The sequence below is a fragment of the Schistocerca serialis genome, chromosome 1 (genome assembly GCF_023864345.2).
Source record: "Schistocerca serialis cubense isolate TAMUIC-IGC-003099 chromosome 1, iqSchSeri2.2, whole genome shotgun sequence".
Classification (NCBI taxonomy): Eukaryota; Metazoa; Arthropoda; class Insecta; order Orthoptera; family Acrididae; genus Schistocerca; species Schistocerca serialis.
Window position 1 is genome coordinate 1,202,494,313 of NC_064638.1, and position 1,153,433 is coordinate 1,203,647,745.

General features: G+C 42.6%; 4 protein-coding genes, 1 long non-coding RNA gene, 1 other non-coding gene and 1 pseudogene across 8 annotated transcripts; 2 read left to right on the forward strand and 5 right to left on the reverse strand.

Moving 5' to 3' along the window:
- Positions 1-59,684: 59,684 nt before the first annotated feature.
- On the forward strand, positions 59,685-548,715 carry LOC126419007 (scoloptoxin SSD14-like). 3 transcript variants are annotated; one of them, XM_050086079.1, is made up of 12 exons: positions 59,685-59,731; positions 228,078-228,157; positions 392,613-392,685; positions 422,616-422,810; positions 432,774-432,994; positions 459,050-459,248; positions 483,260-483,460; positions 516,132-516,363; positions 516,449-516,639; positions 543,779-544,019; positions 544,118-544,231; positions 548,028-548,715. In XM_050086079.1, exons 3-12 carry the CDS (start codon positions 392,672-392,674, stop codon positions 548,172-548,174), a joined length of 1,755 nt encoding a protein of 584 aa, XP_049942036.1. In that variant the 5' UTR covers positions 59,685-59,731; positions 228,078-228,157; positions 392,613-392,671; the 3' UTR covers positions 548,175-548,715. The 3 variants fall into 3 exon arrangements, with proteins under 3 accessions (XP_049942036.1, XP_049942029.1, XP_049942020.1); XM_050086072.1 differs by lacking the exon at positions 59,685-59,731 and adding an exon at positions 120,676-120,739; XM_050086063.1 differs by lacking the exons at positions 59,685-59,731; positions 228,078-228,157 and adding an exon at positions 309,260-309,365.
- Positions 484,422-484,494, forward strand: Trnai-aau (transfer RNA isoleucine (anticodon AAU)). Its single transcript has one exon. It is a non-coding gene; the product is annotated as a tRNA-Ile (tRNA).
- A 16,179-nt stretch (positions 548,716-564,894) lies between the features above and the next one.
- On the reverse strand, positions 564,895-578,876 carry LOC126459804 (uncharacterized). Its single transcript, XR_007585930.1, has 3 exons — positions 578,762-578,876; positions 575,269-575,382; positions 564,895-565,027 (listed from the first exon to the last, which is right to left on the reverse strand). It is a non-coding gene; the product is annotated as an uncharacterized LOC126459804 (long non-coding RNA).
- Positions 578,877-578,878: 2 nt separating this feature from the next.
- On the reverse strand, positions 578,879-646,202 carry LOC126456570 (uncharacterized; the record flags this gene model as incomplete). Its single annotated transcript, XM_050092320.1, has 6 exons — positions 645,884-646,202; positions 637,751-637,943; positions 631,556-631,756; positions 611,664-611,889; positions 594,775-594,974; positions 578,879-578,987 (listed from the first exon to the last, which is right to left on the reverse strand). Coding segments are annotated over exons 1-6 (1,248 nt in total), but the record flags the coding sequence as incomplete, so codon positions are not given.
- A 28,266-nt stretch (positions 646,203-674,468) lies between these two features.
- Positions 674,469-789,924, reverse strand: LOC126456581 (uncharacterized). The gene is made up of 3 exons (XM_050092330.1): positions 789,860-789,924; positions 696,890-697,064; positions 674,469-674,646 (listed from the first exon to the last, which is right to left on the reverse strand). Exons 1-3 carry the CDS (start codon positions 789,891-789,893, stop codon positions 674,469-674,471), a joined length of 387 nt encoding a protein of 128 aa, XP_049948287.1. The 5' UTR covers positions 789,894-789,924.
- On the reverse strand, positions 784,979-785,096 carry LOC126427077 (5S ribosomal RNA; annotated as a pseudogene).
- Positions 789,925-987,294: 197,370 nt separating the features above from the next.
- On the reverse strand, positions 987,295-1,047,103 carry LOC126459815 (uncharacterized). The gene is made up of 4 exons (XM_050095884.1): positions 1,046,988-1,047,103; positions 1,003,380-1,003,451; positions 998,596-998,751; positions 987,295-987,691 (listed from the first exon to the last, which is right to left on the reverse strand). Exons 1-4 carry the CDS (start codon positions 1,047,092-1,047,094, stop codon positions 987,556-987,558), a joined length of 471 nt encoding a protein of 156 aa, XP_049951841.1. The 5' UTR covers positions 1,047,095-1,047,103; the 3' UTR covers positions 987,295-987,555.
- Between the last annotated feature and the right edge of the window lie 106,330 nt (positions 1,047,104-1,153,433).

A 1,153,433-nucleotide genomic window follows, 5' to 3' on the forward strand; every position in this document is an offset into this window, starting at 1 on the left:
TGAATGCACCTCGTACTTACACCTAACTAACCTAAGGACATCACAAACATCCATGCCCGAGGCAGGATTCGAACCTGCGACCGTAGCGGACACGCGGTTCAGGACAGAAGTGCCTAGAACCGCACGGCCACACCGGCCGGCAGTTGGGTTATCGTGTGACGTCACGGCGGGGGAGGGGGGAGGAGAGGGACGACGCAGCCGTCTCAGGGGCTGTTGCAACATGTGACATTATTGTTGTTATGAGAATATTAAGGCTCGGGCAATTGGCATAATTAGAAAGTGACGTTGAATTGTCCGTAAAAGAACAATCACATCCAACTTACGCAACGTAGGGCGACTCTGATGCAAATGTATGAGACTGATTTGTAGCCAAGGGATTGGTGTGGCATTCTCGTCTTTCCGACTTGAGTGGATTCTAGACTGTATGGTCTACGAACCATGGCGACGTTACAGCCGACTGCATCCAAACAGGATCAACGTGCTGTCATTGTTTTCTTCGCTGCTGAAGGAGAGACACCGGTAGACATCCACTGGAGAAATAATAATGTGTATGGGGTAACACGTCTGTCGAAGACCATCATTGTCCGCCGAATTCCGTGCTGATGGCGATTCGATACCACGCGCCGATCGATCTGGAAAACCAGCAGGAGTTACGACAACCCAAGTGGGAGACACTCGAGGACCTGTCCTATAATCCTGATCTCTCCCCATGTAACTATCACGCCTTCAGTCCCTTAAAAAAGGTCTTCAGGGGTCTAAGATTTCTGTCGGACTAGTATGCGCAGCAAGCAGTTACGGACTTATTCTCGCAGCAGGACGTGGTGTTTTACCAAGAGGCGTATCTTCAAGCTGATTCATTGGTGGGATGATTGCCTCAATGGCGACGGCGACATAGTGTGATGGCCTACCGATTCTAGACTGTATGGCCTACGAACGGAAACTTTTTGATCGCTTCTTATGCAGGCTGATTTTTTCCACCGTGTACAAACTCTAGGGATTGATCGATGAGAGGGTACAGAACAAAAAGTTCTAATGGTCTTAGGTCTGGAACCGCGCTGGATTAGTCGAGCGATCTAGGGCGCTGCAGTCATGGACTGTGCGGCTGATCCCGGCGGAGGTTCGAATCCTCCCTCGGGCATGGGTGTGTGTGTTTCTCCATAGGATAATTTAGGTAAAGTAGTGTGTAAGCTTAGGGACTGATGACCTTAGCAGTTAAGTACCATAAGATTTCACGCAAATTTGAACATTTTTTTTAGGTCTTGAAATGCTTGGTTTCCATGCTACAGACCATTTATGCAATCATACAATGTTACAGAGACTGCAGTCTAATACGCGTTTTAGCATGCAGCCACAGTTACAGTATGTGTTGAAAATGGTTTCCATGTGCCTCAACGCATGCGTGTACGCACTGTAGCAAGGTCTGTCTCACATGCTCACATCGGCTACGCTGCATCCGAACAGTGCCAAAGGCAGCATGAGTACGCAGCTTCAATGTCTCCACATCTGGTTCAAATGGCTCTGAGCACTATGGGACTTAACATTTGAGGTCATCAGCCCCTAGACTTAGAATTACTTAAACCTAACTAATGTAAGGACATCACACACATCCATGCCCGAGGCAGGATTCGAACCTCTGACCGTAGCAGCAACGCGGTTCCGGGCTGAAGCGCCGCTCGGCCACAACGGCCAGCTCTCTCCACATCTGGAAAAGGCTCTGTATACAGGATTCTTTGGAGATGGCCCCATAACGAGAAACAGCACGGATTGAGATCCGGTGAACGAGCAGGCCATGCAACTGGACCCCACTTCGTCCGATCCATCTGTTGTTGTTGTTGTGGTCTTCAGTCCTGAGACTGGTTTGATGCAGCTCTCCATGCTACCCTATTCTGTGCAAGCTTCTTCATCTCCCAGTACTTACTGCAACCCACATCCTTCTGAATCTGCTTAGTGTATTCATCTCTTGGTCTCCCTCTATGATTTTTACCCTCCAATGCTAAATTTGTGATCCCTTGATGCCTCACAACATGTCCTACTAACCGGTCCCTTCTTTTTGTCAAGTTGTGCCACATCTCCTCTTCTCCCCAATTCTATTCAATACTTCATCATTAGTTATGTGATCTACCCATCTAATCTTCAGCAGTCTTCTGTAGCACCACATTTCGAAAGCTTCTATTCTCTTCTTGTCCAAACTATTTATCGTCCATGTTTCACTTCCATACATGGCTACACTCAAATACAAATACTTTCAGAAACGAATTCCTGACATTCAAATCTATACTCGATGTTAACAAATTTCTCTTCTTCAGAAACGCTTTCCTTGCCATTGCCAGTCTACATTTTATATCTTCTCTACTTCGACCATCATCAGTTATTTTGCTCCCCAAATAGCAAACCTCGTTTACTACTTTAAGTGCCTCATTTCCTAATCTAATTCCCTCAGCATCACCCGACTTAATTCGACTACATTCTATTATCCTCGTTTTGCTTTTGTTGATGTTCATCTTATACCCTCCTTTCAAGACACTGTCCATTCCGTTCAACTGCTCTTCCAAGTCCTTTGCTGTCTCTGACAGAATTACAATGTCATCGGCGAACCTCAAAGTTTTTATTTCTTCTCCATGGATTTTAATTCCAACTCCGAATTTTTCTTTTGTTTCCTTTACTGCTTGCTCAATATACAGATTGAATAACATCGGGGATAGGCTACATCCCTGTCTCACTCCCTTTCCAACCACTGCTTCCCTTTCATGCCCCTCGACTCTTATAACTGCCATCTGGTTTCTGTACAAATTGTAAATAGCCTTTCGCTCCCTGTATTTTACCCCTGCCACCTTCAGAATTCGAAATAGATTATTCCAGTCAACATTGTCGAAAGCTTTCTCTAAGTCTACAAATGCTAGAAACTTAGGTTTGCTTTTCCTTAATCTAGCTTCCAAGATAAGTCGTAGGGTCAGTATTGCCTCACGTGTTACAATATTTCTACGGAACCCAAACTGATCTTCTAAGAGGTCGGCTTCTACTAGATTTTCCATTCGTCTGTAAAGAATTCGCGTTAGTATATTGCAGCTGTGACTTATTAAACTGATAGTTCGGTAATTTTCATATTTGTCAACACCTGCTTTCTTTGGAATTGGAATTATTATATTCTTCTTGAAGTCTGAGGGTATTTCGCCTGTCTCATACATCTTGCTCACCAGATGGTAGAGTTTTGTCAGGACTGGCTTTCCCAAGGCCATCAGTAGTTCTAATGGAATGTTGTCTACTCCCGGGGCCTTGTTTCGACTCAGGCCTTTCAGTGCTCTGTCAAACTCTTCACGCAGTATCGTATCTCCCATTTCATCTTCTTCTACATCCTCTTCCATTTCCATAATATTGTCCTCACGTACATCGCCCTTGTATACACCCTCTATATACTCCTTCCACCTTTCTGCTTTCCCTTCTTTGCTTAGAACTGGGTTTCCATCTGAGCTCTTGATATTCATAGAAGTGGTTCTCTTTTCTCCAAAGGTCTCTTTAATTTTCCTGTAGGCAGTATCTATCTTACCCCTAGTGAGATAAGCCTCTACATCCTTACATTTGTCCTCTAGCCATCCCTGCTTAGCCATTTTGCACTTCCTGTCGAAATCATTTTTGAGTCGTTTGTATTCCTTTTTGCCAGCTTCATTTACTGCATTTTTATATTTTCTCCTTTCGTCAATTAAGTTCAATATTTCTTCTGTTACCCAAGGAGTTCTACTAGCCCTCGTCTTTTTACCTACTTGATCCTCTGCTGCCTTCACTACTTCATCTCTCAGAGCTACCCATTCTTCTTCTACTGTATTTCTTTCCTCCATTCCTGTCAATTGTTCCCTTACGCTCTCCCTGAAACTCTGTACAACCTCTGGTTCTTTCAGTTTATCCAGGTCCCATCACCTTAAATTCCCACCTTTTTGCAGTTTCTTCAGATTTAATCTGCAGTTCACAACCAACAGATTGTGGTCAGAGTTCACATCTGCCCCTGGAAATGTCTTACAATTTAAAACCTGGTTCCTAAATCTCTGTCTTACCATTATATAATCTATCTGATACCTTCTAGTATCTCCAGGATTCTTCCATGTATACAACGTTCTTTCATGATTCTTGAACCAAGTGTTAGTTATGATTAAGTTATGCTCTGTGCAAAACTCTACCAGACGGCTTCCTCTTTCATTTCTAAGCCCCAATCCATATTCACCTACTATGTTTCCTTCTCTTCCTTTTCCTACTCTCGAATTCCAGTCACCCATGGCTATTAAATTTTCGTCTCCCTTCACTACCTGAATAATTTCTTTTATCTCATCATACATTTCTTCAATTTCTTCATCATCTGCACAGCCAGTTGGCATATAAACTTGTACTACTGTAGTAGGCATGGGCTTCGTGTCTATCTTGGCCACAATAACGCGTTCACTATGCTGTTTGTAGTAGCTTACCCGCACTCCTATTTTTTTATTCATTATTGAACCTACTCCTGCATTACCCCTATTTGATTTTGTGTTTATAACCCTGTATTCACCGGACCAAAAGTCTTGTTCCTCCTGCCACCGAACTTCACTAATTCGCACTATATCTAATTTTAAGCTATCCATTTCCCTTTTTAAATTTTCTAATCTACCTGCTCGGTTAAGGGATCTGACATTCCACGCTCCGATCCGTAGAACGCCAGATTTCTTTTTCCTGATAACGACGTCCTCATGAGTAGTCCCCGCCCGGAGATCCGAATGGGGGACTATTTTACCTCCGGAATATTTTACCCAAGAGAACGCCATCATCATTTATCCATACAGTAAAGCTGCATGCCCTCGGGAAAAATTACGGCCGTAGTTTCCCCTTGCTTTCAGCCGTTCGCAGTACCAGCACAGCAAGGCCGTTTTGGTTAATGTTGCAAGGCCAGGTCAGCCAGTCATCCAGACTGTTACCCCTGCAACTACTGAAAAGGCTGCTGCCCGTCTTCAGGAACCACATGTTTGTCTGGCCTCTCAACAGATACCCCTCCGTTGTGGTTGCACCTACGTACGGCCATCTGTATCCCTGAGGCACGCAAGCCTCCCCACCAACGGCAAGGTCCATGGTTCATGGGTAAGATACGATTGAGATGCATCTGGAAGTTAACGGCGAAGTGGGCTGGAGCACCGTCATGATGCAGCCGCATAACCTTTCGAATCATCATTGGCACTTCCTCGAACAGGGGAGGCAAAGTCACCCGCAAGAAACGCAGGTAGTTCTGGCGTTTTAGGCGACGTGGAAGGGAGACTCGTCCTAAAATACGGTCGCCAATTGTCCCGGCCCACATCTTCCAGCTGCACTGGCGATGATAGTTCGCTGTCACGATACCAGAGGGGTTTGCGTACTAACCCGCAGATGTCTGTTATGAAAGTTGAAGACGCCACTCCGCGCGAAGGTGGTCTCATCTGTGAATAGGATGAATGACACAAATCCCGGAATCGTAGTTGCCTGGTGAAGAAACTAGTGACAGAACTGCTCCCGATGTATAAAGTCTGTAGCTAGTAGGCCCTGCACACGCTGTAAGTGATAAGGATAGTAATGGTTGTCATGGAAAAATGCTCCACGCGGTCGTCTGGCTTAACCTGTACTGGCGGGCCAACTGCCTTGAGCGACGCCTTCCACAGTGCTAATTACATTTTCCTCCAGGTCTGGTGCCCGAACATTTGGGTACGTCCTTCATGATTTCTTGCTTACTGAAACGACCCTGTCTCAGACAAACGGCGAAACATTGAATGCTGTGGTTGTTGTTGGTGGGGATAGGTCTCCTGATACAACCTTTCTGCCCACCGCCCGTTGCCATTTGCCTTTCCGTAAGTAGACACCATGTCGGCAAGCTCTCGATTCGAATACGGACCCGTTGTGTACAACGCTGTATCACATCCACTACAAGGTGAGTCAGCAAGAGAAGTGAATCGGACACAATATTACCAATTACTGTGCTGGGAGAGGGCGCTAGGACATGGCGTATGAGGAACAGTACCTCCTCTAGGAGGAAACCACGCATACTGTAACGGTGGCTGCGTGGTACAGCGGGTGTTAGACTGCAATCTCTGTAAAGTATGGTTGAATATATGGTCTCCAGCATATAAACCATGCATTTCCGGACATAAGTACATTAGACCTTTTTTCCGTGTCCTCTCTTCGATTAATCCCTAGAGTTTATACACGGTGGAAAAAGATCACCCTTTATAATGCACCAAATTCTAGGTGTCACAAAAACCGTCTTTTCCTTTAGACCGCAACAGTTTTTGGCTATCGGGCTTCAGTTATAGTATTCAGTTGAATTCATTATTATGGCGTCTGCATGGTCAACCAAAAGCTATTGACGACAGAAAAGAGCGTTCTATGTAGCTCTCCGTTCCCGCTACGCTAGAGTCGTAAAAGCCGTACAAATCACTCTCTGTTCCTGGCAACAGGCGGGGCTCCAATCACCTCCAGTGTCACCTTCTTCACACTCACCCCACTTGTCCCCACATTTGATCATAGCAGATGAAACTGATTCGTCGCAGAGTAAAACGTGCTGCGTTCGTACTGCTGCTCCCATTAACCTGAAATGGCTCTGAGCACTATGGGACTTAACATCTGAGATCATCAGTCCCCTAGAACTTAGAACTACTTAAACCTAACTAACCTAAGGACATCACACACATCCATGCCCGAGGCAGGATTCGAACCTGCGACCGTAGCGGTCGCGCGGTTCCAGACTGAAGCGCCTAGAACCGCTCGGCCACACCGGCCGGCCATTAACCTGAGATCTGAACGCAATGCATATGCCAAGCAACGGACAAGTCGTCCGTTACATGAATGAGGTGAAAATACGAGGAATGCTGAAAAGTAATGTCTCCGAATTTTTTATTCTATTCATAAACTCGGTAGAGGTATACACGTCATGCACGTTACTCAGTTGACTTTCCCGATTCGCTGACGCAAGTTGCGAACCTCGGCCGCGAGATGGCTCCGAATTGCAGCGTGTAACATGGCGGTGTGTAAAGTAACCGTGTCGGTCCGTGAAAAACCGCGTGCTATAATCAAGTTTCAAACCGCACATGAGTTCGTCCACACGTGGAGCACCGTCTCCTGGAGCATGACAATGCCAGATCGTAAACGAGCGCTGCTACATCTGTTTCCAAATCTTAAAGAACATCTCCGAGAACTTCAGTTTCATAGTGATGAAGGAAAGCAAGCAGACGTTAGTTTGTTGCTCGATCAAGAAAGCCAAACATTCTACAGTGACGGTATGAACAAACTGGTATCTAGCAAGGAGGGATGTTCGTCGCCAGGGTGGCTATGTCGTGGAATAAATATGTAGACATTAAGAATAAAGACGTAGAATGTTGATAAAGTTTAATTTATTTAAAAAGCTTTATGAGTCCTCACGTAGGCAATTCGGATCCATTACTTTTCAGCACATACTCGTAAAAGTACTTTTTTATTTTTTCTATTATTTTATTGACATAAATTAGTAGTTAATGTTCCAGCAACAAGCTAATGAAGAGAAAGGAAACTGAGGCAATTAACTCTATTGATTGAGATTATACTGGTCACAATTCTATGTAGGCAGAGAGTTTGTGACGTTCACCTGCTTTATTTCTTGGTTGATAGTCCTCGGTGTTTACGTACTGCATTGTAATACTCTGAAAAATGCGGGGTAGAAGTTCAAGATTGACTACTATAAATAATGTAGCCTAAAGTTGCACAATTGTTTGACAGTTCTTTACTGTCACTGTTAACAACCTACCAGTAATGCACAATTATATGGCCAGTTCACTATTGGTAAAGGTTGATAAGCCTCATTAATAGGTTGCAGGCAACATCAGCATGCTGCTACAATAGTTTGCTGTTGAACATCTATGAGCAGTAAAAACCTAACCACACAGTTCACAGTTCTTGCAGAATAATACAGTACGTGTGACGCTATTTTTCAAATATATTAAACAGACATTGTGAAAGTAGACTTCCGCAGCCTTTGTTATAGTTAACAATGCAGTCACAAACCCAGACGAATTTTAATGACTTAAACACACATTGTCATTAAGTGTTCTAACACAAGGCCTATTTGTGTAATACTTATTCCATTGTTAAGATGATGCATTGATGTTAATCTAATCAATACATGTTTCACATCTAAAAATCGGCCGCGGAGTGACTGTCTCGGGGCCAAAAATCGGTCTTTTATATATCATCACAATAATAAGCACTGAAACTATACATAGTTCGATTTTTAAGTAACAGAAATTACAATTAAAACATAAGTCATTCAATTAACTGAATACATCAAAAAATTCCTTCTTTTTAACAGTGCCTTCTACCACAAAGGTTAGGCCGAATTATTTATTTAAATAATGAAATTAAGAGATGCAGTTATAAAAACAATAATTTTGACAAACCTTGTAATTATTTTGGAATTAAGAACTGGCTTTGCTAATGTTTTCGAATATAGCCAAATAAATACTTTAAGAATCCTAGTATTTCCTCTTCCAAATTTTTATAATTAGTACAGAATCTATATTTGTTTATAAGTCAACAATAGAATCTAAGTCACGAAACAATTACTGATTTCACCCTATAATGATCTATAGCAAAAGATATTAACTAGGAAGGGTCAAAATAAATTAGGAAATTAATTACATACATAAAACTAAGCACAGAATTAGACGTGGTGCTATATTCCTTAAGACTGAATGCCAATCTTCCTCCTTTATGGAAATTCAGCTTATGCTCATGCATGTTAATAGTAATCAGGCAAATATGTAAATAAAATGAATTTAAGGAGGCAGATGGCAAAACAAGAGAGGAAGTAAAGAGATACCAGTTTGCTTCGTCACAAGTCGACTTACTTGCGATGTCTTCAGAACACTGATGTCTGCAAGATGATGCCAGGCAACTCCCTCCCTGCTCTGATATCGTTCCCCACTAACTTTTCCATAAGAGGTTTACAATGGTGCAGAGTCAGTAGTTATCAATGATTTACGGTGATGATAAATCACTGGTTTCAAATATCATCTGTAGATTATGCATTCCGAGCAAACATGGTAGCATATGTAAACGCAGTTCTGAGCCATCAGCACAATTAAGATCAGTTAATGAAATGTCTTTCCAAGAAGCCTGTGAAGCTGCAGGGCTCGTTTTACAACTTGGTGGCGGTATCTTCATTTAAACTGAGGTGACATGAGCCATGGGTACCTCCTCGTACTGTTGTAACATTACGAGTCAAGACAGCTGTAACGGAACTTGAATAGCGTAAAGTTATCGTTAAAAACGCACGCCGCGCGATTTGTTACGATTTGGTCGGTCATAATAGTAGTAACATGCTTTCGAATACAATTAAAATATAACGGCGATACCTGTTTAGCGTTATTGGAAATAATATGTAATAAATTAATGAGTAAGGTAGCCGATCCTATAAGAAGAGGTAGAATTGGGCATATTCTACATCTACATCTACATTGATACTCCGCAAGCCACCCAACGGTGTGTGGCGGAGGGCACTTTACGTGCCACTGTCATTACCTCCCTTTCCTGTTCCAGTCGCGTATGGTTCGCGGGAAGAACGACTGTCTGAAAGCCTCCGTGCGCGCTCTAATCTCTCTAATTTTACATTCGTGATCTCCTCGGGAGGTATAAGTAGGGGGAAGCAATATATTCGATACCTCATCCAGAAACGCACCCTCTCGAAACCTGGACAGCAAGCTACACCGCGATGCAGAGCGCCTCTCTTGCAGAGTCTGCCACTTGAGTTTATTAAACATCTCCGTAACGCTATCACGGTTACCAAATAACCCGGTGACGAAACGCGCCGCTCTTCTTTGGATCTTTTCTATCTCCTCCGTCAACCCGACCTGGTACGGATCCCACACTGATCAGCAATAGGTTGTTGGTATGTTTAAGGGGGACTAAACAGCGAAGGTCATCAGTCCCGATGAGCAATACTCAAGTATAGGTCGAACGAGTGTTTTGTAAGCCACCTCCTTTGTTGATGGACTACATTTTCTAAGCACTCTCCCAATGAATCTCAACCTGGTACCCGCCTTACCAACAATTAATTTTATATGATCATTCCACTTCAAATCGTTCCGTACGCATACTCCCAGATATTTTACAGAAGTAATTGCTACCAGTGTTTGTTCCGCTATCATATAATCATACAATAAAGGATCCTTCTTTCTATGTATTCGCAATACATTACATTTGTCTATGTTAAGGGTCAGTTGCCACTCCCTGCACCAAGTGCCTATCCGCTGCAGATCTTCCTGTATTTCGCTACAATTTTCTAATGCAGCAACTTCTCTGTATACTACAGCATCATCCGCGAAAAGCCGCATGGAACTTCCGACACTATCTACTAAGTCATTTATATATATTGTGAAAAGCAATGGTCCCATAACACTCCCCTGTGGCACGCCAGAGGTTACTTTAACGTCTGTAGACGTCTCTCCATTGATAACAACATGCTGTGTTCTGTTTGCTAAAAACTCTTCAATCCAGCCACACAGCTGGTCTGATATTCCGTAGGCTCTTACTTTGTTTATCAGGCGACAGTGCGGAACTGTATCGAACGCCTTCCGGAAGTCAAGAAAAATAGCATCTACCTGGGAGCCTGTATCTAATATTTTCTGGGTCTCATGAACAAATAAGGCGAGTTGGGTCTCACACGATCGCTGTTTCCGGAATCCATGTTGATTCCTACATAGTAGATTCTGGGTTTCCAGAAATGACATGATACGCGAGCAAAAAACATGTTCTAAAATTCTACAAGAGATCGACGTAAGAGATATAGGTCTATAGTTTTGCTTTATGTCGACTAAGCCGATGATACGGCGTCTTTTTTTTCCGTTTACTCCTAGAAGAGAAAAAAAAAACAAGTAACGAAGTGCTAATTGTGCGTTGTGAAAAATATAGGGACGAATTTTAAATAGCTACAGTGTATAATCAGACTAACAAATGGACATTCAGTTACGCGAAATAGCGGACAGTGAAATGTGGTCATTAAATTGAGTACACCTACAGGGCGGTCAATTCCGGGATAAGTCTATTCGCATCTCACGAGGGACGCGGTATTGAGACCGGTTTTTTTAAAATTATATCACGGAGAGCGGGCTTCAGTTTATAAAAAGGAGAAAAGCTGTATCATTATCATTGACTGTTGGTGTTAAGCAACCAAAACTGTTCATCAAAGGGTTTCGGTGAATGAGTGGTGAATGCGAAATGAAACTGTGAACGAAGTTACGTTAAATAAAGCAGAAGAAACAAGACAGTTTGGTCGTATCTGTTATTATTCCATAAACCGTAACATTTATTCTCGTTGTACGAAGCCTTTATAGACGATCGTTATGACAATTTACTTTGAAGGGATCTCGTTACGAGTTAAGTTTTGCGGACCTGGTCAACAGGGGATAGTTCGTAGATCTTAACTACTGCAGCTATTCTGGAATCAGGTGCTACCGTGACCGTTGTGTGTTGTCAATGGCTTAAGGTCATCATATCTCATGCTCTAAGATCGACGCGCCTTTCCTCTTGGTATAACGGTGTCTCACGGTAACCACGACAACGCCGACGGCGAAGGAAGATACGGTAGACTGTGTCGGACTTCCTTTTATCTGGCGTAGTGCAGCAGCTCGACTTGGCATAGACTCAACTAGCCATTGGAAGCCCAGCAGAAATACCGAGCCCTGCTATGTCTATACCCGTCCATAATTGCGAACGTGTTGCCGCTGCAGGGATTTGTGCGCTTACTGACCTCTTGATTTTGTCCCATAAACGTTCAATGAGATTCATGTTGGGCTATGTGGGGGGCCAAATTATTCGGTCGAACTGTCCAGAATGTTCTTCAAACCAATCGCGAACGTTGCCCTGTGACATGACGCGTTGTCATCCGTGAAAATCCCATGGCTGCAAACTGTCTTCAAGTAGCCGAACATAACCATACCCAGTCAATGATCGGTTCAGTTGGGCCAGAGAACCAAGTCCATTCCATGTAAACACAGCACACCTCATTATAGAACCACCACGAGCTTGCACAGAAACTTGTTAGCAACTTGGATCCATGGCTTCGTGGGGTCTGCGCCACATCCGAACCCTAGCGTCAGTTCTTACCAAGTCAAATCGGGACTCACCTCAACAGGTCACGGTTTTCTAGTCGTCTAGGGTCCAACAGATATGGTCACGATCCCATGAAAGGAGCTGCAGGCGATGTCGTGCTGTTAGCAAAGGCACTCGCGTCTGTCGTCTGTTGCCATAGCCTGTTAACGCCCAATTTCGCCGCACAGACGTAACGGATACGTTCGCCGTACGTCACACATTGATCTCTGCGGTTATTTCATGCAGTGTTGCTTGTCTGCTAGTGCTGCTCTCGGTCGTTAAGTGAAGGCCATCGGCCACTGCGTTGTCCTGAGTGAGGGATAATGCCTGAAATTTGGTATTCCCGGCAGGGAGTGGCAACTGACCCTTAGCATAGACAAATATAATGTATTGCGAATACATAGAAAGAAGGATCCTTTATTGTATCATTATATGATAGCGGAACAAACAATGGTAGCAGTTACTTCTGTAAAATATTTGGGAGTATGCGTACAGAACGATTTGAAGCGGAATGATCATATAAAATTAATTGTTGGTAAGGCGGGTGCCAGGTTGAGATTAATTGAGAGAGTCCTTAGAAAATGTAGTGCATCAACAAAAGAGGTGGCTTACAAAACACTCGTTCGACCTATACTTGAGGATTGGTCATCAGTGTGGGATCCGTGCCAGGTCGGGTTGACGGAGGAGATAGAGAAGATCCAAAGAAGAGCGGCGCGTTTCCTCGCAGGGTTATTTGGTAAGGGTGATAGCGTTACGGAGATATTTAGCAAACTCAAGTGGCAGACTCCGCAAGAGAGGCGCTCTGTATCGCGGTGTAGCTTGCTGTCCAGGTTTGGCGAGGGTGCGTTTCTGGATGAGGTATCGAATATATTGCTCCCCCCCCCCCCCCCCAACTTATACCTTCCGAGGAGATCACGAATGTAAAATTAGAGGGAATCGAGCGCGCACGGAGGCTTTCCGGCAGTCGTTCTTCCCATGAACCATACGCGACTGGAACAGGAAAGGGAGGTAATGACAGTAGCACGTAAAGTGCCCTCCGCCACACACCGTTGGGTGGCTTGCGGAGTGTAAATGTAGATGTAGATGTTCTTGACAGCGTGGATCTTGGAATATTGAATTCCCTAACGTTTCCGAAATGGAGTGGCCTACGCGTCTAGCTCCAACTGCAGTTCCGCTTTCAAAATCTGTTAATCCTCGTCGTGCGGCCGAAATCACGTTGGAAACCTTTTCACGTGAATCGCCTGAGTTCAAATGACAGCCCCGCCAATGCACTGTCCTTTTATACATTGAGTACGCGATACTAACGCCATCTGTGTATGTGCACATCATTATCCCATGACTTTCTGTCTCCTGAGTGTATGTGGCGTACCAAATGGGATTCATCTTTACTTTCTAGACCTATCTAATTCGCGTAACTTCGGCTTTTTGAGCTGAATCATCACGGAATTCTGGACGGAGTCTCCAGAACGGCAGAGGATGTTTCGTTTAAGAGGGCAGCATCAAGCAGAGCTGGGTACAGTGCTGCACTAGCGCCGGCCAGCGCCGAATAACCCCTGCTTGCTGGAATTGCCGTCCCATATCTCGCCCACACACAATGGCGAGCCTCCGTATGGGACAACCTTCTGCTTTCTTTCTCCCACAAACGACGCACTCTTGTGGATCTTCCGCTACTTGCTACCCCCACCTCGTCGGTCGTTTTTCATCTTACTTGTTTACGTGAATACTTCATATCCCTGCGAGGTTCTGAGTAGTACAAAAATCATTTGTCTAAAATAAAATATTACAATCTCATTTAGCAATAGGCTTTTGCTGTCGATCGGAATCAAATAAATCACAAAGATTCCAAGGTCGTGCACAACAAAGGTACCGACAAAACAGTTATGGAACGCAAACCATGAGGACAGCAAAGTAGTTGAGGTATGGATGACAGAAGAGTTAAAATACAACAATTGAAAGAGGTTTTGCATTTTGTTCACTGTCAGCTTCCATTATAACTTGTGTACACAGACGGCAGTCGGGCTCACTTTGTTTCTTAGACGCCGCGCAATGTCATCTACGACGCTGTACATCTCCAACATTATTTCTGCTTCGGCTGCTTCGCACGGGTGCTGGTCGCAGAGACAGGTAGTTCGCTTTGGGTAACCATGAAGTGAGCCACGGCAGAGACAGCAGCATAACAAGAATGATGAAAATTTCTCATTATTGAGGAAACAGATTTTATAATATGGCTTTTGACATCTTTACTACGAGAGAGAAAGACTTTTTAATTGATTTGATGAAGACTTCATACTAAGCTAATAATTAATTTTCTTAGCTTTAATTTCTCGCGAGCTGCTGTCTGCACACCATTATAGCAATTTGGCATCCAACAAAGAACTTTGCCCTCTTCTTAATTAGGTAATATTAGCGACAATTCAGGAAAGATTAACTCAGCTTTTGTAATGTACAATGAATATACGCTCGCCGACCGCTGGTGGCCGAGCGGTTCTAGGCGCTTCAGTCTGGAACCGCGCGACTGCTACGGTCGCAGGTTCGAATCCTGCCTCGGGCATGGATGTGTGTGATGTCCTTAGGTTAGTTAGGTTTAAGTAGTTCTAAGTTCTAGGGGACTGATGACCTGAGATGTTAAGTCCCATAGTGCTCAGAGCCAATATATGCTCATGCTCATAAATTAAGGATGATTGCAGTATGTGGTGCCACACAACGTGGAACTACACAAAACTGGCGCTCATAGCATAGGTACATAGGGAACACACACGACACATATCTGTAAGTCCACGGTATTGGTGATAAGTTGAGAAAACCGTCCCGAAACACATGTACTACAAAAGGCCACTGTTTCCTGCGCATGTACCCCGACATCAATATGGGATTTGATCACCATGCACACCTACATAGGCCGCACAACGGGTTGGCATACTCTGGATCAGGTGGTCGAGCACTGCTGGAGTATAGCCTCCCGTTCTTGCACCAGTGCCTCTCGGAGCTCCTGAAGTGACCTAGAGGTTTGAGGACGTGCAGCGATACGTCGACCGAGAGCATACCAGACGTGCTCGATGGGGTTTAGGTCTGGAGAACAGGCAGGCCACTCCATTCGCCTGATCTGTTTCAAGGTACTCCTCCACGATGGAACCTCGGTGGGGCCGTGCGTTATCATCCATCAGGAGAAAGATGGGACCCACTGCACTCCTGAAAAGGCTGACATACTGGTGCAAAATGACGTCCCGATACACCTGACCTGTTATAGTTCCTCTGTCAAAGACATGCAGGGTTGTACGTGCACCAATCATAATCCCACCCCACACCGTCAAACCACGACCTCCATAGAGGTCCCTTTGAAGGACATTAAGGGGTTAGTATCTGGTTCCTGGTGCACGCCAGATGGAAACCCGGCGAGAATCACTGTTCAGACTATACCTGGACCCGTCCGTGAACATAACCTGGGGCCAATGCTCCAATGACCATGTACTGTGTTCTTGACACCAGGCTTTAGGGGCTCTCCTGTGACTAGGGGTCAGTGGAATGCACCTTGCAGGTCACCGAGCGAATAAACCATGTCTGTTCAGTCGTCTGTAGACTGTGTGTCTGGAGACAATTATTCCGGTAGCTGCGGTTAGGTCCCGAGCAAGGCTACCTGCAGTACTCCGCGGCCGTCTGCGGCCACTGATGGTGAGATATCGATCTTCTTGAGGTGCTGTACACTGTGGACGCCCATACTGTGGCGTCTGGACACGTTTCCTGTCTGCTGGAATCGTTGCCATAGTCTTGAGATCACACTTTGTGGCACATGGACGGCCTGTGCTACGTCTTACTGTGTTTGCCCAGCCTCCAATCGTCCTAGTATTCTACCCCTCATAACGTTATCAATATGTGTTCTTTGAGCCATTTTCAACACACAGTCACTATTAGCACGTCTGAAAACGTCTGCACACTTACTCACTGCATCGTACTCCGACATGCACCAACACACCTCTGCGTATGTGGACAGCTGCCAGCGTCACAGTGCGACGACCGTAGGTCAAATGCACCGCATGGTCACACCCCGAGGTGATTTAAACCCGAAAAGCGCCCACCAGAGCGTTGTTTCACCATGTATCAGCATTATCCTTAATTTATGAGCATGGGTGTATTTATTTTGTAATATCATTTCTTTGAAATTCTTGATTGCAATGAAGAATACTTTTGTAAAGTGTCTTTTCTAAATTTGCAATATACCTCTTAAAGGAATCGACATTAACGTAATTTATGACGTCACCATCCATTTCCCAGTCTTTGTCTTTCAATAAATACAGTTTCACAATTGCAATTTAAAATGCAGACACGTTACGTGGAATCAATGCACACGGAGTCCTTAGTAAATGAGACGCTCCATATTAATAGCTTTCAGTAGTAGCAGCTGCAGCAGCTTCCAGACAGCAGTTGCCCAAGCGTTATTCATCGCCACAGGTAAGCCAAAAGAGCAAGAGAAAAAATTAAATTTCAGATTTCAAGGGACATCCTTTCTTACGACCGGTAATCGGTTAAGGTTTTGTCAAGTTTCATGTCAGGGAAGTAAAGAAGTATGAAACAGAGCGTTGCGATTTTTGAAGGGAGCATAGATAGAATCTGGTTTTCTTTATTAGGCGGCTCAGTACACTTTCTTGGGAATAACGCAGTCAGGTTAACTTCTGTATCGATTCGTTGTTTGCAATAGACGCAACTAACTACTCAGACAACCTTCCTGATATCCAATACAACAATAATAATCACCATTATTTAGGTTCTATTTTTAGGCTACCAGTTTCGACGATACTCTACGTCATCTTCAGACCTGCTTCAATCGAGTAACCTTCGTGTTACAAAATACAGCAACTGACTGTTGTCCAAGGAGCACGCGTGCCCGTAATAACCGTTACGAGACCAGTTAAAAGTGCTGCTGTATTTTGCAACACGAAAGTTACTCGATTGACGCAGGCCTGAAGATGACGTAGTGTATCGTCGAAACTGGTAGCCTAAAAATAAAACCTAAATATCCGCGATTGGTATTGTTGTATTGCATACTGACCAGGCGTAGTCCAATACTCCAGACAGAAGATGGATTTACATTCACCTTCCTGATATGTTGACATCAGGTCTGCAGGTTTTGGGGAGTGAAAAGACCAAGTTCATAGAGAATTTTCAGCAAGAAACTCTATTTACCAGGCATAGAAACAACTAGCACTGTTAATGGAAGCCGGCCGAAGTGGCCGTGCGGTTCTAGGCGCTGCAGTCTGGAACCGCGAGACCGCTACGGTCGCAGGTTTGAATCCTGCCTCGGGCATGGATGTGTGTGATGTCCTTAGGTTAGTTAGGTTTAACTAGTTCTAAGTTCTAAGGGACTAATGACCTCAGAAGTTGAGTCCCATAGTGTCCACAGCCATTTGAACCATTTGTTAATAGAACAGAGACACAATGATATTACAACTTACTAATTGTTCAAATAGTACTTAAACCCCAAAAATTCAGAAAAACCTTGCAAAACAATAAGCGTAACGTTTAAGAATATATAATTTAATTTAAGACAACTGATAGTGATTTCCTTCAATTAAACATTTTTTCTTGGACCTTATGCTTTAGCGTGTGACAAAACTTAGTTGCAAAATAGTTTCCCCTTCTTTTTTAAAAAAGGACAAGAAGTTCTAAGAAAAGACTTTACAGTTATTTTACTTCTCCACTGCAAATATTTTAGACAAAATTATTTGACAGACAAATATGCCTGGTGGCTTCGAAAGCGGTTGGAATTCTTTGAACAGTTTAAAACACCAAAACTATGATTTACAAGCTACAGCTTTAAAATCAGAAAAAAATTTCTTAGTGGCAGAATACATGCATCAATTACAGTACTGCTCAAACTTAGCAGCCTCCGTGGTCGTAGTCCCAATTAGTTGTACTGATCACGCGTGAGAAACAACCCAGTCGGTTTAGAAAACAGCAATTTCCTTCTGTAACACACCAAACAAACTATTAGAACATGGCCCGTTTTGCGCCAAATGTGAAGCCATCCAACTTTTTGCATGCAAGATGTTAAATCAGATATTAAGTTACACCCTTGCAAATTACAATAAGCTGGAAGTTCTGAAAGAAAATTGTAATATTTTAAAGCACGTAAGACATTTTCATGGCAACTTAAAACATAGAATGATTTAAGTAGGAAACTTATTGAGTATTTCAGCAGTGCGCAAAGCAGTAAAAGCACAATCCATTATAGGGTCAAGATAAAATTATTTTAGAATTACGACTAAAATGACACTGCACAATTTGAACTGCTTGCGCACGCAGTTGAGCAGAGGTAACCAATGCGTAATAAAGTATTGCAAGAGAAACCTTTACCATTAATTTGGTTGACTCGCAATTAAGACTGCACACGCTGCTATTCAATACAACGTACTTCAAACAATATGAGACTTTACCACAATCGTGCTTGTAGAACTTGCCAGGTATTGGGCTACAAATAAACAGATATTACTCCAGCAAAATTTTCCAGGCGCAAGCTCTATACAGTTTGAACAATTTGCACAATCTTCATAAGTTAGACAAAGTAAATTACGCAATAAACACAGGCAGTATTTTCAATCACAAAGGCATCATCAGGGCGAAGAACTCCCACACAAACACTGCAGCACATTTGAGGTAACAAAGCTCAACTCCCTCGCCACCGCTACGGTCGCAGGTTCGAATCCTGCCCCGGGCGTGGATGTGTGTGATGTCCTTAGGTTAGTTAGCTTTAAGTAGTTTTAAGTTCTAGGGGACTGATGATCTCAGAAGTTAAGTCCCATAGTGCTCAGAGCCAGCTCAACGCGAAAGTCGTAAAGGGCCACCGAACAGTTAATCGCACAAGAACGATCCTCGATGGGGAAACAGCTTACCCACCAGAATTAACACAGCTGAAGATGGCAGAGGCAGACAGAAGTCTTGGCGCGGTGACAGAATGTATTCAGGCCTCAGTGCGGCTGCACCGTCCTCCAGACGTAAAGCCTCAGTTCCGCTATTAGCGTCGTCCACTCACGAGCTATGCTTCCCTACTCGGTCAAAACAAGCTCCGGGCTCGCACGGCCCACAACCGACCACAGCACGACCATTACAACAACGACGACGACTGACAGGGCCACTGCCCTCTCTCGGTAACCAGCGTAACTTACACCGCGTCTCGCTGCTGCGGTGACGCTCCTAGAATCTTTTATCTCTTTATTGTGTTTCAGTGTCCCATCTGGAGCGGGATGGCAGCAGCATATGCGTTGCTCTTCAGCCGAAAGACAGTAATCATGCAAAAAAGACATTTAAAGTAGCAGAAAGGAGAAAAAAATGGCGTACATAGATATAAAAAGGGGAACAGTACGGAAGAGAACAGACAGAAAGGGGGGCGACTGTAAAATGGAGATAAACAGTAAAAAAAAGTAGCCTACACAAAAAAACTCACACTGGGACAATTAAAGAACACAGAGCGAAGTATGACCAGAGTGGAAGAGTATCGATGGACGGCGTAGCACATAACCACTTTCAGTAACACTATGTCTAAAACCACCACACAAAATCACAGCTAATGACACATGGGAGAACAGCACCAAAAACAACGCTGACGTAGCACACTGGTTACAATGAGCATAATGAGGGGTTCTGCCAGGGGTATAGAGACGAGGGAGAGGTAAGGAGGGGGAGGAGAGGGGGAGATGGGTCGGGAGGGGACGCTGAAGAGGGCCAGGGAGGGAAGCACTTGGGAGAGAAACAGTTGAAGAGGGGGTGCAGGGACTCAGGGGGGAGGAGGAAAATACGCTCTGGGAGAAGGAGAGGAAAAGGGGAGGCCCTGTAGAGGTGGGAGAACAAGGCCAGGTTACAGTTGGAAGGAAGGGTAGATATCACAGTGAAGTTCAACATCTGGGAGGGGGAGGAGCTGGAAATTGCCCTGATGAAAGAGATGGAGGGTGTGGTGGAGAGAGGGAGGAATGCAGCGGTAGAAGCGCTGCAATGGGTGGGAGGTGGAGAGGAAGGAGGAAACCAGGGGGTGGTGGGATCAAGCCTGCAGACAGTGTAAAGGATGCGGAGATGTTGGAAGAAAAAGAGGAGGTGGAGCAAGGGGATGAGGTCTTACTGGAGTCGTGTGGGGGAAGGAAGGTGGATACGGAAGGCAAGGCAGAGCACGTGGCATTGGAGGAACTGGTGGGCCTTGTAGAAGTGGGGGGGGGGGGGGGTGGAGATCCTGGCAACGCTGGCATAACAGAGGATAGGACAGTTGAGGGATTTGTTGGTGTGGAGGATGGTGGAAGGATGTGATCCCCATGTCCGGCCAGACAGGGGTTTCAGGAGGCAGAGGTGGGAATGGGCTTTCTGCTGGATGGTCAGGAGTTGAAGGGTCCAGATGAGGTGACGATCGAGGGTGAGGCCAAGGTATCTCAGGCTGGGGCTTAGCTCAATGGGTCGACCATAAATGGCGAGGTAGAAATCGTGGAGATGGAAGGAGTGGGTGGTGCGGCCTATGATGATTGCCTGGGTTTTTGAGGGGTTGATACGAAGGAACCACTGGTTATACCAAGTGGTGAACCGTTCAAGGTGGGTTTGGAGGGTGCGTTGGGACCGTTGGAGGGTAGGATAGAGAGTCAGGAAGGCGGTGTCATCACGATATTGGAAGAGGTGGACAGGAGGGGCCGGCTTGGGCATATTGGCAGTGTACAGGAAATAGAGGAGAGGGGAGAGGACGGAGCCCTGGAGGACACCAGCAGTGGGATAAAAGATATGGGAGTTGGTGTTGTGCAGGGTGACATATGAAGTAGAGTGTGAAAGGAAGGAAGCGACCAGATGGACAAAATTAATAGGCAGGATACCAGGATGCCATACGCAGCCATAGGCATTTTGGAGGTCGAGGGGAAAAAAATGGCAGAGTGATAGGAGTTAAGGCAGAGGGAGAGAAGGTGGATGAGGTTAAGGAGTTGGTCTTCGGTGGAAATGGAGGGTCGGAAGCCACACTGGGTAAGGGGGGGAGAGGTGGTGTTGATTAAGGTGCTGATGGTTACAACAGGATAGGATGGATTCAAAGACCTTACTGAAGATGGAGGTGAGGCACATGGGACAATAGGAAGAGGTGATGGAAGGGGGTTTGTTGGGTTTGAGGAATAAGAGGACTTGAGAAGTCTTCCACAGGTCGAGGTAGAAGCTGGTAGAGAGAATGAAGCTGTGGAGATTGGCAAGGACAGTCAGGAAGGAGAAGAGGCTTTCTCGAAAGTGGTGTCAGGTGACACAGTCCTGACCAGGGGCCGTGTAGTGTTTTGACTGGAGGATAAGTTTAATGTCTTGTGCTGTGATTGGAGTGTTGATGTCAGAGGAGGGCAACTGCCCCAAGTACTGGAGACTAGGAGCAAGTCGAGCGACCGAGGTATCAGCACGTTTCATGATGGTGGGGAAAAGAGAATAATCAAAGTGCGTATCATCAGAGATGGAGAAGACCTCGGAAAGGTGGGAAGCGAGGTGATTGACCTTACTGAGGTTGTCTGGAAGGGCACGGTCGTTATGGAGAAGGGGGTAATGGGGTGCGGGATAGGAACCAGTAAGGCGATGGAAGGCGGATCAGTACTTGGAGGAGTTGACAGGGAGGGTGGCGTTGAGTCGTGTACAGGTCTGGCGCCAGTCCCGGAGTTTCTTTGCTGTAATAAGGTTCCGCACGTGTCGCTGTATTTGCCGGTGGCATTGGAGTGTATCCCTGTCACGAGTGTGCAGGAAGGAGCGATGGAGGCGGCGGGATTCGTGGAGGAGGAGGACAGCCCATGGAGGAAGAGTGGGACGGTGGAGGTGGATGGTTTTAGTAGGAACGTGGGCCTCCACGGCGTCAGTAATGGCCTTCTGAAGGACGAGGCTTGGATGAAGTCGTCAGGATGGTGATAGGTAAGATGGTAGCTTTCGACTTGTGTGGCGATGGATTCTCGGTAGACATCCCAGATGGCGCGACGGTAGCCATGGACTACCTCTCCTAGTATCGTACCGCGTGCTCCTAAATAGGCGATCGCGACCAATCACACCGCGGCAAAGCACGGGAACGAGAAAGAGCCGATGTACTAATCGTTCCAGAGATAAATTACGGCTCACTTTCAGACAATCCAGGCAATGCAATTCCCAAGCAAACTCAATAAGCAGGAAGTTATCAATAATAATAATAATAATAATAACAATAATAATTAATTTTTTTACAATATATGAGTTGTATAATACTGTTAAAATTTTTTGTTAGAATTTGCCACTCAGGTTTTCCACCAACGACATCAACCTTGTGTGGTATTAGTGACACTCGCACACTATACCTTTGTTTGTTGCGTGAAAGACTCGGTGTTCGGTCATCCCGAGCTCACTGCAGACGTAGCTGTCGGTGGTGCGTCAACACGGGAACACGGTGGAGTTGTCTCCTGAGGATCGCCGTGTTCATCAATGTGAGATGAACAACGTGCAAAAAGCTTGTGCGTGCACCAGCATTGTACTCTGCCGTCAGATTTGCCATAGTTCGCCACCCGTCTCGCTTCACAGAGCGGGCGAGCTTCCGAACTCCAGATTCCGTAATGAGAAGCAGGCATCCAACACCCTGTCGCCCGCTCGTGGGTGCTAGAGTGCTGCAACGCTCAATGTTTGACCGGTCACGGTTCGCCTGTTGGCGGGGGCACCGAGCTGCTCGTGTCCGGCCCCACACGCCTCGGCCTGGTCACGTACTCGCCCCATGTCTGTTGTCCGGATTCCGGACACGCGGATAACCCAGCATGACCGGTCACCGCTGACGTCTCACCTCGCCTCGCCCCGGCTCGCTGCACTGTACTGTACAAATCCAAAGCATCTCTCTCTCCCTCTCTCTCTCTCTCTCTCTCTCTCTCTCTCTTTTAATACAAAAGTAACGTTTCCAGGAGCGGGTGCGTAACACAGCTAAATACATAGAGCACTTTCTTTTATAATATTTGCTCCCGTCTTCCTAACGTCCGGGAATTTTGTTGTAAATAAATCATTGATCACAAGAGACCAACCTGTGTTAATGTAATGTGTTGTAAGCGTCAAATAGTGCACCTGATTATGCGAATCAGTCCACATATCAACTGTCGCAGCACATGTTTTATTAATAACTTCTGCAATAACGGAAGGCATTATGCTGTTTCGTATTACATCAGCTTGTTCTTTGACATGTCTGCTTATAGTACAGGGATGTGGCTTGACATCTGTCACGTTAACTTCTCCATAATGCGCACCTAGATGTATTAATGCTTGGCCTAGTTCTCTGAAACCTACACCGCAAACAGCATTAAAAGATCTCATATCTTTCGCACACACTGCAACACACTCTGCTGTAATACTGTTTATTATTACTGCCTGTATCCATGAAGGAGCTGTATCTTTGTGAGGTTTCTTGCAACTGTGTTTCTTTAAATGAGTGGTTCCCGATTGGAAACACAATAACGTGGAGCAGTTTATGCACGATACGTACCCAGTAGACGCACTGTTTTCGTCTGCAACCAACAAAAATGTGCTCCATACTTGGCTTTTTAGACCTTCCCGTCTCTTTAATGTACAAAAAAAATGGTTCAAATGGCTCTGAGCACTATGGGACTCAACTGCTGAGGTCATTAGTCCCCTAGAACTTAGAACTAGTTAAACCTAACTAACCTAAGGACATCACAAACATCCATGCCCGAGGCAGGATTCGAACCTGCGACCGTAGCGGTCTTGCGGTTCCAGACTGCAGCGCCTTTAACCGCACGGCCACTTCGGCCGGCTTAATGTACAAACATTGGTTTCGATCTTGCGTCTTACTGCACTGGCTTCCTCGCACTGCATGATTACAGAGAGAAAGAGGCACACCACAAATGAGAAGCCCGTACTGGCTGCAGTCTCACACGGATAATGACACGTGTAATGTGTTTGAAGCTACGTGCTACGTATTCGGTCACGGCTTCTATGCTCGGTCACTAGAACTAGTGCGGGCAGCCTATCCAGTTAGGGTATGCTCACCCCACCTCGTATTTTGTGCTCGCTTACTCGGTCATGCAGGACTCCAGCGGGCGCACCACCCTTCAACTACATTCCATAGATTATTACTACAGTAGCACGCGAACAATCGCCTAGCTTGGCTGTTTCCTAGATGCACGTTCCCAAGTGCTGGGTCATAACAATTTGCCCTTACGTCAATGAATTTCCCCTTTGCGACTCGTGTCGTTGCTAGAAAGATTATCCATTTGCCTCTGCTCAGCTTATACACTTCCCTGATCGTATAACACGCATGCAGCACCACCAGGCGGCGCCATTCTCGTGGAAGTCAATGCTCACAATCTGCATCTACACTCCTGGAAATTGAAATAAGAACACCGTGAATTCATTGTCCCAGGAAGGGGAAACTTTATTGACAGATTCCTGGGGTCAGATACATCACATGATCACACTGACAGAACCACAGGCACATAGACACAGGCAACAGAGCATGCACAATGTCGCCACTAGTACAGTGTATATCCACCTTTCGCAGCAATGCAGGCTGCTATTCTCCCATGGAGACGATCGTAGAGATGCTGGATGTAGTCCTGTGGAACGGCTTGCCATGCCATTTCCACCTGGCGCCTCAGTTGGACCAGCGTTCGTGCTGGACGTGCAGACCGCGTGAGACGACGCTTCATCCAGTCCCAAACATGCTCAATGGGGGACAGATCCGGAGATCTTGCTGGCCAGGGTAGTTGACTTACACCTTCTAGAGCACGTTGGGTGGCACGGGATACATGCGGACGTGCATTGTCCTGTTGGAACAGCAAGTTTCCTTGCCGGTCTAGGAATGGTAGAACGATGGGTTCGATGACGGTTTGGATGTACCGTGCACTATTCAGTGTCCCCTCGACGACCACCAGTGGTGTACGGCCAGTGTAGGAGATCGCTCCCCACACCATGATGCCGGGTGTTGGCCCTGTGTGCCTCGGTCGTATGCAGTCCTGATTCTGGCGCTCACCTGCACGGCGCCAAACACGCATACGACCATCATTGGCACCAAGGCAGAAGCGACTCTCATCGCTGAAGACGACACGTCTCCATTCGTCCCTCCATTCACGCCTGTCGCGACACCACTGGAGGCGGGCTGCACGATGTTGGGGCGTGAGCGGAAGACGGCCTAACGGTGTGCGGGACCGTAGCCCAGGTTCATGGAGATGGTTGCGAATGGTCCTCGCCGATATCCCAGGAGCGACAGTGTCCCTAATTTGCTGGGAAGTGGCAATGCGGTCCCCTACGGCACTGCGTAGGATCCTACGGTCTTGGCGTGCATCCGTGCGTCGCTGCGGTCCGGTCCCAGGTCGACGGGGACGTGCACCTTCCGCCGACCACTGGCGACAACATCGATGTACTGTGGAGACCTCACGCCCCACGTGTTGAGCAATTCGGCGGTACGTCCACCCGGCCTCCCGCATGCCCACTATACGCCCTCGCTCAAAGTCCGTCAACTGCACATACGGTTCACGTCCACGCTGTCGCGGAATGCTACCAGTGTTAAAGACTGCGATGGAGCTCCGTATGCCACGGCAAACTGGCTGACACTGACGGCGGCGGTGCACAAATGCTGCGCAGCTAGCGCCATTCGACGGCCAACACCGCGGTTCCTGGTGTGTCCGCTGTGCCGTGCGTGTGATCATTGCTTGTACAGCCCTCTCGCAGTGTCCGGAGCAAGTATGGTGGGTCTGACACACCGGTGTCAATGTGTTCTTTTTTCCATTTCCAGGAGTGTACATCTGCATCCATACTCCGCAAGCCACCTGACGGTGTGTGGCCAAGCTAGGCGATTGTTCGCGTGCTACTGTAGTAAGAATCTATGGAATGTAGTTGAAGGGTGGTGCAACCACGAGCGGGCAAAAGGTTGTTGGATGCCTGCGTGTCATTACGGAATCTGGAGTTTGGAAGCTCGCCCGCTCTGTGAAACGAGACAGGTGGCGATCTATGGAAAATCTGACGACAGAGTACAATGCTGGTGCACGCACAAGCTTTTTGCACATTGTTCATCTCACATTGATGAACATGGCGCTCTTCAGCAGACAACTCCACCGTGTTCCCGTGTTGACACAATGGTTCAAATGACTGAGCACTATGGGACTTAACATCTGAGGTCATCAGTCCCCTAGACTTAGAACTACTTAAACCTAACTAACCTAAGGACATCACACACGTCTATTCCCGAGGCAGGTTTCGAACCTGCGACCGTAGCAGTCGCGCGGTTCCGGACTGAAGCGCCTAGAGCCGCTCGGCCACCGCAGCCGGCCACAATGTTTTGCCTGATCAGTGTATTTTCTACCTTTTTCCCCTTTCTGCAATCTTCCAGTGGGAAAATCGTTGTGATCTTGTTCGGCGAAGAAACTCTTGCGGTTTTCTAAATGCGTGGTAATCGATATGGAAGTTACGTTGTACAATGGGACGAGCAAATTACTTGAGTAGTAGACTTCGCTTCATGGGTGCGATGCTGAGAATCTGTAGTTTGTATACGAAAAAGACTGTTCCTTGTCTTCCTGTGGCGTTCCTACAGCGTCGCCGCATCCCACACCTCAATCAGTATCAGTTTCTATCTCTATACTTCCTCGTCTTCTTCTATTTCTCTTCTTTTCATTGCCCTCTTTACTCCATCTAAACAGCCAACCTTCGGTCGTCCTCAACTCTCTGTAGTGTTATGTGAACCTCACTGCCCATTTTTAACCAATTTGTGTCTGATTTTATTCTGAGAAGCTCAGTAATGTATGTAAATACCGAAAATGTAAATGTGACTCAAAAAGTACTTGAAGTGAAGTGAAGTGCAGCTGGACAGCAAGAAACTCTTTAGCGCGCAATCCCCGCAACGATAGTAGTTGTGAATCTTTGAGTGTGGACTCTAAAAAAAAGACAACTGATTTATTAAAAAAAAGAGGACTGGTAATCTGTATCTTGTGGAAAATGGAAGTGTTGCTAGGCCGTCGCTCAGAACCTATTGTTACATGTAATGAAAATTGCTATTGTAGTGATAAAACTGAGTAAAGTATGTGTAAGAGTTGTCAAACATTTATGTATACTGAAAGTAGGCTGTTTAGGTTTTTTTATTGGTAACGCCACCTCTGTATGAAAATCACTGGCTATGCTGTGTGCAGTCTGTGGCTGCTTTGCATTGTTGTAATACTCGCCATTGTAGTGTTAGGCAGCTGGCTGTGAACAGCGCGTAGCGTTGCGCAGTTGGAGGTGAGCCGCCAGCAGTGGTGGATGTGGGGAGAGAGATGGCGGAGTTTTGAAATTTGTCATGAACTGCTATATTTATATATGATGATATCAAGGTAAATACATTGTTTGTTCTCTATTAATATCTTTCATTTGCTAACTATGCCTATCAGTAGTTAGTGCCTTCCGTAGTTTGAATCTTTTATTTAGCTGGCAGTAGTGGCACTCGCTGTATTGCAGTAGCTTGAGCAGCGAAGATTTTTGTGAGGTAAGTGATTTGTGAAAGGTATAGTTTAAGGTTAGTCAGGGCCATTCTTTTGTAGGGATTTTTGAAAGTCAGATTGCGTTGCGCTAAAAAAAAAAAAAAAAAAATATTGTGTATCAGTTTAAGGACAGTCGTGTATAAATGATCAAAAGGGGACGTTTCATATGTCGACCCTTAGCCTAGGATACCTCACTGGAATCTTCTGATTTTTTCTTGTAGTTTGTGTAGCTATTGTTTATTGCTAGCCCGTAATTGTAGAGAAAATCTCCTTTGCAGTTGCAGTCTTTCATTGTTGTACAGTAAAACAGGTGTGGCATGCATGTAGATTTGCACCAAGTATTTCGCAGCTGCAATTAACTAGATATTAATTTCAGTGTTATGTTAATGTGTTCTCTTATTTTTGCTCTTCAAATTGTGCTTTTCTGTGTTGTCGTGTGAAATATTGTGACAATAATGGCGTGTGAAAAACGTAATACTAGGCTCCAAAGTAAACTGAGAAATGACAGTGAAAATGAAAGCAGTGTGTTAGCGCCACCGAGTAATGAATTAACTGATGTTCAAAGTAGTAATTTGGTAATCGTGCATAGGGAAATGGAGCGGGCGGCAAACAATGGCATGGACAGTGAAACAATTAGTGAAGAGGGAAGCATTATCGATCGATCGGTCGGCAACAGCTCGCCTCAGGAATCCGAAATGACAGGACACAATTTCGCAAATACTGTAGATTCAGGTTTTGGGTTATCACCGTTTTCTCAAATAAGTCAAGACGCATTTTCTGCTTGTCAAAATGTGAATGTTGCCGGTGCAAATGCACTGCCGAAAAGCGTAGAGAAACAGATTCCAGACACTAATACATTATTATTGCAATTAATGCAACAAATGGAACAAAATCAGAGACAAATGGGACAAAATCTCAAAAAGTTAGACACAGTGGAACAAAATCTCAAAAAGTTAGACACAATGGAACAAAATCTTCAAAAGTTAGACACTACACTTGAACAAACACGTGAAGATTTAACCACTGAGTTACATAACATCGAATCGCAATGTCAAAAGGTCTGTAATGACGTAAAAACACAAATTTGTGAGCATTTCCAACCTATTTTTTCGCGTCATGAAAATGTATTACAGAATCACGAAGCAGCCATAAAAGAACTGCAAACTATTGTTCATGAAAATCATGAGACCTTGCAAGCTAAAATTGACTCAGTTGCATCTACCGATTCGGTTACGCAACTTGCAAGAACTCAGGAAAACTTAAAGGACACAGTAGATACCCTGAAAATTGGTTCAGAAAGACACATGGAGGAAATAAGTACACTATCGGAGAAAGTAGCCGAACTTTCGGATCAGGTCACTAACTTATCTACAAAGGTAGGTGATGATCTGAATGACACAAGACCCGTAGCCTTCACTGACACAGAAGAGTATGAACAAATAAGAAAATTCAAACAAAATCAGAATCAAATTATTACGCAACACCAAAGAGAAATCCGGGAAGTACAAGATCAGCTGACACAGGTAATACAAGAATTACGTATTTCAGAGGACACTCGCGCCCCAACACGGGAAGAGGGACTTAGAAATACGGAAAAGACGCAAAATAATAACACAGGGCATTTCGGAAGTTATGAAAGAAACTGGCAATGTGCACCGAATTTCGAGATGGAACGGCCGACACGACCTAACAATGACCGATATGCGACTCGCCGACATGATGACTTTGACTATAAGCTGTTCATTACTACACGTAAATTCAAAACATTTAAGAATTCTGGCAACGACATTCATCCACAAGCATGGCTCCATCAATTCTCTCATTGTTTTCCTCCCAACTGGTCGTTAGAACACAGATTAGAATTTATGTGTGGCTACTTAGAGAATGAACCAGCTGTAAGAATGCGATCGGTCATTCACGATTGTCACAGTGAAGGAGAATTTTATCATGCCTTCCTCTCAGCATATTGGTCTCAAGCCACACAAGACCGAGTAAAACATAGCATCATAATGATGAAACATTTCGAACAATGTGAATTTTCCAGTCTTGTCAAATATTTTGAAGACATGTTACATAAGAATCAGTATCTTTCAAACCCATACAGCCCCTCAGAACTCATCCGCATTTGCTTAATCAAACTGCCTGAACATTTACGACATATTATTTTGGCAGGACGTTGCAAAGACGACATTGAAGCATTTCAGGGACTCTTACAAAAATTAGAAATTGACACTGACAATCGCGGAACGCGAAACCAGGAACACAACAATTACAGGTCACATCTGTCACAATTCCACGATGAAAGAAATAATAACTGGACACGAGAAGGCTATTCTCACAACACATATCGTGACCAAAACAGACACCACCCGTATGACAACCGTTGGCTGAGTAGTAATAATTACAGGGAAAGATCACCTCTCCGTGGTAATGACTATCACAGAGACAATCAGAGAAACAGACAATATGGGAACCAAAATAAATATTATCAGGGGAGACACAATAACTTTAGACGCAACGGTCCAGCGCGCAGTTTCGATTCAGGGAGAAATTCTCCACCACGTGACCGACAAGAAAGAAACTATGGCATCTACCGACATGACGACAGACGATATGATCGTAACGATAGACCTGAACTGCATCAGAACTGGCGGGATTCAAACAGAGCAGGGCCCTCTCGTCACGGTGAATTTGTAGAAGTTAGGTCTCCAAATCCCAATAACGACGCGCGCCAACAAAGAGACAATAGGCAATGACTCACACCGATGGCAGCCACAAAACGTACTTATGACACTAACGACGCAGCTGCCGTAAAAATGGAAGACATTAGGGACATCTTACTCCAAGAACACGACGTAAAACATAACAATATTGCATATCCTGTGATTCACATTACAGTAAATGATGTAAAATTTACGGCAGTACTTGACTCTGGCAGTCCCATTTCAGTAATTAGTGAAACAGCCTTTAGCAAATGTAACAAATCGAACGATTGCCCCACACTTCCGTTACGTAAGATTAAATTACAAGGTGCAATCTTTGGAAAAAGTGTAGATGTACGCCAGCAAACCAATTTAGAATTCTTTTGTCAAAGCCACAGCTTCTCTATGAACTTTCTTATTGTTCCATTATTGTCGACGGAAATTATATTGGGAGTAGACTTTTTGAATGAATACAAAGCAATCTTAAACTTTCACGATGCTGAGATAAGTTTAGAGAAAGAAGGTAAGTCAATAGCTTTGAAATTTGAAGATTGGCTCTCAAACCATGACGAGGAAATTAATCGGCTTTACCTTCTGTTAGACAACAGTTCGGAATTTTCTACGGAACTAGACACTAACAATCACTCTGCAAGTACTGACAGGGATGATATCGACGGCGCATTTGACACTAATAAGTTAATTCAGAATAAAATTCAAACAATTGAGAATTGTAATGACACTGATAGGCAGGACCTTTTTGAGATTTTACAAGCACATTCCACAGTTTTTACTCATAAAACAGGAACAATCATGGGATTTCAATACCAATTTCGTGTTCGTGAGCATACTAAATTTTGTGTTAGACCATATGTAATTCCAGCACATTATAGGGACCGTGTAAGAACCGAAATACAATCTATGCTCGACGAGGGCATTATTGAGCCTGCAGTAAGCTCATACAACAATCCATTACATGTTGTTGAGAAGAAAATTGGATCGATCAGGCTTGTCTTAGATTCGAGACAAATCAATACGATCATTATTCCTGAAACAGACAGGCCGCAAACGTTAGAAGAACTTCTTCAAAACTTTAATGGTGTAAAAGTGTTGTCTTCCATTGATCTCAGATCCAGCTTTTATCAGATCGAACTTCATCCAGAATGTAGAAAATACACAGCTTTCCTTTGTTTCGGCGTTTGTTATCAGTTTCGGAAACTTCCCTTTGGTTTGAACATTTCTTCAGCAGCATTTATTCGCGGGCTAAATTCCATATTACCTGAGTTCTTAAAACGTCACATCACCTTATATGTGGACGATATTCTAATAGCAGAAGCTTCATGGGAACTACATAATCGCATCCTCAACAGTTTGTTACGTATTTTTGCAGAATCTGGAATTACAGTTAACTTGGAAAAGTCTGATTTCGGTAGGTCAAAGGTGAGGTTTTTGGGACATATTATTTCTTCTGAAGGCATTCAGCCGGATCCTGAAAAGTTAGAAGCAATCAGAGCCATTCCAGTTCCATCCACAAAAAGACAAGTTCGCAGTTTTCTAGGTCTCGTAAATTTTTACCGTCGTTTTCTGAATATGCAAATTCTTGTTACACGAAAACTTTGTTCTCTCACTGGAAAAAATACTATTTGGAACTGGGACGAACAAGCACAATTGGAATTCAATTCTTTGAAAGAATCGCTACTTCACGCGCCAATACTAGCTCATCCAGATCTGTCATAAGATTTCTGCCTTAGCATGGATTCTTCTAAAGTCGGACTTGGTGCCCATTTATTTCAAGAAGCCACAGAAAATGACACTACTGTTCAGAAAACCATTGCTTTTGCTAGCCGAGTGCTAACCAAATCTGAAAAAAATTATTCCGTTACTGAATTAGAAGCTTTAGCTATCGTTTGGGCATTTAACAAATTCCGTTTCTTTCTTTCTGGTAAGCACGTAAAAGTATACAGTGATCATCGTGCATTACAATTTCTTATGTCTTCAAAATTAAATCATGACAGGTTAAAACGTTGGGCATTGTTTCTGCAAGAATTCCGCTTCACAATAGTCTACATTCCCGGTAAGGAGAACATTGTTGCGGACGCACTGTCACGCGCACCGGCTGGGCTTGAGAAAAGTAACACAGAAGGCAACATTGAGAAAAATTTCAGTATTCTTTACATTCAGAAAGTCGCCTTTGAAAACTTCATCACCACATCTTTAAAGGACATTGCTCATGAACAAGATAAAGATCCGATTTGGAAAGACATCAAGAGCAAATGGCATGAAAAGACACACACACAGATTCGGCATTATTATCTGGTTAGAAACAACATACTGTTCAAACGCTGCACTGTTGATGACAAGCTATGGGTACTTTGCATTCCTGACGATTTTGTTAATAAGCTCATTTGGTACATTCATTTCAGCTATGCACATTTTGGCCCAAGAAAATGTTATCATATTCTTCGAACGACTTGTTATTTTAACAATATGGAAAAGAGAATTCGAAGAGTCTTGTCTATTTGTAAACTTCGTCAAAAGGCGAAACCATCTACTGTCTCACATCGTGCTCCGTTGTTTCCTATAATTCCTTCTAAATTAAAAGAATTTGCTGCTGTTGATCTCTTGGGACCGCTTGTCAGAACATCTAATGGATTTTCGTACGTTCTAGTCGCTGTTGAACTTACTTCAAAATTTGTTTCTTTCACACCGTTACGTAAAGCCACTGGACGGTCTGTATCCAACGCCTTTGTTAAAAATTTCTTACGTGAAGTTGGACACGTTAGTAAAGTCATTTCAGATAACGGACCGCAATTCAGATTTGCTGTTTGGTCACGCATGCTTTGGAATCATAAAATAAAACCTGTTTTTATTTCATTGTACTCACCACATTGTAACCCGTCTGAACGGATTATGAAAGAAATCAATAAGCTTTGCAGACTTTATTGTCACAGGAAGCATCAGCATTGGGACAGATATTTACACTTATTTCAAAACGTGCTGAATGAAATGCCTCACGACTCCACTGCTTTACCACCTACTCTTGTACTGAAGAATGAAGAACCACCGAACAGAATCAGAGAGCTTGTACCTTTCCCGAATACACGTAAACTTCGACACAAAGACATAATTGATTTGGCTCTTAAAAATATAAAATCTGCAGCAGACAAAAGGAGAAAACTACACGGTAAATCAAATGCAAAGAAATTGTATATTGGTCAGAAAGTTCTCATTAAAGCTCATTCATTGTCACATAAGATGAAACACTTGAGTCACAAATTCTTTCTAGTTTACAATGGACCTTACAGAATCCGACGTATACCACATGATAATTGCGTTGAAATTGATACTCTGCGTACTAGGAAGAGTAAAGGTTTACACCACATTTCACATGTAAAACCGTTTATTGAAAGATAATCTGCTTTTTAACTTTGTCTTTGCCACATAACTTTTCACTTTACATTGCTAGTAAGCGTTGTCAGACTTAGAATCTGTTAACATACAACAATGTTTGAAGTTAAATATCCAATCAAGAACCAAGAGAACTTATTTAAACAGAAATGACGAATGCATTGTTATAGTGAACAGACGACACAGTGTTGTATTTGTACATTCTTGCTTGTTAGTTGCACGATTACGTAACGACTATCAGGCTTACATACTTAGAACCTATACTGGTACTGCTAATGAGATTTTAATGCAACATTTTGGTTTACTTGAAAATACATTCTGGGTTTAAAGTACTTTCTGTGAGATACCAGACGACACAGTGGTTAGTTTATGTGACAACTACACGGTTTTATCACGACGCTACTAATGAGTGACAATTTATAATGTTGCTTTTGCGGTGTATCTGTTTTACATCTGCACAGTTTTCTGTATTATTCTGGAAAGTAAAACATGTTTTAATAGTAATTTTTGTGGTATAGCTACAATGAGACTGCCTTTTCCGTAGCACAACAATACGTTACAGTACAGTACTTTCTTCATCACGGCAATAAGCGTAATAACTAAGACATTTATACGCAAAGCATTTCACTTTTGTGTATTATGAGGTAAGTACATTGACTTCTGCAGAACTTAGCTTTCGGAGGACGATAACTACGACACTTCCACACAGATTATGTTGCAACAAGATGCACATTTAGCGCTACAGTACACGTATTTGAGTGATTAATTTTGTACTTAAAACATTTATTTTTAAAGATTTTTGAATTACAAAGAAAGTTTTCCGTGATACATTTCATTCCATTGCTGTAATCTGTAACACCTGAGGATATAATTATAATAATCCTCAGGGGGGTACACGCTTACTTTGTGTACCATGTGTGTGGCAACCACAAGGAACCCTAGCTAATATGGTATTTGCTTATACAACTTTACACATCGGTACCATATTTCTCTAACACACAAATTACACAGCTATCTGATCATTTAACTGAGAGATAAACATTTTTTTTACTACATCAGTGACACATGTTTACGCAATACACAGTTGGGTAACTTCACACTTATGAAACTGTATTTTGTCTGTACTTTGTAAACTGTTCATATTTTTTCGGAATCATTGTGATACTATGAGAGCTTTGAATGATGTATTTGGTAAGGGAGCATGATTTTAAAGTACGTTTGAGGTAGATGACACTATTGAAATGAGCAGAGAATTTTTTTTAGGTTTTGAAATTATTGGAGGAAGCTACGACGATTTTGAGATTTGACTGAGGTGTTATGATGTTATTATTACGACGACGATGTGTACTATGCTGTTGAGATATGTTTATGATCAATAAGATGTTGCTACCGTATATGAGGAATAAGAAGGATGTTGGAAACCAAGAATCGTACTTTAAGAGTTATGAAATGTGTGTATATGCGTGAATGTATCACAATGCTGGCGAAAATTTTTTGAACACTGTTATATTTACAGGATTTTTTTTCTACACATTTGTTACGCAAATTTTATAGTTGCTTATTTCATTTGATATCTAGTTTCTAGCTGCACTGCTGCATTGGTTCAAATAAAATTTTATAGATGTACTAATATAAATATTTTCTGTCTACAGATCCAGTAAATAATAGTTTTGTGATATATTTAAAAAAAAATTAGGGAGCACAAAAAGATATTTCCCTTCACAGGAACTGAATGCATAATTTTCTTTACAATATTTGGTAATTTATTTCATAGAGTAAGTTATCGTGATGCATCACCTTAGTGTTAAGATGTGACATAGGTATTAGACATGGCCATTTTTACTGTAATATCTTTTCTGCTTGAGCTTTGTCATGTATAGATATAAGTTTTATATTTTTTATATTTTTTATATTTGCTGCTGCTGTTTGCCAGGCATAGTGCTACTGAATTTTAAATTGTGTTACTCTGTTAAGCTAGTTTTACTACTGACTTATTTTTCTTGTTACTGCACATTGCCTCATATTAGTTGTAATGTGAATTGCTTGGTAATTTAGATTTACTGTAGCTTGCTTTGCAACTTTCCATTTTTTTTGTCATTGCTGTTTGTGTTAATTGTTTTGTGCTGCTGCATTGCCTCGTCCCTTAGTTTAATATCTGAGCTCAGTAGATTTAAGTTAGCTTATGAGGGGGTAGACTATATAAGAACCTAACTATGGAGAATAGGGAAATAATGCTTTGAAAGTTATATGAAAACGATTTGGGCCTAAATGAGTATTGTACAATGAGCCATATTTATTTTGAAAGAAATATGGTTAGAATACAGAAAAGAGGTACAGATAGGACTTTTTGGGAATAATGATGAACGAAGGGAGATCTCCAAGAACAAAAAAGGTTTTGTTCGCAAAATACTGCAGTACCAAATGTTACACTGAAAACAAACCCTGTCCTTTTCTCCTGTGTTATTCTGGTATGTGTATATGTACCCTTGTGTATTTGTCTTTTTCCTGTCTTTATGTGTTTAGCTAATAAGATTTATGTTGTAGAATTTTTCAAATACTATGTTATTTTCTTTGTAAAGATGTTTAGACATTATTTATTCTGTTCTGATTTAATGCTCATGTGTGAAATTAATGTTTCGAAAACTATTCTCATTATTTTATATATTCACTTATGTCATAATTCCTGTAACACTGATGTATATGTTATTTCTATTCTTTTGTAAAGCCCCTATTACTACAAATGTTATCTATATTGGTATGTTTTTAATGATGTATTGTGTACCTTTGTTATTGTATTCTTATGTTATAAAATTGTAATTGTCACCAGTTCATGATATTATTAACTTGTTAGTTACATTTCACTGCACACGTTTCTGTTGGTCATAGTATATGGACAATATGCGAGAAGTAGGGACTGTTAGTGTTTGCACGTGCGTTAATAATTCAGCAAGGGACTGGATAACAGCATTGCTGGTTCTAAGGACATTTCAAACAAATTTTTTTGTGAGTGCACGAGTGGTGGTTCATGGACTTGCTATATTGTCCACAAGACTCTTCGATGGTGATTGTGCACCTGCACAGTTCCAACAAATGGCTGCTGGCCATCTCTACAAGGACTACAGTGGGTCTACATCTTTGATGACCCATCAATACCATTATTTCTACAAGGACTGCAGTGGGTCTGCACCTCTGGTGGCCCACCAGTACCGTAATCTCTACAAGGACTACAGTGGGTCTGCTCTGTGATGACCTAACCACCAATATTCTTCAAAACGTCGACTGACTCTGCTGTGGGTTTACTCTGTTGTGGCCCATTACCTGTCTGCATGTCGAGTCAGTACTGTCTTTCCGTTGGAAGGACAACACTACTTCTTCAAGACTGCATGGAAATCCACTACGTCTGTGTGCATTGTCTTTTACTGCTCAGACTTTGAGAAAAACACGACAATTTTAGTGTGATCAATGATCAGGACTATCTTTATGGACTGTGAGAAAATTTTAGCTTTTGACCAACATTTATCAATAAGTGTGTGCATCTGATTTCTTTGTTATTGTAATTGTGAAAAAATTTTTTTAACAAATATGTATTGGCCAGTGCCCAAAAAAAATTTGTAAAATTTTTTGTGGGGAGCATGGGGGCTATGTAAGTAGGCTGTTTAGGTTTTTTTATTGGTAACGCCACCTCTGTATGAAAATCACTGGCTATGCTGTGTGCAGTCTGTGGCTGCTTTGCATTGTTGTAATACTCGCCATTGTAGTGTTAGGCAGCTGGCTGTGAACAGCGAGTAGCGTTGCGCAGTTGGAGGTGAGCCGCCAGCAGTGGTGGATGTGGGGAGAGAGATGGCGGAGTTTTGAAATTTGTCATGAACTGCTATATTTATATATGATGATATCAAGGTAAATACATTGTTTGTTCTCTATTAATATCTTTCATTTGCTAACTATGCCTATCAGTAGTTAGTGCCTTCCGTAGTTTGAATCTTTTATTTAGCTGGCAGTAGTGGCACTCGCTGTATTGCAGTAGCTTGAGCAGCAAAGATTTTTGTGAGGTAAGTGATTTGTGAAAGGTATAGTTTAAGGTTAGTCAGGGCCATTCTTTTGTAGGGATTTTTGAAAGTCAGATTGCGTTGCGCTAAAAAAAAAAAAATATTGTGTATCAGTTTAAGGACAGTCGTGTATAAATGATCAAAAGGGGACGTTTCAATACAAATTTTCTGCAAGTGAAGAATAGAAATATCTTGCTTTTGGAAAAGGAGGTGAACTTCATTGTCGTCGCCGGGTATCAATCGACAGAATTGTAAGTGTACAAAGTTCACTAAAATACAGGAAAGGAAATGTATTCTCTACAATTTTCATTCAGTACGTAACAACCTCTCATAATTTCTTAATTACAGTAATTGGATTATGACCTTGTACAATGGTATGGTGGTGAACTCCACTGACCAATTTTGATGTAGCAGGACGTGTGGTTTGAAAAGTTGGTGTGCCAAGCAATCTCCTTTTCTCAGGAAAAGCAAATTGCTGTTTGATCGTATTTACTTACAACAGTGGTCCGTTAGGTATGATAAGCTAAGAAAACTTGGGCTCAAAGCTGTCCGCAATACGGCCAAGTAACCAACAGAGTCGCACTTTAAATCTTAAAGAACAATAACTTCCTCCAAATTATAATACATCACCAACTGGTGCAGAAGCTGATTATTTAAGGTGGCAGCAACCAAAATTCAGGTACCAGTTAAGACTTAAAGTAAAGTCTCAATCAAAATCAATCTCTCTCTCTTTCTCTCCAAACACATATATAAATATTCATATTATTACGATAAAAGTCATTTTATATCTTTCTTCCCTGAGGAGAGTACTTCAAGGTCTTCTGTGGCCATCTGTTATCTGTCATTCGCATTATATGTTGACACCAGGCGAGCTGCCGTTCTTCTATTCTATCTACAATGCTTTCTTGGGTCGTTTCCCTAACCGTTGCATTTCTTACGTGATCTCGCGGAGGTATGCTACACAATTTTCAGAGATCGTCTATTTCTATAAGTCTCAGTTTGTTTTTATTTTTTCCAGTAAGCTTAGAACACTAGCATCCGTGCAGTCATGGACTGTGCGGCTGGTCCCGGAGGAGGTTCGAGTCCTCCCTCGGGCATGGATGTGTGTGTTTGTCCTTAGGATAATTTAGGTTAAGTAGTGTGTAAGCTTAGTGACCGATGACCTTAGTAGTTAAGTCCCATAAGATTTCACACGCATTTGAACATTTTGAACTAGCATCCGTAAGATGTTATAGCTACAATAAATCTATAATCTTCTTTGTTTTTGCAAGGGGCTAGCCCGTTGCGAAGGCGAGAGGCCCTGATTTCGGACGTAAACATGTGACCTCGGGCGCCTAGGCAGCAGTTAAGATTGAAACGCGAATGTTTTGATTCCTTAAACCCTGACAAACTTAGGATGGCCACAGAAAATGTTATTTGTAAAGAAACTATGCCGAATAGAAAACAACGAGCGGCAACACAAGATTTATCGGAAAATTTCCGTATAAGTTCACGTGCAATAGGTATGTTAAATGGTTAAATTTCAGCAGTTGTCTAAGTTGTTGGTTTGACTTCAGTGGTCGTAGACCAAGTCCTCAGCTCTTGCTTAGAGAATTTCGTGGTGGGTCGTTTGTAGGAACTTGTGATTTTTTTCCGATTTGTGTGGCGGAATTATTCTAAGTGCCCAGTCTGGACTTACAGATCCCGTGGTGTGTCCACTGCGGCTAGAACAAGCTCGTTGGGACTTCTTCAATTTTAGTTTGTTGCACCCAATTACAAGTTGGACTTAGTGTAATTTTAGTGGGAAGCCAATGTGGGACTTGTAGTTTGAACTGGTGCTGTGGAGCATTAACGATTTTGTTGGGTAAAGCTCACACGAGTTATCATGAATTAGTTGCTAACTACTTGTTCCGTCTTCCAATAGGATGCAGCCCAAATATTTAAATATTTTACATGCCTTGATGTGGTGGCCATCTACTGAAACGGGAATTTCGTTAAAACTTTTAGGCCACTTCGGCAAGTTGGTCAGGAAACAGGCTCCCTTTGGTAATTGCTGCTGAACCATCTCTCGAGATGTTAGATTTATTAACACAATCTTCATTACAATAAACTTTCATTCCTGGTACTTAAGATATACATCAGTCAAACTTCAGCTCAATAAAAACATTTATTCAAAGGAAACAATGGACCAAACCACAGTAATATTAACAATAATGTGAAAGGCAATAAAATAATCAAAGAAACCTATTAGTCTACGGCTACCTTTTCTTTTTTTCTTAATAAAAATTTCAGTTTAGTTTAATTGCTTGTACAGCAAACCATTTAAGATATCTTAACATTGCATAACTTTCTTGGGACGTTTGTCAGTAATATGAAATTACTGCCATAAATTCAAGCCGTTGACCCAGAATTTTTATCGTCAAAAAACATCCACAGACCAACTTGCGACGTAAGCATCAGTAATCTTTTAAGTAATATCTTATATTAGAGTTTAGAAAACATGTAAACAGCAGTGTGAGATTTATATAATGGCATTACTTAAAACTTCTGATCATTGATAAATAGTTCCAGTAACGCTAAAGAAAAACCACCAATCATGGTCAAGTACAATCAGTTGGGACACATCATCTACTATTATGCTTCCTACATTTTCTGCACTGCATAGGCATTAAGTCTTACGAAAATTTACTTTCACTCAGCATTTATCAGATTATTCTAACGATTTTCTTAACACGAACCAGATATCACCCTCTGCCCTAGCCACCATCACTTCATTATCCGCGAAGAATAAAGTGAACACACGTTGAGACTTCGTTATCTGAATACACATACCTGCACATTTCCTACTTCACAAGTCTAAGGCCTTCTAGGTGTATATTTTAAACAAGGTAAGAGACAAGCAGCACCCCTGCTTCAGTCCTTTTGTAATTTTGAAAGGATGTGACGAAATTGTATTCCCCACTTCGATCAATCATTCGTAAAACTAGTGTAGGTTGCACATACATCTACATCTATATCTGCATCCACATGGCTACTCTGCAAATCACACTTAAGTATCTGGCAGAGGATTCACCGAACCACCTTCACGTTAATTCTCTATTATTCCACTCTCGAACAGCGCGCAGAAAGAAAGGAACACTTACATCTTTCCGCTCGTGCTTTGATTTTCCTTGTTTTATTATGGTGATCGTTTCTCCCTATTTAGGTCGGCGTCAACAAAATATTTTCGCATTCGCAGGAGAACGTTGGTGAGTGAAATTTCGTGAGAAGATCCCACCGCAACGAGAAACGCCTTTGTTTTAATGATGTTCATCGCCAACGCTGTATCATGTCCGTGACAGTCTCTCCGCTATATCTCGATAATACAGAACGTGCTGCCCTTCTTTGAACTTTCTCGATGTACTCCGTTAATCCTGTCTGGCAAGGATCCCAGACAGCGCACCAGTATTGCAAAAGAGGATGGAAAAGCGTAGTGCAGTGTGGCGTCCCCGCACTCCAACCTCGTGCTGATATTGTCGACGCCGAAGAGCTGCTGCTGCTACAGCTCTCGCAGTGGAGTTGAGGCACGACGCGCGATGACGTAGGTCCCCGTTGGTGAATGGGAGACAGAAATGCGAACTCGTAAGATGGATGCTTCTTCTGATTTAAGATTGAATGATTCATTGCCCTGATATGCAGTAGCTGTTAAATCTTATCTCATCCGCATCGTCCACGCCACCAATTGCGAGGAAACATTGTAAATATCAGTCTTCTCGTACGTTGTTGGCTCGTTGCTATGCAGTTGTTGAACCTGTATGAAGCGAGATCCACAGATACTCTTTAATCACGTCTGAGTGAACCTACGCCGTGATGTTAAAAAAAAAATGTTCAAAAGTTCTCTTATCAATTAATGGAGCAGGTATTTTGATATTCAGATTAAATTGTCCCTGCTGAACAGTCGTTGGTTAACTATCATTCATTAAATCACTTAATAATGCAGTCCACGCTTGATCTTACACTTGGAACAAACAGTTATTGTTCCTTGGCCAATAAATACATTAAAACTTTTGCACCACACGCACACGCAGTTGGTTGCTAAAGTCAGTTCTATTAAAATTAATTTTCTTGAGAATTACGACAACTTGACTCTTCAGCGTAATTGTATTATCTTCGTGAAGTCGTATAATTGTGTCCTACTCGAGACTAATTGAGTGTAGTCCTTTGATATACTATCCACTCGTCTTTTAGTTCCAACTATTTGAAAGTCGAGTCCAATATTCACTAGCTTCGTCAATAAAGTTCAATTAACCCGTTATGCACGGTTAAACGCGTCTATCAGTTCCTGTCTCTGCTTAGAAAATCAGTTTCCGAAGTTCGTGAGTCACGTCAAGCAAGAAACACTTCTGAACGCAAAATAATCTCGTCGCGTTCCGTACTCTCAATAACTAAGACAAGAATTGTTCTCGCACGTCTTTACACGACGAGAGCCAGCAAGCGACTTCTTCTGTGAAAGAGTATTGTAGGCGCACTGAATTTCTTCGTTGCGCTTACAACTCTCTTCCACATAAAAGTTATCTCTGACTAAAATCATCTTGGACTTAGCTTTCAAGATATTAATTACAATTATCACTTGGATATTTATCCATTAATTAAATCTGAAGTTTCTTCCTCCTCTTTTCAAAACAAAAACTCTCAGTGATGTATAACGTTGTTGTTATCAAAACTTCTTGGTGTTAGCTTATCAACAAAGATGTCCTCTTGATATTATGATATTCTGTCTTGATTGACTTTAAGGGGGCCGTTGGGGTGTTATAGCAGACAGTCTCTTTAGTAGCTTTGTTGCATCCGCTAAGTGTTCTGCCAATAAAAAGCAGTCTTTTGGTCCACTTTCCCGACAACATTTTCAATGTGTTCTTTCCAATTTAAGTTGTTCGTAATTGTAATTCCTAGGTATTAAGTTGAATTTGCGGCCTTCAGAATTGACTGATTTACTGTGTAAACGAAGCTTAGCGGATTCCTTTTAGCACTCATGTAGGTGATCTCACTCTTCTTATTATTTATGGTAAATTGCCAATTCTCGCACGATACAGATATCTCTTCTAAATCACTTTGCAATTGATTTTGATCTTCTGATGACTCTACTATACGATAAACGACGGCATCATCTGCACAAAACCTAACGTGGCTGCCCAGATTGTCTCCTAAATCGTTTTAATAGCTAAGGATAAACAGAGGGCCTATATCACTACCTTGGGGGCGCCAGAAATCACTTTTTTTTTAATCGTTGACTTTCCGTCAAATACACTACTAGCCATTAAAATTGCTACACCACGAAGATGACGTGCTACAGACGCGAAATTTAACCGACAGGAAGAAGATGCTGTGATATGCAAATGATTAGCTTTTCGGAACATTCCCACAAGGTTGGCGCTGGTGGTGACACCTACAACGTGCTGAAATGAGGAGAGTTTCCAGCCGATTTCTCATACACAAACAGCAGTTGACCGGCGTTGCCTGGTGAAACGTTGTTGTGATGCCTCGTGTCACTAGCAGTCGAGATGACAGGCATCTTATCCGCATGGCTGTAACGGATCGTGCAGCCACGTCTCGATCCCTGAGTCGACAGATGGGGACGTTCGCAAGACAACAACCATCTGCACGAACAGTTTGACGACGTTTGCAGCAGCATGGACTATCAGCTCGGAGACCATGGCAGCGGTTACCCTTGACTCTGCATCACAGACAGTAGCGCCTGCGATGGTGTACTCAACGACGAACCTGGGTGCACGAATGGCAAAACGTCATTTTTTCGGATGAATCCAGGTTCTGTTTACAGCACCACGATGGTCGCATCAGTGTGTGGCGCCATCGCGGTGAACGCACATTGGAAGCGTGTATTCGTCATCGCCATACTGGCGTATCACCCGGCGTGATGTATGGGGTGCCATTGGTTACACGTCTGGATCACCTCTTACTCGCACTGACGGCGCTTTGAACAGTGGACGTTACATTTCAGATGTGTTACGACCCGTGGCTCTAGCCTTCATTCGATCCCTGCGAAACTCTACATTTCGGCAGGATAATGCACGACCGCATGTTGCATGTCCTGTACGGGCCTTTCTGTAAACAGAAAATGTTCGACTGCTGCCCTGGCCAGCACATTCTCCAGATCTCTCACCAATTGAAACGTCTGGTCAATGGTGGCCGAGCAACTGGCTCGTCACAATACGCCAGTCACTACTCTTGATGAACTGTGGTATCGTGTTGAAGCTGCATGGGCAGCTGTACCTGTACACGCCATCCAAGCTCTGTTTGACTCAATACCTAGGCGTATCAAGGCCGTTATTACGGCCAGAGGTGGCTGTTATGGATACTGATTTCTCAGGATCTATGCACCCAAATTGCGTGAAAATGTAATCACATGTCAGTTCAAGTATAATATATCTGTTCAATGAATATCTGTTTATCATCTGCATTTCTTCTTGGTGTAGCATTTTTAATGGCCAGTAGTGTACTACGAATTGTAACCTCTCTGGCAGGAATTCACGAATCCAGTCGCATAACTGAGTACGTAATGGAATTACAAGCCGCTTGTGAGGTACAGTGTCAAAAGCCTTAGGGAAATCTAGAAATGCGGATTCCCTTGCCAATAACACTCAACATTAAGTGTGAATAAAGAACTGGTTGTACTTCAGAGGAACGATGTTTTCTAAATCCGTGTTGACTGTGTGTCAATAGACCGTTCTTTTCGAGGAAATTCAGAATGTTCGAACACAGAGTAGGTTCCAAAATCCTGCTGCATATTGACGTTAATGATACGAGCTTTAATTTAGTGGATTACTTCTGTTCCCTCATGGAATTACTGCATCAGCGTACTCTGGAAGGAACCTAATTGGTATACAATCTGGACCGGAAGACGTGTTTATTAAATGATTTAATTTGCTTCACAACTTCCGAGTTACTGATGCTGGCAGTTGTTCTTGAATCGAATTTTGGAATATTTACTTCGCCTTCTTTGGTGAAGGAATATACTTCTAACACATATCTTTTCAAGCCCACTCCCACTCAGGACTCCACTTTCTTCAGCGACGCTGTGTCATACGCATTCTCGAGCTAAATGGCTATTCACATTGCTTTCCAGTCTCTTACCCATTAGTCGTTTTAAAGTAAATAGACTAAGTGATCAAAAGTATCCAGACACCCCCAAAAACATACGTTTTTCATATTAGGTGCATTGTGCTGCTACCTACTGCCAGGTACTCCACATCAGCGACCTCAGTAGTCATTAGACATCGTGAGAAAGCAGAACGGGGCGCTCCGTGGAGCTCACGGACATCGAACGTAGTCAGGTGATTTGATGTCACTTGTGTCATACGTCTGTACGCGAGATTTCCACACTCTTAAACCTCACTAGGTCCACTGTTTGCGTTGTGATAGTGGAGTGGAAACGTGAAGGCACACATGCAGCACAAAGGTGTACAGGCCGACCTCGTCTGTTGACTGACAGAGACCGCTGACAGTTGAAGAGAGTCGTAATGTGTAATAGGCAGACATCTATCCAGACGATCACACAGGCATTTCAAACTGCATCAGGTTCTATTGCAAGTACTATGACCGTTAGGCGGGAGGTGAGAAAACTTGGATTTCATGGCTGAGCGGCTGCTCATAAGCTAGACATCACGCCGGTAAATGCCAAACGACGCCTCGCTTGGTGTAAGGAGCGTAAATATTGGACGACTGAACAGTGGAAAAACGTTGTGTGAAGTGACGAATCACGTTACACAATGTGGCGACCCGATGGCAGGGCGTGGGTATGGTGAATTCCTGGTAAACGTGTGTAGTGCCAACAGTAAAATTCGGAGCCGGTGGTATTATGGTGTGGTCGTGTTTTTCGTAGAGGAGGCATGCACCCCCTGTTATTTGCGTTGCACTATCACAGCACAGTCCTACATTGATGTTTTAAGCACCTTCTTGCTTCCCAGTGTTGAAGAGCAATTCGGGGATGGCGATTCCATCTTTCAACACGATCAAGCACCTGTTCATAATGCACGGCCTGTGGCGGAGTGGTTACACGACAATGCCTATGATGGACTAGCCTGCACAGAGTCCTAACCTGAATCCTATAGAACACCTTCGGGATGTTCTGGAACGTCGAGTTCGTGCCAGGCCTCACCGACGGACATCGATACCTCTCCTCAGTGCAGCACTCCGTGAAGAATGGGCTGTCATTCCCCAAGAAACCTTTCCAGCACCTGACTCAAGGTATGCCTGCGAGAGTGGAAGCTGTCATCAAGGCTAATGGTGGGCCAACACCATACTGAATTCCAGCATTACCAATGGAGGGCGCCACGAACTTGTAAGTCATTTTCAGCCAGGTGTCCGGATACTTTTGATCACACAGTGTATGTTGTTCCTTCTGGAATCCACTTTGCTATCGTCAATATCCCCTCTATCCTGTTTTTTAAAACTCGACCGTACAACCTAACAATAATGTTTGTAACACTGATTTCACTTAATTGCCACACATATTTTCACTCCTTTCTTATAAAATGAACTTCGGTGTACGAAATTCTATACTGTGGGCACTTCTTCTGCCCTTATACGCATAAGTTAAACAACTTACTCAAACATTTCCAGAACGCACTCTGCCCATACTTCACTAATACTCCACTCAAGGGCTATACTGGAATACTCACCGAAGGTGACGCAATTGGAAGATAATGCGTATTGGAATAAGGACAGAATGAATCGTCAGAGTTTTATTAGTCTCATCGGAGTGTGTCGTTGAAATACTGCGTAGTCTAAAGTGGCACACAGCCGAAGACAGACGAGTAGCATTTCGTGGAGATGTCCTCCGTAGAGGGGGACGAATCTTTGTTTTTCACTAAGAAATTCATTCGACGGCGGCACAATATCCCAGTATATTTCAATAAGTGTGAATCACACTTCCCATTCTACATCTGTGTATGGGATCGGAGTAGAACAATACTTAAAAGTATGATACAGCGGTAAGTTACCTGAAGGACTTCAAAATGTAAGTTATACGCCATTATGGCAGGCGAGCTAACTTTTATTGAACGCTGCACTACAGCTCAAAGTGATGCAGGTGCCTGATACCACTGTTCTGCACAATCATTAAGTCTACCAGTTGTTCAGTTGCTCGACGATAAAAATCTACTTTTTGGTCACGGAACCAATCGAGAATCGCTTTGTGAACGTACTCATGCTGGAAAACATCTTTCCCGCCAGATGTCATTTAAGTTTGGCGAAAAGACGGAAATCTCATGGTGGAAGATCCAGACATCACGAGCACCCACGCCTATGTGGCTTTCGGCAACTTGGTGGCACCGTTTCACTAAGGTTGGACGCGATATCTTAGATTGTTTGCAGATGATGCTGTCATTTACCGTCTTGTAAAGTCATCAGATGATTAAAACGACTTAGAAAAGTATTTAGATAAGGTATCTGTATGGTGCGAAAAGTGGCGATTGACCCTGAATAAAGAAAAGTGCGAAGCTAATCTAATGAGTACTAAATGAAATCAGCTAAATATCGATTAAGCGATAAGTCACACAAATATGAGGGCGTTAAGTTCAACTAAATACTTAAGGATTGCAATTACAAATAATCTAAATTGGAACGATCACATAGATAATATTGTGGGCAGAGCAAACCAAAGACTGTGATTCATTGGCAGAACACTTAGAAGGTGCAACAGGTCTACCAAAGAGACTTCTTACACCACGCTTGTCCGTCCTAATCTGGAGCACTGCTGTGCGGTGTGGGATCCGCATCGGGTGGGACTGACGGATGACATCGAAAAAGTACAAAGAAGACCAAATTGTTTTGTATTATCGCGAAATAGGGGAGATAGTGTCACAGACATGATACGTGAATTGGAGTGGCAATCATTAAAACAAAGGCGTTTTTCGTTGCGACGGGATCTTCTCATGAAATTTCAATCACCAGTTTTCTCCTCCGATTGCGAAAACATTCTGTTGGCACCCACCTGCATAGGGAGAAATGATCATCACGATGAAATAAGAGAAATCAGGGCTCGCACGGAAAAATTTAAGTGCTCGTTTTTCCCGCGTGCCTTTCGAGAGTGGAACGGTAGAGGGACAGCATGAAGGTGGTTCATTGAACCCTCTGCCAGGCACTTTATTGTGAATACCAGAGTAATCACGTAGATGTAGATATTGCATTTGGTCCAAATACCGGAATAATTCGACGGTGAATCTGTGTGCAATTCAGATGTTTTCCCCAAAAGTATTGTACTGTTCCTGGGTAGCGCAGTGGTTGGCACACTGGACTCGCATTCTGGAGGACGACGGCTAAAACCCTGCTTCCGACCATCCTGATTTAGGTTTCCCGTGATTTCCCTAAAACGCTTACGGCAAATACCGGGAATGTTTCCCCGAAAGGGCACGGCCGCTTTCCTTCTCCATCCTTCCTTAATCTGAGCTTGAGCTCCGTCTCTAATGACCTCGTTATCGACGTGACGTTAAACACTGGTCTCCTCCTCGTACTGTTCCGGGTACTTAAACTTTGGATTAAGTTTCCAGTTGACGTTCCATTTCAGTGGCACATCGTGATCCACCTGTTTTCCACAACGCAGCAGAACTGTGTCTGGAGGAACTCCGAAGACGAACTCTGTACTGACAATGTACCGCTCTCACTGCGCAATGGTCTCAGAGTGGCACAATGTGTGGAACTTACTTTCAGCAGTACCAATCAAGTAAAACAAGAGTGTGAATGTAGGTACGAAAAGCGGTGCGATTCAAGTTTGTGTGAATGTAGGCTTTTCTGGTGTATACTGCTGATGTAAACTTCCTGGTTTTCAACCTGAGTGGAAGTTAAGAGTTTCTTTCTGGTTGCTGACTACATTGACATTTACGCTTCTCCCTATAGGCGATGTATTGTTTCATCGTTAGTATCATTTCCACATTCGGGTCTCCGGGCGGGGACTACTCGGGAGGATGTCGTTATCAGGAGAAAGAAATCTGGCGTTCTACGTATCGGAGCGTGGAATGTCAGATCACTTAATCGGGCAGGTAGGTTAGAAAATTTAAAAAAGGGAAATGGATAGGGTAAAGTTAGATATAGTGGGAATTAGTGAAGTTCGGTAGCAGGAGGAACAAGACTTCTGGTCAGTTGAATACAGGGTTATAAATACAAAATCAAATAGGGGTAATGCAGGATAGGTTTAATAATGAATAGGAAACTAGGAGTGCGGGTAACCTACTACAAACAGCATAGTGAACGCATTATTGTGGTCAAGATAGACACGAAGCCCACGCCTACCACAGTAGTACAAGTTTATAAGCCAACTAGCTCCGCAGAAGACGAAGAGATTGATGAAATGTATGATGAGAAAGAATAAATTATTCAGATAGTGGAGAGAGACGAAAATTTAATAGTCATGGGGGACTGGAATTCGAGAGTAGGAAAAAAAAGAGAAGGAAATGTAGTCGGTGAATATCGAATTTAGATAAAGAATGAAAGAGGAAGCACAGAGCATAGCTTGATCACAGCTAACACTTGGTTTAAGAAGCATGAAAGAAGGTTGTATACATGGAAGAGGCCTGGAGACACTGGAAGGTTTCCTATAGATTATATAATGGTGAGACAGAGATTTAGGAACCAGGTTTTAAATTGTAAGACATTTCCAGGGGCAGATGTGGACCCTGACCACAGTCTATTGGTTAGGAACTGTAGAGTAAAACAGAAACTGCAAAGAGATGGGAATTTAAGAAGATGGGACCTGGATAAACTGAAAGAACCAGAGGGTGTAGAGAGCTTTAGAGAAAGCATTAGGTAACGATTGACAGGAACAGGGGAAAGAAATACGGTAGAGGAAGAATGAGTAGCTTTGAGAGATGAAATAGTGAAGGCAGCAGAGGAACAAGCAGGTAAAAAGCCGAGGGGTAGTGGAAATCCTTGGGTAGCGGAAGAGATATTGAATATAATTAACGAAATGAGAAAATACAGGGTGTTTCAAAAATGACCGGTATATTTGAAACGGCAATAAAAACTAAACGAGCAGCGATAGAAATACACCGTTTGTTGCAATATGCTTGGGACAACAGTACATTTTCAGGCGGACAAACTTTAGAAATTACAGTAGTTACAATTTTCAACAACAGATGGCGCTGCAAGTGATGTGCAAGATATAGGAGACAACGCAGTCTGTGGGTGTGCCATTCTGTACGTCATCTTTCTGCTGTAAGTGTGTGCTGTTCACAACGTGCAAGTGTGCTGTAGACAACATGGTTTATTCCTTAGAACAGAGGATTCTTCTGGTGTTGGAATTCCACTGCCTAGAACACAGTGTTGTTGCAACAAGTCGAAGTTTTCAACGGAGGTTTAATGTAACCAAAGGACCGAAAAGCGATACAATAAAGGATTTGTTTGAAAAATTTGAACGGACTGGGAACGTGACGGATGAACGTGCTGGAAAGGTAGGGCGACCGCGTACGGCAAACACAGAGGGCAACGCGCAGCTAGTGCAGCAGGTGATCCAACAGCGGCCTCGGGTTTCCGTTCGCCGTGTTGCAGCTGCGGTCCAAATAACGTCAACGTCCACGTATCGTCTCATGCGCCAGAGTTTACACCTCTATCCATACAAAATTCAAACGCGGCAACCCCTCAGCGCCGCTACCATTGCTGCACGAGAGACATTTGCTAACGATATGGTGCACAGGATTGATGACGGCGATATGCATGTGGGCAGCATTTGGTTTACTGACGAAGCTTATTTTTACCTGGACGGATTCGTCAATAAACAGAACTGGTGCATATGGGGAACCGAAAAGCCCCATGTTGCAGTCCCATCGTCCCTGCATCCTCAAAAAGTACTGGTCTGGGCCGCCATTTCTTCCAAAGGAATCATTGGCCCATTTTTCAGATCCGAAACGATTACTGCATCACGCTATCTGGACATTCTTCGTGAATTTGTGGCGGTACAAACTGCCTTAGACGACACTGCGAACACCTCATGGTTTATGCAAGATGGTGCCCGGCCACATCGCACGGCCGACGTCTTTAATTTCCTGAATGAATATTTTGATGATCGTGTGATTGCTTTGGGCTATCCGAAACATACAGGAGGCGGCGTGGATTGGCCTCCCTATTCGCCAGACATGAACCCCTGTGACTTCTTTCTGTGGGGACACTTGAAAGACCAGGTGTACCGCCAGAATCCAGAAACAATTGAACAGCTGAAGCAGTACATCTCATCTGCATGTGAAGCCATTCCGCCAGACACGTTGTCAAAGGTTTCGGGTAATTTCATTCAGAGACTACGCCATATTATTGCTACGCATGGTGGATATGTGGAAAATATCGTACTATAGAGTTTCCCAGACCGCAGCGCCATCTGTTGTTGAAAATTGTAACTACTGTAATTTCGAAAGTTTGTCTGCCTGAAAATGTGCTGTTGTCCCAAGCATATTGCAACAAACGGTGTATTTCTATCGCTGCTCGTTTAGTTTTTATTGCCGTTTCAAATATACCGGTCATTTTTGAAACACCCTGTATAAAAATGGAGTAAATGAAGCAGGCAAAAAGGAATACAAACGTTTCAAAAATGAGATCGGCAGGAAGCGCAAAATGGCTAAAGATGTAGAGGCATATATCACTAGGTCTAAGACAGATGCTGCCTACAAGAAAGTTAAAGAGACCTTTGGAGGAAAGGTAACCACTTGTATGAATATCAAGAGCTCAGATGGAAACCCGGTTCTAAGCAAAGAAGGGAAAGCAGAAAGGTGGAAGCAATATATAGAGGGTCTATACAAGGGCGATGTACTTGAGGGCAATATTATGGAAATGGAAGAGGACGTAAGTGAAGATGAAATGGGAGATGCCATACTGCTTGAACAATTTGACAGAGTACTGAAAGACCTAAGTCGAAACCAGACCCCGGGAGTAGACAACATTCCATTAGAACTACTGATAGCCTTGAGAGAGCCAGCTAAGACAAAACTCTACCATCTGGTGAGCAAGATGTATGAGACAGGCGAAATGCCCTCAGACTTCAAGAAGAATATCATAATTCCAATCCCAAAGAAAGCAGGTGTTGACAGGTGTGAAAATTACTGAACTATCAGTTTAATAAGTCACGGCTACAAAGTACTTCCACGAATTCTTTACAGACGAATGGAAAAACTGGTAGAAGCCAACCTCGGGGAAGATCAGTTTGGATTCCGTAGAACATGGGAGGCAATACTGACCCTACGACTTACCTTAGAAGATAGATTAAGGAAAGGCAAACCTACGTTTCTAGCATTTGTAGACTTAGAGAAAGCTTTTGACAAGGTTGACTGGAATACTCTCTTTCAAATTCTGAAGGTGGCAGGGGTAAAATACAGGGAGCGAAAGGCTATTTACAATCTGTACAGAAACCAGATGGCAGTTATAAGAGTCGAGGGACATGAAAGGGAAGCAGTGGTTGGGAAGGGAGTGAGTCAGGGTTGTAGCCTATCCTCTATGTTATTCAATATATATATTGAACAAGCACTAAAGCAAACAAAAGAAAAATTTGGAGTAGGAATTAAAATCCATGGAGAAGGAATAAAAACCTTGAGGTTTGTCGGTGACATTGTAAAACTGTCAGAGATAGCTAAGGACTTGGAAGAACAGTTGAACGGAATGGACAGTGTCTTGAAAGGCGGATATAAGATGACCATCGACAAAAGTAAAACGAGGATAATGGAATGTAGTATAATTAAATCAGGTGATGCTAAGTAAATTAAATTAGGAAATGAGACACTTAAACTAGTAGATGAGTTCTGCTATTTGGGGAGCAAAGTAAGTGATGATTGTCGAGATAGAGAAGATAAAAAATGTAGACCAGCAATGGCAAGAAAAGTGTTTCTGAAGAAGAGAAATTTGTTAACATCGACTATAGATTTGTCAGGAAGTCTTTTCTAAGAGTATTTGTATGGCGTGTAGTGACGTAAGGATGTGAAATATGGACGATAAATAGGTTAGACAAGAAGAGAATAGAAGCTTTTGAAATTTGATGCTACAGAAGAATGCTGAAGATTAGATGGGTAGATCACGTAACTAATGAGGAGTTGATGAATAGAATCGGGGAGACGAGGAATTTCTGGCACAACTTGACTAGAAGAAGGGATCGGTTGGTAGACACGTTCTGCGGCATCAAGGGATCACCGATTTAGTGATGGAAGGAAGCGTGGAGGGTAAAAATCGTAGAGGGAGACTAAGAGATGAATACGCTAAGCAGATTCTGAAGGATGTGCAGTAGTTACTCGGAGATGAAGAAGCTTGCACAGGATAGAGTACCACTGAGATCTGCATCAAACCAGTCTCTGGACTGAAGACCACAACAACAACAACAACAACTTTATTTGACGAACGATTGAGAGAAGTACATTAAGTTCAGTGGGTAGAGTTGCCACTTGTAGTTCCTTACTGCTTTGCCGAAAGGTATTATTGAATCATGTAGTTGGAGTCACGGATGATGGCAGTCGAATTTAGTCTTGTTCTGCGCATCTACGTCACGCATTGTCTGATAATCAGTGACGGCCCAAGAGTGTTCTCAGCGCTCTGCTATGAATGTGGTCGCCAATGCGAGCATCAGACCTATCGTAGCGACTCATTTAATGAATTTTTATTGCATTTGTTACGAATTTCACAGCTAATGATGGTGGTGAGTGACAAATTCTGCACAGGCTTTCTTCAAGCACAGAGCACGCGGATGCACCTGCCGCAACCGTCGCTTGCAACTGGCAACAAACCAATTCCTGTCCGTGTCTCGAGCTGGCCGGCCGTTGTGCCCGTGCGGTTCTAGGCGCTTCAGTCTGGAACCGCGCGACCGCTACGGGCGCAGATTCGAATCCTGCCTTGGGTATGGATGTGTGTGATGTCCTTAGGTTAGTTAGGTTGAAGTAGTTCTAAGTTCTAGGGGACTGGTGACCTCAGATGTTAAGTCCCATAGTGCTCAGGGCCATGTGAACCATTTTGTCTCGAGCTGCGCGAACCGCCATCCATCGTGGATCGGGCTAAGTAACGAAACTATGCCACAGGAATTGGTAGGAATTCAATTTTCATTAGTGCTTCAATACAGGGTGTTTAAAAAATGAGATGCGTGCTGGGTCGACGAAACGTTGCCACACTCGCTCAGAGATGTAGTTATGTGTCTTGGACCACCTGATGATTTCCCCTGTCTTACCGAGCACCCTGTTTCTACAAAACATAAGTTGTAGGCCTACTGGAAGGATCTTTAGTGTACTTGGTACGGAAATTACGCTCAACTGTTGTCGCTGACTTCGATTCTTCAAACCAAAACACACAGCTAACACACTTGGATCTATTGAAGGCAACCATCTTTAACGCAACTGCCGCTAGCGCTCCTTGCAGTGCGATTCGGCACTAGTCTTACCCAGCCCAGTATCTTGTGATCCACTTACTAGATAACTAACATGTTTACGGAGGTGACAGTAGAACTTTTGGTTTGGTCACCACGTTGGCGCGGGCGTGGAGGGGCCCCATCTCTATAGCAAACAAGTCTTATATTTCCCTACAAATTGACACTACAATCACCTCTGTAGGTACTACGAATTAATTTATACTACTTTTCAAAGCTGTAAAGTCCTTTTCGAGACACGCTTTTGAACAACATTCTGTAACTGTTACTGTTCGACATTCATCCAACACGCGACCGTAAAACTGAGTCTACTGCTTGACTTTCTTTCGAATACTTTCTCCGCTCGTGTGTTTGCGATAGACCACATCTAAAAGCTCTACATGAACTACTGTTTTGCTGGCGCTCGCTCAGCGACAGGCAATGGTAAAACTCATTGCTGAGACCAAAGACGCTTAACCTCGCGTTGTTGCGCCTCACAGATGCATTTGTTCTTCTGTCCTTCGAAATGCAGCAACGGTGACACCACACGGCGTTGAAATACTACGAAGTTCTCGATGAGGGTCAAACCCATCACCTTCTGACCAACAGTTGGCTGCTCAGACGATGAACCGATGAACAAGGAGACAAATAATACTAGAGCAACACAAAATTTAATAAAGAAAGAAGTGGATTCGAACTTCGGCCCTCTCAAAATGCCTGAACTTCGCACTTGTCCCAAGAACTTTACCGAAATGGGACACTGTTAGTGACATGGAACAAACAGTAGAACTACAAGATGCAGAAACGACATATCTAACAAAAGTCAGAATTTCCAGTTACACAAAAACCGTCGCGAGGAGGTTACACGCGCAAGTCAAAGCAGCCTGTCAGAGGCTAATGCAGTCTAATAGGTGCAGAATATGGACAGAAAGTAAATCGAGAAAAGACAAAAATAATGAGAAACAGTAGAAATGAGAACAGCGAGAAACTTGACAGTAGGATCGATGGTCACGAAGTAGACGAAGTTAAGGAATTCTCCTACCTAGACAGCAAAATAACCCGTGAGGAACGGAGAAAGGACATCAAAAGCAGGCTTCCACTGGCAGAAAAGGCATTTCAGGCCGAGAGAAGTCTACTAGTATCAAACATAGGTCTTAATTTGAGGAAGACATTTCTGGGAATGTACGTTTGGAGCACAGCCTTGCACGGTAGTGAAAGATAGACTGTGGGAAAACTCGAACAGAAGATAATCGCATTTGAGATATGGTGCTACAGAAGAATGTTGAAAGTTAGGTTGACTCGTAAGGTAAGGAAAGAGGAGGTTCTGCGAAGAATCGGAGAGGGAAGGAATATATGGAAAACAATGGCAAGAAGAAGGGACAGGATGGTATATGGCGACATTTATTGAGCTATATTAAAAAAAATCTTCATAGCTTCTGAACGGTTTGCGTTAGGACGTTCAAACTGCATGACTGGCGGCGGAGCATGACGGGAATTAGTATGCGTGCGTGCACGCGCCTTGTTGTTGGCCATTTGCACGTCAAAATGCCACGGTACAGCATGCATGTCTGAGCGTATAGCGCTTGTGAAAGCCGACCGTGCGAGCAATAATAGCCAAACTGCGGCTCAAAGGGAGTTTGCGAACAAGCTCAAGCCGAAGACAACCGGTTCAAATGTACTAATAATCACGAATTTGATTCGTAAGTTTGAGAGAACGGGCAGTGTTCGTAACGACAGTGTTGCCAATGTCGGTCCCAAAAAGGTGTGAACACCTCAAAATATCGAGAAGTTACGCGCTGTGTTTCAAACCAGCCCCAGGAAATCGATCAGACGAGCTGCACAACGGGTGGGAATCAGATGCTGAGACAAACTGTAGTTGAAGATCTGCACGTCTTCCCATTCAAAATTCAAACCCATCAGCCATTAAGCCGCAGGACCATGGAACAGCGGTTGTGTTTCGCCAAAATTGTTGTCCACAGAATTGACGAACAGGCCTTTGGTTTGGTTTAGCGACGAAGCCCACTTTCATTTGAATTGGTTCGTCAAAAGCAAAATTAGTGCATTTGGAGGACTGAGAATCTGCATTTCCCGATCGAGAAGTATCTTCACCCTCAATGGGTGACTGTGTGGTGTGCCATGTCCAGTCACGGAATAATCTGCTCGATATTCCTTGATAGCACAGTAACTACCGTAAGACGTGTATATTTCTATTGTCTATTGTCAAACCACAATTTATGAAAGATGTTTATATTTTATTAATAGGATTAAGTAGGAATAATTAATATTTGTCATTTTGGAAATAATTGTGGTAGCAGGGATTGTCTGCACCAGAAAGCATTGTTGGCAGGAGAGACCGCACTTTAGCGTTCGTAGGAAGTCAGTAGTGAGCGAGATGTGAAGCGAGTCGGTAGCAGATTTGAAGTGAGAGGTTGAGAGAAGCGGTGTGCCTGCCAGCCACCAGCTATGATTTACAAGAGATTATAAACGGATGTACAGAGACATCAGCTAACTACTATCATAAGAGGAACTAATATTATTGAATTATCTTTTTTTTTTGAGAAACTCAAGACTAATGAAGGTATGTTTGCGCAATGCTAGTTGTAAGATTATTGTAAAAAATAAGTCCCATTTGAACGTTTGTAAAATCATTTCATTACCAACAGTAAATATTTGAAGAATCGTTTTCAGGATATAATTAATTTTTGCCAGCAATATTGGGTTACTGATTATAATCCATCCCAAAAACCATCAACGTAAAACTTTGCAAAATTTTATTGTTGTCAAGAAAAAGTTTAACTATGAATTACGTAACTTGAGTCAAATTAATTAAAGAATAACGACAGCTTTGCTATTAAAGAATAACGTCAGCTTTGATAATAAATACAGCCACTTATTACGACAGCCCACCAGCAGCTAATACAGTATAGTAAGACAGAGTAAGTATATTCATGTCGCAGTTCGATGTAACAGTCAGATGGCGATCCAGTATCAGTAAAAAAGGTAAGGGACAGTTTTGGGTTATTGCAGGTAACGACTGAGGGCCACGACGACGACACATTGTATGTCTCGTCGAAATAATCAGCAAATAACTTTTAATAAGCAGCATTTAAATTTATATGCGAAGATTGCACTTATTATTATTGAGAAAGACAATTAATTTCAGACGGAAGATTTAAGTTGTTAATATTAAGCAAGAGATAGAAATCCTAAGGGAAGGTTTCATTGGTTATTGTAGAAGGGAAGGTTGTGTAACAAAAGAGATATAGAGGAGACGGGAAGGTTTCACTACCGAACGGTACGTGAAGGTTTTGGAAGACGATTTCATCTCCATTATCCAAGGTGACCCCGATTTCGACAAGAAGTGCGGGCGCTTATAACCTCGCGGTTGATCACCCCACAAACCAAGCATCATCATGATGATGGACAAGAAGTGGCACATGGAAGACGGAGCTTCACCCCATCGAAGCAGGACACTGTTTGATGTCTTGGAGGAGCACTCTGGGGACCGCATTCTGGCTCTGAGGTACTCAGAGGTCACTGGCATGGGCCTCGATTGGTCACCATATTCTCCCGATCTGAACACATGCAACTCCGTTTTGTGGGGCTATATAAAAGAGAAGGTGTACAGCAATAACCCCAAAACCATTGTTGAGCTGAAAACAGCCGTTCTGGAGTTCAGACAGCATTGATGTTCTGGCACTTCATCGGGTCATGCAGAACTTCGCTATTCGTCTGCGCCACATCACCGCCAACGACGGCAGGCATATCGAACATGTCGTAACCTAAATCCGAAAATCTGTAGTGACGTTTAAATGTTGAATAAAGTGTGTGCACCCCGTTGTTTGTAAGTAATTTACGTGTTTTTCGGTAATTGTCATCCTGTAGGACTTGTGTTAAGACATCAGAGCATAACATCCATGGTACTAGAGGGCCTCTGTAGATGAAGACAGGGATTGGAATACGTCCAGCAAATAATTGTGGGCGTAGGTTGCAAGTGCCACTCTAAGATGAAGGGGTTGGCGCAGGAGAGGAATTTGTGGCAGCCCGGATAATACCAGTCAGAAGACTGATGCCTCAAATAAAAGACGTTCCATTTTTACCGATTGAGGTATAAAACAGTAAAAACAGAAGATGGTGGATGTGACGTTGTTGTTGTTGTTGTGGTCTTCAGGCTAGAGACTGGTTTGATGCAGCTCTCCATGCTACTCTATCCTGTGCAAGCTCCTTCATCTCCCAGTACCAACTGCAACCTACATCCTTCTGAATCTGTTTAGTGTATTCATCTCTTGGTCTCCCTCTACGATTTTTACCTTCCACGCTGCTCTCCAATAGTAAACCGGTGATTGCGTGATGCCTGAGAATATGCCCTAGCAACCGGTCCCTTCTTCTAATCAAGTTGTGCCACAAATTTCTCTTCTCTCCAGTTCTATTCAACACCTCATCATTAGTTATGTGATCTACCCATTTACTCTTCAGCATTCTTCTGTAGCACCACATTTCAAAAGCTTCTATTCTCTTCTTGTCCCAACTATTTATCGTCCATGTTTCACTTCCATACATGGCTACACTCCATACAAATACTTTCAGAAACGACTTCCTGACACTTAAATCTATACTCGATGTTAACAAATTTCTCTTCTTCAGAAACGCTTTCCTTGCCATTGCCAGTCTACATTTTATATCCTCTCTGCTTCGACCATCATCAGTTATTTTGCTCTCCAAATAGCAAAACTCATTTACTACTTTAAGTGTCTCATTTCCTAATATAATTACCGCAGCATCACCCGATTTAATTCGACTACATTCCATTATCCTCGTTTTGCTTTTGTTGATGTTCATCTTATATCCTCCTTTCAAGACACTGTCCATTCCGTTCAGCTGCTCCTCCAGGTCCTTTGCTGTCTCTGACAGAATTACAATGTCATCGGCGAACCTCAAAGTTTTTATTTCTTCTCCATGGATTTTAATTCAAACTCCGAATTTTTCTTTCGTTTCCTTTACTGCTTGCTCAATATACAGATTGAATAACATCGGGGAGAGGCTACAAACCTGTCTCACTCCCTTCCTAGCCGCTGCTTCCCTTTCATGCCCCTCGACTCTTATAACTGCCATCTGGTTTCTGTACAAATTGTAAATAGGCCTATAGTTTTGCGCATCTGCTCGACGACCTTTCTTGAACACTGGAACTACCTGCGCTCTTTTCCAATCATTTGGAACCTTCCGTTCCTCTAGAGACTTGCGGTACACGGCTGTTAGAAAGGGGGCAAGTTCTTTCGCGTACTCTGTGTAGAATGGAATTGGTATCTTTTCAGGTCCAGTGGACTTTCCTCTGTTGAGTGATTTCAGTTGCTTTTCTATTCCTCGGACACTTATTTCGATGTCAGCCATTTTTTCTGAACAGTGCGACTCGTCTGGAAGTCTGAAATCTCCATTCCAGATTCTGGTTTGACTCGCCGTTTGTCGACGTTGCGGAACACCGTGCAGAGCGCAAGTGACCATTGTCGTGACCTCGCGCCATGTTAGCGAGCGACGCGCGACGGCAGCGAGTTGTGCGTGCGAATCGCGCGCCGTGAGGTGGCAGAGGCGCACCCCCTCCCCCTCCCCTCGGCCACTTGACGGCGAACCGTCCCTGCAGACATGCCGAGTTCAGTCAGCCGGCAGTCGGCGGTCCGAGCACTGCGTCGCGGCGTGCGCACTGCTCTTCCGGTGAGTATCGCTGTTCCCACGCGTACAGGCATTGGACAACGTGCTGTATGCAGCGTCGTACAAACGGCTCGTTTGTGGGACACTTTTTTTATCGACTTACAACTCACTGGCATTCTCTTTTGATTTCCCCTTTTACGTTCGTGAAGTAACAAAAAGATCGATTATCTGCTGCAATCAGTTTTCATCCGTTAGGCGTTTCGATCGTCGTGCCGTAATCATCAGGCAGATTTCGTTCTGTTTACTTGGAGGAAAGTACTTGTCGTGCGCATGTGTCGTCTGTTCGAGATACAGCGATGTGACAGCTAGGCTGCTTACCAAATAGAGGACACCTGTGCATGCTGAAAATACGTTCCATCAAGTAAGCAGAACGAAATGCACCTAATGATAACCGTCGACACGCGAAGTGGTCATTAAAATGTAACTGATGCGGGAAAGAATGTACTATAAATAGCGCTGTACGAACACATAATACGAGCAGCATGTTTTTTTATCGACACCAACTCGTTGACGTCGTCTTTTGATTGCCTATTGTAAATTTGTGAAATTATATATATATATATATATATATATATATATATATATATATATATATATATATATATATACGAAGTTTTGCTTCAAGCAACTTTTATCCATGACCACAATCGTTTTGCATGCTGACGATCGACAGGTGTATTTAGCTATACAGGGTGTTACAAAAAGGTACGGCCAAACATTCAGGAAACATTCCTCAGACACAAAGAAAGAAAATATGTGATGTGGACATGTGTCCGGAAACGCTTTCTTTCCATGATAGAGCTCATTTTATTACTTCTCTTCAAATCACATTAATCATGGAATGGAGACACACAGCAACAGAACGTACCAGCGTGACTTCAAACACTTTGCTACAGGAAAATGTCCTCCGTTAGCGACGATACATGCATCCACCCTCCGTCGCATGGAATCCCTGATGCGCTGATGCAGCCCTGGAGAATGGCGTATTGTATCACAGCCGTCCACAATTCGAGCACGAAAAGTCTCTACATTTGGTACCGGGGTTGCGTAGACAAGAGCTTTCAAATGCCCCCATAAATGAAAGTCAAGAGGGTTGAGGTCAGGAGAGCGTGGAGGCCATGGAATTGGTCCGCCTCTACCAATCCATCGGTCACCGAGTCTGTTGTTGAGAAGCGTACGAACAGTTCGACTGAAATGTGCAGGAGCTCCATCGTGCATGAACCACATGTTGTGTCGTACTTGTAAAAGCACCGAAGTCAACATTACCTTCCTTCAATTGGGCCAACTGGCGGTGAATCGAGGAAGTACAGTACATACTGACGAAGCTAAAATGAGCTCTAACATGGAAATTAAGCGTTTCCGGACACATGTCCACATAACATCTTTTCTTTATTTGTGTGTGAGGAATGCTTCCTGAAAGTTTCGCCGTACCTTTTTGTAACACCCTGTATATACAAACGAGGTTTTGCTTCGCGCAACTTTTATCCATTACCACAATTCGTTTTTCATGCCGACGATCAACAGGTGTATTTCGTTATATTTATGTCATGGAATGTACAGAGACTGTACAAAAACATGGAAACAGCGCAAGAAATTCATGCTTTTTAAAGGGTTTATTTGATATCACAAACGTGATGTCACAGCCACTAAAACAATAAAATTTTTAAAAAAGTTGCATCATTAGGTTCGACGCACTGAGTCGTCATTTTCAAATGTAACCACAAAGCGCGAAAACTGCACTAATAATTGCAGTTTTCCAGGTTTGTGATCACGTTAGGAAACGACAGCTCACACGTGAAAACTAATGATGCAACATTTTTTTTAAAAAATTATTGTCTTAATGATTGTGTTTCGACGGCCGTTTGTGGCGTCAAATAAACATTTTAAATTTTATTCAGTCGCACTCCTTTATGACAGTTATGGTAAAGTACAAAATCCAAGTACAAAATGCAACACTATTTTTGAGCCTATGGAAGCTGCTTTGGAGAGAAAGGTGCGTGATCCCTACCCAACTCCAACATCGTTTCGTGAACTTGCCACTATTTCGCATGAGCAATAGTATAAGATTCCCTTGAAAACCATTCAGCAGCTGCATTTATCCTTCCGAGACGACTGGAAGCTGCTCTGAATGCCAGCGGTTTTCCTACAACGTATTAAACATGGTAATGTGTTAAAAATAAGCGGATGACAACTGCAAAAGTTACTGTAGAGTTGGATGCCAAACTCGTGAACCCTGTCAGTATCAAAATGACATGAATAGAGTTCCATAAGCAAGGAACTGCAGGGCTAGTTGGAATTACGAAATCACTCATCAGTTATATCCATCTCCTGTACCTGCAGTATGCACGTGTGACATCTCTTTGATATTCTGCGAATAAAGCTTCCTGGATCACTTAATAGATTTTAATTTATTATGACGTTTAGGCTGCTACCATCATCAGATCCCCAATTAAAATGGAAGTAATATAGGAGTGAGATTTGCAAGATAAACGTTACTAGTTGATATTAGTAAAAAGTAAGTAACTGATCCAGCAAAACTAGACACACACTTATTGGTCATACCGGACTCGAGAGTCCATTACCGCAACAACGTATTTTCGCCATCTGTTCCTGTCTTGGGCTTTTTCCTTCCATTCACCTCCAATACCTAGGCTCCTCAAATCAGCCTTCACATTGTCCTCCCATCTACGCCTCGGTCTCCCCACAGGATGTTTTCCCTCTAAGTGCCCTACCAGTACTCTGCGCGCTGCCCTGCCCTCATCCATTCGAGCTACGTGACCCGCCCATTGCAGCCTACGTGATTTAATAATACTGATTATGTCAGGGCTCGAATAGAGTTCGTGAACCTCTTCGTTATGCAGTTTTCGCCACTCTCCGCTAATGTCATCCCTTTTTGCTCCGAAAATTTTCCTCAAAATTTTGTTTTCAAATACTCGAAACGAGCTTTTCATTTTGCACAGTAAGAGACCAAGTCTCACACCCATACAGCATAACTGGTAGAATAATAGGTTTGGATGTTCTAATCTTTAAATTCCTAGACAATATCCGTGATGAAAGTAATCTATTCAGTGAGAAGTAGCACGCATTTCCAGCCCGTAATCTCTTCTTTAGTTCGGATTCAATCTCATTTCTCGAAGTGATGTCCACGCCTAGATACTTAAATGTGTTCACTTTTTCAAACTGCATGTCTCCAACTCTTAACATTTCCTGATCTACTGCTGTTGGCATTCTAGTGGTAACCAGGTATTTAGTTTTGTCTTTACTTATTCTTAGATCTACATCTTCACTAGCCTTGATTAACGCATCCGCATTTCCAGTTACAGATTCTTTCAGCAAAACTAGGAACTCGTAAAATAAAGTTCGCTGTTAGCCGCAATAAAACCTACGTCCAGGCTGAACGTCAACCGCCAAATCGATTCAAGATCCATTCTTTAAGTACAATAGCTCATCAAAAATATCCAGTCAGCTATTAGTTGACATTAAAATGAGGTGTATTCACCCTACGCCTTTATGACGGTTAAAACTCTGATGGATACACTTCCAATAAGGAGCTGGGATGTCTGTCTCCCTGTGGAGGAATGGAAGCCCACTCTTTCTCAAGAGGCGAAACGAGGGAGAGTAGTTATGTTGGCTCTTCGATGTCAAATGAAGTAGACATTCTAGCTTACCCCAAAGGCGTTCAACTGGATTCAGGACGGGATTCTAGGCAGGCCAGTCCATTTCAAGATTGTTATTAGCCAGCACTGCCCCACAGATGCTGCTTTTTGATAGGCCGTGTTGATATAATTATCGTTTACGAACTGTGTTTTTGCTGTACGCTGTGTGTACATACATTTCTCGACGTACTTTTTATTCCATTAGCCCCATGGTTACCCTGCAGTTTTGGTCTTATGATTTGGAAAGCCTCCTAAAGGCCCTTCGACATCGTAATTCCATATATGAAAACACGAAAATCACTACGAACGTGGAGGAAAAAGGTGGTTTGCCTCTTTTAGACATCTTAGAGCGGCATAAGACGTGGCACTCGATGTATCTAGCCCACTCGAACTAAGTATAACCTGTCATAAGGCAATTCGGAGAGCGATCATGTGATGTACATAATTTTTTTGTTTGTATTGATCGCAAAGTTTCTTGTGTAGAAGTACAGGCTTTGGCTATGCAACAAACATCTTAAGAATCTTAAAAGCGAAAGAAAATACATTGCTAGATACTACAATCACAGAATAAAAACAAAGGGCGGGCATTACAATATGAAGGCGATATACCTCTCATAGTTATGCATTGCAAAAATGCATAACCATGTAAGAATAACATGAATCAAAATTGTCTTACATGCTTCAACAGGTTATAAAATCGCTCCCGTTAGTTACATTGTGTGTCCGAATTATAAACTCAGTAGAAAACTAACGGATGGAAGGCCAAGCTTACTTTTCAGAAATGTTTTAGCATTAAGAACAGTTAAAACGTTGCGAAAGAGATCGAAAACATAGAGATATCAGAAGAATCGGTATCAGCCTCTCTCGACAATGCTAACTTATATGCAAGCCTCCCAGTTGACAAGATCATACAGATCACTAAAACAAATCTACTCAATTAGAAGAAGACATATGCTGCAGAAATCACTGGAGTTGTTGAGCACATTCAAATTACGAGGGCAGTTCAATAAGTAATGCAACACATTTTTTTCTCGGCCAATTTTGGTTGAAAAAACCGGAAATTTCTTGTGGAATATTTTCAAACATTCCCGCTTCGTCTCGTATAGTTTCATTGACTTCCGACAGGTGGCAGCGCTGTGCGGAGCTGTTAAAATGGCGTCTGTAACGGATGTGCGTTGCAAACAACGGGCAGTGATCGAGTTTCTTTTGGCGAAAAACCAGGGCATCTCAGATATTCATAGGCGCTTGCAGAATGTCTACGGTGATCTGGCAGTGGACAAAAGCACGGTGACTCGTTGGGCAAAGCGTGTATCATCATCGCCGCAAGGTCAAGCAAGACTGTCTGATCTCAAGCGTGCGGGCCGGCCGTGCACAGCTGTGACTCCTGCAATGGCGGAGCGTGCGAACACACTCGTTCGAGATGATCGACGGATCACCATCAAACAACTCAGTGCTCAACTTGACATCTCTGTTGGTAGTGCTGTCACAATTGTTCACCAGTTGGGATATTCAAAGGTTTGTTCCCGCTGGGTCCCTCGTTGTCTAACCGAACACCATAAAGAGCAAAGGAGAACCATCTGTGCGGAATTGCTTGAACGTCATGTGGCTGAGGGTGACAATTTCTTGTCAAAGATTGTTACAGGCGATGAAACATGGGTTCATCACTTCGAACCTGAAACAAAACGGCAATCAATGGAGTGGCGCCACACCCACTCCCCTACCAAGAAAAAGTTTAAAGCCATACCCTCAGCCGGTAAAGTCATGGTTACAGTCTTCTGGGACGCTGAAGGGGTTATTCTGTTCGATGTCCTTCCCCATGGTCAAACGATCAACTCTGAAGTGTATTGTGCTACTCTTCAGAAATTGAAGAAACGACTTCAGCGTGTTCGTAGGCACAAAAATCTGAACGAACTTCTCCTTCTTCATGACAACGCAAGACCTCACACAAGTCTTCGCACCCAAGAGGAGCTCACAAAACTTCAGTGGACTGTTCTTCCTCATGCACCCTACAGCCCCGATCTCGCACCGTCGGATTTCCATATGTTTGGCCCAATGAAGGACGCAATCCGTGGGAGGCACTATGCGGATGATGAAGAAGTTATTGATGCAGTACGACGTTGGCTCCGACATCGACCAGTGGAATGGTACCGTGCAGGCATACAGGCCCTCATTTCAAGGTGGCGTAAGGCCATAGCATTGAATGGAGATTACGTTGAAAAATAGTGTTGTGTAGCTAAAAGATTGGGGAATAACCTGGTGTATTTCAATGCTGAATAAAACAACCCCTGTTTCAGAAAAAAAAATGTGTTGCATTACTTATTGAACTGCCCTCGTATTTTATCCTTCAACTATTTTACTTTCAGTAATAAAATATACCAACAAAAAGAAGGCTTATCCATAGGAAACAGCTTGACAGTAAACACAGCAGAAATTTCTATTAAACACCTGGAAAATGAGAGTTTTTCTTCAAACACTTCAAACACCCTACTTCTAAGGAAAACTCCTGGTTGTTGGGCCATATGATGTCTCCAGACAAATCTACACTGGTCATCTGAGCTCAGCCCGATGGGACTCATCACTGATGCAGTCCAACTCCAGTCAATAAGATTCCAGGAAACTTCCCAAACAGCACCAACATACCAACCTGACAATCGCCCGCCATACTATCCGACAAAAAGGGTAATGATCTGGGGTGCCATTTCTTTTATCGCAGGACCCTATGAGGGTACGTGTCGTCACATGGCAATGTATTTACCATATATATATATATATATATATATATATATATATATATATATATATATATATGCAGGGGATCAGACAGAATGTTTACGTACGTGTCACCTGTCAGAGTCGTATCTGGACGTATCAGGGGTCCCATATCACTCCTACTGCACACGCCCACACCATTACAGAGCCTCCACCAGCTTGAACAGTGCCCTACTGACATGAGGGGTCCAAGGATTCATGAGGGTGTCTCCATATCCGTACACACCCACCCGCACGATACAATTTGAAAGGAGACTCTTCCGACTACAGAACATGTTTCCAGTCATCAACAATTCAACGTCGGTGTTGGCGGGCACAGCCGTCGCGCAGTCATAAAGGGTACATGTGTGGGCCTTCGGCTCCGAAAGCCCATATCGATTATGTTTCGTTGAATGGTTCGCAAGCTGACACTTGTTGATGGCCCAGCACTGAAGTCTGCAGGAATTTGCGGAAGGGTTGAACTTCTGTCTCATTTAACGATTCTCTTCAATCGTCGTTGGTTCCGGTCTTGCAGGATCTTTTTCCGGCCGTAGCGATGTCGGACATCTGATGTTTTACAGGATTCCTGATATTCACGGTACATTCGCGAAATGGTCGTGCGGGAAAATCTCCACTTCTTTGCGACCTCGGATATGCTGTGTCCCATCTCTCGTGCGTGGACTGTAATACCACGTTTAAACTCACTTAAATCTTGATAACCTGCCATTATAGCAGCAGTAACCCATCTAACGACTATGCCAGACACCTGTCGTCTTATACAGGTGTTGCCGACCGCAGCGCCGTATTCTGCCTGTTTACATATCTCTGTATTTGAATACCCATGCCTGTACCAGTTTCTTTAGCGCTTCAGTGTATACAGGGTGGTCCATTGATCATGAACGGGCCAAATATCTCACGAAATAAGCGTCGAACGAAAAAACTACAAAGAACGAAACTTGTCTAGCTTGAAGGGAGAAACCAGATGGCGCTATGGTTGGCCCGCTAGATGGCGCTACCATAGGTCAAACGGGTATCAACTGCGTTTTTTTAAATAGGAACCCCCATTTTTCATTACACATTCGTGTAGTACGTAAAGAAATATGAATGTTTTAGTTGGACCACTTTTTTCGCTTTGTGATAGATGGCACTGAATTAGTCACAAACATATGGCTCACAATTTTAGACGAACAGTTGGTAACAGGTAGGTTTTTTAAATTAAAATACAGAACGTAGGTACGTTTGAACATTTTATTTCGGTTGTTCCAATGTGATACATGTACCTTTGTGAACTTATCATTTCTGAGAACGCATGCTGTTACTGCGTGATTACCTGTAAATACCACATTAATGCAATAAATGTTCAAAATGATGTTCGTCAATCTCAATGCATTTGGCAATACGTGTAACAAAATTCCTCTCAACAGCGAGTAGTTCGCCCTCCGTAATGTTCACACATGCATTGACAATGCGCTTACGCATGTTGTCAGGCGTTGTCGGTGGATCACGGTAGCAAATACCCTTCAACTTTCCCCACAGAAAGAAATCCGGGGACGTCAGATCCGGTGAACGTGCGGGCCATGGTATGGTGCTTCGACGACCAATCCATCTCTCATGAAGTATGCTATTCAATACCGCTTCAACCGCACGCGAGCTATGTGCCGGACATCCATCATGTTGGAAGTACATCGCCATTCTGTCATGCACTAGTAACATCGGTAGAACATTACGTAGGAAATCAGCATACATTGCACCATTTATATTGCCGTCGATAAAATGGGGGCCAATTATCCTTCCTCCCATAATGCCGCACCATATATTAACCCGCCAAGGTCGCTGATGTTCCACTTGTCGCAGCCATCGTGGATTTTCCGCTGCCCTATAGTGCATATTATGCCGGTTTAGGTTACCGCTGTTGGTGAATGACGCTTCGTGGCTAAATAGAACGCGTGCAAAAAATCTGTCACCGTTCCGTAATTTCTCTTGTGCCCAGTGACAGAACTGTACACGACGTTCGAAGTCGTCGCCATGCAATTCTTGGTGCATAGAAATATGGTACGGGTGCAATCGATGTTGATGTAGCATTCTCAACACCGACGTTTTTGAGATTCCCGATTCTCGCGCAGTTTTTCTGCTACTGATGTGCGGATTAGCCGCGACAGCAGCTAAAACACCTACTTGGGCATCATGATTTGTTGCAGGTCGTGGTTGACGTTTCCCATGTGATTGAACACTTCCTGTTTCCATAAATAACGTAACTATCCGGCGAACGGTCCGGAGACTTGGATGATGTCGTCCAGTATACCGAGCAGCATACATAGCACACGCCCGTTGGGCATTTTGATTGGGCATTTTGATCACAATAGCCATACATCAACACGATATCGACCTTTTCCGCAATTGGTAATCGGTCCATTTTAACACGGGTAATGTATCACGAAGCAAATACCGCCCGCATTGGCGGAATGTTACGTGATACCACGTACTTACACGTCTGTGACTATTACAGCGCCATCTATCACAAAGCGAAAAAAGTGGTCCAACAAAAACATTCATATTTCTTTACGTACTACACGAATATGTAATAAAAAATGGGGGTTCCTATTTAAAAAAACGCAGTTGATATCCGTTTGACATATGGCAGCGCCATCTAGCGGGCCAACCATAGCGCCATCTGGTTTCCCCCTTCAAGCTAAACGAGTTTCGTTCTTTGTAGTTTTTTCGTTTGATGCTTATTTCGTGAGATATTTGGCCCGGTCACTTTCAATGGACCACCCTGTATAGTTTACGATGAAGTTCTCGATTGAGCATGCTGTAGCCGTGTCAGTCTTTGCTTGTTGACAATAAGCTGGAGAACAGTTTTTTTGTGGTGTGAGCTAGTTACAGTTGATCTCTCGGCCAGGACGTAATGAGACGAGCTTGGATAGTGCATCGGTCGGTACTGCTCGGTAGCCGTCTTAATGCTTTTAAAGAATGTCCGTGCCGCGATCGGCCGTTGCTTAAATTTCAGTGTGGAAGGGATCGGTGGCGAACCGTGCTATGTAGATTGAAATGCTGAATGTTATCAAAAGTGTTAATTTGTACTGAGTTTTTGAATAAATTATAATTCGTGACTCGTTAACAGTCATCGTAGTATCCATGGAGGAATTATTTAATGAGATTAATCGTACGGAAAGTCGGCTGGAAATGTAAGGAGAAGCTGCGACCTAATATAGATGGTCTAGAGGAACACCGACAGCGTCGTTAGAAATCCTCTGGTTGTCATCCACGGCACCCTCATAGCACAGCGGTACGCCGACGATATCTACATCTAAATCCATAGTCCGCAAACCACCTGACGGTGTGTGGCGGATGGTACCGTGAGTACCTCTATCGTTTCTCCTTTCTGTTCCAGTCTTGTGGATAGAAGGATTGTCGGTATGCCTCTGTGTGGGCTCTAATCTCTCTGATTTTATCCTCATGGTCTCTTCGCGAGATATACGTAGGAGGGAGCAATATACTGCTTGACTCCTCGGTGAAGGTATGTTCTCGAAACTTCAACAATAGCCCGTCCCGAGCTACTGAGCGTCTCTCTTGCAGTGTCTTCCTCTTGAGTTTGTCTATCATCTCCGTAACGCTTTCGTGATTACTAAATGATCCTGTAACGAAGGGCGCTGCTTATGCTGGATCTTCTCTACCTCTTCTATCAACCCTCTCTGGTACGGATCCCACACTGCTGAGCAGTATTCAAGCAGTGGGCGAACAAGTGTACTGTAACCTACTTCTTTTGTTTTCGGACGGCATTTCCTTAGGATTCTTCCAATGAATCTCAGTCTGGCATCTGCTTTACCGACGATTAATTTTATATGGTCATTCCATTTTAACTCCCTCCTAATGCCCACTCCCATATATTTATGGAATTGACTGCTTCCAGTTTCTGACCTGCTATATTGTAGCTAAATGATAAAGGCTCTTTCTTTCTATGTATTCGCAGCACATTACACTTGTCTACATTGAGATTCAGTTGCCATTCCCTGCACCATGCGTCAATTCGCTGCAGACCCTCCTGCATTTCAGTACAATTTTCCATTGTTACAACCTCTCGATATACCACATCATCATCCGCAAAAAGCCTCAGTGAACTTCCGATGTCATCCACAAGGTCATTTATGAATATTGTGAATAGCAACGGTCGTACGACACTCCCCTGCGGCACACCTGAAATCACTCTTACTTCGGAAGACTTCTCTCCATTGACAGTAACATGCTGCGTTCTGTTATCTAGGAACTCTTCAATCCAATCACACAATTGGTCTGATAGTCCATATGCTCTTACTTTGTTCATTAAACGACTGTGGGGAACTGTATCAAACGCCTTGCAGAAGTCAAGAAACACGGTATCTACCTGGGAACCAGTGTCTATGGCCCTCTTGAGTCTCGAGGACGAATAGCGCGAGCTGGGTTTCACACGTTCGTCTTTTTCGAAATCCGTGCTGATTCCTACGGAGTAGATTTCCAGTCTCCAGAAAAGTCATTATCCTCGAACACAATACGTGTTCCAAAATTCTGCAGCTGAACGACGTTAGAGATATAGGTTCCGTTTTGTTGCCCTTCATGGCAAGCCATACAGGGATTACATTTTTGCAAGATAATGCGGCAGTCTGCGCTGCATGTGTCTGTGCTCGCCAAACCCTACTTTGGCCAGCGATGTCACCGGATCTCTTCCCAGTTGACAACGTTTGGAACATTGTGCCCAATCAGGTCGGAATGTTAACTATCTAAGGCTCCAAACGGGCAGAATTAGGTACGACATCCCATAGGAGTACATCCACAACTCTGTCAATCAATGCCAGGCCGAATAAGTGCTTGCAAAGGGGCCAGAGGTGGTCCAACACGTTTTTGACTTAGACAATTTATGAAGCTCTTTCTCTTGAACAAATCATCCAATTATTCTGAAATTGTAATTATTTGTTTGCCTATAAATGCGCATCAGTTCTACCAATTTCCGTCCAATTCGAATAATTCCTTCGTCATACGTCTTCTTTTTTGTCTTAGAGTGTAGATACGTCACCAATTTTGAGGAATTTTTAAGTTTGGCAGTAATAGGCAGCATCTTGATAGCGTTCTTAACGAGCAAAGTAATTTCAACCAAAAATTTTAATTAGAAACCTTTGAAGAAGTTACTTCTTGGCATTTGAGTCGCTAGTATGAAGTGTTATCGTGCGCTGTCGAAGGCTTTCAGAGGTGAATAATGCCACTGTCATCTACTGTGCAATCTTTGTGGACGTGTGGCGCTCGAGGCAGGCCCCAGCAGAAACGTTCGCTAACTTCAGTAGCACAACATGTGGAGCCGAGAGGAACCAACATTATTTTATTGAAATGCTCCTGTAACTTATTTATATATTTTATTTTAATTGAATCAACTGTGGGTTCTTGGTGAAACATTGTAAATTGAACGAACATTGTTTTTCGCCTTGTTTCACTAATTTTAGAACGATTATTGCTCAGACTAGGTATCGGGTTGTAAGCCCTTTTTCAAATACATTACTGATTCCCGAGATGACAAACCAAAGATAAATATGACGATAAGGCAAAGATAAACATCTCAACTTCCTAATGTATCGGTCCTTGGCTTCAGGTAAAATTACTTTAATACCCGTTTTTTTTCACAAATTACATATGTAATTAAACTATTCAGCAATTACACTAACAAGACTAAACATACCTAGGAATAAAGTTATCAATCGGCGTAGAACTGTTTATCTACTCTTGGACTGAAGCCGAAAGTTATACTTCTATTTAGGAGTTGCGATGTCATCTAAAAGAGGTGAAAAATTGAATTGGGTTTGCTCATTTAATAACAGGTACGGAGAAATAAACTCTGTTTTTATAATTTCTAGAATTTCTGACTGGCTGAGTTTTGCCCCCTTCTCCTCTGGGCTTAACACGTCTTCATCTATTGTGTCTTTGTGGTTTTTGTTAAGGTAATGTTCCACAAAGGCTGAATCAGGCTTCTTCAATCTCCAGCTTCTATGACGTTCTTTAAGCCTACTGTAGATCGATCTCCCCGTCTGTCCAATGTAGCAAGATTAACACTCCAGGCATGTGATATTATAAATCCCACTTTTTGTGATGGCTGGTTGTTTGTCTTTTGCATTGAACAGGTTACTACCTGTTGTCTCGGGGACATAGAAAAGCGCAGAGAAACCCTTTGCCTTCAAACTGTTACTTGCACTCAGAAAGAGTTACTTGTACTGTTTGACGTTTTCCCTATAAAAGGTATTCTGCACTATTCCTTTTACAGTTTTCCTGTTCATTGGGACCTGACCTGACTTGCCTTTTCGTCTTTTTACTTAATTTTGTCAATAATGTTGGGGTCAAATCATTATTTGTGGCTATGGTTTTTATTGTATTAAGTTGTTGGTCAAAGTCTTCTTGGGACATGGGGATGGAAAGAAGATGGTGGATTTTTTTTTCTTCACGTCCGTTTCCTTTCCATTTTAATTTTCATTACACTTTGTTCCGAACCAAGTGCTCACGGCCGAAGTGGCCGTGCGGTTAAAGGCGCTGCAGTCTGGAACCGCAAGACCGCTACGGTCGCAGGTTCGAATCCTGCCTCGGGCATGGATGTTTGTGATGTCCTTAGGTTAGTTAGGTTTAACTAGTTCTAAGTTCTAGGGGACTAATGACCTCAGCAGTTGAGTCCCATAGTGCTCAGAGCCATTTGAACCAAGTGCTCAGCGTCCGCAGGTATTTGAATTACCGGTGCTAATCGCGTGCTGATCGTTGTGCCCCATCCTTGCTGTCGTTTCCCTGGATCTGTGGACGCACACTCTGCTAAGGACAGGTGTTTCTTGAGTGCCGCTGAACCGAGTAGAAGAGTCCATCAGCAGGTGCCAACTGCCACGTTTGGTGACAAGTGTACTTTCGCGTTTAATTACTGGTGTGAGGCGTGGCATGTATGTATGTCGAAATGGCTGGTTTCCTGGACTCGCTGTAAGTGGAAGACTGTACTGGCAGACTTGGTACGACGGCGAGTCAAGGCCAAGAGTGCTTGTGTACTTTGAGGTAATTTGGTGGTTGCGGACTGTCGTGAATTTAAAGTGCCCCTTCCGGTGTTAGCCGCGATGGCGTGCCCCACCGAATGCCTACTCTCTCGTTGACGTAGCACCATAAAAATTGCATGCCTTTCTATCTCCAACAACCCGTAGAGCCAGGCTGATGTATCCTGGATGTAGTAAGACGTGGTATTCTTACTTCACATGTTTTATAAGTTAACTAATATTCTTCAAATGGCTTCTGTCGTTGATATAAGTGATTTCGTCTCTGTTGGGAAGAACTGCTATTTGCGGTTCATAAAAAAAAATGACATTCGTCACTGTCGCGAAGAACTGATATTTGCGGTTCATCAAAAAAATGTCACATCGTATCATGAACTTCGACCAGCCACTGACACTATTTAAAAGCTTTTTTTTGTAGCTTCGAGATACGTCACACTGAACTGTTTTTCTATGAAAATTCCAGTTAATATTTTCGGTGAGAATGCAAGATTTGTTATTCTTTAAATACCACACTGAGGGGACGAAAGTCATGGGGTAGCGATATGCACATATGCAGATAGCGGTAGTATCGCGTGCACAAGGTATAAAAAGGTAGTGCGTTGGCGAAGCTGTTAGTTGTGGAAATGTTTCCGACGTTTTTTTTTTTTTTTTTTTTTTTTTTTTTTTTTTTTTTTTTTTTTTTTTTTTTTCTACTGACTGGTTTGATGCGGCCCGCCACGAATTCGTTTCCTGTGCTAACCTCTTCATCTCAGAGTAGCACTTGCAACCTACGTCCTCAATTATTTGCTTGACGTATTCCAATCTCTGTCTTCCTCTACAGTTTTTGCCCTCTACAGCTCCCTCTAGTACCATGGAAGTCATTCCCTCATGTCTTAGCAGATGTCCTTACCATCCAGTCCCTTCTCCTTATCAGTATTTTCCACATATTCCTTTCCTCTCCGATTCTGCGTAGAACCTCCTCATTCCTTACCTTATCAGTCCACCTAATTTTCAACATTCGTCTATAGCACCACATCTCAAATGCTTCGATTCTCTTCTGTTCCGGTTTTCCCACAGTCCATGTTTCACTACCATACAATGCTGTACTCCAGACGTACATCCTCAGAAATTTCTTCCTCAAATTAAGGCCGGTATTTGATATTAGTAGACTTCTCTTGGCCAGAAATGCCTTTTTTGCCATAGCGAGTCTGCTTTTGATGTCCTCCTTGCTCCGTCCGTCATTGGTTATTTTACTGCCTAGGTAGCAGAATTCCTTAACTTCATTGACTTCGTGACCATCATTCCTGATGTTAAGTTTCTCGCTGTTCTCATTTCTACTACTTCTCATTACCTTCGTCTTTCTCCGATTTACTCTCAAACCATACTGTGAACTCATTAGACTGTTCATTCCGTTCAGCAGATCATTTAATTCTTCTTCACTTTCACTCAGGATAGCAATGTCATCAGCGAATCGTATCATTAATATCCTTTCACCTTGTATTTTAATTCCACTCCTGAACCTTTCTTTTATTTCCATCATTGCTTCCTCGATGTACAGATTGAAGAGTAGGGGCGAAAGGCTACAGCCTTGTCTTACACTCTTCTTAATACGAGCACTTCGTTCTTGATCGTCCACTCTTATTATTCCCTATTGGTTGTTGTACATAATGTATATGACCCGTCTCTCCCTATAGTTTACCCCTACTTTTTTCAGAATCTCGAACAGCTTGCACCATTTTATATTGTCGAACGCTTTTTCCAGGTCGACAAATCCTATGAAAGTGTCTTGATTTTTCTTTAGCCTTGCTTCCATTATTAGCCGTAACGTCAGAATTGCCTCTCTCGTCCCTTTACTTTTCCTAAAGCCAAACTGATCGTCACCTAGCGCATTCTCAATTTTCTTTTCCATTCTTCCGTATATTATTCTTGTAAGCAGCTTCGATGCATGAGCTGTTAAGCTGATTGTGCGATAATTCTCGCACTTGTCAGCTCTTCGGAATTGTGTGGAAGATGCTTTTCCGAAAGTCAGATGGTATGTCGCCAGACTCATATATTCTACACACCAACGTGAATAGTCGTTTTGTTGCCACTTCCCCAAATGATTTTAGAAATTCTGATGGAATGTTATCTATCTCTTCTGCCTCATTTGACCGTAAGACCTCGAAAGCTCTTTTAAATTCCGATTCTAATACTGGATCCCCTATCTCTTCTAAATCGACTCCTGTTTCTTCTTCTATCACATCAGACAAATCTTCACCCTCATAGAGGCTTTCAATGTATTCTTTCCACCTATCTGCTCTCTCCTCTGCATTTAACAGTGGAAGTCCCGTTGCACTCTTAATGTTACCACCGTTGCTTTTAATGTCACCAAATGTTGTTTTGACTTTCCTGTATGCTGAGTCTGTCCTTCCGACAATCATATCTTTTTCACATTTTTCCTGCAGCCATTTCGTCTTAGCTTCCCTGCACTTCCTATTTATTTCATTCCTCAGCGACTTGTATTTCTGTATTCCTGATTTTCCCGGAACGTGTTTGTACTTCCTCCTTTCATCAATCAACTGAAGTATTTCTTCTGTTACCCATGGTTTCTTCGCAGCTACCTTCTTTGTACCTATGTTTTCCTTCCCAACTTCTGTGATGGCCCTTTTTAGAGATGTCCATTCCTCTTCAACTGTACTGCCTGCTGCGCTATTCCTTATTGCTGTATCTATAGCGTTAGAGAACTTCAAACGTATCTCGTCATTCCGTAGTACTTCCGTATCCCACTTCTTTGCGTATTGATTCTTCCTGACTAATGTCTTGAACTTCAGCCTACTCTTCATCACTACTATATTGTGATCTGAGTCTATATCTGCTCCTGGGTACGCCTTACAATCCAGTATCTGATTTCGGAATCTCCGTCTGACCATGATGTAATCTAATTGAAATCTTCCCATATCTCCCGGCCTTTTCCAAGTATACCTCCTCCTCTTGTGATTCTTGAGCAGGGTATTCGCTATTACTAGCTGAAACTTGTTACAGAACTCAATTAGTCTTTCTCCTTTTTCATTCCTCGTCCCAAGCCCATATGCTCCTGTAACCTTTTCTTCTTCTCCTTCCCTACAACTGCATTCCAGTCGCCCATGACTATTAGATTTTCGTCCCCCTTTACATACTGCATAACCCTTTCAATATCCTCATACACTTTCTCTATCTCCTCATCTTCAGCTTGCGACGTCGGCATGTATACCTGAACTATCGTTGTCGGTGTTGGTCTTCTGTCGATTCTGATTAGAACAACCCGGTCATTGAACTGTTCACAGTAACACACCCTCTGCCCTACCTTCCTATTCATAACGAATCCTACACCTGTTATACCATTTTCTGCTGCTGTTGGTTCAATGGTTCAAATTGCTCTGAGCACTATGCGACTTAACTTCTGAGGTCATCAGTCGCCTAGAACTTAGAACTAATTAAACCTAACTAACCTAAGGACATCACACACATCCATGGCCGAGGCAGGATTCGAACCTGCGACCGCAGCGGTCACGCAGTTCCAGACTGAAGCGCCTTTAACCGCACGGCCACACCGGCCGGCTGCTGCTGTTGATATTACCCGATACTCATCTGACCAGAAATTCTTGTCTTCCTTCCACTTCACTTCACTGACCCCTACTATATCTAGATTGAGCTTTTGCATTTACCTTTTCAGATTTTCTAGTTTCTCTACCACGTTCAAGCTTCTGACATTCCACGCCCCGACTCGTAGAACGTTATCCTTTCGTTGATTAAACAATCTTTTTCTCATGGTAACCTCCCCCTTGGCAGTCCCCTCCCGGAGATCCGAATGGGGGACTATTCCGGAATCTTTGGCCAATGGAGAGATCATCATGACACTTCTTCAATTACAGGCCACATGTCCTGTGGATACAAGTTACGTGTCTTTAATGCAGTGGTTACCATTGCCTTTTGCATCCTCATGTCGTTGATCATTGCTGATTCCTCCGCCTTTAGGGGCAATTTCCCACCCCTAGGACAAGAGAGTGCTCTGAACCTCTATCCGCTCCTCCGCCCTCTTTGACAAGGCCATTGGCAGAATGAGGCTGACTTTTTATGCCGGAAGTCTTCGGCTGCCAATGCTGATTATTTTTCAAAATTTAGGCAGTGGCGGGGATCGAACCCGGGACCGAAGACGTATTGATTATGAATCAAAGACGCTACCCCCCCCTTTTCTTTATACATGATTACATTTAGGGAACGTGTACAAATGAGAATTCTAGTAACTAAGTGTTACAAGTAAGTGTTACAACAATAAAGGTGACATAAAAGAGTAATCAAAAAATAAAAATATAAATCACTGATGTGATTCCAACTAAAAGGTTCTTCAATAATGTAACTGGTTCCACTTGGAGCCTCGCCATCGTTATCTGATATCTCCAATAGCGCCTTTGAAGGGCATCTGCAACTGAGTCATTCTGCTTCGCTAGTGCCTCAAGGAAAACAGCATCCTTGCAGCAGCTTGTCTCTTCCTTCGCTCATGGCTGACAAGGCAGAACGTTCAGCCGTCAGTGTGATGCGGCACAGAACATTAACCGCAGGTTGGCACTCCCCAGCTGAGTGGGGGGTTAACGAAAACGCTGCGTAAATAATTTGCGAAGAGCGTACGATATTTCGGTGTGCGTTCGAGGGCACTGTGAGCATTTTGTAGGAACCACCAGTAATCAAGCTGCTCTTTCTCTCCGTCGCTAAAGATGTAGGCGACGGTGAGTTCTTTGAACCATGTAAGCGCATGATATTTTGCAGCCGGAAAGTAAGTTTCATCGGGACAGAGTAGGGTCTGAGGGTCAATCATATCAGGTGTGACCCGGAGGTAACAAGCTAATATCTTCTGTGTTAGTCGCCAAACTCCGGACGATGATGCGCAAGTAAAACGATGTTCATCGGTATCCAAAAGGTGACAATCTGAGCAATAAGGGGAGTCTGTACTCAGCTGATTCACGTGAAAAGGATTCCGACGTGATACGGCCGCACGACGGCAATTAACAGACCTTGAACGCGGAATGGTAGTTGGAGCTAGACGCATAGGACATCCCATTTCCGAAATTGTTAGGGAATTCAGTAGAAGAGTGTGCCGAGAACACTAAATTTCAGGCAATACCTCTTATCATCAAGACAACGCAGTGGCCGATGGTCTTGACTTAACGACCGAGAGAAACGGTCTTTGCTAGAGCTGTCAGTGATAATAGACAAGACCAATGTGGGACGTACGACGAGCGTATCCGTTCGGACAGTGCGGAGAAATTTGGCGTTAACGGGCTATGGCAACAGAGAACGGACGCGAGCGGCGTTGGTAACAGCACGACATCGCGTGCAGCGCCTCCCGCGTGCGTGTAACCGTATCGGCTGCACCCTAGACGAATGGAAAACCTTGCCCTGGTCAGACGAGTCCCGATTTCACTTGGTAAGCGCTGGTGGTAGAGTCTAAGTGTGGCGCAGGCCCCACAAGGAGTTATCAACAAGGCTCTGTGCAGGCTGGTGCTGGCTCTATAATGGTGTGGGCTGTGTTTACGTGGTATGGACTGTCTCCTCTGGTGCAACTGAACCGATCAGAAACTGGATATGTTCGGCTACTTGGAGACTATTCGCAGCCATTCGTGGACTTCATGTTCCCAAACAACGATGGAATTTTTGTGATCACAATGCGCCATGTCACAGGGCCACAACTGTTAGCGACTGGTTTGAAAAACAACCTGGAGAAATGGAGCTAATGGTGTGGTCACCCAGATCGTCCGTCACGAATTCCACCGAACATTTATGGGGCATAATGGGAGGGGTCAGTTCATGTACAGAATTCTGCACTGGCAACCCTTTTGCAATTGTGGACGGGTACAGAGGCAACGTGGCAAAATATTTTTGCACATGACTTCCAACGACTTGTTGAGTACATGCCACGTCGAGTTGCTTCACTAGGCAGGGCAAAAGGAGGCCCGACACCGTATTAGGAGGTATTCCGCGACTTGTGCCACACCAGTGTATGTCCACTTGAATGTCGAACACACATCTTCATTCATGTTCATAAAGTAAGGATAATTGCCACACAACGTGGCACTACAGAAAACTGCCACTAATAACACAGGCACATAGAGAACACACACGACATAGATCTGTAAGTCCACCGTATAGGTGAAAAGTTCAGAATATCGTCCCGAAACACATGTGCTACAAAACTCCACTGTTTCCTGCGCATGTACACCGACATCAATATGGGAAATGATCACCGTGCACACGTACACAGGCCGCACAATGGGTTGGTTCACTCTGGATCAGGTGGCCGAGCAGCTGCTGGGGTATAGCCTCCCATTCTTGCACCAGTGCCTGCTGGAGCTCCTGAAGTGTCGTAGGGGTTTGAAGACGTGCAGTGATACGTCGATCGAGAGCATCCCAGACGTGCTCGATGGGTTTAGGTCTGGAGAACAGGCAAGCCACTCCATTCGCCTGATATCTTCTGTTTCAAGGTACTTCTCCACGATGGCAGCTCGGTGGGGCCCTGTGTTATCTTCCATCACGAGGAAGGTGGGACCCACTGCACCCCTGAAAAGGCCGACATACTGGTGCAAAATGACGTCCCGATACACCTGACCTGTTACAGTTCCTCTGTCAAAGACATGCAGTGGTGTACGTGCACCAATCATAATCCCACCCCACACCATCAAACCACGACCTCCATACAGGGCTCTTTCAAGGACATTAAGGGGTTGGTATCTGGTTCCTGGTTCACGCCAGATGAAAACCCGGCAAGAATCACTGTACAGACTATACCTGGACTCGTCTGTGAACATAACCTGGGACCATTGTTCCAATGACCATTTACTGTGTTCTTGACACCAGGCTTTACGAGATCTCCTGTGACCAGGGATCAGTGGGATGCGCCTTGTAGGTCTCTGGGCGAATAAACCATGTCTGTTCAGTCGTCTGTAGACTGTGTGTCTGGAGACAACTGTACCAGTGGCTGCGGTAAGGTCCCGAACAATGCTACCTGCAGTATTCCGTGGTCTTCTGCGTGCACTGATGGTGAGATATCAGTCTTCTTGTGGTGTTATACACTGTGGACGTCCCGTTCTGTAGCGTCTGGTCACGTTTCCTGTCTGCTGAAACCATTGCCATAATCTTGAGCTCACACTTTGTGGCACACGGACGGCCTGTGCTACGACCTGCTGTGTTTGCCCAGCCTCCAATCGCCCTAGTATTCTACCCCTCATAACGCCATCAATATGTGTTCTTTAAGCCATTTTCAACACACAGTCACCATTAACACGTCTAAAAACGTCTGCACACGTACTCGCTGCACCGTACTCTGACATGCACCAACACACCTCTACGTATGTGAAGTGCTGCCAGCGCCACCGTGCGACGACCGCTGGTCAAATGCACCGCATGGTCATACCCCGAGGTGATTTAAACCCGCAAACCGCCCACCAGAGCGTTGTTCCACTATTATCACCATTACGCTTAATTTATGAGCGTGAGTGTAATATGAAACTGTTAATAGGTAAGCATCACAGATTCTATCACTCGAAGTGTAGTTCACATAACCGCGTTGTTCTTAGATTAGCTCTTGAGTTACCACGAAAATCATATTTACAATCACAGAAATGAATCAAATTATTTTGCTGTAGTGTTAGTCACCCAAAAGAAAATTTTTTTCCTTTCCTAATTTTCCAAAATTCTGATTCAGAAGTTTCTTCACAAAGTTTCTTTACAAAATAACTTTATCACTAATAGCTTTCGCATTAGTGTTTCAAATAAAAGTTCCTTTGTTCAGTTATTTATCATAAGCTTTCCATTGTTATTCCGACGAAAGTAAAATTGGAATAATATCTGTCTTCCTCGTTGGTACAATCACTACGCTACTCGATAAACGTAGTTACCATGCGTTTAAAAAACAATCATTTTATTTACAAGACGTTGAAATAACATACAATGGTCATTACAAGTTCGTGACTTTCTTTGAACTGACACATTTACGTAAATGCATTTCAGGCATAAATTTTATAAAAATGCGCAGAGAAGATGATGACAATGATGAATCGGCGTTCTCGCCGTCGGACCGTCGCCATTCTTGTGGTTAGCGATGCGCACTGCCGATTGCTGCGTCAGTGGAACACCGTTGAATCACCTGCAAGGATCTCCTCCGTGCGACACGAGACAAAGAGAAGAAAACAGCATTTTAGTACACACATCGTATGCAAAAGATATGTAATTAAATTGCACACTTTTTTGACCTATCTGATGTCGCTCAAGCCGAAGCTAATGCTCACTAAAATCTGGAGCGCCACTAGTCGTATTCATTAGGCAAAGTTGGCCATTTTTTTTTTTTTTTAGATCTTGCCTCCACGCCAGGAACTGACTACCTGACCTCCATGCGAAGGTGGTCGATGTGTGCGTGAGTGTGTTTTCCGGAGCACGGTGACATCACGTCTTGGGAAATCGAGTATTGCTTGGTAGTGTTATTTTCACAGTTAACTGTCGTTGATGCTTCGGACATGTACTTGTATCGCCTAGCGCAAACCACCTGTAAGTTCAGTCGATAATTACATTTGTCCGTTATCGTGCACTTGTGCTGTTGATTGATGCCGTTGAACTATGGGCATTGGCGTTACACAGAGCTAGGTAGCGGTCCTCTATTACGGTGGCTGTGAGCTCTGTGCAGGCTGTGGGTGGATGTGGAGGTGAAACTTCCTGGCAGATTAAAACTGTGTGCCCGGCCGAGACTCGATCTCGGGACCTTTGCCTTTCGCGGGCAAGTGCTCTACCATCTGAGCTACCGAAGCACGACTCACGCCCGGTCCTCACAGTTTTACTTCTGCCAGTATCTCGTCTCCTACCTTCCAAACTTTACAGAAGCTCTCCTGCGAACCTTGCAGAACTAAACATCCCCCAGGCTGTGGCCAAGCCATGTCTCCGCAGTATCCTTTCTTTCAGGAGTGCTAGTTCTGCAAGGTTCGCAGGAGAGCTTCTGTAAAGTGTGGAAGGTAGGAGACGAGATACTGGCAGAAGTAAAGCTGTGAGGACCGGGCGTGAGTCGTGCTTAGGTAGCTCAGATGGTAGAGCACTTGCCCGCGAAAGGCAAAGGTCCCGAGTTCGAGTCTCAGTCGGGCACACAGTTTTAATCTGCCAGGAAGTTTCATATCAGCGCACACTCCGCTGCAGAGTGAAAATCTCATTCTGGATGTGGAGGTATTCTGCACTTCATACAGGGAAACTTCGTAAATGCGTCGGATGTTTATTATTTGAAAAACTAGGAACGTAGTGAGTGTAGTCACACCATCGTTGGCTAAACTAGTGTTCGGTCAAGTGTGCCTCCGTCTCTTGGCCGTGCGAGGCTCACTGTGAAAGCTACGTCTGAAGTACGTGAAATTGCTTAAACTCTGTTTTATGTATGTTAGTTTTTCGACTGGACTTTCAAAAATGGTTCAAATTGCTCTGAGCACTATGCGACTTAACTTCTGAGGTCATCAGTCGCCTAGAACTTAGAACTAATTAAACCTAACTAACCTAAGGGCATCACACACATCCAAGCCCGAGGCAGGATTCGAACCTGCGACCGGAGCGGTCACTCGGCTCCAGACTGTAGCACCTAGAACCGCACGGCCACTCCGGTCGGCGACTGGACTTTGTCTTATCTAATTTTGAGTGTGGTGCAAATTCGTAAGTGGGTGGATGACCTGTTCCTGTCGTTTGTCTGGCTGTGGCTGTTTGGCCTGCTGCAGTTATTTCTTCCTCGGAGGAGATTTGTGAACTGGTGAGGGTTGGTTATTACGCACGGTATACATCACGGAGAGCGGTATATTCGCCAAGTTTAGATCTAATTGCGTCTTAAGGAATAGGAACCGTAGAGCATACTGTTTCCCAGTGGCAAATTGCGTTAGAATGCTGAACACTGTCTAGTTCTAAATTAAGGGTCTACCTTAAGAACTAATTGACTAACACTAATACCTGTGTGTGCGAAGTTCTAAATTGATAATCTGCCTTAAGAATTAATTGACTAACGTTAATACCTGTGTGTGGGAATAGAGGGGGTACCTCAGTTAACTAAGGTATATTTAGTATCGCGGGTAGTGCGTCTGAGAATAAAGCTTGAGTAAAACTCAGCATTAAGAGCCATTGTCGTCTACTTAACGACAATTAGTACTAAGAGTCATCTAAAGCGCACTATAGAGCACACGCTATTCGTGTCATAGCGCAGCCAATGGTTTAGGTTATGGGGTTATGTTACCGGTAACTTGAACGATTAGAGACAAGGTAGAGTCATTGAATATGACCTAACCAACGTTCTTATTGACGGTTTTGACCAGTAGTTACTTGTGCTGATTGCCGTTTGTGCTGCCTTGTGTTGGTTGTTTTTGTGTGAGTGTCGGTGCGCGCCGACCGCCAAATTTTGAGACATTACAAATTCATTATCGCGGCTTTAACGACGCCGTCAATCACAGATGTGAATTATGTGATCCAAGGCAGTCGTTTTGGTGTTTCACGAAATGTGTTTCTTTCAGCTAATGAAACCTTTTGTTGATGGTTAAATCATTGCAATTCATGGACACTTTCTTGTTTTATGGTGCCACTGAATGTTAAAATATTTACACTTGTCGAATGTGCAGTGTTGTAGTAAGGAGTGTGCCAATTAGAACCTCGTTTCAATTGCTTTGCGTAATCGTCTCTACGCTATGCATGTATCAACGACCCCTATGGAAGCTTTGCATCCTGTATATAATAGTTTGAAGCATGCATAACAATTTTGACTCGTGTTACTTTTACATGGTTATGACTTGCAGTGCAGCAGAATGATAGGTATATCGTGCTTATATTATAATTATATATATATTATTTTTAATCTATTAAAGCAGCTGTTTCTAATGTATTTTCTTTAACGTTTATTGTAGATTCTGAGCAGGGCTATTTCGTAGCCGAAACCGATAATTCTGTTCAAAAACACTGTGATGAAGATAAATTTTAAAAAAATATTTACTCGCACAGACTTGTGTTTATAGGCTGCCATCACCCGTCACAGATAATGGACATTGTCAAGACACTTAGTCGGCGACATTAAATGCCATAAACTGGAAACTAGCTGAGTACCAGTAGTTTTTGTTTTCTTTTTATTTTATTTTTTTTAAATTTTGACTCTTGTCCGGAAGGCCATATAGCCGGTACCTGGCGTTGCCCATGCACGTATCAATTCCAATTCCCTTAGTCCATCCTTTCCTTCCCAATCTCCTCCGCCCTACTCTCTGTTCATCTTCTTCCCTCTTCTCTCTGTTCACCTCCACCTCTGACATGTGCTGTTCCCCCCCTCCCCCTGTCCATCTGCTCCTCCACGCTATCTGCAACTTCTCCTCTGAGTCCATCTCTCTCTGTCCGCTCCCTGCTCTTCCCTTCTCTATCCATTTCCCCCTCTCCTCTCTGTCCACCTCCTCTTCACAAGTATCCGAGTCCGTGAACTTTATCCCACTATCAGGCTGTTCATCTATTCCTCCCCCATTCTCTCTTCATGTTATCACCGTCATCTCAATAGGAGGTTGCTGGTTCTTAATCCCACATTATTTCTTTCCAGATAGTAAGTAATGTGTGTACCAAGTTTGGTTGAAATAGATCCAGGGGTTTAGAAGCTTTTTACCAGCGGCTTTGGCCGCATAAGCACGTGTCACATATATTAATTTAATATGTTTCACACATATTTGTACATATACATCATCTGTATCTCTACAAATTCCACACTGCAGTTTCGTTTTTATGCAGCTCAGTGTTTATGACGTTGTATCTCCCGAGCTACGTGCCATACAATAATCTAAGGTTGTAGGTACATTCAGCGGCATATGTGGATACTGTCGAAGAAATGTGTTGTGAGTAGATTTAGTAACAAAGAAGTAATAAACTTAAACGTCATGTATGTATGAAGACTGAAGCCACGAATAAGAATTTGTGACAAACCCAGGTCTCCTGCTCAGTAGGGGGCAGACGTGCTACATGTCATCCAGACCCAGACACAGTGGATTGTACACCTGCACGGACCACCCTGGCACGCCTCCTTCCTCAGTCCACATTTCTGTTCACACCTCAGCCCATTTACTATTCCCCCTAAACTCGGGCAGCATTACAGAAGCTCTCCAGTTGTATTGGAATAGCATCTCAGCATCGAACTAAATGGGTGATCCTGCCTGAAACCCAGGCCTAGGTGCTTATACCCACATCAAAAAAAAGTTTTGCGTCACCCTGGTTCCCAGAACTCCTGAAGATAGACGTTGACTGTGTATATTGTACCGCAGACACAGTCCCTTTGATTGCTCAGAGATGTCACTAAACCCGCCAAAAAATGTAAACAACCGTGCATGAGCAGCGCCTATTAGACGGAGGGGGTCCGACAGCCGATCAGTTCCAGTTATTCCACCGGGAAGGAGGTACACGGCTCGTGTAGTCTGTAGTTCAACTGTGCCTAGACGGTCAATAGCGCAGTTCGATCCTGTCCGCATTGTTACATTGTGCCAGGAAGGGCTCTCAACAAGGGAAATGTCCAGGCGTCTCTTAGTGAACCACAGCGATGTTGTTAGGACATGGAGGAGATACAGAGAGACAGAAACTGTCGATGACATGCCTCGCTCAGGCCCCCAAGGGCTACTACTGCAGTAGATGACCGCTACCTAAGGACTATGGCTCGGGGGAAACCTGACAGCAACGCCACCATGTTGAATAATGCTGTTCGTGCAGACACAGGACGTCGTGTTACGACTCAAACTGTGCGCAATAGGCTGCATGATACGCAACTTCACTTCTGACGTCCATGGTGAGGTTTGCAACCACAACACCTTGCTGCGCGGTACAGATGGGCCCAACAACATGCCGAAATGACCGCTCAGTATTGGCATCAGGTTCTCTTCACTGATGAGCGTCACATATGCCTTCAACCACATAACTGTCGGAGACGTGTTTGGAGGCAGCAGGCTGAACGCCTTACACACACTGTCCAGCGAGTGCAGCTAGGTGGAGGTTCCCTGCTGTTTTGGGGTGACATTATATGGGGCCGACGTACGCTGCTTGTGGTCATGGAAGGCGCCGTTATGGCTATACAATACGTGAATGCCATCCTCCGACCGATAGTGCAACCATACCGGTAGCATATGGGCGAGGCATCCGTCTTCATGGACGACAATTCGCACCCCCATCGTGTACATTTTGTGAATGACTTCCTTCAGGATAACTACATCGCTCGACTAGAGTGGCCAGTTTGTTCTCCAGACATGAACCCTATCGAACATACCTGGGATCGATTGAAAAGGGCCGTTTATGGATGACGTGACCCACCAGCCACTATGAGGAATACACGCCGAATCGCCATTGAGGAATGGGACAATTTGGACAACAGTGCCCTGATGAACTTGTGGATAGTATACCACGACGAATATAGGAAAGCATCAGTGCAAGAGGACGTGCTACTGGGTATTAGAGGTCCAGGTGTGTTTAGCAATCTGAACCATCACCTCTGAAGGTCTCGCTGAATGGTGGTACAATATGGAATGTGTGCTTTTCGTGAGCAATAAAAAGGGCGGAAAAGATGTTTATGTTGGTCTCTATTCCAAGTTCCTGTACAGGTTCCGGAACTCTCGGAACCGAGGTGATGCAAAATTTTATTATATATATGAGACTTCCAAAGGTCTATGGAACCATAATACAGTTTCATCTGATTTAAACGTCATGTATGATGCGGCAGTTTCCTACGTACCTGTTTTTATAATGTCATATCTCCTTAATGATGTGTCATACAATGCCAATATATTGGGGGCACATTCAGTGGCATATGTTAATACTGTCTGCAATATGTACGGCGAACGCAGTCAGTAGTAAACAAGTAAAACGCACGCCTGATATGGCAGTTTTACAGTATGAAAACATAATAAGCGAAACTTTTTCGTGGAAGTTGTCAGCAAGTTTCATAAAGGTTCGAACTGTGCGCAAAGTTTGTTGCAGTTACGAAGTATTCTCAGTCTCATATACTGGATGAATACACTTTCGGTATTCTCTCGTCACTGGCTACACATCTTTTTCAGCTAGCCCCCATCCATTTCACATTTAGATGTTTCTTACTAGACGTTAAGTGATACTTGTACCAAGTTTGGTTGAGGAGGAGGAGGAGGATATTTGTGTTTAACGTCCCGTCGACAACGAGGTCACTAGAGACGGAGCGCAAGCTCGGGTGAGGGAAGGATGGGGAAGGAAATCGGCCGTGCCCTTTCAAAGGAACCATCCCGGCATTTGCCTGAAGCGATTTAGGGAAATCACGGAAAACCTAAATCAGGATGGCCGGAGACGGGATTGAACCGTCGTCCTCCCGAATGCGAGTCCAGTGTGCTAACCACTGCGCCACCTCGCTCGGTAGTTTGGTTGAATTCACTTCAATGTGCCAGGAGGAGATATTGAACACAGCCTATGTAGGTATTTACATTTGTATAATATATGTGGATGTTTCTGTAAAACTTATGAAACGTAAAACCTATATTTCGTCTTCCAGCAAAAATCTAGACGGAAGATCACTTACAGGTGTGCAGGGCAGGAGTTCATAAGATCCTGTGTGAGTGCGGCAAATCAAATACAGTGCAAGGCAAACAATGCGCTGCGTTGAGGAGCGAGTCATGGAACACAAGAGGCCTACATGCCTCTTCGAAGCCAACAAATCCGCTATTGCACGCACTGTTTCTGCTGTCCATTCGATGATACAGAATGATATAAAAATTGTGGCGCTCGGTTTAAGCTTTTGAAACTCTATCATAAAAAAAAATCATTGGAAATACGAATGTCTGAGGGTCCTGTAAATGGCGACGGTGGTTTTTAATTGGATATTGAATCGTGTCCTGTCACTGCAAAACATCGTGCTTGTCGTAGTCGGCACCGATCTGCAACTTTTCCGTGTGAAGACGATCGACGTGATATCAGTCAGAGGAGTTTCCACTATACAGGGCGCTCGGAGCAACGAACAAGCTCACAGCAGACGCACATGAGCTCAAGTAACTCTTGGGCAGTGATAGCTGGCTACACCACGCTTGCACCGACAGGGTCTTCGGTAGGGAACTTGGTGGTTTGTCGCCGTAAGCATCAGCAACTTTCTAGAAGAATCTGCCCCTAAATAATGTGGCAAGAAGTAACCGACTTTGGGTAGTTCGCCCGAAATCTTGTGGTAATGTGTCTTGAGTCATGGAAGCGTAGCGCAGATATGGGACGTAAGCTCCAAGTCTGGTGATAGCTGGACGCTACGCGTCTTCTGCGCATGCCGTTAGAGCAGGGAATGGTGTTGATTATTGGTATCGAGTGGGAGTGGCAATAAGATGAATGAGAGCTGAAGGAATATGCAACTACTCCTCCCGATTAGCTTGTCAGTGTCAGCCCAAGAATAGACATAGAATGCTCTACATATTGTCTACTTTACTTGGTAACCAGCCGCACTCCTACTCAGATTTAGGCGTGATTCTTAGTGTACTACAATTTGGACTTCCAGAATGAGATTTTTCACTCTGCAGCGGAGTGTGCGATGATATGAAACTTCCTGGCAGATTAAAACTGTTTGCCGGACCGAGAGCACTTGCCCGCGAAATGCAAAGGTCCCGAGTTCGAGTCTTGGTCAGGCACACAGTTTTAATCTGCCAGGAAGTTTCAATTTGGACTTCGTTTGCAGTTCTGTTAGACAGTACATAGTTTTCAAGTACTCGTTTTTGTGTAGGCTATATATTCGTCTTACTCTTATTCTACATAATTTGTCTGGTCACTTACATTATAATATCAGGAGGCCCTCACCGCAGCTCTAGGGTGTGAACTGACTTACAAGTGGACCGCGCCCACTGGTGATCACCAATTTCGTCCAAATTTGTGGAATAGGCAGGGCTTGCACCGAAATCAAAGTGACAGATGTAAGAGCTCCAGATGGCCAAGTATTTACAAAAAATAACGTATATGGCACGCGCAGAGAGAGGCATGAGCTATTTATGTCGTCCTGGTTTCGAGGCAACGCTTGGCGCAGTGATGAGAGCACAGAACGATAATCCGAGGGTCGTCGGGTCGAGTCCCTATGCGGAAACTCTTAGTTTTTAAATTTTTTATATTTTCAATTTTTACGTTACTTACGCTGACATAAACCGAAATAAATCTCAGTATACTGCATTTCTTAATATTTTCATACACTGCGTGAAAATGAATGTTTTGACAAATGTAATACCCTGCATACAGGAGACCAAATTTATTCTTTTAATTCACTCTTCAGGGGGGCAAGCAAGTCGACAACTATACTACGAGATTTTTCAGGATGAATGATTGAAATCGTGCAGTAGTAGGATGATTCCCCACAAATGCAGTCCGCTAATGCAACCCTACAATGTATATTTTTATCGTGAGGTGAAGAATTTGATAATACGGCTTCGAAACTGTTCTTATCTCATCGCGAGAGCAAAAGAAATCACATCCTGAGAAGGCTGCATGAAAATATATTCTACCGCACAATATCATCTATAGATTCGCCGATATTTGTTGAAATGCTGCTTTACACATGATTTTTTTTCTTTGCCAAACCGTGCAATGGGAGAGAACCTCTTACGTATGTGAACCAAGTTTTTTTTCCTATTTAAAACTTAAAACAACCATGCAGCTGTAAAAATGAGGCGTTTATAACGTGTGACAGGCGGCGAGAAAATTACTGCTTCTCTTTTTTCACGAAGAATATCACCCCAAAACGTGTAAATCATCAACTGTAAAATAATGAGTGTACCCAGTTTTATATACGAAGTTGTCACGTACACCTTAAAATCCTTTATTGGAAATTTATTTGCAATTCCAAATTTTCCTTTGCCTTTTATTTTCATACTTTTATGAAAATGTTAATACCTGTAATATATTGAACATTATTTCGGTTTATTTTCGGTGTATTAGTGTACTAGCACTTTATTTTTATGATCACTCATGACGAACTTCAAACTGTATATTTCATTTTAACAGAAGTCAGAAACAGTTTCATATGCATTTTCATGATGTTCGAGCAAAGGCAAAAGTGGCAGTATCTCTGCGGTCTAAGAGCTTACGTGAAGTGACTGAACTGAAGTGACTGAACTGAAGTGGTGCGAATTTCATGTTATATATAAAACAGTATTTCTTCCAAAAATATCTACAAGGGTCTAATAGTCCAATTAACAAATGGTATGTTTTTCATTCGTAATGAAAGAGGCAGATTTAAATGTAATTATCTTTTTGTGGATCAAAAACTCTTAGAAACATAATATAAGCGAAAGATATTTATGTAGTTATGAAAATATACTAAATAATTTTCAAAATATGACACGCTAAAAGCCTCACATGAAGTAAGTTTGTAAACTAATTGTATACAGGTTGTTTCAGAAGTGGTGGTCACTATTCAGGTATGACAGGAATGATCATTCGAAACTTTAAGTCAAGTAAGCATACGCTCTAAAATGTATACCTTAGGAGGTAGGCGCAATTCTTGATCTTCGATACTGTGAAACAAATCTCTTCTACTGCAAGCTCCTTGCTTTCCATATTTTGGGAGGAGACACTATGGGCCAAAAGAAGAAAAAGATGTCCAGTAAAAATGTGCTGTAAAATGCATACCTTAAGAGCTGTGAGTACTTGTGCATCATCTCTACTTTGAAACACAACTTTTCTAATGAAATTTGGATAGCTAGATATTCAGCGATGACAGGCCCTGCAGACCACGCGCTGCTTCCACAGACTGCCTCCATTCCTTCCTGTTTTACGCCCGGTTCCTCCAGGTGTCTTCAGTTCCCAGGTCCGCTACGTCATTCTCCAGGTCGTCCATCCAGCGCTGCTTTGGTTGTCCAGTGGGGCGTTTGGTTTTTGGTGTCCCCACTAGTGCCGTCTTCGCCTGTCTTCCATCTGGCGTACGGGCTTTTGCTCTTTATCTTCTATGGGATAGTTGCTGGTCGCATCAGAAGGTGAATTTCCTCGTTTTTCCTCCTCCTCCATTCTCCACTAACTGAAACTGGTCCCCATATTTTCCTCATTACTCTTCTTTCAAATATTAATAGTTCTTTGAAATTTGGTAGGATAATTAATTTTCATTACACAGTATTATAACGCGGAAACATGTAAGATGATTATTAAGTAATAGGCAAACTGAGAGATAGAGAACTTCAGCAGTGTACAACCACCTTGAGTAATTATGGAAAAACTTTAATTCTCATACTTTCGATCCGAAAATTGGCATAAACATTACTGAAAATTGAGTAGTATCGCAAATTCCTATAATCCTTGGTTTGTTGTAATACTGTCTCAACCTGTGAAGTATCACTTCATTTCCTCCTCCCCTTCACTTTCTTATCCTGCGGTGTTATTTTCGTAACGATAGTGTATTGAGGTAGCTGTGCTGTGCTGAATGACGCTGGTAAGTGGTGGAACTGCTCACAAGGGAACCTCCCCATCGCACCCCCCTCAGATTTAATTATAAGTTGGCACAGTGGATAGGCCTTGAAAAACCGAACACAGATCAATCGAGAAAACAGAAAGAAGTTGTGTGGAACTATGGTTCAAAATGGTTCAAATGGCTCTGAGCACTATGGGACTCAACTGCTGTGGTCATAAGTCCCCTAGAACTTAGAACTACTTAAACCTAACTAACCTAAGGACAGCACACAACACCCAGCCATCACGAGGCAGAGAAAATCCCTGACCCCGCCGGGAATCGAACCCGGGAACTCGGGCGTGGGAAGCGAGAACGCTACCGCACGACCACGAGATGCGGGCTGTGTGGAACTATGAAAAAAAATAAACAAAATATACAAACTGAGTAGTCCATGCGCAAGATAAGCAACATCAAGGATAACGTCAGCTCAGTAGCGCCATGGTCCCGTGGTTAGCGTGAGCAGTTCGGGAACGAGAGGTCCTTGGTTCAAATCTTCCCTCGGGTGAAAAGTTTAATTTTTTATTTTCAGACAATTATCAAAGTTCAGGCACTCACATATAATCAACTTTGCTCTCCAAAATTCCAGGATATGTTCAGATTTGCTTGGAGATATGCAGGATTTGATGGTCTACACACGGAAAAATTTGAAAACGTAAAAAAAAAAACCATGTGTTTTGACAGAGCACAGGAAAAACTGTGCGACTGTGAAACTGTTGCATTCATTTGTTGCAATTTATGTGACAAACTCTTATGTTTTATCACCTTTTTGGGAGTGATTATCAGATCCACAAGAAAACCTAAATCGGGCAAGGTAGAAGAATCTTTTTACCCATTCGCCAAGTCTACAAGTTAGGTGGGTCGACAACTTATTCCTGTCATGTGACGCACATGCCGTCATCAGTGTCGCATAGAATATATCAAACGTGTTTTCCTGTGGAGGAATCGGTTGACCTATGACCTTGCGATCAAATGTTTTCGGTTCCCATTGGAGAGGCACGTCCTTTCGTCTACTAATCGCACGGTTTTGCGGTGCGGTCGCAAAACACAGACACTAAACTTATTACAGTGAACAGAGACGTCAATGAACGAACGGACAGATCATAACTTTGCGAAAATAAAGAAAGTAAACTTTTCACTTTTTTTTTTTTTTTTTTTAAATATCATTTTGTTCCGAAACTTCCTGGCAGATTAAAACTGCGTGTCCGACCGAGACTCGAACTCGGGACCATTGCCTTTCGCGGGCAAGTGCTCTGCCAACTGAGCTACCGAAGCACGACTCACGCCCGCTACTCACAGCTTTACTTCTGCCAGTACCTCGTCTCCTACCTTCCAAACTTTACAGAGCTTCTGTAAAGTTTGGAAGGTAGGAGACGAGATACTGGCAGAAGTAAAGCTGTGAGTACCGAGCGTGAGTCGTGCTTCGGTAGCTCAGTTGGTCAGTCTGCGTTCGGCAGGGCAGCAGTGCGCACCGCGCTCGGCCGTCCACGCCGCAGCGCGCGCGGAGTGTTTTGTTTACTTCGTCGTCACAGCGCTTCTCAGTCGAACAAGCTGTAATGGCCAACTCTTACAGGAAGAACACTCTTAAGTTCACCTTCTCAAACGAATACGCACGACCCAAAGCACTGGCCGTCGAACGCTTCCTACGCGAAGACGTGAAGATCCCGCGTGACGAACTCATCGGCATACACCTATCGATCATTAGCAGCGTCGTTTATGTTAAGATGACTTCCGACGCTGCCTGCAACGAGATCATTCAAAGGACGCGACATGGACTAAAATTTCGGCACTCCGACGGAAACGTCGGGCCTGTGGATGTCGACCATGCAGGACTTGGCCTTCGGACGATCCGTGTATTCGAACTGCCTTTCGAGGTGGCTGAAGATGAAGTCATCGCGGCGCTAAGTCCGTTCGGAAAAGTCCAGAGCCACGTAGCCGAGACATGGGCACAGTTTACGACGTATCCGGTGCTTAATGGTGTGAGACAAGTCCGAATCGATCTCAAACGGCACGTTCCATCATACATTTCTATCGGCGGCTGCCGTGCGGTAGTCATTTACGACGGACAACCTCGAACATGTTCCGGTTGTGGCCAAGAAGGCCACGTCCGTAATGAATGCCTGCAACGCCGCATCACACAACTAAGGCCCGACGATACGAACACCGACAGAACCGTGACCACCCTTCCAGTCACCTATGCGGCGACACTGCACGTCCAGCCCTCACAAGGCGCCGTTCACGAGCGTCTCTCTGGTCCGATACACCCGGAGGTGTCCCAGCACCTTGACACCGGCGATGCCGCCCGTGAACATGTCCAACAGCCGGGCACACCCACGCTAGAAGATCACAAGGATACCAATGAGAGTGTTCTGGAGAATGAAGACCGCATCATAGCACCCGCGGCTTTTGTACCGGAACGACGTGAATCTCTTCCTTCCTCAGACACCGAAACTCATTGCCGAAAGCAGAAGTCGCCCAAACGACGAAAAAAACGCCGCAAGACATCAGAATCGACCATTGAGCCCCCTCTGCAGGACGAAGAAATGCCACATCACTCCGACGGAGAACACGATAACACTTTCTCCTCTGCCACGGAGACGCGTCATCCACAAGACGGTGAACCGTCCGACAGAGATCGTGCGCAAGCCCCGCGCCCAGAAGCCATGGAACACAGCACGCCTGTTGTCACCGACGCCATTGAGCCGCCTCGGCCAGCGCTGCCACCTCTCGCCGATGTCAAACCTGTCGGACACCTTTCATGGGCGGATGACGCGGATTTCCCACCTCCATCTGATGCGGAAATGAGATCTGTTTCTCCGTTCGACCAAAACTAAAATGGGGGAAGTTTCTACGGCGAATCCTGCGACTTCTATGGACTTCCAGCATCCACAACAACAATCTTCACCAGCTACGACCCTATCAACAGCACGGATCTCCCACCAGGCGTACCGAATAGCTACTATCAATACTAATAATATCGGCTCCCATGCTAAACTTCAACTGCTCCGTGACACGCTAAGAGCAGCGGACATCGACATCGCCCTGTTACAAGAACTGAGGACAGCGACTTGGACTGGGTGTTATGGATATGAGACGTACGCCGCCCCTGCAGCTATGGAACACACAGGCGCAGCCATCCTCCTCCGAGAAGGAATTGCAGTTTCCGATGTCGCATACCTCCCAACAGCGCGAGGGGTGGCCATAACAGTTGAAGGACTCAAAATCATAAATCTCTACGCCCCATCGGGCACTGATAAACGGAGGGATCGCTCCCAGTTCTACGCAGAAGATATCACGCCTTTATTCCTCGGTCGATACGATCATCTCATCGTAGGTGGAGATTTCAACTGTGTTCTCGAGCGCACAGACCAATATCCCCATTTCACCACATGTCCCGAACTTCGCTTCCTCGTCCGCCGCCTTCGTCTCCTCGACACTTGGCGAGTGATACACGGCGACCGCCCGGGGTATACACACATCACGAGCCACTCCGCCAGCCGACTTGATAGAATATACATCTCTAACGCTCTAAAATCAGTACTCCTCGACGCGGAACGTTGGCCGTCTGCCTTTTCGGATCATGACATCTATATCTGTACCATGAACCTACGTCGACAATCTATATGGCGCAGTGCAGGACCCTGGAAACTCAATGTCGCGCTCCTGCGGGACCCTGAATGTCGACAACAGGTCACCGACACGTGGCACACCTGTGTTCAACGCATTATGCGTTACGAGACCACACTGCAGTGGTGGTTGCTCTGCGCCAAACCGGCCATCCGACGCACATTGACACACTATGGCAGAGCAAAAGCCAGGTGGAATCACCATACCACTGATTTCTACTATAGCGCTCTACGTGAACTCATGGATCATCCTCCATCCCCGGATCGCCTCAAAGAAGCTCAACGCATCAAGGCAAAGATTCTATCCTTGACCAGATGCCGTCTAGAGGGAGCCATTGTACGAGCCCGCAGCCAAGACAGGATTAATGGTGAAGAACCTTCTATGCATCATATTGTTCAAAATGTTCGTCGACGCCGACAGGCTTTAATGACAACTATAGACTTACCTGATGGACGACGGCTGACTTCGCAAGCTACCATTGCGGATGCATTCACAACGCACTATAGACTTTTCTATCAAGAAGTACCTGCCGGTGCAGAGGCCATTGCTGAGGTTGCCCATGAGACACTTGGTACTCTAAACGCAGCAGCTGCAACCCTCCTGACTGCTGAAGTGACCACCGACGACGTCCAGGGCGCTGTGGCCAAGGGGTCTCTGAATCGATCTCCCGGCCCGGACGGTTTACCTCTCGAATTTTACAGAACCTTCCAAGATTTGATGATGCCACGATGGAGGGACATGTACTGGGAACTTTTGTCCGGCGCGGCGAACCCGCCACCAATGTTCATGGAAGGCTTACTTGTACCAGTCCCGAAACCCGCAGGAGGAACACGACTCGACAGTTATCGGCCGATCACGTTACTCAATTCGGACTTCAAGATTTTCACACGCCTTCTGGCAGTGCGACTCAAACGTGTATTACGGGACATTGTCTCCCACGAACAAACATCCTTAGGCGGCGATCGTAATATACAGACGGCCCTCAGTGAATATCGAGATGTGATCGCTGTGGCAACACACTCGCGACTGCCAGGCGCTTTAATCTCCATCGACTTCAAACAAGCGTTTGACCGCGTCAATCATGCATTCCTCAACGCAGTGATGGACCGAATGGCAATACCCCCGACGTTCACGCAAGTGATTATGCGGCTCCTTCGTGGAGCAACGTCCAGACTTCTCGTCAACGGCAGACTTACAGAACCTATACGGATTGAACGCTCAGTACGGCAGGGTTGCCCTTTGTCGACGGTACTTTATGCCATTGCGATGGAACCACTCATTTGCGGATTACGGCGACGTTTGACAGGTATTCCACTCCGGGATCATATGTTCCGCTGCCGAGCTTACGCGGACGACTTGGCCCTCGTCGTACGTTCAGCGGCTGAAGTACAAGCTGCGATGCAGTGGATTACCCGTTACAGTGCAGGGGCAGGGAGCGCTATGAACGTGGAAAAATCATGCGCCATGAAGATCGGCCGCGGCCTTCCCGCAGACAGCGTAGCTCCATTTCAACTGGTAGACACCATTCGTTGTCTCGGATTGGTGTACACGCGAGACATTCGCCGCACCTCGGCGATCAATTTTCGTGCGCTGCTGCAACGCATCCGGGCCAACATACAAAATCACATACTACGCCCGCTGAATATGTGCCAGAGAGTCACGTTCGTCAATACCCATCTGGCAGCTCGGATACCCCATATAGCGCAGATTCTGCCCATCACTGCGACAATGGCGGCCAGGTTACAGGCGGCATTCGGCTATTTCATTTGTTCTGGACACATCTTCAAAGTCCAGTATGAAGCTCTCACCTTACCGAAGCGAGACGGTGGCCTCGATCTGGTTAATGTGAGAGCCAGGACAACGGCACTTTACACCAATACTATGCTCCGGTTATGGAAAAGCCAAAATGCTAGTTTCACTGGAATGTTGACCACCGAGCTCGCGCCTGTTTCAAGACGCCCACCGACGTCTTTGGCACACATCCCACCTCCGATGTCACATATCGGCCGTTTCTTTTTGGAGTACAGCTACATATGCACCGAGCTCCCCAGGACCAGGAAGACGACCACCCGCGACATCTACCGCCTTCTCCGAAAGTCTCCACCCCGCAACCCCGTCGAAACACGTCACCCCCAGGTTTCATGGCCTACAGTTTGGAAAACGATCCACCAACCATATCACACCACTGACACCACCTCTATGTGGTACCTTCTCGTCAACGGCAAGTATACTACAAGACAGAAACTGCATCGCATCGCACTGGTGGACTCACCCCTGTGCCTCAAGTGCAATGTCGAAGATACAGATTTACATCGTTTTGAGTGTGGGCCAGCAGCAGCTGTCTGGACCCTCGTACAGAAGATTGTGGCTTTCTACCTCCGAGTACCACCACATCACGTTTCTCCCACTATGATGATATATCCCGACACGACCTACTTTCCATCGGCTAAGTGGCACGCCATCACATGGATCAGTGGCATGGCTGTCGACTACCTCTTCCGAGACGACATCGTCGATCCGGCGGACTTTTGGACACGCCTCCAAGTGTATCACCACACCCTTCGCCGGCATCGACACTATCGGGCCACTTTCGCGAACTATTTACAGAGCATTTTCACCAACCCGCCTCAAAGCTGGAATCTCAACGAACCGTGCCAGCCAAGGCTGGACGATCCCACGTTCCCCTTCAATGGTCAATGATAGAATGCATTTTGTTCTGCTGGCGCGCCAAAGTGGGGCATGGCGCGGAAAGTATTCCTATTTTATTTCAGTTCTCTTTCCTCCTCCTCTTCTAAGTTTTTTTTTCTCCTTACACTTGTTTATCCCTTTCACACATAGCTCTCTATCTGCAGCCTATTTGTTTTAAAAAAAAAAAAAAAAAAAAAATAAAATAAAATAAAAAATAAAAAAATAAAATAAAATAAAAAAAAGAAATGCTGCTGATGGTGAGACTGTACACTCATTTATGTTACCAAAAAAACATACAAATACAAAAGAAGGCCATTGCGGAAATATAGCTACCTTTTATGTTTTACGTTTTCAAAGGACATTGTGTTATTTATGAAGAACGTCGTCTTTTATTTTCATACCCAAGAGGTTTTTATTTGTTTTCTAAAAAAAAAAAAAGTTGGTTAGAGCACTTGCCCGCGAAAGGCAAAGGTCCCGAGTTCGAGTCTCGGTCGGGCACACAGTTTTAATCTGCCAGGAAGTTTCATATCAGCGCACACTCCGCTGCAGAGTGAAAATCTCATTCTGGAATCATTTTGTTCGCTTTCGGTCGTCGCAACTGCTCGGGGCAGACGCCGTAAGTCACCCTTTTAAGTTCGTTGTTGATCGATTAACTCAGTTTCTTTATTACAGAGGGCAGCTACCCCTCTGACCGAACACGCTGAGCTACCGTGCCGGCAAATAAACTTTTGACTCGTGGGAAGACTTGAACTAAGGACCTCTCGTTCCGCAGCTGCTCACGCTAACCACCGGGCCACGGCGCTCCTGATCTCAAACTATCCTTGATGTTTCCTGTCTTGCGCATGGACTACTCAGTTTGTAAAAAAAAAAAAGGCTCTGAGCACTATGGGACTTAACATCTGTGGTCATCAGTCCCCTAGAACTTAGAACTACTTAAACCTAACTAACTTAAGGACATCACACACATCCATGCCCGAGGCAGGATTCGAACCTGCGACCGTAGCGGTCACACGGTTCCAAACTGAAGCGCCTAGAACCGCACGGCCACACAGGCCGGCACTCAGTTTGTATATTTTGCTTATTTTTTTCATAGTTCCACACAACTTCTTCCTGTTTTCTCGATTGATCTGTGTTCAGTTTTCCAAGGCCTATCCACTGTGCCAACTTATAACTAAATCTGAGGGGGGGTGCGATGGGAAGGTTCCCTTGTGAGGCACATCTTCCACTTAACTGCCTCCAAGGCAGGATCGGTGTACGGCGCTACGCTGCACGTTACCGTAATACTTGGTTTGTTATAGTACCGTCTCAACCTGTGGACTACCACTTGGTTTCCTCCTCCCCTTTACTTGCTTGTAATGCAGTGTTATTTGTGTGACGATTATGTACTGAGGTACCTGCACTGTGCTGAATGACACTGAGAAGTGGCGGGACTGCTCGGTGTGGTCCGTCCCTTCTTCCCCGCCCGCCCGCCACTGTGGGCTGTTGCGCCTGTGCACACCGCGGCCAAGCGGCGGGGCGGAAGCGTTGCCGTCACGCACCACCGACTGGCCGCGACTGTGCAGCACGGCACGGCGTTAGGCGTATCGAACGGCGTGACCTGGCGAGCGAGCGAAAGGGGCCGGCGCGGCGGCCACTCTTGACCCGGCGCCCGGTGAATAACAGCCGTGCTGTAGCCGTCCAAAGGAGAAGGCAGCTGGGCGGGGGAGACGGGGGAAACTAGGCAAGCAGCCCGCCACAGTCCTGAGGCGCTCCGTACCACGTCAGTAGAACCACACGCGTGGCTGCGTTAGCTGAGTGAGGCCGGTATTGTTGTGTTGTTGTTGTCTTCAGTCCTAAGACTGGTTTGATGCAGCTCTCCATGCTACTCTACCCTGTGCAAGCTTCTTCATCTCCCAGTACCTACTGCAACCTACATCCTTCTGAATCTGCTTAGTGTATTAGTCTCTTGGTCTCCCTCTACAAATTTTACCCTCCACGCTGCCCTCCAGTACTACATTGGTGATCTCTTGTTGCCTCAGAACATGTCCTACCAACCGAGCCCTTCCTCTTGTCAAGTTGTGCCACAAACTCCTCTTCGCCCCAATTCTATTCAATACCTTCTCATTCGTTACGTGATCTACCCATCTAATCTTCAGCATTCTTCTGTAGCACCACATTTCGAAAGCCTCTATTCTCTTCTTGTCCGAACTATTTATCGTCCATGTCTTAAATCCATACATGGCTATACTCCATACAAATAATTTCAGAAACGACTTCCTGACACTTAAATCTATACTCGATGTTAACAAATTTCTCTTCTTCAGAAACGATTTCCTTGACATTGCCAGACTACATTTTCTATCCTCTCTACTTCGACCATCATCAGTTATTTTGCTCCCCAAATAGCAAAACTCCTTTACTACTTTAATTGTCTAATTTCCTAATCTAATTCACTCAGCATCACCCGGGTTAACTCGACTACATTCCATTATCCTTGTTTTGCTTTTGTTGATGTTTATCTTACATCCTCCTTTCAAGACACTGTCCATTCCGTTCAATTGCTCTTCCACGTCCAAATGGTTCAAATGGCTCTGAGCACTATGGGACTTAACATCTGTGGTCATCAGTCCCCTAGAACTTAGAACTACTTAAGCCTAACTAACCTAAGGACATCACACACATCCATGCACGAGGCAGGATTCGAACCTGCGACCGTAGCAGTCGCGCGGTTCCGGACTGAGCGCCTAGAACCGCTAGACCACCGCGGCCGGCCCCTCCAAGTCCTTTGCTGTCTCTGACAGAATTACAATGCCAATGGCGAACCTCAAAGTTTTTATTTCTTCTCCATGGACTTTAATACCTACACCGAATTTTTCTTTTGTTTCGTTTACTGCTTGCTCAATATACAGCTTGAATAACATCGGGGAAAGGCTACAACCCTGTCTCACTCCCTTTCCAGCCACTGCTTCCCTTTCATGCTCCTCGACTCTTATAACTGCCATCTGGTTTCTGAACAAATTGTAAATAGCCTTTCGCTCCCTGTGTTTTACCCCTATCACCTTTAGAATTTGAAAAAAAGAGTGTATTCCAGTCAACATTGTCAAAAGCTTTCTCTAAGTCTACAAATGCTAGAAACGTAGGTTTGCCTTTCCTTAATCTATTTTCTAAGATAAGTCGGAGGGTCAGTATTGCCTCTCGTGTTCCAATATTTCTACGGAATCCAAACTGATCTTCGCCGAGGTCGGCTTCTACCAGTTTTTCCATACGTCTGTAAAGAATTCGCGTTAGTACTTTGCAGCTGTGACTTATTAAACTGCTTTCTTTGGGATTGGAATTATTATATTCTTCTTGAAGTTTGAGGGTATTTCGTCTGTCTCATACATCTTGCTCACCAGATGGTAGAGTTTAGTCAGGACTGGCTCTCCCAAGGCCGTCAGTAGTTCCAATGGAATGTTGTCTACTCCCGGGGCCTTGTTTCGACTCAGGTCGGTATTACACTATCAAATTTCCTTGTCCAATATCTTTGTCAAATATCTTTGACAAAGAAATTTATATGGTGTAATAGGGAACTTTGTTAAATGTCGTCATATATTTGATCAAACCTAGGGCCTCGCTGTAGACAGTCTAACATAACAACCGCGACACTTCTACATCAACATCTACGTCCATACTCCGCAAGCCACCTGACGGTGTGTGGCGGAGTGTACCTTGAGTACCTCTATCGGTTGTCCCTTCTATTCCAGTCTCGTATTGTTCGTGGAAAGGAGGATTGTCGGTATGCCTCTGTGTGGGCTCTAATCCCTCTGATTTTATCCTCACGGTCTCTTCGCGAGATATACATAGGAGGTAGCAATATACTGCTTGACTCCTCGGTGAAAGTATGTTCTCGAAACTTCAACAAAAGCCCGTACCGAGCTACTGAGCGTCTCTCCTGCAGAGTCTTCCACTGGAGTTTATCTATCATCTCCGTAACGCTTTCGAGTTGGATCTTCTCTGTCTCTTCTATCAATCCTATCTGGTACGGATCCCACACTGCTGAGCAGTATTCAAGCAGTGGGCGAGCCAGCGTGCTGTAACCTACTTCCTTTGTTTTCGGATTGCATTTCCTTAGAATTATTGCAATGAATCTCAGTCTGACATCTGCTTTCCCGACGATCAACTTCACATGATTATTCCATTTTAAATCACTCCTAATGCGTACTCCCAGATAAGTTATGGAATTAACTGCTTCCAGTTTCTGACCTGCTATATTGTAGCTAAATGATAAAGGCTCTTTCTTTCTATGTATTCGCAGCACATTACACTTGTCTACATTTAGATTCAGTTGCCATTCCCTGCACCATGCGTCAATTCGCTGCAGATCCTCCTGCATTTCAGTACAATTTTCCATTGTTACAACCTCTCGATGTACCACATCATCATCCGAAAAAAGCCTCAGTGAACTTCCGATGTCATCCACAAGGTCATTTATGTATATTGTGAATAGCAACCGTCCTACGACACCCCCCTGCGGCACACCTGAAATCACTCTTACTTCGGAAGACTTCTCTCCATTGAGAATCACATGCTGCGTTCTGTTATCTAGGAACTCTTGAATCCAATCACACAATTGGTCTTATAGTCCATATGCTCTTACGTTGTTCATTAAACAACTGTGGGGAACTGTATCGAACGCCTTGCGGAAGTCAAGAAACACGGCATCTACTTGGGAACCCGTGTCTATGGCCCTCTGAGTCTCATGGACGAATAGCGCGAGCTGGGTTTCACCCGATCGTCTTTTTCAAAACCCATGCTGATTCCTACAGAGTAGGTTTCTAGTCTCCAGAAAAGTCGTTATACTCGAACATAATACGTGTTCCAAAATTCTACAACTGATCGACGTTAGTGATATAGGTATATAGTTCTGCACATCTGTTCGACGTCCCTTCTTGAAAACGGGGATGACCTGTGCCCTTTTCCAATCCTTTGGAACGCTACGCTCTTCTAGAGACCTACAGCACACCGCTGCAAGAAGGGGGGCAAGTTCCTTCGCGTGCTCTGTGTAAAATCGAACTGGTATCCCATCAGGTCCAGCGGCCTTTCCTCTTTTGAGCGATTTTAATTGTTTCTCTATCCCTCTGTCGTCTATTTCGATATCTACCATTTTGTCATCTGTGCGACAATCTACAGAAGGAACTTCGGTGCAGTCTTCCTCTGTGAAACAGCTTTGGAAAAAGACATTTAATATTTTGGCCTTTAGTCTGTCATCCTCTGTTTCAGTACCATTTTGGCCTCGATTTTGTTGCCTACGGCGTCAGTAGTGCCCCAAGCGGCCAGTAACTTAAACTGTGAGTTCGGCGCGATTTTGAATGCGAATAGTGGTTGTTTATTTTGATTTCTGCAATTGTTTTTACGAGCGGGAGCGTTTGTAGCGCAATAAATTGCAGTAACAACAGAAAGAAGACACCACAGCTGTCTTTTTGAGGTTTCCTAAAGATCCTGAGAGGTATATACCATCATGTTACTAAATTGTATCGTCAGGATTCACTTACAAACTACATGTGTATTAATGATTGATGTTTCGTTTTAGGAGCAGAAAATGGCTGATTAATAGCAGACGAAAAGACCTTATGAAAAAAGGCCCAGTTTACCTGTATAATAATATTAGGTTTTGTTCGCTACATTTCGAACAAAGCCAATTCATGAACGCAGACAATAATAAACTCGTGTGGAATGCAGTACCCACACTGCTTGACATCCCAAATAAGCCACCTCAACTGACGATTAAGAGGAAACTGTCACAAAGATTCGACAATCCATCTAAAGCTGTAAAACAGTCCTATGACACAGAAGGAGCCAGTTCAGCTCTCCACGTATCAGTGCCAGGTTCGTGTGAATCGTCAACACAGACCTGCTTTCACGATTAAGTGGTTAGATTAAGTGCAGTTATTCGTGTCTTACAAAATCGTAATGTTTGGTATGTATTTCATTCACTTCTGTTGTCAGTCACATAATTTTCCTTGCTTCCTTCGTGAGATGACATTGTTTTATTAGCACCGTATTCACTGACAGATTGTTTGAAAATAATTCAAATATTTGGTTTTGCGGGAAATGTAATGTAATCAGCTCATTATAATGTTTTCAACATATTTCACCCACTATTTGGCAGTTGCTTGTCCCACTTAGAATAATATAAAGGTGAAGGTCATATTTGTGGCTACAGGCGACAATGACAAACACAGTAGGCCTACAGAACGATAAATGAGCTGTCGACCGCTTTTGCATGTCGAGGTACATGTCTGTGCTTCTTACGTGTGAATCTATGTGTTTACATTCTTCTGATATCAACGAGGTAAGATGCAATTCTATCCAACGTCACAAGTGTTACTTCACGAATGTGTTGTAGCTTGCCACTCGATTCATGGTTCTTGTCTATACTTGCGCTTATTTTAGAATCATTTTTAGAAACATATATGCCTTCTGATACTACACAAAACCTTGGAAACAAGAAAATAACTCAAATATTTCGTAAATTACGTAGGAAATGGATGGAAAACAAACATTATGCTTACGATGCGTCTGATGTTCACCTTACTCGCCGCTTGGAGCGCCAGTGTCGCTCCATCTGTCAAACTGTAACAACTTTTACAGCACTGAGTGTCGCGACTGTGATGTTATACTGTGCTGCAGGTTTGATCAAAGAAGTCGCTTGTCTTCTGTTCACTGCAATGTGACATGTTACCACATGGAGCGCTAGCATCGCTGCAGCGTTCAGTCATACTCGTATGTAGTGTTTGCCGCTAAATACAATTGGTTTGTACCGACAACTACAAAATTAATAGAGATGTATGAAGCTGATGAGGTGCTTTAAAACGTGAGGCACCCTGAGTACAAAAATGGATTAGGATGATTGGAGACCTAACCTAACGTAACGTAACCTAACCTAACTGTCTCCTGTAGCGAGGAATTGGAGTGTTACAGTGAGCTTGTCTTCTGCAGATACAGCAGTTCTTAAGTGAGCAATGTGCTTTGTGATATGAGGATACACTTCACTTAGCACATACAGAAATGTATACTCATCCATTCTTAAGTAATTGATTCACGTCTTGACGTCCTCCACTACAAGCTCACGTAACAAGTTTTGCTGGATGCTTTTCTCGTGTCTTCGTAAAACCCACGGCATCACCCATGTACGTTTCCTTTTTTTCCCCCGCTTCTCTTCCTCATGTGCACACAGTGCAATTGTGGTACATGCAACTGCTGTGGTTAATAACAAGTTGTTGTTGTCAGCCATCTTGAACTTTGACGAAAAATGTGATGACAGTGTAACACCCCTTTTTAGTGCCACGTCAAAGATCATTGTCAAATATATTTGACGAATATTTGATCACATCTTTGATCAAATCTTTGACAACGAAATTTGATAGTGTAATACCGGCCTTAGTGGTTGTTTCGCCACTGGAGTACATTCGCACGTGGTTCCCCAAGTAGTCCCACGTCACGTTATTGTGTAATATACGAGTGTGTGCTGGAAAGTAACGTTTCCCACTGAAAACTCTAAGCTTTTTAAGCAAAACAAACTTTATTAACATTCTACATCTTCATGTCTCTCTCTCCTCCCGAACAGGACATGAAAGTCCAACGGGCACCGACCGGCCGCCGTGTTATCCTCAGCCCATAGGCGTCACTGGATGCGGATATGGAGGGGCATGTGGTCAGCACACCTCTCACCTTCATTTCTATGTAATTATTTCTCAATGTAGTCACCCTGGCGACAAACAAATTTCTCCCAAATGGAGACCAGTTTGTTGATACTGTCACTGTTGATTGTCTGACTCTGGACAGACCACAACCTCACCTCTGCTTGCATCTCATCATGATTATCAAAGTGAAGTAATAAAATTAAAGAAAAGTCTCTTATTACGGTGTACTAAAAGTAATGTGTTGTAACTGACAATCTGAAAGTTTTTACAACACAACTTTTATTTACGTCAGTCTACATGAAAATCACTGAATAACAACGAAAAGTCACAATCACAAAGCCAGTAAGAATGTCCCACTAGTATCAACAAAAGATAACTAAGTTTCCTGCAAGAGTCCGAGATAACACACATACACTTAATTCAAAGTCCTATTCCGATGGCAAAGACGTAGTCTTACGTGGAGACGTCCTTGAGGTCGGAAATCGGCGTGAACTGGCGTCCGGTGCTGGTTCTAGCCTTTAAATAGTATTGACCAGCTAATCAGATGTTGGTGTAGTAATACTTCCTGAAGGCCATCTCGAACTCCCTCTGCAGGAAGTAGTACGCGGAACGTCTGTTTCCAAAACAACCGATGTTTACCATTGCTTACGCCTTGGGCATAGACAATCTCGGTCTTGTTTGGTGTTTGACGTGTTGCTGGCCCGCAGGGGCTAGCTTGGCGACCGCATAATATAATGCAACCAAATTTTTAAGTGAAACCTCATAAAGCTTTTTAAATAAAACAAACTTTATTAACATTCTACACCTTTATTCATCATGCCTACATATTTATTTCTCAATAGAGTCATCCTGACGTTGAACACATTTCTCCGAAAGAGAGACAAATCTGTTGATACCGTCACTGTAGACTGTTTGATTTTTGTTGACAGAGACACAAACTATTTTCGACTTGCTCCGTTTCATCACTATCACAATGAAGTTCTTGAAGGCGTTCTTTAAGTTTTGGAAACAGATGAAAATTGTATACGGGCAAGTCGGGACTGTATGGGGGAAGATCAATGACTGTGAACCCAAGGCGTCGGATTGTTGCAGATTTTGCAGCGCTCCTTTGTGGTCTCGCATTGTCATGCTGAAGGAGAGTGTGAGCCATGTGTGGACAATGTCCTCGAATTCGTGCTCTCAGCTTTCTAAGTGTCTCGCAGTACCTTGCAAAGTTTGTGGTCATAGTTTTAGGCATGACTTCCAAACTCTTCACGCCTTGAACATTCTAGAACCCTGTGAGAATGACTTCACCTGCTCGTGGCATGGTCTTGAACATTCCTGGCGTCGGTGGTGGTTTGTGGCGGAACTCCACTGATGCTCTTTCGTTTTCGGAGTCAAAACGGTGAACTCTGCTTTCATCACTTGCCACAATTTTGTTAAGGAACCCATCAACTACACGCTCGAAACATGTATTGGAGGCTCATTCTCTGCGATTTAAAACCCGATTGTAGTACCTAAACAGTTATTGAAAGCACAATAAAAATTTCGGAAGCATTACTTTCCAGCACGCCCTCGTAGTTCTTATAAAATTACCTTAATATCAGAACAATTTAAATTTGGAATAATGGATGGTATATTCTCAAGAGAGATGCCACAACTGTATAATTTTTTAGGAAATGTTTATGGCAATACACAATGAGTTGCAATTAGTCACATTTGGTAACTAATGATACACTTCTTAACAAGTGAAATTTTTCGTTTTAAACTAAAGATGATACAAATAATTCAAGTAAATTTAGTGTATCAGGTGTGTATAAAATTAAATGCAACGAATTTCATAAACAGTGCAAGGATCAAGCTGATAGAACTTTTGAGATCCGATTTAAGGAACGCAGTTCCATACGAAATAATAAAACAGCATTTGGATATCATCTACCTGAAACTAAATACTAGCGAGCACCAGTAGAGACACATCTTGAACTTTTACAGTCGGCGCCTAAGAGACGTTTTCTGAATATGCTGGAAGAGCACAAGCAATGTGGACATCACCTGACAGAGCCAGATAAAATACTCAGCCTCCAGTGTGACTTGAAGAATTACAGGTACTTGTAGATTTTTGATGACGTGCTCAGATGGCCCAGTCGGCGACAACTGTTAAGCTTTGCTACAGTCCCCACTATGCCGAAGATTACCTTAGCAATCCTGCCGCACTCCCACGCTGCGTGGCAGAATGATGACATGGGTCTCGCTTTTCCTCCAGAGAGAGAGAGAGAGAGAGAGAGAGAGAGAGAGAGAGAGAGAGAGAGACGAGGCGGTGCCACAGAAATTAAACAACTTTTTAGAACATTATTCTAGAACTAAACTGCAATTTAAAACATTCAGTATTATCATCAAAACTTGATTCCAAAATGTATTATCCCTTTTTTACTTCGACAGGTGATGGAACAAATCTTAGCGAAATTCCATGGGGTCTCAGGAAATGTAAAGTACGTACGATACAATATTGTTCTTTCGAGTGTATATCAGAACGCGCAAAAACCTGACCATTATGTACATGGTAGCCACATACAGACTAAAGGTAGGCACTCTAGAAACTGACAAGAGCATCGGCGAATTTTGCTTGGACAACAAGATGCAAATTATAGTCTGGTACATATAGCTTATGGGTTGCGGGGTGTCACTTACCTCCATGAAGAGCATATGCATCGTTCCCCAATACCAAGAAGCGATCAGGAATCGTCCCTGTCAAACACAATCGGGGCGCAGCTCATCTCTAAAACGGAGCCGACAGATATTCTCCTCTCTTTTAGACCATGACAATGATATCGATGCAGCCTCTGCAACGGGCATAGATACGTACGTGTATCGAATCGTGCCAGTAGTACCAGTTCCGCCCACATACGCATGTACTGGGTGGAGCCAGTGTAGTTAAATATCCAGGCACCATGGCGGACCGATCAGATCTCTGCCATTCACGAAGCGTAATACAAGCTAAAGAGGTTTGAAACTGCTGGCAAACATCACAAATGGGTAATACGTTGTAGAGTTGTAGATTTAGTGGTATAAGAGGACGTAAAAAAGCATGTGGGCTGATAAAACAAGAAACGAGAAGGTTGAAACTTCCTAGCAGATTAAAATTGTTTGCCGGACCGAAATTCGAACTCGGGACCTTTGCCTTTCGCGGGCAAGTGCTCTACCAACTTTTTTTTTTAATCTCATTTTGTTCGTTTTCGTTCGTTGTATCTGCTCGGGGCGGACGTTGCAAGATACCCGTTTCAGTTCGTCGTTGATCTATCAACTCAGTTTTTTTTTATTACAGGGGGCAGCTAACCCTCTGACCAAACACCAACTGAGCTACCCAAGCACGACTCACGACCCGCCCTCACAGCTTTACTTCCGCCAGTACCTCGTCTCCTACTTTCTAAACTTCACAGAAGCTCTCCTGCGAACCTTGCAGAACTAGCACTCCTGGAAGAAAGGATATTGCGGAGACATGGCTTTGCCACAGCCTGGGGGATGTTTCCAGAATAAAATTCTGGAAATGAGGAAGTTGTCAACAAAACAGACGAGGGAAGCAAAATGTAGAAAACAGTGACAAGAAGAAGGGACAGTATAATAGGAGATGTCAGGGAATAACTGATGGCTGAGGGATCTTTAGAGAACGAAAACTGTGAGGGAAAGATACTGAAATATCTAACCAGTCAGAAGACTGATTTTCATAGGTTCGCGTCGTCTCTGGCGATAACGGCATTGCTTGTGTATTTGGGTTTTGGAATACTTAAGTTCACTCACGACGACCGGTTATTCTCACATTCTTCTTTGACAGTCAGAGATCCGGACCTGGTTGCAACTGTACTGCACTCTCGTGTGTAGTCGCTATGCACAGTGTTTTGGTCTGTCTGAGAGACTGAAGGACCTTGACACGGTGACTTGAGGAAAGCTCAGTGGCTGCGCGACCTTGGCGTTGGAAAGCCGCTCGCGTCGGCGTACGCACACTATCTGCTCGCTATCAGACGCCTCATACCGTGCCCTTACCCATTCCGCGCTCGCATGCCACTCTGGCGGCCAGTTTAAAGGTCCGACAACGTGACAGCCGTGTGACACGCAGCAACGACACTCTGGCGATATTCCCTAACATAGGAGCTGTCCAATTACTATGCGCTCTTGACTCTAATTTACGCACTATTGAGTGTATATCACAGTTACTGTAGGCACAGATACACTTCCAAGGTACTTCGGCAATAAACTCTGAAGGAATTGCGCCGGCCCATGTGACCGAGCGGTTCTAGGCGCTTCAGTCCGGAACAGCGCTGCTGCTACGGTCGCAGGTTCGAATGCTGCCTCTGTCCTTAGGTTAGTTTGGTTTAAGTAGTTCTAAGTCTAGGGGACTGATAACCTCAATGTTAAGTCCCATAGCGCTCAGAGCCATTTGAACCATTTCTGTCCTCAGTAACACTGGGACTTTTGAAGAGCCTACTGCTGAGTGCCGCATCAGGTATTCACACCGACGCCGGTAAATTTTTATTCATCATTAGGGAGAATCTATGGAAACCATTTCACTAGGAATGCGTTTTTCACAAAATTTCTGTCTGTTATTATTATCTCCTTCCTCAATAGTTGTCATACTTTCCAAGATGCTACTCCAGGCGGGTGTAAAGTGAATGTGCGCGACGGAAAATAATAAACGCTAAAATGATGATTTGGCTCTATCTGACTACCCCCTGAAGCAAATCTTAGGATCTCTTAATTCCATAAATTACAATATAATTATAAATGAATGATGAAGGCAACTAATACTACTAAATGATAAACGTTGTTTATTACACGTTTATTGCAGATTGAAAAAAAACACCCTTATGACAAATTATATTTCGTAAGTAAAATTATTAGCCGGCCGCGGTGGCCGAGCGGTTCTAGGCACTTCAGTCCGGAACCGCGCGACTGCTACGATCGCAGGTTCGAATCCTCCCTCGGGCATGGATGTTTGTGATGTCCTTAGGTTAGTTAGGTTTAAGTAGTTCTAAGTTCTAGGGGACTGATGACCTCAGATGTTAAGTCCTATAGTGCTCAGAGCCATTTGAACCATTAAAGTTATTAATCAATTGCCCAACTCTGCCCCCCTTTTTATCGCCACGCGATCTAACATACATAACGCGAAATGACTGATATTATCTACGTACCATACACTAGAAGACTCTACTTTCAAAGATGATCTACAGTGGTGTGGAACTTCAGTGGAAATAAACGTGATCACAGCTGTTTAGTTTTTATAGCCCTAATAAGCCGAAGCAATTTGCGATATCACCGTATGTACTGCGTCGGGTGCGTCGGCGTGCTGGTTATCTTACACGTCTGCGTCAATGGAAGACCTACATCCACAAATAAACTCTTTCAAACACTAGGACGGCAGAAGGCGGTCCTCTGACTACTATACTGTAATACTGTCTTCTCCTCTCTGTGTTCTACAGACGAGAAACGTGAACTCCCAGCCACAAGGACGGAGTTCAGATAATATCTCAAGTATAGACAGAAGAAGTGCTCTCAATTACTGAACACTGCGTACTCAACGACGACTTCCAATGCGGAGATGAAGTCCAGAATCGTATAGGTTCGCAACAGTACTATGCCTAACTGTTCCTACTATAAACTCTCCTGAGAGCAAAGGCAGGAAGTCCGTCTGTATCAACAAAGCTGATACTGAGCGACCGTCACACACGGGCGCTCACAACGGAAGGTCTCGTCTCTCCATCGTTGGCTTACCAGCAAGGCTCGGCTCCCCACCCTCGTAATACCGAAAACGAATCATATTCCCGAAACCACGGAATATTCTCCCTCTCTGCAGATTCTTCCGAACGCTGACCAGCCATATTTTAGTCTTTCGTCGTCCAGCGGGGAAAGTTTGCGAGGAAAAACCTACACTCGTACAATGGTACGCTTGTGAGTAAAAATCCTTGGAAATAACCTAGCCTGCGTGATTTCCAAGGGGACGCTTCCTCGTTCGTCTCAGCTGCGTCAAAGATTTTCGTAGTTTCCGAAGTATAATCTTTCCCGTCCGGCTACAAAACCGCCCAGTCGCGACCCTATTGTGCTCCAGCGTTCAGTGTCCCAACGTCCGTCTTGCTACTCCCCGTGTTTAAACAGGACCAACACACCTGTGTGGGCCTTCCACCCAGGGCTTTTCTTCCGCCAGCCGTTTAATTTCCACTGTCGTTCCAACCTCTTCTAGTATAGGCAATCATTCATTACGCCTTTTTTACAATAAAGACACTCCCTCACCTTTCATGCAATAAGCGTTAACAATTATTTAGAAGGCGTACGTGACAACGTCGGTCTCCTTTATACAGGGTGTTTAAAAATGACCGGTATATTTGAAACGGTAATAAAAACTAAACGAGAAGCGATAGAAATACACCGTTTGTTGCAATATGCTTGGGACAACAGTACATTTTCAGGCAGACAAACTTTCGAAATTACAGTAGTTACAATTGTCAACAACAGATGGCGCTGCGGTCTGGGAAACTCTATAGTACGATATTTTCCACATATCCACCATGCGTAGCAATAATATGGCGTAGTCTCTGAATGAAATTACCCGAAACCTTTGACAACGTGTCTGGCGGAATGGCTTCACATGCAGATGAGATGTACTGCTTCAGCTGTTCAATTGTTTCTGGATTCTGGCGGTACACCTGGTCTTTCAAGTGTCCCCCCAGAAAGAAGTCACAGGGGTTCATCTCTGGCGAATAGGGAGGTCAATCCACGCCGCCTCCTGTATGTTTCGGATAGCCCAAAGCAATCACACAATCATCGAAATATTCATTCAGGAAATTAAAGACGTCGGCCGTGCGATGTGGTCGGGCACCATCTTGCATAAACCACGAGGTGTTCGCAGTGTCGTCTAAGGCAGTTTGTACCGCCACAAATTCACGAAGAATGTCCAGATAGCGTGATGCAGTAATCGTTTCGGATCTGAAAAATGGGCCAATGATTCCTTTGGAAGAAATGGCGGCCCAGACCAGTACTTTTTGAGGATGCAGGGACAATGGGACTGCAACATGGGGCTTTTCGGTTCCCCATATGCGCCAGTTCTGTTTATTGACGAAGCCGTCCAGGTAAAAATAAGCTTCGTCAGTAAACCAAATGCTGCCCACATGCATATCACCGTCATCAATCCTGTGCACTATATCGTTAGCGAATGTCTCTCGTGCAGCAATGATAGCGGCGCTGAGGGGTTGCCGCGTTTGAATTTTGTATGGATAGAGGTGTAAACTCTGGCGCATGAGACGATACGTGGACGTTGGCGTCATTTGGACCGCAGCTGCAACACGGCGAACGGAAACCCGAGGCCGCTGTTGGATCACCTGCTGCACTAGCTGCGCGTTGCCCTCTGTGGTTGCCGCACGCGGTCGCCCTACCTTTCCAGCACGTTCATCCGTCACGTTCCCCGTCCGTTGAAATTTTTCAAACAGATCCTTTATTGTATCACTTTTCGGTCCTTTGGTTACATTAAACCTCCGTTGAAAACTTCGTCTTGTTGCAACAACACTGTGTTCTAGGCGTTGGAATTCCAACACCAGAAAAATCCTCTGTTCTAAGGAATAAACCATGTTGTCCACAGCACACTTGCACGTTGTGAACAGCACACGCTTACAGCAGAAAGACGACGTACAGAATGGCGCACCCACAGACTGCGTTGTCTTCTATATCTTTCACACCACTTGCAGCGCCATCTGTTGTTGAAAATTGTAACTGCTTTAATTTCGAAAGTTTGTCCGCCTGAAAATGTACTGTTGTCCCAAGCATATTGCAACAAACGGTGTATTTCTATCGCTGCTCGTTTAGTTTTTATTGCCGTTTCAAATATACCGGTCATTTTTGAAACACCCTGTATATTCATATATACGATGTACAACTATTATATGATATTATATGATACCTAATTGTGTTTGTAGATCAGGGCAAAGTATGTGGATGGGTGCTTGTAAGGCGCGATATTATAGCCACCTTACAACGTCAGCGGTGATAGGGATGCGCGTGTATCATGTGCGACACTCTTACTGATGCAACACGCAGTTGTATAGAAATTCGTATGCGAAACCGGAAAAGTTAGTGGTGTTGGACGCTGAGTTCGGAAGCGAATTGGACTACACAGCTCGTCCCAGAAGTAGTGTTCCACTAGGTACAGGTTGGCCAGGCTAGTCCATTTCAGGAACGTTGTCCACAAACCATTGCTTTACGGGCGCTGCTTCATGACAGGGTCTATTGTGATACCGAAATAAACAGTTATCCTCTCTGAAGTGATCCTCTGTACGCAGTACACAATGCTATAAAATCTGTTGATATCCGTTTTCTCGAGCAGAGGAAGGGAACCACACACCAACCACAAAGATACACCCATACTGGAGCACCACGTACTCCGCACTATACTCTTGGCAGTACACATGATGGCAGGTGACGTTCTCCTTTTCTTACGCCAAAGCCAACCCCTTCTATCGGATTTCCACAGATTATTCATCACATCAAATCACGTGTTTTCAATCATCTCTCTTCTCACCACCTGATACGTCGCTTAAAAAGCACTCCGTCTTCAGGCTACAAGTGGCCCATCGGGATCATCCGACCGCCGTGTCATCCTCAGTTGAGGATGCGGATAGGAGGGGCATGTGGTCAGCACACCGCTCTCCCAGTCGTTATGATGGCTTTCTGTGACCGGAGCCGCTACTATTCGGTCGAGTAGCTCCTCAATTGGCATCACGAGGCTGAGTGCACCCCGAAAAACGGCAACAGCGCATGGCGGCTGGATGGTCACCCATCCAAGTGCCGGCCACGCCCGACAGCGCTTAACTTCGGTGATCTCACGCGAACCGGTGTATCCACCGCGGCAAGGCCGTTGCCGATACGGCGCTTATAATCGACTATTAAAACGTGTCGCTTAGATGAGGAGCAGCTCGACCACTATACACTATGGCTTTTTAACTCCCTGTGTACCTTCTCTGTCGTAGCTGCACTGCTTGCAGCACTTTGGAACTAACGAATGATTCCTTCCTCTGATTTCAAGCCATTTGTTACAAGCACACTCTGCAATCCCCTGTCCATCATTACTTGACGTCAATCAAGTCTCGGTTTAGCTGATTGTTCCTTCGCGTTTCCACTCTACAATCATGGCACCAACAGTCGATTTGGCCAGCTTTAGATGGCTTTAAATAATGTCATTAATAGGTTTGTTACTCATTTCTCAACATGACAAAAGTCATGGGATACCTCGTAATATCGTATCGCACCCCTTTTTCTCTGCGTAGTGCAGCATCTAGACGTGGCATATTCTCAACAAGTCGTTGGAAGTCCCCTGCAAAAATACTGAGCCATGTACAAATGGCCCTAAGCACTATGGGGCTTAACATCTGAGGTCACCAGTCCCCTAGATTTACAACTACTTAAACCTAACTAACCTAAGAACATCACACACATCCATGCCCGAGGCAAGATTCGCACCTGCGACCGTAGCAGCAGTGCGGTTCCGGACTGAAGCGCCTAGAACTGCACAACGGCCGGCTAGCCATGTACAGCCATCCATAATTGTGAAAGTGTTGCCGGTGCAGTATTCTGTGCACCAACTGTCGTATCGAGTATGTCCCATAAATGAGATTCATGTCGGGTGACCTTGGTGGCTAACTCAGTAGCTCGAGTTGTCCAGAATGTTCTTCAAACCAATCTCGAACAATTGTGGCCCGGTGACGTGACATTGTTTAGGAAAATGAACTTCATGAATGGCTGTGAATGGTCTCCAGTTAGCCGAGACTAACCGTTACCAGTCAATGATCAAAATGGCTCTGAGCACTATGGGACTTAACTGCTGAGGTCATCAGTCCGCTAGAACTTAGAACTACTTAAATCTAACTAACGTAAGGACATCACACACATCCATGCCCGAGGCAGGATTCGAACCTGCGACCGTAGCGGTCGCGCGGTTCCAGACTGTAGCGCCTAGAACCGCTCGGCCACTCCGGCCGGCCAGTCAATGATCGGTTGAGTTTGATTACAGGACCCAGTTCATTCCATGTGAACACAAAGCCACACAACTATGGGACCTCCACCTGCTACCACAGTGTCTTGTTGACAACTTGGCCCCGTGGGTTTATTTATAAATATATTTTCTGCTAACAATCACGATTTTCTTTAATTCATATTTAACATGACGCGTTTCGAGAAATGATTCCAATTTTCAACTGTGTTTTCTCTTTGTACTACGCAATTTTTTGCGTAATGTTATCGATGGGTTAGGTTTAAGTCAACAAAACAAAGCAGAATTTCATACATCGAAAACATTACTTAAAAATGGGATAGTGCAAAGAGAAAACGAGCTTGAAAATGAGAATAATTTCCCGAAACGGGTTGTGTAAAATATGAATGAAAGAAAATTGTGACTGGTAGCAGAAATGATGATGAGGCCCATACTCCGAGGAGCGTAGGGAACGACGCGGGAGACCCGCACCGACGACTACACAAGGTCCTAGCGGAGATGGTTTGCCATTGCCTTCCTCCGACCGTAATGGGGATGAATGATGATGAAAACAACACAGCAACACCCAGTCATCTCGAGGCAGGAAAAATCCCTGCCCCCGCCAGGAATCGAACCCGGGTCCCCGTGTGCGGGAAGCGAGAACGCTACCACAAGACCACGAGCTGCGGACTGGTAGCAGAAAATATGTCTATAAACAAACTTATTGTTTTCACAGTTGCAGGTTTTCAAGAAACCACTTACAACGGACACCACAATTTGGGTCCATGATTTCGTGGTATCCGCGCCACATTCGAACCCTACCATCAGCTCTTACCCGTTGAAATTGGGACTCATCTGACCAGGTTATGGTTTACCAGCCATCCAGGCTCCAACCGATATGGTCACGAGCCAGGGAGAGGCGCTGCAGGCGATGTCGTGCTGTTAGCAAAGGCACTCGCTTCGTTAGTCGGCTACCACAGCCGACTAACGCCAAATTTTGCCGCATTGTCCTAACGGATGCGTTCATCGTAGTCTCACATTGATTTCTGCGTTTATTTCACGCAGTGTTGCTTGTCTGTTAGCACTGACACGCCGCTGCTCTCGGTCGTTAAGTGAAGACCGTCGGTCACTGCGTTGTCCGTAACGAGAGGTAGTGCCTGAGATTTGGTATTCTCGGCATATTGTTGATGTTGTGACTTGACAAGACAGCCAAGCCACTATGAGATTGCCGAAAGGCACGCGTTAAAGCTCATGCAGGCTGGCGTGAGGTCTGGAACAGGTAAAGTAATTATACTAGCAAGAAAAGTATGTAGCTTCTGGAATACTTAACTTTAATCCATAATTGGTAAACATCGGTCTTACGGTACATGCATTACAAGTTAAATAGCAAATGATAATGGCGCCTTGCTAGGTCGTAGCAAATGACGTAGCTGAAGGCTATGCTAACTATCGTCTCGGCAAATGAGAGCGTAATTTGTCAGTGAATCATCGCTAGCAAAGTCGGCTTTACAACTGGGGCGAGTGCTAGGAAGTCTCTCTAGACCTGCCGTGTGGCGGAGCTCGGTCTGCAATCACTGATAGTGGCGACACGTGGGTCCGACGTATACTAGCGGACCGCGGCCGATTTAAAGGCTACCACCTAGCAAGTGTGGTGTCTGGCGGTGACACCACAGTTGACACTGTGGATCTCGGGATATTGTATTCCCTAATGATTTGCGAAATGTAACGTCCCACGCTTCTGGCTCCAGCTACAATTCCGCATTCAAAGTCTGTTACTTCCCACTGTGCGGCCATAGTCAGGGTGGCAATCTTTTCATATCACCTGAGTACAAATTACAGCTCCGCCAATGATCTGCACTTTTATACCTTGTGTACGCTATATTATAGCCACCTATGTAAAAACAGCAAACATAAACATAGCCAAAGCCTTGCAGAGAAACAAAAATTACACGAAGCAAAATGTAGTGTGAGGAGGGCTATGCGAGAGGCGTTCAATGAGTTCGAAAGTAAAGTTCTATGTACTGACTTGACAGAAAATACTAAGAAATTTTTGTCTTATGTCAAAGAAGTAGGTGGATCGAAACAAAATGTCCAGACACTCTGTGACCAAAATGGTAGTGAGGCAGAGGATGACAGACTAAAGGCCGAAATACTAAATGTCTTATTCCAAAGATGTTTCGCAGAGGAAGACTGCACTGTAGTTCCTTCTCTAGATTGTCGCACACATGACAAAATGATAGATATCGAAATAGATGGCAGAGGGATAGAAAAACAATTAAAATCGCTCAAAAGAGGGAAAGCCGCTGGACCTAATGGGTTACCAGTTCTATTTTATACAGAGTACGCGAAGGAACTTGCCCCCCTTCTTGCAGCGGTATACCGTAGGTCTCTAGAAGAGCGTAGCGTTCCAAAACACTGGAAAAGGGCACAGGTCATCCCCCTTTTCATAAAGGGACGTCGAACAGATGTGCAGAACTATAGACCTATATCTCTAACGTCGATCAGTTGTAGAATTTTGGAACACGTATTATGTTCGAGTATAATGACTTTTCTGGAGACTAGAAACCTACTCTGTAGGAATCAGCATGGTTTTCGAAAATGACCATCGTGTGAAACCCAGCTCGCGCTATTCATCCACGAGAATCAGAGGGCCTTAGACACGGGTTCCCAGGTAGATGCCGTGTTTCTTGACTTCCGCAAGGCGTTCGATACAGTTCCCCACAGCCGTTTAATGAAGAAAGTAAGAGCATATGTACTATCAGACCAATTGTGTGATTGGATTGAAGAGTTCCTAGATAACAGAACGCAGCATGTCGTTCTCAGTGGAGAGAAGTCTTCCGAAGTAAGAGTGATTTCAGGTGTGCCGCGGGGGAGTGTCGTAGGACCGTCGCTATTCAGAATATATATAAATGACCTCGTGGATAACATCAGAAGTTCCCTGAGGTTTTTTGCGGATGATGCTGTAGTATATCGAGTGGTTGTAACAATGGAAAATTGTACTGAAATGCAGGAGGATCTGCAACGAATTGACGCATGGTGCAGGGAATGGCAATTGAATCTCAATGTATACAAGTGTAATGTGCTGCGAATACATAGAAAGAAAGATCCTTTATCATTTAGCTACAATATAGCAGGTAAGCACCTGGAAGCAGTTAATTCCACAAATTATCTGAGAGTAGGCATTAGGAGTGATTTAAAATGGCATGACCTTATAAAATTAATCGTCGGTAAAGCAGATGCCAGACAGGTTCATTGGAAGAATCCTAAGGAAATGCAGTCCGAAAACAAAGGAAGTAGGCTACAGTACACTTGTTCGCCCACTGCTTGAATACTGCTCACCAGTGTGGGATCCGTACCAGATAGGGTTGATAGAAGAGAGAGAGAAGATCCAATGGAGAGCAGCGCGAAAGCGTTACGGAGATGATAGATAGACTCCAGTAGAAGAGTGCAGGTGAGACGCTCAGTAGCTCGGTACGGGCTTTTGTTGAATTTTCGGGAACATACCTTCACCGAGGAGTCAAGCAGTATGTTGTTCTCTCCTACGTATATATAAGAGACCACGAGGATAAAATCAGAGAAAAATGGTTCAAATGGCTCTCAGCACTATGGGACTTAACATCTGAGGTCATCAGTCCCCTAGAACTTAGAACTACTTAAACCTAACTAACCCAAGGACATCACACACATCCATGCCCGAGGCAGGATTCGAACCTGCGACCGTAGCAGCAGCGCGGTTCAGTGCTGAAGCGCCTAGAATCGCTCGGTCATAGCGGCTGGCCTAAAATCAGAGAGATTAGAGCCCACACAGAGGCATACCGACAATCTTTTTTTCCACGAACAATAGGAGAGTGGAATAGAAAGGAGAACCGATAGAAGTACTCAAGGTACCCTCCGCCACACACCGTCAGGTGGCTTGCGGAGAATAGATGTGGGATGTAGATATGTATGTGAATATCGCTATCTCATGTCTATTGTCACTGAATTGATTCTTACCGATCCATTCTGCTGTTGCTCTTCTTTTGTACTTTTTTTTATTTATTTATTTACACGTCTAGTTCCGTAGGACCAAATGTCCAAGGTCATGGAACGTGTCAGTACAACTTACAACATAAAAGTAATAACAGATGAAAATAAATGTTCATTAACCTGAAAAATGTCAGTCCATAGGTTTAAGCAAACGCTGTCAGCAGTACAAAAAGAATCAGTTTAATTTTTCAAGGAACTCCTCGACAGAATAGAAGGAGTGACCCACGAGGAAACTCTTCAGTTTCGATTTGAAAGCCCGTGGATTACTGCTAAGATTTGTGAATTCGCGTGGCAGCTTACTGAAAATGGATGCAGCAGTATACTGCACACCTTTTTGCACAAGAGTTAAGGAAGTCCGATGCAAATGGAGGTTTGATTTCTGCCGAGTATTGACCGAGTGAAAGCTGCTTATTCTTGGAAATAAACTAATATGGGTAACAAGAAACGACAATAAGGAATATACATATCGAGAGGCCAATGTCAAAATACCCAGACTCGTGAACAGAGATCGACAAGAGGTTCGTGAACTCACACCACTTATTGCCCGAACCGCCCGTTTCTGAGCCAAAAATATCCTTCTAGAATGGGAAGAGTTACCCCAAAACATAATACCATACGACATAAGTGAATGAAAATAAGCGAAGTGGATTAATTTACGTGTCGAAGTATCACTCACTTTTGATACGGTTCGAATAGTGAAAATGGCAGTATTAATTTGTGGGCTTTCCACAACAGCTTACTATCTATCTGAACACCTAGAAATTTGATCTGTTCAGTTTCACTAATCATATGCCCGTTCTGTGAGATTAAAACCTGCTGGCCCGTATCGCTTGACACCTGCGGAGTAGGTGCGCAGATGTAGACAGTGAAGGAGCTTGTCCGGCGAACACTGCACGGCTATCAGCCACTAGCTAGCACGGCACAGTAGTGCACCTTTGCGGCCAGTGCTCGGCTACGCGCACGGAACGCTGAGCATGCAGTAAACACGGCGGCGACAGTGACGGGCCCGGCGCGTCGTTCTGTTCAGCTGGGAGTGTCCGCCGCGGCGCCCCACTACCTGCGCTCAAAGCGAAAGCCGTGACCCGGGAAGGCCGGCAGTCGGCAGGCAACCACCACTGTGTTCGCACTCCAGCCAGCTCTGCGGGCGCAGGCGCGGCGCAACCGTGCGGTGAGTCCCTCTGCGGTTTCCACTAGCCTCGTCTCCCCAGTAACAGTAATTCTCATCGAGCGCACGCAATTCACCGTTCACACACGCAGCTTCCTATGTCATCAGCACGAAATTTTTCGCAGCCTGGCAATACCAGGAAGAGCAGCAAACAACGAAATTATACACTACTGGCCACTGAAATTGCTCTACCACGCCGGCCGGAGTGGCCGCGCGGTTAAAGGCGCTTCAGTCTGGAACCGGACGACCGCTACGTCGCAGGTTCGAATCCTGCCTCGGGCATGGATGTGTGTGATATCCTTAGGTTAGTTAGGTTTAAGTAGTTCTAAGTTTTAGGGGACTTATGACCACAGCAGTTGAGTCCCATAGTGCTCAGAGCCATTTGAACCATTTTTGCTCCACCACAAGGATGACGTGCTACAGACGCGAAATTTAACCGACAGGAAGAAGATGCTGTGATATGCAAATAATTAGCTTTTCAGAGCATTCACACAAGGTTGGCGCCGGTGGCGGCATCTTGCTGACACGAGGAAAGTTTCCAACCGATTTGTCATACACAAACAGCAGATGACCGGCGTTGCTTGGTGAAACGTTGTTGTGGTGCCTCGTGTAAGGAGGAGAAATGCGTACCATCGCGTTTCCGACTTTGATAAAGGTCGGATTGTAGCCTATCGCGATTGCGGTTTATCGTATCGTGACATTGCTGCTCGCGTTGGTCGAGATCCAATGACTGTTAGCAGAATATGGAATCGGTGGGTTTAGGAGGGTAATACGGAACGCCGTGCTGGATCCCAACGGCCTCGTATCACTAGCAGTAGAGATGAGAGGCATCTTATCCGCATGGATGTAAAGGATCGTGCAGCCACGTCTCGCTCCCTCAGTCAACAGATGGGGACGTTTGCAAGACAACAACCATCTGCACGAACAGTTCGACGACGTTTGCAGCAGCATGGACTATCAGCTCGGAGACCATGGCTGTTGTTACCCTTGACGTTGTATCACAGACAGGAGCGCCTGCGATGGTGTACTCAACGACGAACCTGGATGCACGAATGGCAAAACGTCATTTTTTCGGATGAATCGAGGTTCTGTTTACAGCATCATGATGGTCGCATCCGTATTTGGCGACATCGCGGTGAACGCACATTGGAAGCGTGTATTCGTCAACGCCATTCTGGCGTATCACCCGGCGTGATGGTATGGGGTGCCATTGGTTACACGTCTGGGTCACCTCTTGTTCGCATTGACGTTACATTTTAGATGTGTTACGACCCGTGGCTCTACCCTTCATTCGATCCCTGCGAAACCCTACATTCCAGCAGGATAACGCACGACCGCATATTGCAGGTCTTGTGGTCTTGTACGGGCCTTTCTGGATACATGAAATGTTCGACTGCTGCCCTGGCCACCACATTCTCCAGATCTCTCACCAATTGAAAACGCCTGGTCAATGGTGGCCGAGCAACTGTCTTGTCACAATACGCCAGTCACTACTCTTGATGAACTGTGGTATCGTGTTGAAGCTGCATGGGCAGCTGTACGTGTACACGCCATCCAAGCTCTGTTTGACCCAATGCCCAGGCGTATCAAGACCGTTATTACAGCCAGAGGTGGTTGTTCTGGGTAGTGATTTCTCAGGATCTATGCACCCAAATTGCGTGAAAATGTAATCATATGCCAGTTCTAGCATAATATATTTGTTCAATGAATACCCGTTTATCATCTGCGTTTCTTCTTGGTGTAGCAATTTTAATGACCAGCAGTGTACTTTCACAAGCCGCGACATGGTCGCCAATAAAACAGTGATCCGAATATACAATAAATTTTCTTTATTTCACGTCTGTGGTCACAAATTTCTGTCATCAGAGTACCGGTTTTGGTCTATAATGACCATCTTCAGATCTGTTTTATAAAAAACATGTTCTAATATTCTGGAGCCATAGTGGCATTGTCAAATGTTAAACACAAAATCAGCATCAGCATCGTCAAATATATGTAAATAACAGCGTATGCAAGAGTCATCTTCTCAGCGGCACTACTGTTCAAAACAGACTGCTATTATTTCATTGCTTGTCTGTCAACAATGACACCTCTATGTAAACGCCGCTGCTGAGTTTGTTTTGAACAGTAGTGCCGCTGATAAGATGACTCTTGCATATGCTATTATTTACATATATTTGACGATGCTGGTGCGGATTTTGTGTTTAACATTTGACGATGCCGCTATGGCTCCAGTATATTACAACATGTCTTTATAAAACAGATTTGAAGATGCTCATTATAGACCGAAACCGGCAGTCTGATGGCAAAAATTTGTGACCATAGACGTGAAGTAAAAGTAAATTATACAGGGTGTTTATAAATGAATATCGGGGTTTTAACGCTTTATAATATTTGTTATATTAAACTTACAGTAATAAATGATATGTCAAATGAAAGAGCAACTCAAACAGTTGTGTTTGGCACCAGTGCACATGCGCAGCGCGCAATGTTTCCGCCGCAATCCGCTAGACAGCGGTAGTAGCGAAGGTGACGACTAGTGAACAGAAAGCGTTTTGTATTTTGCAGTTTGCAAAGACCGAATCTGTAGTTACTGTGCCGGCCAGAGTGGCCGAGCGGTTCTAGGCGCTTCATTCTGGAACCGCGCGACCGCTACGGTCGCAGGTTCGAGTCCTGCCTCGGGCATGGACGTATGTGATTGCCTTAGGTTAGTTAGGTTCAAGTAGTTCTAAGTTCTAGGGGACTGATGACCTCAGATGTTAAGTCCCATAGTGCTCAGAGCCATTTGAACCATTTTTTTGTAGTTACTGTGCAACGTGCGTTCTGGCTGAAGTTCGGTTGCGATCCTCCAAGTGATAATAACATTTGTAAATGGTATCATCAATTGGAAGATACCGGCTGCCTTTGTAAAGGGAAGAGCACAAGACGACCTAGAGTTAGTGAAGAGACTGTTGAACGAGTGAGAGAGTCGTTCACTCGTAGCCCAAAGAAATCAGTCCGGAAGGCTCGTCATGAATTACAAGTTCCCGTGTTGACTGTTTGGTGAGTTTTAAGAAAACCCATACAACTACATCCTTACCGTTTGCAGTTATTACAGGCTCTAAAGCCAGCAGACCATGGATTACGTGCCATCTTCGCAAAAGAAATGTTATTTCATGACAATGAAGATTTTCTGGATCATGGTGTCTTCAGTGATGAATCGACCTTTCACCTTAGAGAACATGTTAACACTCACAATGTGCGCTTCTGGGGCTCAGAAAATTCTCATGAGGTTGTACAAATGCAACGAGATTCCCCTAAAGTGACTGTTTTTTGTGCCATATCCTGGCGGAAAGTTGATGGGCCTTTCTTTTTTGGTAAACGTACTGTAACTGGAACTTCTTACCTTCATACACTAGAGCAATGGCTCTTCCCTCAGTTGGACGAAGATGAGCTAGAGAACTTCATTTTCCAGCAAGATGGTGAGCCACCTCACTGGCATAGTGAAGTACGCGATTGGTTGAACTTCACTGTACCCAAGCGCTGGATAGGCCGCAAGGAGCCCAATGACAGGGCTTGCTTTGCGTGGTCTCCACGTTCAACTGACCTAATTCCATGCGATTTTTTCCTTTGGGGCTTCATCAAGGATCGTGTGTATGTGCCTCCACTACCAACAGACCTCCCTGAATTAAGAAACTGGATTGAAGCAGTTGTTGCTACAATCACTGAAGGCACACGTATCAACATTTGGGAAGAACTCGGCAATAGACTTGATGTGTGCCGTGTGACAAATGGTGCTCTCACTGAACATTTATAAGGTGCTTGGTAAAACTGTTGGAGTTGCTGTTTCATTTGACATATCATTCATAACTGTAAGTTTAATATAATAAATATTATATAGCGTTAAAACCACAATATTCATTTATAAACACCCTGTACTTATTGTCTGTTTATGGTATAGCAGTAACTATACACTACACCTAGTGGTGGATTTCAATATGCGGCGTGCGCACTCTTCACCTTTATGGTGGCTTGAGCTCTGCTGGGAACACTTTCAATGAGTGTCTGAATGTCTGTGAACGAATGACAGTCCATTCTTCCACACGAGTCGAAACCAGACAAGGTTTTCTAAAATTTTTGTTTTACATGTGATGTTTCTTAGGACTAAATTGATGAGCAAGTCTCCATGACATGGAACTAGTCAGTACATGAAATTACACCTATCAGTCAGAACATTATGACCACATACCTAATAGCCAGTAGGCCCACCTCTGGTACGGATAACAGCGGCAACGCGTCGTGGAATGGAAGCTATGAGCTTTGTAACACGCTGGAGAAAGTTGGCTCCACATCTGCACAAGCGAGTCAACCAATTCCCGTAAATTCCGGGGAGGGGGGAGAGCAATGAGCTCTGACACCACACTCAGTCGCATCCCAGATATGTACGATCGGGTTCAAATCCTGCGAGTTGGGGGGCCAGCACTGTGTTCCTCGAACCACTCTATCACACGCCTGACCTCGTGACATGGAGCATTATCTTGCTGAAAAATGCCACTGCCTTCGGGAAACTTGATCGTCATGGAAGGGTGTATAGCTGGTCTGCAACCAGTGTAGGATACTCCTTTGCCGTCATTGTGCCGTATTCGAGCTCCACTGGACCAATGGATGCTTCCTACAGCATACTGGAGCCTCCACCTGCTTGTCTCCATCCCGCAGTGGAAGTTTCAGTGAGCTGCTACCCTGGAAGACAATGGGTTCGCGCCCTCCCAACGGCATGATGAAGAAGGTCTCAGGATTCATCAGCCCATGCAACAGTCCACCACCGTCCAGTGCCGATACCCGTGCAGATTTCAGTCATAGGTGCCAGTGTCGTGGTGTTAACATTGGCACATGAATGGGTCGTCGGCTGCGGAGCCCCATCGTTTGCAGTTTTCGGTGCACTTCGCGTTGAGACACACTTGTACTCTGTCCAGCATTAAAATCTGATGTTAGTTCCGCCTGGCCTGGTTTACCAGTCTGCCCAGCCTACGACGCCAGACATCTGTAATGATGGGTGGCCACCCAACCCAACGACGTCTTTACATGGCTTCACCTTGGTTTCGCAGCGAGCTGAAGACACTCACTACAGCACTCCTCGAACACCTGACAAAGTCGTGCCGAACCTCTGGGCCATCACAATCTGTCCTCGGTCAGCAGGCCGCTGTAGCCGACCAGTTCTAGGCGATTCAGTCCGGAACCACGCTGCTGCTACGGTCGCAGGTTCGAATCCTGCCTCGGGCATGAATGTGTGTTACGTCCCTAGGTTAGTTAGGTTTAAGTAGTTCTAAGTCTAGCAGACTGATGACCTCAGATGTTAACTCCCGTAGTGCTTAGAGCTATTTGAACCATTTGCCCTCGGTCAAACTCAGATAGATCACGCGCCTTCCCCACTTACACACGGACAGCACGCACACTGCATCGTGCGTGTCTCTGACTAGCAGTCATTCCTCGCCAGCTGAAGCTACTATCCCCTGGACGGGTTTATTTCGATAGTCGGTCGGTGGCCATAATGTTCTGCCTGGTCATTGTATAACAGAAGAGTAATAAGAGGTAAAATGAAATGTGTATGAATCCTATGCAGACGATAATCCATAAGTTTAAACAAACATAATCAACAACGCAAGACAGGAATTAGCTTAACGTTTTAATTATGGCAGCTCATTGCAAATGTATGGAGCAGAATAATGCTCGCCATTTCTGCACTGGAGTGAAGAATGTACGTTCCCTATTGGATTTTTGCCTAGTATTAACTAAGTGAAAGTTGCTAACTCTTGGAAATAAAGTGATGTTGTTAACAACAAACGACATTAAAGAAAATATATATTGAGATGTCTGTCTCGGAATTCCCAGACTACTGAGCAGGGGTCGATAAGAGGTTCGCGATCTTGCACCACATATTGCTAGACCGTCTCGTTTCTGAGCCAAAAATACCCTTTTCGAATCAGAAGACTTACCAAAAAAATAATACCATTAGTCATACGCGAATGAAAATAAGCAAAGCACACTATTTCCCTCGTTGGACAACACTTATTTCAGATACTGTAGTAATAGTAAAAAAAAAAAAAAACAACAGAATTTACTTTTAGAACAAGATCCTCAACAGGGACATACCACTGCAGCTTACTAGCTACATTAACACCTAGGAACCTCGCCGGCCGAAGTGGCCGAGCGCTTCTAGGCGCTTCAGTCTAGAATCGCGCGACCGCTACGGTCGCAGGTTCGAATCCTGCCTCGGGCATGGATGTGTGTGATGTCCTTAGGTTAGTTAGGCTTAAGTAGTTCTAAGTTCTAGGGGACTGATGAGCTCAGCAGTTAAGTCCAATAGTGCTCAGAGCCATTTGAACCTAGGAACTTCAACTGTTGTCTCACTAATCGTATGCCCATTCTTTGTAATCAAAATGTCAGTTTTTGTTGTATTGTGTGAAAAAACTGAGTCTTCCTGAGGTTAGCATCAATTTACTGTGTACAAGCCATGAACTTATGTCTTGAACTACATTACTTGATAATGTGTCAATGTTACAGACAGTACTCTTCACTACCACGCTTGAGTCATCAGCGAATAGAAATATTTTAGAATCATCTGCAACATTAGAAGGCAGTGATTTTGAACGTTGTGTCCAGGAGCAAGTCAGCATTCTAACTCACGCCGTCCGTCCCTGGTAGCTGAATGGTCAGCGCAACGGAATGTCAATACCTAACGGCCCGGGTTCGATTCCCGGCTGGGGTGGAGATTTTCTCCGCTCAAGGACTAGGTGTTGTGTTGTCCTTATCATCATCATTTCATCCCCATCGACGCGCAAGTCGCCGAAGTGGCGTCAAATCGAAAGACTCGCACCAGGCGAACGGTCTACCCGATGGGAGGCCCTAGCCATACGGCATTTCCATTTAACTCACGCCAGAGAGGTGCTCCATTGAGTTCAGTTTGGCGCTCTGGCAGGGCCCCGCGCGGGCTAGCTGCACGGTCTTGGGCGTCTTGCATGGTTCGCGTGGCCCTCCCTCGTCGGGGGTTCGAGTTCTCCCTTGGCCATGGGTGTGTGTGTTGCCCTTAGCGTAAGTTAGGTTAAGTTAGATTAATTAGTGTGTGAGCCTAGGGACCCATGAGCTCAGCAGTTTGGTCCCGTAGAACTTACCACAAATTTAAAATTTTCTGGCTGGGCGAGTCGGTTTCAGGAATGTTGTTGCCCAAAACCTGTTGCTTCACAAATGCTGCTTTGTGACAGTCTCCATTGTCATACTGAAACAATCATCGTTTCTGTTCTTCTACTGTACGCAGTACACAACGCTGCAAGATGTGTTGGTTTCCTTCCGCATTTAGCATTTTCTTAGGTGCAGCGAAGGGACCACTCTAACCGTGAAGAACACCCCTATACCATAACAGCAACTCCTCCATACTTCAGCGTTGGCACAACCCGCGATGGTGGCTGACGCTCTCAAGGTGTTTGCCAAACACAAAGCCGTCATGGGTTTGCCACAGGGTACAACGTAATTCATTGCTCCACACCACTCGTTCCACTACCTACCATCGTCGTGCTTTGCACTTCTGCAAACGTTGCTTAACTCTGAATACCGAAGTGTGTGGCTTTTGGGAATCTGCTCGACCACTATAGCCCATTCTTTTTAACTGCCTACTGACAGTCCCTGTGCTAGCTGGATGCTGGTGCCACTCTGGAACTAACGAGTAATTCGAGGTGCTGATTTGATGCGATTTTTACAACCACCCTCTGCAGTGCTCGATGGCTCTGCCAGAGTGTGTACATGAGATCTGCCTGGTCACGTATTTGTTTCGTGGCGTTTCCAGTTCACACTCACGTCACCAACAGCCAATTTGGGCAGTTTTAGAAAGGTTGAAGTGTCGCTGATGGATGTTTTACTCAGGTGACTTCTAATGACTAACCAACGTTCGAAGTCAATTAGCTCTCCTGACCGACCAATTCTGTTTTTATTGCTTCTGTACTGACAATACAATACCCCCCCTCCCCTTTTAAACTGATCTGCCTGACATCATTATGGTGATCATTTCCGTATTGCATAGGGGTTTCCGGATGGTTTTGATAGATTCGGTCTTTGTAGGGGATGTTGGATATACTAGGTGCGGAATACAGCACATAGCGCTGCCATCTCTAGTAGCAACAGTCTCAGCTGAGCATCGAGTCTAACTGAACGTGGAAGACAGATAAAGGTACGTCACTACATGCTGCTTCGACTGCAATGTCGGAATTCGTCACTCGCAATCTACCTGCGAGGGCTCCATGACGTTATCTTTCAACAAAAAAAGTTTTGCATCACCACGGTTCCCAGAACTCCTGAAGATAGACGTTGACTGTGGATATTGTATCACAGACACAGTCCCTTTGACTGTTCAGAGATGTCACTAAACCCGCCAAAAAATGTAAACAACCGTGCATGAGCAGCGCCTATTAGACGGAGGGGGTCCGACAACCGATCAGTTCCAGTCATTCCACCGGGAAGGAGGTACACGGCTCGTGTAGTCTGTAGTTCAACTGTGCCTAGACGGTCAATACCGTGGTTCGAACCCGTCCGCAATGTTACTTTGTGCCAGGTAGGGCTCTCAACACGGGGAGTGTCTAGCCGTCTCGGAGTGAACCAAAGCGACGTTGTTCGGACGTGGAAGACATACAGAGAGAGACAGGAACTGTCGATGACATGGCTCACTCAGGCCGCTCAAGGGCTACTACTGCAGTGGATAACAGCTACCTACGGATTATGGCTCGGAGGAACCCTGACAGCAACGACATCATGTTGAATAATGCTCTTCGTGTAGCCCCAGAACATTGTGTTAATACTCAAACTGTGCTCAATAGGTTGCATGATGTGCAATTTCACACCCTACGTCCATGGCGAAGTCCATCTTTGCATCCACGACACCATGCAGCGCGATAGAGATGGGCCCAACAACATGCCGAATGGACCACTCAGGATTAGCATCACGTTCTCTTCACCGATGAGTGTCGCATATGCCTTCAACCAGACAATCGTTTGGAGGCAACCCGGTCAGGATGAACGCCTTAGACACACTGTCCAGTGAGTGCAGCAAGGTGGAGATTCCCTGATATTTTGGGGTGACATTATGTGGGACCGATGTACGGCTCTGGTGGTCATGGAGGACGCCGTAACGCCTGTACGATACGTGAAGGCCATCGTCCAATGATATCTATTCCAATTTTCTGCACAGATTCCGGAACTCTCGGAATCGAGGTGATGCACAAGTTTTTTTGATGTGTGTGCATGCGGTGTTCTACTAATGCCTCGGTCTGTGCATTCTCCAAGACAATAAAAATCCACCGATCGACAGGCATTACGATTTTTCAGAGGACCTAACAAAGTACACTATTTACATAGACGGCTTGGCCTTAGTCACTGAAGTGCTTCAGGTTACGCTATTAAAATTCCTTCCGTGGAAAAAAAAAGTATTATTCTTGTACAAGTATTTTTAAGCATGATGTTCAATTTTATGAGATATTCATGTTCAATATCGTATCGGGTAACTTGACTTCTGTACAACAATGTTACATAGCGTTATTTCAAGTGCTTTTGTTCTGCAGTCATCCTTTTTTATCCATATTTATCTCAAAGGGAAAGACCCGCACTGCGAGACATGTTGCCATTTTGTGGGGTAAAACCACACAATTGTTTTTATTTCCTAAAGTTTAAATTTCGATGTAATTAATTATCAGACAAAGCTGGAATTTCGAAGGGGTTCACGTAACAACACAGTCTATGACTTCAATTCGGAATCACGTGAAACTCTACCCTTCACTGACAATCGTAGACAAAGGGAAAATTGCGATGGTTTACCCCCATCTACCCTACCGCATTTGAAGATGACGGTCTCTTATCACACGTATTGACTAATCCATTTTGGTTGTCCGGCAAGCCGCGCGGACTAACGTGCTGCTTCCCGAGTGGGAAAGCGTGCCGGTCCCCTGCACGAATCCACCCTTCGGACCACAAACATTTGTGGTTACGCTCGTCTGGTACGAGACGTTCCCGGGGGGAGGGTCCACTGAGAGCCGAACCACAAAAACCCTGGGTTCGGTGTGGGGCGGCGGTGGGGTGGGTGGACTGCTGTGGCCTGTTGTGGGGTTGTGAACCACTGAGGTCTATGGCGGGATGAAGCCTCTCCTTCGTTTCTAGGTCCCCAGTTCAATACACGGTACACACACAAACCATGTTAGTTCCATCTGAATAGCACTGATCGGTACACGGGTCAGACACCTATTAGTTGTCAGCATTGGAAGAGAAACAATAAAAGCTTCCGCCCTCCCACCCTCTCTGATCTCACATCTTCTAAACTCGCACTGGTCGCTCTACTTAGCCCTCTTCCCCTGAGGTAAGTGATGACCGTTACTTACCTCACGGCCGAATTCACAAACGTCGACTGAAATTAAGCATATCTTAAAATGTTACTGTCTCCGTAAGTAGTTTTGCTACTGAGTATCGCTTGACGTTAGTTGATGTTCTCGGCTGTTTCTTACTAGATAAGAAGGGTGTTTAAAAATGTCTAATACTTTTGAGAATATGCTAAATGTAATTATTTTTACATAAAGAAAAGTATTATCTACTCAGTAACCTTCAAATCTTGAGCTACATCCTCAGATTTTATATATGAATTAGTGAATTTACTTATGGCCCTTTGTTGCCTAGGTCATTGGTCACTTTCATAAGTCAAATTAATAATGAAATTAATTAATTTAATAAGCGTGAACCTTAAATTGCTGGTGTACCCATGTACCACCACAATAAAATAAATACAGTGAATAGTTGGGGGAGTATGAATGAGAACTGTGGCGTATTTAAGTTTACAAAATAATAGAGAGTTTTATTAATACTTTTGTGACTACAACTGGCTGGTAAATCTTACACAAACATGACAAACACAAAATGGTTCAAATGGCTCTGAGCTCTATGGGACTTAACTGCTGTGGTCATCAGTCCCCTATAACGTAGAACTACTTAAACCTAACTAACCTAAGGACATCACACACATCCATGCCCGAGGCAAGATTCGAACCTGCGACCGTAGCGGTCACGCGGTTCCAGACTGTAGCGCCTAGAACCGCATGGCCACTCCGGCCGGCGACAAACACAAATCAGAAAATGAATGGTGTTCAATTGGCAAAGCATACATTGAGGTGGAAGCTTTACAAATTCTCCCCTGACTACGACCAGGTATGCCACAAACTATGGTTCACTTGAGAACGGGAAGCTGTGAATATCATTTAACAACCCCGCGCCGGCGCATCGGTAATTTACTCTTTCGCCTTGATTCAGGCGGCAGCAGGAAACGACGTGCTGTGGACGAGTAGCGGTGCTGTATGGCAGCTGTGATGTTCTGACGCGTCCACGAAAATTTGCAAACTATGCAGTCTGGCGTTCTGATTATCAGAAAATTTGAAACTTCCCTATCAGATCCCTGAAAATCTGGCTGATTTCAGTGTCAGGTGCGCCCGTTTGCTGGTCTGTCCAGACCAATTTGACTTACAGACGCTACAGTGCGTGCTGGAATTGTCAAACCTCAGACGGCCGACTCAGGACGAATAAGTTCACCCTCGTGACACGGTATGACCGAGGTGATAAGCAGTTCCATGGTCGGTACATTTGGAAACTGCCACTGGCTCTTACTCCACCATAAGATACAGACCACAGGTCCCACCCATTAGGTAAAGACCTGAAGTTCTCCACCAGGTGAGGGTCAGAAGACAAAAAAGAAAAGAATCATAAACACTCAGCCTCAGTACGTGAGCCAAATTAGCAAAAACGAAACTGCCCCCACATTGCACAAACCATTCGGACTACCCTCTACTAATTGCATCTTCCCTCTTGACTGTTCTATTGGTGTGGTAGCCAGTGTGGACACAGTACTGATGTTTCCACGCTTGGAGAGCAAAGCCTCCACTTTGCATATCCGTAGTGAAGCCAATCAGCGACTCCAGATCTCTCATGCCAAAAAAAAGAAGATTTTAGTCTGGGGAGGCGTCGTTCTCAAGGTAAGCATGGCCATGTTTTGGCAAAAAAAACTTCCTAGACAGGATCACAGTCCCTCATTTACGGAGAGATCTAATCTTTCCGGGAAAACCATTCCCAGTTTCTGAAAGAAGGCTGTTAAGTTTCGCAGACAGTCGTGTCCATGAAAGATATGTTTTTGCCGCTGGCGAAATAAACCTGGCGACTTCATGGCTTCAGTGGGAGTTACAGACAAATCTCCTAAAGGACCATCCCATCACTCGGAAGCCCAAAGTTTGACCCCTTTCAAACTCGCTCAGTTGGCTGTGGGAAGCTCAAGGTATCTCCACGGCATGGCTGCCTGCTTGCACCACGATGAGCCTTCGGGTTGTGAGCAGTGCCTATCACTAGGCACTGAGTAAATACTGATGGCGCTCTGCTAGCTATGCCACTATGCTATCTGTTGGCGGACGACGTTGAAACATTTATCAGTACATCTACTATCCCTCAAGTTGCATACTTTGTTATCGAATCAAAATCGACGTCTTCTTTCCAGGTGTGCTAATTTTCTTTTTCCGCCAGTGTATATAGCAAGTCGGTGCAGAGTAGTTTAGCTCCTCTAAACTCCGCGACGTAATTCTGTTGTAATGGCACGCTAAACAGGTACAATAACCCCATCCCAATATAGACAGCCGCGCTGTCTATATTGTCCAGCTTCTATCATGTTAATGCATGGAGTTTTATGACCTTCCAACAATTTGCTCATGCTCAGTTTACAGTAGTCTCTCTCAAATGGCGTCTTCCCCCCACTTTCCGCCAATTAGCCACCTTTGCGACAGCCTGCTGTCAGGCCCAGATAATAAAATGTTTTGTGCACCAGCCCCCTTCACTCCAACCCTAAGCTGCAGAGGAGAGCACTTTGGCCAGACGTCCCTCTCCAGGTATGATCCACTGAGTGCTGCTTCCCAGAATCACTCACACAACCTGGTCGCTGCACTAAGCATTTGTGGCCCACAATTCAACTCTCTCCCTGTTCTCCATCGCCTCCATCATGGCCCCTCAGGTACAAGTTCTCTACCGGTTACGCAAGCTTCCCCATGTAGAATAGTAATAAACCACACGTACCAAATGGCCTAAAATGTGAACGTTAATCTGACTGTCAGTGCTGGTAAAGTGAGAGAGTGGTGTGCCGCCTCTCAACCTGTCAGTACGAATTATAAGTTACAGTAAGACAAGTTTACCTGCCACAAGGTGATGAATTCCTGAATCGATGGCAGCCAGTTCAAAAACTCAGTGTGGGCTTTTAGTCCAAGTGGGCTCAAAATGGTTCAAATGGTTCTGAGAACTATGGGACTTAACTTCTGAGGCCATCAGTCCCCTAGAACTTAGAATTAATTAAACTTAACTAACCTAAGGACATCACACACATCCATGCCCGAGGCAGGGTTCGAACCTGCGAGCGGTCGCGCGGTTCCACTCTGTAGTGCCTAGAACCGCTCGGCCACCCCAGCAGGCAGTCCACGTGGGGCTTTACCTCCAGCTACCCTACATAGTTTTGACAAGGAAATGAAATTCGACCAATGCTGTTGTAAAAAATTTCAATGAGAAGAAGAGAAATGACACTCAAGACATTTAATAAACATTTATGATCATGTCTCGTATTGCATAATGCATTTAAATATAAGTACAATTATTGTCATCAATCAATTAATCATCCGCTCACACAAGCAACACAAAACCTCACTAAGAAATTAGAGTGTTACAACTTTGGGGTCGTTGAAGGTGGCGGCAATCTGAAACGAAGAACAGTCGACATGAAGTGTTCCGAACGGTGCCGACTTTCCACGATCAGCACTTTAAGCTCTGCGGTCAACTTATCAGCGCCTTACTGTAGTTACTCTGTTGGAGCTCATACCATAGTAGTTTATATGGATTAGCAATTAATATTAAAATCGACAGATATGCGGTCTCAGGCGATACACCACAGTCGAACACTGTCGAACAAAAACGAATGACGACCACTGGTGTGGATGTATGTCTTGCTACAAAAAGGCCAGTCTCCTGACTCAACATACGTGACGTAATTTCATATTCACACGGCAGTCGTGGATCCCGACTGTCACTACAAGAAATATTGAGAAGTAATAAAATCACTGTCTCTATAGCCCACGACCCAACCGACGTCGAATTGAGACAAGTGCTGTAGACATTTCTCCTCCTTACACGAAGCTTAACATGGTCTTCTTACAAACAAACAAAATTCAAATACGTTGTCTGAATCAGAAACCTAGCACATAATCTTTCCTTAAGTACGAAATGTAGATGTCGTTTCTTCCACCTACTTGGAGATTATAAATATAGACATACCCAAGCATGTAGTATACTTTATGCTGTTCAATGTTTGTTGCTTCATAGTGTTGCAGTTTAAGTGTCCAGTATAGTAGGTGCTACAAGTGACGTTTCCCGCCATAAACGCGAGTAGATTTCTTTTACTACCTTACCTCCAGCCACGAATGTAGTCACTAACCATCTCCCCAGATCGACAAATCTATCATGGAAAGTTTCAAGATGGACTGCCGACCTCAGGAGCTAGGATAGTATGTGGTTTTCTTATACGTCCATTGACGAAACGCGCTGCACCGCGTATTTCTCTGAGCTCCAGATGGGAGAATGTTAGAGCAACTACTGCAAGACGCTGTGACCTGGTGTCTCGACAGATTGTAAAAGACCAATTAAAAATTTTTATTACTGTTATTGTCGTCAGTCGGTATCCTTAGCGAGAAATGACAGGAAACACGTGGAAATGCCTTAGGAAACGAAGTAACTCAGGTGATACCTCTTTAGCAAGGTATTATTTACATTTTCAAAAACACTAGATGATGCAAACTACGCCAATCCAAAAAATTTCGAGACTGGACTAATAAAAAGTTGAGAAAAGTTATGATAGTGTTTTTAATGCTTCAGGTGCTCTACGTACGAGATATGCTCAAAAAATTCCAGAACTTCGTTCGCAAAATTTTTTTACTCTTACCTTTTACTTATTGTGCAGGGTATTCTTCGAAATACTTTCCTCCAAAATTGACACACCGCTCCCAACGCCGTCTCCACTTGCGGAAGCAGTCTTGGTACGCCTCTTGATGAACTGCGGGAAGCGCCGTCTGCGAATTTTCTTTTATTTTATCTATCGTAGCAAATTTTCGTACTTTCAACGGGTTTTCAAATTCGGAAATAAAAATGTCCACAGGGGCAGGCAATTACGGAGGATGAGGCAGCACAGTGATTTCGTTTTTTGTGCAATAGTCACGCACCAACTGGGACGAATATGCGGGTACGTTATCGTGATGCAAGATGCATGAATTATCTCTGCACATTTCAGGTGTTTCCTCTTCACATTTTCTCGCAGGCGTCGCAACACGTCTCGATAGTATCATCGATTAACAGTGTGTCCGTATTGCACGAATTCGTGATGAAATAATTCTTCAAAGAGAACTATTAGCATGGCTTTGACATTTGAACTGTCCTTTTTCTGTCTTGGAGAAACTTTTCCGACCCATTGTGAAGATTGAACCTCGGTCTGAATATCATAACAGTAGACCCACGTCTCACCGAGAGTTATGATCCTCTTAAGCAGCATCTCGTTCTCATTTGTGCGATCCAGATGATCTTCACAGATTACGAGGCGAACGTCTTTCTGATCTTGACTCATGAGTCGTGGGACAAACTTGGCGACAACATGATGCATTCCAAGATGCTGTGTCAGTATTTCATGACATGAACCAACTGAAATGTTACATTCTTCTGCAATCTGTCAGTCAGTCTTCGATTGGCATGTACAATTCGGTTGACGTTCCTGAAATGAGCGTCGTCGGTAGACGTTGAAGGGCGTCCTAAACGAGCGTCACCTTTAACGTCCGTCCGGCCATTTTTAAACCGTGTGAACCACTCGTGACACCAAGTACGGCTTAAACACTCATCACTGTAGGTTGCTACATCATTTGGTGTGCCTCTGTAAAGGTTTTCTCGAGTTTCACGCAAAATTTAATGCGGTCGCGTTGCTCCTCTAACTCCGCCATCTCGAAATTCGCAAACTGTGCGACACAACGCTCTACTCAATACAGCGCGGAACGATAACTAACAGAGATACTACTATGAAACTTCCGGCAGTTACACGTTAAACGCAGGCGTGTGCAGGGATGCCAACCGTATTTTGTTCCAACTCACCATTGGCACGAAATTTCGAATGTTCCGGAATTTTTTGAGCAGACCTCGTACTCTTTCCCTACTTGAGTACAATACACAGAACTTCCATACAAGTATCTGAAACCATCAGAGACGTCCTTCTTTGGGATATTGTTGAAATCGCGCGTCACATTGGCTTGAATATCGGTTATGTCGCCAAAGCGTTTACCCTTCATGTGAATTTCTGCACTTGCTCGTTTTGTGGTAGGTTCATACTGACAACAACAAGTCTTGTCACCAGAGAGGATTTTTTCTAGAAGAGAAAAGTCTACGTTTTGCATTTAAGTTGGGTAGCGGGAGGCGTGCGCGCGTCGTTGTTTTTGTTCGGGGGTCGAGACGTGAAGCAAAAACTTTGCACACACTTATATCTTCTTCAAAACATTCTGGAGAATATCGTGAACACTTTATTTAGAGATGTTGCTCCATTGCGATTTGTGACGCAACGACACTGACACACTACTGTTACACTCCCACTACTTAACATTGCCTGCTCACAATTGACTGGTCGAATGCACGTGTGTTGTTTACTGTTTCCATATAAAACTCCCATAGTCTCTGCGCTGACTTCGCTTGTACGCCAGGAAAAAAAAATCAGCCTCGGAACTTTTGGAACGGACAATGTATGTAAGTTATTAGGAAATGTGTCATATGTTTTCAGGACATGTCATTGGTGAAAAGTTGGATAAAAACAATAAATAGTTGAGGTAGGGGCAGTCCTGTCCTAGTGACGCTAAAAGAGGTATTCGTGTTGTTGCCACCCACTCATACAAATCCTACAGCCTCGTCTTGAAAGAATTTCGAACTTGTGAGAACACATCCAGTTGCCTTTGTGATCTGTTGGAAGTGAATGCCATTTTTTTTTCGAAAAGCTGTTCTCGGCATGACTAGAATCCTAGACACGAGACCTGTGAATAGCAGCAGTCTTCTCAGAACACCTCAGATATGCTGGTTTAAGGACCGAGCTGGTCAGTCCCTGTACAGTGCGGCCAAGCGTTCTCGTCTTGTAGGACGTAATAGCCCAGGACGAAGGAAAGCAGCAAGACAGTAGAGTTTAGAGTATCGCCGACAGCATTGAGCAGCCTATGCTCACTTGATGCTCTTCTTGCTGTACACGATCCACACAGCGGCATTTGAGTTCTTACCGAAAAAATGGCTCTGAGCATTATGGGACTTAACTTCTGAGGTCATCAGTCCCCTAGAACTTAGAACTACTTAAACCTAACTAACCTAAGGACATCACACGCATCCATGCCCGAGGCGGTAATTGTACGGGTAGGGAGGATATGATACAGTAAAATATTTGAGTACATGACCAGGTTTTGAAGTTATAGCCATGAGACCAGGTGTAACAAAAACGATACTTACACAGTATAGTTACTTACAATATACGTAATAGGCGTAGGGTAAACGTTCTATAATAATAAACGCACTGGGAATAACGGAAAAGCTATTGACAGTATAACACTATTAAAGAAATCAGAGAAAGGAAATTCCAAATGGAGCGTCTTACCCTGTCTTGGTAACATTTCAAATAAGGTAGCTACAGTATTTCAATTCACTTAAGTAAAAACTAGTTTCCGTACAAAGAACCCTTTGAATAGGAAACTGCGTCACGATACTTATCAAATATCCGTTTTTTTTCGCATTTGGGTATTTACAAAATCTAGTGTGGTACATGAGTAAAGTTCTACGTATGTCCGGGAACAGAAGTTTTGATGAAAGGTTTAGGGAACATACATCTACAAGCGACAGTAGTAATACGCCTTTTGGCAGACACATTAGGTTAGAAAGGCATGAGACATCGAGTATAGACAACAGAGTACAGATCCTTTATAAGAGTAATAAAAGAAAAGTTATGAAAATTTTTGAGAAGCTCAGAATATGTAGCAGCTTTCATAGACATCATTCGAGTATCCTCATGAACCACTACGTAGTATTAATCAAATATAAAATAAGACGATCGTTTTAATCCCAACGATAACAGCCAGTGCGGCGAACTGATGCCACTCAAGAAATTTATCATGGCTGTGGACTCCATTGTAACTAAACCAAGTCCGAGATATGTTTGTTAAGTGGACCGCGCTTGTTTGCCACCACGTAGCGTGGTGATCTTAGTAAATTCGTCACCTAGAACGGCCGAGCAGCCAAGCGAAGTGAAAAAGGGTGGCAAATTGTTTCTCTCAGTTCGCGGCCGATAAATACGGTAAATCAGGCATTAAGTGGTTCATGGGCGAGATATCGTTTCACTTGTCTGACAATCGAACTAGGGGAGCCCTGGAAAAAGTGCGAAGTAATCAATCGTTGCACGGTGGTTTCGATCGTACTAACCGTCGTAGAAATACTCTCTCACACACACACACGTGGTCTTGTATTATTCTGCATGAAGTATAGCAGATGTCACCACGGTTGTTAGGTCTCTGAAATAGGGTTCGGTGCATTGCTAACACGCTTATCAGAAGTTATTGTTTGCTGGTAAAACGTCTATCAACTAATGATGTAACTGATGAGGATTTTCAGAATTCCCAAATCAAGTGAAGGGTTGTTATATCAAAATTCTAAGTGCCAAATTCCGAATTTACCAGGACACTCAATCAATGTATCTTTTTTTGTACAGAACTTGTTACTGCATCCGGAAAAATGAGGAAGGTGTTTCCAAACAACAGAATTATGCTGTTCACTTCATCACTACGGAAAATAATGAGGCAAGTTAGAAAATAAATAATGTTTTAAGAACGATCTGGGTGCCTTAACACGGAACTGACTAGTTTTAAGTGCCAATAAGAGTGTTTCCTGTCTCTCTTTCTCTTAACATACATAACTCGAGTTATGTGCTGGTGATAAGGCATGAAGGCTATATGGTGTGTTCGACGTGTTGTCTACCACGGCACGTTCCAAGGTGGTCGTTTATCCACTTCAACCATGGACTCATGTACTTTAATCAACACATGTATCGGAAGCGAGCAAAAGCATCAAAATTCGTCCATCGAGTTGTGCAAGGCTTCTTATCTTCACCGCATACACAGCTACCTTCCCATGTACCCACAGATAGAAATATGTAATATCCGGATAAAGTGTTGGCTACTTCACTTCTTTAGTAAAACTGGGTGCCGAGGTATGCTGGACAGCTAGCTTGTAATTATGTGGGGCAGCATCACACTAAAAGAAAGTTGGAAATGTCCGGTCTTCAGACAGCAGCAACGGCAGCACGTCTGTGTTAACTGCAGATAATATTCTGTCGTTATCATATCAACAGTGAAGAGGTGCCCAAGAAGATGATAATCCCTACACTGCTCACCAGACCATCACTTTCAATGCTTGGGTTACCTTCGATGAGTCCATCCAGTAAAAGTATGTGGACTTGTCTCCGTTAGCATAGAAATTAACTTCATCTGTAGATAATGCGACGAAGGGAAAACTACGATTTTCGTTCAGCGTGTGTGTCACCATTGTGGAAAGATCAGAATTGTGCGCACTGAGATGTTGTAACATTTCCATTATGTAAGAGTGCCATTTATGGATCGCCTGTTGTCACCAGGCGAAGCTATTTTCGTTCAGCCACAACTGTGAGTTCTTTGAGTGCTCCGAGAGGTGATTCATTTTTAACTGCGGCAGATGAAATATTAGTTCACTTTATTACATAAATGAATTACACATTTACTCAACATTCACACACTTGGGAGTACCGGAAATTTACAACTGTCAAGGACTAGCAAAGCATCACTTGATGCAGTAGTGAACAACTGTTCTCTTGAGGTACAATGTTCGATATCGACCAAAAGTATATGTCCATCTGAAACTTTGACTACTAGTTGGGCCTAGAGGACCATGATGATGATGATGATGAAGTCCCATACTCTGTAACAGAGCATAGGGGACGATGCGGGAGACCCGCACCGCCGTACTAGGCAAGGTCCTAGTGGAGGCGTTTTACTATTGCCTTCCTGCGACGGTAATGGGGATGAATGATGATCTACATCTACATGTACATTTATACTCCGCAAGCCACCCGAAGGTGTCTGGCAGAGGGCACTTTACGTGCCACTGTCATTACCTCCCTTTCCTGTTCCAGTCGCGTATGGTTCGCGGGAAGAACGACTGCCGGTAAGCCTCCGTGCGCGCTCGAATCTCTCTAATTTTACATTCGTAATCTCCTCGGGAGGTATAAGTAGGGGGAAGCAATATATTCGATACCTCATCCAGAGCCGGCCACGGTGCCGAGCGGTTCTATGCACTTCAGTCAGGTACCGCGCTACTTCTACGGTCACAGGCTCGAATCCTGCCTCGGGGATGGGTGTGTGTGATGTCCTTTGGTTAGTTAGGTTTAAGTAGTTCTAAGTCCTAGGGGACTGATGACGTCAGATGTTAAGTCCCATAGTGCTCAGAGTCGTTTGAACCTCATCCAGAAACGCATCCACTCGAAGCCTGGACAGCAAGCTATACCGCGATGCAGAGCGCCTCTCATTGCAGAGTATGCCACTAGAGTTTGCTAAACATCTCCGTAACGCTTACCATATAACCCTGTGACGAAACGCGCCGCTCTTCTTTGGATCTTCTCTATCTCCTCTGTCAACCCGACCTGGTACGGATCCCACACTGATGAGCAATACTCAAGTATAGGTCGAACGAGTGTTTTGTAAGCCACCTCCTTTGTTGACGGATTACGTTTTCCAAGGACTCTCCCAATGAATCTCAACCTGGCACCCGCCTTACCAACAATTAATTTTATATGATCATTCCACTTCAAATCACTCCACACGCACACTCCCAGATATTTTACAGAAGTAAATGCTACCAGTGTTTGTTCCGCTATCATATAATCATACAATAAAGGATCCTTCTTTTTATGTATTCGCAATACATTACATTTGTCTATGTTAAGCGTCAGTTGCCACTCCCTGCACCAAGTTCCTATCCGCTGCAGGTCTTACTGCATTTCGATGGAATTTGACGAAGACGACACAACAGCACCCAGTCATCTCGAGGCAAGTGAAAATCCCTGACCCCGCCGGGAATCGAACCCTGGACCCCGTGCTCGGGAAGCGAGAACGCTACCGCAAGACCACGAACTGCGGACCTAGAGGACCATCCTGAGTGTTGTAGCTGAGGTTTCGAACTGGAGCAGAACTATTGCTAGCTCAAAACTAAATTGACCTCATTGTCAGGGCGCTGTTTAGAAGGGAGGCGTGTCCCTCAGGAGCGCTTCCTGTAAGTCGTTGCGGATTGCAGCGTGTCCCCTCTAATGTCTGTGGTATCGATTCACGTTTCCAGCTTTGATATGACAAAGCGATCTCTGTACAATACCACATTGCCATATTCTCATTATTGGTGTAAAGCTGACCCCAGTTTCGTGCGAAATTTCGCGTGTACTGCGCTCCGGATGCTTACTGAACGATGCCAGATATGACAGATCATCTGTTGATGTTACTTCATCCGTAGCTGTTTTCAGTCGTCCAACTTTCGGTTTTGTCTACGACAGATCCAGTTTGACGATATTACGCCAGATTTCTCACCGCTGCACTGTGGGTAATGGATGGTCCGTCTCGGTGGTGTTGGTTGAAATGCTCTGCGATAATACGAGTACTCATCTCTCACGATGTCAGGACGATCTCAATCCGGTCGGTTTGTGATAACTTTCACGTGGCCTGTAAGGAGAAACATCAAGAAAGGAATAAAGCTATGCTCAAATCAAATACACCACTGTTCGCAGCCTCTATCCTAGGCACGTGTAGTGCTGTTGTCCATATAATATACTTTCTCCTGGCACTAAACAATTTTCTGAAGACGATTAATGGGTTAACAATATCATCCAACAGAAAAAAGCGTTCCATTTAGAGGATAAATCAATAAGGCTTCCTCCTCCAACTGTATTCACGTAAATGTATACGATGCATGATTTCTGAGGAAAAACATCAGAATTGTCTGTGAGAACAATAAATTCGGAAAAAAATTATAGTAGTAGAAGATTAATTAACACCTCAAGGATATACAATCATGGGATGGCACCCTGAGCTTAATCGGACAAGAAAGAGCAAAGGTCAATTTGCATTTCAACTGCACTCAGAAGTATTACGGGAACCTCCAACCAAGGTGATGTAATTGGTCACCTCCCGAATAGGAATTTGCTGTCTCACCGACTGACGCAATTTCATTCCGGAAGAGCACAAAAAATGAAACATTTTACCAACTCAAAAAACAGAGACGTGTTTTGCGTATTAACCTTTTACTGAGTCAGTATTTACTCGACGAAATGAATAAATTAAAAACTAGTTGACCCAGATTGCGAGTACACAGCGGATTCCACACAAAACATTTGCATAACAAAGTCTTTTATCAAATGTTCAAATGTGTGTGAATTCCTAAGGGACCAAACTGCTGAAGTCATCTGTCCCTAGACTTACACACTACTTAAACTAACTTATTCTAACTTAGGCTAAAAATAACACACACACCCATGCCCGAGGGAGGACTCTAACCTCCGGCAGGAGGGGTGGCGCAATCCGTGACATGGCGACTCAAACCTCGCGGCAACTTCGAGTGTTTTATCTTTTCTCTTTCAATAAAAATATAAATAAGACATTAAGTGCTTACTAAACGATAGGTGCTAGTGTTCATATAACTGTAAAATGTACACTTAATACTTTTGGAATTGCAAAACTAATATGTATTTGTTGCAACTAAAGGCCATAATTGTACGTAAATGTCATCTATCTAATTTGCACGTTAAACAGTCGTATAACAAACTGTTAGCTTCAGGTATTGTCTTCTGTATTTATAATAAAAATATAAATAAGAGATTAAATTTACGTTATATGTTAGAGTGTTGCAAAATGTCAAATTATTTTTGTAAACGCAAAAATAATATGTTGCGTAACTATGTCATCTTTGTACATTGGCGCCATCTTGTGGGGCTGCTTTCCTTACATTAGCTTGGTGCATAAGTTGGTAGCATTTTCTTATAAGTTTAATAAACACAACAGATACACATAACAGACTTTAGTCATCAGTACTTCATACTCCTTCATTGTTTACAACAGTCTGTCAACGCTGGGGTAACTTTTCGATTCTGCGGCTCTGACTTTAGAGCACTTCGGCTGAAGCTAGGGAGGGTTCTTGATACACTTTATAGGAAGTACCAGAAATGAGTTATATGTGGTGACTTCAGTATTAATTTTGTGTATGATAGTGCAAGAAAAAGAATATTGGTAGATCTCTTAAATTCATATGATCTGATTCAGGTTGCGTTTTTTCCAAATAGGGTGCAGGAGAATAGTAGCACAGCCATAGACAATATTTTTATTCCTTTTTCATTAGATGAGCATTCTGTTAGTTAAAGGGTGCATGGCGTTTCAGACCATGATGCACTAATTTTAACACTAAAAGGCTTTTGTACTCAAACAAATGTCACATATAATTACAAATTATGTAGGAAAGTCAATCTAACGGCAGTAGAGAGTCTTTCAAAACTCATCAAGGAACAATAATGGCAGGATGTTCATAGTGCCGATAACATAAATGACAGATATAATGCTTTCCTTAACACATTTATCATGCTTTTCATTAGAACGCACCGAGCGAGGTGGCGCAGTGGTTAGACACTGGACTCACATTCGGGAGGACGACGGTTCAATCCCGCGTCCGGCCATCCTGATTTAGGTTTTCCGTGATTTCCCTAAATCGCTCCAGGCAAATGCCGGGATGGTTCCTTTCAAAGGGCACGGCTGACTTCCTTCCCCGTCCTTCCCTAATCCGATGAGACCGATGACCTCGCTGTCTGGTCTCTTTCCCCAAAAACAACCAACCAACCAACCATTAGAACGTTCTAAACGGAGTACTAGCAGTAAAAGGCAGCCTGGGTGGCTGACTAGTGGGATAAAGATATCATGTAGAAAAAAGTGGGAATTATATCAAAATGTTAGACGTAGTCACAATCAAGCTACAGTATCCGATTACAAACAGTATTTAAGGTGCTTAAAAATGTTATTAGGAAGGCAAAGAGTATTTGGGGCGCAAATAGAATAGCTATTCGCAGGATAAAATTAAAACCATGCGGTCAGTTGTGAAGGAAGTGTCTGGTCAGCAGCACAAGGCCGACGATATGAAGTCAGTTCGTAGTAAAAATATTTCTGTTACTGATAAATCAGATATATGTACAGTAGTTAACAACTATTTTCTGAGCATTGCTGGTGAATTAATTAAAAATTTAGTTTCTACAGGGAATGATAACTCTCTTGGCAAATGCCATTCCCAGATTGATGTGTGAAATACTCCTCTGTGATACAGACAAGAGGGAGATTGAGTCAATAATTAAATCACTGAAGACTAAGGACTCTCATGGTTAGGATGGAGTGCCTAACAAGATACTAAAGTACTGTGCTGCACGTGTTAGCTCTGTACTTCATTGCTCAAGAAGTTGGATCATTACAAAATACGGAGAGTAGCTCACAATTGCTTCACCTCTTACTTTAACAACAGACAACAAGTGTTCACAGTGTTAAGAATAGCTGTGATGTGGGGTCTGAATGGGATACGGTGAAATAGGAAGGGGGGGGGGGGGAGGGGAGGGGTGCCCCAGGGATCCTGTTCCTTGTTTATTATTATTATTATACAAATTTGGCCGTTAAAGACCGTGAAAACAGTTATTTCTTGCGCTTCTGGGAAGTCTTCTTTCTCTCAGTCCACACTTCTTTCATTCTTGCCCTGAAGGCGGCTTTTCTCTCTTCAGACCATTTAGTTCCACAAGTATTCTTAATTTTCACACCGAAATCCGTGAATGAATTCAGTTTTTTTTCTAAAAAGGTTTCTGTTAAATATTGTTTCCTGATCTATGTCCATTTCTTTTAGATCTCTTTCTGTGCTGATAAACCATAAATTTTTATTTTTTAGATGTGCGATGTACGAAAATATTTGTTTTGTAAGCCTATTCGGGTTCATCCTCATGACGTGAGCATAAAAGGAGCATCTTCTTTTTCTAATTTCGTCTGTAATTTTGCTGCACTTCGTATACACTTCTTTGTTGCTTTTTAGTCTGTATACAGGCTTGCCTTGATCATCTGTTATTTTCCTGTGTCCAAGAATTGTCCTCACAATTCTTCTTTCACGATTTTCTATCTGTTCTGCGTATGTAAAATTTGCCAGTGTTTCTGATGCATATAGTACCTGCGGTCTAATGACAGTCTGGTAGTGTCTGAGTTTGATGTTTTTGGATATACATTTTTTGAGTACATTTGTCTGCAGTAGTGAGTTGCTGTCTCTAGTTTTTGTATTCTAGCCCTGCAGGCTGGATGACCTTTTGCCACAGGCTGAATTAGTTCACCAAGATATTTAAAATGTTTAGATACCTGTATTTTCCCGTATTTCGTAGTTACTTTCTTTGGTGGATTTTTGATATTTGTAATGATTTCTGTCTTTTCAAATGAAATTTGCAAGCCTGCTTTTTCAGCAGTTTCTTTAAGTAATTCTATTTGTTTTATTGTGTCTTTTTGTGTGTAAGCTAAACAGGCGAGATCGTCAGCGAAGGCAAAACAGTTGGTTTCAATGGCTTTGTAGCACTTCCCTCCAATTTGGACTTTCTCAACTCCATGTTTTTGCGTGAGTTTTCTCCATTCTGCTATGACTTTATCCAGAACACAGTTGAAGAGTACCGGGGACAGCCCATCTCCCTGTCTGACGCCGGTTTTGACCTCGAAATGAGGTGAAATTTCTCCTTGGAATTTTACTTTTGATGTTGTATTTGTTAATGTTTCTTTGATTATGGTGATTGTTGTTTCATCTATTTCATATTCTCGAAGTGTTTTGATGAGTGTGTCCCTATCGATTGAGTCATAAGCTTTTTTGAAATCAATGAATGTTATGAAATATTTCTTGCTCCTTGTAGATAAATAGTTCATTGTTGTTTTGAGGTTAAAAATTTGTTCGGCGCAGGATCTTCCTGGTCTGAAGCCAGCTTGATATTCTCCAAGTTTTCCCTCTATAATTGGTGATACACATTTGAGCAGGGCTTTTGATAGAATTTTGTATGGGACTGGGAGAAGCGATATTCCACGATAGTTGTTAACATCCCTTTTGTCACCTTTTTTAAACAAAGGGTGAATTAGGGCAGTTTTCCAGTGACTTGGGATTTTCTTGGTTTCCCATACTTGTTCAAGTTCTTTGTGTAGTGCTTCTACTGATGTTTCTCCCCCAAGCTTGAGCATTTCTGCTGTAATTGTGTCTTCTCCACATGCTTTCCTGTTTTTGAGATTTTTGATTATGTTTGTGATTTCCTCTCGTGTCGGAGGTGTTGAATGTGTTGGTAATGTTTCTGGTTGCGTAAAACTGAGAGACTGGATGGGTGTTTGGCAGTTTAGGAGTGTCTCAAAATATTCAGCCAGGATTTCACAGTTTTCAGTATTGTTGGTGGCGAGAGTCTTATTATTTCTCATAAGGTTTAGGCAAGGGGACTGGTATCCTCGGAGTTTCTGGTTTATATAAATGATATGCCCTCTAGTATTAACTCTAAAATATTTCTGGTGGCAGATGGCGCTAGCTTGGTAGTAAAGGATTTTGTGTGCAAGATTGGCTCGGTTTCAAATAGTGCAGTTCATGACATTAGTTCATGGCTTGTAGAAAATAAACTAACGCTAAGTCACTGTAAGACTCAGTTTTTACTGTTTCTAACACACAATTCAACAAAACCTGACGTTTTAATTTCACAGAATGGGCATATGACGAGTGAAACTGAACAGTTCAAATATCTAGGTGTTCAGATAGTAAACTGTCGTGAAAAACCCATGTTCAGGATCTTGTTCAGGGAATTAATAATGCTGCCATTTTTACTATTTAAACAGTATCTGAAGTAAGTGATCCTTTGACTCGAAAATTAGTGTGCTGTGGTTATTTTCATTCGCTTTTGTCGTATGGTGTTATATTTTGGGGTCACTCTTCCCATTCTATATATATATATTGAGAGGCCAATGTCGAAATAGCCAGATTAGTGAACAGGGGTCGACAAGATATATATATATATATATATATATATATATATATATATATATATATATATATTCTGCATTTGGATCTGACTTCCTTAACTCCTGTGCAGAAAGGTGTGCAGTATACTGCTGTATCCATTTCCAATAAACTACAAAAGAATTCAAAAATGTTAGCAGTAATCCACGCGCTTTCAAATCGAAACTGAAGAGTTTCCTCGTGGGTCACTCCTATTCTGATGAGTAGTTCCTTGAATACTTAGGGGGGGTAGGACGTCAAACGGGCCGACTTGGAGCAGGAGAGGCACCACAGGACATTTTAATTTCCACTGTCTATACTTTTACAAATAAATTCATAAAACTTTGTCAGCATGACCAGGAAGGATTCAGAATTCACACTCATAGCAGTGGAAGTTCGAAAACATAACTAAGTAACTTTTTTTACATGTGAAACTTCATCATTTTTTTCACTTACTAATGGCAGCATTTGTTGCTATAGGTACACTTTTCTTCATAAGTAAGAGAGATGGTTCGATGAATTTTGCACAGCATGCAAACCATACTTAGAGGTGTATGAAACTCTAGAATTTTCCAAATCTATTAAAAACCGTGGTAAAAATTGACGTAATTGACTAGAAAATTTGTGTTTTTTCTAAAAATGAAGTTTAAAATACAACAGATCATTCGTTTTTTCATAAATTAAATAAATTCTAGAGTTTCATACACCTGTAAGTATGGTATGTATCCTGTGCAAAATTCATCGAAGAATCTCTCTAACTTACGAAGAAAAGTGTACCTATAGCACCAAATGCAGCCATTATTAAGCGAAAAAATGATGAAATTTCACACGTAAAAAAATTATTTTGTTATGTTTTCGAACTTACACTGTAATGAGTGTGAATTCTGAATCCTTCCTGGTGATGCTGACAAAGTTTTATGAATTTATCTGTAAAAGTATAGACACTGGAAATTAAAATGTCCTGTGATGCCTCTCGTGCTCCAAGTCGGCCCGTTTGACGTCCTACCCCCCTTAAGCTGATTCTTATGTTATATTGTTGATTGCGTTTACTTAAATTTATGGCTTTTTGGGTTCATAAACATTTTATTTTGATCTGTTATTACTTTTATGTTGTAATTTCATCTACTGACACGTTCCATGACCTTGGGGATTTGCTCCTCAGTTTGGTCCAACGGACCTTGACGTGTAAATAAAATAAATAAACAAGTCATGTGGTTTTGAGGTGAAGAACTCGTCGAGCTGTATTCGGAGCGCATTTTCATTCGGAAAGGAAGTTCGTTGAAGGTTGTTCGATAGAGAGCGGAAATGCTGAAAATATGATGACGGAAGAACAGGTGGATAAGGTGGGCACGGAGTGACTTCCCAACCCAATTTCCGTACAGTGTTTTTTGTCAGTATAGCAAAATGCGGGCGGGCATTATCTCGGGGTGCTATCACTTCAGGCAGTCTTCCTGGTCGTTGTTCTCGGACTGCGTCTGCAAGACGTCTCAGTTGTTGACAATAAATGTCAGCAGGTTGGTTACACATCAGAGAAGCAATTGGTAATACACCAGACCGTCGCTGTTCCACCAGATGCACAACATTATCTTTTGTGTATGCGCGCAGGTCTTTCTTCGGAGAGCTGCTCCTTTGCTTGGGCGCAACTATACCTTTCTTTTCCTTATGTTAACGTACTGACAGAATTTATCGTCACCAGAAACGGTTGTCGGTGGTGTTCACGAGCTAAATGATGATGATCAAGAAGAGATAACATATGCGGCTACCCGCTAATTTTTGTGATTTTGGCTTAGGGCATGCGTTACCCATGTACCCGAGTTTTGAACCTGCCCCTTTCGCACGATGGTAGAATAATCGTGGTTCATCACATTTCCCAGTTCTCGAGCACACTGTCGACGATTATTGTGGATTAATGTGTTCAAACGATTTTCATCAAACCCCGACGGTCTTGCTGAACGTGGACAGTCACTAATGTCAAAACGATACTCCTTAAAGCGAGAAAACCATTTTCTTGCCGTGCTCTGCCAAATGACGTTAAACCACACACGGCACGAAAGTTTCTGCCTGCTCCGCTGCTGTCATCCCTGTACTGAACTCAAAAAGAAGAATATGTCGGAAATATGCCGATTTCTCCACTTGACACCCCATTTTCTAGCGTTCACATTACCACTCACTAACTCCAAATGACAAAAATGACAATGCGCAACCTCAGGTAGCAACAGTGAACTACAAATGAAAAATTACGAATGATGAATAAACCCATAGCAACCACAATACCAACATCCAAAACAAAAATGCTACGAACTTCTGCAGCAACCTGATAATTTCATGGCCATACTTAAGCTAGTTAGTACCTACGCTTCATGCGTCGGCACGTTACTTTGTATAAATACGATTTGGGTAGTTGCAAGTTGTGCTGTGTTCATGTAGTATTCCATTGGTGTTGTTCACATGTTTCTCGATGTATACTTTTTCACATTTTATCCAATGCTTTTGTTTCTCATTGTATGCTACATCTATTTCATTCAGATCCTTTGGAAACGCCTTCATGCCGAAACGCTAAGAGTCAGTGAAAGATAGTACAGAATTGTGATTAAGACAGAAGTTTTAATTTAACTGCAGAAGGTGACCGCCACCTATTGCAAAGCTTTTACGCAGTATGTATCCACCATACATATGTCAGAACTCTTTTGTCAGACTTGTTTCGCTGATGTTTAAGGTCAGGAATTTTACTGCGGTATTCTCAGACCTACACTTAAAACATCCTGCGCTGTCGTGTTTAATGAGTGTGCGCAATTTGCGAGACTTCATGGCTCTCTATGGCGGAAGATGCCGACACACGTCAAGGTCTTGACAATAGCATTGTCGGCGTTATTTTCGCTGTAGATGGCTGTACTTAGCTGCAAACTACAAGGATTATACGTTTTTAGCGTTCGTAAAGACAATAAGTACTTAAAAATGTCTTTCATATTCCTGTCTCCATCTCTCTCTCTGTCTCTGTGTATCGCTCTCTTTTTTTTCAGTCATCTGACTGGTTTGATGCGGCCAGCCACCTCTCCGTTCCCTCTGCCAGCCTCATCTCAGAGTAGCAGTTCCTCAATTATTTGTAGTATAATTTCAGATCTTTGCCTTCCCTGTACAGGTCCCTCTAGTACCAGGGAAGTTATTCTCCTCTCTCTTAGTACATGTCCTACCATCCTGCCTCTTCTTATTGTCAATATTGTCTGTATGTTCCTCTACCTGCAGATTCTGCGGAGAATCTCCTCGGTTTTAGGGTTACGTACGACACTCGGTAAGAGCGTAACTCTTATAGATTGACTTTGTTGTGCGTCTGTGTGTATGTCTGTCCAACTGTTAAGATCCCTTTTACTCAGGAACGGGTTGCTGTATAGCGTTGAAATTTGTGTCAGATATTAAGGCTTACGGTCCCTCGGCGATGAAAAACAATTAAGCTTGTAAGTCAATGCAATCAAAAGATACGTCCATTTATCTCATATGCAATCAAAAGATACGTCCATTTATCTCATATATGCTAACAGGGAAAAAATTGCCACACCATGAAGAAGTTCCGCGACAAACGAAAAGTCAGTAGGAGTGTTTCTACATTTGAAAGATGATGTCTAATCAAATTTCGCACCAGTCCATAAAAGTGGTGCTATTAGCGCCACTATGAGGATGCAAATCGGGTTTGTTTTAAATACACGCTGTATCTAAGAACCTTCAACATCGCAGCGCGTCAGCAATCGTTGGTTAATGTATTAAAAAACTAAAAACCCGCCTAGATTGCGAAAAAAACACCTAGCGTTAAGTGTTAACCCAGGTTTCGGCGTAGATAACTACACCTTCTTCAGAACAACAATAAAACCCACAAATGCCTAAGAAGACCTTTGTCAATGATTATGGGGGGTCATGGCCCATCGAACATAGGCCGGTGTGAGGTGGAGCGTAACCATTAAGTAGTGGTTTTGACTTTCTACATATGTACTGTTTCTGTTTTCATTTTCTTGTTCGTTTATAAATGGTGTTCTTTTAATCATTGACAAAGGTCTTCTTAGGCACTTGTGGGTTTTATTGTTGTTCTGAAGAAGATGTAGTTATATACGCCGAAACCTGGGTTAACACTTAACACTAGGTGCTTTTTTCGCAATGTAGGCGGGTTTTTAGTTTTTTAATACACGCTGTATCGGTCGTGAGCTTCAGCTACCGTTGAAATTGGACGTGGTGAGTTGATGTTTGTCAAGATGCCATTATCAACACCTCACTGAGTTTGAACGTGGTCATGTAATAGGGCTACGAGAAGCTGGGTGTTCCTTCTGCGGTACTACATAAAGACTTGGCAGGGATGTCGCCTCCGTACATGATTGCTGGCAAAGTTAGGCACAAGAGTGTACGGTCGCTTGAGGACCGGGCTCCGGACAGCCACGTGGCATTATCGAGAGAAAAGACCATCGTGTTCGGCGCAGGGCTCTGGCGCGCCTTACTGATCTGTAGCAGAAATCTGAGGGGCAGTTGGCACCACAGTGACAACTAAAGTTTACAAATCGGTTATTTCAAGAACAACTCTGAACCAGTCATCCTGTAGCGTGCTTCCCACTGACCCCAAACTACCTCCATTTGCCACTTCAGTGGTATCAAGCGAGAGCACAAGGGAGGGCATGATGAAGATCTGTTGTGTTTCCTGATGATAGCTGCTTCTGCCTCTGCGCCAGTGATGATCGTGTGTTGGTCAGACTGCGCGCTAGACACACTGTACTTACATCTGAGGCTATGGTCTGGCACGGGATTTCGTATGACAACAGGAGTACTCACATAGTTATTCCATGCAAACTGACTACAAATTTGTACATTAATCTGGTGATTTGACCTGTTAGTGCTGCCATTTATGTACAGCATTCCAAGCGGTATTTTACAACAGGATAACACTCGTCTACATACCGCTGTTATAACCCAACATGCCCTACAGAGCGCTGACACGTTGCTTTGGCCTGCTCTGTCATCAGATCTGCCTCCAATCGAGCACATTTGGGTCATCATCTGACGACAACTAGAGCGTCAGCCACAAAACAGCACTCAACAGTTCCTTTATTGACAACAGGAGCACTCACATAGTTACTCCACGCAAACTGACCAAATTTGTTCATTAATCTGGTGATTTGACCTATTAGTGCTGTCATTCATGAACAGCATTCCAAGCGGTGTTTTCCAACAGGATAACGCTCGTCCACATACCGCTGTTGTAACCCAACATGCTCTACAGAATGTCGACATGTTGCTTTGGCCTACTCAGCATCATCAGATCTGTCTCCAACCGAGCACACATGAGACATCATCTGACGCCAACTAGAGCGTCAGCCACAAAACAGCACTCAACAGTCCCTTTACTGACTGACCAAGTGGAACAGTCATGGAACTCCATCCCACAAACTGACATCCGGCTTCTGTGGGACACAATGCATACACGTTTACATACTTACATTCAAAAACCTTGCGGTTACACGGGTTATTAATGACCGGCATTTCACACTTGCAATGGCTTACGTCGCGCTTACATTAACCTGCGATCCTGCAATGTTAATCAGATAAATACGTTACCTAGACAAATTTATCCCCGAAATTTCATTGCTCTACATTATTTTTGTAGTTACGATTTTATTTTTCCGTCAGTGTATTTTCGTGCAAATTCACTTATCAAAACTAAAGACACATCGGGCCAGGTAGTTCCGCCCCAGTGGTTGTAGTGTCAGTAACATGGTGTTTACTATCGTGCGCTGGAGCCCGAGTTTGCAAGACGCGTGCAGTCGGTGTGGTCTTGCGTAGCGTCTACTACACAGCTGCGTTAGGCGGAAAGTGATAGTCTTTACACTTTCCTAAGTGCGTGGAAAAGTATGAAGTATAAACAACAATGGAAACCTTCCCCCGGAAGAATACTGTGAAACTAGATTTCGACAAAGACAACAGGTTGCCAACAGCTCACGAAATCCACAGATGGCTAACTACCTATATGACGCTAACAAGAGACCAAGTAGGTAGTATGCAACTGAATACCAGTGAGTCGATCTACTGTTTCAAAATTCGCTCTACCACAGTGTAGGAGCGAGTAATGCGTGCTTGTACTGTTCACTTTGAGTTAACATTAGCAAAGGGCTCTATCGCTAAGTGTACCGTTAGTCCGGTCGAAAGCAACTTGACAAATGTGCGTGTCTTTAACAACCCTATGGAGGTTCCTAACGAAGTTATGAAACTCAAACAGCAGCCTAATGAAAACGTTCGTGCAAATACGGCACGAGGTCTGGGCAGAGTTTTATCCGTTCCCCATCCCTAATGGAATCAGAACTATCAAAATGGAAATTAAAAAATCTGTCCCATTTTAATGAGTTTTGGGTGCTATCAAGGAGATATTACATACATGGGGCAACTACCAGCATGTTTCATATGTAATTAAACAGATCACATTAAACAGGACTGCCCCAGACGAAAATGAACTCAGCTCAACTAAACCTAAACCTTTATTTTGAGACCTCATAACAGGAATAAGTACTGAACCGGCAGGAAACAATGCCACAGGAGCTGAAAGTAATTCGGTTGCTGTGAATGATCCCCAGATATAAGCAATCAGCCTGAACACGGAAATAATATTCCAGTTTCAGACGAACGTGTCTCCGCCTTTAAGTGTACCCATTTAGAAACTGGGAATACTGAACCATTACCTGACAGTCGCGTCTATGGCAATAATATAGCTGAAGATGATAGCTCAGCTGGTGCTAACATCGTCGAGGCAACAAACTGTAAACAGTTCGACCCTCAAAGAGACATTGCAATCGCGACCGGACAATTTACAACAACCAACTCAGAAATGTGCGCCATGTAGGTCGTTCATGGTATCGCGGTGACCTGTGGTCTGGAGCCAAGACTTGAAACTAAATGGATGATACATCCAGCGAAAGCATCTGGGAATTCACCATCAGAAACAATAGAACAATCAGGTATAGAAACGACTGTGTCTGCTGGTACAGAAAAGCTGGGTTAAGTTTCGACTGAAAGGACTAAGTGAAAAATTTCTGCGAGTTGTAACGAAGGGGAGCGAAACGATGTAAACAAAGAATCCACAACAACTTCCGCAGGTGGTGTAGAGGACAGCGAGACTGAAGGTGCACCAGTATCTAATTCAGAAGTGGTATCCCATGCCGAATATCAGTTGTCTGCGGACAGTCGTAAAGGAGGAAAGAAAGTACATAAGCTCCGGATTCTGAGGCCAAGCAGGATCAAGCAGAAATATAAAAAAAGAGAGGCAAAGCCTAATCTCACCTAAAAGATCAGGAGCAACAAATATACCATGGGAACTAAGAAAAATTAATTCACAATCACAGAAGACGTTTATGACCTATCAAAATTATAAAATTTGTACTTTAAATTTCAACAGAATATCACCTAAGTTCAAAGTGACCTTTCTCTAACTATTCTTATATGTGACTGAACTACACGGAAGAGCGAAAGAAACTGATACACCTGCCTAATATCGTGCAGGGTCACCCAGCGAGCTCGCAGAAGTGCCGCAACACGATGTGGCATGGACTCGACTAATGTTTGAAGCATTGCTGGAGGGAACTGACACCATGAACCCTGCGGGGCTGTTCATAAATCCGTAAAAGTACGAGAGGGTGAGATCTCTTCTGAAGAGCACGTTGCAAGGCAGCTCAGATATGCTCAATAATGTTCATATCTGGGGAGTTTGGTGGCCAGCTGAAGTTTTTAAACTCAGAAGAGTGTTTGTGGAGCCACTCTGTAGCAATTCCGGACGTGTGGGGTGTCGCACTGTCCTGCTGGAATTGCCCATCGGAATGCACAATGGACATGAATAGATGCAGGTACGTGTCACCTGTCAGAGTCGTATCTAGAAGTATCAGTGGTCCCATATCACTCCAAATACACACGCCCTACACCACTACAGAGCTTCCACCAGCTTGAACAGTCCCCTGCTGACCTGCAAGGACCATGGATTCATGAGGATGTCTCCATATCCGTTCATGTCGATCCACTCGATACAATATGAAACGAGACTCGTCCGACCAGGCAACATGTTTCCAGTCATTAACGGCCCAATGTCGGTGTTGACGAGCCCAGGCGAGGAAAAATATGTTCAAAAGTGTATGAATTCCTAAGGGACCAAACTGCTGAGGTCATCGGTCCCTAGACTTACACACTACTTAAAGTCACTTAAACTAACTTATGGTAAGAACAACAGACACACACACCCATGCCCGAGGGAGGACTCGAACCTCCGGCGGGAGAGGCCGTGCAATTAGCAACATGGCGCCGCCAACCCGCACGGCCCAGGCGAGGAGTAAAGCCTTGTGCCGTACAAATATCAAGGATACAAGAGTGGACCTTCGGTTCCGAAAGCCCATACCGATGATATTTCGTTGAATGGTTCGCACGCTGACTCTTGTTGATGGCCCAGCATTTAAATCTGCAGCAATTTGCGGAACGGTTGCACTTCTGTCACGTTGAATGATTTTCTTCAGTCGCCGTTGATCCCGTTCTTGCACAATCTTTTTCCAGCCGCAGCGATGTCGGAGATTTGATTCCTGATATTCACAGTACACTAGTGAAATGGTGTACGGCAAAATCCCCACTTCATCGCTTCCTCGGAGATGCTGTGTCCCATCGCTCGTGCGCCGACTATAACACCACGTTCAAACTCACTTAAATCTTGATAACCTGCCATTGTAGCAGCAGCAACCGATCTGACAACTGCGCCAGACGCTTGTTGTCTTATATAGGTGTTGCCGACCGCAGCGCCGTATTCTGTCTGTTTACATATCTCCGTATTTGAATATGCACGCCTGTACCAATTTCTTTGGCGCAATAGTGTAGATATAGCATTACTGCAAGAAGTCCAAACTAGCAATCTACATGAAACTGCAAGACACTACGTAAGTCTCAACAGGTATGAAAGTGCGGGTCAGGGGAAATTAACAAAATACAACATTCAAGTGGGCTATTCGTTAGGAAATATCAGCACATATAGAAGATACAATCTTTGTAAATGCATATGCCCCATCTGGAAGCAGTCGTAGAGAGGCGAAAGCCGAGTTTTTCAAACAGGAAATTGTTTTACCAACGACATGGATCAGAGTCGTAATTGGTGGTGATTTTAGCTCTGTTACTAGCAAAAAAGACTAAAAGCCAAATTTCAACAGAAGCGTGTAACTCGAATACATGGTTAGAAACTTAAATGTGCTTAACACATGAGAGGCAACAAACACAGACTTATTAACATAACCTACGTCACTAGTCATTAAGCGAGCAGGTAGACCTGGTTTACATCTCACAAAACTTAGTACGTAACACTTCTACGTCAGAAATCTGGATTGTTAAGTTTTACGACCATTGTGCATATATTACCAGAAGCAGTTTACAGAAGCAAACGACTTTCCGCGGAAAAGACTTCTGGAAGTTAAATGCTACCTTACTTAAAGAGTAGGAATTTAGGATTTTAGTACTGTAAACATGGGAGGCCTGCGTCACTGACATAAGAAAGTACCCCAGCAGATTAAATTAGTGGGTGGACCGTGAGAAACTCAAGCTACAGAGATTGCTTAGACATTATGGTTACAACCAAAATGACGGGAAGAAAAGTACAGAGGAATTTTATTTCACATGTCTCCGAGAACTGTACAAAAATATAAGAAGTGTAACCACTAACAGTTCACAGATAAAGGAGAATAAAGCAAAGATAATGTCAATGCAGAGACGAAATCTAGAGGGTCTGGAAATGATGTCCAGCGCTGAAAATAGTACCCACGAGGAGAATGCGTCACTTTACTACCTGATCTGAGAATCGAAAAGGACAAAAAAATCGAGAAACTCGAGATAGGAAACGAGACAATACAGCAACAGGCTCATATCAAAAGCGGAGTACTACAACATTTTCATGGGTTTTATGCTGCAGTAGACGAAGAGAACCTCGAATGAGTTTTTATGGATGATATTGCTCACATAAGCTGCTAAAATTTCTCTCAGAGAACAATCTGCAGAATAGGAAATATATGATGCGCTGTTGAGAAGCCGAAAGGAAAGTCACCAGGAATGTGTGGAATACCAATAGAATTTTAGCTCATACATTGGAACAAACTGAAACAAGCTAATTAACGTTTTCAGCGATGCATAGGCTGTCCAACAGCTCCTACAAGCTACTACGACGAGCTCACCGTATTGGTACCCAAGAAATACCTGCCAACAAACTTCAAATCCCTCCGGCCGATAACCTTGATGAACACCGACTACAAAACGCTATCTCGAGCAGTAAACGCAAAATTATGGGGCGTAATGAAAAACGTGATGTGAGATTACCAAATGTGTGCAATCCCTGGGCGCAGTATAACCGACACCCTGAAAGACTTCCATGACATAATAGCCATCACGGAGATCTGTAAAACAAGCGGTTCTGTAATATCTATTGATTTATCGAAAGCTTTAGACCGGATCTCTCATAGTTATCTACTAAAAGCGGTGCAACGAATTCTCCCACCTTGTCAGAGACATTTTGCTAGGAGCTCAGTCCAAAATCATGACCAATGAACAACTAGCTGGGTCATTCGGTATAAAGCGGTCAGTCTGTCAGGGTTGCCACCCTGTCGATGACGCTACATGCAATTGCGGTCGAACCTCTCCTTAAGAAACTTAACAGCTCGCTCCCAGGCTTGACAATGTTGTTGTTATTGTGGTCTTCAGTCCTGAGACTGATTTGATGCGGCTCTCCATGCTACTCTATACTGTGCAAGCTTTTTCATCTCCCATTACCTACTGCAACCTACACCTTCTGAATCTGCTTAGTGTATTCATCTCTTGGTCTCCCTCTACGATTTTTACCCTCCACGCTACCCTCCAATACTAATTTGGTGATCCCTTGATGCCTCAGAACATGTCCTACCAACTGATCCCTTCTTCTAGTCAAGTTGTGCCACAAACTCCTCTTCTCCCCAATTCTATTCAACACCTTCTCATTAGTTATATGATCTACCCATCCAATCTTCAGCATTCTTCTGTAGCACCACATTTCGAAAGCTTCTATTCTCTTGGTGTCTAAACTATTTATCGTCCATGTTTCGCTTCCATGCATGGCTACACTCCATACAAATACTTTCAGAAACGACTTCCTGACACTTAAATCTATAGTCGATGTTAACAAATTTCTCTTCTTCGGACACGCTTTCCTTGCCATTGCCAGTCTACATTTTATATCCTGTCTACTTCGACCAACATCAGTTATTTTGCTCCGCAAATAGCAAAACTCATATACTACTTTAAATGTCTCATTTCCTAATCTAATTTCCTCAGCATCACCCGACTTAATTTGACTACTTTCCATTATCCTCGTTTTGCATTTGTTAATGTTCATCTTATAACCTCCTTTCAAGACACTGTTCATTCCTTTCAACTGCTCTTCCAAGTCCTTTGCTGTCTCAGTCAGGATTACAATGTCTTCTCGATAGATTTTAATACCTAATCCGAATTTTTCTATTGTTTCCTTTACTGCTTGCGCAATATACAGATTGAATAACATAGGGGAGAAGCCACAACCCTGTCTCACTCTCTTCCCAACCACTGCTTCCCTCTCATGTCCCTCGACTCTTATATCTGCCATCTGGTTTCTGTACAAATTGTAAACGGCCTTTCGCTCCCTGTATTTTACCCCTGCTACCTTCAGAATTTGATAGAGAGTATTCCAGTCAACATTATCAAAAGCTTTCTCTAAGTCTACAAATGCTAGAAACGTAGGTTTGCCTTTCGTTAATCATTTTTCTAAGATAAGACGTAGGGTCAGTATTGCCTCACGTGTTCCAATATTTCTACGGAATCCAAACTGATCTTCCCCAGGTCGGCTTCTACCAGTTTTTCCATTCGTCTGTAAAGAATTCACGTTAGCATTTTGCAGCCGTGGCTTATTAAATTGCTAGTTCGGTAATTTTCACATCTGTCAACACCTGCTTTCTTTGGGATTGGAATTATTATATTCTTCTTGAAGTCTGAGGGTATTTCGCCTGTCTCATACATCGTGCTCACCAGATGGTAGAGTTTTGTCATGACTGGCTCTCCCGAGGCCATCAGTAGTTCTAATGGAATGTTGTCTGCTCCCGGGGCCTTGTTTCGACTTAGGTCTTTCAGTGCTCTGTCAAACCACGCAGTATCATATTTCCCATTTTATCTTCGTCTAAATGCTCTTCCATTTCCATAATATTGTCCTCAAGTACATAGACCCTCTATATACTCCTTCCAGCTTCCTGCTTTCGCTTCTTTGCTTTGAACTGGGTTTCCACCTGAGCTCTTGATATTCATACAAGTGGTTCTCTTTTCTCCAAAGGTCTCTTTAATTTTTCTGTAGGCAGTATCTATCTTATCCCTAGTGAGATAAGCCTCTACATCCTCACATTTGTCCTCTAGCCTTGCTTGATAGTACTAGAAACGAAAATCCTACTTCGAGCATTTGGAAAAAATCTGAGCTTATTTGTCTCAGCGCAAGACCAGATACTGCACGCAAAATATTTACTGAACACTTACTGTACAGCAACAGGAGCCATGATCAACTGTAACAATTCCAAGATAATGAACTTAGGGAAGGAACAACAATGGTTACCTACAGCAACGAAGATACGAGGTCTAGAGCTAGGTCTGGTGTCAGACGTACAAAGGATGCAGAATATCAACTGGCAATCAAGGTTGTGTGGTATCAACGTTCGATACCACGCTTGTTAGGGGTTGCAGATATCGACCGCGGTCCGTAATAGATATCGCTAGACCCGGGAGGTCGCGACTAACGCCGCCAGCGCCGCTCCGCGGCTTGTGACAAGCATCTAGCGAGCTCTCGTCCACTCTTGCTCGGGATGTCAACTAGGAATGTAGCATAACCTTCAGCTGATAGGAAGCAACCCATAACAAGGCACTTAGTCAAGTATGGCATAAGTAACGCCTCTCTAGGTATGTTTGTAATAATATGCATGCATCATATGAAGAAGCCTGTACCACAAGATAAGTACAATATATATTATTTTTTACCAACGACTACTAATTATTTCAGTCTTTGCAGATACCGACTATGCAGCCAGCTCCTTACCGAATTCACTGCCAAACCTGCAATATTCACTACTGGCCATTAAAATTGCTACACCACGCCGATGACGTGCTACAGACGCGAAATTTAACCGACAGGAAGAAGATGCTGTGATATGCAAATGATTAGCTATCCAGAGCATTCACGCAGAGTTGGCGCCGGTGGCGACACCTACAACGTGCTGACATGAGGAAAGCTGTCAACCGATTTCTCATACACAAACAGCAGTTGACCGGCGTTGCCTGGAGAAACGTTGTTGTGATGCTTCGTGTAAAGAGGAGAAATGCGTACCACCACGTTTCCGAATTTAATAAAGATCGGATTGTAGCCTATAGTGATTGCGGTTTGTCGTATCGCGACATTACTGCTCGCGTTGTTCGTGATCCAATGATTGATAGCAGAATATGGAATCGGTGGGTTCAGGAGGGTAATACGGAACGCTGTGCTGGATCCCAACGGCGTCGTATCACTAGCAGTCGAGATGACAGGCATCTTATCCGCATGGCTGTAACGGATCGTGCAGCCACGTCTCGATCCCTGAGTCAACAGATGGGGACGTTTGTAAGACAACAACCATCTGCACGAACAGTTCGATGACGTTTGCAGCAGCATGGACTATCAGCTCGGAGACCGTGGCTGCGGTTACCCTTGACGCTGCATCACAGACAGGAGCGCCTGCGTTGGTATACTCAACAACGAACCTGGGTGCACGAATGGCAAAACGTCATTTTTTCGGAGGAATCCAGGTTCTGTTTACAGCATCGTGATGGTCGCATCGGTGTTTGACGACATCGCGGTGAACGCACATTGGAAGCGTGTATTCGTCATCGACATACTGGCGTATCACCCGGCTTGATGGTATGGGGTGCCATTGGTTACACGTCTCAGTCACCTCTTGTTCGCACTGACGGCACTTTGAACGGTGGACGTTACATTTCAGATGTGTTACGACCCGTGGCTCTACCCTTCATTCGATCCCTGCGAACCCTACATTTCAGCACGATAATGCACGACCGCATGTTGCAGGTCCTGTAAGGACCTTAATGGATAAAGAAAATGTTCGACTGCTGCCTGGCCAGCACATTCTCCAGATCTCTCACCAATTGAAAACGTCTGGTCAATGGTGGCTGAGCAACTGGCTCGTCACTACTCCTGATGAACTATGGTATCGTGTTGAAGCTGCATGGGCTGCTGTACCTGTACACACCATCCAAGCTCTGTTTGACTCATTGCCTAGGCGTATCAGGGCCGTTATTACAGCCAGGGGTGGTTGTTCTGGGTACTGATTTCTCAGGATCTATGCACCCAAATTGCGTGAAAATGTAATCAGATGTCAGTTCTAGTATAATATATTTGTCCAATGAATACCCGTTTATCGTCTGCATTTCTTATTGGTGTAGCAATTTTAATGGCCAGTAGTGTATGTTTCTATTTAGCATTGGCCACCTGTCATCATAACAACTGACGACGAGAATCATAACATGTTGGACAAGAGCATGCAGGTACATCCCAGGCAAATTCTCGATATGATCCAGAAAGTAAAACTTACGAACGAGATGACGTTATCGAAAGTGTATTACATGACGCCCATTTTGCCAGTACCAGCGCCAATAACCAAAGGTCTACTACCAGCAATTCGTTGCTTCGTGTATCGCGGAAATATTTTCAGGATAAAATATAGCATACTAACATTACCGTTTGAAAAAGGTGGGATGGGATTAATAGATACTGACGCAAAATGCAAAGCATTACTAGTACGCAACTTCCTTAAAAGATCAAAATTCAGCCCTACCAACCTGACAAGTATACATCTGAAAGCAGTTCAGCCAGAAAGCCAAGTAGGAACCGTCAGTGCATTCAGAGCTCAGCTTTCTCAGATCCTCCATAGTGGAGAACCGCTACGTAGCCCAGGAAGACTAAATGTGGAATGCAAAGAAATGGTGCCATTATATTAAGACACAATCAGTTCCTAACACAATGGAAACTAAATACCCTCATATCAGTTGGCCTGTTGTGTGCAAGAACATTCACGACAAACAACTTAGTGAGATGTTAGGACATAATGATGCAAGATAGTCAATGAAACGATTCCAGTGGGCACAAGCCTATATTCTACCATTCTTGCGGATTCACCGACTCGTGATAGGTGTAATGGACAGAATACACTCATACACTGGTTTATGTCTCCACGCACGCGAAATCTGGCAATGGACTCAAGAAAAACGTGCATGACTACTGAGGACGGCACCGCAATCTGTGAAGAAACGAAGTTGCGAAACCAGACCAAAAGCGATACCCCGATCAGGAAAACAATGTGGTAATCTGGCTATCGGGTCAATTCGTACACTACGTGATAACATCAGAAACAGCGAGTGTAAAGGAGCTTAAGTTTAAACTGGTAACATTACACCATGATCTGCAGAACAAAAGAACGAATCAAACCAACATTGCAAACTAGGCAAGATCATAGCATCCTTGCATCTGAGATATTGAGACCAATTGTGTACTTGTTTGATGATTCTATTTAACAGATTCTGCAATTATCCATCGCTTTCACCGAGGATAGCAATGTCATCTTAATCCCACTCACTCGTAACTACAAAAAAATCCTCACACCACTGACTGGCTCAATGAACAATACAACTCTGTTAGGCTCTGAATACTCAGTGAGATGGCACAGTGGTCAGCAGAACTGGCATTCAGGTGAAAAATAGCCCATACCCCATCTGCGACTATTCAAAATTAGCCTTTCCATTGTTTGATTAAATCGTTTTAAGGCCACTGACTTCGTTGTCAGCCGATGATACTCTGACAATTCTAAAACACGATCGTTATAAACAAATATTAGTGGACAAATGTACGAGTAGTTGGTTTGTTTTCCAATTACACACTTCAAAAAAAGTTTTGCATCGCCCCCGTTCCCAGGACTCCTGAAGGTAGACGTTGACTCTGGATATTGTATCACAGACACAGTCCCTCTGACTGTTCAGTATTGTCACTAAACTCGCCCAAAGATGTAAACAACCATGCATGAACAGCGTCTATTAGACGTAGGGGGTCCGACAGCCGAACAGTCCCAGTCATTCTACCAGGAAGGAGGTACACGGCTCGTGTTGTCTGTAGTTTAACCATGCCTAGACGGTCAATACCGTGGTTAGATCGCGTCCGCATTTTTGCTTTGTGCCAGAAAGGGCTCTCAACAAGGGAAGTGTGTAGTCGTCTAATAAGAGTGAACCAAAGCGATGATGGAGGCGATACAGAGAGACAGGAACTGTCGATGACATGCATCGCTCAGGCCACCCAATGGGTTCTGCTGCAGTGGATGACAGTTACCTACGGATTATGGCTCGGATGAACCCTGACAGCAACGCCACCATGTTGAATAACGCTTTTCGTGCAGCCACAGGACGCTGTGTTACGACTCAAATTGTGCGCCATAGGCTGCATGATGTGCAACTTCACTCCCAACGTCCATGGTGAGGTCCATCTTTGCAACCGCGACACCATACAGTGGGGTACAGATGCGCTCAACAACATGCCGAATGGGCCGCTCAGGACTGACATCAACTTCTCTTCACCGATGAATGTCTCCATATGCATTTAACCAGACAGTAATTGGAGACGTGTTTGGAGCCAACCTGGTCAGGCTGAATGCCTTAGATACACTGCCCAGCGAGTGCAGCAACGTGGATGTTCCCTGATGTTTTAGGGTGGCATTATATCGGCCGACGTAAGCCGTTGGTGGTCATGGAAGGCTCCGTAATGGCTGTACGATACGTGAATGCCATCCTCCGAGCAATTGTGCAACCATACCGGCAGCATGTGGGCGAGGCATCCGTCTTCATGGACGACAATTCGCGCCCCTATCGCGTACATCTTGTGAATGACTTCCTTCAGGATAACTACATCGCTCGACTAGAGTGGCCTGCTTGTTCTTCAGACATGAACCCTATCGAACATGCCTGGGATGGATTGAAAAGGGCTGTTTATGGACGACGTGACCTACCAACCGCTCCGAGGTATCTACGCCGAATCGCCATTGAGGAGTGGGACAGTCTAGACCAACAGTGCCTTGATGAACTTGTTGATAGTATGCCACGACGAATACAGGACTGCATCCATGCAAGAGGACATGCTACTGGGTATTAGAGGTCCCGGTGTGTACAGCAATCTGGACCACATACATCTCGCTGTATGGTGGTACAACATGCAATGTGTGGTTTTCATGAGCAACAAAAAGGGCGGAAATGACGTTTATGTTGATCTCTATTCCAATTTTCTGTACAGGTTCAGGAACTCTCGGAACCGAGGTGATGAGAAAGTTTTTTTATGTGTGTGTAAGTATGAAATCGTTGTACCGAGAAGAGTCGGAAGAACCCATCACAACCCCCTTGTTTCTACAAGGTTGTATGATTCCTGTGTATTAACGTGAACAGCTTTTATTAATTCACAAACTCTCAATGAGCTGGGTCGGCATGAGCGTGCAATCTTGATAAAGGAAGTATAATACCAAGAAGACCGTAACTGTTGCGCAAAGTCGTTAACAGCACAGGTATTAACAGCTCTTACAGCAATCCGAAGCCAAATGTAGTGAAATCAGCCAGGTTCCAGCAGCGCGTTACGAAGATGATATCAACAGTCTTCACTCGGCGAAATATATGATATTGGCCTCTTTTGATCATAATATAATTTGAAGTGCTACAAAGTGTTGCGACCGTCCGATATGCTGGCGATGAATAGAAAAGTGGGGGAGTATGACTAAAGTGCTACTAATAAATGAAAAGCACTGTTTTGCTTCTTTTTCCTACAGTATTACTTTTATTGTGTTACCGGTTTCGGCTTACTAGGCCGTCTTCAGACATTTACTGTGTCACTGGGTGTGTATCTGAATGTGTCTTCTTCCCTGAAGTGTCACGTGTCGACCGTTTCATCCTTTTATGGAGTGAATTTTGTGCAATTGGCCAAGTGATGGAATAGGTAATGACGGAGAGATTAGTTTCCAGAGTGAAACTTCTCTGGTGTTTGGACAGCAAGAAATGATGTACTGGCCGAAGTAAAGCTAGAGCGAACTTTTTTTCAGGCAATTATTAACAACATAGATGTACTCGGGAAAATGCATGATGAACACATTGCTGTCTAGTAAATTATTTATTCACAACCGGTTTCGGTCACAGAGCGTCTTCACTGTGCTACACACGCATGAAACAAAAAGCAAGAAATGAACATCGAAACGAAACACAATTCGCAAAGGATAACTCAACCGAAAACTTGACATAGTTACGAATGTTTGCTTTGTTTTGACAGTGGCAACATCACATGGCATTCATGCCTTTAGATATGAATGAACAAGATTGTCGAGTCAAAAAGTAACAAAAATTTAACTTAGGTTTTCCGTAGTATGGTAATGGCTCAGTCAACAAGAAATGAAATACTGTCAATCCAGCACACAATTGGGATTCAAGAGGTCACAAAGCTAAATCAAAGATCATAGAACCAAAGAAAATAAAAGTACGAAGTAAGCTACAACATACTGTAATAACGTAAGAAGGACAAAACAGTTAGAAATAAGCTATGCTGAACCCAAAGATATATATATATATATATATATATATATATATATATATATATATATATATATATACTCCTGGAAATGGAAAAAAGAACACATTGACACCGGTGTGTCAGACCCACCATACTTGCTCCGGACACTGCGAGAGGGCTGTACAAGCAATGATCAGACGCACGGCACAGCGGACACACCAGGAACCGCGGTGTTGGCCGTCGAATGGCGCTAGCTGCGCAGCATTTGTGCACCGCCGCCGTCAGTGTCAGCCAGTTTGCCGTGGCATACGGAGCTCCATCGCAGTCTTTAACACTGGTAGCATGCCGCGACAGCGTGGACGTGAACCGTATGTGCAGTTGACGGACTTTGAGCGAGGGCGTATAGTGGGCATGCGGGAGGCCGGGTGGACGTACCGCCGAATTGCTAAACACGTGGGGCGTGAGGTCTCCACAGTACATCGATGTTGTCGCCAGTGGTCGGCGGAAGGTGCACGTGCCCGTCGACCTGGGAACGGACCGCAGCGACGCACGGATGCACGCCAAGACCGTAGGATCCTACGCAGTGCCGTAGGGGACCGCACCGCCACTTCCCAGCAAATTAGGGACACTGTTGCTCCTGGGGTATCGGCGAGGACCATTCGCAACCGTCTCCATGAAGCTGGGCTACGGTCCCGCACACCGTTAGGCCGTCTTCCGCTCACGCCCCAACATCGTGCAGCCAGCCTCCAGTGGTGTCGCGACAGGCGTGAATGGAGGGACGAATGGAGACGTGTCGTCTTCAGCGATGAGAGTCGCTTCTGCCTTGGTGCCAATGATGGTCGTATGCGTGTTTGGCGCCGTGCAGGTGAGCGCCACAATCAGGACTGCATACGACCGAGGCACACAGGGCCAACACCCGGCATCATGGTGTGGGGAGCGATCTCCTACACTGGCCGTACACCACTGGTGATCGTCGAGGGGACACTGAATAGTGCACGGTACATCCAAACCGTCATCGAACCCATCGTTCTACCATTCCTAGACCGGCCAGGGAACTTGCTGTTCCAACAGGACAATGCACGTCCGCATGTATCCCGTGCCACCCAACGTGCTCTAGAAGGTGTAAGTCAACTACCCTGGCCAACAAGATCTCCGGATCTGTCCCCCATTGAGCATGTTTGGGACTGGATGAAGCGTCGTCTCACGCGGTCTGCACGTCCAGCACGAACGCTGGTCCAACTGAGGCGCCAGGTGGAAATGGCATGGCAAGCCGTTCCAGCATCTCTACGATCGTCTCCATGGGAGAATAGCAGCCTGCATTGCTGCGAAAGGTGTTGTGCATGCTCTGTTGCCTGTGTCTATGTGCCTGTGGTTCTGTCAGTGTGGTCATGTGATGTATCTGACCCCAGGAATGTGTCAATAAAGTTTCCCCTTCCTGGGACAATGAATTCACGGTGTTCTTATTTCAATTTCCAGGAGTGTATATATATATATATATATATATATATATATATATATATATATATATGATCTTAGATGTCAAACTAGTCAACTATATGAAACTAAATTACATTCCAAATGCGTCAGATGTATGAGACACTGAACGAAACTTCCATATCAAACCAAAAAGTGGGTTCTGTTATCTGGTAATCGTTTATATCTGAATTATATTTTTGGATGTTATAATTGACTAACACCTGTCTTACATTGATCGTCCGGAACATTGTGACCATCGACCTACTATCGATATTGACCCGTCCAGAAGATGGTAACTTCATGTGGTGAGCAATTTCTGCTAGTCAGACTCACGCAGAGTACATGCAGTATCAATGAGCATGCTGTCTGTGCACAGAAAGGAGAGCAGATTGCGATGGCCCGGAGGCTCGGCACGAGCATTTCGGAAACCGTACGACTCTTCGGGTGTTCAAGGGGTGCTGTGGGGAGTGTCTTTAACACGTGGCGAAAGGTGAAACCACGTCCAGATGTCGTGGGGTTGGGCAGCCACCCCGCATTACAGATGTCGGACGTCGTATGCTGGGCAGACTGGTAAAACAGGACAGGCGGCAATTTGTGGCGGAACTAACACCAGACTTTTAATACTGGGCAGAGTACAAGTGTGTACGAACACACAGTGCTCCGAGCACTCCTAACGATGGGCCTCCACAGCCGACTAGTCATGCATGGCCAATGTTAACTCCACGACGTCGTCAACTACGATTGAAATAGGCGTGTGACCTTCAGCACTGGACGTTGCGCAGTGACTAAGCATTGCATGGTCTGATGAATCCGCTTACCTTCATCACCATGCCGATGGGAGGGCGCGAATCCGTCGTCATCCAGGAGAACAGCTCCTTGACGTCTGTACTGCGGGATGGAGACGAGCTGGTGGCGGCTCCATTGTGCTCTGGGGAACATTTGAGTGGGCATGTATTGGTCCAGTGAAGCTCATGCAAGGCACCATGACGGCCAGGGAGAATCGTACACTGGTTGAGGCCCACTTACACCCCTTCATGACGATCATATTTCCAGAAGGCAGTGGCGTTTTTCTGCAAGATAGTGTGCCACTTGATAAGGTCAGGAGTGTGATGGAGTGATTCGAGGGACACAGCGGCGAGTTCCTGTTGATGTGCTGGCACCCATCTCACCAGATCTGAACGTGATCGATGTGGGATGTGATTGAACGTGCCGTCACAGCGCATCGCCCTCCTTCCCGGGATTTACGGGATTTAAGTGACTTGTGTGGGCAGAGGTGATGCCACCTCCGTCCAGCGACCTACCAAGGCCTCATTGCTTCCATGTCACGACCTGTTGCCACTGGTATCCGCGCCAAATGTGGACATACCGACTATTAGGCAGGAGGTCATAATGTTCTACCTGATCAGTGTAGGCACAAATGAGGCCTGATATCCAGACTTAAATCATATTTTTAACTGAGTTTGACGTGTACATCGCTATTCTGAATAGAGAAAGAACTTATGCATATTTTAATGCAGGTGTCTGTATGTAATTATTTTGTGGCTTGATATTAAAGTTTGGTTTCTGTTCACCTGGAATGTAACTTAGGATTAAATACACGCATGCACATAAATTAAGGGTAATTGCAGAATGTGGTGCCACACAACGTGGCAGTAGACAAAACTGGCACTAATAGCATAAGCACATAGGTAACACACACGACACAGATCTGTAAGTCTACGGTATTGGTTATAAGTTGAGAAAACCGTCCCGAAACACATGAGCTACATAGCGCCACTGTTTCTTGCGCATGTATCCCGACGTCGATATGGGATATGATCACCATGCACACATACACAGGCCGCACAACGGGTTGGCATACTCTGGATCAGGTGGTTGAGCAGCTGCTGGGGTATAGCCTCCCATTCTTGCACCAGTGCCTGTCGGAGCTCCTGAAGTGTCTAGGGCTTTGAAGACGTGCAGCGATACGTCGACCGAGAGCATCCCAGACGTGCTCGATGGGGTTTAGGCCTGGAGACCAGGCAGGCCATTCCATTCGCTTGACATCTTCTGCTTGAAGGTACTCCTCCATGATGGCAGCTCGGTGGGGCCGTGCATTATCATCCTTCAGGAGGAAGGTGGGACCCACTGCATCCCTGAAGAGGGGGACATACTGGTGCGAAATGACGTCCCGATGCACCTGACCTGTTACAGTTCCTCTGTCAAAGACATGCAGGGGTGTACGTGCACCAATAACAATCCCACCCCACACCATCAAACCACGATCTACATACAGGTCCCTTTCAAGGACATTAAAGGGTTAGTATGTGGTTCCTGGTTCACGCCAGATGAAAACCCGGCGAGAATCACTGTTCAGACTATATCTGGACTCTTCCGTGAACATACCCTGGGACCTCTGTTCCAATGAGAATGTACTGTGTTCTTGACACCAGGCTTTACGGGCTCTCCTGTGATCAAGGGTCAGTGGAATGCAGATTGCAGGTCTCCAGGCGAGTCAACTATGTCTTTTCAGTCGTCTGTAGACTGAGTGTCTGGAGACAACTGTTTCAGTGGCTGCGGTAAGGTCCCGTGGCCATCTGCAGGCACTGATGGTGAGATATCAGTCTTCTTGTGGTGTTGTACACTGTGGACGTCCCGTACTGTAGAGCCTGGACACGTTTCCTGTCTGCTTAATCGTTGCTATAATCTTGAGATCACACTTTGTGGGACACGGAAGGCCCGTGCTACGACCTGCTGTTTTTGACCAGCCTCCAGTCGCCTTAGTATTTTACCCCTTATAAAGTCATCAATGGGTATTCGTGGAGCCATTTTCAACACACAGTCACCATTAGCACGTCTGAAAACGTCTGCAAACTTACTCACTGCACCGTACTCTGACATGCACCGACACACCTCTGCGTATGTGGACTGCTGCCAGCGCCACCATGCGAGGAGCGCAGGTCAAATGCACCGTATGGTCATACCCCGAGGTGATTGAAACCCGCAAACCGCCCACCAGAGCGTTGTTTCACCATGTATCAGCATTATGTTACTTGGCTGCATTTGGGCCTTTAATATCGGTCGTTGTACATGTGCACAGGAAATTTATGTATGTAAAATCCTTGTATTCATCATAAGTTATATTAGAATTTTTATTTTTTTAAATTTTTTATACGTCTTAAGTTAGGACATTATATTGTAGCTTACTTTATACTTCTATTGTCTTTGGTTCCATGGTGTTTGGATTACCATTGTGACCTCTTGGATCGCATTTCTACGCTGGATTGCCAGAAATTCACTTCTTGTTTACTGAGCCATTGCTATAGTACTGAATACCCATGTCAAATGTTCTTAAGTTTTTTGATTCGACGGTGTTGTTCATTCTTATTTAGGGGCATGAATGTCATGTGATGTTGCCACACTAAAGAGAAGAAAATTGTAAGTGTGTGAAGTTTTTCCTTTTTTGTTTCTATGTTCATAGCTTTCGTTTTGTTTCATTGACATGTGTGTAAAGATGCTCTGTTACCGAATCCGCTAGTGACTAAATAATTTACAAGACAGCACTGTATTCGTCATGCTTTTTTTCAGATTTGCAAGTATAGCCATGAGGGTTGCTTGTGGGTCGTGCTTTGATAGCTCAGTCGGTAGAGGACATGCCCGCGAAACGCAGTGGTCCCCAGTTCGAGTACTGGTGTGGTACACAATTTTACTCTGTCAGGAAGTTTCAGGAAAATTAATATTCCAATATCGTATGACGGATTTCTGTTGAATGATATGAGTGGTGGATGATTGATATTATTGTCGCCTAATGACAGTGTTGCGAGAGTACCGAGGAGCGTTCATACAAACTCTGAAAATCGTATTCCGTAATAATAGTCCGCAGTTCGTGGTCCAGTGTTTAGTATTGCTGCCTCTGGATCACGGGGTCCCGGGTTCAATTCCCTGTCGGGTCGCGGATTTTCTCCGCCCAGGGACTTGGCATTTGTGTTGTCCTCATTATTTCATCAACCGAGCGAGGTGGCGCAGTGGTTAGACACTGGACTCGCATTCGGGAGGACGACGGTTCAATCCCGCGTCCGGCCATCCTGATTTAGGTTTTCCGTGATTTCCCTAACTCGCTCCAGGCAAATGCCGGGATGGTTCCTTTCAAAGGGCACGGCCGACTTCCTTCCCCATCCTTCCCTAATCTGATGAGACCGATGACCTCGCTGTCTGGTCTCCTTCCCCCAACAAACCAACCAACCATTATTTCATCATTCGGGAATATGGCGAGACTGGACAGTGAAGACATTGGGAATTGGTACGGGCGCTGATAACCATTCCGCTGAGCGTCCCACAAACCAGAAATCATCATCGTCATCATCATTATTCCGTAATCCCTGAAAATGTCTTAGGCGTCCGTCGGCTGTCATTCCTCAAACTTTCGAACCATATAAAACAGAAGGACGTGTGATGGTTCGCCACATAGTTCTGCGTACGTCAATGAAGTATCTGGCCTTTGCTTATAAAGGCATTCTGGCCTTCCAGTGGTGGAGCCAGGTGAGTCACGGGGAGTACCGCCAATACCAAGTTGACGCTCCCTGCAACCTCTTTGACTCGATGGTGAAATCTGTGTCGTTATATGGGTGCGATAAGAGATTAATCGGTGAACAGGATGGTACAAAACGCTAAATCCGTATAAGACTGAAGTCCCCACTCTCTTCTATAATCCCACCCAAACCAAACGTTAGCAAGCAACATCCACCCAACCATAGACACAAATTTCCATGATTCATTCTGATTCGCCTATTCAGTATCTAATTATTTCATCCCTAATGTAATAGTAAGACGACAAAATAAAGTTGAAGGTCTTAAACCAATCATTACACAGCCACACAGATCAGACACAAGGAACAGCTACATCGGCAGTTAGTTACCTGTTCTATCTACTGTACTATATTCACGAAAAATGCTATGATCTGGAGGGAGTTAGCAGAACACACACACACACACACACACACACACACACACACACACACAGAGGGTGATTCAGCTGCCCATACCTACGGGTTTTATACAGCCCACATCGCCTTCAAAAACCAAACAAGATTTTCATATTCCCTCGTTCGCTGTGCGCAAGCTATTGGTCTTATAGAAAGAAAGGATGAGGTATTTTTTTAAGGAAATTTAATGTAGTTAAATTTCTTACTGATACAGGTTTTCGCTGGAGACCACTGTTTTCGAGTTATTCAAGAAAAACGCAGATGTATGTCACTTTTGTACACATTTCTTAGATAATTAGAAAACGGCAGCTCTAGCGAAAACGGATCGCAGTGCAAAATTTAACTACATTAATTTCCTAGAAAAAGAACTAATAGTTTACGCTTAGCGAGGGAGAGAATATGAAAATCGTGTGTATGGTATTTGAAGGCGTTGCAGGATGCATAATATTCTTGGATAGAGCCAGTCGAATCACCCTTTATTCTAGTAAGAGTCGTCAGGAGCATTTTTCTCTGGTGTTTCGGTAGATATTTTCAACTTCGTTTTTGCGCTGTGTAGCTGCAGTCATCCCAAAGAAATGCTACTCACCACATCTTTCATGCATTCCATTGTGTAGGCAGTGGAAATAAGGTTACGTGGTACAAACTGTAAGTTAAATTTTTCATTCTCTGAAGCGTTGTAAACATATTAGCAAAAAGACGCTATAAATGATGCTCCCAAGTCCTTAAACGATTCAGAAAAAATATATACTACGCTCTTATATCATCAATATTTATTCTCGACTAGCTGAGATTTCAAATCATAAAAGTCAGATCGACAAATATTACCAATATGACACGGGAAGACGGTTTGTTGAAATCACAGAAATAGGCAGAACACAAGAGTTCACTGTATCACATATCATACGGTCCGGTTTGTTGACATCAGATGAACGAGTTGCGAGAGCCCACTGCATAGTGAAAAGGAGTAGCCATGTTTCAGACTGCTGAGCGTAGGTAAGATAACATCACACCATAATGCGCATGGGCCCTGGCAGTGGGTGTACTATCGCTTACGTAGCCTACCCAGGCACTAGCGGAGAAAACAACGTCGCATGCACAGGGCCATTCTCGTACGGTCGTAGTGTAATGCACGCAAGGCAGTCATGAACTGTTATTTACAACAGTGCCGCGTATCGACCAGAAAATACGCGCGGCTGACTGCGGTGGCGACCTGTTGAGGACTCGCTCACGGAGCTGTTTTAAGTACGCGAATAAATTCCTCAGCGGGAAGGCGTGCCCGTCCCCGGCACGAATCCGCCCGAGGTCCGGTGTGCCGGCCAGCCTGTGGATGGTTTGTAAGGCAGTTTTCCACGTGCCTCGGCGAATGCGGACTGGTTCCCCTTATTCCGCATCAGTTACACAATGTCGGCGATTACACTGCCTCCATGTAAGAGTATACCACAATTACTCTACCACGCAAACATCTGGTGTTACATTCTTCTGGTCTGAGACGTTCCCGGGCAGGGAGGGTGGGAGTTGTTGGGAGGGGGGGTTCACTGGGGGCCGAACCGCGCAATAACCCTGGGTTCGGTGTGGGGCGGCAGTGGGGTGGGTGGACCACAGTGGCCTGTTGTGGGGTTGTAAACCGCTGAGGGCTATGGCGGGACGAAGACTCTCCGTCGTTTCTAGGTCGCCGGTTCAATACACACACACAAGCAAATAAATGTCATCGCGGAGGTACGGAGCCATCTCAGGTTGTACATTCCCCAATCAGTCGAGCAATAGACGGGTTTCAAGACCCGTTGAGTGTCAAGGTCCATGACAACCTACGTCCTACGATGTTTTTGTTAAGGTTACTGATTGTTCTGCGCAAATGACCTAGCTTTAAACTAAAAAAAAAAAAAAAAAAATATCTCAGTTCTTGTTAACTCGTCTAACAAGAAATAATAAACATGGCAGTAAGTTCTTAGTTCTTTTGTGTACATACTGATGAAAACTGTACAACTGTACTGGAAAAAACGCGTGGTAGACCTGCTAAAACGTTTAGGTTCGGCTACTTTTGCTATAAGAATAACTGCCAACTTTGTGTATATAGAATTCGGTAAGTTAATATAGTTCGTTAGTTATTGTTGCATGTTCCAGGGATCATTTTGCATGTTTCATCGTAATGATGTATAACGAGTCATTTTTACACTCACATCGTAAATCACTTCGTACATACTGTTAAATGCTGAACATTTGTAAGTTTTTCCTTTTTTTATTACAAAAAGAAAAAAAGGTATACATACGAAAGTCAGTAATTCCTACCCACCACGTTTTACACACTACAGTAATAGAAATTATTAAACGGAATAGAAGGAGTTGTCAAGGAGAAACTTTGTGTCTGTTTTCAAATTTTACTTTGCTGTCTGTCAGACATTTTATATCGCTTGGAAAGTGATCAAAATTTTTTGTTTACGCATTGTGCATACCTTTTGTGCTGTGGATAACCTTAAGGTGTAGTAATGAATGTAATTTTTTCCTCTGGTGTTGTAATTGTGGAAATCATTGTTCCTTTTCAACTGGATTATTTACAACAAACTTCGTGAAGGAATTAATATACTGTGAAGCAGTAACCAGAATGTCCAGCTCAAACAAATATCTACAAGATGATCGTGGATGAGACCATATACGACTCGTAAGATACGTTTTTTGCGCAACGAAGACTTTATTTCTTGAATTTTAGTTACCCCAGAACATTATTCCATATGACGTTACTGAATGAAAATATTCAGATTATATCAACTTCCTGATTTGTATAAAACGCAAGTTTGACCATCAGGCGCTTTTTTATTTCAAACCCAAGTATCGAGCAGTTTCAGTCATAGACCATCTTCACGGATTAGGGTAAAAACAGTTTAAGCCAAAACATCACATCTGTCATCACTTAAATAATGGCCACGTTTCAAATGTAGAGCATGTCATGAATTTCAGTGTACCTCACAGGAGTTTTAAAGGCAAACACACCAATAACTTGTGTAAACAGAGCAGTATTGAAGAGAAGATCAGATGTATAAATATTGACTTGTACGTCTACACATGAGACGTGGCCATTATTTAAGTAATGACTGATGATATTTCCTGGATTAAACTGTTTTAACCCTAATCCATGAAGATGGTCTGTGATTGAAACCGGTCGATATTTGAGATTTAAATGAAAAAGAAGCAGCTGACGGTGAAACATGCATTTTATGCATTACTTGACGGCTGTTCATAGTCTCCTTCTAAAAATGTTCCTGATTTGTTTCTCTGCAACATTTGACACGATACTGGAATCGTTATGTCTTCACATCTTCTTTGATACATTCCAGAACCTCACTAACTCTCTTCCTACCCGTCTAGAAGCTTTTTGACAGTTGACTGGACAGTGTAAATGGTTCATGCCTCTCCCTAACCGCACAAAAAACGCTATTTCTTTTAAAACACTGTTGTCACTTTCATTTCCTGCCAGGTCTTGAATAAACCACAAATATGGACGAAGTCGCTGATGAGCATGAGCGGTCCCCTCGTAAGTGCAATTTCTGCACAAACCACCTTTTTACGACTGTTGTGTTTCCCGTTCCATGTTGCATAACCATCGACGTGTTTCAATGCCAATTCACGGAGAAAATGTTCCAAACGTTCACCACTGGTCTTTGTGCAAAGAAGAGCTTCCCTCTTAGTTCCAAGTGCCATGCTCCGTGGATGACGCACAGTTTGTTTGGTAATTATAGTGCACGTAAGCTTTAGTTTGTATCAATAAAACATCTTTGTAATGGAAGGAGGAGTTTGCAGTTACAGCGAAACGAAGAAAGACCTTTGTTGCCCAAGATTTACACAAGATTGCTGAGTCAGCTAAACCTATGAATCTATTTCATGTAATTCCAATGCATAACTCACTTCGTTTTTAAAGATGCTGTTGAAATATCGTCGTCAATGCAGGCGTGTACGGTTTTCAAATGCAGTGTAATCAAAGCGTCTCATACTAATGCATCTTACAAAGCTATTAAAAATTCTTATTCTGAAACAGAAGAATGGAAAAAATGTCAGTGTATTAAAAAGAAAAAAAAAGATCGTGTCTGATGCATGCTGTACCATTCTTCATCTAAAAGACCGGCCATGTTTCTCAGCTGCAAAACAGAAATGCCTCTTCACGATGTTGCCGTTTCTTGCTCAACAGAAGAGCTTTACAGTAAACTTTGCAGCATGTGATCACAAGAACGGCGTTGTGTAAGAAACAGACATCAATAAGGATAAATTTTTCCTCAAATTTACTTCGTTGAGAAGCGATTTTTTCAGGCTACAGTTCTACTAGTTAAAACACTACTGCTGTGTTTCTGTTCTTGTATTATCACAAATACATCGTAATGCCTCACTATTAAAGGCACTTGAAACAAAAACTGCTTCTAAATATGCAGACGGGAGCGACGAATGAAAATTTCTATCAGGACCGGGATTCGAACCCGGGTCTCCTGCTCACTGGGCAGATACACTAACCACAGATACACTAACCACTACAGCACCCTGCACTGTAGATTTGCACAACTGCACGGACTTCCCTAGCACGCCTCCCTCCTGAACCTAAATTCCTATTAGCGCCACAACCCATTTGGTAGTCCCCTAAACTCGAACGTAATTGCAGAGGCTCTCCAACTGTATTGGAATAGCAACACAGCAACCACGAAACGCAGAATCCTGACTGAAGCCCAGGCGTAGGTGCTCAATCTAACGAAATTATATGGCTCCAAAGAGCTTTTCAAGTCTCAAACATCTCTCATTTGCCAAGGTGGTGTAGTGTTTAGCGCATCTGCCTACTGAACAGGAGACCCGAGTTGAATCCTGGCCTGGGTACAAATTTTCATTCGTCACTTCAGTCTGCTTATACAGGGTGGTCCATTGATCGTGACCGGGCCAAATACCTCACGAAATAAGAGCCAAACGAAAAAACTACAAAGAACTAAACTTGTCTAGCTAGAAGGGGGAAACCACAAGGCGCTATGGTTGTCCCGCTAGATGGCGCTGCCATAGGTCAAACGGATATCAACTGCGTTTTTTTTAAATAGGAATCCCCATTCTTTATTACATATTCGTATAGTACGCAAAGAAATATGACTGTTTTGGTTGGACCACTTTTTTTCTCTTTGTGATAGATGGCGCTGTAATAGTCATAACCACACGGCTCACAATTTTAGACGGACAGTTGGTAACAGGTGAGTTTTTTAAATTAAAATACAGAACGTAGGTACATTTGAACATTTTATTTCGGTTGTTCCAATGTGATACATGTACCTTTGTGAACTTATCATTTCTGAGAACACATGCTGTTACAGCGTGATTACCTGTAAATACCACATTAATGCAATAAATGCTCAAAATGACGTCCGTCAACCTTAATGCACTTGCCAATACGTGTAACGACATTCCTCTCAACAGCGAGTAGTTCGCCTTCCGTAATGTTCGCACTTTCATTGACAATGCGCTGACGCATGTTGTCAGGCGTAGACGATGGATCACGATAGCAAATATCCTTCAACTTTCCCCACAGAAAGAAATCCGGGGACGTCAGATACGGTGAACGTGCAGGCCATGGTGTGGTGCTTCGACGACCAATCCACCTGTCATGAAATATGCTATTCAATACCGCTTGAAGCGCACGTGAGCTATGTGCCGGACATCCATCATGTTGGAAGTACATCGCTATTCTGTCATGCAGTGAAACATCTTGTAGTAACATCGGTAGAACATTACGGAGGAAATCAGCATACATTGCACCATGTAGACTGCCATCGATAAAATGGGGGCCAATTATCCTTCCTCCCATAATGCCGCACCATATATTAACCCACCAAGGTCGCTGATGTTCCACTTGTCGCAGCCATCGTGGATTTTCCGCTGCCCTATAGTGCATATTATGCTGGTTTAGGTTACCGATGTTGGTGAATGGAACGAGTGCAAAAAATCTGTCATCGTCCCGTGATTTCTCTTGTACCCAGTGGCAGTCGCCATGCAATTCCTGGTGTATAGAAATATGGTACGGGTGCAATCGATGTTGATGTAGCATTCTCAACACCGACGTTTTTGATATTCCCGATTCTGGCGCAATTTGTCTGCTACTGATGTCCGGATTAGCCGCGACAGCAGCTAAAACACCTACTTATGCATCATCATTTGTTGCAGGTCGTGGCTGACGTTTCAGATATGGCTGAACACTTCCTGTTTCCTTAAATAACTTAACTGTCCGGCGAACGGTCCGTACACTTGGATGATGTAGTCCAGGATACCGAGCAGCATACATAGCATGCGCCCGTTGGGCATTTTGATCACAATAGCCATACATAAACACGATATCGACTTTTTCCGCAATTGGTAAATAGTTCATTTTAACACGGGTAATGTATCACGAAGCAAATACCATCCGCACTGGCGGAATGTTACGTGATACCACGTACTTATACGTTATACAGCGCCATCTATCACAAGCGGAAAAAGTGGTCCAACTAAAACTTTTATATTTCTTTACGTATTACACGAATATGTAATAAAAATGGGGATTCCTTTTTAAAAAACGCAGTTGATATCCGTTTGACCTATGGCACCACCATCTAGCGGGCCAACCATATCGCCTTGTGGTTTCCCCCTTCTTGCTAGACAAGATTCGTTCGTTGTAGTTTTTTCGTTTGATGTTTATTTCGTGAGATATTTGGCCCGGTCACTATCAATGGACCACCCTGTATACATTATAGACATCTGAGGCTCGAAAAGGTCTCTGGACCCTATAGTTTCATTTGATTAGAAATTTTGCTATTGGCTCTTAGAACCAGTCACTTCCCCGGTATGGCACTTAGAACGTTATTGATACATAATTTATTTTCTAATTTGTCTCATTTTTTTGCAGTGGTGAGGTGACTAGCAGAACACCTAGTCAGCTATCTGAATACAAATAAGTTACGTAGAAAATGAGTTACATTATCTTTTGATTCTCCCGACAAATGTGAGATACGGCAGTTAGAATGTTTGACATTTCGACTCTTCGTATGGCGAGAGCTAAATATTTAGAGCTAAGTATTATAGAAATGAAAAATGAAACTATTTACAGATTATGCTTAGTGAAAAAATACCTTACCATCTAGGGGGTGAAGAAAATACGGGGTGTATCAAAAAACACCATCCGATTTGGCACGTCTAAATTTTTGAAACTTAAGCATATGCAAAGAATTTTTTTTTTTTTTTTGATGAACGAAAAACTAAAACATTTTTTCATGCCTTTTCAAAGGAGTTCAATATGCACGACATATGTCAATGCGGTGTTCAAATTGTTCCCAAACTGCAGCGAGCATGTCTTCAGTTACTGCTTCCACAGCTGCTTTTATGCTATGTCTCAGTTTATTCATTGAACACAATCCAGACGGTCGTAAGGGGCATGTTTAGCTGCCGAGCTGGACGGCGGAGCGATTTCTGCGGACTGCTTGTGAAACTAAGGCGGATGCGTCAGATAGTCGGGGAAGGCCTGGCGATTTGCCTTTACACAAACAACGTGTTTCTCGGAATTGTTCATGCCATCATCTAATGGTCTGTGCTGTTGGAGGATCCACACCATAGCTAGTACGAAAGGCACGCTGAGCAGTTGTTACTGACACGCACTGCGCAAAGCGTAGAACACAAAACGCTTTCTGTTGTCCCGGCACCATTTTTACTAGAACTGACGTGGGCGCACACTGCTGCTACCTATCGGGAACCATGTAAAATTCGCGAGTTTGCTCTTCCCAGCAGTATACTATTCACGTATATTGTTGTTGTTGTGGTCTTCAGTCCTGAGACTGGTTTGATGCAGCTCTCCATGCTACTCTATCCTGTGCAAGCTGCTTCATCTCCCAGTACCTACTGCAACCTACATCCTTCTGAATCTGCTTTGTGTATTCATCTCTTGGTCTCCCTCTACAATTTTTACCCTCCACGGTGCCCTCCAATGCTAAATTTGTGATCCCTCGATGCCTCAAAACATGTCCTACCAACCGATCCCTTCTTCTAGTCAAGTTGTGCCACAAACTCCTCTTCTCCCCAATCCTACTCAACACCTCCTCATTACTTACGTGATCTACCCACCTTATCTTCAGCATTCTTCTGTAGCACCACATTTCGAAAGATTCTATTCTCTTCTTGTCCAAACTAGTTATCGTCCATGTTTCACTTCCATACATGGCTACACTCCATACAAATACTTTCAGAAACGACTTCCTGACACTTAAATCTATACTCGATGTTAACAAGTTTCTCTTCTTGAGAAACGCTTTCCTTGCCATTGCCAGTCTACATTTTATATCCTCTCTGCTTCAACCATCATCGGTTATTTTACTCCCTAAATAGCAAAACTCCTTTACTACTCTAAGTGTCTCATTTCCTAATCTAATTGCCTCAGCATCACCCGACTTAATTTGACTACATTCCATTATCCTCGTTTTGCTTTTGTTGATGTTCATCTTATATCCTCCTTTCAAGACACTGTCCAGTCCGTTCAGCTGCTCTTCCAAGTCCTTTGCTGTCTCTGACAGAATTACAATGTCATCGGCGAACCTCAAAGTTTTTACTTCTTCTCCATGAATTTTAATACCTACTCCGAATTTTTCTTTTGTTTCCTTTACTGCTTGCTCAATATACAGATTGAATAACATCGGGGAAAGGCTACAACCCTGTCTCACTCCTTTCCCAACCACTGCTTCCCTTTCATGCCCCTCGACTCTTATAACTGCCATCTGGTTTCTGACAAGTTGTAAATAGCCTTTCGCTCCCTGTATTTTACCCCTGCCACCTTCAGAATTTGAAAGAGAGTATTCCAGTTAACATTGTCAAAAGCTTTCTCTAACTCTACAAATGCTAGAAACGTAGGTTTGCCTTTTCTTAATCTTTCTTCTAAGATGAGTCGTAAGGTCAGTATTGCCTCACGTGTTCCAACATTTCTACGGAATCCAAACTGATCTTCCCCGAGGTCGGCTTCTACCAGTTTTTCCATTCGTCTGTAAAGAATTCGCGTTAGTATTTTGCAGCTGTGACTTATTAAACTGATAGTTCGGTAATTTTCACATCTGTCAACACCTGCTTTCTTTGGGATTGGAATTATTATATTCTTCTTGAAGTCTGAGGGTATTTCGCCTGTCTCATACATCGTGCTCACCAGATGGTAGAGTTTTGTCATGACTGGCTCTCCCGAGGCCATCAGTAGTTCTAATGGAATGTTGTCTACTCCCGGGGCCTTGTTTCGACTCAGGTCTTTCAGTGCTCTGTCAAACTCTTCACGCAGTATCTTATCTCCCATTTTGTCTTTATCTACATCCTCTTCCATTTCCATAATATTGTCCTCAAGTACATCACCCTTGTATAAACCCTCTATATACTCCTTCCACCTTTCTGCCTTCCCTTCTTTGCTTATATCTCGAATAAAGTAATAGTTATGATTTTTTAAAAAAATGGATGATTCTTTTTGATGTGCCCTCTAGTGTACGAGGACCAAATAAAAGGTGCAGCCAACGCTACAGACTTGAAGTAGCAACGGGCCAGAAGATCTACTGCTGGATGGAAGAAGTGGACAAGCAGAAAACAAAGAGTTTCTAAGGAATTAAAAAAAAACTGAGACCATGTCTAAGAAGCAAAAGAAACCTCCACGTTTCAATAAAATTCGTATTCACAAAACTACCGATGTTGACGCCAACTAATGCACGCAGCCTTCACCAAGGCGACTCAGTAAATTGATGCTATTAAACAGATAGCAACCACAGTCGCTGAAGGTGACACGAAGCATTCGTATGAAGATGATGGACAGGTCTGCAATAATATCATATTAAAAGAAGAAGCATTCCAAGTAGAGGATAATTATGTAACACCTCGTCCACTCACGGAGTTCGTGTAGACGTAAGCGATACACACCTCTTCACTGAGGAAACCATTATAATAATTTCTCACAAAAATGAATTCAGAAGAAATAAGAATTATAATTTAACCCAGTCGGAATAGAATTATCGAAGAAATCCACCACGAACGTTTTTAAACATGAAACTGTCATTCAGTTCATCTATTTAGAAAAATCGCGCAAAAACCTAAAGGGACCTAAATGATCACCTCACGAATACGATTTCCGTTCCTTACCCCGCTGTTGCACTCTCATTTGGGGAGAGTTCAACAAGTGAAACATCTTATTAAGTCAAGAGATTTTTCTCGGAGTTCGTGCATATCAGCAGAGAGTAATTGCTTCTGTTTTCACCCGCGTTGCCTACCTCGGTTCACTGCGAGCTCGATTCGCTTTTACTTTCCACTCCTCCGGAACTTAGCCATCCGCTATGCACTCAACAATTTCTATTTTTCATACAATGAAGACTTTCACGACCGGATGTTTCAGCTGCCGAGAATTCTTCCGCGTTGTATGGCCGTGGTCCATGGAACTCTTCTATCCCTGACGTTTCGTCCAAAGATACGTTGGACATCTTCGAAGGTGCTCCTGGTTGTGCAGAGTCTTGCCGACTGACGAGTCGGACGTCGAAGAACGGTCTAAATACCGTGTAAAATGGGCGTGGTCTGGATTTCACGTGATAGAAGAGAAGAACCTTGTCAAGGATAAAATATAACTAACGATCATAGTATGTCAAAGACAAAAACATCTCATCGATTCTGAAGCGCCACCGTCCATACATCGCTGAGTTTCATAGCTTCTTCTTTTCTGTTAGAATTATCACCATATTTATATATTTCAATATGTTTTCTATATATTTATATATTTCTATATAAATATGGTGATAATTTTAACAGAAAAGAAGAAGCTATGACACTCAGCGATATATGGACAGTGACGCTACACAATCGATGAGAAGTTTTTGTCTTTGACGTACTATGATCTATAGTTATATTTTATCCTTGACAAGGTTCATTTCTGCTATCACGTGAAATCCAGACCACGCCCACTTTCCCCAGTATTTAGGCCATTCTTCGACGTTCGAGTCGTCAGTCGGCAAGACTCAACACAACCAGGAACACCTCCGAAGATGTCCAACTTAGCTTTGGTCGAAACGACAGGGATAGAAGAGTTCTACATCTACATCTCCATGATTACTCTGCAATTCACATTTAAGTGCTTGGCAGAGGGTTCATCGAACAACAATTATACTATCTCCCTACCATTCCACTCCCGAACAGCGCGCGGGAAAAACGAACACCTAAACCTTTCTGTTAGAGCTCTGATATCTCTTATTTTATTTTGATGATCATTCCTACCTATGTAGGTTGGGCTCAACAAAATATTTTCGCATTCGGAAGAGAAAGTTGGTGACCGAAATTTCGTAAATAGATCTCGCCGCGACGAAAAACGTCTTTGCTTTAATGACTTCCATCCCAACTCGCGTATCACATCTGCCACACTCTCTCCCCTATTACGTGATAATACAAAACGAGCTGCCCTTTTTGCACCCTTTCGATGTCCTCCGTCAATCCCACCTGGTAAGGATCCCACACCGCGCAGCAATATTCTAACAGAGGACGAACGAGTGTAGTGTAAGCTGTCTCTTTAGTGGACTTGTTGCATGTTCTAAGTGTCCTGCCAATGAAACGCAACCTTTGGCTCGCCTTCCCCACAATGTTATATATGTGGTCTTTCCAACGGAAGTTGTTCGTTATTTTAACACCCAGGTACTTAGTTGAATTGACAGCCTTGAGAATTGTACTATTTATCGAGTAATCGAATTCCAACGGATTTCTTTTGGAATTCATGTGGAGCACCTCACACTTTTCGTTATTTAGCATCAACTGCCACCTGCCACACCATACAGCAATCTTTTCTAAATCGCTTTGCAACTGATACTGGTCTTCGGATGACCTTACTAGACGGTAAATTACAGCATCATCTGCGAACAACCTAAGAGAACTGCTCAGATTGTCACCCAGGTCATTTATATAGATCAGGAACAGCAGAGGTCCCAGTACGCTTCCCTGGGGAACACCTGATATCACTTCAGTTTTACTCGATGATTTGCCGTCTATTACTACGAACTGCGACCTTCCTGACAGGAAATCACGAATGCAGTCGCACAACTGAGACGATACCCCATAGGCCCGCAGCTTGATTAGAAGTCGCTTGTGAGGAACGGTGTCAAAAGCTTTCCGGAAATCTAGAAATACGGAATCAACTTGAGGTCCCCTGTCGATAGCGGCCATTACTTCGTGCGAATAAAGACCTAGCTGCGTTGCACAAGAACGATGTTTTCTGAAACCATGCTGATTACGTATCAATAGATCGTTCCCTTCGAGGTGATTCATAATGTTTGAATACAGTATATGCTCCAAAACCCTACTGCAAACCGATGTCAATGATATAGGTCTGTAGTTCGATGGATTACTCCTACTACCCTTCTTAAACACTGGTGCGACCTGCGCAATTTTCCAATCTGTAGGTACTGATCTATCGGCGAGCGAGCGGCTGTATATGATTGCCAAGTAGGGAGCCATTGCATCAGCGTAATCTGAAAGGAACCTAATCGGTATACAATCTGGACCTGAAGACTTGCCCGTATCAAGCGATTTGAGTTGCTTCGCAACCCCTAAGGTATCTACTTCTAAGAAACTCATGCAGCACGGCCATACAACCCGGAAGAATTCTCGGCAGTTTCTATTTTGCCGCATATAAACTTGTGGATAAATTATGCTTTAGATTCTAATAATTTCATTTTTTCTATGTTGTTAACTAACACGACAATAAAGCAGTCATCAACCGTCATCAACCGGAAGATTAATTTGAGAACCTGAATGACTTTAATGCCCAGAGACGTTAATGTGACCGCCTGTCAGTAAACTGAATAACCAACTTTTGCAGCACAGACCACTGCGAGACTTGCAGGAGAAAGACGGAGGCGTTCTGGAAGGTACCAACAGGGATGTGGAGCCATGCCGACTCCACTGCCGTGGGCGACTGCGCTAGGTGTAGAGGTTGAAGATCCATGCCGCTAGCAGCCCGATCGACGTGGGGCCGCAGAGTCTCGATTATGTTTATATCCAGGGAGTATGGTGGTCATGGTGTACGGCAAACTCATCCTGATGCTCTTCGAATCACGGACGTATTCTGCGAAGCTTTGTGAGACATTGCATTGTCCTGCTGGTTGATGCCATTGTGCTGAGGAAAAGCGAACGCCATGTAAGGGTGAACATGGTCCCCAAGGACAGATGCATACTTGTGTTCATCTATTGTGTCTTCAAGAGTGAGGCGATTACCCAGGGATAGCCACGAAAACATTCCCCAGACCTTAATTGTGGCAAGATGTTTGCTTTTAGACGTTTTAGGCAGTACATGCCAAAGGCCATCTGTCCCATTGGGCATAAAACGTGATTCATCTGAAAAGGGCACGTCCAGTTGCGATACTGGCGATCAAAATCCAGCTGTCGTTGCCGATGAACACCAGTCAACATGGGTGCATGGAAAAGGCCCGCTGGATGGTCGTTGAATAGACACTTAAAGCCCCTTGGTTCGAGTACCCATCGCCTGTACACATCTGCGCAGCCGATGTTCATCCCTGTCATCCATGGCCCGCGGTGCACCAGAGTTGTCTCTGTGTCGGTTTTGGATAGGCCCATTTTGCCACGCGCGCTATACTTTACATCTACATTTATACTCCGCAAGCCACCCAACGGTGTGTGGCGGAGGGCACTTCACGTGCCACTGTCATTACCTCCCTTTCCTGTTCCAGTCGCGTATGGCTCGCGGGAAGACCGACTGTCTGAAAGCCTCCATGCGCGCTCGAATCTCTCAAATTTTACATTCGTGATCTCCTCGGGAGGTATAAGTTGGGGGAAGTAATATATTCGATACCTCATCCAGAAACGCACACTCTCGAAACCTGGACAGCAAGCTACACCGCGATGCAGAGCGCCTCTCTTGCAGAGTCTGCCACTTGAGTTTGCTAAACATCTCCGTAACGCTATCACGGTTACCAAATAACCCTTGACGAAACGCGCCGCTCTTCTTTGGATCTTTTCTATCTCCTCCGTCAACCAGATCTGGTACGGATCCCACACTGATGAGCAATTCTCAAGTATGGGTCGAACGAGTGTTTTGTAAGCCACCTCCTTTGTTGATGGACTACATTTTCTAAGGACTCTCCCAATGAATCTCAACCTGGTACCCGCCTTACCAACAATTAATTTTATATGATGATTCCACTTCAAATCGTTCCGCACGCATACTCCCAGATATTTTACAGAAGTAACTGCTACTAGTGTTTGTTCTGCTATCATATTATCATACAATATAGGGCCTTTCTTTCTATGTATTCGCAATAGATTACATTTGTCTATGTTAAGGGTCAGTTGCCAGTCCCTGCACCAAGTGCCTATCCGCTGCAGATCTTCCTGCATTTCGCTACAATTTTCTAATGCTGCAACTTCTCTGTATACTACAGCATCATCCGCGAAAAGCCGCATGGAACTTCCGACACTATCTACTAGGTCATTTATATATATTGTGAAAAGCAATGGTCCGATAACACTCCCCTGTGGCACGCCAGAGGTTACTTTAACGTCTGTAGACGTCTCTCCATTGATAACAACATGCTGTGTTCTGTTTGCTAAAAACTCTTCAATCCAGCCACACAGCTGGTTTGATATTCCGTAGGCTCTTACTTTGTTTATCAGGCGACAGTGCGGAACTGTATCGAACGCTTTCCGCAAGTCAAGAAAAATAGCATCTACCTGGGAGCCTGTATCTAATATTTTCTGGGTCTCATGAACAGATAAAGCGAGTTGGGTCTCACACGATCGCTGTTTCCGGAATCCATGTTGATTCCTACAGAGTAGATTCTGGGTTTCCAAAAACGACATGATGCGCGAGCAAAAGGGTGAACGTGGTCCACACGGACAGTTGCATACTTGTGTTCATCCATTGTGCCTTCCAGAATGAGGCGATTACCCAGGGATTGGCACGAAATCATTGCCCAGACCTTAATTGTGGCAGGATGTTTGCTTTCAGACCTGTACTATGGGGCATAAAACGTGATTGATCTGAAAAGGGCACGTCCAGTTGCGGTATCGGCGAGCAAAATCCTGCTGTCGTCGCCGATGAACACCAGTCAACATGGCTGCATGGAAAAGGCCCGCTGCATGCTCGTTGAATAGACACTTAAAGCCCCTTGGTTCACCTATCCAACTGTTGTACGTCTATTAGTCTGCACACATCTCCGTAGCCGATGTTCATCCCTGTCATCTATGGCCCCGAGGTGCACCAGAGTTGTCTCTGCGCCGGTTTTGGATAGGCCCATTTTGCTATGCGCGCTATACTTTAACCACGGCGGCACGCGAACTGTTCGGAAACTTAGCCGTTTCGAAAATGCTTCCAGCCATGGCCTCGAAGGCAATGACCATGCTCTTTTGGGCATAACATAAATCACTCCGTTTCCTCATTACGACACCGACTGCACTATTTCTTCAAGTCCTCTCTGACTCGCTTTTATACCCTCCACTGCTAGTGCTACCAACTGCCCTCTGTAAGTGGTTATTCCACGCTGAAGTCGAACATAGGCGCTGGATACACTAATGCAGTGTGTGGTTTGTGCTTTTACCAGTGGGCGGGATGTCTTAGGGGGTTAGTATAATTACATATGTTACTAGCTTGGACCGTGGCGTTACCCATGGTTAAACAGTTATTTACAAATAGATGTTAATGCCAAAACTCACTATTCACGTGTATGCACTATCAGAAAAGCCATCCCTCGTTATATCTTTAAAAGTACATTATAGGTAAAGCTTATTTACAAAATCATCTACATACAGGTATGCGAGGGGAATTCGAAAGTAAAGGTACATTTGTGAAAAGCTGTACTTATTCTGATGATGGAAAACTGAAACATGCGTTATTTTTCTACGTAACATCCCTCGACTTCAATGCAGTTTTCCCGACGTTTTACGAGTTTTTTTATTTCAACAGAAAATACGTTTATCGGTTGCATCTGTAACCAATTTTGCACCGCAGCAGTGACATCTTCATCACTTTCAAATCTTCTTCCCTGTAGTGCTTCCGTTAAGGGTCCAAACATGCGAAAATCGCTTGCAGCTGGGTCTGGACTGTATGGTGGATGTTCCAGCACCTCGAATCTCCTTTATTGCGTCGGCTGTCCGTTTGGCAGAATGTGGGTGAGCGTTATCTTGCTGCAGGATGACACCTCTTCACAGTTTTCCACGACGTTTGGATCTGATTGCAGGTTTTAGTTTCGTACACAACACATCACATCCACCATACAATACAGACCTGGCTCTAAAGCCTCGTTTACGCTGGGGCGACGTCTTGCAACATTGTGGCATGCTACGGAAATGTGGCGTGCGCCGTCTTGTCGTTTAGTTGTAAATGCTTTGAAATGCTTACCTACTACATAACACTTTTTCAAAACTAATAAGCATACATATTAATAGTAAGTTTGTATTAAAAACTTTCAGTGTTCGGCTCCACAAATTTAAATTATGTGTAAAGTTTTACTCCAGTGCTTGGGAAATAAACATCCCAGGTTGGGATGTACAAACTAAAACCAGAGGAGTGGAGGGTCTGATGCAGAGGGTGAGGGGGGGGGGTGGAAATCCCCCCCTGCAAATCGCACACTGCACTAACGTGACAGGATCGTGTATTAGTATAGGAGGCATTCTCTCGCCTCCCTGCAATATGAAGTGCAATGTGAACCACCGTTCGAATTTGCACGTTTAGTAAGAGGTATAAACAAGAAGCGAAATTTGTTAACATCGAGTACAGATTTAAGTGTCAGGAAGTCGTTTCTGAAAGTATTTGTATGGAGTGTAGCCATGTGTGGAACATGGACGATAAATAGTTTGGACAAGAAGAGAATAGAAGCTTTCGAAATGTGGTGCTACAGAAGAATGCTGAAGATTAGATGGGTAGATCACATAACTAATGAGGAGATATTGAATAGAATTGGAGAGAAGAGGAGTTTGTTGCACAACTTGAGAACAAGAAGGGACAGGTTGGTAGGACATGTTCTGAGGCATCAAGGGATCACCAATTTAGCATTGGAGGGCAGAGTGGAGGGTAAAAATCGTAGAGGGAGACCAAGAGAGGAATACACTAAGCAGATTCAGAAGGATGTAGGTTGCAGTAGGTACTGGGAGATGAAGAAGCTTGCACAGGATAGAGTAGCATGGAGAGCTGCATTAAACCAGTATCAGGACTGAAGACCACAACAACAACATAAACAATGAACTCGAACTACACCAACGAAATTTCGGAGTTGTTCAGATATTTTTCTGAGTATCTTCGTAGAAGGATCGAGCGAGATGGCGCAGTGTTTAGCACACTAAACTCGCGTTCGCGAGGGGGACAGTCCGTTCATCCTGATTCAGGTTTTCCATGATTTCCGTAAACCGCTTCAGGCCAAAGGCGGGATGGTTCCTTTGAAATGGCACGGCCGACTTGCTTCCCCATCCTTCCCTAATCCGATGGGAGCGACGACCTGGCGGTTTGGTCCCCTCCCACAATCCAACCAACCTTCGTAGAATGGACCTGAGGTATCCAAATTAACGTAATTATGATTTGAGTTTGTTACCTCAGTTACATCTCTTTTTTTAAGAAATATCTTCACACAGTAATAAGCCTGCAATAAGCAGTCGTCAAAACATATAACAAAAAAAAACACATATACTTTTACCACGCTGCGTTAAGTCTGTTCTGTCAGTGAACAGTACAGTACTTAACAAGTGCAGAACTGTCCCCTTACAGATACTGTTCAAAATAGTCGACCACCAAAACCACGGCAAAGTGCTCAGCGACGCACTATCGACTGCCTTACACGTTCAAGTTGACGCGTCGGCTCACGTAAGAGTACTAAATTTTGGTTTTAAGTTGTTGTTGTGGTCTTCAGTCCAGAGACTGGTTTGATGCAGCTCTCCATGCTACTCTATCCTGTGCAAGGTTCTTCATCTCCTAGTACCTACTGCAACCGACATCCTTTTGAATCTGTTTAGTGTATTCATCTCTTGGTCTCCCTCTGCGATTTTTACCCTCCACGCTGTCCTCCAATACTAAATTGGTGATCTCTTGATGACTCAGAATATGCCCTACCAACCGATCCCTTCTTCTAGTCAAGTTCTGCCACAAATTTCTCTTCTCTCCAATTCTATTCAATACCTCCTCATTAGTTATGTGATCTACCCATCTAATCTTCAGCATTCTTCAGTAGCACCACATTTCGAAAGCTTCTATTCTCTTCTCTTCCCGCAGCATCACCCGATTGCATTCGACTACATTCCAATATTCTCTTTTTGCTTTTGTTGATGTTCATCTTATATCGTCCTTTCAAGACCATGTCCATTCCGTTCAGCTGCTCTTCCAGGTCCTTTGCTGTCTCTGACAGAATTACAATGTCATCGGTGAACCTTAAAGTTTTTATTTCTTCTCCATGGATTTTAATTCCTTCTCGAAATTTTTCTTTTGTTACCTTTACTGCTTCCTCAATATACAGATTGAATAACATCGGGGAGAGGCTACGACCCTGTCTCACTGCATTCCCAGCCACTGCTTCCCTTTCATGTCCCTCGACTCTTATAACTGCCATCTGGTTTCGGTACAAATTCTAAATTGCCTTTCGTTCCCTGTATTTTAACCCTGCCACCTTCAGAATTAGAAAGAGAGTATTCCAGTCAACATCGTCAAAAGCCTTCTCTAAGTCTACAAATGCTAGAAACGTAGGTTTGCCTTTCCTTAATCTATTTTCTAAGATAAGTCGTAGGGTCAGTATTGCCTCACGTGTTCCAACATTTCTACGGAATCCAAACTGATCTTCACCGAGGTCGGCTTCTACCAGTTTTTCCATTCGTCTGTAAAGAATTCGCGTTAGTATTCTGCAGCAGTGGCTTATTAAACTGATAGTTCGGTAATTTTCATATCTGTCAACACGTGCTTTCTTTGGAATTGGAATTATTATATTCTTCTTGAGGTATGAGGGTATTTCGCTTGTCTCATACATCTTGCTCACCAGATGGTAGAGTTTTGTCAGGACTGGCTCTGCCAAGACTGTCAGTAGCTCTAATAGAATGTTGTCTGCTCCCAGGGCTTTGTTTCGACTTAGGTCTTTCAGTGGTTTTAAGTAGAAATTGAAATTAATCACTGGAAAGACAAGCGCTAAAATTAATTGGAGCAGACGGCAATTGTTGATGGAGGATGCATTTTTGTTAGTGACCAAACTGACTTCTAGCAAAATGCTGTCAAATTTATAGAAGTTCACATCTTTTGATAGCACCAAATATTTTGCGAGGCCGGCATCTGTTATTTACGGGCGAAATGGAATCATAGCTTGGAGAATGTTGCCAGATCATTCAAGGTTCCGCGCTTGCATTCAAGTTTGCAAAACACTTCGTGATGATCGGCAGCTAATCTCGGGGACGCTGTGGTAAGTCGCAAATAAATAAATAAATGGCAAAGTACTAATTTATTCGGCCGTTACCTCTCCACGCCGCTATCCGTTAAGCTCGTATTAGTCGTTGGCTGTAACAATAAAACACTAAAACATTTCATGTATCTTATATTCAGAGAACTGCTAAAGCGAGAACTCATGAGACTTAACTAATGTACATTAATTTAATAGCAAATGGTTCTAAACCTAATAAATGTCACTTAGAAGTGTCTACACAAAAGAAAGGTTAATTACTGATACGCAGGGAACGCAGATATAGTGCGTCCTATCAGTACGAAGGCTAACAGATAAGAGACAGAGATCCGAGCAGGGACGCTCTTCACTTACTCTCCAAAACAAAACAAAAGTATTCCAATCAATCGCAATCAGCCACTAGCTGACTGCCACTATTGTTTATGAAATAAGAATTACGTTTCACAAAATTAACTGATGTAAGTTATTCAATCTGTATATTGAGCAAGCAGTAAAGGAAACAAATGAAAAATTCTGAGTAGGTATTAAAATCCATGGAGAAGAAGTAAAAACTTCGAGGTTCGCCAATGACATTGTAATTCTGTCAGAGACAGCAAAGGACTTGGAAGAACAATTGCATGGAATGGACAGTGTCTTGATAGGAGGATATAAGATGAACATCAACAAAAGCAAAACGAGGATAATGGAATGTAGTCGAATTAAGTCTGGTGATGCTGAGGGAATTAGATTAGGACATGAGACACTTAAAGCAGTAAAGGAGTTTTTCTATCTGGGGAGCAAATAACTGATGGTGATGGAAACAGAGAGGATATAAAATGTAGACTGGCAGTGGCAAGGAAAATTTGTTTACATCGAGTATAGATTTAAGTGTCAGGAAGTCGTTTCTGAAAGTATTTGTATGGAGTGTAGCCATGTATGGAAGTGAAACATGGACGATAAATAGTTTGGACAAGAAGAGAATAGAGGCTTTCGAAATGTGGTGCTACAGAAGAATGCTGAAGATTAGATGGGTAGATCACATAACTAATGAGGAGGTATTGAATAGAATTGGGGAGAAGAGAAATTTGTGGCACAACTTGACTAGAAGGAGGGATCGCTTGGTAGGACATTTTTTGAGGCATCAAAGGATCACAAGTTTAGGATTGGAGGGCAGCGTGGAGGGTAAAAATTGTAGAGGGAGACCAAGAGATGAATACACAAAGCAAATTCAGAAGGATGTAGGTTGCAGTAGGTACTGGGAGATGAAGAAACTTGCACTGGATAGAGTAGCATGGAGAGCTGCATCAAACCAGTCTCAGGACTGAAGACAACAAAAACATTTGGACTTGAAGTTATTTACAGCAAATAAATAGATAAGAGCACATTTTTGTGCTTTCCGTAGTTTTTGCGACGTTGCATTTATATAAAATTACCTGGGTCTGTCCTTGTAAAGCTTCTAAGTACTGTGACGTACCCGCCGTCGATGCGGGAATACCTCTGCGTAGCGTCCGTGTGGCGCTGTGCTATTGTATTCAGCGATCCACAAGCTGCATACTGCACAATTCATACTGCTTTGTATCGCTGTTACGTACAAGTAACACAGCCCGAATAACAAACGTGGGGCAGAACCGCCTTAGGGCGAATAGGAAAGTAGGCATTAGTGTTGTTGACAACACGTACCGTGAATGAATGAAACAAATTTATTCCCACACAAGGCAGCGTATCCCGTCGACACTTGCGGTATTGTACAAATGTTCTCAGTGCAACACAGATGCAAAGATAAACGAATTGCAAAAAAAAAGAAAGTGTGTGAAATCGTATGGGACTTAACTGCTAAGGTCATCAGTCCGTAAGCTTACACACTACTTAACCTAAATTATCCTAAGGACAAACACACATACCCATGCCCGAGGGAGGACTCGAACCTCCGCCAGTAAACGAATTGCAGTTACTCTGTAACGAACCACCGGAACCCATGAGTCCCTTATTCCAAAATACTCAGAATATATCGCAATGCCCGGCAATATTAAGGTGGAGTTCACATTTACCCTGTTTGTGTCGGGACATCAGGTTAATTTTCAATATAAGGACGTCCCAGTATCGGCCTATGGAATTACATGAGACGAAATGCTGCTTTTGAAAAATAAACAGAGTATTGCACTCAATATCTCGACTTTGCTTTTACGCTGTGCTACGTTTACCGATGGACCACGAACACATACACCACTAGAACATTTAAATACGAAAGCAACACTTGCTGTAGAAATCTACAGTGTTGCCAGTTCATGCAGATGGACCGTTACGTGAGTTTATTTCAGTGATTACGAAATCAAGTGGAAAGTACGCATTGGGTAGCCGTATTAGCTGATGACTGGTGATATGGTCGAATAAGGAAACGAATGAACTGAACAGCCTCCAGGGTGCCAGGGAGCCAGATGCTCATCCAGTGTAACACATCCTCCATTCTGACAAAATGATTGATTTGGAGGTCTGTTGGTTTGAGGTTAGCTTGGTGTGCCGTCGGTTCGATAGGCAACTTTAACAGGCACTAGAAGAAACTCTTCGCCTCAGTAATGACAACTGAATAACGCAGGTGCTGTACTGTGATTTGAGATACACGCTAAACGTGATGTTCTTTCGGTACCAACGGTAGGAGAGTCGGTTTCGGCTGGTCCATGACAAAGGTGGAAGACGCGACAAGTACAAACTTTGCCACCAATAAGCTTTCTTACTCTAGAAATTTTATTTAATCGTCACATAATGTCACAGGGCCCTATTTCTTATCGTATTTCGACTTGAAATGTTGAAAGTGTTGGCGCTGGAATAGTATTCGAACTCAGATCATCCCTCTTTGCGGGATTTTACCCCTTCGAGACAGCAAATTTCCGTCATGTTATTTTACCAAGTGTCCAGTCTCCTCAAGGTCTCCCAAAAGGCGCGGGACGGGGTTAAATTCCTATTCCACACAGAAATTTTCATCGTCTAATTTCAAACTCAAGCATGCGCACACCTAACTACTGGTGTAAAATAATTTTGATTTTTAATATCACTTCTTGATTATAAAATAACAGCGATAGATGCCGGTTTCGACTCCCAGTGAGACGCAGAACTTTCCATTACGTTATTCCTAGTCAGAACATGCGCACGTCTCGGTACTGGTCAGGGAAATCGATTTTTAACGACTATTCGTGGCTAAAAAACAACGGCGATAAGCGCCGGGTTCGAATCGTGGTAAGTCAAAACGTTTTCGTCACATCATTTCAGTTTTTGACATCTCGTACTTGTGAAAAAATTCTGTGTCTAACATTTGACTGGACTTGGTTAACAATCTGAGTAAGTGCTGGGTTCAAATCCCCGTTCAACACAAAACTTGACGTCACGTCGATTCAAATACAAACATGCGCCTACATTGCCACTTGTGTGTGGAACCAAATTTAACATCTTTCGGTTTAAAAGGGATATTAGATGCTGAACGGGAGTCCCACTACAGTACAAAAATTTTTGTCACTTGGTTTCAAGTTGATATTTACAAACTGTTACTGATCAAAAATCAGGTTTTGCACATCTCTTTACGCCTAGTCAGTAAAGACGATGGCTGCTGTGTTCGAGTCTCGGTCAGGCATAACTACCATGCTTAGTGGCTACTGTAGATAGTGGGACTGAATTAATATCCAGAATCACACAGATCGGCATGTCATTTAAAGTTCAACATACGTACAACTAGCTTCTTAAAATATCTTAGATATTTAATATCTATTTATGTTAGATAACATTGACGATAGGTGACTTTTGAACTGCCCATGGATTCACGTTTCATCATGAGCACAGAGGAAGTACTGGTGATACATTGTCGATGTTGAGATTTCCGTAGAATGCTTGACATAGCAAACAGCGTTCATTAACGAGTTTATGCATAACCACTCGCCAAGCGAACGACGTGTTGGAAAGCCTTTTAGAGAGCAGGAATACTTCGAATTATCATTGAACTTTGGGAGCATAGACACTCTTGCGAAATCTCATATTCATAAAAAATCTGTTTTTGACGAAGGATTACCGAATGATTGACGAGATACAGTTACGGGTATTAGTTGTCTCAGATACTGATAAGTGGTAATATTTTGAAATATCACTTAATGTAATAATATTGAGTTTACATGCACTACGGACAGCCTCATCTCTAACAACTTGTTTCCTAATGTTTGTAATATTGAGGTATTAATTTACATTTGGATTGAGTGACACAGAGTGTAGTAGCCTCTAGTGATCGCTTGTGGTAACTATTTTGTATATTCATACGATTGTATCGAACAGAGATTAGAGGACCTGCAAGTAAGTCATTTTATGGAGACTGCTTGCAAATCAGGTGGAACGTAGTTCAGGTCGTTCGGACACTTTTGAGCATGAAAATATCAAAAACGTCTTTCAGTTTTGTATCTGATCAAATGAACAGCTACTCATTCCTATTCTCCTACGTTAAAGTTGAGCATTCTCTGGTCCCCAAAATTTTCCGACATTCTTTCCGCACACTTTGCATTGATGTGTGCATCCCTAGTTATTTATTCTCTTCTCATTCAGCGTACTAGTCAACTTTCCTCCTCTTAATTGTTTCCTGTATTTGTTGTTCCTCATTCACGCTGTACAACATAACCTGATTCCATCCCCCCCCCCCCCCCCTCCGTATATTCCACCTTCCACTGTTCTACAAATCTACGTCTCAAAAGTTTCTTTTTGTTCTCTTTTTCGCAACTGTTGCACATATTGCGAGATAGTTCAGCACTGTACACATGGCGAAAACTCCAGACGACTAAAGCGATCTATGAATGATTGCGTTATATACAGGGTATGAGTGCAGATATTTCTATTGGTGACCGAGGACAATGTATTGAACAACATTGCATTAGTATTTGCGTAATTTGCACAGAAATAATTACAAGTAGTATGTTTCTAGGTTGATTAGTACCTCCAAGTACATGTGGCAAGAGCAACCCAGTAACATTCATTTCACCTGAGTAGCAGGTCCCGAGTTGAATTGCGGACATGTGTCTACAGACAGGGGTAGTCCACTTAGTGCCGCGCGGATTGGACGCGCGGTTTATGGTGCCATGTCACGGATTGTGCGGCCCCTCCCACCGGAAGTTCGAGTCCACCCTCGGGCATGGGTGAGTGTGTTGTCTTTAGCATAAGTTAGTTTAAGTAGTGTCTGAGTCTAGGCATCGATGACCCCAACAGTTTGTTCCCTTACGAATTCACACAAATTTGAACAGTCCAATTAGTGGTGCAGTTATGAAAATGCAGAAAACATCAGGTCGTACTCGCCTTACCAGTTCACCTAAATTTCAACATCAATCTATAACACCACATCTCAAACGCTTCGACTCTCTTCCGTTCCGGATATACCACAGTTCACGTTTCACTACCATACGATGCTGTGCTCGAAACGTACATTCTCAGAAATTTCTTCCTCAAATTAAGGCCTATGTTTGATACTAGTAGACATGTCTTCACCAGGAATGCCCCTTTTGCCAGTGCTAGGCTGCTTTTGATATCTTGCCTACCAATTGGTATAGTTTTGTCATGGGTGGCTCTCCCTAAGTTCTCGATAATTCAGAGGGAATGCCATCTACTTTAGGTGCTTTGTTTCGACGTAGGTCCTTCAGTGCTCTGTCAAATTCTTCTCGCAGCATAATATTTTTCCGCTCATTATGGTCTTCTTCCCTATGACTAATACAACGTTCAATTTTCTTTCCTTCATTTAGCCTTTATTTATATTACTTCCATCTTTCAGGCTTCCCTTATTTAGTTACTATTGACCTGCCGTCTGAGGGCTTGATATCTATGCAACTGCTTCTCTTTTTCCAAACGTCTTTTTTTTTATTTTCCTATGCAAGGCATCTGTCTTTCTGTCTTGCATACTTCTACAGTTTTACAGCTACCTAGCCATTCTTGTTTTGCCATTCTGGACTCTCTCTATATCACATTTTAGACATCTTTAGCTAAGGTAGCGTTTCTAGCTGTACAGTTTAGCGTGGCACAATACACACTGCCTCACACCTATGTAAGTGATGGTAAATTCGTACTTCCGTTCGTCACAAGACCACAAATGGTATCTTCTATGCGCCGGCCATATCTAACAAGTCGCTGATAATCTCACAGTCCCCGAGTTAACATTGAAAGAACTACACAATTCATAATTCACAGTTCAACTGTGAACTATTGTACAGGCCATATGCAGCATGAGTAACGGTTGTCTGCCGAGCCAATATGTGAGCTGTCCTTGGTGCTATCTTTGGCCCTATGCCATTTCTGACGATTGCGCAATGTCAGGGTTTTTTTTTCTGTGTACCGTTCGTCTCCTTGCAGAGCTTAACAGAGACGTGTATTTCCACCTTGAACACGCTACCTATGGAGAAACAGGGGTACGAGTATGAAAATTTGTGAGATGAAAGAATTGATTGTTCTACACGACGCTAGATACGCCAGAGGATTCCGTTTCAAAGATATTCTGCAGATAAACGCATCTATAAAGCCAGGAATTGTGTTCGTGTCTTAAATGTAGAGACGGGAATTCGAATCGAATTAATCGCCCATCTTTCTGTTTATTATTTTAATTCTGATACCTGGAATTGAGATCGGTAGAGCATATTAACGTGCGACTACGACGCTTGAGAGGAATTCGTCCGCTAAAAATGAAAGAATACAATCATCAGCAACAAATAACTACATAGAACGAATTTCAGTGTCTGCCTGGAAATCAATAAAAATAAAATTAAACTACTGAATACTCAACACACCAAAAATAAAACAATGCAAGGCGTTTTCCAAGGAGAAGGTCCATTTCATAGATAATATCTTTCCCTTAGTTGTTCACCCGCTTTCAAAGATCTTTGATAACTAGTTTTCGATAGCATTTAAGGAATACGAGTATTTCGTCGGAACTTGGAGGAACAAGGCCGTGTTAAAGACTTCATAACATTCTTTATGAACCGGCCATCGTTTTTATAGACCTTAATCAGAAAACCCTTACTAAATAAGCAGCAACCAATTAATATTATTCTCACCATAATAATAGTAAATAGTATAATTGTTCCCCACTCACATTCCAGTGACTCGATCCTCCTCTGCTCACTTGCCTTCCGTGCACCGCTTTGTTCGTCTGCTCTTAACATTCACTAGTTATTTTGTCCATATAACATAGTAGTCTGTGCAAGTAATCACCCGTGTACCGGTTTTTGGACTTTTAAGTCTTATATTCTTAATCTCATTATAAAAGTAATATGAAATTGATATGTCCACAGTTTCTGTGTGAATTTAATAATGCCTGTGCAAGAGGTCGCATATCTATCTTTTTACAGCTATAAACTTTCACTGACGTCCACCCCCGTTAGCTGAGTGCCGGCACGGTAGCTCAGCGTATTCGGTCAGAGAGCTGGTTCGCCTCTGTATTACAAAAACTGAGTTGAAGGATCAACAAACGAACTTGAACGGATATCATGTGACGTCCGAAACGACCAAACACAACGATCAACAACGAACAAAATGCAAAAATGAAAAAAAGTGGTCAGCGCGGCGGATTGCCACGCCAGGGGGCACGGGTTCGATTCCCGGCTGGGGCAGGAGATTTTATCCGCTCAGGGACTGAATGTTGTGTTGTATTCATTATCATTTCATCTTCATCTTTGACGTGCAAATCTCCCAGTGCGGCGTCGAATGCAATAAGTACTTGCCCTCGGAGGCCGAACTTCGCCGAATGAAGACTCCCGGCCCACAATGCCGTATGCTCATTTCCATTTGCCTCACTGATGTTATGAGGACTATCTGTTTAGTCTTAAGTTCTCCGAGGAGGGTCTAAATAGCAGGAAGCAGTTCATAACCAACTATAAAATAAATGAATTGCCGGAAAAAAATTAGTACACCCTTTTAAAGGCATCCAGTTCACTCAAGATTTATTGTTACAGCAGTGCGTGTGGAGTACATGAAATGATTACATGCACAGACCGATAGCACAAGCAGTTCTGAGGTAGCAGGTACGACCCATGCTGTAACATCCTTGTTAGTCAGTGATGTAGCACCCACAGGCAGCAATGCAATGCCTGTACTGACTCTAGCACCAAATCGATCATACTCATGGGGAAAACTGTCCCGAGATACATTATGCCACACCTGCTCGACCTTTCCACGTTGGCTGGCCGGAGTGGCCGAGCGGTTCTAGGCGCTACAGTCGGGAACCGCGCGACCACTACGGTCGCAGGTTCGAATCCTGCTTCTGGTGGTGGTGGTGGTGGTTAGTGTTTAACATCCCGTCGACAACGAGGTCATTAGAGACGGAGCGCAAGCTCGGGTTGGGGAAGGATTGGGAAGGAAATCGGCCGTGCCCTTTCAGAGGAACCATCCCGGCATTTGCCTGAAACGATTAAGGGAAATCACGGAAAACCTAAATCAGGATGGCCGGAGACGGGATTGAACCGTCGCCCTCCCGAATGCGAGGCCAGTGTGCTAACCACTGCGCCACCTCGCTCGGTTTAATCCTGCCTCTGGCATGGATGTGTGTGATGTCCTTACGTTAGTTAGGTTTAAGTAGTTCTAAGTTATAGGGGACTGATGACCTCAGAAGTTAAGTCCCATAGTGCTGAGAGCCATTTGAACCATTTTTTACACGTTGTTCTGTAAGACTATTTGATTAACGAGTCACACCAATCACTTCTCGTCCCATCATGTCACACACATGTTCCACTTGACACAAGTCTGGAGATCGTGCTGATCAGGGAAGTTGCTGCACATTTTGTGTGGGCGAGCATTATCAGAACCACACACCACCTTGTTACAAGAACGGCAAAAGAACGGGTCTGATAACATTCCGCTCGTATCGAGCGCTTGTTAGCGTCCTCTCCAGAAACTCCAAAGGATAACGAGAGTTCTTGCAAATCGCAACCCAGAACATAAAGCCTGGTGTGAGGCCAGTGAATCTCGGAAAAATCCAATCTACCAGACAGTGTTCACGTGAAACCGACCATCGCTTGCCTGCTAGAATGTGCTTTCATCACTAAATACCACGGCGCTCTATTCTACCTTCCACGTGATTCTCTGACGGCACCAGTGGACCTGTGCACGTCGATGCTGTGGCGTGAGTCAAAGACAGACTAGAGGCGTGAGTGCTCGTAGTTCCACTGCTAATAACCAGTTCGCAGATGTTTGGTTTGATACATCTGGGCACACATGCTCTCTTTTCTGTGCAGTGGTAGCTGCGTGACTCTCCACTGCCACCGTTACAATACGACAATTCTGGCTCGCATCTATGCTATGTGGACACCCAGAAGCGCTACACTACTGGCCATTAAAATTGCTACACCAAGAAGAAATGCACATGATAAACGGGTTTCATTGCACAAATATATTATACTAGAACTGAAATGTAATTACATTTCCACGCAATTAGGGTGCACAGATCCTGAGAAATCAGTAACCAGAACAACCACCTCTGGCCGTAATAACGGCCTTGACACGCCTGGGCATTGAGTCAAACAGAGCTTGGATGCGTGTACAGGTACAGCTGCCCATGCAGCTTCAACACGATACCACAGTTCATCAAGAGTAGTGACTGGCGTATTGTGACGAGCCAGTTCCTCGGCCACCATTGACCAGACATTTTCAAATGGTCAGATATCTGGAGAATGTGCTGGCCAGGGCAGCAGTCGAACATTTTCTGTATCCAGAAACGCCCGTACAGGACCTGCAACATACGGTCGTGCGTTATCCTGCTGAAATGTAGGGTTGCGCAGGGATCGAATGAAGGATAGAGCCACGGGTCGTAACACATCTGAAATGTAACGTCCACTGTTCAAAGTGCCGTCAGTGCGAACAAGAGGTGACTGAGACGTGTAACCAATGGCACCCCATACCATCACGCCGGGTGATACGCCAATATAGCGATGACGAATACACGCTTCCAATGTGCGTTCACCGCGATGTCGCCAAAGACGGATGCGACCATCATGATGCTGTAATCAGAACCTGGATTCATCCGAAAAAATCACGTTTTGCCATTCGTGCGCCCAGGTTCGTCGTTGATTACACCATCGCAGGCGCTCCTGTCTGTGATGCAGCATCAAGGGTAACCGCAGCCATGGTCTCCGAGCTGATAGTCCATGCTGCTGCAAACGTCGTCGAACTGTTCGTGCAGATGGTTGTTGTCTTGCAAACGTCTCCATCAGTTGACTCAGGGATCGAGACGTGGCTGCACGATCCGTTACAGCCATGCGGATACGATGCCTGTCATCTCGGCTGCTAGTGATACGAGGCCGTTTGTATCCAGCACGGCGTTCCGTATTACCCTCCTGAACCCACCGATTCCATATTGTGCTAACAGTTACTGGATCTCGACCAACGCGAGCAGCAATGTCGCGATACGATAAACCGCAATCGCGACAGGCTACAATCCGACCTTCATCAAAGTCGGAAACTACATCTACATCTCCATCTACATTTATATTCCGCAAGCCACCCAACGATGTGTGGCGGAGGGCACTTTACGTGCCACGGTCATTATTTTCTGTTCCAGTCGCGTATGGCTCGCGGGAAAAACGACTGTCTGAAAGCCTCCATACGCGCTCGAATCTCTCTAATTTTAAATTCGTAATCTCCTCGGGAGGTATAAGTTGGGGGAAGCAATATATTCGATACCTCATCCAGAGACGCACCCTCTCGAAACCTGGCGAGCAAGCTACACCGCGATGCAGAGCGCCTCTCTTGCAGAGTCTGCCACTTAAGTTTGCTAAACATCTCCGTAACGCTATCACGGTTACCAAATAACCCTGTGACGAAACGCGCCCCTCTTCTTTGGATCTTCGTCAACCCGATCTGGTACGGATCCCACACTGATGAGCAATACTCAAGTATAGGTCGTACGAGTGTTTTGTAAGCCACCTCCTTTGTTGATGGACTACATTTTCTAAGGACTCTCCCAATGAATCTCAACCTGGCACCCGCCTTACCAACAATTGATTTTATATGATCATTCCACTTCAAATCGTTCCGCACGCATACTCCCAGATATTTTACAGAAGTGACTGCTACCAGTGTTTGTTCCGGTATCATATAATCATACAATAAAGGATCCTTCTTTCTATGTATTCGCAATAGATTACATTTGTCTATGTTAAGGGTCAGTTGCCACTCCCTGCACCAAGTGTCTATCCGCTGCAGATCTTCCTGCATTTCGCTACAATTTTCTAATGCTGCAACTTCTCTGTATACTACAGCATCATCCGCGAAAAGCCGCATGGAACTTCCGACACTATCTACTAGGTCATTTATATATATTGTGAAAGCAATGGTCCCATAACAGTCCCCTGTGGCACGCCAGAGGTTACATTAACGTCTGTAGACGTCTCCCCATTGATAACAACATGCTGTGTTCTGTTTGCTAAAAACTCTTCAATCCAGCCACACAGCTGGTCTGATATTCCGTAGGCTCGTACTTTATCAGGCGACAGTGCGGAACTGTATCGAACGCCTTCCGGAAGTCAAGGAAAATGGCATCTACCTGGGAGCCTGTATCTAATATTTTCTGGGTCTCATGAACAAATAAAGCGAGTTGGGTCTCACACGATCGCAGTTTCCGGAATCCATGTTGATTCCTACAGAGTAGATTCTGGGTTTCCAAAAACGACATGATACGCGATCATCAGTGACGGTACGCATTTCTCCTCCTTACACGAGGCATCACAACCAGGCAACGCCGGTCAACTGCAGTTTGTGTATGGGAAATAGGATGGAAACTTTCCTCATATCAGCACGTTGTAGGTGTCGCCACCGGCGCCAGCCTTGTGTAAATGCTCTGAAAAGCTAATCATTTGCATATCACAGCATGTTCTTCCTGTCGCTTAAATTTCGCGTCTGTAGGACGTCATTCTCGTGGTGCAGCAATTTTAATGGCCAGTAGTGTACGTGGACACCCAGAACCTCGTGTGTGTGAATGTCCACGTGAGCGCTGACACTAGCATCATTGCTCAACTAACGCAGTACGTCCAGATTGTGTGGCAATTCTCCGAAAGGCCACTCTGAAGGCCACAATTTGACACCTTTAAAACTTCCTCAGTTGTCCGTAGGAAGCAAGAGTGCGCCTCTGTGGCATGGTTGTCTGCTTGTTCACACGTTTGCACCACACTGAACCTCCTGGCTGTCAGCATTCCCTACTAAAGTACAAACACAGATGGCGCTCAGGTAACTATGCCACTGTGCTATCTGTTGGCGGACGACCATTGTGAGTGTATCTACACTCCTGGAAATGGAAAAAAGAACACATTGACACCGGTGTGTCAGACCCACCATACTTGCTCCGGACACTGCGAGAGGGCTGTACAAGCAATGATCACACGCACGGCACAGCGGACACACCAGGAACCGCGGTGTTGGCCGTCGAATGGCGCTAGCTGCGCAGCATTTGTGCACCGCCGCCGTCAGTGTCAGCCAGTTTGCCGTGGCATACGGAGCTCCGTCGCAGTCTTTAACACTGGTAGCATGCCGCGACAGCGTGGACGTGAACCGTATGTGCAGTTGACGGACTTTGAGCGAGGGCATATAGTGGGCATGCGGGAGGCCGGGTGGACGTACCGCCGAATTGCTCAACACGTGGGGCGTGAGGTCTCCACAGTACATCGATGTTGTCGCCAGTGGTCGGCGGAAGGTGCACGTGCCCGTCGACCTGGGACCGGACCGCAGCGACGCACGGATGCACGCCAAGACCGTAGGATCCTACGCAGTGCCGTAGGGGACCGCACCGCCAGTTCCCAGCAAATTAGGGACACTGTTGCTCCTGGGGTATCGGCGAGGACCATTCGCAACCGTCTCCATGAAGCTGGGCTACGGTCCCGCACACCGTTAGGCCGTCTTCCGCTCACGCCCCAACATCGTGCAGCCCGCCTCCAGTGGTGTCGCGACAGGCGTGAATGGAGGGACGAATGGAGACGTGTCGTCTTCAGCGATGAGAGTCGCTTCTGCCTTGGTGCCAATGATGGTCGTATGCGTGTTTGGCGCCGTGCAGGTGAGCGCCACAATCAGGACTGCATACGACCGAGGCACACAGGGCCAACACCCGGCATCATGGTGTGGGGAGCGATCTCCTACACTGGCCGTACACCACTGGTGATCGTTGAGGGGACACTGAATAGTGCACGGTACATCCAAACCGTCATCGAACCCATCGTTCTACCATTCCTAGACCGGCAAGGGAACTTGCTGTTCCAACAGGACAATGCACGTCCGCATGTATCCCGTGCCACCCAAGGTGCTCTAGAAGGTGTAAGTCAACTACCCTGGCCAGCAAGATCTCCGGATCTGTCCCCCATTGAGCATGTTTGGGACTGGATGAAGCGTCGTCTCACGCGGTCTGCACGTCCAGCACGAACGCTGGTCCAACTGAGGCGCCAGGTGGATATGGCATGGCAAGCCGTTCCACAGGACTACATCCAGCATCTCTACGATCGTCTCCATGGGAGAACAGCAGCCTGCATTGCTGCGAAAGGTGGATATACACTGTACCAGTGCCGACATTGTGCATGCTCTGTTGCCTGTGTCTATGTGCCTGTGGTTCTGTCAGTGTGATCATGTGATGTATCTGACTCCAGGAATGTGTCAATAAAGTTTCCCCTTCCTGGGACAATGAATTCACGGTGTTCTTATTTCAATTTCCAGGAGTGTACAATCCCCCAGGTGGCATATGCCGTCATCGCATCAAAATCGACGTCGACTTTCCAGGTGTAATAATTTCAGACTTTCCAATACTGTATTATTGTAGAACGATCAGTACTATCCATCTATGTTTTCACTATACCTTTTGTCTGATTTTGTTGTTGTCTTTGTGGTCTTCAGTTCGAAGCCGTTTGCAGCAGCTCTCTGCTGGTCTGTTCTGTGAAAGCATCTCCAAAACCCATATCCATCCGAGTCTGCTTACTGTATTCAAGCCTTGGTCTTACTCTACAGTTGTGACCCCAAGCACTCCCCCCCCCCCCCCCCTCCATTTTACCAAACTGAGAATTTCGTGATGCCCCATATAAATTTCTTTTTTCCTCTACTGGATACAGCAACTCCTTATTTATTATTCGTCCTACCCATTTACATCTACGTCTACATCTACATGGACACTCTGCAAATCACATTTAAATGCCTGGCAGAGAGTTCATCGAATCACCTTCACAATTCTCTATTATTCCATTCTCGTATAGCACGCGGAAAGAATGAACGCCTATATCTTTCCGCACGAGCTCCGATTTCCCTTATTTTATCTTGTTGATTGTTCCTCCCTATGTAGGTCGGTGTCAACAAAATATTTTAGCATTCGGAGGAGAAAATTGGTGATTGGAATTTCGTGAGAAGATTCCGTCGCAACGAAAAACGCCTTTCTTTTAATGATTTCCAGCCCAAATCCCGATCATTTCTGTGACACACTCTCCAATATTTCGCGATAATACAGAACTTGCTGCCCTTCTTTGAACTTTTTCGATGTACTCTATCAGTCCTACTTGGTAAGGATCCCACACCGTGCAGCAGTATTCTAAAAGGGAACGGACAAGCGTAGTGTTGGCAGTCTCCTTAATAATTTTCTAAGTGTCCTGCCAAAAAAACGCAGCCTTTGGTTAGCCTTCCCCACAACATTTTCTATGTGCTCTTTCCGATTTAAGATGTTCGTAATTGTAATAGCTAGGTATTTTCTTGAATTTATGGCTTTTAGACTAGACTGATTTATTGTGTAACCGAAGTTTAACGAGTTCCTTTTAGTACTCATTTGGATGACCTCACACTTTTCGTTAATTAGGGTCAACTGCCACTTTTCGCACCATTCAGATACTTTTTCTAAATCGTTTTGTAGTTTGTTTTGATCTTCTGACGACTTTATTAGTCGATAAACGACAGCATCATCTGCAAACAACCGAAAACGGCTGCTCAGATTGTCTCCCAAATCGTTTATATACATAAGGAACAGCAAAGGGCCTATAACACTACCTTGGGGGACCGCCTGAAATCACTTCTGTTTTACTCGATGACTTTCCGTCAATTACTACGAACTGTGACCTCTCTGACAGGAAATCTTCAGCATTCCTCTACAGCCCCATATTTCAAAAGCTTTTGTTCTTTTCCTATCTGAACTGGAAATTATTTGCGTTTCACGTCTGTACAATGCTACACTCTGACAGACTTGAAAGCCGAAACCGGTTGTTTAGATACTCGTAAATAGCAGTTGTTGAACATACAGTTTTAGCGTTAAGTGAACAATTTGAAGAACACATTTTGCAGGATCAGAGTGAAACTACGAGTGCTATTCGGAAAGTAAGGTCCTATCGGGTGCGAAATGGCAACCATAATGAAAATTCGACGAAGCTTTGCACACATTTGTTGAGTAGTGTCTGAAGTACGCCCGTCGATCGCCTCACGTCACTCTGTTCAGATCTGAGCGGACAATGAGCGCGTGAAATTGCCTAGAAAATAATATCTCCCACCAAATATGAGGTCCTGTTGAGAGATTTCGCCTATTTAATGCAGCCCACATAACGTAACCGTCATGCGTTTCTTTCTTCATGACAATTCTCGGCCGCGTTCTGAGATACTCACGCAGCGTTTTTGATGGGGAGTGTTTACCTACAATACAGCCCGTAGTTGGCTCCCTCTGAATTTCATGTATGCTCACGTGAACCACTGGCTATGAAGACAACATTTTGGCACAGACAACGAGCTGTAGGCCAGCGTAGAGAATTGGCGGAAAGCACAGGTGGATACCTCCTATGGCGAGGGTATTGCAAAGTTAGTTACAACGTTAGGACAAGTATGTAAGCCGGAGATGTGACTGTATAGCAAGTATGTAAGTCGGAGATGTGACTCTGTAGAAAAATAGCTGGAAGCTGTAGCTAACTTTGGAAATAAAATACTTTTGATTTTGACAGTGATTTCCATTTCGCGACTGATCGGACATTACTTTCCGAACAGACTCGTATTTTAAATGTGGGGTATAAAAGCCACTCTTAATATGAGGACCACATAAGCGGCTTGTACTGAAACGGCATGCTTGTAGAATATCGTCTCAGTTATGTGACTGGATTTGTAATTTCCTGTCAGAGAAGTCAGAATTCGTAGTAATTGACGGAAAGTCATCGAATAATACAGAAGTGATTACTGCCATTCCCAAGGTATTGTTATAGCCCCTCTGCTGTTCCTTGTCTATATATACGTTTTAGGGGACAATCTGAACAGCAGTCTTAGGTGTTTTGCAGATGATGCTGTCTTTTATCTTCTAGTAAATTCGCTAGAAGATCTTAACGAATTGCAAACTATATAAGATATCTGTATAGTGCAAAAATTGGCAGTTGACCCTAAATAATGAAAAGTGTGAGGTCATCCAAATGAGTGCCAAAAGGAACCTCTTAAACCTTGGTTAAGAGATAAATCGGTCAAATCTAAAGGTCATAAATTCAACTAAATACCTAGGAATTGTCATTGCGAACAACTTAAATTGGAAGAAAACCACAGAAAATGTTGTGGGGAAAGCAAACCAAAGACTGCGGTTTATTGGCAGGACACTTAGCAAATGCTAACAGGTCTGCTAAAGACACTGCCTACACTACGCTTACCCCTCCTCTTTGGAGCACTGCTGTGCGGTATGGGATCCTTACAGATAGGATTAACGAAGTACATCTAGAAAGTTCAAAGAAGAGCAGCACGTTTGGGTTGTTGTTGTTATGGTCTTCAGTCCAGAGACTGGTTTGATGCAGCTCTCCATCCTACTCTATCCTGTGCAAGCTACTTCATCTCCCAGTATCTACTGCAACCTACATCCTTCTGAATTTGCTTTGTGTATTCATCTCTTGGTCTCCCTCTACAATTTTTACCCTCCACGCTGCCCTCCAATCCTAAACTTGTGATCCTTTGATGCCTCAAAAAATGTCCTACCAAGCGATCCCTTCTTCTAGTCAAGTTGTGCCACAAATTTCTCTTCTCCCCAATTCTATTCAATACCTCCTCATTACTTATGTGATCTACCCATCTAATCTTCAGCATTCTTCTGTAGCACCACATATCGAAAGCTTCTATTCTCTTCATGTCCAAACTATTTATCGTCCATGTTGCTCTTCCATAAACGGCTGCACTCCATACAAATACTTTCAGAAACGACTTCCTGACACTTAAATCTATACTCGATGTTAACAAATTTCGCTTCTTCAGAAGCGCTTTCCTTGCCGTTGCCAGTCTACATTTTATATCCTCTCTGCTTCGACCATCATCAGTTATTTTGCTCACCAAATAGTAAAACTCATTTACTACTTTACGTGTCTCATTACCTAATCTAATTTCCTCAGCATCACCCGATATAATTCGACTACATTCCATTATCCTCGTTTTGCTTTTGTTGATGTTCATCTTATATCCTTCTTACAAGACACTGTCCATTCCGTTCAACTGCTCTTCCAGGTCCTTTGCTGTCTCTGACATAATTACAATGTCATCGGCGAACCTCAAAGTTTTTATTTCTTCTCCATGGATTTTAATTCCTGCTCCGAATTTTCCTTTTGTTTCCTTTACTGCTTGCTCAATATACAGATTGAATAACATCTGGGATAGGCTACAACCCTGTCTCACTCCCTTCCCAACCACTGGTCCCCTTTGATGCCCCACGTTTCGGTATTATCGCGAAATAGGGGAGAGAGTATGTCACTGACACGATACAAGATTTGGGGTGGACATCGTTAAAACAAAGGCGTTTTTCATTGCCGCAGAATCTTCTCACGAAATTTCAATCGCCATCTTTCTCCTCCGCATGCGAAAAATATTTTGTTGATGCCGATCTACATAGGGAGGAACGACCATCATAATAAAATGAGGGAAATCAGAGCTCACGCTGGAAGATATAGGTGTTCTTTTTTTCCGAGCGCTGTTCGAGTTTGGAATGATAAAGAATTACTGTGAAGGTGGTTCGACGACACCTCTCTCGGGCTCTTAAGCGTGGTTTGCAGAGTATCCAAGCAGATGTAGATGAAACTGTGGTGTCACCGCCAGACACCACACTTGCTAGGTGGTAGCTTAAATCGGCCGCGGTCCATTAGTACATGTCGGACCGGCGTGTCGCCACTGTGTGATCGCAGACCGAGCGCCACCACAAGGCAGGTCTCGAAATACGGGATAGCACTCGCCCCAGTTGTACGACGACATTGCTAGCGACTATACGGACGAAGCCTTTGCTCTCATTTGCCGAGAGACAGATAGAATAGCCTTCCGCTAAGTCCATGGCTACGACCTAGCAAGGCGCCATTAGCCTTACATAGTTTGAGAGTTATCGTATAAATGTCTCAAGAAGAACGTTGTAAACCAACAAAGAATAAAGTTAACTATGCAGCTCCTCGAATACTTAACTTTATTCTTTGTTGGTTTACAATGTTCTTCTTGAGACATTTATACGATAACTCTCAAACTATGTAAGGCTAATGGCGCCTTGCTAGGTCGTAGCGGAAGGCTATTCTAACTGTCTCTCGGCAAATGAGAGCAAAGGCTTTGTCCGTATAGTCCCTAGCAATGTCGTCGTACAACTGGGGCGAGTGCTATCCCGTATCGCGAGACCTGCCTTGTGGTGGCGCTCGGTCTGCGATCACACAGTGGCGACACGCCGGTCCGACATGTACTAATGGACCGCGGCCGATTTAAGCTACCACCTAGCAAGTGTGGTGTCTGGCGGTGACACCACAGAAACTTCTACAGGAGGGAATTTAGACACTATCTCTTTCAAATGCTATGGCTTTTGAGTGAAAAACTAAAAGAACTGAATTACTGATTAAATCAAGAAACAATTAAATGCTGAAAATAAACATAGATTTGAGAAAGAAATTACTTGGTTACATTGCAAAACTTACAGGGGCTCTGACGACGCTACACGCGTCTCATATACGTCTCACGAAATGACCACAACGAGAAAGTCCAAGAAATTGGACTGGAGCTCAAGCGGAGTTTCACCGACAACCGATCTTTTGATGACCCATTCGGGAATAAAACAGGGAAGGCAGGGTCAGGTAGTGTAATCAGAAATACCCTCAGCGGTACTCCTTAATTGGCTTGCGGAGTATAGATGTAGATGTAGATACGATTCAGATCGACAGAAGTCGATATGCTGTCTCCCTCGGCTCTATCGAATGAAATTAATTAATCTTTTCTCAGGTCTTTCAGTGCGCAAATTATATCTTAATACAAATCTGCTTCAAAAGCCGTCTTACTGAATCAGCTATCGTATCTAAGATAGAACGGCGATAATATCTGTGCTTCGTGGCAATATATCGTCTCGATAAAGATTAGATTAAATGTGAATACGACAGGCCATAAACTTTATCAGAGCGCTTGAGACTATCCTGGTGACAATTTCTGAGCAGATAACTGAACTTTGTGACTGATTGTTATTTTGTAGCTTAGCAGGTTTCGGGTCAAGATCTTCGTAAACAAAAGTGTAAAGAACATTGGAACAGTATTTTTTTTCTTTCCTTTTAAGTAATTATAAATTTGCTTGTTCTTCCGTACTGTTTCAAAACATACCGCCACGATTTCTATAGATCCTTAATGCACCTTTGTTTACTTATTTAATGAAGTGTCGCCACAATGACGGAAGAGACATTGAAATTATTGTTGGTATCGGTTATGTCATTGTAGCCCATAATAGGTCACGTTGATAGCACCGAGAAAGAACAGTTTCTTCATTCCACTAACGATATGTTGGTTGCGTTACTTCGTGGTGGGTATAAAGACAGTATACCTATTTCCTCGTAGTGCACAACAAAGAGGGTGCAGGATCAGAGTAAACGAGTTTTAACGTGAAAGTAAAAGTGAACATTTCTAGCACTGTGGTGGTAAGTAATACTCATAAGGAAAATAGTTCTTTTTATGACTATCTCCTCTTTCTTGTCTCAAAGTCCTTGCGTTATCCGCTGTTGTAAGACAAAATTGAAGATGTTGAAGCTGCTGGAGAAGTGCATTACGAAGGGCGTTACTGGTAAAACTTCGAGGGCGTACGTTCTGACAGGTTGGATGCCGCCCGCCAAACTTCCTCTTCTGTGTCAGGCTCTTCATTTAATAGTAGCACCTGCCCCAAATTCTGGATATACTCAAATATCGGGACTCTTGGTGGGACGGGGTTGGAACACTTCTACGGAGTGACACTTGCACGGGGTGACACTTCTCCAGAGCCTGGGGTTGTTGCCGGTGTGAACTGCTTTTCACAGGTACAGGCACCCTAAAAAGTATAACAGTGTAGCACAGCGTACTGTAGTCTACTACAGATGTAATTGCACCTGGCCTCGGGTGGCTTTTGTCGGAAACACATGGTGAGGTTACAATAAAAAAGTAAGTGGTGACAAAGGAAAATGCATCGCACTGTGAAATCTTTCAAGACAGCTGCGCATATAATATAAAATGTTTCTGCATGTCCTCGAGAAATATCACGCAACACAAACTAACCGAAACGTCCTCACTCGCAGGTGCAATGTATATTGTGGTTGATTAATGTGACATGTCTTCAGAAGGACAGCAACATTTGCGACGTTTATGAGGGTGATGCCGTTGGACAGAGTACGGCTGAAAAAGGTATTGTCATTTTAAGAAGGATTGTTTCGACATTAGTGACCTTCCACGTTCAGAAAACTTTCGGGGTGTGATGGAGATCGTTTAAACGCTTTACTCTAAAATGATCTGTCACTGTACTCGAAACTGTAAAATGTGATCATCCCACCAACGTGGCACATTTGTGTCCATTGGGGAAGGTTCAAATAGCGGGTGTGTGGGTACTGTATGCTCTAAGCCAAAATCACAGAAACCAGCGGGTGGTCACACTTGCATCTCTGCTTGGTCACGTCAACTGGCCCGTGAAGAACATCGTGCATCGTTAGTGGTGACGAGAAATGGTGTCTACACGCTAAAATAATGAAAATAAGGGAAATGTTGAGCCCAAACAAAACAGTGACTGCACGTACGCAGATCTACTAGCATCCACAAAAGTTGACGTCATGACTCTGGTGGAACAGTGACAGTGTGATGTACTGATTCCTTCTTCGAGGAATAACCATCATTGCTGACACTTATTATCAACAACTGAGACGTCTCGAAGATGCAGTGCAGGAGCAACGACCAGGAAGAGTGCGCGAAGTGACGCTGCTCCATGATAACGCCCGCTTGCGTTAGATGGACGCAAAGCACTACACAGGAGTTGCGTTGGAAATCATTCCTCATATCCTATTCACCTAATTTGGCGCCGTCGGATTTTCACTTTTTCCACTTTTTATCGAAAAACCTTCAATTAACTTCATTTCTGAATGAAAATTGGCTCCGAGCATAGTTCGACGAGTTCTTCGCCTCAAAACCACGAGATTTCTGCAGTGGCGGAATCTAGAAGTTACCCCACCGTTGGCAGACTGTTGAAAATATTGAAGGAGGATATATTACTGGTGACTAAACTCCCTGTTGTGTATTATTGTGTTTATTAAACTTATGGAAAAACGCTATGAACTTAAGCGCCAACCTAAGTTTGCATTACATATGCCTGCACTATCACGGCAACGATTTAGTGCTCGGTGTCCAACCATACCGATTTTTATCCATAGAGTCTCTCAAGGGGAATGCTACGATGGCTCCTTAGGAGAAGAATGGCCTTTGAGGTAGTCTTGTTGGTCTTCATTAGCGGATATTTTTCAAATTGCAAGAGACATTCAGCTGACTTCGTTCGTTTCCCAGGAAAACCACGAGAGGGCAGTCTTATTTTGTCCTCCATTAAACACATTTACAAAATTGCCAGTAAGTATGACGTAAATTACTTTTCTATATTTACGTCATCTACAGTGGTTGTGACGTTCTCTTCACTACGCACTGGGTTACGCAAGTCATAACTGATTTTATGTTGGCGTATACTTGGAGTCTTTTTAAAACCTTCGCAGAAGTTTCTTCAGTCTTCATTGCTGATTTCTTTCTTCTTTTCCCATCGAAATTTAAAATTAATCGTTAAAAATGGTGACGTTTTTTCTAATGAGTAAACGTTTGGGTGAACTTTTGATACTAAGGTATTTATCCTTCCGTTCCATCCTTCGGAAACGTTGTCAGAGCAATGGCGCCTTCCACTGTAAAATGTCTTTTGGCATGTGCTCATTATCGAGCCACTGTTTCGGAAATATTCGTGTAAATCCAGAAAATTTAGGTTTTCAGATATGACGAGGGTTATTCGGAACGTAAGGAACGATCTGTCGCGAAATAGAAACCACAGAAAACTGGGACCCGAAAGACGGTGAACTATGCCTGGCCAGACGTATATCTCTGACGTCGATCTGTTGCAGAATTTTAGAACATGTTTTTTGCTCGAGTATCACGTCGTTTTTGGAAACCCAGAATCTACTATGTAGGAATCAACATGGATTCCGGAAACAGCGATCGTGTGAGTCCCAACTCGCTTTATTTGTTCATGAGACCCAGAAAATATTAGATACAGGCTCCCAGGAAGATGCTATTTTTCTTGACTTCCGGAAGGCGTTCGATACAGTTCCGCACTGTCGCCTGATAAACAAAGTAAGAGCCTACGGAATATCAGACCAGTTGTGTGGCTGGATTGAAGAGTTTTTAGCAAACAGAACACAGCATGTTGTTATCAATGGAGAGACGTCTAAAGACGTTAAAGTAACCTCTGGCGTGCCACAGGGGAGTGTTATGGGACCATTGCTTTTCACAATATATATAAATGACCTAGTAGATAGTGTCGGAAGTTCCATGCGGCTTTTCGCGGATGATGCTGTAGTATACAGAGAAGTTGCAGCATTAGAAAATTGTAGCGAAATGCAGGAAGATCTGCAGCGGATAGGCACTTGGTGCAGGGAGTGGAAACTGACCCTTAACATAGACAAATGTAATGTATTGCGAATACATAGAAAGAAGGATCCTTTATTCTATGATTATATGATAGCGGAACAAAAACTGGTAACAGTTACTTCTGTAAAATATCTGGGAGTATGCGTGCGGAATGATTTGAAGTGGAATGATCATATAAAATTAATTGTTGGTAAGGCTGGTACCAGGTTGAGATTCATTGGGAGAGTCCTTAGAAAATGTAGTCCATCAACGAAGGAGGTGGCTTACAAAACACTCCTTCGACCTATGCTTGAGTATTGCTCATCAGTGTGGGATCCGTACCAGATCGGGTTCACGGAGGAGATAGAGAAGATCCAAAGAAGAGCGGCGCGTTTCGTCACAGGGTTATTTGGTAACCGTGATAGCGTTACGGAGATGTTTAACAAACTCAAGTGGCAGACTCTGCAAGAGAGGCGCTCTGCATCGCGGTGTAGCTTGCTCGCCAGGTTTCGAGAGGGTGCGTTTCTGGATGAGGTATCGAATATATTGCTTCCCCCTACTTATTCCTCCCGAGCAGATCACGAATGTAAAATTAGAGAGATTAGAGCACGCACGGAGGCTTTCAGACAGTCGTTCTTCCCGCGAACCATATGCGACTGGAACAGGAAAGGGAGGTAATGACAGTGGCACATAAAGTGCCCTCCGCCACACACCCTTGGGTGGCTTGCGGAGTATAAATGTAGATGTAGATGTAGATGGTTTGGGCAGTAACTCTAGTATGCCCGTCGATCGCGTTACGTGGTTCTTTTTAGTTCTGAGTACACAGGGCGCACATAAAGATTCCTAGAACAATAGTGTCTCCCACCAAGTACGAGGGCCTGGAGAGAAATTTCGCCTGAAGCTATGCAGCCAACATTACATAACTGTCGTGCGTTTCCTTGTTCAAGACAATTCTCAGCCGCTTTCTGAAGGGGCAGTGAAGACGCTCACGCATCGTTTTCAGTTGGAAATGTTTGATTATCCACAATACAGCCCGTAATTGTCTCCCTCTGAGTTTCATCTCTGCTCACATGAACCGATGGCTACGAAAACAGCATTTTGGCACAGACAACGAGCTGTAGGTCAGCGTAGAGAATTGGTGGAAAGCACTGGCGGCTGCCTTCTATAATGAGGGTATTGTAAAGTTGGTACAACGCTACGACTAACGTCTAAGTCGGATCGGCGACTATGTAGCTGGAAGTTGTAGCTAACTGTTGCGAATAAAACAGTTTTGATTTTCAGTGTGGTTTCCATTCCGCGACCTATCATTTTTTACTTCCCGAACAGCCCTCGTATAACAGCACTTGCCAGGTACTATTATAATGTTTTTAATGTAACCGTGTATTTACGCGTTTTCCTTGTAGGAAAGAACAAGAATGTAACACAACTTGTTTCCACAAGTGCTTTTGCTTGCGGCTCTTAGTATTCAGTACGTGAATAACATTCGTCTTGTCTGGCGGTAAATGGCATTGGAAAAGACTAATTATTGTAGGCCTTAATATTCGACACTTGTAGCAGGTCCCTATATCATCAAAATAAAATTTTGTTTGAGTACTGACTATGAAATTCTACCTTCCAAATAAGATGACGAAGCTGTATACGAAATTTACGTTTATTCAACTTTTTCTAGATAATCTCTTTCCTGTTTTAAATATTTCAGTGATGAGGACAAGTAAATAATTCACACGAATATTCAGTAACAATTACATATGATTTTATTGACAATGAAACTTGCATCAGCCAATGCGTTCCGCAGTGCTACATCGCAAAGATAAATAAAGCATTGGTCTTCAATCAATTCTCAAGATACGCATTATCTAATCAATTGAATCAGCTCTGATATTCACGTACGGTCTAGGCAAAATATATCGCAGGAGTAGGGGCTCATAAAATGGTGAACACGTCTTTTGTGTTTTCTGATAGTCAGCGAAAAGAACGAAAATTACTACTGAGAAGTTTGGATTCAGCGCAGAAACGTCTCTGGAATCTAACACGACGAAGAGTCAAAGACATGGAAACTTTTAAAATGGCTCGAAATACACTACTAGCCATTAAAATTGATACACCAAGAATAAATGCACATGATAAACGGGTATTCACTGGACAAATATATTATGCTAGAACTGACATGTGATTACTTCACGCACTTTGGGTGCATAGATCACGAGAAATCAGCACCCAGAACAACCACCTCTGGCCGTAATAACGGCCTTGATACGCCTGGGCATTGAGTCAAACAGAGCTTGGATGGCGTGTACAGGTACAGCTGCCCATGCTGCTTCAACACGATACCACAGTTCATCAAGAGTAGTGACTGGCGTATTGTGACGAGCCAGTTGCTCGGCCACCATTGACCAGGCGTTTTCAGTTGGTGAGAAATCTGGAGAATGTGCTGGCCAGGGCAGTAGTCCAACATTTTCTGTATCCAGAAAGGCCTGTATAGGACCTGCAACATGCGGTCTTGCATTATCCTGCTGAAATGTAGGGTTTCGCAGGGATCGAATGAAGGGTAGAGCCACGGGTCGTAACACATCTGAAATGTAGCGTTCACTGTTCAAAGTGCCGTCATTGCGAACAAGAGGTGACCGAGACGTGTAACCAATGGCACCCCATACCATCACGCCGGGTGATACGCCACTATGGCGATGACGAATACACGCTTCCAACGTGAGTTCACCGCGATGTCGCCAAACACGGATGCGATCATCATGATGCTGTAAACAGAACCTGGATTCATCCGAAAAAATGACTTTTTTGCCATACGTGCACTCAGGTTCGTCGTTGATTACGCCATCGCAGGCGCTCCTGTCTGTGATGCAGCGTCAAGGGTAACCGCTGCCACGGTCTCCGAGCTGATAGTCCATGCTGCTACAAACGTCGTCGAACTGTTCGTGCAGGTGGTTGTTGTCTTACAAACGTCCCCATCTGTTGACTCAGGGATCGAGACGTGGCTGCTCGATCCGTTACAGCCATGCGGATACGATGCCTGTCATCTCGACTGCTAGTGATACGAGGCCGTTGGGATCCAGCACGGCGTTCCGTATTACCCTCCTGAACCGACCGATTCCATATTCTGCTAACAGTCATTGGATCTCGACCATCGCGAGGAGCAATGTCGCCATACGATAAACCGCAATCGCGATAGGCTACAATCCGACCTTTATCAAAGTCGGAAACGTGATGGTACGCATTTCTCCTCCTTACACGAGGCATCACAACAAAGTTACACCAGGCAACGCCGTTCAACTGCTGTTCGTGTATGAGAAATCGGTTGGGAACTTTCCTCATGTCAACACGTTGTAGGTGTCGCCACCGGCGCCAACCTTGTGTGAATGCTCTGAAAAGCTTATCATTTGCATATCACAGCATCTTCTTCCTATCGATTAAATTACGCGTCTGTAGCACGACATCTCCGTGGTGTAGCAATTTTAATGGCCAGTAGTGTAGCTGGAAGTTGTAGCTAACTGTTGCAAATAAAACAGTTTTGATTTTCACTGTGGTTTCCATTCCGCGACCTATCATTCTTTACTTCCCGAACAGCCCTCGTATAACAGCGCTTGCCAGGTACTATTATAATGTTTTTTATGTAACCGTATTTTTACGCGTTTTCCTTGTAGGAAAGAACAAGGATGTAACACAACTTGTTTCCACAAGTGCTTTATTTGCGGCTCTTAGTATTCAGTACGTGAATAACATTCGTCTTGTCCGGCCGTAAATGGCATTGGAAAAGTCTAATTATTGTAGGCCTTAATATTCGACACTTGTAGCAGGTCCCTATATCATCAAAATAAAATGTTGTTTGAGCACTGACTATGATGTTCTGCCTTCCAAATAAGATGACGAAGCTGTATATGAGATTTACGTTTATTCAACTTTTTCTAGATAATCTCTTTCCTGTTTTAAATATTTCAGTGATGAGGACAAGTAAATAATTCACACGGGTATTCAATCACAATTACATATGATTTTATTGACAGTAAAACTTGCATCAGCCAATGCGTTCCGCAGTGCTTCTTCGCAAACATAAATAATGCATTGTCTTGAATTAATTCTCAAGATACGCATTATCTAATCAACTCAATAAGCTCTGATATTCACGTACGGTCTAGGTAAAATCTGTCGCAGAAGTAGGGGCTCATAAAATGGTGACCACGTCTTCTGTGTTTTCTGATAGCGAGAAGAACGAAAATTACTACAGAGAAGTTTGGATTGCGCAAAGAAACGTCTCAGGAATGTAACTCGACGAAGAGTCAAAGATATGGGAACTTTTAAAATGGCTCGAAATAAAATGATGCAGAGCAATGGCGCCTTCCACTGCAGTTCCGCTTTGAGCCTCTCGTCCAGAAATAGTCATAAAGTTCTGAAGCTTTTGGTTTGCAGATGTGCTCCCCTCTATCGACAGCCAGCCATCATGCAACATTTCCAAGGGAAGGTATGCTACAAAAAATGAAATATTAGGGGCCGGGAGGCCCCGCCTGCGAAAGTGATGATGGTGACGACAGGATGATGAGGACAACACAACACCCAGTCGGAGAAAGTCTACAACCCGGCCCGGAATCGAACCTAGGCCCGCTGCATGGCAGGGAAGCACGTTAACACCCAGCTAAGCAGCCTTAGAGATATGATACACCTGAACGCATTCGTATGTAAAAGTGTATTTACTCGTTTTCCTCATGGGAAGTTGTGGTGTCGGCCCCGCTTTCAGATACGCGAGCAGCCAGTTACGCCGCCGCGTTTCCTACAGCCGCAACGGCGGCACGAGGGGGCTACTATGAACGATTATGCCGCTGCCAATGAGTGCAAACATCCCCTCTCAGGAGCTCCAGCGGCAGATGTACTTAAGTTAGAACATTCTGGCATTGACCCCTCTTTATGTATTTGGCATTTGAATAACATTTAGAGACTTTCCTAGTGGCCAGGGCTCGACATCTTTTGACTAGACATTGTATTGAAGACTGACAGATTTATAAATTTTCTGTATTTGTATATATTTCTAGATTCAGATCTACTGTCAGCACCTGACGCTGCAACTACAGCAACAAAATTATGTATTATATTTACTATTTGATATTACACGGAGAACAGATTATTATCTGAACTCCCTGTTCCAGAACAGCATCTGTTCCTCTCTTCTGTATCCACTAAAGAACCAGACAACGTGCAAGGAAGTCATAACAAAAGCAATACAGCCGCAACACTGACCTTTTTTCTACTAGCCTTGATTATAATGAAAGCTGCAACCCATAATCGGTGTTTTAGGAACAGAAAGTTCTTGTTGATTGGACGATAGTTTTAGATGTGATCATAAGAGAAGCAAGATTCCATCTAAGTACTTTGATTTTAGTAATTAAATAAAAAGACTACATGTTTCTCGCTTTTCGATCGGTAGCGAAACGCAGGCAACTGGAAATGGAAATTTGTGGTAAGGTCTTATGGGACCAAAGTGCTGAGGTCATCGGTCCCTAAGCCTACATACTACTTAACCTAACTTAAACCAACTTACGCTAAGGATAACACATACACCCATGCCCGAAGGAGGACTCGAACCTCCGACCGGGGAGTGTAAGACCGATGTGAAGTATAAACAACTGTTCGAACTCTTGAACGCTCTACCCACAAAGAATGATTCACAGTTTGAGAAACATGATTTTTTGTTCTCTTTTTGGTGACGGACACCAATATGCCCTCATTCCGTCCTCTGTTGTTAACTGCAAACAAAAACATGCAGCATTCATCAGTAAATTACTTTTTGAAAGAATGTATCTCCAGAATCGGTAGGATCTTGTGTGGGTCCCATGTATTTTCTGCTAATGTGATGCAGTTACTGTCTCGCACCTCCATGTGATGGTATCGATGTTACCAAGCCATAGCCTCGATTAAAGTGCTACTCCGTCAACGAAAATGGATGAAAATGTAGTATTTTTCTTTTTGCACGCTTTTTTTGCATTTACAATACGTTTTCGCACTTCAATTGCTGTGTCATTTCGAACAGAAGCATGACTACCTTTGCCTAATAATGTGTTATTTTTTAATGGATAGTCTCTCCTTGTATTTATTCTTTCTCACTTTTACACAACCTCAGAAAGTTACACCTTCTTTCTTGTTGTAGTTCACCATATACTGATGCCAGTTGTAAATCAATGAAGGTTTACTTTTGGTGGTCTCTGTGAACTCCATTTTCACAGCATTTAGAATACGGAACAATACTTGCGAATCAGAGGTCACCTGCAGTACTGAACTCTGAGAAAAAGCCATGCACCACATCCGTCTGTCAATGAAATGGTGAGCGTACAGGGCTGTTAGTGTAGGAAGTGACCTTTGCCAGTAGTACGTCGCTGGTAACGACGGACAAGCTGGTGATTGCACTTCTGGAATACCCTGTTCCGAAGTCTCCTAGCTGTAGTGTCCTGGCCTCTGTCGAAATGTCAACACATTCCATCTCCCCACAATTGTCTCTCAGTACAAGTGGGATCACGGGATCCCGGCTTCGATTCGGGAATCCCCGTGTTGGGGCTTTTCTCTGCGCGGGGACTGAGTGTGTGTTTTCATCATTTCGTCATCATCATCATCATTCGTGACAGTGGCTCGATTGGACTATGTAAAAAGACTGTACTGTGTAAAAATTGGGACATTGGCCGGGAGCTGATGACAGCGCAGTTGAGCGCCCCACAAACCAAACATCATCATCATCATCATCATCATCATCAGTCAAGTGTCACAAACTCGGACGCGGCAATGCATATCACGGATGTTATTTTCGACAAATAATTAACTCACTGATACTGCTTTACGAGAATGTGCGTTTTCATGTTCATGTAATCAGTTATTGCCTCCTAATTGGCCTTCTATTGCACGCAGTACTGAGTATAGTAAAATGTGTTCATATCCTTCCGCATTTAGTGTTTTCTTAAGCACTATAGGGGACCACATCCCAACGACGAGATCGAGCGAGATGGCGCAGTAGTTAGCACACTGGACTCTTTATTCGGGAGGACGACGGTTCAAACCCGCGTCCAGCCATCCTAATTTACGTTTTCTGTGATTCCCCTAAATCGCTTCAGGCAAAGGCCGGCATCGTTGGGCCGTTGGGCACGGTCGACTTCCTTCCCCATCCCTCCCTAATCCGATGGGAGCGATGACCTCGCTGTTTGGTCCCCTCCCCCAATCAACCAGCCAATCGAGCCACGAATAATACTCCCATACCGTAACACCACGTCCTCCGTACTTCATTGTTTGCCCTACGCACCTTGTTCTTTGCCTTTTCCCGTTTGTCAACGGCATTAGAACTGTTTACATGGGTGTTGGCAATGTTAGGCGCGTGTCAAATCCTTTCTTGAGGCCTCCAGTCCACCCTATATCTCTACCTGTAGACTAAATCTAATGTTCAAGTTAGACAATGTTTTTCTAAATGTTTGCATAGTTTGCATCTGAGACGAGACTTCGTTACCGGCCAGGTACTTACCTGTGGGAAACCAGACTTTCGAAATATAGCGCGACTTCAATGCGAGATGCTTTCAATCATTTCCACAACGAAACCCTGACTCGGAATCTGGCAGAATACCGAAAGAGATTCTGGTCATACATAAAGTACACCAGTGGCAAGACGCAAACAATACCTTCACTGCGCGATAACAACGGCGCAGTCACTGACATCAGTGCCATTAAAGCAGAATTATTAAGGGGACATGGACGTGAACGGCCTGTGTTTTTATGCTTCGTTTTCGGTGCGCGTTATCAGTGACCTGCAATGCGGAGGAAGTTGCGGTTTTGTATCAACACTGAACGACATTAACTGAAGCTGTACAAGGAAATTTATTAAACTGTCAGTTATAGTTTAAGAATTACAACATTTTGTCTAATAGATGGTTTTATAACACTCGTTTCATTTCTAGTACTATTTTCTGGTGCATCATCAGTCTGACAGCATTCGTACTGTGGCAGGCTGCTGTCAACATTCATAGGAACACATTATGCCTCTCGTTTTGTAGTCTGTAGTGCACCTGAGGAAACAGAAAAATCTTTATTATACCACATCATTACTTTGTTCTGAAATTACCGCTAAAAGTATATCCAGAATGACAAACATAGAAATTTTCTGCAATGTATTAGGCATAATACACAGAGACTATACCATTATTCACTTGGGAGAAATTTGGTGAACATAGCTCAAACCATAGTGAAGATATATGTACCTAAAGTTCGGGAAATGTAGTTTCGAGAAAATGAAGAAAGACTGCTCACAGTGCTTTTGACTCGCCGTATGCCTCTTTCAGAACATTCCAGCAGCATATTCTTCCTGGCCAGCTGTTTTTTTTTTTATCCTGTACACTTTTTCAGGAGTCATTTCCTTACTCTGAACTCTTCAGTGGTGGTCTCCGCAGCCTTTCAGCTTCAACTACTCGCTGACGATCTATGGCAGTCGGAGTAACTATCACATTATTTCCTGGTTAGATGACCAATTTGTCCGTTATCTTTGTCCTGCTAATTGCACCATCATTGAAACAGATGACAGCATCCATCACACCTATTGTGAGTGCCGTCCTTCCAACAAACACTGTTTTGGTACTTGTTGCCACACACAACTGTTGAAACTCTTATTGTGGATCTGCGCGTGGCTATGTAAACATCTGCTAAATAATTTCGTATCTGCAAAGTTCCTGTACATTGACTTTATTGTTTGCATGACAGTGGCACTGCGACAGTGAACTGAAAGGAAACGTGGCTGGTGTACAGACTTTTGTTCAAAGAGCGTTTAAGAACAAATAAACAATTATAAAGTTCATAATGCACACATTTCTGGGAATGGAAAAAAATTGTCTTTCAGATGGAGATAATTTTTTTTCTATTTTTCAGTCATTTTCACATCCAGGTCCCCTTAAACACGGTTTTCCGAAACTCCTTCACCAAAGAAAACGAAGTAAATATTCCTGAATTCCAGTCAAGAACAACTGCCAAGATGGGAAACATAGAAATAGACATCCTCGGTGAAGCAAAGCTGCTTAAATCACTAAATAAGGGAAGGCCTCCGGTCCAGATTATGTTGATACAATAGCTCCATATTTAGCAATTGTATACAACCACTCGCTCACAGAAAGATTCGTACTTAAAGACTGGAAAATTGCTCAAGCCACACCAATACCCAAAAAGGAAAATAGGAGTAATCCGCTGAATTACAGGCCCATATCAATAATGTCGATTTGCAATAGGCTTTTGGAACATACACTGGTTTCGAACAGTATGAAGTACCTCGAAGAAAACGAGTTATTGATACATAGCTCGGATTCAGAAAATATCGTTCTTGTGAAACACAACTAGCTCTTTATACTCATGAAGTAATGAGTGCTATCGACCGGAGATGTCAAACTGATGAGACATTTTTAGATTTCCAGAAGGCTTTCGACACCGTTCCTCACATGCGTCTTCTAACCAAACTGCGTGCCTACGGAGTATCGACTCAGTTGTGCGACTGGATTCGTGATTTCCTGTCAGAAAGGTCACAGTTCGTTGTAATGGACGGAAAGTCATCGGGTAAAACAGAAGTAATGTCCGGCGTTCCCCAAGGAAGTGTTATAGCACCTCTATTGTTCCTGATCTATATTAGCGACATAGGAGACAATCTGAGTAGCCGTCTTAGATTGTTTGCAGATGACGCTGTCACTTACCATCTTGTAAAGTCATCACATGATCAAAACGACTTGCAAAACGATTTAGATAAGATATCTTTAGGGTGCGAAAAGTGGCAATTGACACTGAATAAAGAAAAGTGTGAAGTTATTCACATGAGTACTAAAAGAAATCAGCTAAATGTCGATTACACGATTAGTCACACAAATCTGAAGGCTGTAAGTTCAACTAAATGCGAGTACTTAGGGCTTGCAATTACAAATAACCTAAATTGGAAAGATCGCATAGATAACGTTGTGGGTAGAGGAAACCAAAGACTGCGATTCATTGGCAGAACACTTAGAAGGTGCAACAGGTCTACTAAAGAGACTGCTTATACTACGCTTGTCCGCCCTATTTTGGAGTATTGCTGTACGGTGTGGGATCCGCATCAGGTGGGACTGGCGGATGACATCGAGAAACTACAAAGAATGGCAGCTCGTTTTGTATTATCGCGAAATAGGTGAGACAGTACCACAGACATGATGTGTGAATTGGAGTGGCAATCATTAAAACAAAGGCCGTTGCGACGGAATCCTATGAAATTTCAATCAACAGTTTTCTCCTCCGATTGCGAAAACACTCTGTTGGCACGCACCTACATAGGGAGAAATGATCATCACGGTAAATAAGAGAAGTCAGGGCTCGCACAGAAAAATTTAAGTGCTCGTCCTTCCCGCGCGCCGTTCGAGAGTGGAACGGTAGAGAGACAGCTTGAAGATGGTTCATTGAACTCTCTGCCAGGCACTTCATTGTGAATAGCAGAGTAAGTACGTAGATGTAGATGTAGACCCAAGCTGCAACACATCACCAGCCCTCATAGCTAATCCCCGAGACGAATTCGATCCGGGACTGGTTCGCCTCCCCGAGTCGCGAAAGGGGGGCGTTAATGCGCCTAGTGGGTTCTTTTTGGCATTACACATGACAGCAGGTAACGTTCTGCAGGCATTCATCACACCCGAACCCTTCCCTCAGATTTCCATGAGGTACAGCGTGATTTGTTGTTGTTCTGTTTCTACTTCTTCTTCTGCACTTCATGGTCTAGGTATTACTTCACGTTGCGGCTTCACAGTTGTCTCCAACATGTCCTGGGTTGTCCTTCATTTCATATCCCGTTCAACCAACATTTACATCTACGTCTACATCTACACTAGTGTCCAAAATTAAAGCAACAAACCTCTGTTTCCCTGTCTTGTGTCTAATTCACGGTATAATCACACAAACTGTCAACAGATGTCCGTACAATTACGTTCTGCACGGAAGGTGGCATTCCGGTCGACGGACAACCACAACTACGATGACGTCAGGACACCTATCAAACGGGCTAGTGCGTGTCGGGTAATCCCACAGCCACAATGTCTGTGGATACAATCACAGGCGGGGCGGTATGGCACAAAGAAGACGCCTACCAGACACTTTGCGATGGAGAGCCATACGAAGAATGGAAGCAGGACAGTCACAAACTGATGTGACCCGATGGCTTAATGGGAATCGTTCTGCTGTTTCTCGGATGTGGCTACAGTGTATAGAGGCCGAAACTGTATCCCGAAGATCAGGGCAGGACCGACCATGTGTAACATCAGAGAGAGAGGACCCTTTTCTTGGCTGTAAGGGTACGACGGTATCGCCTTAGTACCGCACGGCAACTGGCATTTGACCTCGCAGAATCCACGTGTTGTATCGAGACACACGGTGACTGAAGCCTTCGGCGAAGTGGCCTATGCTGTCGGAAACCTTTTGTATGTGTACCTCTGAAAGGTCTTCACAGAAGGGAACGTATAGAGTGGAATCGCCAACACACCCCCTGGGCGTCGAAGAGTGGGCCAATGTTCCTTTCACAGATGAGTTCCGATTTGGTCTGGAGAGAGATTTCCCAAACATTCGCATCTGCAAGGAACGTGGAACACGATTTCGGGACCCAAGCATTGTGGAAACAGACCGATATCGAGGAGGACCCATAATGGTGTTGACAGGGATTATGTGCACCTCTTCATGAGATTGTATGGGTGAATCATCAGGGTTTAACTGCTGTCAGGTATCGCTACAACTTGGGATCGCATACGCCGGTGTTACGAAGTGATGTGGATCCATTCTTCATACTAATGGACGATAATGCTCGACCTCATAGAGAGCAGGTGGCGATGTTGTCTTGGTAAATATTTCACGCATGGCGAGGCCTGCTCGCCCTCCCGATATGAATCCTACAGAGCATATCTGGGATGCACTAGGGAGAGAGGTTGCATCACATCAGCAACCACCAACCACTCTCCAAGACTTGCGAGCAGTTCTCCAGGAAGAATGAGCGCTATTGATGCTGCCCGAAACGAATTCTCCTCCTGTGCCAACCTCTCCCCCTCAGAGTAGCACTTGCATCCTACGTCGTCAAATATTTGCTGCATGTACTACAATCTCTGTTTTCCCTTACAGATTTCACCGTCTACAGCTCCCTCTAGTACGATGGGAGTTATTCCCTGGCGTCTGAGCAGATGCCCTACCATCCTGTTCCTCCTCCTTGTCAGTGTCTTTCATATAAGCCTTCCCTCGCCGTTTCTGCGGAGAACCTTCACATTCCTTACCTTATCAGTCCACCTAATTTTCAACATTCTTCTGTAGCATCACATCTCAAATGCTTCGATTCACTTCTGTTCCGGTTATACCACAGTTCATGTTTCACCGTCCATGAGTCACTACCATACAATGTTGCCCTCCAAACGAACATTCTAAGGAATTTCTTCCTCAAATTAATGCTTCTACTTGACACCATTGGGCGGCCGGTGTGGCCGAGCGGTTCTAGGCGCTACAGTCTGGTACCGCGCGACCGCTACGGTTGCAGGTTCGAATCCTGCCTCGGGCATGGATGTTTGTGATGTCCTTAGGTTAGTTAGGTTTAAGTAGTTCTAAGTTCTAGGGGACTGATGACCTCAGAAGTTAAGTCCCATAGTGCTCAGAGCCATTTGAACTATTTGACACCATTGCACTTCCCTTGGCTTTAATATATGACCGTTAAAAAGTACCCTCTGCTAAACATGTTGCAGTAGTTTGCCGAGTGTAAATGTAGATTAAATACAGTGTGCTGTGTCAGTATCCACTTCCGTTTCTCACTGAGTGTTCATTATTTTCAGATACGAACCTACTGCACAGAGGCTGATACGTCGTCGGGTGCGATACATTCGAAGGTGAAGGTGCAAAGCAACCACTGTGAGTAAGTACACGATTAACTACTATATAACATTTTTTCGGATCTTAATAATTTAGGACCTCCTTAACTTGGAATGTGAACTGACTTGTCCAAGTCCAGTTGGTTAAAAAGTAGAAAGCTGGTAATCCGAGCTATATCGACTCTTAGTTATTTCTTTATTTATCGCCAGCGATCTGTCCCGGTTTTGCGCGGGTAGCGGTAAATATCTACGACTCGAAGAATTGGCTGATGTAGGGGTTATTTTGTTCACAACTCACTGCGTAGAGTTATGATAAAACGCAGAGGACAATATTAGGTAAATGTGTATATCCAATTTCATGTAGCTTTATTTATCGCCAGCGCTCTGTCCCGGTTTTGCACGGGTAGCGCTAAATATCTACGACTCGAAGAATTGGCTGGTGTAGGGGTTATTTTGTTCACAACTCGCTGCGTAGAGTTATGATAAAATGCAGAGGACAATATTAGGTAAATGTGTATATCCAATTTCATGTAGCTTAAACGATTTAAGCAGCTCATGCCAGGTAAGTTGCTGGCTGCCCGGCTATAATGCCAGTAGATCACAGTCCGACCGACTGCAGTGGAGTTCGGCGGCAGCTACGGCATAGTCTACAGGCCAATTGCCACTGCCTGAATCCAGCGCCAGTACGGCGCGAGGTATATTTTGTGCGTGACCTTTTCCTGAATTTCCCTTCGTAGCCTCAAGGCCGAATATTCATTCAAATGACCAACAAATAGGAAAAGCTATGAAATTTTTTGAGAGAGTGAAAAGACATACAAAGGATCCGTTTCGGGATTATGATTGATCACACTTTGACTTTATTTTAGATTTTCAATAGAATAAAATGACGCCCATAATTATGGCTTGATTAAGGGCCTGCAAGTTTGAAGTTCCCAGACTGAGTGCAGTGTAGACCGTCATGATTTATCTGAAATGAAATATGGATAACATCAGTCGATACTACATTAAATTGATGAGAGCGTATACCTAACCACAATGAAATAAGCTTAAATTTGTCTATATGTTGCTAACTCGAACTTTGAGTTCGATTTTCGGGGTTTTGTTCACTCTTTATGACTTTACACAAAATAGTAAATATCAACAAATTTCATATATTACGGATATAAGCTCCAAAGAAGTGTTTAGTTTTCGGGGGTCAAAGGCAGAAAGTAATAGGTTGAACAGTTTTTATTTTCTACTGCACGCAGTATCAACAATTCGTACACTATGTGATCAAAAGTATCCGGACATCCCCAAAAACATACGTTTTGCATATTAGGTGCATTGTGCTGCCACCTGCTTCCAGGTACTCCATATCAGCGAGCTCAGTAGTCATTAGACATCGTGAGAGAGCAGAAGGGTTGCTTTGTTCACAGGTCAGTGCGTAGAGTTATGATTAAAATGCAGATGACAACATTAGGTATATGCATACCTCCACTTTCATATAACTTCTGTTCAATCGTCCAATTTTTATGCTTCTTACACCAAGCGAGGAATTGTTTGGCATTTACAGGCGTGTTGAGCAATGAAATCCAAGTTTTCTAACCTCCCGCCTAACTGTCATTGTACTTGCAGTGGATCCTGATGCAGTGTGGAATTCCTGTGTGGTGGTCTGGATAGATGTCTGTCAACTACACACAAGGCTAAGGGTGCGCCAACACCATACTGAATTCCAGCATTACTGATGGAGGGTGCCACGAACTTGTAAGCCATTTTCAGCCACCATGTTAACCATTCACTGCGCCACCTCGCTCGGTGCCACAGTTAAAGGCGTAATTAATCAGAGCAGTGCCACATAAATGCTAGACGAATTACAGTGAAAGATCCCAGTATAGTTTCGCTGTCCACCGCGGACAGAAAAATCACAAATTTCGAGGGCTCGAATACTGACGCGAGTCATAAACCGTACTAATTCTTCCAACTTATGTCTCGCCCAACGAGCGCAAGGGTGATATTATAGTCATCCGGGTGTGTTCAATGAAATCAGCACAATACTGGGTAGTAGAGTGTTTCTGCTAGGTAGGTGAGATAAGCAGTTGTTAGCGTCTCACTTAGACAATGGCTCTGAGCACTATGGGACTTAACATCTGAGGTCATCAGTCCCCTAGAACTTAGAACTACTTAAACCTAACTAACCTAAGGACATCACACACATCCATGCCCGAGGCAGGATTCGAACCTGCGACCGTAGCGGTCGCACGGTTCCAGATGAAGCGCCTAGAACCGCTCGGCCACACCGGCTGGCAAATAGCCACTGCCAGAGGATGAAACCTGAAGTTGATGAATGTTTTTCGTGCTGATTTTTCCGTTTTCAAGAGCTATGGGCAGATACAATGTAGACACAGGCAGTAGATCAGCTACTTCCTATATTTACTATAAACTATGAAAAAATTGTTTTTGATTTTCTCCTGATGTGATGTCGCAAGTTTGTTGCGGCTCCTCCCAATTTTAATCTTTTAAAGCAATTGGAGCATTGTACTTCATTGACACCGTACTTTGTAACATATTTCCTGACTAGCGATGTTACCATTCTACAATACAACTTATATACAACGACAACAGTGAAAAATTACCGTGCGTACTGGAGGGGCAAGTGTTACACACTTCAAATTCACGTGTACCATGTAAGAGGCCACGCCACATGGTAACATTTATATCATTGTCTCAGCAGTGCTGTACCAATTCTTGTGCTACGTGTTTGTTGCACCGTTTTGTCGACACTGTTATTAAAATAGCACTGATCGTGAAAGTCTCTTCGGGTTTGCTGCCGGATCCTAAAATCAACTTGACTCGATATTTCGGGGACCCAACTGGTCGCCATCTTCAGGAAAATGCTGCTTCTGCTGATGAGTCAGTTCTCAGCGGGAGACTTTCAAGACTTATTACGCCGGGAAAGCCTACGTAATCACAGCACTGATCGTTTTTCCCATTTTTTATAATAACAATATATCATATCTTCGCAAATTTTACGAATAAAAGTTACTCGTTTTTTTAAAAAAACATTTATTAAAATTTTTTTTAGCACTTCTGCTATTGCCAATTGATATTTAGATTTTTTTACCCCGTTATTAGTAAAAATTAAAAATCACCTGTTCTAACAGACCAAACAAATACTGAAAAACACCGGTTATTCAGAACTGAAATACTAGCATTGGTTTTAACCGGTAGGTTTTTCCAAGTGAAATACGAGAGGAAATAATGGCTAGTAGAGTGGTACAGGGTGCCCTTCGTCACACACCGTACGGTGGCTTGCATACCATGTATGTATACAGTATGTAGATGTAGACTGGAAGACAAGCGCCGCTCTGCTGTCTCACTGATATGAGGGTGCAGCTCTATGCAGCCCTGTCTGACAGTCCTACAGTAAAGCTTTCCGAGACAGCAGATCTCTGGTTACCCGAAAGTTTCAATTAAGCGTCTCAGGTTAAGTGTAAAGCTGTAGCCATACGTCTTGTGGTCCGCGACTCCAGTCTGACGTAGGTCTGTCGTAAGACCCTATATATGTCTTGTGGGCGTGAACAAGGAGTGCTTTACGCTGTTCTCCTTGAGCTCTGCCGTTTATATTTCACCCAGCAGTTCGCTCGTTGTTGTCCAGTACACGTGTTTACGACTGTTGAGAACCTGCCGCGGTGAGAGCAGCGGGAAAGCCTACATATTGAATACCGTGAGGGAGCTGCAAGTATATTTGCACAACACCCTTTTCTCCAACTGACAGGTCAGTATAGAACATAGACCCCTGTCTTCCAACACCTTTCCTGGAAACTGCAGCGAGATCGTTCTGTTAATTCAGACGTACGGTCACTTTATCCAAGTTGTTTCTTAACATGCATGCATTGCTTGAGCTATCCCACTGTGATTTAAGGGACGTTATACGTAGTTAAAAATTACATCTAGGCAATGTTGAAAATTCATATTGGATTTTTTCACTTACACGTTTTCTGATCAATAGCACATGTTAATTTTTGAATTTTTAGAATCTCAGTCGTGCCGTCAAGCCATTGTTCAAATGTTCAAATGTGTATGAATTCCTAAGGGACCAAACAGCTGAGGTCATCGGTCCCTAGACTTGTACGCTACTTACGGTAAGGACAACACACACACACTCATGCCCGAGGGAGGACTCGAACCTCCGGCGGGAGGGGCCGCGTGATTCGTTGTCTTCGAACTTTATCGGTCGTTTCCCGAGTATGTCGTTTTTCACGTGAAAATCACCACTTTTGAATTTTTTGAACCACTCAAAACTGAGTGTTTTCCCAAGAGCATGTTCGCCGAAAGCTTCTACAAGCAGTCGATGCAGTTCTTTAGCATTTCTCTTCAAATGATAACAGAAGACCAATGCTGTCCGCAAATCGTAGTTCGTTGGCACAAAACTTGACAAGTTTACGGGTTTGAAATACATACCGGTGTATGGAATATGGATTACTGTGTGTTGACATTTGTCGTCAGCCGTTACAGGAAACAGATGGCGCTGCAGACGCGGTCTCATAAGCCCTTCACTGAGGGCCTGCACCATCTATACGGAAATTCCGCTTTCATACTTCTACACCTGGTGCTGTACTCGTGCGCTACGACTTCCAGCGGTCGGATTAGCTACGGTCAGTTATTTCTTCATAACGTAATGCATTGTTACCGCTCGCCCCACTGCGCCCCCTTTTATACGTCCCCACGCAACCCACTGGCAGTTGGCATGGGAGGGGGTTGCGCCCTAGAGTTTGCAAATCAATGGTCTAGCGAGTACATATACTGAATAAATCGAAGAAAAACTAAAGTATTTAGATGTAGTAGAAATGAGGACGGTAGTCTCCACACCCTCCTCCTCCTTTTCCAACGCAACTTCCACCATCTACCCCTCCCAGATGATTAGCTTCGCCCTGACATCTACCCTTCCTACCAACTCTAACCCCATCTTCCTCCTACCTCCTCCTCATGGCTCCCTCTCCTCCCCCTCCCTCCTCCTGAGCGGTTTCCCCCTCCTACTCCCCCTCCCTCTCTTGTGCTCCCCTTCAGTGTCTCTGCACTCCCTCCTGCCTTGTCTTCCCTCTCCATCTCCTGCCCCGCCTGTCTCCTGCCTCTTCGTGTACCCACTGACGCCCCTACCCTCTTCATCCCGCCCGCTCCCCTGCTGCACCTTGCTCTCCCCTCCTTTTCCACCCTCTCAGACCTCTCCCTCGGCATGTCCCACCTGGCAGTTTTATTCTTCATCGTGTGTTCTCCCAATGGGTTTTAAGTGTGTTGTTCTGGAGTGTTTTTTACTATGGCCAACTTTTAACCTGTGCGTGTGACTTCAGTGTCTTTTTTGTGTTCTACAACTCGCCAACTGTGTTTTTTTAACTTTATGTCGACTTTTTTAATTATCACCCCATGACAGTCTCCATGTCAGTGTCTTTACCTCCATTATCACCCCTTACTCTGTTTTACGTCCCCCTTTTTTATCGCCTTATATGTAACATTTTAATCGCGTATTAGTTATACTGTCACACGGCTGAAGAGCGGCGGATTGTGCCGCTGACAGCCCTCCCCTCCCATATGGGGCAGGGGAATGAAATCACAATAAAGAAAAAAAAAGAGAGCGGTAAATTCAGCAACACGATTGATGCCCACGAAGTGAAGGAATTCTGCAATCTTGAGAACAAAATAATGAATGTCGGTTGAAGCAAGGAGGATACAAAAAGAAGACTAGTGCAGGCAAAAAGTGCATTCTGGGCCATGAGGAGTCTACCACCATGAAACATAGGCCTTAATTTGAGGAAGGAATTTCTGAGACTCAACATTTGGACCACAGCACTATGTGATAATGACACTTGGACTGTGGTTGAAATGTTCATAACTACAGCCTCTTAATTCAGCCAGGAAGGGAAACTGGGAAGGGCTGTGCCAGTCTGGATTTTACACTCTTCATTTACTGTTAATAAACAAATTTATTTTACACAGTTTCAAGCACAAAGCAGTTATTAAGCTTTTATTTAATTTTTAAATTAATTTAAAGGCCAAGCAATGAGAAATACATTTAAAATTCAATGCCAGTTCAGATAATTTACAGAAAATTTAAAGCTAACTTTAACCCAAGATGACTTAATATTCTTTGAGGCAAGACGCACCCTATGTAAGGCACACAATGTAATAAAACTAAAGACATAATAAAGACAGATGTAAATCTAAACAACAGTACCAGAACAGACCAGAACGGCCTTAACTATAAAACGGTGAGAATAAAACATGATTTAAACTTGACTTATTTAAAAAACCTAAAACCATATTTACAACAATGAGAAAAAGTTAACACCAGTATCCAGGCAAGATAATTTTAATCCCAGAAAAACATATCAGTTGACGAATTAACACACTTTCCAGTAACTCAAGAATAATTGAGTTACAACAGATTGAGGTGTATGTTGGGGTCCCAACACGCGTCAAAATTTGCTTAAGGTGATGGCAAGAAGCAAACGGATACAAATTCAGAATTATTTCAAGTATAAACTTGACTTGAACAGAAACATTAAGTAGTGCGGCCACGGTTGGAGGAAACAGCACGAAACACAGACTATGGTGACAGCTGCAGAGTGTATGCACTCGAAATGACGTAAACAGTCGGCTAAGCAAGCGGACGAGGCGTGAGTAAGCAGGGCCCGATCGTAGGTAACACGTACCAGCAATGGAGCACAAGAGATAGTTAACGACTGTTTCCTGCAGCACAAATAATTTTAATTAGACAGAGTTGCAACACACATCCGTGAATCAAATAAGTAAATATTAGGGTAGAATTAATTAATCTGAGCTCTTACCAAAACCATGATAACTTCACTGCCTTTTAAAAAGTTAACCAAAAGATTCAAGTAACCAGCTACAAATATTTTTAAAAAAAGTTCAGCTATAGGACAGTAATACCGGAAAATTTTTCCTTTCTACCAAACCATTAAATCGGGCGCAAGGACACTCGCATGACATTCAGAGCTCATCAGAACACAAATTAGTCCATTGCGATTCGGAGAAAACAAATGCGTCCAGGAACAGACTTAAATTTATTTGAGGTACTTAAATAGGACAGACACAATATGTAATTTCTAAGACAGCACAGACCTTTAGCATTAGCATCAAAGAAACCAGAACAACAAAAGCAAATTATAAACAGCCCAATAAAACAGCTAAACAGACGCACATTCTGACACGAACAATAAATCATCGGTGGTAACTGGAAATACTAAACATTTCACTGCGTCTCCCATTGAGAATTACATGACTAGTCATTTACTTTAAAAATCAGAAGATTTAAGGGGAAGCCGAGAAGAACAGGTAACGCATCTGCTAATGCACACCGCCATCATTCAAAATAAGCTTACTTCTGGAACACGGCGCTTTACACTGACTAAAGGATCACAAGCACCACGCATACATAACGTTAACACATAAATCACTTTATAAAGCGATATCAGCCAATTAATTAGTTGAAAATGTCTACCAAATCTTGCAATCACACTGCCTTTCGAATAGTATGGAGAAATGAGCGTCCATACGTAACAAGCAGAAGGAAGATAGACCAAAATGACAGTGAACAGTGCCCTGAGAGCTCGACGCCCTTCTGATAACTCACAGCACAAGCCACGTCGGTGCTCGATAACTTCCACAAGGTAACGTGACCCCAATATTGGTCGCCCGCTAACAGCTAAAACCACGGCAAAGAGGCCCCACGGAAAGCTCGTTACAGCTTCGTTCCTCAGCTCGTACTGCCCACCAAACCGGCCACACGTCCGTGACTGCCACACCAGGGGGCGCTGCAGTCCAGCGGCAACATGATACCTTGCGAGTAAGCCACCACGACGCAGTGATAAAACAGGGAAAGAAGACAATTTAATCATCTGAGATGTGGTGCTGCAGAAGGATGATTAGAATTAGGTGATTTTTTGTGGTAATCTCCTATGGGACCAAACTGCTGAGGTCATCGGTCCCTAGGATTACACACTACCTAATCTAACTTCAACTAACGTACTCTAGAGACGACACACACACACACATGCCCGAGGAGGACTCGAACTTCCGACGGAGGGAGCCGCGCGAGCCGAGGCAAGGTGCCCGAGACCGCGCGGCTACCCCGCGCGGCAGAATTAAGTGGTCTCCCAAGACAAGGTACACCAAGGTTCTCCATAGAATCGACGAATAAAGGGACGTATGGAAAACAAGAAGGGATAGGACGATAGGATATGTGCGAAGAAGTCATTGAATAACTTCCATAGCACTAGGGGAACCTAAAGAGTGTAAAAACAGAAGGGAAAGATAGAAATAGGAATATATCTAACAAATAACCGAGGCGCAAGAGCTACTCTGAGATGTAGAGGTTAGTACAAGAAAGGAATTTGTAGTAGGTGCATCAAAGCAGTCATAAGACTGATGACTCGAGAAAAGTGCAGAATGGCTGACGAGTCGCCTAGATAATGACCTCGAAAGACGCCCGTTGTTCATTGTGTATCCAAAACGTCTAAATATCGGTAGCAAATGTGTTGTGGGAGGGGAGGGGGAGGAGGAGGGGATCGATCTTCTGCTCTATAAGAGGGGCTTTTTGTAGCTGCGAACTTTCTATTCCGTACATACCGTGGTTAACACTCTTCACCTTCCCTGAGTTCCAGATCATCTGAAGCTCTAGAAATATTAACTGAATTTTATCCCTAGGCTGTAACACAAAGAAAATGCGCAGCGGAAATCTAACTGTCGGACTCCAGATCGACTGATCAGGGATTGAACTTTGCTAAACTCTTCCTAGTAACTTCCTCTTACATGGCGCCTGAGGTTTACAGTTACAGGGAAGAGAAAAGGCGTACTAATATGCACGAAGGGGAAAGTTTAACGAACTAAATTGATGGACGACATTAGAGGTAATTTGTTCAGAAAGTGGAGCCTATTCTGGAACTTCATTAAATAAATGACGTGTATAAAATCCTAACACAAAAGTTTTCATGATGGTAAACTGCTGTAATCATCATTACTCAGCGGCGATTAAGCTGCGTCAGGGACGCATCATGGAGGCACTAATACTCACACGCAAAGACTGTAACAGTCACAAAACAACCGAAGATAAAGGTTGCCACACTTTAGCTTAAGTTGGATCGACAAAAGTGGCTTGTGCCTCGCAGCGAAAAGAGATACGAAACTCAATCGGAAACATGATATATTAAGTGAATCGTGGCCAAGTAAACAGCAAGTATTGCCACATATGAATTTAGCTAAATGAGGTCACAATTGTCACTCGCAGGAACCCCATAACGCTTCTGACTAGAGCTTTTGATAAAATACATCGATATTTTATCACAAAAATATCGATGTACACAGCCGATACTTCTCTCCACGTGTCGAGATATCGATATCAAAGTGGCAATATCGGGTGCCGATATTTTTATTTCAAATTATATTTTTTCACAGTTGCCGGTAAAGATTTGAAGACCTTCTTTTGAAATTGTATTTGATTATAATTTACTTACTTTTGAAGCTTTCATCAGATCCAATCTTTCTCTTTGACTGTGTGAAGCAAGTATAAGTGGCACGAAAGAGGAAGTCCGATTGCGCTGGGGAGGGGGAATGGAATAACAAGATTTTTCGGCACTCTTCAAAAACAATTGCTGAAAACGATGAGCAAAACTCTAAATGACAAGATTGGTCTCTGTGGTGGGCGGAGACCTGTGAGGGGAAATGATGACGTAATCGGCGCTCGGTGGTAACAACAGAAGCTGCAATGTTTAGCTTCACCACGAAATTTTGGCACTATAACTGCAAGGTCGCTGGCGTTGCCAGAAATGAAAAAAAGGGGGGGAGTCGACATGAATCGTCCCGGACAAATCCGATATGCGACGAAACTGAACGACGGACCCATCGGACACCTTTTATTTTGCCACTTACATGCAGTTACCATTGTTAGCAAAGTGGTTATCGCCAAGCGTGATCGTGCATCGTTCTCCTTTCAATTCTTGCTCTAAGGGCTGCTAGCTTGTTGATGTACAGAGTTTTTAACAATAAATCAATACTTAAATATACACTGACTGGCCTGGTACAAGATCCAACCTGCCTCGTCTTCGTGCCCACAGATCGAAAAAAACTTGACCGGAGCGAACTGACCAATCAGTAGGACAAATTTTTCGGTGTTGCCAGCGGTCTCGTCCAGTGTAACTACGCCTGTTCACTCGTCCTCAAAATTTTCCACCATTTCCACCATCTGATCAAACGCGTCTCTCGAGTAAGAGTCCAAAAGAGCCAATCGTGCTGGCGCCCGTTAAGAAGCCCAGGCAGATAACGCTCTGAGGCTTCACTTTACTGACGCCTCCAGTCACCTTTGAAGTTAAACTCAAACTGAAGCAAGACAGTCTACTTGAATTCCTCGAGATGCATGTGTTTGCATATTACACCCCCACTCACTCAGTCCACCGGCCATCAACATTTAGGACAGGAGGTTACGGGTACAAGGTGTGCTGAATATCAAATGCAATTAAAAAGATGATACAACACACTGAGTTTCGGTTTCCAGCGTCACTTTCGCCCTGACAAAGAAAAAATTAGAAAAGGCACAGGCAGAGAAAAGACACTCTGCTGATTTTGATAATGCCACATAATTACACTCTAAAACAAAAAAATATATATAACCATAAAATTACAATCTAGGAAAAAAAGCGCATCACGAAGGAGTTACGCAAATTGATCAAAAATTTATATTCGTATCAAGCGACAGAAAATGAAAAATTGTAAACTTTGGCGGTCGATGAATGTACTAAGCGTAGTTTACACCACGACATTGGGTTGCGCCACTTGTTCCGTAGAATGAGTTGCACGCAAGTGGTTTCATCATATGACTGTAGACACGGCGACACCAGTATACACTTCAGTTTCGTCGTTTTGTAGGTCCCTGAGTCGTGTCTGAAATGAAAGTTTTGGCAGCTGCACGTCGCACGAGTTGTGATGGTGTTAAAGCTTGTTGCATGGAATCGCAGCATAAGAAAAAAATAAGAAACGTGTTTCGATTCGTGACTGTATGAAGAAAAGACGTCAGCTCGGTTGCTCAGCATCCTTGCTGAAATAATTTATAACGGAAGATCCAAGAAGTTCTTTTAATTATCTTAGAATGTCACCAGGACTGTTCACGTTTCTTCTAAACAGAGTTAATTATGCGATAAGGAATAAAGGTACTGTGATGCATGAAGCACTGTCGCCAGAACTGAAGTTACATATCAGATTGCGTGCCTTACAATCAAGAACACTTGGCATGCTATAAGATTCGATTTTAGTTGGTGATGACGCTTTTTCATTAACACCAATAATTATTAACATCAACAGTAATCGTTATTAACATTAGCAACAATAATTATTCGAAGCAGGCCGCTTTAAGAAGAGAATGGTTTGCAAACTACTGTCTTGAAGATAGATCTGTACAGTGGCAACATTTCAAAATTCCAACACATGTGAATGGGGAACACTGCAGCGACGTTTTAAATAGATGAATATTGAATAAAGATTGCCGCCTCTTGAATTTGTATAGCCGTCCCTGCTGTCACCAAGATTCCTTAACAAAGAGTTGGCCAACTCGAACGATGGGATTTTAGTCTTGTAGACGAGAGCATTGCCACAGCTAGAATTACGCTTGCTTGTGTTTCTCTTAATCCAGTTGTATAGGTGCGCCAAACTCAATAAATTTTGCCCTGCAGTTCAGATACTGCCAAATCATCTATGTTATGATTGCACATGATGGTTTCAGTGGCAGCAATATGTTGCTTATTTTTGTAATCAGCGTCACTGAAATCCCACAAACACCTATGCAAAGCATAGATATCCAAAAATCGAAGCCGGCCGTGGTTATGCATGTTCGTAGAGTGTAGACAAACTGATATATGAAGTAGGGAATGGAGAATAATGTTCGATTTTTGGTTCAAATGACTCAGAGCACTATGGGACTTCAAGTCTGAGGTCGTCAAAAAATGGTTCAAATGGTTCTGAGCACTATGGGACTTAACATCTGTGGTCATCAGTCACCTAGAACTTAGAACTACTTAACCCTAACTAACCTAATGACATCACACACATCTGGGGAGTTCTTTGTTAGGGTTAAGTAGTTCTAAGTTCTAGGGGACTGATGACGTCAGAAGTTAAGTTCCATAGTGCTCAGAACCATTTAAACCATTTTTTGACGACCTCAGACGTGAAGTCCCATAGTGCTCAGAGTCATTTGAACCAAAAATCGAACATTATTCTCCGTTCCCTACTTCATATTTCAGTTTGTCTACACTCTACGAACACACATAACCTCAAAACTCATGCATCTAGTGTCGCCAAAGTTGGAACAATCCGAAAGCGTTGCGCAAACGCGAGGCGTGCATGCGCAGTGGCCGGTAGTGCAGTTGCCTGCAACCTAGTGTCGTCGTGTAAACTACGCTTTAGGCTGCGTTCACACAGCCGGCCGGGCCGGGCCGGGCTGACGCGTACTGGCTCGGCTCGTGCCTATCCAGCTCAGGCCGACGTGTAGTGCATTCACACTGCGCGCCGCGCCGAGCCGGGACGGCGAAATGGGGGAAAATCCACTTCTCCGATTTTCATGTTCTAAAAATTCTTAGCGGTATATAAGGCTGCGCCACATTGTTTTATGAACTCATTTTTTCCTTAAAAGCGTTACTTACGTCGTGAAAAAATAAAAAGTCTACTTTTCGTTTCCCGTGATTTCTTAGTTTCGTAACGCTTCCCAACCGATTTTGAAGAAAGTATGCGGCTAAAAAATCTGATTTTTGTACACGTGCTAGTGTAACATCTTAGCTTCGTATTGAATCATTTATCTTTTCATATTTCTTAACAGTCATTGTGAAATGATGCTATTTGTCAACGTTGTGCACTTGATTTACAAATCTTGTAGTGAAAAAGTTATGTAGCGGGTTGCTTACTGTTAGATCCGTTTTAGACCATACATTGTTGCGAATGAAATGTAGCTAAAAGTACCAAAAAGTTTTTGAAATGATAATGACACTGATATCTGTCTCTGGTCACAAGTAATGCGAGATATTCAGTGGCGTCAGTGCCGCGTCCGCAAGCCACGGAGTTCGAGCGGTTACAACTTGGTTTAATGTAGTCATATAATGCATGACAGAAAAAAACTAATTACTAGTGATCAGCGCAGACCTAGTGCCGGTCCCTCTTATTATTTTAATGGTCTCATTCTCTAGATAAATCCAAATGTATAAGGTTTTTTCCCTCGGCTACTGGACAATTCATCTGCTATGCTTTTATAATTGGCCACACGTTGCATCACAAAAGACAAACAATTATTTGTCATCGACATCCTACAATTAGTATGATGTACATTTCGTATTTCGAACTAAAAGATAACTGAAGCGCAATTCTGTAGTCTCGTTGTCTACTTTGACATAAAAAATAACGGAGAGTTAATGTAACTACTGTAGATCGGCACAGATGTGAGTTTCATTGTTCTTCATTGTTTTTTTTTTTTTTTTTTTGTTCCTTGGCGGGCTGCGCTGCACTGTCAAGGTAATCCCCACTCTTTGGCTAAATGGCTGGCGGGAGGCCAAATAAATAAATTTAAAAAGATCTCCACCCTTCGACAGCTGACAAGCAAGTCAGTAGAAAACGCAGCTGCAGTCAACAGTTGCTCGCCTTTAGCTAGTCTGTGCTGTCGTGTAGAACAATGTCTTCACTCTTTTATTGGTACTATTTTGACTCTGCAGTAACTCGTCGAGTTTTGAAGTACAGAAGAACTAGGAGGTTATGGATTCATCCTATGAATAGCGACAGACATTTAGGAGAGTTTTTTTCTTTATATGAAGAACTTTAAAAACTATCCTGAAAAATTTTATTCAAATCACAGATTGAATCATAATACATTTCAGTATGTGCTGCAGAACATTCAAGACAAAATTTCTAAACAGAACACAAATTTTCGCAGAAGTATAACAGCAGAAGAAAAATTGTGTATAACGATAAGGTAAGAATCGTTAGTACACACTTTTTGGTTTGCAGTAGAACTTTGTACAGCATTCGCTACCTCCAGTTAATTGTAGTCATGCTTTTGTATTTTAAATTTCACAAACGCTAACCTCTGAGGGGAAGAGAGTTTATGGGACTTCTGAGAATCATTAGGAAGTAATTAGCTTCGTCATTTTGGGTAATGTCTTGCTGTGCCTTCAACGAAGAATCGCAGAAATACTCCTTCAGAATTTTCCAACTTTTTTCTTCATTTTTCTTCATAATGCAGCGCTGATGACCTCACAGAATTCTTTTCATTACCTTGTAAGATAGACAGATTGATAGGCGAAGAGTTTTGAGATAATGCCCTTTGACTCAGTGGTTCTATCTCCACTGATAAGGAACTGCCACAGCATGACTTTACAATGCATTATCATCTGGTAGGGACACATTTCCGTCCCTCAGTGACACTCATATCTGTCTCCGTTTACAAGCAAATGCGAACTATTCAGTGGCGGCAATGCCGCGATTGCTGGCAAGCTATTGTTGTAAATGCATGTAAATACGGTAGATTAAATAAATGAAATAAAAGTAATTTCGCATGTATCGTCATAATAAAAGTAATTATTCCTCACTGATTGTGAAATGTGAGGTAACATCTTAAAATAAAAGACGTGTGCAGTCACACTTGTGAAGAAAGCAGAAGGGAGACGTGTGATGCGTGTACTGCAGAAGCTGTAGTGCTGCGCCACAGGCTCGCGCCTGCGGTCGGCTCGCGCCGACAATATTAAACACTCGGAATGTCGTCGGCTCGGCTCCGGGAGGCTCACGCCGTGTCGGCGCGGCCCGGCCGCCAGTGTGAACACCGCAATTCAAAACCATGTGTTTGATATCGAAGCGGGCGGCGGCCCGGCCAGGCTCGGCTCGGCCCGGCCGGCAGTGTGAACGCAGCCACGCTCTAACGCAATTTCACTGCGCTGTTGACAGTGACAGTAAATGGGGGACATGTCGATACCAGGGCATGAGGTCTTTTCAGATTTCATTCCGTATACTCAGCTGGGTGGTAACCATGCCCCTTCGACAGTCGCGTGTACAATATACGCAGCTGTCAGGAACTTCAGCATTTGAGAGAGGTCCGGTACTTGGGCGCAAAGAGGCAATTTGGAGTAATCGGCGAATCAAATGGTTCAAATGGCTCTGAGCACTATGGGACTTAACATCTATGGTCATCAGTCCCCTAGAACTTAGAACTACTTAAACCTAACTAACCTAAGGACATCACACAACACCCAGCCATCACGAGGCAGAGAAAATCCCTGACCCCGCCGGGAATCGAAACCGGGAACCCGGGCGTGGAAAGCGAGAACGCTACCGCACGACCACGAGCTGCGGGCAATCGGCGAATCGCTCGACATCTAAACAGCAGTGATACCACTATTCTACAATGCTGGCAGGAATGAGTGAAGCATGGCCGAACACAGCGTCAAGAGGGAGGCAGTCGACCTAGAGAGACGACAGAACATAAAGACCGAGCAATCGTCGGAGAGGCCTAGGATTCATCATCATCATCGATCCAATGTGCAACTGGTGCTCCACTGACCACAAGCACCAACGTGCCCGTTTGCAGTGCTGTCGGGCACATTCAGAACGGTATCTCATTGACTGGGGAATGATTGTTTTCAGTGATGAGTCCCGGTTCGGACTGAGCCCCGATGACCACCGAAGATGTGTCTGGAGACGCCCTGGACAGCGTTAGGATAACAACCTGACTATCTACCACCACAGGGCCTGACAACCTTTCTTTTCTGTCCTGTCCTTCACACTCTTTTCTATTTCTTTTCATTAGTTCCTTTCCTTTCCATTTCTTTTCCAACCTTCTTTTCCATTGTTTGCTATCCATTTGTATCCTTTCTGTTCCTTTTAACATCCTTGCCTTTTCCTATTTTTTCCATCCTTTCCTTCTCTATCCCTTGTTTTCCTATCCCTCTTTCTCTAAACTTTCCTTTTCTTCTTTTCTATCTTTTTCATTTTTCCTTTCCCTTCCCTTCCAACCAGAACTGATGGGCTGAGGCGCCATTTCATTTTATAGCAGGGCCGCTTTGGTTGTCATCCCCGGCACCTTTACACAAAAGCGATACCTCGACGATATTCTACTTTCCGTCTCGTTGCCCTACATGGCAAGCCGTCCTGGGCTTACATTTCAGCAAGATGATGCCCGCCCGCACATGGCGAGAGTTTCTACTGCTTGTCTTCGTGCTTTCCTTCCTCGTATGTCTAAACTGAAATAACCAACCATTTATAGAAAGCCTACAGTTAAAAGCAGTTTTTGACCACGCTGCAACTTGGAATGAGTCACTATCGAAAGTGAAAAAGCTTCGTAAAGCATCGATTTTTATCGATTACCGATGCACCTGTTCCAATGTATACTGATGTTGATGTTTGGAACAGTCGAAAAATGTCTTGAAATAATGTAATAAGTAAAATAATTAAACGTTTTTGACGGTGTAATTGGAAAAGATTCATAATGATCTCAGACTCATTCCAAGAATTCCTACATTAATAAGATGCCAAATACGCGATGGGTGACGGAAAAAATTAATGCCACGACCTTTTGTGGAGTGAACCCCAGACTTTCGGAAGTCATCACTAATATATATACTTATCCTCTTTTTTTTACAAGGATACATATTTTTATTTATCAATAGTCATATATGAAGTGCTTAGTTCAATAGTGGTACAAGTCCACTACCTCCACTTTTCTGCCTATAATGCTTCTGAAATTAATTATCCAAACAAACAGAAAGAAAGGTTCATCTCTAACAAGAAGCCATATGCTTGAATATTTCTGGTATCTCAACTGCAGATTTTTCAGCGCTCATTTAACTTTAGAACTCCGTATCTCAAAATGAATAAAAGTGTATTTGTACCAGTATTGAAATAAGCCGTTCATATGTACATTGTACAAATTTGGGTAATTTCGTTTGTCCTTCCTAAGGCAGCTTTAGTATTTCTACTAAACATTAGGTAGTTTCTCCATAGTACGAAGGCATGCTGGAAAGCAATGCCTCCGAATTTTTTATGTGGAAACTCGCAAAGCTTCATAAAGAAAACATTTGAAGCACTCTGCCGCTTGAGAGCTCCGAATGTAGCAAGTAACAGGACTGTGTGTAACGCAACTATGTCGATGCGTGAGAAACAGCATGCTGTAATCGAGTTTTGAATTCGAAGAGTTCGTCCACACTTGGCGCATCTTTCCTTCACCATGGCAATGACAGACCACAGACGAGCGCTGTGACAACTGCAAAAATTCGACGCCTCGAGTTCACTGTCATCTATCATCCTCTTATTGATAATCCTCCATACAGTCCCGACTTCGTCCCATCCATTTTCATCTGTTTCCAGAACTTAAAAAGCACCTTCGAGCTTCCCTTTGACAGTGATGGATCGGTACAGGCAGAGGTGATGTTGTGGCTCCGTCAAGAAAGTCAGACATTCTACAGTGCCACTACCAATAAACTGGTCTCTCGTTGGGAGACATGTGTTTGTCGCCAGGGTGACTAAGTAGAGAAATAAATATGCAGATATCAAGAATAAACATGTAAAATGTTAATAACGTTTGTTTTATTTAAAAAGGTTTAAGAGTTTTCACATAAAAAATTCGGAGGCATTACTGTTCAGTGCGCCCTCGTATACAAAACCATACTCATTACATTAGTCGCTGTAATTATTGTGACATAAATATGTAATTTTTACACAGCAGGTGAAATAAAAACACAGTTAGAGTAATAACCACCGTCAACCCTTTCCCTATAATACGCCTTATAAGGCCAAATAAATGGTGCACCCCCCCCCCTCCCCTCACACAGTTGGTACAGATTGCCTACTAATAGACGATAATGCGCAGCCGTGGTTCTCTGGTCGATATACTTAACAAATCAAAGTTATCACTGCATGGACTGGCTAGTGAATTCTTCTTACCTGTTATGCAGGGGGTATGAGCTGTAATGCGGACAGGAACTGCAGCGTGCCAGCCAGCACCGAAAACACTTCCAGGTCGTCGAACAGATAATTGTCAGGAATGCTATATGCTACCGATAGAGCTCATAAAACCACTTCAGATGGCACGCATTGTTGGTGCCAAGAAAATAGGGCAGCTAAGAGTGTCCCTATCAAAAAATGGTTCAAATGGCTCTGAGCACTATGGGACTTAACATCTGGGAACTTAGAACGATTTACACCCAACGAACCTAAGGACATCACACACATTCATGCCCGAGGCAGGATTCGAACCTGCGAACGTAGCAGTCGCGCGGTTCCCGACTGAAGCGCCTAGAACCGCTCGGCCACCGCGGCCGGCCAGTGTCCCTATCCCCTGGTAATGTTTTTCTGGTTATGTAAGATATTTTCACGCGTTATTCCTTTTTCTTTTCATCCATTCCTACCCGTTCCTTTTTTGTCCAGTTTTTCATTGGTTTTTATCCATCCCTATCCATTCGTTTCGTGTCCTTTTCGTACGCTGTTATTTATGCATCCCTAACAATTCCTTTCCTATCCATTGCTTTCCGTTGTTTTCTGTCCATTAGTTTTCTATCAGTTCCTATTTCTAATGTTTCTTTTCAGTGTTTTCTATTCGCTTCTATCCATTTCTTTTCCAATTTTTTCTTTGCATTGTTTTCCATCCTATCCTTTTCATTTCTTTTCCAGCCTTCTTTTCCACTATTTTTTGTCCATTTATATCCTTTACTTTCCTTTTTCCATCCTTTTCTATCTTTCTATCCTTTCCTTTTTCTATCGTTTTCTATTCCTTCCTTCTCTGTCCCTTAATTTTTCCTTTCCTCTCCCTTCCATTCCTATCATTTCCTTTCCTTTTCTTTTCTGTTCTGTAATTTACACTCTTTTCCTATTTCTTTTCCATCAGTTCCTTTCCTTTCCATTTCTTTTAGTCTTCGTTTCCAGTATTTTCTATCCATTTGTATCCTTTCCTTTTCTTTTTCCATCATTTCATTTTTCTATTTTCTTCTATTCTTTCCTTTTCTATCCCCTGTTTTCTTATAATTCTTTTTCTAAGTTTTCCTTTTCTTCTTTTCTATCCTTTCTTTTTATTTTTCCTTCCCTTTCCCTTCCATTTCTATCCTTTCGTTTCCTTTCTTATCCTACGATTTACAGTCCTTTCCGTTTCTTTTCTATCAGTTCCTTTCTTTACCATTTATTTCCTAGCCTTTTCCATTGCTTTACACCCATCTGTATATTTTCCTTTCCTTTTTCTGTCCCTTTCTATCCTTTACTTGTTCTATCCGTTTCTACCCTTTCCTTTCCTATCCTTTCTTTTCCTTCTTTTTCTATCATTTCCTTTCCTTCTTTTACTTTCTTTTATTTTTCCTCTCATTTCCCTTCCATTCCTATCCTTTCACATCCTATCCTTTGCACTCCTTTCCGTTTCCTTTCTGTCAGTTCCTTTCCTTTACGTTTATTCTCTATTAGGACCTTTCTTTCACTTTCCTTTATGTTATTATCAGTTCCTTCCTCCACCTTCTCTCTCTTTGTTTTAAACGCATATTTCTCTTTTCATAACTACTGTAAGTGCATGTCTTTCACATAGCTGTATGCCAAATGTATCTGAAACTTTAACGTGCTATTAAACTACTTGGTAGCCATTTCAGAATATAATTCTTGGTCTTAATTGTGCTTGACTTTTAGATCTAATTATGTTAAGAAAGAAATGTTAGTAACAGTGAATGTGGCATTCACATCCGAATCAATACCTAAACAGATGTTTTGTACTCATGAGAAAGTCGTCTATTTACGAAACATTCTTCTGACGTATAGCACTTCATACCGTTCTTAATATTTTGCTTCAGTTTTAAATGTGTTGACTTGAAATGGTGGCAGCAGCGGAGTAAACTAGAAAACGTCGGAGCAAATAAGAAACCAAAGTTTGATTATAGAGCGGTACTACAGCTTCTCTCTCCAAATGAAGGCTGCAGGCACCGAAGTGGAGCGTAGCGAATACACGACCGCAAAACACTCCTGCTACCTCGTTATTACTGCAGCAGTCTTGCATCTCATGAGATCACCAACGCTGTAGGCCAAAGAGAAAACGTATCTGTGCAACCGACTTCCCACTACGCCAGCACATCTTGCATGCACGGTCGAATATGTAGCATCACCATCCATTGCTCAAATAAGTGGTGGACTCCTTTCAAATATTAGCTCTAGGATATTATCAAGCCATTTTCCAGTTCACAGCATCTCGTGGGACTGTTAACTCTGGAACCTGGTAGAAACTCCGTAATGTATTAAACTACAGGAAATAAGTAGTTTGGAATAAGAAGACCAGACACATGTTTGGAAGTCTGAGACACACACACATAGTACATATACAAAAACTGGTATTCATAAATGTTGGAGGGACTGGGCGACGAGAAAGGGGGGAGAGAAGGTAATAAATAATTAATAAGGTAATTTTTTGGTGCTGAATACATCTTTTCTCTGGCCACTTCGTGTATCGTGTTTCACAGATGAGGAATTCAAAATGGATATTCTTTTGCCCCAAATACTTACGGAATTATATTAAAGGCAAACAACTATAAGAACATCAGGTGGTTTTCCTAATGGAGGGTACTGCATAGAACAGATTTTTAATTTAATGTTATAAATTAGCCACACAATTGAACTAATATTTCTGGGAAGGAAAACAAATGAAATTAAGGTAAACTTGCGCGACTTTTCGAGAAGATTTTTGCAATACATTCAGCAAATATGACAGAACCAGTTATTCAAATCATTCCTCTGGAAAAAATAGAACTGGTCTCAGAATTTCAGCTGAAACAATAGAATTCGTGACAAATATAAAAATGCACCAAAATTCATAGAAACAGAAATAGGTAAAATAGAGCGAATAATAAGTTCAAATGTCTTGGAGAAACTATACAAGACAATGGACTAGATAAATTTGCAATAGGTGTAAGAGTTAGAAACATTATAGCACAGTGGTACGACCAGAAAGTTTATATCGATGTGCGTACCTTACAACGAACTATTATTTGGACAGAATAGAGGTACTTGAAAGGAAGAGTATTAGAAAAATAATGGGTGCAATAGAAACTGCAGTTGGTTGGAAGATGAAAAGTAATGAGGATATCTACAAAAATGCAGAGAACATATCAGAAGTAATGCCTAAGCAAGGATTAGTCTTTTTTGGACATCTCAACCAAATAAATGAGAACAGGCTAACGAAACAACAGTTCCTGTATTTATGGCAGAAAAAATCGGCAATAACATGGCTTACAGAAATAAGGAAAGAACTTGAAAGAAACGACATCAAAGATTCGTAAATAACAAAAAGGAACTTTTTTCTAGTAATAAAATACTAAATTTAGATGGCTTTCAGTGCACAAGAAATAAGAAATCGGTAACAACGTGGACAGAAGAAAGGAAAAGACAACCTGGGGAGAAGAAGAAAAAGTAGTAATGAAAAATGAAGAAAAAAGAAACAAAGAGAGAAGAGGGACTGAAGTTGTCACGTGAGCCTAGTTGGTCAAAATGGAAATATAATGGTGTTGTCAACTCACATACATCATAAGATAAGGCCCTATAGCTCTTCCATTGTGGAGTATCTTGTCAGGCTTTTCTTCTATCATGCTTCGAGCTACGTGGGTCACATGACAGTAACCATTCAACGTTGCGACTAAAAACAACGTGGGTTCGACGTTAGTAACAGTACACATCAGATGATGTGTAATTTTGCCTCTCACCATGCTGCGAATAATGACCACCATCAACTGGACAATAAAAATTTGCGCCGGACGGGGACTCGAAACCGGATTCCCGCTTACCGCGAGCGTTCGCCTTCCCGTTTTTTTTTTTTTCTTTTTGCCGATCTTATTTTGTTCGGTATTGTTCGTTCTGGTTGTTCGGGATGGATGTCCCAAGACACCCGTTTAAGTTCATCGTTGATCCATGCACTCATTTTTTTTTTTTTTTTTTTTTTTTTATTACAGAGGGGGCAGCTAACCCTCTGACCGAACACGCTGAGCTACCATGCCGGCATTATTTGGCTATCCGTGCACTACTCACGGCCGCGTCCAAACTTCCATATGTCGTCAACCATACGTCTACAATCTATACTCGCACATCCATTATGTGTATTCCCTTACAGATCAGACATTGTACTTGAAAGTCGCATGCAACTGCGAATTCATCTGATGTGTTTCGTAACGGCTGTGGTCGCCACAGTGCAGTGTCATCAGAATAACACAATAGCATATTAATAACATTAGTTTCCGAACATTTTTACACGCTACCTCTTTTCTGCTCCCCTGTCCCAACCCTAGAACTGCTTGAGGTGTCTTAATTCACAGCACTTTTTCCAGATACCCACATCTGAATCGAGTTTTTCTAGAAAAGCTGCAGCTTCGGCCACGATTGCAATGGTCTTCCGCTGGGCTGCTAGTGCGCCATGTTGTCGAGGATACACTTACATTTTGTCAAGATATTGCGTCACAATTTTAAAAAGTATTGATAGGAATGGTTTGTTGTGGTGGAATGAATGGGAAACGCTATTAGACTGGCTCCCTGCTATGGGAAGCATGTTAATCTGTTGTTATCTACTGCCTCGTTCAGTACAGTCTAATGACCAATAGTCGTTGATGTATGGGTTGTGGGATGCTGTTCTTCTCGTGGGGGACAGTGATAACGCAGAGGCAGCTACTGGCCGGTACTTGCATCCCATGTCATTTGAGCTGCCTGATAGGCAGCCATGATGGTGCTAGCCTATAACCGTCTCCTCTGCTCATATTACTAGGGTGTGTTAATATTTTTATGGTCTCCATGATTTTTGCCTCTCACCATGCCTCGTTCCTTGGCGAGTTAGTGAGGCTGTTAGTTGCGTAAGCCGAAGGGCGTTTGAAAGATCCTTCTGTCGAAATAATGTGGACCCACTCAGCTTACGGCATATGTGTATATTAAGGATATGTAAACATGAACAGTGTTAACATTACTGAATATCCATGTTTTTGGTCCTAATCATGCAATTACACTTAAAAACTAGTATTTCTCTACACGGTACCAGTTTTCAAATATAAAAATTCGTCCACGGAGTAGAAGAAGTTGTGCAGGAGAAATTTCTCATATGAAAAGGGTAGTTGTTAGCATATAGTGGAGATGCTGAGTCGCAGATAGGCACAACAAAAAGACTATTGGAAAGTGAGCTTTCAGCAACAAGGTCTTTGTCGAAAACAGACAACACACACTCACTTAAACATACGCAAACGCATATATGATGGTGGTCATGTGTGTGTGACTTACGTTTGCGTGTATATATATATATATATATATATATATATATATATATATATATATATATATCCTTTGTACATTCGAAGAGGATAGTCAGCAGCGGTATGGTGGATTAACTGCAACAAGGAGGCACTTTGCAGGACTAGCCTATCATGGCTTGTGCATTAGGTTAATACATTCGGTTTATTGTCCTATATTAACTTCTCTTCTGAAAGGCGTTCCAGACTTTCAGGATAACTTCTGATTTAGAGTAGAGAAAGTTATAGGCTGCTCCAACTCCGAATGCATCCCGTAATTATTCGCTTTATCTACTGGTTTTAGGTTAGATTTAAATCTTGCTTTGCTGGTCGAAAATTATTTTAGCTGCATATTTATCTCTTTCTTAAGCCACTGACAGCTTTAATAATGGGTAAGGAGATAATTTTTTTCTCTCAAGTTGTAAATATGGACATTGCTATTCTCCTCAAATTGGGATGGATTATTTATGTTGAATTTCCATAGGGAATATATTTCTTGTGACGGTGCAGTTAAAATATCTAACTACTTGAAAGGGTTCCTACGTGATGGGTGAACAACAGATATTATTCGTATTTTTCGATTTTGTGCAATCAGTACTTTTTTCCCAAGAGCTGAGTTACCACAGAAAATTATTCCATAAAGCATTACTGAGTGGGAATATGCCAAATACGTCAGGAGGCTGATTCGTTTGTTTCCAAGACTAGCAATTACACGAATAGCAAAAGTAGCTAAACTTAATTGTTTGAGAATCTCAGTACATATTTCTTTCTGTTCAAGATTACATCAATATGTACACCCAAAAATTTGGGGCAGTCTGACTTGTTTACTGACACCTATTCATGTGCTATATAAATCGTTGGTACATCTCTGTTTGTTGTACACAACTGATAACAGGGCGTTTTCTCAAAATTAAGGGAGAACCACTTAATAATACTTTGAAAAACATCATTAACAACCTCTTCTTTTGCTATCTCTCTAATGGGATTAATTATAATACTAGTGCATCCGCAGAAAGTACTACTTCCGGTTTATGAAAGTTAGATGGAAGGTCAGTCACAAGTGTAAGGATAGGAGAGGACCCAAAGTTGAGCCCTGTGGCACGCTGTTCGTGATTTCTCCCCAGTCGCTAAAATTATCTCTCCTTTCAACATTGTTAGAATTGGTCAGCACAACTTTCTGCTTTCTGTTTGTTAAATGTGGTGCAAACCATTTGTGTCAATGGCCATCAGCTCCATAAAACTTATGTTTTTCTAAGTACATATGTCCAAGGTTCCAACAAAAGTTTTCGGTTGATTTCGCTTGATTGGAAGGCAAATGTCGGTATTGGTGATCTCACTCTGTTTGTTCCCAGATCGGGATCGTTTTCTGCCCCACTACAAGCTCACCTAGTATTTAAAAGGAACCGAAGCTCTACAATATGCCGGACGTCAGACAGCTGTCTCTACTCTTGGGCTTACAGAACGAAAAACAGATCGATCTTATGAACTTTTTTCTGCGGTGAAATACAGCAAATACGTACAAATACTTATTTCATTGCTTTCAGCCGAGAAGAAGTCCTATCCGTACCCAAACAACCTACCACACTGCACTATCTTCCGAAAATTCGATGAGATATCTCTGGTATCATAAATTCTATGCAGCGACTTGATTAATCGTTAGACTATCCCTCTCGCCCTACAGGCGTAGAAAAGTCAGGACACAAGATGGTTCGAATTCTTGGAAATGGAGTTGCAATTTGTCATCTACTCTGCTTGACATACATGTCGACAAAGAAGGAAGGAATTGAAAAAAAGAGTTCAGATCGCAAAGGAAATATGAGCAAGTGGCACAAATAACAGCGCTATAATTCTAAGCTGCCGTTGCCTTTATGGTTGGACTTCGAAGAACGATTTCAGAAACAGTGAAACAGAAATTAAAAAGAGAAAGAGAGAGGAGAGGAGGGGGTGAGAAGAAAACACTTGGCACCTAATATAGGTTAAGAATAAATGCGCTCCTAACTGCGAAAACCTGTAATGGGTTACCATATTAGCTTGGTTTCCGAAATGCCTTCGATAATAATGACGGAGGATGAATTACATTCCTGCTGAAAATTAGGCAAAATGAAAAAATAGGGACCCTTTCCATCGTTTAGACATTTTTTTAATTTCTAGGAATTTAAAACTTTAAATATTATTTACGTATGACAGTTAACTAGACGGCCGTGAACAGCTAAACCGTTTGTCTTAGGTTAGAAACTTCCTATGTACTGATGGCATTATGTTTGCCTTGTACAGACTACTTAATTGAATGACGAGAAGATTTGTTTTTAGAATGTGACTGATGATCATTGGTATTTACAGCCTATGATTTGACAGTAGACGTTATCGACCCACGTGGGACTGAAGTACTGCTGGCATCTGCTTAACAGCATTAATATTCAAGACAGAATACATTAGAAATGCTAAGCAGTGCATACATTTCACTGCCGCTCCAACGACACAGGATAATTCTGAGTCAACAAAGTGGCTTGTGAAGTGTTATAATGAATAATGAGACTTTTTCGTGAAATATTGTGTTCAACAGTGTAGCGTGTTATGGATTGCAGTTCATACTCCATTCAATTTATTGTACTTCGTTTTTTACGTTAGTTACAAGTGTGATATGTAGATTGAATACCTACTTTTACCCCTTTCAACTTTTATGTATGTAAACTGTGTAATATGCACTGACGGAAAAAAATCACAACGCCAAAAAATTTATACCAAATAAATTAACAAACGACGGAGCTGATCCTCCTTGGTATACAAAACGGGGCAGAGCATTGTTGCAGAAACAACGAAACAAACATGCCAAATTATAACAGACGCAAAATCCCCAAGATTGGCGATCTTTTACAGAAGCTCTAAATTTACCGCGGACTTCAATACGAGATGCTTATAACAGTTTTCACAACGAACTTTGTCTCGAAACCTGGCAGAAAATCCAAAGAGATTCTGGCCATATGTGAAGTATGTTAACGGCAAGAAACAATCAATCGCTTCTCTGCGCGATAGCAATGGAGATACTATCGAAGACAGTGGTGCCAAAGCAGAGTTACTAAACACAGCCATCCGAAATGCCTTCACAAAAGAAGACGAAGTAAATATTCTATAATTAGAATCAAGAACAGCTGCAAACATGAGTAACGTAGAAGTAAATATCCTCGGAGTAGTGAAGCAGCTGAAATCACTTAATAAAAGCTTCTGGTCCAGGCTGTATACCAATTAGGTTCCTTTCAGAGTATGCTGATCTATTAGCTCCATACTTGACAACCATATACAACCGTTCGCTCGACGAAAGATCTATACCCAAAGACTGGAAAGTTGCACAGGTCACACCAATATTCAAGAAAGGTAGTAGGATTAATCCACTAAATTACAGGCCTATATCGTTAACGTCGATATGCAGCAGGATTTTAGGACAAATATTGTGTTCGAACATTACGAATTAGCTCGAAGGAAACAGTCCATTGACACACAGTCAACATGGGTTTAGAAAACATCGTTCTTGTGAAACACAACTAGCTCTTTATTCGCATGAAGTGTTGAGTGCTATTGACAAGGGATTTCAGATCGTTTCCTTAATTCTGGATTTCCAGAAGGCTTTTGACACTGTACCACACAAGCGGGCTTGCTCATGGAATATCGTCTCAGTCATGTGACTGGATTTGTGACTTCCTGTCAGAGAGGTCACAGTTCGTAGTAATTGACGGAAAGTCATCGAGGAAAACAGAAGTGATTTCTGGCGTTCCCCAAGGTAGTGTTATAGGCCCTTTGCTGTTCCTTATCTATATAAACCATCTGGGAGACAATCTGAGCAGCCGTCTTAGGTTGTTTGCAGATGACGCTGTCGTTTATCGACTAATAAAGTTATCAGAAGATCAAAACAAATTGCAAAACGATTCAGAAAAGATATCTGAATGGTGCGAAAATTGGCAGTTGACCCTAATTAACGAAAAGTGTGAGGTCATCCACATGAGTGTTAAAAGAAATTTGTTAAACTTCAGTTACACAATAAATCAGTCAAATCTAAAGGCCGTAAATTCAACTAAATACCTAGGAATTACAATTACGAACAACTTAAATTGAAAGGAACGATAGAAACTGTTGTGGGGAAGGCCAACCAAAGACTGCGTTTTATTGGCAGGACACTTAGAAAATGTAACAGATCTACTAAGGAGACTGCCTACATTACGCTTGTCCGTCCTCTTTTAGAATACTGCTAAGCGGTGTGAAATCTTTACCAGATAAGACTGACGGAGTACATCGAAATAGTTCAAAGAAAGGCAGCACGTTATGTATTATCAGGATATATGGGAGAGTGTCTCACTGAAATGATACAGGATTTGGGCTGGACATCATTAAAACAGAGGCGTTTTTCGTTGCGACGAAATATTCTCATGAAATTCCAATCAGCAACTTTGTCTTCCGAATTCGGAAATATTTTGTTGACACCGACATACATAGGGAGGAACGAGACTGTTTTGATGAAGCTCTCCATGCTACTCTATCCTGTGCAAGCTTCTTCATCTCCCAGTACCTACTGCAACCTACGTCTTTCTGAATCTGTTTAGTGTATTCATCTCTTGGTCTCCCTCTACGATTTTTACCCTCCACGCTGCTCTCAAATACTAAATTGGTGATTCCTTGATGCCTCAGAACACGCCCTACCAACCGATCCCTTCCTCTTGTCAAGTTGTGCCACAAGTTTCTCTTCTCTCCAACTCTATTCAATACCTCCCATATTAGTTATGTGATCTACCCATCTAATTTTCAGCATTCTTCTGTAGCACCACATATCGAAAGCTTCTATTCTCTTCTTGTTAAAATATTTATCGTCCACGTTTCACTTCCATTCATGGCTACACTCCATACAAATACTTTCAGAAGCTACTTCCTGACACTTAAATCTATACTCGAAGTTAAAAAATTTTCTCTTTTTCAGAAACGCTTTCCTTGCCATTGCCAGTTTACATTTTATATCCTCTCTACATCGACCATCATCAGTTATTATTCCTCCCCAAATAGTAAAACTCCTTTAATATTTTAAGCGTCTCATTTCCTAATCTAATTCCGGCCGTTGTGACCGTGCGGTTCTAGGCGCTTCAGTCTGGAACCGCGTGATCGCTACGGTCGCAGATTCGAATCCTGCCTCGGGCATAGATGTGTGTGATGTCCTTAGGTTAGTTAGGTTTACGTAGTTCTAAGTTCTAGGGGACCGATGACCTAACAAGTTAGGTCTAATAGTGCTTAGAGCCATTTGAGCCATCCTAATCTAATCCCTGCAGCATCACCCGATTTAATTCGACTACATTCCACTATCTCCGTTTCGCATTTGTTGATGTTCATCTTATATCTTCCTTTCAAGACACTGTCCAGTCCGTTCAGCTGCTCTTCCAGGTCCTTTGCTGGCTCTGACAGACTTACAATGTCATCGGCGAACCTCAAAGTTATTATTTCTTCTTCATGGATTTTAATTCCTACTCCGGATTTTTCTATTGTTTCCTTTGCTGCTTGCTCCTTATACAGATTGAATAACATCGGGGATAGGCTACAACCCTGTCTCGCTCCCTTCCCAACCACTGCTTCCCTTACATGCCCCTCGACTCTTATAACCGCCATCTGATTTCTGTACAATTTGTAAATAGCCTTTCGCTCCCTGTGTTTTACCCCTGCCACCTTCAGAATCTGAAAGAGAGTATTCCAGTCAACATTGTCAAAAGCTTTCTCTAAGTCTACAAATGCTAGAAACGTAGGTTTGGCTTTCCTTAATCTTTCTTCTAAGATAAGTCGTAAGGTCAGTATTGCCTCACGTGTTCCAGTGTTTCTACGGAATGCAAACTGATCTTCCCCGAGGTTGGCTTCTACTAGTTTTTCCATTCGTCTGTAAAGTATTCGTGTTAGTATTTTGCAGCTGTGACTTATTAAACTGATAGTTCGGTAATTTTCACATCTGTCAACACCTGCTTTCTTTGGGATTGGAATTATTATATTCTTCTTGAAGTCTGAGGGTATTTCGCCTGTTTCATACATCTTGCTCACCAGATGGTAGAGTTTTCTCAGGACTTGCTCTCCCAAGGCCGTCAGTAGTTCCAGTGGAATGTTGTTTACTCCGGGGGTCTTGTTTCGACTCAGGTCTTTCAGTGCTCTATCAAACTCTTCACGCAGTATCATATCTCCCATTTCATCTTCATCTACATCCCCTTCCATTTCCATAATATTGTCCTCCAGTACATCGCCCTTGTATAGACCCTCTATATACTCCTTCCACCTTTCTGCTTTCCCTTCTTTGCTTAGAACTGGGTTTCCATCTGAGCTCTTGATATTCATACAAGTGGTTCTCTTCTCTCCAAAGGTCTCTTTAATTTTCCTGTAGGCAGTATCTATCTTGCCCCTAGTGAGATAGGCCTCTACGTCCTTACATTTGTCCTCTAGCCATCCCTGCTTAGCCATTTTGCCCTTCCTGTCGATCTCATTTTTGAGACGTTTGTATTCCTTTTTGCCTGCTTTATTTACAGAATTTTTATATTTTCTCCTTGCATCAATTAAACTGAATATCTCTTCTGTTACCCAAGGATCACCACGATACAATAAGGGAAGTGAGAAGTTGTACGTAAAGTTATATGTGTTAGTTCTTTCCGTGCGTTGTTCGAGATTGGAATAATAGAGAACTGTGAAGGTGGTTCGATGAACCCCCTGCCAGGCATTTAAATGTGATTTGCAGAGTATCCGTGTAGATGTAGATGTAGAACCGCGCATAGTACCTTAAGGCACGAATTATGAATCTGTTGCATCCGGACATGACTCGCTGGTCATTGAAAAACATTTATAAAAGTAATTACGGCCATTTTAAATTCTCATTTCGTTTCTGTTCTCATTGATGAAAAAAGGTACATGTAAGTTTAAAATTATAAATCAGACTTGTGTTAAAAGTTATATTCGAGTACTGCGTTCTCATTACGTGTCCTCACGGTTCGTAATATTTATAAAACACAGTGACAGAGTATGAGTGTTAAGGGGGTAGGACGTGAAACGGGCCGACTTGGAGCAGGAGAGGCACCACAGGACATTTTAATTTCTACTGTGTATACTTTTTCAAATAAATTCATAAAACTTTGTCAGCATGACCAGGAAGGATTGAGGACTCACAGTCATAGCAGTGGAAGTTCAAAAACGTAGCAAAATACCTGTTTTTTTACATGTGAAATTTCATCATTTTTTCACTTACTACTGGCTGCATTTGTTTCTGTAGGTACACTTTTCTTCCTAAGTAAGAGAGATTCTTCAATGAATTTTGCACAGCATACAAGCAGTACTTACAGGTGTATGAAGCTCTAGAATTTTCCAAATCTATTAAAAACTGTAGTAAAAATTGAGATAATTAACTATAAAATTTGAGTCTTTTCTGAACAAGAAGTTTAAAATGTAACAGTTAATTCATTTTTTCATAAATTAAATAAACTCTAGAGTTTCATACACATGTAACTGTAGTTTGTATGCTGTGCAAAATTCATTGAAGAATCTCTCTTATTTAGGAAGAAAAGTGTACCTATAGCAACAAATGCAGCCAGTATTAAGTGAAAAAATGATGAAATTTCACATGTAAAAAATGCATTTTGTTACGTTTTTGAGCTTCCACTACTATGAGTATGAATCCTGAATCATTCCTGATCATGCTTTCAAAGTTTTATGAATTTATTTGTAAAAGTATAGACAGTGGAAATTAAAATGTCCTGTGGTGCCTCTCCTGCTCCAAGTCGGCCCGTTTGATGTCCTACACCCCTAAAATAATTGAAAAGACATTTAAACAATTTGCAGTGTGCTATGAATTCTGTCTTCTCTGGAGCGTTTGTTGTTTGAGACCATATGCGCTCAGATTAATCACGGTAGCGTACGTCCGAAGAAGAGTTGGGCAGTTGTTTCCTCTCAAATATGTCTTGCGAAATGACTACGAAACAAGAAAGTCAGGGAAATCAGAACTCATACGAAAGTGTAACGATAGCCTTTCTTCTTACGCAAATGGAACAGAGGAGAGGGGTACAGGATGTTGTTAGTATCTCAAGTACTCTTCGCCACACACCGCAAGGAGGTCAAAGAGCAGATTACGGATATGCTCTTGCCGCCGCCCCTCGACCCTCTCGTTTCAGTCCGTAATCAAAATGGGAAAGCGCCTACTGTTCCGCTAGCGGGTAAACCGCGCACTCGCGGATGCGACGGAGGTACCGTTGTAGTTTTTGCGATCCCCGCGGGTCCAGCCGGTGGTGGCCGGAGGCGCAGGGCCGCGCCACTTGCGGCCAGCCGTGACCTTCTTGCGCCCATTACCTGCCCACACTTAGCCAATCTCTGCTGGCTCGCAGCCATCCGCCCGCGCTCCCGCCGGCCACGCCACGCCGGCCGCTGTTTGTTCTTTCACACCCTGCCGGCCGCTGACAGCTCGACGCACCTCCTCTGAGACCGCGCTGCAGGACCACAACCAAGATAAAAGTGACCGATAGCGATTTGCCACGCAACTCTTGTGTGTAGTCATTGCCTAACCGGTTGCTAGGTAGCCCGTCGGATAAGTGCCAGATTACAAATGCAAAGGGTATATTCACAAAGACACTACTGGCCATTAAAATTGCTACACCACGTACATGATGTGCTACAGACACGAAATTTAACCGACAGGAAGAAGATGCTGTCATATGCAAATGATTACCTTTTCAGAGCATTCACACAAGGTTGGCGCCGGTGGCGACACCTACAACGTGCTGACATGAGGAAAGTTTCCAACTGATTTCTCATACACAAACAGCAGTTGACCGGCGTTGCCTGGTGAAAGGTTATTGTGATGCCCCGTGTAAGGAGGAATACGTACCATCACGTTTCCGACTTTGATAAAGGTCGGATTGTAGCCTGTCGCGATTGCGGTTTATCGTATCGCGACATTGCTGCTCGCGTTGGTCGAGATACAGTGACTCTTAGCAGAATATGGAATACGTGGATTCAGGAGGGCAATGCGGAACACCGTGCTGGATTCCAACGGCCTCGTATCACTAGCAGTCGAGATGACAGGTATCTTATCCGCATGGCTGTAACGGATCGTGCAGCCACGTCTCGATCCCTGAGTCAGCAGATGGGGACGTTTATAAGAGAACAACCATCTGCACGAACAGTTCGACGACGTTTGCAGCAGAATGGAATATCAGCTCGGAGACCATGGCTGCGGTTACTCCTGACGCTGCATCACAGACAGGAGCGCCTGCGATGGCCATACTGGCGTATCACCCAGGATGATGGTATGGGGTGCCATTGGTTACACGTCTCGGTCACCTCTTGTTCGCATTGGCGGCACTTTGAATAGTGGACGTTACATTTCAGATGTGTTACGACCAGTGGCTCTACCCTACATTCGATCCCTGCGAAACCCTACATTTCAGCAGGAAAATACACGACCGCATGTTACAGGTCCTGTACGGGCCTTTCTGGATACAGAAAATGTTCGACTGCTGCCCTGGCCAGCACATTCTTCACATCTCTCACCAATTGAAAACGTCTGGTCAATGGTGGCCGAGCAACTGGCTCTTCACAATACGCCAGTCACTACTCTTGTTGAACCGTGGTATCGTGTTGAAGCTGCATGGGCAGCTGTACCTGTACACGCCATCCAAGCTCTGTTTGACTCAATGCCCAGGCGTATCAAGGCCGTTATTACGGCGGAGGTGGTTGTTCTGGGTACTGATTTCTCAGGATATATGCACCCAAACTGCGTGAAACTGTAATTACATGTCAGTTCAAGTATAATATATTTGTCCAATGAATACCCGCTTATCATCTGCATATCTTCTTGGTGTAGCAATTTTAATGGCCAGTAGTGTATCTCGATCGTGTTGGATAGACTTACAACAGTTTACTGGTATTGCCTTAAGGGGGTAGGACGTCAAACAGGTCGACTTGGAGCAGGAGAGGCACCACAGGACATTTTATTTTCAACTGTCTATACTTTTACAAATAAATTCATAAAACTTTATCAGCTTGGCCATGAAGGACTCAGGATTTACTCTCATAGTAGTGGAAGTTCAAAAACATAAGAAAAAAAGTGTTTTTACGTCTGAAATTTCATCATTTTTTCACTCACTATTAGCTGCGTTTGTTGCTATTATCAAACTTCCCCTTTGTATGTAAAGAATGACCGTGCTGGAAAATCTCTTACGTTATTTGATTTTCAAACAGCTGAGCAAAACTCAACGTACTCACACAGTTTTCGCTTTACTTATTCTGATCATCGCTAAACTGATACACAATATTTTAGCGCAACGCAATCTGACTTTCAATAATCCCTACACAACAATGGCCCTGACTAACAATAACTTATACCTTTCATGAATCACTTACTTCACAAAAACCTTCGTGACTCGAACTACTGCATTATAACGAGCGCCAATACTGGCAGCTAAATAAAAGTTTCTTACTACTGAAGGCACTAACTACTGACAGCCATAGTTAGCAAATGAAAGATTTTGACAGGGAAGATACAATGTATTTACCTCAATAGCATTCAAAAGTCATTATATATATAATTTTATATTATATATTTTATACATATATTATATATATTTTATATTATATATATATATATAATTTTTTGACATACAATTAAACAAATTTTCTTTTTCTGACGGACACACGTCCAGATCATCCGCTCATAGTGACTTCTCAAAACTCTGGCATCTCTCTCCACACATCCTTCGCTGCTGGCGGCTCACCTCCAACTGCCCAACGCTACGCGCTGTTCACATCCAACAACCCAACACTACACTAGCGAATAATCCAACAATGAGTCCAACCAGTCACAGACTGCACACAACGCAGTCAGCGATTTTCGTACAGAGCACTACGTGGCAATACCAACATAAAAACCTAAACATCCAACTTACACTACAGGTACACTTTTCTTCATAAGTAAGAGTGATTCCTCGATGAATTTTGCACACTATACAAACCATGAAACTCTAGAATTTATTATTATTACTATTACTATTATTTATTTAAGCCCACTATGGAGCAAAACGAGGATACTGGAATGTAGTCGAATTAAGTCGGGTGATGTTGAGGGAATTAGATTAGGAAATGAGACACTTAAAGTAGTAAAGGAGTTTTGCTATTTGGGGAGCAAAATAACTGATGATGGTCGAAGTAGAGAAGATATAAAATGTAGACTGGCAATGGCAAGCAAAGCGTTTCTGAAGAAGAGAAATTTGTTAACATCGAGTATAGATTTAAGTATCAGGAAGTCGTTTCTGAAAGTATTTGTATGGGGTGTAGTCATGTATGGAACTGAAACATGGACGATAAATAGTTTGGACAAGAAGAGAATAGAAGCTTTCAAAATGTGGTGCTACAGAAGAATGCTGAAGATCAGGTGGGTAGATCATATAACTAATGAGGAGGTGTTGAATAGAACTGGGGAGAAGAGGAGTTTGTGGCACAACTTGACAAGAAGAAGGGAGCGGTTGGCAGGACATGTTCTGAGGCATCAAGGGATCACTAATTTAGCATTGGAGGGCAGCGTGGAGGGTAAAAATCGTAGAGGGAGACCAAGAGGTGAATACACTAAACAGATTCAGAAGGATGTAGGTTGCAGTAAGTACTGGGAGATAAAAAAAGCTTGCACAGGATAGGGTAGCATGGAGAGCTGCATCAAACCAGTCTCAGGACTGAAGACCACAACAACAACAACAATATGAAGCGCTTATGACCAGCTCTTCTTTGAAGCTCTCTTCCGTTCGCAATATCTCGGAGTAGTGCTGATAACTTCATCTTCTTCTCCTGTCAAAGGAGCGTCCGACGTTTAGGGACTCTAGGTGGTGGGGGTCCAAGACTCTACCATAGCATAAAATTTGGAACGATCTTCTACCTCACGAACAGAGATCCCAGCCGAATCCAAGTCCTTTAGTACTTCATTAAGCCACAGGCTTACAGTCTTGTAGCTTTTAACCAATGAGAAGATCTTCTTGGTAAGCCTACTGTTGTTCATTCGTTGTAGGTGCCCATGGAACGTGAGCCTCCTACGTCGCATACTGGTGTTGGCTGATTCTAACTGTTGATACAGTTAAGAACTAGACTTCAATCGGTAGGTTCCATCTGGGAGCAATCTCGGGCCATGAATTTTTCTCAGAATGCGTCTTTCGGCTTTCTCTATGTCATCCATCGTGCCTTTTCTGTTCATCAAGAGGGTATCTGCGGCACACAGAGGCTGTGGTCTGACAGCAGTTCTGTACTGACAGACCTTAGCATTCTTCGAAATGCACTTCTTGTTGTACAGATTGTGGGACAGATCGTATGCTGCGTTGAGCTTGTCACGCCTTTCTATGATGGAGGTGCCGTCTCTACCATTGAGGAGGACCCATTCACCAAGCTAACGAGAGTGATTAACTCTCCCAATCGTTCCATGTATAGCCGTCAAAAGGGTGTTACTGGAATGCCAGCTCCCAAAGTATTTGGTCTTGTCACACGATATTTGTAACCCTGGCTTCACCGCTATCTCTAGAATTTATTTAATTTATGAAAAAATGAATGAGCTGTTATGTTTTAAATTTCATGTTTAGAAAAACTCAAATTGCATAGTTCATTATGTTCATTTTTACCACAGTTCCTAATAGATTTGGAAAATTCTAGAATTTCATACACCTGTAAGTATGGTTTGTATGCTGTGAAAAAATTCATTGAGGAATCTGTCTTACTTATGAAGAAAGGTGTATCTATAGCAACAAATGCAGCCAATAGTAAGTGAAAAAAATGATGAAATTTCAAATGTAAAATAAAATATTTCGTTAAGTTTTTGAACTTCCACTGCTATGAATGTGAATCTCGAATCCTTCCTGTTCGTAGCAACAAAGTTTATGAATTTACTTGTAAAAGTATAGACAGTGGAAATTAAAATGTCCAGTGGTGCCTCTCCTGCTCCAAGTCGGCCCATTTGATGTCCTACTCCCCCTTAAGAGTCATCTTCAGGACCAATGGCCTGCTACAAAATAACACCTACGATGATCTTGGTCACTCGATATCAAAGTGTCTTGATACGGTGCTAACAGGACTGAAATGGTAGGGAGCTAGTTGGTGGACTTTAAGGAAAAACATAATTATTTAAGCAATCTATTTAAAAAATTTAAAAAACTCGAGTGTGAAACAGATTTGACCTTTTTATTTCATAATAAACCACGTCCGCTATAGACAATAGGAAACAATAATCTTCTTTTTCTTTTACAATAAGCAACGACCGCTATGGACAACAGGAAATAACAATCTTCATCAGAATGAATGTAATAAAAAAGGACTCAAACCAACGGAATTTTCTCATTTTGAGAAGACCGAAGGTGCGATCTGTTTTACTCGCTAAAAACGTTGAACAGGCTAGATTGCATAACTATTTCTTTATTTCAGACAACCTGTTTCACCAGACTTTGCTCTCATGTTCAAGTCTTAAAAACCATATTAGGTTGGACCTCATGCCAAGTTGTCATATGCTGGTTTTTTTCCACATGACAACTTGGCGTGAGGTCCAACGTAAAATGAACGCGTTTCATAACAAAAAGATTTTTTAAGACCTGAAGATTACAGCAAAATATGTCGAAACCGGTTGTCTTAAATAAACAAATATTTATACGATCTATGCTGTTCAATTTTTTTTAGCAACTCAGAACAAAGCAATTATTAAAATCACAATTAAGAACTTTAAGCTATTTAAGAAAATTCTACAGGAAACGATAGTGCAAGCACTTAAAAGGAACACACGTTCAGTGTATAAAAGTTGTTCTAAGAGAAATTACAGGTGGTAATGTGGTCACAGTACACCATGTTTGCTAACTATATCGTACGCCACACCCTCCAAGTAATAGCTTAAATTATCCTGGCGTTTACAGTACAATAAATAAGCTACCAGAAACACACCAAATATATATGACCACAAATACAGTTGACACACACATACAATAAAATAACCCTTAGTAATTTCAACAGTCGAAAGTACTTAGAACTTGAAAACAATGCATTAAATTATTACACAACGGCTACAGGTAAATGAGCCACCAACTTTAAAATACCTTACTTGAAATAATTTTCCAACGGCTCAGGAAATTTACAGGCCAGGCAATAGCATTCGGCCGTCACTCGTCTCGGAATTAAAAGGCAACTTTTGATAAATGGTGATTTCTTACATGTGAGGCAGCGGAACACCCACTAACTGAATTTACACAGTATTCTAAATGAAAAAATAATTCTTACAGGGCGAATTTAATGAACTATATGAAATAAAATCGTCGTAATTTCTGAAAGGTTTGCGTTAGGACGTTCAACCTACACGGTTGGCCGCGGGGCCTGATGAGAATTTTCATGTGAATATGATTTGGTTAGCAACGAAGCCCACTTTCAATACAATTGGTTCGTCAATAAGCAAATCTGACGTATTTGGGGGACTGAGGATCCGCATTTCGCGATCAAGATGTCTCTTCACCCTCAGCGGTTGACTGTGTGGTGTGCACGGGATAATCGGTGCGATATTCCTTGATGGCACGATGACTACCGACCGGTACGTGAAGGTTTTGGAAGACGATTTCATCCCCATTATCCACAGTGACCCTGATTTCGAGAAGTTGTGGTTCATGTCAGACGGAGTTCCACCTCATCGAAGCAGGAGAGCGTTTGATGTCCAGTTGAAGAAATCTGGAGACCACATTCTGGCTCTGCGGTACCCAGAGGCCACTGGCATGGGCCTCGAATGGCCGCCATAGTCTCCGGATCTGAACACATGCAACTCCTTTTTGTGGGGCTATATTAAAGACAAGGTGTACAGCAATAACTCCAAAACCATTTCTGAGCTGGAAACAAAAAATGCTTCAAATGGCTCAGAGCACTATGGGACTTAACATCTGAGGTCATCAGTCCCCTAGAACTTTGAACTACTTAAACCTAACTAACCTAAGGACATCACACACATCCATGCCCGAGGCAGGATTCGAACTTGCGACCATAGCGGTCGCGCGATTCCAGACTTAAGCGCCTAGAACCGCTCGGCCACAGCTGGAAACAGTCATTCAGCAGGTCATCGACAGCATCGATGTTCCGACATTTCAGTGGGTCATGCAGAATTTCGCTATACGTCTGCGGCATATCATCGCGAATGATGGTAGGCAAATCGAACGTCATAACCTAAATTCGAATGTCTGTAGTGACGTTTACATGTTGAATAAAGTCCGTGAACGCCCTCGTTTGTAACTAATCTAGGTTTCTTTTCATATAGTTCTTGCCAAAAACACCGCGGTTACGCTCCTTGCAGGTCAAAACACCACTAATTGATACCGCTCTAAGAGCACTGTGGCCAGCGAGCACTAACTACGAAAGCGCGCGTCTATATCCCCCATCTTCCGTCTGCCCCCTGGTGACAACCACCGAAGATCCACGTATCGATCAAGACCAAATATGAAGTTCCAACATACTGATGGAGGATAGGCCCGGCAGCCTGGATATAAATTTTTTTTATTTTCTTGAATAAATTAAGAGTTGTCGTTGGAGGTGTGAAGGATATACGACAACTCGTTAGAGCTTGACGGGTCAATGTCGACCGAGAAGTTTTCAGAAATATACGAAATGCAACTGGATATGCATTATGTGATCAAACGTATCCGGACACCTGGCTGAAAATGACTTACAAGTTCGTGGCGCCCTCCATCGGTAATACTGGGTTTCAGTATGGTGTTGGCCCACCCTTAGCCTTGATGACAGCTTCCGCTCTCGCAGGCATACGTTCAATCAGGTGCTGGCAGGTTTCTTGCGGAATGGCAACCCATTCTTCATGGAGTGCTGTACTGAGGAGAGGTATCGATGTCGGTCGGTGAGGCCTGGCACGAAGCCGCAGTTCTGTGTGTGTGTGTGAAATCTTATGGGACTTAACTGCTAAGGTCATCAGTCCCTAAGCTTACACACTACTTAACCTAAATTATCCTAAGGACAAACACACACACCCATGCCCGAGGGAGGACTCGAACCTCCGCCGGGATCAGCCTCGCAGTCCACGGCTGCAGCGCTTTAGACCGCTCGGCTAATCCTGCGCGGCACCGCAGTTCTAAAACATCCCAAAGTTCTTCTACGGGATTCAGGTCAGGACTCTGTGCAGGCCAGTCCACTACAGGGATGTTATTGTTGTATAACCACTTCACTTGTATGAATATCAAGAGCTCAGATGGCAACCCAGTTCTAAGCAAAGAAGGGAAGGCAGAAAGGTGGAAGGAGTATATAGAGGGTTTATACAAGGGCGATGTACTTGAGGACAATATTATGGAAATGGAAGAGGATGTAGATGAAGATGAAATGGGAGATAAGATACTGCGTGAAGAGTTTGACAGAGCACTGAAAGACCTGAGTCGAAACAAGGCCCCGGGAGTAGACAACATTCCATTAGAACTACTGATGGCCTTGGGAGAGCCAGTCATGACAAAACTCTACCATCTGGTGAGCAAGATGTATGAGACAGGGGAAATACCCTCAGACTTCAAGAAGAATATAATAATTCCAATCCCAAAGAAAGCAGGTGTTGACAGATGTGAAAATTACCGAACTATCAGTTTAATAAGTCACAGCTGCAAAATACTAACGCGAATTCTTTACAGACGAATGGAAAAACTAGTAGAAGCGGACCTCGGGGAAGATCAGTTTGGATTCCGTAGAAATGTTGGAACACGTGAAGCAATACTAACCTTACGACTTATCTTAGAAGAAAGATTAAGAAAAGGCAAACCTACGTTTCTCGCATTTGTAGACTTAGAGAAAGCTTTTGACAACGTTAACTGGAATACTCTCTTTCAAATTCTAAAGGTGGCAGGGGTAAAATACAGGGAGCGAAAGGCTATTTACAATTTGTACAGAAACCAGATGGCAGTTATAAGAGTCGATGGGCATGAAAGGGAAGCAGTGGTTGGGAAAGGAGTGAGACAGGGTTGTAGCCTCTCCCCGATGTTATTCAATCTGTATATTGAGCAAGCAGTAAAGGAAACAAAAGAAAAATTCGGAGTAGGTATTAAAATTCATGGAGAAGAAATAAAAACTTTGAGGTTCGCCGATGACATTGTATTGTAATTCTGTCAGAGACAGCAAAGGACTTGGAAGAGCAGTTGAACGGAATGGACAGTGTCTTGAAAGGAGGATATAAGATGAACATCAACAAAAGCAAAACGAGGATAATGGAATGTAGTCAAATTAAATCGGGTGATGCTGAGGGGATTAGATTAGGAAATGAGACACTTAAAGTAGTAAAGGAGTTTTGCTATTTAGGGAGTAAAATAACTGATGATGGTCGAAGTAGAGAGGATATAAAATGTAGACTGGCAATGGCAAGGAAATCGTTTCTGAAGAAGAGAAATTTGTTAACATCGAGTATAGATTTAAGTGTCAGGAAGTCGTTTCTGAAAGTATTTGTATGGAGTGAAGCCATGTAGGGAACTGAAATATGGACAATAACCAGTTTGGACAAGAAGAGAATAGAAGCTTTTGTAATGTGGTGCTACAGAAGAATGCTGAAGATAAGGTGGGTAGATCACGTAACTAATGAGGAGGTATTGAATAGGATTGGGGAGAAGAGAAGTTTGTGGCACAACTTGACTAGAAGAAGGGATCGGTTGGTAGGACATGTTTTGAGGCATAAAGGATCACAAATTTATCATTGGAGGGCAGCGTGGAGGGTAAAAATCGTAGAGGGAGACCAAGAGATGAATACACTAAGCAGAGTCAGAAGGATGTAGGTTGCAGTAGGTACTGGGAGATGAAGAAGCTTGCACAGGATAGAGTAGCATGGAGAGCTGCATCAAACCAGTCTCAGGACTGAAGACCACAGCAACAACCACTTCACCACAGGTCGTGCATTATGAACAGTTTCTCGATCGGGTTGGAAAATGCAATCGCCATCCCCGAATTGCTCTCCAACAGTGGGAAGTAAGAAGTTGCTTAAAACATCAATGTAGGCCTGTGCTGTGATAGTGCCACGCAAAACAACAAGGGGTGCAAGCCCCCTCCATGAGAAACACGACCACACCATAACACCACCGCCTCCGAATTTTACTGTTGCCAGTACACACGCTAGAAGATGTCGTTCACCGGGCATTCGCCATACCCACACCCTGCCATCGGATCGCCACATTGTGTGCTGTGACTCTTCACTCCACCCAATGTTTTTCCACTGTTCAATCGTCCAATGTTTACACCAAGCGAGGCGTCGTTTGGCATTTACCGGCGTGATGTGTGGCTTATGAGCAGCCGCTCGACCATGAAATTCAAGTTTTCTCATCTCCAGGTTAATTGTCATAGTACATGCAATTGATTCTGATGCAGTTTGGGATTCCTGTGTGAGGGTCTGGATTGATGTCTACCTATTACACATTACGACCCTGTTCAACTGTCGGCGGTCTCTGACAGTCAACAGACGAGGTCGGCCTGTGCGCTTCTGTGCTGTACGTGTCCCTTCACGTTTCCACTTCACTATCACACCGGAAACAGTGGACCTAGGGATGTTTAGGAGTGTAGAAATCTCGCATACAGACGTATGACACAAGTGACACCCAATCACCTGACCACGTTCGAAGTCCGTGAGTTCCGCAGAGCGCTCCATTCTGCTTTTTCACGATGTCTAATGACTTCTGAGATCGCTTATATGGAGTACCTGGCAGTAGGTGGCAGTATGATGCACCTAATATGAAAAACGTCTTTTTCGGGGGTTGTCCGGATACCTTTGATTACATAGCGTAGTAGTCCCTATAACAACGCAAATGACTAGATGAGTTACCTAGTTTCGTGTACTATCGGGATCTGGAGATGGTGCCAATGAGGCACCGAAACTAGTAGCTAAATAAAATTTTTGCTGTTGGTATCTATTTTCTTTAAGTCTTCGACCAGCTGCATTCCCATTCCACGTACACATGATGGAATAACACATATTTTTATCTTCTCCGAATATCTGTCACAGTTGGAATAATACTCATTTCTTTGTGGCGCCTTGTTTTGGACCATCACGTTCACTTTCAATCCATAGCCTACAAAAGATTTTATGGTGTTAACAAAGGTAAAAATTACAATGAACTTTCACAGTTGTACACATACAATAAGTTGAACATCACTTAAAGGACTGCAGCTAGACTTGTTTGAGGAATCGGAAATATACAGAGATAAAATTAAAGATTCTGATAAAATAATAAGCGAGCACTCAGAATTCAGATTTAACAACCATTTTATCCTATCCAGGAACTACCTATAATTGACAGCATAATAACAGTTGCATAAAAGTGCTTCAGCACTACGAAAGAGTGTGTTAGATCTAGCTAAATGAAAGCATTTGGTGTAATCCGCCCAGGATACGGTGACAGATGCGCAGTGGCCGATATTCGTCCAAAGCGCTGGGCGAGTTCACTCGTTTGTTTGGAAGGGGAGGCCGTCAGTGTCTGAAACCTTTCGGCCGGTCGGCGATGACAGAATCGAGGCGCACGCCCTGAAGTTTTTCTGAAAGGCATTTTCGGAAACTATTCATTAAAAAAATTTCATTTTTTGTTACTTATAGCTATGTATTTCAGGTTCATGATGACATGCTCATCATTTCGATAATGGTCGTAGTTATTGTGATTTTTACGTGGAGAAAGACATTGCGTGAAATTCGAAAAAGTTTGAAATGAAAAACAGAGGTCGTCATGATTTTGTGTTTGGTGCATATTACATAATATGTTGCGGGACGCGAAATTTACCTAACATATTGAATTTTTCTTTAGACTCTGGTGGAGGTCTCTATCTGTCATCAGTCTCGTGAAAATTGATCTGACGTAGCACACTCTTTTTCGATCGCGCCGCGCCAGCGAAAGTCAGAGCGAAATATCCACAACATTCCTCTTATTTCAAAAATGGTTTGAGATGCCGAATTGAGATTTTGCCATATGGGTATTATGCAAAACTCTATTTTCTACCCTGTTATTCTAGTAACTACAGAATTGTTCGATGAAACAATGCAATTTTTAAGGGCCATCGATAACTGGTGAAACGAGAAATGTTAGGTTTTGGAACAAAAAAAGTGGTTCAAATGGCTCTGAGCACTATGGGACTTAACATCTATGGTCATCAGCCCCTAGAACTTAGAACTACTTAAACCTAATTAACCTAAGGACAGCACACAACACCCAGTCATCACGGGGCAGAGAAAATCCCTGACCCCGCCAGGATTCGAACCCGGGAGTGGGAAGCGAGAACGCTACCGCACGACCACGAGCTGCGGACTTGGAACAAAGCAAGTGAAGATATTAGACATTTGTGTTGAACTGAGAATGTTCTTCCTCATAAACTACTGTCCGTACTTTTCCTCAGTTCCTCACTTAATAAAAATAATAAACGATTTTTTCAGAATTCTTTTGCAAGTGCGTCTGCACAACATATTAGTGAGGTGCGAATGTGTAGCCGTGCGGGGTAGCAGCACGGTCTGAGGCGTCTTCTTGTACTGGTCCGCGGGCTCCCCCCCTCCCCCCCCCCCACCCATCAGAGGTTCGAGTCCTTCTTCAGGCATGGGTGTGTGTGTCGTCCTTAGCGTAAGTTAGTTTAAGTTAGATTAAGTAGTGTGTAAGCTTAGGGACCGACGACCTCAGGATTTTGGTCCTGTAAGTCCTTACCACAAATTTCCAAAATTTGAGACTGTGTAAACTCCGCTGTGTTTTGGCAAAATTAGAAAATTTTAACTTGACAACCAGAGAAATGTGTAGGTTTTACTCAAAATTCGCCACTCTGAAAGTTACAAATGGTTTACAAGCCAGGCAAAAATAAATAACTGCATTTTTGGTGAAATTCTCTTTAGATACTAACCAAAGCATAGGTGACATGGTGACCACCATGCAAGTGTGGGCATGACCGCCACTTAATATTTACAGAAAATGTGAGGGTAGGCTGCAGTTCAGAATGGCACTTCCCCTCCAGTGCTCGGCATTTCCCCTACAGCAACTGCCTATAACCCATGTCACTCCTGCTTTCCCTCACGTGTGCCTATTCTCAACGCATCTACCAGCCACTTTATTCTGTGTGCACTATACTGCAATGTGTGTGTTTAGGACAAGACAAATGTTTCATTGTTCAATAATTCTATGTGTTAATATTATAATATGTATCCTGGCTACAACCTGTAGGTGTGTGTGAGAATACGTGCCATAGGCAAAGCGGTGGTGAAGGTTTGTTAAGGCAGATGTACCAAAATGTTGAGGAACAATTTATATCTGATACTGTTAGTATGGGTGCTTTACTGTGGTTATATGTGGAAGGCAGTGTTTTAGTAGCTGCATGAAAATAATATGTATGTAATGTGCATCCCAGATGAGACATATAGGAAAAATGTCTGATAACAATTGGTATTAAGATTCATTATTTTATAAGAAAAGTTTTGTTTTATAATGTGAGATGACGTTGGCAAATGATCACTGTAATTACTGCACCTTAATGTATAACAAGGTGTGGACTACCTGTCGTTTATCTGATCAGTGCACGTATTATGCGTGTTGCAGGCAGAACATTCAGTACCTTCTATGGTCTGTCTATCCGTACGGTAAACGTGTGGAATTTACCTGTTATGGAGATGAATGAGCTCAAAAGTTTTAATATTTTACACTGTGAGATAATTAGAGTACGTGATATGTTTTAAAAGTTTAAATATTTGGTGCCATTACCTCGCTACTGCCGTTAAATAATAGAATGATAATCCGGTTTAAGATGGTTTGGTTGCTTGAAAGTTTACTAATGCAGGCCGTAAGTTAGTAGTTTTCACTTGTATGTGTTATCGTAAATGCAAATTTGGGGGTGACAACCTAAATGTGTTACTGAGCTTACATGAAATTGAAAAGAATCCCTCGTGTGTGGAAACCGATTTCATTCATAAGCAAATAAATAAGCAAACCAACCATTTCATGTCCGCAGCTCGTGCTCGTGCGGTAGCGTTCTCGCTTCCCACGCCCGGGTTCCCGGGTTCGATTCCCGGCGGGGCCAGGGATTTTTTCTGCCTCGTGATGACTGAGTGTTGTGTGCTGACCTTAGGTTAGTTAGGTTTAAGTAGTTCTAAGTTCTAGCGGACTGATAACCAAAGCTGTTAAGTCCCATAGTGCTCACAAGGGAACCTCCCCATCGCACCCCCCTCAGATTTAGTTATAAGTTGGCACAGTGGATAGGCCTTGAAAAACTGAACACAGATCAATCAAGAAAACAGGAAGAAGTTTTGTGGAACTATGAAAAAAATAAGCAAAATATACAAACTGAGTAATCCATGCGCAACATAAGCAACATCAAGGAGAAGCTGAGCTGCGGAGCGCCGTGGTCCCGTGGTTAGCGTGAGCAGCTGCGGAACGAGAGGTCCTTGGTTCAAGTCTCCCCTCGAGTGAAAAGTTTATTTTCGCAAAGTTATTATCTGTCCGTTCGTTCGTTGACGTCTCTGTTCACTGTAATAAGTTTAGTGTCTGTATGTTGCGACAGCACCGCAAAACTGTGCGATTTGTAGACGAAAGGACGTGCCTCTCCAATGGCAACCGAAAACATTTGATCGCAAAGTCATAGGTCAACCGATTCCTCCAGAGGAAAACACGTCTGATATATTCGATACGACACTGGTGACGGCATGTGCGTCACAGGAATATGTTGTCGACCCACCTAACTTGTACACTTGGCGAATGGGTAAAAAGGTTCTTCTACCTTGCCCGATCTAGATTTTCTTTTGGATGTGATAATCACTCCCAAAAAAGTGATCGCATCGGATCTAATAATTGTCTGAAAATAAAAAAATTAAAATTTTCTCTGGAGGGAAGACCTGAACCAAGGACCTCTCGTTCCGCAGTTGCTCACCCTAACCACGGGACCACGGCCCTGCTCACCTCACATTCTCCTTGATATTGCATATGTTGCACATAGACTATTCACTTTGTATATTTTGCTTATTTTTTTCCTACTTCCACACAACTTCTTCCTGTTCTCTCGGTTGATCTGTGTTCAGTTTTTCAAGGCCTATCCACTGTGCCAACTTATAACTAAATCTGAGTGGGGTGCGATGGGGAGGTTCCCTTGTCAGAGCCATTTGAACCAACCATTTCACTCTCAGAAGACTTGGTCAGTGCGAATTGTTTGAAAAAAACGTAACTGTATTTTTTTTAAAGGACCTCTAATGTAAATCTGTATAAGAATGTAACCTGAAACACACGAAAATTTGTGCACTGACATAAGGCCCTGGTAAAATACAGAAACTGACAGTACCTACATTGCGCAAAGGAAACGAAAAAGGGAGGACTCGAACTTCCGACGGGAGGAGCCGCGCGAACCGTGAAAAGGCGCCTGTTTATCGAACGTAGTGCTAATATTCACCAGTAAATGATTTAATTTTCATTCCGCTCGGAACGAGTTACTTTTGAAATAATAAACAGTTTCTTATTTTTCCCCATCGGTTCCGTTTTCATTTGACTGCCCCTCATGTGTACACCGTCCGTAAAACAGACTAGTGGCAGAACCTGCCTGCACAGTGCCTAGTTGGGAAGCGGGATGACTCATGTTGTTTTCAGATTAGATTAGATTAATACTAGTTCCACAGATCATGAATACGACACCTCGCAATGATGTGGAACGAGTCAAATTTTCCAATACATGACATAATTAGGTTAATTTAACAACATGCTTAAGTTAATATAACAACTTTTTTTTTGTGTTTTTTTATTTTTATTTTTTTATTTTTTTTAATATTTTTTTTTTCTTAATTTATATCTAAAAATTCCTCTATGGAGTAGAAGGAGTTGTCATTCAGAAATTCTTTTAATTTCTTCTTAAATACTTGTTGGTTATCTGTCAGACTTTTGATACTATTTGGTAAGTGACCAAAGACTTTAGTGCCAGTATAATTCACCCCTTTCTGTGCCAAAGTTAGATTTAATCTTGAATAGTGAAGATCGTCCTTTCTCCTAGTATTGTAGTTATGCACACTGCTATTACTTTTGAATTGGGTTTGGTTGTTAATAACAAATTTCATAAGAGAGTATATATACTGAAAAGCTACTGTGAATATCCCTAGATCCTTAAATAAATGTCTGCAGGATGATCTTGGGTGGACTCCAGCTATTATTCTGATTACACGCTTCTGTGCAATAAATACTTTATTCCTCAGTGATGAATTACCCCAAAATATGATGCCATATGAAAGCAATGAGTGAAAATAGCTTACTCATTGTCTGCCATAGACGTGTACCAAGCCTGTACCACCATTCATCACGGGATGTCACAGCCTGGGCTGTGATTAAACCATTTCTTGCCATGAGCTTTCAGCCGTGACTGCCATTCCAGCAGAGTATGAAGGAGAACTATGAAGTTTGGTAAGAAGGAGAGAGCGACTGCAGGGATAACTGGGTGCCTGCGAGAGGGAAGATTGTGGGTTCGAGTACCGGTCCGGCAAATATTTTTAACCTGTCTGGAAGTTATAGAACAGCACACAGTCCAGAGCGACACCTTGTTCCCAACCTCAATATTTTGAATGACAAACATCAAGGTCTTTGCAGGTCTGTGAAGACAGCAAGACTGCGCCCTGGTAATCCCTTTGTTTAAGTCTCGACATTGGGTTTTTCGTAGTGCCTAGAAAATTTACCAAGCTGCCGATGGTATATTACCAGGCTACCTGTTACTGCTTCTGACCTCTGCGGCTGTTAAGCTGCTGCAGGAAGCCAGCTAGAACATCAACGAGCGCTCTAGTAAAGATTATCTGTGTGTTCCTAGGGATGCTTTCGCGAGAAAACAATGGACCGATAGTTTTAAGCTTGTGAACAACGCAGTGCTTCATTAACATCATCCTATACGAGGTAGAACTTCTCTGGCTTCCTCCGACATTAGAACTAACTAACCCACCCAGCTATTGGGGTGGCGGGCGGTGGGAGGGGGGGAGGGGAAGCAGTAGGAGGGAAGAAGCGGACCCCGAACTACGGTGTAAAGAGCGCAACAGAGGTGAGCTACAAAAAGAGGTCTTAGGACTAACTTTGTACCTTTACAATGAAATCTGATATTGTCGAACTGGAGCACGCGATCGGTTTTGGAAAATACTTTTTATTCACAAACGTCTTCGAGCCGTGGTGCACGATTGTAAGATTTTGCTTGTGGTAAGTAAGAGTTATTTTTATTTTCTTCCAATATCCGTCACAGTTTCGATGAAGGTCATTTCTTTGCGGTGACTAGTTTAGGACCATCACGTCCATTTTCTAACCAAGGGAGTGAGACAGGATTATAGCCTATCCCTGATGTTATTCATCTGTACATTGAACGAGCAGTAAAGGAAATCAAAGAAAAATTTGGAGTAGGAATTAAAGTTCAGGGAAAAGAAATATAGACTTTGAGGTTTGCCTATGACATTGTAATTCTGTCAGAGACAACAAAGGACTTGGAAGGGCAACTGAACCGGAATGGACAGTATCTTGAAAGGAGGGTATTAGGTGAATATCGGCAAAAGCAAAACGAGGATAACAGAATGTAGTCGAATTAAATCAAGTGATGCTGAGGGAATTAGATTAGGAAATAAGACACTTAAAGTTGTAGATGGGTGTTGCTATTTGAGCTGCAAAATAACTGTTGATGGCCGAAGTATAGAGAATACAAAGCTCCAAGAAAAACGCTTCTGAAGAAGAGAAATTTGTTAACATCGAGTATAGATTTAAGTGTCAGGAAGTTGTTTCTGAAAGTATTCGTACGGAGCTTAGTCATGCATGGAAGTGAAACATGGACGATAAACAGTTTAGACAAGAAGAGAGTAGAAGCTTTTGAAATGTGGTGCTGCAGAAGAATGCTGAAGATTAGATAGGTAGATAGCATAACTAATGAAGAAGTACTGAATGGAATTGGGAAGACAAGAAATTTGTAGCACAACTTGACCAAAAGAAGGGATCAGTTGATAGGACACATTCTAGGACACCAAGGGATAAAAAATTTAGTATTGGAGGGAATTGTGGGTGGGGATGGGGGAGGGGAGCAAAAAGCACAGTGGGAGGCCAAGAGATGAATGTACTAAGCAGAATCAGAAGGATGTAGGTTGCTGTAGTTAATCGGAGATGAAGAGGTTTGCACAGGATAGGGTAACGTGGAAAACTGCATCAAACCAATCTCCGGACTGAAGACTACAACAACAACAGCCAAAAAAAAGATTTTACGGTGTTAGCAAAGGTGAAAATTACAATATACTTACACAATTGTGTTTATAAGTTGAGCGTTACATAAAGCATTACAATATTTTTCCATCCGTGCAAAACATATTTTTAATAGAATCTCACTCTGGAAACATCCCCCAGGCTGTGGCTAAGCCATGTCTCCGCAATATCCTTTCTTTCAGGAGTGCTAGTTCTGCAAGGTTCGCAGGAGAGCTTCTGTAAAGGTTGGAAGGTAGGAGACGAGGTACTGGCAGAAGTAAAGCTGTGAGTACCGGGCGTGAGTCGTGCTTCGGTAGCACAGTTGGTAGAGCACTTGCCCGCGAAAGGCAAAGGTCCCGAGTTCGAGTCTCGGTTGGGCACACAGTTTTAATCTGCCAGGAAGTTTCGTATTTTTAATACTTTTGCCGTAAGTCTAATTATACAGTCCATCGACGTACATTTGAGTAACCAAATGTTCATTATTCGTCGCTAGAAATCATTACATGAATACCAAATTTTAAACTTTATATGTGTATACATTGCGATTTCCTTCACATCGAACGGCACAAAACTGAAGCGCTGCGTTACCCTGTTCACTAGCAGTGATATGTGACAGCCTTGGACGTAACTGAAACGTTACTTGCACTTACAGTATACAATCATTTACATGTGTTTTTTTTACGTAGATACTCGTAATTATGATATACCATGCATTATAATAAATCAAAGTAGCGCCACAATGCGGCGTGCCCAAAGTCTCGACTCACATAGCCAAGTGCAATAACTTTATATATTTTCATCTTATTTATCTATTTTATCTCATTTTTTACATTCTATTACCACAATGTTTCTTCTTTGAACCACATCATGTGCTATGAACAGCTCACACCGCAAATTTTAAAATCTTCAAACATTCATGTGATATCGTAAAACATTACATCTTTTAAAACATGATCACTGGAATAGGTAAATTTCTCATATTTACCTTACTGTTAGTGAAATAATGACGTTTACAAATGTCCTGCCTTCAGCACATTTCATATGTGCGGTAACCAGATAAATGACACGTTGTCTATGCCTTGCTACACATTAAGTTACAAGCGTCATAATGATCGCATATTATCATCAACCCACATCATAAATACTACATGAACGCTATCACCAGTGGCTATCATGTCTGCCTACACATCTCTCATCTGGTGTACATATCATGCACAGGCTGATTATTTTAATACAGCTACTAAAACATTACCTTACGTATACAACCGCAATAAAGTTGCCCTAGTGACAAAAACAGTTACATGCTGCTCCATACAACATTTCGGTAAGCCTGCCTTAGCAAACTTTCAAGCAACCTTGACTGTGACACGATTTCCTGCGTGCTATATAATTTAGTGGCCTAAATCGTATCTATATTAGAAGCCATATTATCGCTCCATAGCTTACCAGCTGTAGCCATGCTCACATTGTAAATTATGAAAACCTTTAAACTATATCGTGTGTTGCATTCAGCTCACTTCGTAAAATATTACAACTTTTGCAACCCATTAATCGTCAAAACAAGTAAATTTCTCATATTTACTATACAGTTAGTTAGCCACTGACGTTAATAAATATCCCACCAACAGCACGTTCAATACGTACACTAACCAGATAGTTGAACTAACCAGATGGTTGACCAGTGGGTCAAATGGCTCTGAGCACTATGGGACTTAACTTCTGTGGTCATCAGTCCCCTAGAACTTAGAACTACTTAAACCTAACTAACCTAGAGACATCACACACATCCATGCCCGAGGCAGGATTCGAACCTGCGACCGTAGCAGTCCCGCGGTTCCGGACTGCGCGCCTAGAACCACTAGACCACCGCGGCCGGCAGTTGACCAGTGGTTTGCACCTTGCTGTACATTAAGATTCAGTCGTTACACTGCTCACATGCTGTCATCATCCTACAAGTTATAATAAAATATTTCTTTATAAAAACTATAAACACTACCAACATTGTTGTATCAGATATTTGCCTATAGTCTCTGATCTGTCATGTACAGTGTGTACAAACAAGTTATTTTTATGCAGCTAGTAAAACAATGTCTTTCGTACCCAACAACAGCAAAGGGGCCGTACTGACAATGACTACAATTACAAAATTACTCCACTCCAATATTTCGATAAGCCTTGTAGGATGGCTGTTTTTGATGATGTTATTTGACGTGTTAATGTTTGTTAAGGAAAAATGACATATTTCAAGAACTGTGGTCAGAGGAACAGTTAGGTAACAGACCCCAGTACTGTGGTGTCGTAGAATCTTTGACAGCCAGTGAATGCTGCGGTGTGAGGCGGGAGGGCCGGCCGCGGTGGTCTAGCGGTTCTAGGCGCGCAGTCCGGAACCGCGCGACTGCTACGGTCGCAGGTTCGAATCCTGCCTCGGGCATGGATGTGTGTGATGTCCTTCGGTTAGTTAGGTTTAAGTAGTTCTAAGTTCTAGGGGACTGATGACCACAGATGTTAAGTCCCATAGTGCACAGAACCATTTGAACTATTTTTTGAGGCGGGAGGTTCTTTTTGTTGAGTGTAAAGTGTAATGCATGGACGCGTATTTGGGCCTATGTGAGCTGCAGATTTATTACGAGGAGGAATGATGACTCAGAATAGTGGTTTGACATAAAAAAGATTCTCAAATAAAGAACAAGGTATTATTTGACGAGGTAAAACGTTTACATTTATTTTTATAGACTTGTCTTGTTGATCCACTTCATCCTCGTCACCGTCGAGTTTTTGATAATTATTTCATTGATTGATCTTCTGAGTTAATTTACTGTACCATGTAAGTTATTACATTAAATGAATTTTCTTATTAGAGTCTACGATTCTTTTTTTCGTGACTTCCTCCCTAAATGATATTTCAGAACTTAAAGTTTTAGCCACGTGTTTCATTGGCATTCTCTGTCAAGATTATGAGCCAAATTTCCCTGGACCAACTGTAGTTAGTTTTTAGCCTTATGTAAGTGCAGAAATTTTCGTGTGTTTCAGGTTACATTCTTATACACGTCGACATTAGAGGTTCTTTTAAAAAAACATTCAGTCAGGTTTTTTTCAAACAATTCGCACTGACCAAGTCTACCGAGAGTGAAATGTTTGGCTTGTTTTTTTTTATTTGCTTATGAATGAAATCAGTTTTCAGACACGAGAGATTCTTTTCAATTTCATGTCAATGATGTGGCTTTGAGCTCAGTAGCACATTTAGGTTGTCGATTCACATCCTCAGATTTGCATTTACGATAACACACACAGGTAATCACTACTCACTTACAGCCTGCATTAGCAAACATTCAAGCAACCAAATCATCTTAAACCAGATTATCAATCTATTATTTGATGATTGTAGCGAGGTAACGGCATCCCTACAATGTCGATGGTCGCTATTTAAATGTAAACTGGCGCGGAGACTTGTATGGCGTAGTGTACCACTGAGGAATGTTTTGCGTATTAAGTTGTATTAACCCTAGTACAGATGTGACTTGTTATTATGTTTAATCTTTGCTGATTGATAATACACTTAAGTTTTATAGGATACTTGATTATGGTCTAGATCCGAAATTGTTCAGTCATACAACGAATAAATAACAGATGACAGTTTCAAGCGGCTTTCAGTCATTTAAACAATTCATCGCCGCTGTTGACCCGGACCAAATGGAACTCATCTTTCCATTTTCATCCTTGCAGAATACATTTTGAATGTCCGCTCCCTGTAGCTGAGTGGTCAGCGCGACAGAATATCAACCGTAAGGGCCCGGGTTCGTTTCCCGGCTGGGTCGGAGATTTTCTCCGCTCAGGGACTGGGTGTTGTGTTGTCCGAATCACCATCATTTCATTCCCATTGACGCGCAAGTCACCGAAGTGGCGTCAGATCGAAAGACTTGCACCCGGCGAACGGTCTACCGAAAGGGAGGCCCTAGTCACACGACATTTACATTTTTTTACATTTTGAATATTCTCTCCACAAAGATATTCAAGACTATACCGGTTACGTGGCAATAATTTAGTGACGAAGTACAGTATCACAGTTCTACATCTACATCTACATTGATACTCCGCAAGCCACCCAACGGTGTGTGGCGGAGGGCACTTTACGTGCCACTGTCATTACCTCCCTTTCCTGTTCCAGTCGCGTATGGTTCGCGGGAAGAACGACTGTCTGAAAGCCTCCGTGCGCGCTCTAATCTCTCTAATTTTACATTCGTGATCTCCTCGGGAGGTATAAGTAGGGGGAAGCAATATATTCGATACCTCATCCAGAAACGCACCCTCTCGAAACCTGGCGAGCAATCTACACCGCGATGCAGAGCGCCTCTCTTGCAGAGTCTGCCACTTGAGTTTATTAAACATCTCCGTAACGCTATCACGGTTACCAAATAACCCTGTGACGAAACGCGCCGCTCTTCTTTGGATCTTCTCTATCTCCTCCGTCAGACCGATCTGGTACGGATCCCACACTGATGAGCAATACTCAAGTATAGGTCGAACGAGTGTTTTGTAAGCCACCTCCTTTGTTGATGGACTACATTTTCTAAGCACTCTCCCAATGAATCTCAACCTGGTACCCGCCTTACCAACAATTAATTTTATATGATCATTCCACTTCAAATCGTTCCGCACGCATACTCCCAGATATTTTACAGAAGTAACTGCTACCAGTGTTTGTTCCGCTATCATATAATCATACAATAAAGGATCCTTCTTTCTACGTATTCGCAATACATTACATTTGTCTATGTTAAGGGTCAGTTGCCACTCCCTGCACCAAGTGCCTATCCGCTGCAGATCTTCCTGCATTTCGCTACAATTTTCTAATGCTGCAACTTCTCTGTATACTACAGCATCATCCGCGAAAAGCCGCATGGAACTTCCGACACTATCTACTAGGTCATTTATATATATTGTGAAAAGCAATGGTCCCATAACACTCCCCTGTGGCACGCCAGAGGTTACTTTAACGCCTGTAGACGTCTCTCCATTGATAGTCGGCTTTTGGCGGCCGTGGTGTGCGGACCTCCGGCGTGTGCTGTGCGCTGCGGTCTGCTGCGCTCCGCTCGGTAAGTCAAGCGCCTGTTGCAGTAGTTACTGCGTTATTTGAGACTCTTGATGGATTCATATTAGAAGGAGAGATGGATCAGCCTAATAGGAGAGACACATTGAAATTTGTTTTTGACCAGAAAGGGCAGAGACCGAATTCGTTCGAAATTGAGACGTGGTTAGAAGAAGTTGTGAAAATTTCGTTTGAGGATATTATAGGTATTCACCTTTCAATTGTGAGTAGTATTGTGTATGTCAAGCTTAAAAACACGGAATTGTGTGACAAAATTGTTGAATCTAGTGGCGGAACATTTAAGTTCAAACATCACGATGGCAATGTTAGTGAAGTTCGTGTTACGCATGCTGGCTTTGGATTAACAACTGTCCGTATCTTTGAGCTACCATTTGAAATCACCGCTGAGCAGATCAATTCCGTGATAGCTCCTTATGGGAGAATAATTAGCAATTCTGCAGAAAAGTGGTCTGTTGCTCACAAGTTCCCCGTCTTGAATGGTATCAGGCAACTGCGAGTGGATTTACACAAGCACATACCCTCGTATATAAATGTTTGTGGTTATCGGGCTATAGTAATATATGATGGGCAGCCAAGAACCTGCGCGTCTTGCGGCGGCACAGGCCATGTCCGCTCGCAGTGTATACAACGCCGAGTGGCCTAGGTACCTGCGGGCGAAGCAGTGAGACCCCCGGCCATGTCAACGTTGCCTTTAACTTACGCAGCGGCAGCCGCTGGACAACTCCATACGCGTGACGCTCCTGACGCTACTCGGGACGCTATCCAGGATGATGCAGCTCGCGACAATGAAGTGATAATGGAAGTTAGCGACTCGACGGGGACAACACAGTCAAAGAGTCAAGAAAAAGAACCAAATATCTCTGTTCAAATAGAACAAACTCCTGAACCGGTTATAGTCCTTCAGAATGAGCAGTCTCCAGAAAACCACAAGGAAATCAACCCATCACTTGCCAGAGAACAAGACCGAGCGCAAGAAACCCAAGACGTAATGGAAAACGATGAAACCTCCCCAAGAGTCAGTCCTCCAAGGAAACATAAAAAGAGGAGACTAGCTCATAAGGGAGCTGAACAACTGGCACCCCCTTTGCGAGAAAAAGCAAAGCAGATTAGCAACAAACTGCATGAAGAACAACATCGTAATCCGGTTCTGAGTATGCAGGCACCTGACCCCTTGCAAGCCAAATCAAATACACCATGCCCCATGTCAACGGAGCAGTCGTCAAACGAGAGGTTGAAGCTGATAGTAAATTTCGATGCAGACAAGGCTTTCCCTGATACTAGAAATGCAGAAAAAGAGACATCGAAAGCTAATCAACACAAAACCTGGGCTGATGAATCGGATGAAATGCATCAAGATGAAGAATTGAACGAAACTGGAGGAACGGAACAGACTTCTGCCCCAAGAGATCAACTGAAGGCGATGAATACATCATTGCCGGAACATACATGTGAAAAAGGATTTTCCTCCGACAGCACTTCGTATGACGAATACTGACTTCGGTAATGAATAGGACAATATGAACGCAGCGCAAGCCTACAAAATCGCTACGTTGAACATTAATAAGATACGCTCCTCCCTGCATTTACAACATCTGCAAGACTTTCTATACGCTGCTGACGTTGATATACTACTGTTACAGGAAGTAACAGATATTAAATTAGAGAAGATACGTGGATACAACGCCACAATAAACCCCGGTTACGGTGCAGAGCTGGGAACCGCAATTCTCACGAAAGAAGGCATCCGTGTCACACAAATAGCAAAACTAGAAAACAGCAGAGGGGTTGCAGTGACTGTTAACAATGCCCGCATCATCAACGTTTATGCACCGTCAGGCAACAATAACAGGCGTGCTAGAGCGGATTTTTTTAGAAGGGAAATCGTTCATCTCTTCGGTACACGTCAAGATTATATAATCCTAGCCGGCGATTTTAATTCTGTACTTAGCCCGAAAGACCAGACACCGAATTTCAACAAGTCCGTAGAACTGGAAAGAATAGTCCACCAAATGCAGTTAACCGATACCTGGGAACATACCCATGGCGCACAGGCCGGTTTCACATATTTTAACAGTCACTCAGCAAGCAGGCTAGACAGAATTTACGTGTCGTCCAACCTTAAGAACCATGTACTCCAGTCTGAGGTCTGGCCCACCATGTTTTCTGACCATGCCGCGTACATCACCACAGTAAATTTGGAAAAACAAGAGACTTACCGAGCGAGGGGCATATGGAAACTCAACATTACACATCTCCAAGATGAGGAATGTCGCGTAGCATTTACTAATGTGTGGCAAGAATGCGAGAAACGATTCCCGCGATACAGTTCTGCCATAGCTTGGTGGTTACAATGTGCGAAGCCTAAAATAAGAAGAATGCTGATGGATTACTCGCGACAGAAAAGTTTCTGGATTAAAAAGACGACTGAATTTTATTTTAGCTGCCTTAGAGACCTGTGCACCTTGGACACACGATTAATGGAGAACTTTAGCCGGATTCAGAAAGTCAAAGCAAAACTTTTGGCGCTGAAGCGGCGACAGTCAGAAGGTTTTAAAGTCAGAGCGAGACTACACAACATTGTAGAAGGGGAAGAAACGGCTATGTACCATGTAATGCGTGAGAATAAGAGAGGAAACAGAAAAATACTGACAGAAGTTAAGTTACCTGATGGGACCAGGCACACAAAACAGCATGAAATTCAAAACGCTGTTCATAAATATATCTCAGATATGAAGTCCACCAAACCTACCGTCGACGAGGCGCGGCGTGATCTTGTTAGAAACGTATCAGGACGAATCAGTACAGAGCAAGTAGAAAATCTCATGGCCGAAATAGAAGAGGACGAATTGAAAGACGCAATAGCACAGAGTCCTAAAAATAAGTCTCCAGGACCTGACGGTGTCCCCGTGGAATTCTACCAAGTGTTCTGGCCACAAATGAAAAGCAAGTTGCTATGTATGTACAACGAAATCATGAGTGGCACTGTTGCCGCTCCCAAAGAATTTCCTGAAGGGATCATAGTTCTAATTCCTAAAAACTCACTTAGCAAAGCGATTGAAAACCTTCGCCCAGTAACATTACTCAACAGTGATTACAAAATTATGGCCCGCGTATTAGCAAGAAGAATAAAAATGGTTATTAACTCTGTAACTGGCACGTACCAAACATGTATAGGCAAAGACAGAAACATTTATCAGAATATATGCGAATATAGGGATATAATATCAACCGCAAATGTATGCCGAATAAAATGTGCTTTAGTGTCATTAGACTTCGAGAAGGCGTTTGATAGGGTCGATCATAAGTATCTTCTTGGTATCATGGAAGTAATGGGATTCCCACCACGATTCGTGAGGATTATTCAACAAATTCTGAAAAACAGTGTAGCACGAATAATGATAAACGGACAACTAAGTAGAGAGATTGAATTGACTGGATCCGTACGTCAAGGTTGCCCAATGTCAATGGCCCTTTTCGCAATAGCAATAGAACCTCTCCTCGCGACACTCACGCATCACCTGCAAGGACTGCATATACACGGCAAGAAAATAGTGTGCAACGCCTACGCAGATGATGTGGGCGTCCTGGTTATAAATGAAGATGAAGTGGCGAAAGCTCTTCAGATTGTACACACATATGAACTTGCTTCTGGCGCCAAACTAAATAAAAGGAAGTCAGGCATCATGAACCTAGGCAGAGGAATATCCATGCAAAATCGGGGACAATTGACGGAAGTATCCACATTGAAATGTTTGGGTATTGAATTTAGGAGCAACATCCAACACACTATTGCCGTCAATTATAAAAAACTACTTGCAAGCATACGAGCATCTGTACAAGGAAACAGTATGAGGCAACTGGACGAGATACAGAAAATCAAACTAGTAAATGTGTATATAACATCCAAACTTAACTATGTTGTCCAAGCTTTTCCGATGCCATTAGAAACAGCCAGAAGAATTTTATCCGCGATAGGAAGCTTTGTATGCCAAGGCAACATTTTCAAAGTGAAGTTCAATACACTAACACTCCCAACAAGGAAAGGAGGTTTAAACCTTGTTGATGTCAGTTACAGGTCACGAGCGTTATATGTGTGTCGAATGTGCAAGCAATGGAAACAGATGCCCGACAGCTTAACGGCCCACTTGCTGAATGAAATTGCTCCAACAAGCATGCAGCCGCCTATAGATGTGAAGCATATACCAGCTGGTCTTTGTCACCTGAAAACTTTTCTCGTTGAGTACAGTTATATCTCCTCGAGGCTCTCAGAACAGCAGTTGAAGAGAGTAAAGGACATCTATACATATTTGATGGAAGCTAAGGACGGAAATATTATTGAAAGAAAATACCCCAACAACGACTGGTCTGCAATTTGGAAAAATATCGACGATCGGAACTTACCCTCTAAGGTGAAAGCAACTTGGTATAATGCAGTCAACAGGAAAATTTCAACTAATTCCAAATTGCACGCTATACATCTCACAAATTCGCCCTTGTGCGCGTCATGTAACCTTCTTGACACTGAAGAACACCGATTCGTGTGTGAAAGAGTAAGAGACATATGGCATATAGTTAAGCAGAAATTAGCGACCGTTAACAGAACATCTCCAACCGTTTTCACCGCCGCAGATTTTCTGACTCCAGACGCAGTGCCATACCCTGATACGAAAAGGAATGCTGTTAACTGGCTAAAAGGGCACACTGTGCACTATATCTTGAAGGCAGAAAATAAAAGCAAAGAAGATTATTGGGTGTATCTAACGACTCAGCACCATCATCTCATGCGGACAAAAGACTACAAAAAAAATTACGCATGCTTCCTAAATAGAATCATGGAATAAAATTAAACAGAGAACAATAGACAGATTAAGATTGGTACGGAATTCAGAGATGTCAGCCTTGCACGATTACAGATACCTGGAACCGGAATGTCTTCGATCCTTTCACGAGACACAGCAGAAAAGAAATCAAGTCCGTGGCAAGACGCACAGGACTATATCCTCATGTAAGAAATTAGACATCAAGTTTTATGTATTCTATTTTTTTTTTTTTAATTATCTTATGCCATACACGGAGAAGTTTTAAGTTCTAAAAAAACGTTCTTCAAGGGGTTGCAAGATTTTATGTTTTCCTTATGAAGACGAGAGACTTCACGTATCAGTTTATTTTAATATACTTATCTTTCCATTAGCAAGAGGAATATTCATTACCTTTAATTAATATTAAGAAGAAACATTTATTTCTCATTTCTGTTAGCTAAGGTAATTTAGACATCCAGCTTACAGAAAAAAAATAAATTAAAAAGCCGAAATAAAAAAAGAAAAATAAAAAAAATAAAAAAATAAAATAAAACAAAAAAATACAAAACAAGAAAAAGTGGCCGAGCACTCGCAAAAAGTAAGAAAAATGAGGACTTGGCATCAAAAACATAAAAAAGTACATACAATAAAAAAAGTAAAAAAAAGTTGGTAGAAGGATGGACTCATAATAACAATGATAATAATAATAAAAAAGACAAAAGCAAAGAGGCTAGCCGAAGAAGGCAAAGCAAGGTGAGCGTTTGGAAGGGCTGTGAGGGGAGAAGGGAGGCCCTAAAAAAAAAAAAAAAGAAAAAAAAAAAAAAAGTTGGTAGAGCACTTGCCCGCGAAAGGCAAAGGTCCCGAGTTCGAGTCTTTGGTTGGGCACACAGTTTTAATCTGCCAGGAAGTTTCGTATTTTTAATACTTTTGCCGTAAGTCTAATTATACAGTCCATCGACGTACATTTGAGTAACCAAATGTTCATTATTCGTCGCTAGAAATCATTACATGAATACCAAATTTTAAACTTTATATGTGTATACATTGCGATTTCCTTCACATCGAACGGCACAAAACTGAAGCGCTGCGTTACCCTGTTCGCTAGCAGTGATATGTGACAGCCTTGGACGTAACTGAAACGTTACTTGCACTTACAGTATACAATCATTTACATGTGTTTTTTTTACGTAGATACTCGTAATTATGATATACCATGCATTATAATAAATCAAAGTAGCGCCACAATGCGGCGTGCCCAAAGTCTCGACTCACATAGCCAAGTGCAATAACTTTATATATTTTCATCTTATTTATCTATTTTATCTCATTTTTTACATTCTATTACCACAATGTTTCTTCTTTGAACCACATCATGTGCTATGAACAGCTCACACCGCAAATTTTAAAATCTTCAAACATTCATGTGATATCGTAAAACATTACATCTTTTAAAACATGATCACTGGAATAGGTAAATTTCTCATATTTACCTTACTGTTAGTGAAATAATGACGTTTACAAATGTCCTGCCTTCAGCACATTTCATATGTGCGGTAACCAGATAAATGACACGTTGTCTATGCCTTGCTACACATTAAGTTACAAGCGTCATAATGATCGCATATTATCATCAACCCACATCATAAATACTACATGAACGCTATCACCAGTGGCTATCATGTCTGCCTACACATCTCTCATCTGGTGTACATATCATGCACAGGCTGATTATTTTAATACAGCTACTAAAACATTACCTTACGTATACAACCGCAATAAAGTTGCCCTAGTGACAAAAACAGTTACATGCTGCTCCATACAACATTTCGGTAAGCCTGCCTTAGCAAACTTTCAAGCAACCTTGACTGTGACACGATTTCCTGCGTGCTATATAATTTAGTGGCCTAAATCGTATCTATATTAGAAGCCATATTATCGCTCCATAGCTTACCAGCTGTAGCCATGCTCACATTGTAAATTATGAAAACCTTTAAACTATATCGTGTGTTGCATTCAGCTCACTTCGTAAAATATTACAACTTTTGCAACCCATTAATCGTCAAAACAAGTAAATTTCTCATATTTACTATACAGTTAGTTAGCCACTGACGTTAATAAATATCCCACCAACAGCACGTTCAATACGTACACTAACCAGATAGTTGACCAGTGGGTCAAATGGCTCTGAGCACTATGGGACTTAACTTCTGTGGTCATCAGTCCCCTAGAACTTAGAACTACTTAAACCTAACTAACCTAGAGACATCACACACATCCATGCCCGAGGCAGGATTCGAACCTGCGACCGTAGCAGTCCCGCGGTTCCGGACTGCGCGCCTAGAACCACTAGACCACCGCGGCCGGCAGTTGACCAGTGGTTTGCACCTTGCTGTACATTAAGATTCAGTCGTTACACTGCTCACATGCTGTCATCATCCTACAAGTTATAATAAAATATTTCTTTATAAAAACTATAAACACTACCAACATTGTTGTATCAGATATTTGCCTATAGTCTCTGATCTGTCATGTACAGTGTGTACAAACAAGTTATTTTTATGCAGCTAGTAAAACAATGTCTTTCGTACCCAACAACAGCAAAGGGGCCGTACTGACAATGACTACAATTACAAAATTACTCCACTCCAATATTTCGATAAGCCTTGTAGGATGGCTGTTTTTGATGATGTTATTTGACGTGTTAATGTTTGTTAAGGAAAAATGACATATTTCAAGAACTGTGGTCAGAGGAACAGTTAGGTAACAGACCCCAGTACTGTGGTGTCGTAGAATCTTTGACAGCCAGTGAATGCTGCGGTGTGAGGCGGGAGGGCCGGCCGCGGTGGTCTAGCGGTTCTAGGCGCGCAGTCCGGAACCGCGCGACTGCTACGGTCGCAGGTTCGAATCCTGCCTCGGGCATGGATGTGTGTGATTTCCTTCGGTTAGTTAGGTTTAAGTAGTTCTAAGTTCTAGGAGACTGATGACCACAGATGTTAAGTCCCATAGTGCACAGAACCATTTGAACTATTTTTTGAGGCGGGAGGTTTTTTTTGTTGAGTGTAAAGTGTAATGCATGGACGCGTATTTGGGCCTATGTGAGCTGCAGATTTATTACGAGGAGGAATGATGACTCAGAATAGTGGTTTGACATAAAAAAGATTCTCAAATAAAGAACAAGGTATTATTTGACGAGGTAAAACGTTTACATTTATTTTTATAGACTTGTCTTGTTGATCCACTTCATCCTCGTCACCGTCGAGTTTTTGATAATTATTTCATTGATTGATCTTCTGAGTTAATTTACTGTACCATGTAAGTTATTACATTAAATGAATTTTCTTATTAGAGTCTACGATTCTTTTTTTCGTGACTTCCTCCCTAAATGATATTTCAGAACTTAAAGTTTTAGCCACGTGTTTCATTGGCATTCTCTGTCAAGATTATGAGCCAAATTTCCCTGGACCAACTGTAGTTAGTTTTTAGCCTTATGTAAGTGCAGAAATTTTCGTGTGTTTCAGGTTACATTCTTATACACGTCGACATTAGAGGTTCTTTTAAAAAAACATTCAGTCAGGTTTTTTTCAAACAATTCGCACTGACCAAGTCTACCGAGAGTGAAATGTTTGGCTTGTTTTTTTCTATTTGCTTATGAATGAAATCAGTTTTCAGACACGAGAGATTCTTTTCAATTTCATGTCAATGATGTGGCTTTGAGCTCAGTAGCACATTTAGGTTGTCGATTCACATCCTCAGATTTGCATTTACGATAACACACACAGGTAATCACTACTCACTTACAGCCTGCATTAGCAAACATTCAAGCAACCAAATCATCTTAAACCAGATTATCAATCTATTATTTGATGATTGTAGCGAGGTAACGGCATCCCTACAATGTCGATGGTCGCTATTTAAATGTATACTGGCGCGGAGACTTGTATGGCGTAATGTACCACTGAGGAATGTTTTGCGTATTAAGTTGTATTAACCCTAGTACAGATGTGACTTGTTATTATGTTTAATCTTTGCTGATTGATAATACACTTAAGTTTTATGGGATACTTGATTATGGTCTAGATCCGAAATTGTTCAGTCATACAACGAATAAATAACAGATGACAGTTTCAAGCGGCTTTCAGTCATTTAAACAATTCATCGCCGCTGTTGACCCGGACCAAATGGAACTCATCTTTCCATTTTCATCCTTGCAGAATACATTTTGAATGTCCGCTCCCTGTAGCTGAGTGGTCAGCGCGACAGAATATCAACCGTAAGGGCCCGGGTTCGTTTCCCGGCTGGGTCGGAGATTTTCTCCGCTCAGGGACTGGGTGTTGTGTTGTCCTAATCACCATCATTTCATTCCCATTGACGCGCAAGTCACCGAAGTGGCGTCAGATCGAAAGACTTGCACCCGGCGAACTGTCTACCGAAAGGGAGGCCCTAGTCACACGACATTTACATTTTTTTACATTTTGAATATTCTCTCCACAAAGATATTCAAGACTATACCGGTTACGTGGCAATAATTTAGTGACGAAGTACAGTATCACAGTTCTACATCTACATCTACATTGATACTCCGCAAGCCACCCAACGGTGTGTGGCGGAGGGCACTTTACGTGCCACTGTCATTACCTCCCTTTCCTGTTCCAGTCGCGTATGGTTCGCGGGAAGAACGACTGTCTGAAAGCCTCCGTGCGCGCTCTAATCTCTCTAATTTTACATTCGTGATCTCCTCGGGAGGTATATGTAGGGGGAAGCAATATATTCGATACCTCATCCAGAAACGCACCCTCTCGAAACCTGGCGAGCAATCTACACCGCGATGCAGAGCGCCTCTCTTGCAGAGTCTGCCACTTGAGTTTATTAAACATCTCCGTAACGCTATCACGGTTACCAAATAACCCTGTGACGAAACGCGCCGCTCTTCTTTGGATCTTCTCTATCTCCTCCGTCAGACCGATCTGGTACGGATCCCACACTGATGAGCAATACTCAAGTATAGGTCGAACGAGTGTTTTGTAAGCCACCTCCTTTGTTGATGGACTACATTTTCTAAGCACTCTCCCAATGAATCTCAACCTGGTACCCGCCTTACCAACAATTAATTTTATATGATCATTCCACTTCAAATCGTTCCGCACGCATACTCCCAGATATTTTACAGAAGTAACTGCTACCAGTGTTTGTTCCGCTATCATATAATCATACAATAAAGGATCCTTCTTTCTACGTATTCGCAATACATTACATTTGTCTATGTTAAGGGTCAGTTGCCACTCCCTGCACCAAGTGCCTATCCGCTACAGATCTTCCTGCATTTCGCTACAATTTTCTAATGCTGCAACTTCTCTGTATACTACAGCATCATCCGCGAAAAGCCGCATGGAACTTCCGACACTATCTACTAGGTCATTTATATATATTGTGAAAAGCAATGGTCCCATAACACTCCCCTGTGGCACGCCAGAGGTTACTTTAACGCCTGTAGACGTCTCTCCATTGATAGTCGGCTTTTGGCGGCCGTGGTGTGCGGACCTCCGGCGTGTGCTGTGCGCTGCGGTCTGCTGCGCTCCGCTCGGTAAGTCAAGCGCCTGTTGCAGTAGTTACTGCGTTATTTGAGACTCTTGATGGATTCATATTAGAAGGAGAGATGGATCAGCCTAATAGGAGAGACACATTGAAATTTGTTTTTGACCAGAAAGGGCAGAGACCGAATTCGTTCGAAATTGAGACGTGGTTAGAAGAAGTTGTGAAAATTTCGTTTGAGGATATTATAGGTATTCACCTTTCAATTGTGAGTAGTATTGTGTATGTCAAGCTTAAAAACACGGAATTGTGTGACAAAATTGTTGAATCTAGTGGCGGAACATTTAAGTTCAAACATCACGATGGCAATGTTAGTGAAGTTCGTGTTACGCATGCTGGCTTTGGATTAACAACTGTCCGTATCTTTGAGCTACCATTTGAAATCACCGCTGAGCAGATCAATTCCGTGATAGCTCCTTATGGGAGAATAATTAGCAATTCTGCAGAAAAGTGGTCTGTTGCTCACAAGTTCCCCGTCTTGAATGGTATCAGGCAACTGCGAGTGGATTTACACAAGCACATACCCTCGTATATAAATGTTTGTGGTTATCGGGCTATAGTAATATATGATGGGCAGCCAAGAACCTGCGCGTCTTGCGGCGGCACAGGCCATGTCCGCTCGCAGTGTATACAACGCCGAGTGGCCCAGGTACCTGCGGGCGAAGCAGTGAGACCCCCGGCCATGTCAACGTTGCCTGTAACTTACGCAGCGGCAGCCGCTGGACAACTCCATACGCGTGACGCTCCTGACGCTACTCGGGACTCTATCCAGGATGATGCAGCTCGCGACAATGAAGTGATAATGGAAGTTAGCGACTCGACGGGGACAACACAGCCAAAGAGTCAAGAAAAAGAACCAAATATCTCTGTTCAAATAGAACAAACTCCTGAACCGGTTATAGTCCTTCAGAATGAGCAGTCTCCAGAAAACCACAAGGAAATCAACCCATCACTTGCCAGAGAACAAGACCGAGCGCAAGAAACCCAAGATGTAATGGAAAACGATGAAACCTCCCCAAGAGTCAGTCCTCCAAGGAAACATAAAAAGAGGAGACTAGCTCATAAGGGAGCTGAACAACTGGCACCCCCTTTGCGAGAAAAAGCAAAGCAGATTAGCAACAAACTGCATGAAGAACAACATCGTAATCCGGTTCTGAGTATGCAGGCACCTGACCCCTTGCAAGCCAAATCAAATACACCATGCCCCATGTCAACGGAGCAGTCGTCAAACGAGAGGTTGAAGCTGATAGTAAATTTCGATGCAGACAAGGCTTTCCCTGATACTAGAAATGCAGAAAAAGAGACATCGAAAGCTAATCAACACAAAACCTGGGCTGATGAATCGGATGAAATGCATCAAGATGAAGAATTGAACGAAACTGGAGGAACGGAACAGACTTCTGCCCCAAGAGATCAACTGAAGGCGATGAATACATCATTGCCGGAACATACATGTGAAAAAGGATTTTCCTCCGACAGCACTTCGTATGACGAATACTGACTTCGGTAATGAATAGGACAATATGAACGCAGCGCAAGCCTACAAAATCGCTACGTTGAACATTAATAAGATACGCTCCTCCCTGCATTTACAACATCTGCAAGACTTTCTATACGCTGCTGACGTTGATATACTACTGTTACAGGAAGTAACAGATATTAAATTAGAGAAGATACGTGGATACAACGCCACAATAAACCCCGGTTACGGTGCAGAGCTGGGAACCGCAATTCTCACGAAAGAAGGCATCCGTGTCACACAAATAGCAAAACTAGAAAACAGCAGAGGGGTTGCAGTGACTGTTAACAATGCCCGCATCATCAACGTTTATGCACCGTCAGGCAACAATAACAGGCGTGCTAGAGCGGATTTTTTTAGAAGGGAAATCGTTCATCTCTTCGGTACACGTCAAGATTATATAATCCTAGCCGGCGATTTTAATTCTGTACTTAGCCCGAAAGACCAGACACCGAATTTCAACAAGTCCGTAGAACTGGAAAGAATAGTCCACCAAATGCAGTTAACCGATACCTGGGAACATACCCATGGCGCACAGGCCGGTTTCACATATTTTAACAGTCACTCAACAAGCAGGCTAGACAGAATTTACGTGTCGTCCAACCTTAAGAACCATGTACTCCAGTCTGAGGTCTGGCCCACTATGTTTTCTGATCATGCCGCGTACATCACCACAGTAAATTTGGAAAAACAAGAGACTTACCGAGCGAGGGGCATATGGAAACTCAACATTACACATCTCCAAGATGAGGAATGTCGCGTAGCATTTACTAATGTGTGGCAAGAATGCGAGAAACGATTCCCGCGATACAGTTCTGCCATAGCTTGGTGGTTACAATGTGCGAAGCCTAAAATAAGAAGAATGCTGATGGATTACTCGCGACAGAAAAGTTTCTGGATTAAAAAGACGACTGAATTTTATTTTAGCTGCCTTAGAGACCTGTGCACCTTGGACACACGATTAATGGAGAACTTTAGCCGGATTCATAAAGTCAAAGCAAAACTTTTGGCGCTGAAGCGGCGACAGTCAGAAGGTTTTAAAGTCAGAGCGAGACTACACAACATTGTAGAAGGGGAAGAAACGGCTATGTACCATGTAATGCGTGAGAATAAGAGAGGAAACAGAAAAATACTGACAGAAGTTAAGTTACCTGATGGGACCAGGCACACAAAACAGCATGAAATTCAAAACGCTGTTCATAAATATATCTCAGATATGATGTCCACCAAACCTACCGTCGACGAGGCGCGGCGTGATCTTGTTAGAAACGTATCAGGACGAATCAGTACAGAGCAAGTAGAAAATCTCATGGCCGAAATAGAAGAGGACGAATTGAAAGACACAATAGCACAGAGTCCTAAAAATAAGTCTCCAGGACCTGACGGTATCCCCGTGGAATTCTACCAAGTGTTCTGGCCACAAATGAAAAGCAAGTTGCTATGTATGTACAACGAAATCATGAGTGGCACTGTTGCCGCTCCCAAAGAATTTCCTGAAGGGATCATAGTTCTAATTCCTAAAAACTCACTTAGCAAAGCGATTGAAAACCTTCGCCCAGTAACATTACTCAACAGTGATTACAAAATTATGGCCCGCGTATTAGCAAGAAGAATAAAAATGGTTATTAACTCTGTAACTGGCACGTACCAAACATGTATAGGCAAAGACAGAAACATTTATCAGAATATATGCGAATATAGGGATATAATATCAACCGCAAATGTATGCCGAATAAAATGTGCTTTAGTGTCATTAGACTTCGAGAAGGCGTTTGATAGGGTCGATCATAAGTATCTTCTTGGTATCATGGAAGTAATGGGATTCCCACCACGATTCGTGAGGATTATTCAACAAATTCTGAAAAACAGTGTAGCACGAATAATGATAAACGGACAACTAAGTAGAGAGATTGAATTGACTGGATCCGTACGTCAAGGTTGCCCAATGTCAATGGCCCTTTTCGCAATAGCAATAGAACCTCTCCTCGCGACACTCACGCATCACCTGCAAGGACTGCATATACACGGCAAGAAAATAGTGTGCAACGCCTACGCAGATGATGTGGGCGTCCTGGTTATAAATGAAGATGAAGTGGCGAAAGCTCTTCAGATTGTACACACATATGAACTTGCTTCTGGCGCCAAACTAAATAAAAGGAAGTCAGGCATCATGAACCTAGGCAGAGGAATATCCATGCAAAATCGGGGACAATTGACGGAAGTATCCACATTGAAATGTTTGGGTATTGAATTTAGGAGCAACATCCAACACACTATTGCCGTCAATTATAAAAAACTACTTGCAAGCATACGAGCATCTGTACAAGGAAACAGTATGAGGCAACTGGACGAGATACAGAAAATCAAACTAGTAAATGTGTATATAACATCCAAACTTAACTATGTTGTCCAAGCTTTTCCGATGCCATTAGAAACAGCCAGAAGAATTTTATCCGCGATAGGAAGCTTTGTATGCCAAGGCAACATTTTCAAAGTGAAGTTCAATACACTAACACTCCCAACAAGGAAAGGAGGTTTAAACCTTGTTGATGGCAGTTACAGGTCACGAGCGTTATATGTGTGTCGAATGTGCAAGCAATGGAAACAGATGCCCGACAGCTTAACGGCCCACTTGCTGAATGAAATTGCTCCAACAAGCATGCAGCCGCCTATAGATGTGAAGCATATACCAGCTGGTCTTTGTCACCTGAAAACTTTTCTCGTTGAGTACAGTTATATCTCCTCGAGGCTCTCAGAACAGCAGTTGAAGAGAGTAAAGGACATCTATACATATTTGATGGAAGCTAAGGACGGAAATATTATTGAAAGAAAATACCCCAACAACGACTGGTCTGCAATTTGGAAAAATATCGACGATCGGAACTTACCCTCTAAGGTGAAAGCAACTTGGTATAATGCAGTCAACAGGAAAATTTCAACTAATTCCAAATTGCACGCTATACATCTCACAAATTCGCCCTTGTGCGCGTCATGTAACCTTCTTGACACTGAAGAACACCGATTCGTGTGTGAAAGAGTAAGAGACATATGGCATATAGTTAAGCAGAAATTAGCGACCGTTAACAGAACATCTCCAACCGTTTTCACCGCCGCAGATTTTCTGACTCCAGACGCAGTGCCATACCCTGATACGAAAAGGAATGCTGTTAACTGGCTAAAAGGGCACACTGTGCACTATATCTTGAAGGCAGAAAATAAAAGCAAAGAAGATTATTGGGTGTATCTAACGACTCAGCACCATCATCTCATGCGGACAAAAGACTACAAAAAAAATTACGCATGCTTCCTAAATAGAATCATGGAATAAAATTAAACAGAGAACAATAGACAGATTAAGATTGGTACGGAATTCAGAGATGTCAGCCTTGCACGATTACAGATACCTGGAACCGGAATGTCTTCGATCCTTTCACGAGACACAGCAGAAAAGAAATCAAGTCCGTGGCAAGACGCACAGGACTATATCCTCATGTAAGAAATTAGACATCAAGTTTTATGTATTCTATTTTTTTTTTTTTTTTAATTATCTTATGCCATACACGGAGAAGTTTTAAGTTCTAAAAAAACGTTCTTCAAGGGGTTGCAAGATTTTATGTTTTCCTTATGAAGACGAGAGACTTCACGTATCAGTTTATTTTAATATACTTATCTTTCCATTAGCAAGAGGAATATTCATTACCTTTAATTAATATTAAGAAGAAACATTTATTTCTCATTTCTGTTAGCTAAGGTAATTTAGACATCCAGCTTACAGAAAAAAAATAAATTAAAAAGCCGAAATAAAAAAAGAAAAATAAAAAAAATAAAAAAATAAAATAAAACAAAAAAATACAAAACAAGAAAAAGTGGCCGAGCACTCGCAAAAAGTAAGAAAAATGAGGACTTGGCATCAAAAACATAAAAAAGTACATACAATAAAAAAAGTAAAAAAAAGTTGGTAGAAGGATGGACTCATAATAACAATGATAATAATAATAAAAAAGACAAAAGCAAAGAGGCTAGCCGAAGAAGGCAAAGCAAGGTGAGCGTTTGGAAGGGCTGTGAGGGGAGAAGGGAGGCCCTAAAAAAAAAAAAAAGAAAAAAAAAAAAAGTTGGTAGAGCACTTGCCCGCGAAAGGCAAAGGTCCCGAGTTCGAGTCTTTGGTTGGGCACACAGTTTTAATCTGCCAGGAAGTTTCGTATTTTTAATACTTTTGCCGTAAGTCTAATTATACAGTCCATCGACGTACATTTGAGTAACCAAATGTTCATTATTCGTCGCTAGAAATCATTACATGAATACCAAATTTTAAACTTTATATGTGTATACATTGCGATTTCCTTCACATCGAACGGCACAAAACTGAAGCGCTGCGTTACCCTGTTCGCTAGCAGTGATATGTGACAGCCTTGGACGTAACTGAAACGTTACTTGCACTTACAGTATACAATCATTTACATGTGTTTTTTTTACGTAGATACTCGTAATTATGATATACCATGCATTATAATAAATCAAAGTAGCGCCACAATGCGGCGTGCCCAAAGTCTCGACTCACATAGCCAAGTGCAATAACTTTATATATTTTCATCTTATTTATCTATTTTATCTCATTTTTTACATTCTATTACCACAATGTTTCTTCTTTGAACCACATCATGTGCTATGAACAGCTCACACCGCAAATTTTAAAATCTTCAAACATTCATGTGATATCGTAAAACATTACATCTTTTAAAACATGATCACTGGAATAGGTAAATTTCTCATATTTACCTTACTGTTAGTGAAATAATGACGTTTACAAATGTCCTGCCTTCAGCACATTTCATATGTGCGGTAACCAGATAAATGACACGTTGTCTATGCCTTGCTACACATTAAGTTACAAGCGTCATAATGATCGCATATTATCATCAACCCACATCATAAATACTACATGAACGCTATCACCAGTGGCTATCATGTCTGCCTACACATCTCTCATCTGGTGTACATATCATGCACAGGCTGATTATTTTAATACAGCTACTAAAACATTACCTTACGTATACAACCGCAATAAAGTTGCCCTAGTGACAAAAACAGTTACATGCTGCTCCATACAACATTTCGGTAAGCCTGCCTTAGCAAACTTTCAAGCAACCTTGACTGTGACACGATTTCCTGCGTGCTATATAATTTAGTGGCCTAAATCGTATCTATATTAGAAGCCATATTATCGCTCCATAGCTTACCAGCTGTAGCCATGCTCACATTGTAAATTATGAAAACCTTTAAACTATATCGTGTGTTGCATTCAGCTCACTTCGTAAAATATTACAACTTTTGCAACCCATTAATCGTCAAAACAAGTAAATTTCTCATATTTACTATACAGTTAGTTAGCCACTGACGTTAATAAATATCCCACCAACAGCACGTTCAATACGTACACTAACCAGATAGTTGACCAGTGGGTCAAATGGCTCTGAGCACTATGGGACTTAACTTCTGTGGTCATCAGTCCCCTAGAACTTAGAACTACTTAAACCTAACTAACCTAGAGACATCACACACATCCATGCCCGAGGCAGGATTCGAACCTGCGACCGTAGCAGTCCCGCGGTTCCGGACTGCGCGCCTAGAACCACTAGACCACCGCGGCCGGCAGTTGACCAGTGGTTTGCACCTTGCTGTACATTAAGATTCAGTCGTTACACTGCTCACATGCTGTCATCATCCTACAAGTTATAATAAAATATTTCTTTATAAAAACTATAAACACTACCAACATTGTTGTATCAGATATTTGCCTATAGTCTCTGATCTGTCATGTACAGTGTGTACAAACAAGTTATTTTTATGCAGCTAGTAAAACAATGTCTTTCGTACCCAACAACAGCAAAGGGGCCGTACTGACAATGACTACAATTACAAAATTACTCCACTCCAATATTTCGATAAGCCTTGTAGGATGGCTGTTTTTGATGATGTTATTTGACGTGTTAATGTTTGTTAAGGAAAAATGACATATTTCAAGAACTGTGGTCAGAGGAACAGTTAGGTAACAGACCCCAGTACTGTGGTGTCGTAGAATCTTTGACAGCCAGTGAATGCTGCGGTGTGAGGCGGGAGGGCCGGCCGCGGTGGTCTAGCGGTTCTAGGCGCGCAGTCCGGAACCGCGCGACTGCTACGGTCGCAGGTTCGAATCCTGCCTCGGGCATGGATGTGTGTGATGTCCTTCGGTTAGTTAGGTTTAAGTAGTTCTAAGTTCTAGGGGACTGATGACCACAGATGTTAAGTCCCATAGTGCACAGAACCATTTGAACTATTTTTTGAGGCGGGAGGTTTTTTTTGTTGAGTGTAAAGTGTAATGCATGGACGCGTATTTGGGCCTATGTGAGCTGCAGATTTATTACGAGGAGGAATGATGACTCAGAATAGTGGTTTGACATAAAAAAGATTCTCAAATAAAGAACAAGGTATTATTTGACGAGGTAAAACGTTTACATTTATTTTTATAGACTTGTCTTGTTGATCCACTTCATCCTCGTCACCGTCGAGTTTTTGATAATTATTTCATTGATTGATCTTCTGAGTTAATTTACTGTACCATGTAAGTTATTACATTAAATGAATTTTCTTATTAGAGTCTACGATTCTTTTTTTCGTGACTTCCTCCCTAAATGATATTTCAGAACTTAAAGTTTTAGCCACGTGTTTCATTGGCATTCTCTGTCAAGATTATGAGCCAAATTTCCCTGGACCAACTGTAGTTAGTTTTTAGCCTTATGTAAGTGCAGAAATTTTCGTGTGTTTCAGGTTACATTCTTATACACGTCGACATTAGAGGTTCTTTTAAAAAAACATTCAGTCAGGTTTTTTTCAAACAATTCGCACTGACCAAGTCTACCGAGAGTGAAATGTTTGGCTTGTTTTTTTTTATTTGCTTATGAATGAAATCAGTTTTCAGACACGGGAGATTCTTTTCAATTTCATGTCAATGATGTGGCTTTGAGCTCAGTAGCACATTTAGGTTGTCGATTCACATCCTCAGATTTGCATTTACGATAACACACACAGGTAATCACTACTCACTTACAGCCTGCATTAGCAAACATTCAAGCAACCAAATCATCTTAAACCAGATTATCAATCTATTATTTGATGATTGTAGCGAGGTAACGGCATCCCTACAATGTCGATGGTCGCTATTTAAATGTAAACTGGCGCGGAGACTTGTATGGCGTAGTGTACCACTGAGGAATGTTTTGCGTATTAAGTTGTATTAACCCTAGTACAGATGTGACTTGTTATTATGTTTAATCTTTGCTGATTGATAATACACTTAAGTTTTATAGGATACTTGATTATGGTCTAGATCCGAAATTGTTCAGTCATACAACGAATAAATAACAGATGACAGTTTCAAGCGGCTTTCAGTCATTTAAACAATTCATCGCCGCTGTTGACCCGGACCAAATGGAACTCATCTTTCCATTTTCATCCTTGCAGAATACATTTTGAATGTCCGCTCCCTGTAGCTGAGTGGTCAGCGCGACAGAATATCAACCGTAAGGGCCCGGGTTCGTTTCCCGGCTGGGTCGGAGATTTTCTCCGCTCAGGGACTGGGTGTTGTGTTGTCCTAATCACCATCATTTCATTCCCATTGACGCGCAAGTCACCGAAGTGGCGTCAGATCGAAAGACTTGCACCCGGCGAACGGTCTACCGAAAGGGAGGCCCTAGTCACACGACATTTACATTTTTTTACATTTTGAATATTCTCTCCACAAAGATATTCAAGACTATACCGGTTACGTGGCAATAATTTAGTGACGAAGTACAGTATCACAGTTCTACATCTACATCTACATTGATACTCCGCAAGCCACCCAACGGTGTGTGGCGGAGGGCACTTTACGTGCCACTGTCATTACCTCCCTTTCCTGTTCCAGTCGCGTATGGTTCGCGGGAAGAACGACTGTCTGAAAGCCTCCGTGCGCGCTCTAATCTCTCTAATTTTACATTCGTGATCTCCTCGGGAGGTATAAGTAGGGGGAAGCAATATATTCGATACCTCATCCAGAAACGCACCCTCTCGAAACCTGGCGAGCAATCTACACCGCGATGCAGAGCGCCTCTCTTGCAGAGTCTGCCCCTTGAGTTTATTAAACATCTCCGTAACGCTATCACGGTTACCAAATAACCCTGTGACGAAACGCGCCGCTCTTCTTTGGATCTTCTCTATCTCCTCCGTCAGACCGATCTGGTACGGATCCCACACTGATGAGCAATACTCAAGTATAGGTCGAACGAGTGTTTTGTAAGCCACCTCCTTTGTTGATGGACTACATTTTCTAAGCACTCTCCCAATGAATCTCAACCTGGTACCCGCCTTACCAACAATTAATTTTATATGATCATTCCACTTCAAATCGTTCCGCACGCATACTCCCAGATATTTTACAGAAGTAACTGCTACCAGTGTTTGTTCCGCTATCATATAATCATACAATAAAGGATCCTTCTTTCTACGTATTCGCAATACATTACATTTGTCTATGTTAAGGGTCAGTTGCCACTCCCTGCACCAAGTGCCTATCCGCTGCAGATCTTCCTGCATTTCGCTACAATTTTCTAATGCTGCAACTTCTCTGTATACTACAGCATCATCCGCGAAAAGCCGCATGGAACTTCCGACACTATCTACTAGGTCATTTATATATATTGTGAAAAGCAATGGTCCCATAACACTCCCCTGTGGCACGCCAGAGGTTACTTTAACGCCTGTAGACGTCTCTCCATTGATAACAACTGTGAACTGACTAATCACATGTACGAAGTTATATTGATATCCGATCATGTCTTTTGGGTGCTTCAGTCTACTCAAGGCTACAAGTTTGCGCACAGACATAAACAGATACCGGGTAATTCCCTGTCCAGCGTGGCGGGGAATTTCATGCTTGCTTCTCCACAGATAACATAGAAGGAAAGTTTACGAAATTCAGAGAACTGAAGAATATGCAAATCAACACAGATACCACATCATCAGAAATTCGTCGTTCGACTTTGTTCTTTCAGTAGCGGTGCACTCCATGCTTTGGCAATTATGTTATTGTAATTACACAAGCAGATGTTCTTCCCACCGCCGATACAGTCAATTACAACAACTGGCCTTTTTTGTCTCAGATGCATTTTTAGAACAAGACATAAAAAGAAATGATACAGTGCTTGACAAAAAAAAAAAGAAAAGAAACACTGAAGCACCCAAAAGACATGATCGGATATCAATATAACTTCGTACATGTGATTAGTCAGTTCACAGTTTTTTTTACATTAATTTATCGTTTTCCATGGATCCCTTGGCGAGGAGTCTCTGGGATGTGGAAAGAGTGAAGTTTTTTTTTTTTTTTTTTTTTTTTTTTTTTTTTAACTCAGATACATGGATATTATACAATTCAAATGCAGGTAGAGTTATGAGCTCTAATCCTTGTGAATATATTTATCGATGGAGTGGAAGGAGTTGGCCAACAGGAAGTTCTTCAATTCACTCTGAAACAGATCTTTATCACTTACAAGACCTTTGATATGCTCTGGTAAGTTATTGAATATATGACTACCCATGTATTTGACTCCTTTTTCTACTAATGTTAAACTTTTATAGTCCTTACACAAATTGTTTATGGTTCTGGTATTATAACCATGTTTTGCACTAGCTTCTGTAAAAAGATACATGTTGGAAACGACAAAAGACATCAATGAGTATATGTACTGAAAAATAGTAATTAGAATACCAAGTTTCTCAAAGACGTCTCTGCGTGATAATCTAGGACTGACAGCAGATATATTTCTAATGACTCGTTTCTGAATTTTGAAAATGTTCTCTTTGTGGGAGGAGTTTCCCCAAAAGATGATTCCATAACTCATTAGTGAATGGAAGTAGGCTGAATAAACTAACTTCTTCATTTTTAAATCACCTATTTCTGCTATCGTGCGTACTGCAAATGTAGCTGAACTCTGGCGTTTCATTAAGTCTAATTTTCCAGTTTAGGTTGTGGTCAAATTGTAGCCATAAAAAGTTTGACAAGTCTACAGCTTTAATTTTGTGTTCATATAAGTTTCTTTGTTGCCAATTATGAGTTATGAGTTCTCAGTCAGCTCATCGCTGCGTAGTTTCACTCAGTGTCGAGCATTCGAGCATCGTTCGTACAGTCATCTTTGCGACTCGTTCTAGTGGTGTTTCTTCTGCAGCTTTGCATCAGAATGAGTGATGTTATGCGTAACAGTTTTTACGAACTTTTAAGTCAATAAGAAGAAGGACAATAATTTTTATGCAGGTGCTGAGCAATATAATATTCTGTAAAGTGAAGTGAAAAATGCAAAAATCGTTTCCAATAAAAAATCTGTTCACTGCAGACGTTTGAAGCTATATGATGTTCTCAACATCGGAGGTGAAGGGAAACTCATAGCACCAGCGTCTACTGGAAAAGAAGAAATTCGTTATTACGTTCGTTTTGATGATCTTTTTAACGTACTGCAAGAGACCCATTTGCTATAGACAATGGCGGTCGAACACGGATTATTGTGGAACTGAATCGTAAGTACAAGAATGTGACCGTTCAGTCAATCGTTACTTATTTGAGATTATGTGAACCATGTCATAAAAAGCAAAAAACACTGAAAAGGGGTGTTGTAGTGAAACCTGCCATACACAGTGAAATGAATTCGCGATGCCAAACTGACTTAATCGACATGCAGGCAAACCAAGACAATAAGTCGATGTTCATAATTGTATACCAAGATCATTTGACAAAATTTATTATCCTCCACGCACTAACTTCTAAAAGAGCTGATGAAATAGCAAGTAATCTTTTGGAAATTTTTATCACCTTTGTTGCCCCAAGTATCCTTCATTCTGATAATGATAGAGAGTTTTGTAACCAAGTCATTCAAAGGTTATGTGGGTTGTGGAGTGATATAAAGACAGTCCACGGGAAGCCGAGCCACAGTCAGTCTCAGGGATCAGTCGAAAGAGCAAATCAAGACATCGAAAATATGTTACCATCTTGGATGGAAACAAATGAAACATCAAAATGGTCTGAAGGGAAAAGGTTTGTGCAAGCAAAGAAAAATAGGGCTTATCATGAAGCGGTCGGATGTTCACCATATGAAGACATATCTGGGGTTCCAGTGAAAATGGGCATTGCGACCTCAGTTGTTCCACATGATTTAATAAAAAATATAAACATTGAAGAAGACTTGGGAACAATGTTAAACACCACCTCCAATGACTCACAGGAAACTCAAAATGACGGCCAAGGAATTGATGACAGTGAATCAATTACTGGAACAGAAGGAACAGAGGTAGAAAGTGCGGCTGCAGCAGGTGAAAAAGCACCAGAGACACAGGATTTGACAACAGTTAACAACGAGGCACCAGCACCAGCTGATGGTTGTGACGAGGCGCTGACAACTTCCAACAGTGTTAATGAAGTGAAACGGATCAGAAAAGCTGCCAAAGAAGGTCTTCAATTGCAGGCGAAGAAAATGAAAGCAGCCTCGTGTAACAAAATTCCAAAACCTTCAGTCCGACGGAATGTGAGAATTAAAGTACCGGATGTAGACAGGGGTAAAAATTGGTGCAAAATCTGTAATAGCAGTAGTGATAAATATTTAGGATGACGAATTTTATCAGCTTGGTACCAGAGCTGGTAAACTCAAGTCATTGTGCACTAGGAACCAATTTAAATTGTGCAAGGATAATTTTATCAACGTCGAAGAAGTAGCAAGAGAAGATGTTAGTCTATGGGAAGTGGCTGCCTAACAACCTTTTGTTGGAGGACAAGGGTTCAAAAAGGGCACTTGCTTAAAAAGGTGTTCAACTAAGAAATGTTTGTATAAATCGTCTTCCATATCATGTAATTCGAAATACCACAATGGTCAGCCTTGTTTTAAGAAAAATTAACGTTCATAAGGTAACATTTTTTACAACATTTTTCACTAATATGGAATTTTGCTCATTATAATCACATTGGAATACAAGAATGTTTAAAATACGTAAATTTACAGTAAATAGAAACTATTTCAATAAATTCCTAAGCGGATTTTTTAACTGAGTACTGTTGGTATGGATACATCCAAAGATTTACCAACATCTCTTGGGAAAAGTTCGAAATCTATGAATATAATAAGAAATTTCGGACTTTTACCACACCGTGTTGGTAAGTCTTAGGTTTCAGCAGTTAATTCTAGGATTCACCAATCATCTTACTTTTACCGTAACATTAACACTTTAATGGAAGATTACGCCACTTAACGAGAACATTATGATAGCCTTTTAAATTTTTAAATTCGGCCAATAATTATATGAGATACTGAATATAAAATTTTTTCTTGCCCCTTGAAGCTGTCGGATACGCAAGCTGCAACTCGGTTCTGGTTACTTTGGCCGTTTACTAAGGATCACTACTGGCCATTAAAATTGCTACACCAAGAAGAAATGAAGATGATAAACGGGTATTCATTGGACAAAAATATTATACTAGAACTGATATGTGATTGCATTTTCACGAAATCTGGGTGCATAGATCCTGAGAAATCAGTACCCAGAACAACCACCTCTGGCCGTAATAACGGCCTTGATACGCCTGGGCATTGAGTCAAACAGAGCTTGGATGGCGTGTACAGGTACAGCTGCCCTTGCAGCATCAACGTGATACCACAGTTCATCAAGAGTAGTGACTGGCGTATTGTGACTAGCCAGTTGCTCGGCCTCCATTGACCAGACGTTTTCAATTGATGAGAGGTCAGGAGAACGTGCTGGCCAGGTCAGCAGTCGAACATTTTCTGTGGCCAGAAAGGCCCGTACAGGACCTGCAACATGCGGTCGTGCATTATCCTACTGAAATGTAGGGTTTCGCAGGGATGGAATGAAGGGTAGAGCCACGGGTCGTAACACATCTGAAATGTAACGTCCACTGTTCAAAGTGCCGTCAATGCGAACAAGAGGTGACCGAGACGTGTAACCAATGGCACCCCATACCATCATGCCGGGTGATACGCCAGTATGGCGATGACGAATACACGCTTCCAATGTGCGATCACCGCGATGTCGCCAAACACGGATGCGACCATCATGATGCTGTAAACAGAACCTGAATTCACCCGAAAAAATGACGTTTTGCCATTCGTGCACCCAGGTTCGTCGTTGAGTACACCATCGCAGGCGCTCCTGTCTGTGATGCAACATCAAGGGTAACCGCAGCCATGGTCTCCGAGGTGATAGTCCATGTTGCTGTAAACGTCGTTGAACTGTTCGTGCAGATGGTTGTTGTCTTGCAAACGTCCCCATTTGTGGACTCGGGGATCGACACGTGGCTGCACGATCCATTACAGCCTGCGGATAAGATGCCTGTCATCTCGACTGCTAGTGATACGAGGCCGTTGGGATCCAGCACGGCGTTCTGTATTACCCTCTTGAACCCCTCCGATTCCATATTCTGCTAAAAGTAATTGAATCTCCACCAACGCGAGCAGCATAGTCGCGATAGGCTACAATCCGACCTTTATCAAAGTCGGAAACGTGATGGTACGCATTTCTCCTCCATACACGAGGCATCGCAACGACTTTTCACCAGGCAACGTCGATCAAATGGTGTTTGTGTATGAGAAATCGGTTGGAAACTTTCCTCATGTCAGCACGTTGAAGGTGTCGCCAAGCTTGTGTTAATGCTCTGAAAAGCTAATCATTTGCAAATCACAGCATCTTCTTCCTGTCGGTTAACGCCGGCCGAGGTGGCCGAGCGGTTCTACGCGCTACAGTCTGCAACCGCGCGAACGCTAGGTCGCAGGTTCGAATCCTGCCTCGGGCATGGATGTGTGTGATCTCCTTAGGTTAGGTAGGTTTAAGTTGTAGGGCACTGATGACCTGAGAAGTTAAGTCCCATAGTGCTCAGAGACATTTGACCTGTCGGTTAAATTTCGCGTCTGTAGTACGTCATCTTTCTGGTGTAGCAATTTTAATGGCCAATAGTGTATTTCAGTAAATTCCTAAGCTGATTTTTTTTAATGATTGCTGTTTTACCAGTTGGTATGGGTACATCCAAAGATTTACGAACGTCTCTTGGGAAAAGTTCGAAATCTATGAATATAATAAGAAATTTCGGACTTTTATCACACTGTGATGGTAAGTCTTAGGTTTCAGCAGTTAATTCTAGGATTTACCTATCATCTTACTTTTACAGTAACATTAACACTTTAATGGAAAATAACACCTCTTAACCTGCACATTATAATAGCCCTTTAAATTTTTAAATTCGCCCAATAATTATATGAGGAACAGAATATCAAATTTTTTGTTGCCCCGTGAAGCTGTCGGATACGCAACCTGCAACTCGTCTTTGGTTACTTTGGCCGTTTATTAATGTAGACGGCGCTAAGGAGGGGCAGCGTGGAACGTGTTGCTGACCTCAGTACTGCAGGACCTGCCTTTCGGCAGAACGCCTCACACAGAAAAGTGCTGGCGAAGGATGCGACTCCCTCCGCCTTGTCAGCGCTTCGACGTGTGGACGCACGGTGCCAGGCGGACGTATCGCCGCAGGCCTGCTAGCGGCTTATCGCTAAACAGGCGGTGCATGCTCGGGGCACTTAAAGGCTGCCGGCGTTTCGCCAGTTAGCGGTCGTCTGCCACGGACGGCGTGCAGTTCGGCGCTGTCGCCGCTTCGTGTCGCACGTCACCAACACTGCAGGCGCTCTGTCGTCACCATCTTCCGTTGTTTTCGGTGAGTGTACCGGTGTACCGCAAAAGCTGTGTTTTGTTTCACACTTCTCTAGGTTGATGCGATACCCCGCGAATTCTTCTCCTGTGCCAGGCTCGGGAAGACCTGTGAAGGGTCCACAATTGATACACCGAATGGCAGTCGGCCCTGAACATAAAGAAATGTAATGTAGTGCGCGTAGCTCCGACAGGTTTAAAGGCTATTTCGGGAGTACCCCAAGGAACTATTAAGGAGTCCTCACACGCTCAATATTTATTGAGCGATACTATTATGCAATAATATTGACCGTTGGAGAGCGGTAGCGACGGCTTGCGCAGTGTACTGAAGGATACTGCAGAGCTTTAAAAACATTGACGCCCTCTTAATACAGGGTGAGTCACTAACTGTTGCCACCTAGAATAACTTCGAAATTATGATAGTAGCCAAAAATTTTGCTGGACAAATGTTGCATGGGACAAAGGGGGCCATAATATGACATTCGTTTTTTGTTGTTAGGTGCGGTCGCTTCAGAGATGTGAAGGTCAACTTTGTTTTTTAAATGGGATGCTACAGTTTGGTACTTACTGTCTGATAGCGGCTATCGAGACAAATCCAATGATGTGTAACAGTAAGGTCTTTGCAGGTCAACGAAGGTCAGAAAGGTGGCATGAACGTCCATTTACAGTTGTTCGAAGTGATGACCATTAGTATCAAATGGTTCAAATGCCTCTGAGCACTATGGGACTTAATTTCTGAGGTCATCTGTCCCCTAGAACTTAGAACTACTTAAACCCAACTAACCTGAGCACGTCACACACATCCATGCGCGAGGCAGGATTCGAACCTGCGACCGCAACGGTCACGCGGTTCCAGACTGTAGCGCCTAGAACTGCTCGGCTGTTCCGGCCGGCCTGAACATTAGTATCAATGCAGTGCTGCAATCTTCTTATCATAGGTTTAGTGGTATTTCGCATCAATGCGAAACTTATCGAACCACATGCTCTGATAGTTCTCTCTCCTATATCTGCAAATAGTATTTCTCTGCCTCGTGATGACTGGGTGTTGTGTGCTATCCTTAGGTTAGTTAGGTTTAAGTAGCTCTGAGTTCTAGGGGACTGATGACCATAGATGTTAAGTCCCATAGTGCTCAGGGATTTTCTCTGCCTCGTGATGGCTGGGTGTTGTGTGCTGTCCTTAGGTTAGTTAGGTTTAAGTAGTTCTAAGTTCTAGGGGACTGATGACCATCGATGTTAAGTCCCTTAGTGCTCAGAGCCATTTGAACCATTTTGAACCCATAGTGCTCAGAGCCATTGAACCATTTTTTTTGCAAATAGTAAATATTCGCCCAATACGGCGTATCCATCTAACGTGCAATTGACATGTAAACACCATTCGACGGTTTCACAGTACAACACAAATAGGAACTGTAAGACTAGTATCGTCAACTCAAGGGAAAGTGAATCTACATCTACATCCATACTCCGCAAGCTACCCGACGGTGTGTGGCGGAGGGTTGAGTACCTCAATTGGTTCTCCCTTCTATTCCAGTCTCCTATCGTTTGTGGAAAGAAAGATTGTCGGTATGCCTCTGTGTGGGCTCTAATCTCTCTGATTTTATCCTCATGGTCTCTTCGCAAGATATACGTAGGAGGGAGCAATATACTGCTTGACTCCTCGGTGAAGGTATGTTCTCGAAACTTCAACAAAATCCCGTACCGAGCTACTGAGCGTCTCTCTTACAGAGTCTTCCACTGGAGCTTATCTATTATCTCTGTAACGCTTTCGCGATTGCTAAATGAAGAGCAAGTCGATACGGTGTTCATTTACGGAGAATGAGAGTTAGAGACTTACACGCTGAAAGATATCCTCTACGTACTCACCCAACACGTTGTACATTTAAATATGTGTATGGTAAATTGAGAGCAACTGGATATTTAACGCATCGGAAACATATCCGCCGAAGGAAAGTTGCTAACGAGGAAACGGAAATTGGTACTCTTGCCACTGTGGTTCGTGATCCTCTTGTTGGCTCGCGTCAAATCGCAAGGGAATCTGGCATGAGCCAGAATACTGTTGTTCGTTTTCTGCATCGCCATAAATATCATCCTTACCGTATCAGTCTCCAGCAAGAATTAACTGGTACGGATTGTATGCGTCGCATAGAAATGGTTCAAATGGCTCTAAGCACTATGGGACCTAACATCTGACGTCATCAGTCTCCTAAACTTAGAACTACTTAAACCTAACTAACCTAAGGACATCACACATATCCATGCCCGAGGCAGGATACGAACCTGCGACCGCAGAAGCAGCGCGGTTCCGGACTGAATCGCCTAGAACCACTCGACCACAGCGGCCGGTGTCGCATTGAATTCTGTCAATGGGCTCAACTTCAGATTCAGAGGGATGACAGATTTATTAATTTGATTTTCTTTACTGACGAGGCTACATTTGCGAAGCATGGAAATGTTAATTTGCATGACATGCATTACTGAGCAACTGAAAATCCATGGTGGCTCCGGGAAGTTGCACTCCAAAAACCGTGGTCGGTGAATTTATGGTGTGGGACTCTGGAGGACAGAATTACAGGCCTCTATTTCATCGAAGATAATCTCATTGGTAGGAAGTACACCAAAATCCTTCAAGAAACATTAGGTCTGTTACTGGAAGAAATACCTTTAGGAACAAGGAACAGAATGTGGTATCAACACGACGGTGCCAGGCACATTTTTTGCTGATGGCTAGAAATGAGTTGCAGAAACAATTCCCAAATCGTTGGATTGGACGGGGAGGAGATGTGTCGTGGCCGGCTCGTTCGCCAGACTTGACGTCTTTGGACTTTTTCTTATGGGTATTCGTAAAGGACATTGTTTATAAAGACGTTCCAACTACACCTGCAGATATGCGAGAGAGAATTGTCAGCGCATATGCTTCGATAAATGCCGATATGACAAGGAAAATCACTCAGTCCATGATAAGAAGATTGCAGCACTGCATTGATACTAAGCATCATGATACTTCGAACATCTTCTGTAAATGGACGTTAATGGCACCTTTGTGACCTTCATTGGTCTTCAAAGACCTTACTCTTACACATCATTGGATTCGTCCTGATAGCCGCTATCAAAAAACCAACGTCATATTATGGCCCCCGTTGTCCCATGCTACATTTGTCCCACAAACTTCTCAGCTCCTGTCATACTTTCGGAGATATTCTTGGTGGCAATAGTTAGTGACTCACCCTGTATATTAAGCAATATATTGCACGGCATAAGGGTGATATCGTGGAATACACAGCAGTTCCTGCCCAGACCTCCTGATTTTCGGACGTGCACACAACTGATACAGCAGCGCCGTACGGACATGAATACTTCAGGAAAGAGAGTTAAAAGGAATTCGTAATAACTGACGGAAAGTCATCCCGTAAAACAGAAGTAATATCTTGGATTCCCCAAGAAAGTGTAACAAGCCCTCTGCTGTTCCCTATCTGCATAGACGATTTAGGAGACAGCCATGGCAGCTCTGTTAGATTGATTACAGAGGATTCTGTCACTGGCCGTCTTAGAAAGACAACAGATGATCCAAGCCGTTTGCAAAATGATATAAAGAAGATATCTGTATGGTAAAAAAAGTGGCCAGTGACTCTAAATAATGGATTTTTTGAAGTCATCCAAAAAAAATGGCTCTGAGCACTATGGGACTTAACATCTTAGGTCATCAGTCCCCTAGAACTTAGAACTACTTAAACCTAATTAGCCTAAGGACATCACACTCATCCATGCCCGAGGCAGGATTCGAACCTCCGACCGTAGCAGTCCCGCGGTTCCGGACTGCAGCTCCTAGAACCGCACGGCCACAGCGGGCGGCTGAAGTCATACAAGTAAGTACTAAGAGGAGTCCGCTATCTTTCGGTTACACGATAAATCAACCAAATCTAAAGACTATAAATTCAACTAAATACTTAGATATTACAACTATAAATAACTTATATTGAAACGATCACATAGATAATGTTATGGGGAAGCAAAGCAAAGACTGCGATTCATTGGAAGAACTCTTATAAAATTCAACACTTCTACTACAGAGGCTGCTTACACTACGCATGTCTGTCCTCTTCTGGACTTTTGCTGTGCGGTGCGGGATTCGCATCGGATAGGGTTGACCGAGGACATCGAAACACTTCAAAGAAGGGTATGTCGTTTTGTATCATCGCGAAACAGGAGAAGGAGTGCCACGGATAAGATACACGAATTGGGACGGCAGTCATGAAAACAAAAGCATGACATCTTCTGAAATTTCAGTCACCAACTTTCTCCTCAGAATGCGAAGAGCCTCTATAAGTTGCTGAGTAGGTCATGTCCAAGCTCCGAGTATCGTGAAGGCATATCACATCCATTCGGTCCGAGGCTGGTAAACCACAGTGGTGTCCAAGCCAACATTCGTTTGAGGCAAATGTGCATTTTTATCTAACTTTGTGGCTGAAGGCACTTCCTGTCACCACAGTTAACCTAAGGGACGGAACTGGTGTGTGCAGAGTATCGTTCCACCAAAACTACGGTTCGGTCGTTTTGGTACAATACATAAATGACGCAGTAAATTGTAGGATTACCGGTAGTATTGTATGTTTGTTTGATTTGGGGAATGGGACCAAATACCAAGGTCATCGGCCTCATCAGATTAGGGAAGGATGGGGAAGGAGTTCGGCCATGCCCTTTAAAAGGAACCATCCCAGCATTTGAAGCGATTTGGCGATTTATGGAAATCAAACAAAACCTAAATCGGAATGGCAGGACCTGGGTTTGAACCGTCGTCCTCCCAAATGCGGGTCAAGTGTGCTAACCACTGCCGGCCGTGGTGGCCGTGCGGTTCTAGGCGCTTCAGTCTGGAACCGCGTGACCGCTACGGTCGCAGGTTCGAATCCTGCCTCGGGAATGGATGTGTGTGATGTCCTTAGGTTAGTTAGGTTTAAGTAGTTCTAAGTTCTAGGGGACTGATGACCACAGCAGTTAAGTCCCATAGTGCTCAGAGCCATTTGAACCATTTGCTAACCACTACGCCACTTCGCCCGGTCCCAGTAGCATTGGTTGGTAAGATTGGTAGGGAAAGAAATTAAACGAATGTATGTGAGAGAAACCGGGAGCCGACGACGTCTATCTACCTCTCTCTCTTTCCCTCTCTCTCTGTCTCTCTCTCTGTCTCTCTCCCACTCCCCTCCTTCTTTTTTGCTTATATTTAGAACCGCAAATCGTACAGTGTTAGTCCATTATGCATTCTATATCTTTAAAAAAGATAAATATTATTTTATAAGTAATAAAAATTTCTTTTGATGCAAGTACAGTTTGCATTTGCTTCTGCCTTTGTCCTGCATCAAGCGCAGGATCAAGTACGGATTTGGCATGATTAATTCTAAGGGGTGGACAGATACACTTCCTGCCACTACCCCATACCCCCCGGGATTGAATTAATGTACCTCAGCCGTCTGCGTCTAGTGTAAATCATGAAATATTGCGAATGTGTTGCAAATGTCAGCAAGTCATGTAACTGAGGCGGGACGTGGGAACTATCCCGGTATTCACCTAGTGGGATGTGGAAAACCGCCGAAAAACCACATCCTGGCTGACCGGCACACCAGCCCTCGTCGTTAATCGGCTGGCCGGATTCGATCAGGGGCTGGCGGGCCTACCTGAGTCCAGGAAGCAGCGCGTTACCGCTCTCGGCTACCCTGGCGGGTATTGATGCAAGTACAGTGTACATGCACAAACTTTATGTTATGTATATTATTAACGTTGCTTCTTGTACTCAATAGAACGTTCTTCATTACGACCAAATACAAGAGTTTTCTGTTGTTACTGACAAGTGCGAAAGTTGTTTATGAATAACAGAACATGTTTTTGTTTAAGTTCGATAAAGTGTTTAAGCGATGCCTGACATGTGTTTGTTTTGCATCCTTTTTTAGTTTTATATTTTTTTTAGAAAATTGCTTTTTTAGTGCTATGTTATAAATGTGTACTATTTTCATTTTTACAACATCAATCTGTTTCACGCTACAAATCAAAAATTTTCTAATAAAACATTGTCAGTTTCAGTTTTGCAACTGTGGAGAACAGAAATGTTCTTTAGCTTACGCGACCCTTTATTTGTCCCTACTGTTGTGGACTGTTCGCCGCTTTCACTTTCTAGGGGAATCTAATAGGACACTGATATCATATGCAACCAAAGCGATTGAAATGAGGAATCGCCCCATAAGTATGAAACACATGCAACACACAGGTAACGCCGTTAACTGACTGAAGCTACTAGGAAAACTAGCGTAGCTCATGCTCACTTGTCATAGTCTACAGAAGTCTCCAGACGAATGGCACAGTATCTTTGTAGTAGATTGACTGGAATAGTATCTTTACAGGTCAAAAGCTAAACACGCAGAACTGGTGTGTAACTCCCACATTTATTGGCTCGGATTTCCAGAAAGAATTATCACCAAACAGGAACTATTTTAATTACAATAACTCTACATTGTGCACATTAATTTTTACAGAGGTATACATTTTTAGAAACTTGAGAATTATAGTTACAAGAATATACTATTAGTTATTCAAATCTTATTCACTTTCATGAAAGAACGTTCTAGAATGCGAAGGCTTTTCTTAACAGTAAGCAACTTATTGTTGGAAATGGAAAATTTGTTTTTCAAAGATGAAGAAGAGGAGGTTTCTACTGAGGTATGGCAAGGCTAATCCAAACAACGTTCGCCTGTGTAGAAATTTTAGGCGGTACATATTTTGTAAGCATCAAATTTTATCGTATTTCTTTAAATAAAAAGTTTTAATAAAACTAATTAAACTTTTACGATCAGAAAACTCATAACTAAATACTGAGTAATGAAGTTTAATGTGAAACTTCTTTAATAAAATTTCGACAATTTTTGGACGATACAACTGTACAGAACGTATTTAACAGATAGTCCTGCTCTTTAATTACTCCCTTTATTTCAAAATACACGTGAGGATGACTCTTTATTACTAACGTTAAATATACGTCGTGTACTACAGATCGAAGGAAAAACTTACTTTTATTAGTTGCAACACATGGTAAAGAGAATAATTACTTATATGTGATCACATGTATCGCATAATTCAGTAAAGGGGTTAGTATCAAGAGGTTTGATAGGTAGTGTTATCGAATACCGTAATAATGTGAATATACCATCCTCCCTCCCGCCCTCCCCTTCCCCCCTGATACGCTTCAGCGTGCACCAAGCTCTATTAGTCATCATATGTTAACTGTTTGTGTATCTTATTTTACTATGTAGAGATTTGAAACCAGTCCAGTTTTAGCCTATAGGAACGAGGAAAACTTTAAATACCAGCAGGCTGGCCGATACATCAGCCAAATGCCATAACGTACCGTACTGTTCCTGTCTTGGTATATGTCACCTCCCTGGTTCGTAAGTCAGCCTTCTGCACGTTAAGCTGTACCAGGTCTTTGTTAAATACAGCTTTTCCTTACTCTGACGTACAGGGAGAACGTCAGTTTGTCAAATACTGCTAATTTTATGTTGTTTCCTTGCGTCTAACACTGCATAGCTGTCTCCGCTTTATGTTTCGCGGGAGATCGCAACATTAAAAGTAATAAGAAGCACTTTAGTAAAGTAATACGATTTAGTACCTGCTAGTGCTAAATAATGAGAGTGGTTTTGAAGCAGATGATAGCGTGCAAATTAGTGATAATGCGACTCCATTCTACAGACAATCTGCAAGCTCACTGTTAAGTAGCGATAAGCCATGCTACACTGCGGGCTCACTTCAAGGGCGGAGTGATAAGAGATAAACAAAGGAACGACAAGGTCGTAACTAGATCTGCATCTTATTCGGGATTCATTGCTGTCATTATCACTGGTAAGTGTCCAAACAACTCTGGGAGCACTTCTTAGCATTTCAAATTTAAATAGATTTATTTCTCTGTGAACAACTCTGATTTATAAGACATCGTCAATACATATATAACTGTAAAAGTAGTTTATATACAAGGATCATCAAAAAATTAAGCTTTTCCTTTTTTAAAATAAACATACACTCCTGGAAATGGAAAAAAGAACACATTGACACCGGTGTGTCAGACCCACCATACTTGCTCCGGACACTGCGAGAGGGCTGTACAAGCAATGATCACACGCACGGCACAGCGGACACACCAGGAACCGCGGTGTTGGCCGTCGAATGGCGCTAGCTGCGCAGCATTTGTGCACCGCCGCCGTCAGTGTCAGCCAGTTTGCCGTGGCATACGGAGCTCCATCGCAGTCTTTAACACTGGTAGCATGCCGCGACAGCGTGGACGTGAACCGTATGTGCAGTTGACGGACTTTGAGCGAGGGCGTATAGTGGGCATGCGGGAGGCCGGGTGGACGTACCGCCGAATTGCTCAACACGTGGGGCGTGAGGTCTCCACAGTACATCGATGTTATCGCCAGTGGTCGGCGGAAGGTGCACGTGCCCGTCGACCTGGGACCGGACCGCAGCGACGCACGGATGCACGCCAAGACCGTAGGATCCTACGCAGTGCCATAGGGGACCGCACCGCCACTTCCCAGCAAATTAGGGACACTGTTGCTCCTGGGGTATCGGCGAGGACCATTCGCAACCGTCTCCATGAAGCTGGGCTACGGTCCCGCACACCGTTAGGCCGTCTTCCGCTCACGCCCCAACATCGTGCAGCCCGCCTCCAGTGGTGTCGCGACAGGCGTGAATGGAGGGACGAATGGAGACGTGTCGTCTTCAGCGATGAGAGTCGCTTCTGCCTTGGTGCCAATGATGGTCGTATGCGTGTTTGGCGCCGTGCAGGTGAGCGCCACAATCAGGACTGCATACAACCGAGGCACACAGGGCCAACACCCGGCATCATGGTGTGGGGAGCGATCTCCTACACTGGCCGTACACCACTGGTGATCGTCGAGGGGACACTGAATAGTGCACGGTACATCCAAACCGTCATCGAACCCATCGTTCTACCATTCCTAGACCGGCAAGGGAACTTGCTGTTCCAACAGGACAATGCACGTCCGCATGTATCCCGTGCCACCCAACGTGCTCTAGAAGGTGTAAGTCAACTACCCTGGCCAGCAAGATCTCCGGATCTGTCCCCATTGAACATGTTTGGGACTGGATGAAGCATCGTCTCACGCGGTCTGCACGTCCAGCACGAACGCTGGTCCAACTGAGGCGCCAGGTGGAAATGGCATGGCAAGCCGTTCCACAGGACTACATCCAGCATCTCTACGATCGTCTCCACGGGAGAATAGCAGCCTGCATTGCTGCGAAAGGTGGATATACACTGTACTAGTGCCGACATTGTGCATGCTCTGTTGCCTGTGTCTATGTGCCTGTGGTTCTGTCAGTGTGATCATGTGATGTATCTGACCCCAGGAATGTGTCAATAAAGTTTCCCCTTCCTGGGACAATGAATTCACGGTGTTCTTATTTCAATTTCCAGGAGTGTATTTAGCCGGACATATAGGGCATCCGCTACAGAACTACGAAATAATAATCATACTCTATATGATCAAAAGTATCCGGGCACCTGCCTGAAAATGATTTACAAGTTCGTGGCGTCCTCCATCGGTAATTCTGGAATTCAGTATGGTGTTGGCCCACACTTAGCCCTGATGACAGCTTCCACTCTCGCAAGCATACGTTCAATCAGATGCTGGAAGTTTTCTTGGGGAATGGCAGCCCATTCTTCGCGGAGTGCAGCACTAAGGAGAGGTATGGATGTCGGTCGGTGAGGCCTGGTACGATGTCGGCGCTCCAAAACATCCCAGAGGTGTTCTGTACGATTCAGGTCAGGACTGTGTGCAAGCCAGTCCATTACAGGGATGATATTGTCGTGCAACCACTCCGCCAAAGGCCGTGCATTATGAACAGGTGCTCGATCGTGTTGAAAGATGCAATCGCCATCCCTGAATTGCTCTTCAACAGTGGGAAGCAAGAAGGTGATTCAAACATCAATGTAGGCCTGTGTTGTGATAACGCCACGCAAACAATAAGGGATGCAGGCCCCCTCCATGACAACCACAACCACACCACAACACCACTGCATTTTACTGTCGGGACTACACACGCTGGCAGATAACGTTCATTGGGCATTCGCCGTACCCACACCCTGCCATCGGATCGCTACATTGTGTACCGCGATTCGTCAATCCACACAACTTTTTGCCACTGTTTAATCGTCCAACGTTTACGCTCCTTACACCAAGCGAGTCATCGTTTGGCATTTACAGGTGTGATGCGTGGCTTAAGAGCAACCGCTCGACAATGAAATCCAAGTTTTCTCACGTCTCGCCTACATGCCATTGTACTTGCAGTGGATCCAGATGCATTTTGGAATTCCTGTGTTATGGTCTGGATAGATGTCTGCCTATTGCACATTACGACCCTCTTCAACTGTCGGGCCGGCCGCGGTGGTCTCGCGGTTCTAGGCGCGCAGTCCGGAACCGTGCGACTGCTACGGTCGCAGGTTCGAATCCTGCCTCGGGCATGGATGTGTGTGATGTCCTTAGGTTAGTTAGGTTTAAGTAGTTCTAAGTTCTAGGGGACTGATGACCACAGCAGTTGAGTCCCATAGTGCTCAGAGCCATTTGAACCATTTTTTTTCAACTGTCGGCGGTCTTTGTCAGTCAACAAACGAGGTCGGCCTGTGCGCTTTTGTGCTGTACGTGTCGATTCACGTTTCCACTTCACTATCACATCAGAAAAAGTGGACCTAGGGATGTTTAGAAGTGTGGAAATCTCGCGTACAGACATATGACACAAGTGACACCCAATGACCGTCCACTTCTGAAGTCCGTGAGTTCTGCGGAGCGCCCCATTCTGCTCTCTCACGATATCTGACTATTGAGGTCGCTGATGTGGAGTATCTGGCAGTAGGTGACAGCAGAATGCACCAAATATGAAAAACGTATGTTTTTGGGGGTATCCGGATACTTTTGATCACATAGTGTATGCCTGTTGGATAGGCCTTGACAGCTGTGAAAACCAAACAAGAAAATTAAACATGGTTTAAATGACTCTAAGCACTATGGGATTTAACACCTGAGGTCATCAGTCCCCTAGAACGTAGAACTACTTAAACCGAAGTAACCTAAGGACATCACACACGTGTATCCATGCCCGAGGCTGGATTCGAACCTGCGACCGTAGCAGCAGACCGGTTCCGGACTGAAGCGCCTAGAACCCTATGTAGGTGGGTGCCAATAGAATGTTTTCGCAATCGGAGGAGAAAACTGGTGATTGAAATTTCATGAGAAAATCCCGTCCCAACGGAAAATGCCTTTGTTGTAATGATTGACACTCCAATTGACGTATCATGTCTGTGACACTACCTCCCCTGTTTCGCGATAACACAAAACGAGCTGCCCCTTTTTTATACTTTTTCGATGTCATGCGCCAGTCCCGCCTGATGCGGATCCCACACCGCACAGCAATACTCCAGAATAGGGCGGACAAGCTTGGTGTAAGCAGTCTCTTTAGTAGACCTGTTGCACATTCTAAGTAATCGTTTAGCTGATTTCTTTTAGTACTCATGTGAATAACTTCACACTTTTCTTTATTGAGGGTCAATTGCCACTTTTCGCACCATACAGATGTCTTATCTAAATAATTTTGCAAGTCGTTTTGATCATTTGATGACTTTACAAGACGGTAGATGACAGCATCATCTGCAAACAATCTAAGACGGCTACTCAGATTGTCTCCTATGTCGTTAATATAGATCAGGAACACTAAAGGGCCTATAACACTTCCTTGGGGAACGCCGGATATTACTTCTGTTTTACTCGATACTTTCCATATATTACTACGAACTGTGACCTTTCTGACAGGAAATCACGAATACAGTCGCACAACTGAGGCGATACTCCGTAGGCACGCAGTTTGGTTAGAAGACGCTTGTGAGGAACGGTGTCGAAAGCCTTCCGGAAATCTAAAAATATAGAATCAATTTGACATCCCCTGTCGATAGCACGTATTACTTCATGAGTACAAAGAGCTAGTTGTGTTTCACAAGAATGATATTTTCTGAAACCGTGCTGACTATGTGTCAATAAATCGTTAGAATACCGTATATGTTCCAAAACCCTACTGCAAATCGACGTTAGTGATATAGGCCTGTAATTCAGCGGATTACTTCTATTTCCCCTTTTGGGTATTGGTGTGACTTGAGCAATTTTCCAGTCTTTAGGTACTGATCTTTCTGTGAGCGAGTGGTTGTAAATAATTGGTAAATATGGAGCTATTTTATCAGCATACTCTGAGAGGAACCTGAATGGTATACAATCTGGACCGGAGGCCTTGCCTTTATTAAGTGATTTAAGCTGCTTCGTTATTCCGAGGATATCTACTTCTATGTCTCTCATCTTGGCAGTTGTTCTTGATTGGAATTCAGGAATATTTACTTCGTCTTCTTTGGTGATGGAGTTTCGGAAAACCGTGTTTAATAACTCTGCTTTTGTGGCGCTGTCATCAGTGACTTGACCGTTGTTATCGCGCAATGAAGGTATTGATTGCGTCTTGCCACTGGTGTGCTTTATGTATGACCAGAATCTCTTTGGGTTTTCTGCCAGATTTCGAGAGAGAATTTCGTTGTGGAAATTATTAAAAGCATCTCGCATTGTAGTACGCGCCATATTTCGAACATCTGTAGAACTTTGTCAGTCTTGGGGAGCGAGGTAGTTCGCATCTGCTTCCAAGCTTCTGGCAGTTCAGACTCGTGCGTCAAATAAACCTGATATCAAACTTCCTGGCAGATTAAAATTGTGTGCCCGACCGAGACTCGAACTCGGGACCTTTGCCTTTCGCGGGCAAGTGCTCTACCAACTGAGCTACCGAAGCACGACTCACGACCGGTACTCACAGCTTTACTTCTGCCAGTACCTCGTCTCCTACCTTCCAACCTCATTCTGGAAACCTGATATCATTGCATCTATATATACATACAGTACTTACTCCACATACCATCATACGCTGCATAGTGGAGGATACGTTGTACCACTACCAGCCATTCCTTTTTTTTCCCCACTCGCAAATGGAGCGGCTGCCTATCTGCCTCTGTACAAGCCTTAATTTTTCTTACATTTTCTTTGCGGTTATTATGCGAAGTGTACGTTGGCGGTGGTAGTATCGTACTGCGGTCAGTCGCAAATGCTGGTTCCCCAAATTTTCTCAGCGGTATAATTGCCAACGCTTCCGTTCCCAGAGTCCAGTTAACTACACAGTTTTCTGGGTATGGTAGCGCGTCATATTGTAAAAAAAAAAAAACTACGACTGATGAGACCAACGTTTCGACCGTTAGAGCGGCCTTTTTCCGGCTCTACTGATACGGTACTATGCCAGAAAACTGTCATGTTAACGTTTCTCAGAAGTGTATCGCGGAAAGACCGTCGTCTTCCCTCCAGGGATTCTGAAACATCCCCTTTGAAAAGTTAATGATTACTGTGCTGGTAAACTTCTTACGTTATTTGATTTTCAAACAGCTGAGCAAAACTGAACGTACTCAGACATTTCTCCCTTTACTTATTCTGATCATCACTAAACTGACACAAAATATTATTTTTAGCGCAACGCAATCTGACTTTGAATAATCCCTACAAAAGAATGTCCCTGACTATCAATAACCTATAACTTTCTTGAATCACTTACCTCACAAAAATCTTCGTTACTCAAACTACTGCAATACAGCGTGCGCCAATACTGCCAGCTGAATAAAAGATTCTAACTACTGAAGGCACTAACTACTGATAGGCATAGTTAGCAAATGGAAGATTTTGATAGAGAACAAACAATGTATTTACCTTAATAATCACGATATCCAGTATTACAAATTTACTCTTTCTGGCGGACACACGTCCAGATCGTCCGCTCTTAAAATTCTGCCATCTCTCTCCCCACGTCCACCACCGCTGGCGGCTCACCTCCAACTGCGCAACGCTATGCGCTGTTCACATCTAACTGCCCAACACTACAATAGAGAATATTCCAACAATGCAAACCAGTCACAGACTTCACACAGCACAGTCAATGATTTTCATATAGAGCGCTACGTGGCGTTACCAACATAAAAACCTAAACAGCCTACTTACAATTACCATTTGAGTTCACGGAGCATTCCCGTGATACTCGCGTGTTGATCCAACCTGTTATTGTTGTTGTTGTGATCTTCAGTCCAAAGACTGTGAGCCAATCTACCGGTAACAAATCCAGCGGTTCGCCTCTGAACTGCTTCGTTGTCTTCCTTTAATCTCCCTGATGGGTATCGAAAACACTCGAGCAGAGCCCGAGAATGGGTCGCACTGGTGCTCAATACGCACCCTACTTGATAGATGAGCCACTCTTTCCTAGAATTCTCCCAATAAATTGAAGTCGACCACTGGCCTTCCCTATTATAGACCTTGCGCGCCCGTTTCATTTTGCAGCGTTACACCTAGGTATTTAATCGACATGACTGTGTCAAGAAGCATGTTTTCATTCTTGGTGACCCTCTTCGCTTACGTTCAGTTTCCCCTGTTAGTCCTACTCGGTCCCGCAACTTTAGCAACAGTCTACACATGTCAAAAAAAGTTTTGCATCACCCCGGTTCCCACAACTCCTGAAGATAGAGGTTGACTGTGGATATGGTATCACAGACAAATGCCTTTGACTGTTCAGAGATGTCACTAAGCCCACCCAAAGATATAAACAACCATGCATGAGCAGCGCCTATTAGACGGAGGGGGTCCTACAGTCGATCGCTTCCAGTCATTCTACCAGGAAGGAGGTACACGGCTCGTGTTTAGACGTTCAATACCGCGGTTCAATCGCGTCCGCGTTGTTACTTTGTGCCAGAAAGGGCTCTCAACAGCGAAAGTGTCTAGGCGTCTCGGAGTGAACCAAAGCGATGTTTTTCGGGCATGGAGGAGATACAGAGAGTCAGGAACTGTCGACAACATGCCTCGCTCAGGCCGCCCAAGGGCTACTACTGCAGTACATGACCGCTATCTACAGATTATAGCTCTGAGGAAACCTGAAAGCAACGCCACCATGTTGAATAATGCTCTTCGTGCAGCCACAGGACGTCGTGTTACGACTCAAACTGTGCGCAATAGGTTGCATGCTGCGCAACTTCACTCCGACGTCCATGGCGAAGTCCATCTTTGCAAACACTACACCATGCAGCGCGGTACAGATGGGCCCAACAACATGCCCAATGGACTGCTCAGGACTGGCATCACGTTCTCTTCACCAATGAGTATCGCATATGCCTTCAACCAGACGATCGTCGGAGGCGTGTTTGAAGGCAACCCGGTCAGGCTGAACGCAATAGACACACTGTCCAGTGAGTGCAGCAAGGTGGAGATTCCCTGATATTTTGGGGTGGCATTATGTGGGACCGATGTACGGCTCTGGTGGTCATGGAAGACGCCGTAACGCCTGTACGATACTTGAAGGCTGAATGCCTTAGATACACTGTCCAGCGACAGCAGCAAGGTGGAGGTTCCGTGCTGTTTTGGGGTGGCATTATGTGGGGCCGACGTACGCCGCTGGTGGTCACGGAAGGTGCCGTAATGGCTGAACGGTACGTGAATGCCATCCTCCGACCGATAGTACAACCACATCGGCAGCATATTGGCGAGGCATTCGTGTTCATGAACGACAATTCGCATCCCCAGCGTGGATGACTTCCTTCAGGATAACGAAATCGCTCGACTAGAATGCTCAGCATGTTCTCCAGACATGAACCCTATCGGACATTCTTGCGATGGATTGAAAAAGGCTGTGTCGGCCGATGTGGCCGAGCGGTTCTAGGCGCTTCAGTCCGGAACCGCGCTGCTGCTACTGCCGCAGGTTCGAATCCTGCCTCGGGCATGGATGTGTGTGATGTCCTTAGGTTAGTTAGGTTTAAGTAGTTCTAAGTTCTAGGGGACTGATGACCTCAGATGTTAAGTCCCATAGTACTCAGAGCCATTTGAACCATTTTGAAAAGGGCTGTTTATGGACAACGTGACCCATCAACTACTCTCAGGGATCTACTCCGAATCGCCGTTGAGGAGTGGGACAATCTGGATCAATAGTGCCTTGATGAACTTTTGGATAGTATGCTACGACGAATAAAGGCATGCATCAATGCAAGAGGACGTGCTAATGCGTATTAGAGGTACCGGTGTGTACAGCAATGTGGACCACCAACTCAGAAGGTCTCGCTGTATGGTGGTACAACAAGCAGTTTGTGGTTTTCATGAGCAATAAAAAGGGTGGAAATAATGTTTATGTTGATTTCTATTCCAATTTTCTGTTGAGGTTCCGGAACTCTCGGAACCGAGGTGATGCAAAACTTTGTTTGATGTGTGTAGTATGGCTCACACGACAGCCTTGTAGACTGGCTGTATTTTCCCATTATACTGTCAATGGACCCAACCACCTTCTTTATCTGTGACTGAACCTCTGTGACCTACCTATTAATATCCCCACTAATTGTTACATGCGGATGGGACGACTGATTTCAGTTGTCTCATTCATATTGTGCCCATGCAATAGTATGTTTTTGCATTTTGTGATATGCACATGATTTACGTTTCTCAGGCGGCCGAGGTGGCCATGCGGTTCTAGACGCTTCAGTCCGGAACCGCGCTGCTGCTACGGTCGCAGGTTCGAATCCTGCCTCGGGCATGGATGTGTGTGATGTCCTTAGGTTAGTTAGGTTTATGTAGTTCTAAGTTCTAGGGGACTGATGACCTCGGATGTGAAGTCCCATAGTGCTCGGAGCCATTTACGTTTCTCAACATGTAAATGAAATCTTATCAAGTTCACACCGAATATACGTACATTTCTTTCTACAGCTTCATTATCAATGACTGTATCATCAGCAAGAAGACTGAGATTACTATTGATATTGTCTGTAAGTCATTAACTTACATGGCCGTGCGGTTCTAGGCGCTGCAGTCTGGAACCGAGCGACCGCTACGGTCGCAGGTTCGAATCCTGTCTCGGGCATGGATGTGTGTGATGTCCTTAGGTTAGTTGGGTTTAATTAGTTCTAAGTTCTAGGCGACTGATGACCTCAGAATTTAAGTCGCATAGTGCTCAGAGCCATTTGAAGCCATTAACTTACAACATGAACAACAAGTGTCCCAACACACCTGAAGCTGCTGCTAAGTCTGTCGTAAATATCACAAAACCAAGCTAGAAATGGTAATTGCGTGTATGCTAGACAGACTAATTGCTGCCGCCGACAAGAGAGATGCTTATCTCCAAGCACGGAGTATAGATCGATTCACGCATGGTGGGGCACCTCTCCTATTCCTCCATAATGCGCAACGACACTTGAATGGTGTTTACTACGACCGGTGGATTTCTCAAGGGCGTGGTCACCTCGTTCGTCGGACCAGTCCTCTGGAAGGACATACCAATAGGTGGCGCAAGAAAAAAGAGACGTCTCACGTTCGTAGGAACTATTTGTTGTGGCGTAAAAGTGCGTGACAAATGCTTTGGTCCATACGTCGTGAAAAATTTCAACAAATTTGATCGACGCAACAGCACTACACCATCAACTTAATACGGTTGTGTTCTTGCACTACGATTCATTGATAAGGGGAGGCATTGTCCAAGACGGAACAATAATATTGGAAAACCAAGAAGGAAGTGCTCGGGTTACAATGTAAGGCATAGATGCAGCTTCCACCTCTGCTGTTCCATCATTACGTCTACGAAGCAATGACAGAAATAAAAGAAAGGTTCCGGAGTCGGATAAAATTCAGGATGAACGTATATCAGTGATAAGATTCGCTGACTACAGTGCCATATTCAGCGAAAGTGGGGTAAAATTAGAGCCATATTGAACTGACTGGTCCGACGTGCACACACTATGGGTTGAGAGTAAATCGAAGAAAGACGAAAGTAACGACGATTTGCAGCATTGAGGTTGACGATAAACTTTGTATCCAAACTGGTACTCACGGAACAGACGAAGTGAAGGTACTCAGCTACTTTGGTAGCAAGATAATACGTGACGGGCGAAGCAAGGGAGGACATTAAAAGCAAACTAGCGCAGGCAGAGAGGGCATCAAAGGTCAAAAGAAATCGAGTGCTAGCGGTTTTACTTTGAGGAAGAATGCTCTAAAAATCTACGCCTGGAGCACAGCGTAGTATTAAAGTTTTTTGAGTCACCAGTCTTCTGACTTTTCTTCCACTACAGCTTACACACTACACTACATTTTTAATAATATAGAAGTTATTCCCTGATGTCTCCACACATATCCTACCATCCTGTCTTTTCCTCTAGTCGGTGTTTTCCATATGTTCCTTTCTTCACCGATTCTGTGGAGAACCTCCTCATTTCATATCAGCCCACCTGATGTTACGCATCCTTCTGTAGCATCCCATCTCACACGCTTCGATTCTCCTCTTTTCGCTATTCGCACAGTCCATGATTCACTACCCTACAATGCTTTGCCCCAAATATACATTATCAGAAATGTCTTCCTTATAGTAAGGCCTGTGTTTGTTAACTGGCAGACTACTTTTGGTCAGAAATTCCCTCTTTGTCTGTGATAGTCTGCTTTTTATATCTTCTTGGCTTCGTCCATCATGTGTTATTTCAGTTCCAAGGCAGAATTCCTAAACTTCAGCCGGCCGCGGTGGTCGTGCGGTTCTAGGCTCTCCAGTCCGTAGCCGTGCTGCTGCTACGGTCGCAGGTTCGAATCCTGCCTCGGGCATGGATGTGTGTGATGTCCTTAGATTAGTTAGGTTTAATTAGTTCTAAGTTCTAGGGGACTGATGACCATAGCAGTTGAGTCCCATAGTGCTCAGAGCCATTTGATCCATTTGATTTGATCCTAAACTTCATGTACTTGGAAGTCACCAACGTTGATGTTAAGTTTAGCGCTAATTCCATTTCTGCGAATCCTCACTACCTGCGACTTTCTTCGGTGTACTCTGAATCCATGTCCAGTAATAATTAGGCTGTTCATTATAGGTGACAGTTGCTGTAATTCTTTTTAACTTCTATTGACGATAGCGATGTCACTAGAGACTCTTATCATTGGTATCCTTTCACCCTGAATTTGATCCCGCTATTTAACTTCCTTTTATTTCCCTCATTGCTTCTTCGATATACAAATTTAACAGCGGTGAAGACTACATTCCTGTCTTACACCTTTTTTAATTCTAGCACTTCGTTCTTGGTCTTACATCCCACTGTTCTCTCAGGTGGTGCTACAGAAGGATTCTTGGTAAGGAATGACAAGGTTCTCCAAAGAACAGGCGAGGGCAGAAACATGTGGAAGACGCTGACTAGAAGAATATACAGGGTGACAAGTGTTAAGGCATCAGGGAATAACTTCCATGGTACTGAAGGGCGCTGTATGGGGTAAACATAAACACTGTAGGGAGAGACAGAGATTGCAATAAATAATTGAGGATGTTGGGTGGCTGAGATGAAGAGGTTGGCACAAGCAAGGAAGTTGTGGCAGGCACATCGAACTACTCAGAACGCTGATGACTGTCCCCTCTCATACCATAACCCCCCCCCCCCCCACACACACACACACACACACACAAAAAAAGAAAAAAAGCATAAAACCAGCCTATATTCACACTAAAGTGCACAGAGTCCTCATCACGCTTGAACCTTAACGGAGACTGTAGGGCAGGCTGAAGCGCGCGGCAGATCGCATTGTCCAACTGATAGGTCCCTTAATCGTATTAGGGGCTGAGTCTGCAAAGGCTGCAGGGACCGTCAGACGACTACGGTGAATGCAGGCACCACAGGCAACTGTGGAGATCAGCAAAGGGTAGCATCAGATAAGTCATCCATTTCAGACAACTTCTTGCCAGTGCTGTCCCCTTTTAATTGTTCGGCATTCCCTCTTCTGTACTTTCTGGGACGCAATTTTCTTACGTTTTGTGCCATTGGTCACAAGTAATATTTATCAGAAGTAGCAGCTATTACTGCTGTTCCAAACGTCCCACTTCGTCGCAAGTTATCGGCGATTCTCCTCGGCCCCCACACTCCATTAGATGTAAAAAAAATCTACAGAGTAGGCAAAATATAATTGGCCCAGAAAATATCTCATGCACCATGAGATAGGCAACCCAACTTACACAATGTAAACCCGAGTGCAGATGAAGTAAGTTGGGATGTCTATCAGCATGAAATGTTTCCTGGACCAATTTTAATTTGCCCACACTCTGTATAATCATCCTAGGTAGCTTCCATGGGTTTCCATACATTTTCATAACAGGAAATATGGTTTACGGACAGCCACGTCACTTCATGAAGTTTTCATACCCGTCCACACTAAATGCAGTCCTAAAATGATAATAAATGGAGAAGACTCTCTTGGCTTCCAGAAAGTTGTGGGGATTGGCAGGTTTCGAGGAAGGAACGTTTCTGAAGAATGATTTTATGACTGTCTTGTGTACGGCAGGTTTTCTGATATCTGCTGACGCTAAAAGTAGTTATACGAGTATGATCAACGTGTGAGATGTTTGTCACTGGTTCAGGGCTGTTCCAAAGGCACGGTGTGATAGATTCTCGCCAAGGACGCAGGCACAGAGTTGGTGCTGAAAGTGACCGGAAAGAGACAAGAAAGAAAGACGGCTTAAGAATTAACTGGGAGAGGTATGCGAATTCTCCTTCCCCTCTTGTTGTTAACGTCTACATTACAGGCCATTAAAATTGCTACACCACGAAGATTACGTGCTACAGATACGAAATTTAACCGACAGGAAGAAGACGCTGTGATATGCAAATGATTAGCTTTTCAGAGCATTCACACAAGGTTGGCGCCGGTGGCGACAGCTACAACGTGCTGACATAAGGAAAGTTTCCAAACGATTTCTCATACACAAACAGCAGTTGACCGGCGTTGCCTGGTGAAACGTTGTTGTGGCGCCTCGTGTAAGGACGAGAAGTGAGCTCTATCACATTTCCGACTTTGATAAAGGTCGGATTGTAGCCTTTCGCGATTGCGGTTTATCGTATCGCGACATTGCTGCTCGCGTTGGTCGAGGTACAATGACTGTTAGCAGAATATGGAATCGGTGGGTTCAGGAGGGTAATACGGAACGCCGTGCTGGATCCCAACGGCCTCGTATCACTAGCAGTCGAGATGACAGGCATCTTATCCGCATGGCTGTAACAGATCGTGCAGCCACGTCTCGATCCTTGAGTCAACAGATGGGGATGTTTACAAGACAACAACCATCTGCACGAACAGTTCGACGACGTTTGCAGCATCATAGACTATCAGCTCGGAGACCATGGCTGCGGTTACCCTTGACACTGCATCACAGACAGGAGCGCCTGCGATGGTGTACTCAACGCCGAACATGGGTGTACGAATGGCAAAACGTCATTTTTTCGGATGAATCCAGCTTCTGTTTACGGCATCATGATGGTCGCATTCGTGTTTGGCGACATCGCGGTGAACACACATTGGTAGCGTGTATTCGTCATCGCCATACTGGCGTATCACCCGGCGTGATGGTATGGGGTGCCACTGGTTACACGTCTCGGTCACCGCTTGTTCGCACTGACGGCACTTTGAACAGTGGACGTTACATTTCAGATGTGTCACGACCCGTGGCTCTACCCTTCATTCGATCCCTGCGAAACCCTACACTTCAGCAGGATAATGCACGGCCGCATGTTGCAGGTCCTGTACGGGCCTTTCTGGATACAGAAAATGTTCGACTGCTGCCCTGGTCAGCACATTCTCCAGATTTCTCACCAATTTAAAACGTCTGGTCAATGGTGGCCGAGCAACTGGCTCGTCACAATACGCCAGTCACTACTCTTGATGAACTGTGGTATCGTGTTGAAGCTGCATGGGCAGCTGTACCTGTACACGTCGTCCAAGCTCTGTTTTACTCAATGCCCAGGCGTGTCAAGGCCGTTATTACGGCCAGAGGTGGTTGTTCTGGGTACTGATTTCTCACAATCTATGCACCCAAACTGCGTGAAAATGTAATCACATGTCAGTTCTAGTATAATATATTTGTACAATGAATACCCGTTTATCATCTGCATTTCTTCTTGGTGTAGCATTTTTAATGACCAGTAGTGTACTTACGACATAGATTCCCTACCTGCAGGTAATTACGCCTTTATGCGTCTTAGACAGCAGTAGTAAGTGCCTCCACTACCTTATCAATTTTTGCGTGTTATTAGTTTCGTGGGCGTCCGGAATACGACTATCAAGCGTTTCCTCGAACAGGGTCCAATTCGCGCGCTTGTAGTTCAGTATCCTGCATGGTTCTGTGCCCTGCAGTGTTTCTTCCGCGTGTAGTGTTACAGGCATGTGGTCTGTGTCCAGATCGTTCTCAACGATAAGGTTCAGTGTGCAAACCATGCCTTTGATGAGGGCTATGTCTGTCTGTCCTGAGTCGGTCTTGTGCTGGCTCGTACATGGGGACGTCCGGCCCAAGTATAATGCAGTTTCGGCCTGGTGCACATTCGCATAGTTTGGATGTATGAGTTCGTGAATTCCAGTCGGGTTGTTTTGCGTTTAGACATCCAACGGCGATTACTCGCGGTGCTTTGTTGAGAACTGTGCTGATTTCCACTGTTACTATGTTTTTAGGTGGGTTGTGTAGCGACACCATTGCGTTGTTAGTTGAACTTGATCGTGACGGCTGTAGTCTCTAGTCTATGAAGCCCAGGGAGCTCCATGTTCTTGTGTTCTATGTCTTTGTGTATGATGGTGGCGGTGCTCCACCTCCCTGCCGTCCGCTCCTTCGGTACGATAGACGCAATAACCTAGCATGTTTAGCTGTTTGTGAGGCGTAAGCAGCGCTTCGTTTACACGGACGATTCAGATACCCTCTCGCTCCATGAACGCAACCATTTCGGTTCTTTTGTTTACGATCCCGTTGGCATTCCAAAACAGAATCTGTGAGTTTGTGTTGGCGTTTGCGTTTCGAAACTGGTGTGCCGCATTATGCATATAAAGAGTGGTGTGATAATAATTTGAATGCCAGTCTAATTGAGTGAGCCCGACATGAACTGTGTAAGGAGCTGTTGTGAGACACACCCCGTAACATTCATGACTACACTACTGGCCATTAAAATTGCTACACCAAGAACAAATGCAGATGATAAACGGGTATTCACTGGACAAATGTATTATACTAGAACTGACATGTGATTACATTTTCACGCAAGTTGGGTGCATAGATCCTGAGAAATCAGTACCCAGAACAACCACCTCTGGCCGTAATAACGGCCTCGATACGCCTGGGCATTGAGTCAAACAGAGCTTGGATGGCGTGTACAGGTACAGCTGCCCATGCAGCTTCAACACGATACCACAGTTCATCAAGAGTAGTGACTGGCATATTGTGACGAGCCAGTTGCTCGGCCACCACTGACCAGACGTTTTCAATTGGTGAGACATCTGGAGAATGTGCTGGCCAGGGCAGCAGTCTAAGATTTTCTGTATCCAGAAAGGCCCGTGCAGGACCTGCAACATGCAGTCGTGCATTATCCAGCTGAAATGTAGGGTATCGCAGGGATCGAATGAAGGGTAGAGCCACGGCTCGTAACACATCTGAAATATAGCGTCCACTGTTGAAAGTGCCGTCAATGCGAACAAGAGGTGACCGAGACGTGTAACCAATGGCACCCCATACCATCACGCCGGGTGATACGCCAGTATGTCGATGACGAATACACGCTTCCAATGTGCGTTCACCGCGATGTCGCCAAGCACGGATGCGTCCATCATGATGCTGTAAACAGAACCTGGATTCATCAGAAAAAATGACGTTTTGCAATTCGTGCACCCAGGTTCGTCGTTGAGTACACCATGGCAGGCGCTCCTGTCTGTGTTGCAGCGTCAAGGGTAGCCGCAGCCATGGTCTCCGAGCTGATAGTCCATGCTGCTGCAAACGTCGTCGAACTGTTAGTGCAGATGGTTGTTGTCTTGGAAACGACCTCATCTGTTGATTCAGGGATCGAGAAGTGGCTGCACGATCCGTTACAGCCATGCGGATAAGATGCCTGTCATCTCAACTGCTAGTGATACGAGGCCGTTGGGATCCAGCACGGCGTTCCTTATTACCCTCCTGAAACCACCGATTCCATATTTTGCTAACAGTCATTGGATCTGGACCAACGCGAGCAGCAATGTCGCGATACGATAAACCTCAATCGCGATAGGCTACAATCCGACCTTTATCAAAGTCGGAAACGTGATGGTACGCATTTCTGCTCCTTACACGAGGCATCACAACAACATTTCACCAGGCAACGCCGGTCAAATGCTGTTTGTGTATGAGAAATTGGTTGGAAACTTTCCTCATGTCAGCACGTTGTAGGTGTCGCCACCGGCGCCAACCTTGTGTGTATGCTCTGAAAAGCTAATCATTTGCATATCACAGCGTCTTCTTCCAGTCGGTTAAATTTCGCGTCTGTAGCACGTCTTCTTCGTGGTGTAACAATTTTAATGTCCAGTAGGGTACTTCGGTGGACGTGAGACCGGGGAATAAAGACTCCATTATTGTTCGGAGTGTTGAGTTAATGATGGGAGCGTCGGCCTGTGGGTTATCGGTTGTGTTGGCGGCCGCTGGTACTTCTGTTGCCGTTTGGTGTGGACTGGCTTGTGAATCAGCTGTTTCTGGCGTGGTTGTGGACGCCTGTGTGGTCTCTGTGCTGAGGGAGTGTGTTGTTTGGGTTGTTGTGTTGGTGTCCGAATTGCGTATGTGCGTATTGGTGTCCTGTTGTCTGTTGTGGTGTGGTTGTGCTCCCCCTGTTGCGGTCGTGTCTTCTCCTTCTCCGGTGTTGTGGCTGTTCCTGTCTAGGTGCGTCTTCTATGGCTGGTTCAAAAATGGTTCAAATGGCTCTGAGCACTATGGGACTCAACTGCTGAGGTCATTAGTCCCCTAGAACTTAGAACTAGTTAAACCTAACTAACCTAAGGACATCACAAACATCCATGCCCGAGGCAGGATTCGAACCTGCGACCGTAGCGGTCTTGCGGTTCCAGACTGCAGCGCCTTTAACCGCACGGCCACTTCTGCCGGCTCTATGGCTGGTGGTGGGTTGCAGTCCGTGGTCTCAGGCAGTAGGGTGGTGTTGTTATTTGTGTTTTGTGCTGTAGCCGATGCGGTTGTGGTATTGGGTGTTATATGTCTTGATTGCATGTTCAAATGGCTCTAAGCACTGTGGATCTTAACAGTTGAGGTCATCAGTCCCCTAGACTTAGAACTTTGCAAACCTAGTTAACCTAAGGACATCACACACATCCAAGCCCGAGGCTGGATTCGAACCTGCGACCATAGCAGCAGCGCGGTTCCAGACTGAAGCGCCTAGAACCGCTAGGCCACAGCGGCCGACCAAGGCTGCGTGTCTGCTGCTGGAGGTGTTTGTTGTGTGGGTACGCAGCTCTGAAGTTCCTCTGACCACCCTGCGCTGCTGGGGGTGCCAGCTACCACACCAGTAAGAATATTCCACTCCCTATTGGGCGCGGGGGCGGTTTCGGAGCTGTGATGGCGACAGTTTTTACGTGTTTAGCTATTTTGCGCCTCAGAGTCTCCTTGTATGCAATGCACCCACTGTAGTTGGCCGAATGGGCTGCACCACAATTGGTGCATTTATGGCTGCCTTGTTGATATATTAATGGGAAGGTTTTATGGCTGCATCGTTAACAGCAGGCCTCGTATAACAAGGCAGACATTACAGTGCGTAGCGCCAACAGTATTGGACATTCTTTCTTCTCCAGTCACAGATTGTGCGTGACAACGACAACACCTAGGACGAGTTCACTCCATAATTAAACGAATCGACATATAAAGGGTGTAAATTTTAAGTTGACAAACCAGAATAACTCGAAAAATAAGCTTCACACGAAAAAATATGTAGATGATTATTTTGGAGGGGGACATCTGCTGGTGCTAAAATTAGCCCGTCACCCCAGCCCCCAGGGGATGGGGCGGAAGGCAACTTTAAAATTTCAAATGGGAACCCCCATTTTTTATTGCAGAATCAGAGTCTACATAAAAAACTGCCTACATTGTGTATTAAACATTTGTTTTGATTCTTGGTAGTTGGCGCTGTAATTCAAGAAAATCCATGTTCTCATTTTTGCGTGGAAAATAGTTACGGATAAATAAAAAATACTTATTTACTTCGTAAATTTTGATTCGCTAAAACTAAAACTCTCCCATAGGGTGAGGTTTGAGAGAGAGGAAATAGAGTTTTACAAATGTTGACCCAAATATTAATTTAATAATGAAAAGTAAACATTTTAAGGCGATTTTCAACGCCTATAAGTATTTGATGAAACGCAGCTGTCTACATTTTCTTTATGTGATGAAGGTTATTTATCGAAACCGATAGTGATAAGTCACGAATTTTATAAAATTCATGAAATATACAGTGAAGGCAACGCCTTACGCCGGGAACTAAAACTTTTGTGTTAACTAGCAACCTTGCAAAGAGTGCTAATCACTTGTTCAATTAGTAGCTAAGTAAACATAACGTCTAAAGTCTCAGAATGGCATGTTCTCTCGGATTAACAAACAATATGACAGTATACTTATTGAAGTTTTCTCGGCGTACAGAATATCCCATCACCTTTCGTATGTGCATTTGCCGATATTTCGGGTGAGAACACTACAACCACTTCACGTGAGCCACTGTCAGAATTTAAACCTCTTGACGCAGCGCTGTGGCGCACTGTTCATTGCTGTTTATCACTTTTTTTTACAGGGCAATCTAGAAAGATTAAAGTGAAAATTAGTAATGAGTTAGACAATGGAACTCCTCAGCTACCTAACTTAAAAAATTATCGGTAATATGACATGTAATCAAGAAATAAAAACAAGGATAGCTGCTGAAAAAGAAACGTTCTACAGATGAATGAGTATTTCTGTTATCCATTAGAACAGTTGAGGAAAAGAGTAGTGAAGTATTATTCATCTACATCTACATCTACATTGATACTCCGCAAGCCACCCAACGGTGTGTGGCGGAGGGCACTTTACGTGCCACTGTCATTACCTCCCTTTCCTGTTCCAGTCGCGTATGGTTCGCGGGAAGAACGACTGTCTGAAAGCCTCCGTGCGCGCTCTAATATCTCTAATTTTACATTCGTGATCTCCTCGGGAGGTATAAGTAGGGGGAAGCAATATATTCGATACCTCATCCAGAAACGCACCCTCTCGAAACCTGGACAGCAAGCTACACCGCGATGCAGAGCGCCTCTCTTGCAGAGTCTGCCACTTGAGTTTATTAAACATCTCCGTAACGCTATCACGGTTACCAAATAACCCGGTGACGAAACGCACCGCTCTTCTTTGGATCTTTTCTATCTCCTCCGTCAACCCGACCTGGTACGGATCCCACACTGATGAGCAATACTCAAGTATAGGTCGAACGAGTGTTTTGTAAGCCACCTCCTTTGTTGATGGACTACATTTTCTAAGCACTCTCCCAATGAATCTCAACCTGGACTGTTGATGGGTACAGAGCCGAAACATGGGCACGTTAGTGGAAAGATGAGAAATGTTAGAGGCTTTTGGGATGTGGATCTGGAGAAATATGTAATGTGTGAAATGGACAGGTAAAATAAGGAGTGGGGTTGGTCCACAAAGAGTGAAAGTGTAAAGGAACGTACTGGAAAGAATTAAGACCAGGAAAAAGACTGGACTAGAACATAGATGAGAAGAGCCTGCGTAATATAAAGGATGCATTAAAAGGCATGGAGACGGGAAAAAGCACCAGAAGGAGAAGAAGATACCAGTTAACTGATGACGTCTAGATAAATGCATCAGATGCTGCTACAAAGAGAATGGCGGAAAACCGGAAGGAGTGAAGGATGTTAACTTGCTGTGATGAACCTGCCTAATTGGCAAAAAAACGCCATCATCATCACCATGTTAATGTTTCCCACTGTTTCACATTCATCTAACCCGCTGAATATTATGGACTGAAAGTACACAGCTGGAAAAGAAAGAAATTGTGCACCTGGAGAGACGACGTCAGTTTTGGAGGATGACGGCATTCACCACTTGGAGGGTAGTAGGTGTACTGATAATGGTTTCAGCATCTTCTGCCTACAGATAGCGTAATGGCGTAACTACTGTGTCTACCCTTTAATAGGGAATACTCTCAGGAGAAGGCTCAGTGTGGTTCAAGCGGCCAACCATGCCAGATGCACTCCTGCTTCTTACAGCCAACTGTTTGAGCCTGTGGCCTTCCCAGTGGAGGGATGGTCCTTTCGGAGAACTGCCACACAAGTTTGACGTGCTGCGCCACTTGTCAACGATGCTGGTATCAACGGTCATGGGAACATTCTCCCAGCCTTGGATAAGATTCTGGACGTCCACGCAACACAGATGCGCGCCAGGATCGTCGTATTGTAAGGGCAGCAGTGGCAGATCGTAGAGCTACAACAGAATAGATAAGAGGGTCTGTGAGCCCAAACGCCTCAACACGAACTGGTTATCGGCAGTGGGACTGCGGGCGCGCACAAGTCTAGCCCATCTTCCACTCACGCCACAGAATCGACGGGCCTGGCTAGACTGGTGCCGTAAGAGGATCGCTTGGAAGATGGACTGGCGCCGTGGCCTTCAGCAATGCAAGCAGGTTCCTCCTGCACCCAAGTGATGGTCGTTTGTGCGTCGGACGTAGACGTGGTGAGAGCGCTGTCTAGTGGAGTGCATTTGTCCAAGACACATTGGCCCCACCCAGGCCTTATGATCTGCGGTGCGACAAGGTACAATTCTCGTTCACCATTGGCGTTTCCAGAAGGGCGCTTATTAGCGCTCGGTTCTTGCAGAATGTTGTTAGAGCCATCCTTTTGCCCTTCTTGCAGCAGGAAAGTGATGTGTTGTTCCCAAAGGATAATGCTCGCCCAAGTACTGCTCGCAGAAACTCATTGTGCTCTGCAGGAAGTGCAGCGATTCCCATTTCAACATGGCCCCAAATCGAGCATGTGTGGGATATAATGGGACAAGAAGTGACTCATGCGCTTCATCAACTAACAATTCTTATAGAACCAAGTTCAAATGGTTCAAATGGCTCTGATCACTATGAGACTTAACATCTGAGGTCATCAGTCCCCTAGAACTTAGAACTACTTAAGCCTAACTAATCTAAGGACATCACACACATCCATGCCCAAGGCAGAATTCCAACCTGCGACCGTAGCAGTCGCGCGGTTCCCGACTGAAGCGCCTAGAACCGTTCGGCCACTACAGAACCAAGTGATCAGGTCGTGGCATAACGTATTGCAGGACGGTGTTCTACATCCATACTCCGGAAGCCACCTGAAGGTATGTGGTGGAGAGTACCTTGAGTACCTCTATCAGTTCTCCCTCCTATTCCAGTCTCTTATTGTTCGTGGAAAGAAAGATTGTCGGTATGCTTCTGTGTGGGCTCTAATCTCTTTGATTTTATCCTCATGGTGTCTTCGCGAGATATACGTAGGGGGCAGCAATATACCGCTTGACGCCTCGGTGAATGTATGTTCTCGAAACTTCAACAAAAGCCTGTACCGAGCTACTGAGCGTCTCTCTTGCAGAGTCTTCCACTGGAGTTTATCTATCATCTCCGCAATGCTTTCGCGATTACTAAATGATCCTGTAACGAAGGGCCCTGCTCTCCCTTGGATCTTCTCTATCTCTTCTATCAACCCTATCTGATACCGGTGAGAAGTATTCAAGCAGTGGGCGAACACGTGTTTTGTAGCCTACTCCCTTTGTTTTCGGACTGCATTTCCTTAGGATTCTTCCAATGAATCTCATTCTGGCATCTGCTTTACAGACTATTAATTTTATGTGGTCATTCCATTTTAAATTACTCCTAATGCCTACTCCTAAATAATTTATGGAATCAACTGCTTCCCGTTGCTGCCCTGCTATATTGCAGTTGAAAGATAAAGGATCTTTCTTTCTATGTATTCGCAGGACGTTACTCTTGTCTACATTGAGATTCAGTTGCCATTCTCTGCACCATGCGTCAATTCGTTGCAGATCCTCCTGCATTTCAGTACAATTTTCCATTGTTACAACCTCTCGATACACCACAGCATCATCCGCAAAAAGCCTCAGTGAACTTCCAATGTTGTCCACAAGGTCATTTATACATATTGTAAATAGCAACCGTTCTACGACACTCCCCTGCGGTACACCTGAAATCACTCTTACTTCTGAAGACTTCTCTCCATTGAGGAATGACATGCTGCGTTCTGTTATCTGGGAACTCTTCAATATAATCACACAATTGGTCTGATGGTCCATATGCTCTTACTTTGTTCATTAAACGACTATGGGGAACTGTATCAAAAGCCTTGCAGAAGTCAAGATATACGGCATCTACCTGTGAACCTGTGAACCTGTCTCTATGGCCCTCTGAGTTTCGTGGACGAATAGCGCGAGCTGGGTTTTACACAATCGTCTTTTTCGAAACCCACGCCATCTGTACGATCGACTGGACGCCAGAGTGAGCGGCTGCCTTGCAACCCGTGAAGGTTACACCATGTACTGCTAAGGAAGTTTCAGTGTGGGTCGATACCTGGTACCTTAGATCGCTTGTGCGATTGATCTGTAGATGCAATCGTATCATTTACTCCACATGCACTGTTACAACAATAAATCTTGAGTGAATTGGACATCTCTAAAAGGCTGTACTAATTTTTTTCCCGACAGTGTAATTTACGTGATTACAAACCGAGCAGATGTATTTCAGATTCAGTGCAGTAACATTCTTTCTTGCCATTCTTGCAGAAGCTAGCTCCATTATCTTGACGATTACAATGTAACCTTATAGTTGAGTCATTGAGTTACACTGCAGGTGATGGTCAAGATAACTAAATCTTCACTTACGCCGTATTTTGATTAGCGGTGGTTAACAGTCGTCCAGTCTGTATGATTGTGATACCAGCATTTAGGTCGGTAGTTCCATGCGGCTTTTCGCGGATGATGCTGTAGTATGCAGAGAAGTTGCAGCATTAGAAAATTGCAGCGAAATGCAGGAAGATCTCCAGCGGATAGGCACTTGGTGCAGGGAGTGGCAACTGACCCTTAACATAGACAAATGTAATGTATTGCAAATACATAGTGTTGTGTTGGCAGAAGAGCCAACGCCGTGTTATGAATGGAGGCCGAAATGCACGCGTTTTAGCTCACGCAGGCTGGCGTGAGGAGGGAAGGACTACACTGATGTGAGGTCTGGAACATGACAAGGAATTAGAATTCAGAAAGCGGACGTAATTAGTTTGATACTTAACTTTAATCCATTAATGATGAACGTCGCTCTTCACGGTACATGATTCACAATATTATCAGTTCAGAATACATTCTTGAAGAATATGGCGCCTTGCTAGGTCGTAGCAAATGACGTAGCTGAAGGCTATGCTAAACTGTCGTCTCTGCAAATGAGAGCGTATGTAGTCAGTGAACCATCGCTAGCAAAGTCGGCTGTACAACTGGGGCGAGTGCTAGGGAGTCTCTCTGGACCTGCCGTGTGGCGGCGCTCGGTCTGCAATCACTGGTAGTGGCGACACGGGGGTCCGACGTATACTAACGGACCGCGGCCGATTTAAAGGCTACCACCTAGCAAGTGTGCTATCTGGTGGTGACACCACACATAGAAAGAAGGATACTTTATAGTATGATTACATGATAACGGAACAAATACTGGTAACAGTTACTTCCGTAAAATATCTGGGAGTATGCGTACGGAAGGATTTGAAGTGGAATGATCATATAAAATTAACTGTTGGTAAGGCGCGTGTCAGGTTGAGATTCATTGGGAGAGTCCTTAGAAAATGTAGTCCATCAACAAAGGAGGTGGCTAACAAAACACTGTTTCGACCTATACTTGAGTATTGCTCATCAGTGTGGGATCTGTACCATGTCGGGTTGGCAGAGGAGATAGAGAAGATCCAAAGAAGAGCGGCGCGTTTCGTCACAGGGTTATTTCGTAAGCGTGATAGCGTTACGGAGATGTTTAGCAAACTCAAATGGCAGACTCTGCAAGAGAGGCGCTCTGCACCGCGGTGTGGCTTGCTGTCCAGGTTTCGAGAGGGTGCGTTTCTGGATGAGGTATCGAATATATTACTTCCCCCTACTTACACCTCCAGAGGAGATTACGAATGTAAAATTAGAGAGATTCGAGCGCGCCCGGAGGCTTTCCGGCAGTCGTTTTTCCCACGAACCATACCCGACTGGAACAGGAAAGGGAGGTAATGACAGTGGCACGTAAAGTGCCCTCCGCCACACACAGTTGGATGGCTTGCGGAGTGTAAATGTAGCTGTAGATGTAGGTGTAGATGTAGAATGAGTTACTGTATTTTCGTCTATGATGACAAACTTGTTATGTCCTCAGACCACCGATTTCGGCCAGCAATGACCGTCTTCAGATCTGTTTTACAAAACATATGTTTTAAAATCGTGTCTTAATGTCGTTGCTGGCCGAAACCAGTAGTCTGAAGGCTTAATAAGTTTACGATGATAGACAGAAGTAAAGAAACTTATTCTGCACTTTCTGGATCACTGTTTTGGTCGCGACGATGTTGCAGCTTGTGACTTACATCGGTGTCTAGTGCGGTCCCCAGGTGCACTTAAGTCTACTTCTTCTGTAGTGGTCAATCCAAGCATTCGTTTGCAACAGGTGCAATGGCAGCTTGTCTCCATTCTGTGCGTCTTCCATCTTTTCTCCTCATTTTTTTATAGGTGTTACATCCCATATCTTTCACGATTTGATACATGTACCTCAGCCGTGGTCTTCCTCTTGGTCTTTTTCCCTCGACATATCCCTCTATGATTGTGTTCAGGAGTCGTTTATGTCATAATAGATGGCTTGTAAATTGCACTCTTCTTTTAACAATTGAACTCCAGAAGCTTCTCTTCTCACCTGCTCTTTCCAGAACCACTTCGTTTGTGACTTTGTCGATACATTTTATTTTGAGCTTGCGTATATAGCACCACATTTCAAAAGCATTTAGCTTCTGGTCTTCCTCTGTCCCGAGAGTCCATGTTTCACACCCATAGCATGCCACACTCCACAAATATGATTTCAAAAATCTTTTCCTGATTTCAAAGCTAATGCTCTTAGATGTTAAGATGTTTTTCTTCTTGTTAAAAGCAGCCTTTGCTTGAGCAATTCTACTTCTCACTTGTGCCTTACTCCTTCCATCCCTGGTAATATTACTGCCCAGATAAGTAAATTTATCAACTTGTTCGAGCAGTTCATTGCCTCCATGAACTTGGACTTTCACTTGATCTTTTTTGTCGCATGCCATTACTTTTGTTTTTGCTTTATTAGTTCTCATTTTATATTCTTCCCCCATAACTTTATCCATTCTATTCAATATGACTACAAGATCTTCTTTACTTTCAGCTAGGACAGCTATATCATCGGCATATCTTGTTGTTGTTGTTGTTGTGGTCTTCAGTCCTGAGACTGATTTGATGCAGCTCTCCATGCTACCCTATCCTGTGTAATCTTCTTCATCTCCCAGTACCTACTGCAACCTACATCCTTCTGAATCTGCTTGGTGTATTCATCTCTTGGTCTCCATCTACGATTTTTACCCTCCACGCTGCCCTCCAATACTAAATTGGTGATCCCTTGATGCCTCAGAACATGTCCTACCAACCGATCCCTTCTTCTAGTCAAGTTGTGCCACAAACTTCTCTTCTCCCCAATCCTATTCAATACCTCCTCATTAGTTATGTGATCTACCCATCTAATCTTCAGCATTCTTCTGTAGCACCACATTTCGAAAACTTCTATTCTCTTCTTGTCTAAACTATTTAGCGTCCATGTTCCACTTCCATACATGGCTACACTCCGTACAAATACTTTCAGAAACGACTTCCTGACCCTTAAATCTATACTCGATGTTAACAAATTTCTCTTCTTCAGAAACGCTCTCCTTGCCATTGCCAGTCCTCATTTTATATCCTCTCTACTTCGACCATTATCAGTTATTTTGCTCCCCAAATAGCAAAACTCCTTTACTACTTTAAGTGTCTAATTTACTAATCTTATTCCCTCAGCATCACCCGACTTAATTCGACTACATTCCATTATCCTCGTTTTGCTTTTGTTGGTGTTCATCTTATATCCTCCTTTCAAGACACTATCCATTCCGTTCAACTGCTCTTCCAAGTCCTTTGCTGTCTCTGACAGAATTACAATGTCATCGGCGAACCTCAAAGTTTTTATTTCTACTTCGTGGGTTTTTATACCTACTCCGAATTTTTCTTTTGTTTCCTTCACTGATTGCTCAATATACAGATTGAATAACATTGGGGAGAGGTTACAACCCTGTCTCACTCCCTTCCCAACCACTGCTTCCCTTTCATGTCCCTCGACTCTTATAACTGCCATCTGGTTTCTGTACAAATTGTAAATAGTCTTTCGCTCCCTGTATTTTACCCCTGCCACCTTCAGAATTTGAAAGAGAGTATTCCAGTCAACATTGTCAAAAGCTTTCTCTAAGTCTACAAATGCATATCTTATCATATCTATTCGTTGACCATGAATTACTACACCTGTCTGTGAATTTTCCCTTACTTTTTTCAGTGCCTCTTCAATGTATATGTTAAAGATAACAGGGGATAGTGCGCAACCTTGTCGGACACCTTTCCGTATCTGCACCTCTTCTTGTTTTGTCCGTCCACGGATCACTGCTGTCTCGTTTTTGTAAAGGTTCCATATCATTTTTCTATCTTTATAGTCTATTCCTACTTTTTTGAGTACCTCAAACATCTTGTCCCATTTAACATTATCAAAGGTGTTGTGTATATAGTTCCACGTAGACAGCGTGTACACAACTTTCCCACTAGAGCGTGCCCTGCTAAGCACAACAACGCAGGTGCAGCACTCGTCCATCTCCGCACTATGAGATGGCGCTGCCTTAGAGACGGACCAAATTCTGCTTCCGCCGATCCACGTATTAATATGCAACGCAGCCAGTGAGGTTGCTGCTAATGTAGAACCTGTTCTCCTCACGGATCACACTCGCGCAGTGATACCCGAACCCGCGAGGTTTTATAACAAGTGTACAGACCTCCGATTAGTCAGTCTGCATTTGTCTGCACCATTCCGTACCAGTCCACATTAGTCTGTACCAGTCTATAGTCAAGTTTCAGTCTGCACCGAGTAAGATTACCATATTCCTGTACATACCCATGAAGATAAATGAATAGACACTTTGCCAAGTATCAAAGATATGTGAGAATAAGGTTAACGTACCAAGACCAAAGGAACTTCAGATTGTCAATTGTAAACAGCATCCAGAATCAAGTTACGTAATGTCTGTGCTTTTTATTATTTTAATAAATGTGTGTGAAAATTAATCAAGTTCTGTTTAAAGTTGGTCAACGTCAATCTGCTACTCTAAGCGTGCAAGTGGCATTTCTATCGTCGGACCTAACGGCAGAAGATAGACACGCTACGATAAGACCACGAGACATATTGCTGACACTCGCCTATTTCGGCAGAGCGACAAGTCAAATAATCCGATGGCGTGTGTACCGAAGGTCTTACAGTGCGCACACCACAAAAGGCTTTCTCTACATCTACGAAAGCTACGTATGTTGTCAGGTTCTTATCTAGTCGTTTCTCTATTATTAGTTTTAGAGCAAATATTGCTTCTCTGGTTCCTGTATCTTTAGGGAATCCAAACCGATCATCGGAGAGTGTAGCTTCGACTTTTTGTTCTATGCGTTTTAGGATAATTGAGGTTACTACACTCCTGGAAATGGAAAAAAGAACACATTGACACCGGTGTGTCAGACCCACCATACTTGCTCCGGACACTGCGAGAGGGCTGTACAAGCAATGATCACACGCACGGCACAGCGGACACACCAGGAACCGCGGTGTTGGCCGTCGAATGGCGCTAGCTGCGCAGCATTTGTGCACCGCCGCCGTCAGTGTCAGCCAGTTTGCCGTGGCATACGGAGCTCCATCGCAGTCTTTAACACTGGTAGCATGCCGCGACAGCGTGGACGTGAACCGTATGTGCAGTTGACGGACTTTGAGCGAGGGCGTATAGTGGGCATGCGGGAGGCCGGGTGGACGTACCGCCGAATTGCTCAACACGTGGGGCGTGAGGTCTCCACAGTACATCGATGTTGTCGCCAGTGGTCGGCGGAAGGTGCACGTGCCCGTCGACCTGGGACCGGACCGCAGCGACGAACGGATGCACGCCAAGACCGTAGGATCCTACGCAGTGCCGTAGGGGACCGCACCGCCACTTCCCAGCAAATTAGGGACACTGTTGCTCCTGGGGTATCGGCGAGGACCATTCGCAACCGTCTCCATGAAGCTGGGCTACGGTCCCGCACACCGTTAGGCCGTCTTCCGCTCACGCCCCAACATCGTGCAGCCCGCCTCCAGTGGTGTCGCGACAGGCGTGAATGGAGGGACGAATGGAGACGTGTCGTCTTCAGCGATGAGAGTCGCTTCTGCCTTGGTGCCAATGATGGTCGTATGCGTGTTTGGCGCCGTGCAGGTGAGCGCCACAATCAGGACTGCATACGACCGAGGCACACAGGGCCAACACCCGGCATCATGGTGTTGGGAGCGATCTCCTACACTGGCCGTACACCACTGGTGATCGTCGAGGGGACACTGAATAGTGCACGGTACATCCAAACCGTCATCGAACCCATCGTTCTACCATTCCTAGACCGGCAAGGGAACTTGCTGTTCCAACAGGACAATGCACGTCCGCATGTATCCCGTGCCACCCAATGTGCTCTAGAAGGTGTAAGTCAACTACCCTGGCCAGCAAGATCTCCGGATCTGTCCCCCATTGAGCATGTTTGTGACTGGATGAAGCGTCGTCTCACGCGGTCTGCACGTCCAGCACGAACGCTCGTCCAACTGAGGCGCCAGGTGGAAATGGCATGGCAAGCCGTTCCACAGGACTACATCCAGCATCTCTACGATCGTCTCCATGGGAGAATAGCAGCCTGCATTGCTGCGAAAGGTGGATATACACTGTACTAGTGCCGACATTGTGCATGCTCTGTTGCCTGTGTCTATGTGCCTGTGGTTCTGTCAGTGTGATCATGTGATGTATCTGACCCCAGGAATGTGTCAATAAAGTTTCCCCTTCCTGGGACAATGAATTCATGGTGTTCTTATTTCAATTTCCAGGAGTGTATTTTAGAGGCTTGAGTAACTAGGCTGGGCACTCAAGTACGCACTACAAACAGGAAGAGGGGTGTAACTCCCCGGCAGTCGTCCGCGTAATTATGGCCAGCACCGTCGGCAGAAGAAGCGGCAGTATCGGGACGGAACGTGACGCGGAGCTCGAGTGTGGGCAGGCGCCAAGGACTCGGCAGATGGGCCAGCGACCACGTGTGGCGCTGCGCGTCCCGCTGACCTACTGCCGCCCACCAATAGCGTGCCAGCTCGTAGCGCCACCTGCGATACGCAACGCTTGCTGCTATGCAGCGCCTCGACGCCGGGCGCCGCCTTTCCACCACAGCCTAGACAAGCGAACGCGCAACAGCGGACGAGATTTTTCTCTGGTGTAAAACTAGGCGCGCGAGAGCCAACGACATTCGGTGTTCATTTGTCTTCCACTGGCTGACGTTGTTTTAGCGAATCATCAAAAGCAGTTCGCATCCTCTCCGCTTCGGCGCCAGCAGTAAGGAAAGCTTACGTTTGCTATCTTGTCCACTTTTGTTCTCAGATGAGCTCCACGAGCGATGGCCTTGTCTGAAGAGAATGTAATGCTTGTGCTACAAGAATACAGATATACACTACTGGCCATTAGAATTGCTACACTAAGAAGAAATGCAGATGATAAACGGGTATTCATTGGACAAACATATTATACTAGAACTGACATGTGATTACATTTTCACGCGATTTGGGTGCATACATCCTGAGAAATCAGTACCCAGAACAACCACCTCTGGCCGTAGTAACGGCCTTGATACGCCTGGGTATTGAGTAAAACAGAGCTTGGATGGCGTGTACAGGTACAGCTGCCCATGCAGCTTCAACACAATGTCACAATTCGTCAAGAGTAGTGACTGACGTATTCTGACGAGCCAGCTGCTCGGCCATTCACCACACATTTTCAGTTGGTGAGAGATCTGGAGAATGTGCTGGCCAGGGCAGCAGTCGAACATTTTCTGTATCCAGAAAGCCCCGTACAGGACCTGCAACATGCGGCCGTGCATTATCCTGCTGAAGTGAAGGGTTTCGCAGGGATCGAATGAAGGGTAGAGCCATGGGTCGTAACACATCTGAAATGTAACGTCCACTGTTCAAAGTGCCGTCAATGCGAACAAGCGGTGACCGGGACGTGTAACCAATGGCACCCCATACCATCACGCCGGGTGATACGCCAGTATGTCGATGACGAATACACCCTTCCAATGTGCACCGAGCGAGGTGGCGCAGTGGTTAGCACACTGGACTCGCATTCGGGAGGACGACGGTTCAATCCCGTCTCCGGCCATCCTGATTTAGGTTTTCCGTGATTTCCCTAAATCTCTTCAGGCAAATGCCGCGATGGTTCCTTTGAAAGGGCACGGCCGATTTCCTTCCCCATCCTTCCCTCACCCGAGCTTGCGCTCCGTCTCTAATGACTTCGTTGTCGACGGGACGTTAAACACTAATCTCCTCCTCCTCCTCTCTTCCAATGTGCGTTCACCGCGATGTCGCCAAACACGGATGCGACAATCATGATACTGTAAACAGAACCTGGCTTCATCCGAAAAAATGACGTTTTGCCATTCGTTCACCCAGTTTCGACGTTGAGTACACCATCGCAGGCGCTCCTGTCTGTGATGCAGTGTCAAGGGTAACCGCAGCCATGGTCTCCGAGCTGATAGTCCATGCTGCTGCAAACGTCGTTGAACTGTTCGTGCAGATGGTTGTTGTCTTGTAAACATCCCCATCTGTTGACTCAGGGATCGAGACGTGGCTGCACGTTGTGTTACAGCCATGCGGATTAGATGCCTGTCATCTCAACTGCTAGTGATACGAGGCCGTTGGGATCCAGCACGGCGTTCCGTATTACCCTCCTGAACCCACCGATTCCATATTCTCCTAACAGTCATTGGATCTCGACCAACGCGAGCAGCAATGTCGCGATACGATAAACCGCAATCGCGATAGGCTACAATCCGACAATGCGACCTTTATCGAAGTCGGAAATGTGATAGTACGCACTTCTCGTCCTTACACGAGGCGTCACAACAACGTTTCACCAGGCAACGCCGGTCAACTGCTGTTTGTGTATGAGAAATCGGTTGGAAACTTTCCTTATGTCAGCACGTTGTAGGTGTCGCTACCGGCGCCAACCTTGTGTAAATGCTCTGAAAAGCTATTCATTTGCATATCACAGCATCTTCTTCCTGTCGGTTAAATTTCGCGTCTGTAGCACGTCATCTTCGTGGTGTAGCAATTTTAATGGCCAGTAGTGTATCTTAGATTCCTCTGGGATGAATGAGATCCACAGGTCAAATGAAAAGAAATACAGTCAACAGAAAATTTTAGAGCACTCAGAGGTTATAAAATAGACATGTGAGAAAGACGAAAATATCGTTAGATGCTGGCATTAAGTGGGAAACGAGAGAATATGCACAAGCATTATATTTGTTATCGTTAAAAATAATCAGTTACGAATATGTATCTAGTATACTGACAGATTAAAAATATATTATGGAAGAATCCCGTATCTGTCTCTTATTGCGAATCAGAAGTTTGTAATTTGGCTCAAAGGTTGTAGAACCTTGTTTGGTAATCTCTGTTGATCCATTGCGGAAATGGGACGGCTGCTGGTCATATATTTAACAAAGAAATTCACCAAACAGCCGTGCATATTGAGAAGTTGTTATATTTTGTTTTCACTAGCAGTTTCCGCAATTCATTACGCCATCTTCAGGCTCCATATGCACGTCTCAAAAATAATCGGTACTGGCCTACTTGGGAGTTGCAGTCAAGTTTTCGAAGGAAGCACTTAAGAATTCCGATATCGAGAAACATAGGCTAATATCGATTACTTTTTAGAGGTGCATATGGGACCTGAAGATGGCAAAATGAACTACCGAAACTGGTAGCGAATATAAAATAAAGAACTGCTCAAGCTGCACGGATGTCTGACGAATTTCTTTGTTAAATATTCTTCGATAATGGTGCAAAAATATGGCGTATTGCAACATCATTCTTGGGCTCGGCAATGCCGCTTAAATGGATCTTTTGCCGTTTTATTCACATACGTTTCGATATCGCACCCCCCCCCCCCCCCCTCCCTCTCCGTGCACACGCCACAGGAGAGCGCGAACAAATAGCGATGAGAAAACAGAAGGACACTTTTTCTGCTTCGGATAACGTTCACCTTTCATCGAATGGTTTTGAACGTTCGTTAGTAGTCCCTGCGGTCACGCTACACTCCAAAGTGGCGAGCTGACGTTCAGTGGGGCAGCAGCCCCGTGATGTCCTTAGAAAATTTAAGAATCGTCCTGTGGGTGTCTTCAGCGGCAAATTTGTCAAGAACGTCGTCCTGTTGTACATCCTAAAGGAAACTTCGTTTCCGAGCACGAAATGTGTGAAAATGATCACCCTTACGGAAGAGGTGGTTTCACCGATGCACGTTATGCTACCTCCTGCGGCCTTATCGTCTCGATTCTGAGCGGCGATGTATTTGAAGTGTATTCCTCGAACATCCATAAGAAACATACGTGATTTCGATAGGCTTCGCGGTTCTGATCACCATCACCGAACCGTCAAACGAAGGGATGGAATGTGGTTAAGAGGAGGTGTGGCCACCTTTCCATCGTGTGACACGGCCATAGTGGCGCTGGGAAGAATTTTAGTGAAATTTGGTGCAATTATTACATAATTAACCCATCCTACTGGCAGAAGTAAAGCTGTGAGGACGGGGCGTGAGCCGTGCTTGGGTAGCTCAGATGGTAGAGCACTTGCCCGCGAAAGGCAAAGGTCCTGAGTTCGAGTCTCGGTCCGGCACACAGTTTGAATCTGCCAGGAAGTTTCATATCAGCGCAGAGTGAAAATCTCATTTTGAAGCCATCTTACAGCTCACGTGAACTCCTGAGCTCTGGTCTTTCGCATACGCCGACGCCTTTCTGTTTGACGCGTCGCGGAGCACTAGGTTGGCGTCGCAGTGTGCCATGCTTTTGCACCATAACAGAGGAAAGTTGTAGCCACCTCTGAGAGCCAAAATTCAAACTTCTGCGTCGCACTGGAAGACAATTATGGTGTTTCAAAAACATAATAGTTTGATAGTGTTGCCCAATGTATACGAAAGACCTGATCATTGCCGTTGCTTACGTTCATGGTAGCTGTAAGCACTATCACCCTAATGTTAGAGATTTCTGATGACAAGCAAAACTGATTTAACCAGGATCACGCCGTCTGCCACGTAACAAATTATATAGCTGATTTTATGAAGTAACCTATGTGACAGATATGCCCGCATCTCGTGGTCGTGCGGTAGCGTTCTCGCATCCCACGCCCGGGTTCCCGGGTTCGATTCCCGGCGGGGTCAGGGATTTTCTCTGCCTCGTGATGGCTGGGTGTTGTGTGCTGTCCTTAGGTTAGTTAGGTTTAAGTAGTTCTAAGTTCTAGGGGACTTATGACCACAGCAGTTGAGTCCCATAGTGCTCAGAGCCATTTGAACCATTTATGTGACAGATGCGTGCATATTTCACACTTCACTACTCATAGCCGGCCGCGGTGGTCTAGCGGTTCTAGGCGCTCAGTCCGGAACCGCGCGACTGCTACGGTCGCAGGTTCGAATCCTGCCTCGGGCATGGATGTGTGTGATGTCCTTAGGTTAGTTAGGTTTAAGTAGTTCTAAGTTCTAGGGCACTGATGACCACAGATGTTAAGTCCCATAGTGCTCAGAGCCATTTGAACCACTACTCTTATTTTGTTGACCGTATCTTTCTTTCACCTACTACAACAAAACCCTTAAAGTGCTTCGCAAACACCATTACAGACATCAGAAACTATCTGATACATAGCAGCTATTGTCATTCGACAGTACTGACGTAAATGTCTCCAGTTGCTAGTAACCAGTGTTTAAATTATAGCCTTCTTCAGTGTCACGTTTAGCCTCGAAACTGACACACTTAAATTCTTCATTTTGCTTACTTCGTCAGGAACAGTACCCACCATAGAAAATAATCCTCTCTGAACATCGAGGATTTGCGTCGTAGCCTCAAATAAATAGTGTTGTATCCTGTGTTCCTCTTATTAGCGGCAAGAAACAATAACTGAGTTTTCACACAAGCGAATCATAGTGAATAATGACAAACTGTACTTCCATTTGCTCGATTGTAATGGTGACTTGACGGATACATAGCAGCAAGTAAGCTCACCGCACAGTCCCTTAAGAGAGTTCACTGGTAGCTTCGGAGCGCTTTAACTAGTGTTGAGAGGCACCCACATGCCTTGCTCATACTGTGGCATCAAGCAGTTAGGCCTGCAAGATGAGTGGTCTGCCAAGCGAGTGGATTCATTCTTATTTATCGAGTAACATGAACTCTAGTACTCACACTTAAGTTACCAGTTATCCTCCTATATGATTAATACGCAACGGAAACACGCATCTGACTATCAGTAATTTACAGAACTCTGACTGTACACTACGCACTGGCAATACCACATTTTCCTTTTGTCTTTTATTTAACGGCTTTTGTCAACACGTGGCCACCGCACTGAATATGAATGGCGCACACATTATAAATTCGGGACATTATGACAACATGCAATTCGAAGGAATAGTCCACCAATCTTTTTCTTTTCACTATCTTATTTATTCCGATAAATTCTCTAACCTAAACACACAAATTCTACAACAATAACACATGAGAAATTCCGCCCAGTGGGCATGGCTTTACAATGGTGAATCTCTATATTATGGTCTCGTAATTATTTTTAACGCTACAGTGCACTTTCTGGATAGGATGGTGGATCTTTTATTATACCTCACGATTCGACTCTCACAGTCATCATCACTAAACTTTCCTCCAGACCGAGCGGTACCGAAGGAATAAGCATAACCCACTAATCTTTTGAAACTACCTCGCTACTCTCCCATGCAAACCACACATACCCAAATTACATGACATACACCACACTACAACATGAAATATTACACAGAGAATAGTCACAATATTATCACTTTCAGCTTTCCCACTTCAATCAATATTTATCCCAGTTTCACACGACACTGCCACACTTCATAATTCCACTTTGCTACTATGAACTCTGGAGATATTTGCACGTCTTCCTGTGCAATGCAAGCCAAGTGGCGTTGCTGGATAGACGGCCGACTCACCTTGCTTCTCTCTCAGAGTTTGAATCAGGCGTCACACGGAATCATATCACGCAAAGTAATATTAAGAACATCACACACGCGAGTCCTCAACTGATACCATGGACGAGTACTTCTCTTTATCCTTTGTCTCATACACAGATTGAGACTCACACAGTACTCACCACGTGGAAGTACTCGTCTCTAATTTCAAGTCCTGCACACGCCATTTCTTAAATATTTCAACTTATGGTACACACGCTATTTCTGAAATATTTCAACTTATTGTACACACGCTAGTAATTCAGCTTAACTTAAGCACACGGAAGTATTTCAACCTATTGCTACACGTGGTTTCATTGTGACCGTTGGTCACTTCTGAAGATTACTACAATCCCTTTAATATTACCTGCCTGACATTTAATTCTCCCCACAAAAGTTCCTGAAGTAGAGAAATTAATATTTCAAACTACTCTTAAATATTCCACATGCATACCATGTCTCCACTCTTTCGTCATTACGGAGCACAACTAAAACAGGTCTTAACAGCACAAGATCCAGCGGCAGAGTGCTGAAACGTAGCCGTTCTCTAGGTCCTCTCGCACCTGTGTCGAGGTGGGGGAAGCACCTTGCTATCGTATTGGTCAGCCACATTTCAGGCGCTCAAAGCTCTGGTAAATTTAATCTCTTTGGTCCCACCAAAGGTGGCCAAAGGATCGACTCAAAGATGATCATATATTCACATTCACTATCTGCGGTTAGCAGACGACCATACATTCATTCATTTCACAGATCTCACCAAACTGGATGTAGGGATTTATTTTGTGGGAGTGCACATGTGATCAATTAAATAAATAAATTGTCATTCTTTCCCACACTGGTATCCGGCTTCACTGTATTAGTTGAAATTGAGTTATTTTACAAAAAAAATGTGTTCTTCTGACAAAAATAATGAAGTATGTTGTACCTATTTTCAATGTCGGGCGGTACTGTACCCTTTCAGTGTTTAGTACCTCGCGGTCAACGTGGTCCATCATCGCTGACTTAAGTCATGGCAGTCTCAAGTACGTGTGTATGGGACAGTCAGTTGTTTGGAATCAACACAGTAAGGTGAGAAGACATGGAGTAGTGACAGCATGACAGAAAGGAGCTAACGTGTTTGCACGCGCCAATGACCACGCCGCACATGAAGTTGCTCCATTTCGTGCTGTGACGACGCGAATTTTCCAACGAGGCTACAAGGAATGGCGTAATATTCTCAGCCATTTAACTAATCGTTGAAATGTTCCCATTTTTAGATTTTCAGATGGATTTTGACACTGTACCTCACAAGTGGTTGTGATCAAATAGCGTGCTTATGGAAAATCGTTTCGCTTTTGACACTGACTTGTAATCAAGTTGTGTGCTTATGGAATATCGTCTTAGTTATGCGATTAGAGTCGTGATTTCCTGTCAGAGGGGTCACATTTCGTAGAAACCGATGCGAAGTCACCGAGTGAAACAGAAGTGATTTCTGGCGTTCCCCAAGGTAGTGTTACAGGTCGTCTGCTATTCCTTATCTACATAAACGATTAGGGGACAATCTGAGCAGCCATCTGAGGTTGTTTGCAGATGATGCAGTCGTTTACCGTCTAGTAAAGCTGTCGAGACTCAAACAAATTGAAAAACGCTTTAGATAAGATATCTACAGGGTGTTACAAAACGGTACGGCCAAACTTTCAGGAAACATTCCTCACACACAAAGAAAGAAAATATGTTATGTGGACATGTGTCCGGAAACGCTTACTTTCCATGTTAGAGCTCATTATATTACTTCTCTTCAGATCACATTAATCATGGGATGGAAACACACAGCAAAAAGAACGTACCAGCGTGACTTCAAACACTTTGTTACAGGAAATTTTCAAAATGTCCTCCGTTAGCGAGGATACATGCATCCACCCTCCGTCGCATGGAATCCCTGATCCGCTGATGCAGCCCTGGAGAATGGGGTATTGTATCACAGCCGTCCACAATACGAGCACGAAGAGTCTCTACATTTGGTACCGGGGTTGCGCAGACAAGAGCTTTCAAATGCCCCCATAAATGAAAGTCAAGAGGGTTGAGGTCAGGAGAGCGTGGAGGCCATGGAATTGGTCCGCGTCTACCAACCCATCGGTCACCGAATCTGTTGTTGAGAAGCGTACGAACACTTCGACTGAAATGTGCAGGAGCTCCATCGTGCATGAACCACATGTTGTGTCGTACTTGTAAAGGCACATGTTCTAGCAGCACAGGTAGAGTATGCCGTATGAAATCATGATAACGTGCTCCATTGAACGTAGGTGGAAGACCAAACTAAAATGAGCTCTAACATGGAAATTAAGCGTTTCCGGACACATGTCCACATAACATCTTTTCTTTATTTGTGTGTGAGGAATGTTTCCTGAAAGTTTGGCCGTACCTTTTTGTAACACCCTGTATATTGTGCGAAAATTGGGAATTGATCCTAAATAATGAAAAGTGTGAGGTAATCTACATGAGTGCTAAAAGGAACCCGTTAAACTTCGGTTGCGCGATAAATTAATCAAATGTAAAGGCCGTAAATTTTACTAAAATCCTAGGAATTACAATTACGAATATCTTAAATCTTAAAGAACACTTAGAAAATGCTTTGGGAAAGGCCAATCAAAGACTGCGATTTATTGGCAGAACCCTTAGAAGATGCAACACCTCTACTAAATAGATTGCCTTCTCTACGCCTATCCGTCCTCGTTTCGAGTACTGCTGCGCGATGTGGGATATTTACCAGATAGGATTGACAGAGTACATCGAGAAAGTTTAAAGAAAAGCAGCACGTTTTGTATTATCGAGAAATAGGGGAGAGATCGTTACGGATATGGTACAGGATTTGAGGTGGACGTCATTACAACAAAGGCGTTTTTCGTTGCGGCGGGATCTTCTCACGAAATTTCAGTCACCAGCTTTCTCCTCCGAATACGAACATTTTTTTTTTGACTCCGGCTTACAAGCGAGAAACGATCATCATAATAAAATAAGGGAAATCAGAGCTCGCACGGAAAGATATAGGTGTTCGTTTTTTCCGCGCACTTTCCCAGAGTGGAGTAAGAGAGAATTATTGTGAAGGTGGTTCGATGAACCCTCTGCCAGGCATTTAAATGTGATTTGCAGAGCGACCATGTAGAGGTAGTTGTAGATGTAGATTCTTTTGGACATGGAGAAGAGACGAGTGTTACGGCTTGTAGGTGACAATCGATCTCAAACGCGACAGGAAGTGTCGCTGTCGGTGAATCCAGGTCCTCCCGAGTGAAAATTGCGAAGAGAACTTGATGGAACTCATGTAATGGACTGTTGGTACATGGGGAGTTGGGGTCACGTTGTGTGCAGGAGGACGGGGCTAGTTTGTGCCCGGAGCCACCAGTGACACAGCAGTAACTGCAGTAACTTTTATTTTCCAGGAGCAGTTTACACAATTACACTACTGGTCAATAAAACTGCTACACCAACAAGAAATGCAGATGATAAACGGGTATTCACTGGACAAATATATTATACTAGAACTGACATGTGATTACATTTTCACGCAATTTCGGTGCATACATCCTGAGAAATCAGTACCCAGAACAACCACCTCTGGCCGTAATAACGGCCATGATACGACTGGCCATTCAGTCAGACGGAGCTTTGATGGCGTGTACAGGTGCAGGTGCCCACGCAGCTTCAACACGTTACCACAGTTCATCAAGAGTAGCGACTGGCGTATTGTAACGAGCCAGTTGCTCGGCCACCATTGACCAGATGTTTTCAGATGGTGAGAGATCTGGAGAATGTGCTGGCCAGGGCAGCAGTCCAACATTTTCCGTATCCAGAAAGGCCCGCACAGGACCTGCAACATGCGGTCGTGCATTATCCTGCAGAAATGTGGGGTTTTGTAGGGATCGAATGAAGGGTAGAGCCACGGGTCGTGACACATCTCAAATGTAACGTCCACTGTTCAAAGCGCCGTCAGTGCGAACAAGAGGTGACCGAGACGTGTAACCAATGGCACCCCATACCATCACGCCGGGTGATACGCCAGTATGGCGATGACGAATACACGCTTCCACTGTGCGTTCACCGCGATGTCCCCAAACACGGATGTGACCATCATGATGCTGTAAATAGAACCTGGATTCATCCGAAAAAATGACGTTTTGCCATTCGTGCACCCAGGTTCGTCGTTGAGTACACCATCGCAGGCGCTCCTGTCTCTGATGCGGCGTCAAGGGTTACAGCAGCCATGGTCTCCGAGCTGATAGTCCATGCTGCTGCAAACGTCGTCGAACTGTTCGTGCAGATGGTTGTTGTCTAGCAAACGTCCCCATCTGTTGACTCAGGGATCGGGCGTGGTTGCACGATCCGTTACAGCCATGCGGATAAGATGCCTGTCATCTCGACTGCTAGTGATACGAGGCCGTTGGGATCCATGACGGCGTTCCGTATTACCCTCCTGAACCCACCGATTCCATATTCTGCAAACAGTCATTGGATCTCGACCATCGCGAGCAGCAGTGTCACGATACGATAAATCGCAATCGTGATACGCTACAATCCGACCTTTATCAAAGTCGGAAACGTGATGGTACGTTTTACCAGGCAACGCCGGTCAACTGCTGTTTGTGTACGAGAAATCGGTTGGAAACTTTCCTTATGTCAGCACGTTGTGGGTGTCGCCACCGGCGCCAACCTTGTGTGAATGCTCTGAAAAGCAGAAGGTCTCGCTGTATGGTGGTACAACATGCAATGTGAGGTTTTCATGAGCAATAAAAAGGGCGGAAAAGATGTTTATGTTGATCTCTATTCCAAATTTCTGTACAGGTTCCGGAACTCTCGGAACCGTGGTGATGCAAAACTTTTTTTGATGTGTGTATATGGAAACATTTATATACGTCTTTCATGCATTCATAGCGCCAGATTTACACCTGGTGGCCACAATTGGAACTCATTTTTTGCTGAACCTCGCTTGCACTTCTGCGTAACCACTCGTTATTTCCAGCGCAACGGATGGGAGTAAGGTTGTCGCCTGGAAACGATTGTTAGTGTTACGATTGTGCGTTTCAATGCACCGTTTAGGCTACGAATGCGGAGGTCTTACTCTCTGCATGTACTTCCGTCTGTACGTGCCGTTGATGTGTAAACAGGCGCAGGTACAAAGAAAATGTAAAGGCAATTTAATTCAACTTTGTTAACAGGTACAAAATCAGATTGATAGTGTTGCGACACATTCACTCAAAAAAAAAAAAAAAAAAAAAAAAAAAAAAAAAAAAAAAAAAAAAAACGCATACACCTTGTCTATTACAAAGTTGCATAGCTTCATACGATTCGTCTGGAAGAGTGCATATTGTGACCGTTTTGGTTTTGGCTCGGGGAGTCTGTCTCACCTGCGAGATAAGCATCTAATATTCGTATTAATCGCCACGTGTAGGCTGATCATGTTAAGATAGATGTTATCGCAGTCATTGAAACTGCATTTCAGAATTTCCCACATACCATCACGATAAAACAAAACTGATTAACCGGGTTCCAATGTCCGTGTTTGTAACCTGCTTTATTCACTAACGCGTCTCGGTTGGCGAGAAATTAGACGGGTTTCAGATCGTTGTCTGTTCACTGTCGAGAAACCGGTATTACATAATTCTTTATTCTTAGGTACGTTTTGTTAGTGCCGCAACTTCGAACTTCGATGCTCGTGCCTGGTCACTGAACACTGACGGCGTCATATAAACTGCACAACACAATTCAAGGATCGCTTTCCGAAACCCCATAATTGTCCTCCATTGCGACACAAATGTTTGAACTTTGACTCAAAGATGCTTAAAACGTTTCTCTGTAACAATGAAAAAGTGTGGTGCTCTCTGAAGTAACCCTCGGGCTCCATGACGCTTCAAACATAAATGTGTGCCGGCTGGAGTGGGCCGTGCGGTTCTAGGCGCTACAGTCTGGAGCCGAGCGACCGCTACGGTCGCAGGTTCGAATCCTGCCTCGGGCATGGATGTTTGAGATGTCCGTAGGTTAGTTAGGTTTAATTAGTTCTAAGTTCTAGGCGACTGATGACCTCAGAAGTTAAGTCGCATAGTGCTCAGAGCCACTTGAACCATAAAGGTGTCTACAAATGAAAAAAAGAAAAAACAAAAACCTGGGCTCAGAAGTTCATGTGAGATGCAAGGTGAGTTAATGATGTCGTATTGGCACCAAATTTCATCACAATTCTGCCCAACGCCGCTATGGCCGTGTCACAGGATGTCTCTTACTCGCATTTCATCCTTTCTTTTGAGTCTCTGCGACGGAGGTCGGAATCGCGACGTCCCGCTTTGAAATCATACAGTTTTCTTATGGTTGTCCGAGGAAAGCATTTGAGAAGCATTGCCCCTGAGAATCGACACGAAAAGGCCTCGCGGAGTGGCATAAAGAGCGTCAATGAAACCACCACTTGCCTTAAAGAGTGTTGACTCGCACACACGTGGCGACCGAAAACAACGGTTCGTAGTGCGATCAGCAACAGGAATAGGTTCTTCAGAATCTTTGGTACCTCTGAACCTTTCAGTCCTTCTCTAAGCACACTGTGGTCCACATCCCCACTGAATGTGATCGCGACCCTTCAGAATGCAGTGCGACCACGGCTTTTGCTCTGATGTACAGGCTGGGAATCACTAGGGACTGTTCAAAATTATTGGAAGACATTTGAACGTGATCTGAATAGCAAAGGGTGTTAATGCTTTTTCAGGCCTCGTGTGATCACATGGAGGGATGCAAATGCGTGAATGAAATGGGGAAGGAGCCCTCTAAGATCTCCGAGTTCGACAACACCTTCGATGCCACCTGCTCACCTTTGTGCGGTACTTTAAAAAGGCCCCTGTACAAAGACAGCCGTTCACTGATTCCTAGCCGCCGATGTGACAGACAGCCAATTCGACACACCTGAGCTGGGTGGCGATATGTCACTGAACTAGCTCGTGCTGGCCGCATGCGGAGTCTGAAGGGTGTCGAAAGGGATGCCTGTCACGCAGACACATGAACTCAATAAATGACAGTCTCTGTACAGGGGCGTTTTTTAAGTTCTCGGCAAAGGTGCGCAGTTGGCAGTTGGGGTGTTGCCGAATTGGCGCGTGTCAGACGGACCCTTTGCGTTTTATTCACGCATGTGCCGATATCGCACGCTCCCACGATCACTCCATAGAAGGGCGCGAAATAGGAGGCCTGAAAAGACATATACAAGCCTTTGCTGCCTCGGATCACGTTCAAATTTCGTGGAATGATTTTGGATGGTCCCTAGTGGCTGCAGAGCACCACACTTTTGCACTGTTACAGAGGAAGACTGTAGGTATCATTGAGCCAAATTTTAAACTTCTTGCGGTACGATAACGGACAGTTTCAGGGTTTCGAAGTAGTGACTCTGTTATTGTGTCGCGCAGTGTAAGTTAACTTACTGTGTGATAAGGAATTTTTCGTGGCTTCTATATAATTCCTTATATGCGTATTGTAAATGGAGCAGTATTGATACATTTGCTCAAGTAATACATGGGACGTATGGAAACAACGAAATTTGTTTAGGATGATATGTTTTTATAGCCTGTCTCACGAACAGTTAGCGGTGGCAGCATTTGGAACTATCAGCGGGACGTTTCGCAGTCAGGAACCGGGAGCCGATAATGATCGTTATAACCACTATGTATTCCAGCAAGGGATGTTCGATCACCATTAATATCTACAAAATATCTATATTCGGAGATTAAAAATTGATGTTCCGATAAGGATAATGAAGACTGAAACAATAATAACAAAAAATCGACCTTCAATGTTTGCCAAAACAAAATGTAATAAGGCTGCTGTGAATAACGTTACGGTAATTTAAATGAGTCATGTTTTGAACATGTCTCATAATAAGAACAGCGCAACAATTTCGGGACTTGTCAAACGCGGCTAAGCGTCGTTGAAGGGGAAGGGGGGGGGGGGCACAGCAATATTTTTGAAGTAAGGTAGGGACATTGGCTATTGGTGTAGCTAAACGATTACGAATCATGTTTTGAACATGTCTCACAACGAGAACAGCGCAACACTCCCGCGACTTGCTAAACATGGCTAACCGGTGACCGGTGGATTGGGGGGAGGGAGGGGGTGGCCATATTTTTGAACAAACTTACGTTGTAATATTGCCTATTGTTATAGCTAAACGTGGACTATACCAGTGGTTGCTCACTCAGTTCATTCTTTCACAGTATCAAACAGTATATGCCCATAGTATTTGGAATGTTTTCTTTAATTGCTGACTTATCTCAATACATTTTCAGTTTATGGTACGTAAGATTAGATTCGATCCACTTATATAAAGGAACCAGTATATGCAAAATTAAGGTTTTCCTGATATCTGTGTTCTGTCAGTTCTCGAATAATTTTAATCTTTTACTTTGTTACTTAGCAAGATTATTATCAGAATAATACAAAACTTTCAACTCTCCTCACCTTAATGCTGTATGCGCTAACATTAAAGACGGTTACAAAATGATGCGGAGGTGTAGGAATATCGTTCCTGCCCGGGTAGCTGTGCGTGTTGTAGGGGAAGGATGGGGAAGGATGGGAAAGTGTGTCGGCTCCGGATGGAATCTGCCCAGCGGATTAATGACGAGAATCGGTGGGCCGCACAGCCTGCAACTGGTTTTTAGGTGGTTTGCCACATCTCACTAGCTGAATACTGGACTGGTACCGAAGTACCGCCTCAGTTACACGATTAGCGAATATTTAGAAAACTTTCGCCGTATTTCATGTGAACAACACTACAGTTGGGGTACACACATTTCGCCTCAGTAGAGGAAGGGAGCAATGGGGTGGAGGGGGGGGAGGGGAGAAGGGGCGGAAGCAACAGAGTGGTGATGACAGGAAGGACATCCATCCACCCTGAAAATTAACCATGTCAAATCCGTTAATAACCATGCCGACCCTGCGACGATGTCGGTTTGAACCTCTGATATCCACGAGACTGATAATGCGTACACAGTGATTGAGCCCACAACGGATAGATCATATGTATACGTGTTTGTGCGCAGTATTTCTTTTGCCTGTGACGTCATCGTATCAGCCTAGGCGCATGCACCTGATTGTTACAGTGAGCGAGACGGCGAAGTGGTTAGCACACTGGACTCGCATTCGGGCGGACGACGGTTCAAACCCGCATCCGGCCATTCAGATTTAGGTTTCCTGTGATTTCCCTAAATCGCACCAGGCAGCAAATGCCGGGATGGTTCCTTTGAAAGGATGCAGCCGGTTTCCTTCCCCATCCTTAAAGCAATCCGAGCTTGTGCCTCATCTCTAATGACCTCGATGTTGACGGAAAGTTAAACCATAATCTTCCTTCTTCCTTTCTTCACGATTGTTATAAATTAGCATGGTGTAAAGTTATGAAGTGGTCTCGCTTGGAAACGCGTTTAGCTAGAACATTGATTGAGAATTCCTCAGGGAGTACTTGAGAAACACTGCTAGGGCCCAAAGTGAGACAATAAATATATTTTTCCAAATATAAGTGAAAATCGATATTAAATTGCAAATTGCAAAATAATAAAAGATGCCGTCTCAAATGATTCGTAAATAACGTCTGATGTATCTACTCTGTAACCATTGTACTACTCTCTGTAACCATTCTCTTAAAGAGATAGATAGTTAAATTGCATATTAACACGAGATACTTGGTATGATTTTATCCCGACGTCTTGACCAAAAAACTACACCGCGGGCCCGAACAACGCACCAGAATTTTTTTTAACACTTACATTGTTACGAAACTCATTGCAAAAGTGAAGGAGAATTCCGCGTTACGTCAGGTACGGAGTGAGCAATAAGAATCGGTTTACACCTGTATCACAACTGAAACTAGCAAGAAATGATAAAAAAATCATTACAGTCTGTAGAAGAATAGTTGTGGGATAGGAGTGTTCATCATCTAATAAGGAAGTCAAAATCATCGATGTTTTGGAGTCGATTGTTATAGGTCGTCGATGATGAAATCGAAATCAGCATTGATGATTTGCATAAATCGCACGTCCATAATTCCAGTCCCGAGTCAGTAGCTTTCGTATTCCAAATCTTTGTTCTCAGATACATTTCATCTGTTCCGCGACTGTTTTAGTTTAATTACGTGTGTGGCAAAGAATTTTTTGAGACTTGTGTGTAATCTCATATATATCAGGCACGTATTCCAGCCTACACTCAGTTATTAAAGATGCTGTAGAAATTAGTACGTATGTCAACAACTTTAGTAGCGAAACGGGATTCACAATCAGTAATGAAATAACTTTTATCTCCATGCGCTCAACGCTGGCGCCAGTGTAATCTTTGGTCGTGGCGGAATCTGCTACATCAGTGACATCCAGTGCTTCTTTGACTGTCGATTGAATTCCTGTCGAAGACAATGGCCGACATTATAGAAATATCGAACTCTGGTGCGGAATCAACTTGGCAAATGTACCGAAAACATTTAATACGTCAAGCACGTCGTGAAAGACTTCATGGTTAGATGTAGCTGTTTATTTCTGCAGTACCGTTTTTCAGATCTGTTAAGTACTCTGTATAGAGAATTATAGCGGTCCTACGGTCGTCCCTGGGACGGTTCTGACGATATCTATGTCTCTAATAAACACTCGCCGTCGGGGATAACGCATTGGGTTCTATTACTTAAGTCTTCAAGACACTCACATCTCTGGGAATGAAACTCGTATACTCGGCCCTTCGTCAACGGCATGCAGTGTCACTTCGTATCAAACATGTTAACTCAAAACTGCCATAAAATGTAGAGATACAGAATCGTTCTAGACTCATACCGATTCGCATATCTACCAATCTAACCACAAGTGATTTTCTGTAGTTTGTGGTGGGGTCGGGAGCATACGGTATCTATAGCATCACATAAATCTTCGATTAGGATCGGGTGGGCTGCGGAGCCAAGTCATGGTCTTGAAACTAGTAGAGTCTTCATGAAGCCTGTATGCAACCAAACCGCGGTGACATCTCCCACTGGCATGCTGGGACCCAGTACATAAATCTAAACACTCTAATGCCAGGGATACAGATGTTCTGCAAGAATGTCCACGTAAGGTTCATGTGTCAATGGTCCCTTCAGCAGGAAAATGGGGCCTAATTACGACCATGTTAATAGAGCCAAGACCATAATAGAGTTACCACCAACTGGGCACAACCTTGTTGACAGGCAGGGTCCATAGCTTCACAGGACATACGTCATACGCTCACGTGCCTATCAGCTACAGATACAAGTGAAATTGGGATTCACCGCACCATGCCGACCGCCCAACTGTTCTATGGTATGATAATCGCTGACCCATGCCACTCGTTGGAGTCTGTGTCGATGTATCAGCAAATGCACGCGACTCGGTCGTGGGGTCCTGAAGCCTATTCATACAGTCCGGCTAGAAAAAGGCTCGTGACGCCCCACATCCAAATAGGCGAAGATCTGACTCACAGTAGACCTTCAGTCGCTACATTTGGTTCTGCGAAGGCGACGAGGCGTCCGTTCGTCAAACACTTGTGGTTGCGCTGTGCTGAGGTTTAGGTGTGTGGAAACATTGCCTCGGAGATACTGAAGATCCGCCCTAGACAGTGTTAACCTGGGAAACTCGAAATTTTGTGTAGCCTCGACATACTGTGACCCATGCGTCTTGCGCCAATAACATATCTCGTCCAAAATCTGTTAATTCGTGAGGTGCTGTCATGATCGCTGCACACTAGTCTGTAGCAGACTTCTCAGATGAGTGTACAATCCTGACGTCCACTGCATCTAGCCGCAAGATTCGAGAGTCACACAAGGCCCACGCTCAAACAGGACATCCCTTCCATTCTGCTTGTAACAGTATCGGTACTGTCACCTCATTATTATTACTTGTGCAAATGAGTGTGTGTCTGCTTTTGTTCATCTTTCTGCAAAGGTTGGCAGCATTCCGTCCTGAACGAGGTGGTGCAATGCTTAGCACACTGACATCGTGTTGGGGCTCAGAGCCCTTCTCGCAATCCTGATTTGAGTTGTCTGTGGTGCTCATGCATCGATTGAGGCGAATGTTGCGACGGTTTCTTCAAAGACTGATTTCCTCCTATCCGATTTCCTACTATCCTATCCGAGTTCGTGCGCCGTCTATAAGTCCACTTTGTCCACTGGATGGTAACTCTAATTCTCCTTCTACTGCATACTACTTAAATTCCTTGCTGCAGCAATGGGGTAACGTTGATGTTACGTGACTACTCGTAACAACAGAGCACGCCAAGACTGTGTATCTGATACTACGTAAAGCCGATGCGGAACGAACGACTGGCTAGAGCTACTCTCCATAACGTATGTCTATAACCCAGGACTGTAAGGGACCTCCTTTGTTTTTACTTTAATATCATATACCCGTCAAGGAAACTAATTGTTAGATAGCAGTGGATACTGCGTAGCTTTCAGCTGTTTACATTAACGGAGGATTGTATAGGATACACGGACGAAGGAAGTATAAACATGTTCAGGAAAAGACAGGAACACGGCTGTATAAATCACTCAGGAATGAAATAAACAGGAAGTACATGGAAGCTAAAGGCGAAATGGCTGAAGGAAAAGTGTGAAGAAGTCGAAAAAGAATTGCTAGTCGGGAGTACAGATACAGCATACGGAAAAGTCAAAACACGGTTTGGTGAAATTGAAAGAAGAGGCATTAATTTTAATCGTTCCAGAGGAATTACACTGTTTAAACGCAGTTGACAGAGCTGAAAGGTACACTGAAGGTCTCTCTCTGAGATGAACTCTGATGATGTGATACAAGAAGAATTGATATGGAAGACATAGGTGATCCAGTATTAGGGGAAGGATGATAGCCATAACACATTTTATGAGAAACTTAAGAAAAGAAATCTTTGTGGGGCTGCAGATCAGAAATTTACTTATAGACAATTTGTTTCGAAGTACAACGAATACAATGGAAAAATTGTCTTGCGTTTCGTTTAAAGAGGCTTGGCCAACTTTCTGGGCAACAACAAAAATCCAAATTATAAAATCACGGCTAAAACAATGCTGTAGACCTTCATGGAATTAGGATGTAACATGAGTGTGAAGCTTAATTTGCACATTCGCATAGTGATTTTTGCTACGTGAACCTTGGCGATGTCAACGAAGGACAAGGAGAACAGTCCACCAGGACATCAACGAGATGGCAAGAGATACCGGGGAAGGTGTATGATGTAAACACGATGGCTGACTACTGCTTTATGCTAAAGAGAGATGGCACTGTTGAAGGGAGTCAGTCAAGGAAGAGAAGTTTCGCCCATGTCAGAAAGAACTTGATGCAGTGAAAGCAGCGAAGGGAAATTAAATTGTCATACATGTGTTGCGTTTTTGCAATAATTATTAGAGTTTTTAAGCGAATATATACCGTTGTCTACTCAAATGTTCTGTGTAATGATTCTGTAAAAGGTAACAAAATAATTAATTGATTTCTAATTCAATTTAAAAAATTCCCTGTTGGAAAAAGTTTTTTCAGCTTAAACATCAGATGTGATTTGCACACAAATCTGTCGTAATACAGAAAAATTGGCCAGCTTAGAGTAGGATTCTCGCTCTGAAGGTTCAGTACAAACTTAGTTATATATGTAGACAGTATGACTTAATATTTTTAACGATATCGGAAATTCGATAAATCGATATTCAAAAGACATCGGTATCGGCCGTAGTGGTACCGAGAAAAATTATCGGTATCTCGAAGGAAGAAATACCGACGTAGCGGCCAAAAAAAGAAGAAAAAAAATCGGCTCAGCACTGTAAATATACTGTCAGTTTTAGAGCTGTTAATTTAAGTATTGATTCATTTTTAGAGATTCTGTACATCAACAAGCTAGCAGCATGCTTATTACCATTAGAGCAAGAATTCAAAGGAAAACGATGCAATTTAGTGCTGGGCGATAAACACTTTGCCGACAGTAGTAACTGCAAGTTAATGGCATAATAAAAGGAGTTCGATTTGTGATTTATTCGGTTTCATCCCATATCGGATTTGTCTGGAACATTTCATGTCGACTTCCCCATTTTTTTCATTGCTGCAAGCGCCAGCGAACTAGTAGCCCTAATGTCAAAATCGTATGGTAAAGTTAACGCAGATGCTGTTGGTAGCGCCGAGCGCCGATTACGTCACCATTTCCCCCCTCACGCGTCACCGCCCACTGCAAAGATCAACCTTATCATTTAGATTTTTGTTCATCAGATTCAGCAACTGTTTTTGAATAGTGCAGATGTGAAGACATAGAACACTAGTTGTGTTACAAATTGTTTTCTAATGCAACTAGTGCGCTATTTTTTCACATCGGATATTTCGTAATTCCAATCCCACCTCCCCTCCCCCCGCCCCCCGAGTGCAATCGGACTTATTCGTTGTGCCAAGTATACTTGATTCACACAGTCAGTAAGACAGGACGTGATGAAAGCTCAAAAAGTAGTAAGACTCCTTCACACAGTGAAAGCAAAATTATGTTCTACCGCTATTTCAAAAGAAAATTTCCAAATTATATACCGAAAATTGCTAAAAAAAAATAAAAAATAAAAAATATCGGTCATCAATAATGCCATTTCGATATTGACTTATCGATACGTAGGTGAGAAAAGAATCGACATATTATCGTTATTCTCCGGGTGAAATATCGATATTACATCAACAGTCCTACTAGGCAGTTCATCCATCCCGTGAATCGAGAAACTCGACGATTTTTGCCTGTTATCGACATTGTTACTGGCATGATATCGGTGCCAGGAATTCAGGGCCTTTCGAGAATATTTTAATTTTGTGTCTGAAGTCGGACAAAAAATGACAAAACAAATATCTTTTGTGTGATATAATTACCAATTTTCTGATTTTTCCTTCACTTGTGCTGAGTAAACCTCGCTGGAACTGGAAGTACTTTGTAGAATTTAATAATGGTTTTTAATGATGATTTCATGGTGACTTCAGGTGCCATTCTATTTATTTCGCGTACGATTGTAAAATTTCGGCCTTAGGCCATTTTCAAGTATCTAAAACGGAAACAGTATACATTAGTGACACTTCTGATCTTGATGTAGCAACAAGTCATATCTGTAGATATATTAACGCGTTATAATTACGTTATTGATGATTTTTTAGTAGTAAATTATGCTTCTGTATCCCGCCTGGAAGCCGGCGCGTGGGTAGGAGCAGGAAAAGGTGAAAATTTCTCGGTACTGCAGTGTGAATTAAAATCACCTTTACTTTAGCAACAAGAGTAATAACATAACTTTGCCCTGATGTGCGAAGCTGAAGCGTAGTGTCCCGGCCGTCTGCTCTCGATCAAAATGGGCTGAGTCTACAGTGGTGCTCGTAGAGCTGAACAGCGCCGGCTAGAGGGCGCTGTCGTCGTTGTGTGTCGTAGTGTCAACTTAACTGGCAGCTATGCCGTGGCATCCAGCTATCGATACCACATATGTCATGTACGTCGTTGATCCTGTGACTCCACGTTATGCTCATAAAATAAATTAGAGAGGTTTTACGCTATTTTAGGAGCACGATACTTTCGAACAGTTGTTGTAAAGCTCTTATATATACTTAACACCAGGAAGATTGTAATTATTTTACGTAAATTTGTTAATTAACCAGCATATGCCTAAGCTCGATATTGTACAATCGTACATGAAATAAAGATAATGGCAGCTGAAGACATCACGAAACCATTCAAAAATTCATCGCAGCTGCAGATCCTATCGCATTGAAAATTATTTAACGAATGAGTTTGCAAATATCACAAATATATAAAGGGCCGTATCTTTTAGTTGCATTGACTTAGAAGATTAACGTTTTTACACCGTGAAGGTACCGTGTAACTTAGTATGTGACACAAATTTCAACTTGATACTTCTACCCGTTCCTGAGTAAAAGGATTTTTAACAGTCGGACAGAAGAAGGATAGTCATAAATTTAGACGACATTGTCCCTGGAACGCAGCGATCTGGTGCTATACTTTGAGTAAAACAACAGCCGGGATCGCAATAACATTTGCTTGTTATGTTAAAGTCATCTTCAGATATACACAGTGTACGATCGTGGTATCACGTAAAAAACCGAGAAATCGCCAGCACCAGCCATAGGAGGCCGAAAAAATCTGAGGATGGCTTCAACATAAGCCGAAACCGGTCATAAACAAATGTTATTGCGATCTCGACTGTTGTTTTGATTAAACGGATAGATAGATAGGGACAGCAAAGTGATCCTGTAAGGGTTCTGTTTTTCACATTTGAAATCAGAATGAAAAATACTTTAAATATCACCTTACAGTTATAGGACACCATTTATAAAGGTTTAAAATGCAACATAGTCATATTTATGCATGTGTGTGTGTGTGTGTGTGTGTGTGTGTGTTATATTAGCAGTACGAGAACCAGTATCGTAATTTTAGCGGGTACATGCTAGTGCCCACTGGTTATGGTCTGAAAAACAGTCTGAAAAAAAGTTCTCAGAGTCTCCGATGCTTCTCATTATGAACTGCGAACAAAGGTTACACGCAAGGTTATACGCAATGGTGACGAGGACTTCACTGTTCTCGAATACGAGCTCTATAAAGAAAGTGATTTATAAACTGAAAAAAAGATAGATATAAATCGCTCTATTGTTTAACGTAGAGAGACGTACCCATACAAAAACAAAAATAAATTTAAAAAGCGAACAATCGACGAAACTATCACAGGAATGTCTTCTTACACACTGTTGCCGCACGGTTCGCTTCTGTACACAAGCACGGCGAGCGAGCGCTCAACTTCCGCCACTGTTTAGCACACAATTGCAAAACACGTTTGCTAACTTTACGTGTGAAGACAGTCTCTGCCCCTGTCGCAGTCAGATAGCTATACTTGGACCGACGACATTACAAGCACTTTTTAGCACGCTGAAGGACAACTACAGACATATACTGTTTCCAGGAAATTTAAATCCTCGAACTAGCTCTAATGCAAAGATACGGGATCTTTAGCTACTGCAGGTTGCATCACACGTATCTCCACATGGCCATTTGTTCTCAGCATCACTTCTTCACTCAGTGGTTTTCTGTTTATAACAGCACAGCAGCCCTTCACAGTCGCCCGTAAGGCGAAGGTGAAGGTTTCTGCCAGCAACGAGAGAAGTTAAAAATGCTACTCGTCTATGGAGAATATAAGTTACAAGAACAGTAATTGCAACAGTGTTTTCCTTTTCCCAATACGGCTACATATAGTACAATTCTATAGTAGCGGATGGCCATAATTAAACTGCAGCTACTCAGGAAAGTCCTTTGGTTCATTTGCTAACGCGTTAATGCGGAACCGATTTACGCTGCCATAAAACGGATTCAAATTTTGCACACCAGGTGCTAATCTGGCGCTGTACATCATCTCGTTGACATCTCCAGTGCCGATACTGAACAAATTCTGTAATCGGCGGTTAGTAATAAAGTCGACATTGTGGCTTACTAGTTTGACCTTTTCTGCTCACGTCCCGTTCCTAATCCGACATTTCTATACGTCTTTATTGCAGGCACAGCGCCAGATTTATACCTAGTGGCCAAAATTGGAACTAATTTTTTTCCAACATAAATCGGTTCCATGTTAAAGCATTAGAATATCTAACAAGCTTCGCTGTCACACGATAATAAAAACCCCCACTGGACCTCTGCGAGCAGCTGGTACTTTTAAACGATATAAGTAGCATTTCCTCCTTCTCTTCTTTGATTACATTCCACTGACACGAACCTTAAAATGAAGGTGGTGCTATTTATATATTCGTAACGAACAAAGAAACAAGAAAGACAGTCGGGGTTGATGTCCCCTTGGTAGCTAAACACCATTTGGTTTACAATTTATTTATTTGCTTCTGGATAAAAAATTATTTGGGGCCGTTAATATGAATGGGACGTCCTGTATATCGTGACATTTGTGACCCAACATCGCCAAACTCAACAATGATCAGTGACCAGGTCCAGTACGTTTCTGTGCAGCAAAAACCTGATGTTGATAGAGAAACTGTTGCGTCGATACTACCCGAATTTTATTAATGTACTAAAATAGTTATTCTAGATGAGTCTTGACGTTTCAGCAATACATGTCTTAAACTGAAAGATAGTGGAAGACCAACTCGCAAGCGTGCGGGGAACAAAACCGGAAACAGAAAACAAAAGCCTCTTGCAAAAGTTCCAGCGCGGAAAAAAAAAACAGCCGAAGAACAGTCCTCACATATACAACTGTTTTACGTGACATTGTTCAGATCAAGCTTGTCATTTTGGTCCTAAGTCAACGGCCCTACCACGTTGGAAACATCGGTTCTCTCTCGATTACCGAAATTAAGTTACGGTTGACCCAGTTAGTACTTGGATGGGTGACCGTCCGGATTCTCTGTGTGCTGCTGGGTCAGGAACACGCCCGTCGCCGAAGCGACGTCCAATTGAAAGATTGGCACCAGGCCGTTGGCCATAAGATGTTATTATTATTTTGGTCCTCAACGAAAATTGCGGTCTACAGTCTTTAAGCGATGTGCACGTGCCCGATAGTATCGTTCTGCCTCCTGTGGCTGCGGTATAGGATGTTCTACCGCAATCATCCCATCCACACCATTGAGAATCGAGAGAATGAAAGGACAATATAGCAAAAAACATTAGTATTTTGTATTTCCGAAATATACCTATTGTTTTCCTTATCACATCTCGAATACAGCTGTTTATTCGAAACAGCCGGCCGAGGTGGCCGAGCGGTACTGGGCGCTACAGTCTGGAACTGCGCGACCGCTACGGTCGCAGGTTCGAATCCTGCGTCGGGCATGGATGTGTGTGATAACCTTAGGTTAGTTAGGTTTAGGTAGTTCTAAGTTCTAGGGGACTGATGACCTTAGAAGTTAAGTCCCATAGTGCTCAGAGCCATTTGAACCATATTCGAAACATTTTGGGAATCACTGAGCATTTGTGACTGGCCTGAGAATTTCCTTTTTAGCGAGGACGCAGCATGTAATCAAGGATGCAAATTCATCGGTGGAAGTAGATGTAACTTTAGATGCGCCCCAACGAAGTGTGTTGAGATCTTTGCTGAAACATTGTACAATACATTAATGACCCTTCAGACAATATTAATAGAAGCCTTGGACTTACCGCAGTTCGTGCAGCTCTCTATAATAAAGTATTGTCCGAAGAAAGATACTCAAGTATCGTGGCAAACCTTAGAGCCTATCAATGTTTTTGCATCCTACCTAATAGTATAGCCCCAGTTCGAGGGACCAAAACCGAACAGGAGTAGCAGGGGATATTATTGAGTCATCAGTCTGCTCACTGGTTTGACGCAGCCCGTCGCGGATTTACCCCCTGTGGCAGCCTCTTCGTCTCAGTGTAGCACTTGCAACCTATGTCCTCAATCATTTGTTGGGTGTATTTCAATCTCTGTCTTCCTCTACAGTTTTTGTCCTCTATAACGCCTTCTAGCATCATGGAAGTCATTCCCTGCTGTCTCAACAGATGTCCTATCATCCTGTCCCTTCTCCTTAGGTTCTGGCGCTGCAGTCCGGAACAGCGGGACTGCTACGGTCGCAGGTTCGAATCCTGCCTCGGGCATGGGTGTGTGTGATGTCCTTAGGTTAGTTAGGTTTAAGTAGTTCTAAGTTCTAGGGGACTTATGACCTAAGACGTTGAGTCCCATAGTGCTCAGAGCCATTTGAACCATTTTGAACCTTCTCCTTAACAGTGTTTTCCACATATTCCTTTCCTGTCCGATTCTGTGCAGAACCTTCTCATTTCTTACCGTATTAGGCCACCTTATTTTCAACTTTCGTCATTAGCACCACACCTCAAATACTTCAGTTCTCTTCTGTTCCGATTTTCCCACAGTCTGTGTTTCGCTATCATACAAAGCTATGCTCCAAATGTACTTTCTCGGAAATTTTTTCCTCGAATTGGGGCCTATGTTTGATGCTAGTGGATTTCTCTTGGCGGGGAATGCCGTTTTTGCCAGTGCTTGTCTGCTTTTGATGTCCTACTTGCTCCATCCGTCATTGTTTACTTTGCTGCCTAGGTAATAGAATTCCTTACCTCCACCTACTTGGTGACCATCAGTCCTGAAATTATGTTTCTCGCTGTTCTCATTTCTGCTACTTCTCACTACTTTCGTCTTTCATCGATTTACTCTCAATCCATATTCTGTATTCATTAGATTGTCCGTGTCATTCAGCAGCTCATGTAATTCATCTTCACCTTCACTCAAGATAGCAATGTCATCAGCGAATCGTGTCATTGATATCCTTTCACCTTAAATTTTAATTCCACTCCTGAAACTTTATTTTATTTCCATCATTACTTCCTCGATGTTCAGATTGAACAGGAGGGGCGAAAGACTGCATCCCTGTCTTCACCCCTTTTAATCCGAGCACTTCGTTCTTGGTCGTCCACCCTTTTTATTCCCTCTTGGCTCTTGTACATATTGTATGTTACCCTCCTCTCCCTAAAGGTTACCCCCATTTTTCTCAGAATTTCGAACATACAGGGGATTCTGAACGTACTCAGCGAAGGGCAAAAGGGTCGGTCACAGCTTCGTTTGACTCCGGGAGACGGTTTAGGGCAATGTTGAATTGGTGGAAGCTTGTTGAGATACATGATTCATCCCGCGAAACCTATTTACACCGACATCTACACTCCACACGCCACCTCGTGATGTAAGACCGACGGTACTTTGTGTATCGCTATCTCTTCTGCCCTTTCCTGTTCCACGGTCAAATAGTTGGCGAAAAGAGCGAATGTCGGTAAGCCTCCCTGTGAGTTGGAATCTCTCCAATTTCATATTCATGCTCTTTCCACAAGATATACATAGGAGGGAACTAAATATTCCTCGACTCTTCAAGAAAATTACGCTCTCGGAACTTGAACATTAAACCACACTGCGATACAGAACGCCTCTCTTGCAGCCTCTGCAATTGTAGTTGGGTGATCATCTCTGTTATTCTATCGTACTTACCAAATGGACTGTAACGAAATGCATTGCTCTTCTTTGGATCTTCTCTATTTGCTCTATCAGTTCTTTCTGGCACGGATACCATACTGGTCGAACAAGTGTTTTGTAAAGCTATTTCGTTTGTTGATGGACTTCATTACCTGAGAATTCTTCCAATGAAACTCGTTCTGGCATCTGCCTTACTCGCGATTAAGCATATATCAAATGGATCCGTACGCATACTCCTTGATATTTCATGGAAGTAACTGCTTCCAGTGACTGTTCTGCAATTGTGTAATCGTACAATAAATGGTCTTTCGGTGTATGTGTATTTGCAATACGTTACATCTGTTTATGGAGAGGGTCAATTTCCACTCCCTGAACCAAGAGTCGATTCTCTAGAGGTCTTCTTGCATGTTGCTACAATTTTATAGAGTCGTGACTTCTCTGCACAAAACAGCATCATCCGTGAAAAGCCTCGCCGAGCTTCCGAAGTTATCTACTAGACCTTTTATGTATATTGTGAAAAGTAATGTCCCTGTAACACTCCCCTGGAGCACGCCAAAAGTTACTTTTACGCGTGAGGACTCCTCTCCATTCAGAATGACATGCTGTGTTGCACCTGCAACAAATTCTTCAGTCCACTCACACAGCTGGTCTGATATTCCGTACGCCCGTGTTTTGTTCATTTAGTGGCACTGCGGAACTGTAACATTGCCTGCCGGGAGTCAAGGCACACGGCATCTGTATCTACTGCTTTCTGGGTCTCGTGGACGAATAGAGCCAGCGAGGTTTCACACGATCGTTGTTTTCGGAACCCATGTTGGTTCCTGCAGAAGGTATTTTCGACCTCCGGAAATGTTGTAACACGCGAGTATGAAACAAGTCTCAAAATTCTACAAAGACCGAGATCAGAGATATAGGCCTATAGTTTTGTGCGACTGTTCGAAGACTCTTCATGAAAACGGGAATTTTTCGAATCATCAGGAACTCTTCACTCCTACAAAGACCTACGGTATACTGCCACTAGAAGAGGGGCAAGTTCTTTGGCAGGTGCTGTGTAGAATCGTACTGGTATCCCGTCAGGTCCGGTGGCCTTTCCTCTATTAAGCTCTTTCTGATTTGTTTATTTCAATATCGGCCATTTTGTCGTTCGTGCAGAGATTTAAAGGAAGCAGTTAAGTGCGATCTTGGTCTGTGAAACAGTATTGAAAATAGACGTTCAGTTTTCCAGCCTTTTCTGTGTCGTCATCCATTCCAATGCCATGAAGGTCACAAGGGTGACTGGACAGATGGTTTCGATGTTTTTACTGATTTAACGTAAGGCCAAAACTTCTTAGGATTGTTTATCAAGCCGGTAGACAGAATTTTACTTCGGAATTCGGCTGACGCTTCACGCGTGGCTCTCCTTACTCTAATTTTCGCTTCGTTTAATTTTTGTATGTCCGTGAGATTTTGACTACGGTTAAATTTGCAGTTAAGCTCTCTTTGCATTCGTAGCAGGTTTTTAAAATGGCTGTCGAAGTATGGGGGGTCTTTTCCATTCCTCGCAACTTTGCTCAGCACACACCTACTAAGTTTCCAGAACCAGAACTAAGTGAAGAATCAAGGAATATACTTAAACCTCTACGTATCTCTCCCGCAGGGATAATAAAACAGGATTAGATTAATTACAGCGCACACAGAGACATCTGAAAAATCATTGTAATCACGCTCCATACGGAACTGATAAGGAAGTAATCTTAATATGTGGAGCGGTGCTAAGTACTCTTTGCCATGCTTTCATAGTGGTTTGGAGAATATACATGTATGTTGGCATAGATGTAGCTGTAGATTTATATCTGGTGGAAACACAAAGCCCTTTGCTCACTTTCCTTCCGAAGGAAGGGCTGAACATGGTAGTGTTTAACATGAAAATGGCAAATTGTTCAAATAATTGTACATGTTTTCTACTCTGTAAACAAGCAGAAAGTATTCTTTGGCCTCAGAATATCACTAAAATATCAGTATATGCGTCCACACACGACTTCGTACTACACGTTTAAAACTAAACAACAATCTAGTTCCCATCACTATGCGTAAGAGAATAGTGATGGGCTAACGAACATGAGTTTTTGCCGGCCGCTGTGGCCGAGCGGTACTAGGAATTTCAGTCTGGAACCGCGCACTGCTACGGTCGCAGGTTCGAATCCTGCCTCGGGTTTGGATGTGTGTGATGTCCATAGGTTAGTTAGGTTTAAGTAGTTCTAAGTTCTAGGGGACTGATGACCTCAGATGTTGAGTCCCATAGTGCTCAGAGCCATATGAACCATTTTTTGAACATGAGTTTCTACAGACTATGTTGTCCTATGACATATGGATATGTGTGCTCGCAATGTGTAACAGCGCCACGAATGTATTTAATAGTAATGACAACGACGTATAAATGTGTCAGTTCATTTTAAGTTGACATGGCTTAAAGCCACAAAAATCTGCGCTTGATAATGTCCTAAGGCCGAAATTGCAATATTGAAATAAAGAGTGTTACAGTTACTGGCGTAAATATGATGTGTTTTATAAAGTTCTACATGACTGTGAAGCCCAGGTATAAAAAGTTAATCGTTTGAATCCCTTAGTTTTGACTCCGACGAAGAACTTCATGAAGCAGCCATTAAGTGGCTCCAATATGAGAATTTAGAGAAGAGGTTTAGTTTTAAGAACTTTCTAACAGATGTTTTTGAGCTACTTCTGAAACGTGACGTAGACTTCAGGTTAAACTGATGACTTTCCATATTCGTGCCCGTGGATTGGGTGTTTGTGTTGTCCTCATCATTTCATCATCATCATCATCATTCGTGACAATGGCAAGACTGGACTGCGTAAAAATTGGATTATGTAAAAATTGGGACTTCGTACGGGCGCTGATGACGGCGTAGTTGAGCGCCCCACAAACCACACATCATCGTCATCCATCTTCGCACTCCATCGCTTCTTTCCTAGCATTCCGTTGCGTTACTGCCCACATCCAAAGCGCGGCAGACGTCATCATAGTCACGACTTCATACATCCTTGTGTTGCTACTGTGCGCTTCATAGAAGCATTGCATCATTTGATACCACCTGGTAACTTACACTACATGTTGACGCAGGTGTTACCCTTTGGCCTCGTTATCTGTACGCGCAGTGTACAGTCGACGCTACGAAGATGTTTATCAAACAAACCTACAACTGGCAACATTCGCTTCTAATGTATGTTGTCTGTTTACTGTAAGCTGTGTTGTAGGGCTGCAAATTCCGTTGTGTTTCCGATTTTAAAGCACTGAACACCTGCGGTCCGATGTCTACTGTCTAGCAGTCACTCATTCGAAGCGTAGGCGGCGTTCTTCAATAGTACTTTGCTGAACCAAGTTTGGTGTTTCTTTTGCTCTAATAATATCTTCCCTGCAGAAACGTATTTGTGTGCCTATGACGACTGCACCTCCCCCTTCCCCATGAACTATGAACCGTGCCGTTCGTGGGGCGGCTTGCGTGCATCAGTGATACAGATATCCGTACCATAGGTGCAACCGCAACGGAGAGTATCTGTTGAAAGCGTGCGTTTCTTGAAGAGGGGTAGCGGCGTTTTCAGTAGTTGCAGAGGCTACAGTCTGGCTGGTTGACTGATCTGCCCAAGTAACACCAACCAAAATGGCCTTGCTATTCCATTATTGCGAACAGCTGAAACGCCATCGACAGCATCGATGTTCTGATACTTCAGCGGGTCATGTAGAATTTCGCTATTCACTTGCGCCACATCGGGATATCGAACATGTCCTAATATCTGTAGTGACGTTTACATCTCGAATAAAGTGTGTGCGTCCCGTAGTTTGTAACTAATTTACGTTTTTTTTATATGTATTGAACTGGGGATCTAGAAAGGACGAAGGGGCTTCGTCCCCGCCGTAGCCCTCAGTGGTTCACAACCCCACAACAGGCTATAGCAGTCCACTCACCCCACTGCCGTCCTACACCGAACCCAGGGTTATTGTGCGGTTCGGCCCCCAGTGGACCCCCCCCCTCCTCCCCCTCACCCCTCGAACCACTCCATCACACTCCTGGCCTTGTGATATGGATCTTGCTGAAAAATGCCACTGCCGTCGGGAAACACGATTGTCATAAAGGAGCGTACGTGGTCTGCAACCAGTGTACGATACTCCTTGGCCGTCATTGTGCGTGGCACAATGTCCACAGGATCCATGGATGCCCATGTGAATTTTCCCCAGGGCACAATGGAGCCGCCGCCAGCTTGTCTCCGTCCCGCAGTACAAGTATCAAGGAGCTGTTACCCTGGAAGACGACGGATTCACGCCCTCCCATCCGTATGGTGAAGGTGTCGGGAGTCATCAGACCATGCCACACTCTGCCCAAGCGCCAACGTCCAGTGCCAATGGTCACTTGCCCATTTCAGTCGTAGTTGCCGATGTCGTGGTGATAATTTTAGTACATGCAAGGATCGTCGGCTGGGAAGGTCCATCGTTAGTAGTGTTCGGTGCACTGTGTGTTGAGACACACCTGTACTCTTTCCAGCATAGAAGTCTGATGTTAGTTCCTCCACATTTCGCCGCCTGTCCCGTTTTACCAGTCTGCCCACCCTACGACGTCCAACATCTGTAACGAGGGGTTGCCGCCCAACCCAACAACCTTTTGATGTGGTTTCACCTTGGCTTGGCCAAGTGTTGAAGACACGCACCAGAGCACTCCTCAGACGCCCGACAAGTCGCGCAGTTTTCGAAATGCTCATGCCGAGTCTCCAGGCCATTTCAGTCTGCCCCCATGTTAAACTCAGATAGATCGCGCGCCTTCCACTTTCTACATACGGACGGCACGCTCACTGATACACCATGCATCGAGCATTTGTTTGACCACCAGTCATTCCTCCACCAGGTGACGCTGCTGCCGGCCGCGGTGGTCTAGCGGTTCTGGCGCTGCAGTCCGGAACCGCGGGACTGCTACGGTCGCAGGTTCGAATCCTGCCTCGGGCATGGGTGTGTGTGATGTCCTTAGGTTAGTAAGGTTTAAGTAGTTCTAAGTTCTAGGGGACTTATGACCTAAGATGTTGAGTCCCATAGTGCTCAGAGCCATTTGAACCATTTGACGCTGCTGTCGCCTGGACTGGTTTATACCGACAGTAGGCCGGTAGTTATAATATTCTGGCTGATCAATGTATATACCACAGAAACTTGAACACAACATTATGGAAAGAGAGTGTGAAGTGGATGAAAATCAGATGAAGGACGTGACGTGACGTGAGGAATTAGACAGCCCACTTAATGATATAAGTTGAAACAAGATATCTCGAATACAAAACACTCCCTGAGAATTACTACGAACCTTGCAGCTATCTAATACGTTCCAAAACGCCTCGTATAAAAACGAGATACTTCAGGGGCTTATATCTCAGGTTCTATTGGTGATAGAAAGGTAGAGTCAATTGCTTGAACAACCCTTTGGTCGCTTACCGTTTGTATACCCAACAGAAGGATAGTCTTACTGTAACTATCCGACAGTAAAGTGTTTAAGTTTGAATATTACACACTTTCTATAGCTTAAGCAAATGGAGCGAATCGGTTGGTTCTTTTTGCGTTAGATGTGATGTATGGTGCACCTTAAGGGATCTTTGGAGGCATCATTTAGTTCACCGGCGGTTCCTGAAAAAACCCGAAAAACATGTTTTTTGGGTACCAAAACCGGGCAGTAGAGTCTACTCTAAAACCAAAGAAACTGGCACACCTGCCTAATATCGTGCACGGTCCTCGCGAGCACGCAGAAGTGCGGCAACACGACGTGGCATGGACTCGACTAATGTCTGAAGTAGTGCTGGAAGGAACTGACACCATGACTCCTGCAGGACTGTCCAGAAATCCGTAAGAGTACGTAGGGGTGGAAATCTCTACTGAACAGCACGCTGCATGGCATCACAGATATGCTCAATAATGTTCAAGTTCATATCTGGGGAGTTTGGTGGCCAGCGGAAGTGTTTAAGTTCGGAAGAGTGTTCCTGGAGCCACTCTGTAGCAATTCTGGAAGCGTGGGATGTCGCATTGTCCTGCTGGATTTGCGCAAGTCCGTCGGAATGCACAATGGACATGAATGGATGCAGGTGATCAGGACAGCATGCTTACATACGTGTCATCTGTCAGAGTCGTCTCTAGGCGCATGAGGGGTCCCATATCATTCCAACTGCAATGCTCAACACCATTACAGAGCTTCCACCAGCTTGAACAGTCCCCCGCTGGATTCATGAGGTTGTCTCCATATCCGTACACGTCCATCCACTCGATATAATTTGAAACGAGATTCGTCCGAGCAGACAACATGTTTCCAGTCATCAACAGTCCAATGTTGGTGTTGACGGGCCCAGGAGATGCGTAGAGCCTTGTGTCGCGCTGTCATCAAGGGTACACGAATGGGCCTTCGGCTCTGAAAGCCCATATCGATGATGTTTCGTTGAATGGTTCGCACGCTGACACGATTCTCTTCAGTCGTTGTGGGTCCCGTTCATGCAGGATCTTTTTCCGGCCGCAGCGATGTCGGAGGTTTGATGATTTACTGGATTCCTGATATTCTCGGTACACTCGTGAAATGGTTGTACGGGAAAATCCCCACTTCATCCCTACCTCGGAGATGCTGTGTCCCATCGCTCGTGAGCCGACTGTAACACGACATTATGATCATGTCCCTCCGCCCTCCGTCACACACCGTTGGGTGGCTTGCGGAGTATAAATGTAGATGTAGGTGTAGATCATCATCATCATCATGTAACACCACGTTCAAACTCAAATCTTGATAATCTGCCATTGTAGTAGCAGTAGCCGATCTAACAACTGCGCCAAACACTTGTTGTCTTATATAGGCGTTGCCGACCCCAGTGCCCTATTCTGCCTGTTTACATATCTCTCTATTTGAATACGAGTGCCTATACCAGTATCTTTGGCGCTTCAGTATATAAATTGAAACAAATATGCTTTGAAATCCGTCTTAATGAATCAGCAATCGCGTCTAAGACAGAATGGTGATAATATCTGAGCTTAGTGTCAATATATCGTCTCGAAAAAGATAAGATAAAATGTTAATGTGACAGGCCATAAACTTTATCGGAACGCTAGAGGCTACCCTGGCGACAGTTTCTAACCAGGCAGCTAAATTTTGTGACATTGTTATTTTGTAGCTAAGTAGGTTTCGGGTCAAGATCTTTGTAAATAAAAGCATAAACGACATTCGAACATTATTTTTTCTTTCCTTTTGAGTAACTGTTAATTTACTTATTTTTCCGTGCTATTTGAACAGTCTGGAAATATACGGCTACGGTTTATATACATCCTTAATGCATTTTTGTTTGCTTATTTATTCTAGTGTCACCACGGTAATGGAAAAACCTTGAAATTATTATTGGAATCGATTATACCATTGTAGCTCATAGTGGGTCACGCTGATAGCACCCAGAAAGAACAGTTTCTTCATTCCACTAACGGTGCCTGGATCGCGTTACTTCGAGGTGGCTGTAAAGACAGTATACCGTATTTCCTTATAGTGCACAGCAAAGAAGGGTACAGGATCAGAGTAAAGGAGTGTGAATATATTCAGAATTTCTATTTTGTAAATAAATGTGAAAATTTCTGGCACGGTGGTGGTAAGTAATACTCTTCAGGCAAAACGATCTTTTCTGTGTATCTCCGCTTCGCTGTCTCCAAAGTCCTCTCGTTATACGCTGTTATAAGACAAATTTGAAGAACTTTAAGATGCTGGAAAAACGGAATACGCATGCATGCACCAGTTTCTTTGGCGCTTCAGAGTCAGACGGCTATACCCAGCAAATTGTTTTAATTTTTACAATGTATTGTTAAGGTCCAGATCTCAAACAACCTTGAAAATTTTCTTAATACCTTTATCCATTTACGAGAAACAGGAGTTCAAATTACTCTACTTCTACACGTAAAATACGCACATAAAATCCTATGTGAGGCGAAAGGGAGTTTATAAAGTGACTTATCACTCAGAAATGACTGTAAAAGTGTCCCAGTTGTAATCGGAAGGATTGTGGAAACCCCATGTTGTAGTACTGAAGCACATGCGAAATTTTTGTGCACGTAAAAACCAGTCTGAGGTAAAATGACTTTTGCGTTATTTCAGTTTCATATAATTGTACTATTAAAATTTTACTGACTTATAAAGTTCTTCTCTTGTGAGTGACATAACCTGTAGTAGCAGGAAAGAGAAGGGAAACAGCGGAAAAATGCTCCTATCGGAGCATAAAAAAGGCCAATACGCTTCTGTTTATTAAAAGTCTGACTGAAAAGTTGGGTAACAGCTGTCTCCTTCTGCCTTCCTCAGCACCTTCAAAAATTTTCCCACAAATTTTAGCATGCGAACATATTCGCGCTTTTTTATGCGGAGAGTGAATGAGACAATGGCAGTGGAAAGAGACCGAAAGTAATAAGCATGGGAAGATTGTAGACAGTGGTTGTGATATAGAAAGAGGGAAGGAGACTATGAGAGTGTGAGAGAAACAGAGGGACACAGTGGCAGTGGAACATACACTGTGTGGTCAAAAGTATCCGGACACCCTCAAAAACATACGTTTTTCATATTAGGTGCATTGTGCTGCCACCTACTGCCAGGTACTCCATATCAGCGACCTCAGTAGTCATTAGACATTGTGGGAGAGCAGAATGTGGCGCACCGCATAAATCAGGACTTCGAATGTGGTCATGTGATTGGGTGTCACTTGTGCCATACGTCTGTACGCGAGATTTCCACACTCCTAAACATCCCTAGATCCGCTGTTTCTGATGTGATAATGAAGAGGAAACGTGAAGGGACACGTACAGCACAAAAGCGTACAGGCCAGCCTCCACTGTTCACTGACAGAGACCGCCGACAGTTGAAGAGGGTCGTAATGTAAACATGAAAAAAGTTTTGCATCACCACCGTTTCGAGAGTTCTGGAAACTGTACAGAAAATTGGAATAGAGATCAACATAAACATCATTTCCGCCCTTTTTATTGGTCATGAAAACCACACTCTGCATGTTGTACCAACATACAGCGAGACCTTCAGAGGTAGTGGTCGAGATTGCTGTACACACCGGTACCTCTAATACCCAGTAGCACGTCCCCTTGCATTGATGCATGGCTCTATTCGTCGTTGCATACTATCCACAAGTTCATCAAGGCACTTTTGGTCCACATTGTCCCAATCCTCAACGGCGATCCGGCGTACATCTCTCAGATTGGTTGGTGGGTCACGTCGTCCATAAACAGCCCTTTTCAATCTATCCCAGGCATGTTAGATAGGGTTCATGTCAGGAGAACATGCTGGCCATTCTAGACGAGCAGTGTCGTTATCCTAAAGGAAGTCATCCGTTTGTACCGCGCTGCATTATGTCGTGGTTGCAAAGATGGACCTCGCCATGGACGTCGGGAGTGAAGTTGCGCATCATGCAGCCTATTGCGCACAGTTTGAGTCGTAACACGACGTCCTGTGGCTGCACAAAAAGCATTATTCAACATGGTGGCATTGCTGTCAGGGTTCCTCCGAGCCATAATCCGTAGGTAGTGGTCATTCACTGCGGTAGTAGTCCTTGGGCGGCCTGAACGAGGCATGTCATCGGACAGTTCCTATCTCTCTGTATTTCCTCCATGTCCGAACAACATCACTTTGGTTCACTCTGAGACGCCTGGACACTTCCCTTCTAGAGAGCCCTTCCTGGCACAAAGGTAACATTGCGGACGCGATCGAACCGCGGTATTGAAAATGGCTCTGAGCACTATGGGACTTAACTTCTGAGGTCATCAGTACCCTAGAACTTAGAACTACTTAAACCTAACTAACCTAAGGACATCACACACATCCATGCCCGAGGCAGGATTCGAACCTGCGACCGTAGCGGTCGCGCGGTTCCAGACTGTAGCGCCTAGAACCGCTCGGCCACTCCGGCCGGCACCGCGGTATTAACCGTCTAGGCATGGTTGAACTACAGACCAGACGAGCCGTGTACCTCCTTCCTGGTGGAATGACTGGAACTGATCGGCTGTCGGACCTCCTCCGTCTAATTGGCGCTGCTCATGCATGGTTATTTATATCTTGGGCGGATTTAGTGAACAGTGAAAGCGACTGTGTCTGTGATACAATATCCACAGTCAACGTCTATCTTCAGGATTTCTGGGAACTGGAGTGATGCAAAACTTTTTTTGATGTGTGTATAATAGGCAGACATCTATCCAGACCATCACACAGGAATTCCAAACTGCATCAGATCCACTGCAAGTACTAGTAGTATGACAGTTAGGTAGGAGGTGAGAAAACTTTGATTTCACGGTCGAGCCGCTGCTCATAAGCCACACATCATGCAATAAGTGCCAAACGATGCCTCGCTTGGTGTAAGGAGCGTAAACATTGGACGACTGAACAGTGGAAAAGCGTTGTGTGGAGTGACGAATGACGATAATGTGGCGATCCGATGGCAACGTGTGGATATGGCGAATGCCCGGTGAAAGTCATCTGCCAGCGTGTGTATTGCCAACGTAAAATTCGGAGGCGGTGGTGTTATGGTGTGGTCGTGATATTCATGGAGGGGGCTCACACCCCTTGGGTGTTTTGTGTGGCACTATCACAGCACATGCCAACATAGATGTTTTAAGCACGTTCTTGCTTCCCACAGTTGAAGAGCGATTAGGGGATGGTGATTGCATCTTTCAACACGATCGAGCACCTGTTCATAACGCACGGGCTGTGACGGAGTGATTACACGACAATAGCATCCCTGTAATGGACTGGCCTGCACAGAGTTCCTACCTAAATCCTATAGAACACCTCTGGGATGTTTTGGAATGTCGACTTCGTACCAGGCCTCACCGACCGATGTCGCTACTTCTCATGAGTGCAGCACTCCGTGAAGAACGGGCTGCCGTTCCCCAAGCTGTCATCAAGACTAATGGTGGGCCAACACCGTACTGAATTCCAACATTACCGATGGAGGGCGCCACGAACTCGTAAGTCATTTTCAGGCAGGTGTCCCGTTACTTTTGATCACATAGTGTCGTTAAAAGTAGCAGAACAGTGCTAGGAAAAGAGTGAAGGAGACAGCGCCAGTCGGAGTGGAATAAAGTGAAGGAGAGAGTGCAGCGAGCGAGAGCCAGCGAATATGAGAGACTGTCTATGACAACGACATCGAGAAAGAGAGAGATAGTGACAGAGAGAAGAGACAGGAGCAGTGGGAAGGAATGGATGAGATAGCAGCAGTATGGGAGAGCACGAGGGAACAGTATTAGTAGGACAGAACGAAGGAGATCGTGACACAGGAGACAGTGACAGTTAGAGAGACACGTAGAGATTTGACAATGAGTTGGGCTGAATGAGTGAGAGAGAACTGGTAAGTGGGAGTGGACCGGTATGAGCGACTGGTGCGTGTGAACCTGTGGGTGTGAGAGATGAATTGGATGTCAAAAAGAGCAGAAATATTTTCGCCCACCAAATTTTTGGGAAAATTTTCAAAGGGGGTGGGGAAAGTAGAATGAGGCGGCTGGTACCCCACTTTTCAGCCAGAGATTTTTAATAAATAAGTGCATATTCGCCTTTTTTCTGTTCAGATAGCAGCATTTTCCACTGGTAATTCATGGTTCCAAAATAATAACATGCATTATATACAAAAGAATGGAACGACTTGTTGAACCTGATCTAGTGGAAGATCAGTGTGAGTTTCGAAGAAATGTGGGAACACGTGAAGCAGTATTGTCGGGGAGGGTTCCTCTTGTACCACAATCTTTACTTCTCTTTTCAAACAAAATAAAAAAAGTGGAAAGAGGTAATCTTTCATAGTTAACTAAATAAGGTAGAACCTGTACGAAGAAGGCACGACGAATTTGTTCTCTTCACTTTGACACAAACTTCTGCAGAAGTGTAAGATAATATATTGCTGGTGGGTTAACAACTGACGATCATTGTATCTACTAGCATGAGCTCTTCGATATATTGAGTTTAAGCTTCACAAGATTAGTTTATAAATGAGACAATGTCTTAAGTGATACCACGTACACCTGCTTAACGTAATATCAGAATGGTGGGATCGGTTTTCGTTAATTTTCTAGTGTACCTGACACAAAGCTTGAGACTGTTAACAGAGTTAACACCGTTCCTTAAATAACCAGTCTGGTGAGATTTCAGTGCGACAAACAGAGACACCGCATAATCTAGAATCTAGATCACTCGGCTTGTCCCAGGCTAGAATACTCACCTTCTGTAGCAGAGACTAAGCCAGCGAGAGCCCCCACTGAGATTCTCCGTATTTTCACAGATCGTGACTCCGTCGGAGGACAAAGCTTCCTTTGTGTTGTCAAGCGGCGTGATGCGAACTTCCTCCGCGAGTTATCTGAGCTCCCATCTCGTTCCGCGCGCCTCTCTAATGCCATTTACAACAGGAAACATGTTGCGGTACGCTTTTTCACTCTCGTAAGATTAATCGGGTAACATTTCCGTACCTAAAGTTATGTACTTTATGTCTGATTGGTAATAGGGAGACGCACAAGCAAAGACTGGTTTACACAATAGCGAACAAAGAATTCTCTATGGTGTGAACGGTAAGCGAACGCGATCGAACTGCATTCGGTCGTGTTTGGTTTGCATTCGCTAATGTTCGCTAGTGTACCACTGGTTGTCGGTCTTTTAGCGAACGGACAAAGAAAGTTCACGTTCTCTCCGCTTCTGCGTTAGCAGTACAGAAAGTTTTTTCGTCTGCTACCTTCTCTGCCTTTGTACTAATATCTATAGTTGCTTCTGAAACCCAAGAGATCCATAGCACAACTGCCGAACCACATGAGGAAGACTATAAATTCGTTAGATGCTTGCATCAGGCGGGGACGGAGTGAATAAACTTAAGCTTTGTGCTTCTTTATGTTACAATGGAAAACCACAATAAATTTGCTTGAAAGTAAACAAGTACAGTAGTAGCTATTATGCTGATTACAATAAAAAATATACGAAAGACCTAATATCATTCTCAAAGCTTACATTCATAGTAGCCTAATTACATGGGTGACGTATCACGGTTATATTAGAGATTGTTTATGATAAATGAAAATGGTTTCCCGACATCAGATTTCTTTCTATTATCTAACAAACTACTGTAACCTCCCAGTAAATAAATTCCGTAACCTCCCAACAAAAATTTGACTAACCTCCCAATAAAAATGTGACTCTTATATAACCTTTCAAAAGAAATCTCGTAATGTAACTTTTCAATAATTAACTGACTGTGAATCTAAACTGGTAAATGTCGACGTCAGCAGTGCTGCGTCATGGCCCTGAAAAATCATTCTGAATAAACTGAAAATTCTTACCACAATGACGTCACCGGATAACGCGTATATATCTGCTCCTATAAGGAACTTTTCTGACGCAGCCCAGTGCAGCCACTAGATTCTGTTATGTATGAAAAGCAACTGACTTTCTTTACGATAATCGGCATGACTATGGATAGGAGAAATTAGTAAAAACTTTAAATTCAGATGAATGACTGTCAATAGTTGTCTTTATAAGAAAAGATATTATTGAAGGATTTTTTAAAACAATTACATGGGATTTTGTTATAACAATACTACAAAAATCAGTTGTAACAACTAACATATGCGTGCGGCAATAAAGAACAATAATATTTTGCTTTTACCTTATACTACATCGCTCAGGCACCGCCATAGTTCCCCACTACCTTCGTTGGTAATTCCATAACGCTACTGCTCTTCTCGAGCTACAAAACACCACTACTGGACTGCATTGTCCGAACTCGACAACTGCTCTCTATGAGCGACCTGACCCAACCGTCCGACTGCGAGCTGCTACTGCTACTACTACTGCCGACACTGCCCTCTGGTCTGCGATTCTTGTTGTTGTGGTCTTCAGTCCTGAGACTGGTTTGATGCAGCTCTCCACGCTACTCTATCCTGTGCAAGCTTCTTCATCTCCCAGTACCTACTGCATCCTACATCCTTCTGAATCTGTTTAGTGTATTCATCCATTGGTCTCCCTCTACGATTTTTACCCTCCACGCTGCCCTCCAATACTATACTGGTGATCCCTTGATGCCTCAGAACATGTCCTACCAACCGATCCCTTCTTCTTGTCAAGTTGTGCCACAAGCTTCTCTTCTCTCCAATTCTATTCAATACCTCCTCATTAGTTATGTGACCTACCCATCTAATCTTCAGTATTCTTCTGTAGCACCACATTTCAAAAACTTCTATTCTCTTCTTGTCTAAACTATTTATCGTCCACGTTTCAATTCCATACATGGCTACACTCCATACAAATACTTTCAGAAACGACTTCCTGACACTTAAATCTATATTCGATGTAAACAAATTTCTCTTCTTCTGAAACACTTTCCTTGCCATTGCCAGTCTACATTTTATATCCTCTCTACTTCGACCATCATCAGTTATTTTGCTCCCCAAATAGCAAAACTCCTTTACTACTTTAAGTGTCTTATTTCCTAATCTAATACCCTCAGCATCACCCAACTTAATTCGACTACATTCTATTATCCTCGTTTTGCTTTTGTTAATGTTCATCTTATATCCTCCTTTCAAGACACTGTCAATTCCGTTCAACTGCTCTTGTAAGCCCTTAGTTGTCTCTGACAGAATTACAATGTCATTGGCGAACCTCAAGGTTTTTATTTCTTCTCCATGGATTTTAATACCTACTCCGAATTTTTCTTTTGTTTCCTTTACTGCTTGCTCAATATACAGATTGACTAACATCGGGGAGAGGCTACAACCCCGTCTCACTCCCTTCCCAACCACTGCTTCCCTTTCATGCCCCTCGACTCTTGTAACTGCCATGTGGTTTCTGTGCAAATTGTAGTTAGCCTTTCGCTCCTTGTGTTTTACCCCTGCCATCTTCAGAATTTGAAAGAGAGTGTTCCAGTCAACATTGCCAAAAGCTTTCTCTAAGTCTACAAATGCTAGAAACGTATGTTTGCCTTTCCTTAATCTATTTTCTAAGATACGTCGTAGGGTCAGTATTGCCTCACGTGTTCCAACATTGCTACGGAATACCAACTGATCTGCCCCGAGGTCAGCTTCTACCAGTTTTTCCATTCGTCTGTAAAGATTTCGCGTTAGTATTTTAGCAGCTGTGACTTCTTAAACTGATACTTCGGTAATTTTCACATCTGTCAACACCTGCTTTTTTGGGATTGGAATTATTATATTCTTCTTGAAGTCTGAGGTATTTCGCCTGTCTTATACATCTTGTTCACCAGATGGTAGAGTTTTGTCCAGACTGGCTCTCCCAAGACTGTCAGTAGTTCTAATGGAATGTTGTCTACTCTCGGGGCCTTATTTCGACTAAGGTCTTTCAGTGCTCTGTCAAACTCTTCACGCAGTATCATATCTCCCACTTCATCTTGATCTACATCCTGTAGGCCGTATCTATCTTACCCCTAGTGAGATAAGCCTCTACATCCTTACATTTGTCTTCTAGCCATACCTGCTTAGCCATTTTGCACTTCCTGTCGATCTCATTTTTGAGACGTTTGTATTCCTTTTTGCCTGCTTCATTTACTGCATTTTTATATTTTCTCCTTTCATCAATTAAATTCAATATTTCTTCTGTTACCCAAGGATTTGTAATAGCCCTCGTCTTTTTACCTTCTTGATCCACTGCTGCCTTCACTACTTCATCCCTCAAAGCTACCCATTCTTCTTCTACTGTATTTCTTTCCCCCATTCCTATCAATTGTTTCCTTATGCTCTCCCTGAAAGTCACTACAACCTCTGGTTTAGTCATTTTATCCAGGTCCCATCTCCTTAAACTCCCACCTTTTTACAGTTTCTTCAATCTACAGTTCATAACCAATAGATTGTGGTCAGAGTCCACATCTGCCCCTGGAAATGTCTTACAATTTAAAACCTGGTTCCTAAATCTCTGTCTTACCATTATATATTCTATCTGATACCTTCTAGTATCTCCAGGCTGCTTCCATGTATACAACCGTCTTTTATGATTCTTGAACCAAGTGTTAGCTGTGATTAAGTTATGCTCTGTGCAAAATTCTACCAGGCGGCTTCCTCTTTCATTTCTTATCCCCAATCCATATTCACCTACTACGTTTCCTTCTCTCCCTTTTCCTACTATCGAATTCCAGTCACCCATGACTATTAAATTTTCGTCTCCCTTCACTACCTGAATAATTTGTTTTATCTCATCATATATTTCATCAATTTCTTCGTCATCTGCAGAGCTAGTTGGCATATAAACTTGTACTACTGTATTAGGCGTGGGCTTCATGTTTATCTTGGCCACAATAATACGTTCACTATGCTGTTTGTAGTAGCTTGCCAACACTCCTATTTTTTTTATTCATTATTAAACCTACTCCTCCATTATCCTTATTTGATTTTGTATTTATAAACCTGTATTCACCTGACCAAAAGTCTTGTTCCTCCTGCAACCGAACTTCACTAATTCCCGTTATATCTAACTTTAAACTATCCATTTCTCTTTTTAAATTTTCTAGCCTACCTGCCCGATTAAGGGATCTGACATTCCACGCTCCGAGCCGTAGAACTCTATGTTTTCAAACAGCAGTGTCATGTCACCGGGCCACAATTGTTCGAAACTTGTTTTAAGAACATTTCGGACAATCTGAGATGACAATTTGGCCACCCAGATCGCCCGACAGGAATTCCATCGAACATTTATGGGACATAGTCGATAGGTCAGCTCGTGCACAACATCCAGCATCGACAACGCTTCCGCACTTATGGCAAGCATGGCTCAATATTTTAAAATGGTTCAAATGGCTCTAAGCACTATGAGAATTAACATCTGAGGTCATCAGTCCCCTAGACTTAGAACTACTTAAGCCTAACTAACCTAAGGACATCACACACATCCATGCCCAAGGCAGGATTCGAACTTGCGACCGTAGCAGCCGCGTGGTTCCGGACTGAAGCGCCTTGAACCGCTCGGCCACAACGGCCGGATGGCTCAATATTTCTGCAGGTGACTTCCAATGACTTGTGGAGTCCATGTCACGTTGAGTTGCTGCACTGTGCCTGGCAAAAGTAAGCCCGATGCGATATTAGTAGGTGTCCCATGACTTTTGCCACTTCAGTGTAAATACAATGATATTAAGCGGAGTCATTACTCGGGGATAAACTATTCCCGCGAAGACAATGTTAATTACAGCCCGCACAGAGGAATTGAAACAGTCATTCTTCGCGCTTTCCTTACGCGAATGTTTAAATAGAAAATCCTGGTATGCAGTATAGTAGCAAAAGCCCTCAACCACGGAATTCGTATTTATTTTCAGATTATGGATGTAGATGCAAACTGAGAGTTACTCATTGAGCGATGAAGAGATGCTTGTTAGAAGTTATTAAGATAGACCAAATCAGTTCTTTCCTAGATAAGGAAAAACCAAAAATACACCGCAATGGAAGGAAGTGACATGAAATTGTAAAACGAACGGAATGGAGTTATTTAGTTAGTTTCATGCTTCTTGGATCATTTTGCATGATAAATCATAATGATGTGGAACCAGTCATTTAACTTGCACATCGCAAATTAATTTGTACATATAGTTACATGATCAACATTAATAATTTTTTAAAGATATACAGATGTGAGTTATTAGCTGCTACCTACCACCTTCTACACGTTACAATAATAGAAATTCTTCTACGGAACAGAAGATGTTGTCAAGGAGAACCTTTCTCAGTTCGTTTTCAAATTTTACTTTGCTGTTTGTCAGACATTTTATATCAAAGTGCTCAATAATTTTTCTTGCACCATTCTGCACCCCTTTTTGTGCTAAAGAGAACCTTCATATGGAGTAATGAATGCCATTTTTGCTTCTGGTATCTAAATTGTGTGTATCATTGTTCCTTTTGAACTGTAATGGACTGTTTGCGACATGCTTCATGAGGAAATAAATATACTGTGAAGTAGTAGTCAGAATACTCTAGTCCTTAAACAGATGATCGTGGGTGAGCACCACATATTATTCTCACAACACGTTTTTGAGGAACGAAGCCTTCCTTTCTCAAAGATGAATTGCGCACGAACACTATTCCACTTGACATTATTGAATGAAAATATGCAAAATACGAAAGTTTACTGATTTGTATCCCTCCAATTATTCTAAGTGTAAATGTGGCTGAAATAAGTTGTTTTAGGAGTTCCAAAATGTGCTTTTTCCAGTTTCAATTCTCATCGGTATGGACGCCTAAGAATTGAAGTTTCCATTCTATTTATTATTTCCTTACCATATGTTATTCTTTCCACTGCTTTAGTACCCGTGAAAGTACAGAACTGAATACGTTACGTATTTTTAAAATTCAGGGCGAGACCACTCGCAGGAGACAAGTCAATGATGCTTTAAGAACGTCGTTTACTATTTCCTCTGCTTCTGTATCAATGCTTGCTTTCATTCAATACTAGTTTTATCTTTAAAAAGAACTAATTCTGCGTGTTGTGTATTGGACTGAAGATCGTCTACATTTATGAGAAACAATAGTGGACCTAAGACTAAGCCTTGGGGAACCCCATAGGTGATTGCTCCCCAGTCAGAATTACGTCCCCACACTACATTAGTTTAATTAGGAAGTACAACTTTCTCCATTCCTTTGGTCGGATATGACATTATCCATTGATATGCTATACCATCAGTCCCATAAAACTTCAATTCGTGTAGAAGAACCGGAGCTATTTTATCATTTATGCTTGTAAAATCTTGTGGTTGAAAATGTAAATGGTAATCTCAGGATAGATGGATATTTCTGATGGCTGCAGTGTAAGCATAAGCTAGAGGAGCCTTTATCTAGGAGTGGACGTAACATTATTGGTCTTGATTATGATAGTGAATCACCGGATGCCAAACAATGATGTCAAGATTTTGCTGACTAATAAAATATAATTAAATAAATGTATCGAATATTAAGACGTTCTCTTTCTTTTCTTTGCAGGTGTACCGCAGGAACGCGGAATATCGTTGTTTTGACTACGTTCTGCCGCTCTAGTCAACATGTTTCTTGGCAGGTAAGTAATCAGCCACTTACTGCCGAATACAGATTTCTTTTTTCTTTTGTTTAAAAACCGAAAACGATGTGTTTAGCTCTAATGGCTAAACGGTGCGCAGCAACTTTCGACATCTCCTCAGAGCCAGTAACCTTTAACTGTAAAGCTATGATTTGATTTTCCTTTATGTATGTGATCGTTTTAACCACCTCTGGACCATGATTGTACAATTTCTTTCACTTCTTAAGTCGTTTCCTCTTTCTCCAGATCGAGAAAAGTGGCACTGATAGGGCACTGGTCTCGTTTTCGGGAGAACATTAGTTCAACTCCCTGCCTGACAACACAAATTTACGTTTTCTGCGATTTCCCTTAACTAGAAACGACAAATGCCGGGATGGTTTCTTTGAAACTTCCTTCTCCATCCTTACGCGATCAGTGCTTGTCATCGCCTCTAATGAACTCGACGTCTAGGGGATATTACATCCTAATCTTCCTTCCCCCTACCTGGGCCAGTATTCCTTCATTCTCGCTCTCCTTGCACTCTCTGTTTCCTATATGTCTCTTTACTGATCCCACACTTCTCATCAAGTTATATTTCTGCCGGTATCTCAATACTGTCTTCTTTCTAGCTCTTCCTTTAACTGCTCTCAACCCCTCTCTGTTCCGTGTCTGTTTCTTTACTGATCCCTCACTTCTCTTGATCATGTTATACTTCGCCAGCATAGAGATTTGTGTTTTCGGTTTTCCTTGTAATTCAGTACCTTATTTGTCAGTCCTATCTGGTTTCATTCTTTTGATGTGTACATAGAGAGCCGGTATTCTTTTTTCATTGTGGCTGATTTCTTTTCAAACTTTCCAAATAATTCCTTGTTTGATCCCAAGCGAAAGCTAAACTCATCTGCTGTTACTTTTTCCATTGTCAGAATTTTTCTCAGAAATTTCCTTTGTAATTTCTTTATTTCTGAAAGCCCCTTTCCGGCAGTTATCTTGGTGGAGTATAATCATTAAGCTTTAACTGTGGCGCTGTGGTGTCTGACTTAGTCCCGTTAAAATAGGTATTGGTATTTTTTTAAAATGTGTTGTCGTGATCTGGATGCTACCTCCTTTATAGCTCCCTCCTTTAACTGTTGCCTTCACATTCATGTTAGGATTTACAGTGTCACTTAGGTATTTGAACTTCTGTATTCCTTTGATATCACTATCCATTGCCTTCCGCACGACTTTTCTTTGCTTCCAGAATGAGGTTTTCACTCTGCAGCGGAGTGTGCGCTGATATGAAACTTCTTTGCTTGTTTGCAATGTCCAGCTGCATGCGATAAATACTTGATCATTTTCAGAAGTGAGGTATCGTAATTTAAGCCTAGTCCTTAGATAGCCTGAACTATTTCCGTAAGTGAAATTATGACGGCCCTTATCTTTCTGCCATTTTTGTATTAACTCATCCAGGACACAATTGCTCAGAATAGATGTGAGGTCATCTCCTTGTGTTTGTCCTGTACCTTCTTTTATTTAATTATATTTTTTTTATTTGTTGTCACTTGGTGTATCCACCGTATCAGCCAGCACTTTATTGCGTAGGTCGTACTTCATGTGATTAAGAAATAATTGTACGAACTTTGTAGCATATAGTAGGTGATAACGAATCATACTAAACATCATAATAACTAAAATGGTACGAGTACTGTAATTTGTTCTGCAATGAAATTATTAACTTATCTTATTGTTATACGACGCATTCCATGTGTATACATGGCACTAGGACCTAACAGACAGTGCGTGGGCTAGTATAGAAGCATATCCTAAAAGCAGACTGTTATATTTGCTGTTTACAGCCTGTGATACATTGTAGAGTTAGTACCGCGTCGCGCTTTTCTACATCTCTCCAGAACACAATCTGATTTTCCTCTAGCCTGCGTTCTACCAGTCTTTCTGTTCTTCTGTATATATTTCGTATTAGTATATTACAACCAAGCCTTATTAAAGTGAGCCGCGCGGGATTATTCGAGCGGTCTTAGGCGCTGCAGTCATGGGCTGTGCGGCTGGTCCCGGCGGAGGTTCGAGTCCTCCCTCGGGCATGGGTGTGTGTGTTTGCCCTTAGGATAATTTACGTTAAGCAGTGTGTAAGCTTAGGGACTGATGACCTTAGCAGTTAAGTCCCATAAGATTTCACACACACTTATTGAAGTGATAGTTCGGTAATATTAGCACCTGTCAGCACCTGCTGCCTTTGAAGCTGTAATGATTACATTCCTACTAAGGAAGGACCGAAAGTTAGTGTTTTGCTCGCTGGGCGTCAATGCAGAGCGATATCAAACGCTTTCCGAAAGTCAAAAAGCAACTTCGTTAGTGCTGTCTTCTGCCTTCCTAGATCTCATGAGCGAATTCAGCAAATCCATAATATGCAAGCTTAAAGCATGTTCCATGTTCCTACTACATATTAATGTCAGCGATATAGGTACATAGTTATGTGCATCTTTCATACGACCCTACTTGAAAGCAACAATAATCGTACCATTTCCAAATCGGTTGGCATCCTTCATTGCCCCAGCCACATACGATAACAGCTGCTTGCGAGGCAGCACGTTGTCACATCGTATGTATTGTCGGGACTACCAGAGGACATCACATTTGCCATTCACCCCCGCACCCTTTGCCATTAGTTGCCTTTCCTTGGGATCCTAATAAGGCACTAAAAAATAAACGAAATCTAGTGAATGTGGAAATGGGTTATCCTTTCTTTTAAAATAACTACTACGAGGGGCAGTCAAATGAAAATGAGGCGTATGCAGACAACTAGGTAGAGTGTTTATTATTTCAAAAGTAATTGTCACAACTGTTAATACATTTATCCCATTGAGACAAGACGGTCAATTCCTTCATTCGAAAATGTGTACAGTAGCCTACGGTTGCACCATAACTAAACATGATCGCATATGCCTTATGAAATTTTTCAGTAAGTGAAGCTATCATTACCGAAGGAAAATAACGCTGATTGGTTGGGGAAAGTGAACAACAGGCTCTTCTGAAGGGAGAAGCTATTTTAAATATCAGCTAAATACTGATGATAATTTTGAAATGGGTGGAATATAGTGCAGTCGCTCTCGAACCGCACTGGGGGTGGGGGTGGGGGGGGCGAGGGGGAAGGGTACCACGGGTAATATTTACTACTAAAATCACTGATAACACAAAGAAAGCATTGATTAGCTAAAAAGAAGGGATAATTAAACCGTCGCCAGCCCGCTAGGGCAATGAAACTCCAGAATCTTGAGAAAGGGAATGGCAAAGAATTTTAAGCAAATAATCACTGGCGTGGCAACAGAAGGTAGTCACGCTTTTCCACAGCACAACAGTCCACGAGAAAATAAATGAAACAGAAAGCACTGAGTTTGCAGTTACTTATTCTGAAATACTAAATTTTGAAAGTAAAATTAAATGGAGCTACTGGTTAAATAATGACAGGCTTAACTTAAGCTTCGTTACGTAAAAAAAATTACTTTCAGTAATTTCAGTGCAACGTAGTGCAAAATTTAGAAAAAGGCATGCAATTTAGTTTTGATTATTGAAAGACTGAACCGAATTTACTTTAAGCAAATGATCAATTAATTTTACTTTTAAAATGTTGTTGTTGTGGTCTTCAGTCCAGAGACTGGTTTGATGCAGCTCTCCATGCTACTCTACCCTGTGCAAGCTTCTTCATCTCCCAGTACCTACTGCAACCTACATCCTTCTGAATCTGCTTAGTGTATTCAACTCTTGGTCTCCCTCTACGATTTTTACCCTCCACGCTGCCCTCCAATACTAAATTGGTGATCCCTTGATGCCTCAGAATATGCCCTACCAGCCGATCCCTTCTTCTAGTCAAGTTGTGCCCAAACATTCTCATCTCCCCAATTCTATTCAATATCTCCTCATTAGCTATGTGATCTGCCCATCTAATCTTGAGCATTGCATTTCGAAAGCTTCTATTCTCTTCTTGTCTAAACTATTTATCGTCCAAGTTTCACTTCCATACATGGTTACACTCCATACAAATAGTTACAGAAACGACTTCCTGACACTTAAATCTATACTCGATGTTAACAAATTTCTCTTCTTCAGAAATACTTTCCTTGCCATTGCCAGTCTACATTTTATATCCTCTCTACTTCGGCCATCATCAGTTATTTTGCTCCCCAAATAGCAAAACTCCTTTATTACTTTAAGTGTCTCATTTCCTAATCTAATACCCTCAGCATCACCCGACTTAATTCGACTACATTCCATTATCCTCGTTTTGCTTTTGTTGCCTTATATCCTCCCTTCAAGACACTGTCCATTCCGATCAAATGCTCTTCCAAGTCCTTTGCTGTCTCTGACAGAATTACAATGTCATCGGCGAACCTCAAAGTTTTTATTTCTTCTCCATGGATTTTAATACCTACTCCGAACTTTTCTTTTGTTTCCTTTACTGCTTGCTCAATATACAGGTTGAACAGCATCGGGCAGAGAATACAACCCTGTCTCACTCCCTTCCCGACCACTGCTTCCCTTTCATGTCCCTCGACTCTTATAACTGCCATCTGCTTTCTGAACAAATTGTAAATAGCCTTTTGCTCCCTGTATTTTACCCCTGCCACCTTCAGAATTTGAAAGAGAGTATTCCAGTCAACATTGTCAAAAGCTTTCTCTAAGTCTACAAATGCTAGAAACGTAGGTTTGTCTTTCCGCTCTGTGCAAAATTCTACCAGGCGGCGTCCTCTTTCATTCTTTACCCCGATTCCATATTCACCTACTACGTTTCCTTCTCTTCGTTTTACTGCTATCGAATTGCAGTCACTCATGACTATTAAATTTTCGTCTCCTTTCACTATCTGAATAATTTCTTTTATATCATCATACATTTCATCAATCTCTACAATCATCTGCGGAACTAGTCGGCATATAAACTTGTACTACTGTGGTAGGCGTGGGCTTCGTGTCTGTCTTGGCCACAATAATGCGTTCACTATGCTGCTTGTAGTAGCTTACCCGCACTCCCATTTTTTATCAGTATTATACCTATTCCTGCATTACCACTATTTCATTTTGTATTTATAACCCTGTATTCACCTGACCAGAAGTCTTGTTCCTCCTGCCATTGAACTTCAGTAATTCCCACTATATCTAAATTTAACCTATCCATTTTCCCTTTTTAAATTTTCTAACCTACCTGCCCGATTAATGGATCTGACATCCCACACTCCGACCTGCAGAACGCCAGTTTTCTTTCTCCTGATAACAACGTCCTCCTGAGTAGTCCCCGCCTGGAGATCCGAATGGGGGACTATTTTACCTCCGGAATATTTTACCCAAGACGACGCCATCATCAATTAAACATGCAGTAAAGCTGCATACCCTCGGGAAAAATTAAGGCTGTAGTTTTCCCTTGCTTTCAGCCGTTCGCAGTGCCAGCACAGCAAGGCCGTTTTGGTTAGTGTTACAAGGCCAGATCAGTCAATCATCGAGACTGTTGCACCTGGCCTCTCAACAGATACCCCTCCATTGTGGTTGCACCTATGGTACGGCTATCTGTATCGCTGAGGCACGCAGGCCTTCCCACTAACGGCAAGGTCCATGGTTCATGGGGGGACTTTTAAAATAACAATAATAAAATACATACCAAGCCAGCAGAAGTCACTCGCTAAGCTAAATACAGAATAAAGGAAATTGTGCAATCTTAATTTGTGCTGTATCTTTCGTTATTAATTTTACTAGTGAAATTTTACTTTGCTTTAAGTAGCCTCTGTCATGCAATACAAGAATGAACTGTTACTGAGGCAGAAAATATAGACTGAAACTGGTCATTAGCAAACACACAAAACTGGCAGTAAATAATTAATCAGTTCTCATATTCTTATGACACTCGGTGATTGCATTGAAAGGAAAAGGTGATACTTTCTGAGGACAATGACAACACTGGTGCCTTACAAGTTTTAACTATTGCAAGTTATTATTTAAGTTATTCGTACTTCGTGAAAGAAAATCAACTGGATAAAGCCCCTACATTTCTATATATGTCATTTAACAGTCCTACTTGTTGTAGCTGTGCGGACGATGAAGAATGTAGCCGATGACAATGCTGAGTTGTCGCTGTTGCTGCTGCTGCTATTCAATGAGAATCCCAAGCCGTCTCAGAGCCACGGATAACTATCAACAGGCAATAGTTGGAACTGCAGCTTCCTCTGCCTGTGCACTCCTACCATGCTCTGAATACTCGCGGGTTATCAAATCAGACGCGTCTACACTGGCGCGAGTACAGCTGCACACCGCGGCGTCGGGAGCGCCCAACAAACACCTCCGCACACTTTCATGACTTGAGCTGCTCTGCCTCCTCTCCGCTCGCAACGCGACACAGACTCTCCATACGCAAAGATAAACAACAGCACAGCTACTACCATTTTGTCGTTGGCATCGACACATTTCAATAAAGTTCCCTTGGCTATTACCCAGCAATTTACAATATTTTCATTATAATTACAATCAATTCTGTACAGTCAAAGATAAATACACTAGTACATAGATTACGTATTAAATATAGTTTCTGTAATGCCGCTTACAGCTTCATAATCAAAAGTAGGGTGCAAGTTATCAACAGATATTAAACGGCGAACATTTTGGATGGTGCAGAAGATATTTTATCTGCATTTTCGATGTTACAAGTTCAGTGAAGGGAAGGGTTGTTCTTATCAGAATGGACAGCAAACCAACTCCGACAACGATATTTCAGGTACACATGCCAATGTCGCAAGTTGAAGGTGAAGAGACAGAGAAAGTATATGTTTGTTGTTGTTGTTGTCTTCAGTCCTGAGACTGGTTTGATGCAGCTCTCCACGCTACTCTATCCTGTGCAAGCTTCTTCATCTCCCAGTACCTACTGCATCCTACATCCTTCTGAATCTGTTTAGTGTATTCATCCATTGGTCTCCCTCTACGATTTTTACCCTCCACGCTGCCCTCCAATGCTAAATTTGTGATCTCTTGATGCCTCAGAACATGTCCTACCAACCGGTCCCTTCTTTTTGTCAAGTTGTGCCACAAACTCCTCTTCTCACCAATTCTATTCAATACCTCCTCATTAGTTATGTGATCTACCCATCTAATCTTCAGCATTCTTCTGTAGCACCACATTTCGAAAGCTTCTATTCTCTTCTTGTCCAAACTATTTATCGTCCATGTTTCACTTCCATACATGACTACACTCCATACAAATACTTTCAGAAACGACTTCCTGACACTTAAATCTATACTCGATGTTAACAAATTTCTCTTCTTCAGAAACGCTTTCCTGGCCATTGCCAGTCTACATTTTATATCCTCTCTACTTTGACCATCATCAGTTATTTTGCTCCCCAAATAGCAAAACTCCTTTACTACTTTAAGTGTCTTATTTCCTAATCTAATTCCCTCAGCATCACCCGACTTAATTCGACTACATTCCATTATCCTCGTTTTGCTTTTGTTGATGTTCATCTTATATCCTCCTTTCAAGACACTGTCCATTCCGTTCACCTGCTCTTCCAAGTCCTTTGCTGTCTCTGACAGATTTACAATGTCATCGGCGAACACCAACGTTTTTATTTCTTCTCCATGGACTTTAATACCTACTCCGAATTTTTCTTTTGTTTCCTTTACTGCTTGCTCAATATACAGATTGAATAACATCGGGGACAGGCTACAACCCTGTCTCACTCCCTTCCCAACCGCTGCTTCCCTTTGATGCCCCTCGACTCTTATAACTGCCATGTGGTTTCTGTATATGAGGATATTGAAAGGGAAATTCAGCAGTTAAAGGGAGATAATAATCTAATAATCATGAGGAACTGGAATGCAGTTGTCGGGGAAGGAGTAGAAGAAACGATTACGTGAGAATATGGGCTTACAACAAGAAATGACAGAGTAGAAAGACTAAGTGAGTTCTGTAATAAATTTCAGCTAATAACTGCGAATACCCTGTTCAAGAATCACAAGAGAAGGAGGTATATTTGGAAACTGAATGGGTGATACGGAAAAATTTCAGTTGGATTACATCCAGGTCAGACAGAGATTCCTATATCAGAAATTGGACTGTAAGGTGTACCCAGGAACAGATATAGACTCAGATCATAATTTAGTAGTCTTGAAGAGCAGGGTGAAGCTTAAGACATTAATGAGGAAGAATCACAGCGCAAAGAAGTGGGATAACGACGTACGGTTGAAGTTCTTTAAAGCTATAGATGCAGCAATAAAGAATAGCGCAGTAGGCAGTACAGTTGAAGAGGAACGGACATCTCTAAAAAGGGCAATCACAGAAATTGGAAAGAAAAACATAGATACAAAGAAGGTAACTGCGAAGAGACCATGGGTAACAAAAGAAAAACTTCAGTTGATCGAAGAAAGAAGGAAGTACAAAAATTCTCAGGGTAATTCAGAAATACAAGTCGCTGAGGAATGAAATAAACAGGAAGTGCAGGGTGGCTAAGACGAAAAAGAAATGATTGTCGGAAGGACTGACTCAGCATATAGTAAAGTCAAAAAAACCTTCGCTGAAACTAGCGGATAGGAGGAAAAGGGTACATTGAAGGCCTCTATGAGGGGGGAAGATTTGTCTGATGTGGTAGATGAATACGATTTAGAAAAGATGGGCGATCCAGTATTAGAATCAAAATTTAATAGAGCTCTGGAGGACTTAAATCGAATAAGACAGAATTTCTAAAATCATTGGGGGAAGTGGCAACAAAACGACTGTTCACGTTGGTGTGTGGAATGTATAAGTCTGGCGACATACCATCTGAATTTCGGGAAAAAAAATAGCATCAACACAATTCCGAAGACTGCAAGAACGCCGGCCGTTGTGGTCGAGTGGTTCTAGGCGCTTCAGTCCGGAAGCGCGCGGCTGCTACTGTCGCAGGTTCGAATCCTGCCTCGGGCATGGATGTGTGTGAATCCTTAGGTTAGTTAGGTTTAAGTAGTTCTAAGTTTAGGGGACTGATGGCCTCTGATGTTAAGTCCCATAGTGTTTAGAGCCATTTGAACCATTTTGAACTGCAAGAGTTGACAAGTGCGAGGATTATCACACAATCAGTTTAACAGCTCCTGCATCCAAGTTAATCTCAAAAATAATATACTGAATAATGGAAAAGAAAATTAACGATGAAAAGAAAAATGACGATTAGTTTGCCTTTAGGTAAGTTAAAGGCACCAGAGCGCAATTACGACGTTGCGGTTGATAATGGAAGCAAGACTAAAGAAAAATCAAGACACGTTCATAGGATTTGTCGACCTGGAAAAAGCGTTCGACAGTGTAAAATGGTGCAAGATGTTAGAAATTCTGAGAAAAATAGGGGTGAACTATAGGGAGAGACGAGCAATATACAATATGTACAAGAGCCAAGAGGGAATAATAAGACTGGACGACCAAGAACGAAGTGTAAGGCAGGGATGTAGTCATTCGCGCCAACTGTTCAATCTGTGCGTAGAAGAAGTAATGATGGAAACAAAACAAAGGTTCAGGAGCGGAATTAAAATTCAAGGTGAAAGGATATCAATGATACGATTCGCTGATGACATTGCTGTCCTGAGTGAAAGTGAAGAAGAACTACAGGGTGTGTTGAATAGGATGAATAGTCCAGTGAGTTCATAACAATGATTGAGAGTAAATCAAAGAAAGACAAAAGTAATGAGAACTAGCAGAAATGAGAAGAGCGAGAAACTTAACATCAGGATTGATGGTCACGAAGTAGATGAAGCTAAGGAATTCTGCTACCTAGGCAGCAAAATAACCAATGACGGACGGAGCACGGAGGACATCAGAAGCAGACTAGCACTGACAAAAAGGGCATTCCTCGCCAAGAGAAATCTCCTAGCATCAAACATAGGCTTCAATTTGAGGAAGAAATTTATGAGAATGTTTGTTTGGAGCACAGTATTGTATGGTAGTGAAACATGAACTGTGGGAAAACCAGAACAGAAGAGAATCGAAGTATTTGAGATCCGGTGCTGCCGACGAAGGTTGAAAATTAGGTGGAGTGATAAAGTAAAGAAATGAGGAGGTTCTGCGTAGAATCGTAGAGGAAAGGAATATGTGGTAAACGCTAGCAAGGAGAATGGGATGATTTCCATGGTGTTAGAAGGAACTGCAGAGGGCAAAAACTGTAGAGGAAGACAGAGACTGGAATACATCCAACACATAATTGAGGAAGCAGGCAGCATGTTCTACTCTGAAATGGATAGGTTTGCACAAGGGAGGAATTCGTGGCGGGAAACATCAAACCAGTCAGGAAATTGATGACTTAAAAAAAAATACCGGTCCCGTTATTGTACCAAGGCGTGCACCTTTTCCTCCGAAGCAAATCTGACGGCCACGGATGTTTTCTCCAGGGCTCTTACAAGATGGTAACCCTATGGGGAGAGATCGGGATTGTATGGAGGATATGTAAGAGTTTCCCAACAAAACAACTGCAGCGTTGTCGAAACAACCTTGGCAACATGTGGACAGACCAAAGATGCTGTCTGTCAACCCGCTGCTCATTGACTTTATGGAACACCGTCCCACAATTAGCGCACAGGGGTACGTGGACACTTTGCAAAAACTGAAGAGCGCCAGCAAGTCCAAACGCCCAGGAATGTTCACGGACGGCATCATTCTGTTTTAAGATAAAGCTCGCCCACATGTTTCCAAGGTTGTTTCGACTACGCTGCAGACGTTTTGCTGCCTCGCGTATCCTACATAACGTGCCGATTCGTCCCCATGCGATTTCCATATTTTTGGCTGTCGATTTGCATCGCAGGACGAGGTATACGGCTGGTTCCGTAGGAAACCGTAAACATTTTTCCTTGAAGAGACTAACCGTTTTGTCTCGCAGTGGGATAAATGTATAAACAGTTATGACGATTAATTTTGAAATAATAAACGATTTACTAATTTTTTCTGCATCCGTCTGGTTTTCGTTTACCTGCCCCGTAAACATAGACATCTCTGAGTAACTGGCATTAATTCCTCAATCTTATACCAATACTAAATATTAAAAGAAGAAGCAATACATTTCCATTCAAAATAAATCCTGAGATCTTTAAAAGCCTGTAATAAATCGGAAAGAACTAAACCTACTGTTCTAGCTTCAACTAAAAAACAAATGTGCTGCCTACCAAGCAGAGTGGAAAGAATAGAAATTTAAAATTCCATTTATTTTAGTTTAATGTTGGAACTTTTCAACTCTATAATTTACAAATTATTTCACTTTTCATCGCAAAAATATCATCTAATTTCATATTGAGGTGTTACATGTAAGGCACTCTTTAGCTGCATAAGCTCTATGTGGTATGTGAAGAAACGTCACCAGTAAGTAGTTAGAGTACAGTAGTTGAAAACTGATGAAAATGGTCAACATGTTTCAGTACGCAATTGAAAGAAACCACAAACTGGTGTGTGATACGAAACAGAAATATTCTGTTAACAAAATCATGTGTAATACCTACAGTTCTAAAGTATCTGTATTGACGATTTTCCCCTGAGATAAGAACCATATATTTAAGTTTTTCTAGGTTTTAATTAGAATCTGAATCTGTTGATTTCAATTAATCGCTTTCGAAGGATAAAACTGAAAATCCACACAGTCGGAGAGTTGACCCTTTGCAGTATAACGTAATGAGCTTTGTGGAGATCTTCCAGTAGGAAGAATGGGCTCTAATATCAAATTTCCACCGTTTCATTCCTGCCCATTGATGTCAGATCCATCACAATTACATCAGTCTCAAGTGCCACCCATCAGGCTTTTAGTTTTCCGCCATCCTACTTCAGAATATCTTGAATATTACTTAGAAAGCTTGAAGCTCTTAATACAACTGTCCATCAGATCGAATCTCTCTTTTGGTGAGCAGATATCTGCATCGACAATAAAATAGGAAAAATTATCTTAGAGGAGCGTTCTTCTTCACCTTCTATAAGTTCTTCGTTAGACTCACAGATTAATTGCTTCTTCGCTCAGCTGGGAAGAAATTTCTATTCTCTTTCAATGTCTGAATGAGATTAAAGTTTGCGGGCAAGCAGGTAAGCATCAACTGTCAGCTATTAAAGCCATCTTGAGATCACATCTTCTTCAAAATCCGCCAATACTTCCAACTAGACCCACAGCATTCTGTAGGTTTACACTTTAAAAATGGTTCAAATGGCTCTGAGCACTATGGGACTCAACTGCTGAGGTCATCAGTCCCCTAGAACTTAGAACTAGTTAAACCTAACTAACCTAAGGACTTCACAAACATCCATGCCCGAGGCAGGATTCGAACCTGCGACCGTAGGGGTCTTGCGGTTCCAGACTGCAGCGCCGTTAACCGCACGGCCACTTCGGCCGGCGTTTACAGTTTACAGCAGCTCTTTGGAGAGCTTTGCTGACCTGGTTGATCCTAAATATAATTTCATACCAAACCACTGTGCAACAAAGAATCGAAATTCTTGTAGTTTTCCTGCAATATCAGTGGAACTGTTTCTCCCAAAATCATCTACTTTAGAACCCTCTCTAGCTTCCTCACAAACAGCGTTACACGCTTGTTCAATGTAGTACCTTAAGAGGCTCCAACTCATCTATTCGACTTTCCCGACAGTTACTGCAGAGAGATTTTAGAATCACATGAGGTAAATGATCATTGAAATTATTCCATCGATAGGTAGATACAGAAAAGAAATTGAAAATCTCTAGAAATGTACTGAAAAAGGCGACAGCAAGAGGACATGATTGTGCTGGATCGTTCACGACGAGATTTAGCAAATGAGACCCAAACGGAAACAGAATTCCCTTTAGTTTTTTTTCGATTTCTTATATTTTCCCTCTTCATATCTGTCGCTGAGTGACTGTAGGAGGATACAAGATGACTTGGACATGATTTGTGATTGGTGTAAAGAATGGCAGCTGACTCAAAATATAGATAAATGTAAATTAATGCAGATGAATAGGAAAAAGAATCCTGTAATGTTTGAATACTCAATTAGTAGTGTAGCGCATGACACAGTCACGTCAATTAAATATTTGGGCGTAACATTGCAGAGCGATATGAAGTAGGACAAGCATTTAATGGCAGTTGTGGGGAAGGCGTATAGTCGTCTTCGGTAAAGGAGACCGCTTATAAAACACTAATACGACCTATTCTTGAGTACTGCTCGAGCGTTTCGGATCCCTATCAGGTCGGATTGAGGGAGGACATAGAAGCAATTTAGAGGCGGGCTGCTAGATTTGTTACTGGTAGGTTTGATCATCACGCGAGTGTTACGGAAATGCTTCAGGAACTCGGGTGGGAGTCTCTAGAGGAAACGAGACGTTCTTTTCGTGAATCGCTACTGAGGAAATTTAGACAACTTACATTTCGCGGAAAGGCCACAAAGATAAGATAAGAGAGATTAGGGCTCGCACAGAGGCATCTAGGCAGTCATTTTTCCCTCGTTCTGTTTGGGAGTGGAACAGGGAGAGAAGATGCTAGTTGTGGTACGAGGTACCCTCCGCCACGCACCGTATGGTGGATTGCGGAGTATGTATGTAGGTGTAGATGTAGATGAGTCGTTATCATTCTCTTGGCCTTGCATGTTTCAGAGGAATCATCGCTTTAGAAAACATCGGTTAGACATCGACCGATAGTGCCTGCAATGAAATAAAGCCGAGGAAAGGTTCTTTGATAGTTATTTCTTCACCATGTTCTGTCTGTACTAAACGGACAACCTACGACATTTCTTCTGCGCCACTCATGTCAGGAGTACAGACTAAAATAACTGAGTGATACGCTGCCTTTTAAGTTCATTTAAAATGTCCTCTTCAATACGTGTTGATAATAGAGTAATCAACGTTATTTTATCAGATAATGACACTATAGGAGTACTGTACAAAGAAGACAAATTTAGCACTTGGGCGCCTCTGACACAGGAATTGGAAAAACCGACCGGTTAAAACCGATCCCGGTACTTTAATTCTGAATATCCGATATTTTTCGGTATTGGTTTGGTCTCTGCTATAACAGATACTTTTATTTTTTGCCGATAACCGGATATAAAACCGATACATCAGTTTTCCAAAGCAGTTGTGCTAAAACTTTTGGTTTTTAAATCAAACGTTTTTTGTAAACGAGTTTGGTAGGAAGTTCTGTGGCTTCTTTGAGATTCGTATCGTCTTTGAACGGTACTGATAAGAAGTCAACCTACGGATCAGCACATGATACAACGGTTATTCGTGGACATACTGGATAGTAAATATTGGTCAATGAAACTGGTTATTGAAGCTATAACTATTGTCATGTAATTGTTCGTAGCAAATGCTGCACAGGGTGGTCCAAAAGTCCGGAAACACTCTGATAAAATCCAAACGGAGTAGCAAACAAGGAAACATAGTCCCTACACACGAGGAACGGGAAGGGGGAAACTTTATAGGCTATGCCACCAACATGGCGGCCATCTTGAAAGCCGCCATCTTGGATTCAACTCCAAAATTTCAAATGGGAATGTGGTCATGTGACATATCAAACAGATAGAGAATTTCACCAGAAAAACAATTTCGTTGTTATTTTAAACATAGCTTTATTCATTCTTGGGTTATAGCTAATTACTTGCGGCAGCAGTGGGACGCTCAGCAGCGTCAGTATTACGCACTGAGAAGTAATAAAATGGAGTCTGAAACGGTGCAAAGTGACTATCCCATGCCTGATATGTTACATGTGTTTAACTGTTAGGTATCTTTTACTCATGCTAACGTTTTAGTCATTGTTTCCTTATTTACAGGTTACAAAATGTCCTTAACTTATGAAGAATGCATTGAAATCATCTTGATATCAGGAGAAAGATGCACACGGGTCATTGCTGAGGATTTCAACAGTCGTCACCCAACCAGACAGCCCATCATTCACAGCGCAGTTGCCAAGCTTTTGGCCAAATTCCGAGCAACAGGTTCTGTTGAAGATAAACATAAGGCTGGAAGACCAAAATACGCCACCGATGAAGCAACAACAGTGAGTGTGTTGGCATAGGAGTCCGCAACGGAGTACTCGTCGCCTGTCACAAGAATGTGGGGTTAGCCGTACCTCCATACTGCGAATTTTATCGCAGTACAAATGGCACCCGTACAAAATTCAGCTGCTCCAGCACCTGAACGAGGATGACCCAGACCGTCGGGTACGGTTCGCAGAATGGGTGACACAGCAGCTGCAGATACACCCACGTTTCCCCTATCAGGTGCTGATCAGTGATGAAGCCATTTGGTTTATCAATGGTGAAGTGAACAATCAGAATAACAGATACTGGTCCGACACAAATTGGCAGTGGATTGATTCTTCCAAAACGGTCGACTCACAAAAAGTGATGGTCTGGTGTGGTGTGTGGGGTACCAGAATCGTTGGACCATTTTTTTATTGATGGTACGTTAACAGCCAACGGTTATCTGAGGTTATTGTATGAAGAAGTGTTTCCCTCATTGTTAACGGAGGACGGGACATTTTCGGAATGCTTCCACCATGAAGGAGCCCCACCACATTATGGGCACAATTTGCGAGCATACCTGGATGTGCAGTTCCCTCAAAAGTGGATTGGTCGTAGGGGTGCTGTGGAGTGGCCACCACGTTGGTGGTCTCTCGGGACTGTGTAACATCAGCGGCACATAACACACATGCTGCCGAGCGCCCCACCGCTGGCACACGTAACTGGCTATAACCCGAGAATGAATAAAGCTATGTTTAAAATAACAACGGCATTGTTTTTCTGGTGAAATTCTCTATCTGTTTGATATGTCACATGACCACATTCCCATTTGAAATTTTGGAGTTGTATCCAAGATGGCGGCTTTCAAGATGGCCGCCATGTTGGTGGCATAGCCTATAAAGTTTCCCCCTTCCCGTTCCTCGTGTGTAGGGACTCTGTTTCCTTGTTTGCTACTCCATTTGGATTTTATGAGGGTGTTTCCGGACTTTTGGACCACCCTGTACTTTGTCTAGTATCTAAACTGTTCATTTGAATTTTTTGAAAGAGCATTTTGATTGTGTCAAAAAAATAAACTAGGTTCAAATTTCATTACAAAGTAAAGATATATTTCATTAATAACGTATTTTACGTATTTTTATTTCGAAATAATTAATGAAAACAGAATGCTAAAAATTTCACGCAAAAGCTTATAATTTGTCCGTCATTTCTATGAAATAATGAAAGAGAAAGGAAGTCATGGCAACTGTAATAAATTAAAAACTCAACTTTGTAATAAAAAACATTAGTTGCTCTGCTGCCTGTGTCTACGTAAAATGCCTTTATTCGCGTGTAGCCGTTGGAAATGGACAACTCAATACGAAAAATAAAGTCGTGTTACCCGTTGTCACTCTTTAGCACTGATTCCAATTTGTGGTATGATTTTCGATTACACCATGAATTTTAAGCAGAGATTTAAAAAATTAGAATCAGTGGGAGAATAATGGTAAATTTAATGCACCGTCCCAGTCTTTGTTCGATATTCCACATTTATTTCTGGAAACCACAACAATAAAAAACCGAATATCGGTTATTTTGAGTGGTGTTAATAGCTAGTTCAAACTGGGGATGAAAAGAAAAAAATGGTACTACCGTAAACCGGTTGTGGTTGCGATAACCGCCATCCCTACTCTGACGCCCCTCTCAATTTGGTGCCTCAAACATCCGCTTGTGTCGCTTGTTCCTTGAAACCGATCCTGAATGGGAGACAACACGATGTTTGTGTCGTCGATAGCTAGCGTCGTATGGAACGTCTCATGGCGAGTCCACTTTTTTGAATTATCAATCTTCTGACTGGTTTGATGCAGCCCGCCACGAATTTCTTTCCTGCGCCAACCTTGTAACTTACGTCCTCAATTATTTGCTGGATATATTCCAATCTCTGTCTTCCTCTACAGTTTTTACCCTGTACAGCTCCCTCGAGTACCATGGGAGTTATTCCCTGATGTCTTAACAGATGTCCTACCATTCTGTCATTAAATACACCAGTATTCTCCTACTGATTCTAATTTTTTAAATCCTTGATAAAAAGTCGTATCGTAATGGAGGATCATACCAAAATTTGGGTATCACGAATAGTCCGCGCTAGAGAACGAAAACGGGTTGTAGGACTCTGTTTTTCGTGTTAAGCTGTCCATTCCAAAGGGCTACAAGCGAAGAAAGGAATATTACGTAGACACAGGTAGCAGATCAGCTAATTTCTATTCTTACTATAAAGTTAAGTTTTTGATTTATTGCCGTTACCATGACTTCCTTTCTCTTTTATTATTCCATAGAAATGACAGCCACACTATAAGCTTTTGCGTAAAATTTGTAGCCTTCTTTTTCTTTAATTATTTCGAATTAAACACGCGGTTCTAGCGAATTATATACTTTTAATTTTTAATGGGAATTTGAGCATAATTTATTTTTATTGACGAAATCAAAAATGCTCTTTCAAAAAATTCAAATGAACGATTTGGATAGCAGAGAAAATACGGCATTTGCCACGAACAATTATAAGACAATAGTTATAGTTTCAGTAATGAATTAATCCATTGATCAATAATTACTATCCAACCGCTCATAAATATTCATTCTATGATATGATAACTCCTTTCATGAGTATCATTCTAAGACGATGCGAATCTTACAGAAGCCACAGAACTTCCTACCAAACTCGTTTACATACAAAAAAAGTTTTATTTAAAAACGAAAAATTTCAGACAACTGCAATGGAAAATTGATACATCGGTTTTATGCCCGCAAAAAATTAAAATACCTATTATAACCGAGACCAAACAAGTAAAGAAAAGTACCCGTTATTTAGAATTAAAATACCGGGATCGGTTTTAACCGGTCGGTTTTTTCCAACTCTGTGTCAGAGGCACCCCATGAGCTAAATTAGTATACTGTGTACAGTACTCCTAAAGTGTCACTATCTGACAAAATACACTCCTGGAAATGGAAAAAAGAACACATTGCCACCGGTGTGTCAGACCCACCATGCTTGCTCCGGACACTGCGAGAGGGCTGTACAAGCAATGATCACACGCACGGCACAGCGGACACACCAGGAACCGCGGTGTTGGCCGTCGAATGGCGCTAGCTGCGCAGCATTTGTGCACCGCCGCCGTCAGTGTCAGCCAGTTTGTCGTGGCATACGGAGCTCCATCGCAGTCTTTAACACTGGTAGCATGCCGCGACAGCGTGGACGTGAACCGTATGTGCAGTTGACGGACTTTGAGCGAGGGCGTATAGTGGGCATGCGGGAGGCCGGGTGGACGTACCGCCGAATTGCTCAACACGTGGGGCGTGAGGTCTCCACAGTACATCGATGTTGTCGCCAGTGGTCGGCGGAAGGTGCACGTGCCCGTCGACCTGGGACCGGACCGCAGCGACGCACGGATGCACGCCAAGACCGTAGGATCCTACGCAGTGCCGTAGGGGACCGCACCGCCACTTCCCAGCAAATTAGGGACACTGTTGCTCCTGGGGTATCGGCGAGGACCATTCGCAACCGTCTCCATGAAGCTGGGCTACGGTCCCGCACACCGTTAGGCCGTCTTCCGCTCACGCCCCAACATCGTGCAGCCCGCCTCCAGTGGTGTCGCGACAGGCGTGAATGGAGGGACGAATGGAGACGTGTCGTCTTCAGCGATGAGAGTCGGTTCTGCCTTGGTGCCAATGATGGTCGTATGCGTGTTTGGCGCCGTACAGGTGAGCGCCACAATCAGGACTGCATACGACCGAGGCACACAGGGCCAACACCCGGCATCATGGTGTGGGGTGCGATCTCCTATACTGGCCGTACACCACTGGTGATCGTCGAGGGGACACTGAATAGTGCACGGTACATCCAAACCGTCATCGAACCCATCGTTCTACCATTCCTAGACCGGCAAGGGAACTTGCTGTTCCAACAGGACAATGCACGTCCGCATGTATCCCGTGCCACCCAACGTGCTCTAGAAGGTGTAAGTCAACTACCCTGGCCAGCAAGATCTCCGGATCTGTCCCCCATTGAGCATGTTTGGGACTGGATGAAGCGTCGTCTCACGCGGTCTGCACGTCCAGCACGAACGCTGGTCCAACTGAGGCGCCAGGTGGAAATGGCATGGCAAGCCGTTCCACAGGACTACATCCAGCATCTCTACGATCGTCTCCATGGCAGAATAGCAGCCTGCATTGCTGCGAAAGGTGGATATACACTGTACTAGTGCCGACATTGTGCATGCTCTGTTGCCTGTGTCTATGTGCCTGTGGTTCTGTCAGTGTGATCATGTGATGTATCTGACCCCAGGAATGTGTCAATAAAGTTTCCCCTTCATGGGACAATGAATTCACGGTGTTCTTATTTCAATTTCCAGGAGTGTAGTATCCATCACTATGTTATCAACAGGTCTTCAATGTTACATCTTAAATGAAAAACAGGCAATACACCACTCAGCTATTTTAGTCCGTACTCCTGACATGAGTGACGCAGAAGAAACGTCGGTGGTCGTCCGTTTTGTTCAGTCCGGGCCTTGGGAAGAGGTAATTATCATAGAACATTTCCTCAGCTTTATTCCAGTTACAGACACTACCGGTGAATCTCTAACTGATTTTCTCTAAAACGAGTTGGTATCGCGGATGATCCCTTTGAAGTATCCGAAGCCAAGGATATGATAACGGTTCAAGTAAGAAAGGAGAAAATATGAAGGTTCAAAAGAAAGATTAAAGGCCTTAAATTCGGGAATTTTTAGTTGCGTGTTAGTCTCATTCGTTAAACCTCGTGTACGATGCAATGCGATCATATCCTCTTGCTGTCACATTTCAGTAACAATTCAAGATGGTTTCAATTTCTTTTCTGTATCTACCTATGGATGGAATATTTTGAAGAGGATCCACCTACAAATTATTAATGAAGACTGAACATACCTAGAGAAATTCCGGAGAAATGGCATTAAGATGGGCGTCGTATTTAGTAAGATAAAAAATACACAAAAATAAGATTATTCGTTATGAAAAGATGTTTATATGCTTTCCAAATAGGGGACTACATGCTCCTCCCATCCAAAAATGTCAAGGATGGGGAAGAAAATCAGCCTTGCTCTTAAAAAAAAAAAAAAAAATCATCCGGGATTTGTTTGGTGCGATTTAGGTAAATTTCTACCTTATGTTTCTGCTGACCACCAGATTCAGAAACACCGGTCGCAGAATCATTTAAAACATCATACTGTAGTCGTAAGAGGTGATTTTCCCTGCCCCGGATAACAGAAAACCACGCGCAATACTGAATACATTATCTGACAACTGCCTCGAACAATTAGTACAACACATACACAAAATAAACACTTTAAACCTCCTGATAATAAACACTTGTGCTCTTTTCGATAGTGTCGCCAGCGAGAGGGAGATTAGCGGCAATGATGCTCTTAAAGGATTATCTGATAAACAAAAAATGTCATCTCACCAATAAAGCTAAGAAAGTACTTACGTTTGGTCGCACTAAAGAACAGTGACAAACACTTTGCTTACAGGACAAATTGACACGGCAAAAGCAGAACAATTGTGCTTAAAGACAGATTACTTTACAACTACATAAACGCATATCAAGGAAAGCAATAAAAGACGCCAAAGAGCCGCCTTGATTTGAAATTTCTACCGAAGGAAATAAGATTAGAGTTAAACGTTCCACGGACGGCACGGTTGTTAGCGACGGAACTGTAAGCTTGGATTACGAAAGGATGGGGATGAAAATCTGGCTCGCTTTTTTTCAAAGAAACCATCCCGGGTTTGTTTGGTGCGATTTAGGCACATCACGGAAAACCTAAGTCTGGATAACGGGACGGGACTTTGAACCGTCGTGTCGTCCTCCCGAATGCGAGTCCAGTGTGCTAACCATTGCGTCACATATTTGGTAACATTGTTACAATTCCGAGAATATTACGAGAAAAGACTACACCCGTTACAAAAGGGGCTGCGAGAAACTGATACAGGAAACTTTATAGCAACTCGTGCATCCGTAAGAAAATCCAAGCGGGAAGCCTGCATTAGTTTCCGCATTCAGATTCTGGCGAAGGATACTTGAGAAAGTATTAGGAAGTTTTGCCCGCATGTAAAGTCAACGAATGAGTCCAGACATTGCAGTCAATCTGTCGTGGATTCGTCTGTGTTGAAACTGAAACCAGCTGACAGGAAGTATAACTATTAAATACCATCCGTTAAAACATATTTACGCGAGAGGATACCAATCTCTCACTGCCGCATGGACTCACAAATGAGAGATATTAATATAAGCATCACAAATGAAGAATACTTGAACGACGCACCAGATCGTGACGGAATTTCAGTTACATTTTACGATGAATGGGAGCGGAATAGTTCCTTTACTAGCCCGCAGTTCCGCAAGCTTAGAAGACAGCGCAGGTCACTCGCATTTACGAAAACAGTAAAATATCGGATACACAGAATTACTGGCGTCGGTGTGGTCCAGGATAGTGTTTTACGTATTGTAAAACTGGTCGAAAATGTTGAAATTTTTTATTTGCCCTCAGATAGCTCTGTAGCATGTTAGAAGTATTGTTTATAATTTTCAGAGTTTAATCGTGCTGGAAATTATATGAAAGCCATGATGCTTCAACCAATACGCAGTGCCGCGCTCCCTTTTCTGCAAGACTCTGTCCTTGTTTGCGATGTTTTATTATTTCCTGCTATCAGAGAGGATAACTATAGAGTATAGAATGCTGCGAGCCTATTTACGATGCGATTAATTACGATTTATTAAAGAAGTGCACACGTGATGGAACACAAAACACGAACGAAAGCTTCAATAACCTCATTTAGAAGACATGCCCAAATACAACATTCGACTCACCTACTATTGTTAAAATTTCCTCATATGATGCTTGTCTGGTGTTCAATGATGGTAGCGCTGGAAGAATCAGGGCTAGGATTTGTTGAAGGCTGTTTTACTGAAAACCTGTTGAAAAAGACTGATGATGTGCGTATTGCTAGCTCTGAAATGTCAGCGAAGAACATTGCCAATATGGCACGCCAGAAGGACCAGACTAGAAGAAAAGAGTTACATGAAGACCATAAAGACCAACTGGATGGTTATGGCCAACATTAACCTAATTGTATATTTCATAAATGCTAATATTTTTCTGCATTTCCTGTAAGTTTCATTTTTCACTGTATAAGGAACTTTTTCTTCTGAACTATTTCAGATAAAAAGGCGAATCTACGACAGACTTTGTACATGCTATAACAAAAATTCCTGTGTTACAAAATTTTTAAAAGTGCGTCACTGTCAAACTTATTTAAAATTTCGTGAAATAAAATCTGTTATGTATCGCATACATAAATTTAATAAATTGTTGCGAGAGTCCTAAGACTGACATTAACAAATGGTATACAGATTTGCTTATCTAATTACTAAGAAAAACCTACCGCATTCTCAAAGTGATAAGTAAAGTAATTGAGAAAATGCTCCTCATGTGCTCTAAAAGTATTCAGCAACGTCCTGATCAAAATGTAAAAACAAATGAAAAAGAAACCTTCATTACAGACAATAAAATAATGACAACATGCGCAAAATTTGGTTATCTCTCAAACAGTAAAAGTTATGTTAGCTTATATGGCTCCGCCAATTTTGTCATACGACTCCCACTTAAGACCAAACATGACGACGTTCCTGGCTGGAAACCAGCTTATCTCACAAATCATCACGAAGTCACGAAAACCCTGTGAAACTCAGGTTTCCCTATTCATACACATCATCTTGCAAACAATAGGTGTTGCTGAACTGGGTTTGTGGGGGTTAAAGGGACCAGACTGCGATGGTCATCGGTCTGCTGAACTGGTAGAGTCCGTCTTGCTAGATCTCCCAGACATTCGTCACTTTACGATATTGATGATTGCTAACCGAGATAAGATCGTACGGAATGTCTTCCCAAAGATATGACTCCCTAGAGAACTATTAATACGATTTCGCCGATGACATTGTAATTCTGTCAGAGACAGCAAAGGATCTGGAAGAGCAGCTGAACGGAATGGACAGTGTCTTGAAAGGAGGATATAAGATGAACATCAACAAAAGCAAAACGAGGATGATGGAATGTAGTCGAATTAAATCGGGTGATGCTGCGGGAATTAGATTAGGAAATGAGACACTTAAAGTAGTAAATGAGTTTTGCTATTTGGGGAGGAAAATAACTGATGATGTTCGAAGTAGAGAGGGTATAAAATGTAGACTGGCATTGGCAGGGAAAGCATTTCTGAAGAAGAGAAATCTGTTAACATCGAGTATAAATATAAGGGTCAGGAAGTCGTTTCTGAAAGTATTTGTATGGAAGTGAAACATGGACGATAAATAGTTTAGAAATGAAGAGAATAGAAGCTTTCGAAATGTGGTGCTACAGAAGAATGCTGAAGATTAGATGGGTAGATCACATAACTAATGAGGAGGTATTGAATAGTATTGGAGAGAAGAGAATTTGTGGGCACAACTTGACTAGAAGAAGGGATCGGTTGGTAGGGAATATTCTGAGGCATCAAGGGATCACCAATTTAGTAGTATTGGAGGGCAGCGTGGAGGCTAAAAATCGCAGAGGGAGACCAAGAGATGAATACACTAAGCAGATTCAGAAGGATGTAGGTTGCAGTAGGTTCTGGGATATGAAGAAGCTTGCATGGGATAGAGTAGCATGGAGAGATGCATCAAACCAGTCTCTGGACTGAAGATCACCACAACAACAACAACAACAAGAGAACTATGTTACTAACAGAACTCAGTACGCTATACTGGACGGCGAATATTCAACAAAAACAAAAGTAGCATCGGATGTAGTCCCAACGAAGCGTTATAGGACCTCTACCGTTCTCAAAAGACACAAACGATTTATCAGACAAGAGCACTAGTAGGTTATTCCCTGAGCAAGCTGTTGTCCACGACAATGAGGAAATGAAGAAAAACTTGGACAAAATTTTCACTTATCGTCATGAACGGTACATATGATTTTAAATGGAATCTTATACCATTCTTCCTGCAAAATATTGGTAAGCTCAGATAACGTCGATGGAGGTGTCTAACGATCACGTACCCTCCTCTCCAAAGTCAAACACAAAGGCTCGGCAGTACTCAGATATGGTGCCTGTCGTGGCCAGGGAAGATGCGGCAGTTCAAACTCGTGCTCACAAAACCAGTGCTGGATCAAGTGAGCTGTGTAAACAGGGGCCTTGTCGTCCTGGAACACTGGATCATCATCGAGGAACAAATATTGTACCAAGTAAAGGACATGATCAGTCAGAATGGTACATAGTCGTTGGCAGTAACGCGACCTTTCAGATTAACAATGGGGCCCAAGGAATATCATGACACGACTACACAAATCATCACAGAGCCCCCATCATGTTTCACTCTTGGGACGTAAATTCTACATGTCTCTACCCCATGACTTTTGTCACCTCAGTGTATACTATTCGATTGGTTGCTCTTGTAGTTAAAGAATTCTGAAATACGTCTAAGTTGTCGTAATAGGCTCTGTTTCCTGCTTGTATCATTTGTCTAACACACTGGTGTTCAAAATTGAAGCGACAAACCGTGATTTTCCAAAGATGCGTTTATTTTCCCACAAACCATTACAAACAGGTGTCAATAAAGCAGGAACCCTGTAAAGACTAAAGAACATAAACAACTACAACATGCATAACGTCAGACAAAAATTTTCTTCGTTTTTCTCAGCTTAACGGACCTGCACACAGATTCCGACAACTGTTTAATGTGTTCAGTATGAAGTGTGACCATCTCTGGCAGCAATACAGGCCTGACAACGACGGAGCATGCTGTGGATCATGTCATCAACCTTATGTCGAGGCAATAACGCCCATTCTTCCTGCAGAGCTGCTGACAAGTCTTGGAGGGTGGTTGGTGGTTGCTGGTGCGATGCAGCCCATCTCCCTAGTCCTAGTGGATCCCAGACGCGGGCTATGGGATTAAAATGAAACATCCCCTTAGAAAAATTTATGAATTACTGTGCTGGTAAATCTCTTACGTTATTTGATTTTCAAACAGCTGAGCAAAACTGAACGTACTCAGACAATTCTCTCTTTACTTATTCTGATCACCACTAAACTGACACACAATATTTTTAGCGCAACGTAATCTGACTTTCAATAATCTCTACCAAAGAATGGCCGTGACTAACAATAACCTATACCTTTCATGAATCACTTACCTCACAAAAATCTTCGTTACTCGAACTACTGCAATACAGCGAGTGCCAATACTGCCAGCTAAATAAAAGATTCTAACTACTGAAGGCACTAACTACTGATAGGCATAGTTAGTAAATGAAAGATTTTGATAGAGAACAAACAGACAATATATATATATATATATATATATATATATATATATATATATATATATATATATACTCCTGGAAATGGAAAAAAGAACACATTGACACCGTGTGTCAGACCCACCATACTTGCTCCGGACACTGCGAGAGAGCTGTACAAGCAATGATCACACGCACGGCACAGCGGACACACCAGGAACCGCGGTGTTGGCCGTCGAATGGCGCTAGCTGCGCAGCATTTGTGCACAGCCGCCGTCAGTGTCAGCCAGTTTGCCGTGGCATACGGAGCTCCATCGCAGTCTTTAACACTGGTAGCATGCCGCGACAGCGTGGACGTGAACCGTATGTGCAGTTGACGGACTTTGAGCGAGGGCGTATAGTGGGCATGCGGGAGGCCGGGTGGACGTACCGCCGAATTGCTCAACACGTGGGGCGTGAGGTCTCCACAGTACATCGATGTTGTCGCCAGTGGTCGGCGGAAGGTGCACGTGCCCGTCGACCTGGGACCGGACCGCAGCGACGCACGGATGCACGCCAAGACCGTAGGATCCTACGCAGTGCCGTAGGGGACCGCACCGCCACTTCCCAGCAAATTAGCGACACTGTTGCTTCTGGGGTATCGGCGAGGACCATTCGCAACCGTCTCCATGAAGCTGGGCTACGGTCCCACACACCGTTAGGCCGTCTTCCGCTCACGCCCCAACATCGTGCAGCCCGCCTCCAGTGGTGTCGCGACAGGCGTGAATGGAGGGACGAATGGAGACGTGTCGTCTTCAGCGATGAGAGTCGCTTCTGCCTTGGTGCCAATGATGGTCGTATGCGTGTTTGGCGCCGTGCAGGTGAGCGCCACAATCAGGACTGCATACGACCGAGGCACACAGGGCCAACACCCGGCATCATGGTGCGGGGAGCAATCTCCTACACTGGCCGTACACCACTGGTGATCGTCGAGGGGACACTGAATAGTGCACGGTACATCCAAACCGTCATCGAACCCATCGTTCTACCATTCCTAGACCGGCAAGTGAACTTGCTGTTCCAACAGGACAATGCACGTCCGCATGTATCCCGTGCCACCCAACGTGCTCTAGAAGGTGTAAGTCAACTACCCTGGCCAGCAAGATATCTGGATCTGTCCCCCATTGAGCATGTTTGGGACTGGATGAAGCGTCGTCTCACGCGGTCTGCACGTCCAGCACGAACGCTGGTCCAACTGAGGCGCCAGGTGAAAATGGCATGGCAAGCCGTTCCACAGGACTACATCCAGCATCTCTACGATCGTCTCCATGGGAGAATAGCAGTCTGCATTGCTGCGAAAGGTGGATATACACTGTACTAGTGCCGACATTGTGCATGCTCTGTTGCCTGTGTCTATGTGCCTGTGGTTCTGTCAGTGTGATCATTTGATGTATCTGACCCCAGGAATGTGTCAATAAAGTTTCCCCTTCCTGGGACAATGAATTCACGATGTTCTTATTTCAATTTCCAGGAGTGTATATATAACAGTTCATGGCAGCCAGTCTTACAAATTTCGTTTTTCTGACGGACACACGTCCAGATCGTCCGCTCTCAAAACTCTGCCATCTTTCTTCCCACATCCACCACTGCTGGCGGCTCACCTCCAACTGCGCAACGCTAGGCGCTGTTCACATCCAACTGCCCAACACTACAATAGCAAACATTCCAACAATGCAAATCAACCACAGACTCCACACAGCACAGTCAGTGATTTTCATACAGAGCGCTACGTGGCGTTACCAACATAAAAACCTAAACAGCCAACTTACAGAAATGGAGAGAGCGAGCAGGCCACGCCATGCGTACTATAACTTCCGTTCACAAGAAAACATTAGCCATCTGTACTTTATGAGGTCGAGCATTACCATCCATCACTACGAAGTCTGGGCCCACAGCACCTCGCAACAACCGCACATTAGGTCCCAAGATTTGGTCACGCCATCTGACAGCAGTTAAACCTTGCCCACTCATCCGTACAAGTTCCTGATGAGGCGTTCGAGTGATCAACATAATCCCTGCCAACATCATTAGGGATCCTCCTCGATCTCGGTTTCCTTCCATAATGTTTTGGTCCCGAAATCGTGTTCCACGTTCCCTCTAGATGCGAATCTGCCGTGAATCACTCTCCAGACCAAATCGGGACTCGTATGTCAAAAGAACATCGGCCCACTGTTCTACTGTCCAGGTGACATGTTGACGACTCCACTCCAGACGTTTCCTTCTATGAGGAAGCAGATCTCTGACAATAAAGGCCACTCTGCCGAAGCCCTCTGTACAACATTTGCATCAATACAACACGTCCAGTGGATGCTGCGAGGTCAGATGCCAGTTGCCATGCAGTAACAACGCGGCACCGTCGTGCCCTTACAGCCAAATAATGGTCCTCTCTTTCTGATGCAACATGTGGTCGCCCCTGCCCAGGTCTTCGGTATGTGGTTTCGGTCTCTATAAACTGTCACCACATCCGAGAAGCAACAGAACGATTCACATTAAGCCACCAAGCCAAATCAGTTTGCGACTGGCTGCTTCCATTCTTCCTATGACGTTTTCTCTGTACCATACTGCATCGTCCATGACTGTATACAGCGATTGTAGATGTGGGTCTACCCGGGAAACACTAACCCATTTGATAGGTGCCCTGACGTCATCGTTGGAGTGCTTGTCCGTTGAATGGAATGCCACCTTGCGTACAAAACATGACTGTACAGACATCTGTTGACAGTCTGTGCGACTATGTCGTGAACTTGACACAGAATGGGGAAATAGCGGTTTGTTGCTTTAATTTTGGACACCAGTGTATTACTATCGCTGGTTAAAATGGTTCAAATGGCTCTGAGCACTATGGGACTTACATCTGATGTCATCAGTCCCCTAGAACTTAGAACTACTTAAACCTAACTAACCTAAGGACATCACACACATCCATGCCCGAGGCAGGATTCGAACCTGCGACCGTAGCACTCACGCGGTTCCGGACTGAAGCGCCTAGAACCGCTCGGCCACCGCAGCCGGCACTGGTTAAAAGGACACCTTGGTAAAGGAAGCAGCAGACAGCTTTAAAACATTTGTTAGTGGTCTGCTCGTCACGTGATGCTCTTCTAGCCTTATAATTGGACATTAACATGTATTCTGTGTTTTCGTTTACGTTACGTCCAATATTTGTACCTTTTTTTGCTTTTACCTCGTCCACATCTCTAAGCATGTTTACATCTCTTGCCGCAATTGCACAATGATAATGTAGATGTAGGCAGGATATCAGGAGAATGGTTATAAAATGAGCCATGAAAATAATTTTATGGTTGCCTTTGTCATTTGCCACTCTTAAACAACATTCTAAAACACTCCTCATTACATCTGAGCTGATTCTCTAATGGCAGAACGTTACAGTATAAAAATCAGACATCTACCTGAATCGAAACTTCCTGGCAGATTAAAACTGTGTGCCGGACCGAGACTCGAACTCGGGACCTTTGCCTTTCGCGGGCAAGTAATCTACCAACTTTTTTTTCTTTCTGCCCTCTTCCATTTTGTTCGATATAGTTCGTGGCGTTTGGTCTCGGCAGACGTCACAAGACATCCGTTCAAGTTGATCGTTGATTCTTTGACTCAGTTTTTTTTATTACAGAGAGCACGCAGCCCTCTGACCGAACACGCTGGGCTACCGTGCCGGCTACCAACTGAGCTACCCGAGCACGACTCACGCCCCTTCCTCACAGCTTTACTTCTGCCAGTACCTCGTCTCCTACCAACCAAGCTTTACAGAAGCTCTCCCGCGAGCTGTGAGCTTCTGTAAAGTTTGGAACGTAGGAGGCGAGGTACTGGCAGAAGTAAATCTGTGAGGACGGATCGTGAGTCGTGCTTGGTTCAAATGGTTCAAATGGCTCTGAGCACTATGGGACTCAACTGCTGAGGTCATTAGTCCCCTAGAACGTAGAACTAGTTAAACCTAACTAACCTAAGGACATCACAAACATCCATGCCCGAGGCAGCATTCGAACCTGCGACCGTAGCGGTCTTGCGGCTCCAGACTGCAGCGCCTTTAACCGCACGGCCACTTCGGCCGGCTAGTCGTGCTTGGTGGAACACTAGCCCGCGAAAGGCAAAGGTCCCGAGTTCGAGTCTCGGTCCGGCACACAGTTTTAATCTGCCAGCAAGTTTCATATCAGCGCACACGCCGCTGCAGAGTGAAAATCTCATTCTGGAACTACCTGAATCGTTCACCGCTGGATATTTTTCAAGCGCTTATCCAAGTTGTGACGTGTCCATAGCAGTTATTAAGTCCGGTTAATAAAAGTCCACCTTTGCTACAGTGTCCTTTATTAACAATACTACCAGTTTCGAGGGGTTAATCCTCCAGCTTCAGACAGTTTATTGTGGACCACATGGTAAGGGGTACCCTACCAGTTTCCAATGTTACTTGAGCGTGTATCAGGCACCTAGCATCAAGAGCTAACCATGTATGTTAAAGTGCCAGAAGAACGAGGATCAATGCTACGCAGGTGGTAGCACTGTTGATAAAAGACTCTGTGGCAGATGCAGAATTTGATGTACTTCTTGTTTCAAGTGCTTGGTCAATGTAAATGTTACTATCTTTACTGAGAGAAATTCCTGTTCGAATTTATTCTTAGATCGCACATGAAGAGGGCGCTGATGGCCCTAGCGGTGGCTGTTGTTCTGGTGGGTTTGGCTGTCGGTCTAGTCTTCGCCTTGCGACCTCAACCCGACGATGGCCCGAAACCACTGCCGCCCTCAGACTCCATCATGGGCGTCTACACTCATGCTGCAGTCGCCACGAATGGGTATTTGTGCGCGGGTATTGGAAGGTGAGTCTATGGCTAACAGATCCAGCTCTAAATTATGTCTCTTATGTCCTCAAGACCAAATTAATACGATATCGTGATCAAAAGGTTCTAATAAAATTTAGACTGCAACATGGTACCAGCAACAACAACTGGCTATTTTCACAACATCTGCACTATCTGATCAAAACTATCCGGACATCTATGCGAAATTTACCACTAGATGTAACGAAAGTCGGACCCGCCAATGTAAAAGGAGCAGGGAGGATTGCTTTGTCAGTAGAGAAGCAGTAATAGTAGAGAGGTTCGATCTGGAGAGTCAGTGACTTCGAACTTGGACTAGTCATTGGGTGATACCTGACTAACAGACCCGTCTGCGACATTTCAGCCCTCCTAAAGCTGACCAGGCCGACTGTCGGTGATGTGATTGCGAAGTGGGAACGGGAAAGGACCGTCGAAGATTGCGGAAGATAGGTGTAAAAAAAAATCGCATGAAATCTGCGGAAGGAATGGCCTGTGAGATTCAAAATGCTACCGGCAGTCCAGCTGGCACATTGACTGTGCGTAGGGCGTTGGAAAGAATTGGGTACTATGGTTGAACAGCTCCTCATAAGTCACTCATTTCTGGAGTCAACACTGCGCGGTGCTTGAGGTGGTATAACGAGGGACGCCACCGGGCAATGAGTGACTGGAAACGAATGATTTGGGGTGATGAAGCACGTTGTGCCCTGTGGTAATCCAATGCAAGGGTTTGGGCTTGGAAAATGAGTGGAGAGCATTACCAGCCATCATGTGTGAAACCAATAATGAAGAGATGATGTTATGACATGAGAATGTTTTTATTGGTTAGGATGTGGTGGTCCACTTATTCCGCTTAATAAAATGCTAAACGCGGAAGGATATGAACATACTATACAGTGTTTTGCCCTATTTGCAGTACCGCAGCGACCCCCAACCTGTTGGGGCCGGCCCCCCTCCCCTCCCCCTCTTGGGGGGCGTGATAACGCTAAATGGAGGGCACGAGCTTACTGAAAAAGAAAAAAAGTATGAATTCAAAAACTGCTTAATTTACCGAAAAGTGAGCAAAGCGAAATACATTCTGTAGTAATATTACCTCCCCCCCATGAACCATGGACGTTGCCGCCGGCCGTGGTGGTCTCGCGGTTCTAGGCGCGCAGTCCGGAACCGTGCGACTGCTACGGTCGCAGGTTCGAATCCTGCCTCGGGCATGGATGTGTGTGTTGTCCTTAGGTTAGTTAAGTTTAAGTAGTTCTAAGTTCTAGGGGACTGATGACCACAGCAGTTGAGTCCCATAGTGCTCAGAGCCATTTGAACCAGCCATGGACGTTGCCGTTGGTGGGGAGGCTTGTGTGCCTCAGCGATACAGATGGCCGTACCGTAGATGCAACCACAACGGAGGGGCATCTGTTGAGAAGCCAGACAAACGTGTGGTTCCTGAAGAGGGGCAGCAGCCTTTTCAGTAGTTGCAGGGGCAACAGTCTGGATGATTGACTGATCTGGCCTTGTAACACTAGCCAAAACGGCCTTGCTGTGCTGGTACTGCGAACGGCTGAGAGCAAGGGGAAACTACAGCCGTAATTTTTCCCGAGGGCATGCAGCTTCACGAGGGCTGCATCAAACCAGTCTTGGCACTGATGACCAGAACAACAACAACAACAACAAGTAATATTAATATAATAAAAAGTAAAAAAATCGCATTTGCACTAACATCATGCGCTTACAAATTGGTCTGTATTAATGCTGCGCGATGCATTTAATAATCAACTTTTCAATATTAAATTAAAAACTGGTCTAGTAATAATTAATGATTCCCTTGAGCCTGGCCTGCACAGCAAAGTTTTCCATACAGAATTTAATATTTCCCGCGTTTAGCTGAAGTTTATATTTTGTCTTCAAAGCAGCCAACGCAAAAAATCCTGCACCGTAAAAGTAGAATGTTGTGAATGGCGATAGAATGGAAATGTTCTTCTTTTCAGTGCAGAAAACTCATTTTCAGTGCGGAAAACTCATCATTCACCTGTGCTCAGCATTCCAAAAATGTTCAAATGTGTGTGAAATCTTATGAGACTTAACTGCTAAGGTCACCAGTCCCTAAGCTTACACACTACATAACCTAAATTATCCTAAGGACAAACACATACTCCCATGCCCGAGGGAGGACTCGAACCTCCGCCGGGACCAGCCGCACAGTCCATGACTGCAGCGCCTGAGATTGCTCGGCTAATCCCGCGCGGCTGTCAGCATTCCAAGGGCGACTTATTGCTGAATTATCTGTTGATTTCGAAACTTGTCGTGAAGACTACGGAGATGTCTTCTTCGGCAGTTGAAGAGACCTTCGGGAATATTTAGCAATGGATACCTAACCCATTCGTAACGTACTACCGAGTTTCCGTCAGCAAGGAAATATTTTTTAAAATTATTTTCCAGCGTGTTTAAATGATTTTAATGGTTGCAGAAACAGTTGTCACATGTTTTTCTTCAGCCTTGTAAGTTTTAATACATCCACCTCTACTTGCGAACAATTTTTTTTTTTTTTTTTTTTTTTTTTGGGCCGTCACAGTTCCAGTTTTCTACAGAAGGCATTAACTTCACCAGTCGTTTCCAACATATGTATACTTGAAACTTCCTGGCAGATTAAAACTGTGTGCCCAACCGCAGGAGAGTTTCTGTAAAGTTTGGAAGGTAGGAGACGAGATACTGGCAGAAGTAAAGCTGTGAGTACCGGGCGTGAGTCGTGCTTCGTAGCTCAGATGGTAGAGCACTTGCCCGCGAAAGGCGAAGGTCCCGAGTTCGAGTCTCGGTCGGCACACAGTTTTAATCTGCCAGGAAGTTTCATATCAGCGCACAATCCGCCGCAGAGTGAAAATCTCATTCTGAAAATATGTATACTTGCTCCTTCGAGTTGAAAATTCAAGGTATTTAAAGTTCTCGAATACGCCGACCAAGTAGCCCAGCTTCATTGGTCCACCACAAATAAAATATCTCGAAACTTTCTAGCTTTCGGTCGGTTTTCTTCTTATAGAAAAATGTCGATTTCATTTCTTAATTTATAAACGCATGGAGAGCTGCATCAAACCAGTCTCAGGACTGAAGACCACAACAACAATTTATAAACATGTTGCAACAATTTCCCACACGATAACCATTTTGCCTAACAATAAAATAGTAACGCTGATTGTGCTGCACCCATGTTTTTACAAAGTCCAGAAAGAATTCTTGATTTTAGAAGTCTCAGTTTTATATAATTTACAACTGTTATAATCGTCGTTAGCACGATATCCAGACTAGGACTTATTTCTTTGGAAGCCAGAGCTTCCCTGTGTACCATATTATGTGTCTAGACATAGTGTAAGGAATTCTCTCTCACACGTGCTTTTGTACTACCAAGGACGCTCATACACGGGGGCAAGCATCCCCCCCCCCTTCTCACTCACTCACTCACTCTCTCTCTCTCTCTCTCTCTCTCTCTCTCCCCTCCCAATCTCTTAAAGGAAAAAAAATTGCCTATACTCAAGTGGTTTTCTATCAAGAAAATGATTTAAAAGTCGTATTACGCAGGTTCTATCAGGGTTGGAACTGCAACTTTTCTATAGGTATTCAGAAGTTGCCATTCGTCTTCCAAAATGTTAAAAGTATTACATACCCCAAGGTCTCCCCTCCCCCCTTCCAAAACTATCGTATGGGCGTCCTTGTATACTATGGAATCTTCGAGACTCTGAACGAGTGCCTTCGATGCACAATCGAATTCATTTCTTCCATTCTATGTTCGCTTATATGTAAAATCATTTAAGGTAGTAAATAATGCGAGTGCTGTTGCTTTCAGTTCTATTGGTTTGCAGAAAAGTAGTTTTCTGCTGCTGACATAGCACCACAAATTTGACCGAGGCCAATCAAATGAGTATCTTTATTACTATCTACTGTTTCATGAAGCTGTTCATTTTCAGCTATATCGCCAGTTCTACGGGAAAATAGTTTCATTTGATACAGCAACATAGTTTCTAAAATCTCAACTGAAGTTAAAAAAAGCAAGCTCTTCGCCAATGGTATGAGACTTTTTACATCTGGCTATTTTATATGAAACTTATTTTTGGTTTTGAAATTATTTTAATTTTAATTCGAAGAAATCTCAGGGTTTTTTTAATATACCGGTACTCACTTTGAAGTGTTTTCGAATGTCGTTTAAGCTTATTAGGTTTCATGCAGAATTTAAGCATTCTTTAGAATATGTTTTGATTTCACTTTCGTAACCATGTTCTGTGTGGACGTTTTGATACTTCACTACTACCTAATGCTCGCGTATGTTCACTTAAAAACTTGCCTATGATTCTTTATAAACATACTGCTGTGAAGATTTTATAGCGTGAACTGCACTTTAACACGCAATCTACAATATAGACATTCCCTGTAGATTCGATAACCGATACTAAGGTCGACTGGACTGAGACAGGCTGGATTTGAACGAGGAGCAGCATTTACACACGTTTACGTCGCGGTCGTGCAGACATTCCAAAACGTTCTAGGCTAATTGGATTTTAAACAATAATATTTTGCAGTCAAGATTTTATTTCCTCAGTGACCAGTTACGACAGAAATTAGCTGTCATTTTCGAATCTTCTGGAAATAACATGACAGTGCATGAATCGCTCAAACATAATGAGAACATATTGCACTTATAAAACAAAGGCGCCACATTTGCTTGTCGAATGTATGAAACAGAGTGAATAAAAAGTCCACAGCGCCATCAGTGTTCCCCTGAGGAGGTGAGTTACTCAGTGGATCAGTTGTTGCTATGGCATATCAAGCAATGTGAGTATTTGACAAGCCAAACTGGCACCTTTGTTTTATAAGTGGAATATGCTCTCGTTATGTTTGCCCGTTATGTTCGTGCGATTCACGCACAGAAATATTATTTCCAGCAACATCATTTCCAGAAGATCAAAAGATAACACCTACACCCTGTCGAAACCGACCACTGAGGAAACAAAATAAAAATAAAAACACTGCACACTCGATCTTGGATGCCAAATATTCTCATTTACCAAATATCAGATCGCTCCCAGCAACATGAGCAGATTCTCTCGATGCCGCGACGGCGTCCGATTTGGTAGACTTTTTTTTTTTCCTTTAAGCGGCAATGACTGTTGAAGTGCAGTAGCGCGCGACACGTTAGCTTAACGGCCCTCCAGTACTCGTAGCTGTTAAGTCGGCACCATTCGGAACACTTCGTGTCAAATGCGCTCATTTGTCTCATTGCTGCCAACGTCAGCGAAGTAACTGATGTGGTACTAAAGTCACTGTCAACGTCTGGGTGGAGGAGGTTACTTTTGACTTGGATTCATTGAAACACTCACATTTCGTTCGAATTAGTACTTATGAATGTGCCTTGCAATACTTTGAAAGCAGACGGCATCTAAATATAGGTTTTTTTTGTGATAATTCCCAGCCCCTATACAAATACAAATTTCTTGACACTTGAAAGGTTGTGCAATAATTTTCTTTGTCATAATCAGTTTCGCGGGAATTTGTGCGGTCTCGGGGGAGCAAACTGCTATAGTACACAGCACAGGCAAGCGAGATGTGTTGTTCTAAAAAAACAAAAACAAACAAAAAAAAAAAAAAAACGGGAGTGACGCAGGGGCTTCAGGATCGCGACCAAGTTTTGTGTCACATTCACACTGTGTGTACTAAGTTGTATAAGTAGCTACAAGTAAGTGCCACATTTGAAGATGATTTTCTTTGTGACGTGTATTAACGAACACATGTTACTTACGTGTTTAATTTCTGCCGTTGCATCAAATGGCGGCTCGTGAGTGTGCATTCTGAATGTTCACAAATTCAGATAACTTTGAGAGTGTGAAATCAATAGCATCTGCTTTATAACAGTTATGCTTATCAACAAGTTTATACAACTACAGACACTACCAACAGTAACGATATCAGTAGCAATAATAATATTAATAATATGCGTAACTTATCAGACAAAAGGAAGATTTTTTTGTGGGACTTGTTTTGTACATAATTATTTACAGTTTAAGGTAAGATCAAAATAATTTGTAAGTCTTCGCAACTCTGCATTTCGCATTTTTGTGTAAGTGAGAGTTTTTATGCTTTTCCATTTTCCGGACAGATGTACAAGATCCCTAATAGATGTATTAGTCCACAAATTTATCTACCGGGCTGAAAATCAGATATTCTTATGTGCCATCCACACAACAACTTATGCTAATTGTGAACTTCCTTGTTGAATGTTTGTCTGCAGTCATGCTTATTTGATTCCGTCACTCTTACAATCAACGGACGTGGTCTGGGAGGCCATAATTTATTTTTCTGTTCCCAGAATGAGATTTTCACCCTGCAGCGGAGTGTGCACTGATATGAAACTTCCTCGCAGATTAAAACCGTATGCCGGACCGAGACTCGAACGTGGGACCTTTGCCTTTCATGGGCAAGTGCTCTATCAACTGAGATATCCAAGCAAGAGTCACAACCTGTCCTCACAGTTTTACTTTTCTGTTAGCATTTAAGTAGATTGAATATAGTTCATGTTTACACTGGACAGGAAAGCCGATCCCTGCCCAGTAAACAACCGACTTCATACACGAACTGCTGTTTGTTGAAAGGATTAATTCAAGTAGTAACGTCTAGCAACATGGTCACCTGACAAATACAAATGAGGCCCTGAGATCCACAACGGCCTAAAGCACACCACTGTCGATCCCACATTTAAGTGAATATTGGAGAAACCAGTGAGACAGCTTATCATAAATGTTCATATTTACAATGTGGGCCTGCAGCACAGATAAATCTGACCCACTATAAGATCAACAGATTGCAGACGCATGAATAAATGCTACAATCTCACAATCAATGGTGATGTGCTTTAGGCCCTTATGACTCCCAGCGTTCCAAATGGATTACTGTATGATAAAATTCAAAACTTAATATACTATAACTCATTCGGAACTCACAAAATAGATTTTCTATCAGTATAACCTAACATATACTGACCTTCGATCTGTTTTCGCTATATAGTGAGTGAACTGGCCTATCTGATGAGCGTGCTATCATCTAGCGTGATTTATACCGAGTGAATGGGGATAAAAGTCTGTCACAGTGTGCTACAACTGGTAGCACTGACATAAACTTGCAGTTGAGTGGTAAGAGCTAGCTGTGCACATCATGAACCGTGCATGTTGTTTATCAAATCCGTATTTATTTGACTCGGAAGGCAATTACATCACCCTAGCTGTGCATGCACAGAAGCCCCTTAAATCGTGCACAATTGAAGGTGTGCTCGCGACCCTGATGCCAGGTTTCATGAAGTCCAGAAGAGCATTAGTGCAGTAGGTTTTAGTGCTGTAGCTTTCAGATTGCAGTGTCTATGTTGGAAACATTTAACAGCACTCAAAGAAAAATAACTATTAAATCCGCAAGGTGCTGGAAGTTAGGACGTTCACGTGCTCTTACACAACACCCCACACTCCCCTGAGGTAATCCATCAACTATTCACATGCATAGCTGTAACAATAGCAACAGCGAAACAGCAATAAATTTACTTATTCTTGGTAATTTGTAGTGCTTGTAACTTTGTAACTGTAGTGTCAACGTACTGGAAATACATTATATATATAATGTACTTTGACACTAAAACTGCTAAGTTACAAACACTACAAATCACCAAGAATAAGTAAATTTATTGCTATATATAATGAGGAAGGGGTTGGGAGGGTTATGATGGAAACTATGATTGAAAATTGGGTCATTAATACTGAAACGTGGAGAAACGATGTAGTAGAGGAACAGCTCAGAGGCAATGATAGTTTGTATCAGCATCACAATGTGATCTATCACAAAACAGCTGCTGTGTGGCAATGTTGTGTGGACAGTAACATACCTGAAATGGACTGGCCTGCCAAGAGTCCAGACCTTAGCCGCATGGAACACATTTACGTTAAGTACGAGGGTAATCCCAAAAGTAAGGTCTCCCATTTTTTTTATAAGTTCAGAACTCTGTGTGGCAGTTGGTCACACTGTTATGAAGAGTGCTTCACGCGCTGTGTGTATACATGCGCACGCCGCGTTGAGCCGCTCAGTCTTGGCTTGGCAGCCGTTGAGAATGGAGGTCCCGTTGGATGTTACCGCCAACTGTGAATTGCGCGCAGTTATTCGGTTTTTGAACGCAAAGCGCACTGCGCCGATTGAAATCCATCGCCAATGACGGAAGTGTATGGTGCGCTGTGCATGGATGTCAAAAACCTTCGTAAGTGGTGTAGAGAGTTTGCAGCTGGTCGGACAGAAATTCGCGACGAACAAAGGTGTGGGAGACCGTCTATTTCTGAGGAGGCAGTGTTGAAGCTTGAGCAAAGCATGCGTTAAGAATGGCAGATCACCCTGGATGATCTCTGTACGTTGGTTCCTGAGGTTTCCCGAAGCACCACTCACAGAATTTTAATGGAAACATTGAACTACCGGAAGGTGTCCGCAAGATGGGTGCCATGCATACTCACTGAGGACTACACGCGGCAACAAGTTGATGCTTCCCGCGCATTTCTTCTCCGCCTTGCAGCCGAAGAGGGCAACTTTCTGGACTGAATTGTCACGGGTGATGAAACCTGGGCATACCACTTTACACCTGAGACCAAGCAACAATCATGCCAGTGGCGGCATCCTTCTTCGCCAAAGCTGCGGAAATGCAAACAGACACAGTAAAGTCATGACAACCATCTTTGGGATCGGAAAGGGGTATTGTTGGTCGACTTTATGCCCACTGGGACCAGAGTTAACGCTGACAGGTAATGTGAGACTCTGAAAAAACTCAAACGGGCAATTCAGAACCGGAGAAGAGGAATGTTGAGCAAGGGCGTACACATTCTCCATGACAACGCTCGCCCGTACATCGCTCGGCAATCCGTTGCTCTCCTGCAACTCTTTCAGTGGAACATAATCACCCACCCACCAGATAGTCCTGACTTGGCGCCCAGTGACAATCACCTGTTCCCTAGGTTAAAAGAACATTTGGCCGGAAAACGATTCAGTTCAAACGAAGAGGTTCATAACTTTCTGAACAGCACGGCAACGAGCTGGTATGATATGGGCATACACAAACTGCCACAGCGTCTACAAAAATGCATCGACAGAAATAATGATTATGTCGAAAAATAGCTAAATGTTCAAGCTGTAAACCGATGTAAATAATTGTAGAAATGAGCAGGTCTGTGTACTTATAAAAAAAATAGGAGACCTTACTTTTGGGGTTACCCTCACAACATTGTTGACTTCGTTACAGACCCCAGTAACAAACGTCATTCATTACCTTCTCTGGTTTCAGCTTTTGAAGAAGAGAGGGCTGCTGTTTCTCCACAGACATTCAGACACTCATTGAAAGTGTGCACAGCAGAATTCAATCCTTCATAAAACAATGTTTTTTAAAGCGTCTACAAGATGGTATACTCAGTGATAAAACAAAGCAGTAGGCTTTACCAGAAATATCGACCCTTAGACAATGTGTCTAATAGTGTATTTTAAATATGACAGTATGCCATCTTAGGCAGTGTATAACACTTAAAACACTTGATAACGCCACTTTGAAGCAGAAATCATGATCGTGTAAATGTAACACTGCAAGTAAATAACAGTCTAATGGCGGTATTGACTGTAAAGAAATATATTATGACTGTGGCCCCACATTATGAAAAAAATTAATAAAGTAATGTGTGCACAATTCCCGTATTAATGTTCACTAATAGGTGATCAGACAGTTTTGATCAGAAGTGTATTATCATCTGACTTTTTGGCCTGCAGCTTTGCAGAGTTTTAATGACTTTTTTATGATAATTTCACTTTTTAAAGTACTGAACAGAACATAACAATAAGATTTTGCTTTTGATTCACGACAATCCTGATTTAAACTATGTCTTTATTTGAACAATATCCTTTTTTTAAATTCTACACTTATGGTCTTTTCAGAGATATATTAGAGATGGGAGGTAATGCTGTTGAGGCTGCAATAGCTGCTCTCTTCTGTGAGGGAGTGATCTGTCTGCAGAGCATGGGAATAGGGGGTGGCTTCCTAATGACAATTTACTCTCGAGAGAACCAGACTGCAGTGACACTGAATGCACGTGAAACAGCACCTGCAAATTCCTCTCCAGACATGTACCATGGAAATTCTACACTTTCTCAACGTGGTAAGTGTCTTCCAAGGATTTAAAAATTGTCCATTGCTACCGTTCCAGCATTTAGGCCTACTCTGACGTTATTAATCAGTTATTTTTAGATAATTTAATTAATTAATTTTGTTTTTATGCTCGTGGGTCTGTGGCATACAGTATTTTATAAGATATCGATACTTCTATAAAACAGAGATGTCAGAATAGTAATGGGTCATGAAACAGTAGAACATAATCATCTTTATCAACTGCAATAACAATAAATTTAATAATGAGCAATGAAAGGGGAAGGTTTTGGGCATAGGATCAGTCACATGGAATGCAGAACCATAGGTCTTGGCCATTTTATGCATTATTTTTAATATGTAGGTATTTACATTCCTGCCCATACCTTTCTGAATCTGGCCATGGATAAACTAAAGGAAAATTTAGAATACTGCTGTGCTGATGTTTACTTCTATAGGATCTCATTCCACATGTCTGGCATCAATTTCAAGTTCTGAAAGAAAAGCATATCACTTCCCGACATTAAAACTGAGTGCCACACCAGTACCCAGACAAGAATCCTTATATTTCCTGAGCAATGATGTAACTGATTTAGTTATCCAGCTGATAGCCTTTGCTGGCGCAGGACTTGTGAATCAATAGGTAAGACAGTATGAGCAATGGTTGCAAAGGGTAAGTTTGCAGGATTGAGTCTTCATCAGGTGTACAGTTTAAATCTGTCATGAAAGTGAATAAGAGTGCAACTACATTGCATACATTGCAGCCTAAAGGTCCATGCTTAAATACAACTGATATGGACTAATCACTGTTTGTCATTTACCAGTTGGTGTGTGTGCATATGTGTGTGTGTGTGTGTGTGTGTGTGTGTGTGTGTGTAAATAATCAGTCCAGCAACTTGTAATCTTACCCTCCCACTCATCACTATCAAATTTTCATTAGTGGCTTCATTAATTTTAAAAGGTTCGAGAAGCTTGAAATACGCAAAAGAAAAACTTTTTACTTATCTTCATTTTCTCTACTTGTTGTTGGCTCCAGTTCTTGCACCTAGGGGTACATTCTTGCAGCTGAAATTTTGATCTATAACATTGTGGGTTCTTGATGACTAAATAACTGATGATCTGTTTATTTCTTGAATTTTACTCTTTGACACATTTTTCAATACAACACTGACTTCACAATCTCACTTTTCATAAAACCATCAATTAAATTGTTGTAGACAAAATTAAAAAAAAACATGCATTTCCATCAGAGACATGCCTACTACTACTAACATTCTGCAGTACTCACAATACTCCAAAGAGTTTACAAACTTTCTTGACAAAAGAAGAATCTTAAAGTTATATCATTATTTTATAAATGAGTCCAGAAATTAATTTACTAATTTGCATTAGATTATGTAATTAATAATGATTTTTAAGTATGCTAGAAATTTCGTAATTTCAAATATTTCTAAAAGAAGAAGAATTTTAACTGTACATACAGAGGGTGACAAATTAAGTTCTTTTTATACTTTTTAGTTTGAAATATAATACATCATATACAAAATCATATGAAATTCTTTTAGTTAAACAGCCGAAAACGTTCACCTACATCAGAACTGATAGTATACATGGTATCAGTTATTTCTATAAAAAAGGTAGTAATAGAGGAGGATGTCCTATTACAATGTCCCCATCACAAAATTTGGATACAGGGTGGTTACAATATCCTGTGACAGACTACAAGGTTTGCCAAACAGTGTACAAAATTATGTCGAGGATAGCAGATAGATGTATAGAAGTATCTAATACATAACATATTACGGAAAATATATGAGAAATATCTACTATACACATCATAATCTATACATATATCAGGATATGGTATTCAGATTTTCACATCTGTGGAACGTACTGTCACAAGACAAATAATACAAGGTCAAAACTACAACATTACACAACTAAACTATAGAAATAAATACAGAGACAATGTAAATTACTAGAATTATAAATTGTAAGTTAACATCCATACAATCAAACATTCAAATCAAAAGAGAAGAGAAAAATTTCAGAGCCTATGAGTACGACAAATGAACTTACTCGAAAAACTCAGAACGATAGGTACAGACCAGAAGAATATATTCAGTCATGGGTAGGAATATAGTACAAAATCAGTCAGAGACATAAACCATAGTATTTGAGGATATGTTGACTTGTGAAAGAACAAAATAATGGATAAATATTAAGGCCTAAGTTTATTATGTGGGGATCGACCCATGAATCCAAACACACTGGGTACAAACCAGCAGAAAATATTACGACACAACAAAATGAATGAAGTTCATAAGCACATCAATAAGTTCAATTATATGCAAAGAGTAATTGTAAGAAGCATCAAGCTGCAATCAATGGTTGGACGTTCTCCTTGAGCACATACATAGTCGCGATGACCACAGTTACCCAAAACAGAGTTAAGTATTAATCTGTCCACAACTCAAGTTCCAATCAGATGATATATTGCAATACTCAAGATAAATACAAGTAAACAGAGTCATAGTGATCTTTGAAGGATGACACAATCAGGTAGCTTGAGAACCAAAACCAGTGAATAAAATCAGGCATTTATATATCTTCTTATATTGGCCATACTGGTAAATGTCTTCCACACTATTTGCTAATTGTCCATACAAACTAACCTACATAAACAAAGACCCGGAAGATTCATTTACAAATGATAAATAAAAAATACATAGTGATTTAAATTTACATAATGTATTGGAAAGTCAATCCCCCTACTTGAAAAAAAAAGTGCATTTATGCTGAATAACACTGTCTTTAGCAGTCTTGGCTAACAATTCACAAATATAAGTCACAACACACATGCAGTCAACAGATGCTCGAGTACGTTACCCAGCACCCATGATCTCTTGCAAGTCGACTGGTCCAGTAGGGTGCAGCCATACAGCAGTGTGGGGACTAGAACCACCCACATCTATCCGTTTCCTCCCTAGAGTTCTCACCACAAGCTCCAATGGATAGGTAACTTCCTGTCTAGCAATCACATCAAATCCTGAAACCTTGTTTTGTGTACTGAATATGCTGTTCAGTACCTTCTTCACATCACACGAGATATGTTCTCGTTAGTAACTTTTCAAAGTCAGTTATATGGGATTTATGTCAGGTGTGAATAAAAAGTGTTCACATATGAAACATCAATATTCAGTGTTAAATGTAATGAGAAGGAATGGACTACTAAGGCAATACACACAAATTATTACAAATATAAATACCTGGAATTACAAAATAAATGTAGTTGATATGATGATAGCAGGCCACAGTGCATTAGTCATGAGACTACTGTCTGGGTAACCAACAGACAAATACATGGCAATCGAATTATGTATTTCACAGAAGAATAATGCCAAAAGAAAAACTAGACACTTTCAATGCCTCACTGTCCAGTATAAACTGGCAGCAATTAATTACAGAAGCAAAACCCAATGATGCCTTAAATGTTCTTTTCCAGACACTAAAAACCAATTTTGATTAGATGTTCCCGCTGATACCAAAGAAAAGCCACACAGGTAAAGCACAAGGAAAACAGAAAATAGTAAATGCAAAAACATGGTACACACCTGAGCTAGCCAATCTAAAAATCATTGTTCTAATGTGGAATCACTGTGCCAAAGCAGCTACAGATCCAAATAGTAAACAATTGTTATGCAGCAATTACTTAGAGGCCAAGAGATTTTAGAGAAAAAAAGTAGAAGTTAAAAGGAGGGGAATGATAGATTCATAAGAGAAGCCTAGAATCTGTGCAAAGCACCCTGGACTCTAGTAAATGAACATAGGAAGAAGCCTACTTCCTCTTCTAATGCCTGCAGTCCTGATGACTTCAATGGCTACTTTATCAATAGTTATAGAAAACACTGTTGCTGAAATCCCAGACTCGGTTATAGATCCTGCTGTTTACATATAAAATAAAACTCACAGTAAATTTGAACATGGAAAAAAGTACACGCAAATGGCATAGTGAAAATAGTAAAATCTTACAAAACTTCGGAGAGTCAAGATATCTATGTGATGTCCTATACTGTCCCAAAGAAAATTATTGGAAAAATTGCACAGCCATTAACAACAGCTATAAACAGCTGCATATCTGCAGGAGTATTCCCAGATTTCTTGAAACTTGAAGGACAGTAACAGTTGACGAAAAAGGAAACCCAGATGTGTTAAGTTGCAAGCCAATATCAATCATTCCTATACTAGCAAAGTTGACTGAATCCATCATGAAAGATCAGATCCTAACTTATTTTGGAGAAAACAATCTCTTCAATGATGCACAACATGGTTTCCAGAAGGAAAAGTCCTGTACCACTGCAGGCATTTGAAGAGAGAGAGTTTGTGGCACTCACACTGTGCGATCTAAGCAAAGCTTTCAACTGCATCCCCCACAAAATCTTGCTCAAAAAACTAAAATGCTATGGTGTGGGAAGAACAGCCATAGCTACGCTTCAGTCTTACTTGGAAAACAGAAGGCAAATCGTTTCAGTCCAATGAGTAATATCCCAGGAACAGAAGGTAGAATACGGTGTGCCACAAGGTTCAGTCATAGCCCCACTCCTCTTCCTCATTTTTGTAAATGATCTAAGTGAAGTTGGTGAGACACTGCAATTTGCGGACGACACCACTCTTATTGCCAAAGGGGAAAAGTGTGCCCAAGCAGTCATGAAGTCTGATGTACAGTTTGAAAACGCTAAAAAATGTTGCATCACTAACAAGATGAAAGTAAACAAAGAAAAAACTCAGTGTATGGTACGCAGTCTCAGAAAAAACACATACACTGACCATACAGAATCTGTGAAACTGTTAGGCTTCAACATAGAACACAAACTCTCATGGAATGGACACACTGTGCATGTAGGCAAGAATCTCTCTCTTGTAATATACCTCCTATGAAGATTAAAAAAATGATTACAGACCAGTTTCTGATGACTGTCTGCTACGCTTTGTTCCATAGCCACATTCTGTATGGATTACAGCTATGGGATCATTCAGCAGGCTGCAAGGATGTGCTGCTACTGTAAAAGAGGGCAATAAGAATTATTGCATCGAGCAGCAGCCAGGAACAATGCAGATCGTTATTCAGAACATTGGGAATAATAACTGTTTATAGCCACTATGTATTACTATGCCTTATCCAAGTAAGGGAAAAACTAGACACCTACAGCAAGAGGCATAACATCCATAAACGTAATACCTGCAGCAATGAAGACATAAATCTACCAACCTGCCGACTGTCCAAAACAAGAGACAGTTCTCCAATGATCGCTGTGAGGAATTTCAACAAACTACCTGTTGAATTGCAGACCCTGCCACTGGACAACTTCAAGAAAGAAATTGCTGAAGGCCTAAAACAATACCCACTATACTCGGTCCAAGAATTCTTTGACTGTGAAGAAAGCGAATGGACGCAGTGAACATGACATAGTCTGTATACATTACCTGTATAAAGTTTAGATGTTATTCTGTAATTCACTATATTGTAAATAATTTGATTGTAACTTTGATGCAGTAAGTCCAGCCAAGGCTGGTGAATTACGAAGACCTGGTAATAAATGGTAAATGATACTATTACTAATATTTGCAGTACAAATTTTGAACATTATTCCATTTCAAAACTGTAAAAAGATCTACTCCTTTAGTCTCATGACATATATGTATCTAATTCTAAAGCCCAAATCTATTACAGAGCACAACTATATAGTGTATCATAGATTTTAATTCAGTCAATAGATAAGACCGAACTTTAAAATCACATCATCTTACATATTAAACACAGACAAACAAAACACAGTTATCTAGTCTTATAAATCTACAAATAGATTTGACCTCAGTCACTGGATAGGACAGAACTTCAGAAACTGTATGACCTTACGTACTACATTCATGGCAAACAAAACACAATTATATAGTCTTATAAATCTACAAATATAGTGAATATTTTTTATACACTAGGTATCATTATGCATACATGTTCATATGTCTTGTCCTTCATGTTAACTGTACTTGACAATTACATACTTGCTTTCCTTAACAGTAGCTCCTATTATCTTTACATGTGCAATTTCCACAAATTTCATTAAACATAATCTTGTCTCTAAATTGTTCAGATATACGACATATCAGGCTACCTGTATCAGTCAAGCATTTCCCTTCCCACTGGTCAGTCTTAATCATAATGTAAGGACATACAAAATATGAATTATCGTATCTGCTATTAGACACTTCATGTAAGAGCTCACTTTAAATTTCATCAAATGGTACATCCATACTGTTTTTGCAGGGTTTTATCAATGTATTGTCAAGTAAAAGTAGAACACACGGAATGGGTTCCACAGCACAACTAACATCACTTATTACAGAAGGAACTCAAAATATTTTACTGTTAAAATTACATTTCATACTTAGATCTTCTTTCACTTCATTCCACCAATTTAGATAGAAATTTTGACTAACCACAGCTAGCTTATTCCAGGATGCATATTTATCTATGTTATCATCAATCTGGTCACAAACAAATTTCAAAAATTTTTCACCTTTATTCTTTAGGCTTACAGATAATTCACCTTTACTGTTTGGATCGTTATACTGCATGACATTAATGAAAAACTGCTCTGACTGGACTGGTATCCTATGCCTCTCACATACATCATCACAAACATCACTTATCTTATCTGTATTCACAAACAACTCTGAAATTTCTTTATTCTTAAACTCTACAAATAACTGATACTTACCATCATCATCATCATCATCATCATCATCATATGCTTCCAAAATTAGTTCATCAACAACATCATTAACAACACAAGTCTCATTACCATCAAAGTCACACACTTCTCCTACATTCATTTGCAATAAGCTACCAGTCTCAGACTTACCAGCCTCTGTCAGTTCACAGCTCTCATTCACATGTACATCAAAAATACCACCTAATTCATATCAATACAGTCATCACCTGTTTTACATACATCAATAATACTTTTTTTCTGACCAGGAGAAGAAATTATTAGTACACACTACACCAAAATTCTCATTATTCTCACATCCTGGTTGGTGATTAGTAGCTACATCACTATAATTAAACATAGTATTCCAAAACTTTTTATCAAAACATAAATGAGAAATCTAATATTCCTTCTGTTCAACTTCAGATACTTGTGCCACATTATTAACACTATTGTGATCGTCTAATTGCAAGTGTAAATTGGGTGTCCTGTACTTGTTGTGTTCCTCACCCCAAAACTGTGGACCTTCATTGAGGCGGACTGCTGTTTCCTGAATAGTTACCTCTATGATTGTTTTTCCTATTAAATAGCCCATAGTTATCCCCATTGTTCCTATTCTGCTGATGTTAAAACTTTCTTTCTCTATTACCAAGCTGACCCTGATAGAAATTACCATTATCTCTGTTTCTGGAGTTATTGTGATCTTTATCATATCGATTATTATGGTACATGCTTCTTTCTACTGCCCTATCCAGCCAGCCCACATATCATAAAAATTGTTAAAGGCAATCATCAAGTCCGTGTACTAAATCTCACTGCAACCTCTCTGGTAATCCCCTTTTTAGTGCATCAGTCAATATCATTTCATCAAACGGCCTGTCAATATGTGGTAATTTCTTAAGCTGATTCTTACAGAACTCTTTCATTGTACCCTCCCTGTTCCTATAATTTGGACCATTCAGAAATTCACTTTTAATTCTCCATTGTTCAGCTTCCAACCAAAATTTATTTTAAAAAACTTTTTCTGAACTTCGGTATGTCTCCCACTGACTTAAATTTAGATTCACCCAAGACAAAATGTCGCCTTCAAGACGTCATGCCTGACACAAAACTGTCTCTACAGTGGTGCAGAAAATCTATTGGATGTAAATTGTCTCTTGACTGGAATGTTGGACCATCCAACACCATTGTTTGAATAAAGATTTTTGTGAATACAATTTTCCTGAACTACTGAAATTTTTTGATCTAGAACATTTGCATTAATTATCGCACTGTTTTCAACATTGTAAATTTTTTGATCTAAACTACTAAAGTTCTGTTCCATTTTTTCTGCTACGGCTTTCTGTTCAACTTTAATGTCATTAACATTCTTCTCCTGATTTGCAGATTTTGCAGCTAACTCATTCTCCAAAACAATAAATTTATTTTCTGTGACATTGACTTTTTCATTCAACATTTTCATCCATCTGACAACCCATTTTTTAGTTCTGAAACCTGACTACTAAGTTGGCCTATTTGGTGTTGTACCCTGTCCATTTTATCATTGTTTTCAGTTTTCAGGTCATTTAATTGTTGTTGTAGTGAAGTAAATTTTTCAGTTAACTGCTCATTAAATGCATGAAATTTGCTATGTTATCTGTTTTTATTTCTGTTAATTGATCATTCACTGCACTGTATTGCCAAAATCAACTGCATAATATCAGTTTTCACTGTTTCTTTGCTGACTACACTTTCACTTAGTTCAAAGATTTCTAAGCTTGATGCTACAGCTTTCACATCTACTTCACTACCCTCGTCTCTATTCATTTTCCTAGCAATCACAAATAGTTTCTACTTATCTTTTCTTATGTCTTTGTCGTATTTATAAAGTCCTCTTTCAATTCATTTGGTCTGTCATTGTTGATATTATCTATTATCTTGTCACTGTTGATAGGACTTTGCTGGGCAACTCTCGGGTCTTCTTTTGTCATGTCATTGTAATTACATTTATATATAAACTGCAAATGACACAAATCCAAAATCCATTCTTCTTCTGCAACAGACAAAACTTCATTTTCAGTCAGTAGATCATGGCTCAAGCCCACACTTATAGTCTTACTCTCCCACACATCACTATTAAATTTTTCTTAGTGTCTTCATTAGTTTCAAAAGCTTCGAGAAGCATAAGACATACAAAAGAAAAACTTTTTACTTATCTTCATTTTCGCTTCTTGTTGTTGGCTCCAGTTCTTGCGTCTGCAGGTACATCCTTGCAGCTGAAATTTTCATTTATAATGTTGTGGGGTCCCTGATGACTAAATAACCGATGAAGATTTGCCTGTTTATTTCTGAAATTTTCTACATCTACATCTACATGGATACTCCGTAAATCACATTTAAGTGCCTGGCAGAGGGTTCATCGAACCACCTTCACGATTCTCTATTACTCCAATCTCGTATAGCACTCTGAAAAAATGAACACCTATATCTCTCCGTACGAGCTCTGATTTCCCTTATTTTATCGTGGTGATCGTTCTGCCCTCTGTAGGTCGGTGATTGTAATTTCGTGAGAAGATTCCGTCACAATGAAAAACGCCTTTCTTTTAATGATTTCCAGCCCAAATCCTGAATCATTTCTGTGACACTCTCTCCCATATTTCGTGATAATACAAAACGTGCTGCCTTTCTTTGAACTTTTTCGATGTACTCTGTCAGTCTAACTGGTAAGGATCCCACACTGTGCAGCAGCATTCTAAAAGAGGACAGACAAGTGTAGTGTAGACAGTCTCCTTAGTAGGTCTATTACATTTTCTAAGTGTCCTGCCAATAAAACGCAGCCTTTGGTTAGCCTTCCCCACAACATTTTCTATGTGTTCCTTCCAATTTAAGTTGTTCGTAATTGTAATACCTAGGTATTTAGTTGAATTTACGGCTTTTAGATTAGACTGATTTATTGTGTAACCAAAGTTTAACGAGTTCCTTTTAGTACTCATGTGGATTACCTCACACTTTTCGTTATTTAGGGTCAACTGCCACATTTTGCACCATTCAGATATTTTTTCTAAATCGTTTTGCAGTTTGTTTTGATCTTCTGATGACTTTATTAGTCGACAAATGACAGCGTCATCTGCGAACAACCTAAGATGGCTACTCAGATTGTCTCCCAAATCGATTATATAGATAAGGAACAGCAAAGGGCCTATAACACTACCTTGGGGAACGCCTGAAATCACTTCTGTTTTACTCGATGACTTTCCATCAATTACTACGAACTGTGACCTCTCTGACCGGAAATCACAAATCCAGTCACATAACTGAGACAATATTCCATAAGCACGCAATTTTACTATGAGCTGCTTGTGTGGTACAGTGTCAAAAGCCTTCTGGAAATCCAGGAATATAGAATCGATCTGAAATCCCTTGTCAATAGCACTCAGCACTTCATGTGAATAAAGAGCTAGTTGTATTTCACAGGAACGATGTTTTCTAAACCCATGTTGACTGTGTGTCAATAGACTGTTTCCTTCAAGGTAATTCATAATGTTCGAACACAATATATGTTCTAAAATCCTGCTACATATTGACGTTAATGATATGGGCCTGTAATTTAGTGGATTAATCCCCCTACCTTTCTTGAACATTGGTGTGACCTGTGCAACTTTCCAGTCTTTGAGTACAGATCTTTCATCGAGCGAACGGTTGTATATGATTGTTAAATATGGAGCTAATGCATCAGCATACTCCGAACGGAACCTAATTGGTATACAGTCTGGACCAGAAGACTTGCTTTTATTAAGTGATTTGAGTTGCTTCACTACTCCGAGGATATTTACTTCTACGTTACTCATGTTGGCAGCTGTTCTCGATTCGAATTCTGGAACATTTATTTCGTCTTCTTTTGTGAAAGTGTTTCGGAAGGCTGTGTTTAGTAAATCTGCTTTGGCAGCACTGTCTTCGATAGCATCTCCATTTTTATCACGCAGAGAAGGATTTGATTGTTTCTTGCCGCTAACATCTTTCACATACGATCAGAATATCTTTAGATTTTCTGCCAGGTTTCGAGACAAAGTTTCATTGTGGGAACTGTTATAGGCGTCTTGCATTGAACTCAGCGCTAAGTTTCAAGCTTCTGTAAAGGATCGCCAATCTTGGGGATTTTGCGTCTGTTTAAATTTGGCATGTTTGTTTCGTTGTTTCTGCAACAGTGTTCTAACCCATTTTGTGTACCAAGGATGATCAGCTCCGTCGTTTGTTAGTTTATTTGGTATAATCCTCTCAATTGCTGCCAATACTATTTCTTTGAATTTAAGCCATCTGGTCTACACTTTTATTATTAATTTGTAATGAGTGGAGATTGTCTCTCAGGAAGGCGTCAAGTGAATTTTTATCTGCGTTTTTGAATAGGTATATTTTTTGAGGATTTGGGGATTACAATATTCAATCTCACTATGACAAACCTGTGTTCAATAATCCCTACAACGGTTATGTTGCTGGTTATTAACTCAGGATTATTTGTTGCTAAGAGGTCCAGTGTGTTTTCACAACCATTTACTATTCGCGTGTGCTCATGAACTAACTGCTCAAAATAATTTTCAGAGAATGTGTTTAGCACAATTTCAGATGATATTTTATGCGTACCTCCAGAATTAAACATGTATTTTCTCCAACATATTGAGGGTGAATTAAAGTCACCACCAACTATTATTTTATTCTTGTCACATTTTTCAATATCACACTGACTTCACAATCTCCTTTTCCATAAAACCATCAGTTAGATTGTTGTAGCCAAAATTAAACAAACATGAGCACTTCCATCAGAGGCATGCCCACGGCTACTAAAATTCTGTGGACGTAACGTTAGCGACAGCCCCGGACGGTGCACAAGTCCCGCCCAATCACCCCCCTCCACACCAATCCATATCCTAAGCTCCGCACATGGTCTGCCGCATGTTCCAACATCAAAGTTGTTCATATCACAGATATGCCAGTCATAACAAGGGAGAAAATCAGTAGTTAGTACGAAATACAGTTTTTCCGGTACCATTGTGAAGAGAATTAGAGATATGTTCATTGAATGTGCGAGTTGAAAAATCATCAATAAGAATGAAAAATAAAAATGGTATCCACACTGTCTTTTTTATTTCATGAGCTTTCATCTGCACTGTATCAAAAAACCTGACATTTGTTAACTGCAGTGAGCGAAAATTTCCGTCACATCGCGTAGTGTAAGAAATTCTGTTGGGAAATATTAATTGGCGGTATCACCAAGGATGCTGTCCGTTATCTCAATGGTCTAAAGTCAATGTTGTGCATAAACAAGGCAAAGTCGATGTCTTTGTTTGTTTCTGATTACCTCATTAAGACTAAAGAATATAAGAGTGGGATAATGTAGAAATGCGTAATGCAAGCAGTCAGATATTTATACAGTGACATTCTTCATTATTATTTGCCTGTGTAATGGGTGAGTTTGTACTTGTGAACTCTTATGACTGCTTGCTTATAGCAGACACGAGGTTACTTTGAGTTCTTCTTCAGTGTTTGAGAGCTTTAGAGCTGCCTATTGTTAAACATATGTACATAATTTCATCAGTGTCATTCCAACACATGTTATCGTACTTTAATGACTGTTAGATATCAGTCTGTTAGCTATCAGTTTTGACAGCAGTTGGCCACAACAGTCAAGATTAGGTACCTTGTGTATGATAACTTTATTGAGAGTGCATATCTACGTTTCATTTTGACAGTATTACACAAACTGCTAAGAAGTACTAACAGCACAACACTGCTAGTATGAACAACCGCGGTAAAACAAAAAACGATGAACAAAAACACGACAGCGACGAGGACTACCAAAGATCATATTGATGCGCTCTTTGTTGGTGTGGCGGGGGTAGGTGTGGAGGGGTGGTAAGTGGGCGGGGCTTGTGCAAATGTCCGGGGCTGTCACTAACGTTTCCTTTCTATGGTACTCACAATATTCCAAAGAGTTTACAATCTTGACAAAAGAAGAATCTTCAACTTATATCATCGTATTATAAATGACTCCAGAAATAAATTTAGTAATTTGTGTGAGATTGTGCAGTTAATAATATGATTCTTAAGTATGCCAGATATTTTGTAATTTCAAATATTTCTAAAAGAAGAATAATTTTTACTGTACATACAGAGTGTAACAAATTAAGTTCTTTTTATACATTTTAGTGTGAAATATACATCGTATACAAAATCATATGAAATTCTTTTAGTTAAACAGCAGAGAATGTTCTTGGTATCAGTTATTTCTATACAGAAAAAAGGTAGTGTTACAGGAGGGTGTCCCATTACAAATTGAATATATAGTGTGATACAGCTGGTACAAGGGTTATCATTGAAGGCAGTCCCAGTGTCAAGTTATCTGTCTTCATTTATGAATGTATACTTGTGTTGCTAGAAGCATAAAGCAATGCTGTGAGCTTTATTTCTGTGTACATTATTTCAAGTGGTGTGTAAGCCTTACCCACTACCCATACATTTTGTGACCCTGTCAATGAAGAAACATATATAATTTTGGACAGCCCTTTTTTTACAGTTAAATATGGCGCCATGAGAATAGAAAACACTCAAAAGCCATTAGCAATGAGATTGAACAAATTTGCAGTGAAATTCAGGTTTTGGATCTCTCCCTTCTTGCAATACAAAAAGTGGACACAGTGCAGTGCAAAGAACTGAATGCTAAAGCAGTAAACAATCTTGCTTCAGTTCAAAAAATTCAGACAACTGTGCCAACTACACACCACTATGAATTTGATCTTTCCATTACCCCAGGGAAGTGATGTTAATAGATTTGAAACTGTTGACTGTCCAGTGATTTCTTCTGCCTTGCAATTGCCCTCAGAAGTTAGAACTGCCTCTCCATTGGCTCATGCAGTTCTTCCACTCTGCATTGGCAGTTATTGGGCCCACTATTTGATTCATGGTTATAGAAAATATTATCGGGCACCAACAAGTTACTGCTGCCTGAGAACAATTACACTAGTGATCAGTAATTTAGTCCACTGGGTGACAGCATTAGTGTCGGGCATTAGTGTGCAACTCCCTTGTCTTCAGGTTTAACTTGTTTTGAAAGCTGTATTAATTGTTCACAGCAAAGAATCAACAGACCAAAGGCTTAGACAAGTGCTTTATCAAGAAAAAAGGATTAACAAAACCCTTTCAGAGCTCTGACAGCACACATGACATACGATAGACACAATTCTATTTCTTTATTTATTTATTAGTGTTTCATAAATCTCATATACAAGAGAATTGTGTGGATGTGGAATGAGTCATAATTACACATGAGAACAGTAGCCTACTTATAGATACTAATAGATACAATGTTAACATTTACAAACACAGGAATTTCTTAAAGTAAAACAGAGGTATAAAACAATACAATAATAAATTACAATTATTCCATAGTAAGTTCAAACTTTTCTAGAAGTCAAGTACGTGGTTACTCTGACATAGCTCATCATGTTCAGTTACTAAGTGACAACAGCAAATTTTACAAGTCAGTGTTCCATATCTCACTTAAATATAGAAGTTTTTATGTTGAAGAATTCATCTAGAGAGTAAAAAGAGTGTTCCAGAAGATATTCTTTTAATTTATTTTTAAATTATGGTATTACAGTAGTAAGATTTTTTATGCCGATATGAAGAGCATTAAACATCTTTTTGCTTGAGTAGTGTACCCCTTTTTGTTCTAGGCCCAAGTTTTTTTCCATGCACATGCAACACGTGTTTTGACCTTGTGTCATTGTCACGATAGTCACTGTTAGTTTTGTGCAAGGGCAGGTTCTTAACTGAAAAGGACATAAGGGATAGGATACATTGTGATGTCAGTGTTAATATTTTGTGTCTTTTAAAAAGATTTATGCATGAACGATTTCTACACACTCCACTTAGAATTCAGATTGCTGTTTTCTGAGTGACGAATACTTTATTTCTCATTGGTTGATTTCCCCAAAACATTGTGCCACATGACAACAATGAATGAAAATAGTAAAAATAAGCAGCCTTGACAGCTTCAGTATTTGCAGTCACTGCTACAATACACAGAGCATAAGTTGCTGTACTAAGTATTTTTCTCAACTCCAGAATACGACACAACCAATTTAATTTATTAAATTTAGTGTCGATATGGAGGGTGATACCCTCTGCTTTCAGTCAGTTATGAATGACTGAAGATACTTTCCCATTGGCCTCTTAAACCATAATAGACAGCTTTTGAAAGGAGGATTTCATGCTTCACACAGTCAAAGCCCTTGGTTAAATCCCAAAATATACCAATTGAAGCTAATAAATTGTTCAGAGCTTCCAAAATATTATTGGTAAATGCAAATATAACATTGTCAATTGACAGCCATGCTTGGAATCTCAATTGACAATGGCTAAGAGCCTTGTGGATGTTCAGATGCTCCACAATTCTCTTATGTATAATTTTCTCAAGAACTTAGGAGAAACTTGTTAAAAGGGAAATCGAGCGGTGCTCTTTCTTGAGTAGAATGTTTCACATCTGCATACTTTATTCTGTCTGGGACGATATCTTGTTGAAGGGATTCATTAAATATAATTTATGAGAATGTTTAAGTACCTTAGAGGAAATATTATCAAAGACAAATTTTTGTTTGCATTTTAGTGATCATCATTTTCACCTCACTGACAGTAACTGGGGCTATATGCATTTGACTTATTCTGTCCAATCTCTTTCAGAAGGTACATAGCCTCATTGATCAAGTCCTTACAACTCATTTTTTCAGAAGCTGTTAGAAAGTGCTCATTAAGGACACTTGCAACTGCATTAGTATCTTTAATCAAACTACCACAATGTCTTATTTCTACCTTAGAAACACTATCATGTTTTTTCCCCAGCTCCATTTTGATAGCACCCCAGATGGTTTTTATTTTATTGTTTGAGTTATCTACACTCCTGGAAATGGAAAAAAGAACACATTGACACCGGTGTGTCAGGCCCACCATACTTGCTCCGGACACTGCGAGAGGGCTGTACAAGCAATGATCACACGCACGGCACAGCGGACACACCAGGAACCGCAGTGTTGGCCGTCAAATGGCGCTAGCTGCGCAGCATTTGTGCACCGCCGCCGTCAGTGTCAGCCAGTTTGCCGTGGCATACGGAGCTCCATCGCAGTCTTTAACACTGGTAGCATGCCGCGACAGCGTGGACGTGAACCGTATGTGCAGTTGACGGACTTTGAGCGAGGGTGTATAGTGGGCATGCGGGAGGCCGGGTGGATGTACCGCCGAATTGCTCAACACGTGGGGCGTGAGGTCTCCACAGTACATCGATGTTGTCGCCAGTGGTCGGCGGAAGGTGCACGTGCCCATCGACCTGGGACTGGACCGCAGCGACGCACGGATGCACGCCAAGACCGTAGGATCCTACGCAGTGCTGTAGGGGACCGCACCGCCACTTCCCAACAAATTAGGGACACTATTGCTCCTGGGGTATCGGCGAGGACCATTCGCAACCGTCTCCATGAAGCTGGGCTACGGTCCCGCACACCGTTAGGCCATCTTCCGCTCACGCCCCAACATCGTGCAGCCTACCTCCAGTGGTGTCGCGACAGGCGTGAATGGAGGAACGAATGGAGACGTGTCGTCTTCAGCGATGAGAGTCGCTTCTGCCTTGGTGCCAATGATGGTCGTATGCGTGTTTGGCGCCGTGCAGGTGAGCGCCACAATCAGGACTGCATACGACCGAGGCACACAGGGCCAACACCCGGCATCATGGTGTGGGGAGCGATCTCCTACACTGGCCGTACACCACTGGTGATCGTCGAGGGGACACTGAATAGTGCACGGTACATCCAAACCGTCATCGAACCCATCGTTCTACCATTCCTAGACCGGCAAGGGAACTTGCTGTTCCAACAGGACAATGCACGTCCGCATGTATCCCGTGCCACCCAACGTGCTCTAGAAGGTGTAAGTCAACTACCCTGGCCAGCAAGATCTCCGGATCTGTCCCCCATTGAGCATGTTTGGGACTGGATGAAGCGTCGTCTCACGCGGTCTGCACGTCCAGCACGAACGCTGGTCCAACTGAGGCGCCAGGTGAAAATGGCATGGCAAGCCGTTCCACAGGACTACATCCAGCATCTCTACGATCGTCTCCATAGGAGAATAGCAGCCTGCATTGCTGCGAAAGGTGGATATACACTGTACTAGTGCTGACATTGTGCATGCTCTGTTGCCTGTGTCTATGTGCCTGTGGTTCTGTCAGTGTGATCATGTGATGCATCTGACCCCAGGAATGTGTCAATAAAGTTTCCCCTTCCTGGGACAATGAATTCACGGTGTTCTTATTTCAATTTCCAGGAGTGTATTTCGGATTTAATACGTAATGTTTTACAGCACCTTATAACTCTTTTCAGTATTTTACAATATGATCTATAATGTTCTTTTACAGCTGGCTCATCAGAACATCTTTGTGATAGATATAACTTTCTTTTTGTCTTACATGAAATTTTTATCCTTTTTGTAATCCAGGGTTTCATTTTGAAAGCCTGGGGATTCAGTAATTTCACAGGTTTTTTTTATTTTTTATTTTTTTATTATTTTTTTTATTAGAAATACTGCTTCAAAAATGGATAGATTGAATTTAATATTAACATTTCCTTAGTAATACATTTCGCTCCAGTCAGTCTGCTGCAAGCGCTTATTGAAATTCTCTAATGTGCCCACATTGATTGTTCTGAAAGACCTAAAAACTAGTTTACATTTAATGCTCGAACATATGTTATTAAGAGTAAGCAACTTTCCACCATGGTCAGTCAGACCATTGAGAATTTGACTTACAGTACTGTGACTACTATTAAACTTATCGATAAAGATGTTGTCAATGAGGCTTACACTGGTCTCTGTCACTTGGGTAGGAAATTCAACTACTGGAGTTAGATTAAATGTTTGTAACAAATGTTCTGGTTCTCTTCTAGTGGTGTTGTCTGTAAGGAAGTTTACATTAAAGTCACCCAAAATGACTAAATACTTGGCCTTTGAATATATTTTTAACAAAACTGATTCAAGCTGTTTTAAAAAACACACAAATTTTCCCTGCAGGAGCCCTATATATTGTCACCACCATAACCAACCAATTATCAGCAAAAATTTCAGATAAGAGGCTTCAAAATAAAAATCTTCACGATGAATACTTAAGTGATTTATGAGCTATACCCACTTTGATGTATACTACAGCACCACATTTCTCTCTATTTGCTCTACAGTAACTATCAGCTAGGACATAAACCTCCAAGTGAGGCATCAGCATGGCAGACTTTACATTCTGCTCTGTGAAACACAATAAATGGGCTTGGGCTAGGGAGTAATTTACATTTATGATGTGAGCCAAAAGCTCCACTTTATTTCTAAGGCTCCTGATATTTTGGTGGAATATACATAATTTATCATTCATAACAGATTTTAAGTTGCAGCATTTGGAGGTTAAATTAGTGTCTCACAATTAATAAGGACTGGTACTTGATTTACTGACAGGCCTCCTCTTATAGGCTATGTTTGTGCACACATTACTTACAAATTGACCAGAGTCTTGCCATGATTCTTGTTGCACTGTGAATATCAGCTCTTCCACCCCTGTCACTTTTCATAAGTGATGGTGTTGGACTGTTTGCTGGTGATGAGTTGGTTACTGCTTTTGACTGGCTATGTTGTTTAATTCCATACTATTGTGTAGCTTCTTGTGCATAAAAAATCCTGTTGATTGCAGTCTATGATGGTAGGGCCCCTGGTTTTATATAGTTCGCTACAAAGTTCCACTACCTGGTTCACCAAATTGTGCCTTCCATTTCTGTTTAAGTGGAGTCCATATCTGGTATGTTCTTCGTGCTTTATTTTGCTCATATCTGTTAGGTGCACATTATTAAATTTTTTATGCAACTTCTGTAGTTCGGAGTTGTAGTGCTCAATTTCTCTGTTCACACATGACCATTAAGGGAGATCATGCCACACTAGTACATTTATTAAGGTGACATTTGTGTTGTACAGTTTAGGCAATAACTTCCTGTAAGTTCCGAGTGCTGTCTTGCTCTCATTTTTGTAGACATCATTGACACTGCCTATAATTAAAAGTGATTGTCTTTTTTTCAGATTGTTTGTTTCTATCATAAGGTTTTCGAGTACAACACTTAATATTGCTCCAGGTTTAAATTTTATGAAAACATAATACTCTCCATGTAGAGCATCATGAAGGGGAGTTGAAAGGCTTTTCTCATGACTGTTTGCATACAGTTACAATTTTTACTTGCACCCATCTGTTAGTATCTTTTTGTTTCACCTATTCTCATTAAATCCATTGCATTTACTGTCTCAGGAGGTTTATTGTTACATACTTGGTAATAGCACTACTTTCACAAGTGCAATTAGCACTGGCAGTGCACGATGACCAACCAGTGGACTAATTGCTAAAAGTAGCCAACAGCATATATGCAACACTGGATCACCAGCTGTCATAATGTCATCAGCAGATGATGTGCCATCCAACTCCGTCTGGTGGATGCCAAACTCGTCCGAAGAGAAAGTGCTGTAGTGTGGTTCCTTCACACTCCGAATGACTCCCCTGAGAAATTCTGAAGAGCTATGCAGTTTAGGTGATGCTGGCCAGACAGATATAACCCCACCTGCAGCCAGGAGGACCTAGGAGAGCTATCTTTCTGGCACACTGTAATGCTGCCCACCAAGATTATTGGTGACCTAGAAACAGCTCTATTAACATTTTTGGGTAGTATGACAGGCATGTTGCCGATAAAAATTGAAATTGACAAACCATGTGCCTGTTCAAGTGATGACCATGATGTAAATTAGGCAAGACAAATCACAAATCAAACAAATTGCCACTCCAACCAACTTCCTGGTGTTGTGATGAGGAGTCAACACCATCAAGACCTTGCAAAATGGCAAAACCACAAAGGTCTCTATTGACTGGATCAAGCTAGTGTAGTCCTACCTTCACCTCTGCAATACACCATGCAGACGTCACAAGTTTCATCACACCTGGAGACACTGATGCAGAAACATCTTCACCACATCCAGCAGCTGCATTGACGCTGTGGCTAGATGTATGCACAAGACAGAGGTGATTGGTGACTGGGTGTGGGGGCTATGAACTATGAGAGGGTAATTAAACCAAAAACTGACTGTAGAGTGTGTTGCGATACGACAGTTATCTTTGATGTTAATCTCACGCACACACAAATGTGTAAAATAGTTACAAAGAGGTTTCAGAAAGAATTTCTCCAAAATTTTTACCATCACAACAACAGAATTACTCTTCTCAAACACTGTTCTGTGTGCTGTTACTGTCGTAGTTAATATACCGAAGTACTTCCCTGTCTGAGTTGTATCTTTTGGTTTATATTTCTTGTATAAATGCATAAATAGTATTTCACTAACACTCTGCCATATAAATATGCAGTCTGAACCATAAATTAAAGAAAATAGTAGGTCACAATGTATGGCATTTGCTATAATGCTAGATAAGAAACTTAAATACCACACACTTAAAAGCAGTTTTTATGAACTATAGTGGTGCATGTGCAAGTACCAGGTCATATAACAGATGGACACTTAATTAACAGCCTAAAATAGCAGGCTGTAACTGTAGAAAGAATATGTGAGAATTACAATAAGTGTGAAGGTATATTATAACAAAGGCAGTTACAGCATTAATGTTTATACATGTGATAAAATGACAATTTTTATTGTTTGTTTAAAAGTGCAGATCCTGAAATTTTATTGAATAGTGAGAAACTACATAACTACAACAAGAATCTTTCTCTGTAGTTGTGTGTTCAGCAAGCCTCACTGCAACTTAGAGGACTTGAGCTTTACCTAGGTGTTAGTAGTGCAATGTGGTCCACTCTGCCTCCTGAGGATGACTTTGTAGCCTCTTGAGGGAGATGTGGTGGCTACTGCTGTGGAAACCAATATGAATAGGCATGAGGAGAGTCTGCTAACTTTTCATCCAGTTCAGTTGTAATAGAGTCTGTACGGAGTGGTTGCTGAGATGCCACCACCAAAGGCACAGCCACAGACAGTGTGCAAAAACTGATAGAAAAAAAGAAACAGAGAAGAGAGACAATTTTAGATATTTATTACCATTTTAATGAAAATATGTTTAAGATTTTTGGATGTGTTCCACATCCATAAGGATAATTTTGCTTGGGATCTCTGGAAAGTATATTAGCATATTTGTTTCTCTTCATAAATACACTGAAGAGGTAAAGAAACTGGTACACCTGCCTAATATAGTGTGGGTATCCCGCAAGCATGCAGGAGTGCTGCATCATGACATGGTGTGGGCTCAACTAATGTCTGAAATAGTTCTGGGGGGAACTGAAACCATGAATCCTGCAGGGCTGTCCGTAAATCCATAAGAGTACAAGGGAGTGGAGATCTCTTCTGAACAGCACGTTGCAAGGCATCCCAGATATGCTCAACAATGTGCATATCTGGGAAGTTTGATGGCCAGAGGAAGTGTTTAAACTCAGAAGAGTGTTCCTGGAGACACTCTGTAGCAATTCTGGATGTGTGGGGTGCTGCATTGCCCTGCTGGAATTGCCTGAGTCTGCTGGAATGAACGAAGGAAATGCAGGTGATCAGATATGATGTTTACATATGTGTCACCTGTCGGAGTTGTATCTAGACGTCCCATAGCACTCCAACTTCACACACCCCACACCATTACCAGGCCTCCACTAGCTTAAATAGTACCCTGCTGATGTACAGGTCCGTGGATTGATGAGGTTGTCTCCATACCTGTACTCATCCATCCACTTGATACAATTTGAAATGAGATTTGTTCGACCAGGCAACATGTTTCCTGTTGTCAACAGTTCATTGTTGGTGTTGATGAGCCCAGGCAAGGCACAAACCTTTGTCATGCACTGATGAAGGGAATGTGAGTGGGTCTTCAGCTCCAAAAGTCTGTATCAATGGTGTTTCATTGAATGGTTCGCACTCTGACACTTGCTGATGGCCCAGCATTGAAATCTGCAGCAATTAGCAGAAGGGTTGCACTTCTGACACACTGAATGATTCTCTTCAGTCATTGTTGGTCGCTTTCTTGCAGGATCTTTTTCCAGCTGCAGTGATGTCAGAGATTTGATGTTTTACCAGATTCCTGATATTCACAGTATGGTACATTTGTGAAATGGTCATACGGAAAAATCCCCACTTCATCACTACCTCAGAGATGCTGTGTCCCATTGCTTGTTCGCCAGCTATAACACCACATTCAAACTCACTTAAATCTTGATAACTTGCCATTGTAGCAGGCAGTAACTGATCTAACAACTGTACCAGACACTTGTTGTCTTATATAAGCATTGTCAACCACAGTGCCATATTCGGGCTGTTTGCATATCTCTGTATTTGAATATTCATGCCTGTAGCAGTATCTTTGGCACTTCAGTGTATTTAGTGTGTATTCTTGTTTTTCTGACATGTTCTATGCCCTAGACGATCTGCACACTGATCTATGAGATCCTATAGTAATGTAGTGAAATTGAAACAAGAACTTCATCGTTGAATAAGCAACCCTTGAACTTCTGCAGTGAATGAGAATGATTTAATAGCTTGATCAACAACTGTGGACATCCTCAGTATGTCAAGATAAGTGTCAACACAATAGTGTATCAATCCCTGCCCAAAGAACGTTTTTTGTCATTTACAGGTAACTCTTTTACATTTAGAGTACATTGCAATGTCTGAAATGATATTTAAATTTTGATCTTATATGGGGGTTGGAACTTAAATAGTGGCAACTATTTATTCACAACTGATACAAAAGAGTTACATGTTACTGTCCTTCAAAGTTGTCGCCAGAATTGTGTAGAACCTGTTGCCAGTGTTGTGGAAGGCGTAGCATACCATTAGCAGAGCCTGTTCCGTTGATGGTACGAATGGAGTGGTCAGCTGCCTGTCAAATCTCTGGAACAGTTCTGAAGCGAATGCCATGAAGCCAAAATTGAAACGCCAATCCAATGAGTGGCATCATTATGGGTCACCACGAAAGTCGAAAGTGCGTCAGAGCATCAGTATGGTGAAAGTTATGGTGATTCTTGTGTACGACTGATGGTATTATTCTAACATTACATTCCTCTGTGGAAGACTGTCAGTGCACAGTATTACTGTTCGTTTTTGGAGCATCACCTGTGACAATCTTTGCAAAATAAGCGTCAATACTTTCTGTGCAACCCACCCATCATTTTGCACGACAGTGCACAGGCGCATACAGCACAAGCTGTGGCTGCTCTGTTTGGTCGATTTGACTGTGAAGTACTGTACCATCCACCATACTCCCTGGATTTAAGTCCTTGTGACTTTGATTTGATTCTGAAGATGAAGGAACCACTTCGTGGCATTCGCTTCAGAACTGTTCCAGGCAGTAGACCGCTCCATTCACACCATCAACAGAACAGGCTCTGCTAATGGTATACTAAGTCTTCCACATCACTGGAAATGGGTTCTACACAACAGTGGTGATTACTTTGAAGGACAGTAACAGGTGAAAACATGTAACTCTTTTTGTATCGGTTGTGAATAAATAGTTGCCACTAAGTTCCAACACTCATATATGATTGGGAAAATTATACCATGTAGAATGTCACACAGTAGTTGCAGCCAAGTTAGTATCCTCATGGCTGCTATTGCAGGTGGCTCTGCCTTTGATGGGGTAGGAGCTGACTGTGACAGGAATGGAGTAGGTGTAAGCAGGAGGATGTATTGAACAGGTCTTGCATCTGGATCTATCACAGGGAATGAACCGTGGGGCAAGAAGTTGATAGCAGGAGTGGAATGGGGACCTGCAAGCACACCTACATAGTCCTTTCCCCTTTTCTTCTCACACCCACCACACAAGCACAACCTCCTGAGGCTGCGCCTAAGACCCCACCTTGTCCCTGTGATGTCTCTACACCCTTCTACAAACAGTGCTACAGTACTTCTCCCACCCATACCCTGCTATCCCTCTCCCTCCTCACCACATTCCCCATCTGTACCCACACTACCCATCCAAGTTAAGATCACTGTTCACCACAGTCAGATCTTTGTGCTCTGAGATGGCAGTTATCATGTGAGTTGTGTCTGTAGGAATATATATATGTGTGTGTGTATAAGTATGTGTGTGTGTGTGTGTGTGTGTGTGTGTGTGTGTGTGTGTGTGTGTGTGTGTGTGTGTAGGACTCAGACAATAAAATCTGACAGTCTTCTCTCAGAATGTGTGTCTACCGCTCGATGTCTCCTATATTTTGTGAGTAGCGGTATGTCCTGTTTCATGTTATTTGAATGTTGTTAATTTTGGGAAATTAGAAGAACAAAATTCTCATGTATCTTCAATGAACTCATGCCTGTGTGTAGCTAGTAGCTGCAAATTACAAATTCAACATTCTCTTACTCCTTTTGAAGTGGCTAATGAACTAGCATAACACTTGGTTGATAGTCTCACTCTTGTGAGCTGTAGTCCATACAGTGATTTTCTTGTGGTGTCATTATCACAAGGAAACAATTGAACACATATGAACAGTTGGTAGTGTAAGCTCATGGCAATGACTTCTGAACGGGTTAGTAGAACATTAAAATTTGCATTATTTAATAAATTGCATAAAGTGTTTCCACATCATACACAAACAAGCAGTACCCATAGAACTGTCTGCTAACAGATCTCCCATGCTATACTCACACAGGTCCATCTCCTCCAACTACTCACATGAAACAGCTGCAAAGGAACACCCTCCTAATCAAGCAATATCATGCTGGAAAGGAACAACTTAACACATCCTTCACTAGTGCTTCAAATACCTATCATTGTCCTTGGAAATGAGAGACACTTTTCCCACAACTCTATATATGTCACTCAAAGTGGTATTCCAATGTTCACCGAACTTGTCCTGTTTCATTCTTATGCCACACATACTTCCAAACCTTTGCCACATGGGTTACATTCCTGTGGAAGTACCAGATGTGAACCCTCTCTATACACTCACCAAGCACATACTATTGTAATCCATTCACAAGCATGTGCTACCCTATCAGAGGCAGAGCCAACTGTGAAAGCAGTCATCTCATATGCCAGCTTTGCAGCAACTTTTGCACAGTCAATTATTTGGGCATGACCACTTACCCCATTAATCAGCTGTCCACCTAAATGAATGGGCACTCTAACTTTGGCACAGAAAGTGCAGCTATAAAACTCTTTGACTGTCTATCCATGGAAATAAAAGCCTGACAGATAAAGTGTTTTCAAACGTAGATTAAAAATGTTTCTGTTTAACAACTGCTTATATTCCAGAAAGGAATTCTTGAATACAAATAATATGCCACTTTTACAGAAAAAAAGCCTATAGAAGGCCAGTGTACATAAATATTGAATAACTGACTAACTGTGGCCAAGACCAATTCATCACCTAGTGACACAACACACTGCTGAGCACAGCATGCTCAACTTCAGTCATTGCTCTGCAACCCTTTACATCTAGATGCTCCATCCCAACACCAGATTCAGTGCAGTCTATCTTCTCCTCTGTTCTAGCTCCCCCTTCCAATACACTTCTTCACTTCAGTGTGAGCCACAAACAGCTCCCCCTGCCTACACCACTGCCACATTCCTGTCCCATCTCCTTGCTGCCTCTCCCTCCCAGCTGACAGCGAAATATACCTTCAGTTGTCCACCACCTCTATGCCCCTTTTCCCCTTTCATCAGTTTCAACAATCTCAGCTCCTCACTCCAGCTGACCTGCAACATCAGAAAGTTGAAGCCATATGTGTATATGGCTATGTTTGTGTATTCTAAACGTCAGCTCTGATAAAGGACACCATCCAGGAGCTTAGCAATGTTTTCAGTTTTATATATGTAGCTACTGCCCACTGAATACCTTAACTATATGGTGCATTGTCGTATTTACTCCTCTCTTTATTTAAATTGTCTACAGGTTTCTGTAACACAAAATTAAAACTCTTGTGCACCTCTGTGAAATAACCTGTAGTCTTTGACAGATGATTCCTTCTGTATAATATGACTATTTAAATAATTCTAGTCCAACCTACTTTAGCCAACAGCTGTCTGTCTCAAGTGTCTATAAAATAATTTTTGTTTTCAGACAATACATTTTTAAAAATTACACACATATTTTTTTAATAATTTTGAATGGGGTACAGTTCAGCTATTCAATGAAAATGATCCATTTCTATGTTTATCGTACATCTACATATGTTATCTACACAAAATATTTAACTAAAATCATGTGTTCAATGTGCAATTCTAGGTGGGATGGCTGCTGCTGTGCCCGGTGAACTGAAAGGTTACTGGGAAGCATTTAATGCCTATAAAAGTGGGAATGTAACATGGAGTGATCTTGTATACCCATCAGTTAAAATCTGCCAGGAAGGCTTTGAGGTTAGTTCCTACTTAGCAAACGTTCTTAAATCAAATGAGGACAGCATTAAGGAGAGTGAGACTCTTAGGTAAGTGACATTCACTTCAGCCTTAAAAGTCTGACTTCAAAAAGCAGCAGCAACATATAATAATGTGGCTGCATATTCAGTTGTAATGTGATTTATTTGTGATGATGAAAGAGAAACAATCCATCATTTTATAGATGAATTTAGATTTACCATTACCATAAATGACATGCAGGTGCTCTATCAAACAGGAAATTATTTACTAATTAAGAACTGAAGGCATATCCTCCTATCAGAATGTTGTTAAGTGTAATCCTTGTATAACATCATGATTTGGGGAACCACTGCCTCTTGTTAAACACTCTGATGACTCATCTTTTGCCATTAGCATTCTAAACTCTCACATTTTTCATGAAATAATATCCAGGCCAAAGTATCCTGATGCAAATCTGTGTGAGTGCTTTTCATCAGCTCCCTCTTTTTAAAGCCACTGTTTCCTTAACCTCCTCATCTGTATCTAAAATATTATTTTATATTTGGCTCCAAAATCTGCTGTATATTTTTAAAATAAGATACAGAACTTACATTTAAGGCGTTCCTAACAAGGAATTAAAGTGAGATGTTTCTCTGTGTATTATTATTCTATCAAATGTTTTGAAACACTCTCATTTAAACAGTTTCACTCCAGTCCTCAGGTTGCAGAAATTGGCAGCCTTCAGTCAAATAGCATATTTGCTTCAGCCCCACTTTCCAATCTATGAGAACCTACAAAATTGTAGTGAAGTAGCAGCAAAAACCCTATTGCTAAAAATGATGTACCTCTGTAGGGCAATAGCTGTATGAACCAAGCACACTGTTGACACACAAACCATGTGATGTTTGTTCAGTAGTAGTCATTTTGGTATGGTGCCACTTGTACGAAATGACAGTGTCACAATATTGTGCAAGTCTGAGGCTGAGGGAAATGCAGAATGTAGGAATGCATGAGGCAGAATTCATGTATCTCTCCTGGTTAATTCTTAAAGTGTCCTTTCCCACCCCATCCCCCTTCCCAGGCAGTTGAATAATTTCATTTGACACATTATTACAGTGGGTCTTTAGTCATTAAATGATCCTTTTTACACACAATGGATGTGTCAACTGTGTACAGAACTACTTTTGAATGTAAATAGAAATATTTAAGATCATTTACATGCATCAAAACCAGAAGAGGGCCTTGTACTGAGCCCTTCGGCACTCCATATTTTATATTAACAATATGAAAAGGATGGATTGCTGTTCACTATATAGAGGATGCATTGAGATCCAGACAGGCACAATGAAAAACTCTACTAAAATATAAAGCTTCTTCCAAAATAGAAAACACGCACAAAATTTTAAATTTTCACATTCACACAAGCACAGCTCGCACACACGTGGCCACTGTCCCAGATTACTGGAGCATCTGACATGAGCAATAATTTTCTGGGGTGGTGGGGTGGGTGGTGTGGGTAAGGAGGGGGCACGAAGTGGTCAAGGGAAGGCATAGCAGGGTATGAGTTGGGGAAAGACTTCGAGGTGCATTGGTGGGATAGAAGGCATGTGTAGTGCTACGGTGGAAGCAGGGAAGGGGATAGTAGTGGAAGACAGAGAGTAATGGAGGTTGAGCCCAAGGGGATTATAGGAACAAAGGATATGTTATAGTGTAGTTCCCTCCTACACAATTCAGAAAAGCTGGTGTTGGTAGGAAGAATTTGGAGGGCACGGTTGTGAAGCATTCATTAAAGTGAAATGCATCAAGTTTGGCAACATGTTCAGCTCTTCTTGGCCACAATTGGGCCATGACCATTCAATCAAACAGAGAAGCCACCAAGCCCATGCAATATCCTTGTCCAACCCTACTCCACCCCTGCTCCCATCCCTTGCCTCATTGCTCAAATCCCTGCAATAGAATTAGATGCAAGACCTGTCCATACACCCCCCCCCCCCCCCCCCCCCCCCACTACTATCTATTCCAGTCTTGTCACAGGCATCTCCTACCCCATAAGAAGCAGGTCAGCCTGTGGAAGCAGCCATGTGATCTGCAAACTAAGCTACAACAACTGTGCCACTTTCCACGTGGACATGACAACTAACAAGCTGTCTGTCCAAGCATGGTCACTGCTGAACTGTGGCTAAGAAACAGCTGGAGCAGCCAGTTGTTGAACACACTGCCCACAGCCTGTTCCATCTGGAATTTTCCTACCAACACTTACTTTATTGAATTATGCAGCTGGGAACTCTCCCTACAACATATCCTTCGCTCCTGAAACCCTCCGTCATCCCCACCCACAATCTTTGCTAATCCTTGTTCTCCACCTACATATTCCCTTATATGTTTCCTATGCAGCACTAAAAATGCCTCCTATCCCATGAGTGCTTCTACTAGTCTTTTTCCTTCTCTACTTCCCTCCCATCCCTCATCCCACACCCTCTAGCATAGCTTTCTGACATTATATCTAGCAGCCCTGTCCTGCCTGTACATGTTGCTGCATGCTCCCACAAGCAGCACAGCATCTTTCCCCACCCCTACTCTACTATCCCTTCCCCTCCCCACTTCATGCAGTTATAGTTCTGCTCCAGTGTCCAGAGACAGTGACCATGTGTGTGAGAGTTGTGCTTGTGTGAATGTGAAAATGTAAAAATCAAGCAATGGAAAATCCAGGATGGAATGTAACAGTACCAGAGAAGGAAAGTTGGAAAGTTGCTACTCGCCATATAGTGGAGATGCTGAGTTGTGATAGGCACAATAAAAAGATACACACAATTAAAGCTTTCAGCCATTAAGGCCTTCGTCAGCAGTAGACACACACACACACACACACACACACACACACACACACACACACACACACACACACACTCACTCACATAAACGCAACTTGCACACATGTCTGCAGTCTCAGAGAGCTGAGACCACACTGCGAACAGCAGCACCAGTGCATGATGGGAGTGGCGACTGGGTGGGGGTAAGGAGGAGGCTGGGGTAGGGAGGGGGAGGGATAGTATGGTGAGAGTGGCAGACAGTCAAGTGTTGCAGTTTAGACAGAGGGCAGAAGAGAAGGTGCGGAGGGGGAGGGGGTAAGTAGCGGAAAGGAGAGAAAATAAAAGACTGGGTGTGATAGTGCTGCCCAATTCAGAAAAGCTAGTGTTGGTGGGAAGGATCCAAACGGCACAGGCTGCGAAGCAGTCAGTAAGATGAGGGATATCATGTTTGGCTGCCAAACATGATATCTCTCATCTTAATGACTGCTTCACAGCCTGTGCCATATGGATCCTTCCCACCAACACCAGCTTTTCTGAATGCTCCTGTAACCTCCTGGCCTCAACCTTCGTTAGTCACTGTCCTCATCCATCCATCCCACTCCCTGTTCCCATTCCAGCACTACACAGCCATCATTTTACCGCCACACACAGTCTTTTATTTTCTCTCCTTTCCACTACTTACCCCCTCCCCCCTCCACACATTCTCTCCTGCCCTCCATTTTAACTGCAACACTTGACTGTCTGCCACTCCCAACATACTATCCCTCCCCCTTTCCGCCCCAGCCTCCTCCATACCCCCACCCAGTCACCACTCCCATCATGCACTGGTGCTGCCACTCGCAGTGTGGTTTCAGCTCTCTGAGACTGCAGATGTGTGTGCAAGTTGCGCTTGCGTGTGTGTGTGTGTGTGTGCATGTGTGTAAGTGTGTCTACTGCTGACAAAGGCTTTAATGGCCGAAAGCTTTAACTGTGTGAATCTTTTTATTGTGCCTATCGTGACTCAGCATCTCCGCTATATGGTGAGTAACAACTTTCCTTCTCCAGTATTGAAAATATAAAAATATGTGTGTGTTTTCTAATTCAGAAGAAAGACTTTGTCTGAAAGCTTAATTTTTAGCAGTCTTTCTCCACTGTGCCTGCCTACAGCTCAGTGTCCCCTCTAGGTAGTGAGTAGCAATCTATCCTTTCCATATTGTTGTTATTTCATCCAGGACTTTCCATATTTTCTATTAGTTATTTTAGATTTGTGAACCGCACTTTCAGTTTTACGTAGCACAAACTGTTTTCAGTTATTCATGTAGGAATATGTTAGGTCATAAGCAGGGCCTCTTATGCCAATGTTTGATAGCTTATCTAATAGGAGAGTAACTTTTACAAAGTCAAAACTTTCTTATGGTCTAGGTGTGTACCTGCAACACATTCTATGTTCTCGATGATGCTTGAAATCTCTTCAATTAGCTAAGCCACTGCTAGTTGATTTACGTTTTAGGAATCCATTTTGATTTTCAAACACTATATTGTGGTTGTTGAAAGAATTTATAATTCAATGATACAGGGTGGTCCATTGATAGTGACTGGGCCAAATATCTCACAAAATAAGCATCAAACAAAAAAACTACAAAAAATGAAACTCATCTAACCTGAAGGGGGAAACCAGACGGCGCTATGGTTGGCCTGAGATGGCGCCACCATAGGTCAAACAGATATCAACTGTGTTTTTTTAAATAGGAACCCCCATTTTTTATTACATACTCGTGTAGTACATAAAGAAATATGAAGGTTTTAGTTGGACCACTTTTTTTGGTTTGTGACAGATGGCGCTGTAATAGTCACAAACATATGGCACAAATTTTAGATGAGCAGTTGGTAACAGGTAGGGTTTTTAAATAGGAACGTTTGAACATTTCATTTCAGTTGTTCCAATGTGATACATGTACCTTTGTGAACTTATCATTTCTGAGAACGCATGCTTTTACAGTGTGATTACCTGTAAATACCACATTAATGCAGTAAATGTTCAAAATGATGTCCGTCAACCTCAATGCATTTGGCAATATGTGTAATGACATTCCTCTCAACAGTGAGTAGTTTGCCTTCCATAATTTTCACACATGCATTGATAATGCGCTGACGCATGTTGTCAGGCATTGTAGGTGGACCACGATAGCAAATATCCACAGAAAGAAATCCGGGGACATCAGATCCAGTGAACGTGCGGGCCATGGTATGGTGCTTCGATGACCAATCCACCTGTCATGAAATATGCTATTCAATACCACTTCAAGCGCATGCGAACTATGTGCTGGACATCCATCATGTTGGAAGTACATCACCATTCAGTCATGCAGCGAAACATCTTGTAGTAACATCGGTAGAACATTATGTAGGAAATCAGCATACATTGCACCATTTAGATTGCCAGCCATGAAATAGGGGCCAATTATCCTTCCTCCCATAATGCTGCACCATACATTAACCCGCCAAGGTCGCTGACGTTCCACTTGTCACAGTCATCATGGATTTTCCATTGCCCAATAGTGCATATTATGCCAGTCTACGTTACCACTGTTGGTGAATAATGCTTTGTCGCTAAATAGAACGCATGCAAAAAATCCGTCATCATCCCACAATTTCCCTTGTGCCCAGTGGCAGAAGTGTACATGATGATCATAGTCGTCGCCATGCAGTTCCTGGTGCATAGAGGTATGGCACAGGTGCAATCGATGTTGATGTAGCATTCTCAACACTGACGTTTTTGAGATTCCTGATTCTCACACAATTTGTCTGCTACTGATGTTTGGATTAGCTGCGACAACAGCTAAAACACCTACTTGGGCATCATCATTTGTTGCAGGCCGTGGTTGATGTTTCACATGTGGCTGAAGACTTCCTGTTTCCTTAAATAACATAACTATCAGTCGAACGGTCCGGACACTTGGATGATGTCATCCAGGATACCAAGCAGCATACGTAGCACACGCCCGTTGGGCATTTTGATCACAATAGCCATACATCAACATGATACCGACCTTTTTCACAATTGGTAAACGGTTCATTTTAACACGGGAAATGTATCACGAAGCAAATACCATCTGCACTGGCGGAATGTTACGTGATATCATGCACTTATACGTTTGTGACTATTACAGCGCCATCTGTCACAAAGCAAAAAAAGTGGTCCAACTAAAACATTCATATTTCTTTATGTACTACACGAATATGTAATAAAAATGTGGGTTCCTATTTTTAAAAAACCGCAATTGATATCTGTTTGACCTATGGCAGCGCCATCTAGAGAGCCAACCATAGTGCCATCTGGTTTCCCCCTTCAAGCTAGACAAGTTTCGTTCTTTGTAGTTTTTTTGTTTGATGCTTATTTCATGAGGTATTTGGTCCAGTCATGATCAGTGGACCACCTTGTATATGACTTATAAAACTATTTTGGAAGTGATGAAAATTGTCAAGATAGGCCTATAATATTCAGTTTTGTACTTGTCAACTTTTTTAGAGATCAGTGTTACCTGGACTGTTTTTAGTCTGTGGGAAGGTGCTAGGTTCTATTATGTTATTTGCTGCTAAAGACGGAGATCCAGAGACATTTTGTGTGCACACTTTTAATGCAGTAATTTTGATGCCATTGTTCCCAGCAGAAATGGAGGGTTTTAAAGAGCTAATGATGTTCATTATTTCTTTGCAATTTCTGGGATCTAGGTATAGGCTCTCCTACTGAAGAAAAGTATCCATTGAATATGTTTGCAATTTCAAGTTGACCTTTTATGAACATTCCATTGTGGTTAATAATGAACTCCCAGCAGTACTTGTCTGTGCATGTTCAAAACTGTTCATCATGGCCCAGACACCAGCAGTAATATTGTGTCAAGCCTGAAGCTTGTTTGCAACATAAATGCTCCCAGTCAGTCTTAATAAATCTAAATAGTATTCATGGTAAACTCTGATGTCTTCCCTTAGTTTGAGATTTTCTTTGTCATTCAACACTGAACTATTGAAGAATTTTAATTATAATTAAATAATTTAATTGTTATAACATGTTTTAATATAATTGTCATTTTATTTAAACAAGTTTACAGTATAAATCTTCATCATCATCAGCAGCAGCAGCAACAAATTCGATCACTTGATAATGTGGCCTCTTTGAGTTGGTGTGATTTCTGCCAATCTTGAGCTTCCTGTTGCCAATTCAATCATAAGTTTTTTTTTTTTCCATATCGGAAATATAGATTGCTACTTACCGTAAAGAAGACACATCAAGTTGCAGATAGGTACAATTAGAAGACATTCACATATAGCTTTCAGCCACAGCCTTCATCAGTAAAGAGTTACTAAACACAGCCTTCCGAAATGCCTTCACAAAAGATGACAAAGTAAATATTCCAGCATTCAAACCAAGAACAGCTGCCATCATGAGTAACAAAGAAGTAAATATCCTCAGACTTGTGAACCAACTTAAATCACTTAATAAAAGCAAGTCTTCTGGTCCAGACTGAATACCAATTAGGTTCTTTTCCGAGTATGCTGATGCATTAGCTTCATACTTAACAATCATATACAACTGTTCACTCGATGAAAGATACGTACCCAAAGACTGGAAAGTTGCACAGATCACACCAATATTCAGGAAAGGTAGTAGGATTAATCCACTAAATTACAGGCCCATATCATTAATGTTGATAAGCAGCAGGATTTTGGAACATATATTGTGTTCGAACATTATGAATTACCTCGAAGAAAATGGCCTATTGACACACAGACAACATGGATTTAGAAAACATCGTTCTTGTGAAACACAACTAGCTCTTTATTCATGTGAAGTGTTGAGTGATATTGACAAGGGATTTCAGACTGATTCCTTATTTCTGGATTTCTGGAAGGCTTTTGACACTGTACCACACAAGAGGCTTGTAGAGAAATGGCGTGCTTACGGAATTTCATCTCAGTTATGTGACAGGATTTATGATTTACTGTCAGAGAGGTCACAGTTCATAGTAACTGACAGAAAGTCATTGATTCAAACTGAAGTGATTTCTGGCATTCCCCAAGGTAGTGTTATATGCCCTTTGATGTTCCTTATCTGTATAAACAATTTGGGAGTCAGTCTGAGCAGCCATCTTAGAATGTTTGCAGATGATGCTGTCGTTTATTGAGTAATAAAGCCATCAGAAGATTGAAACAAACTGCAAAATGATTTAGAAAAGATATCTGAATGTTGCAAAAATTGGCAGTCAACCCTAAATAATGAAAAGTTTGAGGTCATCCACATAAGTGCTAAAAGGAATCCATTAAACTTTGGTTACATGGTAACTCAGTCAAATCTAAAGGCATAAATTCAACTAAATACCTAGGAATTACAATTATGAACAACTTAAATTGGAAGGAACACATAGAAAATGTTGTGAGGAAGGCTAACCAAAGACTGCATTTTATTGGCAGGACATTTAGAAAATGCCTACACTATGCTTGTCTGTCCTCTTTTAGAATACTGCTGCATTTTGTGGGATCCTTACCAGATAGGACTGACAGAGTACATCGAAAAAGTTAAAGAAGGGCAGCATGTTTTGTATTATCATGAAATATGGGAGAGAATGTTACTGAAATGATACAGGGTTTGGGCTGTACATAAAAAGAAAGGCATTTTTCGATGCAACAGTATCGTCTCACTAAATTCCAATCACCAACTTTCTCCTCCGAATGCAAAAATATTTTGTTGACATCAGCCTACGTAGGGAGAAATGATCACCATGATAAAATAAGGGAAATCAGAGCTCTTACAGAAAGATAAAGGTGTTTGATCTTTCCGCGCACTGTACGAGATTGTAATAATAGAGAATTGTGAAGATGGTTCGATGAACCCTCTGCCAAGCACCTAAATGTGATTTGCAGAGTATTCATGTAGATGTAGATGCAACTTGATGTGTCTTCTTTATGGTAAATAGCAATCTATATCTTCCTATATTGTTGATATTCCTACCTGGAGTTTCCATTGCTTGGTTTTGTCATAGTTCATTTTTAGGCCACCCTCAGGGCAGACTGATGCAAGTTCAATAACCAGTACCTGAAGTTATTCTATAGTGTAAACAATGATCACATTTCCTGTAAATAAGATCTCCTAACCAACGTTATACTTTCACATACTTGAGGCTCATGTCTGCAGGAAGACATTTAATTGTAATAAAAAAATGTTGCAATTAAGAAACAGAGAAAATTGGCTACTAAACAACTAAAAATGTAGAAATGAGTTCATACTGAACTGAAACAGTTGTTGCAGAATGAGGAGGAGCATAAATTAGGACAAGGCAGTGAATGAGATGAAATGTTTCTACTTTTTAGCAGAACATAAAATGATTGAAAGTAAATATTGTATGCCAAAGTGGCATTCATACTGGATTCCTACATTTTGCTAAGACTGTGGTATAAGTTACTCTGAGTGCATTAGTTTTAATAAGGAGAAATCAACAGATGCGACACAAGGCTCATGCATATTCCAAGGTAGTTCCAGTAAAAATATCATAACTCTGGAAATAAACAACCAAATGGCCTCAATGATCAAGATGTCTGTACACTCTAGACAGCCCACTTACAAGTAAAGCTTTGTCGCTCACCACTAAGATGAAGATATATAACACCATTATCTGCACTGTGATACTGTATGGTTCAGAAAGCTGGATGCTTAGCAAGAAAGAAAGAAAAAACTGAATGTTTTCAAAAGAAAAGTGACAAGAAAAATGTGGAGATCTGTGTTGGTGAATGGAATATGGAGAGCTCAAAAGAACACTGAAATTTATCAGTTAATGAAGCAGCCCACAGTCATCTAGAAATTAAAAAGTAGGAGACTGCAATGGGCTGGGCATGTGGCTAGAATGGAAACAAACAGAATTCCTAAGAAGGCATTTGACAGCATTCTCCAAGCAACAAAACCATTGGGTCAACCTTGCAATGGTGGAAAGGTGACATAAAGAAGGACGTTGCAGAATTAGGAATCCCTGGATGGTGGAGCGAGACAATGAGAGATAGAAGAAGGTGGAAGCATATTGCGGATGCAGCATATGGTCTGTGATCACTGAAAAGAAGAAGAAGTTCCATGGAACATTTACTATTCATGGTATATTACAGTAACAGATATTGCAGGATGGAAACAATAAACAAAAATTAAGGAAAGCAACCACTCACCTGCTCCTATTCCTATACACCACATCAGTCATCTACAGGTGGGTGATTGTGTTTCTTTATTGTTTAAGATACACACAAATTACCTGGAGAATAATATCAGAAACTCTCTGAGGCTGATCACAGATGATACTGTTGTAAAAAGAGAAGTCACAAAACCCTGAAACTTTAGCAAAATTCAGGAAGCCCTTCAAAGGTTCAGCTTTTGGTACAAGGACTACCCACCGATCTTCAACATGAATAGGTATGATATACTACACACAAATATGTGGAGTAGCAATTATTGTTAGATTAGAGAATTGGGGACTAAGAACTGGAAACAACTGCAACTGTTAAATATTTGGAAGTGTATATCTTATAACTAGCCGGTAATTAGATGACTAAACTAAGATTTTAATCTCTTGCCAGCTATTGAAAAGTCACCTTTGCTGAAATAAAATATTTGTAGCCTGACTGTTATCTGCTTGCTGAAATAAGTTTGTAGTACTCTAATTACCAAATAATGAAGGTGACACATATTTGGCTTTAACTTTTCTATCTATTCACAAAACTGAAGAATTTACCATGAACTTATAAGCATTACGCTGAGTGGTACAGACTACATTCCACAAAGACTGATATGAAACTGACACACATGATATCTGCCATGTAATCTTAAATAATGTTACAACAATTAAGAAACAGTCTTACATTAATGGAAAAATAGTTTTATCAATATTGTAATTAAAATTTGGAGATTTGCAAATGTTACACATAACATAAATTGCAGTGTCAAGCAATGGAAAATCCAGGATGGAATGTAACAATACCAGAGAAGGAAAGTTGCTACTCGCCATATAGCGGAGATGCTGAGTCACGACGGACACAACAAAAAGATTCACACAATTATAGCTTTCAGCCATTAAGGCCTTCGTCAGCAGTAGACACACACACACACACACACACACACACACACACACACACACACACACACACACACACACACACAAATGCAACTTGGACACATGTCTGCAGTCTCAGAGAGCTGAAACCACACTGCTGTTCGCAGCTCTCTGAGACTGCAGACAGTTGCTTTTGCGTGTGTGTGTGTGTGTGTGTGTGTGTGTGTGTGTGTGTGCTGCTGACAAAGGCCTAATCTTTTTGTTGTGCCTATCACGATTCAGCATCTCTGCTATATGGTGAGTAGCAACTTTCCTTCTCTGGTATTGATAAATTGCAGTGTATTAGACATTATCTAATGCTTTAATAATATTTCTGGGTATTTTATGAGCTTTGCAAGAAAATATACTATATCACTCTTCAGAACAGTATTTTTTACTTATTTACAAATTATTCCAAGCTGGTTCTTCAGTGACCACAAAGACATTTAATAGGCAGCTCACCAAAAGGGGCTGAGCTTTCAGGGCCTCTTGCACCAACTACCATTGACCTCTGTACACCCAAACCTATTTGCAGTGGTGTTGGGTACATTTGACCTGGTGTCTCATTGATTGGAGTAGAATTGTCTTAACCGTCTTCGGTGGTGAGCTCCAGTTCAGACTGAACCGTGGTGACTGCTGAAGACATATCTGAAGATGGCCCAGACAACAATGGGGTACCAACCTGACTTTCACCCACCATATGGTCCAACAACCAGAAGTGATGGTATGGGCTGTCATTTCATTTCACAGCAGAACCACATTGGTTGTCATTTACAGCTCCCTTACAGCACAATGGTATGTTGACAATATTCTACTCCTCGGTTTGTTGCCCTTCATTCTAAGCCATCCTGGGCTTACATTTCAGTAATATAATGCCTGCCCGCGCACAGTAAGAATTTCTATTGCTTGTCTTCATGCTTTCCAAACCCTGTTTTGGCCAGCAAGATCAATGGATCTCTATCCAATCGCGAATATTTGAAGCATTGTCAGCAGGGCCCTCCAAACCGCTTGAGATTTTGATGATCTAATGTGCCAATTGGACAGCATTTGGAGCAATATTCTTCAGGTTGACATCCAATAACTCTATCAGTAAAAAAAATGCCAAGCTGATAACTGCTTGAGTGAAGGACAGAGGTGGACTATCGTGTTATTGACTTACTTGATTTGTGAAGTTCTTTTTTTGTGGATAAACCATCCAATTTTTGGAAATTGTAATCGTTTGTTTGTCTGTACATGTACATCATGCCTACCACCGATTTCCATACCATTTAGATAATTCCTTCTTGGAGTCTCTCTCTCTTTTGCTCTCTCTCACTCTCATTTTTTTTTTTTCTCAGGGTGTTTATCAAATGTAAACTGAAATAAAGTTCACACAATGGTAAACATACAAAACTTCGTAGCAGATTAAAACTGTGTACTGGACTGGGACTGGAACTCACAAACTTTGATTTTTACAGGTAAAGGTAAAGGTCTTGGATTCAAGTCCTGATCCAGCACGCAGTTTTAATCTGCCTGGATGTTGCCCACAAAACCGGAAGGTCTGGGTTCAATTCCCGGTCTGGCAGACTGCTGTAATCTACAGGAAGTTTCATATCAGTGCATATTCCACTGCAGAGTGAATGAATCATTCTGGTAAACATATGAATTCATAATTTAAATGGAACCCATAGTGTGTGAGTAGAATATTCTGCTGTGGTATCAGGTATTCAAACTGATGTGGAATTGGTCACATCAGCAACTGTTATACCACTCTGCAGTGTTACAATCTGGAGCAGTTTAAAATGGAACAATCACATAAAATTAGTTGTAGCAAATACCAAACTGAGATTTATTGGTAGAATATTATGCAAATATAAAGCACATATACAGGAGATAGCTTATAGAATCCCCACTTATCCAATTGTTGAGTGTTACTCTTCAGTCTGGAACCCTTACCATACAAAATTAATAGAAGAAATAGAAAAGACCCAAGAAAGAGTGGACATCATCATACATTCATTTAGTAAATGCGAGAGTTTCATGATGATGCTCACTGAACTCCAGTCAGATTTTCTATGCATTATTCACAAATAGAACATTAAAAAGGAAAATGACAGTGGTGTACAAAATATCCTTAATCACTTGCAATTAGGTGACTTGTATAATAAAGATGTAGATTTACCGACAGAGACTGAGACTACAAAGTACCAATAATAATCAGAATTCATTATAATGGTCATATTGATTCATTATGCTCTATAGAAACCATCATGAAAAATTAAGTCAAGGCTCACTTGAATAAGGTAGTGACACTGCACATAATTGCATTGATAATTAACTATTGTTAAACTGAAATAACTATTTCTGCTTACTGAAGTTAAATATAATGTAGTAAAATTAACAGAAATACTTTGAAAAAAGCTGCTGCTTCGCCAGTTATTTTAAACAGCTGCTATTCATCTTTTATTATAAGGTAATATCAATATTTATAGTATTGTTGAACAATAGTAATCTGTGCACTGTAAAAATAGATTCCAGTTTACAATGTGCTTTGCTGCTGTCCATTATGAATATCCGGGCTGTTATGCCGTGGTCGGTTCATGAATTTTTTCTCAATTCCCAACGTTTCGTCCTCATCTGCGGGAGACATCTTCAAGGGGGTCTGTAACTCAATGGAAGGTCCAACACAACCGCTGGCTCGCTACTTGCAATATCTCCAACACTAATTTTGAATCTTTGTATCTACATAAGGAGATAACTTGAAGAAGTAGTTCATAATATTGACTATTTCAAATTTTTTAATGATTTGTAGACTTTCTCTGTTTCCTCATTATGTATGTTGAAAGCTTGTTAAAGGCTTTCTGTCAGAATGCAGAAGCCCATTCTAAACAGTAATCAAGTGGCAGCCTACTTGGAGATTATTTTTCTGTTTTGCATTTTGGTTCTGTAGATTGCAGTTCAACTGGCCAATTTTTAACATTATCAGTGTTTTCTGTTATACATACACTGAAGGGGCAAAGAAACTGGTATACCTGCATAATATCACGTAGGGTACCCAAGAGCATGCAGAAGTGCTGCAACTGATGTCTGAAGCAGTGCTGAAGGGAACTGATGCCATGAATCCTGCAGGGCTATCCAAAAATCTGTGAGAGTATCGGGGAGTGGAGATCTCTTCATAATGGCACATTGCACAGCATCCCAGATATGCTCAATAATGATAATGTTTAGGGAGTTTGGTGGCCAGCGGAAGTGTTTAAACTCAAGAGAGAGTTCCTGGAGACACTCTGCAGCAATTATGGATGTGTGGGATGTCGCATTGTCCTAATGGAATTGCCCAAGTCTGTTGGATTGCACACTGGACATGCAGGGTATCAGACAGGATGCTTACATATGTGTCACCTGCCAGAGTCATATCTAGATGTATCAGGGCTCCATATCACTCCAACTGCACATTCCCCACACCATTACAGAGTCTCCATCAGCATGAACATGCAGCGTCCATGGATTCACGAGGTTGTCTCCATACCCGTACATTTCCATACACACGATGCAGTTTTAAATGAGACTCGTCCGACTGGGCAATATGTTTCCAGTTGTCAACAGTCCAATGTTGGTGTTGATGGGCCCAGGCAAGGCATAAAGCTTTATATTGTGCAGTCATCAAGGGTACATGAATAGGCCTTCAGCTCCAAAAGCCCATATCAATGATGTTTTCTTGAATGGTTCACATGCTGACACTTGTTGATGGCCCAGCATTGAAATCTGCAGCAATTTATGGTAGGGTTGCACTTCCATCTCATTGAACAGTTCTTTTCAGTTGTCATTGGTCACTTTCTTTCAGGTTCTTTTTATGACTGCAGTGATGTCATAGAGTTGACATTTTACCAGATTACTGATATTGACAGTGCACTCGTGAAATGGTCATTTGGGAAAATCCCTACTTCATTGCTACCACACAGATGATGGGTCCCATTGCTCATGTGCCAATCATAACACCACTTTCAAGCTCACTTAAATGTTGATTACTTGCCATTGTAGCAGCAGTCAACAATCTGGCAACCGTACCAGACACTTGTTGTCCTATATAGGCGTTGCCGAACGCAGCGTCATATTCTGCCTCTTCACATATCTCTGTATTTGAATATGCATGCCTATACCAGTTTCTTCAATGCTTCAGTGTATAAAGCAACCAAATTCGGCATGGAAACATCAGGCCTCACACGTATCAGTACTGTGAGGTTTATAACCCCCTAACTCCTGTAGGGGCAGAGATACGAGCAAAAACATGTTTGTCCAGCCCCTGATGTGCAGGTTACCCTGCACAACAGACATCTTGTGTGGGGACATTATGGGCCAGCCAAATCAACTTGTTGTGCAGGATAGCCTACAGGTCAGGGGCAAGAAATGGTTTTCCAATTCCCTGACATGTAGCTTGCCCTTCATGACAGTGTGCTGTGTTGGTGTAGTATCAGCCTGCTGTATTGACCTGCTTTGTGTGAGAGGAAATAAATGATTTTTGAGCCCCTGATATGTAGACTGCTGTGTATGACAAGCATGTTGTTGGAGTAGTATCGGTCTGCTTTACTGAACTATATAGCAGGTCCTACACAGGCTGATCAGCTTGATTGGTGACAGGTTGGGATGGATACAGGAGGGAGTGGACAGATTGAGGGGGAGGGGAAATTTTTAGAAAGAGGGGAGGAGGGGGAGATGCATGACTCAGATGGAAGATGTAGAGGGGAGGTGGACAGGCAGAGATGGAAAGAGAGAGGGGTGGTGGGTATAGTCAGAGGCTGGGAGGAGGGAGATATGGTCAGAAAGAATGGATGGAGGAAATGGACAAAAAGAGGGAGAGGAGAAGATGGAGAGATGGAGAGACAGAGAGAATGGGGAGTAGGAGATAGACAGATAGAGGAGGGAGGCTGAGATGGACAGACAGAAAGAGGAGGAGGTGGACACAGAGAGGGGAGGAGGAGTTGTGTCAAATACATGTGCTGAATGCATACATGGGCAAAGCATGGAGGAAATGCTAGCATATCTTTAAATCTACACTCCTGGAAATGGAAAAAAGAACACATTGACACCGGTGTGTCAGACCCACCATACTTGCTCCGGACACTGCGAGAGGGCTGTACAAGCAATGATCACACGCACGGCACAGCGGACACACCAGGAACCGCGGTGTTGGCCGTCGAATGGCGCTAGCTGCGCAGCATTTGTGCACCGCCGCCGTCAGTGTCAGCCAGTTTGCCGTGGCATACGGAGCTCCATCGCAGTCTTTAACACTGGTAGCATGCCGCGACAGCGTGGACGTGAACCGTATGTGCAGTTGATGGACTTTGAGCGAGGGCGTATAGTGGGCATGCGGGAGGCCGGGTGGACGTACCGCCGAATTGCTCAACACGTGGGGCGTGAGGTCTCCACAGTACATCGATGTTGTCGCCAGTGGTCGGCGGAAGGTGCACGTGCCCGTCGACCTGGGACCGGACCGCAGCGACGCACGGATGCACGCCAAGGCCGTAGGATCCTACGCGGTGCCGTAGGGGACCGCACGGCCACTTCCCAGCAAATTAGGGACACTGTTGCTCCTGGGGTATCGGCGAGGACCATTCGCAACCGTCTCCATGAAGCTGGGCTACAGTCCCGCACACTGTTAGGCCGTCTTCCGCTCACGCCCCAACATCGTGCAGCCCGCCTCCAGTGGTGTCGCGACAGGCGTGAATGGAGGGACGAATGGAGACGTGTCGTCTTCAGCGATGAGAGTCGCTTCTGCCTTGGTGCCAGTGATGGTCGTATGCGTGTTTGGCGCCGTGCAGGTGAGCGCCACAATCAGGACTGCATACGACCGAGGCACACAGGGCCAACACCCGGCATCATGGTGTGGGGAGCGATCTCCTACACTGGCCGTACACCACTGGTGATCGTCGAGGGGACACTGAATAGTGCACGGTACATCCAAACCGTCATCAAACCCATCGTTCTACCATTCCTAGACCGGCAAGGGAACTTGCTGTTCCAACAGGACAATGCACGTCCGCATGTATCCCGTGCCACCCAACGTGCTCTAGAAGGTGTAAGTCAACTGCCCTGGCCAGCAAGATCTCCGGATCTGTCCCCCATTGAGCATGTTTGGGACTGGATGAAGCGTCGTCTCACGCGGTCTGCACGTCCAGCACGAACGCTGGTCCAACTGAGGCGCCAGGTGGAAATGGCATGGCAAGCAGTTCCTAAGGACTACATCCAGCATCTCTACGATCATCTCCATGGGAGAATAGCAGCCTGTATTGCTGCGAAAGGTGGATATACACTGTACTAGTGCCGACATTGTGCATGCTCTGTTGCCTGTGTCTATGTGCCTGTGGTTCTGTCAGTGTGATCATGTGATGTATCTGACCCCAGGAATGTGTCAATAAAGTTTCCCCTTCCTGGGACAATGAATTCACGGTGTTCTTATTTCAATTTCCAGGAGTGTATATGGAAGTGAGTGTAAGAATTTCAAGATCTTTGAAGACAGTTCTCAAAAACAAAGTTTCCCCTACTTTATACAGTATTGTTGTGAAAGCTGGGTTTCTCCTGGCATATAAAATGAGGATGCAGTCTGGAAACGTCTTTGACAATGTCTAATACTCCCACAGGTGCACACCCCTTCATTTTGAAGGCACAGATGCAATGAGACAGCACTGTGAACAGAAATTTTAAATCTTGGTATATGGGTTACATGCAGAAAGATAACACACACACACCTTAAACAAATAGCACTGCTAGTTACTGATGGGGAATATTAATTACCAAGAGGTGAGCTTATATAGCACTGGCTCTGTCTCTCTTTTGTTTGACCAAGGAGAGAGCAGGAAGGTTGATTGTACATTGGACAGTCCTTTTACAGGAGGTCAGTTCACAGTCATTTGTAGCCTTAGGGGCTGGTAGTAGAAACCAATCAGCTCAGCATGAAGGGATACTTCATATCTTGTTTTATAAAGCCTATGTCTTCTCAGACTTTGAAAGTTAGTTAGTTGATTTAGGCCATCTAGATTCCACTTTCCGCCACAATGGTTATATTGAAAGACAGATGAGATGCATGTTGCATTATCGACCAACCATGAATCAGGTGAGTCATGGAAATAATAGGATAGCACTGAAGTCAACAGCCTCTTAGCGTTACACTGTTAGAATTTCCAACAGGATTGGTTGTATTCATCAGGAACATGATATGAAGTGTCCAGAATGAGATATTCACTCTACAGCAGAGTGTGCGCTGATATGAAACTTCCTGGCAGATTAAAACTGTGTGCCGGACTGAGACTCGAACTCGGGACCTTTGCCTTTCGCGGGCAAGTGCTCTACCAAGCAGGAGAGCTTCTGTAAAGTTTGGAAGGTAGGAGACGAGGTACTGGCAGAAGTAAATCTGTGAGGACGGGGCATGAGTCGTACTTGGATAGCTCAGTGGTAGAGCACTTGCCCACGAAAGGCAAGGTCCCGAGTTCGAGTCTCGGTCTGGTACACAGTTTTAATCTGCCAGGAAGTTTCATGGTATGAAGTGTGTTTTTCAACCACCAACTAAGATCAGGGCCCTTTTAGGATCTGTAAAGGATGATTTCAGTTCCTTGGGGCATGTTATACATCAGCCAGATCATCAGGTCTGCTGAGGACCAGAGTATTGAGCATAAGTGTCACACATGCTTATGATAGATGAGCTAAAATGCTATTGCAGCACAATGCCTTGGCACTGTCATTCTATCGAATATATCAACACAGATTCTAGTGTGCACTTCCAGCTCTTGGGATAGTGTGATTAAGGAAATATTTGAGAGTCTGCTTCTACACCTACACCTACATACATACATACAGTTGAAGCTACTGTATGGTTCATGGAGAAGGGTACCTTGTACCACTAGTAGTCATTTCCCTTCCTTTTCTATTCGCAAATAGACTGAGGGAAAAATAACTGTCTGCATGCCTCCACATGAGTCGTAATTTCACTTATCTTCATGGTCGTTATGCAAAATGTGTGTTTGTGGCAGTGGAATCATTCTGCAGTCAGCTTCGAATGCCGGTTCCTCGAAAAGAATGTTGCCCCTCCAGAGATTCCCATTTGAGTTCCCAAAGCATTTCCATAATACTTGCATGTTCTACATACCTACCAGTAACAAATCTACCAGATTGCCTTTGATTTGCTTCAGTCTCCCCCTTCAATCCAGCGGTGGTGGGGATCCCAAACACTAGAGCAGTACTGAAGAATGGGTCACACTCAGGTCCCATAAATAGTCTCCTGTACGGATGAAACATGCTTCCCTAAAATTTTTCCAATAAACTGAAGTCAACCATTTACCTTCCCTACTACAGTCTTTATGTGCTCGGTCCATTTCATGTTGCTTTCAACATATGCCTACATATTTGATCAATGTGACTGTGTCAAGCAGCACAATATTAATGCTACAGTGAACATTACAGGATTGTTTTTTCCTACTCATCTGCATTAACTTACATTTTTCTACATTTAGAGCTAGCTGCCATTAATCATACCAACTAGAAATTTTGTCTAAATCATCTTGTATCCTCCTACACTCACTCGAGGCCAAACCCTCGCAGTACACCACAGCATCATCAGCAAATGCCTACAGGTTACTGCTCATCCTATCTGTCAGATCATTTATGTACACTCCTGGAAATTGAAATAAGAACACCGTGAATTCATTGTCCCAGGAAGGGGAAACTTTATTGACACATTCCTGGGGTCAGATACATGATCACACTGACAGAACCACAGGCACATAGACACAGGCAACAGAGCATGCACAATGTCGGCACTAGTACAGTGTATATCCACCTTTCGCAGCAATGCAGGCTGCTATTCTCCCATGGAGACGATCGTAGAGATGCTGGATGTAGTCCTGTGGAACGGCTTGCCATGCCATTTCCACCTGGCGCCTCAGTTGGACCAGCGTTCGTGCTGGACGTGCAGACCGCGTGAGACGACGCTTCATCCAGTCCCAAACATGCTCAATGGGGGACAGATCCGGAGATTTTGCTGGCCAGGGTAGTTGATGTACACCTTCTAGAGCACGTTGGGTGGCACGGGACACATGCGGACGTGCATTGTCCTGTTGGAACAGCAAGTTCCCTTGCCGGTCTAGGAATGGTAGAACGATGAGTTCGATGATGGTTTGGATGTACCGTGCACTATTCAGTGTCCCCTCGACGATCACCAGTGGTGTACGGCCAGTGTAGGAGATCGCTCCCCACACCATGATGCCGGGTGTTGGCCCTGTGTGCCTCGGTCGTATGCAGTCCTGATTGTGGCGCTCACCTGCACGGCGCCAAACACGCATACGGCCATCATTGGCACCAAGGCAGAAGCGACTCTCATCGCTGAAGACGACACGTCTCGATTCGTCCCTCCATTCACGCCTGTCGCGACACCACTGGAGGCGGGCTGCACGATGTTGGGGCGTGAGCGGAAGACGGCCTAACGGTGTGCGGGACCGTAGCCCAGCTTCATGGAGACGGTTGCGAATGGTCCTCGCCGATACCCCAGGAGCAACAGTGTCCCTAATTTGCTGGGAAGTGGCGGTGCGGTCCCCTACGGCACTGCGTAGGATCCTACGGTCTTGGCGTGCATCCGTGCGTCGCTGCGGTCCGGTCCCAGGTCGATGGCCACGTGCACCTTCCGCCGACCACTGGCGACAACATCAATGTACTGTGGAGACCTCACGCCCCACGTGTTGAGCAATTCGGCGGTACGTCCACCCGGCCTCCCGCGTGCCCACTATACGCCCTCGCTCAAAGTCCATCAACTGCACATACGGTTCACGTCCACACTGTCACGGCATGCTACCAGTGTTAAAGACTGCGATGGAGCTCCGTATGCCACGGCAAACTGGCTGACACTGACGGCGGCGGTGCACAAATGCTGCGCAGCTAGCGCCATTTGACGGCCATCACCGCGGTTCCTGGTGTGTCCGCTGTGCCGTGCGTGTGATCATTGCTTGTACAGCCCTCTCGCAGTGTCCGGAGCAAGTATGGTGGGTCTGACACACCGGTGTCAATGTGTTCTTTTTTCCATTTCCAAGAGTGTATGTAGGGAATAATAGTGGTCCATTCATACTTCCATGGGGCACTTTTGATAATACGCTTGTCTCCAATGAACACTTGCCATCCGGAGTCTAGTCATTAAAAAAGTCTTTGAGCCACTTACATATCTGGGAAACTATTCCATACCCCCATGCCTTTGTTAACAAAGTGCATTGAGGTACTGTGTCAAATGCCTTTCAAAAATCCAGGCATATGGAATCTGCCTGTTGCCCTTCATCCATAGTTCACAGGATGACATATGAAAAAAAGGCATGCTGAATTTCACATGAGCAGTGCCTTCTAAAACCGCGATCATTTGCAGATTGAATTTTTCTGTCTCAAGGAAATTTATTATATTCAAACTGAGAATACATTCATGAATTCTGCAGAAAAATAGTGATAAAGATATTGGTCTGTAATTTCAGGGGTCTGTTCTTTTACCCTTCTTGTGTGCAAGAGTCATCAGCACTTTTTCCAGCCACTCTTTGCAGTGCGTGAGAGACACACAATTGACGCAAGCTAAGTAAGGGGCCAATGCCACAGAATACTCTTTGTAAAAATGAACTAGGGTTTCATCCAGACCTAGGGACTTATTGCCTTTTTTGACTCTTTTAGTTGTCTGTCTGTGCCTGAGATATGTATTACTATGTCCTCTATATGAGAGTCTGTGCAATGGTCAAACGACAGTCTGTTTGTATGATTCTCCTGTGTGAATGATTTTTATGAAAATTTCATTCTGCACACTTTGCTGCAGAATGAAAATTTCATTGTGGCATAAAAATAATTTCTGTTTACATTTTACTTTTTTGTTTGCAGTCCAGAGTGGGTTCTGTAGCCTTATGGAAAGGCATTTAACAAGACACCATAAGCATAAATTAGAAAATTGGGAATACATATGAATTATAAAAAAAATTCTACTGGTTCTTTTCCATTTTATCTGACTGCCTCAACTTGAGGATTGTAGATTCCCTTTACCGGCATGTCCACAGCAGTGTTTATTGTAAACAGGGTTCTGTTCTTATGTTATAAAATAACTGTTCCTCTTTCACAAATATCGATGTAGTCATGTAACTATTGAGTTATAAGTAAGAAATAAACTGCAGATAGTTGGTATAGCTGAAGAGGTGTCAGCATTTTTTGAATTAGTAGCTTTCATGCTGATTATATTACTTTAAATGCAGACTCAGTGCACAAAAAACAGTTTCTAGTGGGTTAATAATGGGTAATTATAAATGCAGTTTGTGACAGATGCATTTCCCTTTGTTAATGTATAACTTGGTTTGTTCCACATCCCTTAAGGTATCCTTCATAATGAGATCATAGCCAATGACTAAATGACGAGCTAAAAGATCTTCATTGGACTCACATTTGGGAGAATGACAATTCAAATCCCTGTTAGGCCACCCAGATTTATGTTTTCCACAATTTCCCTAAATCACTTAAGGCAAATACTGGGATCGTTCCTTTGATAAAGGCATGGCTAATTTCCTTCCCCATCTTTCTCTCACGAGCTTGTGCTCCAACTCTAATGACCTCATTGTCAGCAGGGTGTTAAACTCTAATCTTCCTTTGCAAGACTAAAATCTGAGCTACTCAACTATTTACCTGCTAGTACTTCTATCCTCTCCTATTGTTTTCCACTCATGATTTTCTATTACAACAGCCATTGTTTTCTGTGTTTGATATGATGATTTTGTAACTATGAAGGGCAAACATACCTTTCACTGAGACACAGCAAGGCTTAGTGTGAAAATTAAATGATGTTAGCATGTGTTTGGTATTCAGTTTATATAGTTTATTGATGTAACCTGTGTTGAGTGTGAACTAATTCCTCATCAACAGCCCAGTGGCTGAGGAAGAATTAGTCACCACGGACCAAAACTCTTACATTGAAATGGAGAAAAATATTGTTAATTTCTGTTATTTTTAATGTTATATTTCTCTTGCAGTGTTTCCTGTGATGCTGTTAACTGTCTGTTGTTTTGTACCATTAAGGTTGATGACCAAACACGAAATGGGACAATTTATTTCATATAAATTTTTAGTATAGTAATATATACTACAAAAATACAGTGAATGAAAATTTGTCTATTTGATGACTTGCTCTAACAGCAGGAAAAATATTGCTGTATTTGTTACTTACTGTCTTTTTAAAAACTTCCATTTTTTTATAATCCAAAAAATAGTTAACCTTTAAACTGCGTGAACATAAATAAAACCAACAAACTGCAGGGGTGGATTCCAGACTGGAAAGGGAGGTAAAAAGGTCCTATGAACATGTGTCTAGAAATTGACGGTGTTCATGGAACAACAGCAAATTGTCCCAGAACACAGTACAAAATTGCATCGAATCCACATCACAACAGATGTTCAAACTGGCCTCCATGGTAGCAGTTGTTATGCAGGATACACAGTCTGTACTTCGGCTTACACCATGTTGGCAGGCCACTTACCTGGAGCTTGTACTAGGGTTCATCTCAGTATCCTGTAGAACCCAGACCTCCAAATCTAGTGCACACACAGTCCATCACCTCCATGCATTTCCATGCACGTTCGTGTGTCTTAAAGGATCCATGATCACATAAATGCCCAAAAAGGGCTTGAAATGTTGTGTGATGCGGTAGGTGTCTGAGAGGGTACTTGTTTTGTTATAGGCATGCTGCCTCTCGACAGTTTCCATCTGCTTAGCCATACACAGACACCATCTCAGCTTGTTCCTGATGTGAATACTGCACCATTCTGCTGCTTACAGAATGCTATGTCAATCACACAGCTTTCAACACACTAGGAATACATGTCACATGGTCAGAGAAACTGTCTTTCATCAGCGCCATCTACCATGGCAACAATGCATTTCAGACACGTATTCATAGGACCTTTTTTCCTCCATTTACTGTCAGGAATCTGTCCTGCAGTTTGTTGGTTTTATTAATGTTTACCTTGTATATAGTCATGCACTTATTTTCAATTAAAATTACATTTCCTTAGTCTGGTGTATTACCTTAGTCTGGCATATTGCTGTAATGAATTAATATTCTTATAAATGGAGGTGTTGTACCTGGTGCTTTGAATCAGGAATAAACAGAAAATAGACATAATATATTCTTGTATAATGAGACAATGAAAATTATTTTGCAGTGAACTTTTGATCAATCCTGAAACTGGAAATGTGTGGCAGCTGGGTGACATTCTGAAACGACCTACTTTAGGTGAAACATTAATACAAATTGCTGAATATGGTATAGATATTTTCTATAATGGCTCGCTTGGTGAGGACTTTATTCAGGATGTCAAAGATCTTGGAGGAGTCATGACAATGGATGACCTAAGGGATTATGAGTATGTTCATGTATGCAATTCAGTTTAAGTTAGAGAAATAATATTACCCTTCTGTCATAAGTGGAGGTTTCCCTGAATCTTCTTAAACATAAGTGTTGCTAATAGCTCTGGCAATCATGTAACCATAAAAATAATTGTATTAAGGACACTGTTCTTCTCATTTTACAGCTTTTTCTCATGTCTTGCTTTACGTTTGACGTGACACAAATACACTTTAAAAATGCATTTTGTATTTATAATGATCTGTTAATGCAGTTATCATTGTGTGTGCATGTGTGTGTGTGTGTGTGTGTGTGTGTGTGTGTGTGTGTGTGTGTGTGTGTGTGTGTGTGTGTAGTACCTGGTCTTTCAGACATGTCCAAAAGAACAGATGCCATTTCGATCTGGCAGCCATTATGAATTAAGACACAAAGGAATGACAGTCATTGGCTGTGACAGGGCATTGATTGAAATCAATGGGGAAAGTAGAAAATTTAAACTGGACCAGTGTCTCCTGCATTCTAGGCAGGTGCTCTGACCACTAGGCCATCCAGTCACAGTGGTCATTACAACTGCGTGGACTACCCCAGCATGCCACCCATTAGACTCAAGTTCTCAACTTGTCCGCACACTACTAACGTAGTGCCCCTTGGCCAATATCCTCATTACTCATGCCATTTTGCCAATTCCCATAAGGGTTCGAGCCTGATGTGCATTGCACTGAAGAGGTCACTGGCTGTCGCACCTTATATATATGTATGGTACCTGATCTTTTGGATATATATAATTAAGGCAAGGTAGCCAATAATCTCCTCAGTGCAGATGCACACCAGGCTTGAGCTCTTACAGGAATTGATGAAATGCCATGAGTAATGAGGATCAAGGGCAAGGGGGGCTACAGTAGTAGCATGTAAATAAGCAGAGAATTCTGATCTGACGGGAGGCATGCTAGGGTAGTCCATGCAATTGCAATGACCCCTGAGTCCAGGTGGCTTAGTGGTCAGAACATCTGCCTAATAAGCAGGAGACCCAGGTTCAAATCCTGGTCCAGCACAAATTCTCAATTTTCCCCACTGATTTCAATCAATGCCCACTCACAGCCAATGCCTGTCATTCCTTTGTGTCTTAGTTATCATTGTTTCTTGGAGAGCCCTTTTGATATAGGTTAGTGGAACGCAGTTGTGCTCAGGGTATTAAGGAAAAATTCAGTATGATAAGTAAATTCCTCATAAATATCTGCATCATTAACGCTGGATAACATTTATTCACGCTTAGACAATAAGGCTGCTTACTCATTGTGGTTGATCTCATCAAAGTCAATCCATGATCATACTGCAGTTTGTTATGGATTTCATCTTTCATTACCTTGCAAGGTGGAACAAAAAAGCAAGTAGAGGCTTACACTAAAATCCTCTTTTATTATGGATTGGCAGCAAATATTTGGTTAAAACTGAGTCATATGCTTTCTGATGACTTACAGACCTCAGCAGGAGCAGTAATTTGTCCTCATTCTTACATTCTGTAATTTCATGTGCAAATTACAGATGGCCCATTGTGCTATACCAGTCTGTCAATTTTTATTCACCATATCTGAAACAGCTTCATCTCTTGTACATAATTACAGACATATGTAGTTATTCTTAATTACAGGCATACATAATTACTGAAATTTAGTCATGGATTTTGAATTTTAACTTCACAAGTTCACACTCTGTACATAAAAAAATTAGGTAACATTGTAATATGAGTTTGTAGCTATACAATTTTCTTTGAAATAATTTCCAGTCATGGACCAATCTGAGGATAGTAATTTATTACAGATTTTAGAGAGCTAACTCTGGTAGGTGGACTGCTTTCACCAGCCTGTGTCTTGGAACACCAGTTTTCATTTGGCATTTAGGGCTGTGCTGATGGATGTGTCTTCTTATGTGCAGTTCTTTTACATTTAGTTTAAGTATAATAATGAGACATATTTGTAAATCCATTTGATAGCTGAGTGTTTTAAAGTGCCTGCTCCAGGGCCCAAGGAGGTGCTTCTGGCCCTAGTTCGAGTCCATCGTGCAGGTTGATGATGGGAGACCAGTGTGCCAGACAGCCTGAATGTAGCTATTAGGCAGTTTTCCATGTCCCAACTCAGATACAAGATGTGCAAAAAGTTTGTAAAATGATGTGACATTTGACTGTCCGATTATACTAGATGCAGAAAGGAGAAGGAAATGGATTCCTACCCAAGGGGGCTGGCAGTAGCTTTAAAATGCCTTTGGGAGTGATGGTGACCCCATGTAATAATAGCGTAGATAAAGGTATGGTTTTTTTTCTAAGAAACCGGAATATACTGTACAAATCCTAACCCAGTGTTGGTTGGATAAACGGCAAAAGAAAGGAAGGAAGGAATGAGAGATACATGTACAGAAGTCCAACTGTGAGTATCTTAAGTTTTCTTGTATGAGTTAAAATCCTAGGTCAAAATCACAAAAAATATCTTTATTCTTAGCTAGTTTCAGATCTGATGGGCCATCTTCAGACCTAAAATACAGAAAATGTATAAAAGATTTGAACAATGACAAAATATATTTAATAATTGAAGTTCCATTATACAGGGTGAGTCACTAACTATTGCCATCTATAATAACTCTGAAAGTATGATAGGAGCTGAAAAGTTTGTGGGACAAAAGTTGCTTGGGACAATGGGGGCCATAATATGACATTGGTTTCTTGTTGCTAGGTGGGATCGCCTTTTTTTTAAGAAGATGGGATGCTATAGTTTGATACTTATTTTCTGACAGTGGCTATCAAGATGAATCCAATGATGTGTAAAAGTAAGGTCTTTGAAAGTCAACAAAGGTACAAAGGTGATATGAACATCCATTTACAGAACGTGTTCGAACTGATGACCATTGGTATCTATGCAGTGCTGCAATCTTCTTCTTATGTATTGAGTGGTATTCCTTATCACATTGACACTTATCGAAGCACATGCTCTGACAATTCTCTCACGCATATCTTTAGGCATAGTTGGAATGTCTTTATAAACAATGTCTTTTATGAATCCCCCCACCCCAAAAAAATCCAAAGGCGTCTCAAGTGTGGTGAATGAGCTGGCCACGACACATCTCCTCCGCATCCAATCCAAAGATCTGGGAATTGTCTCTGCAACTCATATCTAACCGTCAGCGAAAAATGTGCCAGACACCCATTGTGTTGATACTGCATTCTGTTCCTTGTTCCTAAAGGTATTTCTTCCAATAACAGACCTAATATTTCGTGCAGGAATATGCTGTACTTCCTACCATTAAAATTCCTTTGATGAAATAGGGGCCTATAATTCTGTCCTCCAGAATCGTACACCATACATTAACTGACCATGGTTTTTGGCATGCAGATTGCTGCAGCCAACATGGATTTTCAGTTGTCCAATAATGCATGTTATGCAAATTAACATTTCTATGCTTTGTGAATGTAGCCTCATAAGTAAATAAAATGAAATTAATAAATGTGTTGTCCCTCTGAATCTGAAGTTCAGCCCATCGGCAGAATTCAGTGCAATGCATACAATCTGTACCGGTTAATTCTTGGTGGAGACTGATAGGGTAAGGATGATATTTACGGTGATGCAGAACATGAACAACATTACTTTGGCTTGTGCTCGATTCCCTTGGGATTTGACGTGAACTAACATAAGGATCTCAAACCACAGTGGCAAGAGTACCAATTTCTGTTTCCACATTAGTAACTTTCTGTTGTGGATTGGCAAGACAGCCAACCCACTATAAGGATTAGATTAGATTAGATTAGATTAGATTAATACTAGTTCCATGGATCAGGAATACGATATTTCGTAATGATGTGGAACGAGTCGAATTTTCCAATACATGACATAATTAGGTTAGTTTAACAACATACTTAAGTTAATATAACAACTTTATTTTTTTGTGTTTTTTTTATTTTTATTTTTTTATTTTTTTTTTAAATATTTTTTTTCTTAATTTATATCTAAAAATTCCTCTATGGAGTAGAAGGATTTGTCATTCAGAAATTCTTTTAATTTCTTCTTAAATACTTGTTGGTTATCTGTCAGACTTTTGATACTATTTGGTAAGTGACCAAAGACTTTAGTGCCAGTATAATTCACCCCTTTCTGTGCCAAAGTTAGATTTAATCTTGCTATTACTTTTGAATTGGGTTTGGTTGTTAATAACAAATTTCATAAGAGAGTATATATACTGAGAAGCTACTGTGAATATCCCTAGATCCTTAAATAAATGTCTGCAGGATGATCTTGGGTGGACTCCAGCTATTATTCTGATTACACGCTTCTGTGCAATAAATACTTTATTCCTCAGTGATGAGTTACCCCAAAATATGATGCCATATGAAAGCAATGAGTGAAAATAGGCGTAGTAAGCTAATTTACTAAGATGTTTATCACCAAAATTTGCAATGACCCTTATTGCATAAGTAGCTGAACTCAAACGTTTCAGCAGATCATCAATGTGTTTCTTCTAATTTAATCTCTCATCAATGGACATACCTAAAAATTTGGAATATTCTACCTTAGCTATATGCTTCTGATTAAGGTCTATATTTATTAATGGCGTCATACCATTCACTGTACGGAACTGTATGTACTGTGTCTTATCAAAATTCAGTGAGAGTCCATTTACAAGGAACCACTTAGTAGTTTTCTGAAAGACAGTGTTGACAATTTCATCAGTTAATTCTTGTTTCTCAGGTGTGATTACTATACTTGTATCATCAGCAAAGAGAACTAACTTCGCCTCTTCATGAATATAGAATGGCAAGTCATTAATATATAATAAGAACAACAAAGGACCCAAGACTGACCCTTGTGGAACCCCATTCTTGATAGTTCCCCAGTTTGAGGAATGTGCTGATCTTTGCATGTTATGAGAACTACTTATTTCAACTTTCTGCACTCTTCCAGTTAGGTACGAATTAAACCATTTGTGCACTGTCCCACTCATGCCACAATACTTGAGCTTGTCTAGCAGAATTTCATGATTTACACAATCAAAAGCCTTTGAGAGATCACAAAAAATCCCAATGGGAGGTGTTCGGTTATTCAGATCATTCAAAATTTGACTGGTGAAAGCATATATGGCATTTTCTGTTGAAAAACCTTTCTGGAAACCAAACTGACATTTTGTTAGTACTTCATTTTTACAGATATGTGAAGCTACTCTTGAATACATTACTTTCTCAAAAATTTTGGATAAAGCTGTTAGAAGGGAGATTGGATGGTAATTGTTGACATCAGATCTATCCCCCTTTTTATGCAAAGGTATGTTGTTGTTGTGGTCTTCAGTCCTGAGACTGGTTTGATGCAGCTCTCCATGCTACTCTATCCTGTGCAAGCTTTTTCATCTCCCAGTACCTACTGCAACCTACATCCTTCTGAATCTGCTTAGTGTATTCATCTCTTGGTCTCCCTCTATGATTTTTACCCTCCACGCTGCCCTCCAATACTAAATTGGTGATCCCTTGATGCCTCAGAACATGTCCTACCAACCGATCCCTTCTTCTGGTCAAGTTGTGCCACAAACTTCTCTTCTCCCCAATCCTATTCAATACTTCCTCATTAGTTATGTGATCTACCCATCTAATCTTCTGCATTCTTCTGTAGCACCACATTTCGAAAGCTTCTATTCTCTTCTTGTCCAAACTATTTATCGTCCATGTTTCACTTCCATACATGGCTACACTCCATACGAATACTTTCAGAAATGACTTCCTGACACTTAAATCAATACTGGATGTTAACAAATTTCTCTTCTTCAGAAACGCTTTCCTTGCCATTGCCCCCCAGGGGGTCCACAACTCTTTCGTGGATACGTGCGTGGCGAGCACGGGGCCCCGAGCCATTGCAGCCTTCTTTCTCTCCCGGGCTGCATTTCCTTTCCCTTCCCCTCCTTTCCCCTCCATACCCCTTTCCCCTCGCCCTCTCCTCTCCCTCTATTGGTGTCCTTGCTTATGTTGGCCCCCGCTATCCTCCTGGTTCTGTTGGTTTTACACTCTGGCTTTGTTGTGTAATCATCTCCTCCTTTTGGCATTCCTTGGTCCCCCTCTGGGGTTTGACCTCCATTCCAAAATTTCTCTTCCGTAGTGTGAGCCATTTGGGGAAGAGCACCTTACCTAGTGTCTCCGACGTGTGCCCTCCTAGTATATTCCACCTTTTCTTCTACGTCGTTGTCTGATGCTAGGGTGCATAGCCAGCACGGTAGCCAGCCCGTGTGGTGGGGTCGCTATGTACCCTTTTGGTTGAGCCCCCCTGAACACACAGGGATCACACTTCTGATACCTGAGCTGTGACCTCCTCATGCATGCCTTGGAGTGGTTGCTCGTCATCCTGGAGCATCGGAACTCCCGGCAATGGCCGCCGTGCCAGACGGCCCTTGCTGTGGCTGGGTGGCACCCGTGAGGAGAGCCCCTGATCGGAGTGGGTGGTATCAGGGCGGACGCTATGCAGATGAAACGCATAAGGGTCCAAACCTCTGGCCGCTCTTCTGCGGCCGTCTCTCTGCGTGGTACTGATTCCTCAAGTGCTGCTTCTCTTGCCCCTTCGGCCTTCCCTTCCGTGGCTACCCCCTGGGAGGAGGGTCAGGCCCGTCGTCTAGGGGCAAAACCTTTCCCCCGTTATCTAGTTTGCACCAGGACTGATGGAGATACTTTCACCAGTGTCAAACCTTTATTCTTTGTGGAACACATTGAAGACAAGTTCGGCGAAGTGGACTCCCTGAGCAAGATGCGGTCGGGTTCGTTACTGATAAAAACTGCTTCGGCTGCCCAATCTGCGGCCCTTCGTGCCTGTACCCATCTTGGCACAATTCCCGTGTCCATTACCCCTCACCAGTCTCTAAATATGGTACAAGGTGTGATTTTTCACAGAGACCTCATCCTTCAAACTGATGAGGAACTTCGGGACAATCTCGGACGGCGGGGTGTTCACTTTGTTCGGCGTGTTCAGAAGGGTCCTAAAGATAATCGTATTGATACTGGTGCCTTTATCCTGGCCTTTGAAGGGGATACCCTTCCTGAGAAAGTTAAGATTATGGTCTATCGCTGTGATGTGAAGCCGTACATCCCACCTCCTATGCGGTGTTTTAAGTGCTTGCGTTTTGGCCACGTCTTCTCGCTGTACCCAGGACCCTCTCTGTGGTGACTGTGGACGTCCACTCCATGAGGGGAGTCCCTGTGTTCCCCCTCCTGTATGTGTAAATTGTCATGGTAGTCATTCTCCACGTTCAGCAGATTGCCCAGTCTATAAGAAAGAAAAAAGATACAGGAGTATAAGTCTCTTGATCGTTTAAGCTACACAGAGGCCCGTAAGAAATATGCACGATTGCACCCTGTGTCCATGACATCTAGTTACGCCTTGGTTACATCTTCATCCCTTCCTCCCCCTTCCTTACCCCCGTCCCGGACCCCTCTCCTTCCCCCCTCCCCTGCGGCTCCCACACCTTCTCCTCTGGGCGCCGCTCCCCCTCCCCAGCCGGAGAAGTGTCCCACTCCTTCGGCGTCTGCCGGTCAAGGGCGCCTCTCCCGGGATGCCCCTTCCCGGCACCTTCCAGGTCAAAGGTCTGCTGCAGCGCGGCGACCGCGAGAGCCGCGGTCTATCGGCCCCCAGGTCGCCCGGTCTCTTTCTGTTCCTGATCTTGCTGCAGCTGGCTCCATTATGCCACACAGCCCTCCTCGATCTCAGCCTGAAAAGAAGAAGAAACATAAGTCCCGGGACAAAGAGCCTCTGGTGTCACCGGAGGTCCCTTCCCTGGCTTCACAACCGGATTCTGACCTGTCGTTTATGGATGTCGCCCCCTCCTTGTCGGTGACGGGTGGGGACCCGGCGGTATGACTGGATTTAGCGTGTTCAGCCCTCATTTAAACCATCGTTCTGTGGTTCTCCAATGGAATTGTAATGGCTACTATCGTCACCTTCCGGAATTGAAATCCCTTCTTTCGTCCTACTCAGCAGCTTGTGTGGTTCTCCAGGAATCTCATTTTACTGATGCTCACTCACCGACCCTCCGTGGGTTCCGTGTTTTCTGTCGAAATCGGGTCGGACCCTTGCGGGCTTCTGGTGGCGTTTGTACGTTGGTCTGTACAGACATTGCTAGCACGTGGATTCCTCTCCAAACTACATTGGAAGCAGTTGCTGTTAGGGTCCACTTAGACTCTGCAGTCACAGTATGCAATCTTTATCTCCCTCCTGACAGGACTCTTACACCTGCTGCCTTAACCACCCTTCTTCAGCAACTTCCTCCTCCCTTCCTCCTCCTTGGGGATTTTAATGCTCATCATCCTTTGTGGGGCAGTGCCTTTCCATCTAGACGAGGTCTTCTTATCGACCAATTTATTGCAGACCACGACCTGTGCCTTCTTAATGATGGCTCCCCTACTCATTTCAGTGCTGGTCATGGTACCTTTTCTGCCATTGATCTTTCTCTTTCTTCTCCCTCTCTCCTCCCTTCATTACACTGGTCGCCACACGACGACCTTTGTGATAGTGACCATTTCCCGTTGATTATCACGCTCCCTTCCCGCTCCCCGATGGAGAGGTTACCTCGTTGGTCTTTCCACCGCGCCGATTGGCCTCTATATACTGCACAGGTCGAGTTTTCTCCCTCTTTGTCGGGTTGTATTGATGACGTCCTACGTGACGTGTCTGACGCGATTGTTCGCGCTGCTAACCTTGCTGTCCCGCGCTCATCTGGACAATTTCGTCGTCGGCAAGTCCCGTGGTGGAGTACGGCCATTGCCATTGCCATCCGTGATCGCCGTCGAGCTTTGCAACACTTTAAGAGGCACCCATCTGTAGCCAGCCTTTCTACCTTTAAGCGCCTTCGCGCTAAAGCCCGTTATTTAATCAAACAGAGCAAGCGGATATGTTGGGAACGATTCGTTTCTTCCCTTGGTTCCACTGTCCCTCTGTCACGGGTATGGGCTACACTTCGCTCTCTCCAAGGTTGCCATCGGCAGTCCACCCTCCCAGGCCTTCACCTCCCAGATGGCATTTGTACGGACCCATTAGTTCTTGCAGAACATCTTGCGACCCATTTTGCAGTGGCATCAGCGTCGGCCTCCTATCCAGCTGCTTTCCTTCATCAAAAACAGCAGGCTGAAGCTGTCACCTTATGTTTCACCACTTGTGAGTCAGAATCTTACAACGAACCTTTCACTGAATGGGAATTTCTTTCTGCTCTATCTGCTTCTCATGATACGGCTCCTGGCCCAGATTCCATTCATAACCAGCTGCTTCAACATCTCAGTGCTCCACAACGGCACCATCTTCTTCGGGTGTTTAACCGTATCTGGCTCCAGGGTGACTTCCCTTCTCAGTGGAGGGATAGCATTGTGGTTCCTGTCCTTAAGCCTGGTCAGAACCCCCTATCTGTTGACGGCTATCGGCCAATTAGTTTGACCAATGTTGGTTGTAAGTTACTTGAACGGCTGGTAGCCCGTCGGCTCACTTGGGTCCTCGAATCTCGGGATCTATTGTCCCCTTACCAGTGTGGCTTTCGAGAGGGACGATCTCCAATCGATCATTTGCTTCGCTTGGAATCCGCAGTTCGGCAGGCTTTTTCCCAGCGCCGCCATTTGGTTGCAGTGTTTTTTGACCTTCGCAAGGCCTATGACACGGCCTGGCGCCATCACATCTTACTAACCCTTCATCAGTGGGGTCTTCGGGGCCCACTCCCAATTTTTATCCGCCAGTTCCTGATCCATCGGTCATTCCGAGTTCGAGTTGGTACTGCTTTTAGTTCTCCACGGACCCAGGAGACGGGCATCCCACAGGGTTCTGTCTTGAGTGTCCTTCTTTTCCTCATTGCTATCGATGGACTTGTGGCCTCTGTCGGTCCCTTGGTCGCCCCTGCCCTGTATGTGGATGATTTCTGCATTTGGGTTAGTTCCTCCTCGATGCCATCTGCAGAACGGCAGCTCCAGGTGGCTATACGGCGTGCCTCTGCATGGACCCTCTCCCACGGGTTTCAATTCTCTCCTTTAAAATCGCGGGTGGTCCACTTCTGTCGCCGTACTACGGTCCACCCTGATCCAGAGCTCTATCTCGCTGCACAAAGATTGCCTTTGGTTCCACAGTTTCGTTTCCTAGGTCTTCTTTTCGACAACAAGCTCACTTGGCTGCCCCATATCAGACTCCTGAAGGTAGGATGTTTCCGTAAACTCAATGTCCTTCGCTTCCTTGCCCACTCCTCCTGGGGTGCGGACCGTTCCCTCCTCCTCCGTCTTTATCGTGCTCTAGTTCTGTCACGTTTGGACTATGGTTGTCAAGTTTATGGTTCAGCTGCTCCTTCCACGCTGCACGTGCTGGATCCAGTCCACCATCGTGGTATCCGTTTGGCCACCGGTGCCTTCCCTACTAGCCCTGTTGATAGTCTCCTGGTTGAAGCTGGGATCCCCCCCCTTTCTGTTCGGCGGTCCCAGCTTCTGGTGTCTTATGCCCTTACTATCCGTTCTTCTCCCGCTCATCCTTCCTATTCTATCCTATTCCCAGACCATGGACGTCGCCCGCCTGACTCCCGCCCTCGGGCGGGTTTACCGGTTGGGCTGCGCCTTGCGTCTCTTACCCGTGATTTTCGGCTTCCTTCTTTGTCCTGTCTTCCTCGCTCCCTCCCCTCCACCCCTCCTTGGTTAGTTCCTCGGCCTCGAATTCGGATGGATCTCCGCCGCGGTCCGAAAGATTCCATCCCCCCGGTGGTGTTCCGTTCCTTTTTCCGCCAAATTTTATGGGAGTTTCGGGATGCTGTTGTTTTTTACACTGATGGCTCTAAATCTGCTGATCATGTTGGGTATGCCTTCACGTCCTTTGTTGGAACGGAAAATCATCTACTGCCACCCTCATGTGGGGTGTTTACTGCGGAATTGATGGCAATTTCCCGGGCCCTTACCTTTATTAAACAATCCCAACACAACCGCGTTTTGTTATGTACGGACTCGATGAGTGGCCTTCTTGCTATTGACCGGTGTTTTTCGCGCCATCCCTTGGTCTCTGCCATCCATGACCATCTCGCTGATCTTCACCGTGCTGCTTGTTCCATTGACTTCCTATGGGTCCCGGGCCATGTGGGTATCCCGGGTAATGAGCTCGCTGATCGTTTGGCTGGGGGAGCAGTTACTTACCCCCCGTTTTCTGTAACCCCTCCTGCAGCGGATTTACGGCTTCACATCAAATCCCACTTTGCACAGTCATGGGCCAATTCTTGGGAGGCTACTCCACTGTCTAATAAACTTCGTGCCATTAAGGTGAATACAGGCCCATGGCGTTCTTCCTTTAGCCTCTCCCGCAAGGACTCGACCACACTGTGTCGTCTCCGCATTGGCCATACCAGGCTGACCCATGGTTTCCTTTTGCATGATGAGCCACCCCCGCTATGTGGTTGTGGAGCCTTCCAGTCAGTGGCCCACATTTTGGTTGAATGCCCCCTTCTTTTGGCTCTGCGTGCTAAGTACAGACTCCCCCACACTTTACCTTTGATGTTGGCTGACGATTCCCGGATGGTCTCTCTGGTTCTAGGTTTCCTCCGGGAGAGTGGTTTTTATTCTCAGTTTTAAAGTTTTTAATCTCCCTCTGGTGTTGGGGCAGGGCGGTGAGTGTTTGGGTGTCTCCCACTGTAGGCAGTGTTCAGAGATTCCCGATTCACCTCCCTGACCGGAATCCTCTTTTCTTTCCCTTTTACTCTGTTTTTACCCCTTCTTTTTAAGGCTTCGTTAGTTTTTCTATTCCCATACGTACTTTCTGCATTATAGCAGTTGTACCTTTTAAGTCACAGGTGGTCTTGCCTATGCTGTTTCAGCATAGTGTTGGGTTCGTTCTCTTGCCAACTTCCCTCATTTGTTTTTACTAATGACAACGTGACTGCCCTTTTACGTTTCCCCTTTATCCGTTTTATTTTTCTGACTATACTGAGATGTCCCGTTAGCAGAATGGAGTCTATTTGAAACAAGGGACTGATGACCTTGCTGTTTGGTCCCTTTAACCTCAAACAACCAACCAACCAACCATCCTTGCCATTGCCAGCCTACATTTTATATCCTCTCTACTTCGACCATCATCAGTTATTTTGCTCCCCAAATAGCAAAACTCCTTTACTACTGTAAGTGCCTCATTTCCTAATCTAATTCCCTCAGCATCACCCGACTTAATTAGACTACATTCCATTATCCTTGTTTTGCTTTTGTTGATGTTCATCTTATATCCTCCTTTCAAGACACTGTCCATTCCATTCAACTGCTCTTCCAAGTCCTTTGCTGTCTCTGACAGAATTACAATGTCATCGGCGAACCTCAAAGTTTTTATTTCTTCTACATGGATTTTAATACCTACTCCGAATTTTTCTTTTGTTTCCTTTACTGCTTGCTCAATACACAGATTGAACAACATTGGGGAGAGGCTACAACCCTGTCTTACTCCCTTCCCAACCACTGCTTCCCTTTCATGTCCCTCGACTCTTACAACTGCCATCTGGTTTCTGTACAAATTGTAAATAGCCTTTCGCTCCCTGTATTTTACCCCTGCCACCTTTAGAATTTGAAAGAGAGTATTCCAGTCAACATTGTCAAAAGCTTTCTCTAAGTCTACAAATGCTAGAAACGTAGGTTTGCCTTTCCTTAATCTTTCTTCTAAGATAAGTCGTAAGGTCAGTATTGCCTCACATGTTCCAGTGTTTCTACGGAATCCAAACTGATCTTCCCCAAGGTTGGCTTCTACTAGTGTTTCCATTCGTCTGTAAAGAATTCGTGTTAGTATTTTGCAGCTGTGACTTATTAAGCTGATAGTTCGGTAATTTTCACATCTGTCAACACCTGCTTTCTTTGGGATTTGAATTATTATATTCTTCTTGAAGTCTGAGGGTATTTCGCCTGTTTCATACATCTTGCTCACCAGATGGTAGAGTTTTGTCAGGACTGGCTCTCCCACGGCCGTCAGTAGTTCCAATGGAATATTGTCTACTCCGGGGGCCTTGTTTCGACTCAGGTCTTTCAGTGCTCTGTCAAACTCTTCACGCAGTATCATATCTCCCATTTCATCTTCATCTACATCCTCTTCCATTTCCATAATATTGTCCTCAAGTACATCGACCTTGTATAGACCCTCTATATACTCCTTCCACCTTTCTGCTTTCCCTTCTTTGCTTAGAACTGGGTTTCCATCTGAGCTCTTGATATTCATACAAGTCGTTCTCTTATCTTCAAAGGTCTCTTTAATTTTCCTGTAGGTGGTATCTATCTTACCCCTAGTGAGATAGGCCTCTACATCCTTACATTTGTCCTCTAGCCATCCCTGCTTAGCCATTTTGCACTTCCTGTCGATCTCATTTTTGAGACGTTTGTATTCCTTTTTGCCTGTTTCACTTACTGCATTTTTATATTTTCTCCTTTCATCAATTAAATTCAATATTTCTTCTGTTACCCAAGGATTTCTACTAGCCCTCGTCTTTTTACCTACTTGATCCTCTGCTGCCTTCACTACTTCATCCCTCAAAGCTACCCATTCTTCTTCTACTGTATTTATTTCCCCCATTCCTGTCAATTGCTCCCTTATGCTCTCCCTGAATCTCTGTACAACCTCAGGTTCTTTTAGTTTATCCAGGTCCCATCTCCTTAAATTCCCATCTTTTTGCAGTTTCTTCAGTTTTAATCTACAGGTCATAACCAATAGATTGTGGTCAGAGTCCACATCTGCCCCTGGAAATGTCTTACAATTTAAAACCTGGTTCCTAAATCTCTGTCTTACCATTATATAATCTATCTGATACCTTTTAGTATCTCCAGGGTTCTTCCATGTATACAACCTTCTTTCATGATTCTTAAACCAAGTGTTAGTTATGATTATGTTGTGCTCTGTGCAAAATTCGACCAGGCGGCTTCCTCTTTCATTTCTGTCCCCCAATCCATATTCACCTACTATGTTTCCTTCTCTCCCTTTTCCTACACTCGAATTCCAGTCACCCATGACTATTAAATTTTCGTCTCCCTTCACAATCTGAATAATTTCTTTTATTTCATCATACATTTCTTCAATTTCTTCGTCATCTGCTGAGCTAGTTGGCATATAAACTTGTACTACTGTAGTAGGCATGGGCTTCGTATCTATCTTGGCCACAATAATGCGTTCACTATGCTGTTTGTAGTAGCTTACCCGCATTCCTATTTTCCTATTCATTATTAAACCTACTCCTGCATTATCCCTATTTGATTTTGTGTTTATAACCCTGTAATCACCTGACCAGAAGTCTTTTGCCTCCTGCCACCGAACTTCACTAATTCCCACTATATCTAACTTCAACCTATCCATTTCCCTTTTTAAATTTTCTAACCTACCTGCCCGATTAAGGGATCTTACATTCCACGCTCCGATCCGTAGAACGCCAGTTTTCTTTCTCCTGATAACGACATCCTCTTGAGTAGTCCCCGCCCGGAGATCCGAATGGGGGACTATTTTACCTCCGGAATATTTTACCCAAGAGGACGCCATCATCATTTAATCATACAGTAAAGCTGCATGCCCTCGGGAAAAATTACGGCTGTAGTTTCCCCTTGCTTTCAGCCGTTCGCAGTACCAGCACAGCAAGGCCGTTTTGGTTATTGTTACAAGGCCAGATCAGTCAATCATCCAGACTGTTGCCCTTGCAACTACTGAAAAGGCTGCTGCCCCTCTTCAGGAACCACACGTTTGTCTGGCCTCTCAACAGATACCCCTCCATTGTGGTTGCACCTACGGTACGGCTATCTGTATCGCTGAGGCACGCAAGCCTCCCCACCAACAGCAAGGTCCATGGTTCATGGGGGGAGGATGCAAAGGTATAACAATAGCATATTTCAGTCTATCAGGGAAAATGCCCTGTTCCAGAGAGCTATTACACAGGTGGCTGAGAATCTTACTTATCTGTTGAGAACAAGCTTTTAGTATTTTGCTGGAAATGCCATCAATTCCATGTGAGTTTTTGCTTAAAGCAAGTTTATTATTTTCCTAATTTCAGAGGGAGAAGTGGGTGAGATTTCAATTGTATCAAATTGCATAGGTATGGCCTCTTCCATTAACAGCCTAGCATCTTCTAATGAACACCTGGATCCTACTATATCCACAACATTTAGAAAATGATTATTAAAAATATTTTCAACTTCTGACTTTTTGTTCGTAAAGTTTTCATTCAATTTGATGGTAATACTGTCTTCCTCTGCTCTTGGTTGACCTGTTTCTCTTTTAATAATATTCCAAATTGTTTTAATTTTATTATCAGAGTTGCTGATTTCAGACATGATACACATACTCCTGGATTTTTTAATAACTTTTCTTAATATAACACAGTAGTTTTTATAATTTTTGATAGTTTCTGGGTCACTACTCTTTCTTGCTGTCAGATACATTTCCCTTTTCTGGTTACAAGATATTTTTATACCCTTAGTAAGCCATGGTTTGTTACAAGGTTTCTTACGAGTATATTTAACTATTTTCTTGGGGAAGCAGTTTTCAAATGCATTTACAAAAATGTCATGAAATAAATTATATTTTAAATTGGCATCAGGTTCACGGTACACCTCATCCCAGTCTAACTGCTGTAGGCTTTCCCTGAAATTTGCAATTGTTAAATCGTTGACTGAACGTACTACTTTGGAGGACTGTTTAGTATTGCTGAATGGAGCTATGTCATATATTGTAACTAGCTGTGCACCATGATCAGAAAGACCATTCTCAACAGGCTGAGCATTTATCTGGTTAAACTTATCTTGGTCTATAAAGAAAGCCGAAAGGCACGCGTTTAAACTCACGCAGGCTGGCGTGAGGTCTGGAACAGGACAAGGAATGGGGACTATCAAAAAATGTATGTAGCTTCTGGAATACTTAACTTTAATCCATAATTGGTGAACATTGCTCTTGACGGTACATGTTTTACAACATCAATGGTAACTGGTAATGGCACCTTGCTAGGTCGTAGCAAATGACGTAGCTGAAGGCTATGCTAACTATCATCTCGGCAAATGAGAGTGTAATTTGTCAGTGAACCATCGCTAGCAAAGTCAGCTGTAGAACTGGGGCGAGTGCTAGGAAGTGTCTCTAGACCTGCCGTGTGGTGGCGCTCAATCTGCAATCACTGATAGTGGCGACACGTGGGTCCGATGTATACTAATGGACCGCGGCCGATTTAAAGGCTACCACCTAGCAAGATCTGGGACCAAAACGGCCTTGCTGTGCTGGTACTGCGAATGGCTGAAAGCAAGGGGAAACTACAGCCGTAATTTTTCCCGAGGGCATGCAGCTTTTCTGTATGATTAAATGATGATGGCATCCTGTTGGGTAAAATATTCCAGAGGTAAAATAGTCCCCCATTCGGATCTCCGGGCCGGGACTGCTGAAGTAGATGTCGTTATCAGGAGAAAGATAACTGGTGTTCTACGGATCGGAGCGTGGAATGTCAGATCCCTTAATCAGGCAGGTAGGTTAGAAAATTTAAAAAGGGAAATGGATAGGTTAAAGTTAGATATAGTGGGAATTAGTGAAGTTCGGTGGCAGGAGGAACAAGACTTCTGGTCAGGTGACTACAGGGTTATAAACACAAAATCAAATAGGGGTAATGCAGGAGTAGGTTTAATAATGAATAGGAAAATAGGAATACAGGTAAGCTACTACAAACAGCACAGCAAACGCATTGTTGTGGCCAAGATAGATACAAAGCCCACACCTACTACAGTAGTACAAGTTTATATGCCAACTAGCTCTGCAGATGACGAAGAAATTGAAGAAATGTATGATGAAATAAAAGAAATTATTCAGATTGTGAAGGGAGACGAAAATTTAATAGTCATGGGTGACTGGAATGCGAGAGTAGGAAAAGGGAGAGAAGGAAACATAGTAGGTGAATATGGATTGGGGCTAAGAAATGAAAGAGGAAGCCGCCTGGTAGAATTTTGCACAGAGCACAACATAATCATAGCTAACACTTGGTTTAAGAATCATGAAAGAAGGTTGTATACATGGAAGAACCCTGGAGATACTAAAAGGTAACAGATAGATTATATAATGGTAAGACAGAGATTTAGGAACCAGGTTTTAAATTGTAAGACATTTCCAGGGGCAGATGTGGACTCTGACCACAATCTATTGGTTATGAACTGTAGTTTAAAATTGAAGAAACTGCGAAAAGGTGGGAATTTAAGGAGATGGGACCTGGATGAACTGAAAGAACCAGAGGTTGTACAGAGTTTGAGGGAGAGCATAAGGGAACAATTGAAAGGAATGGGGGAAAGAAATACAGTAGAAGAAGAATGGGTAGCTTTGAGGGATGAAGTAGTGAAGGCAGCAGAGGATCAAGTAGGTAAAAAGACATGGTCTAGTAGAAATCCTTAGGTAACAGAAGAAATATTGAATTTAATTGATGAAAGGAGAAAATATAAAAATGCAGTAAATGAAGCAGGCAAAAAGGAATACAAACGTTTCAAAAATGAGATCGACAGGAAGTGCAAAATGGCTAAGCAGAGATGGCTAGAGGACAAATGTAAGGATGTAGAGGCTTATATCACTATGGGTGAGATAGATAATGCCTACAGGAAAATTAACGAGACCTTTGGAGAAAAGAGAACCACTTGTATGAACATCAAGAGCTCAGATGGAAAACCAGTTCTATGCAAAGAAGGGAAAGCAGAAATGTGGAAGGAGTATATAGAGGGTCTGTACAGGGGCGATGTTCTTGAGGACAATATTATGGAAATGGAAGAGGATGTAGATGAAGATGAAATGGGAGATATGATACTGCGTGAAGAGTTTGACAGAGCACTGAAAGACCTGAGTCAGAACAAGGCCCTTGGAGTAGACAACATTCCATTGTAACTACTGACGGCCGTGGGAGAGCCAGTCCTGTCGAAACACTACCATCTGGTGAGCAAGATGTATGAAACAGGCGAAATACCCTCAGACTTCAAGAAGAATATAATAATTCAAATCCCAAAGAAAGCAGGTGTTGACAGATGTGAAAATTACCAAACAATCAGTTTAATAAGCCACAGCTGCAAAATACTAACACAAATTCTTTACAGATGAATGGAAAAACTAGTAGAAGCCGACCTCGGGGAAGATCAGTTTGGATTCCGTAGAAACACTGGAACACGTAAGGCAATACTGACCTTACGACTTACCTTAGAAGAAAGATTAAGGAAAGGCAAACCTACGTTTCTAGCATTTGTAGACTTAGAGAAAGCTTTTGACAATGTTGACTGGAATACTCTCTTTCAAATTCTAAAGGTGGCAGGGGTAAAATACAGGGAGCGAAAGGCTATTTACAATTTGTACAGAAACCAGCTGGCAGTTATAAGAGTTGAGGGACATGAAAGGGAAGCAGTGTTTGGGGAAGGGAGTAAGACAGGGTTGTAGCCTCTCCCAGATGTTATTCAATCTGTATATTGAGCAAGCAGTAAAGGAAACAAAAGAAAAATTCGGAGTAGGTATTAAAATCCATGGAGAAGAAATAAAAACTTTGAGGTTCGCCGATGACATTGTAATTATGTCAGAGACAGCAAAGGACCTGGAAGAGCAGTTGAATGGAATGGACAGTGTCTTGAAAGGAGGATATAAGATGAACATCAACAAAAGCAAAACGAGGATAATGGATTGTAGTCGAATTAAGTCGGGTGATGCTGAGGGAATTAGATTAGGAAATGATACACTTAAAGTAGTAAAGGAGTTTTGCTATTTGGGGAGCAAAATAACTGATGATGGTCGAAGTAGAGAGGATATAAAACGTAGACTGGCAATGGCAAGGAAAGCGTTTCTGAAGAAGAAAAATTTGTTAACATCGAGTATAGATTTAAGTGTCAGGAAGTCGTTTCTGAAAGTATTTGTATGGAGTGTAGCCATGTATGGAAGTGAAACATGGACGATAACTAGTTTAGACAAGAAGAGAATAGAAGCTTTCGAAATGTGGTGCTACAGAAGAATGCAGAAGATTAGATGGGTAGATCACATAACTAATGAGGAAGTATTGAATAGGATTGGGGAGAAGAGAAGTTTGTGGCACAACTTGACCAGAAGAAGGGATCGGTTGGTAGGACATGTTCTGAGGCATCAAGGGATCACCAATTTAGTATTGGAGGGCACCGTGGAGGGTAAAAATCGTAGAGGGAGACCAAGAGATGAAGACACTAAGCAGATTCAGAAGGATGTAGGTTGCAGTAGGTACTGAGAGATGAAGAAGCTTGCACAGGATAAAGTAGCATGGCAAGCTGCATTAAACCAGTCTCAGGACTGAAGACTACAACAACAACAACAACCTAGCAAGTGTGGTGTCTGGCGGTGACACCATATTCCTCCCCCACAAATCGACATACGGTTGTGGCATAAGGCTTCCGCCCGCTGTGGAGAGGACCCCATGTTGACGTATGCGACGAGGTGCGGAGCCTAACAACAGGTGAGGCTGTGTCACCCGCACCCTGTCATTCGGCCCGAGGGGAGCGACGAAATGCCTGAAAACCTGCTTCAGGGTGCACGTCAACATGCGGTGTATGCGCCCTTAGAGAGACAGGAGGGGCCGAAGGGTCGACCTCCATCGGGCCGTGGCACCCAACGGGCGAAGGTGACATATGGTCCGGAGCGGGCAAGAGTTCCATGGCGGAGGACAACTGGTCACGGGAAGCGATCGGCGGCGCGTGACCCAGGGAGGCGCCCGGCGGTTGCAGCGACGCGTCCACTGCGGGCGTCGCCGGCGGGAGAACAGGCGGCGGCGGCGGCGGCGCGTCGCCATGGGGCAAAATGGAAGGCAGCGTCGGGAACACCTGGACCTGAGGCGAGCCAGTAGATGGGTCCCCAGGGCGCTGACCGGACGGCACCGTCGCTGAAATCAGACGGGGAGCGGCAGATCCCGTGCGATGACAGAGGCGCAGCTGATTGAGATGCCGACGCACCTCACCAGAAGCCCCCAAAACCAGATACATCGTGCGGCCGAGGCAGCGAAGAATGTGCCCTTCGAGCCAACGCCGTGAACCTCGATAGTGACGGTAGTAGACAACGTCGCCTGGGGCAAAAGCAGGTGTCTGCCACTGCACAGGAACCTGATGCGGCAGATATAGCAAAGACATCAAGGTGCGATGAGGGCGACCGTGAAGCAACTCAGCCGGCGAGCGACCATCTCGGGGCTGAGAGCGATACGAGGACAAAAAGAGCAATAACGCGTCCTCCCAAGAATGCGACTCTTTCAGCTTCAATATCTGTGACTTGAAAGTCCTGACCAATCGTTCAGCGGCACCGTTTGACTGTGGCGAAAATGGCGCAGACGTCAGATGTTGAATACCATTGGCCTTGCAGAATGACTGAAATTCTGCGGACATGAATTGTGGGCCATTGTCGGAAACAATAGCCTGTGGAAGACCTTCAATGCAAAAGAGAGTGGATAACGCTTGGATGGTGGCAGATGACGTCGTGGAAGACATCCAGACAACAAAAGGAAAATTACTGAATGAATCGACCAGAACCAACCATCGAGCATGCCAGAAGGGACCAGCAAAATCGATGTGTAAGCGTTGCCAAGGGGAAGGGGCTGTTGGCCATGCAAAGAATTTCCGCGGTGGTGCTGATTGTTGTTCAGCACACACCATGCGAGAAGAGCACATATTCGTAATCGCGGCATCGATTCCGAACCAAGTACAGTGTCGACGAGCAAGTTGTTTCGTTCTCACTATACCCCAATGTCCTTGGTGGAGAAGCCGTAAGACAGAGGACTGTAACAAACGTGGGACCACGACCCTGGACTGATCATTATCAGAACGCAACAGCAAAACACCACGTCGTACAAAAAGTCTCTCCTTGTGAGCAAAAAATCGGCGAACCAACGGATCCCCGATCCGTGACTTTGACAAGGGCCATTGAGTAGCAGCGAAACGCAAAACGGTAGCAAGGACAGGGTCAGCAGCTGTGGCTGTAGCTACACGACGAAAATCAATCGGAAACGATTCGACCACGTCATCGGTTTCCGAATCAATGAACATGCAAGCAAGTTCGGAGGAATCGAATGCTCTATCCCTAGCAACAGGCAAACGGGACAACGCATCGGCGTTTCCGTGCTTAGCAGTGGACCGATACAAGATATCGTAGTGGTACTGCGAGAGGAAAATAGACCAGCGAATGAATTTCTGCGCTGTACGGGGAGGTACAGGCTTGTTCGGATGAAAAACCAATGTCAATGGTTTGTGGTCTGTGATGGTAAAGTGACGACCATACAAGAAAACATGAAACTTTGTAACACCAAATACGAGAGCCAAAGCTTCTTTCTCGATCTGTGAATAATTTCTTTGCGCAGACGAGAGCAATTTAGACGCAAAGGCAATAGGGCGATCATGCGTTCCACCTTTGTGCGCAAGCACAGCACCGATCCCAAAATCCGATGCATCTACCATCAACAAAAGGGGTTTCTGGGGATCGAATGGCGTAAGGCAAGTATTTGAAAGCAACGCCGATTTCAACTGGTGAAAGGCGCGTTCGCATTCCGTCGTCCAGATGAACGGAACACCTTTACGGCGTAAGCGATGAAGCGGAGCTGAAATGGAAGAGGCATGTGGCACAAATTTATTATAATAGTTGATTTTGCCCAGCACACTCTGTAGCTGCTTCAAATTCTGCGGCGAAGGCAAGTCTTGTATGGCACGGAGGTGCTCGGCACTGGGATGTATGCCTTGGGCATTGAGTACATGTCCCAGATAGGGTAAGTCACGAGCAAAAAACACACATTTGTCCTTCCGCAAGCGAAGACCATTTTGTCGCAAGACCTGAAATAATGTTCTGAGATTGGCTAAATGTTCTTCATCCGTCTTTCCGGAGATCACAATATCGTCCAGATAGTTTGCTGCAGTAGGGACCGACACACAAACAGTTTGTAGATATTGCTGAAACAATGCAGGGGCGGATGCACACCCGAATGGCAGTCGTTTGAATCAGTACAAACCAAGATGCGTGTTAACCACCAAAACGCGCTGGGATTCTTCGTCCACTGGTATTTGCAAGTACGCATCTGCTAGGTTCAACTTCGAAAAATATTTACCCGGGCACAGTGTGTCAAAAAGATCTTCCGGGCAGGGTAAAGCAAAAGTTGCAGTCACTAATTGTGGATTCACTGTTGCCTTGAAGTCCACAAAAAGTCTCAATTTTCCGGAAGGTTTTTGCAAAATGACTAAAGGTGATGCCCAGAGAGAAGCCTGCACACGTTCAATTAGACCTTGTGATTCCAAATCATGTAATGTTTTTGCGACCTCATCACGCAATGCGTGGGGAACATTGTGCGCTCTGAAAAATTTCGGTTGCGCGTTTACTTTCAGTTCCAAATGTGCTTTATAGTTCTTAGCCCAACCGAGGCCCGGTGCAAAAATGTCTGCAAATTCTTCACAGAGACGAGAAACACTGTCCAAAGGCACAGTCTGGTTCACTGATAGGACCTGATTGACTATAGACAAGTTAAACAACTGAAATAAATCGAAACCAAACAAGTTCACTGCAGCAGAAGAATGAAGGTCGTAAAATGACACAAGTTTTTTTTGTCCCTTGTATGTTGCAAAAAGGCAGCACTGTCCTAACACAGGGATCGCTTGTCTTGAATAACTACTTAACTTAAGATTTGCGGCACACAACGGAGGTGTGCCCAGCTGTTTGTACATCTCGTGATTGAGCAGTGAAACTGCAGCTCCGGTATCGAGCTGGAACGGTATCACTTTGCCGTTAATGTCCAAATCGACAAAAAGTTTATTGTCCTGTTGACGACAAGTGCGACTGTCTCGTGCATTGTGAAGTGACACTGGTACAAAATCACTTGCGACTTGATGGGATTTCCGGTGATGTCGACGCACACTATGTGTGGGACGAACACAGTCACTGTGAGAGAGATTGACACTGGACGGAGTGGCATGAACTGTATGAATTTCCATGGGTGAAGTGTCGCGGGCCGGAGTATCCTTGGTTCGATTTCAGCGCGAAGCAAAGGGCCTGGAATGGTTGTGAGTGTCCGATCTGAGCTTTTTCTGGCGAACACTTTGAACATGTCCTTTTTTATTACAGAAAAAGCAAATAGCTTGGCGTGACAGGCAATTCTCACGCGAATGTCTAGTAGCACACCGCGGGCATGATTTCACTGCATTTGCTTGCTGGCACGGGACATGTGACTGAGAGCCAGGCGGCTTTGGCGCGGCCGGTTGCGAGGACTGTTTACTGTTCTGTGCAGCTCACCCGGTGGGCCAGTTAACCTGACACACGACTGGCGAAGTTTCAAATGATTCCTGAGCAAAGTGAAGTGTGTCCTGCCGATCCAATATGTCCATCACTTGTTGAAGGGAGGGATTGACTAGTTTCAAAATCTGTTCCCATATACGAACATCAGAAACGTTCTGTGCAATTGCATCACGTACCATAGTATCTGAATAAGGGAGTCCACATTGACACTCAAAAGCACAATCCCTAGTAAGGTCTTGCAAGGTTGCAACCCACTCCCTATTAGTCTGACCTGCCGTACATTCCGTACGAAAGAAGGTATACCTTTTCGCAACTACATTGACTGATTCTTTGAAATATGCATCTAACACAGACAAAATTTCGTCGTAGGACAGAGTTGCTACGTCGCGTCGGGGAAATAATTTGTGTATGACACAGTATGTGTGGACGCCAACGGATGCTAACAAAAAAGGCTGCCGCTCGTTACCTTGAATTCTGTAGGCGGCAAGATGGAATCCAAATTGGCGTGACCACTCCGTCCAGCTTTCCAGTGCCGCATCAAAAGGACGAAAAGGTGGTGCAACTGAGTGTTGTGGCTGCGGGAGCAGTGGAGCGGCGGCTGCCGCATTGTTTTGCATTGCACGTTGACCCTGGACGAGTTGTCCAAGGGCATCCTGTAAGGCCTGCGTCTGCTGGTTCTGTAAGCGATAAAATTCGGACAGTACATCTGGAGATTGTGGCGAAGCCATTACACAAGTAAATCAGGGCAGTATAGTTATGAACGCGATGTGGCCTTGTCGCCACTTGTTGTGGATTGACAAGACAGCCAACCCACTGTAAGGAAGCCAAAAGGCACGCGTTTAAACTCACACAGGCTGGCGTGAGGTCTGGAACAGGACAAGGAATTGAGACTATCAAAAAACATACGTAGCTTCTGGAATACTTAACTTTAATCCATAACTGGTGAACATCGCTCTTGACGGTACATGTTTTACAGCATCAATTGTAACTGGTAATGGCGCCTTGCTAGGTTGTAGCAAATGACGTAGCTGAAGGCTATGCTAACTATCATCTTGGCAAATGAGAGCGTAATTTGTCAGTGAACCATCGCTAGCAAAGTTGGCTGTACGACTGGGGCGAGTGCTAGGAAGTGTCTCTAGACCTGCCGTGTGGTGGCGCTCGGTCTGCAATCACTGATAGTGGCGACACGCGGGTCCGACGTATACTAACGGACCGCAGCTGATTTAAAGGCTACCACCTAGCAAGTGTGGTGTCTGGCGGTGACACCACACTTTCCTTTGCCGGATATGTTTCCAATCCATTAAAGATACAATTGTTCTCAATTCATCATACACATATTTAAATGTATGATGTGTACCGTGAGTACATTTAGGATATCTTTCAGCATATAATTCTTTAGCTGTCACTGAATTTCATTGGCTTTCTCCATAAATGAGATGCATATCGACTTGTTCTTTGAAGGAATACATCATTCACATTCAGTTGATTCAATGATATTAGTCTTACCATTCCTGTTAGTGTTGTACTGCGAAACCATCAAATGATGTTTACATGTCAATGGCACATTAGATGGATACGCTGTATTTGGCGAATATTTAGTATTTGCATGATACACGACAGAGAACTGTCAGAGCATGTGCTTTGATAAGTGCCAAAGTGATTAGGAATACCACTCAGTCCAAGATAAGAAGATTGCAGCACTGCATTGATACCAATGGTCATCATTTTGAACACTTTCTGTAAAAGAATGCTCAGCCACCTTTGTGACCGTCATTCACATTCAAAGACCTTACTGTTACACGTCATTGGGTTCATCTCGATGGCCATTATCAGAAAATAAGTACCAAACTATAGCATCTCATTTAAAAAAAAAAAAAAAAAAAAGTTGACCTTCATATCTCTGAAGCAACCCCACCTAGCAACAAAAACCCAATGTCATATTAAGGCCCCCATTGTCCCATGCAACATTTGTCCCACAAACTTTTCAGCTACTATCATACTTTCAGAGTTATTCTAGTTGGCAATAGTTAGTGACTCACCCTGTATGATTCCTATCAATATAAAATTATTATTTTGTTCAGTGTATATCACCCACCAAGCTTTGTACATTGTCATAACTTGTTGAGCTGGATTTCTCTTATTATACTGAAAGATCTTATGGGCATGTATATACTGGAAAATATGTAAGATCATGACAAAAATAGAGCTGTACAAAAAGTATATTTGGTAAGTGGTATAAAACTATTATGTTACCTAAAGTAAAAGGTTGTCATTGGTTACAAAAATTTCTGATGTTGCCCCTTTATCATTTTTAGATCCCGTGTTCATACTGCCATACCTGTGTGTTTATATGAACAATTGACAGCAGGGGTCTTGGAGAACCATCCCAGCCCATTGTGTGACTGAACCTCGGTCTCAACATCATAACCATAGACCTATGCCTCGCCACCATTTATGGATTCTCTTAAGGAACTCCTCATTTTCATTTGTGCTATCCAAAAGCTCTTCACAGATTGCAAGGCAAAGGTCTTTCTGATCATGAGCCATGGGATGAACTTCATGGCAATACAATGCATTACAAGATTCTGTGTCAGGATTTCATGACATGATCCAACTGAAATGTTATATTCTTCTGCAATCTCTTGGACAGTCAGTTTTTAGTTGGCATACACAATTTTGTTGACGTTCCTGAAATGAGCATTGTCGGTACATGCCGAAGGGCGCCCTGACCGAGGGTCATCTCTGCATTCCATCCAGCCATTTTTAAACCATGTGAACCATTTATAACACTGGGTACAGCCTAAGCATTAGTCACTGTAGGCATCCTGCATCATTTGATGTGTCTCTGTAAAGGCTTTCTTGAGTGTCATATGAAATGTTATGCGGACGTGTTGCACCACTAACTTTGTCATCTCAAAATTGCCAACTGTGTGACACAGCGTTCTACTCAATGCATACTCAACAATAACTAACAGACATATAACAATGAAACTTCCAGCAGTTGCATATTAAACACAGGTGTGTGCAGGGATGCCAACAACATTTTGCTCCAACACACCATTGGCACAAGATTACAAATGCTCCGGAATTTCTGAGCAGACCTGGTATTTGGTTTAATATCTGGGTGCTAAAACTTTAATGAATAATAAAGAACTTTACATAAGTTTAGCACAATTATATTCCAAATTTCAGTTGTCATGATTTTTTTATGGAACCATGATGCTACATATAAAGCATATCTCTGACAACCCTAGTACTTCCAAGATACGTCTTGTTTACATCCACTTAATGGACTATGTAACTGTCACCCCTGTCAATCACTTGTATTAACATACAAGTGTGGAAATAAGTACACTGGAATTATAAATTTCAAAATGATGGAGCACAGCAATCAGTCATCATTTTCTTTTAGGTTTTATTAAAGCAAATAGAGATTTCAGCTAGTGCCTAGCCATTATTCATGTTCTATTTCATTGTTTCAATACATGAGCTCATATGTCAATCCCCTGTTGTTTGGGCTTTTGTTACAGTTCTTGAATGAACTCAAACAATGGAAAATCCAGGAGGAATGTAACAATATTGTGAAAAGGAAAGTTGCTATTCATCATATAACGGAGATGTTGAGTTGCAGATAGGCATAACAAAAAGACTGTCACAAGTCACTGAGTGTGGCATCAGTTTGCAGTCATGTGTGTGAGTTGTGTTTGTGTGAGTGTGTATGTGTGTATTGTCATCTAATTCTGACACAGGCCTTACTCGCCAAAAGCTATTATTTGTGACAATCTTTTTGTTGCACCTATCTGCAACTCAGCATCTCTGCTGTATGGTGAGTAATAACTTTTCTTTTCACCGTATTCTTGAATGAACTGTGACAGAAGCCCAAACCAAAGGGGACTGACATATGAGGACATGTACTGAAACTATGAAATAGTGCACTGGTAATGGCTAGGCACTAGCCAAAATCTATATTTGCTTTAATAAAACCTGAAAGAAAAGGACAACTGATTGCTGTGCTCCATCATTTTGAAAGTCATATCACAGTTGAGACATATCGTTGAGTACATCCACATTCCTAAAGGAAGGTACCTCAATGAGGATCTATAAATGATAAATGGCCAATATTAGAAATTGTTTTAACCAATGACAACATTCTACTTTATGTAAGATATTCATTTTTATACCACTTACCAAATATACTTTTGTGCATGTTTATTTTTTGTCACAATCTATTATATTTTCCATTTTGTACATGCCTTCAAGATACTTTAATTTAAGAGCAGTTCAGCTCAACAGGTTATGGCAATGTGTAAGGCCTGGATGCTGGTATGCATTGAACACTTCATGATCCTTTACTTTAATAAGAACCATTCAGCTCAACAGGTTATGATGATGTGTAAAGCCTGGAGGCTGGTACACACTGAACAAAACAATAATTTTATATTGGCATGTATCATATAATTGATATTAAATTATTAACTGTATCTTGTTGTTTAGCTCTTATATGCAGTTTTCTGTATTTTTTATCCAAAGATGTCTCACCAATGAGCTGGAACTAGTTACCAACAAAGATATTTTTGTGATCTTGGCTTAGGATATTTTATCCATATATTTCAACATAACAGATCACTTGTCTCTCTATTTGACAGTGTCAGATAACAACAAAACCTTAAGTTTTCCAAACAGAGGTTGACAGTGATCTCTTTAGCCAGCCCTACACGTTTCCTTTATGATATATATATTAAATTTTCTATATGTTGCTTATACAAGGGTTGGAACTTTAATAGTGGCAACTATTTATTATTTACAGCTTGTACAAAATATATACATGTTTCAAAGATTTTCTGACCTTCAAAGTAGTCAGCAGCATTCTGTATAACCTGATGTCAGTGATGTGGAAGTCGCAGAATGCTCTTGGCAATGCCAGTTGTGTTGACAGTTCGAGCAGTGCGTTCTATTGCCCAACAAATTTGTAGCAGTTCTGAAGCAAATGCCATGAAGTGTTTCCTTCAGTTTATAAATTAAGTTGAACTCACGAGGGCTTAAGTCAGGGGAGTGCAGTAGGTGGTATAGCACTTAGCAGCCCCAGCAGTCAAACAAATCATTAACATCTTGCACTGTATGTGCTTGAGCATTGTCCTGCAAGATGATGGTTCGGTCCTGCAGAAAGTGTCATCACTTCTGTCTCTATGCTGTTCATTTTTGGAACACAACATATGACCATGACAGAAGCAATGAAATTTTCTGCAGGACTGGACCATTGTTTTGCAGGACAATGCTCAAGCACGTACAGTGCAAGCTGTCACTGATTTGTTTGACTGCTGGGGCTGCTAAGTGCTATACCACCTACTGCATGCCCCTGACTTAAACACTTGTAAGCTCAACTCGATTTATAAACTGAAGGAAACACATCAAGGAATTTGCTTCAGAACTGCTACAAATTTGTCGGGCAATAGACCACGCTACTCGAACTGTCAGCACAACTGGCACTGCTAAGAGTATTCCATGACTTTCACATCACTGGCAGTGGGTTATACAAAATGCTGCTGACTACTTTCAAGGTCAGTAAAATTTTGAAACATGTATCTATTTTGTACGTTATAAATAGTTGCCACTATTTAAGTTCCAACCCTCGTATGTGAAGTGTGTTCCCATTCCAGCAGCCCATAAAAAATAAGAGACTGGAACAGTCCAAAATATCCTCTTCTAAAGACAGCTTGTTACTGGGCTTGCTTTAAATGCAGTGTCTTTTCCATGTGGTTGATGATGATTTTAGAAAGTACGTTGTGCATTATGGAAGAGGGATGATATGTCTGTAGCTTTTATGCATCCTCTGTCTCATTTTGTTTGAAAATTACAGTATAATTCCCATTCTTAGGGAATGTCTTCCTCTGCAGGATTTCTGTACATAATTTTGCAGGTTCATTTATTATTAATTTTCGTCACCTTTAATGATTTCTATTGAGAAACACCATCTCCAGGTCCCTTTTCTTTCTCTTTGTACCTTGAATAGTTTTTATTTCTTTGTGCCTTGAATGAATTTTGTGTTTCACTAGTTGTTACTTCCACTATGAATTTTCTGTGATTATAATTCATCTCTTGATTCTCTGTACTGTTAGTCTCCCACTGCTGAAATGTAATGGCTACCAACATACTCTTTTCTCAATTGTTTCTCGTATCAGATTTGCATTGTACCTTCATAAAGCCTCTGGGAGGTTTTTCTCAATTGTTTGCTTTTGTTTAGTATACTTTGTCTTTCTTTTCTTCTCTTTTACTTGAAACTCTTGCCATTCCATTAACAGTTACCTATTTCCATTTGAGATTTTCTTTTCAATCGATCAATCAATCAATCAATCTCTGTTTTCATCCGTTAACAATATACATTGTATGAATGTAGTCAATTACAATATAATTTCTTATATTTAATTTGCTTCAAAAACTTTGATAATAAATACAAATATTTTATATCAGTATATATAAATAATATTACTTTTCCATATTCAGATATTCTTCAACGTTATAAAAACTATGTGCTAGTAAAAATTGTTTAAGGTCTACCTTAAATTTATGAAGTTCTTTAATTTTGTTTATTGTAGCAGGCAATGCAGTAAAAAGTATTTTGGGCTGGTAGTTTACCCTTTTTTGGTAGAGCGCTCCTTTGTGGATGTTTCTGTGAAAATCATCTCTGTTCCTTGTTTCATGGTTATGAAACTGATTATTTAATGTTGAAAATTCCTGGTGAGTTTTCAGAAAGCAAACACATTCTTAGATGTATAAGCTAGGAAGAGACATTTTTTAATTTCGTTAAATATATTCCTGCATGACACTCTACTGGGAACCCCTTTCATTATTCTAATGGCCCTTTTTTGAAGTTTGAAAGCTTGTTTTGCCATACCTGCATTTCCCCAGAAGATCACACCATATCTAAGCAAACTGTTCATACAAGCATAATAGGCACACAGCAGTGATTCAGTGTTGCAACATTTCTGAAGCATTCTTAGCACATAACAGTATTTACTTAGTTATTTACTCAAAACTTCTAGAGGCTTTTCCCCTCTCAAGGGCTCATCCACCCATATACCTAGGAATTTTGTGTGAAGTGTATGAATGCTTAACCATTCCTTTTAAGGGGACGCTGTTGTCAAATCATCCATGTTTACATAATCAGCAAGCATAACAAAACAGGAATCTTTGTCTTTTATATAAAAGGATGTAGTAGGTCACATGAAGACTTGTAAACTCATTATATCTTAATCAAAAAGCCTCAGTTAAAGTGAAAGGAGAAAGTACAACTTGGATCGGACAAGGAAAAGGAGCAGGACAAGGATGCTGTCCATCACCTACCCTTTCCAACCTCTACTTGGAAAATATGATTGACCAGTGTTCATTAGATGACAAAGGAGTAGAAATTGGAGGAAGAAGAGTAGGGTGTTTGAGGTTTGCTGATGACATGGTCCTTCTAGCCACAGGAGAAAAAGAATTACAGGATTTAGTGGACACCATTGAAGCTAGTGAAAAACTAACAAAAAGAAAACAAAAGTATTGGCACTAGGAGGAAATAAAGAAATAAAAATTATGCTGAATGGAGAAATATTAGAACAGGTGCTAAATTTTAAGTATCTTGGAAGCAGGATAGACACCAGCTGGAAGTGCACCACAGAAATTAAAACAAGGATAGCAATGGCAAAAGAGGCATTTTATAAGAAAAGGAGAATTTCTGCAGCAGTCTGGACAGGGAACTGAGGAAAAGACTCATAAAATGTTTTGTGTGGAGTGTTCTTATGTATGGTGCTGAAACATGGACTTTGAGGAAGAAAGACAGAGAAAATCTGGATGCTTTTGAGATATGGACATGGCAGAGGATGGAAAGAATAAGTTGGAAGGACATAGTAAAAACTGAAGTGGTACTGAGAAGAGTGGGAGGGAAAAGACAGTTACTACATGTAATAAAAAGAAGAAAAAGAAATTGGATTGGGCATATATTAAGAAAGAATGGTGGACTGTTAAAAACAGTTTTAGAAGGGTATGTAGAAGGGAAAAGGAAGCAAGGAAAGAAAAGCTTTCAGATACTGGATGATGTGATGGACGAAAAAACATACAGCAGCCTTAAGAAGGAAGCAATGGATCACAGAAAATGGAGAGGCAAAGCCTCTGCTAATATAGCAGAAAACTGATGATGATGAGTTCGCATAATAATTCTTATTGATTTATGTCATGTGCACTCTTTGCTTCCAACCTGCCAAGTTAGGTGAGAGCACTAAATGCATTGCTTCCTGGGCTCAGGCATGCGCACTGTCCCCGAATCGAATCCGCCCAGCGGATTAACGACGATGGCCGGTGTGCCGGCCAGCCTGGTTGTAGTTTTTAGGTGGTTTTCCACATCCTACTAGGTGAATACCAAACTGGTCCCCATGTCCTGCCTCAGTTACACAGCTTGCGGACATCTGAACACATTCGCACTTTTCTATGGATTATGCTAATCGCAGACAGTTGGGGTACACTAATTCCATCCTGGGGGATATGGGGTGGCGGCAGGAAGAGCATCTGGCCACCCCTTAAACTAACCTTGCCAAATCCAATTAACCATGCCGACCCTGCGTAACTGCGGGAATTCGGCACAAATGATAGACAGACTCTTTGCTGCCAAATGTCACTCCTAGTGGATGCACTGTGAGAATCGATAATGCAGATGACTGAATTCAGTAAGAAGTATAACATGAAGTGCTACATCCTTTTATATAAATGACAAACATTCCTGTCTTATTATGCACGAAATGTGTAAACATGCTTGACAGAAGGACAGTATCCTCTTATAAGGAACAATTATGCAATGAGACACGTCATAATGAGCTAACACTTGATATTGGCTGATAGGCTGAAATTGCAACTTGAATAAAAACATCTAATAACAGCCGAGGCAGAAAAAATACTCATTTCTAAAAAAATAAATAAGTAAATAAATAATAAAATAAAATAAGAGAATGGAAGGGGAGGGGAGGAGTGGCTAATTGCTAACAGATATCAAGTCTGTTCAATTCTTTCATAAACATACTTGGATATCAGAACAGGAAACCTCTGTGTATCAGTTCAAGAGCTTGGAGTCCACCAGTGTGAGATGACCCAATGAGTGAATCCTTTTGGAAGTCTGGAGTTAACCAAAGTATTTTTGTGGCCTATCCTGCATCTATACTTCTTCATTCTCTTGGCTATCAGATTTCTTTATCACTCCTCCCACTTTTTGTTTATTGATCTGGACCTGCAGTCTGATTTTCACTTCTTTTATAGTTTTAATTTTGGTCTTTCATATTCGGAATAGGAATTTTATGGTTTTCGTATGAAACCCAAATAAATTGTTACTAGCATAATTTATTTTTGTTAATTTTTAACCAATCACAGCAAGGTAAGTGACTTTCAAAGGTCTATTTCAATTATTTTACTAATAATTTCTTCCCTTGTTCTTAGGGTTGTTTGGGAGCCTCCAGTTTCTGCTAAAATGGGTGGTAACATTACACTATATACATCTCCCCTACCTGGATCAGGACCTCTGCTTGTATTTATGCTGAATATCTTGGATGGTTATATACCTACCTCTGATGAGATCACAACATATCAGCGTATCACAGAAGCTTTTAAATATGGGTATGGCAGAAGGACAGAATTAGGTGATCCTTATTTTAATGAGAGTGTTTTAGAGGTTGGTGCTTGACTAAACGTTTGCTATTACATTGTGGCAACCCTGATAACATTTTCATTGCAATCTCTTTTTTCTTTGTACACAGATTGTTAAAAACTTAACATCAAGAAGTTATGCAGAAAGTATACGTGCACAAATAACTGATACTGAAACATACAATGACCCGGAACACTATGGAGCTGTGTTGAGTCAGCCTGATGATCATGGGACAGCACATATTTCAGTCATTGCACCTAATGGAGATGCTGTCTCTGTCACAAGTACCATCAATTTAATGTATGTAATAAGGTTTATGAAAAGTTCAAGTTCCTTAAAATGTGAAAAATTATTTTAATGACAGTATTATGAAAAGGAAAGATAGCTACTCACCATAAGGAGGAAATGCTGTGTCACAGACAGGCACAACAGAAAGACTGCTAAACAAGGAAGCTTTCAGCCAGACTTGAATTTGGCAGTGGCAGGCAGACAGTGGTCAAGTGTGAGAGTTGCATTTGTGTAAATGTGTGTGTGTGTGTGTGTGTGTGTGTGTGTGTGTGTGTGTGTGTGTGTGTGAGTGGATAGGTGGGTGGATGCATTTTTTCTAAGGAAGAAGAAGGCATTTTAACCAAAAGCTTACTTCTTTGGCAGTCTTTTTGTTGTGCCTGTCTGTGACTTGTCATTCCACTATATTTTTTTGTATGTCCATCCTTGTGATTGGGGGCCTGAGGGATTTTGGCCATTCAGTTGTGTAATAAAATGGAACACCTACAGCCATCCTTATGATGCCATTATATGTGTACCAGTTTCAGTGCTTCAGTGCACCATTTTCAGGCCTTAGCTGACACTGAGTGGGTTAACACCATCTGTATACACAATGTATCAATGGCCAACATTTATAACTGGTTGTGACAAAGCAAGCTGGTAATAATTTTAATTCCCCTCTTGTTTTCACATCTGCCTCCTTAAATTTGTTTTGTTACTTTTAACTATTTACCATTAACATAAGCGTATATAATCTGTATTTTCATAAAAGAAAAAGGTTGGCCCTCAGTTTCAAAGAATATAACACCAGATCTAATTTTGTGCTTAGTTTTATATATGTAATTGATTTTCTAATTTATTTTGACTATGCCTAGTTAGTATTTTTCATTATAGGGCGAAATCAGTAATTCTTTCATAACTTAAATTCTATTGTTGACATATAAACAAATATAAATTCTGTAGTAATTGTAAACATTTGGAAGATGAAATGCTAGTAATCTCAAAGTACCTATTTTGCTCTAGTCAGAAACATGTTACCAAAGCCAGCTCTTCATTTATTCCAAAGCAATTAACTGTTTTGTCAAAAGTGTTGTTTATGTAACTATAGTTGTTAATTTCATGATTTAAACAAATAACTTGACCTAACTTTTGTAGTAGAAGAAACTGTTAAAGAGGCACAATTTTTCTATGCATTCGGTTAATTTAATGAGTTAAATTTAACTTTGAGCAATGTGTAGTTTCAGTACCAATTATTGTGATGATATATAAGGGCCCAATTTTTGGTCATGAGACAGTCAGTCCAAGGCCGAGTTTCAGACGAGTAACCTGTGCTGGTTAGAACAACAACAATGCTTCAAATTAACTGTGGAATAAGTGTTAAACAATTAGGTTGGGTGTAAAAACAGTGACAGTGTCTGCTCTATATGTACCTGATTATTCTTCAAGAACTGTGAACTTTGTGGTTAGGTTTTACTGCCCATAGATGTTCAACAAGAATAAGTTGTAGCAGTATGTGGAGTTTTGCCTGCAAACTATTATTGAAGCTTATGGAAAATTTAACCAATAGTGCACTGACCATACACATATAGCTGTGTATTCTTAGGAGGTTGTGTGAAGTGAAAATTGAAGTACTGTAAAACATAACTGTGCATCAATTGGCTACATCATTTAAAGTAGTCAATGTCGGAATCCACAACTCATTTTTTAGCCAGTGTAGCAGAAGACACTGAGGACAATCAACAAACATCAGTCGACAAATAAATAAAAGCAGGTGGGACCCCCACATGGTTTTCGCAGACTGCCTCTAATAGTGATGCTGTCTCTCCAGCCATAAACTAGTTGATGATTGGAGAGACAGCACACTGTACAGGTAGTCTGTGAAAACCAGTTATAGGTGTTGGCCACTGATGCATTGTGTATACAGATGGTGTTAACCCTGTCAGCATCAGCTAAGGCCTGAAGATGGTGCACTGAAGCACCAAAACTGGTAGCCATATAATAAAAGACATCATAAGAATGGCTGTAGGCATTCACTTTTATTACATTTCCAGTATATGGTGAGTAGCAATCTATCCTGTTCATAATATTGTCATCATTACAGCCTGGACTTCCATTATTTGGGAAATTATTTTAAATTGTTGCATTTCCATTATCAAAACTAAAATGAATGCAGAAGAATCAAATTTTAGGGGAAAATGTTAAATTATCACCATTAATTGTAATCTTGTTTGAATGAGGTTTTATCTGTGTTTGTAGATGCACATTGTGTATTGTACTGACATCCTGATTCATACTCAGCATAATTATAATATACTACAAATTTTCAGCAGTCACCAGAATTTTTTTCCCCCCACAACATTTTTTTAGTCATTGTTAAATTTCAGCTATACCTATTGCATCAAAAATATTTTGGACCTGAGTGGTAAAATTAAACACTTACTTGCATAGTTGAACCAGAATCGTCAAACTCAGTTGAAACAATCTATGTTTCTGAACATCATGTGGTCATTGTTATAGATTTATTTTCCATATAGAGAAGATGCTGAGTCACAGATAGGTGCAACAAAAAGACTGTCACAAATAAGCTTTCAGCCAACAAGACCTTTGTTGAAAACAGCCAACACAGACACACGTGTGTGCATGGGACAGCAGTGGTGGTGCAAAGTTATGTCATGGCCTCTAAGGAAGGCTGCGGAATGCAATGGATGCAATTTGGGGAGGGAGGGGGGGGGGGGGGGGTCAGCAGCTAGCTCTCCTGTTCAGTGACAGTATAATAGTGTGCCAAACACCATCAGTTTGGCTCACAGTGGGCCGATGGTAGTAGACTCGAAAGTCCTCACATCAGTGGAGGAGAGTTTGGCAGCTCACAGCCACAAAGGCCAACAGCCCAGAGTGGCTGTGCTTTCTCAAAGGTAGTAGTGATATGGTGAGTGGCAGTCAGCACAACACAGGTCCCACCCTGAAGTTGGCTCACTGCAACAGGAAAGGGAAAGGGCTCAGGACCTTGAGTATTTGTATCTGTAGCAGTCTGTCAATGGCAATGCTACCATCCCTTGAAGAGTATGATTGAATGTGGCCTGGTTTTATGGCTCATCAGCTTTCAGCACTTCACCTCAAGGTCTCAGATGGGGCTTTCAGCTCTTCTGCTTAGCACTTTCTACAATGTCAGTAGGCTACAAAAATTCTTATTTAAGATTTGTGTGTTGTTACAGTACCTTCCAGAATGGTCAGAATGGCATTATGTTCCCTTCAAAGTGAGGTCATATGGCTGAATTGGCAGTTCAGATATATCACTCAAGTGATGTTTGGCACTGACCTTAGTTGTGTGCCATGATATTTGGAGTATCGGCTCTCCTACCTATCTAGCATTCCGGTTGTGACACTGTGATCATGCCTGGCTTGGCTCAGTGCCAGGTGGGTGTAATGACAGTCTTTCCAAAACTGCATGAAAAACAACTCTTTCCATTTTGTATTTATTTGTTTACATGTCAAGTTCCGTAGGACCAAATTGAGGAACAAACCTCCAAGGTCATGGAATGTATCAGTACATGAAATTACAGCATAAAAGTAATAACAGATGAAAATAAAATGTTTATGAACCCAAAAAAGTCAAGCCATAAGTTTAAGTAAACGTAATCAACAGTACAACAATAATCAGCTTAATTTATCAAGGAACTCCTCGACAGAATAGAATGAGTGACTCACAAGGAAACTCTTCAATTTTGATTTGAAAGCATGTGGTGGATTACTGCTAAGATTTTTGAATTCTAATGGTAGCTTATTGAAAATGGATGCAGCAGTATAATGCACACCTTTCTGCACAAGAGTTAAGGAAGTCCGATCCAAATGCCAAAGTCAAAATACCCAGACTCGTGAACAGGGGTCGACAAAAGGTTCATGAAATTATACCATTTATTGCCCGAACAACCCCTTTCTGAGCCAAAAATATCATTTTAGAATGGCTAGAGTTACCCAAAAATATAATGCCATATGAAATATGTGAATGAAAATAAGCAAAGTAGACTAATTTTAGTGTCGAATGATCACTCACTTCAGATACCATTTGAATAGTAAAAATGGCAACATCCTGAACATGGGGTTTCCATGACAGTTTACTATCTATCTGAACACCTAGAAATTTGAACTGTTCAGTTTCACTAATCATATGTCCATTCTGTGAAATTAAAACGTCAGGTTTTGTTGAATTGTGTGTTAGAAACTGCAAAAATGGAGTCTTACTGTGATTTAGTGTTAGTTTATTTTCTACAGGCCATGAACTTAGGTCATGAACTGCACTATTTGAAACTGAGGCAATGTTGCACACAACATCCCTTATTACCAAGCTCATGTCATCAGCAAACAGAAATATTTTAGAGTTACCCACAATACTAGAGGGCATATCATTTATATAAATAAGTAACAGGAGTGGCCTCAAAACTGATCCCTGGGGAACCCCCCCCCCCCCCCCCCCCCATTTGACTGTACCCCTCTCAGACCCCACATCACAACCATTCTCAACACTGTAAATAATGACATTTTGCTATCTGTTGCTAAAGTAAGAGGTGAACCACTTGTGAGCTACTGCCCGTAATCGGTAATGGTCCAACTTCTGGAGCAATATTTTGGGATCAACACAGTTAGACACCTTAGTTAAATCAAAAAATATGCCTTGCATTTGAAACCTTTTGTTTTACCCATCCAGTATCTCACAGAGAAAAGAGAATATAGCATTTTCAGTTGTTAAACAACTTCTGAAGCCAAACTGTACATTTGATAGCAAATCATGTGATATAAAATGATCAGTTATCCTTACATACACAGCCTTTTCAATAGCTTTAGCAAACACGATGGCATAGAAATAGGTCTAAAATTGTCTGCATTATCCCTTTCTCCATTTTATAAAACAGCTTTATTACTGAGTACTTTAACCACTCAGGAAACTGACCATTTCTAAAGAAAAAATTACAAATATGGCTAAATACAAGGCTAACATGGTCCAGCACAGTACTTTAATATTCTGCTAGGCACTCCATGGTATCCATGAGAGTCCTTAGTCTTCAGTGATTTAATTATTGACGCAATCTCCCCCTTGTCTGTATCACAAAGTAGTATTTCAGACATCAATCTCGCAAAGGCATTTGCCAAGAGAGTTATGTAGTTCTCTGTAGAAACTAAATTTTTATTTAATTCACCAGCAATGCTCAGAAAATGATACATATATCTGATTTATCAGTAACAGAAATATTTTTACTACAAACTGACATTACATCATTGACCTTACGCTGCTGACCAGACACTTACTTCACAACTGACCATATGGTTTTAATTTTATCCTGTAAATTAGTTATTCTATTTGCATACCACTCTTTGCCTTCCTAATAACATTTTAAGCACCTTACAGTACTGTTTGTAATGAGCTACTGTAGCTTGATTGTGACTACTTCTAACATTTTGATATAATTCCTGCTTTGTTCTAAGTGATATCCTTATCCCACTAGTCAGCCACCCGGGCAGCCTTTTACTGCTATAGTTCAATTCTTTTATCTTGGCGGCTCGCGGATACCCGCCCAGACGCGGGAGATTACTGCGTTGCCAGTTGCACACGACGCACGCGCCAATAGAAGCAGCACCATAGTATAGCATAGTCGCAAGCTTACGTGTAGGGGGGAGCGCGCAGTTCATGAAGTAAAGCCACCATGGCCGCATTAACCCTTTCGCTGCTACAAAGACGTGCTCCCTGCATTCCGTGCTGTGCGCGATTTTGTCACTGCATTGCTCGCCTGTGCAGACACATCGTGTTCCGACTGCTTTGACACTCTTATCATTCGATTCCACAAAAACTATTTGGCCCAAAAATTAGATTTTTACACATCTTCTTGACTGATACCTTCCCCCCATAAATGACTTAATTTTGTTTCGATGTTCAATGCAGTTATTATTCAGCATTAAATATAGTAAAGCATTGCACGAAATTTTGAAGAGTTTGCAGAGGTAAAAGTCCATAGAGTATACTTTCCGTATGGTCGATTTTAGTTGCCACAATGTTGAGAATGAAATGTGGACAAGATACCTAAATTTCATATAAAATTTACTGTATAACAATAGCTCATTTAAGTACCACATAGGTGTCATATGTAATATTGAGAAATATTCCTTCTTTCACGACTGTAACAAAAGTTTTATTTACACTGAGCACGTTTGGCTTTATTTTAAAGCACTTCAATCAATCAAAAGGAAGTAGACAAAATACATTAAACAAAACTGTGGACTTACAAAAACATTAGGACTTGAATATACCGTCTATCAGTGAAGTGCTCTGAGCTATGTCAAATGTAATTTTTGTGTGTGGCACACACAAAAATCATTAATTTGCTAAAACACTGATCTGCCAACACAAACGTTGAATGTTGTGTTACCGCAGCACAAAACTACGAAAGGTGACTTGGCAATGGAGGAGACAAAATACTGTCCACTGAAGATGCTTCAAAAGAGAGAAACGCGTGGTCTAAATAAGTCCCTTATTACAGTTGCAGAAAAGGAATATATTTCAGTGCCATCGGTAAAACTGCGACTGTGGGGCAAAAACAAGAAAGAGGACATGAGTACCATTGTGTATGTGCCATACCTTTCCTTGATTGAAGTGCTTTAAAATAAAGCCAAACGCGTCCGGTGTAAATAATACTTTTATTACAGTCGCGAAAGACGGAATATTTCTCAATATTACATACGACACCTATGTCGTACTTAAATTAAATGAGATATTGTTATACAGTAAATTTTATATGAAATTTAGGTATCTTGTCCACATTTCATTCTCAACATTGTGGCAACTAAAATCGACCATAGGGAAAGTATACACTATGGACTTCTACCTCTGCAAACTCTTCAAAATTTCGTGCAATGGTTTACTACATTTAATGCTGCATAATAACTGCATTGAACATCGAAACAAAATTAAGTCATTTATGGGGGGCAGGTATCAGTCAAGAAGACGTGTAAAAATCAAATTTTTGGTCCAAATAGTTTTTGTGAAATCGAATGATAAGTGTGTCAAAGCAGTGGGAACACCATGTGTCTGCACAGGCGAGCAGTGCAGTGGTGACAAAATCGCGCACAGCGCGGAATGCGGGAAGCACGTGTCTGCAGCAGCGAAAGGGTTAATGAAGAGACAAAGCACTAGAAATTTCAAAAAATTGCATTCAAACGAATATAATTTGTGAAGTAAGGCACTTCGATATTCTTTTTAAATAATGAAAATATTAAGCACTACACAAGGTTTGAACTCACAACCTTTCGCATAGCAGCCCAACACCTTAACCATTACGCTAACGCACCTCATCTGACCACAAAATTTCATGAGGACTATAACACGTCACGCAAAATACTGACAAACAATGTTGGTATGACTATGAATTACTCACGCTTCATTAAGTACAATAGGAAATAAACAATTACCGCAGTTCTTTATTGCGACAAAGCGGTTTGTGAGAGTGATACAAACACCTTTCCTTGCTATTGCCTGAATTAGGAGTCTTATTGCTTGTTTGGTTTAATTAATTAATAGAATATGAAGCGATTGGTGTAAAGAATGCTTTTTCCAAACTTTCTATAAAAGAATGTCTGCTATCAAGACATTGCTTTTGTTCTATTACTTTATTTATGACTGAACGTTTCTAAAACTGAAGACACTCGTCCATGCTCTGCACGGCAGTCGAGATGTGGCAACGTCGTTCTCTGTTCATTCGCTGACTGTGTTTTGTGACGTTGGATGCGCAAAACGAACCTAAACTTGGCCACCAACATAAATGACGCGCACTTTAGTACCCCACTTACAACATTCTAATGGAAAGCAACCTCAAAGAGCATGAGAAATGTGTTAAGGAAACCATTATATTTGTCATCTATGATATCGGCACTATAAACATCCTGCCACTCTTGTTCCTTGACAAGGTTTAAAAAACTCTCTGTTGCTGTTAGATTAACTTTACTACATTCTTTTGAGCACAAAAACCTTTTAGTGTCAAAATTTGTTCATCATGGTCTGAAGGGCCATTCACCCTCTTACTAGCAGAAAGCCCATCTAGTAATGAAGAATAAATAAAAATATTGTCTGTTGCCATGCTACTGTTCCACTGCACCCTAGTTGGAAAAAAATATGGATCAGATCATATGAATTTAGGAGATATACAAAATTAATATTGAAGTCACCAGGTATAATTAATTTCTGGTACTTCCTATAGAGTGAATCAAGAACCCTCTCTAACTTGAGCAGGAATGCTCTGAGGTCAGTATTAGGGGGCCTATAAACAACAAAAATTAGAAGTTTAGTTTCACTAAATTCAACTGCCCCTGCACAACATTCAAATATCTGTTCAGAGCAGTGCCGTGATACATCTGTGGACTGAAATGGAATACCGTTTTTTATGTACATGGCCACTCCCCCACCCCAAAAGGAACTGCTTGAAAAACAGCCAGTTAATCTGTAGCTTGGTGAAGGAAGCCTCTGAATTGTCAAATTATTTAAGTGGTGCTCCAATACACCATTAATTTCAGAGTCAACATCTCTAAACAGTTCACTAACTTTAATACCTCTTATATTTTGAAGAAATATACTAATTCCTTCTTTACTTGGAAACAAGATGTCCTCTGAAGGTGATCTCTTACTTAGAGGGACTTCCTTTAAGCAGTTATACCTATCAGATGACTTCAATCTAAAAAATCTGCAGCTCTGACACCAACTACTACAGGAATTTCCATGAGTGATCCCACCACCACCCACTACACTGTCACCTATAAGCTTTGCCAGCCTCCCCTTCCCATACCTATTGAGGTGCAGGTCATGCTTAGTGAAACCTGATCTACTGATAGACTCAACTGGCACCACTGAAATGTGACCAATGCCTTCTGCCATCAGGCATTGTGTTCAAGTTATGCATTCTTCTAGCTCACACATTGCACATGTAGTATGTTTCTTTTTTTTTTTTTAAGTTCAAGGAAAAGAAATCATTTACTTTCATGTTTGCCATAAATACAGTGCTCATTCCTTTCCTAGGAGATGATCTCAGGCCTCAAGGTTTTTACTGACAAAGTAAAGACACTTTTTCATGATATCACAGCACATTTGATTTCACGTTTTAACTTGACACAACAATAATAATACTCCATTCAGCTTTTTAGCACTAAAGAGAACTGTTTGCTCATGCCTTTATGAGACAAAAGAGGTGCTGTAGGCATGCTGAAACAAAGGCTAATGCACGTAATGACTCATGACTACCTACTACTGACTGATCATCTGGCATGTACTGTATTCAGTTCTGTATACCAAAACAAGCACTTGTAGTATGTTCTAGAAGCTGTATTGTCCAAATTAATGATTGTAATGACATCAGGTTTTTGTGTTATTAACAATTTTGTGTAAACTTATCTTCTTTCACTCTTGAAAAATTCAAAGGAATATTTGGTAAAACTTATTTTATGAAGCTGTAAAACAGAAATTTTGGGATTATAAAATGTGCCAAATTGAAAGAAGAGTACATATTTAGCTTTTGCAAAATACTGAATTGTTTATGAAAAAGTTAATTGTATATTTACTAAATAACAACAGTTTTTAGTGAACAATAAATTGAAATATTGTATGAATTATTGCATATGGAAAAATATTTGAACCATGTGCCATTTGCTATAACTTATGTAAAGTGAAATCTATAGGTAACTAATTTTTATGACCCAAAACTTTTACACTGAAATACACAAATAATGTTTCAATATGTTGTGAAATAATTTGGGAAAGTGTAGAATTTTCATAAATACTTGAGTATAACATGTTAGTCCAATAGACATGAATCCCATACTTTATAACTGCAATTAAAATGGACATCAAGAGACAGAATTGCAGGTTTTGTCAAACTGATGATGACATTACAAACTGTATATGGCATAGGAATCCCATAATTTTAGTGAATAGGAGAATCTTCTGCAGCCAAGATCACTTGGTGTTTGTATTTTATTTCACAGTGACCAGTTTCAACAGAATCTTGCTGTCATTGTCGGATCTACAAAAAATTGTTTGTGACATGCATACATGCCACCACACGTTCACTCAGTATGTGGTTCTGTGATGGAACACTCCCATTCTCTTTCAAAAATGTGTCTCAAATTTTTCTCTGTTTGCTTTTGAAACACTCTCACATGTTATGTTACATGGTCAATTACACACTGTACAAATTTTATAATTTAGATGTTTTTGAAAGCTAATTCATGAAGTCCTTGTTTTGTTTCTTAATTCTATGTTGTCCCTGTCAACTCCTTATATACTAACCAAATTCATAATTTTATTAAGTTGCACTTTCTGTCCCTTGTTTACACCAGTAAGCCACTCAACAGGTGTCTGATGTACTGCTAACTCAGAGTGATGGGCAGTTTCACATTTGAAGCAAACACAGAGTATGCAAACTGCTAATAGAATCATGGAATTGCTGGTAGTTGTAGTATTAATAGTTGTGATGTTATAGTGCTGTTTGTTTCGAAATGGCTGGATATGCTGAAACTTTTTTTTTTTCTGCAGAAATTTGACCTCTCTTCAATATTATAAGATTGTTCAGTGAGTGTAATGGGTCAGGATCCAAGATGTAGTTTAGGGAAGTTAAGTTTTGTGCTTGTAACATTTCTAAAAGTTTTTTGGGCCACTAAATATAGGATGTGATCACTTGATTGTAGTCATACCAGTGACTGTAGCTGGAATGCGGAACTGTGCCCCTGCTATATCAGAAATTATACCATTTATCAATATACTACTATTCCATAATTCTATTTTTGTCATGGGCATCGTTTTTCCTTTCTCATCGTAAATCATGAATAAGACTTCCAGTGAGAATCTTGGGTAAATTCAATGTGCTCCCACTTTCTGGAAATGAGGTTGTGGAGCCAAGACTTCTCTCTTGCACTCTGTTACTTCCATTTTCCCTAATAACAGCTGTACTTCAGTTGCCTGTGCAGTAGTCTGTATCACTCTGGATTGACAAATCGTAATGCTTTCTCTCAAACATTCTCACAAGTCTTTCAGTGACATGAAAACATAAGGGTCCTCTGTTCCAAAATTGCCTACAGTTTCCAATTTTACTTAATATCTGTGAACAATAAAACACATGCATTCATGTCCACTATTGGAAATCGAATTGATGTATGAAGTCTTGCTCTATCAGTATTCACTTTGGCAGTTACTATATGATAGAATACTGCTAAGTTCTTCTCAGTTAATTGTACTATATGCTGCATTCTGTGGGAAATTCATTTTGTGCCTGGTGTAATCCTACTAAGAATTGTTGTGGAGGCAACAGTGCAGAACACAGTTGCCCCTGTGATTTGCCATAAACCACTTCCTGTAGCTTTCTATTCTGCTGCTTCTATTCTTGTGTCATTGAGGCTAATCTGCTAATGTTCACAACAGCCTGGCTATGGTCATTCTTCCATCCAGTCCACTTAACCAAGTCTGTGCTCTTTCTAGTTTGTTATTGATTGTCCACGTAGTATTTCTTGTGCACTGCTCTAATTCTGTAATCAGCTCTTGTACCTCTTCATATTATTTAACACATGTTGCTCCAGGTTTGATAGTTGCACAGTATGCCATTCTGCTGTGGTTTTGTAGGTGTCTGCTATTACCTGTATTTGCCCACCATGTTGTTCAGGTTTTGTACATCTTCATTGTCCACTGTGCCAAACATTGTTTTCAGTAACTTCCCTTGTGTGTCCAATCACCCTCCTTCTCTTTACTTTTGTGTCTGTGGTACTGCTTCTGTTAGTTGTTTCAACTGTTCTCAATATCCCATATGAGAGTCTCAGCTCTTGATACTCATGTATTTTTTCTAGAACTTTCTCTCTCTTTTCTTTCTTGCATAATTCTGAAAATACATTTTGTAACTTGTAAACCTCATTTGTTACTTCTGATATGCCAAAAATTAATCTCAATGTCTGCCTGCTGTCTGGAGAACAAGAGTCTAGAATTTAGAGGATGGTTATGAAGTGTATTCAGTATTTCTTCCCTGCTGAAGTTCAGTCATGATAATCCTCCCAGACATCTGTGCCATCTAAGAGAAAGGAACCTTTATCAATTTTGTCCTTTCTCAGAAATGCATATACATGAGGAGAAAAGAAAAGCTTTTACCCTATTTATTGAAAAAACAATGGACAGAAAAAACTTCCAAACCCCATGATAGATAATACACCAATAAATCAACAGTAACACAAAAAAATAAAGGCAATGAATGTACAAAATAACTCTACAAACAACATAAAAACCCTATCAGAGACTATATATCTCCTGATCTCAATGTATAACGTACACTGTGTGCAATCTGACTGACATTTGGCAACTGGTTCCTAAATTTATTAAATGCTTCCTTTATTACTGGGACAGCTGATGTGACTTGCAGCAATGCATCCATGACTCATGTGAATGGCTTGAACCTACTCACATAAATTGTTGGCAATTGTAACTAAACATTTACAGGTGAAGTCACTTCAGTGATTTGGTGTGGTCCATGGTACTTGGTTTAAATATTCTTAGTTTTACCCTTAAGGGTATATGGGTTTGTTAGCAGTATCCATTGACCAATTCTATACTGCAGCAGTTTTTGTATATGCTTCTGATGTTCTGAGGCTTTTGTGTTGGCTTGCTTCTGTCTTTGCCAAACTCTATGTAATCATTTTGCAAATTCCTTTACTGACTCACTGTTAGCTACAAGTTTGGGTTTTATTATGTTGAATGGTGGTGAGATCTTTCTGCCATAAACCACTTGATATGGCAAGAGATTGGTACTTGTATGGACTTTGAGTTTTATTTCGAGACTATGAACTCAAGGTATGTATCCCAATCTTTGTGTTGACTATTAATGTAGTGGCTTAACATTTTAGAAATGGGTTTTATGCACCCTCCCTCTTTGTCCACTTGCTTGTGAATGAAAAGGACTGGTTCAGAGTTTTCAAATGTGAAGCAAATGACACAACTGTTTCATTGAATTGGACACAAAATTTGTACACTTTTAAGTAATTATGGTATCCAGTACACGAAATGAAGGATCCAACTATTTACCTTTGCTTTTGCTACTAGTTTAACTTATTGGTCTGGAATTGCTATCACTGTTATATTCCATGATAAATGATCTATTGTTGTTAATGTATGCTTATTCACTCCTGGTGTCATGTTAAATGGTCCTAAAATATGTAGCCCAATCATTTCAAAATGTTTCGATGCATCCGGTAACCTTTGTAACAGAATTTTATGATGACTAAGGTTAGCCCCCTGCACACATAGTATGCAGTCTTTCACATATTATTCCACATAAATTCTCCTAGTCTTTATCAGAATTTCCCTGTGAGTTATCTATCCATTGTTCTGTGACTTCCATGACTTACTAAAATGTGGTCATGCACTTTTTCAAAATCTCATCCCTGAATGCGCCAGAACTACCATGTGTGGTCTGCAGTTCATTGATCCACAGAGTAAGCAATCATGCATCATGAAATAAAGCTGTGACCCAAATTCTGATAGCCTATGACAGGTGCTTATGCCTTCTGCCATTCGACCACATCTTGGCTTGTGTTTACAGCACTACATTTTTTTTTCTTCAATTTTTTCGATTTTATTTACTTATAGTATCTGCAGTTGTATGCTTGTTACCAAGTTTATGAATAACTTTATAGTCAAATTCATTCAGTTTGAGTGTCCATCTCATCAGTCTTCTAGAAGGATATTTTAATCCCAACAATCAAATTAGTTGATCATACAAATAGCAGCAAAAATAGTTGATTCTGTAAATAACTGATACCATCTCCTTTTCTGTAATGGAGTAGTTCCCTTCCACCCTATTCAGTTGTCTAAATGCATAAGCTACTGGGTGTACTTTATCATCTACCTTTTTACTCAAGATTCAACCAACTGCACTGCTGCTGGGATCACATGAGAATAAGGATCAGTACTGGATCTGATATCAATACTTGTTTCGATGTTTCAAATGCTGTTTGACACTGTAATCTTACCCTCCCACACATCACTAGTAGAGTTTCAGTCTCTTCACAATAATTAACTTCTTTAACTGTACATACAGAGTTAATATGTATCTATTATAATAAAGTAATTTCTTTTTATAGATTTTAGCCTGAAATGTAATACATCATATACAAAATCTTATGAAATTCATTTAGTTAAATATCTGAGATAATGTTCACCTATACAAGATTCGAAAATATTTTTACATCTACATCTACATTTACACTCTGCAAGCCACCAAACGGTGTGTGGCGGAGGGCACTTTACGTGCCACTGTCATTACCTCCCTTTTCTGTTCCAGTCGCGTATGGTTCGTGGGAAGAACGACTATCTGAAAGCCTCCGTGCGTGCTCGAATCTCTCTAATTTTACATTCGTGATCTCCTCGGGAGGAATAAGTAGGGAGAAGCAATATATTCGATAGCTTATCCAGAAACGCACCCTCTCAAAACGTGGTGAGCAAGCTACACCGCAATGCAGAGCGTCTCTCTTGCAGAGTCTGCCACTTGAGTTTGCTAAACATCTCCGTAATGCTATCACGGTTACCAAATAACCCTGTGACGAAATGCGCCGCTCTTCTTTGGACCTTCTCTATCTCCTCCGTCAACCCGATATGGTACGGATCCCACACTGATGAGCAATACTCAAGTATAGGTCAAACGAGTGTTTTGTAGGTCACCTCCTTTGTTTATGGACTACATTTTCTAAGGACTCTCCCAATGAATCTCAACCTGGTACCCGCCTTACCAACAATTAATTTTATATGATCATTCCACTTCAAATTGTTCCGCACGCATACTCCCAGATATCTTACAGAAGTAACTGCTACCAGTGTTTGTTCCACTATCATATAATCATACAATCAAGGATCCTTCTTTCTATGTATTCGCAATACATTACATTTGTCTATGTTAAGGGTCAGTTGCCACTCCCTGCACCAAGTGCCTATCCGCTGCAGATCTTCCTGCATTTCGCTACAATTTTCTAATGCTGCAACTTCTCTGTATACTACAGCATCATCCGGGAAAAGCCACATGGAACTTCCGACACTATCTATTAGGTCATTTATATATATTGTGAAAAGCAATGGTCCCATAACACTCCCCTGTGGCACGCCAGAGGTTACCTTAACGTCTGTAGACGTCTCTCCATTGATAACAACATGCTGTGTTCTGTTTGCTAAAAAATCTTCAATCCAGCCACACAGCTGGTCTGATATTCTGTAGGCTCTTACTTAGTTTATCAGGCAACAGTGCGGAACTGTATCGAACGCCTTCCGGAAGTCAAGGAAAATAGCATCGAACAGGGAGCCTGTATCTAATATTTTCCAGGTCTCATGAACAAATAAAGCGAGTTGGGTCTCACACGATCGCTGTTTCCGGAATCCATGTTGATTCCTACAGAGTAGATTCTGGATTTCCAAAAACGACATGATACGCAAGCAAAAAACATGTTCTAATATTCTGCAACAGATCTACGTCAGAGATATAGGTCTATAGTTTTGCACATCTGCTCGACGACCCTTCTTGAAGACTGGGACTACCTGTGCTCTTTTCCAATCATTTGGAACCTTACGTTCCTCTAAGGACTTGAGGTACTCGGCTATTAGAAGGGGGGCAAGTTCTTTCGCGTACTCTGTGTAGAATCGAATTGGTATCGCGTCAGGCCCAGTGGACTTTCCTCTGTTGAGTGATTTCAGTTGCTTTTCTATTCCTTGGACACTTATTTCCGTGTCAGCCATTTTTTCGTTTGTGCGAGGATTTAGAGAAGGAACTGCAGTGCGGTCTTCCTCTGTGAAACAGCTTTGGAAAAAGGTGTTTAGTATTTCAGCTTTACGCGTATCATCCTCTGTTTCAATGCCATAATCATCCCGGAGTGTCTGGATATGCTGTTTCGAGCCACTTACTGATTTAACGTAAGACCAGAACTTCCTAGGATTTTCTGTCAAGTCGGTACATAGAATTTTACTTTCGAATTCACTGAACACATCACGCATAGCCCTCCTTACGCTAACTTTGACAATTTTGGTATCGATTACTTCTGTTAAAGAGAGGTAATGTTAGAGGAGGGTGTCCCATTACAGCACTCTGTCGCCCACCCAAATTTTATACCTTGCCTTAATAAATGATTCAATTGTTCGCAATTTCAGCAGAATTCCTGATGAAATTTTGATAATAATTATGTAGGACTATGAGTGATTGGGCAATACAACTTCACTAATCTGTCCCCCATGGGTGGCTGGAGCACAAAAAGGGTCAGATTGTCAGAGAAATGCTTTTATTGATCTGCAACATAATGACACAGTATCTTGTGATTGCCATTAGCATCACTATATAGAGCAGTAGTTATTCTATCTTAAGCAAGTTTTGTAACTGTTACAGAATCATTTTTTGCAGCGAATATTTTGTAGTTTAAGCCAGACGTGTTGAAGTTATGCACTTGGTCAGATTAAGCTCTTTAATTCTCAGTTTCCAAAACAAATTAATTGGCAGCTGTTTCATCAGCAAACAGCATCTCCCTGGAAATAATTACATTTCGATTGCCGTATCTTTTTTTCCTCCAATGTAACCAGCCTTCATTCACAGTAAATCTTTCATTTTCATTTTTTCCATTAATTTTTCATGCAATATCAGTGCTTTTTCTTTGGTCAGATGATAGAATTTATTTTCTTCTCTTCTGCTCAAACTGGACCCTCAAAGCATTATTTAGAATTTCACTTTTAGGCTTCTGCAAAGTCTTGGGTATTTTCAGTCCCTTCTCATCACCAATCTTGGTTTGTATGGCTTTCAAGAGTTTTCCTATTTTTTTCTCTGGTCTTTAACAGTTGTCACACCGATGCCCACCTCACTTGCAGTGTTTTGAAGAGGCTAGCCTTATCTAATCTTTCAAGCAATTTCAATTTCTCAGCCAAAGACAGCATCATGTGTTTATGTTCATTTGATGCCACACTGTATTTTCACCCACATTAATGTGAAAAAGGAACATTGTCATTAATTTATAAAACAATTACATACGCAGTAACATTTATTGACTGAGTTATAAAGAAGTTATTTCATACTAAAACTCATCAAACTACTACACCTATCAACAATCAATGGCCTAGTGATCTGTCTTGCAGATGATGAGTCATGCAAACAAACAGGGACAGTCGGACCAAGCAGGGAGTTGGACCATCTGAGGTTGGATTAATGAGGCTCTACTGTAATTGCAATGTTGTTTATGGTGTCAAGAAGTCACAGACCGCTGATATTAATTGGAGATTGATCTTCACACCTTCTCCAACAATTACATGCATGATGTAGTTAAATTCCATCTGTACAAAAAGGCATTTACCCATGCTGAGTGTCAGATATGCTTTTCATAGTCTGTCATTGAAGAACAGCTGCCTTGGCATACGTTGTCCAACATATCTGTAATATTGTGGATGTAATACACACCACTAACAGTTTTTGTGTTCAAGTATTGGTAATTGCAATAGAATCTGTTTTTCTTAGTACTATATGGTGATTTTTTGGAACAATGATGACATTTACACCACAAGGACTATCATTATGTTCTATTATTCCTTCTACTGCTTGCTGATCAATGAACTCTGAAGGTCATGGTTAAATCAGGCTCAAACATGGTAATTGGATGTCTCTATAGGCCTCCTGGCTCAGCAACTGTTGTGGCAGAACACCTGAAGGAAAATTTGGAAAATATTTCAAGTAGATTTCCTGACCATGTTATAGTTTTGGGTGGAGATTTTAATTTACCAGATATAGACTGGGAGACTCAAACATTCATAATGGGTGGCAGGGACAAAGAATCCAGTGAATTTTTTTTAAGTGCATTATCTGAAAACTACCTTGAGCAGTTAAACAGAGAACCTACTCGTGGTGATAGCATATTAGACCTTCTGGTGACAAACAGACCCGAACTATTTGAAACAGTTAACACAGAACAGGGAATAAGCAATCATAAAGTGGTTACAGCATCAGTGATTTCAGGCATAAATTGAAATATTAAAAAAGGTAGGAAGATTTTTCAGTTTAGCAAAAGTGACAAAAAGCAGATTTAAGAGTACTTGATGGCTCAACTCAAAAGTTTTATCTCAAGTACAGATGGTGTTGAGGATCAGTGGACAAAGTTCAAAACCATCGTACAATATGCATTAGATGAGTGTGTGCCAAGCAAGATCGTAAGAGATAGAAAAGAGCCACCGAGGTACAACAACCACATTAGAAAACTGCTACAGAAAATAAATGGAATTTCACAGCAAACATAAACATCATAGCCAAAGCCTTACAGACAAACAAAAATTACATGAAGCAAAATGTAGTGTGAGGAGGGGCATTCAGCGAATTCGAAAGTAAAGTTCTATGTACTAACGTGGCAGAAAAACCTAAGAAATTTTGATCTTATGTCAAAGCGGTAGGGGGATCAAAACAAAAGTCCAGACACTTTGTGACCAAAATGGTACTGAAACAGAGGATGACAGACTAAAGGCCAAAATACTAAATGTCTTTTTCCAAAGCTGTTTCACAGAGAAAGACTGCACTGTACTTCCTTCTCTAGATTGTTGCACAAGTGACAAAATGGTAGATATCGAAATAGATGACAGAGGGATAGAAAAACAATTAAAATCACTCAAAAGAGGAAAGACCGCTGGACCTGATGGGATACCAGTTCAATTTTACACAGAGTATGCGGAGGAACTTGCCCCACTTCTCGCAGCGGTGTACCATAGGTCTCTAAAAGAGCATAGTGTTCCAAAGGATTGGAAAAGGGCATGGGTCATCCCCGTTTGCAAGAAAAGACGTCAAACAGATGTGCAGAACTATAGACCCATATCTCTAACATTGATCAGTTGTAGAATTTTGGAACACATATTATATAATGACTTTTCTGGAGACTAGAAATCTACTCTGTAGGAATCAGCACGGGTTTCGAAAAAGACGTCAAACCCAGCTTGTGCTATTCATCCAAGAGACTGAGAGGGCAATAGACTTGGGTTCCCAGGTACATGCCATGTTTCTTGACTTCCACAAGGTGTTTGATACAGTTCCCTACAGTTGTTAAATGAACAAAGTAAGAGCATTTGGACTATCAGACCAATTGTGTGATTGGATTGAAGAGTTCCTAGATAACAGAACGCAGGATTACATTCTCAATGGAGGGAAGTCTTCTGAAGTAAGAGGCATTTCACGTGTGCCGCAGGGGAGTGTCGTAGGGCCGTTGCTATTCACAATATATATAAATGACCTTGTGGGTAGCATCAGAAGTTCACTGAGGCTTTTGTGGATGATGCTGTAGTATATCGAGAGGTTGTAACAATGATAGATTGTACTGAAATGCAGGAGGATCTACAATGAATTGACGCATGGTGCAGGGAATGCCGATTGAATCTCAATGTAGACAAGTGTAATGTGCTGTGAATACATAGAAAGAAAGATTCTTTATCATTTAGCTGCAATATAGCAGGTCAGCAACTGGAAGCAGTTAATTCCATAAATTATCTGGGAGTAGGCATTAGGAGTGATTTAAAATGGAATGACCATATAAAATTAATTGTTGGTAAAGCAGATGCCAGACTGAGATTCGTTGGAAGAATCCTAAGGAAATGCAGTCCGAAAACAAAGGAAGTAGATTACAGTACACTTGTTTGCCCACTGCTAGAATATTGCTCACCGGTGTGGGATCCGTACCAGATAGGGTTGATAGAATAGATAGAGAAGATCCAACGGAGAGCAGCACACTTCGTTACAGGATCATTTAGTAATCACAAAAGCGTTACTTAGATGATAGACAAACTCCAGTGGAAGACTCTGCAAGAGAGACGCTCAATAGCTCAGTACGGGCTTTTGTTGAAGTTTCGAGAACATACCTTCATCAAGGAGTCAAGCAGTATATTGCTCCATTCTACGTATATCTCGCGAAGAGACCATGAGGATAAAATCAGAGAGATTAGAGCCCACACAGAGGCATACAGACAATCTTTCCTTCCATGAACAATACAAGACTGGAATAGAAGGGAGAACCGATAGAGGAACTCAAGGTACCCTCTGCCACACATCATCACATGGCTTGTGGAGTATGGATGTAGATGTAAATGTACAACAGCTGCAGATGCTTTGGTACAGAGTATGGTGGCCTGTAGACCAAAATATTGTTGCATGTGGGTATCCAGTGTTGTATGACAAGTCTCACTACTATTGTGCCATTTGTATTCAGCAAATCCATGAATTTTAGTAGTAAAGCTTCCAATGCTTATCAGTCACTCCCTTGTAAGTGATTCACATTTTTGGAAGTTTGTTTGTAGCTTTGGTCATCACATGGGTCAATATGTTCTTCATCCAAAGCATCAAAAGCCCTTTTAAGCTCTTTGGCAGACTAACCCCATCTATGCCAAAATTATGTAGGGTAACAGGAACTATAAACTCACCATTTATATTACTAATATGCTGTACACTTCTGTGAACAAACCAATGCATTTTATCCAAGTGTTCAATACCCTGTAGTGGTTCTACCACACACAATACTTCTTGTGGTAAATAGGTACCTACAGAAATCGAAACTAACTTCTTGTGCCTGATGTTATATTAACATGAGAACCAATCCTTAGAATATTTGTTCGCACTTCAGTTGGCAGCACCTACATAAGTGCACCTTGTGTCATTGCCTTACTTGGTGTTATTGTTCAGTGGAAACAAAATTTCTCCATAAAACATAATTTTAGCATGACATTTACCAAAGACGCCTAGTTCGAGAATTGCAGAATACCCTTCACCAAAATGTGACAACACTTCCCTGTGTTCACAAAAACTCTAGCCTCCAATGCTAAAGTCAAGCACTAATTACTTCAGATAATTGTCACCTACCTCAGATAATATGTTATGTGGAGAGCTAAGTGTCTTCCTGCCTAAGGGGCCCAGACTAATGACTGCATGTGCACACCTGAGTCTACTAAAATCTTATGTTGCTTACCCTATACCAAGCGTAACAAGCAGCATTCCATCTCTGCATACATCTGTGCAGTATTATGTCCTGCTGGGAATGCTTTCCATCATGCAGTGGATTCCATTTGCATTTCCTGTTTCTTATTTTTAGAATCCTATGATTTATGTCTGACTTGGCCACATTTTTAGCACTCTGATTCAAGACACTGATTCTGAAGATGGCCCTTACATCCAGACATTTTTATAGCCTCAGATTGATCAGATGAATTCTCCATCCTGACTCTGCATGACATGACAATGTGGATTACCCATATCCAAGAAGAATCCCAATGATTTACTGTGCTTCTGTGCCAAACTATTAAATTTTTCCCTGAGGAATCATATGACATTCTGTTTCTGGTAGCACTGACACAGGCCATTAGCAAACTACTGGAAAGTTTCTGTCTTACCAAATGTTTCATGGTACACCACATATGTTTTAGCCCCACTCACAATTGTTCTCTTCTGACCAATTATTCGATTTTGTGATAGCTATAAAATCATTATTAAACACAATAACATCCTACATTCTTTTCAACTCCGATTTTACTTTCTGTTGAATGCCTTGCAATACTTCTACTTGCCTATGTAATTCCTCATTGCATTCTTTCTGGTCAGCATTAACTGGCAGTGACTTAGTTACATATTCCAATACAGCAGCAACAGTCTCAACTGTAGTGGCTGCACATGTGTCTGGCATTTTGTATATTCTACAACTGTTGTTACAGTAACAGAAAAATGGGAAAAATTGCACTTACAATATACACAAAAAATGAACTAAATTAGTTTTTGTGCTGAATCATGGCCCAACAGGACTCAAAATAATATTGTGCTAAATAAACAAATTGTCTACAAATGTCACATGAAGTTGGCACAGAAATGCTCTGACACATACAGGATTAACACCTCACTGGTGTTAAATACATTTCTTTGCAACTTAAAGGAAATTGCAACAAATCTCTAGGCTCCTGCATCCTGACCAGGTGTCCAAGGATTTCTAGTACCATGTTATACAGTCTTTTTCAGAAACAAATATTGTTAATGCCATGATAGGCAGAATAGATAGTGTTTGTAGCACCTCCAGTTTTATGGAGAGGTCTAATTACAGCATATTGCATGTTTTTCAATTTTTTTTCCAATTCTTGGAGTTGTCTCCTTTCATAGACATTCTCTTAATAATTCTACAAGTACCCACCAGTTTTAATATCTTCTACCAAAACCTCATCTATTGGTGTGTTCCTTTTCTTCAAATCTCAATATTGCATTACAGGTAGTGCTAATGTTGGAACACTTTAGAAACATTTGTAACATAGCATGCAGTCAGCTACTGATGGATCCACAACTGCATCCACTCTTGCACATCCTCATCCAACTGAAACTGGCATTCATGTAGGTCACTCTTCAGGTCCCCTGGATGTCACTGGCAACTTGTAGGTCCCTAACATACCACAGTTATCCAGTGTTTGGAAAGGAACCTACAGTGTAATGTGGAATCAGAATCATGTGTAATTTTTAGTGAGTCTTCACATCATTAGGAGGTGAAGACTAGGTTAAAGATGGACTGAAAAAAATCAATGCTGTGACTGAGATCTGATTCTGCAACCTTTCAGTTTCCAGGCATGCACTGTACTGCTAGACCTAAAGGCCTGACAGGTTTATCAGTGTTCTGCTCCAAAGCATTCAGAAAGACCTAACAGTTTTGCTTGCTGACGACACCAATAACCTATACTAAAATCACTGTGTTAATGATTTCCATAAATGATTTCTGATACAATCTACAAGTTGGTTAAACATGAACAGACTGTTACTGAATAATGACAAAACTGAGTATACAAATTTTAGCTCATCACATACAGTTTTATCACAGAGAGGGAATGTCAAGTTTGAAAATATGTCTACAAACCAAGAGTTAATCACTAAACTCCATAGAGTGTAGACTGATGACAGTTTATGGTGGGGAATACATAAAAAAAATCAGTAAATAGACTGAGCAGTTTGTGCTATGCACAGACATTACTCAGGAGTAATGTCTGTAACATCAAAACACTAAAATGTTTGTAACTTGTAGAACAGTCAGTGCTCCATATCACATTCCACTTTGGAGTGTCTCAGAAAGAGGTATTTGTTATGCAAAAGAGAATAGCCAAGATAATGAGACACATGTCTCTCTCGCTCACCACTAAATATATATTTCTGGTGCTCAATATCCTGCCAGTGTCTTTTATTTATATTCACCCAACTGTGTGTTTTATTCAGGGATAAATTAAAAAAATGAAATCAAATTTAATCTTTATACATATAGTACATAAGTTTTCAATGTATTCAAGTAAATATTCAGCTACCAGTAGAGGCTATTCGATATAACTTGGGGTTAGCAGCTTTTTCTATGGTAGCATATTTCATGATAACTTTCTGGGGGAAACCTAAATAGAAGTAGGTGTTTCAAAGTAAATGTTGGGTTTTAAGGCTTTACAACCTCTAAAGCTAACAGACTACAGTTTAGATGCCAACTTTTCAAACAAAATGTTGCTATGTGGTGATGATGATTCTCTGGATTGTGTCACTTTGTGATGAGTCAACTTTTCACTTAAATGGAAGTTTGAACACACATAATGTGGGCATATGGGAGCCAGCAGATTCTCACAGAATAGTACAGCTCCAACAAGACCTCCAAAAATTGTTTTTTTTTCTTTTTTTTTTTTTTTTTTTTTTTTTTTTTTTTTTTTTTTTTTTTTTTTGCCACATTCCGGCAGAGAGTTTATGGGGTCTTTCTTTTTATTGAAACACCTGTAACTGGTGTTTCTTATCTTGATATGTTACGACTATGGCTATTTCCTGAATTGTAAGAGGTTGAACCACAGGAGTTTATTTGACAGCAAGATGGTGCACTGCCTCACTGGCATAACTCAGTATTTGATTGGTTAAACAACACTGGATCTGGCCGTTGAACTGGCCACAAGAGGCTTCATGACAAAAATAGTTTCACATGGCCTCTACATGCACACAATCTGATGCCATGCAATTTTTATCTTGCGGTTTCATAAAGGATCGTGGATATGTACCTCTGCTACCAGCTGGTCTACCAGACTTAAGAAACAGGACTGAAGCAGTTGTTGCAACAATTATTCCACACACACTAATCACTTTTTGGAAGAACTCATCTGTTGACTTGATGTGTGCTGTATACAAATTATGTTCACATTGAGCACTTGTAAGAAAAACTGTTTGAGTTGATCTTTCATTTGATGTATTATTTATAATCGTATATTGAATGTAATAAATGCTACAAAGTCTTAAACTCTGATATTCTTTTTAAAAACACCCAGTATTAAGTGGACAGTGGCAGTTCATTGTTAATACAGTAAACAGGTTGGGGTTTTCCTCCTAGTCCTCCTAGACAGGCTGTTTGAAATAAAATGAATTAATTAACATGTTCACTCAGGAGTAGAAAAATAGATCTATTTATGTGAACAATATTAGTCAGAAAATTCAGCAAAAAAAACTTTCTTTTTCCACATGTTGTCCTCTTCTCATTCTTTCATTTGAGGACATTTACATAATCATAGTTGAACTAAATCTGAATGCAATGTTACACAAACACAGATCTAGTATCTCATGAATGTGTCACTTCAGTTGCTCTACATTCTTTCTTTACATGTTTCTATCATTACTTATTGGATATTTTTATTTATTACCATTTGGATATACTCAGCGTCACAGGATCATTTGAAGTTAGTAGCTAAGGATTGCTCTTATCAACCTAATGAATATTGTGCAGGATAAGTTTCCTTCCCAGCAAAGAAAAATAGAATCCATTTTTTTCCCTTTTTTAAAAATTCAGTTCCTTTCATTGATTACTAGAGTAACTAGAGGAGGCAGCTTGTGATACAGAGTTACATAGTAATCACTTAACATTTACAGCCTACATAATAGTACCTTGTAATATTGACAGAAGTTGAGATTTCATGTAGAATGGATGAGAGATGCACACTTATGAAGATCACTGTGCAACCATCAGCTTAAAGGCTTCTTTAGAATGGGCAGATTGGAGATCAGATTGAGAGAGCAACAGTCAATGAAGTGTAAGGTTCAAAGCAGGTCCAAGGGCCTGATGCTTGAAACAGATGATGTTGGTGACTTGTTAAATATTTGTAGTGATGAAGGGTAGCAGATACTATGTGTGCAGTTGTCCTAGGGTTCAACTGTAATTTTTTGTCATTAGATGATAAAAAAGCTTGCTTTGTTTGAAACTTTGCACTTCAACTCAACAGTAATGTTTTCATTCATTGTGCAATGAAATTTAATTTCAGCTGCAAAATTCTGCATACATGCTATACAGTGGAACTTCGATTTTACAGTCTCGGGTTTTACATTTTTCACAATTCTATACCACAAATTCGTAGCTCCTGTGAAAAACCCATAAGATCAATGCTAAAGATTCGCTGGTTTTGTGTTTCTTCCTAATAAGGTTTACTCAATTCTACATTCTCACTCAATATCTCACTTGACTTCATTTGTTTTCTTCCCATTGACATTTGATGTGATTGAATGAGTTATAAGTGGCAAAAAAAGGCAGATGAATTGCGCCGCAGTTTGGTGGCAGAGCTAGAGGAATATTTTAGGCCATTGCAAGAAGGAGGGGGGGGGGGGGGGCACATGATAGAGGAAATGGTGACATAATCCATGATCACCGTAGCCAACACAGCTTGCAATGTTTAGCTTCACCATGCAGTTATGATACAACTACTGCTAGGTTGCAGCATCAACGGAATAACAAGACCGTCAACACAAAGTGTTCCATTCCAAACCGATAAGTGACAAAGGGGTCCAGCCGCCACCTTTCTTTATGCCACTTATAACTCAGTCTCATCTTTTTGCATGTCTTTCTGATGTACTGAATTTAGCAATAAGATCAATGCTCAACCTTTCAGATTCAAGCACTGAGTTTCAAAGAACATGCTCAGTCAGAATCAAGGAAACTGCCATTTCCTGCTAGTGAGCTCTTATACTTGTTATGTCACCCAATAGCCAGCACAGTCAACACAGCACACTAACACACTTAATAAGTTTACAGACCTTAGCGTATGAAACATTCAAAATTCCTAAAGTACTGAATTATAAAGTATAAACAGGCATAGAAGCTATAAATCAAAGTTAGTGTGAGAATTTCATTCTTCTCCTCCTAAGTAGCAATTTTACCAATGCTCATAACATCAACTGACGTAACCAAATTGCAAGTCCATAAACAAACAAGAATGAAATTTCAAAATTTTACGTCTTGTAATAGTCCTATTAGAAAAAAAACAGATTTTGTCACTAGTAGTACTGTATGTAATTGAAAAGATAATCACTTTTGCTAGTGATGTATGAGGTAACAGCCATTTCCCAACACACTACTGCCACAAATTATACCTTAAAACACACAGTTCTGAGGGTTCTTTCATTTTATGTTCACCTCAAAAACAGAAAAAATTTATAGCCTACATGGTGGAGTAAACTGAAATCTGTGAAGTTCATCAATTTCTCCTTTTTTCTGGGTGAGCACAAAGGAAAGATATCTTAAAAATGTGTGTTTTGATGCACAATTTGTGGTTGTAGCAAGTCAGAAAATAGCTTAATTGTCTCAGAAAATAGCTTAATTACCTTGTCTCCTGATACCAATTTCAATTTTTTGACAAATTTTTACTTGCTGTTGCACATCTGTAATTTTTTAAGCACTGATGAAATTCATTACCACAAATTATCATGTAAACATTGCATTGTATGTTTAATTTCCTTCACTTACACATATTTTATACAATGTATTGGTGAGAATAAAAATTTTCAATAATAAATGCCAACTACATATGTTTTTGCTCCTGTTTTGAGGATTGTAACATTTTCCTCAATTCTGCATTTTTCTCAACTTTGCGTCTGGATCACATGAAAACATATTAAGTTATAACATGCATAAGTGCAAACAGAATATTGCAATTTATGATAGTGGATTATTAATATAACATGCAGGATTAGTTTCTGTAGATCTTAATTTATTCAAATGCGGTGAAGAGTCTCCTTGAAGTGATCAATGGAGTGTGATGAAAGAATTAATGTGCATTTATTTATTTTTTGTGGTTGCTCTTGGTAAACTGATAAAATTCTCATATTTTTTGCAGATTTGGTGCAAAGGTTGTATCAAACTCTACAGGTATCATCCTTAATGATGAGATGGATGATTTCTCTGCACCAAACATTACCAATGCATTTGGAATTCCTCCATCGCCAGCCAATTTTATTCAGCCAGGGAAAAGACCACTTTCATCCATGACACCCGCAATTTTTGTCAATGGCAGTGGAGATGTACAACTTGTTACTGGGGCAGCTGGTGGAACTAAAATTACATCAGGGACAGCACTGGTATTTCCACATTTAATTAATTTCTTGCTGTAAAGAACATGCAGACATATACCAATAATTACAAATCATTATGCTACTACAGTAGAATGTATTTACAGGTCTCTATGTATAGCCTATGGTTCAATAAAACTATAAAGGAAGCTATTGACCACAGGCGAATTCATCATCAATTATTTCCCATGGCACTTCAGTATGAAGAAGGGTTTGAGGAGGTGAGTATAAATTAAATGATAATCTACAAACTTTAATATTTTTTGCTTTGTAAGGTACAAAACTTAAAAACTGCAAGCATCCAAGTCACATAACAGATTCCACATTTAGAAAGATGCTTTCTACAAAGAAAACAAGACATCCAAGCGCTAGAAACTATCACCGTGTATGGGTGGGAATTATCCTTCTGAAATGTAAGCCCAGGATGGCTTGCCATGAAGGGCAACAGAACAGGGAGTAGAATATCATTGATGTAGTGCTGTTCTGTTACGGTGCCATGGATGACAACCAAAGTGGTGCTGCTATGAAAATTTATGGCGCTCCAGACCGTTACTCCTGATTGTCGGGCCATATGGTGTGTGGCAGTCACGTTGATATACCGCCACTGTCTGAGGGGTCTCCAGACATGTCTTTGTTGGTCATTGGGGCTCATCTCAAAGTGGGACTCATCACAGAAGACAATTCTACTCCCATCAATGTGATTCCCATTGAAACGTGTTTTGAGTTGCCCTGGACAGTAGTGGGATACCAACATGACTGTTGCGTGTGATACGGCCCTGCGCCAGGAATGATGGCCTGGGGTGCCATCTCTTTTCATAGCGGGACCCTATTTAGTTGCCATCCTTAGCACTCTTACAGCGCAGTGGTACATCGATGATATTCTATGCCCTGTTGTGTTGCCCTTCATGGCAGCCATCCTGGGCATACATTTCAGAAAGATAACACCCAAGACTTTCTGCTGCCTGTCATAGTGCTTGCCAAACACTGCCTTGGCCAGTGAGGTGAAATATTTAGTGCCCCCAATAGATTTGTGTAAAAGCATGTGGCATTCTAGCTTTTGGAGAGCTCGGATACTGCCATGTATTTTTATGTGTGTCTGTTGGCAGTACAACTGCAGTGGCCAGTAATTCTGTCTCAAATTTTACATAAAAAGTGAAGCATCCATAGGCGTAGGAGGAAATTAATTGAAACTTCAAGTGTTGAGACCATATGTGATGTTATTTCAGTGATTACAAAACCAATTCCAATTTACAAACAACTTGGCAGGGTAATCACAGCTATCAATATCACATTATAGCAGCCTTGATATCCTGGATTCTGGCACTGGGACAAAGTTGACATCCAAGCTGGACCCACACACATTCTGTCACTCTCTAGGGGACAGAGTTGCGGATTTTGCCAGCCTTGGAAGTACCTTAACATGATGCAGACAATTCATAGAGTCATGTGCCATGTGTGGATGAGCATTGTCCTGTTGAAAAATGGCACCGCAATGCTGTCATATGACAGGTAACACATGAAGATGCCGGACGTCCGCTGAGTACCATTGTGCCATTGGAGTTCCTATAGTCACTACCAGCCACGGCCCGAAGTCATACCCGATGGCTCCTCACATCATGACACCAGAAGAAATAGCACTGTGCATCTCCAAAACTCTACCATCTGATGAGCAAGATGTACGAGACGGGCGAAAAACCCTCAGACTTCAAGAAGAATATAATAATTCCAATCCCAAAGAAAGCAGGTGTTGACAGATGTGAAAATTACCAAACTATCAGTTTAATAAGTCACAGCTGCAAAATACTAACGTGAATTATTTACAGACGAATGGAAAAACTGGTAGAAGCTGACCTCGGGGAAGATCAGTTTGGATTCCATAGAAATGTTGGAACACGTGAGGCAATACTGACCTTACGACTTATCGTAGAAGAAAGATTAAGGAATGGCAAACCTACATTTCTAGCATTTGTAGACTTAGAGAAAGCTTTTGACAATGTTGACTTGAATACCCTCTTTCAAATTCTGAAGGTGGCAGGGGTAAAATACAGGGAGCGAAAGGCTATTTACAGTTTGTACAGAAACCAGATGGCAGTTATAAGAGTCGAGGGGCATGAAAGGGAAGCAGTGGTTGAAAAGGGAGTGAGACAGGGTTGTAGCCTCTCCCTGATGTTATTCAATTTGTTATTGAGCAAGCAGTAAAGGAAACAAAAGAAAAATTCGGAGTAGGTATCAAAATCCAGGGAGAAGAAATAAAAACTTTGAGGTTCGCCGATGACAACGTAATTCTGTCAGAGACAGCAAAGGACTTGGAAAAGCAGTTGAACGGAATGGACAGTATCTTGAAAGGAGGATATAAGATGAACATCAACAAAAGCAAAACGAGGATAATGGAATGTAGTTGAATTAAGTCGGGTGATGCTGAGGGAATTAGATTAGGAAATGAGACACTTAAAGTAGTAAAGGAGTTTTGCTATTTGGGGAGCAAAATAACTGATGATGGTTGAAGTAGAGAGGATATAAAATGTAGACTGGCAATGGCAAGGAAAGCGTTTCTGAAGAAGAAAAATTTGTTAACATCGAGTATAGATTTAAGTGTCAGGAAGTCATTTCTGAAAGTATTTGTATGGAGTGTAGCCATGTATGGAAGTGAAACATGGACGATAAATAGTTTGGACAAGAAGAGAATAGAAGCTTTCGAAATGTGGTGCTACAGAAGAATGTTGAACATTAGGTGGGTGGGACACGTAACTAATGAGGAGGTATTGCATAGGATTGGGGAGAAGAGGAGTTTGTGGCACAACTTGACTAGAAGAAGGGATCGATTGCTAATACATGTCCTGAAGCATCAAGGGATCACAAATTTAGCATTGGAGGGCAGCGTGGAGGGTAAAAATCGTAGAGGGAGACCAAGAGATGAATACACTAAGCAGATTCAAAAGGATGTAGGTTGCAGTAGGTACTGGGTGATGAAGGAGCTTGCACAGGATAGATTAGCATGGAGAGCTGCATCAAACCAGTCTCAGGACTGAAGACCACAACAACAACAACATCTCCAAAACATTGGAAGAATGGGACCTCTCCATAGGTCATTGTCACACTCGCTGACAGTGGTCATCTGGGCTAATGCCGAACCACGAATCATCGACTGAACACAATATGACACCATTCATTGGCACCCCTCCAAACACTGCCATTTGTGTTATGTTGTTAACAGCAGCAGCTTATGCATGGAACAGTAATTCCCAAGCCCAGGTGCTGTTAGTCTCCAACCAATGTTGTGGAATGACACAAAATGTCACAGGGAGTCTGTTACTTGTTCTTAGATGGCAGGCACTGACATGAAGGAATTGCAGTGTGCTTGGTGCAGAATTTTGTGATCCTCCTTGTCATGGTCGTGGTCAGATGTGGTTGACTGGAACCTTGACAATGAGTATGCCTTCCCTCACATTGTCCTGGAGTCCAACATCGGGCCACTGTCACATCTTAATGTGCCACAAATCTGGATATTGCAGGATTCAACCAGCTGACCAAATGGAAAACCATGCTGTGTCACACTAGTATGCTTCATCTCTGTGTACTTCACAGTGGTCACTCAACATCTGACACTGTTCACAGTCCTTATGTACTCTACCAGGCCTGGTAACAAAACTGATACACTGTGGTGGACATTATAGCAGTCACAGCAAATTCCGAGATACATACCCACCAATGGTGCATACCTGTACAGAGTTGCATTTGAATCTGACCATGTCTTCTGGGTGCTTCACTTTTTTGTCAGGCAACATATGTTTTTATACAAGTAGTGAATTCTCAAGAAACAAAAGTAATTATTTGTACTACTGTGATGTAACTAACAGTACAAAAGTCACCTCACACTGTTTGTAGGTAAAGAAGTAGCCACACACACTCTTTACTTTGTCTGTTATGACTGATTATGAATTTTACATCTACACTTAGAATGTTAATATTATTTTGGGCTCTGGCATTTATTTGCTGAATTATTTAATTAATTTGCAGAATGTCATCAAAGGCCTCACTGCAATTGGCCATGATGTACAAGAATTTGCTGTCGGTGGATCAACAGCAACTGGGATTGCTGTGTCTGGTGGGAAAATTTACGCAAATTCAGACTTCAGGCGCAATGGAGTGGTTGCTGGTTTTTAAGATCGTGATCCTACGCTGTGGAATTTTCAGAATGTTAAAAAGTGTTGTGTAGCAAGACAAAGAGATTATGGTGCATCTTGTGATACTTTGCTTTGTCTACCCTACTCTCCCTCCAAGCATCTCCCCTCCCACCACTCCTTCTCTCTCTTCATGTCTATGTTGGTTTAAATCGACTCTGTGTGTGTGTGTGTGTGTGTGTGTGTGTGTGTGTGTGTGTGTGTGTGTGTGTGTGTGTAAATATGTAAAGCTAAATAAATGGATAGGTATGTGAGTACTGCAGTGGTGTACTAGGAGCAGTGTTTTATGAACAAGTCATAGTCCTAAGCTTCAAAGAGCTACGAAATATTTAACATCTGGTGATTTAAAATTCAGTATTACTGCTTCCTTTTTTATGTGTAATATTTATTTTATTACTTGCCAATGTTCTCTTGTACATAATGTGCAGTTGTGAATTTTATTATTGATTATTTATTGAAAATGTGATTATTTTGTTAAGTCATGTTTTGATATCCATGCAACGGAAATACATGATTGACAGTTATGAACTAGTTTTGCTAAATCAATGAACAGTAAAAGGGAAAGAAAACACAGTTTATTTTCAGCTACTTAAAAGATTCCAAGTGTGAAGAGAAACACTGCAACAACTGATTATTAAGTGGTTTTCATCATTGGTTTATTCTTTATTCTTGCTGTTGTTGGTTTTAGGATTTTACACAGAGAATCAGATGATGCACACATCTGTCAAAAAAAAAAAAAAAAAAAAGAAGTGAAATGAAACTGTAAGATAAAATATTGTTGCCTTACTGTAAGAAGATCACATACGGATGTCTCTGATCATATGGATATTGCTAATATTCTGGCTGATCACTTACTTGCAGACATACTTCATTTATTTTTAGATACTTATTCACTTTCCTCATGTTCTTTAGATTGGCTAAAGGAGGAGAACATTCAGGAATATGAAACAAGTCAAAGACATAAATCAACAAAAGACAAGAAATCATAGCCATATAATCTGTATATTATACCTTGGGAACCACAGTCTTCACCAGGGCTTTGATTACTATCATCCTGCACCCTGAAATGAGGGACATCCTATTCAACATCTCAGTCCATCTCTATACCACTCCCAATCCCAAGCACTTGTCACAGGAATCATATCCCTGTCTAAGACCAAGGTGCAAGACCTGTCCAATCCACCTGGCCAGCACTTCCCATTCCAGTTCTGTCACAGGCTTATCCTACCCTATCAGAAGCTAGGCCACCTGTGAAAGCAGCCATCTCATATACCACCTCTGCTGTGAATCACTGCACAACTTTTTATATTGGTGTGAGTACCAACCAGTGGTCTACCAGGATGAATTGCCACTGCAAAACTGTGGTCAAGAGCAAAGTAAACCACTCTGTGGCACAAAATGCAGCTGAGATTATGAAACATGCACTCACCACATATCGGAGATGCTGATTGCAGATAGGCACGACAAAAAGACTGTCACAAATAAAATGTTCAGCTTTCATAAAAAATTGGTGAAACACACACACACACACACACACACATGAATACAACTCACACACAATGACTGTAGTCTCAGGCATCTGACGCCACAGTGTGAGCAGCAGCACCAGTGCACTGTGGGAGTGGCAACTGGGTGGGGATAAGGAAGAGGCTGGGGAGGGGACGGGGAGGGGGAGGGATAGCAGCATAGGGTTCGTGGACAGTGAAGTGCTGCAGGTTAGACGGAGGGCAGGTGTGATGGGGGGAGAGGGGGAGGGGGGAAGTGGAAAAGGAGACATGTAAAAAGACTGAGTGTGATGGTGGAATGAAGGCTGTGTAGTGTTGAAATGGAAACAGGGAAGGGGCTGGATGGGTGAGGACAATGACTAATGAAGGTAGAGGCCAGAAGGGTTATGGAAACATAAGATCTATTGCAGGGACAGTTCCCACTTGCACAATTCAGAAAAGCTGGTGTTGGTGGGAAGGTTCCATATGGCACAGGCTGTGAAGCAGTCATTGAAATCAAGGATGTCATGTTTGGTAGCATGCTCAGCAACAGGGTGGTCCACTTGTTTCTTGGCCATAGTTTGTCAGTGGCCATTCATGCAGACAGACAGTTTGTTGGTTGTCATGCTCACATAGACTGCAGCACAGTGATTGCAGCTTAGCTTGTAGATCACATGACTGGTTTCACAGGTAGCCCAGCCTTTGATGGGACAGGTGATGTTTGTGACTGGACTGGAGTAGGTGGTGGTGGGAGGATGTATGGGACAGGTTTTGCATCTAGGTCTATTACATGGGTATGTGTCGTGAGGTAAGGGGTTGGGAGCAGGGGTTGTTTAGGGATGGGTGGGTATATTGTGTAGGTTTGGTGGATGGTGGAATACCACTGTGGGAGGGGTGGGAAAGATAGTGAGCAGGACATTTCTCATTTCAGGGCACGATGAGAGGTAGTTGAAACCCTGGCGGAGAATGTAATTCAGTTCCTCCGCCCCTTGGTGGCACTGAGTTATGAGGGGAATGCTCCTCTGTCGCCAGACAGTGGGACTTTGGGAGGTGGTGGGGACTGGAAATAAGGCACGGGAGATTTCTTTTCGTAATATTGGGAGGATAATTACAGTCTGTGAAGACTTCAGTGAGACACTCGGTATATTTCGAGAGGGATTGCTCGTCACTGAAGATGCGACTACCAAGGGTGGCTAGGCTGTATGGAAGGGACTTCTTGGTATGGAAAGGGTGGCAGCTGTTGAAATGGAGGTATCGCTGATGGTTAGCAGGTTTGATATGGATGGAGGTACTGATCCAGCCATCTTTGAGGTGGAGGTCAACATCTAGGAAGGTGTCTTGTTGGGTTGAGTAAGACCAGGCGAAGCAAATGGGGTAGAAGTTGTTGAGGTTCTGGAGGAACATTCCAACCTGGATTTTCCATTGTTTGAGATTATGAAAGCAATTCAAGCTAATCTGCCAGTTTACTACAACATAAAGAGAGCAGAGTTGTACACATGCCACCTATGTAATTCCATAAAAAGGAATAAATCCAATCAGTGGGCCATGCAACGTGAAATTCATACCAAAAAATGATTGCAGGTTAAGCAATATTCATCACCCCTCTGGCCATGAAAATCATAGTATACAACACTCGTATTACCAATTCTTGTACACAAGAGAAGTTCATGTAACACCACAGATGAGACTTAATGAATACTGTTAAAACTAATGGGTTTTGAAAGAGGTCATTAAATACAAGTTGACATCACCACATAAAAAGCTCCTTAAAAACACATTTAACACTGTTACTATTATTTTATTTCACCAAAGTGCAGTAGGAACTTTACAATAAAATGGGTCTCCAATGAATCAAAATCATTAGTTCAGATTTAACAAATTGAGGCTCACTAGATTCAGCATAGTACATTTACTTAGATGAACTTGTAGTAAATCATCACTGAAATACGCCAACGGTTTAAGGCCTTCCCAAAAGGAGGATTCCACCCATTGTGACACACCACACACACGGAAAATAACTGCTAAATACCGCACATCCTCATGGTACACCATACCTCATTTTGAGGTACAATCTATCTGATACACAGCATACCACTTCAGCACTCTAGTACCATCAGCACCAGACAGTGTACTAAACAAGACAAAGCTAAATTTTCATAGTTTCCTCTCCATGTTCCCCCTATCGGGACACTGCAAAACCCATCACCCAGTGACAAAGTAACAAGGTCTCTTGCCATACTCATAATTCACCAATATGAGCTTGAGCACGGATTACCACATATGTATATACCATGTTCTATACTATTTGTCATGTGAGTTTAACAATGAATACTGCTGTAGTTAACAGAACTTTTCAATCTCTGAATCTAGATACCCAGATAAATTGTAGAAAGAGTGACTAATAAGGTATATTTCTAATTTCCTTTTTAATTGGTAGGGATTCCAGATGTCTTGCTTCATGTTGCATGGAAGCCTATTTAACATCTTCCCATCAAGACACATAACCTCATTCTGAACCATAGAAAATTATTTTTTTTGCCTTGTGTCTTGAGTGTATAAATCACAATTCAGTTGAACCATTCTCTTAGTACTAGCAACAAAAACCATTAAGGATCAATGTATTGGTAAGTGAGTGTCCGATTTCCAAGATGCTTAAAAATACTTCTGCAAGATGAACACAGCTTTCTCACTGTTCACTGTACACATCATTCTGCTTACCTTCTCCTGAATTTACTTATTTAGTTACTTTTAAGTTTTAGTTAAGGCATATCATGGACAAAATAAAGATACAGCCTGAAGGAAAAGTGTTATTTTCTGACATTTTTATTCATTTGTTTCACTTTGTGTGTGAATTCACTAGTCTGTCAGGACACCAAGTGTGGAAAGTTCTGATCTAGGTGAACATGCACAGCATTGAAATTCCATTTCAGTTATTTTGAAGTGTTTGATGTTGCAAGGTCCAGGTCTGGAGTGTATATTGTTCATATTATGTATAAATATTCTATTTGTGGAATATTCTGCCAGTTCTTGGAGGAACATAGACATATTAATAACTTGAATAAATGTATTAATGTTCCACAGTAATATTTATTAGTTCATTGTGAATCAAGTTTCAGCTTCTTAGGCCATCTCAGGTACTGACCGAGTATGAAAGGAACTGGAGACTGAGAAAGAAAGATTCCACATTTTCTGAACATGCTCTGAATGAATGTCATTCATATGATGTGAAATGTGATGCCCTCCATAAAGGAAGTAAAGGGAGAAAACTAACATTACTTGAAGTTCTGGCCATTAATAGACACCAGTCAGAGAATCCTGACCTAGTCTTCAATGACTAAACACAGTTCCACTCTTCTCCTTTATTAAAGTAGCAGCCAGTTATTATTCCCCTCACCATTAACTAATAAGCCTTTTATAACTGTTCAACACCCCGATTCCATAGACGTCTTTCTTCCCCTCCCTTTATTCGGTGTGTTCATCATATTCACCAGTTTGTCCATATGACATAGTAGCCTGTGCCGTTACTCACTTGTAGAACATGTCTGCTTTATACACTCACATAATTTTAATATGTGAATATACTTTAATGAAAGATTTATGTGAAACTACCTGGCAGATTAAAACTGTGTGCTGGACCGAGACTCGAACTCGGGACCTTTGCCTTTCACGGGCAAGTGCTCTACCATCTGAGCTATCCAAGCATGACTCACACCCCATCCTCACAGCTTTACTTCTGCCAGTATCTTGTCTCATACCTTCCAAACTTCACAGAAGAGCTTCTTTGAAGTTTGGAAGATAGGAGAGAAGATACTGGCAGGAGTAAAGCTGTGAGGAGGGGGCATGAGTCGTGCTTGGGTAGCTCAGGTGGTAGAGCACTTGCCCGCGAAAGGCAAAAGTGCACACTCCGCTGCAGAGTGAAAATCTCATTCTGGAAAGATTTATGTGTTCAGTGTCTCTCTATTCATTACAAAACGATTGTATTTTGCATCAATATAGTCATAAAATGTGTAACGTCTAGAGAAACAAAAACTATATTATGTAGTAATTAGAGAATTAGATGTATCATATTGTGTCATTGTATAAAATTATGTATTTTTTTTTTATTATTTATTTCTGAAAACGTCTGCGTCGGCGAGTAATAAAACCGACACAGAAGATAAATGTTAAACAGAGATTAAAAAAGGAACTAGTATATAATACGTGTTGAATATGAATGTCTTTGTCGTCTTAATTTGGAAGTTGTGCGAGTAAGATCTCCTGTTGTTGTCGTAGAGAACGCCAATGTAGCATTCTTTGGTCGAGACTAAGCAATGTACGCCATTACGTGTGAATTCACAAAGGTCTGTAATCACTGAGATATTTAAAGGTTTTAATAGAGTTGTTTAAATGAAAACTTGTATTATTTATTGTTAAGCTTGCTTGCATATTATCCCATCCTGTTGAGACATTTTTCAGTTATATAAATATTATCTGTGGTGCTGAGCTGCGTGGAGAACGAAGAGCCGCTGCCGCGGCGTATTTAAACGACTTACAATATAGTCGAGCATACCGCAAGGAAGCGGTAAAATAATAGTAAAATAATATTATTTCTTTTAGCTCCCAGACTGGCAGTGAAGATCAGCAGATTTTATGATGTGTTGCAGATTGACGCGGGCTGCTGATAGGATATAATTTACAGTGCAAATAAGTTAATGTACCTTCAGAATCTGATAGGAATCTTGCTGTGCTCCGTTCTGATCTGGCAAACTTTATAGTGACAACGTATTTTTTAATGAGAGTCTCATGTTCTTGGGCTAGTCGTGGTATGAAATAGCATTTTAACGAGAAATAAAATCCACTGCGAACTTGTGTTTTTGAACGATCACACGAACTGTAACATCAGTGTTCATAACAAAGTAATTTCAACTTTTAATCACTATGAAGTAGGGAAGATATATTGATTCTTAGCATGAGTTGCAGTTACGAAAAATCGTTCCTTAAATTGTAGGCCAGATACAGAACAATAAGACTTCCATATATACATTTTATTCCGCTAAAAGGTAATGATGATAAAGAAAAGAAAAGCACAGCATTGCTAAAAGTATTTCACGTAACTCTTTTCGTAAATGTGTTGTTACAAAGAGAATAAATAAACCAAAGAGCAACAATTTTACAATCCGCGAGAGAGTTGTACGTGAAACTGTCGCCCAAAAACGCGGGGCCCGAATTTGCAGTGGCCACAAATATAAAATTTTATGTATGTTTCTTTCAGTGTTGATTGTTATGTATGTGTAGATACATATGTATTTAGTGATAAATGTATGTATTTATATCATGATCAATGCTATGTATTAATGAATGTGTAAACACTCTTGCATGACAAAACGTACTACTGCAAACGAGTCTGAGAAGACGATCCTGATAGTACTGAGAAGCTGTAACGACTACATAATCCGGGGCCAGCCGAACCCCGAGATAAGATAAACTAAAGGTAAGACTACAGTGTAGTTGTCCTGTTTGTAGAAGTTGAGCTCCAGTGAAGTGATCTCATTTCGCTAGTGGTGTGCATATTGTGCGTAGTTTGATGTTAGTGTTTGTGACAGGACAAAGTTGATGGTAGATAGTAATTTTTAGTGTGCAGTTAGTGTAGATAAATTAACGTATTTTGTGTGCAAGGGGCAAAACTGTCAGACTTTGTGGTTTAGTAAGCAATTTATGAATATGGTTAAGTTGCGTAGTCAACGTCCGAGCAATATGGATACTGAGGAACAACAATTAGTTAGTGCAGGAGATGTGGAACCGGGTACCTCAAGTAGTACTAGTACTCTCTTTGAGGATATAACATGTGAGAATGTGGGGGCAGGGGCACAGGAAGTGGTGCCACCGCCCATTAGTCCTCAAGGGGATGTAGAGAAAGAAGTTGTACCACCATCAGAAAAGCAGGAACCAGAGAGTGGTAATCTGCCTGGTGGGTATTCGCTTCAGGCTATATTAGAGCGCGTGCTGAATTACCAGGCAGAATTTGCGCAACAGCAAGTCGAGCGAGACCGCCAGCAAGCTGAGCGAGATCGTAGGCTAGCAGAAAATTTACTTGCCCAGCAAGCTGAGCGAGATCGCCGGCAAGCTGAGCGGGACCAGCAACTTGTGCAATCGTTAGAAAACATGAAAAAAGAGATTGTAGATATGAAACAGAATTATGAGTCGATACCTAAGGCCGTGCAGGAGCTGACTGAACAGGTCAACAACCTGCAAGTAGCAAACACTAACAGGGTAGACGAAATAGGTGTATTAGCCAATAGAGTAGAAAAGCTAGAAATAGATTCCACGCAGCTTGTAGAGCAGAAGTGGAACGAACAAGCAACTAAAATTGAAACAGAAGTCAACTCATGGCTAGAAGTGAAGGAGTGTGAGATTGACAAGAACATTAATTCCAAAGTACAAGCAGCCATAGTAAATAGAGGCTCCGAATCGTTCAGTACCGCAGTGAATAGTCAGGTACAGAACGACGTGCAAACCATCAAACAAATACTCAGTGAGGATATTCCGCAGTGGCAAGTGAATATGAACAAACGGATATCCGACCTGGAGAAGGGTTTAGCACAAAGCAGAAAACATTTGGAACAGGAACCTCTGTCGCCAACAGCCCATGGTTTTGGCAACGCACAAACTTATACGCGATACAACAATGGGGAATCTGTAGTCGATAATGCGAAGAGCTGTAGCTTTGGTTCGGAGCACACAGCATATGTCCAAGGAGCAAAACCAGGTAGTTCAAAAATATTAGTGGAAGAAAGTTTAATCAAAAATAGACAATTTCAAACGTTTACTACTGAACGGAAATCAGTACACCCGGTAGTATTCATAAAAAGCTTTAAAAATATCTTGCCCAGTGTGTGGAACGAAACACAGAAAATTCAATACGTAATGTCGTACATTCAAGGTGATGCAGCGTTGTGGGCTACAGAAGTAGCAGACAGCTGCATGACATATGAACAGTTCGAAAGGGCATTTCTATCGAAATATTGGTCGCCTTGTATACAAGAGCGGCTAAGAAAAGAAGTATATAATCCCGAACCGTACTCACCTCGTCTGGGGAATTTGAGACGGTATTTTGAAGAATATATAGACAAAACACGCTACTGGGACGAGCCTATATCACCAAGAGACATAATAAGACTACTAAAATCACATTTACCCATTCATATCAAAGAGAAATTAAAACACGTACCAGGAAGCGATATGGAAAACTTCCTGTCTGTTCTAGATTCTATAGACTTGATACAGGAAGACGCAAAATCAGCGTGTGATCACTCGCGGAATAATGGGTCAGGATGTAAACATGACAGAAATAGTAGTGCACAAAACCACAACCATGGAAATGGTGGGGGTGGTAACAAGCGGCAAGAACATTCGCAAAATGGTAGTAATGGTAGAGACCAGAACGGGTATGGACAAACAACTTATAACAAAAGGCGTCGATTTGACGACCGGTACGAATCTGGAATGTCAGGGACCAACCGCTGGAAAAATGCGCGAGGTCAGTGGCAGAGCAATTATAGTGATAGTAATCGAAATTGGCAGCAAAATCAGCGAAGAAGCCCAGAGCGACAGGGTAATGACTGGTATGACAACAATAGACCACCGCCGCAAAACGCGCCTATTGCGCAGCCGTGGCGGCCGACAAATCAGAGTGTACATATAGTGGAGGTCGCGGACAATAGCCTTCCAAGTACTTCACAAGTAACTAATTCAACAAACTAGAATCGGCCTCGATATGCTCTCCATCGATGGCCGAGGGATGGAGTGAGAGCAACACGAGTGATAATAATATACCTGGGATACGTATGCTGCGATACAACAATGGTGTCAGTATGGATAAAGATCTACTGAACGAACCACATGAATGTAAGAAAGATAATAACGAAAATGTGCAAGCTATTATCGAAGCGAAAATCAATGATGTTGCAGTGAATATAATCATCGACACAGGTGCCTCAGTAAGTGTAATGAGTATGGAGTTATTTAAGGCACTGGGAAAAGGACATAGCATTCCGACTTTCCCGGTTAATAATTGTAAGGTGTCTGGAGCCATTGGTGCACAGAGCCAATCAGTTAAGTACCAGGTGCAGGTGGAGATTTGTAAGGAGGGCGAAGCCATAGTGAGCTCGTTCCTCGTTGTTAAAGGATTGAAGGTGGCCTGCATTCTGGGAGTAGATTTTCTCCGTGAGAGGGACGCATTGATCGACCTCTCCTTGGGGAAATTAAGCATAGTTAATAGGGGTAGGAGGATTGAGTTATCTACGATGAAATCGAAGGAGGTACTTGTGCCGTGTTGTAATCGAATCAATATCAAGGGTAGGAACCCTTGGGTACTACACCTTGATGATTTGTCACATGCAGCAGACCTCTATTACCCGAATTTAGAGGATCGAAATTTTGAAACAAATGTTGAGGCATTTCAAACCAAAGTGCAGGAATCTGAAGGTTTAAGCGGTAAACAAAAGCAACAGTTGACGCAGCTGCTATCGGAATACACTATGGTATTTACCGACCGACCAGGAATAGTCAAAGGGTACCACTATCACATAGAGGTGATGCCCCACAAAACATACTGTCGCGCAACTTACTCCATCCCTTGGTCGAGGAGGGAATTAGTAGCTAAAGAGATTCGGAAGATGTTAGAGTGGGATATCATTGAGCCCTCCTTCTCTCCATACAGTAGTCCTCTTGTAGCAGTGGCGAAAGCCAATGGAAAAATCAGGCTAGTGTTAGATGCGAGGGACATTAACAAAATTATCATACCTGTCCGGACTCGCCCTGAGAATTTAGATGAGCAGATACAAAAATTTCATGGAGCACAGTACTTGACCTCGGTCGATCTGAAAAGTTCATATTGGCAAATTCCCCTTACACCAGAATCCAGGAAGTGCACAGCTTTCATATTCGGAGGGCGGAGTTACCAATTCAAGGTACTTCCCTTCGGATTGAATGTGAGTGCTGGAGTGTTTATTACTGCACTAGACACGGTACTGGGTCCAGACTTATTAGAAAAAATCACTGTATATGTTGATGATCTGGTAATCGCTACTGCTACTTGGGACGAACATATGGAATTGTTGCGTAGAGTACTAGAGAGATTTAAGCAAGCAGGTGTGACAGCAAACCTAGAAAAGTCAAAATTTGGACGAAATAAAATTAAATTTTTAGGCCATCTTATTACACCACTTGGTATCCGCCCAGACAACAAAAAACTAGAGGCGATCCGAGAATTTCCAAGCCCCCGCACTAAGAGACAATTGAAAGCGTTCCTTGGGCTCACGTCTTTTTTCAGAAGGTTCGTGCCCAATCAGTTGTTAAATGACGCGTCACTACTAAATCTACTACGAAAAAATGTGCAGTGGGTTTGGACTGACAAATGTCAACAAGCTTTCGAAGCGATTAAAACCGCCCTACTGAATGCAAATATTTTGCAGCACCCAGATCTGCCAAAAGATTTTTGTCTTGCGACGGATTCATGTTCCTATGGCCTGGGAGCGTGCTTATTTCAGTGGGGGGAAGGAAACGACCCGACAACAATAAAGATTATCGGCTTCGCCAGTAGGACTTTAACTAGCTGCGAGAGAGCCTACTCGGCAACCGAACTGGAAGCACTTGCAGTAGTCTGGGCTGTGAAAAAGTTTAATTATTATTTACAAGGGAAGGAGATTAAAGTGTATAGTGACCACCAGGCGTTAAGTTTTTTGATGTCATGCAAACTATTCCATACCAGACTGAGGAGATGGATGCTTGTCTTACAAGAATACCGGATAAAGATTATGTACATAAAAGGCCAAGATAACGTAATAGCGGATGCTCTGTCGCGACTGCCGGTAGGATTACCGGATTTAGCAGAAATGTTAGAGCAATCCGCGGAGTATAAAGTGCTGTTAGTGCGTGACAATACTTACATGAAAGATTTTTTATATATATGTAAAAACATGTTCAAATTACAAAGGGCAGATCCGATGTGGAAAAAAATCATTAATAATATTGAAGAGGGTGTTAACAATAGAGATGAGCAAGGTTTTAAAATAGTGAACCATATTTTGTATCATAAACTTAGTACGAAAGAAGACTGCTGGGCAGTATGTATACCTAACCAGTCAGTAAAAGTTATGATATGGCACACGCACTTGGCATGGGGCCATGCAGGGATTGGAAAGTGTGCAGAGATCATGGCGAGATACTGCTACTTTCCCCGTATGAAACACCAGATTCAGGCAACAGTTAGAACTTGCGTGATATGTCAAAAAGCAAAACATTATAATAGATCCACTAAGTTTGAATTACATCCCATAGTTCCAATCAGGCAGCTTCAAATAGTATCTGTGGATGTAGCCGGTCCTTATCCCATGGCCAGAGGAGGTATGAAATATATACCGGCCATGTACGATATTTTTTCCAAATACTTGGCAATTTATTGCATAAAATCAGCTACTGCCAAAACCATGGTCAGGCGGATCAGTCAAGAATACTTGCCTCAAGTGGGAAAACCCGAAGCCATAACGACTGATAATGCTTCTTATTTCACGGGTCGAACTTGGAAAAATTACCTACGGGAACAAAATATACAGCATATTCTGGTATCCCGGTTCCATCCCGAAGCAAGTCTAGTTGAAAGAATATTCAGAGAATTGAATAAGTTCCTTAGAATCTACATAGGGAACCGACATACAAAATGGCCAGGGCTAGTACCGAAATTTGTAGAAATACACAATTTAACACCCCATTCAAGTACAGGCTATCCACCGGTAGAGATATTGAATGGATTTAATGAGACACCGAATGAATGGCTCACGCCTTTGCCGAGACTACCAGTCAAGGCAGAAACAAGGGAGGAAAAGATGAAAAAGATATGGAACAGACTAACCAGCTGTGCGGCAAAGAGGAAAAGGAAGTACGACCGAGGTGTAACTAACGAACAGAAATATAATGTAGGAGATCTAGTACTTATTCGTAACCACGCTAAATCCTCAGCCACCTTAAAACAGAATAGTAAGTGGCAATTGCTATATTCAGGGCCTTTTGAAGTAATAAGCGTGCCACACGAATGTAGCTATTTGTTAGCACATCCCCATACGGGGAAGATCAAAGGATTGTATCCACGTAAAGATGTGAAGTTATTTATTCAGTGACATATCACATATAAAGAATAATAGTTGTAAGAAGATTTTAATTGTGTTTTAGAATATAAGTATGTTAGTATTAAGAAAGAAATTTGTGTGTAATGAAACTTGGAGGAAGTGGATTCAGAAAGTAGGCAATAGCTTACACAGGAAAGATTTTGTTTACAGACAATTAGAGCCATTTAAAAATTATAGGCTCATTAAGCAACGAACAATCTTCTTGTTGATAAAGTGAGGATTAATTTCTTGAATCATTATACAAAGGATTAATTTCTTGAACCATTTTCTATGTGTAGTATGTAAGTGCAATTAATGATGCAATCTAATATAGTAAGGTAACTGTTGTAATTGTATTAGGATAAGGAACCCTGAGAGAGAGAGTCTTGACTAGCCAAACATGGACTCTGTAATATGCAACAATTATGTGATGTTTGCTGCCAGTAGTGATATGAGAACGACACTGGAGCATAAGCTAATCAAAAAACAAGCCCGTTCCGTGGAAAATCCGCTTTGTATATAACAATGCTTCAATTGAAGCCTGTGTACTTGGTACACGCCCTTGAATATTCATTACGCGATACGCGAATTAAGTCAACCAATGTGGAACCTACACTGTAGTCATATAGGAAAAACCATTAAAAATAATGCTAGTGCTAAATGAAGTATTTATTGATCAATATGCCCAAGTCAAGCTGTCATGCACATGGTAAAATCTGTTTGATAGATGGGTGATAACCAGGCAAGCTACACTGATAAGAAAATTAAAAAATTTTACAAAAGGGCTGTATACGCCTAGTAACAATATGAAAAGTGTGTTGTGATAAGGTAAAAACGAATAGACGCCATGTAGATGAGAGTGAGTATGCGAAGAACAGTTAAAAGGTATTAAAAAATAAACTGTGTGCATAAACAATGGAGGAAAGGACGGAATATTGTGTGTAGCAGGGACAGAAAATGACTGTTGTATCTGCACCAATATATACGTCGATAAGTCTAGTGTTGAGTGACAGACTGTCCTAGTGCAGTGCTCAACGAACAATAGACAGTGTATAAAAACAGTAGTTATTGATCCGTTCGGAGTCGAGTTAAACGAACATCGCTCGACGGGGACATTTAGTATGTGTGTTACGAAACATTTTCACGTGTTGAAAGACGCTCTGGCAGTGTATCAACCGTGGAGTGAGTGAAAATGTGTAGTACAATGTGCGTGTGACGAACCTTGAATACCAGTGTCACAATGCCACAAGAAACCTGGTATCACGCCAAACCATCCTGTGCATACCAGTGAAGCGACGGCTTACTGAACAATAAACGCTTTTAACAAGTTGCATCTTCTTCCACAGCTAGTAATCTGTGTCCTTAGAGACAGTACACCGTTGTGGAATGTTTGTTTCATGCGCTACAACGGGGAGCCATGCGGAGAAGCCGAGACGAGTGCCGTGCCGCCAGCCAGCCGGTCGCGGTAAACCACTGCCACTCGCCGACATCGGCGAATGGTTCGCCGCGGTTCGCGACTGCTTGGGCGCCACGTCAGCACGACGTCGCTGTTACTGAGAGCCGGTCGTCGAACCCAGCGGCTGTCGGCACGCGGCGTTCCAGACGACGCTACTCAACAATTGCTTCGCGCCGCCAGCTCCGTACAACATTGTTGTCATTCAAATGAACTATCAAATATGTGTTTAATGCACTAACATGAATAGGGTTTAGTGGACACGAAATGACGTGACAAACATTTGTTTTTTTTTCTTGAGTTATTCAATACGGACTCAAAGTATTCATTGATTCAGTGATATATAGATATAATATGTTTTCGTCATGTTAATGAAGTATACTCGCATGAATGCTGGACATTTTAAACCAATTGTCGCGAGTAAATGCAAGGACGATTCATGATACTACTGTAAAAATGTGTAATAAGTGACTTTCATTACAATCCAAAACACAAATATTATATGGGTAACAAAGAGACTAAAGGTTTAACATGCTCTCACAAATAGCCTTTGTTATATGTGAACATTGGATAGAATCGGAACTTTTTGTGATCAAACTGGGTATTAAAACAAACCAGACGAGATGACCATGGCTCCGGCGCAGTTTTCCCAGGTTTTCTGATCGCACGTAGCCCGAATGGGGGAGCCAAATAAATGTAATGACCCTGGGACTAGGTTGACGGTCACCTCGCAAAGTGAAAGAACAGTATAAAAGGTGTAATTAAACCTACAGTGTAAAAGAACTAAGAAGTGAAAAGTGAATGATCCAACCAAGGTAACAGACAATAACCAAACAGACGTTAGTGGCAGCATATTGCTGAACATTTCCAACGTTAGTCAATTGCTGCCAGGGGGCATTGTAACGTCTAGAGAAACAAAAACAATATATTATGTAGTAATTAGAGAATTAGATGTATCATATTGTGTGTCATTGTATAAAATTATGTATTTTTTTTTATTATTTATTTCTGAAAACGTCTGCGTCGGCGAGTAATAAAACCGACACAGAAGATAAATGTTAAACAGAGATTAAAAAAGGAACTAGTATATAATACGTGTTGAATATGAATGTCTTTGTCGTCTTAATTTGGAAGTTGTGCGATTAAGATCTCCTGTTGTTGTCGTAGAGAACGCCAATGTAGCATTCTTTGGTCGAGACTAAGCAATGTACGCCATTACGTGTGAATTCACAAAGGTCTGTAATCACTGAGATATTTAAAGGTTTTAATAGAGTTGTTTAAATGAAAACTTGTATTATTTATTGTTAAGCTTGCTTGCATATTATCCCATCCTGTTGAGACATTTTTCAGTTATATAAATATTATCTGTGGTGCTGAGCTGCGTGGAGAACGAAGAGCCGCTGCCGCGGCGTATTTAAACGACTTACAATATAGTCGAGCATACCGCAAGGAAGCGGTAAAATAATAGTAAAATAATATTATTTCTTTTAGCTCCCAGACTGGCAGTGAAGATCAGCAGATTTTATGATGTGTTGCAGATTGACGCGGGCTGCTGATAGGATATAATTTACAGTGCAAATAAGTTAATGTACCTTCAGAATCTGATAGGAATCTTGCTGTGCTCCGTTCTGATCTGGCAAACTTTATAGTGACAACGTATTTTTTAATGAGAGTCTCATGTTCTTGGGCTAGTCGTGGTATGAAATAGCATTTTAACGAGAAATAAAATCCACTGCGAACTTGTGTTTTTGAACGATCACACGAACTGTAACATCAGTGTTCATAACAAAGTAATTTCAACTTTTAATCACTATGAAGTAGGGAAGATATATTGATTCTTAGCATGAGTTGCAGTTACGAAAAATCGTTCCTTAAATTGTAGGCCAGATACAGAACAATAAGACTTCCATATATACATTTTATTCCGCTAAAAGGTAATGATGATAAAGAAAAGAAAAGCACAGCATTGCTAAAAGTATTTCACGTAACTCTTTTCGTAAATGTGTTGTTACAAAGAGAATAAATAAACCAAAGAGCAACAATTTTACAATCCGCGAGAGAGTTGTACGTGAAAAATGTCACATATCTTTGTGCAGCATTCTTTGTGTAGCTATGAATGCTCACTGAATTTGTGGACTCTCTGTTCAACATTAAGTTATCTGACAATGGCCTAAGAAGCCAAGTTTAGGTTGCAAAGACTGTTTCTGTAGGAACAGAAAGGGATGGGTGGACTTCAACACAAAACAGAACTTTCAAAGGAATGTAGGTGTCCACGTAGTAAATGTTGGGACCCAGTTATTATACCTGTTTTGTATGTTTGCAGTAAGTTATACTTCTGGTGCACTCTGCAAGTTAAATTATGTGGAGCCACACAAAAAAATATTTCATGGATATTCATCTTTCTGACATGCTCACACTATATTTAGAAGTTGTGAAATTGAGGAAAAATTAAACAGAGCATTATCTTCCAGCCTAAGAAAAAGTGTCATCTGAGTTTTAAAAACAGTTTTGCAATTATTGTAAATAGGTATTGCGACAATAAAAGAAATAATAAGAATAAGAGTTTATTAATTTGTGAACAATGCCCAAAAATTATTATTACAAGTAATTATATAACATCAAACTCTGTGCTTCTTCGACGATCAAGGCTGACGACATATTGATTGGAAGTGGTATTTGCTACCCCAATAACACCCGTTCTAAAGGAATATGCTTCAGAAACATTTACATCATGCTTCTTAAGTGCTCCAGTTTCATCCTAAAACAGAAGAAAAGTTATTAGGTACAGGAGAAATTGATGTGCTACATAGGATGTCAAATACCCATAATGTAAGCTTACTACAATTTGATAAATATGCACATGTGAATTTGATGACTGCAAAGATTTAGATTTGCATTTCACTGTTACTACAATGATCATATGTGATTTGCTGACCTGTAGATGTTAATTATAAATCCAAAGGTCCGAGGTTCAAACCATAGTTTGTCCTAGCATATTTTTTCTGACCCTTGTCTCTTCATTCACCTCTGGCAACAGTTCAATGGGAAAAATTTCAACTAGCACCATGGTTCAGTCGGTGGTAAAACTGGAGGCCTCCTTTATCTGGTGGGCAAGTTACTTCAGAGTCAGAAAGAGGCAATGAGACTGCAGCATCCAAACCAACCTCCTGGCTGAGGACCACTTCACTAACTGCACTAACCAATCTTCTGATTGAGGACAGCTTCACTAACTACACTGACCGTAAAATTATTATTAAGTAAATACTGAACAGCTTAAGCCCTGTTTCCACAGGCAACAAACACTTGCAAGTGCATCTCCCCACCACCGTATCAGCCAGTCAACTGGCCTGTGGAAACACATAATGGCCCACTGTCAAGCCACTTGGCCTGACAGTCAGAAATTAAGTTAAAAGCTGTTTAACTTACTGGTATTGTACACCTTTCCCCTCCAACATCTAATGAATGTCCACTAGATGGATCTGCTTTCATTCATTCCACTGTATACTTCTTCAGTCATTTGTTTGAATCCATGAACAGTTAGTGTATTGGCAAAATGATGTGCTTCATCTTCAACTAAGTAACTAATACCTTGTAATGTGGCAAAATATTCTTAAACTTTGTGATAGGAATCTTATTCTGGTCATTATAATCACTTATTTGTACAAAAGTAACATGGCATCACATAGTAGTCCAAAGATATTGTAACAGATTACAAATTTGTAGAGGCTGTCGTTACTGCAGAAATGTCAATACTGCAAAGGTACTTTGATCCCAGTATACTAATAATCCCCACCCCACTTCCCCCCATGAACCATTCTCCTTGAGGTGATGAAGAGGATTGTGTGCCTGAGTTATACAGTTAGTGGTACCATATGTGCAACCGCAAAGGGACGGGTATCTATGAAGATGCCAGACAAACATGTGTTTCCTGAAGATGGTTAGCAGCCTTTTCAGTGGCTCTATGGGCAGCCTGGATGACTGACTGATCTGTCCTTGTATCATCAGCCAACATGGTCACACTGTACTGGTATTGCTGAACAAAAGGGGAAACTACAGCTGTTACTTTTTCTGATGGGATGCAACTCTATAGTGTGGTTAAATGATGATGGTGTCATCTTGGGTAGCATGTTTTATAGGTAATATAGTCCCCCATTCGGATCTCCGGCTGGGGACTACTCAGGAGGAATGTTGACATCATGAAAAACAAAACTGGCATTCACTGGTCAGAGCACATAATGTTAGCTCCCTTCACTGTGGTAGGTAGGCTAGAAATTTCAAAAATGGAAATGGATAGGTGGAATTTAGATACACTGAGATTTAGTGAAGTTTGGTGGCAGAATGAAGAGGACTTCTGGTTAAGTTAGTACAGGGTTACAAATTCAAAATCAATTAGGGTTAATGCAAGTTGGAGTGTGTCTAATAATCTTTTTCTTCTTCTTTGTGCCCTTATCTCATACCTTCAAAACATTGGCATTTTATTCTGTATTTGGCATTATTATTGGTAGAGGGTGGCTGGATGCCATTCCTGTCACTGCCTGTACCCCCTGGGATCAGATTTGTGTACCCCATCTTTCTGTGTCTACTGTTATACTGTGTGAAAGTGGGAGAAGGGTTTCAAAATGTCTGCAAATCATGTAACTGAGGCGAGATGTGGGTGCCAGCCCACTATACACCTAGTCAGGTGTGGAAATAGACTACAAACTGCCCTCATATTAATCCATCAGGCAGATTCAATCCGGAGCCGGCATGCCTCATTGAATGCTAAATCATCTTGTTAATGCATATGGCTACTCAGATGGGTCAGTAGTATGTCTAATAATGAATAAGAAAATAGCGAACACCATTATCATAGCTGAGATAAACATGAAGCCAGCTTCCATTACAGCAGTACAGGTTTATGTGCCAACTAAGTCTACAGGTGAAGAGATACAAGAATGTGAGATAAATGACATTATCCTTCAGTTAATAGACATAATGCTGATGGGTGACAAGAATTCAGAAGTAGGAAGAGGAAGAGAGGAAAGATGGTTGGAGAAATGGACTGGGGGAAAGGAATGAAAGAGGAAATCACCTGGTAAAATTTTACACAGAGCACAATTTTATCATCACTAACACTTTGTTCAAGATCATGAAAGACAATTATATATGTAGAGAAGACATGGAGACACTGGAAGGTTTCATATGATTATATAATGGTAATACAGAATTTGGAACCAGATTTTAAACTGTAAGACAGTTCCAGGGGCCACAATTCAGTTTAAACTGCAAACTGATAGGAAATAAAGGATATGGAACCTGGATAAGTTGAAAGAACCTGAGGTTGCAGAGAGTTTCAAAGGGAGCATTAGGTAACAATTGGCTGAAACAGGAGAGAGAAACACAGTAAAAGATGAATTGGTAATTTTTAGATACAAAATAGTGAAGCCAGCAGAGGATCAAGTAGGTAAAAATACAAGGCCTAGCAGAAATCCTTGGATGTCATAGGAGATATTGAATTTAAATGATGGAATAAGAAAATGTAAAAATGCAGCAAGTGGAGCAGGTGAAAGGAAATACTGATGCCTACGAAATGAGACTGGCAGAAAGTACAAAATGGCTAAGCAGGAATGATTAGGAAACAAATTCAAGTCTATAGATAGAAGCTTGTGTACATATTGGAAAGATAGAAATCTCCTGCAGAAAAGTTAAAAGGCCTTTGGAGAAAAGAGAATTGGCCTTATGAATATCAAGAGTTTAGATGTAAAACCAGTACTAAGCAAAGAAGGGAAAGCTGAAAGGTGGAAGGAATATGTAGAGGGACTGTACAATGGAAATGAACTTGAGGGCCACATTATTGAAAGGGAAGAGGTAGTAGATGAAGATGAGATGAGAGGTACAATACTAAGAGAAGAATTTGACAGAGCACTGAATGTAGTGTAGTGCTACTAGTATTTTACATAAAGCACTGCAGCAGGTGCTGGTAGCAGGCGAGTGCACGTATTGGCATTCCATTTACAGTAACAGAGCTGTTGATTTATTGGGAGAGGGGTCAGGCTCTGCCCTGTGAAGCCAGTAGTAAGGGCCAGGGGTTTCTCCACTGATGGGTTTCTGCAATGTTGCCAAGAATGTGGATAGAAGTAATGCATTGACATAACAGGTGTGTTATTTTGGTGATAAATGCACTGGCTGCCCCCACAGTTCTACCAGCACATAGGGGCTATGCCAGCCAAGGGGACATCACGGAGCCATCAGCAGAAGTCACGAGTTTGGGTATCCATTGCGATACCAGCATCTTGCACTAAGTGCCCCCCCATGAACCATGGACCTATCCGTTGGTGGGGAGGCTTGCGTGCCTCAACGATACAGATAGCCGTACCGTAAGTGCAACCACAACGTAGGGGTATCTGTTGAGAAGCCAGACAAACATGTGGTTCCTGAAGAGGGTCAGAAGCCTTTTCAGTAGTTGCAGGGGCAACAGTCTGGATGATTGACTGATCTGGCCCTGTAACATTAACCGAAATGGCTTTGCTGTTCTGGTACTGTGAACAGCTGTAAGCAAGGGGAAACTACAGCCGTAATTTTTCCCGAGGGCATGCAGCTTTACTGTATGATTAAATGATGATGGCATCCTCTTGGGTAAAATATTCCGGAGTTAAAATAGTCCCCCATTCGGATCTCTGGGTGGGGACTACTCAAGAGGACGTCGTTATCAGGAGAAAGAAAACTGGCGTTCTACGGATCGGAGCGTGGAATGTCAGATCCCTTAATCAGGCAGGTAGGTTAGAAAATTTAAAAAGGGAAATGGATAGGTTAAAGTTAGATATAGTGGGAATTAGTGAAGTTTGGTGGCAGGAGGAACAAGACTTTTTGTCAGGTGAATACAGGGTTATAAATACAGGGTGGCCCAAAAAGGATGGTCACATTTTAAATAACTATAACTCCATCAGTTTTACAAATTAATTTTATTCAATTACGTAACTAAATGCTCCCAGGCACCCAATTACAAGAACTAACCACAAAAAATCATGTACGGAAAATGACTTCCGGAAGATGGTGTCCTTCCTCGGTGATGCATTCCACAAGTCTTTCCTCGAAATTTTCCATCACTTTCACTACTGTTTCTTCTTGAATTGCCATAATTTCCGCACTGATTGCCTCCTTCAGATCAATTAAGTTTTGGGGCTTCTTTACGTAGACTTTTGACTTTAGGTATCCCCAAAGAAAAAAATCACAGGCTGAGAGGTCAGGTGATCTCGCGGGCCAGTGGACATCTCCAAAACGCGAGATGATGTGGTGGGGGAACATCCGCCTTAAAACACACATGGAGTCATTGGCTGTGTGGGCCGTGGCCCCGTCCTGTTGAAACCAAATTCGATCTCGATTTACATGTAACTCTCGCAGTTTCGGCACCAAAAAGCTACGTAGCATGTTAACGTAACGTTTCGAGTTCACTGTGACTGTAGCGTTGTTCTCCTCAAAAAAATAAGGACCAACAATCCCCAATCTTGAAATTCCACACCAGACTGTTACCTTAGCACTATGAAGAGGCTTTTGGTGCAATTCTCTGGGATTATCTGCTGCCCAATACCTGCAGTTTTGTTTATTGACATAGCCGTCTAAATGGAAATGGGCTTCATCTGACATAAGAAGCACAACATCATTATTAGAGTACAAAATGTCAAGCATTGATTCACAAAATCGTCTTCGCTGCTCAAAATCACGATCATACAGCTTTTGCGTGATCATAATTTTGTATGGGTGAAACTGTAACTCACGGCTTAAAATACGCTGCAACGAACTACGGCTGAGGCCTAAAGTTTGAGCACGACGCCTAGTGGAACGACGCGGGCTTTGCAGCACTGACGCTCTATCATCATCAATGTTCTGTGGAGTAACTGCCGTACGTGTACGCCCTGTAGATTTACCACTTTTGACAGACCCTGTTGTCCGGAATGCAGTCACCCAACGTGATATGGATCTGCGATCTGGAATGGGTCCATCACGCGCTACACCAAAACGTTGTCGAAACAATCGTTGCACAGTAATAGACGATTCATCATTTCTGAAAAACTGTTCCACAGCAAAAACACGATGCTCGACCGTCCACTGCGCCATCTCGTGGCAAACTGGGTGTAATGGCCGACTTGCAGACGGCCGGCAGTGGTCCCCCCTCCTCACCTTTCAATGGTACTACGCAGTTCAAATCCGACCATCCTTTTTGGGCCACCCAGTACAAAATTCAAATAGGGGTAATGCAGGAGTAGGTTTAATAATGAATAAAAAAATAGGAGTGCAGGTAAGCTACTACAAACAACATAGTGAACGCATTATTGTGGCCAAGATAGATACGAAGCCCATGCCTACTACAGTAGTACAAGTTTATATGCCAACTAGTTCTGCAGATGATGAAGAAATTGATGAAATGTATGATGAGATAAAAGAAATTATTCAGGTTGTGAAGAGAGACGAAAATTTAATAGTCATGGGTGACTGGAATGCGAGAGTAGGAAAAGGGAGAGAAGGAAACATAGTAGGTGAATATGGATTGGGGCTAAGAAATGAAAGAGGAAGCCGCCTGGTAGAATTTTGCACAGAGCGTAACTTAATCATAGCTAATACTTGCTTCAAGAATCATGAAAGAAGGTTGTATACATGGAAAAACCCTGGAGATACTAAAAGATATCAGATAGATTATATAATGGTAAGACAGAGATTTAGGAACCAGGTTTTAAATTGTAAGACATTTCCAGGGGCAGATGTGGACTCTGACCACAATCTATTGGTTATGAACTGTAGTTTAAAATTGAAGAAACTGCAAAAAGGTGGGAATTTAAGGAGATGGGACCTGGATGAACTGAAAGAACCAGAGGTTGTACAGAGTTTCAGGGAGAGCATAAGGAAACAATTGACAGGAATGGGGGAAAGAAATACAGTAGAAGAAGAATGGATGGCTTTGAGGGATGAAATAGTGAAGGCAGCAGAGGATCAAATAGGTAAAAAGACGAGGGCTACTAGAAACCCTTGGGTAACAGAACAAATATTGAATTTAATTGATGAAAGGAGAAAATATAAAAACACAGTAAATGAAGCAGGCAAAAAGGAATACAAACGTCTCAAAAATGATATCGACAGGAAGTGCAAAATGGCTAAGCAGGGATGGCTAGAGGACGAATGTAAGGATGTAGAGGCTTATCTCACTAGGGGTACGATAGATACTGCCTACAGGAAAATTAAAGAGACCTTTGGAGAAAGGAGAACCACTTGCATGAATATCAAGAGCTTTGATGGAAATCCAGTTCTAAGCAAAGAAGGGAAAGCAGAAAGGTGGAAGGAGTATATAGAGGGTCTATACAAGGCGATGTACTTGAGGACAATATTATGGAAATGGAAGAGGATGTAGATGAAGATGAAATGGGAGATATGATACTGCGTGAAGATTTTGACAGAGCACTGAAGGACCTGAGTCGAAACAAGGCCCCGGAGTAGACAACATTCCATTAGAACTACTGACAGCCTTGGGAAATACAGTCCTGACAAAACTCTACCATCTGGTGAGCAAGATTTATGAGACAGGCGAAATACCCTCAGACTTCAAGAAGAATAAAATAATTTGAATCCCAAAGAAAGAAGGTGTTGACTGATGTGAAAATTACTGAACTATCAGTTTAATAAGTCACAGCAGCAAAATACCAATGCGAATTCTTTACAGACAAATGGAAAAACTGGTAGAAGCCAAACTCAGGGAAGATCAGTTTGGATTCCATAGAAATGTTGGAACACATGAGGCAATACTGACCCTACGACTTATCTTAGAAGAAAGATTAAGGAAAGGCAAACCAACATTTCTAGCATTTGTAGAATTAGAGAACGCTTTTGACAATGTTGACTGGAATACTCTCTTTCAAATTCTGCTGGTGGCAGGGGTAAAATACAGGGAGCGAAAGGCTATTTACAATTTGTACAGGAAGCAGATGGGGTATGAAAGGGAAGCAGTGGTTGGGAAGGGAGTGAGACGGGATTGTAGCCTATCCCCGATGTTATTCAATCTATATATTGAGCAAGCAATAAAGGAAACAAAAGAAAAGTTCAGAGTAGGTTTTAAAATCCATGGAGAAGAAATAAAAACTTTGAGGTTCGCCGATGACATTGTAATTCGGTCAGAGACAGCAAAGGACTTGGAAGAGCAGTTGAATGGAATGGACAGTGTCTTGAAAGGAGGGTATAAGATGAACATCGACAAAAGCAAAACGAGGATAATGGAATGTACTCGAATTAAGTCGGGTGATGCTGACGGAATTAGATTAGGAAATGAGACACTTAAAGTAGTAAAGGAGTTTTGCTATTTGGGGAGCAAAATAACTGATGACAGTCGAAGTAGAGAGGATATAAAATGTAGACTGGCAATGGCAAGGAAAGCGTTTCTGAAGAAGAAAAATTTGTTAACATCGAGTATAGATTTAAATGTCAGGAAGTCGTTTCTGTAAGTATTTGTATGGCGTGTAGCCATTTATGGAAGTGAAATGTGGACGATAAATAGTTTAGACAAAAAGAGAATAGAAGCTTCTGAAATGTGGTGCTACAGAAGAATGCTGAAGATTAGATGGGTAGATCACACAACTAAAGAGGAGGTATTGAATAGAATTGGGGAGAAGAGGAGTTTGTGGCACAACTTGACTAGAAGAAGGGATTGGTTGGTAGGACATGTTCTGAGGCATCGAGGGATCACCAATTTAGTATTGGAGGGCAGCGTGGAGGGTAAAAATCGTAGAGGGAGACCAAGAGATGAATACACTAAGCAGATTCAGAAGGATGTAGGTTGCAGTAGGTACTGGGAGATTAAGAAGCTTGCTCAGGATAGAGTAGCATGGAGAGCTGCATCAAACCAGCGTCAGGACTGAAGACCACAACAACAAACAGCACTAAGTGCACCTCCTAGAATTAGTACCATGGTGCAGCTGGGTCATCCCAGCTGCAGTCCAGCAGAAAACTGGACTCCTGCCCAAGACGACACTGGTTTGTGTCCCAGGCAAGGCAGCCACCTCCCACCATTGCAGTGTGGATGCCGCTGCATCTTACACCGCTGGCAGCCGGGATGCAGTCATACACCGCGGAGCTGGCCACCAGTACAAGAGTCCTGACCGTCTTTGAGTGCCTCTGAGTCAGGGTGCTTGTAGCGTGACTCAAGTAACTGGGTTGTGTGCCGTATACTAAGCACTCTCATCAGCAGTCCTTGGTGTATGGGTTGCACCCAGGTGGCTCAACGCTGGCCGTCAACTCGCAAGCTACATGGTTCTCACCACGTGCTGCGGAGGACGTGCTCACTGCTCCATTCCGGCATGGAGCAAATGCTTAATTGAAACAAAGCATTTTTCTCATAGATGATTCTCTCTGGGCCTACTGCTGCTTGATACCCGGCCTCAATCCTATGTCACCAGCCATCCTGCACTATACCAACCTCATCACCCCCGGGGCCGGCTGAAGCACATTTGTTTCAGTTGATATGTCTTTGCACCACTCTCCTTTTCGAGACTAAAATTTTCGTACCTGTATTTAAAACAAAAACTGCAAGAAGTTTGAGAAAAATTTCCAGCAGCCGGTAATTTCGACAAGTTCTTGCAGCAAGATGTACGATACTGTTTCCAATAACATGCAGTAGCTGCTTCTAGAAGTTGACGAAACTTGCGAAAGTTGACTTGGTGGGGGTTCTCCAAGTCAAAACTTGCAGAAGTAGTCTTTGTAAGCGACTAGCGGAAGTCTGCCCACTAATGGACACACGCCTTTAAAAAGCAAAACCATGCGATTCCTAGCTACGTTTGGACATGTTACAAGTGAAATTTGTGGCACTATGTCACAGTTAATGAACTGTAGTTTCATTACTTTCCACTCTGCTTCAAGGAAGGCGAAAACCTCTAGCCGGCCGGAGTGGTCGTGCGGTTCTGGGGGCTACAGTCTGAAGCCGAGCGACTGCTACAGTCGCAGGTTCGAATCCTGCCTTGGGCATGGATGTGTGTGATGTCCTTAGGTTAGTTAGGTATAATTAGTTCTAAGTTCTAGGCGACTGATGAGCTCAGAAGTTAAGTCGCATAGTGCTCAGAGCCATTTGAACCATTTGAAAATTTTTAAACGAGCTCGAAAACTTTAGGTTTTTTTTTTTTTTTTAATTCTCATCCGAATAAATTTTGGGAGAAACAGTTCATAAAGCAACTAAGATGTCGCAGTGAAAGATTAATTTTTACCAGATAATGGGCTGCTCGCGCATCTCAAGGTCAAAATAATCGGGTGGAACGATACGCTTCCGCACTTCCTCTAGTATCTATTTTTGTCAGCTTCTGATGAATTTCTCTAGGTAGAACTGAAGAAATAGTTCGATAAAAGTTATTTACGTCGAGTGAAATAATCATGGCCGAAACACGGCCCAGTTTTTCAGTCCTCGAGAAGTCGTCTTTTTGAAATGCCTAAAAGTGTTGAGAAAATCATTGTCCCAGGTTCACAGAGTTACATCGAGGTTATGTGCAGAAACAGTGTTGAGAAAATCATTGTCCCAGGTTCACAGAGTTACATCGAGGTTATGTGCAGGAACAGAAAACAATGTAGCGGGGAAATTTCCCCTGTTAAACGCCACTGACAGTCAGCCACCCGTCCTCCTCAGATTATACATCGATGCGTTTGACAGACAGTGACTGCAAGCTCGCACGACATTCCTTTACTAGGCACTACCTCGAGACGTCTCTACAAAATTATTCGATAATACAGAAAGAAACACGTGTTTTTTTGTAGAATGGCTAAAGAATCTGTCAGTCGTCCGTTTCCTTGCTGTTGCCTAAAATTAAGTCACCAGACACCCTAAAAGACGTAATGACACTTTTTCATTCGTATTGCCATTCCTCGTTGCAACTGATTTTGTTTCCCTTTAGCACAGATTCAGTGGGATTCGTTTTTCTCGTTGTCAAAGATAAAATGATATTTAGTTTGTGTTTTTAAGTAATATAAACAAAATAAAATTACATATGTGATACTTACCTTAGGAGATCTTCTCTCATGTGCAACAATATCAGTAAAAGGAAGAACATGATGACGTGTTTGCGCGATAGATGACCGCAGATGTCGTCTTAAAATCAGTCTGTTAATTGCAACCTGTAACGAATCAAACGAAATTTATCAGTGATTTGCAGAACATTAGATGAAACAAGTTCTTTCTAGCAACAGCTGCTGGAACGCATATCGTTTATTTGATTTCTCAATTATTACGAGACAATGGAGTGTTATTATAGCATTTCGTTTATTTGATTCCTCAATTATTACGTGACAATGGAGTGTTATTATAAAGAGACGAAACTCTGAGAGGGAAAAAACCGATACTTTCACATATGTCTTCAAGACAGCAGCCATTGAAATACTGTTTGCCAAGCTGTACTATTATATCACTCCGATTTGATTAACAGTTTGTCGTTACGTGTAGTTACGATCTGGTAAGATGCTACGTTATGGTCTTGAGACCAAAGACTGCTTTGTTGCAGCCCTACACACCAATCTGTCCTAAGTCTATGAATCTGTCCTGCATGAATCAGCTAATACATACACCCATTGCAGCCTGCTTACCGTATTCAAACCTTGCCCCTCCTCAGTTTGAAGTTTTCACTCCTTAAACTTACCTCCTTTATCATATTAACTATTTCTTGATGCTTGAGAATGTGTCTTACCAACGCACTCCTTATTTTGGCTGAATTGTTACAATACAGCTTTTTTCTTCTTCTTGGCGTGATTCAATACCTCTTCGTTAGTTTTGTCCACTCATCAAAGCTTCAGCATTCTCTGCAATACTGTTTTCATCTTGTCTGTAATGTCTGTCTTCCGCGTGTCACTTCCACATAACGCCACACTCGAAGGGAATAGCCTGCTTCGAGAAAGGTTTTCCTATATCTGAAGTTGACGTATTTATTTTCTCGTAAAAGTTTTCCATGCTATTGCCAGACTTCTTAACTTCTAATTTGGTAGCATTCAAGTACAGGGTTATTACAAATGATTGAAGCGATTTCACAGCTCTACAATAACTTTATTATTTGAGATATTTTCACAATGCTTTGCACACACATACAAAAACTCAAAAAGTTTTTTTAGGCATTCACAAATGTTCGATATGTGCCCCTTTAATGATTCGGCAGACATCAAGCCGATAATCAAGTTCCTCCCACACTCGGCGCAGCATGTCCCCATCAATGAGTTCGAAAGCATCATTGATGCGAGCTCGCAGTTCTGGCAGGTTTCTTGGTAGAGGAGGTTTAAACACTGAATCTTTCACATAACCCCACAGAAAGAAATCGCATGGGGTTAAGTCAGGAGAGCGTGGAGGCCATGACATGAATTGCTGATCATGATCTCCACCATGACCGATCCATCGGTTTTCCAATCTCCTGTTTAAGAAATGCTGAACATCATTATGGAAGTGCGGTGGAGCACCATCCTGTTGAAAGATGAAGTCGGCGCTGTCGGTCTCCAGTTGTGGCATGAGCCAATTTTCCAGCATGTCCAGATACACGTGTCCTGTAACGTTTTTTTCGCAGAAGAAAAAGGGGCCATAAACTTTAAACCGTGAGAGTGCACAAAACACGTTAACTTTTGGTGAACTGCGAATTTGCTGCATGAATGCGTGAGGATTCTTTACCACCCAGATTCGCACATTGTTCACTTCACCATTAAGAAAAAATGTTGCTTCATCACTGAAAACAAGTTTCGCACTGAACGCATCCTCTTCCATGAGCTGTTGCAACCGCGCCGAAAATTCAAAGCCTTTGACTTTGTCATCAGGTGTCAGGGCTTGTAGCAATTGTAAACGGTAAGGCTTCTGCTTTAGCCCTTTCCGTAAGATTTTCCAAACCATCGGCTGTGGTACATTTAGCTCCCTGCTTGCTTTATTCGTCAACTTCCACGTGCTACGTGTGAAACTTGCTCGCACGCGTTCAACCGTTTCTTCGCTCACTGCAGACCGACCCGTTGATTTCCCCTTACAGAGGCATCCAGAAGCTTTAAACTGTGCATACCATCGCCGAATGGAGTTAGCAGTTGGTGGATCTTTGTTGCACTTCGTCCTGAAGTGTCGTTGCACTGTTATGACTGACTGATGTGAGTACATTTCAAGCACGACATACGCTTTCTCGGCTCCTGTCGCCATTTTGTCTCACTGCGCTCTCGAGCGCTCTGGCGGCAGAAACCTGAAGTGCGGCTTCAGCCGAACAAAACTTTAAGAGTTTTTCTACGTATCTGTAGTGTGTCGTGACCATGTGTCAATGAATGGAGCTACAGTGAATTTATGAAATCGCTTCAATCATTTGTAATAGCCCTGTATATTTCTGTCCTACACACAGCTCAACAACACATTTGAGAGACAATTCTCTCATCGACAGGTTGAATTTCCTCATGAGGTTACAACACTAAGAACCTACCGACATAACTGCTGCATTCACAAAATGAAATGCAATAAAAACAGATCGTACTGTGGGTTCTCATCTTGCACTTAAATCGTCGACTTCAGTGAACTGGCTCCCCATCTCACATCGCACACTAGCTACTGCCAGACTGTGTCACGTCGACGCATCTGCAGAGGTCCGGCAGTTGTGTAACAGTTATGTTTTTGTGTAAGCGCAGTTAATGGCTCAAAAGAAGCTGTTCTATTGGTCATCAATTTTTCCTCATTTCCAAAATATACGATAGTCAGCCTCTCTCTATTTCGTCAAAAAATTATTACAAGTTTATAATTATGTCCCTGCTTAAAATAATTCTAAAAAGTCGTTAAGAAATCACATTCCGTTGTCTTTCACCTGAGTGTTGAGATTATTGACAAGTATCCTTCCATGAAATGCGATCTCCAGTTCTTAGGTCAAGTTGAGTTTTAACCCCTTTCTTTTCTATGTTCAAGCTTTCTGAGTCCACCTCTATTTTCTTAATAGGATGACCTGTTTAGAATGCTAGGTTCGCAGCAATCGATATGCCATAGTTATTTAACGTGAATGCACCGCACGGTATCGCGAAAGCGTTCCAGGCAAGTAATCTGGTGAGGCATAACCTGAAACATGATGTCGGTAAAAAGATAAGTTCGAACGATCGGTAGTTTATAGAATTCAATGCACATTCTGTGATGCAAATTATGTTGGACAGAAAGGAAGAACAATTACAATCAGATACAAGGAGCAACAGAGCATTGTCTCTCAGAAAGCATTATTGAACTGTATATAGGACAAAAATACGGTTGAATGCTAACAATTACTCTGTTAAAACATAGCAACAGTTACCTTACACACTTAAAATGGGTAATATTATATCTTTACTTCTCCCGTTGTCAGTTATTTTGCTGCTCATATAGCAGAACACATCTACTGCTTTCAGATTTTCTTTTGCTAATCCTATTCCCTCAGCATCACTTGATTTACTTCTACTACGCAACAGTATCCTTGTTTTGTAGGTGTAGTATCCGAAATGACACTGGTTATAATATGTACATATTAAAAACAGAGCTTACATAAGCTGTGTCTGCGCTGGTATATCTGCCACCACCCCCTGACAACACCAGCTCAAGATCTCCGTTTGAAGACAGGATAATCGTTGGCGCAACAGAAACCACCTCTTGCTTCAGCTTGATGGTGTTGCTGCCGTTCTCATGCGTCACATTGTCAGCCAGAACAAATTTATCCATCTGATTATTTAAAAGTATACCAGTGTATCGAGACATTACGCCTGAGCCAAACCTGAAAGGTAAACGAAACGATAAATAACAATTCCAACTATAACACGAGAATAAATGTTCATTGGAAGAACATTTCGTAAGAAGAAATGTCATTTATTTGCTACAAAATATGATATAAAGTGGTAAAGGACTTAAAGTTAGTCGAAAAATCTATTACTGGAAAGCTCCATCGGAGAAATAAATAAATGAATACAAGTATCAGGATGAATGTTTCACTCTGCAGCGGAGTGGATGCTGTTTTAAAACTTCCTAGTGTATTCAGACTGTGTGCCAAAATCCTGCCGGTGACCAAGTCACTTCTCCATCAGGCAAGGGCACCAATAAGATAGTTTGTTATTTTTTTGGGGGGGGGGGGCATACCTGGAAGTATTGAGTATTTTTAATATTTTGGGAGACAAATATGACGACTTTTAAGCAGCCATAAAAAGTTCCAGTTCCGACCCTGGATAATACCGACCTTTAAATCATTTCTAAAAAGAGCTCACCTTAGTACACTTAGAACACTATATTTTTTTTCCTTTTCCTGAGGGCTAGAGGTGGCAGTCGGCTCCCCCTTTCCCTCGGGCATGGGCGCCCTTGCTGTGACGTACTTCTTTCCAAGAGTGCTAATTCAACAATGGGTACGAGAGATTATGTGAAGTTATGTAAGTAGGAAACGGATAGTGGTAGAATCGAAGTTGCAATAGTGAATCGTAAGTCACGCGTGAATAGTTCAAATGAGAGAAGCATGGCCGGTGAAAGACAAGATTCTGGGTTCAAACCCAAGGCCAGCAACCAGTGTCATTCTGCCACGGAAAGCAAAAAGTCATTGATACAACTATGGTAACATACTGAAGTGTACATACATCAATGCTACAGCTTCCATTAGACTTATCAGAGAAGAAAAAATTCTTAATTAAGAGTGTAGGCACACAAGGAAACTTGGTAACACCATAACTTTCTCAGCAGTTCCACAAGGATTAGTCATAAGATTTTACTCATGATCTCGAAAAAAAATTAAGTTGCATCATTACTTTTTTGTTTGTTTCCGGGTACATGGCTGCAGTCCCCAGTACACAGTGAAATCACTGCGTGACAATATCGTAAAACGGAGCTGCATAAACTAAAACAAAATGGCGCGGCAAATTCATAGTGTAAATTAAAGGTAAGATAAAGTTCTGTGTCCTGGCCCGTCCGACCACCGTGTCGTTTTCTGCTAATGGCTTCATCGAATTCGGTACAGTGGGGCATGCGATCAGTACATCTCTCTCCCGGTCAATGTTGGGCTTCTTGACCTTGGAACCGCTATCTCTCCTTCAAGTAGCTCTTCACTTTGCCTCACGAACCCAGGTACCTCGTTCCAGTCTTCACACCAAGGAAAAGGGCCTAACACTACCGGGAATCGAACCCGGGTCCTTTGCATGCTAGTCAGCCTCGCAGATCACCTCATTTTTTTATTAATGTGTCGACTCGGTACGTTCATGAACATTCAGACGCCCGTAGTCAAAACCATCATGTAATATGGGCTGAAATTCGACAAAACAAATAATAATTAATAACAAGACAAGAGAAAAAGATTCCGAGTAACCAGGAAACTACGAGTACATTTGTACATTTTTTGTTAATTTTATTTACATATCTTTTAAATTTTTTTAATTTTTATTTGTATAAGGAATAAAAGTGAACAAAACAGGTCTTCATGAGTACGGGCATCAGTAACAGGGAGGCATCAAAGATCACAGGGGAACTTATCCAACACCATGTCTATTACAAACAAGAGAAAGCATATTTGCAAAAAGTACTCAGTAACGTGGGAACCTTAGACTCTTCCGGTGCACGGTCTCCAGATACTGGTGAAAGACATGGGGATCAGCGTCCTCCCCCCCTCCTCCCACCACTTCAGCAACGAAGTGACCCAGGAGCCAGATGATCGTATTCGTTTTTGTCTGACGAAAAAACGATACGTCCGGATGATGCGAAATTCATTCGAGAAAGCCGACCGAAGTGGCCAAGCGGTTCTAGGCGCTTCAGTCTGGAACCGCGCTGCTGCTACGGTCGCAGGTTCGAATCCTGCCTCGAGCATAGATGTGTGTGATGTCCTTAGGTTAGTTAGGTTTAAGTAGTTCTAAGTTCTAGGGGACTGATGACCTCAGATCTTAAGTCCCATAGTGCTCAGAGCCATTTGAACCATTCGAGAAAGCGGATCCAGGCCCTCGGGAAAGAACAGACAATTGTCGACGAATCTAGAGCCAATGAACCCGACCACAAGAGACCAGCCTGTGGAGTAAGATATCAGCATGATGACAATGAGCACAGTGGTCAGTCGAGAGGAGGCCTATGCGAAAAAGGCGGTCGCCAGTCGATATCAAACGGTGAATGACCCTTTACCACAACGTAGCATTTTCCATCTGTAATATAGGAAGACTAAGACGAGACCAGCCAGTTTTCCAGCATGTGGACAGGGAAGCTATTTCAAAAGAGGATATACAAGATGGTTGATCCCAACGGGACAATAACTCTCCAGTAGTGAGGTGCGTCTTTGAAAGGACATCAGCACCTAAGAAACAGTTATAAAATACTCGTGGATATGTCGCGAGCTAGGGTTAACCCGTCCGACATCAACGGGAAGAGTCAGTCCGACCGGCTGGAGATAGGAACATAAACGAGATGTGACGGAATACGCCGCCTGTGTACATGTTAAGACATTGCGTCGTACAAACAAGATGGACGCCTTCACCCTAATATCGGGTAGACCTAATCCTCCTAGCATGCGGGGCCTGGCCACCAACTCGTACTGAACGGGAACGATGTGTCGTTGCTACAAGGATCGACCGGATAGTTGATTGAGGCTGCAGGCCATCATCGCGGCAGGTGGGACAATCTGTGCTACGTAATACACTTTACTGAAAATACAGGTGTCTGAGGAGGCTAAGGAAACGGAGCTCGTATTCAAGGATCGCTCCCTGAACACAAATCGCAACCTTTCGCCAGTTAACTGCCGCCATTTTGGTCGGGTTGCGATCGACTACGACCTCTAAAGTCTTGTGGCGATCTACCACCGTTGCCCAAAGCGGTTACGGAGGCGGACGATAAAGTGGAGTGCTGTGCAGTTAGTTAGTAACGTAATTAGTTAGTGACATGTTTCATGGATCATTTTGCACGATAAATCGTAATGATGTAGAATGGGTCGTTATACATTCACATCGCAAATTAATTTGTATATATCGTTACATTCTGAACATTTCTTTTTCTTTCTTTCTTTCTTCCCCCCCCCCCCCCCCCCCCAAAAAAAGAAAAAAAAAAAAATACGCAGATGTAACTTAGTAATCCCTACTCATCACTTTTTACACATTGCAATAATAGAAATTCTTCTACAGAATAAAAGGAGTTCTCAAGGGGAAACTTTCTAAGTTTGTTATCAAATTTTGCTTTACTATCTGCAAAGATCATTTTGCGCATTTGAAGGGGAACGACGCTGCAACAGACCATTCCAAGTCGGTGGGCACGTACGGCAACAATGCACCGTCATATGACAGTCATATCACAGTCATATCACAGTCTACATCTACATCATATTCCTCAAGCCACCTAATGATGTGTGGCGGAGGGTACTTTTGTGCCACTGACTGAGCCCTCCAGCCCTGTTCCACTCTCGGATAATCCGTAAGAAGAATGATTGTGGGTAAGCGTCAGTATCGGCTCTAAATTCTCGAATTTTCTCCTTGTGGTCATTAGGCGGGACGTACGTGGGGGAGGGAGGGGGGGGGGAGTACTATGTTGTCCGACTCTTCCCGGAATGTGCACTCTCGTAGAAATTTCAAAAGTAAATTTCTCAGTGGTGCACAACGCATCTCTTGTAACATCTGCCAATGGAGTTTGTTGAACATCTCCGTAACGCTCTTGTGCCCACTAAACGATCTTGTGACGAAACGTGCTGCTCTTTATGGGGTCTTCTCTATCTCTTCGGTCAGTCCTATCTGGTAGGGATCCCAGATACTATACTCTAGAATCGGTCGAACAAGCACCTGATGAGCCACTTCTTTCTTGAATGAGCTACGTTTTCTTAATATTCTTCCTACGAATCCGAATCTGGCATCCGCTTTTCCCATTATTTGTTTAAGTGGTCATTTCACTTAAGGTGTGTTATAGCAGTAGTGGACACCGGAAGATCCTGAGGAAAATCCCAGCAGAGGGGTCGAAACGTCGACTATTTTGCGAAGTGCAGCCGAAAAAAAAAAAAATGGTTCAAATGGCTCTGAGCACTATGGGACTTAACATCTGTGGTCATCAGTCCCCTAGAACTTAGAACTACTTAAACCTAACTAACCTAAGGACATCACACAACACTCAGTCATCACGAGGCAGAGAAAGAAGTGCAGCCTAGGCGACAGTAAAAAACACTGGTCAATTGCAAGTAGGACTCTCACACTGAGGGTTCTGTGGAGACTTACACATAATTCACCCAAACTGGGAATCTATAATCTCAACGATTTTTGCCTGTTTTCGATATAGATACTGGCAAGATATCTGTTGTAACCGCGACCGGAACTGTCGCGGGGCTGCAGAGAATGAAAGCGCGGCGGGACCAAACGGGGGCGGCCCGTGAACAAACGAAACAAACGGGAAAGGACGGACAAGAACAATGATGGAAGACCGAGCAAGACCTTATGAACAACAACACGCAAGAAGCAATGCGGTAACAAGAGAGAACCTCACGAATCCACAACGTCCACACGTACACGGAAACGAAGTAAAGTAAACACGCTGTCTGTAGGCGAGATGTCGATAGACTCACACGAATATCAGACTGCCTCATTGAGCTTCGTTTTTGTTATTTCACTCTCCGAAATGGGGCGGGCTGACTGCGGCACAATATTCCGCTCTTCAGCCAGGTGAGTTACAGAAAAAAATGAGAAAAGTACACATAACATAGAATGGTATAAAGTGATGATTAAACAAGAACAGAAATAGATGAGTGTAAATGGTAGATTTAAAAACAACATAGACCACAGGCACACACACATGCGAAGAATGAACACTGTGAGCCGGCCGAAGTGGCCGAGCGGTTCTAGGAGCTTCAGTCTGGAACCGCGCGACCGCTACGGTCGCAGGTTCGAACCCTGCCTCGGGCATGGATGTGTGTGATGTTAGGTTAGTTAGGTTTAAGTAGTTCTAAGTTCTAGGGGACTGATGACCTCAGAAGTTAAGTCCCGTAGTGCTCAGAGCCATTTGAACCATTCTTGAACACTGTGAGTCGACACGAAAACAAAGAAGACTCCACAGTGGGAATTCAAATGAATGATACTGGCGTCACTGTTGGTGCTGGTGGAACGTAGTACTGCACACAACACTGAAGGAACACTGACACCACAGTGAAAACGTTATATATCACTGCACCGAAGAGGACCTACCACCGGGTGAAGGGAGGAAGGGGGAAGAAAATGGGGGGCTAAGATGGTAGGGGGAAACCAGGAGGGGGGTAGGAGGGGGCAGTGGAGGGGAGAAGGAAAGGAGCTGGAAGCCCAGGGGAGGGGGGGGGGTGAAAAGGAGAAAGAAGGTGTTCGTCAGCAGGGAAAAAGGAGGAAGGAGGGAGGGGGGAGAGGGACGGAGAGAGGGAGCCCTGAGGAGGGGGGGAAGAAGGAGGGATTAGATCTGGTAGGAGGGGTAGATGGAAGGCATGAGGACATCATCCTGAAGGAGGAGTTGGTGGAAGCCACCTTGGGCGAGGGTATGGAGTGTGTGGAGGTGGAGACTAGGCAGGACACTGTGGTACAGGGGTGGCAGCAGGCTAGAGAGGGAGAGGATGCGGGAAACTAAAGGATGGGGGGATCCAGTTTGCGGGAGACATATTGGATCTGTATTCATTAAAGGAACAGGAGGAGATGGAGGAAGCAAATCAGATCATAAAAGATCTGTGTGGGGGATGGGATACAGATGCAATAAGCGAGGTGGAGTGCATGGCACTCAAGGATTTGGAGGAATTTGTAGTAGGTGGGGGGCAGACATCCAAGCGGAGTGGGCATAACATAGGATGGGGTGAATGAGGGACTTATAGGTATGTAGGATAGTGGAAGAGTCTAATCCCCATGTTCGACCAGAGAGGAGAGGAGACGGAGATGTTTAGGTGCCTTGGCTTGCACTGTGAGGAGCTGGGTGGTCTAGGAAAGGTGGTGGTGAAGGGTGATGCCAAGGTACTTGAAGGTGGGAGTGAGGCCAATGGGGCGGCCATAGATGGTAAGGTAGAAATCTAGGAGGCAGAAGGGAGGGGGTGGTGCGGCCTACGATGATTGCCTGAGTCTTTGAGGGATTGATCTTAAGGAGCCATTGGTTGCACCATGCAGTGAATGGGTCAAGGTGGGACTGGAGGTGGCGCTGGGAACGTTGGAGGAAGGGGGCAAGAGCAAGTAAGGCGGTGTCATTGGCATATTGCAGGGTGGTGGGGGCTGCGGCATGTCTGCCATGTATAAGAGGTAGAGGAGAGGGGAAAGGGCGGAGCCTTGGGGCACACCTGTGGAGGGGTAGAAAGTGTAAGAGTTGGAGTTGTGGATGGTAACATGGGAGGGGCGGTGAAAGAGGAAGGAGGCTATCAGGCGAACATAGTTGATGGGGAGGGCGTATGTCTGGAGTTTGAAGAGAGGCCGGGGTGCCATACATGGTCATCGGCTCGTTCAAGGTCGAGGGATGCAAAGATGGTGGAGCGACGGGAATTGAGGTGAGTGGAAAGGAGGGGTCGTCAGGTGGAGGAGGACTCACTGAGCAAGAGGCAGATGCTTAAATACATGACAGGGTATGTCGCTATTGGCACCTGGGACCACGTGCTCCACCGTGGCGCCCTCACATTATACTCGGGCCAGGAGCGCGCACAGCCACGGCTTACAGAGTGATGGCTGCAGAGCCCTCTAGTGGTAATTGAGGTCCATGCTATCTGGTGTGGATTCGAAACCCACGGCACTCGGTAACAGAATATCTGTCCCAGGAGTTCCGAGAGCATATCAAAATCTCTACAGTAGTTCCTCAGGCTAGCCCCGATATACAAAAAGAAGAGAGTGGAGGATTATGTTTATATATGTAGATATAGAAGAAGACTTAATAAAAGGTTTTTATTTACTTACTGAAACGTGAGTGCAACTTACATTTTAAGTTTGTGTGCAGTAATATTCATCTATTATCATTTTGATGGATGACGAGTGCAACGCATGTTATAATGGGAAAAAATATTTTTATGTGATATAACTACAGTTTAACATTTTTAAGAGTTTTTTTACTTTGCTTTTACTGTAAAATCTTGCTTCTTATCAAATTTCATGATTCTAGGTCAACAGGAATTACCCTGTTTCTAAATGCTTGACATAAATGGTCGAATCTTTTTCTCGAATTAGCTTACAAGCGTAAATGTTTTACACCGCCAAGGAATCATAAGCTTTTGTGTGTGACACAAATTTGAACATGATATGACAACTTGTTCCAAAGAAAAAGGGGTCTTAATAGGCGGACAGACAGAGGGATGGATACAAAATGATAAAAAAAAACATTCTTTTCGTATGATATAATTACAAATTAAGAATTTTCCGGTTTTTTCCCTTTACTTGTAATCTGAAACAGTGCGTCTCTGCAAATTCCATGATTCTAGGTCGCTTTTGAAGACTGAGTTTTCCAGTATCTAAATATTCGAAATAGATGGTCGTATTTTTTGACTTGTGTGTTGTGTACTAAACTGGGGACCTAGAAACGATAGAGAGGCTTCGTCCCACCGTAGCCATCAGTGGTTCACAACCCCACAACAGAACACTCACCCCACCGTCGCCCCACGTCCAACCCACGGTTATTGTGCGGTTTGGCCCCCAGTGGACACCCCCCCCCCCCCCTCCCCCAGGAACGTCTCACACCAGATGAGTGTAACTCCAAATGTTTGCGTGCTAGAGAGTAATTATGGTGTGCACGTACGTGGAGATAGTGTTTGCACAGGAATCGCCGACGTAGTGTAACTGAGGCGGAATAAGGGGAACCAGCCAGCATTCGCCGAGGCAGATGGAAAACCGCCTTACAAACCATCCACAGGCACACCGGACCTCGACACTAGTCCGCAGGGACGATTAGTGCCGGGGACCGGCACGCCTTCCCACTCAGGAAGCAGCGCGTTAGATGGCGCGGCCAGCCGGGTGGGCTCATTTTTTTTTACTTAATTGACTTACAAGTTTAAAATTTTAACGCTGCCAGGGGACCACAGACGTTAGTATGAGGCAAAAATGAACTTGATAGTTCTACCGGTTCCTGAGAAAAAAAATGCTTAACAGTCGGACAGACAGATGGACAACAAAGAGATCCTGGAAGGGTTCTTTTTTACAGATTGAGGCACGAAAAGATAAAAAGCAAAAGTCAGTCAGGATCAGCTTTCAATATCTTGCAACCATCTTGAACACGACAAAGGTCACCGCCCGCTGGATTTTGTGACTGGTTACACAAATTAAAACAGCCTGCCGAATAGATGCAGCAGCAAAAATATTGCAGCCAAATGGTTCAAATGGCTCTAAGCACTATGGGACTTAACATCTGAGATAATCAGACCCCTAGACTTAGAACTACTTAAACCTAACTAACCTAAGGACATCACACACATTCATGTCCGAGGCAGGATTCGAACCTGCAACCACAGTAGCAGCGCGGTTCCGGACTGAAGCACCTAGAACCGCTCGGCCACAGCGGCCGGCTATTGCAGCCATGCCAGGCCGCACCATACGGCCTTTTTAGGCACCTAATCACTATGTGCAACTTATGGGTATCTCCCTATCATCCCAAGACAAACGATAGAAGCAAGCAATTAAAACAAGTGCATTCAGCGCTGCTGAAGCAAATGGCTCAAATGGCTCTGAGCACTATGGGACTTAACATCTGAGGACATCAGTCCCCTAGAACTTAGAACTACTTAAACCTAACTAACCTAAGGACATCACACACACACATGCCCGAAGCAGGATTCGAACCTGCGATCGTAGCGGTCGCACGGTTCCAAACTGAAGCGCCTAGAACCGCTCGGCCACATCGACCGGCTCTACTGAAGCAGGTGAAGACCCAACCAGCAAGGTGATGCTGTGTGTCCTTTGGGAGTTGCCATGGTGTGGTGCTACCAGACTATGCTAACTGTCAGAGAAGTACACTACACAAATCTCTTGACGAGATAAGTGAGACCGTCAAGACCCATCGTTGGAGGAACGTGTCCAACGAGGTGCTTTCGCTTCCTGTCAACACCGCAACTCGTTCTGCACAGGAGACTGTGATGCATGCTGCATCATTGGGCTATCAAATGTTGCTTCACACAAAGCATTCTCCTGAAATGGCACCCAGTGACTTCTCAGTTTTCCTCGTATAAAGGAAACATTCCGTGGCAGGCGTTTCCAGAACGACGAGAGATGATTATCGAGGTGGAACATTTCCTCAAAAACCAAAATGCAGTCTTGTGCAACTAAGGTCTCCGCCAGGTCACCCACCATTGTGTATTGAAGGGTGAATATGTAAACAGCACTAAACACCATTGTTATGATTCATGGAAGCATCTTGATTTCTTCGAGCTGCTAATTAAACGTTATGACGTTGTCAAATGCTTAAAATGTAAAAAAATAAACAATAGATTACCTTCCAATGATACGTTTGTGAGACAACGTTTTGTTGGTGAAAATAATCAGCTAGTCTCTAGTGTGCGAACACTATAACAATGAATGGAAAAAATTAAAAGAGTTGCTTTGAAAAATGGCTTCAAATCAATCATAGTAAGACTCAAGTAATGTATAACGAACATATCGAAAAGAAAATAGTACTAATTAACAATAAAATAATAGAGCAAAATAAAATGCAGCATACGACTCAATAGACTGGCAATCCCTCACCTCTACACTAAAAGACAACAAAAACCGCCGGCCGCGGTGGTCTAGCGGTTCTGGGCGCGCAGTCCGGAACCGCGCGACTGCTACGGTCGCAGGTTCGAATCCTGCCTCGGGCATGGATGTGTGTGATGTCTTTAGGTTAGTTAGGTTTAAGTAGTTCTAAGTTCTAGGGGACTGATGACCAGAGCTGTTAAGTCCCATAGTGCTCAGAGCCATTTTGAACAACAAAAACCACTAACCTGGTCAGAGAAACCCTTCCAAACACACACTCCAGAGTTAAATTCATGGGATAACCCACTGATTCTTTTGAGTTAAAAACTGGTGAACGGCAAGGGGATGGACTCTTCTCATTGCTCTTTAACTGTGCCCTAGAAAAAGTGGTCAGAGTGTGGAACACAAAGAATTTCGGTCGCAACGGCTTTCCGGCACATCCGAGGGAATTGTTTTCTTAACTCACTGCGACAAGCCGGCATCAGAGATTTAAAATAGTGCTTGTATTAAATCGCGATGTAACTGTAATTTGTAGCTGCGCCAGCACCAGTGAAGTGACAGTGTGTGACCAACGTGATGTTATGCAATGACCAATGTGATGTTATGCAATGAGCAGGGCCGTGGGGCGAGGTACTGTATGTGTATGTGCGTGTGTGTGTGTGGGGAGGGGGGGGGGGGGGGGTTAGCAGCTGAAAACGTGACGCCACAGTCACGAAGACTATCGTCTTGTGTCGATTAGTATCGAGCAGGACTGAGGAGCAAAGTGACACAGCTACAGGGACAGAGGAAAGCACCTGTTGTTTATGTTGAATCTCGTCGTTTTATTGTTTTGGTTATAGGAAATGATATTTTAAATTGAATTTCAGAATAATATTTTGTAAAAAAATGATTTCTCACTGTAGGTTTTCGAAACTGGTAATTTTTATGGCTGTGGTTGAGGGAGGGGTGAGGGGTGTGGGGGAGCGGTTGTATGGTTGGAGAGATGCGTTGCGACACCTAAAATTTTAGAAATCAAACATTGAGATGACGCATAGCGGAATCTGACTCGGAATAAAAAACAGAGACAAAGTCAGTTGCCCAGCGTTTGCAGAGATATGGTCCTGCTAGCCGAGACCTGAGAAGAAACCAAACTCGGACTATAAAAATGAGCAGAAAAAATTGGTCTCAAAATCTTCTTCGAAACGACCAACATAGTGACAAACATAAAAATACCACCGAAGAGTCTTAAAATGGGAGGAAAAAATAGAAATCGTTAGAGAATTCAAATATCTTGGAGAGTGGATCAGCTGCAATGTCACCGACAAAAACTATGGAATCTAGAATAAATAGAGTTGTACTGGCCTTCCAACGCAACAAGGACACGTATAACAAAACGTCTCTCTCACGCAGTGCAAAAATTAGGCAATACAGCACGGTAATGAAATCAGAAGCGCTACACGCTGCCGGAACGCTGTCCATCAGCAACCATGGCCCATTTGAAAGGCTGGAGATAAAAAAGGAAGATATTAAGAAATATCCTAGGCCCCTAATTACATAGGAACAAACTGATCCATCAACAGATCGAAAAACTCTCAGACTGAAAGAGGAAAAGAATAATTGATTTTTATGGTCACATCCTGAGTATGAACACAAATAGACTAAATGAAAAAAAATTTTTTTGACTACTTCTGTAACAAAGAAACAGAAGACTTAAAAGAACTACAAATCACAGAAAATATGTTCACAGATAAAACTGCAAAAAAGTGACCCAAGGCAAGAAAGACAGGTTCCAAGTCAAAATCAAAATGAAATGAACGATCCAAATCTCTGAAGATGAAAGGAAAGCAATTGAGAAAGAATGAAACATTACTGGGGTAATAGAAAGACAGAGAACATTAAAAAGTGTCGGATCTAAATTATTCCAATGTCGGCTGAAATGAATGAATGAAGAAGAAGAACCAGTTGATGAGCTTTTGTATGTGGTTAACTTGAAGACAATGTCTGGCTGGACAGAAAGAGATACAAATGGAAGAGCAAAATTGTGTGGAGTGTATTTAGAAATACTAAGGTTTTTCAAACTAACCTTCTACTGTTTCTGAAAAGACAAGTTTACAATGAGCTTATGTTGTCAGTTCAGACTTGAGACATTGAGTTCCATGTCAAAACTGTCAAAGAAGCAGAGTGTTCAGCGAGGAATGGAGAGATGCGTATTGCCAATTGGTAGCACAAATAGGAACCACGGACGGATCAGGGAGCAGGATGAGCGGACGATATAATTATGGCTTCAATGAATATGAAGGGCATTCCATAGAGAAAGCAGCTTTCGAAGTGCCCGCAGTTACTGTTCTAGCGAGCTGGCAGCATTGAAAGTGGCACGATTTTCATCCGTTTCCTTTGTGGTCAATAACGAAGCGCTTTACAACGGAACAGCGTGTTGTCATAGTGAAAACGTCTAACAAATGTTGTGAATGTCGGTGCAAAAGCTGTTCGCTAACTCAATGGAATGTTTGGTCTATATAATGCAGCGAATAAGACGTCTATGCGAGACTGATCACTAAATTTGGGTAAACTGGTTCGGTTGTGGACATAAACCCTCGGGGCAACCTTGTGTTAGCCCCTCTGCGGAAAACGTGGGCATAGAGAGTGATAATGTTACTGTAAGTTTGGTGAAACCTATTCGCCGACGTTCACAGCAGTTGCCAGAACTAGCATGCAAAAAAGTGTGTGAAATCTTATGGCACTTAACTGCTAAGGTCACCAGTCCCTAAGCTTACACACTACTTAACCTAAATTATCCTAAGTACAAACACACACACCCATGCCCGAGGGAGGACTCGAACCTCGGCCGGGACTAGCCGCACAGTTCATGACTGCAGCGCCTTAGACCGCTCGGCTAATCCCGCGCGGTAACTAGCATGCACCGAGTTTTCAAAAAAGATATACACCTTTGGCCAGAAAATCCAACTGATACAAGAACTGAAGCCAAACGAACGTGGAAAGAGTGAAACATTTGTACAATGGGTGCTTACGAAACAAAGAGTGAATAATAATTTCATAATTTCATCAACAAAATTATGTTCACTGATGAGGTGCTCTTTCTGTTGAACGGCTTCGTGGACAAGCAAAATTGCACGATCTGGGGCACAGAAAATACTCGAGTAAGTGTGGAGAAATCAGTAATATTTCATACATGATTACAGGTGGCATATACAGCAATAATATGCACAATTACTTAATGTCATCAATAAATTTATGTGTTATTATGCACTCAGAAGTTGCATTCTTTATGGGACACCCTTAAAAATGGAGGTGGGTGGGACGTGTAGGCTGCCACACGAGTGGCAACTGGCCCAAAGAGATCCTTCGCTGAGACGATGACCTAATGGAAGATGGGTAGGTGACATTAGAAAACAAGCAAGAATTACTTGGGTGTGTGTAGATGAGGATTTTAATGCAGGGATGAATTCCGAGGAACCTTTTCTTCAGCAGTGGATGTCAAATGACTGGTGCTGATGATGGCTACGATGATAATGATGATTTTAGCCCGACGAGTATTTTTTCTGAACGAAAAACAGCGACTTAGACACATCTACTCACCTGTGCAAAATGTCGTAGGCAGCCTATAACTCTGTGATTAAGAACCTGCACTCTACAAGCTGTATAATACGTGAATAAAATGTTACCCTTGTGGAACAATTGATTCAGGTCACTGTAAATCCATTACCGAGGAGCAGAGGGGTCCGTAAGTGGAGTAGGGGACGGTTTACCCCTCATGGACTTGAAGCAAAGAAGTTTTACTTATCACAGAATTCTGACATATTTCTAGATATGATTATCTGCGATTGTACTACATCGCAGACTGCGTAGCGTGACGGAAAACATTTAGGCTCTAGTAACGTGTATGTAGTGTTGGACTGTTCGGTTGTTAGGCTTGACCACAATTTCCGCAAAGACGCCTCATCCCTCTGCTGCACAACAATGATTTACCATTTGTCTGTGGTCAAAGAAGATCCATTACTGCTTGCTCATATCACATTCCTTTCTACAGTCACAGAGCGGTTGTAACAGATTCTCAAAAGCATGATTTTACAATAACGTGAGAGAGTTCATCCGGATTTCGTGTATGGAATCAAATGTGTTGACTGAAGAGACAAAATATCATTTTCTGCGCTACAAGACAGAAGATAATAAGAAATTTCAAGGTCAAAAGATCTCTACTCCAGCAATGGTGACTTTCTCGAACTCCACGGAGTGCAATACAGCTCGAGACGCAGCAATAGAATTACGAATTCAACACTCTAGTTTTTTTCATGTCTGCACAAAAACGTACTAAACTGGGAAGACGAGGACCATACTGAGTAAGTCCTATGCATGTTATGAGTCGGTTATAACGGCCAATTTGAGGTTGTTTCAGAAGGCTGCCCACGCTTGTCTGGCCGGAGTTACGTTTCATCCAAACAACCAAAAAATGTAGTTTTCAAAGCAGATTTTATTTGAATTTAATTACACCAGACAAATCTGAAAAACATAAAGCAAGCAAATAGCTTTATAAATCCGTTATCGCGATGTGAAATTCTGTAAGCAAACAAAGTGTTGAAGATGGGGTCATAGCTGAATAACCGTTGTAAAGTTTATATCCTGTTTCTTAATTTCGAAAAGTATTAATCAGTGACATTTCTGCAGTTGGTTTTGTTAACCAACAAGCTGATCTCCAGTTATTATAATTGTTTCCTTCTTTAGATTTTTAATTTGCTGTGTGAAAGTAACATTATTGTTATATGAAAAAAGTATCTTTTGTGAATATTTCTAAGTGTATTTTCGACAAATTTGAATTTGTCTTCTTCATAAGAAAAACGAACTCGTAAAATCACATATTGACATAAATGGATGCTGAAGCCATTTTTCTTATTAAGAAGACAAATTAATTTTTGTCGAAAGTATGGTAAAGGGTTAACAAACCTTTAATTATGTAAATAGTTGGCTGTTACTTCCAGTCCTATCAAGTTTCTATGTGCACCATTGCTGAAGTGCTGCCATATTTAAAATTCTAGAATTTTATGATTTACTTTCAAAAAGTATTGAGTTAAAACTATCAATCAGCTGACATACGAAACATTTAGTGTACTGCCTGTCGAATTTAGTTACAGGCGTATGACACATTCTCAAACACGTCGAATCAGTTATATCAAAAAGTCAGTTTTACAATCTGATCCCTTCTTGGATAAATTTCTATGGAGGACTATGTCAGAAATTGTATTTTAAGAGGTAAGACGAACTTTGTCTATCTTCATAGCTGATCACTCAGAGAACCCAGGTTCGATTCCTGATACTACCAAGGAGTTTTCCTTGGTGGCAGAACTGAAACAGGATCCACTCACTTTCATGATGCCAATTGAGGAGATACTTGACCAAGTAGTCGTGGTGTGTCTGGGTATGCCAACCCGACAACGGCTGGAAGGGCAGCGTGCTGACCACAAGCACACCGCATCCAAGTGATGCTATTGGCTGATGGATGACACAGTGGTGGGTTGGACCCGATTGACCTGCTTGTGGTCAGAACAGTAGAGCTGAAGATGGAACCTCTCGGTTGTATTGGAATGCCATGAAATGGATATTTTGTGCATACATATCAGGATACAGGCAGAAGTAATGCTGTGAGGCTGGGTAAGAACATGCCCAGAAGAGGCGAAATCATGAGTTCGTGTCGCAAACTGGCACACAATGTTAGTAAACCAGGAAATTTCAAAGACATATTTTTTATGTTTGCTGTGCAGCAGCATTGGTGGACTGAATTCTGACAATTTGTTGGAACACAGTGCAAGAGTCTGATATAGCACACACAACTACTACAATTCACTTCAACTTTTGTTCACACATCCCCCCATTCAAAGAATGGATGTTTCTTGATGCAGGCAGTTAACAGCTGATTCATACTCAGCTTGGGACTGTATTTATACTGACACTGAGTTGAGAGTGCTGGCAACTGCGACTGCATCTCCATTCGATGCCCTTATACAAAATCCACTGGCGTCAGAATCGAGATCTGTGTCCATGTTGTCCGCACTGTAAAGAATGTCCTCTGTAGATATGCGGTCTGATAAGATTTTCATAATTCCAACAAGGCGATCACTGGAAAGCAACTGCTGTAGAGTCTTGTTCACCTGAAACAGAAAACCCATATTCCAACACAGAACAAAGATTCTGAAAGAATATCAATGCACATAATATAGTATTTCAAGGACATGGGTAAGTATTGCACTCTTAATGAAAAGAAGTATCACTGTACATAAATGAAATGGCAGATGTGAAAATCTTTGGTCTTACCTGTGATGACATGAAGAAGCCACTGTATGCTGTTCCTATTGTAAAGCAGGAAATAAAAGTTTTGAACCCACTTGTGTATCGAATGAAATAGCTACAGTTTATTTCTGTCCGTTACACGTTTCAAAGGCATAAATCTCCATCATTAGGTGCATTTACATGGAGTAATTAGCATTTGTATGTTATGTTACGAGTTTGGAGTAACTTGCGGCACTGCCTAGCAGAGAAAAACAAAACACTAGTTCAGTACATGGCTCATAGTTCTTAGGGGTATTTGACTGAAAGTACGAATGAAAATATAAATGTCTCTACCGGACATTGCCCGAGATTACTCCAGAATCATAACACAAGAATCCATAGAATCAACCTGATTATGGACGTTTGAACCTTTAAAACGTGTTGTGGAAATAAACAGTAAATGGTGGCGGTAAACTTGCTTGTTTCATTCGGTATCTATGACCATCAAGGTAAAGCCAAACAAAAAAACGTTTCAATTTTTGTAATTTTAGTCCAGAATGTTCAAATTTTCTTGAGTCGCATGGTGCACCCTTCATCCACATCTGTAGTGCCCTTAAAGTTCATATTCTCACAGCAACAGTTCCTCTCCAGATGACACATCGCCGGAGAACAGTTCCTGCCATGACAGCTGACTCCATCCGACATGCTTACGTCATGCACTAGTCATTTACATGGTATGTACCCTGTGTTGGTCCACCTTTGGAACGCATTACAGCCGCGAATTCCTTGGTAGGTTTCCGAGAGTTTAATGAATCAAATACTTACGCACATGTCACGCAGTTCCCGCAAATTACGGGCCCCGTGGTTTGCGAGGGCAGAGTTGACATCTAATAGCATCTGTGATGTGTTCCATCGGTTTCAGATCAGGCGAATTTGGCGGCTAAAACATCATGCTCGTGAGACAGTTACCTTGCTGAAAGATGCTACTGCTGTCAGCAAGGACACCAAACATGAAGGAATACAGATGGTCCGCAGTAACATTCATGTAATATACAGGGTGTTTCACTAAATGTGTTTGCCTCTGTAAGTTACGAAGTAACAGGCAACGGAAATATTTATTGCGGTAGTTCACCATAAGAAACGTTACACTGTCTGTGGAGCTATGAACATAGTTTATTGTATTATTATAGAAAAAGTTACAGCAAAAAGATACAATTTTTAAATGGAACAATAGTTGTTTCTATCATGCACTGGAATCAGTAACAGCAGCTGTGTATACATCAGTTTAAATTACATTCATGTCACTTTTAGTTTGAGAGCTACAACCCTTCAAAGTTTCAGGGGCAGATACCACACACGCTGCGCATAACGCAATGCGACTTCTAAACGTGGTGCGGCCGAGTTGCAACGTCGCCGGTGTCACGGAGCGAGAAGCTTCCTCGATGCGCTGTTAGACTGCCGACTGTCGCCGCACACGGCCCTATCCCTGACAGTTTGAGCCACAAAAACAAACGGGGCTCAATGTACCACAGTTACTGACATCGGATGAAGACGGCATACATGAACATCGAGTACGTTGGCATGTTGCTGATGCTCGGCGAGTGCCGACACGATGCCACTGAAGCATCCATGGCATTCGCGGTGAGATATCCTAGGCGAAGAGCTCCAGCAGCCATTACGTTCCTACGTGCCGAACAACGACTTCGGGAAAGAGGCAGCTTAGTAATGCGCCGCAGTAACAGACGAAAAACTGCAAGCAGGGAGGAGACGGAGGTATCTGTTTTAGCTGCAGTACACCACGATACTCATGTAAGCTTACGAGACGTTGCTGCAGTCGCTGGTGTCAGTCTCACATCTGTGTGGCGTATAGTACACGACCACAGGTTTCTCCCGTACCGCCTGTCACTGACCCAAAAGCTGCATGGGAACGATTTCCGTTCGAAGGTTACATTCTGTGAATGGTCCATGCGTAATTTCACGCTGGAGTCCTTACAAGGTGTTGTGTTCTCTGATGAGTCCACGTTCACAAATTATGGTGCTGCGAATCGCCATAACTTGCACTACTGGGCCGCAGACAATCCTCGGTGGGTACGACCTGTCGACCGCCAACGTAGGTGGTCTATTAATGTATGGTGTGGAATCCTTGGGGATCAAATCATCACCGGCCGGTGTGGCCGAGCGGTTCTAGGCGCTTCAGTCTGGAACAGCGCCACCGCTACGGTCGCAGGTTCGAATCCTGCCTCGGGCATGGATGTGTGTGATGTCCTTAGGTTAGTTAGGTTTAAGTAGTTCTGCATGGATGTGTGCGATGTCCTTAGGTTAGTTAGGTTTAAGTAGTTCTAAGTTCTAGGGGACTGATGACCCCAGATGTTAAGTCTCATAGTGCTCAGAGCCATTTGAACCATTTTGAAATCATCGATCCACACTGCTTCCCAGGTACACTGACAGCTGAGTTATATCGCGCGTTTATAGTTGACAGTTTGGGTGGTCTCCTTGCACATGTGTATCTACACACGAGAGTCCATATGTGGATGCAGCGCGAAGTCACCCAGCCCATTCTGTGCGTACTGTTGTGGAGGAACTAAACAACAGGTTTGCAGGAAGGTGGTTGGGGCTCCATGGTCCTCAGTCATGGCCCGCAAGGTCGCCCGACTTAAAGCCATTAGATTTCTTTTTGTGGGGATATCTAAAGGATCGTGTTGATGTCACTGAGCCCACATACCCAGATGATCTAAAACGGCGAATCGAGGACGCATGCTGCTCCGTGACACCGGCGATGTTACATCTCGTTCGTAGATCCTTTAGAAGGCGCATTGCATTGTGCATTCAGGAACATGGACACACAATTCAACATCTCATTTAAATCAACTTCCCACCGGCAGAACATCGATCACCCACCACATAGCCATGTATTATGTACCGCGTGTGGTATCTGCCCCTGAAATTTTGAAGGGTTGTAGCTCCCTAACTAAAAGTGATAGAAATGCAATTTGAATTGATGTATACACAGCTGGTGCTACTGATTCCAGTGCACGATAGAAACAACTATGGTTCTATTTAAAAAATTGTATCTTTTTGCTGTAACTCTTTGGAGAATAACACAATAAACTATGTTCATAGCTCCGCAGACAGTGTAACGTTTCTTATGGTGACCTACCGCAATAAATATTTCCGTCGCCTATTACTTCATAACTTACAGAGGCAAAGACATTTAGTAAAACACCGTTTATATAACTGTCATGGTGTATTCCGTTGCTACGACAGTTTCCCGTAGAAGCCCAGGTAAATATTTCCCATAGAATAACATTGCCCCACGTCGGCCTGCGTAGGTGGTGCAGTGCGTGTTTTGAGAAGCCATTTGTCTGACTGATGGCTTATCTGGACACGACCATCAATCTGGTGTAGCAAAAAACTTGATTCATCTGAGCAGACGACGCTTATACTGAGCCATGGTCCAATCTCAATGGTCCTGCGTCCATTGCAATTATGATTGATGACGTCATCGGGTTCACAAGGGAAGATGTGCAATCTACTGCGGAGCACAGTGTTCAGCAGTATGCTGAACAGTGTCCTCTGAAACAGTGGTGCCTGCACCAGCACTGCACTCTGTCTTCAGATCTGCTATATATGTCCACCTGCCCGGTATACAGAGCAAGCAAGCCTCCAAACTCCACGTTCTGTGATGAGATGTGAACGTCCACCATCATGTCACCTATATGTGGTTTCAGTATCCTACTAGCACTTTCTGTAGATGCTCACGAGAGTAGCAGGGGAACAGTCGACCAACTTTGCAGTTCCCGAGATGCTCGTTTCGAGGCACTGGGCCACAACAACCGGCCCTTTCTCATAATAGCTTATGTCAGTGGATTTCTCTGTTTGCAACCAGTATCATGCAACTAGAATGATAACTCATTCGTCTCTGGTGTGCCCATCACGCCATTGCCCGAAACGCCAAGATTCAACTTCTGGTGGGCAGTGATCATAATGTTTGGGCGCATCCGTGTATATTTGGTGGGGCTCGCACTCGGGAAACCTATTTTATGCTGCAACTCCTCACTCGTGTTACTTCAGTCAGTTGTACAGGTGATAACTTCAATTTCATGGATAGAGGAAACTTGTTGATTTGGTGATTCTGCAATTTCGAAGAGCTTGTAATTCAGTACCCCCATCAATGCCTCCTAAAAAAATTATGTTTTTACTGGTTATCTAACCCGGTTTGCCATTAGAACAGCCGTCATATATGATTACATGCAACTCCCGTAAATATTTGAGAGCAGTACCAATTCTGTCACGATCGGATACGACTCACCATTCTCTTCCAGAAAATATTAATGGTTTGAACCACCTAGAACAGAGAGAATTTAAAAATCTAGAGCTGAATAAATCAGACTACGACGGAAGGAGAGAAAATTTTGGTGAATGGGGAGAAATCATTAGTGGGGTCACAGAGGTTTCACTTTTGGATCTACTACTATTCTTTATGCGCAAACGGCCTTGCAACAATGCTAGCACCGGTTCCTATCAGATCACCGGAGTTAAGGGCTATTGGGCTTGGCTAGCACATGGATAGCTGACCGTCCGAGTCTGCCAGGTGTTGGCAAGCGAGGTGCACTCAGCCATTTTGAGACCAATTGAGAAGCTACACTACTGGCCATTGAAATTGCTACACCACGAAGATGACGTGCTACAGACGCGAAATTTAATCGACAGGAAGATGATGCTGTGATATACAAATGATTAGCTTTACGGAGCATTCACGCAACGTTGGCGCCGGTGGTGATACCTACAACGTGCTGACATGAGGAAAGTTTCCAACCGATTTCTCATACACAAACAGCAGTTGACCGGCGTTGCCTGGTGAAACGTTGTTGTGATGCCTCGTATAAGGAGAAGAAATGCGTACCATCACGTTTCCGACTTTGATAAAGGTCGGATTGTAGCCTATCGCGATTCCGGTTTATCGTATCGCGACATTGCTCCTCGCGTTGGTCGAGATCCAATGACTGTTAGCACAATATGGAATCGGTGCGTTCAGGAGGGTAATACGGAACGCTGTGCTGGGTCCCAACGGCCTCGTATCACTAACAGTCGAGATGACAGGCATCTTATCCGCATGGCTGTAACGGATCGTGCAGCCACGTCTCGATCCCTGAGTCAACTGATGGGGACGTTTGCAAGACAGCAAGCATCTGCACGAACAGTTCGACGGCGTTTGCAGCAGCATGGACTATCAGCTCGGAGACCATGGCTGCGGCTACCCTTGATGCTGCATCACAGACAGGAGCTCCCGCGATGGTGTACTCAACGACGAACCTGTGTGCACGAATGCCAAAACGTCATTTTTTCGGATGAATCCAGGTTCTGTTTACAGCATCATGATGGTCGCATCCATGTTTGGTGACATGGCGGTGAACGCACATTGGAAGCGTGTATTCGTCATCGCCATACGGCATATCAACCGGCGTGATGGTATGGGGAGCCATTGGTTACACACCTCGGTCACATCTAGTTCGCATTGACGGCACTTTGACCAGTGGACGCTATATTTCAGCAGATCATGCACGACCGAATGTTGCAGGTCCTGTACGGGCCTTTCCGGATACAGAAAATGTTCGACTGCTGCCCTGGCCAGCACATTCTCCAGATCTATCACCAATTGAAAACGTCTGGTCAATGGTGGCCGAGCAACTGGCTCGTCACAAAATGCCAGTCACTACTCTTGATGAACTGTGGTATCGTGTTGAAGGTGCATGGGCAGCTGTACCTGTACACGCCATCCAAGCTCTGTTTGACTCAATGCCCAGGCGTATCAAGGCCGTTATTACGGCCAGAGGTGGTTGTTCTGGATACTGATTTCTCAGGATCTATGCACCCAGACTGCGTGAAAATGTAATCACATGAAACTTCCTGGCAGATTAAAACTGTGTGCCCGACCGAGACTCGAACTCGGGACCTTTGCCTTTCACGGGCAAGTGCTCTACGATCTGAGCTACCGAAGCACGACTCACGCCCGGTACTCACAGCTTTACTTCTGCCAGTATCTCGTCTCCTACCTTCGAAGCTTTACAGAAGCTCTCCTGCGAACCTTGCAGAACTAGCACTCCTGAAAGAAAGGATACAGCGGAGACATGGCTTAGTCACAGCCTGGGGGATGTTCACGAAAGCTGACTACGGCCAGGAGAGCGGTTGCTCACCAAATTCTCCTCCATATCTGTATCGAATGATACCTATCGGCTGAGTATGACACGGCGGTCGGTCGACATGGTTGTCTCCTAACGCCTGTTCAGTCGAAGAGAGCAGCTATTCTTTATCTAGTGAAAACGACGTCCCACTGGTAACACAAATGTCAAGTGCAGTTGGCACTTTTTATATGGTACTGAGTCACTTGCACACATGTTGTCCTTAATCATATTAAAGAGAGTTAAAAAGTTAAAAAATTCAGAAGATTATGAATTGTTAACATTAGTGAAAAGTAACAAGCAGTAAAAATCATTTCATAAGTTTGCAATACTGTAGCTGACCTCAATTCTATAAAACATGGATAAATTTAAGTTAAATTTAAATTGAGAACCATCCCATGGTTCGGAAACAACAACCTAGATTCATTTCTGTACAACACAGAACAAAAACAGTATACATAGTACGTGGACTGAGAGTAAGTGACTAAGGTAGAACGTTGCCAAATTACTATTGAACTCAAACAGTTATGTTCAGCAACTTACCGTCCACGTAATCGTTAGTTTCGGATACAAACAGATATACGTCTTAACGTATTTCGCATATTTATGCTTAATAATATCTCATGGCGTGCTTTTCTTTGCTAACCCACCAATTTAAAAGAAAGAATGGATTGTATAAAAGCGAGCATTATACAGAGTTGATCTGCATATTCGCATTATGCACCGTCCATCCAAAACATTCCGAGACGTATTTTGTTGGTGGTGTACAAGGGACATCAGTGCAGTAATTACGGCAGGTGCTTGAACTAGCAGCTCTAAACAACAGCTGTGCATTCAACAAGTCATTTGTGAGCTGTCAGTGGAGAGTTGTGGGCGTGTGGCTGCAGCGTGTCAATGTTGTTGTGTTACAAATCGCACTAACTTGCATCTCCTAATAATAAAAAAATTCAAATTTAAGTAAAAATTCTGAAAGAACATTGGACATCTACATTTTTAGCCTAGGATATTATGAAGTACTTTTTAAAATAAAGTTCTTGCCAGCCGCTACGAAAAAAGCTAACGTTACAAGAAATTTTGAAAAAAAATGTGTTTTTTAATTCAATCTGTGGGAAAAAAGTAGAACCACTGACGTATTTGGAGTGAAAGTAACGTATGAAGGCTCTCTAAATTTATAGATTCACGTGATACATATTTTATCGTTAAAACTTAAAAGTATTCCGACATAAAAAATAAAATACCGTAAGAGATGTGAAACTGTTCCTCCTGCATAACGAAAAGTGTCGTCGCTGATGAGATGGCGTTCTGTTGGATATCGTTGAAACTTCCAGCGAGAAAGTTGTTAAGAAAACTGTTAAATTAATTTTGATGACATCTATGCACGCAGATTATTTACGAGAGACTCCGTGCGCGTGAGTGCGCTAGTGCTTCTACTTCTTCGCCTGGATTTTATTGCGACGGCTCACCTTAACAGGACCAAGAGTATCTCCTACCTTCCGAAAATATATTTGCAGCTCTTACTGACCCTTCGTCGTTGCACACATTAACTAAATCGCTAATATGTGGTTATTGTTGTTGTGATCTTCAGTCCACAGGCTGGTTTGATGCAGCTCTAAAACTTACTCTATGCTGTGCAAGCTTCTTCATCTCCCAACACCTACTGCAATCAACATCCTTCTGAATCTGCTTAGTTTATTCATCTCTTGGTCTCCCACTACGACTCTTATCCTCCACGCTGTCCTCCAATAGTAAACTGGTGATGCTTTTATGCCTCAGAACATGTCATACCAACCGATCCCTTCTTCTGGTCAAGTTGTGCCACAAATCTCTCTTCTCCCCAATTCTGTTCAGTACCTCCACATTAGTTATGTGATCTACCCATCTAATCTTCAGCAACCTTCTGTAGCACCACATTTCGAAAGCTTCTATTCTCTTCTTGTCCAACCTATTTATCGTCCACGTTTCACTTCCATACATGGCAACACTTCATACACATACTTTCAGAAACGACTTCCTGACACTTAAATCTATACTCGATGTTAACAAATTTCTCTTCTTCAGAAACACTTTACTTGCCATTGCCAGTCTACATTTTATATCTTCTCTAGTTTGACCATAATCAGTTATTTAGCTCCCCAAATAGCAAAACTCATATACCACTTTAAGTGTCTCATTTCCTAATCTAATTCCCTTAGCATCATCCGATTTATTTCGACTACATTCCATTATCCTCGTTTTGCTTTTGTTGATGTACATCTTATATCTTCCTTTCAAGACACTGTCCATTCCGTTCAACTGCTCTTCCAGGTCCTTTGCCCTCTCTGACAGAATTACAATGTCATCGGCAAACCTCGAAGTTCTTATTTCTACTCCATGGATTTTATTTCCTTTACTGCTTGCTCAATATACAGATTGAATAACATCGGGGAGAGGCTACAACCTTGTCTCACTCCCTTCCCAACCACTGCTTCCCTTTCATGCTCCTCGACTCTTATATCTGCCATCTGGTTTCTGTACAAATTGTAAATAGCCTTTAGCTCCTTGAATTTGATCCCTGCCACCTTTAGAATTTCAAAGAGTGTTCCAGTCAATATTGTCAAAAGCTTTCTCTAAGTCTACAAATGATAGAAACTTAGGTTTGCGTTTCCTTAATCTTCCTTCTAAGATAAGTCGTAGGGTCAGTATTGCCTCACGTGTTCCAAAACTTCTACGGAATCGAAACTGATGTTGCCCGAGGTCGGCTTCTACCAGTTTTTCCATTCGTCTGTAAAGAATCCGTGTTAATATTTTGTAGCCGTGATTTATTAAACCGATATTTCGGTAATTTTCACATCTGTCAACACCTGCTTTCTTCGGAATTGGAATTATTATATTCTTCTTGACGTCTGAGGGTATTTCACCTGTCTCAAACATCTTGCTCACCGGATTGTGGAGTTTTGTCAAGGCTGGCTCTCCCAAGTCTATCAGTAGTTCCAATGGAATGTTGTCTATTTACGGGGCCTTGTTTCGACTTAGGTCTTTCAGTGCTCTGTCAGACTCTTCATACAGTATCGTATATCCCATTCGTCCTCTTCCATTTCCATAATATTGTCCTCAAGTACGTCGCAATTGTATAGACCCTCTATATACTCCTTCTTTCCTTAGAACTGGGTTTCCATCTGAGCTCTTGATATTCATACAAGTTGTTCGCTGTTCTCCAAAGGTCTCTTTAATTTTTGTGTAGGCAATATCTATCATACCCCTAGTGATAAATGCCTCTACATCCTTACATTTGACCTCTAGCCATCCCTGCTTAGCCATTCTGCACATCCTGTCGATCTCATTTTCAGGCGTTTGTTTTCCATTTTGCCTGCTTCATTTACTGAATTTTTATATTTTCTCCTTTCATCAATTAAATTCAGTATTTCTTCTGTTACTTAAGGATTTCTACTAGCTCTCGACTTTTTACCTACTTGATCCTCTGCTGCCTTCACTATTTCATCCCTCAAAGCTACCCATTCTTCTTCTACTGTATTTATTTCATCCATTCTTGTCAATATTTCCCTAATGCTCTCCCTGAAACTCTCTACAACCTCTGGTTCTTTCACTTTATCCAGGTCCTATCTCCTTAAATTCCCACCTTTTTGCAATTTCTTCAGTTTTAATCTATAGTTCATAACCAATAGATTGTGGTCAGAGTCCACTTCTGCCCCTGGAAATGTCTTACAATTTAAAACCTGGTTCCTCAATTCTGTATTACCATTATACAGGGTGTTACAAAAAGGTACGGCCAAACTTTGAGGAAACATTCCTCACACACAAAGAAAGAAACTATGTTATGTGGACATGTGTCCGGAAACGCTAACTTTCCATGTTAGAGCTCATTTTATTACTTCTCTTCAAATCACATTGATCATGGAATGGAAACACACAGCAACAGAACTTACCAGCGTGACTTCAAACATTTTGTTACAGGAAATGTTCAAAATGTCCTCCATTAACGAGGATACATGCATCCACCCTCCGTCGCATGGAATCCCTGATGCGCTGATGCAGCCCTGGAGAATGGCGTATTGTATCACAGCCGTCCACAATACGAGCACGAAGAATCCCTACATTTGGTACCGGGGTTGCGTAGACAAGAGCTTTCAAATGCCCCCATAAATGAAAGTCAAGAGGGTTGAGGTAAGGAGAGCTTGGAGGCCATGGAATTGGTCCGCCTCTACCAATCCATCGGTCCCCGAATCTGTTTTCGAGAAGCGTACGAACACTTCGACTGAAATGTGCAGGAGCTCCATCGTGCATGAACCACATGTTGTGTCGTACTTGTAAAGGCACATGTTCTAGCAGCACAGGTAGAGTTTCCCGTATGAAATCATGATAACGTGCTCCATTGAGCGTAGGTGGAAGAACACGGGGCCCAATCAAGATATCACCAACAATGCATGCCCAAACGTTCACAGAAAATCTGTGTTGATGACGTGATTGCACAATTGCATGCGGATTCTCGTCAGCCCACACATGTTGATTGTGAAAATTTACAATTTGATCACGTTGGAATGAAGCCTCATCCGTAAAGAGAACATTTGCATTGAAATGAGGATCAACACATTGTTGGATGAACCATTCGCAGAAGTGTACCCGTGGCGGCCAATCAGCTGCTGATAGTGCCTGCACACGCTGTACATGGTACGGAAACAACTGGTTCTCCCGTAGCACTCTCCATACAGTGACGTGGTCAACGTTACCTTGTACAGCAGCAACTTCTCTGACGCTGACATTAGGGTTATCGTCAACTGCACGAAGAATTGCCTCGTCCATTGCAGGTGTCCTCGTCGTTCTAGGTCTTCCTTAGTCGCGAGTCATAGGCTGGAATGTTCCGTGCTCCCTAAGACGCCGATCAATTGCTTCGAACGTCTTCCTGTCGGAACACCTTCGTTCTGGAAATCTGTCTCGATACAAACGTACCGCGCCACGGCTATTGCCCCGTGCTAATCCATACATCAAATGGGCATCTGCCAACTCCGCATTTGTAAACATTGCACTGACTGCAAAACCACGTTCGTGATGAACACTAACCTGTTGATGCTACGTACTGATGTGCTTGATGCTAGTACTGTAGAGCAATGAGTCGCATGTCAACACAAGCACCGAAGTCAACATTACCTTCCTTCAATTGGGCCAACTGGCGGTGAATCGAGGAAGTACCGTACATACTGACGAAACTAAAATGAGCTGTAACATGGAAATTAAGCGTTTCCGGACACATGTCCACATAACATATTTTCTTTATTTGTGTGTGAGCAATGTTTCCTGAAAGTTTGGCCGTACCTTTTTGTAACACCCTGTATAACCTATCTGAAACCTTCCAGTAGCTGCAGACCTCTTCCATGTATACAACCTTGTTTCATGATTCTTGAAGCAAGTGTTAGCTATGATTAAGTTATGCTCTGTGCAAAATTCTACCAGGCGGCTTCCTCTTTCATACGTTACACCCATTCCATATTCACCTACTACGTTTCCTTCTCTTCCTTTCCTTACTATCGAATTCCAGTCACCCATGAGTATTAAATTTTCGTCTCCCTTCACTATCTGAATAATTTCTTTTATCTCACCATACAGTTGTTCAATCTCTTCGTCATCTGCTGAGCTAGTTGGCTTATAAACTTGTACCACTGTGGTAGGCGTGGGCTTTTTGTCTATCTTGGCTGCAATATTGCGTTCACTATGCTCTTCGTAACAGCTTACCCGCACTCCTATTTTTCTCATTCATTATTAAACCTACTCCTGCATTACCCCTATTTGATTTTGTATTCATAACCCTGTATTCACCTGACCAGAAGTCTTGTTTCTCCTGCCACTGAACTTCACTAATTCCCACAATATCTAACTTTAACCTATCCATTTCCCTTTTTAAATTTTCTAACCTACCTGCCTGATAAAGGGATCTGACATTTCATGCTCCGATACGTAGAACGCCAGTTTTCTTTCTCCTGATAACGACGCCCTCCTGAGTATTCCCCGCTCGGAGATCCGAATGGGGGACTATTTTACCTCCGGAATATTTTACCCAAGAGGACGTCATCATCATTTAACCACACAGTAAAGCTGCATGCCCTCGGAAAATATTGCGGCTGTACTTTCCCCTTGCTTTAAGCCGTTCGCAGTGCCAGCACAGCAAGGCCGTTTGGGTTAATGTTACAAGGCCAGATCAGTCAATCATCCAGATTGTTTCCCCTGCAACTACTGAAAAGGCTGCTGCCCCTCTTAAGGAACCACTCGTTTGTCTGGCCTCTCAACAGATACCCCTCCGTTGTGATCGCATCAACGATACGACTATCTGCATCGCTGAAGCATGCAAGCCTCCCGACCAACGGCAAGGTCCATGGTTCATGGGGGGGGAGGGGGGCGGGGGATCGGTAATACGCTATACTGAAGCCCCAGTAGGTTCATTCATGCAAATATATCCGTTGGAGTTGAACAAAATACACTCCTGGAAATGGAAAAAAGAACACATTGACACCGGTGTGTCAGACCCACCATACTTGCTCCGGACACTGCGAGAGGGCTGTACAAGCAATGATCACACGCACGGCACAGCGGACACACCAGGAACCGCGGTGTTGGCCGACGAATGGCGCTAGCTGCGCAGCATTTGTGCACCGCCGCCGTCAGTGTCAGCCAGTTTGCCCTGGCATACGGAGCTCCATCGCAGTCTTTAACACTGGTGGCATGCCGCGACAGCGTGGACGTGAACCGTATGTGCAGTTGACGGACTTTGAGCGAGGGCGTATAGTGGGCATGCGGGAGGCCGGGTGGACGTACCGCCGAATTGCTCAACACGTGGGGCGTGAGGTCTCCACAGTACATCGATGTTGTCGCCAGTGGTCGGCGGAAGGTGCACGTGCCCGTCGACCTGGGACCGGACCGCAGCGACGCACGGATGCACGCCAAGACCGTAGGATCCTACGCAGTGGCGTAGGGGACCGCACCGCCACTTCCCAGCAAATTAGGGACACTGATGCTCCTGGGGTATCGGCGAGGACCATTCGCAACCGTCTCCATGAAGCTGGGCTACGGTCCCGCACACCGTTAGGCCGTCTTCCGCTCACGCCCCAACATCGTGCAGCCCGCCTCCAGTGGTGTCGCGACAGGCGTGAATGGAGGGACGAATCGAGACGTGTCGTCTTCAGCGATGAGAGTCGCTTCTGCCTTGGTGCCAATGATGGTCGTATGCGTGTTTGGCGCCGTGCAGGTGAGCGCCACAATCAGGACTGCATACGACCGAGGCACACAGGGCCAACACCCGGCATCGTGGTGCGGGGAGCGATCTCCTACACTGGCCGTACACCACTGGTGATCGTCGAGGGGACACTGAATAGTGCACGGTACATCCAAACCGTCATCGAACCCATCGTTCTACCATTCCTAGACCGGCAAGGGAACTTGCTGTTCCAACAGGACAATGCACGTCCGCATGTATCCCGTGCCACCCAACGTGCTCTAGAAGGTGTAAGTCAACTACCCTGGCTAGCAAGATCTCCGGATCTGTCCCCCATTGAGCATGTTTGGGACTGGATGAAGCATCGTTTCACGCGGTCTGCACGTCCAGCACGAACGCTGGTCCAACTGAGGCGCCAGGTGGAAATGGCATGGCAAGCCGTTCCACAGGACTACATCCAGCATCTCTACGATCGTCTCCATGGGAGAATAGCAGCCTGCATTGCTGCGAAAGATGGATATACACTGTACTAGTGCCGACATTGTGCATGCTCTGTTGCCTGTGTCTATGTGCCTGTGGTTCTGTCAGTGTGATCATGTGATGTATCTGACCCCAGGAATGTGTCAATAAAGTTTCCCCTTCCTGGGACAATGAATTCACGGTGTTCTTATTTCAATTTCCAGGAGTGTATATTTTTGCTCGTGGTTTTGTGAAACCCAAGACTTGTCCTCAGCACGCAGTGGTGGATTTTACACAAAACGTCGTTCTCGCTGCTGCTGTGTCACTGCGTTTCTTTTAAGTTTATTGTCCATCATTAGACTTTATGAATTTAAAATAAAAAGTACGGTGAAGACAAAGAACGGACATCGCTGAGCCAGAAAAATTAACTTTTTCGTAGCAATTTTTCAAGTCCTCGGATATTCTCCTTTATCGAAGTACAAAATCATAGCGGTTGACGCTGGCTGACAGCAGGGCGCAGCTTCGACCTTGAGGTGTCTAGTTTCGTGACGGCTACTGTATTTAATTTCAGTTGCACGAGTTGGATTAAAAACGAATGTACCCATTAATGGTACCACTAATCATGTATACATAACCTATAAACTGACTCGTTCCACATAAGTTCGATAAAAGTGTCGTTCAAATGATCGATGGAACATGTAACGCCGCGCAGTATTAGCCGAGCGGTCTGAGGCGCTGCAGTCACAGACAGTGCGGTTAGTCCTGGCGGAGGTTCGAGTCCTCCCTTGGACATGGGTGTGTGTGTTTGACCTTAGGATAATTTAGGTTAAGTGGTGTGTAAACTTAGGGACTGATGACCTTAGCAATTAAGTCCTATAAGATTTCACACACATTTTTTGAACATGTAACTAACTAATTAACTGACTCATGTGTTCAAGACAGTCTCTAGAAAGTTTTGATGAAGAAAAATTGTATGCAAAGTTTGTCCCACACAACTTGACTTCAGAACAAAAAGAAGACGCTTGGACACCATCCGCGAATTGATAGAAACGCAAGACGCGGGCAACTCTTTTCAAAATCATCGCGGGTGACGAGACTTGGTCTTATCAGTACGAACCTAATGCAAAACGATAAGGTGCAGAGAGTCAGATGAAAGGTCAACACTTTTACCACATAACCGACGTTCAAGCCAATACGACACGCGAATTGAACAACATTCCAAAAAATGACTATTGTGACAGTTTTACACTGTTGTGTGAACTTTTTGAGCCTTCTACTGATGTGGGGGGAGACTATGTGGAACACTTGAGCATTAAAACCATCATAATAATTTTTCTCTGTTTTTTATTAACCCATTCTAGAGGGATTTTGGAGTGACGCGGGTAATTCGCCATAAATAATCCAACACAATATGAGAAAAACATTGATGACCACAGGAACTGTATGAGAAGAAAAAGAGATTTTTGTTGAAAAAGTGCTCAGCTGTTCATAAGGGTGTTCAGTGAGCAGGCCCAAAGAGCTTTGATATGTTGGCCAGTAATATGTGTTTCATAGGTAGCAAAATGTATCTTTTGGTCGAATTTTTAATTCAAAGCTAATGGTCTACGTAATGTAAATACAAAGATATTTACTATTAAATTTAACTGTGTTTCACAAATAGCAGGAATAGTGTCAAACAACTATATTTCCATTTTCATAAAAAAATCGTAATCTGCAAATGGGCAGACTGTGGACGTACTCAATGAAATGTCAATAAAACAAAAAAATATTTCCTGCTAACCTAATCTCCTAAATACAACGATAACTTGAAATTCAGGCTGACGCATTTGAGCAAATAAACGAATTATAATATCTGGGACCCTTCTCCAATACAGCAAAATAATGTAAAAGATGAATTAACACTAGAATTTAAAACACAAATAGAACGTGTTGTGCCTTGCTAAATATCTTGAAGAGAAGGAAAATATTCAGTAAAATAAAATATGCATCTGTAAGTCACTCAATTTATAACAGGTGAAACTTGGACGCCGACAAAACTATATGAAGAAGTTCTCAAGATATTTGAGATGACAATATTACACAAAATTTTTGGTGCAATGATAGACTCCGTCAGTGGAGAACGTTGAACAAAAAAATGTTTAGAATTATGGGACCTATTTAAAGATCCTTGCTTTAAAGGAAAAAATAATTGATAAAATGTGTAAGTGGATTGGTTATATAAAGAGATGCTGTAGAATTTCAGAATCTGAAATAAGGGCGACAGCATAAGTTAGAATTAGATTTTTACTTTATGGAAATATTAGTAAATTTTTCGCAGTTGCGAAGTCGTAGAAACCATTGTTAAAATATACAAGTTTGACAAAGTACCGTTAAGTCAGTAGCAAAGAACTCACACACTTTGAAATTAATTTATAACTATATGGATAATAATTATAGTAATACATCGAAGAGGCGTTTCCTGTTTGACGTCCCATACAGTCTATTAAACGACGACAAAGTCGTTTAATAAATGTTTATAAAGTAACTGTCAGTTCTGTGATACTGTTTGTAGAACGCGCAATGTAAGGTGAGGAAAAGTACGGCATGACACTTCCTTTAAAACTGTACATGACACTGCTCGAAGTAACCACACAGGACAGCAGGAAAGTATTTGCTGCCCCTATTGGCAGAGCAGTCTATGGGACTTGACAGCACAGATTACAGTGACAAGTCATTCTGGAATTCTGATAGCTTACCTGATCCATGTTGCCATTGTTAACAAGATGGGACACAGCGTAAGTCGTCTTGAAAGCTGAAAGCATCTGTTGCTTACTGGCCCTGCTTTTATCGTAGTGACCCTCACAGAGCCTCATCGTGAGCGCAACTTTGAAGCCATCTGTAGGCAAAGGCGTTGTATGAAGGCAGACTGTCCTCTTGTCTGGCACCTTCACATCGATCGACAGAGGTTTCTGCCACTGGGGCCTGTAGAATAGATTAAATTATTCGTTATTAAATAATTATAATTCATTTAACTGTTTCACGAGACTACATTCCAACAATGCTGATCATGAATTCATGACGTCCGCACTACTTCAACAAAGATCAGTAGATGATTTTCACGTTAGTGTCAAGGTACTTGTATGATACTTACAGTTAAAACATGTATTTATAAGAATTCTATTATAAATTAATATTTCTTTTAAAAATTGTTCACTAGTTAGCAGCAGCTTCTGCAACATGGCTGCTGGAAAAAAATATCTGTGTAAATGCGTAGCAGCAGTGACGATTATACTTTGAATTATCTTATTTATTTCATGCCGGGGAAAAAGTGAACTAGAATTATGGAAATTATGGTCGTCATTAAAATTATTTATTGAAACTGAAAATCCAGCGACAGATGCAACAAGTCAATGACTAGCGACTGATGGCCCGTAATTAAATTAAGTATACGAGAAGACACTTTCCACCTACACGTCATAAAATTGTGTTTGACAGGACCAAAGTTTCGGGCTGTAAATCTATTTTCTAGTATTACTGCCTCAACCTTGTTGTTCACGTCTTCTGGTTCATTATGGACCGAAGCTTCTACAACCACAAAAAACAAAAAAATTGAATGGCAACTTTGAAACACAGAATCTCGCAATACACAACGAAGACATTAAATGATGATATGATACACTGATAGAGTACGATCTACTAGAGTACAGTGCGATCTCTGCTGTTGAATCACAATTCCACCTAGGGGGAGGAACGTAAATGCAATTGAATCTTATCTGAATTTAGCCTCGTCACATTTCGTATAGGGCCAGCAAAAACGGGCATTTATAATGATCTCAAGTTCATAATGTCCTAGCAGACCTTCTAGCCGTGTTACAGTCAAATTTATCTAGCAGAAGCTAGAGCTTAGAAACGAAAGTAGGCGACACAACCAATTTGTTTAAATTGTTCTTGTTTATTTAAAAGCAACAGTTTATCAGTTCCACTAATTATGTCGGGCACGTCAGCAGTAGCTAATTTACAAGACAAACTTATGGTCTCGCTCACAATTTGCGAAAAGTATTCTACGTTTTCCTGTGTCCGACCACACTTCCCAACACAATTTTACTGCTCGGATACAGCGCCATTGGTGGAAGTATTCGAAACTGAGATAAACCCACTGAATGCTCAAAGCTCTTACAATTCAACCACACGAAAAGCTTCTAAATGGCGGTAAACTCTCGAGGAAAGGAAAAATTCGGGAATTTATACATTTCAGGATACATCACGGCCCAAGTCCCCCTACACTCCTACTAGAACCGAAACGTCTTCGCTCTTTCGAGTCGCCAACAGGAGTCCACTAATCTCGGAGCCACACCTCCTAAAAGAATTACATCTCGGCTCTCTCGACCCCCCGACCGAAGTCCCCTCTCGGTTTCAACATCAATTTCCAGCTAAATCTTCCGTATTCCCCATCACACTCTGCAGTTTGTCTGCTATTGGCTGTTGCTTCTGCACTTCCCTCATCTTTTAATTTTGAAATAGTGCCATGCTATAAGACTCAGATGTTTATAACTGTGAACCAACTGACCAACCACAACAAACGTGATCAAACACAAGTTATGTGTTCAGTTGCACGTAAGCCCTGGTCTTAACGATAGCAGACACTGTATGCTTGCTAGCTGAGTAACTGGTGTTGCCTGAGTATTTATTTACACCTGTCTTGTACTAGAGCACTCTCTGTGCCTATCTACTTCTTCCTCTCTTTCTATCCACATCCTTCTCTCCCCATCCATCTTCTCCTACACCAATCTCTCAGTCCGTTTCCTCCTTCATCTTCCCTCTTTACATCTCCTACCCCCTATCTGTGTCCATCTCCACCTCAGCTTCTGTCCAACTCCTCCTTAGTCTGTGTTGAAAGTTAAGGAAAACAACTTCAAAAAAATACTATTTTAAGCTGTTTTGATAAATAAAAATATCAAAGAAGTACAAAAATGTACTTTAATTTAGACAAAAAAAATATACTTTTCTTGAAATGTAGAGCATTCACAGCCTTTTTTTTATATAATTGTTAGCACACAATCACAAGCCCTATAAACCACTCATCAACACAGAGCTGTCAAGCAAATGAAAAACAAAGAAATTGAAATTAAACTAAAATAATTTTGAAATCGTAGTTTTTAATTTGTTGACAGCTACATTTTTGGCAGTTAGTTCATAAATATTTACACCTATATTTTTAAAATAATATTTGTGAAGTCTCGAATAGATATTCAAATATTTTTTTTATTTTCAACACACTTTTAATGACGCTCATATTGAAACAAATGTAGCAGGAATAAAAATGCAGTATCCATACTAATTATATAAGTAAAACAATGCATTTGAAACTAATACCTCAAAAGAAGTGCAATGAAAACAGTGAGAATGTGTAAGATGGCAAGAACTATGCCTCTTACATGAAGTCATTAATGATCACCGAACTCATGTTAAGTGAACAGTAGGGCTGAACAAAAATGACTGACAAGGCACAATGCATCTTGTAGAGGGTATAGTATGGACGTATTGGAATAATTAATTTTGGGTGATGGTTTTAAAGTAATTCACGGGACATGAAAACTTTGTGGAAATGCGTTGATTTACTGGAGGCTAGTTTATCCCAAGGAAGTATTCAGAGTTGACCGCGGTTGGGCTGGGGAGCAGCGAAGGGAAGCGACAATAGGCAGCTTAGGACGGCTCAAACTCTGAGAAAGCGGTAACGGGACGCGGCCTCCAGCTGCCTTAAGATGAGTGACAGTGGGGGAGGGGGGGGGGGGGTGATTTACCCCATGTTGGTGTACTGGGAAGCAGACAGAGAACTTGTACGCCTGTTGATAAATGTCCATCATCCTGTTTTCAGTGAAACATGCGAGAAAGCCGCGCAAAGCTATGGTGGAGTGGTCAACAGAGGCCAAAATATGCGTGTTTGTGATTATAGCAACTTCATGCTGCATTCAGGGTCTGCAGAGTCTGAAGTAAATCAGGTGAAGAGCAACAGAATGAAATATGCTGGCCTCCGATGGGAATGTAGGACCAAGGAATTTGAAGGACTCTCCTGGGAGTCAGAATTCCGGAAAAATTGGTGTTTTGTGCAGATGCTATCCTTGATGGGTGGCCTGGGAGGAGCTAAACAGCAGAAGTTGAGAGGAAAGGAAATTTTGTGGGAATTTGTTCACTTCCTAGAGCGGGCGTTGGTCGGCTCTGGGAAGTGACGCATAAGTAACGTGACGTGCGCTGCAATTGGCATAAGTGATTTTGCTGGAGGGGCAACCGAGGCGAAGAGCAGACTGGCAGAAGTCTCCATAGAAGTCTTCCGTTCCCAGCTTGCCTAGAGTATGGATGTGGCGTTCTTTACTCAGATTGCCTGAGAGAGAGTGAGCACCTCTGCAGTTTAGGACTTAGCAAACGGAACGATTGAGCTTGGAGATAGGAAGTTTTTGTTTAGCTATGTACCGAGCAAGATAGCTAGGAGTGAATAGACGAGCGCAGCCTTGCAGCACCACGAGGTCGGCCGACATCCACACAACGCCGCTGCCCCAACTTGCTGAATTTGGTGATATTGCGCCCGCTCCAGCTTGAGTTAGGCCACTGATTAATTTATTGGATCACGTCGGCAAAGTTTCTACGAGGGTTTCATGGGCCGTGTATTGTAGAATTCTTCTCACACTACTCCACGCAAACGCAATTTATTACCACTGCCTGTTAGGAGAGTCATGTAACGTGACGATTGTAGGTCGTGAGTTAAAAATAAATTGTGCTAATCGACTGCATCTGTTTTCAATTAAGTAGTTGAAATCCCAAGTCACTTTCTTAATTAATTTTATGTTCAACATTTGCATCTGGTGTTCAATAGCTGAATATAACATCAATGTGCAACCCTTTTTAATTAAAAGGGATCAATTCTGAAGCAATTAATGTCAACACTGCCACTGCAGTTCAATCAGGAGTCACAGGGCCTTATTACTTTCTTTGCATTATCCGACATTGCGGCAGTTTTGCACTCTCTGTTGATCTGTTAGTCAGTTACCTGGGGTGAATACACGCCAAAACCAGATAAGTGACGGTTGGGGTGTTACAAATGATGTTACACCGTTACAGTAACTCAAATCTTACCTGAAACTGCACAAAACCGTAATTTTTAAGTAATATTGTATTGTTAATGCTCTTATTGGTTAAAATGTGGCATAGAAGACCGTTTTACAAAAATTATCATTTTTATATTTTTATTTTTCTTCTGTGGCCATACAGTGTACATTTGGTGTGCTTCAAACATATTAGCATTTGATTCGCATTTTCCTTGTTCTTACATAAAAGTGTAAAACATAGTGTGTGTGTGTGTGTGTGTGTGTGTGTGTGTGTGTGTGTGTGTGTGTGTGGGTGTGTACGTATTCCAATTACTCTTTCTTTGAACATCACATGACAACAGGCATTATACAAAACCTGTACTTAAAAAAACATATCTTTTTTGTTCTTTCCTTCCTTCTCAGTATACCTGTTTTTTTTCTTTGTTAATAACGGTGTCTCTATGGGCATACCACAATTCAAGTACTGTTAAACGGTTTTGCCCACAATGGATTCTCAACCAACACTTAAGGAGTTCCACTGTCAAGAAAGATCTTTCTGCTGTTTCAGTTGACACAGAAAGAAAAGAAAGGATCAACATCAAACGTCTAATTGAAGGGAAAATTTCTGGAGTGCGAAACTGCAAACACTGGACTGTACTGCCTGCCAGAAGTGTTTTGTTTGCATCTTCCTCTACCATTTTGCCAATCTGCCTTCAGATTAGAAATGCAGTCACCTTCATCCTCGCCTAAATACTCTGTGGTACATTGTAGCCAGAGTTTTGGCATCCCTGAAATGTGATCCTAGGTGTTTAGATGGTGCGCCCAACAATATATGCCAGTTTTTTTGACTTGATTGTACAGATGCTTGAATCCTGCAAAAATCATAAAATATTGCTCAAAATCTCAGTTCCTCTGGTATCATCAGTAGTCTCTTTTTGGAAGAACCTACTGTGAAGTGCTGTCTGGCTGAGCACATCAACAAGGAACACAAGAGTTACGATGTATTCTTTAATAATGATTACATATAAAAGGGTCCCAGTTGTTACGCCAGATACATCACTTGAAAAATGTGACCATTGCGTATTTCCTCAAGGTATGCATGACACGATTTTTCAATGTTTTTTTAAGGAAAGACGCTAGAGACAGACGTCTTTCTACCCTACTTGTTGCACACATGGAGACTATCTCGTTTCTTACATGACTTATGAGAACAGCATTTCCTTATGGCAAAGCTGTAAGAAAACGAGACAACCTCTTTAACGATCCCAGTTGAGTTTCGCAGCAGTTGCACGTCAGAGCACTTAGAAACAGACAAATTTAAAGAATTATTAAAATAAGGTGCTCATTCAGCATTATTAAATTCTTTCTTTACTGTAGTGACTTCTCCTACAACCTCAGAACTCACGACAAAGCATCCTTTTGCTGCAGTACTAACGCAGTTACAAAGATCGAGATCACGACTTATCATGCTGTTTAACACAGCTTCATCTAATTTTACTCCAATCATTCGGCGATCTTTACTCTCTTTTTCTCCTCTATCCTTGTAGCAAATGTTGGCGACTTTGTCATCTTCGAAAGACTCCCGCTAATGGCTGTATCTTTCAGATGTTTAAGAGGAATCTTCCTTTACTTTATATCCGTGGTGAACTTTCGTAATTTGTTTCCATAGATTTTTTCTGACTTCCGCAGATTGATAAAATGTTTGAAATATTATCTGATCATTATCTTTGCTTTGCAAATATATATCAGAAAAATTGTCATCTGACATTTGTGACTAATATCAGTGGTCTTATCAAATTTAGTACTGTAGAATCTGTTTTCTCGGATTCTTTGTAATATTTTTGAAATAATTTCGTCGTCACGGAATTCAGTCAGCTCATTTTGTACAGTTTTACTAAGAAATGTACCGCTTTACTATCAGAGCTACACTGTGCCGCTGATTCAATACCTCCAATCCAGGCGACTCGTCCACTGATCCATGGTCCAAGTTCAAATAACCATAGTAGAGTCAGAAGATAAAACACAGAGAGCAATTTTTTGGGCCTTGCACAAAAAAGCAAATGATTATGATTTGACAATATCTAAAGATAAAACTAAGATAATGGCATTCCATGGTAAGTAGCATTTAAGAGCAAGAATAATAATTGATGATAAACTGCTAGAACAAATAAATACTTTTAAGTACCTGGGATGTGAGATTCCATATAATGCATCCAATGATGAAGAATACAAACTGCAAAAATTACAACAGTTGGTAGGTGCTACAAATTGCACTCTCCTCAAAAAAAGTCAGGAAGAAGAGAGTACCAAAATTTTTGAACGTGATGGCAATATCATTTCTAATGTATCGGTCAGAGACTTAGACTAGAACGACCAGTAAAAGGAGAAGGATCGAAGCGGAAGAGATGAGAGCCCTAAAACCTCTAGTTGGTTAAAAACTCATAGACAGGACAAAGAATAGTGAATTTAGAAACGAACTGGGCATCAAAAGCATGTTTCAGAATGTAGAGCACAGAAAGAAATGGCATGAACATACTCAAAGGAAGTCAGCTGAAAGAATAACTACATTAATATACAAATACATACCTCACGCTCACGGAAAAGAAATGCTGGGAGTCCTAAGAAGAGATGGAAAGATCAGTTGTGTTCTTCCCTAAACTGAAACAGGCAAGGATGATGATAATATTGCAGAAAATAGCCAGGCATTTGCGAAACCCAATCCAGTACCATTGAATACAATACTCTGCTGGAAATTTGTGGACATCATCTGAATTTTATGCTGCTGTTTTTCGAGAGAGGTACAGACTACGAATACCAAATCCCTGGTTGCTTGGGACACTTAGGGAGGCTTTGGTGGGGTTGGATCAATAGGAGAACACTGCACCAGTGGGAGAGGCAGGGAAATAAATTACCATTTTTATGAATACATTAATCAATTTAGGCTAAAAGCATTTGACCATTAACTTAACACCTGGGTAAACATGAGCGCAAGCGCACTACTCCGCGCCATCTTGGCTGTAAATTGTGGTACCGTAATTATAATGACAGTTATAGAGCATTATAGTCAGGAAGACCGTTGATGAACCCTCACCCCACAGCACCGAGGGATGCTGTGTTGCCAACTCGGCTGAAAATATAAAGACAGTAGCTACAATAGGAACGGCTGCAATAGCTGACGCTTAAATTGTTTCGCCACGGCCATATTCGAAGTGCGCTGCAAACAGTTTTGTGATGAATTTTTTAAATGTACCTAATAACTATGACATATACATTATCAAATTGAATATGTACTCAATTTTTCCCAGGCTTAATAACGTGAAGAAAAACCAATGATATAGATTCTCTCACTGCGGAATGGGTTCTATAATAAATTGCACCTTATAGAAAGGATTACACCAAGGTAAACCCCTTCCATTGCCTCTTACTTTATTGAAAAAATGACGAAAGAATCAAATATACAATACTCACAGCAAGAAGAAGAACATCATTTTAAACTACGCAATACTGTAGAGAGAACAGCAAGATAATGTAAAATAAAATTCTCAATACAGAACAGATTGTGCTCTGAACTACACTCTGCCGCACCGACAGCTTGACAATAAAGTAAATTTTACATCTAAATTACAAAAGAATTTACATTCCATTCACACAGCTTATTACTCGGATTTTGGAGTAGTTGGAAGGCTGAAGATTAACGAATCCATTATTTCGTCTGTAACAACTTGTGTGCGACGATCCTCCTCTAGCTGTTATTCTGTGTGACGTACGCAAGTTTCCCAATCAGAAACGGTGATTTTTATCTGCTGCTTCATGGATCAGACTTTCAGTATCAGCTACTTTGAGCACAGTATTTTTACCTGCCACCTAGTTAACTCTTGACCTATATGAACACCAGTTCTATGGCTTTATAATGATAACGATTAGGAGATATTTGTAACCCCCTGTGACAATGTTGCAGAGCTATGGAATCAATTTTCTATTTTTTTACCGCTGTCTTTGATATCTTAAGAGCTCCAAAACCGTTTCTCTTATTTGTGTTTCAATATGCGATATATTATTACTTCACTGTAGCGGGAGACATATCGAGAATAAATGACAGCTCGCATTGTCCGTAACAATGACAGAACCTGGATACCAATAAGGCAACAGCTGATTCTGAAACCATTCTCGAAATGTTTTTCCTTTGATTTCTGCACGGTAGTCAGAAAGGCTTTTCGATTTTTCTTGTAGTGTGAGTTGACTTTCCGGCACAAATCCAGTAACAGCGGAACTAGCGTGACATATAATACGCCCTCCTTTTGCCACTAGAACTGTCAAGTTGCCCTGTCCCTCAGCTGTTTGCCAAATAAAATTGCCAGTGTGGTTCTGATTTACCCAAGTCTCATCCAGGTAATACACAGCTGACATTCCTTTTGATCTGACTTAATGCATCGTTCTTAGAAATGTCAGCCTAGCAACAGTACTATCACTACACTCCATTAAAACATTCCCGCCGTCACTGAATTTTATATGTTTCAATCCGGTAGCAACGTCACTTCTGTGGGGAACTCGGCTCCACCAAAAAATTCTAAAACCTTTCGAAATAAAACATCTTGCTCGATATCGTTGATTCCTGTTACCCGCTTTGGCACGCTATGTTTCTTCCCTGGAGACCGAAACTCCATATTTCAAGCTGCCTGCTGAGAAATCTGGCATCCTGGATGATTCATCTAACACTGCATAGACCAATACCGCCACAGAAAGCTACACTGCGTTCTTGCATCTTAGCAGCCTTGCACAATAGCGCACCTGAATCTGCCTCGCCTTTGAAGAACGATAGCAATGTCCCTTGCCTGTTTGTGAAACACTTAACGCCATTTAGGTGTTTCTGCCATTGTGACAAAACTCGCCGTACTCAGAGAATACCACAGTAATCAGTCAGTCGTATGTTCGCAGATGTAAAACGCGATCGATCGATCAAAAATGACAGACGTTCGCACAGTAAGGAACGTGGAAACGGAGTGAGCGCTTGACTGGCTAACTGCGCAGCTGTCTACAGCACATCCCTGGCCCAGAGGTCATCAGCGCTGTTGCGGACTACAATATTTTAATTATGATAGTTATAGTCCATTAATTACACTACTGGCCATTAAAATTCCTACACCACGAAGATGACGTGCTACAGACGCGAAATTTAACCGACAGGAAGAAGATGCTGTGGTATGCAAATGATTATCTTTTCAGAGCATTCACTGAAGGTTGGCGCCGTGGCGACACCTACAACGTGCTGACATGAGGAAAGTTTCCAACCGATTTCTCATACACAAACAGCAGTTCACCGGCGTTGCCTGGTGAAACGCTGTTGTGATGCCTCGTGTAAGGAGGAGAAATGCGTACCATCACGTTTCCGACTTTGATAAAGGTCGGATTGTAGCCTCTCGCGATTGCGGTTTATCGTATCGCGACATTGCTGGTCGCGTTGGTCGAGATCCAATGACTGTTAGCAGAATATGGAAACGGTGGGTTCAGTAGGGTAATACAGATCGCCGTGTTGGATACCAACGGCCTCGTATCACTAGCAGTCGAGATGACAGGCATCTTATCCGCATGGCTGTAACGGATCGTGCAGCCACGTCTCGATCCCTGAGTTTGGCGACATCGCGGTGAACGCATATTGGAAGCGTGTATTCGTCATCGCCATACTGGCGTATCACTCGGCGTGATGGTATGGGGTGCCATTGGTTAAACGTCTCGGTCACCTCTTGTTCGCATTGACAGCACTTTGAACAGTGGACATTACATTTCAGATTTGTTACGACCCGTGGCCCTACCCTTCATTCGATCCCTGCGAAACCCTACATTTCAGCAGGGTAATGCACGACCACATGTTGCAGGTCCTGTACGGGCCTTTCTGGGTACATAAAAAGTTCGACTGCTGCCCTGGCCAGCACGTTCTCCAGATCTCTCACCACTTGAGAACGTCTGGTCAATGGTGGCCGAGCAACTGGCTCGTCACAATACGCCAGTCACTACTCTTGATGAAGTGTGGTATCGTGTTGAAGCTACATGGGCAGCTGTACCTGTACACGCCATCCAAGCTCAGTTTGACTCAATGCCTAGGCGTATGAAGGCCTTTATTATGGCCAGAGGTGGTTGTTCTGGGTACTGATTTCTCAGGATCTATGCACCCAAATTGCGTGAAAATGTAATCACATGTCAGTTCTAGTATAATGTATTTGTTTCAATGAAAACCCGTTTATCATCTGCATTTCTACTTGGTGTAGAAATTTTAATGGGCAGTAGTGTACTTAAACCTAACTAACCAGGCAGGATTCGAACCTGCGACCGTAGCAGAAGCGCGGTTTAGGACTAAAGCGCTTAGTACCGCTCGGCCAGAGCGGCCGGCAACAGCCTAAAGATGAAACGGCGGCCGATCGGTTGCATTGGGCCTTCAAGGCCTTTTGCGACGGCATTTTTTTTTTAACACCGACATTTCAAGAATACTGTCGAAACAGCGATGCAAAATTTCAGCAAGTTGGGTTGTAAAATGAGTGTAAAAGTCAGCTTCCTGCACTCACATATTGGCTTCGTCACTGAAAATGGAGATGGAAAAGAAGACCGGGAAAAAAGGAAGAAAGTATGATGGTCAAGTGCTGGATGTTGAAGAGCGACAGTAAAGGTGAAGAAACTCTGAGAAAATCTAAAAAAGAAAAAGTTTTGTAATTCAGTGTAAATAGTACTCACAGTGTTGCTAAGAGAACTGTTTCTGATACATTGCCCGACAAAAAAAAATTGAAGCACCCAGCAGGAAGGAGGAAACACGGGTTGAGCCTATAAGTGATTTTACTCGTATTTCAGTGATTATAGTATCGATTCAAATTTACAGAGAACTAAGTGGTATGAGCCCACTTACTGGTATGACGTTGGAACTTCGCTGGCCTGGATGCACGCTCTGATTAGGTTGAAAAGAGGGTCATAAAGCCGTTGTATCTTCTGCAGAGGCAGAGATGGCGCCCAAATATTTTAACTGCCGTGTTGCAAACGACGTCAGGCGCCGACGCCGCACTGCAACACAGTGCCGTCGGGTTGGATGGCAGCTCAGCCCCTGTGACTACACGCCATTTGCAGCGCGACCTGCAGAACGTCTTCGCATACACCGGAACAAATCACAGAGAACGCGTACACAGGCGGGCAAAAATATTCAGACACTGGGAGTAATCAGAGAAGTAAACCTTAAATGTGTTTTTAACTCAAAATATATATTTGATTCTTTACAAATATGTAATACACATGTCAGTCTGAATATACGTGTAAAACAAGAAAAAATAAAATCGAAATATGCATTGGGCAAAAGTATTCAGATACTCAGCACTCAGTATTTGGTAATGCGTCCCTTTCTCTGGATTACAGCCCGCCGGCCGCTGTGACTGAGCGGCTCTAGGCGCTTCAGTCCGGAACCGCGCTGCTGCTACGGTCGCAGGTTCGAATCCTGCCTCGGGCATGGATGTGTGTGATGTCCTTAGGTTAGTTACGTTTAAGTAGTTCTAAGTCCAGGGGAACTGATGACCTCAGATGTTAAGTTCCATAGTGCTTAGAGCCATACGAACCATTTTAATTACAGCCCTCAGTCTTTGTGGCATGAAGTCAACAACCTTTTTCATTGTAACCGAACCGACATTCACCCATTCTTCTTCTATCTTTTGTGTTAGCAGAAGAGCCAACACCGTGTTACGAGTGGAGGCCGAAATGCACGCGTTTTAGCTCACGCAGGCTGGCGTGAGGAGGGAAGAACTATACTGACGCGAGGTCTGGAGCATGACAAGGAATGAGAACTCAGAAAGCGGACGTATTAGTTTGATACTTAACTTTAATCCATTAATGATGAACGTCGCTCTTGACGATACATGATTCACAATATTATCTGTTGAGAATACATTCTTAAAGATAGTAATTATAGTAACTGAATATGGCGCCTTGCTAGGTCGTGGTAACTGATTTTACTTTGTTGACAGAGCCACAACCTCATGTCTGCTTGTGCTTGAAGATGTTCTCTAAGTTCGGGAAACGGATCAAATTCGGGTGGGACCAAGTTGGGACTGTATGGGATAACTAGCAATGCATTATGAAACAAACTTGCATCGAAGGCGCGATTATGACAGCAGTGGTAATGTAAAGGACGAAAGCAGGGCATATAGCCAGGCGAGTGGACGGTAGACGAAAGAAAATTGCTTTGCTGGATTGGAAGAGAGAAAAATAACAAGCCAACGACCTAATGGTTGGTGAGGAGATTACATTAGATAACACGCAAGGGCAACGTAATGCCTATGACTGAAGACTGTTGCATGGGAAAGACTGGAAGAAGTCCTTTAGGTTGATTCACACTGGGCGTCAACAGAACGGAAAGCAACTTCATATCAGCTTTAAAAGGTCGTCTGTTTGCACTAGGCACAACGTCAACACGTCAGTTCTTGTGGACCACTACCGAACAATCAAAGTGAGTTTGAGATACCACCAGTGATATAAAAAGGCCGAATATACACTGCGTGAAAAAAAAAAAAAGCGCAGAGGACGGGAAGAGGAAACTAAACGAAACTTGAGAGGTTATGTAATGTTATTTCACTGATTATAAAGTCGAGTCAAATTTAAGAGAACTTGGGAATATGAGATCACTTATCACTTTTACTCCCTCTGGGCCAAATGCATACGCTAATTCGGTTGGCAAGGGTGCTATAAAGCCATCGCGTCCCCTCCTCAGGGAAGCTGGCCGACAAGTGTTGTAGCTGGTCCTTGATGGCCCAGATACTGCCATTGGGATGGTGTTGACGTCCAAGCTGGTTCCAGACGTTCTGTCGGGGACAAATGTGGTGATCATGCTACCAAAGGGATCACCTCAACATCAAGCTGACAGTTCATTGAGATATGTGCCTTACAAGGACAGGTGCTGTCCTGTTGAAAAATGACATGACGATACCACTGCATGAGAGAAAACTCTTATTTACCGTTGTTCCGTCGGAGTTCCCATAAAAACTACGAGCTATGGTCTGAAGTGATATCCGATCGCTCTCCACATGACCAGGAGTCAAACCGCTGTACCTCTTCAAAATATTTGGGAGAATGGAACCTCTCCTCAGGCTACCACTATACTCGCTGTCGATAGTCACCCACGGTACTGCAGAACCGTGTAAAGTATGTGTGTAGAACTATAAACGGATCCTACCCAAGGCTCGAGTACGTTACGTACCAAGAATGATGGAGATGTAACCCTTGTACGCAATTTCTGGTTAAGCCACCTCATGAACAAAATTATAAATTTAAAAATTACAGGGTTGCCACCAGCCCAAGCCCTTCCAAAAATTAAGCAAAGACTGAACTGAAAATTATCAGTTTAATTAAATTAAGAAAAACTAACAAGATGAACATCATTGTATGTCGTACATCAATGATCTTGTTTAATTACACGTGAATTCCTTAATCTTGAGACAGTAGACCGTTCACTTTGATTTTTCCTTCCATTTTTGTTCATCACAAGCAAGCAGATTAACTTTAAAAAAAATCATGGAATAGAAAATTAATTTGGAAAGAGGCATCAATGAGAAAGATAAAGGACTCTGAATTTATCTTTTAATTGGAACATTTATTTCATGACTGAATTTGATGCACATCCTATGAATACCCATGACTGGTGCCTGAATAAATAATTTAACTAAATAATTCGCAAATATGGTAGGACAGCGCAATGAAAACGAAAAAAAACCACTAGAGGAAGTGGAACACAATAATTCAATCATTACATCTACATACCTACGACAGAAATAGTTCAGAGAGATACCTATCACCATTGTGCTCATGCACTAGCTTGGGAAGAGATTTATCTGATTCGCAAGGTTTTGTAGAGTAGACATAGGACGTAGAAAACGCCCCTGCCGCTTACGAACGGCCAAACTTCTGAACCTGGTACATTTGATTAGGAGTTAACTGTTCAGAAATTAAACATTAAACCAAGCACAAATGTAAGAAATTTTAATGGTGCAACACCAGAATGATTTTGGTACCACGAAATAAAATTAACTCGGCAAGGCAGAACCCCTCCCCCAACCGTTTCAACTTACACGTGATCCGTTCAGAAACAAACCGTTACAAACATTTCCTCTACGCGCACAAAAAACTGATATTTTACCGAAATTGTAACACAGGAAAAAAATTAAACTGGTAATATGAAAACCTACTGCAGTGCAATAATAGACCAGAAGGATCATCGGTTGCCAAACACGAGGTATTAGACGAACACAAAAAGAAAATAGCATCTTCCACGAAACCATAGAAAATTAGAACAATAAAAATCACACTTGCTCGAAAACTCTATTATTCTCACGTTCACCCGAAGTTATGCTGACTAGCTACTCCTAAACATATTCACTGCTAGAAATTCCACACCATGATGTCCAAAAGGAACAAAGCAACTCCCGCGCTTTTAATTTCAACCACATCCTCGCCGATTCTTTTTTACAAAATAATTACGCCACTCTCCGAAAATACATAACTACACACGCTTCAGTTAAGCTGAAATACTTAAATATTCCATGAGTTAACATAGGGAAGTTCTAATTCGACCTACTTCCTATCAGCAGAAACCTTCTCTAGGAGCTACGAACTGTACTCACCAACCGCTAGCTACAGAGTGTCCTTTCTCCACCGAGCTTCGCCTAACTACTGGTGCAACGGAAGCTACCAGAGAGGTAGGCTTCCGCCACCAACCTGACAGACAAACCAACCTCAGACTAAAAGGGGTAAACCTCTCTGTCCAGATACTGGGATCCTAAGTCGGTCATCCTGCGCTACCCTCCAAACGAGAAGCAAGCATCACCTGCTTCTAGCAGACGACAACCAACTCAGCGCCCCCCACAAACGAAACCCGAAACAACACGTAAAAACACTCATTCAGTATCATTCACGCACACAAAAGGTGGGGTGAAGGGAAAACGTAATAAATACAGGTCATGAATTCCTATGGAACATAAAAAAAATCAAACCTAATATCATTTAATAAGCTTTAGTTTGATTGCTCAGTCTTTCTGGGAGAGTTAATAAATTAAACCGCAATCAGGCGATGGACAGAATACAATGCACAGAATCCAGTGAGACAAACATCTTATGAAACGACACCGCAGAGACGTTTCAACCGTAATTCACTGTTGAGCACCATGTAATGCCATTCGTCAGCACCTCAAGCTTCCCGATCACAGCACCAATGCAGACGTAGCCTTTGTGCTGTGCTGTCTATGTCAGCCTACGCATGGAACTGTAAATCCTGTAATCCTTCTGACAACTTGTATTAGGATGACCGGAGCGGGTGACGTGGTCGCGGTTGTAGGGCGTTGCTGGGTAGAAGAAGGTGGCTGTTTTTAGCAATCTTCCTCTTTATTGTTGGTTCTTCCAATACATTCTCCGGTAGCTCACCCCCTCCACTTGTGTTGTGGTGGAGACGTGCAGATGCGCGCAGCCCGGGGAACACGACGGCGTGCTCGGTCAGCGGCTGCGCAGGCGGTAGGAGGTTAGCAGCATAAGGCCCGGACTAGCTCGCCTCCTGCAGACACTGCAGCTCGTGACGACGCCGGGAGTCGCTGGTGCAGCAGCGGGCAATGCCCTCTGCTGGCCAGTCCTCGGGGACAGCGTCACTGATGACGATGTTGTAATAGCGACCGAACGCCCAATCGGTCGAACCGATGCCGACGCCCACCTCTGATGCCCTTAAATAGTGCAGACCGCTGCTGAATCCGCCAGTTACGCTGTGCCATGTTTATTAGAATGTTCTCGATGAGTTGGCTAACGCAACCGCACCACATGCGGACCGCGTCTGCGTAATTATGCTAATGCCGCGTTCCGGCTGTTGATGGCTGCCGTGCACGTACACACATACTGACGCTCTTTAAAAAACTGTGTCACCTGCATAACTCGCCGGCCAGCCTTCGTCCGCCGTCTGCCGTGAGGCTGGCGCATCGTGCACTGACACACACTAAATCACAATTTCGCACCGTATTACCTAAAAATAACCCCTTATCCTCTACAATCCCAAGTGCGGCTGCTGCTACTCTTCGATCAATGATGTGGAAAGATACAGAATGGTGCAGGTAGTCTGTTACTTGTTCTCGGATGGCAGGCACAGGAATGAAGGAGTTACAATGTTACTGGTGCACAATACGGCGATTCTCACTGGTCGGCTGGAACCTTGACGACGAATATGTCCACTGTCACGTTGCCATGCAGTCCAATATCGGGCCTCTGTCACTTTCGAATGCCCCACAAATCTGGATATTGCACGATTCGACCAGCTGCCCAAATATATAGCAGCAGTGGGGCGTCTCACAGGCTCTGTCAGGTGCTGATAACGTTGCCCCACATGAGTGCACAGCGTCCCCACGTCCTTCACAGTGATCATCCAACGATCTTGCGGACATTATTAATAGTAACCCCAGACTTTTTGCAGGTGATACAGTTATCTATAACGCAATACAGTCTGAACGAAGCAGTACAAATATTCAGTCATACCATGATAAGATTTCAAAGTGGCGCAATGACTGGCAGCTTGCTTTAAATGTGCAAATATATAAAATTGCGCACTTCATAAAAGAAAAATCGTATGAATATAACGTTGGAGAGTCACAGGTGGAATCTGCAAACTCATACATATACACACACATCAAAAACGTTTTGCATCAGCCCAGTTCCCAGAACACCTGAAGATAGACGTTAACTGTGGATATTGTTATCACAGACACAGTCCCTTTGACTGTTCAGAGATGTCACTAAATCCGCCCAATGAAGTAAACAACCGTGCATGAGCAGCGCCTATTAGACGGAGCCGGCCGAAGTGGCCGTGCGGTTAAAGGCGCTGCAGTCTGGAACCGCAAGACCGCTACGGTCGCAGGTTCGAATCCTGCCTCGGGCATGGATGTTTGTGATGTCCTTAGGTTAGTTAGGTTTAACTAGTTCTAAGTTCTAGGGGACTAATGACCTCAGAAGTTGAGTCCCATAGTGCTCAGAGCCATTTATTAGACGGAGGGCGTCCGACAGCTGACCATTTCCTGGCGTTCCCACCAGGAAGGAGGTGCACGGCTCGTGTTGTCTGTAGTTCAACCAGGCCTAGACGGTCAATACCGCGGTTCGATCGTGTCCGCATTGTTACTTCGTGCCAGGAAGGGCTCTCAACGGGGGAAGTGTCCAGGCGCCAAGGAGTGAACCAAAGCGATGTTGTTCGGACATGCAGGAGATACAGAGAAACAGGAACTGTCGATGAGTAGATGGCATGCTTCGCTCAGAGCGCCGAAGGGCTACTACTGCAATGGATGACCGCTACCTACGGATTATGGCTAGGAGGAACCCTGACAGCAATGTCACCATGTTGAAGAATGCTTTTCGTGCAGCCATAGGACGTTGTGTTAGGACTCAGACTGTGCGCAATACGCTGCATGATGGGCAACTTCAGTGCCAACGTCCATGGCGAGGTCCATCTTTGCAACCACGACACCAGGCAGCGCCGTACACATGGACCCAACACCACGCCAAATGGACCGCTCAGGATTGGCAGCACGATCTCTTCACCGATGAGTGCCGCATATGCCTTCAAGGAGACAATCATCTGAGACGTGTTTGGAGGCAACCCGGTCAGGCTGAACGCCTTATACACACTGTCCAGAAAGCGCAGCTAGGTGGAGGTTCACTGCAGTTTTGTAGTGGCATTATGTGGGGCCGACGTACGGCGCTGGAGGCCATGGAAGGCGCCGTAACGGCTGTACGATACGTGAACGCCATCCTCCGACCGATAGTGCAACCATATGGGCAGCATATTGGCGTAGCATTCGTCTTCATGGACCACAATTCGCGCCCCCATCGTGCTCATCTTGTGAATGACACCTTCAGGTTAACGACATCACTCGAGTAGAGTGGCCAGCATGTTCTCCAGACATGAACCTTATCGAACATGCCTGGGATAGATTGAAAAAGGCTGTTTATGGACGACGTGACCCACCACCCACTCTGAAGGATCTACGCCGAATCGCCGTTGAGGAGTAGGACAATCTGGACTAAAAGTGCCTTGATGAACTTGTGGATAGTATGCCACGACGAATACAGGCATGCATCAGTACGAGAGGACGTGCTACTGGGTATTATAGGTACCGGTGTGTACAGCAGTCTGGACCACCGCCTCTGAAGGTCTCGATGTATGGTGGTACAACACGCAATGTGTGCTTTTCATTACCAATAAAAAGGACGGAAATGATGTTTATGTTGATCGCTATTCCAATTTTCTGTACAAGTTCCGGATCTTTCGGAACGGAGGAGATGCAAAACTTTTTTTGATGTGTGTACTAGGGTGTAACTCTTAGTAGAGACATGAAGTGGAACGATCACATACGCTCAATACTAGGTACAACAGGTTATTCGTAGAATGCCAGGGAAATTCAGTCAGTCTAGAAAAGAGATTAAAAATCACTCGTACAGCCCATTCAACAGTAATACTCAAGTGTGTGTAAGGGACCCATACAAAATAGGACTGGCATGGTATACTGAGAGTATACAGAGAAAGGGAAAACGAACGGTCACAGGCCTGTATGACCGGCTGGAGAGTGTAACTGAGATGTTGAAAGAACTGAACTGGCGCACTCTTGAAGAAAGACGGAACTGTCCCGAGAAATTCCATTAACAAAGTTTCAAGAATCAGCTTTAAATGATGACTCTAAGAATATACTACAAACCTCTACGTATCGTTCTCTTAGAGATCGTGAGGATAAGATTAGATTAAGTACAGCGCTTACAAAGCGTTTGAACAATCATTTTTCCCGCGCTCCATACGTGAATGGTTAGGGAGTAAGGCCTAATAACCGGTATAGTGAGACGTACCCTCTGCCGAGCCCTTCACAGTGGTTCGCAGAATATAGATGTAGATGTAGACAAACTCACCTCAGTAAACCTGTTTTCGAGAAATCTTTTGCTACCATTTCACAAACTTGCAAAGTGCTGCAATGTTCACTGCACAGTGGTGTCTAGCAGACTGCACATATAGAGATACTACGTTAGAGTTAAGGAACTGTGACGATTAAGTTTAATACTGGCCAAAGTTGCATTCTGAACGGATGTTCTTGACGAGCTGATGAGAAGTGAAGCAACAGGAAAAGTGTCGTCTAAATATATCAATATGTAGACATTTATTTGCCAGAGAAATTATGTGGATAAAAAAACACAAAATAATATTTAGAAAGCAACTGAAGAAGGTTTAATCGCAATTTGAGGTAAATTTTTTCTTGCTACCGATTCCCGTGGTTCCGTCAACGATGGACAGTTTTAAATACTTTTGGTTCCGTTTAGTCCGTTTCCGTCATGTGTGAATCGACTTCTTTCGGAAACGAATGTCAAATGGTTGACCGTAATAACGATCCACGTAAGGGTGAAAGCATATTGCTAGTTCTGTTTTAATTTTAAATTGTGTATTATTTTCTAAAGGTACGTAGTTGAAACATTGTATGATAAGCCATGCATACGCAGATCTGAAAGTATAACTTCAATACAGAAACGAACACTGACACGACTCTTACCTGTAACTCTGGAGATCTCCGATACTGAGGTGGCCACCAGCAGCTTTTATGTCCTTTGAAAGGTGGTCACCCAGCTCATCTGATGAGAGTGCCTGGGAACCTAACTGAGAAGCCAATTTTAGCGTCCTTGCGAGATACACGTTCCGTATCGTATCACCTTCCTTTGCTACTTTTCCTGTCGACTGATTTTTGTAAATGTCACTGAAACACAACATGGGACACTATTATTTCACAATACTTAGTAACAGCAGAAAGGGGAAAAATAGTACGTAACATTACAGTGGTATGAAATTTTGGAATTAAAGACCTTCAGATAGACTGATGAGCAAAAATATTTTGACCACTGTCCATTGCAGGCTGAATGATGCCTAGTGGAGTTGCGGGCATGTGGCTGGTAAGGTAGGCGGAGAGGAGACGAACTATATGGGCTGCAACTGGGGAAATCCACTGGAAAAAGCCACTTTGAGAAGGCGGATTATTATGGATCGGCGCTTGGGAACGAGTATCGCGAAAACCTAATTAAATGTTCGCGAAATACTTCCATGAGTATTTATTGAAAGCATTGGAAGGACGGTGAACCACGAGTAGGCGACAAGGTGTTGGGCGTCCATGTCTCATCACAAAGCATGGAGATACCAGAGTAGTCCACTTAGTAAAATAGGGTAGGTGGCACGACCTGCAGCAGATCTGACGGTAGAGTGTAGGGTCCAGTGTTTCGGAGCACACTGTTCAGCGCGCATTGTTGGACAGCGGACTCCGCAACAGACGACTCCAACCTTTTCCCATGTGGACGCAAAGACATCATCAGTTACGATTGCGTGGACATGCAATCATTGAGCTTGGACCATGGATCAGTGGACGAGACGCCTGACCGGATGGATCAAGTTTCTTGTTGTACCAGGTCGATGGTGGTGTCCGTCTAGACTGTCATCCAGGCTGCTCTGCACATGAAACGCGCCATGGACGCAGCCCAGTGGGGACAGTATTCATCTGGTCTTCCAAGGGGCCTATGGCAGTAATAGACCGCACGATGACAGAGGTGGCCTGCATGAACATTATTACGGAATACTTGCATCCCTTTATGCTTGATGTCTCCCTGGGCAATGGCAGTATCTTCCAGTGTGGTAACTGTCCATGTCACAAGACCAGGACCATGTTACAGTCATCTGACGATGGCGATAATGATGTCACTTGATGTCGTGGTCACCAAATGGACCTGTTCTGAACCCTATGCAACACCTCTGGGATGCTATTGAACGCTCACCAACAGCCAGCCCATAATTCACTGGAATTGCTTGGCCTTAGTCCTCAGTCTCCTGGTGCCATGTGCCTCCAGACAAATAACGACTGATCGACTCCTTGTCACGCAGAATCGCTGCTCTACTGTGTCCCAAAAGAGGACAAACACAATATTTAGTAGGCGTTTGAGCTGTGTTGGCTCTTATCAAGAATGTGTATGGCTACACTCTTTGAGCATTAACAAGCAATGGCTTCGCACATGGTGGCACAGAGGGCGTCCGTGACAAGTAGCGAGCCTTTTGGAGGTGTACTGGGCTCGCGTGGAAGTCTGTCCGGCGGTCAAGGAGGAACAAGATGGTAGGGCACCTTCTAAGCAGTTCTTGGCAGAGTGCACGGTATGCTCATTGGGGCCACGTGGACGTGAGGACAGTAGGCAAAGTGGGCAGCCGTACATCAGGTGAGGGAATCATCGGTTCTTGGGGTGCAGCTAAAGGACAATTGGTGTACCAGATGCCACTTGGGACAGCACCTGTTCAATCAGAAAGAACTCAACATGGTGAGCTCATTTCAAAACGTCACATGTTTCTGTGCACTTGTACCGCAGCGCTGACTTATCTGTCTAATTCCATGTATTGGTCCTTACCTCCCCCCCAATGACTTGCAGTCGGTTTTGTTACATCGTGTTCGTTATTCATTCCGACTGACTTGAAAAGAGTGGATTATTCATCGTTTCATGTTAAATGACTTCCACCCAGAATTTGTTGTAATGATCGCAGGTCGGAATTAAATGTTTTTATTATAACATTTTAAATTGCTCATTTATTAGTTTGAGTACTGGGATGAAAGAAGAGAATAGAGCTGAGTCGCAGAGCTGGTTTGATCTTGTTCAGTGATTTTCATTATGCGAAGTGTTTGTAATTTGTCTTAGTTGATACTGTACATTTGCTTAGTTCTGTCATATGTCGCAACGAAGCGTCTTACATGACTTGTTGGAGGCACATGTCATTCGATTCTACAAAGGGTCACTGTGGAGATGCGCATACGTACAGTCCTACACCAATGAGCCAGATTTTCACTTGAGGGCTTAATGTGTGCTGAAGTGAAACTTCCTGACAGATTAAAACTGCTCGCCGAACCGAGACTCGAATTCGGGACCTTTTTCTTTTTAAGGGCAAGTGCTCTACTAGCTGAGATACCCAAACACGACTTACAGCCCTTCCTCACAGCTTTACTTCTACCAGTACCTGATCTCTGTCTGCTGTGAGGAAGGTTCGTGAGTCGTGCTTGGATAGCTCAGTTAGTAGAGTCCTTGCCTACGAAAGGAAAAGGTACCGAGTTCGAGGCTCGATCCATCTCACATATTTAATCTGTCAGGAATTTTCGTTATGACACCTACTTAGAAACGTTTTGCTCCACCTTTGGAACGAAATGAAGCAGTAATTCTCCGTGGCATGGTTTGAACATATCCCCGGCAGGTGTCTGGAGTTATGTGTCACCGAATGTCTTCACTCAGTCAAGGAATTCCCGTAAATTTTGGGCTGGTGGCTCGTGGGGGCAGGGCTGGTGCTCCATAGTGTCCCGATGTGTTGTATCGGTTCAAATAAGGCAAGATTCTGGCTTTGTGACACGGACAGTTATCCTCCTGGAAGATGCCGTCCCTGTCATGGAAGGTATCAAGCATGAAAGGATTCATGTAGACCGCACAAAGGCCACAGCTGTAACGGTGCCTTCGATTGCTACCAAAGTCCCTGTGAAAGTCCAAGTGAACGTCACTTGTAGCCCAATACTGCCCCGCAGTCCTGTGTCCTCGTCGGGGTGGGTATTTGAGCACCCATTCTTTTGGATACCAGCGTACCTGGACACAATTGTCGACCTGGTGTAACAAGAAACGTGATTCATATGACTCAGCGATGCATCCACTGATTCATGGTCCAGTCTCAATAATCCTGTACCCACTGCAAATCGTAATTGACGATGTCGCTGAGATGTAGAGGTGGTCTGCTGCAAAGCCCCATGTTTAGCAACATGTGCTGAACAATGTTCTTCGAAACGCTCGTGCCGGCACTAGCATTGTACTGTGCCGTCATATCTGCTATAGATCGCATCTACCCTGTCTTACAGAGCGAGCGAGCGAGCCTCCAACCTCCACGTTTAGTGACGAGGCATGACCGTCCAACACCTTGTCTTCTACTCGTGATTTCACCATATTTCAAACACTCATGTGCGTGCTCTCGACAGTCCAATGCGAACACTCCATCAGCTTCGCTGTTCCGAGATGCTCGCTCCTAGGTGCGATCCATAACAATCTGCTGTCCGTCAAAGTCACTTACGACATTGCATTTCCATATCGTCGCTAGAACTATTCTGCATTCATCTCTCCTTCGCTTACACACTTTCCTTACAGCGTCACGTGCCCGCAAGAGAGTCTGAATCTCGCGGTGGGCAGTGGTCATTATGTTTTCGATCATCAATGTATCTCGCTGACGTCAGTTTGTTGTAGATTTATACAATGTACTTTGTGCTTGCATATGATGATCTCTTTGGAGATCGCTGTACATCTACATCTTCGTCTACATGGATACTGCGCAAATCACATTTAAGTGCCTGGCAGAGGGTTCATCGAATCACCTTCACAGTTCTCTACTATTCCAATCTCGTATAGCGCGTGGAAAAAATGAATACCTACATCTTTCCGTACGAACTCTGATGTCCCTTATTTTATCGTGGTGATCGTTCCTCCCTACGTTGGTCGGTGTCAACAAAATATTTTGGTATTCGGAGGAGAAAGTTGGTGATTGGAATTTCGTGAGAAGATTCCGTCGCAACGAAAAACGCCTTTCTTTTAATGATGTCCAGCCCAAATCCTGTACCATTTCTATGACACTCTCTCCCATATTTCGCGATAATACAGAACGTGCTGCCCTTCTTTGAACTTTTTCGATGTACTCCGTCAGTCCTATGTGGTAAGGATCCCACACCGCGCAGAGGACGGACAAGCGTAGTGTAGGCAGTCTCCTTAGTTACTTAGTGGGTCTGTTACATTTTCTAAGTGTCCTGCCAATAAAACGCAGTCTTTGGTTAGCCTTCCCCACAACATTTTCTATGTTTTCCTTCCAATTTAAAGTGTTTTGTAATTGTAATACCTAGATATTTAGTTGAATTTACGGCTTTTAGATTAGACTGATTTATAGTGTAACCGAAGTTTAACGAGTTCCTTTTAGCACTCATGTGGATGATCTCACACTTTTCGTTATTTAGGGTCAACTGTCACTTTTCGCACCATTCAGGACGGCCGCTGTGACCGAGCGCTTCTAGGCGCTTCAGTCTGGAATCCTTCCTCAGGCATGGATGTGTGTGATGTCCTTAGGTTAGTTAGGTTTAAGTAGTTCTAAGTCTAGGGGACTGATGACCTCAGACGTTAAGTCCCATAGTGCTCAGAGCCATTTGAGCACCATTCACATCTCTTGTCTGTGGGAATTAGCACTTTTTTTCACTAACATCGTTAGTGCGAAACTCTGCATGCTTTTTTCCTTGACAAAATGCAGATTGCACATAGTGAAGTCCAGGATGTGTGTATGTGTGTGTGTGTGTGTGTGTGTGTGTGTGTGTGTGTGTGTGTGTGTGTGTGTGTGTGTATGTGTGTGTGTGTGTGTGTGTGTGTGTGTGTGTGTGTGTGTGTACGTGCGTGCGTGTGGTTTTCGCAAGTTACATATCTATGGCATATCGGAATCGGAGCATTTATTCAGTTGTACTGAGAAAGTCCTGCTTGACATAACCAAATATATACTGATTAAAATAATTCGGTCTACTGTATAGTGCTGCGCGGGATTAGCCGAGCGGTGTAAGGCGCTGCAGTCATGGACTGTGCAGCTGGTTCCGGCGGAGGTTCGAGTCCTCCCTCGGGCATGGGTGTGTGTGTGTTTGTCCTTAGGATAATATAGGTTAGGTAGTGCGTAAGCTTAGGGGCTGATGACCTTAGCAGTCTCATAAGATTTCACACACATTCGAACTTTTTTCTATTGTACAGTGGTCAGATTAATTTCTTGGAGATATCCAGCGTTTCGTCACCATTTTCTGAGGATATCTTAACGTGGGACTGTAGGTTCTATGAAGGTCCGACTCGCAATTTAGCTCGCTACGAGGAATAAGAGGTCTACCTAACGACTGTTTCCGAGCATAACTTGCAGGCAGGATGCAAAAGAGCTATTGCATGTAAATAGCCGACTAGTCTGGTACTCTTTGACTACTCGATCAATGATCAATCACAGGAGTCAGTCAGAGGCTACAGAGTGATTTAGACCTGGCCAAGACTGGTATTTATTTGTAGAATTCCAAGGGAGCACAATTCACCAGCGAAGAAGATCAAACACAAAACACTCGTTCCACCAATTTATTAATATTGTTTGGTGATCCAGAAACTTAGTTAGATTAACAGAATAAATACGGAAGATTCACAGAAACACTGCGAGTTTTTCTGCCTCGTCAGTATCGAATGTTTCACAGAAATACGTAGTGAACATACTTCGACGGAATACGCCGAAAGATGGTTACTGTGCATCGCATGTGTTTTCCGAGAACATGCGTTCTGGTACGAGTCTTCGAAAATATCTCAGCCGTAGAATAAGGATTAAAAAGGACCGTAGAGAGCAGGTGCAGTAGTCAGTTTCACTACTGATGAAGACGGTACAACTGGCGTTGAAACATTGATTTTTAACACACAACTGACGTGTTTAGAACATAGGAAGTATTTTGTATAGCTTACCGTTAGCGAACAATGGGACATTTGCTCTCAGACTTTGCAGGGTTTTGTTTCAGGCATCAGTCATCTTTCAAATACAAGGTACTTTTTTCCATTTGTGTCATTTGTGTCTGAATTCTCGCTTTTGGCAGCATATTAACAACACTAAAGAAAACATACAAACATACAAAGAGAGACAGAGAGAAAAGAGCTATTACCTCAAATTTGGGTCTGATAATATCATTCCTGAGTGCTTTGCTAAGTTTTTAGCAAGATCTGGACTAACTTTGAATCCATTTGCAGACAGCTCAATTGCTGCATCAAACAACATATTCCAGGGTAATTTGCCATACTTTTGATGAACTTCCCACAGGCCGGGTAACGTACCAGGAACTGCGATAGATTCTGCACCTGTTGGTTGAATATGGGAACAGTGTTAAAATCATGTCGCTCAACATAAATTACGAGATAACACTGACTGTTTACCAAGTGCCGAATATTATTTCCTTCCATAAAACGAAGTACACATTAGCAAAGAAAACGAATGTACCTTTAATGCCATCAGCAAAGAAACAGTAACAGGCACGACAATTTACAAAGTTACTTTTCGCTTCGAGCAGAACACAAACAAGCTACATATCGCATACTAATCTGCAGAGTTAATGAAACCCTGCTTAACATAAATAACAATCACAAGGAACTCATTACAATAAAACAAATAGCTGTAGTCCCTATACGTGCTGCTGAACTAGACAGCCTTACAAAGAAGTTAAAAAAATAGCTCGCAATGCAAAGGCAATTGCTACGCAAAAACAAGGAAATACGCTGCCTACATACCCATAGAAAGATCTCTCAGAAAATAAGTAACATTAGTGATAACATTATTGATTACGTAAATCATTATACACTCACGTTAAAAAAACGGGGCACCATGAACGACTAGAGATACGATGTTCATAGTCACAAGACATGTACATTAGTATGTTCTGCGGAAACATTTTCGATTGGCGGCAAGTCTGGTAATCTGACGCGCCAGGGCAAAAAGCTGACATTCTGTGACAAAAAGAAGGCAGGTGTTCGTGGAGCAACATATGGCCGTGCAAATGATAACACAGTATCTTTCTTGGATGTTTTAGTTATGATAATGTCAAAAAAAATGGATCAAATGACTCTGAGCACTATGGGACTTAACGTCAAAAGTCATCAGTCTCCTAGAACTTAGAACTACTTAAACCTAACTAACCTAAGGACATCACACACACCCATGCCCGAGGCAGGGTTCGAACCTGCGACCGTAGTGGTCTATGGTAAGTCCGTTGGAAGTTTCGAATATAAACTTTTTCAGAAGGTAGGACATACGGACAGATATTTGCATAAAAATTCCAATCACCATCCACAACAAAAGAGAGGTGTCATTAAACGGATATTGGAACACCTGCACGCTGAAATAAAACATCTGAAGCAGGCCTTCGAAAAAAATGGCTACTCAGGAAAAAATAAAATAGTTTCTCTCCCTTCTATTAAAAGAAAAGATTTTATAGAAACATGACATCAGACCGGTCTTTAGCCTAACAAAGAAAATAAGTCAAGTACTTCGATCTGTGAAGGATAAACGCCCCCCTCTGTCGACATATGGTGTATACAAAATTCCGTGTGTGTGTGGTGAAGTTTGTATTGGAACTACGAAGAGGAGTGTAAATACACTGCCAAAAGAGCACAAAAGTCCTTGCCCAGTAGGAAAAATAGAGAAATCAGCTGTAGCGGAGCATGCTCTTCAGTCAGGAAACCACGAAGTTTTCTGAAACAGAAATTTTATGTAAAACGTCAAATTATTATCCACGACCATGCAGAGAAGGCAATGAAATTTATAAGCATCAGGATAATTTTAATAGGAAGCAGGAGGCACTGAAACTTAGCGACATATGGACAGTAGCTCTGCACAATCGCTGGACAGTTTTATCTTCGACAAGACGACAATCGACGGTTAAGTTTTATCTTTGACCAGGATTATCTCTGCTCATCACGTATTACTTTGACCACGCCCCCTTTCCTACAGTATACATGTCGCTCTCGGACGTCCGACCGGTCAGTCGGCAAGACTCAGCGGAGGAGCTCCTCTGGGGATGTCCAGCGCAGTCATGGTCGAAACGTCAAGAACAGGAGAGTTTGTTGGACGACGACCTCACATCCCGAAAGGCTTAGCGCTGTATGCCTCGTGCGTGTGCTGTCACTGTGATGCGGCTCTCGCTGTCTGCAGGAAACCAAAATGCGGCCATCACATTCAAACAAATACACCACTGGCCATTAAAATTGCTACACCACGAACATGACGTGCTACAGACGCGAAATTTAACCGACAGGAGGAAGATGCTGTGACATGCAAATGATTAGCTTTTCAGAGCATTCACACAAGGTTGGCACCGGTGCCGACACCTACAACCTGCTGACATGAGGAAAGTTTACAACCGATTTCTCATACACAAACAGCAGTTGACCGGCGTTGCCTGGTGAAGCGTTGTTGTGATGCCTCGTGTAAGGAGGAGAAATGCGTACCATCACGTTTCCGACTTTGATAATCGTCGGATTGTAGCCTATCGCGATTGCGGTTTATCGTATCGCGACATTCCTGCTCGCGCTGGCCGAGATCCAATGACTGTTAGCAGAATATAGAATCGGTGTGTTCAGGAGGGTAATACGGGACGCCGTGCTGGATCCCGACGGCCTCGTGTCACTAGCAGCCGAGATGACAGGCATCTTATCCGCATGGCTTTAACGGATAGTGCAACCACGTCTCGATCCCTGAGTCAACAGATGGGGACGTTTGCAACACAACAACCATCTGCACGAACAGTTCGACGACGTTTGCAGCAGCACGGACAATAAGCTCGGAGACCATGGGTGCGGTTACCCTTGACGCTGCATCACAGACAGGACCGCCTGCGATGGTGTACTCAACGACGAACCTGGGTACACGAATGGCAAAACGTCATTTTTTCGGAAGAATCCAGGTTCTGTTTAGAGCATCATGATTGTCTCATCCGTGTTTGGTGACATCGTGGTGAACGCAGATTGCAAGTGTGTATTCGTCATCGCCATACTGGAGTATCACCAGGCGTGATGGTATGGGGTGCCACTGGTTACACGTCTCGGTCACCTCTTGTTCGCATTGACGGCACTTTGAACAGTGGACGTTACATTTCAGATGTGTTACGACCCGTGACTCTACCCTTCATTCGATCCCTGCGAAACACTACATTTCAGCAGTATAATGCATGTTGCAGGTCCTGTACGGGCCTTTATGGATACAGAAAATGTTCTACTGCTGCCCTGGCCAGCGCATTCTCCAGATCTCTCACCAACTGAAAACGTCTGGTCAATGGTGGCCGAGCAACTGACTCGTCACAATACGCCAGTCACTACTCTTGATGAACTGTGGTATCGTGTTGAAGCTGCATGGGCAGCTATACCTGTACACGCCATCCAAGCTCCGTTTTTACTCAATGCCCAGGCGTATCAAGGCTGTTATTACGGCCAGAGGTAATGGTTTCTCAGGATCTAAGCACCCAAATTGCGTGAAAATGTAATCACATGTCAATTCTAGTATAATATATTTGTCCAGTGAATACCCGTTTATCATCTGCATTTCTTCTTGGTGTAGCAATTTTAATGGCCAGTAGTGTAGAATCTGGATTCGTCCGAATACGCTATCTGATACATTCCTGTCCCTAGTGACGTCGTTCCATGCACCATTGCCGTCTAGCATATTTCTGCAATTCCGTCAAAGGTAGGCGGAGAAGTGCACGACGCGCCCGTAACCCATGCAGTAATAAACGGCGACGGGCTTCACCTCTGATAGTGTACGATGTGAAACTTCCTGACAGATTAAAACTGTGTGCTGGACCGAGACTCGAACTCGAGACCTTTGCCTTTCGCGGGCAAGTGCTCTACCATCTGAGCTACCCAAGCACGACTCTCGACCCGTCCTCACAGCTTCAGTTCTGCCAGTACCGCGTCTCCTACCTTCCAAACTTCACAGAAGCTCTGGCAGGAAGGGAGGACGCAGATCTTTCCCACAATGCCACTCGGATGAGGTGTCAATCTCTTCGTGGGGTGGTCTGAATGGTGCGACCTGGCCCACTTCGTCGTGTTCTACGGCCTTCTGTGAACCATTCTGCACATACCCACTGCACTGCCGAAACACCTCGTCCACCACTAGCTGTAATTTCCCGGGTGGATGCATCACATTTTCTCATGCCAATAATGCTCCCTCTTTTAAACTCACTGGTTTGATCGTACGGTTCGCGCATACGTCCGCAGGGCATCCTGCGCTACTGCTCGAGTCACACTGATCCATTACCTTCAGTTTATAGCGACAACAAGGGCCGCAGGCACATTTTACCAGTAGGAAGTGCTACGCCGCGATATCGATGTTGACCTTGAACCTGCGGGCTAACGTGGTTCAAATACTAATCATTTCTGCAGAACATACTAATGTACAAGTGCTGTGAATATGATCATCATATCTATAGTCGTTCAAGGTGTTCTGTTTTTTTCTGGACATAATTTTAGTTTTCTTAGCACACTGTACATCCCGTCAGGCCTGACGGGCACAATGCAAAAACACACACACATATAAAGCTTGTATAAGATAATTTACAATAATGACATCGGACAAAAGAACGTGCCAGTCTCTTCCGCAGGAGATATTAGGCTAATACCGTGTAGCACATCCGCTAACCGTGAAACTGGCCTCATATGGTAAGGAAGAGAGTCCATAGGTTTGTTCAGGTTGCTGTATCCTCCTGAAGCCGCTCATTAATGATTACGTTCCGTATGGTTACGACACTACAGGGATGTTGATTGCGTTTCTTCACTCAATTCCGCAAGTAGTTCAAGATATTATGTATGGGATTTAGAGCGGATGATTTAGCGGGACCGTCGGGGTGCCGTGGTGCCTAAATTCATGTCAAACCAGAGACGTACGCTTTCTGCACTGTCAAGACGGCTATTGTCATTCCGAAATACATCAATGTTTAAAGCATATGCATCGCGAACGTATGGAAGAAAGGGTAACGCTTGCTCACCCAGAATACTGAAATAAACATCCTGGTTCCTGTTCTCGTTAACTCGAATGAATGGGGCCAAGTGATGATATGAATGACACTCCAAAAACATCACAGAACCACCTTCGGCCTGAACTATACCTTTCAGTCATAGCAGGTTAAACGCCTATTGGTCCGTCGCTGCATTTGACGCGTAATATCATTAGGAAAGAGGCGAAATCGCGACTCATCAGACCAAACTTGACGAATCTACTGAGTTGTGTGATGGCTGGTTCACTGAAGACTTGCAGCTTTACACGTCGTTACAATTTAAACGACTCCAAATGTCCAATGTATGTAGCTCCCCTCGTACCGTTCACTCGGGAACTGGTTGCGATGGAACTGTATTCACTAACGGAAGAAATTGTTGTTTAATTTGAAACGTTTTGTCACTGACAGAGACATGTGGGTTCGCGAGGTGGCAGGGGGCGGGCTGGAAACTGGAGTACTCTGTTTATATTCACTACCGGATTCTTGTACACTTCTAGAAGTGATTTCCCGTGATTTGGGCTATGCGTTTCATTTAACCGATTGTAGCTTTACGCAGTAGATGGCAATAAGACAGTACTACAGCTTTAGCAATTGCTGTAAAACTTTGATTGGCACAGAAAGCTTGGAGTTTACCTCCTTTTCCCCCTTACCCTCCCCACTGCGCCTGGATAAATTTTTGCAAACGCCCATTTTTTATTTTATTTTGTGCGTCCAGTTCGTTACCACCGAACTGAGGAGCAAATCTCCATTGTTATGGAAAGAGTCAGTACACGAGACCGATGTGAGACACTTTAATAATCGGTAAGATAAAAATTACATGAATCGCTCGCAGATGAGAAGCTGTTGAGTAAAGACTCTTCAAGTTGAGTTGGCAGTTGATGGTTGGAGAGACGACATCACATTTACAGATATTCTGCGTAAACGAGTTATGTTGTCCACTGATGCATCGTATATATGGAACGTGATAATCCCTTCAGCATCAACTAAGGCCTGAAGATCGCGCGTTGAAGCGCAGAAACTGGTAGCAACACAATAAATAAGATCATAAGGAGAGCCGTAGGCGTTTCATTTTCTTACAATATTCTCATTCATTCTGTAAATATGTCCGTAGAACTTTAATTTCCTCTTTCTAATTGTAGCTGTCATTGTTTCTACGGTTTTGTGTAGATTTTCATTTCTCCTATTCGCTCGGTTATTAGATTTGTTCTTTCGTGGTCATAAATTTTTTCTGATTGTTTTCCTTTCTTTCATCTCATCTTTTCTTTTCTTTTCTTCTTATTCACCTCTTTTATTCGCGGTCAGGTATTTAGACCAGTAAAGTGCTTCCGGTTTAATTTCTATTGCGTAGTGTTTAATTTTTTCCTGGAATGAAACTGATCTTTTATTATATTGGTTTTGGGTGATTTGTATGCTAATTCCATTTTCTTCGATCTTCCCTTACCTGTGGTGTTATCTAATCCATTTAATTGTACCCATTCTCCCAGATACTTTATTTTATCGACTCTTTTGATGTTTCCGTTTTGGATTTGTATACATTTTTCTCTGTTGTGTCTGTGTTCAGTGTATTCTGTTTTCTTATATAAGATATTAGTAATCCGGTTTTAGCTGCAATTTCGTGAAGTGTTTCTATCGTTATCTTTGCATCTGTTTTATCCTAAGAAATTACTGCAATATAGCCAGCAAAAGCGAGCCATTTCACCTCAAATCTTCCTCTTCCTTGTCCTGGATGGATTCCTTCGCTGTTTTTCTCCGTAGCTCTTTATCCCAGTCTCTCATGACTTTATCTAAGATCAGACTGAAGAGAATTGGTGAGAGCACATCGCCCTGCCGAACACCTATGCTAATTCCGAAGGTTTCAGAAACTTCCCCTCGAAATTTAGCTTTTCAAGTTGTGTCTTTGAGTGGCCGTTCAACTAGTTGTCTTGTGGTTTTGTCGACAGCTGTTTCTTCCAGTGTTAGGAATACTGTCTGTCTATCTACAGAATCGTAGGCTTTTTTGAAATCAATGAATGTAACGACAGTGTAGAGGTTCTGATCCTGAGGACAGTTTTGAAGTTAAAACTTGCTCTGGACACGATATTTCTAAGCCCCTCTTGGTACTCGCCAGTTGTGTGTTCTGTTTGACCTTCTTATTCAGCAGAGCTTTGGATATATGTCTCGGTAATTGCTGGTGTCTATTCTGTCACCTTCCTTATCTAGCGGATCGATTATGGCTTGTTTCCAGGCGTCCCGTATTCTTTTTGCAGCAATCTTTAATAACCTCATCAATGGTTTCAGCTTCCCGCTTCACTCCCAGATTCCACATCTCAGCTTATGTCCCGTCTTCACCTGGCGTTTTGTTGTTTGTCAGTGGCCAATGTGTTGTTCAATTTGATGCTATGACAGAGGTTCTGAAGGTATGTTTTCCTTTCGAGGTTGTCTGAAAATTAGTCGTTATGTTGGTTCCTCGCAGTTTAGAAGATGTTTGAAGTATTTAGCTAGTAACTCACAATTACCTGCATTGTTGGTAATCAGTTTGCCTGTTGAATTTTTGAAGTGTAGGTTCATGGGCTTGTAACCTCCTATTTCATCTTTAAAAAGTTTTTAGAAATCCCTAGTGTTGTTCTGTCTGAAATTTGTATCTATTTACACTAATAGTTTTTTCTAATATTACCGTTTCTCCGTTGGAATGATTTTTGATGTCTGTTTTCTGATTTCAGTGAATGTGTTCCAGTCTCTTTCCTTTTGGCAACAGCTCCATTTTCTCCCAGCAGTTAGTTTATGCTCTATCGCTTCCCACCTGTCTTATTCCACTACCCATGTTTCCTTCTCCTTCAAGGTTGTTCTAGTTCTTTCAACGTCTCTATCATTGCTTCTCTGATTTCATTCCTATTTCCCATCTTCTTTGAGTGAAGCTGTTTAAAGTATTCGTTCCTTTTGTCTGACAGAAATTTTGTGTCAGTTCTATGGACTTTTTTGGGTTTCGTCTTTTATTTTGAAATTTGCTATGATTTCTCTTAAAAAGTGGTCAGAATCATCTAAGCCTAGACCTCTTCTGACCCATAGATTCATGATTTCTCTCTGGTTTTGTTTGGTTTTACATAAAAAATAAGAAACTTTTCTAAATAAATGTCAAACTGCACATGACTACGTAGAAAGAAGGATTTTTGCAAATGATAGGTGTTATGTCAATGTTTTGGCAGACCTTACGAGCTTGTAAATGTGTATTAATTGTTAGAACTTAAGCTACTGTGAAGTTCGTTAAAAAAATCAGCTCACCTCTCTTACTGCGTCTCCCAAGTTGTAAACTGAAGTTATAAAATCCACTTGGAACTGCTGGCAGTGCGTTGAGAGTCTCGACCTTTTTGGTTTTTGCGGTGTATATGAGCATTACAAAGCCACCGCCCAGGCCGGTAATGTGTGGGTGGACCACAGCCTGGCACAACATTGTGGTCACGGCAGAGTCCACCGCCGAACCGCCTTTAGATAGTATTAACCTGTAGCACACATAGAACGGAATTGTAAGTAAACAGATCCAAAATAGTTTTTTTTTAAAAAAAAAAGGTTGTGAGACAAGATGGCCTTTAAATATGAACATTTTAGGTTAGGCTTTACCGTGACTGTTATTGACATTAAACGAAACAACAAGTTAACTGTTACCAGTCGCTGTTTATTTATCTCCACGACGCGTTTCAAAGGTTTAAACCTCCATTGTCAGCTGGATTCACATTTGTTTGTATGACATTTGTGTGTGTGTTGTGCTACGATTTTTTTGAGTAACTTCTGGCACTGCCTAGTGGAGAAACGAAACACTATTTTAGAAATAGTGTTTCGTTTCTCCACTAGGCAGTGTCACAACTTACTCAAAAAAATCGTAACACAACACACACACAAATGTCGTGAGACAAAGTTCTCGCAAAGCGTCGTGCAAATAGTGAAAAATACACTCCTGGAAATTGAAATAAGAACACCGTGAATTCATTGTCCCAGGAAGGGGAAACTTTATTGACACATTCCTGGGGTCAGATACATCACATGATCACACTGACAGAACCACAGGCACATAGACACAGGCAACAGAGCATGCACAATGTCGGCACTAGTACAGTGTATATCCACCTTTCGCAGCAATGCAGGCTGCTATTCTCCCATGGAGACGATCGTAGAGATGCTGGATGTAGTCCTGTGGAACGGCTTGCCGTGCCATTTCCACCTGGCGCCTCAGTTGGACCAGCGTTCGTGCTGGACGTGCAGACCGCGTGAGACGACGCTTCATCCAGTCCCAAACATGCTCAATGGGGGACAGATCCGGAGATCTTGCTGGCCAGGGTAGTTGACTTACACCTTCTAGAGCACGTTGGGTGGCACGGGATACATTCGGACATGCATTGTCCTGTTGGAACAGCAAGTTCCCTTGCCGGTCTAGGAATGGTAGAACGATGGGTTCGACGACGGTTTGGATGTACCGTGCACTATTCAGTGTCCCCTCGACGATCACCAGTGGTGTACGGCCAGTGTAGGAGATCGCTCCCCACACCATGATGCCGGGTGTTGGCCCTGTGTGCCTCGGTCGTATGCAGTCCTGATTGTGGCGCTCACCTGCACGGCGCCAAACACGCATACGACCATCATTGGCACCAAGGCAGAAGCGACTCTCATCGCTGAAGACGACACGTCTCCATTCGTCCCTCCATTCACGCCTGTCGCGACACCACTGGAGGCGGGCTGCACGATGTTGGGGCGTGAGCGGAAGACGGCCTAACGGTGTGCGGAACCGTAGCCCAGCTTCATGGAGACGGTTGCGAATGGTCCTCGCCGATACCCCAGGAGCAACAGTGTCCCTTATTTGCTGGGAAGTGGCGGTGCGGTCCCCTACGGCACTGCGTAGGATCCTACGGTCTTGGCGTGCATCCGTGCGTCGCTGCGGTCCGGTCCCAGGTCGACGGGCACGTGCACCTTCCGCCGACTGGCCACCATATTCTCCACACATGACACTATTGAGCATATCTGAGATGCAACGTGATGTTCAGAAGAAATATCCACCCTCTCGTACTCTTACGGCTTTATGGACAGTCCTGCAGGATTCATGTTGTTAACTCCCTCCAGCGCTACTTCTGACAATTCCCTCCAGCGCTTCTTCAGACATTAGTCGAATCCATTCCTCGCCATTTTGCGGCACTTCTGCGTGCTAGCGGGGGTCCTACACGATATTAGGCACGGAACCAGTTTCTTTGGCTCTTCAGTGTATATGTTACCTTAACATCCACAGTACAGTAATTTCGAATGGACCTGAGGGCTGCAGTTATTTCTTTGTAAGATACCAACCGCTTATTACGGTCTTTGTCGTCAGCATGGTTTATGTTATGAAGATTTTCGTATTGTTCAAACTTTGCATTGATCACTGTATTGGTAGGCACGCAGCAAACATACTTCGTTTTTTTATGTAGTTTCCATGCACTAAGGCAAGCAAAGTTGCATGTCAACAATGGTCCTGGCTCTAACTTTTATGAGGGATCTTCGCCAAAGCTACCCTACAACAATGTCAAAGTTTTGACCAAACGGCTTTGAAAAAGTATTTGTCGTTGGTCACGAACAGTGCGTTGCCGACGTCACACGCACGTGCGCTCACGCTTGCGTTTCTCGGTGGCCACAGTCAACTAATAGTTGACGTTGCAGACACAGTAGCGGCGAGGGTATGCGAATCCTTTACACGGCGCACCCACGAGACGTCGATTTTGACCAGGAAGTCGCTCGTGTAAAACAGACTTAACTGCACTTCCTTGGCTGCCCAATGAAGTCATACGCAAGACTAGTTGACAAATATTTGTGCGAGCATCTGGAGACCATGCACGTTAGCGCTGGTGGCGTCGCCCAGCTGCACCACTGGCCATTAAAACTTCTACACCACGAAGATGACGTGCTACAGACGCGAAATTTAACCGACAGGAAGAAGATGCTGTGATATGCAAACGATTAGCTTTTCAGAGCATTCATACAAGGTTGGCGCCGGTGGCGACACCTACAACGTGCTGACATGAAGAAAGTTTCCAACCGATTTCTCATACACAAACAGGAGTTGACCGGCGTTGCTTGCTGAAACGTTATTGTGATGCCTCGTGTAAGGAGGAGAAATGCGTACCATCAAGTTTCCGACTTTGACAAGGTCGAATTGTAGCCTATCGCGATTGTGGTTTATCGTATCACGACATTGCTGCTCAAGTTGGTCGAGATCCAATGACTGTTACCAGAATATGGAATCGGTGGGTTCAGGAGGGTAATACGGAACGCCGTGCTGGATTCCAACGGCCTCGTATCATGAGCAGTCGAGATGACAGGCATCTTATCCGCATGGCTGTAACGGATCGTGCAGCCACGTCCCGATCCCTGAGTCAACAAATGGGGACGTTTGCAAGACAACAACCATCTCCACGAACAGTTCGACGACGTTTGCAGCAGCATGGACTATCAGCTCAGAGACCAATGCTGCGGTTACCCTTGACGCTGCATCACAGACAGGAACGCCTGCGATGGTGTAGTCAACGACGAACATGGGTGCACGAATAGCAAAACGCCATTTTTTTCGGATGAATCCATGTTCTGTTTAAATCATCATGATGGTCGCATCCGTGTTTGGCGACATCACGGTGAACGCACATTGGAAGCGTGTATTCGTCATCGCCATACTGGCGTATCACCTGGCGTGATAGTATGGTTACACGTCTCGGTCACCTCTTGTTCGCATTGACGGCACTATGAACAGTGGACGTTACATTTCAGATGTGTTACGACCCGTGGCTCTACCCTTCATTCGATCGCTGGAAAACCTACATTTCAGCATGATAATGCACGACCGCATGTTGCAGGTCCTGTACGGGCCTTTCTGGATACAGAAAACGTTCGACTGCAGCCCTGGCCAGCACATTCTCCAGATCTCTCACCAACTGAAAACGTCTGGTCTATGGTGGCCGAGCAACTGGCTCGTCGCAATACGCCAGTCACTACTCTTGATGAACTGTGGTATCGTGTTGAAGCTGCATGGGCAGCTGTACCTGTACACGCCATCGGAGCTCCTTTTGACTCAATGCCCAGGCGTATCAAGGCCGTTATTACGGCCAGAGGTGGTTGTTCTGGGTACTGATTTTTCAGGATCTATGCACCCAAATTGCGTGAAAATGTAATCACATGTCAGTTCTAGTATAATATATTTGTCCAATGAATACCCGTCTATCATCTGCATTTGTTCTTGGTGCAGCAATTTTAATGGCCAGTAGTGTATGTTTGCTGCTGCGCGCCTGGGAGCCGGCACGCAGCTGCGGTGCAACGAAAATACATACCGCCCCCCCCCCCCCCCCACCCAGCCTCCTTGCCTGTCCCGGGTAGCCCCTTCCCCCCACCATCTACCATATCCATTCACACTCACAACACCCATCATCTCCCCCGCCCCTCCCCCCACTGTCTGCGACAGTAAAGTTGATACATAGTGGGAGGCCGACATCTAGTCTCGCCTCTTACGTGAAACAGATGGTTGGTCCTGACAGTTAATGCGCCCAGCTGCAACGTTGCCGAACGTAGAGTCTGGCTCCACAGTCGCCACGCCTCACGTCCTCTAGTGGTAAAAACAAAATACGTGACAATATGCGGGTTGTGACGTAAAATTAAAATGTAGACTTTCACGGCCGGAAATGTCAAGTCCATTATAATTATCCGGGCTGTTATCCCATGGTCGGTTGATGAATTCTGTGTCAATTCCCAACATTAAAAATGTAATGGAAATAATAGGGAGGATCTTGACGAAGCGGAGTATTCACGTAATTCACAAGCCCACCAGGAAGATACAGCAATACCTTAAGCATGCCAAGGACGCTCGCAAACCATTGGAAAAAGCTGTAGTGTGTAGGATCCCATGCAGCTGTGGAGATGTTTATGTGGGTACCACTAAAAGAACTGTTTCAAATCGTATGTAAGAGCACAAGGGCAATTGTAGAGGAGGAGAAAAGGAACGATCAGCTGTTGCGGAGCATGCTTTCCAGCCAGGTAACCACCATATTCGTTTCGAGGAGACGCAAGTACTAGCGGCCACAAGCGGTTATTATGGAAGGTTCTACAGGGAGGCAATCGAAATCGCCAAACACCCTAATAATTTCAATCGAAAGGAGGAGGGCGTGAAATTAAACGGTATATGGATGCCGGTGTTGAAGAAGATGTGTACCACCCGTCCACTACTGGGTGATGGCAACGGCGATCGACGGCAGCGGAGAGCGGCCAATTGCACTGACGTTTTCAAAACACGTGACGTCACGCCACAGCGCGGGAGCGCTCGCACAGGGAATTTAGCGGCAGTCAGTAGCGAGCCAGTGGGTGTGTTGAACCTTCCATCAAGCTACAGACCCCCTTGAAGATGTCCTGCGCAGACGGGGACGAAACGTTGGCAATTGACACAGAATTCATCAACCGACCATGGCATAACAGCCTGGATAATTATAATGGACATGACACGTAGAATTATTCATAGTGGCTAGTTCCGATACACAATCTTGGAAAACTGCAACAAAATATTCTGTATCTAATATGCTAAAATATGTTACAGTTGTTTGTTACGATTTCTCAACATAATTGCCAAGTGTTCTGGTAATATTGTAGAATATTCACACTTTCGGTTTTCATTGTTAAATATTTCGTTATTAAAAACATACAAGTGGCATAAGACTCTAGCAACGTATTAACAGTCATAATGTGACGCAAATAGTGACAATACGATGGATGATCTATCGACGACAGCATCTCCTTTTAGCTTCCTGACTGCATTGCAGTATGTTGGCTTGTGAAGTACGTATGTCGATGTAGAAGTACATGACAATCGATAACATCCACTCACATCGCTAGCAGCATCTGGTGGAAAATCGTTACCCTCTGCATTATTCGTATTATTAGTGCTCCCTCTGTGCCTTTAAAAAGATCCTCTCTCTGTAGCGACACGAGCTGTTTAGAAAGTGACAGATGTTCCTTTCTCTTACAGTGGTTATACAAATGAATTGCATCCTTCTGGAAATCGTCACGGTCCTATACTTGGCCTCCGTTTTCCCTGGTGTCTTCAGCTTGGTAGTCAGTCTCGTCGCAGTCTACACTGTACTGTCCTTTCCCTGTCGTTACAACAGTGTTTTTTCTTCTTTTCAAAGGTCCTACAGACCCCTTTACATGTAGAACAAAAGGGAATAATAGCTCCTCGTCTCTTTCCTCTTCTTTCTCAATGTACTACCTCACCAAAAACATGAATTCGCAGGCCTGGATTCTTTTATTTCTCCTTGACACTTCACGTGTTGTTCGCGTGGCACTCGTCACACTTGCCATAGTTTGAAATGACACAGCAGCGAAAAACACTAAAAACGTAAAATTAGTTTTCAGCCGAAACTAGTTACACTATGAAAATCACAGTTGCTTTTAACATATCGACGTCTATATTTTGCAGCGAGGCAATGTCGCCCGTGCTGTATGCTCAAGCACCATTTATCATTGACTGGTTCACTGCAGAGATGGGCTATCTGCTCCCAACCTGATCCAACGAGCTAAATCCTTCTGCAGTGTAAGCGGTCAGTGGCTCGCAAGAAAGAAGCATTAGCTCTTTAGGTTCAAAATGTCTCTCCAGTGACATCAGCGAGTGGAACAAGTTTCTGCAACAGCATCCCACACAACATGCAAAATTAATCAGTATGGCATGGACTGTTGTAGTAAGAAATGCTTCCCGAGGTGCTGACAAATGCACTGTAGACGACATGTATGTACGTGTTTACATACGAGGGGGAGTTGGAAAATAAGTTTCCCCTGTCGACTGTGGGCAGAGTTGTGTGATATGGCCGAAAGACGACACGGCAGGTGCAAGATACCGATACACCATTGGGTAGACGTCGACCGCGATCAAGCAGAGGGCGCTGACGCAGTGCCTGCGCAAAACGGAGGCCAGCCGCTCAGTCTTTTCCCTGAGCTATGGAGAGAAGGTGCGTTTTGGAGTCGTGGTCAAAGGCGGAAGTGAGAGCTGTTATACATTATGAATGGGCATGTGGAGTATCAGGCACAGAAATTCATAACCGCCTTGATGAGGTGTATGGGTCAGGTGTGATGTCGATCCACATGGTGCGGAGATAGTGCCAGCAATTCAGTGATGGACGTCAGCAAGTGCGGGACATACCGAGACCTGGACGGACGCGCACGGCCACTACAGATGCAAATGTCAGGGAGGTGGATGACTTGATTAAAGCGAACCGGCGAATCACCATCGATGGAGCAGCGGTAGAACTTGGAATCGGACATGAGTGAGCTCACAAGATCGTCCACGACATTCTTCGATACAGGAAGGTGTGAGCGCGATGGGTGCCCTGCCAACTGACCCCGACACACATGGAACAACGTATGGCGTTCAGTCTGGAACAGCTCGTGTGTTACCATGAATCTGGAAATTGACCTTCTGTTTCGGATTGCGACGGGGAATGAAACGTAGGTCCACCATTACACGCCGAATCGAAGGTTGCATCCATCGAGTGGAAACATCCGTCATCACCTGTCCGAAAAAATTTCAAAAGCACTCCGTCTGCAAGGAAAGTGCTACTCACCGTATTCTGGGACGCCAAAGGAGTTTTGCTGTTGGACTTTCTGGAGGATGCAACCATCAATGCTGCGCGGTACTGCGCCACTCTGACAAAATTGAAAGAGGTGATTCGGAAAAAGCTGCCTGGCCTTCTCAGATCTGGCGTCCTGCTGTTGGATGACAATGCGTGACTACACACGGCGACGGCAACGCAAACGATATTGCAACTCTTGGTTGGGAGCGCCTACACCACCCGCCTTACAGTCCGGATTTCGCACCAAGTGACTTCCATCTGTTTCCTGCTTTGAAGAAGAATCTCGGCGGAAGGCTCTTTGGCAGCAATGCTGACGTCAAACAAGCCGTTCAACGCTTCTTCCGTATGGAACGCCCTGAGTTTTTCCTGGAAGACTTTTTGAAGCGTATAAAGCGGCATGACAAATGTCTCAATGTTCTTGGAAATTACACTACCGGCCATTAAAATTGTTACATCACGAAGATGACGTGCTACAGACGCGAAATTTTACCGACAGGAAGAAGATGCTGTGATTTGCAAATGATTAGCTTTTCAAGGCATTCACACAAGGTTGGCGCCGGTGGCGACACCTACAAAATGCTGACATGAGTAAAGTTTCCAACCGATTTCTCATACACAAATAGCAGTTGACCAGCATTGCCTGGTGAAACGTTGTTGTGATGTCTCGTGTAAGGAGGAGAAATGCGTACCATCACGTTTCCGATTTGGATAAAAGTCGGATTGTAGCCTATCGCGATTGCGGTTTATCGAATCGCGACATTGCTGCTCCCGTTGGTCGAGATCCAATGACTGTTAGCAGAATATGGAATCCTTGGGTTGTGGAAGGTAATACGGAATGCCGTGCTGGATCCCAACGTCCTCGTATCACTAGCAGTCGAGATGACAGGCATCTTATCCGCATGGCTGTAACGGATCGTGCAGCCACGTCTCGATCCCTTAGTCAACAGATGGGAACGTTTGCAAGACAACAACCATCTGCACGAACAGTTCGACGACGTTTGCAGCAGCATGGACTATCAGCTCGGAGGCCATGGTTGCGGCTACCCTTGACGCTGCATCACAGACAGGAGCGCCTGCGATGGTGTACTCAACGACGAACCTGGGGGCACGAATGGCAAAACGTCATTTTTTTTATGAATCCAGGTCCTGTTTACAGCATCATGATGGTCGCATCTGTGTTTGGCGACATCGCGGTAAACACATATTGGAAGCGGGTATTCGTCATCGTCATACTGACGTATCACTCGGGGTGATGATATGGGGTGCCATTGGTTACACGTCTCAGTCACCCCTTTTTCGCATTGACGGCACTTTGAACGGTGGACGTTACATTTCAGATGTGTTACGACCTGTGGCTCTACCCTTCCTTTCGATCCCTGCGATCCCCTGGCTCGTCACAATACGCCAGTCACTACTCCTGATGAACTGTGGTATCGTGTTGAAGCTGCATGGGCAGCTGTACCTGTACACGCCATCCAAGCTCTGTTTGACTCAATGCCCAGGCGTATCAAGGCCGTTATTACAGCCAGAGGTGGTTGTTCTGGGTACTGATTTCTCAGGATCAACGCACCCAAATTGCGTGAAAATGTAAGCACATGTCAGTTCTAGTATAATATATTTGTCCAATGAATACCCGTTTATCATCTGCGTTTCTTCTTGGTGCAGCAATTTTAATTGCCGGTAGCGTATGTAGAAAAATAAAGATATGTCTTATCTTTAATGTCTCATTCTCTTTCCTTTCCTTTCACTCACAACTCTGGCCACAGTCGACAGGAGAAACTTATTATCCAACTCCCCCACATACTTTGCTGCTGTGAGGAGCTCTGTCTGCCATGGAAAGGTCAGCTCCATCTAATCCTGTATTAATGCAGGAAACACTTTTTTGCCTTCTGTTTCTGATCTCGATTTGAAAAGACAACTTGAAAGGAGCTCTTCGCATCTCACTTGGGACGAGCGAGCTGCAAGGAACTGACTCGCCGTAGCAGGCGAGCTTGTTCTCTGCTTACAGCTCTCCCGTTGCTCCTGACTCAGCACAGAACAGTTCACAGGGAGTCTCAGGAGTCACTTCATTCTTTGTGCTCTTCGCTCTGTCATTGTTTCAGTTCGCAGCACTCTTGACCTGTTTACTTGCAGTGCGACCTGATTTCTTCTTAACACAGTGTTCTCAGTTGCAATTTGGTCTGCTATGAACATTGTGTCTGTAGTTTATATGAGATGTCTTAGCTAACTACAGACACTCCGAATAATTGTTGTTGTTGTGGTCTTCAGTCCTGAGACTGGTTTGATGCAGCTCTCCATGCTACTCTATCCTGTGCAAGCTTCTTCATCTCCCAGTACCTACTGCAACCTACATCCTTCTGAATCTGCTTAGTGTATTCATCTCTTGGTCTCCCCCTACGATTTTTACCCTCCACGATGCCCTCAAATACTAAATTGGTGATCCCTTGATGCCTCAGAACATGTCCTACCAACCGATCCCTTCTTCTGGTCAAGTTGTGCCACAAACTCCTCTTCTCCCCAATCCTATTCAGTACCTCCTCATTAGTTATGTGATCTACCCATCTAATCTTCAGTATTCTTCTGTAGCACCACATTTCGAAAGCTTCTATTCTCTTCTTGTCCAAACTATTTTTCGTCCATGTTTCACTTCCATACATGGCTACACTCCATACAAATACTTTCAGAAATGACTTCCTGATACTCGATGTTAACAAATTTCTCTTCTTCAGAAACGCTTTCCTTGCCATTGCCAGTCTACATTTTATATCCTCTCTACTTCGACCATCATCGGTTATTTTGCTCCCCAAATAGCAAAACTCCTTTACTACTTTAAGTGTCTCATTTCCTAATCTAATACCCTCAACATCACCCGACTTAATTCGACTACATTCCATTATCCTCGTTTTGCTTTTGTTGATGTTCATCTTATATCCTCCCTTCAAGACACCATCCATTACGTTCAACTCCTCTTCCAAGTCCTTTGCTGTCTCTGACAGAATTACAATGTCATCGGCGAACCTCAAAGTTTTTACTTCTTCTCCATGGATTTTAATACTACTCCGAATTTTTCTTTTGTTTCCTTTACTGCTTGTTCAATATACAGATTGAATAACATCGGGGAGAGGCTACAACCCTGTCTTACTCCCTTCCCAACCGCTGCTTCCCTTTCATGTCCGTCGACTCTTATAACTGCCATCTGGTTTCTGTACAAATTGTAAATGGCCTTTCGCTCCCTGTATTTTACCCCTGCCACCTTTAGAATTTGAAAGAGAGTATTCCAGACAACATTGTCAAAAGCTCTCTCTAAGTCTACAAATGCTAGAAACGTAGGTTTGCCTTTCCTTAATCTTTCTTCTAAGGTAAGTCGTAAGGTCAGTATTGCCTCACGTGTTCCAGTATTTCTACGGAATCCAAACTGATCTTCCCCGAGGCCGGCTTCTACTAGTTTTTCCATTCGTCTGTAAAGAATTCGTGTTAGTATTTTGCAGCTGTGGCTTATTAAACTGATTGTCCGGTAATTTTCACATCTGTCAACATCTTCTTTCTTTGGGATTGGAATTATTATATTCTTCTTGAAGTCTGAGGGTATTTCAACTGTTTCATACATCTTGCTCACCAGATGGTAGAGTTTTGTCAGGACTGGCTCTCCCAAGGCCGTCAGCAGTTCCAATGGAATGTTGTCTACTCCGGGGGCCTTGTTTCGACTCAGGTCTTTCAGTGCTCTGTCAAACCCTTCACGCAGTATCGTATCTCCCATTTCATCTTCATCTACATCCTCTTCCATTTCCATAATATTGTCCTCAAGTACATCGCCCTTGTATAGACCTTCTATATACTCCTTCCACCTTTCTGCTTTCCCTTCTTTGCTTAGAACTGGGTTTCCATCTGAGCTCTTGATGTTCATACAAGTGGTTCTCTTATCTCCAAAGGTCTCTTTAATTTTCCTGTAGGCAGTATCTATCTTACCCCTAGTGAGAAAAGCCTCTACATCCTTACATTTGTCCTCTAGCCATCCCTGCTTAGCCACTTTGCTCTACCTGTCGATCTCATTTTTGAGACGTTTGTATTCCTTTTTGCCTGCTTCATTTACTGCATTTTTATATTTTCTCCTTCCATCAATTAAATTCAATATTTCTTCTGTTACCCAAGGATTTCTACTAGCCCTCGTCTTTTTACCTATTTGATCCTCTGCTGCCTTCACTACTTCATCCCTCAAAGCTACCCATCCCTCTTCTACTGTATTTCTTTCCCCCATTCCTGTCAATTGTTCCCTTATGCTCTCCCTGAAACTCTCTACAACCTCTGGTTCTTTCAGTTTATCCAGGTCCCATCTCCTTAAATTCCCACCTTTTTGCAGTTTCTTCAGTTTTAATCTACAGGTCATAACCAATAGATTGTGGTCAGAGTCCACATCTGCCCCTGGAAATGTCTTACAATTTAAAACCTGGTTCCTAAAGCTCTGTCTTACCATTATATAACCTATCTGATACCTTTTAGTATCTCCAGGGTTCTTCCATGTATACAACCTTCTATCATGATTCTTAAACCAAGTGTTAGGTATGATTAAGTTGTCCTCTGTGCAAAATTCTACAAGGCGGCTTCCTCTTTCATTTCTTAGCCCCAATCCATATTCACCTACTACGTTTCCTTCTCTCCCTTTTCCTACACTCGAATTCCAGTCACCCATGACTATTAAATTTTCGTCTCCCTTCACTATCTGAATAATTTCTGTTATTTCTTCATACATTTCTTCAATTTCTTCGTCATCTGCAGAGCTAGTTGGCATATAAACTTGTACTACTGTAGCAGGTGTGGGCTTCGTATCTTTCTTGGCCACAATAATGCGTTCACTATGCTGTTTGTAGTAGCTTGCCCGCATTCCTATTTTCCTATTCATTATTAAACCTACTCCTGCATTTCCCCTATTTGACTTTGTGTTGATAACCCTGTAGTCACCTGACCAGAAGTCTTGTTCCTCCTGCCACCGAACTTCACTAATTCCCACTGTATCTAACTTTAACCTATCCATTTCCCTTTTTAAATTTTCTAACCTACCTGCCTGATTAAGGGGCCTGACATTCCACGCTCCGATCCGTAGAACTCCAGTTTTCTTTCTCCTGATAACGACATCCTCTTGAGTAGTCCCCGCCCGGAGATCCGAATGGGGGACTATTTTACCTCCGGAATATTTTACCCAAGAGGACGCCATCATCATTTAATCATACAGTAAAGCTGCATGCCCTCGGGAAAAATTACGGCCGTAGTTTCCCCTTGCTTTCAGCCGTTCGCAGTACCAGCACAGCAAAGCCGTTTTGGTTATTGTTACAAGGCCAGATCAGTCAATCATCCAGACTGTTGCCCTTGCAACTACTGAAAAGGCTGCTGCCCCTCTTCAGGAACCACACGTTTGTCTGGCCTCTCAACAGATACCCCTCCGTTGTGGTTGCACCTACTGTACGGCTATCTGTATCGCTGAGGCACGCAAGCCTCCCCACCAACGGCAAGGTCCATGGTTCATGGGGGGCAGGTCCAAACAATTAGTAAATGAATAAACAACCACTTTTATTTACATTATATACAGAATATGAAATTACACAACTTTGTGTAGTGACTCTCTGATAGAAAAATATCTATAGGTGTCTGCAACAGGGGGTGGGGACAGAGCAAAGGAGGCACTTGCCCCCTCCTGGAATCTCGGGTATGGACTCTTTATTCACTACAGAATTCTCAAGAAATTCTAGCAATAACTGGCTGCAACTGTACTAAACTGTTGAGTTAACACTGCTTTGCATGATGGAAAGTAGTCCACCTAAGTAATGACTACCTGTTCTGGTATTTTTTTTCGTTTTCACACCATTCCTGATAATTATGTTATTTTCTTGATGCAGTGGCAATTTCGGTGCGATACTGCAGTGAAAATGGATGCAAATCTTTACAGAAAGTGCTGGAATGGCGTTATCGATCTTTTCTCTATCTTTTCCTCACATAGTCATTTTGAGGTGCAGAAAGGGGTCAAAACAATACTGTGAAGCGCAGATTCCACTACAACACAAGCACAGATGCAGTATACATGACTGTCATCTATTGCCAAGTTCCCCAACAACGACCCCTCCCATTGCCGAACAACGGAATTCGAGAAAGCCAATGATGGCCTGTAAAATGTACATTCAGAGTTACATAGCACAACTCTTGAAGTATACTCTGAAGAACACAGCCGTCTGTACTTATTCTATTAGCTCAAGTGCTTAAGTCCAAACAGACGACCCTATTTCATATGGTAGAAGAGAGAGGAAAAAGTGTAAAATTTTAAGGTTTAAAAGGTGTCTTCTCCAAGAATTGGAAGCTTCTTACCCGGCCGGTGTGGCCGTGCGGTTCTAGGCACTTCAGTCTGGAACCGCGTGATCGCTACGGTCGCAGGTTCGAATCCTGCCTCGGTCATGGATGTGTGTGACGTCTTTAGGTTAGTTAGGTTTAAGTAGTTCTAAGTTCTAGGGGACTGATGACCATGGATGATAAGTCCCATAGTGCTCAGAGCCATTTGAACCATTTTTTTTGAAGCTTCTTAGCAATATAGGGTGTAAGCATTTTTCATTTTGCAGCCTGTTATTTCGTTTATTCGGGTTGATTTTTATTGTTAAGTCCTAATAGGATGTTCTCAGTTGTTCTAGCTATTTTCTGTTGTGGAATTTTAATTGTCTACTCAAGTCACGGGATCTGGATAAGATGTCTTGATTTGTCGCCGAAACATTACGCATAAAATGGAAACAACAACTCTACAGAACATTCAGAAGCACAACATTAATGTTGTGGTATTAGATACACAACATTTAAAAAAATGGAAATACGCTTTGCCCAAATCTTAATTTACAAATTCGGAAAATGTAACGAAATAACCTGATGTCCTTTATTTGGTGAAATTAAAAATGATTAGACCACTGGAAAGGTAATGATAGACAGGCAACTGTAAATAACATTAGTTTCTATGCGCGTATGCTACATTTTATACATAAGAAGAATTAAAGTCGTACCTTCTTGAGTGGCTACAATCTGAAGAAAGGCACACCACAGACAATATTTGAAATAAGGTAAAGGCTGTTATCAACGAATATTTTATTAAGTTCAAAATCACTGTTATGATAACAGACTACGCTTAAGACATGAAATCAGCTGGTATGTAACTCATATTTCCATATAACCCATGTTAAGCGATTTCTTTTCATCTCCTTGTGCAACACACAATACAAAAGTCAATACAGGGAACTGTCGATGGCATCAGAAGAATAGATACATTTTTCAAAAAAACGTCGGTTTTCATTAAGCAGACTTGCTGATACACAAGAACAAAAATAAAAAAAACAACCAATTACTACCTCAATAGGTGGCGATTCTTCTATGTGGTATGAATTCGACGACAGCATCAGTCAGCTCCAAGGAAGCCGAGGTCTGCTATGATAGTCGAACTAGAGAAATATTTACCTGAGACATATTTGTCTACAGGTGTGATCCCTAAAACTTGTGGGAATCCAGATAACTGCTATACCCTACGCATCATCAGTTGGCGCTTAAAACATTGTGTGTCCCAGCTATATTTGTGCCCGGTGTGCACAGCTTTTTTAAAGGATGACAAACACGCACTGAGAAAAAAAAAACCGGCACAGTTTCATTAAAACAGATCAAATTCTGCTTTGTAAATCATAACATTGATTACCGTATTTACTCGAATCTAAGCCGCACTCGAATCTAAGCCGCACCTGAGAAATGAGACTCGAAATAAAGGAAAAAAAAAATTTCCCGAATCTAAGCCGCACCTGAAATTTGCGACTCGAAATTCAAGGGGAGAGAAAAGTTTTAGGCCGCACCTCCAAATCGAAACAAAGTTGGTCCATTGTAATATGAGACACAATTTACGTCGAATGAATGACGATACAGCGACAGTAGTTTGGTTCGAGTCGTAAGCTTAGCAGATAAGCTTTACCAGGTAGCCATTGCTATGCGTCAGGCGCTCCGTCCGTATTTATACGAGTACCCTTCCTTTTTCACGTGCTCTGTCTGGTTTGAATCGATTGCTTATTTTGCTTTGATCTGATGTGTGCTGTTTTCTTTGTTATAGGTGTTCACGTCACTCTAAGCTGAAAATGCATTACTGTACTGTGTCATGCACTGTTTGTCGCATTCTGATAGTGCGTGTTTACGGCCTGTCGCCGCTCGCGGCACGGCTTGCTTTTGTGCGCGCTACCGCCGCTTACAATTAAAAAAAAAAAGAGAGAGGAATCGTCTCATTAGCGAAATAATGGCAAGAGACTGCTATTTGTTGTTACTTACACTGCTGCTTTCTTTGATAATGATCAACAAGAACCAAATAATAGACTGCGTATGATAGAACATGTTCTGAACGAGAGTTCGGCGAAAATTTTTCTCCGTTTGAAAATCTTTGCGGCCGCTTCTGTAGTACATCAAATTCTGCACAGAAATTAGAGCCATCTTAGATTTAAAAATCTAGTCAGTTGCCGTGCTTCATTTCTGACTGTATCACATTAGGCATAAGGATAATACGAATATAAACATGACACGATACGTATATTCTTCCGCGTTTGCTGTTGTCTCACTCTAGTTTCGTAGTTTATTAGGCAGACAGGATATAAATGAGATAGCAGCAAACGCGAAAGAATACATGGCAAAATGTTTATATTCGTATTATTCTTATGGTGAAGAGAATACTGCATGTGATTCACATTTCATCAGGTTCCTATTAGCAACTATCTCTTCTCACTGGTAGGAAAAAATTCAGAACGTAGAGTTGGCCATATTGACAAACATTCTAAACAGTCTTGCCAGTCGGATTTTCGTAGTACATTGAAATTCTGCTACATTCGAAGACGAACAATACGGAATTTGTATTTACTTCGTTGGATAATGTATGAAAATGCAGTGGTCGAAACTCGGGGCGGAGAAAAAAAAAGCTCGTCTTCCACCTTTCTTCTTTTTAATGACGCAGAGGTTTTGGCGAAAGTATTTATCTTTGTGCCTACAAAGCATACCTGTGTAGCGCTACATATATTCGACAGCAGAAGTTATAGTTGTAGCGGCACCTACCAACATTTTTCGGAACTTCCGCTTGCTTTGCATTCGATTCTAAGCCGCAGGCGGTTTTTTGGATTACAAAAATCGGAAAAAAAGTGCGGCTTAGATTCGAGTAAATACGGCACCTCCTTTCTATGAGACACATACATTGAGATGTTTATTGTGACAACTATAGATATTTTAGGAGGTAGAAAATTAATTTATGTTGAGGTTTTTATATTATAATTTAGTATTGAATAAAATTATGAAAAAGTAAGAAGAACGAGTTCTGTTGTTGTAATTTTCCTATTTGGTACAAATATTCAGAATTTTGATGCCAAAATTTCAGTTTTTATTTAATAGGAAATGTAAGACTTATCAGTAGCCTTAACACTACAGGAGGTACAACAGAAAATTATTAATTCTCGTTTTGTATATTCCGTAAAACCTGGTAGAAATATTGAAAATAAAAATAACAATTAAAATAAATAATAACACAATAACAATTAAAATGGTTATTTTTCATTAGTTCAGTAAGTGATTGGTGAGTGCTAATTCATGAAAATCGTAGTATTTGTCACAGGTCCAGAATGACGCCCATACGCTAGTTTGTATGGGGGGGGGGGGGAGCTGGACCTCTGGGTAAGCTGTGTTTTTTAATATTTGCCGTATTTGACGAACCTTGCCTCATAAAAACTAAAATTGTGAGGCAAATTCAGATCCTTCACTAGATCATAGACATGTTTCAGGTGAGTATTTTGATGCATAATGCATGAAGTATTAAAAATATAATCATGTATTTTGCAATTTGTTATGAGGGACATGTTTTGAGAAGATGGTTTTCATTTGTTTCGAGACTTCTGAGTAGGATTTGTAAAGTTATTCATATCCATTTCTAGTCCAATCGTCTCTATTACATTTCTTGCACCTACGCTTCATTTAAAATCGTAGGTACTGGTGGCAGCATACTGCACTGTTGAATATTCTTCCTCCTGGAAAATTTTGTTTCGATTCTTTGCTGATGCCTTACACATGCAGCTAGAATAATTACGTCACTACAATTTTCACAGATTAAATGCTCATTGTTTCGCGAGATTAACTGAAGCATTCGATGCCACCATCATAAAAATGGCGGACATAAATGTGCGTAACCATAACAAAAATTATAGCTATTCTCATGAAACACACTCATTGACTTCACGAACGTAGCATCAAACTGCCGCCTTTTAGCCTAACCTTCTGGGCTATTCTACAAATCTGTCTGCCAAACCCATCACCAAAAATGGTATTGACTCAAACTAATGTCTGCATTCGATTTGTGCACGTATTCCACACGCAACAGCTTAATTACATCAGAGTTAGTATTTAAGACGAAAATTCAACAGTGTGATGAGGATGTTGTAATCAATAAGCTTACAAATAAAGCTGTGTAACTACATTCGTGGGATTGTTATTGAGAAATTAAGCAACTATCTGTGACATTTGTGATGTGGAATAATAAACATCTTCGTTGTATGTAACTACTACTGTCAATACGAAAGGTCACGGAAGTCTGAGAGTGAGTAAACGGGCACCCTGGCCTCACAAACAATCATAGCAGCTATCGGTTTGCTCGTTGAGAATCCCTTACGTGGTTTGTTCCACACGCCCGTCGGGGAAATAGTACGAGGAACGGCTGCTTGTCCCTGAGGCCGGCAGATGGCGTACGAAGCTTGGCTGCAACGTGGCGAGTAGGTGGCGGGATTGCGCTGGTGGTGGGGGTTGGGTGGCGGTTGTGGAGGGGGGCGGGAGGACCTGTGCGCTTGCGCAGCGAGGCCGTGCTTCAGCTACTGTCCCTGAGTCTCATTCGGCTGCAAGCGGCCGGTAGGAGAGGGTGTATTTGCCTCGCTACCGTCGCGCCTTGCTCGGCCGCACGCGGCGCAAGACATTCCTTCAATAAACGCTTCTTCCTTCCTTGCAACTCCTGGCATCGTTTTGCGTTCTGTGGTAGGCACTACGCATGTGTTTAATTCTTCTCGTGTCGTTCTTAGTAAAAACTTTGTCAGGTGGACTTTACTGAAACATACTTCAAATTTTTTTTTCGGTATCGTTTTCGAGTGTGAAGTTCACATTAGTAAAATCATTGCGGTAAAAAAACGTGACAGTCGCTAGTAGTTTATTACTCCCTATTCTCGAGCATCCTTCGTTTTTTCCTAACGTCAGCGTCGTAGCCGATTACAGTGCATCAAATTTCGTAATTCTCTTGCACCATTGGGTTTATTTTTTATTTACACACATCAAAAAAAGTTTTCCATCACCTCGGTTCCGAGAGTTCCGGAACCTGTACAGAAAATTGGAATAGAGATCAACGTAAACATCGTTTCCACCCTTTTTATTGCTCATGAAAACCACACATTTCATGTTGTACCACCATACAGCGGGACCTTCAGAGGCGGTGGTCCAGATTGCTGTACACGCCGGTACCTCTAATACCCAGTAGCACGTCCTCTTGCATTGATGCATTCCTGTATTCGTCGTGGCATACTATCCACAAGTACATCAAGGCACTACTGTTGGTGCAGATTGTTCCACTCCTGAACGGCGATTCGGCGTAGGTCGCTCAGAGTGGTTGGTGGGTCCATAAATAGCCCTTTTCAATCTATCCCAGGCATGTTCGATAAGGTTCATGTCTGGAGAACATGCTGGCCACTCTAATCGAGCCACGTCGTTATCCTGAAGGAAGTCATTCAGAAGATGTGCACGATGGGGGCGCGAATAAGCTGACGATATGGTTGCACTATCGGTCGGAGGGTTGCATTGACGTATCGTACGCCGCACAGGATTAGCCGAGCGGTCTTAGGCGCTGCAGTCGTGGACTGGGCGGCTGGTTTCGGCGGAGGTTCGAGTCCTCCCTCGGGCATGGATGTGTGTGTTTGTCCGTAGGTTAATTTAGGTTAAGTAGTGTGTAAGATTAGGGACTGATGACCTTAGCAGTTAAGTCCCATAAGATTTCAAACACATTTGAACAATTTGAACGTATCGTACAGCCGTTACGGCGCCTTCCATGACCACCAGCGGCGTACGTCGGCCCCACATAATGCCACACCAAAACAGCAGGGAACCTTCACCTTGCTGCACTCGCTGGACAGTGCGTCTAAGGCGCTCAGCCTGACCGGGTTGCCTCGAAACACGTCGACGATTGTCTGGTTGAAGGCATATCCGACACTCATCGGTGAAAAGAATGTGGTGCTGATCCTGAGCCGAATGGACCATTCTGCACGTTGTTGGGCGCATCTCTACTGCGCTGCATAGTGTCGTGGTTGCAAAGATGGACCTCGCCATGGACGTTGGGAGTGAAGCATCATGCAGCCTATTTCGCACAGTTTGAGTCGTACCACGACGCCCTGTGGCTACAAGAAAAGCATTATTCAACATGGTGGCATTGCAGTCAGTATTCCTCCGAGCCCAAATCCGTAGGTAGCGGTCATACACTGCAGTAAGAGCACTTGGGCTGCCTGAGCGAGGTATGTCGTCGATAGTTCATGTCTCTCTGTACCTCCTCCATGTCCGAACAACATCGCTTTCGGTCACTCGGAGACGTCTGGACACTTATTTTGCTGAGAGCCATTCCTGGAACAAAGTAACAATGCTGACGCGATCGAACCGCGGTATTGACCGTCTAGGCATGGTTGAACTACAGACAACACGAGCCATGTACCTCCTCCCTGGTGGAATGACTAGAACTGATCTGGTGTCGGACTCCCTCCGTCTAATAGGCGCTGCTCGTACATGGTTGTTTACATTGTTTACATCTTGGGGCGGGCTTAGTGACATCTCCAAACAGTCAAAGGTTCAAATGGCTCTGAGCACTATGGGACTTAACATCTATGGTCATCAGTCCCCTAGAACTTAGAGCTACTTAAATCTAACTAACCTAAGGACATCACACAACACCCAGTCATCACGAGGCAAACAGTCAAAGGGACTGTGTCTGTGATACAATATCCACAGCCATCGTCTATCTTCAGGAGTTCTGGGAACCGGGTCATGCAAAACGTTTTTTGATGTGTGTATATTTCCGTGCCCCTTCGGTACGAACGAAATCCTTATACGATCGCTTTGTTGTTCGTCAGTCTTCTCTGTAACCGGTAAACTTATCAAGGTCAAAATTATGTCACATATTAAGGTCTATGGTTCCTTGCAGGTGTAAAAATTTTAATCTTCCAAGTCGCTTCAATCAACACATATGGCCACATATGCCACATATTTTGATACTCCAAAACTCACTCGGCAAAACCTATAGGTACTTCCCGTTGACCTATTATCATGAAATTCGATAAGAAGCAAAGGTTCACAGTATAAATGAAGCAAAAAGTCTGAAACTTGTTACATGGTAAGTATATCACGTTAAAAAATCTTTTGACATATGAACACACGTTACGTTGATAATCCATCAAAAGGGTAATATAGGAACATTACTGCATGCCATCACAAAATGTAAGTCGTAGTCACGTTTTAGTAAGTAAATAAAAATGTTCTATTAAATCTCCTCTCTCCGTTTCTACATATATAAACTGAAGTCCCCTTTCGCTTCTTTTTGTTAGTGTCGTAATACAGCATGACGCTCTCTAGGTGTTTATTGCTCTTACTTTACGAGCACCATCTTTTTTCATACGGTCGTAATCTCTATATAAAGGTTAACAATTATTGAACTTGTAACACCCCATCCGCTGCTTGTCCGCTTTGGATGTGACAAACAACTTATAGAGAAATTGGGAGTGGAACTGTACGCAAAAATGGATAACGCTAGATTTAAATGTGGCCCTGTCACCCCTCATTAATCTGCGGTGGTAGTGATGACGATAAATCACACCTATTTTTCCTTCCAAACATGAACGATCACGAACACTTACGGTGTTAAATGACATAAACACATACACAAATTGTAAGTAGGCTGTTTATGTTTTCTTATTGGCAACGTTACGTAGCGCTCAATATGAAAATCACTGGCTGTGCTGTGTGCAGTCTGTGGCTAGTTTGCATTGTTGTCTGCCATTGTAGTGTTGGGCAGCGGCAGCTGGCTGTGAACAGCGCGTAGCGTTGAGCAGTTGGAGGTGAGCCGCCAGCAGTGGTGGATGTGGGGAGAGAGATGGCGGAGATTTGTAATTTGTCATGAACTGATATATATATTATGACTTGTGATGATATTAAGGTAAATACATTGTTTGTTCTCTATTAATATCTTTCATTTGCTAACTATCCCTATCAGTAGTTAGTGCCTTCAGTAGTTTGAATCTTTTATTTAGCTGGCAGTAGTGGCGCTCGCTGTATTGCAGTAGCTTGAGCAGCGAAGATTTTTGTGAGGTAAGTGATTTGTGAAAGGTATAGTTTAATGTTAGTCAGGGCCATTCTTTTGTAGGGAATTTTGAAAGTCAGATTGCGTTGCGCTAACAAAATATTGTGTGTCAGGTTAAGCACAGTCATGTAGAAATGTTCAAAGGGGAAGTTTCAAAATATAAAAAATAAGCACAAGGGTAAATTCAGGATCAACTACTGAAAGTAAAAGCTCTACTGAATCACAACAATTTTATTATAACCTTCAGATCAATGCTGAATAAAACACAATGAACAATTTACAAATTACCCTCCTAACTGGCACTGGCAGTGAATTGTGATAAAATTGGTACAAAATCTTATAAACTGGCTGACCAACTGACATCGACACAAACGTAAAATACGAAGAACCACTACACTCCAAAGTACCGTGAAACCTCTGTGGAAACAGCAATTGCAATTGATCCAAGTATTTAACGTTGCTCCTAACACAGGCCGAAGCGGGAGCGATCTCACCGTAATATTCCTGTTGCAGCGGCGGTCTCCGACGGCGTCGGCGCGGCCGTGCGGTCGGCGTGTGGCATCGCGGAAAGTACAATCCTACAGTATTCGAACAACAGACTGCTGTCCGTAAACTTCTCTTATTGCGACAATGTTTCCGTCAGCAATGAGCTGGCGCGGCTAACGTCCTCTCCAAACGAAAGACCAAGAGGGGAGACGACTTGGCTAACGTCCTCTCAGTAGGAGAGCCCAGAACTGAAGACCTCGACCGAGAGTCCAGCAAGATAGCTCTTCACCTCTGTTTTCCCACCTCAACTTTTACCGAGCGAATCACATCACTAGAAGCTCTCGAAATACCCAGTTTGCCAGTGCCGACGAATGTACGGCCTGGGAATAGAACCACATTTCTTCCCTCTATACAAAATTTCACAAGTCAACTCCGCCCACGCCGGCTGGGAAGAACCACAGCTGTGGGCAATAACACGTTTACTGGAAGTTTTCTCCTAAGAGATCACTCAAGATTTTCCCAGCATGATTCCCCGTCATAGCGAACCAAGACTCCTGTATTGAAAGTTTTGTTGTTTGAAACTCCTGGCCTGCCCCCACTTGAGTTACTCGAAAGCGTAAAATTAGTGGGACATAGGCGAGAGCACGCACATTAAAGCCCGTCCAGCTATCCGCTGCTCTGTTTTGGTAAACACTTGAACACCTGCAGCCGCGCGTCCCTCAGAGGCTGGCGGCCGCTGTGGTCTCTCTAAACGGACTACAGAACTTCCCCAGTTCACCAATCATACCGCCAGGCTGTGGCCTTCGGCGGCTAGCTGGGGACGTAGCCGAGCTCTGTCTCGCATACTGTCTCCCCGCAAAATCTTATAATTACAAAATCGCTGAATTCTCGCTGTATTACCTAGCCAGCGTGCCGTTGCGTTTCCACATAGTGTGCTCACCGTAATTTAGAGTACTATTCCAACAAACAACAACTAGTTATCTACAAAGTGACTGCGCCGCTGTCAGTCGTTAAATGGACTCACGTAAGGTGCAAAACCGTTGCCGCTTTACAAACTATATGAAATAAAATCATACTTCTGAACGGTTTGCATCAGGACGTTCAAACTGCACAGTTGGCTGCAGGGCACCATGGTAATTAGTGTGCGCATGCGCAAGCCCCTCTTTGTTGGCCATTTGCATTTGGATGGGTTCGTCAATAAGCAAAATTGGCGCATTTGGGGGCCTGAGAATCCGCATGTCATAGCCTAAATCCGGATATTTTTATTGACGTTTACAAGCTGGATCAAGTGTCTGCATGCAGTAGTTTTTAACTTATATACTTTTTTTCACATAGTTCAATAGTTGTCACCCCGTATAAAATGCACTGTCCCTACTGACTCACTCACTCACTGACTCATCACCGCCCAGCCCAAAACACAAAGGGCAGAAACTTGAAATTTGCAGAAGATATTGATTTTGTACTATAGCTGTCGTTTCGGAAGGGATTTTTCGATATTCGCTCTCTAAGAGGGTAATACAGGACATGAAACGCTTTGCGAAAATATGTTGCTATTAACAAATCTTTAACATAGTACAGCTTTTCAGCAACTGTGAATTGATCAGAAATTAAGAAAATCGGCCTTCAGTTGCAACGTAAAATTTTGTTAGTTTACCTAGGTTTCAGTGTCAATAATGGTATATTCTTTAGAAGAAAAACTATTTTGAGGGCCAAACGTTGGCCGTGTCACAGAATAAAATTAAAACAAAATAAAGACGCATAGTCATAAGATTATGTCTGTCAAAACTAAAAACATTAAGCCAAATGTTTTTAGTTTTGACAGACATAATCTTATGACTATGCGTCTTTATTCTGTTTTAATTTTATTCTGTGACATGGCCAACGTTTGGCCCTAAAAATAATTTAATTTTTGTTCTGAAGAAGATACCATTATTGGCATCGAAACGTAGGTCAACTAATAAAATTTTACCTTGCAACTGAAGGCTGATTTTCTTAATTTCTGTTGCTATTAAGGTAACTTTAAAGTTAGAGCTACGAAGGTTGGGCTTTGGTTCCTTAGTCAGAAATTAAAAAAAATGCGTATTTCGGCAATGTTCGGAAATTCAACACCTAAGGGGTGAAATAGGGGATGACATGTTTGTTGAAAACATGTTGCTTTTATGGTTACTTTGAAGCTAGAACAACGAAAATTACTATTTGGCTTTTCGGGCAGAAATTAAAAAAAAGTGCTTCAGCATTTTTCGAAATTCAGCCACTAATGGGTCAAATAGGGGATGAAATTTTTGTGAAATATTTCATTGTGAAAGCATTTTTAAAGCTAAATCTCTGAAAATTTGAATCTGACTTCTCAGTTGGAAATAAAAATATGTTTCATTGGAACTTGAAACTTCCTGGCAGATTAAAACTGTGCCCGACCGAGACTCGAACTCGGGACCTTTGCCTTTCGCGGGCAAGTGCTCTACCAACTGAGCTACCGAAGCACGACTCACGCCCGCTACTCACAGCTGTACTTCTGCCAGTACCTCGTCTCCTACCTTCCAAACTTTCAGGAATGCTAGTTCTGCAAGGTTCGCAGGAGAGCTTCTGTAAAGTTTGGAAGGTAGGAGACGAGGTACTGCAGAAGTAAAGCTGTGAGTACCGGGCGTGAGTCGTGCTTCGGTAGCTCAGTTGGTAGAGCACTTGCCCGCGAAAGGCAAAGGTCCCGAGTTCGAGTCTCGGTCGGGCACAGTTTTAATCTGCCAGGAAGTTTCATATCAGCGCACACTCCGCTGCAGAGTGAAAATCTCATTCTGGATGTTTCATTGGTTTTGGAAATTCACTCACTATTAGTGTGAAATAATGGATGAAAGTTTTTATGGGAATATTTAATTACGCAGGCATTTTGATGCTTAATCTATGCAAACATGTGTTTGGTTTCTCTCTTAGAAATAAAAATAAAAAATGTGCGTTTCATTGTTTTTTTAAATGCAATCCTCTAAGCGGGTGGAACAGGGAATGAAATGTTTCATGAAAATATTTCATCGTGAAAGCGTTTTTAAAGAGAAATCTATAATAACTGGTACGTGGTATCTTGGTTAGAAATGAAAAAACTACATATTTCACTGTTTTGGGAAATCTAACACCTAAAGCGAGTTAAATATTACCACACGGATTCGCTGAATCATCATGGCCCAGCCTAAACCACTGAGGATACAAACTTGAAATTTGCAGATAGTGTGGGTCTTACACTGTAAGCATCGATTAAGATAAGGTTGCTCGAAATTCCACTCCTAAGGGGGTGAAATTAGGGTATGAAAACCGAGCGAGGTGGCGCAGTGGTTAGACACTGGACTCGCATTCGGGAGGACGACGGTTCAATCCCGCGTCCGGCCATCCTGATTTAGGTTTTCCGTGATTTCCCTAAATCACTCCAGGCAAATGCCGGGATGGTTCCTCTGAAAGGGCACGACCGACTTCCTTCCCCATCCTTCCCTAATCCGAAGAGACCGATGACCACGCTGTCTGGTCTCCTTCCCCACAACAACCAACCAACCTAGGGTATGAAAGGTTCTTAGAAAAAATGTCGCTATTAAGGCAACTTTGAAGCTACGAAAACAGGTATTTCGTATAGGTGAGAAATAAAAAATGAGTGTTTCAGCATTTTTGGAAATTCTGCCGTAAGGGGGATGAAATAGTGGGTGCAAGATTTTAAAAAAAATAAATGATTATTAACGAAATACTAAAGCGTCTTTAAAGCCACATCAGTGTAAACTGGTATTTCACTTCCTGATTAGAAATAAAAAAATAGATGTTGTTTTTGGAAATTCAACCCTCTAGGGGAGTGAAATAGGGGATGAAATGTTCTGTAATATAATTTCGTTCTGAAAGCATTTTCAAACACCAAGAAGCAGTTGTCGACGTAAGAGAAAGTTGCTAGACGTGTTTCTACATCTGAAATATGATGTCTGTCCCAATTTCGCACTAAAGGCACTAGTAGCGCCACTATGAGGATGCAAATCAGGTTTGCTTTAAATACACTCTACGGAGTGTCGACATGTTGCCTTGGTCTGCTCGATCACTAGATCTGTCTCTAGTCACGTACGTATGGGACATTATCGGACAACAACTCCAGCGTCATCCGCAAACAGAATTACCAGTCCCTGTATTGACTGACCAAGTGCAACAGGCATGGAATTCCATTCCACACACTGACTCCGGCACCTGTGCAACACAATTCATGCACTTCTGCATGCTTGCATTGACCATTCTGGCGGTTACACCCTTTGTTAATGTACCTGGATTTCAGATTTGATAATAGAATAGACACGGAGAACTATAAAACAAGACCAGTCGTTGACTGTTCTGGGCTAGCTCGTTCTTATTATGGAAATGTGTCTCCTTAATCTTAATTGTATTGTTTGCTTTATTCTCTTGACACACTAAAATGTTACACAATACCCTGATATTTATTCCTACTAGTGTTCTCTTACAAAATAGACGAAATATCTGAAACCAAAAAGGTATTTACGGATTACGTTATGCAAAAAATGGTTCGAATGGCTCCAAGTACTGTGGGACTTAACATCTGAGGTCATCAGTCCCCTAGAACTTAGAACCACTTAAACGTAACTAACCTAAGGACGTCACACACATCCATGCCCGAGGCAGGATTCGAACCTGCGACAGTAGCAGCAGCGCGGTTCCGGGCTGAAGCACCTAAAACCGCTCGGCCACATCGGTCGGCTTATGTTGTGCAGAAATAAGAACGTAAATAGATAAGTGTTTTAATGAAAATTATTTCAGTCACGGAAAGGTCAGATTTATTTCACAAGAAAAATTAGTTTTGATGTTATTCGGCACTTAGCAAGAAAACAAAATATAAAGGATAAAGCAAAAAGAATTTTCTGCATTCTGGTATTATTTGATTTGTTTGCACTTTGCAACTTATATTTTCTCGAGCAAATAAATGTATACTGATAAGTTCTGAAATGTCTGGATGACACTTTTTCTATTCTTTCAATTCTCAGGAGTGTAAAGAATGTACCAGACAACCTCTGACAAGAGCGTCTACTATGGACTCTGCTGTGGACATTGATAAACTCTGTTATCATTTCTTGTTCACATATTTTGCTACTATATTTCTATTTTCTCGTAAAAAAGGAAAGTCTTTCATAACCTAAGTTTCACCATTAAGATTCCTTCGATTTTGAGGTCACAGATCTGCAAGGTGTTACAATTTTGGCGTCTTGAGGAAGACAACTTTGATTTGTCGACATTTTTTTTTTTGACATGCTCCACTGGCTTAACTGTTGTTTCGTCTCTGGGTCGTAACCATTCTGCCATGACTCATCACCAGTAATGACCTATGACAGAAAATATGGATCAGTTTCAAGCTGCTGTTTCAAAGCCTGACATATTTCAACTCGACGTTCCTTTTGGTTGTTACTCAGAACCCGAGGAGCAAACTTGGCAGCTACCCTTCTCATTCCCAAATCTTGCGTTAAAATTCGGTGAACCAAGCTCTAAGATATCCTACTAACCACTGACAGTTGATCAATTGTCTGTCGACGATTTATGAGCACAAGCTCTCGAATTTTTTCAATGTTTTCGTCGATTCACGCAGTTGATGGATGGTCAGAACAAGGTTTGTCATCAATAGACATGGGCATTTTTAAATCGAGTATCCCACTCGTACACTTGAGTTTTCCCATAGCGTTATCTTGGTAAGCTGCTTTCAACATTAAAATAGTTTCAGCAGCATTTTTACCGATCAGAAAATAAAATTTCATAGCTGCACGTTGTTCACTTAAATTTGCCATACTAAAATAAGAAATAAGAATAAAACAGCGTTAGCAAAAACAATCACTGCAGACGAATAGAACAATCCAGGTCTACAACACAGGCAGCAGTGAACTGGCAATGAATTGCGCTATACACACCTAGCGGCAGAAATGTGTACTACACAAGCTCCACCCACAGCAATGTTGTTCCGGTTTTTTTTTTTTTTTTTTTTTTTTTGGGTACTACTTCGTATTTAACCTATGTGAAGTTATTGAATAACATTGTACAGTGAGCATGTAAGCCATGCGAGTAAATAAAATAACCGTTAAGGTGTCAAACTGCACAGCAGACAGCTGTCACAACACACGCAGTTTTGACGCTGACGTGTAAACGAAAATGACCACTCGAAGCAGACGAGACTGAGTACATGAACAAAACGCCAGGGGCGCTGCAGTACACTTAGTTGTCTCGAGCAGTCAGCTGAGACAAGAACGTCTATCGTGTGAAAGGGGCTTAAGCATTGGCTCGACGCCTCGCTCCTAGCCAGCGTCTGGTTCGTCACCTCGTAGTCGGCAGTGGATAGTAGCGGCGGAGAGCTGGTGCTGCGGTCTTACCTCCCAGCGTGGGCGCAGCCCGGAGCGTCGGCGACGACGGCGGCGTGCCGGAAGTGCACGTCCAGAGCGTAGGGCAGCAGCCACGCCAGGCCCATGACCAGCGGGAAGAGCGCCAGAGCCAGCGCAGCCACCAGCAGCACCTTCTTCATCTCGGGGTCCCAGCCGCCGTCTTCTCTGAAAGACAACACGTGCAATGGGAAAGTCACGCAACGACTTGACACCCTTTCATAACTATGATCATTACGGGGTTTGCTTCTCAATATAGTGACAAGGCATGTTTGATCTGACAGTGACTGCACACTTGAGGGTCAGCATTTAGTTGCTCTGGTTAATCAGGGGTTACGGATCCTTCTGTCATTTGACTATTATTTCCTTGATCTGTTCTGCTGCTGCTATACAGAGTGTTTCAAAAGTGATGGTCAATAATTCATACATGGTAAGTGCAGGCCAAAAGTAGATAAAAGGCTCCAATAAACATGGGTCTGTAAATCAACCGTTGCCCAGGTATCACATTAATTCGAGTTGGGAACCAACTGTAGGCGCCCCTGGATACCGCGGTATTTACGTTGTAACACGTTGTGGTCTCCTGACCTCCTTTGCTTACATATTCTGCCCTCACAATCATATTCCGCACATCAAGATGCTCCATTTCAAACCCAAACTCGATAAGATAAAGTCAATGTTGTATGAATTCATGTAAACGATTTGCAAATAACAAGTAAATTGCAAGCGCGCACCGGGACTGAAATACTCGAGGCTGGCGTACACACACGCATTCAGGACACGACGGTCACAAAAGCTTTTAGTTCGGGAGAGGCAAACCGCACACCAGGAAGCCGGTACCTTCAGAGGACGAGTCAACCTATCTACGTCGGCTGGCAACCGCCTGTAGAGCAGACAGCATTTGCCCGAGTGAAAGGGAGAATTACCCCGTGTTGGGCTTAAATGCAAATTCCACTACATTGTGTGGCAATGCCCAGCCTACGCATTCTTTACAAACATAGCACGCAGTTTCAAAGGTTTTCACAGGGAGACAGCAAATGACAAACGCCGATGCTACGGATTTCCAGATTGAATGCCTTAAACAAAACGTCATTCTCCCGTTTTGGAAGAGAAATGCTGATTGGCAGACAATATTCCTGACGCCTTGAGCTCAGGGAGTAATGGAAGAGACCAAAAGATGTCTGGCATTGAGAGGGGCCGTTCTGTTGTCGCTCTTGGAGCGAGAACACGTAACGAGAGCGTGTGCGCTCGTACATGTGCTCAAAGAGCGAGGAACAAGTCTCTCCTCAGTACTTCACTGGGAGAGCACCTCTGTCCAGAGCGAATCAGAGTGCGACTCTATACTGAGTCCTTGCGATTAAGCGTTGTTCACTGTGTTGGCCGACACACTTATTGTGCGGTGTGAACGGACAGAGTTACAGTTAAACGCCTGCGAGTGAATTTTTGAGTGGTATCGCGGTGGACTGGTTATCTGACCGCTGTACCACGCCAATAGTTAGACTAGGGGCGAATAGGAGTCCTTGACTTCATCAAGGCATAGGGAGAGTTGGATTGGCGAAGGTCAATCAAGATAGAACGAGAGTTATCTTATTTGTCAGCAGCGAGCGGCGCAGACAGTAGTCATCGCTACAGCTCTTGCGAACCCCATATTTCCTCCACAACAGTACACTTCACTGCATTTCACACGCGACAGCCTCGACCGTACCTAGCAACATTCTAACGGATAATTGGTTCAAATGGCTCTGAGCACTATGGGACTCAACATCTTAGGTCACAAGTCCCCTAGAACTTAGAACTACTTAAACCTAACTAACCTAAGGACATCACACACACCCATGCCCGAGGCAGGATTCGAACCTGCGACCGTAGCAGTCCCGCGGTTCCGAACTGCAGCGCCAGAACCGCTAGACCGCCGCAGCCGCCAACGGACAATTATTCAAGTTAAGTAGGCGCGGTTCTCAGCCATTCTGCCAAGTCAATAACTATCTTAAACTTTGTGTAGAAATTTCATTAGCGAATCCTGTCCTTAAGAGGTAACTTCACATTCCGAAAAGAACTAGGAAATAACTTGTTCAATTCATAACTAAAAGTGCCATTGTGATTTCTCAGAATTTTCGTTAGTTTCATTTTTTTCTTACACTAACTAGCACTACTCCAGTACCCAAGTATCCCACTAGTTACGTAAGAAATTTTGTGAATTTTTGTGTCATTTCCTTACAGCAGACGACTCCAGATGATATTTATTGCTGAAAGTTTTTCAGGCATTTCTCTTTAGAGCGTTAGGAGCGTCTGTCTGACTTCTGTAGTAGTGTGGGGGTGGAAATTGCATCTTGCAGGAGCCGCAGGGTAAAGGGCACATCTCAGATTAATCCGCTGCGCAGAATGACAGAATAGCACCCACACGTCGCTCACAACGTTGGTATCTCAAAATTTCGGATCGACTGTGTTTTGCCTATGCATGCGCAACTATTTCCCTTGGCCCCTCTGTGCACAGCGCCCTACTGGCCTCACAATCAGTTACGGACGTGAAGGCGCCATGGACGGGGGTTAGACCAATGAAGAGCACGCTGACATGCACTTGCGGCTGCACGATTGTGTGAAGAAGCTTTTTCTCTCCGCAGGCAGTTCGACAGGCGATCATTTAGCCGGTTACATCAGTGCCTTAGAAAAACTCGTAGTTCCGCACGCCATGTACGAAAAGGTCGGCCTATATCCATAACACCCGATATTGAGGAAAGGGTGTTACGCATTGTACACGAATGTCTGAGTAGTGCAACAAGGAGGACTGCTGCCCAAGAGCGTGTCCTGAGTCATAGCAGTGTGTAGAGGATTGTACATCGGCAAGTGCTCTATTCATATCATCTCCAGCGAGTGCAAGCCCTCAAAATGCAGAATTGCCTCCCGGAGAGAATTTCTGCCAGTGGGTACAAGAACAGTGTATTCTGAATCCTCTATTTGTAAACAGTATTCTGTTCACGGATAAGGCTGGATTTACCCATGATGGTATTTTTAACTACCATAACTTGAAGCGAAACAAGTGCTGTATCGTGTGTGAGATACAGAGGCGAGCGAGTGTCCCGGGATTTATCCCAGTTCACCGCTAGTAGCGCCACGTCACCTTAACGTCTCTGCATGTAGCGCACAAGTATTGCACCACAATTTAGTATGAAATTAAAAATCAAAATTTATGTTTAAAACTTTGTTAAATTATAGTTTAGTGTAATAACGTTCCAAATACCAAGTCCTGATATTCTAAACTTAATAGTTTACGGAAAAATGCCGTTTTAAGAGAAAAATCAGAGGCGCTAAATAATGACGCTAGGAAGCCAGAATTTGGTCAGAAGGTGCAGTTAGAAATTATAAATAAGTCATGCTGGTTTCCAAAACCATAAAACAAAAAATAATGCCAGAATCCACGTTTTTCGGAAAAATCAGAGGCGCTAAATAATGGACTTAGAAACTTAAAAATTTGTTTTATGCTTCAGTACACCCCAAAAATAATAACAGGGAGTCCACGTTAATCTACCTCTTATGGTTTTTGAGTAATTAAATAAAAACTAATTTTGTAACTAAAATGTACCTAAGTGTTGTAGATTAAGTACTTGAAATTTTAATGATAGAGATCAACTATATCAAATAATAGAGCTACATCGAGTTTAAGATTTGTAACATAAATAGCAACTGATATAAGTCTATGCAAAGGTATGGTTCAGAGGTAACAATCTACCGTAAGTTCCACTAAATACATTCTATTAAGCAAAGTTTTCATTCTAGCGAGCTGAAACTTTCTACGTGCTTTCAAACTGCTTATCTGCATACCAGCAAAAATTAAGAAGTTTCTGAAGTATGGTCGATATTGAGTAGGTAGAGGAGGGGCCGTGCCGTGGCCTCCAAGATCTGCGGATTTACTTCCCATGGATTCATGCGTGTGGCGTCATATCAAAAGGCTGGTCTACACTACCGAGGTCAACTCTCTTAAGAAATTACTCTTGCGGATTGAAGCAGCGTTCCAGCATTTACGGAATATCCCAGGACCGTCTGAGCGGATTCGCAACTCATTTCAGAGACGAGTTCCGTATTACATTCAGACGCATGGACAACACCAAATTTAACGCCGGCCGGAGTGGCCGAGCGGTTCTAGGCGCTACAGTCTGGAGCCGCGAGACTGTTGCGGTCGCAGGTTCGAATCCTGCCTCGGGCATAGATGTGTGTGATGTCCTTAGGTTAGTTAGGTTTAAGTAGTTCTAAGTTCTAGGGGACTGATGACCTCAGACGTTAAGTCCCATACTGCTCAGAGGCATTTTTGAACCTAATTTAACGTCTAGAGATGCCATTTTTTCCTAAGCACTGATGAACCGCAACAGAAAATATGTTGTATCTCGACAATGATTGATTTGTGGACCCATGTTTGTTGGACATCTTTAGTTACTTTTTTCTGTGATTTCCACGTGTGAATTTTTGACTATCACTTCTGAAACACCCTGTGTACAGACGGAAGCGTGTTGCCATGAGGCGTTTTCGGAGTTCGACGGCATGGAGCACAGAAGTGATTAGAGTGGCCTTCGGGCTACGCGAGCTGCATCAAGCTTACCCCTCCACCAGAGTAGAAAAAAAAATAAAAAAAAAGTAAATTTGTGGTAAGTTCTTATGGCACCAAACTGCTTAGGTCATCGTAACCTAAGCTTACACACTACTTAATCTAACTTAAACTAACTTGCGGTATGGACAACACACACGCCAATGTCCGAGGGAGGTCTCTAACTCCGACGGAGGGGGGGGGGGGGGGGGGGGGGGGGGGAGCTGCGCTAACCGTGCGACAACGTGCCCAGGATCGCGCGGCTACCCTGCGCGACCCTATCTGAGTACGCACGACCACTGACAAGGGAACCTTCCCATCACACCCCACTCAAATTTAGTTATAAGTTGGCACAGTGGATAGGCCTTGAAAAACTGAACACAATTCAATCGAGAAAACAGGAAGAAGTTGTGTGGAACTATGAAAAAATAAGCAAAGTATACAAACTTAACAGTCCACGCGCAAGATAGGCAACATCAAGGACAAGGTCGGCTCGGGAGCGCCGTGGTCCCGTGGTTAGCGTGAGCAGCTCCGAAAGGAGAGGTCTTTGGTTCAGTCTTCCCTCGGGTGAAAAGTTTAATTTCTTCATTTTCGCTAAGTTATCATCTGTCCGTTCGTTCATTGACGTCTCTGTTCACTGTAACAAATGTAGTGTCTGTGTTTTGCGACCGCACCGCAAAACCGTGTGATTAGTAGACGAAAGGACGTGCCTCTCCAATGGGAACCGAAAACATTTGATCGCAAGGTCATAGGTCAACCGATTCCTCCACAGGTAAACACGTCTGATATATTATATACGACACTGGTGACGGCATATGCGTCACATGACAGGAATATGTTGTCGACCCACCTAACTTGTACACTTGGCGAATGGGTAAAAGGATTCTTCTACCTTGCCCGATTTAGGTTTTCTTGTGGATGTGATAATCACTCCCAAAAAAGACAGACAATAATTGTCTGAAAATAAAAAAAATAAATAAACTTCTCACTCGAGGGAAGACTTAAACCAAGAACCTGTCGTTCCATAGCTGCTCACGCTAACCACGGGACCACGGCGCGCCTAAGCTCACGCTGTACTTGATGTTGCATACTTTGCGCGTGGACTACTCAGTTTGTATACTTTGCTTATTTTTTCATAGTTCTATACAACTTCTTCCTGTTTTCTCGATTTATCTGTGTTCAGTTTTTCAAGGCCTATCCACTGTGCCAACTTATAACTAAATCTGAGAAGGGTGCGATGGGGAGGTTCCCTTGTGAGGTGCTGGTCGATCCACACAAAACGCGTATAGAACGGTACACTCGGAGTGAAATTTCATGTCATCCGATTTGTCTTTTTACGCATATGAACCAAAGCTACATCCGTTTCTGTATTTGGTTTCTCTGTAAAACTTTTAGTATTTGGGTTAAAAAAAACACTGTTTTGGGGTTCGCACGTGTTCTCCACTACGTGGTCTTTCTCATTCTGTTTTATTGAAACTAATCGTTAAAAAAATATTATTTTTCTGCATCTTATAGCCACACATTGCAGCTAGGTAACGAACTTGTTTTCTTTTCGTTACGACCCAGAGTTAATGTCATACTTTCAAGTAAAGTACAATACCATCCATATTTTGAGAAGTTCTGCAGGGAGAAATGTAATCGCTGGCCAATTTATGTTTGGTGTGTTTTAGAAAATAAGTTACTGCGTACGAAATATAGCTAACATTTCGCAATTGTTTTTAATAGTGGAAGTAGGGTCATGTCTCTTTCCAGTATCGAGAAAATACGTGAGAATGTCGGATATTTTCTGTGACAAGGTTGGCAGCTATGCACCACGTGCGCGGCAATTGCCGCATGCTGTGGCTTGCTATGCAGAATCTGAAGCTGCCTCAGATTTCTCTTCTTCTTATACTGCTTATACAAACCGAAGCTGTAAGGGAGAGAAACACTTCAGTGATATGAAAAGACACTGGGAGTCATCAGCTCATGACGCTGACGGTATATTTTTAAAGTTTATGCTGCCTGGTTTCAGGAAGCAATGTTACCTATATTACTGAATTTATTCGCTCATTTATTATAACCAGTTCACTTTACAATTGCCGCTTTAGCTGGACGCACTGCGAACTTTTGACATAGTCTGCTACTGGCTGTTTCGAATGACGCGAGGTTGGTTGGTTGATTCGGGGAAGGCTACCAAACAGCGAGGTCATCAGTCCCATTGGATTGGGGAAGGATGGGAAAGGAAGTCGGACGGGCCCTTCTACAAAACCATTCCGGCCTGAAGAGAGTTAGGGAAATCACGGAAAACCTAAATCAGGATGGCCGGATGCGGGTTTGAACTGACGCCGTCCGTAATCCAAGTCCAGTGTGCTAACCACTGCACCACCTCACTCGGTAATGACGCACGAGAAATGTAACTGTGCTACGTCAAAATGTTAACACGGTTCCTGAACTGTAGTTTGTGTAAGTGCAGAAAATAAAACAATCACACATTCTTTTAACTCACGTCTACTGAAATGAACAACAGGAAAATAAAACTTGTTTTACGCTCCCACAGTGCAGCTGTCTGTGTAGGAGATAACGGTGGTTTCAGTTTTAATACATTACAGAGGAAAGCATAGCAAACGAAAGAAAGTAAATAAAATGAAACTTGTTTTAGTTTCTAATAAGTGAAGCCAATGAGTAATATAATACCAATGTGTTCATCTAGAGAGGGGTGTACGAAATTAAGATGAAATTGTTTTTTTACGCTCTAACAACTGGAGTTGGGGTTCAAAAAATGGTTCAAATGGCTCCAAGCACTAAGGGACTTAACATCTGAGGTCATCAGTCCCCTAGACTTACAACTACTTAAAACTAACTAACCTAAGGACATCATACACATCCACGCCCGAGGCAGGATTCGAACCTGCTACCGTAGCAGCGGCGCGGTTCCGGAATAAAGCGCCTAGAACCGCTCGGCCACAACGGCCTGCAATTGGGGTTCAGTTCAATGTTGCAATTGTCTTTGAATCTTTCTGGTTTTCTCTCATTGTTCTAAGAAAGTGGGCATGCCGTGCTACAGTGTCCCCCCTCTCAACGAGAGATGTCATATTTTTACATTTTTTTAAATGATGGGAACCTTTCCGGTTTTCTTCTGGAAGGAATTGAAATACGTTACTTACCAATACTTTTCCATATGAGCATACTTTAATGTATATTTGCTCGTTGACTATCATTTCAGAAGACGCTATGAATATGCAGTAGTAACGCACTATGACTACAATGTGACTGTACAGTGCCAAGGACTGTGTGTCAATTGTGTTGTTGTTGTTGTTGTGGTCTTCAGTCCTGAGACTGGTTTGATGCAGCTCTCCATGCTAATCTATCCTGTACAAGCTCCTTCATCTCCGAGTACCTACTGCAACCTACATCCTTCTGCATCTGCTTAGTGTATTCATCTCTTGGTCTCCCTCTACGATTTTTACCCTCCACGCTGCCCTCCAATGCTAAATTTGTGATCCCTTGATGCCTCAGGACATGTCCTACCAACCGATCCCTTCTTCTAGTCAAGTTGTGCCACAAACGTCTCTTCTCCCCAATCCTATTCAATACCTCCTCATTAGTTACATGATCTACCCATCTAACCTTCAGCATTCTTCTGTAGCACCACATTTCGAAAGCTTCTATTCTCTTCTTGTCTAGACTATTTATCGTCCATGTTTCACTTCCATACATGGCTACACTCCATACAAATACTTTCAGAAACGACTTCCTGACACTTAAATCTATACTCGATGTTAACAAATTTCTCTTCTTCAGAGCCGGTCGAAGTGGCCGTGCGGTTAAAGGCGCTGCAGTCTGGAACCGCAAGACCGCTACGGTCGCAGGTTGGAATCCTGCCTCGGGCATGGATGTTTGTGATGTCCTTAGGTTAGTTAGGTTTAACTAATTCTAAGTTCTAGGGGACTAATGACCTCAGCAGTTGAGTCCCATAGTGCTCAGAGCCATTTGAACCATTTCTTCTTCAGAAACGCTTTCCTTGCCATTGCCAGTCTACATTTTATATCCTCTCTACTTCGACCATCATCAGTTATTTTGCTCCCCAAATAGCAAAACTCCTTTACTACTTTAAGTGTCTCATTTCCTAATCTAATTCCCTCAGCATCACCCGACTTAATTCGACTACATTCCATTATCCTCGTATTGCTTTTGTTGATGTTCATCTTATATCCTCCTTTCAACACACTGTCCATTCCGTTCAACTGCTCTTGTAAGTCCTTTGCTGTCTCTGGCAGAATTACAATGTCATCGGCGAACCTCAAAGTTTTTTTTTTTTTTGTTCTCCATGGACTTTAATACCCACTCCGAATTTTTCTTTTGTTTCCTTTACTGCTTGCTCAATATACAGATTGAATAACATCGGGGATAGGCTACAACCCTGTCTCACTCCCTTCCCAACCACTGTTTCCCTTTCATGCCCCTCGACTCTTATAACTGCCATCTGGTTTCTGTACAAATTGTAAATAGCCTTTCGCTTCCTGTATTTTACCCCTGCCACCTTTAAAATTTGAAATAGAGTATTCCAGCCAACATTGTCAAAAGCTTTCTCTAAGTCTACAAATGCTATAAATGTAGGTTTGCCTTTCCTTAACCTATTTTCTAAGATACGTCGTAGGGTCAGTATTGCCTCACGTGTTCCAATATTTCTACGGAATCCAAACTGATCTTCGCCGAGGTCGGCTTCTACCAGTTTTTCCATTCGTCTGTAAAGAATTCGTGTTAGTATTTTGCAGCTGTGACTTATTAAACTGATAGTTCGGTAATTTTCACATCTGTCAACACCTACTTTCTTTGGGATTGGAATTATTATATTCTTCTTGAAGTCTGAGGGTATTTCGCGTGTCTCATACATCTTGCTCACCAGATGGTAGAGTTTTGTCAGGACTGGCTCTCCCAAGGCCGTCAGTAGTTCTAATGGAATGTTGTATACTCCCGTGGCCTTGTTTCGACTCAGGTTTTTCAGTGCTCTGTCAAACTCTTCACGCAGTATCGTATCTCCCATTTCATCTTCATCTACAACCTCTTCCATTTCCATAATATTGTCCTCAAGTACATCGCCCTTGTATAGACCCTCTATATACTCCTTCCACCTTTCTGCTTTCCCCTCTTTGCTTAGAACTGGGTTTCCATCTGAGCTCTTGATATTCATACACGTGGCTCCCTTTTCTCCAAAGGTCTATTTAATTTTCCTGTAGGCTGTATCTATCTTACCCCTAGTGAGATAACCCTCTACAGTCTACATCCTTACATCTGTCCTCTAGCCATGCCTGCTTAGCCATTTTGCACTTCCTGTCGATCACATTTTTGATACGTTTGTATTCCTTTTTGCCTGCTTCATTTACTGCATTTTTATATTTTCTCCTTTCATCAATTAAATTCAATATTTCTTCTGCTACCCCAGGATTTCTACTAGCCCTCGTCTTTTTACCTACATGATCGTCTGCTGCCTTCACTACTTCATCCCTCAGAGCTACCCATTCGCCTTCTACTGTATTTCTTTCCCCCATTCCTGTCAATTGTTCCCTTATGCTGTCCCTGAAACTCTGTACAACCTCTGGTTTAGTCAGGAAAGGCACCTCTACTTACTTCTGTGCTCTGTGTGCAATGGCCAGGCAGGTATTCCCTTAAGGACGGGTAGTCCGTACAGTAGATGGGCGCGGTGCGGCACTTTCACTCAAAGCGAAACCTCATGCAAGGGGAGAGAGAGAGAGAGAGAGAGAGAGAGAGAGAGAGAGAGAGACAATAGCCTGGTCGAATGGGACTGGCGTCAGCTGTAGAAGCCGGTGGCTCCATTGTTCGATAGCCGCCCAGTGCCCTTAGCAAGCAACAGTGGTCGCTATCAACGCCAGTGAGGTGCCTTCTAAAACGTGTTATTCCGGAAGACGACTGTTTTCAGACTCTCTCGGTAACTGCGGGCTGAATGGACGAACGTCTAGCTTCAGCGATCAGTATCTGAAGCTGGAAGGGGTTTATTTCAATAAATGATGATGAGGGATCCTAGGCGGGTCCGCCAAATGTCGGGGGGTTTTAACAAGAGTGCTTTTACTTGTTCACTTTCCCTACTGGATCGGGTCGTTGGCTCTGGCTGAAGGCCTGTTATGAGACCCAAACTGTTAATTGAAACTGCCCCTTTACTAATTTTGATTAATATTTAATAACTCAATAGTGTTGAGGGAACTGATCACTGCTAAACAAACAAGGATAGCATTGAACACATTTATTGAACAATAATCTTCCTAATATAAGTGATAAAAATCAAGCTAGTAGTGGCAATGGCCCATAAATTCCAAAACTAACTCTTAAGGTCGGATATCGCATCTGTACTTGATATTTTCTACTCCCTCCCCTTGTCAGACGGCATAAAATACGTCGGACAAACCTACTTCAATTGCCAAATTCTCAAAAAGAGCGTGTCTGGAAAACTGAGCTCTGGTAATCACAGGCGTACGTAATATCGGACTAAATGCCGAAGCTGAGCATCACGTTACCAAATGCAGCGTCGTCGATAGGTCAGCAAGCTGCCGATGGCGTCTGCGTCGTCGAGGAGCCTCAATTGCAACAAACATGAATTTATTTTCGCGGACAGGCTACCTGTTCGTAAACTGCTACTCAAAAGCTAATTCTGCTTTCTTTCAAATCGTCTCGCACTCGTTAAAACGGGACTCACCAGCCCAAAGGTGGAATCCAGTAACGTCTTTAATAAAGTGTGGCTCAAGGAAATTGCTCTGCCCCTGTCTGCTTTCTGTGAGACAGTATTGTCAACCGTAATTGGCGGAATCAGCCTGTCTCTAACAGTAAAACACGACAGTTCCCTTAACTGATGGTTCAAATGGCTCTGAGCACTATGGGACTTAACATCTATCGTCATCAGTCCCCTAGAACGTAGAACTACTTAAACCTAACTAACCTAAGGACATCACACAACACCCAGTCATCACGAGGCAGAGAAAATCCCTGACCCCGCCGGGCATCGAACCTGGGAACCCGGGCGTGGCCCTAACTGAATCCTAGTTTCAGTTGCAGCTGGCAGACTTATTCAAGGTCCTGCACAGCACACTGAAAAGAATCTACTCTCCTACAGCAGAGCCGAAAGCACGACGTCCGCTCGCTACAGGAGCTAAGACGCTTCCCCCCTTGATAACAGCTCCAAAAGCTTCCCTCTGCAAAAATCAGCACCCCCACGCTATTTTTCGAGCTGGCCAATCCCGTGGCTCTAGACCAGCACAGTTCGCTCGCACTAGTATTTCCTGGCTTCTTCCAGCCAATCAAAACATTCCACGCCTTAATACGCCTACAATGTTCTGCAACAAACTGAAACTCCGTTCAAAATTGAACCCACCTATCGTGTCTCTCCGTTCGCCTTCGCGCGGGAAAATGTCATTGCACTAGCTTAACCGTGATTCTTAGAAAGCCCCAGAAAACGTTACGACTCGTGGGAAGGCTCCCTTAGGCGCCAGATCGTCTCGACATAGTGGCGTCGGCGTAACGCCCAGCACCACCGAGGCGCCGTCCCTCGAAGGCCTGCCTCTGTTGTCCACGCAATGGGTGCCTACCTGCTAGAGGTGGCAAAAAATAACGTAACTGAAAGATATAACCGGTTACTGAGAAGTAACGGTTACTGCGATAACCGTTCCTCTGATACAGGCAGTTATTTCAATAACTGTCTAATGTCAACAGTGCCTCGCGCCATCTGTTGACCGAAGATCGTACTACGCTTTCTTGTCAACTCACCGGATATCTGGCTAGGAACTAGGGAGAGGGTAGACCATTTGGAAGGCGTTCTATAGACCATGGGAATAACTGTGAGACTGCGCGCCATCTGTTGATAAGAACTGTGTACTATATAGTGCGTCTTCGTTACTTTTAGCACAAACAATTAAATAAAGTTAATGTCCGAGCGGTGGCTGATAGGAGCTGCAGTACAGGCATTAACAAGTACGGTCGTTCCCTTAAGCCACCGCCTCATATGTCAATTTAGCTTGGACGGGTAGTATAAAGAGAGGTACCATAAGGAATTCGAGCGACTATGGAAATAACTGTCAGAGATCGGTATTTTCCTCTGGCAGTTATCGTTATTGGCTCACAGTTCTCGCTCTCTGGCAGTTATCGGGCTACCATTACAGGTAACCTGGAAGTTGGTAACGGAATAACTGTGTGGTTGTGTTCCTGACACAGTGACTCCAGTCTTAGACCCCGGGCATATTTCAGAGACGATAGTTACTGGAGCGAACAAATATTTACGTACTACTTCGTAAATAGCCGCTGGCCATCGCGAATGACAAATAACATGTCAGGAAGAATAACATAATACAGTTGAATATAATAATTATTATCCTCATCATTTGTCAGGAGATTGTCAAAATATGTGAATATATTACAGTAACTGCTAATATTTACAGAATTGATACACTGTCAGAATAAAACACAGTTACGTACTTTTAATAAATTTATCATACACAGAATACCCGATCTTGACTGTTGCAACCAAGTGTTGTCAAAACTGAAATATAGCAGAATTTTTACCTAAGCTGGTCTATCAGTCTCTGTTACGATATTCATCTACAGAGTAGAAGGAGGGGTCAATGGAAGCGTCCGATTCCACCCGTCTGCTTCGACGTAAAAACGTGTTGTGGTGTGTGAATGTCATTACGGCACGGCGTTTATGAGTTGGTTTTTGTGTGTGTGTGGGTGGGGGGGGGGGGGGGCTGGCCGATCTAGTTTGCAGTGCCGGAATTTGCTGGTGGTAATTAATTTTTTTTTTTTCTAGCTGTGATGTTCTGTGTATTTATGGAGTATTGAATGTGATTTGATTTATGTAGGGATGATTGATTTGTGGACTTTTGGGATTGTGGATTTATTTTTCGCAGTTGTAGGTGTTGGTTTTTTGGCATCAGTAGCTGTGGTGGACCTATATAGGTCACCGGAAATGACCGATTCATATTTTCATAGTTGTACGTGTTGATGTTTTGCTATCGTCATCTGGGGTTTACCTATGTAGGTCAAGGGAAATGTCCCATTCCAATTTTCGTGGTTTTAGTGTTGGTGTTTTGGTATGGTCACCTATGGTTGACCTATAGTGTTCAAGGGAAGTGTCCGATTCCTCCAGATTTTTGTTGGTGTAGCAGAATGCTGTATTTTTTTTTTCTTTTTGTTCTTCATTTTGTGTTTTGGGATCATGGTGTGTTTCTTTTACCAGCTTGTCCTCACCCTAAAACCCCCAACTTCCCGCAGTTGTCCCGTTGGTTTGATTGTATTTTTGGTGGTTGATGTTATTGTATTATTTATATGTATCTTCTTGTTTGTTGCCATGTGTGTGTGTGTGTAGTGACGTCATGGACACACTTAAAATAGCCATTTCCGGCATATTGATGACGGGTGGAATCAGACACTTCTGTATCAAAAAGTCTTTCAAACACACTGTAAACCGTTCTTTATCTGAAACCAAGTTTTTAATGGTTGCTGACTCTGGCAGTTTATTGAAAATGCATGTTCCTGAATATTGGTCCCCTTTTGGACCAAGGTAAGTGATTTTAGGTCTTTACGTAGATTGCTGTTCCTATTTCTAGTACTGATATTATGTATTGAGCTATTGGTTGGAAATACTTGCAACAAATTTCATTAAGGAATAAATATACTAGGAAGCAGTGGTTAGAATACAAAGTTCCTTGAACAGGTTCCTACATGATGTTCTTGAATTTATACCACAAACGATTTTTATTACACGCTTTTACATGCAAAAAAACTTTTGCTACGTTTGATGAGTTACCACAGAATATGCTGCATTATGAAATAATAGAGTGAAAAAATGTGGTATGCCCTTTCCAAATGAATTTATTATCGAGTCGTAGTCCCAGAAATGTAACACTGTCAACCTTTTCGATCTGCATGTCTTCATATGTTATAAACGTGCTGTAGCTGGAGAAATCGAGCAGTTTCCAAATTTCACATAAAACTTGGGTTAGGGTACTCACACTTTCCCCAATAGAACTATCTTTTACATCACAGGAGTAAACGAATCTGTCAGATTACGTAGATTTTTTGTTGTATTACAAGGCTGTACACTTTATTCTATTATGTGAGCAGCACAAGAAATTAAGCTTCGAATTTAACCTACAGTGTTCAGTTTACATATTACTTCATACCTAAAAACGCACGTTGTTAACATTTTACTTAAACAGTGCTGTGGCGAAGTTCCGCGTACTTTCTGATGCAGCTGCGAAGATAATATTTCTAATAGCGACCGATAACCTACAAACATATAATATGAAACACTAATAATCGTTCTAACATCAACTAAAATGTACCCGGAGTTAATAAGATAACGTTATGACACGATTCATATGACATTCCTGCCATTTCACACTACTCGCAGTAATACTGATAACTAAACTGATGGATTCCAACTATGTCGTTATTTAACTCTCGGAGTATTCGGTATTCGCTAGCGAAAAATAACTTGGCAGTTATTAATAACCGTAAACAATAACGGTTATCAGAGAATAACTGGAACTGTGATAACGGCTACTCCAGAATAACCGTTTGGCCCACCTCTACTACCTGCACCGGCGGCGCGTATCCCCCAGTGGGACGTTTTCGCATGCCGTCTCGTAATGGTCGGTTGTAAACTTCCCCACCCTTCTGCCCTGCCTTTGAGCAGTGCCGCTCGTCCGCTCCATCCAAACTCCGTGAAAATATCACCTGAACCCCGACTTCATGCAACATGCGAATTTCTTAAAGTTAATACGCGTCTTATGCCGTCTGATACTCCCTATATTCATTTCAGTAGGCTGATTGCCTGATAAATAACATAATAACCGATATCTAACTCATCTTTTCAACAATTATTATATTACAGTAAGGTGCAAAATACTGCTACCTTACAAAGCCATTGTGGAAGTTCAGTTTCCAAGAAAAAGCTGGTCGCGCACAGCGGGGTGGCTGACATCGTATCATTAACATCGATATGCAGCAGGATTTTGGAGTTATCTTGAAGAAAATGGTCTATTGACGCACAGTCAACATGGATTTAGTAAAATTCGTTCTTGTGAAACACAAGCAGCTCTTCACTCGCATGAAGTGTTGAGTGCTATTGACAATGTATTTCAGATTGATTCCGCATTTCTGGATTTCCGGAAGGCTTTTGACACTGTACCACACAAGCAGCTTGTAGTGAAATTGCGTGCTTATGGAATTTCGTCTCAGTTATGTGACTGGATTCGTGATTTCCTGTCAGAGAGGTCACAGTTCTTAGTAACTGATGGAAAGTCATCGAGTAAAACAGAAGTGATCTGTTCCTTGTCCGTATAAACGATTTGGGAGACAATCTGAGCAGCCATCTTACGTTGTTTCTAGATGACTCAGTCGTTTATCGACTAATAAAGTCATCAGAAGATAAAAAAAATGGCAAAACGACTTAGAAAAGATATATGTATGGTGCGAAAATTGGCAATTGACCTCAAATAACGAAAAGTGTGAGGTCATCCACACGAGTGCTAAAAGGATTCCATTAAACTTCGGTTACACGATAAATCAGTCTAATCTAAAAGCCGTAAATTCAACTAAATACCTAGGTATTGCAATTACGAACAACTTAAATTGGAAGGAACACATAGAAAATGTTGTGGAGAAGGCTAACCAAAGGTTGCGTTTTATTGGCAGGACACTCAGAAAATGTAACAGACCTTGTAAGGAGACTGCCTACACTACGCTTGTCCGTCCTCTTTTAGAATACTGCTGCGCCGTGTGGGATCATTACCAGATAGAATTGACGGAGTAGTTCGAGAAAGTTCAAAAAAGGGCGGCACGTTTTGTATTATCGCGAAATATGGGAGAGAGTGTCACTGAAATGACACAGGATTTGGGGTGGACATCATTAAAGCAAAGGAAATTCTCGTTGCGGCGGAATCTTCTCACGAAATTCCAATCACCAACTTTCTCCTCTGAATATGAAAATATTTTGTTGACACCGGCCTACATAGAGAGAAACGATCACAATGACAGAATAAGGAAAATCACAGCTCGTCCGGAAAGATATAGGTGTTCGCTCTTTCCGCGCGTTATACGAGATTGGAATTATAGAGATATGCGAAGATGGATTGATGAACACTCTGATAGGCACCTCAATGTGACTTGCAGAGTATCCACGTAGATGTAGATTGTGTCGCCCACGTAGACAGCAAAATTTTGTGTTTTCTGTTTGCTTCTCGCGCTTAGTGACTTCCCGCGTGCACAACAAGCGAGCATTTTGGTTGGAAATCAGACGGTGACGCCTGAAGAAGTGACGAGACACATCTAACTTTTTGGCGAGAAATAACTATTTGGAGAGCGACTTCTGCCCGTCTGCAGGAGGGAGAGAAACCGGGGATATTTTATTCATGCGACTGGCGTGGAGATATATTGCCGCCTACTGTTGGTTGATATACATTTTCCACAGTGTCCACGAGAAGTAATTCTGGAGTGAAAGGTGCAGAGTGACAACAGTTTTGGGAAGAGTCGGTGTCGGTAAGACGAGGTGGAGAGCCGGTGGCGACGGCAGAGTCCGAGGTTCGTGACCGTGCGCAGGCGGCCATTGTCGCAGATTCGCAGCTCGTCACAACGCTGAGCACCGAGTCCACGCGATGGCAACGGTCTGTGGTAAATTCAGGGAATTCAGTGGTTTTTCTGTTTACTCTCACTTTAGTGTATTTCCGATTTAGCGGTAGCAGCTGATCACTTTTTTTTACGTGTACTGCAAAAAAAAAAAAAAAAAAAGGATCGAATGGCTCTAAGCACTATGGGATTTAACATCTGAGGTCATCAGTCCCCTAGACTTAGAACTACTTAAACCTAACTAACCTAAGGACATCACACACATCCATGTCCGATGCCGGATTCGAACCTGCGAGCGTAGCAGCAGCGCGGTTCCTGACTGAAGCGCCTAGAACCGCTCGGTCACAACGGCCTGCACATGTACTGCAGCCGATAAGTTTTTCACTCCACAGTCACTGTTTCATGGAGTAAACTGAGATAGTGTTACCAAAAAATACATTGTTTGGATAGTGTAGTGCATTCTAACAGGAGCGTGATTTCCCTAAATCGCTTCAGGCAAATGCCGGGATGGTTCCTTTGAAAGGGCATGGCCGATTTCCTTCCCAATACTTCCCTAACCCGAGCTTGCGCTCCGTCTCTAATGACCTCGTTGTCGACGGGACGTTAAACACTAACAACCACCACCACCACCTCTAACAGGAGCCATTTTCATATCTACATTGCCAACTAAACCCTTCATTTCCTATTAATGTGACTCATTGATATGATCCAGTTTTTATTATTTTGCTTATAACAAAACACCATGTGTCAGATTTTTTAGACACCGTTTTTTACGGACTAGTGACTACAAAGCACACCTTAATTTTTCAGAATTTTTTAAAAAATAACATTTTTACCATTTTTATTGTTAGATTGCAAAGCCAGACTAAATAAAAATTCTTAGTTTATAAAACAGAACCGTCCTTTAAGATCCCTATCTGAACTTTCTTCTTCTTCTTCTTCTTCTTCTTCCACTTTGTCGTCTTCAGTGTCTTCTTCATATATAAGAAGGTCTTCACTGCCATCGAGAGCATTACTCTCGCCGTCCTCGTTGAAAGATTTAACAATAATGTGTCTCTCGCTCTAGACCACGACTGTTTTATCCACTGACACACTTTTTTCATTGTACGTCGTTTTAAAGGTCCCTTCAGTGTGAATTCATGTTGGGTTTCATCCATCATCCGTTTGTTCCAATTCTCTCTCATATACATTTTAAACGGTTTATTTATGGACATCAAAAGGTTGCAATTGTGAAGTAATTTCTCCCGGAATAATAGCAAGCTCTGTATTTGTTTGTCTGTTTCTCCTTCACAGAATTTTTCAAATGGCTAATAAACTGATCTAGCACAAGAAGCGAACCCTTCCTTAATAACGTACCTTTCCTTCTCTCCCACACTTTGTTAATCCATAATTTCATACCAACTTCGTCCATTCAACTCTTGTGATTGTGGCAGTCCCACTAGCTTTTAATTTCTTCGTTTGTTGTCCTCGGTGTCGTCGTACTGCGTTGCTCCACTGGCTGAAAAATGGGTTGTGGATTCCGGCACTGACTACTGTAAATAATATAGCCTACACGTGCACAGTTGCGTTTCACCGTACTTTAATTTCACTTTGCACAGCCCCCAATATTATACAGTTATATGGCAGTTCACTTTTATGTAACCTTTGTTAAGCCTCACTAATAGTTAGCAGGCGAAACTCCACATACTGCTACAATAGTTTCTTGTTGAACATCTACGAGCAGTAAAACCTAACCACAAAGTTCACAGTTTTGAAGAATAATCAGGTACGTATGGAGCAGACACTGTCACTGTTTTCACATATGGCCTAATTATTTAACACTTATTCCACAGTTAATCTGAAGCATTGTTGTTGTTCTAACCAGCACAGGTTACTCGTCACAAACTCGGCCGTGGAAATTGAATACATCGTCTGACTGGTTCTTTTTAACAGTTTCTTCCACTGCAAGAGTTAGGCCGAATTTATTATTTAAATCATGAAATTAACAAATATAGTTATGCAAACAATTCTTTTGACGAAACTATTAATTACTTTGGAATTAATGAAGGGCTGTTTTGCTAACGTGTTTTTGAATAGAGCTAAATAGATACTTTAAGGTTACTATTATTTCGTCTTCCAAATGTTTACAATTATTAATGAATTCATATTTGTTTATATGTCAATAATAGAATTTAAGTTACGGAAGAATCACTGATTTTGCCCTGTAACAAAAGATGCTAACTAGGAATAGTCAAAATAAATTAGACACTCAATCATACACATAAAACTAAGCAGAAAATTAGATCTGGTGTTAAATTCTTTAAAGCAGGGGGCCAATCTTTCTCTTTTATGAAAAAGCAGATTATATTCATGTATGCTAATGGTAAATCGTTAATAGTAACAAAACGAATTTACGGAGGCAGATGGTAAAACAAGAGAGGAATTAAAATTATACCAGCTTACTTCGTCACATTATGTACGTGAACAACAGCACTTGGCGGTATTTCAGTATGTTTTGGCATTGTTTTGCACTTGAAAATGATCCTTGGATTAAGTTTAGTACCGTCAGCACAACATGAGAGGACAACAGTCTAGCGCATTTTTTCATGTCAACTTGTTTTTAGAGTTACAGTTTTAGTACCTTTCAAGGCAGCAGTTCTGTTACTTAGAACATGAAATGTCAGAGCAGTTTCGTCCATATTCGCTATTTGGCTTAGTTGAACATTGATTTTCTTTCGATGTTGAATAATAAGGCAGTGGAAAGATAATATTTTCTCACCATACTTTTGTTGCATTTTCTGCGATATTTTGGTTTTGGTTCGCATGCTAAGTCTATCACATCTCGTAAACCTGTAGAACCAATCCACTTCACTCTTGCAGTCTGTTAAGTTCCACTGTAGCGTTAGCTTACGAAAGTGCATGTGAATCATTTTTGTATTAATTGCAATGTTATTTTGACGCCGTTCTCGAATCCGTTTCAGTATGTCATCTTCTAGTTTAAGCCATTTTCTATTCAGTCCTCTATTTGCTCACTTAGTCTTCCTCATTTTTTCAGTTCTTCTTTACTAGCCCGGCAATCACGAATGGTTTTTTCTGTTGCTGGAGGGCCGAAATTCCGCTCAGCTGCTCTGTTTCAGCCGGCCGGTGTGGCCGAGCGGCTGTAGGCGCTTCAGTCGGGAACTGCGCGACCGCTACGGTCGCAGGTTCGAATCCTGCCTCGGGCATGGATGTGTGTGATGTCCTTAGGTTAGTTAGGTTTAATTAGTTCTAAGTTCTAGGCGACTGATGAAAAAATGGTTCAAATGGCTCTGAGCACTATGGGACTCAACATCTTAGGTCATAAGTCCCCTAGAACTTAGAACTACTTAAACCTAACTAACCTAAGGACATCACACACACCCATGCCCGAGGCAGGATTCGAACCGGCGACCGTAGCTAGGCGACTAATGACCTCAGAAGTTAAGTCGCATAGTGCTCAGAGCCATTTGAACCATATATGATAAACAGGCGCAGTTTCCAAATTGCAGTACAACATTAACGACATAAGATTATGTAATTGTTTCATTTTAAACAGTACCACAAGCAGCCAGTTTGATTCCTTTCTGAATCTAGGGTAACCAAAATGTTTGTGGTTGAGTCCCGGATCTCCCACATTGCTTATGTCAAATAAATAAATGCAAAACAAGTATTCATTGCCAACCATTACTTCCTTCACAAAAAATGCTTTTTTTTTGTCATCAGTCTTCTGACTTGTCTGGTGCGGCCCGCCGTGTATTTCTCTCCTGCACTAACCTCTTCATCTCAGAGTAGCAGTTGCAGTTATATGTCGGATGCATTCCAATCTGTGTGTTCCCCTACAGTTTTTAACTCTCTGTAGCTCCTTCTAGTACTACGGAGGCTGTTCCATGATGACTTAAACATGTCCTCCCATCCAGTGCATTCCTTTTCTCAGTGTTTTCTATATGTTCCTTCTTTCACCGATTCTGCGCTTCTTCTTATTTCTAATTGTACATTGCACATAAAAATCCACTTTTCACTGCAAACAAAAATTCTTAATCAACAATCTTTTATAAAAGATGGTTAATCAAAATTGTATGACTTAAAAATTACAAACTAATTTCTTTCTGCCTTTTATATGTGTGTGTGTGTGTGACAGTATCATTAGCATATTAACATGATTATGTGAAATATCAGCAGCACAATCGCTTTCCTAATTCCACAATACTTGTACCAGGAAGAGTAAACACTTGTATGGTGATAGACGGAATTGTGGAGGGTGAGAGTTCTAGAGGGAAACCAAAGCTTCAATAATGCAAAGAAGTTGAAATTAATATAGGCTGGAGTAGTTGTTGTGACGTAACAAGACTGTTACGCCACACGGTAGTAGCCAAAAGAAAGGCACGCTAGACTAATGCTGTGGCCGATAGTGCACGCACAGCATAAAGCAGACGGGCGTGAAGTCTGGAACATGAGAACTTATGAATGAATAAGAAGAAAAGTATGTAGATGCTTTTTACTTAACTTTTATTGATTCCTTGGAATACATCTCTCTTGAATACTCGAAGCTATAGGCACTGATACAAATGGCTCCTTGCTAGTTCGTAGCCATTAACTTAGATGGCTATTCTGTCTCTCGGCTAATGAGAGAGAAAGGCTTCGTACAACTGGGCGATAGCTAGGTTCGCGTACAACTGGGGCGGTAGCTTGGTTCTCGTACAACTGGGCGGTAGCTTGGTTCTCGTACAACTGGGGGTAGCTAGGTTCTCGTACAACTGGGGTCGAGTCCACTCTCGTATCACGAGACCTGCCTTGGTGGTGGCGCTAGGTCTGCGATCACAGTGGCGACACGCGGGTCCGACATGTACTACATGGACCGCGGCCGATTTAAACTACCACCTAGCAAGTGTGGTGTCTGGCGGTGACACCACAGTAGTTACACACAGTTACTCACAGAATAGACTAGACTAGTCTGGACAGTTGTATTAAAAGAACCTTAAGACCACTGCAACAACTGGCGCGCGGAGTAGCCGTTCGGTCTGGGACGCCTTGCCACGGTTCACGCGGCACCCTCCGTCGGAGGTGCGAGTCCTCCCTCGGGCATAGGTGTGTGTGTTGTCCTTAGCGTAAGTTAGTTTAAATTAGGTTAAGTAGTGTGTAAGCCTAGGGACTAACGACCTCAGCAGTTTGGTCCGACAGGAACTTAGCACCACCACTACTGCAACAACAGCAACAACTAGTCAAGATACTCACGCGTTTGCACCTGACTTCTTCTCTTTTTCCGCTTCATCTCTCTCGATGGTCCCGTAACCTGCTTTGGAGCTCTCGCCTAGCGCTGGAAAGTTGGAGGGGCCTTGTGCATATGTGAAGCTGGGTCCTGGTTCTGCATCCAGAAGAGCGATCCTCTCCTCCTCTTTCTCTCTCCCGCCTGGGAAAAGACGTTTAACATCAGGCATGATCACTGATATTTCCATACATTAGCTTTAGGGAATACAGTAGGAACATAGTGTAAAAAGCTCTGCGCCGCCTGCAGTAACCAACCAGAATGTCACTACAAATCCTTTTTGCGCGGTCCATTCTATAAGCACGAAGCAGTGCTGACGTATTACTCTTAATGGTAGGTTATTCTAAAGTGAGTTTCTGTCGCTTGCATAATGACGCATTATTTCTGACAGATAGCCACAAGTAAGGTAACTTTGAACGAAACTGAGTGACAAAGCTATGTAGTTTGTAAGATGACAAGATCTATGCCCCTTACATGAAGTCATTAAAGATCACCTAACTCACATTGAGCGAGCAGTAGGGCTGAACAAAATGACTGACAAGGCACAATGCATCTTGTAGAGGGTATAGTATGGATGTAGTGGAATAATTAATGTCGGGTGATGGTTTTAAAGTAAGCCACACGACGTGAAAAGTTTGTGGAAACGAGTCGATTTACTGGACGCTAGTTTACCCCAGGGAAGCATTTAGAGTTGAGGGTGGCCGGCCGGGGGAGCAGATAAGGGAAGTGACAATAGGCAGCTTAGGGCGGCTCAAGCTCTGAGAAAGCGGTAACGGTGCGCGGCCTCCAGCTGCCTTAAGATGAGTGACAGTGAATGGGTGGTTGACCCGACTCCATGCTGCTGTACCGGCAAACAGACGGAAAACTTTACAGCTGTTGATAAATGTCCGTCGTCCCGTTTTCTGTGAAACATGGGAGAAAGCCATGCAAAGCTATGGTGGAGCGGTCAACAGAGGTCAAAATATGCGTGTTCGTGACTGTAGCAACTTCACGGTGAATTCACGGTCCGCAGAGCCTGAAGTAAATCAGGTGAAGAGCGACAGCATGAAATACGCTGGCCTCCGATGGGAACGTAGGACCTAGGAATTTGAAGTACTCTCCTGGGAGTCAGAATTCCGGAAAAATTGGTGTTTGTGCAGACGCTAACCTTGATGGGTGGCCTGGGGGGAGCTAAATAGAAGAAGTTGAGAGGAAGGGAAATTTTGTGGGAATTTGTTCACTTCCCAGAGCAGGCATTGGTCGGCGCTGGGAAGCAACGCATAATTAACGCGACTTGCACTGCAATTGGCATAAGTGATTTTGCTGGAGGGGAAACCGAGGTGAAGAGCGAACTGGCAGAAGTCTCGGTAGAGGTCTTCCGTTCCCAGCTTGCCTAGAGTGCGGACGTGGTGTTCTTGACTCAGCTTACCTGAGAAAGAGCGAGCATCTCTGCAGTTTAGAACTTAGCAAAGGGAACGATTGAGCTTGGAGATAGGAAGTTTGGGTTCAGCTATGTACTGAGCAAGGTAGCTAGGAGTGAATAGACAAGCGCAGCCTTGCAGCACCACGAGGTCGGCTGACGTCCACACAACGACGTCGCTCCGCCATGCTGAATTCGGTGATATTGCGCCCACTCCGGCCACTGATTAATTTGTTGGATCACATCGGCAAAGTTTCCACGAGGGAATGGGCCGTGTACTGTAGAATTCTTCTCGCACTTCTCATTACGCCTGGGTCAGTTGATAGGAATTACTTTTGAGTTATCGAGGTTTACTTCACGCAAACGCAATTTATCACCACTGCCTGGTAGGAGAGTCATGTAATGTGATGATTGAATGTCGTGAGTTAAAATAAATTTGTGATAATCGACTGCATCTGTTTTCAGTCAAGTAGTGGAAATCCCAAGTCATGTTCTTAATTAATTTTATGTTCAACATTTGCATCTGGTGTTCAATAGCTGCATATAACATCAATGTGCACCTTTTTTAATTAAAAGTGATCAATTCTGAATCAATTAATGTCAGCACTGCCACTGCAGTTCAGTCAGGAGTCACAGGGCCTTATTACTTTCTTTGCGTTATCCGATATTGCGGCAGTTTTGCACTCTCTGTTGATCTGTTAGTCAATTAGCTGGGGTGAACACACGCCAAAACCAGATAAGTGATGGGTGGGATGTTACAAGTTTTTTTTTGGGTGGGGGGTGCGCCGTTTTCAGGACAGACAAAAGGATTTCCGTCTATCTCAATCCTCCCCCAGTTAAAATTAATTGGTCCCTGGAGCTGCCCCCTATCTGAGGAAGCACTCTAAACCACGAATCTCCCTCCTTGGGCGTTCCACTCTCTCAAGCACACATCTATACCTGGGACCAGCCTATCCCTCATCTACTTGCACCTAACTTTCTCTCTGTCCTATCCAGGTTGATTTCCACATTACTTTTTTTATTATTTATAGCGTAAGTAGGAAACTCAGGGAGGAGGTTGTGCATTTATATATAAGATTCAACAGTTGGTCCACGTAGTTACTTCGTTTCAGAATGGCCTCCTTTCTGTAAGTCCCTAGCACATGCAAACTAACTTTTTCAGGGGAAAGGGTGTAAATTTTGTCTTGAAGACAGGTAGGGAATGTGAAATGGTTGTTGAAATAGATAATGTTTAGAGGAATAAAAAGGTGATGCTAATGGAAGTAGAGTGGGTGCACCTTCCAAGCAAACTGACTACACTAAGAAGCTAATGACACAGATTGTGGGCCATTTGCATCACACCTCAATATCATGAAGTACACAGCGACAATAAATGTGATGTACGACTGCTGCAAAAACAGATTTCGCTTGCCACTGTGAGTATCTACAAAATCCGAGTGTCACCCAAAACCATGGAGATTTGGTACTTCAGTGGTGACAAGCCTCAGAGCTTATTGGAGGACAGGGTGGAGGTCAGGGTGAATGTCTGTTGTTTTTTCTGATGAAAGCTGGTTCTGCCTCAGTGACGGTGGATGGCCATGTGTTGGTTAGGAGGTGGCCATCTGAGAGCAACTAACCTGCCTGCATGCTGAACTCACTGGACCTGCAACATGGAGATATGGTCTGGGGTGTGATTTTGTATGACAGCAGGAATACTCTGGTGGGTATCCTACGCATTTGACTTACTGTGCTGCCATTCATAAAGATTACAGCAAGATAACGCTCTCCCACACACCGCTGTTGTAGCCCAATATGCTCTACAGGGGGTCGACATAGTGTCTTGGCCTGCTCGATCACCAGATCTGTCTCCAGTCGAACACATATGGCACGTCATCAGACGAAAATTCCAGCGTCACCCACAAACAGAATTAACCGTCCCTGTATTGACTGACAAAGTACAAAGGCACAGAGCTCCATCCCACAAAGTGACTTCTGGCATCCGTACAATACAATTCATCCACATTTGCATGCTTTCATAAAGCATTTTGGCATTTTAACTGATTATTAATGTACCAGCTTTTCACATTTGCAATGTCTTATCTCGCACTTACATTAACCTGTAGTCTTGTAATGTTGATCAATTAAATATGTTACATAGGCAAATTTATTCCCAAAATATCATTACGCTACATTAATTATTTTTTCCCGACAGTTTACACACAGTGCGAAGAAGAAAGTGAAACATCTAGAGGGAACAGAGGGAATGTGATGTTTCTTCACTAATTACAACATCGAATCGATGGCATTCATCGGCTATCCATGGTCCTCAATGAAGGCACTACTCCAAATGCATGTGTTTGTGTTGTGGTATGCTACAATTGCCTAAGCTATAATGGATGCATTTTTTTTTTTTTTTTTTACTAGGGCCTGGCCATTTTATTACTTGTAGTGCTCCACACAGATCTCTTAGCCAGTACCCATGACCACCATCGCGCAGCATAATTGCGCTAGGCAGTGGAGGCCACGGACACGGTTGCCCATGCAGCACCTCGTGGCGGAGGGGCTGGCTGGAGTTCTTTTGTCTGCGTTATCTTTCATTTACTTACAGCAAATAAACTTATTTTTTAAAGATAAATATAGAGATTTGGTAGTACGGAATTATAAAAATATAATATAATTTAAAAAGAGAATGAAAGAAGACAGGAAAGAGTAGATATAGATATCCATTCATCAGCACCACCTGGGAAAGGAAACTTCGCATTGACCTTAAAGTCCAGCGTCCATGTGTGGCGTTACCCATTTTGTAACTATCCACATGAACATCTCTCTTCGGGAAAACTCGATTTATTCAGTCCATGAAGATCTAATCTATGTTGATGTCGTTTGTTAGAGTGTTGTGTGAGTTAATGTTTGTTAGGTTTCATAACTACTACTACTATGTTAGTTAGTAAACAAATGCAGCATGGCTTTGGAACAATATCCTGCCTCAATGTAGCTTAATTAAGTTATAAATTGTTCCTATGTAGCTGCAGGAGAAGTAACATACTACCACTAACCTATTATTAATCTGAAACTTCCTGGTAGATTAAAACTGTGTGCCCGACCGAGACTCGAACTCGGGACTTTTGCCTTTCGCGGGCAAGTGCTCTACCATCTGAGCTACCGAAACACGACTCGCGCCCGGTCCTCACAGCTTTACTTCTGTCAGTATCTCGTCTCCTACCTTCTAAACTTTACAGAAGCTCTCCTGCGAACCTTGCAGAACTAGCACTCCTGAAAGAAAGGATATTGCGGAGACATGGCTTAGCCACAGCCTGGGGGATGTTTCCAGAATGAGATTTTCACTCTGCAGCGGAGTGTGCGCTGAAATGTAACTTCCTGGCAGAGCTTCTGTAAAGTGAGGACGGGTCGAGAGTCGTGCTTCGGTAGCTCAGATGGTAGAGCACTTGCCCACGAAAGGCAAAGGTCCCGAGTTCGAGTCTCGGTCGGGCACACAGTTTTAATCTGCCAGGAAGTTTAATATCAGCGCACACTCCGCTGCAGAGTGAAAATCTCATTCTATTATTAATCTTCTAAAAGTTTTTTGTAAATTAAATTAGATTTTTTTGGGTTAGTGGACCATAATTTTGTATAATTGCGTAATATGCATTATATGTTTCTGTTGTGTATTCACACTGATTTTGCTTGCTTACTTTGTATAAATTTATATTACATTCATATTATTAAATTTACAATGATGTATTTGTTTATGTAACAACTTAACAATGTTGAGTACAGATTTAACGTGGATTCTATAACAGTATCTATCCACGGACTATTCTAATTATTCCTACTTTTAATTAGATTCATTCATAATGAGATATAAACTGCAATCTTACATTAATGTTCAAGTGAGTAGTTGTGGATGTTTTACATGTATGAGTTTCATGTTATGTGTATTATGTGTAGCAATACAGTGTCAGTGTTGTTACTGTCACTCGTGTGATCGTCAGTAATGGAGCTACTCGAGCTGTCTACGTCGGCCTGTCTTCGTCTTCTGTGCCTTCTGTATTGACGAGTCTGTTTGTATATGTCGCGTTCTGATTTCGAGATGTTGACGATTGCGTCCAACTGTGGCTGGCTCTGAGCACTATGGGACTCAACTGCTGAGGTCATTAGTTCCCTAGAACTTAGAACTAGTTAACCCTAACTAACCTAAGGACATCACAAACATCCATGCCCGAGGCAGGATTCGAACCTGCGACCGTAGCGGTCTTGCGGTTCCAGACTGCAGCGCCTTTAACCGCACGGCCACTTCGGCCGGCGTCCAACTGTGTCCATGTATCTGGGTTCCTCAGTGCATTGTGTAGCGTTGTTTCCGTTAAGTGTTCCATGTTATTACGTAAGTGCCTGTATCCAATGCATTTTAAAAGGAAGTGCTCTGGGGAACCAATTTCCCTGCATGCACAACTGTTGCTATCTGAAGCGAAATGCACTGCAAGTGCGTGGGATAAGGGCCATGTCCAGTCACAAAATGAACCAAGCCTCGCTGGTGTTGAGATGGAGCTCCCTGATTGGGGAAAACTGAATAGACTCGACGGCCCTTATCTCTCTTGTCCCACTCTTTTTGCCAACTGTCCACATGACTATTGTTCAGTTGGCGCTTATCTTCTATGTGCTGCCCAGTGAGATCAATCACACTCACACTCAGGTCTACCCATCTTCAGCCAGTATGTTGCAGCCTTATATTTGATGGTCCTATCGATCAGGTATATTCCAAGCACCACATGCAATGAATCGACTGATTTGGTGCCAAACGCTCCAGGTAGTCTAAGCAGCACACAGCACACTTATCTGTCCCCCCCCCCCCCCCCCAAAAGTGATTCTGTTCATGACGAGAGCGAGTTTGTGTTCCCATGTACCAGCTGCGAAGCTCAATACTGATTCGAAAAGTCCACAGTGGTACATCCTATGTGTGTGGGTGGTAGTCTGTATCGTGTTGAATTTAATGTTACTAGTTTGTGAAGTACACTTTCGGTTTTGCTTGTGGTTAGTCGTACGTGTTCGTTGAAGCTATGCCGTTCGTCAATGTGTACTCCAAGATATCAAATTACTACTTCGCATTTTATGTTGGTGTTGTTTATTTTAATTGCCAGATGTCTTTGTAGTGATCCTTTAAGCGTTATGTACGCTGTTTTTTGTGGTGCTATGGATAATTTGTTTTGGTTGCACCATTGTTGTACTGTGTGTAGCATACCACTGGTCTTGTTTTCCAGCATTGGTCTTGTATTGGCTGATATCACAACTAACAGGTCGTCTGCACATGTAACGATCCCGTGCGATCGCTCATCTCCCTCGATTAAATTCAACAGCGATTCAGTTACGATATTCCAGAAGATGAGTCCGTAGATACAGTCTTGTGGACATCCTTTTGGAATCCTTTTTACAACCTTACGGTTGTCCTCTTGCCACTGAGCCACTCTGTTCCTACAATAGTCTCGAAGACTATTGTACTATAATGACAGAGCATGTTGTCTCGCTTCTAATAAGAAAGTGATAATTTTATTTGTATATAAAAGATTCAAATGTTGTGGGAGGACATGAAACTCGCTGGGTGGCACACGCTAAAGAAAGTAGTTTAGTACGTACTACTTTGATTCATTCTGAGACTTCTATTTTACCAACGACATACATGTGTTCTACAATTACAACACTGCCGAAACGTCAATATATACTTGTGCAATGATTTATGCCTCACGTTCCTCATGATGGTAGGAGCTTCATGTGTTATGTCGTACACCCTGACTTTAAAAGGAGTTTCGTCAGTTCTAAGCACGAATTACTTTGAACCAATTCATCTAAACATAGGATGTTGAAATCTGCAGTGATATGCTTGGAGAGTGCATAATTATTCCTAACATCACAAAACAAAACTGTAAACTGTATCTAGTAAGTTACAGAGTTGTTAAAATACTCTGTGACACATAAAATATTGCAGCTTTTAGATGTATGTATAAAATAGTCTGTAAAAATGTTTGAGTTACTTGCAAAGGCCAGTACATTGAAACCTGAAATAAAGACATAAAGAGAACCAACAGACGTTCAACAGAAACGTCCAATAGGACCACTGTTTGGTTGCTCAAGGACTCATACTTTTCATCCAGATTCTGGTAACTTTTATCTGTCTGCTGAACCATAGATATACTGTCGATTAGCAAAGTTCTCATGAAGTGCGATATTGCAATGAATGCTTGTCTCAATGAAAAAGTGGTTAACACAATCTATGGATTCTTCCTACAGTTAGTCGAGGATGTAAAATGGCTGAGTCACCCTCCAATACCATATACCTTCCAGTGAAGGGCCAAACATCAGCGCATCTCGAGTTGAAAATTGATGGACAACTAGCCGAGTTTTACATTGAAAACACGATGGACATATAAAAACCGATACGTACAAAACTCATTGTGATAAAGTGAGGGAAATATAAATTGCTGTAAATCAATAGGCTTGAAATTACGCGGTCACATCGCGCTATGCATGTGCCCCCGTCATATATGATGTCACGAATATTTCCCACACAAAAATTTTGCTTCAGCAACGTTCAATAACAATGATGACATTAGCATCCTTATTCAACACCGGAAAGCTTTAAAAATTCCATGTAACGGTTTCATATCGTTGGGTGGAAAGATTGTGAAAAAATATGGAAGTACTGCAGCAATATCACATCTTACAGGTTATTCATTCACGGTCCTGTTTCAGGAAATAGGATGCGAAGAAACAGGATAGTAACTGAGTGGTGTTGAGTCTGATCGCATATAAAATGCAAGGATTACGTCAACCCTTAAAATATACACAGATTCCTTCCCCAGCCTTGAAACAATCAGAGTTTGTGCTCCATCTATAATGACCTCGATGTCGACAAGACATTTAACTTTACCTTTCCTCCTTCCTTAAAACATTTGCTGGCTGACGAAGAAAGTGAAGAACCCAGAAGACACAGGCACATGTCAGTGTAACTTCGTACGCACACACACTTTCCATCAGCGTAATTGTTAATGATAGAGAGTCGCAATTCTCTGTAAAACGTAGAGCGGCTACTAGAGTGCATTAGCCTTCTTCATGTTTGGTGTTGTTACCAGGCGTGATAGTGCATATCAGGGCCGTGAACTGCGCCAGATGTATAGTAACCACTGTGGAGAACACAGAGATGCCATGAGGCTGACCGCACGATGCGTGTTGCATTCTGCAAACACCGTATGTTCACACCACTCGGATACTTTACATAAACACTCTGTGCAGTGTCTAGAGATGTTAACTTCAGCAAAGCATCCCCATGCGCATCAACGATAGACGCCGTGATAGTGAAGAGATCGCTGACTTGAATAGGTTGTAGTCGCCAGACATCAAACCCTCGCTGTAATTCAGCTTGCAGTAGAGTTGATCCCACTCCATCTTAATGAAATGTACCTTTGTACCCCGCTGGCCGTTCTCCACTTCTACTACAATTGTGAGGCTATGCTATGTTGTTGTTGTTGTTGTTGTGGTCTTCGTTCCAGAGACTGGTTTGATGCAGCTCTCCATGCCACTCTATCCTGTGCAAGCTTCTTCATCTCCCAGTACCTACTACAGCTTACATCCTTCTGAATGTGCTTAGTGTATTCATCTCTTGGTCTCCCTCTACGATTTTTAACATCCATGTTGCCCTCCAATACTAAATTGGTGGTCCCTCGACGCCTCATAACATGTCCTACCAACCGATCCCTTCTTTTAGTCAAGTTGTGCCACAAATTTCTCTTCTTCCCAATTCTATTCAATAGCTCCTCGTTAGTTATGTGATCTACCCATCTAATCTTCAGCATTCTTCTCTAGCACCACATTTTGAAAGCTTCTATTCTCTTCTTAACCAAACTATTTATCGTCCATGTTTCACTTCCATACATGGCTACATTCCGTAAAAATACTTTCAGGAACGACTTCCTGACACTTAAATCTATATTCGAAGTTAACAAATTTCTCTTCCTCAGAAACGCTTTTCTTGCCATTGCCTGTCTATATTTTATATCCTCTCGACTTCGACCATCATCAGTTATTTTGCTCCCCAAATAGCAAACCTCCTTTACTACTTTAAGTGTCTCATTTCCTAATCTAATTCCCTTAGCATCACCCGATTTAATTCGACTACATTCCGCTATACTCGTTTTGCTTTTGTTGATGTTCATCTTATATCATCCTTTCAAGACACTGTCCATGCCGTTCAACTGCTCTTCCAGGTCCTTTGGTGTCTCTGATAGAAGTACAGTGTCATCGGCGAACCTCAAAGTTTTTATTTCTTCTCCATGGATTTTAATTCCTACTCCGAATTTTTATTTTGTTTCCTTTACTGCTTGCTCGATATACAGATTGAATAACATCGAGGAGAGGCTACAACCCCGTCTCTCTCCCTTCTCAACCACTGCTTCCCTTTCATGTCCCTCGACTCTTATAACTGCCACCTGGTTTCTGTACAAATTGTAAATAGCCTTTCGCTCCCTGAATTTGACCAATGCCACCTTCAGAATTTGAAAGACAGTATTCCAGTCAGCATTGTCAAAAACTTTCTCTAAGACTACAAATGCTAGAAACGTAGGTTTGCCTTTCCTTAACCTACCTTCTAAGATAAGTCGTAGGGTCAGTTTTGCCTCACGTGTTCCAACATTTCTACGGAATCCAAACTGATCTTCCCCAAGATCGGCTTCTACAAGTTTTTCCTTTCATCTATAAAGAATTCGCGTTAGTATTTTGCAGCCGTGACTTATTAAACTGATAGTTCGGTAATCTGTCAACACGTGCTTTCTTTGGGATTGGAATTATTATATTCTTCTTGAAGTCTGAGGATATTTCGCCTCTCTCATACTTCTTGCTCACCAGATGGTAGAGTTTTGTCATGGCTGGCTCCCCCAAGGCTATCAGCAGTTCAAATGGAAACGTTGTCTACTCCCGAGGCCTTGTTTCGACTCAGGTCTTTCAGTGCTGTGTCAAACTCTTCACGCAGTATCGTATATCCCATTTCATCTTCACCTACATCCTCTTCATTGCCCTTAATATTGTCCTCATGTTCATCGCCCTTGTATGGACCCTCAATGTGTTCTTTCCACCTTTCTGCTTTCCCTTCTTTTCTCAGGACGAGTTCTCCATCTGAGCTCTTGATATTCATACAGCTGGTATTTAATTTTCCTGTAGGTAGTATCAATGTTACCCCTAGTGATATATGCCTCTACATCCTTACATTTGTCCTCTAGCCGTCCCTGTTTAGCCATTTTGCACTTCCTGTCGATCTCATTGTTGAGACGTTTGTATTCCTTTTCGCCTGCTTCATTTACTTCATTTTTATATTCTCTCCTTTCATCAATCAAATTCAATATATCTTCTGTTATCTAAGGATTTATACTAGCCCTCGTCTTTTTACCTATTTGATCCTCTGCTGCCTTCACTAATTCATCTCTCAAAGCTACCCATTCTTCTTCTAATGTATTTTTCCCCCATCCTTGTCAATCTTTCCCTAATGCTCTCCCTGAAACTCTCTACAACCTCTAGTTCTTTCACTTTATCCAGGTCCCATCTCCTCAAATTCCCACCTTTTTGCAATTTCTTCAGTTTTAATCTACAGTTCATAACCAATAGATTGTGGTCAGAGTACACATCTGCCCCTGGAAATATCTTACAATTTAAAACCTGGTTCCCAAATCTCTTTCTTATCATTATATAATCTATCTGAAACCTTCCAGTATCTTCAGGCTTCTTCCATGTATACAACCTTCTTTCATGATTCTTGAACCAAGTGTTAGCTATGATTAAGTTACGCTCTGTGTAAAATTCTATCAGGCAGCTTCCTCTTTCATTTCTTACCCCCATTCCATATTCACCTTCTACTTTTTCCTTCTCTTCCTTTTCCTACCGTCAAATTCCAATCACTCGTCCCCCTTCACTATATGAATAATATATTTCGTCTCATCATATATTTCATCAATTGCATCGTCATCAGAGGAGGTAGTTGGCATATAAACTTGTACTACTGTGGTAGACATGGGAATCGTGTCTATCTTCGCCACAATAATGCGTTCACTATGCGTTTATAGTAGCTTACCCGCACTCCTATTTTTCTATTGATTATTGAACCTACTCCTGCATTACCCCTATTTAATTTTGTGTTTATAACCCTGTATTCACCCGACCAGAAGTCTTGTTCCTCCTTTCCGAATTTCACTAATTCCCACTATATCTATCTTTAACCTATCCATTTCTCTTCTTAAATTTTCTAACCTACCTGCCCGATTAAGGGATCCGACATTCCACACTTCGATCCGTAGAACGCCACTTTCTTTCTCCTGATAACGACGTCCTCCTAAGTAGTCCCCGGCCGGAGATTCGAATGGGGGACTATTTTACCTCCGGAATATTTTACCCAACAGGACGCCATCATCATTTAACCATACAGTAAAGCTGCATGCCCTCGGGAAAAATTACGGCTGTAGTTTCCCCTTGCTTTCAGCCGTTGGCAGTACCAGAACAGCAAGGCCATTTTGGTTAGTGTTAAAAGGCCAGATTAGTCAATCATCCAGACTGTTGCCCCTGCAACTGCTGAAAAGGCTGCTACCCCTCTTCAGGAACCACATGTCTGTCTGGCCTCTCAACAGATACCCCTTTGTTGTGGCTGTACCTACGGTACGGCTGTCTGTATCGCCGAGGCTCGCAGCCTCCCCACCAACGACAAAGTTTATGGTTTGTTGGAGGGGGAGGGGGGGCTTGAATATTTACAACCAAATTACGAAGGGAAGGCAAAGTATGGAAACACCGATATCAAGCATGCCTTATATGTTGTAGGAAACCAATCATGTAAGAGTGGATAAGTAAAGGTCCTGTAAAGTTTTCAAAGGATCTTGTGGCATTTTTCTTGCAAAACAATGGCAACGTCAGGTAACATTAATGGATGTGGATAGCGATCATGCATCCTTCCCTCCAAGGCAGAGCACAAAGGCTGAATAATACTGAGATCCCCTGACCAGGGGAGACCAGAAAATTTATCTTCAAGCTCACAAAACCTGTCGTCTTGAAAGACAGAATCGCCATTGAGGAACAAATATTGTGCCATATCAGTGACAGTGGTCACATAATCCTTGCCAGTAATGCGAACTTGAGCAGCAATGATGGGGCTCATGGAATGCAGCGAGCCGGCCGAAGTGGCCGTGCGGTTAAAGGCGCTGCAGTCTGGAACCGCAAGACCGCTACGGTCGCAGGTTCGAATCCTGCCTCGCGCATGGATGTTTGTAATGTCCTTAGGTTAGTTAGGTTTAACTAGTTCTAAGTTCTAGGGGACTAATGAAGTCAGAAGTTGAGTCACATAGTGCTCAGAGCCATTTGAACAATTTTTGAATGCAGCGATATGGCTGCCCAAATCATAACCGAAACCCACCGTGTTATATTCTTGGCAGCAAGCAGTCTGCATCGTAGGCTTAGGACAGTGTCAACTCGACCAGGAGTTGGAAACGGTGTGAAACAAGACTTGTCCGACCAAATGACTTCCTTCATCCCTCAAAAGTCCATGTCTTATGGCTTCGGCATCACGTTTTCCTGTTCCCGTCGTTTGCATCACTGGCGTGTGGTTTTGGAATTTGAGCTCGTCCGGCAGTTCCCAGCTTATGGAGAGCTCTTCCTTCGCGTTGTTTTGGTGCTGACAGGGTCACGAGTGTGACTTTCTTTAGTGCTCTGACTTTTGCAGCTGTTGCCCTCTTATTATTCCTCACAAATCTATACAGTGACAATCTGTCACGATCACTCAACATACACTTTCATCCACGTTGTGACTTATCGCTTCGCTGTATGAGGTAGAAATCTTCGATGCGGTGCCTCTCGGAACATCGAACACTTCGGCTGCCTTGGTTATGAAAGCATTCACCACACAATTACCAACAATTTGCCCACGTTAGAATTCAGTTAACCCCGACATAATGCACTACTACATAAAAACACTATTCTGAAGACTGAAGACGTCTGACTCTTGCAACGCACTGAGGGCATTGCGCAAGTGCCGTTCATGGTCAAATACGACAGCGCCACTTACAGGCTTGGGTGGTAACTATATTTATGTTCAAGCATGGATTACTCGTTGTGTTTTCGTGTTTTTGTGGAACTCCTGCGCGTTCAGAAAATTAGATAAGGTGGCAGCAATGACGTATGTGAAAAACAAACTCGAAACACTTAGCTCTGAAGAGGTGCACGTGGAAGAACTATGATTCAGATGTAAAAGACTAACTGACTGTGCACTTGATAGATATGCACCTAGTAGAACAGTTCATGATGGAAGGAACCCTCCGTGGTTTAAAGGCACTGTGAAAAAACTTGTGAGGAAACAGAGGTTACTGTGTAATAGGTGTAAAAATGAACATAGGACTGTAGATATAGAAATACTGCATGAAACACGTTCAGCTGTCAAGAGGCCCTCGATGACTACTGTATCAGTACACTGAAGCGACAACTGTCATAGGATACTCCCTAACATCGTGTTGGATATCCTTTTGCCCGGCGTAATGCAGCAACTCGACGCGAGGTGGATTCCTCAAGTCGTAGAAAGTCTGCTGCAGAAATATTGACCCATGCTGCCTCTATAACCATCCACAGTTGCGAAAGTGCTGCCGGTGTTGGATTTTGGACACGAATTGACCTCGCGATTATGTTCCAGGTCGGGTGATCTGAGTGGATAAATCATTGGCTCGAATTATCCGAAATGTTCTTCAAACCAAACGCGTACATTTGTGATCAAATAATATGGTGCATTCTCATCCACAAAAATTCCATCGTTGTTTGGTCACAGTAAATCCAGTATCCTTGCTTACAGCATTTTCAAAAATCTTTGAGAAAATAATGTACTCAAGAGTGATTAGCCATCTCAACAGTAATGAGATGCTTAGTAAATCACAGTTCGGATTTCAGAAATGCTGTTCCACTGAGACAGCAATATGCAATTTCACTGTCCTCTTAATAGAGTCTTTAAATAGTAAAATGTCACCAATAGGAATATTCTGTGACTTATCCAAAGCATTTGATTGTGTGAACCATGACATTATGTTAGAGAAATTACAATTATATGGTATAAATGGAACAGCATATGAGTGGTTTAAGTCGTATCTACAGAACAGGAAGCAAAAGGTCTATTTATATGCTTCAAGTGATTCAAAGGAGTTTGTCACTTCATCTAACTGGGGTGAAATTACATTAGGAGTTCCACAAGGTTCGATCGTGGGTCCCCTCCTGTTCTTGATGTATGTGAATGACCTCCCTTCTTATGTGAAACAAGATGCTGCACTGACACTGTTTGCTGATGATACAAGCATAACTATTAATTCATTAATAGGAAGTCCGATAGAAAATCATACAAATAAGGTCTTTGGAAAAGTTATTAATTGGTTTTGTGCGAATGGGCTTGCTCTGAACTTTGAAAAACACAGTACATCCAATTTTCTTCTGCAAAAAGTATAATTCCTTCAATAAACATAACACATCAAAAGAAATCAGTAGCCAGGGTAGAGCATACTAAGTTTCTGGGTGTAGATATAGATGAGAATCTTAATTGAAAAATTCATATTTTGGACCTCCTAAAGCAACTAGGTTCAGCAACTTTTGCAATCAGAATAATTGCCAATTTTGAGGATGTAGAAATTAGTAAGCTAACATACTTTGCATACTTTCAATCTCTGATGTCATACGGAATAATATTCTGGGGCAACTCAACACTTATGGAAAAGGTATTCACTGCTCAAAAGAAAGTAGTTAGGGTAATATGTGGGGTTCATAGTCGCACATCCTGTAGGCATCTGCTTAAAAGGTCAGGAATTCTTACAACTGCTTCACAGTACATTTACTCAGTAATGAAATTTTTTCTCAACAACATGGACCACTTTAAAATCAACAGCGACATTCAAGATTACAATACCAGAAAAAATAAAGACTTACACTATCCTTTACTTAACCTATCTTTGGCACAGAAAGGGGTAAAATATGCTGCTATAAAACTTTTTGATAAATTACCAGATGAAATAAAACGTCTGACAGACAGCAGTAATAGTTTAAAAAACAAAGTGAAATTATACCTCCTGACAACTCCTTCTATACCATAGATGAATTCTTGAATATGAGTAAATACATCTGGAGAGATAATATATGCTGTCTGTGCCCTTTAAGGGAATGAGATAGATAATATAAATATTTAGGTATAACACTATAATGTAAAGAAAAAAGAACTTGTTTCCTGTGCGCATTTCTTGTGCGTTTGACACGTTCCACATCATAACGGTTTTCCGTGCTATTGATCAATGGAACACGTAACAAACTAACTAACTAACGATGGTCTCCCAGTAGCCGAACATAACCATTTCAGTCAATGATCGGTTCAGTTGGACTTGAGCACCCAGTCCATTCCATGTAAACACAGCCCACAGCATTGTGGAGCCACCATCAGCTTGCACAATGCATTGTTGACAACTCGGCTATATTGCTTCGTTTGGTCTGCACCACACTCGAACACTGCCATCAACTCTTACGAACTGAAATCAGGACTTATCTGATCAGACTACAGTTTCCAGTCGTCTAGAGTTCAACTGATATGATCACGAGCCTAGGAGAGGTGCTGCAGGTGACGTCTCGCTGTTAGCGAAACCACTCGCGTTGGTCATCTGCTGCCATAGCCCATAGCCGCCAAATTTTGCGACACTGTCCCATTACGTTTCCATGGTGAGAGGTAATGCCTGAACTGTGGTATTCTCGGCACAATCTTTACTCTGTGGATCTCAGACCTGTGAATTCCCTAACGGTTTCCGAAATGGAATGTCCCATGCACCTAACTTTACCATTCCCCGTGTTCAAACTCTCTTAATCCCCGTCGTGCTGCTAAAATCACTCGGAACCTTTTTCACATGAATCACCTGCGCACAAATGAGAGCTTCGTCCATGCACTGCCATTTTTTTTTCACCTTGTGTACGCTATACAAGTGCCATCTGCGTATACGCATATGGGTATCCCATCAATTTAGGCACCACAGTGTTTATTATTCGGAACATTTCTCAGAATATCCAAAGAAATTCTGGTCGTATATCAAGGCTGTTAGCGGTAGCAAAGTTAGTGTCCAGACACTCATTTAGGAGACAGGGAGTGAAATTGAGGGTACCAAAACAAAAGCAGGAACACTCAGTAATACGTTTCCCATTCTGAGGCTACACGTGCTTGAGAGAATGGTACCGACCAGGTGCTAGATGAATCACGTGGCAGACCACGTGATCCGAGGCGTGCTCCTAGGCGACACGTAGGCCTGAGGGTGTCGCGGGCCAAGGGGAGACATGTGTGCTTTAGAGCGGTTCCTCAGAAGTAGGGCACAGCAGGGACAATTAATTTTAACTGGGCGTGAAGGAGGGGTGAGAGAGGCAATTAGAGCGGTTCCTCAGAAATGGAGCAGACACAGGGACCGATTAATCTTAAGTGGGAGGTATCTGAGTGGGTGGGGGAGGGCAGAATCCTTTGTCTGTATCGAAAACGATTACCCCCCCCCCCCCCCCACTACTTGCTACTAAGATATAGAAAACATTTATCTTAACATTTACAGCAGCAAACTGACATGGACGGAGGTATAGCTGTTCAAATGCCCCACCTGAAGTGTCGAGTGTGTTGAAGCACTGCTTCCGGGATCGAGAGATACGTTGGCCCCGCATTAACGACAAGGGTGGGTCTGTCAGCCAGCCTGGATGTGGTTTTTAGGCGGTTTCTCAGATCCCACAAGTTAAATACTGGGCATGTTACATCTGTTGCACGATTCGCAAGCATTTTGAAAACTTCGCTCACTTTCATGTGAATAATACTACACGCAGACAGTCGATTTCGCATATTCAATCCCTGGGGTTAACGGGATGGCGAAAGGAAGGACATCCGGCGACCCCTTAAAACTAACCACTCCAGATCCGTCAATAACCATGCCGATCCTGCGCAGATGCAGGACTAAGGCACGACGAAAAGAAGATGACTGTTGCTTAAATCACACACCAGTAGTTCATGTGAAAATCTAAAAAAAAAGTACGAGTGCCATTTATAATGTCGAACTCTCTCACTGAATACTTTGGCCGGTGCTTCTGGAATTGCACTACTGGTCGGTGATTCACTGTTTCCAGAGCTAGCTTGTTTGTTTCTCGTTGGGGAGGATCCTTGTCTGTCCTCAACCGAAATCTCTGTAGTAAAATAAATCTTCAGGTAGAATGGTTCAATGTGGAGTCTGTTTTGTGAACACGCGACTATGCTGATGTCAGTGCACTTCTAGTGGGATTCCAGTCTTTGTGTTGAATGTTGTTTGCATCTCTGTGTGCTAAGAGGGTGGAAATGAGACATTCACCATGGTCGCGTTTGGAGCCAATGTCTGGATGAATATCAGCTGACAAGTGAGAACGGTTAAAGGCTAGGAGTCCCATCGACATGTCTCTACTACAGAATGATTTTCGTAGTACGACTTACCAGACACGCAAAAATGGAATACACAAAGTTGGTGGACATGGACTGTAACATGAAAGGAGCATTCAGCAACAGATTCCACGCCACCCTTGGTTTCGCTGTCATTCTTTCTCCGCTCTTCTCATTACCTTGATCCAAGTAGTATTCGTTCCGTAGAAGCACAAGAAGATAAAAGATTATATGTCGGCAATAATATCGATTACTATACGAAAACTTTTCGCGATCGTTCGTTCAGGGAATTTGAGCTATGGATCGTACTTCATGGGCTTAACACTTATAACAGTGATCATTGACGAATTATGCGGGAGAACCAGGCGGTCGATAAGAAAAACGGGAGAATTAAAAAAATTGCAATAATACGGGAGATCCCGGGAGATACGAGAGAGCTGATCACTATATATCCCTACACCCCTATCAGTTTGATTCGATGCAGCAAATGGTGGCAGCCCTGTATACTAAACTGCGCACTCTGTATACCCTCAAATCACCTAAAAATTTAAACACGTCTTCATCCTCCTGTATGTTATGCACACAATATGTAAAATTTCCTTATTTATTATCCTTTTTTATCTTGATCAAACAGTGGAAGCTCCAGGTAGGAATATCAACAGCGTAGGAAAAGACAGATTGTCCTGTGTGCTTGAGGCGTCCTTGCTTGTGTGTATGTGAATGGTGTGTGTGTGTGTGTGTGTGTGTGTGTGTGTATCTTTCACTGGCGAAGGTTGTGGTCGAAAGTTGTATGTGAATGTCTTTTAATAGTGCCTGTCTGCAGCCTGAGGTGTCTTCTTTACAGAAGTAACACTGTCTTTTCCTACATTGTTGATATTACTTTTTTATCTTGAAATTTTAACAGCGGTCATTTTATTATTGACCCTGAGGATTTCAGACTATCTGTATAAATTCGTACGTAGAAGCTTCTGAAGAAGTCAAGAAGTCGATTATCTCGTTAGGCGAATAATTGAGCTCAATATTGAAACGTTAACTCGGCTTTGATTCTCCGAAACATACTACCAAGTTAAGTGTCCATTGCAGTGTGACTTCCGCCAGGCTGTGGCAGCGCTACCGTAACTATTGCAGGCTACGTCGAAACGTTGCATCACGTGCACTCAGTTCAGCGCCTAGGAACGGCGTCGGAGCCAAGGGCAGCCCTCGATCGACTGGGCTGAAGCACTGGGCGGTGCACTCAGGCAACATGGCGGCGCAGCCAGATAACGGGGCCGAGTTAGGTAAGGTCTGGCCACGGCGCCCCACGTATCACAGCAGTATCGCGTCTGGATGCTTCCAGGCGGTTTCGGTTAATGCGGCAGGCGCCTGTGTGTCGCGTGTTCTGAGAGACGGGGCGACGCTGTTTCGCAGACACGGCAACGACGCCATGCTGCGCGTAGAAGAAGTGTGGGGTGCTGGTAACGTGTCCGTCATACAAGGGACTGTATTGTTCTGGCAATCCTGAAGATGCACGAGTCACACTAGTCGCTGCTCGTGGACTACCGCGTTTGAAGCTTGTTGCATATGTATACGGACATACCGATTCTTAGCGAACTACACTATCTAATCAAATGTATCACGATACTCCTCTGTAATGAAGAATTTACCGCTAGATGGCCGGGCGGTGCAGCCGAGCGGTTCTAGGCGCTTCAGTCTAGAACCGCGCGACCGCTACAGTCGCAGGTTCGAATCCTGCCTCGGGCATGGATGTGTGTCACGTCCTTGGGTTAGTTAAGTTTAAGTAGTAGTAGGTTCTAGGGGACTGATGACCTCAGATGTTAAGTCCCATAGTGTTCAGAGCCATTTGAGCCGTTTGAACCATTTTTTTGAACCACTAGATGCCACTAGAGGCGGAACTGGCACTTTTAAAAGAGGCAGCGACTATTGTGTTGCCAGCAGAGAAGCAGTGCCAACAGAATGGGGCAGTCAACAGAGCTCAGTGACTTCGAACGTAGACTGTGCATCATAAACATTTCAACCCCTCTAAAGCTGCTAAAGTCGACTGTCTGTGACGTGATTGTGAGGTGGAAACATGAAGGAACAACGACTACACTACTGGCCACTAAAATATCTACACCAAGAAGAAATGCAGATGATAAACGGGTATTCATTGGACAAATATATTATACTAGAACTGACATGTGATTACATTTTCACACAGTTTGGGTGCATAGATCCTGAGAAATCAGTACCCAGAACAACCACCTCTGCCCGTAATAACGGCCTTCATGCGCCTGGGCATTGAGTCAAACAGAGCTCGGATGCCGTGTGCAGGTACAGCTGCCCATGCAGCTGCAACACGATACCACAGTTCATCAGGAGTAGTGACTGGCGTATTGTGGCGAGCCAGTTGCTCGGCCACCATAGACCAGACGTTCTCAATTGGTGAGAGATCTGGAGAATGTGCTGGCCAGGGCAGCAGTCCAACATTTTCTGTATCCAGAAAGGCCCGTACAGGGGCTGCAACATGCGGTCGTGCATTATCCTGCTGTAATGTAGGGTTTCGAAGCGATCGAATGAAGGTTAGAGCCACGGGTCGTAACACATCTGAAATGTAACGTCCACTGTTCAAAGTACCGTCAATGCGAACAAGAGGTGACCGAGACGTGTAACCAATGGCATCCCATACCATCACGCCGGGTGATACGCCAGTTTGGCGTTGACGAGTGCACGCTTCCAATGTGCGCTCGCCGCGATGTCGCCAAACACGGATGTGACCATCATGATGCTGTAATCAGAATCTGATTCATCCGAAAAAATGACGTTTTGCCATTCGTGCGCCCAGGTTCGTCGTTGAGTACACCATCGCAGGCGCTCCTGTCTGTGATGCAGCGTCAAGGGTAACCACAGATATGATCTCCGAGCTGATAGTCCATACTGGTGCAAACGTCGTCGAACTCTTCGTGCAGATGGTTGTTGTCTTGCAAACGTCCCCATCTGTTGACTCAGGGATCGAGACGCGGCTGCACGACCCGTTACAGCCATGCTGATAATATGCCTGTCATCTCGACTGCTAGTGATACGAGGCCGTTGGGATCCAGAACGGCGTTCCGCATTACCTTCCTGAAGCCACCGATTCCATATTCTGGTAACAGTCATTGGATCTCGACCAACGCGTGCAGCAATGTGGTGATACGATAAACCGCAATCGTGATATGCTAATATCCGACCTTTATCAAAGTCGGAAACGTGATGGTACGCATTTCTCCCCCTTACACGAGGCATCACAACAACGTTTCACTAGGCAACGCCGGTCAACTGCTGTTTGTGTATGAGAATCGGTTGGAAACTTTCCTTATGTCAGCACGTTGTAGGTGTCGCCACCGGCGCCGGCCTTGTGTGAATGCTCTGAAAAGCTAATCATTTGCATATCTCAGCATCTTCTTCCTGTCGGTTAAATTTCGCGTCTGTAGCACGTCATCTTCGTGGTGTAGCAATTTTAATGGCCAGTAATGTAAATTAATATCAGAAGACCTGAGGTACTGAAATGCATGGAGGGTGGTTGTAAAAAAATCGCATGACTGTGTGTATGGACATAAAAAGAATGGGGTACAATGGTCGAACAGCTCCTCACACGCTACACATTTAAAAAAGCGACACTGACGGACAACATACACTACGTGATCAAACGTATCCAGACAGCTGGCTGAAAAATACTTACAAGTTCGTGGCACCCTCCATCGGTAATGTTGGAATTCGATATGGTGTAGACCTACCCTTAGCCTTGATGATAGCTTCCACTCTCACAGGCATACGTTCAATCAGGCACTGGAAGGTTTCATCGGGAATGGCAGCCCACACTTCATGGAGTGTTGCACTGAGGAGAGGTATCGATGTTGGTCGCTGAGGCTTGGCACGAAGTCGGCATTCCAAAACATCCGAAAGGTGTTCTATAGGATTCAGGTCAGGGCTCTGTGCAGACCAGTCCATTACTGGGATGTTATTGTTGCGTAACCATTCCACCACAGTCTGTGCCTTATGAACAGGTGCTTGATCGTGTTGAAAGATGCGACCACCATCCCCAAACTGCTCTTCAACAGTGCGAAGCAAGAAGGTGCTTAAAACATCAATGTAGACTTGTGCTGTTATAGTGCCACCCAAAACAACAAGGGGTGCGAGCCCGCTACATGATAAGCACTGCCGCTTCCGAATTTTACTATTGGCACTATACATGCTGGCAAGTGACGTTCATCGGGCATTCGCTATACCCACACCTTGCCGTCGGATCGCCACATTGTCTACAGTGATTCTTCACTCCAAAAAACGTTTTCCCGCTGTTCAATCCTGCAATGTTTACGCTCCTTTCACCAAGCGAGGGGTCGTTTGGCACTTACCGGAGTGATGTGTGGCTTGTGAGCAGCTGCTCGACCATGAAATCCAAGTTTTATCACCTCCCACCTAACTGTCATAGTACTTGCAGTGGATCCTGCTGCAGTTTGGGATTCCTGTGTGATGGTCTGGTTAGGTGTCTGCCTATTACACATTACGACCGTCTTCAACTGTCAGCAGTCTCTGTCAGTCAACAGACGAGGTCAGCCTGTACGCTTTCGTGCTGTATGTGTCCGTTCATGTTTCCACTTCACTATCACATAGGAAACAGTGGACCTAGGGATGTTTAGGAGTGTGGAAATCTCGAGTACAAACGTACGACACAAGTGACAACCAGAGCGCTCCATTCTGCTCTGAAACTGGTTCAAATGGCTCTGAGCACTATGGGACTTAACATCTGAGGTCATCAGTCCCCTAGAACTTAGAACTACTTAAACCTAAGGACATCACACACACCCGTGCTCGAGGCAGGATTCAAACCTGCGACCGTAGCGGTCGCGCGGTTTCAGACTGAAACGCCTAGAACCGCTCGGCCACAAAGGCAGGCCATTCTGCTCTCTCACGATGTCTAATGACTGCTGAGGTCACTGATATGGAGTACTTGGCAGTGGTGGCAACACAATGCACCTAATATGAAAAACGTATGGGAGAAACGAGGGAGGGATCTGGGAATGGCGAATGCCTGAAGAACATTACTTGCCATCATGTGTACTACTACCAGCGAAGTACAGAAGAAGTAGTGTTATCATTTGCGGGTATTTTTCGCTGTTAGTATGTGGTCCCCTTATTGTGTGTAAGAAAATTCTAAATGAGAAGAACAGTGATGTCCATACTTACAACACTAGAGGGAAATAATTTGGAAATTTGAGGTACGTTCCTATGGGACCAGATTGCTGAGGTGATCGGTCCCTAGTCTTACACACTACTTAATCTAATTTAAACTAACTTACGCTAAGGACAACACACGCACCCATGCCCGAGGGAGGACTCGAACCTCCGACGGAGGGGCCGGCCGTTGTGGCCGAGCGGTTCTAGGCGCTTCAGTCCGGAACCGCGCTGCTGCTACGGTCGCAGGTTCGAATCCTGCCTCGGGCATGGATGTGTGTGATGTCCTTAGGATAGTTAGGTTTAAGTAGTTCTAAGTTTAGGGGACTGATGACCTGAGATGTTAAGTCCCATAGTGCTCAGAGCCATTTGAATCATTTTTCTCCGACGGAGGGAGCAGCGCGAACCGCAGCAAGGTCCCCTAGACTGCACGGCTACGCCGCGTGGCTAGAGGGAACAATGACCTCTATTACCCGTTGTTAAAGCTGTCAGTTGCTCAGGAAGGAGTTCAATAAGCATCAACAAAAGTGTTTGATCATTTGCCTGGTAACATAAAAGGTCTGACAGGTAGCGAAGAAAATATTAAATTTGATTTAAAATCCTGTCTCCTGAACAACTCCCTGATGAAGCAACCTTTAGACTAAATTTAACTTAAAATCATTTCTCCTGAACAACTCCATTGACGAATTTCTATTTAAAAACTGCTAGCCAGAGAAAAAAAATGGTTGCATGAGTAAGACTGAAAATTTTTTCATTAATGTTAACACTAATTATGTGTACATATCCTGTAAACTCAGTTGTTCCACGTCATTTTGGTAAAAGAATCGTTCAGATGATCAGTGAAACACGTAACCAACTATCTAACTCAACAACATTCTTGAAATGTTTTGGCCTGCCCAGAGTACCGACCTGAACGCAACGGAACACCTTTGGGATGACATAGAATGGCGACTTCTCTCCAGACCCGAGCCTCCATCTACCTCTCGAGGAAGAACGGGCTGCCATTCCTTCCCAGACAGTCAGGCAACTCACTGAAAGTGTCTCCAGCAGAGTGCAAGCCATTATAAAAGGGAAGGGTACATGCAAACTATGTCACAGTCCATTAATAGGTATTGGATACTTTTAATCATATAGTGTAAGTATCGATCCTTTTGATTCGATACCTGTCGTATCGGTATTGATACCAAGTAACCGATCATTATGTGGTATCATAAGAAATATCAGAGTGATGACATGAAAAGTTCTGAATGGAGTTGAAAAAAGTAATACCCTGTCACTACCAGTTTGATGAAATTATTTATTGTTTTATTTTTTGTTGTGCTTTTCTTCCTTTCTCTTATGGAGAAAGGCGGGCTGTTCCAGTGCGTGGCTGACGTTCTTGTTTCCAGCCATGTGTAGGGGAGTTCCTTCTGTTTTGCGTCTTTATTATTTGCGTCAGTCGACGACTGGGTATGTGCAGGGGGGTACTTACGTGTCCACATTGGGAGTCTATTTTGAGGGGATTGTGGAGGACAGTTTCAAAATTAACCCTATAGGCAGGTAAAACCTTCGAAAATCCTGGCGAGAACTGCTGGTGTTACCATCTTAGTATCGTTGTCTTCTCGCACGTTCATACCAACAATTTTGTTCTCTCATTGAAGGTCGCCAGCGTTCACGAGTTGCGCCATAGTTGCAGCAAAAGTTTTCAGTCAGCCAGGAAGATATTTATTCATTTTTTATCCCTTTACTGACCACAAAAATATTTATATGTCAATTTGTTAATTTCAGTCAGTGAAGAACAGCTCAGGCCTCAGTAGTTATACTGTGTCTACTCAGATCTGAAACTGGCCATCACCGAGTGAAATTAATACCCAGATTTCTAAATGTTTTTGAGGTCTGTGCTGTTGTCGTGATCTTCAGTACGAAGACCGCTCTGATGCATCTCTCCACGCTACTCCCTCCCATGCAAGCCTCATCGTCTCCGAAGAACTACTACAACTTACATCCATTTGAACCTGCTTACTGTATTCACCTCTTGCTCTCTCTCAACAAGTGTTAGCAGTGATTGAATTACGCTCTATGCAAAACTCTTTCATGTGATTGCCTCTTTCATTACTTTCACCCAGTCCATATTCGTCTGCTATTTTTCCTTCTCTTCCTTTTCCTACCATTGAATTCCAGTCACCCATCATTATTCAATTTTCTTCTTCTTTAACTATCTGAATAATTTCTTTTATTTCATCACAAATTTTTTTCAATCTCTTCATCATCTGTGGAGCTAGTTTGCATATAAATTTGTACTACTGCGATGGGTGTTGGCTTCATATGGACTTCACAATAACTTCCTCACATTCCTATTTTCTTATCTATTGTTAGACCTACAACTCCTGTACTCATATCTGATTTCGTATTTATAAACCTGTAGTCACTTGACCAGAAGTCCTGTTCATCCTGCCACTGGACTCCACTAATTCCCACTACATCTAACTTCAGTCTATCTATTTCCCTTTTGGAATTCTCTAACCTGCGTACCGAATTAACGGATCTAACATGACACGATTCCACCTGCAGAATTCCAGTCTTGTCTTTCCTGATCACGACACCTGCTGAATAGTCACTATCTGGAGATACGAATGAGGGACTATTTTACCTCCAGAATATTTTACCCAAGAGCATGCCATCATTATTAGGCTACCATCATTCAACCGTACAGCAGAGCTGCGTGCCCTTGGGAAAAGTGTCGACTGTAGTTTCCGCTTGCTCTCAGCCATTCGCAGTGCCAGCACAGCAAGGCCGTTTTGGTTGATGTCACAAGGCCAGATCAGTCAATCATCTAGACTGTTGCCCCTGCAACTATTGACAAGGCTGCTGCCCTTAATCAAGAACCACATGTTTGTCTGGCTTCACAGATGCCCCTTCATTGTGGTTGCACCTGTTGTTGTTGTTCTGGCCTTCAGTCCTGAGACTGGTTTGATGCAGCTCTCCATGCTACTCTATCCTGTGCAAGCTTCTTCATCTCCCAGTACCTACCGCAACCTACATCCTTCTGAATCTGCTTAGTGTATTCATCTCTTGGTCCCTCTACGATTTTTACCCTCTACGCTGCCCTCCAATACTACATTGGTGATCCCTTGATGCCTCAGAACATGTCCTACCAACCGATCCCTTCTTCTAGTCAAGTTTGCCACAAACTTCTCTTCTCCCCAACCCTATTCAATACTTCCTCATTACTTATGTGATGTACCCATATTCGATGGGTGGTTGCACCTATGGTATGGTTATCTCCGTCTTTGAGGCAGGCAAGCCACTCCACCTCTGGAAGGTCCGTGTTTCATGCGAGGGGCTGTACTCCTACATGGATTAAAAAAATATGTCATCAGGGTTCTTTCTGCTCCGACCACCTCTCGCGCTTGTCCACGTGGAGTGTTTGTGCTACCTGTGTTGTGGACTGCCCTCAGTTAGGGAGGAAGCCAACGTGGCATTCACGGGCGCAAAGGTATGTGACTCTATCTGTTGTCCCAGGTGCGCTTCCCGCAATAGCTGGCAGGCACGTGGTGCGATCCTGAAGTTCGTGTCGGCCTCTTCCAGCACGCCGTCTTTCGCGCCGCTGTTGCCGGCTTCTCTGCCGGCGCTCCAGTTCTGGCCCACGTGCTCCCTCTTCGGGCTTAGGAGCTGTTCTGGCCTCAAACAGCCCCTCCCCGCCCCCTTCCTTAGTCACTAGTGGGAGGGGGCCCGTTAGCGGCGCGGCTGCGGAATCTTCTGCCGCTTTCTGTGCTGGCGCGCAGCTGCTGCGAACGCTGTTGTCAACAGCTGACGTCACAGGCGTGCTGTCTGCTGGGCGTCCGGCCTCTAATCGGCGGACGTGCCCTTATTAGAGCCAATACAGACGCTTACCGACAATCATTCCTCCCACGCGCCATTCGCGAGTGGAAGAGAGTAGGGGGAGCAGTTAGTGGTATCAGAAATACCCTCCTCCACACACCAATGAAGTGCCGTGTGGAGTATGATGTAGATGAAGATTTGTATAGACGGTACGGGGTCCTTATTCATATACAGAGTGGTCCATTGATCGTGACTGGGCCAAATATCTCACGAAATAAGCGTCAAACGAAAAAACTACAAAGAACGAAACTTGTCTAGCTTCAAGGGGGAAAGTAGATAGCGCTATCGTTGGCCCGCTAGATGGCTCTGCTATAGGTCAAACGGATATCAACTGCGTACGTAAAGAAATATGAATGTTTTAGTTGGACCACTTTTTTCGCTTTGTGATAGATGGCGCTGTAATAGTCGCAAACATATGGCTCACAATCTTAGACGAACAGTTGGTAACAGCTAGGCTTTTTAAATTAAAATACAGAACGTAGGTACGTTTGAACATTTTATTTCGGTTGTTCCAATGTGATGTAGCTTTGTGAACCTATCATTTCTGAGAACGCACGCTGTTACACCGTTATTACCTGTAAACACCACATTAATGCAATAAATGCTCAAAATTATGTCCGTCAGCCTCAATGCATTTGGCAATACGTGTAACGACATTCCTCTCAACAGCGAGTAGTTCGCCTTCCGTAATGTTCGCACATGCATTGACAGTGCGCTGATGCATGTTGTCAGGCGTTGTCGGTGGATCACGATAGCAAATATCCTTCAGCTTTCCCCACAGAAAGAAATCCGGGGACGACAGATCCGGTGAACGTGCGGGACATGGTATGGTGCTACGACGACCAATCCACCTGTCATGAAATATGCTATTCAATACCGCTTCAATCGCACGCGAGCTACGTGCCGAACATGGTTCAAATGGTTCAAATGGCTCTGAGCACTGTGGGACTCAACTGCTGTGGTCATAAGTTCCCTAGAACTTAGAACTACTTAAACCTAACTAACCTAAGGACATCACTCACATCCATGCCCGAGGCAGGATTCGAACCTGCGACCGTAGCTGTCGTGCGGTCCCAGACTGTAGCGCCTTTAACCGCTCGGCCACTCCGGCCGGCTAGTGCCGGACATCCATCATGTTGGAAGTACATCGCCATTCTGTCATGCAATGAAATGTCTTGTAGTAACATCGGTAGAATATCACGTAGGAAATCAGCATACATTGCACCATTCAGATTACCATCGATAAAATGGAGGCCAATTATCCTTCCTCCCATAATGCCGCACCATACATTAACCCGCCAAGGTCGCTGATGTTCCACATGTCGCAGCCATAGTCGATTTTCCGTTGCCCATTAGTGCATATTATGCCGGTTTACGTTACCGCTGTTGGTGAATGACTCTTCGTCGCTAAATAGAACGCGTGCAAAAAATCTGTCATCGTCCCGTAATTTTTCTTGTGCCCAGTGGCAGAACTGTACACGACCATCAAAGTCGTCGCCATGCAATTCCTAGTGCATAGAAATTTGATACGGGTGCAATCGATGTTGATGTAGCATTCTCAACAGCGACATTTTTGAGATTCCCGATTCTCGTGCAATTTGTCTGCTATTGATGTGAGGATCTGCCGCAACAGCAGCTAAAACACCTACTTGGGCATCATCATTTGTTGCAGGGTGTAGTTGACGTTTCACATGTGACTGAACACTTCCTGTTTGCTTAAATAACGTAACTATCCGGCGAACGGTCCGGACACTTTGATGATGTCGTCCACGATACCAAGCAGCATACATAGCAAACGCCCGTTGGGCATTTTGATCACAGAGCCGTACATCAACACGATATTGACCTTTTCCGCAATTGGTAAACGGTCCACTTTAACACGGGTAATGTATCACGAAGCAAATACCGTCAGCACTGGCGGAATGTTACGTGATACCACATACTTATACGTTTGTGACTATTACAACGCCATCTATCATAAAGCGAAAAAAGTGGTCCAACTAAAACATTCATATTTCATTACGTACTACACGAATATGTAATAAAAATGGGGCTTCCAATTTTTAAAAAACTCAGTTGATATCCGTTTGACCTATGGTAGCGCCATCTAGCGGGTCAATCATAGCGCCATCTGGTTTCCCCCTTCAAGCTAGACGAGTTTCGTTCTTTGTAGTTTTTTCGTTTGACGCTTATTTCGTGAGATATTTGGCCCGGTCACTATCCATGGATCACCCTGTATACGTGTAGGTCCGCTCCTTTCAAAGATATACTTTTGACTAGACAACTTGGGAGGCGCCATGTTGGATTTCATCGCTTTTAGTATCTTCTATAAAAATATGCTCCTTGAAAATTGCACACACGGACCTCAATGCCCCTATCACTACACAGGATCTCATTGTTACACTCCGCACAAAACGCAACACCGCTCCTGGTCACGATCGTGTCACCTACCGCCACCTTCGTGAAGCTCCTATCTCTTTCCTCTCCACCCTGGCCAGGCTCTACAATGTAGTCCTGTCCATCGGCTACTACCCCGACCTGTGGAAAACCTCCCATGTACTGATGTTCCTTAAACCCGGTAAACCGCCGTCCGCCGTCTCCTCCTACCGTCCCATCAGCCTTACCTCGGTCTTCAGCAAGGTCCTGGAATCTATCCTCACCCAACGCATCCACCAGCATCTCCGCCAGCACCGCCTCCTTCCCGTTACCCAGTGTGGCGTTTGGCCGTCCTTCTCTTCCAATGACCTTCTCCTGCACCTCACTCATCTCCTTTCCAACCAGCTCAATTCCCGTCGCTGTGCCATCTTCCTCTCCCTGGACCTCGTATGACCATGTATGGCATTCCGGTCTCCCCTTCCTGCTCCAAACCTTCGCCCTTCCCATTAACTACGTCCATCTGATCGGCTCCTTTCTCTCCCTCCGTCCTTCCTACGTCACCATCCATAACACGGATTCCTGCACCTTCTTCCCCTCCGCCAGTGTGCCCCAAGGTTCCGTCCTTTCCCCTCTTCTGCACCTTTTGTATACGGCGGACATGCCGCCGCCGTCACCCCCCCCCCCCCCCGGTCCACCTTCTCCAGTTTGCTGATGACACCGCCTTCCTTGCTCTTGCCTCCACCCTGAAGCGTTCCCAACACCTTCTCCAATCCCATCTTGACCGGTTCACTGCTTGGTGCAACCAGTGGTTGCTAAAGGTCAATCCCTCCAAAACCCAGGCGATCATTGTAGGCAAAACCACTCCTTCCTTCCGCCTCCTTGATTTACATCTAACCGTCTATGGCCGTCCTATCGCCCTCACCCCCACCATTAAGTACCTTGGCGTCACCCTCGACCATCACCTCTCCTGGACCCCCCATCTCCAGACAATCCAACCCAGGGCATGCTCCCAACTCCGTGTCCTCAAGCTCCTTTCTGGCCATACGTGGGGTCTGGACCCCTCCACCATTCTCCACACCTATAAATCCCTCATCCGCCCTATCCTTTGTTACTCCCATCCGGCCTGAATCTCCGCCCCCCCCCCACCCTACCTTTTATAAATCCCTTCAGATTCTTGAATGCCATGCTCTCCGCCTCGCCTATCGCATCCGTCTCCCCTCCCCCGCGTGGATCCTGTACGACCTCATTCCGTTCCCCCACCTCCTCCTTTTGCTTGAAAGGATACAGATCCTGTACACCTCCTGTAAACTCGATCCTCCTCACCTGCTTGTCTCACCCATCCTCTCCCGGCCCCGCCCGCTGCCGCGCCTGTATTCCCACGTCCCACTTGGTCTCCATCTCTCCACCCTCCTTACCCTCTCCCAAGGTGGCTTCCGCCAGCTCCCCCTCCCTGATGATGTCCTCCTCCCTCCATCTACCCCTCCTACCAACTTTGATCCTCCCTCCCTCTTCCTGTGTTTATTCCTTTGGGCATCCTCCCTCCCTTCTCTCCCCCTTCCCTCCCTCCTCCCTTTCTCCCCTCTCCTCCCCTGGGCTTCCGCTCAAGCCTTCCTCCATCTTTTACCTCCGTCTCCTCCGCCATTGGCATTCTTGGTCACCCCTCTCCCTCCCACTCCCCCTTCTTCCCCTCTTGGCAGGTCCCCGGACTCGTACACAATCTGTGGACTTTCGCGCGCCGGAGATCATAGCAATCAGTTTTCGCGTGTGTGTACCGTCGTTTTGTGTTTTTAGTGTCCGCCGACATACTCATACGTTCACTTGTGCCGTCGGATTCATCAATGTTATGGGCGCCGTGTCAACATGTTTTCAGTGTCGTTATCGTCGAGTGTGAACGGCTCCGTGTTTTTTGTCTTTCTGTGACCACTATTTTTTGCCCGTCACTATGTTCATTCTGGATCTCCATTCCGTGTTCTGTAACTGTCAACTCTATGGCTGAAGAGCGGCGTAGCATGCCGCTGACAGCCTACCTCATTGTACAGGTATGAAAATAACAATAAAGAAAAAAAATTGCTCCTTCAAAAGATCAGCACATTCAGGAGCTCTCGAAAAGGGTCGGTATTGGCATAATTTGTTATAGTTAAATGACCAGACGTTCAGGTCGTATGTAACGTACACCAACGGGAAGACTTTAATCTGATTTTGTTCGCTTTTGTTCGTTGCATCTGCTCGGGGCGGACGTCGTAAGACACTCGTTTAAGTTCGTCGTTGATTCATTAACTCAGTTTTTTTATTGCAGAGGGCAGCTAACCCTCTGACTGAACACGGTGAGCTACCGTGCCGACGGAAGACTCCATCAATACCTTCACTGCACGATAGCAGTGATAACGGTAACAATGACAGTACCACTAAAGCGGACAAACCCGCGTCCGGCCATCCTGATTTAGACTTCACGCGAATTCCCTAAATCGCTTCAAGCAAATGCCGGGCTGGTTCCTTTGAAAGGGCACGGCCGACTTTCTTCCCCATCCTTCCCTAATCCGATGGGACTGATGGCCTCGCTGTTTGGTCCTCTCCCTCCAGATCAACCAACCAACCAACCAAAGCTGAGTTATTAAACATGGTTTTCCGAAATTCCTTCACCAAGTAAGACGAAGTAAATGTTCCGTGATTTAAATCAAGAGCAGCTGCCAACATGAGTAACTTTGAGTAGATATCAAGAATGTAGCGAAGCATCTTAAATGACATAAAACAGCCAACTACTTTGGTCCACACCACATATCTATTAGTTTCCTTTCAGAGTATGCTCATACTATAGCTCCATACAATGACATACAGCCGCTCGCTGGTCGAAGATTGCTACTTATAAAGACTGGTAAGTTGCACAGGTTACGCCAATACTCAGCATCTACATCTACATGGATACTCTGCAAATCACACTTACATGTCTGGCAGAAGGTCCATCGAAACACCTTCACAATAATTCTCTATTATTCCACTCTCGAACAGCGGGCAGTAAAAACGAACACCTACATATTTCCGTGCGAGCTCTGATTTCCAGTATTTTATGATGATGATGATCGTTTCTCCCTATGTATGTCGGCGTCAACAAATTCTTTTCGTGTTCGGAGGAGAAAGTTGGTGATCGAAATTTCGCGAGATCCCGTCGCAGCGAGAAACGCCTTTGTTTTAATTATGTCCACCGCAAATCCTGTATCGCGTCCGTGACACTCTTTCCCGTATTTCTCGATAATACAAAACGAGGTGCTCTTCTTTGAACTTTCTCGATTTACTCCGTTAACCTAGTCTGGTAATTATCCCAGAATGAGCAGCGATAATCCACAAGATGACGGACAAGTGTAGTCTCTTTAGTAGATCTGTTGCATCTTCTAAGTGATTTGCCAATAAATCGCAGTCTTTCGTTCACCTTCTTAACAACAATTTTTGTGTTTTCTTTCCAATTTAAGGTGTTCGTAAATGCAATTCCTAAGTATTTAGTTGAATTTACGGCCTTTACGTTTGATCGATTTGCCGTGTAACAGAAGTTTAACGGATTTCTTTTAGCACTCATGTGGATGACCCAACTCTTTTCATTATTTGGGGTCAACGGCCAAGTTTCGGACCACACAGATATCTTTTCTAAATCGTTTTGTTTTGTTCTTCTGATGACTTTACCAGTCGGTAGACGACATTGTCATCTGCGGACAACCCAATACCGCTGCTCAGATTGTCTCATAAATCGTTTATATGGATAAGGAAGAACAGAGGGCCTGTAGCACTGCCTTGGGAAACGCCAGAAATAACTTATATTTTGCTGCATGACTTTCCGTCAATTATATGAATTGTGATCTCTCCGACAGGAAATCACGAATACAGTCCCTTAAGTAAGAGATATTCCATAAAGACGCAATTTGATTGCATGCCGCTTGTGAGGCACGGTGCCGAAAGCCTTCTGGAAAACAAGAAATATGGAATCAATTTGAAATCCCTTGTCTATTGTACTCGACATTTCGTGTGAATAAAGGGCTAGCCGTGTTTCATAAGAACGATGTTTTCTAAATCCGTGATGACTGTGTGTCAATACACTGTTCTCTACTAGGTAATTTATATGTTCGAACACAATATATGCTCCAAAATCCTGCTGCATATCGACGTTAATGATACGGACCTGTAATTTAGCCGATTACTCCCAATAGCTTTCTTGAATATTGGCGTGACCTGTGCAACTTTCTAATCTTTGGGTACGGATCTTACGTCGAGCGATCGGTTGTATGTGATTGTCAAGTACGGAGCTATTGCATCAGCACACTCTGAAAGGAACCTAAATGGTATACGGTCTGGACCGGAAGACTTCCTTTTATTACGTGATTTAAGTTGCTTCACTATTTCGAGGGTATCTTCTAAGTTACTCATTTTGGCAGCTACTCTTAATTCTGGATTATTTACTTCGTCTTCTTTGACGAAGGAATTTCAGATGGCTGTGTTTAGTAACTTTATATTAGCAGCACTGTCATGATAGTACTTCCATTGTTATCGTGCAGAGAAGGCATTGTTTGTGTCTTGCCGCTAGCATACTTTACATACGACCAGAATCGCTTCGAATTTTCTGCCAAGTTTCCGGACAAGGTTTGTTTGTGGAAACTATTATAGGCGCCTCGCATTGAATACCACGCTAAATTTCGAGCTTCTGTAAAAGATCGCCAATCTAGAAGATTTTGCGTTAGTTTAAGTTTGGCATGCATTTTTCGTTATGTCTGCAAGAATGCTCTGGTTCAAAATGGTTCAAATGGCTCTGAGCACTATGGGACTTAACATCTGTGGTCATCAGTCCCCTAGAACTTAGAACTGCTTAAACCTAACTAACCTAAGGACATCACACACATCCGTGCCCGAGGCAGGATTCGAACCTGCGACCGTAGCGGTTACGCGGTTCCAGACTGAAGCGCCTAGAACCGCACGGCCACACCGGCCGGCAAGAATGCTCTGACCTATTTTGTGTACCGTGGGAGATCAGCTAGTTCGTTTGTTAATTTTGTGGTATAAATCTCTCAACTGCTGTCGATACTGTTTCATTGAATTCAAGCCATGTCTGGTGTAAACTTAAATTGTTAATTTGGGAGGAGTGGAGATTGCCTCTCAGGAAGACGCTATCGAATTTTTAGCTGCTTTTATTTTTTTATTTTTGGAGGATTTGGGAGTTACGGTATTCAGTCGTGCTACGACATCCCTGTGTGCACTAATCTCTGTATCCGTTTTGAGACGAAATACGAGAATACGTTAATCCACTGAATTACAGACCCGTATCACTAATATCGATGTGCAGTAGGATTCTATAACATAATTATCATGTGTTCTGACGTTATGAATTATCTCGAAGAAAACAGTGTATTGACGAAGACTCAGCAATACCATTCTTGTGAAACACGACTAGCTCTTTATTCACGTGTAGTAATGTATACTATCGACATGTGAATTCAAATTTATTCCATATTTATAGATCTCCAGAAGGCTTCTGACGCCGTTCCTCACAAGGGACTTCTAATCAAATTGCCTTCCTGCCTAGTATCGTTTAGATTGAGCGATTGGGTTCATAAATTCCTGTTAGAAAGATCACCGTTCGTAGAAACTGATGGAAAGTCATCGAACGAAACAGATATGATATCTGCCGTTCCGCAGGGAAGTATTAGAGGCCCTTTGCTGTTTCTATTCTATATATACGATATGGGAGACGATTTGAGCAGCTCTCTTAGAATTTTTTTCAGATGGAGCTGTCATTTATCGTCTCGTAAAGTCATGAGACGATCAGAACCAACTGGAAAATGATTTAAATGAGGTGTACCCCTGAATAATGAAAAGTGTGAAGTAATCCACATGACCAATGAAAGGAATCCGCAAAATTTTTGGTAAACGAGAAATCACACAAATATAAAGGCTGTCAATTCCATTGTGTGCTTAGGGATTACAATTATGAATAATTTAAACTGGAAAGGTCACGTAGATAATGTTGTGGGGAAAGCAAACCAAAGACTGCGTTTTATTGGCAGAACACTTAGAAGATGCAACAGGTCTGCTAAAGAGACTGCCTACATCACGCTTGTCCGAGCTCTGTTATTGCTGGGCGGGTATGTGATACTCCAGATAAGACTGAAGGAGGACATCGAAGAAGTTCAAAGGACGTCTCGTTTAGTATTATCGCGAAATAGGAGACATGGTCTCGTGCATATGATACACCAGTTGGGGTGGCAGTCATTAAAACAAAGACGTTTCTTGTTGCAGCAGGATCTTTTCACGAAATTTAAAACCCATCTTTGTCTTAGCAATGCGAAAATATTATGTTGAGGCCCCATAACACGGGAAGAAATGAGCATTGTATTAAAATGAGAGAAATCAGGGTTCGCACGGATAGACTGAAGTGTTTGTTTCCAGCGCGCTGTTCGAGAGTGGCACGGTAGAGAAAAATCTTGGCGGTGGTTGGATGAACCTTCAGCCAGGTACTTAAATGTGAATTTCAGAGTAGCTATGTAGATGTAGATGTAATGACTTACAGGCGTTTAAGGCCTTCAGGTGCTCTATGGCGAAGGACAAGGTCACAATTCGTACTTGTTCATTGTGGCGTAGTGGACACAGACGTGGAGCTGCGAAATCTAAAGCACTGGCCCATGTCCTGCTAACTCCAAATTTCTCTTTTTCTCACCTTTTCTCAAAGATTCTAAGACTTTCTTATTAATATAATAGAAGTATGTTCGATAATATTGGATGTTACAAGGATATAAGAGCCCCCTCTCTCAGGAGTGAGTTGTCATTGTCAATAATTCACAAAACGCGCGTGAAACATGAAAATACGAATAAATATTCAAAACATGTTGATTATCTGGTGAAAGAGCCCACCCCTCAGAATTGAAGAAAACAAAGAAAAGACTGACATATTTGCAAAAGGAATTAAAAGGCGACTTAGTCCAAACCGTCTATAAAGTAAAAGGAAGTTTTTAAGCTAGTTATTTTAGGAGACTTCTTTTCTGAAAAAGAACGTTTTCAATTAAAGTACATATGCAGACGAAATGAATTCTGGCTCCAGTATAAGAAATGATGCTGCTGATGTTTTTTCTCATTGTTTAGGTTACTTTTAAGTGGATGGGAAGAAGATGAAGTTTCCCTCAGGCAACGGTAATTTTTCGCACAAATTAGAACATACTTCAATTAAACCAGCACATTTATTTACCATTATGGGAGCTTCCTGTTAAATACTTTTCCTAATAAATGTGGGAGTAACGGATATAAAGTTAGCTGGTTATCACTTTCAAAGAAAGAAAAGGCAACAATACAGTTTCTCAAACTGAAAGGAATACTCCAATTGAAGATATAATGAGCTACTGCTTCAGTTCTTCTGCTGGAACGAATGGCTACAGCAGTAACGACGATACCATCACAATGCAGACATCTGTCTGTGCCTTTGAGAAAGCGAAAATATATCTTTGAAAGGAGCGTACCAACAGTACCTCTCTCTCGTTAACATGTATATAGGGTGTCTCAAAAAAACCACCAACAAGCTTTAGGGACAGGTTCCTTACACGAAAGCAAGAAAAAAGTAAACATGAGATCCAAAATCCACATCTTAAGAGCTATGAGCACTTGTACATCTTCGATACTGTGAAACGGATCTTTTCTACTGCAAGGACTTTGCTTTGCATATCCTGGGAGAAGGAAGTATGGACCAAACCAAGAAAAACGTTTCCAGTAAAGATGGGATCTAAAATGCGTGCCTTTAGAACTATGAGCACTTGTTCATCTTTACTAATGTGAAACACGTCTCTTCTACTGAACAAGAGCTCATAACTCTTAAGGTATGAGTCTTAGAGCTCATGTTAACTAGTGATTTTTTTCTTGTTCCTTACACTAAAACAAGAAAAAAATGCCCCATAAAAATGGGCTCTAAAATGCATACGTTAGGGGCTATGAGCATTTGTTCGTCTTTGATAGCATGAAATACACCTCTTTGTTTCACAAATTTTGGGATAGTATATGGATCAAACCAAGAAAAAAACTCCAGTGAACATAAGGTCTAAAACGCGTATCTTAAGAGCCACTGCGAAACACACCTCTTTTACTGAAGAAGTGCTCATAGCTGTTAAGATATGCCCTTCAGAGCTTATGTTTACTTGACAAATTTTGCGTCTCTTTGTCCACACTAACTCCTCCCAAAATACGGAACACAAAGAGCTTGCAGCAGATGAGATTTCTTTCGCAGTATCGAAGATGAAGTGCTCACAGGTCTCTGGGTAAGCGTCTTAGAGCTAATGTTGGCTAGAGTGTTTTGCTTCGAATGATCGTTCCTGTCCTATCCCAGAATATTGATCACCCCTTGTGGGACACTCTGTGTAAGTAATGGCTCGTGAAGGTCATGCGCCACTCTTCTCCCATCCCAGCGTCGACGGCAGCAGTGGGGGCACGCGGCACAAGCTCAGCGGCCCTTGACAGTCAACATTATTGAGCAATATTTCCGAATGTGCAGTACTATTGAACGAGTGATGGTTAGACTGAATTGCGCAATATTTCGGAATGTGCAGTAATATTGTTCGTGTGGAGGTTAGATTGAGAGGTTGCGCAATAATACTGTGCGCATCAAAATTCTTCTTAAAGATGCTGCGCTGTCAGGAAATATTGTGCCGTCTGTGGGCAGTATTGACAATATCTTTGACATTCTCTCGCGTTCTACAGTCTGTGAACATTTCTGTCTTCTCTGTTCGCCATTGTTGCTGTTGTGCTGAAAATTAATTCAAAACAACATCAAAAGAGCATCTTTATTAGGGTCCACGAAAATCTATATGCCACTCCTGGCGTTGTGGAATGTTAATCCTGACGAATAGAAAACTAGAAATATTAAGAATGGCTCATATGATCTGTTGTTCACAAAATATATGGTATGGTACCATGCAGCCACGAAGGAAGATGCTGTAAGTGTCCGAACTATAGCGTTCATTCATGTGTCTTTATATTTTCGCCTTTTAAAGTAACAGTCCTAGATAGATGCCCTAAAGATATTTGCTGGGTGACGGAATTAGAGCTGCAAACTGGGGATAATCATCGTATTAACCCTTAACTACTCTACTGGGGTCCTGGATAACTTAGGAGATCCTTTCTTTCTTTCTTTCACTTGTGCCTTAATCCCACAGTTTCGCAGGGTCTGCATGGATAGGAACGGATTTGGCTAGGTTAATGTTAAGGGGTGGCCAGATGCCCTTCCTGCTTCCACCCCATACCCCCCCCCCCCTTCCCAGGACAGAATTAGTGTGCCCCAGGTGTCTAGTGTAATCCGTGGAACAGTGCGAAAGTGTTCAGATGTTTGCGAGTCGTGTAACTGAGGCGGGACCTGGGGGCCAGCGCGGTATTCACCTAGTGAGATGTGGAAAACTGCCTAAAAACCACATCCAGGGTGGTAGGCACAGCGGCACTCGTCGTTAATCCGCTGGGCAGATTCGATCTGGGGCTGGGGCGCCTACCCGAGTCCAAGAAGCAACGCATTAGTGCTCTCGGCTAACCTACCGGGTCTGGAGAACCTAGGAGATATAAATAAAATATTATGTGAACGGAATAATGGATGGAAATTGTATTTTTGCACCAAGAAATTTACACCTTGCAAAACCATGTAACGCATATAATCTGATTAAAACTTCAGAAACGAAACTTCTCACAATCATACAAAAATGAATTGAAAATTATTATGAGATTCCTGAAGACTGTATCCTTGCACAAATATCAGAACTAAGAGGATTTTGGTGTGTTTCGATAGCATTATGTACAAGAATTCTTTTTTCAAGTGTCAAATTAATTAAGAATTATCTTGGGTCCACTATACGTCAAGCACGACTGTCTAATTTAGCATTAGTCAATAAAAAATGGGCTACTTAAAGGTATCGATATTGATAAGGCAATTTCAAAATTTGAAGTCGAAAAAAAAAGATGAAATTATAAGCTACGTGATAGTCACCTGTCACTAAGGAGATCTTTGGTTACTTGTTCTCTTTTCTTAATAATCAGTTAAACTGTTTCTTTTTTAACGCGTTTTACTTTTTCGTTTTCGTCTATAAATAACTGTCTGCGAAGTAGTTAATATTATATTTTGATTACTTAATCACACATATGAAAAAACTCCTACATACAAATGTTGTATTTTATGCATTTTTGATCACAGCAAATATCGCCAAGATATTCAGTAACATTTAAATAGCTCTTGAGTCTTACACATACTTTAATGACGTAAACATATGCGTCTCAGAAGTGTTATATCAGAAGTTGACTCATAGAAGCAAAGTTTACAGTGCACGGATATGTTTAATTTTAACAACTTAGCGAAAACAAATTTTGCTTTTGGCGTATTACGCCGCGTCGACTGTTGTTATCGTTAGAGATTTCAGACGGATTTGTGGTTATAGGAGGGGGAGAAAGCAACCATGGCCTTCTTAAGAAACCATCCCAGCACTTGTCTGGAATGATCTGAGAAACCACGGAAAACCAAATTAGGTTTGACCAGCCATACAATTGAGCATAGATTTTTAAGAATAATCAGATTTCCATCACACCTTACCCAGGAGTTGGACTGGATAAATGGCAAAAGTAAAATATTGTCATTTAGGCGTGTTTAAAATCAGCTTATAAGCATCATTGTTGTTGTTGTTGTGGTCTTCAGTCCTGAGACTGGTTTGATGCAGCTCTCCATGCTACTCTATCCTGTGCAAGCTTCTTCATCTCCCAGTACCTACTGCAACCTACATCCTTCTGAATCTGCTTGGTGTATTCATCTCTTGGTCTCCCTCTACGATTTTTACCCTCCACGCTGCCCTCCAATACTAAACTGATGATCCCTTGATGCCACAGAACATGTCCCACCAACCGATCCCTTCTTCTGGTCAAGTTGTGCCACAAACTTCTCTTCTCCACAATCCTATTCAATACTTCCTCATTAGTTATGTGATCTACCCGTCTAATCTTCAGCATTCATCTGTAGCACCACATTTCGAAAGCTTCTATTCTCTTCTTGTCCAAACTATTTATCGTCCATGTTTCACTTCCATACATGGCTACACTCTATACCAATACTTTCAGAAATGACTTCCTGACACTTAAATCTATACTCGATGTTAACAAATTTCTCTTCTTCAGAAACGCTTTCCCCGCCATTGCCAGTCTACATTTGATATCCTCTCTACTTCGACCATCATCAGTTATTTTGCTCCCCAAATAGAAAAACTCCTTTACTACTTTAAGTGTCTCATTTCCTAATGTAATTCCCTCAGCATCACCCGGCTTAATTCGGCTACATTCCATTATCCTCGTTTTGCTTTTGTTGATGTTCGTCTTATATCCTCCTTTTAAGACACTATCCATTCCGTTCAACTGCTCTTCCATGTCCTTTGCTGCCTCTGACAGAATTACAATATCATCGGCGAACCTCAAAGTTTTTATTTCTTCTCCATGGATTTTAATACCTACTCCGAATTTTTCTCTTGTTTCCTTTACTGCTTGCTCAATATACAGATTGAATAACATCGGGGAGAGGCTACAACTCTGTCTCACTCCCTTCCCAACCACTGCTTCCCTTTCATGCCCCTCGACTCTTATAACTGCCATCTGGTTTCTGTACAAATTGTAAACAGCCTTTCGCTCCCTGTATTTTACCCCTGCCACCTTTAGAATTTGAAAGAGAGTATTCCAGTCAACATTGTCAAAAGCTTTCTCTAAGTCTACAAATGCTAGAAACGTAGGTTTGCCTATCCTTAATCTTTCTTTTAAGATAAGTCGTAAGGTCAGTATTGCCTCACGTGTTCCAGTATTTCTACGGAATCCAAAATGATCATCCCCGAGGTCGGCTTCTACTAGTTTTTCCATTCGTCTGTAAAGAATTCGTGTTAGTATTTTGCAGCTGTGGCTTATTAAACTGATAGTTCGGTAATTTTCACATCTGTCAACACCTGCTTTCTTTGGGATTGAAATTATTATATTCTTCTTGAAGTCTGAGGGTATTTCACCTGTTTCATACATCTTGTTCACCAGATGGTAGAGTTTAGTCAGGACTGGCTCTCCCAAGGCCGTAAATAGTTCCAATGGTATGTTGTCTTCTCCGGGGGCCTTGTTTCGACTCAGGTCTTTCAGTGCTCTGTCAAACTCTTCACGCAGTATCGTATCTCCCATTTCATCTTCATCTACATCCTCTTCCATTTCCATAATATTGTCCTCAAGTACATCGCCCTTGTATGGACCCTCTATATACTCCTTCCACCTTTCTGCTTTCCCTTTTTTGTTTAGAACTGGGTTTCCATCTGAGCTCTTTGTGTTCATACAAGTGGTTCTCTTATCTCCAAAGGTTTCCTTAATTTTCCTGTGGGCAGTATCTATCTTACCCTTAGTGAGATAAGCCTCTACATCCTTACATTTGTCCGCTAGCCATCCCTGCTTAGCCATTTTGCACTTCCTGTCGATCTCATTTTTGAGACGTTTGTATTCCTGTTTGCCTGCTTCATTTACTGCGTTTTTGTATTTTCTCCTTTCATCAATTAAATTCAATATTTCTTCTGTTATCCAAGGATTTCTGCTAGCCCTCGTCTTTTTACCTACTTGATCCTCAGCTGCCTTCACTACTTCATCCCTCAAAGCTATCCATTCTTCTTCTACTGTATTTATTTCCCCCATTCCTGTCAATTGTTCCCTTATGCTCTCCCTGAAACTCTGTACATCCTCTGGTTCTTTCAGTTTATCCAGGTCCCATCTCCTTAAATTCCCACCTTTTTGTACTTTCTTCAGTTTTAATCTACAGTTCATAACCAATAGATTGTGGTCAGAGTCCACATCTGCCCCTGGAAATGCCTTACAATTTAAAACCTGGTTCCTAAATCTCTGTCTTACCATTATATGATCTATCTGATACCTTTTAGTATTTCCAGGGTTCTTCCATGTATACAACCTTCTTTCATGATTCTTAAACCAAGTGTTAGCAATGATTAAGTTGTGCTCTGTGCAGGCGGCTTCCTCTTTCATTTCTTAGCCCCAACCCATATTCACCTACTACGTTTCCTTCTCTCCCTTTTCCTACACCGAATTCCAGTCACCCATGACTATTAAATTTTCGTCTCCCTTCACTATCTGAATAAGTTCTTTTATTTCATCATACATTTCTTCAATTTCTTCGTCATCTGCAGAGCTAGTTGGCATATAAACTTGTACTACTGTAGGTGTGGGCTTCGTATCTATCTTGGCCACAATAATGCGTTCACTATGCTGTTTGTAGTAGCTTACCCGCATTCCTATTTTCCTATTCATTATTAAACCTACTCCTGCATTACCCCTATTTGATTTTGTGTTTATAACCCTGTAGTCACCTGACCAGAAGTCTTGTTCCTCCTGCCACCGAACTTCACTAATTCCCACTATATCTAACTTTAACCTACCCATTTCCCTTTTTAAATTTTCTAACCTACCTGCCCGATTAAGGGATTTGACATTCCACGCTCCGATCCGTAGAACGCCAGTTTTCTTTCTCCTGATAACGACATCCTCCTGAGTAGTCCCTGCCCGGAGATGCGAATGGGGGACTATTTTACCTCCGGAATATTTTACCCAAGACGACGCTATCATCATTTATCCATACAGTAGAGCTGCATACCCTCGGGAAAAAATACGGCCGTAGTTTCTCCTTGCTTTCAGCCGTTCGCAGTACCAGCACATCAAGGCCGTTTTGGTTAGTGTTGCAAGGCCAGATCAATCAATCATCCAGACTGTTGCCCTTGCAACTACTGAAAAGGCTGCTGCCCCTCTTCAGGAACCACACGTTTGTCTGGCCTCTCAACAGGTACCCCTCCGTTGTGGTTGTACCTACGGTACTGATATTTGTATCGCTGAGGCACGCAAGCCTCCCCACCAACGGCAAGGTCCATGGTTCATGGGGGGGAAGCATCATTAATACTTATTTTTAATTTTTTTTAAATTTATTACTTGCTATTTTCATTTTGTACATTTTTCTATCTATATACATCTTCTGCGAAGTTTAATGAAGCTTTTGTAGACAGGAAATAGTTGAAGCAAGCCCTGATCTCACCATCCTCTTCGTACTTTTTTACTTCTTTTTCCAACTTTTCATCCCATTGCATGTAGTCTATTCTTTTTAGTTTACCTTCCATACGCAGCTCTGCCCTCATTAACACGAACGCTGAACTTTCTGCTTCTGTTTTCATATACGTAATTACGTCACTGATTTTAGGATTAGTTTTAGGAAGCATGTTATTAATTTTGTGGTGTCAGCCTTTTAACGCGTTGGTTGTTATGTGGCACCTTTCGTAGCAACTCCAAAGGTTGACAAGGATTTCTCCATTTGCCAACCATCTATCTACAAAGTAATCACAAAATGCAGGAATCCTGGGGATATCCGGTGCATGCGAATGTATCTCGAGTCAGCCGTCACATACGTCTTCAGGCAATAGAAACGCCAGCGCAGCACACATGAGAATTCGTTGTCTCACGTAGTCACGATTGCAGGTTTCCGTTCTCGAATATTTTCCACCAAATTTCGTAAAAGACGGATGTGTGTCTATTTTTCTTTTGTTTGAAAAGAACGCAATGGCAACTGTATAGATGATTGTCTCATTATTTGTACTCCCAGAGTCGGTGTGAATGATATACACTCCTGGAAATTGAAATAAGAACACCGTGAATTCATTGTCCCAGGAAGGGGAAACTTTATTGCCACATTCCTGGGGTCAGATACATCACATGATCACACTGACAGAACCACAGGCACATAGACACAGGCAACAGAGCTTGCACAATGTCAGCACTAGTACAGTGTATATCCACCCTTCGCAGCAATGCAGGCTGCTATTCTCCCATGGAGACGATCGTAGAGATGCTGGATGTAGTCCTGTGGAACGGCTTGCCATGCCATTTCCACCTGGCGCCTCAGTTGGACCAGCGTTCGTGCTGGACGTGCAGACCGCGTGAGACGACGCTTCATCCAGTCCCAAACATGCTCAATGGGGGACAGATCCGGAGATCTTGCTGGCCAGGGTAGTTGACTTACACCTTCTAGAGCACGTTGGGTGGCACGGGATACATGCGGACGTGCAGTGTCCTGTTGGAACAGCAAGTTCCCTTGCCGGTCTAGGAATGGTAGAACGATGGGTTCGATGACGGTTTGGATGTACCGTGCACTATTCAGTGTCCCCTCGACGATCACCAGTGGTGTACGGCCAGTGTAGGAGATCGCTCCCCACACCATGATGCCGGGTGTTGGCCCTGTGTGCCTCGGTCGTATGCAGTCCTGATTGTGGCGCTCACCTGCACGGCGCCAAACACGCATACGACCATCATTAGCACCAAGGCAGAAGCGACTCTCATCGCTGAAGACGACACGTCTCCATTCGTCCCTCCATTCACGCCTGTCGCGACACCACTGGAGGCGGGTTGCACGATGTTGGGGCGTGAGCGGAAGACGGCCTAACGGTGTGCGGGACCGTAGCCCAGCTTCATGGAGACGGTTGCGAATGGTCCTCGCCGATACCCCAGGAGCAACAGTGTCCCTAATTTGCTGGGAAGTGGCGGTGCGGTCCCCTACGGCACTGCGTAGGATCCTACGGTCTTGGCGTGCATCCGTGCGTCGCTGCGGTCCGGTCTCAGGTCGACGGGCACGTGCACCTTCCGCCGACCACTGGCGACAACATCGATGTACTGTGGAGACCTCACGCCCCACGTGTTGAGCAATTCGGCGGTACGTCCACCCGGCCTCCCGCATGCCCACTATACGCCCTCGCTCAAAGTCCGTCAACTGCACATACGGTTCACGTCCACGCTGTCGCGTCATGCTACCAGTGTTAAAGACTGCGATGGAGCTCCGTATGCCACGGCAAACTGGCTGACACTGACGGCGGCGGTGCACAAATGCTGCGCAGCTAGCGCCATTCGACGGCCAACACCGCGGTTCCTGGTGTGTCCGCTGTGCCGTGCGTGTGATCATTGCTTGTACAGCCCTCTCGCAGCGTCCGGAGCAAGTATGGTGGGTCTGACACACCGGTGTCAATGTGTTCTTTTTTCCATTTCCAGGAGTGTATATATTTGCGAAAACGGTTTGCCACTGTACTTAAACGTACCATTCACAAAAAGTCTTGTTTAGTTTCTAGACCTCTCTCCCTGCTCTTGCGTTAAAAGCTATCGTCCTTTCTCGTAATTTGTTATAGCTTAGCAGTAAACTGCTGCCATCATTAATGGTTAACTCTGCTTTAAGGTCAATTTCTCCTCTTGTCTACGGATCTCTCTCTTTTCCCTGCGAGTTCTATGCGTTGCTTGCTGCTATGGCATTTCAGTAACGAACTCATACCATCGATTATGCAGACAACCCAGCTCCTCTGAATATATTTTGGAAATAGAAGTCTCTTACACTCGCGCCCTTTTCTTTGCTTGGTTCAAAGTCTTCCCTACTTCCAACCGAGCGTCATCCAGAGCTCTACACTGACACTCGAGTGAAAAAAGCAACGTCGAATACTTGGTTTTAAGCATTCCTCAGCTGTGGTTTGCTTTCTGTCTTTAACAGCGCCACGTCACAGTGCCATCTTCTTTCATTCTCTTCACAATGTGAGAATAAGTATCATAGTGGCAACATGATCAGCGTGAAAGGTCGTTGAAACTTCTATATCGGAACAATTGTGATGGAAATACACAAATCGCATGATGTCAATTCTACGACAGCGAGAGATGTTTGTGCAGGCAATCGGTTTCTGTGGTGGAGGAGGTCTATCGGGAGTAGTTCGACAGCGCCTTGAGAGCAGGTAGTTCAGACTAATTACGACGGCCCGGGGCAAGTAAGCCAAGATATAAAGGGAGCCGGTACTGGGCGCAGATTTCACAGATTTCTGTTCAGGCGCAAACTTCACTGGCCGCAATTTTCATGGCGCCCGAGAAGATGACACTGCAAGCACACAGCGGGAAGCCGCTCAGACGCCCTCGACTCGCCCAAGAAGCGAGGTGCTGATACGATCCTGGCTGACAATCAGAAGCGTGCCGAGAACTGATAGAGACGTGCAGCCATTAAGACAGAAAGTCAAAACTGTGCGCGCGAAAGTATATGAGTTCTTCTGGTCTGGCAGCAGTCATTTAGCTGCCTTAGAATGCAGGAATGTGCCCACAATTCCACAGTCGCAGGTTCGAATCCTGCCTCGGGCATGGATGTGTGTGATGTCCTTAGGTTAGTTAGGTTTAATTAGTTCTAAGTTCTAGGCGACTGATGACCTCAGAAGTTAAGTCGCATAGTGCTCAGAGCCAACCGACAATTCCAACACCCCTCAGGCACAAGGGAAAGGGGGGGGGGGCGGCATACACAAAGCGCGGGGAATTCGCGCAGTGAAGCGTTCTAAGAAGTCAGCGTTCTTAAGAAGATGCTTTTCTCGACAGTAAGGACGTTCCTTATAAATCACGGACAGTAATACACTACTGGCCATTAAAATTGCTACACCACGAAGATGACGTGCTACAGACGCGAAATTTAACCGACAGGAAGAAGATGCTGTGATATGCAAATGATTAGCTTTTCAGAGCATTCACACAAGGTTGGCGCCGGTGGCGACACCTACAACGTGCTGACATGAGGAAAGTTTCCAACCGATTTCTCATACACAAACAGCAGTTGACCAGCGTTGCCTGGTGAAACGTTGTTGTGATGCCTTGTATAAGGACAAGAAATGCTTCCCATCACGTTTCCGACTTTGATAAAGATCGGATTGTACCCAATCACGATTGCAGTTTATCGTATCGCGACATTGCTGCTCGCGTTGGTCGAGATCCAATGACTGTTAGCAGAATATGGAATCGGTGGGTTCAGGAGGGTAATACGGAACGCCGTGCTGGATCCCAACGGCCTCGTATCACTAGCAGTCGAGATGACAGGCATCTTATCCGCATGGCTGTAACGGATCGTGCAGACACGTCTTGATCCCTGAGTCAACAGATGGGGACGTTTGCAAGACAACAACCATCTGCACAAACAGTTCGACGACGTTTGCAGCAACATGGATTATCAGCTCAGAGACCATGGCTGCGGTTACTCTTGACGCTGCATCGCAGACAGGAGCGCCTGCGATGGTGTACTCAAAGACTAACCTGGGTGTACGAATGTCAAAACGTCATTTTTCGGATGAATCCGGGCTCTGTTTACAGCATCATGATCGTCGCATCCGTGTCTGGCGACACCACGGTGAATGCACATTGGAAGCGTGTATTCGTCATCGCCATACTGGCGTATCATCCGGGCGTGATGGTATGGGGTGCCATTGGTTACACGTCTCGGTCACCTCTTGTTCGCATTGACGGTACTTTGAACAGTGGACGTTACGTTTCAGATGTGTTACGACCCGTGGCTTTACCCTTCATTCGATCCCTGCGAAACCCTACATTTCAGCAGGATAATGCACGACAGCATGTTGCAGGTCCTGTACGGGCCCTTTTGAATACAGAAAATGTTCGACTGCTGCCCTGTCCAAGCACATTCTCCAGATCTCTCACCAATTGAAAACGTCTGGTCAATGGTGGCCGAGCAACTGGCTCGTCACATTACGCCAGTCACTACTCTTGATGAACTGTGGTATCGTGTTGCAGCTGCATGGGCAGCTGTACCTGTACGCGCCATCCAAGCTCTGTTTGACTCAATGCCCAGGCGTATCAAGGCCGTTATTACGGCCAGAGGTGGTTGTTCTGGGTACTGATTCCTCAGGATCTATGCACCCAAACTGCGTGAAAATGTAATCACATGTCAGTTCTAGCATAATATATTTGTGCAATGAATACCCGTTTATCATTTGCGTTTCTTCTTGGTGTAGCAATTTTAATGGCCAGTAGTGTAGACTCTGAGATGAAACCCAAACATCAGTCTGTCCAGGCCGCATGCAGATATAGCAGTTACAAAGAAGTGTTGTGTAGCTGCTCTCACAACAGCTTTGGAATGCAGGAAAACGCCATAAGAATGTGAAATTGTGAGAAAGATGCCAATTCCCGAGGCACACTCCAGCCCACACCAGAAAGGAAATTTCCACCCTACACGGAGAGGCGTGACCATGAAACGGCGATCTGCCACTGGGTTGCATAGCAAACTGAGTTCGCCAATGACAACGCCGCGAGAGCAGAAAATTTCGAGGAAGAGTTGAGCTGGGAAATGGATGAAGCGAGAAGGGCAGGTGCCGGAGAGACGGCGCAGGAGCGAGAGGACGTGAGGTCCCCACCGTCCATCGCCAAATTCGATTACTTCCGATACCCTGATACCACAGCTTCGGTCACGCAACCAACAACTGTCAGACAACGCGGAGATCGCACTGATGCAGCACCTGCAACCGACAGCAGCGCACGACAGAATGAAGATGAATGGATAAAAGTGAGACGATTCACCGCCACCCCGTACCCCCCAATAAATGAGTCGCGCCCAGGCTCAGTCAAATCGGCTCTGAGATTTGTAATTTAGTTTTTGTTTGTGTGAACGACACAGAAATAAATACATTTCTTTCATGATTTAATAATCTAAGCACTCTTTTACATTCATAAATCAATCAGTTAATTTCGTGCCATTTGTGTTTGATTTCATTTAATTAATGATATCCACCACTTGTTGGCTCCCAGTGTGGGGCGATCTCGGTGGTAATTTTCATATTATGTGACATCACTATCAATTTCTCGAATTCATTACAACGTGGAGTAACCTCAGTAGTCATGCTCGTCATTTCGTGGCCGACAGCAGACAAGAATTCTCAGTTAACCACAATGTATGACTTGTCAAGTAAATACGGAGCACCTGAACCAGCAGTCATTTTTTTGGTCTAGAATAAGGAAATTTAATCACAAAAATGTTGTTGGATTTTTTGTTAACGACGGAGCTGGTCTTTGTGTTTCGAACCGCAGTGAGCACTCACAGATTTTAATTCATTTTGTATTGTTAGCGTTTCGATTGTGCTACTTCAAGGGATGCTAGTGTGGCTGACGCCAGACTTTCAGCAATTAGATGCATGGGAATTACTTATATGCAATTGTCTAAAGTATTATACTCCAGGAGCGAGCTTGACAATTGAGAAAATGCTACGATCCTTTCGTGCTATGTGCATATTTCCCATGTATGTGCCTAAGATCGCAGCCAAATCGACCTCAAAATTATGTGCGTTTGTGATGCGCAAACATGTTGTTTATGCAATGTATTTGTCTAAACAGGCCAAGGGACAAATGAAAGCGCATTGTCAATTCCAACGCAGGATGTGTTGGAATTTATATAAATGTGGCAGTAGACAATTGGTTCATATTCTGTGATCAGATGAAAGCCAAAAACTTGACTGTTTTAGGTGCCTTAAGGCTAAATAAAACGCAGATCTCAGCGGAGTTGAAAGCAAACAGAAATCGCCTGGTACAATCTGAAATTTTTGGGCATAACGAAGAAAAGACAATTTTTTCTTACGTTTCTCGGAAAGGTCAAGCTGTTTTGTTGCTTTCATCTAATGGGCTCTGAGCACTATGGGAATTAACATCTATGGTCATCAGTCCCCTAGAACTTAGAACTACTTAAACCTAACTAACCTAAGGACATCACACAACACCAAGCCATCACGAGGCAGAGAAAATCCCTGACCCCGCCGGGAATCGAACCTGGGAACCCGGGCGTGGGAAGCGAGAACGCTACCGCACGACCACGAGATGCGGGCGCTTTCATCTAAGCACTACCATTCAGAAACTCAGTACTCCAAACAACAAACTTGAAGTAATCGTTGACTACAATGTCACAAAAGTAGAAGTGGTTGCCCTGGACCAACAGTGCACCAATTATTCAGTATCACGGTGACCACACAGATGGCCAATGTTTGTGTTATATGCAATTTTCAACGTAGTCTGAGTCGTCGCTGCTGTTTTACTCCAGTGCGCCAAAACAACTGATCAAATTAATGATTTAAAAAGAAAGGAATTGCTACAGGGCCTCGGAGTGGATTGAGCAAAACACTAACAAATCGACGTCGAGAGGTCCAACCGCGTTCTAGTGAACTGAGAGATGTTGTAATTAAACTTGGTGGCACTCCTCTTTCCTCAACATCTTCTAAGCCAGAAACCACGGCCGGCCGGAGTGGCCGAGCGGTTCTAGGCGCTACAGTCTGGAACCCCGCGAGCGCTACGTTCACAGGTTCTAATCCTGCCTCGGGCATGGATGTGTGTGATGTCCTTAGGTTAGTTGGGTTTAAGTAGTTCTAAGTTCTATGGGACTGATGACCTCAGAAGTTCAGTCCCATAGTGCTCAGAGCCATTTCAACCATTTTGAACCAGAAACCACGAGGAAAACAAGACGCTACATGTGTGCAACAAACGCAGACAAGAAATCCAAAATATTGTGTGAAAAATGCTCAAAACATGTTTGCACCGTTGACAGATTTTCTGTATGAGGAAACGGTGTATAATCCTGCCTATAATGTGTAAAAAAGTTTATTGTTATTGTGGTCTTCAGTCCGAAGATTGGTTTGATGCCGCTCTCCATGCTACTCTATCCTGTGCAAGCCTCTTCATCTCCGAATAACTACTGTACATATGTCCCTCTACGATTTTTACCTCCCACCCTCCCTCCCCCTCACACACACACACACACACACACACACACACACACACACACCTGCCTCCGATACTAAATTGCTCATCCCTTGACGCCTCAGAATGTGACCTACTAACTGATCCTTGTTGTGCTACAAATTTCTTGTCTCCCCAGTTCTCTTCATTACCTACTCATTATTTACATGATCTACCCATCTAATCCTCAACAGTCTTCTGTGGCACCATATCTCAAAACCTTCTTCCTTGTTTTGTCTAAATTGTTTATCGTCCATGTTTCCCTTCCGTACATCGCTACATCCAAACAAATACCTTTAGAAAAGACTTCCTAATACTTAAATCTCTATTCGATGTGAATAAATTTCTCTACTTCAGAAACGCTTTCCTTGCCACAGAAGTCTACATTTATATTCTCTCTACATCGGCCAGTATCAGTTATTTTGGCCGGCCGGTGTGGCCGTGCGGTTCTAGGCGCTTCAGTCTGGAACCGCGTGACCGCTCCGGTCGCAGGTTCGAATCCTGCCTCGGGCGTGGATGTGTGTGATGGCCTTAGGTTAGTTAGGTTTAATTACTTCTAAGTTCTAGGGGACTGATGACCACAGATGTTAAGTCCCATAGTGCTCAGAGCCATCAGTTATTTTGCTCAACAAATAACAAAACTTATCTACTGCTTTAAGTGTCTCGTCTCCTAATCTAATACCCTTAACATCCTCTGATTTAATTCGACTACACTCAATTATCCTTGTTTTGCTTTTGTTGATGTTCATTTTACATCCTTCTTTCAAGACACGGTCAATTTCGTTCAACTGTCCTTCCTGACAGAATTACAATATCATCGGCAAACCTCGAAGTTTTTATTTCTCCTCCCTGAGTTTTAATACCTACGCGCCATTTTTCTTTATTTTTCCTTTCCTGCTTGTTCGATGCACAGACTGAATAACATTGGGGAAACGCCACAACCCTGTCTCGCACCTTCTCAATCAACCACTGCTTCCATTTCATGCCCCTCGACTCTTATAACTGCCGTCTGGTTTCTGTACAGGTTTTAAATAGCCTTTCGTTCCCTGTATTTTACCCTAGATACCTTCAGAATTTCGAAAAGAGTATTCTAGTCAAAAGCTTTCTCTAAGTCTACAGATGCTATAAACGTAGATTGCTTTCCTTAACCTATCTTCTAAGATAAGCTGTAGGGTCAGTATTGCCTCGTGTGGTCCTACATTTCTCTGGAATCCAACCTGATCTTCCCTGAGGTCAGCTTCTACCAGTTTTTCCATTCTTTGTTGAGAATTCGTGTTAGTATTTTGCAACCATGAATTATTAAACTGATAGTTCAGCAATTTTCACACCTTTCAGCAACAGCTTTCTTTGGGCCCGGAATTATTACATTTTTACTTGAGTCTGAGGGTATTTCGCCTGTCATATACATTTTGCACACCAGATGAAAGAGTTTTGTCATGGCTGGCTTTCCCAAGGCTATCGTTAGTTCTGACGAAATATTGTCTACCCCCATTGCGTTGTTTCGACTTGGATCTTTCAAAGCTCTGTCAAATTCTAGATCCCCTTCAGTTTCTATAATATTTACTTCAAGTTTATCTCTCTCGTATGTACCCACCTTTCCATAGGACTGGTTTTCCGTCTGAGCTCTTCATATCCATACAGCTGCTTCTCTTTTCCCCATGTGCCTCTTTAACTTTCCTGTATGTGGTATCTACCTTTCCCCTAGTGAATTATTCATCTAAATCCTTACATTTGCCCTCCAGCCATTCGAACTTACTGTCAGTGACTTATTAAACGTTTGTTTTCCTTTTCGCTTGCTTGATTTGCTGCATTTTTATAGTTTCTCCTTTCATCAATTAAATTCAGTATTTCCTGTGTTATCACTGATTTCTAATAGCCCTTGCCCTTTTACCTATTTGATCCTCTTCCGCCTTCACTATTTCATCTCTTAAAGTTACCCTTTCGTCTTTTACTGTATTCCTTTCCCCAGTTCTCGTCAACCGTTGCCTAATGCTCCTTCTGAAGCTTTCAACAACCTCTGGTTTTTCAACATACCCAAGTCCCACCTCCTAAATTTCCTATCTTTTTCCAATTTGTTCAGTACTAATCTACAGTTCATAACCAACAAATTATTGTCAGAGTCGACATCTGTTCCTGGAAATGTCTTACAGTTTGAAAGATAGTCTCTAAATGTCTGTCTTAAAATTATATAATCAATCTGAAATCTTCCAGTGTCTCCAGGTCTCTTCCACGTACACCAGCTTCTTTTATGATTCTTAAACCAAGTGTTAGCAATGATTAAATTATGCTCTGTGAAAAATTCTACCAGGCGACTTCCTCATTTATTCCTTTCCCCGTGACCATATTCGCCTACTATTTTTCCTTTCTCTCCCTTTTCGCACTATCGGGTTCCAGCCCCCAGCACAATTCAATTTTTGTATCCCTTAACTGTCCGAATGATTTCTTTTATCTGATCATATATTTCGTAGAATGCTTTCGCTTAGGACACATTGGCCCCATCCCAGCCCTTATGGTCTGGGGGTGCGATACGCCACAACTCTTGTTCGCCTTTGGAAGGTGATGTGTAGTTCCAACAGGATAATACTCGACCACATTCTGCCCGTGAAACTTATCGTTCTCTGCAAGACGTGCAGCAACTTCCCTGGCCAGCAAGATCACCGGACTTGCCTCCATTTGAGGACGTGTGGAATATGATGGGTCGAGAAGTGACTCGTGCGACACGTCAACCAATAACTCTTGCAGAACTAAGCGAACAGGTGGAGCAGGCGTGGCATAACGAATCCCAGGACAGTGCCCGCCATCTTTATGGTCGTCCGGATGCCAAAGTCACTACCTGCATTGCCGTGGACGCTACACCAAGTACTAATATGAGTGATTCAGCATGGGTACCTTAGAACCGCTAGTGCTGTTGATCTGTGAATGTAACTGTTGTGGACTGGCAGGAGAGCCAACCCACTAACTTAGAGGAAGCCGAAAGGCACGCGTTTAAGCTCACGCAGGCTGGCGTGAGGTCTGGAACAGGACAAGGAAATTAGAACTTAGAAAAACGGACGCAGATGGTGGAATACTTAACTTTAATCCAATAATGTTGAACGTAGCTCTTGTCTGTACATTATTTACAATATCAATAGCAACTGATAATGGCGCCTTGCTAGGTCGTAGCAAATGACGTAGCTGAAGGCTATGCTAACTATCGTCTCGGCAAATGAAAGCGTATTTTGTCAGTGAACCATCGCTAGCAAAGTCGGCTGTCCAACTGGGGCGCGTGCTAGGAAGTCTCTCTAGACCTGCCGTGTGGCGGCGCTCGGTCTGCAATCACTGATAGTGGCGACACGCGGGTCCGACGTATACTAACGGACCGCGGCCGATTTAAAGGCTACCACCTAGCAAGTGTGGTGTCTGGCGGTGACACCACAGTAATCATACCATGTACTCCACATGCTCTGTTGTAACAATAAATCTTGACTGAATTGGAAACTTAAAAAGGGTGTACTATTCTTTTCCGGCAGTGTATTTTGCTGATTGCAGCATCGGCACTTCCTTATGAAACCTTCCCGTCTCCTCTATATCTCTTTTGTTCCTTTCTACAATAACCTATGAAACCTTCCCTTAAGATTTCTATATCTTGCTTCGTAATAACAAATGAAATCTTCCCTTTGAAATTAATTCTCTTTCTCAATCTTCGCATACAAATTTAAATGCTGCTTATTAAAACTGATTTGCTGATATTTCGACGAAACATAGAATGTGCCGTCGTCGTAGCCCTCAGTCGTTATCTGGAATAACCCAAAACTGTTCCTTACCTTTCTTACTGTTACTGGATCGCCATCTGACTGCTACATCGAACTGCGACATGAATATACTTACTCTGTTTTACTATACTTTATTAGCTGCTGGTGGGCTGTCATAATAAGTGGCTGTATTTATTATCAAAGCTGACGTTATTCTTTAATAGCAAAGCTGACGTTATTCTTTAATAGCAAAGCTACGTTATTCTTTAATTAATTTGACTGAAGTTACGTAATTCATAGTTAAACTTTTTCTTGACAACAACAAAATTTTGCGAAGTTTTATGTTGATGGTTTTTGAGATGGATTATAACCAGTAAAGCAATATTGCTGGCAAAAATTAATTATATTCTGAATAAAATGATTATACAAACGTTCAAATGGGACTTACTTTTTATAATAATCTTACAACTAGCATTGCCCAAACATACCTTCAGTAGTCTCAGGTTTCTCAAAAAAATAATTCAATAATATTAGTTCTTCTTATGATAATAGTTTGCTGATGTCTTTGTACATACGTTTATAATCTCTTGTAAATCATAGCTGGTAGCTGGCAGGCACACCGCTCCTCTCAACCTCTCGCTTCAGACCTGCTACCCGACTCACTTCACATCTCGCTTACTACTGACTTCCTACGAACGTTAAAGTGCTGTCTCTGCTGTCAACAATGCTTTCTGGTGCAGACAATCCCTGCTACCGTTACAACATGTATCAGTGCGCGGTCTTTCCCGCTCTTTTCTTAAAATGTATCCATAGGCGGTCTCTCCCGCCCTTTTTTAAAATTATATCAATGTGCTGTCTTTCCTGCCAACAATACTTTGGTGCAGACATTCCCTGCTACCGCAATTATTTCCAACATGACAAATATTTATTATTCCTACTTGTTTGTTGTCGTGGTCTTCAGTCCTGAGACTGGTTTGATGCAGCTCTCCATGCTACTCTATCTTGTGCAAGCTTCTTCATCTCCCAGTACCTACTGCAACCTACATCCTTCTGAATCTGTTTAGTGTATTCATCTCTTGGTCTCCCTCTACGATTTTTACCCTCCACGCTGCCCTCCAATACTAAATTGGTGATCCCTTGATGCCTCAGAACATGTCCTACCAACCGATCCCTTCTTCTAGTCAAGTTGTGCCACAAGCTCCTCTTCTCCCCAGTTCTATTCAGTACCTCCTCATTAGTTATATGATCCACCCATCTAATCTTCAGCATTCTTCTGTAGCACCACATTTCGAAAGCTTCTATTCTCTTCTAGTCCAAACTAGTTATCGTTCATGTTTCACTTCCATACATGGCTACACTCCATACAAATACTTTCAGAAACGACTTCCTGACACTTAAATCTATACTTGATGTTAATAAATTTCTCTTCTTCAGAAACGCTTTCCTCGCCATTGCCAGCCTACATTTGATATCCTCTCTACTTCGACCATCATTAGTTAATTTGCTCCCCAAATAGCAAAACTCATCTATTACTTTTAGTGTCTCATTTCCTAATCTAATTCCCTCAGCATCACCCGACTTAATTCGACTACATTCCTACTTAATTCTATTAATAAAATATAAACATCTTTCATAAATTGTGGTTTGACAATAGACAATAGAAATATACACGTCTTACACTTATTATTCCGAGAACCACGTGGTAAGGCCGAGTAGTGGAGAGGAGTGGAGGCATCCTCTCTCCTCCCCCTACTCCTCCACTTCGCATGGAGTCCTCCCCCTCCCCCCTCCCCCCCCCCCCCCCCCCGACCCACCATCCCGAGTTCGCAGGCTCTGATGTATAGCCAGCGTAGTTGCTGCATTCGCGCTTTCGTTGGCGGTAGTTCACACGTGAGTCGTAATATTCCATGGATGACGACTTCCCCATCTGGCTACGTGCACCCCTGCGTTCCCACACGCCTCTACTAATGGCGTGTGACTCTTAAGTTTGCACGTGCACTGTCACGTGCAGCCCAGCATTAAAGCTCCCAACCTGCGCAGGTGCTATATTTCGCTGACAGCAATAACAACGCTTTCCTATCTCCAAGGTAATACCGGGGACACAGACACCGCGTGCACGTGTTGTATTTCGCGGACACCAGCAACCGCGCTGTCGCATCATGCCGGGCGCGCCCGACTCCAGCTAACACCGACTGAAAGGAAGGCCTCGGCGCTTGTACGTGACGTCACGTCAGCTAGGCATGGCGAACGCCAGGTCAAAAAACGCCAGGTCTGTTGCAGGCATACTCATAATGGTGGCGTCTCCCTCTCTGACACAGGAAAATGTGAAACTATTGGAGGTAGTTGACCAACACACATTGTTCTGAGAGATTTCTGCAATCAATTAATTGTGCAATTCATTGCACTTCTTAACAAATAGTGTACTCCTGAACTTAAATTTCCACTTGTTATAAGGATTGACATACAGAAACAACTTCATGGTCCAGCAGCAACAGAATTCGTGCTTCTTTACCTTATTTGTTAATCTGAGGAAGTTACGTTTGTACTAGGTTGCTTTTACAAGAAACTGTGAACATGTCGGTGCTCTTCTTTAGGTATCTTGGTTGACTATGGGGTGAGGAACACTGAATGTTAACGAAATATCTTGCGATTGTACACGTTGGGGGAGGGGGGTGGCGGACAGAAGAAGAGGCAAAATAGAGATACTTGTTTTATGAAATGAAATTTTTTTATCTTATAAAGTTTCTCCTTTCAGTTGCAAGAGGGGGATATTTATCTTTTCTGACGTGCATCTTTAAAAAAGTTTAAGCTCAGCAGTATTTTCGATGTATGAAGCTATTTTGTTTCCTGTTTAGAATTCCTTTCGTTGAAAACGACTGTAATCTAATGGCTGGCAACAGTTGGACATTTACACATGTAAATTAGTTCACATTTCCAGTGACGATGTCAAACGAAAATAAATAAATAAATAAAAGAAACGAGTTCATTGTAAGGGGGTTGGGGTAAGTTTCGATAACAAAATGGATCAAGTAAATATAGTTTCTTGAATGTAAAATTTCCGAAGCTTGCAATGGGGCAAAGCATCTTCTCATATTGATCTACGTTTGTTTCGACAGGATTCAGTAATACCGAACTATGATCTTCATTTGTAGCTTTACGATAGTAAGAAAATCTTTCACCTAAATAAAACTGCAGAATCCAAAACAATACCAAACAGTTTGTCCAAAAATAAGAGATTTATAACGCCCAGGCGTTTCTGCCTGCAACAGACGTGGCGTTCGCCGTGCCTAGCTGACGTGACGTCACCAACAAGCGCCGAGGCCTTCCTTTGAGTCGGTGTTGCTCCAGCGCAACTCGCATTGCTCCCCAGCGCTCGTCGACGCCATCGCCAATGGTGTGCAAGTTAAGGAGCTCCCAACCGCTTTCGAGCAACATGTTCAGTGTTCGGGTATTTGTTATAACCGCAAATCAATTTATTATTGCCCGAAAGTACCCGAGCGATCTGACGACATCACACGCGCGTCACATCTGTGTAACGCACGCGTCTCACACACACCGTCATAACGCGCATAACTGCTCAGTACTCGGGTATTTGTAGCAACAAGTTACTGTTGCCCCAATCGATTGGACAACGTCATTCACCAGCGTAACCTCCATAAGCAGTATAGTGCTCAAAAGTACCCGTAGTATTTATCAGCCGTTCGAGGGCTCTTCTGCGTAGCGAGTAGCAGAGTAAGATACGGGGTGTTCAAAAAGCCTCTCCGCAGTGCCGTATGATTGTTCGCCTGCCTGGGTTACTTCCCTTCAAGTGCACTCTCCCAACAGTCCACTGTTTCGTTTATCTCAGCCAGCGTCAGTAGTACGTATCGTTGGTGTGTGTCGCTACGTGTTGACGTGAACTTTTAAGTTTAGATCATAGAGTAAACATCTATGGAGTGAGCATTGCGTTCTACGCATGTTGGCAATATTAAACCAGGATTGTCACGTGTATTCGGGACTTCGCTGTGCGTATGTGCTTTCTGCAGCGTTTGAACTTTATAATATCGAGAGTTTTTGTGGTGTTTCACTGTTTGTTGATAGAGTAATAGCGATGGTGAATTACTGTCATTTCTATGGATGCAAAGAAAAATATGTGAAAGGAGGGACAGTAACTTTTCATGGGTACATACCATGTAGCTCTAATTATAGTTATCATATTAGTAAGAGACACGGTATATGTTTAAAAATTTCGAGACGGATTATAATTAAGGCTTGATTCTGTACAACTATTTTTCTACGATTTTATGACTATATAATAGATATTACGGCTCTCTCAAAAGCTTACAAACAATCGATTCCACTCGTAAATTTGCTAGTGGAACAGGAAAGGGAATGGTTAGTTGTTTCAGCAAATACTATCCTCCGTGCATTTATCAGTGACTTGTCGATTATGTATATAGATTACTCAGTCTACTATTTATTTAATAAACTGGGAGCAAGTACGTAAAATGCGTTGAATAAATACTTCAAAGTGTCACCAGTAAGAAAGATTGTGCTTTAGGTCGCAAAAACGAGAAAATAAATGCGCAGAAGTAGCAGAAAAAAAGGACGAATGAGCAGCAATATAATCGCTAATGTGTGGCAAATTCTATGTTTTTCGGACACTTGCAAAAGTACTAGCGTACTGTCAATTCGTTTTGCAAGACTATCACTGCAAAAACGTACGTCAGGGTCTGTAATATTATAAAGTGCCGCATCATACCGGAAACTACCAAAAATCGAGTGCACCTGAACTGTGACACCTGTCGCAAAGAAGCAGGATGTAATATCACTTGCCCTTAAAAGTTACGTAGCTTGTTTATTCCCGGTATCAAATGGATACTGTTAAAATGTCTGCGCAACATATATAAATAATCCACGACACGTACGGAAAGAATCCGTCTGTACTAGGGATGTAGTGTCATTCTAAATATACAGGGCGCTATACGGACACACACACGACGTCCCAAGAACACGTGACCAGGCCGGAAATGTATGTTGACAACACTAAATCTGTTCTGCGCATGTGAATGCTCACTCCAGACATAGTTACTCCATGGTTTAGATCCTTTGTTCGTTTGTTTCGTTTTCGCCACTGTTAAAATGCTAACTATTGAAGAACGTGTGTTTTCAGTAGATTAAGTGTTCAATGCTGGCGGTAAATACACAGTTTCAGTTCGTCAAACATTTAATTCAGTTTTCCCGGAGACAACACTCCCACATCGCGATACTGTGCGAGATTTGATTAACAGATTTCGAAGTATGGGTTCAGTAACAGATGCACCGAGAAGTGGTCGTCCTAGCGTTTAGTCTGAGGATAAACTACTCGATTTTTCCGGCAAAATGTCCATGAGTCCGAACGAAGCAGTAAGAAAATTCGCCCAGGAAATCGATGTTAGCGTCGGAACGGCCCACAAAGCTGTAAGGAAAAAAATAGAACTTTTCCCCTTACAAAGTGACAGTCGCGCAAGAACTGAAAAATACTGCTCACGGCAAAAGACTGTATTATTGTCAATGGTTCAAAAATTTCGTTCAACAAAATGTAAGGGATATTCTTAATGAAACGTTTTTCACTGATGAGGTGTGGTTTCATTTATCCGGGTACATGAACTCGCAAAATTCTCGTATGAGGAGCACTGCAAATCCATTGTGTATTCATGAGGAACCACTTCATTCTGTGAAAATAGGCGTTTGGGTTGCAATTTCTAGACGTCGGGTTGTGAGTCCCATATTTTTCAACGAAACAATAAACGCACAACGATACTGCAGTGATATGCTGTACCCATTCATAGGAGAACTTGTGTTAAGTTAAATTCTTAACGGTTATTTTCAGCAAGATGGTGCAACCGCGCATACAGCTCGCGTTTCAAAGTCACTGCTTGCTGATGTTTTTCGTGATCCCATAATTTCACAGGGAATTTGGCCTCCACGATCGCCTGACCTAACACCACCTGACTTTTTCTTCTGGGGTGCAGCGAAAGCAACTGTCTATAAAAACCGTCCAAAATCCATCGATGAATTGAAAACTGCAATACCCACTTTCACTGCTTCTGTTAGAGAAGCAATGTTACAGCTTGTGTTTGGAAACATGAATAGAAGAATTGAATTGTTTATTCAACAACAGGGGGGGGGAAACAGTTTCAACATTTAATGTGAAAATTTGTAAGTGAAAATGAATATTCAATAAGTTAATAACTTGTATTTCACTGAGTATATTCACTGCGGCATGCGGCACGCGCGGCTAACAATCATACGGCACTGCGGAGAGAGTTTGACATTACGAAAAAATGAAGTCAGAGCACAGTTCGCAAAAAAGGTTGTAAATACTGCAGTGAATGAGTGACGTGATGGCATTACAAGTTTTAAGCGAGAGGATCATATTGACGTCGTAATACACAGAAACAGAGATGAAGTCTTTTCTGGAGACTTGTCTGGAGTGTAGCCATATATGGAAGAAAAACACTGACGATAAACGGCTTAGACAAGAAGCCGTTGAAAGTATAAACAAAAGTATTTCGTTGGTTGCCAACAGTGTTCTACAGAGAAGCAGTATTAGGTTCCCGCTTTCGAAGTACTTTGCAGTATGTCGCGGCATGGCGTACTCATGGTAAACCGCTGTTCTAATGATTCTATTACTATTTGAACATATGATGGGAGAACAAGATTGCCAAATAAAGTAGCGCATCCTTGTCAACAGACCTTTATTGGCACGGTCTCTTAAGATTCACTACAATACCTTGTGGGACGCAGGGCGACCAAATCAGCAAGTAAAATTCCGTTAGCGCTCCTAAATACGCCTCTACGTTCATTGGAGCCTTCATTATACCATTCATTATTTAGTAATTATTCATCTGACGTTATAACCACATCGATGATGAGTCGTCGTCGGCTGCTTCTGCAGCTACTCAACTGAGCCGAAAATACTCCCAAAAATCTTCGAGTCCAGTTAAAGGTAATGATTATCTCTCGTCATTCTGTTCTATTTTGGTGTTATAGAAGAATGCTGAATATTGGATGGGTAGATCACGTAACTAAAGTTCAGGCATGGAACTTAATATTGTTTGACTCACACGAAAATTACTTAGTCTTTACAAGGCGCATTGAGTGTAATTGTATTTTTCGGACTATAATGAAGACTTACTTGTTCACCAAAATGGTGCAAATGGCTCTGAGCACTATGGGACTTAACATCTGAAGTCATCAGTCCCCTAGACTTAAAACTAATTAAACCTAACTAACCTAAGGACATCACACACATCCATGCCCGAGGTAGGATTCAAAACTCCGACCGTAGGAGCAGCGCAGTTCTGGACTGAAGCGCCTAGAACCACTCGGTCACAGCGGCCGGCACTTGTTTACCAATTCATTGGTTTCTTTTACGTGTTTAGAGTATTTGAGCGCCTGGATGGTGATTTAATCTTGTATTTATTAATTAAATTCCACTTTATTATTCATCTACGTGTGAAAAGTGTCACAGCACAGTCGCGACAGTCTCTGCTACGAACTTTGTTGCCGTTTGCCAGCTGGAGTGACATTAGTGTTCCAAGTGGTAAGGAAGCAGATCTAAAATCGCTAAGCGGGTCTAAGGCTTTCATTCATTCCCTTGTCGACCTATCCGCTGTGGCACTTGATGATCGAAAAACGAAAGCCGAAGTTTTATTCACGTTCAAGAAATCGTACACACAGGAGAATCGTTCCAATGTACCGTCATTTGACCATCGACAGACTCCCGTACGGACGATATTGTACTAAGCGTCCCTGGCATAGAGAAACAACTGAAAGATTTGAAAGAAAATAAATCACCAAGTCTGGCTGGAACTACGATACGGTTTTACAAAGATTACTCTACAGCATTGACTCCATACCTAGCTTGCATTTATTGTGAATCTCTCGGCCAGCATAAAGTCCCAAGCGACTAGAAAAAAGCGCAGATGACTCCACTATACAAGAAGCGGAAAGAACGGAGCTGCAAAACTACAGACCAATATCGCTAACTTAGGTTTGCTGCAGAATTATTCAAAATACTCTCAGTTCACTTGTAATTAACTTTCTTGAGGCTCAGAAGCTCATTTCCACGAATCAGCATGGTTTTAGAAAGCAATAGCGAAATCAGCTTGGCCGTTTCTCAATGATATACTGCAAACTATGGATGAAGGGGTACAGCCAGACTCCATGTTTCTAGATTTCCGAAAAGAATTAGTCACGGTGCCAGATTGTAGGCCGTTAACGAATATACGAGCATATGGAATGAGTTCATAGATATGTGAGTGGCTCGAAGACTTCTTAGATAGTAGAATCCAGTATGTTATCCTCGCCGGCGAATGTTCATCAGAGACAAGGGTATCGTCAGGAATGCCCCAGGTAAGTATGATAGGACCGCTATTGTTCTGTACCTGCATAAACGGTTCGGCGGACAGGCCGGGACGCAATCCGTTTGCAGATGATGCTGTACTATACGGTAAGGTCTCGAAGTTGAGTGACTGTAGAAAGACACATGACGATTTATACAAAATTTCTAGTTGGTGTGGTGAATGGCAGTTAGCTCTTAATGAAGAAAATGTAAGTAACGCTGATGAGTAGGAGGAAAAACCCGTAATTTTCAGATACAGTATTAGTTGTGTACTGTCTGACATAGTGAAGTCGTTTAAAATATTTCGGCGTAAAGCTGCGAAGCGATATGAAGTGGAAAGAGCATGTGAGAACTGTGGTAGGGAAGGAGAAGGGACAACTTCAGTTTATTGAGAGAATTTTGAGAAAGAGTGGTTCACCTGTAAAGGTGACCTATTCTTGAGTACTGCTCGATTGTTTGGGATCCGTGCCAGGTCGAAGCAATTCAGAGGCGGGCTGCTAGATTTGTTAACGGTAGGTTCGAAAAACACGTAAGGGTTACGCGGATGCGTCGGGAACTCAAATAGGAATCCCTGGAAGGAAGGTGGCGTATTTTCGAGAAACACAATTGAGAAAATTTAGAGAACCGGCATTTGAAGCTGACTGCTGCCAACATATACTGCGCGTAAAGACCACGAAGATAAGACTCGAGAAATGAGTGTGAAATAGGAAAGGAAATGACTAATAGTGGTATCGGGTACCCTCCGCCACGCACCGTATGGTGGCTTGTGAAGTATCTATGTAGATGTAGATGTAGATGAAAGCAGACTGTCAGATCCGTCGTAAGGATAATGTTTGTTTTCCATCCATTTTCTACGTGATTTACGAAACATTTATTCCATTTCCTTGCCTCCAATCGTTTCCGTAGCATCAGAAGACATGGATGCTTGTAAAACAAGTGGAAATAGGGCTGAACACACGAATACAGCGACAAGTAACAACGTATTAGTGAGGAATTACATGTGATGTTGGATAGAACTGCAGCCTACCTCTTCACTGATAGTCGGGGTGGCATACTTGGTATGTCAGAAAAAGCGAATACTGCTTTTCATACGAGTTTCTTAATTTCTGCAGTCATCTCTTCTGCGATTCACTAGCCATTTTCTACTCGAAAGAAGAAACGTAGCCTGACGATATAGTGCAGCAATATGATGATGTGTATATCTCAGAGTACTCAAGAAACCTTAAAAAAAAAAAGGCAAATGTGGTGTCTTCTTGTTGCTGTTGCTGCAATTTATTGCGCTACAGACGTTCCCGTTTGTAAAAACCGTCCTAGAGACCAATACAAACAATTACGATTCGCTTTCACAAGATCACGCCCAACTCAACAGTATAACTTGCTGACTGGTTGGTGCGCTGCTACCGCACTGTGTTAAAGCATGTTATAGGGAAAGGCAGTTACTGCTTGATAGTGCTCTTTGAAACTAGTATCCACCTCGAGCGGAGGAACTTTTACCGTAATAGGAATCACGTGTCTGTAGGCAGTCAGATGCATATTTAGGGCCCCAAGGAACCTGTAAATAATTATCTGTTGCGCATTATCAAGGGTTTTGTGTTAGGCCCCTTTTTGACTAACGATTCACACGAGACGAACTGTAAGAACTGCATTAATACTGAATTATAGCGCTCGGGAACAGGGCGAGATAGGGCCAGTTGTTAGTAACACCCAATCTTTCAAGGCATTAAATAAGGAAACCATCAACATGCTTGTAAAAAAAATAATTAAAGCGAGGTTATAAACAAAAATTTGTACACATATTTCTGTGTAATGTGTATGTTACAGTCAAAACCAGTTTTTAGTTAGAACTCGCTCTTACCAGTTAAAACTAGTTTTTACTGAGCCCCATCGTCAAAACGCGTTTTGCCTAGTTAAAACTAGTTTTAACTGACTTTCGCTTTTGACCAGCAGTAAATTCTAGTTGTAACTAAGGCTATCAGTATCAACTAGTTTCAACTAGAAAAAGAATGAAGATGGCTTCAGATTCAATACACGCCACTGTAGAAATTAGTGACAATATAATTATACCGATTACTGTTATCGACAGAGCAAAAGCAGATCTCCCCAATATTATTGGAGCAGGAGCTGACGATAAGTATGCTGGATGCAGTACAACAGGAGTAACCTTCACTTTTCATGCGGGTAGTATACCTGTGCAAGGGCGGGAGAGATGTACATTCGGTTCCCTCCGCTAGCCCCGGACTGGAATATGCCCTTTAGTATCAACGTCGGCGTGGACTGCAGAGTGACGGGTGTTTCCAGTGGAACAGTTGTTTTGGAAACAGTGTACACGTGGTGACTGTACAAAGTCTCTACAGGTATCATTTCAGTTTTGTATTATGGATTATTTTTCACTACGTTTCCTGTGGTTCACAAACCATCACAGTAAACTGTTGCGAAATTGCCTTAAGAATCATTAGAGACAGCTATTACAGAGAAAGAAGTAACATGTGTTATTGGGACGTTTCCTTAACAATTTTTCCGCTGACTACCTACTGTTTGTCTGTAGCGCAATTAAACTTGAACGTAATAGGAACTGGTTATAAAACCGACCCTAAAAATCAGTTATAGTGTGAATAGAACAAAGTTTAATCAACACAAGTGCACAGATCACTGTAGTATACATACATTCCATTACAGCCATCCCTACATAGATGTTTACAATATCAGCTACATTCGTATTTGGTAATTTTTCACGTTGATGTTCGGTTGTTACTACAGAGGATTACTCTCCTTTCGCTCGTTCGTATCCCACAGTAATTGGTGCGGATTTGTTGCATTTGGTTCTGCAGTGGGTCTGTAACTGCAGTGGCCCATTCAGTCTCACTCATGTTTGAAACAGGTTCGAACCCACGATCTCTGCTTTACAATTGTGTAACATTACCATGAGGTATCGATGGTCAGTACTAACCTGTGACTGCACTTATTATCTTGTTCTCCCTATATATGTCTCTCTATACCAATCTCTATCGCTCCATTCATTTATTAGACCCTTAGCTGTGAGAATACCAGCGTTTTCGATACTGCTGTAGCGGGTTAGTTGTTTTCGGAATATTCTGGCTGCCTAAATCAATCCAGCGAGTAAGTGGCGACCCAGTGTGTGTCAATGCCTCAGCAGTAAACAGTGGATTTCCTATCTAAAGCCCGCGTCGTTAAGATGAACATATTCCTTCAGGGCACTGATGAGCCACTGTCAACATCCAGCCATTTTTATAATATTCAGTTCCCAATATTCCTGCAGCACAGTAGAAAGACTATTTCAGAAGAAAACATGTGTTGTAACTGCGTGCTTCTTTGAATTCCGAATACCCTTTTTACAATTTCATAGTTATTTGCAAATGAAGATGATAATTAACAAAAATCGAATAGTATCTGTTTAACAAAATAACGTTTTTTATTTATTATTTACTATTTGTTATAATTATTAAAATGTATTTTAAATTTATTAAAATTTGATATAAAGTTGCGGAATGCTTTATTGCTACATATAAGGAAACAATAAATAGAAGTAATACTGTTCAGTCTGTAATAATGAAGAAGTATTTTATTTTCCATCTGATGTTTCGCATTTTGGTACCAAATTTTAATTTATTGTGAATACTCTTGCTTTCATGTGACTAGTAATTAAAATTCAAAATATGATTCAATATTTGATAATAACTCTAAATGAGAACATTATATGTTAAGCTTTACTGTGACTGTTATTGATATCGAATGAAATAGCAAGTTTATTGTTTTTAACAGGAACCTAAATTATTAAATTTTCTTCATGCTTCATCACTTTGTAACTAAAAGTCTAAGAAGCCAACCTTGCCTATGGTACCTGACTGGCGACAGATGGTGGATAGTAAAAGTTTCATCAGATATGGTGGACAGCTGCGAATACACAATAAGCAACCCGAGATAAGGCAAAACAAAACCAGATCCACTTTGCGTCTGTCTTGTAGCAAGCGGCAAAGTGTCCTGGAACTGACCCTTCCAGTCTTAAGATTCTGAGGTCACTCAGTGAGTCTACTCAACCCCACCTAATCCCAGGTACAATCATCATGGAGCACTTTGATAATCACAACATTACCCCAGGTGGTCAGTCCACCGCCAGTATTATTGGAGCAACTGGTCTTTCGGATTCTGGGGCGGCCAGGTTAAAATGCAGTGTGATTCAGCAGAGGAGGTCGCAGTCCTCTGGCCAACTTAAAACTAGAACAAATACAAACACTTTCGCAACCAAGTAAACTTTATAAACTGAGAGACACACTAAAAGAACGGAAGATTCAAATTTTGGCATTTCAAGAAACACAATGACGGACAATAACACCATCGATTTCGTCAATTATCGTCTTCTTAAAAGTAAAACTGATAAAGGAATACTGAATAATACACCACATCTGGGAGATTCTTTTGCAGTTTTCATAAATATTTTAAATTTAATGGCGGAGGCAAAACCCATCAAAAATAGGTTAATGATAATTTCTCTTAAATACATAAATAAAGGATACAATTTCAATGAGGAATACCCTAAAAAAACCTGAAGAAGTTAATGAAGCTTGGGAAACGTTTGAAAGCATAATCTAGAAAATTCCTTGAAACCATGTTAAAATTTAAATGGGTGATTTTAACGCTCAATTAGGTAAAGAGAAAAAATACAAGAGAACGGTGGGTGGATTTCCTCAGCATAAACAGACGAATCGAAATGGCCAAAGATTTGTTGAAACGTGCAAAAATTTTAACCTTAAAATCATGTTAACACATTTTCGAAAGAACCCTTCTAAACAGATACATTTATAGGGGAACTTGAAATAGATCATGTAGCAATGTCGTTCCATAAGTACAAAGAAAGTTTAAATGTCCAGGTTAGTAAAGGGGCTAATATTGTTTGTGACCGGTAAAACTTCAACCCCAAAAACTCCTCAAAACAAAAATACGTTATCCTAAAATTTGTTGAAATAATCCCAACTCTTACAAGCGAACTTGGGAAAAAACAATCCAACAGTTGGCACAGCCTAAAAGAAAAGTTCATCAAAACAGCACAAAATTTAATTCCGCTTCGAAAGAAACAAAAACAGCCTTGGTGGAATGCGGATTGTGAAGCAGCAGTTAAGGCTAGGCATGAGGCACTCAAAAATTGGAATGGTAACAAAACTGAAAATATGATTAACACCTTTCTAACCGTAAGAAAGAAACATCTAAATGAATCTGACAGACTAAAAGAAACTACGAAAATGTCCAAATTTTAGAAATAGAAAAAGACTTCCAAAGGAACACTACAAGAAACTTTTATGAAATAGTCAAAACAAAAATAACCAGTTACCAACCTCAAAGCTCGTAACAACCAGGAAAACTGTAACGTACTTGCTAATTATTTTGAAAAACTATTAAATCAGCGTTTGAGTTCCAGCCACAGCAAACTAATAGCACCAACCCTAATTCTAAAGAACCTGACGAAATCGAAATAACTAGACAAATGAAGAGACTCAAAAACAATAGAGCATCCGGAGAAGACTGTATAATTCCAGAACTACTAAAATCAACTGGTCTAACACTACAAAAGAGTTAACTCAACTAATAGGACATATCTGGCAAACTGAGAAAATACCTGAAGACTGGAAAAGTGTCCTAATTCATCCATTGCATTAAAAAAGGGACAGAAACGATGTTAACAATTACCGAGGAATCTCTCTTCTCCCAGTCACATACAAAATTATCTCGCAGTGTTTACTTGATCGAGCCCGAGAACAGTTAGAATCTAAAATTTGTGAATACCAAGTGGGCTTTACACCAAACAGATCCTGTCGGGATCAAATTCCTAATTCAAAACTAATCCTTCAGCACCAAGGAATTTCTAGTAACAACATCGTTTGTTCTTTTGTTGATTTTAAAAGGGCCTACGACTCAGTTGATCGTGAATCTCTTTTCTAGATTCTAAAGGAACAAGGGCTAGATAATAAAATTATAACACTGATTAAGGAAACGTTAACCGACACTGGCTCTTAAGTTAAATTCATGGAAGAAATTTCTAAATCTTTTGATATGAAGACTGGTGTTAGACATGGAGATCGACTCTCCCCACTACTGTTTAACTGTGTTCAGAAAAACGTGATTACAGAATGGCGAAAGCAAAAGTCGAGTTAAAATATAGATGAATCAATCAAGTCAGGAAGGAGTAATATTAGAGTAGACTGCTTCGCCTTTGCAGGTGATCTGCCAATTTTAGCTAGGGATATTACCACAGCTCAAAAACTAATTAAATTCTTAAAGACGTTGCGGAAAAAGTAGGACTACAAATATCATTCGAGAAAGCGAAATAAATGACATACTACAAACAAGCACCAAAGTTTTTGAACACGAAATGTGGAAATATAAAAAGGATTTCTCAGTTTAAATGCTTGGGGGAAATCACATAAGAAAACCGTCTGGATAAGCTGCAAACAAGTTTGCTGTCAAAAAATGGCAGCTGCACTCAAATTAACACAAAATATTTAAAATAAAAAATCATTCTCTAAATTCAATAAAATTATGCATTAGAGCACTGTAACCAAATCTTTAGGGAGCAGAAAATTTAATTTTAAATACAAAGAAGGATATTGAAGAAATTCAAAACAAAGAAAGATTATTAGGAAAATATTAGGTCCTAAAATTACTGATGGGGAAACGTATAGGTCGAGAAGGAATAAGGAAAACAGAAGAATACGCAGTTATACACGGTGACAGCAGGAAACGAGGACTAAAATTTTATGGACACATTAAAAGAAATGGCGCCCACTAGGTTAACAAGACAAGTAGTAGATTCTACGAAAACACAAGTAAGGCCAAAACAGAGTCAGTTAAATGGATCGCTGCGATTAAGAAGGATCTTAAAGTAGCCAATATAACTCAGGCAGATGTTACAGATAAAAAAAAATTCAGACAAAAGGTGTTTGATCTCAAAGTTTTTCAGAGGGAAATTAGAAAACGGACTGGAACACCGTGGTCTGATGAAAGAAAGAGCCTTCATTCTGGAAGGATGAAACAAATTTGGACTCAAAGGAAGGCCAACCATCAAAATCGACATTGATTGACTGTACCTCGCGTGGTCCTATTGGGCCAATACATGAACAATAATTAAATCTACAAAGCACATAACACACAAACACACACACATACGTATAATTACGATGGGAGGCGCGAATCTGTCGTCTGTCAGATGAACAGCTCCTTGACACCTGTACTATGGGACGGAGACAAGCTGGCGACGGCTCCAATATGCTCTGGGGAACATTCACATGGGTATCCATGGGTTCAGTGGAGCTCGTGCAAGGCACCATGACGGCCAAGGAGTATCGTACACTGGTTGCAGACAACGTACAGCCCCAAGACGAACACGTTTCTCGATGGCTGTGGCATTTTTCAGCAAGATAATGCGCCATGTCACAAGGCCAGGATTGTGATGGAGTGGATCGAGGAACTCAGTGGCGACTTCCAGTTGATGTACTGGCCCACAAATCGCAAGATCTGAACCCGATCGAATACAAATGGGATGTTGTTGAACGTGACGTCAGAGTTCATCGCCCCCTCCCCATAATTTGCGGGAATTAGGTGACTTGTGCTGCAGATTTGGTGCCAACTCCTTCCAGCGACCTACCAAGGCCTCACTCATTCCATGACACGACGCGTCACCGCTGTTATCCGTGCCAAAAGTGGACATACCGGCTATTAGGTATGTGTTCATAATGTTCTATCTGATTAGTGTATCTAACTAGCAAAATATCGAATCCTATGATAAAAACTCTATGTACTCGTACTTTTAAAACACATTACTCAGTCAAAAATGGAATGGACACAGTGAGCGAATTTTTAAAAAAAGTGTATCCCCGATGGGTCAAAATTCTTCTTATTTGATATTCCAACTTATATTCTAAGGAACCAGTGACAGAAACAATCTCTACTGTAAAAGATAACCTACTTTTATACAGAAAGGTTGTTGTTGCTGTTTTTGTTGTTGTGGTCTTCAGTCCTGAGACTGGTTTGATGCAGCTCTCCATGCTACTCTATCCTGTGCAAGCTTTTTCATCTGCCAGTACTTACTACAACCTACATCCGTCTGAATCTGCTTAGTGTATTCATCTCTTCGTGTCCCTCTACGATTTTTACCTTCCACGCTGCCCTCTAACGCTAAATTTGTGATCCCCTGATGCCTCAGAACATGTCCCTTCTTCTTGTCAAGTTGTGCCACAAACTCCTCTTCTCCCCAATTCTATTCAATACCTCCTCATTAGTTATGTGATCTACCCATCAAATCTTCAGCATTCTTCTGTAGCACCACATTTCGAAAGTTTCTATTCTTTTCTTGTCCAAACTATTTATCGTCCATGTTTCACTTCCATACATGGCTACACTCCATACAAATACTTTCAGAAACGACTTCCTGACACTTAAATCTATATTCGATGTTAACAATTTTTTTTTCTTCAGAAACGCTTTCCTTGCCATTGCCAGTCTACATTTTATATCGTCTCTACTTCGACCATCATCAGTTATTTTGCTCCCCAAACAGCAAAACACCTTTACTACTTTGTGTCTCATTTCCTAATCCAATTCCCTCAGCATCACCCGACGTAATTCTACTACATTCCATTATCCTCGTTTTGCCTTTGATGATGTTCATCTTATATCCTCCTTTCAAGACACTGTCCATTCCGTCCAGCTGCTCTTCCAAGTCCTTTGCTGTCTCTGACAAAATTACAATGTCATCGGCGAACCTCAAAGTTTTTATTTCTTCTCCATGGACTTTAATAACTATTCCGAATTTTTATTTTGTTTCTTTTACTGTTTGCTCAATATACAGATTGAATAATATCGGGGAGAGAGTGTACAAACTGTGGGACTACTACAACTGATCGTGCCATTTTACTACTTTTTACTCGATGACGATGTGTATTTCCAAGTCTAAGGTATAGCCGTGGGAAACCTTACTGCTCGCACAGTATGGAATATTATCGTAAATCACATTGCGAATAATTTTTTAACAAATAGAATACACAACAGAGAAGATGAGTTGTTTGCATCCCAAGATTAAATTCACAGTGGAAGTAAAACAAGTCCAGAATCAGGTGCCGAAACATTGTGCCCGTTGGATACTGACGTTTACACGTGAATTATCCCGCCAGTCCAGAATTAATTTCCTAGATCTATCCATCACCAGCGGTACCCACTATTTCGGTATTTATCGAACCTAACAACGGACAAAATCATCCGCAATTCTCATCCTACCCACAATCACCCAAAAATGCTTACTTTTAATCAATGATTGCTAGGGTGCTGAAAATACCGCTAAAGGCGGCTGCACACGAAAATGCATGACTGATAAGATGCATCTGCAAGTGTGTGCAGGATCAATCTGCGCAATCATCAGGACTGTAGAAGCAGCTTGATGCTTGACCGGACTTCGATTACGCCTGCCTGAGCAAGCATTCAAGTAGTGTGTGCACGCTTGAGCGTGTCTACTAAGACTAGGGGGGGGGGGGGGGTTATGATTTGATGTGATTTCTTCTTGGCCCTGTTCAGTCACATTATGAACAAAGTTTGGATTGTAGGAAGAGTCAAAGAATGCAAGTTACATGAAGAAAAAGAGAAGAACAATACTTTGAGACAGTTTCCGCGAATAGTTAATATGGGAATAATATTTTCGTTTCTTTGACCGCTCCTTCCTCAGCATATCACGCGATCTCTTCTTTTTTCGGAACACAAATAAAAACGACTGCCAGAGCCAGCACATTGTCGTCTGAGCCCTGCATTTTATGGTAAACAAACAAATGCTTGTAAAAGCATGCTTGAGCCGTGTGGAGGAGTGAGGGACTTGTGCACACTTGCGCATGCGTCTTTGTCAAGCAAGCAGCTACGTGTGTGGCCTACTTAAGTCAAGAAGAGATTAATAGGGAATTGGTGACACTGTAAGACGGAGCTGTTGTGAAAGTATACGAACGCTATGTAATCGTGCAGTTGGTCCGAAAGAAAATCAGAGAGCAAAGAAAACCCAGGGTACACTGTACTCAGATACCAAGGAAAAATATCTGATAGAATAGCTCGTTTGTTCGGAAATATGGCAGCTCACATATAGTTTTCGTTCAAGCAATGTTTTAGGCAAGATAATCCGAGACGACACTCACAAACGTAACCATTTACGCAGTCGGGGATTTACAAAATCAATTGTGGTACATGAGACAGTCTATTATCGGACGGATGGGTAGAATATTTAACACGAAAAAGAGGATGAGATTAGTTTTTAATGTCCCGTCGACAACGAGGTCATAAGAGAAGGAGCACGAGTTTGGATTAGGGAAGGATGGGGAGGAAAATCGACCGCGCCCTTTCAAAGGAACGAGTCCCGGCATTTCCGGAAGCGATTTAGGGAAACCACTGAAAAACTAAATCAGGATGGATGGACGTGGGGTTGAACCTTTGTTCTCCCGAATGCGAGTCCAGTGTGCAACCCATGCGCCACCTCTCCCGGTGATCATTCAACGCGAGATTCAAGGAACACAATCTTCCTAGCGATAGTAACACGCATAGTAACAGCCGTGGCGCTAAAGATACCTACGAGGCTCTGCACATATTACGTAAAGTGGTTAAGACGCGTCTCATGAATATTTTGGAAGAGATCTAGATTTGTAGCCATTTTAATAAATGACCAGAAAATATTTTAGACGAATAGAGTTAAAAAAAATAGACCGTTTCTAGACAACTTTTAAACAACGGTGAAACATTTGTAATTTTATACTGCTTTTTTTCCTTTGCACTGGATAGCGACTTTCCTACGAAAGCTGGTGTAAGACGCAATTTTCTTCTTTATAAAGGCCTTTTCTGCCACACATAATACAAGATGTAGCTATCTACTTTTATAATGGACTTTTTTGTAATATAAATTCTTAGATACACTCCTGGAAATGGAAAAAAGAACACATTGACACCGGTGTGTCAGACCCACCATACTTGCTCCGGACACTGCGAGAGGGCTGTACAAGCAATGATCACACGCACGGCACAGCGGACACACCAGGAACCACGGTGTTGGCCGTCGAATGGCGCTAGCTGCGCAGCATTCGTGCACCGCCGCCGTCAGTGTCAGCCAGTTTGCCGTGGCATACGGAGCTCCATCGCAGTCTTTAACACTGGTAGCATGCCGCGACAGCGTGGACGTGAACCGTATGTGCAGTTGACGGACTTTGAGCGAGGGCGTATAGTGGGCATGCGGGAGGCCGGGTGGACGTACCGCCGAATTGCTCAACACATGGGGCGTGAGGTCTCCACAGTATATCGATGTTGTCGCCAGTGGTCGGCGGAAGGTGCACGTGCCCGTCGACCTGGGACCGGACCGCAGCGACGCACGAATGCACGCCAAGACCGTAGGATCCTACGCAGTGCCGTACGGGACCGCACCGCCACTTCCCAGCAAATTAGGGACACTGTTGCTCCTGGGGTATCGGCGAGGACCATTCGCAACCGTCTCCATGAACCTGGGCTACGGTCCCGCACACCGTTAGGCCGTCTTCCGCTCACGCCCCAACATCGTGCAGCCCGCCTCCAGTGGTGTCGCGACAGGCGTGAATGGAGGGACGAATGGAGACGTGTCGTCTTCAGCGATGAGAGTCGCTTCTGCCTTGGTGCCAATGATGGTCGTATGCGTGTTTGGCGCCGTGCAGGTGAGCGCCACAATCAGGACTGCATACGACCGAGGCACACAGGGCCAACACCCGGCATCATGGTGTGGGGAGCGATCTCCTACACTGGCCGTACACCACTGGTGATCATCGAGGGGACACTGAATAGTGTACGGTACATCCAAACCGTCATCGAACCCATCGTTCTACCATTCCTAGACCGGCAAGGGAACGTGCTGTTCCAACAGGACAATGCACGTCCGCATGTATCCCGTGCCACCAAACGTGCTCTAGATGGTGTAAGTCAACTACCCTGGCCAGCAAGATCTCCGGATCTGTCCCCCATTGAGCATGTTTGGGACTGGATGAAGCGTCGTCTCACGCGGTCTGCACGTCCAGCACGAACGCTGGTCCAACTGAGGCGCCAGGTGGAAATGGCATGGCAAGCCGTTCCACAGGACTACATCCAGCATCTCTACGATCGTCTCCATGGGAGAATAGCAGCCTGCATTGCTGCGAAAGGTGGATATACACTGTACCAGTGCCGACATTGTGCATGCTCTGTTGCCTGTGTCTATGTGCCTGTGGCTCTGTCAGTGTGATCATGTGATGTATCTGACCCCAGGAATGTGTCAATAAAGTTTCCCCTTCCTGGGACAATGAATTCACGGTGTTCTTATTTCAATTTCCAGGAGTGTATATGGAGACCATTTAAATTGCTTTATAGTGTTTTCATATCTGTATTTTCTGTTTCAATATTTAGCTTATTAATTCCACTAAAGTTTCATGATATCCAAATTTGCAAGATAACCGTGCAGCGTCTGAATGAAATTGTTTCACTGGCCGTAGGAGTATTACACACAGTGGCTCGTCGAGTCAACAGAAGACTTGGAACACACAGAGCTCTGCTGGATACATTAGCCTTGCATGAAATGATTGCAGTATAAACGCTGACACCAACAGTGCTGTGTAGAAGACTTAATAAAACACAAGGCAGCAGGCGAGAGACTTCGGAAAGTCACGGACGAGTTAGCGTACAAAGTCAGTTTCGCGTTTACAGAATTAATTTGTGGCACACAGTATTAGCTAAAAGTCCGTACTGTGAAGTGTTTGCACGAGAGGGAATTTATTTCTGTTCATGAATAGAGTCTCAGTTACACGCAAACTGGGTTTGTAATTTACCAGTAGGAATCCTCGCAGCATTAGTGCACGTTTTGTGACCATGCAACTCATCAAACAAGAAAAGCGGACACGTTGCTATAGGAACGAATGGAAAACCGTTACAAAATTCGTTCCATATGTGTAGTAAAACTGCTCTGTGACTCAGCAGAACTCTAGTATCCTTATTGTTCGACCTATACTTGAGTATTGCTCATCAGTGTGGGATCCGTACCAGATCGGGTTGACGGAGGAGGTAGAGAAGATCCAAAGAAGAGCGGCGCGTCTCGTCACAGAGTTATTTGGTAACCGTGATAGCGTTACGGAGATGTTTAGCAAACTCAAGTGACAGACTCTGCAAGAGAGGCGCTCTGCATTGCGGTGTAGCTTGCTAGCCAGGTTTCGAGAGGGTGCGTTTCTGGATGAGGTATCGAATATATTGCTTCCCCCTACTTATACCTCCCGAGGAGATTCGAGCGCGCACGGAGGCTTTCAGACAGTCGTTCTTCCCGCGAACCATACGCGACTGGAACAGAAAAGGGAGGTAATGACAGTGGCACGTAAAGTGCCCTCCGCCATACACCGTTGGGTGGCTTGCGGATTACAAATGTAGATGTAGATTGTACGATTGTCTTTATTGTGGTTTGACTGACTCTTTTCTCTCTAAGCACACAACTGAAAACTTGTACACTTCGCTCCCTCCCTCATTTCTAAGCTTCATATGACTTCGATACGCTTATGTTTCGCTTACAATATTTTTTGTAAGCCTTTTAGATCAAGAATATGTAGTAACGTCATCGACCAAGTGTGTACTTCTTTTTGTATAAGGTTTTTTTTGTCTTTGACGACACAGACTTTCTGTTAAATTCACTGACAAGCACTGCATTTGATTCTAAGGCGTTAACCACACCATGTGCAGTTTTATTTTAAATGTTACACGAACGTATTTTGAAGTATTGAAGTGTTGGACGCTGGTACAGTGAAAAAACCCATGTGAGGGTCACAATTTTCTCTTTTTACATGCGGACTTAACGTATGAGACAGTAAGTTGAACTGCAGTTTGACGGTAATATAGTATTAAATTCATATTTAATACTTTTTTTTTTGTTTGAATTCTGCTAAATAGCGGTTATGTACATGTGCCCGTAACTATCGTGGTCATAAGAAACTGTTATTAAGCATGCCAATGGATGTTGCTACTTCCATACGGATCCATGGAATGTATGATTCTATATGATTATAACCTTTTGCTGTGGTACAAGAAACAAAAGAGTGTAAATTTTGATATATGTGTATTTTTCGTTTTATTTTATGTCTGTTCTTGATGCTGCTGTAACTTTAGATATTGTTTTCAGTACCAGATAGCTTGAAAATGCCCAAGTGGGCGAAATTAGCTGACAGCTAAATCATGAAATAACAAGATCACTTCAAACTAAAAATATCCTACACAGGAAGATGACTTGTCTTAAGATATTCACAGCCTCTTTGGATCTCATGTATACAAAATACTTTACGACGTTTGAAACACTGCTTTTTGTGACATTGATTAGCTAACTCTAATGTGTACGGTATAGGTCAACAGAGGAGATTTTCTTTAGTAAGCTTTTTCTCTTCTTTTCATTAGCTCTGATAAGAGAAACTCCCCATTGCAACCCCCTCAGATTTAGTGTAAGAGGACCCTGTGGACAGACATTGAAAAACTGAACACAAAGAAGCATGAAAACCGGAAGAAGGTGTAACAAACTAATGAAAAAAATAGAAACAGTGAACAGTCAAAGGAAAGGAAGTGCAATATATAACAGAATGCAACAGTGACGGCGCCGTGGTGAAATGGTCACGGACTGGACTACCAAGCTGGCGAGCCGTGTTTTTTTTTTTTTTTTGTTTTTTTTGTGTATGTGTCGTGGTGTAACGTCCTTTTGCAACGGCGAGGTGTAATGAAGGGACCTATAATGACATATTATTCTGCACAGCTACTCTATGAGCAGCCGAAAGGAAGTGGCTTTCGAAGGGAAAGCGCAAATATTTGATGACAAGGTGACAAGTCAACCGAATCCTCCACCGAAAAACACGTCTGGTGTGCCACACACGGCATTAGTGGCAGCGCGTGTGTCATACGTCTCTTACCGTCGCACCTAATTTGTACGCCTGGTAAGTTACTGAGCTATGCCTCCTTGCCTGATGTAGGCTTTCGTATGGGTGTTAATTTTATCTCTCCAAAGGAAATGATGAAAACGTAATAGTTTGTCACATAAGCTGCAACAAATGAACGCAACGGTTTCACAATCACACAGTTTCTTTGCACTCTGCCAAAACTTATATTTTTAACGTTTTTGAAGTTGCGTTCCGTTTTGGAAGATTTGATTCTTGAATTCCTCTGTTGCAACATAGTTCACAGCCCTTTATTTGTTGTTTCCATTTCTGTGAGGCGCCTATGTGGTATCTCGGCTACTCTCACTATTCTTCACGTTTACTTGCGATAGCAACGTGTTCTTACCGCATGACTCATAGTCTACAACCAATAGTATGACATCTGCCAAGACGTCCGCCTCCGTAGCGTAGTGGTAGCTTTACCGCCTATACCGAAGTGTCTGTCGCCTTGCGCGTCGAGCGAGCAGGTCGTATTTCACTTCCGCCTGTGCCGCAGCGCCGCTTGTGTCGAAGCTACTCAGTCTTGGTGTATCAGCCGGAGCCACATCGTAGTTGCGTAGCGGAGTTTGCTGTCGTTTTCCTCTTGGCAGCGGAATTTTCTGCACGCGCCATGGTGTCTGTCGAGTCTCCTAAATCTGTTCCTCGTAGAGCTACTGTTCATTTCAGTTTTGACAAGAGTACGCGTCGTGGTCAACCTGGCTCCTTAGAAATTCACGATTGGTTGGCTGATGTTATCCGTGTTACACCTGATCGGGTAGATACTGCTTACTTTGATTGTGATTTGTATGCATTCTTTGTGAAGTTTTATGATCCCGTTCAAATAGAAGGACTTCTCTCCCGGGCCGGCCGGAGTGACCGTGCGGTTCTAGACGTTACGGTCTGGAGCCGAGCGACCGCTACGGTCGCAGGTTCGAATCCTGCCTCGGCAATGGATGTGTGTGATGTCCTTAGGTTGGTTAGGTTTAATTAGTTCTAAGTTCTAGGCGACTGATGACCTCAGAAGTTAAGTCGCATAGTGCTCAGAGCCATTTGAACCATTTCTCTGCCGGGTTGGTTCTGGTGTTGTTTACACATCGCGATGGTTCCGTTAGTCAAGTTGTAACAACAACAACGCTGTACTATTGTACATATAAATAATTTTTTTCTTCTGATTTTCGATAAATTAGTGTAATCGATGTTCTGATTTCATTTCTTTTTTGTTTCATGTCATTATGTTAAGGAAACTGTAAACAATTTTCGATGTGAAAATTAATGTTTATGTCAAATTTCAAGCAATATTATAACAGAATTGAAATGTAAGAAACGTTGAAACTGTTGTAAGATGTTAAAATTGTAATTGTGCGTCTGGTCCATACGTAGGCAATGTATTAGAATATGTAGAATGCAAAACCTCTGGTGAATACCCTGTCTGTAGGGAGCGGCAAAAGGTGGATGGCAGGCGAGCGCGGGAAAATGCACACGGGCGCTGTACGGCATAACGGGCTCAGCAGTAGTGGGTATTGGTCTGAGGAACACGTTCTGGATCTAGGAGGCTCTCCTGGAAGACGTAGTTTCATTGAGCCTCGGATATGCCGTTCCGACGCCTATACAGCATGGCAAAATTCCATAGGCACTAAACGGAAAAATATTGCGACGCTATGAAGAAGTAAAGTGCCGATACATCAAGAGCCATTGCTGTGGTTGTATGTGTGCTCTGTGCCTCGCCATCTCGCCGCCCGCCAACCGCCAGATCGATACAAACAGGTTGAAACTTTTAGTACTGTATTCGTGTGGACCAGTGTTACTTTTGTTCCATACTGTTCAATAACAACTTAAATTTTACCAGAACTGTCATATCATTTAATTATCCTCACAACTAACCTAGACAGGGTCCTTTCCAAATGTTGTGCAATCCGAGTATCCCGAAATGAAGAATTAAAGTTTATGTTAATAATAATTACCTGCAGACCTAGCTATGTTAGAATGATGCTTAAAGAACTTTTTTGTTAATGAAGCAATAGACGAATAACAAGGTCTGACAAAGTTGGAAGATAATTTTGATATTGATTTAGTAATGAAGCTTAATTATTTCGAGACAGATATGATGGTATTTAAATGAGCACGAAATAAGACAAAACAGTAGAAAATCATATATTGGAAATCTTGAGGGCATAACGATTTCAGTAATTAATTGTTTTAATACAGTGATCATAACAGCTTCAGGGTCCCCCCCCCCTTTTTTTTATTCATTTGAATTCTGAAGTGTTCCAAACTGATTTGACCAACAAAGTTAAAGTCAATATAAAAGCCAAAATTTATCAGTGTTTCATCCTTATTGAAATTGACATTTTGTTTGTGGCTCAAAATTACTACTTCTAGGGTAACCTATGCCCGATTTTAATCAGATCAATAGACAATACGAAGTTTTGTAGTAAACATTATAGTGTGGTGTCATATGTCTATGGTTTATCCATATCAGTACAGAAAGTGAAATTATCAGTTCAGTAGATTTTCTGGTTCTAAAATTTACCATATTATGCAGTGTTACTATGTGTTGTTTTGCTTGAACGTACATCAACTTGTTCAGGGAAGAAACTCAGTTAATGCCTAATTAGGCTGGCGACCGTATTATTAACAAATTGGTATCATCTTCTGTGTTGTTTCCTGTCCGTCCTGACGTGCGGTTGCATTTCAAACTTGCTAGACGTATCATTGTTATTACAGAGTAGATGTAAGTCTGATTTGCCACCATTCAGGTACACGCGGTCAATATCTATACAAAAATCCTTTCTCTTAAGGTGAAGCCCGTCAACTTACCATAGTACAGGCTTTATGGAGTATCGTGTGCCCCGAAAGCGCAGCGTGACGAAGTCCTCCTTGAAAATGCGGCACTCGAGTGCACTCCGGTTAGAATTTATAATCATCCTCCTGAAGTGGACGATTCCTTTCTTAAAACAGCGTAGCTTCCGTTTGGAGTAATACGGCATAACCGATGGGAACGCTGGTCAGCGCAACATCGCTTCCAGTGTTATAATGGTATCCGGACTGTGGACATGTGCGTTAAAAAGAATATTCCTTCCCACTTAACTGTTTGTGGTTACCGGATCCATGTTACGTACGCAGGGCAAGAAGGAACTAACTAAAGCGGTCATCTCAGATCTGATTATCCGCGCCGTACTACTGTTCTGACGTCGTCTTATCAAAAACGTCTTCCTTTAACGTTAGCACACAGTGTCATCGCTGCCAGCTGTCAGTCGATCTCCAGCTTTAAGCGATGTAGGGGCAACGTTACCTCCTACTCGCGAATTTCCACCGTTACCGGCGCCTACCACTGCGGCCTTTGTCCATGAGGGGATGACGGCTCGTGCAGCGCAAGTCAAACGCCGGCGGACTGAGGGCGGTACAGATTTCGAGGACGCCCCACTCCAGTCTCGTTCTTCTGATACGGCGTCGACAGAGGGTGCACCTTCTGGCGGTAATGAGTTATCTACTGATGTTAATTGTGATTCCAGTATTACCAGAGAGGACGTAGCTGCTTCTGATGGTGTTGAACGCACAGTTAAATTTGCGTCCCCCACTTCACCTGTCGATGTGACGGTTCCCGTGAGTTCCGATGTTCCCGCAGAGACGTCGCGTGCTGGCCAGTCTTTACAGTGTACTAGTGCAATACCACCCCTCCTCCACGTTGAAACGGTAGAGTAACAGGATTCTACGGGTTCTCTTCCTGATGATCAGAAGATGCCATCCGACACCGGCACTGCATCACCTGTCTCTTCTGTACCTGATGTTGCTGTTGGTCGTTCTGAGTTGTGCTCTCCGATTTCCGGTAAGTGCGGCGGCGATGGCTCCTCTGCCAAATCGGAACTTGGCGTGCCCCCCACGCCTCCACAACAAGAGTGTTTTCACGGAGTGCCATGAAACAGTGTTTCAACCTGCACGTGCAGCGGCCCGTCGTAAACAGAAAAACGAGGATTCCTCGGCGTCAGGTAGGGAGGACTAGCATTATACCTTCTTTCCCCCGCCTCAGGACGTTAAGGAGAGACGGACGTGATAGTGCCTTTTCCTTACTGTTGTTTTATTGACCTTACATGTGTAACGGATGCAAGCGTTTACATTTCTAACCCTCAATGTTAACAGGATACGTTCCCAATTACGGCTTGCTGCGTTACGCCAGTTTATTTACGATTCCCAGGCTGATCTCGTGTGTTTACAGGAGGTATTATTTGATGTGTTTTGTCTTCCTGGGTATTCTATGTTTTTCAATGTTGCGCCTGAAAATTATACCGGTATGGCTTTGCTTTATCGAGATGGAATCCCGCTGACAGACTTCGAAACGCTAGATGATGGTCGTGGTGTAGGCTGTAGCTTTCATGACCTCACCTTAATTTTTCTTTATGCTCCGTCTGGATCCGGTCGTTCATCTGATCGCGCGCGGTTTCATAAGGAAGAAGTTGTTTATTTACTCCGACGGAACCCGTGCAAGGTTTTGTTAGGGGGCGATTTTAACTGCGTCTTACGCCGGTAGATCAGCCCCCAATTATACATTTTGTCGTGAACTTAATGATATGGTGACGTCCTTGCATCTCCAGGATGCTTGGGTTTGCAGATATCCGACATTGGTGCGGTTTACGTTTTTTACAGCTACTTCAAGTAGTCGACTGGACCGCTTTTATTCATCTGCCCCCATATGTAGTCAGCTTCTATCGATTGATGTAACTCCTGCCAGTTTCACTGATCACTGTGCTGTTTCAATGACTTGTAACCAAGTCCCGCAGCGCGTCCATCTTTCGCGCCCTTTATGGAAGCTAAACACTCTACATCTCACGGACCCCTCTGTGGAAGGTATCATCGCAGACGTATGGCGGCGGACAATCCAGTCCCATACGCGTTATTCCTCACTTGTAGAATGGTGGGTTACCTTTACTAAACCCCGGATTCGAAATACACTCACGCATTTTAGTTCTGAAAATGCGGCTGACATAAGGCGCACTAAGGAATTTTATTATGCAGTCCTTCGCGATCTTTACGATAATGTTCGTGATGCCCCCTTGAGGCTCGTCGACGTCCACCTTGTGAAGGCAAAACTTTTCCAACTCAAACGTAGGCAAATGGATGGTGTCCGACTGCGTTCCCAGCCTCGTTCAATCGTACAGGATGAGTTGATCTCTCTCTATCATGCGTGAACTTTACCAGTACTATTCTGAACTTTATACTGAAGTGGATTCAGACGGTCCAACATCTGTTGATTTCACCTCCCTCCTTGATAGTGTTGTTACGCCAGCTCTCCAGGAAGAGTTTTTCTCTGTATCCATCGTAATGATATACTTGATATTGTGGCTCGTTCTCCCTCCCACAAATTGCCTGGCTCCGATGGCTTCCCAAAGAATTTTATATTCGATGTAGTAGGAGATACGATAACTTCCATGGTGAATGAAGTTTTCCACGGAGGGCTTCTCCCGCCCAACTTTAAGGTTGCTAAAATTGTCCTGGTCCCCAAAAAGCCGGGACGTTTGCGTGTGGATCAGGTCCGCCCGATAACCCTCTTCAACTATGATTATAACATAGTGGCGCGAGCGGTCAACAGCCGACTATCGATATTGTTGACTACCATCATCGCGAGCCACCAAAGACCAGGAAGGGTCGTACTCTCCTGACTCCCGCTGCTGAATGTCGTGATTTAATTTCGATTGCTTCCACCATTCCCGTGCCAAGCGCACTGCTTTTCGTTGATTTTCACCAAGCGTCCGACCGGGTTAATCATGGATTCCTTACGCGTGTATTGACGACTGTTGGTTTCAACGCTGCTGTACGACGGCTATTTAGGTCTCTAATCACTGGTATTCGGGCGTCCATTGACGTAAATCGCCGTCTTACTTCCCCCATCGCGGTGTGTCAGGGCGTCCTTCAAGGGAGTCTATTATCTACGTCGCTCTACGTGCTGTTTCTGGAACCCTTATTGCGAACTATAGCTGCTCGTTTGGTGGCTGGTGGCTGCTGGGAGAAAGGTTTACCGTTCGTGCATATGCTGATGACGTTATGGTTCTCCTCCGTACCCATGATGATATACCCCTGCTGAAGGAAGTTTTGGAAGCCTTTTGTCGTCTTACGGGAGCGCGGTTTAATGACCAGAAATGTCGCTTACTCAGTTTGCAAGGATTTGACGCTGTTGAAATTCCATGGGCTTTGAAGGTCACCCGATATCGATCGTTGGTTGTTATAATTGACAGTTGTCCGCTAAAGATGGCTACGATAAATTGGAAGTCTGTCACGAATAAGATTCAGGATGCAGTCATTGAACACGAGCGTCGCTCCCTCTCACTTGTTGATAAGGTTCGGGCCATGGAAATATTTGTGTTAAGTAAGGCTTATTTTATTGCACAAATCTTTCCACTTCCTGCGACGATGTACCGCAAGTTGCAAAGTTTAACTGGCAGGTTTATCTGGCGCAACTCTGTATTTCGTGTGCGTTATGGGGTCATGGCGCGCTCCCGTCTGCAGGGAGGTTTGGGCCTCGCTGGCATTCTGGTTAAGGCTTCTGCCTTATTCATTCGTCACACCGTTTTAACATGTCAACGCGCCCCTCAGTCACTTACACTGACTCCCTCAAGACAATTCGTTTATTTTAGTTTAATTTTTGTTCAGAACATTATGAACGGTCCGTTCATTGATATGTTTGTTCTAAAAAATAATAACAAAAACACGGCGTCGTTGCCTCTGAGTAGTAAAGAGTAAAGTGACGGGTTCGAGTCCATCTGCTTCAATTTTTTTCCCAACTTTTCTTTCCTAGCACATTCTGGGTAAAAAAAAAAAAAAAAAGTGATAAACGTTGCGGAATGTAGGCTCAAAGTCGAGAGGTCGAGTCCATACACACTCAAATTTTTTAAAACGCATCTCGGCTGTATGCTAAAGTTATCAGTCTGATGGACCTTCGAAGATTTTTTAAAAAAAAAAAAAAAAAAAAAAAAAAAAAGAGCTGAGTCGGTCAGCGTGACGGATTGCTGTCCTACGGCCCCGGGTTCGATTCCCGGCTGGGTCGGGGATTTTCTCTAAAAAAAAAAAAATAAAATAAACGCAGGTGGTCCGAGTTCGATTCCCGGCAGGGGACTGGGTGTTGTGTGTCCTTCATAGTCTTTTCATCATCATTGACTCGCAAGTCACCGATGTGGCGCCACCTAAAAGGGACTTGTAATACGGCGGCCGAACTCCCCCGAATTGGGCCTCCCGGCCAACAACGCCATACGATCATTTCATTTTTACTGCCGAGTCTACAGAAAGACAACAAACATTTCGATGACGGGACGGACAGTTCATAATGTTGTGGGAAAAAAAAGGTACGAGGGAATTTTGAATACGGCTCATTCGTGTTACAGTCCAACAGCATGACCACTTACCTACGACGCCGCGGCATTTCGTCTTCACTCAGTGTTGCCCTTGTTGAACTTGACCGTTTTTTTTTTTTCACAGTTCAGTACACTTTCTTTCGGTTTTCATGCTTCATGTCTGTTCAGTTTTTGACGGGCGATCCAGTGGGCCATCTTACCACTAAATCTGAGGTGGCTGCGATGGGGTTTCCCTTGTGGGATTGGCTAAAGACAGGTCGGAACCTGTAGGCAGATGCGGAACTGTGAACTTACTGTGTCAATCAGTATGACTAGTAACGGAAGCTCTCCTATGAATGTTAGTATATCAGTTTATTTAAACTGTCATTCCCGTATGTGAACGGCCATTATTTAGTGATACAGATATCGCGTGTCTAAACCTAACATTCCGGAAGTTAAGACGTTCAGAGAGTTGAGCTTCATTCCGTTTACAGTGAGCAACGGCTAATCCGCCCAAGCCTCCCTATCTTGTACTTGGAGCTTAAGGAGAGCGGTCGCAGCGTCGTCTGTCTTGTTATCTCGTCTTAGTACACACTCAACAGATGAATCATGTTTGCCAAGAGGATAAGGAGAAGCGTCTTATGCTTGGATAACCATACGTTAGGAGCAGTAGGTTTGAAGTGGGGTTGGGGTGTATGAGTATGGTTAGAGAGTAGTGGGTATGAAAGAGGAGCAATTTAAATTTGTGGCTGCATTCTGGTATTATGAAAGCGGTTTCCAGAGCTCTGTACAGCCACGTCTGTATTTACACAAGATAATTCACTTTACGGTGTGTCGTGAGAATGCTTTCCCACTTTCCTTTTCCATTCGTTCCTGCTGCGCAGTAAGGTGTTCTCTGACTTCTTGGAACATATGCTTTCGGAATTGTACGAGTAAATAACTCTGTTGCGAAAACACCTCTCTTGTATTGTCTGAGCATGTCGATGATAAACTCCATGACGACTTCGGACTTCTTAAACGAACCCGTAACCAGATACATTGCTGTTCTTTGGAGCTTCACTATTAAACCGGTTATGGCCGTGGGTGGAGTGGAAGGAGGGCAGTACCATACAACGAAAAGCCGGTATTATGCATACTGAAATGTTAATTATAATGAGACTCTTAAAAGAAATAAGAGAGAGGGCCTGAAAAGTCATAATCTAGCCACGTAAAATAAACACACAAAAATAGGAAGAAATTATCATTGAGCCAACTGTACGGTGCAGTAATAAATATGGTAGACTGTACGTAAAACGTGACCATACCACTCAGACCTGGCTCTGTGCGGGAGTTTCTCCACGTCAGACTTTCACGAATTGCTCGAATCGTTGATGTGATTCAAATGGTTCAAATGGCTCTGAGCACTATGGGACTTAACAGCTGTGGTCATCAGTCCCCTAGAACTTAGAACTACTTAAGCCTAACTAACCTGAGGATATCACACACGTCCATGCCCGAGGCAGGATTCGAACCTGCGACCGTAGCAGTCGCACGGTTCCGGACTGCGCGCCTAGAACCGCGAGACCACCGCGGCCGGCCGTTGATGTGAGAAGGAAAGTTTATCTCCAGAATAAGATCTGAATATCTGAACTATCTTACTTACCTTGAGCTGAAGAAATAACTGTCATCATTCTGTTATTACAGATATTCGAATCCTTATTAACAAAGGCGTCTTTAACAGTACAACTACTTCCGCAAAAGACGCTAATGACCAGTAAAAGTAGCTTGCGGAAAAGGCCACTTAAGCTAGGATCCTGCTACTACATTTTTCGCTCTGTGTTGATATGGTAAGCGCTATTGACAAACATTTTCAACGGTGCGTCCACTTTCTCGTGAATAGACTGAATCATGTATATTTGCTTGTTCTGTTCGACCCATAAATTCTACATCATGTTGAAGAATTTCTTATACTACAAAATTTTATAGATGCGGGAATCTTTTTCAGATACGATCACTGTATTGTCACCTGTAAGCGAAACGTCACTGCATTCAAATTACATGCAGAATCAATTCGACTCTTGAACAACACTTTAAAGAGACGCATTATTCTTGGACTGCTACTATTTAACATAAAATTCACGCAAGTTTAAACAGGAAGCCGACATATGTCTGCACTATGATTACTTCGTTTAACTTCTAAATGAATCTATTTACTTTTATTTAGAAATGCTGTTGTTTACGTAGTATCAATATAGAGGCGAACGTGGTAAAAACGCCTGCGCTAATTGGCTATCACATCTGATTAAAAAACCATTGACAGACAGAGAAAGCAGAATCAATGAACGTGAACGGATATTTAACGAGAAAAAGGAGTAAAATTGTTTACACGTCCGTTATGTGTATATTGTCCTGTTGCTATGGCGATTGTAATCGACGTGGGCCAGGGTGATATTAGTTATTCTTCGCGTTTTACTCTTTCTCTTCACACACACCGATATAACGAATATCAAATTGGGGGCGCTCTATCGAAAAGGCACACAAAATTCCACTTTAAAAACCATTTTGTTTGTAACGGGAGTCAAACCGACGCGTTTCGTCCACACTGGGTTGTTCGGGCTCACTCCGGCTACTCCCCCTCCGAGCAGGCCTTGAAAGGCCCACTGGTGCCGACCGGCCGCCGCGTCATCCTCAGCCCACAGGCATCACTGGATGAGGATCTGGAGGTGCATGTGGTCAGCACACCGCTCTCCTAGCCGTATGTCAGTTTTACGAGACCGGAGCCTCACTTTTCAATCAGGTAGCTGCTCACTTTGCCTCACAAGGGCTGATTGCACCCCGGTCGCCAACAGCACTCGGCAGACAGGATGGTCACCCATCCAAATGCTAGCCCAGCCCGACAGCGCTTAACTTCGGTGATCTGACGGGAACCGGTGTTACCATTGCGGCAAGACCGTTGGCAACCCCAGCCACACGTACCAAAAAAGAAATTGCAAACGTTTGCCGAAACACTAGAGAAAACGCGCCTGGCGGCTCTCACATCAAATGATAGCTATTTACAACGTACCACAGTTGTGTAAAGGTCGCGGAGACAAATAATTTAATATAGTACAATTTTGGTCCACCGAATTGGGAAACTGCCTCAAATTGGCCTACAAAAACCAACTAAGCTACAAAGCATGTGCATCGAGCGACGTTTTCCAATATTCTCTCGCTCTGTTCGCGCTAACTATTATTCCTAGAGAAAAAAAGAATAGGACGTTTTTAGAAGAAAATTTAATGTAGTGTAATTTTGTAACAGGGTGCGTTTTCGTTAGAGCGCGCGGTTTTCGATTTATTCAAGAATAATGCGGAAAAGTAATCTTCAAATGCACCCCTAACCCGACACTCAATCCCCCCTCCACCACCAGTCAGAATTTTCAGAATGTTGTTTATGACACTCCCTCCAACTACAGCACAAAACTTTGTAACTATACGAATGATTTGTCATGTTCAGCCCTTTGTGGGCTTCATTGACTGGGTTATTTACGCCACTGATTTTTGTGTAAATTTCACCTCCCAGTTTGTTGAATTTTAACAGCATGAAAGTAACAGTTAAATCGTTTTGTTTGTCAGCTGCAGTGCTTCCGATTGTGATACGCAGCACCGTTTTATTTTCCCGCTTAAGCGACGTCATGTAAGCAAGAAATATTAACTGTCAGATAGCAGGGTGTGTCCTGATTAACTGTATTAAAAATGCTGAAAAATGTTTATTTTTCCTTTCCCTGTTTGATGAACAACCAAGTTCATGACCAACTAACGCGGCGTGCAGCAGTGCGGGTCGCTGAAGGAGTAAAGCCTGAGTCGTCGCCAGCAAAATTTCCTGGATTGCATTGTCAAGAGAGACTCCGTATTTTGTCGACAAAACTTGAATCAAAAATACAGAATATTATATCTGTTTCTTTAATGTCTTATTAGCTCTAACATCTGTCACGGTATGCACAATAAAAGGAGGACAGTATTTTGGCGTTGTGTACGTGTCTTGAACAGTAGAGTACGTCAGCGACTTAGATCTTCATTAAGGAAAATATTATTTACTTTACGTAAATTTTATTACAATGGACAAGCGTTCAAGCAGTTTATTTAAAAGAAAATGTACTGGTCTGAATTGCAAGACGAGTTTTAATGCTGATTGATTTGTAGAAGTCATTCACAAAACAGTTACGTGAAATATGAAAAATAGCTGTGAAGAGTAGCGTCTCTGGACCGTGAATCAAAGTTTACTCAGTGTTGTAAATATCTCTAAAGGTGGTTAGGAAAATAGAAATAATAAAGGCTAATTAGAATTATTTTATACAGCGTGATCATAATAGATTTATCAAATCACATCTACAAGAAATATTTTTACGGAAAAAATTAAGAGACTAATAGTCAAATGGCAGATGTAAATTATCGATCTTAGATTCGACAGGTTATTGTTTTTCACAACCGAGCTGTTTCGAACTTAAGCATTAATGGGAAGTGGTTTTACGATCTCTTCTCTCTCTATAAACGGAATTACATCGCACTTAGAAGATTTAAATAACGAATTTACAACCTCTGAAGGCAATAAAATTAACAAAAAGAATATTAGTATGCGGTGAGAGGACAACATTACGCTCGATCAACCAGTTACTCCAAGAAAATATTTTGTCGCTATTGTGTAGAGACTATAATTTCACGGTAGTAAGAATCCAAACCGGTTCATGTGCGAAGGAGCGAAGCTGCGATACTTTTTAGCCGATGGAGTGTTACCGAAAACGGAAAACTAGTATTAAATATTTTCAAAAGATATTTTTCTCATCGTAATTGAAGCAATGCAGTCAGTTCGCCGCATAGTCCAGCTTAATACGAATAGAAGACTTGCACCACGCGGTCGTTCCACCCAAGGCTGGGTCTCTCAACCAATAATGCCATGCGAAAAAAAAAAAATCATTTCATTTTCACTACGAAATTAGTACGCTTGTAAGCGTTAAGTTCGAGTCGAATTGTAAACGTATTCAGATTTTGCATAACGTTGACTAAGGTCTGTTTTATTTCATTACTCACGGTAAAGTTTAAATTAATAACGTTAAAGAAATAGCCGTGGCATATTCGTGATAAAGTTTAAATTAATAACGTTAAAGAAATAGTCGTGGCATAATAGCTCAGTCAATGACGACAAGAATGGTCGAATGTGGGAAATAATTCGCATGTCCACCAACTTTTGTACAGTGGTAGGAGGTACTGTCGTGAATAAGTTACTAAAAATGCTAACCAGGACCGGGGGAGGGGGGAGCGGTTCGTGTGGGGGCTGGATATCCACTGTAGGATAGTTGGCTTTTGTAGGCCAATTTGGGGTATGTTCCCGACTTGACAGATCACGAGTGTCCTATATCAAATTGTTTGTTTCGACTTCCTGTAAACTGTTTCAGTACGTTGTGAACAGTTATTGTTTACACCATATACAAAAATTCATAGAATATCAGATGTCTGCAAAATAGAGAAAGTCCCAAAACAATGGAAAAGGACATTGATACACCAATTTCATAAGAAATAAGACAATACAGACCCTTACAATTATAGGGTAACCTCACTCCTTCCAGTAAATTATAAAATTCTCTCTAAAGCGTTGCAGCAAGCGGACCCACAGATTACCGAGAATCAGGCGGGATTCATATGACACCCGAACACTACAGTCACATTTGTGGATTTCACAATTTTGTTGACAGACAAACCGTGTTTAATAGTCTAGAACAAGCAGGAACTAATAGAAAGACCAGGACCATAATCCGGGAAAAAATGTAGGGAATCACCTCAAAAGTGAATTTCATGGGGAAAAAATCTCAAATTTATTCGAAATTTACACAGGAGTCCAACAAAGAGTTGACTCATCGGTCATTCTTGTTCAACGTCTTATTGGAAACAAGTAACCAGAGAATGTGGGAAACAAGTACAAAATGGAAAGGAGAAAGGAAAAAGAAAGACTGTGAAATGCTTGGCCTTTGCAGATGAATTGGCTACATTAACGAACAACAAAGATGAAGGCAAAGTAGTACTACACAAACTGTATGAAAGCTGAAAAACTAGACTCCAAATTTCGTATGAAAAATCTCAACATACCGACACCAAATCAAGAGGAAAAATCCCACTGAAAACACAACCAGGGAAACTCTCGCAGGTCGCTCAAGTCAAGAGTATATGAGAAACTATCCAAACCACAGCACTGGATACAACCTCCAACACAGAAAGCATATTCGAACTACAAAAGGCGTAGAAACTGACATGGAATCTCTACAACAAAAGAGCAATATCTTTTAATGCAAAATTACGTCAAAAGACTTTTGTTTCATCAGAAGTGTTATACGCAACAGAAACCACATGACAAAAAAGCATGACGTCGAGGAAAAAGAACGGAAAATTCTTAGAAAAATCCATGGGGCTGTTCTCCGAGGCGGAACTTGGGTCAGTACTACAAAGGAACTCTACGAAAACACAGACAGAATCGATGAAATTAGAAAAAACAGCTACAGTTCTACGGACACCCATGGAGAATGGATGAAAACAGACTAGCTAACTACAATTTTGAACATTATTAATGCAAGTAAATCAAAGAAGAGTTGAGTGAAACCAACAAAAGAATCTGGAAAGACGGGAAATCTCACAAGACGAAGTTAAGAACAGAAAACAAATCAGAACTAAGATCAGGTAATAAGAAAACTGAAAAAATCCCAGGAAAAGAAGCAACAGGGGAAAATATGGAAGGGAGGAAGGAAAAACACAGTGAATTAATGAAAAAGTTTTGGGAAGAAAAGAAAAGAGGAACAGGATGTGAAACTGTATACAGGGTGTTTCAGACGCGATGGTCGATATTCAAGGATATGACAGGAATGATCATTCCTGACAAAAAAGGTACTTAAACAAAAGTTAAGTAAACACGGGCTCTAAACCGCTCATCTTAAGAGCTATGAGCAATTCTTGATTTTCGATACTGCGAAACAAATTCTTTCTACTGCAAGCTCTTTGCTTCCCATATCTTGGGAACTATAGTATGGACCAAAACAAGAAAAAAATGTCCAGTAAACACATGCTGTAAAATGCTATGAGCACTTGTTCATCTTCGCTACTTTGAAACACAACTCTTCTAATGACAAGTGCTCATAACTTTTAAGGTATGCATTTCAGAGCACTTGTTTACTGGACATGTTTTTCTTGTTTCGGTCCATATTACCACTTCCCAAAATGTGGAAAGCAAAGAGCTTGCAGCAGAAGAGATATGTTTCACAGTATCGGAGATGAAGAATTGCACATAGTTCTTAAGGTATGTGTTTCAGAGCCCATGTTTACTCGACTTTTTTCTTTCAATTGATCATTCCTGTCATATCCCAGAGAATTGACCATCACTTCTGAAATAACCTGTATAAGAATATTCAAACTGCAAAAGGTGCACAACATGACATGGAGTCACTACAACAAAAAGAGCAGTGTCTCGTAATGCATAATTACGACAATACGACATGGTTGTTTTACCGGAAAGCACTATACGCGGCAGAATTAAAATAAATGCTACTCTAAAAGAAACGCTGGTACTAAATGTTCAGCGAGTGAACAGGCCAATAACAGCAACAGTCAAGTTTCCCAATACAAAAGATATCTTACAGACTGGATACTAGTCCATTGTTAATGAAGAGCATTACGAATTGCTGTGCGTTAAATGGGGTACATACCCTGCGTCGTGTTCTTCATTTTTCCCTCAACCATGACAGGCGGGCCGCGGTCCTATCGCTCTCGGAAGCACAGAGGAGACTGTTCGTCCTTTGGCCAGCGCGACCTATGGTCTGTCGCCCGGATGTGTTGTTTGCACTAAGAGACGCCTTCCTCAATGCGTCACAGCCGAGCGTAGATCCATGTTCATTAAAATGCATGTTACCTATCAGCCGCAAAGATAATACAACGTTCTATTTCAGCTTCGCGATCCAGAATAAATGAGACTGGATTGACATAGCTGGAAAATTTATGCAAATCATTGTAGAACGTTGTAAAGTGGCAACTCTGTTGGTACGCGAGATTCTCGTATCGTTTTCTTTCAAACTTTCAAACAGAGGCGACGCGCAGTTCTTTGTTGGTAGTATGGGTGTCAAATGGTTCAAACGGCTCTAAGCACTACGGCAGTTAACAGCTGAGGTCATCAGTCCCCTAGACTTAAAACTACTTAAACCTAACTAACCTAAGGACATCACACACATCCATTCCCGAGGCAGGATTCGAACCTATGACCGTAGTAGCAGCGCGGTTCAGGACTCAAGCGCCTAGAAGCGCTCGGCCACAGCGGCCGGCTTATGGGTCTCACATTCGCTTTTTTTTTTATTGTTGCTAGAAATGTACAGGCTGGGCATAATTCATAGCAAATGCTGACACAGGGGAAAATACACGACAACAAACGAAATATGATCCAGAAAACATGGTTCCGCAGACGAGCCGGTTGCGACATAACCGCAGATGTATGCTTATGGGCCACCATAGACAATAAAAATTAATTTCAGGTGTAAACTTTTATTTTCCAATCCACTTGTGCTAAAATTTGGCTCTTCACCCTGACGGGAAACACAATACAGCTTTAGCACGTTGCGGGTTGCAGTTCTCTACACACTCATACCTGTTAAAGGAGGTATAACACATGCAGTTCCTGCATCATGATACTGTACTGCCGTTCATCGTCAGTAGTGAAGTATGAACTATTTGAAACGTTACCGTATCATATCGCAAATCTTGAGAACTCTATACAGTTGGCGATTTACTTGGGTACAGATATAGAACCAGTCGCTTCTTTTTCTTTTAGTTTTTGATAAGATTAATTTTCTGTACCATTCACTAGTTTTCGAGCCACAGCAGGCTCATCACCGGATGGGGCCGTTAGAGGAGCATTATCTTGGCCAAGTGCAGCAGGTCCTGGCGGAAACGACGGAAATTTAGTTCATCAAACTACCTTCCATTAAGAATGTGGAATGCTCTCAATGACTGTGATATGACTCTCAGAACGATGGAGAACACCAATCAGTCGTCCTTTCCTTTCAGGCTTTATTACAGCAAATCTAGATTTAGGCTAATAACTAGCCATTATCAACGCTAAAAAATACGAGAAGTGCATAATAAGGCGTTGTTGTTGTTGTTGTGGTCTTCAGTCCTGAGACTGGTTTGATGCAGCTCTCCATGCTACTCTATCCTGTGCAAGCTTCTTCATCTCCCAGTACCTACTGCAACCTACATCCTTCTGAATCTGCTTAGTGTATTCATCTCTTGGTCTCCCTCTACGATTTTTACCCTCCACGGTGCCCTCCAATGCTAAATTTGTGATCCCTTGATGCCTCAAAACATGTCCTACCAACCGATCCCTTCTTCTAGTCAAGTTGTGCCACAAACTTCTCTTCTCCCCAATCCTACTCAATACCTCCTCATTAGTTACGTGATCTACCCGCCTTATCTTCAGCATTCTTCTGTGGCACCACATTTCGAAAGCTTCTATTCTCTTCCTGTCCAAACTAGTTATCGTCCATGTTTCACTTCCATACATGGCTACACTCCATACAAATACTTTCAGAAACGACTTCCTGACACTTAAATCTATACTCGATGTTAACAAATTTCTCTTCTTCAGAAACACTTTCCTTGCCATTGCCAGTCTACATTTTATATCCTCTCTACTTCGACCATCATCAGTTATTTTACTCCCTAAATATCAAAACTCCTTTACTACTTTAAGTGTCTCATTTCCTAATCTAATTCCCCCAGCATCACCCTATTTAATTTGACTACATTCCATTATCCTCGTTTTGCTTTTGTTGATGTTCATCTTATATCCTCCTTTCAAGACACTGTCCATTCCGTTCAACTGCTCTTCCAAGTCCTTTGCTGTCTCTGACAGAATTACAATGTCATCGGCGAACCTCAAAGTTTTTACTTCTTCTCCATGAATTTTAATACCTACTCCGAATTTTTCTTTTGTTTCCTTTACTGCTTGCTCAATATACAGATTGAATAACATCGGAGAGAGGCTACAACCCTGTCTCACTCCCTTCCCAACCACTGCTTCCCTTTCATGCCCCTCGACTCTTATAACTGCCATCTGGTTTCTGTACAAATTGTAAATAGCCTTTCGCTCCCTGTATTTTACCTCCTGCCACCTTCAGAATTTGAAAGAGAGTATTCCAGTTAACATTGTCAAAAGCTTTCTCTAAGTCTAAAAATGCTAGAAACGTAGGTTTGCCTTTTCTTAATCTTTCTTCTAAGATAAGTCGTAAGGTTAGTATTGCCTCACATGTTCCAACATTTCTACGGAATCCAAACTGATCTTCCCCGAGGTCCGCTTCTACTAGTTTTTCCATTCGTCTGTAAAGAATTCGCGTTAGTATTTTGCAGCTGTGACTTATTAAACTGATAGTTCGGTAATTTTCACATCTGTCAACACCAGCTTTCTTTGGGATTGGAATTATTACATTCTTCTTGAAGTCTGAGGGTATTTCGCCTGTCTCATACATCGTGCTCACCCGAGGCCATCATTTGTTCTAATGGAAAGTTGTCTACTCCCGGGGCCTTGTTTCGACTCAGGTCTTTGAGTGCTCTGTCAAACTCTTCACGCAGTATCTTATCTCCCATTTCGTCTTCACCTACATCCTCTTCCATTTCCGTAATATTGTCCTCAAGTACATCGCCCTTGTATAAACCCTCTATATACTCCTTCCACCTTTCTGCCTTCCCTTCTTTGCTTAGAACTGGGTTGCCATCTGAGCTCTTGATATTCATAAAAGTGGTTCTCTTCTCTCCAAAGGCCTCTTTAATTTTCCTGTAGGCAGTATCTATCTTACCCCTAGTGGGACAAGCCTCTACATCCTTACATTTGTCCTCTAGCCATCCCTGCTTAGCCATTTTGCACTTCCTGTCGATATCATCATATAATCAGGCGATAGTATAAAAAATTACAACTCTTAGCATGACCTACGTCGGTTTACATTAGATTACTAACCAGTATTTCAAAGTTTTAAGACATGCACTAGTACGTCAACACCCTGTCGTTCGGACATCTTCCACACTTCATTTAAGACTACTGTATAATGAAGGTAGGCTTTGCGGAGAATACATCGGTTGGCTGTATCCATAACGAAAAGTTGATGAATAGTGCAGTTCCTCGCGGTATCCATAGCAAATCAGTTCTATAACGTTCATTTTCATGCTATACGCACACGTACACAGTATTTAGCTGCACTTGATTTTGCGCTTACGCAAGTAAACTTATTCATGTAACTGCTACAATACTCTGTCTGCTTACTCACAACTGTTTTGCTCTTTATTTTTTGTATTACCATGGCCACAGGGAAGTAGGTCAATTACATAGTAAATATTCCCTTCTATAAGTTTATCTTTTGTGTAACTTTTTAATCCACTATAAGTAAAGAAATCCAAATCGCTGCCATCTTTAAAGTATTTAGTGCTTTATTGGCTTGTGATAGGCCTATTTCGACTACAGTGCCATTTTCTAGCTGCCTACGAATAACACCTGATTTCGTAAAATGTTGATTCTTTTCTTACGGGTAGCAATTGGCAGTGTTTGGTGACTATAGAATAGTACTTACGTCCGTAAAACATCAATTGGTGCTGTCACCGTCTAATTAATTGATTATTATGTCATATAGGTGGCGTGATTACATGATTGCGGCATATGTAAGTAGGTTGTTTGGGTTTTTATATTGGTAACGCCACGTAGCGCTCTGTATCAAAATCACTGGCTGTGCTGTGTGCAGTCTGTGGCTGGTTTGCTTTGTTGTAGAGATGGGCAAACTGAAACACGTAACTGTTTCGAAACAAATGAAACAGTACAATGTAATGTTTCGATACGCTGTTTCGAAACAGTGAAACAGTTTGTGTTCTGTAATTTAATAAACCTACACATTTTATCATCTTGAATGTCTACTGTATATGTATGTCCATATAAACATGAATGAGATGCGAGAGCGCTAATCATATCGCAGGAAGTATGAAACTATCACTTAGGCGTCTTGGCAGTTTCGTATTTCATGCAGCAAATGCGCTGCTTTCGTGTCGTGTGACTTTCATACATTTCAATTGGCTGAGAACAGCCATACCTGAAGACAGAAGAACCACCACGAACGGAACTGGAGGTGGGAGCAAACTGCAGAAACAACGGATATGCTACTGGGATTCCCACATTCCGTTAGTATGGGTAATATACCCATCCTGCTAATTTCCATGCACACAAAGGGAATCATTGTGGATACTAGGCACAGTGATTATAGCCTTACAAATCATGCCAAATAATTCGAATAAATAACAAAATATAACAGAAAAAAATTTTGTCTTTCAAGGTGTTTCGAACCGTTACTATAAATTCACCATGCTTCCCAGCCCTTCCCGTTCACCATTACACTATCAGTGATATGTCAAACAGATTGCTTGCAATTATACCTACATCAAATTTGTATATATGTCTAATAACTGTCACTCTACGCCTTTTCTTTATTCACAATGTTGTAGGCTTACTTGCGTTTCTTAATACGATTACTGTACATGAACAGAGAAGCGTATGTTATAAAAAAAGTGTAATTTAACTGAATGATTTTCACATATTTATTATTTTGAATGTGAATAGTATGCGTTGTTTTATTGTTTGGTTAGTGTTTATAAAGCAGATGTTACGCCATTTCGGGATAGGACAGTCAGCTAGAAACGAAGCTTTATTTTCGGATATCTTAAGCTTCATGCTATTGCTTGTCAAAAAGATTTCGACACTCTTGAAAGTGTTTCACGAAGTGGTATATTGTGTTTCAGTACCTGTGCCGAACCCGAATCTCGTCCGACACAGAGCGGAATGAAACATCACTGTTTCGATACAATTAGTCCGTTCCAAGCACAGGTGGACTGAAACAGCCTTAATTTGAAACAACTATACAGTTTCTGTGTCTGGCTCGAGATCGAATCTGGTCCGGTTATCCGAGACAGGGGCGGAATGAAACACCACCGTTTCGAAACAGTGAACCACAGCCGTTCCGAAAGACTGAAACAGTTCCACGAATCGATACACTGTATCGAAACATAGAAACAGTGGCCAAGTCTACTTTGTTGGAATTTACTATTGTAGTATTGGGCAGTTGGCTGTGAACAGCGCATAGCGTTGCGCAGTTGGAGGTGAGCCGCCAGCAGTGGTGGATGTGGGGAGTGAGATGGCGGAGTTTTGAGAGCGAATGATCTGGACGTGTGTCCATCAGAGAGAGTAAATTTGTAAGACTGGATGTCATGATATATATATTATGATATATATATTATGACTTTTGAACACTATTAAGGTAAATAAATTGTTTGTTCTTTATCAAAATCTTTCATTTGCTAACTATGCCTATCAGTAGTCAGTGCCTTCAGTAGTTAGTCTTTTATTTAGCTGGCAGTATTGGCGCTCGCTGTATTGCAGTAGTTCGAGTAACGAAGATTTTTGTGAGGTAAGTGATTCATGAAAGGGATAGGTTATTGTTAGACAGGGCCATTCTTTTTTAGGGATTTTTGAATGCCAGATTGCGTTGCGCCAAAAATATTGTGTGTCAGTTTAGTGTTGATCAGAATAAGTAAAGGGAGAAATGTCTGAGTACGTTCAGTTCTGTTCAGCTGTTTGAAGATCAAGTAACGTAAGAGGTTTATCAGCACAGTAATTCATAAATTTTTCTAAGGGGACGTTTCACATGTATACCGTCACATTTCGATTATCAACGTTGTTGTGGACGAGGTATTTTGCTGACTATGGCCTTTTTGTTCTGTTTATTAGTTTTGGTACTTTTGGCAGCTGTACTCGACAGGACATCAGCAGTGACATACGGTTTTGTTTTAATTTATTAATCTACGAGTTTCTATGCATTAGTGATTTGATCCTTGCTGTCAATTTTATCTTTACTTGTAGAATATTGTTGGCTGTGTACGTTTGTCCGTTATCTGCATTCAAGATATTAATAACATTTGCAGTATAGTGTTTCTGTTTACGATCTGTTCTTTCGTTTAATATGTTCATCAGTAGTGTGCGTGTGTGTGTAAATTTCTATTTCCTCCAAGGTATTCACGATTAGTCACTTCAGTGTTATGTTTAACATTTGCATTGCTCGTTCTATCTGGTCTACTTTGCCAGAAGTACAAAAACTAGTGAACAGAACAAGAAGGCCTTAGCCAACAAAAAATCTCATATACAACAACGTTAACGATCGAGGTATGGCAGTACAGCTACCACAACTGGATAATCACGCCACCTGTAAGATATAACAATAAAATCATTAGACGATGGCAGTACCAATAGATGTTTAAACCCTATAATGGCCTGTCTTCCGCCAGGCGTCTCCGGGTCCCTTTTCACTGACGTTTTTGCCATCTATTGCAGTTCTCCACGGACTTGTCTCATTGGCGGCGTCTTCAGCGATGTCTCGATCGTCTTTACTCATGGAGCATTGACAATGGCTTTCTTTTTCCACTGACAAAACCCTTTGAACGAATTTCCGGAGGCGCAATTGGTTTCCTCCGCCGTCTTTACATCTTGGGCTTGTTGCTCTTCCATTCGTTTAATCTACGAAATTCCTGGGGCTCATGCACGATAGGAAACTTTCTTGGTCCTCCCACTTGTCTTACCTGGCAGCCCGCTGTATGTACGCTCCATGTCCTACGTGACCTCAGTGGTACTTCCTGGGGAGCAGATCGAATCACCGTTCGTACCGGTCCCTTGTCCGTTCGAAACTACACTATACTAGGTGAGGCAGCTAAGTCATAACACCCCTTGTATCTCCCCAACCGTAATAGATACAAAGATGCCGTCTGGACAGTGAATTGCAGGGACTGGGGCTACCTGAATACATCACATTTCATGTTTGTGCAATTTTTTATTACAGAGATATGATGCCATCTTTGGTTTTTTTAAATGGAACCCTATGTTAAATTTTAGTGTAACATGATGGGCTTGAAATGACGGTTTCAAATATGTGTATACCATAATATTCAGGTGAATAGTTTTTGAGACAAAGATATGTTCTCGTATCTTGTTCGTCCTTCGAAGCGGCGTTGTCCAATGCCACCTTTCCTGTTGTGTAGAGCACATGGTAAACATCGCGAGTCTGTCCTTACACTAACACGCCCATTGACTCGACAATAGTAATACCTACCGCGATATTTTGCGCAAAAATTAACTGATGATGTCGCGCAAATGTTATTCAGTTATTTGGCAACTGTGATACCACAATTGTAGACAACATACAATACTAAAATACTATCAGATGTTAATACATTGCCGGCCGAGGTGGCCGAGCGGTTCTAGGCGCTACAGTCTGGAACCGCGCGACCGCTACGGTCGCAGGTTCGAATCCTGCCTCGGGCATGGATGTGTGTGATGTCCTTAGGTTAGTTAGGTTTAAGTAGTTCTAAGTTCTAGGGGACTGATGACCTCAGAAGTTAAGTCCCATAGTGCTCAGTGCCATTTGAACCATTTTTTTGTTAATACATTTTGAGTGACAGAAATACAAATGTAAATGAGGAAGCCCTCATTGGTCACAATTATTTCGTATGTATTTGTTTTTTATTTGAAAATGTGTACTATTGATCACAATACGAAGCAAATACACACAAAGATGAAATAAACATACTGTACATGATACAAAACTTTACTGAAGCATGTGCTCAAAATGCTTTCTATCTGCTGCAATGCACATTAGTCGCCGTTCGAATGATTTGTGAACGGCTGCGAGGGTGTCACGTGAGATATCAGCGCACGCTTCGATGATACGTTGATTCATACCGTCTGGCGTAGTTGGTATTTGAGCATACACTTTATGTTTGATTGCTGCTCACAGAAAAAATCAAGAGGGGTCAAATCAGGAGACCAGGCTGGCCACTTCACTTCAGCACGTCGTCCTATCAAGCAACCAAGCAACTTTTCATTTAACAGCTCTGTAGCCACACGGGAAGAGTGAACAGGACAGCCGTCATGTTGAAACCACATGAACTAATGCGTAGTTAGTGGTACGTCTTCCAGCAAAATGGGCAGAACGTTTCGCAGGAACTGTGCATAGTTATTGCCATTTAGTATACTCGGAATGACTTAAGGCCCCACAATGACATTACCGACGATGCCGCACTTACTTAAAATGTATTAAAATCTTGTAGTATTTTAATGCTGTATGTTGTCTACTACTTTGGTATCACAGTTGCCAAATAACTGAATAATATTTGCGCGACATCATCAGTTAATTTTTGTGCAAAATATCGCAGTATGTATTCCTATTGTCGGGTAAATGGGCGTGTTTGTGGAAGGACGGACTCGCGACGTTTACCATGTACTCTACACAACAGAAAAAGTCGCATTGGACAACGCCGCTTCGAAGGACGAACAAGATACGAGAACATATCTTTGTCACAAAAACTATTCGCCTAAATATTATGATATACACATATTTGAAACCGTCATTTCAAGCCCATCATGTTACTCTATAATTTAACATAGGGTTCCATTTAAAAAAAAAAACAAAGGAAGGCCACATATCTCTGTGATAAAAAATAGCACAAACATGAAATATGATGTATTAAAGTTAGTGGTGGCATGACGTGTAATTTCACATATCGGACGCTGCTGCTTTGCGTTTATCTGATTCCTTGTAAGAGGTACTCTCCATTATTAACGGTCATTTTATATAGGACTGATTTGGACATAGTATAATATCTGAACCGTGATTGTATGTGAGCAGTGGAAGCTATACATCTCTGGAAAGCTATATTGCGCTTGTATCTCATAGAGCCGCTGTTTTAAGGACGTAGTTTTTTCATTTTACAGTTTGTTGCCATAGTTTATCGTAGAGAAACCTGCAAGAAGCATTATCTCATGCGCTGGAAATACAATTCTTACAGTGAGATATTAACAGTGCTGCCTTCCACGCGACTGATAGGTCACAAACTGAAGCGATTTAACATTATAGCCTGTTTTAAGTGCAGAACCGTGTAGCCCTAGGAGTGCTGATCCTAGACAATAGAACAACACTTTAAAATTGATAGCGTAGTTGATTTACGTAGAATGCTTGGAACTCCATCCATCTGGAGCTCCATCAAGCATAAAAATCACCCGTTTCTTGTTCTTCTTAATCGTCTGGTATTACAAAACGTTCAAACCTGTTACCATACACCGACAAGGGGTGCTAACCTCCTCTACATGGGAGCATTTGGAGAAATCTTGTGCACTTGGATGGGCGAGGTCTCAGCAATGTCCATTCATTCATAAGATGTAGAATGTAGCGGTCTACTTACGGTCAGCTGCAAATTAAATTGGTAACGGTGCTGCAGGGTGGGTAGGTCGAAGAAAGTGCGAGGTGGGAGTTCAGTCTCTAATTTTACCCTAAGACTGCCAGAATCCTCTATGACACCCATCCGCATAGAGATAGATCGTAGATTATGCACTATAATCGAGGTGCTATAAATACAGGGTTATTACAAATGATTGAAGCGATTTCACAGCTCTACAATAACTTTATTATTTGAGATATTTTCACAATGCTTTGCACACACAAAAACTCAAAAAGTTTTTTTAGGCATTCACAAATGTTCGATATGTGCCCCTTTAGTGATTCGGCAGACATCAAGCCGATAATCAAGTTCCTCCCACACTCGGCGCAGCATGTGCCCATCAATGAGTTCGAAACCATCGTTGATGCGAGCTCGCAGTTCTGGCACGTTTCTTGGTAGAGGAGGTTTAAACACTGAATCTTTCACATAACGCCACAGAAAGAAATCGCATGGGGTTAAGTCGGGAGAGCGTGGAGGCCATGACATGAGTTGCTGATCATGATCTCCACCACGACCGATCCATCGGTTTTCCAATCTCCTGTTTAAGAAATGCCGAACATCATGATGGAAGTGCGGTGGAGCAGCATCCTGTTGAAAGATGAAGTCGGCGCTGTCGGTCTCCAGTTGTGGCATGAGCCAATTTTCCAGCATGTCCAGATACACGTGTTCAACCGTTTCTTCGCTCACTGCAGGCCGACCCGTTGATTTCCGCTTACAGAGGCATCCAGAAGCTTTAAACTGCGCATACAATCGCCGAATGGAGTTAGCAGATGGTGGATCTTTGTTGAACTTCGTCCTGAAATGTCGTTGCACTGTTATGACTGACTGATGTGAGTGCATTTCAAGCACGACATACGCTTCCTCGGCTCCTGTCGCCATTTTGTCTCACTGCGCTCTCGAGCGCTCTGGCGGCAGAAACCTGAAGTGCGGCTTCAGCCGAACAAAACTTTATGAGTTTTTCTACGTATCTGTAGTGTGTCGTGACCATACGTCAATGAATGGAGCTACGGTGAATTTATGAAATCGCTTCAATCATTTGTAATAGCCCTGTATGTAGAGCGCTGTCTGGTATACTCTGATGATGTTTATGTTTGAGAATTAACAGTGAATGGATATACTGCACAGTCATCTATCTGCATTTGCAAAGTAGAGAATGGAAATTAAGCGATGATACTGAAATTGGGAAACGTGCTGTCGCTTCATTGCTCGGTGTTGAAACTACTGTAAAATAGCTAAAATTGTTCACACTATCAACTGTGATGCTTATTATTACAGTACACCGATGGTGTCTTTCCCATCCCATCTGTCCATTGGTATGTTGTTGGTCACCACATAATGCTTGACTGACATCGTTTGTTTGAGATGGAGAAAGAATTTTGTTGGAGGGGCCGCACCTTCTGGGGATGGCTAGCACCGAAACAGTGATCACATACATGACTGGAATCAGTCGAAATGGAACAGAGAGCCATTAGCTATTCCATCACTGTGACAGATGAGTTTAAATGTAGAGGTCATCAATCACCTTCGGACAGCAGTTTGGAAACGCTCCATAACGCCGCCAAACTATTCCAGTTTCCTTATGTTGTAGCTGTCGTTTATTTAAAATCATCCAGTGTGTGTGGTGTGTTATGGTACCAGTAGTAACAACATGATTTACACCATGCTACGTCTACTTCCCATTGAGAGGCAATGGATGAGAACATGGAACGTGTTAATGTCAGTTTAGAATCGTAGTGGAAAACCGAATTGTATGGCAGTGTACAAAGCGTGTTACAGTAGAAAAAAAGCAATGTTTCAAACAACGAGACAGGACACAGGGAGCATCTCTTGCGAGTTACAGTATAGTCTGTGGGATATGGTAATACCCCTACACTACATGTGATGACTGGTCTGTGCAGTGTGTAACCTCCCCCTCACATATCGTCCTTAATGACAGTGAAAAATTAAACCGCGTGTACCTAATGGAAATTCGGGAAAAGCAATCGTCACCGAAGTTAATCGGTCGGTAAAGAGGGAGGAAAGGGTTACATCTAAATGAAAGGAAAAATGCAAGTGAAACTGGTGTAAATTAATTTTGAAAAGGGGTAAAGTTAATAAAGAAAGTAAATGTGCGGCCGTTACGTTAACAATTAACTAGCGGTAATTAGATATTTGAGATTTGGGGGAAATTACGGTCGCCAGTCCTATGGACAGTTACTATAGTAACTGAAAAAGAAAGGTTATTACACATATAATTAGCACTAGAAGCGTGGCAACTGAAGGTTGACACGTGTAGTGTGAAAACTAAAAGTTTGTCAGAAGTAATAAATTTCGCTACACTCTGACTTAATTTAGCAAAAGTATTAATAAAACCGGAAAATCGAAAGTTAATTTAGTGACTGAAGTTAATAGTGAGCTTTCTTTCTGAAGCACATCGAAATTCAGTAAAATACGGTTAGTCTTGGACTACCTCAACAATCATTTCAAAAGCTACTTGAATCTACGCAATTTAGAAAGAAGAGATTTAACTTTGAACTTGAATTAAATGATTCTGAACAATTAACAATAGTAAAATTTAGTACGTACCAAGCTGAGCTGGAGTCACAGGTAAGCTAAAATATGCTAACAAAAATCGCACTCTTAATTTGTGCTTGTGTAGTCTAAATATTGTAGCCAGCTATGAATACCTTAACTGAACTTTGAAATTAAAGCAGTGAAATGGAATGTTATTACTTTAATGCTGGCGTTTAAATTTCAACGACACTCGGGTTCATTTTGGAAAAGGAAGGGACCCTGCTTGGCAATGCAATTGGGACAATGAGCAACATAAGTTCATGCTAAGCTGCTGTAATTTTGTGATGCAACAAATTTAAAAGCTGAGATCTGCCATACAGTTGTAAAACTTTACGTGCCTCCAGTCTTCCTTGTTGGTTTATTGAGGGTTTGAAGCCGTCGATCGAGGAGGTGGCGACAGTCACTCATTGTCGGCCGTCGCTGTTGCAGAAGTTGGATGTTGGCGCGCCTTCTTCTCGACTCGATCACCGGGCGAAACGGGCTCTTGATGTGCGCCAGCTAATGCTTCCCGTCCGCGACACCGTGTCAGAAACTATCATAGCAAGTCGAGCGCAATTACATGCTGCCCAACCCCGAAAGCGCGGCAACTCGAGGGAGCGTCACACAACACACCTGCTCCACTGCACCACCCCAGCGAGACTCTCCCTCTGCCCGCGTTCCACGCGACAGAGTTAACACTACCAAAGAACCTAAACACTTTTGTTCTCCACACGACCTATCGATGTATTCGTTCGATAGCATAGTTTTCCGTAGGCCAGACCCAGCGTATAAATACAAATAATATTCACAAAACAAACCAACATAAATGCATATATATATATATATATATATATATATATATATATATATATATATATAAACAGTAAAACAATTACAATATATAAAGTCACAGAAATGTTATATCTTCAGGTAACAAAATAAGGAAAAAAATTTGCAGTGCAATAGATGGAAATAGCAGGATATGCATTTCCGGCGTTACAAGTGGATCAATACCTGCATATTTAATAGTATTGTCACATGTGTTCAGTGCAACCACGCATCCGTTATTTGTTTTTTATATATGGGAGGAAAGAGATGCGGTAAAAATCGTATTGTGTTCTCTATCGGATGAAGTTAGTGGTGCTTTCATAGTTCGTAATTTTTCTCTGTTGTGTGGTACAGAATAACGATTATAGCACGTTGGTGTGATAGAGGTGAATGAGCCCTGAGAGATGCGAGTCTGCTTCGGACTGCGGTATCTGCGTGTAGTTCCGAGAAGCATCACAATGCAGTAGCAAAATCCTCGTACTTCGCCCAGTTCCCATACTGCCTTTTATACTACCTCGTGTTGCCGGAGCGGGTTTCATTTGGTGCTGACCTTACACATCGTGCACAGATGGCAGAGCTACGACATCATGTTTCCGTTTCCATCGAATGGTCAAAACACAGTACCGTCCCACTAACTCAGCTTGTTTCTACACGGATTGCAGAAGGTGGTAGATATAGCTGTCTCTGACTACTACTCAGTTCCGATTTAAAATTGGAATGATCACATGCGCAAAGATGCAGGGATGGTAGCGCAGAGTCTGAGGAGCAGTTGCAAGATGCATAGGGACTACCTAAAACCACGTTGGAATTAGCAGATAGGGTCAATAAAGGTGGCTCGTTTCGAGATATGAGAGTGCCAGAAATGTGATTCACTAGCGGCTGTTATCATTAAAGGACTCCTCCATAGAGTCCAACGCAGGTATGTGGTTGAATGAAGAGACTTGATTCCAAATCCCAGACAGCATTTCTAGCAGATAGCGTAACACTGGAGATCTGAAAAGCCTGTGTACATTTCTTACGACATCAATCAGCACACCATCTACTGTCTGTGATCCTTCTCAATCAATCTTCGCCTATACCCTGTGGATATATCACAGAACCTCTGACAGGGCATTGACAGAGAATGCGTTACAAATAGTGGAGAAATACCTAGCGTTGGCATGAGGAAGTTGCAAATACCGGTTTCATACCACGCTCCTTAGCCGAATCACTTTCTAAATTCTGTAATTTTATTACGAGGTTGCACCGTGGGTGACGTAGAACCGCACTGTTGGTCTGATAATATCCATTCCGGCGATCACCATCGATATTCAGTGTTGTGGAATTTGTCTGGAAAAACTATTTGGAGGTAATGCCATACCTCCATTTATAATGCCAGTATGTCTTTTTTAACATGGGTACTTGTCTGCACCTGTAGAACCAAGACTGTTTGTGACAGTAATACAGTCACTGCGATCGTGTTTTTTATCATATAGCTGTTTGTAAGACGATTAGGCCCCTTCTTTCTAAGACACAGTGGTAGCACTCGCAGGAAATAATTATGAGACATGCTATGATTTTCTCTCAGTATTGTTTGACATGTCTATCCATCGCTGATTCTCTGTCAGTATATTTCGTATCACCAGCAATCAGTTATTGGGGGAGTATTACATTTAGTAGTAGGGGATGCTAGATAGGTTCACCTTGAGCATTGGGCTTATAAAGTATGTGTGTGTGTTCGGACATGTGCAAAGGGACTGACTACGTCCGGTATACTTCGCTCATTGCCGAATGCCATCCAATTGAGTCCGCGATCGTAATATTTAATTGTAAGTACAGCGATAAAATATACCGGGTGATCAAAAAGTCAGTATGTAACCTCACCGTGAATATTTAAGAAAATTTTGAGTGACAATAATTAAATGTTAATGTGAATAGACCCCAAGTGTGACTTCCCAGCGAAAATAAAAGAAAAGTCTGTGATAATGAAAACGAACCAAATGTTTGGTCCCCACAAAAATTATATAATAATAATGACCCAAATGTAAACTCGACACAAAAATTGAGAAATGAAGATTAATCCTTAAACCCACAATAATAGGGCAGCATCGCTGACCTTAGGCCCTGTGCAATAATTAACCTGATAAATTGATTCTGGGAGGAAAAACATAGGAAATATTATTTCAATTGGAATGATTCTTTTCTTAAAAACGATTTCTTTGAAAACAAAATTATTATTGGGGCATTTCTTGAACAAATTAATTACAATTAACAGATGTTATTGGCTGAGCGCAATGCTGCTTCATTACCTTATTTAACAATATACCTCGTCCCGAACCTTGACCAGAGACCTATGTCGACGCCCGCCGACTCCTCACACTCTACTTCCGACTGAGTACAACTCGCAACTGCGTCCAACTCGCAACTGAACTCTCGGGCGGTCAAGCGCAGACTAGCAACGATAAACAACTCTCTGGTCAGAGATTCTGTCATGCCTCGCCATCGCTGGTACTGAATACATACGCGTTTCAAGAATAAATTTGAAAACCGAATAAATCACGGAATCATGTAGATAGAGAGGTATAAATTGACACACATGCTTGGAATGACAAGGGGTTTTATTAGAACCAAAAAAATACAAAAGTTCAAAAAATGTCCGACAGATGGCGCTTCATCTGATCAGAATAGCAATAATTAGCATAACAAAGTAAGAGAAAGCAAAGATGATATTCTGTACCGGAAATGCTCAATATGTCCACCATCATTCCTCAACAATAACTGTAGTCGAGGAATAATGTTGTGAACAGCACTGTAAAGCATGTCGCGGAGTTATGGTGAGGCATTGGCGTCGCATGTTGTCTTTCAGCATCCCTAGAGATGTCGGTCGATCACGATACACTTTGTAACGTTCCCTGGCAGCACACACACTATTAATAAAATGAAATGACATTTAATTGTACTATGTACGCCGCTATGAAGCAATTCGTATGTACTGTAATTGTTTAATAAAAAAATATTATTTAATTTTGTATGAAGGACATTCGTTATTATTGTAATATTTTCTGTAATAATATTCTCGATGCATTTATAATTGTAATATTTCTATACTCATAATGTAATTACGAAATACGTTAATATCTGCGATGAAAAAAAAATGTAAAATATAGCACAGAGGAGAATAATGTTTTAGGATTACAAAGAGATCTTAATAGTCAGCAGTAATATAAAAAGCACCACGTAGTGTGTATTCTTTGTCGTCTTCCTCGAGAGCTGTGAGAGAGAGGAGCCTGTGACGTAGCATTTTATGAATGAGTAGACTTCTCTTGTCTGTATCTGTCTTTAGCCGCCGTTAGAGGAGAAATTACAAAGTAATGTAAGTTTAATCATTGTTGTGGTCTAAATACATTATAATTTATCAAAATTGTGTATTACTAATGTTAATTAGCTTGCCCATGTCATCTAAAATATTTCTTTAAAGAATTTTCAGTATTTTTAGCGATTATCGTTGGTGTTGCTGGGCTGTGCCGCGAGCGAACGATTTGCAGCGGCGACACATTTAAAAAATTGTTCCGATAAAAAAAATTAACCAAACCCGTAAATCTGGAGCAGATAAAATTAGCAGTGAATTATGAAATATTTTGAAACTTCCTGGCAGATTAAAACTGTGTGCCCGACCGAGACCTTTGCCTTTCGCGGGCAAGTGCTCTACGAACTGAGCTACCGAAGCACGACTCATGCCCGGTACTCACAGCTTTACTTCTGCCAGTATCTCGTCTCCTACCTTCCAAACTTTACAGAAGCTCTCCTGCGAACCTTGCAGAGCTAGCACTCCTGAAAGAAAGGATATTGTGGAGACATGGCTTAGCCACAGCCTGGGGGACGTTTCCAGAATGAAATTTTCACTCTGCAGCGGAGTGTGCGCTGATATGGGGATGAAATATTTTTCTTTTACAGTGATCCTGCGGCTGACGGAATTTATTACTGGTTTTACATTTGTGCATTCATAGGCGGACAATTAACGTTCAAGTTGTTAATCTGTTGGTTCTTTCAATTTCTAAAGCAAATAACTTAAACGTATAGTGAAGTGTGTTTTGTCAAAGATAATTAAACGTTCAGGTCGGCTTGGCAATGTTGAACCATTTTATGCTAACAGAGACAGTCTTGTGTTCCATAGCTAACGCCGGGAAAGAATTCAGTAAATATTTAAAAAACCACTGCATTTAGAAAATGTGTGCCAAGGCCGAAATACGTAAAAAATTTAATTTATACAATTTTCAAATAAATGTTATTAATCAGTTAGTATGAATTTATCAGCATGAGCGGGTTGCTAAGGTTCACGTAATTTTAAATGTGCTTGATTCTGTCTAAATGAATTTTTATTACCACACGTAAATAAGGGGTTACAACGAAGTTCGTACTCGTACTGAAAGTAACAAGAATATTTAAATCCATTAATATTTTTAATATTATTTTTTTAAATCATATATATATATATATATATATATATATATTATTTTTTATTTTATTTCATTGAAACTTGCGACTTCAGGTAACCCCAAAGCCAATAATCGCACGGACTGAGGTCTGGGGACCTGGGAGGCCAAGCATGACGAAAGTGACGGCTGAGCATACGATCATCACCAAACGACGCGCGCAAGAGATCTTTCACACGTCTAGCAATATGGGGTGGAGCGCCATCCTGCATAAACATCGTAAGTTCCAGCAGGTGTTTATCAGCCAGGCTAGGGATGATGCGATTCTGTAACATATCGGCGTACCTCTCTCCCGCCACGGTAGCAGTCACTGACGTTTTGCTGTCCAGCGCCATCTGTCGGACATTTTGTGAACTTTTCTTGTTCTAATAAAACCCCATGTCATTCCAAGCATGTGTATCAATTTTTACCTCTCTATCTACATTATTCCGTGGTTTATTAAGTTTCCAAATTTATACCGACTTTTTGATCACCCGGTATATGCGGCTGGTTTCCTAGGATGATTCTGTCTGCGCCGGTGGCCTGTGCCGGAAATGATTCACGTTTCCGGTTAACTGTAGGAGGTGTCCGAATGGAGGGGCCTGTTGGGATGCAGGAACGTAGCTGACTTAAGCATGGCGTCCTCTAGACGGCCGAATAGTGGATTAATACTTAGTATGTGTTGGATAGCTTTCATGATCACGTAAAAATTTGAGAAGATTCAATGTGGACGTGTGTTTACGCTGGACCATTATTCCCTCATATGTAAATTGTCCGGTTGACTCCTTCTACACTTGCCGCAGCTTTATTTAGTTGAGGCGGCATCGCCTGTGATGTTTGCATCTAGCAGGTGAAAGACGCGTGGAAGACACGTTTGCTGGTTTTCTAGACATGAGAAACCCCTTAGTTGACATTGAAAATTATAATAATGATTTGGAATTTGTTGAATCACCGACATCAGCATTAGGTGGTGTGGAGGCGACTGGATACAATCGAATACAGTGCTACACTACTCCTCCCGAACAGTGAATTTGGGCTATGTGTTGGCAGCTGTACTACATTTACATGCAATTTTAGAACACAGAACGAGAAGTTATGTCATGATCGCATGGATAGAACTGATATAAAATCTATAGACTCTCGAAAAATGATGGGAGAATATATATAAATTGATCGAATATACACCGAAATGTGGGAAATTCAGGAAGTACTTGCGTATCTTCAATTTGATGTAGACAAATTTGTAGGGAACAAGTATGCGACAGCAAGAGGAATCCAAGAAAATGTCGACATGGAAGCAAAGGGAACCGGGGAAGCAGTCACCTTTTTCCGTCGAGGTGGCGTTATACCATATGTCTATTGAGGTAACAGTGATACATGCGAGTTTACCACTGTTTTTGACGCTTTTCGGGAAGACAGAAAACCATCCGCCTCTAAACTTACATGCATCTGCATTAAAGGATAACAGAGATGGAAAAGAGCCCCAGTGGTACAACAACCGAGTTAGAAAACTGCTACGGAAGCAAAGGGAACTTCACAGCAAACATAAACATAGCCAAAGCCTTGCAGACAAACAAAAATTACGCGAAGTGAAATGTAGTGCGAGGAGGGCTACGCGAGAGGCGTTCAACGAATTCGAAAGTAAAGTTCCATGTACTGACTTGACGGAAAATCCTAAGAAATGTTGGTCTTATGTTAAAGCGGTTAGTGAATCAAAACAAAATGTCTGTGACCAAAATGGAGCTGAGACGCAGGATGACAGACTAAAGGCCGAAATACTAAATGTCTTCCTCCAAAGCTGTTTCACAGAGGAAGACGACGATGTAGTTCCTTCTCTAGATTGTCGCACAGATGACAAAATGGTAAATATCGAAATAGATGACAGAGGGATAGAAAAACAACTAAAATCGCTCAAAAGAGGAAAGGCCGCTGGACCTGATGGAATACCAGTTCGATTTTACACAGGGTACGCGAAGGAACTTGCCCCCCTAGAAGAGCGTAGCGTTACAAAAGATTGGAAAAGGGCACAGGTGATCCCCGTTTTCAAGAAGGGACGTCGAACAGATGTACAGAAAACTATAGACCTATATCTCTAAAGTCGATCAGTTGTAGAATTTTGGAACACGTATTGTGTTCCAGTATAATGACTTTTCTGGAGACTAGAAATCTACTCTGTAGAAATCAGCAGGGGTTTCGAAAAAGACGATCGTGTGAAACCCAGCTCGCGTTATTCGTCCACGAGACTCAGAGGGCCATAGACACGGGTTCCCAGCTAGGTGCCGTGTTTCCTGACTTCCGCAAGGCGTTTGATACAGTTCCCCACAGTCCATTAATGAACAAAGTAAGAGCATATGGACTATCAGACTAATTGTGTGATTGGATTGAAGAGTTCCTAGACAACAGAACGCAGCATGTCCTTCTCAATGGACAGAAGTCTTCCGAAGTAAGAGTGATTTCACGTGTGCCGCAGGGGAGTGTCGTAGGACCTTGTGGGTAATATCGGAAGTTCACTGAGGCTTTTTGCGGATGATGCTGTAGTACATCGAGAAGTTGTAACAATGGAAATTTGTAGTGAACTGCAGGAGGGTCCTAAACGAATTGACGCATGGTACAAGGAATGGCAATTGAATCTCGATGTAGACAAATGTAATGAGCTACGAATACATAGAAAGAAAGACACTTTATCATTTAGCTACAATATAGCAGGTCAGCAACTGGAAGCAGTTAATTCCATAAATTATCTGGGAGTAGGCATTAGGAGTGATTCAAAATGGAGTGACCATTTAAAATTAATCGTCGGTAAAGCAGTTGCAAGACTGAGATTCACTGGAAGAATCCTAAGGAAATCCAGTCTGAAAACATAGGAAGTATGTTACAGTACACTTGTTCGCCCACTGCTTGATTACTGCTCACCGGTGTGGGAACCGAACCAGATAGGTTTGATAGAAAAGATAGAGGAGATCCAACGGAGAGCAACGCGCTTTGTTACAGGATTAATTAGTAATCGTGAAAGCGTTACGGAGATGATAGATAAACTCCAGTGGAAGACTCTGCAAGAGAGACGGCCAGTAGCTCGGTACGGGCTTTTGTTCAAGTTTCGAGAACGTACCTTCACCGAAGGCTCAAGCAGTACATTGCTTTCTCCTACGTATATCTCGCAAAGGGGCCATAAGGATAAAATCAGAGAGATTAGAGCCCACACAGAGGCATACCGACAACCCTTCTTTCCACGAACAATACGAGACTGGAATAGAAGGGAGAAACGATAGGGGTACTCAGGGTACCCTCCGCCACACACCGTCAGATGGATCGCGGAGTGTCGATGTAGATGTAGATGTAGAGTGGACGGCATGATCGAGACGGAGCTGTAAGGAGGTGGGATTTAATGGCAGACTGATGATACATTCTAGACAGAGAGAAGTTAGTGCAGGTCAATTTTTCCGCTGTTCTGTCTGGATGCATCAGTCGCGTGACATAGCCTGCGTTCGACTCGTATACAACAACATGTTCTGTGTGTGGTTTAGAGTTCTGTCTTCTTGCGATCGTTAACGGCAAACCTGTCGGTCATCGGAGGACTTCTATCTCAAGCGGGATGAAACGGTATACATTCGTCTAAACGAACTGTGATTTATGCGATGCACTCCATCCAAATGTAGCATCTTGGGTGTAAAATCGAGACTTTAGCATCATAACTAAGATGATTCTAAATTAGCGATAGGTATTTGTGAGGCACTGCAATCCCCATGTATACACAATCCTGACAGACGTGCTGTTTACGGAGTTAGTGGCGGAATGTCCTGTCATTTCACATGTCAGACATTATTTCTATGTGTTTATCTGTTTCATTGTAAGAGATATTCCCCAATACCAACGATTGTTTTATATAGGACTGATGCGGGCATAGTATAATTTCAGAACCGTGATCGGATGTGAACAGTGGACGCTATACATCTCTGGAAAACTATATTGTGCTCATATCACACAGAGCCAATGTTTTAAGGAAGTAGTTTTTTTGTTTTACGTTTCAATACCATAGTTTACCGTAGAGAAACCGGGAAGAAGGATGTATGTCATGCGTTTGAAATATATTTCTTACATTGGAATATTCCATACGACTGGTAGGTCGGAAACGCAGGCGAACTAACAATATAGCCTGTTTTAACTGCGGAACGTTGTAGCCTTAGGAGTGCGTGTGTTTATGTTCTCTCTTACCAATAGTTTCCAGGTACTGATCCTAGACTTTAGAACAACACTGTAATATTAATGGTGTGTTTGATTTACTTAAATATACTTCAAACTCTGTCTGTCTGGAGCTCCATCATGCATAAAAATCACCCTTTTGTGATTCTTCTTAGCCGTCTACTATTACATCACAACACTTTCAAATTTGTTACTATACATCGATAAGGAGTGCTAATCTCCTCGACATGGGCACATATCGAGAAATCTTGTGCACTTGGATGGGCGAGCACTCGGCAAGCTCCATTCATTCACAAGACGCAGATTGTAGCAGTCTACTTCTGGTCGGTTGCAGGTTAAATCGGTATTGGTGCTGTTGGGCAGGTTGGTCAATGGCAGTGTGAGGGGGTCTTTCAGTCTCTAATAACTATCCAAAGACTGCGAGGATGCTCTGTGACTCCCATCTGCATAGAGATAGATAATAAATTATGCAGTATGCTTGAGGTGTTAGAAATATGTAGAGTGCTGTCTGGTATATTTTGATGATGTATGTGTTCGAGGATTAACAATGCATGGATGTACTGCACAGTCATCTATCTACATTCGCTATGACACTCGCAAAGTGGAGAAGGGGTGGTTTAGCTGTGATACTGAAATTGGGAAACATTCTGTTGCATCATTGGTCGGTGTTGAAATTATTGTAAAATTGCTAAAATTGTTCGCACTATCAGCTGCGATGCTTATTATTTCAGTTCATTGATGGTGGCTTTCCCATCCCATCCATCCACTGCCGCGCTATTGGTTACCACATAACGATTGACTGACAACGCTTGTATGAGTTGGACAAAGTTGTGTGGAGGGGCAATACCTTCTAGGAGTGGCTAGCACTGAAATAGTGATCACGTCCATGACTGCAAGATGAGGATTTAGTGGAAATGGAACGCAGAGCCATCAGCTATTCCATCATTGTGATAGACGGGTTTAAATGTATAGGTTGTCAATCACCTTTGGACTGTAGTTTGGAAACTCTCCACAACGGCGCAAATTGTTCAGGTTTCCTTATGTTGTAACTGACTTCTATTTAAAATCATCCAGTGTGTGTGGTGTGTTATGGTAGCAGCAATACAACATGATTTACACCGTGCAACATCTAGTTTTCTGACGTGTTAATGTCAGTTTAGAATCTGACACAGACCTCGAAGTCGTCGCAGAAATATCAAATGTATAGCAGTGTACAAAGCATGTTAGAGCAGAAAAAACAATGTTTCAAACAATGAGAAAGGGTCGCAAGGACTGTCTCTTGTGACTTACAGTATAGCTCGCAGGATACGATCATCCTCCAACAATGCAGGTGATGAAACTTTAAACTGGTCTATGCACTTGATAAATACCTGTATATTTAATAGGATCGTCACATGTGCTCAATTCTGGCACGCATGTGATGTTTGTTTTCGATATATGGGAGGAGGGAGATGCGGTAAAAATATTATCGAGTTCTCTATCTGATGAAGTTAGTGGAGCTTTTATACTTTGTAATTTTTCTATGTTGGATGGTACAGAATAACGAAGATAGCATGTCTGGATGATAGATGCGAATGGGCCCTGATGGATGCAGATCTGTAGTACTTATATGTAGTTTGGGGAGGCACCACAGTGCAGTAGCAAAAATCCTCGTCCTTCTCCCAGTTCCTGTTTCCATCGAATGGTCAAAACACAGTCCTGTTGCAGTACCGCAGCTTTGCCTGTTTCTACACGGGATGCAGAAGGTGGTAGATATAGTTTTCTCCAACTTCTACTAAGTTCCAACTTACATTGGAACGACCACATGCGCAAAGCTGCAGGGATGGTAGCGCAGGGCCTGAGGGGGCAGTTGCAGGATACATAGGGACTACCTAAAATGAGGTTGGAATTTTACTGTAGCAGATAGGTTAGAGAAACGGGCCTCATCTAGAAATATGAGAGTGCCACAAATATTATTCATTAGTGGCTGTAATCATTAAAGGACTTCTGCATAGGATCCACTGCAGATATGTGCTTGAATGGAAAGACTTAATTCCAAAACCCAGACAGTGTAGCACTAGAGATCTGAAACGCTAGTGTAAATTTCTTACGCCATCAATCAGCACATCATCTACTACTGTTTGTGATCCTTCTCAATCAACCATCACCTATAGCCCAGTCCATACATCACCAAACCTCTGACATGGCATCGAGACAGAATGCGTTACAAATACTGAAGAAATGTCCAGCGACAGGAAAACACATCCACACAAGAACCCCCAGAACCTCAAGCTCAGAGGAGGAATAGACGTACACGTACACACAGGGTGGGGAACACGAAATCACGAAATCACACACAACAGGCCACCCAGCAACAACAGATCAACAACACACAGGAAAACAGTCAACAAGACACCGAGACTGTAACTCACACTACCATCCCCCTCACCACAGAAGTAACACAGCGTCTGTCACAAAACATAAACACAAATGCCACTCCTAACAGCACACCAATACCCGCACAAGCGGCCGCCGCTAACTCCACAACAGCACCTCAGGCTGCCACACCCAACACCAACACATCACCTGGGGGAATACTGGAAACACTATTCCCTCGACACATGACCGTTCAAATCCTTACCAAGGTGCTGACGGCCGTCACTACACTCATCACCCAGCTCATGAGCGCCGAACCCGGGCAATACTGGGCTGTCATACACACTGCCATCACAACACTTTCACACTCTTACATGAATAATATACCACACCCGGCCCATAACGCAAACCCGTACACACACTATCACAGATCCTGTTCTGGAACGCAGACTCGATCCACAACAAAAGGGCAGAATTTGCCGCGTTCATGGAGCGCAAGGGAATCTTTGTCGCGCTACTGAGCGAGACTACGCTTAAACCGCACAAACAATTAAACTTTCCTGGCAACTGCGTCTATCGTACCGACCGACCGGGCGACGCCGTGGCAGGTGGAACTGCAATCGTCATACACAAAGACATTGAGCACGCAAACATAGAGCTCCCTGAACTGGAAAAAATCGAGGCTACGGCCTTCAGAGTCAAGTTCAACGGAGCCTACACCACACTGATATCGGTATACAACAGCCCTGCAGGCATTTCAACACGCGATATCAGCACACTACTCAACATTTCACCGCGAGTAATAGTCGCTGGAGATCTGAACGCAAAACACTCAGAATGGAATTCACGCATACGAAATCCCAACGTCAAAAAAACTGTACGAACATTCACTAGGCAGAAACTACATTATACTAGCGCCTGCTGAACCGACGCACATTCCCTATCAGAGAGGACACAGGCCAGACGTGATAGACATGGCCCTCGTCAAGGGCATTACATCGTCACTCAACGTTGCCGTTGAAAACGATCTGCCCTCAAACCACCAACCTGTAATACTATACATTGAGGAAACACTGCAGCACATGGAACAACGCAAGATGTTGGACTACGGGCGTGCGAATTGGACATTGTTCAAGGAAACGCTCGACAGCCACATCCCACCCATACACGAAATTAATGAAACAGCACGAATTGACGAGGCAGTAGAAACCCTCATTAACGCCGTCCAGGACGCAATGGCGGGCACCATACCTGATCGCACCTCACACCAACACAGTGCGGCCCTGCCCCAGGAAATCCTGGGCCTAATCTCAATGGAGGAATCGCCTCAGGAGACAATGGCAGCGCACAGACGTCAGTACTTCAAACGGCACATTAACAGGCTACAGGGCATCATACGCGATGAAATACAAACACACAGAACACAACAGTGGAACCAAAAACTCGAAGGGCTGGACACCGCAAGACCTGGCGTGTGGCAACTAGCCCGACACTTCACCAAGGAGAAAATATACACCCCAACGCTTCAAGGGCCTGACGGACCTGCATTCTCAGCGTAAGAGAAAGCAGAACTAATGGCCCGCACACTCGCAGCGTCATTCACACCGAACCTGGTACCATCAGACCCAGTGTTCACACTTGCTACTGACCAAGAGGTTACACGCATTCTAGCCCAACCATCGCGCGACGACATTCAACATGCTAGCACAGCCGAAGTCTCCTGGGCTATAATGCATTCCGCTGCTAGGAAAGGCCCTGGTCATGATGGCATTCAAAACCGTGTCCTCCAGGAGTTCACGGATAAAGCAACTGAGTACCTAACACACATAACGAATGCCATACTAAAACACCAACACTTCCCCGCCTTTTGGAAGACGGCCAAGGTCCTGATGTTCAGGAAGCCGGGGAAAGACCACTCCCTCCCACAAAATTACCGAACCACCAGCCTTCTGAGCTCGCTCAGTAAGATTGTTGAGAAGATGATTCTCAAACGCATCACTAGGCACTGCATAACAAATGACGTCCTGAGACCGGAGCAATTCGGCTTCAGGAATCACCACTCCACAACACAACAACTCTTACGGGTCGTTGAACGTGTAACATATGGCTTCAACATAAACAAAGCTACAGGGGCAGTGTTCCTGGACATCGAAAAGGCTTTCGACCGTCTATGGCACAACGGCCTCATTCGCAAACTCAGCGACGCGGGATTCCCCGACGGGCTGGTGCGTCTAATACACTCATACCTCACAGACAGGAGTTTCAACACTGACGTGCAGGGAAAACAATCAACACGACACGGTATACACGCGGGAGTACCCCAAGGAAGCATCCTAGGGCCCCTACTGTTTAACCTCTACATAAACGATCTCCCAACCACATACAACACAACGATGGCAATCTGCGCGGATGACACAGCCATCCTTGCGCAAGATTGGAAACCATCAAACATTACGCCACGCCCACAGACTGCACTCAGAGTGGCTGAGCCTTGGTTGGAGAAATGGCGTGTTAGAGTAAACGTCGACAAGTGCGAAGCCGTTCCGTTCACTAGAAGACCGAAGCAACTGCGCAAACACCGATACTGCAGACCAATAACTCTACATGCACGCCCAATACGTTTCTGCGAGAAAGTCAAATACCTCGGTGTCTGGCTGGACCGGAAATTACTCTGGGGGGACCACATACAACACATGACCAACCGACCTAGCGCGAGGCTCAAACAGCTCTACCCTATGCTCAAGAGGCGTAGCACACTAAACAGAAGGGTGTCGAGGTCCATGTACATGACACTTATCCGACCCCTGATGACGTACGCAGCTCCTGTCTGGGGATACGCTGCGCCTACACGCCTGCGCCGTCTGCAGCTCATACAAAACAAAGTACTCAAAATCATAATCAATGCTCCACGATACACACGCATCGCGGACCTTCACCGGGAATACCGACTTGAGACTCTCACGGAGGTAATCCACAATCTCACCACAAGACTATACAGAAACTCCAGACACTCGCAGAACCCGTTTATTCTGAATCTGGGGAACTACGACCACAACCATAGATGGAAACATAAAAGACCAAAAGACATACTTGTAAGGACATAACATCTATGGCCAAGCATACGCAAACGTAACGGTACAGGCGAGCCCCTGTTAATCAGACGCCATTACTGGATATCCAGCTGGAATACACTGCCGAATAACTGGCACCACGCAGGGAAGCCGTACCGTACACTGCATGCAGACAAGCTCCACACATCCCCCACACAGTGAGATGATCTATGGGCGATCTCCCACTACTGTATAACGATCTTGATTGTTCCAGGAATGTAGCGGCTGCAGCAACTGGGATACGTCGCCATCGCTTGCCACGGTAATGATGCATGATACCCATACTAACAAATCCAACCTTGCATAAACTGCCGCAGCTAGTAAGACACTACTGCCCTTACTACCCATCCCACTGTCGCAGAGGTTTTTTTTCCCACGGCACGAGCCATGGCACTTTTTTCCCTCTGCTCTTCAAATCGCTAACCTCACTTGCGTTCCGTCCACTATCTATGACATGATGGACCGTGTTAATGAGTAGTCTTACCCAGACGCACTTATAACATCACAGCCCAGCATCCTGTGATCCACTTACTAGATAACTAACATATTTACGGAGGTGACAGTAGAACTTTTGGTTTGGTCACCACGTTGGTGCGGGCGTGGAGGGACCCCATCTCTTCTTAAACTCTGGCGATCAACGCTTATATTTAGTGACATGGTATTTGTCTGGAATAAACCACTTCATTCAGTGAGTAATGCCATACCTCGATTTATAAAGTGGATACTTACTTGTATGCACCAGTAACATCTCGCTGTTTGTAAGACGATTACGCCTCTCTTTCTAGGACACAGTGGTACCACTTGCAAGAAAACATTTGAGACAAGTCCACCCATCGTTGATTTTCGGTCAGTATTATTTCGCATTGCCTGCAATCAGTTACTGACGAAGTATTATACTTAGTAGTAGGGGATGTATGATAAGTTCGCCTTGAGCATCAGGCTTATAAAGTATGTGTTTGTGTTCGAACATGTGCAAAGGAAATGACTATATCCAGTCGTTTGGAAGGTATGGATTTTACGTGAAATACTGAGAAGACTCAATATGGACGTGTGTTTGCACTGGTTCATTATTCCTTCCTTTGGAAATTGTTCGGCTGACTGCTTCTTCACATTCCCATCAAATCGACACTGGCAGAACACTGCTTGGAAACTGGACACAACGCGAAATACGAAGAGACCACGATTCTGGCCCCTACCAGTTTCTACTGGGGCAGCATCTTCAAGGAGGCTTGAAATTCGGGTAATGGACAATCTCATAAACTGAGACACAGGTTTTCAACTAAGCAAGGCATGGCAACCATTGCTTAACTCCATCAAGGAGTCACGCCACAAGCGGACACAAGACCCTTCTACGACGGCTGCAGAGGACACTCCACGGGATTCTGCATCTTCCACTACCCGGCGCGACGCAGGGAATCGAAGCCCGACTGACGGACATAAATAACACCGACAACGAGCAGACAGACCATTGCATCAGAACCATCTGACGATGGCGGAAAGGTTATTCGCCGAAATATTGTGGGACTTCAACGATCGCATCCGGATGGACACCCGAGAGCCCTGGAAACAACACATACGCCGGGAAAGCTTCCGATTACGTAATTTACGAGTTGTTTGCGTCTCTGCACATCAGTGTAATGAATTGCTTACGAGTAGTTTCCAGGTCTGTAAACTGTATAGTATGACCCCAAGCAAGTAAAAAAAATGGTTCAAATGGCTCTGAGCACTATGGGACTTAACATCTATGGTCGTCAGTCCCCTAGAACTTAGAACTACTTAAACTTAACATACCTAAGGACATCACACAACACCCAGTCATCACGAGGCAGAGAAAATCCCCAAGCAAGTCAGGGTGAGTGTTTTGTATCAGCGTAATAGATAAACTACATGAAATCTGTCCCTAAATAAATTGTTCAGAAAATACATAAAGCACACTCCTTCCTCTCTCCAACAGCCCAGAACAGGCTGATTCCTTTTTACGCCAATTTTATTTTCCAGACCACTAGGGGGGAGGGGCTGGATGAGGATGCTGGGGCACACGTGCAGCTGACAAAAAACACATGACGTCATCATGATCCTGTGCTTCTATGGACTGAACTTCTCGATCAGGATGCCCTCTAGCGGTGAACTCGAGATCTAGGTTAGTTCTTTGGTCTGGGTGAACGGAGGCAGTTGTATCTTACGTGATGGGAGCTGAGACAGATGTTTCTATGCATTGTGTAATGCATCTTTAATGCAAAGCATTTGTTTGCAGGACTGTATTCCTCCTCTTCATATGCTCAAGCTTTAATGATCGCTTCCATTCCTCATGCAGTGAGCTGTGGATGCACTACTTGGCTGTATGAGTGCATGGAATACAGCTATTAAAGCTCCCCCCGTCTGCCACCAACAGCTCAACAAGCACTGATATCCCAGCCTCTTGTGGTGGTAACACCAAACTAAGCCACTACCGCTATAGGTAGATAATAAATTTATACAAATTTAAACAAATTTATACAAATGCAAATAAATTTAAACAAATTATATTCTAATTGAATGACATCATGAGCAGTCTCTAGTGGGGGCAACACCATACTAACTCCCCTCAGATGTAGGAGTAAGCTTTTAGAGCAAAATTCCCTCCAAAATTCGAAATTTCTGCCATACTCCCCTCAGCTGCAGGAGTAAGCTCTTAGAGCAAAATACCCTCCCAATTTCGAAATTTCCCACCTATTTTCCCAGAGGATGATACGCCAGGACCCTATGGCGAACACTCTTGATGTTGGTAGTGCCTCTAATTGTTTAAATAAAGATTGGAAATAAAGACTTATGTCCAGCACAGGCTGTAACCTCCCCCCTCACTTATCGACCTTAATGACAGTGAAAAATTAAACCGCGTGTACCTAATGGAAATTTGGGAAAAGCAATCGTCACCGAAGTTAATCTATCGGTAAAGAGGGGGGAAAGGGTTACATCTAAATGAAAGGAAAACTGCAAGTGAAACTGGTGGAAATTAATTTTGAAAAGGGGTAAGGTTAATAAAGAAAGTAAATGTGCGCCCGTTACGTTAACAATTAACTAGCGGTAATTAGATATTTGAGATTTGGGGGAAATCACGGTCGCCAGTCCTAAGGACAATTACTATAGTAACTGAAAAAGGAAGGTTATTACACATATAATTAACACTAGAAGCGTGGCAACTGAAGGTTGACACGTGTAGTGTGAAAACTGAAAGTTTGTCAGAAGTAATAAATTTCGCTACACTCTGACTTAATTTAGCAAAAGAATTAATAAAACCGGAAAATCGAAAGTTAATTTAGTGACTGAAGTTAATAGTGAGCTTTCTTTCTGAAGCACATCGAAATCCAGTAAAATACGGTTAGTCTTGGACTACCTCAACAATCATTTCAAAAGCAACTTGACTCTACGCAATTTAGAAACAAGAGATTTTACTTTGAACTTGAATTAAATGATTCTGAACTATTAACAATAGTAAAATTTAGTACGTACCAAGCTGAGCTGCAGTCACAGGTAAGCTAAAACATGCTAACAAAACTCGCACTCTAAATTTGTGCTCGTGTAACCTAAATATTGTAGCCAGCTACTGAACTTTGAAATTAAAGCAGTGAAATCTAATTATATTATTTTAATGCTGGCGTTTGAATTTCAACGACACTCGGGTTCATTTCGGAAAAGGAAGGGACCCTGCTTGGCAATGCAATTGGGACAATGAGCAACAAAGGTTCATGCTAAGTTGCTGTAATTTTGCGAGGCAAATGGAACAATTTGAAAAGCTGAGGTCTGCCATACAGTTCTGAAACTTTACGTGCTTTTAGTCTTCCTTGTTGGTTGATTGAAGGTTTGAAGCCGTCGATCGAGGAGGTGGCGACAGTCACTCATTGTCGGCCGTCGCTGTTGCAGAAGCTGGATGTTGGCGCGCCTTCTTCTCGACACGGTCACCAGGCGAAACGGGCTCTTGATGTGCGCCAGCTAATGCTTCCCGTCCGCGACACCATGTCAGAAACTATCATCGCGAGTCGAGCGCAATTACATGCTGCCAAACCCCGAAAGCGCGGCAACTCGCGGGAGCGTCACACAACACCTGCTCCACTCGCTACTCCCGCCAGACTCCTCTGTTCTGCCCGCGCTTCACGCGGCAGAGTTAACCCTACCAAAGATCCTACACACTTTGAGTCTTCACACGACCTATCGATGTAATCGTTCGATAGCAGTTTTCCCTAGGCAAGACCCAGCGTAAAAATACAAATAATATTTACGAAACAAACCAATTATACATCGACATAAATGCATAAATATATATATACAAACAGTGAAGCAATTACAATATATAAAGAGACAGAAATGTCATATCTTGAGGTAACAAAACAAGGAAACAAAATAATAGTACAATAGATGGAAATAGGAGGATATGCATTTCCGGCGTTACAAGGCCGAGTCCCTTTTCCCCCCAGTTCCTAGGAAGAGGTAGCGGTCGGGCGACTTAGGTTAGTGGAGGTATCCCGAGTGCCCTTTTTTTCCTGCCATTTTCTTAGGTTAGTAGAGGAAGTCCAATTGACCTATCTTCCCTCCAAAATTCATTTTCCCACCAAAATTCAAACTTCCTGCATAGGGGGGGGGGGGGGGGGGGCTTGGCACTTTCCTGCCATCTTGGATAACGGTACTCACGTCATCAGCTGACGCCACAGCAGCCATCTTGGATGACGTCAATCGCGTCATCAAAAATGGTTCAAATGGCTCTGAGCACTATGGGACTTAACATCTGAGGTCATCAGTCCCCTAGAACTTAGGACTACTTAAACCTAACTAACCGAAGGACATCACACACATCCATGCCCGAGGCAGGATTCGAACTTGCGACAGTAGCGGTCGCGCGGTTCCAGACTGAAGCGCCTAGAACCGCTCGGCCACACCGGCCGGCATAATCGCGTCATCAGCTGATATCACGGCAGCCATCTTGGATGACGTCAGGGGGTGATTCTCTCCTAGTCCCCCCACTATCGTTTCTGTACTGTTTCTCTACTATACACAGTATGCAGTATTGTAAAATGTGTCCATATTCTCCTGCATTTAAACATTCTCCCAAACGAAATGAGGGCACCACAGCGTAACCACGAAACTTGCCATACCGGCAGTTCCAACGTACTTCACTACTGACGCTACAATGGGAGGTAACATTCTTCGTGCATTGGTCAAGTCAAAAATGCATACATTAGATTTTCACAAGGCTTCAATTCACACGTTTCCAGTCATCCACTGTCCAGTGGCGGTGCTTTTTACGCCACCTCTAGTATCATTTAGCATTTACTACAGAAATATATGACTCATGAAGTGCTATTCGACCATTGTACACAATTCCTTTAACCCCCTACATACAGTCATTGCGCTACCTGAACGGCTGCAGCACTCTATGGAACTGTCAAGTGATTTCTTCCTCTGACGTCATGCGATTTTTTACAACCATCCTCTGCGATGCTCGGTGGTCTCTGCCTGCCTGGTATTAGTTTAGTTTTGATTGTTCCTCTGTGTATGCACTTCACATTTATGTTCTCAGCTCAGCACGCATGGCTTTAGAATGGTTGAGATGTCCCTGATGGATTTGTTATTCATCCAATGGCCAGCCCATGTAAAAACCCTCTAAGCTCCCCAGATTGATCCATTCTGCTGCCAATGTTTTTATATTTCCAATACAATACTCCCTCCCTGCATCCTTTTACAACGGCAAGTGCGCATCTCCTGATGTGTAGGGTAGATTCTGCATTACATATTGGTGTTGAGATACTTTTGTTCAGATAGTGTATAAAGGATTTACCAGTCCTCCCACTTACTGTTGGCTGCCTAAAACACCTTAATCATACGAGAACATCTCAAATGCATCAATTCTTGTTTTGTGGTGTGTCACTTTAATTGAACATGTAGATACAAAACGGTCTTCTGATATAATTTGGTTAGTAAGGAGTGAATATGTATGCACTCGAATTTCTTATATTGTGCACAGATGAGACAGATAATATTTATGGAAAATAATGAAATTGGTACCCTAAAGTGAGATACCCTCATCTCCTGCAACTCCCGTTAAGCCACTGTCCCTACTCCTCCCAGCGCCAACCCCGCATCTGATTCTCCCGCCAGCGCTGGCGCTGGCGCCAGTGGTGTTGGCGCCAGTAGCGTTGTTCGCTGCGGATGATCTGAAGCCGGTGGCGGAGGCGGTGCATGTTCCTGAGGCGGCGGCGGAGACGGCGGATGTCGTCGAGGAGGTAGTCGATGCGCCGGTGGAGACGTCGCACAGTGCGCTTGATGCGCTGGTTCCCGTCACCGCCGTGAGGGGCGCTGTCTTCGCTACGTGTGCGACTGCAGCGGTAGCGGCATGTCTCGCACAGCGCCTCATCCACGGACTGGTCAGCTACTGCAACACCAGCAAGTCTGCAAGTATTCGACCGCTATGAATTATTAAATCAGGTGATGCTGCGGGAATTAGATTAGGAAATGAGACGCTTGAAGTAGTAAATGAGTTTTGCTATTTGGGGAGCAAAATAACTGATGATGGTCGAAGTAGAGAGGATATAAAATATATACTGGCAATGGCAAGGAAAGCGTTTCTGACAAGAGAAATTTGATAATATCGAGTATAGATTTAAGAGTCAGGAAGTCGTTTCTGAAAGTATTTATATGGAGTGTAGCCATGTATGGAAGTGAAACATGGACGATAAATAGTTTGGACAAGAAGAGAATAGAAGCTTTCGAAATGTGGTGCTGCAGAAGGATGCTGAAGATTAGATGGGTAGATCACATAACTAATGAGGAGGTGCTGAATAGAATTGGGGAGAAGAGGAGTTTCTGGCACAACTTGACTAGAAGAAGGGATCGGTTGGTAGAACATGTTCTGAGGCGTCAAGGGATCACCAATTTAGTATCGGAGGGCAGCGTGGTGAGTAAATATCGTAGAGGGAGACCAAGAGATGAATACACTAAGCAGATTCAGAAGGATGTAGGCTGCAGTAGGTGCTGGGAGATGAAGCAGCTTGCACAGGATAGAGTAGCATGGAGAACTGCATCAAACCAGTCTCAGGACTGAAGACCGTAACAACAACAACAACATTCTGAGGCATCAAGGGATCACCAATTTAGTATTGGAGGGCTGCGTTGAGGGTAAAAATCGTAGAGGGGGACCAAGAGATGAATACACTAAACAGATTCAGAAAGATGTATGTTGCAGTAGGTATTGGGAGATGAAGAACCTTGCACAGGATAGACTGCACCAAACCAGTCTCTGGACTGAAAACCACAACAACAACAACATGAATCACCTCCAAGAAAACAATCTGTTCACACCTAGTCAGCACTGGTTCAGAAAATACTGTTCTTGTGAAACACAACAAACTCTTTATTCACATGAAATAATGAGGGCTTTCGAAAGGAGATCTCAAATTGATTCCAAATTTCTAGATATCCGAGGGGCTTTTAATGGTGCTCCTCACAAGCGACTTCCAAACAAATTACTTGTGTGTAGAGTATCGTCCCAACCGTGTGACTGGATTAGTGATATTATCTTAGAAAGGTCACAGTTTGTAGTGATTGACAGAAAGCCAACGAGTCAAGCAGAAGTGATATGTAGCATTCGCCAAGGCAGTACGCAACCCCTCTCCAAATTCTAATCGACGTCAATAATTTAGGAGACAATCTCAGCAGGCTTCATATACACGAAATAAGCGTCCAACGAAAAAACTACAAAGAACGAAACTTGTCTAGCTTGAAGGGGGAAACCAGATGGCGCTATGTCTGGCCCGCTAGATGGCGCTGCCATAGGTCAAACGGATATAAACTGCGTTTTTTTAAAAAATAGGAACCCCCATTTTTATTACATATTCGTGTAGTACGTAAAGAAATATGAATGTTTTAGTTGGACCACTTTTTTCGATTTGTGATAGATGGCGCTGTAACAGTCACAAACGTAAAAGGACGTGTTATCAGTGCGGATGGTATTTGCTTCATGATACATTACCCGTGTTAGAATGAACCGTTTACCAATTGCGGAAAAAGTCGATATCGTGTTGATGTATGGCTATTGTAATCAAAATGCCCAGCGGGCGTGTGCTACGTATGCTGCTCGTTATCCTGGACAACATCATCCAAGTGTCCGGACCGTTCGCCGGATGGTTACGTTATTTAAGGAAATGGAAGTGTTGAGCCACATGTGAAACTTCAACCACGACCTGCAACAAATGATGATGCCCAAGTAGGTGTTTTACCTGCTGTCGCGGCTAATCCGCACATCAGTAGCAGTCAAATTGCGCGAGAATTGGGAATCTCAAAAACGTCGTTGTTGAGAATGCTACATCTACATCGATTCCACCCGTACCATTTTCTGTCGTCAAATGTAGAGATATTACCAGATTAGGGTTGGTCCTACAAACATTGTTATTCCACAGGTCTTAAGAAAATAACTAAGGTGTCGAACAGATTTCGTAGAGTTCCTGCACATCTAAGTGTTTTGATGTTAAAATACGGTACTACAGTGATATATAGCAATACAGACTAGTCTAGATTATACTTCGGACATGGGAGACATCGAAGATAAATAGACGTTTCAGATATTCTGCATAGTTTACATTGCCTTAGAGATACAGAGCCTAAAATACTACAGTAGAGTGAGCAGGAAAGGCTGTATAATATTATATATCCAAAGGATGCAGCCTTTTTTTTGTTTTTTTTTATTAGAGTGAGACATTATATATTTACATTCTACACCGAGACAAGTAATACCTAGATAGTTCAACCCTTAATACGACGGCAATAAGCTTAACATGTTTTCCGAAAAAACTGGCCTGCCATATAGAGTTCCATATCATTCGTTAACAAGTGTGCTTTACAATGTTTGGAACCGCACGCTAGAGGCAACTTGTACACACCGCTAAGTTACTAGCAAGTTTTGGTTTCGCATTGTGTTGCATAGCAAAACATTCGATTTTGTTAGCACCTGAAACATTGTAATTACAACTGCATAGTAAATATGTCTACTAAAGAAACTGTCTGCACTATGACTGTCCATCCTCTTCTGGAGTACTAAGGAGCAGCACTGGATCTGTAGCAGATAGGATTGAAGGACATTGAGAGGGTTTAAAAAAGGGCAGCTCGTTTTGCTTCCTTGAAGTTATCTGCTGGGTTTTTTCTCTTTTAAAAACGTAAGTATAAGGGTGCAGTAGCCAAAAAATTCCAGTGTCTGCACCAGGAACTGAGTTGTCCTAGCCTCAATATAATACTATTGTAAGTAGGGTGTTTATGTTTTCTTATTGGCAACGTTTCGTAGCGCTCTGTATGAAAATCACTGGCTGTGTTGTGTGCAGTCTGTGGCTAGTTTGCATTGCTGTCTGCCATTGTAGTGTTGGGCAGCTGGATGTGAACAGCGCGTAGCGTTGCGCAGTTGGAGGTGAGCCGCCAGCAGTGGTGGATGTGGGGAGAGAAATGGCGGAGTTTTGAAATTTGTAAGACTGGATGTCATGAACTGCTATATATATTATGACTTTTGAACACTATTAAGGTAAATACATTGTTTGTTCTCTATCAAAATCTTTCATTTGCTAACTATGCCTATCAGTAGTTAGTGCCTTCAGTAGTTTGAATCTTTTATTTAGCTGGCAGTAGTGGCGCTCGCTGTATTGCAGTAGTTCGAGTAACGAAGATTTTTGGTGAGGTAAGTGATTTGTGAAAGGTATAGGTTAATGTTAGTCAGGGCCATTGTAGGGATTTTTAAAAGTCAGATTGCGTTGCGCTAAAAATATTGTGTGTCAGTTTAAGACAGTCATGTATATTTTTTCTAAGGGGACGTTGCACTATTCATACTGCGTTTCTTTCTATCCGCTAGGTAATATCTTAGGAAAAGAATTGAATAGTCTGATTTACTTATCCATTAGACACAACACTCGGACAAATCCTATGAAAAGGGTAACTCTATTGATCAGCGTTTCCTATTAACAGAACTATCCTCCCATGTGTATTTTATTTGAAAACTGAACTAAATTTTAGTAAGAGGGTTGTACGTGCGTGGCGACATAGAGACAGGGTTTCTGTTATTTAGGTAAAAGCGTTCTATAGTAAGAACAACTAAATATGGTTGCATCTACTACAAAACCATTTCATTGGAGTATAGGCAGATAGTAATTTCAGTTGTCTTTTATATGTAGATGATACAGTACTGCTCCATGACTCATTCCATGAATTGAAATAAATGTACCAGAAAATGGACAGCTCTGCACAGAAGTTTGGGCTAAAGATGAGTCAAAACAAACTGGTATTCATGCAATTCGGAAGCAGACAAGAGCAGCAAGAGTTCTTGAGGAAGACTACGTGAGGTTCAAGAGAGTTCACGCGTTTAAATACTTCGGTTCTTTGTTTAACAGCAACGACAGCATAGAAATTGACATTAAGGAAAGGATAGCAGTGGGAACGAAAAGCATATATTCCCTCAGGAAGAAGCTGAGCTCAAAAGCAATATCAGCGAATAAAAAGGTGAGAATCTATGGCACAGTGATATGCACAGCAGTCGTTTACTTTTCTGAAACCTGGAGCATGATTAAACTCGAAAATGAAAAACTATTAATATCTGAAAGAGAGGTAATCAGGAAGATATGGGGTCCGATCGTAGATAAAGGTGAATGGAGAATGTGGAGGAATGAGGAAATGTATCTCATGATGCAAAATCCAGCAAAGTAAAGAGGCTGTAGAGAAAAGAATCCAGTGGGCAGGCCATGTAGCCCGTCTGCCAGAAGAAAGATAGACGAAGAAAGCACAGGACGACCGAGGCATCGCTAGATGGATGACCTGGCGAAGGACTTGGAAGCCCTGGAGACTGGAGACACCTGGAGGAAGCGAACACAAAACAGAAAGGAATGGAGGCAGTTTGTGGAAGCGGTGCGTGGCCTGGAGGTCCTGTGACCGCTGTACATTCGATTCGATATTCTATTACAAAACCACTTTGTGACATCGGTAAGGACAAACGGAAAATGGGGGAACTGTAATGTTAGAGAAAGAGATAAACATGGCGTCCAGGCGAAGCTATCATTTCTCCCACAAGTGAATCACAATGTGACAGCAAGAGGACTACAGGGAAACAAATTACTTGAAACAGTTTCACAGAAATATAAAAATCACCTGGCTATACCATAAGAAGTGGAATGTTAATTTGGCTGTGCTAAAGGAAGAGCTGCGTGGAATACTGAAACACCTTCGTACAGATGGCTAATATGTTATGTTGATGGTGTTAGGACAGCAACCAGCCACAAATTTAAAGTGTACAGTGAGAACTAATTACGTGTGCAACAACGAGGATGCAGTGGGAATGCATTTACATCGGTTGGACGAATGTTATGAAAACAAACACTCGAAACCGAGGTTTCACGACAATTAATCTATAAAGACACACCAAATGTCATAAAGAAAGCGTGTAAACCGTCTGATGATGAATCACAACGATTCGAAACCGGTAAATTTGTGGCTGGTTGCTGCCCTAACACCATCAACATTTGTCTTCAAACACGGTCTCCATCATGTCATCATATGACAAAATTGTAATATGTTATGGATTTTGCGGGGACAGCCGTAGCATCTGAGTAACTAAAAGATAGTAATGTATTAAAAACGGTGAGTACGGTGAGACGTTGTACTAAGAAATGTGAAGGTTATGAGTAAGAAATACATGTAAGGGGGCGGGGGGGATGTGTAGGAAGGATCGAATTGAGGTGTTGACGTGGATAGATTAGCGGCTTGTTGCACTTTGCTATGCTGGGTTAGTGGCTATCCGTGTTTTTTAATATTCCAGTTAATACATACTGATTAAACGAAAATCAAACTAGACTAATTTGGAAACGCTCTATCTAATGACCAAGTAAAATTCCGCTTTAAAATCACTAAATTCGAAACGAGAAAGAAACCGACGCTTTCCGTCGACACTGGATGTTTCAGTAAAGACCCTCTCTGCATCTTGAATGTGCTAGCTGAATCAAGACACATGAAGGATACCCTCCCCTGCGCCGGAAGCGGCTGTCACCAGATGATGTAGCGCCGACCCTCATTGTCATCCGTTTCCGCGTGGGAATCTGTTAATTGGATCAATAGGCGGGTTGGATTCCGCCGCACCCGATGTCCCTCTGCGGCTAATCTGTACTGTTGTCTGTACTATAAACACGAGGAATTCACAGCGTGATTGCTACAGCATCAAAGACAAGCACAAAATTCTCGGAGTGCTAATGACAGCGAATACACAAATGGTAGCAACTTGAAATTGCCGCACTCTGCTACAATCTATTGGCGAGTTAACTGAAGCTAATGCAAAAAGAAATTTGGTCTTAAGAGAGAGTGCAACGGTGAGCAATACCGAAATTCTAGCGTAGACGTAGTACTCAGCACAGGTTTTGCCTGTGCCTGAGGAACTCGAAAGGGCTATCCACACGTCACGCATTAGATAGGAGAAATCTTCAGTCGCCCTGCAAACGTTTACGCTTCCCCCCAGACAAGAGCGGAAAAGGACTGATCGATTTCCATACGAAACGTATAGCGCTTTTACACTACTGGCCATCAAAATTGCTACACCAAGAAGAAATGCAGATGATAAAGGGGTACTCATTGGACGAATATATTATACTAGAACTGGCATTTGATTACATTTTCACGCAGCTTGGGTGCATAGATCCTGAGAAATCAGTACCCCGAACAACCACCTCTGGCCGTAATAACGGCCTTCATACGCCTGTGCATTGAGTCACACAGAGCATGGATGGTGTGTACAGGTACAGCTGCCCATGCAGCTTCAACACGATACCACAGTTCATCAAGAGTAGTGACTGGCATATTATGACGAGCCAGTTTCTCGGCCACCATTGACCAGACGTTTTTAATTGGTGAGAGATCTGGAGAATGTGCTGTCCAGGGCAGCAGTCGAACATTTTCTGTATCCAGAAAGGCCCGTACAGGACCTGCAACATGCTGTGGTGCATTATCCTGCTGAAATGTAGGGTTTAGAAGGGTCGAATGAAGGGTAGACCCACGCGTCGTAACACATTTGAAATGTAACGTCCACTGTTTAAAGTGCCTCAATGCGAACAAGAGGTGACCGAGACGTGTAACCAATGGCACCCCATACCATCACGTCGGGTGATACGCCAGTATGGCGATGACGAATACACGTTTCCAATGTGCGTTCACCGCGATGTCGCCAAACACGGATGCGACCACCATGATGCTGTAAACAGACCCTGGATTCATCCGAAAAAATGACATTTTGCCATTCGTGCACCCAGGTTTGTCGTTGAGTGCACCATCGCAGGCGCTCCTGTCTGTGATGCAGCGTCAAGGGTAACCGCAGCCATAACCGCAGCCATGTCGTCGAACTGTTCGTGCAGATGGATGTTGCTTGCAAACGTCCCCATCTGTTGACTCAGGGATCGAGACGTGGCTGCACCATCCGTTACAGCCATGCGAATAAGATACCTGTCATCTCGACTGCTAGTGATACGAGGTCGTTGGGATCCAGCGCGGCGTTCCATATTACTCTCCTGAACCCACCGATTCCATATTCTGCTAACAGTCATTGGATCTCGGCCAATGCGAGCAGCAATGTCGTGATACGATAAACCGCAGTCGCGATAGGCTACAATCCGACCTTTATCAAAGTCGGAAGCGTGATGGTACGCATTTCTTCTCCTTACACGAGGCATCACAACAACGTTTCACCAGGCAACGCCGGTCAACTGCTGTTTGTGTATGAGAAATCGGTTGGAAACTTGCCTCATGTCAGCACGTTGTAGGTGTCGCCAGCGGCGCCAACCTTGTGTGAATGCTCTGAAAAGCTAACCATTTGCATATCACGGCATCTTCTTCCTGTCGGTTAAATTTCGCGTCTGTGGCACGTCATCTTCGTGGTGTAGCAATTTTATTGGCCAGTAGTATTTCTAGTGGAAAGCGTCGAATGCTCTTTAAGGCTATCTGCCGATGAAGCAGTCGTCTATACCAAAGTAGCAACGTCAGAAGATACTAAGAATTTGCAGGGCGATCTGAAGAGAATTGATGAATACTGCAGGCTCTGGCAGTTGACCCTGAGCGTAAGTAAATGTAACATATTGCGCATACATGGGAAAAGAAATCCACTACTGTGTAGCTACATTATTGATGACAACAGCTGGAGACAGCGTCTGCCTTAAAATATCTGTCCGAACTGTCCAGAGCGACCTTAAGTGGAATGACCATATGAAACAGATAGAGGAAAAAGCAGATACCAGACTCAGATTCACCAGAAGAATCTTAAGGAAATGTAACTCATCCACGAAAGAAGTGGCTTATAAGGCGCTTGTTCACCCGATTCTTGAGTATTGTTCATGTATCTGGGATCCCTATCAGGTAGGACTGATAGAGGAGATAGTGAAGATCCGACAAAGTGTGGCGTTTTTCGTCACGGGATCGTTTATCTGGCGCGAGAGCGTTACGGAGATGCTAAACAAACTCCACTGTCAGACGTTACAAGAGAGCCGTTGTGCATCACAGAGAGATTTACTATTGAAATGTCGGGACAGCGCTTTTCAGCAGGAGTCAGACAACCCATTACTTCCCCCCACATACATCTCGCGTATTGACCACGAGGAGAAGTTTCGAGATATTAGAACCATTACAGAGGCTTACCGACTATCATTCTCCCCACGCACTATCCGCATGTGGAACAAGGTTGGAGAGATCAGATAGTGGGACCGAAAGTACCCTCCGCCACACACCATTAGGTGGCTTGCGGAGTACGATGCAGATGTAGATCCAGATGAAAAATTATTGAATATAATGCAGTCATTTCATGTTTTATTTATCTAAACAGTCTATTCCATTCGCTTATCAATCCTTTAATATCATAAATTTTTGTGTTTGATTTTATTTAGTTACTGACGTCACTTAATTGTTGGCTCCCAACGTGGGGCAGTCTCATTAGTCATCTACATATCATTTCATGCCAGAGCAGAAAAAAAGTCTCATTTCACTAGATTTTGGCTGCTACTATGGGGCGATCTTGTTGGTTATCTGCATGCAGTGTGGTATCACAAACAATTCTCAGTTCACTGAAATATTCATCCTTGCTCTCCGTTTGCAGTTTCTATCCCCTTTCCCCGTACTTTCCTCGAATACTAAATCAGTAATCTCTTGAAGTCCCAGAATGTGTCCTATCAATCAATCCCTTCTTCAAATCAGGTTGTGCCACAAATTTCTTTTCTTCCCTGCTCTATTCGGTACTTCCTCATTAGTTATTTGATCTGCCTGTTTAATCCTCAGAGTGCTTCTGTAGCACCACATGTCAAAAGCTTTTATTGTTTTTTTGTGTAAATGATTTATCGTCCATGTTAGGATTCAATATATGATTACACTCCGTAGAAATACTTTCGGAAAAGTCTTCCCAAAACTTATATCTGTATTGGATGTTAACACATGTCTCTTCCTCAGAATTGCTTTTCTTGCCATTGCTAGTCTACATTTTATACATTTTATATCCTCTCTACTTCAGCCCTTATCAGTTACTTTTCTACCAAAATAGCAAAGCTCATCTACTACACTGGTTTGCAAAGTTAAAGCAACAAACGGAAATTTTGCAAGGTTGCGTTTATTTTGCCACAAAACAGTATAAATCGGTGACAGGAAAGTAGAAAGAAGGAATACAGAACGTAATCAATAGCAACATGCCTAACGGTAGACAAAAATATTCTTCGTGTTTTTCCAACAAATTACACACACATTCTGACGACTGATTATTAATGTCACAGTAGTGGGCTGTGATCTACCCTGGCAGCAATGCAGGCCTGACAACGATGGGACATGCTGTGAATGATGTTGTCGATCTCTTGCTGAGGCAATGACGCCCATTCTTCCTGCAGAGCTGCTGACGAGTCTTGGGGAGTGGTTGCTGGATGCTGACGTGCTGCAGCCCGTCTCGCTAGTGCATCGCAGACATGCTCTATGGAATTCAAATCGGGAGAGCGAGAAGGCCACGTCATGCGTGCAGTATCTTCTGTTCCCAAAAAAACATCAACCACCCATGATCTATGAGGTCGAGCATTATCGTCCATCAATACGAAGTCTGGGCCCACACCAGCTCTCAGAGACCACATATGTTGTCCCAAGATCTCGTCACGGTACCTGGCAGCAGTTAAATCTTACTGATTCACCCGTACAGTTTCATGATGAGGCGTTAGAGTGGTCAGCATAATCCCTGCCCACCTCCTCGATATCAGTCTCTTTCCATGATGCTTCGGTTCCGAAATCGTGTTCCACGCGCCCTCCAGATGACAATCCATAGTGAATCACTCTCCAGACCAAATCGGGACTCAACTGTGAAAAGAACATTGGACCACTGTTCGATCGTCCAGGTGGTACGTGGTCGGCTCCAATCCAGACGTTCCCTTCTGTGAAGACACGCTAGAAGTAAAAAGACAGCAAGTCTCCAACAGTAAAGCCCTCTCTGCTGAAGCCTTCTGAACACCTTTTGCCTCGATACTACATGTACAGGGGATGCTGCGAGGTCAGATGCCAGTTGCAGTGCAGTACTAAGGCGTTACCGTCGTGCACCTTACAGCCAAGTAACACTCAACTCTCTCTGATCTCACACGTGGTCGGCCCTATCCTGGTCTCTGGGATACAGTTTCGGTCTCTATAAACTGTCGCCTCATCCGAGAAACAACAGAACTATCCACATTAAGCCGTCAGACCACATTAGTTTGCGACTCTTCTGCTGCCATTCTTCCTATGGCCCACCACAGCAGAGAGTCTGTAGGCGTGTTCTCTGTGTCATACTGCACCGTCTGTGACTGTGTACATAGAGACTGTGGCTGTGGGACTACTCTGCAAACACTACACCGCTCGTTAGGTGCCCTGACGTCATTCCTGGCGTGGTTATTCATTGATCGGAAAGCCATCTTCCGTGAAGAATACAAGCGTAACGATATCTGTTGACAGTTGGTATCATTATCTCGTGAAAAAGACACTGGACGGGAAAATATTAGTTTGTTGCTTTACTTTTGGACACCAGCGTACTTTAAGTGACTCGTTTCCTAATCTAATTCCCTCAGCACCACCTGATTTAATTTGACTACAGTCCGCTATCCTCTTTATATATATATATATATATATATATATATATATATATATATATATATATATATATATATATAATGTTCATCTTATATCCTCCTTTTAAGACACTGACCATTCCGTTCAACTGCTCTTCCAAGTCCTTTGCTACTTCTGACATGTCATCAGCAAACCTCAAAGTTTTTATTTTTTTCCCCTGAACTATAATTCCAACTCCAAATTTTTCTATGGCTTCCTTTACTGCTTGCTCGCACGTACACACTGTTTCCCTTCCACGCCCCTCGACTCTTGTAACTGTCGTCTGGTTTCTGTACAAGTTGTAAATAGTATCTCGCTCCCTTCCTTCAGAATTTCAAAGAGTGTATTCCAGTCAACATTGTCAAACGCTTACTCTAAGCCTACAAATGCTATAAACGTAGGTCTGTCTTTTTAAACTATCTTCTAAGATAAGTTGGGGTTGTTTGGTGGAGGAGACCAGACAGCGAGGTCATCGGTCTCATCGAATTAGGGAAGGACGGTGAAGGAAGTCAGCCGTGCCCTTTCAAAGGAACCATCCCGGCATTTGCCTGGAGCGATTTAGGGAAATCACGTTATTCAAGAATGGCTCTGAGCACTATGGGACTTAACTTCTGAGGTCATCAGTCCCCTAGAACTTAGAACTACTTAAACCTAACTAATCTATGGACATCATACACATCCATGCCCGAGGCAGGATTCGAATCTGCGACCGCAGCAGTCGCGCGGTTCCAGACTGTAGCGCCTAGAACCGCTCGGCCACTTCAGCCGGCAAATCACGTTGTCCTCGATGGTGAGTGTACATCGGAGGTGAGGGTATCATTTGGAGTGCCCCAGGGAAGTGTGGTAGGTCCGCTGTTGTTTTCTATCTACATAAATGATCTTTTGGATAGGGTGGATAGCAATGTGCGGCTGTTTGCTGATGATGCTGTGGTGTACGGGAAGGTGTCGTCGTTGAGTGACTGTAGGAGGATACAAAATGACTTGGACAGGATTTGTGATTGGTGTCAAGAATGGCAGCTAACTCTAAATATAGATAAATGTAAATTTATGCAGATAAATAGGAAAAAGAATCCTGTAACGTTTGAATACTCCATTAGTAGTGTAGCGCTTGACACAGTCACGTTGATTAAATAGTTTGGCGTAACATTGCAGATCGATATGAAGTGGGACAAGCATGTAATGGCAGTAGTGGGGAAGGCGGATAGTCGTCTTCGATTCGTTGGTAGAATTTTGGGAAGATGTGGTTCATCTGTGAAGGAGACCACTTATAAAACACTAACACGACCTATTCTTGAGTACTGCTCGAGCGTTTGTGATCCCTATCAGGTCGGATTGAGGGAGGACATACACTCCTGGAAATGGAAAAAAGAACACATTGACACCGGTCTGTCAGACCCACCATACTTGCTCCGGACACTGCGAGAGGGCTGTACAAGCAATGATCACACGCACGGCACAGCGGACACACCAGGAACCGCGGTGTTGGCCGTCGAATGGCGCTAGCTGCGCAGCATTTGTGCACCGCCGCCGTCAGTGTCAGCCAGTTTGCCGTGGCATACGGAGCTCCATCGCAGTCTTTAACACTGGTAGCATGCCGCGACAGCGTGGACGTGAACCGTATGTGCAGTTGACGGACTTTGAGCGAGGGCGTATAGTGGGCATGCGGGAGGCCGGGTGGACGTACCGCCGAATTGCTCAACACGTGGGGCGTGAGGTCTCCACAGTACATCGATGTTGTCGCCAGTGGTCGGCGGAAGGTGCACGTGCCCGTCGACCTGGGACCGGACCGCAGCGACGCACGGATGCACGCCAAGACCGTAGGATCCTACGCAGTGCCGTAGGGGACCGCACCGCCACTTCCCAGCAAATTAGGGACACTATTGCTCCTGGGGTATCGGCGAGAACCATTCGCAACCGTCTCTATGAAGCTGGGCTACGGTCCCACACACCGTTAGGCCGTCTTCCGCTCACGCCCCAACATCGTGCAGCCCGCCTCCAGTGGTGTCGCGACAGGCGTGAATGGAGGGACGAATGGAGACGTGTCGTCTTCAGCGATGAGAGTCGCTTCTGCCTTGGTGCCAACGATGGTCGTATGCGTGTTTGGCACCGTGCAGGTGAGCGCCACAATCAGGACTGCATACGACCGAGGCACACAGGGCCAACACCCGGCATCATGGTGTGGGGACGATCTCCTACACTGGCCGTACACCACTGGTGATCGTCGAGGGGACACTGAATAGTGCACGGTACATCCAACCCGTCATCGAACCCATCGTTCTACCATTCCTAGACCGACAAGGGAACTTGCTGTTCCAACAGGACAATGCACGTCCGCATGTATCCCGCGCCACCCAACGTGCTCTAGAAGGTGTAAGTCAACTACCCTGGCCAGCAAGATCTCCGGATCTGTCCCCCATTGAGCATGTTTGGGACTGGATGAAGCGTCGTCTCACGCGGTCTGCACGTCCAGCACGAACGCTGGTCCAACAGAGGCGCCAGGTGGAAATGGCATGGCAAGCCGTTCCACAGGACTACATCCAGCATCTCTACGATCGTCTCCATGGGAGAATAGCAGCCTGCATTGCTGCGAAAGGTGGATATACACTGTACTAGTGCCGACATTGTGCATGCTCTGTTGCCTGTGTCTATGTGCCTGTGGTTCTGTCAGTGTGATCATGTGATGTATCTGACCCCAGGAATGTGTCAATAAAGTTTCCCCTTCCTGGGACAACGAATTCACGGTGTTCTTATTTCAATTTCCAGGAGTGTAGAAGCAATTCAGAGGCGGGCTGCTAGATTCGTTACTGGTAGGTTTGATCATCACACGAGTGTTACGGAAATGCTTCAGGAACTCTAGAGGAAAGAAGGCGTTCTTTTCGTGAATCTCTACTGAGAAAATTGAGAGAACCAACATTTGAGGCTGATTGCAGTACAATTTTACTGCCGCCAACTTACATTTCGCGGAAAGACTACAAAGATAAGATAAGGGAGATTAGGGCTCGTACAGAGGAATATAGGCAGTTATTTTTCCCTCGTTCTGTTTGGGAGTGGAACAGGGAGAGAAGATGCTAGTTGTGGTACGAGGTACCCTCCGCCACGTACCGTATGGTGGACTGCGGAGTATGTATGTAGATGTAGATGTACAAAACCTGAATCAGGATGGCCGGACACGGGAATGAGCCGTCGTCCTCCCAGTTGCGAGTCCAGTGTACTAATCACTACGCCACCTCGCTCGGTCCAAGATAAGTCATTCTGTGATTGTACTCGGGGATAATGGCCTCGAAAAGACTGGGAACCAATTTACCACTATTGATCAGTGTTGTATCGCGTAATCCTACATTTCTCCTGCTCTATTGCAAAAATGTGGTTAATAAATCTTTGTATTCGACATCTAGAACTGATGAGTAATATAGGTCAGTTCTAGTAACCGATTTTTTCCTGAATTTTCGTTACCTGTGTAGTATCTTTCCTTTTAGGATTTTTGTGTTGCTTGCTCCTAATTTCCCGTCAATGTCCTTTTTACGTGTACTGTAAATTAGACTACCGTTTACTTCATTTTCTGGTTTTTGTGTTACATTTTAATTTCCCGCGGCGTAATATCCTCACTTTCGCCTAGTAGATGGTTCAAATGGCTCTGAGCACTATGGGACTTAACTGCTAAGGTCATCAGTCCCCTAGAACTTAGAACTACTTAAACCTAACTAACCTAAGGACATCACACACATCCATGCCCGAGGCAGGATTCGAACCTGCGACCGTAGCGGTCGCGCGGTTCCGGACTGTAGCGCCTTTAACCGCTTGGCCACCACGGCCGGCGCCTAGTAGATCATACGTTGTTAAGAAAAATGTATTTTCTATAACATTACTAGTATTCGCTGTGTCACCTTGCAGTGATATTAAAGGCAGTATGTGGCACTTTCATTTACTCACGTGCAACATGATAATTATTGATTTCAGGCATGTATGTTTGGCTCTGAGCAATATGGGACTTGACATCTGAGGTTATCAGTCCCCGAGAACTTAGAACTACTTAAACCTATCTAACCTAAGGACATCACACACATCCATGCCCGAGGCAAGATTCGAACCTGCGACCGTAGCGGTCACGCGGCTCCCGACTGAAGCGCCTAGAACCGCACGGCCACACTGGCCGGACCATGTTTGTTTCCTTTTTTCCGTTGCTGTTTTCTTTTTCGTTTCTCCAATTTATATGTGATATATTTCGTGGCTACGGAATTAATTGCGTGAACTGTCGATTTAATTGATCGTATGGGTATGTATATCTTTTTTGTGATACTTATCATCTGTATCTCGCGTCTTTGGCTTAGGTATGACGTCATTGGTCAAAGCCAATGGGTGGAATCGAACGCTAGAATTTATCCAAAATGTCGTGGTAGAGGAGACAGTACTTTTTGCCTATCGAAGTCGCGTGGTCCAAACGATACATATTGAACATGCGATCGTAAATCGATCATACGACTCTAGTGGCAGGCGTTATGATCAATTATTTCTGATCGTCATGTTTATCTGTTTTCCGTCGTTCCCTTAGATGCTCTAAATTACATACCTCCGCGAATTATTTGTGAGTTGCTAGTGAAACCCAGATAATTTATATCGGTAATGAGTGGGATATCTGGTGTTCTTGACGTTTCTGCGGCGGATTCTCTCACATGGAAAAACCTAAATCCATGCTTATCCCCCATAGAAAATTGTGGGTCTAGTGAAGCAGGGGATACAACCCGTCGGCTTTGACCAATGACGCCATACATTAGTCATAGATAGTAATGTCTTCACTTCGAGGCATAGATAGTAAAACAGTTCTGTGTTCCGGATAAGCGCTTTCATTCTACATTAAAATAATTATTCGTAATAATATTGACGTAATTTGGAGTATTAGTTTGTTATTCTAGAACAACTTTTAGTGTCTTATTTTGGTTTATAGAAATGGATTTGTCTGTTTGTGGGTATGTAATTTTCGTTACTGTCTGTCTAGGCGAGCTTCGGTTATTCCTAGATATTTCCATGTGGTAAGTTCACTTTTCCATTTGCTTCTTTTACTGTATTTCACAATTTTGACATATTTCACTGTTTTATTCCACCAATGTATTTTCGTGTTGTGAAGTACGTAATAGAAATTTCTCAGCTGTCGATCTTCTTTCGTTTCCCAGCACTAGTATCAGTACGACATTTTCGAATTGTACTTGCTACATTACAGGCGAAACCCCTGACACAACTAAAATTTGTATCCCGTCCTTCACTTCGCCTTTACACTGACGACACAACTAAAATTTGTATGCCGTCCTTCACTTCGCCTTTACACTGACACTATATATGTCAATTGGCGAGCAAGATACAAATGTTGCGTATAGCTATATAGCTCAAGTAACGAATGGGATACTACTAGCGTCCAAGGCAACAAGAAAACTGTACCCCATAGTGAAGTACGGGATGCAAATTGTACATGTGTCGTCTTCTTTTCTCCGTGTAGTTCAATTGAGGTACAGGTTGCAGATGTAACGTACGTCTATTTCCACCTTTTCGTTACCAGTGTACATATATCGACGTCAACGGCAGTCTGGTATACAGATATTACATACGTAGGTCCTTCTGTCATCAGTAGTACTGATATGTACGTAAGAAAAGACTGTTAGTAATAGCGGAGACGTGATAAACAACACATCTACAATTTGTATCCCGTGATCCACTTAGGGTTTACTGAAGCGAAGGATACATTGTTCAAGTGAAGAACAGGACAGTAATGCTAGTGAAAACGAAGAAATCGACTTACGACAAACTCGTATTCCGTACTGTACTTAAGCAACAGACTTCGAGTGAGCTTTCAATTTGTATCGGGTGCTTCATTTACGGTTTAGTGAAGCAGGGGATACATAGTTCAAGTGAACAACAGGACAGCAATGCTAGTTGAAACTAAGAAATCGACGTACGCTGAACTTGTATCCCGTACTGCACTTAAGCAATACAGTTCGAAAGAGTTTCGAGATACAACTGACATACATGTAACGTGATGTATTCATTGCTAGTAATATATTTCATTCATTTCCATCCATTGTATTTTGCGGAGAAATACTAAGATAGAAACACGCGATATCGTTAACGTGAAAATACTGCTGGCCCCTATAAATGTGAAGTACAGCTTTTCTCTCTTGCATTCCTTCGTTTCTGGACATTCTTCTCAGCTTTTTCATCTTTGTAATACATGATCTCCGGCGAATTCTGACGTCATTGGTCAAAGCCGACGGATTGTATCCCCTGCTAAACTAGACCCAAAATTGTTCGACTTTTTGTCGCAAATATAGAGTACTACCGGACGACGAAAGGTGGGACTGTGTAGACTGTCTGTGTAGACTGTGGTGGGGCGAGGTGTGTAAAACGTCGTAAGAACAGTTTCGATGCTGAAATACCGTTACAACTTCATTGCGGACAGTGTGGAAACCGAACGAGTGTAAAGAAGAATACATGGTTCGACTCTTCCAAATTATCCATCCAGACCAGCGTAATGACCTTTCACATGACGACAAAAACGACGACTAGTATGGTAAGTCGTCTCCTTTTTAATTACAAGTATTTTTGTAACGCTCTTATTTTGTCGTTGCTGTAGTGACCACCGTAAACATACTCATAACTTCGCCACCAGAGTCGCATGATCGATTTACGATCGCACTTTCGATATGTATCGTTTGGACCGCGTGATTTCGATAGGCAATTATTCTTGCAAATTACCTTTTTCTCATTCAAAACAAAGACTTTTTAAAAAATTATAGTTTCCCTCGAAACCTACAAATAACTGGGTAGTTTCCAAGAATGATTGCCTATCGAAGTTGGAGCGCTCCAAACGATAGATATCGAAGTTGGGATAGTAAATCGATTACTTGTGATCGTCATTTGTATCAGTTTTGCGTTGTTTCTTCAGTTTTAGTAAATTACGTTCCGGTCATAAATGTTTGTGACATTTTCCCTTCGTAGCGAGTGTAATGAGTGGTGCTTCTCAAGCTTCGTCTGCGGATTGCCTCACATGGAGAACTCTCATCCCATGCATAAGCAGTAGATTAGATTAGATCAGATTAGATTAGATTAATACTTGTTCCACAGATCATGAATACAACACTTCGTAATGATGTGGAACGTGTCAGGTTAATAAAAGATGTCTGTACAAGATATTACATTACACAAAATATTGCATGACACTAATCTTTAAGTTTTTTTTATTTTATTTTCTTCCCCCTTAATTTATATCTAAAAATTCAGGCAATGAGTAGAAGGAGTTGTCATCTAGAAATTCTTTTAATTTATTTTTAAATGTTAGTTGGCTATCTGTCAGGCTTTTGATGCTGTTTGGTAGGTGACCAAAGACTTTTGTGGCAGCATAATTTACCCTTTTCTGTGCCAAAGTCAAATTTAACCCTGCATAGTGAAGATCATCCTTTCTCCTGGTGTAATAGCTATGCACACTGCTTTTAGTTTGGAACTGGGTTGGATCATTAACAACAAATTTCGTAAGTGAATAAATATACTGTGAGGATCCCTGGATCCTTAAATAGATGTCTGCAGGATGACCGTGGGTGGGCTCCAGCAATTATTCTGATTACACGTTTTTGAGCAATGAATCCTTTTCTACTCAACGATGAATTGCCCCAGAATATGATGCCATTCGAAAGCAGTGAATGAAAGTACGCATAGTAAGCTAATTTACTGAGATTCTTATCACCAAAATTTGCAATAACCCTAATAGCATACGTAGCTGAACTCAGATGTTTCAGCAGACCATCAATGTGTTGCTTCCAGTTTAACCAGTTTAACCTCTCAATGGACACACCTAAAAATTTTGAAAATTCTACCTTAGCTACAGACTTCTGTTCAAAGTCTATATTTATTACTGGAGTTTTGCCATTTACTGTACGGAACTGTATTTACTGTATTTTATCAAAATTTAAAGAGAGTCCATTTGCTGATAACCAATTAATAATTTTGTGAAAAGCGTTATTTACAATTACATCACTTAGTTCTTGGTTTTTGGATGTTATTACTATACTTGTACCATCAGCAAAAAGAACTAGCTTTGCATCTTCATCAATGTGGAATGGTAAGTCATTAATGTATATCAAGAACAGTAAAGGACCTAAGACCGAACCCTGTGGGACCCCATACTTGATAGCCCCCCCAGTTTGAGGAATCAGCGGTTGTTTTAACATTACATGAACCACTTATTTCAACTTTCTGCTTTCTTCCAGTTAAGTATGAATTATAACATTTGCACACTGCCCCCCTGAAACCATAATGATCCAGCTTACCCAAAAGAATTCAATGATTTACACAATCAAAGGCCTTTGAGAGATCACAAAAAATACCAATGGGTGATGTCCGGTTATTCAGAGCATTTAATATTTGATCAGTGAAAGTGTATATAGCATTTTCTGTTGAAAATCCTTTCTGAAAACCAAACTGACATTTTGTTAGTACTTTATTTTTACAAGTATGGGAGGCTACTCTTGAATAGATTACTTTCTCAAAAATTTTTGGTAGAGCTGTCAGAAGAGAGATTGGGCGGTAGTTGTTGACATCCGATGTATCCCCCTTTTTATGCAATGGTTTTACAATGGCATATTTCAGTCTATCGGGGAAAACACCCTGCTTCAAAGAGCTATTACATATGTGGCTGAGAATCCTACTTATCTGTGGGGAACAAGCTTTAAGTATCTTGCTGGAAATGCTATCAATTCCGTAAGAGGTTTTACTTTTCAGTGAGTTTATTATTTTACTGATTTCAGAGGGATAGGTTGGTGGAATTACAGTTGTTTCAAACTGCACAGGTATGGCCTCTTCTATTAGTAGCCTTGCCTCTTCTAGTGAAGATCTAGATCCTATTTTCTCCACAACATTAAAAAAAAAATAATTATTGAAAATATTTTCAATTTCTGACTGTTTGTTAGTACACTTGTCATTCAGTTTTATGGCAATAAATTTTTCCTGTGCTCTTGGTTGCCTTATTTCCCTTTCAATAATACTCCAAATTGCTTTAATTTTATTATCAGTGTTACTTATCTCAGACATGATACACATGCTTTTGGACTTTTTAATAACTTTTCTTAGTACTGCACAATAGTTTTTATAATATTGAACGATTTTGGGGTCAGTACTGTTAGATACAGTTCTCTTTTATGGTTTAAGATATTCTTATTCCTTTAGTTAGCCATGGTTTTTTATACGTTTTCTTGGAATTATGTTTAACTATTTTCTTGGGAAAACAATTTTCAAATATCCTTAAAAATGTATCGTGAAATAAGTTATATTTCAAGTTTGCATTGGGTTCATTATACACTTCATCCCAGTCTAGCTGCTGTAAGCTTTCCCTAAAGTTTGCAATATTTATATTGTTAATTGAATGCACTGCTTTGAAAGTCTGATTTGATATACTGCATGGAACTATGTCATATACTGTAACTAGCTGTGCACCATGATCTGAAAGACCATTCTCAACAGGATAAGCATTTATGTCCTTAAACTTATCTTGGTCTATAAAGAAGTTATCTATCAATGTACTGCTGTTCTTTGTTATCCGAGTAGGAAAATCAATGACAGAGCTCAAATTGAAAGAACTGAGTAATACTACAAGGTCATTCTTCCTATTACACTCTTTCAGAGAATCAACACTGAAATCCCCATAAATCCCCTGTCTGACAGATAGCACAACAAAGCATCCAAGTTTTCTAGAAATAGCTGTAAATTCCTTGAGGGGGACCTATACACTTACAATTATGAAAATGCCATCATTTAGTTTAAGTTCAGTGGCACATGCTTCCATATGTTGCTTTACACAAAATTTTTTAGTTTCTAAATTTTTTACACTGTGGAAGCTTCTGACGTATATGGCAACTCCTCCTCTCATCATATTATCTCTACTTACATGTGCAGCTAATTTGTACCCATTGATGCTAACCTTTTGCATATCAGTGACAATGTGATGCTCAGACAGGCATAGTACATCTATTACATTCTCAGTTTCTATATCTTCTAAACAAAGCAGAAGCTCATCAATTTTATTCTTCAATCCCCCAATATTTTGATGAAATATACTAACATTATTTTTCACTTTATTTTTGTGAATATCTTGAACTTTTTAACATCTTTAGTACTTGCCTGGCTGAGTTTCCCACTGGACACCGATCTTACACTAAAAAAGAGTTTCCACCCTGAGATGTAGTTCCTCCCCCCTTTAAATTTCCTGTTATCAGCCCAGCCAGTTTACCCTTCGCTTTCTTGTTGAGGTGTAGGCCATGTCTAGTATAGTCCCACCTACAGAGTGAATCAACAGGAACCACACCAATGTGTGACCCTGCACCAGATCCAAGTAGCCGTTCCAACTCCAAATTAACTCTCCTGACAGAAGAGCTCAAATGAGGTCGGTCGTGGCGCTCCAGAACCGACACAAACCCAACACTGGTATGACTCGATGTTGACGCAACCTTTGCCAGGTCACACTCTATGCTGTACCCCGGATGTCTGTCAATACTGTTGCCCGGCCCACCCACAATAACCACGGTATCTTCCTTAGTAAAGCCTCTACATAGTGAACCTAAATCCTCTGTAACCTGCCCCAGTCCAGCACTAGGTTTGAAAAAACTTGTGACCTGGTATTCTGACCCTAATTCATCCTGCAGAAGTTGGCCCACACCCCTAGCATGCGAACTACCTAGCAACAAGACTTTCTTTCTCTTTGCAGACTTCCCTACATTCTTATTCAATTTGTTGCTGAAAGCTTGTTGAGCCCTGTCTACATCTACTTCTGTGAGAAGCTCATCAGTTCCTGACTCAGGCAACAGGTCAAACCTATTTTGTACATTAATAACAAAGCTGTCAGAAGAATTTCTTGGCCTGTTCCTTATGCCTGTTGCCACTTCCCACCCCTGTTTACCCTTCTCCCCCCTTAACCTGCCCAGTTCTCGCCTAGCCTCATCTAACTCAGCCTGAAGGGCAGCAATTTTCCCCTCCTCTTCCACATCCTTTCTATCTCTACTGCATAGCCTACAGAACCACTGATGAGTCTCGCTCATTTTCCCAATTCCCACGCCACTGCAATCGCCCCAATGAAAAAAGTTACGACATCCACCACATCAGACCCCGGAGCTAACGATTCTACGGCACGTCAGGCACTTCACACTCACGGTACAAATCGATTTTAGTGACAGAAAGACAATTAAGTTACCGGAAAACAATGAAAATACGTGTACGAAAAATTAGACCTACTCGCGACTATGTAAAAAGTGGTTCAGAAGTTTTTTACTGGAAATTACTTAAGAGATGACGATACTCTACGGATATAAAGGGGCAGAAAACTTATTTAGCACACTAAACTATCAGTAAATGCACTTAAAATTGCGGTATGAAGTTTAATCTGAAAGCTCAGAAGTTCGACCTGGCCGCGATATGTAAACAAAACGAACTTTACGTGACTACTGTGAAAATACGCGAGTTAAAAAAAAAACCTTTAATGGTAAACTTGAAGAGCACTATAATTAACGTAATAAATTAGTTTAAAGTGTTAAAAAGAGTTTATTACTACTTAAATTACTTATCTTGTACGAGAGCTGTGACTCAGACGTCTGTATAGCAGGCGCAGGGCTAGTGTAGACAAATGTTTCACTTTTTCCCGGAAATATGGACTTCTGCCCGACGAAGACACGAGAGACTGTATTGACTGTGGTGCGGCCAAGTCTGTGAAACTGCGTAAGAGGAGTGCGGACACAGAGATTCCATTGCAATTTCACTGCGGGCTTTATGAAAAGCGAACCAGCATCAGGAAAAATACGTGGTTCGAGTCCTCTAAATTATCGATTGAGACGAGCATAATTCTTGTGTCGTGCTGCACTCGTGAGTACACTCTGCAAGCCACAGCATCAGAAACTGGGCTATCGGCGAATACCATCTGTGATTACTTCGGATTTTGCCGAGAAGTGTGCTACGTCATAGTGACAAACGACAGTGTGCCGATTGGTGGATCGCATAAAATAGTGGAAGTAGACGAGTCTCACATTGCTAGGCGAAAGAATCAGAGACGGCGGCCTACTAAAACTGAAGTAGATCATATTTGGGTTTTTGATGGCACAGAAAGGGAGTCACGCAAGTGTTTCGTTGGCAGCGTATTGTCGCGAGACAAGGTGACTAGTGGGTCTTATAAAGCATTTCATACTGCCAGGAACTAAAGTCATCATCGACGGGTTTCAGTCATACCACAGTCTCAAAGCTGAAGGGTTCGAGCACGAATTTGTGAACCACTCCGTCGAGTTTGTCTCTTCAGATAACGCCAGTGTCCATACCCAGAACATAGAACGCCTGTGGAAGTCTGTCAAGTCAACCATAAAAAGACAGGACAGAGGGACGAACTCTATTTATTCCAGTACCTATACTTTCACAACTTGCGTCTCCAGGGGAAAGTCGACGCATGCGACAATCTGCCGATATTCCTACGCGATATTGGAGAGTATACCCCGGGTATGGCAAAAAAGGACTTGTCCCCTGCAGCGTATACATCGAGCGGACTCTCACAAGATGATAACACCGACGGCGACTAAGGTAAGTCGTCTTCTTTCATTTACCAGTGCTTCTCTAACGCTTTTCTTTTGTCGTTCTCTAGTGACAACTTGAAACATACTCGTAACGCGCGCCACGAGATCTCCATAATAGATTTACTATCGCAACTTCGATATCTATCGTTTGTAGCGCTCCAACTTCGATAGGCAATCATTCTTGGAAATTGCCAATAACTGTTCAAGGGAATTAAATTCAAAATACGCACCAAATGTGACATCCATTACCGTTACAACAGCGGTCAAAGCCGTCGGCTAGTATCCCTAATTTGCGTAGACCCCAACCTCCATTCTGTTTGGACTAATACTCAACTGTAGCAGACTGCTGCTAGTGGTAAGGTTCTTAACGTCACTGTACCTGGTAGCCCGTGGTCGTCAGCGACCGCGTCCTCCACCAGCTCGGGCTTGACGTCCACCCGCCAGCCGCCTACGAAGATGACGTCATCGTCTGCGCAGCCAGTAGACACTGCGTCGTTACCTTCGCCCTTCAAAACCATGCCTGCCGCTTAGCGTCAGTTGTGATCCGAGATACCGGCGAAGACGGTCTGCGCCTGGACTGCACCGACACTGTTACCGTGGAAACGAGTAGTGACGAGGAACGTCTGTCGTTTCCATGGAATTCTTCGGCCAGGCCACACATGTAGTATTAACCACTTTAAAATCTGATCAGTTTAAAAATGGCGCGTTTCTTACGAGCAAGATTTTAATATGTACGTGGTAAGTGGTGTTAAGTTCAAGTATTCTGTTAGGTACTAGCTAGTTAACTCCCGATTCCGTAAAGAATCGGACTCCCCTGTGTAAGCCACCGTGGGTCTAGTGAAGCAGGGGATACAACACGTCGGCTTTGACCAATGACGTCAGCATTGGCCAGAGAGCATTTACAGGGTGTTTCAAAAATGACCGGTATATTTGAAACGGCAATAAAAACTAAACGAGCAGCGATAGAAATACACCGTTTGTTGCAATATGCTTGGGACAACAGTACATTTTCAGGCAGACAAACTTTCGAAATTACAGTAGTTACAATTTTCAACATCAGATGGCGCTGCGGTCTGGGAAACTCTATAGTACGATATTTTCCACATATCCACCATGCGTAGCAATAATATGGCGTAGTCTCTGAATGAAATTACCCGAAACCTTTGACAACGTGTCTGGCGGAATGGCTTCACATGCAGATGAGATGTACTGCTTCAGCTGTTCAATTGTTTCTGGATTCTGGCGGTACATCTGGTCTTTCAAGTGTCCCCACAGAAAGAAGTCACAGGGGTTCATGTCTGGCGAATAGGGAGGCCAATCCACGCCGCCTCCTGTATGTTTCGGATAGCCCAAAGCAATCACACGATCATCGAAATATTCATTCAGGAAATTAAAGACGTCGGCCGTGCGATGTGGCCGGGCACCATCTTGCATAAACCACGAGGTGTTCGCAGTGTCGTCTAAGGCAGTTTGTACCGCCACAAATTCACGAAGAATGTCCGCATAGCGTAATGCAGTAATCGTTTCGGATGTGAAAAATGGGCCAATGATTCCTTTGGAAGAAATGGCGGCCCAGACCAGTACTTTTTGAGGATGCAGGGACGATGGGACTGCAACATGGGGCTTTTTGGTTCCCCATATGCGCCAGTTCTGTTTATTGACGAAGCCGTCCAGGTAAAAATAAGCTTCGTCAGTAAACCAAATGCTGCCCACATGCATATCGCCGTCATCAATCCTGTGCACTATACCGTTAGCGAATGTCTCTCGTGCAGCAATGGTAGCGGCACTGAGGGGTTGCCGCATTTGAATTTTGTATGGATAGAGGTGTGAACTCTGGCGCATGAGACGATACGTGGACGTTGGCGTCATTTGGACAGCAGCTGCAACACGGCAAACGGAAACCCGAGGCCGCTGTTGGATCACCTGCTGCAATAGCTGCGCGTTGCCCTCTGTGGTCGCCGTACGCGGTCGCCATACCTTTCCAGCACGTTCATACGTCACGTTCCCAGTCCGTTGAAATTTTTCAAACAGATCCTTTATTGTATCGCTTTTCGGTCCTTTGGTTACATTAAACCTCCGTTGAAAACTTCGTCTTGTTGCAACAACACTGTGTTCTAGGCGGTGGAATTCCAACACCAGAAAAATCCTCTGTTCTAAGGAATAAACCATGTTGTCTACAGCACACTTGCACGTTGTGAACAGCACACGCTTACAGCAGAAAGACGACGTACAGAATGGCGCACCCACAGACTGTGTTGTCTTCTATATCTTTCACATCACTTGCAGCGCCATCTGTTGTTGAAAATTGTAACTACTGTAATTTCGAAAGTTTGTCCGCCTGAAAATGTACTGTTGTCCCAAGCATATTGCAACAAACGGTGTATTTCTATCGCTGCTCGTTTAGTTTTTATTGCCGTTTCAAATATACCGGTCATTTTTGAAACACCCTGTATTACACAGATGAAAGAGCTGACAAGACTGTTCAGAAACATAGGAATACGAGAGACGAAAAATATAGTTGACATATATCAAGGCGGGTAGTGTTTTCACGTTAAGGATATCGCGTGTTTGTATCGTATTATTTCTGTGGAAAATGAAGGGGAAGAAATGGTTGGAAATATTGGTAGCATAGAATACTTCACGTCACACATATATAGGTTGTATCTCGAACCTCATTCGATCTGTATTGGTTAACTGCAGTACGGGAGACAAGTTTAGCGTACGTCGATTTCTTCGTTTTCGTTAGCATTAATATCCTGTTGTTCAGTTGAACTATATAGGTCAACTGAAGCACAGGATACAAATTTTACAGGTGTTGTTTCTTTCGCCTCCGCTACCACTGTAGGAGTCTGTTCTTACGTAGATAGCAGTACTAGTGATGAGAAAAGGAGCTACGTACATAATATTTGTATCCTATAATTTCGTTGACCTATATATACGTACACTGCTAACAAAATCGTGGAAATGGACGTACGTTACATTTGCAACCTGTGCCTCATTTGAACTACGCGAAGAGGCAATAAGACGACACATATACGATTTGTGTCCCGTACTTCTCTATGGGGTACAGTTTTTTTTCCGGCTTCAGTGCTAATAGTATCGACTGAAAGTTATAGTTTTGATCACAGCAGTGACAGCAGTGACAATAGTATCCCGTTCTTTAGTTGAGCTATATAGTTATACACAACATTTGTATCCTGCTGTCAGTTGACATATATCGGTAAATCTCATCAATGTTGCGTATGTCGCTCTTTTCGAATAGGTAGTGTCAGTGTAAAGGTCAACTGAAGGACGGGATACAAATTTTAGTTGTGTCGGGCGTTCCGCCTTTAATATTGCTAGTACAGATTCGAAAAAATCGTACTGATACTAGTGCTGGAAAACGAAAGAACGACAGCTGCGAAATTTCTATTACGCACTGGAGTACACGAAAACATACGTAATGGTGAAATACAACAATGAAATACGTCAAAATAGTCAAATGCAGTAAAAGAAAAAAATGGAAAACTGAACTTACCACACGGGAACTTCTTAAAAGAACCGAAGCTCGCCCAGAAAGACATCAACAAAAATCACATACCCACATACGCAACAAACAAAGCAGTACATTTGCCCAACACGTTTAAGAAAACATTTAAACAGCAATGTGTTTGGGGAATACTACGCCTCCACGAATATTTGTCTAAGTGTGGAAATCCGGCGTTTCACCTTTCCTACAAGAGATTTCACAGCTGACCAATAACCCTCTATGCTATTTGTGCAAGCCCCTGTAGATAATGATCTGAACTCAATATTGTGATTAACTAGGAGGTGCTGATAACCCCTTTCTCCTAAATCCCTATATGAAGAAAAACCATCTGAAATTACAATGAAACCCTCTGCAACGTGATCTTCAATTAAGCTGACTAAAACTTCCTTCCATCGATTGGGTACTACTTTAAACACTACATCGTCACCTGAAACTACAGCCCCCCAAACCCATAATCCCACAGGAGGTTCCTCCCTGTTGTACTTCCTTTTGCCAAAATGTGACTCGTCAATTTCGACCATAATACCCGGCCCCCCAACGGCCCCCTATATTATTTCATGTATTTCCCACAAATTCCCTACAAAACGAGTACCAATCCACAACTGTACACTCACTCACACAACATTCGTGGACACACAGCCGCAAAGGATATCTCAAACACCAACAGTACTTGATTTTCATATTGTCTCTCCAGGCGAGCTTAGATTTTTCTAACCACGTCCCTCGTCTAATGGACCGCCACAACCGATCTTTGCTGCAGCGCCATGCGAATAAGCCGAGAGCACGGCGACGAGATACATTTGTGAGGCGCATATGTTCGCGGCACTCACGACATCAAACACACTCGGCAACGAGGCCACACATTCGCAAAAAACAAATCGTGGCCAACATGTCTACTCCCATACCCTCTCTCAAATCATCCAGGTTCATCGGAACAGATAAATCCATACCTACAAACGAAAATGAGATACTAAAAATTGTGCTAAAATAAGAAACTAGTAATCCAAATTACCTCAATACCACTAAGAATGAAATTAAGTATCGAATGAATTGCAAACAACCAATTATTTAAATAAATGCACACGAAGAATATTAAATGCACACGAAGAATATTTTGAGCAATATGTAGCGATCTCTTTTAAAATCACATTCAACTATTTTAATGTACAATGATAAGCTTACGTCACCACGACAGGTACTGGTGACGCTCCGATCACTTCCCCCCACCACACAGCCCCAGCGGCCCAACGTACACACATTCCGATGAAACTCTGCGCTTGACGCATATGTTTCAAGTTGGCAGCATATCAATTTAACAAGCGAAGAACGAGAAGCGTGAGGCGCTAGATGTGGGGCGCAAAGCAATCCCAGAATAGTAATTGCTTCCAGTCGCGACGTCAAAGCTCCCATATTGCTGACTTCGTTTTGTGTATATGAACAGCGTGCACTGTGGTTGGTTTCTACAGTGTGCTTGCGTTGTACTACGCTTTAGAAAATTCTGTTACGTGGAAAATGTCACAGTGACAACCTTTTGTGTTGAGGTGTCCCACTAAACAGCCAGGCACTGGAGTTACTATGGAGAACTCAGGAGTCTTACAAGTAGGATAAAGAGTACTTAAGTATTCATGGACAGCCATCAGTTCCTACCGACAAAGTTGTGGGACACACACAAAAGACTCTTTGAATTACTGTGAGAACAGCTGAAGGAAGATTATTGTTAATGAAGTAAAGGACCCACACAGTGGACACCAAGTGAAAAGCTACTCCTTATGTTTGATATGTAGACTGCCATAATAAAATGGTAAGGAACTGTTAATTAGAACTCAGGGAGAAGTTGTAGTCTAATTGACAATCAATCTATTGATCTTAAACATGACAGGACAACGAAATTATTAATTAATTAATAACATGGGACCTGCAGTTCTTTACTAGTGAAGTGCCAGTGCAAGAGACTTGTGCAAGAGTGATCCTCCGTTTCTCCCCATTTCCTCCTCAGCTCAGTTCCAAAAGCACATTTCTCTTTTTTGACTTCACCCACTTTCACACAAGCCAATCACGAGCTGGAGCCCGGTATGGAGAATGGTCTTTGTACTGCAAACTGATTTGACCAATCAGAGACTTTAAAGTTAATTGGCAGAAAACGGAAAATAGCCGCTTCTTTTGCTAACATAATACGGGGTGGAATCACAGCCCTTCATAAACAGTTTTTCATCTACCCTGTTACGTCCATTTCTAAGTTTCCAAAGAATGGCCATAAACTCGTAAAAAGCTTCCTCCTCTCACAAACATCTTTTGAAACAGAGTCTGGATGTCTGGGCCCCAGTTTCCTTGCCCCACAGGCATTTGCAGAACGTTTACATTTCTTTTGGCAGCTTGCTTCCTAACAAGGGTCCATCCTCTGCTTTATTCCCGGCCTACAATGTGCTGCCGGCGACTTTTCGGCGCTATGCCATATACCTGGACGTCTGCCTCCTGTCCAGCGGCAAGCTTATGTGTTTTAGGCACAATGCGACTGTGTCACGTGGCCATCTAGAAATGTCTCCTCATCGTTCCCCAGAAAAACACGCTTTGTCAGCGCACCAACGCTGTGCTTTTACTGCAGTCATGAAGTCGGCAACCTGTTCCTTTGAACACAGGTAAAGTTTACCGTATTTCCTTCCCTAGAGCATGCAAACAGGACCATAAACTACTGCCCACCATTTCATCATAGTGCATGAGCTCAAATCGCAGTAGATCGTATTCCCTAAGAACACAAAGTGGCATAACACCGAATCAGAAGTGAGAGCTCCTTGCAATCTCTCACAGTAATAAGTAAGGGAGTGTTACTGCAAAAGTTGGGAGATGAAGACGTGAGCCGTAATCATTTCAAGGCTTCTGGATCAGAGAATGTATTTTTAGTGACTCTCGGAAAGAAGAAAAAGCAGTCTCACCCTGTGACTGACTTAGATTTTCTTCCACACTCATGTAGTTCGCAGGTATATGTATGCTCACTACAACAGGGAAGAGTATCTTATCACAGCAAAGTAGTCAGAGCTGTTAAAAGAAAGTGGACGTTTCAGTGGTGGGAAAGTGTAAGCCAAGGACAATTTCCTGTGGCAGTCTTGATGCTCCGTTTTCGTCTTCCTTACATTTTACTTTCTTGTACAGCATTTTCCTTCTTTTCCTGCTTTCTTTGCGTGTTTGCTTAGGTTTTGGTAAGTCTATCCACATTCATTTCTTTTTAATGTGTGTCAGGGCGCTGATGATCTCGACGTTGAGCGCTCATAAGCCCCAACAAACAAACACACACACACACACACACACACACACACACACACACACACACACACACACACATACACACAAAGTGGTGGTATGAATGTAAGTGTTGAGCAGGCACATTTGTTTTGTTAAACCATGTGAAAGTAAGATAGAGAGAGAATTGTATTCTAGTAATTGAATAGGCAGGGAAAATTAGATTTAGAAATGGACCATTGAAAGTTGTGTTTTGTAATGCTGAAGGTACCAGGCGGATAAAAGAAGTTAGGGTAAATACCTCAGAGGACACAGCACTCTTTGCAATGCTAGGTAATTGACTATTACTAGGCACTGGTGTTATTGACAATATTTCTTCGATTTCTTTTCGTTTTTCCAGTCTTCCTCTTCTGTCATTCTGAAGTTTGGTCTAATATCTTTAATTTTTTCACTTATGTAGTAAATTTAAAGTAGGAGGGGGTCTTTTCTAGTCGAGGGCTATAAATAGAGAGAAATTTTTAACTGTGGATGGAAGAATTAATGTAATTTGAAGTGATTAAATGAAGTAGTTAATGAGGGAAGCAATTAATGAAAGAATAAGGTAACTTGATGTAGAGTGGATGTGTTGTTGTGTTGAACAGTAGACAATGGTTATTGAATGAGTAGTGTAAAGATTGGTAAAAGTAAATGATACCTGATGTGGTTTATCAGGAAACTAACTAGTGTATGTAAACAAACAAATTATGAAATAAAGTACTGATTGTAGAAGAGTGTGTTATTATGATGAAAAGTGATTAATATGTCTCGGAATATTCACGAAAATCTTACCAGATGAGACTAATTGAGATAAACGGAGTATTATGAAAAAGTAGAGTTTTACTGGGAATACTGAACAGTTGTCCTAATATGACTAAAACCAAATGTGAAAGAGAAAGACTGAAAGAAAGTGACATGAAAAATTTTGTAAATAATTCCTTGATTTTCGATGTAATTTCTTTCTGTATTAGATCAAATAATTTTATTCTGAGGATTTGGAGAGGCATTTGGGGCTACCTAGAATGCATGTGACTGTATGTAAACTGTGAAGAGGAATTGATGTAAGCAATGGTAACTATACTATGTTATGTTGTAAATATTGTCCAAAAACAATTTTTACTAGATGTAAGACGATTTTGAAAGAACTTGAATCTATTTAACGTGAATATTGCACTTAGCAAAGTAAATAAACAAACATTAGCTACAGCAGTTGACTGAAGTTTTGAAATTATTTCGATTTAGTTACTCATGGTCTCAAGTAAATTTAATTGGGTGCCACTTTAACGAACTATTTAAAGTATTCATTAATTCAGTTAAATGGCAAATGGAATTTACGAAACATATTTACCAAATATTCATTTCAGGAATTAGTAAATGTTATTTGTAGGTTTAGACGAAACTGTGTTTTCAGGAACTATTATGGACTTCTAACTGAAGCTTGGACTATAGTTGAAAATCAAATGTTATGGACACAACAGACGTTGGTGCCCTACATATGTGAGAAACGAGTGTAAAAAAATGTGACGCTAATGAAGTGCCAAGATTAAGGCAGGAGAAAATTTAATTGATGTAAGCTAAAGAGACGCCGTCCATAGTGAAAAAGGAATATTATTTTATCAAATCATAGGCTACTTTAGTTTTGGAACTACCAAGTCTGAAATAAGAGAAATGTAATTTACTATGTTTTAGTTTTGAAATTGGGCTGTTGTTGGAGTTTAATTACTCAATATCTTTATTTTCAAGAAAAACTTCGCGCGTGTTTTGGGAAATAGGAATTTCTTTTGTGTAAAGGGATGAGTATAGTCGGGGCTTGCATCTCATAGGGATCAGACATACTGATACGTGCTCCGCTGAGAATTATTGATATTGTGATATTTCGGTACTAAAATGTTTGAGAAATGCTGTAAAGTGTGGAAGAGAGTTTGATTTAATGCACAGTGTGAAATTCGGAACATTTGGTGTCATTCAAATAACTGAATTCCGTGTGATGTGTTGCTTACTGGCGAACGCAAACATTTTTTTACGTGAGACTGATAATGCTATTGTAAAAGAAACAATCCGTTTGTAAATATTATTGATATGTGCCTGTGGACTTTTCAGACTTTGTACAGTTTAGAGTGAGGCTTGGTAGTGACTGGTGTATGCAAGCTTACCGTAATAGAGTGAAATTTTACGCACATAAATTCTTTCAGTTAACTGTTCCGTCCAGCGACAAAACAATGTTAGTACGACTTGTGATTACTATGTGTACAGTTGTTTTTCTTTTTCTATAGCATTTTTCGGCTGAGAACTGCATGTAAGTAATTTAAAGGAGGTCTGCTTGTAATAAGAGATTCACCACCAGGTGAGTGGAACTTTGCAATGCAACGCATCACCGCAAATGGTCTAACACTGAAGAAAAATAATGTTGTTGTATACTGATAGATTCTATGCTATGCTATCTCAAGTTAAGTACGAACTTATGGTTTTCGTCAAGCATTGAAGCATCATGTATGAACATATTGTCTGAAAAGCTTGTTATTATAATTTGTTATTAGTTGAGAACTTATCTGAATATAGAAGAATTACGGAAACCGTGTTTTGTGATTTCGTAGTGAGTTGTTTAGATGTAAAAACTATCTTATAGTCTTCGCCTCTTCGCAGTCGGAAAAAGAAGTCATCTGTCAAATACGTGGCACCACATACAAGAACAACAGCATTGAGAGAAGACGGCGACCGGGATATTCGGAAAATAAGTTTCGTGTTATTATAGGGAACGAGTAAAGACTTGAAATCTCGCAATACATCGATCACTTAAAACAAGTCTGCAACAAGAAAAACACCTCGTGTGGCGTCCTACGGACGAGAGGAAATAAAATAAGAGAGGTATCACAAGAAATTAAAACTAAACTATTACGAAAAAGGGGAAGATGTACGTCATTGCCTAGGGCGACGGAAGTAGTAAACAAACCATCAAGAACCGTATCGTAAGGATATAAGCTGTAACGGACAAACGACAGCAGCATTATTCAAACTGAACCAAAGCAATTTAGATTGTCACGGTCTTTAACGAATGGAATACCAGTTGGCTACAGCAACCGGGTCAACAACGAATGTTCAAGTGTTGGAATATGTTCTCGGCACGTAAATCACGAAAAGATAAGCCGATTACAGAGAAGGATTTTCGGCGAACGGTTTCGACGACGAATGCTGTGGCGGCTTCCGACGACAGCACTCCATCGGTTTGCTGTTGGTAGCGCAGCTGAATGCGGCAGCAACTAACAGCGACTGTGGCCTCCCTGAACGACATTCGAAAACGTTATATAACATCTTACAAGGGGAGGCCGCCAATTGCGAAATTCAGATTCGATTCATACTGCGCACAATAAAAGCTCATGGCCAGAGGTGTAATGTGGCAAAGCACCAAGATGCACTTCTCAGCCGTTGTCGAGAAAATCGACAGTTAAAAGAAACCGTTGTAGTGAAATACTTTCTACGATTAATAATTGTCAACAGCGTCGTGGCGCAGCGGTAAGCGCTCTGGTCCGTAATCCGAAGGTCGCCGGATCGAATCTCGCGCTATGTAACTTTTTTTTTGTATTTGTTTTTTATAATTCAATATATATATATATATATATATATATATATATATATATATATATATATATATATAATTCCCGGCAATCAGTTGCAACAATTATGCGTATAATAAGTTGTTGAAAGTCGTTTGTCGTGGAAAAACTGGCGACTTCGAACATCATTATGTTTTCCGCAAACAAAGTTGTATTTCACAAATGTTATTAATTGTCTTCATAATGTTAACCATGCATAGTTAACGGAAGACGTAGAAACGATATTCCGAAGCGAATACGTATAGCGTAAGTCAAACGTTCGAATTAGAATAGAGACCCCACGAACACAAATTTGCTGTGGCAAGTATGAAATACAAACTCCGTTACTCGCTCGTTACACTTGAATGACGGATGTTGAATGGGCCGAAACGAGCCGCCGCATAACAGCGTAGTTGCCTGCTAACTTCGAAAGAAGGTAGATGCGGTCCCTAGCGCAACTTATAACATTGTCGAAAATCAGTGCGGACGGGAGACCTTTGGTACACCCTGTTAAAAAAAACGGAAAAATGGAGGCGGCACAATTGGAGAGCGATCCGCCTTCACCAACATGCATAAGCAATTCATTAATACTTTATATATATATATATATATATATATATATATATATATATATATATATATATATATATATATTTGAATTACAAAAAACTAATAATAAAAAGAATTGCATGGCGCGAGATTCGATCAGGGGACCTTCGGATTACGAACCAGAGCGCTTACCGCTGCGCCACGACGCTATAGAAAATTACTAATCGTCGAGAGTATTTCACCGCTACGGTTTCTTTTAACTGTCGATTTTCACGACAACGGCTGAGAAGTGCATCTTGGTGCTTTGCCACATTACACCTCTGGCCATGAGCTTTTATTATGCGCAGTATGAATCGAATCTGAATTTCACAATTGGCGGCCTCCCCTTGTTAGCTGAACCAAGAATTTTCGACTTCTAAATTTTTGGCTCTTGACCAATAAACCTCGAACGGCACGAACTGAAATCACAAAACTTTCTCCCACATCCAGAATATAAACATAAAAGGGTGTGTGTATTGGTCGTCCGCTAAAACATTGACTCTGCCGCCACTCGGGTGTTCTCGGTTGAAATCGGAGTTTCCATGGCTGCCAATCTTTGCGAACTTACAGTGAGTGGCGCTGAATTACTAGCAGTGTGTTTGACAATACAGTGTGTGACGACATTTGAATACGAAGCCTCTACTCTGTATTATTACGAAACATTTTTGCTGGCGCGCATCATTTCTAACGTCGAAAACGATAGATATATGGATCGAAATTCCAGGCCCTGCAAAGCACCTACCATTTCTTGCCGCGCCTGCTAAGGCCTTGCTTTGCATGGATCTAGAATTCTCCACGGCAGCGAGGGGCCACGTGGTAGCGGTCAATCAATAATATGGCATTAAGCATTGTGTAAGGAATTCCCCTAAGTGAATGATCCTTAATCATAGATCCCGATAAAGCGTTATAACCAATTGCACTCCGAATTTCATATAAGATGAAGAGAAAATGAGGATCTTGGTCTTGGAAGGTTTTGTGGATTGTGTTAGTGATCGGCTCGTCATCTGTGTAGCAAATAACAACTCCAGTGGTGATCTGTACTGCTGTATTCAGATATTGAGGGAGTTAAAAGATTACCGGGTGAGTTGATGACGGTAAATACTGCCTTTAGTGGCTTCACTTTATTTACCTGATCTTTTTCTGAATTGACACATGGTTTCCAATACACTTAAAATGCGTATTTCGGAAGTTTTACCGTGTTTTAATTCACTGTCTTAAAATCAGTTAGCATTTGCGTTGCTCTGTCGATAGCCATTTCTACAAATTATTTTCAGGTGTTCACAAAACAATGAGTTAGCTGACACGGCTGGCCAGTCAGCGCAAATGTGGCGGTAACATTTGTGCGGTTGTGGGATGTTTTCGGTCTTATCTGCGAAATTACAGCACAACTTGTTTTATTGTTATGTTACTTGAGTGCACTCGAGAGGCCGTGCTTTAAGCTCCATGTAAACAACAGACCAATAAGGTAACAATAAACGCGGAAGCATACATAGCACAATGTTTACATGAGGTCTTTTCTTAACAACGTATAAAGTCAGCGCAGCGCAACGAGTATTCGACTCGAACACATACGGGTAATCAAGCATTAGGAGTGTTTGTTTGGTTTGCAAATTTCTGTTGAAATGAACTAAAATCATGGATAAAAAAAAGAAACCCAGTAGTGCGTTTAGCGAAAACGACGTTAGAAAAAAGAAGAGAGAAAACAAAAATTTGTAACATTGTGCCCTGTCCATCAACGTAATAACATACTATTTTCCTTTCCTATCGAAATATCAAGAGTTAAAGATAAAATTTAACCACTGAGTCAATGAACTGCGCTGCAAGTCAGCGAATATATACGCCTAGGATAATGAGAGCGGCGTAGCATTATCATCTGTATTTTGTTCTATGTAGGAATGCGCAGTCGTCTTTTCTTTCTCTTCTTTAGTCACTCGCCTTTCCGACAGCATCTTACGCTATCAGACTCCTATTTTCTTCCTTTTTGTTCAAATGAACTGAAATTGTATTCCTGTTAAGAATTTGTTTAATTGTGCCATTATTATCGCTAATTGCAATTACTGATATGACTTTACTATGAATAGTTTTTTGTTTCGCTCCAGAGTCGGGATAAGATTATTGTAATTTTTATGTATTTCGGTGGAATACGGAAAAAAATCTTTGTTATGTCCAAAACTTTGAGAGGTATGCACGAGATGTCAGATGTCTGTATAAAAAGGTTCTTTCGTTAAATAATAATTGTTTCATTTGGCATTTCTGCTTTTATTTCATAGTAATGATCATCAATCCCCGATTTATAAATGTTCCAGGTTTTGCTTTACTACATTTTTTCTTGAGTTGCCAACGCGATACCCACGAAATTAAATTAAACTATTCTGAATTTTCTCACGAGGCGAGAAGACAGTAATTTCCCTGTGATTATAGAAACCCAAATTAAACGTTTTTCAGCACGCCACAATCTACCGACCTTCACTTCAAACAATAAAAAAGGTAAAAAAAGAGTAGAATTAGCTAAGGAGTGAAGTGATTTTTTTTGCGTAGTCGATAACGTCGTGCGGATTTTCAGACAAAAAAAAGGTGGTGTGTGTGTGTGTGTGTGTGTGTGTGTGTGTGCGTGTGTGCGTGTGAAATATTTAGGTTCATTTTACTTTTCATGTAGTAGATTTCCTTTTAATTAATTATTATCGATTATTATTATAACAAATTGACCAAAACTGACAAATCTTTACTCAGCCTTCTACAAGTACTTCCGGCCCAAATACTTGTACTGATTGTGACTCAGATAACGTGGTATCTGTTGAGAAGCCTACTGAAGACGATCCGACATATAATTGTGTTTAAAAATGCCGCCGAACACGATGATGCCATCCGATCATGTCGACGACATCTGCATGGAATACAAAACAGGGAAAGAACCGTTGAACTATACACTTGAAAAGGTAAACAGAACTCCCTGTGACTTGAGAAACTTCACACCTGTGACATGAGAAACTTCACGAACACATTGAGTGATAAAAACGTCTAATTCTTGATGTGGGACCGTTACAGGCTTCTAGACCATTTCCTAAAGATCCCCACCAGAACAACACGCGTTTTTCGACATAGTGCTATGTTTCAGATTCTAAGTATGGACCAGTTAATCGTTTTTAACTGTGTTATTCCACAATTCTAGATGTTGCCTACCGTCAACCTCGCTAGTTGTTTGCTTCGCAAAGGAATAATGTATGGTGTACGGGTAATCGGTGCTGGAAGCACATATCAGAAAGAATTAAAGAACACAGTTTCTCGAGTGGCCTTACGGATGTATGTACTGTGTACAAACGTGGAAAAAGAATGATACTATCGACAAGGTAGTTGAAATACGTAAAGAAGCGTCATTTTTCAAAATGGTTTTTACAGGGTTATTCGATTTTATACTTACTCTAGCAAAAAGTTCCTTTCAGAGGACATTGAAAGAAGTTAAGCCAGGAAGAAGGAAACCATGGCAATTTTCTGTCCATTGTAGAGCTTGTCGCCCAGTATGATCACATTTTGCGGCAAGTTTTACATATGTCCAAAGGTAATCATTTTCACTTCTGGGAAATTTTATGTCATTGTTTATTTTTTCAATTGCTGACATTCGACAACATTTTTAAAATCACGCCATTTTCTTTTTAGGTTCTACTAGGTATCTGAGACCAACAACTCAAAATGAAATGATTGAGTGTTTAGGGAAAAAACCTTGAAAATGAACTGCTAGAGCAAATTAGAGCATCACCGTTTTTTGTCATCATAATGGAGATCACACAGGATATATCGAAGGTAGATCAGCTAATCATTGTTCTGACATACGCATTAGTAACCAGATCAGAAAATGGACAACCAGTCGATATAGAAGTAAAAGAACTATTTCTAGGCTTTTATGCAGTAATCAAACATGGCAAGCAGATTTCGTCAAGCAGTGACTAAATTATTTTTTATTGACAAAAATATTCATTTAAAAAAGTGTTTGGGTCAAGGTCATGATGTGGTGTTTATAAAGGTGTGCAAAAACAGATTAAGACTATTCAGCCAAACGTGAAGTGGGTACATTACACCAGTCATAATTTGCATTCAGTGATAAATGAGGCAGTCAGCAGTTGTGTGAAAGTACGGACTTTCTTCGCAAAGACTTATATAATTTTTTCGGGAACGGAATTAAGCGTTAGGATCTACTGTCGAAATTCACTGGAGACTCAGAAACCACTCTAAAAAATTTAAATCCGATTGGATGGTATAATAGAGTTAAAACATTACCTGCAGTAAAACTTAATTTTTTTTAGATATAATCAGAGCATTATCAGAATTAGTACTAAAGGGTTCCAGTAAAGATGAGTGTAGCGAAGGAGAAAATATTAAAACAAAATTGCTAAATTTCGAGTTCGAATTGCTTTGTGGATTCGTGCACTAAATACTGAATGATATCATTTATGCATCCAACATTTTACAAAAACGCGATATCGATTTGGACAAGGCAAGTAGAGCTTCAGCAGCTGTTAAAACAAAATTGCTATTTTATAGAAATGATTTCGAATTATTCAAGCGCAAAGCCAATGAAACTGCAAAAAGATATGACATAGATCCCAATTTTCACGGGAAACGACAAAATAAAGTCAAAAAATATTTTGGTGAACTACCTTCTGACCACCAATTTCTAAAAAGAGAATAAATATTACAAGTTACTATTATCAAAAATGTACTGGACACAGTAACAGCTCAGTTAAATACACGTGAGTGCATTCCATCAAATATTCAATTTCCTAACACCATAATTTTTGTTCACTGTAGGTAAAACAACTTTATAACAGAAAATATGTTCACTTCCATAGTAAATATTTTGATATAAAAGGACCTAATTTTTCACTTCAATTTATTAACACTTATCACCTTCTCCTACCTAAATTGACTTCGGCATGGACTGTTCACCTATGGTGTAAGGGAATTATAACTAAATATGCAATGCTAGAATGTGACGTTTCGGAGTTGTTTAGATTAGTTTCATTATTTTATACAATACCTCTCACTTCTACGACAACAAAAAGATTATTTAGCAAATTAAAAATAATCAGATCTTATGTAAGGAATTGTGGGATTCAAGCTCGACTCCGATATTTAGCAGTCCAAAACAAGGCCGCCTGAGTTACAGTTTTTACGGTACTTATTGATGATTTTGCAAAAACTGAAGGCAGAAAAAAATTGTAAAATAAATTGTTAAAATAAATTTGTCTTCTTCTTTTTATTGTCTACCTATGGTATTAACTGTAATCTACTACAGCCACGAAAACATGGCAACTGCCTCTGACGCTTACCAACAAGTACCGATCGGAAATCATAGCTCTAAACGAAATCAGGCAGATCGATAAGACGCAATGAGCTCAAAGCGCTCTGGTTTCGCGAGAGAGAGTTGCTGGCACACACCTGTGCCACCGCCGACTTACTGTTCCGAGCGTACTTCGCAACAAGGGGCCGTGTTTTTGTGGCTATATATATTTATCATATTATTAGGAAGTACGATTAAATATTATCTGCTGCGTAACACATAATAATTTACTTAGTAGAAAATATGTTTGCCTTATTATGCCATGCAGTTGGTGGTAAGAAGCTGATGATGAAGTAGTTTTCCATCTGTAAAGTACTCAACTTAGTTTAAATAGGGCCCCAGTTTCATTTTTGCCCTGGGGCTCTTCGTTACATAGCTACGCTACTGTTTGTAGTTATTTAATCTAAACTAACTGTCTATAAACGACGTCGAATAACAGTGGGAGATGGTGTAATTATGTTGATAAACAACGAAGGTTTTTGGTGTGATATAAGCTTCAAGTTGTATGGTAATTTAGATTACATGCCTATCACGACCAGAAGTATGAATAGTATGGGCTGAGAGGAAATTCTAGGTAAACTTAAAATATTAGAGAAAACTAGATGAACAAGCAAATAAACTACCGTAGTTGTCTACTAAAATGAAGCAATTAGATTAGTGTTGACAAAATAATAAAAAATTAGACGATTTAGCCACTAACTCCAGGTTGGAGGAAACATTCCAAGCTTGCTACTCTCCTTTAGAATCTGGACTTTAATAAAAATGGCTAGTAATGTTACTCAGAACACAGGAGAAGTTGTGATCTAAATGACAATAGATTTATTCAATCTTAACACAGCAAGAGAAAGAAATGAGTAAAGAAACTTCACACAAACATCTTTATTTGACAAACGCTTTCACTAACATGGAGTCTATGGTAGACAAAGTGATCAGCTCGGGATCGACACACATCTACGTCTAATCTACATACATACTCCGCAATCCACTATACGGTGCGTGGTGGAGGGTACCTTGTACCACAACTAGCATCTTCTCTCCCTGTTCCACTTCCAAACAGAACGAGGGAAAAATGACTGTCTATATGCCTCTGTACGAGCCCTCATCTCTCTTATCTTATCTTTGTGGTCTTTCCGCGAAATGTAAGTTGGCGGCAGTAAAATTGTACTGCAGTCAGCCTCAAATGCTGGTTCCGGTCTAACCAGAACACTAATCGCTCTATCTGACTTCATACACGTGCATCCGGTGTATGGCACAACAACTGCCCCACAATCAACCATCTATACTCTACCATTTTGAAAAGAAAAATATGGTTCGAAAGAACAGGGTGCAGGAAAATATTGGAGCTCTACGCCGTAGCAGCAAATACTTTACCCTCCTGCTGGCCAGGGCGGCACACCACGATGCGTTTGGTGATTGAAGTCATGGATGGCCACAATCTGTTATTAATGGCGCGTGCCAAAAAAATGCAAGTTCGCGGTGTCACGTTCGCTTAATGCAGAATGCAGATACTTTCCTATGAGCCTCTGAAACCCCGGTGGATTCCAGTGTGCAGGTGGACCCATTTGCTGGTCTGCCAAACCAATTTTACTCCGTGCCACGACTATGCCTGGTGGAATATGTCAAATGTTTTGACGGCCGACGCGGGATTAGCCGAGCGGTCTCAGGCGTTGTAGTCATGGACTGTACGGCTGGTCCCGGCAGAGGTTCGAGTCCTCCTTCGGACATGGGAGTGTGTGTTTGTCCTTAGGATAATTTAGGTTAAGCAGTGTGTAAGTTTAGGGACTGATGACCTTAGCAGTTAAGTCCCATAAGATTTCACACACATTTGAACATTTTTGACGGCAGGACTCAAGATAAATAAGTACACCCACGCATCACTCGTTGTGTGCGTGAAGCTGGAAGCAGTACCTCTGTCGGTTCAGAAGGTGACTGACACAAGCTCTAAGTGGCACACTAACAAAGGACACAAGTCTCACTGTTTAGGTAGAGACCTGAAGTTCTTTACCAGTGAAGTGCCAGTACAAGGGTGATCTCTTCTCTCTCTGTCCGCTTTCTTGTCAGCTCGGTAACAAAGTACATTTACATCTTAGACTTCCCCCACTTTAGCACAAGTCAATAATGAGGTGGAGCGCAGCATTCGGAGCTCAGAGAGCACCTCTTGCACTGCGTATACTGATTTGACCAATCAGAGACTTGAAAGTTAAATGGGAAAAAGAAAAAAAAGGTTGAGCTTCGTGGCATCTTTCTCGCATTTATGCTGTGTCTTTTGTTAACAACATGACCAGGATGGAACCACAGCCCTCCATAAAAACCTTGTTACCTCCCCTGTTGCATCCATTTCGAAGTTTCCTAAGAACGGCCATAGACTCGCTGAAAGCCTCGTGCTTTCACAAACATGTTTTGTAACAGAGTCTGGACGTCTGGGAGTCAGTGACCTGTCCCACGGAAATTAGCAGAATGCTCACAGTTGTCTTGTCAGCTTCCTGCCTAACAAGGGCCCATCCTCTGCTTTATTGCCGGTCTACAACGTGCTGGCCGTTGCAATGGCAACTTCTCGGCGCTAGTCAATCTACCTGGACGTGGCTGCCTACCGACCGGCGCCAACCAATGTGCGTCCACAATGAGACCGTGGAATTCGGCCGTCCGGAAATGTTTCCACCCAGGTTCTGCAGGAAAAATGCACTTCCCTCGGCCCACCGTCACCATGCTCTTTTAATGCAGTCGTTTAAAGCAGCACGCTATTCCTTTGAATGAAGGTAAAGATTACCGTTATTCCTTCCCTAGAGCACGCAAGCAAGAGCATTAAATACTGCCCACCATTTCATCATGATGTATGAAGCCAAGTTGGAACAAAGATCATATTCCCTAAGAACGTGAAGCAGCATAACACAGAATTAGAAGTGTGAGTGAACATTAGCTAATTTACCTAAGGAGTACAAAACGAAAATAGCCGAGCATTGTGACATGGACAAGAAGTGAAAATACAGTTTAAAAATGTAAATGATTAGATGACACAATTAGAGAAATCATTTTCGAGCAACTACAAAACTATATGCAGTCAAATCTCAGAGACTCAAGATAGGGTAGAAATATTAGAACTAAATAAAAAAATTATTGAAATTTCTAGTTATACAGATACTTTAATTGATTTGGAGAAGCGTCTAGAAGTAACAGTAGAGCAAAATGTACACGATAAAGTCGATATCAACAGCGGTATATCTAATTCTGTGAAAGATACCGTTCGTAATAAGAGTGATGAATGGTAATTATGGAAAGAATTAGAAGATACTAAACAGTAACTTAGAAGCAAAATAGTTACATCTAACATAAGATAACCACCAGAATTATTAGCAGATTTACATATAGTAAATGGAGTTAGCTGTGCTAAGCAATTTCCAAAGTTTAAGACCAAAGGCGAAGTACATCCAGCGTAATACTTATGAGTATTTCCTCAATCTATGCCCTAGAAATGCGTTGATATTTTAAAAAAAGGTAAAGTGTGCACTAGGACATCTATTAGCTGATGCAGTGGAATTTTTAAGTATTTAGATAAACCATTAAATGAAAAACACTTGTTTCATGTGCTGGTTAGGGATAGACTTATTTCGCATATAAAGAAATATTATACAGTCGATTGACATTTGTAGAAGGTTTGAATACCCTGAAAGAAGGAAGAGGAGATTTGGAACATGCAGTAAATCGGAATAATGTTCAAGCCTTCAGGATAATCTGCCCTCTTTGCGCATTAGGTGGGGTAATAACCTGCAGATTCCAAGTTAATTGCTTAATTTTTTCCACTTTAGTTTTCTTCTTCCTCTTTAACTATTCTATTGTCTTTCAACTTTCTTCTACTGTCTTAGAGAGATTTTGCCAACATGAAGGGTATCTGTTAAAAAAGTACAGATACTCTGATATTTCAAATGAAATATATGATACAAATATTTTTATATGTTTTGTATGTGGGATTTCTGTATTTCTTCCTTTCATATAAACAATAGGTTAGTTTTATGTAGGTTTTAAGCGGGAGATTATTGGAATTAGTAATATATTTTTCTAAGTACAGTAGTACCTGTCATGTGTTGAGTATTTATAGAATGACCAAGTACCATCACGGTTGCTAAATTCTGCAAAGGTGATTGACAAAGACGTTAGGACAAAGTACTACAATTAAATGACGAATAATGTGTGACTGCCAGATCTTTACTGGCTATGCCTAGGGTTGGGTTAGCATCAGTTTTCGAGGTCTGTGATGGTGAAGCAGTGACAGTCCTTTCTCCTCCTCCCTGCTACATCACAGTCCAGAAGCTTAGAGGAAGGAAAAATGTCTTTGCGGTCTATATTCTTTTTCTTGTTAACCCTAACGCACTTATTCTTATATTTTCTTTCTTATCCATTGGGAGTACCAATCCTATCCTCCTTCCTTCCATATGCATATGTTACTGTCGCTGCAACCCTTCTCTTATCCAGACCGTATAGTGGTTTCCACAGGTAAAGGTGAGAGATCATGACAAAATCACAAAGTGACAGAGACTAAAGTTTTTGTTTTTCTCATTAAGACTTTCAGCTTTTTCCAGTAAGTTGAATGGTTGTAGCTTATATTAGTGACGTCATGTTAATGGGTGCGGGAGGAAGGGGAAGTGGAGATAGGATAGAAGGTGGTACCATTTAAGAAACCACAAAGTGATGTACTAATATAAGCTACGTTATTCAGAGGCACTTATATAACACATAAATAATAACAGATTGAGAAACAGGAGTGATAAGAGAAAAGAAGGAAGTAAGAGACTAATATTTTGTGTAGATTTTGCGTAAGATCACAACCGTGATAGCGTTACGAAGATGTTTAGCAAACTCAAGTGGCAGACTCTGCAAGAGAGGCGCTCTGCATCGCGGTGTAGCTTGCTGTCCAGGTTTCGAGAGGGTGCGTTTCTGGATGAGGTATCGAATATATAGCTTCCCCCTACTTATACCTCCCGAGGAGATCACGAATGTAAAATTAGAGAGATTCGAGCGCGCACGGAGGCTTTCAGACAGTCGTTCTTCCCGCGAACCATACGCGACTGGAACAGAAAAGGGAGGTAATGACAGTGGCACGTAAAGTGCCCTCCGCCACACACCGTTGGGTGGCTTGCGGAGTATAAATGTAGATGTAGATGTATAAATCTTCAGTATTAGAAATGGTAAAAGCCATATGGTCAGAGACTAGGCTTATAATTGTAAACATGAAGGTGGAGTGTATCCAGATTTGTAGAGGGTAGGAGACTGAGAGAGTAGATTTACCTTGGAAAAAGGGAACCTATAACTGTGGTCAGGTGAATCCAAAGAAGGGAAGACCTGAACCGCTTTATATATTCCTTCTTTCAGGGTATTCAAACATTCTACAAATGTCAAAACATTGTACAGAGGTCATACATATGTCATTTGGAAGAGAAACCCCGAAAGTTCTTTTTTCCATGTATACCACCCAGTGTAGCTTGGTAACTTGCCGATAGTCAGCGCTAGTCGCTAACACGGCGAGTTGAGGTGCGGAGCGAGTTTGCTGTGTGTTGGAGTTCGACAAAAGCAAGTGTGCTACAGCTGTTCAACGGACGTTTAGAACCAACTACGATAAGGAGCCACCAACAAGGAAGGCCATTTACCACTGGCACAACAAAATCGCTGCGACGGGTTGCTTATGTCTGGCAAAGAGAAGCGGACATCTCAGTGTGAGTGAAGTGAATGTGGAGCGTATACGAGAGACATTCATAAGGATTCCAAAGAAATCGGTGCGTCACGCATCCCGCGAACTTGAAATGGCTCCGATGACTGTGTGGAAAGTCCTGCGACAGAAGCTGTCCCTGAAACCATTCAAACTCGAACTAGTGCAGAAGCTCGATGACGACAAATACAAGCATTTTGAGTTTTGTTCACAGTTGCAACAATTGAATGAGGATGGGGATGGCATTATTGGTCACTTAATTTTTAGCGAAAAAGCCACTTTTCACATTAATGGAAAACTGAACAGGCATAACTGTCGATCACCAAATCTCACTCCATGTGAAATTTTTCTGTGGGGACACATTAAAGATCTGGTGTTTGTATCACCTCTACCATATGATGTAGCAGAGCTCTGGGAGAGAATACGGGAAACGACTGCCACAGTCGACGATGCCATGTTGGGACTGGTACTGCAAGAATTCAATTACTGTATTGATGTCTGCTGGGTCATTCGTAGTTTGCATATCGAATGTTCGTAAAAAAAAAGAGAAAACTTTCGTTGTTTCTCTTCAAAATGCAATATGTATGACAGCATTTAATTGTAGTAATTTGTCCTAACGTCTTTGTCAATCACCTTTGCAGAATTTAGCAACCGTGATGGTACTTGATCATTCTATAAATACTCAACACATGACGGGTACTACTGTACTTAGAAAAATATATCACTAAAACCTACATAAAACTAATCTGCCAGGAGACTTACATGAGAATGCAGCGAATATAAAAATACAAAAGTAGGAAACTGATCTAAATGAAAAAAGGGAAGTATTCTACGGAATAGCCAAAGCATATACAGGGTGAGGCACCTAACATTACCGCTGGATATATTTCGTAAACCACATCAAATACTGACGAATCAATTCCACAGACCGAACGTGAGGAGAGGGGCTAGTGTAATTGGTTAATACAAACCATAAAAAAAATGCACGGAAGTATGTTTTTTAACACAAACCTACGTTTTTTTTAAATGGAACCCCGTTAGTTTTGTTTGCACATCTGAACATATAAACAAATACGTAATCAGTGCCGTTTGTTGCATTGTAAAATGTTAATTACATCCGGAGATATTGTAACCTAAAGTTGACGCTTGAGTACCACTCCTCCACTGTTCGATCGTGTGTATCGGAGAGCACCGAATTACGTAGGGATCCAAAGGGAACAGTGATGGACCTTAGGTACAGAAGAGACTGGAAAATCACATTAAGTCCACATGATAACACCTTTTTATTGGTCTTTTTCACTGACGCACATGTACATTACCATGAGGGGTGAGGTACACGTACACACGTGGTTTCCGTTTTCAGTTACGGAGTGGAATAGTGTGTGTCCCGACATGTCAGGCCAATAGATGTTCAATGTGGTGGCCATCATTTGCTGCACACAATTGCAATCTCTGGCGTAATTAATGTCGTACACGCCGCAGTACATCTGGTGTAATGTCGCCGCAGGCTGCGACAATACGTTGTTTCATATCCTCTTGGGTTGTAGGCACATCACGGTACACATTCTCCTTTAACGTACCCCACAGAAAGAAGTCCAGAGGTGTAAGATCAGGAGAACGGGCTGGCCAATTTATGCGTCCTCCACGTCCTATGAAACGCCCGTCGAACATCCTGTCAAGGGTCAGCCTAGTGTTAATTGCGGAATGTGCAGGTGCACCATCATGCTGATACCACATACGTCGACGCGTTTCCAGTGGGACATTTTCGAGCAAGGTTGGCAGATCATTCTGTAGAAACGCGATGTATGTTGCAGCTGTTTGGGCCCCTGAAATGAAGTGAGGACCAATGAGGTGGTCGCCAATGAGTCCGCACTATACATTTACAGTCCACGGTCGCTGTCGCTCTACCTGTCTGAGCCAGCGAGGATTGTCCACGGACCAGTAATGCACGTTCCGTAGATTCGTTGCCCCATGGTTTGTGAAACCCGCTTCATCGGTAAACAGGTAGAACTGCAACGCATTCTCTGTTAATGCCCATTGACAGAATTGCACACGATGATTAAAGTCATCACCATGTAATTGCTGATGTAGCGACACACGAAACGGGTGAAAGCGGTGACGATGCAGTATGCGCATGACACTACTTTTGACTCAGTCCACCGGCTCTTGCAATGTCCCGTGTACTCATGTGTGGGTTCATGGCAACAGCAGCTAACATACCAACTGCACCCGCTTCTCCTGTGACGGGACTGTTTTCGGACCCGTAGATGTTTTGCAATGTGCGGCACGTTGGATGCTCTCTGTCCGGGTACCGTTCTGCATACACCCTGCAGGCTTCAGCTGCATTTCGTCGACACTCGCCATAGATGAGTATCATCTCCGCCTTTTCAGAGTTCGAATACACCATGGTCACAGTTCCTACAACACTACCATATCACAGACGTCTGGTAACACGGTGTACTACAGTTGGTCTGCGTGCGGAGACGAATGCAGAATAACAATAGCAGCAAGCGCTACATGCGGACACTGCGACAGCTAGACCAAACCACAACAGTGCACTACAGCCACACTCGTGAACACGGTCGTCATCGTAAACATGTCCCTGCAGATGCTGCTCGCCGACCGTGGCCCGTGTTTGTTACAACACGCAACTGATGTCGGAGGTTTCAAGCGTCAACTTTAGGTTACAATATCTCCGGATGTAATTAACATTTTACAATGCAACAAACGGCACTGATTACGTATTTGTTTATATGTTCAGATGTGCTAACAAAACTAACGTGGTTCCATTTAAAAAAACGTAGGTTTGTGTTAAAAAACATACTTCCGTGCATTTTTGTATGGTTTGTACTAAACAATTACACTAGCCCCTCTCCTTACGTTCGGTCTGTGGAATCGGTTCGTCAGTATTTGATGTGGTTTACGAAATATATCCAGCGGTAACGTTAGGTGACTCACCCTGTATATTTACTAGGATTCGAACGAATGCTTAGACTTTTAGTTCTTGAATACACCTTGAATGAGAACAATTTTGAGATTTGTAAACGTGGAAAGTAAGCTAAGACGAAACACCAACATGTAATCCCTTAATGTAAATAATGGGGTAAATTTAGCATCTCATGAATGGTAACCAAACAAATTATGTTATTAAAATAATGATCTCAAACAAGTACAGTGTAAAAATTGGACAATGGAGAGATATGTAGGAGAATGAAGGAGAAACTGTCTCTCGTTTAACTAAGTACAATTTTACAATATTAACTATCTTTCTGAAATACAATGGTGACTAACGTAAGAAAATTGATGATGACTGTATGAATCAATTTGATGTTGAAAGTAATGTGTTAAATTTAGGTCACTTGAGATCTCAATATAAAAGTGAAATTAATTTATAGATTGCTTATAAGATAAGTCACACTGTCTTTAGTTGCGTAAATTATTCCACATGACATTTTTCATCTTACCAGTACTGTGTAACGAATAATTAAATTTTTAATGGAATACCCGAAACAACGACAACTGTGCCGTTATTCTTATCGTATGAAGCGGTTTTGAAAAATAGAAATAATAAATCTTTTCTCTTTTATGTTTGTTAAAGCCACGGCTAATTTTTCTCAAGGCGCCATCACCAACAATAGCAAACACATCCCAAAGTGAAGACATCAGTCCTACTCACGATGGATTAAAGATCTTTTTTTAATATTACGCGATAATACGTTTAAACAATGCTTAGCTATTTTTTCTGTGGGACTGGATACTCCAAGATAGCTGCATATGTGCAATGGCAGCGTAAGCATTCATGGACATCGTTATTAATAAAAAAACTGTACCTCTGACCTAAGGCGAATTGAAAAAAACTACAAGATACCGTTATCAGATTATTAAGATTATTCTTTTTATACTTTTAGTATTAAGTGACTGTTGGAAGACTTATATAATGTTTGTCATTAATGGCGTCGTAGCAATAATGAGCCTACACAGAAATGGCCGGGGCAACATTTAATTATTACGCACTGAATCATATATGGAATAGGTACTCGCTAATGACAAAAACACGCACTACAATCATTAATTTCAAATATATTTCTACTACAAATATTTTTATTAGTTACAGACTCTTAACAATTAACGTTCGTCAGCGACAGCAGCAGAATCGATAAGACAATGAAACAAAACAACACTCATTGTTTCTCTACAAAAGAACACAGATAATAATGTTTGTAATTCTGATATCGCAGATAACGCTTCTCTGTTCTTAAGTCTGTGGAATTTTTTTTCTACTGTTTTTTTCTACTGGAGGCAATGTTATAAAAGCGCCCTGGAATGCCGTTTGCATAGTTACATACTGTCTTGTAAATGGCATTCCACGATAGCTTATTCGCTTTCATCGTTTATCTACGCCCAAACAGTTGAGATAGACGTATTTAATTTAATCATGTTATTAATAGATTTTAAGTTCATCTGCGTCCAAACGGGTGAATGCAGACACACGTGATTTTAATTGTTATGATAATACATGTACTATCGTACAATTCTTGCACATGAATACTTTTACTCTACAGTTGAGTGCAGCCATTTCTACTATTTTTTCTCGGAATGATTTGTTTTATGCTTCCCCATTTGGATAAACGCCACTGGGAAAACGAGGGAAAACCAGGGCAGAGACATAAAGACTGTGCTCTTATTAAACATATAAATACATAAATACAGACATAATTCCTCCAATTTGGTGTGTCGTTAAGGTTTTTACATAAATTAGAATGCTCATCGTTATTTCTCTTTCGTGGTGCTTTGACGATGTGATGAGGGAGTGGACGCCGGATTGTGGCCCCGTCAGAGCAGACTGCAGATTGTGACGTCACCGAGGCGAGCGATCAGCTGACGCGCGACAGCAACGAGCCGCACACAACTGCGTACCGGACGTGTGTTGTCTCCTACCCTCCTTGCAGCTGTTCTCCGCCACCGCTACACAGAAAAATTTCATGAAATGCAAGAACAAGAACAGCATCAGTTCATTGTAGACACACACATGTTTATTCCTGCGGATTGGAAAAACACATGATCATTAATCCTGTTTTATTGCTTCATCCAGCACCAGTTATGTCATTTTGCATATGAATTAATCGTTCACTCGTTAATACATACAAAGTCCACTGTACGACACTGTTTAAGTACAGTTTGTCACACTTTAACTTTTCCTTTTTTATAGTTTCACACTGTTTCTGTGTCCCAGAGTAGGTTGTTCACACAGTCTCACTGCTTCTGTTACACACCACACTGTCTATAATGTCGCGAATAGGTATCTCTGGACACGCTGGAACAAATCAGCAGCTCTGTTCGCTTGCGTGGGCCGATTCCCACTGTTGACGTACTCCAATCGTTGACGGGATATTGATTTTCTGGTGCCCTTTTAGATCAGCTGTGCTTCGACTTCGTTAAGTAACTTCTTCGTCCGAAACACACTTATCAGCTTACAACGGTCTGTAATCTATCTACTACATTTAACCTTAATACACTAGAATAAAACCGTCTCTGGCGTCGCACTGTTTATAACGTTTCATGAACACTATTCATTACACTACGGTTCCCGAAAATGACGTTACTTCTGGTCACACTGAATACAGTTTTTGACACAACATTCATTCGGGTCTACTCATACACAGTCACTGTTCCTCACAGTCTCTTGTGGCACATAAAATCCTTCAGGAAAACTTTAACATTTTACTCACATGACGAAATACACAATGTATTCGTATTCACATTATAACTCATTACAGGCCACATTAAGCAGGGGTAGAATTAGATCTTCCTGTTACATATGCTTGGCCAATTAGACCTTTTTTAGGACTTTTCGACACTGGTCTGATTTATACAATAACTCAGTTGGTCACATTTTAAGATACATATAAATATATATTCACTGAATAAAGGACTCCTGAATATGTCTCTGCTTCTGTGATACTTTTATAATCACTGTACTTGACAGTCCGGCTCACTCAAAACGTGAACGTATCTTAATGGCCTTCTATCTTCATTAATTCGGTAGATAAAACTACCTAGTTTCTACCTATTGATCTTTAACTATTTTTTAATTCGATTCATGGCTTGTACCGTTACGTGTACTATGCTTTTGATAATTTAATAAATCCTTTAGGTCCCTTTTAGAATTCTAGATATGCCATTGCATTTGTCATTACATATTTCTAACAAATTCTATCATGACGTTAATTGCATGAAACTTTTACTATATTCTAAGATAAAACTTGCATCTTGACTACAAATAAATTCAAAATTAATTAATGAAAATAAATATTATTAAGCCTAAACCCACATCTATTACATACATACATATTATTTATAAAATTTCTGTAAATCCTTATATGGGTATAAACCCATTCTGAGGATTAGTTAGAAAATAACTACATCCACACGGCACCTTTTCAATCACATACAGTCCACTATACAATAATTTCCAATTCTTATTTCTTTTATTTGCAAGAGAGGCCTTCAGGTGGTTCTTTAGAAGTACCATCTCTCCTACTTCAAACTCTTGTACTTTTCTTAACTGTTAGTCATACTTCAGTTTCTTAAATTCAGCACATTTTTTAAGAGAGATGAAAGCCTAACTCATCTTCTCTTCTCTAGTCGGCTGCTCACAGTTTATTTGTGGCACTGAAGTTACCCACTCGCCACTTTCATCCTCAGACAACATCAATTCTGTTGGCGTGTATTGCGTGGCAGAATGTGGTAGATGGTTAAATACATCCTCAAACCGGTTTACATATTCAGTCCAATTTGCATGCTTATTCAGAGCGTATGTCCGAATGAATCAGTTAAATTCTTTGAATACGCGTTCCACTGGACTGGCTTCTGGATGGAACCTAGCTACACTGTTCTTCCTCTTTCTTAGGGTTATGGTACAAAATGCCATCTTTTATGTTAAATTGCTTCGCTAATTCCGATTTCGGATTCTCAGTGATCACTTGTACAATGTTTTTCCACTTACAGTCAGCAGTTTGCAATTCAGACATACGTTTACACATATTGAAAGGTGGCTACACTGAGCCACTGCGCCAGAGATTGCGCCAAAGAGTATTATTCAGCCGCCTCCACTGGCAGTGCTCGGGGAGAACTCGTAGTAGTCAGTGCTTGTGGAGAACTCGTAGTAGTCAGTGCTTGTTGAGATGTGCTAGTGTAAAGTGTTTGTCGAGAACTCGTAGCAGGGAGTGCTTGCTGAGATGTGGTACTGAAAAGTTCTTGTTGAGATGTGGTAGTAGCGAGTCGGTGTGGAGAGATTGTAATGTTTAGAGTGCTTTTCATCAATATAAACGAAGGTAAAAAAAAATTTCTTTTCTGTCTCATTATTTCAGTGTCCTGAATAATGCGTCATTACAGGTTCAGTCAACAAAGCATATGGCGTGTGTTCTTGTATTAGAGTGTAATTCTGGGTTTCTTGCGCAATTATAGTATTTCTAATTTTTTTCTATCCCGTCAGTATAAATGGTATTTGAAATTTCTTGTCTTAGTGAAGAAGAACCGTGCCAGATGTGTACGTCGAATCACACTTCCACACACAGAACAGCTACACTTGTGCTTTGTTGGCTTCGTAGGTTTTATAGTTGCTGGGGACTTAATTAATTAATTGTATTAACGAAAATTTTCATTTCATTCTTTGCAGTCAGATTGCGTACTAAAATTAGTCAGGGCCAACCGTTTACGAAACAGCGTAATCGGACATACAGCTACAGCTACGAAAAATAAAAAAATTATTTTCAAATTTTAAATAATTAAACCCCCATGCACGTGGCGACCGCTGCTTCGGATCGTCCCTTGGAATTCTTCTGATTGTAAAAATAGTAGACAGTAGTATTGTTGTAGTAATTTGTAGTTTAGTAATAGTAGTCTATTTTGCATGTGTAGATTTGGTAGTTGTCATTCTTCTAATGGTATTTTTTCTTCAGAATTTAATTTTGTTGTCTTGTATACGCGTTTGACAATTTAGTGCAATTATTTCAATTGTTCGTTAATCGTGTTTGAGGGAAACATTTCGTGTGAATGGTATTGTTGGAGATAAGGAGTCATTGTGTGTAATTTCCGTACAGTGACGAGTTTTGTATGTTTTGTAAATGATTACGCGATCGATGAAAAAGGCGAAAATGATGAATAGTGAGAATGACGAAATTGTTGACATGGCGAACTCGCCAACACAGGACAACAGTATCATGAATAATGGTGTTGAAAACAATTTAATAAGTCGGGAAGATAGTCCGGAACCATTTCAAAATTTTTCACAATCGAAAAATTTTCAGAATACGTTGTTAACGACAGAAGATATGGAGCAGTTGATGAGTGTAATATTAAATTTGGGATCTGAATTAAAAACACGGTTAGACTCACGAATAGGGACATGTTTCAAAAATATGAAAGACGAATCAAAGAAAGAAATTAGAGAGGAAGTACAACCGATTTTGAAGGCTCACTATAATAGCTTAATTTCAACAGAAATCAGACAAGAGGAACAGGGCAGGGAACAGGAAGAAAAAGATCGCGCGATAGTACAAAAATTTTCAGAGTTAAATTTACAATGTGCACACGATAAGGAAGAAGTACTTGAGAGAATCGAGGAGTCCGTATCAAATGACAGATTAAATAACATAACACAACAATATGAACAGTTAACTACCAAATGTGTCAATACTGAAACCCGAGTCGCGAAACTTACGGAAGACGTAAATAAACAGAAAGGACAATTAAGTGACTCATCGGAAAGAGTTGAGGAGATCTCAGATAAATTGACAAGTCTTAGTTTAGCAGAGGGGTTTGAAGAAAGTAATTTATTTCATTTACGGGATGCAACAAGAGAGCGCCAGGCTCGCGAACTTAACAATAATCGTCATTGGGACTGGGACAGACGCGGTAGGTCTTTGTCGCCACGAGGCGAAAACATTGACTATAAACACTTCTTAACTGTTCGGAAGATTAAGATCTTTCGCAATTCTAAGAATGACATACATCCATGTGCATGGTTAGATCAATTTACGTACGCACTCCCGCCAAATTTGCCACTAAGTCACAAACTTGAAATTATGTGCGGCTATTAAAGTCCTCAGGGGATTCACTACTCTAAGTGAATATGTGCCGTAGCGTGCATAGGGCCCCGAGCTGTAGTGGTGCTATTTCCCTTTTAGTTTTCTGCACCGCTGCCTACTCTTTTACTATTCTTTGCATCTGTCAAAAACAACTCTTCGACTATCAATCTATCTAGAGAGTAAGTAAACATTAACCGGATATCACTATTTACCCAAAACTGATTTCGGAAATTACCATGTGGAGTTACTGTATCTTCAGCAGCATTCATTCGTAGTTTAAACGAAATTTTACCTGTTTATCTTCGTGACAATATTACTTCATATGTTGACGATATTCTTGTTGCTAAACATTCTTGGAGTGAGCACAACAAAATTTTGGATTCATTATTACGTATTTTTGCACGAGTTGGCATTACAGTGAACTTGAAAAAATCTGAATTTGGTCGTTCTCAGGTGAAATTTCTCGGTCACGTTATTTCTACAGAAGGTATTCTTCCTGATCCAGAGAAATTAGACGCTATTCGTAATTATGCTGTTCCTACCACAAAACGTGATGTTCGTAGTTTCCTTGGTGTCTGTAATTTTCTTAGACGCTTTGTTAGATTGGACAATTTGGCCACACCTCGTTTATGTGAACTATCTGGAAAGAATTCTAATTGGTGTTGGGATGAGGAAGCTCAGTCAGAATTTGAACAATTTCGTGATGCTTTAGTTGCTGCTCCACTTCTTTCGCATCCGGATCTATCTAAAGATTTTTGTTTGGCGACGGACTCATCATACAAAGGCCTAGGTGCACACTTATTTCGAGAGATAGAAGAAAACGGCGTTGTAGTACAGAAGACTATTGCATTTGGAAGTCGTGTTCTCTCTAAATCAGAAAAGAATTATTCGATTACGGAACTTGAAGCTTTGGCTGTTGTTTGGGCTTTCACAAAATTTCGCACATTTTTGTTTGGCTGACATACTAAGGTTTACACCGATCATCGGGCTCTGGAATTTCTTATGTCGACAAAATTAACTCATGGCAGATTGTCACGATGGGTGTTGTACCTACAAGAATTTGACTTTAGTATTGTTTACATACAGGGTTCTTCAAATATTGTTGCTGATGCTTTATCACGTGCACCTATGGGTTTGAAACAAAGTGCTGAAGAGGACTGCAAGGAAAACATTTATTGTTTGATGTATATTCAAGGTGTTGCGTTTGAGAACTTTATTTCGTCTTCGCTCCAGGACATCGCTAAGGAGCAAAATAAGGATCCAATCTGGAAGGACATTAAGGAAAAGTGGAGGAGAAAGGAAAGCGTAGCGATTAGACAGCATTATTTAGTTCGCAATGACATTCTTTTTAAACGAAAATCGGTCGACAACTCCGTTTGGTTAGTTTGTATTCCTGATGAGTGGGTTAATAAGTTGATTTGGTACACACATTTCAGTTATGCACACTTTGGTCCCAGAAAATGCTTTCATAAATTACGGGAAAATTGCTACTTCAGTAATATCGAAAAACGTATTCGATCTGTTCTTGCCAAATGCAAATTATGTCAAAAGGCTAAGCCGCCAACAATTTCTCACAGAGCACCGTTGTTTCCTATCATTCCAGCGAAATTAAAGGACATGGCTGCAGTTGATTTGTTCGGTCCAGTGGTTCGTTCTACTAATGGTTTTGCGTACATTTTCGTAGCAGTGGAATTGACATCAAAATATGTGTGTTTTACACCGTTACGCAAAGCAACAGCTCGTTCAGTATCTAATGCTTTCATCAAACATTTTCTTAAAGAAGTGGGTCATGTTGATAAGGTTATATCAGATAATGGATCACAGTTTCGTTCTAAAATTTGCCTTCGTATTCTACGGCGTCGTAAAATTAAACCAATTTTCATTTCACTTTTTCACCCTCAATCTAATGCTTCAGAGAGATGGATGAAGGAAATCAATAAATTGTGTCGTCTTTATTGTCATCAGAATCACAGAACTTGGGATCAGTATCTTCATATTTTTCAAAACATTCTGAATGAACTTCCTAATGACTCAACTTCTTTACCGCTTATACTGATATTAAAAAACAAAGCACCGACAAATCGCATATCTGAAATTGTTCCTTTTCCGCCTTCACGGAAACTGCGGCATTCTGAAGTTGTCAACATGGCTCTACAAAATATTGCATCTGCGGCTGCTAGAAGAGAGAAATCAGCTAAGCGTCCTGGTCGTTTAAAAATCTTGTCAGTTGGTCAGAAGGTGTTAATTAAGTCTCATCGTTTGTCTCACAAAGGAAAAGGCTTGTGTCGCAAATTTTTTCTGCTTTATAACGGTCCATGTAGAATTCGCAAAATTATACGTGATAACACTGTTGAAGTAGAAACTCTTAAATCACGACGCTCTAAGGGAATACATCATATATCAAACGTCAAAATTTTTGTGGAACGACATACTTTCGAGAAACCAACAGTTCACGTAAACATGCAGAGAATACAAGGATACCGCGCTGTGTTTTGGCGGCGGCACATACTCAAAGCAACAGTCAAGTCTGCGCGCCGCACAAGGCAGTCGTTGACCGCAAACAATTGCTTCCTACGTCACGCGCCTACAGCTGATCGAGCGCTCAGTGCGAAATCACTGACAGCCGTAAACAAATACACAGTCTAATTTCTCCGACTAAATTCAGTATAATGCTATAGTGACTTGATGAATTATGTTATTAACATTCAGTATTTTCAGGATACGGTTCTATAAGATATTTAAGAACTTCAGGTAAATTCTGTGTGTCTCCGACGTTAAGAGGACTTGCTATCGAGAAAATTTCAGATAGAATGTAATTTCGAAGAAAAAAGTAATAAACCAAAAAGGTAACTATTAATTGAGTTTATTTTTCAGGTAACATACACTCCTGGAAATGGAAAAAAGAACACATTGACACCGGTGTGTCAGACCCACCATACTTGCTCCGGACACTGCGAGAGGGCTGTACAAGCAATGATCACACGCACGGCACAGCGGACACACCAGGAACCGCGGTGTTGGCCGTCGAATGGCGCTAGCTGCGCAGCATTTGTGCACCGCCGCCGTCAGTGTCAGCCAGTTTGCCGTGGCATACGGAGCTCCATCGCAGTCTTTAACACTGGTAGCATGCCGCGACAGCGTGGACGTGAACCGTATGTGCAGTTGACTGACTTTGAGCGAGGGCGTATAGTGGGCATGCGGGAGGCCGGGTGGACGTACCGCCGAATTGCTCAACACGTGGGGCGTGAGGTCTCCACAGTACATCGATGTTGTCGCCAGTGGTCGGCGGAAGGTGCACGTGCCCGTCGACCTGGGACCGGACCGCAGCGACGCACGGATGCACGCCAAGACCGTAGGATCCTACGCAGTGCCGTAGGGGACCGCACCGCCACTTCCCAGCAAATTAGGGACACTGTTGCTCCTGGGGTATCGGCGAGGACCATTCGCAACCGTCTCCATGAAGCTGGGCTACGGTCCCGCACACCATTAGGCCGTGTTCCGCTCACGCCCCAACATCGCGCAGCCCACCTCCAGTGGTGTGGCGACAGGCGTGAATGGAGGGACGAATGGAGACGTGTCGTCTTCAGCGATGAGAGTCGCTTCTGCCTTGGTGCCAATGATTGTCGTATGCGTGTTTGGCGCCGTGCAGGTGAGCGCCACAATCAGGACTGCATACGACCGAGGCATACAGGGCCAACACCCGGCATCATGGTGTGGGGAGCGATCTCCTACACTGGCCGTACACCACTGGTGATCGTCGAGGGGACACTGAATAGTGCACGGTACATCCAAACCGTCATCGAACCCATCGTTCTACCATTCCTAGACCGGCAAGGGAACTTGCTGTTCCAACAGGACAATGCACGTCCGCATGTATCCCGTGCCACCCAACGTGCTCTAGAAGGTGTAAGTCAACTACCCTGGCCAGCAAGATCTCCGGATCTGTCCCCCATTGAGCATGTTTGGGACTGGATGAAGCGTCGTCTCACGCGGTCTGCACGTCCAGCACGAACGCTGGTCCAACTGAGGCGCCAGGTGGAAATGGCATGGCAAGCCGGTCCACAGGACTACATCCAGCATCTCTACGATCGTCTCCATGGGAGAATAGCAGCCTGCGTTGCTGCGAAAGGTGGATAGACACTGTACTAGTGCCGACATTGTGCATGCTCTGTTGCCTGTGTCTATGTGCCTGTGGTTCTGTCAGTGTGATCATGTGATGTATCTGACCCCAGGAATGTGTCAATATAGTTTCCCCTTCCTGGGACAATGAATTCACGGTGTTCTTATTTCCACTTAGGTACGTACTTTAGACGTAATTTGCTGCTCGCAATTACGTGATTCATACTTTGTGCTAATTTCATGTTCTATGAATTTACTTGTGAAGCGACGTGCTTGCGTACATTTGCTGATTTTTGTCAATGTTTCATTAATGAACAGAGTTGTTATTTGTATATATTATGCATCGCTTGGCTGCACTGCTTTTTCACTGATGTCATATTTTATATTATGTGCCTGCTGTGCTTATTTATTTAAATTATAATTGTAACCTGATTAATTGTGCTGATGTGGTTAGGTATGTAGGTTACACTTTGTCATTTATCTGCTTGCTCCTTCATGTTTACTTATTAAGATGGCATATGAACTTTTATTTGCTTATGCTGATATGATGCTAATGACCTGTTTATTATGTTAGATAACATATTTGCTGCCTTGCTTATGGATTGCATATTTACACATTTCTGTTTTGTTGTCATAACTACTCTCTAATTTGGTGTATAGAAATGCTGATATACTGTGTACAAACATAGAGTTTAGGTCACACTATTGTATAAATTATAGATTGTTCGCTTGGCAGAGCCTCGTTGTAAGATTTGTGCTGCATCCACTTGTTGACATTCTGTTCTCTACTGGTATATTTACTAGCTATTGCATGTTTTGCTTACGCTCAGTGCCTTATATTTTTAAGATAGGAAAATGAACTGCTATAATTCGACATAAACGACATTAGTACAAGAAACTTCATAGAAGTCACATGAGCTGGAGGTTTTACGAAAACTGTATAAATGTATGCTAATAGGAAGGAAGCTAATGACGTGACATACCAACACTAGGTTTAGACCATTGACAGTCATTACACTGCATTTTTCGTGAGTAATTGAAATAGTAAGTGACACTTGACACAAAAAATACTCCACATGTTTGCTTCTGCCATAATTCTTCAAGTGGTGTGCACACTGTGAAATATTATGATCATTCACACTCCGTAATCGTACTTAATTACTGAGAGTTATTCGAACTAAGTCTGTTAGAGGTCATGTATGCATTTCTTTGTTTATAATTCATAATGAGTAGAAGATTTGGGTCAGACGGATTACACAGAGGTTGTGTGTTGACAGTGTGTCTTCGGATTGTATGGGATGATGAGGTTTGCATTAGGATTTTATCTGTACTTGTTCGAGGAGACTGACTAGAGGAAAGAGTTGTTATGGAAGTGAAATGATATTGGCGATAAGGTTTATATGTATCGACGTATTGAAGAGGTATTATTGAGGTATTATTGAGATTATGTGAAGTTGATAATTATTGGAGTTTTTGTGGACAAGAGGTAAGGTAAATGATATTGATGATAAGGTTTATATGTATCGACGTAAGAGGTATTATTGAAGTATTGAGATTATGTGATGCTGAGGATTATTGGAGTTTTGGTGGATAAGAGGTAAAGTAAATGAGGAGCATTTTTTTTTTTTTTTTGTCTATATGGAACAAGGAGGATGAAGATAGCAGACTAGAACACTAAAGTGGAAGGAAGATTGTCTACACACACTTTGTTAAATCACAAAGCAGTATATAATTTTTTTTTTGGAGAGAGGAAGTAATTGCATATCTTGGCTCACTGACAGTTGTTCAGCAACCGTACATTTTGATCTGGCTTGGCAAACATTGGTCTTGACATGATGACTATGACGTTGACCTAACTATTATTGACTGTTATACATTGCTGCCACTACTACTTGATACACATGATGAACATCGAATTTTGACAGAATTGCATTTACACAGTTAACACTATTCAATTACACAGTAGTACTTAATGTGGATGAAAGATGAGTGAGTGTGTTTTGTGTGTTTTCCTTTCCCAATCCTACCCACCTATCTCCTAAATATTATTTTATTTGTTTGTAGTGGCTCGCACTGACACCCATAAATATTATAGGTTTACTGATATTTGAGTATTTGTAATAGTTCATATGACAATTATCTGATATCATTTGTGTGCTTATTAGAATTTATATGTTTAGTGTGTAAAAGCATTTGTATTTGTATTCAAACTATTGTTCATGCCTGAACTGTCTGATTAGTTATGGTGAATATTATGAACTGTTACCTGCACTTGTTCAACATTGATGGGTGCCACTTAGAAATGTTTCATTTCTGCTGATGAGCAGTGTGATCAGTGATAGTGAATATTATGGACTGTTACTTGTACTTTTTCAACATGATTGGTGCCACTAGGACATGTTTAATTTCTGCTTATAAACTCTGATGAGCAGTGTGATCAGTGATAGTGAATATTATGGACTGTTACTTGTACTTTTTCTACATGATTGGTGCCACTAGGACATGTTTAATTCCTGCTTATAAACTCTGATGAGCAGTGTGATCAGTGATAGTGAATATTATGGACTGTTACTTGTACTTTTTCAACATGATTGGTGCCACGAGGACATGTTTAATTTCTGCTTATAAACTCTGATAAACAGTGTGATCAGTGATAGTGAATATCATGGACTGCTCTCTGGACCTGCTCATCATTGCTAGGTGCAACTGATGGACTGTTTCTACTGAAATGATGTCACTTGTTGGTGTCTGCACCTGTTCAACAATGCTGGGTGCCACTACTGGAACTGTTTCTACTGAGTGATGTCACTTGTTGCTGTCTGCACCTGTTCAACATTGCTAGGTGCCACTGATGAACTGCTTCTACTGAGATAATGTCACTTGTTGGTGTCTGCACCTGTTCAACATTGCTGGGTGCAACTGATGGAACTGCTTCTACTGAAATGAAGTCACTTGTAGGTGTCTGCACCTGTTCAACAATGCTGGGTGCCACTGATGGACTGCTTCTACTGGAATAATGACTTGTTGGTGTCTGCACCTGCTCAAAATTACTGGGTGTCACTAATGGAACTGCTTCTACTGACATGAAGTCACTTGTTGGTGTCTGCACCTGTTCAACATTGCTGGGTGCCACTGATGGTCTGCTTCTATTGAAATGATATCACTTGTTGGTGGCTGCACCTGTTCAACAATGCTGGGTGTCACTAATGGAACTGCTTCTGCTGAGAAATGTGACTTGTTGCTGTGTGTACCTGTTCAACATTGTTGGGTGCCACAGATGGAACTGCTTCTACTGGAATAATGACTTGTTGGTGTCTGCACCTGCTCAAAATTACTGGGTGTCACTAATGGAACTGCTTCTACTGAAATGAAGTCACTTGTTGGTGTCTGCACCTGTTCAACATTGCTGGGTGCCACTGATGGTCTGCTTCTATTGAAATGATATCACTTGTTGGTGGCTGCACCTGTTCAACAATGCTGGGTGTCACTAATGGAACTGCTTCTGCTGAGAAATGTGACTTGTTGCTGTGTGTACCTGTTCAACATTGCTGGGTGCCACAGATGGAACTGCTTCTACTGAAATAATGTCAATTGTTGCTGTCTGCACCTGTTCAACATTGCTGGATGCCACTAATGGAACTGTTTCTGCTGAGTGATGTCACTTGTTGCTGTCTGCACCTGTTCAACATTACTGGGTGCCACTAATGGAACTGCTTATACTGAAATAATGTCACTTGTTGGTTTCTGCGTCTGTTCAACATTGCTGGGTGCCACTGATGGACTGCTTCTACTGACATAATGTCACTTGTTGGTGTCTGCACCTGTTCAACATTACTGGGTGCCACTAATGGAACTGCTTATACTGAAATAATGTCACTTGTTGGTGTCTGCACCTGTCAACATTGCTGGGTGCCACTGATGAACTGCTTCTACTGAAATAATGTCACTTGTTGCTGTCTGCACCTGTTCAACATTGCTGGGTGCCACTGATGGACTGCTACTACTGAACTGATGTTGCTTCTTGCTGTCTGCACCTGTTCAACATTACTGGGCGCCACAGATGGAACTGCTTTTACTAAAATGATGTCACTTGTTGCTGGTTGCACCTGTTGACCATTGCTGGGTGCTACTGCTGGAACTATCAATTACTTGTTTTTTTTTTTTTAATCATTGAAAGCATTTTATGTGAACATTTGTATAAACTGATTTTTTGTGTATTGTGTAAACTATTATGTAAAGTCACATGTATGAAAAGAAGTTGTATTGCTTACTGTATTTTATATATTAGGTTATTGAAAGGTCAGTGCAAAGCCAAAATTTTATCTAATTATGTGATTTTACGTATTAATATTATCTTTTATTTTTGTCTGTATTTTTGTGGACGAATTTGGTGGTATTTCCACCACCAATGCTGGCAAAAATACCATCAAATTCTGGCCCGTGGAGGAGGGGCATATGAAAGGTGGCTACACTGAGCCACTGCGCCAGAGATTGCGCCAAAGAGTATTATTCAGCCGCCTCCACTGGCAGTGCTCGGGGAGAACTCGTAGTAGTCAGTGCTTGTGGAGAACTCGTAGTAGTCAGTGCTTGTTGAGATGTGCTAGTGTAAAGTGTTTGTCGAGAACTCGTAGCAGGGAGTGCTTGCTGAGATGTGGTACTGAAAAGTTCTTGTTGAGATGTGGTAGTAGCGAGTCGGTGTGGAGAGATTGTAATGTTTAGAGTGCTTTTCATCAATATAAACGAAAGTAAAAAATAAAAAAATTCTTTTCTGTCTCATTATTTCAGTGTCCTGAATAATGCGTCATTACAGGTTCAGTCAACAAAGCATATGGCGTGTGTTCTTGTATTAGAGTGTAATTCTGGGTTTCTTGCGCAATTATAGTATTTCTAATTTTTTTCTATCCCGTCAGTATAAATGGTATTTGAAATTTCTTGTCTTAGTGAAGAAGAACCGTGCCAGATGTGTACGTTGAATCACACTTCCACACACAGAACAGCTACACTTGTGCTTTGTTGGCTTCGTAGGTTTTATAGTTGCTGGGGACTTAATTAATTAATTGTATTAACGAAAATTTTCATTTCATTCTTTGCAGTCAGATTGCGTACTAAAATTAGTCAGGGCCAACCGTTTACGAAACAGCGTAATCGGACATACAGCTGCAGCTACCAAAAATAAAAAAATTTTAAATAATTAAGCCCCCATGCAATATCAAAAAAATTACATCGGTATGTTTGATCCTTAATCAAGAGTACTTTGTACTCTGATATCTGTGCTCTGGTTCAGAACGCCGGAAAAAGGATACTAAGCCCAAGAATGGTTTCAATTGCCTTTTTGTTCTAGGCGAAGGTAAATTCTTTATGGCTAGCATTTTCTTCTCATCTGGCACAATCCCTAAGGGTGAAATGATATGTCCCAGAAATGTAATCTTTTCTCTACCGAATTTTGACTTATTTAGATTGGCAGTAACTCCCACCTGTTCGAATTTGCTCAATATTCTATTTATTATCTCAATATGCTCTTCCCAGGCAGGAGTCGCAATCAAAATGTCATCCACATATACGGTGACTCTATCAAGCAACTCTGGGCCTAACACCGAATCAAGAGCTGCTATGAATACCTCAGCACTCGTATTTAATCCGAATGGGAGCACTTTAAAATGGTAAATCCGACCAGCTAAAATGAAAGCTGTATACTTTCTCGACTGTTCCGTCAAGTGGATCTGCCAGTAGGAAAATCGCAAATCAATGGACGAAAGACACTTTACTCCAAAGATCTTTTGCAGCTGTTCCTCCAAATTCTCTGACCTAGTCATTACTGGCACTATAATTTTATTAATGTCGCGAGCATCTAATACCAAACATATTTTCCCACTATCTTTTGTAACCGCTAGTAACGGGCTGCTATAAGATGACACTGACGGTTCAATTGTTCCCCATTCTAGCATCTTACGTATCTCTAGTCTCACTGCCTCCTTTTTCGGTCACGGAACGGAGTAAGCAGCGTTTGTAGCGTACCCTCTCTCTGTTATTGTTTTTGTTTTTTTTGCTATTGTTTTTTGTTATTGTAGTTGTAGAGATACGAAATTATTGTAGCGGTTTGCTTGGTCAGCCGTACTTCGGAATTTTTTGACATTAATGGAGCCTGAAACTTGCGTAATAAATACTTCGCGTGGAGTGCGATTTGCGGCATAAACAAAAGTTAATTGCGGAGATGCAATCCACAGAATATTAACAGAAATGCTTTAGAACAATGCGTACGACTGACTAGACACGTTCAGAGCGTACGTACATTCGAGTACGGGTGGTTGCGATCTGATGAGAAAGATCTCTCTTGATTTTTTGTGTGTAAAATAATTACGTCGTAACACACTCGGAGATTGCGAACGTACAATCAGGGTAGAGGCACGTACTTTATATCATTCCCTGTGGTCTGGGTAAAGGAATTGCAATTACTTAAATTTAAGAATATTTCCTTTTCAATCGGACTCCTATTTTCATACGAAAAGGAAGATTGCAGGTTCTGAATGTCTCGGCAAAAACACATCGGATTTAATCTTAGCGGCCACCAAAGGAAAGTAGTGAGCACAATCACGTACCTCTATTGCTGAGCATCGCCGTCGTAAAGATCGTCGCCTCCATCTAAAATTCGCCTTCTCGAATTAACAGAATAATTTATACTCCATTGGTATGGGACTTAGGCTTCATCTTGACAGAAATTATACAACACATTTTTCATCATTTAACACCTTCATTTAACACAGACATAGATATGAAACTATACAGTAGGTTGAAAAGGAACTAAAAAAATGTTGTAATTTAATCTCAAAGATACAAGAAGAAAATTTGTTCGAGTGTCATACCAGAGGAATACTCTAAAAAAACTTTTTTATCGTTGAGAGACAAAGGACTAATTTCGAGATTCTTCTATTACTTCTAGTATTAACTACCTTTATTGTTCTGATGTGCTGACGTAAAGACGTACTGTATAGTTTCATGTCTGTGTATGTGTTAAATGATGAAAAATGTGTTTTGTAATTTCTGTCAAGATCAAGCCTAAATCCCACACCAATGGAGTGCAAATTATTCTGTTAATTCGAGAAGGCGAATTTTAGATGGAGGCGACGATCTTTACGACGGCGCTGCTCAACAATAGAGGTACGTGATTGTGCTCACTACTTTCCTTTGGTGGCCGCTAAGATTAAATCCGATGTGTTTTTGCCGAGACATTCAGAACCTGAAATCTTCCTTTTCGTATGAAAATAGGAGTCCGATTGAAAAAGAAATATTCTTAAATTTAAATAATTGCAATTCCTTTACCCAGGCCACGGGGAATGATTGAAAGTACGTGCCTCTACCCTGATTGTACGTTCGCAATCTCCGAGTGTGTTACGATGTAATTATTTTACACACAAAAAATCAAGAGAGATCTTTCTCATCAGATCGCAACCACCCGTACTCGAATGTACGTACCCTCTGAACGTGTCTAGTCAGTCGTACGCATTGTTCTAAAGCATTTCTGTTAATATTCTGTGGATTTCATCTCCGCAATTAACTTTTGTTTATGCCCCAAATCGCACTCCACGCGAAGTATTTATTACGCAAGTTTCAGGCTCCATTTAATGTCAAAAAATTCCGAAGTACGGCTGACTAAGCAAACCGCTACAATAATTTCATATCTCTACAACTACAATCAATAACAAAAAACGATAACAAAAAAAAAACAAAAACAATAACAGAGAGGGAACGTTACAACGTCTTTACGCCAGCACATCAGAACAAAAAGGTAGTTAATACTAGAAGTAATAAAATAATCTCTAAATTAGTCCTTTGTCTCTCAATGATAAAAAAGTTTTTTAGAGTATTCCTCTGGTATGACAGTCGAACAAATTTTCTTCTTGTATCTTTGAGATTAAATTACAACTTTTTTTGGTTCCTTTTCACGTTACAAAATGCCTTGTGTGGTATCACATCAATATTATATACGAGGGCCGTTCAGAAAGTAACCTCCGATTGATTTAAAAAAATACACCAAGTTAAATAAAAATATTTTAATATATACATCTTACAACTACATCTTTGCACTATTTTTCTACATAGTATCCATAGCGATTGAGGCACTTACCGTATCTCTTCACAAGCTTTGAAATTCCTTCTGCATAAAAATCACCCGCTTGTGCCTGGAGCCAGCCTGTGACCGCATCTTTGAGCTCTTCGTCGTCATCAAACCGCTGTGACCCGACCCATTTCTTCAAATGCATGAAGAAGTGATAATCACTTGGCGCCAGGTCTGGGCTGTAAGGTGGATGGTTGATAACGTCCCACTTGAAGGACTCAAGAAGGGCCGTTGTTCTGCGAGCAGAGTGATGACGGGCGCTATCGTGCAAAAAAACGATACCGGAAGTCAGCATACCACGGTGTTTGTTCTGTATAGCCCGTCGTAACTTTTTTATTGTTTCACAGTACACGTCTTGATTAATGGTCGTACCACGTTCCATGAATTCAACCAACAACACCCCTTTGGCATCCCAAAACACCGTTGCCATCAGTTTTCTGGCAGAAAAATCTTGCGAGGCTTTTCTTGGTTTGGTAGGCGAATTTGAATGTGCCCACATCTTTGATTGTTCTTTTGTCTCAGGGTTCACGTACTTAATCCAGGTTTCGTCACCGGTCACGATTCTGTTTAACAATGGTTCTCCTTCGTCCTCATAACGTGACAGAAAGTCTAATGCAGAGGCCATTCTTTGAGTTTTGTGGTGGTCGGTAAGAATTTTGGGCACCCATCGTGCACAGAACTTACGGTAACCCAATCTTGCTGTCACTATCTCGTACAAGAGAGTCTTAGAAATCTGTGGAAAACCAGTAGACAACTCTGACATTGAGAAACGTCGATTTTCACGAACTTTTGCATCAACTGTCTGAACGAGTTCGTCAGTCACCAATGATGGTCTACCACTCCTCTCTTCATCATGAACGTTTTCTCGTCCACTTTTAAATAAACGTACCCATTCACGGACAACTCCTTCACTCATAACTCTTGGTCCGTACACGGCACAAAGCTCACGATGAATAGCTGCTGCAGAATATCCTTTGGGTGTAAAAAACCTTATGACAGCACGCACTTCACATTTGGCGGGGTTTTATATTGCAGCACACATTTCAAACTGCCACAAAAACTAGACTAGCGCAGGTACGACGTTCACTCGACCACGGCTTGATGCCGACTGACCTGTTGAGTGCGTGAACGCACAGATGGCGTCGCTACTCCCCCCACAACCCGCACTGTGACCAATCGGAGGTTACTTTCTGAACCGCCCTCGTATATAATGTCTGATGATCCCTGGTCTCTCAGAGAATACCTCTGTAAGTTCCTTCAATATCTGAGATAAGAGTAATTGTTGCTCTGGTGTCAGGTATGTGGATTCCTCTACTTTACTATTTATTGATTGACAGGAGTCTGTAGTACTAACATTCTCCCCACAGTGATGGCTGTGATCTCACCCCCCAAAACACTGCAGTATATGAAGTATTTAAGCTTCACTTTAACATTCTGGCAATACTTGTCACGTGTAGCTTCAGTGCGCAGCAATTCCAGTTTCACTCTCATTTCCCTATTCTTCAAACTGCAAATACCTTCAGAGAGGTCCACATAGCCATTCCTTTCGTTCAAAAACACCCAACCCAGAATGCAGATGACTCTCAATCCCTTTACAACCAGGAACGTGCAATTGAATGCTCCATTTCCCATAAATGCGTCCACCTGTACCTGGCTCTTCACTGCCTGTGCTTGGGCACCAATGGCACCCGACACTTTGCAGTTCTGAACTGTCAACACTGGCGCGCTGGCACATTATGCAATTGGCACAATTTACTATAGAAATCATAGCTCGTCACTAACTGTAGCTCTTGTACCAATCATGATACTGACCGGTACACTGAGAATTTTAGCCTGACCGATAAAAGATCCTCCCTCATTCCAACACCATTATTATATCTTAACATATTCACTATATCATGTTTCTCCTTACTCTCTTGTGACCTCTCCCTCCATCCCACGCCCCATAACGAAGAGCTAATTGTGGCAGTCTTTAGTTTGTCGAATCGGTTGATGTGGGACGATTGTCATTCGTCACATCAACTATTCTCACACTTTGATTCTGATTCCGCCAAGCCGGTTGTCCGTTCCTATTATTGCTATAGTTAGGGTACCTTTCTGTGTTATTCTGACTATCCTGTCTCGGATACCATGGTATTGCAAATCTATTCTTCCCCTGTGGCCCTGCATCTCGCATCAGCTGTTGATGGCCACCTCCTGGGCCAAACCTTCCCTCATACCTTCGATTCCGTCTGTATTGAGGTGAACTGTTTCCCCAGGCCTGTCTATTGTTATTACATTTGTCATCATTCGGATGACCGTTAAACGACTGGTTTCCGTTCACAGGTTTACCACTGTGGTTTCGCCCATTAGAGCAATTCCCACAATTGGTCCAATCATTTTGTCTATTATTGTTCTATTCCTTATGTTGTTGTCGTTGTCTTCAGTCCTGCGACTGGTTTGATGCAGCTCTCCATGCTACTCCATCCTGTGCAAGCTTCTTCATCTCCCAGTACTTACTGCAAACTACATGCTTCAGAATCTGCTTAGTGTATTCATCTCTTGGTCTCCCTCTACGATTTTTACCCTCCACGCTGCCCTCGAATGCTAAATTTGTGATCCCTTGATGCCTCAGAACATGTCCTACCAAACGGGACCTTCTTCTTGTCAAATTGTGCCACAAACTCCTCTTCTCCCCAATTCTATTCAATACTTCCTCTTTAGTTATGTGATCGACCCATCTAATCTTCAGCATTCTTCTGTAGCACCACATTTCGAAAGCTTCTATTCTCTTCTTGTCCAAACTATTTATCGTCCATGTTTCACTTCCATACATGGCTACACTCCATACAAATACTTTCAGAAACGACACCTGACACTTAAGTCTATACTCGATGTTAACAAAGTACTCTTCTTCAGAAACGCTTTCCTTGCCATTGCCAGTCTACATTTTATATCCTCTCTACTTCGACCATCATCCTTTCGCCTCCTGTATTTTACTCCTGCCACCTTTAGAATTTGAAATTTCCTTATAATCGTACCTATTTCCCTAACTAGTTTGCAACTCTAAGTCTTCCTGAATTAAATCTACTGAGTCTAAGACAGACAAGAAGTTATCCAAATCATTGTCTGGAACATGGATTAGTGTCTCTCTAATATTTGGCGGAATTCTGCCCTTCAACAGTCCGATCACATCACGATTTGAAATCCGTTCGTCCCAATATAGCGTTTTGTTGATATACTTTTCGAAATACTTTCTTAGGCTTCCTTGACACGATCCTGCCCCTATCCCACAAAATGTATTATAGGTGGCAGAGAACAGCGGATTTTCGTGTGAAACATGCGAAGCAGGTACATAGTTGTCCTCCATTCTCATGTTATTTACTCTTTCCTGTTCTGTCAGACTGCTCTGACTAGTGAAGTGAACTGCGCGAATTGCGCACGTATCTTCTATTTGTATTTTATCGTCTATCTGTTTCTCTTTGTTATTTATCCATTTTACTACTACTTTTTCTTCAACTTTATTAGTAAGTTCCGTGAGGCATTTCTGTATTCTTTCCTCGTTTCCTATCTCTATATTTTCTACCCTCTCGGTTATATTCTGAATGTCTTCCTTCATGCTGTTCTGATTTAGTTGCAGACTAGCTACCAAATTTAGTAATTCCTGCTACGCTTGTTTCAATCTGGCTATGTCTGCTTTCGTGACTTCTAAAATTTTAAACTGTTCATATATTCTGTTTTCCCCCTCTTTTTCCCTTTCTTCTTGCTGTCTCTCCCTTTCTAACTGCTTTCTGTCCCCCTATCTATCTCTCTCCTCCTGTTGCTTCTCGAACTAATCTAACTTCATTAGAGTTGCAGTCACGGCGTCGGAACCCGGCGCGGCGCAAGCAACTGTTCGTTTAGTTGCGGGCGCGTTTGTTTCACACGCAACAGTTGGCAACTCGCTGCTATGAACGCGACGCTCTATTTCTGCGCTCTGATGTGCAGTTTCTACTTCATGATCAATAATATTTTCCTGTATATTTCTGTTGTAGGTAGGTCCCATGGGGATTTCCTTCAATTCGTTATCACTACACTCTGCTGAATCTCCTTCCATATCAACTTCTCTCCTAGTCTTACTACGTAATCTCTTTGACTCTGAACAACACGTTATTCTATCACAGTTATTTCCACATGGAAATCACCACAAAAATAATAATAATACAATATGATAATAATACAACATAAAATTTCTAATTCCACACAAATTTACAGCAAATAAAAATTTTCTAGTCTACTTGAGTTGCTGTTTGCAAGACACTACCAAGCGGTACGAACCAACAATATTGGCAAACAACATGATGCACGAAACCAAGAGACATTTTCAGAAGCTCTTACCTTCGTTTTTACTGTCAGCTTTATTCTTATTCACATCTGGTGTATGTTCCAGGTTTTTCATTCCTCTTTATATCGAAAATAATAATCCTCGTATACGTGAAACAGATTAATACACAAGCATTAATTTTCTTCTATTAATAATATATTCTTTTTACATATATAAATTTTCCGGAACATCGGGCCCCACGCTGGGCGCCAGTTATCATGTAATGAAAAATTTATATTTTTAATTGAATACTCCTTACAACGATAACTGTGCAGTTATTCTTGTTGTATGAAACGGTTTTGAAAAATAGAAATAATAAATCTTTTCTCTTTTATGTTTGTTAAGGCCACAGCTAATTTTTCTCAGGGCGCCGTCACCAACAAAAGCATACATATCCCAAAGTGAAGACATCAGTCCTACTCACAATGAATTAAAGATCCTTTTTTTAATGTTACGCGATAATACATTTAAACAATGCTTAGTTATTTTTTCTGTGGGACTGGATGCTCCAAGATAGCTGCCTGTTTGCAATGGCAGCGTAAGCATTTCTTGATATCGCTATTAATAAAAAACTGTACATCTAGCTTAATATGAATTGAAAAATACTAAAAGACACCGTTTTCAGATTATTAAGATTATTCTTTTTATACTTTCAGTATTAAGTGACTGTTGGAAAACTTATATAATTTTTGTCATTAATTGCGTCGTAGCAATAATGAGCCTACACAGAAATGACCAGGGCAACATTTAATTATTGTGCACTGAATCATATTCAGGACAGGTACTCGCTACTGACAAAAACACACACTACTGTTATTAATCTCATATATATATATATATATATATATATATATATATATATATATATATATATATAATTGCACTGAATATATATATATATATATATATATATATATATATATATATATATTCAGCGCAATTATATTTCTACTAAAAATAATTGCATCAGTTACAGACGCTGAACAATTAACAACCGTCAACGAGCACAACAGAATCGATAAGACTATGAAACAAAAAAACACTCATTCTTCCTCTACAAAAGAACACAGATAATAATGTTTGTAATTCTGATAGCGCAGATAACGCTTCTCCATTCTTAAGTCTCTGGAATTTCTTTCTACTGTTTTTTCTACCGGAGGCAATGCTATAACGGGGGAATTTACAGTGGTACATGTTGCTCTAAAGCATAGCAACACATCTCGCTTTCCTTTTTATAGTCCGATGGAACACGTGCGAGTGAAAAACGTGACTTTAATTAGTAGTAGGATAAATATCATATACTGTGTACAGGTTTGTTGGAATGTATTTTCAGATATGAGAAAGAATATTTCAGAAAAGTGCAGAAAGCGACGAAGGATTGTAATTTGGACTGGTCAGTTAGGGATCACTTGCACTTTGCAGGCGTGCTTTCTGGGTGCTGTGGACTCCAAAGAAGAAAGAGGCCAGACGACAATGGCCGAGCTGTAAAGAAAAATGGTTGTTGTTTATAGACTCTGTGCTCTGCTATTTCGAGTTAGGCAATACTTATGGTTTTGGTCAAGCACTGAGGTAACATGCAAGAACACGTTTCTGAAAAGCTATGTTGATTACCTGTTGTTGTTAGTTGAGAACTTATTTCAATATAAAAGGATTAAATAAACCATGTTTTGCGATTTCGTATTATACAGCCTTTGCAAAGACTCTTATGAAGAGTCTGATACCACCTTTTTTTGTATGCATCCGGGTGGCTGTCTGACGAGTCAGTGCTTCATAGTGAATTGTATGTGTGACTTTATATACATCATTCTGTCCAATTTGCTAAAACACTTGATATTCATTGTGAAAGTATGTAGAATGTTCTGGAGGAACGTATACTATCATCATTGTCAGGGGATTTTTGTCATTAACAAAATTATGTACAGGTGCTGAGTTGGATGTTTAATCAAGAAATTGAAGTGTTAAATATTTGGTGGCAAATATTAAGAGGCTGTGGAAATGTTGGCATAAGTGGCCGGCGCCTCTAATTACATAAATTGCAGTTAATTGGTGGGTTGACACAGAGAACCTTATAACCTTATAAACGGCTTAAAAGTTATTACCAAGCGATGTATTTTCATTTGTTATCTATTTTTATGTTCTCCTCTGTAATTATTATCCTTTGTAATTAGATTTCTAAATAACTCTCCAACTGTTTACATCACACAACTTTCCTATTTTTAGAATTTGAGGCCTTATTTGTAAATTTTACGTATTCTAACGTTTTCCGGATTACTTGAGACAGTGTGGTTGTCTGAAAGGTGTGGTGTGTGTGTGGGTGTGTGGTTGTATGTAGTGTTAGTCTTGTTTGTACATACACTCCCACCCCTTTCAAAATCGATATAAACCCTCTGTGTCCACATCATATCTCATCAAAAGGTATAAAATATTCTATAAAATTAGAAAATTATACACTATTGTATAAAATATTCATCTAGTCAGTCACTTCATATTACCTTTTACACCCACATAAAATACATTGTTCAGTCCATGTCATCTCGATGTCATTCTGCTTACCTAGTACCATCATACTAATTTTCCACTAAATTATTGTTCTGTTTGTTCCATTTTATGTTTAGAGATCACTGTTTATTCATTATTCTCTTAAATTAATCTCAACCTTTTAGTCATATTCTGTCATTTAAATACTAACATGATAGGATAGTATAAGAGGTTATGAATAGGTTACAGAATAGTTGAAGATTTGAAGGGAATTAGGTGTGGGAAAACTAATGTGGAAGTAAAACAGAAAACAACTCAGGAACCGACGGTCGTCGCTCCGCCCATAACACAGAATGGTATCATCCTTGGGGAAGAGGTGACTCCATCCAGATCCCATGAATCTGATAGTAACCTCACTTGAGCAAATGAAACTGGCACTTCCCATTAAATTTTGTGTGAAAGTCTCCCCACAGAAAAACAGTCACCACTTTACAATGTAACACAACATCAGGTAAAGTTGTTCTATTTCTGCTCTGTCCTGTATAAACTTGAATTCCTTCCATAACTCATTGACATTTTTCTCAGTCCCATTGAGTTCATAAGAGAGAGTTGTAGACAAATTGTCGGTGGGTTTCCTTGGGGCAACTTTAAGGCCGATTATTTCCTCTACCTGTTTTTCCAGGCCCCTTATATTTATGGTGTCTGAGGTTGCTAGCTCTTCTTAAAAATTTCTCTCCACGTCATCGACTCGAGTGTTGACACCTGCATACACTATCTTTTAAGGTATGTAGTCTTTGTTTCACTGCATCGAACGTAACATTACATACATTCTGAAATGATCATAGTTTTTCATTAAACCCCAATTCTACATTTTTGCACTTATCTTCAATGTCTAATTCTAATTTCTTAGTTAAATCTTGAAATTGCGCATCCTGTGTCTGGCTACATTCAGCAAATAGTTGATTAACATGAGTAGTTAAGGAATTGGTTAGTTCACTCTTTAAATCTAACTTCAGATTCTCGACTTTATTATTCAGAGTGTCAAATTCAATCTTTAGCAAACTTATATTTGTTGCTTAACTGTTTAAGATTTCACTTTGGCTACTTAAAACCGCACTCTGAGCATCTAATTTGATGTTCAATTGTGTATTTACTGAATCTAAATTAAGACTTAGAACACTTAAAGTTTCATTCAATTCCTTTCTTAAAGAAACACTCAGTTCCTATCTTAACGAAGCATCTTGAGCGTTTAGTTCTTGTATTAAAGAAGCTGAATTTACTCTCTGTTCATCTTATATAGTATTTAATTGTATACTCTGAGCTTTGATTAAATTTATTACCTCAGACAAGTCTGGCATTTCCTTATTCACCGTCATAGCCATGGATGGTTCTGAAGTTTCTCCAACTTTCTGAATATTATCCATTTCTCTAATTTTTGACCTAGTAATCATCTAACCAAAAATACAATATTGTGTACAATAACTACACCATCAGTTTACTGCCCCGCAGTTCTTTCAACTGTATCAAACAGTTACTGGTTTTTGCTCACCCGTCGTAGAGGTCTAGGCTGCGACAGTGAGCAGGTGTAGAATCGGCACCGGTGAACAGCACGGGCGCCGGCAGCGTCGAATGTCGGTTGCGGCGTCCGCATCGGCGTGCTGACGCGAAGTCGCCAACGGTGAACAGTTGCAGTCGGCGTCGGGTGGATCAACGTATGTGTGAGTACTGCTTACTTCCGCAGACAAAAACTTCTTAGTCGAACTATTCTCTGCGCGTTCCTTTGTTTGGTGCTTATTAAGTTTTTCACCCTGTTTTTCCTTTTAGGCAGAATCCAATTCTGCGTAACAGTTACTGTATCTTGTTGCTCTTGGTTGCTATGGCAACTCAATATCTTCTTATCTCGATTTCTGTCGTAAAATTCCCGCTTTCTTCGGGTCCTGTCACTTGGGTCGCCACGTTCTAACGCTTTTCCTGACGACCAGCGACTGTGTGGTGGTGGGGTGCAAGACTCACACGTCTCTCTCTCGCATGATTTACATATTGTGTGCAGCCGATCTTCCTCTCAGGACAGGCTGCGTCGATCTTCACAATGCTTCTTCTCCGAAGATTTCGTGCTGGTTAGGGAAATGATACTGAACTACTTCTCCACTTTTGAAATGATTTCTTACTCTCGGAATACTTTCATATCAACTTCGCTATATTTTCTTCTTCGGAATAAAACATCTACACAGGTTTTACATGCGCTTTCAAGTCCCACAAATCAACCCCGTCTGGAAAACTTTAGTACTTAACATATATCAATACAGTCTCTTGTGGTTTTAAAAACCCTTGTCAAAACAGTTCCTGCTCCTAGCAAGTCAAACAACAGAGTATATGACTCTCTCGATAAAGCATATTTCGTTTGTTCCCAACATTCGATACTATTTTTCACTGCCAAAGAGTAGTCCTTGATTATTCCTCGTACTGGACATACAGCTTCCAAGGGGTGTGCAGCCACCACCTGTCAGCGCCGATAGACCGCCACAACTTTAGTCTTCTCGAAACACACGCCTGTCCTGCACACACATAACCTGTGGCGCAGTAGACACATTTGCACGCCCACACACTCATCCTTAAAATATCGTGTAATCGAGACGGCGAAATACGAGTGTCTCTAGAATTTACCCCGAAATTCCCGAAGCACTAGTAGTAGTAGTAGTAGTAGTAGTAGTAGTAGCTTTGTTCATCCATAGATCTCTTTTTACGACGATATAGGGCACGTCAAAGTATTTACAAGTTTAAACCAATTTAAAATAAGCTAATTCGTATACACATATATTTACATGCTTCTAGTTAGAGACAATCATTATATTTACTCCTGGTATACAATACTTTTTTTACAAATAAATTATTTAATAATGTAATGCCATACTGTTCACTCATGCCTCACTATCAGTCACTGCACACACGATACACACATTGTTTCATAACACTTCACTCAATACACACACACACACACACACACACACACACACACACACAAACACAAACACAAACACACACACACAGACACACACAAACACGCTGGTGATCTCTGGACCATTTTCTGTACCGCAACTTTCCATTTGCTATCCTGAAAAACTGAGCCAGCATCCCATCATAATGAGTGAGATGTTGAGCTCAGAAAAAGGAAGAGGAGTTAGTCCTGTGTTGTGCATAGCTTGGGGATAAGTATTTCTAGAAAGGAAAACAGAAGGAATAAAACATAAAGTGAAGGTGTTATGTAGATTGTTGGTTTTTTATAGTCATCATTACTATCGTTATTATTTATTGGTATAACTTTTTTGTCAAACCCCTACTCTGTTTTAACTAAGTAATCCTTCAATGTATTGCATAACAGGTACTTTTTAGCTGCCTTTTTAAATAAGTGTATTTTAGCAGTTTCTTTCATCTCTTTTGGTAATTTATTGTAGAAATTTATTCCTTGCTAGAAAATGCTGTTTCGATTTTTATGTTTATTTTTTCTTGGTAAATGTAAGTTGATTCTATTCCTTGTTGCATGGTCATGAACAGAGCTGTTTGTGCAGTAATTACCAATGTTATTTTTGATGTGTACAACTGACTGGTAAATGTATTCACATGGAGCAGTTAAAATCCCCAGTGTTTTCAACAGATCTTTACAATGATCTCTACTAGTATTTTTGGTTATTATTCTTATGGCTCTTTTCTGGAGTTTGAAAACTGTGCTCATATTTTGTGCGTTTGTTCCCGAAAAAGAATGCCGTAGCTAAGAACTGAGTGTACATATGAATAATATGTAACTAAAAGACACTGCGTGTTGTGCACTGATGATAGGTTTTTAAGGGCACAACATGCTGATGACATTCTGTTTGCAAGTACCTATGTGTGTTCACACCACTTCAACTAAGACTGAATATTCATTCCAAGAAATTTTGCATTTGTTACACAGTCTATAGAGGTGCCATCTACATTTAATTTGATATTGTCGTTTTTCCACTTAAAACTGAAATTTATGGCATTAGTTTTCTTTATGTTCAATGTCACTTTATTGCTTATTGACCAAGCATGAACTTCCATGAGAGTTTCACTTGCTTTCTCGGCAAGGAGTTCTCTTGTTTTCTCAGTGACTATAATATTGCTGTCATCAGCAAAGAGAATTTTTTCACCATGAGTAACACTACTCATTGATGTATATCAGGAATAGTATTGGTCCTAATATGCTACCTTGTGGAAACCCTATGTTAATGTATTTTGGTTCTGATAAGCGTTTTACTAAATGTTTAGATCTATTTGAAGTACGTGTTATCTCTACTCTTAGTACCCTATTTGCTAGGTGTGATCGAAACCAGTCATTAACTACCCCTTACTTCCCAATGCTTCTAATTTATTTAATAGAATCTGTATCAAACGCCATAGAAAGATCCAAAAATATACCTGTGACACACTCATCTTTATCAAGAGCATCAAGTACAAGTTTCATAAATTCTACAATGGCTAACTGCATATTTTTCCCACTTCGGAAACCAAATTGTGATTCGCTTAAGAGATTGTATTTATTAAGGTAATTCATTAATCTGTCTTACATAATTACTTGTTATTTTTGAGAATTCTGACAGCAGGAAATGGGCTGGTAATTTCCTATGTTTTCTGCATTACCTTTCTTAAGCAAAGGTACAACAATTGCCTGTTTGAACCACACTGAAATTTCCCTCATGTGAAGGATTTATTTATTATATTTGTTAAGGGGCCTTGTACAATCTCTATGCATTGTTTCAATAAACACATTGGTACTTCATCTAAGCCTACTGACTTTTTATTTTGAACAGTTTTATTGACTTCATGCTCTGCGGTTGGAAGTAACATCATTGTATTTAGTGCAACAATATTTACAAGTGTTATATTTGTTTTGGGGAATTTTGCCGTAACTTCTGTGTAATACTTGAAAAATGTTCTTTTACATAGTTTGCCAAGTGTTGTGATATGTTTATTACCTTATTCCCCTACCTTAGCAGTATGTTATTCTGCAATTGTTTGCCTCTCCCTGTTTCCTTTTTTGTAACATCCATGACTGCTTTGCTTTTATTCTCTGCATTATATATTATTTTGTCATTAAATGACTCTTTTGCAACAATCAGCCCCTCCTACAGATCTTTTTATCTATGATAGAAATTTAAGAATTCTGGATCATTGCAAATCTTTTTCATGGAACTGAGGTGTTTAAGTGTTTGGAAGGATTTCTTAATACTTGCTGTTATCCATCTGTTTTGTGAGATGTTGATAGAGACATACTTTCGGAAATGCCTTTTCAAAGTTCAGTTTAAACATTGTGGAAAATTTAGAGAATTTCATATTCACATTGGTTTTCTTTACACTTCATTCCAGCTTTGTTTTCCTAGTTCTTTTGAAATGACTTTTATTTTGATTTCAGATAATGTCGTTTGTAGCCTTGTAGTTTAGGGAATGATTCAGTACCTGATTTCACTGTTGTTATTTGTCAGAGATGATCTGATATTCTGAGATTTTTTACAGCTACTTCTCTTTCTCCCTGACCATATTTGTAGCCACATGGTCAATTACTGAAGCAGCCACTGTAGTAACTTTTGCTGCACTATTGACCAATAGGTACATGCCAAAACTTTGAAGGATGTTTATGAAGGTACTGCCGGATCCATTTATGATACTAGTGTTGATATTAATGTCCCCAAACAGAATTATGTTGACTTCTGTACTTGAGACTTTATCTAGAACTTCTGTTAATTTATTGAAAAACGTGTCCACACTACTACTGGGAGATCTATACACACACAAAATAATTAATTTCTTGATGACAACAAGCCCTGTTAATTCGATAGCTGATATTTTGGAGTGTATGTCTTCACTTACTGTACTGAGATCATGTCTTGATTTGAACTATGTTCCTTTTCTGATATACACTCCTGGAAATTGAAATAAGAACACCGTGAATCCATTGTCCCAGGAAGGGGAAACTTTATTGACACATTCCTGGGGTCAGATACATCACATGATCACACTGACAGAACCACAGGCACATAGACACAGGCAACAGAGCATGCACAATGTCGGCACTAGTACAGTGTATATCCACCTTTTGCAGCAATGCAGGCTGCTATTCTCCCATGGAGACGATCGTAGAGATGCTGGATGTAGTCCTGTGGAACGGCTTGCCATGCCATTTCCACCTGGCGCCTCAGTTGGACCAGCGTTCGTGCTGGACGTGCAGACCGCGTGAGACGACGCTTCATCCAGTCCCAAACATGCTCAATGAGGGACAGATCCGGAGATCTTGCTGGCCAGGGTAGTTGACTTACACCTTCTAGAGCACGTTGGGTGGCACGGGATACATGCGGACGTGCATTGTCCTGTTGGAACAGCAAGTTCGCTTGCCGATCTAGGAATGGTAGAACGATGGGTTCAATGACGGTTTGGATGTACCGTGCACTATTCAGTGTCCCCTCGACGATCACCAGTGGTGTACGGGTAGTGTAGGAGATTGCTCCCCACACCATGATGCCGGGTGTTGGCCCTGTGTGCCTCGGTCATATGCAGTCCTGATTGTGGCGCTCACCCGCACAGCGCCAAACACGCATACGACCATCATTGGCACCAAGGCAGAAGCGACTCTCTTCGCTGAAGATGACACGTCTCCATTCGTCCCTCCATTCACGCCTGTCGCGACACCACTGGAGGCGGGCTGCACGATGTTGGGGCGTGAGCGGAAGACGGCCTAACGGTGTGCAGGATCGTAGCCCAGCTTCATGGAGACGGTTGCGAATGGTCCTCGCCGATACCCCAGGAGCAACAGTGTCCCTAATTTGCTGCGAAGTGGCGGTGCGGTCCCCTACGGCACTGCGTAGTATCCTACGGTCTTGGCGTGCATCCGTGCGTCGCTGCGGTCCGTACCCAGGTCGACGGGCACGTGCACCCTCCGCCGACCACTGGCGACAACATCGATGTACTGTGGAGACCTCACGCCCCACGTGTTGAGCAATTCGGCGGTACGTCCACCCGGCCTCCCGCATGCCCACTATACGCCCTCGCTCAAAGTCCGTCAACTGCACATACGGTTCACGTCCACGCTGTCGCGGCATGCTACCAGTGTTAAAGACTGCGATGGAGCTTCGTATGCCACGGCAAACTGGCTGACACTGACGGTGGCGGTGCACAAATGCTGCGCAGCTAGCGCCATTCGACGGCCAACACCGCGGTTCCTGGTGTGTCCGCTGTGCCGTGCGTGTGATCATTGCTTGTAAGTCCTCTCGCAGTGTCCGAAGCAAGTATGGTTGGTCTGACACACCGGTGTCAATGTGTTCTTTTTTCCATTTCCAGGAGTGTAAATGTATGATCCTCCACCCCTTGAAGTAGTTCTGCAGTTAGAATTTGCCCTTTAATATGATGATAATACTACATGTTGGATTTCTGTGTCCCTACACCAGTGCTCAATAATACAAACTACTGTGCAGTTGAAAGACTGGAACTCAACTTCTAATAGTTGTATTTTATGTATGTAGTCGGAAAAAGCACGAGATTTGTACAGTCATTGAATGTTAGTAACCAGATCCAAACTGTAAATACACTCCTGGAAATTGAAATAAGAACACCGTGAATTCATTGTCCCAGGAAGGGAAACTTTATTGACACATTCCTGGGGTCAGATACATCACATGATCACACTGACAGAACCACAGGCACATAGACACAGGCAACAGAGCATGCACAATGTCGGCACTAGAACAGTGTATATCCACCTTTCGCAGCAATGCAGGCTGCTATTCTCCCATGGAGACGATCGTAGAGATGCTGGATATAGTCCTGTGGAACGGCTTGCCATGCCATTTCCACCTGGCGCCTCAGTTGGACCAGCGTTCGTGCTGGCCGTGCAGACCGCGTGAGACGACGCTTCATCCAGTCCCAAATATGCTCAATGGGGGACAGATCCGGAGATCTTGCTGGCCAGGGTAGTTGACTTACACCTTCTAGAGCACGTTGGGTGGCACGGGATACATGCGGACGTGAATTGTCCTGTTGGAACAGCAAGTTCCCTTGACGGTCTAGGAATGGTAGAACGATGGGTTCGATGACGGTTTGGATGTACCGTGCACTATTCAGTGTCCCCTCGACGATCACCAGTGGTGTACGGCCAGTGTAGGAGATCGCTCCCCACACCATGATGCCGGGTGTTGGCCCTGTGTGCCTCGGTCGTATGCAGTCCTGATTGTGGCGCTCACCTGCACGGCGCCAAACACGCATACGACCATCATTGGCACCATGGCAGAAGCGACTCTCATCGCTGAAGACGACACGTCTCCATTCGTCCCTCCATTCACGCCTGTCGCGACACCACTGGAGGCGGGCTGCACGATGTTGGGGCGTGAGCGGAAGACGGCCTAACGGTGTGCGGGACCGTAGCCCAGTTTCATGGAGACGGTTGCGAATGGTCCTCGCCGATACCCCAGGAGCAACAGTGTCCCTAATTTGCTGGGAAGTGGCGGTGCGGTCCCCTACGGCACTGCGTAGGATCCTACGGTCTTGGCGTGCATCCGTGCGTCGCTGCGGTCCGGTCCCAGGTCGACGGGCACGTGCACCTTCCGCCGACCACTGGCGACAACATCGATGTACTGTGGAGACCTCACGCCCCACGTGTTGAGCAATTCGGCGGTACGTCCACCCGGCCTCCCGCATGCCCACTATACGCCCTCGCTCAAAGTCCGTCAACTGCACATACGGTTCACGTCCACGCTGTCGCGGCATGCTACCAGTGTTAAAGACTGCGATGGAGCTCCGTATGCGACGGCAAACTGGCTGACACTGACGGCGGCGGTGCACAACTGCTGCGCAGCTAGCGCCATTCGACGGCCAACACCGCGGTTCCTGGTGTGTCCGTTGTGCCGTGCGTGTGATCATTGCTTGTACAGCCCTCTCGCAGTGTCCGGAGCAAGTAAGGTGGATCTGACACACCGGTGTCAATGTGTTCTTTTTTCCATTTCCAGGAGTGTAATTGTGTTGTTGTTGTGGTCTTCAGTCCTGAGACTGGCCGGATTCAGCTCTCCATGCTACTCTATCCTGTGCAAGCTGCTTCATCTCCCAGTACTTTCTGCAACCTACATCCTTCTGAATCTGCTTAGTGCATTCATCTCTTGGTCTCCCTCTACGTTTTTTACCCTCCACGCTGCCCTCCAATGCTAAATTTGTGATCCCTTGATGCCTCAGAATATGCACCACCAACCGGTCCATTCTTCTTGTCAAAGTGTGCCACACACTCCTCTTCTCTCCCATTCTATTCCATACCTCCTCATTAGTTACATGATCTATCAATATAATCTTCAGCATTCTTCTGTAGCACCACATTTCGAAAGCTTCTATTCTCTTCTTGTCCAAACTATTTATCGTTCATGTTTCACTTCAATACATGGCTCCACGCCATACAATTACTTCGAGAACCGACTTCCTGACACTTAAATCTATACTCGATGTTAACGAATTCCTCTTCTTCAGAAACGCTTTCCTTGCTATTGCCAGTCTATATTTTATATCCTCTCTACTTCGACCATCGTCAGTTATTTTGCTCCCCAAATAGCAAAACTCCTTTACTACTTCAAGTGTCTCATTTCCTAATCTAATGCCCTCAGCATCACCCGACTTAATTCGACTACGTTCCATGATTGTCGTTTTGCTTTTGTTGATGTTCATCTTATGTCCTCCTTTCAAGACACCGTCCATTCCGTTCAACTGCTCTTCCAAGTCCTTTGCTGTCTCTGACCGAATTACAATGTCATTGGCGAACCTCAACGTTTTTATTTCTTCTCCATGGAATTTGATACCTACTCTGAATTTTTCTTTTGTTTCCTTTATTGCTTGCTCAATATACAGATTGAATAACATCAGGGAGAGGATACAACCCTGTCTCACTCCCTTCCCAACCACTGATTCCCTTGCATGCCCCTTGACTCATATAACTGCCATCTGATCTCTGTACAAACTGTAAATAGCCTTTCGCTCCCTGTATTTTACCCCTGCCACCTTTAGAATTTGAAAGAGAGTGTACCAGTCAACATTGTCGAAAGCTTTCTCTAAGTCTAAAAATGCTAGAAACGAAGGTTTGCCTTTCCTTAATCTTTCTTCTACGATAAGGTGTAAGGTCAGTATTGCCTCACTTGTTTCAACATTTCTACGGAATCCAAACTGATCTTCTCTGAGGTCGACTTCTACCAGTTTTTCCATTTGTCTGTAAGGAATTCGCGTTAGTATTTTGCAGCTGTGACTTATTAAACTGATAGTTCGATAATTTTCACATCTGTCAACACCTGCTTCCTTTGGGATTGGAATTATTATATTATTCTTGTAGTCTGAGGGTATACCGCCTGTCTCATACATCTTGCTCACCAGATGGTAGAGTTTTGTCATCACTGGTTCTCCCAAGGCCGTCAGTAGTTCTAATGGAATGTTGTCTACTCCTGGGGCCTTGTTTTGACTCAGGTCTTTCAGTGCTTTGTCAAAATCTTCACGCAGTATCATATCTCCCATTTCATCTTCATCTACATCCTCTTCCATTTCCATAATATTGTCCTCAAGTACATCGCCCTTGTATAGACCCTCTATATACTCCATCCACCTTTCTGCTTTCCCTTCTTTGCTTAGAACTGGGTTTCCATCTGAGTTCTTGATATTCATACAATGGTTCTCTTTTCGCCAAAGGTCTCTTTAATTTTCCTGTAGGCAGTATCTGTCTTACCCCTTACTCCCTTCAATACCTGAATAATTTCTTTTATCTCATCATACATTTCATCAATTTCTTCACTGTCTGCAGAGCTAGTTGTCATATAAACTTGTACTACTGTAGTAGGTGTGGGCTTCGTGTCTATCTTGGCCACAATAATGCGTTCACTATGCTGTTTGTAGTAGCTTACCTGCACTCCTATTTTTTTATTCATTATTAAACCTACACCTGCATTACACCTATTTGATTTTGTATTTATAACCCTGTATCCATCTGACCAAAAGTCATGTTCCTCCTGCCACCAAACTTCACTAATTCTCACTATATCTAACTTTAACCTATCCATTTCCCTTTTTAAATTTTCCAACCTACCTGCACGATTAAGGGATCTGACATTCCACACTCCAATTCGTAGGACGTCAGTTTTCTCTATCCTGATAACAACGTCCTCCTGAGTAGTCCTCGTCTGCAGATCCGAATGAGGGACTATTTTACCTCTGGAATATTTTACCCAAGAGGATACCGTCATCATTTAACCATACAGTAAAGCTGCATGCCCCCAGGAAAAATTACGGCTGTAGTTTCCCCTTGCTTTCAGCCATACGCAGTACCAGTACAGCAAGGCCGTTTTGGTTAGTGTTACAAGGCCAGATCAGTCAATCATCCAGACTGTTGCCCCTGCAACTACTGAAAAGGCTGCTGCCCCTCTTCAGGACCCAGACGTTTGTCTGGCATCTCAACAGATACCCCTCCATTGTGGTTGCACCTACGGTATGGCCATCTGTATCGCTGAGGCACACAAGACTCCCCACCAATGACAAGGTCCAGGGTTCATGGGGGGAGCTATAATTACATAACTAAAATTATACAAGAGACATTATTGTAGTGATGATACTATAAAAATTATGTTAATTAATATTGTATTTTATACCTTATTCGGCTGTAACATCAGTTTCTTTATGTTTCGTAAATTTTAATTGTAACATGAAAATTGTACAAAATTAATACTGGGTTATTTTGGAATTTCTTGTTAAAATGTCATATAAAGTCAGTTTGTTATTGAGTTGTTGTTTTGTCAGTCAGTCAAAGAGATCTGTGAAGTATGTCAGTCAGTGTTTTTGTTAACATGACGAGTATGTAGTTCAGTTGTCAATAAATTTTGTGAAGTTGGGAACTGATATATTCTTTCATGAAATTAACTCCAGGCAATAGAAAGTTAAGTTAAATGTAATATTCCGAGTGGAACATTGTATTTGGCGAAGTTGAGTAGGGATTTGGGGATTGAAATTGGAACTGTGTTTAATGAGTGTTTGTTGCAGGTTATGTAAAAAACCAAGAGATAAACGACAACTTTTGAACAGAAAATTGTTTGTGGTGACAGTTTTCGCGTTTTTTAGTCGTGAAGTATATACATATATATATATACATATATATATATATGTATATATATATATATATACTCTTTTCTATTTATTTTTGGTTTTGTTTTTGTTATTGCTCTCGTAATAACGCATATACGAAAAGAGCCGCGAAATATCTGTTAATAATGCCGTGCTTTGAATTTCTTTATCATCATTACCTTTTAACAAAGCAAAATATATATATTGAGATCTTATTGTTCTGTATCTGGCCTACAATTAAAGGAACGTTTTTTCGTGACTGTAACTCATTCTAAAAATCAACATATCTTCCCTACTTTATAGTTATTGAAAATTGAAATTACTTGGTTATGAACACTGATGTTACAGTTCGTATGATCGTTCAACAACAAAATTTTGCAGTGGATTTTGTTTCTCGGTAAAACGCCATTCAATGCCACGACTAGCACAAGAACATGAGACTCTTATTAAAAAAATACGTTTTCACTATAAAGTTTGCCAGACCAGAACGGAGCACAGCAAGATTCCTATTAGATTTTGACGGTACATTAACTTATTTGTACTGTGAGTTATATACTATCAGCAGCCCGCGTCAACCTGCAACACATCATAAAATCTGCTGATCTGCACTGCAAGTCTGGAAGCTAAAAGAAATAATATTATTTTACTGTTACTTTACCGCTTCCTTGCGGTATGATAGACTATATTGGAAGTCGTTTGAATACGCCGCGGCAGCGGCTCTTTCGTTCGCCACGCAGCTCAGTACCACAGATAATATTTATATAACTGAAAAATGTCTCAACAGGATGGGATAATAGGCAAGCAAGCTTTAACAATTAATAATGCAAGTTTTCATTTACATAACTCTATTAAAACATTTAAATATTTCAATTGTTACACACCTTTATGAATTCACACGTAATGGCGTACATCTCTTAGTCTCGACAAAAGAATGCTACACTAGCGTTCGCTACTATGACACAGGATATCTTACTCGCTCGACTCCCAGATGAAGAAGGCAAAGAAATTGATATTCGTCACATATTATATACTAGTTACTTATTTTAATCTTTGTTCGACATTTATTGTCTGTGGCGGTTTCATTACTCGCCGACGCAGATATTCTCAAAAATAAATAATAAAAAAAAAATACATAATTTTATACAATAACACAATGTGATACATATAATTTTCTCGTTACTACATAATATGTTGTTTTTGTTTCTTACTAGACGTTACAATGCCCCCTGGCAGCAATTGACTAACGTTAAGAATGTTCGGCAATATGCTGCCACTAACGTCTGTTTGGTTATTGTCTGTTACCTTGGTTGGAAAATTCACTTTAAACTTCTTAGTTCTTTTACACTGTAGGTTTAATTACACTTTTTATACTGTTCTTACACTTTGCGAGGTGACCATAAACCTAGTCCCAGGGTCATTACATTTATCTGGCTCCCCCATTCGGGCTACGTGCGATCAGAAAACCTGGGAAAACTGCGCCGGAGCCATAGTCATCTCGCCTGGTTTGTTTTAATACCCAGTTTGATCACAAAAAGTTCAGACTCTATCCAATGTTCACAGATAACAAAGGCTATTTATGACGTGTTAAACTTTTAGTCTCTTTGTTACCAATATACCTTCTACCCTTTTTCACATTTGTGTTCTGTATTGCAATGAAAGTCACTCATTAAACAGTTTTACAGTGGTATAATGAATCGTCTCTGCACTTACTCACGACAATTGTTTTAAAATGTTCTAGCATTCGTGCAAGTTTACTTCATTAACATGACGAAAACATATTATATCTATACATCACTGAACCGATGAATACTTTGAGTCTGCATCGAGTAACTAAAGAAAAACACAATGTTTGTCACGTCATTTCGTGTCCAATATACCGTTTTCATATTAGTGCATTAACCACATAGTTGATAGTTCATTTGAATGACAACAATGTTGTACGGAGCGGGCGGTGCGAAGCAATTGTTGAGTCGCGTCGTTTGGAACGCCGCGTGCCGACGGCCGCTGGGTTCGACGACCGGCTCTCAGTAACAGCGACGTCGTGCTGACGTGGCGCAAGCAGTCGCGAACCGCGCCGAACCATTCGCCGATGTCGGCGAGTTGCCGTGCTTTACCGCGACCGGCCGGCTGGCGGCAAGGCACTCGTCTCTGCTTCTCCGCATGGCTCCCCGTCGTAGTGCATGAAACAAACATTCCACAACGGTGTACTGTCTCTAAGGACACAGATTACTAGCTGTGGAAGAAAATGCAACTTGTTTAAAAGTGTTTATTGTTCATTACGCAGTCGCTTCGCTGGTATGCACAGGATGTTTTGGCATGATAACAGGTTTCTTGTGGCATTGTGACACTGGTATTCAGGGTTCGTCAGACGCACATTGTTCTACACACTTTCACTTGTTCTCCCGGTTGATACACTGCCAGAGCGTCTTTCAACACGCGAAAATATTTCGGTACACACATACTAAATGTCTCCGTCGAGCGATGTTTGTTTGAATCGACTCCGAACGGATCACTAACTACCGTTTTTACTCACAGTGTACTACTGTTCGTTGAGCACTGCACTATGACAGTTAGTCACTCAACACTTAACTTATACCGACGTATATATTGGTGCAGATACAACAGTCATTTTCTGTCCCTACTACACACGATATTCCGTCCTTTCCTAGGTTGTTTATGCACACAGTTTATTTTTAATGCATAACAACTGTTCTTAGCATAATCACTCTCATCTACATTGAGTCCATTGTGTTACCTTCTCATTACACACTTTTAATACTATTACTAGGCATATATTGTTTTTTTGTAATTATTTAAAGGTGTGTGATTTTTTTTTTTTAGTACATAGCTTTCTTTTCCTCTTTTAGTGTAGCTTGCCAGGTTATCATCCATCTAGCAAACAGATTTTACCATGTGCATGACAGCTTGACTTGGGCATATTGTTCAATAAATACTTCATTTAGTACTAGTATTATTTTTAACGGTCCGTCCCACCAGACTACAGTGTAGTTTCCGCGTAACTTGATTCGCGTACCACGTAATTAATATTCAAGAACGTGTGCCAAGTACACAGGCTTCAATTGAAGCATTAATACATACAAAGCATAGGTTACACGGAACGGTTTTGTTTTTTATTGGATTCTGCTCCAGTGTCGTTCTCAGATCACTATTGGCAGTAAACATTACATCACATAATTATTTCGTACTACAAAGTCAATTTTTGGCTAGTATAGACTCTCTCTCAGGGTTCCTTGATTCTAACACAATTACATCTGCTACATATTTATATGAGATTTCATCATTAATTGTACTTACTTACTACAAAATGATTCAAGAAATTAATCATTATTTTATCAACAAAAGATTATTCATTGCTTGAAGAGCATGTAGTATTTTAATGACACTAACTGTCTGTAAACCAAGTCTTCCATTTGCATATTATTGCTCAGTTTACTGATTCTACTTCCTCAAAATTGTAACTATACATAAATTCTTTCTTAAAACTAACATACTTATACTCTAAAACACAATTGAAATGCCGGGAATCGAACCCGGGCCCTTAGTATTGACAGTCTGTCACGCTGACCACTCAGCTACCGGGGCGGACGAAATCTTCTTACCACTACTATTTACATCAGACATGTCACTGAATAAATAACTTTACATCTTTACGTGGATACAGTCCTTTTATTTTCCCCCGTCTGGGGATGTGCTAACAAATAGCTACATTCGTGTGCCAACATCTTCCGAATCTCTTTAGCCACTACTTCCCTCTTCGACCAAGGGATGGAGTAAGTTGCGCGACAGTATGTTTTGTGGGGCATCACCTCTATGTGATAGTGGTACCCTTTGACTATTCCTGGTCGGTCGGTAAATACCATAGTATATTCCGATAGCAGCTGCGTCAACTGTTGCTTTTGGATATCGCTTAAACCTTCAGATTCCTGCACTTTGGTTTGAAATGTCTCAACATTTGTTTCAAAATTTCGATCCTCTAAATTTGGGTAATAGAGGTCTGCTACATGTGAAAAATCATCGAGGTGTAGTACCCAGGGGTTCCTACATTTGATATTAATTCGATTACAACATGGCACAAGTACCTCCTTCGATTTCATCATAGACAACTCAATCCTCCTACCTTTATTAACTATGCTTAGTTTCCCCAAGGAGAGGTCGATCACTGCGTCCCTCTCACGGAGAAAATCTACTCCCAGAATGCAGGCCACCTTTAGTCCTTTAACAATGAGGAACGAGCTCACTATGGCTTCGCCCTCCTTACAAATCTCTACCTGCACCTGGTATTTAACTAATTGGCTCTGTGCACTTATGGCTCCAGACAACTTACAATTATTAACCGGGAAAGTCGGTATGCTACGTCCTTTTCCCAGTGCTTTAAATAACTCTATACTCATTACACTGACTGAGGCACCTGTGTCGATGATTATATTCATTGCAACATAATTGATTTTCGCTTCTATTATGGCTTGCACGTTTTCGTTATTATCTTTCCTACATTCGTGCGGTTCGTTCAGTAGATCTTTATCCATACTGATACCGTCGTTGTATCGCAGCATACATATTCCAGGTATATTATTATCATTCGTGATGCTCTCACTCCACCCCTCGGCCAGCGATGGAGAGCATATCGAGGCCGATCCTAGTTTGTTGGATTGCTTACTTGTGAGGTACTTGGACGGCTATTGTCCGTGACCTCCACTATGTGTACATTCTGATTTGTAGGCCGCCACGGCTGCGCAATAGGCGCGTTTTGCGGTGGGGGTCTATTGTTGTCATACCGGTCATTACCCTGTCGCTCTGGGCTTGTTCTCTGATTCTGATGCCCATTTCGATTACTATCACTATAATTGCTATGCCATTGACCTCGCGCATTTTTCCAGCGGTTGGTCCCTGACATTCAGGATTCGTAGCGGTCGTCAAATCGACGCTTTTTGTTATAAGTTGGTTGCCCATCCCCGTTCTGGCTTCTACCATTACTACCATTTTGCGAATGCTCTTGCCGCTTGTTACCACCCCCACCATTTCCATGGTTGTGGTTTTGTGCACTATTATTTCTGTCATGGTTACACCCTGATCCATTATTCCGCGAGTGATCGCACGCTGATTTTGCGTCTTCCTGGATCAAGTCTATTGAATCTAGAACAGACAGGAAATGTTCCATGTCGCTTTCTGGTACGTGTATTAATTTCTCTTTGATATGAATGGGTAAATGTGATTTTAGTAGTCTTATTATGTCTCTTGGTGATATAGGCTCGTCCCAGTAGCGCGTTTTGTTTATATACTTTTCAAAATACCGTCTCAAATTCCCAAGACGGGGTGAGTACGGTTCGGGATTATATACTTCTTTTCTTAGCCGCTCTTGTATACAAGGCGACCAGTATTTCGACAGAAACGCCCTTTCGAACTGTTCATATGTCATGCAGCTGTCTGCTACTTCCGTAGCCCACAACGCTGCATCACCCTGAATGTATGACATTACGTATTGAATTTTCTGTGCTTCGTTCCACACACTAGGCAAGATATTTTTAAAGCTTTTTATGAATACTACTGGGTGTACTGACTTCCGTTCAGTAGTAAACGTTTGAAACTGCCTATTTTTTATCAAACTTTCTTCAACTAATATTTTTGGGCTATACTTGTTTGCTCCTGGGACATAGGCTGTGTGCTCCGAACCGAAGCTACAGCTCTTCGCATTATCGCCTAAAGATTCACCATTGTTGCGTCGCGTATAAGTTTGTGCGTTGCCAAAAACATTGGCTGTTGGCGACATAGTTTCATGTTCAAGATGTTTGCTACTTTGTGTTAAACCCTTTTCCAAGTCGGATATCCGTTTGTTAATATTCACTTGCCACTGCGGAATATCCTCACTGAGTATTTGTTTGATGGTTTGCACGTCGTTCTGTACCTGACTATTTACTGCGCTACTGAACGATTCGGAATTTCTATCTGCTATTGCTGCTTGTACCTTAGAATTAATATTTTTTTCGATCTCACTCTCCTTCACTTCTAGCCATGAGTTGAATTTGGTTTCAATTTTAGTCGCTTGTTCGTTCCACTTCTGCTCTACAAGCTGTGTGGAATCTACCTCTAGCTTTTCTAACCGGTTGGCTAAGACACCTATCTCATCTACCATGTCAGTGTTTGCTACTTGCAGGTTGTTGACCTGTACAGTCAACTCCTGCACGGCCTTAGGTATCGACTCATAATTCTGTTTCATACAGGCAATCTCCTTTTTCATATGTTCTAACGATTGCACAAGTTGCTGGTCCCGCTCAGCTTGCTGGCGATCTCGCTCCGCTTGCTGGCGATCCCTCTCAGCCTGCTGGGCAAGTAAATTTTCTGTTAATTGGCGATCTCGCTCAGCTTGCTGGGCAAGAAACTTTTCCTCTAACTGGCGATCTCGCTCAGCTTGCTGGGCAAGTAAATTTTCTGCTAACTGGCGATCTCGCTCAGCTTGCTGGCGATCTCGCTCGGCTTGCTGTTGCGCAAATTTTGCCTGGTAATCCAGCACGCGCTCTAATATCGCCTGAAGTGAATATCCACCAGGCAGATTACCACTCTCTGGTTCCTGCTTTTCTGGAGGTGGTGTAATTTCTTTATCTACCTCTCCTTGAGCACTGGTGGGCGGTGGCATCACTTCCTGTGCCCCTGCCCCCACATTTTCGCATGGTATATCCTCAAAGAGAGTTCTTGTACTGCTTAATGCACCCGTTTCTACATTTCCTGCACTAACTAATGGCTGTTCCTCAGTATCCATATTGCTCGGGCGTTGACTACGCAATTTAACCATATTCATAGATTACCTGCTCGAACACAAGATCTGACAGTTTTGCCACTTGCACACAAAATACGTTAATTTATCTACACTACACTGCCCACTAAAAATTACTATCTACCATCAACTTTGTCCTGTCATAACACTAACATCAAACTACGCACAATATGCACACCACTATCGATATGAGATCACTTCACTGGAGCTCAGCTTCTACAAACAGGACAACTACACTGTAGTCTTACCTTTAGTTTATCTGATCTCGGGGTTTGGCTGCCCCCGGATTACGTAGTCGTTACAGTTTCTCAGTACTATCAGGATCGTCTTCTCTGACTCGCTTGCAGTAGTACGTTTTTTCATGAAAGAGTGGTTGCACATTCATTAATACATTGCATTAATCATGATACACATACATACATTTATCACTAAATACATATATATATATACATATATAACAATAGACACTGAAAGGAAAATACATAAAAATTTTGTGGCCACTGCAAATTCGGGCCCCACGTTGGGCGACAGTTTCGCGTTTTTTTTAATAACGCATATACGAAAAGAGCCGCGAAATATCTGTTAATAATGCCGTGCTTTGAATTTCTTTATCGTCAGTACCTTTTAACAAAGCAAAATATATATATTGAGATTTTATTGTTCTGTATCTGGCCTACAATTAAAGGAACGTTTTTTCGTGACTGTAACTCATTCTAAAAATCAACATATCTTCCCTACTTTATAGTTATTGAAAATTGAAATTACTTGGTTATGAACACTGATGTTACAGTTCGTATGATCGTTCAACAACAAAATTTTGCAGTGGATTTTGTTTCTCGGTAAAACGCCATTCAATGTCACGACTAGCACAAGAACATGAGACTCTTATTAAAAAAATACGTTTTCACTATAAAGTTTGCCAGACCAGAACGGAGCACAGCAAGATTCCTATTAGATTTTGACGGTACATTAACTTATTTGTACTGTGAGTTATATACTATCAGCAGCCCGCATCAACCTGCAACACATCATAAAATCTGCTGATCTGCACTGCAAGTCTGGAAGCTAAAAGAAATAATATTATTTTACTGTTACTTTACCGCTTCCTTGAGGTATGATAGACTATATTGGAAGTCGTTTGAATACGCCGCGGCAGCGGCTCTTTCGTTCGCCACGCAGCTCAGTACCACAGATAATATTTATTATATAACTGAAAAATGTCTCAACAGGATGGGATAATAGGCAAGCAAGCTTTAACAATTAATAATGCAAGTTTTCATTTACATAACTCTATTAAAACATTTAAATATTTCAATTGTTACACACCTTTATGAATTCACACGTAATGGCGTACATCTCTTAGTCTCGACAAAAGAATGCTACACTAGCGTTCGCTACTACGACACAGGATATCTTACTCGCTCGACTCCCAGATGAAGAAGGCAAAGAAATTGATATTCGTCACGTATTATATACTAGTTACTTATTTTAATCTTTGTTCGACATTTATCGTCTGTGGCGGTTTCATTACTCGCCGACGTAGATATTCTCAAAAATAAATAATAAAAAAAAATACATAATTTTATACAATAACACAGTATGATACATATAATTTTCTCGTTACTACATAATATGTTGTTTTTGTTTCTTACTAGACGTTACACAGTCTATGGTAAAGGAAAACAATCATCACCTGCTATGGGAAGATCGCAAATCATTTATTGAATATCATTACATGATGATAATTGACCAAATTCTCTGGACTGCGCCGCTGGAATTCAGATGAGTAACTGCGCTTTTAATTTTCTAATTTTAAATAGTTTTATGTGTTTCATTTGTATCATCAACAACTAGACTATGAAAAGCGTATAGGCAATGAATCTGCTGAAAACACTTTGGACCTAGTATCAGTGAACTATCGTCCAACAGTAGTACAAGTGTAGATCAAAGTTTTGGTGGAGATGGTTCCAGTGAAAATGTTTCCACAAGTACTCCAATTGCACAGGGAAGAGTAGGTGGAGATGAATTGTTTATGTTATTAATGCAGCCTATGAAAGAAAAGAAGGAACAAATGGGACAGATGAGGTAAGAAGTGAAGGAACAGATGGGACACATTAGGCAAGAAGTGAAGGAACAGATGGGACACATTAGGCAGGATACTAGTAAGATAAGGGAAATCTAGGATGGTTTGGCACCACTAAAAAGTACTGTTGAGACAGGGCAGGGTGAACTCAATACTCGTGTAGGAGCAATAGAAGAAGGTTAGAGATATTAGAAACAAATTTCACACAAGAATTGTCCAAAAAGTGGGAAGATTTGAGAAACTAGATAAACATGTTGAAGTAGAAAATTCTAAACTTAAGAGTAAAGGCTGTTTAGATGAGGAGAATCTTAGAAGGAAAAGTAGAAACTTATAAAAGGAACTCTGAGTTAAAACATTTCTAATCAAATAAGGAATGTAGAACTAAAATGTGATGAAAAAATAGATTTGTATAAAAATAATGTTGTAGATTTAAGTAATAAAGTTGTAGAATGGCAAGAGGGTGTAGCCCAAAGAAATTTTGTTAGCAATATTAATTGTATATGGGGTGGTATACCTTTAAAATGCTTTCCAGGAGATGGGAAATTGCATTCTGTTGATTTTTTACAGCATTGTCAGGCTAATTTTGGTAATGACATGACAGACTATGTTAAAATTAAATTTGTTAAGTGATTTTTGGTCGGGGAGGCAGTCTCATGGGCCAAACAGAATGTAAACTCTACTATGTCATATGATGAATTTGAAAGAAAGTTCTGAAATAAGTTTTGGTCAGAATATGAGGTAGCTAGGATTAAAAGTGAGTTTTCGAATGGTCGAATGTAAAGGGAAGGTGATGGTATCTTGAAGTGTTTTTGCCAAAGCCAATTGAGGAAATTAGTACACTTTGACAAACCTTTTGATGAATTAATACAAACAGATACATTGAAAATGAGATTACCGAAAAGAGTACAGTGGGAGTTGGTTTATGGACCAGATAACTCTGTAGATCAGGTCTTGAGATATACAGATAAGTTGGATACAGCCTTTGAGAGAAATGTGAGGTTAAATAATGGCAGATTTGGCAATCAACCATCTGGGGAGGTGAAATCAGAGCAAGAATCAAGGCATGAATGATAATGAAATCAGAATAATAATAGTGGTTACAACAGAAGTGATAACAAATGGATCAGCCATAGTAATGGGAATGGAAACAGAGGACATGACACCAGGGAGAGACCTTGGGAGAATAGTAACAGACAATTAGATAACCACCAATCAAGACAAGGCAATTTAAACTGACAGATGCCTCATTGGAAGCCTGTCAGTTTGGAGAGAAAAATCAATACCAAAATCAGGCTAAACACCTCCAGCCTAGAGACATTGAAAATAATTACACAAAACAGAGAAATCGAAGATATTGGAGTGGAAATGTCAGAATTAACGTAAAAAGAGCACATCAGATTAGCAAATTACAGTTTGACAGTAAATTCTGTAAAAGTATGAATGAAAGTATGGAAGATAGAAGTATTAGCATCTGTAATAAATTAGATAGCGTATAAAAGAGGGACATGACATCAAGCAATCATCTGATGTACCTCTAAGTAAAATTCAAACAAGTAAGAGAAATTGTGCAGGAAAAAATGGTATATACATACAAAAGTTGCAAGCTATGAGGGAGTTTGCTTCTTAGACATGGGTAGTCCTGTTTGTGTCATTTATGAAAAATTTAGAAACCGGACAAGACACAGTGCTATCCTTTTATTGGAATCCAAATTAAGGGAGCAACTGGTAGACACAGCAAAGATGCAAACAGGCAAGCCTTAATATCTTTCACCATTAATGATGTACAGTATAACCAAGGATGTTTTGTAGTACCCAACCTCAATGAAAATATTTTGTTCAGAATGAATTGGATACAAGGAGTAAATGCAGATTTTGACTGGAATAACAGAAAGTTAAGGCTTACCAACCCGAAGACAGATGTAACACATGTGACTGAACTAATCATTAAAAATTGCCTAGAGAATAATTTTCAAATGAGAAGAGTGATTTGTGCAAATTAAAAGATTGATGTTAACAAGGAAAACAATGAAGAAGAATGCAGTGAAGTCAAATATGCTGAATTAATGGCCACCAAACTAAAATAAGCTAGAAGTCTAGATAAAGAACAGACTGATCAATAAGGTAGTTTGTTGTGGGAATACAAAGATGTGTTTAGTGAAAAATCTCGAAAAGTGAAAAACTATGAATGTAGATTTAATCTAAAACCTCACAAACCATTTTTCATCAAACAATATGGAGTACCCATCTCAAAAAGAAAATCTGTGGACAAAGAACTACAAAAGATGGAAGAGTTGGAAGTAATTGAACGGTGCAATAGTGCATACAATAACCCATTGGTGGTAGTTTCCAAACGTGATGGTAGGGTAAGACTGAGCTCAATTCAGGACATTCAAACAAATACCTTGAGAGGGAAGCTGATCATCCTGAGAATGGTTCCAATGGCTCTGAGCACTATGGGACTCAACTGCTGAGGTCATTAGTCCCCTAGAACTTAGAACTAGTTAAACCTAACTAACCTAAGGACATTACACACATCCATGCCCGAAGCAGGATTCGAACCTGTGGCCGTAGCAGTCGTGCTGTTCCGGACTGCACGCCTAGAACCGCTAGATCACCGCGGCCGGCCACCCTGAGAACATAGACAAGTTATTACATAAGTTTGAACATATTAAGTGTATGTTTTGTTTAGACTTAACAGCAAGTTTCAATCATGTACCATTGGAGATTCGGTCTAGAAAATATACTGCATTTTTGTATGGAGGAAGACGTTATTGCTGTTGTGTTGCACCATTTGACCTTAATGTATCAGTTGTAGAATTTATTGGGGCATTGGGTTTTGTTCTAGGAAAAGAACTGTTAAGCCAACTAACCTTTTTTGTTGATGACATACTTGAAACAGAAAAGAGTTGGGAAGAATATATACGCTTGTTGGGTGAAGTGTGTTACAGATTGAGACAGGGATGCATGTCATCAAAACTAGAGAAGTACAAATTCGGAGTTAAACAGCTCAAAATTTTAGGCCATATCACCATCTCAGAAGAAATAATCTTACCTGATGAAGGAAAACTTGAAGCCATTGCAATATTTCCTGCGCCCAAGACTAAGAAACAACTTAAATCGTTCTATGGAATTTGTGGCTACTACCAGAAGATAGTCAGCAATCAAGCTTTAAATGCACCATGTTTGAACAACTTGTTGAAGAAGAACACCACTTGGGTATGGGACAGGAATTGTCAGGAAGCATTTGACAACATCAAGAAACAGATTTGCAATAGTAAAATGTTATACAGACCTGATCTTACACAGCCGTTTTTCATTATGACTGACTGCTGTGACTATGGAGTGGGAGCTCATTTGTTCCAAGAGAAAATTGTAGATGGTGTGATTGAGCATAAATCAATACCTTTTGCCAGTAGAACTTTACAAAAACATGAGAAATCATATACCATCGCCAAAAAAAAGTATTGTTAACCGTCTATTGGGCTTTCACCAAATTCAAGAATTACTTATTAGGACCACAAGCAGTGGTATACACAGACTATTAGGCTTTGATCTACATACAAGAGTGTACTTTGCATCACAGCAGGATACCCAGGTGGGCACTTTTCCTTCTAGCAGTTCAACTATACAGTAAAGTATATAAAAGATGAAGAAAAACTAATTGCTGATGCTCTATCAAGATTGACAATCGGAGGCGAAGCTGAAAATAACAGTGATGAGTATGAAAGGGAATATCGGATTATGTATCTAAAAGGGGTGAAAGATGAGAATGAAATGAGGAAAATTTGTAATGACATCCGTAGATATCAGAGCCATGATTCCAACTAGAAGTTAGTTAAACGTTATCTGGGTAAGAGAGGATATGAGAAAGTAGAATGGTGCTATAAAGTGCACAAGGGTATACTTTTCAGAAGATACAGTGCAGACAGTGATACTTTGAGATCGTGTGGCCAGAGCAGTATACTGAAGTATTGATAAAGTATGTACACGAGAGTTTCAGACATTGTGGGACACTCAAATGTATCTAAAAGATCTAAGGCGATGTGTAGTTATACTCTGTAGAGCGTGTATTTGATTTTGTGGGTGGTTCTTTGAGAATTACAGGCATGATCATGATTTTATGAATTTATTAATGAGATATATTAATGGACAATGTTAAAGATGTATACTTGTTACTAAATGGACAAGTTGCAATGTGGCAAAAGACATTTTGTTATTACAAGATGGTGTGATGATGAACAGTGTGTGAGTTCATGTTTGATATGATAACGAGTTAAATGAGATCTGCGGAGTCAAATATACTGTATAGTGGAATATACTGAAATATTAATCAAAAGGAAATGATACATTTAGAAATTCACTTTGTTCATTGACTTTAATCTGTATACTGCTAAATCTTTGCAGTTTAGAGATGCTTGTTTTTGTGTGATTTTGTTTATAAATATGCTAATAGTATAGGATATTATGTGAACGATTTCGACATATTTATACCTGATGTGACCTTAATTGTAACCTGCACGAGTACCTTGGGTAATGAGTTCATCCCTGTTCCTACCTAGAGAACTGTATCCAAGATCCTCACCCGACCTGGATGAAAAAATTAAAAACTGTAAAGCTAATAGTGGACTGTGCTATTGCAGCATAGAGACTGCCAGAAAAAGAGGGGTTGCAAACACAAGATGGACAGCACAAAAGGACTGATGATTGTGAGCTGCCAATTCCCTAAGATGTGCAATGTGAACCATTGACTGGAGTAACAGCTAAGAAAAGAAAACATTTTTGATTTTTTGGATTGTGTATACATATTGAGCAGCCATTCATACAAGTAATACTTGTAAGAGTGGCTGGGTGGAGGTGGGGGGGGGGGGGAGGGTTCGTATCGGTACAGTCTTCCCCAAGACACTAGTGAAGAGACTGATACAATCTTTTTTGTATGCATCTGGTTGGGTGGCTGTCGGATGAGTTTGTGCTTCGTAGGGACTTTTAGGTACATCTTTTTATATATCATTCTGTCCAATTTGCTAAAACACCTGATATTCACTGTGATAGCATACAAATGTTCTGGAAGGACGTATCTTATTATGATTGTCAGAGGATTGTTGTCATTAACAAAATTATGTACAGGTGCTGAGTTAAATGTTTAATCAAGAAATTGAAGTGTTAAATATTTGGTGGCAAATATTAAGAGGCTGTGGAAATGTTGACATAAGTGGCTGGCACCTCTAATTACCTTAATTGCAGTTGATTGGTGAGTTGACACAGAGAACCTCATTATCTTGAGAAACGGCTTATAAGTTATTACCAAGTGATGTATTTTCATTTGTTATCTATTTTTATGTCATCCTCTGTTGCTAATATCCTTTGTAATTAGATTTCTCAACAACTCTCCAATTGTTTGCATCACAAAATCCTATTTTCAGAATTTGAGGCCTTTTTTGTAAATTTTACATATGTAGTTGGATGAAGCATAAGATTTGTACTGCCATTGAATGTTAGTAACCAAATCCAAGCTGTAATTAATTACACAACTAAAATAATTCGAGAGACATTACTGTAATTAAATTTCAGATCGATTATCATATTTAAAACTAGTGATGGTATTATAGAAATTATGTTAATTAATATTGTATTTTATACCTTATTCGGCTGTAACATCAGTTTCTTTGCGTTTCGTAAATTTTAACTGCAACATGATAATTGTACAAAATTAATAATGGCTTATTTTGAAATTTCTTGTTAAAATTGTATATAAAGTCAGTTAGTCATTGAGTTGTTGTTTTGTCAGTCAGTCAAAGAGACCTGTGAAGTATGTCAGTTAGTGTTTTTGTTCCGATTATGAGTATGCAGTTCAGTTGTCAGTAAGTTTTGTGAAGTTGGAAACTATTATATTCTTTCATCAAATGAACTCCAAGAAATAGAAAGTTAAGTTAAATGTAACGTACCAAGTAGAATGTTATAGTTGTAGAAGCTCTCTTATAGCCCTCACCGTTCTGCAACCAGGAAGAGAGTCAGTGGTCGAATTAGTCGGCTCTGCATAGCAGGTCCACAACATCAGGAGAAAACAAGATGGCGACCGGGAAATCCAGAAAATAAGGTACATATTATTACAGGGAACGCATAAAGACTTGGCATCTCCCAATATGTCGATTACTTAAAATCAACTCACAACACGAGAAATTCTTCAGTATATCCTGTAATACTTCTTGGCTGTTACTGAGGACTGCAATCCTTCACCAAATCTTATCATTAACATTCTTTCACCCTCAATTTTTATTCCACTCCTGTAGCTATAAAAAATGGTTCAAATGGTTCTGTGCACTATGGGACTAAACATCTGAGGTTATCAGCCCCCTAGAACTTAGAACTACTTAAATCTAACTAATCTAAGGACATCACACACATCCAAGCCAGAGGCAGGATTCGAACCTGCGACAATAGCGGTCTCCTGTAGCTACATTTTATTTCCATCTTTGCTTCTTAGACGCCGAGAAAAACTATATCCCCCTATTATGCCCTTTTTATTTCGAGCACTTCGTTCTTGACCTTCCATTCTTATTGTTTCTTCTTGCTTCTTATTCATATTGTACATTACCTGTCTTTCTCTATTGCCTATACCTACTTTTCTGAGAATTTCGAACGTCTTGCACCATTTTATATTGTTGAATGATTTTCTAGATCGACGAACGCTGTGATGGTGTCCTGATTTCTCTTAAGCCTCGTTTTCATTACCAAGATTTGTCTCTCTGGTATCTTTCTTTCTTTTCTAAAGTCATATAAGCAAAAAAAATTGATGATCACTTTGATAATGATCAGTGGGCCACTTCAAAGGTCACAGTTCGCTTCCGATGTGTGTAGCCACCAGCCACTTAACTAGAAATAAAATGTGTTTTCTCTATATTCTTCATCAAAGTTTCCACTGATAAATTCATATGGCTACTAAGTAACAACTGGAAGTCATATCCACTTGAAACTTCCATTAATATAATTACAACAACCAAAGTCGCCAGCATTGATGTAGTTTAATAGTAGTTCCAGATAAACACTATTGCTCAAAAGCATCTGCACTTTTATTAGTGGACATTAGTATGGTGTCTCTTCCCCCTTCGTCTTTATGGCGGCTTGAAGTCTTTCAGTGATGTGTATGAGGTGTGTGAGAAAAGTAATGAGACTTACAACAATGCAAGCGATCTGGCAACGCCTTATTGTTCTACTTGTACAGACCGGTGTGTTCATCCCTCCCAGATGCTCAGTCCGAGTTTGAGTTCTCTACAGTTATCATGTGATTTTTGAGAGCGTCATCAGTGAAGTCGTGTTTTTGTTGTGTGTTACAAAATGGAACAGTGGAATGTTCAAGCTGGTGGAGGCTCTGTAATGGAGTGGGGAGCGTGCAGTTGGAGTGATACCGGGACCCCTGATATGTCTAAATACGACTCTGACAGGTGACACATACGTAAGCGTCCTGTCTGATTACCGGCATCCATTCACGTCCATTGTGGATTTCGACGGACTTTGGCAATTCCAGCAGGACAATGCGCAACCCACCCGTCCAGAATAGCTACAGAATGGTTCCAGGAACATTTTTCTGAGTTTAAACACTTCCGCTGGCCACCAAACTCCTCAGACATGAACATTATTGAGCATATCTGGGACGACTTTCAAGCTGCTATTCAGAAGAGATCTCCACCCCCTCGTACTCTTCTGGTTTTGCGGACAACCCTGCAGTATTCATGGTGTCAACTCCCTGAAGCAACCACTTCAGACATTAGTCGTGTCCCAACCACGCCGTGTTGCGGCACTTCTTCGTGCTCGCGGGAGCCCTAAACGGTATTAGAGAGGTGTACCAGATTCCTTGGCTCTTCAGTGTACTTTGTTGAGCCGACGTTCACAGGGAGAAATGGTTATCATAAAATAAAGGATATCAGAGCTCGCACCGAAGAACTGAAGTGTTCGTTTTTTCTACGTGCTGTTCTAGAGTGGAATAACAGAGAATTATTGTGAAGGTGATCCGATGAACCCTCTCCGAAGCACTTAAGTCTGATTTGCAGGGTATCCATGCAGTTTGAAACACGTATGTAACATAGCAGCGATGGCGAGGCATTGTAGCATCTGTGACCAGAGAGTATGCGCTTGACCGCGCGAGTGTTGCGAGCGGTTTTCAGTCTGTCAGTTAGTCGTTGCGAGTCTGTCTGTAGTAGTCGTTGCGAGTCTGTCTGTAGTAGTCGTTGCGAGTCTGTAGCTCTGTCTAGTTGAAAGCAGTACTCTGTCAGTAGTCGTCGCGTGCAGTACGCCAATAGTCGTCATGGAGAGCGGTAACACTGGTCAAGATGGTGAATAAGGTATACTGTTAATTAATATAATCATTAGATAATAAAAAATTTTATTTATTGTAACTATTCTCCAACAAGTTCCCCAATAATAATTTTTATTTCAAAAGCATTTTTTTCAAATTTAATTTTTTTATTGTACTAAAGATCTCGTTGCACTTCCCATTTCATTCCACTTCTTTTGAAGAAAAATTTCACTGGAATTACAAAAAAAAAAAGGAGAATATTATTATTTGCAATGCAGTTCCTCCAAGCGGTGCGCAACAACAAGAGCAGATATGTGACATCCATTTATTCTGAGGTAAGACTTTAATTCTGATTGTTTTACACAGGGCCAAAGACCGATATTTCGGTTTAATTGAATTTTCTTGTCACTGAATGGACTTTACTTTTGAAGGATTTATATTTGAGTCAGATTGCGAATTTCACGTTTTTGGTTGCCATTGTCAGTACATTTCATTGTGCGCAGGTTACGTTTAGCGCAATGTCCATTAGCATCCCTAAATAATATTGGCAATTCTTTTAAAATTTGGTGGGGAGGTTACACTTGGCGACACCCAGTCCAGGATCGTATTTCGTTGAGAGTCTTTTGAACAACAGTCAGATATCTGCTCTTATTTGCTTAGATATAATTAGGATTTGGCGCTACGCTTTTAATAATATTGTGACTTTCTCTCTACAGGTCAACGGCAATTTGTGCTTTGTTGTATTTGTGTGTTGCTTTTGCATATGTGCTTAATTGTTTTGTGAATAATTTTGACTATTGTTAAAATGCCGCGAAAGACTGTGAATAGTGTATCGCGAAGTATTTTGAATGAAACTACCGACTCAAACAACTTTACCGATAGGACATGTGACACGCAATGTAATGATGACAATCCTGCGTTCACTAACAATCAGTGCATTCCAACCACTAATGATGCCTTTTACCTTAATGATGAACAAACGAACTCAATTGTCTCGTTTGTTAATTTGACGACAATTGATGACGCGGGACGCTCTATTGCAATGAGCGCTGCCGAGCTTAACACACCCGATTCGGAAAACTCAAGTAATGTACAGACAAATTTGTCTAATGGAAATGAACAGATCACACAAAGTAGGACAGATTTATTTAATTCCGAAACAATGACTGATAGTATACATTTGACTGACAAACCTTTTTGTAAATTTCAAAATGACCAAATGGTCACAGAAAGTGAAACAATTCCAGATCCACTATTGAACAGCACAGAGAACAGAAATGCTGACCTTGAGTCGAATCCAATTATGGCTTTGTTGCGACAAATGAGCAAACAACTTAGTGAACGGGACGAAAAACTTAATAAAATTAATGAAAAACTTGATAAGCAGAACAAACGACTGGAAAAAGAGAATAAACAATTTAGAGAACGGAACAAACAATTTTCTGAATGTATTAAACAGCCGAGGGAAAAACACGATAACCTTAATGAACAGAACAAACAAGCTAGCGAACAGATTACAGCTGTTACCATACAATGTCAGGACACTAAAGTACAATTACGTGTGAATACTATGACTTGTGCTAATAACAGTAATGAAAAAGTTGGCACTGTTGCACAAGAATTAAGTAGCACACGTGTAGGCACAACAGAATCACATAAAGACGAAGTTAATGTAGTCACTGAACAATGTTCAGCAAACGCAACACTGATACACGAAATTAATGCAGTCACTGAAGAATGCCCTAAAAACGAAGTACAGATTCGCGACGAAACTAATTTAGAGTCAGTAGAAGTTTCACACACTCCAAATACGGAAGCTGACGAGAAATTTGAACGTCAGAACAACCAAATTGACGAAAGTAGTAAAGTAACAGAATTAACAATTATTTCAGTCACCAATACGTCACAGAATCCGCCACGTTGCGAGCATTTATCAGAGTCACGCAGCGTGTATAATGTGAGCAATTTACAGAGACTACGCGAATTAAAATCTGAAAAGCTACGCAACTTGAAATCCGAAACGACACAGACAAACAGATTCACACACAAACCCGAACGTGTTTTCAAATTCAATGACGAGAATGTAGATTACGAGCAAATTTTATCCGCCAGAAAATGTAAAGAATTTAATAATGACAGCGTACAGGTACACGCTTTGCACTGTATACGACAATTTATCTTTGGACATTCACCGCTATTGCCTGTAATGCAGAAGCTAGCTTTGAACCAGATGCGACAATTTATTTTTGTATTTACAACAGCATTGCCTATAATGCAGAAACTGGAATTAGCACGGATACAACAATTTGCCTTTGGAATTTTACCGCTATTGCTTGCAACGCAAAAGCTAAAATTTATTTGCAGTGCGTAAATGACCTCAGGGGATTCATTACGCTTTAATGAATATGTGCCGTAGCGAGCATAGGGCCCCGAGCTGTAGTAGTGCTGTTTCATCTTTAGTTTTCTGCACTGCTGCCTTTTCTTCTACTATCCTTTATATCTATCCAAACTGCTCTTTAACTATTGCTCTACCTAGAATTAAGAAATATTGTACTGAAAACCCGATATGACAAATCTTTTACCGAATGTGACAATTTTCATTAGGCACTCCAGAACCAGCGTAATTTTAATAACGGATAAAAATCGTAATCATCAGTATGTGTAAAATTAACAGCAAACGCATTTTTTGGTAACATTAGACGTTTTTCACCGCAACAGCATGAAAGTCAGCCGCTTAGCATACGTAACCAACAATGCAGTCTACAAGGTCAACCAAACTTTTAATGTTTCGCCGCGTGCACGTATAGTCTCAGCTACAACAAATAGTAACGCATAGCAGCAAAGAAATAACTACGTACAGATAACACACTATTTCAACTCGTATCGCAATGCGCCGTATAGAAATTACTATCAGGACAGACGTAAAAAGAATGATGAGCACAATTTTCAGCGTACATTTAGTAACAGTCGATCTTATGAGCAGCAACAACATCAGCAACAACAAATAATCATGAATGGAACAGACAATAGGTGTCATCCATAGCGTAACACGTCAGTAAGAAATAACAGAACAGTTCATATAGTGGATATGCCACAACATTCTCCCGTAAATAATAACACGTACGATAGATTTTAACCAGATACAGCACAGATTGCATATTACAGTAACGCAAACATTACTTTTGACACGCAGAATTTTGTCCACGAGAATGTTATTTGAAACATGCTCTGTTGAATGCTCCACTTTTATCGCACCCAGATCTTACTAGAAATTTTTCCATTGCTACCGACAGTTCCAACACCGCTTTAGGCGTACACATTTTCCAGGAAATGGAAGAAGATGGTTCCACAGTAATTAAAAAACATCGCATTTGCAAGTCGCATTTTGTCACCTGCTGAGCGAAATTACTCCGTTACAGAACTTGAAACATTATGTGTTGTATGGGCTTTTACGAGATTTCGGCACTTTCTTTATGGCAGACATACCACCGTCTACACAGACCACAGAGCAATACAATTTTTGCTTTCAGCTAAATTTACTCACGACAGGTTAAGTAGATGGAAACTTTATTTACAGGAATTTAATTTTACAATTGTTCACATTCCCGGCACACAAAATGTTATAGCAGACGCACTATCGCGTTCTCTCGGCAACAATCAGCAAGACGTAGCAACCAACTTCTGCAAAACAAATTTCAGTGTCATGTACATTCAACAAGTTGCATTTGAAAACTTTATTTCATCGTCATTACAGGACATAGCAAAGGAGCAAAATAAAGACAATGTGTGGAAAGAAATTAAACAGCTTTGGCAAGATAAGAATAATGTTACGATTAGGAACCACTACACAGTGCGCAATGACATTCTGTTTCGCCGCTCTCATCCTGACAGCAACAATTGGTTATTATGCATACCTGACGAACTGGTTAACAAATTAATTTGGTATACTCATTTAAGTTACGCACATTACGGAGCACGAAAATGTTTTCTTATACTGAGACAGAACTGTTATTTTGCCAACATGGAGAAACGTATACGACGAGTTTTAGCGTCTTGTAAAATTTGCCAGAAAGCTAAATCAGACACCACTTCACATATTCCTCCTTTATATCCCATTATACCTGTTAAATTAAGACACATGGCTGCAGTAGACATTTTTGGTCCGATTCCCAGAACTAACAGAGGTTTTTGCTACATCTTTGTCGCTGTTGAGCTTACTTCAAAATTTGTTACTTTCACTCCATTACGCAAAGCTACTGCTAAAACTGTTTCGAAAGCATTTGTAAAACATTTTCTATCTCATGTAGGGCATGTAATGAAAGTAATTTCTGATAATGGATCACAATTTCGTAGTAGCGTATGGACACGCATGTTACGAGCCAGAAACATTTCTCCGATCTATATATCCAAGTACCATGCTTCTTCGAACCCCTGTGAAAGATTAATGAAGGAAATTGGTAAGCTGTGCCGAATATACTGCCACAAAAGACATATTGATTGGGATACACACATACTCTCATTCCAAGACGTAATTAATTCCATTCCAAATGAATCCACTATGCTATCTCCGTCTGTTACACTGAAAAACGTTGAACCACCAAACAAAATTAAAGAATTAGTAGAATTCCCCAAAAGTCGTCGCCTACGACACCACGAAATAATTGACATTGCGCTGAAGAACATCAAACGTGCCGCAGAGCGCCGGAGAAGACAGCAAAAACAGGTTTGTACACGCCGTGTCTTTCACGTTGGACAGAAAATATTAGTACGTACACACTATTTATCCAGTAAATTAAAAGGTAAGTGCAGTAAATTTGAACTTCTATACGCAGGTCCATATCGGATTCGCAGCATTCCTCACCCTAATGTTGTACACGTCGAAACTTTGAGAACCAGAAAATCGAAAGGCAATCACCATATCTCAAACATTAAACCGTTTATTGAGTGAAACCACTGTATGATTCAACACACTATGATGCCATTTACTAATGCAATTATTTCACGTGACTAATTACTGATGATTATCGTATTTTTTCTTGGCAAGTGCCCGGCAAGGTAAGGTTAGCAGGTCGCTTTTCTTGTCGTTACACATCAGACTGTGCACATTTTCCACTTTTTTTGTGTGTATGATTGTACTCCAGTTTTGTTTGTATGCACTATGAAATAGTTAAGATATAACACACACCAGTCGACTTTGACATTTTTTTTGCCTTATGACATCTCAACATCGTGACTGTTTCACATTTTTTTTTGCTGCTGCATTGTATTATTCTGTGTATAATTTTGTTTTTGAACACTGTCAATGTTTTTGACATATTACGTTTTCTGTCATGTTATGCTGTAGGGTTAATTATGTTACCATAAACCAGTCATTATCTAGAGGGTATATGATTTAAATGCAGGACATTAATCTTTGTTCATCAATTTCAGAAAGGAATGATGATTCTAAGAAATAAATTTAACATAAATGGGAATTTCACCTACGGAATAAACGAAAGGAGATGCAATAACTTTATGAGGAAGAGTAAAGGGATCAGGATTAACAAGCATTAACAAGACTATACTATACTCATCACAGAATAGCAGTCTTAACTAATTTTTTCTTTCAGAATACAAGGTGATTGATGCAGGCTGTCAGACTGAACTACACATCTTAGTTTTAGTGATGAAATATGGTAGAGATAAGGAATAATTGTATAATGAGTAATGAAGTGATTTTTTGCAGATGATAATGAATACTGATGAATAATGATGAAGGATATGGTATTATGAATAATGAAGTTTTTCTTTACAGGTGATGATAATAGTGAAGTTATGATGATATGGATAATGAAGTTTTCTTTACAGATGAGGATAATGTTGAAGTAATGTATTTATGCTACGTAGTTATTTAAGTATTTGTTGCAGTTTGCTTTGACAGCAGGTGTTACATTGCATAGTAGGATGACTGAAAGTTTTGGAAAGGACAGCTATGAAACACATTTTTATACACATTTCACTACCTGTTAATTCGAAGTTCACTACTTTTCAGCATAGTGTGCGTTTCTTCTTTCAGGTCAATAATCCGTTTTTGTATTTTTTCCAGGAGAAGTTTTTCATGACACTTACTAAACATGTTAGTTATTATACCTGTTCTAGTACTTGCATTTTTATTTTTTACCCATTTGTGTTTATCACTTCTAAATGTGATCACATGTACTGCCTTGTTACATAATCTTGCTACAGCTGACTCATGACGAATGACGTTACCTATCCTCATTTGCAGCAATAGGTCAAAAGCAAAAAGTATTATGCCTCAGCAATTAATTATCGATCCCAACGCAATGCATTGCTAACAAAAAACATGTATTACCAGTCCCACATAATGTCACTAGTTTATGATAATTCTGAATAATACTGATCAACTCTGAATAGCATGTCACTTGAGTAATGACCTCTTAATGAGACTATATTCAAAATAATGCTTTGTCACTAGCTAATAACTGCCACTGTCTATTATAATGATACTACGTATAATGCCTGTGATTATTAATGATTTGCCTGTAATTAACTGATTTTAATAATGACTTTGTAATGGTCTGAATACTACTGAAGGAGGAACACTGTTTATTGTAATGTTACCACTTATAATGCTTGTGATTACTAATGATTTGACTGTAATTAACTGATTTTAATAATGCCTTTGTAATGATCTGAATACTACTGAATGAGGAACACTGTTTATTGTAATGAGTACTTGTAATGCCCATGATTATTAATGCTATGACTGTAATTAACTGATTTTTAATAATGACTTCGTAATAATCTGAATAATACTGAATGATGATTTTATTCAATACTTGCTGGCCACTGAGTGCCAATAATTAATGTCACTCCACGAATTGTTATTAATTATGCCATTGATTAGCTCTTGTTTCCAATGTTGATACTTTGTAATTTGAAATGAATGTGACTGTTTAATAATGCATTGTAATTAGGAGAAGGCTAATAATTCTTAATATATTGGAATTTCAAATGATTAATTAACGATGCCATACTTTGTTGTTGGAAATGAATGTGACTGTTTAATAATGCTTTGTAATTAGGAGAATACTAATGATTCTTACTATATTAGAATGACAAATGATTAATTAACGACAAATGATTAATTAGCTGTAACTAGACAAATGATTAATATGATTAATTAACTGTAATTAGACAAATGATTAATATGATTAATTAACTATAATTAGACAAATGATTAATTAACTGTAATTAGACAAATGATTAATTAAAGACAAATGATTAATTAACTGTAATTAGACAAATGATCAATTAACGACAAATGATTAATTAACTGTAATTAGAAAAAGGCTAATGATTATTGGAATGACAAATGATTAATTAACTGTAATTAGGAGAAGGTTAATGATTCTTAATTATACTCTGTAACTGAAAAGAATGCGATTATTTCATAATGCTTTGTAACCAGGAAAAGAAGGCTACTGATTCTATGTACAACAATTAATGAACATTTTTCTGTAATACTACATACTTGGTACAGAAATGTTCAATAACTGGGCTATGAATGCCACAAACTACTAATTAAGTCTGTAATTGTCAATATTATGTGACTTGATGTCCTTCACCTCATAAGCTAACTACCCTGAATTACTGCAATGTCCATTTGTCCTGTTTATCCTAGTGATCATGGAGCACTATCTTTGGTTTTGCACTAATTCTACGTTGGTGTGCCTTGTAAGAGTGTGGTGTTGACACGACATGCTGTCCACCACCGTGAGCAATGAAGACGTTATTATGGTCCCACTGTTTGGTGTACCTAATGTACTGCCAAAATGAAAACATGGAACATTACTACGACAGTTCAGTGTCTTTGCTACACTGATAAATTCTGATGGGAAAAGATCTTCAAGTTGTGTCACTTGGTGTTGTACTTCTGTGGAAAGATATGGACTTTCAGAGCAGCTGTGTGCAATCTAAAGTGCTACAACCATGATGCAATCCTTCCCTTTCCTATCCTGATTCTTGTCACATAAAGAAAAAATTTTTTTGGTAACATCATTTATGTTCATAGGTTATACATTTTTCGATTCGCTGAACTCCAATGCGAGTACACTTATGTCACTTGTCAACATAATATTTTTTGCCAGTCTGTTTATTTGTTCTGCATATGCTAAAGAATTTTTTCAGTGCCTGTGCACTTTGTTATCTGTCAAAAAATTTGTATATACGTTTTTCTGATTTGCTACTATGTTTTGTATTCACATTTTGTCTTTGTCTGATATATTTTGTACTTAGTGCGTGTGCACAACATCTAAATATTCTGTAAGTTGTAGGATTTTGTTAATTAATGAAAAATTTTGCCGCGCTTGGCAAGTCCAAATGACTCACCATCGCTGCCAAATTTTTGCCCCCCCAGTGGAGGGTTATGAAACACGTATGTAACATAGCAGCGATGGCGAGGCATTGTAGCATCTGTGACCAGAGAGTATGCGCTTGACCGCGCGAGTGTTGCGAGCGGTTTTCAGTCTGTCAGTTAGTCGTTGCGAGTCTGTCTGTAGTAGTCGTTGCGAGTCTGTCTGTAGTAGTCGTTGCGAGTCTGTAGCTCTGTCTAGTTGAAAGCAGTACTCTGTCAGTAGTCGTCGCGTGCAGTACGCCAATAGTCGTCATGGAGAGCGGTAACACTGGTCAAGATGGTGAATAAGGTATACTGTTAATTAATATAATCATTAGATAATAAAAAATTTTATTTATTGTAACTATTCTCCAACAAGTTCCCCAATAATAATTTTTATTTCAAAAGCATTTTTTTCAAATTTAATTTTTTTATTGAACTAAAGATCTCGTTGCACTTCCCATTTCATTCCACTTCTTTTGAAGAAAAATTTCACTGGAATTACAAAAAAAAAAGGAGAATATTATTATTTGCAATGCAGTTCCTCCAAGCGGTGCGCAACAACAAGAGCAGATATGTGACATCCATTTATTCTGAGGTAAGACTTTAATTCTGATTGTTTTACACAGGGCCAAAGACCGATATTTCGGTTTAATTGAATTTTCTTGTCACTGAATGGACTTTACTTTTGAAGGATTTATATTTGAGTCAGATTGCGAATTTCACGTTTTTGGTTGCCATTGTCAGTACATTTCATTGTGCGCAGGTTACGTTTAGCGCAATGTCCATTAGCATCCCTAAATAATATTGGCCATTCTTTTAAAATTTGGTGGGGAGGTTACAAGTTGTAGATGAACGAGGGTAATACCAAAAGTAAGGTCTCTTATTTTTTATAAGTACGTAGACTTGTTTTTTTCTACAATGGTTTAATCAGTTTACAGCTTGAACGTTTAGCTATTTTTCGACATAATCACCATTTCTGTCGATGCATTTTTGTAGACGCTGTGGCAGATTTTGTATGCTCATGTCATACCAACTCGCCGCCATGCTGTTCATAAAGTTATGAACCTCTTCTTTCAGCTCGTCGTCCGAGCTGAATCACTTTCCGGCCAAATGTTCTTTTAACTTAGGGAGCAGGTGACAGTCACTGGGCTCCAAGTCAGAACTATTGGGGGTGGGTGGATGATTATGTTCCACTGAAAGGGCAACGGTTTGCCGAGCGATGTGTGGGCGAGAGTTGTCATGGAGAATGTGTACGCCCTTGCTCAACATTCCTCTTCTCCGGTTCTGAATAGCCCGTTTGAGTCAGCATTAATTGTGGTCCCAGTGGGCATAAAGTCGACCAAGATTACCCCTTTTCGATCCCAAACAAAAACGGCTGTCATGATTTTACCGGCAGACTGTGTTTGTTTGAAATTCCGCGGTTTTGGTGAAGAAGGCTGCCACCACTGGCGTGATTGTTGCTTGTTCTCAGGTGTAAAGTCGTATGCCCAGGTTTCGTTACCCGTGACAATTGAGTCCAGGAAGTTGTCCTGTTCGGCTGCAAGGCGGTGAAGAAATGCGCGGGAAGCATCTAGTCGTTGCCGCATGTGGTCCTCAGTCAGCATGCGTGGCACCCATCTTGCGCACACCTTCCGGTATTTCAATGTTTCCATTAAAACTCTGTGAGCGGTGCTTCGGGAAACTTGAGGAACCAACGTGCAGAGATCATCCAGGGTGATCCGCCGATCTTCACGCATGCTTTGCTCAACCTCCAACACTGTCTCCTCAGAAACTGACGGCCTCCCGCTCCTTTGTTCGTCGTGAATTTCGGTCTGACCAGCTGCAAACTGTCTACACCACTTACGAACATTTTTGACATCCGTGTACGACTCACCATACACTTCCGACAATTTGTTGTAACTGTGACAGGGAGTCGCGGGGTTGAAATGACGGAAAGCGCGGCGGGACCCACGGAGAGGCCCGCGAACAACAACACAACGGGAGGGGACGGACACGACCAACGGACGACAGAACGAACAACAGCAAGATCGAACAACGGAGTCACAAGGAAACCTAACAAACACGTTCATTCGTACACAGAACAAGAAAGTAAGCTGTATAACGCGAGGCAATGTGTCCACAGACGTACGCGAGATTAGACTGGCTGGCTGAGCCTTTTTTTTCCTTTATTTAGTTTCGATTCCCCCCTGAAGGGGGCGGGCTGGCAGCAGCTTACTACACCGCTCTTCAGCCTACAGAATTTGTTTTAAAAAGATGAAGATAATAAAAAATAACAGTTCGCGATAAAATCGGTGACTTAAAGGTAAAATGGCAGAAAATGCTGGAGTTTAAAACATAAAACACAGGGTTGATGATGCTAATAAAATACACAGGAAGCAGAAAAATAATAGACAGACAATTAAAAAACACAGCGACAGTTGGGGTTCTGTTCGCAAGAGATATAAAATGCACACCCAGCGACAGCATGATTTCTGTTCGCAACACTGAACACTCACTTAAACACTGCACTAAAAAGTTGGCACAAATATGACATACCACACCCGAGAGCAGGTGGGGTAAACTGGTCAGATGATGGGGAAAAAAAAGTAGGGTAAGGAGAGGAAAAGTGAAGTGGGAGGGGGGAAAGGAGCCAATGGAAGAGGAGAATCCAGAAGAGGGGTGGGGGGTGCTGAGCAGACGTGCCAGGGAGTGGGGAAGGCAGAGGAGGGGAATACAAAAGGACTCGGGGGGGGGGGGGGAAGGGAGATAGGGAGAGGTTTGGCAGGGAGAAAACACAGGATGGAAGGGGGGAGGAAGAGGGAGCCCAGGGAAAGGACGGAGGAAAGGAGGGGGGTGAGGATCAGAGGTGATAGGAGGGATAAATGGAGGGAGAGAGGGCATCATCCAGGAGGAGGAGTTGATGGAAGCTACCTTGGGAAAGGAGATGTAGGGTGTAGAGATGGAGGGTAGGGGGGATACAACAGTGAAGACGTGGCAGGGGGTGGGGATGGGAGAGGGTGAGGGAGTTCAAGGGGGCAGGAGGTGTAGAGGATGCGGATATCTTCGAGGAATAGGAGCAGATGGGGGAAAGGAATGAGATCATAGAGGATCCACATGGGGGACGGGAGGCGTATACGGAAGGTGAGGCAGAGTGCATGACACTCAAGGATCTGGAGGGACTTACAGAATTTGGGGGGGGGGGGGCAGATATCCAGGCAGGACTGGCATAACAGAGGATGGGACGAATTAAGGATTTGTAGGTGTGGAGGATGGTAGAGGGGTGCAACCACCATGTCCGGCCAGAGGGGAGTTCGAGGAGTCAGAGGCGGTTGTGGGCTTCGGATTGGATGGAGCGGAGATGAAGGATCCAGGTGAGGTGACAGTCAATGGTGAGGCAAAGGTAGGTGAGGGTGGGGGTGAGGCGGACAGGATGGGTGCAGACAGTAAGGGAGAAATCCAGGAGCCGGAAGTAGCGAGTGGTACAACCTACGATGATTGCCTGGGTCTCGGAAGGATTGATTTTCAGGAGCCACTGGTTACACCATGCAGCAAAAAGGTCAAGGTGATTCTGGAGAAGGCGTTGGGAGCATTAGAGGGTAGGAGCGAGAGCGAGGAATGTGGTGTCATCAGAATATTGCAAGGGGTGTACTGTAGGAGGGGGGGTTGGGGTATATCTGCCGTGTACAGGAGGTAGAGGAGAGGGGAGAGGACAGAGCCCTGGGGCACACCTGCAGAGGGGTAGAAGGAGTAGGAATTGGCATTATGGATGGTAACATAGGAGGGGCGGTGGGAGAGGAAGGAGGCCATCAGACGGATGTAGTTGACAGGAAGGGCGCAGGTTGGGAGTTTAAACAGGAGACCGGGATGCCAGACACGGTTGTAGGCCTTTTTGAGGTTGAGGGAGACAAAAATGGTGGAGCGACGGGACTTAAGCTGGAGGGAGAGGAGATGAGTGAGGCGGAGGAGTTGGTCATCAGCAGAGAAGGAAGGTCGAAAGCCACATTGGCTGGCTGAGCTTTTTTTTTTCCTTTATTGAGCTTCAATTCCCCCTAAAGGGGGCAGGCTGGCAGCAGCTTATTACGCCGCTCTTCAGCCTACAGAATTTGTTTTAAAAAGATGAAGATAAGAAAAAAATAATAACAGTTGGCGATATAATCGGTGACTTAAAGGTAAAATGGCAGAAAATGCTGGAGTTTAAAACATAAAACACAGGGTTGATGATGCTAATAAAATACACAGGAAGCAGAAAAATAATAGACAGACAATTAAAAAACACGGCGACAGTTGGGGTTCTGTTCGCAAGAGATATAAAATGCACACCCAGCGACAGCATGATTTCTGTTCACAACACTGTGGAAAGACGCACAACACTGAACACTCACTTAAACACTGCACTAAAAAGTTGGCACAAATATGACATACCACACCCGAGAGCAGGTGGGGTAAACTGGTCAGATGATGGGGAAAAAAAAGTGGGGTAAGGAGAGGAAAAGTGAAGTGGGAGGGGGAAAAGGAGCCAATGGAAGAGGAGAATCCAGAAGAGGGGTGGGGGGTGCTGAGCAGACATGCCAGGGAGTGGGGAAGGCAGAGGAAGGGAGTAAAAAAGGACTTGGGGGGGAGAGAAGGGAGATAGGGAGAAAACACAGGATAGAAGGGGGGAGGAAGAGGGAGCCCAGGGAAAGGATGGAGGAAAGGAGGGGGGTGAGGATCAGAGTTGATAGGAGGGATAATTGGAGGGAGAGAGGGCACCATCTGGGAGGGGGAACTGGCTGAGCTTTCTTTTTTTTCCTTTATTGAATTTCAATTCCCCCCGAAGGGGGCGGGCTGGCAGCAGCTTAGCTGGCTGAGCGAGAGGCAGGCACTTAAGTACTCTATCGGGGACACCGCTATTGGCCGCTGGAACCACGTGTTCCACTGTGGCGACCTCACACTAAAAGCGGGCCAGGAGGTGCGCGCCGCCACAGCTTACGGCGCTATGGTGCAGAGAACTTTAGGGGTCTTCGACGTCCATGACGTCTGGCGCGGATTCAAATTCCGCGGCGCGCAATACCAGAAATTGAAGACGGATTTCAGTCGGCATAGTGTCCTTTGTGTTCAAAAATAGAATAACTGCGCGCAATTCGCACTTGGCGGTAACATCCAACAGAAGCTTATAAAGGCACATTTGCATGCTGTGCGTGAGTTTCCTCGGAAACGCGAAATCTTAATTAAATAATTAATCTCTGACAAATAAATAAAGCCTATGGCACAGAACTGCAGCGCTATGCCGCTGACAAAACAAAATACAATTAGGACACTCTTATATTTCATTAACAAGAAGTAGGTCTGGTAGAATAGCTGGTGCGGGAAGCATGTGTATTTCATTAACTGACACACCGCCATATTTGATGTTATATAAGAACACAGCGAGTTGCAATCTCACTAGGCACTCGACTCTGTAAAGATTCTATATTTATGATAGTAAGTTGAATTATTTAACTGTAGGCTTATTCGTTGAATATATCTGATTTAACTAACTGTGTAAACTTTTTTATGTTTAGTAGACAATCACCTCTGTACGATGTATTGACATGGCTGGCAAATCATTCTAATATTGAGATTTTGAGTCCGCACCTACCGCAGCAGTCTTTGAAAACGATTTAAATACGAAGTCCGATTATTTGAGTCTTATTTCACGGTCAACTACGAATAACATTGCATTTACCAAAAAGCCATTGTCAAGCGTCTGACACCAAATGATTAAACGTCCACATTCCAGATAAGCAGATATTAATTACAACCAATCACTATCATACATATACAATAATTAATATTATATTTTATTTTTTAATTATTTATTTTATAAGCTCCATTCTCAACGGGTGCCAAGCCACGACTGAGCGCCTCAGCATGGCGTGCGCACGTTTACATACAGCGCGTAAGCACTCTTCATAACAGTGTGACCAACTGGCACACAAACAGAGTTCTGTACAAAAAATTAGGAGACCTTGCTTTTGGAATTGCCCTCATAGATTTAGATAGTGCACAAAGGAGTTACCAGTCTTCCTCTTAATGTTGGCGACCTACATCTTAATTATCTAGCAGTAGTACAAAATTTAAAAAGCATCAATTCTTGTTTTTAGTGTGTCGTTTTTATTTAACATGTAGCTACAAAACGATTGTCTGCTATAATTTGTGTAACGTGGAGTGAAAAAGTACGCAATCGAATTGCTTACATCGTTTTTAGCGGAGGCAGAGAGAATATTTGCGGGAAATAATGAACTTGTTGCCCTAAGTCGTGATCCCAGCCCTCGTCTCCTGCGACTCACTTTAAGCCCCACCCACTACTCTTCACTGCGGCGTCTTCGCGCCCGATTTTCCCGCCGGCGCCGGCGTCGTTGACGGCGACGGCGATGGCGGAGGCGGTTGACGAACCGGAGGCGGCGGCGGAGGCGGCGGATGTCTTCAAGGAGGCAGTCGACGCGCCGGTGGAGGCGACGCAGGCTGCGTCGGAAGCGCCGGTTCCGGTTCCCGCCACGGCGGCGCGGGGCGCTGCGATCGCCGCAGGCGCGACTGCAGCGGCAGAGGCACGCCTCGCACAGCGCCGGCCCCACGGGCTGGTCAACTGCTGCGACACGAGCAGGTCTGAGGTGTCCAACATCAGAAATCACCTCGAAGAAAACGACCAGTTAACACCTGGTCGTATTAAAGAAACATAACGAAGCAGTTCAGAGGCTTCGGGTAGACTTTTTTTGTACCATGAGGTTCGATCAGCGTGCAAGGGTTATGGAGAAGCTTCATGAACTCAAATGGGACGACGATTTCTTTTCGCGAAACACTACTGAGAATGTTAAGATAGCCGGTATTTAAAGCTGACTGCAGAAAGACTCTATTGCCACTAACAAGGGAATCTTCCCATCGCACCCCCTTCAGATTTAGTTATAAGTTGGCACAGTGGATAGGCCTTGAAAAACTGAACACAGATCACTCGAGAAAACAGGAAGAAGTTGTGTGGAACTACGAAAAAAATAAGCAAAATATACAAACTGAGTAGTCCATGCACAAGATAGGCAACATGAAGGATAGTGTGAGTTCATGAGCGCCGTGGTCCCGTGGTTATCGTGAGCAGCTGAGGGACGAGAGGTCCTTGGTTCAAGAGTTCCCTCGAGTGAAAAGTTTAATTTTTTATTTTCAGACAATTATTATCTGTCCGTCCGTGTCAATTATCAAAGTTCAGGCACTCACACATAGTCAACTTCGCTCTCCAAAATTCCAGGACATGTTCAGATTTGCTTGGACATATGCAGGATTTGACGGTCTACACATGGAAAAATTTGAAAACGTAAAAAACATATGTTTTGACAGAGCACAGGGAAAACTGTGCGACTGTGAAACTGTTGCGTTCATTTGTTGCAGTTTATGTGACAAACTCTTATGTTTTCATCACTTTTTTGAGAGTGATTATCACATCCACAAGAAAACCTAAATCGGGCAAGGTAGAAGAATCTTTTTACCCATTCGCCAAGTGTACAAGTTAGGTGGGTCGACAAAATATTCCTGTCATGTGACGCACATGCCGTCACCAGTGTCGTATAGAATATACCAGACCTGTTTTCCTGTGGAGGAATGGGTTGACGTACGACATTGCCATCAAATGTCTTCGGTTCCCATTGGAGAGACACGTCTTTTCGTCTACTAATCGCACGGTTCTGCGGTACGGTCGCAAAATACAGACACTAAACTTATTACAGTGAACAGACACGTCAATTAACGAACGGACTGAACTTTGCGAAAATAAGAAATGTAAACTTTTCACTCGAGGAAAGACTTGAACCGAGGACCTCTCGTCGAGCAGCTGCTCACGCTAACCACGGGACCACGGCGCTCCTGAGCTCACACTACCCCGGATGTTGCCTATCTTGCGCATGGACTACTCAGTTTGTATATTTTGCTTATTTTTTTCGTAGTACCACACAACTTCTTCCTGTTTTCTCGATTGATCTGTGTTCAGTTTTTCAAGGCCTATCCACTGTGCCAACTTATAACTAAATCTGACGGGGGTGCGATGGGGACGTTCCCTTGTAAGATACATTTTGCGTAAGGACGACGTAAGTCAGGTAAAAGAAATCAGAGCTTGTACAGTGGCTTATACGAGGGTCACTCCAAAAGAAATTGTAACCCCTGACACAGTACTCGTAAAGCCTGTGCTATGGTAAGTGAGCGGGATTCACCTTATGAGAAAGGATTTTCGCACAGATATCGACCGCGTGTACCTGAATGTGGCAAATAAGACCTACATCCACTCTGTAATAACAATGATACGTCAAGTAAGTTCGAAATGCAATTACACGTCAGGATGGATCAAAAGCAAACCAGAAGATGCTATCAATGTGACAATAATACGGTCACCAGCCCAATTAGGCATTAACTGAGTTTCTTCCCTGTACAAGTTGGTATATATTCATGCAAAACAACAAGTTGTAACGCTGCATAATATAGTAGAATTTTAGAACCAGAAAATCTATTGAACTGATAGTTTCACGTTCTGAACTGATATGGGACATCATGAATACATAACACTACACTATAATGTTTACTACAAAATTTTATACTGTCTATTAATCCGATTAAAATCGGGCATAGGTTACCCTAGAAATTGTACTTTCATGCCACACACAAAATGTAAATTTTGATAATGATAAAACATTGATAAATTTTGACTTTTATATTGACTTTAACTTTTGCTGGTCAAACCAATTTAGAACACTTCAGAATTCAAATGTATGAGGGGGGGGGGGGGGGGACCCTGAAACTTTTACGATCGCTGTATTTCAAAAAAATGATTACTGAAGTTATTATTCATTCAATATTTCCAGTATATAACTTACTACTCTTTTTATCTTATTTACTGCTCGTTTAAATGCCTTTAAATCTGTCTCGAAATAATAAACTTCATTACTATATCAACACCTAAGTTATCTTTCGACTTCGTTAGACCTTCACTATTCATTTACTGCATCATTAACAAAACATTTCTTTAAACACCATTCTAATATAGCTAGTTCTGCAAATAATTATTATTAACACAGTTTTTAATTTTCATTTCGGGACAGTCGGATTGCACAACGTTTGGAAAGGACCCTCTCCAGGTTACTTGTGAGGATAATTAAATGATGGAAAAGTTCTGAAATTTAGGTTATTATTGCACCAAAAAAACACAGTTCACTCTCTGATCAATACGAATACAGTACTAAAAGTTTCAATCTGCTAGTATCGATGCGTCGGTTGGCGGGCGGCAAGACTGCGAGGCACAGAGCACACATACAACCACAGCTATGGCTCTTGACGTATCAGCACTTTAATTCTTCTTGGCGTCGCAATACTTTTCCATTTAGTGCTTATGGAATTTTGCCGTGCTGTATGGGCGTTGGAACGGCATACCCGAGGCTCCAGAAGGTGTTGTTCAAACCAGTGCTACTACTACTGTGTCCGTTTGAAACGTCCCCTTTGAACAATTCTACAGGACTGTGCTTAACCTGACACACAATATTTTTAGCGCAACGCAATCTGACTTTCAAAATTCCCTACTAAAGAATGGCCCTGACAAACATTAAACTATACCTTTCACAAATCACTTACCTCACAAAAATCTTCGCTGCTCAAGCTACTGCAATACAGCGAGCGCCACTACTGCCAGCTAAATAAAAGATTCAAACTACTGAAGGCACTAACTACTGATAGGGATAGTTAGCAAATGAAAGATATTAATAGAGAACAAACAATGTATTTACCTTAATATCATCACAAGTCATAATATATATATCAGTTCATGCCAAATTTCAAAACTCCGCCATCTCTCTCCCCACATCCACCACTGCTGGCGGCTCACCTCCAACTGCGCAACGCTACGCGCTGTTCACATCCAGCTGCCGCTGCCCAACACTACAATGGCAGACAACAATGCAAACTAGCGACAGACTGCACACAGCACAGCCAGTGATTTTCATATTGAGCGCTACGTAACGTTGCCAATAAGAAAACATAAACAGCCTACTTACATAGCCCCCATGCTCCCCACAAAAATTTTTACAAATGGTGTTGGGCACTGGCCAATACAGATTTGACAAAAATTTTTCACAATTACAGTAACAAAGATATAAAATGCACACACTTATTGATACAACGTTGGTCAAAAGCTCAAATTTTCTCACAGTCCCTAAAGACAGTCCTAATCGTACATAACAGGAGAATAGCAGTGTTTGTCTCAAAGTCTGAGCAGTAAAAGAAAATGCACACGGAAGTAGTGGATTTCCATGCAGTCTTGAAGAAGTAGTGTTGTCCTTCCAATGGAAAGACAGTGCTGACTCTCGACATGCTGACAGGTAATGGGCCACAACAGAGCAAACCCACAGCAGAGTCATTCGAAGTTTGGAAGAATATTGGTAGGTAGGTCATCACAGAGCAGACCCACTGGAGTCCTGGTAGAGATTGTGGTATTGGTGGGCCACCAGAGGTGCAGACCCACTGCAGTCCTTGTAGAAATAATGGCGTTGGTGGGTCATCATAGATGCAGACCCACTGTAGTCCTTGCAGAGATAATGGTATTGGTGGGCCACCAGAGGTGCAGACCCACTGTAGTCCTTGTAGAGATGACCAGCAGCCATCTGTTGCGATTGTGCAGGTGCACATTCACCATCGAAGAGTCTTGCGGAGAATATAGCAAGTCTATAAACCACCACTTGTGCACTCACAAAGTTTTTGGAATCGTCCTTAGATCCAGCAATGCTGTTATCCAGTCCCTTGCTGAGTTATTAACACACGTGCAAACACTAACAGTCCCTACTTCTCACATCTTGTCCATATACTATGACCAACAGAAACGTGTGCAGTGAAATGTAACTAACAAGTTAATAATATCATGAACTGGTGACAATTACAATTTTATAACAGAAGAATACAATAACAAAGGTACAAAATACATCATTAAAGAACATAACAATACAGATAACATTTGTAGTAAAACAGGCGTTACAAAAGAATAGAAATAGACATATACATCAGTGTTACCGGAATTATGACATAAGTACATAGATAAAAGATCAGAATAACTTTCGAAACATCAACTTCACACATGAGCATTAACACAAAGTAGAGTAAATAATGTCTAAACATCTTTACAAAGCAAATAACACATTATTAATGCCAATTATATTCGAGGATAACAGTATTCCTCATCATAGTGAATGTAGCTTAATATTAAAAGAGAAAAAAATTCTATGAAACTGTACACAGAGACAGGAAGAAAACAAATACACAAGGGTACACAAACATATAGTGCGATAACACAAAAGGGAAAGGACAGGGTTCGTTTTCAGTGTAACATGTGGTACTGCAGTCCAACCCAAAACTTCATATATCTTTCCTCTTATTTCATCCTTTGTTTCCACCCAAAAATTCTATCTAAGCATGCTTTCTGTATTTATATGTTCATACATTTCTTACCTCAACATTTATTTCCAAGAAAATCCTACCTAAACCTGTTTTCTCAATGCATTTCTTCCAATTCATCGCAACTCATTCTCTTAGAGGCTACCCCCTCTTAAGCTATCTTAAATCTACTGAGCTCAGATGCTAAACTAAGGAACGAGGCAATGCAGCAGCACAAAACAATTAATATAAACAGCAATGAAAAAAAATGGAAAATTGCAAAGCAAGCTACAGTATAAATTAGCAAAAGTCAAATTCAATAACACTATGCCTGGCAAACAGCAGCAACTTATACCTAAACATGACATAGCGCAAGCAGAAAAAATATTACACTAAAATGGCCATGTCTAAAACCTATGTCACATCTTAACACTAGAGTGATGCATCACGAGAACTTACACTAGCAGATAAGTTACCAAATCGTAAAGAAATTATTTATGCAATTCCTGTGAAGGGAAATGTCTATTTATGTGCCCTCGTTTTCTTGTAAGTAGATCATAAATTTCTTATTGACTGGATCTGTAGGCATAAAATAACTATATTAGTACATATATTAAATTTTATTTTAACCAATGCTGCAGTGCAGCTAGAAACTTGATATTAAACAAAATGTGTAAATAAATACATAAAGCAAGCCATATGGCATTTTTCTTAACTAGCAAGACAATAGCTGTGAAATGTTTCTCATCGTTTCATTAGGCATTTCAGTAAAACATCATAAATTACGAGCTCCACAGTATGCTTTCAACAAGGAGATGTCAGTAGCGCGGACAATGGCCTTCCCTTTCTGTTTTTTTTTTTTTTTACCTGTGCTTCTGACGAGGCACTCACACTAATGGCTTGTTCTCCAGGTGTCTGACACATCTGGGTGCCCACGACGCATTATGTGCAGGTGGTCACCTAACCTTCGTACGGAAATATTTACGACAGCAGTTTCTGCTACCGTCTCACATAGAAATATTTCACAGGTCAAGAATTAGCGTTGCAAATCTGTAGAAACAAAATGCTATAGATATAACAGTGTCCAAAAAAATTTTCGTCTGCATTGTAATACATTCACGAATATACACACACATTTCATAACTCTTAAAGTACGATTCTTGGTTTCCAACAACCTTTTCCACAAATCAGAGTCCCTAAACACTACTCATTATTCCTTACCTTATTACACATATACGTATCCATCGACACTCGTCAATATTTCGTCATTATAAATATGAAGCATATTCAAATAACTCATATAGCCTCAGCCTATTAATCATAAACATACCTCAGCAGCATAATACACATCGTCGTCGTAAAAATAACATCATAACCCCTCAGTCAAATCTCAAAATCGTCGTAGCTTCCTCCAATAATTAAAAAAAATTCTCTGCTCATGTCAAAAGTGTCATCTGCCTCAAACGTACTTTAAAAATCATAATCCCTTTACCAAATACATCATTCAAAGCTCTCATAGTATCACAATGGTTCCAAAAAAATATGAACAGTTTACAAAGTACAGACAAAATACAGTTTCATAAGTGTGAAGTTATCCAGCTGTGTAATTACGTAAACATCTGTCACTGACGTAGTAAAAAAAATGTTTATCTCTCAGTTAAATGATCAGATAGCTGTTTAATTTGTGTGTTAGAGAAATATGGTACCGATGTGTAAAGTTGTATAAGCAAATACCATATTAGCTAGGGTTCCTTGTGCTTGCCAAACACATGGTACACAAAGTAGGCGTATACCCCCCTGAGGATTAATGTAATTATACCCTCAGGTGTTACAGATTACAGCAATGAAATGAAATGTATCACTGAAAACTTTCCTTGTAATTCAAAAATCTTTAAAAATAAATGTTTTAAGTACAAAATTAATCACTCAAATACGTGTACTGTAGCGCTAAATGTGCGTCTTGTTGCAACATAATCTGTGTGGAAGTGTCGTAGTTATCGTCCTCCGAAAGCTAAGTTCTGCAGAAGCCAATGTACTTACCTCATGATAAACAAAAGTGAAATGCTTTGCGTATAGATATCATACTTATTACGCTTATTGCCGTGATGAAGAAAGTACTGTGCTGTAACGTATTGTTGTGCTACAGAAAAGGCTGTCTCCTTGTAGCTATACCATAAAAGTTACTACTAAAACATGTTTTACTTTCCAGAATAATACAGAAAAACTGTGCAGATATAAAACAGATACACCGCAAAATCAACATTGTAAATTGTCACTCATTAGTAGCGTCGTGATAAAAATCGTGTAGCTGTCACATAAACTAACCTCTGTGTCATCTGGTATCTCTCAGAAAGCACTTTAAATTCAGAATGTATTTTCAAATAAACCAAAATGTTGCATTAAAATCTCATTAGCAGTACTGGTAAATGTTCTAAGTATGTGAGCCTTATAGTCGTTACGTAATCGTGCAACAAACAAGCAAGAATGTACACACACAATAACACTGTGACGTCTGTTTACTATAACAATGCATTCGTCATTTCTGTTTAAATAAGTTCTCTTGGTTCTTGATTGGATATTTAACTTCAAACATTGTTGTATGTTAACAGATTCTTAAGTCTGACAAAGCATACTAGAAATGTGAAGTGAAAAGTTTTATGGCAAAGACAAAGGTAAAAAGCAGATTATCTCTCAATAAACGGTTTTGCATGTGAAATGTGGTGCAATCCTTTACTCTTCATAGTACTCACAGTTTGGCTGGAATACAATTATCATGCAGTATACGTCAGTAAAGAATACTGGAATTTTGCTCAAGGTTAGCGTCAATGTTATTTTTCCCTGAGCCAGCCGGCGCACGCGGCTGCCTGCGGTGCGAGTCATTGTCTGTTTCTTTGTTGGCGCGCGTCGTTACTGGGATTAGGAGGCCTAACTTCCACAAATTCGCCTCTCCGAGAGGGCCCAGCTCTGTTAGAATCCCGCCAGTTCTGATGAAATTCACGTCTGTCGTTTTGTCGGTAGTTTACATAGTTTCTTGTTTGTCGATCATGTGGTGGAGAATTTCTCCCTGAATCGTAACTCTGCGCCGAACTGTTGCGTCTGAAGTTATTCTGCCTCCCTTGATAATACTTGTTTTGGTTCCCATATTGTCTGTTCCTCTGATTGTCTCTGTGATAGTCATTACCACGGAGAGGTGATCTTTCCCTGTAATTATTACTACTCTGCCAACGGTTGTCATACGGGTGGTGTCTGTTTTGGTCACGATATGTGTTGTGAGAATAGCCTTGTCGTGTCCAGTTATTATTTCTTTCATCGTGGAATTGTGACAGATGTGACCTGTAATTGTTGTGTTCCTGGTTTCGCGTTCCGCAATTGTCAGTGTCAATTTCTAATTCTTGTAAGAGTCCCTGAAATGCTTCAATGTCGTCTTTGCAACGTCCTGCCAAAATAATATGTCGTAAATGTTCAGGCAGTTTGATTAAGCAAATGCGGATGAGTTCTGAGGGGCTGTATGGGTTTGAAAGATACTGATTCTTATGCAACATGTCTTCAAAATATTTCATAAGACTGGAAAATTCAGATTGTTCGAAGTGTTTCATCATTATGATGTTCTGTTTTACACGGTCTTGTGTAGCTTGAGACCAATACGCTGAGAGGAAGGCATGATAAAAATCTCCTTCACTGTGACAATCGTGAATTACCGATCGCATTCTTACAGCTGGTTCATTCTCCAAGTAGCCACACATAAATTCTAATCTGTGTTCTAACGACCAGTTGGGAGGAAAACAATGAGAGAATTGATGGAGCCATGCTTGTGGATGAATGTCGTTGCCAGAATTCTTAAATGTTTTGAATTTACGTGTAGTAATGAACAGCTTATAGTCAAAATCATCATGTCGGCGAGTCGCATATCGGTCATTGTTAGGTCGTGTCGGCCGTTCCCTCTCAAAATTCGGTGCACATTCCCAATTTCTTTCATTACTTCCGAAATGCCCTGTGTTATTTTGTGTCTGTTCCGTATTTGTATGTCCCTCTTCCCGTATTGGGGCGCGAGTGTCCTCTGAAATACGTAATTCTTGTACTACTTGTGCCAACTGATCTTGCACTTCCCGGATTTCTCTCTTGTACTGTGTATTGATTTGATTTTGATTTTGTTTGAATTTTCTAATTTGTTCATACTCTTCTGTGTCAGTGAAGGCTACAGGTGTTGTGTCATTCAGATCATCATCTACCTTTGTAGATAAGTTAGTGAACTGATCTGAAAGTTCGGCTACTTTATCCGATAGTGAAATCATTTCCTCTGTATGTTTTTCTGAGCCAAGTTTCAGAGTGTCCATTTGTGTTGCAATCGTGTCTACTGTGTCTTTTAAGTTTTCTTGACTTTTTGCAAGTTGCGTAACCGAATCGGTAGATGCAACTGCGTCAATTTTAGCTTGCAAGGTGTTGTGATTTTCATGAACAATAGTTTGCAGTTCTTTTATAGCTGCTTCGTGATTCTGTAATGCATTTTCATGACGCGAAAAAATAGGTTGGAAATGCTCACAAATTTGAGTTTTTACGTCATTACAGACTTTTTGACATTTCGATTCAATGTTATGTAACTCAGTAGTTAAATCTTCATGCGTTTGTTCAAGAGTTTGCTCCAATGAGTCTAACTTTTGAAGCTTTTGCTGTGTTTGTCTCTGATTTTGTTCCATTTGTTGCATTAATTGCAATAATAATGTATTAGTGTCTGGAATCTGTTTCTCTACGCTTTTCGGCAGTGCATTTGCACCGACAACATTCACATTTTGACAAGCAGAAAATGTGTCTTGACTTATTTGAGAAAACGGTGATGACCCAAAACCTGAATCTACAGTATTTGCGAAATTGTGTCCTGTCATTTCGGATTCCTGAGGCGAGCTGTTGCCGACCGATCGATCGATAATGCGTCCCTCTTCACTAATTGTTTCACTGTCCACGCCATTGTTTGCAGCCCGCTCCATTTCCCTATTCACAATTACCAAATTACTACTTTGAACATCAGTTAATTCATTACTCGGTGGCGCTAACACACTGCTTTCATTTTCACTGTCATTTCTCAGTTTACTTTGGAGCCTAGTATTACGTTTTTCACACGCCATAATTGTCACAATATTTCACACGACAACGCAGAAAAGCACAATTTGAAGATCAAAAATAAGAGAACACATTAACATAGCACTGAAAATAATATCTAGTTAATTGCAGCTGCGAAATACTTGGTGCAAATCTATATACATGCCACAACTGTTTTACTGTACAACAATGAAAGGCTACAACTACAAAGGAGATTCTCTCTACAATTACGCGCTAGCAATAAACAAAAGCTATACTAAATACACAAACTACAAGAAAAATCAGAAGATTCCAGTGAGGTATCCTAGGCTAAGGGTCGACATATGAAACGTCCCCTTTGAACAATTCTACAGGACTGTGCTTAACCTGACACACAATATTTTTAGCGCAACGCAATCTGACTTTCAAAATTCCCTACTAAAGAATGGCCCTGACAAACATTAAACTATACCTTTCACAAATCACTTACCTCACAAAAATCTTCGCTGCTCAAGCTACTGCAATACAGCGAGCGCCACTACTGCCAGCTAAATAAAAGATTCAAACTACTGAAGGCACTAACTACTGATAGGGATAGTTAGCAAATGAAAGATATTAATAGAGAACAAACAATGTATTTACCTTAATATCATCACAAGTCATAATATATATATCAGTTCATGCCAAATTTCAAAACTCCGCCATCTCTCTCCCCACATCCACCACTGCTGGCGGCTCACCTCCAACTGCGCAACGCTACGCGCTGTTCACATCCAGCTGCCGCTGCCCAACACTACAATGGCAGACAACAATGCAAACTAGCGACAGACTGCACACAGCACAGCCAGTGATTTTCATATTGAGCGCTACGTAACGTTGCCAATAAGAAAACATAAACAGCCTACTTACACGTTGTGCTGTGCAGTGCCCGCGCGCATTTTCCCGCGCTCGCCTGCCATCCACCTTTTACCGCTCCCTGACAGATCGGGTATTCACCCGAGGTTTTGCATTCTACGTATCCTAACACATTGCCTCCGTATGGACCTGACGCGCAGTTACAATTTTAAGCATCTTACAACAGTTTCAACATTTGTTAAATTTCAATTCTATTACAATATTACTTGACATTTGACATAAACATTAATATTCACATTGAAACTTATTTACAGTTTTCTTAACATAATGGCATGAAACAAAAAGAAATGAAATCAGAACTACAATTACACAAGTTTATCGTAAAATCAGATGAAAAGAATTACTTATATGTACAATATTACAGAGTCGTTGTTACAAAATGCACACTATTTTTTTAAAATCCATCTTTTATTCTACATGTTTGAAAGTTTTACAGTGTGTAGATACGTCCTTTAGGAACAATATTTTCATTTCTCCACAACTGCCTTACGCCATCTTCGAACCAGCGCCTGTATACCCGCACGGTAAAATTCTGGACCAACCTATTGGAGCCACTGTTTGGCAGCGGGCACAAGGGAGTGATCATCTTCAAATCTTGTTCCACGAAGAGAGTCTTTCAGTTTCCCAAAAAGATGATAGTCACATCGAGCCAGGTCAGGACTGTAAGGCGGGTGTTTCAGTGTTCTCCATCCGAGTTTTGTGATCGCTTCCATGGTTTTTTTGACTGACATGTGGCCGTGCATTGTCGTGCAACAGCAAAACATCCTGCTTTTGCCGATGTTGTCGAACACGACTCAGTCGAGCTTGAAGTTTCTTCTGTGTCGTCACATATACTTCAGAATTTATGGTGGTTCCACTTGGCTTGATGTCCACAAGCAAGAGTCCTTCGGAATCGAAAAACACCACAACCACAACTTTTCCAGCAGAAAGTGTGGTTCTGAATTTTTTATCTTGGGTGAATTTGCATGATGCCACTCCATTGATTGCCTCTTCGTCTCTGGTGAAAAATGATGGAGCCATGTTTCATCACCTGTCACAATTCTCTCAAGAAATTCATCTCCACCATTCTCGTACTGTTCCAAAAATTCGCTGCACACCGTTTTTCTTGTTTCTTTGTGAGCCACTGTCAACATCCCGGGAACCCACCTGGCACAAACCTTTTTTTAACGCCAACACTTTCAGTATTCTGCAAACACTTCCTTCCCCTATCCCAATGTAGCGTGACAATTCGTTCACTGTGATGCGTCTGTCAGCAGTCGCCAAGTCGTTAACTCTCTGCACATTGTCTGGGGTGTGTGCAGTACGAGGCCTGCCGCTGCGAGGACAATCCTCAATACTGCCGTGCCTGCTTTCATCACGTCACCTGCTTGCCCACCGACTAACTGTACTGCGATCGACAGCAGCATCTCCATACACCTTTTTCTACCTCTTGTGGATGTTTCCCACTGTCTCGTTTTCACAGCACAGGAATTCTATGACAGCACGTTTCTTCCGACGAACGTCAAGTGTAGCAGCCATCTTGAATGGTTCAAATGGCTCTGAGCACAATGGGACTTAACATCTGAGGTCATTAGTCCCCTAGAACTTACAACTACTTAAACCTAACTAACCTAAGGACATCACACACATCCATGCCCGAGGAAGGATTCGAACCTGAGACCGTAGCAGCCACGCGGTTACGGACTGAAGCGCCTAGAACCGCTCGGCCACCGCGGCTGGCTGTAGCCATCTTGAAGACATTCTGTGACGGCGCCACTCACAGGAACAGGTTGAACTAAGTTTGAAAACAAGCGGGAGGGATGTATCTACACACTGTAAAACTTTCACACATGCAGAATGAAAACTGTATTTTTACAAAAATAGTGTGCATTTCTTTTGGAGTGACCCTCGTAGATAGTCGTTTTCCTTTGCTCCTTCCAAGTGGAATATGAAAGGAAACGATTAGTAATGGTACGTGAAACCCTCCGCCATGCACTGTGCGGTGGATGTAGATGTAGATAGACGTAGGTGTATCAGGACTAAATCGAGGCGGTTATCAGAAGAAGAACTTCGGCTGTTTATCAGAAAGAAAACGATAGGCCTACAGCTTTAGTGGTGACCATGATAAACAGTACGAATTAGAAAGCTTATATTTACTTGTGTCCAAAATTAAAGAAGCAATCCACTGTTTCCCCGTCCTTTGTCTAATTCACTATATAATCAGACAAAATTTCCGTGCGGTCGTGTCCTGGACGGTAGATGACATTCTGTTCAACTAACAACAACGCCAACAATGACATCAGGGGACCTATCAAACGGGATAGTGTTTGCTGAGAAGGCCCACACCCACAAGCACTGTGTACACAGTCTTAGACGGTGCAGTATGGCACAGAGAAGACGCCTACCAGACTCCCTGCGGTGGAGGACCTTGAGAGGAATGGAGGCGGAAGAGTCGCAAACTGCTGTGGGCCGATGGCACAACGTGAATCGTTCTATTGTTTCTCGGATATGCCGACAGTTTATGGAGATCGAAACTGTATCCAAGAAGACTAGAGCGGGGCCAACCACGTGTAACATCAGAAACAGAGGACCGTTGTTTGGCTGGAATGGCACGACGGTATCGCCTCAGTACTGCACGGCTACTGGCACCTGAGTTCGCTGCATTCACTGGACGTGTTGTATTTAGGCAAACGGAGTGCAGAAGGCTTCGGAAGAGTGGACTTTACCGTCGGAAACCTGCTGGTGCTTCTTTACAGAATGGGTCATCTAGATTTGGGTCACTAACATGGCACCTGGACTGTCGAACAGTGAGCCAATGTCCTTTTCACCGGTGAGTCGCCGCGCGGAGTAGTCTAACAAGGCGCCTTGCCACGGTTCTCCCTCCTCCCCCCCCCCCCCCCGGCCGATGATTCGGGACCTCCCTTGGGCAAGGGTGTGTGTGTTGTCCTTATAAGGTACGTTTACACTGGGATACATGTATCGCGACATGTATGAGCGACATGTCAATTTGACATGTCGCGATACATCACCTCATACAAAAATTCACGGAACTTGTATGCGGACCCTCGAGCTCATACATGTCGCGTATACATTTTGTATATCGCTTTTTGGCCATATACGTGACATGTATGAGCGACATTTGAAGAACTCGAGCATGCGCAGTACTATCATTTCCTGTCGTCTTGTCGCCTGCCGCTTATTTCGACGATTAGCGCATGCGTAGTACCAGGCTCTTTGGCGGCTGTTTGAGTTTTGAAGGTGCCGACTGTCGTTTCGACGTTAATGTATCTGCATAGAATATCAAAAAGTGCCATATGCAACATTATTCTTCGTGTTTGCGAAGCCATTGTGCAAGTTTTATCCCAAGAAGTGAAGGTAAAAGTTTTATATATATCAGAGTATGTAATACATTATATAATTTTTTCATGCATCTGGCACGTATATCAATGTTTTGCTGTTATTCCGGCGGCCTCGCGTGATAATGTTGCCAACGGATGCCGACAATCGTGTGTGAGACGTTGGCATTATCAATCGCGCGACAATGCAAATGTTTTGTCATGAAATCTTCGTTTTACGAGGAATCCCCAGTGGCTAAAAAACGGAGTGTTACTGCCAACTGATCCTCTGGTGGAATCGCTTCCCGAAAGTTTGTGTTAGTTTTGGACACAAGAGGAGCCACAAGTGATAACAAACCGCGGAAATCCTCCATACTCATCCTAACATAATTTCTAAAATATGCGCCATCCTCTAGCGTTAATTCGCGAGAAACTCTCTGTACCACCATCTACGCTTCCTCCGCCTTTTCTTCCTATCATCTTCCAAAAGAGCAAGTGTATCAGCACATAAAAATGTGAAAACTTCCAAATCGTCGTCGGAAGCTATCGCACAGTGATACATATCAACCTGTGTAAACGCACGCTCATACATGTATGAGGTTGATACTTGTCAACTCATACAAATCGCGATACATGTCGCAAAGTCGCATAAACATGTATCTCATACATGTGCCGATACAAATCGCAGTGTAAACGCACCTTAGCGTAAGTTAGTGTAAGTTAGATTAAGTAGCGTGTAAGCCTAGGGACCGATGACCTCAGTAGTTAGCTCCCATAGGAACTTACCGCCACAAATGAGTCCCGATTTGGTCTGGACAGTGATTCTCGACGGATTCGTATCTGGAGCGAACGTGGAACATGATTTCGCGGCCCAAACGTTGTGGAAAGAGACCGATATCGAGGATAATGCCTAATGATGTGGGCAGGGGTTATATTGACCACTCGAACACATCTTCATGAAAATGTGTGGTTAAATCGGCAAGGTTTAACTGCTGTCAGGTATCGTGACGAGATCTTAGGACCCCATGTGCGGTTGTTGCGAGGTACTGTGGGCCCAGACTTCGTATTGCTGGGCGATAATGCTCGAACTCATAGAGCACGCGCGATTGATGTTCTATTGGAAACGGAAGATGTTGCACGGATGGCCTGCTAGCTATCCCGGTTTGAATCACATAGAGGATGTCTGAGATGCACTAGGGACACGGGTTGCATCATGTCAGCATCCACCAACCACTCTCCAACACGTGCGAGCAGCGCTGCAGGAAGAATGGGCATTATTGCCTCGACATAAGATTAATGACATCATGCACAGCGTGCCTCATCGTTTGTCAGGCCCGTACTGCTGCCAGAGGTGGTCACACCCCACACTGAGCGCGTTAACCACTTGTCGGGATGTGTGTGTAAATCCTTTAAGTTGGAAAAAACGGAGTACATTTTTGTCTACCGTTATGCGTGTTGCAGTTGTTTACGTTCTGTATTCTTTATATTGACCTATCATCTGATATACTGTTTTGTGGCAAAACAAACGCAACCTTGGAAAAGTTCGCTTTGTTGCTTTAATTTTGGACACCAGTGTATTTTGATGCTGTTAGGACTGCAACCAGCCACAAATTTACTTTGAGTTCCTTTATTCAAAGGAAACCGTTTCGAATCGTTGTGATTCATCATCAGACGGTTTACACGCTTTCTTTATGACATTTGGTGTGTTTTTATAGATTAATTGTCTTAAAATATAAATAAAACATAATTATAAACATGCCGCACACAGATGGTTGCGTTACAGATTTTCGTTGCATGTGACTTACGTGAAGCGTCGGTTTCGAGCGTTTGTTTTCATAGCATTCGTCCAACCGATGTAAATGCATTCCCACTGCATCCTCGTTGTTGCGCACGTAAATAGTTCTCACTGTACGCTTTAGATTTGTCGCTGAGATCATTTCAACCACGTACGACATGTTTTGATACATACAAAGAGCATACAAACATATGAGTATCACAGATGCTATGATATATCGTAACATTTGACGATGATGTCCTATGTTTGGAAAGGATCATATATTCATTTACAAAACTGTAATGCCTATTTACATTAGTACAGAGACATTGAATTTTTAAGCTGATATTGTTAAATTAATTATAAAGTTTTTTATATGTATTTAGAACTGTATAGGTAAAATAGTATCTTATTGTATTACATTTGGCATCATGAGAATTATAGTAACACATAAATTTGCTACTTGATCTGCAGATAGGTGTATTAATATTATTTGCTTTGGAGGCTGAAAAGTAATTTTTGGAAATTTTTCAGAAATGGGGTGTTAGCTAACTCTGTTTGTTCGTTAAGGATATAGTCTGGGGTGCTGTTTTTGTGTGTGTGTATTTCTAATTCTTCTAATATATTCATAGAGGCTCCTTTTTCTGTTAGATGCAAAATTTTTAAGTTGTCCTCAGTGTTTCCCACTGAATGGTTTTCTTCAGCAATATGGGCTGCAAATGCTGATTTGTTCAAGTTACCAAGTCTTAGAGCATCAGTATGTTCTTTATATCTAATTTCAAAACTTCTGCCTGTCTGTCCAATGTAGAATTTTGGGCATGTATCACATTTGAGTTTGTATATTCCTGATTTACGGTAGGGACTCTTGGAGGTATTTACATCATGGATTACTTTTTGTTGTCATTTATTATTTCTGGAAAAGCTGATTCTCATATTTTTCTTCTTTTTAAATAAGTTTGCTATTTGGTTTGAAAGTGGGCCTATGTATGGGAGAGTAGCATATTTAGGTTTGGCTTCAGTGGCACACTGATTTGTCTTGAAGTGACTGCTGTGAAGTGGATCTGTGGTTTTTGTCTGCATTTTGTTGTGGAGTTTTTTAATTATTGTGGGTTTATATCCATTATTATGAGCAACTGTTTTAATTGTATTGATTTTATTTTGTTGGTCTGTGTCACTCATTGGTACTTTTTTAATTCGGTGTAGCATCGTTCTGAAATATGCCATTTTTTGTTGGTGGGGGTGGGAAGATGAGTTGCTAATACTGACATCTGTGGTGGTAGGTTTTCTGTAAATACTGAATTGATGTTTATTGTTACTATTGCAAATTTTCAGGTCAAGAAAGTTAATGCTTTTGTTAGTTTCATGTTCAACTGATGATGAATGACAACGATTCGAAACCGGTAACGGTTTCCTTTGAATAAAGGAACTCAAAGTAAATTTGTGGCTGGTTGCTGTCCTAACACCATCAACATTTGTCTTCAAACAACAGCCACGGTCTCCATCATGTCATCGTATGACTAAATTGCACCAGTGTATTTACCGCGTAGAAAATAAGGCTGGGTAAATCGACGAAATATAAGAATGTGGGAGACAGAAGAGAGAGTACTTACTTCTAACACAAAACAGAGACTGAAAATAAGGCAATTTCCAGGAATGATTGCCTATCGAAGTCGCTGGGTCCAAACGATACATATCGAACTTGCGACTGTAAATCGGTCATGCGACTCTTGTGGTGGACATTATGAGTATGTTTATGGTGGTCATTACAGCAGCAACAAAAGAAGAGCGTTACAAAAATACTTTTAATTACAAAGGAGACGAATTACCTTGCTCGTTGTCGGAGCTGTCGTCATGCGAAAGCTCATGTGACGTGTGCGCTATAGTTACAGTTCCGTTTTCGCCATAGCCTGGGTAAATTTTGCTAATATCACTCAAGAATATCGACAGTCACACGCGTTAACTTTTCCCTGGAAGAGTAAGTTCTGGAAATAGAGGTACTGAAACAAGTACAGTTAGTCTCTTTGTCCTTCTCTTTTAGTGGAAGACTTCACAGATTGTCACTACCACATAACACACTTCTCTGCAAAACTAGAAATAGTCAGACTCGGTAGTAGCAGATAAATCAGTTTCCGATGCTGTTGCTTGCAAGGTGCAGCCTTGAATCCAGCAAGATAGAAGAATTACGCTGGTCTGGATGGATAATTTGGAAGAGTCGAACCACGTATTCTTCCCGATACTCGTTCGTTTTCCGCACTGTACGCAATGAAATTCTAACGGTATTTGAGCATCGAAACTCCTCTCACGAAGTTTTACTCACTTCGCACCAGCACAGTCAAAACAGTCCCATCTTTCCTCATCCGGTAGTACTCCATATTTGCGACAAAAAGTCAAACAATTTTCTACGCTGGATAAGCATGGAATTAGATTATTCCGTGTGAGAGAATCCGCCGAAGAAATGTCAGGAACACCACACATCACACTCACTATCGACAGGAATCGTCCGGGTTCCCCAAGAAACTCACAAATAGTTCGCGGAGGTATGTAATTTAGAGCAACTGAAGGCACGACGGCAAACTGATAAAAATGACGATCACAAATAATTGATCATAACGACCGCCACCAGAGTCGCATGAGCGATTTACAACCGCACGTTCGATATGTATCATTTAGACTGGGCGACTTCGATAGGCAATCATTCTTGGAAATTACCGAAAATAATAATAATAATAATTTCCCTCAAAAATAACGCATAACTCCATTCAAAATTCGCGGTCTAGTGAAGCAGGGGATACAACCCGTCGGCTTTGACCAATGACGTCATACATTAGTCATAGATAGTAATGTCTTCACTTCGAGGCATAGATAATAAAACAGTTCTGTGTTCCGGATAAGCGCTATCATTGTACATTAAAATTATTCGCAATGGTATTGAGGTAATTTGGAATATTAGTTTGTTATTGTAGAACAATTTATACTGTCTTATTTTCGTTTATAGGAATGGATTTGTCTACTTGTGGGTTTGTAATTTTCGTTACTGTCTGTCTAGGCGAGCTTCGGTCATTCCTCGATATTTCCGTGTGGTAAGTTCACTTTTCGATTCGCTTCTTTCACTGTAATTCACTATTTTGACATATTTCATTGTTTTATTCCACCAATATGTGTATTTTCGTGTTGTGAAGTACGTAACAGAAATTTCTCAGCTGTCGATCTTCTTTCGTTTCCCAGCACTAGCATCAGTATGATATTTTCGAATGAGTACTTGCTATATCACAGGCGAAACCCCTGACACAACTAAAATTTGTATCCCGTGCTTCACTTCGCCTTCACACTGACGACACAACTAAAATTTGTATCCCGTCCTTCACTTCGCCTTTACACAGACACTATATACGTCAATTGGCAAGCAAGATACAAATGTTGCGTACAGCTATACAGCTCAAGTAACGAATGGGATACTATTAGCGTCCAAGGCAACAAGAAAACTGTATCCCATAGTGAAGTACGGGATACAAATTCTACATGTGTCGTCTTCTTGTCTCCGTGTAGTTCAGTTGTGGTACAGGTTACAAATGTAACTTCCGTCTATTTCCACCTTTTCGTTACCAGTATACTTATACAGGGTGTTACAAAAAGGTACGGCCAAACTTTCAGGAAACATTCCTAACACACAAATAAAGAAAAGATGTTATGTGGACATGTGTCCGGAAACGCTTAATTTACATGTTAGAGCTGATTTTAGTTTCGTTCTACCACCTACGCTCAGTGGAGCACGTTATCATGATTTCATACGGGATACTCTACCTGTGCTGCCAGAACATGTACCTTTACAACTACGGCACAACATGTGATTCATGCACGATGGAGCTCCTGCACATTTCAGTCGAAGTGTTCGTATGCTTCTCAACAACAGATTCGGTGACCGATGGATTGGTAGAGGTGGACCAATTCCATGGCCTCCACGCTCTCCTGACCTCAACCCTCTTGACTTTCATTTATGGGGGCATTTGAAAGCTCTTGTGCACGCAACCCCGGTACCAAATGTAGAGACTCTTCGTGTTCGTATTGTGGACGGCTGTGGTACAATACGCCATTCTCCAGGGCTGCATCAGCGCATCAGGGATTCCATGCGACGGAGGGTGGATGCATGTATCCTCGCTAACGGAGGACATTTTGAACATTTCCTGTAACAAAGTGTTTGAAGTCACGCTGGTACGTTCTGTTGCTGTGTGTTTCCATTCCATGATTAATGTGATTTGAAGAGAAGTAATAAAATGAGCTCTAACATGGAAAGTAAGCGATTCCGGACACATCTCCACATAACATATTTTCTTTCTTTGTGTGTGAGGAATGTTTCCTCAAAGTTTGGCCGTACTTTTTTGTAACACCCTGTATAGAGGTCAACGGAAGTCTGGTATACATATATTACATACGTAGGTGCTTCTGTCGTCAGTAGTACTGGTATGTACGTAAGAAACGACTGTTAGTAATAGCGGAGATGAAATAAACAACACATCTACAATTTGTATCCCGTGTTCCACTTACGGTTTACTGAAACGGAGGATACATCGTTCAAGCGGAGAACAGGACAGTAATGCTAGTGAAAACGAAGAAATCGACTTACGACACTCTCGTATTCCGTACTGTAATTAAGCAACACACTTCGAGTGAGCTTTTAATTTGTATCCGGTGTTTCATTTACGGTTTAGTGACGCAGGGGATGCATAGTTCAAGTGAACAACAGGACAGCAATGCTAGTTGAAACCAAGAAATCGACGTACGCTGATCTTGTATCCCGGACTGCACTTAAGCAATACTGTTCTAAAGAGTTTCGAGATACAACTGACATACATGTAACGTGATGTATTCTTTGCTAGTAATATATTTGATTCATTTCTTTCCATTGTATTTTGCGGAGAAATACTAAGATGCAAACACGCCATATTGCTTACGTGAAAATACTTCTGGCCCTTATATATGTGAAGTACAGTTTTTCTCTCTTGCATTCCTTTGTTTCTGAACAGTCTTCTCAGCTCTTTCATCTTTGTAACACATGCTCTGGCCTATTCTGACGTCATTGGTCAAAGCTGACGGGTTGTATCCTCTGCTAAACTAGACCCAAAATTTGCAGCGGAAGTGACGTCACAGCACCCATTACCATTACATCAACGGCAAGTAACGCCAATTCCTGTTGACCCGCAACAGCCTCCCTTCCATTGGGACTAACACTCAACTGCAGCAGACTGCTTCTAGTAAAGAGCCTCTTAGCTTTCCGGTACCTGGTAGTCCGTGGCCTTCAGCGACCGCGTCGTCCGCCGGCTCGGGCTTGACATCCACCCTCCAGCCGCCTAGGAAGACGACGTCCTCGTCTGCGCTACCAGTAGACGCTGCATCGCCGCCGTCGCCCTTCTGAGCCATGTGTGCCGCTCAATGTCCGTTGTGACCAAAGACGTCAGCGAAGACTGTCCGCCTATCCTCTGCTCCAACGCTGTTACCGTGGAAACGAGCAGCAAAGAGAAACGCTTGTCGCTTCCAGAGAATCTTTTGGCTCAGACTCACTTATATATATATATATATATATATATATATATATATATATATATATATATATATATATATATATTTTTTATTTTATTTATTTATTTATTGTTCCATGGGACCAAATTAAGGAGAAGTCTCCATGGTCATGGAACGAGTCAATACATGGAATTACGAGGGCAGTTCAATAAGTAATGCAACACATTTTTTTTCTCGGCCAATTTTGGTTGAAAAAACCGGAAATTTCTTGTGGAATATTTTCAAACATTCCCGCTTCGTCTCGTATAGTTTCATTGACTTCCGACAGGTGGCAGCGCTGTACGGAGCTGTTAAAATGGCGTCTGTAACGGATGTGCGTTGCAAACAACGGGCAGTGATCGAGTTTCTTTTGGCGGAAAACCAGGGCATCTCAGATATTCATAGGCGCTTGCAGAATGTCTACGGTGATCTGGCAGTGGACAAAAGCACGGTGAGTCGTTGGGCAAAGCGTGTGTCATCATCGCCGCAGGGTCAAGCAAGACTGTCTGATCTCCCGCGTGCGGGCCGGCCGCGCACAGCTGTGACTCCTGCAATGGCGGAGCGTGCGAACACACTCGTTCGAGATGATCGACGGATCACCATCAAACAACTCAGTGCCCAACTTGACATCTCTGTTGGTAGTGCTGTCACAATTGTTCAGCAGTTGGGATATTCAAAGGTTTGTTCCCGCTGGGTCCCTCGTTGTCTAACCGAACACCATAAAGAGCAAAGGAGAACCATCTGTGCGGAATTGCTTGCTCGTCATGTGGCTGAGGGTGACAATTTCTTGTCAAAGATTGTTACAGTCGATGAAACATGGGTTCATCACTTCGAACCTGAAACAAAACGGCAATCAATGGAGTGGCGCCACACCCACTCCCCTACCAAGAAAAAGTTTAAAGCCATACCCTCAGCCGGTAAAGTCATGGTTACAGTCTTCTGGGACGCTGAAGGGGTTATCCTGTTCGATGTCCTTCCCCATGGTCAAACGATCAACTCTGAAGTGTATTGTGCTACTCTTCAGAAATTGAAGAAACGACTTCAGCGTGTTCGTAGGCACAAAAATCTGAACGAACTTCTCCTTCTTCATGACAACGCAAGACCTCACACAAGTCTTCGCACCCGAGAGGAGCTCACAAAACTTCAGTGGACTGTTCTTCCTCATGCACCCTACAGCCCCGATCTCGCACCGTCGGATTTCCATATGTTTGGCCCAATGAAGGACGCAATCCGTGGGAGGCACTACGCGGATGATGAAGAAGTTATTGATGCAGTACGACGTTGGCTCCGACATCGACCAGTGGAATGGTACCGTGCAGGCCCTCATTTCAAGGTGGCGTAAGGCCGTAGCATTGAATGGAGATTACGTTGAAAAATGGTGTTGTGTAGCTTAAAGATTGGGGAATAACCTGGTGTATTTCAGTGCTGAATAAAACAACCCCTGTTTCAGAAAAAAAAATGTGTTGCATTGCTTATTGAACTGCCCTCGTGTAACACAATAGTAGAAACAGATAAAATGAAATATAAAAAACATATTCAGGCGATAAGTCTTAAGTTTAAATAAAGAAAATCAACAATGTAACACTGGAATTTGCTTAATTTTTTAGCTCTTCCAGGAGCTCCTCGACAGAATAGAAGGAGTGAGCCATGAGGAAACTCTTCAGTTTAGACTTAAAAGAGTTTGGGCTGTTGTTGTTGTTGTCTTCAGTCCCGAGACTGGTTTGATGTAGCTCTCCATGCTACTCTATCCTGTGCAAGCTTCTTTATCTACCAGTACTTACTGCAATCTACATCCTTCTGAATCTGCTTAATGTATTCATCTCTTGGTCTCCCTCTACGATTTTTACCCTCCAAGCTGCCATCCAATGCTAAATTTGTGATCCCTTGATGCCTCAGAACATGTCCTACCAACCGGTCCCTTCTTCTTGTCAAGTTGTGCCACAAACTCCTCTTCTCCCCAATTCTATTCAATACCTCCTCATTAGTTATATGATCTACCCATCTAATCTTCAGCATTCTTCTGTAGCACCACATTTCGAAAGCTTCTATTCTCTTCTTGTCCAAACTATTTATCGCCCATGTTTCACTTGCATACATGGCTACACTCCATACAAATACTTTCAGAAACGACTTCCTGACACTTAAATCTATACTCGACGTTAACAAATTCTTCTTCTTCAGAAACGCTTTCCTTGCCATTGCCAGTCTCTACTTCGACCATCATCAGTTCTTTTGCTCCCCAAATAGCAAAACTCCTTTACTACTTTAAGTGTCTCATTTCCTAATATAATTTCCTCAGCATCACCCGACTTAATTCGACTACATTCAATTATCCTCGTTTTGCTTTTGTTGATGTTCATCTTATATCTTCCATTCCTGCTAAGATTTTTAACCACTTTAAAAACTGATCAATTTAAAAATGACGCGTTTCGTACGATCAAGATCTTAAGATGTACGAGGTAAGTGTGGATAAGTTTAAATATTCTATTAGATATGTCTGTGTCTACACCTAAGTATACGTTATTACTCCTCATTTCACTCTTGGGAGCCTGGCCACTTTCACACCACCCCTCTCTACAGTAATACTCTCAAATGGCGTGTTGCCAAAATGAACTCTTAAATTTTTCTGTACCATCCCCTATTTCTTTTATTTTATTACGATCTTCATTTCTGCCTATATAGGTTGGCGACAACAAAATAGATTCACATACAGAGGAAAATGTTGGTGACTGAAATTTCGTGGAAAAATCTCGCTGCAACGAGAAACGCCTTTCTTTTAAAGATTACCATCCCACTACAAAACCAGTTGCCCTTCTATGGACTTTTTCCATGTCCTCCATCAGCCCTACCTGATAAGAATACCTTTACCGCACAGCACCACTATAGCAGATGACGGACAAGCGTCGCGAGGCATTCTCTTTAGTACAATCTTGTAATTGGTTCTAAAATATAACGCAGTCTTTGGTTTGCCTTCCCCAAAACATAATTTGTGTGGTGAGTCCAGGTACAGCCTTTAGATTTCTGTGTTTTTTCATGAAACCGAAATTTAACGATACCTTTCAGTACTCACATAGATGACTTCACACTTTTCATTATTTAGAGTCAATTGCCACTTTTCACACCATATAGATATTTTGCCCAAATCATTTTGCAATTTCATTTGATCATTTGATGACTTTACAAGACGGTAAATGATAGCATCGTCTGCAAACCATCTAAGAGGACTGCTCAGATTGTCTCCTAAATCTTTTATCTAGATCAGTTCCTTGGGCAACCCGAGATATTACTTCTGTTTTATACTAACCAGATTCAGAAGGATGTAGATTGCAGTAGGTAGTGGGAGATGAAGAGGCTTGCACAGAATAGAGTAGCATGGAGAGCTGCATCACACCAGTCTCAGGACTGAAGACCACAACAACAACATTTGTCGTTTGGCAATACACATAAAAAGATTACAAAACTACTACATGTCAACATTTAAACACAGCTCTCCACGATAAAATAACACAAATGATAACAGCTACATACAGATATCAAAGTCTTTTGTGTATTTTTATCACTAGTCGCTGTCATGAAATCTTCAAAAGGACCCTCGTAGGTACGAGTGGAGCATGTTAATACGACATGAGCAACTGTCTGTCATTCCGCAACACATGGTGATAAAGATTTGCCCCACTTGTAGGGAGAGTCTTCCATGGTCCGTTCCGAAGCGGTACAGGGTATCACAAATTGCCTGAGACTTGTCGAATCCTGGAGATTTCCGCTGGATGCAAGGCAGTTTCAGGTATTATGGGGGACAGTTTTGTTGCCAGCAGGGTTTTTCCTGCAGCGTCGCCAGTGCAGTAATTTGCCGATAACTTTTTCCATGCCTTAAATTCTCCCTATGTCACATCCAAAGCTATGGGAACAGTATATGTCTAGGTATACCGTCTGTAAAATCTGGTTGTTTGGTACAGAACCGAGTGAAGAGTCTGCGTAAGAGACTCAGACGGTTCTGTGACCGTGTAGGCTGCAGATCGCTCCCTACGGTGACGGGTATCCGGTTTCCATTTAATAGGTCAGGGGTCCACTACACACAGGACGTGGCTAAAAGGGTAGCGGGAGATGTGTGGAGATCACTGGGCTGTCTTTTAGGTTAGAGGAAACTGCAGAAAGAGCATCAAACTAAAAGGGTGCAGGAGAAACAGAGAAAGGTAGATATAGCAACACTCGGTATTGTAGTTGTAAAATGTCGTAGCCGTATTAGAAAAGAACAGAGCTCCAACCGGTAGTAGAAAGCACGGAAGCTCGAATCGTTATAGGTACGGAAAGCTGGCTAAAGCCAGAAAGAAGTTCAGCAGCAATTTTTACAAAGGACCTAACTGTGTTCAGAAAGATAGATTAAATACAGATGGTGGTGGAGTATTTATTGCTGTCGGAAGTAGTTTGCCTTGCAGTGAAATTGAAGTAGAGAGTTCCTTTGAGTTAATATGGGTAGAGGTAAGAAATTAATAAATAAATAAATTAATGAGTGGCCCCCTTTACCGACCGCCCCTTGTCAGATGATGCAGTAGCTGAAGTGTTCAAAGAAAACTTGATTCTCGTTTCAAATAGGTACCCCAGCCATACAACTATAGTTGGTGGAGACTTCAATCTACCCTCGATATGTTGGCGAAAATACATGTTTAAAGTACTTGGTATGCATAAAACGTTGTCAGAAATAGTACAGAATGCGTTTTCAGAAAATTATTTTGATCACATAATTCAGGAACACACTCGAAGTGTAAATGGCTGCGAAAAAATTTGAACAATTCGTTCAAGAGCCTTCTCGAAGAGTAAATGGTTCCGAAGCTATATTTGACCTTTCAGCAACAAATAATCCTGAGCAAATAGGGAGGATCATGACGGGCTCAGGGATTGGTGACCCAAATGATGTTGTAGCGAAACTAGATATCGTAACATCCAAACCCACCAAAATATAAATCAAAATACATCTATTTAGAAAAGCAGATACCTTCGTAACAGAGGACCTCCACTCCTTCCAATCTGCCTACATAAGTGTAGACCAGATGTGAGGTAAAAGTTTGTAAAGATGTGCAGCTATTGTAGCTGAGCGACTAACGCAACTGAAAAACAGAATACATTCCTATCCACCCTCTACAGTGGCTGTACATTTTTGTATATATTTTAAAACCTAAGTGACTTGCAGTCGTCTTTCTCTTCTTTTAGCAGCGACTTAAGTACACTTATAGTATATTTAAGAGGAGGAGGATCATCAATTTGGCATCCTCCACAATTACTATATTATTAAGCTGTGGTAGCCTGATGTGTACCAATACGTAATTATCACTGAAGCAAGGTACGTTTTATAGGAACAAACGTGCCACAGGTCGTGGGCTCGGTCGTACAGTACATCACTAACGGCACAACGATACTACGGCGTTCATGTATTACGCATGTTAGCATCACTCTCTCGTGCTGTCCGCTAGGCAAATATCATGCGTTCACTTGAAGTCATCTGTGCTGGAGAAGGCATGCTCCGTCTGAAAATGGTAATCTCAATTCTACTGTGAAGTCATCGCCAGCCTCGTAAGCTCTTGTATCTGCTTGTGCCATCGTCCCGCTCCCAGCTGCCTCCCAGACAGCTTCATCACACTTAGACAACTTTGGGTAATGGCGTTGCTGTTTCATATTTCTCCTACAACTTGTGATTTATAAACTCATTTACAGTTAACAAATGGATCGGCAGCAAAACAACAGCAAGATGCTATTGTTAAATGGCAGTTGTTTTCGGAACTGTACTGTAACATATTTAACAATTCAATGTGCAGAACTGTCTAGTAAATCAAATCGAATTGCTAATGCTGCGTGAAAACCAGGAACTGCCCTGTAACCTTTTTAATAATTCAACGTGCACGTCTGACTAGTAAATCAAATCAAATTACTAATACTGCATGGAAACCAAGCAATAATAACAAATAACAATGATTGGAAATCTAATTTGCTCTGTCTCTTTTCTTTTTGGTACAATGACGAATTCCAGAAATGTGCTCCAGCCTGAGGCTTTTAGCTTCCTGGGGAAAGGCGCGAGTCACATGGAGAACTGCATGGGCAGTAAAAATGTTTCTACTGAAAGCCAAGTCTTGGCCATGTACACGTTGAGAAGGATGCTCAGCAGCAGGGGCGATAGGTGAAAGCGACCCAGCCGATTATAAAGTTTCATTGTGCATGAAGCACCAAAAATGCCTTTTAATGAAGATACAATTTGAAGAAAAGAAGTAACAGTGATGCTGCTTAGTGTGGCATCCAGCGGTTAAGCCTGAAAAAGACCAGAAGACAGTTTTGATAAAAAAAAATTAAGGAGGTCCATAAGAAGCTGTAATATTGTTGCTTTCATTTGTTATGAAAGCGGTGCTGATAGACAATAAAAACGGGTTAAAAGCTGTGAGCTATCTGGGGAAGTTAACCTTGCATTACTGCGCAACTGTTTCACCAGGTATCCAGTCTAGCTTGCCAAATTCCCAACCAGACTAACATTAATTATAACTTTTTAGTACTCATCTTATGATAACTGGTGATATATATATAAAAAGACAATTTAAATGAAAAGAAATAAATCAGTTTATATTTGGACATTTATTTTAACATTGATCATTGTTCCGTTAAAATTTCAGCATATCAAACTTGATTCATAACTAAACTGGTGCCTTATTTAGGATTGTGGAAATGTGAGTTTGTAATCTTACGGAACACATCAAATAGTGAGCCAAGATTGGGAGACTACATACAACACTGCATTCATAAAATAACACACGAAGAACATTGAAACATATCCAAGAGGAAATTAACCACAACCAAACGATTCAATTTTCACCCAAAGAAGTTACGTTCGTAGCGCAATCCTGTCCGTCATGAAATTACCACACACTGGTATACTAAATTCATACTAACTCGCTGTGAAATCTTCCTGAAAAGAATAGCTGAGGGCTACTTTGATGATTACACCACATGCCTCACGTGGTCGACTTGGTTTACACAAAGAGTGTAACTCCACAATAATTTTGATAATTAAAATAAATTACATCGAAACGCAATTTACAAAAGAAAAACCTCGAACTGGTTACTATCGTTTTACTATTAACCTGATGGGTCAAACAATTGTATAAGCACGTGGTACTGGTCTCACAAAGTATACCCCACGTGGGTTGAAATAAAGAAAAGTTGCTATATTGAATAATATTGTCAAGACGAGACGTTGTAATCTCACGCACATTCGCATTTAAGATTGATGATCTTAGTTAGAGTTACTGATCAACACATGGTTCCACTTTACTCACAAAGTAGTGACAAAGCAACTACCGGAAGATATTCTGAACTTCACACTCGAATTACACTGCGTTGCAATTTAAGATAACATTAGATATTTTAGATCTAAACCTGAAATAAAGGTGATTAAATTTTCAGTTAGGCTGAACTTATGAAATCCATTGTCCTACGGACATAGCAGACACGCGCTTAGCCGGAGATCTTACCACTTCAGACGCTCGCCACGGACAGACTGACCTGGGCTCCTACCGAGTGTGCTTCCCAAATACAAACGGAAGTAACCAGAGAGGCAGCTTCCTATACTAACATGACAAGGGACGGACAGGACCATACTAAGAATAGAAACCTCTCTGCTTTTAGACAGCGTAGCTACCTGTTCCGACGTTGGTCCTACTGTTCTCTAGGAGACAGGCTTGTCTGCTACCATCAAGCATGCAACTAGAAATACATTTGCTCATTCATCCTCTCACACAGAAGGGAAGAGGGATGACAGTATCTTATCATATACAGTATATAAAAGAAAGCGGATGTAGGTTCTGTATGAGACTGTGTGACATGAATTACATATAAACTGTGTCTTAAAGTGTAGTAGTGTGACAGATCGTTCTTGTTTATGTGTAAAAGTAGCACGTTTCACTGCTCAGTCTCCTCCCAGATAGTCAGAAACACCACTGTAAATTTAGAAGGGAATTTATGCCGTAAATGACAACACATTTAAGAAATTAGCATGAAAGGAATCCAACAGAGACCTTTCAAGGCTCAAAGCAATTATTTTAGTATCAGGGGAGGGAACTCACGTGCCTGTATATGCATGCTGTCTCACTGGGCATAACGAGAAATCTGTCACGTTCTGAGGAGACTTTCTGCCTTCTACCTCACTCCAAGGGAGAAATGTAATCCACTGTCTAACCATAAAGGAATCCATAACACTAGTAAATTTATTAGCAAGTTTAATGCATTGTAATTGGTCAGAACTTGCAAGGTCGGTCGCAACTGGCCGGCGAGGTTCTGGTTGTAGCAAATCCTTCTAAGTTTAGCAGAGGAGAGTAGGGAGAACACTTGGTCCAGGGGCATTATTTTAAATTCTTCTCATAACATGTAAGCTTTCACGGCCGGCGTCTTCATTAATTAAAACTTCCGGGCTGAATTGCCGTGGTCCATATATAAGACTGCTTCTCCTTCCTGACGTTTCGCTGCCTGCTGTGGGCAACATCTTCTGAGGTGAGTCGGTGACTGGCTGCTAGGCGCTGGAGGTCCCGCTTATATAGAGCGCTTAGATGGCGCCACCACTCATCACGTGCTTTCTCCTTTAAAACTATCTCTGGCTAGTGCCATCTCTCTCCATCATAGGTAATCGATAGTCACTTCGTTGGTACAGAGTCGACCGCCATATCTTATCTAGTTTTAATCCTTCTTCTTTTTTATTAAAATTATTTTCGTGCTTGTAGATCTCTATAGCTTCTCTATACATGCGGGTATAATAATGTGAGGTCCTAGCTATCACGTTTGTCTCACTAAATTTTATCTCGTGATCACCGTCTTTGAAAACGTGTTCCGCTGCAGCTGATTTGTCAATTTGTCCCAATCTACAGTTCCTTTTGTGTTCCGTTAGGCGGGTATTAACACTCCTTTTAGTTGTTCCAATATAAACCATGCCACAGCTTCACGGAATTTTATACACACCTGGGGTAGCGAAGGGGTGTCGTGCGTCTTTCACCGATCTTAAACTTTCACTAATTTTCTTGATAGGTCGAAAGATTGTCTCCACTTGAAACTTGGCCAAAACTTTCTCAATACGGTCCGTGATGTTATGAATAAATGGAAGAAAAACATTTCCAGCCGACGGTTGTTGTTGTGTATTTTCGGACGTTTTTCTTCTAGCGTGGGGTGCTCGATCTATTTCGTTGTCAGTGTACCCATTTCTCTTGAAAGCCGTTCGCAAATGGCTTAATTCATCTTGCGGCTTAATTCATCTTGCAAATAAATTGGCTCACAGATGTTATTAGCCCTGTCCACTAAAGTTTTTATGACTCCTCTCTACTGCCTAGGATGACGATTCGAATCCTTATGTAGGTAACGATCGGTGTGTGTGTCTTTCCTATATACCTTGTGCCCTAAAGTCCCATCTGCCCGTTTAATAACCAATACATCCAAAAAATTTAGTTGTCCATTACTCTCTTTCTCCATGGTGAACTGTATCTTTGGATTGAAATTGTTTATGTGCACCAAAAAATCACTCAGTTCCTCTTCAGCATGATTCCATATCACAAAGGTGTCATGCACGTATCGATACCATTTTAAAGGGCTTTTTTTGGCCGACTGCAGCACTTGTTGTTCGATAAATTCCATAAATAGATTAGCAATAGCAGGGCTCAGAGGGCTACCCATGGCCACCCCATCAATTTGTTCATAAAACTCGTTGTTATATTGAAAATAAGTCGAGGATAACAATGTCAAAACAAAGCTATTAAATTCTTCTCCTTAGGACGTCGTAGGAAAGACTTCTCCACAGGGCCTGAGGCAGTGTGTTTCAGCTTAGAGCTGCTGAGTGAGATAGATGTCTCTAGCTTATAGCAGAACTCAGAAGCCAGGACTGAACTTAGAATTCTCAGCCATTACGGAAGCCACCCTCCAGACTCGTAAATCACTAGAGTGATAAGCATGGGCTACATCTGTGTTCACCAAGAGGAGACGAGTGGGAAAGTCACATGCCTTGCATCAAGCTCTTGTCTTGCTGATATTATTTTCACAGTCAGCTAGCTGCACCCACACTGCACTTAGGTGAGAGTAGTGGCGTTTGTTCCTGCTTTTCTGGGACTTTTCTGTGCCCATTAACATATTCAGCAATCACTGGTCATATCTATGAAGAGAGTTTTTCTATCGTTTCACTTCTGTGTCCATGAACCTGTGTCAACTCTTTTCCCCACCATAACTGTATTCTTGATACAGTGGATGAAACCTTTTTAGGTCTTTTAGCACTAAATCAGATTGTTATAATGACCCTCAATTTCTAGTAGTTTTTTGTGGTTTTTTGGAACCTATTATCAGTAACTCTATGTGAGATGTGGTATCTACATTTCACACTTACTTGGGCCACCCCTGGTAATGTAATTAGACAAGATGCTTTCCATTGCATGACTTTGTTTTCTGTTAATTTGCGTGATCTATCACTGTAGGTCACCGTGGATAGATTATGTAGCATTTCACAGCTATGCTAAGTGCTCAACTGACATCTCACACTATGTTTAACAGCACAATTGCCCAGTCATGTTTAATTTCAGAGAACACCATGTCAATAAACATAATAGTTTAACATCTAAAACTTATTTAAACATCATCTCTAGCGGTTGCCACACAAGCTTATACATTGAAAACCATACCATTAATGGGGTGAAAATGAATGTCGGTGAGAGGGTTGCTATTGTCTAGAACAGATAACATCGGAAGATACTATGGTATACACGAAGACGCCTGCAATTCAGGACTAGAATGGCCAAGAAACAGTCTGTGAGGCCTACGCCAAACACTTGGACATGAATCTCAGAGTAGTTCGTTACATTATAATCATACGTTTGACAGACAAAAATAATTAAATTGAGTAAGCAACTAAATACTTTTTATGTGATATCATAGTTGTGTGCGAGATTACTCTTGACGATATAAGACAAACAGCAGTCAACAAAACATCATCTGTACCTTATCGCACCTAATTGCTGATAGTATATAAAAAATAACTAGTTAATACTAATTTCTCGAAAGACGTAGATTCACTGGTCTTACAGTTCCACAACGAAATCAGTGTTAGGGGAAACGAGACAATATGAGCACTTACAGAATTAAACAGAAATCGTCCTCATATCATTCTATTGTTATGTAACGTGAGGATGTTCAAACACCAAATCCAGAATTAAATTCCTCGGACAGTTATTGGAGCTCTTTGAGATCAGAAAAGGTGTGCGACAAGACGTTGTTATTATGGTTTCTGAAAAAATATATCTGTGCATCCTTTATTAAGGCATTTGTGCTGACCAGTTGTGAATGGTTCAGGAATCTATCCACATACCTGCGATTTCGACTACTGAATAACTTACATTGAAGGAACACGCGCAGTGTATCGTTCATTTTCCTAAGATCTATGAAGTAACATTACTCATATGAAGCCACTTCTAGCAAATGAATATATTATACAGCTCCACTGTAGGATCTGTGGCTCTCTACCCCTGATGCCAAAATACAATGCCAGCCAACTGTTACTTCTATTTCTAGCCTAGAACCTATTTTTCCCCTGTAACAGATAATTCAAAATACTTGCCTTCCCTCACCACACCTCCTAACTTGTCCACCCTGTACCGACTGGCTTCAACTTGTCCACCACCATATAGTCTCCCTTGACGGACAGGCTTGAATAAGCTCCAACTTCACCATTCTGATATAAGGAGTAACTGCGATGGTAAAGCTCATTCCAGTCACCATTAGCAGGTCTGAAAACGTCTGCACACTTACTCGCTGCACCGTACTCTGACATGCACCAACACACCTCTGCGCATGTGGACTGCTGCGAGCGTCACCGCGCGACGACCGCATGTCAAATCCACCGCATGGTCATACCCCGATGTGATTTAAATCCGCAAACCGCCTACCAGAACGTTGTTTCAGCATGTATCAGCATTATCCTTAATTTATGAGCATGAGTGTACATCTAGTAATTGTAAAATTCATCATTTGTGGTGAATAATGGACGTATTCTTGTCTCTAATTAGATATTGCACACGAAATTCCTGTTTTCATTTAAAATAGAAATTATTGGTTATCGATGTAAAGATTGTTAATAAAAGTTGCTTAAATTAAGAAAACATAACAGTTTAATTTTTTAGGACAAACATGAGAAACCAAATACTCTTTATTTGGTCTATGTCTGTCGTATTATACTACAGATGTATTCTCACACGAACCATAGTGATAAGCGTCGTAGAAACATGAAAAACAACCATCTTCACACCATCGAGCATAACACACAAATGCTGCATTTTTACATTTTCCACCATGCCATTACAATATGAACTCAACAAAACTGATCTGGAGCCAAACCAAGAGATTTATCGCGAGAAATAACAAGACTGTTATCTGCCAGACGTACTGGGACTAACGCACGCAACTTTTTCAAAAGTCGCTGCTGAACATTGGCGGGATATAGAACGGCAAGTCATAAAAGAAGGGAGGAAAATGCGGCGCATGGATGGCTTCGTGGATTCTGTTGTTGACCGACTCGTTATAAACGTTGTAGTTGACAGTTCCAGAACCGAAATGTATTTCTCGAGTTCGGATAAGGAAAGAGCTAAGAGATTACCAGACGACTGATTGTGATTAATATCTTCAGTGGCTCCAGTATTCAACAATATGTTGCAATCCCTGCAGTATGCTTTTGCATGACACATAGCTCGCACAGAAAAATTATCCTGTGTTTAAGTTAGGAATTGTAACGAGATTACTATGGTAGATGAAAACTAGGGAATTTAATGCTTTCCATTTGGTCATCTAAGAAGTCTGCCGTACTGCTAGAGTCTTCCGAACATTATTTCATTCTCTTTAAAAATTAAATGACAATCGAAAAAGTATTATTACTCTGCTCGTCTCTTTTTATGTCCGAACTGCGACTGCTCACATCATTGCAGGTTAGTTGGACCGGTTGGATGGCCTGCGTTGTCCGAGGCAAATGCGCCGATAAAGTTGTCGTCCGCATTATCGATCAGTCTATGTGCGAGTAACACAGAACAAAACGTATCTGTGTGATCATATTTAACTGTACTGGACACATCTTGGCTTCCGCTCCACGTGAAGCGAAATCCAATCAGATTCAGGCAAACGCGGAAGAATACGTGGTGTAATGTTTACATCAGGTTTATTCTTATGAGTATAGTAAGCCGCGGTAAGGCTTGCGCCTACAGGCTCCTGACTAGGCAGCCTGCACAGCATCCTGCCGCGCTCTGACCCGCACAGCAGACTCAGCCGACGCAGGACTGTGACTGCATTCTTCGTTCCACGCGACTGTCCAAAACAGCGTGCCTTCTGCCCTGCTGGAGAAGATATTCTGTACTGTTAAACCGGTGACAATTAAGTGTGATTCGTTTCAATGACGCTGTAGAGGTATGACAGCCAATATACACCAGCTCCTATACCATTGTCTCCGGTAAAAAACAGTATAAGTAAATTACAGAGACCTAACAATGGAGAAGAGTTATCTGTGCTATCAGAATTACAAATATTATCATCTGTTTCTTTTTTTTTTCTTTTTTTTTTTTTTTTTTTTGTTTCATTGTCTTGTCGATTCTGCTGTCCTCACTGACGGACGTTAAATTTTCACAGTCTGTAACTGATACAATTATTTGAGGTAGGAATATAATTTTGTTGAATACATATGAGAGTAATAATTGCAGTGCGTAATTTTGTGAGTACATAATACCTATCCTGTATATGATTCAGTACGTAATAATTACAGTTGCCCTGGCTATTTCTGTGTAGGCTCATTGTTATAGTGACGACATTAATGACAAAATTTATGTAAGTTCTTCCAAGAGTCATGTAATACTAAAAGTATAAAAAGAATAATTTTAATAATGCGAAAACGGCGTCCTGCAATATTTTTCAATTCATATTAGGCCAGATGTACAGTTTTTATTAATAGCAATATCAATAAATGCTTACGCTGACATTGCACATAGGCAGCTATCCTGGAACATCCAGCCCCTCAAAAAAGAGAAATTAAAGAATAGTTTAAATGTATTATCGCGTAATAGTTAAAAAGGATTTTAATCCATCTTGAGTAGGACGGATGTCTTCACGTTGGGATATGTATGCTATTGCAGGTGATAGCACCCTAAGAAAAATCAGCCGTGGCTTTTAACATACATAGCGCCGGCCGCGGTGGTCTAGCGGTTCTAGGCGCTCAGTCCGGAACCGCGCAACTGCTACGGTCGCAGGTTCGAATCCTGCCTCGGGCATGGATGTTTGTGATGTCCTTAGGTTAGTTCGGTTTAAGTAGTTCTAAGTTCTAGGGGATTGATGACCACAGACGTTAAGTCCCACAGTGCTCAGAGCCATTTTTTAACATACATAAAAAAGAAAAGATTCATTATTTCTCTTTTCCAAAACTATTTCATACAGTAAGAATAGTGGCACGGTTATCGTTGCATGAATTATTCAATCTATCATTTATTATCATTTAAAATTAAGCGTTTCTCCCAAGCTCGACTTCCTACACCACCTCACCTGCTCAACCTTCACTCCCACTAAATGTTCTGACTCGAGGGGTGGCCTCCACAGTGTTACCACCCTTCATTTTAGTTTCATCTAAAACTGTTTTGACTTTTCTACGTGCTGAGTCAGTCCTCCACACAGTAATTCCTTTTTCGATTTCTTCACATCTTTCCTGCAGCCATTTCGCCTTGGCTGTCATGCATTTCCTATTTATTTTGTTCCTAAGGTATTTATATTGCTTTATTCCTGCCTTTCCCTGGACATTTTTGTACTTCCTTCTTTCACCAACCAATTGAAGTAACTAAATTGGTTCAAATGGCTCTGAGCACTATGGGACTTAATATCTGAGGTCACCAGTCCCCTAGAACTTAGAACTACTTAAACCTAACTAACCTAAGGACATCACACACAACCATGCCCGAGGCAACATTCGAACCTGCGACCGTAGTGGTCGCGTGGTTCTAGACTGAAGCGCCTAGAACAGCTCAGTCACAGCGGTCGGCTTGAAGTAACTCTTCTGTTTCAAGGTTTCTTCGAAGTTACCTTCCTTGCAGGTACGTTTGTCTGTCCAAAATTTGTATTGCTCTATTTGAAGATGTACACTCCTCTTCAGCTACATTACGTGTTGTGATATTCCTTATCACAGTACTGACATCCTTGGTGAACGTCAAACGCCTCTCATCATTGCTCAGAAGTTCAGCTTCCCACTTCCTTCCACACTGATTCTCCCAGACGACTCTCTTAGACTTCAGTTTACACCATTACTAAATTGCGATCTGAGTCTTTATCTGCTCTTAGGATGCCTTATAATCCAGTATCTGATTTCGGTATCTCTGCCTGAACATGATGTAATACAGCTGGAATCTTACTGTGACTTCGGATTTTTTTCCAGGCATACGAAATGTGTGAGAAAAGTAACGAGCCGACAACACTGTGAGCGATATGACAACGTCGTGTTGTTCTACTTGCGTAGTCAGGTGTGTCCATCCATTCCACGTGCTCCGTCCGAATTTCAGCTCCATACAGCCATCACGTGATTTTTGAGAGTGCCATCGGTGAAGTTGTGTTTTTCCTGTGAGTTACGAAAATAGAACAGCGGAATTAAGAGCAATGTTAAGTCATCACGTTTTGTGTTAAATTTGGGGAATCTGCGAATGTGACCTTCGAAAAGTTGAATCAGGCCTATGAGGAAGTTTCCGTATCAAAAAGCACAAGTTTTTTGCTGGAACAAATCATTTTTGGAAAGCGGAGATCGAAAAACGCAAATCAAAGATCGAAGCAATGCTCATTTGCCTTTTATTACAGTATGGATACCGGGCATAGAGATTTTGTTCCTGCGGGACTTACAAAGATATCCTTGAAAGGTTCAGGAAAACGGTACATCGGGTGGGACCACACACTGCAGAAAAGTGGATGTTGCATCATGACAACGCCGTATGCCACACGGCCACTTCCATCACGGAATTTTTTACCTCAAAACGCTTTCCGCTTTTGCCACGGCTCTCCTGTTCACTTGATCTGTGCCTCTTTTCTTTTCCCTAAACTGAAAAATGACTTTAAAGGACGTCGATTTTTGGGATTCTGGAGAACATTTAAAAGAATGTGACCCACATGTTAAAGGCCCTAGCAGTTGAAGCCTTTCAGAGTTACTACCAGGATTGTGAACAACGATTCGGCCAATGGTATCGCTGCCAAAGCGAACTGCTTTGAAGGAGCAGTATTGGTGTTCCAAAAAAATGAAAACTTTGGTAGATAAAGAATCAGTCTCACTACTTTTCTCATACACCTCTTGCCTTCTCCTCTTGTGATTCTTAAACAGAGTATTCGTTGTTAGCATCTGGAGTTTATTTATTTATTTAGTTAATTCCTAAGGGACCAAACTGCTCTGGTCATCGGTCCCTAGACTTACATACAACTGAAACTACCTTAAACTAACTTATGGTAAGAACAACACATGCAAGGCAGGACTCGAACCTCCGGCGGGAGGGGCCGCGCAATCCGTGAATGGCGCCTCAAACCGCGCGGGCTCTCCGAGAGGCTGGAATTTATTGCAGAACTCAATTGGTCTCTCTGCTGACGTAATCCTACTACCAAGCCCATATTATCCTATAAGCCTTTTTTCTGTTTCTCCCCCAGTAACCGTGTTCCAGTCCCCTGTGATTATTAGATTTTTATCTCTTCTTACATACTGAATTATCCACTAAATTTTTTCATATAAATTCTCTATCCCTTCATTTTCTTCCTACTACGCCGGAGTGTAACTCTAAACTGTTGCTGTTAGCATTGATTTGCTGTCTAATCTGATGAGCTGAACCCCACCATTGAATTGTTCATAGCAACACAATATCTGCTGTATCTTCCTAATCATAACGAATACTACTCCTGTTATAAAATTTTCTGCTGTACTCGTCTAACTATAAATCCTTATGTTCTTCTATTTCACTTCACTGACCCCACTTTATCTAGACTGAGCTTTTGCATTTCCGTGTTCAGATTCTCTAGCTTCCCTACAACGTTTCAGGTGCTGACGTTCCCCACTCCGAATCGTAAAATGTTGTGCTTCCGTTGATCTTTCTATCTTTTTCTCATGTTCAGCTCCCTCTTGTAACCCCTTCCAGAGATCCGAAAGGAGCATTAAGTCGGAATCTTTTGGCAATGGAGAGATCATAATAACAATTTTTCTATTACATGTTACATGTTCTACGGATACACAGTGTATTTTTAATGTAGTAATTTCCACTGCCTTCTGCATCCTCATGCCGTCGATCATTACTGATTCTTCCGGCTTTTAGGGGTAGTTTCCCATGCCAAGGGCAGGAGAGGGCCCTGAACTTCAATCCGCTCCTCCGGTCTCTTTGACAAGACCTTTGCCAGAACGAGGGAGACTTCTTGTACCGTTAGCGCTCGGCGACCATTACCGATGATTTTTATTTACAATATGAGCATTGCCTGAGTTCGAAACCAGGACCGCAGACGCTTTTGATTACTTGTCAAAGACGCTAACCACGGGTCCTCACCTCAGTAAACTGTAAAACAGAGAAAGTTCCTTTAATGAGAGAAGTGACTGAATTTCCTTATCTATGAACCAAGAGATGGCTGGAACGAAAAATATAGAGGAAAAATTTTAGTGGAGGTGAAGAAATCTTTAATCTACAATAAAACTCTATTGGTTTATAAAACTGACATGGAGATTAGAAAGACTTTTCTGAATCTGAACGTTTTGAATACAGCGTTGACGCTGGGTTGCAGAAAAGAACAAAATTAATAAGCTTGCAAAATCTATCGTCGCAAGACAATTTTAAAAGTAAACTGGGAGGAGGAGGAGGTGGAGATTAGTGCTTAACGTCCTATTGACTACTACGTCATTAGAAACGGAGAACAAGTTAGGATTACGGAAGGATGGGGAAGGAAATCGGCCGTGCCCTTTCAAGGGAACAATCCCAGCATTTGCCTGAAACGATTTAGGAAAATCACCGAAAACCTAAAGCATGATGGCAGGACACGGGTTTGAACCGTAGTCCTTCCGAATGCGAGTCCTGTGTCCTATCCATTGCGCCACTTCGCACAGATAAGTGGGAAGAGGTAGCCGGAAACGAGGAGATAATAGGAAGGATAGGGAAGAAAATAAAACGTCAGATGAAAGGAGACGCTAGCCGAATTATCTGCTATGGCGCTGGAAATGCTAGAGGTACTAGCAATAAGAAGGAAAAACCTAGAAGAAACTGTCGCAAATATTGGGATGCGATAAGTGCTAACAGAAGAAGAAAGATGAACACAACATTGGAAGGGATGGAAACATAAAACCGATGTTAAGAGATGTTTCAATTGTTACGGTTTAATTAATATTACAAAGTACTTTCTATTAGTGGCAATCAGACAGACTGTAACAACAGTGCAACGAAATCTTAATATTTTCGATGTGTATCGTAAAGCATAAAGACTGATTAAATAAGCGTGTTGCTAATGAAGCATAACATACAGTAACACTCTTGGTGCATATGGTATCAATCGTCCGATATATTCGTTTACTCATTCATATATTATACAGACAGCACGGCAGATGCGGAGCTACAGGTACGTCGTGCGAGTCAAGAAATGCATTATTGGAGTGAAGAGGCTAGCAAAATCAGGTTCTATAAATTAAACTAACAATCACATAGCATTAAGCCTTTGAGTTGCGAACATACAGTATTTCCGACAGCATCCCGGAAAATAGGGAATCTGAGTATACATGGTTAGTAACTAACATAAAAACTGATCACTTTGCTCACAGAAAGAAAAGAAATTGGATTACGTTGTGTAGTACTTTCTGATGATCGATCGTCTACGATATGCAGTTCCCATGTGCTGAAGTGGTAGCTGAGCTGGTGAAATTGTTTTGTTGTGAGACGTGCACAGTTGCTGTCTACTGGAAAACATACGTACATGAACCGAAATACGTGCACTCGAATTCCACATCGATCTTTCCCGCATTCGAACGGTAAGAAGATGACTTAGAGAATTTCGTTCCACGCATATTTTCGGTAGAAATGATTGCCGGAGCAAGACAATTTGGCAGCAGTACGATCATGTGTGTGATACTCATAAACTGGAGTATTATTGTTACTTGTGACAGCTAAACATACATTTTACATGTAGCAGGGGAGTGGTGGTAGACAAATTAAGCCCTGTTCCCTCGAGTAGTTTTATTATCCATGATAGGTAAGTGGAGTACGATTTGCCATTTACAGAATGGCTCTTTCACGTGTATGGTGGAAAAAGCTGATGTGATTCTACCACATTAACGTTGTTATGACCAAAAAGTACAGGAAAATAGGTCAGTGTACGAAAACGCAGATGACTGCCACATTTTTGGGTTACAATATCGGAAAAAGGCGGATGCCTGCCTCAGACTCGTTGGATGTATTTTAGATATAAATCAACTGCGAAGAATTCGTCTACGAAACACTTATTCAACCAATTTTGAGAACTACCCGTACCAGGTTAGGTTAATAGAATAGGTAACACTTGTTCAACTGATTTTGAGTACTACTCGAACTCATACCGGGCCATATCAACACGAAATTTGCGTTGTTCTTCTTAACAACACAAGCACTGCAGTATCGTATTTATTTTCCGGAACTAGGCAGTGACATTCGATTAAAATGTCCTCTCCTGTATGGCTAGTATATGTTTTGACACAGGAAAAACGACATATGGAAGTTTGGATCTCACTGTGAGACGTGCACGAATATCCAAAGCAGTTAAGCCGACCACCAGGGTAAAGTAGGAAATCCGGGTTCGAGTCCAAGTCCAGCACAGATTTTCACTGTCGGTATTCTCTTATACAGCTGACCGTTGTTCGTATTCACAATTGAAAATACATTTTCTGTAACCAATATATTGCTTCCACCTACTCCCAAAAAGACCATGAAGGTTAGTCTAGAGAGATTCGTACTCACACTGAGACTTATTAGCAATCGTTCTTCCAGTGAACCATTCGCCACTGGAACAGAAAAAGGAGGGAATGACAAAGTATCCTTCGCCGCACGCCGTAGGGTAGCTTTAGAGTACAGATGGGGTAGATGTATAATTGGGATCTACTGTGACTTATCAAAGGCATTTGACTGAGTCGATCATAATGTTCTACCTGAGAAATTAAGCTTCTGTGGGATACATGATTTGTTTAATTCTTGTTTAAGGAAATCTAGACGTGAAAATGACCTAAAAATTTGAAAAGTTCTGTTTTGTTTTACGGAGATTACAATTTGCTTATGATTTCAAAGAGGTATTGTTTGTTAAATTTTCACTCCATAGAGCAGTAACATGTTAATAACCTTTGCTGTGATACATTTTCTGCAAATGGTTGAAGTAGAAAGACGTGCTGAAGCCATTTCCAAGGAATCCAGTGTAAGGGAGAGCTCCTTGAAAATAAGTGCAAAGGGCGTAGAACTGGCTAGGCAACGGGAATATACAGTTTGAATCTACTGAAAGAGTCATTTGGTGTGAAAAAGCTACAGTAACCTTCCTTTTCTCATTTTCTAGAAACTACAGTTGTAATACTTAATATACATATAGTTTCACAATAATTTACGTTGTATTTGGCAAATATCTCCAAAGTGAAGGTTATGATGATGTATTTGTCTTATGCCTGAAATGTGCTAGAAATGTGCTGGTGAGTGTATACTACATATTAAAGTGAATGGTAATTCTTAAGCAAAATATAGGTTAGGAGACACAAAATTTTGTTATTTCCTCAAACATACTCCAATTTACAAAATGTGAGGCATTATACAAAGTAGCTGTTGAGAGAATCCTGCCACTGAATGGTGATTGACAAGCAATGCTCCAGGTAATGGTACTGCAATTAAATGTGGTTTCACAATTCATTTTGTAGACAAATTGTAGTAGTAATTAAACACATCAATAAATACTGTTTCTAACACTGGTTTAACTAAAATCGTTCAGTGTTACCATAAAACTGTGACTTCCCAAGTGTTATGTAACAAGAGTAATGTACTCATGAAGTGTTGTGTGAAAATTCTCACTGTTCTCATGTACAGGTACCTTGTGTAACCATTTTACACTAGGATGTTTCAGTAAAGCCCAGGTAAATCACAAGGGGTACTCCATATGAGTCAATCATAGGTTCATTACTTTACTCTCTGTTTACGATCCTCCTTTTTATTTGAAGCAGGAGTCAAAATTGATCATTTTTGTATATGGCGCAGACATTACTGTCAAGCCAATCACAGAAGAACCCACAAGAAAAATAATAAATGACGTTTTTGTTAAACTTATTATTTGTTTTTACACAAGTATATTATTGCTTTAAACTTGAAAAAAAAAACAAAGGTCATCCAGTTTTGTAATTTAACAACAAAAAACAATAAACTGTATTAAAAGTTCCAAGTTTGTGTGAGCATGTTTACGAAAATTTAAATTGGAGAAAAACATATAGTAGGCGTACTAAAGCATATAGGTTCAAGCATTTTTATCACAAGAATAATAGCCAACTTTAGGACTGTAGAAAGCAGTAAGTTAACATACTCTGACCATTACCATTTACAGGATACCATTACCATTTACAGGATAATATTATGGCGAAAGTCCCCACTTACGCAAAAGTATTCATTGCACAAAATAAAATAGTTAGAAGGTTATGTGTACTCGTATATCACACATATACATCGTGCAGGCATCTGCTTAAGTAACTGGGTTATTAACCACTCTCCCCACGTATATTCATTCACTCACAGCGTTTATTGTGAACAGCCCTTTGCGGTTTGATGGTAATAAAGATACGGTGAAAATTTTCCGTACATCCTTCTAGTGAATTCAACTTTGCCACAGAAAGGAATACAATATTCAGCCGTAAAACACTTCGATAATTTGCCCATTGAAATGAAATATCCGACAGTAGAAGTGTTTTCAAATGTAGATTAAAGTTATTTCTCCTTAAAAACTCCTTCCGCACCACAGATAAATTCTTGATACAAATAATCTACTACAAACCTGTAAATTACTAGCGTATACTGGGTGTAATAGGTAAAGGTGCAGATATTTTTGTATGTGGTTCCATAATATGTACACACAATATCTTTGTTATTTTTTCTCCGTGTCGAACAGTCTTCCCACAAACACGTCACAAGCTTTAGAACCTCAAGTTTTCTTCGTTACTGTAACAGCACCAATAAGTGGACTTCGCCTCTCGATATAGACTAACCATTTTGTGCCCACGTATTCAGACTTCAACACCTGACCTGCTGCCTCGGGGAAAATAAACATTAATGACATATTCTTGCCACATGTACTTCGAGATACTAACCAACCTAAAAATATACTTCTCCTAACAGCTATAATTATTAGTCTGCAAATGAAGAAAATACTGATGTAATGTCCTTCAGTACTCGTACACCTTCCTCAGACGCCAACAGAAATATCTCCACCTATACCCATTAAACTACATATACACATACTCGTGTGTGTGTGTGTGTGTGTGTGTGTGTGTGTGTGTGTGTGTGTGTATGTGTGTATGTGTGTGTGTGTGTGTGTGTGTGTGTGTGAAAGGCCATCACAAGTTGTCAACATTTATAAGCAGCTGGAATCAACATTTTCCTCCATCTCTTCACTCTTAGCTATTCTTTGATTCGTCAGTGCCGCTGTAACTTTCTACTTGCTAAACTGTTGTAACTGTGTTCACTGTTAAAAACTTAAACAAACAGTATCGTTGCTCCAGAATGATGTTTATGTAATAATTCGATATGAACCGACTTTCGCTTTGCTAGGCTATCCTTATATATTCCTAGACTTTTAATCTTCGAGTATGAAATAGTGAAAGACTTGTTTGTCCAGAGTTTGTTTGTGAATTTCATTATGCTTGCGTTTCAGTGCCCATATGTTCTCGCAAGATGTCACATGTCAAAGCAAAATAATCTTTGTACAACTGCGAACCTTCGCTGATGTTGTGTGGACTATCTGTTTAGTATTAAATTGCCTGGGGATGGCCTAAACAGCAGAAAGCCGGTTCATAACGAACAATAAACTCATTATTATTGTTGAATATAATAATTCATTTGTTTGTAATGTGTCTATGTTGCTCCTAGTACCGACGGAATGTTCCATAAAAATCGTATTGTCAGTCTTAGTATTTCACGCTAACTTTCAGTAGTTACCCTGTTTTTAGTGTATTGATGTATTCACATTGTAGTAATTATTGTGGTTTACTTTGTTCTACTACCCAAAAACCAGTATTTAAAGACTGTCACTCCCGTACTCGCTGACTTCATTAAGCTTTTATTTCTATACCATAGCATTTTTGTCAGTGTTTTTATAAATTCAATAAAACATTATTGACTATCCCCAAACTTAAGTTAAAGCTGTCGTGAACCCGAACATTAGTCTGAAGACCGCAGTGCTTTAACCAGCATTGGTCCTATATGAGATGGTGAAAGGTCTCTGTTGGATTCCTGTCATGTTAATTTCTTAAATCTGTTGTCATTTACGGCATAAATTCCACTTCTAAATTTACTGGTGTTTCTGACTCAATCTGGAAGGAGACTGAGCAGTGGAACATGTTACTTTTACACATAAACAAGAACGATCTGCCACACTACAACACTTTAAAACACAGTTTATATGTAATTCATGTCACTCAGTCTCATATGGAACCTTCATCTGCTTTCTTTTATATAGTGTATATGATAAAATACTGTCATCCCCCTTCCCTTGTGTGTGAAAGGATGAATGAGCAAATGTATTTCTAGTTGCGCGCTTGATGGTAGCAGACAAGCCTGTCTGCTAGAGAACAGTAGGACCAACGTTGGAACAGGTAGATACGCTTTCTATTCTTGATAAGGTCCTGTCCGTCCCTTGTCATGTTTATATAGGAAGCTGCCTCTCTGGTCACTTCCGATTGTATATGTGAGGCACCCTCGGTAGGGGCCCACGCCGATCTGTCCGCGGCAAGCGTCTGAAGTGGTAAGATCTCCGGCTGAGCACATCTCTGCTAAGTCTGAAGGACAATGGATTTCTTAAGCTCAGCCTAACTGAAAATTTAATCACCTTTGTTTCAGATTTAGATCTAAAATATCTTATGTTATCTTAAATTGCAACGCAGTGTAATTCGAGTGTGGAGTTCAGAATATCTTCCACTAGTTGCTTTGTCACTACTTTGGTAAACTGGACAGGATACGTGGTGAAACAGTTGCTCCGTAATGCATGGATAACTTCCTCAGATAGCTCACAGCTTTTAACCCGCTTTTATTATCTTGAATATCAGCACCGCTTTCAGAACAACTTAATGCATCAACATTACAATGGTATGCCCTGGTCTTCCTGCCAGCTTTACAGTGACCTGAGCAGCCGGTTATGGGGGTCCTACCGTTTAACATGGACATTGAACAATGAGGCATCGAGGCACTTTTCACATGTACTAAAGACTGCGAAAGGTGAAAACAGTAATACATAGTTGTCGATTGCACACTAGACCTCTTGATATGTTATTTGCACTTGCCCACTGAGCCACACTACTTAATTTATATAATTACTTAAAGGGTATTTGCTACAGAGATCACACAAAATTCATTACATACTTCTCTATTTATTTATTTGTTATTGTACATCTGAACGTTACATAAAAAAACGCTTAGCCTCCTGATGTTAACACTTTCTTAGCGAGCTAACTATTATCAGGCCGAGAACATGTGTGTAAAGAAAGTCGATCTAGGAATTCGTGCACTTACATAAAGCAACTGTAACCTTGCGAAAAAACCATGGAAAAAGTTTAAAGTGTGTGTCACACATGAATTGCAGGCACAAGTAAACCATTAAAGTAGAAGAACTAAGTGCAGGTAAACTTGAGAGTACTGTCCAACGGCCACGAATGAAAGTCGTTGACAAATTTCACACGGTGTCTTTGAAGCGCGGAAACAATAAATGGGGTGGGGAAACGGAGATTGGTCGAGGAGCCGGTCCTGTGGTTCAGTCGAGGTCCCTCTTGCCAGGCGAGTCGATGCTGTTGAGGTGCTGGTCCTCGCCCTGGGCCTGTTTGATGTCCTGGTAGTCGCAGCCGCCCATCCGGCCGCCGATGTAGCACTCCAGCGTGCGCCGCCGCTTGCTGCAAAACACACAGGCAACGTGAAGCGGTCCCTCTCACATCCTGACATTATCAAAAGTATCCGGAATCAGCAATGCATTGCGGAACTGACCGTTAGATGTCGCTGGAGGCGGTGCCGCTAGTACAAAAGGAGACGGAGAGTATCGTATTGTCAGTAGGGAAGCAGGAACAGCTCGTTGTGGACCAGCCACTGCATGTTACCTGAGTAATAAATCCGTCAGGGACATTCCAACCCTTCTAGAGCTGCCCAGGTCGACTGTTGATGGTGTGATACTGAGTTAGAAACGCGAAGGAACAATTATGGCTAAAACAAGACCGTGAAGAACTCATGCAGTGATGGACAGGAACCGTCGAACATTAGAGAGGGTGACTGTAAAAACTTGCATGAAACGGGCGGAAGGAATCATTCGTGAGTTCCAAAGTGCTACTAGCCATCTAGCTAGCACACTGACTGGGCGTAGAGAGTAAAAAAGAATGGGGCATTGTGGTCGAGTAGCTCCCCATAAGCCACACATTTTTGTAGTCAGTGCTAGGCGACACTTGCGGCGGTGTAAAAAGGGGTGCCACTGGACAGTAGATGACTGGAAACGGGTGATTTGAGAAGATGACTGATGCTGTGTCAATTAGTTGGAAGGGTTTGGCTTTGGCTTTGGCTTTGGCGAATGCCTGTGCAACGTTACCTGCCTTCATATGTATTGCCGACAGTGAATTGCGGAGGAGGTGGTGTATGATATGTGGGTGTTTTTCGTGGTTTGGGTGTGGTGCCCCTGTTGCTCTTAAGACAACGCTAAATGTTGACAGGAATGAACATATTGAACAGCGTTGTGCACTGTCTACTGTAGAGGAAAATTTCAGAGAAAATTTGAGTTAGCATGACAATGCACTCGGTCATACAGCAGCAACTGTGCCTATGATTTGTAGATATTAACATCCCTGAAATGAACTGCTCTACTCAGTGTCCCCACCTGAACCTAGTGGAGTACCGTCGGGATGAATTAGAAAGGCGACGTCGCTCTAGATCCCAGTGTCTAACATCACTACCCTATTTTTTCGCCTCTAGAGAGAGAGAGAGAGAGAGAGACTGGCCTGCCATTCCTTCACAGACAGTTAAAACGTCTTCATACATTAAAACTCGGGCTCCAACGTGGAACTTCATCATTTCACAAGAGGAAGTGCTCTGACGACTGAGGCATCCAAACACAATTCATATTCCGCTCTCACAGCTGTGCTTCCACCAGTACGGCTCCTACCTTCCAAACTTCAGAGAATTTCTCCTGTCTGCCTTCTTGGACTAGCACTCCTAGAAGAAAGGAGAATGGCTTAGTCAAAGCGTGGGGGACTGTTTACAGAATAAATTTTCGCTCTCGAGAGGAGAGAGTTCAGATTTGAAACTCCCTGGCAGACTAAAACTGTGTGACATACCAGGACTCGAACTGGGATCTTTGCCTTTACCAGGCAAGTATCCAGATACTTTCGTCAGATAGGATCTGTAGCACTACAGTCACAGCATCGAGTAGTCCCGATTTAGAAAAGACGCTGCTTGTGCAGAGAGTGAGGCAAGACAGTTGAGTAACGGTGGCAATGACGACGAGTTGCCACGCACACACGCACATACTTTTTTTGTGGTCTGATTACCGTTGCTCTTTCGAAGTCGTCTTGCATATAAAACTGGCGGGCAGATGATAACAACGCCAAGTGCAGTCATTTTTCTCTCTGTGTTTGGTCATCAGCATCCATTCCAGGCTAAACATCTTACACTTTGTGGTATGATTTGGTTACCTGCATCATCAGACTATTTATTTGTTTGTTTCCCAAATCAGAACAAAGCAAAACTGTGGTTACAGTGCTACGGTGCGTATAGGTTAGTGAAGCGACAAATATTAAACTATTGCAAAAACTAAGTTTTTTAAAGCAATCACTTGTTTAAAACTCTAGCACTGAACCTAAATGCTGTGAATTTCTCTGATTCTTTTGGCGTATAACACTTGTGAAACATTTTGTTATCAATTTAATTATTATATTTATAACGCATATTTGAGATATTGATTAACTGAGTAAAGACTGTCAAACTTAATACACATACACAGTTGTTTCATTATCATATTTTCAATAAATTCAGTTTGCACAATCTTTATTAGAATCATTTCGAAACATCAAAATTAGGATAGCATGCAAGTGGCCATTTTTTGTTAAGAACTGAGGAGCAGAGTTATCAGCTTTTGGGCCAAGACTTGATTTGCAACTTTGTACAGCTCTATTATGAATTGCATGAAAATAATTTGTGTGTATCCAAAATGATTTAATTAAAAATAGTACAAAATGTGGTTACTCAGGGAATTTGTTCAAAGGTTGCCAACCAATGCCTGCAAGTTACGAAACAGAACTATAATCAAATAAAGAAAGCCAATGATCTTGACAATAAAACATTGTAAAGAATGTTTATATTGTTCTGTTTTAAATACTACTATAAAAATAAAATGGCATTAAAATTTTTGCTGCAGAAGCTAACGTATTTGACCAGAACGTAAATACTCGCCTGTTGACAGTAATTTGGTATTAGGCATCTGTACAATAAAGAGTGATATGTAATTTGAATCTTTTTTTCATATATCTGCGTGTGAAAAAGAAGTGCCTGTACAGGAAGGCAACTTTTAGTAAATAATTAGCCTTTCCCCCATGGCTTCGCCTGTGTGCGCGCACGTCATATAAAATGTGAATACATTTTGATCCCTCTCCTCCTCCCCCCTATGTCTGCCCATCATCTCCTCAACACCCTATCTGCTTATCTCCTCTTGCCACCTCGCAGCCCATCGCCTCTCCCCTCCCCTCTGTTTGTCAATTCCTCTCCCTTTGTAAATCACATTCTCCTTGCATCTTCCTGGCAGATCAGAACTGTGTGCCGGACCGAGACTCGAACTCGGGACCTTTGCCTTTCGGGGACAAGTGCTCTACCATCTGAGCTACCCAAGCATGGCTCACGCCCCGTCCTCACAGCTGTACTTCTGCCAGGAATACTGCCAGGATACTGGCAGAAGTGAAGTTGTGACGACGGGGCGTGAGTCGTGCTTGGATAGCTCAGATGGTAGAGCACTTGTCCCCGAAAGTCAAAGATCCCGCGTTCGAGCCTCGGTTCGGCACACAGTTTTGATATGCCAGGAAGTTTCATATCAGCGTACACTCCGAGCAGAGAAAAATCTCATTCTGGACACATTCTCCTTTCTCTCTGTCCAACTCCTCCACTCCCTTTCTCTGTCTCCTCCACTCCCTTTCTCTGTCTCCTCCTGCCCCTCTCTCTCTGTACATGATCTTCTACCACCTCTCTCCCTACCCAGCCTATCCTCTGTCCATGTTAACCGTCCGTGTGGTATGTCCATCCACATGTGTAGCCTCAGCAAAAGAGGTTGATGAGGTAGGCTGGTATTATGCCTACAATATGCCTCTCATGCAGGTAGCCTACATTATGTGAATGGTTTGGAAACTGATTTTTTCACATAATGTGCAGGCTGCCATGCAAAGCAGGCCGACAAAGCCCGTTGATACTACTACTAGAACACAAGACACCTGTTGAGTTGGACAGTCCACACGTTGGGGGCTGGAAAACCGTTTCTAGCCTCTGATGTGTAGGTACCATGAAAAGTAGGTCTTTAAGGCAGGTCAGTAGTATTACTGCACAGTACACCTGTCACATAGGACAGCCTATACGATCGGGGGCTGTATCTATATCTCCATAAATAATAGAGCTAGAGCGTTATAAACGCCCTACATTGGTGCTCTTGGCACGTGGTGTTCCTTTGTCAAATTTGGCCCACTTGGGCCCAGCGGCCTGGGAGGAGTTCTTACACATACGTACATATTTCAGCTTTATATATACACTCTTGGAAATTGAAATAAGAACACCGTGAATTCATTGTCCCAGGAAGGGGAAACTTTATTGACACATTCCTGGGGTCAGATACATCACATGATCACACTGACAGAGCCACAGGCACATAGACACAGGCAACAGAGCATGCACAATGTCGGCACTAGTACAGTGTATATCCACCTTTCGCAGCAACGCAGGCTGCTATTCTCCCATGGAGACGATCGTAGAGATGCTGGATGTAGTCCTGTGGAACGGCTTGCCATGCCATTTCCACCTGGCGCCTCAGTTGGACCAGCGTTCGTGCTGGAGGTGCAGACCGCGTGAGACGACGCTTCATCCAGTCCCAAACATGCTCAATGGGGGACAGATCCGGAGATCTTGCTGGCCAGGGTAGTTGACTTACACCTTCTAGAGCACGTTGGGTGGCACACAGTGTTACTAGTAGAAATATAAATGGCCCAAATGGCTCTGAGCACTATGGGACTTAAGTTCTTTGGTCATCAGTCCCCTAGAACTTAGAACTACTTAAACCTAAATAACCTAAGGACATCACACACATCCATACTCGAGGCAGTATTCGAACCTGCGACTGTAGCGGTCGCGCGGTTTCAGACTGTAGCGCGTAGAACCGCATGGCCACTGCGGACGGCGAAGAAATGTAAATAGATAGTTAATTTACATATCTTATTGAAGCATTTTTCCAAGTACAATGTTATACTACTCGTCATCTTCTCTGTGGGGTTGCTTTCCAGGTTTCTTCTTTCTTGCAGAAATTATGTCCGGTAACAATTTTATTTCTAGTGGGATGAAAGGGTATCACTCCTCGAATATTACACAACTTTATGTTGATGTAACAAATCCATTATACGAGAGTTGGAGCTTCAATAGTGGCAATTATTTATTTACAGCTCGTACAAAACAGATACGTGTTTCAAAGTTTTACTGACCTTCAAAGTAGTCAACAGCATTGTGTATAACCCGTTGCCAGCGATGTGGAAGTTGTAGGATACTCTTAGCAGTGCCAGTTGTGTTGACAGTTTGAGCGGCGCGCTCTACTGTCCAACGAATTTGTAGCAGTTCTGAAGCGAATGCCGTGAAGTGTTTCCTTCAGTTTAGAAATCGAGTTGAACTCACGAGGCCTTAAGTCAACACTTAGTAGCCCCATCACTCAAACTAATCATAACAGCTTTCACTGTACGTGCTTGAGCATTGTCCTGCAAAATGATGGTCAGGTCCTGTACAAAGTGTCATCTCTTCTGTCTCTACGCTGCTCGTAGGTTGTGTTCCAAAAATGAACAGCGTGGAGACAGAAGTGACAGAAGTGATGACACTTTCTGCACAAGGACAATGCTCAAGCACGTACACTGCTAGCTGTTACTTATTTGTATGAGTGATGGGGCTGCTATGTGCTACACCACCTACTTTCCTCCCCTGTCTTAAGCCCTCTTAAGTTCAACTCGATTTCTAAACTGAAGGAAACACTTCATGGCATTCGCTTCAGAGCTGCTACAAATTCGTTGGGCAATAGACCGCTCAGCTTGAAATGTCACCGAGCGAGGTGGCGCAGTGGTTAGACACTGGACTCGCATTCGGGAGGACGACGGTTCAATCCCGCGTCCGGCCATCCTGATTTAGGTTTTCCGTGATTTCCCTAAATCACTCCGGGCAGATGCCGGGATGGTTCCTCTGAAAGGGCACGGCCGACTTCCTTCGCCATCCTTCCCTAATCCGATGAGACCGATGACCACGCTGTCTGGTCTCCTTCCCCAAAACAACCAACCAACCATCGAAATGTCAACACAAATGGCACTGCGAAGAGTATCCTACGACTTCCACATCGCTGGCAACGGGTTATACACAATGTTGGTGACTACTTTGAAGGTCAGTAGAACTTTGACACACGTATCCATTTTGTACGAGCTGTGAATAAACAGTTGCCACTATTAAAGTTCCAACCCTTGTACACTCCTGGAAATGGAAAAAAGAACACATTGACACCGGTGTGTCAGACCCACCATACTTGCTCCGGACACTGCGAGAGGGCTGTACAAGCAATGATCACACGCACGGCACAGCGGACACACCAGGAACCGCGGTGTTGGCCGTCGAATGGCGCTAGCTGCGCAGCATTTGTGCACCGCCGCCGTCAGTGTCAGCCAGTTTGCCGTGGCATACGGAGCTCCATCGCAGTCTTTAACACTGGTAGCATGCCGCGACAGCGTGGACGTGAACTGTATGTGCAGTTGACGGACTTTGAGCGAGGGCGTATAGTGGGCATGCGGGAGGCCGGGTGGACGTACCGCCGAATTGCTCAACACGTGGGGCGTGAGGTCTCCACAGTACATCGATGTTGTCGCCAGTGGTCGGCGGAAGGTGCACGTGCCCGTCGACCTGGGACCGGACCGCAGCGACGCACGGATGCACGCCAAGACCGTAGGATCCTACGCAGTGCCGTAGGGGACCGCACCGCCACTTCCCAGCAAATTAGGGACACTGTTGCTCCTGGGGTATCGGCGAGGACCATTCGTAGCTGGGCTACGGTCCTGCACACCGTTAGGCCGTCTTCCGCTCACGCCCCAACATCGTGCAGCCCGCCTCCAGTGGTGTCGCGACAGGCGTGAATGGAGGGACGAATGGAGACGTGTCGTCTTCAGCGGTGAGAGTCGCTTCTGCCTTGGTGCCAATGATGGTCGTATGCGTGTTTGGCGCCGTGCAGGTGAGCGCCACAATCAGGACTGCATACGACCGAGGCACACAGGGCCAACACCCGGCATCATGGTGTGGGGAGCGATCTCCTACACTGGCCGTACGCCACTGGTGATCGTCGAGGGGACACTGAATAGCGCACGGTACACCCAAACCGTCATCGAACCCATCGTTCTACCATTCCTAGACCGGCAAGGGAACTTGCTGTTCCAACAGGACAATGCACGTCCGCATGTATCCCGTGCCACCCAACGTGCTCTAGAAGGTGTAAGTCAACTACCCTGGCCAGCAAGATCTCCGGATCTGTCCCCCATTGAGCATGTTTGGGACTGGATGAAGCGTCGTCTCACGCAGTCTGCACGTCCAGCACGAACGCTGGTCCAACTGAGGCGCCAGGTGGAAATGGCATGGCAAGCCGTTCCACAGGACTACATCCAGCATATCTACGATCGTCTCCATGGGAGAATAGCAGCCTGCATTGCTGCGAAAGGTGGATATACACTGTACTAGTGCCGACATTGTGCATGCTCTGTTGCCTGTGTCTATGTGCCTGTGGTTCTGTCAGTGTGATCATGTGATGTATCTGACCCCAGGAATGTGTCAATAAAGTTTCCCCTTCCTGGGACAATGAATTCACGGTGTTCTTATTTCAATTTCCAGGAGTGTAGATGAACAACACTTTCCCAAAATTCTTCCAATAAACCAAAGTCGACCATTCACCTTCCCTACGACAATCCTCAAATGCTCGTTCCATTCCGTATCGCTTTGCAACGTTACTCCCAGATATTTAAACGACTTGACTGTGTCAAGCAGTGCACTACCAATGCTGTACTCGAACGTTATGGGTTTTGTTTTTCTTACTCATCGGCATTAACCTACATTTTTCTAAATTTAGAAAATTGAATTCTAAATTCATCACGACAGCTAGGAATTTTATCCACTTATCTTGTATCCTCTCACAGTCACTCAATTTCGACACCTTCCCGTACAGCACAGCATCATCAACAAACAACCGCAGATAGCTGCCCACACTGTAAGGCAGACTATTTCTGTAGATAAAAATAATAGCCGTTATATCACAGTTGGGGCCCTCCTGACGATACCTTTGTCTCTCATGAAGACTCGACGTCGAGGACAACTATTTAAGAAGTCTTCAAGCCACTCACGTGTCTGGGAATCTTTTCCATATGCTCGTACATTCGTAAACACTCTGCAGTAGGGCACCATGTCAAATGCTTTACAGAAAACTAGAAATATGGGATCTGCCTGTTGCCCTTTATCCGTAGTTCGCAGCATATCATGTGAGAAAGGAGCAAACTGAGTTTTGTACGAGCGATGCTTTCTAAAACCATGGTCATTCGTGGTCAGAAGCTTATTGATCTCAAGGAAATTTATAACGTGTGAACTGAGATTATGTTCAAGAATTTTGCAGCAAACCGATGTTAAGGATACTGGTCTGTAATTTGCGAGTTCTTGTAGAAAGGAGTCACCAGCGCTTTCCTCAAGTCTCTTGAACTTTGCGCCGGGTGAGAGATCCACGATAAATGCAAACTAAGTAAGGTGTCAATGCCGTAGAGTACTTTTCGTAAAATGGAACTGCGATTCACATTTGCTGCTAATGTTTTACACTGTCGGAGCTGTTTTGTGGGCTGCTGAAAGATGTCTGAAACAATTTTCCTTGTTCTTAATAAATTTTAATGAAACGTAATTATGCTGTTTTAAGGCACAGGCAATACATTAAATCCCTAAAAAGAGGAACGGTCTGGAGCTAGTACGTCGCTGTTGAACTTTCCTGTCTATTCTTTAACTGCAAAGGTGTGGGTGGAAATAAAAACATCAGTAAGTGTCTGTGTGCAGCTGCATCGATTGTGTAAAAACTTCAGTGTTGATGAAAGACGGTGGGGATGCCAGCTGACAAATTGACGGATGCAAAAGTAAAAATTTTTATTATTCCCTGTGATACTTTTTCACTTCAGCTGTATTTATTGATGCCAGATTTACACGTTATCGAATTCATAGCCGAATATCTTACTCTCTAGGTACCTTACAAGGATATGGGAATCAGTCTATATTCGCAATCTATGTCATCCTCAGAGACAGAAAACTGTTTCTCATGTAGCGACACGGGTGCGAAAACATATCATTTATAACAACTTGTCCTTAGTATAATCACTGTCCACTATAAACAAGTTTGAAACAAATGCTTTGAGGCCACTGGTAAGTCGTGCATGAGTAACAAAGTCGTATTTGATAGCTTACTGTTTTCGCATATTTCGCTTGACATGTATTTCTATCTGTAAATCCAATAAAAACAATATCGATCGAGTTTTCAAATTTTTATTCGTTAGCAACCAGTTTCGGCCCTTTCCTCAGACCATCTTCGGTCTTCCCCCCCCCCCCCATTATGGCTACTGGTGGCGGCAGACTGAGCGAGATCCATAGAAGTGAGGATGTCACTGGTTACATCGATGGATGTCGCCACCAGCAGCCATAATTGCGGGGAAAAGCCCGAAGATGGTCTGAGGAAAGGGCCAATACTGGTTGCTAACGAATAAAAATCTGAAAAAACGACCGAAACTTATCTTTATTAAATTTTTTGCGTTTTATACCGATCACTGCTTTTTCTAATTACGGACTGCTTTACATTTTTTTTTTATTTCCATCTGTTCGAATTCTTAGAAATTACGTTCTCAAATATGTTGTGCAAGTCTTTTTGGCTAGCGGAAGAGTGAATGATTTCAAACCTTCCTTCATACTATGTTGAGTGATCTTGAGGTATTCACAATATTCTCTTGGATTTTCTCTTTAGATCTTCAACAATCGATAACGAAATTTAAGAACGTATTTCTCCTTCTCAAGGTGGCAGGGGTAAAATACAGGGAGCGAAAGGCTCTTTACAATTTGTACAGAAATCAGATGGTAGTTATAAGAGTCGAGGGACATGAAAGGGATGCAGTGGTTGGGAAGGGAGTGAGACAGGGTTGTAACCTATCCCCGATGTTATTCAATCTGTATATTGAGCAAGCAGTACAGGAAGCAAAAGAAAAATTTGGAGAAGGAATTAAAATCCATGGAGAAGAAATAAAAACTTTGAGGTTCGCCGATGACATTGTAATTCTGTCAGAGACAGCAAAGGACTTGGAAGAGCAGTTGAACGGAATGGACAGTGTCATGAAAGGAGGGTATAAGATGAACATCAACAAATGCAAAACGAGGATAATGGGATGTAGTGGAATTAAGTCGGGTAATGTTGAAGGAATTAGATTAGGAAATGAGACACTTAAAGTAGTAAATGAGTTTTGTTATTTGGGAGGCAAAATAACTGATGATGGTCCAGGTAGAGAGGATATAAAATGTAGACTGGCAATGGCAAGGAAAGCGTTTCTGGATAAGATTTAAGTGTCAGGAAGTCGTTTGTGAAAGTAGTTGTATGGAGTGTAGCCATGTATGGAAGCCGGCCGGAGTGGCCGAGCGGTTCTAGGCGCTTCAGTCTGGAACCGCGCGACCGCTACGATCGCAGGTTCGAATCCTGCCTCGGGCATGGATGTGTGTGATGTCCTTAGGTTAGTTAGGTTTAAGTAGTTCTAAGTTCTAGGAGACTGATGACCTCAGCTGTTAAGTCCCATAGTGCTCACGGCCATTTGAACCATGTATGGAAGTGAAATGTGGACAGTAAATAGTTTAGTCAAGCTTTCGAAATGTGCTACTACAGAAGAATGCTGAAGATTAGATGGGTAGATCACATATCTAATGAGGAGGTATTGAATAGAATTGGGGAGAAGAGGAATATGTGGCACAACTTGACTAGAAGAAGGGATCGGTTGGTAAGATATGTTCTGAGGCATCAAGGGATCTCCAATTTAGTATTCGAGGGCTGCGGGGAGGGTAAAAATCGTAGAGGGAGACCAAGAGATGAATACACTAAGCAGATTCAGAAGGATGTAGGTTGCAGTAGGTACTGGGAGATGAAGAAACTTGCACAGGATAGAGTAGCACGGAGAGGTACATCAAACCAGTCTCTGGACTGAAGACCACAACAACAAACATTTCCCCTTAGTGAAAGTGATGCCACTAGAGATTACGCTGAGACTAAGTTCCACTTGTTCGTGCCAGAGCACTCATCAGCCACGTGAGAAACTACGTTTACTTCCACGTCCAGCTTCATGTACCTTGTAAGGTTGGCTTACGGCTGTCTCCTTCTTCCCATCAGCGTACTCAGGTGGGTTTCTATTGTTCTCCCTCCTCGGATGTTAGGAAGACTGACGCGTGTTTTTGTAACTACTCCGCGAGTGATAGTGGAGCCGGCTATTGACTTGTTTGTTTACAGACTTACCCCACATCGTGAGACTCCAGCGGTTGGCGATCCCTTTTGGCGGACAACAGGTCGGTGACGACGTCCTCAGGCCGGCGCATCTCCACGAGTTCCTCGTAGAAGCACCTGCGGGGTTCTCCGGCCACGTCCGTGCACACCACACTGCCGCGCCGCTTCCTGAACACAAAGGCATTTGCAACCGCCACAATAAGGCCCATAGCTGCCACTAACAGCACGATTTCTGAACACAAAATGTCGCTAAGCTATTGGCGTGAGTGTTTCCAGTTTGCGTTTGTTGAGTCGGAAGTCCCCGTGTGGCTGCGCGATGTATGATGCGACGGCGACTTCCGACTCAAAATCAGGAAAATATGTACATAGAAATTGAATAGCAATTATCATTGTTTCAAGTAGATCGTAAATATATTTGCTCCAAGTAGATCATACATACATTTGCTCTTTCTTACTAAATACGTCAATTCAAATTACACTGAAGAGCCAAAGAAACTGGTACACCTGCCTAATATCGTGTAGGAGCCCCACGAGCTCACAAAAGTGCCGCAACATGACGTGGCATGGACTCGACTAATGTATGACGTAGTGCTGGCCGGAATTGAAATCTTGAATCCTGCAGGGATGTCCATAAATCCGTAAGAGTACGAGGGGTGGATATCTCTTCTGAACAATACGTTGCAAGGTATCCTAAATATGCTCAATACAGTTCATGTCTGGGGAGTCTGGTGGCCAACAGACGTGTTTAAACTCAGAAATGTGCTCCTAGAGCCACTGTGTAGCAGTTATGGACGTGTGGAGTGTCGCACTATCCTGCTGGAATTGCCCAAGTCTGTGGGAATGCACAATGGACATGAATGGATGCAGGTGATCAGGCAGGATGCTTACGTACGTGCCACCTGTCTGAGTCGTATCTAGACGTGTCAGGGATCCCGTATCACACCAACTGCACACGCTCCATTCCATTACAGAGCCTCCACCAACTTGATCAGTCCCCTGCTGACATACATGGTCCTCGGCTTCGTGAGGTTGTCTCCATAAACGTACGCATCCATCCGCTTGATACAATTTGAAACGAGATTCGCCCGACCATGCAACATGTTTCTTGTCATCAACAATCCAAGGTCGGTACGGAAATGTCCCGGGCGACGAGTAAACCTTTGTGTCATTCAGGCATCAACTGTAAACGAGTTGGCCTTCGGCTCCGAAAGCACATATCGATGATGTTTCGTTGAATGTTTCGCACTCTGATACTTTTTGACGACCCAGCACTGAAATTTACAGCAATTTGCGAAGGGTTGCAGTTCTGTCATGTTGAACGATTCTCTTCAGTCGACGTTGGTCCCGCTCTTGCAGGATCCACTTCATCACTGCCTCGGAGACGCTGTGTCCCGTCGCTCGTACGCCGACTATAACACCACGTTTAAGCTCCTGCCATTGTATGAACAGTAACAGATCTAATAACTGCACCAGACACCTGTTATATAGGCGGTTACCTGTTCACATATTTCTGTATTTGCATTCGCATGCCTGTACCAGTTTCTTTGGCGCTTCAGTGTAAATAAACGTTGCCTTAACTGTGAAATATTTTTCGTGCAGCGCAACAGCAGACGACATGATTCTGCGAAATTGCTGCTTCTAATGTGTAAATGCTGCCATCTCAATCCATCTGAAACCATCTCCAGATGGGCGTTTGAGGTTGATTCAAAAGATTGCACACAAATGCAAGGAGGAGTCGAAATACAACTTAAGAGTAGGGGCTTATGGTCGGAAAAATTCCTGCTCAGTGAAAGCGAGTGAGCGAAAGTCAGATACAAGGTCTTCATCGAACAAGTCCTTCGAAACTTTTCTTCAGGTTATAGCGAAATGCTTTCAGCTGTTAGGCAGGCGACCATTCAGAAATGGCACACAGTGAACTGTGAAGGGCGTTGTTCGCAAATTAATTTCATTAATTTACGTTTCCTTTAATAATTACTTTAGTTTTTTAAACTTTGACAGCTAACATCCTACACGAAGTATGAGAATTTTCTTATAGCTATTTATTTTTAATCTGCGTATCACACAATTAGTGTTTTTATAGTTTTACCCCAGTATGGTTCCTCCATGGCTTTCAAAATCATGTAGTACGTAATCGATATATTCTTTGCATGCTTTCCTTCTGATTATGTTCTTTGATAGCCAACTGTTGCTTTTATTTTATGAAAGAAAACGTTGCCCTTTGTAGGCTGTATAGCTATTCTCTATTTGTGGTGAGATTCTCCAGTTTCGACTCATAAGTCATTTTCCAGCACCTACAATAAATACATGAACATGTACGAGTATTACATTAAAATATGTACACTGTGGAATATCATTAACGATAACTGTCATTGTGCTTATACTCCATAGAGGGAATCTTACTTGCTTATCCAAGCATCTCCGAAGGAATTTTGTGTTGCAGCTCTGAAGAACACAGTCACTCTAACATCGTATTTATCCAACGAAACCGGGTAAACGACTTTCAATTAAAGGTGGAGAAATCGGCCGTGGCAGAGCACGCACTGGGTGAGACCGACCACGTAATACAATTCGCCGACACTGAAGTTCTGGCTGTAGGGAAGTACTATCACACGCTCTTGTTCAGAGAAGCTGTAGAAATACAAAAACACGCGAACAGTTTCAACAAGAAAGAGGAAAGCCTTAAGGTAAACGGATCCTGGCTTCCTGTACTGCAGCGAACGACCGTCGCAGGTAGCAAGAGGAGAACCGCACCGGAAATGACCGCAGAGAAGCCCTCAGATATTGGCGCGCCAGGTACATATAGTCTGCGGCCGCGACCTTGGCTCCATTCATCTCCGGCAATGGAGGGTGAAGCTTTGACAACGCCAGCCACTCGTGCTGGCGAAACGTCAGTAAAATCATTAGATGAACGTCGGCCGAAGAACCCGAGACAGAAGCCAACAGGCAGTTTGTCAACAAGTGGCCACGAAAGCCTCAACAATTTTGAATGATAAGACTGCCTCTTTTGGTGTAAATACAATTACAATTTTGGTTAATGACATTGCACAGCGTATACATGTTAATGAAATACTCATTCATGTTCATGCAGTTTTACAGGTCCTGTAAAATGTCTTAGAGTCAATTACACAACAAATAAAGGGTAACTATACAGCCTACTACGCATAATGCTTTGTGTCACAAAATTCTTGGAGGCATGGGCCCACATACGAGCAAAATATAAGCTGCACGGTTGCTAATACCATCTGTTGACGGATATTGTTTTCCATATCAGTGCGTTCCTAGATGTACGGTCAGTTTGGCAGCTAGCTCTACATATATGAGAGCTATATTTTCAGTATCTTATGTGTGGGGCTTGTTTCTGTACTTAATTATAACTACTGATGGAAACTGTTGTCCACATTGCCCATATTTCCCTGAAGCAGTTTTTTTTTATATTGAATTACTTTGTTTCTGCCACAACTATATCTGATGATGATGTGTGAAAACGTGTTAATAAATTAATTTGCGACAAAGACCCTTCACAGTTTATTGTGTGCCTTACAGATCTGCAACGGTATGTAGCGCTTAACGTGGTCATCTCAAGTGGATGCAACTGGGTGTTGGATCGGGTGGTAAGATCCACCAGCATGACCAACTCGCTCTCCTAGTGTGAAGCTTTCTTTTTCGTATTAAAAGCCTCGTGTATGCGACAAAAATTCCCGAGGAAGATCCATTTCTCGCCAGGACACTTGCAGCGTCTGATGAGGTCCATGCGATTCCTAATGCCCTCTGTAAAGAGCACCAGACTTTTCGACGAAGATGTCATTCGAGTATTGAATGTGGTGGTCGCCTTTTTGAACACCTTCTGAACATTGTTCATCACTATGGGATCCTTACCAGGTAGGACTGGTAGAAGAAATACAGAATATCCAACGAAGAGCGGTACCTTTCGTCACGGGATCGTTTAGTCGCCGCGAGAGCGTTCCGAGATGCTCAACGTTACAAGAGAGGCGTTGTGAGTCACGGAGAGGTTTGCTATTGAAATTTCGAGAGAGCACATTCCAAAGTCAGATGACATATTACTTCCTCCCACATACATCTCCCGTAATGACTACGAAGAGAAAATTCGAAAAATTAGAGCCAGTACAGAGGCTTACTGACAATCATTCTTCCCACGTGCCATTCGCGAATGGAACAGGGTAGGAGGGGAATCAGTTAATGGTACCAGATGTACCTTTCGCTAGACACCATTAGGTGGCTTGAGGAGTATTATGTTGGTGTATAACACTGTTGAGCGAACATTACATGAACCTTCCTGAGCCGGCCGAAGTGGCGCTGCTGTCTGGAACAGCAAGACCGCTACGGTCGCAGGTTCGAATCCTGCCTCGGGCATGGATGTTTGTGATGTCCTTAGGTTAGTTAGGTTTAACTAGTTCTAAGTTCTAGGGGACTAATGACCTCAGCAGTTGAGTCCCATAGTGCTCAGAGCCATTTTGAACCTTGCTGAACTTAAGGGAACTGGGAATTCGTTGTTGTTGTTCCTCTCATTCCAAAACTTTCACATGATGAGGATTCCTTCCAAGATTAAAATCGGAATTTCGACTCGTCTATCACCTCCGTATATTTTTTTGCAATCCTTTTGAATCAACCCGTATGTCTGAAACCTTTTATGCTTCGAATAAAGAAGTAAACGAGTATATAATAGAGACTACTCGCTTCTAATTTTGTCCCAATCAACAATGGAAGATACTGAACAGTACAAGATTTAAAACAAATTATTTTACACTTCTTTGTGCCTGTATTAAGACGTTACTCACCCACGAGTGCCATAGTCTCGATGCCGGAGGCCGTCTATGGTGAGACGCCGTATGAACACCGGTTCCAGGATACTGCTGGAACAATACAACAATGGACACTATCAAAAATGAGCAGTGTGTGAGACTGCAGTAGTACCCCGTTGATGACCTGAAGAAAGAAATCTCGAGTAACATGCAATATTTAACTTTTGTATGTCCATCATTTTAGCAGGACGTCTTTGGAACGACGGCCGTTTACTATCGTGATAAAAAACAAAAACACCTACAGCCGTCCTTATGATTTGATTTTATTTTGTCGCTACAAGTTTCAACGCTTCATTGCGTCATCTTCAGGCTGTTTTGATTCGGTACAGGTTGATACGATCCCCATGCATTACCCATCAGTTGCCAGCATTACTGGATTCTCAGATAATGTGTCAGCGCTCCAACCATCAATTGCCAACTGCCAATATCTAAGTCTGTAAGTGGTAAGATGTTTCACAGTCAAACCCCTATCAGACATTCACACGCACTGAGTTACTGTAGCGATGTCTGTTGCTAATATTACGACCCGCTCAGCCAACACCTGCCCCTTCCAACTCTTGGAGAAAAGAAACTTACAGCTATAAAATATATCACGCAAAAACAGAATATTTGTGTAAAGAAGAGAACCAAAGCGCTGTGCTGTGCACTGTCTAGGCTTCACGTTCTGTCCACAAAAATATTGTAGCAATGAACTCTACTATCTATGATGTGTTGAAAGAGCTTTGTTGTTCTTTCAACATAACTTATGTAGTAGAGCTCATTGCATAGTTTCCACCACGTTCTAGAAGATCGTACACTCGAACCACAGTCAACTCCAAATCCGAAAGCAGTATCTGTAGTCAGTGACATACAACACTTAGCCCTGAAAGCAAGTTTATCACGGACAGCAAGTTACAAATAGAACAGAACTGCCTCCTGGACGGGATTGCCATTTACACAAACATCGAATATTCCTGAATATTCAGACATTACCAAAATAAGAAATTTCGATGACGTTCTAAAAATGATAGATACTACAAAGTTATATTTGCTGGTGCTCGGGTTTGAACTACCGACTCGCAGTAATCCAGCCACCGACGCTGTCCGCTGCTCCAGATCGCACGCAGCGCTCATGAGGCAGTTGCTTCATCTCCTGGAGAAACAGCGACCCGCTGTTTCAGTAGCATTCGAGCCGACTACAGCATCTTAGGTGTAGCGCTTGTCAATAGTCCTCCATATGGCATAGCTGGCGGAGCGCGGCGTTCGGGTCGTGTTACTACATCCTCTTCACTGTGATGAATCTTTGCGATCATCGAGTGGGCTTATATTTTCTTCAAATGAGAAACCCGAATCGTCTAACTGAACCTAAGAACTGTAGTTGGGCTTCATATGAAGGTGTCTCTGGCGTTTTGTCTTCTTAATGAAGGGTCATAATTCTCGATCTGGTATGTGAGGTGACGCAAACGATGATGAATACGGTACGGTACAAAGTAGCATTTTAGTAACTTCTCCGGCAAGCCCACATTCCGCACAGGCATAAATATCTATGCCATATCTCCCGGACTGTATATCGCTGGCAAGTGCTTGGTGTTACCGCATTCTCGGTTCTACTCCTGGCGTCCGGGGACGAGGCGACTTTCTTGCTTATTCGGTCCTGCTGATCAGACTTTATCAAGTATTCATCCTGAGTACCGTCCGGTTGAAACGGGAACAGTGTACCCATTGTCGTTTCGGTCCCGGATTGTGAAGCGGGAAGAACGGGGTGAAGCCTGTAGTGTCTTGCTTCGCTACGTTAGATGCGAATGTCACGATGAACAGGGAGTGAATGGAACAATTTTGTTTCCAAACAAGACACACAGAGCATAACGTCAACATTTTCAGTGTTGTACAGATATTTTCAGCGTAATACAGACAAAAAGATAAGAAACGAAACGAAATACAACTACTCTCTAACTTGCCACCGGAGATCACTGGCCCCATACAGCAAAATAGACAATATTCGCGAACAACTTCCAAAATTTTGTCGGCGGATGGTTTCGGGTTCACTCTATACATAAAAATTACTATAGGGAAAACAAAGAAAAAACAGAAAGCATTACATCTCTATTGATTATGGCTTGTATGTTTTTGTTTAGGAGTAACTCTGTTTTAGAAGGCCTTTTCCTTTTTTCCAGTTCTGACCGAGCAGCGCTTACCATCAAAGTTCTACGTGGGACCATTTGCCGCAGTCCCCAGTCACTGAAATGGATACCGATGGCCTAAATTAACGATCTAAAGATCTCCCCAGAGCCACATGTTCGACTCGTGGCGTCCACAGCCTTTACCTCTTTCTCCTCCTCCTGCTATCAGACTAATGACGCGACGCGTCGGCCCGTTAATGTCGCTTCGCCCTGTTCCTTCCACTAGTGGTATTTCCTCCCTCACAATTTCCCCCTCGCATGTACAATTTAGTATTTAATCATATCTTTTTTACTCTCCGTCTCATTTTAAGATAGAATTACAGCATTAAATTTAGAACGTTCTCTGTTTGTTTGTGCGTGGTTTTCCCATACCTCATGTTCTATTTATGTACTATGCTACACTTTGTGCGTGCTCTTTAGAAACTTTGCCTTTAATAGCTGGTAAATATTGAATACATTCTGGCCTCAGGGGGGAATTCCGTAATTTATTTTCAAAAGTGTCTCTCTGTTTTGACTCATAACCTCCTTGATAGGCGTTTCATTATTTCACTGCCTCATTTATAATAGAAAACCCTCACGTCTCCCACCTCGTGGCTCGTTTTTCTCAATTTTTCTACCGTTCCCCGTTGCTTGTGACTCAGTTCCGTTTTCGCTTAAGCCCTTGCCCTCGACAGGCAGTGCGTAACATATTTCAAAGCAATCTATTAGCTCTATTTCCTCCTATCAGCAGCGCAATATATGAGAGACATATTGTTACAAAAATTCGCGAGATTTCGATGTAGAGCGGATATCTGATCCACAATTGGTACATAGTGCAAGAGCTACCAGAATCAATAGCGAACCGTGATGTATTCTTCCATACAATGGTCTTTTAACCTGACAAGTTTCCAATAGACACTGACGGGAAGTGATGAGCCCAGAAGTCATCGTCGGATGTCGCTACAACTCCGTAAACGTACACACCATCAGTATGTATGTAAATGTTTAGACTTGCAGTTTCTGTGAATGGTAGAAAGGCAACCCGCATGTATTAGTGTTGTTACCAGTCCTGTTACGGTATTTATAAAGCAGTTAAAGCATCAGATGTGTGATCGCAGTGGAGGACATGGAGATGCCGCATAATCGTGTGAGACAGCGTTATCAGCACCTGACAGTTTGATAGGAGCCACGTTGTGGGTCTCCATTTGGCCAGCTGGTAGAACCGTACAGTATGCAGACTTGTGGGGAATTCGGGTGTGGCAGTGATCCAACGTTGGACTGCATGGGAACGCACCAAGCTCATCGTAACCGCTTCACGTCTGCGCTTGTTATCCGAGAAGGAGTAATGGACTACCAACAACATTCTGTGTCATCCCGCACCATTGGTCGGAGACTATCAGCAGCCAAACTAGGGAATTACCATCTCATGCGTAGCCTGTCACTGACACAACACAAACGGCTGCGTTTGGAGCGGTGCCGTGAACGGGAAGCATGGTCTGCAGGTGAATGGTATCGCATTGTGTTGAGAGGTGAATTGGATTTCTGCACTAACCCAGATGACCATTGACACCGAGTAGAGCGGCGACGTGCAGAGAGGTCCCAGTCTTCCAGTGTTTCGGAGAGACACAGCAGTATTACTCCTAGAGTCATGTTGGGGAGCCACCGGTTATGACTTCAAGCCAAGACTGGTAGTGACTGAGGAGAACTCTGACAGCAGAACGGTAAGTCACAGACATCCTATGTACTCGTGTGTTACCTCTCACGTGACAGTATCGTGGTGCCATTTTTCAACATGACAATGCTCGTCCACAGACGGGACCTGTATCTATGAAATGTCTGCGTGTTGTTGAAGTAATGTCATGGTCATCAAGATCCACAGCTTTATGTGTGAGAACAGATTGGAAGGCAACCTCGCTCCAGAGCCAGTATCCAAGATATCAACGAAATGTTGCGAAGCCTCAGATGAGGATACAATGGCCATATGATACCCCTCTCAAACGAATTAGCGCGCGCTTCGAGGCCAGATGTGTGCAACGTCATGTTGATATGTGCGTTCATATTGCCAAGTTCTATGTAAATTTGATTCGATTTTGTAATCACTAACAACATTACATAACCCCTCCACCCGTAAAGTTTCATTTCGCTTCACCTCTCATTCTGGGCGCGTCATTTTTTGTCAGACATTGTACATTACTCATTAGACTGTAATTTTCTTTCTAATTTAGTCCACAGGATAATATGGGCCTCCAAATGTCAGTAATCCACTCACTTTCCATCATCAGGTCGTCGTACGGTATGGTTCTTTAAAAAAAAAAAAAAAAAAAAAAAAAAAAACTAGCAAAGCACTTCTGCGCATCTACCACCCATTCACTTAGGTACATAGCAAGCCCACATCATCATTTCAGTCGTAATTAGATTCTCCAGCCCCCAGCCTCCTCCCTGATACATTTGTTTGTTTTCCTCCAACTTTTAACAATTCCCCACATGCACCTTTCCTTCCTTCGTTCAGAAACCTTCAGATTTTGAGTGATTTTCGTATTGATGGTGCTGTCTTATTGTCATATGTCAAAACTGGTAAAATGGTTTCAATTTTCCTTTCCACGCATCGGAAATTTAGTTTACAACTGCTCACCACGTTATTCTTTCTGTTACGTTTCTTTCTTTAGTGTTATGTTCATCCAGTTACTTTCGTTAAAACTTGAAATAATACAATTTCTCGGCTAGTGCTGTGTGCTGATTGTTAATTTGAACAAATTCCTGTTTCGTTCGTTGGCTATACTTTCTTTCAGTCGCATTCCAATCAATTTTCACACCTATCTGATTTTTTACCTGATGTTTTTCCGTATCTGCATCTACATTTATACTCCGAAATCCACCCAACGGTGTGTGACGAAGGGCACTTTACGTACCACTGTCATTACTTCCGTTTCCTGTTCCAGTCGCGTATGGTTCGCGGGAAGAACGACTGCCCGAAAGCCTCCGTGCGCGCTCGAATCTCTCTAATTTTACATTCGTTATCTCCTCGGGAGGTATAATTATGGAGAAGCAATATATTCGATACCTCATCCAGAAACGCACCCTCTCGAAACCTGGACAGCAAGCTATATCGCGATGCAGAGCGCCTCTCTTGCAGAGTCTGCCACTTGAGTTTGCTAAACATCTCCGTAACGCTATCACGCTTACCAAATAACCCTGTGACGAAACGCGCCGCTCTTCTTTGGATCTTCTCTATCTCCTCTGTCAACCCGACGTGGTACGGATCCCTCACTGATGAGCAATACTCAAGTATAGGTCGAACGAGTGTTTTGTAAGCCACCTCCTTTGTTGATGAACTACATTTTCTAAGGACTCTCCCAATGAATCTCAACCTGGCACCCGCCTTACCAACAATTAATTTTATATGATCATTCTACTTCAAATCGTTCCGTACGCATACTCCCAGATATTTTACAGACGTAACTGCTACCAATGTTTGTTCCACTATCATATAATCTATATATATAAAACAAAGTCGGATTTGTTACAACACTTATAACTCGAATCTGCTGGACCAATTTTCATGGTTTTTGATTTGTTGGATTTGTCTCCGCCCCGAATAGTAGAATACATAATACATATATATATATAAAACAAAGTCGGGTTTGTTACAACACTTATTAACTCGAGATCTGCTGGACCAATTTTCATGGTTTTTGATTTGTTGGATTTGTCTCCGCCCCGAATAGCAGAATACATCTTAAAAATAATGAAAAATTGACGAATAAAAATTTTCATGGTTTTTGATTTGTTGGATTTGTCTCCGCCCTGAATAGCAGAATACATCTTAAAAATAATGAAAAATTGACGAATAAAAATTTTCATGGTTTTTGATTTGTTGGATTTGTCTCCGCCCCGAATAGCAGAATACATCTTAAAAATAATGAAGAATTGACGAATACTTGAAAAATGCGTTATTTTCCCTAAAAGCTTTTTAGTTTCGGAGCTGACAAATTTTTTTGTCAAAATCTGTAAGTAATGATTGACATTTATACATGTGTTCATAAACTATTTAAAATGGATGAATAAACTATTATGTGTATTTTTTTTAAAAAAAATTGAAAAATATTACGCGTGCGTTCAGAAATGTGTAATGAATACTTAATGTATTTATATAAAAGAAAGTCGTGTTAGTTACACTATTTATAACTGAAGAACGGCTGGACCGATTTGGCTGAAAATTGGTGGAGAGGTAGCTTAGAACCAGGAGACGGGCATAGGATACTTTTTATCCCGTTCGACCGCTATAAAACGTAGTATAACAGAAACGCATCTGGCGTGGAATAACAAAACGCAAATTAGATTTAGTAGTTCAAACGAATGTACCCCTGTTGAACCCCCAACAAAAGGAAGTTTATGATACATTAATGAAGGCAATTGATGATGGAAATAGTGGTTTATATTTCCTGGATGCCCCTGGTGGAACTGGCAAGACATTCCTCATGTCAGTAGTTTTAGCCACTGTTCGTGCGAGATCCAACATTGCGGTTGCAGTTGGTTCTTCCGGAATAGCAGACACATTGTTAGAAAGATGCCGTACGGCTCAGTCAGCATTAAAATTACCGTTAAATCTTGAAGCTATTGAATAACCAACATGTAATATTACAAAAAACTCAGCAGTGGCCGAAGTTTTATCAGCATCCAAGATCTGGGACGAATGCACAACGGCTCATAAACGTGCATTAGAGGCACTTAACCGAACATTGAAAGATCTACGCAATGACTCGAGATGTTTTGGAGGAGCAATGATTTTACTGTCTGGCGAATTCCGCCATACACTGCCAGTAGTTAAAAGATCAATGGCTGCAGATGAAATAAATGCTTGCCTCAAATCATCGAATCTATGGCGCTTTGTGAAGAAACTTTAACTGACAACAAACATGAGAGTTGCGTTGCTTAATGGTACATCTGCTGAAGATTTCTTTGAGCAATTGCTGACTATCGGTAATGGTCGAGTACCTGTCGAATAATCGAGCGGATTGATTTCATTTCCTCATAATTTCTGTAACTGTGTCTCATCGAAAGACGAACTTATCAACAAAGTATTCCCAAACATCATTACTAACTACAAAAGTAATGAATGGTTGAGTGAGCGACCAATTTTAGCGGCTAAGAATAAAGATGTAGATGACCTAAACTACATAATTCAGAATGAGATCATTGGTAAAATGCATTTATTCAAATCTATTGACTGTGTAACAAATGAAGATGAAGCCACCAACTATGCAATCGAATTTTTAAACTCTTAGGATGTGCCTGACATACCACCGCACAATTTACGCCTAAAAGTTGGCTCCGTAGTAATCATGCTTCGAAACATAAACCAACCAAAACTGTGCAATGGTAAACGTTTTGAGGTAAGTAAATTGATGACCAATGTTATTTACGCGACGATACTCAAAGGAAAATTCGAGGGTGAGGAAGTTCTCATTCAGAGGATCCCGATGGTCCCAACCGATGTGCCGTTTGAGTTTAAAAGACTCCAATTTCCGATCCGTCTTGCATTCGCCATGACCATTAACAAATCACAAGGCCAATCCTTGAAAGTTTGTGGTTTAAATCTGGAATATCCATATTTTTCAAATGGTCAATTATATGTGGCATGTTCACGGGTCGGGAGACCATATGCGTTGTTTGTTCTTGCGCCTGATAATAAAACAAAAAATGTCGTGTATCACAAGGTACTGGATTGAAGAGTGGAAGCTACGCACCAAAAAACATAAAGAATCATTAAAATACTTAATTTTTATTTGTCCTAATAAAAAATTGAACTTAACATCCAAAATCTGATTATTTATTGGCTTTAAGGCGGAACAGAGTTCGCCGGGTCAGCTAGTCATACAATAAAGGATTCTTCTTTCTATGTATTCGCAATGCATTACATTTGTCTATGTTAAGGGTCAGTTGCCAGTATGATATTCAGGTTAGCTGCAGCAGGGCAAACAATAATGTCATCAGCGAAACGAAGGTGGTTCAGGAATGTTTTATTTTCCCGTTCGCTTTCTCGGTTTTCCCAGTTTAAGCATCTCAAAACTTCCTCTCCTTGCATTGGTATTTAAATATCAAACTCTTACTTCTTTCGTAAAGCACAACAAGAAGTATGTACACTTTCTACAAATGTTTTATAGAACTGCATTCCAGTTAGCTACATAGTAAAAAAAGTGACTTTCTGTCACTTTCGTGCAACAGTAACGCATTATCAAAAATTAAATCAGATGATGCCGAGAAAATTAGATCAGGAAATGAGATACTATAAGCAGTGGCCATACGGATGAATAATTCGTAAGTAGCAGACGAATTTGGACACAAAAATAAGTGATGATAGCCTAAGTAAAGAGAATATAAAATGCAGACAGGCTATAACAAAAAGTATGTTTCTGAAAGAAAGGAATATCTTAACATCGAATATAAATTTAAGTTTTAAGATGTCCTTTATGAAAGTATTCGCTTGGAGTGTAGCCTTACATGGAAGTGAAACGTGGGCTATAGATGGGTCAGGGAAGTACAGAATCCAAGGTTTTGAAATGTGATGCCTTAGAAGAAATCTGAAGATTAGATGGATAGATAGAGTTAGTATTGAAGAGTTACTGAAGCGAGTCTAGGAGAAAAGAAATTTGTGGCAAAACTTAACTGAAACAAGGCGTATTTTGACAGGACACAGCTTGAGGAATCAAGGAATACTTTATTTGGTAATGGAGGGAGTGTCAGGGGTAAAATTATAGAGGGAAGGCAAGGCTTGGTTACAGTAAACAGATTCTACTGGTTGTAGTTTACAGAAATGGAAAGACTTGCACAGGATAGAGTAGCGTGAAGAGGTGCGTAAAATCAATCTTCGGACTAAAGACCACAATAAAAATAGTGATTAAACATAAAAAAATTTAGTTGGCCACACAAATGAGAATTTAAACTGAAAGAAGCACATTTTGGAACTCCTAAAACAACTTAGTTCAGCCACATTTGCACTTACACTCACAGAAAATCTTGGGAGAGACAAATCAGTAAACTGACGTATTTTTCATATTTTCATTAGATAATGTCATATGGAATAAGGTTCTGGGTAAATCATTTTTAGCAAAGAAAGTCTTCATTTCTAACAAACATGCTATAAGAATAATAAGTGGTGCTCACCCACGATCATCTTGTAGACATTTGCCTATGAGTCAGGCATTTTGACCAATGTCTCGCAGTATATTTATTCCCTCATGAAGTTTGTTGTAAGTAATCTAGTTCAAAAGGAACAGTGATGAACAAAATTACAATAGCAGAAGAAAAAATGACATTCATTACTCCATATTAAGGCAAGATGCAGCACTAGAAAGGGTGCATAATTCTACAACCAAAATTTCTGATCACTTACCCAGTGATATAAGGAGTCAGACAGACAGCAAAACAAAATTTGAAAACAAACTGAAAAGTTTCTCCTTGACAACCACTTGTGTTTCGTGAAAGAATTTTCGTTATTGTATTGTGTAAAAGTTGATGTGCAGGAATTACTAACTGGTAAAAGCTATTTAGAAAACTTGTAAATGGACAACATGAAGCTGCCCTCTAATGAGCTGCCGCTTGACACCACTGGAGTAACCGATCTGCAACAGTTCGTTGTGTCACTGTGGTGCAAATTGCTGCTCTTACAGCTGTTGCAGGTACAGTACGATACGACTTAGCCATACGCCGAACACGACGGTCTTTGCGCTCGATAGTGCCACGTGGTCGTCAGGACCGGCCGCTGTGGCCGAGCTGTTCTAGGCGCTACAGTCTGGAACCGCGCGGCCGCTACGGCCGCAGGTTAGAATCCTGCCTCGGGCATGGATGTGTGTGATGTCCTTAGGTTAGTTAGGTTTAAGTGGTTCTTAAGTTCTAGGGGACTGATGACCTCAGAAGTTATGTCCCATAGTGCTCAGAGCCATTTGAACGTGGTCGTCCGCATTTCTTGCGGGCGTACATTCTCGTGACCACCTCAGCCAGCAATCATATACAGTGGTTACGTTCCTGCCCAGTCGTTCAGCAACGCCGCAGAAGGATCATCAAGCTTTTCTTAGCCCTGTTAAACGACCTCGTTCAAACTTAGCGAGGTATTAATAATGGTGTGTTTGTCGTCTTAAACGCGTTATTGACTGACATTAACTCACCACGTTCTATTTCAAAGGTAACTAACGCTTACGACGGTTATAGCGTGTACTGAAAGGAATCCTGATTTTCATTCTTATAGTGGCGCTACAAGTGCCGCTCTTTCGGGACTGGCGCGAAATTTGAATAGACATCATCTTTCAGATGTAGAAACACACCCATCAACTTTCGTTTATGTTACACAACTCCTTCTTGCTATTATGATTGTTTTCCGTGTATTTCGAAGATCAATGAAAATGTGTGGCAGAGAGTTGTTTTTGATATAGGGCACTTCCGCTTATGTGGCTCTGTGCGACGTTTAATCAGCGTAATTTTTCCTCTACGGTTTCTGCGAACGCGATGTAGAGGATTCGGAGGAATGTGCGTAGGCTGGATATTAAAAAAGTATTCTTGTAATTTTATAAGCTGGTTTTCGTGGCCAAATAGGTAACTCGCTAAACTGTTTGCCTGCGCAAATATTTCAGCGTGTCTCTTTTTTCTTCTTCTAGATGAACTAGGCCCTTATCATATATAATACCACTTCTTACACATTCTTTGTCGTTTGTAAGTGCAATTCAGTAGGAATCACACATATTTTAGTATCATTCAAGAAGCCTGGAGCACATCAGGTGACAAATAAGGCATGTTATTACAGTTTCATATGTCCACCCCTGGTATCTGAATGGTCTGCGCAACAGAATGTCAATCCTAAGGGCGCGGGTTCGATTCCCAGCTGGAGCGCAGATTTTTTTCGCTCGGGGACTAGGTGTTGTTTTGTCCTAATCATCAACATTTCATCCCCATCGGCGCGCAAGTCGCCGAAGTGGCCTCAAATCGAAAGACCTGCACCAGGCGAACGGTCTACCCGACAGGAGGCCCTAGGCACAAGACAGTTTCACATGAACTAATGTTAGAACATAAGTGTCTGGCAGGGCCGCGGTGGCCGAGCGGTTCTAGGCGCTTCAGTCCGGAACCACGCGACTGCTACGGCCGCAGGTTCGAATCCTGCCTTGGGCGTGGATGTGTGTGATATCCTTAGGTTAGTTAGGTTTAAGTAGTTCTAAATTCTAGGGGACTGATGACCTCAGATGTTAAGTCCCATAGTGCTCAGAGCCATAATTGTCTAATAGTTTCTTTTGCAGATGATCTAGTTCTACTAAGTAAACATCAACGCCTGATAATACAACCGCACTAAAATTAATAACTCACAAGTTTCCAGGATGACATCCATTAAACCACTATGTGTTTTTTCAGAGCTGACGCCCTTAATAATTAACAGACAAGAAGTGGCCACATGTTATAATACAATCTAAAATAAAGACACCAAACAGGCAATAGACATCGACACAGGATGCAAAAGTTGGCAACGTCCAGTAGACATCACAAGAGTAACTGAGATGGAAGAAAATAAACACTATTCTATTGAAGAATATTCAGATGGAAGCAAACCAGAAAATGGACTGGGCTCAAGAATGCAGTATTTATCAGTAAGAAGCTTACTCATTGATAGCAGCACAAATTGGGCAAGCTTGCTAAAATAAAGAAGTAGAACAGTTTTCAGTTATGGGATATGTTCGTCCTGTCCAGCTGCAACATCTATTTCATGCAGTTCAAGGAATACGTAACGCGAGTTGCCTGCACTATTCTGGGGCCTGCTATAGGCAACCCCAGCTCTGCGTATTACAGCGGAAACTGTGGCGTCATTGACGTCCTTTAAAGTCTACGTAGTCTACGTATTTCAGAAGGTATTAGGCTTAGAACAGTGAAAACAAGTCTGCCATCACTAATGTACCTCTAGTTTTCATGTCTATAGGAAAGAAAACACACATATGCCATTTAAATCAACGTTACTTTGTGTTGAAAATGATGTTTATATAATTTTTGGATTTTGCGTTTTGGGCCACTGTGTGAACCCCTGAGACACTGACACAGGTGCATCACTGGCCAATTGAATTTTCCACATTCTGTTTCGTTTGGAAAATATATGAAGTGGCAGTGTTAGGTGGGCCGCTCGTGTACCCTTGATGACTGCACGACACAGAGCTTTACGCCTGGGCCGGTCAACACCGACCCTGGACTGTTGGTGACTGGAAACATGTCGCTTGGTCGGACGAGTCTCGTTTCAAGTTGTTTTGAACGGATGGACGTGTACGGGTATGGAGAAAACCTCATGAATCCATGGACCCTGTATGTCAGCAGGGGCCTGTTCAAAATTGTGGAGGCACTGTAATGATGTGAGATGTGTGCAGTTGGAGTGATTGGGACCCCTAATGGGTCTAGATACGACTCTGACAGGTGACACGTACGTAAGCATCCTTTCTGATCACCTGCATCTATTAATTTCCATTGTCCATTTCGACGGACATGGGCAATTCCAGTAGGACAATACGACACTGCACACGTCCAAATTGCTAGAGAGTGGATCCAGGAACACACTTCTGAGATTAAACACTTCCGCTGGCCACCAAACTCCCCAGACGTGAACATTACTGAGCATATCTGGGATGACTTGCAACATGTTGTTCAGAAGAGAGCTTCTCCTACTCTTACGAATTTATGAATAGCTCTGCAGGATTCATGGTGACAATTCCCTCCAGCACTACTTCAGACATTAGTCGAGTCCATGTGCCACGTCGTGTTGAGACATTTCTCCGTGCTCGCGGGTGCCTTACACGATATTAGGCAGGTGTACCAGTTTCTTTGTCTCTTCAGTGTATATATATATATAATCCTCTTCGGTGCCAATCTCTTAATCTCAGACTAGCACTGGCACCCTACGTCCTCAATCAGTTGTTGGGTGTATTCGAATTTGCGTCTTCCTCTACTATCATTGAAGTTATTTCCTGATGCCTTAACATGTTCCCTACCATCCTGTCCCTTTTTCTTGTCAATGTTTTCCATATGTTCAATTCTTCGCTTATTCTGTTGAGAACCTCCTCTTTCCTTAGTTATAAGTCCAACTAATTTTCAGCATTCTTCTGTAACACGGCATCTCAAATGCTTTTCTCCCAAGGTATCAGAATTCATTAATTTTCATGATCACCAGTTTTGATGTTAAGCTTCTCTAATCTCATTTCAGCTACTTCTCATCTACTCCGTCTTTCTTCGGTTTGCACTCAATCAAAGAATAGCAATGTCATCATTGAGTCGTATAAGCGATATCCTTTCGGCGTGAATTTTAATACCATTCTTATACATTCCTTTTATTGCCTTTATTGCTTCTTTGATTTATTGAATGAAGAGTAGCGGCGAAAGACTAATTTCCATCTTACACCCTTTTCAAATACAGCACTGTGTTCTTGGTCTATCACTCCTTTTTTTCCCTCTTGATTCTTCTACGTATTGTGGGCTATATTATCCGTCTTTTCCTGTAGCTTACGCCTCTTTTTCTCAGAATATCGACGACTTCTTCGGCCGCCATTGTTGATGACAAGTAGAAAAGGGAGCAGCAATCAGTCACAAAAATGTTTGTTGCATATCTATATTTAGGTCACTGAGTGGCCATCTTCAGTGCTAAAAACTAGTGAAGAAGCAGTTACAATAAGGTAACATGCATGACTTATTAAATGTACAGTTGCATAAGCTTTAAATGAACGTCAGGCATACCAGTAAAAGTAAACACGAGTTTGTGCACATAGTCCCAACTGGACTATTCATGCTGAAAGACGGCGAAACTGACTGTTTTCTTCGACTTCACATTATCGATATTTGAGCTGCAAATTATATAGAGTGATATGTAGATCGAATTAATTTGATTTGAAAACAGTTCATTCCTTTATTTTATTAAAGATTATCAGATAAAATTGCCAATACATGAAGTACTTGTAGGCGTTTTATTTCTTGAAAGATGCGTTTGGCTGGGCTGGCAGTTTCACAGACAGACATCAGATAAAAGCGGGCCGATGGGCGCCATTAACTTAACGCAGGTTGTGAAGATGACGCCGACGCCAGGGAGGACAGCGTTGCGCGAATCCTGTTCTGCACACTGGACAGGGTGAGCGGTTGGCCATCGCGAGCTGACACAATGCAGACAGCAGGTGACGCCGTCGTTGGAATTCTGCGCGAGATGATGGCCGCTGCCATGTTCCTAACTCTTTTTTCTGCGGTGAGAGCGTTGTAAAATACAGTAAAGGTCCCGGAAGGCCGACAGCAGTGAGCCTTGGATGGAGAAAGCAATAAAGGCGGCGCCAGTATGCCGATAGGAGAGCAATATACTGGTGGACACCAAGCAGGCTCTGTCAGAGCTATAGGTAATTATACGAGGGTAGCCAGGCTGTGGCTAAGCCATGTCTCCGCAGTATCCTTTCTTTCAGGAGTGCTAGTTCCGCAAGGTTCGCAGAAGAGCTTCTGTAAAGTTTGGAAGGTAGGAGACGAGATACTGGCAGAAATAAAGCTGTGAGCACCGGGCGTGAGTCGTGCTTCGGTAGCTCAGATGGTAGAGCACTTGCCCGCGAAAGGCAAAGGTCCCGAGTTGGAGTCTCGGTCGGGCACACAGTTTTAATCTGCCAGGAAGTTTCATATCAGCGCACACTCCGCTGCAGAGTGAAAATCTCATTCTGGATACGAGGGCTATTCGGAAAGTAAGGAACGATCGGTCGCGAAATGGATGCCACAGTGAAATTCCGATGAAGTTTTGCACAGGTGTGTTGGGCAGTGTCTCAAATATGCCCGTCGATCGCATTACGTCGTTCGTTTTAGTTCTAAGCACAAGGGGAGCACATAAAGATACCTAGAACAATAGTGTCTTCTGCCAAGTACGAGGGACTGGTGAGATATTTCGCCTGCAACTATGCAGCCAACATTACATAACTGTGGCGCGTTTTCTTCTTCAAGACAATTCTCAGCCGCATTCTGCAGGGGCAATGAAGATGCCCCCTCGTTTTCAATAGGAACTGTTTAATTACCCACAATACGGCCCGTAATTTTCGCTCTCTGAGTTTAATCTCTGCTCACATGAACCGCTGGCTGTGAAGACAACATTTTGTCACAGACAACGAGCTGTAGGCCAGCGTAGAGAATTAGTGGAAAGCACCAGTGGCTGCCTTCTGTAACGAGGGTATTGGAAAATTGGTACAACGCTACGAGAAACGTCTAAGTCGGTTCAGCGACTATGGAGATAAGTAGCTGGAAGTTGTAGCTAACTGTTGCAAATAAAACAGTTTTGATTTTAGCTGCCGTTTCCATTTCGCGACCTATCGTTCCTTACTTTCCGAATAGACCTGTAACTCTAGGCTCTCGGCAGAACACGGCAGGCAAGGTGTGAGGATTCTGTAAGCGTGAGACTGCAACTTTCTCATCCCAAAGATACCTGCAGACCCGTAGCTGGGCCCTCAGATATGTGAAGCAGATAGGAATCTTCGGAGTGTTATAGGAAAATTGTTAATCCGCTCCTTTGAGGCACCTACAGGACAGAGCCGAAACAAATTCCTTTCCTTTGCTGTAGGCTTCTGGGCTCGAAAATGCGAGAATTTCATTGGCCAGCCTGGTCTGATGTAGTAGTTTGGAAAATTACTGAGATATGGCAGGAGGCTCCACGAGAACTGAGTCTTGTGACTGGATGGCCGCTCGCAGAATTCAGTGTCAAAAGTAGTCATTTCACTTTGCGGCTCCAAATGGAGCATGATCTAAAGTTTGCGTTAGGCAGCTTTTCGGGACAGCAGCACTGGCGGACAACGACGCTGTTAAAAAAAAAGGTAAGATCTGCAATCGGCTTCGGCGTGTGTCGGTCTCAATGCACTCAGTAGACGTTAGAGTGGTAATGAATGAGAGGAAAAGGCTCATCTGGCATGCACAATTTTTACGAACTCAAATTTTTACAGTCACTGTCGTCAGATGTCGGAAATGGATCAGTGTGCTAATAATGTAGTAACCTACCTATCCTTTCCTTGTTTTGAGTCTCCGCCAACCTTAGTCACTTGTAAATGTTTCATGTTCTTCCGATAAATTCTCGGTAAATAGGATTTTATTAAACACGTTCGTGTCATACTTTAGTGCAACTAATGCATTCTTTTTGTGTGAGGATTTATAATAAACAATAGAACTTATGGTAACTTTGATTTTCATTACATACCCATCTAACCTGGCCACAAAATTAAATTATAGTTTCACTATTCCATCAACCTTTTGAAGTGTGTAGGGGCATAATTTAGCATTAATAAAAAGTCCTTTGGCAACACATGATAGTTTACAGTCTTGATTGGGCATCTACATACATACATACAGTATTGCTCATCAGTGTGGGATCCGTACCAGGTCGGATTGACAGAGGAGATAGAGAAGATCCAAAGAAGAGCGGCGCGTTTCGTCACAGGGTTATTTGGTAAGCGTTATAGCGTTGTGGAGATTTTTGGCAAACTCAAGTGGCAGACTCTGCAAGAGAGGCGCTCTGCATCGCGGTGTAGCTTGCTCGCCAGGTTTCGAGAGGGTGCGTTTCTGGATGAGGTATCGAATATATTGCTTCCCCCTACTTATACCTCCCGAGGAGATCACGAATGTAAAATTAGAGAGATTAGAGCGCGCACGGAGGCTTTCAGACAGTCGTTCTTCCCGCGAACCATACGCGACTGGAACAGGAAAGGGGGGTAATGACAGTGGCACGTAAAGTGCCCTCCGCCACACGCCGTTGGGTGGCTTGCGGAGTATAAATGTAGATGTAGATGTAGATACAGGTTCATTGCCTAAAGGCGTATGCGATGTGGTAGTACAGTGTCAGAGGTTGAGTTAAAACTTAGCTGGCTTCACTGTAGGTCATATCCATATACAGCGCCCTCGATACATGCATGAAGCATGACAGCACGTATTAACTATTTTTACATTCACAAGTCGTATGTTTCATTTATTATTTTATACTTTTTGAAATCTTATGTACAAGAAACTAATGTTTTACAGTTGTACATAGTGGCACTAGTGTGAACTAGCTAGTGGCATAGTGCAGTTGGGACTATGTGCATATGCAAGTGTTTTTACTGTTTTAACTTTATTTACCGAATGTATTTTATGACTGACTTGCATTTAAAGCTTATGCTACTGTACTTAATGAGACATGATGTTATTTTATTGTAAATGGCTCTTCGCATGTTTTGCAGCACTGAAGATGACCACTCAGTGACTGAAATCTAGTTATGCAATAAACATAGTTACGACTGACTTCTCTACCCTTTACTAGTTGAAATGAGTACAGCCGTTGGGCACGGTTGTTTCCCTATGGAATCAAACAATGATTTCCGATGACATTCCTACAGAATTCAAGCAGTGGCTGCGTTCTGGCGCAAGAAGTTTTGAATACTTGCCAAAGACGCTACATCTAGACAATCCAAATTTTTTAACAGGCATGGTGGATTACATGGGAAGGTGGATGATTTGGGAAACGGCTGCTGAAAATAAAAACCAAATAACCAGATTATGTACTTAGCAAGGATCGCCAGTGGGATACATTTCGGAACGAGAACATCGTCTAAAAACAAAACTTTTCCTGATTGATGCTTACTAAACAATCATTACAATATTACACAAAGAATGATATTCTGTGGAGCAGACCATGCTATTAAGCTGAATGTTCCATATATCTGGAAAACTGAAAATGCTGGAGCTATTCATATATCGAGAGGTTTAAAACCACAGTTATGAGAAAACAATCAGTTTTTACTGACAATAAAAGACTCAAAGCCTATACGGTAGGAATCTTTCGTTAGTCTCCAGTATGTCCTCCTACATACAGCTGAGCAAGCAAATCGATAGTTCCTGCAGTTCGGAATGGTCCTTCTGTCTTCCTAGAAGAGCAATTTAACTGACGAATCAGGAGGCTTCATTTGCTTTGATCCATAAGAAGATGATAATAATAATAATTATCGAACTAAAAAATTCCTCGAAAGGCATGAAATGGATGTGGCAGCTGGATAGAGTGAATGTTTCAATTATCTCGTCTGTAGCTACTATCGCTCACACCTGTTCGGTATGCAATATACAGGACTGCATGCAATATACAGGACGTTTTCCATCTGAGGCAGCCAACTTCGAGCTTTTGGAAACCTCGACACTGAGCCCAGCTATCGGGCTCCTTATCACTGGTATACACGACAGTGACAGAGTTTGAAGTTTCCTGCCATTTTTCATCATCGAATCCCATACCGCCTTCGCAACAACGAGGTAAGTACGACTTACGAGGAAACGACACGGCAAATGGAATTTTGAACTTCTTTGTATTTACGAATTTCAAAACCCAAATATCAATCACCAAAAGCATCCCTATGCAACTCCCAAGGACTCTCGAGAAAATGGACTTTGAAGTTTTCCCAGTATGCTTGATACGCTACAGCAAGGCCACTGTACCGGTTTATAGCGTGGCTCCGTGTTACAATGATCGCCGACTACGTGGGAGGTCAGGTTTCGATTTCTGACCACGGTACACTTTTAAACAAAGCTGCGTGTTCCATGAACATTTTCGGGAAGCACAAAATACAGAAGGATGAAAAACAGTTAATTTGTTAATTTCCTTTCTTTTAATTTTAACAATCTTTTATAAAAGACTAGTGACCTCAGCAAAGTTTCGCGATTGCTAAATATGTATGAGAATTTCTTATACATCATAAATTCCTTGTTCCCCTTCTCTCTGCCCATCTTATCATACCCCTCTCTCTCTCTCTGTACACTTCCTATTCTCCCTCTCATCTCTCTGTGCATAACCTCCTGCCTCCTCTCTCTGCCGATCTCCTCCACCCACCTCCCTCCATGTCCATTTTTGTCTGAATGTTCAGTAACACCAACCAAACATATCATCCTCCCCCGTCTCTCTGTGCATAGCCTCCCACTTTCTCTGTCCATCTCCTCCTGCCCCCTCTCTCTGTCCATTTCCATCTGAATGTTTAGTAGCTCCCTACGTCTGCTCCTGCCTCCATCTCTCCGCGCACAACCTCCCCATTCCTCCTCCACCCTCTCTAATGTTCAAAAGAGTATCGTGTAAAAATCTGTAGTAAATCGGCCAAGAACTTTTACAGATTTGTGGGCGTTACGCTTTCCCTTTTTTTATTACATTTATATACATATATATAATCCCCCCCCCCCCCCCCATGAACCATGGACCTTGCTGTTTGTGGGGATGCTTGCATGCCTCAACGATACAGATAGCCGTACCGTAGGTGCAACCACAACGGAGGGGTATCTGTTGAGAGGCCAGACAAACGTGTGGTTCCTGAAGAGGGGCAGCAGCCTTTTCAGTAGTTTCAGGGGCAACAGTCTGGATGATTGACTGACCTGGCCTTGTAACACTAACCAAAATGGCCTTGCTGTTCTGGTACTGCGAACGGCTGAAAGCAAGGGGAAACTAAGGCCGTAATTTTTCCCGAGGGCATCAGCTTTACTGTATGATTAAATGATGACGGTGTCCTCTTGGGTAAAATATTCCGGAGGTAAAATAGTCCCCCATTCGGATCTCCGGGCGGGGACTACTCTAGAGGACGTCGTTATCAGGAGAAAGAATACTGGCGTTCTACCGATCGGAGCGTGGAATGTGAGATCCCTTAATCGGGCAGGTAGGCTAGAAAATTTAAAAAGGGAAATGGATAGGTTAAAGTTAGATATAGTGGGAATTAGTGAGGTTCGGTGGCAGAAGGAACAAGACTTTTGGTCAGGTGAATACAGGGTTGCAATTACAAAATCAAATAGGGGTAATGCAGGAGTAGTTTTAATAATGAATAAAAAAATAGGAGTACGGGTAAGCTACTACAGACAGCATAGTGAACGCATTATTGTGGCCAAGATAGACACGAAACCCACGTCTACGACAGTAGTAAAACTTTTTATGCCAACTAGCTCTGCAGATGACGAAGAAATTGATGAAATGTATGAGGAGATAAAAGAAATTATTCAGGTAGTGAAGGGAGACGAAAATTTAATAGTCATGGAAGACTGGAATTCGAGAGTAGGAAAAGGGAGAGAAGGAAACATAGTAGGTGAATATGGATTGGGGCTAAGAAATGAAACAGGAAGCCGCCTGGTAGAATTTTCACAGAGCATAACTTAATCATAGCTAACACTTGGTTCAAGAATCATAAAAGAAGGTTGTATGCATGGAAGAAGCCTGGAGATACTAAAAGGTATCAGATAGATTATATAATGGTAAGACAGAGATTTAGGAACCAGGTTTTAAATTGTAAGACATTTCCAGGGGCAGATGTGGACTCTGACCACACTCTATTGGTTATGAACTGTAGATTAAAACTGAAGAAATTGCCAAAAGGTGGGAATTTAAGGAGATGGGACCTGGATAAACTAAACCAGAGGTTGTACAGAGTTTCAGGGAGAGCATAAGGGAACAATTGATAGGAATGGGGGAAAGAAATACAGCAGAAGAAGAATGGGTTTCTTTGAGGGATGAAATAGTGAAGGCAGCAGAGGATCAAATAGGTAAAAAGACGAGGGCTAGTAAAAACCCTTGGGGAATCAGAAGAAATATTGAATTTAATTGATGAATGGAGAAAATATCAAAATTCAGTAAATGAAGCAGGCAAAAAGGAATACAAACGTCTCAAAAATGATATCGGAAGGAAGTGCAAATTGGCTAAGCAGGGATGGCTAGAGGACAAATGTAAGGATGTAGAGGCTTATCTCACTAGGGGTAAGATAGATACTGCCTACAGGAAAATTAAACAGACCTTTGGAGAAAGGAGAACCACTTGCATGAATATCAAGACCTTTGATGGAAACCCAGTTCTAAGCAAAGAAGGGAAAGCAGAAAGGTGGAAGGAGTATATAGAGGGTCTATACAAGGGTGATGTACTTGACGACAATATTATGGAAATGGAAGAGGATGTAGATGAAGATGAAATGGGAGATATGATACTGCGTGAAGAGTTTGACAGAGCACTGAAAGACCTGAGTCGAAACAAGGACCCCGGAGTAGACAACATTCCATTAGAACTACTGACAGCCTTGGGAGAGCCAGCCCTGACAAAACTCTACCATCTGGTGAGCAAGATGTATGAGACAGGCGAAATACACTCAGACGTCAAGAAGAATATAATAATTCCAATCCCAAAGAAAGCAGGTGTTGACAGATGTGAAAATTACCGAACTATCAGTTTAATAAGTCACAGCTGCAAAATGCTAACGCCAATTCTTTACAGACGAATGGAAAAAACTGATAGAAGCCGACCTTGGGGAAGATCAGTTTGGATTCCGTAGAAATGTTGGAACACGTGAGGCAATACTGGCCCTATGACTTATCTTAGAAGAAAGATTAAGGAAAGGCAAACCTACGTTTCTAGCATTTGTAGACTTAGAGAAAGCTTTTAAGAATGTTGATTGGAATACTCTCTTTCAAATTATTAAGGTGGCAGGGGTAAAATACAGGGAGCGAAAGTCTATTTACAATTTGTACAGAAACCAGATGGCAGTTATAAGAGTCGAAGGGGATGAAAAGGAAGGGAGTGAGACAGGGATGTAGCCTATCTCCGATGTTATTCAATCTGTAAATTGAGCAAGCACTAAAGGAAACAAAAGAAAAGTTCGGATTAGGAATTAAAATCCATTGAGAAGAAATAAAAACTTTGAGGTTCGCCGATGACATTGTAATTCTGTGAGAGACAGCAAAGGACTTGGAAGAGCAGTTGAACGGAATGGACAGTGTCTTGAAAGGAGGGTATAAGATGAGCATGAACAAAAGCAAAACGAGGATAATTGAATGTAGTCGAATTAAGTGGGGTGATGCTGAGGGAATTAGATTAGGAAATGAGACACTTAAAGTAGTAAATGAGTTTTGCTATTTGGGGAGCAAAATAACTGATGATGGTCGAAGTAGAGAGGATATAAAATGTAGAATGGAAATGGCAAGGAAAGCGTTTCTGAAGAAGAAAAATTTGTTAACATCGAGTGTAAATTTAAATGTCAGGAAGTTGTTTCTGAAAGTGTTTGTTCGAGTGTAGCCATGTATGGAAGTGAAACATTGACGATGAATAGTTTAGACAAGAAGAGAATAGAAGCTTTCGAAATGTGGTGCTACAGAAGAATGCTGAAGATTAGATGGGTAGATCATATAACTAATGAGGAGGTACCGAATAGAATTGAGGAGAAGAGGAGCTTGTGGCACAACTTGACTAGAAGAAGGGATCGGTTGGTAGGACATGTTCTGAGACATCAAGGGATCACCAATTTAGTATTGGAGGGCTTCGTCGAGGGTAAAAATCGTAGAGGGAGAACAAGAGATTAATACACTAAGCAGATTCACAAGGATGTAGACTGCAGTTGGTACTGGGAGATGAAGAAGCTTGCACAGGATATAGTAGCATGGAGAGCTGCATCAAACCAGTCTCAGGACTGAAGACCACAACAACAACAACAACATATATATATATATATATTATTGTAGCCTATGTCCATCCGAAAGTTCATCAGAGGGTTGTGTAAAAATTTTGTAGTAAATCTATCAAGAACTTTTCGAGATTTTCGGTAACAACGTTTCCCATTTATATACCATATTGAAGACAATTAGGAAACTTCAAAGTCGATTATCTCGAGAATTTTTGAGAGTCGTTGCTTGATATTTGATTTCATCTAACATAAATCCGTTTGGTGTGTGGTATCCTTGTCAGCCTTCTTTCGGGTGGCACCATATGAAGGGGCCTTAAATGGAGAATTCAGCGATATAACATTTTGTGAAAAATCTGCTGGTGGTCCTGTATGAATTCATGATGCCCTCAGTAAACAGTTAACTGCATGCTATTTGCGCTTTCGATACTTCCTTTAAAGGCATACCTCTACTGATGTGGACTAATACAGAATAAGTGCAAATATCTATCACCGGCGAAACTAGGGGGTAATCTTATAGAATCTGTGTTCAAAATTTGATGCCACAAACTAGGAAAATGATCAAAAGTGTGTCACAGCAAAATCAGTTTTAAAATACGTCCATTGTGAAACTGCCTATTGGCTTCTGCCTTGGGTTCTTCGGCTGACGTTCATCTAATGATTTTATTGATATTTCGCTAGCACGAGTGGCTGGCATTGTCAAAGTTTCACCCTCCATTGCCGGTGGTGAATGGAGCCGATCTCGCGGCCGCAGCCTGTGTGAACCTGGCGCGCCAACGTCCAAGGGCTTCTCCGCGGTCATTTCCGGTGCGGTTCTCCAAGAGCTACCTGCGACGGTCGTTCGCTGCAGTACAGGAAGCCAGGATCTGTTTACCGTAAGACTTTTCTCTTTCTTGCTGAAGCTGTTCACGTGTTTTCGTACTTCCACTATCACACGCGTTTCTTCAGAGAATCTGTAGCTTCTCTGAAGAAGTGCGTGTGACAGTGCTTCACTACAGCCAGATCTTCCGTGTCGGCGAATTTTATTACGTAGTCAGTCTCAGCACGTGGTCTGCCACGGCCGATTTCTCCACCTGCCCCAACCTGCAATGTCACTTATGTACTTTGATCCTGGTGTTGAATGATCGTCGAGTCATTTTTATACGAACTCTTCCGCATGTGCATGGTATACGGTATATTCCCGACATTGCAAGTGGGTCCCTTTTCTCCTTTGCCGATCTAAGACACTCTTTAATCTTCCTTGTCGGTTTGAAAATCGTCTTTACCATGTTTGTGCAATATACGGCCGATTCTGTCCATCACTCTGGGAATGTATGGCAGGAAGGCCGTACCCGACATTTCTTTTCCTGATTCCTTACTTCGCCGAGTTTTTGGCTCTTTTACACTTCTAATATAATTTGTTGAGTACCCATTGCTCCTCAGAACTCTTTCCAGGTGTTGCATTTCGCTTCTGAGGTGCTGTGGCTCACATATTCGTCCTGCTCGCGTTACGGGCGTACTAATCATGCCTCTTTACTGGCTCGGGTGGTGGTTTGATAGTTTGTGCAGGTATCGGTCCGTGCGTGTCGGTTTTCGATACACGCTGTGTCCCAGGTTTTCGCCGTCCCTTGTGACCAGCACATCTAGAAATGGCAGTTTTTTGTCCTTTTCTACTTCCATAGTAAATTTTATATTGGTGTGGAGGCTGTTCAACTGTCTTAGGAAGTCACCGAGCTTTTCTTCACCATGGCTCCACACCCCGAAAGTATCATCGACGTACCTGTACCACACCTTAGGTTTGCAAGTCGCCGAGTCCAGTGCCTGTGCTTCGAATTGTTCCATGAAGAAGTTGGCCACCACTGGACTGAGAGGACTACCCATGGCGACGCCTTCCAGCTGTTCGTAGAAATCGCCATTCCACGTGAAATAGCTCGTGGTGTGCTCCAGAGCGTCACTTAGTGCCACTCAGTGACGCTCTGGACCACATCGGTTCCATTTTCCCGCGAGACATCAAAAAGCTCTTCCATGCATGTCTCACCACGAGCTATTTCACGTGGAAAGGTGATTTCTACGAACAGCTGGAAGGCGTCGCCATGGGTAGTCCTCTCAGTTCAGTGGTGGCCAACTTCTTCATGGAACAATTCGAAGCACAGGCACTGGACTCGGCGACTCGCAAACCTAAGGTGTGGTACAGGTACGTCGATGATACTTTCGTGGTGTGTAGCCATGGTGAAAAACAGCTCGGTGACTTCCTAAGGCACTTGAACAGCCTCCATGCCAACATAACATTTACCATGGAAGTAGAAAAAGACAGGAAACTGCCATTTCTAGATGTGCTGATCACAAGGGACGGCGAAAACCTGGGACACAGCGTGTATCGAAAACCGACACACACGGACCGATACCTGCACAAACTGTCAAACCACCACCCGAGCCAGAAAAGAGGCATGATTAGTACGCTCGTAACGAGAGCAGGACGAATATGTGAGCCGCAACACCTCAAACGAGAAATGCAACACCTGGAAACTGTTCTGAGGAGCAATGGGTACTCCACAAATTACATTAGAAGTGTAACAGAGCCAAACACTCGGCGAAGTAAGGAACCAGAAGAAGAAATGTCGGGTACGGCCTTTCTGCCATACATTCCCAGAGTGACGGACAGATTCGGCAGTATATTGCGCAAACATGGCGTAAAGACGATTTTCAAACCGAACAGGAAGATCAGAGAATGTCTTAGATCGGCAAAGGAGAAAAGGGACGCACTTGCAATGTCGGAAATACACATGCACATGCGGAAAAGTTTACGTCGAAATTGCTGGACGATCATTCAACACCAGGATTAAAAACATAAGCGACATTGCAGGTTGGGGCAGGTGGAGAAATCGGCTGTGGCAGACCACGCACTGAGAATGACCACGTAATAAAATTCGCCGACACGGAAGTTCTGGCTGTAGAGAAGCACTATCACACGGGTTTGTTCAGAGAAGCTGTAGAAATACGAAAACACGCGAAAGGCTTCAACAAGATAGAGGAAAGCCTTAAGGTAAACGGATCCTGGCTTCCCGTACTGCAGCGAACGACCGTCGCAGGTAGCAAGAGGAGAACAGCACCGGACATGACTGCGGAGAAGCCCTCGGACGTTTGCGCGCCAGGTACATATAGTCTGCGGCCCCGAGCTCGGCTCCAGTTCACCAGCGGTAATGTCAGTAAAATCATTAGATGAACGTCGGCCGAATAACCCGAGACAGAAGTCAATAGGCAGAACCAGTCATTTTACATTCACAGCGCACATTAATTTATAAACATAGCTACACGCTGAACGTTTATAAGAGGTTGAACTAAGGCTGTTTAAAATATCTTTAGGGTTGACACTTTGAAAGGAACATGTGCAGGGATGGAGCTCTCTAGTACGAGATTTCAGTTGTAAGTGATACAATACTTGAGCGTGGAAACCTTGCAAGACCACACTGGTCTTGCGATTCGATTTGAAAGGCTACAGGCAACTGTAAGTTTACACCCTGACAGCATTCACTTTAACTTGTAAGCCTTCCACTTGTCTTACTGGTCATGCATCTGCTAAAATGATTCTGCCCACTGACAGTGGCTGTTGTTGCTAGCCTGCATTGGAAGTGTAAGTAGGCTGTTTATGTTTTCTCTATGTAAGTAGGCTGTTTATGTTTTCTTATTGGCAACGTTACGTAGCGCTCAATATGAAAATCACTGGCTGTGCTGTATGCAGTCTGTGGCTGCTTTGCATTGTTGTAATACTCGCCATTGTAGTGTTAGGCAGCTGGCTGTGAACAGCGCGTAGCGTTGCGCAGTTGGAGGTGAGCCGCCAGCAGTGGTGGATGTGGGGAGAGAGATGGCGGAGATTTGTAATTTGTCATGAACTGCTATATTTATACATGATGATATCAAGGTAAATATATTGTTTGTTCTCTACTAATATCTTTCATTTGCTAACTATCCCTATCAGTAGTTAGTGCCTTCCATAGTTTGAATCTTTTATTTAGCTGGCAGTAGTGGCGCTCGCTGTATTCCAGTAGCTTGAGCAGCGAAGATTTTTGTGAGGTTAGTGATTTGTGAAAGGTATAGTTACATATGAAACGTCCCCTTTGAACAATTATACACGACTGTCCTTAAACTGATACACAATATTTTTTTTTAGCGCAACGCAATCTGACTTTCAAAAATCCCTACAAAAGAATGGCCCTGACTAACATTAAACTATACCTTTCACAAATCACTTACCTCACAAAAATCTTCGCTGCTCAAGCTACTGCAATACAGCGAGCGCCACTACTGCCAGCTAAATAAAAGATTCAAACTATGGAAGGCACTAACTACTGATAGGGATAGTTAGCAAATGAAAGATATTAGTAGAGAACAAACAATGTATTTACCTTGATATCATCATGTATAAATATAGCAGTTCATGACAAATTACAAATCTCCACCATCTCTCTCCCCACATCCACCACTGCTGGCGGCTCACCTCCAACTGCGCAACGCTACGCGCTGTTCACAGCCAGCTGCCTAACACTACAATGGCGAGTATTACAACAATGCAAAGCAGCCACAGACTGCACACAGCACAGCCAGTGATTTTCATATTGAGCGCTACGTAACGTTGCCAATAAGAAAACATAAACAGCCTACTTACATAGAGAAAACATAAACAGCCTACTTACAGAAGTTATCACATTTATCAGAATCTTAAATAAAGCTTGAATGCTCAAATAATTGAATGAAATCGTGGCCAAGCCATTATTGTAGTTAACTGCTGATGGGTGATTAATACACAGAAGAGCCGAAACTGGTACAGCTGCCTAACATCGTGTAAGGCGGCTGCGAGCACGCACAAGTGCGGCAACACGACCTGGCATGGACTCGACTAATGTCTGAAGTAGTGCTGGAGGGAACTGAGACCATGAATCCCGCGTGGTTGTACATAAATCCGTAAGAGTACGGGGACTTGGAGATCTCTTCTGAGCAGCACGTTGCCAGGCACCCAGATATATTCAATAATGTTTCTGTCTGGGGAGTTTGGTGGCCAGCGGAAGTGTTAACACTCGAAAAAGCTTTCTTGGAGCCACTCTGCAGCAATTCTGGATATCTGGGGTGTCACATTGTCATACCGGAATTGCTCACGTCCGTCGGAATGCACAATGGACATGAATGGATGCAGGTGATCAGACAGGATGCTTATGTGTGTGTCACCTGTCAAAGTCGCATCTAGCCGTATCAGAGGTCCCATATCAATCCAGCTGCACACGCCCCACACCATTACAGAGCCTCCACCAACACGAACAGTCCCCTGCTGACATGCAGGGTCCATGGATTCATGAGGTCGTCTCCATATCCATACATGTCCATCCGCTCGATGCAATTTGAAATGGCAACTTGCTTCCAGTCATCAACAATCCACTGTCAATGTTGACGGGCCCAGGAGAGGGGTTAAGCTTTATGTCGTGGAGTCATCAAGGTTACACGAGTGGGCCTTCGGCTTCGAAAGCTCATATCGGTAATGTTTCTTTGAATGGTTCGCACGCTGACACTTTCGACGGTACAGCACTGACATTTTCAGCAATTTGCGGAAGTGTTGCACTTCTGTCACGTTGAACGATTCTCTTCAGTCGTCGTCTCTCCCGTTCTTGCCGGATCTTTTTCTGACCGCAGCGATGTCGCAGATTTAAGGTTTACTGGATTCCTGATATGCACGGCACACCCGTGAAATGGTCGTACGGGAAAATCCCCACTTATCGCTACCTCGGAGATACTGTGCCCCTTTGCTTGTGCGCCGACTGTAACACCACGCTGAAACTCACGTAAATCATGATAAACTGCCATTGTAGCAGTAGTAACCGATCTATCAATCCCGCCCGTCTCTTGTTGTCCTCTATAGACATTGCCCACTGCAGCACCGTATTCTGCCTATTTACTTATCTCTGTATTTGAATACGCATGCCTATACCAGCTTCTTTGGCGCTTCTGTACAGGGCTATTACAAATGATTGAAGCGATTTCATAAATTCACTGTAGCTCCATTCAATTACATATGGTCACGACACACTACAGATACGTAGAAAAACTCATAAAGTTTTCAGAATGAGATTTTCACTCTGCAGCGGAGTGTGCGCTGATATGAAACTTCCTGGCAGATTAAAACTGTGTGCCCGACCGAGACTCGAACTCGGGACCTTTGCCTTTCGCGGGCAAGTGCTCTACCAACTGAGCTACCGAAGCACGACTCACGTCCGGTACCCACAGCTTTACTTCTGCCAGTATCTCGTCTCCTACCTTCCAAACTTTACAGAAGCTCTTCTGCGAACCATGCAGAACTAGCACTCCTGAAAGAAAGGATATAGCGGAGACATGGCTTAGCCACAGCCTGGGGGATGTTTCCAGAATGAGATTTTCACTCTGCAGCGGAGTGTGCGCTGATATGAAACTTCCTGGCAGATTAAAACTGTGTGCCCGACCGAGACTCGAACTTGGGACCTTTGCCTTTCGCGGGCAAGTGCTCTACCAACCTCACGGTCAGTGAGGTCTCCCAGTCAGGGTAACACCAAATATAGGCTTGTGCACAAGTTGAGTACGGAGAAGAAGAAATGGCAATGCAAATGCAGCTACGAACTATGTTTACATTATCGAGCGCAGTGGCTCACTAGGTTATTCTATGTTTTGGACATTGCAGGATGGCGTACCACTTGCGTCCCGCTGTGGGATACAGAAGAGGCATGTATGAAGATGATTCCCGTGGTATACAACAATCTGCCAGGAAGTTTCATATCAGCGCACACTCCGCTGCAGAGTGAAATCTCATTCTGGAAACATCCCCCAGGCTGTGGCTAAGCCATGTCTCCGCTATATCCTTTCTTTCAGGAGTGCTAGTTCTGCATGGTTCGCAGAAGAGCTTCTGTAAAGTTTGGAAGGTAGGAGACGAGATACTGGCAGAAGTAAAGCTGTGGGTACCGGACGTGAGTCGTGCTTCGGTAGCTCAGTTGGTAGAGCACTTGCCCGCGAAAGGCAAAGGTCCCGAGTTCGAGTCTCGGTCGGGCACACAGTTTTAATCTGCCAGGAAGTTTCATAAAGTTTTGTTCGGCTGAAGCCGCACTTCACGTTTCTGCCGCCAGAGCGCTCGAGAGCGCTGTGAGACAAAATGGTGACAGGAGCCGAGAAAGCGTATGTCGTGCTTGAAATGCACTCACATCAGTCAGCCATAACAGTGCAACGACACTTCAGGACGAAGTTCAACAAAGATCCACCAACTGCTAACTCCATTCGGCGGTGGTATGCGCAGTTTAAAGCTTCTGGATGCCTCTGTAAGGGGAAATCAACGGGTCGGCCTGCAGTGAGCGAAGAAACGGTTGAACGCGTGCGGGCAAGTTTCACGCGTAGCCCGCGGAAGTCGACGAATAAAGTAAGCAGGGAGCTAAACGTACCACAGCCGACGGTTTGGAAAATCTTACGGAAAAGGCTAAAGCAGAAGCATTACCGTTTACAATTGCTACAAGCCCTGACACCCGATGACAAAGTCAAACGCTTTGAATTTTCGGCGCGGTTGCAACAGCTCATGGAAGAGGATGAGTTCAGTGCGAAACTTGTTTTCAGTGATGAAGCAACATTTTTTCTTAATGGTGAAGTGAACAGACACAATTTGCGAATCTGGGCGGTAGAGAATCCTCACGCATTCGTGCACCAAATTCACAATTCACCAAAAGTTAAAGTGTTTTGTGCAATCTCACGGTTTAAAGTTTGCGGCCCCTTTTTCTTCTGCGAAAAAAACGTTACAGGACACGTGTATCTGGACATGCTGGAAAATTGGCTCATACCGCAACTGGAGACCGACAGCGCCGACTTCATCTTTCAACAGGATGGTGCTCCACCGCACTTCCATCATGATGTTCGGCATTTCTTAAACAGGAGATTGGAAAACCGATGGATAGGTCGTGGTGGAGATCATGATCAGCATTTCATGTCATGGCCTCCACGCTCTCCCGACTTAACCCCATGCGATTTCTTTCTGTGGGGTTATGTGAAAGATTCAGTGTTTAAACCTCTTCTACCAAGAAACGTGCCAGAACTGCGAGCTCGCATCAACGATGCTTTCGAACTCATTGATGGGGACATGCTGCGCCGAGTGTGGGAGGAACTTGATTATCGGCTTGATGTCTGCCGAATCACTAAAGGGGCACATATCGAACATTTGTGAATGCCTAAAAACACTTTTTGAGTTTTTGTATGTGTGTGCAAATCATTGTGAAAATATCTCAAATAATAAAGTTATTGTAGAGCTGTGAAATCGCTTCAATCATTTGTAATAACCCTGTATACACTCCTGGAAATTGAAATAAGAACACCGTGAATTCATTGTCCCAGGAAGGGGAAACTTTATTGACACATTCCTGGGGTCCGACACATCACATGATCACACTGACAGAACCACAGGCACATAGACACAGGCAAAAGGGCATGCACAATGTCGGCACTAGTGCAGTGTATATCCACCTTTCGCAGCAATGCAGGCTGCTATTCTCCCATGGAGACGATCGTAGAGGTGCTGGATGTAGTCCTGTGGAACGGCTTGCCATGCCATTTCCACCTGGCGCCTCAGTTGGACCAGCGTTCGTGCTGGACGTGCAGACCGCGTGAGACGACGCTTCATCCAGTCCCAAACATGCTCAATGGGGGACAGATCCGGAGATCTTGCTGGCCAGGGTAGCTGACTTACACCTTCTAGAGCACGTTGGGTGGCACGGGATACATGCGGACGTGCATTGTCCTGTTGGAACAGCAAGTTCCCTTGCCGGTCTAGGAATGGTAGAACGATGGGTTCGATGACGGTTTGGATGTACCGTGCACTATTCAGTGTCCCCTCGACGATCACCAGTGGTGTACGGCCAGTGTAGGAGATCGCTCCCCACACCATGATGCCGGGTGTTGGCCCTGTGTGCCTCGGTCGTATGGAGTCCTGATTGTGGCGCTCACCTGCACGGCGCCAAACACGCATACGACCATCATTGGCACCAAGGCAGAAGCGTCTCTCATCGCTGAAGACGACACGTCTCCATTCGTCCCTCCATTCACGCCTGTCGCGACACCACTGGAGGCGGGCTGCACGATGTTGGGGCGTGAGCGGAAGACGGCCTAACGGTGTGCGGGACCGTAGCCCAGCTTCATGGAGACGGTTGCGAATGGTCCTCGCCGATACCCCAGGAGCAACAGTGTCCCTAATTTGCTGGGAAGTGGCGGTGCGGTCCCCTACGGCACTGCGTAGGATCCTACGGTCTTGGCGTGCATCCGTGCGTCGCTGCGGTCTGGTCCCAGGTCGACGGGCACGTGCACCTTCCGCCGACCACTGGCGACAACATCGATGTACTGTGGAGACCTCACGCCCCACGTGTTGAGCAATTCGGCGGTACGTCCACCCGGCCTCCCGCATGCCCACTATACGCCCTCGCTCAAAGTCCGTCAACTGCACATACGGTTCACGTCCACGCTGTCGCGGCATGCTACCAGTGTTAAAGACTGCGATGGAGCTCCGTATGCCACGGCAAACTGGCTGACACTGACGGCGGCGGTGCACAAATGCTGCGCAGCTAGCGCCATTCGACGGCCAACACCGCGGCTCCTGGTGTGTCCGCTGTGCCGTGCGTGTGATCATTGCTTGTACAGCCCTCTCGCAGTGTCCGGAGCAAGTATGGTGGGTCTGACACACCGGTGGCAATGTGTTCTTTTTTCCATTTCCAGGAGTGTATATCAAAAAGGAATTACTCTTCTATAAAAGAAATGGCAAAAAGCTTATTGATCACAAAATAGGACAAACAAGTCAAACGAGATGGCAATAAGTCATGAACTTTTGGCAACAAGTAGAAGCAACAAATTAGTAGCACTCCACTGGGTGGCTTTTGGTCGGCAAAGACTGATGTTTATCTGTTCAATCTATTTATCTCGGCTCAAAATATGGATAAAGCAATATGAAACTACGTAACGCTGAATAGAGTTTGATGGATTTATTCTATACCCTTCAGCTACGACAATGTTTAAAGAAATCGTCTTAACGGCAATAAATCATGGTTTGTGAATCGTTTACTGGCTGTACTCTGCCGCATTTCGCTGGTTTGAAGGAAAAAAGCTTACTGACAAATTTCACACAAGGAAAAGTGGGACGAAATGTCTCCCACTGTAAGATCATGTTGTTTTATTTAAATGATTACAAAATCAGCTAAAAATGAACAGTGAGGCTGTCAGTATAAGCACATTACTGTTGTCAGAATGATGTTGCACTGCCCAGGGCCTATAATGATAAAGGGCCCGTTTAGGTCAGGCACATTGTATACAGAAGTGGAAGAGAGAGCACCACTAAATTCCACAATCCGCATACATTGCATACACACAGAAATTACTGTTACAGTGTACTATTGGAGCCCAATGAGTGAATTGCATATTTTCCGGTGAAAAAGAGCACTGGCAAACAGTCTTCGCTACATTAGGTTACTTAAACTGGTGTCACTCTGAGCTAGAACTTATGGTCAGCGACTAAAAAAGTATAAGGTCAATGAGTCGGATGCGGGTTTTGCAACTGTGAAATACTTTCCTACATTATAGAAGTGAATATTAAATTTGAACTAATAAAGCGAACATTTTTAAATTGGATAGCTTACAATGAAAATCTTTCTGTTTATTGCAAAGGAAAACAATTGATTTTCTAAAACATTTTCTACCATACACAACTTGAAACAGGTCACGTCGACCAAATCATGTGAAAGAAGTGACAGCGACGTATAACGGAAGGCAGTAAAATCCCTTGGCTTTTAGTTTGGCAGTATTCGACAGCCATTTCTTGGCGTAAGTAAATTAAGAAAGTCAGTGCGTTTTTGTTATCAAGTAACGTCTTCATCAATTACTTTAGTTTTAATGTAATCTGCGAGTAATTGCTGATATTTGATATTAACATGAAAAGGACTCCGTAAACAGGGAAAGAACCTCTTCTAGGACAACTACTTCTATAATGACCAAAAGGCATTAAATGATCTTCAAGCACATGGTTCCAGCAACGGTATGAAGAAAATGATAGTAACAATGACGGTAATAATCGAATTATCCGGTAACTTCACACTTTATTTTCTCGAACTACGAAATTTGCTGAATTAGTGAATATTTCAAAATGGCTTCACATCGAGGCTATGATGCCTAGAAGAGTCTTTACATCCTGCTGACATGAGAATAGCATAATCTCCACGTCAGAAGATTGCTTCTACTTAACTATTTAATAAACTCGCATTTTTTCCACTTTGACTTATTTTGTAAGCTAAGCACATCATCCGTTAAAGCACACTACTGGGGCTGAGAAATGTGGCCACAATGGTCTGATGGAACGAACTATCACAGGTGCAATGCATGGGGTCAGGCATTTACTTTTAAGAGGCACAAACAGATTTACTTTACCTCGGGTAACCTCAAGAGAAAGACGTTATAACACAGAATCCGCATTAAACATCACGTTCCTTCATTACCAACTGGGCAGAGCCAGTTTACGTTGGGAAATGACATAGGCGGAAGTCATGGTAAACAGAAATACTGTCTCCAGTAAACTTACATTAGAAAATTTTATTTTATTGATCAAACGATAGCCATTTAAAGGAACAGGGCTCTTGTTTTTCTTGTAATTGATTGAACTAGAGACGTTGAAAAATTTGTATCTGGACTGTGATTCGAATTCGTATCTCATCTTTCGAGGATCTGAATCTCTCGGAACAGTATAGTTCAATCATTTAGTTCCTTTTCCCAAGGCTGCAATCTTCCCTAGGTCTCCTCCAAAGGTAAGTATGTGGGTCCGAATCCTGATCCAGTACAAAAATATTCATAATTTCATTTCAAACCCTATCACGTGCATACCAGTCTGCCAGTGAAAATTAACGTGCATTTTTAATGTCTGCCCATGTGTTGCCAACAATCGCAATAGGTGTCGTTATTTATGGTCAAACACGCACACATCTTACTGTTCGTGAGTAAGAAACTGATACTTAAGCTATGTTCGTGGATGATAAAGAAGGACGGTAGGTGTGCGGTTCGATTGTCGCTCAGGCACAAAAATTTGTATCCGTATTTTAGATTCAAACATCTAGCAGCTGGTAAGAAAAACCGATACGTAATATCTGATTTTACTTAGTTAACAATCCGATTGCGTGTTGGGTTCGTTTCTCCGTCACGAAACTTTACATCATGCGCTTCATCTTTAAATGCATGAACACTTTGTTCCTTCTGAATGGAGGCATAGCACACATTGTTGTAACCGCAGGAACAAGCCAAGTATAACTGCAGTACCTTGAGAATAGTACGTAGGAAAAAGTTAAAGTTGTAGCGCTGGACGCCAGGCGTGGCCGAAGGGTCAGCCGAGGCGGCGGTCAAACTGTTGGGCAGCGGCGCTTGATAAGAAAGTAAACAGCCTGCAGATACAAACGAAGGGCTGTGTAGGGACTCATGATAAGCAATCAATTAAGAAGTATCAACAGAAAGCATTCCTGGCTAGAGAGGGAGGTCTGGGAGTGGAGAGAGAAAGAAAGAGGGCCCTTGGTGGGGACCGCACTACGTCATGAGGAACCAATGAAGGGCTCAGGACGCAGTGCGTGACCATATAGGGAGAGGCACCTCTATCCCTCCACTCAGCCTCTGAAGAACAACAGCAACAACAATGCTTTAACGATACCGAACAAGGACAAGTTGCCTTCGACGCTACGTCATGCCAAGCGCTGGCGGGGTCGAAGGGGAAACGCTAACAAAACCCGAGAGCACGCCGCTCTGAGCGTTCTTCTTGTCGAGTAGTTCGAGAGTGATAGCAGCAGCCGACTTGGGCTGAGGGACGGGCTGCAGGCAGGCAGCCGGAGATGGTCGCTGGAGAGCGTTAGGGCGTAGCCGCGGGACTCTAACGTAGGGTGCTAGGAAATATTGCAGAGCTTCTAGTAGGCAGTCGGAGCGGTGGAGTCAGTCACCGTCTCTGTATTAGACTCGGCCTTCCTGTGAATGCAATCACCACGCAGTTAGGGTGAGCTGTATTCATTCAGAATAAACTGCAATTTGTTAAAGTTATCGTGACTTTAATTCTACCCGCTTCCTAGCCTTTTACCTTCACACCAGGGATTTCTACATCTCAGCCAGATCTAAAAGTCTCCCTCTCACTAAGGTCAACCGGCTAAATCCCATCCACGAACCGTGTCGCTCAATCCCTCGCAATACCCACGCTTGGGACGCGACAACATCTTTCGTGGTTAGTTAACAGGGACGAAAGGGTCTTTACAGGAGTCCCGGTTTATTACAAAAACTGTCGTCCTTTATTTTCAAGTTTAGATTTGGTTACTGACATTGGCGAAAATTTCTGTAATTCGTGCCTCTTCATGACTGGTCAGCAATACGATTAGATTAGATTAGATTGATACTTGTTCCATAGATCATCAAAACGACATTTCGTAATGATGTCGAACGTGTCATTTTAATGAAAGATTTCTTTACACACCATGATTCAGTTTCTTTGCCACAATTTTTTACTCTCTCTCTCTCATTCTTTTTTATTTTTATCTCTCTCCCTCACTCTCTCTCTCTCTTCTCTCTCTCTCTCTCTCTCTCTCTCTCTCTCTCTCTCTCTCTCTCTCTCTCACACACACACACACAGTCTTTTTTTTTTTATTTGTTTGTTGCGCTCGACTTTCGGCGAGGCACGAAAACGTTCGTCAATGATTTTCTTAGTGTTGAGTACACTTACGAAAGATATATAAAAACAACTATGCGAGTTACTGATTTATGAAGCTTAGTTTGTAGTCAGTTCTGAGTATTATTAGTAACTGCGCTCCAGTCCCTAAACCCAGTTACAGAAATATGAATCAGACGGATTACGTATTCCAGGCCGTAGCAGCCGCGTCTTTGAGACGTCAGCTATGGTCACTTCCCAGCCCACTGTAGGATCACATCGGTTCGTCTTCTTCCTGCTCGTAATGTAACTGAGATTTGGCAACAAGGCAAGGTATATTTGGCAACTCCGTGATCGATGAGTTACTTCCTGGTGTGCACGGAATTAAGCCTCAAAGTTCACTTGATGTTTCCTGTCATTTCCACTGAATAATCTGAGTTATTATTAACGCTTGAGCTGTAACAAAAGATTGTAAATTTGCGGTTTTCAGCCCAGGAAAGTCGTTGCACGTGGAAATCGCATCTAATCTCGTCCTTTAAATAGCGGTTTACGAGTTCTAGCCACTACTGGTCTTGTAAGAGGAAACCTAGAAGCATGACTCTTCCCTAGCTCTGTGTAAAAGTGCTAACCTGTGACATAGCGTGTGTTATGGTTTGCGGTTCCAGTCTTGCTGACTGTTACGTTTTTATCCCTTCTGTGAAAGAGCTACAAGCAGTCAGATCATACATCGATAAGGAAATCGCAAGAAAATACTTTCGGCTCATAGTGCAATGGTGAAAAACTTACAATGCTGCACAACAGGTAATGCCTCTTTCCCCTCCTGACAAGCAAGTTTTGGGTTTCTAGGAATACATAACTTTCTTTATGAAATGCCACATTTGCATACCACGTGAGTATGACACAGCATAGCAATCAAACACAGACCCAATCGAAATCCAAGTGATTAGTATTTTACTAATTCGTGCCGATAGAGGCACGCTTGTGTACAGATACTCAGTTTTATTGAAAGAGACTTTCGTCGTAAGGTTATCGTGGGTAGTTTTATTTCATTTATTATAATATAGTGCACAATTTTCGTACGGTTTCTTTTAGTGTTGTTAAAACATTAGTTAACATGAGAGAGAAATTAATCATCAACGATATATGCGAATTCTCTGATGTTATCTATAACAGTCTGACAATACACACGCAGTTTATTGATTACATGCATGTAGAAAACTTGTTCTGAGTTAAAGCTGTCAAACAAGATTTGATGAAGAATAAAATGCCACTGCCACACGACAGGTAATGTAGAAAATACTTTTCTGACGTATTTTGGCACGATGCGCTATCCCCATACATAATACAAAAGTTTCGAGATGCATCTGCAACCTGGCCATCTATTAAACCTGAAAAGAACAAACTGTCGCAGAAGTTAGCCCTTTTTCCACATGCGACTATTTTGGGTTGAGAAGTGAAGGGAATTATGTTCAAAGTTCCATTAGATCTATAACTTCAGAAGACAGCAGTAGGGCGTTTTAAAAAATGTAGCAGTGAATGTACCCAAACACACGACGTCTTATCAACAGTGCGCGACACTTACCGTTACGCTACTAGCTGACATATAGCTACAACACTTCCAGAACTCAATAACAATTCCTCCAGAACTTCCGCATTGCACAATAATGTAAGATAATGCATATGGCCGGATCTAGACTTCTGAGAGACGGACAGTTACAGCTTTTCTTTTGCACTGCACGACGTTTTTGACAAACAAGCGCAACAGAGTCGAAAGGAACACTTCCTATATAAATTTTTGCATCCTGCACTGTTGGCAGTACTGTGTAGGTGTCAGTTACGTGATTTTATTCCGGTGATTACAAAACAGAGTCGAATCTATGCACTGGGTAGCCGAGGCAGCTAGTTCATGGCGATTCGGTCAACCAAGTAAATGAACGTACTGAACACGTTGCAAACCACTACAGGGAGCCTGTGTGTCAGAATTCTCATCCAGCGTGGCGCACCATTGTTATGATAGAAAAAGGAGTGATAGAGAAGAGAATTTGGTGGTATCTTGGATTGATGCTAGGTTCATATACTTATGGTCTGGGTTCGATACCAACTTCTGCTGGTGATTTCTGATAAGGAGAGGCAGATTCTGTTCTCTTCTGGCTACGTCAAGTGAAGAAGGTGTAATGGCATTGTGGTCTGACATTCATGTTAAACATGATATTCCTTCTCTACTAAGTAGACGTTAGGTTGAACCACAATAGAGTCAGGAGTCGCGACAGGTAGAAACTCTATCAAAAGTAACCTTTCTTATACTAGTTATTTATTTCTAGTGACCAAACAAACGCTATGTAGGGTCACAGGACACTTATTCCATCTTTTATTTGAGCTTCTGTATGTCGATAAAATTGGTTCTGAACTGGGGATGCAACTCAGACCGCCCCTAACGCGGAATTTGATCCCTTCGTGACAATACAGCTCGACTGTAATTTGTTGTTTGTTCAAAACTGCAGATTCCTCAACATCTCTACATATTGCGCGTGAAAGGGTTCGAATCCTGACCCGGCACTAAAGCTTTCATTATGTATTATCAAGCTCTAGTATGATAACACCTATCTGCTGGTGGATAATAATTTCGATTTTTAATGTTTTTTCATTCGTTGCCAACACCCACGATATTTGACGTTTTTGACTCCCAGTGAGAAACAGAACTATTTGCGAGATCACTGTAAGTTCAGCAAGATCTTACTCCGAGCTGCTGGTGGAGAAAAATTCGGTAGCTGTCGTCTCTTTGCGTGTAGTCAACAACTATATGTGTGGGGCTCTATTCCCAGTCAGCACTGAACTCTTCGTCATATTATTTCTAGTTCAAACATGCTCACATGTCGCTGCTGGTGCAACAAATCCATATTTAACGTTCGTTTTCTCTAGAATATAACAGCGATAGGTGCCAGGTTGGAGTCCTGGGAAAGAAAAAATTAAAGTTTCGTCTCGTCATTTCAGCTGAAACATCTAGCTACTGCCGAGAAAATCCGATATGTCACAGTTGATTGTGCTTCGATGACAATCCAGTTTGGTTCTGGGTTCGAATCACTGTCCAACACAAAGCTTTACCTCACGGCATTTCAAGTAAGTTAACTTGTGAAGAAGCAATATTTAACATCTCTCGTAGTTCGTTAACAAGGACAATAGATGCTGGGTAGGAATTCGCGTACGTTAAAAATGTTTACGTTATGTAATTAAAGTTGATATTTGCTAACGGATACTGTCTAAAATCGACGTATATCACTCTCTGTATGCCTAGTCAGGAATGACTGTTAGTTTCCGTCAGTCACGAAGTCCTAGCTTAGTCTGCATGACCTGGGTTTGAATCCATATGCAGAACGAGACGGTTCGTCGTGTCATTTGAAGTTAATACATATTCTCAACTAGCTGCTCGTGAACAACTTAAATTTTTAATGTCATTTTGCGTTAAATAATAAGTACGGTATGTTGTTTTCAAGAGGAAATCATGAATACGACGAACTTACTACGTGAATTACGTATCTGACGTAATAATGAGAGTGGTAACATTTCATGTATGTCATTTTTGTGAGCTTACAAGCCTTAAGAACCGTCTTATCTGTGATAAGATGTTCACTGATATTTGTAGTACCGTGGTATTACTTTACATCTTGAGTTATTGCGACAGAGATCAGTGTTTTCTAGTGGTGACTTGTTGGAACCATTTTCAATCGTCAAACGACTGTACCGAGGGGCGATTAGAGGACCTGCTACACAGTTGCGCTATGTGGGTTGCATTCGAATCAGGCGAAATGCAATTCAGGTCGTTCGGATACTTTTGAGTACGACTGTATATGCTACCATCAATCCCTGCTCATGCCGATAACTCCTGTCGTCTCACAAAAATGATATCTAGGGGTAATAACAACATTAAGGAGTAGCCCTGAATATTAAAAAAGTGAGAGAGTGACTTATCCCTTCTTAACCTCGTCGGTCGTCCGTTTGGTTTCGTTACTGGAAAGAGATTGCAATGTTTATTAATTCACTCGATAATACGTTTCGTGACAAAACTTTCTACTTATTTGTCATTTAACAAAAAAAATTATCCCCTTTAATCGATATGAGAGAACCTGTCGGTCTAGAAGAAAGGAAAATGGCGACACGAAATACTCTAAGCTCAGTTCTGCAACGATTAAAATGTAGACGACAAGATGGTCTTCTTTTGTGCGATTAAGACTGAGGTCCTGAGAATAACTTCTTTCAGGCTCAGTCTTTGATAACACACAGATTTACTTCAAGTTACTGCATGATACTGTACTAGAATTTTGGACGGACACTTGCTACAAATTTTTTTAAACAAAAATGTGCATGGTTTCTTTAAAAATCGACTGCGAGAAAGAAATTGCTGTGCTTAGAAAATGTGAAGGTTCGTTTTCTTTCTTGCAGTCGGCTTTAACCACTATAGCACGACGTTAAAAACAGGATACAAATTGTTATGCTCCTTTCTCTTTTGCTTCCTCTGTGAGTCACGCTGCTTTCTCTCCCCTTCTAGTCCTTTGCTGTATGCTATCACATTCTTCTCTGCCTCCCTCCACCACCACTTTCTCTCATCTTCACTTTTGGTAGCTCACATTACTAAAACATACCTTACCATAATTTCTCAATTCTGATGTCTTCATCGTGTGCTGTTTACGTGTATATTTTTGTTTATCTGCGGTGTTGTAATTTTTCATTTCTGAATGTATAATAACATGCTTGCTGAAATACATGTAACGTAAAATATAGAGAATGCCTGACTAAAGGAGGGCCTAATGTCACCAATCTTGCCATGTTAAATGAATAGTTAAAAATTGTTTCTTCCATAGGTATGGTTTCTGCGTATATATTATTTTAAAAAAATGTCTACACAATTTTCTTTCATGTAGTCGGTTCTAACACAAAATCTGTCTTTATAGCTTATCGGCTTACGAATAGAATACTACTACATATTCTGAATCGTCCTTGTAATGATATCCATTTCTAGATTAAAAGTATGCAAGAAAATCTCATTGAAGGTACTATCCTCAGAGACCCTGAGCTGGAGAGATCTCTTTCACACCCTGTATACTAATGATGCCAACCGATTGACCCATTCACTTTACGCGAATCAAGATTCCATTTTGCAGTAAAAAGAAACAAGGTCCAAGGTCAGACATTTAAATACGTTGGTATTGAATTACGATCAGAGTGCTTTTACTATGGCCAATTGTGCATTCCCTTTCACTAACTCCTGCAGTACTGTATCGCAAAAACTAAAACTATGCACTATTAGGAAGTAGGATTAGCCGGCCGAAGTGGCCGTGCGGTTAAAGGCGCTGCAGTCTGGAACCGCAAGACCGCTACGGTCGCAGGTTCGAATCCTGCCTCGGGCATGGATGTTTGTGATGTCCTTAGGTTAGTTAGGTTTAACTAGTTCTAAGTTCTAGGGGACTAATGACCTTAGCAGTTGAGTCCCATAGTGCTCAGAGCCATTTTGAAGTAGGATTCATTTTTAAACAACAGTTGTATACTCAACAATGTGTATGTAGTAGTATTGATGTTCTGTGTAAATATGCTGTTTTGTTTTCTTCCTGGCAGTCGGTTTTACATACGATAGCAGGGTCTTTAAAAAAATTAGACAAATTTTTCACATGATCAGTCGTATATTGCCCTTTCACGAACTAGTAGATCAGAAAACCACTTCGTACTCGTTCCACAGAGTATACAAAAAACTAAAATTGTTGTATATGCCGAAGTTTTGTAATTGTAATGTGCACAAAAAATTTTAAAAAACCTTTAAAACAATAAAACCCAAAAACGAAAACAAGGGGGTCTTTTTCAGTCATATTGCGTATGATATATTGTAATTTCTAGTTCTGTAGCTTCAAAGTGGGCGAAATCGCAACGAGGAGCCGAACTTTGCGTCTTAACACAATTCCCAACGATACCCCAGACTAGGACGTATACCCAGTTCCGAAACATATTCAGCAGTGCCGGGTTCGCTACTAACAAACAAAATTTTTTTAAAAATCCGCAACTGTTGGAACGAAAACAAACAAGATCTCATCGCCCAACGAACGTTCCCACAGAACAGCAATCGACCTGAAAGTCGAGAATAGTGCAAGCAGGAAGTGTTGCAGTGGGGATGAATCTCAGGTAGTGGTGGGTGGTTGCCGCAGCTACACTGCAGGTCTTGTGAGATTGCCGGAACGCGTGTCGTGCCTTCCTTGTGACCCTCGCCCTACAATTTTTTTTTTCATAGCTGCCAATCCTTGAGCAACATTGTATACCAAAATATTTGATCGGCAGCTGAGGCACATACTAATAGAATAAAAATCCGCTTCAGTTGCCAGTAATTTTCTTAATTTACCTGAAGGTGAAGCTTTAAGCTTCGAAAACGGTTGCGGATAAAATTAAGAAAATTACTGGCAACATTTTGCTGTTGCCCTCGTTCCCCTTTTAAGCTGATCTACGACAGCCTGTTATGGGGAAAAAGCCGTGAAAAGTAGCCACCAAACCACGGTACGACGTGGCATTTTCCACGTTGCCTTAGGTGAAAGAAGCAGAAAGTGAGAAAAAAAGGTTCTAGACCCACTGAAAACTGATCCTCAGCGCTTGAGATTGGCAGTGATTTTTAATTTTCTGACTCCGTCATCTTTAAAAAAGAAAATTTATTCTTGCTCGCCACCATGCTAAATAAGATTTGAGTATCAAAGTAATCTATGTACAAAAAAAATATTAAGTGCACAACTGTCGCCCTTTGCCACCAGGCTAAATATGATTTAAGTATCAAGGTCATCTATCTACAAAAAATATTAAGTGGATAACTGTCACCCATCTAAGTTTCAAGCAAAATTTACTTTTGGAGCGGTAGGACTTCAAATCCCCCCCTTTCTACCCTGGATAATTTACTGCGGGCTTGGATGTTAACTGTTTTTCGTAGAAGCTGAGTATTTCGTGCATCGTAGTTTAGGAAACGCTGCTTTACGCATTTACAAGCTTGCCATGAAATGGCAGTATATGAGAAAGTCCACGAAGAGGCAAAATGGGGAAAATGTACGAAAACAGAAAAGCTAAATGCACTTCTTTAAAAGAAACGTGAACTCAGGCTGGCCAGCCATTGTGGCCGAGCGGTTCTAGGCGCTTCAGTCCGGAACCCCGCTGCTGCGACCTCGCAGGTTCGAATTCTGCCTCGGGCATGGATGTGTGTGATGTCCTTAGGTTAGTTAGGTTTAAGTAGTTCGAAGTCTAGGGGACTGAAGACCTCAGATGTTAAGTCCCATAGTGCTCAGAGCCAACTCACCCTACAGTAACGGAGCGGTGCTGTACCTGTTCTCCACGTCTCTGGCAGAGTCCCCGTCGGACGGGATCCAGGAGCCTGTCGCCAGTGCGACCGCTGCCACCATCGCTGTCAGCACACCAGCCGTTGACGTCATCACCTTGCCAAGAACTGCAACAAACAAAAATCCGGCATCTGAACGTATTATGCTGTTATTCACTACTAGCCCAATCATCGAAGAACAAAACAGGTCGATTAGGGGAGAAAAATCGTGTTGTCGTAAATTTTTGCACTGTGTGAAGAACGTGTTATAAATTAATTAGCGCTTTAAGTTACAGTTCTCTTTTGTGCTATGAAGACTGACTTCCTGATAATAACTTATTTCAGGCTTAGCCGCTGACATACAGGTCGTTATTTTCGTTCTGTATCACTAAAGTTATTACTAGAGAAAAAGCGGGACATGTTCCGTATTATTCAGGCCCATATAGTTATTACACCACTGGCCATTAAAATTGCTACACCACGAAGATGACGTGCTGCAGACGGGAAATTTAACCGACGGGAAGAAGATGCTGTGATATGCAAATGATGAGCTTTTCAGAGCATTCACACAAGGTTGGTGCCGGTGGCGACACCTACAACGTGCTGACATGAGGAAAGTTTTCAACCGATTTCTCATACACAAACAGCAATTGACCGGCGTTGCCTGGTGAAACGTTGTTGTGGTGCCCCGTGTAAGGAGGAGAAATACGTACCATCACGTTTCCGACTTTGATAAAGGTCGGATTGTAGCCAATCGCGAATGCGGTTTATCGTATCGCGACATTGCTGCTCGCGTTGGTCGAGATCCAACGACTGTTAGCAGAATATGGAATCGGTGCGTTCAGGAGGGTAATACGAAACGCCGTGCTGGATCCCAACGGCCTTGTATCACTAGCAGTCGAGATGACAGGCATCTTATCCGCATGGCTGTAACGGATCGTGCAGCCACGTCTCGATCCCTGAGTCAACAGATGGGGACGTTTGAAAGACAACGACCATCTGTACGAACAGTTCGACGACGTTTGCAGCAGCATGGACGATCAGCTCGGAGACCATGGCTGCGGTTACCCTTGAAGCTGCTTCACAGACAGGAGCGCCTGCGATGGTGTACTCAAAGACGAACCTGGGTGCACGAATGGCTAAACGTCATTTTTTCGGATGAATTCAGGTTCTCTTTACAGCATCATGATGGTCGCATCCGTGTTTGGCGACATCGCGGTGAACGCACATTGGAAGCGTGTATTCGTCATCGCCATACTGGCGTATCACCCAGCGTGATGGTATGGGGTGCCATTGGTTACACGTCTCGGTCACCTCTTGTTCGCATTGACGGCACTTTGAACAGAGGACGTTACAATTCAGCTGTAATACGACCCGTGGCTCTACCCTTCATTCGATCCCTGCGAAACCCTACATTTCAGCAGGATAATGCATGACCGAATGTTGCAGGTCCTGTACGGGCCCTTCTGGATACAGAAAATGTTCGACTGCTGCTCAGACCAGCACATCCTCCAGATCTCTCACCAATTGAAAACGTCTGGTCAATGGTGGCCGAGCAACTGGCTCGTCACAACACGCCAGTCACTACTCTTGATGAACTGTGGTATCGCGTTGAAGCTGCCTGGGCTGCTGTACCTGTACACGCCATCCAAGCTCTGTGTGACTCAATTCCCAGGCGTATCAAGGCCGTTATTACGGCCCAAGGTGGTTGTTCTGCGTACTGATTTCTCAGGATCTCTGCACCCAAACTGCGTGAAAATGTTATCACATGTCAGTTCTAGTATAATACATTTGTCCAATGAATACCCGGTTATCATCTGCATTTCTTCTTGGTGTAGCAATTGTAATAGCCAGTAGTGTATTATCAATTGAATTCAAACAGAAAAAAATGTGTATGTTTAAAATCTCCTTGCATAGTTGGTTATTCGAACAATATTGTGCTGTACGCTGTAATTTTTTAGGATGACGTAATTCTCGAAAACCCTTATAAACGAAGACAGTGGTTTCAATTTAAGGAAGGCTTGGAATACGGTACTCAGTTCATGAGTATTAAGATATCGGTGATGATGCCACGCAGAGAAACTGAGGAGATATACGTATGACCAACTAATGACATGCATGAAAGAGACAAATGTTCACCAAAGGCGTGGTGGAGGCCTACAAACAGGGTTTTGCAACAACAGTTCCTGACACAAGACTGGACTCGAAAGTAGTTTTGCGCTATTGGTTGCCCCAGTTAATGTTGTACTTAAATGTAGGTCACTTTTGATAGTTTTTAACAGATGTCGATTTGCTTAAGTTAAAACTTCCAGGCTGAGAAGCCTTAGTCGACATATAAGAGTATTTACTAACGTTTCATCCCCGTCTTTGGGAGAGATCTTCGGAGATAAACGTGGCAACTCTCTGAAACTGTCTTTCGTAGAAGGAGATGAAACCTTAGTAAATAGTTTTATACGTCGACTACGGCCTCTCAGGCCGGAAGTTTTAAGTAACACCAGTACAGAGAGTTTTCATTGAATTAATGATCAGTGGCAAAATCCTTCACTGTATTAACTGACGATTGTTTCTACTGTCAAACTTCTTGTCCTCTTCGGTGGGTGTTCATCGGAGTCAGGAGGAACATCAGGAGCGCCCCAGGGAAGCATGATAGGAAGGTTGCTATTTTATATACACATAAATTATCTGACAGACAGAGTGGGCAGCAGCCTGCGATTGCCGCCTGTGGTAGCCGCGCGGTCTTAGGCGCCTTGTCACGGTTCGCACGGCTCCCGCCGTCGGCGGTTGGAGTCCTCCCTCGGGCATGGGTGTGTGTGTTGCCTTAGCCTAAGTTAGTTTACGTTAGATTAAGTAGTGTGTAAGCCTAGGGACCGATGACCTCAGCTGTTTGGTCCCACAGGATCTTACAACAAATTCCCAATTTCCAGTCTGCGGCTGTTCACTGATGATGCTGTGGTGTACAGGAAGGTGTCTAAAAGAAGTGATTGTAAATGGATATAAGATAACCTAGGCAAAATTTCTAGCCGCTGTGATGAATGGCAGATGGCTCTTAAAGTAGTAAAATGTAAATTAATGCAGATGAGTAGGAAAAACAAACCCATAATGTTCGGATACAGTATTAGTAGTGTCTTGCTTGCCACAGTCACATCATGAGAGTAACATTGCGAAGCAATATGAAATGGAACAAGAATGTGAAGATTGTGGTAGGGAAGGCAATGGTCGACTTCTGGTTACTAGGAGATTTTTATGGAAGTGTAGTTCATCTGTAAAGGAAACCGCATACATTACGCTAGCGAGACCTAATCTTGAGTTATGTTATGTTATGTTAACCGGGAACCTAGGAACGACGGACAGGCTCCATCCCCGCCGCAGCCGCAGTGGTCCGCAACCCCACGATGACTACCGCAGTCCAGCCGGCCGGAGTGGCCAAGCGGTTCTAGGCGCTACAATATGGAACCGCGCGACCGCTGCGGTCGCAGGTCCGAATGTTGCCTCGGGCATGGATGTGTGTGATGTCCTTAGGTTAGTTAGGTTCAAGTAGTTCTAAGTTCTAGGGGACTGATGTTCTCAGCAGTTAAGTCCCACAGTGCTCAGAGCCACCACCGCAGTCCACTTCACCCATCCGCCGCCCCACACCGAACCCAGGATTATTGTGCGGTTCGGACCCCGGTGGACCACTCAGGGAACGTCTCACACCAGACGAGTGTAACCCCTATGTTCACGTGGTAAAGTAATGGTGGTGTACGTGTACGTGGAGAACTTGTTTGCGCAGCAATCGCCGACATAGTGTAGCTGAGGCGGAATAAGGAGAACCAGCCCGCATTTGCCGAGACAGATGGCAAACCGCCTAAAAACCATCCGCAGACTGGCCGGTTCACCGGACCTCCATACAAATCCACCGGGCGGATTCGTGCCGGGGACCAGGCGCTCCTCCCCGCCCGGAAAGACGTGCGTTAGACCGCACGGCCAACCGGGTGGGCTATTCGTGAGTACTGCTCGAGTGTTTGGGATGCGCACTAGGCTGGACTGAAAGAAAACATCGAAGCAATTCAGAGGCGAGCAGTTTGATTAGTTACCAATAGGTTCGATCAGCATAGTAGTGTTACGGATAAGCTTCGACACCTCAAGTGGGAATCTCTGGAGGGAAGAAGACATTCATTTCGAAGAACACAACTAACAAAGTTTAGAGAACCGAAATTTGTTGTTGACCGCAGAACGATCCTACTGCCGCATACATATATTTCACATAGGGACCGCGAAGATAAGGTACAAGAAATTAGCGCTCATACGCAGGCATATAGACCGTCGTTTCCCTCCGTTCTACCTCCGAGTTGAACAGGAAAGGAAACTATTAGATATGGTGCCTCCGTCACTCACCTTATGGTGGCTTCCGGCGTACTTATTTAGACGTAGATGTGGATGAAATGCATCGAGGTCGAAGCAGAGCAGCTCACTATGTACTATTCCTCGTAGTATTACTAAACTGCAGCTACCAGTTACTGCTTGGAATGTCTACTGCACTGTACTTTTCCGTAGTTATTGTTTCAAAGGTTTCATATGAGGTACACATGGCGCCCAGGGCTAACGGTCAGTTTTCAGGAATATGACAGAAATGGTCATTCGAAACAAAAAAAAAGTCTAGTAAATATGAACTCTAAAATGCATAGAGTTACTTTATTGCTCGTAAAATGACGCGTTTCGTCTTAGCCATCTTCAGATATCTAGGAGCAGCACGCTGCATGTAGATAAAAATGTTAGAAGATGTGCACGTAACAACCACACGCGGACTCGTTACTTGCACATGTTGTAACCTTTATATCTACAGCTTGTTCCTCCTAGTTACCTGAAGATCACTAAGTCATAAATGAGTCAAATGTAAATAAGTTATACACAAGTGCAACCAGTCACTTTTTTGAATAATAATGCTTTATTCCATGAACCGGTTTTCGAACCTTTTCAGGTTCATCTTCAGATGGTTTCGGGAGGATCCGGGAAGTTACATCATTACTGGTAGTAGTATAATTCTGGGTGCTGGTTTGCGACGGTATAGGCGGCTTTTTTCGGATCTGTTTGCCTCCATTTTGATGTCCAGAACACTTTCACACAAACTATGTTAGTTTACACTTTGACAGTGACACTTTTCCAGCATCCAGCATGCGCTTTACAACCGTTCATAATGATGTAACTTCCCGGATCCTCCCGAAACCATCTGAAGATGAACCAGAAAAGGTTTGAAAACCGGTTCATGGAATAAAGCATTATTATACAAAAAAGTGACTAGTTGCAGTAGTGTGTAACTTATTTACATTCAATATACAGTCACGGTTCTAATATATCCGTAATGGATAAGCATAATAAGAAATGTGTCATATCACGAGCAATAAAGTCATTCTAGTTTTGAAGCATAGTCCTTTGATCAGCGACCAATCCAGCCTTTGTGTAATACTAATTTTAATTATCAACATGGTCGCCTGTCTCTTAAGCGATGTTACGCTATTTTCTGTATGTCTGGTAGTTTTCCTGCAGCCATCTTCTGAAACTTATGAATAATCCTGTACCGAAACTAATCTGAACCTAAGTTCTCATATTCTCAAAGACAACATTCTGTTGAGGAAACCACGGCACACGCAGGTTTTAGTGTCAAACAAAAAGAAGGAGACGGAAAGACGAGGATATGGTCACGACTCAGTTTACTTCAGGTATATGCTTCCATCTCTAAGTCATTAAGCTTGGAAGTTTAGACCAATAGAGCTCTAATATTGGAGTACTACTAGACCCTTAATAGGATTAATAGAGGACACTGTAAAAGTTGAAAGAATGGCAACTTGTACTATAGCGAAATAATAGAGACAATGTCACAGATACTAGTGAGTATCGAATCAGATTTGCTGCTGGATTCAAGGATTGTTTCCAGATAGAAATCAACACGTCGTCCTTAACGTAAGAAAATCGAAAATATAAAGTTTGATAGGACCATTACTGTTTACAATGAATAGAAATCGTCTAGCAGAAAGCGTCGGAGCTCTTTAACACTTTTCTCAGATTATGCGGCTGTTTTGTAACGAATTAGCAACAGCAGAAGACAGTATCGCATTGCAGAATGACCTACAGAGGACTGATGAATGGTGCAGTTTCTGGCAGTTGGCCCTGAACGTAAATACATCTAGCATACTACACATACAAAGGAAAAGAAATCCATTATTGTACAATTACACTATTGATGACAAATTGCTGGAAATACGGGTGGCGTTTGAAAAGTCCGTGCAAAAATAAAAACTACTTACGTGTTTGGAGTAAACCTTTTTTCATTTTTCAACATAGTCCCCTTTTAGACTTACACATTTCGTCCAAAGATGTTCTAATTTGTTGGTCCCTTCCGAATAATAGGAACTGTCCAAGTCTGCCAAATAGCTGTTAGCTGCTGCAATCACCTCCTCGTTTGAATAAAATCTTTGTCCCACCAGCCATTCCTTCAAATTGAGAACAAATATTATTCCGAGGAAGCCAAGTCTGGGGAATAGGGGGGATGTGAAACGAGTTGAAATCCTATTTCCATTAATGTTGCGACCACAACTGCTGAGGTGTAAGCTGGTACACTGTCGTGATAGAAAAGAACTTTTTTGTGGTCTAATCGCCAGCGTTTTTCTTGCAGCTCGGTTTCCAAAAGGTCCAATAACGATAATTAATATGCAACTGTAATATTTTTACCCCTTTCCAGATAGTCGATGAGGATTATCCCTTGCGAATCCGAAAAGACAGTCGCCATAGCCTTTCCGGCCTAAGGAATGGTCTTCGCCTTTGTTTGGCGCAGATTCCCAATGTTTAGATTGTTGTTTGGTCACAGGAGTTCTGTAATGTATCCATGTTTCATCCACAGTGACGAAACGATGCTTGAAGTCCTGCGGACTCTAGCTGAACAGCAGCAAACCATCCTTGCAACACTTCACACGATTCCGTTTCTGGTCAAGCGTGAGCAATCGCAGAACCCATCTTACGGATAGCTTTCTCATCTCCTAATGTTTATGCAAAATATTATGTACCCGTTTATTCGAGATGTCCACAGCACTAGAAATCTCACGCAGTTTAACTCTTCTGTCATCCATCACCATATCATGGATTTTATCAATGATTTCTGGAGTTATAACCTCTGTAGGCCGTCCAGAACGCTCAACATCACTTGTGCCCATATGGCCAGTCCGAAAATTTTAAAACTACTTATAAACTGTTCTAATCGAAGGTTCAGAGTCACCGTAATGTTTATCAAGCTTCTCTTTAGTCTCCTGAGGCGTTTTGCCTTTCATAAAGTAAAGTTTAAACACCATACGAAATTCTTTTTCCTCCATTTTTTGACAGTCACTCGACTTCCATGATTTACACGAATGCCAAACACAAAGAAATAGATCAATATGGCGGAAACTCGTTGTGCGTTTTTTCCAAAGATGCTACTAACTAAACATGACCTCGAAACGCGTCGGTGGTGCCATCTCTCGTACTTTGCATGGACTTTTCAAACGCCCCTCGTAGTATCTACCGTTCTATATCTAGGAGTAACTATCCAAAAGGAATTTATGTGGAATGACTACACAAAATATATAGTACGGAAAGTAGGTGTCAGACAGATTCACGGGAAGAATCTTGAGGAAATCTAACTCATCCACTAAGGAATTGGCTTACAAGGCTCATTTTCGACCGATTCTTGAATGTTGTTCATCATTTTGGGACACTTACCGGGTAGAACTGATATAAGATATGCAGAAGATTCGATCAAGAACAGCGAGTTTCGTCGCGGGGTCGTTTAGTCGGAGCGAGAACGTTACAGAACCGCTCAAAAAACTTCATTGACAGCCGTTACAAAAGAGGCGTTGTGCATCACGGAGAGGCTTGCCATTGAAATTTCGAGAGAAAGGTTTCCGGGAAGAGTCGGACAACATACACTACTGGCCATTAAAATTGTTACACCAAGAAGAAATGCACATGACAAACGGGTATTCATTGGACAAATACACTCCTGGAAATTGAAATAAGAACACCGTGAATTCATTGTCCCAGGAAGGGGAAACTTTATTGACACATTCCTGGGGTCAGATACATCACATGATCACACTGACAGAACCACAGGCACATAGACACAGGCAACAGAGCATGCACAATGTCGGCACTAGTACAGTGTATATACACCTTTCGCAGCAATGCAGGCTGCTATTCTCCCATGGAGACGATCGTAGAGATGCTGGATGTAGTCCTGTGGAACGGCTTGCCATGCCATTTCCACCTGGCGCCTCAGTTGGACCAGCGTTCGTGCTGGACGTGCAGACCGCGTGAGAGGACGCTTCATCCAGTCCCAAACATGCTCAATGGGGGACAGATCCGGAGATCTTGCTGGACAGGGTAGTTGACTTACACCTTCTAGAGCACGTTGGGTGGCACGGGATACATGCGGACGTGCATTGTCCTGTTGGAACAGCAAGTTCCCTTGCCGGTCTAGGAATGGTAGAACGATGGGTTCGATGACGGTTTGGATGTACCGTGCACTATTCAGTGTCCCCTCGACGATCACCAGTGGTGTACGGCCAGTGTAGGAGATCGCTCCCCACACCATGATGCCGGGTGTTGGCCCTGTGTGCCTCGGTCGTATGGAGTCCTGATTGTGGCGCTCACCTGCACGGCGCCAAACACGCATACGACCATCATTGGCACCAAGGCAGAAGCGACTCTCATCGCTGAAGACGACACGTCTTGTTTTTTCCATTTCCAGGAGTGTATATTATACTGCAACTGACATGTGATTACATTTTCACCCACTTTGGGTGCATAAATCCTGAGAAATCAGTACGCAGAACAACCACCTCTGGCCGTAATAACGGCCTTGATACGTTTGGGCATTGAGTCAAACAGAGCTTGGATGGTGTGTACAGGTACAGCTGCCCATGCAGCTTCAACACGATATCACAGTTCATCAAGAGTAGTGACTGGCGTATTGTGACGAACCAGTTGCTCCTCCACCATTGACCAGACATTTTCAGTTAGTGAGAGATCTGGAGAATGTGCTGGCCAGGGCAGCAGTCGAATATTTTCTGTATCCAGAAAGGCCCGTACACGACCTGCAACATGCGGTCGTGCATTGTTCTGCTGAAATGTAGGGTTTCCCAGGGATCGAATGAAGGCTAGAGCTACGGGTCGTAACACATCTGAAATGTAACGTCCACTGTTCAAACTGCCGTCAATGCAAACAAGAGGTGACCGAGACGTGTAACCAATGAAACTCCATACCATCACGCCGGGTGATACGCCAGTACGACGATAACGAATACACGCTTCGAATGTGCGTTCACCGCGATGTCGCCAAACACGGATGCGACCATCATGATGCTGTAAACAGAAACTAGATTCATCCGAAAAAATGACGTTTTGCCCTTCGTGCACCCAGGTTCGTCGTTGAGTACACCATCGCAGCCGCTCCTGTCTGTGATGCAGTGTCAAGGGTAACCGCAGCCACGGTCTCCGAGCTGATAGTCCATGCTGCTGAAAACGTCGTCGAACTGTTCGTGCAGATGTTTGTTGTCTTGCAAATGTCCCCATCTGTTGACTCAGGGATCGAGACGTGGCTGCACGATCCGTTACAGCCATACGGATAAGATGCCTGTCATCTCGAGTGCTGGTGATACGAGGCCGTTGGGATCCAGCACGGAGTCCCGTATTCCCCTCCTGAACCCACCGATTCCATATTCTGCTAACAGTCATTGGATCTCGACCAACGCGAGCAGCAATGTCGCGATACGATAAGCCGCAATCGCGATTGGCTACAATCCGAACTTTATCAAAGTCGGAAACGTGACGGTACGTATTTCTCCTCCTTACACGAGGCATCACAACAACGTTTCACCAGGCAACGCCGATCAACTGCTGTTTGTGTATGAGAAATCGGTTGGAAACTTTCCTCATGTCAGGACGTTCTAGGTGTCACCACCGGCGCCAACCTTGTGTGAATGCTCTGAAAAGCTAATCATTTGCATATCACAGCATCTTCTTACCGTCGGTTAAATTTCGCGTCTGTAGCACGTCATCTTCGTGTTACAGCAATTTTAATGGTCAGTAGCGTATTACTTCCTCCCACGCACATCTCGAGAAATCACCACGACGAGAAAATTCGAGAAATTAGAGCTAATGCAGAGGCTTACCGACAGTCATCTTTCCCTCGCGCCAAACGCGAGTGGAACAGGGAATGGTGGGTAGGGAGGGAGCAGAGACGATCGGTTAGTGGTACCAGACGTGCCGTTCGCTACACACCGTTAGATGGTTTTGCGGAGTACGACGTGGATACAAAATACTGGATGAAGAAAGCGTAACTGGCACATGGATAACCAACTTGTTCATGAAGAGTGGAAGGCCGTCGCCTCTGAAGTGTAGCCACTGGTGGGGTACTCACCAGCTGCTGCGTCTGGTCCTTCCTGCGGGGTCCTCGGAGAGACTGCGGCGTCGACGTCTGCTCACCGACGCTATATATACAGTGGGAGGTTTTCATTACTGCTTCACAGCGACACAGCCGACGGCCGATACCGGGGAACCTCGAAATTAAGCCCGTCGGGTCTGTGTACAGAGGACGCGGCCACGACTCCGCGCGTCGGGGATTCGTCTCTACTGCCGACTTTTACGAGCCGACTGTGTTCCTCACTCTTTTACTGCTTGCGCAATTCAGTCAGTTTACTGTTTACTGTAGCGTCCGTCACCCGTTGTACTAGATTATTGACAGTTATCGAACACAAGATATTACTGAATTTCTTCCAAGCGTATGTCTCGGGTCTTTTTTTTTTTTTTTTTTTTTTTTTTGCCGGGTGGTGGAGGGGTGTGTTGATAAGGTAGGTCTTAGTTTACTGTCCCTCTCCCCCCCGTACCCTCCCACTCCCCCTTACAGCTACCCCACCTGTAACTCTTTTAACTTTTAACGTGACACTGGTGCCTACGGTTTTAATAATAATGTTGTTGTTGTGGTCTTCAGTCCAGAGACTGGTTTCATGCAGCACTCGATGCATCTCTCTCCTGTGCAAGCTTCTTCATCTCCCAGTACCTACTACAACCTAAATCCTTCTGAATCTGTTTGGTGTATTCATCTCTTGGTCTCCCTCTACGATTTTTACCCTCCACGCTTCCCTCCAATACTAAATTGGTGATCCCTTGATGTCTCAGAATATGCCCTACCAACCGCTCCCTTCTTCTAGTCAAGTTGTGCTACAAACTCCTCTTCTCTCCAATTCTATTCAATACCTCCTCATTAGTTATGTGATCTACCCATCTAATCTTCAGCATTCTTCTGTAACACCACGTTTTGAAAGCTTCTATTCTCTTCTTATCTAAACTATTTATTGTCCACGTTTCACTTCCATATAAGGCTACACTCCATACAAATACTTTCAGAAACGACTTCCTGACACTGAAATCCATACTAGACGTTAACAAATTTCTCTTCTTCCTTGCCATTGCCAGTCTACATTTTATATCCTCTCTACTTCCACCATCATCAATTATTTTGCTCCCCAAATAGCAAAACACATTTACTACTTTAAGCGTCTCATTTCCTAATCTAATTCCCGCAGCATCACCCGATTTAATTCGACTGCATTCCATTATCCTCGTTTCGCTTTTGTTGATGTTCATGTTACACCCTCCTTTCAAGACACTGTCCATTCCGTTCAGTTGCTCTTCCAGGTCCTTTGCTGTCTCTGACAGAATTACAATGTCATCGGCGAACCTCAAAATTTTTATTTCTTCTTTATGGATTTTAATTCCAACTCCGAATTTTTCTTTTGTTTTCCTTCACTGCTTGCTCAACATACAGATTGAATAACATCGGGGATAGTCTACAACCCCGTCTCACTCCCTTCGCAACCACTGCTTCCCTTTCATGCCCTTCAACTCTTATAACTGCCATCTGGTTTCTGTACAAATTGTAAATAGCATTTCGTTCCCTGTATTTTACATCTTCAGAATTTGAAATAGAATATTCCAGTCAACATTGTCAAATGCTTCCTCTAAGTCAACAAATGCTAGAAACGTAGGTTTGCCATTACTTAATCTATTTTCTAAGATATCAATAATAATAACAATTAAAAATTGAAAATGTTTGTCTCGTCTTTATCGAACAATACTGTCAACAGCTTGGTACAAATACATAATCGTATACTCGCCGAAATCACAAAGTGAATTGTGTAACAACGATTTTAATTTATTTTACTGTTTCTCCATACGTTCAATACTTGTAGCTAAGTAAGAGATTGGATAGCATGCACATTGAGAGTAGAGTGATTATATAACCAAAGAGAGATCGCCAAATTTCGTATGCACTTGTTGCTATGTCGTTCAAACAGAAAGGGCTTTGTATATTTGAGGATCTTGATAACATATTGAAACACTTGTTGGAAGGGGAACCTTCACTATCACAAAGTTTTGCAGTTTTGTCTAGGGAAAAGAAATGCTGAAATCTCTTGATATCGATACCCAACAGTATACCAATAAACCAAGTACTGCCAATGTAGGGTAATGTAAGGAGCGTATTTGTATCTGTACTATCGCGAAAGACGGGACGAAGTGCTACGGATATACCGCGAATTGGGGTGGCAATCATTAAACCAAAGACGATTTTCGTTGTTGCAAGATCTTCTCATGAATTTTCAATTACCAACTTTCTCCTCGAAATACGAAAATATCTTGTTGGCGCCCACCTACACAGGGAGAAATAATCACCTTGATAAAATAAGAGAAATCAGATCTCACGTGGAAATACGAGCGCTATTCAGAAAGTAGCGAACGTTTCCGTCTGACGCCGCTAGGCGCGCGCCGATCGCGTATATTTTGGTATGTGCGTTCTCGGCAGCTCAGTCGGCATCCATCCGTGACAGCGGGAACGTCTCTGCGCGTCTGATTTTTTCGATATTCGAATTTGAAATGTGCGCTGCAATCTAAAATCCCATCAGTTGTGAGGTGTGATCTGTGATACGGATTTTGTTGGCAAAGAACGTAAAACCAATATAAACTTATCATGAACTGTGCGAAGTGTACGGAAACAACGTAATGAGTGAATGTTCCGTCCAGAAATGTTGCATTCGGTTTAAAAATGGCTGAACAACGTTTATGATGAAGAGAAGAGTGGACGCCCGAGCATTGAGACTGACGATCTTGTCGCTAAAGTTGATGAAATGATTCGTTAAAACCGTCGCTTCACAATAACGGAGCTTTCGCTTTCTTTTCCACAAGTTTCACGGACTTTGTTGTTTGAAATTGTCACTTAAAAGCTAGGCTACCACAAACTTTGTGTACGATGAGAGCCCAAAATGCTTACAGAGCACCATGAAGAACAGCGAATGGGGGCAACGTTGACATTTCTGGAGGCCTACCACAAACATGGTGATTGATTACTGGATCGAATCGTAACCGGTGACGAGACTTGGGTGAAACACGTCAATTACGAGACAAAATTACAGTTCATGGAGTGGACAAGGTCCCCCAAAAACCAAGAAAATGTTTGCAAACCTTGTCAGCAAGGAAGCTGATGGCGACAGTGTTTTGGGAGAATCTTCTTGTTGTTTTTCTCGAACGTGGAGCAACCTTAAATTATTCCCGGTACTGTCGAACTTTGCACAGCCTTAGAAGAGCAGTTTAAAACAACCGCCGAGGAAAGCTGACGTCCAAAATTTTGTTTTTGCATGACAATGCCCGACCTCACACGGCAAACCGCACTAAAGAACTCCTTAATTCATTCAAATGGAAAATTTTCCCTCATCCGCCCTACAGCCCCGATCTTGCACCAAGTGACTTGAACTTATTTCCAAAGATGAAGACCTGGCTTGCAACCCAGCGCTTTGATGACGACGCGAAACTCCAGGCGGGCGCCGGCCGGAGTGGCCGAGCGGTTCTAGGCGCTACATTCTGGATCCGCGCGACCGCTACGGCCGCAGGTTCCAATCCTGCCTCGGGCATGGATGTTTGTGGCGTCCTTAGGTTAGTTAGGTTTAAGTAGTTTTAAGTTCTAGAGCAACGATGACCTCAGCTGTTAAGTCTCACAGTGCTCAGAGCCATTTGAACCATCCAGGCGGGCGTGACACACTGGCTGAAGTCTCAGGAGGCAGAATTTTACGACGAAGGTCTTCCAAAGGATAAGTGCCTCAATGTGTTTGGTGACTATGTGGAAAAGTAGTATGTCAGTCGGTCTTTCAGATGTATATAATAAAATGTATTTCTTGCACTTAGTTTGTTTTTAATGCCAAAACGTTCCCTACTTTCTGAATACCCTGGTATTTAAGTGTTTGTTTTTCCCGTGCGCTTTTCGAGATTGGAACGATAGAGAAAAAGGTTTAAGGTTGGTCGATGAACCTTAATTTATATTGTACAGTAATTACGTAGATGAAGATGAATTTAGATTGATGATGCCAAGGAAATTTTACGTTAAACCGTAATAGTGATCGTCAAGGGTTCCCAAATGATATTGAAATATAATTCCAAACAGAACTACATAGCTATCTCTTTGACTCCAACTATCGGTGGTACGTGCTGAGCTTAATAAAGTGATAATAAATAGTTTAATTAGAACAAAATATTTATAAAATGTTGAGTATAATAATTATTATTAATATTTAGTGCATCGCTTTATTATAATATCCAAGAAACTGTATTTCACAGGACTACAGCATCTGAACAGCATATGTCAAAAATTTTGAGAAATATAGGGGACAGTAAAATTAAAACAAGATAGATGGGAAAAAGTTAGTAAACTGTTTATTATTTCAACAGTAGTCGCCATAGCGGTGAGGTAAGACCATCAATGCCTTCATGGAAAAATGTCTGCTGTTGCCTACGAGACCATGATTCTGCCAGAGGTGTACCTCTTCGTCCTAAACAAACCGACGGCCGCGCCTGTCTTTCTTCAGGGCCACAAAATTACGGGAATCGCATACGGAGAGATCGTGACAGTGTGGAGGATGTTTAAGGGCTTTCAAGCGAAACTTCTGCAATGTAGTCGAAGCAGTTTTGGCAACATGTCGGCAGGCATTATCCTGCAACAGAATGATGCCGTCCGTCAACATTTCCCTGTGCGAGCTTCAGTTTTCGCAAAGAGCCCACGTACTGTTGGGCGCTAATTGCGGCGCCGTTTTCCAGAAACTCACTGAGCAATTGGCCCTTGCAAAGGTCATCATGACATTCTCGGAGCTAGCGTGTTTGTTGTTTCGACTGCAGATGTTTCTCTGGGAAGCACTTACACATCCTCCATAGAGTCCCGATCTCTCCCGACGACATTTCCATATCTTTGGTGTCCTGACGGAAGACATTCATAGCTTTCAATTTCCTCTGGACGAGCCTGGGTGCAATCGTGGTTCCGTAGGCAAAGGCAAACTTTTACCCATGAACGCACTGACCATCTTGCCACACAGTGGGACAAATGTATTGGCTGTTATTGCGATTACTTTAGAAATAATAAACAGTTTACTTACTTTTTTCCATTTCTGCGGTTTCATTTGACTACCCTGTCGCGTCCAGGCACAGCTTCACTATACCAGAATTAAGTAAGTGCGAACTGCGTAGCGCAATCGGGACGTTGACGACAATGGGTTAGTTAAAAATTGCTGTCAACCTTTATATCAGAGATGAGACGGAGAGAATCTCCTTGGTTTGAAGCAAATAAGTTTCCTGAAAATAGGTTGCAGAATTGCAATAGGCAGAAAATATTGGTTAGTTTCTATCAAGTTTATTCTCACATTTACTTATGTGAGGTGTTGGACCATAAACCCCTTAGTAAGATTCAGTCTATTTATTCGGACTTGCTACTTCATAGCTAATTGCCAATACATATAAGAAACAAGTACAAAGCAATCACTTGTTCTTGGTTAGCACTGAAATCTCTCTAAGTAATTGAGACAAAGACTGACAGCCTCTGTTCAACATTATTCCAATTAAAATCTAAAATCCTACTTGACCTGCAGTTCCTGGTGTCCACCAGAGTCTATCACCGTCTTCTCGTAGTTGAAGTCTTTATCAGCTGTATCGGCTGCTATGAGCCTACTCGGTCCTGCTGGCGTCTCGCTGAGGAATCTCCAAACTGCTGACACTGGCTCTGAATCTGCATCTGAATCTCTGCTTCTAGCTATTCCGCTTCCTGGCCTTTTATTCCGTTTCTCATGTACTTGGCTGCACAAGAGTTAATTTGTTTCACACGACCATTTCATTTCTAAGTGATCGGATTGCACAAGAATGCCTATGGTTCCACACGACACTCTCGTTTATAATTGGTCGGCTTGCGCAAGAATGCCTTCGGTTCCACACGACCCTTTCGTTTCTAGCTGCACACAACTTAATTTGGGTCCACACGAGTCTTTTCCGCACGTGACTGACACTCTCTCTTGCTGTATTATCGCCCTGGTGTTTGTGTCTTCCATTGCGCAAGTTTGATTCATGCTGCTTCCTCTGGCAGGAAGTCAAACACTAAGTTATTTATATAATATATACTAAGAGGGTATCTGTTCTTTCGGACATGTCCGAAAGAACAGATACCATCTTAGTATACATATAGTTAAGGCTCACCGGCCACTTGACCATCTTCTTCTTCTTGTGCGAATGCACAAACAGTGCCCGAACTCTTACGGGAATCGGCAACGCGCCGCGAGTAATGAGTATAATGGGCGGGGGCACTACGAATATAGTGCGGGACAATACGTTGAGAATGTGGGTTTCGCGGGAGGCGTGCCAGAGAGAAATCCCTGAAGTCGCGCTATTCTCTGTGTCCTCAGTGGCTTAGATGGATAGAGCGTCTGCCGTCTAAGCAGGAGATCCCGGATTCGAGTCACGGTCGGGGCACACATTTTCATCTGTCCCCGTTGGCGTATGTCAACGCCTGTAAGCAGCTAAGGGTGTTTATTTCATTGTAACTAAGTTATTTGATCAACAAGCCATATTTGGCAGCCTCTGCCGCTTATTTTGACCCTACATCCTGGTGGACTATTTCTTAATGTTGGCTGGCTGTTTGCCTATGTAGCCTGGACTCTTATTATGGTCACAAAAGCAAGAATAAAAATTAAAATTTTCTACGGTCACAACAACCCCTCATACTTGTACCGAGAAACTAAGAACTATAATAGAAACTAGCTCTCAAAAATCAGAAATTGTGATAATTTACTCGGGTTAAAATCACAGTGTTACCAAGGTATTACCAGCGTTTCACTTAGCTTCATAACCAAGGCTACATATGACAGTGTGAGCGTGTACATACAACTTTGCTTCTGCCAATTGCCGATAGGTGGCGACATCGGTAAGGAGCAGTCGAAAGAAACAGATGGCAAACGTCAGGCAGTTAGCTTGGACCTTGGTCAACATAACCTCATTCAAACATTAGTCGATTTGTGTCTGCACCATAAAGTTGTTCTTGATTGAAAATGTCGCTTTACGAGCCTAATTCTCGTCATTTGCGGGAGGTGTTACTGTTTTGTATCAATATGGAGAAAACAGCGGCTGAGTCTCATCGAATACTCTCAAGTACGTATGGTAAGGACGCTATTAGTGAAAGAACGTGTCGTTAGTGGTTTCAACGCTTCAAGAACGGGAGCAACGGTGATTTTAACATCATAGACCGGCATAGTGGTGGAAGAGAGAATGTTTTCGAAGATGTAGAACTGGAGACATTGCTGAGTGAAGACTCACGTCAAACTCAAGAACTGGCGCGATTAGTGGGAGTGACACAGCAAGTCATTTCAAAACGTTTCAAGGTTACAGACATGATTCAGCAAAAGCGAACTTGGGTCCCATCTGAGCTGAAACCAAGAGACGTTGAAAGGCGTTTGTGTGTTTGTGAACAGTTGCTTCAGAGCCAAAAACGGAAGGGATTTCTGCATCGCATTGTGCCTGGGGATGAAAAATGGGTTCATTACGATAACCCTAAAAGTAAAAAATCTTGGTGATATCCCGGCCATGCTTCCATATCGGCGGCCAAACCGAATATTCACGGTTCCAAGAGGTGTTAAAACCAAGTGAAACAATCACAAGTGCCCGTTATCGAACGCAGTTAATGCGTTTGAGCAGAGCATGAAGACAAACGGCCACAATACAGAGAGAGGCACGATAATGTGATTTTGCAGCACGACAACGCTCAACCAAACGTTGCAGAAGAGGTCAAAACGTACTTGGAAACGTTAAAAAGGGAAGTCCTACCCCACCCGCCGTGTTCTCCAGACACTGCTCCCTCTATCACCTGTTCAGATCAATGGCGCATGGCCTGGCTGACCAACACTTACGATCTCATGAAGAAGTCACAAATTGGATCGATTCGTGGATCGCTTCAAATGATGAACAATTTTTTCGAAGCGGGTTTCTTACCCTGCCCGAAAGATGGGAGAAAGTAGGGGCCAGCGATGGAAATACTTTGAATGATACATGTGTAACCAATTTGTTTCATTAAAGCCTCAAATGTTGAGGAAAAAACGTTGGAAGCAAAGTTGTACACTTTGCAGCTGAAATGTTTCTTCCAACAGTTTGGGAAGTGAGTCTTTCGGTTATTTTTTTCCTTCGTCGACGATCTTTCCCTTCCGGTTTTGCCTGTCTTGCTTTACTCAGCTCTCGAGTCGCGTCACATGTGGTGTTGGTGGCTAAACCATGGAATCTCAGTCCCACAGAAATCCTTTGAAAGTATTTGGAACAGAGTGCAAATCAAATTTCCTGCAGTTTGGCAGTTCTACGGTAGCTAATTATTACTGAGTGGCTTCAGCTAGATATAGTACACTTCGAGAAACCTGTAGATTCTGGTCCTCATCGAAACTAAGCCAAGTCAAAGGCGGTGTTAGCGAGACGTTTTCTGAGGTTGACCGGTGTGCTTAGGGTTCCATAGAAGATATCACACAGGAACAAAAAGAACTGATTCGTAATTCTACAGTAAATTAACGTCGGCGCGACAGCTGTACCATTTTCCCCGGCGATCCTGCAACACAGTGAGAACGTTGCGTGGCGGCGTTCTTGTGCGTGAGAGAAGTGACGATGCGAAGTGTGATATGCGGGCGAGCGCTGCTGACTCCGCCGCGGCCCACAGAGGGCGCTTTTGTGCGCAGTGTGCTTCTCCATCAACACGATGGCCACACAGGTCTCTCCTCTGCTGCCAACAGCTCCCGCCTTGCGTTCACCTGCGCTCATCGACAAGAGGCACGAACGAAACAGCAGTTACCAGGAATATACAAGGTGTCTCAAATCTAACGTGTTGTTGTTGTCTTCTTCAGTCCGAAGACTGTTTTGATGCAACTCTATCCTGTACAAGCCTCTTCGTCCCCGAATAACTACTGCAGCTTACATCCTTCTAAATCTGATTACAGCATTCCTCAATTGATCTTTACGATTTTTATCCGCCATCTTTCCCTCCAATACTAGATTGGTGCTGCGCGGAGTGGCCGCGCAGTTTGAGGCGTCATGTCACGGTCTGCGCGGCCCTCCCGACGGAGGTTCGAGTCCTCCCTCGAGCATGGATGTGTGTGTTGTTCATAGCATAAGTTAGTTTAAGTAGTGTGTAAGTCTAGGGACCGATGACCTAAGCAGTTTGGTCCCTTAGGAATTCACACACATTTGAACTAAATTGGTGATCCCTTGATGTCTCAGAATGTCTCCTATCAACCTGTCCCTTCTTCTAGTTGAGATGTACCACAAATTTCTTTTCCCCCAAATTCCATTCATCACCTCCTCAATAGTAATGTGATCCATCCATCTAATCTTCAACATTCTTCTGTAGCACCACATTTCAAAATCTTGTATTCCCTTCTTGTCTAAAATCTTTATCGTCCATATTTCACTTCCGTACACGGCTACATTCCATATACGTAGGTTCCATCTTAAATAGTGGTACCACTGCTATGGAGACAATATACAGTGGGATCTACTATTGTCGCTGATAGCACACGTTGTTGACACACTCACAATACCTCCGAGCAAATAGACTCGCCCGTCCCACGTCACCGGTGTGCGCACAGTCGAGGGAAACACAGTCACTTGTGAGCGAGCGGTCTAACGTAACGGTGTCACTATGTTTTTGAAACAGGAACAACGGAGTTGGATCAAGATTGAATGTACCAGAGGTCGTACAGCACGACAGTGTCATCAAGGTCTTCAAGAGGCGTGCGGGGAATTGGCATTGCCGTATTGAACAGTGGCACGTTGGGTAAAAGCCTTCAACGAAGGTCGGCAAACTGTGGCAAACATGCATCGGGCAGGTCGTCCTAGCGTCTTTGAAGAAGAAGTGCATGCCGTTGCCGCGTTGGTGGACAGTGATCGACGCCATACGATTCGTGAGCTCGCCCATGAAACCGGATTAGCCCATACGACTGTGCTTCGCATCCTGAAGGAACGCCTGGGAATGCGAAAAATTGCATCACGACGGGTTCCGCATAACTTGACGGAAATGCAGAAATGGATGCGTTACGACGCTACTCAGACGCACTTGGAGCGCTATGAACGCGAAGGAGAGGCATTCTTACGCCGTATCGCAACACTGGATGAGACATGGGCCACATCGTACGAGCCAAAACTGGAACGCCAATCCAACGAATGGCATCATTATGGGTCGCCGCGAATGTCGAAAGTGCGTCAGAGCCCCAGTATGTTGAACGTTATGGTGATTCAAAATGGTTCAAATCGCTCTGAGCACTATGGGACTTAACATCTGTGGTCATCAGTCCCCTAGAACTTAGAACTACTTAAACCTAACTAACCTAAGGACATCACGCACATCCATGCCCGAGGCAGGATTCGAACCTGCGACCGTAGCAGTCGCGCGGTTCCGGACTGCGCGCCTAGAACCGCTAGACCACCGCGGCCGGCATGGTGATTCTCGTGTGCGACTGTGATGGTGTTATCCTAACACATTACGTTCCACCACGGCAGACCCTCAATGCATAGTATTACTGTCCGCTTTGGAGCATCAACTGCGACCAGCTTTGCGAAAGAAGTGGCGACACTTTCTGCGCAACCCACCCATCATTTTGCACAACAATGCGCGGGCGCATACAGCGCAAGCTGTGGCTGCTCTATTCGGCCGATGGGACTGGGAGGTACTGTATCATCCACCATACTCCCCGAACTTAAGTCCTTGTGACTTTGATTTGATTCCGAAGATGAAGGAACCACTTCGTGGCATTCGCTTCAGAAATGTTCCAGAGATTCGACAGGCAGTAGACGCTTCATTCTCACCATCAACAGGACAGGCTCTGCTAACGGTATACTACATCTTCCACTTCGCTGGCAACGGGTTCTACACAACGCTCGTGATTACTTTGAAGGACAGTAACAGGTGCAAACATGCAATTCTTTTATATCGGTTGTGAATAAATAGTTGTCACTATTTAAGTTCCAACCCTCGTAAATACTTTCAGAAAAGACTTCCTAACACTTAAATTTATAAACGATGCTACCAAATTTCTTTTCTTCAGAAACGCAATTCTTGTAATTGCCAGTCTACATTTTATATCCTCTCTACTTCGGTCACCGTCAGTTATTTTACTGTCCACATATCAAAACTCATCTACTGCTTTAAGTGTCTCGTTTCCTAATCTCATTCCCTAAGCATCACCTGATTCAATTCAACTATATTCCATTATCTTTGTTTAGCTTTCGTTGATGTCCATGTTATACCCACTTTCTAAGACACTGTCCATTCCGTTCAAGTGCTCTTCCAAGTCCTTTGCTGTCTCTGATAGAATTACAATGTCATCGGCAAATCTCAAAATGGTTCAAATGTCTCTGAGCACTATGGAACTTAATATCTCAGGTCATCAGTTCCCTAGAACTTAGAACTACTTAAACCTAACTAACCTAAGGACATCACACACATCCATGCCCGAGGCAGGATTCGAACCTGCGACCGTAGCGGTCGCGCGGTTCCAGACTGAAGCGCCTAGAACCACTAGACCACCAGCGGCCGGCAGGCAAATCTCAAAGCTTTTACTTCTTCTTCCTAAATTAAAAAAAAATACAAAACAAAAAAAACCTACACGAAATTTTTCTTTGGTTTCCTCTACTCCTTCTTCAGGGTACAGATTGAACAACATGGGGGATAGGCAACAACCCTGTCTCGTTCCCGTCTCAACCACTGCCTCCCGTTCATACCCTTCAACTCTTATAACTGCCGTCTCACTTCTGTACAAGTTGTAAATAGCCCTTCGCTCCCTGTATTTTACCCCTGCTACCTTCAGAATTTCATAGAGAGTACTCCATTCAACAATGTCAGGTTCGAATCCTGCCTCGGGCATGGATGTGTGTGATGTCCTTAGGTTAGTTAGGTTTAAGTAGTTCTACGTTCTAGGGGACTGATGACCTCAGATGTTAAGTCCCATAGTGCTCAGAGCCGTAGCCCCGAAATCCTTCTTTGTCCCTTCCTCATACATTCCTTTGGAAGGGCACAGTACCGCCCTACATTGAAAATAGGTACAACATTCTTCGTTATTCTTGTCAGAACAACATATTTTGTGTGGGTAATAACTCAATTTCACTTAATATACCGAAGCCGGATATCAGTGTAGGAAAGAATGACAATTTATTTATTTAATCGATCACATGTTCACTCCCACAAAATAAACCCCTACATCCAATTTGGTGAGATCTGCGAAATGAACGAATGTATGGTCGTCTGCTAACCGCAGATAGTGAATGTGCAATTTATGATCATCTTTGAGACGGTCCTTTGATCACCTGGAACCAAAGAGATGAAATTTACCTGAGTTTTGTGCGCCTGAAATGTGGCTGGCCAATACGGTAGCTTGGTGCTCCCCCCACCTCGTCAGAGGTGCGAGATGTCCTGAAGAACGGTCATTTTTTCAGCACTCTGGCGCTGGATCTTGTGTTGGTAAGACCTGTCTTAGGCGTGCTCCGTAAAGACAAATGAGTGGAGGAAATGGTATGCACGTGAAATACTTAAGAGTAGTTTGTAATAATTATTTCTCCCTTTCAGGAACTTTTGGGGGGAGAATTAAATGACAGGCATGTAATATTAAGGGGATTGTAGTAATCTTCGGAAGTGACCAACGGTCACAGTGAAACCACGTGTAGCAATAAGCTGAAATACTTGCGAGCGCTAGTACTAAGTTGGAATACTTGCGAGTGCTAGTACTAAGTTGAAATACTTCCGAGTGCCAAAGTTAAGCTGAATTACTGGCGTGTGTACTATAAGTTGGAAATAGTTAAGAAATGGCGTGTGCAAGATTTGACATTAGAGACGGGTATTTCCACGTGGTGAGTAGTGTGTGAGTCTCAATCTGTGTATGAGACAAAGGATAAAGAGAAGTACTCGTCCATGGTATCAGTTGAGGACTCGCATGTGTGACGAATATGTTCTTAATATTACTTTGCGTGTTATGTTTCCGTGTGACGCTGGTTTCAAACTCTAACACTCTGAAAGATAAGCAAGGTGAGTCAGCAGTCTATCCAGCAACGCCACTTGGTTTGCATTGCACAGGAAGACGTGCATATATCCTCCAGAGTTCGTAGTAGGAAAGAAAAGTTACGAAGTGGTGCAGTGTCGTGTGAAACTGGGATGAATACTAATTGAAGTGGGAAAGCTGAAAGTGAAGTGATTCTAACGTTGTGACTATTCTTTGTGATGAATGTTGCCAGTGTGATGTATTTCATGTAATTTAAGTATGTGTGGTTTGCATGGGAGAGTAGCAAGATAGGTTCAGAGGCAGTGGGTTATGCATGTTCCTTTTTGTACCGATCGGTCTGGAGTAAATTTTCGTGATGATGGGTGTGAGAGTCGAAGTGTGAGATATAGCAAAAGATCCACCATCCTATGCAGAAAGTGCACTGTAGCGCTAGATAATTACGAGACCATAGGATAGAGAATCACCAATGTAAAGCCATGCCCACTGGGCGGAGTTTCTCATGTGAAATTGTTGTATAAAATGTAATGGTGTGTTTAGGTTATCTTTGAACCATAATAGAATTTATCGGAATAAAAAAGATAGTGAAAAGAAAAAGATTGGTGGCCTTGTTCTTCAAATAGCGTGTAGTCATGATACCCAGAATTTATAACGTGTGCGCCATTCATATTCAGTGCGATGGCCACGTGTTGGTCAAAGCCGTTGGGTAAGAAAGAAAATGTGGTATTGCCAGAGCGTAGTGAACAATCAGAGTTGTGTAAATTACTAATATTCAGATGTGCGCTATCCGTTTCCGTTGCGTAATATTCAAACAGGAGAATAATTTGTAGCTTAATTGTGGGTACTAGAGCTCATAATCAGTCATTGATGTTACACGAGAAGTAACAACAAATCCACTCGCTTGGCAGACCATTCACCTTGCAGGCCTGACTGCTTGATGTCACAGTATGAGCAAGCATGTGGATGCCTCTCACCTTACCGAGCCGAGAAAGGGACCGTTCCAACACAACTACGTACTATTTCCGGTCCCTATTCCCAGCACAAACTAACGTGTCCACAGTATAACTGGCCAACATCAGCCCCCAAGTTCTGACAAGGACACCATCTCCTCCTACTGCTGAGCAAATTAATCACAGCAGTTGTTTATCATTTGTCTGTGGTCAATGGAAACCCGTCACGACTTGCTGAAACAACATTCAGTCCTATAGTCGCAGGACGACTGTAGTGGACTCTAATGAACGCGGTCTTACTGTACCGCAGATGTGCTCCACTGTTCTTCATCTAAGGACCCAAAAGCCTCACTTGGAAATAGAAAATACCAATTTCTTCACTAGAAGGGAGCGAAAAATTGAGAAGAATCATGATGGAGAAGATTTTCACTTGAGATTGGAGCTTCTCAGACTCTATGGAGTCCAACACAATGCAGTATGCTGTCACGTTGGTTCTGTCCCAGTCTATTAATAGTCGATTGTAACTGGTTCAAAATGGTTCAAATGGCTCTGAGCACTATGGGACTTAACTTCTAAGGTCATCAGTCCCCTAGAACTTAGAAGTACTTAAACCTATCTAACCTAAGGACATCACACACATCCATGCCCGAGGCAGGATTCGAACCTGCGACTGTAGTGGTCACGCGGTTCCGGACTGTAGCGCCTTTAACCGCTTGGCCACCCCGGCAGGCGATTGTAACTGGAAATTTGATTGTTGTGGGAGGTATACCATAGTCCTCTCGTCAAATATTTACCCTTTAACCACATAACGCAAGAATATAGCTTTAAAACCGCATATTATTTAGCTTTAATTATACCAGTCAGCTTCAAAAAATAGAAGGAATGAAAATAACACAATAAATCCATCAGCACGTGACATAATAAACAACAGGAATTGCTCCAATTTTATGGTATTAAAAATCGCAGTTGTGAAATATTGCCCCCTCCTGCATAGATTTCTGCATTCACGAACTCTGTCAGATACACTGCACTCGATTGATGGCTTATGTCTTCTATTACACCTGTCCAATAATGATATCATCGACAGATGAAGAAGTAACTTCATTTGTGCCCCTGGGATATCTTTTGGGACTCTATCTCCTCATGTTGTGTATTAGTAACTTTACAGACAATATTAATAGTAACCGCAGACTTCCCCCAGATTATGCAGTTACGTAACTACAATGGAGCAACATCAAATAACAGCTGCATAAATATTCAGTCGATCCTTTACAGAATTTCAAAGTGGTGAAAAGGTTGGCCACTTGCTTTAAATGTTCGAAAATATAAAACTGTGCACTTCAGGAAACTAAAAAACGTAGTTTTCTGTTATACAACTATTCCACAATACAGCATGTGGAACTAAACAGTACAATGTAATGTCGTTTTCGTAACGTTTTGTAACGACGCTAATTTTGCATGAAGAGACATTTCCAGATGGCTCCATGCCGTGGTTGTATTGTGCAGAAACACATTAAGCTTGGCGCCACAGACAGGGGCAGACGTCCAGGTATATGGCCCAGCACCGAAAAGTCGCCGACAGCGCATTGTAGGCCTTGTTAGCGAGCAAGCCGCGAAAAGAAATGTAAACATTCTGCAAATGTTCGTGGGACAGGAAAACTGGCACCCAGATATGCAGACTCTGTTTCAAAACGTGTTTTGTCTATGCGATTTTATGGCCGTTCCCTGCAAACTTTGAAATGGATGCAACAGGGGAGATAACAAGCTATTTATGGAGGGCTGTGCTTCCACCCTGTATTGTGTTAGCAAAAGACATGGTAAACGTGTGGGAAAGAGGCCACGAGCTGAATTTTTATCCATTTTCTGCCAATTAACTTTAAGTCTCTGATTGGTCAAATCAGTTTGCAGTGCAAAGACCATTCACCGAGCTTAGAATGCTGGGCTCCAGCTCGTGATTGGCTTGTGCGAAATTGGGGGAAATCAAAAAAGAGAAATGTGCTTTTGGAACAGAGCTGAAGATGCAACACAGAGAAGGGGAGATCGTCACTCTCTTGTACAAGTCTCTTGTACTGGCGCTTCGCTAGTAAAGAACTGCAGGTCTCTGCCTAAATGGTGAGACTTGTGTCCATTACTAGGGCGCGACTAAGAGCCTGTGCCAGTCAGCTTATGAAGCATCAGAGGTACTCCTTATATCATCACGGTCACAACGAGTGACACGTGGGTGCACTTATTTGTCTTGAGTCGGCCGTCTAAACATTTGACGTATTCCGACATGCACAGTCGTGGCACAGTGTCAAATTGGTTTGGCAGACCAGCAAACGGGTCCACCTGCACACTGGAATCCGTCGGGGTTTCAGAGGCTCTTAGGGAAGTACCTGCATTCTGAATTAACCGAACGCGAGACCTCGTACTTGCATTTTTCGGGAACGTGCATTTAATAACAGATTTCCGCCATCCATGACTTCAGTCGCTGAACGCATCGTAGTGTGCCGGCTTGACTAGTAGGATAGTAAAGTATTCGCTGCTGCGACGTAGGGCTATAATATCTATTTCTCAGCACCCTGTTCTTTCGAACCATATTTTTCCTTTTTTTTTTTTGTATGGTAGAATATAGATGCTTCGTGGTGGCGTAGTTTGATGCCATAACCTGGATTCACGTGAATGTACGCAGAAAAGGGAAGCGTGGGTGGTGAAAAGTTTGTATGACACATGTGAAAGTGCCACAGAGATGCCAAAGAAACTGAATTGGCTAACACATGAAGACAGACGCAAGCTGCCCCGAGAAAGCCTAGTTACTAAGTTTCAAAACAAACTGTAATTGATGAATCTAGAAATTTACAACAACCATCTATATTTTGCTCTCATAGGGATCGAGAGTATAGGATTAGTTTATTTTGAAGACAATGCCAGTACCAGTTGCTCGTTTCTATTTAGTTTTAAAAACCACGACCGGTTTCGTTCCTCAAAGCCATTAACCAGTGGTTATATGTCAGATGCCTCCTGAGAGGCGTGAGAGAATCCCACTGTCTCTCAGGAAGTGGAGCTGTCATTTTCTCAACAACAAAAAAAAAAAAACTACAGTTGCGGAACATACAATAACAAGCTCCATATCCTGAAAAAGAAACTGACCAAAACAAAAAAAGGATTCAGTTAATTACAGCATGCGATATTGCAGTGCCAGAGTCCCAGTGTTCTTCTGATTCACGATGCAATGTCCCTTTGGATATGTATGCATGAAATGTTGGTATATATCCAACGACACTGGGCAAGCAACTGTCCCACCTGTACGGGAATATACATAATAGATGTACGAGTACATGTTTGGACGTATGGTTGACGACATATGGAAGTTTGGGGTCTGGCTGTAAGTCGTACATGCATAGTCAAATATTAAGCGGACTCTGTGAAACAAATTTATGTCAACATGGTTACATTCTTTCCAGCAACGCTGCAGTGATGCTCTCGGGTTCTTGTCCTTTATTTCGAGCGTCCTTTTTAGAAACACCGCCGCACATTTCGTTTTGACTTCCACCAAGCCCAGTCCTCCTCCTTCCACCGGTAGCGAGCATGTTCCCTGCGCAACTCCGAATAATTATCTGCACCAAACGCGGTAGTACGTAGTACCCGTTATTGTTGTGGCTATTTCCGCAGGTATGCTGAGTGTCTGTGCCAGGTAAAAACCGTTCGACGGGATCATTGTACTCATAAGTTCTGCTCTTTGATGGAGGGATAATTTCCTAGTTGCGTTTATTCTTGTGAGGCCCTGTATGGTACGTAGCACGTTTCTCCAGTTGTATATTGCTATTCTCAGGGGGGAAGACTGTATGAAGATGCCGAGTACTTTGTGGGTCTCGACTACTCCATACTACTGGCTTGCTGCATTTAGTTGGTGAATGCCAATTGGCAGTAGCGCTGTTTTCGTTTTGTTTATCTTCGCGCGTGACGCTTCTTCAAAGGTCTTCAACCTTTCTTCTACTGTTGTTACGTCTTCTTGTTGTTTGATGACGATTCCCATGTCACCCATGTAGGCTATGCAGGCCACTGTTTTGTCTCCCACAGAGTAGCCTGTCATACTATAGGAGAACATCCTCAGTAGTGTGTCTAGTTCTACAGCGAAGCGGGCTATTGACAGGGAGCAGGCCGACCCCGGTAGCTGATTGGTCAGCGCGACAGAATGTCAGTCCTACGGTCCGGTTTCGACTCCCGGCTGGGTCGGAGATTTTTCTCCGCTCAGGGACTGGGTGTTATGCTGTACTAATCATCATCATTTCATCCCCACCGAAGGGCAAGTCGCCGAAGTGGCGTCAAATCGAAAGGCTTGCACCCAGCGAACGGTCTATCCGATGGGAGACCCTAGTCACACGACATTTACATTTATAGGGGGCAGCCTTTACTCACTCATATGTTTAATGTTATATATTTGGATATCCAGCCGTTGTAGATGTTTTGGATTTGGCATTCTTTAGTAGTTTGTCGACAATGCTTTTACATTTCAATCCTAAACCTAGTCTGGTTAATGTCTTCATCAAGTGACTGTGATCGATGCTATCGAAAGCCTTATGAAAGTCCACAGACATGGTGGCTGCAGGCTTTCTAGTAGCCGCTGCAAGTGCTATCCGGTCTCTTTATGTACAGGTGGCTTTAAAGATGCTTTTACCTGTCACTGCACAGGTCTGCCACGGGCTTAATGTTTTCATCCAGTAATTGTGGTCGATTCTATCGAAAGCCTTATGAAAGCCTACAGATATTACGGCTGCTGGATTTCTAGCAGTCGTTGCATCTGTTGTCACGCTTCTATACGTGCAGGTGCAACGGCCTTGCCGCAGTGGATACACCGGTTCCAGTCAGATCACCGAAGTCAAGCACTGTCGGGCGTGGCCGGCACTTGGATGGGTGACCATCCGGGCCGTCATGCTCTGTTGCCACATTTTTCGGGTTCACTCAGCCTCGTGATGCCAATTGAGGAGCTACTCGACCGACTAGTAGCGGCTCCGGTCACAGAAAACCATCATAACGACCGGGAGAGCGGTGTGCTGACCCCACGCCCCTCCTATCCTCATCCTCAACTGAGGATGACTCGGCGGTCGGATGGTCCCGATGGGCCACTTGTGGCCTGAAGACGGAGTGATACGTGCAGGTGGCGTTAAAGATGGTGCTAAATGGCATAACACAAGTCTGCCACGGGCTTCACACTTTCGTCACGGCAGGTTTTATATTATTTACAAAACATTTGGTTGCTAACTTATAACAGGCATTGAGGAGTGCGACTGGAAGGAAGTCGCCTACTTAAGTGTTTCCCCTTGCCAACTGTACTGGTCGTTTTCGCGGGCATTCGTTCCTCATATGGTCCGTGGCGTTGCAAACAGAACACGTCTGAGGCTGTCCTGTGTGTTTCTTTAAATCCACTTTTACATTGCGAACACCTGGTATGAACTTGAGCAGTTGTCTCTGATACCGAATACATTTCCGTACAGTCTGCAGCGTGTTGCGATTTCTTCGACAGGGACCTCGAACGGAAGATAGTACACCTTTATATTCCTGACCCCATTCCAGAATGCTTAATCGTGAAGTCACCTGTTGATCCCTCTCTATGATTACATTACCGGATGACCTAGTTTCCTTTTTGAAACTGTATTGCTTACAATTCTAGCGTCTATGACTTTAAATGAAGTTAAAAGAAGGACAGCCAAATTCTGAGATACATCCAATACGTGAAAAATAATTAAATTTTTCTGAAAAATAATTAAATTAACATTATTTACGTTACATTCATGTTTGAACAAATATTGTCTTTATAATTGTACGAAAATATTTTATTTATGGCATTAAAACTGAGAAATTTTGAGATTCTGAGCTTCTGTAAAGTTTGGAAGGTAGGAGACGAGGTACTGGCAGAAGTAAAGCTGTGAGTACCGGGCGTGAGTCGTGCTTCGGTAGCTCAGCTGGTAGAGCACTTGCCCGCGAAAGGCAAAGGTCCCGAGTTCGAGTCTCGGTCGGGCACACAGTTTTAATCTGCCAGGAAGTTTCATATCAGCGCACACTCCGCTGCAGAGTGAAAATCTCATTCTGGAATTTTGAGATTCTCTGTATTGTAAGGTACATTTATGAACTGTATGGAGTAATTCAGTACGAAACGAAATATGAGCTACACTATTTAACACGCTAAAGGAACTTTACAAAAACGACAACACACACATACACACACACACACATACATACACACACACACATACACACGCACACACACACACATACAAACATGATAAATGAATACACTACACTCTTCAATGGCTCAACATTTTACACACTAAAGGAACACCACGTAAAAGAAAACACAAACAGCGAAGAGGAAAGATAAAATGTGAACAAAATTCAAATTTGGCGCCAAACTCACTGGTGAACAAATGAACACTGACTGGGCTGGGAAACACAACAACCGCTATTACATTGTGTTTTGGTGGAGTGTAAAGTGCTTTTTTACTACCAAATTTCTGAAAGTATGTGTTATACTTAGATGTGGTTCACAACACCTCACAGGATGCTGAGAAAAAAGGGCTTGCCACACGACAATGTATGTAAAAACGAATATATACGCGAAATATCGCGACAAACTAAATTAACTTTATAGCATAAAGTGTTAGGTTAACTCCCAACAAAATTTCTCATCAACATTGTTTGGTTGCAGATGACAAGCTACCAGTACGAAAAAATACGCAAGTGGTCCTGCAGAACCGTGCAAACCGAATGTAAAGGTGTTAACTAACAGGAACAAATAGTTGTTTGAACTTAATATTTCCGTAATTTTGTAATCGTTCAGTAAAATGTTCACATGATAGATTAAATAAAACGTAAACCCACTGATGATGGCACAGAAGTGCTGAAATATGTTTGGAAACTTTGAAAGCCCTGCGTTTTGCATAACTGGCGGACCTTACACGCAACAAAAGATGAACTATTGACTAGTTCCAGTACGCATTTCAGATGGCTTCAAGCCCTGCTATATGCTGTGCACACCAAAGACGTTCCAGAAACCACTTGAAGAACGAGACATGCACACAGGACCTGCATTTATGTCCAAGCATGCGTTTCTCTCTCAATCATGGAAGTGGACGTTTTTCAAAACTTCGCATTAATTAAATTTTTTCAGGCAAATCTTCCTCCGTGACTGTTCGGAACCGTACCAGAGCAACAGCTGATACGACTCATTATTTCTGTATTTGTACTCATCTGCCCTAGCATCCCACAATCTTGGCAATGATTTATACATTTCGATGCACTCCAATAAAACGCTTTTCCGTTTTGTTCTGAACTCAGTACAACGACAATAACGAACAGCGAACACGAAGAAGGCTAATGACTCTAGTACAAGCGACACTGGCGAGTATATTTCAATACTGCCCGCGGAGACACGGTACTTCAAGCAGCCCAGTATGCTGCGAAAGTTGTGAAGTGTACGATATTATTGCGCAATCTCTCAATCTAACCCTCACCCGTTCAACATAACTACACATTCGGAAATATTCAGCAATAATACAGTTACAATCAATATATATATATATATATATATTCATATATATATATATATATATATATATATATATATATATATATATATATATAGTTAAGGCACACCTGCCACTTGACCGTCTTCTTCTGTGCGAATGCACAAACAGTGCCTGAACTCTTACGAGAATCGGCAACGCACCGCGAGTAATGAGTATAATGGGCGGGGGCACTACGAATGTAGTGCGGGACAATACGTTGAGAATGTGGGTTTCGCAGGAGGCGTGCCAGAGATAAATCCCAGAGGTCGCGCTATCCTCTGTGTCCTCGGTGGCTCAGATGGTTAGAGTGTCTGCCATGTAAGCAGGAGATCCCGGGTTCGAGTCTCGGTCGGGGCACACATTTTCATATGTCCCCGTTGACGTATGTCAACGCCTGTAGCAGCTAAGGGTGTTCATTTCATTGTAATTTCATTCTAACGAGCTGCATGGTCACCGATGGCATCTTAGTATATATACAATAATATAGACCGTCTAAGGCCCGCTTTAGAGAGAACCTCCTAGCCAGTTCTCTACTTGCCCGACGGTGCTGTGTGCCTGGTTGTCGAACATTAGGCGCGGCTGCGAGTCAGATTGAGCAACGAGAAAACAGATCTACAAGTGAAAACGGAACTATAACCAACTAACCACTGCTAAAGTATTTCTATCTTCGGTAGCATAGATGACAATAATTCCCTTGTTTGCCTCCTATCAATACTCCATTCAGTGTTCACAAATGCGAGACCTAACAGCAGTGATGGCGAAAACTGCGACACAGCAGAACAGAATTCGTGCTCTCCAAACATCGTATTCTAAAAGTAACACTTCGAAGTACTTGAGCGCTGCTACGCGAAATTATTTTAGAATATCTGTCATCTTATTATCACACCGATACATAACTGAATAACTTTATGAGGACCATAGCTTAGAAGCTTCAAACAGTTCACGTAAAGTTTGAGTAGTTTATTTAAAAGGCATCACAGCCTAAGGCAGAAAAAAACTTCTCATTGGCTGATATGTGTTTCTTGTTTGACACAACGATTTATGATATATTACTGGAACGATATGACTCATATGAAGAGAGGATTGTTTTGCGTTTTAAATTAAAAATGAAGTGAAACGCGCTGCTGTAAAGTGAGGACATCCATCGCAAAAGATATTGTGCTTTTTCAGTAATGAACGTGGCAGTTAACTACGCAGCATATAAACACAAATATTGTAATCATCGTACATTAATAAGAGAGTTCGATGTTCATGAACTAAATCTGTAGCTTCTAAATTCGCTTAAAATGATTTTAAAAGGCACAATTTTCCTTTTTTTACGCATCTCATTAAAAAGATTCAAAATATGTAATTGAGGCTCTGAGAATCATAAGGGCCTAAGGCACAAGGTAATCAGTTTTGAGACTGTTGCTCGTGTGCTTGCCTCCGACATATAGTGATCTGTCTTGATCTATACTGGATGCCGACAATGTGTATGTGAACATTCGCAATAAGCTGTCTCAGGGCTTGTCCTATATTCACCCCCATATTGGATCAAAGCACAATTTTATTGCTCCGCGCTGCGCAGTTGTAAACTAGGGTTGCCAACATAATTTAGTGTCTACATCACGTACATGGTAGCACTTTGTAATCGAAGGTAGATTAGAAATACCGTTTGTTTTAGGTACAGGTTGAAGGTGGGAGACCGGCCGGGGTGGCCGAGCGGTTCTAGGCGTTAGAGTCTGGAACCGCGCGACCGCTACGGGTGCAGGTTCGATCCTGCCTCGGGCATGGCTGTGTGTGATGTCCTTAGGTTAGTTAGGTTTAAGTAGTTCTAAGTTCCTGGGGACTGATGACCTCAGAAGTTAAGTCCCATAGTGCTCTGAGCCGTTTGAACCATTTTTGAAGATGGAAGTTGTAGCTTTGTAATAACGGAATAGCGCAAACTAAAGGTAAAAATAAAAACGTGTGCGAAATCAAAAGCAAGGGGGGAAAGGTCATAAAGCAGAAAAGAAACTGTGGTGAAGACTATGTGTATACTATAAACAAGGCGATACCCAGTCTTGCTGACTTCGGTAATATCGAAAAAGTGAAGAGAAATCTTTTTCAGTTTTTTCCACCTGAAGGCTAGCTTAACCTTTTATAGTCTGAAAAGTGTTAGCTGTGGATTTCAGGACCTTTAAGATTGTTACGGGTCGCACTACCAAACCAAAATTGATCTAACTGATAAAAATGTTCATTTCAGCACTTATAGAGTTGTGAAGTTTTTAGATGAGTGTCGGGAACAGTCCTTCAAAATGATATATTCTTCATTTGAGCCTTGGGAGGCTGCCATTTTCCCCACAGCTGGAAGATGCCTTGAAAAATCTAATGCCCAAATACGTAGGTGGAAGGCAAATGTAAATCCTGAAAAAGAGACATTTGACAAAGCTACTAGATTTCGTACCTGAAGTGGACAGACAGTTTTACCTTAGCTCCAGCACACAGAAAGTGCTTAATGAAAATGGCGGTGACGAGGACGATGAAGAGTTCAAAAAGGTCATCACTGTGTGTATGATGCATTTAGTATCTGTTCTTACATTCTGATTCTAGCTTCATAAAATTACAAATCTTGCAACTGCCAAAAAGACACTATTGTCACAAGCTTACACATTAAAATTTTGAAAATTAGAGTTAATAATAATAAACATTAAATAAACTTTCATAACATAAGAAGGGTATGTTATTTTTTGATAGGGAATATAGGACGTTAAGACTTAAGTTTTTTTTTTTTAAAAAAAAGCGAATCTGTGAGACTGGTAATTTGCCTACAAATATCTACTTTTCTCTAAACATTGTGTCTGCTCTTTAAGCGCTTGTAGTTCTCACTGCCTCGATTCAACATCACAATGGGAATTAAAGATTCCAAGTTGTCGAAGACAGTACGTTCCACACTGGAAGTTCATATATAGGGTGTTAGGCGTATAAGGGCGCATATTTCTACTGATTACTGATGGCAGTATACTAAACTACATTAATCAGTATTTACTTCATTTGCATACTAATAATTACAGCTACTATGTGTAGGAGATTTGTAGGTTGTGTAGCACCTCGCAGTACAAATGGCATAAATAATCCATTAATATATATTTTCCCTTGTACAACAAGTCAGATATTGAGATGTGCACACGTGGATGAAAAACGGGTAATCTATACTGACAGGAGTTGTCCATTTCGCGTTGCAGTTACAACTGTGCAGAAAATATTAGACACAAAATTACGTGAGATGTTTGAGGGGAGACTGTTCACTACACAAAAAAACTCAAGCAACACAGTGAAGTGAGTACATATAAAGCTAGAATTTTGTGTGTGTGTGTGTGTGTGTGTGTGTGTGTGTGTGTGTGTGTGTGTGTGTGTGCTCTATGCCATCAAAAATATCAGGACACCTGGCTGAAAATGACTTACAATTTCGTGGAGCCCTCCATCGGTAATGTTGGAATTCAGTATGGTGTTGGCCCACACGTGACCTTGATGACATCCTCCACTCTCGCAGGCATACGTTCAGTCAGGTGCTGGAACGTTCCTTGGGGAATGGCAGCCCATTCTTCACGGAGTGTTGCACTGAGGAGAGGTATCGATGTCGGTCGGTGAGACCTGGCACGAAATCGGCCTTCCAAAACATCCCAAAGGTGTTCTGTAGGGTTCAGGTCAGGACTCTCTGCAGGCCAGTCCATTACAGGCATGTTATTGTCATATAACCACTCCGCCATAGGCCGTGCATTATGAACAGGTGCTCGATCGTGTTGAAAGATGCAGTCGCCATCCCCGAATTGCTCTTTAACAGTGGGAAACAAGAAGGTGCTTAAAACATCAATGCTGCTGTGATTGTGCCACGCATAACAAGGGGTGCAAGATCCCTCCATGACAAACACGACCACACCATAACACCATCGCCTCCGAATTTTATTGTTTCCACTACACATGCTGGCAGATGACTTCCATCGGATCGGCATATTGTGTACCGTGATTCGTCACTCCACACTACGTTTCCCAACTGTCCAATAGTCCTATGTTTACGCTCATTATAACAAGCGAGCCATCATTTGGCGTTTACTGGCGTGTTGTGTGGCTTACGAGCAGTCGCTCGACCATGAAATAAAAGTTTTCTCATCTCTCGCCTAACTGGTTTCACAGAGAAAGACTGCACTGTAGTTCCTTGTCTAGATTGTCGCACAGATGACAAAATGGTAGATATCGAAATAGATGACAGAGCGATAGAAAAACAATTAAAATCGCTCAAAAGAGGAAAGGCCGCTGGACCTGATGGGATACCAGTTCGATTTTACACAGAGTACGCGAAGGAACTTGTTCCCCTTCTTGCAGCGGTGTAGCGTAGGTCCCTAGAAAAGCGTAGCGTTCCAAAAGATTGGAAAAGGGCACAGGTCATCCCCGTTTTCAAGAAGGGACGTCGAACAGATGTGCAGAACTATAGACCTATATCTCTAACGTCGATCAGTTGTAGAATTTTGGAACACGTATTATAATCGAGTATAATGACTTTTCTGGAGATTAGAAATCTGCTCTGTAGGAATCAGCATGGGTTTCGAAAAAGACGATCGTGTGAATCCCAGTTCGCGCTATTTGTCCACGAGACTCAGAGGGCCATAGACACTGGTTCCCAGTTAGATGCCGTGTTTCTTGACTTCCGCAAGGCGTTCGATACAGTTCCCCACAGTCGTTTAATGAACAAACTAAGAGCATATGGACTATCAGACCAATTGTGTGACTGGATTGAACAGTTCGTACAGAACAGAACAATGCATGTCATTCTCAATGGAGAGAAGTCTTCCGAAGTAAGAGTGATTTCAGGTGTGCCGCAGGGGAGTGTCGTAGGACCGTTGCTATTCACAATATTTATAAATGACCTTGTGGATAACGTCTGAAGTTCACTGAGGCTTTTTGCGGATGATGGTGTAGTATATCGAGAGGTTGTAACAATGGATAATTGTACTGAATTGCAGGAGGATCTGCAACGAATTGACGCATGGCGCAGGGAATGGAAATTGAATCTCAATGTAGACAAGTGTAATGTGCTGCGAATACATAGAAAGAAAGATCGTTTATCATTTAGATACAATTTAGCAAGTCAGCAACTGGAAGCGTTTAATTCCGTAAATTATCTGGGAGTAGGCGTTAGGAGTGATTTAAAATGGAATGACAATATAAAATTAATCGTCGGTAAAGCAGATGCCAAACTGAGATTCATTGGAAGAATCCTAAGGAAATGCAACCCGAAAACAAAGGAAGCAGGTTACATTACACCTGTTCGCCCACTGCTTGAATACTGCCCACCGGTGTGGGATCCGTACCAGATAGGGTTGATAGAAGAGGTAGAGAAGATCCAACGGAGAGCAGCTCGCTTCGTTACAGGATCATTTAGTAGTCGCGAAAGCGTTACGGAGATGATAGATAAACTTCAGTGGAAGACTCTGCAAGAGAGACGCTCAGTAGCTCGGTTCGGGCTTTTATTGAAGTTTCGAGAACATATCTTCACCGAGGAGTCAAGCAGTATATTTCTCCCTCCTACGTATATCTCGCGAAGAGACCAGAAGGATAAAATTATAGAGATTAGAGCCCACACAGAGGAATACCGAAAATCTTTATTCCCACGAACAGTACGAGACTGGAATAGAAGGGAGAAACGATATAGGTACTCAAAGTACCCTCTGCCACACACTCAGGTGGCTTGCGGAGTATGGATGTAGATTTAAATGTAGATGAGACTGTCATAGTACTTGCAGTGGATCCTGATGCAGTTAGGAATTCCTTTGTGATGGTCTGGATACATGTCTGCCTATTACACTTTACGACCCTCTTCAACTATCGGCGGTCTCTGTCAGTCAACAGAGGAGGTCGGCCTGTGTTGTACGTGTCCCTTCACGTTTCGGCTTCACTATCACATCGGAAACAGTGGATCTAGGGATGTTTAGGAGTGTGGAACTCTCGCGTACAGACGTGTGACACAAGTGACACCCAATCACCTGAGCACGTTCGAAGACCTTGCGTTCCGCAGAGCGCCCCATTCTGCTCTCTCACGATGTCTAATGACTGCTGAGGTACTACTGGAGTACCTGGGAGTAGGTGACAGCACAATGCACCTAATATGAAAAACGTATTTTTTTGGGGGTGTCCGGATACTTTTGGTCACACATTGTATATAGGGTGTTAGCGGTGTAACTGATGAGAGTGTACTGAACAGCATTACGTCAGTATTTACTTCATTTGCAGACTAATAATTGTAGCTATTGAGAAACTAAACTAAACTCCGCCCGAAAAGGCCAAGAAGGCCCAACAGCACCGACCGGCCGCCGTGTCATCCGCAGGGCACAGGCGTCAATGGATGCAGGTATGAAGGGACAAGTGGTGAGCACACCGCTCTCCCGGCCGTATGTCAGTTTACAGCTATTAGGAGTAATAAGTTTTTAGGTTGGTTGGTACCTCCAAGTACATGTGAGAAGAGCAAGCAATTACTGTTTATTTTCCCCTGGGCAGCAGGCCAGCTGTTGAAGTGTGGTTGCGCTGACACAAAAGGGTTAGTTTATACCGACAGGCGTGGTCCACTTATTTGTGCAGTTATGACTGTGCAGAAATCCTCATGTAGTAAACACCACGTTTTAAAATTTAAAATGCACAAACTTCTCTTCATCTCATATTATCAAAACACAGTGAGGATCATAATAAGTCCACAAGAAAATGAAAGAGATAGAGTCGACTGCAGACATCTGAAGACAGATTTCTCCTAATCCAAAGTGGTTTACGGCAGCTTTTAAATAAATAATTTAAATCTGCTGTTTTCAGCAAATAATACTTAAACTAAACCCATAACCTATTTCCCTCTGCCAGATACTTATGTGTGATTTGCAGAACATCCTCGTACATGTAGATGTAGATGTAGAAAATAATGAAGGTTTAGGATATAAAACAATCACTGTATAAGAACTGCCAGAAACTCGTAAGATCTCTGAGTACTCAAAATGTAACTCCAACTTTGTGGTTATTGATAGCAAAAGATAAAATTACTATAGAAATTTATAGCAGGCAGGCACTGAGTACTCAAAATGTAACTCCACCTTTGTGGTTATTGATAGAAAAAGATAAAATTACTATAGAAATTTATAGCAGGCAGAACCAGTTGTGCTACCACAAAAGCTGTCCGTTTTAAGAGTTACATCTTGTAGCTATCGCTGAAATGGAGCATTAGGTACTTTGTACTGCAATTGCTTTGAGAGAAAAAAATTTATGATAATTAAATGATTTTAAATGCAAGACACAAACGAAATAAAAGTAGTAAGCTTTAAGTTTGGATGTAACGTCTTCTTCTTACTATGCTTTTGACCAGACAATGTACTTACAACGGGACATACAACAGATGGAGGAGAGATAGGCAATTTCTTAATAGTCGCATCGCAGCGCTGTTTGCTAGGCCAAGAGGTATAAAGAAATTACGGCGACCTGCTTTCAAACTCGCTGCAGAGTTTATTTTCTTTCGCAGAATGACGTCAGTAGGCTGATGGAGCAATAAAGGAAGCCGCAAGAGCCATCACAAGGGGTCTTCTCTTCCATAAGCGAACCTTTTGAAATGCGTTTTGCGCGGCAGTGTCGCAAAGCCGTAAACTTAAGTGCGGCTTATAACAAGGGACAGACTGTCTTTCGGAGAAACAGTTGGCAGATGACTATCAGCAAACCCATAAAAGGTATGCACCTCCCACACGTGGATGTACTACATCAAAAGAAAGTTTTGCATCTTTGAAGCCGGACGACGCAGGACATCCTCAAGAATTCTTTTTCGCGGTCACTTCTTGGCAGACTGCATTAAGGCCCACTTGGTACAATCGGTGGATATCGACGGAAATAAACTCCGTCATTTTCACACTTATTTGCAATTATAATACGAGCAGCCATTTCTCCCCATGACAGACACGGCATTCCACTACAAATCCTGAATATCTTAAATTCTCAACACTAAATCACTGTTCAAGGTCTCAGTTTCAGAAACTTGGTGGATCATAACGCATTTATGGAAATAAGAAAGAACTTTTTTAAAACGTTAAATAACCGATAGTAGTTATTATTGTAATAATTCTGCTAAAAACTAAAACGAGTATCTTATTATTTACACTGTATAAGTCAATAAGTCACGGTTGCAAAATACTAACACGAATTCTTTGTACACGAATGGAAAGACTGATAGAAGCCGTAGAAATGTTGGAACACGGGAGGCAATACTGACCCTACGACTTACCTTAGAAGATAGATTAAGGAAAGGCAAATCTACGTTTCTAGACGTTGTACACTTAGAGAAAGCTTTTGACAATGTTGACTGGAATGCTCCCTTTCAAATTCTGAATGTGGCAGGGGTAAAATACAGGGAGCGAAAGGCTATTTACAATTTGTACAAAAACCAGACGGCAGCTACAAGAGTCGAGGGGTATGAAAGGGAAGCAGTGGTTGGGAAGGGAGTGAGACATGGTTGTAGCCTATCCTCGATGTTATTCAATCTATATATTGGGCAAGCAGTAAAGGAAACAAAAGAAAAATTCGGAGTAGGTATTAAAATCCATGGAGAAGAAATAAAAACTTTGTCAGAGACAGCAAAGGACTTGGAAGAGCAGTTGAACGGAATGGACAGTGTCTTGAAAGGAGGGTATAAGATGAGACAGCAAAGGACTTGGAAGAGCAGTTGAACGGAATGGACAGTGTCTTGAAAGGAGGGTATAAGATGAACATCAACAAAAGCAAAACGAGGATAATGGAATGTAGTCGAATTAAGTCGGGTGATGCTGAGGCAATTAGGTTAGGAAACGAGACACTTAAAGTAGTAAAGGAGTTTTTGCTGTTTGGGGAGCAAAATAACTGATGATGGTCGAAGTAGAGAGGGTATAAAATGTAGACTGGCAATGGCAAGGAAAGAGTTTCTGAAGAAGTGAAATTTGTTAACATCGAGTATATATTTAAGTGTCAGGAAGTCGTTTCTGAAAGTATTTGTATGGAGTGTAGCCATGTATGGAAGTGAAACGTGGACGATAAATAGTTTGGACAAGAAGAGAATAGAAGCTTTCGAAATGTGGTGCTAGAACTGGGGAGAAGAAGAATTTGTGGCACATCTTGACTAGAGGAAGGGATCGGTAGGTAACACATGTTCTGATTCATCAAGGGCTCACCAATTAAGTATTGGAGAGCAGCGTGGAGGGTAAAAATCGTAGAGGGAGACCAAGAGATGAATACACTAAACAGATTCAGAAATATGTAGGGCATAGTAGGTACTTAGAGATGAAGAAGCTTGCACAGGATAGAGTAGTATGGAGAGCTGTATCAAACCAGTCTCTGGATTGAAGAACACAACAACATAAGAGGTAGTCAAAAGGAAATGAAACAGATGGAAAAAGGTGAGCAAACTGTTTATTATTTCAAGAGCAATCACCAAAATGATTACTTTATTTATCCCACTGTGAGACAAGACGATCAGCGCCTGCATGGAAAAAGTTTTGCGGTTGTCTACAGAGCCTTGATTGTACCCAGGCGTTCACCTCTTCGTACGAAGCAAATCGACGAATTTTGCAGCGTAGTGGGTAAGCATTGTCCTGCAACAGAAACATGCCGTCCTTCAGCATTCCTGGAATTTATGACACGCTTCAGTTTTTGCAGTGTCCACGTATCACTGTGGCACCGTGTTCCAGAAAGTCGATGAACAATGCGTCTTGCAGTCCTTCTTGGGACTAAGAGGTACAATGATGGTGCCGTAAGCAACCACAAACATTTTACCATGAAGGCACACATATACCTGACTTCTCCGAAGGCAGGTAAGTGCCTGGCAGAGGGTTCTTCGAACCAGTTTCAGACTATGTCTCTCCCGTTCCACTCTCTAAGCACACGTGAAAAAATGAACACTTAAATCATTCCGTAGAAGTTCAGCTTTCTCTTATTTTCCTACAATGACCATCTCTCCCTATGTAGGTTGGCGACAGTAAAATATTTTCGCATTCAGAGGAGAAAGCTGGTGATTGAAATTCCGTGAAAAGATTTCGCCGCAACGAAAATCGTCTTTGTTTTAATGATATCCATCCCAACTTGTTGATCATTCTGTTATCTATTTCGCGATAATGCAAAACGAGGTGCCCTTCTTTGAACTTTCTTGGTACCTGCCATCAGTCCCATCTGGTAAATATACCACACCGCACAGGCCGTAGGAGATGAAAGAAAGCGTAGTGTAGGCAGCCTCTTTAATAGACCTGTTGCTATCGACAAGTGTTCTGCCAATTAAACGCAGTCTTTGGTTTGCCTTGCACACAACAATATCTATGTGATCATTCCAATTCAAGTCTTTCATGTTTGTAATTCCTAGGTATTTATTTGGCTCCACAGACTTTAGATTTGTGAGGTGTATCATCAATCGAAAATTTAACTCATTTCTTTTCATACTTCTGTGGATGACCACATACTTTGCCTTATTCAGAGTCAGTTGCCACTTTTCGCATCATACACGTATCGAGTCTAAGTCATTTTGCAGTTGGTTTTGGTAATTTACAAGACGCTAACTGACAGCATCGTCTGTAAACTATCTTAGAGGGCTGTTCAGCTTGTCTCCAAAATCGTTTATATATACCAGGAACATCAGAGGACTTAAAACACTTCCTTGGGAAACGCCATACATTATTTCTGTTTTACCAGATGACTTTCCGTCGATTACTACGTACTATGACCTATCTGGAAGGAAGTCACGAATCAGTTTCCATGACTGAAACAATACCCCATAGCCAAGCAATTTGATTAGAAGTCTTCTGGAAATCTAGAAATGTGGAATGTATTTGAAATCTCCTGGCGATAGTGCTCATTACGTCCTTGTGTTCCACTACAGCGGTATTTTCTGAATCCTTGCTGAATTAGTGTCAGTAGGCCGTTTCCTTCAATTTGATTCGTAATATTCGAACACAGTGTATGTTCCCTAATCTACTGCAAACCGATGTCAAATAGATGGTCTGTAATTCATCGTATGACTTCTATTCCCTTTGAGTAGAAGTTGTGTGAGCTGTGCAACTTTCCAATCTTTTGGTACGGATCTTTCGTCGAGTGAGCGGCTGCGTATGATTGTTAAATATGTGGCCATTGTATCAGGAGACTCTGGAGGCACCAAACTGGACCAGAAGACTTGCCTTTTTTAAATGATTTAAGCTGCTTCGCTACACCGAGAATATCTACTTCCACTGGCCGTTTTGTCTCACAGTGTGGTACATGTATTAACAGATACAACGATTACTTTTGAAATAATAAACATTCTATTTACTTTTTCCATCCGTCTCGTTTTTATTTGACCGCCTTTATAAAACGGGAAATGCACGAAGTATTTGCCTATGGAGTACAGCACCGTTTCTTAAAATAGGTTTCGTGTGTCTCTAGCTTTTAATGGAAGATGTAATAAATTGGTTAGTCCTGCGCACTGCTACACTTAAACATCTATCTACATAAAGGTCGCCACTCTTGCTTTAATCCTGGAGAGAGCATTAAACTTCTCAGTACTCTAACGTCTATTATTGAGAGCCTGCGGCTATCCAACTACAATCAGGAAGATTCCAAGATCCGAGCACTGGACCGGAATAAGTGGACTACTAATAGCTCCTGGAGCGTCTCCAACAGTCGCTCCTGACATCCTCAGCTAATAAACATCACTCAGCAAAACAGGAATTTAGTTCAACGTCAGTATGTCGTAAACAAGCAAAAAAACAACACTCGAATTTATACGGAAACAAATTGAATTTATTCCCTTAAATTAAACCACGCTAAATCTGCTTCCTTCAGCCAGTGGCTGATAACTCTTATAGACGATTCAAATTGCTGTCAAGTATAGCAGCCCCACTAAAACGCAACAATAGCACTGAAAAACGGAAAAAAAGATTACTGGACTTATACACACGCACACGGGAAAACCCGAGTCTCACAATCTTTCCGTATTTGAAAGCGACTTCGTCGATCACAAAGGATCACCAGTTCCCGACTTCAGCTGAACACTTTAAAATACTAACCTCGCGAAGGCCGTAGCTTAATCTCCATAGTCGTAATATAAGGTGCATATTCATTTGTATCACCAACGCAGGACGTAGCTGTTGCTATGTCAACAATGCAGTTTTTCTATCTTCTCTCTATCATCTTTCTCTCGTTTCGGTGCAAGCTGACTAACTACAGTACGGAAGGTAACTCCGATACGACTCTACATTAGAATAAAAGTTCCGAAATTTCCTGTCAGATCAGTTGACAAAATTTAACTTGTCAGTAAACTGAATGCTAATAAAGAATTAAAGAGGGTTCACTTTCTTGGAAGAACACAATTTTTGTTTTGTTGTGTTTAATCCCGAAACGTGTTTCACCACGGTTGTGGCATCGTTAGTGACTTTTTCTTTTGTTGTTTCTGAATATATAAATTTAAATTTCATGTCGGTTGGAGATCTATTGGCATTAGATTTTGTCGTTGTGTAGATTACAAAAGTGCTTTGCCCTTTTTAATTTACACGTGTCCTATGGCTACCAACAGAATTCAGACACAAACATGAATTAATACAGCATGTTATCTGCAACACAGGGATGTTAGGGCAAAGTCTGAATTCAATTTGCGTTTAGAATATAACCCCTAAACTATGAATTCCATTAAAATAGTGGCATGTACCTCTTTTTGACGTTTACTATTGCCTAGTTCACCTGTCCTGAACTGCAGTTTTGTTATTATTTACCTGCTAAATGTGTTTTTCTTTTAAAATGGCCTGTGGGCATCGGAGAAATTTCACGAGGTTTTGGTGTGTAGAATTATTTGTTGTGATTTGCTATGTACAAATAGTTTCGCAGATTTATAACAGCGTTTATTTATATTTTGTCGTGCTCATTGCAAATTCAGGATGTTCCTGTGCTGCTGCGGCTTACACGTACTTTTCACTGCACACTTATGTTGCAGATATGGCGTTGACAGTCGTTTGTTTGACTGTTCTGCCGGTCGGAGTGGCCGTGCGGTTCTAGGCGCTACAGTTTGGAGCCGAGCGACCGCTACGATCGCAGGTTCGAATCCTGCCTCTGGCAGGGATGTGTGTGATGTCCTTAGGTTTGTTAGGTTTAATTGGTTCTAAGTTCTAGGCGACTGATGACCTCAGAAGTTAAGTCGCATAGTGCTCAGAGCCATTTGAACCATTTTTGACTGTTCTGTTTTCGGTTGGCGGCTACGAAGCGTGAATTTGTTCATATGTGTCTTCATTTTGTGTGTGTGTGTGTGTGTGTGTGTGTGTGTGTGTGTGTGTGTGTGTGTGTGTTTGTGTGGGAGTTTACTAGTTGCATTCTGACAGCTTGCTTAGAGCGTTCAATAATGTTCTCTTGCAGAGACGAGTTTTTTGCCCTGTTTGTTGCGTCTTGCATGATAATTTTCTTGTGTTGTTAATAAATGGTAAGAGTGACCTTTGCTTTTTAAGCCCTGAGGTTTGTTTCTGTGCCACTAGGTTCAAATGGCTCTGAGCACTATGGGACTTAACATCTGAAGTCCTCAGGCCTCTAGCACTTAAAACTCCTTAAACCTAACTAACCTAAGGACGTCACACACATTCATGCCCGAGGCAGGATTCGAACCTGACTGAAGCGCCAAGAACCTCTCGGCCACTGCTGTGCCACTAGGATGGCAGTTTTTTCATTGAGGTAGTCTGCAAATGTATATTCCTCTATTTTAGCGGAATACATAGTTTAAACTTTAGAGGTTATAATCTAGACAAAAATTCGATTCAGATGCTGTCCTATCATCCCTCTGTTGCAGATGATATGCTGTACTGATACATACTTGTGGTTGATTTATGTTGGCAGCCACAGGGCACACATAATGTAAAAACAGGTAAGGTATGTATGAAGTGTAAACAACACCAAAATCTGATGTGGAAGTCAGAAATTTGTGGTAAGGTGTTATGGGACCAAACTGCTGAAGTCATCGTCCTAAAGCTTACACACTATGTAATCTAATTTAAACTGACTTACGCTAAGGACGACACACACACACACACACACACACCCATGCCCGAGGGAGGACTCGAACCTCCGACGGGGGCAGCCGCGCGGACTGTGACAAGACTCCTCAGACCGCGCGGCTAGCTCGCGCAGCAAATCTGATGTGAAGATATTCCTAACCTACACAAATTTTGTGAATAGTGGGTATATTCAGGCACACTAAAATAAACAACCCACTGAAGAGCCGGCCGATGTGGCCGAGCGGTTTCAGGCGCTTCAGTCCGGAACCGCTCTGCTGCTACAGTCGCAGGTCCGAATCCTGCCTCGGGCATGGATGTGTGTGATGTCCTTAGGTTAGTTAGGTTTAAGTAGTTCTAAGTCTAGGGGACTAGTGACCTCAGATGTGAAGTCCCATAGTGCTCAGAGCCATTTGAACCGTTTGAACCCACTAAGGTGGTAAAACCGTGGTGAAACGTATTTGGGGATTAAACAAAACAAAATTTAATTCACTATCATTTTCTGCAAGCACAGGAGCATTTCTTAAAATTCCATTACGATCAATTTCCTCTTCATATGCTGTCTTCTGTATTTGAGCTATTTCCTGAGCAACGAGGGTAAATCTTCGTGAAGAGAGATTGATTCACTTTTAGTAACTTCCCGACAAATTTTGTATAGAGCCGCCTTTCGACGAAGGTGAGCCGGACAGATGTTTGACTGCATTGGTAGCCAGAATGTAAGTAAAGATTTGACTGTGCTACCACTTGTTCACGTAGCCGCATTCAAATGCTACGTCTGTTTCCTTCGTTATCCATCACATCGCCTGAGGCCATTTTATTTATTGTTATTGCGTCAACTGTCTTCACAAGAGTGTTTCGGATACAAACTGGTGCTCAGTGGTCTGCTGCAGAAGATACGTCGCAAGGGATGTTTTGAGAAGAACTAGTATAATTGCTGCACATGTACTATCTACCGGCAGGCCACTGTGGCCGAGCGGTTCTAGGCTCTTCAGTCTGGAACCGCGCGACCGCTACGGTCGCAGGTTCGAATCCTGCCTCTGGCATAGATGTGTGTGATGTCCTTAGGTTAGTTAGGTTTAAGTAGTTCTAAGTTCTAGGGGACTGATGACCTCAGATGTTAAGTCCCACAGTGCTCAGAGCCATTTGAACTAGCTACCGGTTCCCTTAAGAGGTTCAGTAGTGTGTGTACCCTATTTCTTGTGTTACAAAGGTCTGTCCGTCTAATGTGCCACCGGGGAACACTGCTTGACAGTTGGTAAGGAACAACTGACACATGCTAAGGAACAACTGCCAGTTGCTACGAAACAACGATTACTACGTGACACCCGACCAGTGATAGCAAAATTGACCGTAGAGGGCGGAACGTGTTGAGTGCAGCGGAGCGTGTGCGCAGATGCTCTGTATGCATTCGACGGCTCAAGCAGTACCGTATTTGTCGAAGGCTGTTGGGGAACCGATTAGTGCTACATTATTTGAATGCTTATAATCGTGGAATAGCAATTCGACGTCTTGAAGCCGGTCAAAGTGTTACTACTGTGACAGGTATTTTCAAAAGTGTGATCTAGCGGTCGAAATAGCTCGCTGAAGGTGAGAATGCTTCGGGGAAGCATACCGGTGGTCGTAAATGGACCACCACACTGCAGCAGGATCGATACGTAATTCTTAGTGGCGAAAAGGAACCGGCATCTCACTCCTATACAGATCGCTGCAGACCTTGCAAACCCTACCGAAGCACGTGTCTTCCAGAATCATTTCGAGCGATTAAATTAGGATAGTTTGTTTGCTCGGAAGGTCATCGTCGAGAAGAAGTTATTGCTGTAGGGAGCATGTTGGTTGGGGTCATCAAAAGTGGTCTAGAGTTATGTTCTCCGACGAATCCTGTTTCACTGTGGCAAGTGATTATGGCCACTAGTTAGTGTGGGGAGAGAGAACACGTTACACCCCAGAGAATATTCATGAACGTCATCGGGACGAAAACAAGAAGTAAGATTAGGGTTTAACGTCTCGTCGACCGCTAGATCATTAGAGACGGAGCAGAAACTCAGATTATGAAAGGATGGGGAAGGAATTTAGCCGTATTCTTTCGAACGAACCATTCCGGCATTAGCCTTAAGCGATTTAGGGAAATCACGGAAAGCCTAAATCAGGATGGCCGGCCTGGGATTTGAACCATCGTACTCCCGAATGCGAGTCCAGTGTGCTAAATGCTCCGCCATCTAGCTCCGTGTGGTTGGTATGGTCTAGGCTTTACAGTGTTGGCAGGAATTATGCACAACGGCCCAAAAATGCTGCGTATCTTTGTGCGTAGTACTGTTAAAGCACAGCTTTATTGCAAGGAGATTATTCTGAATCGTTCCTGGTCTGTTTAGGGAGCTGTAGATCCCGACTTTCTATTTGTGGACGACAATGCGCGCCCATACAGAATGCTGAACGTCGGACACACTGGAAGTGAAGATACTGAACGAGTTGAAAGGCCTGCGTTCTCCCCGGACCTAAATCGTAATGAGCATACCTGTAAAGCTCTTGGCAGACGTGTTTCTCAACGAAAGTTTGCTACTCTGACTGTGCAAGAATCCCCCACGGACTCCTCAACAGTATGGTAGCTAAAATGAATTACAGGAGCAAAATGTGATTTAGTGCCTGAGGAGGTCATACTTCTCACTCAGAGTCCGATATCAACTTTTATGCTGGGAGACTGACCTGTGTCAAATACGACCGTTATGTACGTTACCTTGCTTTCTCATGTGGTAAAACATGTACCATTTTCTTGTTATAAATATAATACTCTGTCTATGTTGTTGTTGTGGTCTTCAGTCCAGAGACTGGTTTGATCAGCTCTCCATGCTACTTTATCCTGTGCAAGCTTCTTCATCTCCCAGTACCTTCTGCAACCTACATCCTTCTGAATCTGCTTAGTCTATTCATCTCTTGGTCTCCCTCTGTGATTTTTACCGTCCACGCTGCCCGCCAGTACTAAATTGGTGATCCCTTGATGCCTCAGAATATGCCCTACCAACCGATCCCTTCTTCTAGTCAAGTTGTGCCACAAAATTCTCTTCTCCCAATCCTATTCAATACCTCCTCATTAGTTATTTGAACTACCCACCTAATCTTCAGCATTCTTCTGTAGCAACACATATCCAAAGCTTCTATTCTCTTCCTGTCCAAACTATTTATCGTCCATGTCTCACCTCCACACATGGCTACACTCCATACAAATACTTTCAGAAACGACATCCTGACACTTAAATCTATACTCGATGTTAACAAATTTCCCTTCTTCAGAAACGCTTTCCTTGCCATTGCCAGTCTACATTTTATATCTTCTCTACTTTGACCATCATCAGTTCTTTTGCTCCCCAAATGGCAAAACTCATTTATTACTTTAAGCGTCTGATTTCCTAATCTAATTCCCGCAGCATCTTCCGATTTAATTCGACTACATTCCATTATTCTCGTTCTGCTTTTGTTGATGTTTATCTTATATCCTACTTTCAAGACACTGTCCATTCCGTTCAACTGCTCTTCCAGCTCCTTTGCTGTCTCTGACAGAATTACAATGTCATCGGCGAACCTCAAAGTTTTTATTTCTTCTCCATGGATTTTAATTCCTACTCCGAATTTTTCTTTACTGCTTGCTCAATATACAGTTTGAATAACATCGGATCTTACCCCTAGTGATATGTGCCTCTACATCCTTACATTTGCCTATATTACTTATTTATTGTGTTTCATGTCGTCCATCATTGCCTGTGATTATTCCCGCCAACGGTGTCTCTGTTCCTTAGCAATTGTCAACCATTGTATTTTGGCTTATCGTTCTATTTGACCAACCTTGGACTGATCTTTGGCGATGTTGGACGATTAGAGAGGTGGGAGAGATACACTTCCGTTTTAGAAACAGAAGTGAATGCTTCTCGCATTGCTCCATTTGCGTTTGTTTTGGCTTCATTTAAATTTTCAGCGAACTTATCTTTGTGCTCGCAGCCACGTTTTAACAATACATAAGAACCGGGGTGTGAGCTCGGTTGTAAAACTGCACACGGCTGTGCAGTGCTGTGGGCTTGCTTAGCTGGGGAATGGCCGTTATGTGCTGAACGGGTGGAAAATCTTGTTACCGTAGCCAGCAGAGTGCTCGCGTGCCTTCACGTGAACAGACGTCAGCCCCGGAAACAGATTTTCATCGTCGGCAAGTCCCACGGAAAAGAAGTCAGACAATGGCACCCACGGCGCCGCTCAGCGCGCTGTCAGCCCGAGTCAGCGCGACGTCGCATCCTCGGGTGTCAGCGCAGACGGCCGTGTCAGCAGGCGGCCGGCCGCTGCAAGACGCTAGCTAGCTCCGCTCACAGACGCTACCTAACTCGGTGAGCTAAGGGCGAATATCAGGCACCTGGTCTCGTGCTCTGGTCAGGCAGCTTTCAAATTAAAACAATATCGTGTCATTAGTCACTTTTATTTTCTTCCGTGATCCTTTTACAGGGTTTACATCCTCATCTTCAGCCGGATCAATGGGTTACATTTGAATTTCTTTTCCTCGATGTAGCTTTTTGTCTGTAAGGGTGAAGCAGGTCCCCCCTGTTTATGAAACAATGATAAGGATACAACAGATGTTGAAAATACCGCTTCAGTTGTAAATTACTTTCTTTTCACACGAAAGGTTTCGGACGGTTATAAGCCCATCCTCAGGTGTCGTAGCTGTGCTATGGTCCCCGAACGCCGCGCATACCAGGCGCGGTATGCTCAAACCGATCGTCTGAAAATAAAGTAATTTACATCTGAAGCGGTATTTTTAACCTCTGCTATAATGCTCAGTTGCGAATGCTTTCCCAACAGGATTGTTTGTATAAGGATTACATTTTACAGTGAAGTTGTCGTATAATATGGAGGTACAGAATTTAATTAATTTGTCTGGGTGATAAGTTGGTACGTTCTTAAAGTTAAAGGTGTTATTTGGAGGCTGTAAATGGAAATGAGCGTTTGGTGTCATTGGCCGGCAGGCCCCCTACGGGGCAGATCCGCCCGCCTTGGTCTTATTACATTCGGCGCCACATTGGCGACCTGCGCGCCGGATGGCGTTGAAATGAAATGATGAAGAAGACAACACAACACCCAGTCACTGAGCGGAGAAAGTCCCCGACCCCGCCGGGAATCGAACCCGGGCCCCTTAGGACGGTAGTCCGTCACGCTGACCATTGAGCTATCGGGGCGGACGAGGCTGTCAATGAATAGTTGGTATTATATTATAAGATTTATAATATTACTAGAATTATGTTGATAACATGAAATATCATTCATCCTGTTTCTCACAATACGATAATTACAATTTTGTGTAAATTTTGACATTTTTGTTATCTTCAGTAGTCAGCGTAATGATGTGTATTGCCTTGTGTTCATTTTACTTGCCTTATTGCTTGCGAGGGTTGTTAGGAATGTCAGCGTTATACACGGTGATGCTGTGCTGACGTTTCCAAGGATGATGGGGAAGGGTATGAGTATCAATTTGAGATAAGGGTCTCTGGTCCGGAAACAACCCTGTAGGAAGTTAAGACTGTTGCTAAGACTGTAGAACAGGCAGCTTCAGAGATGACAGTACGCACCAAAATAATATCTCGTAAACATGGCCTCTAAAATGCACATCTTAGCAGCTGTGAGCAAACTTTCATCTTCGTGACGTAAAACAAATCTGTTTCATTGCAAGTTCTTTATTTCCACATTTTTTTTGACATGGTAGTCTCGACCAAAACAAAAAAAAAAAAACTTCAGTAAGTACGAGTTCCATACATTACAACCTTTGGGCTCTTTTTCAGTAGACACGTGTTTCACAGAAATGAAGATGAACATGTGTGTTGTCTGGGTCAAGACATATTGTGCTTGAAGAGTTAGAGATGTGAGTGTTTTGTGTTCCTTTCGACATAAGGTCGTTGTACAAACCTAGGGTTTTTTTTTATTATAATCTTTTGGGAGGGGTGTAAATGTGTTTGAAACGGGACCATCAAAGCTTCATCTGATCTAGGATCAAATGGCTCTAAGCACTAAGGGACTTAACATCTCCACGCCCGGGTTCCCGGGTTCGATTCCCGGAGGGGTCAGGCATTTTCTCTGCCTCGTGATGACTGGGTGTTGTGTGATGTCCTTAGGATAGTTAGGTTTAAGTAGTTCTAAGTTCTAGGGGACTGATGACCATAGATGTTAAGTCCCATAGTGCTCAGAGCCATTTGAACCATTTGAACTTAACATCTGATGTCAACAGTCCCCTAGACTCAGAACTACTTAAACCTAAGGACATCACACACATCCATGCCCGAGACAGGATTCGAACATGCGACCGTAGCAGCAACGCGGTTCCGGACTGAAGCGCCTCGAACCGCTCGGCCACAGAAGCCGGCTGTGATCTGGGCTATTTTTTAATTATTTTTTTTTTGGGGGGGGGGGGTAGTGGGGGTGTAGATCTGTTTGAAACGGCACCACCACAGCTTCGTCTGATACTTATACTGTCTGACTATTTATTGTTAGTTTCGTGAATTCCTGCAGGTTCAACGCGTATGCGCAAGATTATGGTTAAGAAAGGAAAATTCTTTGCTACACTTTCAGATCTCGTAATATTCAGTTATTTATTTTCTTCGTTGCCTAGGCGATCAACGACGTAGTTTGTTAAAAAATATCGGTGAATCATTGGTTTCTAGGCTCGAAGTTATACTTGAAATAAATACTTTCCAACATTAATATATCTGAGGATTATTTCCTAGGCAGTGTACTCTGCGCTAACATGCAGTTTAAAGCTCTTTCCGATCCCTGAAATATTAAAATATTATTTCATTAATACTTGCCATCAACTTCACAGACGGGAAAAAATCGCAGCGCCAAGAATGAGTTGTGAGACATAAACGGAAGTTGGTAGCGCCACTGTGAAGATCCAAATAAGTTTGCTTTAAGTACACGCTGTAACGGTCGTGAGCGTTAATTATCTTTGAGATTGGATGTGGTGAGTTGATGCTGGTCCAGAACGCCTTTAAGGTGACAAAGACGCCATTACCAACACCTCACTGAGTTCGAACGGATTCGTGCAATAGGGCTACGAGAAGCTGGATCTTGTTTCTGCGATACTGCAGAAAGACTTGGCAGGGCTGTACGTGACAGCGGTGGTCACAGGAATGGGTAATGTACGGTTGCAAGAAGGCCGGGCTCCAGACGGCCTCGTGATATTGCTGTGACGTATGACGATGGTGTTCGGTGTACGGCTGTGCCTAATGTTACTGCATCTGCAGTAGCAATTTAAGCTGTGATTGGCACGACGGTGAGACGACGAACTGTTACGAAACGGTTACTTCCAGGACTGCTCCCAGGCAGACGTCCTGTAGCGCGCAAAACCATCGTCATTTGCGACTGCAGTAGAGTCGAGGGAGAAATCATTAGAGGCCAAAGTGGAGGTCTGTTGTGCTTTCTGATGAAAGCTGGTTCTGCCTCGCTGCCAGTGATGGCCGTGTGATGGTTAGAAGTAGGCCAGTTGAGGGCCAGCAAAGGGACAGCAACCAACCTGTTTGCTTGCTAGACACAAGGTGCTACACCTTGAGTTACGCTCTGGGGTGCGATTTCGTGTGACAGCAGCAAAATTCCCGCGTTTATCCCACACACCCTATTACTGCAAACTTGTACTGCAATCTCGTGATTCGGCCTGTTCTGCTGCCATTCAAGAAACAGCATTATAGGGGGCGTTTTCCAACAGGATAACGCTCGCCTACATACCGCTGTTGTAACCGATGTGCTCTGCTGAGTGCCGATATGTTGCTTACCTCTGCTCGATTACCAGATATGTCTCCAGTTGAGCACATATGGGACATCACCGGACGACAACTCCAGCGTCATCCACAAACAGCATTAACCCAACGAAGTGCAAAGAGCACAGAAATGCATTCCACAAACTGACATCCGGCGCCTGTACAACACAACGCATGCACGTTTGCGTGCATGCATTCAACATTCTTGCACTTACACAAGTTATTAATTTACGAGTGTTTTACATTTGCAATGACTTATCTCGCACTTACATTAACCTGTGATCTTGCAAAGTTAATCACTTAAATAAACTACACTACTGGCCATTAAAATTGCTACACACGAAGATGACGTGCTACAGACGCGAAATTTAACTGACAGGAAGAAGATGCTGTGATACGCAAATGATTAGCGTCTCAGACCATTCACGCAAGGTTGGCGCCGGTGGCGACACCTACAACGTGCTGACATGAAGAAAGTTTCCAACCGATTTCTCATACACAAACAGCAGTTGACCGTCGTTGCCTGGTGAAACGCTGTAGTGATGGCTCGTGTAAGGAGGAGAAATGCGTACCATCACGTTTCCGACTTTGATAAAGGCCTATCGCGATTGCGGTTTTTCGTATCGCGACATTGCTGCTCGCATTGGTCGAGATCCAATGACAGCATGGAATCGGTGGGTTCAGGAGGGTAGTACGAAACACCGTGCTGGATCCCAACGGCCTCGAATCACTAGCAGTCGAGATGACAGGCATCTTATCCGCATGGCTGTAACGGATCGTGCAGCCACGTCTCGATCCCTGAGTCAACAAATGGGGACATTTGCAAGACAACAACCATCTGCACGAACAGTTCGACGACGGATGCAGCAGCATGGATTATCAGCTCGGAGACCATGGCGGCGGTTACCCTTGACGCTGCATCACAGACAGGAGGGCCTGCGGTGGTGTACTCAACGACGAACATGGATGCACGAATGGCAAAACGTCATTTTTTCGGATAAATCCCGGTTCAGTTTACAGCATCATGATGGTCGCATACATGTTTGGCGACCACGCGGTGAACGCACATTGGAAGCGTGTATTCGTCATCGCCATACTGGCGCATCACCCGGCGTGATGGTATGGGATGCCATTGGTTACACGTCTCGGTCACCTCTTGTTCGCGTTGACGGCACTTTGAACAGTGGACGTTACATTTCAGATGTGTTACGACCCGTGGCTCTACCCTTCATTCATTCCCTGCGAAACTCTACATTTCAGCAGGATAATACACGACCACATGTTGCAGGTCCTGTACGGGCCTTTCTGGATACAGAAAATGTTCGACTGCTGCCATGGCCAGCACATTCTCCAGATCTCTCACCAATTGAAAACGTCTGGTCAATGGTGGCCGAGCAACTGGCTCGTCACAATACGCCAGTCACTACTCTTGATGAACTGTGGTATCGTGTTGAAGCTGCATGGGCAGTTGTACCTGTACACTCCATCCAAGTTCTGTTTGACTCAATGCCCAGGCGTATCAAGGCCGTTATTACGGCCAGAGATGGTTGTTCAAATGGTTCAAATGGCTCTGAGCACTATGGAACTTAACTGCCGTGGTCATTAGTCCCCTAGAACTTAGAACTACTTAAACCTAACTAACCTAAGGACATCACACACATCCATGCCCGAGGCAGGATTCGAACCAGCGACCGTAGCAGTCGTGCTGTTCCAGACTGTAGCGCCTAGAACCGCTCGGCCACTCCGGCCGGCCAGAGATGGTTGTTCTGGGTACTGATTTCTCAGGATCTATGCACCCAAACTGCGTGAAAATGTAATCACATGTCAGTTCTAGTATAATATATTTGTCCAGTGGATACCCGTTTATCATCTGCATTTTTTCTTGGTGTCTCAATTTTAATGGCCAGTAGTTTACCTAGGCAAATGTGCTCCCGAAATTTAATTATTCTGTATTTTTGGTGTTGCAATTTGTTTCCGTTAGTGTACTATAAACTAAAGATATAGTTCTGACTTTTAGCAATTTTCACATTTTAAGAACTTTTTCGTATGCGTATAACCAGGTGTTTTAATTTATTTATTCATCGTTTGGCATAAACCCTTGGTCCATATGTGATTCATTGAGCGTTCTAATTATTCCCACTTAGGTTCAAATAGTTCAAATGGCTCTGAGCGCTATGGGACTTAACATATGAGGTCATCAGTCCCCTAGACTTAGAGAACTACTTAAATCTAGCTAACCTAAGACATCACTCACATCCATGCCCAAGGGAGGATTTGGACCTGCGACCGTAGCAGCAGCGCGGTTCCGGACTGAAGCGCATAGAACCGCTCGGCCACAGCGGCCGGCTCCAATTTAGGAGCCGAGAAAAACAAATACATCAAGTTTTGTTCGTATTAGCTATAAAATATGCAGTAATATGAAAAGCTTTATGTGCACTGCAATGAACCAAGAACTGACCGGTAAAAGTAAGATGTAAAAAGGACCAATAATATGTAACAATAATACAGAATAGTCTCGGAGCTGATCTTGAAATAAGCGATTTATAACATTTCGTTGTTTCATTGGTGGCGGCTGCTGTCCAGATTGCAGCTGCAGCAGCTGTATGATGCGCCACAGCTATACGCCGAACACAAATGTCTTCCCTCTCGGCAGAGCCACCTGGCCGTCTGGAGCCCGGTCTTCTTGCGACCGTACCTTCCCGTGACCACAGCTACCAGCAATTACCCACAGAACATTCTAGCCAAGTCTTTCTGCAATATCGCCGAAGGAACAGCCAGTTTTTCGTAACCCTATGACACGATCTCGTTCAGACTCAAGGGCAGACCATGTAATAAAGAGTCTTAACCCATTTCATAAAAGTGAACTTGATTCAAGAGTGGCCAAGAAGAGACTGAGTCCATTTTTATAGACAAACAGGACATTCACTATCCAGTCATTTATTTCGTTATAATATCCTAATTGGCGCAGAAGAGGCGGAACGTCGTGTGCCTTCTTGTAGCGGTGGATAGCGGTCATCCACCTGGGCTCCGTATCTGTCCAGGAGATAAACTCGTGCCACGCCATGCATAGCCGTAAGCGATCGCCAGATATGTGAATTGTTCTTCTGTCTCTACACATTTTCCAAACAGTCCTCGCATTTCGAAATAGTCTTTTGCCATTTATATCGTGGAAGGTTCTACAGGGTGCTACAAAAAGGTACGGCCAAACTTTCGGGAAACATTCCTCACACACAAAGAAAGAAAATATGTTATGTGGACATGTGTCCGGAAACGCTTACTTTCCATGTTAGAGCTCATTTTATTACTTCTCTTCAAATCACATTAATCATGGAATGGAAACACACAGCAACAGAACGTACCAGCGTGACTTCAAACACTTTGTTACAGGAAATGTTCAAAATGTCCTCCGTTAGCGAGCATCCACCCTCCGTCGCATGGAATCCCTGATGCTCTGATGCAGCCCTGGAGAATGGCGTATTGTATCACAGCCGTCCACAATACGAGCACGAAGAGTCTCTAGGTTTGATACCGGGGTTGCGTAGACAAGAGCTTTCAAATGCCCCCATAAATGAAAGTCAAGAGGGTTGAGGTCAGGAGAGCGTGGAGGCCATGGAACTGGTCCGCCTCTACCAATCCATCGGTCACCGAATCTGTAGTTGAGAAGCGTACGAAGACTTCGAGAGAAATGTGCAGGAGCTCCATCGTGCATGAACCACATGTTGTGTCGTACCTGTAAACGCACATGTTCTAGCAGCACAGGTATTAAATCATGATAACGTGCTCCACTGAGCGTAGATGGAAGAACATGGGGCCCAATCAAGACATCACCAACAATGCCTGCCCAAACGTTCACAGAAAATCTGTGTTGATGACGTGATTGCACAATTGCGTGCGGATTCTCGTCAGCCCACACATGTTGATTGTGAAAATTTACAATTTGACCACGTAGGAATGAAGCCTCATCCGTAAAGAGAACATTTGCACTGAAATGAGGATTGACACATTGTTGGATGAACCATTCGCAGAAGTGTACCCGTGGAGGCCAATCAGCTGCTGATAGTGGCTGCACACGCTGTACATGCTACGGAAACAACTGGTTCTCCCCTAGCACTCTCCATACAGTGACGTGGTCTGCGTTACCTTGTACAGCAGCAACGTCTCTGACGCTGACATTAGGTTTATCGTCAACTGCACGAAGAATTGCCTCGTCCATTGCAGGTGTCCTCGTCGTTCTAGGTCTTCCCCAGTCGCGAGTCATAGGCTGGAATGTTCCGTGCTCCCTAAGACGCCGATCAATTGCTTCAAACGTCTTCCTGTCGGGACAACTTTCTGGAAATATGTCTCGATACAAACGTACCGCGGCACGGCTATTGCCCAGTGCTAATCCATACATCAAATGGGCATCTGCCAACTCCGCATTTGTAAACATTGCACTGACTGCAAAACCACGTTCGTGATGAACACTAACCTGTTGATGCTACGTACTGATGTGGTTAATGCTAGTACTGTAGAGCAATGAGTCGCATGTCAACACAAGCACCGAAGTCAACATTACCTTCCTTCAATTGGGCGGAGAATCGAGGAAGTGCAGTACATACTGACGAAACTAAAATGAGCTCTAACATGGAAATTAAGCGTTTCCGGACACATGTCCACATAACATCTTTTCTTTGTTTGTGTGTGAGGAATGTTTCCTGAAAGTTTGGCCGTACCTTTTTGTAACACCCTGTATAGGTAATGTGTGAATGCCTCGTACGCCTACATCTATTCAGCGGATACTAAGCGTGTTGGTTAAACCTAGTAAATCGTTAAATACGATCGTTATTTATTAAAGACATTTGTGGCTTGCCCCAAAAGTGATTTCAGCCTCGTATTTATAGAAACGTTTTAATACTGTAATTTGTACAAAATAACATTTCTGTTTGTTCTATAAAAGGAAATAAGTTTTTTTAATTAAAGTTATAATGATATCGCTTGGCTAGAGATATTTGATAAGAGACCAAAGCAGAAATGAACAAAGTATAACATTGGTAAAGAAGCAAGCAATGATTATGTTCTTCATTCATTCTCGCCAGCCTGTGACGATTTTCTCTGTTGGATACCACAAAGTGTAAGGAACTGCTTCTGTGTACCTCTGTATTTAGTTAAATATACGCTATTTAATTGAAATGTGTGAGTCGAGTTCATTTAGAAAAGCACATCTCATTGATAACAACTGTTACTATACATGAATATGTCTTTCTGTTCATAGCCAATAAGAAATGACTGATGATCAACTGTTCGAGGATAGGACGACCGGACACTTTATGTGTTCTTTCGTTACTTATTTGAATATCTCCGAGTTGAATCAGCCTGTGATCGAATTTCCGACCATTTATTTTCGTTTCTTGCGTATATCTTTACGTAAAAATAATGTTCAGTTGATCAGTCAAATACTGCCCCACGATGTTATTGGACGGCGACGTAAACGGATGCTCAGTTCGCACCTGTTATCAGTAACAATTAAATTCGTTTTCTCATATTTTTTTGATTAACTTTGCCATCTATGGTTCTCTCGCTCGTCGCGTAAGTGTACATCGATCAATAATTCATTCTGGATCAGTGGTTTGCTTTACCGTCACATACTGGGAGAGCTTTGATAATAGTTCCCTCCCAGAAACTATTCATGCACTATAAACTGACAGAGAGAGAGAGAGAGAGAGAAAGAGAGAGAGAGAGTCAAAGAGAGGGAGGGAGAGAAGCTTTTCACTAGATAAGGTACTACGAATGTATTCATAATGAGTGGTGTAGAGCTACTAGTTCTTCGCGGAAATTTACGTTTTCTTTGTTTTCCCTAATTCGATTAGAGTGCATACCGGTATGGTTCCTTCAAAAACGACACGGCCGATTTCCTTCGCCGTACTTGTATCCGAGCTAGTGCTTTATATGTGAAAAGTTGCGAATAGTCAGAGGTGAAGTGAACGGTATAAATGGTAAAGACAGTGGTTCCTTAACAGACGGAAACTTTCTTACGTTAATTTACTTCGCGAGTTTTACGGCTAACACGAGGACTCGAAAGATCACTTAGGAATGGACATATAGCATAGAATTATAAGTTTTGCGCAATTGAAAAGGATATCTTCGCTGTAGCGGCATTGTATGAAATCCCAGTGGGTAAATGTAATTGTCGAAAGATGGTATGGCGGTATTACGAGCTGCACGAGGGGAAATGAGGGCTTCGCAGTAATATTTTCATTTCTAGAGTAATGTTTCCGCAATTCGTTGGGCCATAGATTCCTCCTGACCACCACAGAGGCTTCATTTATCGCGGGTGAAAGATATGTACGGAGAACAGCATCTCGCACGTCGCTCAGTTTTCCAGTTGCGTCAGCTTTATGAGGCGTAACGTGTAAACTGTGTAAGTAGGCTGTTTAGGTTTTTATGTTGGTAATGCCATGTAGGGCTCTGTGTGAAAATGACTGTGCTGTGTGAAGTCTGTGCCTGGTTTGCATTGTTGGAATATTTGCTATTGTAGTGTTGGTCAGTTGGCTGTGAACAGCGCGTAGAGCTGCGCAGTTGGAGGTGAGCCGCCACCAGTGGTGGATGTGGGGAAGGAGATAGCAGAGTTTTGAGAGCGGTCGATCTGGACATGTGTCCGTCAGAAAAAGGAAATTTGTAAGATTGGATGTCATGAACTGATATATATATTATGGCTTTTGAACACTATTAAGGTAAATACATTGTTTGTTCTCCATCAAAATACTTCATTTGCTCGATATGCCTATCAGTAGTTAGTGTCTTCGGTAGTTAGAATCTTTTATTTAGCTGGCAGTATTGGCGCACGCTGTATTGCAGTAGTTTGAGTAACGAAGATTTTTGTGAGGTAAGTGATTCATGAAAGGTGTAGGTTATTGTTAGTCAGGGCCATTCTTTTTTAGGGATTATTGAAAGTCAGATTGCGTTGCGCTAAAAAAATATTGTGTCTCAGTTTACTGTTGATCAGAATAAGTAAAGGTTGAAATGTCTGAGTACGTTCAGTTTTGCTCAGCTGTTTGAAAATCAAATAACGTAAGAGGTTGTTCAGCACAGTCATTCATAGTTTCTCCAAGGGGACGTTTTAACTGCACTGGGCAGGTGCAAGTTGCCACCGCATTTGTCTAGAACCTGTGTTGCAACTGTGACACCAGAGCCGATCTCTCACGGAAAAAACCGAAGCCATGCTAGGTAGCAGTCGGAAAATACAGTACACGATGTAAAGCGCGTACTTGTCTGACTCCTAGTAGACCACTTGGTATATTGTGTATGTATCAATGTGTAGTTTTTCGTTGTTGTCGTGTGAAATTCTTGAGGTGTTGTGAAAGTGTAAAGATTTTCTCGTTCTTGAATTAGGACAGTGCCATCATAAATATATTCAGCCAAGAAAAGAATTGCACTTGTTCAGAGTATGCAAGAAGCTATGACTATAACAAGAACCTGAGAAAATACGTATCACAGGCACATCCAGGAAAGTTAAGTGATATCGCTCCACGATTAAAGTGCAAAAGGTTTGTAAATATGTGTGTAGATTATGTGGCAAACAGTTCAACCATAAGCGCGGTTCAGTGTGCCACGAAGGAAACGATACACGACAACATAAGAGACATTTAATCTGATTCCCAGCTAGAGCGAATCCATCTGTTCAAAAAAAAAAAATATTTATACAACAGTGAACAGTGTAATAATTTACCTTTCGGGGTCATGTGGCATACAGATGACGATATCAGCGCAGAAGCGTGGGTAAACGAAGTCAATGCTTGCAACGGCCCCTGTGCGTTGTTCTACAGACCACAACATTCAATACTTTGCCCTCAAAAATGGTTCAAATGGCTCTGAGCACTATGCGACTTAACTTCTAAGGTCATCAGTCGCCTAGAACTTAGAACTAATTAAACCTAACTAACCTAAGGACATCACACACGTCCATCCCCGAGGCAGGATTCGAACCTGCGACCGGAGCGGTCGCTCGGCTCCAGACTGTAGCGCCTAGAACCGCACGGCCACTCCGGCCGGCCACTTTGTACTCACCATTATAAATAATGCTCAGTGTGAAATTCTGAAGACGTACGGCGGTGACTGCATTTACCTCGGTATAACTCCTGGTACTGATGGTTACGGTTATTAGTTAATTACACCTCTTGTACTTGACGACATGAGGCAAGGTTTTCCATGCGTTTTTCTAATTTCAAACAGGTCTTATCAAGAGGTGCTATTATTACATTTGGTGAAATAAAAACTAAAATAAAAAATACGTCCTCAGGTGTTTATGTCAGATTAGACTTAATTGTTTTACTCATATAATGTCTGGCATTCAAGGATGGAAGAATCTGTGAGAATACTGTACTGCTCATCTCACACTGACAGGGCATGGAAGTAAAATATGTGTGCTAAAATCAAATCGAAGGAAAGGCAAGATGAAATTTATAAGCTTGAGGAGTTTGGTAAAGACTCTGGAGCGACTGATGTCAGATCTTGTTACAACTGTGTTTTGGTTTTACCTCCAAGAACATATTCTAAAAGCACCAGGTGCTAGAAAACAGAGCCTACGGTGGTGTCAACAAGAACATACGTATTTACAGAATGCACCAAACAATTATATATATATATATATATATATATATATATATATATATATATATATATATATATGTGTGTGTGTGTGTGTGTGTGTGTGTGTGTGTGGTGAAAATGTCGAACGTCTAAACAAATACATTCATGCATTATGAGCTTCATTAGCGACATATTGCAAGAAAGGCTCATTATTCTGAAAAGGGGAAAACTTACAAGCAAACTCCAGGATATTTGCACAAAGCATGACGTAAGTGCAAACCTGGTTCATGAACGCATAGTTGAAGAAGAAAAGGCTGGCTTGTACAACTTACTGCTGAGGTGCATATCATTTGCTTTGTTCTGAAAAATGTGCACGACTGCAGCTGTGTATTGATTTGTATTGAACGTCAAGGCTTCATACATCACTATACACTCTCGTCCATGGATTCCAGTATCAGATGGAAATATATTCGTCTGTCTACTCATACAAAATAAGACAGTCATCCAGTTCAGCGAAAGTTAGTAACTTTCCTGATGTTAATGATGATATTCACGCATGTGTATTACATGTTTATGAAGAAGAGGAATCAGTAAGTGAGACAAAAAGGCATACTGGTCGAAGTTAGCAGAGAAAATATTGAGACACAAAGGAATTACAGATACTGGCTGCAAACAGGTCTGTGCCCCCATCTGGTCGCACAGCAACAGTGTCTAGGTGATCACGTATTTTGGGAGGAATTTCTCAAGTGTCAAGTACGAAAGGGATGCCACAGCCTCATGCTTATGGGCACCTGTGTGTGGCTCGGCAGCTGATGACCACGTTCTGACTTCTGGAAGCGGGTGTGGTAGTCTCCTGTGCGATCCAGTGGACAGGGAGTGGCAGGCAGTAACTGTGCATGTTGTTTATGTGTCTGTTGGATTATTTCATGAGCGGGTCTGTAGGCTGTACTATGCGTTATTTGGACAGTTTATGAGTCATATTTCGAGTCTGCACATCAGTGTACTGCATTCTTTAGGAGGAGTCTGCACATCTGTACTGAATTATTTCGATAATTCCCCCCCCCCCCCCAATCTTGGATTATGTCATGGAACCGATGACAGCGCCCTCTGGTGCCAGTACTGTGTACTAGTCCAGACCTATGGGGAACACACTGTTTCCCGCCATCTTGTATAATGGTACTTGCGTTATCAGCTGACATCATGGCAGACATCTTGGATTACGTCACAGAATGCATGACAGTGCCCTCTGGTTGCAGTACTGTGTACTAGGTCAGTTGGACTCTGGACCTCATGGTGCACACACTGGATGGGTGTACTGCATCAAATTGTTTAAATAAAGTTGACGACTAGCAAGCGTGTTTGCAGATTCTTTTAGATGGATTATTATTTTGACGAATTAGATTTGTTTGGATCTCTGGATATAAATACGTTTCACTATTTTACGAGTGGTTTGCAGTTCTGTAGGATGTGCAATGCATTATTTTGGGTGTTTACAACTAGCAAGTGTGTCTGCAGAGCATTATACATGGATTTTTTAGGAGTAGTTTGCAGGTCTGTATGCTGTGTGGCATGACCCAAAGCATGTCAGAGCGTGTGTTCTGTATCACTGTGATAAATATACTCTCTTTCAAAATCCATCCCTAAATAAATTGTTCCAAAATAAATAAATTACACTCTCCAGGAGCCCAGTGCAGGTTGAGTCCTCTCCCCACCAATCACTAGGAAGAGCTGTTGGACAGGTGCCTTAGGTTAGTGGAGGCAGTCCAAGTGACCTATCTTCCCACCGTTACCTTAGGTGTGTTGCATTGTTCTGATGGAATTTGAATGTCGCGCCATTTCCTGGGGGAGGGGGGTTAGGTTAGTGGAAGTAGCCCAATTGACCTATCTTCCCGCCAAAATCCGCCATCTTGGATGATGTCATAAGCTTACATCACAGCTGCCATCTTGGATGACGTCAGGGCACTGTTGCCAAGTCTACAGGCCGCCATCTTGGATGACGTCATCGCCGCCATCTTGGATACATCTGGCAACAATGGAGAGTGGGGCTGTTTCCCTGTAACCCCCCTACTCAGAATATGGATTAGGAGTAAATCGAAGAATGGGGAAGGTAATGAGACATAGCAGAAACGAGAATAGCTAGAAACTAACATCAGGATTGATGGTCATGAAGTAGATGAAGTTAAGGAATTCTGCTATTCTGCTAAGTAGGATGCAAAATAACCAATGACGGATGGAGCAAGGAGGACATCAAAGGCAGTCTACCCCTGTATAAAAGGGCATTTTTGGCCAAGAGAAATCTACTAGTATCAAACGTAGGCTTTAATTTGAAGAAGAAATTTCTGCGAATATGCGTTTGGAGCATAGCATTGTATGATAGTGAAACATGGACTGAGGACAAACTGGAACAGAAGAAAATCGAAGCATTTGAGATGTGGTGCTGCAGACGAATGCTGAAAATTAGGTGGACTGTTAAGGTACGAAATGAGAAGGTTCTGTGCAGAATCGCAGGGAAATGGAATATTTGTAAAACACTAACAATGAGAAGGGACAGGGTGGTAGGACATCTGTTAAGACATCAAGGAGAGACTCCCATGGTACTAGAGGGAGCTGTAGAGGACAGAAACTGTAGAGGAAGACAGAGACTGGAATACAGCCAGCAAATAACTGAGGATGTAGGTTGCAAATGCTACTCTGAGGTGAAGAGTTTGACACAGGAGAGAAATTCGTGGCGGGTCGCATCAAACCAGTCAGAAGACTCACCAAAAAAAAGCTGTATACACACTCGAGATACTGTATAATGGGAGTTAGTGAAGTGAAATGGAAAAAAGATAAGGACTTCTAGTTACACAAATATAGGATAATATCCTCAACAGTAGAAGTGACGTAATGGAAGTAAAGTTCGTGACAAATACACTCCTGGAAATGGAAAAAAGAACACATTGACACCGGTGTGTCAGACCCACCATACTTGCTCCGGACACTGCGAGAGGGCTGTACAAGCAATGATCAAACGCACGGCACAGCGGACACACCAGGAACCGCGGTGTTGGCCGTTGAGTGGCGCTAGCTGCGCAGCATTTGTGCACCGCCGCCGTCAGTGTCAGCCAGTTTGCCGTGGCATACGGAGCTCCATCGCAGTCTTTAACACTGGTAGCATGCCGCGACAGCGTGGACGTGAACCGTATGTGCAGTTGACGGACGTTGAGCGAGGGCGTATAGTGGGCATGCGGGAGGCCGGGTGGACGTACCGCCGAATTGCTCAACACGTGGGGCGTGAGGTCTCCACAGTACATCGATGTTGTCGCCAGTGGTCGGCGGAAGGTGCACGTGCCCGTCGACCTGGGACCGGACCGCAGCGACGCACGGATGCACGCCAAGACCGTAGGATCTTACGCAGTGCCGTAGGGGACCGCACCGCCACTTCCCAGCAAATTAGGGACACTGTTGCTCCTGGGGTATCGGCGAGGACCATTCGCAACCGTCTCCATGAAGCTGGGCTACGGTCCCGCACACCGTTAGGCCGTCTTCCGCTCACGCCCCAACATCGTGCAGCCCGCCTCCAGTGGTGTCGCGACAGGCGTGAATGGAGGGACGAATGGAGACGTGTCGTCTTCAGCGATGAGAGTCGCTTCTGCCTTGGTGCCAATGATGGTCGTATGCGTGTTTGGCGCCGTGCAGGTGAGCGCCACAATCAGGACTGCATACGACCGAGGCACACAGGGCCAACACCCGGCATCATGGTGTGGGGAGCGATCTCCTACACTGGCCGTACACCACTGGTGATCGTCGAGGGGACACTGAATAGTGCACGGTACATCCAAACCGTCATCGAACCCATCGTTCTACCATTCCTAGACCGGCAAGGGAACTTGCTGTTCCAACAGGACAATGCACGTCCGCATGTATCCCGTGCCACCCAACGTGCTCTAGAAGGTGTAAATCAACTACCCTGGCCAGCAAAATCTCCGGATCTGTCCCCCATTGAGCATGTTTGGGACTGGATGAAGCGTCGTCTCACGCGGTCTGCACGTCCAGCACGAACGCTGGTCCAACTGAGGCGCCAGGTGGAAATGGCATGGCAAGCCGTTCCACAGGACTACATCCAGCATCTCTACGATCGTCTCCATGGGAGAATAGCAGCCTGCATTGCTGCGAAAGGTGGATATACACTGTACTAGTGCCGACATTGTGCATGCTCTGTTGCCTGTGTCTATGTGCCTGTGGTTCTGTCAGTGTGGTCATGTGATGTATCTGACCCCAGGAAGGTGTCAATAAAGTTTCCCCTTCCTGGGACAATGAATTCACGGTGTTCTTATTTCAATTTCCAGGAGTGTAGTAGGCTAGAAATTCAGTAATTTACTTTGAACAGTTCAGTGATCGGATTATTCTCATTACAATCGACAGCAACCAACGCCAATAACAATAGTTGAGACATACAAGCCGACGTCACAAGCAGAAGAGAGACATAAGACGAAAGGAACAGCAAGCATGTGATGATACTGAACGTGTAATTCTGTACGTTAAGGGCCAGAAAATCTAACAAGCAAAGGTGATTGAAACCCTGTTGCAGGGACAGCAATATAACAGTTACGGGATAATATGTGCTCGGGGTAAAATAGGAGAGAGGGGCTAAGTTCTGAAATGAATTTGGCTAATAATATCGAAAACACTGTTCAGAAATTACAATACGATGAGGATACGTATTTTTGGCAGTGGGATGTGGCCACAAAGATACCAGCTAGATTGCCCATGATCGGACACAGATTTCGAAATCAGAAATTGGTTTGTGAGGCGTGCCTGTGAGTAGATACAATTTAGTAATGGTGAAGAGTAGATTAAAGTTGAAGAGAATCACCCAGAAGAAGCAGTGTGGAAAGGAGTATGAGACTGAAGTATTTAGGAATGTTGAGCTGTGTTTGACGTTCGCTAATGGTACAGATACTACACTAATGTATATTACTATAGGCAGTTAATTTGAAGAAGAATGGGCATCTCTGAAAACAGCAATCACAGAAGTTGGACTGACAACAACAAGGAAGGTATCTGCTTAGAAACCTCAGGTAACATATAGATTAATTCAGCTGACCATCTGAAGAAGGAAGCAGAAAAATGTTCGGGAAAAGTGAATACAGCAATACAAGTCATTTAGGAAGTAAACAAAAATAAGACATGTAGGGAAGCCAACGTGAAATGGCTACAGGAAAACAGGAAACGTTAGAGGAATCCGAAAAGGATTAATTCAGTACGCAGAAAAGTCAAATAACTCAAAGATAAAAAGCAGATTAATAGGGGTCCATATAGAAGACCTATTGGATCCAGAATTAGAGTCAGGAATTGGGATCTGATGAGGTGGAAATTACAGACAAAATTCCTTCGGAAATTGCGAAATTAGTGGCAGAAGTGGCAACCAGACGACTATTCAGACTCGTTTGTAAAACCTATGAACACCATCAGACTTCTGGAAAAGTATCACACACACTATCCTGAAGATAGCAAGAGCAGATAGGTCTGAATATTATCGCACAATCACCTTAACGGCTTATGCATTTAAGTTGCTGATAATACATAGAAGAATGGAAAAGAAAATTGATTATCTGTCAGATGTCAATCAGTTTCGCTTGACGAAAGATAAAGGCATCAGTTATGACGTTGCACTTGGTAGTGGAAGCAAGACTTAAAAGATAACACAAGACACGTAGATACGGTTTGTCGACTCATAAAAAGCGTCCAACAATGTAAAGAGGTGCAAGGTGTATGAAGATCTCAATAAAGTAGATGTACTCTGTAGGGGAAGGTGGGTTATACAAATGTGCATCGAACCAAGAGGCAAAAAGAAAAGAAAAGGAAATGGAAGACCAAGAACAAAGAGCTCGGATTGAAAAGGATATAAAGCAGAGAAGTACTCTTTCGCCTCTACTGTTCCATGAGTTTATCGAAGAAGTAGTGAAGGAAATAAAATAAATATTAATCAGTTAGATTAAATTTCAGAGTGAAATGATTTCAATGATATGATTCGCTGATGATGTTTACATACTCAGTGAACGTAACCAAGAACTGTAGGATCAGTTGCACCTGAGGATGGGCTGTTGTTCCGATTAAATTTTTTATCTATTTTGTATTAGCACAATTATATGATGTGACTCTTCAAGCTTTCACGGTGGGTATGTTGTAAATAGTCTTCATAGAGCAAATGTGGTATCTGATCCTGAAAGCCTGTCAAATGATGTATGAGGCGTTTTTATTTTTTTTTAAATAAGTACCGTTTTGCCACACCGCGACCGCAGCGCTGCGGTCGGCGTTCTACGCATGCGCACTGGGTACCTACATCTGTTGTCTATGCACCGACGTCATTACAGTCTGATTCTTCCTTGTTAACGTTGTGTACTGAGTATTCAAGATGCCTCCGATAATCGTGAGTCCCGCCGACTGTGAAGTACGGGTTGTTATAAGATTTCTTAGTGCTGAAGGCCTTAAAGCGATCGATATTCATCGTGAGATCTGTGCAGTTTACGGAGAAAACATTATGAGTGATGGAATGGTAAGAAAGTGGGTGAGAGCGTTTAAAGATGGCCGCACGTATGTGCATGATGAAGAACGGAGGGGGGGCCTTCGATCGTTAATGAAAGTTTGGTGCAGGAAGTGGACAATAAGGTGACAGAAAACAGACCATTTAAGATTTCGTCCTTGCGGGATGACTTTCCTAATATTTCTCGTAGTGTTTTGTATGGCCTTGTGCCCGAGCACTTGAATTACCGAAAATTGTGCGCACGTTGGGTACCGAAAATGTTGACGGATGTGCACAAAACCAAACGTTTAGACAGTGCTTTGACTTTCCTTGAGCGGTACCACAACGACGGTGATGATTTCTTAAGCCAAATTGTTACGTGCGATGAAACATAGGTGGCCCACGTCACACCAGTCCATGGAAAGGCGGCATTCAGATTCACCCAGAAAAGTGAAGTTTAAGCAAACAATTTCTGCGCGCAAAATCATGTGCACAGTTTTGTGGGACGGAAAAGGAGTATTGCTTGTGGAGTTTCTGCCTCGTAATGAGACAATCAATGCAGCAGCTTACTGTAAGACATTGCACAATATGCGCCGTTCAATTCAGAACAAAAGACGTGGCAAGTTGAACAAGGGCATCGTTTTGCTGCAAGACAATGCCCGTCCGCATCTGGCGAATCAGACCAAAGATCTCATCACATCTTTTCGATGGGAAACTCTAGATCATCCTTCGTACAGCCCCGATTTTGCGCCCAGTGACTACCATCTGTTCCTGCACTTGAAGAAACACCTGGGCGACCAGCGTCTTCAAGACGATGACGAAGTCAAAACAGTGGTGATGCAGTGGTTAACAAGTCAGGCGGCAGACTTCTATGAGGAGGGTATTCAAAAACTGGTACAACGTTATGACAAGTGCCTCAATATTGACGAAAATTGTGTAGGAAAGTAGATTATGGTACAGGCTTTCATGTAAAAATAAAACTATTGAGATATCTTAGCACTTCATTTTTTAAATTTCGAAACGGTACTTGATTGGCGACTCCATGGAGTGTTCTGTGCACCACGACCAAATAGTGGATAGAATTGGAAGGAGACCGAAAAACGATTTTGCGGATAATAAAACAACAAAAATACGACCAATGCTGATTCTCCTTCCAAAACGGTACTTACTTAAAAAACACGCGTCGTACAACATTTGAGGACAGTGTTCCGACAAAACGGTTATTCTGGGAAACTGATACGTAATTCATTCAGGCCCAGGCGAGTTCAACCGGTGGAGCAGAATGAAGATACGAAGACACCCACCGCTTTCGCCCTTTTGCAGTATTTTGCTGTCATGTCGTCAAGAATCGGAAGAGTCCTCGGAAGATATGGCATTAAGTGTGCTTTGCAGCCACCTGCAAAGCTGAGAAACCTGTTGGGTTCGGTTAAGGATGACTTTGGCCTGGGGAAATATCGTGTGTACGACATTCCTTGTCAGTGTGGGGCAGCGTACATAGTCCAGACATGCCGCACCAGTACAAGAACGTTGCGATGAACGTCAGCGTCATACACGCCTACGCCAACCGGAAAAGTCGGCAATTGCGGAACACGGTTTAAATACAGGACATCGCATGATCTATGAAAAGACGGAAGTCTTATCCCCAGCATCATTTTCCTGGGACTGCGTCATTAAGGAAGCAATACATATACTGTAAGTAGGCTGTTTAGGTTTTTTTATTGGTAACGCCACCTCTGTATAGAAATCACTGGCTGTGCTGTGTGCAGTCTGTGTCTAGTTTGCATTGTTGTCTGCCATTGTAGTGTTGGACAGCGGCAGCTGGATGTGAACAGCGCGTAGCTTTGCGCAGTTGGAGGTGAGCCGCCAGCAGTGGTGGATGTGGGGAGAGAAATGGCGGAGTTTTGAAATTTGTTAAAATGGATGTCGTGAACTGCTGTATATATTTTGACTTTTGATGATTATTAAGGTAAATACATTGTTTGTTCTCTATTAAAATCTTTCATTTGCTAACTATGCCTATCAGTAGTTAGTGCCTTCCTTAGTTTGAATCTTTTATTTAGCTGGCAGTAGTGGCGCTCGCTGTATTGCAGTAGTTCGAGTAACGAAGATTTTTGTGAGGTAAGTGATTTGTGAAACGTATAAGTTAATATTAGACAGGGCCATTCTTTTGTAGGGATTATTGAAAGTCAGATTGCGTTGCGTTAAAAAATATTGTGTGTCAGTTAAAGCACAGTCTTGTATAATTGTACATGACATCGCATGATTTATGAAAAGACGGAAGTCTTATCCCCAGCATCATTTTCCTGGGACTGCGTCATTAAGGAAGCTATACATATACGTACAGCGGATATTCTCGCCAGCAGGGATGTGGGATTTCAACCCAGCACAGCCTGGAACCCTGCATTGGCTGCCATTAAATCACGACGCGAAAATCAAGATTCTTCAATAACAGACCACTCGTAACATTTGTGTAGTACGATCTTTGGTGAGTAACGTCTGGCCGCACTGTTCGTAAACGCAGCGTACAGCTGACGCGCAGGAGGGCCGCTCTGCGATTTCTGCAGGGGGCGTTTGAATATGGCACCATCCATCTGCAAGTCAATTGCGCACGCGTGATTTCCGCTCCTACGCATTCTTCGCGCGCGTGTTCTAGAAACGGGGCGTCGACCTGGGGATACCTAGCCCCAGTAAGGTTGAACCACCTGAAGATGTCTAATACTTTCTCCGAGAAAATATTGTGGAATTTGCACAACGTGATCCGGCGGTAAACCCGTGAAGACTATGTACACAATTATATGATATTCATAGCCTGGAATGTACAAATATTACAGCTCATTTTTTTTTACATCATAACTTGCTAATCTGTAAGATATATTCTGCTACTACGAACCATGGACCTTGCCGTTGGTGGGGAGGCTTGCGTGCCTCAGCGATACAGATAGCCGTACCGTAGGTGCAACCACAACGGAGGGGTATCTGTTGAGAGGCCAGACAAACGTGTGGTTCCTGAAGAGGGGCAGCAGCCTTTGCAGTAGTTGCAGGGGCAACAGTCTGGATGATTTACTGATGTGGCCTTGTAACACTAACCAAAACGGGCTTGCTGTGCTGGTACTGCGAACGGCTGAAAGCAAGGGGAAACTACAGCCGTAATTTTTACCGAGGGTATGCAGCTTTACTGTATAGTTAAATGATGATGACGTCCTCTTGGGTAAAATATTCCAGAGGTAAAATAGTCCCCCCTTCGGATCTCCGGGCGGGGACTACTCAAGAGGACGTCGTTATCAGGAGAAAGAAAACTGGCGTTCTACGGATCGGAGCGTGGAATGTCAGATCCCTTAATCGGGCAGGTAGTTCAAAATGGTTCAAATGGCTCTGAGCACTATGCGACTTAACTTCTGAGGTCATCATTCGCCTAGATCTTAGAACTAATTAAACGTAACTAGCCTAACGACATCACACACATCCATGTCCGAGGCAGGATTCGAACCTGCGGCCGTAGCGGTCGCTCGGTTCCAGACTGTAGTGCCTAGAACCGCACGGCCACTCGAGCCGGCCGGGCAGGTAGGTTAGAAACTTTAAAAAGGGAAATGGATAGGTTAAAGTTAGATATAGTGGGAATTAGTGAAGTTCGGTGGCAGGAGGAACAAGATTTTTGGTCGGGTGTATTTTGTCTCACTGTTTAGAGGCACAAAACGCGTGCGTGTTTTCAGCTCGTTACTAAATGCAAATAACTAGGACGCCGAGTTGATAGAAGCTGAAGGAGTCCAGGTTGCAAAAATATGCCGTACGACACACTGTTAGAGAGAAGGATTATTATTCAAGCAAAGCATAGTACAATGAAATTACTTATCTTCAGTAGTTTGTAGGACTGCAGCTGCGGCTATGAACTGACAATCTCATAACATGGAATACCATGAATACAACATATTCTCTGGGACTAAGCCTGATGGGCCTACCTCAGAGAATCAATGCAAACATTACAGACCTGGCTGAGGGCCGATTATGAAAGTGTGTCTGCCTAGGTTGAAATCTAGCTGAGAAGTGAACGAGGCACACTCCAGTTCCGTCGAGCTGCACAGCCCGCTAGAGTGCGCTGTGCTCTACAGACGACGGGCTGCCAACCTTGTGTTGACGCGGCGTTGTAGTAGTATCTGTGGCAATGATACTACAGGGTGAATACAGGGTTATAAATACAAAATCATATAGGGGTAATGCAGGAGTAGGTTTAATAATGAATAAAAAAATAGGAGTGCGGGTAAGCTACTACAAACAGCATAGTGAACACATTATTGTGGCCAAGATAGACACAAAGCCCATGCCTACTACAGTAGTACAACTTTATATGCCAACTAATTCTGCAAATGACGAAGAAATGCAAAAAATGTATGATGAAAAAAAAAAAGAAATTATTCAGATAGTGAAGGGAGACGAAAATTTAATAGTCATGGGTGACTGGAATTCGATAATAGGAAAAGGGAGAAAAGGAAACGTAGTTGGTGAATATGGATCGGGGGTAAGAAATGAAAGAGGAAGCTGTATGGTAGAATTTTTCACACAGCATAACTTAATCATAGCTAACATTTGGTTGAAGAATCATGAAAGTAGCTTGTATACATGGAAGAAGCCTCGAGATACTAAAAGGTATCAGATAGATTATATAATAGTAAGACAGAGATTTAGGAACCAGGCTTTAAATTGTAAGAAATTTCCAGGGGCAGTTGTAGACTCTGAGCACAATCTATTGGTTATGAATTGTAGATTAAAACTGAAGAAACTGCAAAAAGGTGGGAATTTAAGGAGATGGGATGTGGATAAACTGACTAAACCAGAGGTTGTACAGAGTTTCAGGGAGAGCGTAAGGGAACAATTGACAGGAATGGGGGAAAGAAATACAGTAGAAGAAGAATGGGTAGCTTTGAGGGATGAAGTAGTGAAGGCAGCAGAAGATCAAGTAGGTAAAAAGACGAGGGCTAGTAGAAATCCTTGGGTAACAGAAGAGATACTGAATTTAATTGATGAAAGAAGAAAATACAATAATGCAGCAAGTGAAGCAGGCAAAAAGGAATATAAACGTCTCAAAAATGAGATCGACAGGAAGTGCGAAATGGCTAAGCAGGGATGGCTAGAGGACAAATGTAAGGATGTAGAGGCTTATCTCATGATGGGTAAGATAGATACTGCCTACAGGAAAATTAAAGAGACCTTTGGAGAAAAGAGAACCACTTACAAAATTGTTAAGGCTTTCGTGGCCACTTGTTGACAAACTGCCTCTTGGCTTCTGTCTCGGGTTCTTCGGCCGACGTTCATCTAATGATTTTTCTGACGTTTCGAAAGCACGAGTGGCTGGCATTGTCAAAGCTTCTCCCTCCATTGTTCACCACCGGCAATGGAGGGTGAAGCTTTGACAATGCCAGCCACTCGTGCTGGCGAAACGTCAGAAAAATCATTAGATGAACGTCGGCCGAAGAACCCGAGACAGAAGCCAATAGGCAGTTTGTCAGAGAATCACTTGTGTGAATATCAAGAGCTCAGATGGAAACCCAGATCTAAGCAAAGAAGGGAAAGCAGAAAGTTGGAAGGAGTATATAGAGGGTCTACACAAGGGCGATGTACTTGAGGACAGTACTATAGAAATGGAAGAGGATGTAGATGAAGATGAAATGGGAGATATGATACTGCGTGAAGAGTTTGACAGAGCACTGTAAGACCTGAGTCGAAACAAGACCCCGGGAGTAGACAACATTCCATTAGAAATACTAACAGCCTTGGGAGAGCCAGTCCTGACAAAACTCTACCATCTGGTGAGCAAGATGCATGAAACAGCCGAAATACCCTCAGACTTCAAGAAGAATATAATAATTCCAATCCCAAAGAAAGTAGGTGTTGACAGATGTGAAAATTGCCGAACTATCAGTTTAATAAGTCACGGCTCCAAAATACTAACACGAATTCTTTACAGGCGAATGGAAAAACTGGTAGAAGGTGACCACGAGGAAGATCAGTTTGGATTCCGTAGAAATATTGGAACACGTGAGGCAATACTGACCCTATAACGTATCTTAGAATATTGATTAAGGAAAGGCAAAACCTATGTTTCTAGCATTTGTAGACTTAGAGAAAGCTTTTGACAATATTGACTGGAATACCCTCTTTCAAATTCTGAAGGTGGCAGGGGTAAAATACAGGGATCGAAAAGCTATTTACAATTTGTTCAGAAACCAGATGGCAGTTATAAGAGTCGAGGGGCATCTAAGGGAAGCAGTCGTTGGAAAGCGAGTGAGACAGGGTTGTGGCCTATCCCTGATGCTACTCAATCTATATATTGAGCAAGCAGTAAAGGAAACAAAAGATAAATATGGGATGGTATTACAATCCAGGGAGAAGAAATAAAAATTTTGAGGTTCGCTGATGACATTGTAATTCTGTCAGAGACAGCTAAGAACCTGGAAGATGAGTTGAATGTAATGGACAGTGTCCTGAAAGGAGGGTATAAGATGAACATCTACAATAGCAAAACGAGGATAATGGAATGTATTCGAATTAAATCAGGTGATGGCAAGGGAATTAGATTAGGAAATGAGACACTTAAAGTAGTAAATGAAGCTTGCTACTTGGGGAGCAAAATAACTGATGATGGTCGAAGTAGAGAGGATATAAAATGTAGCCTGGAAATGGCAAGGAAAGCATTTCCGAAGAAGAGAAATTTGTTAACATGAAGTATAGATTTAAGTGTCAGGAAGTCGTTTCTGAAAGTATTTGTATGGAGTGTAGCCATGTATGGAAGTGAAACATGGACGATAAGTAGTTTGGCCAAGAAGAGAATAGAAGCTTTCGAAATGTGGTGCTACAGAAGAATGCTGAAGATTAGATGGGTAGATCACATAACTAATGAGGGGGTATTGAACAGAATTGGGGACAAGAGGAGTTTGTGGCACAACTTGACAAGAAGAAAGGATCGGTTGGTAGAACATGTTCTGAAGCATCAAAGGATCACAATTTTAGTATTGGAGGGCAGTGTGGAGGGTAAAAGTCGTAGAGGGAGACCAAGAGATGAATACACTAAGGAGATTCAGAAGGATTTAGGTTGCAGTAGGTACTGGGAGATATAGAAGCTTGCACAGGATAGAGTAGCATGGAGAGCTGCATCAAACCAGTCTCAGGACTGAAGACCACAACAACAACAATAACTATTTATAATGTAGAATGTAGCTTTATATTCCTTGGTCAAATTCAGTTTTGTCAGTGTAACAATAAAACACAAATTATTGTGCTTTTGTACTGTACGTGGTGTCGATCATCCAATGACAGTTTTCAGTGATCGTTCCGTTTGATGTACTGACATTACAGAATATCGTTTACATTATAATTGTCTAATGAATGTGTAAAAATATTATAATACTATTTAAAATGAAGAATCCAACTTTATATTCAATGTTTATACTGATTTTTATCACTGCAGCAACAGACGAGGAAAAAAGTGGTTATTGAGCACTTGCATTTTACATAGTACTCGTTATATTCAATGTACAAATATCTTGGCTGTTCACAATATTACTCACATTAGACCTGGTTCAGTAACTCAAATCTATGAACCTTCAGGCATTTATATTATTAATTTATGCAATCTTTGTTATACAATAGAATGCCATATCAGAATTTATTATAAACAGTTTTATTCCTCTTTTACACTTTCCAAACAATTTCATCGCTCCAGATAACACATTATTTAGTGTGCCCATACACTCAATACAGAATCTGTAACGTAACATCTTTACTACTCTAATATCTCTGAAGCTATTATATTTCTGTACTCACGTGAAGCACAAATTTTTTACATGTTGAGCATGTGTGTTGCTATAAAACGTACGATAGTGTGCGTTAAAGCAGTTTTCAGAGAATTCAACAACACTCACTCATCCATTTGCAAATATGTGTAAATTTAGAAAGTATAACATAAATATGGGATAAATTCGTCGCACAGGAATATACACCACCTAAGTTTTCACTACACTTCAAATATTGTTAATTTTAAAAATCAATTCATGAATGGATTTATGAGGGTAAATAAGAAAAAAAAAATTATCTCTTAAGTATATCGAATTGTGAAGGAAAAACCTTTTGTTTATTTCATGCACCAAACTGCTAATGTTCCGACGTAAATAAACTTTTTAAAATTATACTTGTGGCTGGTTGCTGTTTCAATTATGAAGCTTACAATTGTACTACAACCATGTTTCTCAATATATCAACTTTTGAGAGGATACATTTATGATCTTATGTATGCACACTGTAGACATTTGTGGTCAAGGTATTGTAAGACCTAAATCATTACTTGGCCTCTTTTGAGAAATAACACCCATAGAAAAAGTATCCAAGTCCTGATCGAAAAGTCAAAGAATGTCGCAAAGTAAATAATAAAATAAAAATTAAAAAACGCAAATACATAATATCCACTACGATAACTTGAGTAAGAGTAGGTTTATTTCAAATGTTAACAGACGACGCCAGTACCCCCCCCCCCCCCCAACCCCCGCCGTCGCGCGTATGTGAATATCTAACCACTGTTTTCCTTCATTTTTGTGACTACCGCCGTTTTAAAAACATTGTGCAACGATTTGACATTCCGTTAAGTGACGTCCAGTCTGAATCGACCTTACGGCGTATTCACAATGAATTACAAAACATGGTCTGCAACAATGTTGGCAAGATTGTTCATGGCAAATACTGGACTATTCGTGTTCATATTGCTAACGGCTGAGTGAGTATAGGTTTCGGAACACTGTTTCTGGTCTGTCTCCAATTAATGCCACAATCGAGCGCTAATGTTTGTTTCTACTCTTTCGTTCACAAACTGAAGGCATTTGAGGTATGGCTGGCTTTAAATTTGGAATAAATATGCAAAAGATTGGTAGGAATCTTCTGTTGCCAAAAACCGATAAGAAACACACGAATTGATTTTCAGAAATTTGTGTCTTTCCATCGAACAACTGCCCCAACACATCCATTACAATTTCGAAATCGAACGGCGACATCTTAATGAAGATACAAACACCATAATCATCTTCCAACTTCAGCTCACACAGCATGTCATTCCTGCAATGTCTTCTATAAGGTTCTTTAAAGAATAGAACTGTTATTGTTTCGTTGTTGTTGTTGTTGTGGTCTTCAGTCCTGAGACTGGTTTGATACAGCTCTCCATGCTACACTATCCTGTGCAAGCCTCTTCACATCCCAGTACCTGCTGCAACCTACTTCCTTCTGAATCTCCTTAGTGTATTCATCTCTTGGTCTCCCTCTACGATTTTTACCCTCCACGCTGCCCTCCAGTACTAAATTGGTGATCCCTTGATGCTTCAGAACATTTCCTACACAACCGATCCCTTCTTACAGTCAAGTTGTGCCACAAACTTCTCTTCTCCCCAATTCTATTCAATACCCCCTCACTAGATATGTGATCTACCCATCTAATCTTCAGCATTCTTCTGTAGTACCACATTTCGAAACCTTCTATTAACTTCTTGTCTAAACTATTTAACGTCCATGTTTTACTTCCATACATGGTTACACTCCATACAAATACTTTCAGAAACGACTTCCTGCCACTTAAATGTTAACAAATTTCTCTTGTTCAGAAATGCTTTCCTTGCGATTGCCAGTCTACATTTTATATCCTCTCTACTTCGACCATCATCAGTTATTTTGCTCCCCAAGTAACAAGCCTCATTTACTACTTTAAGTGTCCCATTTCCTAATCTCATTCCCTCAGCATCACCCGACTTAATTCGAATACATTCCATTATCCTCGTTTTGCTTTTGTTGATGTTCATCTTATACCGTCCTTTCAGGACACTGTCCATTCCGTTCAACTGCTCTTCCAAGTCCTTTGCTGCCTCTGACCGAATTAGAATGTCATCAGCGAACCTCAAAGTTTTTATTTCTTCTCCCTGGATTTTAATACCTATTCCGAACTTTTCTTTCGTTTCCTTTACTGCTTGCTCAATATACAGAGTGAATAGCATCGGGGAGAGGCTACAACCCTGTCTCACTCCCTTCCCAACCACTGCTTCACTTTCAATTCCCTCGACTCTTACAACTGCCATCTGGTTTCTGAACAAATTGTAAATAGCATTTCGCTCCCTGTATTTTACCCCTGCCACCTTCAGAATTTGAAAGAGGGTATTCCAGTCAACATTGTTAAAAGCTTTCTCTAAGTCTACAAATGCTAGAAACGTAGGTTTGTCTTTCCTTAATCTTTCTTCTAAGATAACTCGTAGGGTCAGTATTGCCTTACGTGTTCCAACATTTCTACGGAATCCAAACTGATCTTGCCCGAGGTCGGCTTCTACCAGTTTTTCCATTTGTCTGTAAAGAATTCGCGTAAGTATTGTGCAACTGTGACTTATTAAACTGATAGTTCGGTAATTTTCACATCTGTCAACACCTGCTTTCTTTGGGATTGGAATTATTATATTCTTCTCGAAGTCTGAGGGAATTTCGCTTGTATCATTCATCTTGCTCACCAGATGGTAGAGTTTTGTCAGGACTGGCTCTCCCAAGGCTGTCAGTAGTTCTAATGGAATGTTGTCTACTCCTGGGGCCTTGTTCCGACTTACGTCTTTCAGTGTTCTGTCAAACTATTGACGCAGTATATCTCCCATTTCATCTTCATCTATCTCCTCTTCCATTTCCATAATATTGTCCTCAAGAACATCGCCCCTGTATAGACGCTCTATATACTCCATCCACCTTTCTGCTTTCTCTTCTTTGCTTAGATCTGGGTTTCCATCTGAGATCTTGATATTCATGCAAGTGGTTCTCTTTTCTCCAAAGGTCTCTTTAATTTTCCTGTAGGCAGTATCTATCTTACCCCTCATGAGATAAGCCTCTACATCCTTACATTTGTCCTATAGCCATCCTTGCTTAGCCATTTTGCACTTCCTGTCGATCTCATTTTTGAGACGTTTATATTCCTTTTTGCCTGCTTCACTTGCTGCATTGTTGTATTTTCTCCTTTCATTAATTAAATTCAGTATCTCTTACCCAAGGATTTCTACTAGCCCTCGTCTTTTTACCTACTTGATCCTCTGCTGCCTTCACTATTTCATTCCTCAAAGCTACCCATTCTTCTTCTACCGTATTTCTTTCCCCCATTCCTGTCAATTCTTCCCTTATGCTCTCCCTGAAACTCTCTACAACCTCTGGTTTAGTCAGTTTATCCAGGTCCCATCTCCTTAAATTCCCACCTTTTTGCAGTTGCTTCAGTTTTAATCTACAGTTCATAACCAATAGATTGTGGTCAAAGTCCACATCTGCCCCTGGAAATTTCTTACAATTTAAAATCTGGTTTCTAAATCTCTGCCTTACCATTATATAATCTATCTGAAACCTTTTAGTATCTCCAGGGTTCTTCCATCTATACAACCTTCTCTCATGATTCTTCAACCAAGTGTTAGCTATGATTAAGTTATGCTCTGTGAAAAATTCTACCAGGCGGCTTCTTCTTTCGTTTCTTAGCCCCAATCCATATTCTCCTACTACGTTTTCTTCGCTTCCTTTTCCTAGTATCGAATTCCAGTCACCCATGACTACTAAATTTTCAGCTCCCTTCACTACCTGAATAATTTCTTTTATCTCATCATATATTTCATCAACTTCTTCATCATCTGCAGAGCTGGTTGGCATATAAACTTGTACCACTGTAGTAGGCGTGGGCTTTGTGTCTATCTTGGCCACAATAATGCGTTCACTATGCTGTTTGTAGTAGCTTACCCGCACTCCTATTTTTTTTATTCATTATTAAACTTACTCCTGCATTACCCCTATTTGATTTTGTATTTATAACCCTGTATTCCCCTGACCAAAAGTCTTGCTCCTCCTGCCACTGAACTTCACTAATTCGCACTATATCTATCTTTAACCTATCCATTACCCCTTTTAAATTTTCTAACCTACCTGCCCGATTAAGGGATCTGACATTCCACGCTCCGATCCGTAGAACGCCAGTTTTCTTTCTCCTGATAATGACGTCCTCTTGAGTAGTCCCCGCCTAGAGACCCGAATGGGGGACTATTTTACCTCCGAAATATTTTACCCAAGAGGACGCCATCATCATTTAATCATACAGTAAAGCTGCATGCCCTCGGGAAAATTTACGGCTGTAGTTTCCCCTAGCTTTCAGCCGTTCGTAGTACCAAAACAGCAAGGTCGATTTGGTTAGTGTTACGGAGCCAGATCAGTCAATCATCCAGAATGTTGCCCATGCAACTATTGAAAAGGCTGCTGTCTCTCTTCAGGAACCACGCATTTATCTGGCCTCTCAACAGATATCCATCCATTGTGGTTGATCCTACTGTACAGCTATCTGCATCTTTGAGGCATGCAATCCTCCCCACCAACGGCAAGGTCCATGGTTCATGAGGGGGAATAGAACTCCTACATATAAAACAACTTCGAACGTCTGATTACTTTACAAATGAGTTAATGGATTACATATATGACGACGTTGAGCATGTAAGTGAGACAATGTATAGAAAAGGTTTCAAATCATGCTTAAAGTTTGTTGGAAGTCGCTAAGTCCTGTCATTATGAAACACTGGGTGAACATGGATAGGGTAATTCGCACTCCACTTTGAGTAAACACAGAGTTTCAAATGGCTCTGAGCACTATGGGACTCAACTGCTGAGGTCATTAGTCCCCTAGAACTTAGAACTAGTTAAACCTAACTAACCTAAGGACATCACAAACATCCATGCCCGAGGCAGGATTCGAACCTGCGACCGTAGCGGTCTTGCGGTTCCAGACTGCAGCGCCTTTAACCGCACGGCCACTTCGGCCGGCCAAACACAGAGTTTCCATGCATGTAAATGTTTGTGATGCCATATCTCCTGAACTGCCTTTTGCATCGCACAATGATATAATTGTGCAGGTACGTTCAGTGGTGTACACAGTCCAGTCACAGCAATGTGAGTACCTGTCAAAAGCCGGATGGTTAATCATCTTTTCCAGCACCAACTGCAGCGAGACTTGCGTGAGGAGTCAACGAGGTTCTGTAAGGTACTGACGTTGATGTGGAGTCATGCCGACTCCAGTCCTGTGGCCAGCCGCACTGTTTCTCGATTGAGGATCCATGGCGCGAACATCCCAACCCAGGTGGTCCCACAAATTCTCGATTGGGTCTAAATCCAGAGAGTTAGGTGGCCAAGGGAGTATGGTACACTCATCCTGGTGTGCTTTGAACCACGCACGTACATTGAAAACTATCTGACACGTTGCATCGCGCCACTGGTAGATATTGTGCTGTGTGGGGACAGGGCCATTTTGCCATGCACAGTACACTTTAACCATAGTGGCACGGGGCGCAGCCCCAAATGCTCCTGAAACCAGGTAGGTAAGCACATAACAGGACCGAATCCTCCCAAATTAACACATTGTGTGTTGTATTATAGACAATAATATAATTATCTCTGCCATATTCGTTACCTCCTTCCCCCACCCCTCCCATGTTTTAAACAAAAAAATATTGATTCACTTACGCGCTCTTTGCGAGTGATCTTCAGCAGGACTTAGTCGCTGGCTCTGTGCCGGATGGACTTTATCTCAATACGGTAAAAGATAAAACTTTTAAACATACTCACAACACACGCGAAAAATTTTTACATCTTCTACTGTAACTTCATATGCTTTCCTTTGACTGCTTGGAGTATTCATAACGTTTAGAACTGCTACCTGCTTCAATCGAGAGGATTCGGTTCCATCGTTTTTCAGACACTTGAGGGCCTCGGAGGATTCGGTACAATTTTTCTGACCGTGGGAGGATTCGGGGCTGCGCCCACGGCACGAGAGCAGTTCACAAACTTAGCAGTTTCGGAAATGCTTCCACCCTTGGCCCGACAACTTTAGGACGTCAGACAAACTGCTGCGTTTACATAGTACGACAACGACTGCACTGTTCTCCCCTCCCCCCCCCCCCCCCCCCCGCCACCCAAAGAAATGTGGAGTCAATAGGAAAGATGTAATACCTTAAAAGCCACTTCAAATGCTGAAGTTTCACTACATGAACAGCAACAGTGGAAACGTGGTAAGTTAGTTAGTTACTTTTCTCTTCTACCGTTTTGTGGGGGCATCAGCGAGAAAAAACTCCGTGACGGCTCGAAATATGTGTAAGGTTCGTTGGAAGTCATTAAATGCTCTTATTCCACCAATGGCGACTACGTCTTTTATTTTCTTCTGTTTCTTGTTGAGTATTATCAGCAGCACATATTCCAAAATTACATTTTCACTCTGCAGCGGAGTGTGCGCTGATATGAATCTCCCTGGCAGATTAAAACTGTGTGCTGGACAGAGACTCGAACTCGGGACCTTTGCTTTTCGCGGGCAAGTGCTCTACCACTAATTCTTCATCTTCGCTTGTCATAGTAGCTCTCGATGAGAACACCCAATATGAAATGTTTACTCCACGTTCAGAGTAGCAGACGATTCGTATACATCTGTAGAAATGTTTGTCGCAAGTGTGGACCGAGACGCGTAAAACCAACATTTGTGCCAACATTTTGCTGTCTTTAGTGGAACAATGTTGCGAACAGAAATATTTTTCAGACCTAATGGAAACGCAGCCTTAGGGAATCCATGGAGGTAAGAACAGAGGGAGACGCCGTGACGTCACAGCTGTGAAGCTATGTGAAGCCGAGGGTAGCCATCTCAATCCGACCAAAACATTGCTGCTGTAAGCTTGTGTGCATAGGCTTCTCGCTCGCTTTTGGAAGGATTTTCCGCTATTATGGTGACTTGTATGGTGTTCGGATGTACGAATCGTTCTGATTGTGATGCGAAATCGAAGGGAATAACATTTCATGTGTAAGTTGTCTCGTTAAGTGTGATTTTACAACTTCATTGTGAATGAACGTGTGCTACATCGGTACTTGTACTATAGCGTGTTTTTCTCCTGTATGATTTTAGATTTCCTAAAAATGAAAGTCGGAAAGCTCTGTGGGAGAATTCCGTGAGGAGGAAGAATTGGCGTGCGTCTAAATGGAGCACTGTATGTTCTCAGCATTTCCGAGAAGAGGACATAGACCGAACTTCCCTTTCAACAGTAAGGCTCCGAGCAAATGCTGTACCATCAGTTTTCCCTACACACCCAAAACATTTGCAAAAGGTATGTTAATTCAAATAATTAAATTCTTAGTTTTCAAGTTCACGTTTCAGTATAATACGTACGTATCGTCGATAATCGAAGTGTTGAGTAACTCACTTTGTCTCCATCATGTACCAAATTAAAAGCTAGCACTACATTAACTGGCGTAAAGTATAGACCTAAACAGGACACTGTGTAGATTTGCCATTCTATGTACCGTATTTCAGTAAATATTGGTGGTAATGAACAGTGTTTCCCAGTAGTGTAACGTAACTGAAATGTCCCAGTACGTATTACAAACAAGAAGTATTTATGGGGCTTTGGAGGGAGGGTATAGCTAACTTGGTTTTCAGTTTCTATTACTTAGTTTGTGATACACGTTTATTACTGAATTAACAAAATTGTATCGTTTACATTGAAGGCTAGCTATTCGTAATATTACATTAAAAACTATTTTTAATCAGAAGAAACGCGAAATTTCGCCTTTACGAGATTTTATTTTAAACAAAAACTTTGAAACAACCAATCTGATGACGTTACATGCGTATATGGTGCAATTAGCGACTGTAATACACGCAGCGCTATAGCACACTGGCAATGTTTTGGTCAGAGTGTCATGGCGGCGAGCTACGCCCCCATGGCTTCAAAACGTAGTACGGCCGGGATACGTAGCGCCATCTCCCCTTATTTTTACCTCCATGAGGGCATCACTGTACAGGTCCGCCTGCGGTAGTCCTTCCTAGAAGTTGTAAACCTCCCAGCGGTCAGTGTGAGACATTTACAGCTTCTGAGAAGGGACGCATGGAGTAAGTTGCCGATTGTGGGCTTTACCAGAGGATGCAGCAGATAACAGTGACCACTGGGAGACTCGGAGAAGCCATCCTCTGGGGCCCTGTCCCCTGCCACAGACGTGCCCCTGTCACAGACAAAGATATGTTACTCTGTGCCCCTGTTCAGCAGCTCCCCCACCCTCTGACAGGGCCCACTACTTGCCGCAAGGAAACAAAAGGCTGTCGGACTGGGGCCGCCTGATCGGCGCCACAGGCAAGGCACCGCTTTCTCTAGGGCTCTGCAGTCCCTTTATAGCAGGAATAATGACACACAAGGATGTCTGTTTCCCGCAGCTTCACTAGCTTACTTCTTTCTGGTCCTCGCTGGCCTCGGAAAATACAGTGTGGATCGAAAATAAGCCAAAAATTTTCAGGTGTTGTCCCAGGGTGTTTTCTGTGTATTTTGGTGTCCGTGATTCTTGGTCCCAGGTAGCTCGTTACAGATTTATTCGGTTCGTTCCCCAGATGCTTTTGTCCAAATACTATCACTACATTAAGAAAGCTTGTCATTTACAATTACTAAAACATGCAGACCACAGAGCACGTAAATACTGCGTACTGTGTAGTTGCCGTCGTTGCGGGAGCAGCTTAGCAGAACCGATTGTGTAGCTTTTCAATTTGCATTAAACAAACCCGTAGATACGTTCACTTTCGCCAGTTTTCTTCGCCCAACCTGTACATACTGGTGTGTGTTACTATTAACGTGCAATCAACATTGCCGGAATATATCTAACGTAAGGCGGAACTGGGTAGTGCTGAATGTAAGCTTGAAGGCGTAGAATAGAAGTGGGCATTGCTGATGTCAACAGAAAGTACCACGAAGAATGGAAAAAATCTGCTCCCAAGCAAAACACAGTGCATACCGTCGACATCTGCAGTGCTGTGCGGATATTTTCACTGCAATGCACGCTCAAATATAATTCGGTATACCAATGGTAATGATATCGATGATAGTCCCACTAAACTCAGTTTTCCGAAATTCCTTCACCAAAGACGACGAAGCAAACATTGCAGGATTCGACTCAACAACAGCTGCCAATATGAGTAACTTAGAAGTAGATATACGGTACTCGGAGTAACAATCTACACTACTGGCCACTAAAATTGCTACACCAAGAAGAAATGCAGATGACAAACGGGTATTCATTGGACAAATGTATTATACTAGAACTGACATGTGGATACATTTTCACATAATTTGGGTGCATAGATTCTGAGAAATCAGTACCCAGAACAACCATCTCTGTTCGTAATAACGGCCTTGATACGCCTGGGCATTGAGTCAAACAGAGCTTGCCCATGCAGCTTCAACACGATACCACAGTTCATCAAAAGTAGTGACTGTCGTATTGGGACGAGCCAGTTGCTCCGCCATTACTGACCAGACATTTTCGATTGGTGAGAGATCTGGAGAATGCGCTGGCCTGGGCAGCAGTCGAACATTTTCTGTATACAGAAAGGCCCGTACAGGAACTGCAACATGCGGTCGTGCATTATCCTCCTGAAATGCAGGGTTTCGCAGGGATCGAATGAAGGGTAGAGCCACGGGTCGTACCACATCTGAAATGTAACGTCCACTGTTCAAACTGCCGTCAATGCGAACAAGAGGTGACCGAGACGTGTAACCAATGGCACCCCATACCATCACGCCAGGTGATACGCCAGTATGGCGATGACGAATACACGCTTCCAATGTGCGTTCACCGCGTGGTCGCCAAACATGCATGCGACCATCATGATGCTGGAAACAGAACCTGGATTCAACCGAAAAAATGACGTTTTGCCATTCCTGCACCCAGGTTCGTCGTTGAGTACACCATCGCAGGCGCATCTGTCTGTGATTTAGCGTCAAGGGTAACTGCAGCCATGGTCTCCGAGCTGATAGTCCACGCTGCTGCAAACGTCGCCGAACTGTTCGTGCAGATGGTTATTGTCTTTCAAACGTCCCCATATGTTGACTCAGGGATCGAGACGTGGCTGCACAATACGTTAAAGCCATGAGGATAAGATGCATGTCATCTCGACTGCTAGTGATACGAGGCCGTTGGGATCCAGCACGGCGTTCCGTATTACCCTCCTGAACCCACCGATTCCATATTCTGCTAACAGCCATTGGATCTCGACCAACGCGAGCAGAAATGACGCGATACGGTAAACCGCAATCGCGATAGGCTACAATCCGACCTTTATCAAAGTCGGAAACGTGATGGTACGCATTTCTCCTCCTTACACGAGGCATCACAAGAACGTTTCACGAAGCAACGCCGGTCAACTGCTGTTTGTGTATGAGAAATCGGTTGGAATCTTTCCTCATGTCAGCACGTTGTAGGTGACGTAACCGGCGCCAACCTTGTGTGAATGCTCTGAAAAGCTAATCATTTGCATATCACAGCATCTTCTTCCTGTCGGTTAAATTTCGCGTCTGTAGCACGTCATCTTCGTGGTGTTGCAATTAATATGGCCAGTAGTGTAGCTTAACTCACTTAATAAAGGCAAGTCTTCCGGTCCTGTTAGTATACCAGTTAGGTTTCTTTCAGCGTATGCAGATACAATAGCCTTGTACTTAGATATTATGTGCAACAGCTCGCTCGACGAAATATCCGTCCCAAACGACTGGAAAGTTGCACGGATCACATCAAAACGCAAGAAAGAAACCAGGAGTAATTCGAAGAATTACATATACGTATCACTGATGTCGATGTGCAGGGGAATTTTAGGACATATACACTACTGGCCATTAAAATTGCTACACCAAGAGGAAATGCAGATGACAAACGCTTATTCGTAGGACAAATATATTATACTAGAACTGACATGTGATTACATTTTCACACAGTTTGGGTGCATAGATCCTGCGAAATCAGTACCCAGAACAACCTCTTCTCGCCGTAATAACGGTCTTCATACGCCTGGACATTGAGTCAAACAGAGCTTGGATGGCGTGTACAGGTACAGCTGCCCACGCAGCTTCAACACGATACCACAGTTCATCAAAAGTAGTAACTGGCGTATTGTCACGAGCCAGTTGCTCGGCCATCATTGACCAGACGTTTTCAGTTGGTGAGAGATCTGGAGAATGTGCTGACCAGGGCAACAGTCGAACATTTTCTGTATCCAGAAAGGTCCGTACAGGACCTGCAACATGCGGTCGTGCATTATACTGCTGAAATGAAGGGTTTCGCAGGGATCGAATGAAGGGTAGATCCACGGATCGTAACACATCTGAAATGTAACGTCCACTGTTCAAACTGCCGTCAATGCGAACCAGAGGTGACCGAGACGTGTAACCCATGGCACCCCATACCATCACGCCGGGTGATACGCCAGTATGGCGATGACGAATACACGCTTCCAATGTGCGTTCACCGCGATGTCGCCAAACACGGATGCGACCATCATGATGCTGTAAACAGCACCTGAATTCATCCAAAGAAATTACGTTTTGCCATTCGTGCACCCAGGTTCGTCGTTGAGTACACCATCGCAGGCGCTCCTGTCTGTGATGCAGCGTCAAGGGTAACCGCAGCCACGGTCTCCGAGCTGAGAGTCCATGCTGCTGCAAACGTCGTCGAACTGTTCGTGCAGATGGTTGTTGTCTTGCAAACGTCCCTATCTGCTGACTCAGCGATCGAGACGTGGCTGCACGATCCGTTACAGCCATGCGGATAAGATGCTTGTCATTTCGACTGCTAGTGATACGAGGCCGTTGGGATCAAGCACGGTGTTCCGTATTACCCTCCTGAACCCACCGATTCCATATTCATCTTACAGTCATTGGATCTCGACCAACGCGAGCAGCAATGCCGCGATACGATAAACCGCAGTCGCGGTATACTACAATCCGACCTTTATCAAAGTCGGAAACGTGATGGTACGCATTTTTCCTCCTTACATGAGGCATGACAGCAACGTTTCACCAGGCAACGCCGATCAACTGCTGTTTGTGTATGAGAAATCGGTTGGAAACTTTCCTCTTGTCAGCACGTTGTAGGTGTCTCCACCGGCGCCAACCTTTGGTGAATGCCCTGAAAAGCTAATCATTTGCATATCACAGCATCTTCTTCCTGTCGGTTAAATTTCGCGTCTGTAGCACGTCATCTTCGTGGTGTAGCAATTTTAATGGCCTGTAGTGTATTTTGTTAGAACTTCGAAGTTAGTGGTCTATTAACACACAGTTAGCGCGGATTCAGGAAGAATCGTTCTTGTGAAACACAACTAGCTCTCTATTCTCACGAAGTAATTAGTACTATTGACAGGGGGTCTCAAATTTATTCCATATTTCTAGATTTCCAGAGGGCTTTTGACATCGTTCCTCAGTAGAGACTCTAATCAAACTTCGTGCCCATGCAGCATCACCTCTCTTGTCCGATTGGATTCATGATTTCCTGTCCAAAAAGTCACATTACGTAATAATCGCCGGAAAAGTAGAAGTCAATGAACAGACGTGATAAGTGGCGTTCCTCAAGGAAAAACGATTTGGGAGCAGCCCTCTCAGATTTTTGCAGATGACGCTGTCATTTACCGTCTAATAAAGTCACCAAAAGATTAAAAACCAATTGCAAAATGACTTAGACATGATTTCTGTCTGATGCGAGAAGTGGCATTTGTCACTGAATAAGGAAAGGCGTTGATTATCCATATGGGTATGAAAAGAAATCTGCCGTTAAATTTCGTTTACACGATAAATAACGCAATTTTAAAGGCTGTTAATTCAACTAAGTAGCCGGCCGTTGTGGCCGAGCGGCTCTAGGCGCTTCAGTCTGGAACCGCGCGACCGCTACGGTCGCAGGTTCGAACCTTGCCTCGGGCATGGATGTGTGTGATGTCCTTAGGTTAGTTCGGTTTAAGTAGTTCTAAGTTCTATGGGACTGATGACCTCAGATGTTAAGTCCCATAGTGCTCAGAGCCATTTGAAATTAATTCAACTAAGTATCTAGGAATTACAATTACGAATAACTATAATTGGAACGATCACGTAGCTAATGTTGTGGGGAAAGCAAACGAAAGACTGCGTTTTGTTGGCAGAACACTTAGAAGATTCAACAGGTCTACTAAAGAGATTGCCTACACTAGTCTGTCGTCTATTAGAGTACTGCTGTGTGATGTGGGATACTTACCAGACAGCATTGACGGAAGACATCGAAAAAGTCCAAGGGAAGGCCAGCTTGCGAAATGTGGCAGAGTGTGTCACGGATGTGATAAGTGGGTAAGGTTGGCAGTCATGAAAACAAAGGTGCTTTTCATTGCGGCGAGATCCTTCTACGAAATTTCGGGCACCACTTTCTCCTCTAAATGTAAAAATGTTTTATTGTCAGCAGTATACATAGGCAGAAATTATCATCGTAGTAAAATAACAGAAATCAGAGCTCATATGGAAAGATTTCAGTGTACATTTTTCCCCACTTGCTATTGGAGAGTGGAACGGTATCGAAATAGGTTTCAGGAATTACTGCAACCAATCGCCGTTTTTTCTTCTATTTTTATTTATTCATGATCGTTTTTATTCTTGTGGCAGGCACTGCACGACCCCCACAATACTCCAAACTAAATTGTATCATCGATGATAAATCACTAGGTGATTCGAAACCGGCCATGAATAAATAACAATTGAAGAAAAAACGGCGATTGGTTACAGTAATTCCTGAAACCTTTAACAAGACAATAGCAGTGTTTCAAATCCAGAATGGATAAAAGTTTAATTTGGTATCGAAATAGTCTGAAGGGGTTTCGAAGAACGCTCTGACAGGCACTTAAGTGTGGATTGTAGAGCAGCCATGTAGTCGTAGATGTAAGATATCAAACAAAATGCAAGCTGCCCGTAACAAGCCATCTGGGACCGCGGGTCCCAGTGTACCAGAATACTCAGTAATATCCCGGAACAACCTCCGACAAGCAGTCGGTAGAGCTTGGGTTTTGCCTGTTTAAAAAGTGCTATAAGGAAAGCGTGTCTTGAAAGGAGGGTATAAGATGAACATCAACAAAAGTAAAACGAGGGTGATGGAATGTAGTCACATTAAATCGGGTGATGCTGAGGGAGTTAGATAAGGAAATGAGACACTTAAAGTAGTAAAGGAGTTTTGCTATTTGGGGACCAAAATAACTGATGAGCAATGGCAAGGAAAGCGTTTCTGAAGAAGAGAAATTTGTTAACATCGAGTATAGATTTAAGTGTCAGGAAATCGTTTCTGAAAATATTTGTGTGGAGTGTAGCCATGTATGGAAGTGAAACATGGACGATTAATAGTTTGGACAAGAAGTGAATAGAAGCTTTCGAAATGTGGTGCTACAGAAGAATTCTGAAGATTAGATGGGTAGGTCACATAACTAATGAGGAGGTATTGAATAGAGTTGGGGAGAAGAGAAATATGCGGCACAACTTGACTAGAAGAAGGGATCGGTCGGTAGGACATGTTCTGAGGCATCAAGGGATCACCAATTTAGTATTGGAGGGCAGCGTGTAGGGTAACAATCGTAGAGGGGGGCCTAGAGATGAATACACTAAGCAGATTCAGAAGGATGTAGGCTGCAGTACGTACTGGGAAATGAAGCAGCTTGCACAGGATAGATTAGCATGGTGAGCTGCATCAAACCAGTCTCAGGACTGAAGACCACAACAACAACAACATAAGGAAAGCAAAGAAAAAAGAACGTGACGTGGGTTATAGCATCTGTTCTTTTCAGTTTTCTGACCGATCAGTGGTTATCATCGAAATCCGTAGTGGAGCCATATGCCACAGCCCCTAATCACCGTACTGCGTACCGATGACCTAAGACCTCTGCAGAGCCAGACGTACATAATCTTTAGAGTTCGGGTTCAACCTGTATCTCTTATATACTGCACCCAAGAGATACATATACAAATGTGATAAGAACAATGCTTGAGAGTTTATAGGGTGTTTCAAAAATACTTTTGCAAATTTTGCAGACAGTTTCCTTACATTAAAACAAGAAAAAACACATAAACATATGTCTGAAAATGCTCCATTTTTGAGGACGTAGGTGCCTTGTACTCAGCAACACACAAACTCATAATAAATGCTCGAAATGCCCTCCCCTTTCTTCTGAACACCTGTGCACTCGTCGAATCATGAACTTTCGCACCATTTCAAATACTCCCAGGCGGTTTCCAATAGTTTCGCAGGACTCCATGAAACGTTAATGAAGAGTTTCTGCATCCAGGTGGCCTGCCGCATCAGTCAGTTGTTAAGATCCCCCCAGAGATAATAATCAATAAGATTGAAGTCGGGGGGAAGTGCAGGCCATAGAATTGGTCTACCTATCTGTCTGTCATCCTACATAGCAGCCAGTGTATCTCGAACACTGAGACTGCAATGTGCTGTAGCTCCGTAATTCATATTTCCATGAGCACATCTCCTAGCAGGTCTTGGAGAGCGTCCTGAATAAAGGTCCTGTACGCGGCACCTGTAAAACGTGCTGGGTGAACGCATGGTCCTACCAGTCACCTACAATTCCAGCCCAAACATTAATCGTTAATTGATGCTGATGTCAAGCCTGTAGCCTCTACTGTAGCATGAGGACTGCTATCGACCCACATGTGTTGGTTGTGGAAATTGGTTTTCCGTCTCTTCCAAACGTTGTCTCGTCTGAAAATAAAACTGAAGAGACAAAGATTGGACTGACAGTCTGTTCAACAATCGATCAACCCATGGTAGCTGATCGGCAGCCGTAAAGCCTTGTACTCTTGAAGATGATACCGATACATCAGTTGCTCGTGAGATATCCTCCATGCTGAACTTGGTGATGTACGACATGTCAGGGCTACTTGTCTTGCTCTGATACGTGCCGCCGGCAGGGTGGCCGAGCGGTTCTAGGCGCTACAGTCTGGAACCGCGCGACCGCTCCGGTCGCAGGTTCGAATCCTGCCTCGGGCATGGATGTGTGAGATGTCCTTAGGTTAGTTAGGTTTAAGTGGTTCTAAGTTCTAGGGGACTGATGACCTCAGAAGTTACGTCCCATAGTGCTCAGAGCCATTTTTTGATACGTGCCTCTTCCTTGATAGGCCATAGAATGTTCTTCCTGGTCAGGTGTAGGAGCAACCGTTAGCCTTCTCGATTCATAGCCCGTGGTGCTAGGAACCCTGCGTCAGCATCACAACGATGTACAGCACCAAATGTTGGCTGATTCGGCAGTCTTTGGTCTGGAAACGCCGTCTTATACAGCCGTGAAACCTAGTGACCCCGGGGCCGTACATAAAAATGATGTCTGCTCGCTCACGAAATGAAGATCCTGCCCTGTTTGAATGAAGCACTTTCAGTTAATTCACTACCTTTAGTGAAAGTACAAAGTGGATGCTGAAGACAGAAGAATGACTTCCGGGCAACACAACACCTTCTGGTGGGATACGATAAGCCAACCGGATACATATGTAGGTAAGTGAAGGGGTGGGGTTGTACCTAGAAGGTCGCTGATCGTCAACTTTCATTAATAACTCGAAAAAGAAGGATTTTCGGACATATTTTTATGCGAACTTTTTTCTTATTTTTCAGAAGGAACCCGTCCCAAATGTTTGTGAAAGTATTTCTAAGACACCCTGTATAAACTGAAGGTGAAGTCTGCTATGTTTTTTAGGCCGTATCAGTTCCTCTTAAATTCCTTCTAGACGATCGACGCTTCGACCTCTCTGCCATTATCTTCTTCGGGATCTTCTGATGTTCAGCTAGCAGTCAACAACTGAAAATCCAGGCAGAGGCCTCGATGTATGATCGTATAGAAGAATATCCAGGGAACTGAAGATGAACTGACATGACCAAAGATCCTAGAAGATTAACATTATATTATGGCGATGGAGCAAGCACCAGTGATGTCACAGAAGGCAGTGGGGCTGTATATGGGCATGAGCTGCAACCAAAACACAGTCACCATTTGACAATGGCCGAGGGGTATTGGATGAAAGCTCGTGGATTTATACAGTTTGATATTGCTGGAAGATCGAGAGAATTTCATCAGTACTTATCGCCAAGAAAACAGGCATTCATATTTTAATCTAGTGGTTGTTGCCTTCAGTCTGAGAAATGGTGTCATGCCAATCACCAGTCTGATTTATTCTGTGAAAGGCACTTCATATATGCGTAACTACTGCGACTTCCAGTATGACTTTTGGTAGCTTGAAACTCTATCAGACACAGATTCAAAGCCAGAACCTTAGCCTTTCATGAGCAAACGCCAACCGCATGCTGTCTGGCACACTACAAATTTCATCCATTGCTACCTCCATATTGTGGTCATGCTATGGTCTCCCTTTACAGTGTATAGCCTACTAATTACCCTCCATCACCAAGCTGAGTATTCCTTGATGCCTCAAAGTCCTTCCTATCAACCCTTAGCCGATTTTAATCAAGCCAGCCAAAAGTTTCTTTTCACTCCCATTCCATTCAGTCATCCTATGTACCACTGAGGTTAAGCCTCTATTCAATCTAATTTGCCACTGACATGTACCAAGTATCCCTGCTCATGGTGCAAGTCCTCCACTGCTGTCCAGATGTACACACATCAAAACAAGTTTTGCATCACCCCAGTTCCCAGAACTCCTGGAGATAAACGTTGACTGTGGACATTATATCACAGACATAGTCCCTTTGACTGTTCAGAGGTGTCATTAAACCCGACCAAAGATGTAAACAACCATGAATGACCAGCGCCTATTAGGTCAGAGGGGGTCCGACAGCCAATCAGTTCCAGTCATTCCACCAGGAAGGAGGTACACGTCTCGTCTGTAGTTCAACCATCCCTAGATGGTCAATACCGCGGTTAGATCGCGCCCACATTGTTACTTTGTGCCAGCAGGGCTCTCAACAAGGGAAGTGTCCAGGCAATGTTGTTCAGACATGGAAGAGATACAGAGAGACAGGAACTGTAGATGACATACCTCGCTCAGGCCGCCAAATGCCTACTACTGTTGTGAGTGACCGTTACCTACGGATTATGGATCGGAGGAACCCTGACAGCAACGCCACCATTTTGAATAATGCTTCTCGTGCAGCCACAGGACGTCGTGTTAGGGCTCAAACTGTGCGCAGTAGGCTGCATGATGCGCAACTTCACTCCCGACGTCCATGGCGAGGTCCATCTTCGCAACCACGACGCCATGCAGAGCGGTACAGATGGGCACAAAAACTGGACTGATTAATATTGGCATCACGTCCTCTTCACCAATGAGTGTCGCATATGTGTTCAACGAGACAATCGTCGGAGACGTGTTTGGAGCCAACCCGGTCAGGTTGAACGCCTTAGACGCACTGTCCAGCGAGTGCAGCAAGGTGGAGGTTCCCTGCTGTTCTGGGGTGTCATTATGTGGGGCCGACGTACGCTGCTGGTAGTCATGGAAGGCGCCGTAATGGCTGTACGATATCTGAATGCCATCCTCCGACCGATAGTGCAATCATATCGCCAGCACATTGGCGAGGCATTTGTCTTCATAAACGAGAATTCGCACCCCCATCGCGCACTTCTTGTGAATGATTTCCTTCAGGATAATGACATCACTCGACTAGAGTGGACAGCATGTTGTCCAGACATCAGCCGTATCGAACATGCCTGGGACAGATTGAAAAGGGCTGTTTATGGATTACATGACCCACCAACCACTCCGATGGATCTACGCCAAATCGTCGTTGAGTAGTTGTACAATTTGGACCAACAGTGCCTTGATGGACGTGTGGATAGTATGCCACGAAGAATACAGGCATGCCCCAATGCAAGAGGATGTGTTACAGGGTATTAGACTTACCAGTGTGTACAGCAATCTGGACCACCACCTCTGAAGGTCTCGCTGTATGGTAGTACAACACCCAATGTGTGGTTTTCATGAGTGATAAACAGGTCAGAAATGATGTTTATGTTGATCTCTAATCCAGTTTTCTGTACAGGTTCCAGAACTCTCAAAACAGAAGTGATGCATAACTTTTTTTGATGTGTGTATATACGAGGGCGGTTCAGAAAGTAACCTCCGATTGGTCACAGTGCGGGTTGTGGGGGGAATAGCGACGCCATCTGTGCGTTCACGCACTCAACAGGTCAGTCGGCATCAAGCCGTGGTCGAGTGAACGTCGTACCTGCACTAGTTTAGTTTTTGTGGCAGTTTGAAATGTGTGCTGGAATAGAAAACCCCGCTAAATATGAAGTGCGTGCTGTCATAAGGTTTTTTTACAGCCAAAGGATATTCTGCAGCAGCTATTCATCGTGAGCTTTGTGCCGTGTACGGACCAAGAGTTATGAGTGAAGGAGTTGTCCATGAATGGGTACGTTTATTTAAAAGTTGACGAGAAAACGTTCATGATGAAGAGAGGAGTGGTAGACCATCATTGGTGACTGACGAACTCGTTCAGACAGTTGATGCAAAAGTTCGTGAAAATCGACGTTTCTCAATGTCGGAGTTGTCTACTGGTTTTCCACAGATTTCTAAGACTCTCTTGTACGAGATAGTGACAGCAAGATTGGGTTACCGTAAGTTCTGTGCACGATGGGTGCCCAAAATTCTTGCCGACCACCACAAAACTCAAAGAATGGCCTCTGCATTAGACTTTCTGTCACGTTATGAGGACGAAGGAGAACCATTGTTAAACAGAATCGTGACTGGTGACGAAACCTGGATTAAGTACGTGAACCCTGAGACAAAAGAACAATCAAAGATGTGGGCACATTCAAATTCGCCTACCAAACCAAGAAAAGCCTCGCAAGATTTTTCTGCCAGAAAACTGATGGCAACGGTGTTTTGGGATGCCAAAGGGGTGTTGTTGGTTGAATTCATGGAACGTGGTACGACCATTAATCAAGACGTGTACTGTGAAACAATAAAAAAGTTACGACGGGCTATACAGAACAAACGCCGTGGTATGCTGACTTCCGGTATCGTTTTTTTGCACGATAACGCCCGTCCTCACTCTGCTCGCAGAACAACGGCCCTTCTTGAGTCCTTCAAGTGGGACGTTATCAACCATCCACCTTACAGCCCAGACCTGGCGCCAAGTGATTATCACCTCTTCATGCATTTGAAGAAATGGCTCGGGTCACAGCGGTTTGATGAAGACGAAGAGCTCAAAGATGCGGTCACAGGCTGGCTCCAGGCACAAGCGGGTGATTTTTATGCAGAAGGAATTTCAAAGCTTGTGAAGAGATACGATAAGTGCCTCAATCGCTATGGAGACTATGTAGAAAAATAGTGCAAAGATGTAGTTGTAAGATGTATATATTAAAATATTTTTATTTAACTTGGTGTATTTTTTTAAATCAACCGGAGGTTACTTTCTGAACGGCCCTCGTAGATTAAGGGTGGCCAACATTTCGGCTCGCAGCCCGTTACTGAGCAATAATAGCACAGCGCTCACTCTCACTGCACATTTCCCCCACCACTACGCCAAGCTGCCTGGGTGTGAGGAAGGGAAAGAGGGGAAAACTGCGTACATGCCGCGTTTAAATGAAAGCGCATTTGCACTGCATATGACTTAGTTTTATATTTCCCATTTCTCAACAACACAGGTCCCAAACAAAAGAAAGTTTCAGTATTCTGTTTCTATTTTTGACGTGTTGGAGAAGAAATACAATTTTCATCTGTTACAAACTGTCGGCGTACAGACAAACGCAGAAAGTTTCACAGATTTCCGCACTCAAGTTGCCGCGTTATTGTGACTTATTTAGTTTCGTAATCGAAAAAGGTCTCTCACACAAAAATGTTGAGCGAAATATGAATAGCAACTTCGAAAGCGCTTCCTGGAGACTTGGAAACTCTACGAGAGGAACGCATTGTAGACGACCTGAACGGTTTCAAGTAATCGGATTTGGCATTAAAATGGGAATTACCTTGCAAGTCAATCGGTTACGTCTGTCCATGCTCAGAGGCGATCGGTATTGCACACAGCTCGAAAACAGATGTAAGATTGACAGTGTCCTCAAAACTCTTAGGAGACTACCCTCGTAATTCTTTCAAGGTGACAATGAATTCTTCAAACTTCCTGTTTTCTTTAACAGCACTGAGCTTAGGGACCGGATCGCGTTCGCAGCATGTGTGCCTTCTATAAAGCGGCTTCATTTGTAAATGTATCCCCAACACATCAGAAAGAATTTGTTTTTCATCTTTGAATGTCTTACTGTGGGTAGTGTACAATGAAGTCCACTTGGAAAGCATGGTCTGCAATCCTTTCCAGAGGTTCTAATTGTCACTCCTGCTCTTCTTTTTCTTTCGTAAATTAAAAAATGGAAGGTTTTAAATCGAAATATCGTTCCGGGGATGCCCCTTGATTTTGCAGTAATACATTAAGTCTCCACATTATTCGTTCAGATCAGTGGAGTAATGTATGTAACTTCTTAAATTTTACTATTCATACCACCAGTTTCTTCATTTGCTCCATATTTGCAAATTTAGCACAAAGTGCTTCTTGATGTACTGAACAATGAATCTCGTCTGTCGAACGTTCTAATTTCTTGCTCTATCGTTGTCAACTAAATCTTTAAATTCTTCCTGCACGGTATTGTAAGACCGTTTCAAAGCAAATTTGCCGTACGCGTCCCTTATGCGACTGCATAACAAGTATTGACAGTTCCCATCCCAATCTTCTGTCATACCCAATTATTTTTAAAAGCCTTTGGCAATAGATCGGTAGACTATCTCTTTTTGTGCAAACATGCACTGAAGGTGTGAACGTCCTTCATACCACGAAAAATGTCGAATGCGCAACAGCGGTGGTCATCGGGATTCATTCCGAAGTGGGACTCATCACTGAAGACGATTCTGCTCCAGTCAATGAGATTCCAGGCCGGAGACGTGTCTGGAGACGCCTGGGACTGCTGTGGGGTAACAAAATGACTGTCGCCCGCTATATGGCCCAGCAGCCAGGAGCGGTGGTCTGAGATGGCTTTTCTTCTCAAAGCAGGACACCTTTGGTTATCATCTGCGGTGCCCGTACAGTTTCTCGTATTGAGGTACGTCGACGGTATTTCACGTACCGTTTTGTTGCCCTTCATAACAAGTCATCATGGGTTTTCATTTCAGCAAGATAACGCCCGACCGCACATGGTGACAGTTATACCGCTTTTCTTCGTGCTTGCCAAACCCTATCTTGGCCAGGAAAGTCACCGGATCTCTCCCCGGTTGAGAATGTTTAGAGCATTATGGCCAGCTCGGGATTTTGAAGATCTAACGAGCCAAATGGACAGAATTTGGCAAGATATCCCTCAGGAGGACAGCCACAACGGCCAATCGGGAACCAATGTGATACTGACTTGCTCAGTTTGTGAAGCTCGTTCTCTTGAATAAATCATCCAATTTTTTTGTAAAAATCATTTGTTTATCTGTTCATGTACATCACATATACCAACCTCCGTGCCATTCAGATGTCTTCGTGGTGCGTCCTTTTTTGAATGTGTTAAAGCCACCATCACACCGTCAATAGTTACGTCAGGGATATTCATCTGACAAGGCGATTTCAAGATACGAAAGTGTCTGAGGACGATTAAGCGTTTATTGCTGTTTTATTAATTACAACTGTCAAAAAAAACAATAACAAGAGAAAAAATGTGTACGTTAATGACTGAGAGCAACGGCCTTGCCGCTGTGGATACACCGGTTCCCGTGAGATCACAGAAGTTAAGCTCTGTCAGGCATGGCCGGCACTTGGATGCGTCACCACCCAGGCCGCCATGCACTGCTGCAATTTTTTGAGGTGCACTTAGCCTCATGGCGCCAATTGAGGAGCTACTCGACCGAATAGCAACGGCTCCGGTCAAAGAAAACCATCATAACGACCGAGAAAGCGGTGTGCTGGCCACACGCCCCTCCTATCTGCATCCTCAACTGAGGATGACACGGCGGTCGGATGGTCCTGATGGATCACTTGTGGGCGGAAGACGGAGTGCTTAATGACTGAGAGAAAAGTGCAACTTAGTACTTGTCAATTTGCTCGCTGTAATGATATGTCTTTTTCCCTTTTCGCTTATGAAATGTGGTGTCACCGCCAGACACCACACTTGCTAGGTGGTAGCCTTTAAATCGGCCGCGGTCCATTAGTATACGTCGGACCCGCGTGTCGCCACTCTCAGTGATTCCAGACCGAGCGCCGCCACACGGCAGGTCTAGAGAGACGTCCTAGCACTCGCCCCAGTTGTACAGCCGACGTTGCTAGGAATGGTTCACTGACAAATACGCTCTCATTTGCCGAGACGATAGTTAGCATAGCCTTCAGCTACGTCATTTGCTACGACATAGCGAGGCGCCATTACCAGTTTATATTGAGATTATAAAACATGTATAAACAAGAGCGATGTACACCAATTATGGATTAAAGTTAAGTATTACATCAACTACGTACTTTATTTGCTACTATTAATTCCCTTAACTGTTCCAGACTTCACGCCAGTTGCGTGAGCTTAACGCGTGCCTTTCGGCATCCTCGCATAGTGACTTGGCTGTCTTGCCAAGTCACAACATGAAAAATTATTAATATTATCATGGGGTAGAATAAAGAAGGAAAATATTGTTACCAGAGAGTAAATTTCGGCTGAAAAGAGAATAGAAGTAACTGAAATTTCTTGTGATAGGAGGATCATTTGAGCTATGTTTAGTTGTGTAATATCAGCAAACTCTCGCAATAAAACTATCATGAAACACTGCAAAGCAATTATATCTATGGTACAATAATGGTTTCAGTTAATTCTTTAGTTATTTATTTATTTAACCTGATATGATTAGGGCTATAGTGTCCTCTGTTACATCGGACCAGTGTTTCTACATACAGTACTCTTCTTTACACAAAGGACACTACTTCGGATTCGATCTACCACTGTAAGTTTCTCGGGCTTCGCACGCAACGTAGCGATAGCGACCTGAAGTACTCTGATGGTTCTAAGAGCGACCGTGGTGTCGGGTATGCCTTCGTCATTGGCAATGACCACTTTCTGTACCGGGTTCCAGAACAGTGCTCGATGTTCACAGCAGAGCTTTTCGCTTTCTGTTAATCACCCAGTATAGTACACCCGGCAACACACACCTATGTAATATGTTCTGATTCTTTCAGTGCCCTTTAGAGCGTCAGTGTGCCGCACACAGTTCATCCCTTAGTACAACGGGTCCAAGAATGCTTTCACTTGCTCGCTATTGAGGGGACACCGTGATGATCATACGGGCTCCTGGTCACGTAGGTCTGGCGGGAAATGAGGCTGCTGATGCTGCTGCTGCCAAGGCTGCAGTCCTCCTACCTCAGCCTGGTAGCTCTTCCATTACTTTGGATGATTCTTTGTTGCCGTCTGCTGGCACATGATGTCGCTTTGGCATCACCACCGGTCTTCCTCCTCACGGGAACAAGCTCCGGGGAATTAAACTTGTCGCAAGATCGTTTCAGCTAGGTCATTATTGGGCATTGTCTTTTTAGCCAGCGTCATTTGTTAAGAGATAATCCCTAACCACTTTGTGCTCATCATCACCAAACTTTAACGGTTCGCCATTTCCTGACCGAATGACCTTTTTTTAACTGCTTACCTTCCAGAGTATGTTTGTTGTCTCAGTTATGGGTCATTTTGGCAGACAACGCGTGGGCTGACGTTCGCCTTTTACGCCTACACCTACATCTACATTTACATCTACATGGACACTCTGCAAATCACATTTAAGTGCCTGGCAGAGGGTTCATCAAACCACCTTCACAATTCTCTATTATTCCAATCTCGTATGGCGCCCGGAAAGAATAAACACCTATATCTTTCCGTATGAGCTGCGATTTCCCTTATTTTATCGTGGTGATCGTTCCTCCCTATGTAGGTCGGTGTCAACATAATATTTTCGCATATGGAGGAGAAAGTTGATGATTGGAATTTCGTGAAAAAACGCCTTTCTTTTAATGATTTCCAGCCCAAATTCTGTATCATTTCTGTGGCACTCTCTCCCATATTTCGCGATAGTACAAAACGTGCTGCCTTTCTTTGAACTTTTTCGATGTACTCCGTCAGTCCTATCTGGTAAGGATCCCACACCGCGCAGCAGTATTCCAAAAGAGGACGGACAAGCGTAATGTAGGCAGTCTCCTTAGTATTTCTGTTTCATTTTCTAAGTGTTCTGCCAATAAAACGCAGTCTTTGGTCATCCTTCCCCACAACATTTTCTGTATCTCCTTCCAATTTATGTTGTTCGTAATTGTAATACCTAGGTATTTAGGCGAATTTACGGCTTTTACATTAGACTGATTTATCGTGTAACCGAAGTTTAACGAGTGCCTTTTAGCACTCATGTGGATGACCTCACTGTTTTCGTTATTTAGGGTCAACTGCTACTTTTCGCACCATTCAGATATCTTTTCCAAATCTTTTTGCAGTTTGTTTTGATCTTCTGATGACTTTATTAGTCAATAAACGACAGCGTCATCTGCAAACAACCGAAGACGGATGCTCAGATTGTCTCCAAAATCGTTTATATAGATAAGGAACAGCAAAGGGCCTATAACACTACCTTGGGGAACGCCAGAAATCACTTCTGTTTTACTCGATGACTTTCCGTCAATTACTACGAACTGTGACCTCTCTGACAGGAAATCACAAATCCAGTCACATAACTGAGACGATGTTCCGTAAGCACGCAGTTTCACTACGAGCCGCTTGTGTGGTATAGTCTCAAAAGTGTTTTACTTTTTATCCGTCGTAGCAATACGGCGAAGGACATTTAATCTTTGGTCAGCGACCTCCACTATCTCGATGGAGCATTTTAAAAACCTTTCACCAAGAGGAAGTCTTTGTTTTTAGTTCTTTCCTTGCGTATAGACGCTTTTAAATTCTTTTACTTGTTGGTGCTCTAAGGTTGTGACAGGGTCGCTTGTGACCTAAGTTGTTTTTGCACCCTAACGCAAAATAAAAGAAAAAATTAAATACGTAAAAAATAAAAATATTATAAAATAGAAAGTACGGCACGAAGATGAGTGCTACTGTAGATTAATACGTAAATATAAACAAGTAGGTATAAAAGTCTTAAATATATACAGATTTAGAATTTGATCAGGATGTAACTACGTACTGCCACAGTTGTATAGTCGGGATTCCCTAATCATTTGTGATGATTTCGAAAGACTGGCGTCATTTTACACAGTACCAGTGGCGAACTGTTGTCGTCCAGTGGCCGAAAGAGGTGACAGTGTTAGTACCCGCCCCTACAGATCTGGTGAATCCTTCCGGGACACGGTTGTGTTCGCAAATCTCCCAATCGACATATCTCGGGACACCATTCTCTTCTTGACGAAACTGCTTATAGTCCGCGTTTCACTTACGCCAGAATCTTTACTCCACGTAAATACGTTCAGGAAAGACTTCCTAACAATGAAATTTATATTAGATTTTGGCCCTACTATTTATCTTAGAAGACAGGTTACGGAAAGGCAAACCTACATTTATAGTATCTGTAGACTTAGAGAAAGCTTTTGACAATGTTGACTGGAGTATTCTGTCTGAAATTATGAAGTTGGCTTTAGTTTAGTTTAGTCATGTAATATTATGTAAGATAATTTTTACGAATATTTTATCGATATGATGTGGAACAAGTAAGATTACAAGATATACTGTATATACACACATGAATAGTGCTAATATTAATATTACTGAAATTTTTAGTTCTACACATGCAACTACATTTAGAGGTACTTTTTTTACCAGTTCTAAAACAGAGACTCGTCCTTGGAATAGAAGGAGTTGCCCAAAAAAAATGATTTTAAGCTAGATTTAAAACTTGCTCTGCTACCTGCCAGACGCTTTATGTTGTTGGGCAAATGATCAAAGATTTTTGTTGCTGAATAATGTACTCCTTTTTGAGCAACTGACAGCTTCAATAACGGACAGGAAAGCTCATTTTTCCCTCTAGTGTTGTACGTATGAACATCACTGTTCTTCGTGAATTGAGAGGGATTATTTATAACGAGTTTCATTAGCACTGGTGAAGTTAAAATACTTAATTCCTTGAATAGGTGCCTACATGACGTCCTTGGGTGAACACCACTGATTATTCTCACTGCTCTCTTTTGTGCTATGTCTAAGTGGTGAGTTACCCAAGAAAACTATTCCATAAGACATTATTGAGTGGAAATATGCAAAGTACGTTAGGAAGCTGATCTGTTTATTACCGAGACTAGCGATTATACGAAGATAGAAAGAAGCTGAACTTAAGTGTTTGAGAAGCTCAGTAATATGCTTCTTCCAGTTCAGGTTGTCATCAATGTGAAGACCCAAAAATTTGGAGAAATCTACCCTCTTAACTGAGCCCTGTTCATATGATACATCAATTGACGGTATGACTCTATTCGGTGTACAGAACTGCGTATAGTGAGTTCCTTCAAAATTAAGGGAGAGTCCATTTTCTGAGAACCACTTAATAATTCTTTGAAAGATGTCCTTAACAATATCTTCACCTGCTTTTTCTGGAATTAGATGATTTATAACACTCGTGGCATCTGCAAAAAATACTAACTCTGCTTGCTGAAGATTAAGCGAGATGTCATTGACATGAATAAGAAATAGCAGAGGACCCAAAATTGAACCGTGTGGGTCTCCCTTTGTGATAACTCCCCATTCATTAGAATTCACCACCAACATTATTTGTGTTATTCAGCACAACTTTTTGCTTTCTGTTCGTTAAGTCTGATTCAAACCAGCTGTGTGTATAGCCTTCAATTCCATAAAATCTTAGTTTTTCTAAGAGTGTAACATGATCCACACAGTCAAATGCCTTGGCAAGATCACAAAAAATACCAACAGGCGATAATTTGATATTTAGGGCTTGTACTATTTGGTGGGTAAATATGTAGATGGCATTCATAGTAGGGGCGAAAGGCTATTTACAACTTGTACAGAAACCAGGCGGCAGTTGTAAGAGTCGAGGGACATGAAAGAGAGGCAGTGGTTGAGAGGGGAGTGAGACAGGGTTGTAGCCTATCGCCGAAGCTATGCATTCTGTACACAGAGCAAGCAATAAAGGAAACCAAAGAAAAATTTGGAATAGAATTAAAGTTCAAGGAGAAGAAACAAAAACTTCAACGTTTGCCAATAACATGATAGTTCTGCGAGAGACAGAAAAGGACTTGGAAGAGCTCAGTGGACAGTCTGTTGAAAGGAGGATGCAAGATGATCAACAAGGAAACTGAAACTGAAACTGGAAATTGGAGTGTAGTCGAATGAAACTAGGTGTTGAAGGAATTAGATTAGGTACATAGTAGTAGATGAGTTTTGTCATTTCTGCAGCGAAGTAACTGATGATGGAGGAAGTGGAGAGGATATAAATGTAAACTGAAAATGGCAAGAAAAGTGTTTCTCAAGTAGAGAAATTTAATAGCAACTAATATAAGTTTAAGTGTTAGGAAGTCTTCCCTGAAAGCATCTGTGTAGCGTGTAGGCACCTATGGAAGTAAAATATGAACAGACTAGAAGAAAGTGCTACAGAAGAATGCTGAAGATTAGATGGGAAAGTTTAACTAACGAGGAGGTACTGAACAGAACTGGGGAGAAAAGAAATTCGTGGTGCAACCTACCTAAAAGAAGGGATCAGTTGGTGGGACATTGACTGGGGCATCAAGGGAACATCAAATTAGTGCTGGAGAAGTAAATATCGTTGAGAGAGATCAAGCGATGTATATAGTGAGCAGATTCATAAGGATGCAGGTAGCACAGTAGTTATTCGGGGATGAAGAGGCTCGCACGGGATAAAGTACCATGGAGAGCTGCATGAAACAAGTCTTCGGACTGAAGACCACAACAACAGCTGTCAATAAATGCCTCTTCGTTCAGAAATGCCCTTAGAGCTATCGTAACACTTCTAATCACCGATGTGCCATTTTCCGTTTATTGTATCCTGACAAGTATGAAGAGTCTTTAATAGATCTTCATTGCTGCGGTCCTGAAAGTATCATATCGGGGGGAGGGGGGGGGGGGGGGGGGGAATGAGTATTTTAACACAAAACCAAAAAATACGGCATTTTTGAAACGTGTTCCAGTATGGCGTCTGCTCGATTCGACTTGTGACGTAGAACGCGATTTCTCTGCACATTGGTTCACGGCCCGTGGATGATGAGAAAATTCGACGATATATTTTCTTTCCTTCGGGCCTGTACATGCTCCGCAACGTGAACGCATTGTAACTTCACAAAACACATCACACTTCACATCCACGCTGACACTGTGAGCACGGCTTCAGCGTAAAGCTATTTTCGATCGCGGGGAGTGTCGAGTGCTGACACACCGCTTCCGCTGCCTTGGGTTGCTTCCAGTTCTGCCCCACACCGTCTCTATGTTGTTAGCTGTCATTAGACGGCTCTGAAATATGAAGCTATTATCGCGGTATGGGCGTCGTTTATTCAGTCCCTCTCATCGCCGTCCATTGCTTTCTTTCTATAATTCATATTTGAGACGACAGCTTCAGTATTATTCCTACCCTTGCAGGTGCGTTCTCTCACAACACAGACAACCCGCTCCCCATGACTCATCTGATATGATGACGCCAGACCCTTGGTTCAACCGATTTCGACGAGCTCCGGCATATAAGCCGGGGGAGTGCACACGTATATTTCAGAGCTTGTATCGGATGCTACAACACTGAATTATGTCGTGCAGCGGATACTGCAATACTGTTATCTTGTATCGGGTATTACAATAGGAGTTCGCACGCTCAGATATCGGCAAAAATACGTGTAGACAGAGAAACATACATGAGAATACTATCTTTGATATTTATGCTTACATAATTCCATTATGTCCAATGTCCGCCCCGATAGCTGAATGGTCAGCGTGACAGACTGCCTTCCTAA

What these genes read in the sequence shown, in the direction of transcription:
- LOC126419007 (XM_050086079.1), top strand. An exon ending in TTCTACACTTTCTCAACGTG is followed by an intron (nt 432,995 to 459,049) that starts GTAAGTGTCTTC and finishes GTGCAATTCTAG; the next exon opens with GTGGGATGGCTGCTGCTGTG. An exon ending in ACAAGTACCATCAATTTAAT is followed by an intron (nt 516,640 to 543,778) that starts GTATGTAATAAG and finishes TATTTTTTGCAG; the next exon opens with ATTTGGTGCAAAGGTTGTAT.
- LOC126456581 (XM_050092330.1), bottom strand. Translation starts at nt 789,893, where the DNA reads ATGGTTGAGGGAAAAATGAAGAACACGACGCAGG. An exon ending in AATGAAGAACACGACGCAGG is followed by an intron (nt 697,065 to 789,859) that starts GTATGTACCCCA and finishes GTCTTTTCCCAG; the next exon opens with GCGGGAGAGAGAAAGAGGAG. An exon ending in AAGAAGTCAGGTGCAAACGC is followed by an intron (nt 674,647 to 696,889) that starts GTGAGTATCTTG and finishes GTTGTCTTTCAG; the next exon opens with AGAAGACGGCGGCTGGGACC.
- LOC126459815 (XM_050095884.1), bottom strand. Translation starts at nt 1,047,094, where the DNA reads ATGACGTCAACGGCTGGTGTGCTGACAGCGATGGTGGCAGCGGTCGCA. An exon ending in CGAGACTATGGCACTCGTGG is followed by an intron (nt 998,752 to 1,003,379) that starts GTGAGTAACGTC and finishes CTTTGTGTTCAG; the next exon opens with GAAGCGGCGCGGCAGTGTGG. An exon ending in CTGGAGTCTCACGATGTGGG is followed by an intron (nt 987,692 to 998,595) that starts GTAAGTCTGTAA and finishes TGTGTTTTGCAG; the next exon opens with CAAGCGGCGGCGCACGCTGG.